Source organism: Balaenoptera borealis, assembly GCF_965194805.1.
Source record: "Balaenoptera borealis genome assembly, chromosome: 11".
Classification (NCBI taxonomy): domain Eukaryota; kingdom Metazoa; phylum Chordata; class Mammalia; order Artiodactyla; family Balaenopteridae; genus Balaenoptera; species Balaenoptera borealis.
This window is the reverse complement of record NC_138868.1, coordinates 55413037-56291326: the sequence shown is the minus strand read 5'-3', so window position 1 is coordinate 56291326 and position 878290 is coordinate 55413037. Positions and strand designations below refer to the sequence as shown.

Genomic DNA, 878290 nt, shown 5'->3' with positions numbered 1-878290 from the left:
GAGATCAAGGCAGAAAATCAGAGCTAGAGGTAATCAAAAGAAACATATCCCCACTGTCACCTCCACAAAACCCCCCAAGAACCCTCAGAGATATTGGTAGGGACTTGGGCTTCACACCCTTTCATAGGACAGAGGTTTGAGCAGAATTCTTTTATATCTCAAAGTTTGGGCAGACCCATAAAGTACATGCGATGAAGAAACTCAAGAGAAAATTCTTTAGAAGGATACACAGTATGCAAAAGTTACTTAAGATGCTAAAATTATGAGCATTATTTATTTTCCTCTTTTGCTCACCTGTATTTTGATTCTTCTATAATGCATCCATATTACTTATATAATTTTTAGAAATAAGAGTGTACTGAGGGAATACGTAAATCTACCAGAAAGCTGACTGGTGGTTGCCAGGGGCTGCAGGAAGGGAGGACTGGGAAGTGACTGCTTAATGGGTGTGGGTTTCCTTTTGGGGAGATGAAAATGTTTTAGAACTAGATAGAGGTAGTGGTTGTACAACATTGTGAATGTACTAAAGGCCACTGAGTTGTTCACTTTAAATGATTAATTTTATGTTATATGAATTTCACCTCAACAGAGAAAAAAGAAAAAAATCTACTGAGGAGAAAAACATACAACATAGATCAGACTCCGTCACTCTTCTGCTTAAAATCCTTCAGGGACTTCCTAACTCTGTAGCATGGCAAACAAGGCTCTTCACGTCCTGGCCCTGCTGCTGCTCCGCCACAGCCACCCCTTCCTATAAACCTTATTCTCCAGCCATACAAAACCATGTGCAGTGCTCTGAAAGGGCCTATTCTTTCCTGCCTTTGTATGGCTTTGCTTTTCTTGGAATGCCCTTCCCCTAGTTAGTTTCCACTCAACCTTCAAAACTCAGCTAAACATCTCCTCCTTTGAGAAGCTTTCCCTGATTTCATAGTCTTGGGTACCTCTTCCCTTATACCCCAAGAACCTTCTGGACATTTCTTTATTTTATCAGTGTAGGTGATTGTGAATCTTTGGAGGACCAGGCCTGGGCCTTTCCTCTCTTTAGCTTCAAAAGTTGGCCCAGAACAGAAGCCACAATGAATGTAGAATGAATAAGAACAGACTTAAAATCACTGAAAATAACAACCTTTTCTAATGTAAACAGGTAGTTACCCTGGACATGGAATTGAAAATGATTCAGAGATGTTTAACTGGCCTACTATGGTATTTATCATAGAGGAAGAGGATATCTTTTCTTTTTCTTCTTACTTTTTATGAATTATTTAGGAATTGAAGTATGATAAAAATTCTGAATGATAGGTTAATAAAAATGTCAATCTAATTAGCAAAATGGTCTCACATGGGGGATAGAGGGTTGCAGAATACTGATGGTTTTAGGAAAATGCCTAAAAACTCAATTACTCTTGCAAAAAAAAAAATCCAAAAACATGGGCTTCCCTGGTGGCGCAGTGGTTGGGGGTCCGCCTGCCAATGCAGGGGACACGGGTTCGGGCCCTGGTCCGGGAGGATCCCACGTGCCGCGGAGCAACTAAGCCTGTGTGCCACAACTACTGAGCCTGCGCGTCTAGAGCCTGTGCTCCCAACAGGAGAGGCCGCGATGGTGAGGGGCCCGCGCACCGCGATGAAGAGTGGCCCCCGCTTGCCGCAACTGGAGAAAGCCCTTGAACAGAAACGAAGACCCAACACAGCCAAAAATAAATATAAATAAATAAATACATTTATTAAAAAAAAAAAAAATCCAAAAACAAAAACAAAAAAACCATGATAGGTAATAGATAAAAAGAGATTTTTTTTTTTTGATACCTTGACTCAAAACTAAGTATAGTATTGCTATCTCAGGATGGTTTTTAAAAATACCTAAGTCTTATAGGATTTTAAATGAACCTAAGCTCCTAATGAAATCATGGATCTAGGCAAAAAAATGATCAATGGCTGCTAAAACTATTAGGTAAAATGTTGACAAGGAACATATGTATCAGGCTGGCAGCCCCTGAATCCACTGTTCAATCTTACCATTTACTAAAAGTGGGACAGTCAGACATTAATTGCCTCCTGATAAGATGCAGTAGGAAGTACACTGCTTAAGAAACAGTCTTGCTGAAAGAATTGAACCTGAATTTAACGTCTCTAATCATCATGTTGTGAGAAATATAAAGGAAAGAGGAGCATGTTAAATGACCCCATTGAGGTATGAGAAATCAAGTCAAGAAGATGGGAAATTTGGGACTTCCCTGGCGGTCCAGTGGTTAAGACTGTGTGCTTCCAATGCAGGGGACACAGGTTCGAATCCTGGTCAGGGAACTAAGACCCTGCATGATGCAATGGTGTGGCCAAAAAAAAAAGATGAGAAATTCTATAAGACAAATGACAATTTCTTCAATGAATAAGTTGTATGAAGAAAAAGGGAGGGGAAAATCAGAATTCAAGGAGACAGATTTGAGACATAAATTTTGAATAAGCAAAAAGATATTTTTGAGACAACCTAGGAAAATTTACATGGATTGGGTGTTGATATTATTAAGGAATTATTGTGAACTATTATGTTTGATAACAGTGATTATCACACCATTGTTCTTTTTTCTAAAGTTTATTTTTTATTTTATTGAGGTATAGTTGATTTACAACACACCATTATGTTCTTATTTAAGTTCTTATATTCAGAGATTGAAATGTTAATGGTGAAATGATATGATGTCTTGAATTTGCATTTAAATGCTTCCTAAAAAGTGTGTATTGGGGTAGATGAAACAATAATGCAGAATATTAATAATTGTTGACTCTGGATGATAATGGGCACATGGATTCATTATACTATTCCTTCCCCTCTCGTGTATGTTTGAAAATTTCCATAAGAAAAAGTTGTAAAGAATAAACCTAACATTCAACAGCCATGTGGCAATGTTTATAAGCCCATCTACTGAGCCAAGACTATGTCACAGGAGATGGCATTGTTGGACCAATGAGAAGATCTTGGGCCTTGGAGTCAGAAAGTCCTGGGTTTGAATTCCAGCTCTGCTACTTACTAACCCTGTTAGGTTGGGCAAGTTGCTCACTTCTCAGAATCTGTTTTCTCATCCGCAAACAGGGATAATAATACCTACTTCAGAAGATTTGCAGAATGAGTTAGAAGATATACAGAGTGTCCATCACGTGCCCCTCACAGAATAAATACTCTGTGAATGTTAACTACCTTATACTAATCCAGTTATTTCCTTTATTGTTTTTTAAAAATAAATTTAAGTAATACTCCCCCAATTTTACTCTACAGAGGAAGGAATCACTGTTAGCAGTTTGGTGTTGGTATCTTTCTGGACTTTTCTTTACATCTATAAATATATATAGGAATATGCATCTACATACATACAGTGTGGGTTTTTTTAAAACAAGAATGGAATCTTATATTACATATTATTTGGCAATTTACTTTTATCACGTTACAATATATAGTGTGTCTCTTTTTGTCAGTTCATGTGGTGCTTACATGTGATTCAATCAGTGTGCCATTCATATGCCTTTACTCCCAGGTATGAGCGTTTCTGTGAGATAGAATCCTACAGAATTGTTAGGTGGAAGAGTGTGTGTAGTGCATATCTTGATGGTATTACAAAATGGTCCAACTGCCCTTCTACAAGTTACTGAGTTATTTTCACATGAAGACCTCAATATTATCTATTTTCTATATATTTCTAAGTTGCATTCTGGAAGATATGTCCTTTCTGGTACCACTTATTTCTCAACAGGCACTGAAAGTGTTCAGAGAATAAATGTGTTTGATTAGCAAAAATCAGCCTCATGGAAAATAGTCAAGCTCCATTCTGCTATTTGTTCCTGTTAGAGGATAATGCACTGCATACTGTTTTCAAGGTGGAATGTAGTGGTGTATTGGATTAAATAAATGGGAGTCCTAGTTTTCTTTGTGAAAAGCCAGTGAACATTATTTGAGGCAGAATCCTGAGAGAAAGCAGGGAAATAAAACCTCCTCTCAAATGAGGTCCCAGTGAATGGCAGCCATGGAAAAGTGATGAGTAAAGAAAGGGGAAGGAATGTCTGCCTTGATTCCCTGGGGAGTTCAAGATCTCACTTTCCCCCCCTGTTGTTCTAGTGACTTTTAGAGAGGACAATTCTAGAGAAGGATGGTTTCAAAAAGAAAAGAAATCCAAATGGAATCCAATTTGGCCTTACTTATGTCAGAGCACCTGCCATGTGGTGTACAATAGTCCCAGGCAGAACTCCTAAGAAAGATCACTTTGTAAACCATCCTTCTGCTGTGGGAGTTCAACAATTGTCCTTTGTCCATGCAGCCCTCCCATCATCCCGCTATGGAGTTGCTGGTCCAAACCACTGTAGTAAGGTTTGGGCAAGAAGAAATTATTCCATTGTCTTTTAAAAGTTAGATCAATAAGGGTGATATCATTCATGACGTATGGCTTTCCTTGGGTCCCAGCTGTTCCAGATGTAGGAGATCATGTGCTACCCCATTGCTGGATATATTTCTCCAGCTCCATAGGCGATATGGGCACATAGAAAATGACCTGTGTCAGATGAGAATCTACTTAAGCCCCAAAAATGCTGACTTTTTTTTTTAGGTGAAGTACAATCAACATTTTGCTTAGTGACTTCTAAAACAATGCATGTAAAAAAAAATAAATGTCCCAGTCTTTCTTGGACTTAGAGTTAGGTTTTAAATACAAGGTACTAACTCAATTCATTGCATCTGACCTCCAGAACACTTTTTGTCTCTAATTCCTTTTTTAGTCCTGAATCAGTCTTTTGCCAACGACAGATGGGTCGACCACAACAAATGGACAGTTTGCACATGAGACTTAATGTACAACTCCTTGTTTGTTTTTCTTTGACAGGTAACTTTAATTATTTTGACAAATATTTAATGTGCCAGGTATTGTCCTAGGTGCTAAGGATAAAGCAGAACAAAACAACAAAAATTCTTGCCTTTGTGGGTTTACATGCTAGTTGGGAAGCTTCATTCATTCATTCACTCATTCCACAAGCACTTATTGATCTTCTAATACAACTCAGGCCTTAAACTACATACTGTGCCTAAATAGGATTTTATCCCTGCACTCAGAGTCTAGTGGGAGAAGTAAGACATGCCCCCTGTCCTCCCCTGCTGCCCACCATATACCCTCATATATAGAAAGTACAGAAGAGGGGCATCTCGTTCAGGTTGAGTGGTTCAAAGAATGTTTCTCAGAGAAACATGTAAACAAACAAGTAAGTTGAGGCTGGAAGAATGAACTGATGGGGGATAAAGGCAGACCTGGTGGTGATGAGACGGAGCATGGCATAGGGCCCAGGCCAGATGAGGAGACCAATGAATGCTGTTGAATGAATGAATGAAACTTCCCCAGGAGAGCATAAACTCCGTGAGATATGTTCTGGGAACTGCAAGTTCCTTCCTGTGGCTGAAGTTTAAATTGTGTGGGGATGAGAAGCAGGAGATGGGGCTGGGGAAGGAGACAGGGTCGGGGCTTGAGGTAGGTCTGGCTAAGGAGCTTTGTCCTGATGACAATTAGAAAATTTGTGGACCATTTTAAATGGCAATATGACATGGTCTGATTGTTTTATTCTTTTCTTAATAAAAATGTATTTTAAAAATTCCACAAATGACATATGTTTATTTTAGATGACTCTTATGGACTTTTTGTGGGAGCAATTATTTCATTATACTATTTTTGTAAATGGTACTTTGCACATCTCTTTCTGCTTCACAGTGGAAGGACATTGGACCTGACATACAGAAGTCTCTCAGTAAAGATTTGCTGTTTTTGAAATTCCATGGACACTGGTAAGTTGCAGTCAGCTTAGGTGAGGCCATGATCTGGCCCAATTGTGCCACTCCGAGAAACTGGAGCTTCATTACCTAACTGGGAATATTTAACAATTCCCCCTGCTGCGTCATTGCCACTATGTTTTTTTATCTCCATTTTTTTCACTTTTTATTATGGAAAAATCCAAATATTAATGTATGTAAAAATAGAAAGGGTAGTATAAGAAACCCTCATATACCTACCACCCAACGTCAACAATTAACAACTTACAGCCAATCTTGTCTCATTTATATCCTTTCCTCTTCTCGACCACTGCATTATTTTGAAGTAAATCCAAGACTTCAGATCTTTTTGTATGTATCTCTAAAAGATAAGAACTTGTTTAAAAACATATCCATAATTATTACAACTAACAAAATAAGGAGTTTTATTCTTTACAGTCATTAAATATACAGTCAGTGCTCAAATTCCAACTGTCTCTTTTTTTTAAAGTTGGCTTATTTGAATCATGAGTTAAAGTCCACATTTGTATTGGGTTGTATAAGTTTTCTTTAATTAATAGGTTCCCTCTTTTTCTTTTTTTTTCTTACCTTGCTTGTTATTTATTTAACTAAAGGCTCTTAACAGAATGGATAAGTTGAAAACAGCGCTTTAAGTGTGCCATTTTCCTTCATGCTCACCTTCACTAGGTTTTTTTTAACACCTGATAATTTTTAAGGTACAAAACTGTATCTCATTATTGCACAACATTCTTTTAATTTGCAAATCATGTCTAATGTTGCCTTTTTTTATCCTGTCAGCTTTATCCAACCACTGAGACACATGGTGATCACACCATATACCAAGATGAGTTCTAGATGGAATAAAGCGTTACATATGAATAAATAAAACCATAAAAAACTAAAATAAAATATAATATTGAACATATTTTTGGAAAGGGAATATGTTACCTAAACATAAAAGCAATGGAAAATATCACAAAGAAAAGTTATCAATAAAATCAAATATATGCTGTTAAAACTTTTTGGTCAACAAACACAAAATGAAAGGACAGATGATAAACTGGGTGGGGGAAATAGTTACCATCTATGAGAGACAATAGTTTAGTAGCTTTAATACACATGGTCTTGTCTAGATTGTCACTGGGTCTGGATGGGTCCACTCACAAGATGACACCAAGTCGAGATTCTTTAGACTCTATCTTCTTTTTTAAAAAATTTTTATTGGAGTATAGTTGATCTACAATGCTGTGTTAGTTTCAGGTATACAGCAAAGTGAATCAGTTATACATATACATATGTCCACTCTTTTTTAGATTCTTTTCCCATATAGGTCATTACAGAGTATTGAGCAGAGTTCCCTGTGCTATACAGTAGGTCCTTATTTGTTATCTATTTTATATATAGTAGTTTGTATCTGCTAATCCCAAACTCCCAATTTATCCCTCCCTCACCCTCCTCTTTGGTAACCATAAGTTTGTTTTCTACATCTGTGACTCCATTTCTGTTTTGTAAATAAGTTCATTTGTACCATTTTTTTAGATTCCACCTATAAGCAATATCATATGATCTGGAAGTTGTATTTTTTTCTCTAGATCTCCTGCCCCAATTATTCACTTGAGAAACTTTAAGAGTGAGGGTAAGATTCCTCACATTTAGTCCCTCTGTTCTGTCTGTTGGTTTCACCATCCTTCTGCTCTGTTGACCCCAGGAGCTCTGCTGGGCCACTGCTGACCTCCTTCCCACCACTGACATCTGTCTTTCTTCTTCTCTTCTAGCAATCAGGAAAACACTTTCTACTTCTTATGACTGACTACTTTCAAAGGAGCTTCCTGCAGGAGAGCTTCTGGGCCCCTCATGACCCAGTTAATTTTGTTAGACCACAGACCTTCTGTCCCTGAACTCACAAGCACTCTTAGGAGGAAGGAAGAAGGGTGAAAGTGCAAGTCAGAGGATGATCAGGCCCCTGGGGTAGCTAAAACTTTACCCTCTCTGACTCCCAGGATCTGCTGCATAAATTATTTCCTGGCCACAAGTGACAGAAGCTGATGCTGGCAGATTAGGCAGAAAAGGGATTTATTTAAAGGATATTGGGTAACTCGTAGAATTGTTGGGAAGACTGGAGGAAACAATTTTGAGGCTAAGTTTCCAAGAAAATCCCCCCAAATTAGTAGCACAGCTGGCCTAATAAGCACACTGAGGCCAATGCCCTGTCACCACTCAGTAACTATATGCTGCCAGGAACTCAATTTGACCGCAGCCACTGCTGCCAAAGGCATCGGTGCTACTTCTGTACCAGGAACTCAGCCTTACAGACCATTCCAGTTTCCCCAAAGCACATAGCTCTGCTACCCGCCTCACCAGCAAAAGGAGTGCACCGTGCAGCCTTTCCCCTCTCGCTGCCACTTTCTTCACCAGAATCTCACACAAATGCATCTGATTAGAGGAGCACAAGTCACATGCCTGTGTCCTAACTGCAAAGGAGGGGAACGGGAATGAGTATTTTGCCTTCTAACTTAGTGGGACTCAGAAAGGGAAAAATTCTCCTAACATCAGAAGGGTGTTCAAAAGGCAGTGGGTACCACAAGACCAGGACAAATGTTTACCAGAATGAATGACTTAGGCTGGGCATGGCATGGGGTGGTCACTTATAGATAGGGTGGCCTTATACCTTCTAATTAAAATATGGACTGAGTTATAATATGGAATGACATACAAGGTTATTTGTGGAGGCATTATTTTTAATAGCAAAAGATTGGAAACTATCCAAATGTTCAGTAATAGAGGTTTGGTTGAATAAAAATCGTGGAACTTCAATACACACATGGAAGACAATGCACCTGAATGAAGGGGAAGGAATGATCTCTAGAATATATAAGTGAAAAAAGCAAAGTAGAGAATAATATGTATAGCACCTGTCTTTTCTGTAAGAAAGGTGGGGATATATTTATGGTTCAACCACAGAAATTGCCATTTTTGCTAATAAAATGGTTAATCTTTGGCAATTTCATACAATTCAACATAATACAGGGCAGAGGAGACAAGGATGGAAAAGAGACTTTTCTGAATATATTTATTATGCATTTTTGACTTTGGAATCATAAAAATGTGTTTTATGCATTCAAAATTAAATTTAATTTAAAAGGACAATTCCTAAGATTTTAAAACAAACCAAAAACAATGAACTTAACTGTATATGAAGTTAATTATGTAGCTGCACAGAGAAGACAATTATTTCAAGTGACTACAATATGGTATATTTGCTGTACATACATAGTGGAATATATTTTAAGGGAGAATAGAGCTGCAAAGAAATCTAACACTTCACTCAATAGTTATGTCACTAGTAGGTCTTTACATTAGTATTTTGAAACTATTTTTTATGTAGTGTAGCACAAAGTAATAAGTAATTATGTTAATGTTATTAGGAACCAAGATTTTTAGTGTAAGAGAAGAGAAATATAAAATCAAAGGCATTAATATAAATAGATTTTATTTATTTATTTATTTTGAACAGGATTGGGAGGGCTTTAAATGCCAGACTGAGGAGTTCAGATCTTTTTTTTTTTTTTTTAATAAATTTATTTATTTTTGGCTGCGTTGGGTCTTCGTTGCTGTGCGCAGGCTTTTCTCTAGTTGTGGCGAGCAGGGGCTACTCTTCGTTGCGGTGCGTGGGCTTCTCATTGCAGTGGCTTCTCTTGTTGTGGAGCAGGGCCTCTAGGCGCGCGGGCTTCAGTAGTTGTGGCGCACGGGCTTAGTTGCTCTGCAGCATGTGGGATCTTCCTGGACGAAGGCTCAAACCTGTGTCCCATGTATTGGCAGGAGGATCTTAACCACTGCGCCACCAGGGAAGTCCCTAAATAGATTTTAATATTAAATTTGAATTAGAAATATCAGTATATGCTTATGATTTTTTTCTTCTATTTCTATACTTTTCAGAAAGGCCTAGAAGCATTAAAACCCCATGGACAATGGGCAACCTCTAGTGCCCAGACTGTGGTCCCTGAATGACATTCGGCATTTAAAGGAACCAGGATCTTCCATGGCTGATTCCAAGTTTGGGGCAGTATATGTACAAGATAAGGTTTACACATCTTGAGGAGCCCAAAACTATGAAGTTACCAAAGATCGGTGGGTTTTATCAAAAGGACTCAAGAGCCAACATGAAGGGGCTCCAAATGGTCAAAGATGGGATAATTCAAGTACGTAAAAAAGTAGTGATTGAATTTGATTGAAATACATAGAATATGCAAAGACCTAATGAGTTCATGGGTGGGTGGGGTGGAGGAGTGTCTTAACAAATTAACAAACTCTTGGGTAACACTGGTGGTAAGTAGGTCACAGACCTTACTCTGAAAACTGGCAATTTAAGAGAAATAAGTAAGCATTATCCTGCTTTTCCAATTCAATCTACATTTCAGGATGACCAAGTAGCCCTAATTAATGAGGAAATGTTCTTCCTTACACACAATTCCCAGCTAATAAATGTGAAAGGAATGACAGAATTAGAAAAATCACCATTTTATAATCCTAATGATATAATTTAAGGCAAAGATCAATAAAGGATGAAAGCATTAGATGAAAGGCTTCAAGCCCGTTTCATGATGCTGAACTCTTTTAGCTTTTGCTGGTCTGTAAAACTCTTTATCTCTCCTTCAACTCTGAATGATAGCCTTGCTGGGTATTTTTGGTTGTAGGTTTTCTCCTCACATCACTTTTTTGGGAGCTCATTCTATCAAGAGGCCACTGGTGCTGGCAGGCACCATTTTGGAGTCCTGCCTATAGCTTATTAGTCCCAGGGCCTGGAGGGGCCCACCAGCTGGTGGGCACCAGTCCTGGGATTTCACAGGCTAAGTAGCTAACTGCACAGCTGGCCTGCTGGTGGGTAGAGCTGTGTCCCTGCATTTCGGAGCATGTGAGATTTTGTGTGTGCCCTTTAAGAGCGGAGTCTCCATTGCCTAGAGCCCTCTGGCTCTCTTGAAAGTAAGCCCCACTGGCCTTCAAAGCCAAACGTTCAGGTGGCCCCATCTTCTTGTTGCAAGACTCCTGGGCAGGGGCTCAGACCACTTCCTCCTTGGGGAGAACCTCTGCAATTGTAATTAACCTCCCATTTGTGGGTTCCCCACCTGGGGGTATGTGTCTTGAGTATAATGCGACTCCACCCCTCCTACCTGTCTAATTGTGGTTCCTTCTTTATATCTTTAGTCGTAGAAGATCTTTTCTGCTAGTCTTCAAGTAGTTCTCATCAATAGTTGCTCTGTAAATAGTGGCAATTTGGTGTGCCTTGGGGAGGAAGTGACCTCAGGATCTTCCTACTCTGACATCTTGGCACTTCCCTAGAAAAACAGCTTATGGAGAACTTTACAGTGGAGAGATCTAGCTGACACCACCTGAATCTGCTGATCAATCTTAACTTCCCTAAGAGTGGGACTACCAGAAAATATGTGCTTCTTGAGATGCCCCCTTATGGAAAACAGAACCTGAATCTAACAAGCCTTTTAGAACTAACCTCCAGTTTACATGAAATACAGGAGGTAGAGGCTCAGGTTTAAGTGATGCCACAAGGACATAAATGGATAAATTCAGAATATAGGATAGTCTATAGAACAATTGAACTAGTTTAATCAAGAAGTCAATGGCATAAAGAAAAATAAAAACTTGGGGCAAGGTGGGGAGAAACTGTTCTAGATTATAAAAGACTCAAAAGACATAACCATCAAGTGCAGTGTGTGGACCTCACCTGGATCCTGATTCTAAGGAGCCAACTATAAGAAATATATTTCTTTAGATATTAGGGAACTTTGAAAATGGTCTAAGAATCAGATGATATCAAGGAATTACTACTATTGTTAGGTGTATTACTGGCACTATGGCTATATAAGAAAATATATATTTTATTTTATTTTATTTAAAAATAAAAACCCAAAACCTTCAGGTTCTTTTTTTTTAAATTTTATTTATTTATTTATTTATTTTATACAGCAGGTTCTTATTAGTTATCTACTTTATACATATTAGTGTATACATGTCAATCCCAATCTCCCAATTCATCCCACGACCACCACCCCCACCCGCTTTCCCCCCTTGGTGTCCATATGTTTGTTCTCTACATCTGTGTCTCTATTTCTGCCTTGCAAACTGATTCATCTCTACCATTTTTCTAGATTCACATATATGCGTTAATATACGATATTTGTTTTTCTCTCTCTGACTTACTTCACTCTGTATGACAGACTATAGGTCCATCCATGTCTCTACAAATGACCCAATTTCTTTCCTTTTTATGGTTGAGTAATATTCCATTGTATATATGTACCACCTCTTCTTTATCCGTTCATCTGTCGATGGGCATTTAGGTTGCTTCCATGACCTGCCTATTGTAAATAGTGCTGCAATGAACATTGGGGTGCATGTGTCTTTTTGAATTACGGTTTTCTCTGGGTATATGCCCGGTAGTGTGATTGCTGGGTCATATGGTAATTCTATTTTTAGTTTTTTAAGGAATCTCCATACTGTTCTCCATAGTGGCTATATCAATTTACATTCCCACCAGCAGTACAAGAGAGTTCCCTTTTCTCCACACTCTCTCCAGCATTTGTTGTTTGTAGATTTTCTGATGATGCCCATTCTAACCAGTGTGAGGTGATACCTCATGGTAGTTTTGATTTGCATTTCTCTAATGATTAGTGATGTTGAGCATCCTTTCATGTGTTTGTTGGCAATCTGTATGTCTTCTTTGGAGAAATGTCTATTTAGGTCTTCTGTCCATTTTTTAATTGGGTTGTTTGTTTTTTTAATATTGAGCTGCATGAACTGTTTATATATTTTGGAGATTAATCCTTTATCCATTGATTTGTTTGCAAATATTTTCTCCCATTCTGAGGGTTTTCTTTTCGTCTTGTTTATAGTTTCCTTTGCTGTGCAAAAGCTTTGAAGTTTCATTAGGTCCCATTTGTTTATTTTTGTTTTTATTTCCATTACTCTAGGAGGTGGATCAAGAAACATCTTGCTGTGATTTATGTCAGAGTGTTCTTCCTATGTTTTCCTCTAAGAGTTTTATAGTGTCCAGTCTTACATTTAGGTCTTTAATCCATTTTGAGTTTATTTTTGTGTATGGTGTTAAGGAGTGTTCTAATTTCATTCTCTTACATGTAGCTGTCCAGTTTTCCCAGCACCACTTATTGAAGAGACTGTCTTTTCTCTATTGTATATCCTCGCCTCCCTTGTCATAGATTAGTTGAACATATGTGCGTGGGTTTATCTCTGGGCTTTCTATCCTGTTCCATTGATCTATATTTCTATTTTTGTGCCAGTACCATATTGTCTTGATCACTGTAACTTTGTAGTATAGTCTGAAGTCAGGGAGTCTGATTCTGCCAGCTCCTCTTTTTTTCCCTCAGGATTGCTTTGGCTATTCAGGGTCTTTTGTGTTTCCATACAAATTTTAAGATTTTTTGTTCTAGTTCTATAAAAAATGCCATGGTAATTTGATAGGGATTGCTTGAATCTATAGATTGCTTTGTGTAGTAGAGGCATTTTCACAATATTGATTCTTCTAATCCAAGAACATGGTATATCTCTCCATCTGTTTGTGTCATCTTTGATTTCTTTCATCAGTGTCTTACAGTCTTCTGAGTACAGGTCTTTTACCTCCTTAGGTAGGTTTATTCCTAGGTATTTTATTCTTTTTGTTGCAATGGTGAATGGGATTGTTTCCTTAATTTCTCTTTCTGATCTTTCATTGTTAGTGGATAGGAATGCAAGAGATTTCTGTGCATTAATTTTGTACTCTGCAGCTTTACCAAATTCATTGATTAGCTCTAGTAGTTTTCTGGTGGCATCTTTAGGATTCTCTATGTATAGTATCATGTCATCTGCAAACAGTGACAGTTTTATTTCTTCTTTTCCAATCTGGATTCCTTTTATTTCTTTTTCTTCTCTGATTGCCATAGCTAGAACTTCCAAAACTTTGTTGAATAATAGTGGCGAGAGTGAACATCCTTGTCTGGTTCCTGATCTTAGAGGAAATGCTTTCAGTTTTTCACTATTGAGAATGATGTTTGCTGTGGGTTTGTCATAGATGGCCTTTGTTATGTTGAGGTATGTTCCCTCTATGCCCACTTTCTAGAGAGTTTTTAGCATAAGTGGGTGTTGAATTTTGTCAAAAGCTTTTTCTGCATCTATTGAGATGATCATATGGTTTTTATTCTTCAATTTGTTAATATGGTGTATCACATTGATTGATTTGCATATATTGAAGAATCCTTGCATCCCTGGGACATATTCCACTTGATCATGGTGTATGATCCTTTTAATGTGTTGTTGGATTCTGTTTGCTGGTATTTTGTTGAGGATTTTTACATCTATATTCATCAGTGATATTGGTCTGTAATTTTCTTTTTTTGTAGTATCTTTGTCTGGTCTGGGTATAAGAGTGATGCTGGCCTTGTAGACTGAGTTTGGGAGTGTTTCTTCCTCTGCAATTTTTTGGAAGAGTTTGAGAAGGATGGGTGTTAGCTCTTCTGTAAATGTTTGATAGAATTCACCTGTGAAGCCATCAGGTCCTGGACTTTTGTTTGTTGGAAGATTTTTAATCAGTTACAATTTCATTACTTGTGATTGGTCTGTTCATATTTCTATTTCTTCCTGGTTCAGTCTTGGAAGGTTATAACTTTCTAAGGATTTGTCCATTTCTTCCAGGTTGTCCATTTTTTTGGCATAGAGTTGCTTGTAGTTGTCTCTTATGATGCTTTGTATTTCTGTGGTGTCCATTTTAACTTCTCCTTTTTCATTTTTAATTTTATTGATTTGAGTCCTCTCCCTCTTTTTCTTGATGAGTCTGGCTAAAGGTCTATCAATTTTGTTTATCTTCTCAAAGAACCAGCTTTTAGTTTTATTCATTTTTGATATTGTTTTCTTTGTTTCTATTTCATTTATTTCTGCTCTGATCTTTATGATTTCTTTCCTTCTACTAAGTTTGGGTTTTGTTTGTTCTTCTTTCTCTAATTCCATTAGGTATAAGGTTAGATTGTTTATTTGAGATTTTTCTTGTGTCTTGAGGTAGGATTGTATTGCTATAAACTTCCCTCTTAGAACTGCTTTTGCTGCATTCCATAGGTTTTGGATCATCGTGTTTTCATTGTCATTTGTCTCTAGGTATTTTTTGATTTCCTCTTTGATTTCTTCAGTGATCTCTTGGTTATTTAGTAACATATTGTTTAGCCTCCACGTGCTTGTGTTTTTTACGTTTTGTTCCCCTGTAATTGATTTCTAATCTTATAACATTGTGGTCAGAAAAGATGCTTGATATGATTTCAGTTTTCTTAAATTTACTGAGGCTTGATTTGTGACCCAATATGTGATCTATCATGGAGAATGTTCTGTGTGCACATGAGAAGAACGTGTAATCTGCTGTTTTCGGATGGAATGTCCTATAAATATCAATTAAGTCTATCTGGTCTATTGTGTCATTTAAAGCTTGTGTTTCCATATTAATTTTCTGTCTGAATGATCTGTTCATTGGTGTTAGTGAGGTGTTAAAGTCCGCCACTATTATTGTGTTACTGTCGATTTCCTCTTTTATGGCTGTTAGCATTTGCCTTTTGTATCGAGGGTGCATATATATTTATAATTGTTATATCTTCTTCTTGGATTGATCCCTTGATCATTATGTAGTGTCCTTCCTTGTCTCTTGTAACATTCTTTATTTTAAAGTCTATTTTATCTGATATGAGTATTGCTACTTCAGCTTTCTTTTGATTTCCATTTGCATGGAATATCTTTTTCCATCCCCCCACTTTCAGTCTGTATGTATCCTTAGGTCTGAAGTGGGTCTCTTGTAGACAGCATATATATGGGTCTTGTTTTTGTATCCATTCAGCAAGCTTCTGTCTTTTGGTTGGAGCATTTAATCCATTCACATTTAAGGTAATTATTGATATATATGTTCCTATTACCATTTTCTTAATTGTTTTGGGTTTGTTTTTGTAGGTCCTTTTCTTCTCTTGTGTTTCCCACTTAGAGAAGTTCGTTTAGCATTTGTTGTAGAGCTGGTTTGGTGGTGCTGAATTCTCTTAGCTTTTGCTTGTCTGTAAAGCTTTTGATTTCTCTGTCGAATCTGAATGAGATCCTTGCTGGTTAGAGTAATCTTGGTTGTAGGTTCTTCCCTTTCATCACTTTAAATATATCATGCCACTCCCTTCTGGCTTGTAGAGTTTCTGCTGAGAAGTCAGCTATTAACCTTATGGGAGTTCCCTTGTATGTTATTTGTTGTTTTTCCCTTGTTGCTTTTTTTTTTTTTAATTCAATTTTGGCTGCATTGGGTCTTCATTGCTATGTGCGGGCTTTCTCTAGTTGTGGTGAGTGGGGGCTACTCTTCGTTGTGGTGCATGGGCTTCTCATTGCGGTGGCTTCTCTTGTTGCAGAGCACAGGCTCTAGGCATGCAGGCTTCAGTAGCTGCAGCATACAGGCTCGGTAGTTGTGGCTCACAGGCTCTAGAGCACAGGCTCAGTAGTTGTGGTGCACAGGCTTAGTTGCTCCATGGCATGTGGGATCTTCCCAGACCAGGGCTTGAACCCATGTCCCCTGCATTGGCAGGCGGACTCTTAACCACTGGGCCACCAGGGAAATCCTCCCTTGTTGCTTTTAATAATTTTTCTTTGTCTTTAATTTTTGTCAATTTGATTACTATGTGTCTCAGCATGTTTCTCCTTGGGTTTATCCTGCCTGGGACTCTCTATGCTTCCTGGACTTCAGTGGCTATTTCCTTTGCCATGTTAGGGAAGTTTTTGACTATAATCTCTTCAAATATTTTCTCTGGTCCTTTCTCTCTCTCTTCTCCTTCTGGGACCCCTATAATGTGAATGTTGATGCATTTAATGTTGTCCCAGCTCTCTCTTAGGCTGTCTTCATTTCTTTTCATTCTTTTTTCTTTATTCTGTTCTGCAGCAGTGAATTCCACCATTCTGTCTTCCAGGTCACTTATCCATTCTACGCCTCAGTTATTCTGCTATTGATTCCTTTTAGTGTATTTTTCTTTTCAGTTATTGTATTGTTTATCTCTGTTTGTTTGTTCTTTAATTCTTCTACGTGTTTTTTCTTTAATTCTTCTAGGTCTTTGTTAAACATTTCTTTCATCTTCTCAATCTTTGCCTCCATTCTTTTTCCGAGGTCCTGGATCATCTTCACTCTCATTATTCTGAATTCTTTTTCTGGAAGGTTGCCTATCTCCACTTCATTTAGTTGTTTTTCTGGGGTTTTATCTTGTCCTTCATCTGGTACATAGTCCTCTGCCTTTTCATTTTGTCTGTCTTTCTGTGAATGTGGTTTTCGTTTCACAGGCTACAGGATTGTAGTTCTTTTTTCTTCTGCTGTCTGCCCTCTGGTGGATGAGGCTATCTAAGAGGCTTGTGCAAGCTTCCTGATGGGAGGGACCTGTGGTGGGTAGAGCTGTGTGTTGCTCTGGTGGGCAGAGCTCAGTAAAACTTTAATCTGCTTGTCTGCTGATGGGTGGGGCTAAGTTCCCTCCCTGTTGATTGTTTGGCCTGAGGCGACCCAGCACTGAAGCCTACAGGCTCTTTGGTGGCGCTAATGGCAGACTCCAGGAGGACTCACACCAAGGAGTACTTCCCAGAACTTCTGCTGCCAGTGTTCTTGTCCCCCCGGTGAGCCACAGCCACCCCCCGCCTCTGCAGGAGTCCCTCCAACACTAGCAGGTAGGTCTGGTTCAGTCTCCTATGGGGTCACTGCTCCTTCCCCCTGGGTCCTCATGTGCACGTTACTTTGTGTGTGCCCTCCAGGAGTGGAGTCTCTGTTTGCCCCTGTCCTGTCGAAGTCCTGCAATCAAATCCCGCTAACCTTCAAAGTCTAATTCTCTGGGAATTCCTCCTCCCATTGCCGGACTCCCAGGTTGGGAAGCCTGATGTGGGGCTCAGAACCTTCACTCCAGTGGGTGGACTTCTGTGGCATAATTGTTCTCCAGTCTGTGAGTCACCCACCCAGTGGTTATGGGATTTGATTTTATTGTGATTGTGCCCCTCCTACCTTCTCCCTGTGGCTTCTCCTTTGTCTTTGAATGTGAGGTGTCTATTTTAGTGAGTTCCAGTGTCTTCCTGTCAATGATTGTTCAGCAGTTAGTTGTGATTCTGGTGCTCTCACAAGAGGAAGTGAGCGCACATCCTTCTACCCTGCCATCTTGAACCAATCCTTTCATATATTTTAGAGGCGTGAAGTGATGTATCTAGAGAAGAAATAAAGTGAGGACTGGGATTTTTTAAAAAATTAATTAATTAATTTATTTAGCTATGTCGGGTCTTAGTTGTGGCACGCCGGCTCTTCGTTGCGGTGCGTGAGCTCTCTAGTTGTGACATGCGGGCTCTCTAGTTGTGGCATGCAGGCTCTCTAGTTGTGGTGCATGGGCTCCAGAGCATGTGGGCTCAGTTGTTGCAGCACGTGGGCTCTCTAGTTGTCACGCATAGGCTCTAGAGCGCACAGGCTTATTTGCCCCACGTTATGTGGGATCTTAGTTCCCCAACCAGGGATTGAACCCACACCCCCTGCATTGGAAGACAGATTCTTAACCACTGGACCACCAGGGAAGTCCTGAGGGCTGGGATTTGCTTTAAAATACTTCCACAGAAAAAGGAGAAGGATAGATAAAGCAAGTGTGGCAAAATCCTAATAATTGTTGAATCTGAATGATGGGTATTTTTTATAATATTCTTTCCAATTTTATTTATTTGAAATTTTTTGTATTAAAAAAAGGTAGTGGGAACAGGCAAAATAGAAATCTTCTGGATGATAATTCAGCCTAACCCTTGAAAGTCAATGGAGCAAATAAATGGGAAAAGTTTTTGTAATACAGACTAACTTGCTGTTCTTTAGTTGTCAGCTCACACTATGTGGTAAAACAACCTGATGTCAGTGATCACACCTTGGATGATGTGATCATGGCCAAAGGAAGGGCTCTTGGTGGGTGTGACAGTTCTTTCTCTCTCACCTCTCTTTTTTTGCTAACACCTGAAGTGGCACCTCAGCACAGCCAAGCAGAGTATAGAGCAGTTTGCAATGTTCTTTTGCATCCAAAAACTTCTAATCACACTCAGTTCCTTTGCTGATTCACTGAGGAATAACTTTTAGTCCTGTAAGTAGATCTCAAGATTGAAATCGGAACTTGGAAGAATTTAACAAGCATGTTGCCCACATCCCACTTTTCCTGACATTTCCTCCATGCCTGCCCTGTTTGAGTAAGGGTGCTGGGTGAAGGAAGAAGAAATTTTTTTTTGTTTTAGATGAAGGATTACAAAAATCAGGGATGCAAATTCAGCCAAGTGTGTGGCCCCTCTCCATTCCAGAACCTGGGGCAGGCAGACATCACAAATTGATCACAGATTTCTTTTTCTCTGGACTCTGCTTGCCATACTACTCCAGGTAGCACCATATTGATGAAATTGTTACCAAACCAAACTTGGGTCCACTCGTCTGCATGCAGTAAAGCCAATCTACTGACACCAGGTTGTGGTGAAGGAAAGGGCAGCATTTATTGCAGGGGCCAAGCAAGGAGTCCAGGCAACTAGTGCTTAAAAGACCCAAACTCCCCAATGGCTTTCAGGGAAAGATTTTTTTTTTTAACATCTTTATTGGAGTATAGTTGCTTTACAATGTTACGTTAGTTTCTGCTGTATAACAAAGTGAATCAGCTATATGTATACATATATCCCCATATCCCCTCCCTCTTGTGTTCAGGGAAAGATTTTTAAAGACAGGGGGAGGGAAGAGAGCTGTGGGGTGTATGATCAGCTCATGGACATTCTTCTGATTGGTTGGTGGTAAGGTAATTGGGAATCAACATCATCAACGTTTTGGTTCCAACTGGTCTGGGGTCTACATGCTTGTGGGCAGCATCCAGTTAACTTCTTCCACCTGGTGGGGGTTTCAGTATCTGCAAAACAGCTCAAAGGACATGGCTCAGAATATTATCTATAGCCCTTTAGGAGGAACTAAAAGTTCTTGACTTTGTTTAATGGCTAAACTATTATTATTTTGTCTTACTTGACTGTTTTCCTTTCTTTCTGCATTTTCTCACTTCTCTGATTAAATTTATTCTTTGAAACTTAGGGAAGGAGGCTAAAGTTTTTCTATGGACAAGAGGCAGGGAGAGGATGTTGGGGGGATGGGGTGGTCCTGTTCTGGGAAGGCCGCATGGGGTCCTGCTCGGCTACAAAATAACTCCTACTCAAAAACATCTTCAGACTAGATTACAGAGTAAAGCATTTGCTTAGCTGTATTTTTTAACTTTTACAAACAAGAAGAAAAATACTTTGACTAGAAACTCAAGGAATTTAGATTAGATTGGATTTGAGGAAGAGCCTCATGTGAGGAGGTTGAAATCTCTGAATAATTACTTAGAAATATTAAGATATTTTTCTTAAAAGACCTATTAAAACTGGGCAGATTCTTTTTTTTCTTCTTTTTTTTTTAATTTGGCCACATGACATTGCTTGTGGGATCCCTGACCAGGGATAGAACGTGTACCCTCGGCAGTGAAAGTGCAGAGTCCTAACCACTGGACCACCAGGGAATTCCATTTTTTTTTTTTTTTTTAAATTCTGGGCAGATTCTTATTGTCTGGATTGGTCCAGGACTAATGAGGTTGAGCACCATCTTTTGGCCTATGTCAGGGCATCTGGCATTTTTGCCTTCCCAGCATCCCTTTTCCCTCCTCCTTATAAAAGAATACTCTTTACTTTGAGGAAATCTGTCTGTTTGCATAGGTCTGCCCCTTCCCTTCTACATGGGGTGAGCAGGCTTAGCCAGTCGGATTACCCCATTTCCTTGAACACAGAAGTTAATACATGGATGGGCACATAACTCTAGCTGGGCACATTAAATTCTAGCCATCATTTTTCAGCCAGATCTGTTGGAGAAAAAGCATTGAGTTGATAAAGTGGCTGGCTATGAAGCTTGGGTTGCTGATGGTTACAGTGCCCTTCACATGGAGAGAGCCAACAAAACCGAAACGCTGGAAACAGTTGAAAAGAAAGTCGTCCTTAAACCATTTGACCCTTTGGTTCTAACTGTGCTAGAAGCAAGATTAACTCCTGGATAATTTAAATATGAGCAAATTGTCTTTTTTTCCTCCCTTAGTTAGTTTGAATTGGGTTATTGTCATTTCCAGGGAAAGTCTTAATTAGCATGGCATGTGAGATGCTTCATTCATTCCATTAACATTTATTAAGGTGTTGCAGTCACTTTGACACCCTGGAGATACGGGAAAAAAAAAAAGACAATCATTATTTCAAGGTGTCTACAGTTAAAGAGACAGTTATGATACAGTACTAATATAATAGATGACACATAGTGCTTAATATGTTCCGAGCACTATTCTAAACATTTTATATATACTAACTTACTTAATTCTTACAACAACCCTTTGATATAAGGTTCTGTTACTTTTTCCATTTTAGAGATAGGGAAAATCAGGCACAGAGAGGTTAAGGAAATTGCCAAAGTTTACCTACTTCAGAAATAGAAGATCTGCGATTCAAACCCAACTAGCTTGGCATTTAACCACAACATTCTAGAGCTTCATTATACCTAAAGGTCAATGTTGGAGTTATCCTGGAGAATAATCAATAATAATGGCCACCATTCACTGAATGCTTCTTATGTGCCCAGCCCTGTGCTAGGTGCATTCCTGCCTTAACACATTAAATATTTTCAAGAATTTAATGCAAAGATTATTTATTGTATAGTTGAGGGAACTGAGGCTCAGAGAGGTTAAATGACTTGCCCAGATCACACAGCTAACAAATGGCAAAGCATAAATTTGGATCCAGACATGTCTGCTTCCAAAGGCTTTCCTCTTTCTGTCATGTTTCTCTAAGGACCATACCTTCTAGCTTTTCCCCTAGAGCTGTGGCATGTCTAGGATGCTTATGACTGGCTGCCAGGGACTGGGAAATGGAGCCAACAGTGGGAGTCCTTTAATGCCAGAGAGTGTGGCATATTTTGTTCACAGCAGTGCTCTTGGAATTTGTGTATACCCTTGCAACCTGATAGTCCTGAGAATATATCTGCTGGAGTGGAGGGAGATTAAGAAATTCATCGGAAGTGTCTCTTTGGGAGAATAAAAAGGATGTTATTTGTTTATTTTTGTGGCAGCCATTTAAGTGTTGAAGAAGGAGTAACTTGCTTTTGTTCTGGTTTTTGCCTTCGGACCAGATCTGTGGATAAGAAGGCTCTTGGATAAGGTATGTGTCAGGTATACTGAGGACAAAGTGCACATTTAATTAGAAAACCAGGAAATAAAAGGCAGTATTTGGAGTGGGGGAGATTTCTGTGATCCCTAACAGGCATTTTTATCTAATAAAATCACACCCAATACAGGAGAAGCTCTTAAGGTACCTCCATGTAACCAACTCATAGGATTAACTGATGCTCTCCATTCCTTCTGGAAAACTTATCAACAAAGGCATACCTGTGTGCTTCTGCACCCAAACATTTACTGAGTGTTTACCAAGCTTTTTATATAGATTATGTCATTAAATCCTTACAATACCACCATTTTACAGGTGAGAAAAATATAGCATGAGGAAGTTAAATAACTCAGCACCAATTAGTTAGATGCTTACCAGGAGTCAGTGATGTCTGCTAACAAACCAATTTTTGCCAGGCACACATGGTATAATTTAATTAAATCAAGTGTAAATCTGTGAAATATGAGTATAAAGGGAGATTGAGCTATTATTTCTATGAAAAGTAAATTGAACGTTTTGGAAAGGCTTGATAATGTCTGATTCACTTTGTTGTACAACAGAAACTAACACAGCATTGTGAAGCAATTATACTCCAGTAAAGATGTATTAACAAAAAAAGGTAGCTGTTGAATTAGGTATGAGCAAGACCACTGCTCTTTTCTGTCTCTATGACTGGGCCTGCTGCTGCTAATTAGAAGTTCTTTTCTATGTTTTCCTCCTTCAAATGCTTCCTCCAGATCGATCTCCTCTGAGAAGCCTTCTCAGGTAGCCTGAGTTTTACCAGTTCTGTGACTCAGCAGCAAGTTGCTTAATCTCTCTGAACCTTAGAGTCTGTATCTGTGAGACAGAGATAATAATATCTACCTTGCAGGATTGTTGTAGAAATTACGTGGGGTTATCTGGGCCATAGTAAGTACTCAACAAATGGCAAAAATTATGGTGTGCTTGTTCTTTTGCTGGGGGCTATGGAAACAGATAAATGAAATAGTCCCTGGCTCCAGAAGCTGAAGACTAGCACAGGACTCTCTGCCTGCTTTTGGCTCCACTTGCCCTTTAGTGAGCTGAAGCAGATTTTCACAAATGTAAATGGAAACTCTTCTAGATGTTTTTAGACACTGACACCATTATGTCATCCAAGTTCTCAGTTAGCATTTGAGTAACTCATCCTGAAGGCCTGGAATGCATCAGCACAGAGATCGTCTTATATTTAGTCACTAAGTGATTTGTCCTGAAGCATAAAGGGGCCGTTGGAATGCCTTCAAGAGGAACAGTTTCCAAATCACGGAGGCCACATGGAGGAGGCTCTGGAATTTCTTCAAGTTGGGTTCAAATCATGGCTCTTTGACCTCAGGAAACTTACACAATAACTCTGAGTATCAATTTCTTCATCAGAAAAATGGGGGTAATGATTCTCATTTCATAGGCGGTAACAAGAAACAGAGATGAAGTGTCAAGTGTTTAGCACAGTACTTGGCACATAGTCAATACCTAATAAATGTTAGTTTCTAATAAGTGAATATGAGTAGGTAGGAATGTGGTGGGCACACAGCTAACCTATGAGCTAAGGAATTGCAAGTAGGCCTTTGTTCAACACTTCCTTTGTGCTATCATCACAAAGACTCTAGTCTGGATAGCCCATTGGTCTGACCCTGCACACGGTCTCCTCTTAGTCTTCCAGTGGAAATGACTAATACTCAAATTCTTATTCCATTATTTAACTTGCAGAGTTGTCTTGAGTGAGACAATCAGCCTCTGGGAGCCTCAGTTTGTTTATAACATGCAGATATAAGTGCCTACCTTGCAAGAATTATGAAAGGAATAGAAATAATGAAAAGCATGTAAGAGTGCTGACACAGGTACTCAATGAACTGTGGCTAGTTATATTATAGTAGGAGGCCTTTATCTAACTAGAAGTTGGTCAATTGATCAAAAAAGTTGATTAAAGCAGGGAATCTTAGGACTTCCCTGGTGGCGCAGTGGTTAAGAATCCACCTGCCAATGCAGGGGACACAGGTTTGAGCTCTGGTCCGGGAAGATCCTACATGCTGAGGAGCAACTAAGCCTGTGTGCCACAACTACTGAGCCTGTGCGCTAGAGCCCACGAGCCACAACTACTGAGCCTGCGTGCCACAACTACTGAAGCCCGTGCACCTAGAGCCCATGCTGCACAACAAGAGAAGTCACTGCAGTGAGAAGCCTGTGCACCACAACGAAGAGTAGCTCCTGCTTGCCGCAACTAGAGAAAGCCTGAGTGCAGCAACAAAGACCCAACACAGCCAATAAATAAATTAATTAATTTTAAAAAAAAAGCAGGGAATCGTAAAAAAAAAGGATACAATCTTTCCTTCCCTCACCATGTCCTCCCAGTACCACTGAGATAATCAAACCTGTTGACTTCATCCGTAATGGTGGCTCCCATCCCCATTCCTGGCCCGTATGACAGGCATGAGTCACCTACCTACAAAGGCTAGAAATTCTGCTCCAGGCATAAAGTTTGGTTTGCAACCTTGCAGATTTTCCTCCTCAGAGACCAGATAAATGACCACAGGCCAGAGTAGGATGAGAAAAGGGTGGGGGTGGCATTCACTATGGACCACAGAAGAGGAAGATGTGGAGAGATCTGAAATGGGGGTAGGTAGTTAGGGAGGTTTGAAGGGAGGAGGAACCATGAAGTGGGAACTGCTTCTGTGACCAGCTGTCCCTCATGCTGCTGTGTGGAGGGGACCATGCACAGCCTACAGAATTGGGCTGCCCCTGAGCATCTGATTTGGAATGAGCTCTTTTGCCCTGGAGGACTTGGCAAGCTTTCCTTCCCTATCTGACCTTTCACATGTTAGCAACGTTGACTCTTGTCAGCCTCAGAACATAGGGAGAGGGGATATGGCCTCCTGGAGGGGTTATGATGTCCTGAAAGGAAGTCCTGACCCTGCTGTCAAAGTGGGAATAGACAGAACCAGTTTGAGCTGACCTCTGTGTTGGGATGATGGTGGAACACCCCACCTTTTTATGCATATTGCAAATTGCAAACTCTATAGATTTAGGGCTCTGTGTTTCTAAGTCAAATTGGAGGCTACTCCCACTCTGAACTGGGAGCCATATAGTCAAGGCAAAATCCACCTGCCATAGGTGATGCTCATATTATAATCAAATGCACACTTCTGATTTAGTTGTTCTTGCAGCTTATAATTAGACCTTGTCAGAAAAAAAAAAAAAAAAAGAAAGAAACTTGAAAGCAGCTGTGTTTTGGTGCTATTCACATCTGTGACTGACCTAGTTTTTAAAAATTAAAAATGTGGCATTGGTATTTGTCACATCTTTGCGCCTTGCTCACTCTTGTAGGATGAGCACTGAGAAGTGTTTTCTGAGCTGTGAGCATATGGAGGAGGAAGGGCATTGTGGCTAAGGGCATTGACCAGCTCTCAAGCAAAATTCCAGAGGCATAGCTCTTCCTGAGATTTACCTTCACATGTTGAAAGGAAGATGGCAAAATAGACCTCTACAAATAGATGAGTTTTAGAGGTAAATAAGAGAGGATGTTGTTTATGTTGCGTTCTCAATGTTTTTGCCACCACTAGCCTAATGATAGAAGTGAGCTATAGAGCTGAAACCTTAATCATCAATCCTCCCATCCCATCCCTGGGTACAGAGGGTCTGGTTGCCAGGATACTCCCCAAAGCTTGCAGGAGAGTTGGTGGTTTATTCTAAAGAAACAGAATGAATTAGGACTATCCTCTGTGTCTGGGTTTTATTTATTTATTTTATTTTTATTTTTGGCTGCATTGGATCTTAGTTGTGGCTTGCGGGATATTCGTTGGGGCATGTGGGATCATTTGTTGCAGCATGCGGGCTTCTCTCTAGTTGTGGCGTGTGGGTTTTCTCTTCTCTAGTTGTGGCGCACAGGCTCCAGGGCACGTGGGCTCTGTAGTTTGCAGCATGTGGGCTCTCTAGTTGAGGCGCATGAGCTCAGTAGTTGTGGCACACGGGCTTAGTTGCCCCATGGCATGTGGGATCTTTGTTCCCTGACCAGGGATCGAACCCGCGTGCCCTGCATTGTAAGGTGGATTCTTTACCACTGGACCACCAGGAAAGTCCCTGTGTCTGGATTTTAGACTTTCCAAGTATAATGGCTGGTTCTCTGCCTGCTCATTGTAAAACAAAGCTTTCAGCCTCCTAACCACCCTCCCACGCAGAAGTCACAGGAAGCTCTCCTCTCTCCTCATTCTCAAGCATGTATAAACAATCAATGATGACTAGGCATAAAGGACAAGATAAACTAACATAAAATAATAATACTGCAGGAAGCAGAGATGACTCAGGGGAACAGACCAAAACATGAAATAAACATTTAAAAGAATCATCTAATTAGTATCCTCATAGAAGATGGTGCAGCCACAAAATAAGAACAGTTTGGTATTAAAAAGGAAAATGTCAGAGTGCAAAATCAGGGCTTTCCCAAAGTTGACAATAATCCTAATAATTTATATGACCTAACCGATAATGATGTGTGAGGCAGAAAGAAACTTTTCTAAACTATCAGCTACAGGGAATGAATTTTGATCAACCATAGAGACAAGACTGAGTTATCTTTCTATTCTTTCTATTGAAAATTATAAGATCATTGTCCTATGAAGAGGTTATCAAAAAGTAAACAGTTAAAAGTTGTAGGGGAAAAAGTGTATGGAGGTGTGTCTGCTTTTTAAAACTTGTAATTTTTTGTAATTTCTTCTCTCACTCTAAATAAAAATTTATTGTCAGATATAATTTTGTATTCATAATTTAATATTCTTTTCTTAAAGAGACCTCCCTCTTCCTGACTCCACACACCGCCACCAATTTTCTAACTTTCAGGCCCCACGAAGCCTGGATTTGCCCCTGGCAGTGCATTGCTTGCAGATAGAACAGAGAAAATGGCAAACAAACTGCAGAAGAAGATATACCATAAGATTTCAATTCAAATACCTTTCAAATACACAACTCTCACTATCTATTGATTATAGCTACACATGCAGGTAGTAAAAGTGTGAAAACATAGACTAGGAGGTACACATCTAGTTTACGAGAATGGTTGCTTTGGAGTATGGGGTGCTCTGTTTTCACTTTTCTGAAGCAAAAATGAAAAAATGTTAACATGTATTTATTTTGAATGGTGGACAAGTGGATGTTATTTTATTCTCGGTGATTTTCTGTTTTCAATTTAAATTGTATAACTGTATTCAGATTCCCTCAGAGTTTGGAAGGCATTGTCAATAGTCTTCTGGTATCCAGGTCATCCTTTGCAGGTGAACTGATTTTCCCTTCTTTTTCCTTGTGGTCCTATTTCACAACAATCTGTCTAAGTATGGACTTTGAGTTCCTCATCGTGCTAGACTTTTGTGAACTTTCCAACTTGAGGACTCATGTCCTTCAGCTCCAAGTATTTCTTTTCTATTAGTTCTCTGTCAGTTTTGTCCTTGCCATTTCTGTTCTCTTTCTGGATCTCTTGTTAGTCAAATGTTAGACTTCATATTTTTGTCTCACATTTTATACAGGTTTTCCCCCCCCATCTTTATGGGAGATTTCTTTTCCATCTTACAACTCTTTTGTTAAAAATTTTGGCATTTATATTTTTAATTTCCAATATTTTTTCCGTTTCATAACATCCTGTTTTTATTTTGTAGATGCTCTGTTTTCTATGAGGATACTAATTAAATGGTTTGAATTATAACAGTTTCTTTTTTGTGTTGTTTTGCAGTTGGGGTAGTTTAAACACACATACTAATGTGGATTTTTCTTTAAAGAGTCAAAGGGTAGTGAGAGCTTACCCGTTATAAAATTGTTCAAATCCTGCAATATAGATACAGAAACATTTAAGGATTCTAAAATATATTTTCAAAACTTGGACGAGAAACCTGACACAAACAAAATGAAGAAAGTTTATTCAAAAAGTTGATGAAACTCTAATGTATCATTTTTTCCTAATATATCATTTTTAACTGAAATTTGGAAAGATGTTTTTAAAGGTTTCAATAAAATAAACGAGAAATGAGTCCTGATTTGGATGTGTAAACAACTTCGTATAGACTATGGTATAATATATACTTGGTCTTTGTCACCAGTTCCTGGCACAGAGCTCCTAAAACCATGGGAGCTTCCTGAGTGATAGGATTATCTTTTGTTGTTCATTAGGAGCCCCTTTCAACCACACTTGAGTTTATACTAATGGATGACTCAGAATGAGGTCCCTAAATGGCTTTAGAATAGAGGCTGGTCAGCTGAAAGAGCAACCAATTTCATGTCCACTTTCATCCCCACTCTCTGACTTTCTGGATGGTGATGGGGACTGTAGATTGGGTTATAAAAACTCTTGAACTACAAGATTGAGAGAGCTTCTGAGTTGGTGAGCACATCCATGTTTCTGGAGGATGGCAAAGCCTGACTCCCTGGGCACAGAGGTTCCTATGTACCAGACCTCGATCTATGTACTATTCATTTGTATCCTCATCTGACTATTCATTTGTATCCTTTATAATAAACTGTAAAAGAAAGTATAGCACTTTTCTGAGTTCTATGAATCATTCTAGTGAATTATCAAACCTGAGCAGGGGATCGTGGGAACCCCTGAATTTGTAATCTGCTGGGAAAAAATGTGGGTAGCATGGGCACACAATTAGAAGCCAGAAGACAGGGGAACTCATTTATGTGGTCTTACAGTCAGCTCTGGAGGCACTGAGCAGAGTGGAGAAGTGTGGAAAGTGGATCTGGAGAGCAAACAAGAAATCTGGCACATCCCTTGCCTAGAAGTTATGCTCATTAATGCAGTAACCTCGTCTGTCTTATACTTCATTATGCCCTAGTGCCTAGAACAGACCTGATGCATAACAATAACAGCTAACAGGGTGTTTACTATATCCTGGGTACTTCTATTGGGCTTTACATGTATTAAATTATTATTATTATTTTTAAAACAAAACCTACCAAATCACAAGTAAGGGATGATTTTTTTTCTTTTATAAATTTTTTTCTTTTATAAATTTATTTATTTATTTTATTTTTGGCTGCGTTGGGTCTTCATTGCCACTTGTGCACTTTATTTAGTTGTGGCGAGCAGGGACTACTCTTCATTGCGGTGCTTGGGCTTCTCATTGTGGTGGCTTCTCTTGTTGCGGAGCATGGGCTCTAGGCATGTGGGCTTCAGTTACTATGGCTCACGGGCTCTAGAACGTAGGCTCAGTAGTTGTGGCACACGGGCTTAATTGCTCTGTGGCATGTGGTATCTTCCCGGACCAGAGCTCAAACCTGTGTCCCCTGCATTAGCAGGCGGATTCTTAACCACTGCGCCATGAGGGAACCCCTATATTAAATTATTTAGTCTTCATGTCAACTGTATTAGTTATTACTATTAGGTATTATTATCACCATTTTCTAGGTGATAAAACTGAGACACAGAGAAGGCTAGATTTTACATATTTGGACTCCAACCCAGGTCACTTGACTCTGTGACCATCACTCTTTTTTTTTTTAAATTTAATAATATATTTGATTTAACCCAATATAACCTAAATATTTTCACTTTAACGTGTAATAAAATAAAAGGCATTAATGTGATTTTTTTGTTTTTGTTTTTTCTTTTTTCCTTTTTTTCTTTAACATCTTTATTGGAGTATAATTGCTTTACAATGGTGTGTTAGTTTCCGCTGTATAACAAAGTGAATCAGCTATACGTATACATATATCCCCATATCCCCTCCGTATTGGATCTCCCTCCCACCCTCCCTATCCCACCCCTCTAGGTGGTCACGAAGCACCGAGTTATTCTCCCTGTGCTATGCAGCTGCTTCCCACTAGCTGTTTTACATTTGGTAGTGTATATATGTCCACGCCACTTTCTCACTTTGTCCCAGCTTACCCTTCCCCCTCCCTGTGTCCTCAAGTCCATTCTCTATGTCTGCATCTTTATTCCTGTCCTGCTCCTAGGTTCTTCAGAACGAATTTTCTTTTTTTTTTAGATTCCATATATATGTGTTAGCATATGGTATTTGTTTTCTCTTTCTGACTTACTTCACTCTGTATGACAGGCTCTAGGTCCATCCACCTCACTACATTAGGCCCCATTAGTTTATTTTTGTTTTTATTTCCCTTTCTCTAGGAGGTGGGTCAAAAGGGATCTTGCTGTGATTTATTTCATAGAGTGTTCTGCCTATGTTTTCCTCTAAGAGTTTTATAGTGTCTGGCCTTACATTTAGTTCTATAATCCATTTTGAGTTTATTTTTGTGTATGGTGTTAGGGAGTGTTCTAATTTCATTCTTTTACAGGTAGCTGTCCAGTTTTCCCAGCACCACTTATTGAAGAGGCTGACTTTTCTCCATTGTATATTCTTGCCTCCTTTATCAAAGGTAAGGTGACCATATGTGTGTGGGTTTATCTCTGGGCTTTCTATCCTGTTCCATTGATCTATATTACTATTTTTGTGCCAGTACCATACTGTCTTGATTACTGTAGCTTTGTAGGATAGTCTGAAGTCAGGGAGCCTGATTCCTCCAGCTCCATTTTTCTTTCTCAAGATTGCTTTGGCTATTCAGGGTCTTTTGTGTTTCCATACAATTTATGAAATTTTTTGTTCTAGTTCTGTGAAAAATGCCATTGGTAGTTTGATAGGGATTACATTGAATCTGTAGTTTGTTCTGGGTAGTATAGTCATTTTCACAATCTTGATTCTTCCCATCCAAAAACATGATATATCTCTCCATCTGTTTGTACCATCTTTAATTTCTTTCATCAGTATCTTATAGTTTTCTGCATACAGGTCTTTTGTCTCCTTAGGTAGGTTTATTCCTAGGTATTTTATTCTTCTTGTTGCAATGGTAAATGGGAGTGTTTCATTAATTTCTCTTTCAGATTTTTCATCATTAGTGTATAGGAGTCTTTTGTGTCTCCATACAAATTTTAAGATGATTTGTTCTAGTTCTGTAAAAAATGTGATTGGTAACTTGTTAGGGATTGCATTGAATCTGTAGATTGCTTTGGGTAGTAGAGTCATTTTTACAATATTGATTCTTCCAACCCAAGAACATGGTATATCTCTCCATCTGTTGGTATCATCTTTAATTTCTTTCATCAGTGTCTTATAGTTTTCTGCATACAGGTCTTTTGTCTCCCTAGGTAGGTTTATTCCTAGGTATTTTATTCTTTTTGTTGCAATGGTAAATGGGAGTGTTTCCATAATTTCTCTTTCAGATTTTTCATCATTAGTGTATAGGAATGCAAGAGATTTCTGTGCATTAATTTTGTATCCTGCTACTTTACCAAATTCATTGATTAGCTCTAGTAGTTTTCTGGTAACATCTTTAGGATTCCCTGTGTATAGTATCATGTCATGTGCAAACGGTGACAGTTTTACTTCTTCTTTTCTGATTTGGATTCTTTTATTTCTTTTTCTTCTCTGATTGCCATGGCTAAAACTTCCAAAACTATATTGAATAATAGTGGTGAGAGTGGGCAACCTTGTCTTGTTCCTGATCTTAGTGGAAATGGTTTCAGGTTTTCAGCATTGAGAATGATGTTGGCTGTGGGTTTGTCATATATGGCCTTTATTATGTTGAGGTAAGTTCACTCAATGCCTAGTCTCTGGAAGGTTTTTATCATAAATCGGTGTCAAATTTTGTCGAAAGCTTTTTCTGCATCTTTTGAGATGATCATATGGTTTTTCTTCAATTTGTTAATATGGTTTATCACATTGATTGATTTGTGTATATTGAAGAATCCTTGCATTCCTGGGATAAACCCCACTTGATCATGGTGTATGATCCTTTTGATGTGCTGTTGGATTCTGTTTGCTACTATTTTGTTGAGGATTTTTGCATCTATATTCATCAGTGATATTGGCCTGTAGTTTTCTTTTTTTGTGACATCTTTGGTTTTGGTATCCGCCTGATGGTGGCCTCATAGAATGAATTTGGGAGTGTTCCTCCCCCTGCTATATTTTGGAAGAATTTGAGAAGGATAGGTGTTAGCTCTTCTCTAAATGTTTGCTAGAATTCACCTGTGAAGCCATCTGTCCTGGGCTTTTGTTTGTTGGAAGATTTTGAATGACAGTTTCAATTTCAGCACTTGTGATTGGTCTGTTTATATTTTCTGTTTATCCTGGTTCAGTCAGAAGGTTGTGCTTTTCTAAGAATTTTTCCATTTCTTCCAGGTCGTCCATTTTATTGGCATACAGTTGCTTGTAGTAATCTCTCATGATCCTTTGTATTTCTGCAGTATCAGTTGTAACTTCTCCTTTTTCATTTGAAATTCTGTTGATTTGAGTCTTTTCCCTTTTTTTCTTGTTGAGCCTGGCTAATGGTTCATCAATTTTGTTTATCTTCTGAAAGAACCAGCTTTTAGTTTTATTGATCTTTGCTATTGTTTCCTTCATTTCTTTTTCATTTCTTTCTGATCTCATCTTTATGATTTCTTTCCTTCTGCTAATTTTAGGTTTTATTTTGTCCTTCTTTCTCTAATTGCTTTAAGTGTAAGGTTAGGTTGTTTATGTGAGATTTTTCTTGTTTCTTGAAGTAGGATTGTATTGCTATAAACGTCCCTCTTAGAACTGCTTTTGCTGCATCCCATAGGTTTTGGGTCATTGTGTTTTCATTGTCATTTGTTTCTAAGTATTTTTTGATTTCCTCTGTGATTTCTTCAGTGATCTCTTGGTTATTTAGTAGTGTATTCTTTAGCCTCCATGTGTTTGTATTTTTTGCAGTTTTTTTTCCTATAATTGATAATAGTCTCATAGCGTGTTGGTAGAAAAGATACTTGATACGAGTTCAATTTTCTTAAATTTACCAAGGCTTGATTTGTGACCCAAGATAAGATCTATCCTGGAGAATGTTCCATGAGCACTTAAGAAGAAAGTGTATTCTGTTGTTTTTGGATACAATGTCTTATAAATATGAATTAAGTCCATGTTGTTTAATGTGTCATTTAAAGCTTGTGTTTCCTTATTTATTTTCATTTTGGATGATCTGTCCATTGGTGAAAGTGGGGTGTTAAATTACCCTACTATTATTGTGTTACTGTCGATTTCCCCTTTTATGGCTGTTAACGTTTGCCTTAGGTATTGAGGTGCTCCTATGTTGGGTGCATAAATATTTACAATTGTTATATCTTCTTGGATTGATCCCTTGATCATTATGTAGTGTCCCTCTTTGTCTCTTGTAATAGTCTTTATTTTGTTTTTATTTATTTATAAATTTATTTATTTAATTTATTTATTATTTTTGGCTGTGCTAGGTGTTCGTTGCTGTGCGCGGGCTTTCTCTAGTTTCCATGAGCTGGGGCTACTCTTCATTGCAGTGCATGGGCTTCTCATTGCAGTTGGTTGTCTTGTTGCGGAGCACAGGCTCTAGGCACGAGGGCTCAGTAACTGTGGCTCGCAGGCTCTAGAGTGCAGGCTCAGTAGTTGTGGTGCACGGACTTAGTTGCTCTGTGGCATGTGGGATCTTCCCGGACCAGGGCTTGTACCTGTGTCCCCTGCATTGGCAGGTGGATTCGTAACCACTGCACCAGCAGGGAAGTCCAATAGTCTTTATTTTACAGTCTATTTTGTCTGATATGAGAATTCCTACTTCAGCTTTCTTTTGATATCCATTTGCATGGAATATCTTTTTCCATCCTCTCACTTTCAGTCTGTATGTGTCCCTAGGTCTGAAGTGGGTCTCTTATAGACAGCATATATACGGGTCTTGTTTTTGTATGCATTCAGCCAGTCTGTGTCTTTTGGTTGGAGCATTTAATCCATTTACACTTAAGGTAATTATCGATATGTATGTTCCTATTACCATTTTCTTAATTGTTTTGGGTTTGTTATTGTAGGTCTTTTCCATTTGTGTTTCCTGCCTAGAGAATTTCCTTTAGCATTTGTTGTAAAGCTGGTTTGGTGGTGCTGAATTCCCTTAGCTTTTGCTTGTCTGTAAAGGTTTTAATTTCTCTGTCGAATCTGAATGAGAGCCTTGCTGGGTAGAGTAATCTTGGTTGTAGGTTTTTCTCTTTCATCACTTCATATATGTCCTGCCACACCCTTCTGGCTTGCAGATTTTCTGCTGAAAATTCACCTGTTAACCTTATGGGGATTCTCTTGTATGTTATTTGTTGCTTTTCCCTTGCTGCTTTTAATATTTTTTCTTTGTATTTAATGTTTGATAGTTTGATTAATATGTGTCTTGTCGTGTTTCTCCTTGGATTTATCCTGTATAGGTTCTTTGTGCTTCCTGGACTTGATTAACCATTTCCTTTCCCATATTAGGGAAGTTTTCAGCTATAATCTCTTCAAATATTTTCTCAGTCCCTTTCATTTTCTCTTCTTCTTCTGGAACCCCTATAATTTGAATTTTGGTGCATTTAATGTTTTCCCGAGGTCTCTGAGACTGTCCTCAATTCTTTTCATTCTTTTTTCTTTATTCTGCTCTGCAGTAGTTATTTCCACTATTTTATCTTCCAGGTCACTCATCCGTTCTTCTGCCTCAGTTATTGTGCTGTTGACTCCTTCTAGAGAATTTTTAATTTCATTTATTGTGTTGTTCATCATTGTTTGTTTGCTCTTTAGTTCTTCTAGGTCCTTGTTAAAAGTTTCTTGTATTTTCTCCATTCTATTTCCAAGATTTTGGATCATCTTTACTATCATTACTGTCATTATTATCATTATAATTATTCAGTTATCTGAATTCTTTTTCAGGTAGACTGCCTATTTCCTCTTCATTTGTTTGGTCTGGTGGGTTTTCACCTTGCTCCTTCATCTGCTGTGTATTTCTCTGTCTTCTCATTTTGCTTAACTTACTGTGTTTGGGGTCTCCTTTTCACAGGCTGCAGGTTCACAGTTCCTGTTGTTTTTGGTGTCTGCCTTCATTGGGTATGGTTGGTTCAGGGGGTTGTGTAGGCTTCCTGGTGGAGGGGACTGGTGCCTGTGTTCTGGTGGATGAGGTTGGATCTTGTCTTTCTGATGGGCAGGACTGCATCCAGTGGTGTGTTTTTGGGTGTCTGTGAAATTATTATGATTTTAGGCAGCCTCTCTGCTAATGGGTGGGGTTGTGTTCCTGTCTTGCTAGTTGTTTGGCATGGGGTGTCCAGCATTGGAGCTAGCTGGTCGTTGAGTGGAGCTGGGTCTTAGTGTTGAGACGGAATTCTCTGGGAGATCTGTCACTGATTGATATTACGAGGGGCCGGAAGGTCTCTGGTGGACCAATATCCTGAACTTGGCTCTCCCACCTCAGAGGCTCAGGCCTGACACCAGGCCAGAGCACCAAGACCCTGTCAGTCACACGGAATTATCAAGATAGTGGTCATTGGCAAGTGAAACCACAAGAGAAGAGGCCGTGCTATGCCTGGTCCTGCTGAGCAATTTTCAGACTTCAGCTCATTCTGGCAACAGGGCAACTGGGTCGACGACACAAGGCAGGACAGGGTCCATGAGGTGGGTGGCACTCATCTGGTGCATTACCTGAGGGGCCTGGTCGAAGCCCTTGGGGAAGGCAACAGCGGCCAGGACTCCGGCCTCCTGTGGCTGCGGCCTCTTTGGGGTCTCCCTCCTGGTGTCAGGTCGCTCTCATTCCTGCTTTGGCGGTGGTGCCTTTACCCTGAGCTTCTTCACTGGGCTAGTGTTCCCTGAGGCAACGTGTGAAAAGTGCAAGCCTCGCTTGACCCTCACTCTTTAAAAAAAAAAAAAAACTTTCCCCCCAGGTTTATTGAGATATAATTGGCACATAACATTGTATAATTTTAAGGTTTAAAATATGTTGATTTGAAACATTTATAAATTGCAAAATGATTACCACCATAGTATTAGTTACCACCTTCATCTGGTAACATAGTTACCATTTTCTTTTTGTGGTGAGAACATTTGAGATACACTCTGTATCAAGTATATGATAGAGTATTATTACCTATAATCACCATGCTGTGCATTAGATCCCCAAACTTGTTAATCTTGTCACTGGAAGTTTATACCCTTTGAGCAATATCTCCCCCTAACTTCCATCCCCCAAGTCCTGGTAACTACCACTCTCCTCTCCATGACCCTCACTCTGAATTGCCATATTATTGTGCTCAGCAGAGTTACTCTCTTCATATGCACCATCACTCCTTACAACCAGTACCCACCCATCTTTTTTTCTTTCCTGAAGCTACAGCTTTCTCTTTAAAAAATGCTCCTTCAGAGAGTTAACTCTCTGCCAATTATATCTAGCATATAGTGCATCTTCCAGCTGAAAAGAGTAGGACCTTTAAGTTCTGAATTTGGGATAAGAAAACAAGTCCACAAGAGTGACCATTTATTAAAAATAGAATGAATTCTACTCAGATTTTCTAGAAAAGATATATCTTGGCTGCATGACCGATTGTATTGTCAAACTGCCAATATAACATTTGTGTATCTGGTGAAATCTTGGAGAAGCAATAGGGCAGGGAAGTCTATGATTTTACTTGATAGGAGGCCACACAGAGAAAAACAATAATAAACATCATTTACTTTTTTGGGGCCTATGATTATCTCATTTAATTTTTTAAAAAAAATTATTATTTTTTAACCCTTTGACCAACATCTCCTCATTCTTCCCAACTAGCCCCTGGCAACCACCATTCTACTCTCTGTTTCTATGAATTTGGCTTTATTATTTTTAAGATTCCACATATAGGTGAGATATTGCAGTATTTGTCTTTCTGTCTGACTTATTTCATTTAGTGTGATACCTTCAAGTCCCTCCATGTTGCAAATGGCAGGATTTCCATCTGTTTATGGTTGAATTTTTTAAAAAATGTGTGTGTGTGTGTGTGTGTGTGACATTTTCTTTATCCATTCATCCATTGACAGACACTTAGGTTGTTTCCATGTCTTGGCTATTGTAAACAATGCTGTGATGAACAATTAGGGTGCAGATCTCTCTTCAAGATAGTGATTTCATTTCCTTCAGACATATCACCATAAGTAGAAGTGCTGAATCATGTAATAGTTTTATTTTCAGTTTCTTGAAGAGCCTTCATACTGTTTTCCAAAGTGGCTGTACAATTTACATTTCCACCATCAGTGCACAAAGGTTCCCTTTTCTCTACATCCTCTCTTATCACTTGTTATTTCCTGTCTTTTTGATAATAGCCGTTCTAACACATGTGAGGTGATATCTCATTGTGGCTTTGATTTGCATTTCCCTGATGATTAGAGTGTTGAGCATCATTTCATATACCTGTTGGCCATCTGTGTGTCTTCTTTGGAAATATGTTCAGATCTCTGCCCATTTTAAAATCAAATTATTAGTGTTTTTGCTGTTGAGCTGTATGAGTTCCTTATATATTTTGGATTTTAACCCCTTATCTGATATATGGTTTGCAAATATTTTCTCCCATTCCACTGTTTGCCTTTGCATTTTGTTGACCATTTCTTTTGCTGAAGAAGCTTTTTAGTCTGATGTCCCACTTTGTTTTTGCTTTTGTCGGTTGTGTGTTTTGGTGTCATATCCAAAAAATTGTTGCCAAGACCAATGCCAACTAGCTTTGTCCACATGTGTTTTTCTTTTTCTAGGAGTTTTATGGTTTAAGGTCTTACATTTAAGTTTTTAATCCATTTCTAGTTAATTTTTGTGAATGGTGTAAACATAGGGGTCCAATTTCATTCTTTTACATGGGAATATCCAGTTTTCCTAGCACCGTTTATTTGAAAAGACTGTCCTTTCCCTGTTGAGTATTCTTGGCTCCCTCGTCAAATATTAGTTGACCAAACGTGCATGGGTTTATTTCTGTGCTCTTGATTCTGTTCCATTGGTCTATGTGCCTGTTTTTATGCATTTAATCTTTAAGATATCTTTCTGTGGTAGTTAGCATTTGCTTCATTTAAACTCAAGGAAACTGAGCCAGAGAGAAATGTTTTGCCCTAGGTCACATGGCTAAAATGTATTCAAGTCATTTTGATTCCAAAGCCTGTGTCTTCAACTATATCACCTTACTGCCTGGTATGGCATGTGGAAATTGTTCCTAAACCTCAGTAAACTTCCCTGTTTCTCTTGTTCCCACATATAAGAATATAGGCATAGGTATAATTGGATTTACATTTATTATTTCCATATGGGGGAACATGTACTTTCACATAATTTTGTATTATAAACAACACCTTGTAAATTAATAATAACCCAGTAATTTAATTGCATTTATATTGAGAGTGTGTTGCAAGTTGTTTAAACAGCACCACTTCAGAGGCAGCCGCACACATCACCACAGAACTGTGAGTGCAGAAATGAAATTTAGAGAGATAATACTTACATCAGCTTCAGCAATGAGGGTATGGATGAGTCATGATTGAACCATGATGTATACATATCTTAAAGTCTACTTATTAGAAAATTATAGGACAAAAATGCTGCTGGTGCAAATATGTGTCACTGCGTGTTCTCTAACACTTAACAACCTTAACAAACAAAAAAGGGGAAGCTAAACTAACAGTAATTTTAAATTAAAGAGGAAGAATATCAGCAATTGAAAATCACAACAAACTGAAGACAATACTACCACGAGGATTTAGTACTCTGATAACAGAGAGTCCGTTCCCCGAATTAAGAGCGTTCCAGCTATCTGGGTGAGGTAATGAGCAGCAGGAGGCAAATCAGGGCTGTGAAGATTGGCCTGGCAGACAGACTTCTTAGTGGAATACTGAATTTAGACTCTTTAATAAATTCTAGTAGCCACCCAATTTTAGTTTATGAATATCACATTTTATTAATGGGTAATTCACTTAGTAGGTGCCTAATGAAAATGAAAGTTTATAAAATTTTGAATTTTGGAGTCATTTTGATGCCCATCAGTAAGACTCACATCCATCAGTAGATGCCAGCTCATTTTTAAAGAATCCTTTACATAGGGGGAAAAAGCAGAGAGGATTAGGGTCAGAAAAGGCTGGTCTTAAAAGGCTGGTCTTTCCAGGTCTGAGACCTTGAGCAAGAATCTCAGCTGGACTGAGCTTGAGAGTCTGCGAATCACTCAGTGGTGTGCTGGAACTGGCTCATATCGGTGTTGGAGAGCTGATTGTTAAATTTCCAAGAATTCTGCAGGCCAGTTGTTAAGCCATTGGTAGCTTGATATCAGCAACAATGGGAGTATTACACTACAAAAATCAGCAAACACTACACATCAGGGATTTTTTTTAGATGGTTTAAAAATTTTTTTATTGTGATATAATTGGTATATAACACTATATAAGTTTGAGGTGCACATTATAATTTAATATTTATATACACTACAAAGTGATCTCCACAATAAGTCTAGTTACCACCTGTCACCATATTGCTTATCCCTTTCACCCATTTTTCCCATTCCTCAACTCCCAACACCTCTGTTAACCATCAATCTGTTCTCTGTATCAATGAGTTTTGTTTTGTTTTATTTGTTCATGCATTTTGGTCTTTAGATTCCGCATATAAGTGGAATCATACAGTATTTGTCTTTCTCTGTCTGACTTATTTCACTTAGCATAATACCCTCAAGATCCATCCATTTGTCAAAAATGGCAAGATTTCATTCTTTTTAATTCTTTTTTATGGCTGAGTAGTATTCCATATATATGGAATATATATGAAAATATATATTTTATATATATTCCATATATAAAAAACAATTTCTTTATCACTTCATTCATCATTGGACATAGTTGTTTCCATATCTTGGCTATTGTAAATAAAGCCGCAGTGAACATGGGGGCACATATATCTTTTTAAATTAGTGATTTCGTTTTCTTGGGAAAACTGGAATTGCTGGATAATATGGTAGTTCTATTTTTTTTTTTTTTTTTTGGATGCCCTGGGTCTTCGTTGCTGTGCACGGGCTTTCTCTAGTTGTGGTGAGCGGGGGCTGCTCTTTGCTGCAGTCCGCAGGCTTCTCATTGTGGTGGCTTCTCTTGTTGCAGAGCATGGGCTCTAGGTGCGGAGGCTTCAGTAGTTGCAGCAGGTGGGCTTCAGTAGTTGTGGGATGTGGGTTCAGTAGTTGCAGCGCGCATGCTCTAGGGCACACAGGCTTCAGTAGCTGTGGCACACGGGCTTAGTTGCTCTGTGGCATGTGGGATCTTCCTGGACCAGGGATCGAACCCATGTCTCCTGCATTGGCAGGCAGATTCTTAACCACTGCACCACCAGGGAAGTCCTGGTAGTTCTATTTTTAATTTTTTGAGGAACCTCCATAGTGGCTGCACCAGTTTACATTCCCGCCAACAGTGCACAAATGTTCTCTTTTCTCCATATCCTTTCTACCACTTGTTATTTCTTGTCTTTTTGATAATAGCCATTATAACAGTTGTGGTTTTGATTTGCATTTCCCTGATAATTAGTGATGTTGTACATCTTTTCATTTGCCTGTTGGCCATCTGTCTGTTTTCTTTGGAAGAATGCCTATTTATTATAGATTCTCCAAGTCAAGGACTCCCCCCAACCCCCCAGAAAACTGGCTTACCAGCATACCATTGTTTCATTCTTCCCTTCCCTCTAAAATATCACCGAATTCTGCAAAAAAGGAATAATGATTCCTCTATGAGGATTAAATTGTTTTGATATTGAACCAAAGCTAGGTAATCAATAAATATTCATTTTGTAGGGTGGCTACTAGGCATGATCCCATTTAATTCCTTTAGAGGTAGATGTTATCATCCTCAAGGAGAATTACATTTTTGAAAATACCTGAGAACAAACTACTGATGCTCAAAACATTACAGATGAACTTCACAGCTATTATATTGAGTGGAAGAAGCCGGACACAAAATAATACATACTGTATTATTTCATCTATATGAAATTTAAGAACTGATAGAAGTTCAAGAACTGATGGAAGATTATAGAAGCCAGAAGAATGCTTATCTCCAGCGGAGAGGAGAGTGGTGACTGAGAAGGGGTGTGAAGGAAACATTTGAGTGCTGGAGCGTTTCTCTATTGTGATCCAGATGGGGGTTACACAGATGCATAAAGATGCAAAGATTCATCACAATATACACTTAAGATGATTGCACTTTATCATAAAAGTAATTTTTACTTCAATAAAAAATTTAGTAAAAGGTATGTTATACTAAAATTAAGAGAAAAAGAAGAATCTGAGAAAGTATGTTTTATAAACTGGGAAGCACTTCAAAGTCTCTTTTACCTTAAAAATCTGATATGCCTTTGACAGCCTCCCTTCTCCTAGTTTCTCCCTCTCTGTGGCCACTCCTCAGTCTCTCTAAGGTTCAGTTGGCTTTTCTCTGCCTGTCTTGTAAGCATTGTGTCCCCAGAGTTCTGTCCTTATAACTCTCCTCACTTTACGTACTATTGACAATCTCTGTAGCTCCAACTCCCAGCACAATTTCCTAACCTCCAGGTCACACCCTTTTCTCCTCTGTACCCATACTCATTCATTGAACAACTACATACTGGGTTGCCTTTACTGGGTGTCTTATGTCAAGTACTGTTCTTGGCACTAGGCCATGTCAGTCAATGAAACAGACAGAGATCTTTGCCTTCATGGAGCTTATGAGCCCAGATCGCTCTCCCTGGGCCTACCAAGACTCAGGATGTCCCAAATGATCTCATTATCTTCATCTCTTGATTCTCCCTAACCTCAAACTTGTTTTTCCCACGCATCCTCCATCTCTGTGATTACACTGTCATCCTCTCAGAAACTCGGAATCATCCCTGACCCCGCTTCAACAAATCACCATCGGCTGACTATTCCATGTCCTGAATATCTCTCAGAACCCTCCACTTGTCTGTATTTGCACTGCCCTGCCTCATTCTCATTCTTTCCCATTTGGCTTACTAACTGGTCTCTCTGCCTCCAGTCTTCTTCCTGCCTATCACTCTCCATACAGCTGCTAGAATGATTATAAAATGCAAATCAGGACAAGTTGTTTTCTGCCTAAACCTGTCCAGTGAAAGTCTAAATTCCTTACCTTGTTCTCATATTCTCGGCTGTCAGGATATAAGCATAGCTGCTGAAACCTGGGTTCACATCCCTGCTTACCAGCATAACCTTGGGCAAAATTGTATTATCCTTTCCATGCCTTACTTCCCCATCTATAAAATGGGAATGATAATAGTACTGACCTCGAGTTGTTATGGGGATTAAATTTATTATTGCACACAAGGCACTAAGAACAGTGCCTGGTCCTCAGTATATACTCAAGAAGGCTGGTTTTCTTTTAGACGGTGCTGTAATGTTTAAATAAGTTAAAACATCTAAGAGGCTTTGCACAGCACCCAGCCTGTCTTAAATACTCTGTAATGTCAATGTTGTTGCCTCTCTAGCCTTACTTCTTGCCCCTCTTCCACACAAACCTGACTCAGCCCTATGGGGCTGGCTATGGTTCTCTTTCTTACACGTCCCTTGGTTCCTCCCTTTCCTGTCTTTTTCCTGGATGTCTCCCACCGATCCTTCAAGTCTCTGCTCAGGCACCAGCCCCTGGCTGCCTCAGCCCAAGTTGGATTCGTGGCTCCTCCTCTGTCTCTCCCTTTTAGAACCTGTGCTTGCCTCTATTACAGAATGTAGTCATTGTTTATTTAAAACATACTAAGAAGCATCCATCAACAGATGAATGGATAAGCGAAATGTGGTATATACATACAATGGGATATTATTCCGCCTTAAGAAGGAATGAAGTACATCATGGATGAACCTAGAAAACATTGTGCTAGGTAAAATAAGCCAGGATTTAGAGCCAAGATTAGAACAGTTAGGCTAAATTGCTCTAAATCTTGGCTTCACCAGGCTGTGTGACCTGGTGTAAGGTATACAGCTTCTCTATGTTTTAGTTTTTTCATCTGTAAAATTAGGTAAATTTCCTTTATAAAGTTGTTTGAAGTAATGTGTGTAGAATACTTGACATATAACCTGGATAATGGTAAGCAGCCAGTAAGTGTTTTCCCTTATTATTGTTCAGTTGTGATCTCTTTGGGCACAGGCTCTATGATCTCTGTCACAGTTCATTGATATGGTTTCAGATTCCACATTGCAACCAACCTTGAAGAACATATTGCAACAGATTAAATGTAGAAGCAGATATAATAATCCAGTTGTGTTCCATTGGCCTAGATAGTAAAAAGATTTTTTAAAAAATGCTACTCTTCTTGCTAGATTTTTTTTGTTTGAGTAAATATAGTTATTTTCTGTAAAACTTTTTATTTATGTTAATGTACAAAGGAATTACTAATGTTATTTAAAAATAAATTAGTAAGTATTTAAAATTTTCTCAGTTTTAATTTCTAATATGGTAAATGTTGATAGATAGAACCTATATAAACAATGTTCTTTGGATCCTCAGTAATTCTTAAGAGTGTAAAGGAGTCCTGAGACCAACAAGATTGAGAACCACTGTCCTGCCTTGCAGTTGGATCCCTGCCACACCACCCAGGACAACTGGCCTCCAGTCTGTGCTTTAACACTTCACAGGATGGGGAGGTCATCACCTCCTGGAGCAGCTGGTTTTATCTTTGGGCTACTCTGCCTCTTAGAAAGTTCTTGCAATGAGTCAAAAATCTTTGTTTTGGAGGCTCCCACTGACAGTTCTTAGACCCACCCCTTATTTTCACACATTGCAATTTGGAACCCTCTTCCAGGTCTGGAAGACAGTCATCAATTCCCCTTTGTGGTGGCCCCAGAGGGAGTCACCCTGTCCTTCGTGTGACTAAAGTGCATTTGTATTTTTCTGAGTCAGCCAGTGATTTGTAGGAAGCATTGCCAAGCTAGATAGCTCACAACTGCTTTTCCAGGAACCAGAAGATTATCTCCAGTCCCACACTGAATTTGAGAAACTCATTTTGTTGTTGTTTTTACCAATAAATTAAAATTTTCCATTATAAATCACATATGCTTCTTAAGGAAAATAAAGTAGGGAAAGAGAGACTTAAAAATGAAAATGGGGTCATGATTAATGCTGACTTTCTTGTCTTGGCATCTAGCTCCCTTTCAGGCTTGCCCTGAATGCCATTTTTTTCAAGCAATTCCTAAAGCAGTTATGTGTACTATGCCTCCAGAGGTCTGCCAGGTTGACAGGCTGCCTGCTGCCTGGTCAGTCCCCAGCCCTTTAAGGACAGCTGAGGAGGGGCACTCAGAGGAAACAGGAAGCTCTCAAGGAGCATGATTCTTGTGCTATCTGAAGGCATTTTAGGCCAGATCTCTCCAGGCAAGGTGGGGTCAGAGGGGATAGACACTTTACTACAACAGAGATTGGTGAATTTTTTCTGCATTTTTTGGAGGTAAAAAATGAAGTTCTTATGGAAATTCTACTTCTGGGAATCTATTCTAAGGAAATGATGAGAGATTTAGATGGTGTTATGTGTCTATCATTATTCATAAAACTTGGAAACAAGCTAAATATTCTACAATAAACGTTCAGTTTAAAAACTATCTATAAGAGAATAGGGGGTATATGGGAAATCTCTGTACTTTTCCCTCAATTTTGTTGTGAACCTAAAACTGCTCTAAAAAATGAAAATCTTAAAAAAGAAACCTGTCTATGTGCTTGTATATTCTGTGCTGTTTAATAATAAATTACATTTACAAAATCTTTTTAATGATGTGGGAAAATTCTCAACATAGAGTGTTAGTTGCTTAGTATATGACTAGCGTACAGTTTTTATATAAATATTTGTTGACTGAAAATTGAAAAAAGCAGATAAGAAACTATACATACAGTACAGTCTTGATTGTATAAATATTTTTGTTACAGAGTGAAAAAAATGGATGACACCAATGTATCTCACATGGAGGGAACTGTCTTTGTGAAAACTCTTTGAAATTCCCTGCAGACACAGATGTCAGCAGATGCCCAGCTCAGACAAGGGGAAGCTGTTTTGCATGAAACAAAGAGAGGAATATGGTTTATTGCTTGTGAAAAGGAGGGGGAAGAAAGAAGGTATTGATCAACACTCTTGCAATTGCAAATGACAGAAATTTAACTCAATGTGGCTTAAGGGAAAACCCAGATATCTAGTTAGACATGGTTGGATTCAGGAAGTCAAACTTTGTCATCCATATTTGCGTTTTCTCTCCATCTCTTGATTCTGTTTTCCTTTGTCTTGATTCACTCTCAAGCAGGCTCTTCACTTGTGCTGGCAAAGATGGGCACTAGAAATGCTAGGCTGACCTTTCTACCAGCTCAGTGACCCCAGGGGTAAGAGTCCTTCACTCACCAAGAGTTCCCTCAAGCCTATCCCTGAATAGCAGTCTGGCCGGGGAGATGGAATGTACCGATTATCTGGGTTTTGTCACTTGTTTGGATCACTGGAATAGGATGGGGTCAGCCCTGCTCAAGTCATTTAGAAGTTCCAAAAATAATTTGCAGAGTTCCTGGCATGGAGCTTCTAGAACTCTTGGAATTTCCTGAGTGACTAAAGTGTCTTTATTATTCATGAGTCCCTTGGATCACTCCTGAGTTTATGCTAATGAGGGGACTCATGGTGGGACCCTGCATAGCTTCAAGATGGAGACTGGTCACCAGAAAGACCAACCACTGATTAGAAGGTTGGGACTTTGAGCCAGCCCAGCCTCCAGGGAGGGAAGAAGGATTGGAGATTGAGTTCAAGCGCATGGTCCATGATTTAATCAATGAAACTCCAATAAACCTTTGGACAGCAAAGCTCAGTGGAGGTTCCTTGTTGGTGAACTCATGTTGGGAAGATGAGGTGCCCTCATCCCATGGGGAGAGGGCACAGAAGCTCTGTGTTCAGGACCCTTCCAGACCTTGCCCTATGTGTCTCTTCATTTGGCTGGTCTGATTTGTATCCTTTAAAACTCTAATTGTAAGTATAGTGCTATCCTCAGTTTTGTGTCATTCTGCTGAATTATAGAACTTGAGGGGGGTTGGAGGAACCCTCTGGATTTGTAGCCAGTTGGTTGGAAGTATGGGTGGCCTGGGCCCGCACTTGCTCCTGGTGTCTGGAGTGGGGGCAGTCTTGTTGGGGACTGTGCCCTTACAGCTGTGGAGTCTGACAATAACTCTGGTTGCTTAGTGTCAGAATTGAAATTGCAGCACAATAGATGATGTCAGAATAGTTGGGGTTGAAACAGAATAGGACTGAGTCTGGATCCATGCACTGCAGAACAGTGGAAGAGGTGTGGAGCCAGGAGCCTAGAGGCCAGGTGGTTATGATAACAGAAGATCACTGGGAAGAAACTGAAATCTTGAAGAGGGCTTTGGATTTTCACAAGATAGGGAGTTGGAGAGAAGAGGAGTTTAAGCCAATTTTATCTCAACCTTTCAGAAGAGGAGGGTCCCCAGCTGAACTGAGTTACATACATTCATCTTTGCTATAAGAATCTGTGTTCACAGGTTTTCACTTTTATGCAGTGATTACAGCTACTTTTTCCAAGTGAACAAACTTCTTTCACTCACTTACGGTCAGACTCACTTATCTTACACATGTGCATTCAAAGGCCTTCCAGTCACTCTCAGAGCCAGGTGTAGAAGCAGAGAATGGAAGTGCTGGCTGATGCAGGATAGTGGATTTGTAAGGCGAGTGCAAGAAAAAGTCAAGAGGGCAAAATACATCAACGAGGATGTGTCTCTTCTGTCTGTAAAAGCCCCAAATGCCAGAAAGTTCAGTGGTGTGTGTGTGTGTGTGGTGGCAGCACATATCAACTCAATGTTTTAGGGAGCAGGATGAACTCAGGACCATATCAGCTCACATAAATTAACATTCCCACTTCTGGCTGGTTTGATGAATACTTCTGGTTCATAAGTCAATGTGTGAGTTTTCCCATAGAGCAGGCCCTCCACAAAAACCTAATTGTATTTTCCTCACAAATAATCACTGAGAATGGTTGAGTCTTATTCCCTTTGTCTTTTGTTTTTAAACCAGGGTTAATAATAAAATAAACTTGAGTTTAGTTTTAATAAGCCATCATCACAATCAGGATCATAAACATATCTGTCACCCCCAAAGTTTTTGGTGCCCTTTGTGATCTCCCTCCCACTCTTTCTCCCAAACCCAGACAACAACTGATCTCCTTTCTGTCACTATAGATTTGTTCACATTTTCTAGAATATTTTATCAATGGAATCATATGCTATATATTCTTTTTTAAATGTGTCTTCTTTCACTCAGCATAATTTGTTGAGATTCATAAATTGTTCATTCTTTTTTATTGCTGAGTAGTATTCCATTGTATGGATATACCTCAATTTGTTTATCCATTCACTTGTTGATGAACATTGGTACAATTTGCTAAGTTTTGATGTACATATACACACGTGGAGCCATTGCTCCAACCAAAATACCCATCACCACCAAAAGTTTATCTCCAGTGTTTGGCTATTACAAATAAAACTACTATGAATATTCATGTAAGAGAACTTCTATGGATATAGCTTTCATATGTTTTCTCTTTAGTAAGTATCTAAGATTAAAATTATTAGATCATTTGGTAGGTATACATTTAACTTTTTAAGACACTTCCAAACTGTTTTTTAAGAAACTGTTTTCTAATCTAGTATACATCACCACTCTTCTAAATTCTCGCCAACACATGGTTTGGTAAGTCTTTTTAATATTTTACATTCTAAAAAGTATATAGTGGTATTTTATCATGGTTTTAACTTGCATTTCCATAATGGCTAATGATATTGAGGAACTTTTCATATGTTGTTAAGATTTTTATGCATTTTCTTCTTGTCTTTTTCCTGTTCTTTATATGTATATATTAACCCTTTACTATATGGGAAAAAAATGCTTCCCCAAATTTTTGCTCATTACTGAAATTTCATATTGATGGCTAATAATTTCTGTTATAATTAATGTAATAACTATGGTGTTTTTCTAATGGAAAAGTAGGTCTAAGCTTGATATTATAATAATATTGATAGTGAACTCCAACCTTTAGGTAACTCTAAATTGTGTCATTTTATGAATAAAAGGTGAAAAGTTCTGAAGCAACTGAGAACTTAGCAGCAGTTGCAGTATTGATGTTAGCCATTTTCTTATTTTTTGGCAGCTCTGAAAATCAGTGTGATCTGACTCTGCAATGAGTTTGGGAACTGCTTTGCCCAAAATCAGAGTGATTTTTGTAAAAGCTAAAACATTTATTTCAGCTCAACATGGTGGCCTCAGAGAATACATTTAGCAGAGAACATCAACTAATGCAATCTTACTATATTTTCAGAGACTCTGAATGTTCATCTTTAAATGGAATATTCTCTTTGTATTAGGGGACTTCCATAAGTTGCATTTATAGCCACCCTGGGCATAAATTCAGTGTGTAAAATCTGGCTCAATCTTCCCATTCCAGATGAGGAAACTGGGGCCCTGGGAAGTAGAGATTTGCCCAAGGGAACCTGGTGAGATAGTGGCAGTGAGCACAGTTTAGGTAAGGTGGGCAATGCTCTCTACCCTGTCTCTTCTCTGAGTGAGATCAACAGTGAGTAAATTATAAGACCATAGAAAGTGAGTGCTGAAAGGAGAATTAGAGACCACCCAGTCTACTCCTCTTATTGTAAAGTGAGAAAACTGAGGCCTGTGGCAGGGGAACAGCATGTCCAAGGCCATGCATAGCAAGTTAATCACATAACTGAGACTGAAAGTTGGGTCTCCTGATGCTTAGTTTTCAGGATGGCTGAGCAGGTCTGCTGCCTCTCCAGTGAATGAGGGGCCAGAGTCCGGGACTTCGCACAAAACTTTGATGGGATTTGGAAGATTTCCTTGTGGAGGTGACAAGCACTCGAGTTGTCTTTGTAGCCCCAGTAATAAGGTGATGGCATCATCCATATTCCCTCTACCAATGACTCTTCCATGGCAACGTAGCTGACACTGAGGCTAAAGGGCCAAAAAGCTAAGGATGCTCTCCATAGCAGATGAAAAACCACGTGTCTCTTTCTGTGCATCATTCACTTGGCCGCCTATTTCTCCATCCCTTCATCCATCCACACACCATTCAACAAAACCTACTCTGGCCATTATCCTTGCCATTGAGGAGCTCCCTGACTCTTGGGACAGGCAGACATGTAAACAATGAATTAAGATACAAAATGTAATAAAGAAATAACTAAAGGGACTTCCCTGGTGGCACAGTGGTTAAGAATCTGCCTACCAATGCAGGGGACGTGGGTTCGAGCCCTGGTCCGGGAAGATCCCACATGCCACAGAGCAACTAAGCCCGTGCGCCACAACTACTGACCCTGCGCTCTAGAGCCTGCAAGCCACAACTACTGAGCCTGTGTGCCACAATTACTGAAGCTCACGAGACTAGAGCCCGTGCTCTGCAACAAGAGAAGCCACCGCAATGAGAAGCCCACGCATGGCAACCAAGAGTAGCCCCCGCTCACCGCAACTAGAGAAGGCCTGCGTGCAATGAAGACCCAACACAGCCAAAAATAAATAAATTAATTAAAAAGCAAAAAAAAAGAAAGAACTAAAGATTCACTGGAAAACCTAAGAGGTAGTACCTAATCCATCTAGGGTAGAGGAAAGCAGAGAGGGCAAGAAAATGCTTCCCAGAGGTGTTATCATGTGTTGAGTCTAGAAAGATGAGCAGGAAATATTCAGATGAAGAACAGAAAGGAGGAAATGCATTCCGGGATGAGGGAACAGCCTGAGCAAAGATACCTCTAAAATTGTATGAGTAATATCACCATTTATTTTAAAAGTATATGTGTTTACATGTATATGATATGAAAGGGGTTATACACTAAAATGTTAATAATAGTTATTTATGGTGGGATTATAGGTGACCTTATAGAATTTCATTTTAAATTTTCATCCATTTTTTAAAAAATAAATTTATTTATTTTATTTATTTATTTTTGGCTGCACTGGGTCTTCATTGCTGCTCGTGGGCTTTCTCTAGTTGCAGCAAGTGGGGGCTACTCTTCGTTGTGGTGCACAGGCTTCTCATTGCAGTGGCTTCTCTTTGCTGCAGAGCACGGGCTCTAGGCACGTGGGCTTCCGTAGTTGTGGCACATGGGCTCAGTAGTTGTGGCATGCGGGCTCTAGAGCACAGGCTCAGTAGTTGTGGCACATGGGCTTAGTTGCTCCGCGGCATGTGGGATCTTCCCGGACCAGGGCTCGAACCCATGTCCCCTGCATTGGCAGGCGGGCTCTCAACCACTGCGCCACCAGGGAAGCCCTTCATCCATTTTTATTATCTTTTTTTTTCAGTAGTAAGTGTGTGTCACTTGTGAAATAAAATAATAATAAAAGTTTAAAAAACTTTAAAACCTTTTTCAGAGGAGCTGTTCTTCCTTTGTTATTGAAAGTCCCATACGTGGAACCTAGAAAAATGGTACAGATGAACCTGTTTGCAAGGCAGAAATAGAGACACAGGCGTAGAGAACAAACATATGGACACCAAGGGAGGAAAGAGGGGGTGAGATGAATTGAGAGATTAGGATTGATGTACATACACTACTATGTATAAAATAGATAACTAATGAGAACCTGCTGTATAACACAGGGAACTCAAACCAATGCTCTGTGGTGACCTAAATGGGAAGGAAATCCAAAAAAGAGTGGATATATGTATACATATAACTGATTCACTTCACTGTACAGCAGAAAGTAACAACACTGCAAAACAACTATGCCCCAATTAAAAAAAAAAAAAAAAAAAAGTCCCAAAGATGATCATGAAGGCATTTGTCAGAAAAGGCTTTCTGCCAAGTTTGGAAATTTTTGTTTCACATAAAGCTTTCAGAAAAGATTTTATACTAGATTTCTATGTACACACAAAAATTTCCTACAATTTGAAGAGGCAGAAAAATTCCCAAGCAAGGGTGTTGAAACACAGTTATTCCTTCAGACATTTATTTAACAAATATATACCATGTATCCCTTTGAAGGTCCACAGATGATTCAGGCAAGGAGATCCCTTCAAAGATAGGCCATATAGACAAAAATGAGCATAAGACAAGATAGACAAGGCCAAGGGCTGGGAGACAGGTCAGCCATGGGAGTGATGAGAGTCAGAGAGAGCACGATCATGGGCTTTCATAGATCACCACAACTATTCCCACCAGCATTATTTAAAATGATAGCAAGGGCCTCCCTGGTGGTGCAGTGGTTAAGAATCCGCCTGCCAATGCAGGGGACATGAGTTCGAGCCCTGGTCTGGGAAGATCCCACATGCCACGGAGCAACTAAGGCCATGTGCCACAACTACTGAGCCTGCCCACCTGGAACCCATGCTCCACAGCAAGAGAAGCCACTGCAATAAGCCCGCGCACCACAATGAAGAGTAGCCCCCACTTGCTGCAACTAGAGAAAGCCCACATGCAGCAACGAAGACCCAACGCAGCCAAAAATAAATAAATAAAATAAAATGAATAAAATCTATCTTAAAAAAAAAAGAGTAAATAAATAAATAAAATGATAGCAAACACCTACAACATTCAAAGTGTGAATTGCAGCCCATTAGTGGGTCATGAAATCAGTTTAAATTGTCAAGCTAGAACTTTTTTTTTTCATGTTATGTAGGTTATTTATTCATTTATTATTATGGTATAATTGACATACAACATTATATTAGTTTCAGGTATACCACAAAATGTATTTGTATATGTTGTGAAATGATACATGTATAATGATACATGTATTTGTACATGGTGTGAAATGTGTTTGTATATGTTGTAGTATTTATATATGTTGTGAAATGATCACCACAATAAGTCTAGTTAACATCCATCCCCATATGTAGTTATACATTTTTTTTTCTTGTATTGAGGACTTCTAAGATTTATTCTCTCAGCAACTTTCAAATATACAATACAGTGTTATTAACCATAGTCACCAGGCTGTATATTATACCTCACGACTTAATTTATTTTATAACTGGAAGTTTGTACCTTTTGACCCCCTTCACCCATTTCACCACCTCCTACCCCACACATTTGGTTTTTTTTTTTTTAATAAACTTTTTCTTTTGGAATAACTTCACATCTACAGATAAATTGCAAAGATACTTCAGAAAGTTTCTACATATTTTCACCCAGCTTCCCCTAAAATGTTAACATCTTACATAACCATGGCACATTCACCAAAACTGAGAGATTAACATTGGTACAATATTATTAACTAAACTATAGATTTTACTTGGCTTGCACCTGTTTTTCCCTAATGTGTTTTCTGTTCCGGAATCCAATCCTGGATTATATTTAGTAGACTAGTAAAAAGTGAAATTCTATAGAATACAATACAAAATATCAGGGTACATTGCTCAGATTAAGGATAAGTACTGTTTTATAAAACTTGTTTCCATTACATGTATAAATTGTAGTTTTACTGAAGGTGGCAGCTGAAAAAAGTAATAAAAGAGAAAGACACAGTCTTAGAAGACACCAAATAATTAAGCATGCTTGCCATTATGGAGATTAATATTCTAGTGAGACGCAAAACAGAACACTTGAATACAATAATGTGAACACTAGTGCAAAGTCAGAAAATGCAAAATAACACAGGACTGTAGGACTGTAGGACTAACAGTCAGAGGACAGAGCAATTTTTTTTTCTGGGCCTCGGTTTCCTCATCTGTAAAATGGGGACATGACTCTTGCCATGGCTCCTTCACAGGGCTTTTGAGAGAATCAAGGGAGAAGAAGAGAAGTGTTTTGTAAATTGCTAAGGGCTATACAGATCTATGTAAAAATTATGATTTCAGATATAAATTTTCATTGGTATTATTGTTCTTTGGACAGTAAACATTTTGAGAACAAGGATTATATTACTTATCTTAATAACCCTAGGGCCTATTACCATGCCTAGGCCCTCATGGCAGACTCATCTCTATGGAGACATAAGGACCTGGGCACACCTTCCCCTCCATGAACTGGCAGATGTTCACTCAATTCCCAAATGCATATCACCCCCGACTTGTTCCTCTACCCAGCAGGGCAGAGTCAAGCTAGATTAACTCTTACTGACCCTGCAGATTTGGGTCTCAGCATGGATCTTTCTACCTACCTAGAGGATCAGGAGAACCATCTGGAGAACCACACCTTTCAGATTTTATTTTTATTTCTAGGAAGTAACCTAAATGTCCATTGATAGCTGAATGGATAAAGAAGATGTGGTATATATACAGAATGAAATATTACTCAACCATAAAAAAGAATGAAATCTTGCCATTTGCAACAACATGAATGGACCTAGAGGGTATTAAATCAAGTGAAATAAGTCAGACAGAGGAAGACAAATACTGTATAATTGCACTTATATGTGGAATCTCAAAACACAAAACAAACAAAAAAACAAAACAGGAACAGACTTACAGATATAGAGAGCAAACTGGTGGTTGTCAGAGGTGGGGAAGTGGGGCGAAATAAGTGAAGGGGATTAAGAGATACAAACTTCCAGTTATTAAATAAATAGCTCATTGGGATATACTATACCGCATCGGGAATATAGTCAATAATACTGTAATAATTTGTATGGTGACAGGTGGTTAGTGGCCTTGTCATGGTGATCATTTTGTAATGTATTTGATTGTTAGATCACTATGTAGTATACCTGAAACTAACATAATATTATGTCAACTATACTTCAATTAAAAAATTTAAAAATGTATTAGATTATCCTTTGAAAAAAGTTTCAAAGACACACAACACACACCCCACATATATATATATAAGAAAAATACTGAAAATCAAACCAAGAAAAGCAAATCTTACCTATAATCCTCAGCTTTAAAAAATTATATAAGGTGTGTAAAAGTCCAGTCCCCCTACCTTCCCCTTTCCAATTCCCAAGAGTAAGCACTACTAGCAATTTTTCCTATACTTATACTGATATATCATTTACCTCCATTTTAAAAAACAAAAAATGAGATTATATTATACAAAGTTCTTACAACTTGTTTTTTTGCACTCAACAACAATAAAGGACATCTTTTTAGGGCAGTACGTACAGATCCATTTAATTCTGTTTAATGCCTGTATAGTATTCTGCTGTATGGATGTATCATTCGATTAATTAGTCACCTATTGATGGATATTAGGTTGTTTCCAGATTTATGTAGTCACAGTACTGCAATAAGCATTCTTAAACTTCATGTATTTGTGCTATTATTTTTTTTCCTTGGTAGGATAGACTCCTAAAAGTGCTGTTGCTGGGCCGTAGTAGACACATGCTTTTCATATTATTAGATGCTTTCAAAGTACCTTCCAATAAGTTTGTATCAGTTTATACTTCCACCAATAGTACATAAGAGTGTCCACATGATTGGCATTATTAATCATTTTAGTGTTTTTTTAAAAAAATATTAATTTATTTATTTGGTTGCACCGGGTCTTAGTTGTGGCACGCGGGATCTTTAGTTACGACATGCGGGCTCTCAGTTGCGGCATGTGGGATCTAGTTCTCTGACCGGGGATCAAACCCGGGCCTCCTGCACTGGGAGTACGAAGTCTTAACCACTGGACCACCAGGGAAGTCCCCATTTTAGTGTTTTTTTGAATCAATATTCTTAAGCCTATCAAACTAAATGTGGCAGAAATTATGGATTGATTTATTCAACATCCCATGCAACTGCCTTCTGGTATGTCTTCCTGTACTGGAGGCTGGAAAACCAAATCACATTTCCTAGACTTGTTTCCAACTAGGATCCACAAATAAGATGTATCCTGGCAAGACTTGAGTTTGGAACTGAGTTAAGTAAGAAGAGAGGCGGGGCACAAGGTAACCATTTGTGCTGGTGTGAACTGCAGGAGAGGGCACGGTTCTGGAGCCAGCAGCCTTAAGATAGGCTTCTGTGGGAGGGCAACAGCTCCGTTGGTGGCTCCCACCAGTAGGACTTGGGAGTCACTCCTGAAAGCTCAGCCTGAAGTCTTTATCTTTAGCATTCCCAATGATTCTTCAAATGATTTCATACACTGAAATAAATATTTTATGCTTTATTTTTATCCATTATCTACAGTAGATCCTATGGACTGTTTCCTATTATATTCAGTTGTGTGACACTGTCAAATTATTAACCTCTTTGGGGCCCAGCTTATTTATAAAAAAGAGATAATAATACCTATCTATGGGGATATTGTGAAGGTTAAATGGAATGATGAATGCAAAGTGACTGACTTACTCTGGGTTCAGCAAGGCTTGTGGGTAGTGGGTCTTTTTTCTCTTCCTTCTTTTTTTTTTAAAATTAATTAATTAATTTTTTTAATGGCTGTGTTGGGTCTTCGTTTCTGTGCGAGGGCTTTCTCTAGTTGTGGCAAGCGGGGGCCACTCTTCATCGCGGTGCGCGGGCCTCTCACTGTCGCGGCCTCTCTTGTTGAGGAGCACAGGCTCCAGATGCGCAGGCTCAGTAATTGTGGCTCACGGGCCTAGTTGCTCCGTGGCATGTGGGATCTTCCCAGACCAGGGCTCGAACCCGTGTCCCCTGCATTGGCAGGCAGATTCTCAACCACTGCGCCACCAGGGAAGCCCCTCTTCCTTCTTTTTAGACTCACTCATCCTATGAAACCCAGCTCAAAGGCCATCTCTTAATACCCCTGGGGAGGCAGAATTATTGTTGTCTTCTCTGGGCTCTCACTACATTTAACTAATTCCTTTACAAGTCATAACATGTTGTACTATGACTTATTCATATATGTGTTTGTTTCCCCAAATTGATTTTGTGCTCTTTGAGGGCAAGCGTATTCATGATCCATCTCTTTATTTCCAGGCCCCAACACAGAGCAGGGGGTGAGATGTGTTGGTTGAATGAATTAGCCCTAGCCCTGCCTCACTGAACTCCTGAGTTCCCCTCCCCCGCTTGTTGCAACCATCAACTTTTTTTTTTTTTAACATCTTTATTGGAGTATAATTGCTTTACAATGGTGTGTTAGTTTCTGCTTTATAACAAACTGAATCAGTTATACATATACATATGTTCCCATATCTCTTCCCTCTTGCATCTCCCTCCCTCCCACCCTCCCTATCCCACACCTCTAGGTGGTCACAAAGCACAGAGCTGATCTCCCTGTGCTATGCGGTTGCTTCCCACTAGCTATCTATTTTACGTTTGGTAGTGTATATATATCCATGCCACTCTCTCTCTTTGTCACATCTTACCCTTCCCCCTCCCCATATCCTCAAGTCCGTTCTCTAGTAGGTCTGTGTCTTTATTCCCGTCTTGCCACTAGGTTCTTCATGACCTTTTTTTTTTTTTTCCTTAGATTCCATATATATGTGTTAGCATACTGTATTTGTTTTTCTCTTTCTGACTTACTTCACTCTGTATGACAGACTCTAACTCCATCCACCTCACTACAAATAACTCCATTTCATTTCTTTTTATGGCTGAGTAATATTCCATTGTATATATGTGCCACATCTTTATCCATTCATCCGATGATGGACACTTAGGTTGCTTCCATGTCCTGGCTATTGTAAATAGAGCTGCAATAAACATTTTGGTACATGACTCTTTTTGAATTATGGTTTTCTCAGGGTATATGCCCAGTAGTGGGATTGCTGGGTTGTATGGTAGCTCTATTTTTAGTTTTTGAAGGAACCTCCATACTGTTCTCCATAGTGGCTGTATCAATTTACATTCCCACCAACAGTGCAAGAGTGTTCCCTTTTCTCCACACCCTCTCCAGCATTTATTGTTTCTAGATTTTTTGATGATGGCCATTCTGACCGGTGTGAGATGATATCTCATTGTAGTTTTGATTTGCATTTCTCTAATGATTAATGATGTTGAGCATTCTTTCATGTGTTTGTTGGCAATCTGTATATCAAACTCAAAATGGATTAAAGACCTAAATGTAAGGCCAGACACTATCAAACTCTTAGAGGAAAACATAGGCAGAACACTCTATGACATAAATCACAGCAAGATCCTTTTTGACCCAACTCCTAGAGAAATGGAAATAAAAACAAAAATAAACAAATGGGACCCAATGAAACTTAAAAGCTTTTGCACAGCAAAGGAAACCATAAACAAAACCAAAAGACAACCCTCAGAATGGGAGAAAATATTTGCAAATGAAGCAACTGACAAAGGATTAATCTCCAAGATTTACAAGCAGCTCATGCAGCTCAATAACAAAAAAACAAACAACCCAATCCAAAAATGGGCAGAAGATCTAAATAGACATTTCTCCAAAGAAGGTATACAGATTGCCAACCATCAACTCTTAATGGCCCCATTGGTATCTTAGATTGGGATCACTTGGCTACAGGGAACAGGAAGCCTTTTAAACTAGCTCAAGCAAAGATGGGTATATCAGTAAGCTTTAGATGCAGGAAACAAAAAGCGCCCAAGCTATTGTTAGTAGAAAACGGTTTAAAGAAAAATGAGGTACTTTTAAAGTTGTTGCAAATTTAGGAGGAGTAAGTTGTAGGCTGGACCTTCAGGAATAACTCTCAGAACAACACTGCCAAACTGACTTGCCAGTGGAACTGCCACCTTTTGTACAATTAGGGAGCAAGGGGATCAGAAGCCCACCAATGGACCTACTGATTTTCAAGAATATACAACATAGCTGCAACTGAGGGGTCAGGATGCTGCTGCTGCTGCGACAACAACTACCTCTAGGTAAGCACAAAGTTAGTGAGTAGCCACTGAGATACTGTTACAGAAAAACCCAAAGTCTCCGTAACTGTTCTTTCCAGCAGCAGTAGCCAAAGCAGCAAGAAGATGACCTCTGTCTCACTTCTGCCTTCCCAAACTTTCATGAGTGCCTTTAACTGGTGGAGCTTTCTTTCCTACTCCTCCTGTATTAGTTTTCTATTGCTCGGTAAATTACCACAAACTTTGTGGCTTAAAACAATGCATATTTATCATCTTAGTTTCTGTGGGTCAGAAGTCTGTGGATGACTTAGGCAGGTCCTTTCCTCAGGGTCTCAGAAGGCTACAGTCATGGTGTTGGCAGTTCGCATTATCATCAGAGGCTTCCAAGCTCCCTCAAGTTGTTGGCAGAATTCATTTCCTTGTGGCTATAGAATTCCTGGTGCCCTGCTTTTTGAAGGCCAGAAGGAGAGTGAGAGTGAGTCTGCTTGGAGTCTTATATATACCGAGAGCACCTGGGAACAGTGACTCTCCCCAGTAATGAACTCAGCTAGTGCATAGATCTTGGCTTCTAAATACTGTTCTTCAATGAAAGGAATAAGAACTCTTTGGAGACATGACTTATTTGAGGACTGGGTCAAAGAAAGTGCAAGAAGAGCCTGGAACATCTTGGGCCAAAAAGCAAGGAAGTGCTCAAAGAATGATGGGGACATGTGAAAAGGACACTGAGTGGTATAACTATTTTGGAAGACAATTTAGCAATTCTTATAGAGTTAAATATGCATTTATTCTACAACCCATCCATTTCATATCCAAAAGAAATGAAATTATATATCCACATAAAGACTTGTACATGAATGATCATAGTAGCTTTATTCATAACAGCCAAAAACTTGAAATGCCCATCAACAGTTAAATGGATAAACTAGTGGTAGTATAGCCATACAATGGAATACTACTCAGCAATAAAAAGGAAGTACCAACTGACACATGAACAACATGGATGATCTCAAAAACATTATACCGAATGAAAGAAACTAGACACAAAGAAGTACATATGGTTCCGTTTACATGAAATTCTAGAATAGGCAAAATTAAGTTACAGTGATAGCAGATCATTTGTTGCCAGGGTGGGGCAGGGGGTAGGGGATTGACAGTAAAGGGGCACAAGGGAACTTTCTGGGTCAGAATGGGTATGGTAGTGGTTACAAGGAATAAACATTTGTCATAAATCATCAAGCTAAACACTTAAAATAGGTGTATTTTTATCACATGTTATTTATACTCCAATAAAGTTGATAAAAAAAAACTTGAGCAAAAGATCTGAACAGACACTTCACAAAATAGGATATCCAAATGACCAACAAACTTATGAACAGGTTTTCAACCTCACTAGTAATCAAAGGAATGCAGATAAACAAAATATGATATCACTACATACCCACCAAATGATTAAAATAATAAAGATTGATAATACCAAGTACTGGTGGGGATGTGGAACAGCTGGAACTCTCATTGCTGGTGGAAGTGTAAATTGGTTCAATTATTTTGCAACATAGGTTTGGCGTTATCTACTAAAGTTGGTTTTATAATGTGAAACTATAAAAGAAACCCACTTAGTCTGTGGCAGATATCTCTGGTACTTGTCACATTCCTTTAACCCACATCTAATTTCAGCTGAAATTGTGGAAAACAGTTCCAACTCTCCTCATGGTGCTAGTGTGTCACCTCAAGTATACAATTTACATCTTCCCTTATTCTGCCTTAGGACCTTCTCTGATACCTGTAGTCCTGCAAGCAAAGTCACAAGGTCCTTGGGAGTCAACAGCCCTGGGGGCAATCATCATTCAAATAGGGATGGAAGCCTGTGGATAAAAGCTCTCATCTCTCAGATGGTTCTTTTTTTTTTTTAATTAATTAATTAATTTATTTTTGGCTGCGTTGGGTCTCTGTTGCCGCGCATGGGCTTTCTCTAGTTGCGGCAAGCAGGGGCTACTCTTGGTTGCGGTGCGTGGGCTTCTCATTGCCGTGGCTTCTCTTGTTGCAGAGCACGGGCTCTAGGCGCGTGGGCTTCAGTAGTTGTGGCACGTGGGCTCAGTAGTTGTGGCTCGTGGGCTCTAGAGCACAGGCTCAGTAGTTGTGGCGCACAGGCTTAGTTGCTCTGCGGCATGTGGGATCTTCCTGGACCAAGGCTCAAACCCGTGTCGCCTGCATTGGCAGGCAGTTTCCTAACCGCTGAGCCACCAGGGAAGTCCTCTCAGATGGTTTCTAATCTGGGAGACATTCTATATGTTTCTCTGAGGTTATGGCAGAAGTGAGACCCTCAATAACACACTCTACATTGGTTTTCCCTTCCCCTTGTCTCATTTCTGTTTTCTAGGATCACCTCCCAAATAAACTACCTGAACCCAAGTATTTATCTTAGGCTCTGCTTTTTGGGAAATCTAAACTTAGGTAGTTGATACCAGGAGTGACCTCAGAGTGAACACCCTCAGGTTGGATTCTGGAACTGAATCACTCACTGATCAGATGGCAACAAGGACTCTGTTGTTGATGATAAGTTGAGCAGTGATAGCCCCTGATATGCTGTGCTGTCACAACGACTAAACTCTTCACCTGTGGGAGACTGGAAGTACAAATGGAAGGACTACACCAGATTATGTAGTAGCTCTAGCACAGGGGTTCTCAGCCATTTAAAAAAATATTGTCCCCCTAGGGAGAAAAATTAAATTAAAGTATTCTGGGGGGAAGGTGGGCAAAAGAGGTGAAGGTGATCAAAAGGTACAGCCTTCCAGTTATAAGATAAATAAGTCTGGGGAATGTAATGTACAGTATGGTGACTATAGTTAAGCATACTGTTTTGCATATTTGAAAGTTGCTAAGAGAGTATATCTTAAAAGTTCTCATCACAAGAAACAAAAATTGTAACTGTATATGGTGATGGATGTTAACTGAACTTATGGTGGCAATCATTTCATAATATATACATGTATCAAATCATTATGTACACCTAAAATGAATAATATGTTGTATATCAATTATAACTCAATAAATTATCCCTAGCCAGGGAAATGAAATACTAAGGAATAAGATTTTGTCAAATAGGGTTGAGCTTTGGAGGACACAAACCATTATAAAATCTAAGATGGGTTTTGCCCACCTAAGAACAAGTTTTCACTTCCTTGGGGGTTGATATTGTCATTATTGAGAATGCATGCTCTAGCACTTGAATGGTATGGGAGTAATGTTAATTATAATTCATCGAATTGGCTGGAACTATCTTAAAAGCCCTGAAGAAAGAGAATTTCAGGCTCAGGTCATCCACCTATCAATTCAGGACATGTATGAGATCCAGAAGATCTACATGGAAGATTTTTTAAAAACCCTCGTTTCCTGCAGCTAGAGAGCAGATTTTGCTGAAAATCAGGCCCAGAATGTAATAGTTGGGGTGTCAGATACCCCTTGACTGTTCTCTTATGCTAAAGTCAGCGTTCCTGTGGGTAGGGAGTGGGATGAGGCCTGGGATGGAGACGTTTGGGTGGATGCAACTGAGAACCTGGCACCTCTAACAAGGAGCCCTTCCCACTTGTTAGCATAGAGCAGTCACCCTTGACTTGAGACTGTGTTAGTTTCCTATTGCTGCTGTAACAAACTATCACAACTGTAGTGGCTTAATACAGCAAACATTCATTATTTTACAGTTCTGTGGTCCAGAAGTCTGAAATTAGTGTCACTGAGCTAAAATCAAGATGTTGGCAGCGCTCTGTTCCTTTCTGGAGGTTCCAAGGAACAATCTGTTTTCTTGCCTTTTCCAGCTTTTGGAGTTGTTTTTATTCCTTAGTTGGTAGCTCTCTTCCTCTGTCTTCAAAAGGTGGATGGAGTGCTCCTCACACTGAATCACATCTCACATCTGACCTCTTATGTAGTCTAATCTACCTCTTCCTCACTCTTCTCCCTACTTTTCCCACGTTTAAGGATCCTTGTGATTACACTGAATCCACCTGGACAATCCAGAATAACCTCCTCATCTCAAGATCTTTAATTTAATCACAACTGCAAAATCCCTTTTGTCATTGAAGGTAATATATTCATAGGTTCTGGGGATTAGGATGTGAACATTTTTAGGGAGCCATTATTCTGCCCACCACTGAGACCATGCAAAAACAGTTTAGATTAGAATTAATTTACTGGGTTATGCTCTTGGGTTAAGTTACTTAACTCCTCTGTACCTCAGTTTCCTCACCAATAAAATGGGGGGATAACAGTAGTCTATCTCAAAGGGTTGTTAGAGGTTTAAAAGAGAGGGTGCTTAGAACAGTATCTGGCACAAGGTAAGTACTATGTGAGCATTTATTAAATACATTTTCATAACACTGATTCTTACTATGTGTCAGGCACTATTCTAGATACTGGGGATATGGATAGCACGGGTAGGAATATGACTTGCTCTCAAGGAGCTCAGGGCATCAGATACACAAAGAAAGTTACTATGCTGTCTGCTACATGCCATTAAAGGCATGGAAGTATTATAAGATTACAGCACTGTGAAGGCTCAGGGAAACTTAAGAAATATTAGTTTAATGAACAAATGAAAAGGACGTTTGAGCTGGGCTTTGTAGAATGAATAGGTGTTGGCCAGTGAGATAAAGAGAGAAGGGCTAGAGACATGAAGAAATGTGTGTTCAAAGAACATTAAGTATCATTTCAGTGTGGCTGGAACAAAAGATATACCATGTGAGATGAAGCTAGAAAGGCTGGTGTAAGCACCAAGGTTGTGCCAAGTTAAGGAGTTTAGATTTTATCCTGAAAGCAACAAAACACTTTCAGAGTATTTAAACAGGGGAAGACATCAGATCTGTGGTTTTAAAAGGACATTCTGGTCACCAGTAAGAATGGGTTGAATCCGGAGAGACTGAAAGCTGCTCCATTTGTCTAGGTGATGGTAGTGAGTGAAGAGAAGGGCAAGGACTTGAGAAATATTTAGGATACTCTACAAGGACTTGGTGACCAATTTGATAAGAGCGTTGAGAGAGGAAGAATGGGGGCTATGTTCAGGTTTCTGGGTCAGTGGACTGCTGGATGGCAGTCCCTTCTCTAAGACCAGAAAGTAACGTGAGTTGCAAGCTTGGGGGGAAAACGTAGTAGGAATAGCCAACATTTCAAAGGGCTTTACGTGCTAAATACGTGCTAAATTGCACTTGCTATTATTATGGTAAAACTGAGGCTGAAAGAGATCAAGTTAAGGATACACACGTATAGAGAAATTGTGGCTTCGAAATGTTAAGGTCCTGTCACTAACATTTGTATAGCTGAAATTTGAAGCAAAGCAATCTGATTCCAAACCCTTCGTCACTAATGTTGTTTCAGTTTGGGTCATGTGGAATTTGAGGTACAGTGGGGTATGGAAGCACTGCATTGGAAAATAGAAGAGGCACTGGGAGATACAGAACCCGAGCTCAGGAGAAAGGTTTGCGTTGAATGTAGCCTTCAGGTAGGAGAAAAGCGGGAAAAGAAGCCCATTCTTTTCTGTCTGTAACAGCAGTTGAAACCTCCATTATCATTTCTTTGCCCCCTTCCCCCCTCCAAAAAAAAAGAAACAGTATAATAAATGTCTGGCTCTGAGGTCCCAGGAGATGGGGTAGTTTCCAAATTCAGCACTTGGCAAAGAGCTAGCAGATGCCGTGGTGCTTTATAACCTGAAGAGGACCATAAGACTAGGGCGTGAGCCATCTTTTTCGACACACCCCTAACGCCCCCCGAAACCGTACCAAAGCCTTCCTGCGTCGAAGGAGCCTGCCCCTGTATAGTGTGCGGGGCTCGAGGTGAGACGCGGGCGCAATGACGTCACGCGGAGGCCGGGTGATTCCCCAGCCTCTTGCGTCATGCACCGATGACGTCATTCGAAGAGCTTGCTCCCCCGCCCCCCACCCCCGGATGGCCTCGCTCACGTGGGTCTGTCCAGCCCTCCCCGCCCCCTCCCACCTGCGGGAGGCGGGCCGAGCCGGGCTCCGTCGGCGCCTAAGCCTCGCGGGGGAGAGGGCGGGGGCCGGTGGGCGAGGCGGTCGGCCCGGGGGCCGGCGTACAATAGCTCGGCTTAGGTTGGGGAGGCGGCCCAGCAGCGGCTGCAGCTGCAGCTGGAGTCCAAGGTGTCGGCAGCACCGTAGACGCCCCCTCACGGTTCCCCCCTCCCCCTCTGCTCGTCTGTCGCGCCTACCCGCCGCCTCCCTCCCCGGCTCTGCTGTCCTACTCCACAGACGCTTTCCCTCAGACTCTTATCCCCTCTTTCTAGGAGCCCCGCGCTCGCGAGAGCCCCTCAAAGAACTCTGTCTCCCCACCTCCTCCCCCAGAGGCCACCCGAGCTCCTCACATCTCCCCGACCCTGGGAGCACGCACCCCCCTCAGCCGAGTCGCCTAGCTCCCTCCGCCTCCCCCCCATCCGACTCCCCCTACGGTCGCTGACAACCCCCCCACCCCCGCCCGGTCCTGAGGGACTCCCCGGCGCGAGCGGGGTGGGGAGGCGCCGAGAGAGCGGCGGCGGCGGTGGCGGCGGGAGGGAGAAAGTGAAGCGTCCCCTCGTGCACTCGCGCGCTCACTCCCGGGCTCGGCCGCCGCCACCGAGCAGGAGAAGGAGGAGGAGCCGAGTCGAGCCGAACGTGCGCGGAAGGTGAGAGCCGGCCTCCCGCCCGGTACCCCTGGCTGTGGGGCTGGGGCGGCGCGGGGTGGGGCGCCGGGGCCCATTCATTCTCCGCGGCGGGGCCGGTTGGACGGGGGCGCCAGGTGAGGCGAGGCGGGGGCGGCCCCTGCGAGGCTGGCCGCTTCTGTCGGACCAACAAAGGCCCCCTGTGTACTGACCGGCGCAGCCGCCGGTCTCGGACGCCTGGGGCCCCTAGGGGCCCGGGGGAGGACAGGGGCAGGGGAGGGGACGGGAGATCCGACAGGTCCGGCCCCGGGAGCGACTCCCTCCCGAACTTTGTGGTCCTCCGATCCTAACCCTGGCCCGCGACGGGGAAGCCTAGCAAGGCGGCGTCAGATTCATTGTGCACGAAAAAATCACCCCTGTCCAGGCCGGGGCGGGAATCACCTATAGAGTTGAACTCCTTGAAAAATACGAGTGGACAGTGCTTGACTTGTGCTGCCCCTCCCCCACCCCGGGAATACTCTGTAACGTGGAGTTAAAAACAAACGGGGAAAGGAGAATTGGAGTTACTTTGTGTTCATTATTCCATTTCAAAAGACGTGATTATTATAGCCTTTACTGTATTGAATATTTTCACAGCAAACATTACCGGGAGTGTTTTGGAAGAATACTTGAGAAGTTTTGAGTGTTTGTGGGTGTTGGGAGCAAAGTGCTTGTAGTTTGTTAAGCCCTTTGGGTAACTGTCTTATGCTTCCCCCCCCCCCGCCCCCCCGAACTGTGAAAGGTGAAGGGAAGGGTTAGTACTATGGTTACCAATAAAAATTCGAATTCACTAGTCTAGCCTTTATTGTAAGAGTTGTTCCTGAGGAAAATCTTTAATTTTGCCTACTGTGTCTTTGGGTTCTCTCTCTCAACTTTATCAGGAGAAAACAGGAGTCAGCAGTACACAGATGCCTCCTCATTGGTCTTACCTTATGACTTCATCTACTTCCTGTGTGACCTTGAGCAGGTGACTTCCAGTCTTAAAGTTGCAGGAGTTTGCTTTTGTGCCCTAGAACAGGCAGATGTCTACCACCGACTTAGTTTTCAAGACTCTACTGAAGCATCCCCCCACCCCCAGTGTGAAGTCTTTGCTGGCATCCACCCCCATACTCCTCTCAGGCAAAACTTTCTCATTGGGTCCCTCAGAGGCCTGGTAGGATTTCTACCACAGCACTTGTAACATTTTTTTGTTCCTATTTGGGAAATCCTAAATCAGGTGCATATGAAATCCACCTCACCTCAACTAGAAACTGTACTTCTAAAAAAGGGTTTTGGAATGATGGACCCTGAAACATTCGCTGAAGCTTACCTACGTTAGCTCATGGGTCTATCTGGTAAATTTGCTTATTCAGTCATTCATTTACCCAACATTACTGGAGCCTGGAGAGCTACTGTGTTTCAGGTCTCCTGCTAGGGCTATGCGGATTTAGAATCTATTAAGACACTCCCTGTCTTCAAAGAGCTCAAAGTCTAGTGGGTGAGGTAGACATGTAAACAATGAAGGCTTTCCCTAGTCTCTACTCCAGTTGTACAGAGAGTAGTGTGCAATAATTGAGGCTGCTGGACCTGTTTTTCAGGTCTTGTCCTGGCCAAAGTGAGTCCTTCAGGGAAGGTGGTGACCTGCTTCTCATCTATAAAATAGCCCTTGACAAAGAGCTTGTTCAGTTCAATTCAGTATACATTTACTAAGCACATGTTATGAGGCCCTGTGGTAGGTTTGGAGGAAGGAATGCTTTCTTTCTAAAAGGACTGCACTGTGTATCCAGAGAGATCTTTGTAAAACAAAACCCAGTGATTTATCCCCACCCCGACTAGTCATTGCCTAAAGATAAAATTTTATACACTTTGACGTAAGAAGCTCTCAGAGATTAGAATACTGCCAGCCTTTGCAGCCTCACTTTCTATAACTCCCCTGCCACCCTCTTCTCATCTTTGCTTTTGCATGTACTGTTCTTTCTGCCTGGAATGCCACCCTGTACCTGCCTGTGGAGAAGTGCTTGCTGGACCTCTGGGAAGCAGTCCCTTAGTTTCTCCTCCTATTACCTCCATAGAATGAGTTGCTCTTCCACCCTCTGGCTCATGTACAGACCACTCTTGGAGGTCTCTGTAGCTCTCTATTGCAAATATTTGAGTTTGTGCCTATCTTTTCCATGAACCTGTGAATTTCTTGAGGGCAGGATCTGTTTAGTCCTAGTGCCTAGCAAAGTTTCTGGCAGTGAATAAGTGTTTGAAATGAATGTATGAATAAAGAAGCAAGTCAAGACCCATGAGTTAGAGGTTACCTAATTCTGTGGGTTAGAATAATTAGCTCCAAGTGTGGTCTCTGCACCAGCAGCATCAATACAGTCTGGAAATTTGTTAGAATTGCAAGTTGTTTGTCCCATTCCAGACCTACAAATGAGAAACTAGGGTTGGGGACTCCAGGTATTTGCTTTAAGTCCTCAAGGTGATTCTGATACTTGCTAAAGTTTGAGAATCACTGGGTTAAAAGATCTGCTTTTGGTAAGACCAGCTCCTTGCCACCTCCCCCCCACCCCCCTCCCTCCTTTTTCTTCCATGGCACAAACTGCCTGACATTCCATTCCATCTATTCCATTCTGTTCCATTCCATTCCATCCTATCCTATTCTATTATACTCCATTCCATTCCATATCATCTATTTTTGCCACTTGATTGAAAGCTTCCTGAAAGCAGAGAATTTTGTTTTATTTACTGCTTTAATCCCAGGGCCTAGAATCGTGACTGTATATAGCAGGCACTCAAATATTTGTTGAATGAATAATATAAAAATGATTTAACCCCATTTACTGCCAGCTGCTACGTTGGGGGTTTATTCAAGAATAGTTCTCAGTAGGAAGAGGAACCACACTCCAATATGCAAAGCCAAGTGGATTCTAACATTTTGGGGGATTTATTTTAGATTGAGCTTTTCTTCCCTTTTACATCTGTCTTTCTCCACCAAAGCCTGGAGGATTTTTTTTTTTTTTTTTTTTTCTTTCAGCCAGGACCTTAAAATTGCACTTAAAATATCCTAGGCCAGGATTGTTTCTTGGGAACTTGCATGTGGTTTTGCAAGTTTAAATAAGCACCCTAATTTTTGAACCTTTTAACTTGAAACTATCTCTTCCTGATCTCCTGTGGTTTTTGTCTTTCTCTAGTGATACTTAAAGCCATACAAGGGCCTGTTTGACTCCACACAAAGGTTTCTCTTCCTTGTGAAGCTCTTAAAATGTTTTGTTTCTTTCAGTTTCTTATTAGCCCTAAGATACCATATCCAGTTTTCTTCTTTCCTAACTTCCCTCTGGGAGATTGGCTTCATATGTTGATTCATTTATTTGTAAACACTTGTTGAGTCCTTCTCTACCATATGCCAGGTCCCATGCTTGGACAGGATGTTCAGATATACATAGGATGTGGTTCAAGTCCTTAAGGAGTTAAAGATACTACAACATGATGTGGTAAGTGTGGAAATGAAGAAATTAAATAGAGGGATAAAGTGATGCATACTCATAAAGATGGGACAAAGCTGTCTTTCTAATTTTTTTTCTCAGTTTTGGAATAGTTTATCAAACAAGCATCATTTTGATAAGCAGACTTTAAAATCTTTTAATTAAGAGGTCGGTGGCTTTACTGGGGAAAACTAAAACAAAAATCAAGGTAGACTCAGCAGTTGCTAATTTGAGATAATTCTCAATTCTGTTAATGAATTTTCCTTTCCCCCCTTTTTATCTTTCTAAATCATGACTAGAAAGTAGGGAAAAAACTTTTTTTTTTTAAATAGTAAAGAGGGAAGTTTAAGTTTATCAAAAAGAATATGCTGTTTCATTTTAATTACTGAGGACTAATGTTATAATTTGGGGTGGGGGGTAATGAAACCCAGAGAAAGTCAGGAGACCTTAATTTAGTCTCTATATTACTGCATGACCTTATGGAAGTAATTTTATCTTTGTGCCTTTTGTCCTAACTGTAAAATAGGGTTAGTAACAGTTGCTATGACTAGCTTACAGCTATGAAGCAACTGAAAAAACATTGAATGCAAAGAAACTTTTGAAAAGTATAATTTGTTAGCTGGTTGTTAGGCGGTGGTAAACTTATTAACAGCAGCTTACATTATTGAACAAATGTTATGTACCAGATACTATGTGAGATATTTTTTCCAATCTTCAAAGTAAGCATGTAAGAAGATTGTTGGTATCTCTATTTCATGGATAAGGAGGTTGAAACTCAGACTGGCAAAGGGAACTTGTTCAAGCTTTTGTTGAAAGTAAGTGGCAAACCTCAGTTCCATTCTATATCCATCTGATACCAGCAGTTATGTGGCATGTTCATTACCCCAGATGCTTTAATTTTTCTGTATGGCAGGTGTAGGAATGTTTTGTTAAGTATATTGCTGTGAGAGTTAAAATCTATCTTCATTTAGCCTGCTCTCTTTTTTTGTGCATAGAAAGACTGGTGAAGAAAGACTTACATGGATTTATATTTATCATTCATTAGGAAAAAGAATAGCATCTTTCCCTGGTTTTGTTCAGTCTTCACAACAGCCATGTGAAATAGATATTTCCATTGGCTTGCTCAAAGGCGCATCATTAGCAAATGACTAAATATTGGTTTAAAACTACATTTTTTTGAATCTAAATGTACTTTATTTTTGCCACTATGTCATATTGCCTTTTAAACTCTATCAGGCTAAACTTTGGGGCACTAGAAATGTCCTTTTAGATTGCTTTCTAATCTCTCTAACCTCTTCTCACTAAGAAATCCCAACTGAAGTCCACAGTTTGAACCCCCAAAAAATAATTGCTGATAAAACTCTGCCAGATGGTCATGATATTGCAGACTTATAGGATAACACTTCTTTACTGAAGTTGAGAGATCAGACTTTATCCGTGTTCTGAGTCACCTGTGCCTGAATATTCATTTTTCCTTTGCCAATGTAGATTTATTAACATAATGTAATACATTTTTCTGCTTTAGTGTTAAGCTTTATCTCTCATAAATAACTTCCTCCGCTCTCCCATCTAGTCTTTGAGATGGGAGAAATCTTCTATGTGCCAGGATCCTCCAGATTATCCCCTCTTTAGGAATAGTGTAGTAACAAGTCAAGAAAGAACCAGAGGTTCATTGATCCCTCATAAATATGATTTTGTTTGGTATTGATTAATTCTCTAAAATTTATCTAAGTCTTAATTATAAAAAGTGCATTATGTTTTGGCTCTTATTCATGGAGTCAGGGTGTAGTAATTTGCAGGCAGCATTGGGAAATTCATTCTTGTTTATGGGGCTTTCTTCTTCCACTTTTCTACTTCCAGTTCTCTCCAATGTCCCTTTCCCTTTCAGACTGTGTAAGTACTAACTGAGGCTGCAAGGACATTTTTCTCCTTTATAGACTCTGTCTTTTGAATCTCTTGGGATGATAAATGACAGTGACAGTATATATGTGGCCTCCACCCTCATCTGCCTGCCTATATCTTCAAGGCCTAGCTTTCCTTATTCTCTCTCTCCCTGATTTGCACAAAGGGATTGATGGCTTTCTCATTTGAATCCTTGCCTCATAGTACTTTGTATATTATGGCAATATTATTTATCATTTTTCTAGGAAAGGAGATAGATGTAGAAGGAAGAGCACTAAATTTGAAGTTAGCCAAAGACCTACTTGGACACTTAACTTATTTAAATCTCTGTTTCTTCATTTGGAAAATAAAAATAATACCTAACTCACAGGGTTGTTGTGAAGATTAAATGAATAGCATATGTGAAAATGAATTGTAAGATGTTAAGTTATATAGATGTTAGGTACAATTGTTATAATTTTATGACTGCAATTATGTATAGCAGTGGTTTTTAATTTTGGCTATGCATGTGAACTACTTGTGAAGATGTGAAAAAAAATACAGTTGCCTGGGCTCTGTCTCAGGTCTACTTAATCAAAATCTCTTGGAATCTCTATTCTTGAAAAGTTATAGATGATTCTGATATGCAGCCAAGTTTGAAAAGTACTGCCTTATAATATTTTGCATAAATGTCTTTGGTACTTATTATATGAAAACTGTTTGTCATCTAAAGTCCCTTTATTTGCTAAACACATATTAAGCCTCAGGCATTGTCATGTGCTGTGAAGAAACAGATAGATGATACCTTGTCCCTACCTTTAAGTTTATATTTGAGAAACAAACATGTCTGTAGACAACTGTACTATATTGAGAAAAAAATGACACATGGATATATATACTGGTGCTATGTGAAGACAGAGGAAAGGCATCTACTTCACCTGAGATAGGGGTGGTCTGGCAAGCCTTCTCAATGGAAGTGACACCTAAATTGGATTTTGAGAGATAAGCAGGGGTTAACCAAGACAGTGGGAGAGAGGTAGAAAGAGAAGGAGAAGGAAGACCTTCCTGAAAGAGAGAGGTATGAGGGCTAGAAGGCTTGAGAGCATGTTTGGGGAACACTGAGTAGTTTAGTACACTTAGAGGATGGGGTGCAAGGTGGGGAGTGGTAAGAGCAGACAGGAGAGCAAAGCTCGGATGATGATGAATGGCCTTTTGGATAGTGTACAAAGTACTTTCACTAATGTTATCTCACTTTATTCTTTCAACAACTCCCTGGGTTAGCTAAGACAGGAGTTATTTTATGTCATTTTATAGAAGTGAAAACAGAAGTTAATTGAATTGCTTGAGGCTGTACAGCACAGCTATGGTTTGAGGACCAGTCCTTCTGACTCTTGAGCTCGTGCTTCTTCCAATACACTGTAACTCTCTTATACTTTTATAGTGTTGTGAGGATCAGGTGAGCTCCATAGATAAAAGCATAGCAATTCATAAGCTGTAAAGTGCTTGACTCATGTTGGCTATTAGTTGGGAGTTTGGACTAAGTGACCTATAAAAGTGCTTTTAGCTCTAAGATTCTGTGGGCATTTTCTCGGATTTTCCTTAATCATTTAAATAGACTTTTTTCCCCAGGAGTTGGTAACCAGGGTCCAGCAAGCTAAAATAGCGTCAGATAGTCACTCTTCCAATTTGAATGTCTTTACTCAAACACCCTTGTTTGTTTTTAAAATACATTTATGTTTCTTTTATTATGAAAGTAATATGTGATTCTTGTAGAAAATATGGAGAATACAGAAGAATAAAAGGTAAAACAAGGACAACAACAAATCTATCAGAGTTTTATTGTAGAAAGATAACCAATAGTAAGTATTATAGCGTTTCATCTATACCCTTCTAATCTTTTTTAAAAATGAGTTTTAGATAGTGATCTCCCTGTTTTCCAGCCACCTTCTCCCCCTAGCCTCATTGTATGTTGGGGATAAATGACATCAGGAACAAATCAGCATCCTCAGCCTCATTACAACTGACCTTTTACTGGGGACTTTCACAGTGCCAAGTATTTTACATTTGGTTTTTCATTTATTCCTCAGAATAATCCTATAAGAGAGATACTGTTTTATACTCATTTTACAGATTAGAAAATTTAGAAGCAGAGAGGTCAAGTTGGGATTTGAAGACATTTTTATGATTATTACTGTGTAACTACGGCAAGTCGCTTAACCACCCTGAGCCTCCGTTTTCCTTAGCTGTCACATAGATGTTTTAAATTTTTTAAAATTTATTTTAAAAAATAAATTTATTTATTTATTTTTGGCTGCGTTGGGTCTTTGTTGCTGTGCATGGGCTTTCTCTAGTTGCGGCGAGCGGGGGCCAGTCTTCGTTGTGGTGCGCGGGCCTCTCGTTGCGGTGGCTTCTCCTGTTAGGTGTATTAAATTTGATGCAAGCTTCTTAGTTCAAATATTTTATGACAGTGTTTTTAAATTTTTTTATTTATTTAAAAAATTTTTCTATCTTCTTCTCTCCCCTGCCCTCACCCTTACTCCATAGTAAAATAGGCCATTATCCCCATAGTCCATCAGTAACAGTATTTCACTATGGAAACAATTCTCAGTGGGCTAGAGGAGTAAAATTTAAATTTCCAGGTTGGGGCGTGGGCAGAGAGGGACTTGGTATAGTTGGAGGGACTCTTAGTTCCCCAGTCACCTGTTGAAGAATTACTATTTTATAACATTTTCTTCTATTTAAGATTATTTTCCCATCTGGAATTACCTGGCCGGTCCAGAGTCTGATATTTTTGTTTGGTGTCTGGGTACATTTTGCTTGGTCAGTTCAAGAAGTTATCTATATGTAATCTGCAAAGTAACTTAAAACAAGAAACTAGATGAGCAAAGGGGAAAAATTCATTATGATACACTTTTGTAAGTCCACGTTTCCTAAGTAGCCTAGAGACAATTAATATATATTTAGGCTTTACTGTTTTCAAAACACTTTCATATACAATCTCATTTAATTCTGTCCTCATATTTTTACAGATGGAAAGAAGTTAAGTGGCTTGTCCATGATAACATAGCTGGGAGTTTGCAAATTGGAATCTTTAATCCATATCATCTGTCTCCAAATCTGGTGTTGGCTCCTGATCATTTGGGTGCTGCCTTGACCAGTGGCACTTCCTTCATTTTCCCTTGACTTTAAAAAAAATCCTGGTTCCTTGGAGAATGTTAAAAGCTCTTTGCAGTTCATTCTTTTTCCAAAAATCATGTTGTTTCTATCCATTGCCAGTTGCCAGAAAGTTGTCTGAAGTTGACTACTTTGTTAAGGCCCCAGGCCACTTGGGAATGGCTGCTGAGAATATTCTTATGTGTGGGTTGGTAGAGTAGGGACAAAACATATACACTTCCACATGCATACAAACCAAATGCATCTCTATAGTGCTTCTATTTATCTATCCCTTAATTAGTCTACAGATATTTGTTGATCGCTTCCTATGTGCCAGGCATGTGCTTAGTACTAGGGGTACAATCATAAGCAATAGAGAAATGGTCCTTGTCCTTGCTCTTATAAAGCTTACACTCCAGAGGGGAATAAAGAGAAAAGCATTAAATGTGCAAATAAGTAGTTGCAGGTTTTGATAAGTCCTACAGAAGATAAAAGAGTAGTGTAGAGAATTTTGGAGTGCTAAGAGGAAGGCCTCATAGAGGAGATGATACTTTTAAAATAAGATATGTGAGATAAGTAGATACTAGTCATGCAGAGAATGGAGTGTAGAGCATTGCAGGCAGAGGGAACATTTTAAGTGCACAAAGGCCCTGAAAGTAGGTAAAAGTTTAGAGCTATGATGTTCAGTATGGTAGCTACTAGCCAGTGGGGTTACTGAGCATTTGAAATGTTGCTGGTTCATATACAGATGTGCTATAAGTGTAAAATACACACCAGATTTCAGGCTTAGTACTGAAAAAAGAATTTAAAGTAATTAACTTTTTATATTGATTATATGTTGAAATGTTAATATTTGGATAAATTGGGTTAAATATATTTTCAAATTAATTTAACTTGCTTTTCTTTTTTAACTTTTAAAATATAGCTACCGGAAAATTTAAGATTACATATGTAGCTTGTGTTAGTGGCTTGCATTATATTTCTATTGGATAACACTGGTTGAGCTCAACATGGAGGAACTAAACACAGGACATTATGGTTGATGTGCCATAGGGAGCAAGAGTGAATGGTATGAGATGAAGCTGGTGTGGTAGGAAGAGACCTTTCAAGATGCTACCCTGTGCAGTATCCTAGTTAATCCTGAGAGACTGAGAAGGGATGAATAAATCAGATTTTATAGACAGAGGCAAACAGTGACTGCCCAAACCACTCCCCACCCCTTGGTGCTAGAATGAGGAGATGAACCAGCACTTTTAGCATAGTGTCTTGAGTGAAGAATGTTCTCTATCATTGTCAGCTAAAACAAACAAACAAATAAATGTTGAGGAGTAAATTGATTAAATTGACTAATCAAAGTTTTTAAGTGGTTTTGAGATTGCCTCTGGATATCTATAGTATCTAAGTAGAACTCTTCGTCAAAGATTGAATTTTTTATTCAACTTTTTTTTTTTTTTTTTAAATTTTTTTGGCACGTGGGATCTTAGTTCCCCAACCAGGGATCAAACCCATGCCCCCTGCATTGGAAGTGCAGAGCCTTAACCACTGGACCACCAGGGAAGTCTGAATTTTTAATTAAAAAAGAAAAATCTCTTCTTTAGGCTGACTCCTCTTGAAGCAGTACACTTCTTTCAACTATTTTGTATGTTTAAAAATTATTTATAATAAAATATTGCGATGGGAGTATGTTTAGTGAGCACTAATATACTCATTTAGGTTCTATAATATTTTGCTATATTTGCTTTATTGAATATCCATCCCTTAATCTATTCATCAATCCATCTTATTTTGAAGCATTTCAAAAAAAGTTGCAGACGTCAGTACACTTCACCCTTAAACACTTTAGCATTCATACTCTTACCCACTACTCTATGGCATTATTTGATTAATGTCTGTCTGCCCTACTAGACCCTATGCTCCAGAGAATCATTTTTCTTTAAGGCATGACACCTTAAAGAGAAAGCATTTTAACATAGTACCCCTTTCCTTAAAATAAAAGTATCTTTTTTTTGCTCTGCGTTGTAGTCACAGTTCCTAACATATAGTAGCTACTCCATAAATTTTTTTTTTACATTTTTTAAAATAAATTTATTTATTTTTATTTTTGGCTGCGTTGGGTCTTCGTTGCTGCGTGCGGGCTTTATCTAGCTGCGGCGAGTGGGGGCCACTCTCGTGGTGCTGTGTGGGCTTCTCATTGCGGTGGCTTCTCTTGTTTAGAAGCATGGGCTCTAGGCGCGCAGGCTCAGAAGTCGTGGCTCACGGGCTCTAGTGCGCAGGCTCAGTAGTTGTGGCGCACAGGCCAGCCGCTCCACGGCACGTGGGATCCTCCCGGACCAGGGCTCGAACCTGTGTCCCCTGCATTGGCAGGTGGATTCTCAACCACTGCCCCACCAGGGAAGCCCCATAAATGTTTTTTGATTGAATGAATGAAAGTGGAGCCAGCATTCAAACTGAGGTCCATATGACTTCTTTACTCAAGTTTAGCTAACATACAAGAATCCTTTCAATTGTCTGGTGTTGGGAGAGGCAAGGAGAGAAGAAACCTCCCTGTGTTAAATATTTAGGTGCCCAGTACAAATATCTCTGACCTGAGTCAAAGTTGAATGCATGCCCTGGTGCTAGCTAAGGATGTGGAAAATTCTTAAGCTGATCACCAGCTATTTTGCCATTCTGGGTCTTTCTTCATTTTATTTGAGTTGAAGAATTAAATGTTACTGAAAAATGGCATTGGATTAAGGCCCTTTTAGGCATATTTGCTTTCCAGAAGTTTCCTTTTTAAAATTTTTTTTAGTACTCTCCCAGGCAACATTTCAAAATTGGCAGAGTTCTTTTAGGTTAGTATCAATTTCTTTATAGGGCCACAATTCTAATAAGGCTTAACACATACAATGTTACTATCTTTATTCCATTAAAAATAACAGAGCTCTATTTAACAAACTATTTTGTAATACTGTTAATAAATTTAAAATTCAGGCACAATTCCATCAGTCAAATGAATAAACTCTTGTTTCCTTTTTTCTTGTATGTAAACATACCTATTTACATAATTATAATCACAATGTAGACCTACATTTGTTGTTTGCCTTTTTTTTTCTTGACTTATAAACATTTCCCCCATATTACTGTGTAGTGTTCATTATAAAATTTAAGATGCTATTCCATAATTTGCCTAATACCATTGTATCAGTCAGTGTTCTACCAGAGAAACAGAACCAGTAGAATTCTTTAGCAGGGAAACCTCAGTTTTGCTCTTGAGGTCTTTCAACTGATTGGGTGAAGCCTACGCAGATTATGAAGGATAATCTCCCTTGTTTAAAGTCAACTGAATGTAGATGTTTACTGTATCTATAAAATACCTTCACAGCAGCACCTAGTTTAGTGTTTAATTGAACTACTGGGTACTATAGCCTAGCCAAATTGACATAAAACTAGCCATCACAATCATTTAGGGTTTTTTTCCCTGTAATAAATTACACCGTAATTTTATCGTAACACTACATACAGCTTTTTACTTTCAGAGTTTATTTCTTTAGAGTAAATTCCCATAGGTGGAATTACTGAATCAAGTGATATGAAGACCTAATAGGCTCTTGACAGGATTTAATATTTGCAAACTGAGAATACCACCACAGCCTTTCTTTTAATGATTTCTTCAGGAGTTGGTCTGTTCAACTGACTTATTTCCCATCTCCAAAAGCCTATTTTTTCCCCCCTGTATTTTCTAGCTCTGGAAATAGCTGCTTTTCTTCAGGGTTATCTTCAATTCTCCCCTCAGTCTCCACCTGTCACTTTCTCTTTTGTGCTTTCACTTCTCTTCTACCCCTCACTTTGTCTCATTTATCACAAATAAAATAGAAGCTTTATATTCCTCCTTCTGAATCTGAGAATCTACTTGGATTGTACCCATTTTTGCCTTCGCTCCTTTTTTCACAATGAAGGAAATGATTCTCTTTCAAGGAAAGGCCTGATCCTTCATATGCTTTTAGATTCCTTCCTGTGGTCCTGTCTTAGAAACCTCACTTCACTACCTCATTACATTTTACTTTTTACTGAGTTATCATAAGCAGCATTGAAATGTTTTATTTAAAGGAAAACAGTTTTCCCCTTCTCCACCAAACAAAAGCGCTCCTGAGATCCCATGTCAGCCTTCAGCTAAGCACTATTTTTGCTTTCCTTCAAAACTAGTCTTCTTTAAATAGCTGTTTACAACTTCTGCTTCTAATTCCTTACCTCCCATTTACTTGGCAGCCTACTCCGCTCTGCTTCTACCCCCATCCCCCCACCTTATCACAACTGCTTGTGCTAAGGCCCATAATGACCCCTATGGTGCCAAATCTACTTAAAAAAAAAAAAAAAGAATAAAAAGCAAACAACCCCAAAACCGTAGCCACACATACACCACTCCCCTTCCCATAATCCCTTAATATCATCAAAATGTTCAGTTGTGGTGCAAATGTCATACTTTTCTTTCTTTCTTTGTTTTTTTTTTTTCTTTAACAGTTTGAAACAGATAAGGGCTACACAGAGAGATTGGTTGACATGTCTTTTATGTCTCCTTTAATCTCTAAATTCCCTCTCAATCTCTTTTTTCCCCCTTTCAGATTATTTGTTGAAGAAACCAGTTGTCCTATAAAGTTTCTCACTGTCTGGATTTTGCATCTCCCTGTTATAATTTAACAAGTTCCTTGGTTCTATACATTATTTGTAAGTTAGTATCTAGGGGCTTGATCAAATCCAGGTGGGTTTTTTTTTTTTTTTGCATGGCCACTTTATAGGTGTTGGTGTGTTGTTCTTTCACTGAGAGGCTCACAGTGCTTGGATGGCTCTCTTTTTGTGTTGTTAGCAGCCACAGAATTTCCTTTTCATTCTTATCTTTCTGGACCTCTCAGTATATTTGCCTTTATTGATTACTCCCTCTTTAAAATATGCTTTGCCTTCTGTGATATCACTTTCCTTGTTTGCCTCCTACCTCTGACCATTCCTCAGTTTAATTTGTTGCCTTTTTCTACAATGTTGATTTCAAATGTTGGAATTCCTCAAGGGAGAGATCCTCTTCTCTTACACTGTACTCTCTTTCTACTTGATTTCATTCATTGTCCTACCTTTGAATACTATATATATGCTCTCAACTTCTGTATTTCCCCAGATATCTCTAGTCTAAACCTCTCTCCTTAACTCTAGACTCATATATTCAATTGCCCACTTGATATTTCCACTTTGAGGTCTTACAACATCTTCTTTATATACTCTAAACTGCGTTCTTGGTCTTTTTCCACAAACCTGGTCCTCTCCCAGTTATCACTGTCTTAGTAAGTGGCATCTTTGTTTCTCTAGTTGCTCAAACCAGAAATTTAAGGTTCATCCCTGACACCTCCTTCTCTCCTGACACCCTTCTCTCCTGTCCTTCATATGGATAACTCCACTCCCTATCTTGTTAATTTTACTTCCTATGTATTGCTTGAATCTATCTACCTCTCTCCATTTCTGTTGTCACTTCTCTAATCCAAACTACCATCATTTCTACCTTGGACTATCTTTTTAAAAAAAATTAAAAAAAAATAAATAATTAACTTATTTTTGGCTGCACTGGGTCTTTGTTGCTGTGTGTGGGCTTTCTCTAGTTGCGGCGAGCGGGGGCTGCTCTTGGTTGCAGTGCACGGACTTCTCATTGCGGTGGCTTCTCTTGTTGCGGAGCACGGGCTCTAGGCGTGCGGGCTTCAGTAGTTGCAGCAGGCGGGCTCAGTAGTTATGGCTCGCGGACTCTAGAGCGCAGGCTCAGTAGCTGTGGCGCACGGGCTTAGTTGCTCCGAGGCATGTGGTATCTTCCCGGACCAGGGATTGAACCTGTGTCCCCTGCATCGACAGGTGGATTCTTAACCACTGTACCACCAGGGAACAGGGAAGTTCCTACCTTGGACTATCTTTTAACTGAGTTCTTTGCTTGAAACCTGTAAAAGCTTTTTGTTTTATTTAGGAGAAAATATAAAATCTTCCTTTTTTTTTTTGGCTGTGCCACGTGGCTTGTATCATCTTAGTTCCACAACCAGAGATCGAACCCGGGCCCACGGCAGTGAAAGTGACGAGTCTTAACCACTGGACTGCCAGGGAATTCCCCAATATAAAATCTTAAACGTGATTTTAAGTTTTTGAGTGACCTGACCTTGTTTTTTGCTTCTCTAACTTCATCTTGTGCCACTCTCCACCTCAGTGGCTGTGCTTCAGAGTGATTGGCACTGTTTTTCCCCGCCACCCCCCCCCACCCCCTTCTACAGAGTTTGAGAAAGTCTTTCTTGCCTCAGGGCCTTCACACCTGTTCTTCTCCCCTGGTATGCTTTTCTCCATTTCTGGCTTCTTCATAAGTCTAGCTTTTCTCTGCCTCCCTCTTTTTCTTCTTTAAGAAAATTGAGTATATTCTTCTTTCTAAATATTGGGTATCTACTGGGAGCCAGGACCCATCTGATCTAAAGAAGATCCCCTCTATTTTCATCTTACAGTATTTGTTATTTTCTGTAATGGCTTTTATAATGACCTGTAATTTTGTACCTGTCTGTTTGTTATATGTCTAGCCTTTCAGCTCCATGGAGTCAAAGATCATCTCTTTTGTTCACCTTTGTACCCCATCACCTAGTACAGTGCCAGGACCACAGTAAGTGTTGTAAATATTTGCTGAATGAATGAGCTCACATTATCAAGAATTATCAAGCCTTGTCAGTTTTATCTCTGAAGTTATTTCCAAATTTGTTTTTATCTTTCTATCCTCTGTGCTCTGGTTTAGACCATAATTATCTTGTCTCTAGGTTTTTAAATTACCTCTTAACTAGTGTCCTGGCCACCAGTCTTTTTGTTTTGTTTTGTTTTTTTCAGTTTTAAAAATTTTATTGAAGTATAGTTGATTTACAATGTATTAATTTCTGCTGTACAGCAAAGTGACTCAGTTATACACATATATATACATATTCATTTTCATATTCTTTTCCATTATGGTTTATCACAGGATACTGAATATAGTTCCCTGTGCTATATAGTAGGACACTGTTGTTTATCCATCCTGTATATCACAGTTTGCCTCTGCTAATCCCAAACTCCCAATCCATCCGTCCCCCAACCCCTTCTCTCCCTTGGCAACCACAAGTCTGTTCTCTATATCTGTGAGTCTGTTTCTGTTTCATAGATAAGTTCATTTGTGTTATATTTTAGATTCCACATATAAGTGATATCATATGGTATGTGTCTTTCTCTTTCTGACTTACTTCAATTAGTATGATAATCTCTAGGTCCATCCATGTTGCTGCAAATGGCATTATTTCATTCTTTTTACGGCTGAGTAATATTTCATTGTGTATATATATTCCACATCTTCTTTATCCATTCATCTGTCGACGGCCATTTAGGTTGTTTCCATGTCTTGGCTCTTGGAAATAGTGCTGCTGTGAACATAGGGGTACATGTATCTTTTCGATTATAGTTTTGTCTGGATATATGCCTAGGTGTGGGATTGCTGGATCATATGGCAACTCTATTTTTAGTTTTTTGAGGAACCTCCATACTGTTCTCCATAGTGCTGGCCACCAGTCTTTCTGCCCTCTTATTCATCCATTATTCTGCCTGGAGTAATTTTTCTGATCCTGTTACTGTTTTTCTCAAAAGCTATCAGTGTATCCCCATTGCTGGTAGGATAACATGTAAATTGGTTTGTTATTCAGGGAACATTACACTTTGACCCCACCTACTTCTTCAGCCTCATCTCTCTTGACCCTAAATCCATCCCTAAAAAGACTGAGTTTACTACACTTTCATATGTTATATCACTTTGTTCCCTCAGCATGGAATTCCTTTTTCCTCTGTGCTATTAAAGCTCTTCATTCTTCAAGATCCAACTGGGCTGCCATTTCTTCCATGTAGGCTTGCAGCCCTCATCCACCCATTCATGACTATAAATTCCTTGATGGTATGCTATAGACCAAATGTTTATGTCTCCCCCAAATTCATATATTAAATCCAAATGCCCAAAGTGGTAATATTTGGTGGTGGGGCCTTTGAGAGGTGATTAGGTCATGAGGGTGGAAAGTCATGAAAAGGATAGTGGTCATGAAAAGGATAGTGTCCTTATAAAATAGACCTAGAGAGCTCCCTCTCCCCTTCTGCTATGTGAGAGAGAAAATGGCTATCTATGAACCAGGAAAAGGGTTCTCACCAGACACTGAATCTTCTGGTGCTTTGATTTTGAACTTCTTAGCCTCCAGAACTGTGAGAAGTAAATTTCTTTTGTTTGTAAGCCACCTAGTCTATGGTATTCTGTTATAGCAGCCCAAATGGACTAAGACAGGTAGTACTTTTTGTTCCTTGCTGTATACTCAGTATCTTGAACAGTGTCTGGCATGTACTAGGCTCTTGATAAATGCTTGTTGAATTATTGAATAAAATAATTTATCCACTCACTCAACAAATATTTATTAAGCTTTTTTGAATTTCCATAGCACTCTTTTGGTCCTGTGCACTATAATTAGATATATAGATATTCATTTGTTATCCATAGGAACTGATCACTTATAAAATTACTCCCCACTCAGACATCCCTCCCTGCTCACCACTGGGCTCTGTCCTCCTCACTCTTCTTGGCAGTAAGTGCATTTCAAATGGTAGGATAATTAACATCTAACAATATGATGCAAGTAGATTCTAAAATGAAAACTGAAATTTCTGCAAAACATAAAGAATTCTATGAATTTTAAATAAAGTGATATTGGAGAATGGCTTGACCCACACACACAAAAGTCATTGACAAATGAGGATTAGGTAAAATTAGACCAGTTTAAAATTGAAGGAAAAATTAACGTGAGTAATGTCATAATAGGAGATTCAGAGGACAATGATTCGAGTAACAAAGGATTAAGAGAGACCCTTGGCAAAAATTGGTGAAGCTCCCGAATATTTTTACAAAACTGATCCTCTCATCAACGTGTTCTGAAAGCCAAATGTGAAATGACCGATGTTCTTTGGTTTAAGAATTACCTTAGTGGCAATTATAGCTTAAATTTTGTTAAATTACAAAATTTTGTTTTATACTTATTTTGATAAATTAAAGGCCCCATCTACTTTTTATTTATTTTATTTTATTGTAGTTTTGTCCTTCATCAGTTAACTTAAGTGGCATTTTTGGGTATTAGTTATACCCAGATAATAAGAATCCCTTTGTATGCACTTGTCCCCCATTAGATTTATTTCCCTGACATTGGGGATTGTGCATTATTCATTATATTCCTATGGGGCCTAGCTCAGAGTCTGGCACATAGGAGATACCTAATAAAGCAAAGGGTTAGGAAGAAGTGAACAGTAATTGAAGAGATTTGGAAAACTGTCTTGAAAAGGTACTGTTTGGGGAGGGGAGCTAAGATCCCACAAACTGCGCTGTGTGGCTAAAAAAAAAAAAAGGTACTGTTTGGTACAGAGTTTGTATGGCAGGTGAGTGAGTAGGGTTTGACTGGTATACTTTGTTATGTCCAAATAGAGAACATCTCTTATTCTTCCTTTTGCTAGCTCCTGCCTAGTGTGTACTTTAATATTCAGAGTCTGGTCTCTGCCTCAATAGCTCTGTTCTCATTGTAATTATTCCTAGAGATTGAGATGGAAATGAGGAAGGCTTTGGGCTGCTGCCTGGGCATCCACATTCAGGAGAATTTAGAAATGCAGAGGGACCAAATGCCATGCCTGACCTAGATGAATCCAGGTCAGCCAATCATTGCTTTCTTGCCTCTCCCTTTGTTCTCTGTGCTGCCAGCCTTCTTTTCTGCAGGAGGTTTATGCTACAGCTGTTTATGCCAATAAATATAATGCTAATATGCCCCTTAATGAAAGCATGGAAACACAGGGTCTTAGCCGGTGGATAAGAACAGTATAGTGTCAGCTTTCAAAGTACCTTTTCACTAACAACAACTGGACTAGGCACCTGAAAACTTTTTGACATTGTTTTTGAAACCGTAGAACCAGAAGCTGAAAGTGACCATTGCTTAGGGAATCTAACCCCTCATTTTATGGCATAAGGAAACAAAAACCCTCAGAGATGGTCAACCTCATGCCACATTAACAGTTCCATGCCTCCTATTTTAACAAAGCTCTATCTCATATAAATATAATTTTGTCCTCTATATTGTGTAGCAGTTAAAAACCTCTGCTACTGACCTAACTTGGAATCCTATGGCCCTGCCAATTCCTGACTCTCTGATCTGGGGGCAGTTACTTAACCTCTGTAGTTTTAGTTTCCTTATCCTTAAAGTGGTATTAACAGTAGCACCTACTTCATAGGTTTGTTACCAGGATTACATGAGGTAATAATTGTAAAGCACTTAGCAGATTCTGGCACAAAACAAGTGCTCAATAAATGTTGGCTATCATAATTATCCATATTACAGGATAGGGAAGTGAAAATGAGCCTAATGACCAGTGCTTTAATTTACAGCCCTGTCCTTGAAACCTTTGTTCCTAATTCTTCTTCAGTTAGAATTTAAGCCTTGTAAAAGCAAGGACCTTGTCTGCTTGCTTCTCTGTTTCCTCAGCAAATAAAATGATTTTTAGCATATAGTAGATGCTTAGTAAGTATTTGGTGTATTAATGAATTTTTCTAGAAAAATTTTCTCTGAATAACACCTCTTATTAGATACTCTACTGACTTGAAACTTTTTTCTTTACAGTTGTTTATATGAATTTGCACTTGTCTTTGTAGTATTTGTGTTGTATCCTTGATCTTTTCAGATGTCTTTGTTTCTCTCTATACTGGAAATCTTTAAGAGTGGAAGACTGTGATCTCTGCTTTGGGAATTTCCCTATAGCTCCTAATGTAATAGTTTTTTGTACACAGTTATTAGTGCTTATTAATTACTGACAACTGACTATAAAAATCACTTGTATTCAACATTAATTTTTTAGCAAAACTCAGTATATGCTATAGCATCATTCCCAGCTCTAAGAAGTTGTGAATTTGTAAGGTCAGTCCTTGGTGGCAAGAGGTACTTTATTGCCTTTGTGAATGTTATTCTTTATACTTGAAACACTCCCTCCTTCCTCCTTGCCCCTTCTCTGCCAGACGTCATACTGCTCATTCTTCAGGGCTCAGTCTTCCTCTGTCAAGTTGGTTTTCTTCCTTTCTTCTGTGATTAATTCCTCATTATGTAAATCTCTTCATGGAGGAAGTGGGCAACTTTTGCAAATGGGATGATTGTGAAGGAGGACATTCCACGCTGAGGGAAGAGTTGATGCAAAGACAAGGAAGGAAAGGGTCAGTTGTTATGTGAACATGATGGCAAATATTATATGTTATCTTTAGTGTAGGGCAGTTTACTGGTCAGGGTTCTTATTAGTGGGGCAAGTAACAGAATCCACTCTAGCAAGTTCAAGGAAAATTGATTTATTAAAGGATACCAGAGAGATGAAAGAGTCTTTGGGAGAATAGAAGAAATGGACCCGGGCTGAGCTTCCAGGAATAAACTTTCCAAACTGCACCAAAGAATAAAGTTCTCAAGGATGCTGCTGTCTTTGCCATGATCTAGAAGCTGCAGAATCAGGCAGCTGTTGCTACAACTGCTAGATCTAGAACTATGCTGCCTCTCTTGCAGTTTGTTCCAGCAAAAGGGGTGTCCTGTGCCCAGTCTCTCCACTCATCTAATACATAGTTACAAATCAGTATCTAGTGTGAGAGGATCTGATTAGCAGAACCTAAATGACTTTTAGAAGGGAGTCTGGGAAATACAGGTTTTTTTTGCTTTCCAATCTCTGCAGTACTCAAAGCTAGAAAGGGGTTAGAATAGGTGTTGAGCAAACCAATTTACAGATTCCACTGTAGAGAGTATTCAGGTGGCTTGTACCATCTTCTATTACCAAATTCTATATCATTTGGAATTCTGTAAGCAGCAATTCTGACTCAAATTTGGCTTATATCATATTGAAATTTATATAAATTGAAAATTATAACAACACAAAAGTAAAAGATTGTGTTACTTATATCCCCGAGCTGCCTTCCGTCATGGTGGTAAATTGATAGAAACAGTTGGAGGGGCTAAGTTTCTTTGTTAACCAGTGGATGAGAGAGATATAGATACATAGACAGAGGGGTAGGGGGAAAGGGAGGGAGACAGGGAGAGAGGCAGAAAGAGGCAGAGAGAGAGAGACAGAGACAGACACTGACTTCATCTCCCAAAATGGACAAAATTTCCTCTTTAGTGCAATTGGACCACCTTAGGCCACTTACCCATCCCTGAACTACAAGAGTTTCAAGGGATGTGCCAGATGCCAATTGGTTAAGCCTGAGTTCTTGGACTAATCACTGCAAGGAGAATGGGATTACTACTATATTTGGTTTGGATGTAGAATGAAGACCTACCCTTGGAGCTAGGTTTGGGGTCAGCTTTCCCTTAGGACAGTGGTTTTCAAAAAGTGGTCACTTGGGAACTTGTTAAAAATGCAAATTCTCGGGGCAGGTATCAGACCTACTGAATCGAAAACTCTGGGTGTGGGGCCCAGGAATCTGTGTTTTAACAAGCTCTTCAGGTGATTTTTGACTCTGACAATATGCTAAAATTTGAGAACTGCCTTAGTTACATTGGCTACTGAGGAATGAATACTGGATAAAAATCAGGGCTCTATTGGGAGGGAAGAAGAGGGGAATGGATGTTGGCTAGCCAGTAGCATCCATTTCAAAACTATAAAGGTGAGTAGGGATCAGTTCATGAGGAATCTTGAATGTCTGCCTCACAAGCTTGTTGTGAGGTTTCAGACTAGACAAGGGATGTGTGAGGGACCTGTACAGTGAAGGAGGTAGATTATAATAGTGATGAAGTAGAAAGTACATTGAACTTGGAGTCAGAGATTGGGTTCTCATCTCATCTCATCTCATCTTTTTACCTCTTTGAGCTTCAAACTCCTCTTCTGTAAAATAGGGACTATAACTACTGGAGTGTTGGGAGAATTAAATGAACAAAAGTATGTGGAAGCACTTAGTTCATTGTTTAGCGTATTAATAAGTAAATATTTACTGAAAATGATGATACTTAGCTAAAGCAGTATGAACTTTATTCCGAGGTCAAAGGGAGGCTTGCTCCCTTAGGATTGTCTTTCCTCTTAAGACAATTTCCTGGTTTCAGGAAACAGTTTCCAATTGTTTCAGATCTGATCATATTCAGATCATATTCATATTCAGATCAGCTCTGGTTTAACTGCATGAGCAATGGTTTTCTGCCTCAGCAGTCTTTTCCTGAGGGAATTATGTGAATTATTTACTTCAGCTGTCACAGGGCTATAGATTTTTTTCTTTGCTTTTATAACTACTATGTATTGGGGGGTGATGTGACCATACATATTTTATGTTCTGCCTTGGCATTTTTTAGAATTTTCTTATGGGAGATCATTTTAATGTGTAACACTATGCCCTCTTCCTCCTACTTTTTGTTTTTTACACATTTCACATTTTCTAAATTTAGAATATTTATAAATTCATATTAGGTTACAATGGGAAAGGTGTTTAGGATTGGTTTGGACTCTCTCCCTTACTTTATATATAAAGAAACTAAGACAGGGAAGTGATTTATCCAGTCTTGGGTCCTGCTTCTTGCCCTCTTCTGTTTTCTTGGCATGGAAGAATTACATCTGGGGTTAAATTTCATTTTTTGGTCTATAATATTAAATAGTCAAGAGTCACTGTAAATCGTTTATATCTGATGGGATTTAAAGTCATAAGCCTGGTCTGCTGTAAGTGAAGCAGAGCTGATGTCCCAACCTAGGAAGATTACCTAGTGAACAGAAGTGTTGTGACTCCAACAGTGGGAAGAAGGGCCCTGCCATGAACACACTCTTCACTCCTAGACATACTTGGCATGTTATTAAATGTGCCACTTAGAGGAGGTGCCAGTGTTGTGTTATTAGGTAGCTTGTGGCCTTTTCTATGTTTACATGTAGGGTGTTCGAAGAAGGAAGGAATGGAATTGAATGGGTAATTTCTACTCTGTGGTGCTGAGCACTTCTCACCTTATCACTACAAATAACAGTTAATTTTTTTTTTTTTCCTTTTAGAGAGTTACTGTTGGGTGGCAAGGATACCAGAGAAACTGCTTCTAGTCTTGTTGGTACTAATTAAAACCTAGATTTCCAGCTGAAGGGGAACCTAAGGGTTATCCAATCTAATACCCTTATTTTATGAATGAGAAAACTGAGGCCAAGAGAAGAAAAATTATTCACTTAATATTATACAATTAAAAAAAAATTATACAATAAGTTAGTTCCAGAGTCAGGACCACATCTCAGCCCTTCTGACTCTGTTAAGTATATTTCTACTATACGCTTCTGCAAGGCAGTGAAAGAGGAAATGTGGGGTAGTGAGAAGAGCACAGATTTGAGGGCAAAAGATCTGAGTAAAAGCCATGGCTCTGCCACTTACTGACTTGTTTCTGAGAAAGTAATATCACTTCCTTAAGCACCAGTTTCTTCCTTTGTAAAATAGGATAATGCTGATACTTTCTTACCTGCCTCACAGGGTTATTATCAGAATAACATGTGAGATGCAGTGGATAAAAGGAAGGCCAATTTGCTTATGAATTTCAGCTCCATCACCTATAAACTGTGATTTTTGGGCAAGTCACTTAATTTCCGTGAACACAGTTTTTCCTTTGTAAAATTGGGACAATAGTAGCTCCCTTGCAGAGTTGTTTTGAGGGCATTAGTATATGTAAAGCATTCAAAATGGTGCCTGGCACATAAAAGGTGTTCAGTGAGTGTTTGAGATCTTCTCAGATGACTTAGTTCTGTCTTCTCAGAACTGTTCCTCTAAAGGCTTAATATAGATATAGCAGCACTTATTCTGTGGCTTTAAAACTATTTTGTAGAGTCTGATTCAGAGGCTGTAGGTGGGGTAGGGTGTGGGGTTTGCTGTTAGTCAGGTTTCTATTCTGAACTGTAGTGGCCTATGGTCAGGCTCTTCAATCCAGGGAAGGGCCTCTGGAGGTGACAGGCATTGAATATGGTGAATTGATTGAAGAAGAGGTGGAGGAAACTTGGTGGCTGGGAAACTTGGGAGGAAAAATGGAAATGGGATAAGTGGTGCTATTTTTGGTCACCACTGCCTGCAGCCCACAGAATATCAGTATGTCAGGACCTTAATGGTGAAAACTTTTTTCATTATGATCTCAGTCTCTGACACTATAAGTGCCTCAAAGTCATGGGACCATATCTAAGTCCTCTGTTGCTCTGAACACCCGACTTACAGTAGATATACAATGTATTTTTTATTGAAAGAATGAATATCTGAAGTGGAGAACTGCTGTGACCCATAGGGGTCCATAAATCCTTGGTGGCCCCTAATCTCTCACCAGCTCCACCATCAGACATTCTTCTGTGTGCTTTAAATACATTATCTTACCAAATGCTAACAAGTAGCTTTTTGAGTTAAGCTGATGATATTGCCCTCAGTTACACAGATACAGAATATGGAGTTTAGATAAAGGAAATGACTTGCCTTAGCTAGCAAAGGGTAGATCCAGGATTTGAACCCATGTCTTTATGACTCAAAGATAATCACTGATTGCCGTGTCTGTCTTCCTTACCAAATGGGAGCTTCTTGAAGGCAGGGATCTTATCTGATTCAAATCTGTTTCCTATTCTCAGTACAGGAACTGAAAAAGAATAATTTTTATTGAACAGTTTATACACTGGAAAGTCATAGACTCAGAGAGTAGGGCAGTAGGGATGAGGTATTAAGAAACTGTTTCCTAGTCTGCATTATTTGCCTGGGGAGAACCCCAGTCCTCAAGGTGAATTTTTTTTATAACCCATGGGATCAAAAAGGAAAGCATTATATACTGCAGAAATCCATAATACGCAAACTTTATAATGCTCTAAAGAACTTAGTGTCTCATTGGGAAAATAACACCTCCTTCACTGTTTTGCCTTGAGGAAAATTGAGATAATACAAGTAAAAGAGCCTGCGTGAAGTGTAAAGTGTATGTTAAATTGTTTTTAGGCGTAGCTCTCCCTGCCCTTCTCTGGGCTTCAGTTAACTCTGTACAATGAGGTGTTGGACTGGATGACCTCTATGGCTCCCACAACTCAGACATGTAGATAATGGTCTTGCAGCTGTTCCATTGCTTACTTCCTCCGTTAACGTGGTAACAGAGAATTGATGCCTCTGATGTTCTGCATTCTCATTGCCCCTCTTCTTTAAGCCCACTGCCTAGTTTCCCTTAAAGTCTATTGCCTGCTTTAGTTTTCTTTTTAGGCTGTTTCTCTGTGGGCTAGCATTCCCTTTTGAGGTTGAACTGAATTGTGTAAGGCTTCAGGAAGTGGTGGAAGCACCTTCCTCAAACCTGGTTGCACCAAATGCCCATCAAGTCTAGTCCTGTCCTCAAAGAGGAAGAGAAAGCCTGGGTTCCTTAGCCAGTAGATAAGAGTTTCTTCCTTGAGCTCCCCGGGCTAATTTCACCACTTAAAGAATGGACATTTCCTTTTCAATTCCAAATGGCTCACTTTGTACGTGATTAATATTCCTAGGCCATTTTGTGTCACTCTTTAATTTTCATCCACCTTCCTAGGTCTGACCTTTGGGTCATACAAAATAAATTCAAGCTCTCCTCCATATTACAATCCTTTATAATCATAATGGTGATTTTATTTCTGTTCTTCTCTGGTAAATATTTTCTTCAAGAGCTTCTCAGATGACTACCTCTCCTTGCCCCTCATACCACTTTTCTCTCAGTGAAATACTCCTATGGGTAGGCCCTTCTTTATGCTAATCTTCTGCTCCTGTGTAACCCATCCACTTCTACTCTCTTTAAGTTTTGTCACTGTTGCTTAAATAAGCCATATGTTCTCTTTCATATCTCCCTAACTTGTTTTTCATGGTTTCTTTTGTTTAAGATGTTTTCCTTTGCTTGCTGTGCTTCTACTCAACAACCTTCAAGGCCCAGTTCAGATGTCTCTGTCTCTCATACCTTCCCTGATACTCTCCTCCTGTTTCGGACAGAATTAGTATCCTTTTTTTTCCCCAGTGTTTATGTGATACTATGTTCCAATGGCTATAACAGCATTTATTGTGTTGTATTATACTTATTTGTACTAATTATATTGGAATTATTTGTTCATCTATCCTGTCTCACCCTAAACATTTACTGAAAACAATCAGCCCTTCGAAGGTTGCAAGTACCTGGTATTTACCAGTTGATCAATAAAAGAAGAAACTAACGTTTATTGAATGCCTTATTGCTGTGCAAGTTGCCTTATATAGATACTCTCAATCCTTACACTAGTTCTCTCATGTAGGTATTATGTCCATTTTACATATGAAGTAATTGAGGCCCAGAGAGATTAGGACTCAGAGGACTGGGATTCAAACTTGTTTGCTGACTCCAAAGCTTGAGCTGTGTTTAGAACTATTCTTCTGACTCCTAATTCAGTATTCTTTCTGTGCACATCAGAAAAACACAAATTGAGTATGTAGATGTGTTTAATGCAGTGATGGACACGAGTTCAAATGGGAGTAGGGTTCAAATAGCTGTGGCACTCACATTATTGCTGTATTAAGAAATGGCCTTAGAGTCATTAATGCCTTAATTGGTTCTGTAGGCAATCCTGTAATTTGGCATTTAAAATTAAACTGTTTTAGCTGGTTGGCAGATGTAACAACACCTACCTTTGGGCATGTTCTGTTCTAAAAAGGGATGAAAAGCTGCCTCTCTCACACTATCATAGGCAAGGGGGATGAGCTCAGATTTGACCTGAAACACTGTTAGTGCTTTTGAAATCTTTCGTTTCCAAGCTTTGTCATATTTTTGTCAGGTGCTGGTAACCTACATTTTCAGAGCTGTAGAATCAGACAATTGGAACATGAATTGGAATATGGGGTTCTTACCCCAACTGTTTGAACAGCCTAAGCTCTCATCAGGGAGAGCCTAAACACAAAGTACTTTTTGGAGTTGGTAAAGGAGGACAAAAGGTAGACCTTGGGAAACACCTCTGTCTCCTTGTTGTGTGACATGGGCTATTGAGTCATCCTTTTATTCTCTGAAGTCTGACTAATAGTAAATGAGTTACAGAAGGGTAACAAAAATATGAAGACCAAGGTTCAAGCTCTTGTTAGCCCTATGTGAGTTTGAGCAAGTGATTTATACTTCCTAGGCCTGTTCCTTTATGCGTTCTAATCCAGTGATTCTTTCCGGGGGATGTGATCCTGCTGTCCAGGTACCACACATCTCTGCTGCCTAGGGACCATGCAAGGCTCTGGGTTAAAGCTTTTTTTTTGCCATTCTTTTTTTGTTACAAATACCCCATTCATTATGGATACTCTAAAATTTTGTTGAAATGTCTCGTCTTCTGATGTCCCCTCACCCATTCTCTTCCTTGTTTAGGTTTGTACCTTTTTTAAAAAATATATATCTTTAGCGTCATTTTAGTGTGATTTTTGGGGAGAACATAGGTAAATGTGTTTTTAATTTGCCAAATTTAACTAGAAGCAAACTTCAAAGGAAGTTAAAGGAACAGAACGTAAAGTTGCATTTATATATGGAGTTGCAAAAACTTCACCATGAGAGTAAATGAGAGGATAGATCTTCCTAGGAGATGTCCTGGGTTCAAATCTTGGCTTCATCATCTACTAGGTATATGGCCTTGGATAAGTTACCTTCCTGTGACTCATTTTTGAGATTGAAAATTTTTTTAAAAAGAGAAAAGTTATATCAGAAGTTGCACTGAACAGGGAATCAAAACATGAGTTTGCTTGTAGCAGATTATGGGACCTTGACCAAATCCTTTCCCCTTTTTGGACCTCAGTTTCCCTCTCTGTAAAATGAGGAAGTTGGCTGGGTGCCCTCTGAGTTAAGGAGTCTGAGATTTTCCTGATTCCTGAAGAGCACGGATCCTTTAATGCTAACTTCCAACCCCTTGTTCAGGATGATTAAGGCCTTAGGACTCAGACAAACAGGACTGGGTGTTTTAAAGTCTGTCTGAACCGGCCTACCATATCGACCACCACATGATACTTGAAAAAAATGAGGAATCACAGTGTGGAAATCCATGGCTCTTAGACAATACACAGTAAACAGGCAGCTATTTGAAAATATTTCACCTTTTTTTTCTTTTCCTCCTGGTATTAAGATAAGCCAGGGTAACTGAGGTCTTAGCATGAGAAGAAGCAGCTTTTTGCTTTTTGCAGCCATGATTATTGTGTGTCTGCTCTAGCAAGACAGAGAGAGACACTAGAATTACTGTAACATTCAGTGTTGAATATATAATAGAGGGATGTACAAAGTATTATCTAAGCAAGAAGGGGGAAGGGAGGAGGAGAGGCAGTAAAGACTCCATAGAGGAGGTGACACTTGAGTGTGAAATGAACAGGAGTTCACCAGTTTGAAAATGTGTTGATGTCTTTTAGTGTTGCTCTGCCCTTTCTCTGGACTTCGGCACAAACCTAGAGGACTCCTTTAGGAAGTCATTGGAGCCTATTGGGAACTGAGAAGTTCTTTGGAAGTCTGAGTTAGTGTTTTTCTGATGCTGGCTTGGAGTTCTCTTTATACTAGTGGCGACGTGGAACAACAAGATACTTGGCCAGACTGTTGTTCTTAGTCTGAGGTTTGGGTACTATTAATACATTTATGTCAGTTAAGCAGAAAGCAGTGTCTGCCCTTTTGAGAGCTACTGGAGTGAATTTCTGAGAACTGTTTGGAATCTCTACTTCCTATCATCCCAGGCAGCTGTGGGGTCTTCAGGACCTAACCTATTTAAGGTACCTCAATGTTTAATTCTGTTAAAGTATCTGACCAGTATATTTTTCTTTTTGGACTAAAAATTGGTACTGTTTTGATATTGCTACTTTTTTTTTCTCAACCTTCGATGTACTTATAGCCTAGTGGTGGGTGGGTGGGTGGGTAGTGAGAAGGAGCCCTGTAAACCAATAACTAATACAATGGGCAAGGGAGAATGTGGCATTTACCATAAAAGAGAAATGATATTGTATACATTGAAGAAGATATTAGTTCAGGACTGCACTAGATGGTCTGTAAGCTCTCTTCCAGTCCCAAACAGTACATGATTCTACGATTTTGTGAAATTTTTATTTATGGGTACTAGAGAGTATGCGGTATTATCTATATAAGAGATATATAAAAAGCTCATGAAAAAGAATGTTGATTTTAAAATAGCTAATTCCAATGTGACAGAATTATAGAAGTAGGAAAAGTGATTTTCTGGTTATCAAATTCTGAAACAACCAGCAGTGGTTGTTGAACATTTTCCAGAAAGTAATCAAGTGAACAAATGTTTCCTGAATACTTTTTCCGAGGTCAGTCTTTCCCTAAGAGTGGTAGATGATACAAAAGATGTATAAAATGGTGTTCCTCTCCTTGAGAGGCTTTGCTTTCATTAGGAAGGTAGGATGCATATAATAAAAAAAAAAAACTAAACAGTTCCACCAAATAAACTGGGTACAAACTTTGAGAATTTAGTGAAAGGTAGATGATTAGTTTCCTAGGGCTGCTGTAACAAAGTACCACAAACTGGTTGGCTTAGAACAACAGAAAGTTATAACCTTACAATTTTGGAAACCAAAAGTCTGAAATCAAGGTGTTGGCAGGGCCATGCTCCCCATGAAGGTACAAGGGAAGGATCTGTTCCAGTCCTCTCCTTAGCTTCTGGAGGTCTCAGGCATTCCTTGGCTTGTAGATGAACATCTCCCTGTGTCTCTTCACAGTCTTCTCTCTGTGTGTATGTCTCTTGTGTCAAAATTCCCCCTTCTTATAAGGACACCAGCTGTATTGGGTTAGGGCTGACCCTCATGACCTCATTTTAATTTGATTACCTCTGTAAAGACCCTATTTCCAAATAAAGTCGCATTCTGATGTACTAGTGGTTAGGACTTCGACAAATCTTTTTTTGGGAGACACAATTTAAACCCGAAACAATGGGCTTGATGGTTAAGGAAAGAACTTGGTCAGGTAAGACTTGAATTAGCAGAGAGAAGTGGAGATATTATGAGACAACTCTTTGCAGTATCCAAACCCTCATTAGAGGATGCTCCAGGAAATTCATCTTAGTGGAACCAAGGAGTTCTGAGATCCCCAAGAAGGGACATTTAGAGATAAAACATACTTCAATTTTTTTCTTAGTTGTTTTGTTCACAGTATACTCTTGTGGGCAGCTTTTCTCTTTCTATAAGCAATTTTATTGCTGCATATCACATAACCAGTCTTGACCATTAAGATATTGATTGCGTGGTGCATAAAAATTTATTCTGGGTAACAGAAATTAAATTATTTTAACTTAGATAGTTGTTTATAATAATAGAAGTTGTTTTGCTTTGTAAATGCAATGAATTTACAGAAAAGTAGATGACTTCACTCAGAGAATTTCACATTAGGAAATGAGGGTGGATCATGACATTTCTCAACCTGTGGCTCTTGGGGTTAGGGCAGTAGTTCTCAAGTGTGGCTAGTCCTAGAAGGCTTAAAAATACATTGATACTCAGATCCCTGCCCCCCCCTCCCCCCAGGACCAAATAAATTAAATTTTTTTGTGGGGGGAGGAGGGGGCAGGGGTAGTTATGGGGCCCAGGCATTAGAGTTTTTTAAAAGTTCTCCAGGTTTGCATATCTGGTTTGTATATCCAGGTTGTAGCTCACTGCATTAGGGGAATAAGAAGTAAATTGGATTCTTGTCTTTGTTGTGACCTTTGAGCATTCCCTAAACCTTTTGAGTCTCAGGTACTTCTGAGAATAAAGAAATCTAGGTATATTATCTCTGGCATGTACCAGCTGTCTAATAACCATGGGCAAATTACTGGAATTCTTAGTCTCAGTTTTTTCATTTATAGAATGGAGATTATTAAAACTACCTTCCAGGGTTGCTGTGACAATCAAATATTTGTGGGTACTTCAGAATGCTTTGTAGATTCCAAAGTACTATGTAAATCTGAGGGTTTTAAAAATTTTCAATGACAGATAACTTGTCCAAGGTGTTACAATTGCTTGGTGCCCTAGACAGGACCAGACTCTACATCTCCTGAATCTTTTAATTTCCCCATTAACTTGAAAGGTGATTTTTCTTCCTGTCTCTTTCACTTTTTCAGCTCCTTTGTTAAGTTGTGCCTGTATGCCTACTGTATTGGATACTTTCAGGCTCCTTGGTGTCATGAACAGCATATTGGTTTAGTGGAAAGAACATGGTCTTTGGAGTTGCATGGATATGAAGTTCAATCCTGGCTCCATTACTAACCAAATCATTTTAACCTCTTTCAGTTTCTCTATGGGTTAAATGTAGCATTAAATGAGAAAATAATGTGATAACATTTAGCACTATGCTTGATATGTAGTATCAAGCACTGATAATTTTTTCCTATTGTTATTATGAGAGGCAGTGATAGAGGGGATACTTTTAATACAGTTGGATAAGTGGCCTAGAAGAGGCCTTTCCATTTGACTTCATGGAGCAGAGTCATGTCCTTTTAGTTGCTGTTGGGTGTGGGCTTGGTGGGTTACCTTCCAGGGTCTTTGTAACAACTTTAATTTGTATAGTTCCAACTATTTTAAAGATACTTTTGCAAACTATTCCCATTTAATCCTCACAATACTCTGCAAGGAAAATGTCACTATATATTCAACAAGGAAATCACAGGTAAGAGAGATGAAGTGACTTGCAACTGGTCACCTTATGAATAAGCAATGGAGACAGTTATTATTTAAGGAGATGCCCCAACCCTTGAGGCCTTGGGTTTTGTTTCAGAGGGACTTTTGGTTTCATAACGGGCTTTCTGATGTAAACCCAGGAAACCTTAGTTTTGTGGTTGTATTAGTTATCTATTGCTGTGTAAATAAATTGCCTCTGAAACTTAGCAGCTTAAAAAATAAACATTTATAATCTCACAGAGTCTCTAAGTGTGAGGAATCTGAGAGTGGCTAGGCTGAGTGGTTTTGGCTCAGTGTCTCTAATGAGGTTACAGTCAAGCTGTTACCCAGGGTTGCAGGTAACTGGAGGCTCAACTGGGCCTAGTGGATCCCCTTCCACACTCACTCATCTGGTTGTTGGCCAGCCTCAGTTTCTTGCTGGCTGTTAACAGGCTGACATCTTCAGTTCCTTGCCACGTGGCCTCTCCATAGGGCAGCTTACAGCATGTCACCTGGCTTCCCCACAGCAAGTGATCGGAGAGAGGAGAGAACAACCAAAACAGAAGGTGCAATGTCTTTTATAATCTGATTTCAGAAGTGACATGCCGTCACTTCTACTGTATTCTTTTGATCATACATACTGACCCTTCTACCAAGTAGGAAAGGTTACACAGGGTGCAAATACCAGGAGGCAGGGTATTTTTCTTGGAGGCTAGCTACCACAGTTGTAGAAAATCTTTGAGGCCTAGCCTATACACATCATTTATTAAGGAGTTAACCGTAATATACAGGTACAGATTCTGTTCCATGTTTCATGCATGGTGGATGCCAGGAGAATTCCCATATGTCTTTAAGGAATAGTTTCTCAGGACACAGGGAGCAGGGAATCCTTCAGAAGCCTCCTGAGTCTCAATTATCTACTGTCCGTCTAAGTTGGTGACATAATCATGCCTGTTTTTATAGATATTCAGACACTTTACTGAGGGGTTGGGAACACGAGAGGATTTCTTTGCTGTTGGATGCTGTTGTATGTGGTGAAATTGTCCTTAGAAGTCTGAGCATTACAATTATTTTACCCTTAGAGAAATTTCGCTGAGGGAACTGTACAGGCCTGTGCACTTAGTGCCTTTCAAAATGCTTTCATATTCATTTTCATGTGATTATCCCAAAGGAGTAGTGTGATGATATGGGAAATCGACCGCCCTGTAAGTCAGCACATCTGAATTTGAGTTCCAGCTTTCGCACTAACTGACTGTGTGATCTTGACAAAGACATGTTTTCTCTGGACCCTAGTTTCCTTAAGTGTAGCATGGTAGTGTTAAACTAGAGTCTCAGGGTTTTGAAGTGCAACCTCACAGAATATGGGGGTGAGATTAGGAAGAGGAAAGAGGCTGAGGAAGTAGAACTTCCCCATCTCCTTTTCAGCCAGAGCAGTTCTACTTTTTATCTGTTTAAGTATTGGTGTTTCCATAAGATTTGATTGGAAGAAGAGGTTGAGAGGCTTTAAAAAAAGCTTGGAAATCCCTGGATTGAGTGATCTCAAAAGACTTCTCTGTGTAAAGAAAGGGGTTGGTTTATCCGCTGCCACTGGGTAAGCAGTTGCCTCAGGGGTGCTGGAGTACCCTCCTTTCTGCATTTCTACAAGAGAACAGTGGGCCTGGATGTCTCCTAAGACATTTTTTCCCTAAGACACTGGTCCTTAGCAGTGCAGTTCCTAAGAAACTTAGACTTTTTTCTCACCCTTTCCTCTTTAGTTTTTTGTTTTAGGCCAGTGTTGGGAGAGGTGGACATTCATTGCTGATGGCTGCATCTTCCACTTCTAAGGTGGTGTAGCTTCTTCAGGAATCAGGATCCAGATCTAGGAGAGTGAAGGCCTTCTTTGGAGAGGTAGAGGTCATGGAACAGACTTCCTGGAAGAGGAGGGGCTAGATGAGTCAGCAGCAAGTGAGAGGGCTGGTTTTCTAAGTTGACCTCTGCCTCCTTTGAATTATTTAGATGTAAACGTACTTTCCCTGGCCTATAATTTGTCCCCAAGCCCGTCTATCTTTTGTAGACTAAACTAATGGAGTGGGTAGGGGTGGGAGGTATTGAGATGAATTTTCCTTCCAACATTGAGAAGGGCTCTTGTCTTTTGGAGACTCCAGCACTTTTTGTTATTTTCCTGTTTGCTGTAGAAAGCAGATCTTTCCAGCTGATTGAAGCTAATCTCTAGCAATCTTTCCCCTATTCTTTGGTCTCTTACTTTCCAGATAAATATTCTTTTTGGAAAAGAAACCTGGAAATGAATGGTTTAGTGGAACGAGGCCTAGATTTAAGAATCAGTAGCTTTGGGTGAAACTCCAGCTCTCCCACTTACCTGTGTGACCTTGGGCAAGTTTCTTAACCTTTCTCAGTTTGTCTCCTCATATGTACACTAGCATTGCTGTGAAGATTAAAGGAGATAAGCAGGTAAAGTACTGTACCTGCCCCATAATACGTGCTTACTAGTTGCTAAGTTTTTTTTTTTTTAACATCTTCATTGGAGTATAATTTCTTTACAATGGTGTGTTAGTTTCTGCTTTATAACAAAGTGATTCAGCTATACATATACATATATCCCCATATCTCCTCCCTCTTGCATCTGCCTCCCACCCTCCCTATCCCACCCCTCTAGGTGGTCACAAAGCACCCAGCTGATCTCCCTGTGCTATGGGGCTGCTTCCCACTAGCTATCTATTTTACATTTGGTAGTGTATATATGTCCATGCCACTCTCTCACTTTGACCCAGTTTACCCTTTCCCCTCCTCATGTCCTCAAGTCCATTCTCTATGTCTGTGTCTTTATTCCTGTCCTGCCCTAGGTTCTTCAAAACCATTTTTTTTTTTTAGATTCCATATATATGTGTTAGCGTACGGTATTTGTTTTTCTCTTTCTGACTTACTTGACTCTGTATGACAGGCTCTAGGTCCATCCACCTCACTACAAATAACTCAATTTTGTTTCTTTCTTTGGATGAGTAATATTCCATTGTATATATGTGCCACATCTTCTTTATCCATTCATCTGTCAGTGGGCACTTAGGTTGCTTCCATGTCCTGGCTATTGTAAATAGTGCTGCAGTGAACATTGGGGTACATGATTCTTTTTGAATTATGGATTTCTCAGGATATATGCCCAGTAGTGGGATTGCTGGGTCATATGGTAGTTCTATTTTTAGTTTTTTAAGGACCCTCCATACTGTTCTCCATAGTGGCTGTATCAATTTACATTCCCACCAACAGTGCAAGAGGGTTCCCTTTTCTCCACACCCTCTCCAGCATTTATTGTTTGTAGACTTTTTGATGATGACTATTCTGACCAGTGTGAGGTGATACCTCATTGTAGTTTTTTTTTTTTTAATATTTTATGCACTAATTTATTAGAATCATAAACATTTATTTCTTTTAGCTTTCATTGTTTATACAAGACATTGATGATAGGCTGTTAAAGTATAGCTTAATCACAGGATTTAGCTTTAAGAAGATATACAGTAAAATCATTTAAATATGCTAGTGTGTCTTTTTCCTATCACCTTACTTTCTTCTTTTAGAGGTAATATAATGCTTATACTCTACAGTCTACAGTTTTCCATATAGATGCCTTACCAAGTAAACAATCCATTCTTACTGTAGTATACAGAGTTCTATCTTTAAAAAAGATAGTTTTGATTTGCATTTCTCTAATGATTAGTGATGTTGAGCATCCTTTCATGTGTTTGTTGGCAATGTGTATATCTTCTTTGGAGAAATGTCTATTTAGGTCTTCTGCCCATTTTTTGGATTGGGTTGTTTGTTTTTTTGATATTAAGCTGCATGAGCTGCTTTTATATTTTGGAGATTAATCCTTTGTCAGTTGCTTCATTTGCAAATATTTTCTCCCATTCTGAGGTTGTCTTTTCAACTTGTTTATGGTTTCCTTTGCTGTGCAAAAGCTTTTAAGTTTCATTAGGTCCCATTTGTTTATATTTGTTTTTATTTCCCTTTCTCTAGGAGGTGGGTCAAAAAGGACCTTGCTATGATTTATGTCATAGAGTGTTCTTCCTATGTTTTCCTCTCAGAGTTTTATAGTGTCTGGCCTTACATTTAGGTCTTTAATCCATTTTGAGTTTATTTTTGTGTATGGTGTTAGGGAGTGTTCTAATTTCATTCTTTTACATTTAGCTGTCCAGTTTTCCCAGCACCACTTATTGAAGAGGCTGTCTTTTCTCCATTGTATATTCTTGCCTCCTTTATCAAAAATAAGGTAACCATATGTGTGTGGGTTTATCTCTGGGCTTTCTATCCTGTTGCATTGATCTATGTTTCTGTTTTTGTGCCAGTACCATACTGTCTTGATTACTGTAGCTTTGTAGTATAGTCTGAAGTCAGGGAGTCTGATTCCTCCAGCTCTGTTTTTCCTTCTCAAGATAGCTTTGGCTATTCGGGGTCTTTTGTGTTTCCATACAAATTGTGCAATTTTTTGTTCTAGTTCTGTGAAAAATGCCATTGGTAGTTTGATAGGGATTGCATTGAATCTGTAGATTGCTTTGGGCAGTATAGTCATTTTCACAGTGTTGATTCTTCCCATCCAAGAACATGGTATATGTCTCCATCTGTTTGTATCATCTTTAATTTTTTTCATCAGTGTCTTATAGTTTTCTGCATACAGGTCTTTTGTCTCCTTAGGTAGGTTTATTCCTAGGTATTTTGTTCTTTTTGTTGCAGTGGTAAATGGGAGTGTTTCCATAATTTCTCTTTCATATTTTTCATCATTAGTGTATAGGAATGCAAGGGATTTCTGTGCATTAATTTTGTATCCTGCAACTTTACTAAATTCATTGATTAGCTGTAGTAGTTTTCTGGTAGCATCTTTAGGATTCTCTATGTATAGTATCATGTCATCTGCAAACAGTGACAGCTTTACTTCTTCTTTTCCGATTTGGATTCCTTTTATTTCTTGTTCTTCTCTGTTTGCTCTGGCTAAAACTTCCAAAACTATGTTGAATAATAGTGGCGAGAGTGGACAACGTTGTCTTGTTCCTGATCTTAGGGGAAATGGTTTCAGCTTTTTACCATTCAGAATGATGTTGGTGTGGGTTTGTCATATATGGCCTTTATTATGTTGAGGTAAGTTTCCTCTATGCCTACTTTCTTGAGGGTTTTTATCATAAATGGGTGTTGAATTTTGTCGAAAGCTTTCTCTGCATCTATTGAGATGATCATATGGTGTTTCTCCTTTAATTTGTTAATATGGTTTATCACATTGATTGATTTGCATATATTGAAGAATCCTTGCATTCCTGGGATAAACCCTACTTGATCATGGTTTATGATCCTTTTTTTTTTTTTTTTAAATTTTTAAATTTTTTATTTTTATTTATGTATTTATTTATGGCTGTGCTGGGTCTTCGTTTCTGTGCAGGGGCTTTCTCCAGTTGCGGCAAGTGGGGGCCACTCTTCATCGCGATGCGCGGGCCTCTCACTATCACGGCTTCTCTTGTTGCGGAGCACAGGCTCCAGACGCGCAGGCTCAGTAATTGTGGCTCATGGGCTTAGCTGCTCTGCGGCATGTGGGATCTTCCCAGACCAGGGCTCGAACCCGTATCCCCTCCATTGGCAGGCAGATTCTCAACCACTGCGCCACCAGGGAAGCCCTATGATCCTTTTGATGTGCTGTTGGATTCTGTTTGCTCGTATTTTGTTGCGGATTTTTGCATCTATGTTCATCAGTGATACTGGCCTGTAGTTTTCTTTCTTTGTGACATCTTTGTCTGGTTTTGGTATCAGGGTGATGGTGGCCTCGTAGAATGAGTTGGGGAGTGTTCCTCCCTCTGCAATATTTTGGAAGAGTTTGAGAAGGATAGGTGTTAGTTCTTCTCTAAATGTTTGAGAGAATTCACCTGTGAAGCCATCTGGTCCTGGGCTTTTGTTTGTTGGAAGATTTTTAATCACAGTTTCAATTTCAGTGCTTGTGATTAGTTTGTTTATACTTTCTGTTTCTTCCTGGTTCAGTCTCGGAAGGTTGTGCTTTTCTAAGAATTTGTCCATTTCTTCCAGATTGTCCATTTTATTGGCATATAGTTGCTTGTAGTAATTTCTCATGATCCTTTGTATTTCTGCAGTGTCACTTCTTTTTCATTTGAAATTCTATTGATTTGAGTCTTCTCCCTTTTTTTCTTGTTGAGCCTGGCTAATGGTTCATCAATTTTGTTTATCTTCTGAAAGAACCAGATTTTAGCTTTATTGATCTTTGCTATTGTTTCCTTCATTTCTTTTTCATTTATTTCTGATCTCATCTTTATGATTTCTTTCCTTCTGCTAACTTTGGGGTTTTTTTGTTCTTCTTTCTCTAATTGCTTTAAGTGTAAGTTTAGGTTGTTTATTTGAGATGTTTCTTGTTTCTTGAGGTAGGATTGTATTGCTATAAAGTTCCCTCTTAGAACTGCTTTTGCTGCATCCCATAGGTTTTGGGTCATCGTGTTTTCATTGTCATTTGTTTCTAGGTAGTTTTTGATTTCCTCTTTGATTTTTTAGTGATCTCTTGGTTATTTAGCAGTGTATTGTTTAGCCTCCATGTGTTCGTATTTTTTCAGTTTTTTTCCTGTAATTGATATGTAGTTTCACAGCGTTGTGGTCGAAAAAGATACTTGATATGATTTCAATTTTCTTAAATTTACCAAGGGTTGATTTGTGACGCAAGATATGATCTATCCTGGAGAATGTTCCATGGGCACTTGAGGAGAAAGTGTATTCTGTTGTTTTTGGATGGAATGTCCTATAAATATCAATTAAGTCCATCTTGTTTAATGTATCATTTAAAGCTGTGTTTCCTTATTTATTTTCATTTTGATGATCTGTCCATTGATGAAAGTGGGGTGTTAAAATCCCCTACTATTATTGTGTTACTGTTGATTTCCCCTTTATGACTGTTACCATTTGCCTTATGTATCGAGGTGCTCCTATGTTGGGTGCATAAATATTTACAATTGTTATATCTTCTTCTTGGATTGATCCCTTGATCATTATGTAGTGTCCTTCATTATCTCTTATAAGAGTCTTTATTTTAAAGTCTGTTTTGTCTGATATGAGAACTGCTACTCCAGCTTTCTTTTGATTTCCATTTGCATGGAATATCTTTTTCCATCCCCTCACTTTCAGTCTGTATGTGTCCCTAGGTCAACATATATACGGGTCTTGTTTCTGTAGCCATTCAGCCAGTCTATGTCTTTTGGTTGGAGCATTTAATCCATTTATGTTTAAGGTAGTTATCGATATTTATGTTCTATTACCATTTTCTTAATTGTTTTGGGTTTGTTATTGTAGGTCTTTTCCTTCTCTTGTGTTTCCTGCCTAGAGAAGTTCCTTTAGCATTTGTTGTAAAGCTGGTTTGGTGGTGCTGAATTCTCTTAGCTTTTGCTTGTCTGTAAAGGTTTTAATTTCTCTTTCGAATCTGAATGAGATCCTTGCTGGGTAGAGTAATCTTGGTTGTAGGTTTTTCCCTTTCATAACTTTAAATATGTCCTGCCACTCTATTCTGGCTTGCAGAGTTTCTGCTGAAAGATCAGCTGTTAGCCTTATGGGAAATCCCTTGTATGTTATTTGTTGTTTTTCCCTTGCTGCTTTTACTATTTTTTCTTTGTATTTAATTTTTGATAGTTTGATTAAATACGTGGCTTGGTGTGTTTCTCCTTGGATTTATCCTGTATGGGACTCTCTGCGCTTCCTGGACTTGATTGACTATTTGCTTTCCCATATTAGGGAAGTTTTCAACTATAATCTCTTCAAATATTTTTTCAGTCCCTTTCTTTTTCTCTTCTTCTTCTGGGAGCCCTATAATTCAAATGTTGGTGTGTTTAATGTTGTCCCAGAGGTCTCTGAGACTGTCCTCAATTCTTTTCATTCTTTTTTCTTTATTCTGCTCTGCGGTAGTTATTTCTACTATTTTATCTTCCAGGTCACTTATCCGTTTTTCTGCCTCAGTTATTGTGCTATTGATTCCTTCTATAGAATTTTTAATTTCATTTATTGTGTTGTTCATCATTGTTTGTTTGCTCTTTAGTTCTTCTAGATCCTTGTTAAACGTTTCTTGTATTTTCTTCATTCTCTTTCCAAGAATTTGGATCATCTTTACTATCATTACTCTGAATTCTTTTTCAGGTAGACTGCCTATTTCCTCTTCATTTGTTTGGTCTGGTGGGTTTTTACCTTGCTCCTTCATCTGCTGTGTGTTTCTCTGTCTTCTCATTTTGCTTAACTTATTGTGTTTGGGGTCTCCTTTTTGTAGGCTGCAGGTTCGTAGTTCCCATTGTTTTTGGTGTCTGCCCCCAGTGGGTAAGTTTGGTTCAGTGGGTTGTGTAGGCTTATTGGTGTAGGGGAGTGGTGCCTGTGTTCTGGTGGATGAGGCTGGATGTTGTCTTTCTGGTGGGCAGCACCACATCTATTGGTGTGTTTTGGGGTGTCTGTGAACTTAGTATGTAAGTTTTTAATTATTGTTATTTTTGTACTACCTGTTTGAGAATTTAGAATAGATGCTAATTATAAGAATACCAGTTTCTTATAATTTGTTAGAATAACAAAACTAATACTAGAAGAAGTTGTACAGATCATCTTATATATTTGTTTTACAGTTAGTACATTTTATAGTTGGAATTGTTCGGGCTCAGAGTGAAGCAGTAAATGGCCCAAGGTCACCCAGTGATGGCATCAGGGACTCAGTTTACAACAAGTGATTCTCCAATGACAGGAGTATCTTAGGCCAATCTGGGTGCCTGGGGCTAGATTAGATATTCACACTAGGTCCCTAACTTTATGCTTTGAGGACCAGCAATCTGTGTGCCTTGAGAAACCGGTGGCTCCCTTGAGTTTGCATATGGCTGGGTGGAGCCAATCTCATAATTTCGTACTGTCCTAGGAGAGAAGTATTCCCTGGTGTGTACCTGGGCCCCTGCAGATATACCTGGTGGTTTTTTCCTTGAGAACTTAACCCCTCATTTCCTCTTCATAAGTTGAAGACAAATCCTGAAAAGGGGACGGTAGTATGGCCATGATGTCTCTGGAAGTGAATGACCTAGTGTGCTGTGATGGAAACACAGAAAGAAGAAGGGAAGGGGAATGGAAAAGAAAACTCCTTGGGTGTTTTTTTCCCTCCAGAATCTGCTAATCTTTCTGTTGTGTGAGGAGAGAATTGTAGAATTTTAGGACTGAAAGTTCCCTTTAAGGGCATCTAACACAGCCTTTACCCCATGTTTAACTTTCTTCTGCAAAGTTCCTGTCAAGTATTTCTCCAGTATCTGCTTGCATACTTTCATGGTGGAGAGCTCTCTATTGCTAGAGGCAGTCATTTTCATGGCTTGACATTTTGGCTCTTAAAACTAAAATCTGCTGCTCTGTGGCTTCTAATCACTGGCCTCTCACATAAGGGCATTTAGGCTCAAGCAGATGAAATGGTGTATATCAGGCTATTGTGTGTGCATCTTCCATTCTGCTGCCAGCTAAGGGGATCAAGCAAGACAGAGACCCATGAGCTCAGTTCTGGAGCCTCAGATTCAACCTTGTGTCTTTGTGGGTGAGTGATTTTTATTAAAACTATTTATTCTTTTTTGTGGGCTTGCTGAGTTTATTAGTACTAGAATCATTAGAATTTATTATTATTAGAATTTATTAATACTAGAAAGAAACTTGCTGATCAGATGTCCTGTTTTCATTACCATTTTATGGATTAGTAACTGTGTTCCAGAGGGTAGAGACATCTCCCCAAAGTTATACACAGAAATTCTGTGATAGAACTGGGATTACGACCCTGGTTTCCTGGCAGCCAGTCCTGGATGCCTTTTCATAGACAGCTCTTACAGAGAAGCTATACCAAACTCTAAAACTTCTTTTTTTTTTAGTGCCATGTGGCTGGGTACCTTGAGATTTTTATTAGGAGAGACAGAATCAGTTAATAATTATATAGATTTCCATCTAAAAATATCATGCTGTTTTTCCCCATCACAAGACAATGTAGAAGGATTCCATCAACAAATATTTATAGGGCACCTATAGGAGCTCATTTGCCACATTCTTGAAAATGTCCATTTCAGGTCACAATTCAGAAATCTTTAGTTTGTGAAGCTTCCAAACCATTCCCTCCCCCTGACCCCCATGCCTCATGGAAATGTTCCTTATTATAGAACTTTTCATGCTGTGTGGGCAATATAGTATGGTGAAAAGAATATAAATATTGGATTCAAACAGGCAGACCTGGGTTGGATCTTGGCTCCAGTAATTCATGTAGAGTGCTTATCAAAGTGCTAGACACGTAATAAGAGTTCCTGAAATGTTGCCTACTGTTATTGTAATTATTTTTATTGTTACGCATGTCTTATTTCTCCCTTTAACCTGGGAGCTCTCAAGGGAAGTGTTTGTTTTTTTTTTTGAAGCTGTACCTCATAACCCATGGGTTGCAGATTTAACATAGTACGCTGGACCAGCATTTTTAAAAAGTAAAAAAAAAAAAAAAGTCAAATATAATATACCAGAGAAAATATCAGAATATACTGTATATACAAAGAGCAAGGATTGTCTTTTTTTTTTTTTTTTTAAATTGAAGTATAGCTGATTTTTTAAAAATTAATTAATTAATTAATTAATTTTTGGCTGTGTTGGGTCTTCGTTTCTGTGCAAGGGCTTTCTCTAGTTGTGGCAAGCGGGGTCCACTCTTCATCGCGGTGCACGGGCCTCTCACTATCGCGGCCTCTCTTATTGCAGAGCACAGGCTCCAGATGCGCAAGCTCAGCAGTTGTAGCTCACGGGCCTAGTTGCTCCGCGGCATGTGGGATCTTCCCAGGCCAGGGCTTGAACCCGTTTCCCCTGCATTGGCAGGCAGATTCTCAACCACTGCACCACCAGGGAAGCCCAAGGATTGTCTTTTGAAACTTTTGTCTCAGTTTTATATTTACAGGTGTGTGTGTGGACATACGCATGTGTGTGTATGTACTGGGATTCCATCTGAATTGTATTCTTATTGTAGATTGTAGTCAAAACAGTTTGATAAACCCTGCTTTAGGGAAGAGACTGCTATTTATATCTTTTATTCACAGGATCTAGCACAGGGTCTGGAACAAATCTGATTCACATGTAACTAAGAAAAGGCACCCTGAAATTAGTTGCTTAATATATGATACAGACAGTAAATGCGATACAGGTTCAAAGAAAGGGGAAACTGTCTTGAGAAACAACTTAGTAAAGTAGTTGAGAGCTTAGGTTTTTGGTATCTGAAAGATGTAGGGGTAAATTGCAGCTGTGCTACTTATCGGCTAAGGCAATAGGCAAGTAAGTTACTAACCTCTGCTATCTTCATTTTCTTCATCTCTGAAATGGGGATAGTGCTTCCCTGGTGGCGCAGTGGTTAAGAATCTGCCTGCCAATGCAGGGGACACGGGTTCGAGTCCTGGTCTGGGAAGATCCCACGTGCTGCTGCAGAGCAACTAAGCCTATGCACCACAACTACTGAGCTTGTGCTCTAGAGCTCGCGAGCCACAGCTACTGAGCCCGCGTGCCACAACTACTGAAGCCTGCACGCTTAGAGCCCGTGCTCCACAACAAAACACCACAATGAGAAGCCCGCGAACCGCAACAAAGAGTAGCCCCTGCTTGCTGCAACTAGAGAAAACCCGCGCACTGCAACTAGAGAAAACCCGCACGCAGCAAGGAAGACCCAATGCAGCCAAACATAAATAAAAATAAAATAAATAAATTTATAAAAAAAAATAAAATGGGGATAAATAATTACCTCAAGTTGTGAAGATTAAATGAGATAAAGTTACTATAGTGGCTGGCTCATAATGAACTCTTGCTTAATATTTTCATGGACTGAAGTGGTCATCAGAGGCTTTTTTGAGGAGGCAGGCATTTGTCCTTGAAGTACTGGTAAGAATTAGATGTGGGAAATGTTCGAGAAGTCTTGTGTGTGGCAGAGTACTCTGTTAAAGCTCTCAGTGTTTTTCTCTTATGTATCCTTTCTCCATGTTTTCCCCACCAAGATACCACATTCGTTTTTCTCTTCAAAACCACTTCCTGGGGAGAAAGTCCAATGTAAGTTCTTACAACTTGCCTTTGGCCCCTTCCGGAGACCAGTTCATTCCCATAGACAAGGAAAAGGAGATTAATCCAAGTTGTCTGACCCAAGTTATACTTTCAGGCAGAACGCCTGCCTAACCTCGGGAGAGAGCAGTGACCAAAGCAGTTTCAGCTTGGCTCCTGCAAGAAAGGACCCAGGGCAGGTAAATAGGAAGAAATCTTGGCTTCTTGTCCAAAGCCTAGGCTGGAGCTCTAAAGGGCATGTCCTTGAGAAGGCAGGCAATGGAAGGGTGGGGAGAAAGGTCAGCCCTTCTCTGACTTCTGATGATGCTAGAAAAGAAACAGATTTTGTTTCCAAACCTGGGGATGAGGGAGGGAGAGATGAAGAGGGAGAGGGCTGGAGGGAGTGGGGAAGAGAAAGGGGAAGTGCTTGCTAGGTATGTGAATTAGCTCGTGGAAGGAGCACCAGTCTGGGTTCCAGTTCTGGCTTTCCCACTGAATCTCTGTTCTTTCATAAACTACTTGCCCGTTTTAGCTCTTGGTAAAGTAAGGAGCTCTCTAAAATCTGTTTTAGGTCTAAAACTTTTATACCTGTTTAATAAAGTCCAGAAGAAAGATCCAAATAAAATACTCTAGGAGTTTAGAGGAGGAGGAAGAGAGAACTTCTGTTTGATTTGTTTAGTCTGTATTGGAGTTTCTCAATCTTGAGACTATTGATATTTTAGATCATATAATTTTATGTTGGGGGCTAGGGGCTGTCCTGTGTATCCTAGGATGTTTAGCAGCATCCTGTCCTGTACCCGGTGGCATCTACCCCCACTCCAGTTGTGACAATCAAAAATGTCTCTAGACATTGCCAAATGTCCCCTAGGGAATAAAATCAGCCCTGATTGAGAACCGGTGGTCTACATACATGCAAATTGTAGGGACAGTTAAAAGATAAATTTAATGATGATGATAATAATAATAATAATAAAATCTCAAATAGCACCTACTGTGTGCCAGACACTGTTCTAAGGCTTTAAATATATTAGCCCATTTAATCTCCATAATAATTCTATGAGTTAGGTACTCTACTTGTCCCTGTTTTACAAACGGTTAAACTGAGGGAATAAGGTTAAGTGAATTGATAGCAGCTAATGTTTTTATGAATTGCTATGTGTCAGGGACTCTGCTAAGTACCTTATGTATATGTTGTCTCATTTAATCCTCACAGTTACTCTGTGAGGTGGGTACAGATGTTATTGCAGTTTTACAGATGGGGAAACTGTACTGTGTCTAACCCTGTACTGAGCACTGGGGACACTCTGGAGTAGATTAGTTTCCAAAGTACTTTTTCCTATTTTATCTTCAGAATAGTGTTGTGAAGTAGATAGAATTATTGCCATTTTATAGTTGAAGACACTGAGACTCAGAGAAAGGAGAAGAAACTGGTGGAGCTGGCATTTATTGTGTATATGTTTTATGTTTTTTTTGTGGTTGACCATGATGCTCTAGCCACACAAAGCAGCAGGCAGTCAGGTGACAACATGTATGGCAAAGAAATACTGAGCCCCTATTTGTGATGGAGGGAGAGGTGAGAGGAACTCCTTCTGATTTGTAATCTAAAGTTTGTTGATGAAGTTTTCTTCTGCATATGTGCTCTCCTACCCACTTCTTACTTCCTGATTGACACTGGCTGTGTATCACAAGTTGTAATTATGTTAAAATGGGCTTGCTTATTTATTTTTTAATATCTGACTTCTGTAGCGTTCTATTCTGTAAACTCCATAAATACAGACTTACGTGTAAACAGACTCTGTTCAACACACTATCTCAGCACAGTGCCGTGTGTGCAGTAGTTACTTTTATTTGTGAAATTTCTGAATTAATAGGCACATGGGAAGGGAACAGAGTCAGAGAGAATGATTTATTCAAGATTAAGCAGCAATTTGGTAGCAATTTTGGGACTAGATCTGATTTTCCCTATCTTCAGGCCCAGAATTCTTTGTAAAACACTGTTTTGCTTGCCGTATACCTATCATACAGTTGAGATTATATGATTTTGCTGTGTGGCAAATCCCTCGGTGTTCCCTTCTATAAACAAAAGTATTAAACAGCTGCTCGTTTCTCCTTTCCATCTTTGGGTGCCCACCAGTGGTGTCCTGGTGTGGCCTCCAACCACAGGATAAGTGTCTACTGTGAACCAGGAAAGCCTCATTCTCCTTGCCAACCCAGAACTAGGAATCATATTCTCTTTCCTGAACAATGACTTCATATTTCAGTGGTGATGTAGTGGTCAGGGTATAGGAATTGAAACAAAGTAGTTTTAGGTTCTAGGGAAAGAAGGCAATCGGGTATCTACTTATACCCCTTCTTTCTTCAGTACTGCATGCTGAGTGCCGATGTTCATAACTTTAGAACTTTCTTACTCTTCATTGTAAATTTTGGGGTCTGCTCATTTTCTTTTTATCAATAGCTTGTAGGAAAATACCACAAAGCTACTTAAATCAGGTGAGAAAAATGTCCTTCTCTCTTTGTTTCAAATATTTTTGTCAGTTAAACTAGTGACAAGAAATGTCTATCAAGAGAAAGTAACTGTCTTAGGAAATTAGCTGTATGCAAGGCACTTTTCATGTCTGTTTTCTTACCTTATTTTCCAGCCATTTTGCAAAGGTAGTGATTACTATTATTATCCTAATTTTACAAATAAAGCAAATAAGGTTCAGGGAGAAGTCATCGTGATGCAGGTAGTGAGTAGTAAGAACCAGGATTTGAACCTAGGTCTGACTCTTAAGACCAGGGGATGCTCTTGTCACTCTACCATAGTGTGTGTGTATTTAACAGCTTTATTGAGACATAATTCACATACCATAAAATTCACTTACTTAAAGTGTACAATCCAGTGTTTTTTAGTATATTCACAGGGTTGTACAACCATCATCACATGTTCTGTTGAATAGTTTTAGAACATTTGGCCTCCTAATAGAAACCCTGTGCCCGTTAGTAGGCACTCACCATTCTCCCCCATTCTCATCACCCTGGCCCTAGACACCTACTAATCTACTTTTTGTCTCTTTAATTTGATTTGCCTATTTTGGACATTTCATATAAATGGAATCATACAGTATGTGGCCTTTTGTATCCTGTTTCTTTCATTTAGTGTGTTTTCAAGGTTCATCCATGTTGTAACTTGTATCATTTCTTTTTATTGCTGAGTAATATTTGGTGATATTTTTTGCTGAATAATATTTCATTGTATGGATATACCACATTTTATTTATCAGTTTATCAGTTGATGGACATTTGGATTGTTTCCACTTTTTTAGTACTTTGAATAAAGCTACTATGAACATTTTTTGTGTGTGGATGTATATTTTTATTGATCTTAGGTATATACTTAGCAATGGAATTGCTGGCTCATACGGTAGCCCTATGTTTAACCCTTTGAGGAACAGCCAGACTTTTTCCCAAAGGAACTGCAGCATTTTACATTCCCGGAGCATTGTATGAGGGTTCTAATTTCTCCACATGTTCATAAACACTTATTATTCTCTTTTTTTGTTACAGCCATTCTGGTGGATATGAAATGGCATCTACCTTATTGTGATTTTGATTTGAATTTCCTTAATTACTAATGATGTGGAGCAACTTTTTATGTGCCTATTGACCATTTGTATGTCTTTGGACAAATGTCTATTTAGATCTTTTGTCCAGTTTTTTTTTTTTTTAATTAATTTATTTATTTATAGCTGTGTTGGGTCTTCGTTTCTGTGTGAGGGCTTTCTCTAGTTGTGGCAAGCGGGGGCCACTCTTCATCGCGGTGCGCGGGCCTCTCACTATCGCGGCCTCTCATTGCGGAGCACAGGCTCCAGACGCGCAGGCTCAGTAATTGTGGCTCACGGGCCTAGTTGCTCCGCGGCATGTGGGATCTTCCCAGACCAGAGCTTGAACCCGTGTCCCCTGCATTGGCAGGCAGATTCTCAACCACTGTGCCACCAGGGAAGCCCTTTTGTCCAGTTTTAAATTGGGTTGTCTTTTTACTATTTTTGTTAAGAGTTCTTTATATATTCTGGTTACAAGTCCCTCATCAGATATATGATTTACAAATATTTTCTCCTAGTCTGTGCATTGTCTTTTCACTTTCTTGATGCTATTGCTTGCAGCATAAAATTTTTAAATTTCAATATAGTCCAATTTATTTAGTTTTTCTTTTGTTTGTGCTTTTGGTGCCATATCTAAAGAAACCATTATCTAGTCCAAGGTCATGAATATTTATACCTATGTTTTCTTCTAAGAATTTTGTAACTTTAGCTCTTACATTTAGAAGTCGGATCCATTTTGAGTTACTTTTTGCATATGGTATGAAGTAGAGGTCCAACATCATAGCCAGTTGTCCTGGCACCACTTGTTGAAGACTATTCTTCTCCCACTGAATTATCTTCGCACTTTTGTCAAAATCATTTTACTGTTAATATAAGCATTAATTCCTGGACTCTCAATTCTGTTTTGTTGATCTATGTATGTTCATCTTTATGCCAGTACCGCACTGCTGCTTTGTAGTAAGTTTCAAAATTGGGAGGTGTGACTCCTCCACCTTTGTTCTTATTTTTCAAGGTGTACAGGTCTTGTACTTCTTTTATTCTTTTTGATGCTATTATAAATGGAATTTTTTAAAATTTCAATTTTTGGATCATTCATTGCTCGTGTATAGATATACAATTGATTTTTGTATTGATCTTGTATCCTGCAACCTGGTTGAACTTTATAATTCTAATAGTTTTTTTTGTGTGTGTGTGTTTGTGTGTATGTGTATATGTGTGCACCTGTGTGGGTTCCTCAGGATTTTCTGTATACAAGATCATGTCGGGCTTCCCTGGTGGCGCAGTGGTTGAGGATCTGCCTGCTAATGCAGGGGACACGGGTTCGAGCCCTGGTCTGGGAGGATCCCACATGCCGCGGAGCGGCTGGGCCCGTGAGCCACGGCAACTGAGCCTGCGCGTCTGGGGCTTGTGCTCCGCAGCAAGGGAGGCCGCGGTGGTGGGAGGCCCGCGCACCGCGATGAGGGGTGGCCCCTGCTTGCCGCAGCTGGAGGAAGCCCTCGCACAGAGACGAAGACCCAATACAGCCAAGAAAATGAATAAATAAATAATTAAAAGGTGCTAATATTTAAAAAAAAAAAAAAAAAAAGATCATGTCGTCTCAAATAGAAAAAGTTTTACTTCTCCCTTTCCAATCTGGATGCTTTTATTTCTTTTTCTTTACTAATTGCTCTGGCTAGAACCTTCAATACAATGCTAAATAAAAGTGGCAAGAGCAGGTATCCTTGTTTTGTTCCTGATTTTAGGGAGAAAGCATTCAATTATTTACCAATTAAATATGATATTAGCTGTGGGTTTTTCATATATGCCCTTTATCAGGTATAAGGAAGTTTCCATCTATTGTTGTTTTCTTGAGTGCTTTTAACATGAAAGGGTGTTGGATTTTGTCAAATGCCTTTTCTTTATCAATAAGATGATCTTACAGCTTTTTTTCATTTATTCTATTAATATGGTGTATTGATTGATGTTTTTGTATGTTAAACCAACCTTGCTACCTGGGATCATACTGTATTTTATGACAGGTACTTATTGGGCACCAACTACTTACCAAGCCTGTAGGAGTACATGGATTACTAAGATGTTGGGGCCATTCACTGTAATTGAGGATACAGAAAAAAACACAGGCTTAAAGTTGAGAACACAAGAGTGTGAGAAAGACAGTATCTTGTGTTGATGTGTGATAAATAGTTACCAAATGAACTCTACAATGACCTTATTTTCAGGCCATTCAGTGATTATAGGGTTGGCATTTTTTTTTGGCTGCGCCACAAGGCTTGCAGGATCTTAGTTCCCCTACCAGGGATCGAACCTGGGGCCCCAGAGGTGGAAGCACGGAGTCCTAACCACTGGACTGCCAGGGAATTCCCTAGGGTTGACATATTGTAACTCTTTGTGAGGTATGTCCTTTCCCTTCTCCAAGTCTCAGCTTCACCATCTGTACATGGGAAGGTTGGACTTCGTGATCCCTTCTAGTTTTAACATATTGTGAAATTACTTGCCTTTTGTGGGGCTTCTTTCACTTAAGTCCTTCTGAAGAGTTTGGGTTTTTTTTTTTGGTAAGTTTCAAGTGGCTAGGTAGGTGCCTATTCGTGTTCTAGTTCTGAGTGGTAAAAAGATTCTTTACTCCTCCTTAGTTCGCCTTAATCACACTCCCATCTCGGAGAGATTATTTTCTTTCATATTATTCCAAATTCTGGTGAATTCATATTATTTTCTTTCATATTATTCCAAATTCCCTTGAAAAAGGCCATGTCCCTAAGTAACACATAAATTTTATGAGGAGGAAAGGCCACTGGAGAGGGAGATGGGGGTATCTTTCAGGACTGAGATGTACATTTAGCTAACTGTTAAACATTGGGCACATCAATGCATTCTCTTCATGTTTCAGTTGCCTCATCTGTCAAATTGAAAAGAGAATACCACTTCTATTGCATAATCTCATAGGCTTGATATTAGTTGTAAATGATATCCTAGATGCATATAGAACTGGGTATAAACATGAGTTATTTGCAGAAGTTAGAGTTGCAAATAATGTAAATAATGTAAATATAAACAATAATGCAAATGATTGTCAATGTTGTAAATAATAGCAAAATGTTATAAAATGTAGCAAAAAATAGCTAAGTAATAGATACATTTTAAGCCGCTAGTGTTCTCGGCACTTTTGATAGGTGCTTTAAGCATTATTTCTCCAACACTTCACAAGAACAACTTTATCTCATTTGGTAGGTGAGGAAATTCCAGTTCAGAAAGGTTAAATAACCAGTCCAAGTTGGCAGAGTATGGAATCAAAACTAGACCTAACTCTAGAGTCCATATTCTTTCTATTATATTTTGCTGCCATTGTCTCATTACTGTTGATGTTCAGTTTGCTAACTTGCTCAGGACGGTGTCTGCCAGGCTTCTCCACTGTGAAGCTATAATTAATAAGTATTTTATAGGAAGGTACTATGAAACTATGTAAATATCTTTCTCTTTGCCAAACTATCAATATAGTTAGTTATTTGTATCTGTTTGGACTCTTGGCTTCCTACTTTATTCAGTGGGTAGCAATCTATTGCTATATCATTTTTTATTGATGTTCAAATTTTCCCTGATTTGGCTACTAGGAGCCCCATTCAGGTTGGCTTCTGTCTACTTTTATGTCCCTATTACTCTTTGACCACTCCCTTTCTTTCTGACCAAACAAGATATTCTAGACTCATTTGTGCTTTCTGTGCCCCAGGCCTGGAATAATCCATTTCACCGAGGAGCCATAGTTTCTTTTATTGTTTAGTAGTATTTAGAAGCCAAGGTCTGGCTGCTGGGTGTGCTTATTGCTATTGGGTTGGTGCTGCTCCCAGGCCCTCTCAGTAGACATAGTGAGGAAAAGAAGCTCCAGCTCCCTATTACAGGCTCTTCCCACTGTGTGGATGCCCTCCTCATTCTGCGTGGGTTCCAACACCCTAAACCAGGCTGCTCTACCATTGGGACTCCTTCACTTCTTCACCTTGGGCTCTGACATACTGTATTAGGCAACCCTCCCCACACCCAATATGGATGACCTCCTCACTGTACTCAGTCCCCCTCCCTGCCCCATGTGTGGATGCCCTTCTCACCACCTTGGGCTCTGATTCTTCTTACCAGGCTTCCTCTCCCTTCTCCCCTCCCCAGTGTAGACCTTCCTCACCCTGCTAAGGCTCTGGTCACAATGTTGGGCTGCTCTTATCATCTCTTAACTAGACTATCATAACACAGTAGATTCCTAACAGTCTTACCACTTCTAATCTTCCTTTACCTTACATACTTCTAGAGTGATCTTTCTAAAATATGTCAAACACCATAGCTCTGCTTAATAATAGTTTCCCTTGTTTGTACAATAAATTTCAAGTTCCTTAGGCTGGCATTCAAGGCCTTCTAAGATCTGACCCAAATGTGCCTTTCCTGCCTCATTTCTTATTTATTCTTCTGTGTACCCTGCACTCCAGTCATGGTCACTGGCCATTCCTTAGACATAGCCCAGTACATATACTCTTCCATTTTGCCTTTGCCTTCTCCTCTACCTGGCTTAGCCAACTCCTTTCTTCACAATTTGACAGAATCCCTTGGGGTCCTATTTCAAATGTCTGGTGTGGGATGTCAGAATCTGAGAACAGTGTGGAGGGGACTTTTAAGGAGAGGGGGTTACCTGGTGAAGCCTCTCTGACCTTCACAGTAAAAATTAATCCCTTTTTTTCTTCTGATGGAGTACTTACCTCATTCTTCCTGTTTTCATGATTTTTATCTGTTGTCTCTGATTCATTGGCTGGTCCTTGAAAGCACCTGATGGAAGTTGTTGAGGGAATGAATTCTGGGTTGTGAGTCTTTTTTTTTTTTTTTTTTTTTTTTTTTACTTTTATTGAAGTATAGTTGATTTACAATGTTGTGTTTATTTTCTGCTGTACAGCAAAGTGATTCAGTTATACATATATATATATTTTTTTCATATTCTTTTCCATTATGGTTTATCACAGGGTATTGAATATAGTTCCCTGTGCTATACAGTAGGACCTTGTTGTTTATCCATCCCATATATAATATTGAATAGTTTGCATCTGCTAATTCCAAACTCCTAATCCTTCCCCCCCACCCCCTGCAACCATGAGTCTGTTCTCTATATTTGTGAGTCCATTTTTGTATTGTAGATATGCTCATTTGTGTTGTATTTTAGATTCCACATATAAGTGATATCCTGTGGTATTTTAGATTCCACATATAAGTGATATCCTGTGTTATTTATCTTTCTGGCTTCCTTTGCTTAGTATGATAATCTCTAGGTCCATCCACGTTGCTGCAAATGACATTATTTCATTCTTTTTAATGGCTGTGTAATATTCCGATGAATATATACCATATCTTCTTTATCCATTCATCTGTCGATGGACATTTAGGTTGTTTCCATGTCTTGGCTATTGTAAATAGTGCTGCTCTGAACATAGGGGTACATGTATCTTTTCAAATTATTGTTTTGTCTGGGTATATGCCCAAGAGTGGGATTGCTGGATCATACAGCAACTGTGAGTCTGTTGTTTTTATTTAAAATCTGTTTATAGGCCTTGGTGAGGTCTAAGAGGCTCTAACTACAGGAAGGGGTTTGGACCATGGCACTGCTGGGTCAGATACCTGCCTTATGCCAGAGCTCTTTCTGAGAAAATTATGTATTCACATGGCTTTCCTCTTTTGTAAATTCCAAATATGTTCTTTAAAACAAATTTCTTTACACTCTCGTCCCAAATAAAAGAATTGCTGGCTACACGTATGTGGTTATTTAAAGCTGCAAGTAATAGCAGCTACATCACTACCAAAAAAAAACCTTATCCCAAACTGTATGAAGGACAGTATGATGACAACATGTGTCTTCTGACAGCCTGTCTGCCATTCAGTCTGTCTCCGGAGAGGCATTTAGGAGGAAGTGTTAGCAAAGGAGGGTTTTAGACTTTCTCAATGACTTACTAATCTGCATTGTTCAGGTGCTGTAGGGAGAAAAGAAGCATCACAGGTTAGGTTTCTTGCAGGTTGTGGGGGTGTTTGGGGAGGAAGAAGAGAATAGGGGACTGTATTTTCTTAGATCTCACTACCAATCCTACTTGCTCCAGCCGTTGTCATATCTTGATCCTCTCTGCTAATTCCCTCCTCCTGGCCTTTGTCTAGGTTTTTCTTTTCTACTCTTAAGTTTGAACTGTCTGATTTCAAAGCCTAGGCTCTTTCCATGTTTCATAATCACAGTAATGAATGGTAAAAAAAAATAGATTGTTCACTTTTGCTTTTCCTGTCAGATTTTCAGTCTAGTTAAAATAATTTCAAAATTCATGTCAGAACATTTTCTAATATACATATTCAATTTTTAGCTCATCCTACTGAGGTGTGGCACCACAGGGATTGCAATCAAGCTGTGCTTACCTACAAGGCTAACTTAGTTTGATTTGGCCTGAGAGACAATGAAATGTTCTCAACTCAAGATTAGCACTGTTCCATCAGTCTAGAGGCAATTGAAAGCTTTTATTCTGTAATGTTGGTGAAGCAGTATGGGAAGATCTTTAGGATGTGATGGACTAGAATTCTATCTAATTCCAGGTCTAATACTTACTAGGTTTGCAGTCTTTGGCAAGTGTTATGCTCTCTGTGCCTCAGTTTTCTCATCTGTAAAATGAGGATAATAAAGCTGATTTTTTAGCTATTAGGATAAATATGTTTCTTCTAGGGCAGACTGATTTTGACTTTGTCAGTGACAGTGGGAGTCATCAACCTAAGCATTGTCTGTAGCCTAGTATATCATTTCACTCTTCTCAAGTCACTTCTACTCACATTATCTTATATTAGTCTTCACAGTGTGTTCTGAGAGGAAAAGACTGTTATGATTGTTCCCACTTGTAAAAAATGAGGAAGCCGATGCTCAGAGAAGTTAAGTGGCTTGTCTGAGGACCAGGACTTATGAGTCCCAGTTCAGGACTCCTTCTTTTGTACACTGACCAATCCGTGGAGAGGGCAGCATGGTAAAAAGAGTCCTGAATTGAAAATCAAGAATACCCTGATTATAGTCTTAGCTAGGAAAATTTGGGAAAGTCATCTCAGTTTCTACTTTATTGATACAAAAATGCTGACTGTTTTGCCTAACTCACTTTGGTTTGTTTATTCAGCAGACAATTATCAAACATTTACTGTGCTATACACTGTGGTAGGCCTGGTTCCTTCCCTTAGGCTGCTCACACTTCACTATGGATAATAGATTATCTGTATGAGTGAGAAGAGCTATAGGAAATTGTGTGTGTGTGTGTGTGTGTCTGTGTGTGTGTGTGTGTGTGTTTGGTGGGGTTAGGGGGTGGCCCTGGTGGTGGTAGTAGTCCACGAGAGACGGCTTTGGGACTGGGCTTTGCTTGTGAGGAGAAATCTCACAGGATTGTATGCAAGAATTAAATTGGATGATGGATACGACTGTGCTTTGTTGATTGTAAAGAACTGCATAAATGTTAGGGATTGTCATATCTTATAGAAGGTACTTCTTTTCTGAAGCCTTGACTGACACAGTGGAACACTATAGTTGGAGTCTAAGCTTAATTGAGAAGAAAGGTTTCAGTGGCAAGAAAGATAGGAGCTCATTAAAGAAAAATCTGTGTCTAAAAGTGTTTTGAGTCTAGGAGTCCTTAAAATGGGATATACCTTTTAAAATGGTCTTATGCTTTGACGACACAGTGGACCTTCAAACTGCTTTTGGGTTTATAAAGAACTTATTTATAATCATCTTTTTAAAGAAGCACTTGTGTTGCTGCAGCATTTTAAATATTTAGGAGAGATATTTAAGGCAGCCTTGAAAACAAGAATATATCCTGGGATATAAGAGGAATCAGAGCAAGACAAAAGGAAATTAGGTGGCTGGACCAAAAGATATGTGATGTTCTTATTTTTTAGATTTGTTTGGATTCAGTAGATATAATTGTTGAGAACCTTCTATGTATGAGGCTTTGATTAGGTACTGAGGGAATGGAAATGAATGAATGAAACATTCCCTCACCAAAGGGACTTATAGTCTGGCTGGAAATGTAAGACACCTGTGGTAAATAAGGTGAGAAGAGTTTTCATGAGGTGCTCTAATATCCTAAGGGAGGAGGACCTATTCAAACTTTTGGGCAGGACTGCATCAGAGATGGCCAGTTAGAGGAGAGGACACCTGAAGATTAAGAGTTTTCCTGGAAACAAAGGGAGATAAGGAGAGATAAGGCTATTCCAGTCAGAAATAGCAGCATGAACAAAGGCATGAAGGCTTAGAGTAGTACCTGGTACTTAAAGCACTCAACAAATAGAGATAAGTTCTTTAGAATTTAATGCTGGGATGTTGCAACTAATGAGACTGTGTGTTGTCCCTTTTTTGGGGAGGAGGTGAGAGCATTTTTAGTTTGTTAGGGTTAGTGACAATATGTTAGGCTGGAGTGTATTTTTTTCTCTACTGTTCTTTTCTTTATTGAGGTATAGTTGAGATATATAGTCTATGTTTCAGGTGTACAACATAGTGATTCACAAACTTTAAAGGTTATATTCCATTTATAGTTATTATAAAACATTGGCTATATTCCCTGTGTTGTACAATATATCCATATAGCTTATGTATTTTATACATAGCAATTTGTACCTCTTAATCCCCTGCCCCATCTTTCCCCTCCCCATTCCCCTCTCCCCACTGGTAACCACTAGTTTGTCCTCAATATCTGTGAGTCTGCTTTTTTTGTTGTTGTTATATTCACTAGTTTGTTGTATTTTTAGATTCTACATATGAGTATTTGTTTTTCTCTGTCTGATTTATTTCACTTAGCATAATACCCTCCATCTGTGTTGCTGCAAATAGCAAAAATTTCATTCTTTTTTATGGATGAGTAGTATTCCATTGTGTGTGTGTGTGTACGTGTGTGTGTATCACATTTTTATCCATTCATCTGTTGATGGACACTTAGGTTGCTTCCATATCTTGGCTATTGTAAATAATGCCGCTATGAACATTGGGGTGCATTTTCATTTTCTTCAGATATATACCTAGGAGTGGAATTGTTGGATCATATGGTAGTTCTATTTTTAGGTTTTGGAGAAACCTCCATACTGTTTTCCACAGGCTGCACCAATTTACATTCCCACCAATACTGCACGCATGAGAATGGTTTTCTCCACATCCTCTCTACCACTTGTTATTTCTGGTCTTTTTGGTGATGGCCATTCTGACAGATGTGAAGTGATATCTCATTGTGGTTTTGATGTGCATTTCCCTGTTGATTAGTGATGATGATAGGCTGGAGTATTTTAAAAAAAAACAATTTATATATGGAAGGAAGGTATAAGTAAGAGTTAACTGAAATGGATAGTTGTCATTTATTTTTACTGCACAGCATTTTGTGTCCCCCGTTTTTAAAAAAAGTTTGTTTATTTATTTATTTATTTGTTTGTTTGTTTATGGCTGAGTTGGGTCTCCGTTGCTGCACGCGGGCTTTCTCTAGTTGCGGCGAGTGGGGGCTACTCTTTGTTGCAGTGCGCGGGCTCATAGCGGTGGCTTCTCTTGTTGCGGAACACGGGCTCTAGGCGTGTGGGCTTCAGTAGTTGTGGCACACGTGCTCATGTGGAATCTTCCCAGACCAGGGCTCGAACCTGTGTCCCCTGCATTGGCAGGCAGATTCTTAACCGCTGTGCCACCAGGGAAGCCGCATGTCCCCCGTTTTATGAGTCTTCTTGGTGGCAAAGATGCTATCCCCTAAAGGAGATAAAAATTTAGATACTTGCTTCTCAAACTTCCTTGCTTCTAGGGCACAGGCAGTGACCTAGCTTTCACCAATACCGTATGCCCACACCACACTTGGATTTAGGACTTAATGACAGGAGAGAGAAGGTAATGGGGAGCTAACTTTCTCTCTTTGGCTGTAGAGGCAGGTAGCATCACCTGCAAGGTTGAGTTTCTGTCACTGAAGTAGCATTGATGCTAGTGGCTGTTGCACTCAGGCCAAATTCCTGCACTGCCAGAAGAGGTCTGGTGCTTACATCCAAGAGTCTTCTGACTTAGGGGTCAGCAAACTATAGCCTGTAGGACATATCTGGCCAGTTGACTGTCTTTGTAAATAAAGTTTTATTGGAATACAGCCATACTCATTTGTTTACATATTGTTTATGGCTCTTTTTGTGCTACACAGGCAGAGTTGAGTAGTTGAGACAGCAATGATACGACCTGCAAAGCCTAAAATATTTAGTCTGGCCTTTTGCAGAAAAAAGTTTTCCAATCCTTGCTTCAACTGATAATGGTTGTCTTGTAACAAAACTGATATACCTCTTCCATTAGACAATGAGAGTTAATAGTTTGAATTTCACTCCCTTCCTTTTGATTTTGATTTGTCTTCCAGGACGCACAGAGCAAAATTCGGTCATGAATTGCAATAGCTACCTTCAGTATGGGTTTTTTGGTACTTGCTGTGATTTTCTTCTACTTTATGACCTATACCCCATTGATGATTACTATTGTCCTAGGATGTCTGTCTGTCTGTCTATCTATTTTATCTATCTTTTATATGTGCAAGCAACTTGAAAGCCATTTTTGAAGACAGAGTTATACCGTTATTCTTATAAAAATAAGAACTTATTAGGAAGAGTGATTGTCTGGTGTCTGTTACTGTGTAGTCCTCCTTTTATCTACTCTGTATTTTTAAACTTTGCTAGATCAACTCCAATCTCATGCTAATAAGAGAAATTCATGTATGATTAGGGGCCAGTGGCTGATAAGGAATAGAGGATTCAGACTAGTAAGAATCCTCTTCCTCTTGATTCTCTAGTATGCTTCTTGTTTGTGTTAATTAGGAATGTCTTCAGCTGTAAGTAGGAGAAAAACCTAACAATGACTTCAAATGTAGGGATTAGCTTTCTTGACAAGAAGTCTGGAGGAAAAAGGATGGTTGCTGGCATGGGTTCAGATACTCACAATACCATTTGGATTCCAGGCTATTTCTGTTTTTCCAGTCTGCATCCTTAGAGTGTTTGCTTTCAGCCTTTGTGCTTATGATCTCATAGTTACAAAACGGCTACTGTAGCTCCAGCAGGAATGTTTGAGGAAGAAGAAAGGGGGAAAGGCAGAACTAGCACTTCTTCTATGTCCTATTTTGTATTTAAAGCAACCATTTCCCCAGAATTCTTAGAAGCTTTTCATGACTTTACTGGCTAAAACTGTGTCACATGGGCACACCAAAGTTTGAGGAAGTCTGGGAAAACGAATATTTAGTTGTCTCATTGCCTTCCTGAACAAAATTAGGGTTTATTTCGTGAGAATGAAGGGAAGAATAGTTATTGGTTAAGCATTTGAAAGTCATTTGACTTTAATGACTTTTTAATATGGTTTTTAAAAATGTATTTATACTCTATATCATTCCATAAAAATATGTAGTGGTGCCTACATTTTATTAAAGTTGCCATATTCTGGTCTGGGGATAGAATAGTAAATGGGGACATAAAGTAATTTTTCAGTCTAGAGGTGAAAAGGTATATGTTTTAATCTGCTAGGCTGGGTGGCTTAAACAAAAGAAATTTATTTTCTCGCAGCGCTGGAGACTGAGAAGTCCAAGATCAAGGTTCTGGCGGGATTTGGCTTCTTGTAAGAGCTCTCTTCTTGGCTTACAGACTGCTGCCTTCTCACTCTGTCCTCGAGGCAGAGAGAGAGAGAGAGAGAGAGAGAGAGAGAGAGAGATTCTGGTGTCTCTTCCTCTTTTATAAGGACAGCAGTTCTATTTGATCAAGGTTCCTCCCTTATGACCTCATTTAATGTTTTTTTCCTTTAGAATTATTTTATTAAATCATAAATGTATAACAGCTTTTTAACTCTACCCACGCACTTAAATTTTTTTTAAAGGAAAAACGTTATGTCTTATTACACCATGATCCTGGCTAATAGCTTTTCAAAACTTTGAGAAAAATCTTAAAAAAGGTTTCACATGTCACCTGAAACTTACAAATTTAACATTATCAAAGAAGGACTGCTTCTATACTCTTACAAAGACCACTAGAAAGAAACAACAATTAAAAAGCTAAGAAACTGTCTCAAAGGCATTATTTTTTGTTTTTACAATCTTTCCTCCCCGGTAGGTAATGTTATTAAATAATCCAATCCATTCACAAAATGGCTCTCTGCATCTACTCTGGTGTAGTCTGCATATTTATGCATGATTGAGATGAGAGTTTCCTTAACATTGTTATTTCGATAACCTGAAGTTGTTCTGTTACCTCTGGGCTCTCATCCTCTCCTACTTATACAGTGAAGCCCATGGTAAATAGAAAGAAGCTCAATATTGGCTTCTCCCTCCATAACCCCCACTTCCTCCACTGCCTCCTGGACCATAGTTTCCTCCACCATATGGTCCCCCCTTGTTCCTGCTACCACCAAAGTTTCCACTCTTCATTGGACCATAGTTAGTAGGTTGCTGATTATAATTTCCAAAATTATTAAAATTTCCACTTCCATAATTTCCTCCTCCATAGTTGTCATAACCATCTCCGTAGCCCCCACCCTGGTTGCCATATCCAGGTCCTCCACCACCATATCCTTCTCTTCCTTCTCCATAACCAGGGCTACCTCCAAAATTACCACCTCCAGGTCCTCCTCCATACCCATTATAGCCATCCCCAAATCCACGACCACTTCCATATCCATCAGATCCTCCTCTGAAGTTACTTCCTTGACCTCATTTAACTTTAATCACCTCCTTACAGGCTCTGTCTCCAATACAGTCACAGGTGGGGTTAGGGCTTCAACATATGAATTTTGGAGGTAAGGGGGGCACAATTCAGTCATAATAATATATTAACAAACACTTTTAGTAAATTGGGATAAGTGGGCAGATTGCTCTGAGGACCATAAGTAGGAGTGGCTAAGTCTGTTTGAAGGAGTTTGGAAAAACCTTGGTAGAGGTGGTGACATTTGAACTGAATCCAAAAGAATAAGCAGAGGGGAAAATCATGGAAGAGTAGTTTGTTACTGCATCCTGCGTGCTGAGAGGTTGATTGGGGGTGTTAATACTTTAAAGATTATCCACTTCATTATTGTATACTTCTGATTATTATAATGTTCTTATATTGATATAAAATAGAATTCCCCATTACTCTCTCTGTCTCTATTTGATGGAGAAGACAAGGTGATTTGTATGGCATATGACAAGATAATCACTCTTGGGCAATCTCTTCTTTAGGCCAATTCTAAGATTATATCCACATTTCTGGCCTTCATTGGTCTTTCTAGTTTCTTCCTGACTGGTCTTTCCAGCTCCATTTATTCATTCACTTATTCCTTCATTCAGCCATTACTTACCAATCTCCTACTGTGTGCAAGGAATAGTTCTTAGGTCAGGGGATAAAGGAAAAGTTTTTGCTTGTGGGGCATATGTTCTATTGGTGGGAGTCAACCAAAAAGCAAACAAATATGTCAGTTGATGGTAAGTGCTATGGATACAAATAAAGCAGAGTAGGAGGGGATAAAGAGTGCTGAGATGGAGTGAAGACAGGTTCCTGTCGTTTTATGAAGAGTGGTCAGGGAAGACCTCTGATGAAGTGATATTTGAGTAGAGACCTGAAGGAAGTGAGGAAAGGAGTCATATGGATATCTGGGGGAAAATGTGTTTTTAGGCAGAGTGACCATAGGTACCAAAGCCCAGAGGTGGGACTGTACATAGCCTGTTGGTGGAAGCCATTGTGCCTGGAGCAGCGTGAGTGAAGGAGAGAGAAGTAGGAGACCAGGTCAGAGATGTAGCAGGGTAAGATGGGGGGTGGAGGAGGAGGATAGAGGTAAGATCATGTATGGCCTTGTAGGTCTTCATAAGAACTTTAGCTTTTACATTGAGGGATTTGGGAAGCCACTGGAAGATTTTGAGCAGAAGAGAGTGATGTGATCTGAGACTTACATTATAAAAGGATCATTCTGGGAGGCAGGAGTGGATCTGTTAAGAGTCTATTGCAATACTCTAAGTCAGAGTTTCTCCACTATTAACACTTTGGGCCAGATAATTCTTTGTTGGGAGGGGCTGTCCTGTGCATCATAGTATTATTAGTTGCATTCCTGACCTCTACGCATTAGATGCCAGTAGTACCTCCACAGTTGTTTCAACAAAAATTTCTCTAGACATTGCCAAATTTCTCCTTTGGAGAAAAATCTCTCCCCCCTAGCCTCCAAATATTGAGAACCACTATTCTAGGTAAAAGTTGCTGATGGTTTGGGCCAAGGCAGTAGCAGTAAAGGTGATGAGAAGTGATTGGATCGTAGATATATATTGAAGGTAGAATTGTTAGGATTTGCTGGTGACTTTGAGGTAAAGGTGATAGAAAAAATGGAGTCAAAGATGAATCAGATTGGGATTTCCCTGGTGGCGCAGTGGTTAAGAATCTGCCTACCAATGCAGGGGGCACGGGTTCGAGCCCTGGTCTAGGAAGATCCCACATGCTGCGGAGCAACTAAGCCCGTGAGCCACAACTACTGAGCCCACGTGCCACAACTACTGAAGCCCACGCACCTAGAGCCTGTGCTCCACAACAAGAGAAACCACTGCAATGAGAAGCCCACGCACTGCAACAAAGAGTAGCCCCTGCTTGCTGCAACTAGAGAAAGCCCGTGCGTAGCAACGAGGACCCAACATGGCCAAAAATAAATAAATAAATTTATATATATTAAAAAAAGATGGGGCTTCCCTGGTGGCGCAGTGATTGGGAGTCTGCCTGCCAATGCAGGGGACACGGGTTCGAGCCCTGGTCTGGGAAGATCCCACATGCCGCGGAGCAACTAGGCCCGTGAGCCACAACTACTGAGCCTGCGCGTCTGGAGCCTGTGCTCCGCAACGAGAGAGGCCGCGACAGTGAGAGGCCCGCGCACCGCGATGAAGAGTGGTCCCCACTTGCCGCAACTAGAGAAAGCCCTCGTGCATAAACGAAGACCCAACACAGCCAAAAATAAATATAAAAAAAAAAAATTAAAAAAAAAAAAAGATGAATCAGATTTTTGGCTTGGGTAATTGGAAGAGTAGAATTGCATTGACAGGGGGACATGTGAAGAAGGAACAGATTTTTGGAGCTGTTAAGTCTGACTGTCAGTGACACAGGTTTGTCTTCTGTTGTCTTTAAAAATGCTCTGTTTCTTGAAAGTAAGAAGTAGGTCTCCTCATATTTTCATCCTTTGTGACTGCACTGTATCTGGCATGTAGAACAAATTCAGTAAATGGTGAATGAATGATGAGATTATTTACTATTTCCTTGAATGTCTAGATTATTTATTATTTCCTAAACAGAGCTCATGCTTTTTCCTCCTTTGGGCCTTTGCTTTTGTGGTTCCCTCAAGGGGATTCTCAACCCTCACCCCCATTCTCAGTACCTCTATTTATGAAAATTCTACTCCTTTTTAATACCCAACCCAAATACTGTCTCCTTCACAAAACTTCCCCCAGCTCTACAGATGTAGTTGGTGTCTCTCTTCTCTGTACTTTTTGCCTTGTTTGAACTTCGTGTACATTTTGATTTAGTTAGTTGCTTTGTATCTGACTGGCACTGAATAGATTTTTGCCTTTTTTCCCCCTTTTCCATCCTTCCATTGCTTATTTCTTTTCTTGAAGTATTTTGGTAAGCCATTATTGTTATTTATTTATTTTATTCTCCACCTCATTCCATAGTCCTTAATAGACAACTGGCTCTGCCATGTAATTACAAGAAAGAATGCTATATTAGATGACTATTTTAATAGAACCAAAATCATCATTGTTGACTGACTTCCTCCTACATTTTTTTTAGACTTTATTTTTAAAAATTATTATTTTTTATTTTGGCTGTGTTGGGTCTTCGTTGCTGCGTGCAGGCTTTCTCTAGTTGCGGTGAGCAGGGGCTAACTCTTTGTTGGGGTGTGTGGGCTTCTCATTGCAGTGGCTTCTCTTGTTGCGGAGCACGAGCTCTAGGCATGCGGGCTTTAGTAGTTGTGGTGCACGGACTCAGTAGTTGTGGCTTGCAGGCTCTAGAGCTCACGCTCAGTAGCTGTGGTGCACGGGCTTAGTTGCTCTGCGGCATGTGGGATCTTCCCGGACCAGGGCTCGAAACTGTGTCCCTTGCATTGGTAGACAGATTCGTAACCACTGCACCACCAGGGAAGTCCCCACTTCTTCCTACATTTAACTGGTAATATCAGAAGTTGTAATTCTCAAACAGTAAATGTATTGGTCTTAAATTATTTGTGGTTACACAAGAATCAAATAAAAACAATCATTTTCAAATCCTATAGCCACTATCAGTTGAAACCTGTAATGTCTAAACAAAATTTGCTAATTATTACTGATCATTAGCCTTTATATAGTGTTAACAGTGGTTGCAAACTCATATGCTTGTAGAAGTCAGCTGAATGACCTGAAAGGGCCTGATTAGGCTAAGATGACTACATAGACAAAACATCACTGGTCAAGATCCATGGGTTGAATGAATAGTTTGTGAATTATTTACTTTGGAAAACCAAAGGACTATATAAATGCAAGGAGTAATTGCACTTAAAACAAGTTAACTGCTAACTTGTTGTGTAAACTTGGGCCAGTTATTTGATATATGTAGGATTTTATTTCTTTCTTTGACTATGTAGTTTAGTCTTTTAAAGTCCCTTCTACCTCATTTGATTCTGCGTTTTCATTTCTTTAGCTAATAGTTTCTTCCTTGATTATAATTTACTAGCCCTCAGTAATAAATAAAATGCTGGCTTCTTATTAATATACCTCAATTTCATGAGTCTTGTATTTCATCAGAGGAAGCCATGGTTAGCAAAGCTTCCTATAGCAGTACCCACCATTGAAAGAGACAGCATGTGAGCTGACTGGTCTGCATTCTATAACCAAACCAGCATCTGGTTTTTGAGAACTGAAAACTAGAATAGAAGATGCCTGAATTTGATCTTCCTTGCTGAAGCCATTAGTGGTCCTGCCTTATACTATATGATACATGTTTTGTAGTGTCTTCCATCTTATCCTGTTTATTTTGTTTATTCAGTTTTCTAGTGCAGTACCTTTTACAGTTTTATGTATGCCACTCTCCCTTATTAGTGGTGATTCCTGGAGTCATAGGCCATTTCTAGGTCATCTTTAATCCCTGTAACCAAGTACAGGCAAGGGCACATGGTAGATGTTTGATAAATGTTTGAAGAGATAGAATACTTACTAGATTTGCAGGTGATGAAAACTGGAAGGAAAAACTACTATGCTAGATGGCACAGAGAGAGAGAGAGACAGAGAGAATGAGCGAGCGAGAGAGCGAGTGAGCTTGAAAAGGTGGGTTGAAGCCAAAAAAGACGAAATTTAAAGTGGATGGCAGTGAAGTTCAATAGTTTAAGTCTCAAAGAAATGGCAAAATATGGGGAGCCTAAAGGAGACCTAGCCTGATGCTATTCTTATGAAAATTGTGGTTTTGGCTGCCTAAGGCCAGTGTCAGCCAAAGGCACTGCAGTGACTAAAAAGCTAGTGCAGCTTCAGACTGAATTATTGGAAGTACAAAGTATAGTTAATGGAGGTGATAGTCCAACTACGTTCTATAGGGGATAGACTGCCCTTAGACTATCACCTTTCCCATAGGGTACCAGGCCGTAAGAGGGTCATTGCAAACAGTACTGTGTTTAGTGGAAGGTGCCCTAGTTGCACCAGGGTCATTGCAAACAGGACTGTGTTTAGTAAAATGTGCCCAGATCACTCAAAGTAGAGTTTGAACTGTTCCCAGTCTGCAATGAGGTAAGCATAGAAATTGAGAGAGTTTAGAAACTTTTACAATAATTTGACAGAGTAATTTTAGGTCTAATGAATCTAATGAAAAAGAAAATAAAGTTTATATTATATGTCTTTTTTTGTTTGTTTGATACTTGCCCTTTATTTTTTATTTTATTTTAATAGACTTTATTTTTTGAGCAGTTTTAGGCTTATAGAAAAATTGACCAGGAAGTACAAAGACCTCCCGTGTACTCCATCTCTCCCACTCCTCCCAGCACTTCCTCTATTAACATCTTGTATCAGTGGGTACAATTGATGAATCAGTATTGATACATTATTATTAACTAAAGCTCTTTGTGTTGTATATTTCTATGGGTTTTAACAAATGCATCATATCAGGTATCCACCATTATAGTATCATACAGAATAGTTTTACCACCTTAAAAATGCCCTGTGGGGACTTCCCTGGCAGTCCAGTGGTTACGACTCCGAGCTTCCACTGCAGGGGGCATGGGTTCCATCCCTGGTTGGGGAAATAAGATCCCGCATGCTGCACTGCACAGTCAAAAAAAAAAAGCCCTATGTTTCACCTGTTCATCCCTGCCCCCACTTTCTTAGCCCCTGGCAACCACTGATCTTTTTGCTGCTTCTATAGTTTTTCCTTTTCCTGACTATTATATAATTGGAGTCAGCCTTTTCAGACTAGCTTTTTTCACTTAGCAGTATACATTTGGGGTTTTTCTAGGTGTTCATGGCTTGATAGTTCATTTCTTTTATTGCTGAATAATACGCATTGTATGGATGCTTGTCTATCCATTCATCTATTGAAGACTATCTTGGTTACTTCTGAATTTTGGCAATTATGAGTATGGCTGCAATAAATATTTGTGGACAGGTTTTTCAACTCATTTGGATAAATACCTAGGAGTGCAATTGCTAGATTGTATGGTAAGCCTGTATTTAGCTTTATAAGAAGCTGCCAAACTGTCTCTCAAAGTGGCTGTACGATTTTGCATTCCCTCAGTAGTGAATGAGAATTCTTGTTGCTGCACATCCTCACCAACATTTGGTGTTATCACTCTTTTGGGTTTTAGCCCTTCTAATAGGTAAGTAGTGGTATTTTGTTGTGTTTTAATTTGCAAGTCCCTAATGACATATGATGTTGATTATCTTTTCATGTGCTTATTTGTCATCTCTATATCTTCTTTGGTGTGGTGTCTGTCCAGATTTTTTTGTCCATTTGTTGATTGGGTTGTTTGTTTTCTTATTGTTGAGTTTTAAGAGTTCTTTGTATATTTGGAATATAAGTCCTTTATCAGATGTGTGTTTTGGTAATATTTTCCCAAGTCTATGACTTGTCTTTTCATTCTCTTAATACTGTCTTTGGCAGAACAGAAGTTTTAAGTTTTAAATAAGTCCAAGTTATCAACCTTTTCTTTTATGGATTGTGGTTTTGTTGTATCTAAAAAGCCATCACCCAATCTAAGGTCATCTAGGTTTTCTCTTTTGTTATCTTCTAGTCATTTTATAGTTTTGCATTTTACATTAAGGTCTGTGGATACATTTTGAGCTAATTTTTGTGAAAAGTGTGAAGTCCGTGTCTAAATTTTTTTGCAGGTGGAGGTCAAGTTGTTCTCGCACCATTCATTGAAAAGACTGTTCTTTCTCCATTGAATTTCCTTTGCTCATTTGTCAAGTATCAGTTGACTGTATTTGTGTATGTCTATTTAGGGTCTCTATTCTGTTCCACTGATATATTTGTCTGTCCTTTCGCCAATAACACACCACCTTTATCACTGTAGCTTTATAGTAAGTCTTGAAATCAGGTAGTGTTAGTCCTCTGATGGATATCTATATGTAGCTATAGTTATATTGATCAGATACGTTGCCTAGGCTACATCCCAGACCAGTTGAGTCAGAATCTCTGCTAGGACTTCAGTATATATTTTTAAAGCTTCCCTGGTAATATTGATACACTGGGCGAGTTAAAAACCACCATACTCAAACCATAAACTTCTTGAAGGTGTGGTCCTGTTCGATGGTGTGTATGTCTCTCGTGGCTTGTACAAGATGCTTAAATAGTTATTGAATGAACAAATGATTAAAAGAACTGAGTGTATTTATTCTGGAGAAGAGAAAATGTGCATGGCCTTGATAGATCACCATATACACATATCTGAAAGTCTTTAATATGATTTGGCGTTGAAGGATGTTTTCTGAGTGCTCTAGTAGCCAGAATTGGAAGTTCACAGAGAGGCACCTGGCTGAATATTAGGAAGCACTGTCTCATAGTGCTCGTTGCAGATGAGCTTTCTGTTCCTGCGTATTCCAGCAGAGCCTATCTGTAAGAGCAAATGCTGCATGGGATGGGAAGTTGGGTAAGGTCAGATGTTATGATTATTGATGATTACTTTGAAAAACTATGTCCAAGACTGCGGACTCTTTTTGGTTCTCCTCTCATTCATAAGTTGAAGGACAAGGGTGTGGGCCCAAAAGAACATCCTAAAACTACTTTGAAGCTGAGTTCTCGTAGTGCAGCAGATCCCTCCAGTTTGTATTACTGGCCGATTCTCTGTGTGGGCAAGGGGATCTTCAAGAAATTTCTTGTCTCCTCTACCAAATTTGAGACTTTGATAGTTGGAATAGCACAAGTACTCAGGGTCTGGGAAAGGTGAAAAAAACAGAAGAGCTCTTTCTGTCCTACTGGAGTTCTTCCTCTACATCCTTCTGCAATTAGATTACTTTGGGCATATCAAATGGAGATGTAGACATCTGTCAGGGAAAATTTCTCTCTAGCACACTTAAATTATTGATCAGACATAATGCTGGTTACCTGCTCTTTGCCAGGCTGTAGGGAGAGGGATATGGTAGTCAATACAAAGATGACTGACGGGGCAGAGAGAAATAAAGCATAGGCTTAGGAGTCAGACCAAAGTTGGAATGACTCAGCCATTTACCAGCTGTGTGGTCTTGGGGAAGTCACTGCCCTCTCTCACTCATCACATCCTGTCTTTTACCGAGTTCGGCTGCTGCTTCTTCCAAGCTGTTTGTTTAGAATATTCTTGTTTCTTCTCATCTCTTCTTCCAGTATGTTATTCTAAATCATTACTGTCTTCTTTTGCCTGGAGTTCTGAAAGAATCTACTGACTTGTCTTCTTATTTCCGTAACTCTCCCCTCTGTTCTCCATTCAGCAGTCAGTGATTTTTAAAAAATATAGATTAGACCTTGTCATTCTGCTTAAAACCTTCCAAAGCTTTCCCATTGCTGAAACCTAGAACAAAACCCAGACTCCTAGTTATGACCCACAAGAGACCCTGCGTAATCTGACTCCTGACATCTCTCTCAAGAGCAAGACATAGAGGGGTAGTTGACGAGGTAATTTTACGTCCTACAGAGCATTTGGAAATGCGTGAAGGTGTTTTTTTATTGTTTCAATTATCGGGGGGCACTACTAGCATTTAGGGGGTCTGGGCCAGTGTTGGTAAATATTCTGTATTGTTCTGCTCAGGGCCCTTTACAATGCCTGATTCACAATATGTGTTTAAGAAATACTTATTGTACAAAACCATATTCTTCCTGGAACTCAGTTTTGACACATGTGAATTGGTAGTGTGTCTACTTCATAAGGTTGTGGTGAGATAGACATATGATTTTGTAAAGTACTTGGTACACAGGTACCTGCTGTGTAGCTGGTAGCTACAAATGGTAGCTGCTCTTGAGCCTTCTTTGCTTAGAAGCAGCTATAAGCATCCACCCAGTGTTTTCCCTAGGGCATTAGAATTAGAACCTGACACCTTTGTTGGAGGCGGTGGGTGGGTGCATTTCATTCCTTGAAGCCTAATCTGATAGAATGCTAGGTTTGATTTTGAGTTGTCCTGGAGTCCAGACCCAGCTGGAGAAACTAAGGCACAGCGGAGATCTGGTTCTCTTCCTTGCCTCTGGGGCCCACCCAGGAAGCTCTGACAGTCCCTGGAAAGCCTGGATTCACTGAGAAATTACCCCCTGCTGAAGACTAGGTTGGGGAGAATAGCTGAGAGGGTGGCAAGGTAGTAGTCTCCCCGCCTTCCCTCAGAGCCTCTTTGCAGAAAGGAGAAGCGCGGTTTTCTCCCGCCTCCTTCCCTCCCTTATTTCCCCGCCCCTTCTGCTTCGCCAACCCTGGAGCAGAGCTTTTGCTGCGCCCTGCGAGGGCGGGAGCGTGCTGCGCCCCGGAGCCAGAGCTGGGGCGGCCGAGCTGCTGGGAGCCCGGCCCCAGCCAAGCAGAGCCACCTGGGAGCCCAGGGTGCTGCCCGGCCGGCCAGGCGTGAGGGAGGTGCAGCTCTGCTACAAAAACCGTAGGCGGAGATGCCGGGGCCATCTCCCGCCACCAGGTAATGCGTGCCCACCCTGGGGCGCGCTCAGCTGCGCGGTGCTGGGGCGGGGGGCGGGGGGACGTCTCTGCTGGCTTCCGGGGAGTGGTGACGCGGGTCCGGTAGATTTAGGGTCTCTTCCTTTAAGAGACCCTAAGTGAGAGAAGGGGTTTAGGGTGGAACCCCCAGATGAGCCCACCCAGGCCTAGGCCAGCACTGGAATCAGAGCTCTGGCTAGGGAGAGGTGTGAAGGGGAAGCTGGTTTTTGGGGAACTTGCTCTGCCTTAGGAGCCTTGCCCCTTTGCAAGCACCCTTCTGCTTGGCGGCTAGGGTGATGCTTTCCTCAGCCTTGGATTAGCGGCTGGCCTGCTGGGACCGTGGGGGCTTTTCTCTTGGGTGCTGGGGAGGGGCATTGTATTATAAGTGACTTGTTAAGAGGTGGAGTAAACTGAGAGATAGGAGACCTGGGGTGGGGTGGGGGGGCTGGTCCTGTTCAGGCAGCCTCTGTGGGGCCTCAGTTTCCTTATCTGTGCAATGAAGGGCTTGACATTTTGTTTGTGACTCTGGCATTTTCAGGCTGTCAAACTGCCTTTTGGACAGGTGAGTTGGTAAAAGCCCTAGAATGGACTGCAGAAATGTCCCCCTCAGCACTGTAGGAGATAGGCAAACTTGGGAAACAGACCTTGGAGGCAAACTTGGGAAACAGACCTTGGTACCCTGTCTTCCAGCCAGTCTTTTGAATGGCATCTTACTGGGCTGCTCAGGACCCAGTGACTACACGGACGAGACAGAGGTTGAGAATGCTGATTATTTTAGTGTTGAGTGTAGGTATATTGGGTGTAGGGAGATGGGGTTGGGAAGAAGCAGATCAAGGTATATTAATGGTTTTTCTCCAAACTGGCCAATTGTTCGATACTTGGGCATAAAGCTGCTTTAAACTCGGCTGTCTGCTCTGGAGCTTCCTCCTTACTCTGTCAAGCTAATGACAGACCTTGAGGCTGTGTAATGTCTTAATCACTATAATTCTTTCCTTTTTGATCATGTGAAACCAAGAAACACATGTCAGGCCTGATACTAACCTACCTTGATTATTTTGGACTGCCTTCCTCCCCCCAGTTCTTCTGTGACTCTACCTCCTTATCATCTTCTCCCCACTTTTCTTTCTACTTCCTACTCCTGATCATTTTTCCTGTCCTGCCCCCTACCCACCTTTTCTCCCATCCCCACTTTCTCCCTTCTTACTGCTCCCCTTTCTAATCCCTTTCCTCTCATGCTTCGCCTTTCTAATCCTTTCCCCTCCATAGCAAATTTTTCCTGATCACTATCTTATGTACCATCCCCATCCCTGTCCCTTCATATTCACATGAACTACTCTTTAATTTTTATTATGGACTTGACATTGTATATTTATTTGCTTATTTCTTTGCTCCTCTTACTAATCCATAAAGTCCATGAACACAGGGACTTTGTCCTTTTCAGCTAGATTAGTATTGGTACACTGTAGATGCTAAATAAGTGTTTGTGGAATGACTGAATATGTGTGTGTGTGTGTGTGTGTGTGTGTGTGTGAGTGAGTGTGTGAGAGAGAGAGAGAGATTGATTGATTGATTGATTAATGTAGCTGCTGAAGGAGGAGATCATTCCAGGTGAGAGGAGGGAGTACAAGCAAAGGAGTAAAGCGAGAAGAGAGAATGAGAGGATGGCTTTTGATGGGAGAAGGGTCACCTCCTTCATTGTAACTGGGTGGTACAGTGCAGGGAAGCATACAGATTTAGGAGTGGGAAGATAGAGTTCTTCTGCAAAGATTTCTGTTTTCTCATTGAAAGTTGGCTCATTGGCTAAGGGAAGGGGTGAATGAGAAGCCCAGTTGATGCTCATTTGAGGCAAGGTAATCATAAATAGGGAGAGCCTCATAATTTTCAAGCTAAAGCGGTCAACCAGGTAATGTTCTGTAGGATACTCAGCTCTTTCAGTATAGAGACAGTTTGGAGAGAGTTGAGCTCAACCATCCCAAAGCTGGGATTTTGCCAATTGAATTTTGGAAAGGGAGAGAAGGCAAGGGGGTTGATTGTTCTTGTTTTTGTTTTTTATCAGATTTACCTTGCCTCAAATGAGCATCAACTGGGCCTCTCATTCACCCCCTCCCTTAGCCAATGAGCCAATAGTTTAACTATTGTTCATACTGTTATGAGCATGGGTATACAGATAGCTCTTACAGACCCTGCTTTCAATATTTTGGGGCATATACCCCAGAAGTAGAACTGCTGGATCATATGGTAATTCTGTAATATTTTTAATTTTTTGAGGAACTGTTCGCTCTACTGTTTTCCATAGTGGCTGTACCATCTTATATTTCTACCAGTAATTCATAAGGGTTCCAGTTTCTCCACATCCTCACCAACACTTGTTGTTTTCTGGTTTGTTTTGGTAGTAACCATCCTAAGGGTATAAGGTGGTGTCTCGTAGTTTTGGCTTGCATTTCCCTAAATATTAGTGATGTTGAGCATCTTTTTATGTGCTTATTGGCCATTCATGTATCTTCTTTGGAGAAATGTCTATCCAAATCCTTAGCCCATATTTGAATTGGGTTGTTTGGTTTTTTTGTTGTTGAATTTTAGAGGGTTGATGGTTTTTGATGTTTAAGTGATTTTGTTGGACTATGTTTAGGGAAAAAAGGAAGTGACGGTAGTGGGGACTAACCGATAGTGGATTGGAGCTCAAAATAAAGTCTGGGAATTGTAGTGGAAGTTCTTGAACAAGTGAGCTACATGGATAGGAGGTTGTGTTTGGAGTATATATGATTCTCTCTAGATATTGGAGTCAATGAACATTTTGAGGATAAGGTCCAGGGTGTGATCATGGGAGTATTGGTTAACTTGGACTATAGGTCAGCAAATGAAATAGCCAGAGTGTTGGAAGGGCATCATTGTGGCTGTTGAATCACCTAGAATGATAACTGGAAGGGTACAGAAGAACACTGATCTAGGGACCTTTGAGTGGAGTGTCCAGGAAGTAGGTATTAGGCAGCAAGGGAGTGTGATAGCAGCCAGTGGAGGCTACTCAAAGGAATAGAGGTTTTACAAGAGGAAGAAAAAGGAGTGGTTTGGAAATGGCACTGAAAATTAAGGACCACACTGATAGGTTGGGTGTAAGAGAGAAAACAGCCTTCAGTTGAGAGGGCTGCTAGAGAAGTCTCTTTCTCAGGAGATAACCACATTTCTTTTAAGGCAAAGAGGCAAGGGGAATGAGCCGATGACAAATGGGAAGTTCCAGAGGAAATAGTGGGAGGGATCCAGAGTCAGGAAAGGGTTGAGGAATTTGGTCAGATTAGAGGACATACAGAAAAGGTTGGGTATGAGAGTTTGGGTGGTCAAGTCTGTCTGAAGTAAATGGACACTGGAAGCTTGATTAAATTAGTCGTGATTCTCTTTTAAAGGAGAGAGGGCAGTCTATTTTCATTCTGTTGTTCCTAATACTTCCAAGAGAATATGTTCCTTTGAGGCAGCATGTGGCAGTGTGGGAAATCATAGGATATGGTCAGGCAGATTGACTGGAAGATCATCCATCTAGGAGACAGCAGAATAGATTCCAGTGTTTCTTGGGAGGTTAAACTAGATCACCTTATTGGTTCCTTCAGCTCTTAGATTGTATGAGCCTCAGGTTTTAGTGATTATTTTCTCAGTTCAGGCCATCCGTGGGGAGGGCTGGAGGTTTGAAGCTTAAATTTGAATTTTTCCCTTAACTATTGGGAATAGCTCAACGGGGAATACAGGTCAGGAATTTCCCAAGATGGTAGGAGGAGGATTATAAGACATTTGGTGCTGGTTTCTGTGAGTCACTCTAGTGACTATCTGCAGGGGTGATAGGGGTGAGGAAGATGTGTAGTATTATTGGTAGGGGGAGGAGAGGGTGAAGGTATAGGGTCAGCATAAGTTAATTTAAGTCTCTGACTCCAAATCTCTCTGCCTTTTCCATTTCACTTTGCTGCCTCTCATACTTCTCCAATTGTAGTGATCTTAGCTAAGTTGCATACCCCTATGGGTTTCATGTTAGAACTATGAAAGATTTGGAACTAGCTGATTTTCAAGATCCTTCCAACTCCTGTGTTTTTCTTCTCTAAACCAGGCTGCCTTTTAGTCAGTGAACCGTTACTAATTACCTAGTTGTGCCAGGTCTGTGCTGGGTGGGACTCAGGGACGTAGACATTAATCAGACTTAGTTTTGTCCTTTGACTTGTTCATGGTCTGGTGAGGTTGATATCATGAAATATGGAACCTGCTGCATAGAATTATGTATAAAATGCTATTAAATTTGGGGCAAGGTAGAAATAGGAGGGCTGTGTGAAGGTTTTGTAGAGGAAGTGAATCAAGCCGGGTCTTGAAGAATGAGTAGGAGTTTTCTTGGCAGACAAGTTGGGACATTTTAGGCAGAGAGAACAGTGTGGGCAAAGGCAGTAGCCTGAAAGCAGATTGGGTTGGAATGACAAGTTTAGAGATAGAAGAGATGAAACTGGATAGATGAGTGGGGGATGAGAACAGGTGTTTTTTGAACATCTATTTTGTGTCAGGCAGCATGCTAGGGGCTTTTATATATGCTTTTCAATTCTCATGATAGCTCTGTAAAATAGACAATCCTATTTGTATTTTAAAAAAGAGGAAACTGAGGGTCAAAAATTAAAGTAGCTTTCCTAACAGCTCAGAAAGAGCTTCCAGTTTTCCTCCCTGCTACCTCAGCAGTTGCTTTCTTGTTGCTAAACCAGTGCGAGTGGCTGGAGGCTGCATAGCGGGAATGTCTTTGACTTGTCAGAAGGACATCCCTCAGCAAATTCAAGACTGTAGCATTCCAGGCTTCTGCCAAAGAAAACCTCCTGGCACAATTTAATTAAAGATCAGATTCTCATAACCAGGTGTCAAGGGCATGCAGTACTCCCCAGTCTTGGGTGGAGTGTTGATCATGCCAGTCTTAGCAGCTCTGAGTTGTTGGAACTGAGAAATGTGATTAATACATGAGATAGGTTTTATTTCTTTTTTCCTTCCCCATTTCATTTAAATAATGGCCTGAGGTAATATTAAAGGTCATCTAGTCCAATTCCTTTGCCTCTAGAGTGAACAGTGAGGTATGGTGTAGTGGAAAGAGAGGTGATTCTGCAGTCACACAGACTTCATTTCAGGTTCCTGCCGCATGCTCTCCACTAGCTGTGTGACCCTGGGTGGCTGGCAGCATCTCTGAGATTTTGCTTCTTCTAATTTGTTCACTCTTTTATCCCCAGCACCTAACACAGTCTGGCAAACAGTAGGTGATGAATAAATATTTACATGAATGAATGAGAAAAATAATGCCAACCAAATAGATTTCCAAGTTTTCTTGTAAACTCCATTAATGTTAGTGGTTATTAAAATATCAGCCTCAGGTGATGGCTGAAACCCTATTTGTAAAGACGGTTAGTCCAGGAGGTTCAATGGGGTTACTTTTAAAAGAATTTTAGCAACTTTGTTAGGCAATTTAGAGAACTCTCCTAAACTCCAAGTCCCATTGTGTGAGCTCAGGGCACCACAGAGTCGTCAGTGCAGATGGATAGCAGCTGGTCCCCTCCTCCAGGCAACACTTCTTTTCTCATTGTCATCCCTCAGCCTTTTTTAATCAACAGCGTCATCTTTTATTTTTAACGTGGGACATTCATTGTACAGATCTAGAACTGCTTAGAAAGGACCATTTTTCTGACTAGCGCTGTATGTGTTGCAGAAAATGAAAGGTCCTCTGTGATTGCTGTGTCCTACTTTTTCACCTTCATGTTGCGTTCTACCACACTGTACTCTCCACACATGTTATTCCTATGGTCTGGGATATATTTGCCGTCATCGTTCTCTGTCAAAATCATTCATTTTATTGTCTGTTTTCCTTGGTCAAGGTAATATACCAATGCCTGGGCCTATCCCAGACCAATTAAAATCAGAGTTAAAGCAGTGGTATTTCCCCCCCACCCCCCGTCGCCCCCGCTTTTTAATTAGGAAAATCTGAAACATACAGCAAAGTTGAAAGAATTTTATAGTGAATACCTGTGTAATCGCCATGTAGATTCTTCTACCATTAACATTTTCATGTTAACTTGCTTTATCACATCCATTATATATTATATATTGACATGTATATTATATCACATCCCTATGTTCATCCATTAATGCATCTTACTTTTTAAAAATGCATTTCAAAGTAAATTGCAGATATTAGTATACTTCCTCTCTTAAGTACTTCATCTGGTGTTTTAAAAAGCTTCTAGGGAATTCTAATAGTCCAGAGTCAAAGACCACTAGTCTGACCTATTTATTCTTTAAGCCCCTACTCTTTTTTTTTTTTTTGACTGCACTGCGCAGCATGTGGGATCTTAGTTTCCCGCCAGGGATGGAACCCATGCCCCCTGCAGTGGAAGTGTGGAGTCCTAACCACTGGATCACCAGGGAATTCTCCTAAGCCCCTACTCTTAGCACCACTTCTGTGAAGCCTCACTGATGACCTCAGTTTAATATAGTCTTTCCTTTCTGTTTCTTCTGACATTTTACTGCTTGTACTGTTCTACAGCACTGTTCACAATTGGCCTGACATTGTGGTTTTCTAGGTCCTGTCTATCTTGCTTACTAGACCATGAGAACCTCTAGAGTTGGGAACATATTCATTTATTTATCTCTATATCCCTGGTTTCTGGCATAGCACCTTACAAGTAAGTACTCATTAAAAATTACTTATTTGAATTGTACTTGAATGAAGGACCTGCAACGTCAGTAAAAGGTGTACATAACTTTCACATGGCTGATTTGAGGACCAAGAAATTATTTATCTTCTCTGTTGCTTAGCTCGTGGCAGACATTTAGTAAATATCAATCTTAAGTCCAGCCCAAACATGTTTATATATTTCTATATTTGCCATTGGCTAGATTTGATGGATCTAAATGTAAATCAGAAGTAGCATAGTTTAGGTCAGAATAGGTACAGCCGGGTGAGGATTACCTCAAGTATAGTTGGAAAATCCTTTGGCAGAGAATCGGAAGACTTGAGTTCCAATCCCCACCTTTAAATTTCTGTGTGATCTTTGGCAATTTCTTTCTGCTTTTTGGACCTCCGTATTCCTGTTACGTGAGGGGGTCAGATTAGATGACCCCTGAGGTTGCTTCTGGCTTTGATGTTATGTGTATCTTAAAATCTTTGATTATCTTGGCTGTGATTTATACTCGTGGCTGTGGAATCCAGATGTGGTAAAGCAGAAAGAAGTAGTTGTTGGTGAACATACTCCCCTGAATCCCTGACCGGTTTTGTTCAGTATGTAAAGTACCTTGTACATAGTGGCTACTTGAAAAGTGTTTTCTTTCCCTTTTTTCTCCTCTAGCACTGTATCTTTATGCTTTTTATAGAAAAAGAAACATAAATCACTTCCCCTCCTTGGTTGCCTCTTGACCAGTGTCTGTCTAGAGACTGACTGCTCAGGAGGAAACAACAGTTTGCAGCTCATAGGTGAAGAGAGTTCTATTAGGACTATAGCTAGTAAATAACAGAGCCAGGACTTAAACTTGTCTGATTTTAACTCCATTCATCTTTTTACTATATCGCCCTGCCAATGGCCCTTTTGAAACCTCACAGTGATCCTACATTTATTATAGAGTCATTCAGTTGATTAATAATTAGTACTTCAGTATAATTAGTTGCTTATAAATTATTAGGCTCCCTGAGCCTCTGGGGCATTGGTAACACATGGTCAATCTGTCTTTCTCTCTGTACGTTATATCAGTTTGTCATCTAGGATAGATAAAGGGGTGCCATCTGAACTATCATTCTAAATGTTGGCCTCGGGCTTAGCTTTATTCTGCAGCTTGTCAGAAGGCGTTGGTTTCTCATCCTTCCAAATCTTTGACCTGCAGAGATTGCTAGAAGATTTACTATATATTTGGTCATGTTATTCAAGAGCTGAGTGTATTTCTTGCAAATCAAAACTACAATGAGGTAACATCACACGGGTCAGAATGGCCATCATCAAAAAATCTACAAACAATAAATGCCGGAGAGGGTGTGGAGAAAAGGGAACCTTCCTACACTGTTGGTGGGAATGTAAATTGGTACAGCCACTATGGAGAACAGTATGGAGGTTCCTTAAAAAAACTAAAAATAGAACTACCATATGACCCAGGAATCCTACTCCTGGGCATCCGGAGAACACTGTAATTCAAAAAAAGATACATGCAGCCCAATGTTCGTTGCAGCACTATTTACAATAACCTGGACATGGACTCAACCTAAATGTCCATCAACAGAGGAATGGATAAAGAAGATGTGGTACATACATACAATGGAATATTACTCAGCCATAAAAAAGAACAAAATAATGCCACCTGCAGCAACATGGATGGACCTAGAGATTGTCATACTGAGTGAAGTAAGTCAGACACAGAAAGACAAATATTATATCGCTTATATGTGGAATCTAAAAAAGAAGGGTACAAGTGAACCTTATTTACAAAACAGAAGTAGAGTCACAGATGTAGACAACAAACTTATGGTTACCAGGGGATAAGGGTGGGGACAGATAAACTGGGAGATTGGGACTGACACATACACACTACCATATGTAAAATAGATAACTAATAAGAACCTGCTGTATAGCACGGGGAACTCTACTCAATACTCTGTAATGGCCTATATGGGAAAAGAATCTAAAAAAAAAGAGTGGATATATGTATATGTATAACTGATTCACTTTGCTATATACCTGAAACTAACACAACATTGTAAATCAACTATACTCCAGTAAAAATTAAAAAAAAAAAAAAAAGAATTTCTTCTTTTTCCTATCAGGATTGAAATTTTGGACTTGTTTTCCTATAAACAAAGTTTAGAATAGTGTAGGTTTTAAAATGTGCTAATTATTGTGCTAGGTATAGATGGACAAAATGACCTCTGAGTGGATCTATAAAGTGTAAAGAGAGTAAAGACTTGTGGAGAAGCCATAGGAAAGGACTGGATGGAGGGCTGCAGAGAAACTGGAAAGTAGTGTAGAAATATTAAGTCCAAGTAAGTTCAAAGGAAAGGTTCAAGAAGGCACAAACTTGTGTTCTGTGAGTATAGTTGAAAATACTGGCAATGTTTAGCATTGAGAAAATAGATTTTGGGCGGTGGGGGGAGTCTTGAGAGATGATTTCAGGTACATAAAGTTCTGTCTGGGAAGAGGCAATAGACTTTCGCTGAGTAGCCCTCATATAATCCTCATATAGGATTTAGAAATAATAGAGGGAAGTAGTGTTTGTTTGTTCATTTGTTGTTCTTTTATTTATTCATTTGCTTGTTCATTTGTTCAACAAATCTTTACTGATTACCTGTTCCGTGCCAGGCCTGGTGTTGGGGATTGCGATGACTGAACTTTGTTGTTGAGGAGTTCATAGTCTTAAGTCTGGCAGGGAAGGGAAGTGCAGGGAGAGGCAAATGTGTAAACAAATAATTGCAATTCATTGGGAGAAGATAAAACAATATAAGTGAGAACTCTCTAAATGAGGTCACCAAAGATAGAGTAGGCTGACTTGTGACACTGTGGATTTCCTATCACTGGAGGTTTTCAAGCACAGGCTAGATGACCTGGGCTGGAATGTGGTACAGAGTATTCAAACATTGTATTCCAACAACAGATTTTAGGTTTTAATAATTTAGAATTTTTTTTGAAAGTGGCAATCTACCACCTAGAGTTCTTCAAACACAGTGGAAGAACTGAGAAATGAAGAAAAGCCTTATCAGAAAGGTTGATGAAGCCTTTCTTGGTGCAATCCTGGGCTGTCATCCTGAAAAGGAGTAATATTCAATGAAGCTTTTGGCTGAAGGACCTAAGAGGCAAGGAAGGGCCTGCTTAGGGTATCAGGTGGCTGCAGGGGGTATAATTTTGGAACTGGCCGTCTGGAGTGGGAAGGTACTCTTGAGAGCTGGGCCAGTAGAAATTCTCTTTGGGGGAGCTGAGGGACTTGAGTTGGGGCTGGGAGGGAAAGCAAAGACAAATCTGCAAAATGAAACTGGAAGAAATGGGTAAAAAACACACCACCCAGAGAGTTACTCTAGATTAACAAGATTATCCTTGCTTACTAGATTTCTTTTGTTCAAAAAGAGAAGTAAGGAGCAGTTGGTTTGTCAGAGGTAGGTCAGGATGAATTATATAAACAGATGAAGTTTAAATTTGATCTTAAAAGATGAGTAAGATTTTCATCAGTCAGAGGAGGGAGAAATTACTGACAAGAAGCATTGGGGGTGGGGGGGGGTAGGGCAAGAGGAGGGTAAGAGACTACTTGGCAAATTCAGGAGAACAGAGATTTCTGAAGTGTGGTTTGAATGCAAGCTGTGTCCAGGTACAGTGGCTTAGTTTGTGAGGCAGTTCAATATCAGATTGCAAAGGACCTTAAAATTTCGTCTGTACTGAATTCCTTAAAGGCAAGGTATATAACTCTGTCAAACTTTTGATTAATAGAAATATTTATTGAATCCACTGTTGAGTTAGATACTATACTAGGCTCTTTTGGATTACAAAGGTGACAAAATCGTGCCTGATCTTTGGGTTACATTCTTCCTGGTGAAGATAATTATAACATAGTAAAAATAAATGTGATAACCTGGAAATATACCCATTGCCTTTGGAGTGTGGAGGAGGAGACCTTAACTTCTTAAAGGTGAGAACATTTCAAAAGGGCTTCATAGAAGAAATAGCAGTTGAAGGATGAGTGAATTTGAGGATAGGGAAATTGGCATTCTAAGCAGAGGGAACAGCATGTGTAAAGGAATGAAAGTGTGAAAACTACAGTATACTTGAAGAAGTTGGAGAAGTTGGGTGTGGCTAGAGTATAAGGGGAATTAGAGGGAGTGGTAGTGGTGGGAAATGAAGCTGATGGTGGAATGGGTTAAACAATGGGAGGGCCTTCAAAAGCAAGCTAAGGAACTTTAGCTTTTATTCTGGGATGTCACTGAAGGGTTTTAAGTAGAGGTATGAGTGTTTTAAGATCACTGATGGCATGTGGAGAAAGGATTGAGGGAAAAAATGGATGCAAGGGATCATTTAACTCTGCATTTATTAGAAAATGTTAAGACTCCTATAGATTATGTCCATAGCATTTAAGTAATTAACTTCTAAAGCAGTGGTATTCAATTCTGGCAGGCACTGGGATCACTAAGTTTTAAAATTATAAATTTTGGGCTTAACCCAGCCATACTAAATCAGAATTTATGAGGATCATACAAGGACATCTATATTTCTGAAAAGTTTTGGTGATTATTACACTGTTGTTTTTTTTTAATGATTAGAAACTTCAGTCTAAAAAGCACTGTTGTGTTTGACTCTAAGGAGCTTACATTCTAAATAGTCATGGTTAAAGATATAGTTTCCAGGGTAGCATGAAGAATAATGAGAAACTTTATTAACTCTGGATATATTCCTATTTATCTATTGTCAAGCACACTTATTTAAGGTAATAACATTTATCTTCACTAAAACTACTGGTTCCATGTGATAGGGATTTTTTTTCCTTTTCTTTTAGATTTTATTCCTTCTGTTTCCCAGAAACACTGGAAATTGCCTGTAAATTCAGCATCATATAGGACAAGATGGTTAATGCATTGATCATCATATATTTAGAACAAGGTCAAATTTTAGAGGAAGGAGATACTGGAGAGATGATAAAGGCCAGGGGTCAGCAAACTTTTCTTGTAAAGGACCAGATAGTAAATATTGTAGGTTTGTGAACAACCTAAATATTTTAGGCCTGTTGCAACTACTTAGCATTGCCATTGGAACGTGAAAGAAGCCATAGACAATATGTAAGTGAACGGATGTGGCTGTGTTCCAGTAAAACTGTTTACAAAACCAGCAGCTTTACTGACCATTGGTATAGTGATACAATTCCTACCAGAGAAGGAATGATTTTCCTAAGGTAACAAAATTAGAGCTTGGCAGAGAACTCACTGTGTGGAATGCTGTTGGCAGTTTTATTTAATCTTCATGTGAACGACTAAATGGAACCCAAGTGGTTAAGGAATTTCTCTAAAGCTTGTTAAGTAGCACAGGGATTCATACTCAGTTTAGCTGGGCCAAATTTCTGCCTTTTAAATCACATCATGGTGGTTTTTTGTGCTCTCCAATGCCTTAGGTAGGAGAATGAAGAGAAAAGCAAGAACCTTGTGAATTTTCAGCAGTGCTTGGCACAGAGTAGGTATTACATCTTTGAGTATGGTGGGCTGAATAAGATAGCAGTAGTCACAGTATGCAGTGGAAGGGCTTGAGGTGGGTCCTGGAGGAAGGGTTGTAAAATTTGGATTCCTTTAAAATTTTCAACACATATTTCCTTTTGCTCAAAAAATAATAAAAGAGTTATGTTCTTCTTTCTGATTCCAGTAGCTGCTGGTGGTGGTGACAATGTCGAATAACGGCCTAGACATTCAAGACAAACCCCCAGCCCCTCCGATGAGAAATACCAGCACTATGATTGGAGCTGGCAGCAAAGATGCTGGAACCCTAAACCACGGTTCCAAACCTCTGCCTCCAAACCCAGAGGAGAAGAAAAAGAAGGACCGATTTTACCGAGCCATCTTACCTGGTGATAAAAGTACAGTATTTCATTTCTTTCTCATCATTTGTATACTTAAAACAAATTTTTTTTGTAACCTGAATAAAATATTTGTCCCTTCCTGGATTTAATTTTCCTTTAATCCCTTTTTCTCTCATTAAATATTTTCCTTATTCCTTATCTTCTTTTCCTGAAATGACTGTGAAGTCAAATGGAAAATAGACCCATTATTACACTCTATTAACTATATCTGACCAAAATTCTAGGAAAATAATTAGGCTCTTGCCAGATTTTGGGCAATCTGAAGCCATATATTTACTTACTTTTTAAGTTCTTAAACTGTTTATGACCTCACAAAATATAAGAAATATTGAAATGTCTTCATTTGGATATGGTTTTTCCCCCAAACTAGTTTCATTTGGAATGTCTTCTTTCCAGATTCTTTTTTTGTTTTTTTGAAAAATTTTATTTATTTATTTTTGGCTGCATTGGGTCTTCGTTGCTGCGCACGGGCTTTCTCTAGTTGTGTCGAGCGGGGGCTACTCTTTGTTGCGCTTCGCAGGCCTCTCATTGCAGTGGCTTCTCTTGTGGCAGAGCCCTGGCTGTAGGTGCGCAGGCTTCAGTAGTGGTGGCACGCGGGCTCAGTAGTTGTTGCTTGCGGGCTTAGTTGCCCCGCGGCCTGTGGGATCTTCCCGGACCAGGCATCGAACCTGTGTTCCCTGCATTGGCAGGCGGATTCTTAACCACTGCACCAGCAGGGAAGTCCCTTGTGTCCAGATTCTTTTTTTAAAAAAATTAATTAATTAATTAATTAATTTATTTTTGGCTACATTGGGTCTTCGCTGCTGAACCCAGGCTTTCTTTAGTTGCGTTGAGCAGGGCCTACTCTTCATTGTGGTGCACAGCCTTCTCATTGCAGTGGCTTCTCTTGTTGTGGAGCACGGGCTCTAGGTGCACGGGCTTCAGTAGTTGTGGCACGCAGGCTTCAGTAGTTGTAGTTTGTGATCTCTAGAGCGCAGGCTCAGTAGCTGTGGCACACGGGTTTAGTTGCTCTGCAGCATGTGGGATCTTCCCAGACCAGGGCTTGAACCTGTGTCCCCTGCATTGGCAGGCGGATTCTTAACCACTGTGCCACCAGGGAAGTCCCAGTACCCTTTCTCTTACTCTTTCGTTGAAGCTGGGAGGCATAGCTAGTAGGCTACATGGTAAAGTCAGAATTGGGATTCTGAAACAGTAGGCCAAATATGCCAAGTACAGTGGTGAATTGCAGAAAATATGTTGCAGAAAAATATACCTGCATAACTACAGATCAGGGGAGATGGTAGATAATAGTATCATTAACCAAATAGGAAGCACAGGAAGAGGAACAAGTGAGGAAGGTTGATGGTTGGAGAGCAGGAAAGATGATGACTTAAACACATTGTGTTTGAAGTGAAAAGATAATATTAGACACTTTGCATTTGAGACGTCTTGACATAGAGATGTCTAATAGGCAGTGATCTTACATATAGGAAATGATTGTTGGAAAACTGAAATGAGAACTATTGAGGACTTTTATTGAGTACATTGGGCGTGCATCTTTGTGTTTACCCTTTCCTCTACCCCACCTTCATTGTGAGCTCTTTTGGGGTCTAGATAGAAGAGGCACACATAAGTTGCTTAACTTTTGTTTTCTGGCTAATTCATTTATGTAGTAGCTGCCAACTTCCTAGGTGAGGGGCTATGATCTAGGTGATGTTACTCTACCATAGAATCTTCTCCCACATATATAGCCACTTTGTTTATCCCTCAGTTTAGATGTGTGCTTATTTTTAATATTGTGCTTTATCAACCATAATTCTTGATCTCTATAAATAAGTAGGCTTTCAGCCCAAGTTTCTACATGCAGTAAAGAGGACTTTTAAAAATAAAAAATAAAAAGTTGGAATTGTTCTTACTGACAAACCAGGAAGATGATGAGATTCCTGACCAATAGGCATCATCAAAATTAAAACTTTTGTGCTTCAGAAAGAAAGAGAAAAGATAACCCACAGAATGGGAATAAATTTTCCCAAATCATATATCTGATAAGGACCTTATATCAAAAATATAAAGAGTTACTATATTACCAAAAATGAAAACATATGTCCACACAAAAACTTGTACATGAATGTTTATAGCAGCATTATTGATAATAGCTAAAAAGTGGGAACAACTCAAATGTTCATCAACTGATGAATGGATAAATAAAATTTGGTATATCCATACAAAGAAATATTAGCTGGTAACAAAAAGAAATGAAGTCCAGATCCATACTACAAAAGGGGGAACCTTGAAAACATTATTATTAGTGAAAGAAGCCAGTCACAAAGGACCACATACTGTATGATTCTGCTTATATGAATTATCCAGGCAAATTCATATTATCCAGGCAAACTCATAGACAAAAAGTGAAGAGTGGTTGCCTAGGGTTGTAGGGGGATGTGAATGGGATTAGGGGACAATGGCTAAGAGGTATGGGGTTTCTTTTTGGGGTAATGAAAATGTTCTAAAGTTGATTGTGGAGATGATTCCCCAGCTCCGTGAATGTACTGAGTCACTGAATTTTGGACTCTATGGGTGAATTGTATAGTATGTGAATTATATCTCAATAAAACTCTGTTAAAAAAAAAACAGCTGATGGAAGTGTTTAGACATCATTGGGAACCGAAGGGATGACCTTATGTATTGAATGGGGAGATGGGAATTGGGATATCGGTGTTGTAGTCTTGGTTCTCTCATAAATTGGCTGCCTGGTTTGGGTCAGTTACTTGTCTTTGGACTTCAGTGCCTTCCTCTAAAATATTAGAGTCACACAGATATAGGGAACAAACTAGTGGTTACCAGTGTGGAGAGGGAAGGGGAAGAGATAATATAGGGGTATGGGAAAAAGAGGGTTATTATGGGGTTATATGAAATCATGTGAGAATGGATACATGTATATGTATGGCTGAGTTGCTTTGCTGTGCACCTGAAACTATCACAACCGTGTTAATTGGCTATACTCCAATATAAAATAAAGTTAAAAAAAAAAAGAAATCGTGTGTGAAACCTTTGAAAATTGTAAAGCACTCTAGAATTTGAAGAATCTTTCATTCAATAAAAAACAATTTAAAAAAATTAGTCAAACCAGTAGACATATACAGTCTCTTATAGTTTTGAAATGCTATAATTACATAAATGAGATATAAAGATGAGGTTGGATCAGGTTGTATATGTATGTGAAACAAAACTAGGCCATTGTGAAGTACTTTGTTCAGCAATAAAGCTGTAGATGAAGAGGTTCTTCTGGAAATCCTCGCTGAGTAACCCTAGGCCAAATCTGGTCTGAAAATAAGTCTCATAGCTCAAGATCAAAGCTGTAGCTCTATAAATTCAAAGCATAGATGTAGAAAGCATAGAGTTCTAAGAAGTTCTTTTGAAACGATGTAGTGGCCTCTCTTTCACCACCTAGTTTTGAATTTCCTATACATACCCTGAGCACATAGGTTTCACCCCTTTGCTCTAAGACCTTAGATGGCTATAATTAATGCATACATCAAAATGAAATAAATGAATTTTTTCCTTTTGTTTGGAAACTTTATTCAGCTTGATTTTGTGCTTGTTGATTTTATCATTCAACCAATAAGCATTTGTTGACCTGCCGCTTTGTGCTTAACTTAGTCCTAGAAGGATGCACCGCAGTGTTGGCAGTCTTTGAAGTGGTATGCCCTTCATGAAGTATTTGAGAATTTATACCAGCTATACAGAGAAATGGGCTAGAACTGGACTTAGCCTGGATTGAGTCATACCTCTAACATTTATTAACTCTGTGATTTTTTGCCCTTTTACCTATTTATTTTAATCCCTGTATCCTTAGCTGTAAAGTGGGGGAATGATTATAATTCCCATCCATCCCATATCATGAGTAGGCTTTTGTCATTTGACGTAGTGGATGTAAAAGCGTTTTCTAAACTCTAAAACGCTATACAAATATGAAGTTTTTTTTTTTTTTTTTTTGTTTTTAAGGGAAACCTCATTTCTTGTTTGATCCGATATCTGTAACAACTCATTTTCAGTTGGGGAGGCTGAGGCTTAGAGAAAAGTAAATTGATCAAGGTCTTACAGTTGGAAAGTGGCAGGGATGAGTATGGAGCTAAGTCTTCCTAAAGTATCTATTACATCACAACATACTATCTCTGTTAGTTGTTCCCAACCCAGATTACACATCCGACTCACTCATGGTGCTTTTCTGAAATACAGTTGCCCAGATCCTACCCAGACTTTTGGAGCCAGAATTTCCAGAGGGGTAGTTTTGGGGTCTAAAGGGATTTGGGAGATGAGGAAGAAGAGCTCTCTGTGGGCTGCGTTAGTGGTTGAGATTTGAGCTGGCAATGGGTAGAATGTCTATGGGCATTACCTAATGCTGACCTCCAGCATGGCTTCAGTGTGTGCCTGGGGGGGATGCGTAAATGATTGCAAGAAGCTGTAATTAAGGGCCTGTGATAGGTGGCGCTGAGTTGCAGAATTCCATGTTGGAAAGACTGGTTCCTGTGGTTAGGATCTGGAGCCTTTGGTTTATTCTAAGAAGTCCTGTAGCATTTAGTTTGGAATCTTTTCCTGGCTGCATTTTCACAACCGAAGTGGAATTCTCCAAGCTTGGGAAGAGTTGAGCAAAGTTAATTTTAAAACTGGACTACGTCAGTGTTTATCTCTCCAAGTTTGGAGTGTTTTACTGCCTTGAGCTTAGATTAGCTCAGCTGAACCAATGAGAAGGGCTTCTTAAAAATAAATCTTTGAAAAAAAAAAAATAAGGTCAATGATTTGTGCTGAAACTTGGATGGCTGTACTGCAACCTGGGATTTTGCAATGTCAGCCCCATTTCCCATGTTACCAGAAAGCCAAATGGACTTGGCCAAATATAGGGTTAATATTAGGATGGATGGGTTTGCAGGCTTCTTTTTTCACTTTATTTCCTCAAGTCTGTGATCTCTAATTTCATGAAATCAGATGATTTGTTCTTCTTTTTCCTTAGCCACAGTTTCTAAACTGTCTTAATGAGTGGGTTGGTAAATCTTACTCTGACACTTTCTTTTAGTAATGATAACTCATGTTTGTAAAGCTCTTTAGCTTCTACACAGCACGTACATTTTCTTTATCTTAGTTAATCCTTAAAATAATAAGAACAATAGTAATAAAAATAGTAATAACAAATAGTACTAACACAATAGTAATAACCATAAAACAGTAACAGCAGTAACTGAGCTACTATTTATTGAATGCCTGTTAGTTACCACATATTATATTAGGAACTTTGATGTTTGTGAAATGTCCCAATTTTTCAGGGAGATAAATATTTCACTTTGTAGACGGTAAACTGAGGTAGTTCAGTTTGAGTGATTCCAGGGACCTTTCCACTGTACAACCCTGATACTCTTGTGCTCAGAGAGTCAAGGACTTGCCCAAGGTCATATGCTACATAGTTGCAGTGCATGGAGTCTGCCTTTGAACAATTGTCTCTTGACTTCTGGACTGTGCTCTTTAATTCTTCTAAGTCCTCAGACACCATGTACTGTTTGAAGGCTCCCATCCTAGAGATGTTCAGACTAATGCCTTTAGTAGAACTGACTTGGTTAGTTCTTTTAACTTATTTTAAAACAAATTTGCATTTAATGACCTCCATTCATATTCACTTAGTCTGCAGAAGGCATAGTGCATGTAGAAGCAGCTATATTGGAGTTCAAGCACTGGAGGTTATCACCATTGACCATCCCTAATTTTGTGACCTTTGGTAAGTTGCTCTACCTTTCTTCACCTCACTTATCTTACCCGTAGTATGGGTACATAATAATATTTATCTCATAGAGTTGCTGAATGGATTTATAAGACTAAAGATGTGAAAAAGGTTATGCAAACTGCAGCTTTGTTAAGAGTTGGTAGTAATTTTGTGGCTATTATTGCTTGCAGTCATGGTTTTCTTTTGGAATCTGTGATTAACACTTAAGAGTTGTTATGAGATTTACAAAAGAACAACTCTTAATGGGATTCCTCCAAGATAGAATTAAAGAATGGTCCTGGGGTAAAATACCTTTCTCTTCCTACATATAGCCTGTATTTCCTGTTGGTTTAGATAGGGCTATTAGAAAGGCCAGATTAAAGAATTTGTGCACTGAGACTAAACAGACCCAAGGAGAGGTTTCCCAAGGAGTTCTCAAGAGTTCTCTGTAATGTCAGAAGCAGGATTCTAAGCTCTGGATGTGGGCCTGGACCTCTGGAACAAATACTCTATTTGAAACTGAGGCCAAAAAGGTAAGCCTCTTAAAACTACAAATCTCAGATACTCTTTATATGTTCGTGTGTTAAGTGATTTCATTTCCCTGGGGCTCTTTTCTATAGGCTATTCATCCTCTGAGCCACTCTCTTTCTGTGTTTCCATTACTGAAGTTTGTTTTGTATTTGACATTCCGTGCCTGTGATGGTATATTATATGGCATATTAATAACATACCATAGAAATAATATATAAAATATAAGATATATAACTATAAAACAAAAATCTAAATAAAACATAAAAATAATCTAAGTAAAGCATAAAAATAACATAAGTGTTCTTCTCTACAATCTTTTAATTGACTAGATCAGAGGAAATTTAGGAACAGAAAGCAATTCCAAAGCCCTGCGACATGTCCCATGCATTCTAGCTATGAGTAAGACAGATGGACTTATGTCATAAATGAACCATTTATGAACCGTAATAAACCATTCCCTTTCTCAAAGCAGCTGCTTCTGGAAGGGAAATTGCCAAGTGTAAAAATAGCTTAAACCCTAGCAATTGGCATGTAGGCAAATGGTTCTCACTAAGATACTAAGGAAAGAACCTTTGGAATCAGACCTGGGTTCAAATCCCAGCTCTTACTAGCTGTATGAGCTTGAGCAAATTATTTAACTGCTTTTTAGTTTCCTCATCTGTAAAATGACAGTAGTAATAATGTATCCCATAGGATTATAAGAATTAAGGAAAATATTTTATGGTTATAGTATCTTATACATGGTAAATTCTTATTTAATGTTATTTCTTCTCATTATAACAAAGTATGTTTTCTTGATTCAACTTGAAATTCTTTAGGGGAGGTAAAGTAGTAGAATGTAAAGGGCCTTGGCTCTTGACGCTACACTTTTTGAATTTGAATTACTTCGAGAACTGTAGGCAGGTCCATGCTTCAATTTCCTAATCGCCAAGTAAAGTTGACTCTCAGGATTGTGGTGATTATATGAGATGATGTATATGAAGTACCTATTAAAACTGTGGGATGCTGTGTCAGGAAGAAATGTAGATACAGGGCTTTGAGAGTGGTGATCTTTCTGTTTTCAAAGACATTTGGAGTGTAGGAGCTGAAGGGGCACTTAAGATCATCTAGTTCATTCTCCCCATTGTTCAGATGAGAAAGCTGAGCACCTGGACTATATGGTGTGGTAGATGCAAAACTGGCCTGGATTCTAGACCTTCTTGTGTGTCCCCCCCCCCGCCCCCCCCCCTGCATTTTGCTGCCTTTCATCAGGGTTATGTTGGGTCTGTGGAGGCATTAGGACCTCAGAATATCTTTTGGCCAGTGTGCTGAGCTACCACAGAGCAGGATTTTAAAACGGGATTGTGAAAATCATGTCAGAGCTGATAAAAATGGAACATTTATTCCTGCCCTGGAGAGAATTTGCATGTCTTAGGCAGATTCCTTAGACTCCTTGTCAGGTTGAGTTAGGTGTCTGATCATTTGTTCCTTTCTTCACTCAGTGTCTGAGCACCTGTTTTATGCCTGGCTTTTGCTAGCTGTTGGGGATTCGTGATAAATTGGACATGGCCCCTGAACTTAGAATTCAGTCTGGTTGGAAAAAATAGACCCTTAAAATAGGCAGTTACTATAATGGTGCTGTGGGAACAGAGGGGAGGGTGAAGAACTCCCCAACCTAGAGATCAGGGAGGACTTCACAGAAGAGATGACCTTTAAGCTGAGACCTGACAAGGATAAATAAAAGGGTTTGTGTGGTGAGGTGGCAAGGGAAGGGAAAGGGAAAGGCAGGATTCACAGGCAAAGGGAGTAACTTGAGACAATAGGAAGAGGTGTGAAAGAGCCCATTACGTTTGGTGAACCATCACTGGTTCAGTGTATTTGGTGTAGAATGTATGAAGCATAAGTACAGGCATGCCTTGGAGATACTGTGGGTTTAGTTCCAGCTTTATTGTGTTGCTCACTACCACAATAAAGTTAGCATCACAATAAAAAGAGTCACATGAATTTTTTTTGGTTTCCAAATGCATATAAAACTTATGTTTATACTATACTGTAGTCTATTAAGTGTACATTTATGTTTAAATAAACAATATACATAGCTTAATTAAAAATACTTTACTGCTAAAATATGCTAACCATCATCTGACAATGCAGGTTGCCACAAATCGTCAATTTGTAAAAAGTATAATATCTGTGAAGTGCAGTAACTCCAAGCACAGTAAAATGAGGTATGCCTGTAGTGGGAGATAAAGGAGAAGATGTAAGTCTGTAGAGCAGAGTTCTCAAAGTCTTTAAAAAAAAAGAGTTTATTTTTTAGAGCAGTTTTAGGTTCACAGCAATATTGAGTGGAAAGTACACAGATTTCCTATTAACCTCCTGCCCACACATTTGTACAACTTACCCCACTACCAATATCCTATACTGGGGTGGTACATGACAATAGATGAACCTACATCAACACATCATATTCACCTTAAGTCTGTATTTTACATTAGAGTTCACTCTTGGTGTTGTACATCTATGAGTTGAACAAGTGTATGTATATAAAGGCGAATATCCACCATTATAGTATCATATAGAATAGTTTCACCACCCTAAAATTCCTCTGTGCTCTGGTAATTCATCCCTCCTTCCCCTCAAATCTGTGGCAACCACTGATCCTTAATACTGTCTCCATAGTTTTACCTTTTCCAGAATGTCAGATAGTTGGAAGCATATGGTATGTAGTCTTTTCAGATTGGTTTCTTTCACCTAGTAATATGTATTTAAGGTTCCTCATTATCTTTTCATGGCTTGATAGCTCATTTCTTCTTAGTGCTGAATAATATTCCATTTTCTGGATGTATCACAGTTTACTTATCCATTCACCTATGGAAGGACACCTTGGTTGCTTCCAAGTTTTGGTAATTATGAATAGAGCTGCTGCAAACATCCACTTGCAAGTTTTTGTGTGAACAAGTTATCAGCTCCTTTGGGTAAATAACAAAGGAGCGCGAATGCTAGATTGTATGGTAAGAGTATGTTTAATTTTGTGAGAAACTGCCAACATGTCTTCCATAGTGACTGTACCATTTTGCATTCCCACTACTAATGAATGAAAATTCTTGTTGCCCCATATTCTTGTTAGTATTTGGTGTTGTCAGTTTTGGATTTTGGCCATTCTAATAGGTGTGTAGTGGTTTTTCATTGTTGTTTTAATTTCAATTCCCTAATGAAATACGATATTGAGTATCTTTTCTATCTGTATATCTTCTTGGGTGACGTGTCTCTTCAGGTCTTTTGCGTATTTCATTAATTGCATTTTCTTATTGTTGAGTTTTTTTGTGTGTATGAAATTATAGCTTTTCTTTTATTTTTAAAATTTTTATTGGGGTATAGTTGACTTACAATGTTTTGTTAGTTTCAGGTGTACAGCAAAGTGAATCTGGTATACGTATACATATATCCATTCTTTTTTAGATTCTTTTCTAAAAGCATAGTAATAATGTATATTACTATTATATAATGTAATATATGCCATTACAGAGTATTGAGTAGAGTTCCCTCTGCCATACAGTAGGTCCTTATTAGTTATCTGTTTTATATATAGTAGTGTAACAATACAAAGGCCTTGGGGTTGGGAGTCCGAAGACCTCAGTCCTGGCCCCAGATCTGCTTCTAACTTGCTCTGTAACCTTGGGCAGGCTACTTAACTTCTTGGAACCTCTGGCTTCTTCTGTCAAATGGGCACCAAAATCACTACCCTAGTTGTCACACAGTTGTTTTGAGGCTCCAGTGGACTAAGTCTAGCTAATACCAAGGCCAGAAACTCTTTTTAGTTGGAAAAGGATTATATTAGTTTGCTAGAGCTGCTGCAATAAATTACCACAAACTAGGGGTCTTAAACAACTGAAATTTATTGTTTCAGTTTTGGAGGCTAGAAGCCCAAGATCAAGGTGTTTGTAGGGTTGGTTCCTTCCGAGAGCTGTGAGGAAAAATCTGTTCCATTCCTCTCCCCTAGCTTCTGGTGATTTGTTGGGCTTGAAGAAGCATTGCTCTGATCTCTGTCTTTATCTTCATAAGGTGTTCTCCTTGTGTACGTTTGTCTTCAAACATCCCCTTTTTATAAGGACATTGACTGGATTAGGGGGCTGAACCTACTCCAATTTGACCTAATCATATTTTAAATAATTATATCTGCAATGGCTCTGTTTCCAAATAAAGTCACATTCTGAGGTACTGGGAGTTAGAACATATGAATCTTGGCGGAATACAAGGGTATGACAAGGGCACGACAACTCTTTAAATATTGAAGCTTTTTGTGCCAGATCAGCAGAACCTTAGTGAACACCTACTGTATGCAACACCCTTGATGATTACAAATATTCAGACTTAGTGATTCTTTAAGGTTGTAGCCTAGGGAAGCAGCATAGTATAGTGGTTTAGTGCTCAGGGCCTGGGCCAGACTGCCTGGATTTGAGTCTGACTGCTGCCAGTTACTAACCATTAGATCTTGGGCAAATAACTTAGTCTCTGTGCTTCAGTTTCTTTATCTGCAGAATAAGGATGACAGTACCTAACTGATAGGGTTGTTGTGAGGCTACAGTGAATATTAATAAAGAACTTGAATTAATACATAAGATACAAGGATATACTTTACAGCACAGGGCATATAGCCAATATTTTATAACAAGTTTAAATGGTATAATCTATAGAAATATTGAATTACAGTGTTGTTCACCTGAAACTAATATAATATTGTAAATCAACTATAATAGAAAAAAGAAGGAACTTGAATCATTGCGCATGATAAAATATTAGCTATTCATTTAATTAAAACAACTTCCAAATCTAAAATTCTGTAATGTAGAGAACCTTAAAGTAGTCCATAATGAAAGATCAAACAGGCAGAAGCAGGTTATATAAGCTCATAGAATGTAGGATGTCTGGGTTGGAAGGCTCTTTAGAGACCATCTACTTGAGTCTTCTCATTTTGCAGATGGGGAAACCAGGGTTCAGGAAAAAGGAAGTGACTTGCTCTGGGTCAACTGACTCATTAGTGGTAGAACCACGACATTCTAATGAATGTTCTTTCTGCTCCTGCTTTACTTTAGTTCAATGGAAAATTAAGCCTTTAATCATGCATTGAGCATCTACTCCAATCTAGGTCTGGCATTGGGCTCTGTAAATACACATGTGAATTTGTGTCACAGTCCTTGGCCTCTAAAGGAGCTTAGAGCTCAACAAAGAGATAAATAAGCCTAAAAATGTATTAATGTCCTTGTTTTTATCTCCTTTTTCCTGTTTCTCTTACAGCAAATAAAAAGAAGGAGAAGGAACGGCCAGAGATTTCTCTTCCTTCAGATTTTGAGCACACGATTCACGTTGGTTTTGATGCTGTCACAGGCGAGTTTACAGTAAGTCCTGGGTCACAGAAAGACATTTGGTCTTTCAGAGTTCTGGCTATGCACTGTTAGATTTAATCCTTTCCAGACTTCCTGATGCCTCTATATTTGCCCGAGACCCTCATTACTATCTTCTTATAGTAATGAGAGGGACACGTTCCTCCCCTCTAGAATTGTACTAGAGAAGCCTTTGAATCTCCATTCCTTAAATAGACCTCAGTTAAGTGGCCCCTTGGCATCAGGCTCTGTGCTGGGCACTGATGATCCAGAGACAAATCAGACATGATTCCTGCTCTAAAGGAGGAATAGCCTGGTGAAGGGGCAAATACCTCAAGAAATGACAGATACAGTAAGATATGTGTTATAAGAGAGGCCTGTGTGGAACTCTGAGAGCAGAGAGAGAAAGGAATGACTAAACTCATCTTTAGCTGCCATCAGTTATCAGAGTTAGTTCTGAATTTCATTCAGGATCCCCTGTGATTATGCCTTGCTGACAGCCTTGCATGTCTCTCTTGTAGGGGATGCCAGAGCAGTGGGCCCGCTTGCTTCAGACGTCAAATATCACTAAGTCAGAGCAGAAGAAAAACCCGCAGGCTGTTCTGGATGTATTAGAATTTTATAACTCGAAGAAGACCTCCAATAGCCAGAAGTACATGAGCTTTACAGGTATGGGAATTGTGTCCAGGGCAGTCTAGGAAAAAAGAGGTTTTCATCTTAGTAGATGCCTATTGGTGTGGGGTGAAGGAAAAACGTTTTCTAAAGAGTGGAGATGGCACTTTCACTGAGATGGAATTTTGGAATTTGAGAGCCAAGATGATGGGTTTTTGCATCAAACTTGAGTCTTTACTCTGAAACTGCATGTTTTGAAAAAGTACTGTGATATTACATGTTAAGAACATAGACTTTGTGCTAGGAGATCTAGATTCTGATACTCACTATGTTCTAGTAGTCAGTTCATTTCTTTGAGCTTCAAAATGAGAATAATAATTCCTATCTCAAGAGGTTATAATGAGGATAAGTGAGCTCATTGATATGAAAGTTCTTTATAGGTTGCAAAACGGCACCATGGAAATGTAGCCATCATTATCATCGTTTTCAATATCAGTAGGTTATGTGATAACCTGTTTAAGTAGGCAAGCCCAATTTCTTCCTCAAGGAACTAATTTTTATCAGTCCAATCAGTCCAATGAAAACCTGGCCAGTAATAATAAATGTTCTTTAGATGTACTCTCTCTATATGTATAAGGGACTGTGTTTTTCAGAATGTTTTTTTTTATAAATTTATTTATTTATTATTTATTTATTTATTTTTGGCTGTGTTGGGTCTTCGTTGCTGCGCACGGGCTTTCTCTAGTTGCAGTGAGCAGGGGCTACTCTTTGTTGCGGTGCGCGGGCCTCTCATTGTGGTGGCTTCTCTTGTTGCGGAGCACCGGCTCTAGGCACACGGGCTTCAGTAGTTGTGGCACGTGGGCTCAGTAATTGTGGCTCGCGGGCTCTAGAGTGCAGACTCAGTAGTTGTGGTACACGGGCTTAGTTGCTCCAAGGCATGTGGGATCTTCCCGGACGAGGGCTCGAACCCGTGTCCCCTGTCTTGGCAGGCGGATTCTTAATCACTGCGCCACCAGGGAAGTCCCTTTCAGAATGTTTTTAATTGCAGAATTGGGATTAGAATCCAGGTCTCCTAATTCCTGGACCAGTACCTTTTCAGTTTACCACTTGCTTCTAGTAACTCTATTTGGAGCACCTCCTTCCACAGCAGAGAGATTTTTCTTTTCTTAGGCAAGTCATAAGAAGGCCTACATTTCTGGAAACTTGCCTTTTATATAGCATCTTAGAATATTAGGGCAAGAAGTATCTTTAGTATATACCACTTACAGTTTCCCCTTGCTTTGCAAACATTAGAGCCCAAAATGCCTTTCTAATGTGGCTAAATTAGTGATCTCTTAACCACTGGTCTTAACTCTGAGTCCAGTGCTTTTTCTGGTGTTCATGTTGTCTCTTTCAAAGGGCAGTATTGCTGGCGAAGGTGAGAACCAGGATGAACTAGCTAATTTTGAAGGATGCTTTCCCTAGCAAGTATTTGGCTTGTAGCAGTAGGCACAGATGGTGAGGATGACAGACTGCAGCTTTGCTCATGCTGCATAGTGGTACCCAGTAGAGTGTCATACATGTTCCTAGCATGTTTCCATCCTGATATCTGGCCCCGCTGGGTCTGTCTCACTTCTTCCATCGAGGGACTGGGTCATTCCAAGGCAGTATTGGGGTTGAGGGGTGATGGGTAGGAAAGTTTTCTAGATTACAGCTTGTGTTTTCAAGAGTTTGTCGTGGAGACTTCAGATTAGAAGCTGGCTTTGAAAGCCTCAGCAACAAAGTCTTTCGAAGAATCTGTTTTTATGTGTATGTGTGTAGATGTGTACAAATACTATTAATGTATATGGAAACATAGCTATGTGGGTTTGCATATGTTTGGAATTAAAGTCCACTTAAGTATTTATGAGTGAATATGGGTATAGATATACTCATTCAGGTAATTGTGTATATGTTCCTCCATGCATGCATAAATGAATAACATTGAGTGTATATGTATAGAATGTATAGATATGTGTCCATACAGCTACTTCTGTGTGTATAAATTTGTGCAAATATGTGTATGTGTGTGTGTGTGTGCACATGCACCCACATGTGAGGGATTTTTTGTTTTCTGTAAGTTGAAGACCAAGGCAACTCCAAGCAAAACTGTATATTCGGCACTTTAAAAAAAAATATTTTTAAATTGAAGTATAGTTGATTTACAATGTTGTGTTAATTACTGCTGTACAGCAAAGTGATTCAGTTATAAATACATTCTTTTTTAAAATATTCTTTTCTATTATAGTTTTTCATAGGATACTGATTATAGTTCTCTGTATTATACGTAGGACCTTGTTGTTTATGGCACAGTTATTTTTAATGTCCTATCTCTCATTTTCCTATTTCCTTTCTTCTCATACTATTAATTATGATAACACTACTTCAATTTGTATATGCTTGCACATAAACCATCTCTTTTGATTCTCATGAGGCCTTGGGAGATTGGAAACGCAAGGGCATTATCCCCATTTTGCAGACTCAGGGAAATTAATTAGGCTCAGGGAAATTAAGTGACTTATTCACAGAGCCTCAACATATCAGTTGAGTGATATACCAGTGTTGGAAGTGTGTTTTCAACTTGGGCCTTTAAATCCTTTGCTGTCTAAAAGCCCAAGCACAATCCTCCGTGCCAATTTTTTGTTAAGTTTCCTGTCTTTTCATCACTTTATTTTCTGTACCAACTAGTAGCTAATGTGATAAGCAAAGCCTAGACTAGATTGACAATGCCAGGTTCTGGGTTTTCGCCCTACTTTGCGACTGATTTATGTAACCTTGAACCAGTTTCTTTTCCTCTGAACCTTAGTTTATTTATCTGTAAAATGAAGGGATTGGAAGTACTTTCTGCTCTGTCATTCTGTGCTATGGAATTTGATTTTTATATACAGAAATTGTACATCACATTTAAAAGGAGCAAACATACTTATTTTTTTATATGGTGGAGATATATTTATTACCAGAATACCCAGTCCTCAAAAACACTAGCAGTACATAAGGTTGGGGGTGTTGCAAGGAAGGCATAGTATTGCACTTGGTATAGAATGTGCTTTTGGACAAGAAAAACAAGTGAATTATGTTTAAGCTATATCCTGAATTGATTTATCCAGAGTACAGCTGGCTATGCAGGGTTTGTTTTAGGAACATATTGTCACAGTTTATGGGTTCAGAATTTGTCATAGGACCAAAGAAGCTATACCTGATACTTTCATGTATGATGGAATTGAGATCTTGGACATTCTCTGGGCTTGTTTCTTGGTGAGGAAGATGTAGGATTTGATATAATATTTCTTCTCCTTAATTCCCATTGGTGGTGAACTGGTGAAATCAATTTCTTCTTGGACTTTTAGGAATTAAAGAATAAATCCAAACACAATACTTGGTCTTTAAACTTATTTTCTTGCTAAGATTTCCATTGAGTCTGTTTCATAGTTTATCAAGTCTAAGATATCATTGATTGTAAGATGCATCGTTATTTTACATGCCCCTAAAGAAAAAAGAAGCTGCCAATTAAATCATGAAATACTTTTGATTGTAGGACACATCTCTTTCTGAGATGTTAATGTGAAAAAAATACATGTCTCAGAATTCATAAAATATGGTGATTTTCTGATTGAAGGAGCTTGGACCTATTCTTAGAAGTAAGACCCTGCCTTTAATTATACTTGACATGACTAATGCATCTCTTTTCCTAAGGCTTAGTCTTTCTCTCCTTGTGGGGAATAGACATGGATGTAGAAGGATCCTTTCTAAAAGCTAAAGCCACATGCTGGTCATGACTTGTTATAGATGGCTCAGGGTGATGCCAGCCATGAATTCTTTCCCTTTCTCTTAGAATGCAGGAAATTTCCTTGATCATTGAGGCCTGATGATGTGGTTATAGTTCTAGCCTAGTATTTAGAATTAGACCAGGATTCAAATCTTGACTCCTAATAACCTTTGTGTTAAGTAATTTGTGGACAAATTACTTCTCTTCTCTGAACATCAGTTTCCAAATCTGTGAAAGTGGACATACTAATAGTACTGAGAGCTGTAGTGAGGATTAGAGGATGTAATGTATATAATGTGTTTAAAATGGTGTTGGGCCTGTAGTACCAGTAACACTGTTATTATTCTGAGCTTGGCAAATGCTTTACTGAATAGGCTTCCTTAGGTCTCAAGAAAGGATTAACTGTAATTGTTTACTGACTGAGTCCCTTGTCTTTTTCCTTTTGCAGATAAATCAGCTGAGGATTATAATTCTTCTAACACTTTGGTAAGCCTTTATTTCCTCTATTCTGATATGGGCAGGTATGATTTTTTAGGGATCAAGTCAAGTGTGGTAGATGCAGAACCTGGGCTGGGGGGTACTCATCTTGGTCACTTTCCCACCCTGGGCCTCAGAGTAAAGGAATTGGACTTAATAAACAATAGGCATACCTTCCAACTTTAATTTATGAATGCTCTAGAAATCCTAACCCTGGAACCAGAAGAACTGGCTGCTAGGCTCAATTTTCAGTTTTCACTTTGACCCTTAGGAAAACCAGTTTGCCTTTCTGAGCTTCAGTTTTTTCATCAATAAATGAGAATGATACACTTTACTTGGAGATGTCTTCAAATAGCTGCATTTAGAGGAGAATTCTTTCTTTTGGGTTGGTTGGGTCTACAGAACCAGGATTAGGGCTAATTGTTGAAGGGAGCAGATTCTATTAATTTAAGATCATTCATTCTGTCCTCTGAAGTTGTAGTGAATGCCCTATCACTTGAAGGAATGTGATAGGAGTCATTGGTGACCTCAAAGGTCCCTCTGCCCTTCATAACTTACAAATTCTGTTTTCCAAGGCAGATTATGAGATGAGATGTTGATGTATCCGAAAGGGTCTTATGACTAGTAAGCTGTGACTTATATACTAGAATACTGCTATTCTTTATATCCAGTGTTGTCTCTTGTGCAAAGTTGGTTATTTCATGTTGATTTACTAAACATTTGCAAAGCCCCTACCCTATGCCAGGTCCTGTGTGGAGAAGTGGCAATATAGGGATGAATCAGACATTGTCCCAACTCCTAAGAATCTCCCAATCCTGTAAGTGACATGAAGGCACAAACAGTTATAGTGCAGCATGCTAAAACTTCATGAGGCCAGGAGCTATGTCTGACTTGTCAATTACTGGATCCCTGGCATCTGGCAAGTAACAATTTACTGAATAAAAGGTTGGGTGTATAAAGAAAGCTTCTTGATGGTGCAGTCTGAGCTGAATTAGTTATCTTGGGGAAGAATTATGAAGAGACAAGGGTATTCCCGACAGAGAATAATTAGCATGTGCCAAGACAAGGAGGTTCGTGAGGTAGGCTTGTACAGAGAACTGCAAGTGGTTTGTTATGATTGGAATGTGAAGTGTGAAGGGACTAGAGGTGGGTGGTGAGGAGGGGAGGGTAGGCAGGTCAGATCATGTAGGAATTTTAACTTTATCTTAAAGGTAATGAGAAGCTATTGAAGAATTTTAAGTGGGGGAGTCATACATTCTAACACAATACTGACCATCCAAATACTTTGAATCATGCTTGCAGCAATGGGGATTGGTTTATTCTGAGTCATTTATACTGTAATCAATGATAAAAAATGTTCACATGTCCATCGCCTTGTAGCATACTGAGTCCTTTCTTATTCACTGCCTCTTTTAATCTTCATAGGAGTTTAATGAGGTGGGTTATTATCCTTGTATAATCGATGATAAAACTGAAATTGAGAAGGGTTAATGGCAGTAGGTATCTGATTCCCAGTCTGCATTGCTTTCCCCTGATTCATTCTTTCATCAAATGGAATAGATACAATTAAAAGGTGGGGAAAAAAAAAAAAAAAAAAGGTGGGGAAGAATTTGCTAATGTTAAGATCCTTGGGAGTTTCTCCCCATTATTGAACTGTAAATTATTGAAGAAGGGGCCTTAACCAAAGCTGAGCTGTGCCTTGTGGCACAAATGTCTTTATGCCTTTATAGGAGGAGTAACAGCTATTATTTATTGTGTAGCTAATATGTACCAGGCACTGTGCTAATAACTTTATGTATGTTAGCATAATTAGTCCTCACAATTACTTTGTGAAGAGATTAGCATCCCCACTTCACAGGTAGGAAAACAGACTTTCCTGAAGGCTCATAATTGCTATTGTGGCACAACCAGATTAGAACTAGGGTCTTCTGAGTCCCTGTCCTGGATTTTTTTCACTGTGGCAGGGAACTGAGAAAGAAGATGTCAGAGAGGTCTTATAAAGGAGACTGCAGTAAAGCCTTAGGTCTGTTGTTCCTTAGTGAGGAGGAGGGGCCCTGGGGCTCATGCCATATGGCAGAGAGGATAACACCTGCTTGGTAAAAACCTGTACTGGTTTACCAGGGTGTAAAGGACATTTTTCTCCCCCAATTCAGAGTTTTCCCTGTGGCTCAGTCCTCTTTATTTTCTTACTAGTTTCACATGGGGGATATGGTTTGTACTGTGGTAGCATGGCATTGTTTTCCATATTGGTTTCACACAGATCTTTCCAATTGATTTGGGAAATAATTGGATGAGATTGTAACCTCCATGACACAAGTTAAGAAATTGGGACTCAGAGAGATTATGTGACTTGCTCCCTATCCTTGAATGAGTTAGTAGTACAAACCAATACAAAATTCAGTTCTCCTCAGCATTCATTTATGCATTCATACCATAGATATTTACTTAGCACCTTCTTTGTGCCCAGGTGTTAGTGATACACAGATAAATTTTACACTATCTTAGTCCTTGAGAAAAAATTAACAACAGAATAGAAGGATAAGGGCTGCAAGAGGGGTACATGAATAATGTACAATGGGGGTCATATTTGATGGAGTGATTTATTCTCCTTGGTAGTACAGAATAGTTTGCACAAGGTTCTTGGGCCCTAACAATTTGTTCATTTAATAAACATAACCTTTAAGGTTTCTTCTAGCTCTAAAATTCTTTTATTTGTGGTTCATTGGTCTGAGATCCATCTCCCAGATTACATAGCACTTAAGTACCTGAATTCTCATTTATAAAATGATCACCTATTATGTGATAGGCTCTTTGAGTGCCCAAGATCAAGGGCAGGTAAGGTCATTGCTCTTGATCTCACAGTTAGTGACAAATCAGAACACGTAAACAAGGATTGATAATACAGTTTCAGGTAAACATAGGCAATGATACCAGCCAGAGAAAAGGGCAATCAATGCTTTCTTGTGTGAGGTAACATGAACAAAAGCCAAGTTGTTAAGGATCCATCATGTCAGGTGAAAGGACTTGGACTCTGTGCTGGAGCTAAGGAAGTATTTTATTTTATTTTATTTTAATTTTTTTTTAACATCTTTATTGGAGTATAATTGCTTTACTATGGTGTGTTAGTTTCTGCTTTATAAGTGAATCAGCTATACATATACATATATCCCCATATCTCCTCCCTCTTGCATCTCACTCCCACCCTCCCTTTCCCCCCCACCCAGGTGGTCACAAAGCACTGAGCTGATCTCCTTGTGCTATGTGGCTGCTTCCCACTAGCTAGCTATTTTACATTTGGTAGTATATATAAGTCCATGCCACTCTCTCACTTCGTCCCAGCTTACCCTTCCCCCTCCCTGTGTCCTCAAGTGCATTCTCTACGTCTGTGACTTTATTCCTGGCCTGCCCCTAGGTTCTTCAGAACCATTTTTTTTTTTTTAAGATTCCATATATATGTGTTAGCATATGGTATTTGTTTTTCTCTTTCTGACTTACTTCACTCTGTATGACAGACTCTAGGTCCGTTCACCTCACTACAAATAACTCAATTTCGTTTCTTTTTATGGCTGAGTAATATTCCATTGTATATATGTGCCACATCTTCTTTATCCATTCATCTGTTGATGGACGTGTAGGTAGCTTCCATGTCCTGGCTATTGTAAATAGTGCTGCAATGAACATTGTGGTACATGACTGTTTTTGAATTCTGGTTTTCTCAGGGTATATGCCCAGTGGTGGGATTGCTGGGTTGTATGGTAGTTCTATTTTTAGTTTTTTTTAAGGAGCCTCCATACTGTTCTCCATAGTGACTGTATCAATTTACATTCCCACCAACAGTGCAAGAGTGTTCCCTTTTCTCCACACCCTCTCCAGCATTTTTTGTTTCTAGATTATTTGATGATTGCCATTCTGATTGGTGTGAGGTGATACCTCACTGTAGTTTTGATTTGCATTTCTCTAGTGATTAGTGATGTTGAGCATCCTTTCATGTGTTTGTTAGCAATGTGTATATCTTCTTTGGAGAAATGTCTATTTAGGTCTTCTGCCCATTTTTTGGATTGGGTTGTTTGTTTTTTTGATATTGAGCTGCATGAGCTGCTTGTAAATTTTGGAGATTAATCCTCTGTCAGTTGCTTCCTTTGCAAATATTTTCTCCCATTCTGAGGGTTGTCTTTTTGTCTTGTTTATGGTTTCCTTTGCTGTGCAAAAGCTTTTAAGTTTCATTAGGTCCCATTTGTTTATTTTTGTTTTTATTTCCATTTCTCTAGGAGGTGAGTCAAAAAGGATCTTGCTGTGATTTATGTCACAGAGTGTTCTGCCTGTTTTCCTCTCAGAGTTTTATAGTGTCTGGCCTTACATTTAGGTCTTTAATCCATTTGGAGTTTATTTTTGTGTAAGGTGTTAGGGAGTGTTCTAATTTCATTCTTTTACATGTAGCTGTCCAGTTTTCTCAGCACCACTTACTAAAGAGGCTTTCTTTTCTCCATTGTATATTCTTGCCTCCTTTATCGAAAATAAGGTGACCATATGTGCATGGGTTTATCTCTGGGCTTTCTATCCTGTTCTATTGATCTATATTTCTGTTTTTGTGCCAGTACCAAACTGTCTTGATTACTGTAGCTTTGTAGTATAGTCTGAAGTCCGTGAGCCTGATTCCTCCAGCTCCGTTTTTCTTTCTCAAGATAGCTTTGGCTATTCGGGGTCTTTTGTGTTTCCATACAAATTGTGCAATTTTTTGTTCTAGTTCTGTGAAAAATGGCATTGGTAGTTTGATAGGGATTACATTGAATCTGTAGATTGCTTTGGATAGTATAGTCATTTTCACGATGTTGAGTCTTCCAATCCAAAAACATGGTATATCTCTCCATCTGTTTGTATCATCTTTAATTTCTTTCATCAGTGTCTTATAGTTTTCTGCATACAGGTCTTTTGTCACCTTAGGTAGGTTTATTCCTAGGCATTTTATTCTTTTTGTTGAAATGGTAAATGGGAGTGTTTCCTTAATTTCTCTTTCAGATTTTTCATCATTAGTGTATAGGAATGCAAGAGATTTCTGTGCATTAATTTATTTTCCTGCTACTTTACCAAATTCATTGATTAGCTCTAGTAGTTTTCTGGTAGCATCTTTAGGATTCTCTATGTATAGTATCATGTCATGTGCAAACAGTGACGGCTTTACTTCTTCTTTTCTGATTTGGATTCCTTTTCTTCTCTGATTGCTGTGGCTAAAACTTTCAAAACTATATTGAATAATAGTGGTGACAGTGGACAACCTTGTCTTGTTCTTGATCTTAGTGGAAATGGTTTCAGTTTTTCAGCATTGAGAACGATGTTGACTGTGGGTTTGTCATATATGGCCTTTATTATGTTGAGGTAAGTTCCCTCTATGCCTACTTTTGGACGGTTTTTATCATAAATGGGTGTTGAATTTTGTCGAAAGCTTTTTCTGCATCTATTGAGATGATCATATGGTTTTTATCCTTCAATTTGTTAATGTGGTGTATCACATAGATTGATTTGCGTATACTGAAGAATCCTTTCATTCCTGTGATAAACCCCACTCGATCATGGTGTATGATCCTTTTTAATATGCTGTTAGGTTCTGTTTGCTAGTATTTTGTTGAGGATTTTTGAATCTATGTTCATCAGTGATATTGGTCTGTAGTTTTCTTTCTTTGTGACATCTTTGTCTGGCTTTGGTATCAGGGTGATGGTGGTCTCATAGAAGGAGTTTGGGAGTGTCCCTCCCTCTGCTATATTTTGGAAGAGTTTGAGAAGGATAGGTGTTAGCTCTTCTCTAAATTTTTGAGAGAATTCACCTGTGAAGCCATCTGGTCCTGGGCTTTTGTTTGTTGGAAGATTTTTAATCAGAGTCTCACTTTCAGTGCTTGTGATTGGTCTGTTTATATTTTCTGTTTCTTCCTGGTTCAGTCTCAGAAGGTTGTGCTTTTCTAACAATTTGTCCATTTCTTCCAGATTGTCCATTTTATTGGCATATAGTTGCTTGTAGTAATCTCTCATGATCCTTTGTATTTCTGCAGTGTCAGTTGTTACTTTTCCTTTTTCATTTGAAATTCTATTGATTTGAGTCTTCTCCCTTTTTTTCTTGCTGAGTCTGGCTAATGGTTTATCAATTTTGTTTATCTTCTGAAAGAACCAGCTTTTAGTTTTATTGATCTTTGCTATTGTTTCCTTCATTTCTATTTCATTTATTTCTGATCTGATATTTATGATTTCTTTCTTTCTGCTAACACTGGGGTTTTTTGTTCTTCTTTCTCTAATTGCTTTAGGTGTAAAGTTAGGTTGTTTATTTGAGATGTTTCTTGTTTCTTGAGGTAGGATTGTATTGCTATAAACTTCCCTCTTAGAACTGCTTTTGCTGCATCCCATAGGTTTTGGGTCATTGTGTTTTCATTGTCATTTGTTTCTAGGTATTTTTTGATTTCCTCTATGTTTTCTTCAGTGACCTCTTGGTTATTTAGTAGTGTATTGTTTAGCCTCCATGTGTTTGTATTTTTTACAGATCTTTTCCTGTTATTGATATCTAGTCTCATAGCATTGTGGTCGGAAAAGATACTTGATATGATTTCAATCTTCTTGAATTTACCAAGGCTTGATTTGTGACCCAAGATATGATCTATCCTGGATATGTTCCATGAGCACTTGTGAAGAAAGTGTATTCTGTTGTTTTTGGATGGAATGTCCTATAAATATCAATTAAGTCCATCTTGTTTAATGTGTCATTTAAAGCTTGTGTTTCCTTATTTATTTTCGTTTTGTATGATCTGTCCATTGGTGAAAGTGGGGTGTTAAGGTCCCCTACTATGATTGTGTTACTGTCAATTTCCCCTTTTATGGCTGTTAGTATTTGCCTTATATATTGAGGTGCTCCTATGTTGGGTGCATAAATATTTACAATTGTTATATCTTCTTCTTGGATTGATCCCTTCATCATTATGTAGTGTCCTTCCTTGTCTTTTGTAATAGTCTTTATTTCAAAGTCTATTTTGTCTGATACGAGAATTGCTACTCCAGCTTTCTCTTGATTTCCATTTGCATGGAATATCTTTTTCTATCCCCTCACTTTCAGTCTGTATGTGTCCCTAGGTCTGAAGTGGGTCTCTTGTAGACAGCATATATATGGGTCTTGTTTTTGTATCCATTCAGCCAGTCTTTGTCTTTTGCTTGGAGCATTTAATCTGTTCATATTTAAGGTAATTATTGATGTATGTTCTTTTACCATTTTCTTAATTGTTTTGGGTTTGTTAGCGTAGGTCTTTTCCTTCTCTTGTGTTTCCTACCTGGAGAAGTTCGTTTAGCAATTGTTGTAAAGCTGGTTTGGTGGTGCTGAATTCTCTTAGCTTTTGCTTTTCTGTAAAGGTTTTAATTTCTCTATCAAATCTGAATGAGATCCTGGCTGGGTAGAATAATCTTGGTTGTAGGTTTTTCCCTTTCATCCCTTTAAATATGTCCTGCCACTCCCTTCTGGCTTGCAGAATTTCTGCTGAAAGATCAGCTGTTAACCTTTTGGGGATTCCCTTGTATGTTATTTGTTGTTTTTCCCTTGCTGCTTTTACTATTTTCTCTTCGTTTTTAATTTTTGATAGTTTGATTATTATGTGTCTTGGCATGTTTCTTCTTGGATTTGTCCTGTATGGGACTCTCTGTGCTTCCTGGACTCGACTGACTATTTCCTTTCCCATATTAAGGAAGTTTTCAACTATAATCTCTTGAAAGATTTTCTTAGACCCTTTCTTTTTTTCTTCTTCATCTGGGACCTCTATAATTCGAATGTTGGTGTGTTTAATGTTGTCCCAGAGGTCTCTGAGACTATCTTCAATTCTTTTCATTCTTTTTTCTGTATTCTGCTCTGTGGTTGTTATTTCCACTATTTTATCTTGCAGGTCACTTATCCTTTCTTCTGCCTCAGTTATTGTGCTATTGATTCCTTCTAGAAAATTTTAAATTTCATTTATTTTGTTGTTCACCATTGTTTGTTTGCTCTTTAGTTCTTCTAGTCCTTGTTAAACGTTTCTTGTATTTTCTCCATTCTATTTCCAAGATTTTGGATCATCTTTACTGTTATTACTCTGAATATTTTTTCAGGTAGACTGCCTATTTCCTCTTCAGTTGTTTGGTGTTGTGGGCTTTTACCTTGCTCCTTCATCTGCTGTGTGTTTCTCTGTCTTCTCATTTTGCTTAACTTACTTTGTTTGGGGTCTCCTTTTCGCAGGCTGCAGGTTCGTAGTTCCCGTTGTTTTTGGTGTCTACCCCCAGTGGGTAAGGTTGGTTCAGTGGGTTGTGTAGGCTTCCTGGTAGAGGGGACTGGTGCCTGTGTTCTGGTGGATAAGGCTGGATCTTGTTTTTCTGGTTGGTAGGATCGCGTCCAGTGGTGTGTTTTGGGGTGTCTGTGACCTTATTATGATTTTAGGCAGCCTCTCTGCTAATGGGTAGGGTTGTGTTTCTGTCTTGCTAGTTGTTTGGCATAGGGTGTCCAGCACTGTAGCTTGCTGGTCGTTGAGTGGAGCTGGGTCTTAGCATTGAGATGGAGATCTCTGGCAGAGCTTTTGCCGTTTGATATTATATGGAGCCGGGAGGTCTCTGGTGGACCAGTGTCCTGAACTCATCTCTCCCACCTCAGAGGCACAGACCTGACACCCGGTGTGAGCATCAAGACCCTGTCAGGCACACGGGAAAAAGAGAAAAAAGAAAAAAATATATTTATTGTTGCTCCCAAAGTTCACCGCCTCAATTTTGGGATGATTTTTTGTCTATTGAGGTATTCCACAGATGCAGGGTACGTCAAGCTGATTGTGGAGATTTAATCCGCTGTTCCTGAGGCTGCGGGGAGAAATTGCCCTTTGTCTTCTTTGTTCTCCCAGTTCCTGGGGTTCAGCTTTGGATTTGGCCTCGCCTCTGCATGTAGGTCACCTGAGGGTGTCTATTCTTCGCTCAGACAGGACGGGGTTAAAGGAGCAGCTGATTCGGGGGCTCTGGCTCACTCAGGCCGGGGGGAGGGAGGGGTACGGAATGTGGGGCAAGCCTGCGGCATCACAGGCCAACATGACGTTGCAACAGCCTGAGGTGCGCCGTGTTTTCTCCTGGGGAAATTGTCCCTGGATCACGGGACCCTGGCAGTGACGGGCTGCACAGGCTCCCTGGAGGGGAGGTGTGGATAGTGACCTATGCTTGCACACAGGCTTGTTGGTGGCTGCAGCAGCAGCCTTAGTGTTTCATGCCCATCTCTGGTGTCCGTGCTGATAGCTGTGGCTTGCACCTGTCTCTGGAGCTCGTTTAGGCGGTGCTCTGACTCCCCTCACCTCGCGCTCCCCGAAGCAATGGTCTCTTGCCTCTTCGGCAGCTCTGGACTTTTTCCCGGACTCCCTCCCAGCTAGCTGTGGCGCACTAGCCCCTTCAGGCTGTGTTCACGCAGCCACCCCCAGTCCTCTCCCTGGGATCTGACCTCCGAAGCCCGAGCCTCAGCTCCCAGCCCCCACCCGTCCCAGCAGGTGAGCAGACAAGCCTCTCTGTTGAGTGCTGGTCAGCACTGATCCTCTGTGTGGGAATCTCTCTGCTTTGCCCTCCGCACCCCTGTTGCTGCGCTCTCCTCCGTGGCTCTGGAGCTTCCCCCCCGCCCCCACCCGCGTCTCCGCCAGTGAAGGGGCTTCCTAGTGTGTGGAAACTTTTCCTCCTTCACAGCTCCCTCCCAGAGGTGCAGGTCCCATCCCTATTATTTTGTCTCTGATTTTTCCTTTTTCTTTTGCCCTACTCAGGTAGGTGGGGAATTTCTTGCCTTTTGGGAAGTCTGAGGTCTTCTGCCAGCGTTCAGTAGGTGTTCTGTAGGAGTTGTTCCGCATGTAGATGTATTTCTAATGTATTTGTGGGGAGGAAGGTGATCTCCATGTCTTACTCCTCCGCCATCTTGAAGGTCTCCTAAGAAAGTATTTTAAATCGGAAGTATTTTAAGTGAGATAGTTAGATGTGCATTTTAGTCTAAACTACCATCTTAGAAAGATTCCTCTGGAAATTGGGTCAGTGTAGTGGGGTGAATTCATATGTTTACCTCTCCTGCTATACTAAATTTCTTAATTTCAGAAAAGATACATAAAAAATGAATTCAAAACCGTGCTCCAAAACAAAAACAGGACGTTAATAAACCATTGTCAGGAATTCATGGAAGGTAGAAAGCAGATAAGATCAGATTGATTGGAGCAGCAGAAAGCACAGCTGCTGTAGGTATGTGGAAGACAAATATCCTAGGAAGATAAGAGTAGCTCGAGAAAATGGTCTGAGAGAATATATATAAAAAACAGGAAGGAGTCTTGGGTCATCTTCAAGAGTAAATTAAATTCTGTAAGTGAAACAGCAGGGGCAATGTCCATGTTACAGTGAGCAAAAGGTACCAGAAGGTTGATCCTAAGCTTAAACCAGATACTTTTCTAAAGAAAGCAAACTGCCTACTTGAGAAAAATGCCTGGTGTGGGTACAGGGAGAGAAGAGAGAGAAGCAGAGCAGAGCTGGAGTTAACTAGAGATCTCTAAAACAGGCATAAAGTAGAGGAAAAAGGATAAGTAGCTCTGCAGTGGAAGAAGATACATTGAATTTCTGCATCCCAAGGATAAATTTCTGATGCTTTTGATAACTGGGAGGAGAGGTATACATACCATACATACCATACATACTCTTCCGTGGCAGCTCACCCTAAAGTGGTGCTTGCCAGTTACCACATCTGTATAACTCATGTACAGACTGCATCAGACCTCCCATTCAGAGGAGGGGACAGCAGAGAAATAGACTTACACAACTACAGAGGAAACTCATGCTAGTCGCATACACTAATTAATATGGTTTTTCACTGATAAATATGAGGGGAGAGCCAAGGATCTCTAGACATTTGAGAGAAACAAAGCATTAAAGAGAAGGACCAAGAAAAAGAAATAAAACTGACCCCAGAGAAAATTGATAATTCAGGAAAGAAAGTTTTAAAAAATCTAATATATTGAGAGGTTCTATAGATGTTGCATTCACAAAAACACACTGCAGGTAGATCAATCAGAGGATTAAAAAAAGAATCCTTAGAAATTAAAAATATAGTTAAACAAATTCCCAAGGATTAAAAAATGCACGTAAGAGTAGATTATTGATATCAAATATAAAAACACATGGAAAATATGAGAGTAAGGGACACAGAAGATTATTCAAGGAGATTCAGGAAGAATTAGAGGATTAGAAGATTAAGACTATTGTCTTTGAAATTTCTGTATTGGAGTTTCTCTGTGCAATGCTTCTTCATTTTTAGTTGGCTTCCCAGTTTGGTGGAGTCCATCTTCCAGTAGCTTTGAGAAAGTAAATATTTAATATCTTTCAGGTCTCAAAATGGAGCGCCTCCATTCTACTCTACCATTTGATTGATATTTGGCTGAATATGGAATTCTGGGTTGAAAATAATTTTCCACCAGTATTTGGAAAACATTGCCCTTTTGTCATCTAGCTTTCAGCATTGGCTATTCAAATTCAAAGCTATTTATTCCTGCATCTTTGCTTCTGACCTATTTTTTATTTTTCATTTGGGAAGTTTGTAGCATCTTTGTTGTCACCACTGCTTTGAAATTTCATAATTACATCCCTATATTCACCTACTTAATTTGTGAGGAGCTTTGTGGACTCTTTCAACCTGGAAACTCAAGGCTTCAGTTTTAGGAAATTTTCCTGAATTATTTAGTTGATGATGTCTTCCCCTCTTTTCTTTGTTTTCTCTTTCTGGAACTCCTGTTTTTTTAGACTTCCTAGACTGATTCTCTGTTTTTAAAAATATTTACTCTGTTTTTCCTTGCCTTGATTTTGCAGCATAGATATGTAGATTGGTTTTCAGGTTTGCCTACCATCAGCTTTGGATTCAGTCTCCTTGACAGTTACTGCTCATCCATCAGTCATTGCCTCCTTTGCTAATCTTGCCTCCTATCCTGTTCTCTCCAACCTTCAGGTTTAATGCCTTTAAAAGGCCATTCGTTTATTATAGTTCTAGTGAGGTTTTAAGAAATAGATGCCTGTGTTCAATCTGCCATCTTTGTCAGGCATTCCTGAGGAATTTTCACTTTTAACTCCTTATATATCTATATTATATGAAATGTATAATGAGAACCTACTGGTTTTACATATAATTTAAAAATTTAACTTTTAAAGGCAGCATTATTGAGGTGTTATTTACATACCATAATATTCACCCATACTGATTGTACAATTCAATGATTTTATTAAATTTATAGACTTGTGCAACTATCACTAGTCTAGTTTTAGAATATTGCCACCACCACAAAAGTTCCCTTGTACTCGTTTACACTTCATTCAAACTCCCATGCCCAACCCTAGGAAACCACTGATCTTCTTTCTGTCTGTATAAATTTACCTTTTCTAGACATTTTATATAAATGGACTTGTATAACATGTAGTCTTTTGTGTCTAGCTTCTTTCACTTAAAAGCTTGCGAGGTTCATCCATGTTGTAGCATGTATCAGCACGATTCCTTTTTATGTCTGAATAATATTCTATTGTATTGATATACTACATTTTTTACATTCATCAGTTGATGGGCATTTGGCTTGTTTCTTCTTTTTGGCTATTCTAAATAATGCTCATACTAACATTCATGTACAAGTTTTGGTGTGGATCTATGTTTTCATTTCTATTTGGTATATACCTAGGAGTAGAATTTCTGAGTCATATGGTGATTCTATGTTTAACCTTTTGAGGAACTGCTAGACTGTGTTCCACAGTGGCTGCACCTTTTTACAGTCCCACCAACGTTAGGAGGCTTCTAATTTCTCCATATCTTCCCCCACATTTGTTATTGTCTGTCTTTTTTTTTTAATATTTATTTATTTATTTGACTGCATCGGGTCTTAGTTGTGGCATGGGGGATCTTCATTGCCACATGCGGGATCTTTTTAGTTGCAGCATGCGGGATCTTTTAGTTGTGGCATGTGGAATCTTTAGTTGTGGCGTGTGGGATCTAGTTCCCTGACCAGGGATTGAACCCAGGCCCCTTGCATTGGGAGCGTGGAGTCTTAGCCACTGGACCACCAGGGAAGTCCCTATTGTCTGTCTTTTGATTATAGCCATCTCAGTGGATATGAAGTGGTATCTCATTGTGGTTTTGATTTGCGTTTCCTAATAATGATGTTGAACATCTTTTCATGTGCTTTTTGGCATTTGTTTATCTTCTTTGGAGAAATTTCCTTTTTGTTGTTTATCTCTAATTTAATTCTACTGTGGTTAAAGAATACATGTTGTGTGTTTTCAGTCATTCAAAATTTATTGAGATGTGTTTTATGGCCCAGCATATGTTCTATCTGAATAATTATCCATAAGTGGTTAAAAGTAATGTGTGTTCTGTAGAACTTGGGTGGAAAGTTTTGTACATGTCAGGTTGAGTTGATTGATAGTGTTGTTAAAATCTATATCCTTGCTAATTATTGAGACCTCTTTCAGGGCTGTCCAGAAGCTTTTACTTTCTGCTTGGCTCTTTTGAAGTTTTTTTTTTGTTTTTTTTTTTTTTAATAAATTTATTTATTTATTTTTGGCTGCATTGGGTCTTCGTTGCTGCACGCCGGTTTTCTCTACTTGCAGCAAGCGGGCGCTACTCTTCGTTGAGCTGCGTGGGCTTCTCATTGCGGTGGCTTTTCTTGTTGCGGAAGCACGGGGGCGCCAGGTGCGCAGGCTTAGGAGTTGTGGCGCATGGGCTTAGTTGCTCTGCGGCATGTGGGATCTTCCCGGACCAGGGCTCGAACCCGTGTCCCCTGCGTTGGCAGGGGGATTCTTAACCACTGCACCACCAGAGAATTCCTTGAAGTTTTTATGTACATGCATAGAGCCAGGCATGTATGACTAGTATGGGGCCTCTCTCTAGTGTCTGCTGTACCTTTGGCCAGAATTTGTTTGCCTTATTCAGGATTGCAACCCCAGGCTAGTAGCGGTTGACACTCTCCTGCTACTACCTCTGGGAGGTCACTTCCACTGATGGCACCACTGGGCCTGGGCATTGCCCACTGCTTCAAATGAATATAATCCCTCTTGGGTCCCGTAGTTACAGCCTACCTCATCCTGGAAGAACCCCTCCTCTGATGGAGCTAGGGTGGGATGGATGGGAGCAATCCTGGGCCAGAACATCAGAGATTCCTATGTTTTTACCCAAAGTTCAGCAGTTTTAAAATCATAAGCAGTTCTCTGTAGTATAGGTAGGCACCTGGAGGTTTTGGGAATACACCAAGCATGTCCCCTTCTCTCAGAGTCTTTGTATTTCTTCCATCTGCCAGGAATATTCTTTTCCCAGAGGGTCTGATGGCTCATTTTCTCATTTCATTCAGGCCATTAGAGAGGCCTTTCCATGACTACTCTATGTAAAGTAATAATTCCCTACCCTCAACCAATCTCTACTCTCCTATGTTTATCTTATTACTGCCTGGCAGTTTGGTGATTAATTTTGACTGTATCTTCTTCTAAAATGTAATCCATAAAACCAGGCACTTTATCTAATTTGTTCTTCAGTATAGCCCCAGAGCTTTGAATCGAGCCTGGTACACAGTGAATGAATGGGTGAGTTGAAGTCACTTCTTAAAAAAGAGGTTTGTGGTTATTAAACATAATGATAATTTAATTGATTCCTTACATCTTTCTAGCCCCTTGCCATTTACAAAGTGCTTGTATACTCACATCACTTCATTTCTTCCTCCCAGTGGCCCTCTGAGGTAGGCAGAGAGCTTCTGTCATCACCTCCATTTTATGGATGAGAACTGTAGCTTAGAGTGGGACAGCCTTGCCAAAGAACACAGGGATAAGAAATAAAAATCTGGGACAAAAACCTAAATCTCTTGATTCTGGTAGTTGTTAATACTACCACACAAAGCCATCACTTGTGGAAAACAGAATGTGTTGCTAAGAAAGGTGATGAAATCCCCTTCTTTATAGAGTTTTAGGAGGCAACAAACAAGTGTTTATAGTCTACATTAGTCAGCCCTAGGGCCTCTTCACCTGATGATGAAGAGGCTGCTGAGTTAACCTCATTCCCATTTTGGGTTCCTAGTTAAATTTTGCAGAGTGGAATATTGGGGAGAAAAGAAATTAGAGCAGAAAAATATCAAAATATGTGCTTTGACAAGGGAAGAACCTCTGTTGGATTTTAGAACTGTAAGTGACTTAGGGTCACCCCTCAAATTATACCTGTCCTATTCTTCCACGTTCCTCGAGTGATGAAACTTGAGACCCAGAGGATGGATTCATTGCCTGTGATCACCAAAGCTAGTTGCTTACATATGCCTGTCACTGGCAGTTTTCTAGTTATGCCCTGCACTGGAGGTCCTGTTAGAATCTATGAGCTTGCAGTTTTCCTTATCTTAGTATGTCAAATGTAGTAAAGACCAGGCTCCCACACAGTAGCTCTAGACTAGCATTTGACTAGACAGTTCCTTCACTTATCCCCTGTCATTCTGACTCCTGACATTCTGCTCTCCAGAGGCCCCAAATGGCAGCAGAAGGGAATTGTCCCTCTGTCTCCTGCATCATATGGTGAGCTGCTTTAGGACATGGGCCATCTTTTTCATTTTTGTACATTTATATCAAAAGCATCCATCATAGTATCTTACTGAGCACAAAGTAGATGCTCTGAAAATATCTGAAACTGTTGAATTATATCAATATATACAGAAAATCCCTTGCTTCTCTGGCCCTACACTGTAATCATTTAATCTCTATCAAAAATCTCATGTTTTGGAGCTATTTTGTCTCTTGAATATGTGTTATAAACAGTAATGGTATGATCTTTTTGCCTGGACCTGCCCTAAAACCTTCCAGTCTTAGCCCAGCTTTGGTACAGTTTACATGCGAAAATCAAGTTGCTGAGATTATAGCATATTCAATTAGTGGTGCTGCATTCCAGGACAGGGTAAAAGCTTAGTGAAATAGATAGCATCCAGTCTGGGGAAAAACTCATTGTCTTCTTGAGACAAGGGTCTCCTGATGTTCTGTATCTTCAGGTTGAGGCGAGGGCACCTGATGGCATAATGGTTGCAGTAGGTTTTCGCAAAGAAAGGAAAAGGAGAGGCAAAGACCTCTTAGGACTTCCACTTACCGTATCAGAAAGGACTAAGGAATTACAATGATAAACTTTGTAAAGTCCCAAACTTTTGATCCCTCCCCTACATTTTGTACTTTATCCTATCTTTAGCATAGAGAGTAAAATTCATAGAAGAAGAAGGAACTATGATCTTGTGTTCAGAGTTTGGATTGGGCTAGGCACGTAGAGAAGCTGTAAGCTGGTTTCCCCATCCACAGTTAGGCTTTGGGTGGGAGAAGGAAGCCCCCAAGGGCCTGAGTGGGGAGTGGTATCTAAAAGAAGAGAGGGAAGGTGGCTGAGTTCCTGAGACTGGCTACACAAAGGTGGAGATCTTGAGGCTGATGTGTGTTTCAGAAGGGGTGTCAGGAGAAGGTTTCTTCTGGGAGATTGGTGACTCTGGTAGCTTAAGTTGCATGTCAGCTGGACATGATGAATCTGGCTTTTCTCCACTGTGCAGAACGTGAAGACGGTGTCTGAGACCCCTGCAGTGCTACCAGTTTCAGAAGATGAAGATGATGATGATGATGCTACCCCACCTCCAGTGATTGCTCCACGCCCAGAGCACACAAAATCTGTGAGTCTTTGGGGACGTGGGCAGCTTTGTGATTTATTAGAGTTTGGAGGGGGAGTGAGGGATGGGTGCTGAGGCCTAGAGGTTTAATAATCTGGTAGCAGTCCTTAGATTTTGCAGGTGGTGAAATCACCAAATTACCTTGACTGAAAGGTATTTTCTGTATGATTAAAGACAAGAAGTGGTGTATTTATTTATCATTAGTTTGCAGATAGTCCCAAAGTGTCCTAGATAATTGGTCTTTGTACCAACTTAGGCCTAGTTTACTTAGCCTGTTCTTCACATACAGAAAGATATACAGAATTAATGTTACTTAGTGCAAGACCTAACATAAGTTATTCCAGTCTCCTGGGAAGCAGCATATTAGCCTGCTATAGATCTTCTCTTCTCTGTTAAATGTGCAGTGTTCAGCCTCTTAGTACATCATTGATGATACTGTAAGACTCAAGAGAATTTATAAAAACATTAGTGCTATTAATACGCTGGACATCAGGAGTGCATTTTGATGCTGGATGTTGGCAGTGATTTTTATTTAACTTCTTTTGAGGTTTTTGCATCTCTGAATAGCCAGGTCCCTCTGCCCTCACTTGGCACAATCTGCCTTTTACATGATTTAGCATCATTGTGCACTGATCTCTCATCAGATGATACTCTACTAGTGTTTCTTTGTTTGGCCTTTTTATTATGACACGAGCTTCATAATGAAAGAATGATCTAGGGCTTAAACTCTGTGATAATACAAAAAAAAGATTGTCTCTGGATTAGAGAATTCATGGAAGTGTTCAAGCAGATGTTGGTTGGTTGACTGACTATGGAGATGCTGTGGGGGAAATTCAGGGGGATTAGATGACCTTTTAGGATTAGAATTTATAAGCAGAATCTGTGGAATCAGCCTTTCTGTAGGCTACAAAGTCACTTTAAGGAAAATGAGCTTCAAAATTGGAGAGTTCTCAGGATATCTCATATTGGTATTTTTTTTTTGTTTTACAAGTATGTTCATTTAAAAATTTTTCCCACTAAACCACGAACTCCTATGTGTGTGTGTGTGTATACACACACACACATATACATATACACACACATATATTTATGCAAATACATATATATATGTATGTATTTGCAGTGCTTAACATAGCTCTTGGAAGGTTTTAGAAAGGCAGTTAGTACTGAATGAATTGATAAATTTGATCTTGATAGCATTCCTCTCTAAAAAGACATTATTAATTCCTAATTTATAGAAGAAGAAGCTGAGATTTGGAGAGGTAAATTGATCTACCCAAAGTCTCTAAGTAAGCAAAAGAGCTAGAACTGAAAGCAGGTAATTGACCCCAGGTCCAGGTTGTATTCCAACATAGCACAGTGGCCTTTTTATGTGAGCAGACCTGTGCTGGGAGCCAGAAAAAGAGAATTTTAGAGAAGGAAAAGGCAGGGTTCGTGCCCTTAAGGAGGCATGTCAAGAGAACTAAAGGAGGAGGAGAAGGCATGAAAGTACAGGTTTAGGTGCCAGGGATATAGTTTGTCTACATGTACAAGAATAGAAAATTAAGAAATCATTACGCTGGAATAGTCAGGAAAGAAGCTGTAGTCTCTGATCTCAGTGTCTTGACTTACTGCTATTTCCACTATGTGGAAAGTTCTCTCCCTTTTCTACCTATTACAATCATGTCCATCCTTCAAGATCCAGCTGAAGAATCCTATTTATTTATTCATCGATTCATCAAACATTTTCCTGAATGCTTGCTTTCTGTTAGGCAACTGGTTAGATATAGGAGCTCAGGGATGAATGACACAGATTCCCTGTCTTCATAGAGCTTATAGACTAACCAAAAATTTGTTGTGATATTTTTATGAAAAAAGGTGATAAATGCCTTGATGCATCTCTTGGGGAAAGGCAGTATAATGTATGATCATTTCTTCTGTACCTTAATAGTATACAGTTTGCTCATATCTTCTGACATTTATCCCTTTTGCCTTTCAGTTAGGACTTTCTCCAAGACTTCCTTCACAGGAATAGTGGATGGGGCAGCATTTTGTACAGCAAGGCAAAGAATAGATTCTCAGTAAATGTTTAGTAAATGAATGAATAGGAAATATAATAATATTTGCCAAAATTTGAAGGCTTAGTGTCTTTTGGGTGTGATGTTACTCATTTCACACATTAATTAATTTATTACCACAGCAGCTCTATAAGATAGGTATCACTAACATCACCATTTTACAATTGAGGAAACTAAAGCATAGAGAAGTTAAATAATCTGCCCAAAGTCATACAAGGTAAGAATAAGAGTTGGGATTTAAGTCCAGGCAGTCAGGTTCCAGAGTCTGTGATCTAAATGACTACACTGTTACTGCCTCTTAAAGAAGAACAATTGCAGTTCCTTCTCTGTGAGGGTTCAGGATTTAAAGAGGCAGTAACTCAAATGAAGATAATGTGTTGTATTAGCCGTGGGAAGTACTATGGGAATACAGGATATTCATTTCAGCTTGGGAAAGAATAGAATTTTACAGATGAAGGGGATTCCCATCTAATGATAGAATGTCCTTTAAACTATTTATAATGAGAGTTGTCTAACTTGTACTGAATATCTTAAGTGCTCAGACTCTCACTAACCCTTGTTGTGTATAGTGAGAGCAAGGAAGGCCATTCCATCCTCACAGCCTGAGTATAGAGGAAGAGTAACATAGATTTTGACCTAGGAGAAGGGATGAGTTTACTGGGATTTGTTCTTCTGTGGATGTTCTAACACACACATCTAAGAGAGACTGGCCTTGCCAAATTTTTGCACCAATACAGGTATACACACGGTCCGTGATTGAACCACTTCCTATTACTCCAACTCGGGATGTGGCTACATCTCCCATTTCACCTACTGAGAATAATGCCACTCCGCCAGATGCTCTGACCCGGAATACTGAGAAGCAGAAGAAGAAACCTAAAATGTCTGATGAGGAGATCTTGGAGAAATTACGTAAGCACTTTCCAGGTTTTTGAATTTCCCTCTGGTATGTGACTGGTCAAGCACAAAGGTGGAATTCTATTGCTATAAAGATCTCGGTTCTGCGCTAGGTGTATGTGGCTGGCTGGCTGTGCTTTATATCTTAGCCAGACTGTGCTTCTCTTCACCTGTCCTTTCACCCACCTCCTCTGTCTCACCAGCCCTGATTAGATGCAACATTAGGATGGGAATGTGATGATAGCGTGGATAGCCCACTTCAAGGGCTAGAAATCACTTACCACTAGGCATGGGTTATGGAGATGACAAATAGCTTTTACCTAGTGAATAGTCTGGAATGTTGTGTTGAGAAAGACTGAGGCCTTGTCTAAACCTGGTGGGAAAGAGTGCTGTGTTGATTATTGAAGTTTCTATTGACAGAAGACGGATCTGCCATCTTGGCTGAAGGAAAAGAAGTAAGGGAAACTAACATTTTGTGAGCCTGTGCTATGTACCAAATGATAAGCAAGGCATTTTCTTGATTTTTTTTCATTTACTCCTCATTTTAACCCTTGAAGACAGACATTATAATCCTCATTTTTTGCAGTTAAGGTATTTGAGGCTAGGGATGCTAAATACTCTGCGAAAATTCACACAGCCAAGAAGTGACAGAGCTGGGGTTAGAGCGCAACTTGTGCTCCTGTAATCAGAACATGCTGTTTCTTGCAGTCAGGTGGAAACTTCCATTTTACTTTTTTTTCGTGACCAGAAATATTAGGGTAGCTTGTTTCTCTTTTTCAGTAATCTGCAGGAGAATTCATATGAGAAGAAAGGACTGGGTTGGTCTGTAGGCTTGGAAGAATCATCTGACAAGGCCTTTGATTTATTCTTTGAACTTATCTACTTCTAAAGAGGATTTGATGTGACTGATTTGGTCAAGTCTGCACACTGGCATTGCTTTTTAAAGCTGACGTTTCTGGTTCCTCCGCTTAGCAGCTCTCGATTTTGTCCTGATAATTCTTACTTGACTTTTTAAAAAAATTTCACTCTTTTAAAAGTTGCCCTTGCCCAGAGCCCTTATGAAATGATGAAATAAGAAAAGCCACTTACCTAGCCATCTGTTTACTCTTGTATGTATTCTATTTCTCTGAACCAGATTTTTTTTTTAACAGTAATACTTAGAACATAGAATTATGGGAAGCAGACTGGCCTGGGAGTTAAGGACCCGTGGGTTGAAGCACAGCCACTAACTTGCATGTTGGGTGATTTCCTACTGTTCTCTGGGCCTCCTTTTTCTCATCTTTTAAATAGGGATGTTAATACCTGTCTCATTTGTAAGTCAGATGAAATAATGTATGTGAAAAGTACCAAATCCTAGTAATTGGTATTAGTGGAAAGTGCTTTGGACTGGGAGACCAAAACCAAGCTCCTAATCTTAGCTCTGACACCAATTTGCTGTGTGACCTTGAGGGGAAGTATCTTCCTTTCTGTGGGCCTCAGTTTTACCATCTCCAGAATACTTTTTTTGAAACTGTCAACTCTCTCATACCTCTGTGTCTTTGCACTTGAAGTACTTTCTGTTGTAACCCTTTCTTGACTTTCTCTCCCTGGCTAATTCCTACTAACCCTGTAAAATTAGTCCAGATATCACTTCCCTTCTGAAGCCTTTCCAGTCTATATTTTTGCCTCTTTCTGTATCACCACAATTATTATATTTTCATGGAACTTTATACTTATTGTTTGTCTCCTCTGAGATTAGAGCTTCTTGAGAGCAGAGACTGTCTTAACTGTGTCTCATCTATCTCTTTATTTGTTGCATTCAACATAGAGCTTAGTACATAGTAAGTGAGCATGTTAAAATGAGTAAATGTCTATTGAATGAATGGATTTTAAATGAATGAATAACTTTTAGGAGTTTAGAATTGGATTAGAGTACTATGAATAAAAGCGGTAAGGAGATGAAACTTCTGGTTGAAACTTAAAGAGGGAAAACTAAGGACCTGCTTAGTGTGGTTTTTAGGTATTGGAGATAGTTCTTTAATCCTTTCCAGCTCAGCATTTGGGGAAATATGGGGCCTATTTTGTATGTTGATCTGGGAAAAACTGATTCATGTTCTCTGTTTCTTTCAAAGGGAGCATAGTGAGTGTGGGCGATCCTAAGAAGAAATACACACGGTTTGAGAAGATTGGACAAGGGTTAGTAGGGGCATTTTCTTCCCTAGAAAAATGACTTAAAATTGTGTGTGCTGTTATATATGATTTTGCTTTTGTTTTGCCTCTCATAAATCTTGTTCTTCTTTCTCCACCTCACCCCTCACCCATCTGAAGGTGTTTTGTTAGGCTGACCTCAGGTTTACAGAATTATGTTTAATATGTGAGATGTGCCATTAGCTGACATGGTTGCTAAAAATATACCTGTGGTGAGGGTGAAAAACCCATTTATTTTCTTAGCACAAAACCTTCCCAAATTATAGCTCTGCTTTTCCAGATTAACCCCGTTTACCTGATGCTGAGACCTACCAGCACTAATATGAAATGGAAGAGTCAAAACTGCAGACTCTTCTGCTAGTATAATGGGATCTGTTTTTCTAGTGGATGCCAGAATTCATGTCTCCTGCTCTCTGATTCCTTCTCTGCATCTTGTATACTGCCCTCAATGTACTGAACTCAGCAAATCTTAACTGAATTCCTGTTAGGTGCTAGACACTGTGAATACAGCTATGAATCAGTCTCTCCCTTCAGAGACCCCATGTCTACAGAAGGAGAGAGTCAAACAAAAAATTATAATATACTGTGATAAGTCTTAAAAGTGGCCATTATTTTGAGTAAGAGAAGCCAGATACAAAAGAACACATGCTGTATGATTTTATTTATATGGAGTTAAAGAACAGGCAAAACTAATGCTAATATAAGTCAGAATAATCATTGCGTCTGGGAGGGGAGTGTTGATTGGGATGTGGCAAGAGAGAACCTTCAGGGGTGATCGTGATGGTGAACATGTAGGTGTGTACATATTGAAAAATCATCAAGTTGTATACTTGAGATTTGTGCAGATTACTTTAGGTAAGTTATACCTTCGTATAAAAAAGAAAAATAATAAGATTTCTACAGATATACCCAATTAGCTAAAATTAAAAAGAAACTGAAGTGTCTGGCTTGTAGAAAGCTCTCAGTGTTACTTGAGTGAAAGCATTGTTGTTAATGAAGTCATTGAAGCTTTCTGTTTTAGTTTTCTTTTTTATGCATCCAAGAACTTCTGAAATAAGATAAAGTAATGCATAATATACTGATGTTGTATTTGTACAGCATTGTACAGCTTACATCTGTTATTTGCATCTGTTGTTTAATTCAGTCCTCAAAACAACCCTGGACTTGAGTGGATCTCATTTTTTCCTGGTCTGGTGCTTTTGTGAGTCTGAACTGGTATAAGGTAGTTAACACCTTGAGAAGAAATTGTTTTGCTTGCCTCAGAGTAATCTGGGTTGGTATTTCCTTTAGATAATTACAGTGAGATATTAAGAATGTAGCAGCAAGGTACACAGACAAGTGTGGGCAAGTCAGGTCCTATCTCTGGACTTCAGTTTCTTCATTTAAGTGAGAGGGGTTGTGGATTCAGGGTCTTTCACCTCCCAAACTGCTGATGTGTGTGTTCAGATGTATGAGGCCCATAAATAGGCATGATCTGCAAAAGTTTTTTTCCTTGCTTACTTGACAGATGTGTTAGTGCTAAGGGAGGAATGCAATATGTATTAAGCACCTGTGTTGATGTTTCCACATTCCATGATTTTAAAACTGTACATGGCACACAAATAAGATAAATTAGTACTATTATAATTTTGCTTGTTTTTTTTTTCCCTTTAAGATCTGAAGGTTTTTTTGACCTGGAATTCATAGTCTAATCATATGTCTATTTGAGGCAGAAACAATCAGGAACTAACCAGTGGGCCTCAATAGCTTCTGAGCCTCTGTAATCATGGAGACAGTCTCAAAATGTCCAGTTCCCTGAGGACTGGGCATATTTGCCCTTTAAGAATGGTATATCTGGTGGGATAGGGGAGAATGGGGACAGGGATATAGACATCAGCTTTATGACAGAAGATGTCTAGAGGTAGGATGATCAGGCAATGGGGAAATAACTGCCAATGCAAAGAATCCCATCCTTATTTGATTGTCCATATCTTATGATGTCAACTTCCTGACATGTAGCTAGGATCCTAACTAAAGAGTTGTAGTTGGGAAGCTGGTGACCATAATTTCTGTCTTCCAGGCAAACTTACAAGTGACTTTTCCCCCGAATTGACCTGACTTCCCTGGGAAGCATAATCACAGAGCTTGCCTAGAATACATTTTTGCAGTACATAGAATTTTAAGTTTCTTTCAATCGCATCATATAAATCTGACATACTGACATGTAAGGTTACAAATATTGTTGCATATCACTCATCTACAAACACACAGGGTTCATGGTTATAGGCATAAAGTGTGGTTTTTAGTCATTTAGAATGGACATGATTACTTTCCTAGCATTATTCCTAGTATTTCTCTGCCTTTCCTCCTCCGTCCCTCCTTTCTTCCCTCACTTCCTGATGGCCACTAGAGCGTATATTCTCTTTACTACTACATACTGCCTCTCATGAGAGTGGAGTGGGAGAGGCAATGGGGAGGATTATTTTTGCTTCTATTTTTATTAACACTTGCATTGCCAGATTGTGTGTAGAGCTTCACTTGACAAATGTCACTTCATCTAACACCTGTTTTTTTCTTTCCCCCACCTGTTGTTCAGTGCTTCAGGCACTGTGTACACTGCAATGGATGTGGCCACAGGACAGGAGGTAAGTATCCACCACCAACTACTACTCCTTCAGTTCCACTGTTTCTTTTTCCTTTTTGTTAAGTTTTTGCCCTTCTTAGCTCAATAGGGACACTTCTGGTTTCTCAGTATTGCAGACTAGAACTCCTTAACATGATGAGATTTACAGATTCTGGAAAAAGTCACTGTGGCTACAGTGTAGAGAAGAGATTCGGGGAGATAAGAGTGGAGCAATGAGTCAGGAGGTTACTGTGTAATTCCACGTGAGAGATGATGGTCTGGACCAAGGTGGTAACATAGTATGAATGGGGAGAAGTGGATGAATTTGAGAGGTACTTAAGTAGATATGACAGAATTTGGTGAATGTGAGGATGGCTCACAAGTGAGTGGTACTAGTAAAGGAGAAAGAACAAAGGAGGAGGTACAGATTTGAGGAAGTTAGATGTTGCCTGAGAGACTTTCTTGTGAAACTGCCTGGTGGACAATTATTTTTACAAGTCTGGTGCTTGGGAGAGAAATCTGATATAGAAGAGATTTAAACATATGTCTCTTGCCTCCCAATCTTGTGGTCCTTCCATTACTCTGTGCCCAGGATTCCAGTAGACATTGAAGTCCTCATTTGGAGGCACCTCTTTGTCTCTCACATTTCATAAGCTGGGAAAGCTCTGATCTTATTGCTAAGGCCTGATACCTAAGATCTTATTTTCAGCAGAAGGAAGCCATGAAGGGAATCTAGAATGCTTGAAGTTTCTTTGCATTGTACTCTTTGGTTGCGGAGCAGGAATGTTGGAAGGTGGGTTGTATATGGGAGTTGCCTGGGGAAGATCTTAGTTCAAAAGACTAATGGGGCTCAGAGCTTAAGAGAGGCACGTCCTGTTCCAGTGAAAACAGAGTTGGGCTCTCCTGAGGGAGGCTACTAGGACCTGCTTGTATATGTTTGGTGGTTGAAACCCCATGGTGTACTGGAGAAGTCATGGTTAATAGGGAAAGCACGTACCTCACTGTGCTCTTGTCAGGCTTTTACAAGTGTCTGAGCCAAATATTGAGGCTCCATCAAGGGTAAGTCAACTTAAAAAAAAAACCAAACATTATTATGTTTGAAGATTTATTAATTGTTATTTGTGAGAATCCAATAACCTAGATGTTTACCTTTACTTACTTATAAAACCTTGGGCAAGTCATTTGACCTCCTGAGCCTGAATTTTATTTATTTATAAAATGTGCATGATAACATATACCTCACAAAATGTGAATGAGTTGAGTGAAATAATGCGTTTGAAAATATACCATAAACCAAGAATTACATATATATTAATTTTTATTTGTATGTATTTATTCTACAGAATGTTTACTGAACATTTGCTCTATGCTACACTTTGTGCTAAGAACTATGTGAAAGATTCAGGCATTAAAATCGTATATATAAATGTAAGAAACCATACTTTCTATTGTGTACATATAAAACTCTTATAATGCTGACAGGAATCTGTGATAAAATAATGGTAAAGAAGGAAGGATGGTATCATTCTGCTGATTTTAAATATGCTGTATTGGAGGTAGAGATAGAAAAAAGGAGGTTATATTAAATATTAATATTAATATTAAAAAGAACCCTATGAGGTAGGTAATATTATTTCCTTTTTACTGATGAGGAATTTGAGACTCGGGAGTTTAAGTAACTTGTGCAGGGTTGTGCTAATAGCAGTTAGCAAGGGCTGGGTTAGAATCTTTTGATTCTAAAATTTTAACTTGTGCTTTCTGGGCTGCAAGGCCACAGCAGAGCCAAGGTTAGGCACCACGGCCCCTTGTCGTGTTTTTGGCCTCTGGGGCCTCACAGCCCTTGATGGGAGGCAGGCTGGTGCTGGCCGGTTCCTGGAAGGCCTGGAGGCTCCATGTGTGAGCAGCTGGCCACAGGAAACAAACTTGACTTCACTATGTGCCTGCCTTGTGGTTACAAAACTATGAATGGAAGGGAGTCCATTAAGGTGGCTAATGCATTGTAGCCAGGAAGGCCTCATTTCCTCCCCCAGGGAGTGTAAATCTTTAGTGGAGCTAGCGAGATACTCTGTGTTTGTGAGCGAGTGCTTATTGGGAGTTATCCAGCTGAGAAGAGGAGAGCTATTGTCTGTCATATGTAAGAAGATTAGCATATTAGTGCTGGAAATCTTCCAGTTACAGATCCAGCAATTAATTTTCAAACCCATTTTTTAGAGGGAATGTGTGTAATAGAAAGAGTAGACTGGAAGTGGCTTTGAAGTCATATGAACCTGAAGGCATTGATTATGACCTTGGGCAACTTTCTTGTAAGTCTTAGTCTTAATTTTCCTCCCTGAAAATGAAGATAATGATTCTTGCTTGACAGGGTTGTTGTTAGGTTTTACAGAGATAATGTCAGTGGAGCACCTAACACAGCACTGGCACAGAGTAGGCATTCAGTAAACAGTAGTGGTGGGAGGATGGTTTGTTTTTGCTGTCATTCCTGCTGAGAACGTTGTCACTTGCTGCTCTGTGCCAGTTACTCATCAAATGCAGTTATGACAATGATTAGCATTTTCATTGTTGTCTTACTGTATTATTTACATTTCTTATGTATGAGTAACACATTGACCACTGTCTCATTTAGTTCTCGAAACAGTCCTGTGAGGAGGGGATTCAGGGTTGGGATTATTATCCTCAGTATTGATAAAGGGACCGAGGCTCAGAGAGCTTGTGACTGGTCAAGGTTAGTAAGTGACAGACTCAGCCCCAGAACTTAGGCCCTCAGGGTTCAAGTACAGTTATTTTTCTGTTATAGAAGTGCTATCTGCTGGCCTGAATAGGAGGGATCTGATTAGGTGAAGGGCATTTAGCCTAGCCCATAGTTAAGGACTACTGTAAAGAATTCCTGGTGTCCTGCCACCCCCTCTGTTATCCACAGGCTGCCTCTTTTTTCCCTTGCTGCTGCCAGCAGTGACCTCTGTGAGGTTCATAAGCACTGTCCCATCTTCTAGGATGGCCTGAGGAACTGCAAAGGCTCCAGATCTTAGTATGTTTGTAAGGGCTTGCAATCTTAATGTAATGTGTCTTTAGATCAATGTGTTCCTCTTTAGACATTAGAAAAAGGTAAACATCAGCTGTTATAGCAAGCTGCAGCCAGACCAGAAGCCTAACCTGATAGGAGACTCCACTCCAAAGCAATTTTTTCTCACTTGGGGCAGGGAATGGAGGTGATCAAAATGTTTTAAAAAATCATTTCTATTCTTACTGATGAACTGGCTCATGGGAGAAGATTGTCCATACTTGATTGAAGAAATAATAGAATTTGGAGTTTTCCCATAAAAGTTGAATTATTCATCCTCTACACTTCTTGCTGATTCTGGAAAGACTAATTTTAGTTGTTCTGTTGGGTGTTCATGTTCTTGGCTGTTATTTCTAGGGAATAAACATTTAGGAAATAATTTAAGGTCTACTCCTATGGGATAGAGCAGCCTATTGCTAATGCTCTTTGTGGTTTAAAAACAAAGTATTTATCAACCCACTGAATTCTGTCTTTTCCTCTTCATTTCTGAAAAGATTTGTTGAGCACCCACTGTGTGTCAGGCCCTGTGCTTGGCACCAGGGATTCTGAGCTTTCAAATGAGCTCTCAAGCTTCTCGAGAGACACACCCTAACTAATCATCATACAATTCAGTATGTGCTGAGTTCCACAAGAGAGGTATAAGTATAATCTTATGGGGCTTTAAAGAAGGCAAAAAGCCTATCTGGTTTGGAGAATGAGGTTTCTTTTGGTCTGATACAAAGTATAAGAAGGTTTGGAACATGTAAAAACAGTGGAGCAAGATGTTCTAAATGGAGAGAAGCTCAGATTGTAGTATATGAAGGAATACAGTGAGAAAGAAGTAAGATAGGGGTCAGATCATAAGGACTTCGAATGTTGGGCCAAGGAGCATCTCTAGGCAAACAGGAGCCATTTCTGCTTTGAACAGGGGAGAGAGTCACCAAATGTGTACTGTGGGGAAGATTAATCTTGTTGTGTGTGCAGGATAAATGTGTGTCACTTTTGAGATTCTAATCCTGACTTTGCTACTGAATAGCTGTGTAGGCAAGTTACATATCCTCTCTAATCACAATTTCCTTATCTGTCAAAGGGGGTCAATAGTAATATTTAACTCATAACGTGTCTCAGAGGATTAAATGAAATACATTTGAGAATACCCTACATAGTACCCGACAGATAAAAAAGGTCGCAAAAGTGCCTTGGAAACTGACGTGTTCCTTAAATTTGTATTATGTGAAAATTTGTTTATTTCTGTAGACAAAAAGCCTATCAATATCTTTTTCATACATAAACATTAAGGATCCCCTTTTTCTATTCTTTCTTAACCTGGTCAACTCTGATTTATTTTTCCACAACAAGTTCAAAAACTCATCTCCCCTTTATGAAACCTCTGCATTGATAGCGTGAAAGAGTTCTTGGCCCAGTTTTATGTTCCTGTAACACTTTTTAGGGACTTTTGTTATAGCATACCTCTTTTATATTGTGAATTTTAAAAGTATTTTTCTAATATAAGTATTTTATTTAGTAGCAAGTTTGATCTTCACACTTTGGTGCACATGAGAATTGCCTGGAGGGCTTATTAAAGTACAGAGTTTCTGAGGAAAAGGAAGTCCCTATTTACTTGGGCTTGGATTAAGTAGAGATCTAAGAAGGTAGAGAGATGAATGGAAAGATCAGTTTTTAAATTCTTTCACTTCCTCATTTAAATTCTTCATAACTATGTCTTATCCTCACCTCCAGTGACACCAGTACCAATGCCAAGTAATAAATGATCGTTATACTTAGCAAGTGAACTTTTCCATTAAATAGGAAGTTTGTGCAAAAAAACAACCCACAGAATTTCTGATTCAGTAGGTTTATGTGGGGACTGAAAATTTTTATTTCTAGCACATTCCTAGATAATGTTGATGTTGCTGGTCTGGGGACCTCACACTGAGTACCACTGGTCTCCAGAGATGAACTGTGATTTTCCTCAAGGGCTAAGACCATATCTTATTCATTTTTATCTCCTTAGTGTTTATGTCTGGTACTTAGTAGGTGCTCAGTAAATGCTGAGTGACTCTGGTTGTACATTGAATGTACTCTAATTTCAGGTGGCCATTAAGCAGATGAACCTTCAGCAGCAGCCGAAGAAAGAGCTGATTATTAATGAGATCCTGGTCATGAGGGAAAACAAGAACCCAAATATTGTGAACTACTTGGACAGGTATGGAGTGGTAGTCCTGTCAGAGAGATAGGGCCTTTGGGATGGATGGATGGTGGAGCTCTTAGGGGAGAATGCAACACTAGCCCTCAGAGCTGCCTCCATTTAAGATTCGTCTATGATGCTTGGCTCTCTGCCAATGACCCTGCATGTTGATGGACACCTCTGATTGCTGTACAGCTTCTGGGTTAGGCTGAACCCTACCACCCTGTAGCTTCTCACAGCTGGTCCTGATACTGTTTGTTCTACCCCAGGGAACGCCTTTAGCCCATCTGCCTGAGTCAAACATGTATGTCTTTAAATCATTCTGCATCTCAAATCTTTCCTTATCCTGCTTACCCTGCTGAATAACTTCTAGTTTGTCTGCATTCTCTTAAAATGTGGCATTCAGTAGTTTCGTTTGAGATATCACCGGTACAGAGACATTGGGACCCCTCCTTTGTTCTAAACTCTACAGAACTTGATTTGATTTTTTTTTTTTTTAAGAGTTCTGTTTCATTGTTGACCCCTGGTAAGTTTGTAGTCAATTCAAATCTCTGATCCTTGTTTGTTGGAAGATTTTTAATCTCAGTCTCGTGTTCAGTGCTTGTGATTGGTCTGTTTTTTTTTTGTTTTTGTTTCGTTTTTATTTTTTTAGTTATTAAGCTTTTAATACATGCTTAGCACCAAGAAAAATGCAATGAGATAGAAGGAAGCATATGGTACACATTCTCCAGTACTTTGAAATCTACTGAACTATACAAGATGGTACATAATTGAGTGCTGAATTCTGCAGATCAAACTAAGAATTCTGCATGTAGTTTAAAAATGACACAACCCTCACAACTCCCGTGGAAGAAAAGTAAAGTATCCATCATGTCATGAAAGATCATAAAATTGGTCACTGATTTTATTGTATCAGATGGAGACTTTAAAATGTGTGACATAAAGAGTAGAATAACATGAGTCAGTAATAAACATGCCTGTAGATTTTAGGCTTCCATTAAACATAATCGGACAAGGGAAGCTGCTTTAAGGCTAAATAATGTACTCTTTTTGCTTCCTCTTCTGCCGCTGGATTATTCTTAGCCCTCTGGTCTATTGTGATTCGCTAAGAATTCTCTTGTACTGCTACTATTGCTCATTAATCCATGTTTGGAATCCCTTCACCCTCTTCTCGATTTCTCCTTTCTTGCCTTTTTGCCTCATTTCATTATTTGCCAACATAGTGAAACAGCTTCATTAAGATAAAGACACTTAGAGGGACTAATTTAACTTTCTGCCTATGATGGCCGCTGACTAAGTCACTTGCCACTTAAGGGAAAACCCAAGTTTTGTCTTTAAGCTGACTGAAAATATCCACTGAATTCCTGGCCTTAAGATTCTTTTCCTATTCACTTGCTCATGATTTTTCTTTTTCTTTTTTTTTTTTTAATCAGTCATCAATTTTATACACATCAGTCTATACATGTCAATCCCAATCGCCCAATACAGCACACCACCATCCCCACCCCACCGTGGTTTTCCCCCCTTGGCATCCATACGTTTGTTCTCTACATCTGTGTCTCAACTCTTGCCCTGCAAACCGGTTCGTCTGTACCATTTTTCTAGGTTCCACGTACATGCATTAATATACGATATTTGTTTTTCTCTTTCTGACTTACTTCACTCTGTATGACAGTCTCTAGATCCATCCATGTCTCAACAAATGACTCAATTTCGTTCCTTTTTATGGCTGAGTAATATTCCATTGTATATATGTACCACAACTTATTTATCCATTCATCTGTCGATGGGCATTTAGGTTGCTTCCATGACCTGGCTATTATAAATAGTGCTGCAGTGAACATTGGGGTGCATGTGTCTTTTTGAATTACGGTTTTCGCTGGGTTTATGCCCAGTAGTGGGATTGCTGGGTCATATGGTAACTCTATTTTTAGTTTTTTAAGGAACCTCCATGTTGTTCTCCATAGTGGCTGTATCAATTTACCTTCCCACCAACATTGCAAGAGGATTCCCTTTTCTCCACACCCTCTCCAGCATTTGTTGTTTGTAGATTTTCTGATGATGCCCATTCTAACTGGTGTGAGGTGATACCTCATTGTAGTTTTGATTTGCATTTCTCTAATAATTAGTGATGTTGAGCATCTTTTCATGTACTTCTTGGCCATCTGTATGTCTTCTTTGGAGAAATGTCTATTTAGGTCTTCTGCCCATTTTTGGATTGGGTTGTTTGTTTCTTTAATATTGAGCTGAATGAGCTGTTTATATATTTTGGAGATTAATCCTTTGTCCATTGATTCATTTGCAAATATTTTCTCCCATTCTGAGGGTTGTCTTTTCATCTTGTTTATGGTTTCCTTTGCTGTGCAAAAGCTTTGAAGTGGCATTAGGTCCCATTTGTTTATTTTTGTTTTTATTTCCATTACTCTAGGAGGTGGATCAAAAAAGATCTTGCTGTGATTTATGTCAAAGAGTGTTCTTCCTATGTTTTCCTCTAAGAGTTTTATAGTGTCCGGTCTTACATTTAGGTCTCGAATCCATTTTGAGTTTATTTTTGTGTATGGTGTTAGGGAGTATTCTAATTTCATTCTTTTACATGTAGCTGTCCAGTTTTCCCAGCACCACTTATTGAAGACACTGTCTTTTCTCCATTGTATATCTTTGCCTCCTTTGTCATAGATTAGTTGACCATAGGTGCATGGGTTTATCTCTGGGCTTTCTATCTTGTTCCATTGATCTACGTTTCTGTTTTTGTGCCAGTACCATATTGTCTTGATTACTGTAGCTTTGTAGAATAGTCTGAAGTCAGGGAATCTGATTCCTCCAGCTCCGTTTTTTTCCCTCAAGACTGCTTTGGCTATTCGGAGTCTTTTGTGTCTCCATACAAATTTTAAGATTTTTTGTTCTCGTTCTATAAAAAATGCCATTGGTAATTTGATAGGGATTGCATTGAATCTGTAGATTGCTTTGGGTAGTAGAGTCATTTTCATAATATTGATTCTTCCAATCCAAGAACATGGTATGTCTCTCCATCTGTTTGTATCATCTTTAATTTCTTTCATCAGTGTCTTATAGTTTTCTGCATACGGGTCTTTTGTCTCCCTAGGTAGGTTTATTCCTAGGTATTTTACTCTTTTTGTTGCAATGGTAAATGGGAGTGTTTCCATAATTTCCCTTTCAGATTTTTCATCATTAGTGTATAGGAATGCAAGAGATTTCTGTGCATTAATTTTGTATCCTGCAACTTTACCATATTCATTGATTAGCTCTAGTAGTTTTCTGGTGGCATTTTTAGGATTCTCTATGTATAATATCATGTCATCTGCAGACAGTGACAGTTTTACTTCTTCTTTTCCAATTTGGATTCCTTTTATTTCTTTTTCTTCTCTGATTGCCATGGCTAGGACTTCCAAAACTATGTTGAATAATAGTGGTGAGAGTGGACATCCTTGTCTCGTTCCTGATCTTAGAGGAAATGCTTTCAGTTTTTCACCATTGAGAATGATGTTTGCTGTGGGTTTGTTGTATATGGCCTTTATAATGTTGAGGTAGGTTCCCTCTATGCCCACTTTCTGGAGAGTTTTTATCGTAAACTGGTGTTGAATTTTGTCAAAAGCTTTTTCTGCATCTATTGAGATGATCATATGGTTTTTCTTCTTCAATTTGTTAATATGGTGTATCACATTGATTGATTTGCGTATATTGAAGAATCCTTGCATCCCTGGGATAAATCCCACTTGATCGTGGTGTATGATCCTTTTAATGTGTTATTGGATTCTGTTTGCTAGTATTTTGTTGAGGATTTTTGCATCTATATTCATCAGTGATATGTCTGTAATTTTCTTTTTTTGTAGTATCTTTGTCTGGTTTTGGTATCAGGGTGATGGTGGCCTCATAGAATGAGTTTAAGAGTGTTCCTTCCTCTGAATTTTTTGGAAGGGTTTGAGAAGCATGGGTGTTAGCTCTTCTCTAAATGTTTGATAGAATTCACCTGTGAAGCCATCTGGACTTTTGTTTGTTGGAAGATTTTTAATCACATTTTCAATTTCAGTGCTTGTAATTGGTCTGTTTATATTTTCTATTTCTTCCTGGTTCAGTCTTGGGAGGTTGTGCTTTTCTAACAATTTGTCCATTTCTTCCAGGTTGTCCATTTTATTGGCATATAGTTGCTTGTAGTAATCTCTCATGATCCTTTGTATTTCTGCAGTGTCAGTTGTTACTTTTCCTTTTTCATTTCTAATTCTATTGATTTGAGTCTTCTCCCTTTTTCTCTTGATGAGTCTGGCTAATGGTTTATCAATGTTGTTTATCTTCTGAAAGAACCAGCTTTTAGTTTTATTGATCTTTGCTATTGTTTCCTTCATTTCTTTTTCATTTATTTCTGATCTGATCTTTATGATTTCTTTCCTTCTGCTAGGTGTGGGGTTTTTTTGTTCTTCTTTCTCTAACTGCTTTAGGTGTAAGGCTAGGTTGTTTATTTGAGATGTTTCTTGTTTCTTGAGGTAGGATTGTACTGCTATAAACTTCCCTCTTAGGGGCTTCCCTGGTGGCGCAGTGGTTGAGAATCTGCCTGCCGGTGCAGGGGACACGGGTTCGAGCCCTGGTCTGGAAAGATCCCACATGCCGCGGAGCAACTAGGCCCATGAGCCACAACTACTGAGCCTGCGCGTCTGAAGCCCATGCTCCGCAACAAGAGAGGCCACGATAGTGAGAGGCCCGCGCACTGCGATGAAGAGTGGCCCCCGCTTGCCGCAACTAGAGAAAGCCCTCCCACAGAAACGAAGACCCAACACAGCCAAAAATAAATAAATTAATTAATTAATTAATTAATTTAAAAAAATTTTAAAAAAAGTCATTTTGTCTGCTATGAGAATTGCTACTCCAGCTTTCTTTTGATTTCCATTTGCATGGAATATCTTTTCCCATCCCCTCACTTTCAGTCTGTATGTGTCCCTAGGTCTGAAGTGGGTCTCTTGTAAACAGCATATGTATGGGTCTTGTTATTGTATCCGTTCAGCCAGCCTATGTCTTTTAGTTGGAGCATTAATCCATTTACATTTAAGGTAATTATCGATATGTATGTTCCTATTACCATTTTAATTGTTTTGGGTTTGTTATTGTAGGTCTTTTCCTTCTCTTGTGTTTCCTGCCTAGAGAAGTTCCTTTAGCATTTGTTGTAAAGCTGGTTTGGTGGTGCTGAATTCTCTTAGATTTTACTTGTCTGCAAAGGTTTTAATTTCTCCGTCGAATCTGAATGAGATCCTTGCTGGTTAGAGTAATCTTGGTTGTACCTTTTTCCCTTTCATCACTTTAAATATGTCCTGCCACTCCCTTCTGGCTTGCAGAGTTTCTGCTGAAAGATCAGCTGTTAACCTTATGGGGATTCCCTTGTATGTTATTTGTTGTTTTTCCCTTGCTGCTTTTACTATTTTTCTTTTTGTATTTTATTTTTGATAGTTTGATTAATATGCGTCTTGCCATGTTTCTCCTTGGATTTATCCTGTATGGGACTCTTTGTGCTTCCTGGACTTGATTGACTATTTGCTTTCCCATATTAGGGAAGTTTTCAACTATAATCTCTTCAAATATTTTCTCAGTCCCTTTCTTTTTCTCTTCTTCTTCTGGGACCCCTATAATTCGAATGTTGGTGCGTTTAATGTTGTCCCAGAGGTCTCTGAGACTGTCCTCAATTCTTTTCATTCTTTTTTCTTTATTCTGCTCTGTGATAGTTATTTTCACTATTTTATCTTCCAGGTCAGTTATCCGTTCTTCTGCCTCAGTTATTGTGCTATTGATTCCTTCTAGAGAATTTTTAATTTCATTTATTGTGTTGTTCATCATTGTTTGTTTGCTCTTTAGTTCTTCTAGTCCTTGTTAAACGTTTCTTGTATTTTCTCCATTCTGTTTCCAAGATTTTGGATCGTCTTTACTATCATTACTCTGAATTCTTTTTCAGGTAGACTGCCTATTTCCTCTTCATTTGTTTGGTCTGGTGGGCTTTTACCTTGCTCCTTCATCTGCTGTGTGTTTCTCTGTCTTCTCATTTTGCTTAACTTACTGTGTTTGGGGGTCTTCTTTTCGCAGGCTGCAGGTTCGTAGTTCCCGTTGTTTTTGGTATCTGTCCCCAGTGGCTAAGGTTCGTTCAGTGGGTTGTGTAGGCTTCCTGGTGGAGGGGACTAGTGCCTGTGTTCTGGTGGATGAGGCTGGATCTTGTCTTTGTGGTGGGCAGGACCGCGTCTGGTGGTGTGTTTTGGGGTGTCTGTGACCTTATTATGATTTTAGGCAGCCTCTCTGCTAATGGGTAGGGTTGTGTACCTGTCTCGCTAGTTGTTTGGCATAGGGTGTCCAGCACTGTAGCTTGCTGAGTGGAGCTGTTAGCTTTGAGATGGAGATCTCTGGGAGAGCTTTCGCTGTTTGTTTTTATGTGGAGCTGGGAAGTCTCTGGTGGACCAGTGTCCCGAACTTGGCTCTTCCACCTCAGAGGCACAGGCCTGGCACCCGGCCGGAGCACCAAGACCCTGTCAGCCACACAGCTCAGAAGAAAAGGGAGGAAAAAAAGACAGAAAGAAAGAAAGAAAAAAATAAAATAAAGTTATTAAAATAAAACATTTTTAAAAAGTATTAAAAATTAAAAAGTAATAAAAGAAAGAAAGAAAGAAGAGAGCAACCAAACCAAAAAACAAATCCACCAATGATTACAAGCGTTAAAAACTGTACTAAAACAAAACAAAACAAATCAAAAATACGGACAGACAGAACCCTAGGACAAATGGTAAAAGCAAAGCTATACAGACAAAATCACACAAAGAAGCATACACATACACACTCACAAAAAGAGAAAAAGGAAAAAAAAATGTATGTATATATAAAAAAAAAAGAAGAGGAAGGGAGCAACCAAATCAATAAACAAATCTACCAATGATAATGAACTCTAAATACAAACTAAGATAAACATGAGACCAGATACAAATTAGATGTAGAAAGCAAACCCCAAGTCTGCAGTTGCTCCCAAAGTCCACCGCCTCAATTTTGGGATGATTCGTTGTCTATTCAGGTATTACAGAGACGCATGGTACATCAAGCTGATTGTGGAGATTTAATCTACTGCTCTTGAGGCTGCTGGGAGAAATTTTGCTTCCTCTTCTTTGTTTGCACAGCTCCCAGGTTCAGCTTTGGATTTGGCCCCGCCTCTGCATATAGGTCACCTGAGGGCATCTGTTCCCACCCAGACAGGACAGGGATAAAGTAGCAGCTGATTAGGGGGCTCTGGCTCACTCAGGCTGGGGCGTTGGGAGGAAGTGGTATGGAATGCGGGGCGAGCCTGCGGTGGCAGAGGCCAGTGTGACGTTGCCACAGCCTGAGGCATGCCATATGTTCTCCCAGGGAAGTTGTCCCCGGATCAGGCCACCCTGGCAGTGGCGGGCTGTATAGGCTCCCGGGAGGGGAGGTGTGGATAGTGACCTGTGCTTGCACACAGGCTTCTTGGTGGCTGCAGCAGCAGCCTTAGCATTTCATGCCCGTGTCTGGTGTCTGCACTGATAACTGTGGCTCGCACCCGTCTCTGGAGCTCATTTATGCGGTGCTCTGAATCCCTTCTCCTTGAGCAACCCGAAACAGTGGTCTCTTGCCTGTTAGGCACGTCCAGACTTTTTCCTGGACTCCCTCCTGGCCAGCTGTGGTGCACTAACGCCTTCAGGCTGTGTTCACGCAGCCAACCCCAGTCCCCTCCCTGGGGTCTGACCTCCGAAGCCCGAGCCTCAGCTCCCAGCCCCGACCCATCCTGGCGGGTGAGCAGACAAGCCTCTCGGGCTGATGAGTGCTGGTTGGCACTGATCCTCTGTGCAGGAATCTCTCCGCTTTTCCCTCTGCACCCCTGTTGCTGCGCTCTCCTCCGTGGCTCCGGAGCTTCTCCCCGCCGCCCCCACCCCGCCCCACATCTCCGCCAGTGAAGGGGCTTCCTAGTTTGTGGAAACTTTTCCTCCTTCACAGCTCCCTCCCAGAGGTGCAGGTCCCATCCCTATTCTTTTGTCTCTGTTTTTTCTTTTTTCTTTTGCCTACCCAGGTACGTGGGGAGTTTCTTGCCTTTTGGGAAGTCTGAGGTCTTCTGCCAGCATTCTGTAGGTGTTCTGTAGGAGTTGTTCCACATGTAGATGTATTTCTAATGTATTTGTGGGGAGGAAGGTGATCTCCATGTCTTACTCCTCCACCATCTTGAAGGTCTCTCCTAGGTGACGTTTTTGTTTATCACATAATAGAGCTGAGTGATCCAGTGTCTGAGTGAGACTATCAGTTTTAACTCATGTCAGCCCCATAATCTCTCTAGGGATACAGTACTAATTGGGAACCCTTGGCTTCCAGAAGTAGCTTTGGTTCTGCAGCCTTTACTGAATTTATTCCATTCTTAGAATCAGAGACATTCAAAATGGAGATCATTGTCAGCATAATGGCTATGTGTATAAAACTCTACAGCTTTTCAATGGCTCTTATAGTCAATACTTCATTTTGCATTTACAATTATCTTTTATTTTACTCATTGAATTATTCAGTCAATATTGACATCTACTGTGCCACACTTTCTGGGAATGGAATCTTGAACAAGACCCAGTATGGGTCTCATGGATCTCAAATCTAATAGAATTCTAAAGGAGGTTTAGTGACTTTCCCTAATATTGATAAGATGGACTCCAAATCCCATCTTTGTCAAATGTTTGGATGCTCTCTGCTTTCATGCAGAGAGGTGTGGGAATCATGCCTAATTTTAGGAAGTACTACTTTGTGTTGTGATGAAATAATTTTATATCTTCAGCCTAGTGATTGTAGTTCTGTCTTTTGGGGCTTCACAGAACAGTGTGCTTTGTTTTCCCCAGGAGAATCCTTAAGAGATGTCAAGTTAGTTATTCTGTCCCACAGATTCTGCTTTTCCTTAGAAAAAAGAACCCTAGACTCTTCCAGAACTGAGGGAAATGCACAGTCACTCTGGTATATGCTTGTCCTTTGAAAGCCACTGCTATGGTCCAGTGTACTCTATTCCTTCTCACCCTTTATCTTTACTCCTACAGTTACCTCGTGGGAGATGAGCTATGGGTTGTCATGGAATATTTGGCTGGAGGTTCTTTGACAGATGTGGTAACAGAAACCTGCATGGATGAAGGCCAGATTGCAGCTGTGTGCCGTGAGGTAAGGCAAGTGGCCAACCAGACTTGAGCAGGACATGGCTTCCATATCCATATATCTCAAAGTTCTGCATCTGATGGAATCTCAGCCTGGGCACTGTAGAGGTGGGAGAAATTAGTTGTACTCTCTCCCATCATCCTCTTTTTATACGTGTTTTTAAAGATTACTATATCTGAAAGTTTGAAAGTTCCAAAATATATATATATACACACATATGTGTGTATATGCATAATCACGCATAATTTCAACCTCTTAAAAATAACTGCATGAACACTTATTTTCCTTTACCTCTTTTATATGGGTATATATTTTAATCATATTTTTATTCTGCTTTCCTACTTTATTCATGTGCTATGAAGGAAATAAAGTAGAGTAAAAAGATGGTGACAGAGGAGGTACTATTTCAGACAGAGTAGTCAGGGAAAGTTTTGCCATATATTTGAGTAAAGATCTGAATGGTATGAAAGAGTAAGCCAAGCAAAAATCTAGGGTAAAATACTTCCAGGCAAAAGAAATAGGAAACAAAGCTTAAATAGGTATTCTCCTCTCTCCTCATTGCTACTATATGTCTCAAGTCTGTAAAATGCTTGTGTAAGAAAGGAAAATAAATACCTCTGCAAGGCCTCCATGAAAAGCGTGTCCTCAGGGGATAGCCACATTTTCGTTAGAGCAAGAAGATGAGGGGAGTATTAGAAGAAGTTGAGCATATTGGGTGCTTTGCTGATAAGAGACTGGAACTTTCTGATAGCCTAATAATAGAAAAGTTTGAGAATGAGGGAGAGTAGAAGATTTAAGTGATTAGAAGATTAGGTTCAGAGTTTTATGGGGATCAGTATGCTTGGGTTTTGATGATGCAAGATTTGGAGGCATAGCGATGTAGTTTTATATTAATATTAGGAAAGATAAAGTCATGTGAAATCAATACTGTCCTAGAAAATATGATCACCTTTTCATTAAAAACCCTGGGATTTAGAACACATACACACATAGGTTAATGGAATTAACACAGGCCTGGGAGTCTTAGGAGATCTGATTTCTTTTCTTTGCTGTACCACTAAGGCAGTGTTTCTCAACTTTTGTTTCATTATCTTCCCTCCCCCACCCAGAAGCCTTTTAAGACATGTTTGCCTAATCACATTCCTTTCATGAAATTTGATACCATGGATAAACTGTATATCTGTTTATATACTGGGGACCTTTGGAAAACCACAACCATTGTAATATCTAAGATGTTTTTCAGTCTCCCCAGGGACTGACTTTCACTGGTTGAGATACATGCAGATGTATGCTTGGGGAAATCAATAAGCCTCAAGTGATTTATCTTAGAAATTGCAACATTCACACTATATATGCCTTAGGGGTACCATATGGATCAAAAAGCATTTGGAGAAACATTTAAATGTTAACTAAATAGGTGGCATTACTATTATCCTTAAGTTCTCATAGAGATAGTTCCCCTTTCTAAAAATACCTTTATTGAGATATAATTCACATACCATATTATTCACCCATTTAAAGTGTATAATTTAATGGGTTTTAGTATATGGAGTTATACAGCCATCACCATAATCAATTTTAGAACATTTTCGACACCCTAAAAAGAAACTCCATATCTATTAGGAGTCACCCCCCCACCCTCTTTCCCAGCCCTCCCAGCCCTATGCAACCACTAATCTATTTTCTGTCTCTATATATTTGCTTGTCCCAGGCATTTCATGTAAATGGAATCATATAATATGTGCATCTGACTGGCTTCTTTTGCTTAGCATAATATTTTGAAGGTTCATCTGTGTTATAGCATATGTCCTTTTACTAGCAGATAAGATTCTGTTTACTTATGTTTACATCAATTGATGGACATTTGGGTAATTTCCACTGTTTGGCTGTTGTGGATGATGCTGTGAACATTCACGTACAAGTTGTTGGTTGGATGTATGTTTTCATTTCTCTTGGGTGTATGCCTAGGAGTGGAACTTCTGGTCATACAGCAACTCTATGTTTAATATTTTAAGGACTGGCCAAAATGTTTTCCACAGTGGCTGTACCATTTTATATTCCCACCAGCAATGCATGAGGGTTCCAATTTCTTGAAATCATCCTTTTTGTTTATAATTTTTAAAAAATTAATTAAGTTTTGGCTGCGTTGGGTCTTCATTGCTGTGCGTGGGCTTTCTCTAGTTGCGGCGAGTGGGGGCTACTCTTCATTGTGGTGCATGGACTTCTCATTGCGGTGGCTTCTCTTGTTGTGGAGCACGGGCTCTCGGTGCGTGGGCTTCAGTAGTTGTGGCTCGTGGGCTCTAGAGCACAGGCTCAGTAGTTGTGGTGCACAGGCTTTGTTGCTCCGTGGCATCTGGGATCTTCCTGGAGGAGGGATCGAACCCATGTCCCCTGCATTGGCAGGCGGATTCTTAACCACTGCGCCACCAGGGAAGTCCCTGTTCATAATTTTTTACATCCAGAGGCCAAAGTGTCTAGCCTCCTTAGGAAAGCAAGTCATACATTTCCAGGGAAAGGCCGCTTCTGGATATTGGTTTGTTTTTAATTTAGCCATTGATATGTTCTTAGAAAGTGAAGTATTAAGTTGAGAATATTTAAATAGTATTTCTAATTGGTTTGCATTTTTAGTGTTTTTTAATCACTGGAAGCCCCTAAAATTTTAGCTTTCGGTTATGAACTTAAACTAGTAGATTTAGTAGTAACTCTGAGAGTATCTTTTCTGATCCCCACATTTTACAGATGGGGGATAGCCAGTGGCCCAGAGGGAGTAAGAGATTTGTCTGGAATAATATTGTTGGTCAGAACCATGCATTTTCATTGTTCCATTCAGTCTCTATGTTACTCATTCTGCTTGCTAAGTCTGGGTGTTTTCCAAGGTTCTTTTCTTTCTCCTCTATCTCCTATAGCATTTGCCAGTTCCAACCATTACCATAACTTAAAAAAAAAAAAAAAATCACCTCTTCATGAATGACTTGTAAACATTTATTTCAAGTCCAGCCTCTCTACAGAACTCAAGATTCACATCTGCAGTGGCCTACCAGACATTAGTCTGCAAATGTTTATAGGAATATAAAAACCAGCATGCCCCAAACAGTACAAATTTATCTCCTCACCAAAATAAGATTATCCTCCTAAGTTCACTGCTTCTAATATCATTTCCGTTTGTCTAGTTTCCCAAATGTGACTCTTATTTGTCACTTTCCTCCAGTTTTTTCATTACGAAATCCTTTCCATTCTTCCTCAGTATTTATTTATTTTTTTATTGCCTCGGGTTCTTTGTCAAGGTGCTGATGTTCTGTAAAGAACTCTAAAATACTTTGGAGGAACTCCTGTAGTTAAAGAAAACTATTATAAGCTATGTTGTAATACGATATGGTCAAGTATATTATAAGAAAGATATAAGGCAGCATGGAGTGTTAAAAGAATGCTTAGCTAGGAGACAGGAGACTAGGTTCCAGACCTGCCTCTTCCACTTATTTGGAGTAAGTCCTTTTACTCACTGGGGCCTCACTTTTGTTATCATCAAATGAGCAGGTTGGATTAGCGATTTTCTGTAAGTCTTCATATTGTATGTCCTTTCTTTCTCCCTCTGCCCACACCACTTCAATAGTGCCTGCAGGCTTTGGAGTTTCTGCATTCGAGCCAAGTTATTCATAGAGACATCAAGAGTGACAACATCCTGTTGGGAATGGATGGCTCTGTCAAGCTAAGTGAGTAGGAGTGGTAATACTTCTCTTCCCTGTGGGACCCTGTCTCCTCTGGGATGACAATCATATAAGAGTAGCTACAAGACTCACCAGGGAATCTGTATTTCCTTGGATATGCGAGCACTTTATATTACTCAGTACTATATAGGATGACATTTCTTTTTTTTTCCACTCATTTATACATTCAGCCAAAAAAATTTACTGCATGCCCACTATGTGCTAGGACCCGTGATGGGCACTGAGGATACTTTTGCCTGTATTTAAGTAGTTCTCAATCTAGTATGGGAAACACAAAATACATAATTAGAAGAAAGAGTTTAGTGTAACTTCTTTCATTCAGTCATTCATTCAGCAAACTTTTATTAAATGTCTGTTGTATGCTGGGCCCTCTGGGAATGAAAAAAATGAGTAAGAAGACATAGTCCTTCTTATTGAAGGCCTCATAATTAAATAAACATATAATTGCAATATAATGCGAATGAACTGCAGGCAGAACATTTTGTTCAAATGTGTAAGGACCAATAGTCCAGACAAACAGGTTGTGTCACAGGTGGATGGGCTGCTTATGGGAAGACTGTTAGCAGTCTCTGTCTTGGGGCACAGGGTGAGGAACTTATTAAAAGCAGGGCCATGCCTAGTTGTAGGTGATTAGGGTTTAAGTCCAGGACTCATGCCCAGGAAATAAAGCAAGGACCTAGTTACCAGATACTGATATATGGGAATGATTTTCAAGAAGAAAGCAGTACTGGGGCAAGTAATCAAGGTCAATGGGGGCGGCTTGGACTTTAATGCCTAGTGCTTCTGGTTTGAGGAGGGATAAGGAAGCCAGAGATGATATATGTTATGTTCCTCCTTCAGGGTTGAACAAGAGACAGGCTAAGGGCTGAAGGTGGCAGTTAAGTGATTCTAGCTTTGGAGAGACAAGGGATGCAGTGGCTAGGATGCAGGCAGAGCTTGATACCTAGGGGTAAGCACATAGTCAATATTTACAGAAGGAATACCCTACATATATATCCTTTCTGTCTTGTCTTTTCTTTTTCTAGCTGATTTTGGATTCTGTGCCCAGATCACCCCAGAGCAGAGCAAACGGAGCACTATGGTGGGAACACCGTACTGGATGGCACCAGAGGTTGTGACACGGAAGGCCTATGGGCCTAAGGTTGACATTTGGTCCCTGGGCATCATGGCCATCGAAATGATTGAAGGGGAGCCCCCATACCTTAATGAAAATCCTCTGAGAGTGAGTGTTACTAGGCCCATATCAAGATGTTTGGGCTGTTGGATTTCTCTTTTCTGGATAAAACTAGGCACTGTTGAATTTAAAGTATAAATGCTTAAAGAAAAGATATATTAGCAGTCATTCATTCATTTATTCAATGATTATTTGAGTTCTTATCATGGGCAAGAAACTGTTCTACTGATAATAAATTAATATATAGTAACAGAAGATAAGAGCTGTGAAAAAAAAGCAGAGTAAGTGGCTTAAGAGAGTAAGGGGGGAAGGAGGGAGAAGTGTGCTATTTTAGTCTAGGTAGAGAATGAAGTCTTCTCTTATAAGTTATTTGAGGAGAAATCTGAAGAAAATAAAGTAGTGAGCCATGAGATTAATCTGACGTAAGAGTTTTCCACGTGTCAAGTATATAAAGAACTTGTTTTGAGAACGTGCTTGATACATCCTAGGGAAAACCAAGGAGGCCAGTGTCCGTGAAGTGAGTGAACAGAGTGGACAAGGTTCTGTGTTAATTTGAAATGTTTATTAAACATCCAGGTGGAGATGCTGAGTAGAATTGGGCATAAGAGTTCAGAGTTCAAGGGTGAGAGGTAAGGACTCTAAATATAAATTTATTAGTAGGTATTATATAGTTGGTTTATTTAAAAATCAGAGCTAGTTGATAATGAGATCACTCACCTAGGGAGTGAGGGGAGAGTACTGAGACCTGGGATACTGTCATGTTTACAGGTTAGAGGAGCTAGCAAAGTGGCCAATGAGTAGCCTTCCAGGTAGGAGAACTGAGAGAAGTGTCCTGGAGGCCAAGAGGACAAAGTGTTTCGAGAAGGAGGATGGATCACTGTGTCAAACCTGACTGATAGGTTGCATTTAAGATTATGCTAAGAAATGATCATTAGATTTGCCAGTGTGAAGGTTATTGATGACTTTGACAATCAGTTTCACTGGAGTGATAGGAATGAAAGCCTAATTAGAGTAAATTCACCAGAGTGGGCAAAGTTGAGATGGCATGTGTAAGCAGTTAGTTTTTACTTTTCATTTTTGTTTTCTTTTAAAGGAGTTTTGCTTTAAGGTAAGGAGTTTTGTTAAGGTAACAGTGGAGCAATATCTTAAAGTGGAGTCAAGGGAGGGTTTGTTTGTTTGTTTGTTTATTTATGGCTGTGTTGTGTCTTCGTTGCTGCACGTGGGCTTTCTCTAGTTGCAAAGAGCGGGGGCTACTCTTTGTTGTGGTGCGTGGGCTTCTCATTGGGGTGGCTTCACTTGTTGCGGAGCACAGGCTCTAGGTGCACAGGCTTCAGTAGTTGTGGCACGCAGGCTCAGTAGTTGTGGCTCACGGGCTCTAGAGTGCAGGCTCAGTAGTTGTGGCGCACGGGCTTAGTTGCTCTGCAGCATGTGGTATCTTCCCGGATCAGGGCTCAAACCCATCTACCCTGCATTGGCAGGTGGATTCTTAACCACTGTGCCACCAGCGAAATCCCTTTTTTTTTTTTAAGATGATATTATTATAGCATGTTTTTGTGCAGATGGGACTGATCTAGTGGAGAGGAAAATGGTCATGTACAAGAGAGAAGTGACATCTGTAAGAGTGATGTCCTTAAGTAGATGAGGGGGGTTGGATCAAGTACTGAAGTAAAGAGCATTAGATTAGAATATGCACAATTTATCCATTGTAATAGGAGAGGGAAAGCAGGGTATGTGAATACAGATGCAAGTAGGTTGGTAATTTTGATCATGGGCAAATGTGAGAGTTATTTTTATTGCTTTCATTTTGTTGTTTATTCCAACCTCCCATTCAGTGCAGGAATTCCCTGTGCATTGTCATTGATAGGCGGTCATCTAATCTTAGTTGGATACCTCTTCGATAGCTCTGATTATTGAAAAGTGCTTTAGTGTACCAAACTAAAACTACCTTCATAGTTTCTACCCTCGGCCCCCAGTTTTGCCCTGTGGATCCACATGCCACTCATCTTCTTTCACCTTAGAATGGCCTTGAAAATGATATCAGTAGGGCGTGACAGAAATAAGACTGGGAGTAGAGTCAGAGGACATGAACTTGTGTAAACAGCATGATTCCAGGCATATCTCTTTATGTTTCTGGACTTTATCTGTGAAATGGGGATGATAATTCTTGCCCTGCCTATTACCCAGAGTTATTGTGGTCATTAAATGAGACAGTATTTGTGTAAACACTTTATGAATTAAAGTGCTGAGTGCTTTAAAAGGTTTAGTTTCACTGTGTTTTTCTTTACCTTTCCCAGGAGATGCTTCATGTTAGGGGACCAGGATGGCAACAGTGAAACAGATTGCTCCTTTACAGAACACTTCCTTTATATATATTTCTGTCCTGCTAGAAGAGATCAGTTTTTAGATGACTGAAGTGATGGCACCAGGAATAATTTCCTTCAGCAAATGGGCAGGTGTTTAACTCATCAGGCTAAACGAATAATAAACCATTTAGATCTATAATCAAGGATAATAATAAACCCTTGGGTCAGTAACACACTTCATAAGCTTACAAAGTGCTTTTAATATACTGTCTTGTTTTATTTTTCAGACATGTGAGATAGGCACTATTATCATCCCTGTTTTACAGATGAGAAAGTTGGAAGTTCACTGGCTTGCACCTGGTTACATGGCCTTTAAATGTTAAACCTGACCCTTAACTCATATTCTTTCCAGTATACCAAAGCTGCCTCTTTGTGTTCTGAAGGCAGAAAGCAGCTGACCATATTTCTAGAGGGCCTGTCTGGGGACCAAGAGAGAACCTCAGTTGGATCCCAAGGCAATTCTCTGTTTGTATTGCCAGGCCTTGTACCTCATCGCCACAAATGGGACCCCGGAGCTTCAGAACCCAGAGAAGCTGTCAGCTATCTTCCGAGACTTTCTGAACCGCTGTCTTGAAATGGATGTGGAGAAGAGAGGTTCAGCTAAAGAGCTGTTGCAGGTAACTGTCCCTATGCAGGGAAGCACCTAATTCGAGAAATCACTAAACCAAGGCTTTTTTTGCTTCATTTTTGTCTGTGAGGTACTGGCTGTTATAGAACTAAGCTTCTCTCCTAGCACATCCCATGCTCAATTTGTATTCCTAGTTCCCTCATCTTTATCCCTGGGCCTTTGCTCATGTTATTCCCTCAGGCTCTTCTTCAGCCTATTAAAACTCTGTACATTCTCCTAGGCTGTATCTTATAGAGTTACTTTCTGAGCCCGTGTTGAGCTTTGCTTGTATCTTCCTTTGGTGCCTGTTTTGTTCTGCCTGAATTAGTCTGGCAGAGTTTGAGTGAGTCTTAATGAGAAGAAACTCTTTGATGTTCAAATCTTATACAAGTTATATTTTACTGGGATAAGCTCAAAAGATAGATTTTCAGTAAAGGATATCAGAGGGCATTAGTTTAGAGGATAGTTAGTGCAGCTTTTCAAGTCTTCCCAGTTTCTTCATTGGAAACCCTCTCAGATGGTGGGGATGATAGTCTGCTTCTTTGTTTGTTTGTTTGTTTATAAATTTTTTGGCTGCACCACGCAGCACATGGGATCTTAGTTCCCTGACCAGGGATCGAACCCACGCCCCCTGCAGTGGAAGCACAGAGTCCTAACCACTGGACTGCCAGGGAAGTCCCATATAGTCTGCTTGTTTGGAGTAAGATCCTGCCAGGCTCTGGGGAACCTGGAGCTGGGGGTTTACCAAGCCTTTTATACTCCACCAGCTTAATCCTGAAATTACAGCATAATTATTTCATATGGTTGTAAAAACTGCTTTTAGCTGACCACATTATTTGTATTTAACATTTATGTCTCGGGTACAACTTCTCATTACTAGTGTTATTTTACTACAGTGCCAACTGGTGATGTAATAAGTATCACATGCAACTTAATGACAGTGATTAATTTGTAGGCTTTCATAGTCAGTTACTTTTGTATTATGAGGACTAAGAGCAACTGGTCAGGGCAGGGCAGGACCTACCATACTGCACCACATTAAAGTTAACTATGAACAATTCTGTGTTTCTTACTAGATTATAACTTCTATCTTATTAATCTCTTATCTCCTCTTATACCTGAGACCTGACTCAAAATAGGTATTCAGTGGGAGAAAACATTTGCAAGTGATATGACTGATAAAGGGTTAATATCCAAACTATATAAACAGCTCATACAACTCAGCAAAAAAAACCCCAAACAACCCAGTTAAAAAATGGGCAGAAGACCTGAATAGACATTTTTCCAAAGAGGAAATGCAGATGGTCAACAGGCACATGAAAAGATGCTCAACATCGCTAAGCATCAGGGAAATGCAAATCAAAACCACAATGAGATATCACCTCATATCTGCCAGAATGGCTATCATCAAAAAGAACACAAATAATAAATGCTGGAGAGGGTATGGAGAAAAGGGAACCCTCCTACATTCTTGGTGGGAATGTAAATTGGTACAGCCGATATGGAAAACAGTATGGAGGTTTCTCAAAAAACTCAAAATAGAACTACCATATGACCTAGTGGTTCCACTCCTGGGTATATATATGAAAGAAACAAAAGCACTAATTTGAAAAGATACATGCAGCCCAATATTCATAGCAGCATTATTTATACAATTGCCAAGATATGGAAGCAACCTAAGTGTCCATCAACAGATGAATGGATAAAGAATATTCCATATAGTGGAATACTACTCAACCATAAAAAGAATGAAATCTTGCCATTTATAACAACATGGATGGACTTGGAGGATACTATGACAAGTGAAGTAAGTCAGAGAAAAACAAATACCGTATGCTAACACATATATGCGGAATCTAAAAAAAAAATGGTTCTGAAGAACCTAGGGGCAGGACAGGAATAAAGACGCAGACATAGAGAATGGACTTGAGGACACGGGGAGGGGGAAGGGTAAGCTGGGACGAAGTGAGAGAGTAGCATGGACATATATACACTACCAAATGTAAAATAGATAGCTAGTGGGAAGCAGCTGCGTCGCACAGGGAGATCAGCTCAGTGCTTTGTGACCACCTAGAGGGGTGGCATAGGGAGGGTGGGAGGCAGACGCAAGAGGGAGGGGATATGGGGATATATGTATACGTATAGCTGATTCATTTTGTTATACAGCGGAAACTAACACACCATTGTAAAGCAATTATACTCCAATAAAGATATTTAAAAAATTGTGAATCACTATATAGTACACCTGTAACTTATATAATATTGTACATCAGCTATACTTCAATAAAATATAGGTATTCAGAAAATACTTGTTGAATTAAATGGGATTGCTTAAACCTTCATTGAAATGTTACCCTCTGGAATATATTTAGCACCTCTTTGTAATCAGAGTAACTGACTACAGAGCACTGGTCTATTAGATATGAGATCTGAGTTCTGCCAAGTGTAACCCATTAGTTTCTAGCATCCTTTGGGAATAAAACCCCCTTATAACAGGCAGTATAATATAGGATCCTTTGCCTTTTATATGAGGTTTGTTCTGAAAACCCTAAGCTTTGGGAAATGTGCAAATACTATTCTAAGCCTCAAGATGATATTGTTAATTAGGTATTAAAATATAGTTATTGAAAGATGAATGCCTTCTAGAGTTTCCTTCCTGATATAATAATATAACTACTAATAAATACATTATGTTGAATTTTTACCATATTCTAGGCACTAAGCACTTTATATATTTTTTCATCTATTCTTTTTAATAACCTTGTGAGTTAATAGAGTCTTGTTTTCCCATTTCTACAGTTGAGGAAACTGAGGTTTCAAGTGTTTAGTAACTTTTCCATGATTATGTAGCTGATAAGCAGTGGATCCAGGATTTCAACCTATGTCTGTTTGGCTCTCAAGTGTGTATGCTCTTGGCCACTGCTTGGCTCAGAGAGTGTTAAAACTTGAAAGACCTTAGGGCTTATCTCGTCTGCTTTGTTCGTTACACGGAGAAGGAAACTGAGGCCTCCCAGTTGGGTGTTGGATCATGCTGCTTTCTCAACTGAGAGGGGAGTTGTATAAACATGTGATCTGAGAACACTGACTCTTTAATTTGTTATTGTACATTGTAAATATTCAAAACCATGACTTTCAGAGTCTCAAATCACGAAAGCTTCACATCTTTGTCTCCTGTGAAAACACATATGTGGACAGAAATACATAGGGTTTTATGTTTGAATTCATATCTTCATGATTTAGCCAAGATCTTTTATTCCTTTTGTAGTAATAGTAACTTCTTGTTCTCAGTACCTCTTTATATCCTATCTCTGTCCAAAAAGAAGTTGAAGCACTTCCAGCAAAGAATATGTGTAAATATGTCTATATGTGTGTGTGTGTGTATACATATACAATATGATTAATAAAAGAGACTTAGGATGGCAGAAGAATCAAATATGCTAATCATTTCAGTTAAATAGTTTTGTTTAAACATCCGATTTGGTTCTTAGTTTCCTGGTAGCGAGGACAGAAAAGGAAATATGTTAGTTCCTATGTTTCTTATCAAATGGAAGAAACATCCTGCATCCTCAAGACACAAAGCTTTTTCATTAGTAAATGTAAGAGAAGTCATTTTTAGTTAAGAGGCTCTGAGTTACATAAAGAATTGTTTTCCATAATGTTTTTTACTGAAAACATAAAAATAGGTTTCATATGGTGTTTTCTCCAAAATGGTCTTCTTTAGTAGTTGTGGGTGTGGCCCAAAGTACAGCCCAGTGAAAGTGGTTTGGGAAAGAACCAAGCCATTGAAGTCCTTCCTGGGTTAATTAGCCTTACTAGATTCAAGGCTAGAACAACAAATTCCTAGATCAGTGCTCCTGAAATGCAGTATTGCAATGTACCATTGGGTCATGATCAATTAATGACCTTCCCTCTGAGCTGATTATTATTCTGATTATCACCATAGTTTGGTCTTACCTAATATAAAATGGAATCATACAATATGAACTCTCTTGTGTCTGGCTTCTTTCATGCAACATAATGTCTGTGGGATTGATCCTGTTGTTAGTGTATCAATTATTTATTCTTTTTTATTGCTCTAATTTTTGTGTAGTATTATATAAATATAATATTATTCATTCTTCCATTATCTTGGACATTTGGGTTCTTTTCATTTATGACTGTCATAAGTAAAGCTTCTATGAGCATTTTTGTGTGTGTCTTCTGGTGGATTCACAAGCTCATTTCTCTTGGAAATATATCTAGAAGTGGAATTGCTGGGATAGACGTGTATTTAGCTGTAGGTACATACTGCCAAACAGTTCTCCAAAATGATATGTTATCTTTTAAAGATGTCCTTCAATTTGGGGATGATGATCTGAAGCTCTCCAGGCAGCACCTTGTGCAAACATGGATGCCCTTAACATCTTGTAATGGTTGCTGAGGAAGAATGGTAAATTGTCATGTGTCTTTTGTTCTTTTTCTCCTCTTTAGCATCAGTTCCTGAAGATTGCCAAGCCCCTCTCCAGCCTCACTCCACTGATCGCTGCAGCAAAGGAGGCAACCAAGAACAATCACTAAAACCACGTCACCCCAGCCTCATTGTGCCAAGGCTTCTGTGAAATAAATGCTCATTTCGGAAATTCCAGCCCCTGATGCTCTTCCTTGTCTTGCTCCTCCCCTTTCCTGATCTAGTGCTCTCAAGACTTTGATCCTTGAAAACCATGTGTCCAGCATTGAAGAGAACTGCAATTGACTAATCGGATGATGGCCATTTTAAAATAAGGAATTTGCTCCCAATCTGTGGATGTGAGGGTAGTTTATGATCAAGGGCTTATATGAATAAACCCTTGGACTCCTATTTCTACATAGCAAAATCCTTCCCCCCACCAATCAGTTCTTGACTGTATAAATTTTTGGCTTTATAACATCAATTTGCAGTCGGTTGAGATTTTTCTTTAGTGCTTGCTTTTCTATTTCAAAACTGCCCAAACACACTGTTGTACTTGAAAATTGGAACAGCTTGAGGAATGCCATGGGGGTTGATATTCTTCCAGGGACATGAAATGGCTCTTTTTTCTGGACCATGACTTTGGCACAGCTGATCCTGATATGGGAGGGAGAGCTACCACATTTTTCTTTGTGTATGCTTCTAGCAGCTGTTTGGGAGGATCTTGACCCAGTAGTGTTCCCCACGCTATTTCTTGTGAGATAGTCTTGGCTATGTAGCAGCTTTTGACTCCCTAAATCCCCCTAGGCTGCTGCCCTCATTCTGTCCTTGTTTAGAACATTGAGAGGTTTCCTAGGGCACATGCTGGGTGAGAGCAGTGTGAAAAGTCAGGAAAAAAAAATTTAGCTGCTTTTAGAACAAGGCTGGGCATTAGCACCTGTCCAGCTATACCAATGTGATGTTTCAAGAACTCAGCCTCTTTTTCCATCAGCAATAAGGAGCTAAAAGATTAACTCAGATCTTCTGATGGCCTGAATCTTTGGGTCAAAGGGAACGATCTCCAAACCTGAGACTACGTGTTAGTTTTGGATGGATTTGTTTGCCTGAGATGATAGTCTGCCAGCTGTGAGGGGACCCTGTTTTTACAATGCATGGCCAAGCTCTCTGCAAATGGAAATGCCTGCACTGGGTGTTGGGGATGTTTGCTACCTCCTGCTATCTTTGTGGTTTTGGTCCTCCCATTATGGTAGGACCCCTGGCCAGCATTATGGCTTGTCATGTCATCCCCAATGGCTACCTTGTCATGCTCTGAGGTACTACTGCCTCTGCAGCACAAGTTTTACTTCCTTCAATAAAAGGAGATGAAAATATTCTACTTGGAGTATGCCTTTCTTTGTTTCTTTCCTTCCTTTTCCCCTTCCTTTCTTTTCTAATTTTTTATTTTGATATTTTGAAAGTTAAGAAAAAAAAATTTTTTTTTTCTTCTGGAATCATTTGAGATTAAGTTGCAGATAAGCTGCCCCTTTACCACTATATACTTCAATGTGTATTCTTTATTCTTAATACTTTAAAATATAATTTAATTAAGAGAAATGGGCCAAAAATGTTCATATATTATAAGGTATTGGCTTAGGCAGTTGTGGAGGGTGAGAAGTCCCATGATCTGCATCTGCAAGTTGGAGACCCATGAAAGCCAGTGGTGTAGTTTGAAGGCCAGACAGCCAGAGAGCCATGGTGTAGATTCTAGTCCAAGTCTGATACCTGAAAACCAGGAGCACTGAGGGTAGGAGAAGATCAATGTCCCAGTTGTATAGTCAGACAGAGATCAATGTCCCAGCTGTATAGTCAGGCAGAGAGCAGCCTTCCTCTCCCTTTTTGTTCTATTCAGGCCATCAGCTAATTGGATGATGCCCACATTGGGGAGGGCCATCTGCTTTATTCAGTCCATCAATTCAAATGCTAAACTCTTCTGGATACACCCTCAAAGACACACCCAGAAATAACATTTAACCAGATAATGGGCTTCCCATGGCCCAGACAAGTTGACAGAATTAACCATCACACTCCCCATCCCCACCTCCAAGTGAAGGAGGTAACTCCAGCAAGGACTGAGTGAGCCAACAACTATTATAATGCTATGTGGTTATGGCTTTTAGATTAAGGGGTCAAAAGTGATGATTGGTGACCCCCGATATTGTCTTACGAAAAAAAATACACAGGCACAGGAGATCCTCCATGCAGTTACTGAAAGGACAAGTACAATTGGATTGCTTATGTATAAGGTAGAAGGAATGTTAGATGATGGTATGGCCCATCAGAAGACAGGAATGATGAAGACCCAAAGATTGTACCTCCTTACTTTGAGATTGCAGAAGTAAACTGGTTAGTCTGATGAGGGCTGAGGAATTGTTAGTTAATTACCCCTCTGGAATCTTAGAGTTATCTGATTGGTTGGGTTTTAAAACCCCAGCATTGGCTGTCCTGTGAAATTTCCAACACTCAATTTAAGCATTAGAGGGAATGACTGTTTATGGGGCCCACCTGGGCACAAAAGCAGTTCCATGTCCCCTCCTTTCTTATTTGCAGGATCAAGGCTTCAGCCTTCTAGACCTTACTGAGTTCCAAAGAGCGGATTAAACAGTTTTAATCAGTGAAGTAAGGAAATGCAGAAACAAAGGAGGAACAATCAAGAAACTGTAGTGAAGGACTTCCTTGGCGGTCCAGTGGTTAAGACTCCACACTTCTAATGCAGGGGGTGTGGGTTCGATCCCTGGCTGGGGAACTAAGATCCCACATGCTGTGCAGTGCAGCCAAAAACAAAGAAACTGTAATGTAGCCATTAAAGCAGGATCCTGGTTCCTCCTCAAGGGATATACATAACAACATCTTTGAGTTCTTCTGCAGGAACTAAGGCCCCCATGCAGGTGGAGGATGGTTCAGGATGAGCGCAAGATTCCTGGAACATCAACCTGTTACCTCACCACCAACCAATCAGAAGAAGTCACACAACCCTGCAGCCCTCACCCCAAATTTTGCCTGTAAAAACTTTTCTCCAAAAACCATTGGGGGGTTTGGGGTTTTTGAGCACGAGCCACCCGTTCTCCTTGCTTGGCTCTGCAATAAGCCTTTCTCTGCTCCAGACTCTGATGTTTCGGTTTGTTTGGCCTTACTGTGTGTCTGGCACTCAGGCTTTTATTTGGTAACATTTACTACTGCTATATCTAGCCATCCACTCAGATAATGGAATATTCTTCATGTCCATGCAGCTTAACCGCATATTTCCATGCCTTTCCTTGCCTGCAGAGTGTGGAAACAGAACTCTGAAACTCTACTCATAGACAATCGCTGCTTGTCTAATTCTATATGAGTACTGAACACATCTGTCCCCTATGTGTTAGTTTTCTATTACTGCATAACAAATTACCACAAACATCGTGGCTTAAAACAACACAAATTATCTCACAGTTTCTATAGGTCAGAAGTTGGAGCATGATGTGGCTGTGTTACTGAATCAGGTCCGTCTGGTTGCCGCTCAAAAATCAATACTGGAGAGAGAGAGACAGATGTTGGTAGAAAGGAAAGTTGCTTTTAATCAGAATGCCAGCAATCCGGAGAGCTGGTGGATTCATTGTCCCCCCCAAAACCATCTCCAAAGATTCTGCTCAGCCATGAAAGTTTTTAAAGGGAAAAAGGGACGTAATCTCAGTTAATCGTTGAGATGGAGGTCAGAGTCGTTGCCATCCCACACTGTGCAGGCTTGTATGCTGGCTTGTTGACTTCTTGTGATTTTTCTTAAGACGCTATCTTGTTCACAGAGTTTGTTCACAATATTACTGAAGGGGAACCTAGGGAAGAGATCTGGTCATCTGTTAATTACTTCATTTCTACTACTTTGATCTACGGAAAGAACCAACAGATTAGACAAGGTATTGTGTGATCAAAAGATTTGAAAGGTGTGCTAGGGCCAGAGATGAGTAGAGCATGGGGGTGCCTGGTTTAAGGTTAGTGACAGGACAAAAGGGTGCCTCCTGCAGAGAGCTTTTTCCTGCAAAGAGCTCTTTCCTGCCAAAAGCTGCTTACAAATCCCCGCTTGTCAGAACATCGTTCCATTTCTATGGGATTATGAGTGAAGGTCGGTCTTCTGTAACTTCTTCACGCTGACATAGGGCATCATGTTCTTAGAGTGGAAGATGTTGACGTGGGTCTGTACCATCTCTTTGCTGACCATTGTAGTTGCTCATTTACATATAAAGGCAGAACAAACTAAATTATTTTGATGCCCACAAAGATATAGATTATTATGAGCAATAGTGTTAATCCCATTCTCTTAAGGCCAGTTCTTGGAATTGTGCTAGCCATAGATTCAATATTGCTCAAGATGGAGCAGTTTATGTCATGGCTGCAGTCTGATCATCATGCAGTTAGCTTTTTCCCTCTGGTGTCAGTTACAGTGTCTGTAAAACAACTCAGGAATGTGCATCAGACACTGAGTCTGTGATTCTATTGTCCTAATCATTAGCTGCTTGAGCCTACTCTTTTGTGACTCAGGAAGGCCTGGAGACTTCAGCTTTTCTATAAAGAAGCGGCAGGAGACATAGAGGGGATTTGTACTTGGGAGGGGGGCGCGGGGTTCTGCTCTGTTCCACCTGGTTTTTCTGTTCAAGGTCTCATCAGGTTGAAAGTCCAGATGTTAGCCAGGGCTGTAGTTCACGTAGGGCTTGGAGTCATCTTCCAGGCTCACTGGTTGTTGGTAGAATTCATTTTCTTGTAGGACTGAGGTCCTCATTTTCTTTTCTTTTCTTTTTTCTTTTTTATTTATTTTGGCTGCATTGGGTCATCGTTGCTGCGTGCAGGCTTTCTCTAGTTGTAGCGAGCAGGGGCTACTCTTTGTTGCGGTGCATGGGCTCACTGCTGTGGCTTCTCGTTGTGAAGCATGGGCTCTAGGCGTGTGGGCTTCAGTAGTTGTGGCACACAGCCTCAGTAGTTGTGGTTCACAGGCTCAGTAGTTGTGGCGCATGGGCTTAGTTGCTCCGTGGCATGTAGGATCTTCCCGGACCAGGGCTCGAACCCATGTCCCCTGCATTGGCAGGCGGATTCTTTACCACTGCGCCCCCAGGGAAGTTCCTGAGGTGCTCATTTTCTTGCTAGCTGTCAGCGGAGGACCGAGCTCCTAGAGGCTGCCTGAAGTTTCTTGCCACATGGCCCCCATAGGCAATTCATAAAATGAATGTTTGCTTTCTTCTATACCAGCTAGAACATAGCTCTTTGACATCCACTTTGGCAACTAGCCAGAGAAAACTGCTTTTAAAGGGCTTACATGATTAGGTCAGCCTTATTTAGATAATCACCCTATCTTAAAGTCAACTGATTTGGGAACTTAATTACACCTGCAAAATCCCTTCACTATAGTACGTATATTACTGTTTGATTGAACAACTGGGAAAAGGTACACATATACCAAAGGCAGGGAATATTAGGGGGCTGTCTTAGTCTGTTTGGGCTGCTATAACAAAATACCACAGACTGGGTAGCTTATAAACAACAGAAATTTATTTCTCACAGTTCTGGAGGCTAGGAAGTCTAAGATCATGGTGTCAGTATGGTCAGGTCCTGGTGAAGGCCCTCTTCTAGGTTGCAGACTGCCAATTTCTCTCTGTGTCCTCACATAGTGGAAGGGGCTAGGGAGCTCTATGGGGTCTCTTTTATAAGAGCACTAATCACATTCATCAGGGCTCCACCTTCATGACCTAAGCACCTCCAAAGGGCTCACCTCCTAATACCGTCACATTGGGCATTAGGATTCCAACATATGAATTTGGGGGAGAGGGACACATTCAGACCATAGAAGGGCCATCTTAGAATTCTGCCCAGCAAACCCTGCAAGGGTCTATATGCTCTCAGCCATCCGTTAGGGACCCAGGAGTTAGGGGATGGGGAAATAACTGGAGTAGTACATGGACCTGAACCTAGATGTTCCTTTCTACACCTCTGCGCTTTTTCCTAAACCCTGATTCTCTTGGTAGTTGGGAAGTCTGCACAATACCCTGTACTAAGAGTGGGCAGATCCAACCTGAAGGCACTGCTACACCATGAGGCTGGGTAGTGGTGGCCCGTCCAACTGAGGTCACAGTAATATCTTTATCCTGCATTTGATATTATTGTAAACCTTGCCACCTAGCATTGTGCTAGGTGTCCTCACCTCTGGGTGTAAGTAAATGCAGTCCAACTACTATGGGACCATGGAGCAAGGAGATTGGTGGTGATGGGGCTACTCCTGGGTTCCTGTTAAGGTGATTATGCTGGGCCAGTTATAGATGTTTTCAGAAGAAGCCTCTCACCAGAAATAAGGGAATACCTGAAACCATGGGAGGCATTTGGAGGAAGTACATACTATCTTATACTTGGATCCCTTCGGGACGATTGTCACCCAGGCCACCCCATTCTTCCATGCATCCCTTATTGACAGTGGCTCCTTTGCTAATCTGTCACAATGATGAATCAGTCATCAGTTACTGGATGCAGCAAAGGGAGCTTGAAGCACTTCAGTGTTTCCTAACACTTATCTACTCCCAGTTTCCTATGTTACTCCATTGAATTATACTACCCACTTCCTGCCTATGAAATTGACTGTGAACAATGGACACTTAAGTTCCATGTTTAGTTCTTTCCCTACCTCCCGGGATGACAAGATTCTTGGTGATTGGGAAAACCTTGGTAGCAATCCTACAGGTCTTGCTTAGTTTTTATTCAAGCCCTGTAACTATGAATGTTAACTTTAACTACACACAATGTACACACACACACCCAAACACACACACACAACAATGGACTGCATAATATGCCCTTCCTAGGCTATTTTCCTGTGTGGTCAAATGGCTGTCACCTGTTTCCCTCCATTGACCATGACCTAGAACCTGAGGTGATAACCCAGCTGTTTTATGTTTTCTGTGATTCTCAGGCCCATAGCCACCACCTGGCTGAGATGTAAAGGAGAAAACTTCCCAGTTGGCAGTGGCGGGGAGGGCTAGGAGACATTACATAGTCTTACTCCTGGTTGGGGGTAATTGAGGCTGAAGACAGTAGGAAATCTGCCAGTTATGCTATAGCTTAAGAGACCACTCTAGTCACTGAGTGGATTAGCCTGGATTCCTTAGCCAGGATGATTTTATTTTTATTTATTATTGTTATTATTATTATTGTTATTTTAACCAGGTGGATTTAGATCACAGAACTGATCTTCATAATCTTATAGCCAAAGGGCTGTCTGTGCCCTAATCAACACATCCTGTTTTTATGGATCATGATTAGTGGCAAGTAGAATAATCTGTATTCTGCATATGGGGAAAGGCACTATAGTTATCCAATGTACCCCAGTCAGAACTCTGGTACCTCATTTCTTGTCTAAGCTCCCTTAGCCCCTGATTTAGGAAAGGACTATTCATGGCTTTCCTTTTTCCAGAGATTTTCAAAGTGTGGCACCTGCCCCAGCAACATTAGCATTATCTGAGAACTCTTGCAAATTCTCAGAGACCTCCGTGGATCTGCATTCTGCAGATGAGCCCTCAAGGTGATTCCAACAGCTCAACTTTGAGAACCACTGCCCTAGTCACTGTACTAACCATTCTCCAGGGTTGCCTATAGATTGAAATGGTATATATTACAGATGGAATGGGGTATAATGCATAGAGGCCACACCGAGATTGGAGGTGGAGAATTTCAGTGGTTGAGAAATAAGGGCTAACTTTCCCAAGATTCTCTGCAGGCTGGCCTCCTAGAAAAGACATGGCTTTTGAGCTCCATGGGAACTAGCTACATTTGGATGCTTAAGGAAATCAATTCTACTGGAATGCTTGTCTACCATATCAAGACATGGCCTTTTGCCCCTTGTCTTGTCAGGAAACAGCCTGTGCACTCCTACCTGATGTATGATAAAGTGGTGAACGGGGCTAGAAGCCATGGTTCTACCATGTCATGCATCTATTGGATCACAGCCCTTGTCAGGCAGCCACTCTATGGTTTTAAATCTCTTCCTTTGTGAAGAAACAACCTTCCTTATTGTCAGTGAGAGAGGATGGAGTTGATTAGGAGACACTGTACAGCCATATTCATGCCAGGACCAGGATCCCTTTCATCCCTGTGTGCTGACTCCAAGTTGCAGTGAGCAACAGGGGACTTCCAAACCTGCTGTTGGTTTCCTCCTATAAATCCTATTCTAAAGGCCTGGTGTGTGTGCTCTCTGGTCATCTGATTTTGTTTGCTCTATGTTATTCAGTTGTATGAATGTGCAGATATTATTTATTCATTCTTCTGTTGAGCATTTAAGTTAGCTGCTATTTGGGGCTATGACAAGTAATGCTGCTATGAACAATGTTGTATATTTATCCTGGTGCCCACAAGCACACATTTATCTAGAAGATACCCTAGGTGTGGAATTATTAGGGCATGTATCTCTTCAATATTTTAAGATAATGCCTAAGAGTTTTACAGAGAAGTTGTACCAATTTAATCTCCCATCAGTGTTGGAGTTCATACACATTGCTCAACCTTGCTCACATTGCTGAGTCAGTCCTTGCTAACATTTGATATTGTCAGACTATTTCATCATAACCAATCTGGTGTGTGTACTGTAGTATTTCATATAGCTTTTACTCGTTTGTGAAGTGCCTTTTCAAATCTTTTCCTCATTTTTTTCTACTTTGTCATCTTTTAAATATTTTATTTGTTCAAATTTTTTGTATATTCTGGATAATTATTCTTTTTATATTTGTGTTATAAAATACTCTTATTTTGTTGCTTGTATTTAAAATTAAACTCTTTATTTTGAGATAATTGTAGTCACATGAAATGTACGAAATAATACAGAGGTATTCCACATACTCTTTATCCAGTGTCCTCCACTGGTAATGCCCTGCAAAACTATAGAATGATATCACAACCAAAATGTTGACATCGATATAATGAAAATGCAAACATTTCTATTACCACATATTACTTTTATAGCCACATCTACTTCCCTCCTGCCTCATACCTCTTTATTATAATTTCCTTCTTTCTGCTGGCTTTGTTTGCTCTATGTTATGGTTTATTTTGCTCTTCTTTTTCTAGGTTCTTGAGATGGGAGTTTAGATTATTGATTTGAGACTTCCTCTTTTCTAATTTATGCATTTAGTGCCATAAATTTCCCTCTTAGCGCAACCTTAGGTGTGTCCCACAATTTTTTGTGTTGTATTTTCACTTTCATTCAGTTCAGTGTGTTTTAAAAATTTACCTTGAGATTTGTTCTTCGACCCATAGATTATTTAAAAGTATGTGGTTTAGTTTGCAAATATTTGTAGATTTTTATGTTATCCTTCTGTTATTATTTCCAGTTTGATTCCAGTGGATCAGACAATACACTGTGTATGATTTAAACCCTTTTAAATTTGTTGAGGTTTGTTTTCAAGCACAGAATATGGTCTATGTTATTATATGTTCTATACACACTTGAAAAGGATGCATATGCTGATGCTCTTGGGTGGAATATTCTATAAATATCAATTAGATCCTGCTGGTTGATGTTGTTGTTGAATTCTTCTACATATTCGCTGATTCTCAGTCTAATTGTCCTATCAATTGTTGTGAGTTGGGTGTTGAAGACTTCAACTGTTATTGTGGATCTGTCCATTTCTCTTTCAGTTCTATCAATTTTTCATTCACATATTTTGCAATTCTGTTGTCTGCTGTAAATACATATTTAGAATTGCTATATCTTCTTTGTGGATTGACCTTTTTATCATTATATAATGTCCTTCTCTGTTTCTAGTAATTATCTTTGCTCTGAAATATAATTTATCTGGTATGAATGTAGCCTCTCCTGCTTTCCTTTGATTCATGATAAAACTTACATGATAAAACTTTTTCCATGCATTTACTTTAATCCAGCCTATAATGTTATATTTGAAGTGAGCTTCTTGAAGACAGCATATAGTTGGCTCATGAGTCCTATTCTGCACCTTATACCAGAAAGGTCATACAAATATCAGGTCATGTGTCCTGATTTTTATTTATTTATATTTATATCCTGCCTTTTCCACAAATAATTTAAGAAAACCTGCAAACAGAACATTTTCAGTGAAACAATAAGAAATAAATACAGGCAGAAAATCAGGACCAAGGAAAAGATGAACACAAATATGTTGACCACAGGGGCTAAAGTATTGCTATACTTGAGCTTAAACTGAAGCTCAAGTATAGCAATACTTGATACTTGACTTCCTGGAAGTCAAGTAACGAGGTAATTTATGTAACTCTCATTATCAGAAAAGAGAGAGGGCTTCCCAGTTACCAGAGACTCTAGACCAGCACTGTCCAATAAACTTTCTGCAATAATGAATTCTATAACTGCATTGTCTAGTATGGTAGCCACTAGCCACATGCAGCTATTAAACACTTGAAATTTGGTTAGAGACTAAGGAACTGACTTTTACATTTTATTTAATTTGTATTAATTAAAACGTAAATAGCCATAGGTGGCTAGTAGCCACTTAACTGAACCACATAGGTCTAAGGAAACAAAGTAGCACAGTGTAATTGGAGTCAAATGGGCTGGGTTAATTTTTGGCTCTGTCAGAGGTATGTGTGACTGTGGAGAAGCTACTTAATCTTTCTGAGCCTCAGTTTCTAGATCTGTGAAATGAGTACAATTATAGTATTTAACTCTAAGACCCTGAGGAAATAAAACGTGTGCAAAGCATTTAACACGATCCCTGTCACATAGCAAACGCAGTCCTAGTTTATAATGCTTGGAATTACCTGGTCTGTCAGGAGACTTTATGCCTCTTACTCTTTTATTGGCACTAAATTGAAGGTTTTATAGAAGAGCCAACAACTAGGAGTCTAAGTTGTGCTTGAGCATGTTAGCCAGTAACTGGTTTCGGTCCACAGAATCAAAGGCCAGTCAACATTGATAAAAATCTGTATCCACTTGAGGCTGCTTGAGGATACTCTGTTCAAAAGCAGGGACCTCTTTTTCTTTCTTGCCAAGCTGCTAAGGGATTAAGCCCTAATGTTAGTATTTAGTATCTCTTTCAGACTTGTAGTTCAATATTTCTTTATTATGGGTGTATTAAAAGCAAAATATTAATTTCAGTGACCTTCCACTTAAAAGGAGATTCATTCCTTTTAATAAGGACATTTGTTACAACAGGAATGCCATATATATTTAGCAGCGATAAGGCCCAAACTTTGGGGTTGATACACTGCTGCACAGTTGACTAGAATCTGCATCAAGCCCCAGCATGCTGCCAAGAAAGAGGAATCAGAGGCTGGCACTCAGCTGATGAGGTGACATTTATCTATAGGTCTCAAATTTATCTCTTTCTTTCTGTCAATTTTATCATTTTTCAGATTTAGGTAACTGGTACTTAAAACAACCCCTGACTCGTCCTTCAGTCCAAGCAGTGAGCAATAAAATTGCTTTTACAGTAATTAGAAAACAAAAAGTTGACATAGATATTGACTAGACTTCAGGATGCCGGCAAAGTTAGGAATTTGCTAGTGTTTTTATACTACTACTAGCTTCTTACATTTTGCTGAGAAACCTCTCCTATATGCAAAGGCCTAGGTGACCATGTGCCATCCTAGATGTTTAAATAGCATACAGCTTTGTGTGTGTGTGTGTGTGTGTGTGTGTGTGTGAGAGAGAGAGAGAGAGAGAGAGAGAGAGAGAGTATACATTTGCAAAGTATTTGAATTAGACTTTATGGTCCATAGCAAACTACAATTTCTCTTATGTCACTTTAAGCAGAATTTTCCCTTAGATGATAGTGTAACAATGATCACTAGAAAAAACCATCTCAGTTCATCTTGCTCCTTATGGAAGCTATTGGACTAAGAATCTATATTCTACAGAAGGAAAGTAGAGTTTTGAAGAAATGACTAACAAACTTTCAGTTTGTAGTTTTGAAAGAGTCTTCAAAAAAACCTAAGTTCTTCCAACACAGTCTTGTTTGAGTTCATCATACTTTTTGTCTAGGATCAGATAGGGCCCACCACACTTAAAACAATATTCATTACAAATTAATTAGATTAATGAGTTTACAAAATTGAGTCCGTTTTGTTGGGACAATAAAGCTGGGAAAATAACCTTCCCAGATATCAATGGGAAACCTGTGGTTTCTTACTTTCATGTCCCCAAGTCAACTTTCATTACTGATTTTTAACAGGCAAGTTAAAAGTTAAAGCCTCCCACAGAGATTAATTGAATACTTATGTTCTTTGAAATAATAATGTGATAATTAGACTTATTTGATAAGCTCTTTGGTAACCTTTTCTATATTCTGTATTGCATGCTTTAGTTTTTTCTTGCTTCTGCTTTAAAACCAAGAGTGATAGGATCAGGTCTGTATTTGCCCTAACATGGGACCAACCTCTACAACTTGTTTCATTCTCTGTTGATAAGAGGAAAAGGTGTCTAAAGAAAAAGTCAGAATGAAGTTTCAGAAAATCTTCATATCACAAAAGATTGCTTAATCCCTTGATTGCTACCTAATTTCAGTGGGTGCAATCATTTGGAGGCACATATGGGACAAGAGGAGGAAGTATTTAACCGAGTCTGGTGGTGAGGAATGGGTGGCGATGATCAAAGAAGGCTTCCTGAGCTGAGTCTTCCACCAACAAGAGGAGTTAACAGGTGAAAGTTGGGGGGTGGGAAGTGGGTCAGGCTGGCAGTAGGGACAACATGAAGAAAGATATATAATGGTGTAGGGGAGCAGTACAAGTGGTTTGGTTTTGCTGGAGTTTCAATATGAGTGGGCATGAAGGAGAGTAGGCGGAAGATGAAGCTGGAGAGAAAGGCAGGATCCAATTTAAGGAGCTTAAACTTTAACCTTAGGAATGAATTTTAACCATGTTCAGGTTTGCATTTTAACAAGATCACTACCTGATCTTTGAAAGGTAGATTTTGGGAAAGATAAACTGGAAGCAGTGAGATTCTTTGGGAGTCTACTGTAGTAACTACCTGAATGCTTATCATAGCAGTACTAAGCAGTTGATACCCAGGGAGATGATTAGGGGCCTAGTGGGCATTGAAATCAACAAGAGAATGACTAGGAGAAATGAATAGGAAATATAATAAGCAGAATTTGGTTGGTATAAGGTGGGAGGGGGGTTTGCAGAGGAAAAGGAGGAGTTAAGAATGAGGAATAGGTTTCAGATCTTGTTATTTAGCAATTTGGAGCCACAGGAGATGGAACGGATTTGAAGGGAAAGATAATTCAGGTTAGGGTTTACTGAGTTTGAGGTGTGTCTACAGCAGGACATTCAGACGAAGATGACCAGCAGGCAGTTGGAGACAAGAATCTAGAGCTCAGAAATGAGGTCAGAGCTAGAGAAATAGCTGTATGAATCAAAGATTAAACAAAGGAACAAGACTAAAACAGGTCTATTTTTGAAGCAGCTTAGGGAAAAAAACGAAGAAAAAATAGTAAAAAAAAAAAAAAGCAAGACGATCTATGAATAAGTGAGCTGGAAAATAATGCCTGAACTAAATGATTAACAAGAACTAAGTTTATATTTATGTTATTTTTAGAAGAACGAAAACAAAACAAACGGGGTAAACCTTAAAAGACATTTAAAGCGTGCTGCTCGGAGCTAAGGTCGGGTGTCGCCTTTAAATTCAGTCTTAGTGTCGGACTGGGCATCTGGGGCCAGGCTCCTGGCCACGCCCACCCGCTCCTGCAGCCTTGGGCGCTTCCTTCCGCCTGGCCTCCATCTTGAGAGACGCGGGCTTCTCCAGCCTGAATTCCAGGTTTAGGTCTGGGGCTGTGAAGTCACCGTAAGTACCGTGGCCAGTTCCGTGCTTCCCCCGTAAGCATCTCTAGAAAATACTCTAATACATTAATACTCTCAAGTTGGCAGGCACACCTGAGGCCCTCTACCCAGTCAGCTCACCCCTGCTGGAGGGACGACGCTGAGAACAAAGGGCTCCACCTGAGCCGGCCCCCAGTCCCCATCCGGCACGGCGGTACCAAGCCCTGCACCCCCTGGGCAGGCCCGGTGGCTCGGCTTATCTGGAAGTCCCTGCAGGTGTGAAGGGCGCGCTCGTCTGTTTCTCTTCTTGAGGGTCACTGCTCATGGCTGCCGTTTCAATGTCTGAAAGTAGTTGTTTCATGCATTTTGTCCAGTTTTCTGGTTTTTATGGGGGGAGAGTGAGTCTTTTTCTGGTATCTTAATCCTGACAGGCAAGCCCGGGCTTTTGCCTCAGGCAACTGTGTGAAGAGTGGTGCCCTTTACTGAGATGGGACAGACTTCAAGTGGAATAGGTTTTGGAGGGAAAGTCAAGGGTTCAGTTTTGGACGTATTAATTTTGAAATGCCTCTGAAAAATCCAGGTGGAGATTCAGTAGGCTGTTGGATACATGGGTTTGGAAATCAGAGGAGCTTCAAGGGAAACAATATTTATTGATCTTTCCCTGAATATTGTTGATTTTCATGTGAACTTGGCTACTCTGGCTGATGAACACAAAATGAGAGATCTGTAGATATGTAGAAAATGGTTATGGTAATGATTCTGGTTTAAATGCTCCCTTTTATTCAGTATTCAAGCAGCTTACCTTCCTCCCAGACACAGAACTTTTGTTCACAACATATTTCTTAGACGCTCCAATATTTGCAGCTAGTCATACCAAGTTCATGTAGTTTCATCATCAACCGATTCAAACTCTTTTCTTATTTCAATTGTGGTCTTTCTCCTTTGACCCATGGGTTTTTATAAATATGGTGTTTAATTCCCAAATGTGGGATCTTCTAGTTCTCTTTTTCTTACTGATTTCTGGCTTAATTATACTTTTGGTAAGTGTTCCATTTCCATTTGAAAGGAATATAAATTCTGCAGTCATTGAGTACAGTGTTTTATAAATGTTAATTAAGACTAATTTATTAATCAAGTTGTTAAAATCTTCTATATCCTTAGACATTTTTATCTGCTTATTATATCTTTTATTGAGAGAAGTGTGCTTAATTTCCCACAATGATTCTGGATTTGTCTGTTTCTCCTTCAGAGGCTGTGTGATTAGGTGCCTATAAATGGAAAATTGTTTAAAAATAGTTTCTCATCATTATGAAATGTCCCTCTTTGTCTCTGCTAATGCTTTTTGCCTCAAGGATTTTTGATTTGTTGATAATATAGTGAGGTAGATTATATCATTTGGCCTCAATTCGCACCCTTCCTTTAATTACACTCTTTGTGTTCACACCCTTTGCCATGCAACTTTACAGTGCCCTCTACCATGAGTTGACTTTGACTTCAAGACATCCCTTGAAGCAGAAGCTTGAAATGGGCTTGACATTGAGACTTGTTCTCTTGGACAACTTCCATCACCATAAGAATATACTCAGGCCAACCTGGTTGAGTGACACATGGAGCAGAGTTGTCTGGTCATTCTAGCTGAGGCCAGTCTAGATAAGCAGAATTGAGAGCCAGTCAACTCAGATGTGTGAGTAGTAGATGCTTTTTGTTATATGTGACTGAGGTTTTGTCCATGCTTGGTACATGGCATTATCCTGGTAATGGAATACTGATACGTGTACAAGGTATATCTTTTTCCTTTTTTTTTTCACTGCATGGCATGACCTGTGGGATCTTAGTTCCCCGACCAGGGATTGAACCTGGGTCCTCGGCAGTGAGAGCACGGAGTCCTAACCATTGGACCGCCAGGGAATTCCCCATCTTTTTCCATTTCTTTTTACCTTCTATCTAAACAAACCAAACTCTTGTAAGGAGCGTGTTGTTGGGTTTGTTCTTTTAATCCAGTTAGACAATTTTGCTGTCTTTTTAAAATTGGGGCATTTAGTCCATTTGCATTGAAAGAAATTACTGATATATTTAGGCTTAAATCTTGCATTTACTGTTTGCTTTCTATTTGTTCTCCTGTTCTATGTATCTTTTTCACTTTTTTCTTGCTTTCTTTTGGATTAATTGAGTAATATTTATGATTTCATTTTATCTCCTTTGTTGACTTATTATATATGTACACCTTTTTCCAGAGGTAACTTTGAAGTTTATAGCATACTTTTTTCACTTATCAGAGTCTACCTTCAAGTATTATTATACCACTTTACATACAGTATGAGAACTGTATAACAATATAGTTTCATTTTCCTGCCCCTGGACTTGGAACTATTATCATATATTTTACTTCTTTAAAAAAAAAAAATTATTTATTTATTTGGTTGCGCCGGGTCTTAGTTGCAGCAGGCGGGCTCCTTAGTTGTGGCATATGAACTCTTAGTTGCGGTATGCATGTGGGATCTAGTTCCCTGACCAGGGATTGAACCCGGGCCCCCTGCTTTGGGAGCATGGAATCTTAACCACTGCAGGGAAGTCCCCATTTTACTTCTACAGTTGTTATAAACTTCTGAAGTAATTTTTTAAATAAGAAAAACATTATTTTATATCCACTGACACGTTAAATATTTCCAGTGCCCCTCATTCCTTTATGTAGATGTGCATTCCTACCTGGTACCTTTTTCTTCATACCGAATGACTTTAACATTTCTCATAGTGTAAATCACCTGATTAATTCTTCCAGTTTCAAATATCTGAAATGGTCTTTATTTCACTTCATTTTTTCTAACTGTTTTTGCTGAGTGCTGAATTCTAGGTTAACACGCTTTGTTTTGTCTTCTTTAGTTCTTTACAGATGTTGCTCCACTGTCTTCTGGCTTGTATTGTTTTCAACAAAAAATCATTGTTGTTCAAAGAACATCAAGAAGACATTCTTATCTTTATTCCTCTACATGTAATATGTCTTCTTCTCTGGCTGGTTTTGAGATTTTCTGTTTACCAGTGTTTTTAAGCATCTGGATTATAAAGGGGCAGGCAGCTGTGTGTCTGAGTCACTTATTAGTCAAAGATTATATTTTTCATATACCTCCTTCGTGTCTCCAAGTTTTCAAGTTATTTTAAGAGCATAATACAGTTAAAAAACACATTTGTGTATATTATCTAATTTGATGCCTTCAGTATATATTAGTTGGCTAGGACAGAGAATATGGTACCGTTTTTAGAGGTGAGAAAACTAAACCTTGAATGGTGCAATGACTGCAGTAAACACTGAACTAGTTAGTGGGAAAGATAGGATGAATCTCTAATCTTCTACACCAAATCCAGTGCATTATCCTAGATTATAAAAAATGTTAAAATCCATCTATTTTGATGGAACTTTCTGTAGAATGGTGGGGTAGGAAACATTTGAAGGAACTACTAGATCCTGATTGTTTTGTCATTACAGCAAAAAGGCGAACCATGCCTATGAAGGCCAACAGGATTGAACCTAGGAGCCAGAAGACCGAAAGATGGAAAAAGGATAGTCCATGGATTTTACACATCTTCAACCACAAATGCTGTGTTACTTCCATTACTGGCTGCTACAGCTGCCAGTGGAAAATCAAACAGGAGAAAAAATCTAAACGTGGACCCTACTGCTCTTGGGTACGGAGAGATGGGAAGAAGCTGGACCACACTTTCTTAGATGTGGGAAACATGGGCTGGTCCCTGCCCTCATGAGGGCTCACTAGAGTCTTCAGGACTGGGCTCGGGCTCTAGCTCTTCATGAAAGTTCTGCCATAATTCTGGAGCCAAAGTTAACTCTATGGGAACATGTGCTCATTTTCTTTCACTTTTATTCTTCATTTCTCTTCTTTCTTGTCATTCTGTTATTCATTTATTCACCTCTGCTTTTGTTAATAAGTGAACCTTGAAGAAAAATTGAGGTATAGGTACAATTAGCTGTTTTTGGCTAGGGATTACAGGAATACCTGAATCTTTAAATCTCTCTTCAGTATGAGTTTCCCAAAGGAGCTACACATATGAGAAAAAACAGCAAGTGGGAAACAAGGTGCTCCTTTATTATTGGTCTGGCCAGTATCTGACTTTCTGTAATGAAGATCGCTGGTAAGGCTGAGTGGTGGCATGTGGTCTAGCCTCACTGAGCGCCTCTTTCTTTCTTTAAGTCATATGTTGGCCCTCTCTGGTGGGCAATATAATATGAGACCAAATGATGAGCACACTGAAGTGAGAAGAGGAGAGCCATATCATGTACCTTCACTTAATCATAAACTTGGTCTAGCTGGGTCCGAGATTCTGACCAATTGGATTACTAATTTTTCATGTCTGAGATGGGGAGCACAAGGAAAGGGGTGGGAATGGGAGGCTTCCCTGGATTAGGCAGGAGTGTTCTCCTGTTCGTGTATCTTTCCTGCCCAGATATTTGACTTCTATACCAGTGACTGGGGATAACACAGGTTCTTCAGGCATGGTTCCTGCTCTCAAGGAATTCACAGTCTACTGGAGGAAAAGACAAGTACACACTTACTCTCAACATAGTGAGAGAAGTGTTATAGTTGTGTGTGTGTGTACGCTTATGCACACACGCATGCGTTCATGTACAAGGGAGGGGGCCAAAAATAACTATTTAGAATGTGAAAAGCAGTTAAGAATAGGATAGGTAAAGAACAGGGGATGGCAGGAGAAAAGGTATTGGAGGAGGAGTCAAAGGGCTTGGAATAAGGTTTATTTTAAGTGGAGTAGAGGATCTGAATGGAGAAGTGATGGGAAATTATGAAGCTAGAGAGGGAGTGGGAAAAGATATTGTGTGGTTTTAAGAATTTGACCTCTGCCATGTAGGGGATAAAGACTCCCTAAAGATTTTAAGCCACTGATGTCTGAGCTATGTTTTGGAATGATTATTTGATCATGTGGAAGATGCATTAGATGGTGTAAGAGTAATGCAGGGAGATGTCTTTGCCTTCAAAGAGAAAGCAACAGCAGTATTCAAGGTAAGAGATGTTGGTGTCCTGGATTAGAGTAGTGATGGTAAAAATGGAGAAGAGCAAATTGATTCAACAGATATTTATTACTTAGGGATGATGTCGTAAGTCACAAGAGAGCTATAAAGAAGGACATGGAGCGAAAGATAAAGGGAGGCTTCCTGGTAAAGGTGACGTTGGAGGCAGTGTGGTATAATGGAAAAATCCCTGGAAGAGAGCCTGGGAGTATGTTTTGGTTCTTGTCCCAACTCAGCCTTTGGGCTGGATACGTGATATCTCCAAGCCTCTCTACAGGGTAATGCTGCACTACAACTATGCAGACCTTTGGCGAGTATATACAAATGTTGCTGAGGTACCATGGATAAATGGAACTAAATTAGACTTGCTTCTTTCTCTTCCCAGAGAGAACGATTATTTTACGCATGTCTGGTTATTTCATTTTGCATGTCTGTGCTTTTGCTGTTTGTGTGGATAGAATCCTCAAACGAATACTTTGGCTTTGACTGGTGAGTTTCACTTTTTGTATTTTCACTTGTGTAAGGGCTGTTTGGTCTAATAGCCACATGGATCCTACATCAGGCTGAAAAGATCTAGTGGCATAAGGGGGAGGGTGGATAAAATTGGGTGTTCTACAGCTGGTGGATGGGAGGCCTGACTCTGGGGAGAGGTAAAGATGCTCAGCACCCTCAGCTATTATACTTCCCTTCCACCTGTGCTCACTCTCACACTTAGACCAAATCTGGCTCAGTGGGAAGCTTTCTCTGTGCTTCCAGTGTCCCCAGTCCTTCTATTCAGAGGACTCCCTGACACCTTGTTACTCAGTCTCTTTGTCTGGGTTACTGATGCCTACACTAGTTGGTCTTCATGATCTCTGTCCATGAACCCTGATGTCTCTGCCTCACCTCCAGCCTCTGCTTCTTCCTTCTGTCTTTACTGGGCTAAGACTCTAAAGACAGAAACGGTGTCCCATCTCAGCCCCTTTTCTAGCCAGATTCCTACTCTGGACTACTCCTAGCTCTTCCAGTTTTTCTGGCCTGATTATTGCAAATCTTACCCATTATTTGGTATTTGGGGGAGAAAGGGATATGTTTGAGTATGAGTCTTTTTAAAAAATGGAATACAGTTTATTTTTCCTTTGTTTTTGGCCGCACTGTGCAGCATGCGGGATCTTAGTTCCCTGACCAGGGATTGAACCCGTGCCCCCTGCAGTGGAAGTGAGGAGTCTTAACGACTGGACCGCCAAGGAAGTCCCTATTTTTCCTTTTATAGAAGTAAAATATGGTTTGTTATTTTAAATGTAAAAAATGCAGAAAGTAGAAAATATAAAAATCTGCTTAGTCTTATTCTTGAGTAACAATCTCTTGGTATACTTCCCAGTCTTTTTTTCTATGCTTATTTTTACATGGTTATGCTCATACCATATATATAATTTTGCTTTTCATTTTCACTTAAAATGGTTGCACACATTTTGAAAAATTGTTAAAACTCTTAATGAACATCATTTAAAATGGTTTAAAAATATTTCCTGACATGAAGGTACTCTAATACACTTACTTAACCACTTTTTATTGTTAGGCATTATGAATGTTTCTAAATTTTCCGGTTTTGATAACATGAAAGCACAGAGAAATCTCTGTGCTCTGACTTATGTTCTTACAATAGACTCCCACGAATGGTGTTATTGATTTAAGAAGAATAAACACTAATAAAATACATTATGCTTATTGCCAAAGTACTTTCTCAAAAGAGTCTAGCAATTTCCATAAACAACAGAGGTATATGAGTTTCTATTTTAACCTGCCATTGACAGCAGTAACTATTCTAATTTTGATAATTTTTATTAATTTTATAGATGGAATTTATTTTGTTTTAATTTAATCATTGATTAAGTATCAAAACTGGTTTATTTATTTACTTTTTAGTTTTCTTGCTTTGCTTATTTTGTGGGATTTTTACTAATTTTTGATCAGTTTATATTCAGTCTTTATTTATGGACCCATTCTAAATTATTCCACAGGACTTGAGATACAAAGCTGTTTCATTTTAAAGTAAAATTTCCCTCAGTTTTTAAAAACTTTATTGAGATGTAATTGACTTATAACATTGTGTTAGTTTCAGGTGGATACAAAGTAATAATTTGATATTTTTATATATATTGTGAAATGATCACAACAATAAATCTTTTTAACATCAATCACTACACATGATTACAATTGTTTTCTTGTGATGAGAATTTTTAAGATCTACTCTCTTAGCAATTTTCAAATATATAATGCAGTATTATCAACTATAGTTACCATGCTGTATGTTACATTCCCATGGCTTAGTAACTGGAAGTTTGTACCTTTCAACCCCTTAACCCATTTCATCCACCCCCACCTCTGGCAACCACCAGTCTGTTCTATCTACGAGCTTATTTATTGTTTTTGTTTTTGTTTTTTAGATTCCACATATAAGGGAGATCACATGGTATTTGTCTTTTTCTGTCTGACTTATTTCACTTAGCATAATGCCCTCAAGGGTTCATCAAGGTTGTCATAAATGGCAAGATTTCCTTCTTTTTTATGGCTGAATAATATTCCATTGTATGTACATACCGCATATTCTTTGTCCATTTATCTGTCAATGGATACTTAGGTTGTTTCTATATCATGGCATGGTTTCTATATCATGCAGTGAACATAGGGGTACATATATCTTTTCAGGTTAGTGTTTTCATTTTCTTTGGATGAATACCCAGATGTGGAATTGCTGGATCATATGGTAGCTCTGTTTTAATTTTTTTGCGGAACCTCCATACTAGTTTCCATAGTACCTGCACCAGTTTACATTCCCACCAGTAGTGCACAAGGGTTCCATTTTCTCCATATCCTCACAAACACTTGTTATTGCTTGTCTTTTTGATAACCATTCTAACAGGTATGAGGTGATATCTAGTTGGGGTTTTGATTTGCATTTTTCTGATTATTAGTGAATCATCAGAAAAATGATGTTGAATACCTTTTTATATACCTGTGGCCTGTATATCTTCTTAGGAAAAATGTGTATTCAGATACTCTATTTTTAAACTGGTTTGTTTGTTTAATTGGTATTCAGTTGTACGAATTCTTTGTATATTTTTTGGATATTAACCTCTTTTTAAAGATTTTTTTGATGTGGACCATTTCAAAAGTCTTTATTGAATTTGTTACAATATTACTTCTGTTTTATGTTTTGTTTTCTTGGCCACGAAGCATGTGGGATCTTAGCTCCCCGACCAGGGATTGAACCCACACCCCCTGCATTGGAAGGCAAAATCTTAACCACTGGACCACTAGGGAAGTCCCTGGATGTTAACCTCTTAATCAGATATATGATTTGCAAATATTTTCTCCCATTTGGTAGGTTGCCTTTTTGTTTTGTTGATGGTTTCCTTTGCTTTGTTTGATGTAGTCCCACTTGTTTGTTTTTGCTTTTGTTCCTTTTGCTGTCAAATCCAAAAAACTCATTGCCAAGGCTGATGTTAAGGAACTTACTGGTTATGTTTTCTTCTAGGAGTCCTATGGTTTGAGGTTTTATGTTCAAGTATTTAATCCATTTTGAGTTGATTTCTGTGTATGGTATAAGATATTGGTTCAGTTTCACTGTTTTGCATGTGGCTGTCCAGTTTTTTCAACACTGTTTATTGGAGACACTGTCCTTTCCTCATTGTATATCCTGGTTCTTGTCTCCTTTGTCATAAAATAATAGACCGTATATACATGGGTTTATTTCTGGGCTCTTTATGGCATTCCATTGATACGGTGTTTGTTTTTGTGCAGATACTCTACTGTTTTGATTACTGTAGCTTTGTAGTATTGTTTGAAATTAGGGAGTGTGATGCCTCCAGATTTGTTGTTCTTTCTCAATATTACTTTGGCTATTTGGGGTCTTCTGTGGTTCCATACAAATTTTAGGATTGGTCTGTTTCTATAAAAATGCCATTGGAATTTTGTTAGGGATTGCATCTAATCTGTAGATGGCTTTCAGTAGCATGGAAAATTAACAATATTAATTCTTCCAATCCATGAACATGAGGTATCTTTCCATTTCATGTCTTATAGTTTTCAGTGGAGGGCTCTTTCACCTCCTTGATTAAATTTATTCTTAGGTATTTTATTTTTGTTACTGATATTGTAACTGGGGTTGTTTTCTTAATTTCTTTTTTGTATATATTTTTATCAGTGTGTAGAAATCCAACAGATTTTTGTATATTGATTTTGTATCCTGCAACTTTAGAATTCATTAATTAGATCTCACAGTTTTTTGATGGAGTCTTTAATATTTTCTGTATATAAAATCATGTCATCTTTAAATAGAGAAAGTTTTACTTCTTTCTTTCCAATTCTGGTGCCCTTCCTTCCTCCCTCCCTCCCTCCCTCCCTTCCTTCCTTCCTTCCTTCCCCCCCCCCTTTCCTTCTTTCTTTCTCTCTTTCTCTCTTTCTTTCTTTCTTTTCTTTCTTTCCCTGATTGCTCTAACTAGGATTTCTAGTACTATGTTGAATAGGAGTGGTGAGTGTGCACCCTGTTATTCCTGATCTTAGAGGAAAATCTTTTAACCTTTCACCATTGAGTAAGATGTTAGATGTGGGCTTGTGATATGTGACCTTTATTTTGTTGAGGTATATTCCTCCTATACCCAGTTTGTTGAGAGTTTGTTTGTTTGTTTGTTTTTATCATGAATGGAGTTTGAATTTGTCAGATGCTATTTTTGCTATTTTGAAATGATCATATGATTTTTATCTTTCATTCTCTTAATGTGATGTATCACATTTATTGATTTGTGTATGTAGAACCATCCTTGCATTAGAAGGACGAATCCCACTTGATCATGGTATATGATTCTTTTAATGTGCGGTTGTATTTGGCTTGTAGTATTTTGTTGTGATTCTTGCATCTATATTCATCACGGATATTGGCCTGTAATTTCTTTTCTTATAGTGTCCTTATCAAGCTTTTATATCAGGGAAATGCTGGCTTTGTAAAATTAATTTGGGAGTGTTCTCTCCTCTTCAATTTTTTGTAAGAGTTTGAGAAGGATTGATGTTAATTCTTCTTTAAATATTTAAAATTGGCCAGTGAAACATTTGGTCCTGTGCTTTTCTTCTTTGGGAGGTTTTTGTTTACTGATTCAGTCTCCTTACTCATTACTCACATCTTACTCTGATCAGATTTTCTGTTTCTTCATGATTCAGTCTTGGTAGGTTGTATGTTTCTAGAAATTTATCCTTTTTTCCTAGGTTGTCCAGTTTGTTGGCATATAGTTGTTCATAGTCATCTCTTAATGTTCCTTTCTGTGGTGTCAGTTGTAAAGACTCCTTTTTCATTTAAAATTTTATTTATTTGGATCCTCTTTTTTTCTTGGTTAGTCTTGCTAAAAGTTTTGTCAATTTTATGTATTTTTTCAAAGAACGAACTCTTAGTTTGGTTAATTTTTTCTATTGTTTTCCTATTATCTGTTTTACTTATTTACCAAACAAATTAGCTCTTGAATGAAGAGAAATCCTTGAGGAAGGACCTTGCTATACAAAAGAACCTGCCTGTACAAAACTGTATACTGTCAGTCTTCCTCCTCTTTTCCCCCCAAAGAACATCTGGCTATTTACCAGGGTGGTTGTGCACTTGGGCAGAAGAAATACTTCTGGGGCAATTACTGGACACTGACTCTGAACTGATACAAATTCCTGGAGATATAAAGCAGCACTATGATTCACCAGTCAGAGTAATCAATGGAGATAGGTAATCAATGGAGTTTTGGTTCAGACCTATCTCTACAGTGGGTCTAGTGGGTCCCCAAACCCACCCTGCAGTTATTTCTCTAGTTTTGGAATGCATAATTGGAATAAACATACTCAGAAGCAGGCAGAATCCTCACAGCAATACTCCATCATCAAATAAAAGTTGTAAACATAAGAGTGAGTTCCCATTGGTCCTAAAGCCACAAGTAAAGTTAGTGGGCAGTTTTCCATTGCTCCCATAGCAAATTATCACAAATTCAATGGCCTAAAGCAATACCCATTTTTTTTCTCAGTTCTGTAGGTCAGACGTCAGACATGCTTGGCTGGGTACTCTGCTTAGGATTTCATAATGAAATCAAGGTGCCAGATGGCCTGAGCTTATACCTGGGGCTCTGAGTGAGAATTCACTTCCAGGTTCATTCAAGTTGTTGGCAGAATCCAGTTCCTTCTGGTTGTAGGAATGATGTGCTCATTCTTTAGTGGTTGTCAGAGGGGAGTTGGTCTCAGCTTCTAGCTTGTGGCCTTCTCTATCTTCAAAGCTAGCAGTGGTGTTTCAACATAACCATTGAAACGGTTAACGTCATCATTCATGTGATACCAAATGACAGAGATCATGGGAGCCAGAATTCTGTGTGTGTGTGTCTACATGTTTTTCTCTTCTCCCATTCTTCTACCATTGAAAATAAGATGTATTAATAGTAGTTGACCATATATATCAGTACTTAAATTAGAGGTATAAACATCACATAGAGGCGATAAAGGAACTTTGTATCCTTTTTTGGGGAGAGGATTGGTGTGTTTTTGGTTGTATGAGAGGTAATCGCATCATGTTAGATAGAAAGTAAGGATGGTTAATAGAGGTGTGTATGAATACCAAGTTGCTCATGAGTGGATTGTGGTAGTGTACTAATTGGGTCCACTTAGTTAAACTGAAACTACATTTCTCACAATTCCATTCCCAGTATAGGATTGGGTTAGGATTAATTACAAGAAAAATTGGTATACAGTTTGGAAGTAGGAAGTGAGTCGTTAGCTATTTCTTTATACTCTGAAGATCAGTGATGGACCCAGGCATTATGACAGCCTCCATGCAATGTCAATATCTGGTAGTTCACTTAGTTGCCATGGGGAAGCACCTGGGCCCACATTTTTCTTGCTCCTGCCAGGTCTTCTTCAGCTTCTTCATGTCCTAGGTCAGATAAGTATGCAGCTAAATGATGAAAGGCATGAACTTTTCCTGCAGGTCACTGTTATTATCCAAGGTTGGAGGAAGTGTGTTATGACTTTGTTGAATTAACATTTGTTATGTGGAGCACAGGGTGCTGGATGGTCAATTGAGGCAACAGCAATGGTGAGTGGTGGTTCAACAACAGACTGCAAGAGAAATTAAAATAGAGAAGTTTATTACTTGAAGGTACTGGGGGAAGTACACAGATGCCTCTAGGGCCCACATAGGGAGGTCAAGGCAGAGTGTAGACAGAAAGTGAGGCAGGACCTGGGCACATGCCTTTATTACAGTCCATGGCTGGAGTGCTTTGGGGTTCCTGGGCTAGGGCCAGATTGATTAAGTCAAACTATAAGAGTAGGGTTTTTGTAAGCCCCATGGAAGTTTTGTCTAAGGGGCACATGAGGCATACAGGTGATGGGAAGCATGCGAGACTGTAGATCACAAGGGCTATTGTGGAAGTCATATCAGGACCTTATATTTGCTTATGACTGAGGGCTCCTAGGTCATGTGCTTTCCTGAGGGTGCTAGTGTCAATTTAAGGTCACTGTGGTCCACTTGGACAAACAAAATGGGTGCCACGGCAGCAATACCATGGAGTTACAGCTTAGCTAATAGGAGTTAACTTAGCTAAATCCTTGACACAGTGATAGACACAGGTTGCATGGTTTGTGTGTGTCCTCATGTGTTCCAGTCTATCCTTACGTGTTTCAGTTTGTCCTTGAGGGTTCTAGTTCCTCCTCATGGGTTTCAGTTTCCCTATATATTGTGTTCAGTTTTACTTTCCAACTTCTGGCCTGTCTGACTTCTACAACTTTAGGCCAAGTGTTGGAGCAGATGTAACAGTCTTACATAGCCTTCTCTCACAGCTTCTGTAATAGCCCAAGGTCTAATCCCTACAATAATTCCTTTTCTGAGTGGTCCCAGACCAATACAGTATTTTTAATCATTTTGGAAAAGTTCTCAGCCATTACCTTTACAAATATTGCTTTTACCCCATTTTCTATTGCCTCTACTTCAATTTTATATTAGGTATTTTCTCTTTATCCTCTTAAGTGTCCTACTCTTTCTTCTGTATTTCTCATGTATTTTTTTCATGTGTCTCTGTTTCATGCTTGATATTTTTTTCTGGTCTGTCTTTTGTTTAGCAAATTCCTTTGGGTCTGTTTTACCTGCTATTTAATCCATTCACTGAGTTCTTAATTTTTACTGCTGTATTTTCCCTTCTAGAATTCTTTTTTTTTTTTTATATAAATTTATTTATTTATTTAGGGGTGTGTTGGGTCTGTGCGAGGGCTTTCACTACCACCACCTAGAGTGAGTACAGATGAATAGGACAAGAAGAAGTAGAAGAGGGAAAGAGAAAAAGAGAAAAAAATTCAAAATTCTTCCTGCAGTTCATGGTGGGTGGGTGGGAACTTCACCTGAGTTTGGTGAGAGGGTTTTGAGCTGAACTAAGCTAATAATAATATTTATGTGTGGTTGAATGTACAAAAGAAGACCTTTTAGGTTAAAAGGGAGTGAAAAAAAAATCAAATGTGGCCAGAAAAATGATTAGAAAAATAAAGGCACCATTAAATGGTAAACCTTAACTTACTTACTTGGAAAGCAAAGTCAAAATCACTATTTGGTTAAGCTGTTTGATAAATTCTTTGACTGTATCTAGGCTACTATTAAGTCCATCTTGCATTTTTTAAAAATTGAAGTCTAGCTAATTTACAATGCTGTGTTAGTTTCAATTGTACAGCAAGGTGATTCAGCTATACACACACACACACATATTATTTTTTCAGATTCTTTTCCGTTATAGGTCATCTTGCATGTTTTTTAAGATCTCTGTTTCATTGTTTTGATAATTAATGTGCTTGTTTTAAAACATCTATTCTTGTTACCTGGATGTGAGTCCTTTACTTTTCTGAAGCTTTTGAATATATTTATTTTGTGGTTCTTTTCTGATCGTTCTATTAATTATATTTTTTTATGTGCAAGTTGTTCTATTAGTTGGCTTTATTGGGTGAATTTGTTGACATTCCTTACATGTTTTCTGATTCCTGGCTGTGAGCTCATCTTTTAGAAAGTACTCTTAGTATCTTGATCTGGGATAGCTCTCGCTAGGATGGCTGCTTGCTTGTTTCATTCTTCTTGATGTATGTTATAGCCCCTGACCAAAGAGAATTTCCTTTCCTATTTGTAATGTGGTTATATGTTCACCAATCTATATTTTATACAGGCATACCTTGGAGATACTGGGAGTTCAGTTCCAGACCACAGAAATAAAGTGAATAATATAGCAATAAAGCAAGTCACACAATTTTTTTGGTTTCCCAGTGCACATAAAAGTTATGTTTACACTATACTGTAGTCTGTAAGTGTATAATAACATCGTTTATAAAAAATATACATGCCTTAGTTAAAAAATATTTTATTGCTAAATAGCTAACCATCCTCAGAACATTCAGTGAGTAGTGGTAGTAACATCAAAGATCACTGATCACAGATCACCATAACAACTATAATAAAAATGAAAAAGCTTGAAATATTGCAAGAATTACCAAAATGTGACACAGAGACATGAAGTGAGCAAATGCTGTTGGAAAAATGGTGCCAATAGACCTGTTTGATGTAGGGTTGCCACAAACCTTCAATTTGTAAAAAATGCAGTATCTTTGAAGCGTATGTCTGTATTGTTAAAATATAATTTCTCCAGATTTTATATGGTGAGAAGGTAATTTCTGTTATCTTGAAATGAACGGTCTAGAACAATTTTGACATACAATATGTAGACCAAGTGTAACACTGTTTCTCTTAGCGAATTATTAGCAGTTTTCCCTCATAAACTACTTTAGGAACAGAACACATCAGGACTATTTTTGAAGGGGCCAAATCTCTTACACAGAATAGATAAATTAATATGGTGGCTTGCAGTTATGTAAGAAAACATATATTCATGTGGACCAGGAACCTGCCCAAATGGAAAGCGTTAGTTTTATTAAGGGAGTGGACGTTTTCTCTTTTGGAATTCCAGAATTTCTGTCTTATATTGTTTTTTAAAGAGAACATAATTTTTGCATATATTGATATACTCTGAGTAACTTTAAAGAATCATACCACTCATACAGAGCCCCATTAAAGTACCCAATTGCCTGTAGGACAAAGTTAGAACTTCTCAACTGAATATCCCCAAAGCTTTTCACACATCTGTTCCCAAATTGCCTTCTCTTCTTATCTCCCTCTGTTTATCTTTTACCTCATCTAGTCCAGTCTTATCTCCCCCCATCCTTGACACAGATGCTACTAATTTTTTACTGTATTTTAAGGATTGAAACACATTTTTGCAGGGTCATTTTTCTAGGTACAGGATTCTGGTTCTTCTGGTCCATTGTCTTGCTGAGTTTTTTGGGGATCCTGGCTGCCTACACATCATTGCTCTTGGTGAGTAATGTTTTCCATTTCTCCCACTCCTTTCCTGAGTAGGCTCATGAGGTGCTCTGTCTGTGGTATGGTTCCCAGTTGTGCTGGGAGCCCTCAGAACCTCAGATCACTCTTGGTAGAGTTGGGGTTTACATCAGCCAAGAATATTAGGCACGAGGGATAGATGGAGGAAAAAAGGCTTGTGCTGTTAGAGGGTGTGTCTTACCACTTTGACCCTTTGGAAGGGTGGCAGAATATCCTTCCCCTGTTTCATAGCCTATTTTCTGGTTCACTCAGTATTGTCATTTTAGACACCTACACCTTCAAATGGCAGTACTTCTGCATATTGAATTTTATAGCCCATCTCCTAAGAATCAGTCTTTCTGGGCCTTACAAATTAGCTAGTGTGTTAAACCTGTTCTAATGTGCAAATGCTAGTCCTTAGTCCAGGCGTGAAGTACATTTTAGCGAAAGTCTTTAGGCACTAGTGACCCTGCCTCTGTTGTCTGACATATAGTAGTGTCAGGTAGTGTGAGAAATTCAGGCCAGGAAATAGAGGAGTTTGAAGAAGTGGAAAGCTTGTGAGAGACTAACTTTTAAGGAACTGGAGTTTTTCAGTGTCCAATTATACATAGGGCATATATATCTTTCTCTGATTTCATGATTCCTTGTCCCCAGTGATTTCCTGTCTGATATAGAAGAATCCAACCCCCAAATCAGTTGACATTTGCATTAATTTTTCTTTCAACAAAATATATTGATCATTATATGAGTGATAAGTACTGAAGATACAGAAATCAACAAGACGTGCAGTTTCTGTTTTCATGCAGGGCACTTCAAAGTGATAGTTATGAGATATAAAGTTATAGTCGTCCTTAATTCTAACTTATTGAGAGTTTAGAATCTAGTAGGGAACTAAGTCATAGACAAAAATAACCAACACAGGGAGAGCATTATAATTGTCATTAGAGTGGCCTAAATAACGTTCTGCATGGGTTCTGAGAAGGAAGAGGTGACTTACAGCCAAGAGGATTAAGTGAGGCTTCTTGGAAGAGGTGGAACAGGAGTGGGATCTTGGAGGGATGTTGGATTTAGACATGTGTTTATGCTGATGGGGAAGAAAGTTCCAGACTGTGGGAACATCATGACAAAGTCAGGGTCATTTGTAGAGATGTGGATGGACCTAGAGTCTGTCATACAGAGTGAAGTAAGCCAGAAAGAGAGAAACAAATATCATATATATATATATTTTTTTAAGTCCTGCTTCTCATTCCATAGAAGAAGACTTTCTTTTTTTTTTTTTTTTTTTATTTATATTTTTTATTTTTGGCTGTGTTGGGTCTTCGTTTCTGTGCGAGGGCTTTCTCTAGTTGCGGCGAGCGGGAGCCACTCTTCATCGCGGTGCGCGGGCCTCTCACTGTCGCGGCCTCTCGTTGCGGAGCACAGGCTCCAGATGCGCAGGCTCAGTAGTTGTGGCTCACGGGCCCAGTTGCTCCGCGGCATGTGGGATCTTCCCAGACCAGGGCTCGAACCCGTGTCCCGTGCATTGGCAGGCAGATTCTCAACCACTGCGCCACCAGGGAAGCCCCAAATATTAACGCATATATGTGGAATCTAGAAAAATGGTACAGATGAACCTATTTGTAGGGCAGGAATAGAGACGTAGACGTAGAGAACAGACATGTGGACACGGGGGGAAGGGGAGGGTGGGACGAATTGGGAGATTAGGTTTGACATAAATACACTACCGTGTTTAAAATAGATAGCTAGTGGGAACCTGCTGTATGGCACAGGGAGCTCAGCTCAGTGCCCTGTGATGACCTAGATGGGTGGGGGAAGGGAGGGAGGGAGGTCCAAGAGGGAGGGGACATAGGTATACATATAGCTGATTCACTTCATTGTACAGCAGAAACTAACACAACATTGTAAAGCAATTTTGCTCCCATTAAAAAAAGAGAGCTATGTATGGGGTGTGACTAGGTAACAGGGAAGAAACAGTACTGTTAGCACATAGGGGATATTGAAGAAAAATCGGTAACCTCTTTTTAGATAGGCTTGTGACAGACTTTGGAAGGCCTGAAAAGTAGCCTAATACATTTAGCATAAATCAGATTTCTATTTAGGTAAATCATCTTGGAAGTTGTGGTGTGGAGGGTGGCTATAGGCAGAGAGACCAGTTAGAAGCTTTTCTTTTTAATGGGGAAAAAAACAGATGAATGGTGTTCTCTGGACCAGACTCTGGCCACTGAATTGTACTGCTTTCATACACAATAAACATGAAATGGTATAGTTAGCTTCTAAGGTGTGAATGAGTTCTAGTGTCCAATAAGGCAATGTATTTTCACAAACTTTCTACTCTACCCTACCTATTTTTGGATACATATAGTGGTAACAACAGTGAACAGAGAAGGAGACCTGGGTCCTATTCCTAGCTCTATCTTGAGGTTACCTTGTAACCTTGACCAAGTCATATAATTCTTCTGAGCCTCAGTTTCTTTTCTTTTAAATGAGAATGATAATAATATTTAATAAAATGGTATTTTATAGGGCTGGGTAAAGAACAGATGAATTATATACATAAAATTGTTTTGATAAAAATCTAAGTGACTTATACATTCAAACTCATTAATATCCTAAGCATCTGAGGACTCTGGTTTTCAGTTCCTATCTCCACACTGACTTGGTGACTGGCTAGATTTAGATTCAAATTCTATCTAAGATTAATTGACTAAATACCAATGTTAACAACAGTGGTTAGCAGTTATAACAATGGCACTGGTTCCTCAAGAAAGAGCTTTTAAGTGACCCTTGGAAGGGCTGGCCCCTGACCTCTGTTCTCAACAAGTGGCTCTAAGTAATACCTACCAAGAAATTGGTAGAAACTCAGGAAAGATATCAGTGTATTGACTGTTGCAAAATCCCAGAGAAGATAATAATAAATTCTTCCTGGGGTTGCTGGTGAAAGGTACAAGTAGGTGACATTTGAACTGTCCTTGAAGGGTCAGTGGCATGGGGAGGGAGAGCTTTTTAGGCAGAGGAACAGAATGGCAAATTCCCAGAGTATAAAAACTGCAGGTGTAGCAAGAAATGAATGTGATGCCAGACTGTGAAAGGAATTTTGAGTTCAGAACAGTGTTTTGGGTAGCATCTTGGTGATTTCAAAATAATCTCATTTTTCTTCTTTGTTTTTTTCAGGTACTTGGATCTTTGTTGCTTTGGGAGGGGATAGAATTGTACCTGCACTGGTGTCATAAGGTAGGACATCTGAATCTTCCTTCATAGGAGACCTTAGACCAGGACTGAATGTGCCTCTTTAGCATTGTGTTGAATACAGAGTTGCCCTTTCTTTCATTGTTCCCCTTATGAAAAAGATCTACTTACACTGTTTTAACTGAAATCATTAAATTTGTAACAGTAATTTACAAATTTAATTTGTAAATTTGATTTGTAAATTTGATTTGTAAATTTGTAAATTTGATTTGTAATTTGTAAATTTGATTTACTGAAGGAGCTGAATCCAAACTTTATTTTTTCTCACTACTCCTTGTTAAACTTACTCTGTGACTCTGTTCTTCCCATCCCCATAAAACCTTAGGCGGGCTCCATTATTTGCCCAATCCTTTATAGTCAAAAAGACATTCTCATTCAATCATTAAAAATTTCAGTTCATTGTAATAAACCAAACTCCAACTTTATGAGACTTTTCCCTTCCCCTGTTTTCACATGACCCAGGCCTGCAAACATGCAGTGGTGGAGAGAGCATGATTGTCCTTTTACCTTTCTTCCACCAGAGTAGGGCCCAGGAGATGGGGAGATAGGATAAAAGAACAAAGTCCCCCAAGGAGGGGCAAGAGGGCCCATCAAGACCAGGTAAATGCACAATTGTTGGCTCTTTACCGCACAGGTTTTTCAATGCGTATTTTCAGAGACCTTTCTGCTGAGAACCTTGATTGCAGTTCTCTTGGTGGTGTCATTGCCTGTTTTCCTATATACCCCATGAAATTTCTATGTTGAGGTCCTTTTGACTCTCCCTTAGTTTGGAGCCCTTTAAAGTTATATTGGCAATTACAAAGGATCCGTATCTGGTCCAAGGAAGCAGGCATCACTGACCCAACATCTGAAGACATACAGCTCATTCCAAGATAGCCTTCCTTGTTTTGTTCTGCCATGGGCTTGAGCATCTCCAGCCATAGCCTCTTGCTATTTATAGCAAGCATGGTTTTGTTACTATTCCTTGTATTTCCTCAAATACAGGAACATGTCAAACTCTCTGAATGGTCCCCTTAAATTTCCTCTTACTCAAAAGGGAAGTATGAACTGAAAATATAAATTTAAAAGTTAGAATAGATGGAAATTGAACTTGTAAGATCTTATAGAGAAAGAATGTAGATTGAGAAGTGAACAAATGGGCCTTATTGAGATCACCCTCTGTTTTGGAACTGGGACACCATGATCAGTTAGTTACTACCAAGTTATAACTCTATGGGTTATACCATTCTGATTATCATTTCAGGCTTGTGCCTTTTATAGAAACCATGCTTACCTTGCCTCTGGCAGTGGGTGCTGCTACTTGGCCTCTGCCACAGCAGAATCTCATCATTGCCTTTGAAATCAGGAAGCCAGTTTCAGTGGCAGCACCTCTCACTTTTATCCAGGCGTAAAGGATAGCCACTACAGTGCTTTTCAAGGATGCTGACGCTTTCCTCAGCAACGTATTTTTCAGTGTCCTCTGATTCCTCCCATAGAACGTGACCTGGAGTGGGTTAGCTCATCATAGGTGATAGCATTCCAGCAACCTTTCTCAGTAAATCACTGGATTCTTTCTTCCATATTACACCAAGAAATTGCTGGCATCCAAATTTTATAAAGCATAGGCCACTATTTTTTTTTATTGAAGTATGGTTGGTTTACAGTATTATATTAGTTTTAGGTATATAACATAGTGATTCAATATGTTTATAGATTATATTTCATTTAAAGTTATTATAAAATATTGGCTGTATTCTGTGTGCTATACATTCCATCCTTGTATCTTATTTATTTTATACCTAGTAGTTAGTGCCTAGTCCCCTTTCACTACCTAGTCCCTCCCCTACTCCTTTTGCCGTTGGTAACCACTAGTTTGTTTTCTGTGTCTGTGAGTCTGTTTCTGTTCTGTTATATTCATTCATTTGTTTTATTTTTTAGATTCTACACTTAAGTGAAAACATACGGTATTTGTCATTCTCAGTCTGACTAACTTTACTAAGCATAGTATCTGCCAGGTCCTCCATGTTGTTGCAAATGGCAAAGTTTCATTCTTTTTTATGGCTAACTAATATTCCATTGTGTGTATGTACATACACACACACAAGCCCCACATCTTCTTATCAGTTCATCTGTTGATGAACACTTAGGTTGTTTCCGTATCTTGGCTATTGTAAATAAAGCTGCTATGAACATTGGGGTGCATATATCTTTTTGAATTAATGTTTTTATTTTCTTCAGCATATCCCCAGGAATGGAATTGCTGGATCATATGGTAGTTCTATTTTTAATTTTTTGAGGAACCTCCATACTGTTTTCCATAGTGGTTGTACTAATTTACATTCCCACCAACGTGTTCTAGGGTTCCCTTTTCTCCACATCCTTGCTAACATTTATTATTTGTTGTGTTTTTGACAATAGCCATTCTGACAGCTGTGAGGTGATATCTCACTGTGGTTTTGATTTGTATTTTTCTGATGATTAGTGATGTTGAGCATCTTTTCATGTGCCTATTGTCCATCTGTATATTTTCTTTGGAAAAATGTCTGTTCAGGTCTTCTGCCCATTTTTAAATTGGGTTGCATTGTATGAACTCTTTATATATTTTGGATATCAACCGCTTATCAGGCATATGATTTCCAAATAATCTTCTCTTATTCAACAGGTTGTCTTTTCATTTTGTTGATGGCTTCCTTTGCTGGACACAAGCTTTTAAATTTGATTAGGTCTCATTTAGTTTTGCTTTTGTTTTCCTTGCCTGAGGAGACATATCCAAAAAAATATTGCTAAGACATGTCAGAGAATGTTATTGCCTACATTTTCTTCTAGGAGTTTTATGATTTCTGGTCTTACATTTAGGTCTTTAATCCATTTTGAGTTTATTTTTATATATGGTGTGAGAAAATGTTCTAATTTCATTCTTTTACATGTACCTCTCCAGTTTTCCCAGCATCACTTATTTTTTTTTTAATTGACAGAAGGCAAGATGGTATTTTATTTAGCAATATTCTCAGACACTTAAGTAAAGAACATTTTCAAGGTATCATAATTTTTTTTTAATATCTTTATTGGAGTATAATTGCTTTACATTGTTGTGTTAGTTTCCACTGTATAACAAAGTGAATCAGCTATACGTATACTTATATCCCCATATCCCCTCCCTCTTGCGTCTCCCTCCCACCCTCCCTACCCCACCCCTCTAGGTGGTCACAAAGCACTGAGCTGATCTCCCTGTGCTATGTGGCTGCTTCCCACTAGCGATATATGTTACATTTGGTAGTGTGTATATGTCCATGCCACTCTCTCACTTTGTCCCATCTTACCCTTCCCACTCCCCGTGTCCTTAAGTCCATTCTCTACATCTGCATCTTTATTCCTGTCCTGCCCCTAGGTTCTTCAGAACCACTTTTTTTTAGATTCCATATATTTGTGTTAGCATACGGTATTTGTTTTTCTCTTTCTGACTTACTTCACTCTGTATGACAGACTCTGGGTCCATCCACCTCACTACAAATAACTCAGTTTCGTTTCTTTTTATGGCTGAGTAATATTCCATTGTATATATGTGCCACATCTTCTTTATCCATTCATCTGTCGATGGACACTTAGGTTGCTTCCATGTCCTGGCTATTGTATATAGTGCCTAGCACTACTTATTGAAGAGACTGTCTTTTCCCCAGTGTATATTTTTGCAAGCATAGGCCACTATTGAGCCACAGTTTCAGAAAATGAAACAAGCAATTAGAATCACTCTAAGATGTATAATACCTGGATTCTGGTATATTGAATTCATAATCTCTGGTAAGTGCACACATATCATTAAATGTAGCCCAATCCAAAATTCTTTTCTCCTTGTCTAACAACCTTAGGATTCATTCCCACACATATATTCTACAGAGTTTGGTAAGTAAATTTAACAAAACCATCTCTAGAGGCATTCTGGGATCTGATTCTGGTTATGAGTCTGTGGGCAAGGGGAAGTAATGCAGATGAGGTATGAGAAGAGTGGGCATCCCCTTGGAAGGTGACCACCTTAGTTGGGGCTTCAAACCATGAAGGATTAGGCTTATCGGACTTGGGAGGAGAGACTGTTTCAGTTGACAACAGAGATTCTGTAGGGCTTCGAGTTTCAGTTTTAGTGCACAAAGAATAAACCCAGAAGGAAAGGGTTAGCACCTGGCCTATAACCTATTTTCCTTCTACTTAAGGATATTCAGAGAGGAATGAATGACCTCAATTCGAAACTCTTTATAAACATACTAAAGGTATTTATTAGGCAAACGATAATGGAGAATCCTTATTTATGAAAATTTCTAGCAGGATATAACCTGGTATATCTGGGTTGCTTATTGTAAGTAAGCTTGGAATTTATAGATTTGTAGGGTGGGAGACATGGCTGGCTCGAGTTATATAATTAATGGGATATAAGATAAGGATGCTCCATAACCCAAAAGGCTCCTTCTGTGAAACAGAGTTTCTACACACTTTGCTCAAAACACACCTCACATTAAAGAAAGTTTTTTAATTGAAGTGTAGTTGATTTCCAATGTTGTGTCAGTTTCAGGGGTACAGCAAAGTGATTCACATATATATATATATAAAACTGAATATATATATATTTTATTTTTCAGATTCTTTACCATTATAGGTTATTATAAGATATTAAGTATAGTTCCCTGTGCTATATAGTAGATGCTTGTTGTTTATTTTATATATAGTAGTGTGTATCTGTTAATCCCAGCCTCCTAATTTATCCCTCCCCATCCCCTTTTCCCCTTTGGTAACCATAATCTTGTTTTCTATGTCTGTGAGTCTATTTCTGTTTTGTAAATGAGTTCATTCATGCCATTTTTTAAAGATTCCACATATAAGTGATATCATATGATATTTTTCTCTGACTTACTTTACATAGTATGACAATCTCTAGGTCCATCCATGTTGTTGCAAATGGCATTGTTTCATTCTTTTTTATGGCTGAGTAATATTCTATTGTATATATGTACCATATCTTCTTTATCCATTCATCTGTCAATGGACATTTAGGTTGCTTCCTTGGTCCTGGCTGTTGTAAATAGTGCTGCAGTGAACATTGTGGTACATGTATCTTTTCGAATTATGGTTTTCTCCAGGTATGTGCCCAGGAGTGGGACTGCTGGATCATATGGTAGCTCTATTTTTTAGTTTTTTAAGGAACCTTCATCCACAGTGGCTGCACCAATTTACATTCCCACCAACAGTGTAGAAGGGTTCCCCTTTCTCCATACCTCTCCAGCATTTATTATTTGTAGACTTTTTGATGATGGCCATTCTAACTGGTGTGAGGTGATACCTCATTGTAGTTTTGATTTGCATTTCTTTAATAATTGGTGATGTTGAGCATCTTTTCATGTACCTGTTGGCCATCTGTATGTCTTCTTTGGAGAAAGGTCTATTTAGGTCTTCTGCCCATTCTTGATTGTGTTGTTTGTTTTTTTGATATTGAGCTGTATGAGCTGTTTGTATATTTTGGAAATTAAGCCCTGTCTGTAACTTCATTGGCACATATTTTGTCCCCTCTTGTAAGTTGTCTTTTCATTTTGTTTATAGTTTCCTTTGTTGTGCAACAGTTTTCAAGTTCAGTTAGGTCCTGTTTGTTTATTTTTGCTTTTATTTCCATTACTCGAGGAGACAGATCCAAAAAATTGCTGCAAAAAACACACCTCACATTTTAAGTCCAAGGTCAGCATGTATCCTAATACAGGAGAGGAAAGACCTTTTTGTGAGTAGCTGCATTTGACAGAATCAGATTTATCCATGAGAATAATATTTTATTTGTACTTTATAATTGACTATATCCTTTAAATCGTTAGTGAAATTTGGTGTTGGGTAAGATCCCAGAATCACATAAGATTCATGTGAATCTAATTTGACAATTAAACCCTTGTGTTGTAATGCATTTGGTTTGCTAATAGGTTATTTAAGATTTTTGCATCTATATAAAATCTATGTATAAGAGAAATTGGCCTATACTTTTGCTTTCTTGTAATGTACTTGTTGAGTTTGGGTATCAATGTTTTGTTGGCTTCATAAGACAAGTTAGAGAGCATTCCCTCTTTTTTATTCTCTAGAAGAGTTTGTTAAAGTGGAGATATTACTTCCTTAAATATTTGGAAGATTAACTATTGAAGGCAGTAAGGCCTGGAATTATTTCGTGAGAAGGTTTAATTATGGATTCAATTGCTTTCATAGATACAGAGATTATGAAAGGGCGGGAACCAAGAACTCTCTAGAGGGAAACAAATGTAGAAAATCTACACTTGAAGGGGAAGAAGTGAAAGTTGTGTCTTCTTGGTCTCAATGTTCTTTCTCTATAAAGTAAATAGTGTTCTGGCTAGCAGATTTTTTTCATCTGTTCAACAAATATTTATTGGATGTTTACTATGTATCAGACATATTCTGCAAGGCAGTGAAGATATAATTATAAACAAATATTGTCCTTGACCTCATGAAGCTTACAGTCTGTTGGGGAAAACATGCACTGGAAGGGTAATTACAAAATATTATTTACTTCTGACTGTATTGAGTCATATAAAAAAAGTAGTGAATATTTATAAAGGCCATTGTTGAAACTGAGTAAGACATGCCAAGCAATATTGAGGGCCCAGCTGAGGTGGAGATGATAAATTATTAGTAAAGCCATCAGACCACACAGCTGTGTAATTTTTTTCCAGCCATGATACACAGCAAAGACTTGGGAACAAAGAGGGTAAGTTATTGGATCCATCTAATATTGGGCATTTGCAGGATGGTTAAATTAAAAGGATGAGGAAACAAGGACCCTGACACCATAGGGACACACACGTTTCCTAAGGACGGTTCTCATCCAAGATTAGTGCTTGGAAGTTAGGAGATTCTTTTTGTTTCCCCAGATCCTGATTCTGCTGGTGATTCTGACATGCTCGTTCTTTTTCTGGATTTTATTCACTTATTGGAAAGACAGGTGGCTCACCGTTGGGCTGTCACTGCAGGTAAGCACTGTCCATCCTTAGCTGTAGCCCTGTCTATTCAGATGTGTTCAGCTTGACTTTTGGCTTTCCACCAGGTCTTTGCTCCCTACATACACCTGAGCAGCATATCTGTGATGGTTATGCTTTCCTGGCCTGTGGCCTTCTACTTGATCTATTTGGAAGGAGAAGGTATGTCCTGTGGGTGAAACCTTGCCTGATTCTTTCAGCTCTGGCTTTAACTTCCATACTCTACTCAGTAAAACAAGCTTGGTAGATAGCCAGCACTATACCTCTTTGAAATTCATTTAGCTCGTTACTCAAGCAAGATCCTTGTGGTCAAACTCACAACCCTACATGGCCTGTCATAGCATTTCCCTGGCCAAATAGTCCTTCTTCTAAAGAGGGATTCTCCTTCTAGAAAAATAAGAATTTTCTCTCTGTTGTTACACATTGACTGTCTGGGAATGGATTGGAGTAACTGGCGGGAGGGTAGAGGCAATTTTAATTTTATTTGACCAGTGACGGTACAAGTCACAGTTCTTTTAGTTTGTATTCAAATATTACTATTTTAAACTCAAGAACCAGGTGCAGATATCCCTGGATACATCTTAGTACTTCAAAGCAGGCCCTGGTTAGTCCCTGTCACGCCGGGGGACTTCCACCAGCAGCAGAAATGTCTACCTCTGCCACTCGTTTCCTCTTCATTCTTTGCCCTAATATCATGGAAACAAACAAGAATCAGAGCTATACATGAAACTGTTTTGAGAGTGGAGTTATCTCTCAGCACCTTATTGAGAAACCAGTAGGACATTTTTCTATGTCTCTTTTTTACTACTGGTTAAACAAGGAGTGCTTGCTTCCTGACTTGTGTGAGGATGCAGGCAAGAGAAAGACTTGGTTGGCAGTATTGCCATTGTGTGTTTGTACACGTGTGTGTGTATAGGTGGAGGGTGAATTTTAGGAAATGTTCCTGGGGGCAGGATCTTAAAGCGGACAATAATGCACTGTTTTCTTTTCCATTTCCTAAATTTTAAGGTAGAATCAGAAGATACCAGATGACGTGTTATGAGAGAAAAAGAAACAAAAGGTGTAATGTGCTCATAAAGTTGAGAGGTTAGAGCTGGAGATCTAGATTTGAAAGTGATATAGGTAGTAATTTAAAATGTACAAATGGGTAACATCTTCAGAGGTCTAAAATAGTAAGTGTTGGGCAATGGCAAGTGATAACAGGTTTTGTGGTCAGGCTGTGTGTGTGTGTGTGTGTGTGTGTGTGTGTGTGTGTGTGTGTGTGTGTGTGTGAGAGAGAGAGAGAGAGAGAGAGAGAGAGAAATACTCAATATTTATTGAGCACCTGTGATGTCAACTATTATATCAACTCTATGAGATAGATGTTAGTAGCAGGATAGCTCCATTTTTCAGAATGGAGAGGTTAAGCAACATGTCTGAGTCACACAATTAGAAAGTGGTAGAGTCTGGCTTTGAAGTCAGATTTCTGTCAACTAGTATCCCTTCTGCTATACCTCACTGCCTTCAATATAGCAGCATTTTAGGCTGATCTTTAAAGGGCTTCAGGGCTTTCTCAGAGGCAACTAAACTACTCCTTCTGAGAAGGTATTCCTTAACATTTCCTCTCTTTCCTTTGCTTCCCACTTCTTGTACAATTCATTCCCTTGTAAATTTGCATTTGTAATAATATGGACTTAATAATAATGCTTATATTTGGATACTCTTTTGCTTTCAAATCATTGAGAGAACATAAGGATGTGACAGAAATATAGAGTAAATCAGTGAGTCCACAGAGTCAGTGAACCCATGGACTGGGTATTTATTGACTGTTGCTTTGGGATAGTTAGTTGCTTGGGATGGTTCTCCATTCCTGTTTGCCTTTTTTTTTCTTACTTCCCCTTCCCTCCAACTTTTTCAGCTCTACAAGTGGCTATTGGAGTGCCCTTTTTTCTCATCCTCTTGTGTCTCTATTTGCTTCCATTGGGGATTTATTCTCCCTGTATTCAGGAGAAGGATAAATTGGGACCCAAGCCGAACTTCTTTGGACATAGAGGTGCACCCATGGTAGGTCTGAGCATGATGGATGTGGGTGAGTACAGGTATGCATGGATTTGTGGATGAGACAAAGGCACATCAGATCCTAGGAACTCCTGGAGAAGTAAAGGGGTTGGCTTGAGATGACAAGAATAAGGAATTAATTGTAGAGGTTGGGCTCGAACCCAGGTCACCTAATTCTCAGTCCATTTCTCTTTATTGTGCCCAGTGACATTGCGTCAGATGAGCAGAGTCCCCACATCAGATTGGGTAGAGCAAAATGTAGGCAGCTTCTTTGAAAAAAGAGCCAAGGGAGCCAAACTCTGTTTCCTAAAGTCCTTTTGTTACTGGGCCCCTTCCCTACCCTAAAAGGGATGTTGGCAGAAAACACTCTGAGATTAAGGGCCCGGTGTCCTTTTCTTCCACAGCTGGGGCCTGAGAATACCATGATGGCCTTTGAGAAAGCTGTTGAACATGGGGCCTTTGGGCTGGAAAGTGATGTACAAATGAGGTAGGAAAGGAGGGGCCAGGGTGGGAGGAGAAAAGACCAATGCCATGGAAGACTCCAACCTGGCCCAAGTTGTAGAGAGGGCAAGCCCTGGGGAGTTTCTCCCGTGTTCAGATGGCACATCTGCACATAACATACATACACGAACCACTTCTCCTTTACAAACCGTATATTTGCACCCCTACATTCTCAATCACAGGCTCATAAATCATACACATGCTGTGTAGTCTCTACACTTAATTCAAATTTGTCCCCCCTGCCAACATGCATACAACTTATCCCCACGCCCTACGTTAGCAATCTATTTAACTAACATTCCCTGGGAACCTACTGTATTCCTACTATATCCTTCTTCTGAGTGCTGGGGAGAGGCAGATGGGTCAGACAGAGTCCTGCCTAAGAGAGCTATTCCCAGACAGTGAAGGAGGCATGGCATGTTTACAAATAACCTTACTCCATTTATAAGTTTAACATTTTAAATAGCATTTTTCAGGGCCTTTGAATAATATTTAATGCATTTAGTTAAATACTTTAGATATTTTAAACTGAAATTATGCATTTAATGTGTTTTCTTTTTTAGGTACTGCAGTTGTTTAAATCTTTTCAGAATACTTGAGTAATTCTTATAAATCTAACACATTAAATGTATAACTGTGTAAACCTTAAATGCTTTGATATATTTCAAGTCCTTTTATAAATGAGATTTGAACTTATAATCACACATCTAGATCAGTTACTCAATTCCATATTTTAAATTGGATTTACAAAGGTAACCTTGCCAAATTATCTTTATTATTTTATTTATTTATTTATTTATTTTAAATTTTAAGAGTTTATTTGAACAAAAATTGATTCAAATCAGGCAGAACCAAATCAGAAGTTATTAGGAACACTCCTCAGCTAAGAGCCAGGGGAGAGACTTACAGAGGGAAGGTACAGAAACCAAGAAAGGACATTATTTGATTGACTGTAGCTTAAACCCTAGGTAACTGTCTGTGATTGGATGCCCTTAGGTTTTGGTTTTTTGTAACCTTGAGGCTCAGATTTTGGTTTGCTTACGTAGGCTGCCCGACATTCGAGTCCCCGCAGTCCAATGGCCTCCTTGTCTAATTAATTTAACAAAAGTTATCTATAATAAAGTGACGGAGAGAAGCCAGATCCTGCAAACTTGTGGAGCAAAACATGCTTAATTAGGAAGGAATTTCCCCAGGATGACTGGTCTATACTTTGAGAGGTAATATCAGATCACCTCATTTTAATTTTTTTTAATTTTTTAAATTAAAAAAATTTTTTTAAACCTTTTTGAAAAATTTATTTTTTTTATTCATTTATTTTTGGCTGCATTGGGTCTTCGTTGCCGTGTGAAGGCTTTCTTCAGTTGCGACAAGTGGGGGCCACTCCTCGTTGCGGTGCACGGGCCTCTCATTGCAGTGGCTTCTCTCATTGCAGAGCATGGGCTCTAGGCGTGCGGGCCTCAGCAGTTGTGGCACACAGACTCACACGGACTCAGTAGTTGTGGCATGCAGGCTCAGTAGTTGTGGCACACGGGCTTAGTTGCTCCGCAGCATGTGGGATCTTCCCGGACCAGGGCTTGAACCCGTGTCCCCTGCATTGGCAGGTGAATTCTTCACCACTGGGCCACCAGGGAAGTCCCAGATCACCTCATTTTTAAAGGAGGAAAAGCAGAGTCATGAATTCTCCTGCTGGCTGCTGTTAATACCCCGTCCATTGAATAGCTACTTTGGGACATCACTGTTTTAGCTTCATGCCCAAGAGGCAGGAACCACATAGGAGTCTCACTCGTGAACCTTGATAAGGATCCAAGACTATCAGTGGTTCTTTTTGTGCATGGTGTCAGGGAGTGTTCTAATTTCATTCTTCTATATGTAGCTGTCCAGTTTTCCCAGCACCACTTATTGAAGAGACTGTCTTTTCTCCACTGTATATCCTTGCCTCCTTTGTCATAGATTAGTTGACCGTAGGTGCGTCGGTTTATCTCTGGGCTTTCTATCTTGTTCCATTGATCTGTATTTCTGTTTCTGTGCCAGTACCATATTGTCTTGATTACTGTAGCTTTGTAGTATAGGCTGAAGTCAGGGAGTTTGATTCCTCCAGCTCCGTTTTTTTCCCTCAAGACTGCTTTGGCTATTCGGGGTCTTTTGTGTCTCCATACAAATTTTAAGATTTTTTGTTCTAGTTCTGTAAAAAATGCCATTGGTAATTTGATAGGGATTACATTGAATCTGTAGATTGCTTTGGGTAGTATAGTCATTTTCACAATATTGATTCTTCCAATCCAAGAACATGGTATATCTCTGTTTGTATTTCTTTAATTTCTTTCATCAGTGTCTTATAGTTTTCTACATACAGGTCTTTTGTCTCCCCTAGGTAGGTTTATTCCTAGGTATTTTATTCTTTTTGTTGAAATGGTAAATGGGAGTGTTTCCTTAATTTCCCGTTCAGATTGTTCATCATTAGTGTATAGGAATGCAAGAGATTTCTGTGCATTAATTTTGTATCCTGCAACTTTACCAAATTCATTGATTAGCTCTAGTAGTTTTCTGGTGACATCTTTAGGATTCTCTATGTATAGTATCATGTCATCTGCAAACAGTGACAGTTATGTCTTCTTTTCCAATTTGTATTCCTTTTATTTCTTTTTCTTCTCTGATTGCCGTGGCTAGGACTTCCAAAACGATGTTCAATAATAGTGGTGAGAGTGGACATCCTTGTCTTGTTCCTGATCTTAGAGGAAATGCTTTCAGTTTTTCACAATTGAGAATGATGTTTGCTGTGGGTTTGTCGTATATGGCCTTTATTATGTTGAGGTAGGTTCCCTCTATGCCCACTTTCTGGAGAGTTTTTATCGTAAACTGGTGTTGAATTTTGTCAAAAGCCTTTTCTGCATCTATTGAGATGATCATATGGTTTTTATTCTTCAATTTGTTAATATGGTGTGTCACATTGTTTGATTTGCATATATTGAAGAATCCTTGCATCCCTGGGGTAAATCCCACTTGATCATGGTGTGTGATCCTTGTAATGTGTTGTTGGATTCTGTTTGCTAGTATTTTGTTGAGGATTTTTGCATCTATATTCATCAGTGATATTGGTCTGTAATTTTCTTTTTTTGAAGTATCTTTGTCTGGTTTTGGTATCAGGGTGATGGTGGCCTCATAGAATGAGTTTGGGAGTGTTCCTTCCTCTGCAATTTTTTGGAAGAGTTTGAGAAGGATGGGTGTTAGCTCTTCTCTAAATGTTTGATAGAATTCAACTGTGAAGCCATCTGGTCCTGGGCTTTTGTTTGTTGGAAGAGTTTTAATCACAGTTTCAATTTCATTACTTGTGATTGGTCTGTTCATATTTTCTGTTTCTTCCTGGTTCAGTCTTGGAAAGTTATACCTTTCTAAGAATTTGTCCATTTCTTCCAGGTTGTCCATTTTATTGGCATAGAGTTGCTTGTAGCAGTCTCTTCGGATGCTTTGTATTTCTGTGGTGTCTGTTGTAACTTCTCCTTTTTCATTTCTAATTTTATTGATTTGAGTCCTCTCCCTCTTTTTCCTGATGGGTCTGGCTAATGGTTTATCGATTTGTTTATCTTCTCAAAGAACCAGCTTTTAGTTTTATTGATCTTTGCTATTGTTTTCTTTGTTTCTATTTCATTTATTTCTGCTCTGATCTTTATGATTTCTTTCCTTCTGCTAACTTTGGGGTTTGTTTGTTCTTCTTTCTCTAGTTCCTTTAGGTGTAAGGTTAGATTGCTTATTTGAGATTTTTCTTGTTTCTTGAGGTAGGCTTGTATAGCTGTAAACTTCCCCTTAGAACTGCTTTCGTTGCATCCCATAGGTTTTGGATCATCATGTTTTCATTGTCGTTTGTCTCTAGGTATTTTTTGATTTCCTCTTTGATTTCTTCAGTGATCTCTTGGTTATTTAGTAACATATTGTTTAGCCTCCATGTGTTTGTGTTTTTTACATTTTTTTCCCTGTAATTCATTTCTAATCTTGTAGCGTTGTGGTCAGAAAAGATGCTTGATAAGATTTCAATTTTCTTAAATTTACTGAGGCTTGATTTGTGACCCAAGACGTGATCTATCCTGGAGAATGTTCCATGGGCACTTGAGAAGAAGGTGTAATCTGCTGTTTTTGGATGGAATGTCCCATAAATATCAGTTAAATCTATCTGGTCTGTTGTGTCATTTAATGCTTGTGTTTCCTTATTAATTTTCTTTTTGGATGATCTGTCCATTGGTGTAAGTGAGGTTTTAACGTCCCCCACTATTATTGTGTTACTGTCAATTTCCTCTTTTTTAGATGTTAGCAGTTGCCGTATGTATAGAGGTGCTCCTATGTTGGGTGCATATATATTTATAATTGTTATATCTTCTTCTTGGATTGATCCCTTCATCATTATGTAGTGTTCTTCCTTGTCTCTTGTAACATTTTTTATGTTAAAGTCTATTTTATCTGATATGAGTATAGCTACTCCAGCTTTCTTTTGATTTCCATTTGCATGGAATATCTTTTTCCATCCCCTAACTTTCAGTCTGTATGTGTCCCTAGGTCTGAAATGGGTCTCTTGTAGACAGCATATATATGGGTCTTGTTTTTGTATCCATTTAGCAAGCCTGTGTCTTTTGGTTGGAGCATTTAATCCATTCACGTTTAAGGTAATTATTGATATGTATGTTCCTATAACCATTTTCTTAATTGTTTTGGGTTTGTTTTTGTAGGTCCTTTTCTTCTCTTGTGTTTCCCACTAAGAGAAGTTCGTTTAGCATTTGTTGTAGGGCTGGTTTGGTGGCGCTGAATTCTCTTAGCTTTTGCTTGTCTGTAAAGCTTTTCATTTCTCCATCGAATCTGAATGAGATCCTTGCCGGGTAGAGTAATCCTGGTTGTAGGTTCTTCCCTTTCATCACTTTAAGTATATCATGCCACTCCCTTCTGGCTTGGAGAGTTTCTGCTGAGAAATCAGCTGTTAACCTTATGGGAGTTCCCTTGTATGTTATTTGTCGTTTTTCCCTTGCTTCTTTCAATAATTTTTCTTTGTCTTTAATTTTTGCCAGTTTGATTACTATGTGTCTCGGTGTGTTTCTCCTTGGGTTTATCCCGTATGGGACTCTCTGCACTTCCTGGACTTGGGTGGCTATTTCTTTCCCATGTTAGGGAAGTTTTCGACTATAATCTCTTCAAATATTTTCTCTGGTCCTTTCTCTCTCTCTTCTCCTTCTGGGACCCCTATAATGCGAATGTTGTTGCGTTTAATGTTGTCCCAGAGGTCTCTTAGGCTGTCTTCATTTCTTTTCATCCTTTTTTCTTTATTCTGTTCCACAGCAGTGAATTCCACCATTCTGTCTTCCAGGTCACTTATCTGTTCTTCTGCCTCAGTTATTCTGCTATTGATTCCTTCTAGTGTATTTTTCATTTCAGTTATTGTATTGTTCATCTCTGTTTGTTTGTTCTTTAATTCTTCTAGGTCTTTGTTAAACATTTCTTGCATCTTCTCGATCTTTGCCTCCATTCTTTTTCCGAGGTCCTGGATCATTTTCACTGTCATTATTCTGAATTCTTTTTCTGGAAGGTTGCCTATTTCCATTTAATTGTTTTTCTGGGGTTTTATCTTGTTCTTTCATCTGATACATAGCCCTCTGCATTTTCATCTTGTCTGTCTTTCTGTGAATGTGTTTTTTTGTTTCACAGGCTGCAGGATTGTAGTTCTTCTTGCTTCTGCTCTCTGCCCTCTGGTGGATGAGGCTATCTAAGAGGCTTGTGCAAGTTTCCTGATGGGAGGGACTGGTGGTGGGTAGAGCTGTTTGTTGCTCTGGTGGGCAGAGCTCAGTAAAACTTTACGCTTGACTGGTGATGGGTAGAGCTGGGTTCCCTCCCTGTTGGTTGTTTGGCCTGAGGCGACCCAACACTGGAGCCGACCTGGGCTCTTTTGTGGGGCTAATGGGAGACTCTGGGACAGCTCACGCCAAGGAGTACTTCCCAGAACTTCTGCTGCCATTCTCACCTCATGGTGAGACAGAGCCACCCCCCACCTGTGCAGGAGATCCTCCAGCACTAGCAGGTAGGTCTGGTTCAGTCTCCTATGGGGTCACTGCTCCTTCCCCTGGGTCCCGACGCGCTCACTACTTTGTGTGTGCCCTCCTAGAGTGGAGTCTCTGTTTCCCCCAGTCCTGTCGAAGTCCTGCAATCAAATCCCACTAGCGTTCAAAGTCTGATTCCCTAGGAATTCCTCCTCCCGTTGCCGGACCCCCAGGTTGGGAAGCCTGACGTGGGGCTCAGAACCTTCACTCCCGTGGGTGGACTTCTGTGGTATAAGTGTTCTCCAGTTTGTGAGTCACCCACCCAGCAGTTATGGCATTTGATTTTATTGTGATTGCACACCTACCATCTCATTGTGGCTTCTCCTTTGTCTTTGGATGTGGGGTATCTTTTTTGGTGAGTTCCAGTGTCTTCCTGTCGATGATTGTTCAGCAGTTAATTGTGATTCTGGTGTTCTCACAAGAGGGAGTGAGAGCACGTCTTTCTACTCTGCCATCTTGAACCAATCTCCTAAACATACATATATTTAATTCTTTGGCTGTCTACTTTGAAATGTACTTATTTACCAAGAAAACAATTATGTCATTGGGGTTGCTTTGCCAAGTAAATATTTTGAGGTGGCCTTTTTTTTTACAATTAAAAATTTTTTTGTAGTAAAATATAAAACATTAAATTTACCATCTTTACCATTTTAAAATGTATGGGTCAGTGGTATTATATATGTTTTTTTTTAATTTATTTATTTATTTATTTATTTATTTTTGGCTGTATTGGGTCTTCGTTTCTGTGCGAGGGCTTTCTCTAGTTGTGGCAAGTGGGGGCCACTCTTCATCGCAGTGCGCGGGCCTTTCACTGTCGCGGCCTTTCCTGTTATGGAGCACAGCCTCCAGACGCACAGGCTCAGTAGTTGTGGCTCACGGGCCTAGTTGCTCCGCGGCATGTGGGATCCTCCCAGACCAGGGCTCGAACCCCTGTTCCCTGCATTGGCAGGCGGATTCTCAACCACTGCGCCACCAGGGAAGCCCTATATATGTTTTTAATGTAGTGAAACTTTCAGCCAACTATATCTGTGATTCTTTTCATCTCGTAAAAGTAAAGCTCTATACCCCTTAAACAATGACTCCCCATTCCCTCCTCCCCACCAGCCCCTGGAAATGCCATTCTACTTTTCTGTGTATTTGATTTTGGCTGTTCTAGGTACCTCATATAAGTGTATGATTCATAGAGTATTTGGGTTTTTTTGTGACTCGCATATGTCACTTAGCCTATAATCTTCAAGGTTCATTCATATTATAGCATATTTCAAAATTTCCATCCTAAAAAGGATGAATAATATTCCACTGTATGCATATATCCACATTTTGTTTTCATCAGTTAATAGACACTTGTGTTGCTTTTACATTTTAGCTATAGTTAATAATGCTGTTCTGGACATGGGTGTATAAATATCTCTTTGAGACCCTGCTTTCAGTTCTTTTGGGTATATACCCAGAAGGGGGATTCCTGGGTTATACTATATTTCCCTTTTTAATTTTTTGAGGAACTGTCATACAGTTTTCCACAGTAGTTGTACCATCGTATGTTCCCACTAACAGTACAGAAAAGTTCTAATTGCTCCACATATTTGCCAACACTTGTTTTCTGTTTTTTTTGGTGGGAGCCATCCTAATGGCTGTGAGGTGGTATCTCATTATAATTTTGATTTGCATTTCCCTATTGATAAGTGATGTTGAACATCTTTTTTTGTGCTCACTATCCATTCATAATCTTCTTTGGAGAAATGTCTACTCAAGGTGTTTGCCCATTTTCGATGGGCAAATATTTTTTTTCTTTTGTTTTTTGTTTCTTAATTTTCTGAACTTCATTTTTTAGAAATTGAAGTATAGTTGATTTACAATATTGTGTTAGTTTCAGGTGTACAGCAAAGTGATTCAGATCTATCTATCTATATGTCTATCCTTTTTCAGATTCTTTTCCAGGGTGTTTTTTGTTTGTTTTTTTCTGTTGAGATTTAGGAGCTCCCTATATATTCTGGATATTAATCCCTTATCAGATATTTAACTTGGAAATATTTTCCCCATTCTGTAGGTTGCCTTTTACTCTATTGATCATGTCTTTTGATGTACAAAATTTTAAATATTCATGAAGGCCAATTTATTTATTTTTGTTGTTGTTGCCTGCATCTTTGTTTTCATATCCAAGAAATCATTGCCAAATCCAATGTCATGAAGATTTTCCCTTATGTTTTCTACTAAGAGATTTATTGTTTTAGTTTTTAAATTTAGGTTTTTGATCCTTTTTGAGTTTTTGTATATCATGTTAGGCAAAGGTACAGTTTTATTCTTTACATGTGAATATTCAGTGTTCCCAGCACAATTTGTTGAAAAGATTGTTTTTTCTCTGTTGAGTGGTCCTGCCACCCTTGTCAAAAATCACTTGACCATATATACAAGGGTTTATTTCTGGGCTCTCTATTCTATTCCTTGGTCTTTTTGTCTGTCTTTATGCCAGTACCATAGTGTTTTGATTACTGTAGCTTTGTATTAAGCTTTTAATCAGGAAGTGTTAGTCTTCTAGTTTTTTTCTACTTTTTCAGGATTGTTTTGGCTATTCGGGATCCCTTGTGATTCCATATGAATTTTAGGATGAGTTTTTCTTTCTTCAAAAAATGTCATTGGAGGCCAAGATAATGGAGTAGGATGACCATGAGCTAATCTCCTCCCATGGGCACACCAAAATTGCAACTACTTACAGAGCAACTATCCTGAGAGTTACCTGAAGACTAGCAGTAAAGATCTACAACTAAAGATATAGGAAAGGAACCACAATGAGACAGGTAGGAGGGGTAAAGATTTGGTATAGTTAAGACCCATACCCCCAGGTAGGTGATCCACAAACGGGAGGATAATTATTATTGCAGAGGTTCTTCCCAAGGAGTGAGGAGTCCAAACCCTACATTGGGCTTCCCAGCTCAGAGCTCTTGCACTGGGGAGATGAGCCCCCCAGAACATTTTACTTTGAAAGTCAGTAGGGCTTACTCTGGGGAGAGCTGGAGAGCTGTGGGGAATAGAGACTCCACACTTAAAGGGCAAACACAAAATCTCACACACTCTTGAGACTCAGGGCAAAAGCAGTAATTTGAAAGGAGCCTGGGTCAGACCCACTTGATGACTTGGAGAACCTTCTGGAGAGGCAGGAGACACTTGAAACTCATTATGGAGACATAGACACTGGCAGCAGGCATTTTGGGGAGCCCAACCCCTAAAGGATAAGGACATTGGTCCTGGTAAGCACCATTTTGAAATCCTCCTTCTAGCTTATTAATTCTGGGACCTGGCCATGCCCACCAGTTGGTTAACATCAATTCTGGGATTCCCCAGACCAGGAAGCTAGCTGGTTGGGGACACAGCCCCACCCACCAGTAGGCCAGGTGCCATAGGGCATCCTGAGGCCCCAGTCACCTTGGGTCATGGCCCTTCCCACCAATGGGCCAACACCAGCATTTCAGCCAGCTCTGTCAAGACAAGACCCACTCACTAGCAGAACAGAACCACCCCTGGGTTGACCTGGGTCCTGGCCCCACCCAACAGCAGGACAGTACCAGCTATGGCACACCTTGGATGCCTCAACCTCCTGTATCAGGATTCAGTATCACCTGCTAGTGGGCCATCATCAGCTCCAGATTGCCACAGACCCTACAGCTAGCCATGTCAAATATTGGCCCTGCCCCCCCTAGCAGGCTGACACCAGCCCTGGGACACCCCCAGGCCACAACCTCATCCATCAGCAGGGTGACATTAGTTCTGGGAGCCCTGGCCCTACAACCAGCCACTCCAGGACCCGGCCAATAGTGGGCCAGAGCTAAATGGGGTATTTAGCTAGTTGTCTTGTGACTGGGCCCCACCCACCTGTGGGCCAGCACCAGGGCTGGGCCTCCCTTAGCTAAGCAGGCAGTTTTGCCATGGCATGGTCCCACCCACCAGTGGCCAGCAGTCTGCACAAGGCAAGGCCTGGCACCTAAACAGACTGGAGGCCAGCCATGCCTACCAGTGTGCCCACAGTAGTCAGCCCACCACAACAGAAGGATGCACACAGCCCATATAGAGGGCACTGTTAAAGCACATAGCTATGGTGACCAGACTAGAATGTGCTGCTGGGCCCTATAGGACATTTCCTACATAAGGCCACTTATACAAAATCGGAAATGTACCACCTTATGAAATTCATAGAAATAAAAACAGTGAAATAGGCAAAATGAGGCAATAGAGAAATAAGTTCCAGATGAAGGAATAAGATAAAACCCTAGAAGAACTAAATGAAGTGGAGGTAAGTAATCTACCTGATAAGAGTTTAAAGTGATGACCAATAAGATGCTCGAAGAATTCAGGAGGAGACGGGGTGAACAAAGGGAGACATTAGGAGTTTTTAACAAAGAGTTAGAAAATATAAAGAAGAAGCAAACAGAGCTGAAGAATACAATAGCTGATATAAAAAATAAAATAGAAGGAGCTAACAGTAGACTAGACAATACAGAGGAACAGATCAGCTAACTGGAAGACAGAGTAGTGGAAATTACTGAAGCTGACCAAAAAAATGAGGACAGTTTAAGAGACAACTCTTAGACAACTCTGAGACAACATCAGGCATGCTAATGTTCACATTTAGGGGTCCCAGAGAGAGAAAAAGGGGGCAGAGAACATATTTGAAGACATAATAGCTGAAAACTTCCCTAATCTTGGAAAGGAAACAGACATCCAAGTCCAAGAAGGACAGAGTACCAAACAGATAAACCCACAGATGTTCACACTATGACAAATTGTAATTGAAATGGCAAAAATTAAAGATAAAGAGGAACCTTAAAAGCAGCAAGGGAAAAGCAACAAGTTACGTACAAAGGAATTTCTGTAAGACTCTGAGCTGAGTTTTCAGCAGAAACTATGCAGGCCATTAGGGAGTGGTACAATATATTTAAAATGATGAATGAGAAAAATCTATAACCAGGAATACTCTACCTAGCAAGGCTTCCATTCAGATTTGAAGGAGAGATCAAAAGTTTTACAGACAAGCAAAGGTAAAAGAATTCAGCACCGTGAAACCAGCTTTACAAGAAATGTTAAAGGGACTTCTCTAAGTGGAAAAAGCCACAACTAGAAATATGAAAATTTTGAAAGGAAAAACCTCATTGGTAAAGGCAAATATACAGTAAAGATAGAAGATATTCACTTATAAAGCTAGTAGGAAGGTTACAAGGCAAAAGTAATAAAATCATCTATATCCACTATAACTAGTTAAGGGATACACAAAACAAAAAGATGTAAAATATATTAAGAGCAGGCATCTTGTGGCTGTGTCATGCATGTGAGCCCCATAGGGCTGGGGAGGCACCAGTTGCTGCATGGAGAGGAGGCCGAGGCTGCAGCTTGGGGGAGGCCCTAGCTCCTCTCTACCTGTGTCTGGCAGAGCCAGTGTGAGATGAAGAGACAGTCCTTCCCAGCCACTGGGATAACCAAGAGTTTTGCCAGACCTTTGAGCACATACGAAGATAGTGGGGAGCCAGATGAAAAGCACAGACTGTGGTGCTGAAACAGATTAATAAGGAACTTAGTGACTTGGCCCATGACCCTCCAGCACAGTGTTTTGCAGGTCCAGTTGAGGATGATATGTTTCACTGGCGAACCACAATTATGGGACCTAATGACAGCTCATATCAAGGTGGTGTACAATTCATTTTCCTACAAACTACCCCTTCAAACCACCTAAGATTGGATTTACAGCAAGAATTTATTATCCAAATACTAACAATAATGGCAGCATTTGTCTTGATATTCTAAGATCACAGTGGTCTCGTGCTTTAACTATTTCTAGAGTGTATATATATACATATATGCAGCAGCATCACATTCCATCAAAAAGCAGCAGCATACACATTCTTTTCAAGTGCACATGGAACATTCTGCAGAACAGATCACATGCTAGGCCACAAAACAAGTCTCAGTAAATTTGAGAAGACTGAATCATATTAAGCATCACAATGCTGTAAGTCTAGAAATCAATTAGAAGAAAAAAAAACTGGAAAAAACACAAACATGTGGAGGCTAAAGAATATGCTACTAAACAACGAATGGGTCACTGAAGAAATCAAAGAGGAAATAAAAAAAATACCTGGAGGCAAAATGAAAACACAATGATCCAAAAACTATGGGATGCAGCAAAAGCAATTTTAAGATGGAAGTTTATAGCAATACAAGCCAAGCTCAGGAAACAAGAAAAAAGTAAACAACATAACCTTACACCTAAAAGAATTAGAAAAAGAAGATCAAACAAAACCCAAAGTTAGTAGAAGGAAAGAAATCATAAAGATGAGAGCAGAAATAAATAAAATAGAGACTAAAAAACAACAGAAAAGATCAGTGAAACTATGACCTGCTTCTTTGAAAAGAGAAACAAAATTGATAAGTCTTTAGCCAAACTCTTCCAAAAAAAAAAAAAAAGGCCCAAATAAATACAGTCAGAAATGAATAAGGAGGGCTTCCCTGGTGGCGCAGTGGTTGAGAATCTGCCTGCCAATGCAGGGGACACGGGTTCAAGCCCTGGTCTGGGAAGATCCCACATGCCGCGGAGCAGCTGGGCCCGTGAGCCACAATTACTGAGCCTGCGCGTCTGGAGCCTGTGCTCCGCAATAAGAGAAGCCGCGATAGTGAGAGGCTCGCGCACCGCGATGAAGAGTGGCCCCCGCTTGCCACAACTAGAGAAAGCCCTCACACAGAAACGAAGACCCAACACAGCCATAAATAAATAAATAAATAAAGGAAGAAACAAAAAAAAAAAAAGAAATGAATAAGGAGAAGTTACAACAAATAGCACAGAAACATGAAGGATCATAAGAGATTACTATGGACAATTACACACTAATATAATGAACAACCTGGAAGAAATAGATACATTTCCTAGAAATATACAAGCTCCCAAGACTGAACCAGAAAGAAATAGCAAATAGGAACAGACCAATTACCAGTACTGAAATTGAATCATTAATTGAAAAACTCCCAACCAACAAAAGCTCAGGACCAGATGGCTTCACAGGTTAATTCAACCAAACATTTAGAGAAGAGTTAACACCTGTCCTTTTAAAACTATTCCAAAAATTGCTGAGGAAGGAAAAATTCTGACTCAGAACAGTTCTGGCCAGTGTCACCCTGATACCAAAATCAGACAAAGATGTCATCCACAAATAGAAAACTATAGGCCAATATCACTAATGAACATAGATGCAAAAATCCTCAACAAAATATTAGCAAACTGAATTCAACAATACATGAAAAGGATCATACACCACGATCAAGTGGGATTTATTCCAGGGATGCAAAGATGATTCAGTATCCACAAATTATTCAGTGTGATACACCACTTTAACAGCTGAAGAATAAAAATCCTGATCATCTCAGTAGATGCAGAAAAAGCTTTTGAAAAAATTGAACATAGTTTTATGATAAGACCTCTTGAAAATGTGGGTATAGAGGGAACATAACTCAACATAAGAAAGGCCACATATGCCAAGCCCAGAATTAACTTCATACTCAATGGTGAAAAGCTGAAAGCATTTTCCTAAGATAAGCAACAAGACAAGGGTGCCCTCTCTCACCACCTTTATTCAACATAATATTGGAAGTCCTAGCCATGGCAATCAGACAAGAAAAGAAGTAAAAGAAATACAAACTGGAAAGGAAGAAGTAAAACTGTCACTATTTGCAGGTGACAAGATACTATACGTAGAAAATCCTAAGGAAACCACCAAAAACCTGTCAATGACTCATCAATGAATTTGGTAAAGTTACAGGATATGAAATTAATATACAGAAGTATGTTGCATTTCTGTACACTAAAAGAACTATCAGAAAGAGAAATTAAGAAAAAAATCCCATTTACAATCATATCAAAAAAATAGAATACATGGGAATAAATCTAACTGAGGAGCTAAAAGACCTATACTTGGAAAACTGTAAGACATAATAAGGGAAACTGAAGATGACACAGAAATATGGAAAGATATACCATGCTCATGGATTGGAAGAATTAATATTGTTAAAATGACCATACCAACCCAATGCAATCCACAGATTCAGTGCAATCCCTGTCAAAATACCAATGGCATTTTTCACAGAACTAGAACAAATAATTCTAAAATTTGTATGGGAACAAAGAAGACCCGTAAGTACCCAAAACAGTCTTAAGATAGAAGAATGAAACAGTAGGCATCACATGCTCTGATTTCAAACTATATTACAAAGCTACAGTAATCAAAACAGGATGGTGCAGGCACAAAAACAGACACATAGATCAGTGAAACAGAAAAGAGAGCCAAGAAATGAGCCCATAGTTATATGGCCAGTTAATCTATGATCAAGGAGGCAAAAATATATGATGGGGAAAGGACAGCCTCTTCAAAAAATGGTGTTGGGAAAACTGTACTACTTTCTCATACTGTATACGAAAATAAACTCAAAATGGATTAAAGACTTAAGTGTAAGTTCTTAAAACATAAAGCTTCTAGAAGAAAACATAGAAAGTATGCTCTTTGACACAAGTTTTACCAATATTTTATGGGGTCTTAGGCAAGGGAAACAAAAGCAAAAATAAATAAAAGACTACATCAAAGCGAAAAGCTTTTGCACAGTGAAGGAAACTGTCAACAAATTGAAGAGGCTGTGTACGGAATGGGAGAAGATATTTGCAAATGATACATCTGACAAGAGGTTAATATCTAAAGTATGTAGAGAACTCATTCAAATCAATATCAAAGAAACAACAACCCAATTAAAAAATGGGCAGAGGAACTGAATAGACATTTTTTAAAGAAGACATTTAGATGGCCAACAGACATGTGAACAGATGCTCTATATCACTAATCACCAGGGAAATACAAATCAAAACCACAATGAGATACTCCCTCACACATTGTCAGAATGGCTGTTAACCAAAAGACAAATTATAAATGTTGGCAAGGATGTGGAGAAAAAGGAACCCTGGTACAGTGTTGGTGGGAATGTAAATTGGTGCAGGCACTATGGAAAACAGTATGGAGGTTCCTCAAAAAATTTAAAAAAGCAGTACCATATGATCTATCAATTCCACTTCTGGGTGTATATCTGAAGAAAATGAAAACACCAATTTGAAAAGATATATGTGGGCTTCCCTGGTGGCACAGTGGTTGAGAATCTGCCTGCTAATGCAGGGGACATGGGTTCGAGCCCTGGTCTGGGAAGATCCCACATGCTGCAGAGCAGCTAGGCCCGTGAGCCACAACTACTGAGCCTGCGCGTCTGGAGCCTGTGCTCCACAACAAGAGAGGCCACGAGAGTGAGAGGCCCGCCCACCGCAATGAAGAGTGGCCCCCGCTTGCCGCAACTAGAGAAAGCCCTCACATGGAAACGAAGACCCAACATAGCAATCAATCAATCAATAAATCTAAAAAAAAAAAAAATTAAAAAAAAAAAAGAAAAGATATATGCCCCCCTATGTTCACTGCAGCATTATATACAACAGTCAAGATATGGAAACAACCTAAGTGCCCATCAATATATGAATGGGGAAAGAAGAAATGGTATGTATGTATGTGTGTGTGTGTGTGTGTGTGTGTGTGTGTGTGTACACACACACACACATCATGGAGTATTACTCAGCCATAAAAAGAATGAAATCTTGCCATTTGTGACAACACGTATGTACCTAGAGATATTATGCCAAGTGAAATAAGTCAGACAGAATGACAAATACTGTATCATTTCATTTATATGTGAAATCTAAAAAACAAAACAAGTGAACAAACAACCAAACCAGCACAGAGTTATAGAGGCAGAGAACAAACAGGTGGTTGCCAGAAGGGGAGAGGGTTGGAGGGAAGGAGAGAAATAGGTGAGGGAGTTTAAGAGGTACAAACTTTCAGTTACAAAAATGAATCACAGATATGAAATGTACAGTGTGGGATATAGTCAATAATTATGTAATATCTTTGTATGGTGACAGATGACAACTAGAGTTAATGGTGATTATTATTAAATGTATAGAAATATTGAATCACTGTGTTGTGTACCAAGAATTAACATAGTTGTAGGTCAATTATACTTGAAAAGCAAGCAGGCAAACAAACAGACTCATAGAAGAAGGTCAGATTTGTGACTAACAGAGAACAGGTGTGGGTGAGAGAGGTAGAATCAGACGAAGGTAGTCAAAGATACAATCTTCCAGTTATAAGACAAATAAATACTAGGGATGTAATGTGCAACATGATAAAGATAGTTAACTATATATTAGTTCCTATATATATTTCCTATATTTGGAGTATAGGATCTTTTTCTGCCATCCCGAGTCTTACCAGATGCCTTGCAAGTTACTTCATGAACCTGTACACAGATTCTTCATTGTTAGTGTATAGAAATGCAACTGATTTTTGGATGTTTCCTTTGTATTCTGCTGTTTTGTGGAATTCATTTATTCTGTTTGTTGTTGGTGTTGTGGAAACTTTAGGCTTTTCTACATATAAGATTATACCACTTGAAAACGGAAGTAATTTTATTTTCCTCCATTCCAATTTGGATGCATTTTATTTCTCCATGTTGCTTAATTGCTCTGGCTAGAACTGTTAGTGTCACTGTGAATAGAAGTGCCAAAAGCAGACATCCTTGCCTTGTTCCTAATTTTAGAGGAAAAGCTTTTAGTCTTTCACCATTGAATATGGTGTTTACTGTGGGTTTTTCGTATTTGTCTTTTATTATTTTGGGGTGGTTTGCTTCTATTTCTAGTTTGATGAGAATTTTTATCATTAAAAGGTGTTGAATTGTCAAATGCCTTTTCTGCATCAATTGAAATGATCATGTTTTTATTTTTCTCTTTCATTCTCTTAATGTGATGTATTACATTGATGGATTTCATTATGTTGAAACATTCTTGCATTTTGGGAAAAAAATCCCACTTGGTCATTGTGTATGATCCTTTTAATACACTCCTGAATTCTGTTTGCTAGTATTTTGTTGAGGATTTTTTGCATCAATGTTCATAAGGGATATTGGTCTATAATTTTCTTTTCTTGTAGTGTGTTTGTCTGGCTTTGGTGTTGGGGTATCCCTTAGATTGTTAACTTTTCTACAATCTTTTTTAATTCTCAGACTCAATAAGTTGTACTGTCCTATCTTTCAGTTCACTGATTCTTCTTCTGCTTGTTTAAATCTGCCTTTGAATCCCTGTAGTCAGTTTTTCATTTCAGTTATTGTACTTTTTAGCTCCAGAATTTCCTTTTGGTTTCCTTTTAGGGTTTCAAAAGTCTCTATTAAATATTTCCATTTTGCTCATACATTGTTTTATTGACTTTATTCACATCTTCCTTTAGTTCTTTAAGTATCTTTAAGATGATTGTTTTAAAGTCTTTGACTAGTATATCCACCATCAGCTCTTTTTCAGGGACAGTTCCTGTTGATTTATTTTTTTCCTTTGAATGGGCCATACTTTCTTAGTTTTTGTTTGTTTGGTTGGTTTTTGTTTGTTTTTTTTTTTTGGTACATCTTGTGGTTTTTTTGGGTTTTTTTGGTTGAAAACTGGGCATTTGAATCTAATAATGTGGTAACACTGGAAATCAGATTCTCCCCCTTCTCTGGGGTTTGATGGGTTTTGTTATTGTTTTTTTCTTTTTAATTAAAAAATTTTGAAAGATATCTCTGTGCCATACATCAGCCTGAGGTGTAAACTTAAGGTTTTCTCAGGTTTTTCTGATCCTATCCTTGGGCATATATAGGCACTTTCTAATTTTCCCTTGTATGTGCACGTGTTTTTAGTATGCTGGTCTTTAATGTCTGGCTTCCAAAAGAGAAAAGGAGAAAAATAGACGGTTAAAAATGGTGCTGGTCCTTTAAATCTTGTGTAAGTCACTTCAGTTAGAGGGCGAGGGCTTTGCAACAGTGGAAGAAGGTGCAACAACAGTGGTCGCCCACCTCTTTGCTCTTTTGTGAAAAGAAGCAGCAATTAGTAACCAGAGTAGAGAACTCCTGTATTTGGAATACAGGATCTTTTTCGCCACCCTGGCTCTCACCAACTGCTGTGCAAGTTACTCCAGGAACCTGTCAGCAGTTGTTTGCCATGTGGCTGGGGGTGTGTGATGGGTACCTGCTACTGTGCTAAGAGCTGAAATTGACTGAAATTAACCCGAATTTAAATCTAAGCTTTCCTCTGGAAGTTGCAAGCCTTTAATATACTTCAGGCTTCCAAGAGAGTTACATCAGACAGAGTCTGCCAGTGCAGTTGTTGTCTAGGTGGGGAGACAGATTCCTAGTGCTTCCTACTCTATTATCTTCCCAGCATCATCTCTTCTTCCTTTCATTTTTGATGAATTTTAAGTTGACAGTTGTTTTCCTTCACCATTTAAAATATGTTGTTTCATTGTTTTCTGTGTCTCGTATTTTCTGTCGAGAAGTCCACTGGATACTTATCTTTATTTCTCTCTAAATATGTATTTTCTTTTCCTGTGTCTACTTTTACAATTTTCTTTTCCTCATCAATTTTTCACCAATTTGGTTATTATAATTCTTACTGTGGTGTATGTGCGTGTGTATGTGTATTTATTTCTCTTGGTATTCATTAATATTAGATCTGTTGATGCACAATTTTTTTTAATTTTTGGAATTTTTACTTTTACTTCCTCAGATTTTTTTTTTCTGTTCCTTCCCTCTTTTTAGTACTCCAACCACACATATATAATACTGCTTGATATTGTCTCACAGTTCATTTGGATAGATTCTGTTGCTACATCTTCAAATTCACTGTTCTTTACATGATCTGTAATATCAAATATGCTGTTAAATTCATCTAGTGAAATTTTCATTTCAGTTATTATATTGTTTCATCTCTAGAGTTTCCATTTATTTCTTTTTCATATCTCAGAGTTATGTCTTCGTTATGTTCATGTGTTCCTTTGCATCTATTTTATGCATCATCTATATTTTTGTTTTACATGACTTAATATCCTTGTTTACTAATTCTGTCACCTATGTCATTTCCAAGTTTGTCTTTATTGAGTAATTTCTCCTGGTTATGGTTACATTTTCATACTTCTTTACATGTCTGGTGAATTTTGGTTACATGCCAGACATTGTGATTTTGCCATTCTGGGTGCTATATTTCTTGTATTCCTTTAAATAATTTTGGTCTTTTTCTAGCAGGCAGTTAAGTTACTTGCAGACTAGTTTGATCCTTTGGAGGCTTGCTTTTAAGTTCTTTTATGGAGGCTCTAAAGTAATTCTAGTTCTAAATTATTCCCATTTCAAAGGTGTGCCCATGTAATTATTGAGGTCACTCCACTGATAGAACTTGAAGGAGTTACACCCCTGTGTGAGCTCTGCAAATTGTCTTACAACTTTCTGGTAATTTTCTTTTCTTGGAAGTTGTTCTTGGCAAACTTCTTAGAGTTTTACTCTGCACATGTACAAATTTATATTTTTTTGTTTTGTTTTGTTTTTTTTTACAAATTGATATTAACCATACTTCAAGGGACCTCTGTACATATTTCCCTGGAATGCTTTCTTTTTGCATAGCTCCCATTGTCTCTGGGACTCTAGCCAACAAATTCTAGCTGTCTTGACCTCTCCTTAATCTTATCTCCTTCTCCTAATTTCAGTACGATAGCTGGGTACTTTTTAGATGCCCCCCTCCTTGCCCCATGCCACGTTCCAGTATTTACCTGCAAGAATGAAGCCAGGGTAATGGTAGAGCCTATTTCATTTGTTTGCCTTTTCTCAGATAATTATACTGTGCTCCCCATTGTCCATTTCCTAAAAAAGTTAATTCTCTTATTTTATCCAGTTAGATTTGTTTATGGACAGGAGGCTAAGTCTCAATCCTGTTACTCCTTCATGGTCATTACAGAGTTCTCTTCATATATATTTTAATGATAAAGGAAGAGAGATTTTCATAAAAGCGGAGATTCTTCGAGGCAAATAGCTGATAACAGAAGTTTTCAGATAATAAACTTTTCTAATGATGCCATCTGATGTGAAGGATCTAGGACTAGAAATACTCAGGGCAGTTGCCAGCTGGGAAATGAGTCAGAAAAACACAGGGAGATTGTGTAGATGCCTGCTTAGTATGGTTCTGGGGGCCTCAGGGCCTTGCCCCATCCACTTCTCACTCACTTTACTCTCAGATCACTCTCACTCTACCTATTGTTTTCTTGATCCATAAATTCCCTGGATAGGAAAGCTACTCTTTCACCATAGCTAACATGGTTATTATACACCACAAAAGATTGCTTTCTTGGGCAGAAAAATATTGACATCAAAGTATAAATTACTGGTACTTATTCCTTTGCTAAGATTTGGGAGGGAGTAAAGAGCCCTAGTAAGACTTGTGACCTTGATGGACTGAGAACCCTGTCTGCCAGGGAGGCTGAATTCAGCCTATCCACCTCTTCCCCTCTTTTCCCTCTCTGCCTGCAGTTATGATCATGTGCCTTTTCTCATGCATGACTCTGACCTGAGAAGAACAACCAATATCAATGAGGTCCTGCCAAATGCCTCTTTGACCCACCCTTCCTTATTTGATTGGGATTTCCTGTCGACTCTGAATGCAGGCAAATGGTTTTCACATCCACAGGTAAGACACATTCCCCAGCTCAAGAAACCTGCACTGACCCTCTTCTGTATGAGGTCATGTGCTGCTCCTGGAGATAAAAGCTTTAGATGAAGATAAGCAAGTGTACACACAATTTCATCCGTTTGGTAGCAGGACTGTTGATAGCATTTGCAGGAACGCTGTTCCAGTAATGCAGTCAGTCTAATTGCTGCTTTTTACATTCACTGGAAATTCTGAAGACAAACTTGTAAACTTACTCTTGTCATTTAATTTCTTTTTATCTAAGAATTTCATAAGCTTTTAAGTGTACCCATCATGTAAATAGCATTTTCCTCAGTGTTTTGAGTAGCTCAATCATCAGTGAGGCAGACTAGGAAACATCTATTCTTGATTCTTTCTTACCATTCAACAAATATTTATTGAGTACCTACTGGGCACTAGGCATATGGAATACATGGTGAATATACACACATCCAGTCCTATTGGAGTTCACAGTATAAGAAAGAGGCAATTGTAATACTTTGCAATAAGTGCTAAACTAAAGTTAATTTCACTTTGCTCAGGAATACACAAGAACAATTTCTAACTCAGTTTGAGGGATAGGGATGGGGGATTCTGGAAGAAGGAGATGTATAGGCCAGTAGAGGTATGGTAAAAATAGAAAGCTGTGTACAATGTAATTTTGAGACAAGAGTGAATGATTCTACTTGAGAGAGTTGGAGATTACTTCATGCAAAGGTATCATTTGAGCTGAGGGAAGGTCATTACTCAAGGGAACCATGGGCAGTGATAGTCGCTTGTTTCAGAGATTACAGTATACTGGAGCAAGAGGGGATGTGGTGTGTGTGTGTGTAAGAAAGAAAGAGAGGATGAAGGATGAAGAGAAGGATAGAGAGAAAAAAGGGGTAGGGAGGAGATGGGAGATAGATTGGGAGAAGAATCTGGGAAAACATGTTATGAGAAGACTATACAATGCGTAAATAACAAGTTAGAGAGTTTGGAATTATCCTGAATATTTTAAAGTGGGTAAAACAAAAGGTCATTTTTACATTTGATAAAAGTCAAGCCTGTCTTCTCAAGATAGATTAAAGAAAACAAAACAACTTACATTTTCCAGGTTATCATATATCTAGAGGGAATCATATAACCTAGGTTTTACCAATCAGATATACTCATTCTGAGTCTTCGATTTTGACAATAAACATCTGAGCAGGACAGACAGCAGGCATTCATATTGCCAGCACCTATGGCAGCAGAGCTAGCATTGTTGGGGGCCAGCTGTGGTAATAGCTCTCTAATCAGGTAATTGTGTAATTAGGGAAATAAATCTTCAGGTATTTTGATTATGTATTGAGGTGGAATGGGATTTTATTTATATTTGATGTTAATCCTGAAGACTGATTTGATCCTTTTTCATGTTAAAAAAGTAAAAAGTAAAGAACTGTGTACGGATAGACTTATCCACTTAAATTCATTCTATTAACTAGTGTTAATATAAGGGATAGCTGAAAGTTGATTTGTAATGACTGTATCACCTCAGAATACTTATCCTCATATGAGTATATAGCCTATAAACACTGTTTCCATATGTGAAAATGATGGGATCAATCTGATATTCCAGGTTTCTGTGTGTATGTAGGCTCTGTATATAAGTCTCACCATACATGAATAAATAGACACGTACAAACTAGAGATGCTTCGTTAGTATATATATACATCAGATTAGTTAGTCATAGGTAATGTTCTGGCAAATGTGTATTCCAAATGAAAAGGCTGTTATTGTATCTGATGTGTAATGTATGGTTTGTAAAAGTCCTACTTATTGTAAGTGGTAGGATTGGCTTTGTTATTTTAATAATTTTTGTGTATTTTTTAGGATTAATAGTTTTATTTTAGCATATTTAGGTGGTATGTTTGCAGTGTTTAGTTATACTATTACTCTGGTTACTGAATAGTATCCTGAAACCTCAACTTCAAATATGGTTATCTAGGGGGCTTTATTTTAGGTTTGATTGTGGAGCTTTCTTTGCTTGCATGCTGCGCAGTCAGAAGTGGTTGAAGTGATGGCACATTATTTAAAAGATTTGGATGTTTGGATAATTTTTCATAGCAAAGAAATTGGTTTTGTTTGTGAAGGTTATTCTGGGTTGCTCTTTATTGGTTGGGTGTAGTTATGGATTGATGGTAGTGGTGAGCTGATTATTATTTGTCAGTATAGTTATTACTCTTTAGATTACTTGTGAAAATTTAGTAGTTAATCTGATCAATAATGAAATAAAAATAGATATATAAGTTCTGGGAATTGCCCCTAGAAGATCAGCTGAGTTCCTCTTTTTCCAGTAAAACCAACATTTCTGTGGAGCATTTTTATATCCTTTTGTGAAAGTATAAATCTCAAAAAATGTAATTCTCATGCATATAGATAGTGAGCAGAGTTTAAGTTTTATTTAGCACATTAATGTGGGAACAAGCAAGATGACAAAACCCAATCAAAAGAGAAGTGAGAAACCAACATGCGTATAATCAGAGCAACAAAGAAATGCTGAAACTACATTGCTAAGTTGGATATAAACCTATCATGTTAACTTGGTTAATATACTCTATGGCAATGAAAACATACCTTTGGAGTTATCTTCTCTATCAAAAATCATTTGCATCTCTACTGTACAAAAATCATTTCCACTTTTATTAGTTTTCTACAACTCAACATCTAACTTTACATAGTCTGGCCCTAATCGATAGTAAATAATATTGATAGTTCAAGGAAAGTTACATTCCCATAAGAGTCAGATGACCCTTAGGTCAACTCTTAAACAATGTGCTACCATGATATTACAGGGTTCAGAAATCACCTTTTGCCTTATTGCTAAGTTTTGAATAATTTAAGTCTCCTCTTGTGATCATAAATAACTTCTGTGGATTATTTAGAGACTGGTCTCATTGTGATTTGTATTATTTGGCTTTATTAATTTACATCACTGCAGTAAGAATGGTCAATTAACACACATTAGGTTCCTTGTTTATAATCAGCAAATCTAGAATCCAATCACGTTAGACAACTGCTAAGGCCATTAAATTAGGTTTTGTCCTGACAGTATGTATGGAATCTAGAATTTCATTTTTAATAAAATCTTTCCAGAACTCTTTTTATCACTATTATTTACAAAATAAATTCATTTGCGCCAGGTTTCACCTGTATACTTCCAGATGTGGGCAAATTCCTCTCTCCTTTTCTTGCAAGTCAGTGGCCATTCTTACTACTTGTAATGCTGGGACAATGTACAACAACGGACACCAGACAGTTTGCCTAGGAAGGCTTCTAGACATTGGTTCCAAATACCAATTAGATCTGTGTCCTTAGTGGGGACTGGAGGCTTGTCATATCAGATTGAATGAGATGTATCCTCAAATATGATCCTTTAGGAATGGCCTTGATTACACAATCAGTTTGTCCAATAATATCCCAGTGAAAGGAGGACAGATTTTTATTCAACACATGCAAATGACTGTATTGCCATGAAACATAGAGACTCGGTAAAAAGTATTTGTACCTGAATTCTGAGGGGTGGTGAGAACAAGATACTAAATACAAAGTATGTTTTTCATAAGCATAAGAGTTAGAGAAAAGTCAAAAGGGAATGGGTTTTCTCATATGCCCATCAGAAAAGAGAATGTTAAAACGAGTACCAACAAAATTCCAAACTGAATAAGCATGATTATATTGCTCTCCTCAGTTCATTAAATCTGGCATAGGTAATGCCCTGCTATGTCTAGGGTTATCAGTGTGCTTCCACAAAGCTATCTGCTCCTGCGCTAAAATTTAATCTTGGAAATTCTGACTCAGTCCCCTGATACAGATGGATTGGTATCTGATTGACATGATGGTGTCAGCTTACATTGGGAAGCCTGTTTCCATGAGTTTATTCTTTGCATATCAGTAGATAAGAGAGAATCTGTACAGTCCTTTCAAACAAGATTTTGAGTCTAGCCTTTCCAATTTCTGATCTGTATCTTGCAGAAAAAACCTTCAGACAAACATGGGAATAAAGCAGAAACCACATGATAATTAAACTGAATTTGTTTGATTAATTTATTATGGTAAACAACAATGTCAGAAAGGAAAATAAAAATACTTTTAATACGGTATAATACATAACTATTTTCAAAAATTTGGTTTGTTTCCCTTAAGAGTAAGACATATTATGGGCATTGAGAATATTAACGGCTCTCCTCGTTCTTCCAATCCATTCTTTAAAACTTAAAAAATTGTCAAACTGTGAAACACATTTATATTATTATTTTACCTGCGAAATATTGACTGGGAAAGTAAAGGTTCCCTTTTTATATTTTACAGTTCCTACCATATTGCAGGCTTAATACACGGGCAGTTTTTATAACAGTGTTGAACTGTATATGAAACATTGATGTTTCTACTTCTGGCCATGACAATTTATAGGTGCTAGATGTGTCCTCCTGACATAAATAACTAGAAAATCAGAAAAAATATATGAAATATCCATTCTCAGATGCTGGACAGCAGTCAGTGCAGAACTGTGATCTGTGAAAGAAGGGAATAATAGGAGAGTGTTATGATTGCCCTCATGTTCTGCCTGGAGGCATGTTCTAACTATCACACAGCAGGAAGAACCTAAGCAAAGCATGGCAATCTTGTGAAATTGAGGAGAGAGAGATTGGATTTTTGGGAGATCAAGGTGGCAGTAATTTTGAGGGAAGAATACCAAAAGGGAGAGAGCTCTCCAGAGAAGGACCTCCAGAAATCTTCATGGGGTCTGCTTGAGCATGTTGTTGCTATCTAAGAGGTACACAAATAGGGTGAAGCGCCACAAGCCTGGGCAAAGTACTACTAGGGAGCTTTTAGCTGAACCATTCTAAGAGCTCACATAGGTCTGGAAGATATTCAAGTTCTAACTAGCCATATTGGAAGCTAGACTTTGTTGGACATATGGGGCCTTCAGTAAAAACCCCAGAAAGGTCACACCTCAGTAATAAGGCTAAATAAGCCCTAGATTAAAGGGTATTTTAGACCTGCTCTAAAAAATATCCAGTTGATTTGCTAGTAATCTAAATGCCTGCCAAAATTATTTTTACTGCACTTTAAAGGAGACAACAATGTCAAGCTTCTAACAGTGCAGCAGTCACACTGTCCAACAGCCAATAATAAAATTACTAGGTATACAAAGAAGCAGGAACATGTGGCTTAAAACCAGGAACAAAACTACTCATTAAAAAAAAAGATCCAGAAAAGACAGACTGATAGAAACGATGTTTTAAACAGAAAGGGACTTTTAAAAAGCTATTACAATCTCTAGGTCCATCCACGTTGCTCCAAATGGCATTATATCGTTCTTTTTTATGGCTGAGTAATATTCCATTGTATATATGTACCACATCTCCTTTATCCATTCCTCTGGTGATGGACATTTAGGGCTCTAGAGATTGTCATACTGAGTGAAGTAAGTCAGACAGAGAAAGGCAAATACCATATGATAGTGCTTATATGTGGAATCTAAAAAAAAAAAGGGTACAAATGAACTTGTCTACAGAACAGAAATAGAGTTACAGATGTAGAAAACAAACATGCTTACCAGGGGTAAGTGGGGGAGGGATAAATTGGGAGATTGGGATTGACATATACACAGCACTATATATAAAGTAAATAATTACTAAGGACCTACTATATAGCATAGGGAACTCTACTCAATACTCTGTAATGGCCTATATGGGAAAAGATCTAAAAAGGAGTAGATATATGTATATGGATAACTGATTCACTTTACACTGGAAACTAACACATTATGAATCATCTATACTCCAATAAAAATTTTTAAAAAAGCTTGTGTAAAATTTTTTTAAAAAGCTATTACAAATGTAGCAAGGATTTAAAGGAAAACAAGAACATAATGAGATACGTAAGATATAAAAAAAACCAAATAGAGTTTTTATAACTAAGAAACTATAATGTTTGAAATTTAAAATTCTGAGTATTTTCACATGGGATATTAGTCTACATTTTTCTTTTCTGGTAATGTCATTATCTGGTTTTGGTGTTATGATAATGCTGACCTCATAAAATGAGTTGAAAACGTTCTGTCCTCTTCTATTTCCTGGAGGAAGCTGTGTAGAATTTGTATTATTTCTTCCTGTGTATTTGGTAGAATTCAACAGTAAACACACCTGAGCCTAAGTTTTCTTTGTTGGAAGGTTGTTACTTATAAAGTCAATTTCATTAATAGATACATGGCCTTCACGTTATCTTTCTTCTTCAGCTGTTGTTGATAGTTTGTGTCTTTTGAAGAATTGGTCTGTATCATTAAGTTGTTGAATTTATGGACAGAGTTGTTCATAATATTTTAAATTATCCTTTTAATGACTGTGGGATTAGTCATTATATTTCCTCTATTATCCCTGCTTTTCATAATTTGTAGTTCTTTCCCGTTTTTGTTCAGCTGGCTAGAGATATATCAATTGCATTGATCTTGGCAAAGGAACAGGAAGGTTTCATTGATTTCTCTATTGTTTTTTGTTATTAATTTCATAGATTTTGTTCAGATCTTTATATTGTATTTCTTTTGTTTGCCTTAGGTTTGATTTTTATCTTTTGTTTCTGGTTTGGTAAAGTAGAAACTTAGGTTACTGATTTTAAGTCTTTTTTCTTTCTATCATAAGCATTTAATACTGTATGTTTATCTATAAGCGCTGCTTCAGCTGCATTGTGCAGATTTTGATATTTTGCATTTTAATTTAGTTCTAAATATAGAAAAATGTCCCCCTGAGCCTTCTCCCTTGACCATGGGCTTTTTAGAAATATTTTTTCAAATTTCTAAATATTTGCAGATGTCCCCGTTATTTTCTTATTATTGATTTCTAGTTTAATTCTGTTCTCATCTGAGTGCACTCTTTGTGTGATTGCTGTTCTTTCATATTTACTAAGATTCATCTTATTGTCCAGAATATGGTCTGTCTTAATATTCCAAGAGCATGTGAGAGGAATGTGTACTCTACATTTGTTTAGGAGATTGTTTTGTAAATGTTGTTAGGTCAAATTGGCTAATAATGTTCAGATTGCCTCTGTTCTTAAGGATTTTCTGCCTATTCTATCCATTACTGAGAGAGGAGTAATGAAGTCTTCAACCACAGTGGTTGATTTCGATTTTTCTTTTGGATCTATCAGTTCTGCTTCATGTATTTTGAAGCTCCATTGTTAAGAGCATACATATTTAGTATTAGTATGTGTCCTTGGAGAATTTGCCTTTTTCATGACAGAATAATGGCCTCCCAAAGATGGCCATGCCCTAATTCCTGGAACCAGTAAATATATTACCATACATGGTAAAAAGGTCTTTGCAGATTTAATTGAGGTTATGGATCCTCAGATGATGAGATTATCCTGGATTATCTGGGTGGGCTCAATCTAATCACATGAGTCCTTAAAAGCAGAGAACCTTTCCTAGTTGCAGTCAGAGAACTGCAACAATGGAGAAAAGGCAGGAAATATTCAAAGCATGAGAAAGACTCAACCCACCGTTGCTCCCTTTGAAGATGAAGAAACCAGGCTGTGAGCCAAGGAATGTTGGTGGCATCTAGAAGATGAGGATGGCCTTTAGCTGATAGACAACAAGGAAATGGGGGACCTCAGTCCTACAACCACAGGGAACTAAATTCTGCCAACAACCTGAATGAACAGCAAATGGATTTTCCTTCCCTAAGGAACTCTAGAGAGGAACACAGACCTGCTGGCACCTCGATTTTAGCCAAGTGAGACCCAGACAAGTCTTCCAACCTACAAAACTATAAAATAATATATTTGTGTTGTTTCAAGCCACTAAATTTGTGTTGTTACAGTAACAATAGAAAATCATAATATAATGTCCCTCTGTATCAATGATAATTGTAACTTATGAACATAAACAGAAAACACTTTGACAAAACATTAGCATCTCAAATCCATGAGTACATAAAAAAGAGAATATATCGTGACCAAGTGGGGGTCCATCTTGGGAGTGTAAGACTGGTTCAGCATTAAAAAATTCAGTCAATGTAATTTACTGTATCAACAGTCTAAAGAAGACTACAATCGCTTAAATTGATGCAGCAAAAGCATTTGACAACATTCAACAAAAATTCCATTTGTGACTAAAAGCTCTCAGCAAAGTAGGAATAGAAGAGAGCTTCCTTAAACTAACAAAGGAGAACTTTTAAAAGCCTGTAGCTAACATTATTCTTAATGGTGAAAAAAATGAATGTTTTTCTCCTGAGATTGGGAACAAGGCAAGAATGCCCTCCCTAATGTAAATTGGTACAGCCACTATGGAAAACATCATGGAGGTTCCTTAAAAAACTAAAAATAGAGTTGCTATATGATCCAGCAATCCCACTCCTGGACATATATTCAGACAAAACTATAATTCAAAATGATACATGCACCTGTATGTTCATAGCAGCACTATTCACAACAGCCAAGACATGGAAACAACCTAAATGTCTACCTTCAGATGAATGGATAAAGAAGTTGTGGTACATACATACAATGGTATACTACTCAGCCGTAAAAAATAATGAAATAATGCTATTTGGAACAACATGAATGGACCTGGAGATGATCATACTAAGTGAAGTCAGAAAGAGAAAGATGAATACCATATGATATCACTCATATGTGGAATCTAAAGTATGACACAAATGAACTTAACTACCAAACAGAAACAGACTCACAGACATAGAGAACAGACTTGTGGTTGCCAAGAGGGAGGAGGGGTGGCAGAGAGATGGATTAGGAGTTTGGGATTAGCAGATGCAAACTATTATATACAGAATGGATAAACAACAAGGTCCTACTGTATAACACAGGGACCTGTGCTATATCAATATCCTGTGATAAACCATAATGAAAAAGAATATAAAAAAGAATGTATATATAACTTAAACTTTACTGTACAGCAGAAATTAATACAACATTGTAAATCAACTATACTTCAATAAAATAAAAATTTTTAAAAAAGAATGACCTCCCTTACCACTCCTACTGAACATCATACTGGAAGTCCGAGGCAATGTATTGTGGAAAGAAAGATAAATAAAGGGCATGCAGACAAATAGACTTGAAAGGAAGAAAGCAAACTATTTCTATTCACATACAACTTGGTGGTCTATGTAGAAGTTATAAAATAATCTACAAAAAAGCTCCTAGAACTAATAACTCAGTTTCACAAGGTCACAGGATACAAGGTCTATATACAAAATCAGTTGTATTCCTATATTCCAGTAATGTATTCCTATATTTCAGTAATGAAGAATTGGAATTTGAAATTAAAATAGCACCATTATAATAGCATCCAAAAATAAATCAGGTACTTGAGCATCAATCTAAAAGAAAATATGTGTGCCTGATCTGTATGCTGAAAACTACAGGATGCAGATGAAAGAAACCTAGCAAGCTATTTTATTAAGGTATTAACAAGGGTTATAAAAATTTTATGAAATGGCAAAGGAACTAGAAGAGCCAAAATAGTTTTGAAAAAGAACAAGGTTGTAGAACTCACACTACTTGAGTTTAAGAATTATTATAAAGGTAAAGTAATCAAAAATATATGATATTGATGAAAGAATAGACGAAGATCAATGGAACAGAATTGAGATCCCAGAAATAGACCTACACCAAGGTAAATAGTTGAATCATACCAATTAAAAACAGAGATGATCAGGTTGGATTATAAAAAACTCAACTTCATGCTGTCTATAAGAACCCCATTTCAACTATAACCACAATGTTATTTTAATACGTTTTAGTGGTTAAAGGTAAAATAATGCAGAAATATATACTATACAAACACTAATCAAGTTAAATCTGGAGTGGCTATATTGATACTGTTGCTGCACACAAGTTCATGTGCCCAATGCACAGTGAGGCCAAATAAACCAAAATGTCAGAGTTTGGAGCAGAGAAAGGTTTATTGAAGGGCTGAGCAAGGAGAAAGGGCAGATTGTGCTCCAAAAGTCTGAACTCCCTGATGGTTTTCAGGGAAGACTTTTTATAGGCAAAATTTGGAGGGAGGGCTGCAGGGTCTATAACCTTCCTCTGATTGGTTGGTAGTGAGGTAACAGGGTGGTGTTCCAGGAATCTCAATCATCAGCCTTCTGGTTCTAACCAGTCTGGGTCCATGTGCTTGTGCTCAGCCTGAAGTTACCATCCTCCACCTGGGTGGGGGCCCTAGTTCCTGTAGAAGAACTCAGAGATATGTATCAAATTGTTATGCACATCCCCCCCATCCCACCCCAGGAGGAACCAGGGCCCTGCCCCATGCTGCACTATTTTTTCTTTTTACATTTTCTCACCCTGCTAATTAGTAACTGAATCTGACACTTGGAACTCAGGGAAGGTCTAGGAGACTGAAACGTTTTTCGTACAAACAAGAAATGGGGGACATGGAAAGGGTTTTGTACCCAGGAGGGCCTGAGAGGATCCTGCTTGGTTTCAACATCAGGCAAAATAACCTTCAAAAACAAGGAAAATTATTAGCGCTAAAGAGGAACATTATATAATAATAAATGAGTCAATTCATCAAAAGCACATAGTAGCCTAATTGTGTATGCACTGAATAATAAAACTTCAAATTACATGAAGCAACTCTGATGAACTTAAAGGAGAAATAGAAAAATCCAAAATTATACGTAGACATTTTAACACTTTTTTTCAGTAGTTGACAGAACAAATAGACAGGAAAACCAACAAATATATAGAAGATAGACTATGTTCTGGGCCATGAAACAAATCTTGACACATTTAAAAGAATATAAATTTTACCAAGGGTGTTCTCTGACAAAAGTGGAATTAATCTAGAAATCATTAGTAGAAGGATATCTGAAAACTTCCCAAATATTTAATTAATTAATTTATTTTAGTTGGCTTAGTTTGATATATAACATTGTGTGAATTTAAGGTGTACAGTGTTACTTTGATACATTTGTATATTGAATATGGTTGCCATTGTAGCAATGTTTATCATATTACATGCATATAGTAAAATATTACCTATATTCAATATACTATACATTAGATCTCTGTGGCTTATTTAGTGCTCAGTATAAGTTTGTACCCTTCAACACCACCAATATTATCCCCAAATCCCCATCCCCTGGTAACCACTGATTTACTCTCTGTGTTTTTTTCTTTTTGCAGGTTTGATAGTTTTAGATTCTACATATAAGTGATATCATACAGTACTTGTCATTCTCTGTCTAACTTATCTTGCTTAGCCTATGTGCTCAAGGTCCATCCATATTGTCAAAAATGGCAGGATATCCTTCTTTCTCATGGCTGAGTAATATTTTATTGTGTATATATACCACATAATTTTTATCCATTCATCCATTGATGGGCATTTGAGTTGTTTCCATATCTTGGCTATTGTGAATAATGCTGCAATAAATATGGGAGTGCATATATCTCATTGAACTCCTGTTTTCATTTCCTTTGGGTATATACCCAGAAGTGGATTGCTGGATCGTTTGATAGATCTTTTTCTAATTTTTTTGAGGAAACTCCATATTGTTTTCTGTAGTGGTTGGGCTAATTTACCAATGAGTGTAAAAGTGTTCCCTTTTCACTGCATCCTTGATGGCATCTGTTGTCTCTTGTCTTCTTGATGATAGCCATTCTAGCAGGTGTGAGGTAATACCTCATTGTAGTTTTTATTTGCATGTCCCTGATGATTAGTGATGTTGAGCATCTTCTCATGTGCCTATTGGCCATTTTTATATCCTCTTTGGAAAATGTCTATTTAGTTCTGCCCATTTTTCTAATCACATTCATTATTATGTTGTTGTTGTTGTTGTATACTTTCTTTATATATTTTAGATATTAACCCCTTATCCAATATAAGGTTTGCAAAAGTTTTCTCCCATTCTCTAGGCTGTCTTTTCATTGTGTTGTTCCCTTTCTGTAAAGGAGCTTTTGAGTTTGATGTAGTCCCATTTGTTGATTTTTGCTTTTGATGTTTATGCTTTTGGCATCATGTCCAAAAAGTCATTGCCAAAACCAATATTGGTGAGCTTCTTCTCTGCATTTTCCTCTGGGAGTTTTATGGTATCAGTCTTATGTTTAAGTCTTGATCCATTTTGAGTAAGTTTTGGTGAGTGCTGTGAGATAGGGGTTCAGTATCATTGTTCTGCATGTTTTTCTCCAGTTTTCCCAGTACCATTTGTTGAAGAGACTGTCTTTTCCCCCTTGAGTGTTCTTTGAATATTGGTTGACCATATATTTCAGAATTGAGAACAATGTGTATTCTACTAATTTTCTTTTTGTAAGAATTCTTCATTTATTCAGGTGTCTTCAAGAATGATATATTCTTTTTTTTTTTTTTTTGTATTCTACTGGTGTTGAATGAAATGTTCTGTATATGTTTGTTAAATTCATTTGTTCTAAAGTGTGGTTCAGTTCCAACATTTTCTTGATTTTCTATGTGGATGATGTATCTATTGCTCTTAGCGGGGTACTGAAGTCCCCTACTCTTATTGTATTATTCTTTATTTCTCCTCTGGGTCCTTGGGTGTTGGGAACATATATATTTATGATTGCTATATCTTCTTGAGGTATTGACGCCTTTATCATTATATAAATATATCATTATATATATTTACTTTTATCTCTTGTTATCATTTTTGGATTGAAGTCTATCTATCTGTCATAAGTATGGCTACACCCATTTGTTTTTGGTTATCATTTGCCTAGAGTATCATCTTGTATCCCTTCTCTTGGAGCCTATGTGTGACTTTATAGCTGAAATGAGTGTCCTAAAGGCAGCATATTGTTGGGTCTTGTTTTTTAATCTGTCCAACCACTCAGTGCCTTTTGATTGGTGAGTTCAATTCATTTGCATTTAGGGTGAGAATGTTTCTGTTATGTTCATTTGTTTGTTTCACTTTTTAGATTCCACATATAAGTGAAAATATACACTAGATGTCTTTATCTGTATGACTTATTTCACTTAGTGTAATACCCTCCAAGTCCATTCTTGTTGTTGCACATGGCAAGATTTAATTCTTTTTATATGGCTGAAGAGCATACCATTATATATACCAATATACCACATTGAAGAGTATACCATTGTGTGTGTGTATATATATATATATATACCAAATCTTCTTTATCCATTCATCTGTTGATGGACATTTAGGTTGCTTCCATATCTTGGATACTATAAATAATGCTGCTATGAACATTGGGGTGCATGTATCTTTTCAAAAGAGCGTTTTCCTTTTCTTTCGATATATATGCGTGGGTTTATTTCTGGGCTCTCTATTCTGATCCATTGATCTATATATTTGTTTTTGTCCCAGTACCATGCTGTTTTTTTTTAAATATTTTTATTGGAGTATAATTGCTTTACAATGTTGTGTTAGTTTCTGCTATACAACAAAGTGAATCAGCTGTATGTATACATATATCCCCATATCCCCTCCCTCTTGAGGCTCCCTCCCTCCCTCCCTATCCCACCCATCTAGGTTGTCACAAAGCATCAAGCTGATCTCCCCGTGCTATGCAGCAGCTTGCCGCTCTGCCATCCATTTTACATTTGGTAGTGTATATATGTCAGTGCTACTCTCTCACTTCATCCCACCTTCCCCTTCCCCCTCTGTGTCCTCAAGTCTGTTCTCTACGTCTGTGTCTTTATTCCTGCCCTGCCACTAGGTTCATCAGTACCATTTTTTTAGATTCCATATATGTGCATTAGCATATGGTATTTGGTTTCCTCTTTCTGACTTACTTCACTCTGTATGACAGACTTTAGGTCCATCCACCTCACTACAAATAGCTCAGTTTTATTACTTTTTATGGCTGAGTAATATTCCATTGTACATATGTGCCACTTCTTCTTTATCCATTCATCTGTCTATGGACATTGCTTCCATGTCCTGGCTATTGTAAATAGTGCTTCAGTGAAAATTGTGCTACATGACTTTTTTTGAATTATGGTTTTCTCAGGGTATATGTTCGGTAGTGGGATTGCTGGATCATATGGTAGTTCTATTTTTAGTTTTTTAAGGAACCTCCATACTGTTCTCCACAGTGGCTGTATCAATTTACATTCCCACCAACAGTGCAAGAGGGTTCCCTTTCTCGACATCCTCTCCAGCATTTATTGTTTCTAGAGTTTTGGCCATTCTGACTGGTGTGAGGTGATACTTCATTGTAGTTTTGATTTGCATTTCTCTAATGATTAGTGATGTTGAGCATCCTTTCATGTGTTTGTTGGCAATCTGTATATCTTCTTTGAAGAAATGTCTATTTAGATCTTCTGCCCATTTTTGGATTAGGTTGTTTATTTTTTTGATATTGAGCTGCATGTGCTGCTTGTATATTTTGGAGATTAATTCTTTGTCAGTTGCTTCATTTGCAAATATTTTCTACCATTCTGAGGGTTGTCTTTTCATCTTGTTTATGGTTTCCTTTGCTGTACAAAAGCTTTTAAGTTTCATTAGGTCCCATTTATTTTTTTTTTGGTTTTATTTCCATTACTCTAGGAGCTGGGTCAAAAAGGATCTTGCTGTGATTTATGTAATAGAGTGGTCTGCCTATGTTTTCCTCTAAGAGTTTTATAGTGTCTGGGCTTACAGTTAGGTCTTTAATCCATTTTGAGTTTATTTTTGTGTATGGTGTTAGGGAGTGTTCTAATTTCATTCTTTTACATGTAGCTGCCCAGTTTTCCCAGCACCACTTATTGAAGAGGCTTTCTTTTCTCCATTGTATATTCTTGCCTCCTTTGTCAAAGATAAGGTGACCATATGTGCATGGGTTTATCTCTGGACTTTCTGTCCTGTTGCATATTTCTGTGTTTCTGCCAGTACCATACTGTCTTGATTACTGTAGCTTTGTAGTATAGTTGGAAGTCCAGGAACCTAATTCCTCCAGCTCCGTTTTTCTTTCTCAAGATTGCTTTGGCTATTCAGGGTCTTTTGTGTTTCCATACAAATTGTGAAATTTTTTGTTCTAGTCCTGTGAAAAATGCCATCGGTAGTTTGATAGGGATTGCATTGAATCTGTAGATTGCTTTGGGTAGTATAGTCATTTTCAAAATGTTGATTTTTCCAATCGAAGAACATGGTATATCTCTCCATCTGTTTGTATCATCTTCAATTTATTTCATCAGTGTCTTATAGTTTTCTGCTTATGAGTCTTTTGTGTCCTTAAGTAGGTTTATTCCTAGGTGTTTTATTCTTTTTGTTGCAGTGGTAAATGGGGGTGTTTTCTTAATTTCTCTTTCTGATTTCTCATTGTTAGTATATAGGAATGCCAGAGATTTCTGTGCATTGATTTTGTATCCTGCTACTTTATCAATCATGGATCAGCTCTAGTAGTTTTTGGTGGCATCTTTAGGATTTTCTATGTATAGTATCATGTTGTCTGAAAACAGTTACAGTTTTACTTCTTCTTTTCAATTTGGATTCCTTTTATTTCTTTTTCTTCTCTGATTGCCATCGCTACAACTTCCAAAATTATCTTGAATAATAGTGAGAGTGGGCACCCTGTCTTGTTCCTGCTCTAGAGAAAATGCTTTCAGGGTTTCACCATTGAGAATGATGTTGGCTGTGGGTTTGTCATATATGGCTTTTATTATGTTGAGGTAGGTTCCCTCTATGCCCACTTTCTGGAGGTTTTTTAGTTTTATCATAAATGGGTGTTGAATTTTGTCAAAAACCTTTTCTGCATCTGTTGAGATTATCATATGGTTTTTATCCTTCAATTTGTTAATATGGTGTATCACATTGATTTGCGTATATTGAAGAATCCTTGCATTCCTGAGATAAATCCCACTTGATCTTGGTGTACGATCTTTTTAATGTGCTGTTGGATTCTGTTTGCTAGTATTTTGTTGAGGATTTTTCCATCTATGTTCATCAGTGATATGGACCTGTAGTTTTCTTTTTTTCTGACATCTTTGGTTTTGGTATCAGGGTGATGGGGGTCTCATAGAATGAGTCTGGGAGTGTTCCTTTCTCTGGCATATTTTGGAAAGATTGAGAAGGATAGGTGTTAGCTCTTCTCTAAATGTTTGATAGAATTCGCCTGTGAAGCCATCTGGTCCTGGGCTTTTACTTGTTGGAAGATGTTTAATCACAGTTTCAATTTCAATGCTTATGATTGGTCTGTTTATATTTTCTATTTCTTCCTGCTTCAGTCGGAAGGTTGTGCTTTTCTAAGAATTTGTCTATTTCTTCCAGGTTGTCCATTTTATTGGCATATAGTTGCTTGTAGTAATCTCTCATGATCATTTGTATTTCTGCAGTGTCAGTGGTTACTTCTCCTTTTTCATTTCTAATTCTATTGATTTGAGTCTTCTCCCTTTTTTTCTTCATGAGTCTGGCTAATGGTTTATCAATTTTGTTTATCTTCTCAGAGAACCAGTTTTAGTTTTAGTTTTAGTTTTAGGTTTAGTTTTATTGATCTTTGCTGTTGTTTCCATCATTTCTTTTTCATTTATTTCTGATCTGATCTTTATGATTTCTTTCCTCCGGCTAAGTTTGGGGGTTTTTTTGTTCTTTCTCTAACGGCTTTAGGTGTAAGTTTAGGTTGTTTATTTGAGATGTTTCTTGTTTCTTGAGGTAGGATTGTATTGCTATAAACTTCCCTCTTAGAACTGCTTTTGCTGCATCCTGTAGGTTTTGGGTCATCGTATTTTGATTGTGATTTGTTTTAGGTATTTTTTGATTTCCTCTTTGATTTCTTCAGTGATCTCTTGGTTATTTAGTAGTGTATTGTTTCATCTCCATGTGTTTGTATTTTTTACAGATTTTTTCCTGTAATTGATATCTAGTCTCATAGCGTTGTGGTCGGAAAAGATACTTGATAAGATTTCAATTTTCTTAAATTTACCAAGGCTTGATTTGTGTCCCAAGATATGATCTATCCTGGAGAATGTTCCATGAGCACTTGTGAAGAAAGTGTATTCTGTTGTTTTTGGATGGAATTCACATAAATATCAACTAAGTCCACCTATTTAATGTGTCATTTAAAGCTTGTGTTTCCTTATTTATTTTCATTTTGGATGATCGGTCCATTGGTGAAAGTGGGGTGTTAAAGTCCCCTAGTATTATTGTGTTACTGTCAATTTCCCCTTTATGGCTGTTAGCATTTGCCTTATGTATTGAGGTGCTCCTATGTTGGGTGCATAAATATTTACAATTATTATATCTTCTTCTTGGATTGATCCCTTCATCATTATGTAGTGTCCTTCCTTGTCTTTTGTAATAATCTTTATTTTAAAGTCTATTTTGTCTGATATGAGAATTGCTACTGCAGCTTTCTTTTGATTTTCATTTGCATGGAATTTCTTTTTCCATCCCTTCACTTTGTATGTGTCCCTAGGTCAGAAGTGGGTCTCTTGTAGACAGCATATATACAGGTCTTCTTTTTGTATCCATTCAGCCAGCCTATGTCTTTTGGTTGGAGTGTTTATAATCTATTTACATTTAAGGTAATTATCGATATGTATGTTGCTATTACCATTTTCTTCATTGTCTTGGGTTTGTTTTCGTAGGTCTTTTCCTTCTTTTGTTTTTCCTTCCTATAGAAGTTCCTTTACCATTTGTTTTAAATGGTTTGGTGGTGCTGAATTCTCTTAGCTTTTGCTTGTCTGTAAAGGTTTTAATTCCTCTGTCGAATCTGAATGAGATTCTTGCCGGGTAGAGTAATCTTGGTTGTAGGTTTTTCCCTTTCATTACTTTTAAAATGTCCTGCCACTCCCTTCTGGCTTGCAGAGTTTCTACTGAAAGATCAGCTGTTAGTCTTATGGGGATTCCCTTGTATGTTGTTTGTTGTTTTACCTTTGCTGCTTTTACTATTTTTTCTTTGTATTTAATTTGTGGTATTTTGATGAATATGTGTCTTGGCGTGTTTCTCCTTGGATTTATCCTGTATGGGACTCTCTCTGCTTCCTGGACTTGACTGACTATTTCCTTTCCCATATTAGGGAAGTTTTCAACTATAATCTCTTGAAAGATTTTCTCAGACCCTTTCTTTTTTTCTTCTTCATCTGGGACCTCTGTAATTTGAATGTTGGTGCGTTTAATGTTGTCCCAGAGGTCTCTGAGACTGTCTTCAATTCTTTTCATTCTTTTTTCTGTATTCTGCTCTGTGGTAGTTATTTCCACTATTTTATCTTCCAGGTCACTTATCCGTTCTTCTCCCTCAGTTACTGTGCTATTGATTCCTTCTAGAAAATTTTAAATTTCATTTATTTTGTTGTTCATCTTTGTTTGCTCTTTAGTTCCTCTAGTCCTTGTTAAACGTTTCTTGTATTTTCTCCATTCTATTTCCAAGATTTTGGATCATATTTACTATCATTACTCTGAATATTTTTTCAGACTGCCTATTTCTTCTTCATTTGTTTGTTATGGTGGGTTTTTACCTTGCTCTTTCATCTGCTGTGTGTTTCTCTGTCTTCTCAGTTTGCTTAACTTACTGTGTTTGGGATCTCCTTTTCGCAGGCTGCAGGTTCATAGTTCCCGTTGTTTTTGGTGTCTACCCCCAGTGGGTGAGGTTGGTTCAGTGGGTTGTGTAGGCTTCCTGGTGGAGGGGGCTGGTGCTTGTGTTCTGGTGGATGAGGCTGGATCTTCTTTTTCTGGTGGGTAGGATTGCGTCCGGTGGTGTGTTTTGGGGTGTCTGTGACCTTATTATGATTTTAGCCAGCCTCTCTGTTAATGTGTGTGGTTGTGTCCCTCTCTTGCTAGTTGTTTGGCATGAGGCATCCAGCAGTGGAGCTTGCTGGCTGTTGCGTGGAGCTGGGTCTTAGCATTGAGACTTAGATCTCTGGTAGAGCTCTCGCTGATTGATATTACTTGGGGCCAGGAGGTCTCTGGTGTTCCAATATTCTGAACTCGGCTCTCCCAACTCAGAGGCTCAGGCCTGATAGCTGGCTGGAGCACCCAGACCCTGTCAGCCACATGGCTCAGAAGAAAAGGGGGAGAAAAATAAGAGAAAAAAATACAATAAAATTATTAAAATAAAAAAATAATTAAAATACAAAAATAAAAAAGTAATTAAATAAAAGAAGAGAGCAACCAAACCAATAAACAAATCCACCAATGAGAACAAGTGCTAAAAGCTATACTAAGATAAACATAAAAATCAGAAACTAGTCAGTTGCAGACAGCAAACCCCAAGTCTACAGTTGCTCCCAAAGTCCACTGCCTCAATTTTGGGCTGATTCATTGTCTATTCAAGTATTCCACAGATGTAGGGTACCTCAAATTGATTTTGGGTATTTAATCCACTGCTCCTGAAGCTGCATGGAGAAATTTTTCTTTCTCTTCTTTGCTTGCACAGCTCCTGGGGTTCAGCTTTGGTTTAGGCCCCACCTCTGCGTGTAGGTTGCCCTCAGCCTTCTGTTCTCGCCCAGACAGGATGGGGTTAAAGCAGCAGCTGATAAGGGGCTCTGGCTCACTCATGCCGGGGAGAGGGAGGTGTACAGTAGTTATAATTGGAATGCCGGGCGAGCCTGCAGTGGCAGGGGCCAGTATGACATTGCAACAGCCTGAGGCGTGCCTTGTGTTCTCCCTGGGAAGTTGTCCCTGGATCACGGAACCCTGGCATTGGCAGGCTACACAGGCTCCCGGGGTGGGGTGGGGGGGCTGTGTATAGTGACCTGTGCTTATACACAGGATTCTTGGTGGCTGTAGCAGCAGTGTTAGCGTTTCATGCCCGTCTCTGGTGTCCAAGCTGATAGCCGCAGCTCGCGCCCATCTCTGGAGCTCATTTAGGCGGTGCTCTGCCTTCTGTTGGCACACTGGAAGGGAATCCCCTCCCCTCGTGCACCCTGAAACAACGGTCTCTTGCCTCTTAGGGAGATCCAGAGTTTTTCACGGGCTCCCTCCCAGCTATCTGTGGCACACTAGCCCCCTTCAGGCTGTGTTCACACAGCCAATCCCAGTCCTCTCCCTGGGATCTGACCTCTGAAGCCCAAGCCTCGTCTCACAGCCCCCGTCCACCCTGGTGGGTGAGCAGACAAGCCTCTCAGGCTGGTGAGTGCTGGTTGGCACCGATCCTCTGTGCGGGAATCTCTCTGCTTTGCCCTCTGCACCCCTGTTGCTGCGCTCTCCTCCATGGCTCTGAAGCTTCCCCCCTCCCACCCCCCGTCTCTGCCAGTGAAGGGGCTTCCTAGTGTGTGGAAAGTTTTCCTCCTCCCAGAGGTGCAGGTCCCATCCCTAATCTTTTGTCTCTGTTTTTTCTTTTTCCTTTTTCCCTATCCAGGTACGTGGGGAGTTTCTTGCCTTTTGAGAAGTCTGAGGTCTTCTGCTAGCATTCAGTAGGTGTTCTGTAGGAATTTTTCCACATGTAGATGTATTTCTGATGTATTTGTGGGGAGGAGGGTGATCTCCACGTCTTCCTCCTCTGCCATTGTGGGGGTCCCTCCCCTGGGCTTTTTTTTTTTTTCCCCCTGCAGCCAGTTCATGAGGGCCAGCTGTGAGGGGGCTTTTTTTATTGCTCAGCAGCAGGCGCTGGCATGTGGGGAGAGAGAGGTTACAGTAGCAGCTCCTTCCCCTGTGTGTGACTCAGCAGTAATGCCCTGCTTCCAAGGCAGTCCAATCTTCCTCTGTAGGCATTCCCTGCTGTGGGTTTCCTCCCTCCTGTCCCCTCAGTCCGTCTACCCACAGCCAACAGCAGTTCTCGCTCCAGGCCTCTTGTCAAATCCCCACACTCCAGCTCCCAGCCCCCTTGCACACCTTTGAACACACCTCCCAGTCCGGGGCACGTTGGGCCGTGGTACAGACCATCTGTGTATTTCTCACTCTGTCCCATCTGTCACAGATTGGCCACTTGACCCTCTTCCAACAACCTCAGATGCTTCCCTTCTGTCCCAGTTGATATCCGTGTTGGAGAGAGGGCTTCCCCAAATTCGGGAATCTCTCCTCTGCTTCAGCTCCCCTGCCCTGGCATGTAGGTCCTGTCCCTCTTCCTCTCCTCCTCTTTCTCCCTTCTTTTTTCCATCCTACCTACTTATGTAGGGATTTTTCTAGTTCTTTCCAGGGTCCAAGGTCTTCTGCTAGTTTTCAGCTGGTGTTCTGAGAGAATTGTTGCATCTATAGATGTATTCCTGATGCTTCTGTAGAGAGAGATGAACTCCATGTCCTTCTACTCCTCTGCCATCTTGAATCTCCTCTCTCAAGTAACTTTAATTCAAAATAATATGCCATTATGGCATATCTTGGGCAGGCTACTCTGAGCTCCAGACTGTTCTTGTGTTTGGGAAGTCCTGTACTTTAAGAGACAGGACCACCTCCTGCTATAAAAACTGGAAAGGCCCATACTGTTTTGATTACTGTAGCTTTGTAGTATAGTCTGAAGTCCAGGAGCATGATTCCTACATCTCTGTTCTTTGTCAAAATGGTTTTGGCTCTTCAGGCTCTTCTGTGTTTCCATACAAATTTTAAAATTATTTGTTCTAGATATATGAAAAATGCCACTGGTATTTTGACAGGGATTACACTGAATCTGTAGATGCCTTGGGTAATATTGTCATTTTAACAATATTAATTTTCTAATCCATGAACACAGTATATCTTTCCATCTGTTTGTGTCGTCTTCAGTTATTTCATCAGCATCTTGTAGTTTTCTGAGTTCAATTCTTTTACTTCCTTAGTTAGATTTATTCCTAGGTATTTTATTCTTTTTGATGCAATGATAAGTGGAATTATTTTCTTAATTCTCTTTCTGATAGTTCATTGTTAGTATATAGAAAAAGTGGTGAGAGTGGGCATCCTTGTTTTGATCCTGATCTTAGAAGAAATGCTTTCAGCTTTTCACCTTTGACAATGATGTTAGCTGTGGGCTTATCATACATGGTCTTTCTTATGCTGGCATATGTTCCCTCAATACCCACTTTGTTGAGAGTTTTTATCATAGATGGATGTTGAACCATGTCTAAAGCTTTTCTGCATCTATTGAAATGATCGTATGATTTTTATTCTTCAATTTGTTAATGTGGTGTATCACATTGGTTTGTGGATACTGAACCATTCTTGTATCCCTGGGATGAATCCCACTTGATCATGGTGTATGGACCTTTTAATGTGTTGTTGAATTCGGTTTGTAATATTTTGTTTAGAATTTTTGCACCTATGTTATTCAGTGATATTGGCCTGTAATTTTTTCTGTGTGTGTTGTATCTTTGGTTTTGGTATTAGGGTGATGCTGGCCTCATAGAATGAGTTTGGAAGCGTTCCTTCCTCTGCAATTTTTGGGAATATTTTGAGGAAGATAAGTGTTAACTCTTCTCTAAACATTGGTATAATTCACCTTTGCAGCCCTCTGGTCCTGGACTTTGTTTATTGGGAATTGGGTTTTTGTTGTTGTTGTTTTTGTTTGTTTGTCTTTATACTACTGATTCAGTTTCACTACTGGTAATTGGTCTGTTCATGTTTTCTATTTCTTCCTGGTTCAATCTTAGGAGATTTTACATTTCTAGGAGTTTTTCCATTTCTTCTAGATTGTCAGTTTATCGGCATATAGTTGTTTGTAGTAATGTCTCGTGATACTTTATATTATTGTGGTGTCAGTTGTAACTTTTTTCATTTCTGATTTATTGATTTGGGCCCTGTCTTTTTCTTTTTTTTAATTTATTTTTTATTGAAGTGTAGTTGATTTACAATATTGTCTTAGTTTCTGGTGTATAGCAAAGTGATTCAGATATATATATATATATATATATATATATATATATATATATATATATACACACATATATATATGAAATATTCTCTTTCATATTCTTTTCCATTATGATTTATTACAGAATATTGAATATAGTTCCCTGGGCCATACAATAGAACCTTGTTGTTTATCCATTCTATATATAATAGTTTGCACCTGCTAAGGATGCTGTCTTTTTCTTGATGACTATGGCTAAAGGTTTATCAATTTTGTTTACCTTTTAAAAGAACCAGATCTTAGTTTCATCCATCTTTTCTATTGTTTATTTTTTTAGTCTGTATTTCATTGATTTTTGCTCTGATCTTTATATTTCTTTCATTCTAAACTTTGGGTTTTGTGTGTTCTTTTCCTAGTTCCTTTAGGTGTAAGGGTAGGTTGTTCATTTCAGATTTTTCTTGTTTCCTGAGGTAGTCTTGTGTCACTATAAACTTCCCGCTTAAAACTGCTTTTGCTGTGTTCCATAGATGTTGGTTTGTTTTCATTTGTCTCCAGGTATTTTAAAATTTCTTCTTTGATTTCTTCAGTGATCCATTGGTTGTTTAGTAAGCTTATTGTTTAGTCTCTACGTGTTTGTGTATTTGCAGTTTTTTTCCTTGTGGTTGATTTCTAGTCTCATAACATTTTGGTCAGGACAGTTGTTTGATATCATTTCAATCTTCTTAAATTTATTGAGACTTGTTTTGTGGCCTTTCCTGCAGAATGTTCCATGTGCACTCAAAAAGAATGTGTCTGTCTCCTGCTGCTTTTGAATGGAATGTTCTATTAAGTCTAATAGATACACATTTCGTCTAATGTGTCATTTAAGGCCAGTGTTTTCTTATTGATTTTCTTTTTTTTTCATGTTTTACACTTATCTTTTTATTTTTATTTATTTATTTCACATCTGTATTGGAGTATAATTGCTTTACAATGGTGTGTTAGTTTCTGCTCTATCACAAAGTGAATCAGCTATACGTATACATATATCCCCATATCCCCTCCCTGTTGTGTCTCACTCCCTCCCTCCCTATCCCACCCCTCTAGGTGGTCACAAAGCACTGAGCTGATCTCCCTTATTGATTTTCTATGGATGATCTGTCCATTGATGCAAGTGGGGTGTTAAATTCTCATAGTATTATTATGTTTTTCTACCTGTTTTTCTGTTAATATTTGCTTTGTGTATTTAGGTGCTCCTATGTCAGATAAATACGTATTTCAATTTTTATATCTTCTTTGGTTGATCCCTTGATCATTATGTAATGTCCTTCTTTGTCTCTTGTTACAATCTTTGCTTTAACGTCTATTTTGTCTTATATAAGTACTGCTACCCTGGCTTTTTCTTTGTTTCCATTTACATGCAATATCTTTTTCCATCCCCTCCTTTCTCTGTGTCTGTGTCATTAGATCTGAAGTGAGTCTCTTGTAGGTACCATACATATGGGTCTTGTTTTTGTATTCATTCAGCCACTCTAGGTCTTTTGACTGGAACATTTAGGCCATTTACATTTAAAGTAATTACAGATTGGTATATACTTATTGCCATTTTGTTAATTGTTTTTATAGTTCTTTTTTGTTCCTTTTGTCTTCTTTTTTCCTCTTTCCTTGTGATTTGATGACTACCTTTAGTGTTATGTTTGGATTCCTTTCTCTTTTTTGTGTGTGTATCTGTTATAGATTTGTGGTTTCTGGTTACCATGAGGTGTATAATAGCAATGTGTGTTTGTGTGTGTGTGTGTGTGTGTATCTATTTACATGTATGTATTTATATATATACTTATATATATATATATAAATGTTTTAAGTTGCTAATCTCTTAATTTCTAACTCATTTTAATAACTCTGCATTTTCAGTCTTCTTTCCCCATGGTTTTTGACATCATATCTTACTGCTTTTTGTGTTTTATCCCTTAATGCTAATTGCAGATGTATTTGATTTTACTGCTTTTGTTGGCCTGCTGGTGGGGGGGCTGGTTCCTGACATGGCTGGCTGTGGTTTCCAAGGTATCTCAAAACTGGTACTGGCCTGCTGGTGAGTGGCACTGGATCCCAGAGTGGCTGGCTGAGGAGTCCAAGGTATCTTGGTGCTGGTGTGGCCTGCTGGTGTGGGGCCAGGGCCTGGGGCATCATGGGCTAGTGCCAGTTCACTGGTGGGTAGAGGTGGGTGTCAGAATCTCTTGCTGCAGGGTCCTGGGGGTCCTGGAGCTGGTGTGGCCTGCTGTTGGGTGGAGCCAGTTCCTTACACAGCTGGTTGTGGAGTCCAGGGTGTCCAAAAGCTTATGTCAGCCCACTGGTGGGTGGGGCTGTATCCTGGGATAGCTGGGTGAGGGGCCCAATGTGTCTCAGAGCTGGTGTTAGCCTTCTGGTAGGTTCTGGTAAGCCTACCTTCTGGTAGGCTATGACCCAGGGGGTCCTGAGGTGGTACCAGCCTGCTGGTAGGTGGTTTGGCTCCTGCTATGGCAGGCTCTGGGGCTGCATTGGTCCTGGGGCTGATGTCCACCTGCTGGTTGGTGGGGTCAGGGCCCAAGGGATCCTGTTGCTGGTTCCCACCCACCAGTGGATGAAGCTGAGTCCTGGGGCTAGTGCCAGTCCACTCACTGGCAGAGGTGTGTCCTAGGGTCTCTGGCTGCAGGGCCCTGGGGTCCTGGGTCTAGTGCCTATGCACTGGTGTGTGGGCTGTGTCCCAGGTCACCTGTGGGCTCAGGGGGTCTTAAGGCAGCCTGCCTGCTGGAGAGTGGAGCTGTGTCCCCACCTAGGTAGCTGCTTGGCCTGAGGTGTCTCAGTACTGGTGCTGACAGGCTGTTGGGTTGGGCTGGGTCCCAGTGCTAATAAGCTAGAGGGAGGATTGCAAAATGGTGCTTGCCAGCACCAGTGTCCATGTGGTAGAATGAGCTCCCGAAAATGGCTGCTACCAGTGTTTTTGTCCCCAGGATGAGCTCCAGTTGCCTCCTGCCTCTCTGGGAGACTCTTTGAGGTCAGCAGATATGTCTAAACCAGGCTTCTTTCAAATTTCTGCTTCTGCCCTGGGTCCTGGATCATGTGAGATTTTGTGTTTGCCCTTTAAGAATGGAGTTTCTGGGACTTCCCTGGTGGCGCAGTGGTTAAGAATCCGCCTGCCAATGCAGGGGACATGGGTTTGAGCCCTGGTCTGGGAAGATCCCACATGCTGCAGGGCAAATAAGCCCATGTGCCACAACTCCTGAGCCTATGCTCTAGAGCCCGGGAACCACAACTACTGAGTCCACGTGCCACAACTACTGAAGCCCACACGCCTAGAGCCTGTGCTTTGAAACAAGAGAAGTCACTGCAATGAGAAGTCTGCACACCACAACGACCCCACTCGCCACAACTAGAGAAAGCCCGCGTGCAGCAACGAAGACCCAACACAACCATAAATAAATAAATAATTTATTAAAGAAAAAAAAAAGAAATGGAGTCTCTATTTCCCACAGCCCTCTGTGTCTCCCAAAAGTAAGACCTGCTGGCCTTCAAAGCCAAATGCTCTGGGGGGTGATCTTCCTGGTGCAGGATCCCTTGGCTGGGGAGCCCGATGTGGGGCTCAGAACTATTGCTTCTTGGGGAAGACTTCTGCAATTGCAATTAACCTCCCATTTGTGGGTTTCCTACCTGGGGATATGGGTTTTGAGTACACTGCAACCTCACCCCTCCTACATGTCTCATGATTCCTTCTTTATATCTTAATTATAGAAGATTTTTTCTGCTAGATTCTGGTCTTTCTCATCAATAGTTGCTCTGTAAATAGTTGTAATTTTGGTGAACCCATGAGAGGTGAGCTGAGGGTCTTCCTACTCTGTCATCTTGGCCAAGCTCTTCGTATACCTTTTTAAATTGGTTTTCCATGATAGTTTGCTCAGTTTCCCCCTTTTTAAATGTTTCATGTCTCTGCACTAGATTTTTCTTTTGCAGTTACCATGAGGTTTGAATAAAATGTCTCATAAATAAATTAGTCCATTTTCTACTGATAGCAACTTATCTTCATTTGCCCATACAGGTTCTGTCCTTTTGTTCTTCCCCTTTTATAATTTTGCTGCCAGAAATTATCTCTTTTTATACTGTGATTTCATTACTGAATTATAGTGGCTGTAGTTCATTTTAGTGCTCTTTTCCATTAACCTTTATGCTATAATCAAATGTTTAACACCCTATTCTAAAATAGAGTTACAGTTTCCTAGTCCTATTTATCACCTTACTCAGAGTTTTGTGTACTTTTGTCTTTTCTTTTCAGATAGAAGAGTTCCTTTCAACATTTCTTGTAAGGCAGGTCTAGTGGTAGCAAATTCCCTCAGCTTTTGTTTGTCTAGGAAAGCCTTTGTTTCTCCTTCATATCTGAAGGATAACTTTGCTGGATAGAGTTTTCTGGGTGACAATTTTTATCTTTCAATATTTTGTATATGTCATTCCACTCCCTCCTGGCCTGTAGAGTTTCTGCTGAGAAATTTGATGGTAGTCTAGTGGGTTTTTTGGTGTTTTTTCAGGTTACTCCCCACCACCCCCAACAGCAGTCTTTAAGATTTTTTTTCTGTATCATTGACTTTTGACAGCTACATTATAGTGTGTCTTGGAGAAGGTTTTTTTGCACTGAGATAATAAGGTGATCAATTAACTTCATGTATGTCCAGGTCTTTGCCCAGGTTTGGAATTTCTCAACTATTATTTCTTTAAGTAAACTCTCTGCCCCCTTTTCTTTTTCTTCTCTTTCTGGTATACCCATTATTCTTATGTTGGCTCTAATAATGGAGTCTGATAGCTCTTGCAGGGATTTTTTTTTTCTTTTTTCTTTTTTTTTTACTTTTTAAAAACCTTAGCTCTATCTCGTCTTCTACCCAAATTATTTTTAGATTCCTATCTTACAGCTCACTTATTCTCTCTTTCATCTGATCTGCTCTATTTTCAGTGCATTCTACTGCATTTGTTGAGTTCTTTGACTCCAGAATTTCTGTTTGGTTTTTTTAGAATTGGAAAATTCCCAAATATTAAAAAAACACACCTCTAAATAACCCATAGATAAAAGATAAATGTCAAGGAAAGTTAGAAAATACTTTGAACTGAAAGAAGATAAAAATACAACATATTACAATTGGTGGACTACAACTAAAGCACTGCTTAGAGGAAAAACCCTAGGATTATCTGCTTATATTAGAAAAGAAGAGTCTCAAATAAATAATCTAAGCTTTCTCTTTAAGAAACTAGAAAAGGAAGAGCAAATTAAACCCAAAATAAGCAGAAGAAATAATAAAGAGCAGAAATCAATGAAATAGATACAGAGAAATAGAAAACGTCAGTGAAACAAACTTATTCTTTAAAGAGACCAACAAAATTGATAAACCTCTAGTCAACTGACCAAGACAAAAATGGAGAAGACAAATTTTCAATATTAAGGAAAGAAAGAATGTTCCTCATTACAGACTCTCCAGGCATTAAAAAAGGATAATAACGAAATAGTGTGAACTGTGGAGCTGGCTCATACTGGCTCATGAGGGCCAATTATTACATTTCAGAACTTTTGAAACTAGTTGTTAAACCAGTTATGATATCAGGCATGGTTGTAGTATTTAAGCAAAAAAAATTGGCAAACAGTACAGATCAGGCCTTTATATTCATGGAGAGCCCATTGTTAAACATTTAGCAGCACACCATTTTCTATGAACAACTCTATGCTCATAAAGGTGACAGTTTAGATGAAATGGAACAATTCTTTAAAGACAGAAACTACCAAAACTCACTCAAGAAGAAATGCACAAACTAAATAGTATTATATCTATTAAATAAATTGAATTTGTAGTGTAAATACTTCCAACAGAAGATTCCAGTTCCTGATGTATTTGTTAACATAAGTTCGTGTGCGCAATACACATTGAGGCCAAACAAACTGAAACGTCGGAGTTTGGAGCAGAGAAAGATTTATTGCAAGGCCATGCAAGGAGACGAGGTGGCTCATGCCCTAAAAAGCCCCGAGCTCCCTGAAGGGTTTCGGCAAAGCAATTTTAAAAGCCAGGTGAGGGAGCGGGGGTTCGAAGGGTATGTGATCAGCTTGTGCACAATTCTCTGATTGGCTGATGGTGAGGTATAAGGGTGGTGTCACAGGGGTTAACGTTATCAGTCCTTCGGCTCCAGAAGGCCTGAGACTATGTACTCATGGTCTCAAGTAGTTAACATCTTCCATTTGTTGGAGAGGGGGGATTTTTACATCTGCAAAACAACTCAGGAAATGTGCATCAAATACTATTATCTAGGTACTTCAGAGAGGAGCTAAAGTAGAGGATATGGGGGAGGGTCTGTCCTGGGAAGGCCCCATGGGGTCCTGCTTGGTTACATATTCACTGGTGAATTCTACAAAATGCACAAAGAAGAAATAAGACCAATTCTACAAATACCTTCCAGAATATAGAAGAGGAGAGAATAATTTTTAATGAATTTTTATGATATCAGCATTTCTCTGATAACAAATCCATAAAACGGCATTTGAAGAAATCCTTTTTTTTTTTAGGCTGCACTGTGCGGCATGGGGGATCTTAGTTCCCTGACCAGGGATCAAACCCTTGCCCCCTGCATCAGGAGCACGGAGTCTTAATCACTGAAGAGCCAGGGAAGTCCCAGCCGTTTGAACAAATCTTTAGAACAGTATCCCTTGTGGATAAAAATGTAGACATCCTCAACAAAATATTAACAAACTGAATCCAGTAATATATAAAAAGGATAACATGATCGAAGGGGTTTTATCCTGAGAATGCAAGTCTGGTTCACAGTTGAAAATCAATGAATTTTATCATGTTAACATACACAAAGAAGAAAATAATATAATCAAGTTCCATTCTTGATAAACTCTCTCAGAAAACTAAAAACAGAAAGCAACTTAACAGTATACCTACAGCCGCCATCATACTGAATGGTGAAAGACTGAATTCATTTCCATAAGACCTGGAAAAAGGGAGGATGCCTCATCACTCTATTCAACATCATATTGTTAGTCCTAGCCTGTGCAATAAGTAAGGAAAAAGGCATACAGATTGCAAAGGAAGAAAGAGAACGATTTCTGTTTGCAGAGGACCTGATTGTCTATGTATGAAATCCCAAGGAATCTACCAAAAATATCCAAGAATTAATAGGTGCGTTTAGGGTGGACACAGGATACAAAGTCAATATTTGAAGAAAGCAAACCCCAAAACCCCCTTAATCTAATCAGAGAGGAATTCCAGGTTCAACTTTGATATGTAAAGAGTTTGGAAGTTGTCACTGCCCTCCTTAAAACAAGAAAAAATCCAAGCAAACTGAAAATCAATGAATTTTCTTGGATACATTTGAGAATTGAAGTTGTGGGGCAAACCGTTACTCTGAAATGTGGAGAGACAAGTGAATATAGAGAACCACAGCCAAGATCAGCTTACCAGAAGCAGAAGCCATTGGAGCCAGTAACTGGTAGGAACAGTTTAAGTATAAGTGGTAATATTGAATAATTGCTGAAGGCTGAGTGTGAACTAGTTTGTGAACTAGTGTGTGAACTCTTTTTTTTTAAACATCTTTATTAAAGTATAATTGCTTTACAATGGTGTGTTAATTTCTGCTTTATAACAAAGTGAATCAGTTATACATATACATATGTTCCCATATCTCTTCCCTCTTGCATCTCCCTCCCTCCCACCCTCCCTATCCCACCACTCTAGATGGTCACAAAGCACAGAGCTGATCTCCCTGTGCTTTGCAGGTGCTTCCCACTAGCTATCTATTTTACGTTTGGTAGTGTATATATGTCCATGCCACTCTCTCACTTTGTCACATCTTACCCTTCCCCCTCCGCATATCCTCAAGTCCATTTTCTAGTAGGTCGGTGTCTTTATTCCTGTCTTGCCACTAGGTTCTTCATGACCTTTTTTTTTTTCCCTTAGATTCCATATATATGTGTTAGCATACTGTATTTGTTTTTCTCTTTCTGACTTACTTCACTCTGTATGACAGACTCTAACTCCATCCACCTCACTACAAAAAACTCCATTTCGTTTCTTTTTATGGCTGAGTAATATTCCATTGTATATATGTGCCACATCTTCTTTATCCATTCATCCGATGATGGACATTTAGGTTGCTTCCATGTCTGGCTATTATAAATAGAGCTGCAATGAACATTTTGGTACATGACTCTTTTTGCATTATGGTTTTCTCAGGGTATATGCCCAGTAGTGGGATTGCTCGATCATATGGTAGTTCTATTTTTAGTTTTTTAAGGAACCTCCATACTGTTCTCCATAGTGACTGTATCAATTTACATTCCCACCAACAGTGCAAGAGTGTTCCCTTTTCTCCACACCCTCTCCAGCATTTATTGTTTCTAGATTTTTTGATGATGGCCATTCTGACCGGTGTGAGATGATACCTCATTGTAGTTTTGAAATGATTAATGATGTTGAGCATTCTTTCATGTGTCTGTTGGCAATCTGTATGTCTTCTTTGGAGAAATGTCTATTTAGGTCTTCTGCCCATTATTGGATTAGGTTGTTCGTTTTTTTGTTATTGAGCTGCCTGAGCTGCTTGTAAATCTTGGAGATTAATCCTTTGTCAGTTGCTTCATTTGCAAATATTTTCTCCCATTCTGAGGGTTGTCTTTTGGTCTTGTTTATGGTTTCCTTTGCTGTGCAAAAGCTTTTAAGTTTCATTAGGTGCCATTTGTTTTTTTTTTTGTTTTTATTTCCATTTCTCTAGGAGCTGGGTCAAAAAGGATCTTGCTGTGATTTATGTCATAGAGTGTTCTGCCTATGTTTTCCTCTAAGAGTTTGATAGTGTCTGGCCTTATATTTAGGTCTTTAATCCATTTTGAGTTTATTTTTGTGTATGGTGTTAGGGAGTGTTCTAATTTCATACTTTTACATGTATCTGTCCAGTTTTCCCAGCACCACTTATTGAAGAGGCTGTCTTTTCTCCACTGTATATGCTTGCCTCCTTTATCAAAGATAAGGTGACCATATGTGCGTGGGTTTATCTCTGGGCTTTCTATCCTGTTCCATTGATCTATGTTTCTGTTTTTGTGCCAGTACCATACTGTTTTGATTACTGTAGCTTTGTAGTATAGTCTGAAGTCAGGGAGCCTGATTCCTCCAGCTCCGTTTTTCGTTCTCAAGATTGCTTTGGCTATTCGGGGTCTTTTGTGTTTCCATACAAATTGTGAAGTTTTTTGTTCTAGTTCTGTGAAAAATGCCATTGGTAGTTTGATACGGATTGCGCTGAATCTGTAGATTGCTTTGGGTAGTAGAGTCATTTTCACAATGTTGATTCCTCCAATCCAAGAACATGGTATATCTTTCCATCTATTTGTATCATCTTTAATTTCTTTCATCAGTGTCTTATAATTTTCTGCATACAGGTCTTTTGTCCCCTTAGGTAGGTTTATTCCTAGATATTTTATTCTTTTTGTTGCAATGGTAAATGGAAGTGTTTTCTTAATTTCACTTCCAGATTTTTCATCATTAGTGTATAGGAATGCAAGAGATTTCTGTGCATTAATTTTGTATCCTGCTACTTTACCAAATTCATTGATTAGCTCTAGTAGTTTTCTGGTAGCATCTTTAGGATTCTCTATGTATAGTATCATGTCATCTGCAAACAGTGACAGCTTTACTTCTTCTTTTCAGATTTGTATTCCTTTTATTTCTTTTTCTTCTCTGATTGCTGTGGCTAACACTTCCAAAACTATGTTGAATAATAGTGGTGAGAGTGGGCAACCTTGTCTTGTTCCTGATCTTAGTGGAAATGGTTTCATATTTTCACCATTGAGGATGATGTTGGCTGTGGGTTTGTCATGTATAACCTTTATTATGTTGAGGAAAGTTCCCTCTATGCCTACTTTCTGCAGGGCTTATACCATAAATGGGTGTTGAATTTTGTCGAAAGCTTTTTCTGCATCTATTGAGATGATCATATGGTTTTTCTCCTGCAATTTGTTAATATGGTGTATCACATTGATTGATTTGCATATATTGAAGAATCCTTGCATTCCTGGAATAAACCGCACTTGATCATGGTGTATGATCCTTTCAATGTACTGTTGGATTCTGTTTGCTCGTATTTTGTTGAGGATTTTTGCATCTATGTTCATCAGTGATATTTGCCTGTAGTTTTCTTTCTTTGTGACATCTTTGTCTGGTGTTGGTATCAGGGTGATGGTGGCCTCATAGAATGAGTTGGGGAGTGTTCCTCCCTCTGCAATATTTTGGAAGAGTTTGAGAAGGATAGGTGTTAGCTCTTCTCTAAATGTTTGATAGAATTCGCCTGTGAAGCCATCTGGTCCTGGGCTTTTGTTTGTTGGAAGATTTTTAATCACAGTTTCAATTTCAGTGCTTGTGATTGGTCTGTTCATATTTTCTATTTCTTCCTGGTTCGGTCTCGGCAGGTTGTGCATTTCTAAGAATCTGTCCATTTCTTCCAGGTTGTCCGTTTTATTGGCATAGAGTTGCTTGTAGTAATCTCTCATGATCCTTTGTATTTCTGCAGTGTCAGTGGTTACTTCTCCTTTTTCATTTCTAATTCTATTGATTTGAGTCTTCTCTCTTTTTTTCTTGATGAGTCTGGCTAATGGTTTATCAATGTTGTTTATCTTCTCAAAGAAGCAGCTTTTAGTTTTATTGATCTTTGCTGTTGTTTCCTTCATTTCTTTTTCATTTATTTCTGATCTGATCTTTAAGATTTCTTTCATTCTGCTATCTTTGGGGTGTTTTTGTTCTTCTTTCTCTAATTGCTTTAGGTGCAAGGTTAGGTTGTTTATTCGAGATGTTTCCCGTTTCTTGAGGTAAGCTTGTATTGCTATAAACTTCCCTCTTAGAACTGCTTTTACTGCATCCCATACGTTTTGGATCGTTGTGTCTCCATTGTCATTTGTTTCTAGGTATTTTTTGATTTCCCCTTTGATTTCTTCAGTGATCACTTCGTTATTAAGTACTGTATTGCATAGCCTCCATGTGTTTGTATTTTTTACAGGTCTTTTCCTGTAATTGATATCTAGTCTCATAGCGTTGTGGTCGGAAAAGATACTTGATACGATTTCAATTTTCTTAAATTTACCAAGGCTTGATTTGTGACCCAAGATATGATCTATCCTGGAGAATGTTCCATGAGCACTTGAGAAAAATGTGTATTCTGTTGTTTTTGGGTGGAATGTCCTATAAATATCAATTAAGTCCATCTTGTTTAATGTATCATTTAAAGCTTGTGTTTCCTTATTTATTTTCATTTTGGATTATCTGTCCATTGGTGAAAGTGGGGTGTTAAAGTCCCCTACTATGATTGTGTTACTGTCGATTTCCCCTTTTATGGCTGTTACCATTTGCCTTATATATTGAGGTGCTCCTGTGTTGGGTGCATAAATATTTACAGTTGTTATATCTTCTTCTTGAATCAATCCCTTGATCATTTTATAATGTCCTTCTTTGTGTCTTGTAATAGTCTTTATTTTAAAGTCTACTTTGTCTGATATGAGAATTGCTACTCCAGCTTTCTTTTGATTTCCATTTGCATGGAATATCTTTTTCCATCCCCTCACTTTCAGTCTGTATGTGTCCCTACGTCTGAAGTGGGTCTCTTGTAGACAGCATATATATGGGTGTTGTTTTTGTATCCATTCAGCCAGTCTGTGTCTTTTGGTGGGAGCATTTAATCCATTTACATTTAAGGTAATTATCGATATGTATGTTCCTATTCCCATTTTCTTAAATGTTTTGGGTTTGTTATTGTAGGTCTTTTCCTTCTCTTGTGTTTCTTGCCTAGAGACGTTCCTTTAGCATTTGTTGTAAAGCTGGTTTGGTGGTGCTGAACTCTCTCAGCTTTTGCTTGTCTGTAAAAGTTTTAATTTCTCCATCAAATCTGAATGAGATCCTTGCTGGGTAGAGTAATCTTGGTTGTAGGTTTTTCTCCTTCATCACTTTAAATATGTTCTGCCACTCCCTTCTGGCTTGCAGAGTTTCTGCTGCAAGATCAGCTGTTAACCTTATGGGAATTCCCTTGTGTGTTATTTGTTGTTTTTCCCTTGCTGCCTTTAATATGTTTTCTTTATATTTAATTTTTGATAGTTTGATTAATATGTGTCTTGGCATGTTTCTCCTTGGATTTATCCTGTATGGGACTCTCTGCGCTTCTAGGACTTGATTAACTATTTACTTTCCCATATTAGGGAAGTTTTCAACTATAATCTCTTTAAATATTTTCTCAGTCCCTGTCTTTTTCTCTTCTTCTTCTGGGACCCCTATAATTCAAATGTTGGTGTGTTTAATATTGTCCCAGAGGTCTCTGAGACTGTCCTCAGTTCTTTTCATTGTTTTTTCTTTATTCTGCTCTGCAGTAGTTATTTCCACTATTTTATCTTCCAGGTCACTTATCCGTTCTTCTGCCTCAGTTATTCTGCTATTGATCCCTTCTAGAGTATTTTTAATTTCATTTATTGTGTTTTTCATTGTTGCTTGGTTCCTCTTTAGTTCTTCTAGGTCCTTGTTAAATGTTTCTTGCATGTTGTCTATTCTATTTCCAAGATTTTGGATCATCTTTACTATCATTATTCTGAATTCTTTTTCAGGTAGACTGCCTATTTCCTCTTCATTTGTTAGGTCTGGTGTGTTTTTACCTTGCTCCTTCATCTGCTCTGTGTTTTTCTGTCTTCTCATTTTGCTTATCTTACTGTGTTTGGGGTCTCCTTTTTGTAGGCTGCAGGTTCGTAGTTCCTGTTGTTTTTGGTATCTGTCCCCAGTGGCTAAGGTTGGTTCAGTGGGTTGTGTAGGCTTCCTGGTGGAGGGGACTAGTACCTGTGTTCTGGTGGATGAGGCTGGATCTTGTCTTTCTGGTGGGCACGTCCACATCTGGTGGTGTGTTTTGGGGTGTCTGTGGCCTTATTATGATTTTAGGCAGCCTCTCTGCTAATGGATGGGGCTGTGTTCCTGTCTTGCTAGTTGTTTGGCATAGGGTGTCCAGCACTATAGCTTTCTGGTCATTGAGTGAAGCTGGGTCTTGGCGTTGAGATGGAGATCTCTGGGAGATTTTCACCGTTTGGTATTACGTGGAGCTGGGAGGTCTCTTGTGGACCCGTGTCCTGAAGTTGGCTCTCCCACCTCAGAGTCACAGCCCTGATGCCTGGCTGGAGCACCAAGAGCCTTTCATCCACACGGCTCAGAATAAAAGGGAGAAAAATAGAAAGCAAAAAAAGACAGAGGATAAAATAAAATAAAGTAAGATAAAATAAAATAAAGTTATTAAAATAAAAAAATAAAAAATAATTATTAAGAAAAAAAAATTTTTAAAGTATAAAAAGAAAAAAACAGACGGACAGAACCCTAGGACAAATGGTGAAAGCAAAGCTATACAGACAAAATCACACACAGAAGCATATATATATATACACACTCACAAAAGGAGGAAAAGGGGAAAAAATAATATGTCTTGCTCCCAAAGTCCACCTCCTCAATTTGGGATGATTCGTTGTCTATTCAGGTATTCCACAGATGCAGGTACATCAAGTTGTTTGTGGAGCTTTAGTCTGCTGCTTTTGAGGTTTCTGGGAGAAATTTCCTTTTCTCTTCTTTTTTCGCAAAGCTCCTGGGTTTCAGCTTTGGATTTGGACCCGCCTCTGCGTGTAGGTTGCCTGAGGGCCTCTGTTCTTCGCTCAGACAGGACGGGGTTAAAGGAGCAGCTGTTTCGGGGCTCTGGCTCACTCAGTCCAGGGGGAGGGAAGGGTACTGATGGTGGGGTGAGCCTGCGGCGGCAGAGGCCGGCGTGACATTACAGCAGCCTGAGGAGCGCCGTGCGTTCTCCCGGGGAAGTTGTCCCTGGATCATGGGACCCTGGCAGTGGCGGGCTGCACAGGCTCCTGGGAGGGGCGGTGTGGATAGTGACCTGTGCTCGCACACAGGCTTCTTGGTGGTGGCAGCAGCAGCCTTAGCATTTCATGCCCGTCTCTGGGGTCTGCGCTGATAGCCGCAGCTCGCGCCTATCTCTGGAGCTCGTTTAGGCGGTGCTCTGAATCCCCTCTCCTCGCGCACCAGGAAACAAAGAGGCAAGAAATAGTCTCTTGCCTGTTCGGCAGCTCCAGACCCTTTCCCGGATCCCTCCCGTCTAGCTGTGGTGTGCTAACCCCTTCAGGCTGTGTTCATGCAGCCAACCCCAATCCTCTCCCTGCAATCAGACTGAAGCCTAGTTTGAGTCTTAAAAACTCCTGAGAGCCCAGTTTTATACAGGCCCCCACATTTTTGTCGGTTTTGCCTGCAGGAACTCCATCAGGTTCTTACAGTGAAGATCAAGAAAAAAAAATCATCTCCTGTTTTGAGCAGGGAAAGGAGAATATAACCCTTTTGAAATACATCCAGAGTATTCTCCATTACAAAGGCTTAGTCTCCAGAGGTAACCACATTACCATAACCTTACCTAATACATGGGAAGGGAAATCAGTCAACTCAAGCCCTCTCTAGCCTTCCTGTCATGTAAAGGTAGAGGAAAAAAATACTAAGAAATGCTTTTGAAAGTCGTAGCCCAGACTCAGACCCACTAAAAAAATACAAAGACTTAATCATAAGGTTATAGTATACTTCCCTTCCTCAGCACCTTACCGCTACATGGACAGGGCTTCTGTATAATAAAAATGGATTATGACTGAGAGAGCTGCAACACAGACTCTGTTTAAGTTCTTAAGGAACCCAGAGAAATAGGATAGGACACAAAATAAAACAAGGAAACTGAATCCTCTGGTACCTATAGCTATAGCAGACATTAAACATAGTCCAGGTCCTAGCCAGATTAATATAAAACCTGACAGTAGGGCTTCCCTGGTGGCGCAGTGGTTGAGAATCTGCCTGCCAATGCAGGGGACACGGGTTCGAGCCCTGGTCTGGGAAGATCCCACATGCCACGGAGCAACTGGGCCCATGAGCCACAATTACTGAGCCTGCGTGTCTGGAGCCTGTGCTCCACAACAAGAGAGGCCGCGATGGTGAGAGGCCTGTGCACCGCGATGAAGAGTGGTCCCCACTTGCCGCAACTAGAGAAAGCCCTTGCACAGAAACGAAGACCCAACACAGTCATAAATAAATAAATAAATAAATAAAAGAACGTGAATTTCTTTAAAAAAAAAAAAAACCTGACAGTAAAAGCATGATTATCTAAGTTCCTATTACTGTTTACATCATATCCAACTAACAGAAAAATTTTATGAGATATGCTAAAAGACAAGGAAAAACACAGTATGAAGAGACAAAGCAAGCATCACAACCAGACTCAGATATAACACAGACTTTGGAAATGTCAGAGAATTTAAAATAATTATAATTAATATGTTAAGGGCTCTAACATATTAGAAATATGGAAAAAGTAGACAACATGAAAGAAAAAATAAGTAGTGTAAGCAGAGAGAAGGAAACTCTAAGAAAGAATCAAATGGAACCACTAGAAATCAAAAACATTTAACAGAAATAAAGAATGCCTTTGATGGACTCATCAGTAGACTGGAAAATGATAAGGAAAAATCAGTGATATTGAAGATATATCACTAGAAACTTCCTACACTGAAATGCAAAAAAAAAAAAGAGAAAAGAACAGGACAGAATAGCCAAGAATTGTGGGATAGTTACAATAGGTATAACATATATGTGATAGGAATTCCAAATGGAGAAAGAAAAAGTGAAAGGAACGGAAGAAATATTTGAAGTACTAATGGCAGAAAATTTTCCAAAATTAATGACAGAAACCAAACCACATATCCAGGAAGCTCAGAGAACACCAAGCAGGATAAATACCCAAAAGATCTATACCTAGCCATACTATATTTAAACTGCAGAAAACCAAAGACAAAAGAATCCAAAGAGAGGGGTAAAAGTCCTTACCTACAGAGGAGCAAAGATAAGAATTACATCAGACTTCTCATCAGAAACCATGCAAACAAAAAGAGTATACAATTTATAATGTTGAAAGAAAAAAACCCACTGACCTAAAATTATATATCCAGCAAAATTATTCTTCAAAATTAAAGGAGAAATAAAGACTTGTTCAAACAAAAACTGAGATAATTTGTCACCAAGAGAATTGCCTTGCAAGAAACATCAGAAGAAGTTCTTCAGAGAGAAGGAAAATAACATAGGTCAGAAACTTGGATCGACATGAAAGAAAGAGCATCAGAGAAGGAATAAATGACACTTAAAAATAAAATCTTCTGTTTTTATTATTCAGCATAAACTTCTGGTAGAAAGTGTAGAAGGAAATTGCGGTGACCCTGGATTAGTAAAGAGTTCTTAGAACAACAAAAGCATGATCCTTAAAAGAAAAAAATTGATAAGTTGATCCTTATCAAAATGAAAAACTTGCTCTGTGAAATACATTGTTAAGAGAGTGAAAAGACAAGTCATAGACTGGGAGAAAATATTTGCAAATCACATATCTGATAAAGGACTTTTATCTAGAATAAAAAAAAAACACCCCAAAATCAGAAATGAGGCCATTTAAAAAATGGCCAAATATTTGAATAGCTACTTCACCAAAGAAGTACATGGATGGGAAATAAGCACATGAAAAGATGCTCAACTTAATTAATCATTAAGGAAATGCAAATTTAAGCCACAATGAGATACTATGGCAAAACCTATAGAATGACTTCAAAAAGAGAAAGTCATGGGAATAGCAATAACTGGTGAGAATATGGATCCATTGGACTCCCATGCATTGCTGGTGGGAATGCAAAATGATACAACCACTCTGGAAAACCATTTGGCTGTTGCTTATAATGATAAACATACACTTACCATAGATTTCTAAACAAGGAATATTGCCAAGATTAAAAGTAATTCAGAGCATACCAAACATATCTAATTGTTTCTGGCATCCTTCTTGCTTGTAAGTAGGATATGGCGTATAGCATGAAGAAGTCAACCTTTGATATTTTGCTGTCTAAGAAACAGCACATAATTTGGTTACAAAAGTATTCAATAATTTTACAGTTGACCCTTGAACAACATGGGCTTGAACTGCATGGGTCCACTTACATGCAGATTTTAAAAAATGCATACTAAGTACTGCACCATCTGTGGTTGGTTGAATCCGCAGATGCAGAACTGTGGATAAAGAGGACCGACTGTAAAGTTATAGTCAGATTTTTGACTGCGTGGGGATCAGCACCTCTAACTCCTGCGTTGTTCAAGGAGTTCTGTTTTTCTGAATTTAGAGTCCTATACTGGAAAGGTGATATAAAAAATGTTATTGTAGTGGGTTGGTCATTTAAGAATATTAAGTACTTGAGAACAATGAATGTTTGTAGTTTTACTACCTATTAAGCAGATTGATAATACAATGTTTTAAAATAAAAATAGCAGAAGATAACATAATTTTAAGGAAACTTGAGTTCCTTCAGAAGTGAGGAACTTCTGTTTTTATTTAAAAATAATACCAGGCATGCCAAGGTTACCACAAAGTACACAGTTATTTGGGGGAAAAATAGGACAGATATTTTGGGCAGATGACCCACAATGTAAATAAAGATTTAGTCCATATTTTAAGGAAAAGACTGAATATTCAAAGATCAGTTTTGTCATTTTAACAAAGAGAAAACTGAATTACAATCTTGCAATAATATAACATTTGTTGGTAAATGATTCACAAGACTTGAAAAAATCTTAAATGAGTTTGTTTCTGAACCAGCTTTGTCAAAATTTTAATGCATTTAATTGATTCTTACCACATTCATTATTTTCAGTTATCATAAACTAAGGCAACTATAGTTCACTTTCTCTCAAATCTTCTGTAACTTATTGTACCCACCTATTTGTCTTTAATTATTATTATTCTAGAAAAACCAGATAATTTAAATCAGCTGTGTCACTAAACACACTGTTTAGTTCAGTGGACTTTTTTCTTTCCATAGCAAGATTTCTTGGTGAAGAAAGTAGTTGGTTAAAATATATTCTGGTACAAACTCCCCACCTCATGACCAACCAGTACTTTGAATACCTTTATTCTAGCATGATATTTATAGTGGGAAATAATACAGCTGAGGAAAGAATCCCAGCATCAGGGTTAGATTTTTGCCTGGAATTGTTCATCAATTGTTGAACAGTTGGGTGTCACTTATCATTTACCTATTAGTTGAACAATTGGGCATGTCATGTATCCTTTCAAGCTTCAGTTTTTTCATTTTTAATGTAGTGTTCTGAGGTTGAATTAAATAATGCATTTGAAGTTTTCCGCAAATTGTATCTTATTGTTACGGTAGTCCAACTCTAAGAAGGTCACTTTTCAATGACCACTGTCATGGAACTTATATCATGTTTTATTTGTCTGTCTGTCTGTCTTATCTCCCTTACTATACTGTGAATATCTTGAGAGCAGGATTGGTGTTTTATGAACACACAGCATAAGCTTGCTGAATGAATGGTTATCTTGTATCCAGGGCTTAGTAAGCAAATCTGTGTGTCATACTCATTTCTTCTCTCTCAGTGTTGTTGAAAATGTACAGTTAATGGCATTGATAAATTAATTTTCCTGAAACACTGCATTTCAAGTACCATCCACTGCCACAAAACCAAGTCCAATGCAAGTCCTTGTAATTGCATTTAATAAACATCAGCCACCCAATGGAGCTACAACACAAAGTGTTAACAATGGTGCTAGTTGGTTAAAAGTAAATTTAGTGCTTTTTTATTTTATATATTTACTCAGGCTAAAGAATTTAAACTGTGATGTTGTATGCCAAGGGCTTGGGCTATGTTATTTATAATACTATAATAAATTATGTATTTATTGTATCAGCCAAAGTGAAAGACAAATTTTTGATAATTACCTCAAATTATTCAGTTCCTGGTGATGGAATCAATATCCTTAGAAGGCTGTTTCCTAGGAAATATGCTATTTTTTCAGACTCTTTATAAGCAGATATTGTTTTCTAAGGGTTTGGGGAGTCCTACAATTGGAGAGGTCTAACAGCCCCACAGAACATTTAACCTTGTCCTGGGTTAACATCAAAAAGCTTGATTCCCACATATTAAAAGAAGACAGAAATTACACAAGATACACAACCAACTTTAGTGAAGTTTTATGTATATTTTCTCTGAGAATTGTCATGACAAACATTCACTATTACATCCCAAGCATTTTTTAAAATCTTCTACTAGCTTAAGTATATTTCCCTTCATTTAGGTATTACTTACACAAATAATCATTATTGATAAAATTGGTGTAGTAGGTTGATTGGTGACCCCAGAAAAGATATAGCCACATGCTAATCCCTAGAACCTGTGACCATTATCATAAAGGCAAAAGATGTGATTAAGTTAAGGATCTGGAAAGAAGGAGCTTATCCTGGATTATCTGGGTGGGCCTTAAATATAATCATGTATTGTTGTAATGGAGAGACAAGGGGAGAACAGACATACATATAGAGGAGACCACACAGAGAAGGGAAGTGATGTGATCACGGAGGTAGGAACTGGAGTGATGTGGCTATTAGCCAAAGAAGGCCAAGGCATGTCAGCAGTCACCTGAAGCTAGTACAGACAGATTCTCCGCCAGAGCCGCCAGAGTGAGCATGGGCCTGCTAACACCTTGGTTTTAGACTTTTGGCCTCCAAACTGTGAGAGAATAAATTTCTCTTCAATTACCAAGTTTGCATTAATGATGGAATTCTTGAATTCCATAGGTTGGTCTTTCTTCTCTGTAAGAGGCCCTTGTCTAAGGATATTAATCAGAGCATTCTGTTTAGATCATCTGTTGATGATCTGCCAAAGCATTTCCTTCAATGTCTGTTTTACTGTGGAGCTCTACCTTTAGGACAGCAATTTGTTTGGGGAGTTCCAAAACATCTAGTAATACATGTATTTATTATTCATTTTTAATACAGATAACTGAAGAGGTTAAAAATCTCTTTTTTTTCCCCCATAACATTCCAGAGTTGTGAACCACTTGAAAAGCAAACAAGCAATGTATATATTTACCCTTTTATTTTTAGTAATCCCACATGCCATAGAGAGAGCCATAATTTTGGCCAGTTGAGCCAATTTGATATCCGGTAATGGATCTGAGATTCTATAAGGGAATCTAGAAAAATTATTGCATAATCAGCCTATTATTTATTACTTTTTTTCATTTTTAAGTTTAACCTATCAATAAATAACATTAAATCAATATTTGATATAGGAGTATCCAAAAGATCTGTTCCAGGTACGGACAGTTCTCAAATTATAGAAATGATGAGATTCTCCTTTGTTGATAAGGATAATACAGTTGCTATTAAGCGTGTTACATTAGTGACTGGTAATATGAGAAAGAGAAAGTAGGTATTTTGTAATTAATCAACTAACATAAAAATACTGGATATTTTAAGTTAACAAGAGGCATTACATTGAATGTGGTACCATAAAATAGAAAGATGTACCTAGTATGAGATCTGAAGATTATTAGACTAATTTAGCTAAGACTGCATGTTTTTCTGAGGCAAAGATAAAAAGCCTTGGATCAGCGAATAGGCATTAATAGGCAGAGTCTTTGATGTATGTCATGTTGTTAAATTAATACCCATAGACTATGGCCTTACCTTTTACTTTCAAAAAGAAAGGTTTATGATGATCTGGAAGATCAGCAAAGATGATGGTTGAAGAAATATTTTGAGATCACTGAAGGTCTTTCTGTTTTCTGTGTTTTGTGAGAATGGTTCCAAGATGTAAGTCAAATCATACAGAGAGCTATTTCAAAAAAGCTTGCTACCTATACTCTACAACATCCAGTTAATCCCAGAAATCATCTTAATTTTCTTTAGTGTTTGGCCTTGGATAATTTTGTATAATTTGTAATCTCTCACTAGATTATGTCTCTCCTTAGCCAATAGGTCATGGCCTAGGTCAGGGGTTTGCAAACTATGGCCTGCTGTTCAAATCCAGCCCACTGACTATTTTTATATAGCTTGTGAGCTCAGAATGGTTTTTGCATTTTTAAATGGTTGAAGAAAAATCAAAAGAATAATGTTTCATGACACATAAAAATTATATAGAAGTCAAATTTCAGTATCCATAAATAAAGTTTTATTGGAACATAGCCATGCTTATTCACTTATGTATTGTCTATGGCTGTTTTTGCAATATAATAGCAGAGTTGAATAATTGTGACATAGACTATATGTCTAACAAAGTCAAAAATGTTTAGTGTATGGCCCTTCACAGGGTAAGTTTGCTGATTCCTGGATAATGAACTGTTATTTTGTAGAGTTAAAATTTCTCCTTAGAGTCTATGTGAATAGAATTATAGAGTCAGTCTTAGAATTTCAAGATGGGTATGGGTTACTGCATATCCTTAAGATCTTGGTTTAAGATTTGAGAAAAGTAGGATGGGACTTCCATAAATGCCTGAAACATAACTTTCCAGGTGAAGTGTTGATTTTGCTCTGGTGAAAGCAATAAATATTAGCTATCTTTATAAACTAGGACATGAAAGAAAGTAAAGATAGGACCAAAGAGAGTACATTCAGGTTAGGCAGTGCTAGAAAATGAGGTATAACTCTTTGGTTAATAGCTCACAAATATTGGTGGCAGACCACCATCTCAGTTTTGGGGTTTTTAAAAAACATGTAAAATAGACATATTGCTTGGACTAATGCAAGGGATAATTAAGCCTTGTTATATTGCCTGTTATAGTTGGCTTAGATCTTTTCTAACTTCAGCATTAATAGGATCTTAGGCAACAGTGTCAACAGAGTCAATCTGAACTCTTGTGGGTTTAACTCCAATTATTCTGCCTCTTTTCCCCTTGGGTTCTGGTACCGTGAACAATTATTTGGTTATTTTTTTGAATCAACATACTCATGTCCATAGTTATAATTTGATAATGTACAGTAGAATTTTCTGTGACTCCTGATAGTAATTTGTCTGTGCTACATTTCTTCTGGTGGTTCTTGCAAAGTAGGTTCCTAACAAAACTTATAAGAATGTGCCATAGAGAAGAAAGGAGTGTTCTTCTGACAGTTATAGATAAAGACATGGAAAAGGACTTAAGATTGTTAAAAATTCCCACTTCTTGGTTTTAGTACTCTGAGAAATCTGATTTTCTATGGTAGTGACATTAATAGTAAAGGTAGTTGTACCTGTATCAACAAGAAAACTGTATTGTTGTTCATTGATATTTACAGATAGTTCTCATCATAATTGTCTGTTGAGTGGTATTGTTTCCCTCAAAGTGGCATCATTGGGCAGATTTTGGATAATTTTCCTACTTCTAAACCAATATGATACATTGGATCACCCACTGGCTCTTCTAGTTGCAATTTTTCTAAGCGTAGGCATAGAGAACCAAGGACTTTTTAGTACTGTTTTGAAAATGTTCAACCTTATATTGGAGATAGTCTAAACTGGCATTGTCCCTTTCTGGTTTATTTTTCTGAATAAGTCCCCCCATTTTATATATAAAAAAGAGGCTCAACTTACTTCAGATATTAGATCTACCCTGTAATGCTGTTTAGAGATTACTGGAATCTAGTTTTAAACTCTCCTGTTGATTAATCTTTATAGTTTTACTATTTTGAATTTTTCATCCACTTTATCATTAAAGTAAAGGTTTCATAAATAAATGTCCTTGTATAGTGCATTTCTTATTCCTTTTGCCCATTCAGGGACATTTTAAAAATTATGCACAGCTGAGTTATTTAAATCCTTTCTTGGTCTTTCCCATCCTGTTCTTTTAACAATTTTCCCCTCATGAAGGTCTAGTGATTTAGTGAATCAGTTGGTCTAGATCTGGTAGAATCTAACAAAAGCTTGTATTCCAAAGCAGATTTCTGTTTTCCTGAGGATTAAGAAAACCTTTACTTATAAACCTCTACTCAGATGTAGACCATGGTTTAATTCCAGACTTACTATCTGCCTTCAGGTATAGCATGGGAATATTGTGCAATGTGATTTATTCTTTCTTGAGAAAAAGGTGAGAAAGGGCAGGTTGCTTAGGAAGTCAAAGGATGGAGAAGAAATAGAAAGGGCGAGAAGGAGAATGAAGATAAAGTTGTATAGAGAAAAAGAGAGATTATTTGATTCTTGGTAAAATGTGAGGTAGCTGCTGCTTCCTTCTCCTGAGAGATAGCCTGTTGTCACTGACTTTACCTACAAATGATCTAAAATTGGCAAATGACAATAAAAGTAGCCATCTATTAAATTTAGTATAGCTAATATGTATATGGACTGAGGTATAAGATGAAATGCTGTGTACTGCAAAGAAATTATAACAGTTCCTGCCATTAGGGAGTTGCACTCCAGTAGAAGCAGTAAAGAGTGAGGGAACTATTGTGAACTGTGCACTTCTCTGTGTACCAGACACGCTCCTAGACCTGATAAATATTTTATCATACTTGATCTTCAAAATAATCCTGTGAATACATAGATTACTTCTCCCCTTCCCCATTTTATATTAGGGTAATGAAGACTTTGAAATTTTAAATGATTTTATCAATGTTACACAGCAAGAAGTATATGAAGCTAGGATTTGAATCTGGTCTAGGATATGTACAAATGACTGTAGAAGGCAGAATGGGACATACAATTACAAAGACCTAAAAATGGGTCATTGGGGTTTAGCACCATTGAAGTCTCTTTAGTTTAGGAATATTTAAGGGAGGGTTCATTAAGGAGGTAGCATTTGAACTGGGCTTTGCAGTTTGAGGATAGGATTTTAACAGGTGGATATGGTAAGGAAGGCAAGTGAGTGATAGAGCTGGGATTGAATTCAATTCAGTCTGAAGTCAAAGCCTATTTTCTTTCCATTACACAAAACTAGAACAGTGAGAGAAAATGTGGAAGCCAGTGCAACTGAAAGGGGATTGTAATACTTTTGAGTTATAGAAAGAAAAAGGTTGAAAAGGAAGTCTAAGACAAGAACATGAAGGACCTTCAGTACAAATACAACAGGTTCTACAATATAGAATAAATCATTCCAAATACCATGATTACCTATGGAGATTACATTTAATTTCTCTTCTTGGCAAATCTTTTCTCAGGACCAGTATTTTGGAGGGCCTGGTGGGTTGAATGATAATGGACCAACATGGAGGTAGGGCTGGGTGTGCGGCTAAAAGCAGGAGAATTGGAAAATGCTTTTGATAGGAGCCAATGTTTTCTATGATATATTTATTTTTAGTTCAAACCATTTTACAATATGAAGCCCCTATCAGAGGCTGATAGAGAAAAAGCAGGAAATCAGAAGATTCCAAAACTAACTGAATTATTGGAACTTGCACAGAAGGAAAAAAAATCTGTGATATTTGATCTTAATGCCCCTGCACCAAGACATTTTCACAGAAGCTCGTATGTCCGCCATGTAGTAAGCGTGATCCTTGACTCTAAGATTGAGCAACATCTGGTATGTCTATCTTAGTATTTATGGTAGAGGTTGGGAGGTGGGTAGCGTGTCCCAGGAGCATAGCAGCTGAATCTGACCTACCTTGTAGATCTTCCCTGGAATCCTAAAATAATTTTGCTCCCTGTAAAAATGGAGATGACTACTTTATACAGCTATATGTGGCAATCTAAGAATGACCCAATTAAATTTACATCAGTGGGGAAAAACATTGAAGCTATTTGCTATTACAAACCAAATGAAATGTCACCACTCTGTTAAAAGGGAATGTGTGTAATGGCTATATGATGTGACCTGCACCATCACCAGCATACAGCTATTAGAAAGAGCCTCGAGGTAACGGGGAGAAAGAATCTACCCCTTCTTTCTTCTCTTAGTTGCTGCTCCCCACTGGGGGGAATAACTTATTTAATTGGCCAAGCCACTCAAGTTCTATTGCCATTGGTCCTTATGAAAAAACAAGAAAGAGCCTCGGTATGGAACACTAAGGCTTTGAGGACTTGGCTTTCATTAATGACATATAAAGAGACTTTTTGAGCAGAGACTTTTCCATCATGTTTTTCAGAAGCAACTCTGCATTTGGGCAGTCAGTCATTCCAAATGTCTTAAATTCTCAGAATATAGAAGAAAGCTATGAGTGAAACAAATATGTGTCTTTTTGCAAATAGAACTATTTCCACAGATGAGTCATAATAGCATTCCCTGTTGGCAGGAAATGACTCCTTGCAAAGATGATTTTTAGCATCATTAGCCAGAGGAGATGTTTATGATTCCCACCTTTCATCCACACGTACCAGCTTCTCATCCACTCTGGCTAGTGTGAGGACACAGTGGACCCTTGGTCCCATGATGTTAACTGGGAAAACTCAGCTCCAGAACAACCTGGGTGAAAGCCCCATTATAAGAATTCATTAGACAATATTAGGCCAGGTTGACTCTATCACCAAGGGCTAGAATCTCTCTGCTCCCTATGGACTGTTACCCATGCTGGAATGGGGCTCCACCCATTCTACTTGGGGCTGTTTGTACCCAAACGGCTGGATTATCCACTGAAAGACTTCCTGTTTTTCCTTACAGATTTTTTGGGTGCCTGGTTTTGATAGGGAGTATGTCAGGAAAAGAGCTCCTGGTTTTCAGCAAGTGGGCCAGTTATTCTCCATTGAACGCCTCACAAAAGAAAATATCAGTAGAATAAATGTTGACTACAAGAGATTGTTCTACAGTGGATTGAGGTAAGTGTTTGACCACATCTCTTTTGGCATATATTGCCTTACTTGCACGAAATCTGCATCCCAACCAAGCTACTTAGGTTCCCCCTCCCACCTCAGGATTTCTGTGTGTGGCTATCTTTTTGGAATCCCCTGTTTTCATCTTCTTAACCTTCCCTCCATCTCTGCCAACAAACATTTATCAAGGGTAGACTCTTCCTGGAACATACTCTTCAGCTCCTCCTTCATGCTTCAATCTCTCATCATTCAACACACCTTTTTGTGTGCTTGGTGTTTTTGTTTTTATATAAATTGATCATTGAAAAGTCAGAACTCAGAAAGTTGTTGATTTCCTTCTGCCATTACTAGATGCATTGCAGTACCTTGTAAATAACTTTGTAATCCAGATAGCCAGATTTCTTATAGATAAAATTCAGAACATAATTAAATCATTATTAGAAAAACCCTTAAAACAGCCAAGTATGAGAAGAAACTGAAATTCTTAACCACCACATTTATAAATATATAATCAGAGACAGATTTTCAGAATTAAAAGCACCTGGGAATAAAATGGTAACTTTTTCAAACTTAACTATTATTAATCACTGTTTAATTTAATCCATATTCCCTTTCTCTTAGATTAAAAATAATTTTTTTTCTGATAATTGTAAATGCTTCAGAGACAGTCTGAACTTATATATATATTTTTTGTTCAGATATACATACATATCTCCAAAATCTCCTTGAGCTAGTAAAAATTCCCCTAAATATCTTTCTGTGTCTCAAGCCATGAGCTAGGCTGTTGGATACACCTCTGTTCATGTTCCGACTTTTCTGGCCTCTCTGGCCATGGGGGGAGATGATCATAAAATATGTATTTTTTCTTTTAGAATTAGATAATTATACATGTTTTACCTCTTTTTCCCATTCAGAAGATTTCTCTTTGCCCAACTACTCCTCTGTTTTGAGTGTATTTCTATTTCCTTTTACTTTTTTATCAAAAAGAAAATGGCTCCAAGATGATTTCCTTCTCTCCTAATCATAATTTAGATTAATCTAGTAGTTGGAAATAATTATAATAGCTTCCACTATTGAGCCTTTATTATGTGTCAAGTTCTGTTGGTAGACCACAGGCTCTTTTTGAAATTCTGGCTTACCCATCAGCTACACGTGTGACTTTGGACAAGTTTCTAATAATCAGTTTTCTCATTTGAAAATTAAGGATAACAGTAACTTGATAGAATGGTTAAAGGATTAAGTGACATAATTCATATATGCACAGGGCAAAATGCTGGGCAAATGTATGAACATAATGTTGTTCATATGTTGTCGTATGAATGTTGCTTTTATCATCACCATCCTTACATGCTGTGCCCTGGAAATTATCATCACCACCATTCTGCGAATGAGGAATCTTGCCTCTAAAGAGGAAAAGTTCAGGGAGGTTAGGTAATTCACCAACATCAATACAGTTGGTCAGTAAGGAACCACACTGAGATTTAAATATAGGCCTGACAGACTCCAGAGTCCAAATTCTTTCACTAATAAGCCTTTAGTTATTCCTTGGCTGTAGTTATATGGGCATAGTTTCAGCTGGCATCAGACTTAAGAGAGATCATATCCTGAGTCCTATTAGAAAATCAAGCAGTTAAATTTAGCTCAGCAGATATTCACTGAGTAGTAATATGTACAGTGCGCCATGCTAGTTTATGTGAAAAGTCAACATAAGCGAGGCATCATCCTTTTTCTTAAGGAAACTATATATTCTAATTAGAAGAATAAGGGTTTTTTCCGTATGCCTATAATACAAGGTTGATCATGACCGTTCATGAGCAGATTTTATTCCAAGTCATTCCCCTCAAGAAACACTAAATTTTAAGAAGTTAAGCAGTTGTAACTTGTTATTTGTATACTGTTCATGACCAGAATACTTATTATGATCACATTTCCAATACATTCTCTGTGATCAGTGCTTACTTCCATCAGACCACACTCACAAAACATTGTGACCTTGCCATTTTGACTGAGAATGCTTTAAATACATTACTTTGATCAAACTTATATGAATATAGAGATGCCCTCTGTTTTATTTCTGATGTGGGAATTTTTAAGTGTTTAAAAAATTTTTAATTTATTAAAAATTTAGTGAGGTGAAATTCACATAAAGTTAACCATTTTAAGGTAAACAATTCAGTGACATTTAGTACATTCACAATGTTGTGCAACTGTCACCTGTAGTTCCAATACATTTTGGTACTGGAAATTTTTATTTTCCCTCTGATTCTTGGTCAGTCTTGCCAGGGGTTTATGAATTTTATTAACCATTTCAAAACACCAAATTTTGGCTTCGTTAGCTTTATTCTGTTGCACATTTTCTTTCCTATTTCGTTGACTGCTGTTATCTTTATTATTTTCTTTCTTCTATTTCCTTTAGGTTTAATTTGCTCTTCTTTTAGAAGCAGAAAATTAGGTGATTGTTTCTAGATCTTCTTTGCTAATGTAAACATTTAAAGCTATGAATTTCCCTGCAAGCATTGCTTTAATTGCATTCTACCAATAATTTTGATATATTCTTATTATCCAGTTTAAAATATTAAAAAATTTTTATATTTCCCACTTGACTCATGGATTATTTAGAAATGTGTTGCTAACTTTTTTAAAATTTGAGGATTTTCCATCTACTCTAGTGTTATTGACTTCTGATTTAAGGTCACTGTGACCAGAGAACAACTCTATATGATTTCAATACTTTATTGTTTTTCTTTTAAAATTTTTAATTTTATTGACATGCCTTTGAAAGGTTTGTTTTGGTATAAGGCAAAGCTGTCAATTCAAAATACAAACAGATGGACACAATGTGTATATCAGATGTTGGGAATAAAAATGGTTTATTGATTGAAATAATAGAGGCAGTATTTTGATTTGTCTTGACATGAATGCTGATTTATAAATCTCCTCCCCCATTGATTTCTTCTTGTAGTCCAGACACATAGAAATGATAAAAAATCTCACCAAAGCTCACCTTGGTGCTAATCAAGAGTGCTCGATGAACATTATAAAACACATGATTTCAATACTTAAATGTATTTAAACTTGTGTTATAGACCACTATATTGTATATCTTGGTGAACTTCCCATGTCCACCTGAAAAAAGGTGAGCTCTCTTCATTTGTTGGGTGTGATATTCTATAAATATCAATTAGTTTAAATTGGTTGATAGTCTTTTTAAGCATTTTATACTACATTTTCCCCCTGCTTTTTCTATTCAGTTAACACAAAACATTAGTTTGCAGATCAAACTCACACACATCAGAGAACTTACCTACTATGAAGTTTTATAATTAATTTCAGAGATACAGCAGTCTATCAAGAGGCTCAGACAAAGCAAGGAGAGGTCAGAGACATTGATTTCAACTTTGCAGGTTTCTTCCTTTATTGGACACATACTCTGTGGCCCACGGTAATAGATACGACCTCCAAGTGAGTGTTTGCAGGGTTATTTCACTTAGAAGGAGAGCATTTGAGTTACAGAACATCTGCATTTAATACTCCCAGGGAGTTGTATAGCTTATGTGACTTTCTCCAGGGACGCATGCATCATAAATCCACATTCTGTATTTATTTACAAAATATATAATAAAGAAATACTCAACCACAAACATCCTTTTAAAAAATGTTCTATACATAAGGCCTCTCTTCCTGGTAAATATTATCATTCTATTTAGAAAAGATGTAGGTATCATGTTGACAAGGAGATTAGACCATGCTTCTTCCTTCTTTCTTCTGGGAGCAACCTCTTCAGTCAGAGAGAAATTAAGGCCTCCTTGTGCATCATCTGTCAGTTATGGAGAAGGGGGTGTAGTATCTCCAACTATGATTGTTGATTTGTATATTTCTCCCTTTAGCTCTGTTTGTTGCTGTTATTGTGATTGTTATGGTTGTTTGGCTTCTCATATTTTAAACTTTTATTAGGTGTATTTGCATTTTAGAATTGTTAGATCTTTCTGGTGAATCCACCCTTTCATTATGAAATGTCCATTTTCTCTGGTTATAATTCTTGTCTAAAGATTACTTTTACTAATATTGACACACTTGCTTTCTTATAATCAGTATTTGTGTGAATTTCTTTTTGTGTCCTTTGTCTTTCAACTGCTTTGTGTCTTTATATTTAAAGTACATCTCTTATAAACATCTCTTAAAAAATATTATTGGTTCTTGCTTTTATATTTAGTAGGACAGTCTCTGCTTTTCATGGGAATGTTTGGCCCATTAATATTTAGTTTAATAATTAATATACTTGGGTTTATATTACATCATACCATTTTTTCTATTTGTCCTTTTTATTCTAGGTTGGTTATTTTGGTCATTCTTTTCCTGCCTTTTAATTTTTTTTAGTTAATTATTTTTTAGTATTCTATTCTATCTCCTCTACTGGCTTCTTACATTTTTAAATTATTTTTTACTGGTTGCTCTAAGAATTGTAAAAAGTATCCTTATCTTATTACAATCCACCTTGAGTTAAATTATTCCATAATATAAAGTATAGAATATTAAAATCTTAATTCCATTGACTATCTGCTGCCCTTTGTGCTATTGTTGTTATAAATAATATTTTTGTTATAAACCCCAGAGTACATTTTTATTATATTTTTTAAAATTGTGTTTTTTTAATTAAACTTTTTATTTTGAGATAATTGCATATTAACCTGTAAGAAATAACACACAATGATCCTGTATACCTTTTACCCAGTTTACTCCAATGGTAAAACTTGCAAAACTTTAGTACAATATCAAAACCAAGGTATTGACATTGATGCAACCCACCAATCTTAGTCAGATTTCCCCAGTTTTACTTATATTCATCTTGTGTGTGTTTGTATATATAGCTCTGTGCAGTTTTATCACATGTGTAGGGTTGTATATCCAGTGCCACAACCAAGACATAGACTAGTTTCATCACTGGAAGTATTCTTTTTGTTTCCCTTTGATAACTACACTCCCCTTACTTCCATCCACTTCCCCTCACCCCAAACCCTAGCTCTTCACAATCACTAATCTGTTCTCTACTTTTATTATTTTGTCATTTTGAGAATGTAATATAGATAGTATCATAGAGTATATAACCTGTTGTGACTGGTTTTTTTTCATTCAATATAATTCCCTTTGAGAGTTATCCAGGTTATTATATATATATCAATAGTTTATCCTTTTCATTGCTGAGTAGTATTCCATTGTGTGGAGGTACTGAAGTTCGTTTAATCATTCACCAACTTAAGGCTATCTGACTGTTTCTGTTTATGAGCTATTATAAATAAATCTGTTATGAACATTTGTGTACAGGTTTTCATGTGAACATAAGGTTTTTAAACTAAAAGCCTATAGTTTATTCAGATTTTAGTCATTTTTTAAAAATGTTTTAACTGTGGTAAAAATACACATAATATAAAATGTACTGTTTTAATCATTTGTAAACATACAGTTCAGTCATTTTAATATACATTCATTACATTGTGCAGCCATCTCTGCCATCAAGCTACCTAACTCTTTTTGTCTTGTAAGCTCAAATTCTATACTCATTAAACAATAACATCCCTACCAACTCCCCAACCCCCAGACCCTGGCAACCACCATTCTGCTTTCTTTCTCTGATTTTGACTTATATAAGTGGAATCATGTAGTATTTGTCTTTTTGCAACTGGCTTATTTCACTTAGCATAAAATCCTCTAGGTTCATCCATGTTAAATCCATCCATTGCAGAATTTCTTTCTTTTTTAAGGCTAAATAATATTCCATTGCATGTATATACCACAGTTTGCTTATTCATTCATCAGCTGATGAACACTTGAGTTGCTTCCACATTCTAGCTATAGTGAATAATGCTGCTATGAATATGGGTGTACAAATATCTCTTCAAGACCCTTCTTTCAATTGTTTTGGCAATATATCCATTAAGTGGACTTTCTGATCATATGGTAATTCTATTTTTAATATTTTGAGGAACTGTCACACTGCTTTCCATAACAGCTGTACCAACAGTACACAGAGGTTCCAATTTCTCTATGTCCTCCGCACCCTTGTTGATTTCTGTTTTTTTTTTTTTTTCTTGATGTAGCTGTCCTAATGGGTTAGTATTAGTTCTTCTTGAAACGTTTTGTGGAATTCAACAGTGAAGGCAGTGGGTCCAGGACTTTTCTTTGTTGGAAGGTTTTTGGTTAATGATTCAATCTCCTTATTCATTGTATGTCTATTTGCATTTTCTAATTCTTTATGATTAAAAGGTAGGTTTTGTGTTTCTAGGAATTTGTTTCAGCTAGGTTATCCAATTTGTTGGGATACAACTGTTCATAGTACTCTCTTATAATCCTTTTTATTTCTGTAAAATTGGTAGTAATGTCCCCAATTTTATTTCTGCTTTCAGTAATTTGAGTTTCTCTTTTTATTAATAGTACATCTAGATAAAGGTTTATCAATTTTGTTGATCTTTTTGAAGAACTAACCTTTGGGTTCATTGATTTTCTCTCTTGGTTTTCTGTTTTCTATTTCATTTATATCTGCTCTAATCTTTATTATTTTCTTTCTTTTGCTATGTTGGATCAATTTGTTCTTCTTTTTCTAGTTCCTTAAGTTACAAAGTTAGGATGCTGATTTGAGATCTTCCTTGTTTTTTAAATGTGAGCATGTATAACTATGAATTTATCCCCAGCACCACTTTTGCTGCATGCCATAGTTTTGGTATGTTGTGTTTTTATTCTCATTTGTCTCCAAGTATTTTGTAATTTCTCTTGTGATTTCTTTTTTGATCCATTGGTAGTTTAAAAGTGTGTTAAGTTCCACGAATATGTGAATTTTCCAGTTTTCCTTCTGTTATTGACTTCTAATTTCATCTTGTTGTGGTTGGAGGAGATACTTTGCATGGTATCAGTCTGTTTGAATCTATCAAGTCTTAATTTGTTGCCTAACATGGGGTCTATCTTGCAAAGTGTGCACTTGAGAAGAATGTGTATGTTGTTAGTGTTGGGCTGAGTGTTATATATATGTCTGTTAGATATAGTTAGTCCTTGTGTTGATTAAGTACTCTATTTCCTTGCTTACCTTTGGTGTGGTTGTTCTATCCATTGTTGAGAGTGGGATATTGAAATCTCTAATGATTATTGTACAGCTGTCTATTTCTCCCTTCAATTCTGTCAGTTTTTGCTCTGTAAATTTTGCTGGTCTGTCATTAGGTGTGTAAATGTTTACAACTGTTGTATCTTCTTGCTGTATTGAATCTCTTATTAATATATAATGTCCTTCTTTGTCTCTTATAACCTTGATATAAAGCCTATTTTGTCTAACATCAGCATAGCCACCCCTGCTCTTGTTGGTTACTATCTGCATGGACTGTCTTTCCATCCTTTCCCTTGTAATCTATCTGTGTCTTTGAATATAAAGTGAGTCTCTTGTAGACATCATGAATTGAAACATATGTTTTATCTGTTCTGCCAGTCTCTGTCTTTTACTTAGAGAGGTTGACCCAATTACATTTAAAATAATTACTGACAAGGAGGGATTTTGTCACACTGTTACTTCTGTCATTTCTGTAAATATTTGTTATTTTGTTTCTGTCATCTGTTTTTTTTTTCTTTACTTTCTATATGCCTTATAGCTTTTTTGTCCCTTTGGTTTCTGCATTACAATTTTCTTTGTTGTTTTGTTGATCTTTTATAGTGAAATGTTTAAATCCTTTTCTCATTTTTTGGGGGTGTATATTCTATATCTATTTTATTTTTGGTTACCATGGGAATTACATTTACTATACTAAAGCTTTAACACTCTTATTTGAACTTATATCAGCTTAACTTCAATAATATAGAAAAACTCTGTTCCTTTACAGATCTGTTCCTACCTTTCTGGGTTGTTAATGTCAGAAAATTAAATCTTTATACATTGTGTGCACCAAAACATAAACTAGTAATTTAAAAAAATGCATTAGTCTCAAATTACATAGAAAACAACTTTTGGAGCTACAAACCAAATTTACAATAATACTAACATTTAGGCTAATAATTATTTTTTTCTTTAGATATACTAGTCTCAAATCATGTAGAAAATAAAAAGTACAGTTACAAACCATTGTTACAATAATACTAGCTTTTATAATTGCCCATATATTTGCTTTTATTGAGATCTTTATTTCTTCATTCAATTCTGAGTAACTGTCTAGTGTCCATTCATTTCACCTTGCAGGACTCCATTTAGTTTTTCTTGCAAGGTGAGTCTAGTGGCCATGAACTCCCTCAGCTTTAGTTCTTCTGAGAATATCTTAATTTGTTTCTCACTTCTGAATGACAGTTTTTCTGGATATAGGATCCTTCACTGACAGTATTTTAACACTTTGAATAGGTTGGTCCACTGCCTTCTGGCCTCCAAAGTTCTGATGAGAAATCTGCTGGTGATGTTGAGGATCCCTTGTATGAGACAAGTCGTTTCTCTCTTGGTGCTTTCAGTATTCTCTCTCTGGCTTTTGAAAGTCTGATTATAATGCGTCTCAGTGTGAGTCCCTTTGAATTCATCTTACTTGGAGGTTGTTGATCTTCTTGGATGTTTTCCTTCATGTCTTTGATCAAATTTGAGAAGTTTTAAGCCATTATTTCTTCAAATATTCTTTCTGTCCTGTTCTCTTTCTCTTTTCCTTTTGGGAATCCAAGAATGCATATATTGATCTGTTTGATGGTGTCCCATAGATATTTTAGGCTGTTCACTTTTCTTCAATTTTTTTTCTTTCTGTTCTTCAGAATGGTTAACGTCTATTGGCCTATCTTCAAGTTCACCAATTCTTTCTTCTACCTGCTCAAATCTGCCTTTGGATCCTAATATCAAAATTTTCATTTCAGTTACTATACTGTTCAGTTCTAGAATTCTTTTTGGTTTCTTTGTTAGGATTTATGTTCCTTTATTAATATTTAAATTTTGTTTATACATTTTTAAACTTTATCTACATCTTCCTTTAGTTCTTTGAGTATCTTTAAGAGATTTGTTTCCAAGTCTTTGTCTAGCATATCTGCCAACAACTCTTCTCTGGGAACAGTTTTTATCAATTTATTTTTTTTCCTTTGAATGGACCCTATTTTCTTGTTTCTTAGTATGCCTTGTGATTTTTTTTTGTTGAAAAATGTATATTTCAATCTAATAATCTGGTAACTCTGGAAATCAGATTCTTCCCTTCCTCAAGGTATGCTGTATTTTTGTTATTTGTTTATTTGTTGTTGTTGGCTGTCTCTGTGCCAAGGATCAGCCTGAGTTCTTCTCAAATCTCTTGTGTTCCTTTCCCTGCTCATACATGGTCACTTTCTAATTTTCCCCATATATAAATTGCTTTTGCATGTCCTAGTCTTTAATGTATGACTCCCAAAAAGGGAAAAAAAGAAAAATAAAAGGTGGGGAGGAAAGAGTGCTGGCCCTTTTAACCCCTGGTAGTCACTTCAGTGGGAGTGGGAGGGGTTTGCAACAGTGGGGGGAGGTACAAAAATCATGGCTTCCCTACTCTGTCTACAGCTCTGTGAATGGAAGCATCAATCAGTGATCAGAGCACAGATCCCTAATATATGAAGGATAGCATCCTTTTGGCTCACCTTGGCTCCTACAAGGTTTGTGCAAGCTTCTTCAGGAACATGGGCACAGCTGCCTGCCATGGGGCTGGTGTACTGTAACTGCTACTGTGCCAAGTGATGAAATCAACCAAAGTTAACTATAACTTACCATCCAAAACTCCCCTGGAAGTTGAAAGCCTTCAATAGATTCCATAGCTACAAAATAGTTATATTAGGCAGATTCTTTTAGTGCAGTTGTTGTCTAGGTGGGGAGAGAAATTCCTGGTGTTTCCTTCTCTGCCACCTTCCAAGAATCCTCTCCTGTGAAATAAGTGTTTTTATGAGATAAATACCTAAGAATGCAGTTGCTGGGTTATGGTAATTACTTGTCTAGTTTTATGAAAACTGCCAAACTTTTTTTGGGAAACTTTTATGTTCCTGCCAGCAATGTATAATGACCTAGAGCCTCTACATCCTTACCAATTTTTGGCATTGTCACTATATTATTGTAGCCATTCCAATAGGTGTGTAGTGACATCTCATTGTGGTTTTAATTTTCATTCTCTGATGGCTAATGATGTTGCCCATATTATCATGTGTTTATTTTCCAATGGTATACCCTCTTCAGTGAAATGTCTCTTCATATCCTTTCTAACTGAATTGCTTGAATTTTTTTTATTATTGAATTTTGAGGGTTCTCTCTATATTATAGATACTAGTCCTCTGTTGCATATTTTTTTTTTTAAAGATTTATTTATTGATTGATTGATTGATTGCTATGTTGGGTCTTCGTTTCTGTGCTAGGGCTTTCTGTACTTGCGGCAAACGGGGGCCACTCTTCATCGCAGTGCGCGGGCCTCTCACTGTCGTGGCCTCTCTTATTGGGGAGCACAGGCTCCAGACGCGCAGGCTCAGCAGTCGTGGCTCACGGGCCCAGTTGCTCCGCGGCATGTGGGATCTTCCCAGACCAGGGCGCGAACCCGTGTCCCCTGCATTAGCAGGCAGACTCTCAACCACTGCGCCACCAGGGAAGCCCATGCATATGTTGTTTGTAAATAATTTGTCCCAGTATGGCTGGTCTGTAGCATCCTCTTAACAGAGTCTCCCACAGAGCAGAATTTTAAAATTTTGATGAGGTCTAACTTGTCAATTTTACCTTTTATGGATCATGCTTTTAGTGTCAAGTCTAAGAGTTCTTTGTCTACCTCTTAGATCTCAAAGATTTCTCCTATGTTTTAAACATATTCTTTCATCACTATTATGCAGTTTACAGATTTCAGATCCTTCCTTGTTTTGTTAAGTTTATACCTAATTATTTAATTTTCTTTGGAGTGATTGCTAATAGTATTGTTTTAAATTTCAATTTCTGTATGTTTATTAATATATAGAAATGTGTTTGGTTTTTGAGTGTTGGTTTCAAAAAGTATAAAAAGTAGCTTTTTCAAAACCATTTCCTTATTTCTATTTTTTAAATTTATCTTTAGGTGATCTGTAGAATTGTCTTAAAGACAATCTAACGTATTGGGTAACTAATGGCAGGCACTCCTGTAAAGGTGGTATGGTTATTTTTATTTTACAGTTTATACACTGAGCCTAAGAACTTGCCAAGTTAGTATGTGGCTGGGATTCAAACCCAGGCTTGTACAGAGCTGTTTTCAATATGCTATACCATCTCAGGGTTTAAAAAGTCTTTTGAAGGCACTTACCTGGTGTATTTTCTGAGAAATATAATCTCTGAAAATGACAGCTTGACTAGGTGTTCTTCTACTGTTTCTGTAGACAGTGCACAAATATTTACTGACATTTGAAGTTCTGACATTGGGAAGTGTTGTGTTCCATTCCCCCTACTCAATGCTTATAAAAATTCTTTATATTTGAAATTTAAATATTTACCAAATTGGTGTTCATTTCTTCATTCCTTCCTTTAACTATTTCTGAAGGCAGGTATGCTAGGTACTGGATATACAGAGATGAGTAAGACAGAGTCTCTGCTTTTAATTTGCTTACAGTCAAGTAAAGAAGACTGATAGGAAAGCAGATAAATAGAGTAGAGTGTGGTAAGTACTCTGATGGAAGTAAGTACATTTGCTACACAATAGTGTACTGGAGCTGGTTCATTTCAGCTTATGGGAGCAAATTGTGGGAGTATTTACACCATGGAAATTGGCAAATTCTACAGTTAGGGCTTTTCTTTTTTTTTTTCTTTCCCTCCATCTCTCCTTCCTTCCTCCCTCCCTCTCTCCCTCTCCTCCTTCTTTCCCTTCTCTTTCCCTTAGGAAGCCAGTTTACTAAAATACTACTGTTGGTACAGGAGCAAAGGTATTAAATCCAGTTCTTTATCGCACTGTAACATGAGCTCATTCTGCATGTCATATCATAAGTTGTCCTACTACCAACTACTTCTGGTGATTTAAGCAACAGCCTTTCACAAACACCGTGGCTGTTTCCCTTTTACATGATGAGAGTGAGATTAAGTCTAAATCTCCTGTGGGTTCTTTTTCTTCCCAGAGAATATAAAGCAGTTAACATCAACATCAACTTATACATCGTCAATGAACCTTGGCTTTTCTCACTGGCCTGGTGCTCCAGCATTTACTCAGTGACCACAGACAACATTCAGGTCCTGAATGAGATAAATCACCCTTACTTCTTCATGGTGAGCTGATAGTCCAGATTGTTCTTCCAACTCTGGTACAATAGGGGTCTCTGTCCCCCACCCCACCCCTACACTGCCCACTGTGCAGTCCCCAGGGAAGCTGCTTAAGAGCAGAGATTTATGTGACATTGGAGATGGCATTCCTCCTTCTCTCACCCAGATCCCTCTGATTTTCAGGGAAAAATTAATGTTGTTTTAATAATTGCTATTTATTGAATCCTCACACTGTGCCTTTCATGCATTATGTAATTTAACCCTCTGAGTTAGCCACTAGGAGTATCCCCATGGGGGATCTGAAGTTTGTAGCTTCACATGATACAAGATTCAAAATGAGGTCTGACTCCAGAGTTTTGTTACTGCAGCCACACCTTCCTGTAGGCACAGAACAATGACAGTGGCATGGGGTGTGGGGAGAAAATCAAGTGTACTTGATTCCAAAGTGAAAACTGTGTGTCCTGAGCAAAATGCTTTTGAAAAGGAGAGTGAGTGTCCAGCCACCGAGCTTGATTTCCCCTTCTGTCCTGCTACTGCTTACGGCCAGAAGTGTGGGGGACCTGAAGACCTGTGTTTTAATCCCAGCTAAATCCCACCACTTACTGTCTGTAGAGGGAACCCCAACTAACCAGTTAACTGCTTCAGAAGCTGTTTTTCACATCAGTGTAGAGTATGTTGACTGAATCGGACATCTATAACAGAAAACAGCTTAATTTCTCTCCACTGACTCTTTAAACTGCTCTGTGAACTAGATCTTTCCCTGCCCTTGAATGAGGTCTCACTCAGATCCCATAGCTTTTCTAGTCACTCTTAGATAATTTCTTGAAGTACAGTTTAGTCACCAAAAAGTCTCAGTTCAGCATCAACAGTCTAGCCCAGAGAATAACCCAGACTCTAAACTGCCTTGAAAATTAAAGCTTTTTAAATGAGAGGCCTAAATATTTCTTGTTGCTTTCTCCATAACTCCAGGTTCACTGGCCCTTGTTTCTGTCTTGAGCAGGGTCAGGAGCAGGAGAAAGGGGATCAAGGCCAAGGGCACAATCTCATAGGGCTAGTACTGCACTGAGTACTACTCAGTACAGTACTCAGTACACTACTCTGGCGGCAGTGTAAAATTGCTTACCCCTTCTTTCTTGGTGGCTTGGGCAGTTTTCTGTAGATGACCCTCAAGGAAACCTTGGATGGCAGGTCCCTTGACATAGGTAAAGCCTCTCCACTTGTCTGTCCCCATACTATCCCGCTTCATGTATGTACTATATACTTTTCTAACATTTTTGTTTTTTAAAATTGATTGCAAAGTAAACTTGTTCATTATATAAAATTCAATCATTATAAAAATCTATAAATTAGAAAGCAATACTCTCCTCCATAATCCTATCCCCCTAAATCAGTAATGTCTTAAAGTTGTCCCTTTGGATATATCAAATAAAACTTTATTAAATAAAACTTTTCATTTTAATATTTTAATTCATATTTGAGTTGATAATAAATTCATGTGATTCAAAATTCAAAGAGTATAAAAGAATGTAAATAAAAAACTTCCTTCTACACCTGGCCTGGGCTTTTTTAAAGGACCCAAAGTCACTTTGTTCAGGGGGGTGGGGCCAGTATCCCAAAGGCTTTCCTAAGCAGCCTACACTCTGGGTTAGAATATGCAGATTCAAATCTTGGCTCTAACCACTTACTGTGTGAACTTGGAAATGTTAGTTAACCTGTCTGGGCCTCAGACAGGTTATTTGTTTATTTGTAAATTGGGGATAAAAATACTACAATAGGGAAACCTTCAAGATGGTGGAGGAGTAAGACGTGGAGATCATCTTCCTCCCCACAAATACATCTGAAATCCATCTACATGTGGAACAACTCCCATAGAACGCTTACTGGACGCTGGCAGAAGACCTCAGACTTCCCAAAAGGCAAGAAACTCCCCACGTACCTGGGTAGGGCAAAAGAAAAAAGAAAAAACAGAGACAAAAGAATAGGGATGGGACCTGCACCTCTGGGAGGGAGCTGTGAAGGAGGAAAGGTTTCCACACATTAGGAAGCCCCTTCACTGGCAGAGACAGGGAGTGGCGGGGGGGAAGCTTCAGAGCCAAGGAGGAGAGCAACAGGGGTGCAGAGGGCAAAGTGGAGAGATTCCCACACAGAGGATTGGTGCCGACCAGCACTCACCAGCTTGAGAAGCTTGTCTACTCACCCGCTGGGGCGGGTGGGGGCTGGGAGCTGAGGCTCAGACTTTGGAGGTTGAATCCCAGGGAGAGGACTGGGGTTGGCTGCGTGAACACAGCCTGAAGGGGGCTACTGCACCACAGCTAGCTGGGAGGGAGTCTGGGGAAAAGTCTGGAACTGCCTAAGAGGCAAGAGACCATTGTTTCGGGGTGCACGAGGAGAGGGGATTCATAGCAGCGCCTAAACGAGCTCCAGAGACGGGCAGGAGCCGCGGCTATCAGCGTGGACACCAGAGACGGGCATGAAATGCTAAGGCTGCTGCTGCTGCTGCTGCCACCAAGAAGCCTATGTGCAAGCACAGGTCACTCTCCACACCTCCCTTGCCTGGGAGTCTGTGCAGCCCTCCACTGCCAGGGTCCCGGGATCCAGGGACAACTTCCCCTGGAGAACACACGGCATGCCTCAGGCTATTGCACCGTCATGCTGGCCTCTGCCACCGCAGGCTTGCCCTGCATTCTGTAACCCTCTCTCCCCTCAGCCTGAGTGACCCAGAGCCCCCTAATCAGCTGCTACTTTAACCCTGTCCTGTCTGAGCAAAGAACAGATGCCCTCAGGCGACCTACATGCAGAGGTGGGGCCTAAACCAAAGCTGAACCCCAGGAGCTGTGTGAACAAAGAAGAGAAAGGGAAATTTCTCCCAGCAGCCTCAGGAGCAGCGGATTAAATCTCCACAATCAACTTGATGTACCCTGCATCTCTGGAATACCTGAATAGACAATGAATCATCCCAAAATTGAGGCAGTGGACTTTGGGAGCAACTGAAGACTTGGGGTTTGCTTTCTGCACCTAATTTGTTTCTGGTTTTATGTTTATCTTAGTTTAATATTTAGAGTTTATTATCGTTGGTAGATTTGTTTACTGATTTGGTTGCTCTCCTTTTTAAATTTTTTTATATATACATATATATTTTTTTCCTTTTTCTCTTTTTGTGTGTATGTGTATGCTTCTTTGTGTGATTTTGCCTGTATAGCTTTGCTTTTACCATTTGTTCTAGGGTTCTGTCTGTCCATTTGTGTGTGTGTCTGTGTGTGTGTGTGTGTGTGTGTAGTTTTTAGCACTTGTTATCATTGACGGATTTGTTTTTTGGTTTGGTTGCTCTCTTCTTTCTTTCCTTCCTTTTAATTTTTTTTATTTTTAATAATTTTTAAATTTTGTATTTTAATAACTTTATTTTATTCTTTCTTTCCTTCCTTCCTTCCTTCCTTCCTTCCTTCCTTCCTTCCTTCCTTTCCTTTCTCCCTTTTCTTCTGAGCCATGTGGCTGACAGGGTCTTGGTGCTCCAGCTGGGTGTCAGGCCTGTGCCTCTGAGGTGGGAGAGCCGAGTTCAGGACATTGGTCCACCAGAGACCTCCCAGCTCCATGTAATATCAAATGGCAAAAGCTCTCCCAGAGATCTCCATCTCAATGCTAACACCCAGCTCCCCTCAATGACCAGCACGCTACAGTGCTGGACACTCTGTGCCAAACTACTAGCAAGAGAGGAACACAACCACACACATTAGCAGAGAGACTGCCTAAAATCATAATAAGGTCACAGACACCCCAAAACACACCACTGGACGTGGTCCGACCCACCAGAAAAACAAGATCCAGCCTCATCCACCAGAACACAGGCACCAGTCCGCTCCACCAGGAAGCCTACACAACCCACTGAACCAACCTTACCCACTGGGGGCAGACAAGAAAAACAACGGGAACTACGAACTGAAGCCTGCGAAACGGAGACCCCAAACACAGTAAGTTAAGCAAAATGAGAAGACAGAGAAACACACAGCAGATGAAGGAGCAAGGTAAAAACCCACCAGACAAAACACATGAAGAGGAAATAGGCAGTCTACCTGAAAAAGAATTCAGAGTAATGATAGTAAAGATGATCCAAAATCTTGGAAATAGAATGGAGAAAATACAAGAAACGTTTAACAAGGACCTAGAAGAACTAAAGAGCAAACAAACAATGATGAACAACACAATAAATTAAATTTCAGATTCTCTAGAAGGAATCAATAACAGAATAACTGAGGCAGTAGAAGAGATAAGTGACCTGGATGATAAAATAGTGGAAATAACTACTGCAGAGCAGAATAAAGGAAAAAGAATGAAAAGAATTGACGACAGTCGCAGAGACCTCTGGGACAACATTAAACGCACCAACATTCGAATTATAGGGGTCCCAGAAGAAGAAGAGAAAAAGAAAAGGACTGAGAATATATTTGAATAGATTATAGCTGAAAACTTCCCTAGTATGGGAAAGGAAATAGTTAATCAAGTCCAGGAAGTGCAGAGTCCCATACAGGATAAATCCAGGGAGACACATGCCAAGACACATATAAACCAAACTATCAAAAATTAAATACAAAGAAGAAGTAAAAGCAGCAAGGGTAAAACAACAAATAACATACAAGGGAATCCCCATAAGGTTAACAGCTGATCTTTCAGCAGAAACTCCACAAGCCAGAAGGGAGTGGCAGGACATATTTAAAGTGATGAAAGGGAAAAAGGTACAACCAAGATTACTCTACCCAGCAAGGATCTCATTCATATTCAACAGAGAAATTAAAACTTTTACAGACAAGCAAAAGCAAAGAGAATCCAGCACCACCAAACCAGCTTTACAACAAATGCTAAAGGAACTTCTCCAGGCAGAAAACACAACAGAAGGAAAAGACCTTCAGTAAGAAACCCAAAATAATTAGGAAAATCGTAATAGGAACATACATATCGATAATTACCTTAAATGTAAATGTGTTAAATACTCCAACCAAAAGACATAGACTGGCTGAATGGATACAAAAACAAGACCCATATATATGCTGTCTACAAGAGACCCACTTCAGACCTAGGGACAAATATAGAATGAAAGTGAGGGGATGGAAAAAGATATTCCATGCAAATGGTAATCAAAAGAAAGCTGAAGTAGCAGTTCTCGTATCAGCCAAAGTAGACTTTAAAATAAAGACTGTTACAAGAGACAAAGAAGGACACTACATAATGATCAAGGGATCAATCCAAGAAGAAGATATACCAATTGTAAATATTTATGCACCTAACATAGGAGCACCTCAATATATAAGGCAAATGGTAACAGCCATAAAAGGGGAAATAACAGTAACACCATCATAGTAGGGGACTTTGACACCCCACTTTCACCAATGGACAGATCATCCAAAATGAAAATAAATAAGGAAACACAAGCTTTAAATGATACATTAAACAAGATGGACTTAATTGATATTTTTCAGACATTCCATCCAAAAACAACAGAATACACTTTCTTCTCAAGTGCTCATGGAACATTCTCCAGGATAGATCATATCTTGGGTCACAAATCAAAGCTTGATAAATTTAAGAAAATTGAAATCATATCAAGTATCTTTTCGAATCACAACGCTTTGAGACTAGATATCAATTATAGGAAAAACTCTGTAAAAAATACAAACAGATGGAGGCTAAACAATACACTACTAAATAACCAAGAGATCACTGGAGAAATCAAAGAGGAAATCAAAAAATACCTAGAAACAAATGACAATGAAAACACGATGACCCAAACCCTATGGGATGCAGCAAAAGCAGTTCTAAGAGGGAAGTTTATAGCAATACAATCCTACCTCAAGAAACGAGAAACATCTCAAATAAACAACCTAACCTTACACCTAAAGCAATTAGAGAAAGAAGAACAAAAAACCCCCAACGTTAGCAGACAGAAAGAAATCATAAAGATCAGATCAGAAATAAATGGAAAAGAAATGAAGGAAACAATGGCAAAGATCAATAAAACTAACAGCTGGTTCGTTGAGAAGATAAACAAAATTGATAAACCATTAGCCAGACTCATCAAGAAAAAAAGGGAGAAGACGCAAATCAATAGAATTAGAAATGTAAAAGGAGAAGTAACCACTGACCCTGCAGAAATACAAAGGATCATGAGAGATTACTACAAGCAACTAATGCCAATAAAATGGACAACCTGGAAGAAATAGACAAATTCTTAGAAATGCATAGCCTTCTGACTGAATCAGGAAGAAATAGAAAATATAAACAGACCAGTGACAAGCACTGAAATTGAAACTGTGATTAAAAATCTTCCAACCAGCAAAAGCCCAGGACCAGATAGCTTCACAGGCGAATTCCGTCAAACATTTAGAGAAGAGCTAAAACCTATCCTTCTCTAACTCTTCCAAGATATAACAGAGAGAGGAACACTCCCAAACTCATTCTACGAGGCCACCGTCACCCTGATACCAAAACCAGACAAAGATGTCACACAAAAAACTACAGGCCAGTATCACTGATGAACATATATGCAAAACTCCTCAACAAAGTACTAGCAAACAGAATCCAACAACACATTAAAAGGATCATACACCGTGATCAAGTGGGGTTTATCTCAGGAATGCAAGGATTCTTCAATATATGCAAAATAATCAATGTGATAAACCATATTAACAAATTGAAGGAGAAAAACCATATGATCATCTCAATAGCTTCAGAAAAAACTTTTGACAAAATTCAACACCCAAAAACCCTCCAGAAAATAGGCGTAGAGGGAACTTACCTCAACATAACAAAGGCCATATATGACAAGCCCACAGCCAACATCATTCTCAGTGGTGAAAAACTGAAAACATTTCCTCTAAGATCAGGAACAAGACAAGGTTGTCCACTCTCACCACTCTTATTCAACATTGTTTTGGAAGTTTTAGCCACGGTAATCAGGGAAGAAAAAGAAAGAAAAGGAATCCAAATCAGAAAAGAAGAAGTAAATCCGTCACTGTTTGTAGATGACATGATACTATACATAGAGAATCCTAAAGATGCTACCAGAAAACTACTAGAGCTAATCAATGATTTTCGTAAAGTAGCAGGATAGAAAATTAATGCACAGATATTTCTTGCATTCCTATACACTAATGATGAAAAATCTGACAGGGAATTTAAGGAAACACTCCCATTTACCACTGCAACAAAAAGAATAAAATACCTAGGAATAAACCTACCTAAGGAGACAAAAGACCTGTATGCAGAAAACTATAAGACACTGATGGAAGAAATTAAAGATGATACCAACAGATGGAGAGATATACCATGTTCTTGGATTGGAAGAATCAACACTGTGAAAATGACTATACTACTGAAAGCAATCTACAGATTCAATGCAATCCCTATCAAACTACCAATGGCATTTTTCACAGAACCAGAACAAAAAATTTCATAATTTGTATGGAAACACAAAAGATCCCAAATAGCCAAAGCAATCTTGAGAAAGAAAAACGGAGCTGGAGGAATCAGGCTCCCTGACTTCAGACTATACTACAAAGCTACAGTAATCAAGACAGTATGGTACTGGCACAAACACAGAAATATAGATCAATGGAACAGTATAGAAAGCCCAGAGGTAATCCCATGCACATATTGTCACCTTATCTTTGACAAAGGAGGCCACAATATACAATGGAGAAAAGACAGCCCCTTCAGTAAGTGGTGCTGTGAAAACTGGACAGCTACATGTAAAAGAATGAAATTAGAACACTCCCTAGCACCATACACAAAAATAAACTCAAAATGGATTAAAGACCGAAATATAAGGCCAGACACTATAAAACTCTTAGAGGAAAACATAGGCAGACCACTCTATGACATAAATCACAGCAAGATCCTTTTTGACCCACCTCCTAGAGAAATGGAAATAAAAACAAAAATAAAAAATGGGACCTAATGAAACTTAAAAGCTTTTGCACAGCAAAGGAAACAATGAACAAGACCAAAAGACAACCCTCAGAATGGGAGAAAATATTTGCAAATGAAGCAACTGACAAAGGATTAATCTCCAAGATTTACAAGCAGCTCATGCAACTCAATAACAAAAAAACAAACAACCCAATCCAAAAATGGGCAGAAGACCTAAATAGACATTTCTTCCAAGAAGATATACAGATTGCCAAGAAACACATGAAAGGATGCTCAACATCACTAATCATAGAGAAATGCAAATCAAAACTACAATGAGGTATCACCTCACACCAGTCGGAATGGCCATCATCAGAATATCAACAAGTAATAAATGCTAGAGAGGGTGTGGAGAAAAGGGAACCCTCTTGCACTGTTGGTGGGAATGTAAATTGATACAGCCACTATGGAGAACAGTATGGAGATTACTTCAAAAACTAAGAATAGATCTACCGTACGACCCAGCAATTCCACTACTGGGAATATACCCTGAGAAAACCATAATTCAAAAAGAGTCATGTACCACAATGTTCATTGCAGCACTATTTACAATAGCCAGGACATGGAAGCAACCTAAGTGTCCATCATCGGATGAATGGATAAAGAAGATGTGGCACATATATACAATGGAATATTACTCAGCTATAAAAAGAAACGAAATTGAGTTACTTGTAGTGAGGTGGATGGAGTTAGAGTCTGTCATACAGAGTGAAGTAAGTCAGAAAGAGAAAAACAAATACTGTATGCTAACACATATATATGGAATGTAAAAAAAAAAAGAAAAAAAAAAGGTTCTGAAGAACCTAAGGGCAGGACAGGAAGAAAAATGCAGACGTAGAGAATGGACTTGAGGACATGGGGAGGGGGAAGGGTAAGGGTAAGCTGGGACGAAGTGAGAGAGTGGCATGGACATATACACACTACCAAATCTCAAATAGATGGCTAGTAGGAAACAGCCACACAGCACAGAGGGATCAGCTTGGAATTTTATGACCACCTAGAGGAGTGGGATAGGGAGGGTGGGAGGGAGCTGCAAGAGGGAGGATATATGTATTTGTATAGCTGATTCACTTTGTTATACAGCAGAAACTAACACACCATTGTAAAGCAATTATACTCCAATAAAGATGTTAAAAAATACTACAATAGAAGCAATTTTATCCAAAATAATCCTGTCTGCTTAGCAGTCTCTTAATTCAAAAATTTTAAATGGGGAATCATGAAATGAATGATATACAGTCTATTAGCTTTTTACTACATTTTAAAAAACGTACCTAATAGTTAGTGGCTTAAAAGAAACAAATATTTGTCACATTCTCTATGATGGCTGAGTGGTTTCTCTGTGCTCAGCCAGTTTGGCTGGACTAAGTGGTAGGATGGCCCCATTCATATGTCTGTGGTCTTACCTGAGATGAGTGTGGTCTCTCTTCGTTTGGTCAGTCATCCTCAAGGAATCCAGCTTGTGCATGTTCACCTGGTGGCATTGGGTTCTCAGCAGCAAGAGAGGTGAAGTCCCAATGCACATACCTTTTCAAGGATCTCCCAGTGTGATGTTTGCTAATGTTCCATCGGCCAAAGAAAATCACATGGTCAAGTCCAGATTCAAGGTGGGGCAGGGAAGAAACAGACTTTACCTTTTGATGGAGAGGAAGAGCAAAGTCACATTGCATATAGACCTGCATTTTGGGAGGAATATTTTGGTCGTTTTTATAAACAATCTACCACATACATACCTCACACATTTTAATTTAAACTATTCATTCACTTTTTGACGTCTTTCCTTTGAGTGTATTTCAGCTGATTGAATTCTGTATTCTCTTGCTTTTGTATACTTCCCAATGAACCATCTATGATTTCTAAGTTTTGTTTCCTTAAAGCACAACAAGAACTTGAGGGACTTCCCTGGTGGTCCAGAGGGTAAGACTCTGCGCTCCCAATGCAGGAGGCCTGGCCTCAATCCCTGGTCAGGGAACTAGATCCTGCATACATGCCTCAACTAAGAGTTCACATGTTGCAACTAAGAAGCAACTAAAAGATCCTGCATGCCACAACTAAGAGCCCGCAACTAAGAAATCTGCATGTCACAACTAAGAAGCCCGCATGCCGCAACTAAGAAGTCTACCTGCCACAACTAAGAAGTCCGCATGCTGCAGCTAAGAACCCACATGCCACAACTAAGAAGCCCACATGCCACAGCTAAGAGCCCGCATGCTGTAACTAAGAAGTCTGCATGCCACAACTAAGAAACCCGCATGCTGCAACTAAAAATTCCCGTATGCCACAACCAAAAAGCCTGCATGCTGCAACTAAGTCTGCATGCCACAACTAAGAGGTCTGCATGCTGCAACTAAGAGTCTGTATGCCACAACAAAAAGATCCTGCATGCCGAAACTAAAAGATCCTGCATGCCTCAACTAAGACCCGGCGCAGCCAAGATGCATAAATAAATAAATATTTTTAAAAATTAAAAAAAAAACAAGAACATGAAGTCATTTGGAGAAATGGCAGGAAGGAGGAAGCCACCCAATTTTTTATAATCCTCCCCTCATCTCTTAGGGTTTCTCTTATACCTAAATCAAAAGCAGTTTATTTTGTAATGACCTTTTCTTTCTTCATCAAGTTTTTCAAAGCATCGACTTAGTTTCCTTGAAAATGACATACTTTTTAACTCAGATTTTACAGATTTAAGTAACACTGAACTACACTGCACAATTTTAACAACTGGTACAGCTGTTCTAAGCCATTTGGGTAGTAAGAACAACTGATTCTTGGTGACGGTACAACTCACTTGGTGGGCATCCTGAAGCAGACCAAAGCACTGGTCAGTCAGGTTCCCAGAGAGGATTAAGAGCCTCAGTTTACTGGAAGTTGGTTAAGAGCTTCTAATGTACATGCGTAGTAGAGCTGTTGTGAGGATTAGCTGTGAAAATACCTTTGAAGTGCTTGGAATGCTTCCTTAACTCCTGTAAATTCTCATTAATGTTAGTTGTTCTCATCTTTGTCATGATAGTTCATGTTATTGTTATTATTATTATCATTGTTAATCAGTCCAAGGAAAGACCTTGGGATAGGGTGGAAATGGCATAAGAAAAAATAAAAATGATAGCCCCAGTACCATCAAGTAATACTAGAAGGGGGACAATGAAGGTGGAAAGGGATGAGTAAACTAGCGAAATGAAAAACTCATACAAGAGAACCTAGAAGATGGAGCTCTGTGAAATGGGTGATTCAGGCAAGGAGACTGGAGAAGTTGGCATGTTAGTTAAGAATTATAATTTCAACATATTTATCTGAAGCATGATGATTTAGGAGAAGGATTCCTAAATGCTGGTTCACGGACTGGTTACTTGTTCCTGGGAAGCTTGTTAAAAATACAGAAATTCTAATTCCTGAGTCTGTAGTGAGGCCCAGGAACCTGTATTACTAAAAGCTGCTCAGGTAGATTTGGATGCACAGCCAGGTTTTGGAAGCCATACCATGAAAACATAGAGCACTGGAAGTCAAGAAACTTGGGCTGTAGTCCTGGGTCCAGAATAGACTTGCTCTGGGACTCCCTCAAACACCTATCTTGAGGCTCCAGGGAGAAGTGTGTGAAGTATTTTATCCTTTGTAGAGCCTTTGGCACATGTAAGGGGGTATTGTTAGGATAGCAGCAGGTACTCTCTGTGTTTGAGACCAACCCCATCAATCAAGGTTCCTCTGCCTGGTCTGCCCCCTCTCTGTCCCTGGCAGCCAAGCAAGGGATCTGGCCTACATGATCTAAAATTCCTTCTAGCTGTAAATCCTTTAACTATTTTCTGTTTTGCAGACACCAAGTTACTATAAGTTCATGTGGATTCTCATGGATTGTGTTTCTGCAGTTTTCATTGTTGCCGTATTTTATTTTCATTGGTAAGCATATATTTGTAATTTTAAATGATTTTTTCCCAAAATAAAAATATAAATGGTCCTTATGGAAATTTGAGGAAAAACAGTTACATTTTCCCCATAATTCTATATGGCAAATTCTCAGGGAGACAGGGTTTTATCATCTGAACCTCCCATTTCTTCTCATGCTGCTTGCAGCTCCTCACACCCCTTCTACCTCCTCAAAATGAGACCATGTTCTAAGAATAAGGACTCTCACTAAAGCTTAATCAAAGCCTGTTACTACTGTTTTTTGGTGTGGATCAGTTGGGAGAGGACAGGGGTTGAAGGTTGTTCAGAACAATTGTCTCCACCTTCCACAAAATTGGACATGCAGAGTGCTGTGTAAAGAGCAAGTTCACACTCTGGAAAGCCTGGATTTTAGTCCTGGCTTTGCCCTTAGTTTCTGGGTGACCCTGGGAAAATCACTGCCCCTTTCCAGACCATAGTCTTTTTATCTGTCCAAGAAAATAACATTTGAGAATTCTTGAGGGAAAATGCTTCAAGATTGCAAGGTTCAGGGTGGGAGAGGGGACATCTGGTAGAAGAATTTTAGCTAGAAGAGACCATGGTTGTTTAGACCTCATCATGCCCATCATTTCCTCATTTGAGTTCTCCTTTAAAGGGGGAAACTACAGACCCTTTGCTTAAGGTAGAATTTGACTGGATAATGTTCTTTTCTGGCCACTGCCTCGAATTATGGCCTATTTTGGAAGAGGTCTATGAGGCTCATGGATAGTCTGCTTCCTTCCAGGTGGAGAGAGAGCCAAAAAGAAAAATTACTCAAGAGCACCGGCATTCACACAGGTAAATCAGAGGCCTAGCCCACTCTCTTCATCCCTACCCATTGCCTCCAGGATACAGGGCCTGCCTTTAATGTTTTCGACAAGAGTTGAAAGAGTGGGGACCAGTGAGAAGTTGGGACAAAGAGGCTGGGCACATTTCTGGAGGGCCCTTGGCATCAGGATTCTTTGTGGACGTTATCCTCTAAACAATGAGACTCCTTGGAAGATTTTGAACACGGGTATTTTTTGTTCACTTGTTGATATATTCATTCATCACATAGTTATTGAGTACCTACTTTGCGCCAGGCACTGTGAGAGAGACTGAAGTAACTGAAAGCCGTCTATGTAGGGTGACACAAGAGAACAGAGGTTCTGGCCCACAGAGAGCAGTGACGAAGCAGGCAAAGGCATAGCAATTGATACCATTAGGCTAGGCACCTAGGTCCAGGACAGAGAAGGTGCCATGCTTATCAGGGCTGAATGTGCTTTATGTGGCTTCAGTTGTGGGTGATGTATATTGGAAGGTGGAGGGAGAAAACTGTGGAGGGGGAATGCTGGAATAGAGTCTAGGCTCTGCATATAAGCAATCAGGAGATGGCAAATGAATTTCAAACAAGGGAGCTTGTGTAGACTTCTCAGTAAAGGGATGGAATAGCAGAATAACTTATTATTCAGCAGAATACTCAGAGGCTAAGTGAGATAGGTCCAGTAAGGGAATGGAAACTAGAGTTTATTATTCAGGTGGTTGTGGGTATAATCACACAGTGAGTTACTGGTTTGGGAAGCCAGTGCAATGTCAAAGGGAAAACCAGTTAGGAAGCAGAGGACTGTGCAGTACAAGATACAGTTTCCTCCCATAGCTCTTGGAGCCTTAAGTAAAGTTGATACAGTCACAAAATCATGAATTAATTTAATTTCTTGTGGACAGTGGTGAAGATCATGAGATGCCATGTACCAGCTGGCAGAGGGTTAAACTCATACATTACTTAGAGTTGCAGTGATGGATCCAAAGGGACCATGAAAAAATAAGTTCAGAAATTTGAATAAATTAAATGAAAGGAAATGGACTTTCATTCTGTGAAACTGAAGGTTTAAACCAAGCTCACTGAAATCTCTTAAGGGACAGAGAGATCTCAAATAACGCTGAGTTACGTGGATTTTTAGATCACTCTGCTGGCTGTTAGGAAGTCTGAAGGCTATGTTCCAGCTCCCTTATGATTTTTAGTAGTTTTATTAGTAAACTAGGGCTGCCATAACAAAATACCATGGACTGGGTGGCTAAAACACAGAAATTGATTTTCGCACAGTTCTGGAGGCTAGAGGTGCAAGATCATTGTGTCAGCACGTTTGGTTTCTACTGAGGCCGCTCTCCTTGGCTAGCAGATAGCCACTTTCTTCTGTTTCCTGACACAGCCTTTTTTCTGTGCACACACCTCTACCCACCCCTGCCCCGTGTCTCTCTGTGTGTCCAAATTTTCTCTACTCTAGTCAGACTGGATCAGGGCCAACCCCAATGGCCTCGTTTTAATCACCTCTTTAAAGGCCCAGTTTCCATATATAGGCAGATTTTGAGGTACTGGAGGTTATGGCCTCAACATATGAATGTGGGACACACAATTTAGCCCAAAACAGTAATCCAGTGAAGAAATGAAAAGAATATGGGAATGTTGAGGAAAGTATGAACGGGAGAGAAATTTTAAAGGAAAGCTCAAAGAGCTGTTTAAATTAGGATAAAAGACAAAGCTATAATGCCTTAGAAAAGTACTGAGTTAACTTGACCCCAACTTCAAACTGTGTTGAATGATGATAAGAGAGTAAGGTAAGTAGGAAATAAATTAAGAATTTTTCCTGTTTTTAAGATTTTTTAGTTGCCCAATTAGAGAAACCAATTTTGCCTGAACTAAGTAAATGCATGAAAAGGCTGTTTGAGTACCTCCAAGAGATACCTAGAAGGGGTGGGCCAAGTTTGGAATCAGGCAAGGAACAAGGAAGACTGGAAAGAAGCCAAAACCACCGTCCAGATCCATTCAGTTTGGGGAGAATAGAGCCTTGAACACTAAGCATAGTGTCACATCTTGTACCATGACCATCTCCAAGATGGGCATGTACTGCTGCACCTACTGCTGCCACTGGAATGCTTTATCACCTCTCTAGCTTTAGGATATATTTTTCAGACCTTTAAAGAAGTTGATCCTTTGTCTTCTGTCTCATATAGTTTCTTATGAAAAGTCTTCCAAAAAGATCTTCCATTTTTTTAAAAAAATCATTGTTCCTTTACTTGTAATATGTCCTTTTTCTCTGGCTGCTTTTTAAGATTGTTTCTCTTATTACTGGTTTTCAGTAATTTGATTATAGTTTATCTTGTTGTATATGAGTGTGTATATAAGTGAGTGAGTGAGTGTGTTTGTGTGTGTGTGTGTCCATCCTGCTTGGAGTTTTTTGAGCTACTTAGATCAGTCACAGTATAATTTTTATCAAACTGGATAAATTTTCAGTCTTTATTTTTCAAATTTTTTTGCCTCTACCTTCTTTCTGGGATTCCAATTACATAGATGTTAGACAGTTTCATTTTATCCTATAAGTGACTGAAACTCTGTTCATGTTTATTTTTAGCCTATTTAATTTCTTTGCTTCATTTTGGATAGATTCTATTACCGTATGTATTAGTTTTTTATTGCTATAGAAAAAATTACCACAAATTTAGCAGCTCAATGCAACACAAATTTATCATCTCACAGTTTGTGTGGGTCAGGGGTGGAGGCATGGGTTTGTTAGTTCCTCTGCATAGAGTCTCTCCAGGCTAACATTGAGGTGTTGGCCTGGGCAGCAATCTCTTCTGAGACTTAGAGTCTCCAAGATCACTGGTTGTTGGCAGAATTTAGTTCCTCAAAGGAGCTGAAATGCCCCTTTTTTTGTGATCACTGTTGACTGGGTTTTGATTTGAGTTTAGAAACCATATCCAGTCCTAGCCATTTGGCCCACTCACAATGTGGCAGGTTTTTCTTCAATGCCAGCAAGAGAATCTCTCTTTATAGTAGATGGATTCAGAGAGAAAAGGACAAAGGAGGCAAAATAACAGACAAAACAAATAGAAGACAAGTTGAAACATGGTCACCATTAATTCAACCATTTAATTAATTACATTAAATATAAATGGATCAAATACTCAAATCAAAAGTAGAGATTGTCAGACTAGATAGAAAAAAGCAAGACCCAACCATATGCTGTCTACAAAAGAAATACTTCAAATACAAAGGTACAAGTAGATTACAAAGTGAAAGGATGGGACAATGATATGCCATGCAAACAATAAACATAAAAATATTTTCTGAAAAAAGAAACTTCAAAACATGGAACATTACTGGAAACAGAGATAGATTTCATAATGATGAAAAGGTCAGTATATCAGGAAGGCATTATAGTTATAAGTCTGTTTTCAGTTAATATAACTCTGTTTTCAGTTAACTGAACTCTGTGTTCAGTTAATAACAGAGTTTCAAAACATGTTAGACAACAACTGAAAGAGAGATCATAGTTGGAGATTTTAACATTCTTTACTCAGTACTTGAAAGAACAATTAAACACAAAAAATAAAACAAGAAAGAATATAGAAGTCTGAACAACACTTTCAGCCACCTTGACCTAATTGACATATAACATTTTACCCAACAACTGCAGAATATACAATATTTTCAAGTGTACATGGCATATTTCCCCAAATAGACTACATGAGAATCTATACAACAGCCTGGGAGAGACAGCTGATTTACCTAATACATAGAAAGAAACAGAGAATTAGGCAAAATGAGGAGAGAGAGGAATATGGTCTAGTCAAACGAACAAGACAGAAAGCTCAGAAAAACAACTAAAGGAAACTGAGATAAGCAATCTACCTGATAGACTTTAATGTAATGGTCATAAATATGCTCATCAAACTCAGGAAAGGAAAGGATGAACATAGTGAGAACTTTCACAATGAGATAAAAAATATAAGATAGTACCAAACAGAAGTTATGACTGAATTGAAAAAATACACTAGCAGCTTCAACAGCAGAGTAGATGAGGTGGAAAAACGAATGAGCAAGCTAAAAGATAGAATAGTGGAACTCCCCCAGACAGAGCAGCAAAATGAAGAAGGAATTTTAAAAAGTGAAGCTATCATATGGAACTTTTGGGAAAACGTCATGTGGAATAACATTTGCATTATATGGGTCTCAGAAGGAGAAGAGAGAGAGAAAGGGCCAGAAAAATTATTTGAAGAAATAGTGACTAAAAAATTTCCTAATCTGGGGAAGGAAACAGATATCTGGGTCCAGGAATCCCAGAGAACTCCAAATAAGATGAACCCAAAGAGACACACATACAACACATTACAATTAAAATGGTAAAAGTTAAGGATAAAGAGGGAATCCTTAAAGCAGCAAGAGAAAAATAACTTGAGGCAATAAAGGAGTCGTGTGACATATTCAAAGTGCTGAAAGGAAAAAAAATCCCACCAAGAACTCTCTACCCAGCAAGTTTATCATTCAGAAATGAAGGAGAGATTAAGAGTTTCCAAGATAAGCAAAAACTAAAGGAGTTTATCACCACTACACTGATTCTACATGAAATATTAAAGGGACTTCTTTAAACTGAAAAGAAATGGCACTAATTGATAATAAGAAAACATACAAAAATTAAAATCTCACTGGAAGATGTAAATATATAATAAAGATAGGGGATCAATCACTTATAAAGCAAGCATGAAGGTTAAAAGACAAAAGTAGTAAAAATAATTAAAATTACAATAATTAGTTAAGGAATGCATAAAATAAAAAAGTGTGAAAAGTATCATCAATAGATGAATTTCAGAAGACTGAAATCTTACAGAGTATGTTCTGTGACCACAGCAAAATTAAATTAGAAACAAACATGAATAAGATATCTAGATAAGCCTCTAGATGCTGGAAATTAGTGTATTTCTTAAAACCCCATTGACCAAGGAATAAATCACAAGGGAAGCTGGAAAATATTTCAAACTAAAGGATAATGCATATACAACAACAAAATTTGTGGGGTACAGCTAAAGCAGGACTTAGAGGGACATTTCTAACTTTAAATGTTAGAGGGAAGATTGCTTTAATATTGATTAATTTTCTGCCTTAAGAATCTAGAAAAAGAAAAGTAAATTTTTCTCTAAGTAAAAGGAAGGAAACACTAAAGACAGCAGGAATCAACGAAATAGAAAAGATACAAACAGAGAGAAAATGAAAAGTTGGTTCTTGAAAAGATAAATAAAATTGATAAACTTTTAGCAAGAGAGAGAGTTTGATTGCCAATATGATAAATGATGAATGAAAGAGGAAATATCACTCCAGATCCTAGACATAAAAAGGAATATTATGAACATTTTTATGCCATCAAATTTGACAACTTGAAGTAGAGAAATTCTTTGAAATACAAAACTTACTAGAATTGAGAGAAGATACATAAATTTGTAATAGCCTACTATCTGTCGGAGTCAAATTTGTATATCAAAAACTTCACCATAAAGAAAAGTCCAGGGCCAAAGAGTTTCACTGGTTGATCAAATATTTAAGAAATAAAAAGGAAGGAAGGAAGGAAAGAAGGAAGGAAGGAAGGAGGGAAGGAAGGAAGGGAGGAGGGAAGGAAGGAAGGAAATCCCATACCAACTCAGAAAAAGAAGAGGAAGGAACACTTCCCAGCTGATTCTTTGAGGTCAGCAATACACTCATATAAAACCTGACAAAGATGTTACAAGTACTAAGTATACAGATCAATATCATTCATGAACTTAGACAAAAATCCTGGACAAAATATTAGCAAATTGAATCTATCAGTATATAAAAAGGATAATGCATCTTGAGTAAGTGGGGTTTATCCCAACAGTGCAAGATGAATATGTCATTTGAAAATTAATCATTATAATCCACCATATTAACAAAATAAAGTAGAAAAAGCATATTTGGCAAGAATCAACACCCATTTATGATCAAAGCTCTGGGCAAACTAGGAATAGAATGAGACTTCCTCAATCTGATGGAAAATATTTACAGAAAACCTACAGCCAGTATCATTTTAATCGTGAAACAATGAATATTTTCCCTCTAAGATCAGAAATAAAAAAGGGGAGCCTGATCAAGATGGTGGAATAGGAAGATGGGGAGCTCACCTCCTCCCACAAATACATCAAAAATACATTTACATGTGGAACAGTTCTCCCAGAATACTTGCTGAATGCTGGCAGAAGATCTCATAAAACCAAAATTGCAAAAAAGATCACCACATAACTGGGTAAGAGGAAAGAAAAAAAAATGGAATTGGGGTGGGACCTGTGCCCTGGGAGGGAGCTGTGAAAGAGGAAAGGTTCCCTCACACTGGAAAGTGCTTTCACTGGTGGGGATGTCAGGTAGAACAGAAAGAGAGCTCCAGAGGCTTGGAGGAGAGTGAGCAGCCAGTTTGCAGCAGGCAGAACAGAGAAAGACCAGCACAGAGGGTCTGGCCGCCTCCCTGCACTCCCTAGCCTGAGACACATGTCTGCTGGTGTGTGTGGGGTGCTGGGTGCTGAAGCTTGGGATTCAGAGGACAGACCCAGAGAGAAGATGGATTGGCTGCATGGAGACAGCCTGAAGGGGCTGGAGTGTGGTCCAAGCTGCAACTGGGGGTGTGTGCAGGAAGGAGCCCAGGTCCACCATTGAAGCCCCATTGTTAACACGCATGCGCGAAGGGAGGGGTGAGGCTCACCATAGCAGCCTCATTCTCAGCGTGCTCACAGCAGGCAGGGCTCTGCCACTGAAGCCCCACTGTTAATGTGCACGAAGAGTGGGATGGGCCCCGCCATAGCAGCTTTACTCAACATGCTCACAGCAGGAGTGGCTCCATCTCTATGAGCTCTGGGAGCACGCAAGCGCTGGCGGGTTGCCCATAAGTGGAGGTGGGGTTGAAATTCCAGCTGATCCCCAGAGGCTGAGCGACTTCAGAAGCAGGACTGAAATCTGAGTGTGCAGTGGTTGTGCAACCCAGGGACTTATGCGACACACGTAGCTATGTAAACTCAGTTTGTCTGGGATATCCAAGCAGATTACTTGTGTTCCTGTGGCTGGAGCGGGTCCGGCTATAGTGGCTGCAGGCTTTGCCGTGCAAGCACACTGAGGCGGGGCCAAGGTTTGGACTGACTCAGTAGCTCCAATGGTGGGACCAGGTGCGTGACTATGGCAGTCTCCGTGCCTGACTTCAGTGGTTCTGTGCCAACAGATCTGCGCTAGAGGCTTTGTGAGTACAGTGCCTGAGGGACACCCGGGCTGATTGCCTGAATTCCCATGGTTGAGTCCGGGCTGAGGGCAGTGCCCAAAACAGTGTATGGGTGACAGGTGACACCACAGAGTGCACTTCCCAGTACAGTAAGTCCCCTACATACGAATGAGTTCCGTTCCAAGAGTGCGTTCGTTAAGTCCAATTTGTTCATAAGTCCGACAAAGTTAGCCTAGGAAACCAACTAACACAGTCGGCTATATAGCACTATACTGTAATAGGTTTATAATAACTTTTCACACAAATAATACATAAAAAACAAACAAGGGCTTCCCTGGTGGCGCAGTGGTTAAGAATCCGCCTGCCAATGCAGGGGACACAGGTTCGAGCCCTGGTCTGGAAGATCCCACATGCCGTGGAGCAACTAAGCCCCAGCACCACAACTACTGAGCCTGCACTCTAGAGCCCGCGAACCACAACTACTGAAGCCTCCGTGCCTAGAGGCTGTGCTCTGAAAAAAAGAGAAGCCACCACAATGAGAAACCCACGCACTGCAAGGAAGAGTAGCCCCTGCTTGCTGCAACTAGAGAAAGCCCATGCACAGCAATGAAGACCCAACACAGCCAAAAATAAAATAAATAAAATAAATAAATTTATCAAAAAAAAAGCCTTTCTAACCTTTACAAAAAAAAAACACAAAAATAAACATTTTTAATCTTACAGTGCAGTACCTTGAAATGTACAGTAGTACAGTACAACAGCTGGCATACAGGGGCTGGCATCACATGAACAGGCAAGAAGAGTTACTGACTGGAAGAGGGAGAGGAGGTGGGAGATGGTAGAGCTGAAGGATCATCAGCAATAGGAGATGGAGGGCAAGCTGCAATTTCACTGATGCCTGACGTTGATGGCACAGGTTCTAGTTCATTGCTGGATTCAATTCTATCTACCCTCTTGAAAAAATGATCCAGTGATGTCTGGGTAGTAGCTGTTTTTTTCTTGTCATAGATGACACGGTAGCACTGGATTGCATTCTGAACGGCTGCTGCAATCTTTGAGTACTGTTCTACATTCTGGTCCTGTGCCTCAAAAACTAACAGTGCCTCCTCAAATAAAGAAAATCCCTTTGCCATTTCCTGCGTCATGAATCTCTGGTTCTTCAGTTACTTCTTCTTCCTCTTGTCTGTCTTCGTCCTTTCTCTGGGCCTCCAATTCTGTCAGGTCTTCATTAGTAAGCTCCTCATGTTACACAGCAAGGAGTTCAGTGAAGTTGTCCTCTTGCAGATCTAGCTCCAGCTTCTTGCTGAGGGTCACTAAGTTGCTGAAGACCTCTTTGAACTCCTCATCCACATTCTCAAATCCATGAAAATTGTGAACAAACTGCGGGCAAAGGTTCTTCCGTACCCCATTCATGGTGATGGCCATAACCTCACGCCAAGCAAAGTCAATGTTTTTTGTGGGCTTGTAGATGTTATAGTCCTTTCAAAATTGTCACAAGGTTGTTCCTGATTTGTCACTCACTTTTACTGCCTGACAAAATGTGTGACATAAATAATATTTCTTGAAAATCGCTGTAACTCCCTGGTCCATAGGTTGGAAGAGCAATGTAGTATTTGGTGGCGGAAGCACTACTTTGGGATGAAAGTTGTCCGTGAATGGGGGGTGGCCTGGAGCACTGTCCAGCAGCAAAAGAATGTTGACGTCCTTCTCCAAGCAATATTTCTCTCCCTCTGGGATAAAGTGGTGGAAAATCCAGTCCTGGAAAATGGTCTATGTAACCCAGGCTTTGGGGTTACTCTTCCACACAATAGGAAAAGAGCCCTTGCCTATGTTTAAAGGGCTCTTGAGTTCTCTGAATGATAAACTAAGAGGGGCTTCAGCTTCATACTGCTGGAAGTATTGCTACACAACAACAGAGTTAGCCTGTCCTTTGCTGCTTTATAGCCTGGCATCAACTTTTCCTCCTTACTGATGTAACTTCGGTCTGGCATCCTCTTCCAGTACAGTCCTGTCTCATCTACATTAAAAACCTGCTCGGGTAAATACATGCCTTCATCAATAATTTCTCAAAGCATTTCAGGAAATTCCCAGGCAGCTACTGTATCTGCATTCACTGCCTTGCCACTTACTTTTACATTGTGAAGTTTGGCTCTAGCCTTGAACCAATGAAACCAGCCATGGCTGGCATCCTCTGATTCTTCACCATGTTTCTTCTTCAAGTCTTCATAAAAGGCTTTTAGCTTTCTCTTGAATCAACATTAAGCTGAGGGGGACTCGACACTAATGCTGATCCTGCATTCACACACTGAGAAGTTTCTCCATCTCCTCCATTTTTTTCACTCTTCTTTGATATTATTGTTGACATTATTGGCACAGAAGACTTCACATGTTCCGTGATCTTGTCCTTGTTCTTTAGAATCATGCTGATGGTTGAATGATTCATGTTATAAGAACAAGGACGGCTACCATCTTTTCGCCTCACTCCACTCTCTCAATTATTTTCACTTTTGTTTCCATCGTTATCACTTGGCACATCTTAGCAGTATAAGCTACATCACTGCTGCATTTACGCTTGCTTCCGGACATCCTGGGCTTGAAATAAAGATACTGTACTACTATACTGTATACAGTACTGTACAGTAAAGTACACAAAAGCACAACAACTTGTAGAGGATGCACGAACATGACAATGTACACCAGACGCGTGAACTAACTTATGTGATTGGACATGAAAATGCATGTTTGCATCTTTGAAAGTTTGCAACTTGAAGGTTTGTATGTAGGGGACTTAATATACACAGCTCCTGCGGAGGAATACTCAGTGGATCCTCTCCCAGCAGGAGCACTCCAGCCCCACCTACCTCATGCTGCCGTTCAGAAACGGATATGAGGGTGTCTTCTCCAACAACTGGGGAGTAGACCCTGTGCCCAACAGGGCTATGACAACTAAAGAGCAAAGAAGAGGCCCTGTTCAACATCCCTTGCAGGCTCTGGTCAACCCAACAATAATTACACTCGCTATTAAGGGGATAACAGCCAGCAAACACTGAGGAAAGATGAGGCAGGCGTCCATACTGAAAACAGCCCTCACACCAAAAATATTAGACACATGGAGGCAACAAAGGGACACTCCCACATAAAAACAGCCATTTAAAACCACAGTAGATAACTGTTTCTCCGAAACTCATAGGGTCAGAAAAAAAATATGAGTAAAATGAAGAAGCAGAGGAACCACTCGCAATTAAACAATCAAGAAAATTCGCCTGAAAGGACAAACAATGAAATAGATATCTCCAGTTTACCAGATCCCAAGTTCAAAAAGGAGGTAATAAAAATACTGAAGGAATTAAGAAGGCCTATTGATAGAAATGCAGATTACTGTAAAAAGTAACTGTAAAAAGGAAGCAGTTAAAATTAGAAAACTCATTTACCAAGATAAAAGCTGAGCAAAAGGCAATAAAAAGCAAACTAAATAATGCAGAAGCATGAATAAATGATCTGGAAGATAGAACAATGGAAATCACCCAATCGGAACAGCAGACAAAAGAGACAAATGAAAAAAAAAAAGAAAGCAATATATGAGGTGTATGGGGTAATGTAAAAGGTGCCAATCTACACGTAATAGGAATCCCAAAAGGAGAAGAAAGAGAAAGGGGAATCAAAAATGTATTTGAAGAAATTATGGCTGAAGACGTCCCAAACCTAAAGAAGGAAACACATATCCAGGTACAGGAAGCACAGAACGTCCCAAACAAGATGAACTCAAACAGACCTACACCAAGACATATTATTATTAAAATTGCAAAAGTTGGGCTTCCCTGGTGACACAGTGGTTGGAGAGTCTGCCTGCCAATGCAGGGGACACGGGTTCGAGCCCTGGTCCGGGAAGATCCCACATGCCACGGAGCAACTAAGCCTGTGCACCACAACTACTGAGCCTGCACGTCTGGAGCCTGCTCCGCAACGAGAGGCCGTGACAGTGAGAGGCCCGTGCACCGCGATGAAGAGTGGCCCCCGCTCGCCACAACTGCAGAAAGCCCTCGCACAGAAATGAAGAACCAATGCAGCCAAAAATAAATAAATTTATTTTAAAAAAATTTGCAAAAGTTAAAGATAAAGAGAAGATTCTAAAGGCAGCAAGAGAAAAACAAAGAGTTAATTACAAGGGAACTCCCCACAAGGCTATCAGCTGATTTCTCTATAGAAACACTGCAGACCAAGAAGAGAGTGGCAAGATATATTCAAAGTCCTGAAAGGGAAAAACCTGCAACCTAGGATACTCTACCCAGCAAGATTATCATTTAGAATAGAGAGAAAGAATTTCTCAGACAAGCAAAAACTAAAAGAATACAGCAATACTAAACTTATTCTAAAAGAAATATTGAAAGGTTTTCTCTAAATAGAAAAGAAGCAAGAATCTACGTGAAAGAGAAAATCACATTTGGAAAGTAAATCACTTAAGCCAGTACACAGGTTAAAAAAAAATTTCGGGAAAGTGATGATAACTACAATGAACAGCAAAAGAATAAAAAGATGTAAAAGAGGACATCAAAATCATTAAAAGTGGGAGAGGAGAGTACAAAAATGTAGATTTTTAAAAACTATGTTTCAGCCTATGTGACTACCAGTTTAAAGCAAGTAGATATACTAATGGGTTAACATACTTGAAAAACAGTGTAACTACAAATAAAAAGTATACAATAGATTCATAAAAACCAAAAAGAAGAGAACATAAGCATAATACGAAAGAAAACCACCAAACCACAAAAGGAAAAACAAAAGAAAAAGAAATGAACAGAGAAAAAATACAAAATCAACTGGAAAACAAGATTTAAAATGGAAATAAATACATATCTATCAAAAATTAGCTTAAATGTCAATGGACTAAATGCTCCAATCAATAGACAAAGAGTGGCAGATTGGATAAAAACAAGAGCATGTAATATGCTGCCTACAAGAGACCTACTTTAGGGTGAAGGACACATATGGATTGAAAGTGAGGGGATGGAAAAAGATATTTCATGCAAACAGAAGTGATAAGAAAGTGGGGGTAGCAATACTCATATCAGACAAAATAGACTTTAAAACAAAGACCATAAAGAAAGATAATGAAGGACACTATAATAATAAAAGGATCAATACATTAAGAGTATATTAAACTCATTAATATATATACACCTAATATAGGAGCACCAAAATACACAAAACAAATACTAACAGACATAAAGGGAGAAATTGATGAGAATAAAATAATAGTAGAAGACTTTAACACCCCACTCACATCAATGGACAGATCTTCCAGACAGAAAATCAGTAAGCAACAGAGATCTTAAATGATACAATAGAAAAGTTAAACAATTGATATTTTCAGGACATTACATCCAAAAAAACCAGAATACACATTCTTTTCGAGTGCACATGGAACATTCTCTAGGATTGACAACATACTAGGGCAAAAAACAAGCCTCAACGAATTTAAGAGGATAAAAATTATTTCAAGCATCTTTTCTGACCACAATGGCATGAAAATAGAAATCAACCACAGAAAAAGAAATGAGAAAAAACAATTACATGGAGACTAAACAACATGCTACTGAAAAACCAATGGGTCAACAATGAAATCAAAGAAGAATTTTTAAAATACCTTGAGGCAAATGACAATGAAAACACAACCATTCAAAATCTGTGGGATGCAGCAAAAGCAGTTCTTAGAGGTAAATTCATAGCAATACAGGCCTTCTTCAAAAAATAAGAAAAAATCTCAAATAAACAATCTTATCTACCACCTAAAAGAATTAGAAAAAGAAGAAATAAAACCTAAAGTCAGCATAAGGAAGGAAATAATAAAGATCAGAGAGGAAATGAATAAAATAGAGATTAAAAAATAATAGAAAAAAATCAATAAAGCCAACAGCTGGGTTTTTATGAAAGGGTAAACAAAATCGACAGACCTCTAGCCAGACTCACCAAGAAGAAAAGAGAGAGGCCCCAAATAAACAAAATAAAAAATGAAAGGAGCAATAACAACCAATACAGCAGACATACAAAAAATAAAATAAAATAAGAGAATACTAGAACAATTACATGCCAAAAATTGGACAACCTACAAGAAATGGACAAGTTTCTAGAAACAGACAACTCACCAAACTGAATCAACATGACATACACAGTTTGAACAGACTGATCACTAGAAGTGAAATAGAATCTATACTTTTAAAAACTCCCTGCAAACAAAAGCCCAGGACCCGATGGCTTCACTGGGGAATTCTAGCAAACTTACAAAGAAAAACTTATATCAGTCCTTCTCAAACTCTTCCAAAAGGGAACACTCCCAAAGTCATTCTATGAAGCCACCATCACCCTGACACCAAAACCAGATAAAGACACTACCAAAAAAGAAAATTACAGGCCAATATCTTTGATGGATATAGATGCAAAAATTCTCAAGAAAATATTAGCAAACCAAATCCAACAGCACATAGAAAAAGATCATACACAACGACCAAGTTGCATTCATCCCATGGTCACAAGGATGGTTCAACTTAATGCAAATCAATTAATGTGATACAGCACATCAACAAAAGAAAAGTAAAAAAACACATGATCATCTCAATAGATGCAGAAAAAGCATTTGACAAAATTCAACATCCATTCATGATTAAAAAAACTTACCAATGTGGGTATAGAGGAAATATATATCAACATAATAAAAGCCATTTATGACAAATCCACAGCCAACACAATACTCAATGGTGGAAAGCTGAAAGCCTTCCCGCTAAAATCTAGAACAAGACAAGGATGCCCACTCTCACCACTTCCATTCAACATAGTATTGCAAATCCTAGCCACAGCAATCAGATAAGAAAAAGAAAAATAGGTTTCCAAATTGGAAGAGAAGAGGTAAAATGGTCATTATATGCAGATGACATGATACTATATATAGAAAACCCTAAAGACCACACAAAAACTACTAGAACTGATAAACGAATTCAGCAAGGTAGCAGGATACAGGATTTACATACAGTAATCTGTTGGATTTCTTTATACTAACAATGAAATATGAGAAAGGGAAAGTAAAAAACCAATTTCTTTTAAAATTGCATTAAAAAAAAAAAAGCTTAGGAATAAACCTGACCAAGGAGGCAAAGTGCTTATATGCTGACAACTATAAAACATTAATAAAGGAAATTAAAGAGGATTCAAAGAAAGGGAAAGATTTTCCCATGATCTTGGATTGGAAGAATTAGTATTGTTAAAATGGCCATACTACCCAAAGCAGTCTACAGATTTAATGTGATCTCTATCAAATTACCCATGACATTTTTCACAGAACTAGAACAAATAATCCTAAAATTTATATGGAACTATAAAAGACCCAGAATCATCACAGCAATCCTGAGGAAAAATAACAAAGTCAGAGGCATAACCCTCCCAGACTTCAGACAATACTACAAAGTTACAGTAATTGAAACAGCATGGTATTGGCATAAAAACAGACATATGGATCAATGGAACAGAGTAGAGAGCCCAGAAATAAACCCACACAACTGTGATCAATTACTCTTTGACAAAGGAAGCAAAAGTATACAATGGAGAAAAGATAGTCTCTTCAGCAAGCGGTGTTGGGGAAGCTGGACAGCCACATGTAAATCAATGAAGTTAGAACACACCCTCTCACCGTATGCAAAAATAAACTCAAAAATGGCTTAAAGACTTAAATGTAAGACATGACACCATAAAACTCTAGAAGAGAACATAGGCAAAACATTCTCTGACATAAATCATACCAGTATTTTGTTAGGTTAGTCTCCCAAGGCAAAGAAATAAAAGCAAAAATAAACAAATGGGACCTAATCAAACTTATAAGCTTTTGCATAGCAAAGGAAACCATAAACAAAACGAAAAGACACCCTACAGGCTGGGAGAAAATATTTGCAAAATATGCAACCAACAAGGGCTTAATTTTCAAAATATACAAACAGTGCATACAACTCAATAACAAAAAAATGAACAACCCAATGAAAAAATGGGCAGAAGACCTAAATAGACATTTATCCAAAGAAGACATGCAGATGGCCAGTAGACACATGAAAAGATGCTCAGCATCACTTATTATTAGAGAAATGCAAATCAAAACTACAACAGGGTACCACCTCACACTGATCAGAATGGCCATCATTAAAAAGTCTACAAATAACAAATGCTGGAGAGGGTGTTGAGAGAAGGGAACCCTCTTGCACTACTGCTGGGAATGTAAATTGATACAGCCACTATGGAGAATAATATGGCGTTTCCTTAAAAAACTAAAGATAGAATTACCATGTGACCCAGCAATCCCACTACTGGGCATATATCTGGACAAAATTCTAAATTGAAAAGATACATGCACCCCAATGTTTATAGCAGCACAATTTACAATAGCCAAGACATGGGAGCAATTTAAATGTCCACTGACAGATGAATGGATAAACATATGATATATATATATATATATATATATATATATATATATATATATATGATGTTATATACAATGGAATACTACTCAACCATTAAAAAGAATGAAATAATGCCATTTGCAGCAACATGGTTGGACCTAGAGATTATCATACTAAGTCAGAAATGATATCATTTATATATGGAATCTAAAATATGAAACAAATGAACATATTTCTGAAACAGAAACAGACTCACAGACATAGAAAACAAAATTATGGTTACCAAAGGGGAAAGGGAGGGGACGGGGGAAGGATACATTAGTAGTTTGGGATTAGCAGATACAAACTACTATATATAAAATAGATAAACAACAAGGTCCTACTGTATAGCACAGGGAAATATATTCAGTATCCTTTAATAAACCATCATGGAAAAGAATATGAAAAGAATATATATAACTGAATCTCTTTGCTGTACACCAGAAACTAACACAACTTTGTAAATCAACTATATTTCAATTTAAAAAGTAATAAAACAAGGATATCTGCTCTCACCACTTCTATCTGACCTTGTGTTGGAGATCCTAGCCAGTTCAGTAAGATAAGCAATAGGCATAAAGGAAGAAATAAAACTCCTGATTTGAGTTTATGATTATTTACATTAAAAATTCTAAAGAGTCAAACAAAAAACCTACTAGAACTAAAAAGTGAGTTGAGAAGTGTCTCTCTTAAACTCCAGCACCTTGATGAATTGAGGACCATAGGAAAGTCTGCCCAAAGCCTGGGTAGGGAGAGAACTAGGGGGAATGAACCTGAGATGGTAAGTGAGAGGCTGACATTTTAAAGATGACTACAGTTTTACCACGTGACCGGCAAAGATTGGAGAAGTGACATCTGAGGAATCTGTGTTTTTGTCTTTTCTATCCCACAGAATCTCAGAGTATAAGCCTCCGAACTGGAAAAAGTGAGAATCAAGAACCTTCACATATATCCATAGATCCTCCCGCCCGAGTTATGGAAATCCCTTGGATTCAAGCAACCCTCTACCCAACTTTAACCAAGAGTGTAAGGAAACACCCAGACCCTAGCTGTTTTTCAGTAGTTCCCATGAAGAAAGCCAGCAAACCAGAGCAAGTCAGCAAAACCATCAAGACACCAATGCCTGGCAAGGATGACGTTAGACAACTGGTGCCCACCATGAAGGCCTTTGAACCCACCCAAGCACCCATCTGGGAGTCGACCAGAGAGACCCCCTTGCAAACTTCATTGTCTGCCATAGAGGCAGATGAAACAATTTCCTGTGTAGACATCCCTCATCCTGAAAAACAAATTGAAAAGCCCCCCAGTATTGAATCTTCAGAAGAATCCTCTTTTATGTTTTCCACCACATCCAGCCTGTCCTTCTCCTCCTTAAGGCTGTCTTCAAAGAAGGATTAGCCACAACTTGCCCACTTCTTCCTCTTCCTCTCTGCGCCTGAGGGTAGTGATGGTGTGGAGCAGTCAAGAAAGGAGTGCAGAAGAGCCACTAAGGCTCTCAGGAAAACCATTCTGGTCTAGTCTTTCTATAAAGAGTGCATCTCAAGGGGAGAGGCAAGGGAAAAATAGTTGTTGTAGTCTTGGAGCTGGAGCTGGTTGTTCTCTGAGTGTTAACAGGTTTTATCTCATCTGTGGGGAACATCAGCATGTAAATAAAGGCAACCTCTCAGGAACTCAGAAGGTAAATGGTGTATTCTTTGGACCCCTCTGTGGTCATTCAGGGTGACAAAGACTAGGGGATGAGTGCCAAAGTGATGCCATCCTGAGTCAGAGAATGAGAGGTGGCATGGGCTTGAGTTGGCAGCAAAGATCTCATCCCACACACAAATTGTTATCCAGCATGAAGTGGGGATAACATTTGTTGTTGGCTGATTCCCCAGTGGGGTGATGGGCATAATCCCATGCCCACTCAGTGATTCTAGCCTTGAGTAAAAATCAGAGCCACAAGTGTCTAGAGCTTTATCAACCTGGAGCATCTGAAAGAAGAAATGCCTGGGATATACCAAGTACAAGAAGTGGCGCAATGGGATAAAAATGGACTATTTTAAAATATGTTATTAGTCAAACCTCGGCATAAGCTCTAGAACCTTGTCTTCTTGACTGACACTAGGATATTGCCACTCCCTCAGATAAGATTTAATCTAGTATACATAATCTAGTCAAGATTATCACATCAAGATTATCAGGTTATTATCAAGTCAAGTTAAATCTAACTATTTATACATATAAAGAACTAAATAATTATTTAAGTTAAGAAAGTTTAAGACCTATTACCAGACAGAAAATCATTAATTGCCAAATGAACTCATTCAGACAGTGATAGTTCTTGGAATCCAGAAAAAAAGTGACATGTTTTCGGATTGGAAGAAGCCTGGGAAGAATTAGAACTGGAATTTGAAGATTGGGTAGGATTTGGAAAAGGAGAGGAACAGAGAGTTCATGTTAAGTAGGATAGACAACATTAGTCAAACAAAACTTTAATAGCAATCTTTTTTTGTTTTTTTAAAACTTGTGATAAAATATATATAACATAAAATTTATCTTTATTACTACTTTTAAGTATATGATTCAGTGGCATTAAGTACATTCACATTGTTGTGCTGTGCAACCACCAGTGGAATTTTTTTCTTTCAGCTTTCTTTTGCTTTCCATTTGCATGGGATATCTTTTTCCATTCCTTCACTTTCAGTCTGTCTATGTCCTTAAAGTTGAAGTGAGTCTCTTGCAGGCAGCATATAGTTGGGTCTTGTTTTTTATTCATTCAGCCACTGTATGTCTTTTGATTAGAGAATTTAGTCCAGTTACATTTAAAGCAATTATCAATAGGTATGGGCTTTTATCATTTTATTAGTTGTTTTCTGGATGTTCTGTAATTCTTTTGTCCTTTCTTCTTCTGTCTTTGTCTTTGGATTTGATGATTTTCTGTAGTGGCATGCTTAGATTCCTATCTCTTTATCTTTTGTGTACCTAGTATAGGTTTTTGCTTTGTGGTTGCCACGAGGTTTACGTAAAACATATTTATAACAGTGTATTTTAAGTTGGTAATAACAAATTTGAACACATACTAAAGCTCTTCATCTTTACTCTCCCACAAATGATCTATGTTTTTGATGTCACAATTTAACCTCTTGTGTATCTGAAACCGTGCACCTCAGATTGGGACTTGAACCCATGTGGCCGGGACTCACACCTGGCCAAAACCCACAGTCTTTCAACTGAAATCACACCCCTGGTTTCAGGACTTAATGAAGCTCAGGTTCTTGAGATCTCATTGCAGAAGAGTTCAGTGAGAGACAAAGTGATAGGTAAGAAGTGGATTTATTTATAGAGAAACGCACTCCACAGACAGAGTGTGGGCCATCTCAAAAGGCGAGAGCAGCCCCAAAATATGGTTAGTTTTTATGGGCTGGGTAAGATCATAGGATTATTCCAACTATTTTGGGGGAAGGGGTGGGGATTTCCAGGAATTGGGCCACTGCCCACTTTTTGGTCTTTGATGGTTGGCCTCAGAACTGTCATGGTGCTGGTGGGTGTGTCATTTACCTTGCTGATGTGTTATGATGAGGCTAAAGGTCTAGCGGAAGTCAACTTGGGTTGACTAGTGGAAGCCATCTTGGACCTATTTGGTTCTAATCAGTTTATGTCGTGTCCTCAGGCTATGCCATTCTTTTAAATTTTGTGCCCTGCCCCTTTCCCTCCTGTTTCATATCCATTAACAAAATATTGTAGTTATTTTTTTTACTACTTTTGTCTTTTATCCTTCACACTAGATATATAAGTTATTAGCACATCACCATTACAACATTAAATTATTTCCAGATTTAACTATATATTTACCTTTACTAGTGAGATTTACACTTTTATATATTTTCCTGTTATTACTTAGTGCCCCTTTGCTTCAACCTAAAGAAGTCCCTTTAACATCTCTTGTAAGGCCAGTCTAGTGGTGCTGAACTCTTTCATCTTTCAGCTTTTGCTTGTCTAGAAAACTCTTTAGCTTTCCTTCAATAATGAAGGAATACTCAGGTGGGTAGAGTATTCTTTGTCAGCAGCAGCACTTTGAATATATTGTGGTACTCCCTTTAGGCCTGCAAGGTTTCTGGTGAAAAATCTGCTGATTGCCTTATGGGGGTTCCCTTTTACATAACAAGTTGTTTTCTCTTGCTGTTTTTAAGATTCTCTCCTTGTCTTTAACTTTTGACAATTAATTATAATGTGTCTTGTCCAGTGTCTCCATTCATCTTAATTGGACCTCTCTGAACTTCCCAGATCTAAATGTCTGTTTCCTTCCCCAGGTTAGGGAAGTTTTCAGCTATTATTTTTTCAAAGAAGTTTTCTGCTTCTTTCACTCTCTCTTTTACTTCTGGAACCTCTATACTGTGCATATTGTTCCTCTTGATATGGCCCAATAAGTCCGTTAAGCTATCTTCACTATTTTTCATTCTTTTTGTTCCTCTGATTGGATGAATTCTACTATCCTGTCTTCGAGTTCATTGGTCCAGTCTTCTGTTTATCTAGTCTACAGTTGAATCTTTCAGTTTAGTTATTATATTTTTCCACTCTGTGGTTTCTAATTGGTACTTTCTTATATTTTCTATTCCTTTGTTGAAATTCTCTTTGTTCATGCTTTGTTCTCCTGATCTGGTGATCATCTTTATGATCATTATTTTGAACTGTTTATCAGATAAACCACTTATCTCCTTTTCATTAAGGTCTTGTTCTTTCATTTGGAAGATATTCCTCTATTTCTTCTTTTTCCTTGACTCTGTGTTGGTTTCTATGCATTAGATAAAAGAGTTACCTCTCCCAGTCTTGAAGGAGTGGTGTGGTGTAGGAGCTGTATCTGTCAACCCTGCCCTAGTCCTTGCTTGTCTCTTACACATTTGTGGTTGTCTAAACAGACTTCTTTGTTCTTAGTGGCTCCAGAAGTTGAGGGAATTCCAAGATCTGTCAATATGCCAAAGGGGAGGACCTTAGTCAGCACCTAGACGGAGGCTGATTAGAAGCCAGACCCTCAGGCAAAAGCTTTTAAAGTATGCAAATATACTACTTTCAAGGGAAGACTGGGAATTGTGGGTTTCTGTCTGTTCCCTTTGCACTGAGTCCTGGGGGGATTGGCAGTTGTGAACTCTTTCTTTCTTTGCTACCATCCCATTGAACCTGTGAATACAAGCTCCACTGGCCACCAGAATCAGGCTGTTGTGGGATATGTCCTTTGGGTGGCAGCCACAAAAGGCTGGTCACCAGATGTGTGCACAAGCTCTTTTCTTAGAGAAACGAGTGATGTGGGGCAGGGCAGAGGGAAAGAGTAAAGATGGCAATCACTGTTCTACCTGTCATCTGGAGAGGATTGCAGGCCCCTAGATGTGTGTTAAATCAGAAGCTTGCCCCTCTGGCTGCAACTTTTAAGATAAGCAAATAGGCCTGGGAGTTTCTGTCTGCTGCCTCTGCATTGTGATCTAGGGGGATAGCCAGTTAAGAACTGTTCCTCTGTTATAGTCCTGTGGGACCTGTGAACATAAGCCCCACTGGCCACCAGAAACAGGTGATCAATGGGCATGCACTGGGCAGCAGCTGCAAAAACCGAGGTGCCAGACATATGCACAAACTCCTTTCTGGGAGATACTCATGACCTGGAGAGAGGCAGAGGGAGAGCATGAAGATGGTGCCCACTGGCCTCTATGGACTCTGGAGAGTATTACAGGTGGTCCCTAGATATGTGTTAAATTTGAAGTCTGCCCTCTGGCCACGTCTATTAAGGTAAGCAAGTAGATCTTCTTCATGGAAAGACTGGTTGTGTTTTAGTTGCTGCCTCTTCACTGGGCTCTGGGCGTTAGCCATGGTGAGTATGTATGAGCCCTTTAAGAACTGTCTCTTAGTTCACTAGAGCGTTTTGGGTTTGGTAGACACAGACCCCTTGACTTTCAAAGCTAGATATTTTAGGGACCTATATCTCAGGTAGAAGTCTTAAAAGTTGGGGTATCAGATATGGGGTCCAAATCCTTTGCTCCTCATGGAAAAGCTGGGAATTGTGAGTTCCTTCCTGGTTGTGTGTTGCTGTGCTAGGGGTGATGTTTATGGTGCAATTGTGTCTCAACCTCTCCCCCCCAATTTGATGTGGTTTTTTTTTTCTTATTTGCTCAATATGTATGAGTATCTCGGCTACTTTCCCATGTGAAATATTATTCAACCTTAAAAAAGAAGGAGATCTTGACATTTGTAACACCATAAATGAACTTGGAGCACATTATGCTAAGTGCAGTAATCCAGATACAGAAAGACAAATACCCCATGATCTCATTTATACGTGGAATTTAAAATAGTCAAACTCATAGAAGCAGAGAGTAGAATGGTGATTGCTAAGAGGAGGGAGAAATGGAGGTATATTGGTCAAATGGTTCAAAGTTTCAATTTTATAAGATGAATAATTTCTAGAGATCTAACATACAGCAATGTGACTGTAGTTAACTATACTGAATATATACTGGAAATTTACTAAGAGGGTAAATCTCAAGTGTTTTCACAACAAAAAAAGAAGTAAAGAAAAGGGTAACTATTTGAGGTGATTTTATATGAGATTAATTAGCTTGATTGTGGTGATTATTTCACAATATATACGTATATAAAAATCAAGTTTTATACCTTAAATATATAAATTTTTCTTTGTCAATTATACCTCAATAAAACTGGAAAAACCCTAGAAACTCTTTACCCATTAAACAATAACTCTCATTTCTCCCCTCCTCCCAGTCTCTGGCAACCACTATTCTATTACATTTGGTTTCTATCATTTTGATTACTCTAAGTACTTCATATGAGTGGAATCATACAGTATTTGTCCTATCGTGACTGGCTTACTTTGCTTAGCATGATGTCTTTAAGGTTCATCCCTGTCATAACGTGTTAGAATTTTCTTCCTTTTTAAGACTGAATAGTACTCCATTGTATGTGTATACCATGTTTTGTTTATTTATTCATCAATTGGTAGACATCTGGGTTGTTTCCATCTTTTGGTTATTGTGAATAATGCTGCTATAAACATGGGTACACAAATACCTATTCATATCCTTGCTTTTAATTCTTTTGAGTATATTCTTTTGAGTGTTTTGTCATGAAGATTTCCCCCTATGTTTTCTTCTAAGAGTTTTATAATTTTAGCACAGACCTTTAGGTCTTTGATCCATTTTGAGTTCATTTTCATATATGGTATAAAGTAAGGGTCCAACTTCATTCTTTTGCATGAGGATATCCAGTTTTCCCAGTACCACTTGTTGAAATGATTGCCCTTTCCCATTGAATGGTCTTGTTACCCTTGCCTAAAATAAATTGACCATATTTCTGGGCTCTCTGTCCTATTCCATTGGTCTATATGTCTGTATTTATGCCAGTATCACACTGTTTTGATTACTGTGCTTTGTGGTAAGATTTAAATTCAGGAGGAGTGTATTTCCTCCAAATTTTTTCTTCTTTTTCAAGATTGTTTGGCTTTCCAGGTTCCCTTGCAATTCATATGAATTTTAATATTAAAACATGCCATTGGGAACTTGATGGAGATTGCATTGAATCTGTAGTGTAGTCTGGGTAGTATTGTCATCTCAACAATATTAAGTCTTCCAATCCATGAACATGATGTATATTTCCATTTATTTATATTTTCTTTAATTTCTTTCAGCAGGGTTTTTTGGTAGTTTTCAGTGTTCAAGACTTTCATTTCTTTTTCATTCTATTATAAGTGGATTTTTAAAAAATTTCCTTTTTGGATTGTTCGTTACAAGTTCTCTCTAATCCTTTTTTATTATTTTCTTCATTAGTTTTATTTTCTTGAATTTGGACATTGCTATTCTCTATGCCACTTACTCAACTTATATCCTTTATATTCCTTGCAAGTAGTCTTTGTCTTTTTCTTCATTTTCATTCAGTCCTGTCAGTTTCTGTTTCACATCTTTCTATTGCTTTCCCATATCCTCTCTGAGTTTTTTCATTTTTGCTTCATGGTACTCTTTCAGATACGTAGTTGCTTGTTTAAAAATTTTATTTACTTCATGTTGGAGTTTTACTTTGCTTCATGGCATAATTTTTTTGTATGCATTTTCTTGCCTAGAAGTTATGATTATTATTTTCTGTTCATTCTCACAGTGTCCCTGTAAAAATACTTCAGTGTAATTTTTCTTGTTCATAATAGAATATATTGAACTTCATGGACCAGTTAGTAGGGCAACTCTATAATGTGATAGAAGAAGAGAATCTTGGATACTTTCCACTTTTCTTAGTTCTAGAGCTCCTTCTCTTGTTGCTCAAATTATAGACAGTTTCTTTAATGTATAGTGATCTTTTGGGAAACAGGTTCCTCATGATCTTTCTATTTTAGCTTGTTGCAATAGCATCCATAATGTCAGGTTCCTCCTTACTTTCCTTAGAAACTGACTGCTGCCTCCATAGGATGCCACCACCTTCCAATATGCCTCCCTCCCTTTCCATTAGAAGCAGTCTTCTAAGACTTCCTTCTAGTACCTTTAACTTTGAAACTCCTTTTTTTTTTTTTTTTTTTAATAATATAGTCTTTTTTTTTTTTTGGCTGTGCCACACGGCTTGTGGGATCTTAGTTCTCCAACCAGGGATCAAACCTGCACCCCCTGTATTGGAAGCATGGAGTCTTAGCCACTGGACCAACAGGGAATTCTTGAAACTCCTTTTCTTTCAGTGCCAGTGCTCTCACTGCCAGGATTCAGACCTGCTCTCAGTAGTTCCTGTTCAACACGAGATCTCTCCTTCTTAGGGTAAAACTTCATTGAAATTTTCCAGATGCCACCCCCACAAAAGCCTCTCTGCATTTTTCACTTTTCTTCACAGCTCTCCCTGGTCTCTCCTCACTCCTAGCAGATCCAGCACCAACTCTGCTGCTTTCTGGGCTTTATTTACACACCTTTGTTTAACTTGAGGTTTGTACTCTTCCCTATTCCTTTGTTTCAAGGGGTGTTTCTGGGTGTTTTTTCTCTCCTTGTTGCTTTCTACGATCATTAAGAGAATGTGTGGGGAGATGCAAAACTAGCCAGCGCTATTCTATAGAAATCCTTACTTGGATAATATACCTCTCTCACTTGATTTATTAGCACTAGTTGATATCTTCTGAACCACCACCACTACCACCCCCAGAAAATAAACTGAGTGATAAATAATCAGCAAACTTAAATCTGCTATTCCTCTTCCCCTCCTAGCTTATCATCTGTGTACTGGCAAGATTTATAATATTTACGTTATACCTGTATTTGTTTTAGTCTTAGTCTTGCAGTTAAATAAATTCACTGCTCAAGACAATCCTTTTGCTGTAGTTTTTCCATTTATCTCTTCTTGGCTGAAGTTCATCCTTTAATAGTCTCTTCAAGAAGGGCTCATGTATTTATGGTCAATTAATCTACAACAAAGGAGGCAAGAATATACAATGGAGAAAAGACGGTCTAATCAATAAGTGGTGCTGGGAACACTGGACAGCCACATGTAAAACAATGAAAATAGAACATTCCCTCACACCATACACAAAAATAAACTCAACGGGGTTTAAAGACCTTAATGTAAGACACGATACCATAAAGCTCCTAGAAGAGAACATAGGCAAAACATTCTCTGACATAAATCGTAGCAATATTTTCTTGGTCAGTCTCCCAAGGCAAAAGAAATAAAAGCAAAATAAACAAATGGGACCTAATCAAACTTAAAAGCTCTTCACAGCAAAGGAAAACATCAACAAAACAAAAAGGCAACCTATGGAATGGGAGAAAATATGTGCAAATGATGCAGCTGACAAGGGGTTAATATCCAAAGTATACAAACAGCTCATACAACTCAATATAAAAAAAAAATTCCAATCAAAAACTGGGCAGGAGACCTAAGTAGACATTTTTCCAAAGAGGACATACAGATGGCCAACAGGCACATAAAAAGTTGCTTGACATTGCTAATTATTAGATAAATGCAAATTAAAACCACAATGAGATATCACCTCACACTGGTCAAAGTGGCTGATATCAAAAAGTCTACAAATAACAAATGTTAGAGAGGATGTGGAGAAAAGGGAACCCAGGTACCCTGTTAGTAGGAAAGTAAATTGGTGCAGCCACTGTGGAAAACAGTCTGGAGGTTCCTTTAAAAACTAAAAATAGAGCTACCATATGATCAGCAAGTCCACTCCTCAATATATATCTGGAAAAAATGAAAACACTAATTCAAAAAGATACGGGCAACCCAATGTTCATAGCAGCACTATTTATAATAGACAAGACATGGAAGCAACCCAAGTGCCCATCAACAGAATATTGGCTTAAGAAGATGTGATATATATATTTATGTATACAATGAATGTTACTCAGCTATAAACAAGAATGAAATATTGCCATTTGTAGCATTGTGTATAGAATATTATGCTTAGTGAAATAAGTATATGTGGAATCTAAAAAATAATACAAATGAAGGAGACCTTCAAGATGGTGGAGGAGTAAGACATGGAGATCACCTTCCTCCCCACATATACATCAGAAATACATCTACTTGTGGAATAGCTCCTATAGAATACATACTGAACACTGGCAGAAGACCTCAGACATCCCGAAAGGCAAGAAACTCCCCATGTACCTGGGTAGGGCAAAACAAAAAAGAAAAAACAGAGACAAAAGAATAGGGATGGGACCTGCACCTCTGGGAGGGAGCTGTGAAAGAGGAAAAGCTTCCACACAATAGGAAGCCCCTTCACTGGCAGAGACTGGGGGTGGCAGGGGGGAAGCTTCGGAGCCACGGAGGAGAGCGCAGCAACAAGGGTACAGAAGGCAAAGCGGAGAGATTCCCTCACAGAGGATCCGTGCCGACCAGCACTCACCAGCTCGAGAGGCTTGTCTGCTCACCCACTGGGAAGGGTGGGGGCTGGGAGGTGAGGCTCCAGCTTCGGAGGTCAGATCCCAGGGAGAAGACTGGGGTTGGCTGCGTGAACACAGCCTGAAGGGGGATAGTGCACCACAGCTAGCCAGGAAGGAGTCCGGGGAAAAGTCTGGAACTGCCTAAGAGGCAAGAGAACATTGTTTGGGGTGTATGAGGAGAGGGGATTCAGAGCACTGCCTAAATGAGCTCCAGAGACAGGAGTGAGCCGTGGCTATCAGCATGGACACCAGAGACAGGCATGAAATGCTAAGGCTGCTGCTGCAGCCACCAAGAAGCCAGTGTAAAAGCACAGGTCACTATCCACACCTCCCCTCCTGAGAGCCTGTGCAGCCCACCACTGCCAGGGTCCCGTGATCCAGGGACAACCTCCCTGGGAGAACACACGGTGCACCTCAGGCTGTTGCAACGTCATGCTGGCCTCTGCCGCCACAGGCTCACCCCGCATTCTGTAACGCTTCCTCCCCCCGGCCTCAGTGACCCAGAGCCCCCTAACCAGCTGCTACTTTAACCCTGTCCTGTCTGGGCGAAGAAGAGATGCCCTCAGGCGACCTACATGCACAGGTGGGGTCAAATCCAAAGCTGAACCCCAGGAACTGTGTGAACAAAGAAGAGAAAGTGAAATTTCTCCCAGCAGCCTCAGGAGCAGTGGATTAAATCTCCACAATCAACTTGATGTACCCTGCATCTCTGGAATACCTGAATAGACAATGAATCATCCCAAAATTGAGGCAGTGGACTTTGGGAGCAACTGTAGACTTGGGGTTTGCTTTCTGCATCTAATTTGTTTCTGGTTTTAGGTTTATTTAGTTTAGTATTTACAGTTTATTATCATTGGTAGATTTGTTTATTGATTTGGTTGCTCTTCTCCTTTTTTATTTTTTTATATATAGATATATATATTTTTCCTTTTCCTCTTTTTGTGAGTGTGTATGGGTATGCTTCTTTGTGTGATTTTGTCTGTATAGCTTTTCTTTTACCATTTGTCCTATTGTTCTGTCTGTCATTTCTTTTGTTTTGTATAGTTTTAGCACTTGTTATCATTGCTGGATATGTTTTTTGGTTTGGTTGCTCTCTTCTTTCTTTCTTTTATTACTTTTAATTTTTTAAATTTTTAATAATTTTTCAAATTTTTTATTTTAATAACTTTATTCTTTCTTTCTTTCTTTCTTCCTTCCTTCCTTTCTCTCTTTCTTTCTTTCTTTCTTTTTTCTTCTTTCCTCCGTTTTCTTCTGAGCCATGTGGCTGACAGGGTCTTGGTGCTCCGGCCAGGTGTCAGGCCTGTGCCTTTGAGGTGGGAGAGCCGAGTTCAGGACATTGGTCCACCAGAGACCTCCCAGCTCCATGTAATATCAAACAGCGAAAGCTCTCCAAGAGATCTCCATCTCAACGCTAACACCCAGCTACCCTCAATGACCAGCAAGCTACAGTGCTGGACACCCTATGCCAAACAACTAGCAAGACAGGTACACAACCACAACCATTAGCAGAGACACTGCCTAAAATCATAATAAGGTCACAGGCACCCCAAAACACACCACCGGACGTGGTCCAACCCACCAGAAAAACAAGATCCAGCCTCATCCACCAGAATGCAGGCACCAGTCCACTCCACCAGGAAGCCTACACAACCCACTGAACCAACCTTACCCACTGGGGGCAGACACCAAAAACAACGGGAACTACGAACCTGAAGCCTGCGAAACGGAGACCCCAAACAAAGTAAGTTAAACAAAATGAGAAGACAGAGAAACACACAGCAGATGAAAGAGCAAGGTAAAAACCCACCAGACCAAACAAATGAAGAGGAAATAGGCAGTCTACCTGAAAAAGAATTCAGAGTAATGATAGTAAAGATGATCCAAAATCTTGGAAATAGAATGGAGAGAATACAAGAAACGTTTAACAAGGACCTAGAAGAACTAAAGAGCAAACAAACAATGATGAACAACACAATAAATGAAATTTAAAATTCTCTAGAAGGAATCAATAGCAGAATAACTGAGGCAGTAGAACAGATAAGTGATCTGGATGATAAAATAGTGGAAATAAGTACTGCAGAGCAGAATAAAGGGAAAAGAATGAAAAGAATTGAGGACAGTCTCAGAGACTTCTAGGACAACATTAAACACACCAACATTTGAATTATAGGGGTCCCAGAAGAAGAAGAGAAAAAGAAAAGGGCTGAGAATATATTTGAATAGATTGTAGTTGAAAACTTCCCTAGTATGGGAAAGGAAATAGTTAATCAAGTCCAGGAAGCACTGAGAGTCCCATACAGGATAAATCCAAGGAGAAACACGCCAAGACACATATTAATCAAACTATCAAAAATTAAATACAAAGAAAAAATATTAAAAGCAGCAAGGGAAAAACAGTGAATAACATACAAGGGAATCCCCATGAGGTTAACAGCAGATCTTTCAGCAGAAACTCTGCAAGCCAAAAGGGAGTGGCAGGACATATTGAAAGTGATGAAAGGGAAAAACCTACAACCAAGATTGCTCTACCTACCAAGGATCTTATTCAGATTCGACAGAGGAATTGAAACCTTTACAGAGAAGCAAAAGCTAAGAGAATTCAGCACCACCAAACCAGCTTTACAACAAATGCTAAAGGAACTTCTCTAGGCAGGAAACACAAGAGAAGGAAAACACCTACAATAACTAACCCAAAACAATTAAGAAAATGGTAATAGGAACATATATATTGATAACTACCTTAAATGTAAATGGATTAAATGCTCCAATATATGGAATCTAAAAAAAAGTGGTTCTGAAGAACCTAAGGGCAGGACAGGAATAAAGATGCAGACGTAGAGAACGGACTTGAGGACATGGGGAGGGGGAAGGGTAAACCGGGACGAAGTGAGAGAGTGGCATGGACATATACACACCACCAAATGTAAAATCGATAGCTAGTGGCAAGCAGCCGCATAGCACAGGGAGATCAGCTCTATTCTTTGTGACCACCTAGAGGGGTGAGATAGAGAGGGTGTGAGGGAGATGCAAGAGGGAGGAGATATGGGGATATATGTATATGTATAGCTGATTCACTTTGTTGTAAAGCAGAAACTAACAGAGCATTGTTAAGCAATTATACTCCAATAAAGATGTTTAAAAAAATAGAAAGAGGGCTCCCTCCTGCTCCGGCTCAGGCTCCGGCGTGGCGGCGGTGGCGGCTTTGGAGGAAGAGGCAAGATGGCGGAAGAGTAAGATGCGGAGATCACCTTCCTTCCCACAGATACAGTAGAAATACATCTACACGTGGAACTGCTCCTACAGAACACCCACTGAACGCTGGCAGAAGACGTCAGACCTCCCAAAAGGAAATAAAATCCCCACGTACTTGGCCGTATGGATGAAAGGCTCTTGGTGCTCCAGCCAGGCATCAGGGCTGTGCCTCTGAGGTGGGAGAGCCAACTTCAGGACACTGGTCCACAAGAGACCTCCCAGCTCCACGTAAAACCAAATGGTGAAAACCTCTCAGAGATCTCCATCGCAACATCAAGACCCAGCTTCACTCAACGACCAGCAAGCTACAGTGCTGGACACCCTATGCCAAACAACTAGCAAGACAGGAACAGAGCCCCATCCATTAGCAGAGAGGCTGCCTAAAATCATAATAAGGCCACAGACACCCCAAAACACACCACCAGACGTGGACGGGCCCACCAGAAAGACAAGATCCAGCCTCATCCACCAGAACACAGGCACTAGTCCCCTCCACCAGGAAGCCTACACAACCCACTGAACGAACCTTAGCCACTGGGGACAGATACCAAAAACAACGGGAACTACGAACCTGCAGCCTGTGAAAAGGAGACCCCAAACATAGTAAGATAAGCAAAATGAGAAGAAAAAAAAACACACAGCAGGTAAAGGAGCAGGGTCAAAACACACCAGACCTAACAAATGAAGAGGAAATAGGCAGTCTACCTGAAAAAGAATTCAGAATAATGATAGTAAAGATGATCCAAAATCTTGGAAATAGAATAGACAACATGCAAGAAACATTTACCAAGGACCTAGAAGAACTAAAGAGGAACCAAGCAACGATGAAAAACACAATAAATGAAATTAAAAATACTCTAGACGTGATCAATAGCAGAATAACTGAGGCAGAAGAACGGATAAGTGACCTGGAAGATAAAATAGTGGAAATAACTACTGCAGAGCAGAATAAAGAAAAAACAATGAAAAGAACTGAGGACAGTCTCAGAGACCTCTGGGACAACATTAAACGCACCAACATTCGAATTATAGGGGTCCCAGGAGAAGAAGAGAAAAAGAAAGGGACTGAGAAAATATTTGAAGAGATTATAGTTGAAAACTTCCCTAATATGGGAAAGGAAATAGTTAATCAAGTCCTGGAAGCACAGAGAGTCCCATACAGGACGAATCCAAGTAGAAACACACCAAGACACATATTAATCAAACTGTCAAAAATTAAATATAAAGAAAACATATTAAAAGCAGCAAGGGAAAAACAACAAATAACACATAAGGGAATCCCCATAAGGTTAACAGCTGATCTTTCAGCAGAAACTCTGCAAGCCAGAAGGGAGTGGCATGATATACTTAAAGTGATGAAGGAGAAAAACCTACAACCAAGGTTACTCTACCCAGCAAGGATCTCATTCAGATTCGATGGAGAAATTAAAAGCTTTACAGACAAGCAAAAGCTGAGAGAGTTCAGCACCACCAAACCAGCTTTACAACAAATGCTAAAGGAACTTCTCTAGGCAAGAAACACAAGAGAAGGAAAACACCTACAATAGCAAACCCAAAATATTTAAGAAAATGGGAATAGGAACATACATATCGATAATTACCTTAAATGTAAATGGATTAAATGCTCCCACCAAAAGACACAGACTGGCTGAATGGATACAAAAACAAGACCCATATATATGCTGTCTACAAGAGACCCACTTCAGACCTAGAGACACATACAGACTGAAAGTGAGGGGATGGAAAAAGATATTCCATGCAAATGGAAATCAAAAGAAAGCTGGAGTAGCAATTCTCATATCAGACAAAGTAGACTTTAAAATAAAGACTATTACAAGAGACAAAGAAGGACACTATATAATGATCAAGGGATCGATCCAAGAGGAAGGTATAACAATTGTAAATATTTATGCACCCAACATAGGAGCACCTCAATACATAAGGCAAATGCTAACAGCCATAAAAGGGGAAATCGACAGTAACACAATCATAGTAGGGGACTTTAACACCCCACTTTCACCAATGGACAGATCATCTAAAATGAAAATCAATAAGGAAACACAAGCTTTAAATGATACATTAAACAAGATGGACTTAATTGATATTTATAGGACATTCCACCCAAAAACAACAGAATACACATTTTTCTCAAGTGCTCATGGAACATTCTCCAGGATAGATCATATCTTGGGTCACAAATCAAGCCTTGGTAAACTTAAGAAAATTGAAATCGTATCAAGTATCTTTTCCGACCACAACGCTATGAGACTAGATATCAATTACAGGAAAAGATCTGTAAAAAATACAAACACATGGAGGCTACACAATACACTACTTAATAACGAAGTGATCACTGAAGAAATCAAAGGGGAAATCAAAAAATACCTAGAAACAGATGACAATGGAGACATGACGACCCAAAACCTATGGGATGCAGCAAAAGCAGTTCTAAGAGGGAAGTTTATAGCAATACAAGCCTACCTCAAGAAACAGGAAACATCTCGAATAAACAACCTAACCTTGCACCTAAAGCAATTAGAGAAAGAAGAGCAAAAAAACCCCAAAGATAGCAGAAGGAAAGAAATCATAAAGATCAGATCAGAAATAAATGAAAAAGAAATGAAGGAAACAATAGCAAAAATCAATGAAACTAAAAGCTGGTTCTTCGAGAAGATAAACAAAATTGATAAACCATTAGCCAGACTCATCAAGAGAAAAAGGGAGAAGACTCAAATCAATAGAATTAGAAATGAAAAAGGAGAAGTAACCACTGACACTGCAGAAATACAAACGATCATGAGAGATTACTACAAGCAACTCTATGCCAATAAAATGGACAACCTGGAAGAAATGGACAGATTCTTAGAAATGCACAACCTGCCGAGTCTGAACCAGGAAGAAATAGAAAATATGAACAGACCAATCACAAGCACTGAAATTGAAACTGTGATTAAAAATCTTCCAACAAACAAAAGCCCAGGACCAGATGGCTTCACAGGCGAATTCTATCAAACATTTAGAGAAGAGCTAACACCTATCCTTCTCAAACTCTTCCAAAATATTGCAGAGGGAGGAACACTCCCCAACTCATTCTACGAGGCCACCATCACCCTGATACCAAAACCAGACAAAGATGTCACAAAGAAAGAAAACTACAGGCCAATATCACTGATGAACATAGATGCAAAAATCCTCAACAAAATACTAGCAAACAGAATCCAACAGCACATTAAAAGGATCATACACCATGATCAAGTGGGGTTTATCCCAGGAATGCAAGGATTCTTCAATATACGCAAATCAAGCAACGTGATACATCATATTAACAAATTGAAGGAGAAAAACCATATGATCATCTCAATAGATGCAGAGAAAGCTTTCGACAAAATTCAACACCCATTTATGATAAAAGCCCTGCAGAAAGTAGGCATAGAGGGAACTTTCCTCAACATAATAAAGGCCATATATGACAAACCCACAGCCAACATTGTGCTCAATGGTGAAAAACTGAAACCATTTCCACTAAGATCAGGAACAAGACAAGGTTGCCCACTCTCACCACTATTATTCAACATAGATTTGGAAGTGTTAGCCACAGCAATCAGAGAAGAAAAAGAAAGAAAAGGAATCCAAATCAGAAAAGAAGAAGTAAATACATCACTGTTTGTAGATGACATGATACTATACATAGAGAATCCTAAAGATGCTACCAGAAAACTACTAGAGCTAATCAATGAATTTGGTAAAGTAGCAGGATACAAAATTAATGCACAGAAATCTCTTGCATTCCTATATACTAATGATGAAAAATCTGAAAGTGAAATTAAGAAAACACTCCTGTTTACCATTGCAACAAAAAGAAAAAAATATCTAGGAATAAACCTACCTAAGGAGACAAAAGACCTGTATGCAGAAAATTATAAGACATTGATGAACGAAATTAAATATGATACAAATAGATGGAGAGATATACCATGTTCTTGGATTGGAAGAATCAACATTGTGAAAATGACTCTACTACCCAAAGCAATCTACAGATTCAATGCAATCCCTATCAAACTACCACTGGCATTTTTCACAGAACTAGAACAAAAAATTTCACAATTTGTATGGAGACACAAAAGACCCCGAATAGCCAAAGCAATCTTGAGAACGAAAAATGGAGCTGGAGGAATCAGGCTCCCTGACTTCAGACTGTATTACAAAGCTACAGTAATCAAGACAGTTTGGTACTGGCACAAAAACAGAAATATAGATCAATGGAACAGTATAGAAAGCCCAGAGATAAACCCACGCACATATGGTCACCTTATCTTCGATAAAGGAGGCAAGCATATACAGTGGAGAAAAGACAGCCTCTTCAATAAGTGGTGCTGGGAAAATTGGACAGGTACATGTAAAAGTATGAAATTAGAGCACTCCCTGACACCATACACAAAAATAAACTCAAAATGGATTCAAGATCTAAGTGTAAGGCCAGACACTGTCAAACTCTTAGAGGAAAACATAGGCAGAACACTCTATGACTTACATCACAGCAAGATCCTTTTTGACCCAGCACCTAGAGGAATGGAAATAAAAACAAAAATAAACAAATGGGACCTAATGAAACTTAAAAGCTTTTGCACAGCAAAGGAAACCATAAAGAAGACCAAAAGACAACCCTCAGAATGGGAGAAAATATTTGCAAATGAAGCAACTGACAAAGGATTAATCTCCAAGATTTACAAGCAGCCCATGCAACTCAATAACAAAAAAACAAACAACCCAATCCAAAAATGGGCAAAAGACCTAAATAGACATTTCTCCAAAGAAGATATACAGATGGCCAACAGACACATGAAAGAATGCTCAACATCATTAATCATTAGAGAAATGCAAATCAAAACTACAATGAGGTATCATCTCACACCGGTCAGAATGGCCATCATCAAAAAATCTAGAAACAATAAATGCTGGAGAGGGTGTGGAGAAAAGGGAACACTCTTGCACTGTTGGTGGGAATGTAAATTGATACAGCCACTATGGAGAACAGTATGGAGGTTCCTTCAAAAGCTAAAAATAGAACTACCATACGACCCAGCAATCCCACTACTGGGCATATACCCTGAGAAAACCAGAATTCAAAAAGAGTTATGTACCAAAATGTTCATTGCAGCTCTATTTACAATAGCCAGGACATGGAAGCAACCTAAGTGTCCATCATCGGATGAATGGATAAAGAAGATGTGGCACATATATACAATGGAATATTACTCAGCCATAAAAAGAAATGAAATGGAGGTATTTGTAGTGAGGTGGATGGAGTTAGAGTCTGTCATACAGAGTGAAGTAAGTCAGAAAGAGAAAAACAAATACAGTATGCTAACACATATATACGGAATCTAAGGGAAAAAAAAAAAAAAGGTCATGAAGAACCTAGTGGCAAGACAGGAATAAAGACACCGACCTACTAGAGAATGGACTTGAGGATATGCGGAGGGGGAAGGGTAAGATGTGACAAAGTGAGAGAGTGGCATGGACATATATATATACCACCAAACGTAAAATAGATAGCTAGTGGGAAGCAGCCGCATAGCACAGGGAGATCAGCTTGGTGCTTTGTGACCACCTAGAGGGGTGGGATAGGGAGGGTGGGAGGGAGGGAGATGCAAGAGGGAAGAGATATGGGAACATATGTATATGTATAACTGAGTCACTTTGTTATAAAGCAGAAACTAACACACCATTGTAAAGCAATTATACTCCAATAAAGATGTTTAAAAAATATAGAAAACAAAAGAAAAAAGATTTAGTATGAATTAAAAAAAAATACAAATGAATCTGTATATAAAACAGAAAGAGACTCACAGACATAGAAGACAAATTTATGGTTACCAAAGGGGAGAGGGAGAGAGGAAGGGGCAAATTAGGGGTATGGGATTAACAGATACAAACTAGATATAAACTACTATATATAAAATAGATAAGCAGCAAGGATTTACTGTATAGCACAGGGGAATTATACCCAATATCTTGTTATAACCTGTAATGGAATATAATTTGCAAAAATACTGAATCACTATGTTGTACACCTGACACTAACACAACATCGTAAATCAACTACGCTTCAATAAAAAGATATCATTTCTCCTCTGAATTACCAGAGAAGCAACGCTTTCCCCCAGGAGAGTCCCAGTTGCCTCCTGACTCTCTGTGAGGCTCCCCAACATTAGCAAATGTGTCTGACTCAGGGTCTTTTCAAACTACTGCCTCTACACTGGAACTCAGATTGTGTGAGCTTTTGAGTGTGCCCCTTTAATAAGAGTGTAGTCTCTTTCCTTCAGCTCTCCTGAACAGAGGACCCACTGGTTTTCAAAACCAGACTTTCTGGGGGCTCATCTTCCTGGTTCAGGACCCTCTGGATGGGGAGCCCAATGTGAGGCTTCAACCCCTCGCCTTGCGGAGAACCTCTGCAATTGTGATATTCCTCCTGTTTTGGGGTTACTGGCCCAGGGGAATGGGTCTTGACTATACTGCATCTCTGCTCTTTCTACCCATCCTGCTGTGGTTCCTTCTCTACATGTTCAGGTGTGGTAAATCTTTTCTGCTAGTCTTCGGGTCATTCTCATAGGTAGTTGCTCTGTAAATTGTAATTTTGGCGTGCCTGTGGAACAAGTGAGTTCAGGGTCTTCCTACTCCACCGTCTTGGCCATCCCCAGCCCTGAACTATTTTATTTTTAAAGGAAACCTCATTTCTTGTTTTATCTGTTACCCACAACAATTCATTTTCATCTAGGGAGGCTGAGGCTTAGAGAAAAGTAAATTGATCAAGGTCTCACACCTGGAAAGTGGCAGGGATGAGTGTGGAACTGTCTTCCTAAAGTATTACATCACAACATTCTATCTCTGTTAGTTGTTCCCAACCCAGCTTACACAACTGACTCACTCATGGTGCTTTTCTGAAATACAGCTGCCTGGGTCCCACCCAGACTTCCAGCGTCAGAATTTCCAGAGTTGTAGTTTTGGGGTCTAAGGGGATTTGGGAGGTGAGAAAGAAGAGTTCTCTGTGGGCTGCGTTAGTGGTTGAGATTTGAGCTGGCAATGGGTAGAATGTCTGTGGGCATTACCTAATGCTGACCTACAGCGTGGCTTCAGCGTGTGCTTGGGGGGATGCGTAAATGATTGCAAGAAGCTGTAATTGAGGGCCTGTGATAGGTGGCGCTGAGTTGCAGAATTCCCTGTAGGAAAGTTTGGTTCCTGTGGCTAGGATCTGGAGCCTCTGGTTTATTCTTACAAGTCGTACAGCATGTAGTTTAGAATTCTTTTCTGGCTGCATTTTCACAACCAAGGTGGGATTCTCTAAGCTTGGGAAGATTTTAACAAAGTTGATTTAAAAACTGGACTACGTCAGTGTTTCCCTCTCCAGTTTGGAGTTTTTTACTGCCTTGAGCTTAGATTAGCTCAGCTGAACTAATGAGAAGGGCTTCTTAAAAATAAATCTTGAAAAAATAAACAAGGTCAGTGATCTGTGATGAGACTTGGATGGCTGTGCTGCAACCTGGGATTTTGCAATGTCAGCCCCATTTCCCATGTTACCAGAAAGCCAAATGGACTTGGCCAAAGATAGGGTTAATATTAGGATGGATGGGTTTGCAGGCTTCTTTTTTCACTTTATTTCCTCAAGTCTGTGATCTCTAGTTTCATGAAATCAGGTGATTCATTCTTCTTTTTCCTCAGCCACAGTTTCTCTGTCTTGATGAGTGGGTTGGGAAATCTTACTCTGACCCTTTCCTTCATTTAATGATAACTCACGTTTGTAAATCTCTTTAGCTTCTACAAAGTAAATACATTTTCTTTACCTTAGTAGTTGATCCTCAAAATAATAAGAACAACAATAATAAAAATATTAATAACAAATAGCAACAACACAATAGTAATAACCATAAAATAGTAACAGCAATAACCAAGCTACTATTTATTGAATGCCTATCACCTAATTGAATGCCTAATGCCTAATATGTTACTGCATATTATACTAGGAACTTACATGTTTGTGAAATGTACTGATCCTTTCAGGGAGATAAATATTTCACTCTGTAGACAGCAAACTGAGGTTCATAGTTTTAAAGTAACTTGCCCAAGGTCTTCTAGTTAGGAGTGGGTGAACTGGGATTTTAACTCTTCTCCATGAGTCCAAGCACCTTTCCACTGTACAACAGTGATACTCTAGGGCCCAGAGAGTCAAGGACCTGCCCAAGGTCACATGCCGCATGGTTGCAGTGCATGGAGTCTGCATTTCAGCCATTGTCTCTTGACTTCTGTACTGTGCTCTTTAATTCTTCTAGGTCCTCAGACACCATATAGTATTTGAAGTTTCCCCATCCTAGAGATGTTCAGACTAATGCCTTTAGTAGAAATGAGTTAGTTAGTTCTTTTAACTTTAAAACAAATTTGCATTTAATGACATCCATTCACATTCACCTAGTCTGCAATATGGGGAAGGCACAGTGCATGTAGAAGCAGCTATGTGGGAGTTCAAGCACTTGAGGTTATCACTGTTGACCATCCCTGACTCTGTGACCTTTGGTAAGTTGCTCTACCTTTCTTCACCTCAGTTGTCTTACCTGTAATATAGGTACATAATAATATTTACCTCATAGAGTTGCTGAATGGATTATAAGGCTAAAGGTGTGAAAAAGGTTATGCAAACTGTGGCCTTATTAAGAGTCGGTAGTAATTTTGTGGCTATTATTGCTTGCAGTCATGGCTTTCTTTTGGAAACTGTGATTAACACTTGAGTTGTTATGAGATTTAAGAAATAACAACTCTTAATGGAGTTCCTCCAATATAGAATTAAAGAATTGTCCTGGGGTAAAAAGCCTTTCTCTTCCTACATATAGGCTGTATTTCCTATTGGTTTAGATAGGGCTATTGGAAAGGCCAGATTAAAGAATTTTGTGCACTGAGACTAAGCAGACCCAAGGATAGGTTTCCCAAGAAGTTCTCAAGAGTTCTCTGTAATGTCAGAAGCAGGATTCTAAGCTCTGGACATGGGCCTGGGCCTCTGGAACAAATACTGTATTTGAAACTGAGGCCAAAAAGGTAAGCCTCTTAAAACTACAAATCTCAGATACTCTTTTTTCTTTCTTTCTCTAACCACCTCCCTTTTCCCTTTCTTTCTTTCTCTTCCTCTGTGTTCTCCTAATTCACTTACATAGTTGTTGTCAACAGGGTTGGAAACATTGCTGTACATACGATATACCAGGAGTTAGGCTTATCAACCAACTATGTGTTCACGATTCTCTAAGTAATAACATTTAAAAATATCCTGGGGCGTCCCTGGTGGTGCAGTGGTTAGGAATCTGCCTGCCAATGCAGGGGACACAGGTTTGAGCCATGGCCTGGGAAGATCCCACATGCCGCGGAGCAACTAAACCCATATGCTGCAACTACTGAACCTCCACTGTAGAGCCTGTGAGCCACAACTACTGAGCCCGCATGCCACAGCTGCTGAGGCCTGTGCGCCTAGAGCCCATGCTCCTCAACAAGAGAAGCCACCACAATGAGAAACCTGCACACCACAACGAAGAGTAACCCCCACTCACCGCAACTAGAGAAAGCCCATGCGCAGCAACAAAGACCCAACGCAGCCAAAAATAAATAAATAAACAAATAAATAAATTTATTTTAAAAAATAATAAATGCATCTTTTAAAAAAAATAAAATATCCTGTTTGGGGTTTTGTCCCTATTGCAATGTTTCCACTTGTTGTGTGACAACTCCACGACCTTCTCTGGGCTTCAGTTTCTTTCTCATCTGTAAAATGAATAAATTGGACTGAATGCTCTGTAAGGTCATATGTAGCTCATGAACCATGATTCTTGTATGTTCCTCCACTGCATTTGTTAAATCTTTATATAGAAAAATGCACAGTTCAGCAGTGTACAGCTCAATGAATTATCACATTGACCACCTGTGTGGCCACTACCTTGACCAACAAATAAGGTTTAATCAGCCCCCTGTAAGCTCCCTATGTTTTCCCTTTCAGGCACTAACATCTGTCTCCTTCAGAAGATAAACATCATAAATGAGTTTGCCTGTTTTTGAACTTGCTATACATAGAATCATACAGTGTATATTATTTTCTTTACCTTCATTAGATTAACATTGATTATAAGATATTTCTATTTTTTTTACATACATGTTTAGTTTATTTTCATTGCTATATAATATTCTCTTATAAGAATATCTTCCGTTGTAGTACTAATGAATATAAGGTTGATTTCAGTAATAGACTCTTTTAAAAATAAAAATTAAATTTTATTGAAGTATAGTTGATTTACAGTGTTGTATTAGTTTCAGGTATACTTTTTCATATATATATTCTTTTTCAGATTCTTTTCAATTATAGGTTATTACAAGATATTGAATATAGTTCCCTGTACTATACAGTAGGTCCTTGTTGTTTATCTGTTTTGTATATAGTAATGTGTATCTGTTAATCCCAAACTCCTAATTTATCCCTCCCCCGGCCCTTTCCCCACTGGTAACCATAAGTTTGTTTTCTATGTTTGTGAGTCTATTTCTGTTTTCTAAATAAGTTCATTTGTGTCATTTTAAAAATATTCCACATATAAGTGATATCATATGATATTTATCTTTCTCTGTCCCACTTACTTCACTTAGTATGATAATCTCTGGGTCCATCCATGTTGCTGCAAATAGTTTTACAGTTAAGTCCCCTACATAAGAACGTTCTGTTACAAGAATGCATTCCTAAGTCCAACGAATTTAGCCTAGGTAGCCAACTAACACGATTGGCTGTATAGTACTGTACTGTAATAGGTTTATAATACTTTTCACACAAATAATACATAAAAAACAAACAAACACAAAAAGAAAGAAAACATTTTTAATCTTATAGTACAGTACCTTGAAAAGTACAGTAGTACAGTACAACAGCTGGCATCGAGTGAACAGGCAAGAAGAATTACTGACTGGAGGAGGGAGAGGAGGTGGGAGATGGTAGAGCCGAAGGATCATCAACAATAGGAGATGGAGGGCAAGCTGCAATTTCACTGATGCCTGACGTTGATGGCACAGGTTCTGGTTCCTTGCTGGATTCAATTCTATCTACCCTCTTGAAAAAATGATCCATTGATGTCTGGGTAGTAGCTCTTTTTTTCTCATCATAGATTACATGGTAGCACTGGATTGCATTCTGAACAGCTGCTGCAACCTTCGTGTACCGTTCTACGTTTGGGTCCTATGCCTCAAAAACTAACAGTGCCTCCTCAGATAAAGAAAATTCCCTTGCCATTTCCTGCGTCGTGACTCTCTTCAATTCTTCAGTTACTTCTTCTTCCTCTTGTCTGTCTTCGCCCTTTTTCTGGGCCTCCAATTCTGTCAGGTCTTCATTAGTAAGCTCCGTGTTTGCATCTTTGAAAGTTCACAACTTGAAGGTTCATATGTAGGGGACTTACTGTATTTCATTCTTTTTTACAGCTGAAAATATTCCATTGTATATATGTCCATCTTCTTTATCCATTCATCTGTTGATGGACATTCAGTTTGCTTCCATGTCCTTGGTATTGTAAATAGTGCTGCTATGAACATTGGGGTGCATGTATCTTTTTGAATTAGAGTTTTTGTCTTTTCTGGATATATGCTCAGGAGTGCTCTTTATGCTCTTAATAGTATCTTTGATAGATACATGACATGGTGTCTTTGATAGAATTTTAATATAGTCAAATTTATTAATTATTTCCTTTCTAATGCTTTCTGTTCTATATCTGAAATCTTTACCTACTCTAAGATATGAAGTTTTTTTCTATTAGAATTTTCTATGTTTGTATACATGATCATATTATCCATAAACTGTGATAGTTTTGTTTCTTCCTTTCTAATCCTTCTTTTTCTTCTTTTACTTTCCTAATTGTACTGCTAATACCTTCAGTATTATGATGAATAGAAGTGGTGGTAGCACATCCTTGTCTTATTTCTAATCTAAGAGGGAAAAATGTCAACATTTCACCATTTAGTATGGTTTTTGCTCTAGGGTTTTTGGTAATTAGGTTTTACTAGATGAAGTAAATTCCCTTGTAATCCTAGTTTACTAAGAGGTTTTAATCACAGTTGGATGTCGAATTTTAGCAAATCCATTTTTGCATTAATTGATTCCATACGTTGTCTTCTTTATTTTGTTAATATGGTAAATTACATTTACTTTTTTAAAAACATTGAGATGTAATTCATGTACCACATAGTTCACCATCTCAAAGTGTACAATTCAGTGATTTTTAGTGTATTACAAGATTGTACAGCCATCACAACTATCTAATTACAGTATATTTTCATCACCCTAAAAAGAAACCCCGTAACTGTTAGTATCCATACCCCATTTCTCCCTTCCTTTGGCCCTTGCCAACCACTGATCTACTTTCTGTTTACGGATTTGCCTTTCCTGGACATTTTATATAAATGAAATCATACAATATATGGCCTTTTGTGACTGGCTTCTTTCACTTAGCATAATGTGTTAAAGGTTCATCCATGATGTAGCAAGGATCTGGATTTCTTTTTTCTTCTTTTTTTTTTTTTAAGGACCAAATAACATTCCATTGTATGGCTGTACCACGTTTGAGTTATCCATTCATCAGCTGAGGTTCATTTGAGTTTCTACTTTTTGACTCTTTTGAATAATGCTGCTGTGAATATTCACTTCCATGTTTTTGTGTAGACACAAGTTTTCATCATATGCCTCTAGACTCATACTTCTAGTCATCATAAAACAAACCAAAACAAATCATTTCCTTGCAGCAGCAGTAGTCCCAGGGGATCCTGATATTTGTGGCCTGGGGATATGGGACTAACAGGATCCTGAGTTTGCTTCATTTTCTTTATTTTATCTTCCCTCAGCCTCAAGCCCAGAGTGTACCCTTAGTAAGAGTTTATAAAATTTGGTTGGCTTGCTGGACAGGCAGAAAGCTGGGACAAAGATCACTGTCACTACTCCTCTGGGTTTTTGTTTATTCTGTTTCTTTCTGGAATGGCCTTCCCCATCTCTGCCTGACCAACTCCTGTTTATCCTTCGTGAGTTCTTTGAGGTAGTATCTTCTCCAGAAAGGTGATTTATTACTTACCTTTATCTCTAGCCTGAGCGTGGATCATTGACCTGTTTTACAGATTGAGGATTTGAACTCAGAGAAAGAAAGGGACTTTCCCAGGTTCGTAAAGTGAGTTAACGGCAAGGATATACTGGAGCCATCTTCCTCTGACTCCTAGTCCAGGATGTATTTCTTTCTTTCTTTTTTATGGACAAGAATCATTTGTATTATCATCAGTTTGCTACAGTTTTCAGGGTTGTAAACTAAAATAATGAAAGATAGCAATATTACAGATGGATGAACTAGGCAAGATATATTTCTTTTAATTGCCTGACCTCGGTATTCTTAGCTGTAAAATGCAGATAACTCATGCTGTTCAGTTCCTGGAGTATTTGTGAGGAGCCAGTTAGACAGTGACTGTGAATGGAGTTTGTGAAGGGCTATACACATGTGAGGGAAGTGATTGTTACTTCCAGGAAGATATTTACTGAGTGCCAGATGCTTCTGCAATTGCATGGCTTCTCCAGTTCTCTCCTGCTTTCCTGCCTCAGGTACCCAGTTTTCTGCTGTGGCCCCCAGCCAGTAAGTACTCAGCCTAAATTGCACAGCACTCATAATAAGTCCTGGCAGCTAAGTTTCATTTCTCCCCACACTTCCCTCCTCTCCCACTTCAGCCAAGCTCTTCCTCTTATTATTCCTCAGGTCTGGTCTGTATTAAACTGTTATTTCAGTCAGTAGTTGCTTCCAGTCAAATCAGTCAGTAGGGGTCAGGGGATATCACAAAGGGTAAAAGACTTGATCAGGTAAACTGAGTATTACCGCTATGCGCTCTATGACACAAGCCTCTTTCCTCAGGGAGTAGAGTAACCTAGTCTCTGAGGTCACTTCCTAATATTTTCTGAGGTGTTCCTGAACTAAGTAAGCTTGGTGTTGGGTCCTACTTGAGATTCAGAAGTATAATGATCATAATAAGAAGCCATGATTGTAGGCCATGATTTTGGTCCTCAAGAAGACTACATTTTAGGTAAGGAGGTAAGTCTTAAAAACGTCAAAGAATCATACAAATCAGGAAATGACTAAATGCATGGTGGTTTGGCAGACTCCATGTCTTGGGAATTCACAGAGAGAGGAGAGGTGAGGAAATCCTTCCAGGGAGAAGTGGCACTTGAACCAGTCTTTAAATGGTGGTTGAGAGTTTGACAGGGAGAATGAAAGGAACAACGTTCTAAGCAAGGAGAAGGAAAAGTAAGCAAAAACTTGGAGGTGGGGATCTGGGAGGTATATGCAAAGGTTGTGGGGCGAAAAGTGACCTGTGGAAGCAAAGTCAACTTCAGCATTTCCCTATAAGTTTGTTCATGCATTAAATGATTTCATTTCCCTGGGGCTATTTTCTATACACTTACTTCATCCTCTGAGCCACTCTCTTTCACGTCATTATTACCAAAGTTCCTTGTGCATTTTTGTATTTGACATTTCATGCCTATGATTGTATATTACATAGTATATTAATAACATATAGTGGAAATAAAATATGAAAATATAAAGCATATAAATATACAACAAAAATCTAAATAGAACATAAACATAATTTTTTTTCCTAAAATCTTTTAAGTGACTAGATGAGAGGAAATTTAGGAACAGACAGCAATTCCAAAGCCCTGCAGCATGTCCCATGTATTCTAGCTATGAGTAAGACAGATGCACTTATGTCATAAATGACAGCTTAATTTGGGTCCTGATACACCCTTAGCTTTCCCTTTCTCAAAGCAGCTGTTTCTGGAGTGGAAATGGCCACTTATATAAATAACTTAAACACTAGCAACTGGCATGTAGACAAATAGTTCTCATTAAGATATTGAGGAAGGGACCTTAGGAATGAGACCTGGGTTCAAATCCCAGCTTTTACTAGCTGTATGAGCTTGGGAAAATTATTTAACTGCTTTTTAGTTTCCTTATCTGTAAAATGACTGTAGTAATAATGTATCTCATAGGATTGGAAAATAGTTGTGTATGGTATCTTATACATGGTAAGTTCTTATTTAATGTTATTTCTTCTTCTCATCATACCAAAGTATGTTTTCTTGACTCCACTTGAAATTTTTTTAAGGGAGCTAAAGTAGTAGAATGTAAAGGGCCTTGGCTGTGATGCCAGACATTTTGAATTTCAATTACTTAAATAATTGTAGGCAAGCCCATACTTCAATTTCCTAATCTCCAAGTAAAAATTGACCCTCAGGATTGTGTTGATTATATGAAATGATGTGTGTGAAACACCTGTTAAAGACTGTGGGATGCTGTGTCAGGAAGAAATATAGCTACAGAGCTTTGAGTGTACTGATCTTTCTGTTTTCACAGACATTTAGAAAGTAGGAGCTGGAAGGGCACTTAACATCATCTAGTCCAGGTAGGCCAAGAAGGTAGAGGAAGACCCTGAGCTCACCTTCTTTCATGGACACACCAAAATTACAACAATTTACAGAGCAACCATCGATGAGAACAATCTGAAGACTCGCAGGAAAGATTTTCCACAACTGAAAAGATAAAGAAGGAAACACAATGAGATGGGTAGGAGGGATGGAGATGAGTGTAGTCAAGACACACACCCCTGGGTAGGCCACCCACAAACAGGAGAATAATCACAATTGCAGAGGTGTTCCCCAAGGAGCGAGGGGTCTGATTCCCACATCAGGCTCCCCAGTCCAGGAGTCTTGCACTAGGTAGATGAGCCCCCCAAATATCTGGATTTGAAAGCCAATGGAGCTTTTGTATGGGAGGGATGGAGGGCTGTAGGCGACAGACTCTGCTCTTAAAGGGCGTGCACAAAATCTCATAAGCTCCAAGTCTAGTGCGGAGGGAGTAATTTTAAAGGAGCCTGGGTCAGACCCACTTGCTGATCTTGGAGAGCCTCCCAGAGAGGCAGAAGGCAACAGAGATACCCCCTGGGAACACAGACTCTGGTGGCAGCCATCTGGGGAGCTCATCATACCACAAGGACACGGTGCTGGCAAGCACCATTTTGGAGTCCTCCCCCTAGCCTATTAGTGCCAGGAGTTTGCCCACAGTCAGTGTACCAGCACCAGGTCCATGACCCCCAAGGCCAAACAGAAAGCCAAATAGTAACCTGACCTCACCCATTTGTGTGCTGGCACCAGCCCTGGAGCCCTCCTGGGTCTTGCAGCCAGCTGTGCCAAAACCCAGTCTGGCCCACCAGTGGGCTGACACCAGCTACAAGACCTCCAGAGCCTCACAGCCAGCCACCCCAGGACCCAGCTCCACCCACCAGCAGGCAGACATGGTCCCTGGGACCACATGGCCATGAAGCCAGCCACAATCAGACCTGGCCTTGCCCAGCAGCAGGTCGGAACAAGACCCAGAATCCCCTGGTCTGCAAGCCAGCCAGGCTAGGACAAGGCCCTGCCTCCTGTGACTGACAGCCACTGAAGGAAGCAGGTCCTCACAGCCAGCTGGGCCAGAGTCCAGCCCCACACACCAGTGCATGCACAATAGTCAGCCTTGTCATGAAAGTAGGACCCACAAAACCAACATTGGGGCACCCCTATAGCATTTAGCTCTGGTGACCAGAGGGGAACCCCAGAGGACATCTCCTCCATAAGGTCAATTCTCCAAAACTGGGAAGTATAACACACCTATGTAATACATAGAAAAGAACACAGAGAATTAGGCAAAATGAATAGACAGAGGAATACATTACAAATGAAGAAACAAGATAAACCCCAGAAGAAAAACTAAGTGAAGTGGAGATAAGCAATCAATCCAATAAAGGGTTCAAGGTAAAGATCATAAAGATGCACAACAAACTTGGGAAAAGAATGGATGAACACAGTGAAAGTTTAACAAAGCCTTAGAAAATATGAAGAAGAACCACAAGAGATGAAGAACACAGTAACTGAAATAAAAAATACACAAGAAGGAAGCAACAGCAGAATAGATGATACAGAGGAATGGATTGGTGAACTGGAAGACAGAAGAGTGGAAATCACTCAAGCTGAACAGGAAGGATAAAAAGAGTTTTAAAAAATACGAATAGTTTAAGAGACCTCTGGGAAAACATCAAGCATACTAACAGTCACATTATAGGGGTCTCAGGAAAAAAAAAAGAGAGAAAAGGGGGCAGAGAACGTACATGAAGAAATAATAGCTGAAAACTTCCCTAACTTGGGGAAAGGAACAGACATCAAGGTCCAGGAAGCACAGAGAGTCCCAGACAAGATGAACCCAAAGAGGTTCACACCAAGACATATTGTAATTAAAATGGCCAAAATATTTAAATATAGAGAGTCTTAAAAACAGCAAGAGAAAAGCAACTAGCTATGTACAAGGGAACTCCCAAAGACTACCAGCTGAATTTCAGTAGAAACCTTGCAGGCTAGAAGGGAGTAGCACTATGTATTCAAAATGGTGAAATGAAAAAAACTACAACCAAGAATACTCTGCCTGGTAAGGCTTTCATTCCAATTTGAAGGAGAGATAAAGAGTTTTACAGACGAGAAAAGCTAAAAGAGTTTAGCACCACTAAACCAACTTTACGAGAAATGTTAAAGGGACTTCTCTAAGTGGAAAAAAAGACCACAAGTAGAAACATGAAAATTAAACAAGAAAAAAAAATCTCATTTGCAAAGGCAAACATACAGTAAAAGTAATAGATCAACCCCTTATAGCTAGTAGGAAGGTTAAAAGACAAAAGTATCAATAGTAAAATCAACTATATCCACAGTTAGTAAGAGGTTAAGGGACACATAAAACCAAAGGAGTAAAATATTATGTAAAAAAAATTAAAGTGGGCAGGGTAAAAATGCAGGCTTGTTGGAATGCATTTGAACTTAAGAGATCATCACCTTAAGATTATCACTATATATACATATATGTTGTTATGTAAGAACCTCAATGTAACCACAATCCAAAATCTATAATAGATACACAGAAAAAAGAGAAAGGAATCCACACATAGCACTAAACTACAGGGAAAGTGAGCAAAAGAAGAAGAGAGGAATAAAAAGTACTAAAAAAAATCCCAGAAAACAATGAATGAAATGTCAATAAGTACATACTTATCAATTTAAATGTAAATGGACTAAATGCTCCAGTGAAAAGACAGAGTGGCTGAATGGATTAAAAAAACAAGACTCATACATATGTTGCCTATAAGAGGCTGACTTCAGATCTAAAGACACAGCCTAAAGTGAGGTAATGGAAAAAAGTTATTGCATGCAAATGGAAACAAAAAACGCAGGGATAGCGATACGTATAATGCCAAATTGTAACAAGAGACAAAGATGGACATTATATAATGATAAAAGAATCAATCTACACTACCAAATGTAAAATAGGTAGCTAGTGGGAAGCAGCCACATAGCACAGGGAGATCAGCTCGGTGCTTTGTGACCACCTAGAGGGGTGGGATAGGGAGGTGGGAGGGAGACACAAGAGGGAGGAGGTATGGGGATATATGTATATATATATAGCTGATTCACTTCGTTATAAAGCAGAAACTAATACACCATTGTAAAGCAGTTATACCCAATAAAGATGTTAAAAAGAATATATCAAAGGGTTACATTTCAGGAGACAAAGATTGAGCTAGAATAAAGGAATGAGATTCAAAAAGAAATAATGAGCATAAAGCTTCATAAATACATCAATAAATTTAAACTATTATTGACACATTAAACAAAAATATGTAATTTGAGAAGAATAAAAATTAAGTGAAATATAAAAACAAAAAGAATCAATCTAACAAGAAGATATAACAATTCTAAGTATATATGCACCTGACATAGGAGCACCTAAATACATAAAGCAAATATTAACAAACATAAAGGGAGAAATTGACAGTAACACAGTAATAGTAAGGGACTTTAACACCCCACTTATCTCAATGGACAGATCATCTAGACAGAAAAATCAATAAAGAAACACTGGTCTAAAGTGACACATTAGACCAGATAGATTTCCAGATATAAAATACATAAGTCCTGGGGATGTAATGTACAGCCTAGAGAATATAGTCAATAATATTGTAATAACTTTGTATGGTGACAGATGGTAACCAGACTCATTGTTGTGATCATTTTGTAATGTGTAAAAATATGGAATCACTTTGTTGTAGGCCTGCAACTAATATTGTAAGTCAATTTACTTCAATAATAAAAAAATCATCTAGTCCATTCTTCCCATGGTTCAGATAAGAGAGATGAGCACCTGGACTGTATGGTGTGGTAGAGGCAAAACTGGCCTGGACTCTAGACCTTCTTGTGTGTCCCCCATTTTGCTGCCTTTCATCAGGGTTGTGCTGGGTCCCTGGAGGCACAAGGACTTCAGAGTATCTTTTGGCCAGTGTGCGAAGCTCCCACAGGGCAGGTTTTAAAACAGGATTGTGTAGGTCAGGTCAGAGCTGGTAAAAATGAAACCTTTATTCCTTGCTCTGGAGAGAATTTGCATGTCTTAGGCTGATTCCTTAGACTCCTTGCCAGGTTGAGTTTGGGGCCTGGTCATTTATTCCTTTCTTCATTCATTGTCTGAGCACCTGGTTTATGCCAGACCCGTGCTAGCCGCTGGGGATTCATGGCAAATTGGATGTGGCCCCTGCACTTGGAACTCAGTTTGGCTGGGAAGATAAACCCTTAAAACAGACAATTACTAGTATGGTGCTGCGGGAACAGAGGAGACGGTGAAGAACTGCCCAAACTAGAGATCGGGGAGGACCTCACAGAAGGGATGACCTTTAAGCTGAGACCTGACAAGGATAAATAGAAGGGTTTGTGTGGTGAGGTGGCAAGGGAAGGGAAAGAGAAAGGCAGGATTCACAGGCAAAGGGAGCAACTTGAGACAAAGTGAAGGGATGTGAAAGAGCCCATTATGTTTGGTGAACCATCACTGGTTCAGTGTAGTGGGTGTAGAGTGTATGAAGCATAAGTAGTGGGAGATGAAGGAGAGGATACAAGTCTGCAGAGCAGAGCTTCCCAATTTATTTGTTAAATAGCTTATTTTTTAGAGCAGTTTTAGGTTCATAGTAAAATTAAGTGGAAAGTACACAGATTTCCTATAAACCTCCTGCCCACACATATGCACAACCTTCCCCACAACCAACATCCTGTACTCGGGTGGCACATCTGTTATAATTGATGAACCTACATCAATACATCGTATTCAATTTATGACCATATTTTACATTAGGGTTACAACATTTTACATAGGTTGTACATTCTGTGGGTTTGGAGAAATGTATAATGACAGGTATCTACCATTATAGTATCACACAGAATAGGTTTTACTGCCCTACAGTTCCTCTGTACTCCACCAATTCATCCCTCCTTCCCCCCTAACCCATGGAAACCACTGATCTTAATATGTATTTTAGGTTTCTCATTGTCTTTTTATAGCTTGATAGCTCCTTTCTTTTTTTTTTTTAATTTTTATTTATTTATTTATTTATTTATTTATTTATTTATGGCTTGTGTTGGGTCTTCGTTTCTGTGCGAGGGCTTTCTCTAGTTGCGGCAAGTGGGGGCCACTCTTCATCGCAGTGCGCGGGCCTCTCACTGTCGCGGCCTCTCTTGTTATGGAGCACAAGCTCCAGACGCGCAGGCTCAGTAGTTGTGGCTCACGGGCCCAGCTGCTCCGCGGCATGTGGGATCTTTCCAGACCAGGGCTCGAACCCGTGTCCCCTGCATTGGCAGGCAGATTCTCAACCACTGCGCCACCAGGGAAGCCCGCTCCTTTCTTTTTAGTGCTGAATAATGTTTCATTTTCTGGAAGTACCACGGTTTATTTATTCATTCACCTACTGAAGGACATCTTGGTTGATTCCAAGTTTTGACAATTATTAATAAAGTTGCTATAAACATCCGTGTGCAAGTTTTTGTTTGTGAACATAGTTTTCAGCTCATTTGGGTAAATAACAAGGAGTGTGATTGCTGGATTGTATTGTAAAAGTATGTTTAATTTTGTAAGAAACTGCCAACTTGTCTTCCAAAGGGACTGAACCAGTTTGCATTCCCATCAGCAGTGAATGAAAGTTCTTATTGCTCCACATCCTTATCAGCATCTGGTGTTGTCAGTTTTGGATGCTGACCATTCTAATAGGTGTGAAGTGGTATTTCACTGTTGTTATAATTTTCAGTTCCTTAATGACATATGATGTTGAGCATTTTTTCCAACTGTATATCTTCTTGGTAAGGTGTCTGTTCAGATCTTTTGCCCATTTTATTAATCAGGTTGTTTGTTTTCTTCTTGCTGGGTTTTAAGAGTTCTTTGTACATTTTGGATGATAGTCCTTTATAAGATAGAGTCTTCCCTTAGTATCCATGGGGGATTGGTTCCAGGACCCCACAGTTACCAAAATCCATGGACGTTCAAGTCCCTTATATAAAATGGCATAGCGTTTGCATATAAGCTATACATATACTTTAAATCATCTCTAGATTACTTATAATAACGAATACAGTGTAAATACTATGTAAATAGTTGTAACTACAATGTAAATGCTATGTAAATAGTTTCCAGTGCAGCATTTCAAGTTTTGATTTTTTGGAACTTTCTGGATATTTTTCCAAATATGTTTGATCCACAGTTGGTTGAATCCATGGATAAAGAACCCATGGATATGGAGGGCCAACTGTGTATCTTTTGCAAATATTTTCTTCCTGTCTCTGGTTTCTCTTCACATTCTCTTGATTCTCAAACTTTTACATGCACATGTAAAAGTTACATGGATCATTTGGGGTCTTATTAAAATTCAGATTCTGATTCAGTAGGCCTGGGGCGGAGCTTGGGATTCCACATTTCCAGCAGTCTCCCAAGTGAGGCTGATGCTGCTTTGATAGCAAGGCTATAGATCACCCTGGCAGCTGTTTACATTGGAGGGGACCAGCATGCAGGTGACAGGTTATTGTTAGAATGATTCAGGCCACAGATAACAATGGCTGAAATAGGATGGTGGCCGTGGTGATGGAGAAAAGTGGGTAAATTTGATCACTGTATAGACGATAAAATCATTAATAACTTGATGAGTGGAATGCATTGGGAGAGAGAGGAGAAATAACATCATCATGAGCAGCAGCTGTCCAGAGGAGGCGGAATGACAGAATACAAAGGCCTTGGGGCTGGGAGTCTGAAGACCTCAGTCCTGGCCCCAGATCTGCTGCTAACTTGCTATGTAAACTGGGGCAGGCTACTTAATTTCTTGGGACCTCTGTTTCTTCTGTCAAATGGGCACCATAATCACTGCCCTGTTGTCACACAGTTGTTTTGAGGTGCTAATGAACTACGGTACGTGAAAGTGCTTTGTCAAAACTAGAGCATGACACAAATGAAGGTGATTATTGTAATTATTATGAAATGTAAATCTAAAGTGCTATGGGGTATACTTGTTACTGACCCTTTTGAGTCAGGCCCCGACAAGGGTCCTCCTCCCCAGTGTCATTTGAGCCAACAGAATGAGAGTGAGTTTGGTTTAGAAGCCAAGGAAAGCTTTATTCTTTGATCAAAGAATGGAGAGGTGTGAGCCTGTGCTCTAGAGCCCAGCTTCAGCTGAAAGGCGGTGGGCGGGGCTGCTTTAATAGGCTTCTGCTCAGCAGGGAAGGGGGAGGAGTCCTTGTGGGCGGGCACTGCTGCGCTGCTCCGGCTCCAGATTGCAGAGCCGGGTGCAGCGTCTCGGTTCGCGGCCCATCGCTGCCATCTTGAATGCGGTGTCCTGCCTGAGCTTCTGCCCATGGCCCTGCGGAGCTGCAGTGTCGGGACCAGCCGTTTCCCACTAGGAGCTCTGGTCTGAAGGGCTTGGTGCAGGGCTTCTGCACACGGTATACCCAATGAGCAAGTGAAGGGAGACTAAGCAGCACAAAGGAAAAAAAAGGTTAGACTTTATTACCAGATTCTATGTTTATTTCCTGGGAGCTGTTAATGGGCTTTGCGGGTGACATACTGATAATTTCTTTGGCCTGTAGGAATATTCAGTCTGGTAGTGAGGCTCAGACATAACAACCTGGAAGGGCAATAGAACAAGTGTTACAGAATAAGTGGCTCATGTAAATGCAGTCCAGCTCTTCCTGGGCACTGGGGCCTTAACTGTGGATTTGGGAGCCTTATTTTAGCCCGTGGGCTTTAGCCCATACTTTTAATATGAACTCCAAAGATAGGCCCAGACAAGCCTGGCATTGAGCCCCTGTCTGACCCCAGCCCAGATACTGCTCATTGAATTCTTTTAGAGGTGAATTTGGGGCTTCCATTCTTTAATGCTGAGCCTTGCTGGTGTATGGTCCTGGGCATTTCTAGGAGGGAAAATGTCTAGCTTGTCATGGAGCCAAGAATTTTGTGACATGATTGTGATAGTGTGGAGAATGACTGCTCCTACAAGGAGAAACTCTGGAGGTTTTCTGGGGAGATTGGTAGTGGTGATGACCAGAGACTCAAGGCTCCTGGCCTTTCCTCTCTCACTTGCCTTAAAGAGGGGATATTCTGGTCTTGCCTCATAGGCCTGCAATGTGTTTCTGGTTTGAGTATATGGCAAGTTGGATACTTTCAGGTCATGCTTGTCACTGATACTCAGGAATGGTCAAGAAAGTTATTAAAAAGAAGTACTATAAAATGGGGATATTAATATCTGTTTTGCAGCATTTCATGAGTATTCAGTGAAATAACGCATTCAGAATTCTTAGTGCATTCCTGGCGCATACTAATAGCTTCATAAATGGTAGCTTTTGCAGTTACCCTCTGAAACCAGTACCCCTAGGTGATATGTAGGGAGTTCTCTGCGAGTTTAGACCACATGGTCCTGTCCTCTACCTCTTCCCTAGGACATTGAAGGAAGAAGAACCTTGGCTGAAGGAAGGGGGAGGGTTTCTGCAGATGTTTGAAATCTTGGCTCTGTAGGTCCCCATCTAGGAAGAAAGATTATCAGGCTGAGCCTTGGAAGGTATTTAAGCCTGTTTCAGCTGGGTTGCATTTGACGGTGCTTGCTGAGGTCTAGCTAATAGCAAGAACCTGAAACTCTTTTTAGTTGGAAGAGGGTTATATTAGTTTGCTAGAGCTGCTGCAACATATTACCACAAACCAGGAGCTTAAACAACAGAAATTTATTGTTTCTGTTCTGGAGGCTAGAAGCCCAAGATCAAGGTGTTTGTAAGGTTGGTTCCTTCTGAGAGCTGTGAGGAAAAATCTATTTCATGCCTCTCCCCTAGCTTCTAGTGACTTTCTGGCAATCTTTGGTGTTTCTTGGCTTGAAGAAACATCTCTCTGATCTCTGCCTTTATCTTAAGATGTTCTCTTGTGTGCATCTGTCTCCAAATTTTTTTTCTAATAAGGACACCAGAATTATTGGATTAGGGGCCCACCCTACTCCAGTATGACCTAATTATAACTTAACTAATTATACCTGCAAAGGCCCTATTTCCAAATAAGATCACATTGTGAGGTACTGGGAGTTAGGGCATAGGAATCTGGGGGAACACAATTCCTTCTCTAACAAGGGTACTTCAGCAATACAACTCCTTAAATATTGACGTTTTTCCTGTCAGGTCATCAGGACCTTAGTGAACATCTACTGTATGCAAGACTTTTGATGTGAGAGGGATGACTACAAGTATTTGGACTTAATGATTCTTTAGGGTCCTAGCCTAGAGAGGCAGCATAGCATAGTGGTTTAGAGCTCAGGCTCTGGGCCACACTGCCTGGGTTTGGGTCTGGCTACTGCCAATTACTAATCATGTGATTGTGGACAAGTCACTTAATCTCTGTGCTTCAGTTTCTTTATCTGCAAAATAAGGATGATAGTATCTAATTGGTAGGGTTGCTGTGAGGCTAAAGCAAGTTAATACATGTGAAGAACTTGAATCACTGTCTACTGAACACCTGATATGATATTAACAATTCATATTATTAAAACACGTTCCAAATCTAAAATGCTGTAATTTAGAGAACCTTACAATGGCCCATAATCAAGGACCAAAATGGTGAGATGCAGCTTATAGAAGCTCATAGAATGTAAGATGTCCGGGGCTGGAAGGGTCTTTATAGACCATCTATTTGAGTCTTCTTGTTTTGCAGATGAGGAAACCAGGGTTCAGAGAAAGGAAGTGACTTGACCTACCACTAATGAGTCAGGATCAACTGACTCATTAGTGGTAGAACCAAGACTATTAACTCTGATGAAAGTTCTTTCTGCCCCTCCCTTACTGTAGATCAGTGAAAAGCCTTTAATCATGGCTTAATGTACTACTCCGTCTACGCCGACCTAGATCCAACACTGGGCTCTGTAAATACACATGTGAATTTTTATCACAGTCCTTGTCCTCTAAAGGAGTTAAGAGCTCAACAAATAGCTAAATAAGCCTAAAAATATAATAATGTCCTGGATTTATCTACTTTTCCCTGTTTCTCTTGCAGAAAAAAAGAAAGGCAGGAGAAGGAACAGCCAGAGATTTCTCTTCCTTCAGATTTTGAGTACACGATTCACATTGGTTTTGATGCTGTCACAGGCGAGTTTACAGTAAGTCCTGGGTCACAGAAAGACCTTTGGTCTTTCAGAGTTCTGGCTATGCACTGTTAGATTTAATTCTTTCCAGACTGCCTGATGCCTCTGTCTTTGCCCAAGACCCTCATTACTGTCTTCTTATATTCTTGAGAGGGACACGTTCCTCCCCTCTAGAATTGTACTAGAGAAGCCTTTGAATCTCTATTCCTTAAATAGACCTCAGTTAAGTGGCCCCTTGGCGTCAGGCTCTGTGCTGGGCACTGATGAGCCAGAGACAAATCAGACATGATTCCTGCTCTAAAGGAGGAATAGCCTGGTGAAGGGGCAAATACCTCAAGAAATGACAGATATAGTAAGATATGTGTTATAAGAGAGACCAGTGTGGAACTCTGAGGGCAGAGAGAGAAAGGAATGACTAAACCCATCTTTAGCTGCTATCAGTTATCAGAGTTAGTTCTGAATTTCCTTCACGGTCCTGTTTGACTGTGCCTTGCTCACAGCCTTGCATGTCTCTCTTACTGGGGATGCCAGAGCAGTGGGCCCACTTGCTTCAGACATCAAATATCACTAAGTCGGAGCAGAAGAAAAATCCGCAGGCTGTTCTGGGTATATTGGAATTTTATAACTTGAAGAAGACCTCCAATAGCCAGAAGTACATGAGCTTTACAGGTATGGGGATTGTGTCCAGGGCAGTCTAGGAAAAAAGAGGTTTTCATCTTAGTAGATGCCTATTGGTGTGGGGTGAAGGAAGAAAGTATTGGAAAGAGTGGAGATGGCACTTTCACTGAGATGGAATTTTGGAATTTGAGAGCCAAGATGATGGGTTTTTTCATCAAATGGAGTCTTTACTCTGAAACTGCAGGTATTTTATTTCATTTTATTTTATTTTATTATTTTTTGGGGGGGCCGTGCTGTGCAGCTTGTGAGATCTTAGTTCCCCAACCAGGGATCGAACCTGGGCCTTCGGCAGTGAAAGCACAGAGTCCTAACCACTGGACTGCCAAGGAATCCCCTGAAACTGCAGGTTTTTAAAAAGTAGTGTATTTTATATATTTAGAACGTAGACTTTGTGCTCAAACATGTAGATTCTGACACTCAGTAGGTTCTAACAGTCACTTCATTTCTTCGAAGCTCAAAATGGGAATAATAATTCCTATCTCCAGAGTCTGTAGTGCAGATAAATGAGCTCACTGATGTAGAAGTTCTTTTTTTTTTTTTTTTATAAATGTATTTATTTATTTTTGGCTGTGTTGGGTCTTCTTTGCTGCTCGTGGGCTTTCTCTAATTGTGGCGAGCAGGGGCTACTCTTCTTTGCAGCGCGCGGGCTCCTCATTGCGGTGGCTTCTCTTGTTGCGGAGCACGGGCTCTAGGCACACGGGCTTCAGTAGTTGTGGCACGTGGGCTCAGTAGTTGTGGCTTGTAGGCTCTAGAGCACAGGCTCAGTAGTTCTGGCGCACGGGCTTTGCTGCTCCGCGGCATGTGCGATCTTCCCGGACCAGGGCTCGAACCTGTGTCCCCTGCACTGGCAGGTGGATTCTTAACCACTGCACCACCAGGGAAGTCCCAGTTCTTTATAGGTTGTAAAGCAGAACCATGGAAATGTAGCCATCATTATAATCTTTGTTTTCAATATTAATGAATTATGGGATGTCATTTAATGTGTATCTTTTAAGTAGGCAAGCCCATTTTCTTCTTAAAGGAACTGATTTTTATCAAATGAAAAATAGGCCAGTAATAATAAATGTTCTTTAGGTATACTCTTTCTCTCTCTATATATAAGGGACTATGTTTTTCAGAATGTTTTTAATTGCAAAATTGGGATTAGAATCCAGGTCTCCTAATTCCTGGACCAGTACCTTTTCAGTTTACCACTTGCTTCTAGTAACTCTATTTGGAGCACCTCCTTCCATAGCAGAGATATTTTTCTTTTCTTAGGCAAGTCATAAGAAGGTCTACATTTTTGGAAACTTGCCTTTTATATAGCATCTTAGAATGTTAGGGCAAGAAGTATCCTTAGTATATACCATTTCCAGTTTCCCCTTGTTTTGCAGATATTAGAGCCCAAAATGCCTTTCTAATGTGGCTAAATTAGTGATCTCTTAACCACTGGTCTTAACTCCGAGTCCAGTGCTTTTCCTGGTGTTCATGCTGTCTCTTTCAGAGGTGAGTATTGTTGGGGAAGGTGAGAACCAGGATGAACTAGCTAATTTTGAAGGATGCTTTCCCCAGCAAGTATCTGGCTTGCAGCAAAGGGCACAGATGGTGAGGATGACAGACTGCATCTTTGCTCATGCTGCATAGTGGTGCCCTGGAGAGGGTCATGCATGATCCTAGCATATTTCCTTCCTCACATCTGGCCTGCTGGGTCTGTCTCACTTCTTTCACTGAAGGCCTGGATCATTCCAAGGAGTCATTGGGGTTGAGGGGTGCTGGGTAGGAAAGTTTTCTAGTCAGGATATTAAGGTTTGTGTTTTATAAAGTTTGTCATGGAGACATCAGATTAGAAGATGGCTTTGAAAGCCTCAGCGGCAAAGTCTTTGGAAGAGTCTGATTTTATGTGTATGTGTGTATATATGTACAAATGCCATTTATGTATATGGAAGCATAGCTCTGTGGGTTTGCCTATGTTTGGAATTAAAGTCCATTTAAGTATTTATGAGTAAATATGGGTATAGATATACACATTTAGGTAATTGTGTGTATGTTCATCTGTGCATGCATAAATGAATAACATTGAGTGTATATGTATAGATATGTGTCCATACAGCTACTTCTGTGTGTATAAATTTGTGCAAACGTGTATATGTGCATGTGTGTATGTGTGCATGTGTGTGCATGCACACATGTGAAGGATTTTTAATTTTCTAGAAGTTGAAGACCAGGTCTAACTTTCCCCTCTTCTCATACTACTAATTATGATAAACTACTTCAATTTATATATGATTACACATGAATTATCTCATTTGATTCTCATGATGGCCTTGAGAGATTGGTAGGGAAAGGATTATTATCCCGATTTTGCAGACTCAGACAAATTAATTAGGCTTCAGGAAAGTAAGTGACTTACTCAGAGCGACTCAACTGATATGTGATGGAAGGGTATTTTCAGCTTGGGCCCTTAAACAGTTTGCTGTCTATAATCCAAGCACAATCCTTCATGCCAATTTTTGTCACGTTTCCTATTTTTTTTAGCACTTTATATTCTGTACCAATTAGTAGCTAATGTGATAAGCAAAACCTAAACTAGATAGACAACCCAAGGTTCTGGGTTTTAGCCCTACTTTGCCACTGATTTATGTAATCTTGTACCAGTTTCTTTTCTTCTGAACCTTAGTTTATTTATTTATAAAATGAAGCGATTAAAAGTACTTTCTATTCTGTCATTCTGGGCTATAGAATGTGATTTTGATACATAGAAATTGTAAATCACGTTTAAAAAGAGCAGTGCTTACCTGTTTTTTATAGAGTGGTGATATATTTAATACCAGAATATCCAGTGCACAAGATGAAGGCATAGTATTGTACTTTGTTCTGTCTAAGGTGATGTACTTTTGGACAAGAAAAAATGTGAATCAATCCTGAATTGATTTCTCCAAGGTACAGATGGATGTTCAAGGTTTATTTTAAGAATGTATTATCACAGTTTATGTATTCATGATTTGATTTGTCATAGGACCAAAAAGCTGTACCTGGTAATTTCTTATCTGATGGAATTGGGATCTTGGACATTCTTTGGGCTTGGTTCTAGGTGAGAAATAGGTTGAATTTGGTAGTATTTTGTCTTCCTTAATTCCATTGGTAATGAACTGGTGAAGTCAGTTTCTTCTTAGACCTTTAGGAATTAAAGAATAAAAAGAAACACAATACTTGGTCCTTAAACTTACGTTTTTGCTATGATCTCCATTGGATCTATGTTTCATATTTCATCAAATCTAAGCTATCATTCATTGTAAGATGCACCATTATTTTATATGCCATTAAAGAAAAATAGTTGCCAGTTCAACCATGGAATGCCTTTGATTGTAGGACACATCTCTGTTTCAGACGTGTTAATGTGAAAAAATATGCATCTCAGAATCAATGAACTATGGTAATTATCTGCTTGCAGGAAGTTGGATCTCTTCTTAGAAAATAAGACCCTGCCTTTGATTAGACTTGAGATGATTAAAGCCTCTCTTTTCCTAAGGCTTAGTCTTTCTCTCCCTGTGGGGAATAGACATGGATGTAGAAGGGTCCTCTAAAAACTGGTCATCATTTGTTATGGGTGGTTCAGCCCAGTGCCAGCCATGAATTCTTTCCCTTTCACTTATAATTCAGGAAATCTCTTTGGCCATTGAGGCCTGATGATGATATAGTTGATGATATGGATACAGTTCTAGCATAGTGTTTAGAAGTGCACCAGGATTCACCTCTTGATTCCTACCAGTCTATGTGTTAAATAATTACTGGGCAAATTACTTAACTTCCCTGAACCTCAGTTTCCAAATCTATAAAAGTAGACATAATAATAGTACTGAGAGCTGTAGTGAGGATTAGAGGAGGTAATGTGTATAACATGTTTAGCATGCTGTTGGGCCTATAGTACCAATAACACTATGATTATTATTCTCTGGGCCTAGCAAGTGCTTGACTGAATAGGCTTCCTTAGCTCTCAAGAAAGGATTAACTGTAATTGTTTACTGACTAAATCCAGTGTCTTTTTTCCTTTGGAGGTAAATTAGCTGAGGATTATAGTACTTCTAACACTTTGGTAAGCCTTTATTTCCTCTATTCTGATATGGGCAGGTGTGATTTTTAGGGATCAAGTCAGTGTGGTAGATGCAGAGCCTGGGCTGGGGGGTACTCATCATCGTCACTCTCCTACCCTGGGCCTCAGAGTAAAGGACTTGGACTTAATAAACAGTACGCATCCCTTCCAGCTTTAGTTTATTAATGTTGTAGAAATCCTAACCTTGGAACCAGAAGAACTGGCTGCTAGACTCAGTTTTTCATTTGTAGATTTGAACATTAGCAAAGCCAGTTTGCCTTTCTGAGCTTCAGTGTTTTCATCAATAAAGTGAGCGTAATACACTTTGCCTTTCCTGACATGTCTTCAAATAAACTGAATTTAGAAGAGAATTCCTTCTTTTGGGTTAGTTGGGTCTACAAAACTAGGATTAGGACTACTTGTTGAAGGGAGCAGATTCTATTAATTTAAAGTCATTCATTCCGAAGTTGTAGTGAATGTCCTGTCACTTGAAGGGATATTATAGGAACCATTGATGAATTGGGTAGAAAGTAAAATTAAAGGACCTCAAGGATCCCTCGGTCTCTCTCAACTTACAAATTCTGTTTTTCAGAGCAGACAAGACGAGATGTGGATGTATTTGAAAGGGTCTTATAAGCTGTGATATAACTGAGAGAATACTGCTATTCTTTTTTATTTTAACTTTTTATTTTATATTGGAGTATAGTTGATTAACAGTGTTGTGTTAGTTTCAGGTGTACAGCAAAGTGATTTAGTTTTATATATATATATATATATATATATATATATATATATATATATATATATATATATATATATATGCACACATACGCACACATACGTGTATCTATTCTTTTTTGAATTCTTTTCCCTTTTAGGTTGTTACATAATATTGAGCAGAGTTCCCTGTGCTATACAATAGGTCCTTGTTGGTTATCTATTTTGTTTTATTTGTTTTATTTATTTATTTTTTAAAATAAATTTATTTATTTTATTTATTTATTTTTGGCTGCTTTGGGTCTTCATTGCTGCATGCAGCCTTTCTCTAGTTGCAGCACGTGGGCTTCTCATTACAGTGGCTTCTCTTGTTGCGGAGCACGGCCTCTAGGCACGTGGGCTTCAGTAGTTGTGGCACGTGGGCTTCAGTAGTTGTGGCACGTGGGCTCTAGAGCTCAGGCTCAGTAGTTGTGGCGTACGGGCTTAGTTGCTCCGCGGCATGTGGGATCGTCCCGGACCAGGGCTCTAACCCATGTCCCCTGCATTGGCAGGCGGATTCTTAACCACTGCACCACCAGGGAAGGCCCGGTTATCTATTTTAAATATAGCAGTGTGTACATGTCAATCGCAAACTCCCTAACTGTCACTCCCCCCCTCACCCCCCTGTAACCATAAGATCATTCTCTAAGTCTGTGAGTCTGTTTCTGTTTTGTAAATAAGTTCATTTGTATCATTTCTTTTCAGATTCCGCATGTAAGTGATATCATACAATATTTCTCTTTCTCTGTCTTACATACTTCAGTATGACAGTCTGTAGAAAAGATGTTCAATATCACTGATTATTAGAGAAATGCAAATTAAAACTACAGTGAGATATCACCTCACACCAGTCAAAATGGCTATCATCCAAAAATCCACAAACAATAAATGCTGGAGAGGGTGTGGAGAGAAGGGAACCCTCTTGCACTGTTGCTAGGAATGTAAATTGGTACAGCCACTATGGAGAACAGTATGGAGGTTCCTTAAAAAACTAAAAATAGAGCTACCATATGATCCTGCAATCCCACTCCTGGGCATGTATCTGGAGGAAAACATGGTCCGAAAGGATACATGCACCCCCGTGTTCATTGCAGCACTGTTTACAATAGCCAAGACATGGAAGCAATCTAAATGTCCATCGACAGAGGACAAAGAAGATGTGGTAATATACATAATGGAATATTACTCAGCCATTAAAAAGAATACTGCTATTCTTTATACCTGATATTGTCTCTTGTACGAAGGTGGTAATTATATCAATTTACTAAATCATATTGACTTACTAAACATTTGAAAAGTCCCTACACTTTGCCAGGTCCTGTGTGGAGAAGTGGCAGTATTGGGATGAATCAGGCATTGTCCCAACTCCTAAGAATTTCCCAATCTTGTGAGCAACATGAAGGCACAAACAGTTACAGTGCAGCATCCTGAAACTTCATGAGGCCAGGGGCTATGTCTGACTTGTTAATTGCCGGATCCATGCATCTGGCAAGGAACAATTTACTGAATGAAAGGTTGGATGTATAAAGAAGGCTTCTTGGTAGAGTCTGAGCTGAATGAGTTAGTTATTTAGGTCGAGAATTAAGGAGAGATGAGAGTATTGCAGACAGAGAGAATAATTAGCATGTGCTAAGGCAACAAGGTTCATGAGGTAGGCTTACTCAGAGAACTGCAAGCGGTTTGTTATGATTGGAATGTGAAGTGTGAAGGGACTAGAGCTGGGTGATGAGGAGGAGGGTAGACACGTCTGATCATATAGGAGTTATAACTTTAAGGTAATGAGAAACTATTGAAAAATTTTAAGTGGGGGTCGTACATTCTAATACAATATTGAGTAACCATCCAAATACTTTGAACCATGCTTCCAGAAGTGGGGAAGTTTACTCTGAGTCATTTATACACTTATCAATTATAAAAAATATTCACATATCTAATGCCTTGTGGCATACCGGGTCCTTTTTTATTCACGATCTCTTTTATTGTTCAGTGGAATTTAGTGAGGTGGTTTATTATCTTCAGTTTGTAGATGATAAGACTGAAATCAAGAAGGATTAATAACAATAAGGTATCTGATCTGCAGTCTGTGTCACTTTCCCCTGATCCACTCTTTCATCAAATGGAAGAGATGTAATTAAAAGATGGGGAAGAATGTGCAAATGTTAAGATCTTTGGGAGTTTCTCCCCATTGTTGAACTGTAAATTATTGAAGAAGGGGTCTGAACAAAACTGAGCTTTGCTTTGTGGCTCAAATGTCTTTATGTTTTTATAGGAGGAGTAACAGCTATTATTTATTGAGTAGCTAACATGTGCCAGGCACTGTGTTAATAACTTTATGTATGTTAGACTAATTAGTCCTTACAATTACCTTGTGAAGAAAAAGTATTATCCTCCCCTCTTTGCTGGTGACAAAACAGACTTTCCTGAAGACTAATAATTGCTTCTGTGGCAGAACCAGATTAGATCTAGGGTTTTCTGAGTCCCCATCCAGCATTCTTTTCACTGTGGCAGGAAACTGAGAAAGAAGATGTCAGAGAGGTCTTATAAAGGAGACTGCAGTAAAGCCTTAGCTCTGTTTTTCCTTGGTGAGGAGGAGGAGCCCTGGGGCTCATGCCATATGGCAGAGAGGATAACACCTGCTTGGTAAAAACCTGTACTGATTTAGTATCTACAATTAAAACTACTCAGGCTGTCAAGGACATTATCTCCCCCAGTTCAGAATACTGTCCCTGTGGCTCGGGCCTCTTTATTTCCTTGCTAGTTTTATGTGGGGCATGTGGTTTGTATTGTGGTAGCATGGCATTGTTTTCCATATTGGTTTCACACAAATCATTCCATTTTATTTGTAAAATAATTGGTTGGGATTGTTATCGCCATACACAAATTAAGAAATTGGGACTCAGATACTTTACATGACTTGCTCTGTACCCTTGAATGAGTCAGTAGTAGAGACCAATACCAAATTCAGTTCTCCTAAGCATTTATTTATTCATGCATACCAAAAATATTTGTGTAGCACCTTCTTTGTGCCCAGGTGTTGGTGATACAAAATTGAATATGCTCTCTCTTAGTCTTTGAGAAAAAATTAACAACAGAATAGAGGGATAAAGGCTGCAAGAGAGGTACATGAATAATGTACAGTGAGGGTCATATTTGATGGAGTGACTTATTCTGTCCGGTATTACAAGGAAATTTGTATGGAATCGTTGGGTCCTTACTATTTGTTCATTTAACAAACATGATATTTAAGGTTCTTTCCACTCTAAACTTCTTTTATTTGTGGCTCATTGGTCTGAGATCCAGGTCTTTCAATAGCACTTTTGTGCCCAAATTCTCATTTATAAAATGAACAACTGCTATGTGATAGGCCCTTTGGGTGCTGAAGACTCAAGGACTGGTAAGGTCTTTGCTCTTGATCTTATAATTTAGTGAGTATTCAGAACATGTAAATAAGGATTTATAATACAGTGTCAGGTCAACACAGGTAATGATACGAGCCAGAGAGAAGGGCAATGGTTTCTTGTGTGAGGTAGCATGAACAAAAGCCAAGTTAAAGATTCATCATGTCATACCAAAGAACTTGGACTTTGTGCTGAAGCTGAGGAAGTATTTTAGATGGGAGATTAATATAGTTGGATGGGCATTTTAATCTAAACTACCATATTAGAAAGAATTTTGATCAGGGTAGGGTAGTAGAGTGAATTCATGTGTCTCTCTCTGGTTATGCTAAATTTCTTAATTTCAGAAAAGATACATAAAAAATGAACTCAAAACAGTGCTCCAAAACAAAAACAGGACATAAATGGACCATTGTCAGAAGGTTCATGGAAGATAGGAAGCAGGTAAAGTCAGACTGATTGGAGCAGAAGAAACCACAGCTTAATTATGTGGAGGAGAAAAATCCTAGAAGATAAGAGTAATTCCAGAGAATATGGACTGAGAGAATATATATAAGAAGCAGGAATTAATCCTGGGTTATATTCATGGATAAATTAATTAAAATTCTGCATTTGAAACAGCAGGGACAGTCTCCATTGTTTTTTTTTTTTTTTTACTTTTTGGCCGTGCTGCGTGGCATGTGGGATTTTAGTTTCCCGACCAGGGATCGAACCTGCACCCCCTGCAGTGGACGCACAGAGTCTTAACCGCTGGACCACCAGGGAAGTCCCACAGTCTCCATTTTGCAGTGAGCAAAAGGTAGTAGAATTTTGATTCCAAACTTATACCAGATAATTTTTTTTCTTTTTTTCATTGAAGTATAATTGACTTACAATAGTATATTAGTTTCAGGTGTACAACATAGTGATTCAATAGTTTTACATGTTACAAAATGATCACCATGGTAACTACTTACCATGTGTCACCATAAAAAGTTATTAACAATATTGTTGACTATATTCCCTATGTTGTATATTATACCCTTGTGACTTACTTATTTTATAGCTGGAAATTTGTACCTCTTAATCTCACTCACACATTTTTTTCATCCCCCCGCTTCCTCTCTGGCAACCAACTGTTTGCTCTCTATCTATGTGGCTGTTTCTATTTTGTTATATATGTTTGTTTTGATTTTTAGATTTCACATATAAGTGAAATCATATGATATTTGTCTTTCTCTGTCTGAACTATTTCACTTGGCATAATACCTTTTAGGTCCATCAGTGTTGTGGCATTTGGCAAGATTTTGTTCTTTTTTTAATGGCTGAGTAATATTCCTGGATGTGTGTGTGTGTGTGTGTGTGTGTGTATGTATGTGTATGTGTATGTGAGTGTCTTCTTTATCCATTGATCTATTGATGGACACTTAGGTAGCTTGTTATATCTTGGCTAGGGTAAAGAATGTTGCAATGAGCATAGAGGTGCATATATCTTTTCCAATTAGTGGTTTTGTTTTCTTTGGGAAAATACCCAGAAGTGGAATTGCTGGATCATATGGGAGTTCTATTTTTTGATATTTGGGGGAATATCCATATTGTTTTCCTAGTGGCTGCACTAGGACTGCAATTTACATTCCCACCAACAGTGCACAAGTTTTTTGTTTTCTCCACATCCTTGCCAACGCTTGTTATTTCTTGTCTTTTTGATAAAAGCCATTCTGATAGGTGTGAGATGGTATCTCATTGTGGTTTTGATTTGCGTTTCCCTGATGATTAGTGACACTGAGCATCTTTTCATGTGTATGTTGGCCATCTGTATGTCTTCCTTGGAAAAATGTCTATTAAGGACCGCTGAATTTTTGTTTTTGTATGTTGAGTTGTATGAGTTCTTTATATATTTTAGTTATTAATCCCTTATCAGATATGTCATGGCAAAGAGATCTTCCCACTGAGTAAGCTGCCCTTTCCTTTTGTTGATAATTTCTTCTGTTGTGCAAAAGATTTTTAATTTGATATAATCAATTTTGTTTATTTTTTGCTTTGTTTCTTTGCCTGAGGAGACATATACAAAAAAAAAAAAAAGAATATTGCTAAGACCAATGTTACAGAGTGCACTGCCTAAGTTTTCTTCTAGAAGTATTTTGGTCTCATATCTTATGTTTAAGTATTTAATCCATTTTGAGTTTATTTCTATATATGGTGTGAGAAAATAATAGTTTGATTCTTTTGCAGGTAGGTGTCCAGTTTTCTCAACACCATTTATTGAAGAGGCTATCTTTTCCTTATTGTATACTTTTGCCTTTTTTTGTCATAGATTAATTGACCATATGAGTGTGGGTTTATTTCTAGGCTCTCTGTTCTGTTGCATTGATCTATGTGTCTGTTTTTGTCCCAGTACCATATTGTTTTGATTACCGTAGCTTTGTAGTATAGTTTGAAGTCAGGGATCATGATACCTCCAGCTTAGTACTTCTCTCAAGAATGCTTTGGATATTCAGGGTCTTTTGTGTTTCTGTACAAATTTTAGAATTATTTGTTCTAGGTCTGTGAATAATGCCATTGGTATTTTGACAATGATTGCTTTGAATCTGTAGATTTCCTTGGGTGGTAAGTTTATTTTAACAATATTGATTTTTCTGTTCACGAGCATGGTGTATCTTTCCCTTTGTCGGCGTCATCTTCAATATCTTTCATCAGTGTCTTACAGTTTTCCAAGTACAGGTATTTAACCTCCTTGGTTAGATTTTTTTAAAAAATTTATTTATTATTTATTTATTATTTATTTTTGGCTGTGTTGGGTCTTCGTTTCTGTGTGAGGGCTTTCTCTAGTTGCGGCAAGCAGGGGCCACTCTTCATCATGATGCACGGGCCTCTCACTATCGCGGCTTCTCTTGTTGCAGAGCACAGGCTCCAGACGCGCAGGCTCAGTAGTTGTGGCTCACGGGCCTAGTTGCTCCACGGCATGTGGGATCTTCCCAGACCAGGGCTCGAACCCATGTTCCCTGCGTTGGCAGGCAGATTCTCAACCACTGCGCCACCAGGGAAGCCCCTCCTTGGTTAGATTTATTCCTCGTTATTTTATTCTTTTTGATTCAATTGTAATTGGACTGTTTTCTTAATATCTCTGTCTGATTGTTCATTGTTACTGTATAGAAATACAAGATTTCTGTATATTAATTTTGTATTCAGCAACTTTTCTGAATTCATATGTTATTTCTAATAGATTTTTGTGGCATTTTTAGTTATATACAAGGGAACTCCCATAATACTATCAACTGAATTTCAGTAGAAATTTTGTAGGCCAGAAGGGAGTGCCATCATATATTCAAAGTGAATTCTAACAAACACTTAAAGAAGAGTTAACACAAATTCTTCTCAAACTATTGAAAAATAATTACAGAGGAAGGCCTGCTTCTGAACTCTTTCTATGACACCAGTATCACCCTAATATTAAACCAAATAAAGACCCCCCGAAAAAGAAAATTACAAGCCACTATCACTGATGAACATAGATGCAAAAATCCCCAACAAAATATCAGCAAACGAATTTCAACAACACATTAAAAGAATCATACGTGATAATGAAGTGGGATTTATCCCAGGGATGCAAGCATGGTTGAATATCCACCAATCACTCAGAGTGATACACCACATTAACAAACTGAAGAATAAAAATCACATGATTATCTCAATAGATGCAGAAAAACTTTATGACAAAATTCAACATCCATTTATAATAAAAATTCTCAACAAAGTGGCCACTGAGAGAACATACCTCAACATAATAAAGGCCATATATGACAAGCCCACAGCTAACATCATACTCGATGGTGAAATGCTAAAAGTACTTCCTGTAAGATCAGGAACAAGACAAGTATGTGCACTCTCACCACTTCAATTCAACATAGTATTGGAAGTCCTAACCAATCTGACAAAATAAATAAAAGGAATCCAAATTGGGAAGGAACAAGTAAAACTGTCACTGTTTGCAGATGACAGGATACTATGTATAAAAAATTCTAAAATAAATAAATAAATAATTTAATTAATTAATTAATTAATTTGGCTGTGTCGGGTCTTATTTGCGGCACAGGGGATCTTCATTATGACATGTGGGATCTTCATTGTGACATGTGGGATCTTTCATTGAAGCGTGGGCTTCTCTAGTTGCAGCACGCTAGCTTCTCTCTAGGTGTGGTGTGTGGGTTCCAGAGTGTGCGGGCTCAGTAGTTGCAGCGTGCAGGCTCTCTAGTTGTGGCACGCTGGCTCCAAAGCACGTGGGCTCAGTAGTTGTGGCGTGTGGGCTCTCTAGTTGTGGTGTGTGGGCTCCAGAGCACACAGGCTCAGTAGTTGCAGTGCACGGGCTCTCTAGTTGTGGTGAGCAGGCTCTAGAACACATGGGCTCAATAGCTGCGGCATGCGGGCTTAGTTGCCCTGTGGCATGTGGGATCTTAGTTCCCTGACCAGGGATCAAACACGTGTCCCCTGCATTGGAAGGCAGATTTTTAACCACTGGACCACCAGGGAAGTCCCAGTTTTCTTTATTTTTGTGTTTAGAATTTAGACTGTTCAGATCCAGCGAAGAATCTTCTGATCTGCTGCTTTGAGAATAAAAATTTCAGTAATATTTCAGGAGCACAGTAAGGTAAGAGGGTTAGGGATCTCAGCATTAGTGTGCATATATTTACTTTATTACCCTGTTTTTCCTATGATACTCTTATATTTAACTGTACTTTACATTCCCTAATCCAGAAATCCTGTGTTTTTCCTTCTCCAGAGAATAAACCTCCAATTTTCTGCTGAGGAAGGTGTAAGCAATCACTCAGTGTTATAGAGTAGGGAAAGAGTTTGGGGATCTAACTGCATTTAAATAACTTTCATTGAATCTACCTTTAGTACCCCCCACTCCTGCTCCACTCCTCCAGTTTCAGAAGCATATGGTGCTACCAATTCCTGAACCTTTTGAGGATTCTGAAGCATAGATATATAAATTGGTCTTCAGTTTTGCCCACTGTCAGCATTGGATTCCTCCTTGAGTTATTTACTGCTCACCAATATGTCATCGCCTCCTTTGCTGATCTTGTCTCCTTTCCTGTTCTCCCCAAACTTCTAGGTTTAATGGCTTTAAAAGACCATGCCTATGTTCAATCTGCCATCTTTACCAGGCATCCCTGAAGAATACTCACCTTTAACTCCTTATATTTCTATAATATTTAAAATATAATGAAACATAACTGGTTTTAAATAAAATTGAAAATTTTTACTTTATTTTTTAAATTAATTTTTATTAGGGTATATTTACTTTACAATGTTGTGTTAATTTCTACTGTACAGAAAAATGAATCAGCTATACATAAACATATATTCCCTCTTTTTTGGATTTCCTTCCCATTTAGGTCACCACAGTGCATTAAGTAGAGTTCCCTATCCTATACAATATGTTCTCATTAGTTATCTATTTTATACATAGTATCAATAATATATATATGTCAATCCCAATCTCCCAATACCTCCCAGCCCCCATTCCCCTCGGTATCCATACATTTGTTCTCTACATCTATGTCTCTATTTCTTCTTTGAAAATAAGATCCTCTATACCATTTTTCTAGGTTCCACATATATGAGTTAATACATGATATTTGTTTTTCTCTTTCTGACTTACTTCACTCTGTATGACACACTCTAGGTCCATCCACATCTGTACAAATGACCCAATTTCATTCTTTTTTATGGCTGAGTAATATTCTATTGTATATATGTACCACATCTTCTTTATTCATTCCTCTGTTGATGGACATTTAGGTTGCTTCCATGTCCTGGCTATTGTAAATAGTGCTGCAATGAACACTGGAGTACATGTGTCTTTTTGAATTATGGTTTTCTCTGGGTATATGCCCAGCAGTGGGATTGCTGGGTCATGTGGTAACTCTATTTTTAGTTTTTTAAGGAACCTCCATACTGTTCTCCATAGTGGCTGTACCAATTAATGTTCTCACCAACAGTGCATGAGGGTTCCCTTTCTTTCTGTGCCCTCTTCAGCATTTATTGTTTCTAGATTATTTGATGATGGCCATTCTGACCTGTGTGAGGAGATACCTCATTGTACTTTTGATCTGCATTTCTCTAACAATAAGTGATGTTGAGCATCTTTTCATGTGTTCATTGGCCATCTGAATGTCTTCTTTGGAGAAATGTCTAGGTCTTCTGCCCATTTTTTGATTGGGTTGTTTGTTTTCTTAACATAGAACTGCATGAGCTGTTTATATATTTTGTAGATTAATCCTTTGTAAGTTGCTTCATTAGCAAATAATTTCTCCCATTCTGAGGGTAATCTTTTCATCGTGCTTATGGTTTCCTTTGCTGTGCAAAAGCTTTTAAGTTTAAATAGGTCCCATTTGTTTATTTTTGTTTTTATTTCCATTACTCTAGGACGTGGGTCAAAAAAGATCTTGCTGTGATTTATGTCGAATAGTGTTCTGCCTATGTTTTCCTCTAAGAGTTTTATACTGTCTGGCCTTACATTTAGGTCTTTAATCCATTTTGAGTTTATTTTTGTTTATGGTGTTAGGAAGAGTTCTAATTTCATTCTTTTACAGGTAGCTGTCCAGTTTGCCCAGCACCACTAATTGAAAACACTGTATTTTCTCCATTGTATAGCCTTGCCTCCTTTGTCATAGATTAGTGGACCAGAGGTGCATGGGTTTATCTCTGGGCTTTCTATCCTGTTCCATTGATCTATATTTGTTTTTGTACCAGTACCATACTGTCTTGATTACTGTAGCTTTGTTGTATAGTATGAAAATAGGGAGCCTGACTCCTCCAGCTCCACTTTTCCTTCTCAAGATTGCTGTGGCTATTCGAGGTCTTTTGTGTATCCATACAAATTGTCAAATGTTTTGTTCAAAAACTGAAAAATGCCACTGGTAATTTGATAGGGATTGCATTGAATCTGTAGATTGCTTTGGGTAGTATAGTCATTTTCACAATATTGATTCTTCCAATCCAAGAACATGGTATATCTCTCCATCTGTTTGTGTCATCTTTGATTTCCTTCATCAGTATTTTATAGTTTTCTGAGTACAGATGTTTTGCCTCCTTAGGTAGGTTTATTCCTAGGTATTTTATTCTTTTTGATGCAATGGTAAATGGGATTGTTTCCTTAAATTTTCTCTTTCTGATCTTTCATTGTTAGTGTATAGGAATGCTAGAGATTTCTGGGTATTAATTTTGTATCCTGCTACTTTACCAAATTCATTGATTAGTTCTAGTAGTTTTCTGATTGCATCTTTAGGATTTTCTATGTATAGTATCATATCATATGCAAACAGTGAAATTTTAACTTCTTCTTTTCCAATTTAGATTCCTTTTATTTCTTTTTCTTCCCTGATTACCATGGCTAGGATTTCCAAAACTTTATTGAATAATAACAATGGCGAGAGTGGACACCCTTGTCTTGTTCCTGATCTTAGAGGAAAAGCTTTCAGCTTTTCACCATTGAGAATAATGTTTGCTGTGGGTTTGTCATATATGGCTTTTATTATGTTGTGGTAGGCTCCCCATGTGCCCACTTTTTGGAGAGTTTGTTTTTTTTAAATCATAAATAGGGGTTAAATTTTGTCAACAGCTTTTTCTGCATCTATTGAGATGATCATATGGTTTTTATTCTTCAATTTGTTAATATGGTGTATCACAGTGATTGATTTGCGGATATTGAAAAATCCTTGTATCCTTTTGATAAATCCCACTTGATCATGCTGTATGATCCTTTTAATGTGTTGTTGGATTTGGTTTGCTATTATTATGTTGAGGCTTTTTGTGTCTATGTTCATCAGTGATAGTGGCCTGTAATTATCTTTTTTTGTGGTATCTTTATCTGGTTTTGGTATCAGGGTGATGGTGGCCTCATAGAATGAGTTTGGGAGTGTCCCACCCTCTGCAACTTTTTGGAAGAGTTTGAGAAGGTTAAGTGTCAGCTTTTCTCTAAATGTTTGATAGAATTTGCCTGTGAAGCCATCTGGTCCTGGACTTTTGTTTGTTGGAAGATTTTCAATCACAGTTTCAATTTCATTACTTGTGATTGGTCTGTGCATATTTTGTGTTTCTTCCTAGTTCAGTCTCAGAAGGTTGTACTTTTCTAAGAATTTGTCCATTCCTTCCACGATGTGCATTTTATTGGCATATAGTTCCTTGTAGTAGTCTCTTATGAAACTTTGTATTTCTGTAGTGTTAGTTGTAACTTCTCCTTTTTTATTTCTAATTTTATTGATTTGAGCCCTCTCCCTATTTTTCTTGATGAGTCTGGCTAAAGGTTTATCAATTTTGTTTATTTTCTCAAAGAACCAGCTTTTAGTTTTATTGATCTTTGGTACTGTTTTCTTCATTTCTATTTCATTTATTTCCACTCCGATCTTTATGATTTCTTTCCTTCTACTAACTTTGGGTTTTGTTTGTTCTTCTTTGTCTAGTTGCTTTAGGTATAAGGTCAGGTTGTTTATTTGAGATTTTCTTGTTTCTTGATGTAGGATTGTATTGCTATAAACTTCCCTCTTAGAACTGCTTTTGCTGCATCCCGTAAGTTTTGGGTTTTCATTGTCATTTGTCTCTAGGTATTTTTTGATTTCCTCTTTGATTTCTTCAGTGATCTTGGTTATTTAGTAGCATCTTATTTAGCCTCCATGTGTTTGTGTTTTTTACAGTTTTTTTCCCTGTAATTGATTTCTAATCTCATAGCATTGTGGTCGGAAAAGATGCTTGATATGATTTCAATTTTTAAAAATTTTCTGAGGCTTGATTTGTGACTCAAGATGTGATCTATCCTGGAGAATGTTCCATGTGCACTTGAGAGGAAAGTGTATTCTGCTGCTTTTGGATGGATTGTCCTATAATTATCAATTAAGTTTACCTGCTCTAATGTGTCATTTAAGGCTTGTGTTTCCTTATTTATTTTCATTTTGGATGATCTTTCCATTGGTCAAAGTGGGGTGTTAAATTCCCCTACTATGATTGTGTTACTGTCGATTTCCCCTTTTATGGCTGTAGCATTTGTCTTATGTATTGAAGTGCTCCTATGTTGGGTGCATAAATATTTACAATTGTTATATCTTCTTCTTGGATTGATCCCTTGACTGTTAGGTAGTGTCCTTCCTTGTTTCTTGTAACAGTCTTTATTTTAAAGTCTATTTTGTCTGACATGAAGAAATGGGAGAAAAAAAGACAGAAGGAAAGAAAGAAAAAAACAAAGTTATTAAAATAAAAAATTTTTAAAAATTATTAAAAATAAAAAAGTAATAAAAAAAAAGAAAGAAAGAAGAGAGCAACCAAGCTAGAAAACAAATCCAAACAAATTTGTTTAGTGAAATAGTGAGGAGAAAAAAATTAGAGCGCACACTTACCAAAATATGTGCTTTGATAGGGAAAGAACCTCTATTGTTTTTTAAAACAGAAAGTGACTTAGGGTCACCCCTCAAATTATACCTGTCCTATTCCTCCACGTTACTCGAGTGATGAAACTTGAGGGCCAGAGAATGGATTCATTGCCTGTGGTCACCAAAGCTAGTTGCTTACATATGCCTGTTACTGGCAGTTTTTAAGTTCCCTGCACTAGAGGTCCTGTTAGAATCTATGAGCTTGCCAGTTTTCCTTATCTTAGTATGCCAAATATAGTAAAGGCCAGGCTCCCACACAGTAGCTCTAGCCTAGTATTCGACTAGTCAAGTTCCTTCACTTATCCCCTGTTGTTCTGACTCCTGATAGTCCTCTCTCCAGAGACCCCAAATGGCAGACAGGAGGGGAACTCTCCCCTTGTCTGTCTCCTGCGTCAGATTGTGAGCTCCTTCAGAACATGGACCATTTTTTCATATTTGTACATTTATGTCAACGGCATCCATCACAGTATCTTGCTGAGCACAGAGTAGATGCTCTGAAATTATGTGATGTTGTTGAATTATATTAGTATATATTAAGAGATCCCTATTGCTCCTCTGGCTCTATGCTGTAATCATTTAATCTTATCAAAAATCTTATGTTTTGGAGCTACTTTGTCTCTTGAATATGTGTTGTAAACAGTAATGGTATGATTTTTTGCCTGGACCTGCCCTAAAACCTGCCACTCTTGGCCTAGCTTTGTTACAGTTTACATGGGAAAATCAAGTTGCTGAGATTCTAGCAGGTTCAATTAGTGGTGCTGGTAAGATTCATTCCAGGACAGGGCAAAAGCTGAGTGAAATGGATAGCATCTAGTCTGGGGAGAGACATTGTCCTCTTGAGACAAGGGTTTCCTGATGTTCTGTATCTTCAGGTTGAGGTGAGGGCACCTGATGGCATAATGGATATAGTAGGTTTTGGTAAAGAAAGGAAAAGGAGAGGCAAAGGCCTGTCAGGACTTCATTTACCATATCAGAAAGGACTAAGTAGTCACAATGATAAACTTTGTAAAATTAGAAAATTTTAATCCTTTCCTTACATTTTGTACTTTATGCCCTGATCAGCATAGAGAGTAAAATTCACAGAATAAGAAGGAACTATGGTCTTGTTTTCAGGGTTTGGATTGAGGTAGCCAGGTAGAGAAGATGTAAGCTGGTTTCCCCATCCATAATTAGGCTTTGGGTGGGAGAAGGAAGCCCCCAAGGGCCTGAGTGGGGAGTGGTATCTAAAAGAAGAGAGGGAAGGTGGCTGAGTTCCTGAGACTGGCTACACAAAGGTGGAGATCTTGAGGCTGATATGTGTTTCAGGAAGGGTGTCAGGAGAAGGTTTCTTCTGGGAGATTGGTGACTCTGGTAGCTTAAGTTGCATGTCAGCTGGACATGATGAATCTGGCTTTTCTCCACTGTGAAGAATGTGAAGACGGTGTCTGAGACCCCTGCAGTGCTACCAGTTTCAGAAGATGAAGATGATGATGATGATGCTACCCCACCTCCAGTGATTGCTCCATGCCCAGAGCACACAAAATCTGTGAGTCTTTGGGGACGTGGGCAGCTTTGTGATTTATTAGAGTTTGGAGGGGGAGTGAGGGGTGGGTGCTGAGGCCTAGAGGTTTAATAATCTGGTAGCGGTCCTTAGATTTTGCAGGTGGTGAAATCACCAAATTACCTTGATTGAAAGGTATTTTCTGTATGATTAAAGACAAGAAGTGGTGTATTTATTTATCATTAGTTTGCAGATAGTCCCAAAGTGTCCTAGATAATTGGTGTTTGTATCAACTTATCCCAGTTTACTTAGCCTGTTCTTCACAGACAAGAAGATACACAGAATTAGTGTTACTTAGTTTAGGACTAACATAAGTTATTCCAGTCTCCTGGGAAGCAACAAATTAGCCTGCTATAGATCTTTTTTTCTCTGTTAAATATGCAGTGTTCAGCCTCTTAGTACATCAAGGCTCCAGAGAACTTATAAAAACGTTAGTGCTATTAGTACGCTGGATATCAGAAGTGCATTTTGATGCTGGATGTTGGCAGTGATTTTTATTTAACTTCTTTTGAGGTTCTTGCATCTCTGAATAGCCAGGTCCCTCTGCCCTCACTTGGCACAGTCTGCTTTTTACATGATCTAGCATCATTGAGCACTGATGTATCATCAGATGATACTCTTCTAGTGTTTCTTTGTTTGGACTTTTTATTATGACAAGAGCTTCATAATGAAAGAATGATCTAGGGCTTAAACTCTGTGATAATATATATTAAAAAAATGATTGTCTCTGGATTAGAGAATTCATGGAGTTGTTCAAGCAGATGTTGGTTAACTGACTATGGGAGATGCTGTGGAGGAAATTCAAGGGGATTAGATGACATTTTAGGATTAGAATTTATAAGCAGAATCTGTGGAGTCACCCTTTCTGTAGGCTACAAAGTCACTTTAAGGAAAATGAGCTTCAAAATTGGAGAGTTCTCAAGATATCTCATATTGGTATGGCTCTTTTTGGTTTGCAAGCATATTCATTAAAAAAAAAAAATTTCCCACTAAACCATGAACTCCTGAAAAGTAGAGGAAGCACACATAAACATGTTTTTACAGTGCTTAGCATAGTTCTTGGCAGGTTTTAGAAAGGCAGTAAGTATTAAATGAATGAATGAATCAATAAATTTGATCTTCATAGCATTCCTTTCTACAGAAGGCATTGTTAATTCCTAATTTTTAGAAGAAGCTGAGATTTAGAGAGGTAAGTTGATGTATCCAAAATCTCTTAGTAAGCAAAAGAGCCAGGACCGAAAGCAGGTAATTGACCCGAAGTCCAGGTTGTATTGCAGCATAGCAGGCTGGCCTTTTTGTGTGAACATACATGTGCTGGGAGCCAGAGAAGGAGAACGTTAGGGAGGGGAAAGGCAGGCTTTGTGTTCTCAAGGAGCTATGTCAGGAGAGCTAAAGGAAGAGGACAAGGCATGAAAGTACAGGTTTAGGTGCCAGTGATATAGTTTGTCTACATGTACAAAAATAGAAAATTAAGAAATTATTATGCTGGATTAGTCAGGAAGGAAGCTATAGTTTCTGATCTCAGTGTCTTGACTTACTGCTATTTCCTCTGTGTGAAAGTTCTCTCCCATTTCACCTATTAAAATTTTGTCCAGTCTTCATTATCCAGCTGAAGAATCTCATTTTCTTATTCATTTATTCATCAAACATTTACCTGAATGCTTACATTTGGTTAGGCAACTGGTTAGACATAGGAGCTCAGGGATGAATGACACAGATTCCCTGTCTTCATAGACATTATAGACTGACCAAAAAATTATGGTGATATTTTTATGAAAGAAAGTGATAAATGACTTGAAGCATCTCCTGTGAATGGCTGTATAACTTGTGCTCACTTCTTCTGAACCTCAGTAGTTTATAGTTTGCTCATCCTTCACAAGAATAGAGGATGGGGCAGTATTTTTTACAGCAAGGCAAAGAATAGATTCTAAGTAAAATTTGCTAAGTAAATGGATTAAGAGGAAATAAAATAATATTCACAAAAATTTGAAAGCCTAATATCTGTTGGGCATGATGATAATCATTTCACACATTAATTATTACTACAACAACCCCATAAGATAGGTATCATTAATATCACCATTTTACAAATGAGGAAAGTGAATCACAGAGAAGTTAAGCAACCTGCCCATGGTCATACATGTGGTAAGAATAAGAGTTGGGATTTAAGCCCAGGCAGTCAGATTCCAGAATCTGTGGTCTAAATGAGTACACCCTTGCCTCTTAAAGAACAATTGCAGTTCCTTCTCTGCGAGGGTTCAGGATTTAAAGCAGGAGTAAGTCAAAAGAAGAAAACCTTAAGTGTTGGATTAGTAGTGAAACATGCTGTGGGAATGCAGGGTATTCATTTCAGCTTGGGAAAGGATAAAATTTTGCAGATGAAGGGGATTCCCATTTAATTATAGAATGTCCTTTAACCTGTACTGAATATCTTAAGTGCTCAGACTCTCATTAACCCCTGTTGTGTATAGTGAGAGCAAGTTAGGCCATTCCACCCTCCAGGTCTGGGCACAGAGGAGGACAAACATAGACTTTGATCTAGGAGAACGGATGAGTTTACTGGGACGTTTTTCTTCTGTGGATGTTCTACCACACATCTATGGTGGATGGACTTTCCCTCTGCTAAAAGGCTGGTCTTGCCAAATTGTTGCACCAAATGTAGGTATATACAGTCTGTGATTGATCCAATTCTTATTTGGTACTCCAATTTGGTACATGATGACATCTCCCTTTTCACCTGTTGAGAATACCACTTTACCGGCTGCTCTGACCTTGAATGCTGAGAAGGAGAAGAAGAGACCTAAAATGTCTGATGAGAAGAATTTGGAGAAATAATGTAATGACTTTGTAACTTTCTGAAGTTGCCTCTGGTGTGTGTCTGGCTGGGCACAAAGATAGAATGCCCTTGTTATAAAGATGCTGGTATGGGATGTGGCCACGATGGCAGAGTAGGAAGACCCTGCACTCACCTCCTCCCACAGGCACACCAAAATTACAACCATTTACAGAGCAGCTATCAATGAGAATGACCAGAAGGCTGGCAGAAAAGATTGTCCACAACTAAAAATATAAAGAAGGAGCCACAGTAAGATGTGTAGAAATGGCAGAGATGAGTATAGTCAAGACTACACCACCAGGTAGGTAACCCACAGATGGAAGAACTATCAAAATTGAACAGGTTCTCCCCAAGGAGTGAGTCCCACATTGGGCTCCTCAGCCTGGGCATGCTGCACCAGGAACCCAAGCCCCCAGAATGCCTTGCTTTGAAGACCAGAAGGGCTTTTTACGGGAGAGCTGGAGAACTGTAGGAAGCAGAGACTTTGCTCTTAAAGGCTGCACACAAAATCTCACATGCTCTTCATCCCACTGCAACAGTAATTTGAAAGGAGCCTGGTTTAGACCCATTTCCTGATCTTAAGAGAGCCTCTTGGAGAAGTGAGAGACAACTGGAACTCCTCCTTGGGAAATAGACACTGACAGCAGCCTTTTTGGGGAACTCATTCTACACAAAGACAGTGGCACTGGCATCAAGCACCATTTTGGAGTCCTTTCGCAAGCCTATTAGCACCAGGGAATTACCTGACTGCCATCTGGTTGGCAACATACTCAGGACCCCCCAGGATGAGCAGTCAGTTGCACAAGTACCCAGAACTATTCACCAACAGGCTATGAACGTGGTCTGGCCCATGAGTGGGTTAGTGCAGCCCCAGAGAAACACAGGGCCCATATCCATCAGCCATAGTATTCGGCAGAGCTGAAGAATGCAATAATTGAAATAAAAAATACACTAGAAGGAAGGAACAGTAGATTAGATGTTACAGAGGAACAGATCAGAAAACTGGAGGACAAAATAGTGGAAATCACTCAAGCTGAACAGAAAAAGAAAAAAGAATTTAAGAAACGAGGACAGTTTAAGAGCCCTCTGAGACAATATCAAATGTACTAATTCGTATTATAGACGTCCCAGAAGGAGAAGAGAGAGAGAAAGGGGCAGAGAACATATTTGAAGACATAATAGCTGAAAACTTCCCTAACCTGGGAAAGGGAACAGATATCCAGGTCCAGGAAGCACAGAGGGTCCCATAATGATCAATCTGAAGAGGTCCACACCAAGAAACATTATAATTAAAAGGGCAGAATTAGAGAATATTAAAAACAGGAAAGTAAAAACAACATATTGTTTACAAGGGAACTCCCATAGGCTATCAGTTGACTTTTCAGCAGAAACCCTGTAGGCCAGAAAGGAGTGGTGCAATATATTTAAAATGAAGAAATGGAAAAACCTGCAACCAGGAATACTCTGCTGGTGGGGCTTTCATTCACATTTGAATAAGCAATCAAAAGTTTTACAGACAAGCAAATACTAAAAGAGATTAGCACCAGGAAACCAGCTTTACAAGAAATGTTAAATGGACTTCTTCAAGTGGGAAAGAAAAGGCCACAACTAGAAAAATGAGAAGTATAAAAGGAAAAATCTCTATCAAAGGCAAATATACAGTGAAGGTAACAGATCAACCACTTACATAGGTAGTAGGAAGTTTAAAAGACAAAGTAGTAAAATCATCACCCTAAAAATCTATATCCACAAAAAGTAGTTACGGGATACACACAAAAAGATGCAAAATAAGGTGATACAAACAGTAATTATATGGGGGTTTACATAAAAATGCAGGGTTGTTAAAATGTGTTTGAACTTGAGATTAGCAACTTGAAATAATTATACACACACAAACACACACACACACACACACACACACACACACACACACACACACACTGCTACATATAAACCTCATGGTAATCACAAAGCAAAAAGCTATAATAGTTACACACACAAAATGGAAAAGAACCCAAACATAACATTAAATATTGTCATCATATCACAATGGAAGAGAGCAAAAGAAGAAAAAAGGGACAAAAAAGAATCCAGAAAAAACCCAGAACAATTAATAAAATGGCAATAGGCACATAACTATCAATAATTACTTTAAGTGTAAATGGACTAAATGCTCCAATCAAAACATATAGAATGGATGAATGGATACAAAAACAAATACCATGAATGTTGCTTACGAGAGACTCATTGCAGGTCTGAAGAAACACACAGACTGAAAGTGGAATTCCATGCCAATGGAAAGGAAAAGAAAGGTAGGGTAGTAATACTTATATCAGACAAATTATACTTTAAAACAAAAACTGTAAGAAGAGGCAAAGAAGGACATTACATAATGATAAATGAATCAATCTAACAAGAAGATATAACAATTATAATTATATATGCACCCAACATAGGAGCACCAAAATACATAAAGCAAATATTAACAAACACAAAGGGAGAAATTGATACTAACACAATAATAGTGGGGGACTTTCACACCCCATTTCCTCAATGGACAGATCATCCAGACAGAAAATCAATAAGGAAACAGTGGCCTTAAATGACACATTAGTCCAGATGGACTTAAGAGATCTATATAGAACATACCATTCAAAAGCAGCAGAAGACGTTTTTTTCAAGTGCACATGGAACATGGACCACATGCTAGGCCACAAAACAAGCCTCAGTAAATTTGGTTTGAATTCATATCAAGCATCTTTTCCAACTACAATGTTATGAGACTAGAAATCAACTACAAGAAAAAATTTCGAAAAACACAAACATGTGAAGGCTAAACAATATGCTAGTAAACAATCAATGAATAACTGAATAAATCAAAGAGGAAATCAAAAGATACTTAGATACAAATGAAAACACAATAATCCAAAGTCTATAGAACATAGAAAAAGTAGTTCTAAGAGGGAACATAGGCCCAAGTCAACAAAATCAGAAATGAAAAAGGAGAAGTTTAAGTCAATACCACAGAAATAAAAAGAACCATAAGAGATTACTATGAACAATTATACACCAATAAAATGGACAACCTAGAGGAAAATGAAAATCCCTAGAAATGTACAAGTTCCCAAGACTGAATCAGGAATAAACAAACAATCTGAACAGACCAATTACCAGCAATGAAACTGAAACAGTAATAATAATAATAATAATAAAAAACCTCCCAACAAAAGTCCAGGACCAGATAGCTTCACAGGTGAATTCTACCAAACATTTATAGAAGAGTTTACTCCTATTCTTCACAAACTATTCCAAAAAATTACAGAGGAAGAAATGCTTCTGACCTCATTCTACAAGGCCAGCATCACCCTGATGTCAGAACCAGACAAAGATACCACAAAAAAAGAAAATTACAGGCAAATATTACTGAAGAATATTAATGCAGAAATCCTCAACTAAAGATAAATATATAAATAATCAAATCCAACAGAACATGAAAAGTATCATACACTATGATCAAGTGGGATTTATCCCAGTGGTGCAAGAATGACTCAGCATCCAAAAATCAATCAATGTGATTGATACATCACATTAACAAACTGAAGAATAAAAATCATATGACCATCTCACTAGATGTAGAAAAAGCTTTTGAAAAATTCAACATCCATTTATGATAAAAGCTCTCAAAGTGAGATAGAGGGAACATACCTCACCATAATAAAGGCCTTATGTGATAAGCCTTCAGCTACCACCATACTTGATGGTGAAAAGCTGAAAGCATTTCTTCTAACATCAGGAACAAGACAAGGCTGTCTAATAACTTTGCTGGGTAGAGTATTCTTGGGTGACAGTTTTTAATCTTTCAGTATTTTGAGAATGTCACTCTGCTCCCTCCTGGACTATAGAGTTTCTACTGAGAAATCGGCTGATAGCTTAATGGGGTTCCTTTGTAGGTTACCACCCTTTTCCTCCTGGCTGCCTTTAAAATTCTTTCTTTGTCTTTGAATTTTTTTTTCATTGTGTTTTGAAAAAAAATTTTTATTGGAGTATAGTTGACTTACAAAGTTGTGTTTGAGGTGTACAGCAAAGTGATTCTGTTATATATATGCATATATTCATTCTTTTTCAGATTCTTTACCCATATAGGTTATTACAGAATATTGAGTAGAGTTCCCTGTGCTATGCAGTAGGTCCTTGTTGGTTATCTATTTTATGTATAGTAGTGTGTGTATGTTAATCCCAAACTCATAATCTATCCCTCCCTGCCATGTTTCCCCTTTGGTAACCATAAGTTTTTGAAATCTGTGAGTCTGTTTCTGTTTTGTAAATAAGTTCATTTGTATCATTTTAAAAAATAAGATTCTACATATGAGTGATATCATTATAATATTTGTCTTTCTCTGACTTAGTATGATAATCTCTAGGTCCATCCATGTTGCTGCAAATGACATTATTTCATCTTTTTTATGGCTAATATTCCATTGTTTATATGTACCACATCTTATTTTTGGTTTTGGCCACGCCACACGGCATGTGGGATCTTAGTTCCCCGACCAGGGATGGAACCCACGCCCCCTGCAGTGGAAGTGTGGAGTCTTAACCACTGGACCGCCAGGGAAGTCCCCCCCATCTCCTTTATCTATTCCTCTGTCAATGGACATTTAGGTTGCTCCCATGTCTTGACTATTGTAAATAGTGCTGCATTGAACATTGGGGTGCATGTATCTTTTTAAATTATGGTTTTCTCTGGATATATGCCTAGGAGGGGGATTGCTTCATCATATGGTAGCTCTATTTTTAGTTTTTAAAGGGACCTCCATAGTGTTCTCCATAGTGGCTGTACAAATTTACATTCCCACCAATGGTGTAGGAGGGTTCCCTTTTCTCCACACCTTCTCCAACATTTATTGTTTGTAGACTTTTTGATAATGGCCATTCTGACTGGTGTGAGGTGATAGCTCACTGTAGTTTTGATTTACATTTGATTTACATTTCTCAAATAATTAGTGATGTTGAGCATCTTTTCATGTACTTTTTGGCCACCTGTATGTCTTCTTTGGAGAAATGTCTGTTTAGATCTTCTGCCCATTTTTTGATTGTGTTGTTTGTGTTTTTAACACAGAACTGCATGAACTATTTGTATATTTTGGAGATTAATCCTTGTTGGTTGCTTTTCTCCCTTTCTGTGGGTTGTCTTTTCATTTGTTTATAGTTTCCTTTGCTGTGCAAAAGCTTTTGTGTTTAATTAGGTACCATTTGTTTATTTTTGTTTTTGTTTTCATTACTTTAGGAGGTGAATCAAAAAAGATCTTGTTGTGATTTATGTCAAAGAGTGTTCTGCCTGTGTTTTCCTCTAAGAGTTTTATAGTGTCCAGCCTCACATTTAGGTCTTTAATCAATTTTGAGTTTATTTTTGTGTATGGTGTTAGAGAATGTTCTAATTTCATTCTTTTACATGTAGCTGTCTAGTTATCCCAGCACCACTTTTTTTTTTTTAAAAACATCTTTATTGAAGTATAATTGCTTCACAATGGTGTGTTAGTTTCTGCTTTATAACAAAGTGAATCAGCTACAGATATACACACTTTCCCATATCTCCTCCCTCCCACATCTCCCTCCCTCCCACATCTCCCTCCCTCCCACCCTCCCCATCCCACCCCCCAAGGCGGTCACAAAGCACCGCCAGCACCACTTATTGAAGAGACTGTCTTTTTTCCATTGTAAATCCTTGCCTCCTTTGTCATAGATTAATTGACCATAGGTGCATAGGTTTATTTTTGGGCTTTCTATCCTGTTTCATTGATCTATATTTCTGTTTTTGCTCCAGTACCATACTGTTTTGATTACTGTAACTTTGTAGTGTAGTCTGAAGTCAGGAAGACTGATTCCTCCAGTTCCATTTTTCTTTCTCAGAATTGCTTTAGCTATTCATGGTATTTGTGTTTCCATAAAAATTTAAAAAATTTTTGTTCTAGTTCTGTGAAAAATGCCACTGGTAATTTGATAGAGATTGCATTGAATTAGTAGATTGCCTTGGGTAGTATAGTTGTCATTGACTTTTGATAGTTTTTGTATAAAGTGTCTTGGGCAAGGTCTTTTTGTGTTGATGTAATTAGGTATTCTCTTAGCTTCATGAGCCATATAGTTGTCCCCCAGTATTGGGAATTTCTCAGCTATTATTTCTTTCAGTAATCTCTCTGCTTCCTTTTCCCTCTCTTCCCCTTCTGCTGTACCCATTACCCTAATGCAGCCCTTCCTAGAAGAGTGGGATAGGTCTAACAGAATTTTTTCAAATCTTATTTCTCTTTCCTCTTCTACTTCTATAATTTCCAGATTTCTATGTTTGAGCTTGCTAATTTTCCTTCCATATGTTCTGCTCTCATTCCAAAGCATTCTAATACATTCTTCGTCTCATTTACTGAGTCTTCAGCTCTAGAATTTGTTTTGTTCTTTTCAGATATTCAATCTCTTTGATAAATTATTCCTCTGTTCATTAATTTTATTCCTGAGCTCATTAAAATGCCTTTCTGAGTTTTCCTGTAGTTTGTTGAGTTTCTTCATGCCAGCTATTTTGAATTCTCTATCAGTTAGATTGCAATATTCTCTGACTTTAAGCTTGGTTTCTGAAGAATTGTCATTTTGTGTGTGTGTGTGTTACAGCGTTACTGTGGTTCTTCATGGTGCTTGATTAGTTGTTCCTCTACCAGTGCATTTGAAGTAGTGAACATCTTTCTACTTGTTTCTAACAATTCAACAGATAAGAAATTAGAGGTCTTTCTTTTGTTTTCCAGTAGGTGGCGCTATAGCACATGTCTTTGATTTCACTTACCTGACCTGCCTCTGATTATATTTGAGAGTCCACACTTTACATCCTCCACTTTATGTCTGTCGGAAGTTTGACCCTTTGCCCTCACTATAATTTCTTGTGCTTCCACAGTCACTGGTGCCATGCTGCTGCCAGTGTTCCTGGTGATGCTGCCTGGGACACCAGGATGATGGGCTCTTCTGTTGTGTCTGGGATCTGCTGAGCTGCAGGCTTCACTCTTGCAGGTGGGGGTGGGAGTGGGCAGGGAGCTGGGTCAGGTAGACACCTCTGCCATGTTCCTGTTATCAGGTTCTTGGGCTCCACTACTGTGTGTAGGGGTGGAGTGGAGTTGTGGGTGCCTCTGTGGCTGGATGGGTAGGGTTCACTGTTTCCTAGTTACCTGTGGCCATGGGTGCCACTGTAGCTGGGAAGCCTAAGTCAAGTGTGCCACCTCCCCTACTGCTACTTGGTTCTCTGGGAATATGGACTCAGCTGTTGAGGCCAGGGAGCTGGGATTCTGCACTGCCTCCATGGTTCCCCTGGTTCCACCTCCTCTATGTGTTCCCATATATTCACCTTTAGATATACAGATGTGTAGAATTCTCCACCATTGTGATGTGTTGGGCAGAGGCACCTTTGTTGAGTTATGGATATTTTACTGGTTAGAGATTGAGGAGAGAGAAAAAGGGAACATCTTTCTCTCCATCTTGATGCTGACATCACTCCTGGACAATTGTTTTGGCTAGTTTGGTGCTGGGAGAGAAATCTGATATAGAAGAGATTTAAACACTTGTCTCTTGTCTCTAATCTAGTGGTCCTTCCATTACTCTGTGCCCAGGATTCCAGTAGACATTGAAGTCCTCATTTGGAGGCACCTCTTTGTCTCTCACATTTCATAAGCTGGGAAGGCTCTGATCTTATTGCTAAGGCCTGATGACCCAAGATCTTATCTTCAGCAGAAGAAGCCATGAAGGGAATCTGGAGTACCTGAGGTTTCTTTCCATCAAAATCATTGGTTGTAGAGTGAGAAGGTTGGGAGGTGGGAGTTGCCTGGGGAAGTTTTTAGTTCAAAGACTAAGTCTTTGAACTAATAGTTCAAAGACTATTGGGGCTCAGAGATTAAAAGAGGCACTTCCTGTTCTAGTGAAAATAGAGTTGGGCTCCTCTGAGGGAGGCTACTAGGACCTGCTTGTATATGTTTGGTGGTTGAAACCCCATGATGTACTGGTGAAGTCATGCTTAATAGGGACAGCACATACCTCATTGTGCTCTTGTCAGGCTTTTACAACAGTCTGAGCCAAATATTGAGGCTCCATCGAAGGTAAGTCAACTTAAAAAAAACATTATTATGTTTAAATATTGTTAATTGTTCTTTGATGTGAGAATCCAATAACCTAGATGCTTACCTTTACCTACTTACATAACCTTGGGCAAGTCATTTGACCCTCTGAGCCTGAATTTTATTTATTTATAAAATGTGCATGATAACATATACCTCATGAAAGTGTTGAAAAAGTTGAGTAAAGTAATGCATGTGAAAATGCATCATAAACTAAGAATTACGTGTATATTAATTTTTACTTGTATGTATTTATTTGTTCCATAAAGCATTTACTGAACATTTGCTTTATGCTACACCTTGTGCTAAGAACTATGTTAAAGATTCAGACATTATAATCATGTAGTATATAAATGTAAGAAACCATATTTTCCATTATGTACATATAAAACTGTTGTAGTGCTGACAAGACACCTGTGTAAAATAATGGTGAGGAAGTTAGCATGGTATCATTCTGCCAATTTTAAATATGGCTAATTGGAGGCAGAAATAAAGAAGAGGAGATTATACCAATTCCAAAAAGAACCCTAAAAATGAGATTATACCAATACTAAAAAGAACCCTACCTGGTAGGTAATATTATTTCCTTTTTACTGATGAGGAATTTGAGACTCAGAAGTTTAAGTAACTTGTGCAGGGTTGTGCTAATAGCAGTTAGCAAGGGCTGGGTTAGAATCTTTTGATTCTAAAATTTTAACTTGTGCTTTCTGGGCTGCAAGGCCACAGCAGAGCTAAGGTTAGGCACCACGGCCCCTTGTTGTGTTTCTGGCCTCTGGGGCCTCACAGCCCTTGATGGGAGGCAGGCTGGTGCTGGCCAGTTCCTGGAAGGCCTGGAGGCTCCATGTGTGAGAAGCTGGCCACAGGAAACAAACTTGACTTCACTATGTGCCTGCCTTGTGGTTACAAAACTATGAGTGAAAGAGAGTCCATTAAGGTGGCTAATGCAGTGTAGCCAGGAAGGCCTCATTTCCTCCCCCAGGGAGTGTAAATCTTTAGTGGAGCTAGTGAGATACTCTGTGTGAGCGAGTGCTTATTGGGGGTTATCCAGCTGAGAAGAGGAGAGCTATTGTCTGTCATATGTAAGAAGATTAGCATATTAATGCTGGAAATCTTCCAGTTACAGATCCAAAAATTAATTTTCAAGCCCATTTTTTAGAGGGAATGTGTCCCTACAATCCCACCCAGATTGTAAGAGAGTGCCTTCTCTCCACACCCTCTCCAGCATTTATTGTTTGTGGATTTTTTGATGATAGCTATTCTGACTGGTGTGAGGTGATAGCTCACTGTAGTTTTGATTTGCATTTCTCTAATAATTAATGATGTTGAACATCTTTTCATGTGCTTTTTGGCCATCTGTATGTCTTCTTTGGAGAAATGTCTATTTAGGTCTTCTGCCCATTTTTTGATTGGGTTGTTTGTTTTTATGATATTAAGCCACATGAGCTGTTTGTAAATTTTGGAGACTAATCCCTTGTCTGTTGCATCGTTAGCAAATATTTTCTCCCATTCTGTGGGTTGTCCTTTTGTTTTGTTTATGGTTCCCTTTGCTGGGCAAAAGCTTTTGAGTTTAATGAGGTCCCATCTGTTTGTTTTTATTTCCATTACTCTGGGAGATGAATCAAAAAAGATACTGCTGTGATTTGTGTCAGAGGGTGTTCTGCCTATGAGTTTTATAGTGTCCGGTCTCACATTTAGGTCTTTAATCCATTTTGAGTTTATTTTTGTGTATGGTGTTAGAGAATGTTCTAATTTCGTTCTTTTACATGTAGCTGTCCAGTTTTCCCAGCACCATTTATTGAAGAGACAGTCTTTCCTCCGTTGTATAGTCTTGCCTCCTTTGTTGTAGATTAATTGACCATAGGTACGTGGGTTTATTTCTGGGCTTTCTATCCTGTTCCATTGATCTATATTTCTGTTTTTGTGCCAGTACCATACTGTTTTGATTACTGTAGCTTTGTAGTATAGTCTGAAGTCAGGAAGACTGATTCCTCTAGCTCTGTTTTTCTTTCTCAAGATTGATTTGGCTATTTGGGGTCTTTTGTGTCTCCATACAAATTTTAAGATGATTTGTTCTAGTTCTGTGAAAAATGCTATTGATAATTTGATAGGGATTACTGAATCTGTAGATTGCCTTGGGTAGTATAGTCATTTTGACAATATTGATTCTTCCAATCCAAGAACACAGTATATCTTTCCATCTGTTTGTGTTGTCTTCAGTTTCTTTCATCAGCATCTTATAGTTTTTGGAGTACAGGTCTTTTGTCCCTTACGTAGGTTTATGCCTAGGTATTTTATTCTTTTTGATGTGATGGTAAATGGGACTGTTTCTTTAATTTCTCTTTCTGATCTTTCATTACGAGTTTATAGAAATGCAAGATTTCTGTGTATTAGTTTTGTATCCTGAAACTTTACCGAATTCATTGATGAGCTCTAGTAGTTTTCTGGTAGCATCTTTAGGATTTTCTATGTATAATATCATGTCATCTACAAATAGTGACAGTTTAACTTCTTCTTTACCAGTTTGGATTCCTTTTGGACTCTTGCTATAGTAAGCCTCTTTTATATTGTGATTTTTAAAAGTATTTTTCTAATATAAGTATTTTATTTAGTACGAAGTTTAATCCTCAAGCTTTGGTGCACATGAGAATTTCCTGGAGAGCTTATTAAATCACAGAGTTTCTGGTTCAGTAGGTCTGGGTGGGGCCTGAAAATTTTCATTTCTAGCTCATTCCCAGATGATGTTGATGTTGCTGGTCTGGGGACCTCACATTGAGTACCACTGGTCTCCGATAATAAACTGTGAGTTCCTCAAGGGCTAAGACCATATCTTATTCATCTCTGATCCTAAGTGTTTATGGTCTGGTACTTAGTAGGTGCTTAGTACATACTGAGTCACTCTGTACATTGAATGTATTCTGATTTCAGGTGGCCATTAAGCAGATGAACCTTCAGCAGCAGCTGAAGAGAGACCTGATTATTAATGAGATCCTGGTCATAAGGGAAAGCAAGAGCCCAAATATTGTGAACTACTTATGGAGTGGAGTCCTACCAGAGAAATAGGGCATTTGGGACAGATATATGGTGGAGCTGTTAGAGGAGAAGGCAACACCAGCACTCAGAACTGCCTCCATTTAAGATTTGTCTATGATGCTTGGCTCTCTGCCTCTGACCCTGCATGTTGCTGGATACCTCTGATTGCTGCACAGTATTCTGGGGTTAGGCTGAACCCTACCACCCTGTAGCTTCTCACAGCTGGTCCTGGTACTGTTTGTTCTGCCCTAGGGAACGCCTTCAGCCCATCTGCCTGAGTCAAATGTATAGGTCTTTAAATCATTCTGCATCTCAAATCTTTCCTTATCCTGCTTACCCTGCTGAATAACTTCTAGTTTGTCTGCATTCATTTAAAATATGACACTCTAATTTCCTTTGAGATTTGACCATTATGGAGAGAGTGGGACTCAGCTTTTGTAAGAAACTCAACACAACCTAATGATTTCATTCATTGTTTAGTGGGGTTTTTTGTTTTGTTTTTTTTAGGTGGTCTTTTTCATTGTTGACCCCTGGTACATTTGTAGCCAATTTAAATCTCTGACCCTTTTTTTAAGCATGAGATTGCCTTAAGCTGGTAACACAGAACTTTTAAATTATCTTCATTAAATCCCATTTTGAATATTCTACCCCATTGTTCCAGTCCATCAGAATTCTGATCTTCAGCATCATAATAAGGGTTGTAGCTAATATTTGTGTCATGCCTTACTTTGTACTAAACACTTTCCTGAACAGTAGTATCTCATTGTGAGGCAAGGTTTATTATCTGTATTTTACAGATGAAGAAACTGAAGTTCATAGAAGTTAATAACTTGTCCAAGATCAGGAAGCCAGTAAGTAGCAAATGAGGGTTTTGGATTTGAATATTCCCTACATCAACATCCATTCCCTTTCCATTTTTCAAATGTAAAAAAGAATGTGAGTTTCTTGCCCAGCTCAGAGATGTCACAGGTGCAGGTGATATTGGACCAAGTCTTGGCCTCTAATCCCTTTACTGTTTATACTGCATTGCCTGCTAGATTTCATTTCTGCTAGATTCTGCCAGATTTCTTGTTCTGCGTCTAAAACATTGGTAAGCTTCTGGTTTTTTGTTTTGTGTTGTTTTGTTTTGTTTTTAAGAGGACTTTGATCTTTCCAACACATGATGTTGATAACTGTAGAAAATAAAGTCTTATCCTTTTGGGGGATGATTGTCTCTCCACAATCTGGGTCATGACTGGCTCTGAAAAATCCTCTGAAAGTTATTTTCCATCTTCTCGTCTCTTTTATGAACTCATTATACAGAGAATAGTGTGTGGACAAAGTACTAAAAGTTATAAGGTACCAGGTTTTGTCTCAGGATAAGGAAAAATGAATGCTGTCCAATAAAGTTATGGCCTGTCTCATAAAACAGGGAGTTTCCCATCATTGGAGTTATCTAAACAGTAAATACATGACAATGTTGTTGAAGGAATTTGTGTTCTAGGAAGGGATTAGAGGATTTATAAATTGTTTATTGATCATGCCTTTTCTGGTGTCTCCAGAGGCTTTTACTGTGGAATCAGAAGTAATAAGGCTCAGTCCCTGCCATCAAATAGCTCCTAGTCTGGCATAGAAAAGAATACCGGGGAGTTCCTGCGGGAGGACAAAGTGGGTGCTCTTAACCTAAGCACTCAGTGAAGGTACTGCATTTGATAGTCCATGGCTTTTGTGAGTTCCCAGAAGAGAACTCCATTCATATTACTTCTTCTCAAAATATGTGATGCTCTGAGATTTTACCTTGAGATGTGATTTTAATCATACAATGAAAAGGCTATCTGCTTTTTTTTTTTTTTTTTTCAATGCTGCTAGGCTTGTGGGATCTTAGTTCCCTGACCAGGGATCAAACCTGGACTCTCAGCAGTGAAAGTGCAGAGTCCCTACCACTGGACAGCCAGGGAATTCCCTGAGATGTGATTTTAGAAGTTACCTTGGCACAGTGTGTAGTCACAAAGCGTTTGAGACAACCTGAATCTGGTCTTGCATTGTATTAGTTTTGACAGGGACATGTCGGACCCAGGAAAGAGAATCAGCTTTGTCAGTATCTAGAGATAGTCTTTTGGACGCTCATATTTTCCCCCAGTCAGTCCAAGTTGAAGATATCTTCTCCATGTGCTAGGTGACAGGCCACAAATGTATGTTCTTTTTCAGTGAGGAAATAGGCTCCTGGCAAGTGGAAGGTTTTTTACCCAGTCCTGATTCTCTTTTGGTCCACGTTCCCATAGTCTTCTCTCTCAAAAGTGATTGTTGAAGAAAAAAGCAATCTGTCATATTTATTCTTCATGGACATTAAAAAACTACATGACTTTCAAGTATAAAGAAAGAAGAATATTATGGAAAGAGGACTGGATTGAATCATAGTCAAGAGAATAGGCCTCAAATCTTACCCTTTGGTTGAGACCATTTGTTTTTTCCAGTAGTCTCCCTATCTGCCCAGCAATAGTCCCAATATCTGGATGAAGGTAAGATGACATACCCCACAGCTTAAGTCAGTCCAGTCTAGCTTCTTTGTCTAAAGCTAGCACAAGAGTCTGTAGAGCTCTGGACTATCTTTGTTGTTATTTGTCTTATTCTACTGCTGAGGAAACTGACCAGGCAGGCCAAGTGACCTTTTTATTTATCACATAATAGGGCTGAGTGATCCAATCTCTGAGTGAAACTATCAGTTCTAACTCATGTCAGCCCCATAATCTCTCCGATAGTACTTAATCGGCAGCCCTTGGCTTCCAGAAGAGGCTTTGGTTCTGCAGCCCTTACTGAATTCATTCCATTCCTAGAATCAGAGACATTCAAAATGGATATCATTGTCAGCATGATGACATGTGTATAAAACTCTACAGCTTTTCAGTGGCTTTTATGATGCTTATTTCACTTAGTATTTACAATTATCTTTTATTTGATTTATTCAGAAGTACTGACATCTATTGTGCTGGACTCTCTGGGGATGGAGTTTTGAACAAGACCCAGTGCGGGTCTCATGGATCTCAAATCTAATAGAACTCTAAAGGAGGTTTAGTGATTTTCCCTAATATTGGTAACGTGGACTCCAAATCCCGTCTTTGTCAAATGTTTGGGTGCTCTCTGCTTTCATGCTTTTAGAGGTTTGGGAGTCATGCCTAATTTTAGGAGGTACTACTTTGTGTTGTGATGAAATAAAATTTTAAGTACTTCCAGGCAAAAGAAATAGAAAACAAAGCTTAAATTGGTATCTCCTTTCTCCTCATTGCTATTAAAAATCTAATGTCTGGGGACTTCCCTGGTGGAGCAGTGGTTAAGAATCCGCCTGCCAATGCAGGGGACACGAGTTCGCTCCCTGGTCCGGGAAGATCCCACATGCCGCAGAGCAACTAAGCCCGTGCGCCACAAATACTGAACTTGCGCTCTAGAGCCTGTGAGCCACAACTACTGAGCCCACGTGCTGCAACTCCTGAAGCCCACGCACCTAGAGCCCGTGCTCCGCAACAAGAGAAGCCACAGCAATAAGAAGTCCACGCGCCGCAACAAACTGTAGCCTCTGCTCACCGCAACTAGAGAAAGCCCGCACACAGCAACGAAGACCCAATGCAGCCAAAAATTAATCAATAAATAAATAAAAATTAAAAAAAAATCTAAGGTCTGTAACATGTTGGGGAAAGCAGGAGGAAAAAAAACTTCCATAAGGCCTTTGTGAGAAGCAGTGTCCTCAGGGAATAGCCACATTTTTATTAGAGCAAGAAGATGAGGAGACTATTCAGAGAAGCTGAGCATACTGGGTGTTTCGCTGATAGAAAACTGGAACTTTATGATAGCCCAATAATAGAGAAGTTTCAGTATTAGGGAAAGAGTAAAAGATTAGGTGATTAGAAGAATAGGTTCAAAGTTTTATGGGGATGAGTGTAATAGTATGCTTGGGGTTTGATGATGTAAGATCTGGCAGCATAGAGATGAAATTATGTAGTTGTATGTTTAATCAATATTAGGAAAAATAAAATCATGTGAAATTGTTACTGTCCTAGAAAATATGATCACCTTTGCATTAAAACCCCTGGGATCTAGAACACGCACGTGCACATGCGCGCACACACACGTTAATGGAAATAACACAGGCCTGGGATGCTTAGGAGATCTGACTTATTTTCTTTGCTGTACCACTAAGGCAGTGTTTCTCAACTTTTTTTTTTTTTTAATCAGTCATCAATTTTATACACATCAGTGTATACATGTCAATCCCAATCTCCCAATTCAGCACACCACCATCCCCACCCCACTGCGGTTTTCCCCCCTTGGTGTCCATACGTTTGTTCTCTACATCTGTGTCTCAACTTCTACCCTGCAAACCAGTTCATCTGTACCATTTTTCTAGGTTCCACATACATGCGTTAATATACGATATTTGCTTTTCTCTTTCTGACTTACTTCACTCTGTATGACAGTCTCTAGATCCATCCATGTCTCGACAAATGACTCAATTTCGTTTCTTTTTATGGCTGAGTAATATTCCATTGTATATATGTACCACATCTTCTTTATCCATTTGTCTGTCGATGGGCATTTAGGTTGCTTCCATGACCTAGCTATTGTAAATAGTGCTGCAATGAACATTGCAGTTCATGTGTCTTTTTGAATTATGGTTTTCTCTGGGTATATGCCCAGTAGTGGGATTGCTGGATCATATGGTAATTCTATTTTTAGTTTTTTAAGGAACCTCCATATTGTTCTCCATAGTGGCTGTGTCAATTTACATTCCCACCAACAGTGCAAGAGGGTTCCTTTTTCTCCACACCCTCTCCAGCATTTGTTGTTTGTAGATTTTCTGATGATGCCCATTCTAAGTGGTGTGAGGTGATACCTCATTGTAGTTTTGATTTGCATTTCTCTAATAATTAGTGATGTTGAGCATCTTTTCATGTGCTTCTTGGCCATCTGTATGTCTTCTTTGGAGAAATGTCTGTTTAGGTCTTCTGCCCATTTTTGGATTGGGTTGTTTGTTTCTTTAATATTGAGCTGAATGAGCTGTTTATATATTTTGGAGATTAATCCTTTGTCCGTTGATTCATTTGCAAATATTTTCTCCCATTCTGAGGGTTGTCTTTTGGTCTTGTTTATGGTTTCCTTTGCTGTGCAAAAGCTTTGAAGTTTCATTAGGTCCCATTTGTTTATTTTTTTATTATTTTTTTAAAACATCTTTATTGGAGTATAATTGCTTTACACTGGTGTGTTAGTTTCTGCTTTATAACAAACTGAATCAGTTATACATATACATATGTTCCCATATCTCTTCCCTCTTGCATCTCCCTCCCTCCCACCCTCCCTATCCCACCCCTCTAGGTGGTCACAAAGCACCGAGCTGACCTCCCTGTGTTATGCGGCTGCTTCCCACTAGCTATATATTTTACATTTGGTAGTGTATATATGTCTATGCCACTCTCTCACCCTGTCACATCTTACCCCTCCCCCTCCCCATATCCTCAAGTCCATTCTCTAGTAGGTCTGTGTCTTTATTCCCGTCTTGCCACTAGGTTCTTCATGACCTTTATTTTCCCTTAGATTCCATATATATGTGTTAGCATACTGTATTTGTTTTTCTCTTTCTGACTTACTTCACTCTGTATGACAGACTCTAACTCCATCCACCTCACTACAAATACCTCCATTTCATTTCTTTTTATGGCTGAGTAATATTCCATTGTATATATGCGCCACATCTTCTTTATCCATTCATCCAATGATGGACACTTAGGTTGCTTCCATGTCCTGGCTATTGTAAATAGAGCTGCAATGAACATTTTGGTACATAACTCTTTTTGAATTCTGGTTTTCTCAGGGTATATGCCCAGTAGTGGGATTGCTGGGTCATATGGTAGTTCTATTTTTAGTTTTTGAAGGAACCTCCATACTGTTCTCCATAGTGGCTGTATCAATTTACATTCCCACCAACAGTGCAAGAGGGTTCCCTTTTCTCCACACCCTCTCCAGCATTTATTGTTTCTAGATTTTTTGATGATGGCCATTCTGACCGGTGTGAGATGATATCTCATTGTAGTTTTGATCTGCATTTCTCTAATGATTAATGATGTTGAGCATTCTTTCATGTGTTTGTTGGCAATCTGTATATCTTCTTTGGAGAAATGTCTATTTAGGTCTTCTGCCCATTTTTGGATTCGGTTGTTTTTTTGATATTGAGCTGCATGAGCTGCTTGTAAATCTTGGAGATTAATCCTTTGTCAGTTGCTTCATTTGCAAATATTTTCTCCCATTCTGAGGGTTGTCTTTTGGTCTTCTTTATGGTTTCCTTTGCTGTGCAAAAGCTTTTAAGTTTCATTAGGTCCCATTTGTTTATTTGTGTTTTTATTTCCATTTCTCTAGGAGCTGGGTCAAAAAGGATCTTGCTGTGATTTATGTCATAGAGTGTTCTGCCTATGTTTTCCTCTAAGAGTTTGATAGTGTCTGGCCTTACACTTAGGTCTTTAATCCATTTTGAGTTTATTTTTGTGTATGGTGTCAGGGAGTGTTCTAATTTCATACTTTTACATGTACCTGTCCAGTTTTCCCAGCACCACTTACTGAAGAGGCTGTCTTTTCTCCACTGTATATTCATGCCTCCTTTATCAAAGATAAGGTGACCATATGTGTGTGGGTTTATCTCTGGGCTTTCTATCCTGTTCCATTGATCTATATTTCTGTTTTTGTGCCAGTAGCAAACTGTCTTGATTACTGTAGCTTTGTAATATAGTCTGAAGTCAGGGAGCCTGATTCCTCCAGCTCCATTTTTCGTTCTCAAGATTGCTTTGGCTATTCGGGGTCTTTTGTGTCTCCATACAAACTGTGAAATTTTTTGTTCTAGTTCTGTGAAAAATGCCAGTGGTAGTTTGATAGGGATTGCATTGAATCTGTAGATTGCTTTGGGTAGTAGAGTCATTTTCACAATGTTGATTCTTCCAATCCAAGAACATGGTATATCTCTCCATCTATTTGTATCATCTTTAATTTCTTTCATCAGTGTCTTATAATTTTCTGCATACAGGTCTTTTGTCTCCTTGGGTAGGTTTATTCCTAGATATTTTATTCTTTTTGTTGCAGTGGTAAACGGGAGTGTTTTCTTAATTTCACTTTCAGATTTTTCGTCATTAGTGTATAGAAATGCAAGAGATTTCTGTGCATTAATTTTGTATCCTGCTACTTTACCAAATTCATTGATTAGCTCTAGTAGTTTTCTGGTGGCAGTTTTAGGATTCTCTATGTATAGTATCATGTCATCTGCAAACAGTGACAGCTTTACTTCTTCTTTTCCGATTTGGATTCCTTTTATTTCTTTTTCTTCTCTGATTGCTGTGGCTAACACTTCCAAAACTATGTTGAATAATAGTGGTGAGAGTGGGCAACCTTGTCTTGTTCCTGATCTTAGTGGAAATGGTTTCAGTTCTTCACCATTGAGGACAATGTTGGCTGTGGGTTTGTCATATATGGCCTTTATTATGTTGAGGAAAGTTCCCTCTATGCCTACTTTTTGCCCATTTGTTTATTTTTGTTTTTATTTCCCTTTCTCTAGGAGGTGGATCAAAAAAGATCTTGCTGTGATTTATGTCAAAGAGTGTTCTTCCTATGTTTTCCTCTAAGAGTTTTATAGTGTCTGGTCTTACATTTAGGTCTTGAATCCATTTTCAGTTTATTTTTGTGTATGGTGTTAGGGAGTATTCTAATTTCATTCTTTTACATGTAGCTGTCCAGTTTTCCCAGCACCACTTATTGAAGAGACTGTCTTTTCTCCATTGTATATCTTTGCCATTTTTGTCATAGATTAGTTGACCATAGGTGCGTGTGTTTATCTCTGGGCTTTCTATCTTGTTCCATTGATCTATGTTTCTGTTTTTGTGCCAGTACCATATTGTCTTGATTACTGTAGCTTTGTAGTATAGTCTGAAGTCAGGGAGTCTGATTCCTCCAGCTCCATTTTTTTCCCTCAAGACTGCTTTGGCTATTCGGGGTCTTTTGTGTCTCCATACAAATTTTAAGATGATTTGTTCTAGTTCTGTAAAAAATGCCTTTGGTAATTTGATAGGGATTGCATTGAATCTGTAGATTGCTTTGGGTAGCATAGTCATTTTCACAATATTGATTCTTCCAATCCAAGTACATGGTACATCTCTCCATCTGTTGGTATCATCTTTAATTTCTTTCATCAGTGTCTTATAGTTTTCTGCATACAGGTCTTTTGTCTCCCTAGGTAGGGTTTATTCCTAGGTATTGTATTCTTTTTGTTGCAGTGGTAAATGGGAGTGTTTCCTTAATTTCTCTTTCAGATTTTTCATCATTAGTGTATAGGAATGCAAAAGATTTCTGTGCATTAATTTTGTATCCTGCAACTTTACCAAATGCATTGATTAGCTCTAGTAGTTTTCTGGTGGCATTTTTAGGATTCTCTATGTATAGTATCATGTCATCTGCAAACAGTGACAGTTTTACTTCTTCTTTTCCCATTGGGATTCCTTTTACTTCTTTTTCTTCTCTGATTGCCGTGACTAGGACTTCCAAAACTATGTTGAATAATAGTGGTGAGAGTGGACGTCCTTGTCTCTTTCCTGATCTTAGAGTAAATGCTTTCAGTTTTTCACCGTTGAGAATGATGTTTGCTGTGGGTTTGTCATATATGGCCTTTATTATGTTGAGGTAGGTTCCCTCTATGCCCACTTTCTGGAGAGTTTTTATCATAAATGGGTGTTGAATTTTGTCAAAAGCTTTTTCTGCATCTATTGAGATGATCATATGGTTTTTATTCTTCAATTTGTTAATATGGTATATCACATTGATTGATTTGCATATATTGAAGAATCCTTGCATCCCTGGGATAAATCCCACTTGATCGTGGTGTATGATCCTTTTAATGTGTTGTTGGATTCTGTTTGCTAGTATTTTGTTGGGGATTTTTGCATCTATATTCATCAGTGATATTGGCCTGTAATTTTCTTTTTTTTGTAGTATCTTTGTCTGGTTTTGGTATCAGGGTGACGGTGGCCTCATAGAATGAGTTTGGGAGTGTTCCTTCCTCTGCAATTTTTGGAAGAGTTTGAGAAGGATGGGTGTTAGCTCTTCTCTAAGTGTTTGATAGAATTCACCTGTGAAGCCATCTGGTCCTGGACTTTTGTTTGTTGGAAGATTTTTAATCACAGTTTCAATTTCATTACTTGTGATTGGTCTGTTCATATTTTCTGTTTCTTCCTGGTTCAGTCTTGCAAGGTTATACCTTTCTAAGAATTTGTCCATTTCTTCCAGGTTGTCCATTTTATTGGCATAGAGTTGCTTGTAGTAGTCTCTTAAGATGCTTTGTATTTCTGCGGTGTCTGTTGTAACTTCTCCTTTTTCATTTCTAATTTTATTGATTTGAGTCCTCTCCCTCTTTTTCTTGATGAGTCTGGCTAATGGCTTATCACTTTTGTTTATCTTCTCAAAGAAAAAGCTTTTAGTTTTATTGATGTTTGCTATTGTTTTCTTTGTTTCTATTTCATTTATTTCCACTCTGATCTTTATGATTTCTTTCCTTCTGCTAACTTTGGGTTTTGTTTTTCTTCTTTCTCTAGTTCCTTTAGGTGTAAGGTTAGATTGTTTACTTGAGATTTTTCTTGTTTCTTTAGGTAGGCTTGTATAGCTATAAACTTCCCTCTTAGAACTACTTTTGCTGCATCCCATAAGTTTTGGATCATCATGTTTTCATTGTCATTTGTCTCTAGGTATTTTTTGATTTCCTGTTTGATTTCTTCAGTGATCTGTTGGTTATTTAGTAACGTATTGTTTAGCCTCCATGTGTTTGTGCTTTTCACGTTGTTTTCCCTGTAATTCATTTCTAATCTCATAGCATTGTGGTCAGAAAAGATGCTTGATATGATTTCAATTTTCTTAAATTTACTGAGGCTTGATTTGTGGCCCAAGATGTGATCTATCCTGGAGAATGTTCCGTGCGCACTTGAGAAGAAAGTGTAATCTGCTGTTTTTGGATGGAATGTCCTATAAATATCAATTAAATCTATCTGGTCTATTGTGCCATTTAAAGCTTCTGTTTCCTTATTTTCATTTTGGATGATCTGTCCATTGTTGTAAGTGAGGTGTTAAAAGTCCCCCACTATTATTGTGTTACTGTCGATTTCCTCTTTTATAGCTGTTAGCAGTTGCCTTATGTATTGAGGTGCTCCTATTTTGGGTGCATATATATTTATATTTGTTATATCTTCTTCTTGGATTGATCCCTTGATCATTATGTAGTGTCCTTCCTTGTCTCTTGTAACATTCTTTATTTTAAACTCTGTTTTATCTGATATGAGTATAGCTACTGCAGCTTTCTTTTGATTTCCATTTGCATGGAATATCTTTTTCCATCCCCTCACTTTCAGTCTGTATGTGTCCCTAGGTCTGAAATGGGTCTCTTGTAGACAGCATATATATGGGTCTTGTTTTTGTATCCATTCAGCAAGCCTGTGTCTTTTGGTTGGAGCATTTAATCCATTCACGTTTAAGGTAATTATCGATATGTATGTTCCTATGACCATTTTCTTAATTGTTTTGGGTTTGTTTTTGTAGGTCCTTTTCTTGTCTTGTGTTTCCCACTTAGAGAAGTTCCTTTAGTATTTGTTGTAGAGCTGGTTTTGTGGTGCTGAGTTCTCTTAACTTTTGCTTGTCTGTAAAGCTTTTGATTTCTTCATCGAATCCGAATGATATCCTTGCCGGGTAGAGTAATCTTGGTTGTAGGTTCTTCCCTTTCATCACTTTAAGTATATCATGCCACTCCCTTCTGGCTTGGAGAGTTTCTGCTGAGAAATCAGCTGTTAACCTTATGGGAGTTCCCTTGTATGTTATTTGTCGTTTTTCCCTTGCTGCTTTCAATAATTTTTCTTTGTCTTTAATTTTTGCTAATTTGATTACTATGTGTCTCGGCGTGTTTCTCCTTGGGTTTATCCTGTATGGGACTCTCTGTGCTTCCTGGACTTGGGTGGCTATTTCCTTTCCCATGTTAGGGAAGTTTTCAACTATAATCTCTTCAAATATTTTCTCGGGTCCTTTCTCTCTCGCTCTGTCTCCTCCTTCTGGGACCCCTATAATGCGAATGTTGTTGCGTTTAATGTTGTCCCAGACGTCTCTTAGGCTGTCTTCATTTCTTTTCATTCTTTTTTCTTCAGTCTGTTCTGCAGCAGTGAATTCCATCATTCTGTCTTCCAGGTCACTTATCCATTCTTCTGCCTCAGTTATTCTGCTATTGATTCCTTCTAGTGTAGTTTTCATTTCAGTTATTGTATTGTTCATCTCTGTTTTTTTTGTTCTTTAATTCTTCTAGGTCTTTGTTAAACATTTCTTGCATCTTCTCGATCTTTGCCTCCATTCTTATTCCAAGGTCCTGGATCATCTTCACTATCATTATTCTGAATTCTTTTTCTGCAGGGTTGCCTATCTCCACTTCATTTAGTTGTTTTTCTGGGGTTTTATCTTGTTCCTTCATCTGGTATATAGCCCTCTGCCTTTTCATCTTGTCTGTCTTTCTGTGAATGTGGTTTTTGTTCCACAGGCTGCAGGGTTTTAGTTTTTCTTGCTTCTGCTGTCTGCCCTCTGGTGGTTGAGGCTATCTAAGAGGCTTGATGGGAGGCTCTGGTGGTGGGTAGAGCTGACTGTTGCTGTGGCAGGTCAGAGTTCAGTAAAACTTTAATCCACTTGACTGTTGATGGGTGGGGCTGGGTTCCCTCCCTGTTGGTTGTTTTGCCTGAGGCAACCCAACACCGGAGCCTACCTGGGCTCTGTGGTGGGGCTAATAACAACCTCTGGGAGGGCTCACGCCAAGGAGTACTTCCCAGAACTTGTGCTGCCTGTGTCCTTGTCCCCACGGTGAAACAGAGCCACCCGCCCCCTCTGCAGGAGACCTTCCAGCACTAGTAAGTAGGTCTGGTTCAGTCTCCCCTGGGGTCACTGCTCCTTCCCCTGGTTCCCGATGCACACACTATTTTGTGTGCACCCTCCAAGAGTGGGGTCTCTGTTTCCCCCAGTCCTGTCAAAGTCCTGCAATCAATTCCCACTAGGCTTCAAAATCTGATTCTCTATGAATTCCTCCTCCCGTTGCCGGGCCCCCAGGTTGGGAAGCCTGACGTGGGGCTCAGAACCTTCACTCCAGTGGGTGGACTTCTGTGGTATAAGTGTTCGCCAGTCTGTGAGTCACCCACCCACCAGTTATGGGATTTGATTTTACTCTGATTGCCCCCCTCCTACCATCTCATTGTGGCTTCTCCTTTGTCTTTGGATGTGGGGTATCTTTTTTGGTGAGTTCCAGTGTCTTCCTGTCGATGATTGTCCAGCAGCTAGTTGTGATTCTGGTGTTCTCACAAGAGGGAGTGAGAGCACATCCTTCTACTCCGCCATCTTGGTTCCTCCTCTCAACTTTTTTTTTCATTGTCTCCACTTGCCCCCCCCCCCCCCGCCCCAGGAGCCTTTTAAGACATTGCTTCCTAATCGCATTCCCACCATAAAATTTGATACCATAGTTATACTATTTATCTGTTTATGTACAGTGGCCATTTGGAAAGCCACAACGATTGTAATATCTAAGATGTTTTTCACTCACCTCAGGAATTGACTTTCACTGGTTGAGAATACATGCAAACATATGCTTGGGGAAATCAATATGCCTCAAATTATTTATCTTTAAATTGTAAATTAGAACATTCATACTGCATGTATCTTAGGGCTGCCATATGGATCAAAAAACACTTGGAAAAAAATTAAGTGTTACCCAAATGAGTGGCATTACTGTTATACTTAAGTTCCCATAGAGATCACCCTCCTTTTAAAAAATAACTTTATTGAGATATAATTCACACACCATATAATTCACTCATTTAAAGTATGTAATTTAATGAGTTTTGTATATTGAGTTGTACAACCATCACCATAATCAATTTTGAACACTTTCATTATCCTAAAAAGAAACTCTACACCCATTATCAGTCACTCCCCACCCAACTGGCTTCCTGACCCTCCCAGTCCTATGTAGCCATTAATCTATTTTCTGTCTCTGGAGATTTTTGTTCCAGGCATTTCATATAAATTGGATCACACAATATGTACTGATTGTGACTGGCTTCTTTTGCTTAGCATAATGTTTTGAAGGTTCATCTGTGTTATAGCATATATCAGTACTTTATTCCTTTTATTAGCAGTTAAGATTCCATTTATTTCTGTTCACCAACTGATGTACATTTGGGTAATTTCCACTTTTGGGCTATTATGGATAATGCTATGAACATTCATGTACAAATTATTGGTTGGATGTATGTTTTCATTTCTCTTGAGTATATGCCTCGGAGTAGAACTTCTGGTCATATAGCAACTCTATGCTTAACACTTTGAGGACTGGCCAGACTGTTTTCCAAAGTGGCTGTATAATTTTTATATTCCCACCAGCAATGTATGAGGGTTCTAATTTCTTGAAAACATCCTTTTTAATCATAATTTTTGACATCCAGAGCCCAGGGTCTCCAGCCTCTTTAGGAAAGAAAGTCTTACTTTTTCATGGAAAAGCCACATCTGGATATGGGTTTGTCATTAATTTAGCCATTGGAATATTCTTAGAAAGTGAAGTGTTAGTTTGAGAATGTTTAAAAATATTTCCAATTGGTTTGTGTCTTCAGCGTTTTATAATTGGTAGAACCATCTAAAATTTTAGCTTTGAGTTGTAGATTTAGTAGCAACCCTGAGGCTATCTTTTCTGATACCCACATTTTACAGATGGGAAAAAGTATACTACAGAGAGTAAGAGATTTGTCAAGAATGATATTATCGGTCAGGTACTGGCAGAACGAGGCATTTTCATTGTTCCATTCAGTTGCTACATTACTCTTCTGCCTGCTAAGTCTAGGTGTTTTCTAAGGTTCTTTTCTTTCTCCTCTATCTCCTATAGCATTTGTCAGTTCCAACTATTCCTGTAACTTAAAAAAAATCATCTTTTCACAAATGACTTGGAAATTTTTATCTCAAGTCCAGACCTATGTACAGAAATTAAGACTCATATCTTCAGTTGCCTACTGGACATTTGCCTGAAAATGTTTATAGATATGTAAAATTCAAAATACTCAAACAGTAGAAATCACCTCCTCACCAAAAATAGGATTGTGCTTTGAACTTCACTGCTTCTAATATCACATATGTCTAGTTTCCCAAATGTGACTCTTTTTTGTCACTTTCCTCCAGTTTTATCATTCTTTGTCATAATGGAAAATCCTTTCCATTTTTCCTCAGTAGTTTTTCTTGGACCTCAGGTTCATTTTCAAGGATCTAATATTCTGTAATAAACTCTAAACTGGCATATAGTTAATACTTACAGAATGAATACCCTACATATAAATCCTTTCCATCTTTTCTTTTTCTAACTGATTTTGGATTCTGTGCCCAGATCATGCCAGAGCAGAGAAAATGGAGTACCATGATGGAAACCCCATACTGGATGGCACCAGAGGTTGTCTATGGCCCCAAGGTTGACATCTGGTCTCTGGGTATCATGGCCATCAAAATAATTGAAGAGGAGCCCCAATAACTCGATGAAAAAAATCTGAGAGTCAGTGTTACTAGTCCCATATCAAGATGTTTAGGTTGTTGTCTTTAGACCCAGGAAATGGGCCTGAGACTATTCTCTTTGGCTTTCAACCTGGATTTCTCTTTTCTGTATAAAACTAGGCACTGTTGAATTTAAGGTATAAATGCTCAAAGAAAAGGTATACTAGCAAGTCACTCATTCATTCAACTATTATTTGAGTTCCTGTCACATACAAGAAACTGTCCTAATGAAAATTACACAAATTTATAGTAACAGAAGGTAAGTGCTGTGAAAAAAAAAGCAGAATAAGGAACTTAAGAGAGCAGGGGGTGGGGGAAGAAGGGAAAAGCGTGCTGTTTATTCTGAGTAGAGAATGAATTCCTCTCTTTTGCATTATTTGAACAGAAATCTGAAGGAAGTAAATGAGCAAGCCATGAGATTATTCTGATGTAACAGTTTGTTACATATCAAATATACAAAGGACTTGATTTGAGAGCATGCTTGTTCTATCTTGTGTAAAACCAAGGAGGCCAGTGTTCCTGAAGTGAATGAGTAGGGTGGACAAGGTCAGAGAACTAACAGAGGACCAGATCAGGGAAGACCTATGGTTACTGTGAGAACTTAGCTTTTATTCTGCAAGAGGTTGAAAGTCATTGGAGGGTTCTGAGCTGAGGAGTAATATGATCTGACTTATTTTGTAAATAAATCATTTTGGTTGCTTTTATGGAAAATAGACTGTGAGATACTGATATAATACTTCAGATAATTGGTGGCTTGAACTCTATTAGCAGAAGTAGAATTGAAGTGTAGGTAGACTCAGGAAATGTCTTTAATGTACAGCTGACAAGATGAATTGGACATCAGAGAAGAGGAATCAATAAAGACTATAATACTTTCGGCCTTAATTGCTGAAAAAAGACAGTTGCCATTTCCTGAGAAGTTTGAAGAGCTGGTGAAGTGGGATAATAAGAGTTGGTTTTGACCAGTGGGCAAGCAAGAGTCCCAGGACCCCCAGACCCCATAGCCAACCACCCCAGGATGCAGCCCTGCCCCCCAGCATGGGGACATCAACCCCAGGCCTGTAGCCAGCTATACCTGGATCAGACCCTGCCCACAAGCAGGCCTGCACCTGTCCTGGGACTCCCAGGGCCATGCAGCCAGCCATGTCGGGACCCAGCCCCACCCACCAGTGACCACCAGACTGTGCGTGAGACAGAGTGTGGCAGCAAACGGTACCAGGGACCAGCCATGCATACAAACGTGCCCACCATAGTCAGACAAAAAAACCACATAAATAACCAGAAAACAATGCACAAAGTGGCAATAAGTACATTCCTCTCAATAATTATTTTTTTAACATCTTTATTGGACTATAATTGCTTTACAATGGTGTGTTAGTTTCTGCTTTATAACAAAGTGAATCAGTTATACATATACATATGTCCCCATATCTCTTCCCTGTGGCATCTCCCTCCCTTCCACCCTCCTTATCCCACCCCTCTAGGTGGTCACAAAGCACCGAGCTGATCTCCCTGTGCTATGCAGCTGCTTCCCACTAGCTATCTATTTTACGCTTGGTAGTGTATATATGTCCATGCCACTCTCTCACTTTGTCACATCTTACACTTCCCCCTCCCCGTATCCTCAAGTCCAGTCTCTAGTAGGTCTGTGTCTTTATTCCCGTCTTGCCCCTACGTTCTTCACAACATTTTTTTTTTTATTCCATATATGTGTGTTAGCATACGGTATTTGTTTTTCTCTTTCTGACTTACTTCACTCTGTATGACAGACTCTAGGTCCATCCACCTCACTACAAATAACTCAGTTTCGTTTCTTTTTATGGCTGAGTAATATTCCATTGTATATATGTGCCACATCTTCTTTATCCATTCATCTGATGATGGACACTTAGGTTGCTTCCATGTCCTGGCTATTGTAAATAGAGCTGCAATGAACATTGTGGTACATGACACTTTTTGACCTATGGTTTTCTCAGGGTATATACCCAGTAGTGGGATTGCTGAGTCGTATGGCAGTTCTATTTTTAGTTTTTGAAGGAACCTCCATACTGTTCTCCATAGTGGCTGTATCAATTTACGTTCCCACCAACAGTGCAAGAGGGTTCCCTTTTCTCCACACCCTCTCCAGCATTTACTGTTTGTAGATTTTTTGATGATGGCCATTCTGACTGGTGTGAGATATCTCATTGTAGTTTTGATTTGCATTTCTCTAATGATTAATGATGTTGAGCATTCTTTCATGTGTTTGCTGGCAATCTGTATATCTTCTTTGGAGAAATGTCTGTTTAGGTCTTTTGCCCATTTTTAGATTCGGTTGTTTTTTTGATATTGAGCTGCATGAGCTACTTGTAAATTTTGGAGTTTAATCCTTTGTCATTTGCTTCATTTGCAAATTTTTTCTCCCATTCTGAGGGTGGTTTTTCGTCTTGTTTATGGTTTCCATTGCTGTGCAAAAGCTTTTAAGTTCCATTAGGTCCCATATATTTATTTTTGTTTTTATTTCCATTTCTCTAGGAGGTGGGTCAAAAAGGATCTTGCTGTGATTCATGTCATAGAGTGTTCTGCCTATGTTTTCCTCTAAGAGTTTGATAGTGTCTGGCCTTACATTTAGGTCTTTAATCCATTTTGAGTTTGTTTATTTATTTATTTATTTATTTATTTATTTATTTATTTATTTATTTATTTATTTATTTTATATATATATTTGTTTGTTTAATTTATTTGGTTGAGCCTGGTCTTAGTTGCGGCTCCAGGGCTCCTTAGTTGTGGCATGGAAACTCCCAGTTGCGGCATGCATGTGGGATCTAGCTCCCCGACCAGGAATGGAACCTGGGCCCCCTGCATTGGGAGCGCAGTCCTAGCCACTGCACCATCAGGGAAGTCCCTGAGTTTATTTTTGTGTATGGTGTTAGGGAGTGTTCTAATTTCATTCTTTTGCATGTAGCTGTCCAGTTTTCCCAGCACCACTTATTGAAGAGGCTGTCTTTTCTCCACTGTATATTCATGCCTCCTTTATCAAAGATAAGGTGACCGTATGTGTGTGGGTTTATCTCTGGGCTTTCTATCCTGTTCCATTGATCTATGTTTCTGTTTTTGTGCCAGTACCATACTGTCTTGATTACTGTAGCTTTGTAGTATAGTCTGAAGTCAGGGAGCCTGATTCCTCCAGCTCCATTTTTCTTTCTCAAGATTGCTTTGGCTATTCGGGGTCTTTTGTGTTTCCATACAAATTGTGAAAGTTTTTGTTCTAGTTCTGTGAAAAATGCCAGTGGTAGTTTGATAGGGATTGAACAGAATCAGTAGATTGCTTTGGGTACTATAGTCATTTTCACAATGTTGATTCTTCTAATCCAAGGACGTGGTATATCTCTCCATCTATTTGTATCATCTTTAATTTCTTTCATCAGTGTCTTATAATTTTCTGCATACAGGTCTTTTGTCTCCTTAGGTAGGTTTGTTCCTAGATATTTTATTCTTTTTGTTGCAATAGTAAATGGGAGTGTTTTCTTAATTTCACTTGCAGATGTTTCATCATTAGTGTATAGAAATGCAAGCGTTTTCTGTGCATTAATTTTGTATCCTGCTACTTTCCCAAATTCATTGATTAGCTCTAGTAGTTTTCTGGTAGAATCTTTAGGATTCTCTATGTATAGTATCATGTCATCTGCAAACAGTGACAGCTTTACTTCTTCTTTTCTGATTTGGATTCCTTTTATTTCTTTTTCTTCTCTGATTTCTGTGGCTAAAGCTTCCAAAACTATGTTGAATAATAGTGGTGAGAGTGGGCAACCTTGTCTTGTTCCTGATCTTAGTGGAAATGGTTTCAGTTTTTCACCATTGAGGACGATGTTGGCTATGGGTTAGTCATATATGGCCTTTATTATGTTGAGGAAAGTTCCCTCTATGCCTACTTTTTGGAGGGTTTTTATCATAAATGGGTGTTGAATTTTGTCGAAAGCTTTCTCTGCATCTATTGAGATGATCATATGGTTTTTCTCCTTCAGTTTGTTAATATGGTGTATCACATTGATTGATTTGCATATATTGAAGAATCCTTGCATTCCTGGGGTAAACCCCACTTGATCATGGTGTATGATCCTTTTAATGTGCTGTTGGATTCTGTTTGCCAGTACTTTGTTGAGGATTTTTGCATCTATGTTCATCAGTGATATTGGCCTGTAGTTTTCTTTTTTTGTGACATCTTTGTCTGCATTTGGTATCAGGGTGATGGTAGCCTCGTAGATTGAGTTTGGGAGTGTACCTCCCTCTGCTATATTTTGGAAAAGTTTGAGAGGGGTAGGTGTTAGCTCTTCTCTAAATGTTTGATAGAATTCGCCTGTGAAGCCTTCTGGTCCTGGGTTTTTGTTTGTTGGAAGATTTCCAATCACAGTTTTAATTTCAGTGCTTGTGATTGGTCGATTCATATTTTCTATTTCTTCCTGGTTCAGTCTCGGAAGGTTGTGCATTTCTAAGAATTTGTCCATTTCTTCCAGGTTGTCCATTTTATTGGCATAGAGTTGCTTGTAGTAATCTCTCATGATGTTTTGTATTTCTGCAGTGTCAGTTGTTACTTCTTTTTCATTTCTAATTCTATTGATTTGAGTCTTCTCCTTTTTTTTTCTTGATGAGTCTGGCTAATGGTTTATCAATGTTGTTTATCTTCTCAAAGAACCAGCTTTTAGTTTTATTGATCTTTGCTATTGTTTCCTTCATTTCTTTTTCATTTATTTCTGATCTGATCTTTTTGACTTCTTTCCTTCTGCTAACTTTGGGGGTTTTTTGTTCTTCTTTCTCTAATTGCTTTACGTGTAAGGTCAGGTTGTTTATTTGAGATGTTTCTTGTTTCTTAAGGTAGAATTGTATTGCTATAAACTTCCCTCTTAGAACTGCCTTTGCTGCATCCCATAGGTTTTGGGTTGTCGTGTTTTCATTGTCATTTGTTTGTATTTGTTTTTTGATTTCCTCTTTGATTTCTTCAGTGATCTCTTGGTTATTAAGTAGTGTATTGTTTAGCCTCCATGTGTTTTTACTTTTTACACATTTTTTCCTGTAATTGATATCTAGTCTAATAGCATTGTGGTTGGAAAAGATACTTGATACAATTTCAATTTTCTTAAATTTACCAAGGCTTGATTTGTGACCCAAGATATGATCTATCCTGGAGAATGTTCCATGAGCACTTGAGAAAAATGTGTATTCTGTTGTTTTTGGATGGAATGTCCTATAAATATCACTTAAGTCCATATTGTTTAATGTATCATTTAAAGCTTGTGTTTCCTTATTTATTTTCATTTTGGACGATCTGTCCATTGGTGAAGGTGGGGTGTTAAAGTCCCCTACTATCATTGTGTTACTCTCGATTTCCCCTTTTATGGCTGTTAGTATTTGCCTAATGTACTGAGGTGCTCCTATGTTGGGTGCGTAAATATTTACAATTGTTATATCTTGTTCTTGGATTGATCCCTTCATCATTATGTAGTGTCCTTCTTTGTCTCTTGTAATAGTCTTTGTTTTAACGTCAATTTTGTCTGATATGAGAATTGCTACTCCGGCTTTCTTTTGATTTCCATTTGCATGGAATATCTTTTTCCATCCCCTCACTTTCAGTCTGTATGTGTCCCTAGGTCTGAAGTGGGTCTCTTGTAGACAGCATATATATGGGTCTTGTTTTTGTATCCATTCAGCCAGTCTATGTCTTTTGGTTGGAGCATTTCATCCATTTACATTTAAGATAATTATTGATATGTATGTTCCTATTACCATTTTCTTAATTGTTTTGGGTTTGTTATTGTAGGTGGTTTCCTTCTCTTGTGTTTCTTGCCTAGAGAAGTTCCTTTAGCATTTGTTGTAAAGCTGGTTTGGTGGTGCTGAATTCTCTTAACTTTTGCTTGTCTGTAAAGGTTTTAATTTTTCCGTCAAATCTGAATGAGATGCTTGCTGGGTAGAGTAATCTTGATTGTAGCTTTTTCTCCTTCATCACTTTAAATATGTCCTGCCACTCCCTTCTGGCTTGCAGAGTTTCTGCTGAAAGATCAGCTGTTAACCTTATGGGGATTCCCTTGTGTGTTATTCGTTGTTTTTTCCTTGCTGCTTTTAATATGTTTTCTTTGTATTTAATTTTTGATAGTTTGATTACTATGTGTCTTGGCGTGTTTCTCCTTGGATTTATCCTATATGGGACTCTCAGTGCTTCCTGGACTTGATTAGCTATTTCCTTTCCCATACTAGGGAAGTTTTCAACTATAATCTCTTCAAATATTTTCTCAGTCCCCTTCTTTTTCTCTTCTTCTTCTGGGACCCCTATAATTCGAACTTTGGTGCATTTAATGTTGTCTCAGAGGTCTCTGAGACTGTCCTCAGTTCTTTTCATTCTTTTTTCTTTATTCTGCTCTGCAGTAGTTATTTCCACTATTTTATCTTCCAGGTCACTTATCTGTTCTTCTGCCTCAGTTATTCTGTTCTTGATCCCTTCTAGAGAATTTTTAATTTCATTTATTGTGTTTGTTTGCTCTTTTGTTCTACTAGGTCCTTGTTAAACGTTTCCCGTATTTTCTCTATTCTATTTCCAAGATTTTGGATCATCTTTACTATCATTATTCTGAATTCTCTTTCAGGTAGACTGCCTACTTCCTCTTCATTTGTTTGGTCTGGTGGGTTTTTGCCTTGCTCCTTCATCTGCTGTGTGTTTCTCTGTCTTCTCATTTTGCTTAACTTACTGTGTTTGGGGTCTCCTTTTCGCAGGCTGCAGGTTCGTAATTCCCGTTGTTTTTATTGTCTGTCCCCAGTGGCTAAGGTTGGATCAGTGGGTTTTGTAGGCTTCCTGGTGGAGGGGACTAGTGCCTGTGTTCTGGTGGATGAGGCTGGATCTTGTCTTTCTGGTGGGCAGGTCCACGTCTGGTGGTGTGTTTTGGGGTGTCTGTGGCCTTATTATGATTTTAGGCAGCCTCTCTGCTAATCGATGGGGTTGTGTTCCTGTCTTGCTAGTTGTTTGGCATAGGGTGCCCAACACTGTAGCTTGGTGGTCGTTGAGTGAAGCTGGGTCTTGGTGTTGAGATGGAGATCTCTGGGAGATTTTGGCCATTTGATATTACATGGAGCTGGGAGGTCTCTTGTGGACCAGTGTCCTGAACTTGGCTCCCCCACCTCAGAGGCACAGCACTGACTCCTGGCTGGAGCACCAAGAGCCTTTCATCCACATGACTCAGAATAAAGGGAGAAAAAATAGAAAGAACGAAAGAAAGAGGATAAAATAAAATAAAATAAAGTAAAATAAAATAAAATAAAGTTGTTAAAAAAATAAAAAATAATTATTAAGAACTATTTTAAAAAGTAAAAAAAAAAAAGAAAGAAACGGACAGACAGAACCCTAGGACAAATGGTGAAAGCAAAGCTCTACAGACCAAATCACACACAGAAGCATAGGCATACACACTCACAAAAAGAGAAAAAGGGGGGAAAATAATATATCTTTGCTCCTAAAGTCCACCTCCTCAATTTGGGATGATTTGTTGTCTATTCAGGTATTCCACAGATGCAGGGTACATCAAGTTGATTGTGGAGCTTTAATCCACTGCTCCTGATGCTGCTGGGAGAAATTTCCCTTTCTCTTCTTTGTTCGCACAGCTCCCGGGGTTCAGCTTTGGATTTGGACCCACCTCTGCGTGTAGGTCGCCTGAGGGTGTCTGTTCTTCCTCAGACAGGACGGGGTTAAAGGAGCAGCTGATTCGGGGGCTCTGGCTCACTCAGGCCGGGGGGAGGGAATGGATGCGGGACGAGCCTGCGGCGGCAGAGGCCGGCGTGACGTTGCAGCAGCCTGAGTCGTGCCGTGCATTCTCCCGGGGAAGTTGTCCCCAGATCACGGGAGCCTGGCCGTGGCAGGCTGCACAGGCTCCCAGGAGGGGAGGTGTGGAGAGTGACCTGTGCTTGCTCACAGGCTTCTTGGTGGCGGCAGCAGGAGCCTTAGTGTCTCATGCCCGTCTCTGGGGTCCGCGCTGATAGCCGCGGCTCGCGCCCGTCTCTGGAGCTCCTTTAAGCAGCGCTCTTAATCCCCTCTCCTCGCGCACCAGGAAACAGAGGCAAGAAAAAGTCTCTTGCCTCTTTGGCAGGTCCAGACTTTTTCCCGGACTCCCTCCCAGCTAGCCGTGGCGCACTAGCCCCCTTCAGGCTGTGTTCACACCGCCAACCCCAGTCCTCTCCCTGTGATCCGACCGAAGCCCGAGCCTCAGCTCCCAGCCCCCGCCTACCCCGGTGGGTGAGCAGACAAGCCTCTCGAGCTGGTGAGTGCTGGTCAGCACCGAGCCTCTGTGTGGGAATCTCTCCGCTTTGCCCTCCGCACCCCTGTGGCTGCACTCTCCTCCGTGGCTCCGAAGCTCCGCCACCCGCAGTCTCCGCCCGCGAAGGGGCTTCCTAGTGTGTGGAATCCTTTCCTCCTTCACAGCTCCCTCCCACTGGTGCAGGTCCCATCCCTATTCTTTTGTCTCTGTTTTTTCTTTTTTCTTTTGCCCTACCCAGGTATGTGGGGAGTTTCTTGCCTTTTGCGAGGTCTGAGGTCTTCTGCCAGTGTTCAATCGGTGTTCTATAGGAGCAGTTCCACGTGTAGATGTATTTCTGATGTATCTGTGGGGAGGAAGGTGATCTCCGCGTCTTACTCTTCCGCCATCTTGAAGCTCCCCTGCTGTTTTTTGTTTGTTTGTTTGTTGTTGGCTTATGTCTGTGCCAACAGTCAGCCTGAAGGATAAACTTAAGGTCTTCTCAAGTCTCTAATGAGCCTTACTCTGGGCATATGTGGTCACTTTGTAATTTTCCCCATGTATGCAATTGCTTTTGGATGTCCTAATCTTTAATGTCTGACTCCCAAAAGGGGAAAAGGAGAAAAATGAAAGATGGGGAGGAAAGAGCACTAGACCTTTAAGTCCACTGGAAGTCACTTTAGTGGGAAGGGGAGATGTTTGCAACAATGGCGGGGGTGGGGGGAAGCAACAAAAATGCTGCCCTCCTCTTTCTGTGCACATCTGTGACCAGAAACAGCAATCAGTGATCAGAGCACAGATTCCCAATAACTGGGAGGATAGTGACCTTTTGGCCCACCTTGGCTCCCATAAGCTGCATCAGGAACATGGCACAGCTGCCTGCCATGGCACTAGGGGTGTGGAATGGGTCACTGCTACTATGCTAATTGCTGAAATTGACCAAAGTTAACCGTAACTTACCATCTAAAACTTCCCTGCAAGGTGCAAGCCTTCAATAGACCCCATAGTGCCAAAATAGTTACATTAGATAGATATTGCCTGTGCAATTATTGTCTAGAAGGGGACAGGTTTCTGGTGCTTCTTTTTCTGCCATCTTCCCAGAATCACCTGCTGTGAATATAAGTTTTTACTTCTAAGGGATAAATGCCCAAGAATGCAATTGCTGGGGTATGGTAGTTTGACAAGTTTTGTAAGGAACTTTATAAGTTTTATATAGTTTAGGAGAAACTGCCAGACATTTTCAGAGGGCCTGTACCACTTTACATTCCCACCAGCAACGTCTGATGATCCAGGGGCTCTCCATCCTTGCCAGTTTGGGGTATTGTCTTTTTTTTTTTTTTTTTTTACTGTAGCCATTCTGATAGGTATGTAGTGATATCTCACTGTGGTTTTAATTTTCATTCTTTGGTGAGTAATGATATTGAACATCTTATCATGTGCTTAGTTGCCATGGTCTATTCTTTTCAGTGAAATGTCTTTTCACATCATTTCTAACTGAACTGCTTGAATTTTTTTATTGTTGAATTTTGAGAGTTCTTTGTATGTTATAAACATAGTCCTCTGTTGGATATTTGGCTTGCAGATATTTTGTCCCAGTCTGTTTTGGGGGTGTACCATCTCCTTAACAGAGTCTTCCACAAAGCAAAAGTTTTAATATTCTGAATAGGTCGAACTTTTCAATTTTCCCTTTTATGAGTCATGCTTTTAATGTCAAGTCTAAGAATTCTTTGTCTAGCCCTTAGGGCTAAAAGATTTCTCCTATTTCTTTTCCTGAAAGTTTTATAGTTTTACATTATGTACTTAACTCTGTGATCCATCTTGAGTCAATTTTTGTATGGCGTGTGTGGTATGCGTCACGGTTTTCTTTTTTTTTTAACATCTTTATTGGAGTATAATTGCTTTACAATGGTGTGTTAGTTTCTGCTTTATAACAAACGGAATCAGTTATACATATACATATGTTCCCATATCTCTTCCCTCTTACATCTCCCTGCCTCCCACCCTCCCTATCCCACACCTCTAGGTGGTCACAAAGCACAGAGCTGATCTCCCTGTCCTATGCGGTTGCTTCCCACTAGCTATCTATTTTACGTTTGGTAGTATATATATATGTCCATGCCACTCTCTCACTTTGTCACATCTTACCCTTCCCCCTCCCCATATCCTCAAGTGCATTCTCTAGTAGGTCGGTGTCTTTATTTCTGTCTTGCCACTAGGTTCTTCATGACCTTTTTTTTTTTTCCCTTAGATTCCGTATATATATGTGTTAGCATACTGTATTTGTTTTTCTCTTTCTGACTTACTTCACTCTATATGACAGACTCTAGGTCCATCCACCTCACTACAAATAACTCAATTTCGTTTCTTTTTATGGCTGAGTAATATTCCATTGTATATATGTGCCACATCTTCTTTATCCATTCATCTGATGATGGACATTTAGGTTGCTTCCATGTCCTGGCTATTGTAAATAGAGCTGCAATGAACATTTTGGTACATGACTCTTTTTGAATTATGGTTTTCTCAGGGTATATGCCCAGTAGTGGTATTGCTGGGTCGTATGGTAGTTCTATTTTTAGTTTTTGAAGGAACCTCCATACTGTTCTCCATAATGGCTGTATCAATTTACATTCCCACCAACAGTGCAAGAGGGTTCCCTTTTCTCCACACCCTCTCCAGCATTTATTGTTTCTAGATTTTTTGATGATGGCCATTCTGACCAGTGTGAGATGATATCTCATTGTAGTTTTGATTTGCATTTCTCTAATGATTAATGATGTTGAGCGTTTTTTCATGTGTTTGTTGGCAATCTGTATATCTTCTTTGGAGAAATGTCTATTTAGGTCTTCTGCCCATTTTTGGATTGGGTTGTTTCTTTTTTTGTTATGAGCTGCATGAGCTGCTTGTAAATTTTGGAGATTAATTCTTTGTCAGTTGCTTCATTTGCAAATATTTTCTCCCATTCTGAGGGTTGTCTTTTGGTCTTGTTTATGGTTTCCTTTGCTGTGCAAAAGCTTTTAAGTTTCATTAGGTCCCATTGGTTTATTTTTGTTTTTATTTCCATTTCTCTAGGAGGTGGGTCAAAAAGGATCTTGCTGTGATTTATGTCATAGAGTGTTCTGCCTATGTTTTCCTCTAAGAGTTTGATAGTGTCTGGCCTTACACTTAGGTCTTTAATCCATTTTGAGTTTATTTTTGTGTATGGTGTCAGGGAGTGTTCTAATTTCATTCTTTTACATGTACCTGTCCAGTTTTCCCAGCACCACTTACTGAAGAGGCTGTCTTTTCTCCACTGTATATGCTTGCCTCCTTTATCAAAGATAAGGTGACCATATGTGCGTGGGTTTATCTCTGGGCTTTCTATCCTGTTCCATTGATCTGTATTTCTGTTTTTGTGCCAGTACCAAACTGTCTTGATTACTGTAGCTTTGTAGTATAGTCTGAAGTCAGGGAGCCTGATTCCTCCAGCTCCATTTTTCTTTCTCAAGATTGCTTTGGCTATTCGGGGTCTTTTGTGTCTCCATACAAATTGTGAAATTTTTTGTTCTAGTTCTGTGAAAAATGCCAGTGGTAGTTTGATAGGGATTGCATTGAATCTGTAGATTGCTTTGGGTAGTAGAGTCATTTTCACAATGTTGATTCTTCCAATCCAGGAACATGGTATATCTCTCCATCTATTTGTACCATCTTTAATTTCTTTCATCAGTGTCTTATAATTTTCTGCATACAGGTCTTTTGTTTCCTTAGGTAGGTTTATTCCTAGGTATTTTATTCTTTTTGTTGCAGTGGTAAATGGGAGTGTTTTCTTAATTTCACTTTCAGATGTTTCATCATTAGTGTATAGGAATGCAAGAGATTTCTGTGCATTAATTTTGTATCCTGCTACTTTACCAAATTCATTGATTAGCTCTAGTAGTTTTCTGGTGGCAGTTTTAGGATTCCCTGTGTATAGTATCATGTCATCTGCAAACAGTAACAGCTTTACTTCTTCTTTTCCGATTTGGATTCCTTTTATTTCTTTTTCTTCTCTGATTGCTGTGGCTAAAACTTCCGAAACTATGTTGAATAACAGTGGTGAGAGTGGGCAACCTTGTCTTGTTCCTGATCTTAGAGGAAATGCTTTCAGTTTTTCACCATTGAGAATGACGTTTGAGGTTGGTTTGTGATATATGGCCTTTATTATGTTGAGGTAGGTTCTCTCTATGCCCACTTTCTGGAGATTTTTTATCATAAGTATGTGTTGGATTTTCTCAAAAGCTTTCTCTGCAATTTGTTAATATGGTGTATCACATTGATTGATTTGCATATATTGAAGTATACTTGCATTCCTGGAATAAACCCCACTTGATCATGGTGTATGATCCTTTTAATGTGCTGTTGGATTCTGTTTGCTAGTATTTTGTTGAGGATTTTTGCATCTATGTTCATCAGTGATATTGGCCTGTAGTTTTCTTTTTTTGTGACATCTTTGTCTGGTTTTGGTATCAGGGTGATGGTGGCCTCGTAGAATGAGTTGGGGAATGTTCCTCCCTCTGCAATATTTTGGAAGAGTTTGAGAAGGATAGGTGTTAGTTCTTCTCTAAATGTTTGATAGAATTCGCCTGTGAAGCCATCTGGTCCTGGGCTTTTGGTTGTTGGAAGATTTTTTTTTTTTGACTGTGTTGGGTCTTCATTTCTGTGCGAGGGCTTTATCTAGTTGTGGCCAGCGGGCACCACTCTTCATCGCGGTGCGCGGACCTCTCACTATCGTGGCCTCTCTTGTTGCGGATCACAGGCTCCAGACGCGCAGGCTCAGTAGTTGTGGCTCACGGGCCTAGTTGCTCCGCAGCATGTGGGATCTTACCAGACCAGGGCTCGAACCCGTGTCCCCTGCATTAGCAGGCAGATTCTCAACCACTGCGCCACCAGGGAAGCCCTGTTGGAAGATTTTTAATCACAGTTTCAATTTCAGTGCTTGTGATTGGTCTGTTCATGTTTTCTATTTCTTCCTGTTTCAGTCTCGGCAGGTTCTGCATTTCTAAGAATTTGTCCATTTCTTCCAGGTTGTCCATTTTATTTGCATAGAGTTGCTTGTAGTAATCTCCCATGATCGTTTGTATTTCTGCAGTGTCAGTTGTTACTTCTCCTTTTTCATTTCTAATTCTATTGATTTGAGTCTTCTCCCTTTTTTTCTTGATGAGTCTGGCTAATGGTTTATCAATTTTGTTTATCTTCTCAAAGAACCAGCTTTTACTTTTATTGATCTTTGCTATCATTTCCTTCATTTCTTTTTCATTTATTTCTGATCTGATCTTTATGATTTCTTTCCTTCTGCTAACTTTGGGGTTTTTTTGTTCTTCTCTCTCTAATTGCTTTAGGTGCAAGGTTGGGTTGTTTATTTGAGATGTTTCCTGTTTCTTAAGGTAGGATTTTATTGCTATAAACTTCCCTATTAGAACTGCTTTTGCTGCATCCCATAGGTTTTGTGTCGTCGTGTCTCCATTGTCATTTGTTTCTAGGTATTTTTTGAATTCCTGTTTGATTTCTTCAGTGATCACTTGGTTATTTAGTAGTGCATTCTTTAGCCTCCATGTGTTTCTATTTTTTACAGGCTTTTTTCCTGGAATTGATATCTAGTCTCATAGCGTTGTGGCTGGAAAAGATATTTGATATGATTTCAATTTTCTTAAATTTACCAAGGCTTGATTTGTGACCCAAGGTATGATCTATCCTGGAGAATGTTCCATGAGCACTTGAGAAGAAAGTGTATTCTGTTCTTTTTGGATGGAATGGCCATTAATATCAATTAAGTCCGTCTTGTTTAATGTGTCATTTAAAGCTTGTGTTTCCTTATTTATTTTCATTTTGGTTGATCTGCCCATTGGTGAAAGTGGGGTGTTAAAGTCCCCTAGTATGATTGTGTTATTGTCGATTTCCCCTTTTATGGCTGTTAGCATTTGCCTTATGTATTGAGGTGCTCCTATGTTGGATGCATAAATATTTACAACTGTTATATCTTCTTCTTGGAGTGCTCCCTTGATCATTATGTAGTGTCCTTCTTTGTCTCTTGTAATAATCTTGATTTTAAAGTCTATTTTGTCTGATATGAGTATTGCTACTCCAGCTTTCTTTTGATTTCCATTTGCATGGAATATCTTTTTCCATCCCCTCACTTTCAGTCTGTATGTGTCCCTAGGTCTGAAGTGGGTCTCTTGTAGACAGCATATATATGGGTCTTGTTTTTGTATCCATTCAGCCAGTCTATGTCTTTTGGTGGGAGCATTTAATCCATTTACATTTAAGGTAATTATCGATATGTATGTTCCTATTACCATTTTCTTAATTGTTTTGGGTTTGTTATTGTAGGTGTTTTCCTTCTCTTGTGTTTCTTGCCTAGAGAAGTTCCTTTAGCATTTGTTGTAAAGCTGGTTTGGTGGTGCTGAACTCTCTCAGCTTTTGCTTGTCTGTAAAAATTTTAATTTCTCCATCAAATCTGAATGAGATCCTTGCTGGGTAGAGTAATCTTGGTTGTAGGTTTTTCTCCTTCATCACTTTAAATATGTCCTGCCTCTCCCTTCTGGCTTGCGGAGTTTCTGCTGAAAGATCAGCTGTTAACCTTATGGGGATTCCCTTGTGTGTTATTTGTTGTTTTTCCCTTGCTGCTTTTAATGTTTTCTTTATATTTAATTTTTGATAGTTTGATTAATATGTGTCTTGGTTTGTTTCTTCTTGGATTTATCCTGTATGGGACTCTCTGTGCTTCCAGGACTTGATTAACTATTTCCTTTCCCATATTAGGGAAGTTTTCAACTATAATCTCTTCAAATATTTTCTCAGTCCCTTTCTTTTTCTCTTCTCCTTCTGGGACCCCTATAATTCAAATGTTGGTGCATTTAATGTTGTCCCAGAGGTCTCTGAGCCTGTCCTCAGTTCTTTTCATTCTTTTTTCTTTATTCTGCTCTGCAGTAGTTATTTCCACTATTTTATCTTCCCAGTCACTTTTCCGTTCTTCTGCCTCAGTTATTCTGCTATTGATCCCGTCTAGAGTATTTTTAATTTCATTTATTGTGTTGTTCATCGTTGCTTGTTTCCTCTTTAGTTCTTCTAGGTCCTTGTTAAATGTTTCTTGCATTTTGTCTCTTCTGTTTCCAAGATTTTGGATCATCTTTACTATCATTATTCTGAATTCTCTTTCAGGTAGACTGCCTACTTCCTCTTCATTTGTTTGGTCTGGTGGGTTTTTGCCTTGCTCCTTCATCTGCTGTGTGTTTCTCTGTCTTCTCATTTTGCTTAACTTACTGTGTTTGGGGTCTCCTTTTCGCAGGCTGCAGGTTCATAGTTCCCGTTGTTTTTATTGTCTGTCCCCAGTGGCTAAGGTTGGATCAGTGGGTTTTGTAGGCTTCCTGGTGGAGGGGACTAGTGCCTGTGTTCTGGTGAATGAGGCTGGATCTTGTCTTTCTAGTGGGCATGTCCACGTCTGGTGGTGTGTTTTGGGGTGTCTGTGGCCTTATTATGATTTTAGGCAGCCTGTCTGCTAATGGATGGGGCTGTGTTCCTGTCTTGCTAGTTGTTTGGCATAGGGTGTCCAACACTGTAGCTTGGTGGTCATTGAGTGAAGCTGGGTCTTGGTGTTGAGATGGAGATCTCTGGGAGATTTTCACCGTTTGGTATTACGTGGAGCTGGGAGGTCTCTTGTGGACCAGTGTCCTGAACTTGGCTCCCCCACCTCAGAGGCACAGCCCTGATGCCTGGCTGGAGCACCAAGAGCCTTTCATCCACACGGCTCAGAATAAAAGGGAGAACAAATAGAAAGAAAGAAAGAAAGAGGATAAAATAAAATAAAATAAAATAAAATAAAGTAAGATAGAATAACATAAAGTTATTAAAATAAAAAAATAAAAAATAATTATTAAGAAAAAAATTTTTTTAAGTAAAAAAAAAAAGAAAAGGAAATGGACAGACAGAACCCTAGGACAAATGGTGAAAGCAAAGCTATACAGACAAAATCTCACACAGAAGCATAGACATGCACACTCACAAAAAGAGAAAAGGGGAAAAAATAATCTATCTTGTTCCCAAAGTCCACGTCCTCAATTTGGGATGATTCGTTGTCTATTCAGGTATTCCACAGATGCAGGTACATCAAGTTGATTGTGGAGCTTTAATCCGCTGCTCCTGAGGCTGCTGGGAGAAATTTCCCTCACTCTTCTTTGTTCGCACAGCTCCTGGGGTTTGGCTTTGGATTTGGACCCGCCTCTGCGTGTAGGTCGCCTGAGGGTGTCTGTTCTTCCTCAGACAGGACGGGGTTAAAGGAGAGGCTGTGTCAGGGGCTCTGGTTCACTCAGGCCGTGGGGAGGGAGGGGTACGGAGGCGGGATGAGCCTGTGGCGGCAGAGGGCATCATGGTGTTGCAGCAGCCTGAGGTGCGCCATGCGTTCTCCTGAGGAATTTGTCCCTGGATCACAGGACCCTGGCCGTGGCAGGCTGCACAGGCTCCCGGGAGGGGAGGTGTGGAGAGTGACCTGTGCTTGCACACAGGCTTCTTGGTGGCGGCAGCAGCAGCCTTAGCGTCTCATGCCCGTCTCTGGGGTCCACGCTGATAGCCGCGGCTGGTGCCCGTCTCTGCAGCTCCTTTAAGCAGTGCTCTTAATCCCCTCTCCTCGCGCACCAGGAAACAAAGAGGCAAGAAAAAGTCTCTTGCCTCTTTGGCAGCTCCAGCCTTTCCCGGACTTCCTCCCGGCTAGCTGTGGTGCGCTAACCCCTTCAGGCTGTGTTCACACCGCCAACCCCAGTCCTCTCCCTGCGTTCCACCCGAAGCCCGATCCTCAGCTCCCAGCCCCGCCCGCCCCGGCGGGGGAGCAGACAAGCCTCTCGGGCTGGTGAGTGCTGGTCGGCGCCGAGCCTCCGTGCGGGAATCTCTCCGCTTTGCCCTCCGCACCACTCTTGCTGTGCTCTCCTCCGCGGCTTCGAAGCTTCCCCCCTCCGCCACCCGCAGTCTCTGCCCACGAAGGGCCTTCCTAGTGTGTGGAAACCTTTCCTCCTTCACAGCTCCCTCCCACTGGTGCAGGTCCCGTCCCTATTCTTTTGTCTCTGTTTTTTTCTTTTTTCTTTTGCCCTACCCAGGAACATGGGGAGTTTCTTGCCTTTCTGGAAGTCTGAGGTCTTCTGCCAGCGTTCAGTGGGTGTTCTAAAGGAGCAGTTCCACGTGTAGATGTATTTCTGATGTATCTATGGGGAGGAAGATGATCTCCGCATCTTACTCTTCCGCCATCTTCCCATCTGTCCTGGGTCACAGTTTTCTGTTTTTTGACCTTACCTGTCCAATTGCACTAGTACCATTTGTTGAAAAAACTCTCTTTATCCCATTGAATTACTTTTGCCCCTTTGTCAAAAATCATTTTGACATATTTGTGTGGGTCTGTTTGCAGGTTTTAAGTTATGTTCCACTGATCTCTGTCTGTTCCTTCTCTAATACCACACTATCTTGATTACTGTAGCTATATAGTAAGCCTTAATATTGGGTAGAGTGATTCTCTCTCTATTCTTTTTTTTCAATATTGTTTTAGTTAATTTTGGGCTATGCCTTACCATATACATTTCAGAATTGAAACCTTCCAGTATTTTGATTGGAATTGCATTAAGTCCGCAGATCACTGTGAGGAGAATTGACATCTTTACAATGTTGAATCTTCCAATTCATAAACACATATGTCTCTTCACTTTTTAAATCTTCTTTGATTACTTTCATCAATACTTTGTAGTTTATGGCTTACAGATCCTGTGCTTGTTTTGTTAAGTGTGTACCTAAGTATTTACTTTTCTTTAGAGTAATTGTTAATGGTATTATGTTTCAGTTTCTATAGGTTCATTATTAATATATAGAAATTGTAAATGGTTTTGCATACTGGTTTCAAAAAGTTTTAAAAAGTAGCTTTTTACTACTGTTTCCTTATTTCTATTTTTTTAAATCTTTAGGATATCTGTAGAGTTGTCTTAGAGACTATCCTAACATTATTGGGTATCTAATTGCAAGCACTCCTGGAAAGGTGGTAGTATTATTTTTATCTTACAATTTATACACTGAAACTAAGAACTTGCCAATCTAGTACAAGACAAAGCTGGATTCAAACCCAGGCTTGTACAGAGCTGTTTCCAATATTCTATACCCTCTCAGGGTTAAAACACAAATTTTTGAAGGGACTTACATGGTGTATTTTCTGAGAAGTTTTACCTGAAAATGACAAATTGACTAGAATTACTAGATGTTCTTCTACTAATTGTCCTTCTGTCTCTATAGACAATGCACAAATATCTACTGACATTTAGTGCATAGGATAATGTGGGATCCATTTCCCCTACTCAGTGCTTTTAAAAATTTGAAATGTAAATATTTACCAGATCAGTATTCATTTACTTATTCCTTCAGTTAACTATTTATGAAGCAGGTACAGGATATACAGAGATGAGTAAGACAGAGTCTCTGCTTTTAACTTGCTTACAGCCAAGTAAAGAAGACTGATAGGAAAGCAGATAAATAGAGTAGAGGGTGGTAAGTGCTCTGATGGAAGTAAGTACAGTTGCTACACAATAATGTGCTGGAGCTTGCTCGTACCAGCTCACTGGAGCCAATTATTAAATATTCAGGAAATTTGCAAACCTGTTTTATTAGTGGTAGTTGAAATTGGGCTATTGTAGGAGTATTTACACTATGGAAGTTGGCAAATTCTAATAGGTTTCCTTTTTTTCCCCCTTCTTTCCTCCCTCCTTCCCTCCCTCCTTCCCTTCTTTCCTTCTTTCCTTCCTTCCTTTCTTCCTCTCTTTTTCTCTTAGGACATGCAGTTTACTGAAATACTACTGTTGGTGCAGGAGCAAATGTATTAAATCCAGTTCTTTATCTCACTGTAACATGAGCTTATTTTGCATGTCATATCATAAGTTGTCCCACTACCAACTACTTCTGGTGATTTAAGCAACAGCCTTTCACAAACATGGTGGCTGTTTCCCTTTTACATGATGAGAGTGAGATTAAGTCTAAATCTCCTGTGGATTCTTTTTCTTCCCAGAGAATATAAAGCAGTTAACATCAACATCAACTTATACATCGTCAGTGAACCTTGGCTTTTCTCACTGGCCTGGTGCTCCAGCATTCACTCAGTGACCACAGACAGCATTCAGGTCCTAAATGAGATAAATCACCCTTACTTCTTCATGGTGAGCTGATGGTCCAGATTGTTCTTCCAACTCTGGTACAATAGGGGTCTCTGTCCCCCACCCCACCCCTACATTGCCCATTGTGCAGTCCCCAGGGAAGCTGCTTAAGAGCAGAGATTTATGTGACATTGGAGATGGTACTCCACCTTCTCTCACCCAGATCTTTCTGTGATTTTTCACAGAAATTAATATTGCTATAATAATTGCTGTTTATTGAATCCTCACACTGTGCCTTTCATGCGTTATGTAATTTAACCCTCTGAGTTAGCCACTAGGAGTATCCCCATGGGGGATCTGAAGTTTGAAGCTTCACATGATACAAGATTCAAAATGAGGTCTGACTCCAGAGTTTTGTTACTGCAGCCCCACCTTCCTGTAGGCACAGCAACAATGACAGTGGCATGGGGTGTGGGGAGAAAACCAGTGTATTTGATTTCAAAGTGAAAACTGTGTCCTGAGCAAAATGCTTTTGAAAAGGAGAGTGAGTGTCCAGCCACCGAGCTTGATTTCCCCTTCTGTTCTGCTACTGCTTACGGCCAGAGGCTTGGGAACCTGAAGACCTGGGTTACACTTCCAGCTAAATCCCTTCACTTATTGTCTGTGACGGGAACCCCAGCTAGCCAGTTAACTACTTCAGAGCCCATTTTTCTTATCAGTGTAGAGTAGGATGACCAAGTTGGACACAATAGCCTACAGCCTGCAGAAAACAGCTTAATTTCTCTTTACTGACTTTTTAACCAGCTCTGTGAGCTATGTTTTTCCCTGCCCCTGGATGAAGTCTCACTCAGATCCCATAACTTTTCTAGTCACTCTTACATAATTTTTTAAAGTACCGTTTTGTCACCAAAAAGCCTCAATTCATGATCAAAGTTTCTAGTCCAGAATAATAACCCAGACTCTAAACTGCCTTGACAGTTAAAGCTTTAAGCAGAGAAACCTACATGAGAAGGCTAAATATTTCAGGTTGCCTTCTCCATACCTCCAGCCTCACTGGCCCTTGTTTCTGACTTGCTCAGGGTCAGAAACAGGTAAAAGGCGATCAGGGCCAAGGGCACCATCTCATAGGGCCAGTACTGCACTGAGGCCCTCTGGTGGCAGTGTAAAATTGCTTACCCCTTCTTTCTTGGTGGCTTGGGCAGCTTTCTGCAGATGACCCTCAAGGAAACCTTGGCATATGTGAAGCCTCTCCACTTGTCTGTCCCCATACTATTCCACTTCATGTATGTACTATATAATTTTCTGACGTTTTTGTTTTTTAAAATTGAAAAGTAAACTTGTTCATTATATAAAATTCAATCATTACAAAAACTATAAATTAGAAAGCAATCCACCCTCCATAATCCTATCCCCCAAATCAGTAATGTCTCAAAATTGTCTCTTTGGACATATTAAATAAAACTTTATTAAGGAAAACTTTTCAGTTTAATACTTGAATTGATAATATTTAAATTGATAATAAATTCATGTGATTCAAAATTCAAAGAGTGTAAAAGGATGTAAGAAGGAAGTTTAAAGCGCCCAAGGTCACTTTGGTCAGGGAGGTGGGGCCAGTATCCCAAGGGCTTTCCTAAGCAGCCCACACTCTGGGTTAGAATACGGAGATTCAAATCTTGGCTCTACCACTTATTGTGTGAACTTGGAAATGTTAGTTAACCTGTCTGGGCCTCAGTTTGTTTATTTGTAAATTGGAGATAAAAATAGTACAATAGAAACAATTTTATCCAACACAATTGGGTCTGCTTAGTGGTCTGTTAATTGGAAAAGTTAAAACAGGAAATTGTGAAATAAATTATACACAGTCTATTAGCACTTTACTATGTTTAAAATAACTACCTAATATTTAGTGACTTAAAATTAACAAATATTTGTTTGTCACATTCTGTATGATGGCTGAGTTGTTTCTCTGGTCTAAGCCAGTTTGGCTGGACCAGTTTGGTGGTCTAGGGTGGCCTTATCCATATGTCTAAGGTCTTATCTGGGATGACTGTGGTCTCTCTTCATTTGATCATTCATCCTCAAGGAAGCCAGCTTGTGTATGTTCACCTGGTGGCATTGGGTTCCCAGCAGCAAGAGAGGACAAGCCCCAATGCACATGCCTTTTCAAGCATCTCCCAGTGTGATGTTTTCTAATGTTCCATTGGCCAAAGATAATCACATGGTCAAGTCCAGATTCAAGGTGGGGCAGGGGAGAAGCAGGCTTTACCTCTTGAAGGAAAGGAACAGCAAAGTCACATTTGATACAGGCCTGCATTTTGAAAGGAATAATGTGATCATTTTTATAAACAATATAACAGAAAAATAAACTCAAAATGGATTAAAGACATAAATGTAAGGCTGGATACTATAAAACTGTTAGAGGAAAACGTAGGGAGAACACTCTGCCCAGTAACGATCTAACTCAGATTCGATGGAGAAATCAGAAGCTTTACAGACAAACAAAAACTAAGAGAATTCAACACCAGCAGACCAACTTTGCAACAAATGCTAAAGGAACTTCTCTAAGCAGAAAAAGAAAAGCCACAAATAGAAACAGGAAAATTACTAATGGAAAAGCTCACCAGTAAAGGTAGGAAATCATCTGCACAGAAATATGATACCAAAACCAGCAATTGTGAGAAGAGGAGAGCACAAATGCAGGATATTGGAAATGCATTTGAAATTAAAAGACCGGCAACTTAAAACAATCTTGTGTATATATAAAGCTATATCAAAACTCCATGGTTACTGCAAACCAAAAATCTACAATAGATACACACACAAAAAGAAAAAAGAATCCAAACACAACACTAAAATTGGTCATCAAATCACAAGAGAAGAGAAAAAAGGAGGAAGGGAAGAAAACCTACAAAAACAAATCTGAAACAATTAACAAAATGGCAGCAAGAACATACATATTGATAATTACCTTAAACATATATGGATTAAATGCTCCAACCAAAAGACATAGACTGGCCGAATGGATACAGAAACAGGACCCGTATATATGTTGACCTAGGGACACATACAGACTGAAAGTGAGGGGATGGAAAAAGGTATTCCATGCAAATGGAAATCAAAAGAAAACTGGACTAGCAATACGCATATCAGACAAAATAGACTTTAAAATAAAGACTCTTACAAGGGACAAAGAAGGACACTACATAATAAGGCAACAATCCAAGAAGATGATATAACAACTGTAAATGTATATGCACCCAACATAACAGCACCTCAATATATAAGGCAAATACTAACAACCATAAAGGGAGAAACTGACAGTGACACAATAATAGTGGGGGACTTTAACACCCCACTTTCATCAATGGACTGATCATTCAGACAGAAAATTAATAAGGAAACACAGGCCTTAAGTCACACATTAGACCAGATGGACTTAACTGATATATATAGAGCATTCCATCCCAAAGCAGCAGAATACACATTCTTCTCAAGTGCATATGGAACATTCTCCAGGATTGAGCACATGCTGGGCCACAAAGTGAGCCTTGGTAAATTTAAGAAAATTGAAATTATATCAAGCATCTTTTCTGACCACATGCTATGAGATTAGAAATCAACTACAAGAAAAAAATCTGTAAAAAAACAAACACGTGGAGGCTAAGCAATATGCTACTAAACAACCAATGGATCACTGAAGAAATCAAAGAGGAAATCAAAAAATACCTAAAGACAAATGAAAATGAAAGCACAATGATCCAAAACCAATGGGACACAGCAAAAGCAGTTCTAAGAGAGAAGTTCATAGCAATACAATCTTACATCAGGAAACAAGAAAAATGACAAATAAACAACCTAAACTTACACCTAAAGCAAACAGAGAAAGAACAAACAAAACCCAAAGTTAGCAGAAGGAAAGAAATCATAAAGATCAGAGCACAAACAAATGAAATAGAGATGAAGAAAACAATAGAAATGATCAGTGAAACTAAAACCTGTTTTTTTTTTTTGAAAAAGTAAACAAAATTGATAAACCTTCAGCCAGACTCATCAAGAAAAAAGGGAGAGGGCTCAAATCAATAAAATTAGAAATAAAGAGGAGAAGTTAAAATGGACACCACAGAAATACAAAGGATCATAAGAGACTACTACAGGCAACTGTATGACAATAAATTGGACAACCTAGAAGAAATGGACAAATTCTTAGAAAGGTAAAATCTCCCCAGACTGAACCAGGAAGAAATAGAAAATATGAGCAGACCAATCACAAGCACTGAAATTGAAACTGTCATTAAAAAATCTTCCAACAAACAAAAGTCCAGGACCGGGTGGCTTCACAGGCGAATTCTATCAAACATTTAGAGAAGAGCTAACACCTACCCTTCTCAAACTCTTCCAAAAAGTTGCAGAGGGGGGAACACTCCCAAACTCATTCTATGAGGCCACCATCACCCTGATACCAAAACCAGGTAAAGATACAAAAAAAGAAAATTACACGCCACTATCACTGATGAACATAGACGCAAAAATCCTCAACAAAATACTAGCAAACCAAATCCAACAACACATTAAAAGGATCATACACCATGATCAAGTGGGATTTATCAAAAGGATGCAAGGATTTTTCAATATCCGCAAATCAGTCAGCGAGATACACCATATCAACAAATTGAAGAATAAAAACCATATGGTCATCTCAGTAGATGCAGAAAAAGCTGTTGACAAAATTCAACACCCATTTGTGATAAAAACTCTCCAGAAAGTGGGCAGAGAGGGGAACATACCTCAACATAATAAAGCCTATATATGACAAACCTACAGCTAACATCATACTCAGTGTTGAAGAGCTGAAATCATTTCCTCTAAGATCAGGAACAAGACAAGGTTGCCCACTCTCACCACTATTGTTAAACATAGTTTTAGAAGTTTTAGCCATGACAATCAGGGAAGAAAAAGAAATAAAAGGAATCCAAATTGGAAAAGAAGAAGTAAAACTGTCACTGTTTGAAGATGACATGTTACTACACATAGAAAATCCTAAAGATGCTACCAGAAAACTATTAGAGCTCATCAATGAATTTGGTAAAGTTGCAGGTTACAAAGTTAAATCACAGAAATCTCTTACATTTCTATACACTAACAGCAAAAGATCTGAAAGAGAAATTCAAGAAACAATCCTATTTACCATTGCATCAAACAGAATAAAATACCTAGGAATAAACCTACCTGAGGAGACAAAAGATCTGTACTCTGAAAACTATAAGATGCTGATGAAAGAAATCAGAGACCTCACAAACAGATGGAAAGATATACCATGTTCTCAGTTTGGATGAATCAATATGGCTAAAATGACTATACTACCCAAGGCAATCTACAGTTTCAATGCAATCCCTATCAAATTACCAATGGCATTTTCCACAGAACTAGATCAAAAAAAATCTTAAAATTTTTATGGAGACACAAGAGACCCTAAATAGCCAAAGCATCTTGAGAAAGAAAAACGGAGCTGGAGGAATCAGGCTCCCTGGCTTCAGACTATACTACAAAGCTACAGTCATCAAAACAGTATGGTACTGGCACAAAAACAGAAATATAGATCAATGGAACAGGATAGAAAGCCCAGAAATAAACCCACACACCTATGGTCAATTAATCTACGACAAAGGAGGCAAGACTATATAATGGAGAAAAGACAGTCTCTTCAATAAATGGTGCTGGGAAAACTGGACACCTACATGTAAAAAAAAATGAAACTAGGTAATTCACCATTTGACATAGCCTCAAGGTCTTTCCTTTGAGAGTATTTCAGCTGGTTGAATTTTGTATTCCGTTGCTTATGTATACTTCCCAATACACCAGCTATGATTTCTAAGTTTTGTTTTCTTAATGCACAACAAGAACTTAAAGTCATTTGGAGAATGAGGAATCCATGCAGATTTTTATAATCCTCCCACCCCCAGGATCTTAGTGTGTTACTCACACCAAATTAAACTGCAGCTTATTTTTTAATGACCTATTCTGTCATCATCAAGTTTTTCGAAGCATTGACTTAGTTTCCTTGAAAATGCCATACCTTTAAAACTCAGATTGTACAGATTTAAGTAACATTAATTACACTGCACAATTATAACAAGTACAGCTGTTCTAAGCCATATGGACAGTAAGAACAACTGATTCTTGGTGACTGTACAGCTCACATGGTGGGCATCCTGGAGCAGGCCAAGGCATCAGTCAGTCAGTTTCCCAGAGGGAATTAGGAGCCTCAGCTTAGTGGAAGTTGGTTAAAACCTTCTATTGTACATGCCTACTAGAGCTGTTGTGAGGATTAGCTGTGAAAATACCCTTAATGTGCTTAAAACACTTGCTTAGCTCCTAAAAATACTTATTAATGTTAGTTGTTGTTCTCATTATTATCATGATCATTCATGTTGTTGTTATTATTATTATTATCATTATTAATCAGTCCAAGGAAAGACCTTGGGATAGGATGGAAATGGCATAAGAAAGAATAAAAATGCCAGACCCAGTACCATCAAGTAGTATTGGAGGTGGAATAATGAAGGTAGAAAGGGAGGGTCAAACCAGGCAATTAAAAAACGTACACGATAGAACTTAGAAGATGGAGCTCTGTGAAATGCGTGATTCAGGTAAGGAGCCTAGAGAAGTGGGCATGTTCATTAAGAATTATAATTTCAACATCCTTATTTGAAGCATGGTGATTTAGGAGAATGAGTCATAAATGCTCGTTCACAGACTGGTTGCTTGTTCCTGAGGAGCTTGTTAAAAATGCAGAAATTCTAATTCCTGAGTCTGTAGTGAGGCCCAGGAACCTGTATTACTAAAAGCTGTTTGGGTAGATTTGGATGCACAGCCAGGTTTGGGAAGCCATGCCATGAAAACATAGAGCACTGGAAGTCAAGAAACTTGAGCTGTAGTCCCGGGTCCAGAATAGATTTGCTATGTGACATCTCTGGGACTCCCTCAGACCTGTGTCTTGAGGGTCCAGGGAGATGAAGTGTGTGAAGTGTTTTATCCCTTGTAGAGCCCTCGACACATGTAAGGGGGGATTGTTAGGATAGTAGCAGGTACTCTCTGTGTTTGAGACCAACCCCATCAATCAACATTCCTCTGCCTAGTCTGCCACTGCTCCATCCATGGCAGTCTAACAAGGGACTTGACCCACATGATCTAAAATCCCTTCCAGCTATAAAGTCCTATAACTGTGTTTTCTGTTTTGCAGACACCAAATTTCTATATGTTCATGTGGATTCTCATGGATATTCTTTCTGCAGTTTTCATATTTTATTTTCATTGGTAAGCATATATTTGTAAATGTAAATGATTTTTTCCCAAAATAAAAATGTAAATGGTTTTATGGAAGTTTGAGGAAAAAACAGTTACATTTGTCCCATAATCCCATATGGTGCATTCTCAGGGATATAGGATTTTATCATCCGAACTTCCTATTTCTTTTCATGCTCCCTGCAGCTCCTCACACCCCTTCTACCTCCTCAATACGAGACCATATTCTAAGGATAAAGACTCTCACTAAAGCTCAATCAAAGCCTGTTTCTACAGATTCAGTGTGGATCAGTTGGGAGAGGACAGGGGTTGAAGGTTGTTCAGAACAAGTGCCTCCAAATCTTCCCACGTTCCACAACAGGGGACATAGCGGGGTGCTGTGTAAAGAGCAAGTTCACAAACTGGGGAGCCTGGGTTTTAGTCCTGGCTTTTCCCTTAGCTTCTGGGTGACCCTGAGAAAATCACTGCCCCTTTCCAGACCATAATCTTTTTATCTGTTCAAGAAAATGACATTTGAGAATTCTTGAGGGAAAATGCTTCAAGATTGCAAGGTTCAGGGTGGGAGAGGGGACATCTGGTAGAAGAATTTTAGCTAGAAGAGACCATGGTTGTTTAGACCTCATCATGCCCATCATTTCCTCATCTGAGTTCTCCTTTAAAGGGGGAAACTACAAACCCTCTGCTTAAGGTAGAATTTGAATGGATAATGTTCTTTTCTGACCACTGCCTGAATTATTGTCATTTTTGGAAGAGGTCTGTGAGGCTCATGGATGGTCTGCTTCCTTCCAGGTGGAGAGAGAGCCAAAGTGAAAAAATCTTCAAAGGATCACCAGTTACACAGGTAAAGTCAGAGGCCTAGCCCACTCCCATCTCTTCATCCCTACCCGTTGCCTCCAGGATAGAGGGCCTGCCTTTAATGTTTCTGACAAGAGTTGAAGGAGTCTAAAATCAGGGGATGGGAACCAGTGAGAAGTTGGGAAAAGTAGCCTGGGCACAGATTCTGGGGGCCCTTGACAACAGGATTCATTGTGGACTTTATCCTCTAAGCAGTGAGACTCCTTGGAAGATTTTGAACATGGGTGTTTATTACCTCACTTGTTCATATATTCATTCATCACAGTTATTGAGTACCCACTTTGTGCTAGGCACTCTGAGACTGAAGTACCTGAAAGCAGTCTATGGAGAGTGGCCCAAGAGAACAGAGGTTCTGGCCCACAGAGAGCAGTGAGGAAGCAAGCAAAAGTATAGCAGTTGACATCTTTGGGCCAGGCACCTAGGTCCAGGACAGAGAAGCTGCCATGCTTGTCAAGGCTGAATGTGATTTATGTGGCTTCAGTTGTGGGTGATGTATGTTGGAAGGTGGAAGGAGAAAATTGCAGAGATCCTGGAATGCTGGACTAGAGTCTAGGCTCTGCATATAAGCAATCAGGAAATGGCAAATGAGTTTCAAACAAGGGAGCAATATGGTTAGACTTCTGTATAAAGGGATAGAATAGCAGAATAACTTATTATTCGGCAGAATAACTCAGGGCTAAGTAAGTGAGATAGGTCCAGTAAGGGAAGGGAAGCTAGAGTTTATTATTCAGGAGGTTGTGGGGATAATCACACAGTGAGTTACTGGTTTGGGAAGCCAGTGCATGTCAAAGGGAAAACCAGTTAGGAGGCAGAGGACTGTACAGTACAAGATACAGTTTCCTCCCATAGCTCTTGGAGCCTTAAGTTGGTATGATCACAAAATCATGAAGTTTTGTTGTGTACAGTGGTGAAGATCATGAGACGTTCTATACCAGCTGGTGGAGGGTTGAACACATGCATTACTTAGAGCTGCAGGAATGGATCCACAGGAACCATGAAAAAATAAGTTCAGAAATTTGAAGAGCAATGGTCTTTCCTACTGTAAACCTGAACTCTTTAACCAAGCTGACCCAAATTTCTTAAGGTTTAGAGAGATTTCCAGTAACTGAGTTATTTGTATTTTAAAAAGATCACTCTGCTGGCTGTTAAGAAGACTGAAGACTGTGTTCCAGCCACCTTATGATTTTTAGTAGTTATATTAGCAAACTAGGGCTGCCGTAACAAAATACCACAGACTGGGTGGCTTAAACAACAGAAATTGATTTTCTCACAGTTCTGGAGGCTAGAGGTGCAAGATCAATGTGTCAGCAGGTTTGGTTTCTTCTGAGGCCTTGGCTTGTTGATAGCCACTTTCTTGCTGTGCCTTCACACAGCCTTTCTTCTGTGCACACAGAAACCCCCAGTGTCCTCTGTGTCTCCAAATTTTCTCTTCTCTGCTCAGACTGGATCAGAACTCACCCTAATGGCCTCATTTAAATCATGTCTTTAAAGGTCTTATCTCCTAAATTAGTCACATATTGAAGTGCTGGTTGTTAGGACTTCAACATATGAATTTGTGTGGTACACAATTCAGCCCATAACAGTAACCTAGCCAAGAAATAAAAAGAGTATGGAAATAGTGAGGAAAGCATGGATGGGAGAGAAGTTTTGAAGGACAGTTTAAAGAACTGTTTAAATCTGAATGAAGGAAGTGGCTATAATGCCTTAGAAAAGTACACAGTTTATTTGACCCCAACTTTCCACCAGGTTGAAATGAGAAGAAAATAAGGTGAGTAAAAAATAAGAATTTTTCCTGTTTTTAAGAGTTTTCAGTTGCCCATTTACAAAAACCAGTTTTGCCTGATCTACATAAATTTATAGAAAGACTGTTGAGTACCTCCAAGAGACACTTAGAATGTGAAGGACCAAGTTTAGAATCAGGGAAGGAACAAGGAAGACTGGAAAGAAGCAAGAACCACAGCCCAGATCCAGTCAGGTTGGGAGAATATAGCCTCCAACACTAAGCATAGTGTCACATCTTGCACCACCACCACCTCTGGGATGGGCATGTACTGCTGCTGCCACCTCTCTAGCTTTAGGATGTATTTTTCAGCCCTTTAAAGAAGTTGATTATTTGTCTTCTGTTTCTTGTAGTTTCTTATGAAAAGGCTTCCAAAAAAGTCTTCCATTTTTTTTATCATTGTTCCTCTACTTGTAATATGTCCTTTTTCTCTGGCTGCTCTTTAAGATTGTTCCTTTTATCACTGGTTCTCAGTAATTTGATTATGGTTTACCTTAGTGTATATGAGTGTGTCTATCTGCTTAGGGTTTGCTAAACTTCTTGGATCAGTAAGAGTATAAATTTTCAGTCTGTATTTTTCAAATATTTTTCTGCCACTAGTCTCTTTCTGGGATTCCAGTTACATAGATGTTACGTGGTTTCATATTATCCCATGGGTTACCAAGACTGTTTATTTTTAGCCTATTTAATTTTGTGCTTCATTTTGGATATATTCTATTACCATATGGTTAGTTTTTAATTGCTGTGTAACAAATTACCACAAACCCTGCAGCTCAAAACAATGCAAATTTATCAGCTTACAGTTTCTGTGGGCCAGGGGTCCAGACATGGTTTTGCTAGGTCCTCTGCATAGAGTCTCACCAGGCTAACATCAAGGTGTTGGCCTGGACTACAATCTCATCTGAGACTTAGAGGCCTCTTCCAAGCTCACTGGTTGTTGGCAAAATTTAGTTCCTTACAATTGCAAGAATGGAGCTGTCCATGTTTTCTTAATCACTCGTGGAAGAGTTTTGCTCTAAGATCCTAGAGACTACTTTCAGGTCCTAGCTGTATGGTTCTCTCACAGCATGACATCTTACTTCTTCAAAGCCAGCAGGAGAATCTCTCTTGTAGGAGATGGATTCAGGAAAAAAAAAGAATAAAGGAAGCAAAATACTACACAAAACAGATAGAAAACAAGTTGAAACATGGTAGTCATAAATTCAACTATTTTATTAATTACATTAAACATAAATGAATGAAATTCTCAAAACAGGAGTAGAGATTGTCAGACTGGATAGAAGAAAGCAGGACACAACCATATGCTGTCTACAAAAGAAGTACTTAAAATACAAAAACACAGGTAGATTAAAACTGAAAGGATGGAAAATAATATGCCATGCAAACAATAAGCATAAGAAATAATATCTGAAAAACTTCAAAACATGGAGCATTACTAGAAACAAAGATTTCATGATGATAAAATGATCAATATATCAGGAAGGCACTATAAAGTATGTACTTAATAGCAGAGCTTCAAAATACATTAAAAAAATGAGAAAAATCATACTTGGAGATTTTAATATTCCTCTCTCATTACCTGAAAGAACAACTAAACACACAAAAAATAAAATCAGAAAGGATATAGAAGTCTGAATACTTTCAGCCAACTTGACCTAACTGACAGAAAATGTTATACTCAACAATGGCAGAATATACATTTTAAAATGTACATGGGATATTTGCCAAAATGGACCACATGACAAGCTATAAAACATCTGGACGAGATTGCTGAGTTACCTAATATATAGACACAAACAGAGAATTAGGCAAAATGAGGATACAGAGAAATATATTCCAATCAAAACAAGACAAAACCTCAGAAAAAGAACTAAATGAAGCAGAGATGATCAATCTACCTGATAAAGAGTTAAAATTAATGGTCATAAATACGATCACCCATCTCAGGCAAAAAAATGGATGAACATGGTGCAAACTTCAACAGAAAGATAGAAAGTATAAGAAAGTACCAAACAGTAGTTATAACTGAACTGAAAAATACATTAGAAGGGTTCAACAGCAAACTGGATGAGGTAGAAGAATAAATCAGTGAGCTGGAAGACAAAACAATGGAACTCACCAAGACAGAGCAGCAAAATGAAAAAAGAAGTTTACAAAGGGAAGATACATTATGGGACATTTGGGACAGCATCAAGTGTAATGGCATTCACATTATAGGGCCTCCAGAAGGAGAAGAGAGAGAGAAAGGGCCAGAAAAATTAAATGAAGAAAAAGTGGATGAACACTTTCCTAATCTGGGGAAGACAACAGACCTCCAGATCCAGGAAGCCCAGAGTTCCAAATAAGATGAACCCAAAAAGACACATACCAAGACACATTACAATTAAAATGGTAAAGGTAAAGATAAAGAGAGAATCCTGAAAGGAGCAAGCAAAAATCAGCTTGTTACATATAAGGGAAACCCCATAAGGCTATCAGTAGATTTTTTTAGCAAAATCTTTACAGGCCAGAAGGGATAGGCATGATATATTGAAAGTGTTGACAGGAAAAAACTTCCAACCAAGAATTCTCTACCCAGCAAGGCTGCCATTCAGAATTGAAGGAGAGATCAAGAGTTTCCCAGGTAAACAAAAGCTAGAGGAGTTCATCACCACTAAACCAGTTCTACAAGAAATGTTAAAGGGAGTTCTTTTAGCTAAAAAGGAATGGCGCTAATTGATAATAAGTAAGTGTACAAAAGTAAAAATCTCACTGGAAAATGTATATATATAATGAAGGTAGTAGATGGGTCACTTATAAAGCAAGTATGAAGACTAAAAACCAAAGTGATAAAAATGACTAAAATTAAGAGACAAAGAAGGACACTACAAAATGATCAAGGGCTCAATCCAAGAAGAAGATATAACAATTGTAAATATTTATGCACCCAACATAGGAGCACCTCAATACATAAGGCAAATGCTGACAGCCATAAAGGGGGAAATCAACAGTAACACAGTCACAGTAGGGGACTTTAACACCCCACTTTCACCAATGGACAGATCATCGAAAATGGAAATAAATAAGGAAACACAAGCTTTAAATGATACATTAAACAAGATGGACTTAATTGATATTTATAGGACATTCCACCCAAAAACAACAGAATACACATTTTTCTCAAGTGCTCATGGAACATTCTACAGGATAGATCATATCTTGGGTCACAAATCAAGCCTTGGTAAATTTAAGAAAACTGAAATCGTATCAAGTATCTTTTCCGACCACAACGCTGTGAGACTAGATATCAATTACAGGAAAAGATCTGTAAAAAATACAAACACATGGAGGCTAAACAATACACTACTAAATAACCAAGAGATCAGTGAAGAAATGAAAGAGGAAATCAAAAAATACCTAGAAACAAATGACAATGAAAACACGATGACCCTAAACCTATGGGATGCAGCAAAAGCAGTTCTAAGAGGGAAGTTTATATCAATACAATCCTACCTCAAGAAACAAGAAACATCTCAAATAAACAACCTAACCTTACACCTAAAGCAATTAGAGAAAGAAGAACAAAAAAACCCCAAAGTTAGCAGAAGGAAAGAAATCATAAAGATCAGATCAGAAATAAATGAAAAAGAAATGAAGGAAACGATAGCAAAGATCAATAAAACTAAAAGCTGGTTCTTTGAGAAGATAAACAAAATTGATAAACCATTAGCCAGACTCATCAAGAAAAAAGGAGAAGCCTCAAATCAATAGAATTAGAAGTGTAAAAGGAGAAGTAACAACTGACACTGCAGAAATACAAAGGATCATGAGAGATTACTACAAGCAACTCTATGCAAATAAAATGGACAACCTGGAAGAAACAGACAAATTCTTAGAAAAGCACAACCTTTTGAGACTGAACCAGGAAGAAATACAAAATATAAACAGACCAATCACAAGCACTGAAATTGAGACTGTGATTAAAAATCTTCCAGCACACAAAAGCCCAGGACCAGATGGCTTCACAGGCGAATTCTATCAAACATTTAGAAAAGAGCTAACACCTCTCCTTCTCAAACTCTTCCAAAATATAACAGAGGGAAGAACACTCCCCAACTCATTCTACGAGGCCACCATCAACCTGATAGAAAAACCAGACAAAGATGTCACAAAGAAAGAAAACTACAGGCCAATATCATTGATGAACATAGATGCGAAAATCCTCAACAAAATACTAGCAAACAGAATCCAACAGCACATTAAAGGGATCATACACCATGATCAAGTGGGGTTTATCCCAGGAATGCAAGGATTCTTCAGTATACGCAAATCAATCAATGTGATAAACCATATTAACAAATTGAAGGAGAAAAACCATATGTTCATCTCAATAGATGCAGAAAAAGCTTTCAACAAAATTCAACACCCATTTATGATAAAAAACCCTCCAGAAAGTAGGCATAGAGGGAACTTACCTCAACATAATAAGGCCATATATGACAAACCCACAGCCAACGTCGTTCTCCATGGTGAAAAACTGAAAGCATTTCCTCTAAGATCAGGAACAAGACAAGGTTGTCCACTCTCACCACTGTTATTCAACATAGTTTTGGAAGTTTTAGCCACAGCAATCAGAGAAGAAAAAGAAATAAAAGGAATCCAAATCAGAAAAGAAGAAGTAAAGCTGTCACTGTTTGCAGATGACATGATCCTATACATAGAGAATCCTAAAGATGCTACCAGAAAATTACTAGAGCTAATCAATGATTTTGGTAAAGTAGCAGGATACAAAATTAATGCACAAAAATCTCTTGCATTCCTATATACTAATGATGAAAAATCTGAAGGAGAAATTAAGGAAACACTCCCATTTACCATTGCAACAAAAAGAATAAAATACCTAGGAACAAACCTACCTAAGGAGACAAAAGACCTGTATGCAGAAAACTATAAGACACTGATGAAAGAAATTAAAGATCATATAAACAGATGGAGAGATATACCATGTTCTTGGATTGGAAGAATCGACATTGTGAAAATGACTATACTACCCAAAGCAATCTACTGATTCAGTGCAATCCCTATCAAACTACCGATGGCATTTTTCACAGAACTAGATCAAAAAATTTCACAATTTGTATGGAAACACAAAACACCCTGAATAGCCAAAGCAATCTTGAAAAAGAAAAACGGAGCTGGAGGAGCCAGGCTCCCGGACTTCAGATTATACAACAAAGCTACGGTAATCAAGACAATATGGTACTGGCACAAAAACAGAAATATAGATCAATGGAACAGGATAGAAAGCCCAGAGATAAACCCACACCAATATGGTCACCTTATCTTTGATAAAGGAGGCAAGAATATACAATGGAGAAAAGACAGCCTCTTCAATAAGTGGTGCTGGGAAAACTAGATAGCTACATGTAAAAGTATGAAATTAGAACACTCGCTAACACCAAACACAAAAATAAACTCAAAATGGATTAAAGACCTAAATGTAAGGCCAGACACTGTCAAACTCTTAGAGGAAAACTTAGGCAGAACACTCTATGACATACATCACAGCAAGATCCTTTTTGACCCACCTCCTAGAGAAATGGAAATAAAAACAAAAATAAACATATGGGACCTAATGAAACTTAAAAGCTTTTGCACAGCAAAGGAAACCATAAAGAAGATGAAAAGGCAACCCTCAGAATGGGAGAAAATATTTGCAAGTGAACCAACTGACAAAGGATTAATCTCCAAAATTTACAAGCAGCTCATGTTTATCCAAAAAACAAACAACCCAATCCAAAACTGGGCAGAAGACCTAAATAGACATTTCTCCAAAGAAGATATACAGATTGCCAACAAACATATGAAAGGATGCTCAACATCACTAATGATTAGAGAAATGCAAATCAAAACTACAATGAGGTATCACCTCACACCAGTCAGAATGGCCATCATCAAAAAATCTACAAACAATAAATGCTGGAGAGGGTGTGGAGAAAAGGGAACCCTCTTGTACTGTTGGTGGGAATGTAAATTGATACAGCCACTATGGAGAACCCTAGTATGGAGGTTCCTTAAAAAACTAAAAATAGAACTACCATATGACCCAGCAATCTCACTACTGGGCATATACCCTGAGAAAACCATAATTCAAAAAGAGTCATGTACCACAATGTTCATTGCAGCTCTTTTTACAATAGGCAGGACATGGAAGCATCCTAAGTGTCCATCGACTGATGAATGGATAAAGAAGATGTGGCACATATATACAATGGAATATTACTCAGCCATAAAAAGAAACGAAAATGAGTTATTTGTAGTGAGGTGGATGGACCTAGAGTCTGTCATACAGAGTGAAGTAAGTCAGAAAGAGAAAAACAAATACCGAATGCTAACACATATATATGGAATCCAAAAAAAAAAAAGGTTATGAAGAACCTAAGGGCAGGACAGAAATAAAGATGCAGACATAGAGAATGGACTTGAGGACATGGGAAGGGGGAAGGTTAAGCTGGGACGAAGTGAGAGAGTAGCATGGACATATATACACTACCAAATGTAAAATAGATAGCTAGTGGGAAGCAGCTTCATAGGACAGGGAGATCAGCTCGGCGCTTTGTGACCACCTAGAGGGGTGGGATAGGGAGGATGGGAGGAAGACGCAAGAGGGAGGAGATATGGGGATATATGTATATGTAGAGCTGATTCACTTTGTTATAAAGCAGAAACTAACACCACTGTAAAGCAATTATACTCCAATAAAGATGTTTAAAAAAAGGGGATATGGGGATATATGTATGCATATGGCTGATTCACTTTGTTGTACAACAGAAAGTAACAGTATTGTGAAGCAATTATACTTCAATAAAAATCTATTATTAAAAAAATGACTAAAATTACAATTAGTTAGGGATGCCAAAAATAAGATGTAAACTGTGTCATTGATAAATTTCAAAAAAACCAAAATCACAGTTTGTTCTGTGACCACAAGAGAAATTAAATTAGAAGCAAACAATAAAATATCTAGATAATCCTCTACCGAAAATTAATGTATTTCTAAACATTTCATTGATCAAGGCATTAATCACAAGGGAAATGGGAGAATATAATTGTAAAGGATAATGCATATACAGCAGCAAAATTTGTGGGGTACAGCTTAAAGCAGAACTTAGAGGGAAATTTGTAACTTTAAATGTCAGAAAGAAGATTGTTAAGGTAGAAACTTAATCAATATTAAACCAATCTAAAAGAGATAAGTAAATTTTTCTCCAAGTAAAAGGAAGGAAATAAGAATGATAGGAGCAATGAAATAGAAAAGATAAAACAATAGAGAAAAATTTTTAAATGAAAAGTTAGTTCTTAGGAAAGATTAATAAAATTGATAAACTCTTAGTAAAATGAATGAGAGAGATTGAGTGCCAATATGATGAATGATTAATGAAAGAGGGACTATCTCTCCACATCCTATAAATAAAAATGAAAATTATAAACATTTTTAGGCCATTAAATTTGACAATTTAAATGAAGTAGACAAATTCCTGGAAATGTACAAGTTATCAGAACTGAGAGAAGAAGAAATAGAGATTTGTAATAACCCACTATCCATCAGATTCAAATCTGTGTCAAAAACTTCACCACAAAGAAAAGTCCAGGCCCAATGAGTTTCACTGGTTAATCAAATATTTAAGAAATAATACCAATTTTATACCAACTCAAAAAAAAAAAAGCAGAGGAAGGAACATTTCCTAGCTGACTCTTTGAGGCCAGCAATAATCTCTTATAAAAAATGTCTGACAAAGACAGTACAAGAACTAAATTTACAGATCAGTATCATTCATGAACTTAGACATTAAAATCCTGAACAAAATATTAGCAGATTGAATCCATCAGTATATAAAAAGGACAAAACATCCGGAGCAAGTGAGATTTATCCCAGCAATGCAAGATAAATATATCATTTGAAAATTAATCAAATCTACCATATTAATAAAATAAAGTAGAAAAAGCATATTTGACAAAATTCAATACCTATTTATGATCAAAGCTCTGAGTAAGCTAGAAATAGAAACTTCCTCAATCTGATGAAAGATATTTACAAAAAACCTCCAGCCAATATCATTTTTAATAGTGAAACAGTAAAATCCCTCTAAGATCAGAAATAAGGCAAGGATATCTGCCACTTCTATTTGGTGTTGTACTGGAGATCCTAGCCAGTTTAGTAAGATAGATAACAGGCATAAAGGAAGAAATAAAACTCCTGATTTGCATATATGATTATTTACATTAAAAAATTCTGAAGAATCAAATGACAAACCTACTAACCTACTAGAACTGGTGACTTAAGCAATGCCTTAGGATACAAGTCAATATACAGAAAATCAACTGTATGTCTATATATTATCAATGAATAACTGGAAACTTTAAAAATTGAAATAGCATCATTTACAACAGCATAAAAACATAAATAGGAATTTTAGGAAAATATTGCAAGCCCTTGCAAAGAAGATAGATGACTGGTCACTGAAAACTACAAAAGTTTAGTGAGAGAAAAAAGACCCAGATAAATGGAGCAACATAACACAGTCATGAATTTGCAAACCTAATATGGTAGATATTGGTTGTCATGGAATTGACCTACAAATTCAAGTGCAATAAAAATCCGCTTCCTCCTGTGAAGCTGACAAAAAAATGTAGCTCATGTGTGCAACTGTTTCTTCAAGATTGAAATTACACTCAGGGCAAAAATAACTGAATTTAGGGCTTACCTCTTTGGATTCTCACCCTCTTCTAGATTCCTGCTCCACAGTTCCTCAGTATATTGTAATTCTTAGATAATTTTAAGATGTTTTCTTGGTTTTGTATATTATCCATTTTTAAATTTGTCTTTGATAAGAGTCAGTTTCCTAGCTCCATTACTAGAAAAAGTCTCCATCTATTTTTTCTATCATTCAATTAGAGAAAAAAAAACAATTTTTTGAGCAATTATTGTGTGACAGACACTCTTGAGCACTGGACATGTGGTGGCAAGCAAGACAAAGTCTCTGTCCCTAAAAAGCTCCCATTCTAATGGAGGATGTGTTCATGTTTCTATTCAAACTGCTTCGGGAACAGTGGTTGTGAAATGCATGAACTTTAAGCAAATGTCAATCTCTGCCTTCTGAGGGCTTCCATGGTGAGTTAGAACCTTATGCAATAGGCTCTTAAACTCCAGCACCTTGATGAATTGAGGACCAAATAAAAGTCTGCCCAAAGCCTGGATAGGGAGAGAGCTAGGGGGAAAGTATCTGAGATGGTAAGTGAGGGGCTAACATTTTAAAGATGACTAGAATTTTACCATATGACTGGCAAAGATTCGAGAAGTGACTTTGGAGGAATCTGTGTTGTTGTCTTTTCTATACCACAGAAACTCCAAGGGCAAGCCTCCGAGACGAAGCTTTGAAAGTTACGGAAAGCCCTGGACTTTAACCAAGAGCGAAAGGGAACACTCAGGCTCTAAAGCCATCATACCAGAGCCTGTTGAGGAAACCACCAAACCAACGATACCACCCTAGGATGCTGTTAGACAGCCGGTGCCCACCGAGCCGGCCTTTGAACCCACCCAGGCACCCACCTCAGAGGCCAGCAGAGAGGCCACCCTCCAAAGTGCATTGCCTACCTTGGAGGCAGATGAACCAACAGTTCCCTCTGTGGAGGACCCTCCTCCTGAAACAGAACCTGAAAAGCACCCCTACTATTGAATCCTCCCAATAATCCTCTTTTATGATGGTTTCCACCACATCCAGCATGTCCTTCTCCTCCTTTGGGCTGTCTTCAGAGAAGAATTAGCCACAACTTGCCCCTTCTTCTTCTTCCTCTCTGTGCCCCAGGGTGACCTGATGGTAGAGAGGGGTCAAGAGAGGAGTGCAGCAGATCCCGGAGGCTCTCAGGAAAACCATTTTGGTCTAGCCTTCATCTCAAGGGCATGAGCAAAGGGAAAAAAGTTTTGGTCTTGGAGCTGGAACTGGTTGCTCTCTGGGTGTCACAGGATTTGTCTCATCCTAACCTTCATAACATTCCCCACTAAAGGAGTGGCTGTGGTGAACATCAGCATGTAAATAACGGCAACCTCTCAGGAACTCGGAAGGTAAGTGATGCAATCTTTAGACCCTCTGTGGTCACTCAGGCTGACAAAGACTAGGGGATGAGTGCCAAAGTGAGTCAGAGAAGGAGAGGTGGCATGGGCACGAGTCGGGGGTAAAGATCTCATCCCACACGCACATCCTGTCGTACAGTGTGCAGTGGGTGCTTCCTAATAGCTTGTCATTGGCTGATTCCCCAGTGGGGTGATAGGCATAATCCCACGTCCACCCAAAGGCATTTGGGCTTGAAGGGAAACTAGAGCTGAGAATACCTGTCTGGGAGCCCAGCGTTAGAAGCAGCAAGTTGTGTTCCACTGTGGGCCCATCAGGTATTCGCACTCCTCCAGGGCTCATATTCCCCTGTATATGGTGGTGTGTAGGGGCAGACACCACAGCACCTTCCTTGTGGCTCAGATTTATCCCGGGCTGACTGTGAAGTCATGTGAACATTGGTGGGGCAGGGCTGCCTCAGGTGGCAGCGTTGTCATCCCAGAAAGCAGGGCTGTCTGGTTTGGGGCCTCCATTTCACCAGCCAGCCCCTCCACCTCCCGCACAGGCATCTGGAGAGAACAGGAATAGCACTCCCTGTGGAGTGGTTTGTCACCTACATGCAGGTGACCCCAGACCCTTGAGTGTGTGAGGGCAAGTGGAGCTGGGCTGGCTGTGCTGAAGTGCCAGGGGGCCCTTGAGGACAGATCACAAACATGCCAACATCTCCCCTGTCATTTCTCTAGGCGCTCATCCCAGCCACAGCCCAGAAGGATGCCCACCCCCAGATCACACCTTCCCTGTCTGAATCCCCCACCCCCGGACCTGCCCAGGTCATGTCCAAACTTGTATGTTCCATCCTGGTCACAAAGTAATATTTTACAGGCACCCACTGGACGTAAGGATTCATCCCAAGGCAGAATGGTTCCTGAGGTTCTTGGAGGTTTCTTGATGAGCCAAGGAGATGTTTCTGGCAGGATGCAAGGGCCACTCTTGATCCACTGGCCCTAGGTAAGGCCCAGAAGCTGGTCCCCCCTCTGGATCTCCAGCCCATCCACACTTAGGTCACCGCCTCCCAGGGCAGCATCCCCTCAGCCTGCCCCAGGCCCAGCCAGTCCTTTAAGCACCCCCAACCAACCCCCAGACCAGCTTGACCCTGCACGCACAGACCAAGGAGACAGTTCTATAGGCCACTCCCCGAAAGGGCCCTGTCCTGGCCCCACACCCTGCCCCTCCCCCAGCAAAGACACTACAGGGCCAGAAGATGGAACACATGCTTTATGCCTGAGGTGATCAGGGGAGCCTCGAGCAGGGGCTCAGCACTCACTCACACTGTAATATATAAAAGTGGTCTGTCTCCCTCACCCAAGCTGAGGCTCCTGGACTTAGGGGAATTAAGCCATCCCTTAGGCTTCAGAACAATCTTGGTTTGGTTGTTCCCAGCATGAAGAACTAGGTAGTCCTCTTGGTTACCTTTCCTGGTGGTGCACAGAAAGTCAAAAGAGGTCACATAGTAGGGCCAGTCTGAGATAAGAACGGCATCCAAGGAGCACAGGGTTTTACAACTGGGAAGGCCACAGCAAGCCAGGAGTAGAACCAACCGGGTGCTTCAGGGGTGGGTGGAGGGGAGTTCTGCATCCCGGCGAGGCCGCTGCACCGGAAGGAGGGTCAGAGGCCACGATGGTACAGTCAGTGGTGGCCAGCCGGCCCAGCCTCCCTGCCTCGATGGCAGAGGTCTTCCCCCGGCGGCAGAGGTAGCTGATGGTCCTGAGCCAGCTGCTGCCTGGAGAGCAGGCACAGAGCCAGCACCACCTCCCCGCTGTTCACTTGCCACTCCTGGAGCCCCGCTGTTTGCTCATGGCCGTGAGCATCTGGCTAATATAGGAAGTCAGGAGGTCATCCATCTTGTAGCCCTGGAAACAGCAGCAAGAAGATAGATAAACAGAGCACAGAGTAGGACACGGCCGCCCACTCAGACCCAGAACACAGCTCCCAGGAGACTGCAGTGGACAGAAGCCCAGACAAAGGCAGACCCTGCCCACCCTCTGGACTTAAGTCTCCCCAGCCACACAGCTGAAGGGTTGGATTCATCCAGCCAGACATCTAGGGCTCTAAGCTGTTGCGACCTCACATTAAGGTGCTAATTTGTGGGTCCCTCAATTGAAGCTGCAGGTGAGCCCGCCAGGCCTGGAAGGAAGAGCTCTCACCAGTGACGTCTCACAGAGGAGTTTGCTCCCGCGCACCAGGTTCCCAATGGTGATGTGGAAGTAGGTGTTGCCGCTGCTCCAGTTGGAGATCTTGGTGAACGGGTGAGTGGTCAGGATGTCCTAGGGGAGCAGAGAGTCTGAAGCTGCACGGCCTGGACTGTCTGGCCTCACTCTCCTCAGCTCCAGCCCACAGACACCACCCACAGGAAGGAACCTCAGGCTCTCAGACGAGAAAAGGAGCAAAGAGTAGAGTCCAGCTGTGCCGTGGAGCTGCTGTGGGAAGCAGATGCCTTCCCCCTCCAGGCCTTGGGTGGGGCCAGCTGGTGGGACAACCAAGGAAGCCCAGGAGGCCGTCAGGTGTATGGGGCCCAGAACTGGAAATCTGAGAGCCTGAAGGAACTGAAACTGTGGTCCCAGATGAGATGGTCCAGCAGAGTTGGAGGGGGGAGACAAGAAGACAGACACAGACTTGGGGAACACAGTGTGTGGGCTGGGTAGAGAAGAAGCCCAGGGAAGTGCCTGAGAGGGAGACCAAGGGAGATATGAGGAAAACCAGGAAAGTGGGCACATGGAGCCAAGGGGAAGATGGTGGTCATTGCCCCCTTCTCCAACAGCCCCAGTTGTACCCTCCTGTGTCAGTGGTAGGACTTGTCTCCTGGCCCCCTTGGTAGGAACTGCTCAGGCCCACAAACCTGAGCAGCAGTTACCCCAGTAGAGCCTCCCACCCTGACCAATGTGGACAGAGAGCATTCTGGAAGGAGGAAGTGGTTGGTAGTATCCAATGACGCTGAAAGGCCAAGCACTAAAGAGTGATTGGATTTAGTATCGAGGGCTTTGTTAGTAACTCAGAGAGCAGTTTTGATGGAGAGATGAGAGGCAAGGAAGTAGACACAGCAAACACGGTCAGCCTCTCAAGATGTGTGGCCAGGTGGGTGGATGACGCGAGGATGGTGGTGGCCGATAGGGTCTCTTGGGGTTTGAGTCTGGGGGGCCTTTGTTAGAAGTGCAAACAGAGAAGCCCACCCCCGCCTGCTCTTCCCTGTCACTGCTCACCTTGGTTCTGGGATCAATGAGGCTGACCCCATACTTGTTGATGGCAATTAGGAGAATCTCAGGAAAGTTTGGCTCTGTAGTTTGCTAGTTTTTAAAAAAAAAAAAAAAGCCAGAGACATCAGGTGGGGAACCCAGAACAGGAAATATTATAAACAAACATTTGGGGCAGGAGTGAAGCCGCCCCCAGCTGGGCTTAAGTCTCGCTCTCCTGCTGCCTGCTTGATACCAGGGGTGCAGTGGTGCTCGTGGTCCTGCCACGACCTCATGGTTTCTATCAGTACCTCTGCTGGGCCCTCAGAGCTACCCCAAATCCCTTCATGGGTCCCCAACCAGCCCAGCAGCAGTTTCAGCCCTTCTGTCCTGCTTCTCTAGGAGTCCCTGCTATTGCTCTCTCTCAGCCCTAAAGCCTCTCATCTTTAAAAAGCCTCCTTGAACCCTACACCTGCCTCCAGGTGTACCTACCTACCTCTCTCTTCGTTGCACAGCCAGGCTTCTCAAAGGGCCCCCCCTCCCCAGTGTGTAGCAAGGCCATTCCCCCCTCTCCATCCTGACGTATCCCCTCACCCCAGCCACTTCACCATCCTCCTGCCTCTGGTCCTGCCCCTCAGATCCATCCCCACCCTGAAGTCAGAGTGGGCTCTGGCCCCATCATCCCTGCACAAAACCCTCCAGGCTGGGCACCACCTGCAGGAGGAACCCTATCCGCCTCTCCTGCTCACCAACCTGCTTCTTACCGCAGCCTGCTCGCCTCACACCCCACGCCCATCCACACTCACCCACTCACACTTCCTGCCCAGGCCTGAGCTCTCACGCCTCTGGGTCTTTGCTCGTGCCAGGCTGTCTGCCAGGAACCCTCCCCTCAGGGTCTCCCTGGAAAGCTCAACGTTGCCTCCTCCAGGAAGCCTCCTCAGCCTTCGCAGTCTGGTTGGGCCTCCCAGGCTCTGCCACCCCACTGTCACGGTGCAGGTCATCCTGCATTACTCTGGCCTTTGTACCCATCTGCCTCCCCTGCCAGGCTGAGATAATGGCCCCTCAGTGTCCCAGGACTAAGCCCAGGGCCCAGTACTTAGCTGAGACACCTAGCTGGGACAAAGCTGAGGGCCATTTCCTTGCCAGGCAGGTGGCAGAGACCACTGCAGTTTCCCGAAGTCATGGGGAGGAGTCTCTGTGCCATCTGGTTCCCCCTCGTCCTCTCTGAGAAGCACCCACCCACAGCATACCTTCACCTCGAAGAAGGCTGAGCCGAAGGTGGGCCACTTGAAGATGAGCTTCAGGAAGGCCAGCTTGGCCTCCTCCTTGGACTTCCCTGCGTGCTTGTTGAAATAGGCGACGATGGACTGCAGGGGGAGGCGGGGGGGGGTCAGAGTCCCCTCCCCTGCCGCTCCTGCCCCATCTGCACTGTCGGCAGCTGTCGTGGGCCCTGGAGGGCCAGGTATAGGACGGGGGTCCTGGAGGCTATGAAGCCTCCCCACTTATACCAGTTAATGGACTCCTGACAGCCCTTCCCTCCCCAAAGCAAGCAGGCCAAACAGTATCAAAATCCAGTCACCATGGTAACCAGGACAGGGCAAATTACTGCCAAGTGGCCGGCTGAATTTACAGGGACCACAAGGGATACTTCCCTGGGCTGCTGTCCAGCACCTGCCCCCTTGACCCTGGGGTACCCAGAGAACCATTCAGGGGGCCCCAATTCCCACTGTCTCCCCCATGGTCACCCGCTTCCAGTCGTCAGGTGAGATCTGCCGGATGAGGTCCTGGGGCACCAGCTCCCGTAGAAGCTTGGGGATGCTGGGGAAGTAGGACTTGTCCTCCTCAAACTTGGCCCTGTAGATGAGTGCCCCCAGCTGCAGCACTTCCTCCCGCGTGCACTTGTGGTAGCCTCGGAGATACTTGGGCAACTCCTGCCAGAGACAGAGCAGGTCACAGGCAGTGGAGGCACCTGGAGGAAGCGGGCTCCTTCCCTTAAGCACCCCCCACCCCCCCCACCCCCGCGAGGCCGGGTCTACTGCTTTACCCCACATTGGGCCCACCTGCTTCCCCAACCTCAGCTGACACTGCTCCCCAAGGGGGGAAGGCACAGTACAGGGAAACAGCATTATGCCACACAGATTCAGTGCTTTACAGATTTAAAGCAGAGCCAGGTGTGAAGATCATCTCATTTTCCCCCATAACAGTCCAGTGAGGTGAACAGCCCCATTTCAGAGATGATGAAGAAACTCAGAGGGACCAGCTGGGGTGAGTGACTGTTCCATAACCCTAACCCCCCAGGCCTGTCCTTCTTTGGGAAGAGCCTCTCAGGCTGGCCTCTTCCTGCTGTGTTCCCTTGAGACCCACTGATTTCATCAGCAGCACCAGCCCCATCCCCACCTTGATCTTCCAGACCCAGAACCAGAGTAGCTGAGGATGAGGAGCTGACTGAAAGCAAAGATGAAGCCTCTAAAGAAGGGCCAGCACTGCCCACAGGCTCCTGGAACCTTACATCTGTCTTATCCACTATCTGAAGAGTAGGGAAACCAAGGATGGCCTGAGGATACACTGCAGATCAGAAACTATCCACCCACCTTTTCATCTACTCACCCATCCATCTATCCCTCCAGCTATCCACCCGCCCACATTATGTCCCCATCCACCCACCCACCTGCCCACCCATAAGGGTGTACCTACCCACATCAAATTCCCATTAATTCCCCCATTTGTCCATCCATCCATGTACCAATATCCACTCATACATTCATTCACCATTCATCCTTCCACCCAACCATTTAGTGAGTCACCAATTCACCTATGAACCCATCCATCAAGCCAACAAATATTAAGCATCTACTATGGGTCAGGCCCTTTAAGCAACAACATATACCCTCCCTACTCTCATAGAACTTGTAGTCAAGGACAGACATTATTCATCAAACCAATGTGTAATTACAATCTTTGAAGGAATTGTTCTCAGTACTATGAGAGAATATAGCAAGGTGACCCAATCTAGTCTGGGGGGCAGGGAAGACTTCCCTTAAGATAAGATGATTGAATTGACATCTAAAAACTCAGTAGCTGAGAGAAAGAACCAAGGGAGGTGCATTCCAGAAGAGAGACATTACGAAGGCACATCTGAGGATCTGAGAAAATGCAGCTGGCGTGAGCTGAGCAAAGGAGTGTTGGTACAAGGCAATGGGAGGATCATGGTGACCACCCTGTGGAGAATGGATTGAAGACAGATGGAGGAGATCAGAGAGAAGGTTATGGGCTTCTTCCAGATGAGAGAAGATGGTGGACCGACCCAAGTTGGTGGAGGTGGTGATGGAGAGACGTGAATGCATTTTAGAGATATTCAGGAGGTAAAGTCATCAGGTGAGTGATTTGGGACATGGGAGAGGTCCACGCTGACTCAGGTTTCTGCCTTGGGGGAGCTGGTAGTTAACGGTGCCACCTGCTAAACGGGCAACATGGGGCAAAGGGGAAAGGGGAGAGGAAGATCCCGGGTTTGAAGGAAGGCGGCCCTTCTGGCTCCCAGGCCAGGGTTCTCTCTACCAGGGCAGCCGCCTTCCCCACCACTGGCGCCCCTCCCAGCATCCTGGTCTGTCTGTCCCACAGAACGGTAAACGGCCACCTCAGAAGAGACCACTGAGTCTGCAGTCATGAAGACCTGGAATCAAACCCCAGTTCCATCAGCCCTGTGATCCTAATTACATCACCTGATCTCTCTGAGTGTTTCTCTTTAAAATGGGAACAACATGCCTCCTTCTTGGGGTATGTTGGGAGGACAGAATGAGTACAAACTGCCAGACACATAATAGAGGCTCAGCCTGTGAGCCACCCTGCTGGCTTCCCGCAGGCCCATGCCTTTGCTGGAAAACGTTTACAGACCCAGGTGTACCAGCAGAATCCCAAATTCAGAGCATAGCCCCTCACCAAGGGAAGGGCCTGAGAGCGCAGCCTGAGGGCTGGAGGGTTGGGAAGGAGAAGGATCTGAGGTCGGGCCGCCTCCGGAGACCCCGGCAGGCATGGCTTCCGGTCCATGCTGTTGCCCTGCCCCTGGCAAGGACAGCAGGCAGCCGTGGCAGAGGGGCTCTGGGCAGCTCACCTGGTAATAGTGGAAGATGGAATCGGCCATGGGGTCCTTCCCTGGCACCGTGGTGGTCCACAGCTTCTTCATGAAGAACACTTGGTAGGTGAGCGAGGGCATGATTCCTGCGGCAGAGGGCAGTCGGTCACCCAGAAGATCCCAGCACAGAAGGGTGTCCAACCCAGCACCAGCCCCGGAGGAAGGCCTAGCTCGGGCCCCACCCAGGTGGGCCTCAGGTATGGCCCCGAGCCAGGACCTGCCGGCCCCAGGCCTCAGATAATCCCAGGACTCAGCCTCACCATCCTTACCATCCTTGACGGGCCGTGCTTTCTTTATCCAGTCCGTCAGGTGTCGTACAAAGTCGAAGAAGAAGTCATTCTCAGGGACGCTGATGACCTAGGGACATGGCCATTCTAGTCCACTCATTTTAATTTGAGCAATACTGAGTTTTCTGACCTTCCCACCCAAGGCCTCCCCGGCAGCCCCTTCTCCAGAAGAACTGCTCGCAGCCGGAGCGGGTGTCCGTGTATCAACCCCGTCGTGCCCCGACTGTGCCTGTTGAGTGTGTCTGTCCAGTGACAGTGACTCCCTTCAGTCATTCAGCAAAGAGTCACTGATTGCTGCCCTAGGACCCTGGAAAGAAGGCCGAGAAAGGGGCCCAGGCCCTGCTTTGGACATTCTCTGGTATCCGTGTCCTGTGCCTCCCACAGGCTCTAAGCCCCCCTGGGTCCAGGACCTCACTGAGATCACCTCTGGGTCACAGTGTCTGGCACAGGGACAGACATGAAGTGAGGAGACGGGCATGGATGCATCGGGCGCTGGTGGTGAGCGACAGGGGAGCACCTGGCCTGCCTGCGAGGGTCAGGGAGGCCCCCATGGGAAGGGGCTTTCAAGCTGGGCCTGTGACTGCCATGGACATAAATGGGGCCGGGGGGGGGGCAATGTGGGGTGAAGGCAGGGGCCTGTGCTTCAGAGTCAGACCTACCTGGATCTGAGTCCCTGCTGTGGGACCTGAGATAAGTCAGTTAACACTTCTGAGTCCGGGTTTTGTGGTCTAGTAGGTGGGGATAGTCATCCTCCCTTCAGGGGCTTTTTCAGAGGTGAATTGACCTCAGCCTGGCAGCTGAGGGACCAGTCAAATCAGCTCCGGAAAGTACACGTGTACTGGGGCAGGGTGAGGAGCCTAGTGTGTCCAGAGCACAGAGCGCTCCCAAGAGGTCTCTGCAGCGCCTCAGAGGAGACAGATTTAGGTACAGCTGCTGCATGTAAGGGGGCCATTGCAGGGACGTAAGAAAGAGACGGGCACGATCGGATGCCGTGCGCAAGAGCGCCTCTTCCTCTCCCCGTCCCTCCTTCTCTCTCTGTCCCCAGCCCCACTGCCCCGTGAGCTGCCAGGGCGCCAGCAAATTTCCCATGAGACAGACCAAGAGCAGGCAGATAAGCAATCAGTGACACCCCCCCCCAACCCACCTTATCTGCAATTTTGACAAAGAGGCTGAATCCCTCGGAGGACTTGAGGAGCAGCCGGGCGGCGATGTTCTGGCAGAAGTCCCTGGCCTTAGTGCTGGACTCCACCTCGAAGGCCTGGGGGAAGGGGTGGCGGGGAGCACTTGCTTGGCTCTGGCAGGGCCTCTCCCAGGGCCTCTCGCATCCCCGTGGCCGTGCCTGCAGCTAGACGGAGCCCCCTCCCATGCAAGACACCCTCCTTCTGAGGGGGGCTTCCCCAGAGCTGGGCACCATGCTTAAGAAAAGGAAGAAGTATAAAACCTACTATGTATAAAATAAATAAACTACAAGGATATACTGCACAACACAGGGAATATAGCCAATATTTTATAATAATTATAAGTGGAATACCACCTTTAAAAATTGTGAATCACTGTGTTGTACAGCTGACACTCATATAATACTGTACATCAACTAAACTTCAATTAAAAATAAATTTTTTTTAAAAAAGAAAAAGCAACTCCTGTCTGGGTCTTCCCAGATCGTGCCCTTCCCAACCCTTCAAGGGGGACTAAGCCTTGGCCTCCAGGGTCCTGGGCCCAGCTGTACAAGCATGAGTGATGGCAGAGGCCAAGGGAGCACAGAAGGGACAGGGTGATTGATTGGAAGGAGAGAAACCGGAGGAAGGAGAAAGCAAACTCCAGAAAGGGTGAGGAGTCAAGAGCCGGGACGCAGCCCAGACTGGGGCTGAGAGGGATAGGAGAGTCTGGGGAAGCTTAGATGAGGGAGGAGAGCGATTTGGGGGGTGGGGGGATGCTCCATGTAACCTTCCACAGGGGACAGGAAAAGATTTTAGGAAGTTTTTCTGTCCTTGTGACTAGAATCTAGCACGTTTCTCCAAAGCAGAAGCTCCTCAGAGAGAGGGAGAGGTGACCTTCTCAAGGAAGCTGATCAAGGAAGTGAGAGGCTGAACCAGGAACCCAAGGGCTCCTGACCCGAGGAGTCTATGGCCTCTTGACTGAGCCCCGACTCCACTGAGGGGCAGGAGGATGGGGGCAAAGGTGGGGGTGGTGGGGAAGGGACATCAGGGCTGCCCCGTGTCCCCGAGGGAGCCTGGTCCTTCAGGGGCACCCACAGACCAAGAAGCCAGAGTCCCTCACCTCGTCTGTGTCATCGGGAAAGTAGACCTTGTGGAAAATCTGGGTGGTTTTGTGCTGGATGGCCTCCACCTCCACCAGGTGCGGGGGGTACTTCCGGGACCCGTTTCTGAAAACCAGGGGAGGGGGAGGGGAAAGGGGGTCAAGTCAGGAGGCAGCAGATTCCTGGGGCCATGGGGAGCAGAGAGCAGAGGGAACTTTGGAGACAGGCAAACCCCAGTCCTAATCCCCATCCACCACTTCCTACCAGGTGACAAACTCTCAAGCCTCTAGTTCCTCATCTGTAAAATGAGATGATAATGGTACCCACCAAATAGGGATGTGGAGGGGACCGAATGAAGCAAAGGGTACACGTGGGCTTTGCAGAGTACGGAGTGCGGCCCAGGTGTCTGCCTCCCCAGCAGACTTGAGGGTATGAGAAAATAGCTTTCTGAGCAACCAGACTCTCAAACTGTCCAGAATGGGTACTGGGCACTGCCACCTTTGTCTACCTGGCAGCTGTGGGACCCCGAAGATGGGTCCCAACCCCAAAGATGGGTCAGGACCTCAGCATCCCCAAGGGACTCGTCTCGCAAGCCAGGTTGGCCGGAAGCCCATCCCAGTGCCTGCCGCCACGCACTATGCCCACTGCCCCCTCTGCCCCTTGCAGCCCCTGCTGTACCTCAGGGCTTTCTGGAGCCGCTGCAGGCAGTCGATGGCGAGTGGGCAGGGCTTGCGGGACTGCAGGAAGCGCTGCACATGCGGCAGGAGGATGTTGCTGGGCGGGAAGAGCCCTGTGCACAGCCAGAGCAGCTCCCAGCCCCGCTCCTCACTATACCTGCAGGAAGAGGTGTGGTGTCCAGCAGGGCCACCGCGGGCCAATACGCCTCAGCTGCTCACCACGGCAGCACATGCCTGCCCTCATCCCCACCCCTGTCTGAGGACCCACACGGACCCACCCCCCTGACAGCCTGATCCCATTAGTGCTACTCAAAGTCCAGTCTGCCACCCCCACCCCAGGCCACACACTTACTAGTCAGGTGGAGGTAAGGTGCTTGTGTCAGAATAAAAATCAGCTGTGTCACCAAGCACTCTGGCTAAGATTTTTTTTTTCTTAGAAAGACTTTCCTATGATGGAAGCAGCTCTTTAACTCGTCTATTATTTGAGTAGCACTACGTTAGACCAGCCCCAGGACTCCCTCAGGCACTACTCTGAGCTCCTTCGGTCTGGCAGGAGGGAAGCCTGGAGGGCTTCTAGGAGGAGGTGGCATTTGATTTAGACTTTGAAGACTGAGGCAAATTCTGATATGCAAAGGAGAGGACAGGTTTTCCTGGCTGTGGGCACAGAATGTGCGAAAAGATCTGATGTATGGTCCAATGGTGGACTTGTATAAGAGATGTACAGAGTGACAAAGCTGGGGAGGGAGTTGGAAGTCTGGGAATAAAGGGAGAGGGTGGGGCTTCTCTCAGGCTCTGAGATGAGCATGTGCCTGACTTCCCCCTTCTGCCGTGGTCTGGGCCATCAGGGAGGTGGTGACACCCTCTGGGGTCCAACACCCCCAGCCCATGAGAATTTTTAGCCAGAGCTTCTGACTGACAGCCAGCTCAGCCTGAGCCAGGGATGGGACAACTGCTCATGAGATGCACCTGTGGGCAGACAATGGCATCTGGGCTAGGGAGGGGTATCCAGAGGAGGCTCAGGCAGAGAGCAGCGGGAAATTAGGAGGAGCTGGGGCTGTTCAACTTGGGGGGAGGACAGACTCTGAGGGCACAGCCACCAGCTCTTGGTTCTTGACCCTCTTCCTTGGGCCTTGAGGGAGAGCTAGGACATGAGGGGGCCTGAGGACAGCTTCCTGCTCTGAGTGAAGAAGGACTGTTCCCAGGCAGAGCCAGCTGCTGCCTCGGCAGGGAGTGAGCTCCCCGTCACAGTGGGTGGAGGACCTTTACGATTACCTTCAGCTGTTAGCACTAGGGGTGGGGGCCTGCCCCTCACCCTCCCACCCTCCCGGCTTACCTGATGTGGTTGTCGGTCAGCTGCTTCAGGATCTGCACGTACACCTCGTCCTTGAGGGGCTCAGCCTTCAGGGCACCCTCGAAGATCTGGTCTGTGAGCTCATTGACAGAGCGCATCCTCTTGGATGGGTAGTCACCCATGTACTTGAGCACGGGTGGGGAGCTGTCAAGGAAGGCTGTGGCCAACTGGGGAACAATGGCCCGGGAGGCAGGCGGCCACACTCTCCAACAGGGTCTGCCACCCCTGATCATGTGGCCCTGGGCCTCAGGCTACTCACCCAGGAAATGGGCATAATCTGCCCACACTGCTCTCCATGCCCACTGCCTGCCCTCTCTCCTCAACTCCTCTGGCCACCTCCTCACTGGCCATCCTGCTCCAGGCCCCAACCCCACTACCAGAGTCCTCACAGCAACCAGAATAAACTTTCCAAATCACAAATCTAACCATGCCACCCCCTGCCCCAGTGGCTCCCCATGGCTGCACCGCAGGACACAGTCCAAGCTTCTTAACAGGCCTTGGGAAACTTTCATCCATCAGCCCACATCTTGGGATTCCCTTCTTGAACTCTAGCCTCTGGCTGTGCTGAGTTAATTTCTGCCCTTGAAACAGCCCTGCTCTGTTTTGCCTCGGGGCCTTTATACATGCTGCTCCCTCTGTCAAGAACATTCCCCACCCATCTCCCCTTTGACTGGCCAAGGCCTACCCAGTCTCCAGCCTAGATATCATTTCCTCCAGGAAGTCCTCCCTGCCCTCCTCCAAGGCCAAGTCAGGTCAATGTGCTGTCGCGTCCCATCACAGCACTGACCCCGATCAGCACATCTCCACTCTCAACCATGAGCACCATGAGGCTAGGTACTGGGTCTGCTCACCGCCGTGTCTCCACACCTGGCCCACCACATGGCACGATATACATCTGTCAACCAAATGACAGGGTGCGAGGAGACAACGGGTGAGGCAGCCCCCTGCACGCTGTAAGGTGCCGGGCACACGGAGGGAGCCGCTCCATCAGCATCCCCCCACGTCTGCCCAGGCCCCAGCTGGGCCCCTCAGAAGGAAGCAAGTGTCTAGACGAAAACCCTAGAGGCCAGGCCCCGCCCAGCCCTCCCCTGCCCTAGGCGCCCCCTCCCCGTGGCCCCTGCCTGACCCTCCGTGTCCCCCCCCACCCCGAGGGTGCGGATATCGATGAAGGCCATGCAGGCCTCCTGCGAGAGCTCCTCGCTGCCCAGGATCTTCTTCAGCAGCGCCTGCTTGAGCGGCTCCCGCGTGTGGCTCCACAGCCGGTCCTTGCTGCGGGTCTTGGACACCATCACGCGGCTCAGCGTGTGCTTGGGTGGGGGCCTGCACAGCACGGAACGGTCCGCACTGACGGCCAGGTTGCGAGACTCCAGGCCCATCCCGCCCCGTGTAGGAAGCAGAGCTCAGGGAACCGGCTTCCCTGCTGCGCCGCGTGACCTGGGATGAGTCACCAGCCCTGCCCGGGCCTTACTTTCTCAGCTGACAGATGGAGATACTAACAAGGCTGGCTGTGCCCCGGCAGCCCTGCCCGCCTCCCCGGCCTGCTCGCCCCTGCTTCTCTCTGCTCGCTCTGCTCCAGCTGTGGCGCTCCTCCACCCGGCTCACCCCCCGACCCCACCCCCAGCTTAGCTCAGACACCACTTCCTCCACGAAGCCTCCTCGCCTCCATCTCCACCCCGACCCAGCATCTCCATCACAACACTGGGCGCACAGAATAACAGCCGCCTGGTCTCATGCCTGTCTCCCCACCAGGACTGTGAGTCGGTGAGGCAGGTACAGCCTTGAGTCAGGAGTGCCCAGGACTCCACCTGGGGTGGGCGCAGTCACAGTATCTTAAACGAAGGAAGGATAAGATGACACAACATGAGAAGCGTCATGTCGACGGACTGAAAGTGCCCTCTGGTTCCCTCTGACCCGGGCCCTGCTCACAGACGGAGACACCACAAAGCAAGCCCACCACGCAGCCCACAGGGTAGCAGGAGCCTGCAGCTCCCCGTCCTGGGGCCCTCTCTCCCCTTCCCCCGTCACCTGAAGTAGTCGTAGGAAAATTCCTCCAGCGTGTAGGGCTTGGCGCGCACCTCAGGCTCTGCCGTTCGCAGCTGCAAGAGCCGGATAACGTCCTGCCTCTGGTCGGGGGTCATGGTGACCAGGGCCTAGAGACCGAGAGACAGGGAACTGAGGTCAGGCGCCCCTGGATCTCCACCCCGGGCCCCTGGATCAACATGGTAAAGCCCAGAGCCTTCTTAAGTGGGTCTGGGGGTGGACCCTGTGCCCCATTCTGACCCTGGGAACACCTTTCCTCCTGGGGGATCTCTGACATTACCACTGCCTCCATCATGCTGGCCTTAAGACCCTTCCCTTGGTGCCCTGTGTCTGAACCAGGTTGGGTCAGTCAGAAAGCCTGGACAAGGCAGCGGATGCAGTGTGAGAACTGCCCCGTCAACAGAGCCTGGCTCAGGAGCTGCCTGGAAAGCTGGGCTCCGAGTCCTCAGTGCTGGCTCAAGGGGCTCCAGAGGAAGCAGGGCCTCACTTCCCAGCTCTGCCCTCACTGCCTTTCTGGACAGTGCAAGCCCCTACCCCTGCCCCCATCCCCTAGGCCACTCTTCTCTGATCCCCTACCCCTGGGCAGTTCCTCATCTGATGCAATTTCTAGGTCCCTCTCCACCTGGCATACATTTGATAGTTGCCCCCAACTTTCAGTTTATGGTCCCATAAGACCCCCAGATCATCTTCACAGAAGCAGCAAAGCATGAATCTACTGTAATCCCTCACTCCATTTTATGTGGGAAGAAGACAAGGAGGGGCCAGGGGAGCCTCCCATGCACCTGCCACCCCCGGGCCACATACCACAATCTCCCGCGGTGGCATGGTGACAGTGGGCATGACATACACGCAGTCGGTGGGGAAGTCCCCACGCTGCTTGGTCCTCTCATTGATGCCATTGGCCCAGCCTGAGTTCATGACCTGCTCTCCTGTGTCATGGTCCAGGATGATGAGGTCCCCCTTGGCAAAGCTGAGGAAGCCTGACTCCTCTCCCGCTGGAAGGCATGGGTGAGCAGGGCCACATGGGGGCAGAGAGAGAGGCTGGGTTGGAACACCTCTCTTTGGGTTGATGACCTGTAAGCCTCTCCTCCCCACTGGAACTGAGGCCCTGTCCCATATCTGCTCAGCAGCCGCTCTGCCTCTACCCTGCACAACCCCCCACACAGACAGCCATCGGAGGGGGCCACTTCCCTGCTCAGAAGCCTTCCGTGGCTCCCCACTGCCCTAAAAGGAATCCCACACTCCTCGACACGCTCACAGGCCTGTTGTTGGCAGATGGCCTTCCTGACTTCTTCTGCCTCACTTTTTGCCCCTCCCGCCTCATCTCGCCCATTCCAGCCGAAACAAACTACCCGCAGTTCCCAGACACACCTGCTCTCTCCAGCCTCTGCTCAGTTCTCCTCTCTGCCCCAAACGTTCTGCTCACACATACGTCCTCCCCGAACCCCAGGCTCCCACAGCCTCTGGGCTTCCCAGGTCACTGCACTATCACAGGGATGGTCACTGTCTGCTCCCACCCCCTCCCCACTGAGGGCAGGGCTGGGTTCATTTCGTCTCTTTCTCACGCTCTGCTCAGGACCTCAAAGGCCTGGGGATGCACAGTCCGTAGTTGTTACCACTGTCATCATTTGAAGATGGTGGGTATTGGGGGAACACTGAGGAGGAACCCCTGATCTCATCTGGAGAAGGTGGCAAGTAATAGGTATTTAAGACCAGGGGGAGGAAGGTTCCCCACAGGGCACAGATCGAAGGCACAGGGTTGAGCTATTCGGTCCAGCTGGAACCAAGGGTGTCTGGGGAAGACTGGGTAACAGGCTCTAGTGATCTTGAACGCCAGGCCAAGGCCAGGGCACGTAATCTGCCTAACACCCTGACCCCGGGGACTGGCAGCTCGTGCCAGGAGCCACTCACCAGGGCTGGGGTTGTCCTGCAGGGCCACCACATACTTAGACCTCTTTCGGAGCCCCTCCAGGAAGGTGACCACCAGGTCACGGATGTCCTCAGCATTGCTGGAGGTGAAGGTGTACTCATCCCCCTTGATGGTGGCCAGCGTAAAGCTGGGGGCTACCAGTTTCGCTCCCCTGCAGGACCAACACGGAGAACAGGGCCCTGTCGGGGTCAGTCCTGCCCAGCCCGAGTGAGATGCAGCACAGCCCAGGTCAGAGCAGCCCAGCGAGAGCGAGACACGGCACTCCCTGAAGGAGACCAAGGCCAGCCCAGTCAGATGTGGCCCAGCCAGAAAGAGGCCGGCCCAGCCAGGGTGAGACGGGGCCAGGCAGCCACAGCTCAGCCTGAGTCAGCCACGGCCAGGCCAAAGTCACACATGGTCCTGGGAGGCCTGCAGGGGGAGCTCACTTCCCCTTTGTTGTCTAATTCCTACTCACCCTTTAAGGCTCAGCCTAGAAACCACTGCCTCCAGGAAGCCCTCCCTGCCCTCCCACAGCCCTCAGCACACTGGCCCCTACTTTAAAATGGCTTATTCGATGTCCATCTCCCCTCCCAAGTGAAGCTGCAAGAGGACAAGGACTATCTTGTCACCACTGCATCCCATGTGCCTGGTCAGAGCTGGACGTGACCCAACCCTGGCCCACATCGGACACAGCCCAGAGACACTCCTACAAGCCCCAGATGGGGGGAGGAGGCACTGCTGGGAACGCCAGTCCATTCCAGGACCCACTCCCAACGTTGCTCCCATGTGCACTGCACTTCTCAGTTTGCAAAGAGCTCTCCCATCGATTATTGTGTGTATTCCTCACCACTGTATTGAAGGAAAGTTAAGACCTCCATTTTAGAGATGAGGACATGGAGGTGAGTCCCACACAGGGCCCTGAATCTCAGGCCAGCTTTTTGTACACGCTCGACCGTCCCTGACTGTCCTAACCACCCATGCCCATCTCAGAACAGCCACGAATGTGCTGTAAATACCCGCCCCCCCCACCCTATTGGGAGGAAGGTGCCTGAGGGGTCTGCAGGGTGCAGCACATGCTGCTCAGTCACATGCGACCAGGACAGGCCACTGCGTGTCTCTGCACCTTGGGGATGTCCTCTGTGAGGTTTCCTTCAAAGGTCCCCACGACCGCAGAAAAGCCCCGGGAGCTCTCTCCTCCCCCGTGTGTCTGCCTGTGTCTCCATCTGCCCCTCCTGACTTCAGAAAGTGCTGAATCAGGACCCTGGGTTTGAGTCCCATCCCTGCCACTGGTCTTCATGCGGCTTTGGACAAGTCCCCGCCCTGCACGAAAGCGGAGAGTGGGGGTTGGACTAACCTACTGCTGGACACGGCCATGATCTCGGGGAAGGACAGCTCCAGAAGCACCTGCTCCTGCTCATCCACGAAGTAGACGCCCGTCCAGTTGACGGCCACAATGACGTCGTTCTTAGGGAGGCTGGGGCCTGGGGCAGAGACAGAGGCACTGAGAGGGCACCTGCCCACTGCTGGACCCAGCCCTTCTCGATCCTCATAACCACCAGGGAGGTGGCCAGGGTGCGGTATATTGATGTCCATTTTACAGATGGGGAAACTGAGGCTCGGAGAACACAACCTCCCTACAAGCCAAAACCCCAGGTGCGGTGGGAAGGGAGTGCTGGATTAAGGAACTGGGTTGGAGCTGCATCCCTGCCACTGGTCTGTGCAGCTTGGGACAAGTCCCTGCCCTGCGGTATGGTGGGATACGGGGAGGAGTCAGACAAACTGAGCCCCAACGTTCCCTCGAACCTGATATTTGGTGGTTCTGTGAAGCCACCACCAGCACAGGGCCTGGCATGGAGCAGGTGCCTGGTACCAGTGGCCCGAGGTTGGCTAAGCAAGTGGCCTGTGCAGGTTTGTCGGCTGCATCTACTCTCAGCTTCACGGGTTCGGCCCAGCCGGTGCTCTGGGCCACCCTCTTCTGTACACAGTAGGTGCTTTAATGATCACAATACTCAGTCAATTGTTCGACCCAGTGTGTTGCTGAGTACCTACTATGTGCCACGGAGCCCTACTGGGCTTCAGGGAGGCAGGACCCACTTAGCACATTGACTTGGAGGCCAAGCAGCCCTGCGGGCAGGAGGCTGGCTGACTGGGGAGTCTGGCTCAGGCCATTCCCCTCCCTCTGCCACAGACCAGAGCCATCGAGGGAGGGACGGGAGGCAGGTGGGCTGAGGGGTACCTGAGAACTTGTAGGCTTCGTAAAACCTGGAGAAGAGCAAGGGCCACTTGAAGCGGGCATAGTTGACCACGTCCTCTTTGACCTTCTGGGCGTCAGTTCTCCTCTGGGCATAAATCCCCTGGAGGGGCACAGACAGGGACGGGACAAAAGACTTGGCACAAGCTCTGTCTGGAAATCAAATGTCCCGGTCCCCAAGTCAGAAGTGGGCCCCAGGCCACCATGTCCTCGTGTACACCATGGCCTCACCCCACCCCCCCAGCCCACAGCCTCCCCGTCACTCCATCTCCCTCCGATTCCATCAACAGCAGTGAGCACTTGCTAGAGAAACATGGGTCCCCCTCAGGGAGCTCCCGATTCAGCAGAGTGACAAGAAAGCCCACAATCCCAGCCGGCGCATGTGCAAGGCACAAGGGCAGGGATCAGGGAAGGCGTTTGGGGAACAGGAACATGGGTGGCTAAGGACGGGGCCGGGGGGGGTGCCAGGCCTGACCAAGAAGAGGGAGTGGGAAACCGGTGAGTAGGAGCCAGGGCACCGAGAACCATGGGCGAGGCCACCACTGCGAGGCCGGTCTTTTAGTGGAAACTGACAGGTGAACTTGGGAGTTAGAAAGATTGCAGGGTAGAGAAGGTTGGAGCCTGGAGTGGGCAAGCAGCTGGGGGAAGAATGCAATGCTCCTGGCAAGAAATTAATGCACCGATGTTTTATTATCTAAAAATCTGCCGAGCTTTAATAAGAACTTGGTGGTATTGGAGTAGAATTGGAGGGATCAGAATGAACTCATGGTTTTTATCATCTATGAACACAAACATAGATGAAGACATGTGTGTGTGCCAGCCCCTGTGCTGTCACATTTCCATGCACAAAGAGGGCCCGGAAGCAGTGCCATCCCAAGAGCTGTGAGTATTCAGGGATAAGGGGCTCAGCATCTCCAACCTAATCTCAAATGGCTCAGAAAAAATAATAACATGTATGTGTGCAGAGAAAATAAAAGCAAATGTGGGACAATGTTAACAACTGGTGAGTCTAGGTGAAGTGTATACTGTACACAGCAGACCTAGCTTTTTAACTTGCAACTTTTTCGTAAGTTTGAAATTATTTCAAAATAAAATGTTTTTACCCCTCTGACCCTAATAATCATGCTAATTCGGACCTGTCCACTCTACAGGAGGCCTGGGCCAGGGCTCTGGGATGCACAGGGCAGGGCACTACAGTCCAGCGGGGAGACCCACGAGCTCGGTCATGGGCTCTGAGACGGCAGAGGGCACATCTGTTGTACTCGCAGCTGTGTCTCCAGGGCCTGGTGCAGTGCCCAGCACATGGCAAGCACCCAAAACAAAGGGAATTCATGAATGATGGCACCCAACCCAGAACATGCCAGGTGCCACATGCACATTGGCAGCGGACACCGAGGACCCAGGGAAGGCAGAGGAGTGGAGGTGGGGATGGAGGCTGGAGCTGTTGGGAGATGGAATGGATGGGCTTCAGCAGCTAACCAAGTGTGTGGGGTGAGGGAGAGGAGGTGGCTAAGGACAGAAAGAGTGGGGGAGGGAGAACATGCATCTCTTCTGGAGGGGGCTGAGGACAGGGAGGTCCTCGGGGGTGAGCCAGGCCTAGAAGCACAGGGGGTGCAGGGAGCATTCGGGTACAGGTGGAGACTTGTGGGCAGCTCAAGGGAAGGCAAAGAGCTCAGGGGGAGACACATGGGGCTCCTGGGTTAGGGAAGAGGCCACATGGCATAGGGGTTGAGACACACTGATCCTGGAGCCCTTGGCAACTTGTGTGCAAAGAGGATTCTGCTCTTATACAACCAGGACCTGGAGATGGGGAGGCCCGTGGGTCCCCTCCAGCAGCCAGGGTCCCGCACCCCCACCAGGGCACCCCTGCTCTACTTGGGGCAGGTCTCTTAGCTTAGAAGGGAGCTACTCAGGGCTGGTTATGGGCCTGGGGCCTCAAACAAGAGGCAGAGGGGGCCAGTACCTCAAATTCCCCAGGCAGGAAGTTGGGCCAGAGCTCTTTTAGGGGAAAGGAGGTGCACTTCCTAGAAGCTCCTCCAGCAGGCACCAACTCTCCTGAGCTGCAGCACTAATAAGCATTGGTGGGAGGCCAGGAGCTGGGACCCCCAGTGCCCATGGACCCATGGTTTCCCTCATGAGGCCATGGGGCTAGATTTGATCCATCTCTGTGTCCCTGGCACCCAGTGTAGAGTAGAGGGCAGAAAACACAAGTGAACTGATATCCATGGTGGAGAAAGGCTGCTGGGAGCCAGGAGGTCAAGGGTGCCATCCTGTCCTCCCAGCCCCATGGACAGACAGATGTCAGGTAAGGGCTGTGACCTCTTTGATTTCTCAGGTCCTTACCCTTCATCCAGGTCATCAGAAAGCCCCTTCTTCAAAACCCCAGCCCTCTGACCTTCTTGTGGGCAGCAATGGCCAGCTGGGCCCACTTCTCCAGCGTCCTCAGGGGCGTGATCTCGCGGTCAGGGATGTAGGTGGGCACGAGGTTCAGCAGGCGCTCCAGGATCATCTCGGAGCCATAGTCCACAAAGTACTGCTGGGAGGCCAGCTCGGCCAAGTCATCCTCCTAGGTGTGGGGAGATCTCATTCACACATGCTCTGGGAAGCCATTCCGGGCCACCAAAGCCCCCAGGCCCTGCATCCTGTAGCTTTCAGACCCTTGCCTCTGGGACCCTGTGCTCTCCCTGACTCACCAGGACCTCCTGTCTGCTTGGTGGAGCCATGAGCACCCCAAGGGCAGGGCCACACTCACCTGCTCCTGGGTCTCCTCAGCACCAGCACAGAGCTGGACTCTGCCCAGGGGCACATGAGCTGACCCAGAGGGACCAGCCAGCTCATTGGTAATGGGTCAGCCACTACCTTCTCAGCCTGATGAGAAAGGCCTGCCCTGGAGAATGGGGGACCTGGGTACCGCTGGAGACTATCAGAGGAATGGGGTGCATCACTACCTCCATCACCATCACTACACCCCCTGGGGACAGTCAAGGTGTTGAACAACCAGTGAGCTATAATGCAGAGGTTGCAGAGAGCCAGACGGGCACTGAGCATTTGCCCCTTTTCTGTCTGAGGCTGGTGCATGGCAGTCCCAGTGATGCCTGCCTGGGGCTCCTCAGGGCTATGGCAGCAGGGGCAATAGAGAAAGGGTCTTGGGCACCTTGAAGGCAGTAGATATTTTCCAACTAGTTCAAAGTATTTTGGAATTTTAGCAACTGATATGGCTGTACTAGTACATTCTGCTTGAATATCAGCTCACCAACACCAAAACCACCACTATTATCATCACCACCATTACCAACACCAACACCACCATCAGCAGCACCATCATCATCATCACTACCCTCACCACCACCTACACCATCACTACCTCCACCATCATCCCTCATTTCCATCATCTCCATCCTTATTCCTCCATCATAATATCCAACAAAACCATAAGTGTCATGAAAACCATCATCACCATCAAAAACAAAGCAACCACATCAATCCTGTCCTCAGGAGATAAAAGGATACACGTCTGTAAAGTGTGCTCTAAACGAGTGGATCTCTTACTCCTTTAGAGCAGAGTTTCTAGACTAACTAACAATACAGCAAGATGCACAGACAAGATGGTGGAGTGGAAGGACCTGAGCTCACCTCCTCTCACAAAAACACCAAAATCACAACTAATTGCTGAACAACCATCGACAAAAAAGGACTGGAACCTACCAAAAAAGATATTCTACTTCCAAAGACAGAGAAGAAGCCACAACAAGACAGTAGGAGGGGTGCATTCGCAAGACAGTCAAATCCCATGCCAGCCAGGTGGGCAACTCACAAACTGGAAAATAATCATATCACAGAAGTTCTCTCAAAGGAGTGAGAGTTCTGAGCCCCATGTCAGGCTCCCCAGTCTGGGCGTCTGGCAATGGGAAGAGGAGCCCCTGGAGCATTTGGCTTTGAAGGCCAGCTGGGCTTGATCACAGGAACTCCACAGGACTGGGGGAGAGGGAGACTGCAGTCTTGGAGGGCACACACAAGATTTCACATGCATGGGGACCCAGGGCAAAGTAGTTACTCCATAGGAGCCTGGGCCAGACCTGCCTGCAGGTCTTAGAGGGTCTCCTGGGGACACGGGGGGTGGTTGTGGCTCACTGCGGAAACCAGGACACTTGTGGTGGAGGTACAGGGTATTCATTGGCATGAGCTGTCCTGGAGGCTACCATTTTGACACTAAGACCTGGCCCACCCAACAGCTCGAAGGCTCTAATGCTGGGACGTCTCAGGCCGAACAACCAGAAGGGTAGGAACACAGCCCCACTCATCAGCAGACAGGATGCTTAAAGTCTTCCTGAGCCCACAGCTGCCTGTAAACACACCCCTTGACATGGCCGTGATCACCAGAGGGACAACACCCAGCTCCACCTACCAGTGGGCAGGAACCAGTCCCTCCCACTAGGAAGCCTCTTAGACCAGCCTCATGCATCAGGCGGCAGACACCAGAAGCAAGAGGAACTAAAATTCTGCAGGCTGTGGGACCATAAACACAGAAAGTTAGACAAAATGAGACAGCAGAGGAATATGTTCTAGATGAAGGAACAAGATAAAACCCCAGAAGAACAACTAAGTGAAGTGGAGATAGGCAATCTACCTGAAAAAGAATTCAGAGTAATGATGGTAAAGATGATCCAAGATGTCAGAAAAAGAATGGAGGCAAAGATTGAGAAGATAAAAGAAATGTTTAACAAAGACCTAGAAGAACTAAAGAACAAACAGAGGTGAAAAATACAAAAACTGAAATGAAAAATACTCTAGAAGGAATCAATAGCAGAATAAATGAAGCAGAAGAAAGGATAAGTGAGCTGGAAGACAGAGTGGTGGAAATCACTGCCACAGAACAGAATAAAGAGAAAACAAATGAGGACAGGGCTTTCCTGGTGGCACAGTGGTTAAGAATCCACCTGCCAATGCAGGGGACACAGGTTTGAGCCCTGGTCCAGGAAGATGCCACATGCCACAGAGCAACTAAGCCCATGTGCCACAACTACTGAAGGCTGTGTGCCTAGAGCCCATGCTCCACAAGAGAAACTACCACAATGAGAAGCCCGAGCACCACAACGAAGAGTAACCCCTGCTCGCCGCAACCAGAGAAAAGCCTGCACACAGCAACGAAGACCCAACACAGCCAAAAATAAATAAATAAATAAATTTTATTAAGAAAAAGAAATGAGGACAGTTTAAGAGACCTCTGGGACAACATTAAATGCACCAACAATCACATTACAGGGGTCCCAGAAGGAGAAGAGAGAGAGAAAGGACCTGAGAAAATATTTGAAGAGATAATAGCTGAAAACTTCTCTAACATGGGTAAAGAAACAGTCACCTAATCCAAGAAGCGCAGAGAGTCCCATACAGGATAAACCCAAGGAGGAACACGCTGAGATACATATTAATCAAACTGACAAAAATTGAAGACAAAAAGAAAATATTAAAAGCAGCAAGGGAAAAGCAAAAAATAACATACAAGGGAATCCCCATAACATTATCAGCTGAGTCTTCAGCAGACCAGAAGGGAGTGGCACGATATATTTAAAGTGATGAAAGGGAAAAAACTACAACCAAGAATACTGTACCCAGCAAGGCTCTCATTCAGATTTGATGGAGAAATCAAAAGCTTTACAGACAAGCAAAAGCTAAGAGAATTCAGCACCACCAAACCAGCTTTACAACAAATGCTAAAGGCACTTCTCTAGGCAGGAAAGAAAAGCCCACAACTAGAAGTAAGAAAATTACAAATGGGAGAGCTCACTGATAAAGGCAAACATACAGTAAAGGTGGGAAACCATCCACACACAAATATGTTATCAAAACCAGCAATTGTGAGAAGAGGGTACAAATGCAGGATGTTGGAAACACATTTGAAATTAAGACACCAACAACTGAAAACCATCTTGTATATATATAGACAGCTATATCAAAACCTCATGGTAACCACAAACCAAAAATCTACAATAGAGATACCCACAAAAAAGAAAAAAGAATCCAAACACAACACTAGTCATCAAATCAAAAGAGGAAAAAAGAGGAAGGGAAGAAGAGAGAACTACAAAACAATCCCAAAACAATGAACAAAATGGCAATAAGAACATACATATCAGTAATTACCTTAAATGCAAATGAATCAAATTACCTTAAATGCAAATGAATCAAATTACCTTAAATGCAAATGAACCAAAGGACATACACTAGCTGAATGGATACAAAAACAAGACCCATATACGTGCTGTCAACAAGAGACCCCCTTCAGATCTAGGGACACATACAGACTGAAAGTGAGGGGATGGAAAAAGATATTCCATGCAAATGGAAATCAAAAGAAAGCTGGAGTAGCTATACTCATATCAGATAAAATAGACTTTAAAATAAAGACAGACGGTTACAAGAGACAAAGGTGGACACTACATAATGATCACGGGAGAAATCCAAGAAGAAGATAAAACAACTGTAAATATATATGCACCTAACATAGGAGCACCTCAATATATAAGGCAAATGCTAACAGCCATAAAAGGAGGAACCAACAGTAACACAATAATAGTGGGGGACTTTAACACCCCACTTATATCAATGGACAGATCATCCAGACAGAAAATCAATAAGGAAACACAAGCCTTAAATGATACATTAGACCAGGTGGACTTAACTGATATTTATAGAGCATTCCAACGAAAAGCAGCAGAATACATATTCATCTCAAGTGCCCATGGAACATTCTCCAGGATAGATCACATGCTGCGCCATAAAGCAAGCCTTGATAAATTTAAGAAAACTGAAATCATATCAAGCATCTTTTCTGACCACAATGCTATGAGATTAGAAATCAATTAACAGGGGGAAAAAATGTAAAAAACACAAACATGTGGAGGCTAAACAATATGCTACTAAACAACCAATGGATCACTGAAGAAATCAAAGAGGAAATCAAAAAATTCCTAGAGACAAATGAAAATGAAAACATGATGATCCAAAGCCTATGGGATGCAGCAAAAACTTTCCTAAGAGGGAAGTTTAAAGCAACACAATCTTACCTCAGGAAACAAGAAAAATCTCAAATAAACAACCTAAACTAACACCTAAAGCAACTAGAGAAAGAAGAACAAACAAAACCTAAAGTTAGTAGAAGGAAAAGAAATCATAAAGATCAGAGCAGAAATAAATGAAATAGAGATGAAAAAAATAATAGAAAAGATCGGTGAAACAAAAAGATGGTTCTTTGAGAAGATAAAAAATTGATAAACCATTACCCAGACTCATCAAGGAAAAAAGGGAGAGGTCTCAATAAAATTAGAAATGAAAAAGAAGTTACAGCAATACCACAGAAATACAAAGGATCATAAGAGATGACTACAAGCAACTATATGCTGATAAAATGGACAAGCTAGAGGAAATGGACAAATTCTTAGAAAAGTACAGTCTCCCAAAACTGAACCAGGAAGAAACAGAAAATATGAACAGACCAATCACAAGTACTGAAATTGAAACTGTGATTTAACAGCTCCCAACAAACAAAAGTCCAGGACCTGATAGCTTCACAGTGAATTCTATCAAACATTTAGAGAAGAGTTAACACCTATCCTTCTGAAACTATTCAAAAAATACCACACAAAATGTGCAATATCACTGATGAACACAGATGCAAAAATCCTCAACAAAATATTAGCAATCCGAATCCAACATTAAAAGGATCATACACCACAATCAAGTGGGATTGATCCCAGGGATGCAAGGATTTTTCAATATCCGCAAATCAATCAGTGTGATACACCACATTAACAAACTGAAGAATAAAAACCACCATTCTTTTAAAGGTTGTGCCCTGCCCCCTTCCCTCTTGTTTCATTCACACCTAAGGAAGAAGGAAGATGGCTTGTGCTGAGTATTCTTTTCATCTGTCAAGTCTAGAGGAGCTTGTTGGAGTTCTGCAGGTGCTAAAGGATAACTTTGCTGATGTCCAGGTCTCAGTAGTTGAGTGCCCTGATTTGACTAAGGACCATTTACCTTTCCTGTAAAAGGCATCTGTGGGAAAACTAGAATTGCAGAAGTAGGAGGTGTGCCTTACTTATTGCCTCTTGTAAATCAAAAAAAAAGTTTATAGCCTAAATAAGATTGCAAAAGAAATCCAACTTCCCAGAGCTTTTATTCTTAGAGCAGGAGCAGGCCCATTTCAGACTCTTGGATTCAATTCTGAGTTTATGTCAGTTGTTCAAACAGAAAGTGAACACAAACCTCCTGTGTATTGAAGTTAATTTGCTCGTGTTAACCCTGAAGATGGAGGGTGGCTACTAGAGAAATACAGTGAGAATACCATGATTTGGGGTGTGCATTACTGGCTAATCTTTTTGCCAGTGAGGGCCAACCTGGAAAAGTCATTGAGATGGAAGCCAAAAGAAGAACTGGAAAACTTAACTTTGTGACTTGTATGAGACAGACTCTTGAAAAACATTATGGAGATAAGCCTGTGGGGATGGGAGGTACTTTCGTGATTCAGAAGAGAAAAGTGAAGACTCACATTATGCCCACAGAATTGTCTTCCTGCCCATTGAACTCTGATGAAGATGTGAATAAATTGTTGCATTTTTATGAGATGAAGGCTCCTTTGGTCTGTCTGCTGGTTTTTGTCTCCAGAGACCCAGGGTTTGATTTGAGGTTGGAGCACACTCGTTGTTTCAGTCATCATGGAAAAGGTGGACACTACTATTATGACACCACCCCAGATATAGTGGAATAACTTGGATACTTCTTACCTGCAGAATTTCTCTATTGCATTGACCAACCAAAAGAGACCCATTCTTTTGGGCGAGATTAAATCAACTGATACTCATTTAGAAGAAGAAATAATTAAGGTTAATTGATTGATTAACTCATTAATGGATAGTAATATAAAATCCAAAGGGGTCAGCAAGATGGCAGAGGAGTAGGAGGACGCGGAATTCATCTCTCCCCACAAACGCATCAAGAATACACCTACAAATGGAACAGTTCTCACAGAGCACCAGCTGAACACTAGCAGAGGACCTCGGATACCTAAAAGGATAAGAAAGATCCCCGTGTAACCAGGTAGGATGAAAGAAAGAAAAAGGGAAAAAGAAAAGGAGAGGAAGTGGGATGGGAATGGCACCCCTGGGTCGGGGGGAGCTGAAGAAGAGGAGAGGGTCCCACATCCGGGGAAGCCCCCTCATAGACAGGGACATGAACTGGGACAGAAGGGAATTCATGGGCTATTGGAAGAGAGTGCCAACAGCCAAGCAGGACAGAGTGAGACCTACACAGATGGTCTGTGCCACAGCCCTGTGCGCCCCAGCCTGAGACAGGTGTCCACTAGTGTGCACAGAGGCTGAGTGCTGGAACATGGGGTTTGGAGAGCAGACGCAGGAGAGGACTGCTGTTGGCTGTGAGGAGACAGCCTGAGGGGGTGGAAGTGAGGAAGTCCGCAACCGGGAATGCTTGTGGAGGAAACTTGGACTGCCACAGAGCAAAGAGCCATAGTTAAGTGATGCGTAAGGGGCGGAGCTGCCATTGCAGCCTCTCTCCCCATGTGCCAGCCCCTGCCTCCCCGGGCACTAAGAAGGGTCCCCGCTGAGGCCAGCTCTCCTGCGCCCGTGACTGCTGGCTCCCCCACGCGCCCATTGCCACCGGGGCAGACTCATGTGCTCCAGGGCAGCCTCGGGAGCAGACCCCTGGGGGTGGCCCACATGCAGAGGTGGGGCTGAAACCACAGCTGAGCCCCAGGGGACATGCAACTAAGAAAGAAAAGCTGAAATCTCTCTGCTCAGCTGCGCAAACCATGAATTGACACCCCCGTGACTGGTCTTGTAAAGTCAGTGCCTACAGAACATCTGAATGGACAATGAGTGCTCCTGCAGCCAAGGCAGGTCTAGCTTTAGCAGCTGTAGACTTTGTGGGCACATACACATGGGGGTTGGGCCAGCCTAGAGTTGGAGCTGCCCCCATAGCATCCACAGTGGGTCCAGATCCATGATTACTGCAATCCTAGGACCTGACTTCAGTAGATCTATGCTGGTGGCCTGGTGAAAACAACTTATGAGAGACACCAGGGCCGATTGCTGGCATGCCCACATTTAAGGTGGGGCTGAGAGCAGTGCCAATGACAGTGAAATCTGAGAGCTCGCAAAACAGGTGAAAGGTGACACAACAGAGCATACCCACAGATGAACAGCTCCAGAAGAGGAATACTCAGTGGCTTCTTTCCCAGTGGGAGTGATCCAATCCTGCCTACCTCACAGTGCAGATCAGAAACACAGCTAAGAAGCAGATCTGGGGACCTCTACTCCAACAACTAGGGAGCAGAGCCCATCTCTGATAGGGCAGTGACAACCACAGAGCAAAGGGGATGCTCTACTCAATATCCAGTACAGGCTATGTGCACCACAACATCATTCATACCTCCTATAAAGGGGCTAATGGCCAGAATACACTGAGGAAAGAAGTGGCAGATATCTATACTAAAAACAACCCTCGCACCAAAAAATATTAAACCCACACAGGCAACACATGGACGTTCCCACATAAAATAGCCCTCCAAGACAGTCTGAGAGTCTGGCATTGGGCAGAAGAACCCCAAGAGCATTTAGCCCCAAAGGCCAGCAGGGCTTGAGGGCAGGAGCTCCACAGGGCTGGGGGAAATGGAGACTCCACTCTTGGAGGGTGCACACAAGGTCTCACATGCACTGGGACCCAGCACAAAGCAGTACCTGATAGAAACCTGGATTATATCTACCTAGGGGTCTTAGAGGGTCTCCTGGGGATGCGAAGGTCAACTATCACTCACTGTGAAGGCTAGGACACTGAAGGCCCAGGGAATACTGATCACAGTGAGATCTTCCAGAGGTGCGCATTTCAGCACCAAGACCCGGCTTGAGAGCTGGAAAGTCTCAGTCCAAACAACCCCCAAGATAAGGACACAGCCTCACCCATCAGAAGACAGGCTGCCTGAAGTCATACTGAGCTCACAGCCACCTCAAAACACACCCCTTGACACGGCCCTGCCCATCAGAGGGACAAGATACAGCTCCACCCACAAGATGGCAGGCACCAATCCCTCCCACCAGGAAGCCTACCCAAGTCGCTGGACCAACCTCACCCACCAGGGAGGAGACACCAGAAACAAGAGGAACTATGATCCTGCAGCCTGTGGAAAGGAGACCCCAAACACATAAAGTCAGACAAAATTAGTTGACAGAGAAATATGTTGCAAATGAAGGAACAAGATAAAAACCACAAGAACAACTAAATGACAAGAAGATAGGCAATCTACCTGAAAAAGAATTCAGAGTAATGATAGTAAAGATGATCCAAAATCTCAAAAAAAGAGTGGAGGCACAAATCGAGAAGATACAAGAAATGTTTAACAAGGAGCTACGGACTTCGCTGGTGGTGCAGCAGTTAAGAATCTGCCTGCCAATGCAGGGGACACAGATTCAATCCCTGGTCCGGGAAGATCCTGCATGTCGTGGAGCAACTAAGCCCATGCGCCACAACTACTGAGCCTGCGCTCTAGAGCCTGCAAGGTGCAACTACTGAGCCTGCATGCCACAACTACTGAAGTCCGCGAGCCTAGAGCCTGTGCTCTGCAATAAGAGAAGCCACTGCAATGAGAGAAGCCACTGCAATGAGAAGCCTGCATGCTGCAATGAAGAGTAGCCCCAGATCACTGCAACGAAGAGTAGCCCTGGCTCACCGCAACTAGAGAAAGCCTGCGAGCAGCAACAGAGACCCAACGCAGCCATAAATAAATAAATTAATTAATAGATAGATAGATAAATAAATAAATATATTTATTTATTTATTTATTTAAAAAACCCAAGGAGCTAGAAGATTTAAAGAACAAATAGAGATGAACAATACAATAACTGAAATGAAAAATATTCTAGAAGGAATCAACAGCAGAATAAATGAGGCAGAAGAAAGGATATGAGAGCTGGAAGACAGAGTGGTGGAAATCACTGCCACAGAACATAATAAAGAAAAAAGAATGAAAAGAAATGAGGACAGTCTCAGAAACCTCTGGGACAATATTAAACACATGAACATTCACATTATAGGGGTCCCAGAAGGAGAAGAGAAAGAGAAAGGGCCTGAGAAAATATTTGAAGATGTTATAGCTGAAAACTTGCCTAACATGAGAAAGGAAAAACTCACTGAAGCCCAGGAAGCACAGAGAATCCCATGCAGGATAAACCCAAGGAGGAACATGCTGAGACACATATTAATCAAAACAACAAGAATTAAAGTCAAAGAAAAATATTAAAAACAACAAGGGAAAAACAACAAACAAAATACCAGGGAATCCCCATAAGGTTATCAACTGAATTTTCAGCAGAAACTCTGTAGGCCAGAAGGGAGTACCATGATATATTTAAAGTGATGAAAGGGAAGAACCTACAACCAAGAATACTCTACCCTGGGACTTCCCTGGTGGTGCAGTGGTTAAGAATCCGCCTACCAATGCAGGGGACACAGGTTCGAACCCTGGTCTGGGAAGATTTCACATGCCTCAGAGCAACTAAGCCCGTGAGCCACAAGTACTGAGCCTGTACTCTAGAGCCTGCGTGCCACAACTACTGAGCCTGTGTGCCACACCTACTGAAGCCCGTGCGCCTAGAGCCCATGCTCCACAACAAGAGAAGCCACCGCAATGAGAAGCCTGCGCACTGCAATGAAGAGTAGCCCCCACTCACTGCAAATAGAGAAAGCCCACGCACAGCAACGAAGACCCAACGCAACCAAAAATAAATAAATAAATAAAATAAATTTATTAAAAAAAAAAAAGAATACTCTACCCAGCAGAGCTCTCATTCAGATTCAACAGAGAACTCAAAAGCTTTACAGACAAGCAAAAGCTAAGAGAATTCAGCACCACCAAACCAGCTTTACAACAAATGTTAAAGGAACTTCTCTAGGTGGGAAAGAGACCAGCAACTTAAAACAACCTTGTACATATATACACTGCTAAATCAAAACCTCACGGGAAATGCAAACCCAAAACTACAGTCGATACACATACACAAAAGAAAAAGCAACCCAAACACAACACTAAAGATGGTGATCAAACCACAACAGAAGAGAACAAAAGAGGAAGGGAAGAAAAAACACCTACAAACCCAAAACAATTAAGAAAATGGCACTAGGAACATACATATTGATGATTACTTTAAATATAAATGGATTAAATGCTCCAACCAAAAGACATAGATGGGCTGAATGGATACAAAAACAAAATCTGTATATATGCTGTCTACAAGAGACCCACTTCAGATCTAGGGACACATACAGACTGAAAGTGAGGGGATGGAAAAAGATATTCCATGCAAATGAAAATCAAAAGAAAACTGGAATAGCAATACCTATATCAGACAAAATAGACTTTAAAATAAAGACTGTTACAAGAAACAAGGAAGAACACTACATAATGATCAAGGGAGCAATCCAAGAAGAAGATATAACAATTGTAAATATATATGCACCCAACACAGGAGCACCTCAATATATAAGGCAAATGCTAACAGCCATAAAAGGAGAAATCAACAGTAACACAATAAGAGTGGGGGACTTTAACACCCCACTTACACCAACAGACAGATCATCCAGACAGAAAATTAATAAGGAAACATAAGCCTTAAATGACACATTAGACCAGATAGACTTAATTGGTATCTATAGGACATTCCATTGAAAGCAGCAGAATACACATTCATCTCAAGTGCACATGAAACATTCTCTAGGATAGATCACATCTTGTACCACAAATCAAACCTCAGTAAATTTAAGAAAACTGAAATCATCTCAAGCATCTTTTCCAATCACAATGCTACGAGATTAGAAATCAATTACAAGAAAAAAAAACACTGTAAGAAACAAAAACACATGGAGACTAAACAATATGTTACTAAACAACCAATGGATCACTGAAGAAATCAAGAGGAAATTAAAAAATACTTAGGGACTTCTCTGGTGGTCCAGTGCTTAAGATTCCATGCTTCTACCGCAGCGGGTGTGAGCTCAATCCCTGGTCAGGGAACTAAGATCCCACATGCCACGTGGCACAGCCAAAAAGATTAAAAAAAAAATACCTAGAGACAAATGACAACAAAACCACAACAATCCAAAACCTATGGGATGCAGCAAAAACTGTTCTAAGATTGTATAGCAATACAATTTTACCTCAGGAAACAAGAAAAATCTCAAGTAAACAATCTAACCTTATACCTAAAGCAACTAGAGAAAGAACAAACAAAACCTAAAGTTAGTGGAAGGAAAGAAATCATAAAGGTCAGAGCAGAAATAAATGAAATAGAGACAACGAAAACAATAGAAAAGATCAATGAAACAAGAAGCTGGTTCTAAGAAAAGATACACAAAATTGATAAACCTTTAGCCAAACTCATCAAAAAAAAAATGGAGAAGGCTCAAATCAATAAAATTAGAAATGGGGAGGGGGCAAGATGGCAGAAGAGTAAGACGCGGAGATCACCTTCTTTCCCAAAGATACATTAGATATACATCTACACGTGGAACTGCTCCTACAGAACACCCACTGAACGCTGGCAGAAGACGTCAGACCTCCCAAAAGGCAAGAAACTCCCCACGTACTTGGATACGGCAAAAGAAAAAAAAAATAACAGAGACAAAAGAATAGGGATGGGACCTGCACCAGTGGGAGGGAGCTGTGAAGGAGGAAAGGTTTCCACACACTAGGAAGCCCCTTCACGGGCGGAGACTGTGGGTGGCAGAGGGGGGAAGCATCAGAGCCACGGAGGAGAGCGCAGCCACAGGGGTGCGGAGGGCAAAGCGGAGAGATCCCCACACAGAGGCTCGGCGCCGAGCAGCACTCACCAGCCCGAGAGGCTTGTCTGCTCACCTGCCTGGGCGGGCGGGGGCTGGGAGCTGAGGCTCGGGCTTCGGTCGGATCGCAGGGAGAGGACTGGGGTTGGCGGCGTGAACACAGCCTGAAGGGGTTAGCACACCACAGCTAGCCAGGATGGAGTCCGGGAGAAAGTCTGCAGCTGCCGAAGAGGCAAGAGACTTTTTCTTGTCTCTTTGTTTCACGGCGCGCAAGGAGAGGGGATTCAGAGCGCTGCCTAAACGAACTCCAGAGACGGGCGCGAGCCGCGACTATCAGTGCGGACCCCAGAGATGGGCATGAGACGCTAAGGCTGCTGCTGCTGCTACCACCAAAAAGCCTGTGTGCGAGCACAGGTCACTCTCCACACCGCCCCTCCCGGGAGCCAGTGCAGCCCGCCATGGCCAGGCTCCCGTGATCCGGGGACATCTTCCCCGGGAGAACGCACGGCGCACCTCGGGCTGGTGCAACGTCACGCTGGCCTCTGACGCCGCAGGCTCGCCCCGCATCCGTATCCTTCCCTCCCCCCCACCCGAGTGAGCCAGAGCCCCCGAAGCAGCTGCTCCTTTAACCCCTTTCTGTCTGGGCGGGGAACAGATGCCCTCAGGCGACCTACACGCAGAGGCGGGTCCAAATCCAAAGCTGAACCCAGGAGCTGTGCGAACAAAGAAGAGAAAGGGAAATCTCTCCCAGCAGCCTCAGAAGCAGCGGATTAAAACTCCACAAACAACTTGATGTGCCTGCATCTGTTGAATACCTGAATAGACAATGAATCATCCCAAATACAGGAGGTGGACTTTGGGAGCAGGATATATTAATTTTTCCCCTTTTCCTTTTTCTGTGAGTGTATATGTGTATGCTTCTGGGTAGATTTTGTTTCTATAGCTTTGCTTTATAATAGCTTTATTATATTGTATTTTATTTTATCCTCTTTCTTTCTTTCTTTCTATTTTTTCTCCCTTTTACTCTGAGCCGTGTGGATGAAAGGCTCTTGGTGCTCCAGCCAGGCATCAGGGCTGTGCCTCGGAGGTGGGAGAGCCAACTTCAGGACACTGGTCCACAAGAGACCTCCCAGCTCCACGTAATACCAAACGGCAAAAATCTCTCAGAGATCTCCATCTCAACATCAAGACCCAGCTTCACTCAACAACCAGCAAGCTACAGTGCTGGACACCCTATGCCAAACAACTAGCAAGACAGGAACACAGCCCCATCCATTAGCAGAGAGGCTGCCTAAAATCATAATAAGGCCACAGACACCCCAAAACACACCACCAGACGTGGACCTGCCCACCAGAAAGACAAGATCCAGCCTCATCCACCAGAACTCAGGCACTAGTTCCCTCCACCAGGAAGCCTACACAACCCACTGAACCAACCTTAGCCACTGGGGACAGATACCAAAAACAACGGGAACTACGAACCTGCAGCCTGTGAAAAGGAGACCCCAAACACAGTAAGATAAACAAAATGAGAAGACAAAAAAACACACAGCAGATGAAGGAGCAGGGTCAAAACACACCAGACCTAACAAATGAAGAGGAAATAGGTAGTCTACCTGAAAAAGAATTCAGAATAATGATAGTAAGGATGATCCAAAATCTTGGAAATAGAATAGACAAAATGCAAGAAACATTTAACAAGGATGTAGAAGAACTAAAGAGGAACCAAGCAACAATGAAAAACACAATAAATGAAATTAAAAATACTCTAGACGTGATCAATAGCAGAATAACTGAGGCAGAAGAACGGATAAGTGACCTGGAAGATAAAATGGTGGAAATAACTACTGCAGAGCAGAATAAAGAAAAAACAATGAAAAGAACTGAGGACAGTCTCAGAGACCTCTGGGACAACATTAAACGCACCAACATTCGAATTATAGGGGTCCCAGGAGAAGAAGAGAAAAAGAAAGGGACTGAGAAAATATTTGAAGAGATTATAGTTGAAAACTTCCCTAATATGGGAAAGGAAATAGTTAATCAAGTCCTGGAAGCACAGAGAGTCCCATACAGGATAAATCCAAGGAGAAACACACCAAGACACATATTAATCAAACTATCAAAAATTAAATATAAAGAAAACATATTAAAAGCAGCAAGAGAAAAACAACAAATAACATACAAGGGAATCCCCATAAGGTTAACAGCTGATCTTGCAGCAGAAACTCTGCAAGCCAGAAGGGAGTGGCAGGATATACTTAAAGTGATGAAGGAGAAGAACCTACAACCAAGATTACTCTACCCAGCAAGGATCTCATTCAGATTTGATGGAGAAATTAAAACCTTTACAGACAAGCAAAAGCTGAGAGAGTTCAGCACCACCAAACCAGCTTTACAACAAATGCTAAAGGAACTTCTCTAGGCAAGAAACACAAGAGAAGGAAAACACCTACAATAACAAACCCAAAACATTTAAGAAAATGGGAATAGGAACATACATATCGATAATTACCTTAAATGTAAATGGATTAAATGCTCCCACCAAAAGACACAGACTGGCTGAATGGATACAAAAACAAGACCCATATATATGCTGTCTACAAGAGACCCACTTCAGACCTAGAGACACATACAGACTGAAAGTGAGGGGATGGAAAAAGATATTCCATGCAAATGGAAATCAAAAGAAAGCTGAAGGAGCAATGCTCATATCAGACAAAATAGACTTTAAAATAAAGACTATTACAAGAGACACAGAAGGACACTACATAATGATCAAGGGATCGATCCAAGAGGAAGGTATAACAATTGTAAATATTTATGCACCCAACATAGGAGCACCTCAATACATAAGGCAAACACTAACAGCCATAAAAGGGGAAATCGACAGCAACACAATCATAGTAGGGGACTTTAACACCCCACTTTCACCAATGGACAGATCATCCAAAATGAAAATAAATAAGGAAACACAAGCTTTAAATGATACATTAAACAAGATGGACTTAACTGGTATTTTTAGGACATTCCACACAAAAACAACAGAATACACATTTTTCTCAAGTGCTCATGGAACATTCTCCAGGATAGATCATATCTTGGGTCACAAATCAAGCCTTGGTAAATTTAAGAAAATTGAAATCGTATCAAGTATCTTTTCCGACCACAACGCTATGAGACTAGATATCAATTACAGGAAAAAATCTGTAAAAAATACAAACACACGGAGGCTACACAATACACTACTTAATAACGAAGTGATCACTGAAGAAATCAAAGGGGAAATCTAAAAATACCTAGAAACAAATGACAATGGAGACACGACGACCCAAAACCTATGGGACGCAGCAAAAGCAGTGCTAAGAGGGAAGTTTATAGCAATACAAGCCTACATCAAGAAAAAGGAAACATCTCGAATAAACAACCTAACCTTGCACCTAAAGCAATTAGAGAAAGAAGAACAAAAAATCCCCAAAGGGCTTCCCTGGTGGCGCAGTGGTTGAGAATCTGCCTGCCGATGCAGGGGACACAGGTTCGAGCCCTGGTCTGGGAGGATCCCACATGCTGCGGAGCAACTAGGCCCGTGAGCCACAACTACTGAGCCTGTGCGTCTGGAGCCTGTGCTCCGCAATAAGAGAGGCCATGATAGTGAGAGGCCCGCGCACTGCGATGAAGAGTGGCCCCCGCTTGCCACAACTAGAGGAAGCCCTCGCACAGAAACGAAGACCCAACACAGCCAAAAAATAAATAAATAAATAAAAAATTAAAAAAAAAATCCCCAAAGCTAGCAGAAGGAAAGAAATCATAAAGATCAGATCAGAAATAAATGAAGGAGACAATAGCAAAGATCAATAAAACTAAAAGCTGGTTCTTTGAGAAGATAAACAACATTGATAAACCATTAGCCAGACTCATCAAGAGAAAAAGGGAGAAGACTCAGATCAATAGAATTAGAAATGAAAAAGGAGAAGTAACCACTGACACTGCAGAAATACAAACGATCATGAGAGATTACTACAAGCAAGTCTATGCCAATAAAACGGACAACCTGGAAGAAATGGACAGATTCTTAGAAATGCACAACCTGCCGAGACTGAACCAGAAAGAAATAGAAAATATAAACAGACCAATCACAAGCACTGAAATTGAGACTGTGATTAAAAATCTTCCAACAAACAAAAGCCCAGGACTAGATGGCTTCACAGGCGAATTCTATCAAACATTTAGAGAAGAGCTAACACCTATCCTTCTCAAACTCTTCCAAAATATTGCAGAGGGAGGAACACTCCCCAACTCATTCTACGAGGCCACCATCACCCTGATACCAAAACCAGACAAAGATGTCACAAAGAAAGAAAACTACAGGCCAATATCACTGATGAACATAGATGCAAAAATCCTCAACAAAATACTAGCAAACAGAATCCAACAGCACATTAAAAGGATCATACACCATGATCAAGTGGGGTTTATTCCAGTAATGCAAGGATTCTTCAATATACGCAAATCAATCAATGTGATACATCATATTAACAAATTGAAGGAGAAAAACCATATGATCATCTCAATACATGCAGAGAAAACTTTCGACAAAATTCAACACCCATTTATGATAAAAGCCCTGCAGAAAGTAGGCATAGAGGGAACTTTCCTCAACATAATAAAGGCCATATATGACAAACCCACAGCCAACATTGTCCTCAATGGTGAAAAACTGAAACCATTTCCACTAAGATCAGGAACAAGACAAGGTTGCCCACTCTCACCACTGTTATTCAACATAGTTTTGGAAGTGTTAGCCACAGCAATCAGAGAAGAAAAAGAAATAAAAGGAATCCAAATCGGAAAAGAAGAAGTAAAGCTGTCACTGTTTGCAGATGACATGATACTATACATAGAGAATCCTAAAGATGCTACCAGAAAACTACTAGAGCTAATCAATGAATTTGGTAAAGTAGCAGGATACAAAATTAATGCACAGAAATCTCTTGCATTTCTATACACTAATGATGAAAAATCTGAAAGTGAAATTAAGAAAACACTCCCGTTTACCACTGCAACAAAAAGAATAAAATATCTAGGAATAAACCTACCTAAGGAGACAAAAGACCTGTATGCAGAAAATTATAAGACACTGATGAACGAAATTAAAGATGATACAAATACATGGAGAGATATACCATGTTCTTGGATTGGAAGAATCAACATTGTGAAAATGACTCTACTACCCAAAGCAATCTACAGATTCAATGCAATCCCTATCAAACTACCACTGGCATTTTTCACAGAACTAGAACAAAAAATTTCACAACTTGTATGGAAACACAAAAGACCCCGAATAGCCAAAGCAATCTTGAGAACGAAACATGGAGCTGGAGGAATCAGGCTCCCTGACTTCAGACTATATTACAAAGCTACAGTAATCAAGACAGTTTGGTACTGGCACAGAAACAGAAATATAGATCAATGGAACAGGATAGAAAGCCCAGAGATAAACCCATGCACCACCTTATGGTCACCTTATATGGTCACCTTATCTTTGATAAAGGAGGCAAGCATATACAGTGGAGAAAAGACAGCCTCTTCAATAAGTGGTGCTGGGAAAATTGGACAAGTACATGTGAAAGTATGAAATTAGAACACTCCCTGACACCATACACAAAAATAACCTCAAAATGGATTAAAGACCTAAGTGTAAGGCCAGACACCTTCAAACTCTTAGAGGAAAACATAGGCAGAACACTCTATGACATAAATCACAGCAAGATCCTTTTTTACCCACCTCCTAGAGAAATGGAAATAAAAACAAAAATAAACAAATGGGACCTAATGAAACTTAAAAGCTTTTGCACAGCAAAGGAAACCAGAAACAAGACCAAAAGACAACCCTCAGAATGGGAGAAAATATTTGCAAATGAAGCAACTGACAAAGGATTAATCTCCAAGATTTACAAGCAGTTCATGAAGCTCAATAACAAAAAAACGAACAACCCAATCCAAAAATGGGCAGAAGGCCTAAATAGACATTTCTCCAAAGAAGATATACAGATTGCCAACAGACATATGAAAGAATGCTCAACAGCATTAATCATTAGAGAAATGCAAATCAAAACTACAATGAGATATCATCTCACACTGGTCAGAATGGCCATCATCAAAAAATCTAGAAACAATAAATGCTGGAGAGGGTGTGGAGAAAAGGGAACCCTCTTGCACTGTTGGTGGGAATGTAAATTGATACAGCCACTATGGAGAACAGTATGGAGGTTTCTTAAAAAACTAAAAATAGAACTGCCATACAACCCAGCAATCCCACTACTGGGCATATACCCTGAGAAAACCAGAATTCAAAAAGAGTCATGTACCACAATGTTCATTGCAGCTCTATTTACAATAGCCAGGACGTGGAAGCAACCTAAGTGTCCATCATCGGATGAATGGATAAAGAAGATGTGGCACATATACACAATGGAATATTACTCAGCCATAAAAAGAAATGAAATGGAGGTATTTGTAGTGAGGTGGATGGAGTCAGAGTCTGTCATACAGAGTGAAGTAAGTCAGAAAGAGAAAAACAAATACAGTATGCTAACACATATATATGGAATCTAAGGGAAAATAAAGGTCATGAAGAACCTAGTGGCAAGACGGGAATAAAGACACAGACCTACTAGAGAATGGACTTGAGGATATGGGGAGGGGGAGGGGTAAGATGTGACAGGGTGAGAGAGTGGCATAGACATATATACACTACCAAATGTAAAATAGATAGCTAGTGGGAAGCAGCCGCATAGCACAGGGAGATCAGCTCGGTGCTTTGTGACCACCTAGAGGGGTGGGATAGGGAGGGTGGGAGGGAGGGAGATGCAAGAGGGAAGAGATATGGGAACATATGTATATGTATAACTGATTCACTTTGTTATAAAGCAGAAACTAACACACCATTGTAAAGCAATTATACTCCAATAAAGTTGTTTAAAAAAAATTAGAAATGAAAAAGGAGAAGTTACAACTGACATCACAGAAATACAAAGGATCATAAGAGACTACTACAAGCAACTGTATGCCAACAAAATGGACAACGTGGAAGAAATGGACAAATTCTTAGAAAGGTACAATCTTGAAAATGGCGGAGTAGAAGGACGTGCGCTCACTCCCTCTTGAGAGAACACCAGAATCACAACTAACTGCTGAACAATCATTGACAGGAAGACACTGGAACTCACCAAAAAAGATACCCCACATCCAAAGACAAAGGAGAAGCCACAATGAGATGGTAGGAGGGGCACAATCACAATAAAATCAAATCCCATAACTGCTGGGTGGGTGACTCACAAACTGGAGAACACTTATACCACAGAAGTCCACCCACTGGAGTGAAGGTTCTGAGCCCCATGTCAGGCTTCCCAAACTGGGGGTCCGGCAATGGGAGGAGGAATTCCCAGAGAATCAGACTTTCAAGGCTAGTGGGATTTGACTGCAGGACTTCGACAGGACTGGGGGAAACAGAGACTCCACTCTTGGAAGGCACACACAAAGTAGTGTGTGCATCGGGACCCAGGGGAAGGAGCAGTGACCCCATGGGAGACTGAATCAGCCCTACCTGCTAGTGTTGGAGGGTCTCCTGCAGAGGTAGGGGGTGGCTGTGTCTCACCATGAGGACAAGGACACAGGCAGCAGAAGTTCTGGGAAGTACTCCTTGGCTTGAGCCCTCCCAGAATCCGACGTTAGCCCCATCAAAGAGCCTGGGTAGGCTCCAGTGTTGGGTCACCTCAGGTCAAACAACCAACAGGGAGGGAACCCAGCCCCACCCAACAGCAGAGAAGTGGATTAAAGTTTTACTGAGCTCTGCCCACCAGAGTAACACCCAGCTCTGCCCACCACCAGTCCCTCCCATCAGGAAACTTGCACAAGCCTCTTAGACAGCCTCATCCACCAGAGGGCAGACAGCAGAAGCAAGAAGAACTACAATCCTGCAGCCTGTGGAACAAAAACCACATTCACAGAAAGGTAGACAAGATGAAAAGGCAGAGGGCTATGTACCAGATGAAGGAACAAGATAAAACCCCAGAAAAACAACTAAATGAAGTGGAGATAGGCAACCTTCCAGAAAAAGAATTCAGAATAATGATAGTGAAGATGATCCAGGACCTCGGAAAAAGAATGGAGGCAAAGATCGAGAAGATGCAAGAAATGTTTAACAAAGACCTAGAAGAATTAAAGAACAAACACCTAGAAGAATTAAAGAACAAAGAAACAGAGATGAACAATACAATAATTGAAATGAAAAATACACTAGAGGGAATCAATAGCAGAATAACTGAGGCAGAAGAACGGATAAGTGACCTGGAAGACAGAATGGTGGAACTCACTGCCGTGGAACAGAATAAAGAAAAAAGAATGAAAAGAAATGAAGACAGCCTAAGAGACATCTAGGACAACATTAAACGCAACAACATTCGTATTACAGGGGTCCCAGAAGGAGAAGAGAGAGAGAGAGAAAGGACCTGAGAAAATATTTGAAGAGATTATAGTTGAAAATTCCCTAACATTGGAAAGGAAATAGCCACACAAGTCCAGGAAGCACAGAAAGTCCCAGGCAGGATAAATCCAAGGAGAAACACGCCAAGACACATAGTAATCAAATTGGCAAAATTAAAGACAAAGAAAAATTATTAAAAGCAACAAGGGAAAAACGACAAATAACATACATGGAAACTCCCATAAGGTTAACAGCTAATTTCTCAGCAGAAACTCTACAAGCCAGAAGGGAGTGGCATGATATATTTAAAGTGAAGAAAGGGAAGAACCTACAACCAAGATTATTCTACCCGGGAAGGATCTCATTCAGATTCGACGGAGAAATCAAAAGCTTTACAGACAAGCAAAAGCTAAGAGAATTCAGCACCACAAAACCAGCTCTACAACAAATGCTGAAGGAACTTCTCTAAGTGGGAAACACAAGAGAAGAAAAGGACCTACAAAAACAAAACCAAGGGCTTCCCTGGTGGCGCAGTGGTTAAGAATCTGCCTGCCAATGCAGGGGACACGGGTTCAAGCCCTGGTTTGGGAAGATCCCACATGCCGCGGAGCGACTAAATCCGTGAGCCACAACCACTGAGCCTGCGCGTCTGGAGCCTGTGCTCTGCAACAAGAGAGGCTGCGACAGTGAGAGGCCCGCGCACTGCGATGAAGAGTGGCCCCTGTTCACCGCAACTAGAGAAAGCCCTCGCACAGAAACGAAGACCCAACACAACCAAAATATAAATATAAGTAAATAAATAAATTTATATTAAAAAATGTATAAAGCAAAAAAAAGGTGGACAATAAAAAGTGTAATTAACACAAACAACATCATAATGGATGACTTCAACATACCTCTCTTAGATCAAGTAGGGAAAAACAAACAAACAAACAAAAAACCCAAAACAATTAAGAAAATGGTAATAGTAACATACATATTGATAATTACCTTAAACGTGAATGGATTAAATCCTCCAACCAAAAGACACAGGCTTGCTGATTGGATACAAAAACAAGACCCATATATATGCTGTCTACAAGAGACCCACTTCAGACCTAGGGACACATACAGACTGAAAGTGAGGGGATGGAAAAAGATATTCCATGCAAATGGAAATCAAAAGAAAGCTGGCCAATCCAAAAATGGGCAGAAGACCTAAATAGACATTTCTCCAAAGAAGACATACAGATGGCCAAGAAGCACATGAAAAGATGCTCAACATCACTAATTATTAGAGAAATGCAAGTCAAAACTACAGTGAGGTATCACCTCACACCACTTAGAATGGGCATCATCAGAAAATCTACAAACAACAAATGCTGGAGAGGGTGTGGAGAAAAGGGAACCCTTTTGCACTGTTGGTGGGAATGTAAATTGATACAGCCACTATGGAGAACAATATGGAGGTTCCTTAAAAAACTAAAAATAGAATTACCATATGATCTAGCAATCCCACTACTGGGCATATACCCAGAGAAAACCGTAATTCAAAAAGACATATGCACCCCTATGTTCATTGCAGCACTATTTACTATAGCCAGGTCATGGAAGCAACCCAAATGCCCATCGACAGACAAATGGATAAAGAAGTTGTGGTACATATATACAATGGAATATTACTCAGCCATAAAAAGGAACGAAATTGAGTCATTTGTTGAGACGTGGATGGGTCTAGAGACTGTCATACAGAGTGAAGTAAGTCAGAAACGGAAAAACAAATATCGTATATTAACGCATGTATGTGGAACCTAGAAAGATGGTACAGATGAACCGGTTTGCAGGGCAGAAGTTGAGACACCGATGTAGAGAACAAACGTATGGACACCAAGGGGGGAAAACCGCGGTGGGGTGGGGATGGTGGTGTGCTGAATTGGGTGATTGGGATTGACATGTATACACTGATGTGTATAAAACTGATGACTGATAAGAACCTGCAGTACAAACAAACAAACAAAAAACAACTCATACTAAAAAAAAAAAAAAAAAGGAATGAAATACTGACACACATTACAGCATGGCTGAACCTTGAAAGCATGGTCTCACTGAAAGAAGCCAGACACAATAGGCCACATATTGAATGATTCCATTTCTATGAAATGACCCAAAGAGGTAAATCCATGGAGACAGAAAGCAGAGCAGTGGTGACCAGGGACTGGGGTGACAGGAATGAGGAATGACTGCTTATGGGGGGGTGGGATTATCTCTTGTGTTGATGAAAATGTTCTAAAATTGGTTCTGGTGTTGGTTGCACAAGTCTATGAATATACTAAAAACCACTGAATTGTGTACTTTAAATGGGAGAATTGTGTGATATATTATCTCAATAAAGTGGTTTATAAAAAAAAAAAGAAAGCTGGAATAGCAATACTCATATCAGATAAAATAGACTTTAAAATAAAGAATGTTACAAGAGACAAGGAAGGACACTACATAATGATCAAGGGATCAATCCAAGAAGAAGATATAACAATTATAAATATATATGCACCCAACATAGGAGCACCTCAATACATAAGGCAACTGCTAACAGCTATAAAAGAGGAAATCGACAGTAACACAATAATAGTGGGGGACTTTAACACCTCACTTAGACCAATGGACAGATCATCCAAAAAGAAAATTAATAAGGAAACACAAGCATTAAATGACACAACAGACCAGATAGATTTAACTGATATTTATGGGACATTCCAACCGAAAACAGCAGATTACACTTTCTTCTCAAGTGCGCACAGAACATTCTCCAGGCTACATCACATCTTGGGTCACAAATCAAGCCACAGTAAATTTAAGAAAATTGAAATCATATCAAGCATCTTTTCTGACCACAACGCTATGAGATTAGAAATCAATTACAGGGAAAAAATGTGAAAAGCACAAACACATGGAGGTTAAACAATACGTTACTAAATAACCAAGAGATCACTGAAGAAATCAAAGAGGAAATAAAAAAATGCCTAGAGACAAATGACAATGAAAACACGATGATCCAAAACCTATGGGATACAGCAAAAGCAGTTCTAAGCAGGAAGTTTATAGCAATACAAGCCTACCTCAAGAAACAAGAAAAATCTCAAATACACAACCTAACCTTACACTTAAAGGAATTAGAGAAAGAAGAACAAACAAAACCCAAAGTTAGTAGAAGGAAAGAAATGATAAAGATCAGAGCAGAAATAAATGAAACAGAAACAAAGAAAACAATAGCAACAATCAATAAAACTAAAAGCTGGTTCTTTGAGAAGATAAACAAAATTGATAAACCATTAGCCAGACTTATCAAGAAAAAGCGGGAGAGGACTCAAATCAATAAAATTAGAAATGAAAAAGGAGAAGTTACAACAGACACAGCAGAAATACAAAGCATCCTAAGAGACTACTACAAGCAACTCTGTGCCAATAAAATGGACAACCTGTAAGAAATGGACAAATCCTTAGAAAAACACAACCTTCCAAGACTGAACCAGGAAGAAATAGAAAATATAAACAGACCAATTACAAGCACTGAAATTGAAAATGTGATTAAAAATCTTCCAACAAACAAAAGCCCAGGACCAGATGGCTTCACAGGTGAATTCCATCAAACATTTAGAGAAGAGCTAACATCCATCCTTCTCAAACTCTTCCAAAAAATTGCAGAGGAAGAAACACTCCCAAACTCATTCTATGAGGCCACCATCACCCTGATACCAAAACCAGACAAAGATACTACAAAAAAAGAAAATTACAGACCAATATCACTGATGAATATAGTTGCAAAAATCCTCAACAAAATACTAGCAAACAGAATCCAACAACACATTAAAAGGATCATACACCATGATCAAGCGGGATTTATCCCAGGGATGCAAGGATTCTTCAATATATGCAAATAACTCAATGTGATATACCATATTAACAAATTGAAGAATAAAAACCATATGATCATCTCAATAGATGCAGAAAAAGCTTTTGACAAAATTCAACACCCATTTATGATAAAAGCTCTCCAGAAAGTGGGCATAGAGGGAACCTACCTCAACATAATAAAGGCCATATACGACAAACCCACAGCAAACATCATTCTCAATGGTGAAAAACTGAAAGCATTTCCTCTAAGATCAGGAACAAGACAAGGACATCCACTCTCACCACTATTATTCAACATAGTTTTGGAAGTCCTAGCCATGGCAATCAGAGAAGAAAAAGAAATAAAAGGGATACAAATTGGAAAAGAAGTAAAACTGTCACTGTTTGCAGATGACATGATACTATACATAGAGAATCCTAAAGATGCCACCAGAAAACTCCTAGAGCTAATCAATGAATTTGGTAAAGTAGCAGGATACAAAATTAATGCACAGAAATCTCTTGCATTCCTATACACTAATGATGAAAAATCTGAAAGAGAAATTAAGGAAACACTCCCAATTACCACTGTGACAAAAAGAATAAAATACCTAGGAATAAACCTACCTAAGGAGACAAAAGACCTTTACTCTGAAAACTATAAGATGCTGATGAAAGAAATCAAAGATGACAAAAACAGATGGAAAGATATACCATGTTCTTGGATTGGAAGAGTCAAAATTGTCAAAATGACTATACTACCCACTGTAATCTGCAGATTCAATGCAATCCCTATCAAAATACCAACAGCATTTTTCAGAGAATTAGAACAAAAAATACTTTAAAATATGTATGGAAAAACAAAAGACCCCAAATAGCCAAAACAATCTTTGGAAAGAAAAACAGAGCTGGAGGAATCAGACTCCCTGACTTCAGACTATAGTACAAAGCTACAGTAATCAAAACAGTATGGTACTGGCACAAAAACAGAAACATAGATCAATGGAACAGGATAGACAGCCCAGAAATAAACCCATGCACCTGTGGTCAATTAATCTATGACAAAGGAGGTAAGACTACATGATGGAGAAAAGACAATCTCTTCAATAAGTAGTGCTGGGAAAACTGGACAGCTACACGTAAAAGAATGAAATTATAAAACTCCTTAACACCACACACAAAAATAAACTCAAAATGGATTAGAGACCTAAATGTACTGGATACTATAAAACTCTTAGAGGAAAACATAGGCAGAACACTCTTTGCCATAAATTGAAGCAAAATCTTTTCCAATCCGTGTCCTAAAGTAATGGAAATAAAAACAAAAATAAACAAATGGGACCTAATTAAACTTAAAAGGTTTGCACAGCAAAGGAAGTCATAAAGAAAATGAAAAGACAACCCACAGAATAGGAGAAAATATTTGCAAATGATGCCATAAAAAAGAATGAAATAATGCCATTTGCAGCAACATGGATGGACCTGAAACTAACACAACATTGTAAATCAAATATACTCCACAAATAAATAAATTAAATAAGTGATCTAAAGAGGTCAAAAAAAAAAAAAAGAACAATACAGCAAGTTCTGAAGCATGTACAGTCACTGCAGCAAAGCAGGAACACCTCCTACTTGCAGAATTCAGGCTACTCTTCAAAGCCCTTGCTCCTACAGATCGTGTTAAATCCAGGAGAAGCCTAGATAATGCCCAGCCTCCATCTGGCTAACCTCCACATTCTCTGATGGTGAGTCAAGGGCAGCAACACTCAGCCCAATTCAGCACACAGGCGACTTGACCAAACAAGCTCAGCCAGAAAATTAGCTCTCACTCACCTTCTCACACCTGTACTCCCCAAACTTGACCCCTCGCACCACCTGCTGGTAGATGAGGTTGGTGGCCACATTGTCTTCTGAGGGGTTGTGCCAGGGAGTGAAGACCTCCTTGCGGAAGAAGAGCCTCCACGGGGCGTTGCGCTCCTGGGCGCCCTGCTCCTTGGCATACTGCTCACACTGGGAGATGGCGTCCATGACGTGGTCGCTGCCACTGCCCAGGGAGGACACCTGCCGGCACAGGGCTGGAGGTCACCCAGCGGAAGGGTGAGCAGGCCGGGAAGGACTGCAAGGAGCCACTGACTGTGCCAACTGTTCTCATTCAGATGGAAAACCAAGGCTCAGAGAGAGGAGGGGCTTGCCCAGGTCACCCAGAAGGCAGACCAGCATGGGACCCCTGGATCCTAGCTCCTGGGCTCTGAGCTGGCACAGCCATGTGGGAGTTCCCATTTCCTAGTACAAGCCTTTGGTGAAACTCTGATGGACAAATGGCCAGTCAAAACATGGGAGGTAGCTGTTGGTGAGAAAAGTACGGGCAAACGGCATCAGACAACATGTTCCTATCGCTGGACCTGCTGGGGTGAGGGCTGGGGGTCACCTCTGCTGTGGGTGGTGATGCTGGGTGTGGAGGCAAAATCGCCCACTCCCAGGACCAGCTCAGCAGAGAAGACTCCAAGCCCAGATGTGCCCCGGGAGGTATACACTCTGGGTGGTCAGTAACAAGTGAAGAGGAACTACCATAGCAACCTGATAAGGAATCATATGCCCATTTGCAAATGGGAAAACTGAATCTCAGCGAGCCAGTGGCTCTCTCTCTCTGCCATGTTCTTCTTCTGTCACCAGCAGAGGATTGAATCCACCTGTGCACATACAACTGCAGTGAGCCCTGGATTTCAATCACCAGTGTGCTGTTCAGTTTCTCTTTAGGTGCTTAGGACCTCTCCATGATCCTAAGGAGTTGGGGCAGGACCAGGGTTACCACTGGTTTACAGAGGAGGAAACTGAGGCCCTGCAAGGTCAGTAACCGCACAAGGGCACCTGAGCCAGTAGGTGGCAGCACTGGGGTGGGAGCTGGTGGGTGGCCCTGGGGGCGCCAGGAGGAGGGGCATCAGGGCCGGCCTCACCTTATCAAACAGGGCGATGTAGAGGGAGAACCCGAAGCGGTCATTGAGCGAGGTCTTGTCGGCTAGCGCGTTGCAGAGCTCCTTGGCCGTGGTTGCCGAGTCTGTCAACAGGGTCTTGGTGGTCCCGTCCATGAACGTCACAGGCAACATGATGGGCTTCTTGGACTTGGTGGCCTGAAAGTGATCCAAGGGTTTGTGGGAATCCTTTCACTTCAGAACATCTCACTCCCTCTGAGCTCCTGGCTCCCTGCTCCCTATGGGATTGGAGCCCTCGGACCTCAGCATCCCACGGTGCACTGCCTGTCCCTGGTCACAGGTGCCCAGGGAGCCCTGCTGAAAGGACCTTCAGGGTCCCTGAGGTGGGGCACTAGGGCTGGGTGGTCGGGGTTTGACATATGCAGGGGCTTCTGCCCTCCTGTCATGTAACCATCACAAGATCCTGTGAAATGAATATCTTTATTGTTATGTTGCAGATGAAGCCATTGAGACACAGAGGAAACCCCCTGCCCAAGTCACTTTGACTATAAAGCCAGCAGACGGGAGTCATCACCACTGTGGGCTTTCCCGTTCCAGTAGGCCTGAGATTCCAGAACTTGAGGGTGGGTGTTTGAATGACCACAGAATCCCAAAGTAGGCAATGTTTCTGGGGCACTGGGGTGCACTGGTGACACACACACACAGACGCCTGGGTGCCACACCTGCAGCTCCAGCCAGCTTGGTGGCTGTGTCCGTGTCCCATTGACGAAGGTCCTCCTGAGCCGCTCCTCACAGTATGGGGCATAGCCAGGTGGTCCCCCATGGATGAAGTTCCGCAGGTACTATGGACAGAGGACCAGCTGAGGGGGCCCCACTCCAGCCTCCCTCGGCCTCCCCACCTGTGAGATAGGCTGGGACCTGGGACCCTCTAACGGAGTGCCTGCACCTGGACAAACGTCTCCTCCAGCAACAAAGAAATCAAAAGGGACTAAAAACTGCACACACGTGCAGTCAGGGCAATTATGAACAATAAGATACAAAAAGGCCACAAACCAACTGCCAGGAGCAAAAGCAGGGAACTGCCCATGCCCCCTGCACACAGCACCACCAAGGGGGTGGGCAGACCACCGAAGCCCCCCAACCCCAGCCCAACCCACCAATCCGCCACCGCCCTCACCTCACTTAAGGAACCAGCCCGCCCCCGCTCAGGGAGTGAGCAAAGGCACCTGTTTCTTGTTCTCACTCCCTCGTGCTGCAGCATGAGTCCCAGTAAAGCCTTGCCTGAATTTCTTGTCTGACCTCTTATCAACTTCTATCGATTAAAGAGGACCCAGGTCGGTAACACCCGGACCATCAGAGCAGCCTCACGGGGTCTCCTGCCTCTGGTCCCTCCACCCACACTCTGGGCCTGCTCAAGGCCCGTCCGTCCACGTCCCTCCTCTGCTTTCCAGGGCTCCCCACTGTCCTCCAGATCAAGTCCACCTCCCTCACGTTTGGCAGCAGGGCCACCACGATCCGGCCCTGTCTAGTCTCAGCTGCACCTCCTGCCTCACCCCACACGCCATACCCCGCTTCACCCAGCTTAACTGCTCCTCTTCCTCCAGCGCCCACCTCCCTGAGCCCTCCCTCTTCACAGAGCTGACCAGCCGGGTTGATCCAGCTGTCACCTGCTCTGCCTCTGTGTCCCCAGCACCCAGGGCCTGGCACTAAGGAGCAGTCACGAAAGGGCCTGAGATGAACTGAAGTGCTTCAAACCAGCACGTGGAGGGTCTAGGGGGCGCTGTTGTCAAAGTCAGCATCCGCATAAATAAAATGGGGCTCAGAGGAGATAGAGTGCAGTGGTGGGTGCCCAGGAGGAGGGGGCCAGGAAGACGGGCCCTGCGGAGGTGGGGAGGCCTGGGAGGAGATGACCCGGGCAGGGCCTCATTGCCAAGCCCCTCTGAGTTTCTTCCCCGTGCTCTGCTCCTCAACCCCAGGGACCGGGCGCAGCTCCCCTTCCCTCCCCCGGAGGCCAAAAGCCTCCCCTACCTTAACGAACTTCTCAGAGGGGGCGAAGCAGCCCACACAGAGAGACACGAGGATCCAGCCCCGGGCATAGCTGCTCTTGGAGGGGTTGTGAGTGAGCTGCTTGCTGATCTGGCAGTAGATCTCATCCCTAGGCAGGCGGGGGGGGGGGGCAAGGAAGGGAGAAGCACTGCCTCAGAGGGAAAGCCCCACCCCTCCCAGCAGCAGGTAGGACGCTTGCGCTCCCACTTGCCAGAGACCACCTGGGAGGAGGCAGGTGAGGCCAGGTGGGGAAGGCTGAGCCCAGGGCTCTGCGGCTACTGGAGAGGGTCTGGCTTTGGAGATAGGCTCATCAGGCGTGAAGCACGCACGTTCCTGACTCCAATCCAGAGTCCACGGCCGGGGCCCCACGATCCAGAGGGTGGTGCATACCCTGCTCCTGGGCACAGTGGCCCCAGTCACTGGTGACCACTTTGATGAGAAGCACAGGCTCCCTCCGTGCCTCATCCCTCACCAAGCTGCACAGCCTGGGCAGGTGAGTTCACCTCTGAGCCCAGCCCACAGACACGGCAGCAGGTACAATTTCTACTAATGGTAACTGGCAGAGCAGAAACAGGAAAGACAGCTGGGGAGTTTCTCTGGGGGATGGAATGAGTAGGGACTCTGACGTTCTCTTGATATAGTGCTATAATATTTGAATATTTAAATGGTCATGCTTTACTTTTGTAATCAGATTAAAGCAGTGAAGGTAGTTTTTCGTTTTGTCTTCATTTTAAAGGGAAATGATACCGCCCCTTCCTTACAGGATTTCTATGAAGAAAATTGAGCCAAGGCTTATACAGCACCTGGTGTGGTGCCCAGCACAGTAAAACCCCCGCAGATGCCAGCCTAGCTGCAGCTGTGAAGATGCTGCATGCCCCCTTCAGGGCCAAGGGCGGGACCCACCAAGATGGAGTGACCACCAGGGGGCACTAACTGCCGCTCCTCCCTCTCTGAAGGGCAGGTATCTAATTCAGTGGCTCCCCAATTTTGAGAGCTCAGGGACCAATGCAACCTCAAAATAAATTCTGGAAGTTGCTAACTTATTATCACGACAATAAGGACATTTAAAACACACCACACACACAGCACCTGCCCACTATCTATATCACAATCATTTTATAAAACAAATGTAATTTTAATATCCAAAAAGTAGGAAGGGCAAAATCTCAGAACAAAGAACAGTGCTTTAAGTAAGTCAAATTTAGAAACATCCTTATTTTTCCCATCTTGCCACAGACCAGTAACAACTATCACCCGTAGCTGGGAGCCCCTGACCCCGTTCGATTCATGGACAGGGAGACGGAGGCCGAGAGAAGGGAGGGATTAGCCATGGTCCCTCAGGGAGTTGGCACCCCAGCCTTCTAACGGTCCAGGGCTCCTGGCACTGTGTTCTCTAGAAGTACCCCTTTAGGTCTGATGGTGAGATAACTGGGAGGCAAATTCTTGCCCTTAAACATACCTTGGGCAGCCACCTTTTCTTCCTGGAGGCTGGCGGCCCCAGGTGCTACATCTCTGGCGAGCGAGGTAGTCACTGGCCTCGAGGAGCAATGAAAGGGAGGCCAGTGACCCCTGGGCAAACCTCTTCCTCTCTGGACCTCATGTCTCCCATTGGGAAAATGACACTTGACCTCCGCACCCGCCCCATCCTGCTGTCCTCCCAGCCAGCACACACAAGTTCATGGGGTCAGCTCTCCTAACTAGCCATCGCGTGCAGATGGAGCTCTCAGAGAAACCCTATCTGTTTTCCCTCCACTGATGCAGCTGAGTTGATTCCGTAATTGCTCCTGGACAGTCATGAATCATCCCAGCTCCTCCCGAGCACCCCAGGGACCTGAGCAAAGGCCTCTCCTGGGTGGGGAAGGAGCCACTTGCAGGATCCCAGGTATTCTGACCACAGTAACCCTGACCACGGGCCTGGGCTGGGTACACCGAAGGTGCCGGCAGGGATAGGGTTACAGCAGAAGATGCATGTCCGATAATGCTAACAACAGCTACCGTTTACTGAGTGCCCACTGTGTAGGTCCTGTGTCACACTTTCCATAGTTTTATCTGCCCACAAGCCTACGAGGTAGGTACTTTTATTATTCCATCTTTACAGATGAAGAAACTGAAGCTTACAGAGCTGAAGTCACTCTACCAAGGTCACACAACCAGCTAGCAGCAGAGCTAAACCCAGGCCTGCTTAGCTGAATCAGTTGCTAAAGTGACAGAGCTACCACTCAGCCACCAAAAGCCTTTCAGGTCTGGAAGTGCGGGATGTCTCCCCTGATAGCTGCCCCCTCCCTGTGCCCCTGCCCCTCAGGCACTGACCGGAGTGCTGGCCGCAGGATGCCGTTGCCAATGATGAAGTGCAGCTTCTCCAGGTTGGAGGTGGGCCGGTCCTCCAGCATGCTGTTGCCCTGCACCGTGGACTCTCCGTCATGCAGCCTCTTGGTCACCTGGGCCACAGGGAGGGGCAAGGCTTGACCAAGGTTTGGCCAGGGCCCTGCTGTTTGCCTGAGTCTGCCCACTCCCCCGGAGAGCAGAATCCTGGGAGTGGCCAGAGGGCTGGCTCCTCACCACTGTCACACCCCCGCCCGTGCAGAACAGATGCTGGGCGGATGCCTGGCCTGGTGCTACGCGCTTCTGGGGATAAGGCTCCTCTGCAGCCTCCTTGACATCTACCGCCAGCCCTACCCCAGGGAAGTCCCCTCCGCCAGGCCAGGGGCCTGCTCCTCTGACTCCTGATGGGATCCGTATCTCTCTGAGGTGGGACACACACCACTCCGACGCCCAGAGTACACCTGGGTTCCAAACACCCGGCCACCATCACCTGTCATTAACGCCCTGGCTCCCGTGTGAATAGCCCTGGGCCTTCATTCTTATAGATGGGCTTTTCCTCTCTGGTCCCACATGGGCCACAGCGCCAGCCCCACGCTCTGCCCAGAGGCGTGGAGTGGGTGAAAGGGTGAGTGGCGGGAGCGTGCCCCTGCAGGCAGGAGGGGCGTGGGAGGTCCTCATGCCTGCTGAGCACCCACAGCCATCATCTTACGCCATCATCCCAGGAAGCCACTAGCAGGCATTTTCTTCCCTGGGTGCCTTGGATACCGAGCAGCAGAGCTCGGACTCAGATCTGGGGTAACGTAGCTACAAGACTGGATTTGAGCCTCGGATGGGGAACAAAACGAGGACAAAGACAAAGCAGGCTGGGGAAGCCCAGGAGGAGCGGCCTGACTCTGCTGTAGAGGGGAAGGCTTCCTGGAGGAGGTGACGCCCCAGGCACAGAAGAGGAAGGAGGAATTTTAGGCAGAGGGACCGGTGTGCACAAAAGCAGGGGCATGGAGGAACCAGTCCCTCTGCACCGTGAATGCCTTAGTTTGTGTCTGTCGGCCCTCCCAGCCTGGACAGTCCTGGAGCAATGGGCCAGGACGGTGCTCAGAAAACACAAGGTGACTAAATGAATGACAAACTAACAGTGTTAATGCCGCATGGGCACTCTTATCCCACAGAAAATTTCTCATTAGCTAAAAGGTCCCTGGATCAAAGGCAACAGGTCCGTGCCCTGGCATGTCCTCACTCTCACCATCTGCCACTCCAGCCCTCCCCAGGTCTCGTGGCCCATCTTCCGGGAAGCCTCCCTGACCGACCCCAGCCTGAGCACAGCGCCCTCTGCCTTGCATCCTGTCTGCCTGATCCCATCCAACGCTGTCCTGCCGGCCATCCCGGTCCCCTGAGGACAGGCACTATCCGCTCCACTCCCGTCCCTGTTGGTCCCAAGCCCAGCCTTGCCCCAGCCTGGGCCACCGAGGCCGTGCAGGGTCTTTTCTGACCTCCTCTGTCAGTTTGGACTTCTTCTTCAAGGTCAAGTGCACCAGTTTGTGCCTCACGCTGCTCTTCTTCTGCCCCTCAGGGAGCTGGGCCTGCCGGACAAACAGGGGTCAGAGTCAAACGACTGGACCGAAAGTAATGACAAGAGCAGCTGACAATGTGGTTAGAATTGTCTCACCTCCACACTAACGTGTACCACCCCCACCCCATCAGCCAAGTGACAAATGGGAAAACTGAGACTGAAAAGTATAGTAACCCACCCACCGCCTCCCAACAAGTCAACATTGAAGCTGGCTCTGACTGCAAAGCCTGTCTGCCCTGCCACGTGGCCTCAATCGTGGTCAGCACTTTACAGTTTATATCAAGCTCACACTATTCGTTCCCAGGAGTAGACGGGGGAGGGCAGGGGTCAGGGAGGTGAGGCAGAGGCAAATTTTAGGGTGTTCCTTCTGCTGAGGACCTGAAGGCTGGGATGGCCTGGAAGGGACCTTGGCCAGCGGGCACCTGGGACTCACCTCGCCCTCGCCCTGCAGGGCCTGAAGCTCCCTCTTATATGTCTTCTTGCCCAGAGTCTCATAAATCTTGGTCATCACAGGAATCTTCTCGCTGCCGTCACTCATGGCCGTGTGGTACTTGGGCTCAGGGAGGTCCCCCATGAACCGGAGGATAGTGATCCAGACCGCCAGGGCCGCCTGGGGACAGACCCATGCCAGTCGGAAAGCCTGAGCGCAGGATGTTGCTAAGGCCATCAAAATGACCCAGGGGTGGGGGAGGGGCTGGAGAACCCCACTCCCCACAACCGGAGGAGGACCACTGAGCTGAGTGCCTTGTGGGTGTTCCTCGGGGCCTTACCCTGTGGCCCGGCCGCAGGCTGGGTGCGGGATGAAGTCAGCCCTGGTCCCTGCACACCTGGGACCCAGCCCCTGGGCACCCACGCTGCCAGCACAGACAGCCCCAGCCCTCACCAGCTGGTCGCCCTCATCGTCGTGGTACAGCAGTGGCTGCTTGAGCGGCCGCCGGGTGTAGGTGTGCGTGGTCGTGCCCTGGAAGTAAGTGGCACCGAACTTGGCGAATTTATACTCGGAGAGGTCCTCCTCATCCTCATCAGGCAGGGGCAGGGCTGCATCCAGGTCTTCCTCCACCATCTCCCTCCGCCCGCGCTCCAGGTCCTGGGGAGACAAAAGGGGTTCCCTGCCATAGGGGCAAATGGGGCTGGGCTGCAGTCCCCCAGCCTGTCCCTGTAGGGCCGGCTCTTCCTCCAGAAGTGTAGGGCGCTGTTCATCCCGTTCACTCCCCAGACAGCGCCCACTGCAAGGCAGATCCTCAATACATGAATGAATAAAGGTTTGTGAATGGCCCTGGAGAGGGACAGCGATTGGCCCAAGGTCATATGGCAGGCTGGTGGCTGGACAGGGCCTGGGACTGCAGCCCCGGCCCAGGTCATCACAGCTGCCTTCTGCTCAGAGGGGACCACGTGGACTTTAACACAAAGGAGCACAAGAAGAGGGACGGCACCACACTGGGGCCTGTCCCAGCCCCTTCCCCAGCTTGGTACCTCGAAGCCACTAGGTGCCTGGCCCTCCTGGCCTGGCAGGCCGCCCGAAGTCCCCAGGAAGCCAAACATCTTGTCCACCATGTCCGAGTGATTGACGGGCTCATGGCGGGCCCTCTCCATCTGCTCCAGGAGCTCCTTCTTCCGCCGAGCCTCCTCCTTCTCCTTCAGCTCCCGCTCTGCGTCCTCACGCGCCAGCTGGGCCAGGCGCTCCTGCGGGGTGGGGGTGATGCAGCGTCAGGGAGCAAGCCCCCCATGGGGAGCCCACGGGAGCCCCTGCAGCAGCCAGGCCAGAGTCCCAACCTCCTCGGGGCCCTCCTGACCGCTGGGAAGGACGGAGCCTCGGGCCTCTCCACCCTGGGACACACCTGCTCAGCCCTCACAGCCCAGTGCAGACAGATGCCCGGTGCTGAGCCAGAGACAGCTCACAACAAGCTCAGACAGTAATGTCACCTGCCTGCCTCAAGGCTCAGCTGGGACCACCTCCTCCAGGAAGCCTGCTCAGGTCTCCCCACCCGAAGGGGACCACACCAACCCCAAAATCCAAGAGCCACCGGGTATAGGCTCTAGACCACCGCTGTCCAATAGAAATATAATGCAAGCCCCGTATGTAGTGGTTACATTCAAAATAGTTTTTTAAAAGATAGGTTAGATCAACTTTAATAGTGTATTTCATTTAACCCAATATTTCCAAAGTATTATCTTGACATGTAATTAATACTTAAAAAATAGTACTGAGATATTTTATATTCCATTTTTTTTTTTTTTTTTTTAGAGTCTTCAAAATCTAGTATGTAATTGGGAATTCCCTGGTTTTCCTAACCCTGGAGTCCAGTGGTTAGGACTCGGTGCTTTCAGTGCTGTGGGCCCGGGTTCGATCCCTGGTCGGGGAACTAAGATCCTGCAAGCCTCTCTGCGTGGCCAAAAAGAAAAAAAATCAAGTGTGCATTTTGCACTGACAATGCTTTGCCTTTTCAAGTGCTCAGTAGCCACACATAGCTGGGGGCTCCCACCCCGGCTCAGGCTGTTTATCCTGTTACAACACAGCTGAGGGCCTGGACCCGCTCGCTCAGGAGCCACAGCCCTCTGGCCTGGCCTGGCACAGAACAGGCACCCAGCGCACGAAGGAAGGAAGGTCGCGTGGACAGAGGCTGGACAGCCGGTGTTGGCTGAGGGCTGCTGAACCGGTGAATGGATGTCTAAGGAGTCGGCACATCCCCAGCTCACCTGATGCTTGCGTTCAGCCTCCTCCTTGGCCTTCTTGGCACTCATCTCCTTCCGGAGCTTCTCCTCCTCCGCCAGCCGCATTTTCTCAGCCTCTAGGCGCCGCAGGTACTGGGGGAGGGGGCGGCAGGGTGCGTGCCAAACCGTGTGTGACTGTCACGGTGCTTCCCGCCAGCTCGACCCCACCCCACCCCGGCTGAGTTCTGGGACTGGGAATGACTTTGCCAAATAATTTGGTAGAGGGAAACTGAGCCACATGAGAAACCCTCCAGGTGCCACAGCGGGTTGGGGGCACTGCTGATCCCAAAGCCAAAGCAGGCTCACCTTGGCCTCCCAAAGAGTCACAAGAGGGACTGGGCCCCTGGCCTGCCCCTGGCTGGAAAGAGGGAAATGAGGGGTCCAGTCTTGTGCATGCCTCAGAAAAGGTAGAGCCCTACACCCCCACCCCCCGACAGGCTCAGGCCACACGTGGGGCGATATGTCCGCCTGAGGTGGAAGAGCACCCCTCGGAGGACACAGCTGTCACAGGGCTCAGAGCTGTGGCTGCTGTGGACCTGGGACCCTTACCTCAGCCCTGAGGCGCCGGTGCAGCCTGCGGGCGATCATGCCCCGGGCATAGGCCTGCACGGTGATCACAGCCCAGAGGCGATGACGGAAAGCCTTGCGCACCAGGTAGGCGCGGCAGCGGGCCTGGAACCCGATGATGCGCCGGCGGGCCAGGCAGTACTGCTGGTGCAGCTTCCGGGAGCGGTGCAGGGCCTGCAGCCGCAAGAAGCCCAACCGCATCTGCAAGGATGGCCACCAGCTCAGAACCACTGCCCTGATTCCAGACCAACCCTGCCCGTGGAGGTCACTGCCCCGGGCTCCACTCTCCAACCTGCAAGCCCCAAAGGCACAGCTGTCTCCTCTCAGACCGAAGTTTCCCAGGGAGTGGCCTTGGCTTTCCCTGAGATGCGGCCCCCCTAAGAGACTCCCATCCTCAGACCAGGAGTGGGCCTCCTTCCTGTCCACCTCCCCAGCCCCAAGGCCAGTTCCTTCACAGAGGTCCATGTGACACACCCGTTCCTGGCCCCCTCTGAGGTGTTTAATAACCCAGGTGCTCATCACCCACCAAAACATTCCAGAAGAAAAGCACAAACATTGCTGACCAGATGGGGAGAGCTGCAAAAACCAGACTCGGACTTCGGGCTGGAGGAATGGTAGGGGCTGGCAGGGTGGCAAGAGGCCAGCCAGGCCCCGCAAACAGGTAAGTCCTGCTGCTATGGCAACAGGGCCAGGTTCAAAGGCTTCGTGAGGCAACAAGCAGCTCCCTTGAGGAGGCTCACCAGCCCGTAGTTCCTCCTGCAGTTGTGGCCCCGCCAGTGCCTCTGGATCAGCGTGGCAGCATTCTTCAGCTTCAGGAAGTTGGACCTAAAACAGCAGCATAATGCAGGAGGACCTCTGCCAGGGTCCGGGTGGGGTTTGGAATTAGGAGAGCAGGGCTGAGTCCCAGCTCTGTGTCTCCTTGGCTCCATGACCTTGGGCAAAGGCCTATAACTTCTCTGCACCTCAGCTTCCTCATCTGTAAAATGGGCAGAATAATACCTGCCCTGCCTGCCTCACAGCCTTGTCACATAAACCCAGTGAGGTGGACATTCAGAAGGTTACTCATGAATAAATGTATGAGTAGTCAGTAAATAAAGATTAAACATTTTGAAAACTGTAAACATCACTTATTACTGACTATCTAACTCCCTCATTTTATAGGTGAGGAAACTGAGACTTGATGAGGCTGGGGCTGGAGCCCTGGTCTTCTGACTGAGTGAGCACCATGCTGTTCCCTGTGCACACTAGGCAGCTTCTACAGGCTGACGGTCACCTTCAACCTGATGGAGGACGAGAGACCACACATCAAACAGCAGGTGTCTCCTGAACATAGAAATAAATAAGGGAGGAGTGAAGGATGGCTACGTCAGTGTGGGTGAGCCAGCAAGCCAATTCCTGGATACACACACAAACGAGGGCACAGCCGTGGGAGGGGGCGGACAGATGGATGGAGGGACAGGTTGATGGACAGACAGGTGGATGGATGGACAAAGGATGGCTGGACAGATGGACAGACGGATGGAGGGACAGGTGGGTGGATGGATGGATGGACAAAGGATGGCTAGATAGATAGACAGACAGACAGATGGACAAGTGGGTGGACGGACAGAGGAAGGGAGTGACCAGATGAACTGCAAAAGATGCAGGCTGTGGGATTTTTGTGGAGCCTGAATCACACTCCTGAGTCAGCCCTGCCCATCTGTGAACTGACACAGCTGTACACATGCCCCTTACATGGAATATGGGACACACTTTGTAACTCACAAAATCTCAAATTTCCTCTTTGGGAAATTTCATCAGGCATCTGAGACCAACAGCGGGTCCACTTGTGTGCCTCATGTGCCCACGTGTGCAAGCCTGTGTGTAGGTGGGGGTACTGTGTTACTGGGCACGGGGGCACAGATAGGTCCACGTGCCTGAGTGTTCAACCCTGTTCGCATGACCCTGTGTGCATGCTGTGCACGTGTGTGCGTGTTTCTGTGTGTGCACATGGGTGTTTATTCCGTGTTCACGTGGGAGGAACGGAGGTGAGCCAAGCACGTGTGCGTGCGCGCACACGCACGCGCACACACACGCGCGCACGCACACACACACACACACACACACACACGGGCTGAGGTGGGGAAGAGCTAGTCCAGGCACGAACCTGTCTTTGAACCCCCGGATGACCTTCTGGAGGAGGATGACTCTGTCAGTGATGGCCTTGTCCCGTTCCACCTCCAGCAGCATGTCGTGGTGGTCCTGGAGGGCAGAGCTCCTGAGCGGTGCCCCTACCAACCTCTCCAGTCTCAGCGCTGAGGCCGCCCCAGGTGGGCCCCCTCTTCCTTCACTCAGAGCCCAGGCCTAGGGCTCAGTTGGGCCCCAAAGGCTCCCAACCCTGCTCTGGCCCCATGGGGCAGCCTCTCACAGCCACAAGTACATACAGGTACTGTCGTGGTGGATGCCAGAGGCCTGGGAGGGACAAAGGGAGCAGGAGGGGCCTAATTGGACTGCATGGAGTCGGGGGCCCAACACGCACACACACTGGCTTCATCCTATGGCCATCTCTACCCGAGTCCCAGCTCTTCTAGGTGCTCTGTCACATCAGCCCCTGGCGTGGGCCAGGCCACCATCGTTTCTCTCCAGGATCTTAGAAACAGTCTCCTGTCCTCTGTTGCTCCCCCTCTGGCCTTCCCTCAAGGACAGATCTCACAGAGATACCCCACTGGCTCCCGGGGTCAAGCCTGGTCTCCTCCCCTGGCACCCAGGTCCTCTACCATCAGGCCCTGCCCACTTCTCTAGCCCCCTCTCCTTCTCACCCCTGAGCCCCTAACCCTCACTCCAGTTGGACAAAACTCATGGTTCGTTCAATACATGAATCAAATATCTCCATGTGCCAGCCATGTGCTAGGTGCTGGGGTGAGGCTGCAATGAACCAGGCAGACCTGGGCCCTGTCCTGGGGAATCTCAGTCTGGTCGGGGAGGAACATCCATCAGATAATCACAGGACACATCACTTGGGGACAGGGCCCAGCACAGAGGGGCTGCTCAGCCAAGGCTTTCTGAACAAATGAGTGAATGAATGAGAAGCAGATGTTTGGGGTCTGGAAACCACTACTGGTTTCTGAAGAGCCCAGAAAAGTGAGGATGTGGAGGATGGGGACAATGATGTCTCTGGCACTAGATGCCATCGTGCTGCACACCTTCCCTCCCTTACCCATGTGGGCTGGGCATCAGAACCACAGTCTGGAAGCCCTGCTCTCCACTCCAATGCAGCGCCTGACCATGGGCACCTCACCTCTACGTGCTAAGCCTCTGAAACGGGCATAATAATTCTACCTCACGGGCTGCTGAGATGACTAAATGAGTGATGATGGACAAAAAGCCCCCACTGGGGCCTGGCCCACGGAACGTGCTCTCCAGGTGGCAGTTGTGAGACACACAGGCAGGGAACAGTCAACATCATTCCGATGAGGAAATGAAGGCTCAGAGAGATGAAGGCACTGGCCCAGGCCCCTCAGCCAGGGAGGAATTAGACTAGACCCCAGGACTCCCTCCAGCGCAGGGCTGGCTCCCCCGTTCCCTCTCCCCAGCTGTCCTGGGCTGCCTGGGCCCACCCTATGCAGAGGAAGGAGCACGGCCCCATCACCCAGGACAGCCAGAAATCCAGAATGGCAGAAATGGAAATGGAAAAGCCAGCGCTCACGCTGTCCCTGCTCTAGCTGCCCCGTCTACGCCAGCTCCAGCAAGCTCCCCCGGCCCAGCTTCCTGCTCCCAGCCCTGCCCCCTCCTCGACTGCCCAGCCCCCGAAGTCCTGCCCAAGCTGTGGTGGGAGCCAGAGGGCCCCAGGTGTCTGCTCGGGGAGCACGGGAACAGGCCCGGGGACACCAGAGAGCAAGGTGAGCAGCACACGGCCAACCACAGCCTTGCATGAGCCCTGCCTGGCAGGAAAAAAGGGAAGGGACCAAAGGTACACGCGAGAGCCCCCTACCACAAGTACATCCCATTTTACAGATGGGAAAATGAGGCTCAGAAAGGGCCAGTGACCTGCCCAAATTCCCAGGACAGACAACCACAGGGTCAGGACTGAATCCAGGCCTCCCTGATGAGCCCACCTCTGGCCTTCGGTTTCCTCACCCAGGGTCACTGCTCCAACCCCACCTCTAGGTCACAGATGCTCTCAAATACCAACTGCCCCTGCACCACCCGCTCCAACCAGCCACAGCTGCAGGGCAGGAGGATCGCAAAGGCCCAGCACGGACCCCATTCGGTGCTGCGACTCCTCTACAGCACACCCCTAGGACCTGTTCCCACCGTGACGGGGAGTTCACAGCCCCGCCAAGGCAGCCGGAGTCAGAGCCCGTGCTCACTTTCAGAAAAATCTTGGTTTTGCCAATCTGCCAGTCATCGTGGGTGCCCAGCACAGCCTCAGCCATGCGCTGACATGTCCCCCGAAGGTCATCCTGGGGGGTACATAAGAGAATGGGTGGCCCCACCAGTGGAAAGGCCACCTGGTATCCCTCCCAAGGCTGGGAGGCAGGGCTCTTGCTCCAGCTCTGGCCCTAACTCTGTGTGGCCGCCGCCGGGCCCTGCCTTCTCTGACCCTCACTCTTCTCCTTAGCTCGGCCCGATGATTATAAAACCCTCACCTCCAGCTAACAGCCAGAGCCCACTCACCACATGTGTTAAGTCCACACCGGCTGACCATGACGATGGAAGCTCTCAGATGCACTCCACTGCCTGACCCCAATTTTCCCAGCCATACCTGAGGTGGCCGAGCTGATGTCACGCCCAGCACACTGTTCCAATGAGAACACTGGGGCCTTTGCCCAGCCCAGAGCTGTGACCCTCCCTCCCGCCCGCCTATGTCCCCAGCTCCGTACCTGCTTGTAGGCCGGCTTCACGCCGGGCAGCAGCACTCGGTACCGCTCCACGAACTCCACGAAGCTGTAGCGGATGGGATAGCCGGCTCGGCGGATTCGGATGGTCTCCATCATCCCCGAGTACCGCAGCTGGCGCACACACAGGTGCCGGTCGAACAGCTGCCAGGCAAGGAGCCAAGGGCGTCAGTGCTGGATGCTCCCGCTGGGAGGCCAGCCCTGCTCTGTATTTTCCTGGCCCCAGACAAAGGCCCCGAGAGGCCAAGGTCACACAGCAGATGAGGAGCAAAGGCGGGACCAGACGCGGCTCTGCAGTCCAAACCCACCGAGCAGCACGGAATGAGGCCCTCACGTGGGGTGAGCTGAGTGCTTTGAGGGCACAGAGGACAGACAGCTTAATTCTCCTTGGGACATCTCGAGGGGGCTTCGTGGAGGACCTTTGCTCTAACCCTGACAGGAGAGAGGCTGCTGGAGGGGCTAGCTCATGCAAAGGTGAGCAAGCCTGAAAGCGCAGGACATGTTGGGGGATTTTATGGGGACTGAGGAGGCTAATCCATGCCATGATTATGGTTGTGCAGGTGGTGGGTGCCTTGTACAACCCCAGAGGTCGCCCTTCATATTATAGCCATCTTAGGTTTATAGTTTTTCAGACAGCTTTCTGGCTGCTGACAGCAAAGTACCTTCCTTAAGGAAGAGATACATTTTTCTAATTGGCACAAAGTCATTTTTGTGATGGCAGCAGGGTTGGTGGATGGGCTGTGAAGGACCTGAGAGGCCAGGCTAGGGAAGCAGTAGAAGGTGACCGGGTCAGATTTGTGTTTGAGAACCACGTCTCTCACTGCAGTGGGGAGGAGGACGGGAGTGGGGGACAGGAGGCAGGGAGGCAGGAGACCCAGGGAGGAGGTCCTGCAGCCAAGAGCCAGGCCACAGATGCTGAGGTCAGCCCAAAGAAGGTTCCAGAGGCATCTGAGAGCAAGAGAGATGGTGCCCAACTCCAGGGCCCCGGCCTCGGTCCCCTGGACCTCCTGCCTTAGAGGGGAGCTCGCTGGAGCCCTCTGTGACTCTCACGCCCCTGAAGACCCTGTCCTGATCCCCCTGGGGGACTGGCCAGCCCACTCTGGGGAATGTTTCCGGGCAGGGGACAGGGGACAGAGTTAGCATGCGGAAGGCTGGCTGCCGCCACCTGTTTCCTCTCGCTACAGGCACTTTCCCTGGCCCAGTACTGGCCTCCCGCCTTCCGTCCCTCCCCAGACCCTCAGGCCCCAGCTTCCCCTGGGCCTCCCCTCCTATCGCTGGGAAGAGACTTGTGGTAAACAACACCTCCCAGAGCTGGGGAAGGAGAGGGCTCCCAGGGAGGGGCGGCCCAGGCTCCTGGCTCTGCAGCCTCAAGCCCCTCAACCTCCCTGAGCCTCTGGTCCCACATCTTGAACATGGGGCCATAAAGGTCCCTCCCTCCTGGGCTGTTGGGAAGGTTGAATGAGGCTGTGGAAAGACGATCCATTCTGCTCCGGACACACAGAAAGGGCTCAACAGATGTTACTCAGAAAAGCCAAAAACGAAAATGTTCCCCACCAGTCAAAGGAATCCAGGAAGGGTTCCAGGAGGAGGTGGTCATTGGCTGGACCAAAGGAGAGAAGGCTTTCAAAGTCAGGGCCACAGCAAGAACCACAGCTGCCACTTACTGAGTGCCTTCCTAGGCGCCAGGCAGTTTGCATGCATTATTGCATGGAATACCCCCAGGAGGTGGGTATGATCAGTCTCATTTCCATCTGTGAGGAAACTGAGGCACGAGAGAATGAAGTGACTTGTCTACAGTCACCCAGTGAGCAGGTGGTGGAGTTGGGATTTGAATCTGGCTTGAGCCCACTACTGCAGAGTCCAGGCTCTTTCCAGGGTACCTGCTGCCTCCAGTAAATAGGAACTTTGTTCTTTAAGCCCCTCAGGGGCCCTGCCATTCCCCACAGAGCACAAAGTCTCACATGGGCCAGCCCACCCTGCCCCTTCGGCCCAGCCCCTCCCACCCCCCCAGGCTGGTCCCATCTGCCTCCCCCTCGCCCCCTCCCAGGCCAGGGCTGCTCACCATGGGCTTCTTGAACTCGTTGGGCTTGATGCAGCGCACGAAGAAGGGCTGGCAGGCACCCAGCGTGCGCATCAGCAGCTCCAGCGACCGCTTGAACTGGCTGCTGAGTGTGGGCGAGCGCTTCCTGGTCTCGGCGCCCTGGGGGGATGGACCACAGCGATGGGAGGGGCTGACCCGTGCCCCTCCAGCCCTCCGGAAGGGAAGCAGGAGGGGAGAGGTCAGCTGGTCAAGGGCCTGAGGGAGAGCTGCCCAAGGAAGCAGGCTGGCCAGGCACATGGGTTTTCCTGTCACCCGCCTGGTCTGGGCTGGAGCTTGGATCCCAGACGCACCCCCTTCTGGGAAGCCTCCCTGATCCTGGGCCCAGGAGCGCGGCACACGCCCTGGTGTGCTGGGTGACTCTGGGCAAGACGCAGCCCCTCTCTGAGTCTCCATCCTCCCTTCCCGGTATAAATGAGTGGCCAGACTTGGTCACTTCAGGATGATGGGGTCGTCTCTAGAGACGGGTTAGACAGACCTAAATTCAAACCCTGGCTCACCACCTCCGAGTCCTGTGATTTTAGGCAGGTCACTAAGCAGCGCTGAGCCTCAGTCTCCCAAATGGGAATAGTGCCATCTATCTAGCTGACCAGGCTGTGAGAGTCTGTCTCAGTAAACAGCAACCCGTGAGGGCGGCAGTGCTACCTGCACCCTCTGCCCTCCCTGTGGGATTAGCAGGTCAGCAGCAGGTGGGCGGGGCAGACCCAGATAAGCCTCCTAAGAAGGCACACAGCTGGCCTCTGGCCGCCGTCCAGCACCAAGGCCCAAGGGCCCCGTGCTCTACCAGCCACTATCCGGGTGAGCCGACCAGCGACCCCCTGCACTTCCCTGCCCTGTTGGGGTCTCCCTCTCAGAAGACTATGAAATGAGTTGGGGTCCTGGGGGAGGACCTGAGCAGCAAACAAACAGGAAGCAGAACCTCTCAGGCCAAGAAACTGGACATAAAAACAAGATTCGATTCCAAAGCATTTTGATGTTATTGTTTTCCTGGCAATTTCTTTTGGGTGAGGATTTTTTGTTAGTGAATTTGATTATTATTGTGAGATTTTATATTTTAAATGAGTCATCATTTTATCTGATATCCTGTAGCACCAAAAACCAAGGATGCAGATGTCAGTGTGTGAGATATGTGGGGGGAGGGAGAGGCATTTAACCCATTCTAAAGTTAGACCATACGCCCCCGGAATGAAATGAAACTTGCCAAGAAACAGCAAATGCTTGCTATTCTGAAATTTGCCATGTTTTCTGTTTTAGTATTATCTGGAATATATCCTAGGATTTTGCCAAGAGAAGCTGAGGAGTATTTGCACTGGGGTAGGGTGAATGTCAGGTCTGTAGCCCCCAAGTCTGCCCCAGAACCTGATCCAGCAGCAGCACTGAGCGACCCCCAATTGGGGGGGAAGCTGTCCAGGGTGGGCTGTACCCGGCCTGCATTAGAGGCCTTGCCAGGAGCACGTGTGTGCACACACAGCACACACACAGACACACAACACACACAGCACACATACATAGACACACAGGCACATAACACACAAATGTACACACATATACACAGATACACACAGACGCACACCACACACAAATACACACGACACACAGCACACACACACAAGACACACACACTACACACACATAACACATATACACACACAACACACACAGAAATACACACGCAGAGAAAACCCTCACGCACAGCACACAAAGCATGCACACATGCACAATACACACAAACAACATACACGCACATAGGACACACCCTTCTTTGGTTTCAATCAGCACTCTGGAACTATTCCTTTCTGTCTGTCTTCCCTGCTGGGCTGTGAGCCCCGTGAGGACAGGCGGGTCTGCCTTGCTTACTGCTGTGCCCCAGGGCCTGGCACAGCAACAATCAACAACACTTTGCTGAACTGAAGTGGTGCTGAACTGGTTGCTAGCGTCCATGGGCTCCGAGAAATTGTCCAACTGCTCAAGCCACAGATCTAGGAACCATTCCCAACTCCTCCTCTCTCATATCCAATATGTCAGCAAATCTTATTGGCTCTACCTCCAAAATGGACCCAGAATCTGACCCTTTCTTACCACTTCCTCCACTGTCAGTCTGGTCCAAGCTGCCTACATGGCTCTCTCGTTATTGCAATAACCTCCAAACCGGTCTCCCTGCTTCTGTCCCCCACTCTCCACACCACCCTCCACTCCACTATCGACACAGTGATAGTGAGTGAGTGAGTGAGGCTGTTAAAACACAAATCCAGTCATGTCTCCCCTCCCCCAACCAGCTCAAAATCCTCAATGGCTTCCCAGTTCACTCAGCATGAATGCCAAGGTCCTTTGTAAGAACCCACATATCCCACAGGACCTGGTCCCAGTAACCTCCAGCCTCTCCACCACTTTATTCCCTCCCTTCCAGCCACCCCTGCCTCCATGCTCTTCCCAGGGCAGGTTGGGGCTTAAAAAGCACCTTAGGGTTTTGCACTTGCTGTTCCCTCTCCCTGCGATGCTTTTCCTCCAGAATGCACGTGGCTGGCTTCTTCACTTCCTCACCAACCTCTCAGTAAGGCCTTTCCTGATCCCCTGTTCAAAACTGCAAAGCTCCACCACCAGCACCCTTCCCTCCTTCATTTTTCCCCATCTCATAAGTCACCATCTGACATGATGTAATCCACTTATTTATTTGCTTATTAACTATTTTCTCCTTCTGCTAGAGCACAAGCTCCACGAGGACAGAGGTTTCTTTCTGTTTTGTTCACTACTGTGTCCCCAGGACATATGACAATGTCTGACATACAACAGGCATTCAGTAGGTATATGTGAGGGAAGGAAGGAATGAGTGAATGGGGCCTATGATCCCAGGGTCTGCTCTCATTTCCCTGGCCACCTGGTTTCTGATTTGGTTTTATTTCATTGAGGGGAAAGGTCATCTTTTCCAACATTTGTTGTTCTCTGGGATAATCTGCAGATAATTGGGGATGGGGTAAAGGCAGAAGTGAGAAGTCCAAAGGTCAGCGTTAAATGACGCCTCGGAGGGGATGTGAGGCGCAGGCACCTGAGCATGATGTGATCGGGGCTGGGAAGTCACTGTCAGGAGGAGCCACCTGCAATAAGGAGTGAACCAGCGTCCTGTGGACTCAGGGCGCCTGGGTCATGTGCCTGGGGGTGGGGGTGGGGCGGTGTTCATGCCCTGGAAGAGCTGCCCTGCTCTGCAGCTCCCTCCAGCAGCAACAGTTGGGGTGGGGCTGCCGGGGGCGCCCTGAGGAGGCAGACACAAGAGTCAGAAGGGTGGAAATTCAGGGGCTGGGGACCTGCACAGGACACAGGTCAGATCACCGGAAGGATGTGGGCCCTCACCCTAAGGAGAGCGCTGCGGCTAGTACACTGTCATCCAATAAACTGACTCAGCATCCACACTTCACCAAGCCCATTTCCTCGTTCCTTTAACAGAGCTATCATGTTTCCAACAGTTACAAAGCATTTTTCCTTTCCTTGAGGCAAAGCTTGCAGATAGCACAGTACAGTGAAAAGGAGCAGGGACAAGAGAGCCTCACTGTAGCCCTCACTTGTACGTGACTTTGGCCAAGTCCCTGCACCTCCCTGAGACAGACCTGGAACCAATCCCTGTGTGTCACCAGCTGTGTGACTTCTCGCAAAGACCTTGGCCTCTCTGGGCCACAGTTACTTTACCTGTAAGGTGGGGGCAATAGTAATTACTCACGGGGGTGCCTAAGTGGGCCAGAAGAGTAGATGTAATTGGTATCAAATCTGTCACTGCCAGGTTCTCATTCTGTGCTCCAAAAACTCCCTCGGGAGCGGGCCACTTCTGGACACCCCACAGTCTCACACTTGGACCTCTCCACGGTTCCTCAGCAAGTGGGTTCTATTCCCAGAGTTCAGGGAAGGAGGCTTAGAACAGGAAACTTCACGGAGAGGTCCCCACATGCCTCCACGGGCTTGGGAAAGAGAAGTAGGAGGAAAAGATGGGTTCAGTGTCTTCCGGGACTGCCCAAGACCAGGAGGAGTGGGTAGGCCTGGTAGGGGCTGGGCTGGCATCTACAGAAGGACAGGAAAGACTGGGGGAGAGTCCAGAGCCACTCCTGTCTCACCAACACTGCGACCGGCAGTTTGTGGGCTTCACGGTGGGGACTGCCGGTGCTGGAGCTCAAGGCGCCTGGGCCCCTCGCTGGTGGTGGCCCTACATTCATCCCATCAACCAGCTGGGCCACAGTGTCGGCCTGGGGCCGACCGTGGGCAGAGGGCGGAGGCCTCCTTCCAGACAACCTCCCTGCTCTTGATGTGCTGGGGGCCCTGCACTACCACTGTGGTTTTGTGATTTGTGCCAGAACTCTGCGAGGCACCAGGCAGCAGGGGGATGCCAGACATGCAGGAAGGAAGGCGGACCCAGCGTTAAGAGCGAATGTGAGAGGATGTCAGCATTAGGCAGAGAGGAAACTGACGGCTGAGAAGAGAAAAGGGAGGCGAAGGGACGGTGGAGCTATGCTGCTGCTAAGGGTACCCAGCATCTTTGGGGCCCAGAGCGCCTTGGGAGCCACGCACGACCTGGAGCTGGTGGTCAGGATACACCAGGGATGGTGTTCCAGGGCCTAAGGAGGTCAGGGGGCACGGAGTGGCTTCTAGTCCCAGCTCCCCCGCATGTTGTGACTGGGAGTGAACCACACTCCATCTCTGAGCTTCAGTCCCTCATCTGCAAAATTCAGAAAATACCACCTGCCCCTCCTGCTCCACAAGGTTAATCGGAGGATCTGACTGAGTCATGGACGTAGAAACCCTTAGTAGGGCCTGATGGAAGGAGCAGGCCTTGATGCCTCCAAGAGACTCCGTGGAGGCAGAGAACTTGGGAGAGAAGGGTTCGAGTCCCAGCCCTGCCCCGATACACTGGGCAAGTCTCACCTCTTTTTCTAGGACTCAGTTTCCTCCTTTAAGAAACTGAGATGCCTGAAGTCCACACAACTCCAAAAACAAAAATCAAACCACTCCACAAACCACTCCATGAAAACGCACACTCCAAAAAAAATAAAGAATAAAAGGCTCTTTCCCCAAGCCTCAGTGCCGCAGGGGCTGAGGACACAGCCCAGCCCCAAGGGCTGCTGAGGCCTCTCCCGCCATCCTCCGGCCCCGGGCTGGGGTCTTTTACCTTCGCAGAAGCTGCTGACTGGCGGAGAGTGCCCGATGAATAACCACAGAGAAACTACAACAGGAACCACAGTGCACGGCGAGATGGGGTGGGGGGCAAGGAGAACGTGGCGGGTCAGAAAACAGAGGGCAAAATCCACCAGGGAGAGAGGACAACCCTCAGGGCAGTGGTCTGGGCTTCTGGGAGGCTGGGGGCAACACAGGCAGCAGGGCAGGCACTGAGGGGGCAGAGGCTCTGCCCTCCCCTTGAGCCCCTCCACGCACTCTCCAGGAAGCCATGGGACAGGAGGAAAATATGAAATAAAAAGGCATACAATCCTGCAGGAAACAAGTCCACCCAGTGAGAAGGTGGTGGAGCTGGGATTTGAATCTGGCTTGAGCCCACTACAGAGTCCAGGCTAACACTCTAGGGACAAAGGAAATGTCGAGGGTGGGAAATTCTCCACCCCCGCCCCCGCCAATATGGGGTCCAGGGCTGGTGCAAATATGCCGTTTGTGCCCATTTCTCTGAACACCCACCCCCGTCCGCGTCCTCAAGGCTGGACGTCCCCTCTTTGCCGGCGCTCCCTGTTCGCTGCTGGAGGTCGGGGTGGGGGAGGGGCCCCCCATGGAAAACCGAGTCCTGATCAGGCTCTGCTCTGCAGCATCTCACGTGATCCTCCTCTGGGCCTTGCACCCCACCCACTCCCCCTCATTAGTACAAGAGGACCCGATAGGAGGATCTTGGAGGCCCTCCAGCCCCTCCCGGAACCACAGCAAAGCACCGCCCCTGCTCTATGGCCAGAGGAGCTCAGCTGAAGCCACTAGACAAGGGGGCACCTAGATACCGGCCTGGCTTCTGGGGGCCCTTCCTGCCCAATGAAAACCACACCCCGACGTTACCATGGCGACGTCAGCCTGGAAGATCTGCTTGATGAACTTGTTCCTGGAGGAGTGGACGAGCTGGATGATGTCTCCATGCAGGGTGTCCCGGTTCTTCTCCAGGAAGCCTGGGCAGCGGCAAAGAGCAGTCACACCTCGCCAGCTCCGGCAGCCTCCCCCCGACAAGACTCACCCCTTCCCCGAAGCCACAACGCCTGGTCCAGGAAGACCCTCAAAATCCACCTAGTTCAACCACATCCACTTTACAGTTGGGGACTCGGGCCTGTAGAGGACAGTAGCTTGCCCAAGGTCACAGAGAAAGTGAGGGGCAGAGCCAGCTCTGGAACTCATCTCCCCAGCCTCACAGCCCACCTCTTCCCGGCCTGGCCAAAGAGGAGGGCAGGAAGTCTCAGGCCCCGGGAGGGAGCGGGGCACCTTGCCAACTCAACCACCGCAACACCTGAAATGCCAGCTTCAGTCTTTTGGAGGAAGGTGAGATAGGCTGGGACCTGGGACCCTCTACCGGAGTAATCGCACCTGGACAAACATCTCCTCCAGCAACAAAAGACAAAGAAACTTAGGGACTAAAAATAACTACACGCATGTGCGGTGCCAGCAATTGTGAACAATAAGATACAAAAACGCCACAAACCGACTGCCATTCCTGAGCTGCTGGGAGCAAAAGCAGGGAACTGCCCATGACCCCTGCACACAGCACCACTAAGAGGGTGAGCTGACCACCTAAGCCCCTCCTCCAGCCCGACCCACCAATCCGCCACCGCCCTCACCTCACTTAAGGAACCAGCCCGCCCCCGCTCAGGGAGTGAGCAAAGGCACCTGTTTCTTGTTCTCACTCCCTCGTGCTAAAGCAGCCCGAGCCCCTGTAAAGCTTGCCTGAATTTCTCGTCTGGCTTCTTACCAATTTCTATTGATTAAAGAGTCCAAGGACCCAAGTTCAGTAACAAAGGTGTCAAAAGCCCTTGTTAAGTGTGTGCCCTGGGAGAGAATACAAGTTCATCTGGTACCAGGTAATAGTAAAGGAATGCATTTAAGAGACCTTGTGTTTGGGTAGTGCCTTCACAGCTGGAATGCTCACAACTCCCCCTGTATATGCAGGACAGGTGGAGATTATCTTCCCCACCCCCACAAGGGAAGAAATTGATGTTCAGAGAAGCTAAGCAAATTGTCTAACGGCACATAGCAAGCCACGGGCAGAGTTAAGACCTGAGCACAGGAGACCTGGCACCAGCCCAGGGAGACTCCCCTGTACCACACAGACTCCAAAGAAGGCTACCATTACCAGGGACTGAGGACTTAGGAACTGGTTAATGGGGGGCCTTGCTAGCGTGGAGATGAAGATGAGGAGCCCAAGGGCTGGGGATGCCTGAGGAGGAGGAACCCTGCAGAGAAGCAGCACCCTTTCCCCCAGGACTCAGGCTGCCCTGGCTGGCAGATGGCACAGAGACCCAGTGCGGAGCTGCCCACATGGCATCTGGGGAGGGGTGAGCTGCAGGTGGCACTCAGTACTGGAAGGGGGGCTCTGAAGTTGGGATGGAATTGTAGGGTCCTAATTAAAGCTCTATGACAGACTCACTATGGGACCCTAGGGAGGTCCCCTTCTGGGTCTCAGCTTCCTTATCTGTTGAATGAGCATGATGCACCCATAAGCTCTAGCTTCTTTTTGGATCACCTAGCACCACACATGTCATAAATAAAATTTACTGAATTGAAACAGTGCTCTGTAAACAGAAAATGCTGACACAATTGTTTAAAGTAGCTCAAAACTGATTAGTGACCTTAGGCAAGTCATTTCCCTCTCGGGGCCTCAGTTTCCAAATCCATAAAAGTAGATGAGCCTTATGTTCCCTCCAGGTCTAAAAATATTCTATAATTTTATAACTGAGTAGAGTTTGCTCAATTTTCATTCTCGCCTCCTCAGCCACATCATGAAGCCTAGTACATAATAGATGCTCAGTGAACGTTGGTTGGACTGAACTGAAAAAAAAACCCCTCTCTTATTCCAAACAACAGATCCATTTGTTTGCCCAACACTCCTTCAAACTTAACATTGGCTTTCTTCTTTCTAACAGGTGGGGCAGATCTCACACCCGATAATTTAATGAGGGCTGAGCAGCCTTCTGATTCCATAATTGCCGCATGGCTTGCTCTCTGCCTTCTGGACCAACTCAACAAGGAAGTATGAAAGCAGTGGCCCTTTGCTTGTTCGTTTGGAATTTCACTGGCTTTGGCTGTGGGTGGGACCCTTTGGGACTGAAGGCGGGAGGGCAGACACATCCCACAGCTGAGGCCCATTCAAGGCCAGCCCTTTGCACCAGGGTGTGAGGAGTGCGTTCGGCAAGGGCAGCCTGCCCGCTTCTGACAGACCCTGTAAGAATTCCAAGTGGGGATAACTTGACTGTTTTCTGACCTTCTTCCTCACTTCTAGCTTTAAAATGAGCCCAATTGTATCTCCCAGGAGAAAAGAAGATACATCTCCTTCAAAGACCAAACTTGGTCTTGTTGCTCAAAGAGTTTTGGTGAGTAACTGGGCTAGTTGTAGGCCTGGCTTTGCAGCCAATAGGCTGTGTGATCTAGAAAAACGTTAACTGCCCCTTCTGAGACTCAGTTTCCCCATATGTGCAAAAGAGCATTGAGTCCACCCGAAGAATTGAAAGCAGGGACTCAAAAAGATACGTATACACCCATGTTCATGGCAGCACTATGCACAACAGCCAAAAGGTGGAAACAACCCAAATGTCCACCAACAGATGAATGGATAAATAAAATGTGGTGTATACACACACACACACACACACACACAAATACAATGGAATATTATTCAGTCATAAAAAAGAAAGAAAATTCTGACACATGCTGCAACATGGATGAACCTTGAGGGCATTATGCTAAGTGAAATAAGCCAGACACAAAAGGTCAGATATTGTATGTTTCCACTTATATGAGGTACTTAGAATAGTCAGATACATAGAGACAGAAAGCAGAATAGAGGTTATCAGGGACTAGCGGGTGGGGGGAGGATGGAGAGTTATTGTTTAGTGGGTACAGAGCTTCTATTTGGGGTGATGATGAATAGGCTCTGGAGAGTGGTGATGGTTGTACAATATTGTGAATATACTTAATGCCACTGAACTGTAGACTTAAAAATTGTTAAAATGGTAAATTTTATATTACATATATTTTACCACAATTTTTTTTAAATCCCTAAAAAAAAGCACTGAGCCCAATGCTTCCTAACATCCCTTCCCTCTTTGTATTCCAGGGCCCTGGTCTCTGTCCTGGGCTGGAGAAGGGGAAGGAAGGGAGGGGACACAAGCAAAGAGAGACAGCCAGCCCCAGAGGGCCCACCTGTACCTTGACTCTCATAGTAAACAACGCCTGCAAAGTGGATGATCCCAAACTGGGTCTCGTGGTTGTTCTTGGGGGGAACGTAGTTCGAGTTGAGCTTGTGCTGGGAGTTCAGTTTATGCAACATGGTGGTGTCTGTGCCCTGTGGGAACAAAGGAGCAGCTGTCAAGCCCACCCTCTCCTCCCTGTCGTCCCACTCTCCACCAGGCCCTACTGCCTTTCCTGCCCCCTGTCTTTTCACTCCCTCTTCTGTCTTTCCCAACAGCTTCCCTCCCTTTACTTATGCCCCACACAGGAGCTCTCTGGGCCTCCATTTCCCCATCTGTTAAGTGGGTGAATTGGAATTACACAACCTTGAAAGTACATTCCAGCTTAGAAAATCTATTTCCCATGATTAAAATCATGAGAGCAGCCCCTCCCCCACTCTAAGACATATTCCGCATCTGGAGCACCTATTCTGCACCAGCTGCATGCTTAGATCTTCATAGTTTGGTCCAGGACCCACTGGACCGTAGGTAATTCCCAAATGTCAGATGAGAGCACTTGAACCGGCCCCAAAGCTGCTCTGAGAGGCGCGTGTCATTAGTCCCATTCCACAGATGAGGAAAGCGGAGGCTCAGAGTGTGGAGGGGACGTGTCTGCCCCGCTCCGCTGCAGGCCCACCTTGGGGAACTTGCTCTCCTCATCGATGAGGGAAATGATGTTCATGGGCTTGTTAGCGATCATGTCCAGGGCGTCCTGGTTGTCTGTGAACTCGATGTGCAGCCAGTCGATGCTCTCCAGGTCATACTCCTCCTGTTCCAGCTTGAACACGTGCCGCACGAAGAACTGCTGCAGGTGCTCATTGGCGAAGTTGATGCACAGCTGCTCGAAGCTGCAGGGAGGGGTTCAGGGCACAGGTGGCAGCGGGAGGCAGGGGGATGTTCAGGCCCTGCCTTGCTGCTCAGGGGCCGGCCCCAGCTTGGTGTGCAGTGTGCCCCTGGGACTTCCAATCTCTGAGGTGAACCAGCATTGCAAGTGCAACCCCCTCCATTACCGAAGAGGACACGGAGGCCCAGAGAGGGCACAGCACTTGCCCAAGGTCACTCAGTGAGTCGGAAGGAGAGTTAAGGCTGGAGCCCTCTTCCCTGCATGACCAGGCCCTGGGAGAGGGCTGGTAGATGGGCACCACACCCCTGGCAGAGCACCTGGGAGAGGAAGAGCCAAGGCACTGGGAAGGGGCCTCAAAGAGAGACCCAAAGCGTCAGCAGACGTGGGAAGGGGGCTCGTGAGATTTGGCAAGAAGGGCCTTGACAGTGACATCTCTGAGCCACCAACTCAGTGCTCTCCCAGGTGACAGACACTTCATGTGTTCAGTGTGGGTGTTTTGGTGGTGTGGAGGGCTTTGAGACATCTGAACATTACAGGAATTGAAGTGACTTGCCTGGGGTCACACAGCTAAAAAGTGGGGCAGGGCTGGCTGCCTCCAGCTCCAGTGTCCACCTGGGCCTGCTCCATCCATCTGCCCCTCACACAGCCCCCAAGTGGGACACCAGCGATGGCCAACACCCCATCTCAAGCTGGGCTCAGTCCCAGCCTCACCTGCTTTGAGGCACCTTGGAGCTTGGACGCTGGACTGATGGGCAGCGGGGACTAGAGTGTCTGTGATGGTGTGAGAGCCTTTGCTCCACCACCCCAGCTGGCCTCAGCTGACCCAGGGACTGGAGGGGACAGGGAAGAAGGGGAAAGGGCCCCACAGGGTGTCTGGAGTCAAATTTTCCAACAGCCTGGCATGAGTGTGCTTGGAGCCAGCTAAATGTAGTTTAAAGGGAGACATTTGACACTTAAGCCCATGTTGTAGAAGAAAATTCCCACAGGACACAGCCCATGTGGTACCTGTTCACAGCAAAGTTCTCGAACCCAAAGATGTCCAGGAGGCCAATGGACCGCCGAGAGTTCGTCACTTCCTGGGAGGGAGGCTTGTAAATTGCTGCGTTGATCTTGTCCACAATCCACACAAAGAGCCGCCCGTAGATCCCCTGCGGGGAGAGGCAGCGGCATAAGCCACGGGGAGCAGCCACAGCCTCCCAGGAGGACCGGCCAGGCTCCTGGGCCTCCGTGGCCTCACTCCAGCCCCTTCCTGCTGCACGAAACCCCCAAGCTTTTATTCCAGCTTCTCCCTCTCCGTGGAGCACCCTCTCCTGCCAGAACAATTCCTGCCTGTTTTTCAAAGCCCTGTGGAGATATCAGCTCCACCAAGAAACTTCTCCTGACCTCACACAGTTTGGGCTCCCATCTCTCCAACCACCTCTGTCTCCCCTTCAGCTCTGATTATCACGAGGGTCCCAGAGCCCAGCACAGGGCCTGGCACAGCGGAGGGGCTCAATGGATGACAAAATGGCAGGACTGGGGGGCCTCTCCACCCGACCCAGCCCCTCTGCGGCGGTCTTCGTTGGAGAGATCAGAGAGGGTATCCCCTGGGCTGGGAATAGCACAGCAGACTGAGTGACCAAAGATTATCATTCAGCATGAAGCAGCCCAGGTGTGGAGGGCCTCAGGGCACCAGAGCTGTTGGGGCCCCTGAAGAGCACAGCTCCCAGCCCCTTGTGGGAAAGACGAATGAGGCTCCGGGGAAGGCAGGCTCTTGCCCAGGCCCCAGAGAGAGCCAGTGGCTGGAGCCGGACCCAAGGGCAGACCGGGGTCAAGGCCCAGACGTCCTTCCAGCTCTGTGGACTCCTCGGCTCCTGTCCATCAACAACCCCACCTCCCGTGGGGCGGGGAGAGCCGGCAGCCACTCCACCTTGACGAAGGCGTCTCTCACGTCCAGCGCCTGCTCCCTGCTGAGCGGGGTGGACACCGTCTCCCCGCGGGTGATGAGGGTGCGGCTGGTCAGGCAGTTCATCAGGTCTGGGGGGTTCACCTAGTGGGGCAACATCCAGGCACCCCTCAGCCACCCGCCAGCCTGCCCCTCCCTCCATCACACCTAGAGCCCCTCCCACTTTCCACCAGGCCTGACTCAGACTCTGCCCTCCACGGCCATATCCTCCCCAGTCATCAAACCCACCCAAGGGCCGCTGAGAAGGAACTGCTCTCTCCTCAACAGCCCCCTCCCATCCCCCCAGCATGTCCCCTGTCCCTCCGGCACTGGCTTTGACTCTGGCTTTATTTATACCAGTTTTCCAACTCGAGGCAGAGCCTAGTAAATCTTGACTACAAGACTGACTGACCCTCTCAGGGCGCCCCCATGCTCCACACCCTCCCCAGGGGCAGCCGCGCTAGGTCTCCACTCCTCCTCCGGGACCCGTGCCCAACACAGATCCTGCACACAACCGGTTCTCGACGTCGAACTTCTAGAACTCTCCAAGCAGAGGGCCCCAGCTCCCTGAGCCTGAAGTCAAAACTGCTCCTCTGGGAGAAAGAGAAGCAGCCGAGGGGACAGAAAGCTCTCACTGACCTCGAGCAGAGACGCGGCTGTGGCCAGGGACGGGGAGAAGAGGACCTCGCAGGCATCCAGGTTTTCAAACGTACGGTCTGTCAGCAGCACCAGGGCACAGCGTCAGGCAAGAGGGGGTGGGCGTGGGGGGAAAGGGACAGTCTAGGAGGACGAGGTGGCTCTGCCCACTCTCAGGGGGACTGCCCTGCCCACAGAGGGCATCAGCACCATGACTAAATGCTTTTCTGGGTTAATATCAGTTTGACAAATGTTGTCACCATGAGCCACGGGCACCAGGAGGGTAGGGAGCATGCATGCCCAGTATCTGGCTCTATGCCTGACATCCAAGTAGCAGACGCTGGCAGTCATGGCCCCCTCTCCCATGACCCCCACTCCAGACCCCCAGAGCAATCAGGGGCTCCTGAGACAGGCTTGGTGAACTTGTCTAGCTCTGTGCCTGATACCATCTGCCCTTCGCCGAATGTGCCGTGCTCTCTCAGGCCTCAGGACCTTTGCACAGGCTCTTCCTTCTGCCTTGTGCATGCTTTCTCCATGTCTCTTAGTCTTTCAAGACTCACTAGACTGTGAGCTCCTTAGAGCTGGGATCATTCATTCACACTGAGCAAACGTTCCCAGAGCTCTTACTCTGTCCCGGGACCATGCTGGACACCAGGGCAAGAGCAGAGTGGACTTGGTGCCTGTCTCAGAGGACCACCTCCCAGCCTGGCACATTGCTGGAGTGTCAGAGGAGTGAACGTGTTCCCTTTTCTAGCCTGCCTTCTTTTCTGAAGATGGCTGTTCAGTCACTCACCTTCATACTGCAGGTTGCCCAGGTGCAGGATGGCGGCCAGGAGCTTCGAGATCTCCCAGTTCTCCGTGTCAGTGAACATGAGCACCTTCATGGCCGAGCGGATGTTGGCATACTCCTGGCTGTCCTCGCGGCCCTCACAGGTTATGCAGTTACCCTGGTGGGAGGGGGTGGGAGAGTGGGGTGCAGAAGGGTGTCAGCGAGGCCACAGGTACCCACAGAGAGGCAGTGCCTGGGCTGAAGGGCCCTCTGCCTGGCCAGGCCAGCCTGGGTTTCTGACCACTGACTTCACCTATGACTCCTCCAGAAAGTCTAGAAAGCTCCTGGCTGGCCTTCTCCAGAATACATTTCCCACATCTGGGGAGCGTGGATGCCCCTTCTTCCCATGGGTGAGAGGAGCCAGCTCGCTGATGCCAGGCCTGCCCCCGTCACCCTGCCTGGCAGCCACAGCACCAAGGCCTTACCTTACCCCTCCCCCCCCCGGACACCCCCCCTCAGGAACTGGGACCCCTCACAAGGTGCAACCTGGGGTAGAAGGTGGGAGGTGGTAACTACAGACAGGCAGGGCATCACCTGGGCTCTGCCCCATTGGGTGTGCCTATGAGACCCGTGTTTGCATGTGTGTGTGTATGTGTGTGTATCCGAGTGTGCCAGCCAGCTAACGGAAGTGTCCAGAAAGGCCTGCCACACCTACAATACACACACACACACACCCCTTGGTTGTCCCACATCCCTCAGGTGCCATAGCCCACACTTGTGTCCACGTGGCTGGCCCACCTCAGGTCCAGACAACCAGGCATGGGCTCCCCCCAGGGCTAGGGAAGCTGGTGCCCCCCAATCCAGCCTGCTGTGTGCATGGTCCACCACTGGCGCTGAGTGGCAGCAATGGCCTCAGGCCCACTTTTCCTTTATGGCCAGACAGCAACAAGAGGCTGGCACCAGGACCCTGCAACCAGAAAGCCCCTGAGGCTGAAGCCACAGCAGGCTGTACCCCACAATCCCGGGGGCCCTGGCAGAGGTCCCACTCTCCACGTCCTCAAAGAATAACGTATCACCTCACACGTGTGCAGACAGGGCCGGGCGTGTGTACATGTGGGCATGTGTGTGTCTACGCATCCCTGGGTCTGGGACGTCTACACAGTTAGGAATGTGTGTGTCTGTGGGGATAATTCATCTAGATGTGTGTACAAGCAGGTGTGTGTCCACGTGGGGAACAGGCCTTATGGTGGGCTGGGGCCAGTCAGAGGATGGAAGAAAGCCCACAAAGAAGTTCCTACCCACCAGGCCTGGAGCTGGGAAGGGGCTGGGACGGTGTCCCCCTCCCCGGGTGCCCCACCTGGGCCTCACCATGGCCAAGTAATTATAGTCCGTGGCCTGGCCCAGGCCCAGCTTCCTCTTCTGCTCCTCACTCATGCCCTCCAGCATGCAGTAGAACACGTGGTAATTCCTTTCATCGGGGGCCTAAAAATGGGAGCACAAGGTGTTGGGGGATGGGAGGGCAGGAGGAGGCCATCAGGAATCAGACAGTCAAGCAGACTGTAAACAGTTGACTATGTTAACAAGTGCCTTTCATGAGAAAGTCCCCGTGGGTGGGTTTCCTGCTGGGATTTCAGGCACTGAGGCAAGCAAGCAGCAACACAGGGACAAGCAAGGCTATGCAGATGGCGTGCACCCCACACCCCCCTGAGGCTGGGGCTCCTGCGCAGGCGCAGCTCTGCCCAGGAGCTCAGGCCCACCTGGCGACAGACACGTGACTTCTCCAGCAGGTACTGCTCGATCCTGGCGCCCTCGATGGCTCCCCGCTTGTTGAAGTGGATGTCAATGTACTTCCCGAAGCGGCTTGAGTTGTCGTTGCGAATGGTCTTGGCATTCCCAAATGCTGCAGGGTGGGCAGACGTTCATGGGTCACGGTCAGTGTCGATCGCCCCCCAGCCCCCCAGCCCTGCCCTGAGAGCCCGGCCCTACCTTCCAGGATGGGGGTGGCTTCCAGCACCTGCTGCTCGATCCACGAGTGCTGCCCACTGATGGCCGCCAGGAACTGCAGGATCAGCTTTGTGCTCTCCGTCTTCCCTGCCCCAGACTCCCCACTGCAGAGGAGACCCAGGCAGAGGCAAGACCTGTTACTGCCCTAAACTGCGGCCCCCCCTCCAACCAGCTCCCTGTCTGTAAAATGGGCTGACGCTAAGGACCTTCCAGGCCTGGGGAAGGCGAAAGGAGCTCAGTGCCCTGCCACAGCTAAAGGTTACTTTCTTTCCCCTTCATTCAGACACACACACTCTTCCATCCACACTGCCACACAGCATGGCATGAACTAGATGCTCGATCAATGCTTTGTTGTTTTACCCTCTGCCCAAGAGAGAACAGGAGCCTGAGGTTGCAACTGACCGTAATTTAACAGGAGCCAGCAGTAAACAAGGTTGGTCTCAAAAGTTAACATGAGCTTTGGTAGCATTAATAGAGGTATAAGGCCTGGGAAAGGGGAGGTGATTCTCTATATTATGAGGCATTAGCGGGAGCACAGAGCAGGAGTTCTAGGGGCCAAGCCTGGAGCTCCATGCTGGTCCTGGGCCGCCCACCTGATGATGCAGCACTGGTCACGGCTGTTGCGCTTCATGTTGAAGTAGCAGTTGTCAGCAATGGCAAAGATATGTGGGGGCATCTCCCCAATCTTCTTGTTGGTGTACTGGCGGATGTGTTCTGGCGAGTAGATAGAGAGCAGCTGGTAGGGGTTCACAGCCACCAGGATGGAGCCCGTGTAGGTCTGTGGGCAACAAGGAACAGGGAGCTCACCCCTTCCCATGTGGGAGGTTCTGACTCTACAAAGCTCTCAGGCTCTGCCCTGCTCCGTCCCTCTGGAAGGGACAGCACTGGCTTTGGAGTCACATGGATCTGGGGTCAGAATCCTACCTCCCTATGAGCTGGGGGTGGGGCCTTCAGATTAGCATTGGGTCGGGCTCACAGTAGGTGCTCAGAGACATTTGATGAAAGGAGGGAGGAAGTGGGGAGGGAGGGAAGGCGGGTCTCAAAGCCTCAATTTCCTTATCTTTATCCGTAAAATGGGCATAATATAACTGTTTATGAAGATTAAAGAAGATGGTGGACTTTACAATTTATAGCACACTGTAGGTAATCCTCAAATGCTGGCTCCCACCTTTGCCTCCAAACCCTGCATCCCAAACTTTCAGAGTAAAATTCACAAACGGGACCTTTCCAGAGTGGAGGAGTTGGGTTGGTGAGGGGGGAGTGGAATGAAGCCATAAAGAGCTAAAGGGGCTGGGTGGGCCCCAGTCTCTGCAGCACTGGCCCTGTGCTCTGGGGGACAGAGCGCCTCCAGCCATCCTGGGCAGTGGGGACACACAGGCCAGACACACCTCAGAGAGCCTTCTGGGGGCTTTCTCTCCTCGGGCTTCTCTGTTAGGGCACCTATGTGCAAAGTTTCCTGTTGTGGGCCCGGGCCCTGCCACACAGGGGACAACAAGGCCTGGCCCTCCTGCCGCCAGGACACAGGGAGGCCCTCAGGGGTTACTTCTCCTTCCCTCCCCACCTCTCCCCACTCCAACTCAAAAAAGTCAGGCCCAGCTTATAATTGGTGATGGATCTATTGACATCTGGGCCCGGAGGGGTTGAAGAAAGATGTGACTGTGCAGGGGAGGCGACAGCCCTGCCCATCCCCTCCCACCCAGGGCCCAGTGCCTCATACCAGAGCCCCAGTCACGCCCCAGCAGCCTCAGCCCAAGGTGACCGTGCAGGGAAGGTGCTGCTGCCAGCACCGCATGCCAGGGCAAGTGCCCACCGCGGGGGCAGGTGTGGCCATGCAAAGCTGCCCTGGGCTTAGCGCCCCAGACCCAGGCTTCTCTCCTGCCAGACATTGCCCTTTTGGGCCCCAGTGGACTCTCCTCTCCCCCTGGCTCTTCCTACCAGCTAGACTCTGGTAACCAGGCAGGAGAGACAGCCACAAGGAACATCCCTTTGGCAGATCACTTCGCTTCTCTAAGCCTCAGTTTGCTCATCTGTAAAAGGGAGAGGGTTAACACCCACCTCCCAGGGCTGTCGTAGAGACCAAAGGGCACAACCTCTGGCAGGTGTCTGGTACAGAGTCGGCTGTCCACAAGCGCTCCCTTCCTTTCTTCTGAATACTTCCTTAACAAAGCGATGCTCAACGACCTGGCCCGTGATCACCATGTGGCCTCCGGCCAGCTAGGCTCCGCGCTGTCATTCAAGAACCCTTCCCTGAGGCATGTGCAGGAGCTGACAGCCACACGCTGGGTGGCAGGGAGGGAGAGCCTGGGGCCCTGGCAGCTCGCACCAGGCACAGGGATTCCTTGAGATTGGGGGGGAGGGGGGGCAGGGCAGTGGAGGGCCCGTCAGTGGGGATCAAGCACAGAGGCATAAAAGGACAGGACATTTGGGAGGATTGCTGGGAAAAGGTCACCCTGGCAGCTGGGGAGAATGAATAGCAGCTACAGACGCAGGAGGCAGAGACACTATTTCAGACCCAATGAACCGATCGACGGGGGTAGTCAGAGCCAGACCGAGGTGGCCCTGAGGACAGACCAAGCACAGGGCAAAGGGAGCACTGAGATGCCACAAGAAGCCTTCCAGGGGCTGGGCCTGGATCCTCTTCTCCCCCTCACAGCTCCCAATGCCCTCTCTACTCTGCCCACAGCCCAGAGGGCCCTCCTGAGCACTAGACCCCTCAGCGCCCTCCCCCACTTGATGTCCATCAGCCTGTCCAGAGGGGAGCTCACTCTCCCCTCCAACCCTGCTCCTCCTCTGCCTCCCGGCTCGGCCAACAGCACCACCGCCATCCTTCACAGCCGACCTTCACCACCGTCCTTCACCGCCAACCTTCACCACCGACCTTCACCGGGGTGGGACGCCGGGAAGCCTCCCTCTCCTTCATAACGATGCACTTCTCTCCGTGGGCACGGCCACCTCCCCAGCCAGGCGTCTCCCCTCTGGGTTCCCAGCTTCCACACTGCCCCCTACAATCTGTCCTCCACTGGGAACCAGAGTCAGCTCTTTGAAAATCTGACTGTGTCATCCCCCTCCTGAAAACCCTCAAGAGATTCCCCATGGCCTCAGGACAAAGTCAATATCCTTTCCCTGCCCACAAGACCTCGGAGCCCTGGCCCTGTTAGCCTCATCCCACAGCCAGAGGCTCCCTCCATATTAAACCTTCTGTTAAAAGCACCACGCTCCATCCCCTGCCCCCTCACCCAGCTACTGCCTGCTCATCCTTCAGGTCCAAACGGAGATGAGCGCTCCCCCCACAGGAAGCCAGGCACCCTCCTGTATGACCCATCACAGCCTCCATGGTGCCCTTCACTTGGCCCCCGACTGCTCCATAGTTCTGGTTCAAGGCCTCTGCCCCCAGCCTCACTCCTCTCTCTACCTGGGGCCCAATACTGTGCACAGTGCATAGGACACGCTCAGCAAATGTTTGGCAAGTGAACGAATGAGTCACTAAATTAATGGATGGAGAAGAAGTTCACTGCTGTCCACAGGAAACAGCAAGAAAAGGGGCTGAGGGGACAGGCCTGTCAGCAACACTGCGGCAGGCCTGCCTACGCTGACAGGAAGGATGGCCCGGGGCTGGGGCTAGTGGAAAAAGCACACAAGTGTGGGGAGGAATGCTATCATTTTGTAGAAAAAAATTTTAATTATACATATGTATAATTTAATATCATATATATCATATATAGTCTTTCTCTTAGAGGATAAATAAGAAGTTAGTAGCAGTGGTTATCTCTGTGGCAGAAGGAATATTTTCCAATCTGTAGCACATATACCCATTTCAAACTAAATAATAAAAACGAAGCCTTTTCCTTCAGCGAGAGGACCCGGCCCAGCAGAAGGACAAGGACACACCACCTGCCAGGAAGATCCCTGTCGGGCGCAGGACTTTGCAGCTTCCAGGCCATCTCTCCCTGTACTGTCAGAAGGCCACTGTGAGGTGCAGTCATGGCGCCCCTTCTCAGATGGGAGAATTGAGCCTCCGAGAAGGGGCGGGACTTGCCAAGGTCACACAGCAGATAAGCAGGGAGTGGGATGAAGGAGGGACCCTGGCACCAGAACCCCAGCTCTCGCCTCCGCACCTGGGCTCCCCCAAATCCCAGGAATTCACCTGTGAGACTGCGGAGCTGGCAGTGGGGGAGGTAAAAGAAGTGAGGGGCTTGGCCACTGCTGACAATGAGACTCAGGCCCGTCCTGCCTTTCTCTGGGCCTCAGCACCCATCCGTCCCCTGAGGTTCTAGGCACTGCTCCCTGAGGCCCTCTGGCTCTGTCTATCCAAGGGTTCATTGTCAGCAGAGAGTTAATGTCCAACTACCCAGCACAGGCCTCTTCTCAAGTCTCCATAATAAAGCCTGCCCTGTGGGCCCATGGGCTGGAGTAGGGAAGAGATAAGGATTATTCCCAAGCCAAGGACATAGTACACAGGTCCCTAGGGGCCCCCAAGTCCGCAGGTGGAGATCAAGGAGCCTCTCTTGGGCCAGAGACACACCCCAGGAGATATGGTAGGAATCCACCTCCTCCAGGAAGCCTCCGGGCCTGCTAGCCCTGGGGCCTCTCCCTTAGCAGGCCATAGAGACCAAGACATACATCTTAGACACATACACCTTCCCAGTGTCACAGAGGCACCCACCCCATTGTGCCAAAGGGACGGCTGAGACCAGAAATGGGTAGGGACTCCCTAAAGGCAACCTGTCAAGACCTGGATCCAGGCCCCCCAGCTCCCAGACCAGGGCTCCAGCCCGTGTTCAGCATCAGCCCTGCCACCTATTGCCCGCACGACCCAGGGACGACCCCTGGCCTCTGGGACCACCCAGTGAGAGGTTGCTAGGTGTCCTCTGAGGGCTCTGCCCCATGTAAGATGTCTTGGGCTGACTTACGGCCCTGGGGTGCTGTCCCTCACGCTCCTGGGGGCAGGCCAGCTGGAGCAGGCAAGCCCTGGGCAGACAGTCAGGGACAGAGCGTCCTCCGGGCCCAAGGCTGTGAGTGGCCGTGGTAATCTGAGGAAATCCTGGGTTCATGGGGGTGTGCCCAGGGTAACCCAAGCCATGAAGTGACCAGGGGTTGCCATGGTTAGGGGCAGGTATGGTTTCTGGGTGGGACAATGGCCTGGCTGCTTCTTCAAAGCCCTGCTCTAATCCCACTTCATCCACCCAGTCACAGAATCATAGAGTCAGCAAGTCAAGGAAACCTTCTTGAGCCCTACAATTCTGGAGCACAGCTCCCCAGACCAACAGACACCCAGCATCTTAGGCCCACAGACTATCCAAGCTGGGCACCTTCCAGGTGCCATGACTTGATTTCCAGCCATGAGTCTCTGAAGGAGAAAGACAGCTCAGACACCCCGTGTGGGCACCACCCCCATGCCCTCCCCACCCTCACCCGCGCCTCCTCTCCCTCACCCAAAAATCAGTCAGAAAGGCTACTAGTGAAACTTCTAATGAGGCAAATGGTGCAGATCGCAGGGTTCTCTGGAGAATCCACAAACCTCTAGAATTCTTTTCTTTGATCCCACAGTCAACCTAGGTAAGGCCTAATGTTCAAGCTGATTTCTCTGCTGGCTGCCAGCTAATCAGTCTACCCTCAAAACTTCACAAACAAGATTCACTGATTTCGGACTGTCTGAAGTTTTTTCCTCCCCTCTCCCTTTTGAATCCTGTTTTTGCCTTTGTTCTTTGATTCAGTCTACCAACCGATTCCCCCTCACTTACTAAGAACCAGTTTGCCGGCAAAATCACTAAACTACGCGCAAAATAACCAACTACATGCCTCTGAATTATTCTTAGACTTTGTCCGCGGGGTTCCTGGTGGAAACAACTCCCACCTCACTCAGCTCCCCGCCCCGTGAAGCTCACCCCCAAAAGGAGATTGTGTCAGGACATCAGCTCTGCAGTGGCCTCCCTGGGCAGGCAGGTAGGCAGGCTTCCACTCACCTCCAGACCCAAGTGTCAGACTCCACCCAGGCCTGGGTGGACGGCCGTGGAGAGCGCCCGGACCCTCCTGTGTCCACCTGCTGTCCAGAGAGAGGAGGGAGGAGGGAACCGCCAAAAACTGGGGTGCAGACACCAGAGGTTCCCATGGGATATCTCTGGCCTGGGCTCAAGTCCTAGCTGCCCCCCCACATTGTCTAGGTGACACTGCTCACATCTGGAGGTGCCATTGTGCCCTGCCCCCTGGATGAGGAAAGGAGTGAGAGAGGCTTTGTCGGTACTAAGGGGCTCCCTGAGAAAGCTGCTTGCTGAGCCTATGCAATCAACATACATCAAGGGCCCAAGCACAGCCTCTTCTTGGGAGCTTAAAGCTGCAGAAGGACCCAGAGTGGGGAGGCTGGCAGAGGGCCTCCAGAGCAGCCGAGGCACCACAATTCTAGGACTTCTGAGGGCCCGAGAGTTCCTTGTTGTGCTTCCTCAGACTCTCCCAGCTCTGTCTCCCTGGCTCCCCTTCCAGTCCTGACGAATCACTTACTTGGCACGGTCCTGCCTCAGGCCTTCTGTTCATGCAGTGCCCCTTCCTGAACGCCACCTCCACCAGCAGTCAGGAAGTGACCTGGGAGTGAGACCTCACTCCTACAGACCCTGCGGAACCAGCTCTGCACCTCTCTCAGGCACTTATCACCCCACACCTCCCCTGAGCATGCCCAGCCTGGGGACCTGGCTCAGGGGGCTCCCTCCTGCTCTCTCCTTGTTGTACACCCACAGCTTCCTTCGCCCCTGAGCTGCTTGGGCACACAGCTCTGGGCCTGGCTAAGCCTTATAGAGCCTCAGTTTCCCTGTCTGTAAAATGGGACTAGGTCAGCAGTTCTCAGAGTGTGGTCCAAAGACCCCTGAGGGTCCCAGAGACCCTTTCAGGAAGTCCATAAGGTCTTGTCTTTTCCACCTCTATATCTGTGAGGCCAGATTTTTTTCATACACTTCAGCCAAAACAATATTACATCAGTCTGGATGTGAAGCAGATACGAGAATCGGGTTGTCTTCTATTAAGTCAGATACTAAAAATATTTGAAAAAAATGTAAAACAATGCCCCTCTTCTTACTAATTGTTTTATGTTGGCAAATATATTTATTTTTCATAAAAATACATTATCCTGTAATGGATTTTTTTGTGGTTATTTTTAAATGTCTCAGTTATAATTTCTAATATGTTAAATATCAATAGATATAACCCACATAAACAAAAGCTCTTTGAGGTCTTCAATAATTTTTAAGAACATAAAGCGTTCCTGAGGCCAGAAAGTGTGAGAATCTCTAGACTAAATGATCTTGATGGGCCCTTCTTGTTCTGATGGTCTCTGAGCTCACCTCTTGGGATCAGCTCACTCCTGGCTGAGTGAGATGCTCTTTATTTGTCCTCTTGAGTTTCAAGGTGGGGAAGTGTGGGGTGTGTGTATGACTGGTTCCAATTTCAAGGGTTTGGGGGATCAAGGAGCATGTCCATCCTCCATCCCCTTCAAGAGGACACAGACTTCCAACCCATCCTCTCTTGACCTTGAGGACCCGTGGCAGGTCCTGACCCCACAGCAAACCCAGGGAGAGCAGCAGCTCCCCCATCTCTGGGCAAAGCACTGAGCCTGTCACCGTCCCCTCCCTGGTCTGGCTTCCCAGCGGTTTCAGCCCTACGGAGGCACATGAACCTTTGGAAGAAACCTCCCCGTTCTCCAATCACAGACCACACAAGCCACAGCCCAGAAGACAGGATGAGCCACAGACCCAAGCGGCCGTGGGCGTGGGCTGAGTCCCTGGTCCCCAGTGGCCAGCTGCAGAGGCTGGGCAGGGCTGGCTGCAAGTCAGAGGGACTGAAAGTGGGCAGGGCTGCTGGCAGGCGGGGCGGCACTCACGTAGATGAGATGGTCTCGGTATCTAATGAGCAGGTTGCGCAGGATGCCAGCTTCGTTCAGGTCCCCCAAGCGGATCATGTCCTCCACGCCGTGGACCGATGTGGGGTGCATGGGCTTGATGTGCCTGGCGTTCTGCGGGGAGATCCAGTGTTCCTGCGGGGAGGCACAGTGGCTAACGTAAGCTAGTTGCGTTCTCCTGGCTGCACTTTGCTAGGGAAGAGTCCCAGGAGGGACGGGAACCCCGGGTATCTGCGACCCCATAAGGGCCTCTCCTGTGGCCAAACACTATCAGTTCTACCATCTATGAGGATGTTAGCGCCCACCCCTACCCTTCATGGACCACTCTTCCTCCTCTTAGGGGATTCTCTCTGCAGACCTAAGAGGTGGGCATGGCAGGGATTTTGGCCCTACCTTATGGTTGTCATAAAGGGGATTAGTCTCTCCAGTCACCTTACAGGATGGAGTGGAAAGTGTAATCATTGGAGTTAGACAGACTTGACTTCAAATCCAAACTCCGACAAACAAATGCACAAAAATTATTCAGATAGTGTGATATTTCCTGCTGCCACGGGTGGCAGATAGTAGCACATCTGGGCAATAGCCTTGGTTCTTTCAACAAGTTTGCAAAGCCGTGGTTTCCTCTGACCTCCCCCCAGGTGGTCTCCAGCACCCTATACTCACAGTCCCAGCTTCTCAGAGAAGTGAGAATCTCTCCTGTGCTCTGCAGTGTGGCTACAACCTGAGTCAAGCCTCCAAAGCCCCCTGGGGCCCCCTCCTTGTTCCCAAATGCCAGAACCCTGGGAGCCTCAGGACCAGGCAGAAAGCTGACTGGTTCCCCAGGCTGGGGTCGGTGGCTCCTCTGGGCTCCCACATACCCTAGGTCTCCCATTTCAAGGCAATGGTCACTGCCACTGTTGGAGCGCAGTTCTGGCCCTGACCCCTCAATTTTCCCCAAGGCTGGTTCCATGTCTGCTCTATCCCTGGTTCACAGTGCCTCATACAGGGGCCAGGCACAAATGACGTGGCAGGGAATCCCTGATGAGACAGATGGCCGGCTGGTGACGGCTAGGAACCAAGTCTGAATTAAAAGCAGAGTCCTAGTCATGGAGAGACCCCAGAAGTCCCCTATTCCAGCCCCCTCACATCACATGAGAAAATAGGATCAGAGGACCACGGCCCTCAGAGAGATGAGGGGCAGGCCAGCGATTGCTCATGACTCCAGTTTCCCTGGCATTTCATGGCACCTCCTGGGCCGGGGCATTACATTCCAGGTCAGGCCCTCAGGCAGCCCTGACGTGAATGCGTCCGGTGGTGAGATCAAAGAACCTGCCTGGACTTTCCAATCCCGTGTGGAACATTCCTCTCTCCCACCCTATTTCTTGATAAAAGCTGATCCAATTGGAAAATTCCCTTTCCCTGACTCGGTCCTAAACCCTGGAGTGGGCCAGAGGGGAGAGGACGCTGAGCAGGCTGTCTGCCTTCCCCGCTTGACCCCAACCTCTGGTCCCATAATTCCTCCCCAAGACACCTCGGCACAGAGTTAAGAGGTGGCTCAGCCACTGCGAGACCTGTAGCCCTGTGCACATCACTTTGCTTTCCTGAACCTCTACAGCCTCATCTATGAAATGGGAATGAGATTAACAATCCCTTTTTCTTGGAGATGTTGGGAGGGTTAATTGATACAATAATGGCCAACCTTTGTTTCACTCCTGCCAGGTCTAAAAAGCACTGGTGCCTGGTAATTGCTCAACCAGTGCTGGGTATTATCACTTTAATGTTTTCTAGTTTTTGTTGCAAAAGAGATGTATGCTCTCATTTGTTCCTCTTAACATCGCATCATGGAATTACCAGTCCCGTTTTACAGTGAGGAGTCACATTGGAGAGGCAAAGTGGCGTGCTCAGTTAAATGGCAGAGCTGCGCCTTTCCCCACCCCTTTCCTGCATGGAAGGTCACCCAGCTGAGGTCAGCAGCGCTCAGGTCAATGTCCACAGACACCTACAGCACAGACCAAAGTGTAACCAGGGCAGAAACTGAGGCCTGGCCCTGAAGGCATACCAGTGAGAGACAGAGAGGGAACATGGCCGATTCGAGGGCCTGGGGGCACATTTGGGAAAGAGCTGGCCTGGCACTGAGCTCAGAGAGGCAGGGACCACATGCTCTGTAGAGGAAGGGAAGGAGGGGTACATCTGGCAGTGAGAACAGCTTGGACAAGAGCAGAGCATTAGGACTTCAGTGAGGACTGGAGCCATGACCTTTCATTCATTCAGCAAGCCTTTACAGAGGACCTTCTCTGGGAGACCTTTTGCTGTCCTCTGGGGAACCAGATGTGATTCACCTGGTCCCTGCCCTCAAGCTGAGGGAGCCTGTGGGCAGACAGAGGGGTCAAAGATGATGGCCTGGAGATGGGGTGGGGGGAGGGAGTGGGAGTAGGAAAGGCTGGTGAAAGGGGAGGCCAGAAGCCGCTATGGGCCCAATGCCACTGAAGCAAACCCAGCCCCCTAACCTGCTCCCAGCCAGCCAGCCACATCCCTCCCACCTCTGCAGCCCCCGTTCTCAGGGGGCAAGTGGGAGGGGACCTCTGGGATCCGGTGACACAGTTACGGGACACCATCTGACGTGCAACATGACCCAGATGAAACTCAAGCCTGCAGGCAGAGTCCCTCGGCCCCACCCGGGGGGTCCAGGCTAGTTCGTGGGCCTGTGTGTGCTGCCAGCCAAATCCGTGCCCCCATTCTGAGGCTGCAACCTCACAGGGGCTTCCTAGAAGGCCCTGGAACTGGAGCCTCTGGAATGACGTTGCAGGCACTCCATTTCTAAAGCTCAGGGGACAAAAGTGTGGTTAACAGAACCTGAGCTCCAAAGTTGCCACTGAGATGCTGGGAGAGGAAACACCCACACAGAGCCCAGAGGCCCCGGATCCTGACCCCAGCACCATCCCTCACTAGCTGTGTGACTCGTCCTGAGGGTCCCTCTCTGGACTCCAGTTTCTCCTTGGGGTAACAGTTGCTGTCCTCCCTGCCTTTCACAGACACTGTGAGGACCTAAAGCAGGACCCTGACTTAAGACCTTTTCTTCCCTCCCCAAGGCCCCACTCTCACTGTCTATCAAACTTACACTTCCTGTGTCCCTTTCCTTCAGGGCCACAAGAGATAAAGGGTTCAACTGTTAGACTACTTCCAGGGCAGCGTCAGGGCGGACAATGAATTCGTGTGATGCCATAACCCCACAGAACGAGAGCGGGCATTTTCAGACTACCTCACCCTCTTCTGAGGCATTCACGCGTGATCTCACATACGAATCAATAACCCTGTGAGGGTTCAGAAGGAGAAACTGAGGTTCAGAAGGGAAAGAGATTTGGCCAAGGTTGCATAGCTAGCAAGTGGGCAGGATGGGATTTGAATCCAGTCTGTCTGACCCGAAAGCACCCCTGTACCTGAGGAGTTCCCAGCCCGGTGCCACCCCCTGCCCCACTGTACACACCGGCATGCCCACACAGACACACATTTCTAATACCAGGCAGAATGGACTGAAGTGCTGGTGGAAATAGAACAGGTAGCCTGGGGCAGAAGGGGAGGTTCCCTCCCACGGGGGTGATGGGGAAAGCTCCATGGGGGAAGGGGGTTCTGAGAGGCAGAAGTGGGCCACAGGCACTGCCTCCATCCCCCTGAGGCAGGTCACTGCCGGGCCTCTGCCTCAGGTCACCTGTCAGCCTGTGTCCCCCCCAAGGCCTGGGGGTGGGGTGGCAGCGGGCTACTCACATTGCCTTCATCGTCCACCACCTGGATCTGCCCAGAGTCGCAGAGCTTCACCACCGCCCCGATGGGCACATCAAACTCCTGCCCGGATCTCAGGTCCATCCAGACATAGTCCCCCTGCGGGTGACAGAGTCCCAGGCCAGGTGAACAGGGAAGGGGATTGGGTACTCCTTCCAAGCAGTCCTGTGCCCACCCCTCCACCACCAGAGGCTCTTGTGCCAACCACAGAAGAGGGAAGAAAAGGGAACTGGCACTGTGGAAGCCATGGTGCCAGGCCCTGGGCTGGGCACTATGCAGTGTCATCAATCCCTCCTCTGGGGCAGCTGTTACTGTCCCCAATTTATAATGAGTAAGCAGAGGCTCAGAGAGGGGAAGAGCCAAGACCGCACAGCTGGGCAGCTTCAAGCCCGGGCCTGTCCAAAGCCCTGACCTCTCCCCAAGACTCTACATCCCACACATGTACAGCAGACTCACTGAGGTTTAGGCAGAAACACTTCCCCTCTGTCCTAAAGGAGGCGCACCCCCAGGACATTCAAACAGCCTCTGTCACCTCCTTGGTCAACGCCCACAGTCATAGTTATGACTTCCCTGCAGTGACGCTGCTCTGTGCCGGGCCCCATGATATATGTGGACATCGCTCTCAGCCACACTGTCTCCTGGCTTGTGGGGACATCCCGATCTGGGGCTGGGGGAGCATTATATTTGTGTCCCCTGCAGCGTTCAGCACAGGGCCTGGCTCCCACTACATGCTCAGTAAGGGTTCACAGGAGCCAAATCTACAACTCAGAGTCAGAAAATGGACTTAGAACAACCACTTTCAGCACTGATGCATTCAACATGCATGTATTGAGCACCTACTGAGTACACGGCACTGATGGATCTAAATGCTGGGGATCGAGCAGTGAGCATGGAGTCCACATTCTAGTTGGGAGCAGACAGAAAACAATCAACTGAGCAAGTACACGGTCACTTGGGATGGCGGTAGTGCTGGGATGGAAGTGAGTACACCAATGCTGGAGAAAGACAGAGCCGGCCAACCGGACACTCATTCGCCCGGGAAGCCACTCTATGAAGGAAACCTCTGAGCTGAGACCTGAAGGGCGAAAAGCAGTCAGGCTAGGAAAGAGCAAGGGTAGAAATTTGGGCAGCGGAAATGATAAGTGCAAAGGCCCTGAGGCAGGAAGGAACCGCAAAGAGGTGGTTGTTGCAGGACCTGATGAGAGAGAGAGGTGGGCAAGATTCAGGACTCATAGACTCTCGTTGGCCTAGAGGTAAAAGCTTGAATTTTATTCTAATCTTAATAAGAGTATTCTTTTGGGGTGGTTCCCAAGTTCCCCAGAAGGGTAAGAGAACCTAGACGTCCTAATAAAAATATAACTTCCTATCAAGCGGCAGTTAGAAGCATAACAGCTGCTAAAACTGATTCACAATGAAATAAGCCCATGGGGATGGCCCAGGGGAAACAGCTCTGGGCTACGAGACTGGGATCCAGGACCCGCTTGGCCTCCAGTAAATCGCTGACCTCTTTGAGCTTCGGTTTCCACATGCCTCAGTGAGGCGTGGGCTCGGTGAGTCCCAAGGCCAACTCTTCACTGTTTCAGCCTCCTCCTGTTCCCATCAGAACCAACTACTTTTCAGCCACAGCTGCCATTATGGGCCTTCACTTCATGCGAGGTTAGCACATGTTAGAAACAGGCTAGCTTCAAACCCAAGCTTTCTCCCAGAAAAAGTAAGAAAAATTGGAGAGCCTCTGGGATGGGAGGAGAACTCATGCGTTTGCTGAGCATCTACTGTGTGCCCAGGCTGCATGACTGCTTCCCATAGACTGTCCCATTTAATCCTCACGACTGCTTTAGTCCCAAGTCCAAGCTGTGCTTCCTGCCACACTCCTCGCCCTCTCTAAGTGCCAGCCCAGGACCACCTGACACACACCTGCTCAGGCTGTTCTGTTCCACCTGCCCCCCATCTCACCCCACCTTTCCACTGAGTGGACACCCAAAGCAAATAGCAACTCTTCCCTGGCCCCTCCTCACTGCCCCACCTTCCTCCTCCTCCTCCCAATCCCTGAAGAGTTAGTTCATTCATTCAGTACATATCTGTGGAGAGCCCACTGTGGGCCAGTTTCACTCCAGACCCTGGGGACAGAGCAGTGAACAGATGGGAAAGCAGAGGGCCTAGTAAGGGCAGGCCCAGGTTGGAGCTAGACGAGGGGGCGCTTGGAGGATGTGGGCAGCATCAGGGCACACAGGGCCCTGGGAGCCATGGACAGAAGTTGGACTTTCTTTTAAGTAGGACAAGTAGCCACTGGAAGGTTTTAAAGCAGGAGAGAATGGCATGATGGATTTACATTTTCAAAACTTCCCCTGGCTGCTGTGTAAAGAACACAGGCTTTCCTCCAGTCTTTGGGGCCCCTGGGCTTGCCCCTTAACAGCCAGCACCACTCTGGGTCATTACCATGGGTGTCCACTCCCCCCTAGCCTGCAGCCCCCTGAGGGCAGGGCTGGTCTGAGTCTTCCATTGGTGACTCCCCAGAACCAAACATAGAGAAACAGTTTTTCTCTCAGTGAGACAGAGAATCAGAATGTGAAACAGTGTGTATGTGAGCATGTGTGTGAGTAGGTAAGAGGGAGGATGTGACAGAGTTCGTGTGTGAGAGAGAGAAAGAGAGAGACTACCTGATTCCCAGAGGCCAGCGGTGTCGGGCAGTGGCACCAGGACATTGCTCTATGCAAACTCAATACCCCTGCAACAGGCCAGGTAGTGACTTACATGCTTCCCTGTAATTAACTGTCTCATTGAACCTTATGACAACGCTTAGGCAGAGGATTCTCTCTCTACTTCATCTCCTCAAAGAGGTCAAGAAACATGCCCAAGGTCACATGGGTGTTTTGTGGTAGAGCCGGGAATGAAGCCCAAGCCTGGCAAACTCCAAATTCAGTGCTCTCTCCCTACATCCCCTGGGCCCCGCCCTGAACCCAGCTCTGTAAGCAGAACAGGAAGCACTGATAGGGTCCCTGGCTGGAGATGGTTCGTGGACCCAAAAGGCAAACTGGAAGCTCCAGCTAAGGGCAGCAAAGCAAACAGAAATGTCTAGAACCCTCCTAGCCAAGGACTGTCACCAGGAGGGTGGTGACTTAACTTTCTCTTCTCTTGGTCTGAACTCGAGGAAAGAGGCTAAAATGGCAGCTAAGAGGCTTCAGGGAGGAATCTGGGGCCTGAGAACCTCTGAGGGGGACAGTTCCCATGGTCCCATGGAAAGTACTTGGGGCATCAGAATGCAGCTGGGTTGTAAGGGTTCCCATTTTACAGATGAGGAAACTGAGGCCGAAAGAGAGAAAGGGATTTGGCCATAGTCACTCATCAAATCAGTGACTGATGAGACTGTGAGCATCTGCAGGGCAGAGCCCGAACCAAAAACAGGGTAGGTCAGGAATCGCTGGATGGGTGAAGGAAGGAGCAGAGGAAGGAAGATGTGAAAGAACATGACACTTTTTTGAGGGGCAGGAGGAGGGAGGAGAGGGAAGGGGCACTGGGCTCAGGTCTAACCCCACCAGCCCCTCCCCACAGCCGGATTCCAGGCAGCCCATGACTGTATCTGGCCCCATTCCTACCACCCCACTGTGAGGGGTGCCCCACTAGGGACCTCACCCGGAATCAAAAGTTCCATTTGTGTAGACACCTGCCTCTGTGTGTCTGTGTAACCTGGGGCAAGTTCCAGCTTCTCTGCTGTCAGTTGAGTGGTTCCCAGCCCCAGAATGGTGAGTTCCTAGATGGATTTGCCTAAATGTTCTCAAGGGTACCCCACAACCCTAGTGGGGGCTTCCTCCAGGGAAGCTGGCCCACATCCACAATGAACACAAGGTAAAGAGTTCTGGGTTCAGGTCCCAGTTCTGCCACTAACGCTGTGTGACTCTGGGTAAGTCTTTCAGTCTCTCTGAGCCTTAGAGTTCAACAGCCTTAACAGGAAAGGAGTCAGTACTTGTGAAGATGAGAGACCCATGCAAAGGGAAGTTGTCCTTGATGTCCACCCACCTTCCCTCCTAGGCATGAGCCCAGGATCAGATCAATATCAACTCCCCGCAGGGTCTTAGCCTTATATGCCTCTTTCCTCCTCTGGGGCAGCGCCTGAGGTTCAGTCCCCGTTTGTGCAATGAAAAGGAGTCTGTCTCAGGACACTCCCCCCACCCTCACTTATCCTCATAGTCACTCCGGGACATGAGGAGGGGACCCGCGGGCCATGCTTTCCTTCTACCAGCCGGTCAGCCAGTCCACAAACGTCTCCCCGAGCCCCCTCCGTGCACCTGGAGTCACTCCTTGCTCTGGACCCGGGCAAGGGCAGGGAAGCCCCTTCCCGGCGCTGGCCCATCCACCTCCCGTTTTCCAGCTGCACAAGCTCCCCGCCCAGGCAGGGGCAACGGGGGGCCAAGTTCCCACCGGGCGTCTAGGACCGCGCGGCACCAGAGGCCTCAGGTGTGCGTGCACCCTGGGGCTTTGAGACCCTGCGGCCCGCCTGGCTCCAGACAGGCGGGGAAACCGAGGCCCAGGACCGGGTCCGCGGGGGGCGTCCTCCCCCTCCCGACCCGGGCCTCACCGGCAGGACCGCGTATGTCTTCAACGCCTGGTTCAGGCTACGCACCAGCGCCCACTTGCCCGGCTGCTTGGCGCGCGCCTCGGCAGGGTCGCCGGGGTCGCCGGGGTCTGCGGGATGGGCAGGGGGCTCCATGGCGCGGAGGGCCTAGCGGCGGCTACGGTGGCGGCACGTCTCGAGCTCCCTAATTCACCTAATCCCGTGCGCGCCGCCCGCCGGGGAACCCTAAACCCGGCCATCTGCCGCGGGCCCATGGCAACGGCGGCTTAGGTGACGCCCGCGGGCGAGAACGAGGAGGGGGCGCCCGCGCCGCCCCAGCCCCCTCCCATCCTGGCGCGACCCCAACACCCAACATCGCCGGGGCTTCCGGGCCCGCCTCACCAGGACCTCAGCGAGCGGCACCCAGGAACCGAGCTGCGGGCCTCGGCAAAAACAAGGCGCCTGGAACCTCACCTTGACCGCAGTTTTGGAGAAAAGCAGTATGTTTTCTACGGAAAGAAACGTGGGGATGTTATGGAGTGGAACACAATAAACTTCGCAACGTTTTTAAGACTAAAGGGAAGGTGCGTCAACGATCTTTCTGGCCCAGTGGCTGCCTCTGGGGAGTGAGGGCAGATAAAAGCCTTGAGGTTGGGAGGGGACTTTATGGGGAAAGCCCTGGCAGAGTCTGTCTCTGGTCCTCACCCAGCCTCTGAGGCCAGCCAGCTGGTGATCTCCAGGTCAAAGAGGAGGCACCGAGGCCTAAAGGAGGGGTGTCCCCTCGTTCCCCAGGACAGCAAGTCACCCCTTATGGCTCAGAGCTCACCCCACAGTGGGCGCCAAGCTGGGCTCCTGTGTCCTGGCAGCCACACAGGACTGGGTGCCGGCTTGGGTCCGTGCTGGGCCGCAAGCCACAGTGGCCACTGTCCCATCCAGAAGGCGTGGAATGCCCAGGCCCTATGACTCTCCTCCTACACCTGCCTTCTTCTCTCTCCCTACTTATCTTTATCCTCTCCCCTCTTTTCTCCTATTCTCTCTTCAAGGTCTCATTTTTGGCCCTCAGCGTTGTCTGAAATCCTGGAAGACCCAACTTTCTGTTCTAGAGAAGCAAACCACAGCGGGGAGTAGAGGGAATGACAAGGGAGGAGACAGTGATACCTCACACAGAACTCGGAGCTGCCCCTCTGGACCTGGGCTTCCTTCTACCCACCCCCCCCCCCCTTTTCCAGCCTCTAGGACCCAGCGCTCTGCCACCCAGCACACAGCTGACTGTCGGCAATGATTCCCACCCATTTCCTGTGCCCTCTCAGGGACCCTGCTCTCAGAAGGGGTCCTTTCCAGAGTTAAGCCCAGAACAAGCACACCTACCCCAGCCCACTCTCCCAGGAGAGTCCATGCGAACAGGAACCAGACCCTCAGACCCAGGGAGGTGCTAGAGTTGGGCTTCCAGACATCCTTCCATCTGTCTATTTTAAAAACCTTCACAGGGACTCCCCTGGTGGTCCAGTAGTTAAGAATCCGCCTTCCAATGCAGGGGACGTGGGTTCGATCCCTGGTCAGGGAACTAAGATCCCACATGCTGCAGGGCAACTAAGCCAGCACGCCGCAACTACTGAGCCCAAGAGCCACAACTAGAGAGCCCGTGTGCCACAACTACAGAGCCCATGCGCTCTGGAGCCTGCACACCACAACTAGAGAGAAGCCCACACACCGCAACGAAAGATCCTGCGTGTTGCAACTAAGACCCACACAGCCAAAAATAAATAAATATTTTTAAAATTTTAAAAAAACAAAAACCTTCACAGGCTCAGGCTAAAGCTTAGGGGACACCGTCCTCAGAGCTTCCAGCCTGGGGGTGGACAGACCCCCAGACACAGATAAGGATGGTACCACCAGATAAGGGACAGATTAACCCTGGAGAGACAGGATAGCATGGCTGCTATGAGGTTGGACTCTGGAGCCAACACCGGTTCAATGATGACAAGGCCATTCACATGCTGTGTGACCTTGGGCAAGTTCCTCAACCCCCATGTGCTTTTGTTTTCTCATTTGTCGGATAACAGGATAACAGTACGTCATTAGGTGCTTGTGAGGGTTAAACAGGTTGTGTGTAACTCACTCAGATCGGTGCCTGTTAGAGCAAATGCTGTGTGAGTGTTAGTTATTATTAACTGAGCAAGTCATGTTGTTGTGGTGTTGTGATTATTTAGGCAGATATGAGGGAGAAGGGTGTTCCAGAAAAGAGAACAGCAAAGCACAGAGAAGCAGAGGTAAGAAGGAAGAGATGGTAAAACAAGTCTGGTGGATGGAGAGAGGCCCCCTGAGAGAGACCTACTAAAGTACTGAGAGACTGGCCCTCCCTGACCTAGACCCACTGCTCAACACCCTGCACCCAGGCCACCCCTGAGATGAAGCCTAGGAGTAGGTCCCTTCCCTGCATGTGGCTGCACACCAGGTCTGGGAGGCAGGTCTAATGCCCCTGGGACCCACTCTGGCATCACACCAGACTCTCTCCCAGAGCCAGGGCTCACTGCTCCCCCAGCCTTGTCTCCTGCTGCCTGGCCACACAGGACAGGGCCTCCTACCTTTGCTTATGCTGAGTCCTCTGCTAGGAATGCTCCACCTCCACCATCCTCTTCCCTGCCCCCACTTAGCCACCAAGGCTCCACTTAGCTGTGTGCCCCCTGGTCCCCACACCTCACTACCTTCTTTTCTCTACTCCCTTCATGCCTCACACCCATAGTGCTGCTGTCACCTCCACCATACCACCATCTGGTCCAATTCTGGCCACCCATTTTACATATGGGGAGACTGGGGTTCAGAAGGGGCAAAGGGACCTATCCAAGTATACATAGCAAGTTGGAACAGAAAAGCTTTCAGGAAATAACTGTGCCAGTTGTCATCAGCAAGTGATATCAGCAAAGAGTAGAGAAGTCTGCCAAGAACTCTACAGAAACACCAAGAAACATAGCAAAAATTGTCAGAGTCAACTTTACTGGAACTCTAGAAAATATGCAAAGGTTTACAGTAACCATTTGAACATTTAAGGAAGAGGAAGATGACTGAAACCCCACAGGAGAGCTTTGTGGTACTTTAACCTACCCATCCTCCCTCACCCCCCACCTTGAGGATGGCAGCCTGTATCCCTGGTGTGGGTTGTTGGGGTCAGAGGGAGCAGAACAGACCTTGTTATCCAAGAATTATGATGGTTTTAACCTGTCTGGGGGATCCCTGAAGGAATAATGCTAAAGGTTTGTCTTTATTCCCTAACTAGGGACCCCAGGGTAGAGAAGTAGCTATGGAGGGCATTGGTCAAAAACATCCAAAGGCAAATGAACTACCCACTGCCACCTGGGGAAAAAAATAATCAGTTGGAGCAAACAATAGACACTCCAAAAAGCCTGGAAGAAAGGCAGGGGAATGAGATGCACCAGGGAAAAAGGGCTTTGAAAAAGCTTCAGCATATACTGGGGAATCTAGAAGACCACGTACACGTACCCAGGGTTGGACAAATGTTCAGAAAAAGCATGAGAAACCCTAAGCTCTCACCTCTGACTGACCTCAAGCTCCATGCAGACAGGGAGTGAAGGCTAAGTCAGAGTTGTAAATGTCCTGACTGAGCATTGAAGTCATGCGCCAACACACACACGGCCCAACTGCAAAGTCTGAGATTTTTTTTTTTTTTTTTTCCAGGGGTTTTAGAGACTTCAGTGACCACACACAACAAAGAATCTAGTCTTCACAAAAAAAAAAAAAAAAAGTTTAGAAAAGTCACTCAACAAAACTACAATTCACAATAAGCAGCAACAACAAACCCTGGAGAGGGGGAGAATCTGACTTCTGGAGTTATCACATTACAATAATCAAAATGTCCAGTTTTCAACAACAATAACAAAAAAAAAAAATATGAGACTTGCAAAGAAACAAGAAAATATGGCCCATTCATAGGAAAAAAAGAAATTAATAGAATCTTTCCCTGAGGAAGCAGAGACACTGGACTTAATAGACAAAAACTTTAATCAACTGTTTTAAATACGCTCAAAGAACTGAAGGAAACCAGAACAACATCTCACCAAGTACAGACTATCAATAAAGAGACAGGAATTATAAAAAGGGACCAAATAGAAATTCTGGAGTTGAAAAGTACAATAACTGATATGAAAAGTTCACTAGAGGGGTCAACAGCAGATTTGAAAGGGCAGAAAGAAGAAGCAGCAAACCAAAGATAGCTTAATTGAGATATCCAGGCTAGGGAGCAGAAAGAAAAAAGGATTAAGAAAAATGAGCCGAGACTAAGAAACCTACAGGACCCCATCAAGTGGACCAATATAAGCACAATGGGAATCCCAGAAGGAGAGGAGAGAGAGGCAGAAAGAATATTCAAAGAAATAATGACCCCAAATTCCCCAAACTTGATAAAAGATATGAATCTACACATCTAAAATGCTCAATAAATTCCAGGTAGGATAAACTCAAAAAGATCCTCACTGAGACACATTATAATCAAACTATCAAAAGACAGACAAAAAGAGAATCTTAAAAACAGTGAGAGAGAAATGACTCATCACATACGAACGATCTTCAATATGATTAATCGCTGATTTCTCATCAGAAACCATGGAGACCAGAAGGCAGTAGGATAATATATTTAAAATGCAGAAAGGAAAAAAACACATTTCCAACAAGAATTCTGTATGTGGCAAGAATATTCTTCAACAGTGAAAGAGAAACTAAGACATTCCCAGATAAACAAAAACTGAGGGAGTTGGTAGCTAATAGACCTGCTCTACAAGAAATGCCAAAAATAATCCTTCAGGCTAAAATTAAATGACACTAGACAGTAACTCAACGCCATACAAAGAAATAAGAACCCAGTAAGGTAACTACAAAGGTAAATATAAGAGCCAGCCTTATTGTTATCTTTGATTTGTCACTTCTCTTTTTTCCTATGTGATTTAAAAGACAAATGCATAAAATAACAATTATAAATCTATGTTAATGGGCACACAGTGTATAAAGATGTAATTTCTGACAATAATACTGTAAAGAGAGAGGGATGGAACTGTATAAGAGCAGAGTTTTCATATACTATTGAAGCTAAGTTGGTGTTAACCCTCACTAGATTGTTATAAATGTAAGGTGTTAATTGTAAACCCCAGAGTAACTACTAGGGAAAAAAAAAAAAAAATATATATATATATATATATATATAGAGAGAGAGAGAGAGAGAGAGAGAGATGGAAATGAATGAGAAGGGAACCAAAACAGTAGAGTGGGGGAAAAAATCAAACACAAAAGAAGGCATCATAGAGTAGAATCTAAAAAAAAAAAAGATACAAATGAACTTAAATACAAAACAGAAATAGACCCACAGACATAGAAAACTAACTACAGTAACCAAAGGGGAAAGGGGGGGAGGGATAAATTAGGAGTTTGGGATTAACAGATACCCACTACTATTTATAAAATAGATAACCAACAAGGACCTACTGTATAACCCAGGGAACTATACTCAATATTTTGTAATAACCTATAAGGGAAAAGAATCTGAAAAAAAAAAATATATATATATATATATATGTATTATATAACTGAATCACTTTGCTGTACACCTGAAACTAACACAACATTGTAAATCAACTATACTTCAATTTAAAAAAAAAGAAGTCATTATAGAGGAGTTGACAGGGGAAAGATATGACATTTTAAAAAAACAGCAAAATGGCAGAAGTAAGTCTTTAAATGGAAATGAATTTAACTCTCCAATTAAAAGGTAGAGGTTGTCAGAATAGGTTTAAAAAAAATAACACATGATCCAACTATATGCTATCTACAAGAGACTCACTTTAGATCCAAAGACACAAATAGGTTGAAAGTGAAAGGATAGAAAAATATACTCCTTGAAAACAGTAACCAAAAGAGAGCTGAGGTGGCTGTACTAATATGAGACAAAATGGACTTTAAATCAGGAATTGTTACAACAGACAAAGAAGAACATTATATTTTAATAAAAGATTTAATCCAACTGTTATCAACAGTCCACAGATTTATCTTCAAACTTCACTCTGATCCATGAATCTGGGCGAAGTACATCTAGTCCCCACACTGGCCTCACCACAGAGCCAGAAATCACATCTTACCGAAGCACAGCAGCCTTCCCTGAGGTCCTAAAGAAGTGGGTCACGTGTACCACGGATCTCTGGGTTCTCACAAGCACCAGCTAGCCTTGCAACGTGGGGCAAGTCCCTCCTCCTGAGACCACAGCCCCCCATCTGTATGTGAGGGGCTACCACAACAGCCACAGAGCCTTCCCTGACATCACCACCCCACCCTGCCGTACCGCAGGCGGGGCAGAAGCCTCCCCCATCCCCAGGCTCCCTCCCACCCTACTCCACCCCCAGGCCTCCTGCTATCACAGTTTTGCTCATGGGCACCCTTGCTGTGTTTCGGAGCTGCCTCCCCCTTTGGTCTGGAAACTCCTCCAGGACAGGGAGCAGTCAATTTATCTCTGCATCCTTTGTGCCCAGCCCGGTACAGAGAAGGGGCTGAGTGCCACTTTGCTGGGTGGGTGAGTGAGAACGTGGCTGGAGGAGGTGGCTTCTGGCACACCAGGAACCTCCAGACACTCCCACCCTACTCCCAAAGCCATCAACATGATGGGTCTGCCCAGACTACCACAGGGTCCCTAAGAAAGAGCTCACGCTCTGCGAATGCCACCCAGCAGTGGAAGTCTGACCTCCTCCCCTGAGCCCTGTGCCTGCTCCTTGTGCCACAGCCCTGTGCCCTGCACAGCAGCCCTTTCCCAAGGTCTCCTCTGCCTGCATGCTGCCCCCCTCACCAGCATGGCTCCCTATCCTGTCTGCACCTGCCCCAGCTCATGGCTAAATTACCCTATCTGGGACATATATACGCTGCCAAACGTAAAACAGATAGCTAGTGGGAAGCAGCCGCGTAGCACAGGGAGATCAGCTCGGTGCTCTGTGACCACCTAGAGGGGTGGGATAGGGAGGGCGGGAAGGAGACGCAAGAGGGAGGAGATATGGGGATATATGTATATGTATAGCTGATTCACTTTGTTATACAGCAGAAGCTAACACACCATTGTAAAGCAATTATACTCCAATAAAGATGTTAAAAAATAAATAAATAAAAGCATAGCTGAAATGAAAAAAAATTAAAAATAAAAATAAATTACCCTATCTGGGCTTCAGTTTCTTCACCGGCAATATTGGCACAAAGATCCCTACCCTACAGCCTTATGGCAATAAAATGAGATCATGTATAGAGAGTACCCTGCACATAGTAGGACCAATGTGGATGCTACTTTTGAAGAATTAGAACCCTCAACAAATGAATAACATCTTTTCATAATGAAGAGATTTGGATTCTGAGCACAACTTTATGAAGGTGTTTTCTGCGCCTGGTACTCTGTGGGGCTCAGAAAGGCTGGCATGATCGATGAATGGAAGGAATGAGGGAGGGATGGGTGAGTATCTGTCACTGATATGTCCCACACTGGGACACTCTACACATGGGGCAAGAAACATCATATTCTCTGAGGTCTCCTCAAAGAATTTATCCCAAATAAATATTTATGCCAAGTAAAGTGAAAGAGAAAAGAATGGGAAATTCTCATATACAGGAACACTATTGATATGATTTTACTAGTAGTCGCCACGGCCGTTAAACTCTTTTGAGCTGTGTCCAGCATTGGGCTGAGTGCTGTATATGTGTTACAATATTTTGTTCTCTAACATCACTTTGAGGTAGGTATCATGATCGCCCCAGCCCCTCGGACAAAATGAGGGTGAAATCACAATCGTTCATTCGTTCTGCACAGAGCTCCACCTCTGAGCGGGCTGGTGCTGGAGCTGAGGAGGCAGTGGGGAGCAGGATGAAGGCTGTCCCCCGTTTCTGGGCTCACCAGGAGGCCCCAGGAAGGCGGGGAAAGAAGGTGGCGTGCGATCAGACTCTAATGTGGGCAGAGGAGGGAAGGGTCCCAAAGGGAGTCTTGGCCACAGCGAGGACTTAGAAGTCAGCCAGGAAAAGAGGGACCAAGTGCTCGGGCAGACCGACTGTCTTTCAGGACAGGGAAGGGGTGGCGGGAGGAGGCGGACCTGGTAGGCAGGTGAAAGGCAAGCACTCTGATTGAACCCCCCATGGCATTTCATCTTCACAACAACCGTCCTGGGAAAGGAGGGTTTTTATCCTCGTTTTACAGATGAGGAAACTGAGGCTCAGGAAGGCTGAAGGACGTGCGTGCCCCAGGTCCGCACATTTATCAACAGCAAAGCCCAAGATGAGCCCAGGGCTGTGGGCTCTGCCTGGGGAGCTGCGTGGCTGGCTGGCTCCCCAGAGCTGGGGCTTCATTCAGGACCAAAGAAGTAACAGAAATGTGCTTCCTGTGGGAGGGGTGGGCAGAGCCAGGTCCACCTGCTCCCAGCAGAGGCTGCCAGACGAGATGGGCCGGCGTTCAGGGGGGCTGGTTGGAGGAGGGTGGACAGCGAGTCAGAGGCCTCCTGAGGGAAAACGGCTGTGGGAGCTATGAGTGGCCCAGGCCCTCCCTCTGGGGTCTGCAAATGTCCCCATCCACCCAGCTCCGCCTGCAGCCCAGGCCCTGGCACCCTGCAAACACTCAGTGACAGTGACTTTTCCTTCTGTGTCTGGTCTTGGCCATCTCTGATGGGCCTTTGAAGAGGCTCTCAGGCCAAGGGGCTCTAGAGGGGGACTCCTCCAGCCCCAGGACAGAAGACTGTCTGTCCTGATCCTGCCCTGACGCCTGCCTTCTCACATACACACGTATACATAACTCACACTCAAACACGCAGCTGCAGGGCACGGCTGCCCATTGGTCCCACATGGTCCTGGAGGACATGATGCCACTGGCCAAGCCTCCACAGCACACACCCCTACCAGCCCAAGGGCCTGGTGCCAGGCCGACCTGGCTCAGGGCCCACATTCCTGGATCTGGAGACCAGGAGCTCATTAGAGCCTCAGGCTGATCACGGGGAAGGGCTGAGGGTCAGGGGCCACTGTGGCCCTGGGAAGGAAGGGGAGCTGGAGGACTCAGCGGGAGGCAGCACCTCTGCTTCTTCCCCATATTACCCTCGGGGCCTGCAGCTCTGGCCACGTCATCCCCCATTCACTGCTCCCCAGTCAGGCTCAAGACCCTTCCTGGTCTGGCTTCAATAGACTTGCCAACTTTGTCTTCCCTTTCCCCAAGGGCTTCTCTACATCTGGGCCTTTGCACATGCTGTTCCACTGCCTGGACTACCTGGGGATTCAGAGATGTATATAAATAAGTAATTTCTGACCAGTGGGGTGAGTGCAATGAGAAAGGGAGGCCCCAACAGACACATCACAGGGAGAATGGGCCCTGAGAGAGTCAGGGAAAGTTTCACACCTGGGTTTTGAAGCATAGATAGAAGTTTTCTAGAAGAAAGGATTAGGGAGGGGATTCTACAGCTAAGAACATGGATAAGAGAATATGGGATAGGGAAGGATGAGCCACCCAACAGGGTTATTCCTGATAGAAAGATGAAGGAGCCCTCACCTGCTGAAGAATCACCATTGTCCTTGGTCAAATGCTCCTACTGCCCGCCTGGCCAGACACAGTTCTGCAGGGAGAGAGACCATGTCAAGCCTCTGAGCCAGCCAGCCCTGGAAGCATTGAGCCTGGCTGGGGTCACCTGGGCTCTTCCCAAAGCCCCAGCCCCTCCTCCCTGAGGAACCCTCCCTGGCTTCTCTCCCTCTGGTCACAGCCCAGCCTGTGTGACCTGAGCCTCTGCCACCATCACCAGTTCCACTGCCCAGAGCAGCTGAGCTCCTTTTTTACTACTGTTATTCAGAGATTCCCAAAGGGCTCCTAAGAAGTAGAAAGTCTAGCCCCCTCCCCTGGACATATGGGCAAAGGGGCCCAGAGAGGGACCAAGACTTGCCAAAGGTCACACAGCAGGGCAGGACAAATTCAGGACTAGGACTTGGTCTCTGGCCACCCAGCTCAGAGCTGCCCCAGGAGTACAGGTGACAGGGACAGCCTGGCCCAAGAGGAGGGTCAGGCTGAACATGACCTGCTCATGACACGCCGTGCCTAAAACCCTTCCAGAGCACCCCCGGCCTTCAGGATGGGGGCTCTAATCCCTCCCCCATCTTGTGTTTAAGGCCCAGCACTATGCGTCTCAGTCTTGCCTCTCTCTGCTTTCTTCCTTCTCCACCCCTGCCCTTGGGCCATTCTCAGCACTCACTCTTCCTGAAATATGCTGGCCCTTTTTATACTTCTTAGACTTTGTATGCACTGGACCCTCTGCCTGGAATTCTGACTAATAAATTCCCACCTATGCTTCATGGCTCAGTTTAGATGGTACCTCCTCCAGGAAGCCTTCCCTGACTGTCCCCAGGCTGCCAAGAGCCCCGATATTTCCCTCTATCCAGCCCTGACTATATGCGTTTGTTGTCTGGTCAGGGTCTGTCCCCACCTCTGCTTCCAAAGTAAAGGAGTTGATACAGGGTAGGGTGTGGGGCTCAGCCATCACCTCACACAGCACAGGGCCAGGCCCAGGGACAGCTCAGGAAGGACTCGTGGGACTGAGCGTGGTGATCAAAAGCAGCCCCAGCCCATCGGCCCCAGCATGAGGCCCCTCTGGCCCCCTACCTGCCTCCCAGGATGAGCATCAATTTTTCATAAGGTCCATTCAGAGGCGCTGGGGCATTTGATCCTCTGCCCATGACACTACCTGACACCTGAGCCCTGACCCCTGCCCTGGGGCTCCGGGATACAGCAGGTACACCGTCCTTCTGGAGACCTGCACCTGGCCTGGGTGCCTGGCTGAGAAGGGAATTCAACAAAGGCCAGCAAGCAGCTGCCGTGGGGAGCTACGTCTGTGAAGAGGATGCCCAGCTGTGGTGCTGGCATCCTGCACCAGTGTGAGCCCCGAGAGCCAGGGGCAGAACCAGGGCCTTCAGGGCTTTGGGGGGTGGAAAGGGGTGGAAAGGGCATAGAATTTAAGGGCCACGTGTGAGGAAAAAGCTACAAAATAGACATTTTTTTTTTCCTAAAAACAAAAACTAATCCCTGTTCAAGTTAATTGCTTTTTAAATTGACAACAGAGAACACAGAACTGTATTTACATTTCTATACCCATGCTCAGTTTTACCTTGTCCTCCCAACAACCATGGCTGATGGGGCTTCATCTCCCATTTCACAGATGGGAAATTTGAGGCACAGAGGAAGGAAGCGACTTTTCCAAGGAGAGAGAGAAAGAAAGAGATAGTGGCTGAGAGAGGCCTAAGGAGACAAAGAGTCAGGGACAGAGGACTCTGTGCCTGCCACCCCCAGCATGTCTGCCCCCCTGTCCCAGCTCTGGTCAGAGATGGCAGGGGGCCCAGACCAGGAGCAACTGGCTGTGGGGACAGTGGCTCCAGGGTGGCCCGAGCCCATGACTCCCCCGACGTCCAGCAAACCCTTCTCCCAGTGCTCAGGACAGAGGGCAGCCCATCCTTACCTGGGTCCCTGCTGCCCACCGGCCTGGCTGCAGCCGCCACCTGCACAGAGGGCTCGGGAAGCTGGGGTGGCAGGTGTGGGAAAATCTGCAGACACACGCCCCCTCTTCCTCTGTCTTGCTCCGTGACTTGCTCTGGGGGTCGCTCTGGGTCTTGCAGTCTTTCACCGTGTGAGTCTCTCTCTCAGTCTCTCCCTTTCCTTCCTGCCCAGGGCAGCTCTCCGGCCGGCACTGCTGCCCTCTCCTCCCCACTCCAGAGCCTTCCCCCGGGAGGCGGAGTCGGAGGGCCCTTCGAGGTCTGGGTGTCGTGACATCAGCATGGGAGGCGGGCTGTGCTGCCCAGGGCCCTGGCGGAGCCCTGGCCGCCCAGCGGGGAGGCCGGGGCACTGGGGTCTTTCTCGGCTGTGCTGCCGACCAGCACCAGCGTGCGAGCAGGCCCAGAGCCACTCATCCCAGCCTCAGCTGCCTCCTGTCATTTGCAGTAATGCCCACCACCTGCTCTCAGCACCTGGGCAGGAAACCTTGTTCTGATCCCGACTTGGTCACTGATTTGCTGAGTCTTGGCCCCTGCCTGCTGTCTGCCAAGACTGTTTCCTTCTCCGCAAAATGGCTGTTTGAGACTCAGAGCAAAGGACCAGGCGAGGCAGGGCAGGAGGTAGCAAGCCCTGCCTCCTGGCCCTTTCTGCCCCCCTTGCGCCACACACACACACAGACCCCGCCCTTGCCCCAGGCCACTTCCCGAGGGCTCGCCACAGATGCGTCCCCCTGAAGTTCATCACTTCACCACTGCCCCACAGCTTGTTCTGGGGGCTGGGCCGCGGGATGCCTGCCGTCTCTAATCATCCAGGAAACCTTCTCGAAGCAGCTGACTGGGAGCAATGCTGCATGTACCAGGGACTCGTGCAAACTGAGGTGGAAAATGCGATTTTACAGTAGGGGAGGAGGGTAAACGAGGAAGAGAGTGAACAAAATGTTCGTTGTTAGCGTCAGCGAAGACAGTGCCACCGAGGACTCCCTGTTGAGACCTGGCCCTTGCACGTCATGGCCCTTCGCCTGCAGCGACCCTGGCAGCCGCCCCAGCCAGGCAGGCCTCTCCAGGACAGGTCTGGCCAGGGCGGAGGGAAGTACTCTTTTGGATTCTCTGTAACTGGGTTGTGCCTGCAGCGAAGGGGCCACCTGGCTGCCACCCAAAGGATGGGGTGGGGGACCCAGGGAGGGACCAATGGCCCAACTGCGCCACCGCCTGGGCACGGCTGACCGATGGCGCCCCCTGGAGAGCAAGGCTGAGCATGCAGCCTCTGCCTGGAGCAGCGGGTGGGAAGCGACAGCGCTGGGACCCAGGCTCTGCCAAGGCTGGGGCTCCCTCTGACCCGACGATCCTGACCCCTGAAGACCCCTGGATGCTGGAGTGTGCTTGGCCGGGTGCCCATGACCGGAGTTGCTCCTGAACACTGTCCCCACTGCTGGACTCCCACCTGCCGTCCGCACTTGGTACCTACCATCCCTCTAATCATCTCTTGCTGAGCCGGCCAGACTGGGTGGGCGAGTGGTGTCAGCCTCACACAGATGGGAAAGCTGAGGCCCGAAGAGGAAATGGTGCCCCAGGCAGAACGCAGGTCTGAGCTGTGAGGGATGGGCGCGGAGTGGCGTGGGGGTATGTGGTCCCCGCCAGATGCTGCCCAGCTACAGCTACTCAGCACCCACCAGCGGCCAGGCACTACGCTAAGGTGGGCACATCATTCAGCACATCCTTGTCTCCCAGTCTTATGAGGAAATCTTGGTCTTAGTTCATTTATTTTTCCCTTACTCCCCACTCCCAACCCAGCCATCAAGTTCTGTCCACTCTACCTCTGAAATCTCTCTGGTTTCTCCTCCCCGCCACCCCCGGCTTTCTGGCTCGAGCTGCCATCATCTTCCCCTCAACAGCCTCCACTCTGATCCCCTACATCCACCTGTACCCCCATAAGCCCATCTCCTTTTTGGCTGCCCTTCATGCGGCTGTCCCCCCTCTATTCCACAACTGGCTCGGGGAGAGGCCTTCCTGCCCCCAGCAGGCTCAGGGAACACCCAGTAGCTCCCACGCTGCCTCGCCACTGGTTCTCTGCATGTCTTCCCCACCAGTTTGTACATTGCCCCGGAGCAGGCACTGTGGCTGCTTCCCCCGCCCCCAGTGCCTAGGACGGGACTTGGGAAAAGGCCAGGTGAAGGGACAGCTGAATGACCCCAATGATGCCAGCACAGTCCCACCAGGCAGGCATCAGGGTCCAGCCTCAGCTGTAACTCCCTCATGTGGCTCTCTAACCAGAGGACAGTCACCCAGGCCTGGGAAACATTCCCTTCATTGTCCCTTATCCCCAGAGGGACAGACAGACACAGGAAGGCCTTTCTGGAATTGTGGTAACATTTATTCTGAGAACAGAACAGGTCTCCACTCCCCTGACCCTGCACTCGGCCCTGCGGGGAACGCAGCCCAGCTCGGGGTGCTGTGGGGCAGGGGCCCTACCCATCTGCACATGGGGACTTGAGGCCCCCGTGGGCTGCAGGGCGCACCAGGCAAACAGAGCAGCTGCTCTCCCCACTCACCCTCCGGACCCAGCCTGAAAGAGCTCCATCCTCACCTGCCCAGTCCCCAGGGCCTCCTGGGGACCAGGATCCCCACACGGCCAGGAGCCAGCCTGGCCCACCAAGAGGGGCAGGGCTGCCGAACCACTTCTGTCTGAGAAGGGAGTCGAGGGACACAATGCCCGGCCCCCAGGCTGAAGCCCACACAGGTCTGCCAGCTGGTCCTGGTTTGCCCCCGTAGCCCAGGTGGACATGGCTGAGCAAAGACCCGTGTGTCGGCCCCAGAGGCCCCAGGCTGGCTTATCCGGCCCTCGACGCTCCACCCAACTCAGGAGTCTTCCTTTCAAACAGACACTGAGAAGTGGTGATTACATGACTGTGTATAGTGTGTACGCATACAAAGATACATAGAGAAAGGGTATTGTTTTGCCCTTATACAGCACTTGTTAGTAAGAGTGCTGACAAACGATAATCACTGGCCCCACTTTGCAGAGGGGGAAATCGAGGCACAGGAGGTTTAAGCAACTTGCTCCTGGTCACACACAAAGTCCTCACCCTAGGTTCGGGTTCTTGAGGAGAAGTCCCAGCTTTTTGAGAAGGAATCCTTTTGTCTTCCTTGTCATTCAGTTCCTGGCCCCTCCCGCGACCCAGGGCCAGGACACAGGAGCAGAGCCAGCCAGAGCGAGGGGTCAAGAATCCAGCAAAGTCAAGAATCCAGCATATCCAGCCAGGACACTGCACCCAAGAGCCAGATCTGGAGCTGAAAAGTCAGGTTCCCCAAAGGAATTCCCAGCAAGGCCACAGGAATTCCTGATCTTGAACCAACTGGACTTTTTCATTGACTTCACCTGGTCTGGAGCCTGAGAAGGGCACAGGAGAGATCCAAAGCTGGTCACAGCGCCAACACTCTCCAAGAACACAGCAGGTGCTGGCTTGTAAAACATCCAAGTACAAACCCCCATCTTCTTCATCCACCTCCAGACCTCCTCTGAGAAGGTATGACCTCGCCATGTCCCTCCCCAAGCAAATCAAAATAAAATCAGAGGATCACAGGAACTGGAGTTTAAGAAGAAAAAAGGGTTCTGGCTTTCAGTTTTCCTTTAAAAACCCCTGGTTAAAATTGAGAGTTAAAACGGAAAGAATATAAAACGTTGAGGACTAAAAGGAGCGTTTTGGTCCGGGCAGCAAGAGGGTTATGGCTCCTCAGCTACGTTTTGGGGGGAATGTTGGTGGAAGGGCCTCTGGTCAGACAATGGATTTACCATCTCCTGTCAAGCCCAATGTGCAAACTGATGCCAGCGGACCTGAGACCACCACTCCAGAGTCCCTGCTCCCGGGAAAAGCCCAGGTCTTGCAGCAGAGGGGGTCCTGGGGGCATGTGCCTCCCCTCAGGTCTCTCCCCGCCTGGCCCACTACATCAGACACACTCCTTCCCGCGTCAGGGCAGTGGAGGCAGGACGCCCTTCCTCTCCACCACCTCTCCGGGGACCCTAAACCAGAGGCTGGGAATGCAATCAGAACCTAGAAGGAGAAGGTGGCTGCAGCTCCTCTGGGCGTCTGTATCTGAGAGGACCTGAGAGCAGAGGCGAGGCCCAGGACGGACGCCGGACCTCGCAGAGCTGCGAGGAGAGGCCCGGCTCCACATGGAGTCTCATGGGCATCGTTTATTCATTTGGCAAATCTCCTTTGAATAAATACATGATGGGCGGGTGAGTGGGTGGGATTCGAGAATGGACAGATGTCACCTGGACATTTCCCAAATTCTAGCCTGGGCAGGAACCCCAGAGCCAAGAGTCCTTTCAAGGTGGCTAGAAAACCAGATGTAGGTGACAAAGAAAGCAAGTCTTGGACACTGGGGCAGGCCTGGGACACAAGGGGCAAGAGTGGGCCTTGGGGATGTGGCAGTTTGTGTGTAAACAAGTGACATCTTCTTGGCACTCTGCTGGCAGACAGCAGGGCCTTGGGAAAAGGTTTTCAACGGATGGAGTCCCTTAGCCATGGTGGCAGTTGGGGTAGGGAGGGTTATTTTAAATCTCAGGCAAGAAGACTCCTCTATGAGAAGGGAATGCTTTGGGGTCCTCGGGACACTGAGGCAAGTGTCCTTGAGAGGGGCAGAGACCTCCCAAGGTCACACAGCAAGTCAGTGGAAAAGCTGGGAAAAGGACGCCAGTGTCCCGGCTCCCAGGCTGGTCCCTGGCCTGGTTGGGGACATGCAGATGGTGGTGAGAACTGTGGGTGCAGGCAGACGGGCAGGTATCAGATGGCCGTGAGGGAGGCACTGCTGAGGATGCGCACAGCAACGGTGCCCGGCAGGTCGCTGGGCTGCCGGCTGTTGCGGTCTCGGAGGTGGAGGGTGTGCAGGGCCTGGAGGTCGTCCGAGCTGGCCTTCAGGTACACCTGGCCCAGGAACTCATCCTTCAGGACTCGGTAGTTCCAGATCTGGAAGGAGACAGAGGATGGTTGGGGGCCATCTCCAAGACAAGGACTATGGGTCTGTGAGGGCTGCTGACAGCGGCGGCAGAGCCCTGACTCCCCTTCCTGTGATGCAGGCTGGGCTGAGGAAAAGGAGCCCTGCATCTGCCTCACCATGGACCTTGGGCAAGGCCATGCCCCTGCCAGAGCCTCAGGCTTCCTCCCATATGTCAAAGCTCCCCTCCATGTATACAGTTAAATCTGTCATTATTAGCTCTGATGTTGACCTTGGGTGACCTTGGACAAGGGATACACCCCCTGCTCTGGTTTCCCCATCTTCAACATGAGGTTTGGATCAACGGCTCCTAAGGGTCCTTCCAGCCCAAACATCTATGGGTCTGTGATTTGATCCGGTAGGACTCAGTGTTAAAAAACTTGGAAACCCTACAGTAGCTCCCCCAGGATACCCGAGCGTTTGTTTACAGATGGTTTCTCACTGGGAGAGATGCTGGCCTGGACTCCAGGGACACAGGGCTTCCTGCCAATGAGCTCAGAACTGTGGTCCCCTTGGCCTGAGAGGGGAAGGAAGCCCGTGCCCAGGACCCTGGCTTTCTGATCCCCTGCTCTCAGACAATAGTCACCCCCACCATCTGCCACCAGGGGAATTAAAGGAACAACTCCCAAGGCTTTGGGGCAAGGTTGGCAGAGATGACCCCTGTCCCTGGCCGGGATTCTGACCCTGCTGTGTTCCACAATCCCTACAGCTAATCCAACTCATCAACCCCACAGAGGGGACTCTGGGGTACCAGGAGGGGCAGGCAAGAAAATTCCCTAGGCCACACCATGTCGGAGACAGAGTGGGAACCAGAACCCAGTGTTCCTGGGTCCCTGTCAAAGGCCCTGCCATGCTGGGCCCAGCCACTCTGAGTGCGGAAGCATGAGGCGGGGGGCCCAGGAGGGACCCCAGACAGGCGGGCTCACCTGCACAGTGATGGGCTGGCTTGGCTTCTTGCGGTAGAAGATGCCTTTCACATCATACTCAGGCGTCGAGGTGCCTTTCTGCACGGCCGAGCGGACTTTGTCCCCCTCACTCTTGATGATCACGTAAGAGTTAGCCCCTAGAAAGAGGGAGTGGGCAACGGGGTGAGGGTGGGGCTGGGACAGGCCCCGGATGAGACAGATGTCTGGAAGCAGAAGCCTGGGCTCGTGTATTCAGGAGAAGGGAGACCAGAGCCTGGCCAGCTCCCTAACTTCCAGAGACAGGAGGGGGCATGCTGGTAATCTCTGGTCTCCAGACCTTTACCCAAGCTGTTCTCCCTGCCCGGAGCACCTTTCTCCCCTACTTCCCTTCACCAGGCTTCATACCTTAATACCTCCTCAGCCTGGAGAAAGGCCCCCACCTCCAGGAAGCCTTCCCTGAGCCCTCCCTCCTAGCTGCCTGTCCCTGTGTCTGACTGCCCTGCCACACTGGAAGCTGCCCAAGGGCAGGAGGCAGAGCGTGTTCTTCTCTATACACCCAGCTTCATCCCAGGGCTGGGCCCAAAGTGGATGTCAGGATGGGTTTGCTCAATGAGTGAGAGCAGGAGAGCTCTGGAGGCTGTGTCTGTGGCTTGGGAGGGGAGGAGGGCTGGGGGTTTTCTCCAGGCAAGCTCACCTGTTGGGGAGTCCTTGAGACCAGTGGCCCCCAGGACATGCACCTGGGTCACCTGCTGGGGGTAGCCGCACAGGGAGCTCCAGCAGGAGCGGGGAGGCTCATCCAGGCGTAGCTCCCTGATGCAGGGCAGAGGAGAAGAGGCGGGAGGTGATGGAGAGGGTCCGGGAAGACGGAAGGTCAGGGGATTCCAGAAGAGTGGGGCGGGGGTCAAGAGCAGTGCTTAATCCAGACAATGCTTGTCTCGGGCAAACAAACCCCCATAAGCTTCCTGCTGCTCCATCCCTACCCAAGGGTGCCCCCTCCTCCCCCAAGGGAAAAGCAATGTACTGAGCATTACTGTGTGCCAAGCACTCTGCTGGGATGTTACAGGTATTATCTCTAATCCTCACAAAGCCCTGGGAGATAAGTGACTGGCACTCTGCCCATTTTACGGATTAGGAAGCATCAGGATCACCGGGGGAAGGGGCTTGCCCAACACAGCACAGACTGGCGGGACCGAGGTCCGCTAATTCCACAAGCTGCCTCCCCAGTCTGGGACGTGGGCAGGGAGCCCCGGCTCTGGGCTGCCTAGCAAGGCGGGAGGGCAGTGTGGGACGCACAGGTCTGCACTGCAGCAGGGATGGGGATGGTTTCAGGGTCCACCCAGCCGGACTCTGCCACTGGTGGCATGGACTTAGAAACCACCCCCAACCAACGTCGATCCCCAGTTCTGATCTGTAAAATGGAGGGGTCAGGCCTCCCACCCCAGGGTTCAGGAAGAGCAAACGAGATGAGTGAAAGCTTCTTTGTAAACTGTGAAGCGCTCTGCACACGTGAGCAGCTGCTCCTTCGTGTGGCCAAGAGAGGCTGGGACAGGGGAGGAGGGGAAGGGAAAGAAAGGGGATGGATGCTAGTGTCAGGCCAGGCAGGCTGGAGGCCCAGGCTCCACGGCTTAGGACGACACTGACGATCTCTGGGCTGAAGACTGCGGGCCAGCCTGGTGTGGACCTGGGCCCTGCCAACCCAGGCCCCCAGCCAGTCCCCACGCACCGGCAGTTGGAGGGCACGTCAGTGAAGACTCGGAGCAGGAACTCGCCAGTGTGGCCTGGCTCGAAGGTGGTGGGGATGATGACGTAGCGGCCCTCGGGCTGCTCCGTGCGCAGGAAGACGCTACGTGAGTTGATGTAGATGGAGCTGGCGGTCCTGTGCTGCAGGCTGTGCATGCGGTACTGGCGGTTCTCCTCCACCTGACGGGGGCGGAGACACCGGGTCACACAGAGCCCCTCACCCCACCCCGCACCCCACGTCTCCCCCTCGTTGCCAGAAGAGGCATATCTACAGAGTCAGAAGTACATGAGCATCTGTCTGCCTAGGGCTGGCGGGGCGGGAGGTGGATGCAACTGGGTGGTGGCGGCTAAAGGGTGCGGGGTTTCTTTTTGGGGTGATGGCAGTGTCCTAAAATTGACTGTGGCGATGGCTGCACAACTCTACGAATACACTTGAAGTGAGCGAGTCATATGGTATGTGAATTATATCTCATAAAGCTATTGAGAGGGGTGGCAATGGGAATCCCCCTGGTGACAATGTCTGTGGGGTTTCTGACATCACAACAGAATCAAGTATCACTATCTGCCCAGGACACAGCATGTGTCCATGAAATGACATCACCAGCTGCCGGGACATGATGGACAATTCCTGGAATAAGTGCCATGATAAGCTATAGTCACATCAGCGAAGGTCCTGTCACATCAAAGTCACAACGTCAGCACGCAGTGAATGTTCCAACATGCTGATGTGAACAAACGGTTATAATACGACCCAGCACATCAAATGTCAGGGCCTCGACTCAGGCCGTGGGCATAGCACACGCACGTGGTTTCATTAGGTTCTTGGTGTCTGACAGGCCCACGCTGCCCCGCTACGCTGCGTGTCATCACACACGGGGCGTCACAACATGCAGAAGGCCTTGGGGCCCAGGCCAGTGGGAAGCCCTCCTGGCTCTGCCCAGGCTGCCTCTTCCCAGTGCCCAGCAAGGCCTCCAACTCAGGGGGGCCAGAGCCCTGAGGGAGGAAGCCGTGGGCGGCCCCCCAGAGCCCAGGCCCGACCACCAGCAATCGTCCCCTTCCCCGTCCAAACAGCCTGTGGGTCTGGGCAAGAAGAAATGAGGCTGAGAGCTCCAGCGGGGCCAATCCAAGGCAGGCTGGGCCTCTGTGGGGATCCAAACAGGACCTGTGTCACAGCACAACCATGGCATCAGCCAATGTGGCCAGGGTGACCGGGGTGATGTCGGAGACCAAAGTGTTCTAGAGTGTTCTCCCCCAGGCCCAGGCAGCCCAAACTCTCCTTACCCAGAGCAGGGGTCCCAGCTGGCCTCACCTTGTAGATGTCGAAGCCAATGGCCAGATTTTCACCCTTGCCATCCCGGCGGGTGGACTGTTTTGGCCGTTGTTGGATGCAGATCAGCACTTCATCTTCTGGCTTTTTGACATCAAAGATGTACTGCGGGTGCAGCAGAGGAAGAGGGACACACGGTGAGACCACACTGAAAATGGGCTCGGTGGCTCCCGAAGCTCGGCCCAGAACTCAGCTGTGTGAACTTGGGCAAGTCACATCACCTCTCTGAGCCTCATCCCTCATCTGTGAGATGGGCTGGCAATGTCCACCCTGCATGCGGGGTGGGAGGACTCGGGGAAACGCTGGATGCTCAGCTCCGAGCCTGCATGCAGCTGGTGCTCAGTGAAGGCACACCGGGCGTGAGGACTAGGCGGGTGCCGGGGTCATGACCGAGGAGGCCGCAGGGGAGGAGTCCCCGTGGGGAGCCAGCCTGGCCAAGTTCCCCCAGAAGGAACAGCACTATGTGTGGAAACAAGGGGTTTGAGCCCCCAGCTCAGCCTCTAAATAAAATGTCCCTGTAACTCTTATCAGGGCACTCATTAGTCCTCAGAGCCTGCAGGTCATATTGTGAGGTTGGGGGTGACAGGACCTCCCAGACATGCCCATCCAACCCCGTTGTACAAACGGTGCACCGAACCCCACGGAGGTACAGGGATGTACCCGAGGTCATGCAGGAGTCCGTGGCAGGACGGTGCCGAGGGCCCCACAGTTGCTCAAGGGGCGGGGCGGTGGGGATCCCCAAGGAGGCCCACCTGCGGGTTCTGGAAGAAGGTGTCCTTGTGGTTGATGCAGCCCCCGCTGCGGTTGTGCAGCGGGTCCTCGTGCCGCGTCCAGGCGCCGCACAGCCGGGCCTCCTCCCACGTCTTGTGTATGCTCAGGTAAGACGTGTTGATCAGGCGGCACTTGATGATGTCCGTGAAGTATCGGCACACGTCCTCAAAGGTCATCCTGGGCGTGGCAAGGGGCTGAGCCGGCCGGTCCCCCCCCTCCCCGCCCACCAGCCTGCCCACTCGCCCCACGTGCTCTGCACCACGGCCTACACAGCAAGTGTGGACATGGCATCACACGGACCCTTCACATCTCTTTTGGCTTCAGTCTCTTGCTTTGTAAAATGGGAATGAATCTAACGACAGCTGCCTATCTCACAGAGTTAGTGCAGGAATTAAGCAAAGCAATAACAATAAAAGCATGTAATACAACTTCCAGCAGGCAGGAGTTGCCAAAGGCTGGCCGTTACAATTATTAATAGTATGAATAACTAATGTGTACAGCCCTCTACAGTTTCCATCCATTATCATCCACAGCTAGTGGTGGAAACCCCTTGGTAGGCGAGCTGCAGTGGCCAGGATTTTGCCACACCTCCAGGAGCCTGGGCGGGGGGAAGGGAAGTGCCCACCCACCTTCAAGGGTGCACATGTAAGAGAATATGCACATACATGCATCAAGGGTGAACATATCTGAGAAAGGCCTTAGGAGGAAGCCCTTTCCTGATGAGGGTTTTCTACTGCTATGTTTTAATTCGACTGGCCCCTGAGCCACACTGGGCAAAGTGGATCTCATCCACAGGAGCCCAGACCAGAAGGCCTGGGGGGCCTCCTGCAGCAGCTCCCCTGATACCTGCAGGAGGGGACCTCACTGGGGTGCCAGGATCACTGCCATCTGCCTCTGGATCTGCCTGGGGCCCTCACAACATCTCCCACACACAGGTTACCCTGTATCCCTCCAGGAAGTGGCTCAGTCTCCAAATCAAGTGTCCTGCTGAAGAAAGACACTGAGCCTGGCAAGCAGGGCTAAATGCAGAATGAATGAATGCCGAATGAATGAACGCAGGAGTGAATGAATGCAGGAATCATTATCACGCTCTTTAAGCAAGGCTGTTGCCATCTTCCAAGCTCACCTCCTCACCTCCCTGAACTCACTCTTCCCATCCCAAACCCAAGTGTGCTCTCTTGCCTCTGGGCTGGGTCTCTGTCCTTGCCCACCAAGGGCTCCTCTGCACCCTGAGTCTTAGCTCCTCCAAAGGGCCTCTCCTCTTCCTACCTGCTCTCAGCATCAGGCTGCCAGCGTGCCCTCTGCCCTCTGGTCAATTTCCCACCTGCTGGTACCCTGGCCTACTTGCCGAGGGCTCAGCCTGGGTACCAGAGCAGCCCAGTGTCCCCTGACATGGGCAGTGGGGGCTATGGGGACGAAAGGGTCCATTCTGCCCAAATCACTTTACAGAGGAGGAAACAGGCCCAAAAAGATGCAGTGACTTATCCAAGGCCACACGGCAAGTTGATGGTGGGGCATTTTTAGAGCCCTGGCTTCCGCCTGCCTGTCCAGCGTTTCCTGCCTGGCACACAGGAGGCTCCCCTCTCAGCCCTGGGCATCCGCCCAGGGCAAGTGCACACTCACCAGAACTCGCCGTCATCCTGCACAGTCACACCCAACTTCTCCCGCTCACTCTTGCTCACTTTCTGCCACTCCTCTGAGCTGGGATGTGAGCACAGGGGAGGGAAGGGAGAGGAGTATCAGAGGAGGGACCCCATCAGGGCCACTCTGGCAAGGGTCAGGAGGCATGAGGGACAGCTGAGCACTAGGCCTCCATCAGTGTGGGTGTGGTCGGGGGCACCCAGGGCCATGCCCAGGCCCCTCTCCAGGAAGTCCTGACTGCCCACTCTCGCAGGCAACCGTGGGCTGCCACCATGCCAGGGACCGGAGGTCTGGGAGCAAAGCTGCAGGCTGGGGCCAAGGGGGGACTGACCCACAGTGAAGGGAGCACCTTCACTGGGGGCCTAGGCCTGCTCCTCTCCTGGCCTCACCAGGGCCATTAGCCAAGCACAGGGCAGTCACCCCCATTCCCACCCCTGGTGGCCTCCCTCCCTGCTTTCCTCCCCACTCAAGCACCAGACTGGTCTCTACATCCCCTATAGGAATCAGCTCATCCCCACCTCCAGACCTCTGCCCATGCTGAATCCACCCCGCAACCTGCCTGCTCCAAAATAAGTCTTCTCCTAATGTCATCCTCCCCCCAAATCCTTTAAGGCCCAGCCCTGGTGCCACCTCCTCCAGGAAGTCCACCCTGTCCTTGCCCAAGCCCTCGTACCCCGGCCCACCCACCTGGGGTCTGCCCTGTGCCTGCCCCTTGTCCTTGCCCAAGCCCCGGGCCTCACGTGTCACTCCAGGGCCCGTTCCACTCCCGCTCGCCCCAGGGGTTGCGCAGGCGGATCATGTCCAGCTTCTCTGACTTGAAGAAGGCCAGCAGGCCACGGCCCAGGCGCACCTTGCGCACATCAGTGATGGCATACGCGTGGCCCTTCACCAGGCCACACGCCAGCCGGGCCTCCATGTCTGCCGCTGTCACTGCCTGTGGGACACAGTTGCTCAGAGGCAGGGCAGGTCAGGCTCCACCTGGAGCCAGAGGCCACACCACCCCCTACAGGACAGGGAGGGAATGGCAGCCCCGCACAAAGGGGAGACCTCATTCCTCTGAGGTTAGGGACTGACCTCCGCATTCACAGCCCTTTACAAAGCTGGGGAACAGCAGTGGGGGATAAAGGAAGGGACCTGAAGTGGGATCGGCCCAGGGCTGTGTGGGAATCGACTAGCACTGGCTCAGTTTTGCAATCTGGTTGTTAAAACGTTAGCCTGAAATCAACCATGGTGGGAGTATTTACACCACAGAAGTCAGCAAACCAGGGCTTTTTAATTTTCCAGTCTTTTATCAACATACCACTGGGTCAGCCAAACCTGGGTTCAAATTCTGCTTCACTGAGTCCCAACTTTCCCACCCAAAACATGAGCAGTCGATGAAATAAGACGATCCTCTTGAAGAGCCCAGGCCTGAGCCAGCAGGCAGTAGGGGCTCCCTCGCCCTTCCCATTGCCTCGCAACTGTGATGCCTTAAACCTTGGCCGAAGGACCTATCACTCCCTTATGAAAGGGCTGAAAAGGGGGATGTTAGTTGAACAGTGTGGGCAAGGCCTTTCATAGTGTAAAGGTTAGGGCAGGGGGCCTGAGGCTTGCGCTGTCCAGCACTGGGGAGGGCCTGCACCCTCTAACTGCTCCCCTCCTCCCATGAGGCTGAGGGTCTGGATTTATGATCCAACCTGGGCAGGGGCTCTCCCTGAAAAGCCAGTCACCTCCCACCCCAATCAGGGTCAGTGAAGGGGAGGGGCCGCCTCCGGGGCTTGGCTCTGTGTTCTCACCTTGATGGAGGCACTGATGAGGCCTCCCCGGCTGTGCACTTTCAACACGCGCTCAAAGAGCTGGTTCCTCTTGGCCTCATCACTGGCAAAGTCACTCTCGGTCAAGTCGATGGGCTCGGAAACCCCACCTGTGAAGTCCACCAGCGCATCCGCCGTGTTGCCTCCATCCAGGGCCTGGTAACAGCCCGCCAGCCTGGAAACAATGTGGAAAGAACTCCCAGCTCATGTTCCCCAGCCAGTCTAAATCCTTCACCTGATAGGGGAGATTTCTGAGACTCAGAGAGGTCAAGAGAACTGCTAAGGTCACACAGCAGGCCACACAACAGAGCCAACCCAGGTCTCCGGCTCCCAGGCCAACGTCTGTCCCACTGAACCACAACCATTTTGTCACTCAAATTCCCCTTGGCCTTCACAGCCCCATCTTCAAAAATAAGCTGTCCAGAAATCCAGCAATTCTTTTCAGAAGTGTTAAAAGTTCATATGTCTTTTGACATAATTCCGTTCGAGTAACATTATTTATAACAATGTAAAACTAGCAATCACCTAAATGTCTAACAACAGAGAACTGGTTTTAAAAGCTAATGTTGCCTCTCAAGTGGCCATTGAAGAAAACACTGTAAAGGAATTCCTACTGCAGGGAAAATGCTAGTGGCTGCTTGTTACATTTGAAAAAGCAATACAGCCGGACTCCAATTATGTCTAAAATGCATGCAATAATTCATTTCAAAAAGATTAAGCATCTACTATGTGCAACAGATCAGGTGCTAGGACACAGCTGTGGCTCCTTATTTAAATGTTAGGAAAAAGGTTGGGGTCTTAAAGGCAGAGTGCCAAATGTGAACATGAGAAGCTGAACGGGATATATGACAAAATACCATTTCCATAAATTGAAAATATACGCCCACAAAACACCAGCACAGGTTTTGCAAGGTAACCTACAAACAAAAGAGCCATCAAAGATGTTAAAAGAGCTGCCAGTGGTGGGGGAGGGTGCAGGGAGAGCAAAGGGAAGAAATGGAGACATGGAGAGGGGGTGGGGCCTTGAGGGGACAATGTCCTGCTGTCCTGAACAGAGGAGCTGCCCCATTAACCCAGATGGCCCAAAACAGGGAAGGGGAGAACAGCAACCTGGGAGAATATGCAGGAGTATAGGAGAGTTTTATTATCCTCTGCATGGTTTCCTATATTTTCTGGATTTCCTATAACAGACATGCATTCTTTTTATAATTTTAAAAGTAAATAATAAAAAAAAAAAACAAGCATAAATGGTGCAGCCCCTGTGTAAAACAGTTTGGTGGTTTCTCAAAACTGTAAACACAGAACTACCATACGACCCAGCAATTCACTCCTAGGTATATATTCCAAAGAACTAAAAGGAGACATTCAAACAGATACCTGCACATCAATGTTCATAGCCACATTATTCATAATAGCAAGCAGGTGGAAACAGTTTACCCGAGTGTCCATCAACAGATGAATGGATAAACAAAATGTGGCACACACAAACAATGGAATACTATTCAGCCATAAATAGGAATGGAATTTTGATACATGCTACAACATGGAAGGACCTTGAAAACACTATGCTAATTGAAATAAGGCAGACACAGAAGGACAAACAGTTCACTTATGTGAGCTACCTGGAATAGGAAAATTCATAGAGACAAAAAGCAGAAAGGAGGTTCCCAGGGTTGGGAGAAGGGAGAAAGAGGGAGTTCTTGTTTAGTGGGTAACAGAACTTATGTTGGGGATGATGAAAAGTATCATCATCTATACTGGATGTAGACAGTGGTGATGGGTACAAAGCATTGTGAATGTAATTGATGCTACTGCATCGTACACTTACACATAGTCGAAATGATAAATATTATATTTTGGACAATTTTTTAAAATAATAAAAATTTTACTTAAAAGAAAAAAAAAAAAAGAGCTAGCCCACTGAGTCACTGAGTGGGTCTCCCAGAGTGGGAAGAGAGGAGCCTGCACCAAGGACCATGGTGACCAACTGACCACCAGGAGGCGGGTTTTGCTTTCTTAGGACTAAAAATGGAATCTGCCAACATGTTTTCATGGGTTTGCTTCTTTGTTTTTCAATTTTATTTTATTTATTTTTTTATACAGCAGGTTCTTATTAGTTATCCATTTAAGACATATTAGTGTACACATGTCAATCCCAGTCTCCCAATTCATCCCACCACCACCCCAGCCCCTGGCACTTTCCTCCCTTGGTGTCCATATGTTTGTTCTCTACATCTGTGTCTCTATTTCTGCCCTGCAAACCAGTTCATCTGTACCATTTTTCTAGGTTCCACATATATGCATTAATATACGATATTTGTTTTTCTCTTTCTGATTTACTTCACTCTGTATGACAGTCCCTAGATCCATTCAGGTCTCTACAAATGACCCAATTTTGTTCCTTTTTATGGCTGAGTAATATTCCATTGTATGTATGTATCACATCTTCTTTATCCATTCGTCTGTCAATGGGCACTTAGGTTGCTTCCATGACCTGGCTATTGTAAACAGTGCTGCAATGAACATTGGGGTGCATGTGTCTTTTTGAATTATGGTTTTCTCTGGGTATATGCCCAGTAGTGGGATTGCTGGGTCATATGGTAACTCTATTTTTAGTTTTTTAAGGAACCTCCATAGTGTTCTCCATAGTGGCTGTATCAATTTACATTCCCACCAGCAGTGCAAGTGGGTTCCATGGGTTTGTTTTTGATGATGGAATTTTTGTTTTTCCTTTTACACACACACACACACACACACACACACACACACACACACACACACACACACTGTCCAAGGAGAGTGACAAACAGGCCTGGGAGGAAGAATCAAGGAGAGGCTCTCACAGAGCTGGTCTCTGACCCCACTGGCCCTCCTGTGCCAGGCCTGTACCTGTCCTGCAGGGGCCTGGGCAGGTCACTCTGCCCCAAAGCCCTCCACAGCTCAGCAAAACTTTGCTCATGCCCATGCTGGGAACCCAGGGCCTGGCACAGAGCAGGAGGAGGGGCAGCAAAGATAGAATGGCTGGACAGTCAGGCAGACAGACCCGTGGGTGGGTGAAGGGGAGGCCCAGCAAGCAGGAAAGGCAGTGGTTTGTCCCAACCTCCTCGACCAGCCCAGGCTCGGAGACACCACGTGCCGAACGAGGCCTCTAGGGAGGGCTCAGCAACTTGGATCTTTGGAAGAGAACCATCGACCTGAATATGGTTGCTGGCTCTGCCCCCGGCTACCTGCAGGACACCTGCCTGGGCCTCCATCTTCCCAGGTAGAAGCGGGAGTACCTATTCCTCCCTATGTGGGCCGGTTGTGGGGACCTGACACCAGGTACCCAGAGGCCCTGCAGTCCAGGCCTCCACCACACCTGGCGTAGGTTCAGCTGGCTGTGCTCTGGGCGCCGGGCTCTGAGCTCGCTGTGTGTGTTTGCACCTGCCCCTCACCTCTCTGTGCCTGGAGCCCCAGCGAGAGGAACACCGCACAGAGCCCACGAGCAGTTCCGCCCCAGCCTGGCCGCCCGCCCGCCCGCCCGCCACTGGCACCTACTTGGCGTAGGCCTTCTCCACCAGGGCACACCAGAACTCATTGCGGGAGCTGGAGTGGCAGTAGATGAGTTGGTTGTTGACTGTGGGCAGCCGGTCATCGATGACCACGTCCACCCACTCCCCGAAGCGCCAGAAATGGAAGTGAAAGATGCCCACGTAGGTGTTGGGCTTCTCGGGGTCCCACTCCTGCTCCTTCCAGTCTGGGATGACCTGGATGGGGAGGGGGACAGGATGGGGACACACGGAGGGTCACAGCTGGCTTCCCGAGGAAATGGGGGTGCGTGCCTCCAGGGAATCAGATGGAAAGGAATACTGGGTTCAATCCCCATATCTGCCATGAACCAGTATGGGACTTGGGCAAATCCTTCTCATCTCTGGGCCTCAGTTTCCCCATCTCTGAAGGGGTTGGAGGCCCCCTGAGGCTCCTCTCAGCTCTGTCATTCTAAGATTCTATGAGCTTCCCCTTCCCTTCCTCATGCCTCCATCTGCATCCTCCCCCTCAGAAATATAGCACATCCATCCAAGTTCCTGCCTGGTCAATGGACCACCATGCCCCCTGTCCTGCCTGAGCCAGAAGCTGGCAGCCATGTTGGCCTCCCCACTTTCCCTCTCTCCATCCAATCTGAGCTCCTACATTCTGCTAAAATGCATCTCCTCCTCTCCAGCCCCCCGGCACCACCCTGGCCCGGTCCCCCATCTCCTTGCCCCGGGACACTAACAGCAACAGCAACCACATCTGCCCGTGCCCCACACAGCAGCACAGTGATCTTTCTGATCAGGTCCCCTGGAAAATAAAATCCAAACCCTTAATATGCTCTGTCCCCAGGCTCATGTCTCTACCCTCACCCACCCCAGCCTCCACCTACTGTGCCCTGCTCCAGGCTCTTTCTCTGGTCAGGAACTCCGCACCTGCTCTTCCTGCAGCTGACTCTCACTTGTCCTTTAGGGCCTACCCTCCTCCTCCAGGAAGCCCTCCTTGACTCCTCAGACTAGGCCAGGACCCCTGTCCATCCATCTCACGGCCCCTGGCACTTCTCCTCTGAGACACTTTCCGCAGTTATAATTACACAAGTGTGTGACATTGTGTTCAGTGCTGATACTGTCACTGGAATGTCGACTGTCTTAGGGCAGAGACACGTCAGTCTTGGTCACTGCTATCCACCCAGCACCTAGTCCAGGGCCTGGCTCAGAGAGGATCTTTAATAAACATGTGTTAACTGAATGAATAAATTCATAGGCATCCACTGGGACTCTTAATAAAATTGATTATTTATGGAGCATCTTGGAAATGTCAGATACCAAGCCTGTGACTGCCATGGGTTATCGCAGTTCAATTCACACAACCACCCCATGAAATTACTAATATATCCATCCTTGCTTTACAGATGAGAACATCAAGGCTCAGAGAGGGCAAGTAACTTGTCCAGGGTCACATAGCTAGAAAAAATACACATTCTTTGGAGGCAGGCAGACCTGGGTTTGAAGCCAGGATTCAAACGCAGGTCTGTCTGCCTCCAAATAATGAGTTCTTTATCAGTGTGGACCACTCTGCACCCAGCCCCACACTGGCACTGAGGACCCGGATGATTCAGACATGGTCCCCGCCCTCGGGAGGCTCCCAGTCTGGTGGGAGAGGCAGGCACACAGGCAAGTGCTCAGGCTGACACGGGGTACATGCAGGGCCGTGGAGAGAAGGGAGTGGTGGGCCTGACCCTGGAGGACAAGCAGCGGCTTCTGAGCAGGTGTCCTGAGAGCTGGCGGTGAGCATCTCCCCAGCAGACTAGGACAAACAGAGGCAATTTGGGGCAGCAGGAGGTGGGGAGGCAGGGGAAGAACCCTCTCCCTGCTGAGTCAGGGGGACCTGCTGGCCCTTTCGGGCAAGGACCCAGAGGAGCCAAACCCCAACAAGACCATAAGAACCATCTTCTAGAAGAAAATCACTCCCAGGTATGGGGGTGGGCACGCAGGCAATCTGGCTGAGGAGCCAGAGGTGTATCAGGAGGCTGTAAATCCCAAGGTCCGGAGCAGCCTGAGCACAGAGACTTCAGCCAAAAGCCATTCCCAACCCCCACCCTCATTAAGGATGCTTTTGTTTACATGCCTCTAACCATCAACAGGGATGCTGGCAAAGAGAAATGCTCCCTAGTGGGACATTGGGGACCAAGACAATGAAAATGATAAGCACAGTGAGAGGCGCTACAGCCACTAATGGAGCCCAGCTAAGTGCCGTAGGGCCTGAACCCTCAGGGCTGTCTTCTGAGGCGGTGGGCAGGAAGTCGCTTCAAAAGGCCACCCACAGGCACCAGTGAGGGAGGCAGGATTCACACTCAGGGCTTCAGAGCCTGACACAGAGTCTAGAACCCAGCAAGGGCTGATTACTAGCTGGTCCCTTTTCAGTCAACTCTGTGTCCTTTCTCAGTGAAAACTCCCAGGCCGGCCTCTGCCCTGACCCCTGGCACGTTCCCTGACACTTGATTTCAGGACAGAAAAGTGTATCAGAAATGGGGTACAGGGACTTCCCTTGTGGCGCAGTGGTTAAGAATCCGCCTGCCAGTGCAGGGGACACGGGTTCGAGCCCTGGTCCAGGAAGATCGCACATGCCATGGAGCAACGAAGCCTGTGCGCCACAACTACTGAGCCTGCGCTCTAGAGCCCGAGAGCCACAACTATTGAGGCCATGTGCCACAACTACTGAAGCCACGCGCCTAGAGCCCATGCTCCATAACAAGAGAAGCCACCGCAATGAGAAGCCCGTGCACCGCAACGAAGAGTAGCTCCAGCTCGCAACAACTAGAGAAAGCCCGCGCGCAGCAGTGAAGACCCAACGCAGCCAAAAATAAATAAATAAATAAATTTATTTTGAAAAAGAAGGGGTACATGCAGGTGCACAGAGCAATGGAGAGTCGGAAGCTGGGAACACTGGCCTGGCCACTGCACCCTCCTCCACTCGTCCCTGGACTGCACGGGATGCGGAAGAAGGATGGGGGAGGGGGGAGGGAGGAAGAGGAGCCCTCGCAGGAGCCGGGAGGTACCAATGGGGCCACGGGAGGATCGTTAGTCAAACCCAGGGCTTGGCTCTGAACCCTCTGTGACTCAAAGGGCAGCTAATGAGGCTCCAGGGCCTGTGATACAGAGTCAGCAATCTCCATGGGCCTCAATTTCCCTCCCACATCACAGGCCTTCAAGGAAGCCCTTCAAGGTAGCCCCAGGCCAGCCTTCTCACCCCTCAGCCCCTCTCTCTGCTGCCAGCCAGGGTACCAAGCGAGAGGAAGGAGTCTGTCCAGGGAGGTGTGCTCCCACGGGCACACAAACCAAACACCTTCCACACCACATCCGGTCATGCCAGAAATCAAGGAAGCAACCAGAGGATTCAGGACCAATCTGAAGAGGCTCCCACTAGCCAAAGTCGGGCCAATCTGAGCAGCAGTGAAGGATAATGACGGTGATGAATGAAAACACATCCAATATGTTCAAATCCATGAGACCATGATGATATTAACACAAACAAATAATTAGTCACTATTGGAGGGTGGCAGGGAATCAACTCACTTTCTTGAAACTGGAAATCGAAAGGAAAAAAAAAATCAAAGACTTATCCTGACTTTTCTATACAAACTGTGTCATAGAGTAACCAACAGCAGATGAAGGGAGGTTTTTATCTGGTGATGAATTCCATCTAAGAAGTGAGAAGAAATTAGAATATTAGACTCCTATTCTTTTTTTTAAAAAATATATTTATTTATTTATTTTTGGCTGCGTTGGGTCTTCGTTGCTGTGTGTGCGGGCTTTCTCTAGTTGCAGTGAGCAGGGGCTACTCTTCATTGTGGCGCGCGGGCTTCTCATCGCGGTGGCTTCTCTTGTTGCAGAGCACAGGCTCTAGGAGCGTGGGCTTCAGTAGTTGCAGCACGGGGGCTCAGTAGTTGTGGCTTGTGGGCTCTAGAGCGCAGGCTCAGTAGTTGTGGCGCACGGGCTTATTTGCTCCGCGGCATGTGGGATCTTCCCGGACCAGGGCTTGAACCCGTGTCCCCTGCGTTGGCAGGCGGATTCTTAACTACTGCGCCACCAGGGAGGGAAGTCCTAGACTCCTATTCTTTTGCAACCACTGACAAATAATGGATTTAGGCAATCATGGCTTCTACCATCGATTTAGGATCACCGATGGTTCCTATGTCACAAAAAAGAGACAACCCGACATTATGTACCTCCTGAGTGAACTTCGCCTATGAAACAGTTGTGCAAAAAAATTGTGCCGCACCTTATAAAGCCTCCAGAGGTGAGTGCTACCTCACAGGAAACTCAGGGCACAGACAAATATTAATCAACACCATGAAAACGAAGCCTGCAAAATCCAGATGGTTGGAAACTCCACAGGACAAATGACTGGCTTCTTCAGCAACTAGATTGCAAGGAAAAAATATGAAAAGATGAAGGGGAACCAACGGACTGCAGTAATAGACCTTTGTTTGGATCTGATTCAAACAAACTGTAAAATATACATATAAGCATTTGTGCCCCAGAGTGGAAACCAGAACATTTACTGGGTATTTGATGATATTAAGGAATTATTATAAAGTTATTTTAGTTGTTACGATATTATGGTTCCGGGTTTTTGTTTTGAATGAGTCCTTATCGTTCAGAGATACATCCAGAAATATTTACAGATGAAATGACATGCTGCCTGGGGGGAGCGGGGTTGTAGAGGAAACAAGATCAACCACGAGTTGGCAGTTGTTGAGGTGGAGGGATGGGTCCAAGGGCTCACTAGGCTGTCTCTCTCCTCTCGCGTGACTACAGTTGAAAAGCCCCATCGCCAAGGACACCAGCTCCCTGGCCCGGCATTCAAAGCCCTGCGGGCGGCTCTCAGCTTCACCCCTGAACACTGCCTCCCTCAGGCCCTATAGGAATCTACACCCCGTGATGCCTCAGGCCACCTCAGCTTGGCACGGGTGGCTCCCTCTGCCGGCCTCAGCCCAGTCCCCGTTCCTCCAGGGCCAGCTGAGCAGCAGCTTGCAGGGTCCTCATGACCCCACCCTCCCCTTGGGCGCCGACCAGCAGCCCCTCCCCCAAGCTCCTGCTCAGATCCCCACCGCCCGGCACAGGGCCAGGGCCAGCTCCACAGCTGGCTGAGTCTTTCTGGGAGGAAAATCCCCAAATGCCGGCCGCAGCGAGGGCCTGGACAGCTGGTGAGCTTGTACACACTACTGGTGTGAAAGGAAAATAAAAATGGAGTCAGTTTTACTAAGACACCGCTCTGAAATGGAGCTGGGAGGCCACTGAGAAAGTGTGACTTCTGCACGTCATCGCCTGCATGGAATCTGAACTTTGACCACTTCTTCTCCTAATGCAGCCATCCAGAACGTTTGCCCAGTGTTCCAGAAACTCAAGATATTTATTGGATCCTTACCCTAAAATAACTCTTGACAGCTTTAAGGGCAAATATTTCCTTTAACGACCTTATGGCTTTTGCCTTTACAAGCCCCTGACTTCCTCTTTCCTGGAACGCTCTTTTGGTTCTACCTGAATCTGTGTCTCCCCAGTTGCAATTCCTAAGACCTGCAAATAAAGCTCCTTGTTCTCTGTAGCCTCGATACTGATTGTTGTTTGATGCTGGACACCAATTTACCAACCTCGGTGTGTGGCTGGGACTTAAGCTTTGACTAGGCCACCTCTCGGAGCCTCAGTGTCCCCGCGTCTACCTACCCTCCCTCCAAGGCTGTTGTGAGAACGAAGGTGGAGAACGGCCTCGGATGTACTGCATCAACTGTGGAGGGCTGTGCACACATGAGGGGTCGTCCCCGCTGGTGTGTGGAGTACATGGTGTGTGCAAACCTCGGAGAGAACTGGTCAACCTCCCTCCCAAGAGGAGAAAGGAAAACCTTAACAACAGTCCTCTGTGCAGATGGGAAAAACAGGCTTGAAGGGGCTGAGGCACCTCCTTGGGCTGACCGGGCAGTGAGGCAAGAACCCTGTGGGATTTGGAGCCCCTCGTGCGCCCATTAACAGCCACCCACTGCAGAATCACCCAGAAACCTCAGAGTCCCACTGATGGGTGTGCCACAGTACCCCCTGGTGCCCCAGCACCTGGAGCACCCCCTGGCGCTCTCCCTCAGGGACTCCCACCCAGACCCAAGTGGCTGGGCTCAAATTCTGCTGGGACCCTGGGCAAGCGAGTGAATGCCCTGTGTGAGTGTGTGCACAGAAGCATGCATGTGTATGTGCAAGTGTGTGTGTGTGTGTGTGTGTCTGTCCGTGTGGCAGAGAGGGAGCTTCCCACAGATTTCTGCCTGGGACCCCAGAGGGCCAGCCAGGAGCATTTCTAAACAAGGCCAGCAGGGCTGCAGGCTGAGGGGCTACAGTGGAGTTTCCTGTGTTACCCAAGCTGGGTGAGGTGAGCCACAGACCTCTCCAGATCCTCAGAACGAGAGGGTCCCTGGTTCTGAGCATCTGAAGTTTCTCAGTTCTCAGCTTCTGACTCCAAGAGTCTCAAATTCCCGAGTTTCAGACGCCATGGCTGGAAGAAGCCAGGAAGATTGGGCAATCCCCACCCCCAGCCCCTTGGGAGAAGAGCGCCTCCCAGCTCACCACCTGGAGTGTGGGGTGCTGATACACCTGCAGGGGGCCCCGGGATCCCTGTTCACAAGGAGTGAGCACAGCCAGACGCCCAGAGACCTGGGCGGCCCCTCCGGCTAGGCTCCCAGGCTAGACTGTGAGGGCTTAAGGTTCCCTCAGCTGGGCCCTTCCAAGCCTGGCAACGGTGAGGAGAATCCACTCCCGCATGACCACTCTCTCCGACCACAGAGCCAGGCCTGGACCCTGCCTATCCCTCCACCCCACACTGCCTGCTGCCCTAAGCACTGGCTGCTGTGTTGCCTCAGGCAACTCACTACACCTCTCTGAACCCTACACTCTTCCTTAGTAAATAGGTTCTCCTAACACCCTCCTCTCAGAATCATGGTGCAAAGTGAGACTCTGTGTCTACAGCGACTGGGAAAGTACAAGGAGGAAATCCAGAGAGGAAGCCCGTGTGCCTCTCAGGAAGCTCAGTGCTTCACCAGCTTTAAGTCATTTCATCTTCACAATGACCCGATGAGGAAAGAGCCATTACTATTCCCACCGACAGATGAGGAAACAGGCTCAGAGAGGCTGCTCAGGGTCACACGGGTGCTGGCTGGCAGCAGCGCCAGGCTGGGTCCCTCACACTACCGTACACTGGCTCAGTGGGAGGCAGGAGCTCAGGCAATGGCAGGTCTCTCCGCTCAGTGGTTTCTCACGGGTTCCGTGGAAAGCAGGTCCTCACTTCCCATTCCCTGCACTCCCCCCGACCCAGTCTCAGGAGCAGAACCAGGCCTTCTACTGCTGTCCTCGGGGTGGGAAGCCTGGGTTCCCGTCTCTGTTCCCCCCACCCCTCCCAGAAGTATGTTCAGGAGTGGATGGAGGCTGGGGCTGGAGGGCTCTGGGGTGGAGGAAGATGGGGATGCAAGACCTGCCTGGGGGGGTGTTCCCAAGCAAAACCCCAAGAGCGGCCTCGGAAGCGGGGACTGCCCTTGTCTCGGGGGAGAAGCCGGCCTCACCCGGGTCTGAGCCCTCAGAAGGGATGGGGGCATCGGCCCTTCCCATCCCAGGGGGCCAGGGTCATGGGGTCGAAGGTCCACAGACCCAGAGCTTGACCCACATGCACCCCGTCGCCGGCCCCTCCACACCCTCTGTGACTTCGGGCCGGCAGCCTCCTCCCCGGGCCTCTGTTGTCACCGTCCACAAATTGAGTGAGGGTCGGGGTTAGGTGGGGCACTAAGGTGACGTGGTGACATGGGTCTTCTCTGGTCAGTGGGGCAGGGCTGCAAGGGGCTTCACAGAACTAGGCTGTTCCCTTTAGAAAGTCTGAGGCTGGGAGAGGGTCAGGGGCTGCCTGAGGACATACAGCATGTTAGTGAAATCCGGGCACAGGCCTGATCCCACCCCACCCCTCAGCCACTCCCCTGTCCCGTCTGCCTCCTGCCCGGCCACCCTGCAAGGGAGGGAGACTCCAGATTGAGCACGGCTTGGTGGGTCCCCACCATCCCCTGTGGGCCCCAAGTGTCTCCCCGAGGCCTCAGCATGGCTTTCTCCATGCTCCCCATACAGAAGCTGGTCTGGGGGCCACTGGAGAAAAAACTGTCAGGGCTGTTGGTGCCTGGCTGGGTGTCAGGGGACCTGGTTTCAAACCCCATGCTGATGTCTGACCTTGAGCCAGTCACCGCCTGCTCTGGGCCTCACCCCTAAAAGCGGCAGGAGGAGGGGGCAGGGGTGTGGAGGGGGCCCAGGGAGGGGTGGCTCCTGGGAAGAGAAGGCATACCACGAGGCGGGGACACACAGGCTTTACTGGGGACACGCAGTGAGCACGGCAGTGGCACTCACACGCCTGCACAGAGCAGACGTGCTGGAGTGAGGTGGGGATAGAAGCAGTCTGCACCAAGAGGGTCCCCAGAGCTGCAGGGAGGGGTCAAGCAGAGAGGCAGAAGGACAGGGCCATCCACAGGGGTCTAGCCTCCAGGCTCCCCCGGAGTCGGCAGAGAAGCAGGCAGGAATCCAAGCACGTCCCGGAATAGACACCCGAGCTTCAAGTTAGAAAGGACCATCGCTCACACCACAGCCAAATCTCCCACTGAAGAATAGACTCCAACTGCTTCTGCTTGCCTGCCTCCAAAGTGGAGGCCTGCCCTCCCGGCAGCCCTGGCCACTAGGGTTGGCTCTGACCCTCCATCTCTCAGTGCCTCTCTTCCCAGGGCCCTGCAGCCCCCCGACGGCTCTGCTTCACGAGGGAAATGTCATGGGCACGTCCCTGACAAAAAACAGGGCTGACCTGGAGACACGGTGTTGGGGGCACTTCCTGAGGTGCCCTTAGCTGATGCCAGGCCTCAGAGGGGCTCACTGGGCCTGTGCAGTGTGAAGGGGGGTTGGGGGTTGGAACTGAATCTGCTGGCAATTGTGCCTCAGTTTCCCTCTTTGTTTAGCGAGTGGGTTGTGCACTGTGACCTCTGAGGCCAGTGTCCCGCCGTCACACCACGCTGCCACCTCCAGCCCACTTCTGACCATCATCCATCACATCTCCCCTCCAAGGCTGCCCCCGATTCCTACCCCTCAACCCCACCAAAGATGCCACACCAGGATGCCACACCTGCCTTCTCCGACCAGTTAGCCAGGAAAAGCCTGACATCCCAGGAGGGGACACCTCAGGCCCCAGAGATGTTACTGTCTCCAGCTCCAGGGCTCTGGACCCCCTCTATCCAGCTTCCCCCAGGCAGACGGAAACCTGTTTACTACACTCTTCCCCACTTCACTGCATGAACCTCAAAGTCTCCCGGCTCAGGAGCCTCCCCTCCCCAAGGTCATCCTGATCAAGCCCCTGCTAAGGGCCACCAGGGAACCAGCTAGGCAATTCAGACTTATTCACAGGGCAGGTATAGAATACAACCATATGAATATAGCATGCTCTCTCTCAATACATATGTATATGTATAGACAGATACATCTCTATGCAACGTTTTTTAGATTTCCCCCTTCACTTCTCCCCTCCTGAAGTCATTCCCAGAAGAGCAAGAGCTGGCCTGCACAGCCTCCAGCGTGCCAGCCGCTCCCCACTGCCCAAATCAGCCCTCACAGCAACCCTGCCCAATGTCTTAAGAGCCCTGAGGTGTCGTGGGCCCACACAAGGTGCCTGGATCAGCAGGCTGAGTGTTCACCTCCAGACACGGACACTGGGAAGGGGCGTCGTGGCCAGGAGGGCAGCAAATGCCTGTGTGCCAGACTCTCCGAGGAGGCTGCTTTGTCATCTCTGGAGGAAGCCCAATGGCTGGTTCTTTAGAGTTGTCTCTCTCGGTCTGTGTCTGTCTCTGTCTTGGTCTCTCAGTCTCTCTCCCAACAATGGAGCAGAGAGAAGGCAATCTCCCATGGCCTCTCCATCTTCCCACACTAGCCCCGACCAGGTCTCCGTGGTCCACGGCAGAAGCAGCGGCAGCCAGGTCAGCTTCTAGACTACGGAGCCCTTGCATCTTCCTCCCGTAAGCAGGAGCGCCAGCACCAGGGAAAGGAGAGAAGGAAGGACGCAGGCTCAGGGGTCCTGGCCAAGCCGAGTACAGGCCAGCAGCTAGAAGGATGTCCCCAAACACACACACGGGGGAAAGGGGTATGGGCAGGGGTCAGGCAGCTGGGCGAAAGGAGAGGGTAGCAGCGGGCAGCTGCCATCAGAGCCGGCTAAAGACCACGGAGGCCTTGAGGTTGGCAGGCTCGACACCCTCGCTGAAGGTGATGAGGAAGTACATGACCTTGCGGATCTTGGCCAGCTCGGACAGGCGCTCCCCAAACTCCAGGGCGTCGGCCTCATTCCAATCCATGGCTTCCGAGTCCTCCTTGCGCCAGAAGATGGCAGCGGGGTCCAGCAGCTGCCGCGTCATGAGGTTGGTGAGGTCGGGCGTCCAGATCTGGGAGGTGCCCGTGATGGTGACCTTGCCCGGCTTGTCCAGCACGACGTCCCAGCGCTCAAACTGCAGCCTCTGCTGCTGGATGAAGTCGATGCGGTACACGGACTCAGCCGGCTGCAGCAGCTTCTCGCCATCCTGGCGCTTCCTCCCGCGCCGCTTCAGACTCTCCACGCGCAGCCGCATCTGCTTGGTCAGGTCCTCGTCCAGGACCAGGGGCATGTCGAGCTGGGTCGGCTTCGGCTCGTCCTCCGCCATGGCCCCCTTGCTGCTGCCGCCTCCACCGTCCAGGAGCCGAGTGGACTGGGGCCTCACGGCCAAGGCGAGAGGCCACCAAAGAGGGGCCCCGCCTCCCCTTTCGCCCCCCTCCTCGTCCCGCCCCTCTTTGCCACTGGCTCTTCCCAGCCCCACCCTGTCCTCAAAATGGGGTGTGCAGGAGGACGGGTGTCCCCGCACGCCTCCTTCTCTACTCCTCGCAGAAGCGGTGATGGAGGCACTGCAGGCAGGCAGGAGGGTGGCACGCTCCTCAGGGACCAGCTGCTGTGGCAACCATGCTGGCTACCACGGATGGGCTGAGAGCCGGCTTGCTGTGAAGAGGGAGCACTGCTTACAGGCAGTAAGAGGGCAGGAGGTGGGGGGCAAGCGCTCACTGGAGACACATCAGGAGAGGTTGAAGACCCCCTGGCAGGGGGGTGGGAAATAAGGCCCAGAGGGGCCCACCGATTTGAGATTTGAAGTCACCTAAGCCAAACCTTGGCGCTCTCCTTGACTCGGCCTCACCTGCACCCCTCCAGGCCCGATCGGCAAGGCCTGTGGATTAACCCTGGAAACACACCTCCCCAACCCCACTGCTAGGACCCCGGCCCAGCCACCATCATCTCTCACCTAGACCCATGTTCTCAAACTTCAGGGAGCATCAAAACCAGCTGCAGGACTTAAAACTCAGTTTGCTGGGCCCCACCCCAGAGTTTCTGATTTAATCGGTCTCGGATGAGGCCTGAGAACTTGCATTTCTAACAACCTCCCAGGAGATGCTGATGGTCCAAGAGCTGTGTTTTGAGAATCACTGACCTGGATGATTCTTGCCTGCTGGCCCCACCTCAACCCTGCACCACATGGCAACCACATGCCCAGGAAGCTCTTCTACTAAAATCCCACCACTTATTACCCCTGTATCGAGCCTCAGTTTCCCCCAGGAGACTTGAGGCCGTGGAAGAATCTGACAAACGTCTGTATCCCCAGTGCCTGAGGGGGAACCAGGAGCTCAGCTATTATACGTGGGCAAATGGAAGAAATGTGAGTGTAACTGGGGGTGGGGGTGAGGGAGAGGAGAAGCTGCCATGACACTGCCACACACAGAAAAGAGGACAGAAGCACAGGCCAAAGTGTAATAACTGAAAACAATCTGAAGGGTCTAGTGGACCACAAGCCCAGTCAATTGCTAGATGGAAGCTAAGTAAGTAAGTCAGTGGGGTCTTGGGCTACACTAACAGCAAGAGGGTCACCAAAGGGGACCACGCACCCGATCCCGTTAAGACAACACCTCAAGCCCTTGGGTCAGTTCTGGGGGCTGCTGGCAGCAATTCGCCGATGGTATTTGAGAAAACCATAGAGCAAATGTTAAACTGCTCGTCCCTCACAGAACCTTTTACTTTGCAGCTGGAGCAGCAGAGGAGAGGGAAACAACGTGTCTGAGGAGTGACTGTTCGGGGAGCTTCTCTCTCCTTCATAAGGAGGAGCTATTTCCTTTGCAGCACTAAATTTTGCTTTTTATTTGTACATTTGCTTAGTTTTTGTCTGTGATGTCTCCCCACCGAGAGGGCAGGGGCTGTGGCTGTCTGGTTCATCACTCTAGTCACCACCTAGAACAGGGCTGCCACACAGGAGGCCCTCAGAAATCCTGAATGAACGAATGACACTGACAAGAGAAGAGCTGATGTGATGGATCATGGGGCCTAAGGACAAGAACAAGAGGAAGATGGGCACGTGGGGAGAGAGTACACGGGCACTGACCGAAGTCAAAAGGTGGTTTAGAGACAACTGTGCATCGGGCACAGGAAGGAGGGAGATGGCTGGACGGTGAGGGTGATGGAACAGCAGAACCAAGCACTGGGCCAGGGTGACGAGGGCAGGGTGTCAGCCACACAGGCACAGTAACCCCTGGGACGCGGCAGTACTTGGGGTGGGAAAGGCTGGGAAATTGGAGGTGTTGAGCCCTTGGTGCCTGGGTGCCAGGGTAGCTGGTTGGCAGGGGATGGCAGTAAGGTGGGTAGCTGGTGGGGGCCGGGGGTGGGGAGTGGGGGACAAATGGCATGAGCCTGCAAGGGTCTATATGGGGAGGGTGTGGTCTGGAGGCATCCCTGAAGGGAGAGAATGCCGCCACCTCTCCGGGCCTGCAGGACATGGTGGGAGGTGTCCAGCTTCTACCAATGAGGATTCAGAGGCCGCAGGACCCTGGGGGAGGGCCTGGTCTCAGCCTGGGCAGGGGGTTACCTACCGGCAGGAGGAGGCTGAAGGTGGAAGTTGTTACCAGGGCTGGGGCCTCACAGACAGGCAGGGTAGGAGGGAGGGAGCCTTGGGGACCAAGGACGGCCAGAGAGGAAGGAAGGGCAGGCAGGAAGCTGCGGGTGGGGCTGGCCCACTGCTTCCCACAAACCTCTGCTCGGCCACCAGATGCCTTGGGAGGCCCCACCAAAGGCTGGACGTAGGAGTGAACAGAGAAGAGAAAAGCAAGGTCCAGACTTGCATCCATGACTGAAAAAATGTGATCATAACAAATGAACAAGCCCCTGTTTAACCCCAAATGGAAAAAAGACTAGAAGGAAATGTAGAAAACCCTCAACACTGGCTGTTTCCAGGTACTTTTTAAAATCACCTGGCCCCAGTACCTAGAATGGTGCTGGGGCATAGCTGGTGCTCAATTATCGTGTGGTGAATGAACTGCTATATGCTAAAGGGCGGGGATTGCTCATATAACACGGGCAGAAGTGGGATGGGAAACGTTTTTAAGTGGAACTAAAAGATTGCCAGGCCCTGCCACCAGGTGCCTCCCCTAGGCCCTGGCCCAGGATGCCCACCCCCCAAAACTCACTCTCAGACACTCGGGCACCCCACTGGGTTTCTGCTCTCCCCCCACCGGGGGCATGGCTGCCTCCTCCTGGGCCCGGGTACCCCGTGACTCAGAGCAGGGCTCAGGCCTGCCCTCGCGCCTGGGGCCACGCCAGGCTCTAGGGGAGGTGAACTCACCTGGCTCGGGCCAGACCAGGCTAACGGCAAATGTTCCACCCCACTATTACATCCTGACTTCTGGTCCACAAAACCTGGTCACCTAAAGTCCACTGCCCTGCCCTCAGGGAGTGCACAGTCAAGTTGGGGAGACCATGATGCCCCCATCAGGAATCCCATAGGACGGGGAGGCCTGCATCCTAGAAGTGTCCGGCAGAAGAGAGGAATAGGTGGGAGGCCAGAGGAGGGGCGGAGAGGGATTTAGATTGCTGCTAAATGCCATGGGCTTGCCCCGCACCCCTACCCCGTGGGCTCCTTTAATCCTCCCACCACCGTGGGGACTGGAAAAGTCAGGTTTACACAGAGGCCAAGAGAAGAAACATGACCTGACCAAGGTCACACGACTAGCGAGAAACCCAGCCAGAATTAAACCCAGGACCGGCTGGCTTCAAACCCCGTGCCTGTCGGCCCCAGGCCGTGTCAAGTACTAGCGGTAAAGGGGTGGCTTCCTGGAGAAGGGGGCGTGTGTGTCGGGGGCGTGACGTGCCTGCATCTGAGGCTCAGCATCCCCAGAGCGTGAGGTGGGTGGAGGGAGCAGGGGTGCAGCTCAGGCTGAGCGCCCCCGTTCCATGGAGAAAACAGGGTGGGGCAGGGGAGGCCCCGCAGGGCAACAGGCCCAGCAAGTGAGGGGTGACAACAAACAGGGCCCAGTCCGCAGGGACAGGAGGGGAGGTAAGGCACAGTAATGAGCTCCCCGGGGCCTCGTGCCTCCCGCCGGGACCCAGGGTCCGTCACCACAGCAGCACCAGAAGGCAGAGTGCAATTAGCCCAGAGCAGCCTGCCTCGCCCAACCTCCCAGGGACCTAAGCTCCTGGAGATCTGCCCCTGAAGCCTCCAGACAAGCCAGGCTGGGTGCCCTGACACCCTGCAGGGGGAACCTTGGGCCCAGAGACAAACACAGGCCTGCCCATGGTCACACAGCATCAACGACAAGCCTCTTGGCTGCGGGTCCGGGGCCCCTTCTTCCACTTGCTAGGTGGAGAGCTGTCCCAGGGGTCGGGCCCAGGGCAGGGCACACAGTAAGCTGAGGCTCATCTCTACCAATGACTAGACAGCCCGTTCCCCAGGAGGGGACACAGAGGGCCAGGCCCCGGCCCCACTGCAGGCCCCAGGAGGCCTGGGGCTGCTGGCCAGTCGCTGGGGAGGAACTCTGTTCTCAAAACTTTCTTGAGCCCTCTCTGTGCCGGGCTCCTGCTGGGCTCAGCAGGAAGATATAGACCAGCTTTGTCTGTGAGCTCGAGAGGGGCGATCACAGATAAACAGGCAATTACAGGGCAGGGTGGGAGGTGTAGGGCCAGCCCCACAGGGTTCCCATGTGCCACCTCCAGCCCCAGACGGAGCCCTGACCGGGGCACCTTGTTCTGGGCTCAGAGAAGGGGGTTGGAGCCTGGAGGCAGGAGGGTGAGGACAGCTGTACACCCAAAGAACAGCGCCAGACCCCGAGCCTCTGTGGGCCATGAGGCTCTCCAAGGCCCTCCCAGCTTGGACGCCCCATGACCACCCACGTCTACGGATCTCAGCAGTGGCCTCTGCCGAGGGCCCTACAGCACAGAGCTTCCCGTATCCCACAGGACCACCGGGGCCAGGCCGCAGGGATGCCCACTTGGGGGTGGCTTTGAGAGGTCACACCCCTGTTCAGAAGACATGACGACAGGACACCTACCACAGTCCCAGCCTCGGCGAAGGGCACAGCTCCCTCTGATGGCTGAGGGATGCCTCAGAGGACGAGAGCAAACTCATCTGCCCCTTGAGCCCTGCTTGCCCAGGAACACCCATTATGTTCCATGAATCTTAACGATCACAACACTGGTCACTGCAGCGCTGCACTGCACAAGGCCCTTTAAGCACAGTACCTGTTCCATCCTCACAGCTCCCCGAGAGGGAGCTACTCTGATATCCCAACTTTCTGGATGAGTAACCTGAGGCTAATTACAAAGCTATGAAACGGCGAGGCTGGGACTCGCACCTGAGCCTATGAGACTCGGACGCCCGGTGCTCTTAAGCCCTGCCGCTAGTCCCTGCAGAAAGAGCAGAAAGGGCAGGGATGAGAAAGAGGCAATGACTTGTATTTGCTGGCGTGAGAACCCAGGATGCAGTCCCCATCAGTTACTCTTTAGAAACCACAACTCCAGCCTCCCTGCTTCCCCAAGGAGGGAGCTCTGAGTGTTGGACTTAAGGGCTGCACCGCCGAATGCTGCCACAAGAGGGCGAAGTGTCAGGACCGGAGCCCATTCTTTCCAACTTAAAACCCTGTGGTTCTGGTCCAGAATATCAGCTGCTTGGAACCATGAATCATGACACAGGATTGTCTGGATCACTCCAGCTGTTCAGAGTGAGAAGAGTGAGGCCCAGAGAAGGACAAGGGCTGGCCAAGTCACACAGCAGATACTGGCAGGGGTCTCCTGAGCCGCAGTTAGTGGTGTCTCCACACTGCGCATGGTTTAGGCAGCCTCCACATTCCATAGGTGCATATTCTGCACAGCGGGCCCCCAACAGTCAAGAGCGGACGCATCAGAAGTGGGAGCTGTGCAGATTCCCAGCACGTGTCCCTGAGCTGGCAGGGTCAGGGAAGGCGATTCTGATGCCCAGTCAGTACTGGGGAGCCCTGGCAACACCCCGCCCCATCCCCACACAGGCTGTCATAACGTCTCACCTGCTCGCTCAGGCTGCACCTCCCCCATCTGATGGGGAGGGCGCCAGGCTGAGTTAAGTCTCCCCAGCACCCCTGCCTGACCCAGGCCTTACCTTTTGCCACAGTGACTCGCGGGAAGCGAGGGACGAGCAGGCCGCCACAAACCAGCAGTTGCCCACCTGGCCCTGGTGCAGGTCGTGGGAGCTGATGCCATCCACAAAGAGGCGGGGGTCCTCGCAGATGTCCTGCGGAGAAGCCGAGAGGAGATCTCACTGTCTGCATGGAGATTCGCCCGCCTCCCCTTGCCAACTGGGGCCCTGGGTCAGTTTCTCCAAATCCAGCTTCCCCCAGGGCTGCCCAGAAAGCCCTTCTCCCCTCCCCTGGCTGAAGAACTCTGCTCTTCTGCCAATGTTTGGATGATGAGCAAATACTGTGGAAGGACTTCGAGGGGCTGGACCCGGGCCACCACCGTCCTCCTGCCCTCTGTGGTCTTCCCTGACCAGCAAGGGCTCAGTGTCCATCATCCTCCAGCACCAGAAGCCCTGAGAGGCCCATCCCAGCCAGCTCTCAGGGGCCCACAGTCACAAAGTGGGGTGAGGTGCAGGGCAGAAACACATCAAAATTGCACATGACAAGTGCAAAGGACCGGGGAGAAGCAAGGAACCCAGAACCCATGTGGGCACATCCTCGGGCTGTCTCATCTGACCCTCACCCCACCCGAGCAGTGTGGCATTTTTATTCCATTCTATGGATGAGGAATGAAGGTTCAGAGAGAGGCAGTGATTTTCAAGGACACACAGCAAGCAAATGCCGAGCAGAGCTGAGCAGACACCCCCAGAGCTCCCCGAGTGCCCACCCCAGTCCCCTCCTCCTCACCCATCAGCATCGTCACTCTACAGAGCTGAGAGCGAGTGACTGCTCTCCAAGGGGGGGTGATAACACGGGGTGGGGGAGGTAAACACTGAGACATGCTTTCCTTCCTGCTGGCACCGTGATCTATCCTCACCATGGTCCTGAGAGGTGGGCATTGTGCTCATTTCACAGATGAAGAAACTGAGGCCCAGAGAGGTTGAACAACATTCCCCAGCCACACAGCACAGGCCTGCCTCCACTTCAGCTGGTGCTCCTGAACCAGTTCAATCACAACAGAGCTACTGAGGTCCTACCGGAGGCAGCCAGCAGAGGGCAGCAGAGTCAGGAAGACAGAGTTCAAATTCCTGCTCCCTGGCTTCCCTGGTGGCGCAGTGGTTGGGAATCCGCCGGCCAATGCAGGGGACATGGGTTCAAGGCCCTGGTCCAGGAGGAGCCCACGTGCCACGGAGCAACTGGGCCTGTGTGCCGCAACTACTGAGCCTGCACTCTAGAGCCCACGAGCCACAGGTACTGAAGCCAGCCCGCCTGGAGTCCGTGCTCCACAACAAGAGAGGCCACTGCAACAGGCCCGCTCACCTCAACGAAAGAAAGCCCATGCGTAGCAACAAAGACCCAATGCATCCAAAAATAAATTAATTAATTAAAAAAAAAAATTCCTGCTCCCCATTTACCGGCTGTGCAACTTTGGGCCAGTGGTTCAACCTCTCTGAGCCTCCATTTCCTCCCCTGTGCAAAGGAAGTAGATTATTATGCTTGCAGGGCTGTGTAAGGACTCCACAGAACATGCAGGCAGAGCACTTGGCAGGGGAAAACGGGGCAAAGGGCCATCAGGTCTCACTAAGGTGTTCAGGACTCCTGCTGCCACCTCTGTCTGGGAAAACCAGAGTTTGGGAGGGCCAGATTGAGGGCTGTAACTCCCCTGAGGGCACAAGCACTCCAGATGGGATTTCAGGGTGACCCAGGGCCAAGCTGCAAGGGGCTCCCCCAGAGTACAGGCTGCGGGATGCCACAGGTCTGAGTAACACTGCCCCAGGTCATGGAAACCCAGTGAGGCTGGTAACCCAGTGAGCTCTCAGGAAGCAGTGGCTTTGCCTCCCACCCAGCTGCCCTCCTTATCTTATCTCCCAGGCCCAGCTCAGAACTCTGAGCCAGAGGGAGCCATGACTTAGCATCTGCCTCCCTGGGGCCCGGAAGGGCAGGCAGGACAAGGGTGGAGGGGGGCTTCGTACCTGGAGGACCCCAGCCACATCCCCACCATGGGAAAAGAGACAGCTACTGCCTGGCATCAGAGGAAGTGACTTCCGAGGCACCCCTCCCCCTTGTGGGCCCTGCACAGAGACAGGACCACCCCTTACACAGAGGAGGATGCCGAGGCCCGGGATGGGGCAGTGACGCCTAGGGTCATGAGGCAAGTGGATGGATGAGACAGAGCCTAGCGCCCAGAATAGAGCTCTCCTCCCCACTAAGCGGCACTGCCAGGGCAGCCTGTGGGCAGGTCCAGCCACCCCAGCCTGCCCCAGACACTTCTCTGGCCCCTGGGAGAGACTGAGCTCAGGGCTCAGCCAGGCTCGGCACTGCCCTGACTCCCTGTGACAGGGCAGAGACCTGGGGCAAATCTGCCAGCCTGGGAGGGAGCGGAGAGGAGGAGGTGGTCTGGGTGTGTTCCCACTGCCAGGAGAGGCACGGGTTTGCCAGCTCAAGGTAGAGAAATGACTTGAGGTTGGTGGCACCTGGGGTTGGCCCTGGAGTCCAGCGGCCACCTTGGGACACCCTGAATGGAACAATCAGAAACTGCTTGCAATGACTGGGCACCTGCTGTGTGCCCAGCTGTGCAGAACAACCCTGTGAGACACGTACGGTTAGCATCCCCATTTTATAGATGAGGAAACCAAGGCACAGAGAGGTTAAGTCATTTGCACAGGGCCACAGAGGAAGAGGTGAACTGAGATTCCAATTCAGACAGCTCCAGAGCCTCCAGCTGGGCCAGGACTTATGAGTGACAAAGCTACCATCCCTTCTCCATCCCCTGCACCTGTCCTTAGCCCAGCTTGGGGGACTTGCTATATGGCAATGAGACCAAGGGGTCAGGGGCAGCACAGATCTTCACCTTTGTTACCATAGGGCCCGGCTTCTCAAGACCAGTGTTTGTCCTTCCACCTTTCCTGGGCCATTGGCTAAGCACAGAGCGCAGAGCCAGTCAGAAAATTCCCAGCCCACAGGCAGAGCCCTTGAGGAGGAGAAGCCTGAGTGTAACCCTCCATGTGAGCACAGCTGTGACAGCAGGAACCCAGGGAGAGATCAGAGGAGGCTGCCTGGAGGTGGTGATGCCAGCAGAGCAGGCATGGAGAGGGCTGATGGGCAGGGAGGCTCCAGAGGGGAATGGAGACTCCTAATTCCCCCCTAAGATGGGATCCAGCCACAGCCTCAAGACCGATGCCACCTCTGACGCCATCCTTCCCGGGGGCCCCAGCCAGCTGTGCTCCCTCCCAACGCTGCCCTCCCTGAAGTTCACCTTTGGGTCTCCCCCACCAGCCTGAAAGCTCCAGGGCAGGGCCCAGGTCTGGCTCTGCCCACCTCCGGTGTCAGGAATAGGACTTGGCAGGTTCTGCTGCGGGCAGGAGCCCTGGGAGGAAGCGACAGCAGAGTGGCCTGCAGGACAGGGCTGGCCAGGCACCTGCTGGGAGCCCGGGGCCAGGCCACCCCCAGGGCTGGGGTGACCACTCCTCTGGTCAACGTACGTCTCTGTGGGGCACAGCCTCCTGCTCCTGTGGTCACCTCTCACCTCTCGGCCCCTTCCAGCCTGCCAGACCAGCTCCACCGGACATAGGTCACAGCCCATAACCATCTCCTCTCTGAACCAGAACTTCAGGTTTCCAGACCCGGTGCAGAAACAGGAAGGCAGCTAGTCAACGGATCCAGGGCGCCTTCAGCCCCTCCGCTCTCCCCCCTTCTCCTCATCCATCCACCTTCACCCCAGTCACCTCCCTTCCGGAAGCTAAGATCACAGCAGGAATTGATTAGAACGGGGAAACTGAGGCCCAGGAAGGAAGCAGGACCTCTGCCTGGGACCGAAAACAGGGCAGTGTTCTCAGGGGTTACACCTTGTGCCCCATCCCCTCTGCAACAGACTTGCCTCCCCAGCCCATGCTCCCCGCCCCATCCTCCCATCCTTCAAGGCCACCCGAGCATATGCCAGGGAGGGGATCATTCCTGGGCAGGGCAGAGGCCCAGGTGGCTGGACTTGACGCAAACTGCCTGCTTCGCGGCATAAAGGGGCCTAATGCTCAGCACAGCCAAGGAGCGGGGCCTTCTCCAGGTGCTGGTGTCAGCATGAGCCCCAGACATGGGGCCGGGGACCACCAGGCCACCTCGCGAGAATTCTGGGAGGTTCCAAAACTGACGTCTGTTTGTGGGATCCCTATTTGTTCCCTTCTTGGTTCCACCAAAGGACCTGCAGGCTTATCATCCCCAGAGATGGGACAAGGCAGAATGCAGCAAGGGGGGACGTGGGGTGGAGCGGTACGCAGGTATGAGAAGCGGCGTTACTAAGACCCTGGGCCTGACAGAGGAGGAAGCCTCCCATCCACCCATCCCCTTGGGATTCCCCGAGTCACAGGCCTTCTCCTCCAGTCTCTTATCTCCCTGGCCAGGCGCCTAAGGGAGGCCAGCAGATGTTTACGGAATGGAAAAAAACAAAGAAACACTGGATCTGGGAGGAGGAGGGTGTGGGCCGAGGCAGGTGCCCTGGGTGGGACTGAAGTGGACCAGAGAGTCCAAGAGATGGGACTTCCGGGCAGGGCTGGCTCTGGGTCCCCAACACAAGGCTGGCAGGAGCAGGTGGTGAGAGCAGACAGTTTGTCATCTGCCCCCTGTGTGTCAAACAGCACAGATACCTCAAGTCACTTCAACCTCCAGAAACCAGGAGCAGCAAGAACTATTCTCCCCATTCACAGATGAGGTAACTGAGGCCCGGGGAGGGGAAATGACTTGTTCAAGGTCACACCTCCTGCAAGGTAGGGCCAAGGCCATCTGGCTCAAAAGCCAGCCTCCTCATTCCACTTTGGGAGAAAGAAGAGGGAGGCTGGCAGGCAGGGAGGCTGGCTGAGGAGATCCCCCAAGAGCAGAGAGGCCACAACTAATGTCAAGAGAAGGAGCTGGGAGTGGGGTGGGAGTGAAGATGGGCTTCCCCTGGGCCTTCGAGAAAGTTGGTTTCTTGCTCTATTTGTAAACAGTCAGGTCACAGGACCCAGGAAATGGGGCTCCATAGAAACACGGCTGCCTCGGGCCACGCTCCACCTCACTGGCCAAGGGCCGAGCAGCTGGGAGTTAATGGTCACCCCACTGGGCCGGCTCCACCCCACCAGCCTGAGGCAAGTGAGCCTGACTTCCTGCTCCACCAACCCCACATCCCGCATCCTGTCGGTGGAGCAGGGCCTGCCCGCCATCCCACCCTGCCACCACCTACAGCCCCACTGACAAAGAGCCGTCCATCACACACACCCCAGTCCAAACCGCCTCACCCCGTCATCCCACACCACTCAGCAGTGCCTGGCCCTGGACTGCCTCCCAACCCAGAACTGCCCCCACCGCCGCCCCTGGGCCCCGCTCAGTAGTCTCCCTCTCGACGCCAACCACCACAAGCTGCCTGTCGCTGGCCTCCACATCCAAGGCAGGGGCAGCTCCGCTCCTCCTCTTTATGTGTCTAGGAACGACTAGGCGCCAAGCCCAGTGAGAAAGGCAGCGAAGGAGAGTGCGCCGTGGCAGGACTCCTGAACTGGCAGGCAAAGGGCCCAGAGAGGGCAGGTGACTCCAGCAGGGTCACACAGCAGGGGGATGCAGAGCCCAGCGGGCCTGGCATTTCCTCCTCTCACTGCAGCAAGCCCAACCGTCCCCAGCCATGCCTTGCCAGCCTCTTTCCAGAGCCACAGGATCTAAAATGTCTGAGTGATGGCCACAGGGCAGCAAAGGGTCAGGAGGGGAGCAGCGAGGGGGTGGAGTGAGAGGAGGGCAGAGAGCTCAAGCACCCAAGGGCTCACAAAGGCCTATTGAGGCCGGCCTCCTTCTCCACCCACCAAACAAAGGAGAGGGAGGAAGGCATGGGGGTTGGGGGTGCACCAAAGGGCAGGAGTCTAAGGCCAGGCCAGGGAGGCGGCTGGGAGTTCGGAGAACCAAGGCAGCTCAGCTCATGGGGCTGAGGTCCCCAGGGGGCACCAAGGACCCCCTATCTGGGACCGGGGAGGTGGGCCAGGGCGGGCAGGAGCCCTGGGAGGAAGGGACAGCCCAGTGGCCTGCAGGACCAGTGCAGGCCACTCTGCTGTGCCCCGCTGGGCGATCAGGGCACGTGCTTGCCCCTCTTGGATTCAGTTTCCCTACGTCTCAAGTACCCCAGTCCAAGAACATCGGATTTTGTGCACTGGAAGGGACTTGAGAGCCTGGCCTGTGAGAGGAACATGAAAACTGAATTTCACTTTCCCAAAATGTCCAGGGGGGCTGGAAGGCACTTTGTAAAGTGCAAATCTTCCCCCGTCACGCACTGCTGAGAGCCTGGCCTAAGATTCCCGCTGCCTCAGAGCACAGCTGCCCTGGCCCAGCCCTGCCGACCCCAGGGCCCCCGGGCTTCCTCTCCCCTTACTTCACCCCACACACCCCACGCTCCTGCCACGTCCCAAATAAGGCTGAGGTTTCAAGCTCGTGTCTTTCTCACACCCCACGCTCTCACCCCTCAACTCTGAGATGCCCCTCTGAGTACTGGAGGGGGAGTCTCCCCCGCCCCAGGCACCTCGGTCCAGCACCGTCTCCTGTACTGAAGTCCCTCCGGTGTGACCAACTCTCAGTGTCACCAGCACAGCCGCGGAGACTGGAGAGGGGGCCTGGGGCACTGGCCTTCAGCAGCCTCTCCATCACCCAGGCCCCCGGGGCACCCGCTCTCACACTCAGGAATCGGGGTTAAAGAGACTGAGATCATGCCATGAGGCCAGAAGCTTCTGTTCAACACATTCCAGCCTCAGCGACCAAGGCTGGGACAGAGGGAGCCGTCAGACAGATGCTCTGTAATTCACAGATCCCAACAATAACGGTGACAGCTGGCTTACGGGCGCCAGGCTTGGTGCCAGACGTTCATGCATCATCTCTTTTAATGCTCACAACAACTCTATGCGGTACTATTATTTATTACTATTACTATTATTACTGATTAACCATCGTAACAAATACCTTCCATGTACAGCAAATGACTATTTCAAAATCACTGTGACAATAATCAGCAAAGTAAATTCCTTCCACTTGAATGTCACTCTACACTGCACTAAAAAAAAAGGCACATCCGCATCACCTCATTTGTATCCGAAAAACGACCCTGGGATGAGGGTGGCAGAACAGAGGGCCCCACTTTCCTCATAAGGAAGCTGAGGCCCAGAGAGGTCCTGGCTGGGCAGTGGTGGCCACGGACCTGGGGGCCGTTCTCCTGGCTCCCCATCCAGATGAAATCCCACTGCAGGCGGGCCCAGCATCAGCCGCTCCACTTGCTCGGTTGCCTGGGGCCTCAGAGCGACCCCTCCCAGTCACCCACTGTCCCCCGCAGACTGGGTGGGTCCGGGCTTGCCCACCTCAGCGCCAGTTCGGACCAGACACTGACCTTGGGGCGCTTCCACCTAACGGCGGGCCCTGGGGTGCCCGTATAATACAGTGAGTCGTCGGTGGCGGGGAAGGTCGGGTCCTCAAAGAGCACCTTCCTGCGCAGACAGGCCCGTTTCAGGGCCGAGTAGTTCTGGTCCCCGTAGGGCTTCACACAGGAGAACATGGTGGCCGCTGACCCGGGAGGGGAGGCCGAGACAAGGCAGCAGAGGGCAGCTCCTGGGGCACCTGGGAGGACAGAAAATCAGAAGAGCATCACTTCCTGAGGACTGGAGGCCCCGAGGGATACGCTGAGTGAGGTGGTCCCCGAGTGCTCCCTCCCCACAGCCCTGGGAAGCAGGCATCCTCATCCCCATTGTACAGGCCAGGAACTGAGGCTCAGAGAGGGGGAGAGACCTGCCCAAGGTCACACAGCCGGTATGCACAGAGCAGGGAGAGGAACCGACTAACTCCACAGCCTGAATTTCCTCATTTCTGATGCTCAGAGGTGACGCCAGGCCCGCGGGCCAACAGGGCACAACCACGATGGCACTCAGGGCCACCTGGTAGCACCCACGACCTCCCTTCCTTTGTTCCACCAGCCTCCCTAGAGCTCCCGGACAGAATCAGACCAGTGGTGACCCAGCAGCTCCCTGGCTGGTGTCACACCCACAGGAAAGCGGCAGCACTGTCTCCAAGTTTCCCTCTTCCGGACCCTCACGCCTTAGCCTAGAGCCGCAAGATCATCTCTGTCCTGTGTGGAAAACCCTGGGCCCTGGAGGCCCCTCCAGCCTTCAGTCACATCCCTTCTCGCCTCCTCCTTCCAGCACTCTACCTTCTCCACGGCATTTCCGGAATAAATGCCTCCAGTTCTGTAGGGAGCACTCTCCTTCATGCTGGTGACCTAACCTCCCCCAGGGACTCCCAGCCCCACCCTGTGACCTTCCAATCTCCAAAGCCAGACTCTCCCACACGGCCTCCCAGGCCTTGCAGCGTCTCACACTCCCGGACAGTCAGTCTCCTCTTCCTGGGCCTCCGGGGCATCTAGCACTGGTCCAGACCCATCTCCCCCTCTGACCTCCCCTCCCCCTCAGGGGTCCCCTGGCTGATGACCCCCACATCCCTGTGTTCAGCCTGGACCCCTCTTCTAGGCTTCCAACTGGCCCATCTCCTGTGAGGGCCAAATTCCGCAGCAGAGTCTGGACTTGAATCCACACGCAGCCCCGGCACACGAAGGTGCTGTGTCTATCAGCATCCTCCCTTCAGCCCCCCGCGGTCCAGCACCCTGAACCTTGTAGCCATGTGCTGACCAAATGCAAGAGACCCAGACTGGACTGGCTCAGGAAAGGGCTCTGGGAGGGGAGGGGAGGGGAGGGGAGGGAGCCGCAGCCAGGTGCCCTGACAGAAGCCGGGACAGCCAGGCACCTGACTGACAGCCCCACCTATGGCCCTGTATCTCACACTCCATCTGGGCTGCTGGCTCCAGCTGGGAGCTCCACATCCCCGGGCCTATTTATCATTGGGCCTGCTCAGGCAACACTGCGACCCCCACCCCCAAGACACAGGCCCCAACTTCCCAGCCTAGCTGAGGGAAACTGAGGCAAGGTAGGCCAGCTTCTAGGGCAAACATGAGTTTGCAAGCAAACTGATATGGGTGTCAGTCCCAGCTGTACCACTCACCTGCTGTGTGGCCCTGAACAAGTCACTCAACCTCTCTGATTCCCTATTTTCTCATTTCCACGATGGGAACAATGTTGCTTCAGTAACTGGAAGATGCCAGTAAAATTAACCAGAGGCTGCGGAGACTGCTTAGCAGGCCAGAGGGAAGAGGAAGAACAGAAGTAGAAAAGCCCCTCTCATTCCCAAGAGAGAACCTCTGTGTCTCTGGCACCTGCCGTGTGCAAACCACCTGGCTAGAGGATGGCGTTTAGGATTTGCTGGGTAGGCCTTTCATTGTTGCCATTTTTCCGAAAAGAGAACTGAGGCTCAGTGAGGGGAGGGAACTTGCCCAAGTTCCATGGCAGAGTCTGGACTTGAACACACATCCTCTGACTTTGGAGCCTCCATCTTGGCCTGGTGACCCCAAAGCGTGGGCAGGGCTCAACCCACACACACCCTGGCTGAGCCAGCCCCACAGGAAAGGAAAGATGAGGGGATTCAGTGGAGGGGAGAAACAGGAAAGGGAGGAGGTGAGAATGGAGGGGCGAGGGTGGAACACGGACGGACAGAAGGGAGAGCAGGGCTTATGGTCCCTGCCTGCCGAGGGTCTGAGGGCTGGCTTGTCCTCTGCTCTGGACCCACAGCCACTTCATCTTCTGCCAATACATCATACAGGGCCCACCTGTCCCACTGCTGTGTGACCTCAGGCCAACCCCCTGAACCTCTCTGGCCATCCCTCTACCCGGGAAAGCCAATAACCCTGCCCCTTCCCACCCACCCTCCCAGCGTCGGAGGCCTGAGGGAAAGAGAAGGGGGAGCCTGGAGAGGCCCCTGGGCTCTGGCACACAGCCACCAGGAGCGCCATGAGCACCACACTTTCCTGAAAGGCCTGTTCAGGAAGCAATTTAAGCTGCAAGAATTAGATCAAAGAAGCTGAAAGCAGGAGCCCAGAAATCAGCTCTAGCAATTCCAGCGTTCAGAGCCCAGAACCCAAGGAGGAGGAGCGAGCTGGCCAAGGTCACAGAGCCAGGCCGGTGGAGAATGAGGGCTCTGGCCACCCTCCAGGCCACGCAGCGGCCAACGCTGCTGGGAAGGTTTGCTCCTAGGACAGAAGGGAGGAGCGAACAGAGAGGGGAAAGCTTGGCTCGGCCCAGGTCCAGAACAGGGACCAGGCCTAGCTGGCTGAGGGTCTGACCCAGTTCAGCCATCTCTCCAGCCTCACCCCTGCCTGCCAGGCTGACCCTGGCCTACTTATGCCAGGCTCTCTGGCCCTGGCCTTTGCACAGGCTGCACCTCATACCGACTGTCCTCCTGCACCCTCGATCTGCCCCAAGGTCACCTCCCACGCCATCCACTGAGTCAACACGCCCAAGGGGTCAGAGTCACCAGCCTCTGAGCTTTGCTCTCTCCCTGTAGTTCCAGGCATAACCACTGACAGCTACAGATAAACCAGCAATCAGGAAAGCCAGCTTCTAAACCCTGGCCTCTTCTCCCTGGGTCTGAGCTTGGGGCTGGGGCACGTCCTGTCTTCAGGACACTGAAGTTTGAGCCAGGCACTAACAGGACAGCCTGAGCCTCCCAGCTGCCCCCCAGCCTGCCCTCTTCCCTCTGCCCCTGCCAATCTCCCTACCCCCCGCCATTCTCCACGCTGGGCCTAGGTTCCAGTGCTACGAGCTCCTTGCAGTCCACTCAGGGCCTCTGCCCACACTGTTCCATCCACACATGCACACCTGGAGAATTCTGGTCACCTTTCAAGACTCAGCCCAAGTACCTCCCACCTGTGCGACATTGTTCCTCCCCCTACCTCCACAGTCCTGGAACCCCTGTGACAGCGCCCGTTACACCGTACCCCACCTGCATGTGACTTGTCTGTCTCCCCAGCCTACACCCCTCCAGGACAGAGCCCATGTCCAGCTCCTCTCTGTATCCCTAGTGTCGAACACTGGGGAGCAGGGGTGGATTCAGTGAATTTGGGTTGAATGAGCCAACACAGATGGTGCATGAGGAATTCCTTCACTGATGGGAAAAACAGGTTCAAAGAGTGGCCAGGACTCCCAAGGGGGATCAGCTTTCCATGTCAGAGCTGCACCAGCTCTCAGGTCTCCTGAAGGCCAGGGCTCGCCCCTTCCCACTAGATCAGGCCTCTCTCTCTCTCTCTCTCTCTCTCTCTCTCTCTCTCTCACCCCTCCTCCCCTCCAGCTCCTGATGTTGTCCATGGAAGATGCGGCAAAAGCCCTGGAGCTCTCTGCTGTGGCCCAGCCCTTCTCTAGCTCTTGACGGTGACTTGGCTTTAGTTTCGCAATGTCCCCCTAAGCTGTGAGACCTGGACAGGCCATGTCACCTCTCTGGTCTGCATGGTCCTTGTGTGGAAGGAAGAGATAATGTGCCAGGGCCTCTGGGAGGATCAAATGAGACACGGCCGCATGGAACAGCACTTTGCATACTTTAATGCACTGTGTCCCTGGCGGATGTCAGCACAGATGTCTGGGTCACATCTACAATGTGCCTCCCCTGCCAGGAGGGTTACAACAATTCAGGGTTCCTGTCCCCAAGGAACTTCATGGTCTAGTGCAGCCAACAGACGCAAGGCAGCATGGAATATGCATCATTCCAGCAAGAGGGAGGGACACAAAGAAGCCTTCGCAAAGGCCTGGACCCAGAAGTCAGCTGTGCTTTAGGAGAGAAAGGCCACTCCAGGCAGAGAGAATAGCTCAAGCAAAGGCTCAGAGGCAGGAAAGCACAAGTTGATTCAGACCCAGCCTGGCACAGTGGGATTCCATAGACTGAGCACGGGGGCACTGACCCGGGTCAGAACAAGGGCATGGGAGCACCCACCAGGGAGCTCAGGGAACCCAGTCTTCCAGCAGGTCAGTCAGACCTGAGTTTGAATCCCAGCTGCGCGATTTAGCGCTGTGTGTCCTTGGGTAATTTACTAACCCCTCTGAACTGCTATCAGCCCTTCCTGGTTCCAGCCTCTAAGGTGGCATCTGCCCCGGAGCCTGACCCCTAGGAGCTCTATCTATCCTCACCTTGGAAACAGTGTGTACCTCCTTCCGGGAGGGTGTGCCCTGATCTGCTGTCCCTGGACCTGCTGGAGGTGGCAGGGACAGGCCAGGGGTGCATGGGCAGAGTAAGGGCTCATCTTGCAGCAGGCCACACAGAGCCAGCTACAGCGGGGGCAGATACCACTGAGCCTTCCTGGACAGTTCAGCCACCGCAGCCAGGGGGAAACAGGAGACAGTTTCAGTCCCATTTTTTAGATGAGAACATAAAAGGAACATGTACAAAACCTGCGGCCCATTAGCTGGACCTCAAGCCTCCAGCCTCCTCAGCACACCAGGGCTACCCAAAGCAGGCCCCAGGTTAGTACTGTGACCATTTTAGGGGTCGCTCTAAGTTGCTTTACGTGGCAGTAAGTAAGTCAGTAAGAAAGTTATTCCCCATCCACTTCTCTCTCAAGGAGAACTCAGTTCGGTCCAGCAAGTCTTGAAACCTTCACGGCCCTTGCCCACCTACTTAACAAAGGAAGAGCCAGCCCCAGGCTCAGAGCAACGGCACCTGGCTGCAACTGAATGGATTTTTCTGTTGTTTTAATTTAGTTTTAAGATTCTTCCAGTTACCTTGTACTTAGAGAGTAATACTGACTTTCTATTTAGAGTAAATGCACAGTTTCCTTTAAAAAATATCAAGGAAAAAGGAAGGTGATTTCAAGAAATCTGTTAAGTTCCCGGTGGTGCAGGCGGGAACTGCAGCATTTCATCACGCCTAGAGGGCAGGGTGCTGCCCAGGAAGGAGCCAAGACTGCGTTCCAGAACTGTGTGGCAGGGGAAAGTCACCTTACCTCTCTGAGCCTTGGGGCTTCCTCTAAGAGGTGGGATCGCAGAGCCAGCACTCAGAGGGCCAAGAACAGCCAAGGCCATTTGAAAAAGAGCAGCTGGAGGACCCACACTCACAGGTGACAAGACCTTTCCCAAAGCTCTAGTAACTGACACAGTGTGGGGCTGGCATAGGGTAGACAACCAGAGTAATGGAACAGACCAGAAAGCCCTCCAAGACAAGGACACCTGATTTGGACAAAAGGCGACACCACAGCGCATTAGGGAAAGGATGGTCTTTTCAATGCATGGTGCTCAGCTGACTAGCTATCCGTGTGGGAAAAGCTTCATCTTGACCCCTGACCGCACACCACGCTCAAAAGCAATTCCACATAGACTGCAAATCTAACCGAAAGGTAAAACAGTAAAGCTTTCCGAAGAAAATATTAGAAAAAGAGCATATCCAAATGGCCAATAGATGGAAGGAAAGTGCTGGACTTCACTAATCATCAAGGAAATGCAAATTAAAAGCACAATGAGAAACCACTACGCCCTGACTGGAATGGCTACAGGGAAAAACACCACACACACACACACTCTCCCCAAAGTCCAGCTCTTTCACGTTGGTGGTGGGAGTGTCAACTGATACAACCACTTTGCAAAACCATCTGACCACATCAGTTAAAGCTGAACAAATGCATACTCATTACTCATTCAGTAATTCTACTCCTAAGCATATACTGAACAGAAACACGTGCACATGTTCACCAAAAAACAAGTACAAGAATGTTTAGTGTAGTAGTATTTGTTATAGATAAAAATTAGAAACAACCCAAAATGTCCATCACCAGAAGAAAGGATGACTATGGTGTTTAATGGAATATTATACAGCAACGAAAATGGACAAATTATTGCTGCATGCAACTCATGGATGGCTCTCTTGAGCACAAGAGTAAACAAGAGAAGCAATACTTCGATTCCACTGAGGTAAAGCTGAAAAGCAGATATAAGCCATCTATGGTGAGTTGAAGGCAGGATGGTGGCTGCCTTTGGGGGTAGTGACTGGAAGGGGTAGGAGGGGGGCTTCTGGGGTTCCAGTAACACTGCTCCTTGATCTGAGTGGTGGCCGCATGGATAGGGTCACAGAGCTATGTATCTATGACTTACGCATTGTTCTGTAGGTCAGTTGTGCTTTAATAAAATCTTAATCAGAAAAAGCCTGTGCAGGGGCCCTGGGAAGAAGGGCTAGCTGAATCTAGTGACTCCGATCCCACCAGTTTTGGGGACATTACATACCCGTCGGGTCCTGCCTGGCACCCAGGGTGGGAAGACCCAGGGGGTGTGGAGCAGCGAAGAAGCCCGGGCTGGGTCACAGCACTAGTCCGGGCTTGGCCTTTTTCATGCACAGGCTGTGACCTCCTGCGAGGCGCCTCCTCTGTCTCTCAGGACACCTGTGGCTTTGACCCTTGAGGTGCTCAAGTCCAAGAGAGGATCCCACAAGGTCGGGGTGGCAGCCCCACACCCCACTGGGCACACACCTCCAAAGCTTCCTCTCTGAGGAGGGGGTACCAACCAGCCAGGCCCCATCCTCAGGAGATGTTCTCAGCCCTGAGGGCAGGCAGGGCCCTCAGGGAAAGGAACTGAGCTGAGGCAGAGTGACAGTGCAGGTGCGGGAGGAGACCACAGGCAAGGCTGCCCAGGATCCCAGCCAGAGGTCCCGGAAGGCCAGGCGCAGGGATCGGGCTTCATCCTGAGGTGATGGAGAGCGGGAAGGGTGCTGAGCAGGGGAGGGACTTGAGATCCACCTGGCTGCCACATGGAGAACGCACTGGAAAAGGACACGACCAGGGCAGAAAAACCAGAAGGCAGGCCAGAGAGCCTGTGTGCCCACGTGTGAACGCAGAGCTGGGTGGGAGGCAGACCCAACTCTACTTGGGGACCAGCCAGTTGTGGGAGTGAAAGGAGAGTGCAGGAGGCCTGCCGCGGGTCCCTCCTCTGTGCCCCAGTTCCCACACCCCACAGCGGGTGCCCATGGCGCAGCATGGCCCGGCAGTGGGTGTCATCCAGGGCCGGCCGAAGGAGCCAAGGATGCCCGACAAACAAAGCCCCCCGACCCCGGCCCCACTCCCTCAACCTCCCACCATATTCCACTCCAAGCAACAGAGCCCCCCTCCCCTATGCCACATGACCAGGGAAGGGCTGAACAGCTGCAGCTTATAATTCAGGGAACGGTCAATTCTGACGTGCTCATCTTCTCTGGCACCCCTCTGGGCTGGTCCTGAGCTGACAGGAGGGGGTCAGATCCTCACGGCAGTCCCAGGGCGGAGAGGCACAGGGTGACAGGCACAGACCAAGAACTAAGCCAGACACACTGTGGTCAGTGGTCCCAGAAGCGATGCATGTTGCAGGTGGGGCAATAGGGGCAGGAAGAATGGTGGTGTCTCTTCAAGATGGAACTGGACAGGGCAGGGCTGGAAGGCTAGGCGGGAATCTGCAGGGGGAGCGCGCAGGCAGGATGCACTCCAGGTGGAGGGAAGGCGGAGAGCATCAGGTAACAGCCGGAAGGCCAGGGTGCAGAGCTTTGAGTGGGGAAAGCTGGCAGGACCGGCTTTGCAAGACTGGGATGCCGGCTTCGGGAAGTGGGCTCTCACTGAGGGCAGGGGGCAGCCAGGGAGGGGTGGAGGGGTGAGACCGAGGGTCAGGTGCTGAAGTAGTAACGCGGGCCAGGGAGAGCCTCAGCCAGAGCCAGGGCAGGGAAGGCCAGAGGCCAGGGAGGGGGCCTGGAGCCTCAGAGTTTGGGCTTTATCTATGAGTTCATTCTCTTTTATTGTAGAGCCACTCCCACTCCTCTCTTGCCCCACGAGCCACCGTTTCAATAACATGCTCAACACATCTCTCTCTGTCCGACTGTGGTTGTGTTGTGGCCTCCCAGGGCCCCATCTCCTCCATGCACCGTGTGCTGAGGAACAGATGGCAGGGTGGGGGGGGAGAAGGGGTGAGGAGGGTGAGCTGCGCTGGGGCCACCGGGGCTCCGGCAGCGGAACCACGGGGCCAGGCCCAGTGAGTCACTCTGGCCAAGGCCGAGCAGGCGTCACCGGGACTGGGAAATCCTGTCTTTCTTCTCCACTGCCCTCCCCTTATGGTTTCTGTCTGTGTCCAATCCAGTCTCCACCCAGCTGCAGTGATCTTTCTAATACGTAAACCCGACCAAGCGCTCTGTGCTAAGAGACAAGTGGGTCTGGAGGGCAGGGCCAGGCATGTTTGGGGCTCAGGGTCTCTCGCTGGTCCTGGAGGACAGCGGTCCTGGGGCGCTGATGTCCCACGGCCGTGTATATGAGGGAGAAGCTAGCCTCGGGGCTGGCTCGCTGTGTGGCCCTGGCTGAGTCCCGAGGCCTCTGCCCCTCAGCGGTTCCCACTGGGACTTGGGTGTTGTGAGGAGGGGGCCGGGAAGCCTCAGTAAGCAGGTGAGATCCAGCTGGATCTGCCGGGCATCAGCAGGGACGGGAAGAAGCTGGGAACCTTCGTGGGCAGCAGGCTGGCCAAGGCTCAGCATCAGGCAGCGTGAGCAGCTGGCTTGGGCACTGAAAGTCACTGGGCCTGGGAAACCCAGCCCAGCAGCACATCTGGTGAGAAAGTGCAGAGGGAGGGGCAGGTGCAGCTGAGCACCCAGCAGCAGCGGCTCTTCCCTAGCCTACTGGGGCGGGGTTGACACCTGCAGCTGCAGCTCACAGGTGTTGCTCACTCCCCACAGGGGAAACAACCTACAAAAATGAGACTTGATCAGGTCACTGGAGCTGCCTCAGCTCCACTGTGCTGTGTGACCTCAGGCAAGACCCTGCCCTCTCTGGCCTGCAGGCTCTCACCACTGAATGGTGGAGAGGGGGACACTTCTTGCTCATGTTTGTCACCAGGACAGCCTCTTTTCCTGCTTCCTGCCTAGGTAGTCTGTGCCTCTAGCACCACCTGCCTCCAAGAATCAAGGTTGGAAACCTGGTGGGATGGTGCCCATTTCTCAGACTGGGAAACTGAGGCTCAATTCCTAGGTCAAACTCCTGCACACTCTCAGAAATGAGCTGTACTGTTCTCATTGCACAGATGAGGCCCAGGGGGCACAGAGAGGGAAGAAATGCATTCAGGACAGTCAGGAGCCTGTCTCATGTCTGCTCTGCCTGGCCCACCACTCCCTCCCTCAGGCAAAGGCAGTGACCCACTCATCAGCTCCAGGGAGTCCCACTCAGCTGCATGCCCCCATTCAACCTTCCCACACCTGCTCTGTGCCTGGCCAAGGGGGCAGTGAAAAGTCGGACCGGGCTCAGCCCGGGAGGTCAGCCTGGTGCAGGAGAGACAGCAACCCCAGTACCAGCCAGAGAGATCTGCTCTGAGAGGGCAGTGATGCATTCAGACGGGGCAGGAAAGGCTCGAGGAGGAGGCGGCATCTAAGCAGGAGCTCATAGGGTGGGCTGTGATTTTTAAGAGACAGAAGTGGAAGGTTCAGAGGAAGACAGAACCTTCTGGGAGGAGGAAACCATTTAGGCAAGGCGGGAGGACAGGGTGCAGGGGAGAGGAAGAAAGAAAGGGCTAGCATGGCAACACTGCCACAGCCAGGTTATGGGGACCCTGAAAGCCAGGCTAAGGACTCGGCAGCGTGCCAGGGTGTGAGCTGGGCTCCTGGAGGATTCACAAGAAGTCTGGATGGAAAGGAGGCCAGGACGCAGGCAGGGAGACCAGGCTGTAGAAATGGCCCTGCAAAGCATGGCCTTGGCCATGGAGATCCAATGGAGACCCACACTGGGGCAGGGTCCACAGCACACAGCCAGGCGCTGTCTGGGAGTTTGGCTGGGGGTCCTTCCTTGGAGGCACCAGGAGGCTCACGACCTCCCAGGATGACAACCACGTCTCTGGGCGAGCAGCGTGTTGGCAGCACTTCCGGGCTCCAGGCGCTGCTCTGCTCCATGTCACATTCCTGCCCAAGGCAGCCCTGAACGCCAGTGCCCCCTCTCCCCATGCCCAGAGGAGGAATCAGAGCCTCAGAATGTCCCGTCCACATCCGCATCCTCAGATGGGGAGAATGAGGCCAGGATGGGACCAGAACAGTTACCTCTTTGTGCCTCAGAGTTCTCACCTATGAAATGCAGGTCTCCTGCTCTGCTGGCCCAACCTGCCCTCACCCCTGGCTCCCCTCACACAACTCTGCTCTAGGCAGGACTTAGCCCCAATTGGCCTTGGTATACTCATCTGCAAAATGGGGCTCCCGGCCTGGCCTTCTTCACAGGGTGATGGTGGGGATCAAGTGACCCTGCACAGCACTGGGGTTATTGAATGAATGTCTGAGATGCACTCCACTCTGGAAGGCTTAACCTACTGTTATGTTAAGGACCCCAGGATGCGGTCTGGTCTCTGGGTCAACCCGTGGGGACACGCCAGCACTCTCCCCTCTTCCAAACATCCCTGAGCTCTGTCTACCGTGGCCTCAGGCTGGGCTCGGGGCCAGAGGTGCAGCAGCCCAGGCTCTGCCGGCAAAGGCTCCTAGGCTGAGGCAGAAGCAGACACTGAGTGTGACCCCCTGGGGGAAGCCAGCAGCTGTGGGCACCCAGGAGGGGGACCTCTGAGAATGGCGCCTGCAATGACACTGCAGTTGGCTCCTGTGGTAGGCTGAATAACTGCCCCCAAAAATGTCAACATCCCAATCCCTGGAACCTGAGAATGTTACCTTATACGGCAAAAAAGACTTTGTAGATGTGATTAAGGATCTTGAGATGGAAAGATTATCCTGGATTATCCGGGTGGGCCCTAGATGTAATCACAGGTATCCTTAAGAGGGGGACAGAGGGAGATTTGACTCCAAAAGAGGAAAAGGCAATGAGGTTACGGAAGTAGAGAGAATGGGGTGATGAGGTCATGAGGAATGCCGACAGCCACAAGGAACAGAGGCTCCCCTGGAGCCTCCAGAAGCAACCAGCCTGACACCTTAATTTTAGCTCTTAAGACTCTTTTCAGACTTTTGACCTCCAAAACAGTAAGAGAATAAATTTGTGTTATTTTAAGCCACTAAATCTGTGTTAGTTTATTACAGCAGCGAAAGGAAATGAATACCATTAGTATCATTCCTGTGGGTAAGTATGTAGTCTCACACCTCTCTCCTGCTCAAGGAAGTGAGTGAGTGAGGATGAAGTTGTTACTCCTTGAACTGCTCCAATGGAAAACAAAGTCACCCCAAACTTCAGTGTCTTAGTTACTATATTATTAGTAACACACCAGTTGAGTCCTACCACCTCACCCTGACTGGCAGAAGTTACCCAGCAGTGGGCAATGGGGCAGGGGCTGGCTGGGCAGGGGCAGGCAGGTCAGGCCAGCAGGCTCTCTGCCTTTTGTCCCCCAGGCTGCAAGATCCTGAGGTCATCCTGGGCGTACCCTGAAAGTGCTGGCCAGCTGGGTACCAGTGAATGGGCTTGGTCTAGTCCGGCCACCAGTCCCCTGTCTCACAGCTGACCACATGCACCACTGTGGCAGAAAACCACAGTCCACACCCACAGGCCACCATAGCCTCAGCCAGTAGCTCCCTCATACCCCTAGTCCTGGGAAAGCTGAGACCCCTAGAAACACATCCTTGAACAATTAGAACGGGGAGCAATAACTCGGGCCATTACAGGCCAGCAAATGCTCACATTTCGCAACTTCCTACATCCAAGCCTGAAGGCTGGCTTCCTAAAAAAACCTGGATTAGAACTCCAAAGGGACTTGGCCCATTTTGCCATTAGTGAGCAGGGAAAGGCAAGGCCTGAGGCCAAAGTGAAGTCAGCAGCTCGGGCGTGAACTAAAGTGAGGCAATCCCAGGGCATCACCATCAACCCAGGGAGGAGGAGAAGCTGCAGAGTCTGGGGCCCTCAAGGCAAGGCCTGGGAGGACCACTGCCAGACAAGGAATGTTTTGAGCAGAAAGGGCAAAGCATGAAGGGGCAGAAGAGGTCTCTGGAGAGGCTAGAGGGGTGGAGGGGAGGGGGTTCTAAAGGCACTCAAAACACTTGAGGACCCTGGGGCAGAGAAAGGCAGGGGTGAGGTGAGAAGACCAGCAGCAGACAGACTTCTCACCTGCCAGGCCCCAGATAGTGAGCCCGGACACAGGAGGGCTGAGAAGGCCACAGTTCTCAACCACTGAAGCCCAGAGGGGCTTCCACTTCAATGGGAGAGGCCCTGTTTCCTTTCACCCTTCTTCTCCCAAAGTCGGCCCCTCCTTCCTCTGGGTTGTCCCTCCCCCAGGGAAGAAGGGATTAAGTGATGCTGATTGTTAGGTACTATTAGTTATAATGACTACCAGACACCATGTACTTCGTAAAACACTTTTAGTGACGTGATTTAACTTCATCATCAACCCCTAAATCTCTATGATTAGGCAGCATTTACCCCCATTTTGCATATGAGGAAACTGAGACTCACAGGGGAAGTTCCCTGCCTCAAGGTCACGTGCAGAGCGAGAGTCTCAGCGAGGAGGAGGCTTGACACAATGACAGGCCCTGCAGGTAGGACAGGTCATGGAGACAGGCTTCCCTGTGGCCACTGGGGGCTCCGGGAGGGCCACCTGTTCAGGGATCAGGGCTTCAGGGCTGTCCTGAGAGCCCACAGGGAAGGCAGGGGCAGAAGCAGGCAGAGACAGCACTGGCCTGGGAGCAGTGGCCTGGATGTCATCCCCAAAAGCCCACAGGCCTCTCACACTTCATCGACTTCCCCCAAACCTGCTCCACCCCCAGTGGTGGCTCCATCTCAGATAGGGCTCCCCTACCCACCCTTCCCCATGCTCCACCACCCCCTCCTGTGCAGGCTCTGGGAAGCCCTATCAGATGCCCTCCTCAGGTGCCAAGCCCAGCCCTGGGTGGGGAGCTGGGGAGGGGAGAGGCGAGGGGAAAGAGGAAGGGGCCTCTCTCTGCTCGGGCCTCCTTAGCAACTCACCCACCACAGAGCCAAAGATGACACTTCTGGGATGCACATCTGATGATTTAATGCCCCTCCCCATGGGCTATCATTCAGTTACATGCTTCCAGGCCTTTACCCATCTATTCCTTGGGCCTGCAGTGCCCTGCCCTTTCTTTTCTGCTTGGTGAACTTTTCATCCTTCAGCACCCAGCACCGATATATCCTTTGCAGTGAAACCTTCCCCAGCTCCTGGGCAGGGACTGGCTCCCAGCACTGGGTGCAACTCCGGGCAGGGGCTTCTCAGTTTGACCCATCTGCCTCGTCAGTCAGAAGAGAGGTTCCTCAGGGCAATGACCCCGCCTAAGCACCTCGACGTCCAAGCTCCCAGCTCTGGCCTGAAGCAGCAACAGCTGGGCCCAGCCTGCCCCGCCCTCAGCCTGGGAAAGCAGCCAGGCCTCCCCACCCCCACCCCAGGACTCTGGGGACTGCAGCAAAGGCCAGGCCCAAAGACCCTGGGTGGGAGGCTTTCAATCCTTGCAGCAGAATACAATAGTTCCTTCAGGAGGCCTCGGCACTCATAGGGTAGGCTGAGCCCCACACTCAAACACTCTCTCTTCCAGGAAGTCTGCCCAGATTTCTCCCTCCCCAGAATCCTACGAATAACTGCCCTCGGCACTTCTCTCTTCAATGCTGGTGTAGGGAGAGGATTCTGGTTTGAGAGCCAGGGCAACCCAGGTGCAAATTCTGGTTCAGCAGCCCTGAGAGAGAGAGTAGGTCACTTCACCCTCTGTGCCTCACTCTCCTCCACCCTGTGGGGTCTGGGGCTGAATCCCACCACAGGAAATGAAGCCTGGCGAGAACTTGGCACCTGTTAACGATCTGTCCTGCTTCACCTCTGGAACCCAGGTGGGTCTCCTCAGACTCCCAACTCTGAAAGGTGGTGGCAGGATCAGAGCAGCCCAAGATCCATTCTCCCCCAGCTCTCCCTGCCTCCCTGGCCCCCTCACACACACACCCAAGCCCAGCAGCCCAGGAAAAAGGCCCCTATTCAACCTAGGAAGATGGTCAGGAAGGGAATCGGCTGTGGCCTTGCCCCCTTTCCCAAGCCGGGGGATGGGGGATGGGGAGGTACCCGGGAGGGGTTGTGGAATTGAATGGGTGGAGGCCTGGGAAGGGACACGAAAGGGGAATTGTGAGGAAGAGGAGGGGAAGAGCCGGTCATGCCCCGGGAGGTAAACCCCAGCGCGTAAGCACCATGAAACCAGCTCCGGAACACTCGGGTGCAGTGGGAAGAGGCCCCTAGCCTCGAGCGGGGATGGGGACGAACCCCCGGGGCCGGGGCGGAGCCTGGAGGTCCCCGCCCCGCCCCCCCCGGGCCTCAAAGCCAGCGCTCACCTCCTTCCTCCCCGGCTGCAGGATGTGCAACCCCACACCCACCGATTCGTGCTCACAGGGCAGGCGCTGGCCCTCTCTGCACCCATACACACGCACACACCTCCGAAACACACATGAACACACGCGCGCTCGCACACGCCTCCCTCTGCGCAGCGCCTCCTACCTGCCGCGCCGCCGCGGGCCCAGCGGACTCGGGGATGCCGGGCTCGGCGCTGGCACTGGAGCGGAGGCTGGACCGGCCCCCTCAGCTGCCTCTGGCTCCGGCCGGAGATCAGCTGGGGCTGTCCTGGGGCGGGGCTCGAGCTAGAACTCCCGGGCGGCCGGGCCCGCCCAGCGGCCTCCGCCCATTGGGGGACAGAGGCGTGGCTTCCAGCCGGGTGGGCGGGCCAGGATTACAGCGCATGCGAACTGGCGCCGAGCTGTGAGGTGAACGGGCAGGGAGGTGGCTGCAGAGTTCCCGCTGGAGAGTAGGTGAGGATCTGGGGGCCTGCGCGGCCCAGCCCGACCCCTCTCGGCTTGATCGGGCCCGCGTTCTCCGTCCCTCCCTCCCAGCATCTCCGGGAGTTCCCCAGAGCCCAGCCTAGGTCGGCACCGAGGCAGGGGGCTGGGAAAAGAAGGACTCGAAGAGGCGAGCGCCCATCTCTTCCCTATCTCCATGTCCATATCCATCCCCAAGATTCTGGATGGAGGAGCGGGACCCAGACCCCAGGAGTCACAAGGAGGGCCCTTGTCAGATGGGGAAAGCAAGCTCCAGGCCCGTATTGAGTATTTATTTACTCAAAATGCTGTGATGGGGCGACAGCAGGAGGGGCATATTTCCCAAATTAAGACTGAGAAGGGGGCTTCCCTGGTGGCGCAGTGGTTGAGAATCTGCCTGCTAGTGCAGGGGACGCGGGTTCGAGCCCTGGTCTGGGAAGATCCCACATGCCACGGAGCAACTAGGCCCATGAGCCACAACTACTGAGCCTGCGCGTCTGGAGCCTGTGCTCCGCAACAAGAGAGGCCGCGATAGTGAGAGGCCCGCGCACTGCGATGAAGAGTGGCCCCCCGCTTGCCGCAACTGGAGAAAGCCCTCGCACAGAAACGAAGATCCAACACAGCCAAAAATGAATAAATAAATAAATGTACTATTCAATTAAAAAAAAAACAGACTGAGAAGGTTTGTGAGTGACCAGCACTAGCACATAGTAGGGGCTCTGGGACGGCAGGGCAGACGTGTTTGTTTATGCTCATCCGAGGCCTGTGTCAGCCCACTTCGCAGATGGAGAAGCTCAGACCCACTCATCTCTCCTTCCAGTGTTCCCAGTGTACCTCTAAGTCACTCTGACTAATCAGCCCCCCTTTTGTATTTCAGACTGTTGGAGCCACAAGAGGAGTGTTTCGTGGTGGTTGCAAGAATGTACACTGGACTCACTGCCTGGGCTCATATTAGCTGTGTGACCTTGGACAAGTGACCCAAACTCTCTGTGCCCCAGTCACCTCACCTATAAAATTATTATAGTAGCACCCACTCCATGGTGTTGTTGTGGGGATTAAATGGACTGAGCCATGTAAAACCCCTAGAGTGGGCCCTGGCTCAAAGTAAGTATTCTCAATGTTATTTTAATCTAGCCCAACCCCCTCATTTTCTGAAGACACTGGGTCCCAAGAGCAGAGACATGTACACATGGCTGGGTAGAAGGCCATCCATCATAGGATGTTAGAACTGGAAGGGCCCACCTCAGAGCCCAACTCTGGCAGCTCCCACCTTCTCTGACAGATGAGGAAAGAGACCTAGACAGGGACAGTGACCTGTCCAGGGCACCCAGCCTGGTGGAGTGGGGGAGGCATTGGCCCTGCTCTTGTTGGGCGTTGAGATGGAGAGGTTTCCAGACAAGCCAGGAAGAGCTTGGTCTCCCAAAAAATTTGGGGAAGGGGTGGGGCTTTGATGATGCTCTGGCCCCAGGTCCCTGCTGGTCGGTTGCTATAAACTGATTCACCGAATGGTGCCATCATGGGGCCTGCTGTGCAGGTGCTTTTCCCATGTAATTCTCACAACCACCCTTGGCAGGAGCCCTCATTAGCCCCATTTTACAGATGATAGAACTGAGCCTCAGGAGATGCCCCGGTCACACAATCGGGAAATGGCAGAACTGGGATCCTCCCTACCCTGTCTGACTCCACTCATGCCCTTCCCCTCTTCCTCCTCCTCTATCCCCCTCCTCCTCTTCTCTCCCCCAGGGAAAGGCCACCTCTGATGGCTTCTTGACTGGCTGTCTAACCTCTGCTGCATCCCCCTGTAACTGGGAGCTCATTTCCTCACAGGGCAGCCCTTTCTACTTGTCTTGGGAGAGTCTTTGTCACCCAGAGCTGACCTAGTTCCCTCTTCCTAGTTCTGCAGGACTCCACAGCCTCCACCCCACCAGAACCCTGGAGAGAATCTTCTCTGCTGCAGGCCAGCAAACCCCTATCTTCACTGCTCCTGTATGTAACGAGTTTCCCAAGTGAAATCCTTATAATAATTTCTTTTAAAAATCCCAACAGATCTAATTGTCTACCTATTGTTTGAGAACCCTAAAGGAAGCCCCTTGGCATGGGAAATGGCTCAACATGGAGGCTCCTAACGCCTGGTGTCTTGGGGTAAAATATTCAAGTAACCATTCAAGTTCCCCCACACCCATCTAGCCAAGGGGACGGGATCGCAGGGAGAGGAGTGGAGGTGGACATACAGAACTTTTCAGGACATGCAGAACTAATGGTATTCTCCTGAGAGTTTGGGAAATGGGAGAGTCACACTGGACTCCAGGGGAGAGCACACACCATGGAAAATAGGGATATGAAGGACAAAATGAATTTTGAGTTGCTCTTAATTCCATGCTACTCTGAAACACTGCTTATATTTTGTTAGTATCCTGGATACTATTAAGAACCAGCCAAAACCAAGTGGGATTTATTCAGGAATACAAAGTTGGTTTAATAATAGGAAATCCATTAATAGCATTAGTTTGCTAGGGCTGCCATAAGAAAGTACCACAAACTGGGCAGCTTAAACACAGAAACTTATTGTCTCACAGATCTGGAGGCTAGAAGTCCAAGATCAATGTGTCATCAGGGTTGGGTCCTTCTGAGGGCTGTGAGGGACAATCTGCTCCATGCCTTTCTCCTAGCTTCAGGTGGTTTGCTGGCAATCTTTGGCATTCCTTGGCTTGTAGACACAACACCATGATCTACGCCTTCATATTCACATGTGTTCTCCCTGTGTGTCTGTCTATCTCTGTGTCCAAATTTCCCCGGTTTATAAGGACACCAGTCATACTGGATTAGGGTCCACCTAATGACCTCATTTTAACTTGATCACCTCTGTAAAGACCCTATTTCCAAATTTACATTATGAGGCACTGGAAGTTAGACTTCAACATCTTTGGGGGGACACAATTCAACCCATAACAAGTATGCACCATATTAATGAACCTAAGGGGACAACCATGATTTTTTTCTATAGATGCCAAGAAAGGCTGTAACAAAATTCAACACCGATTCACAATAAAAACATTCAATGAAATAGGAAGTGAGGGATACGTTCTCAACACGATAAAATGTAGTCCTAAAGCCGACATCTTATTTAATCAAGAAACACTGGAAGCACTTCCACTAAGATCAGAAACAAGGCAAGAATAGCCACTATCTACACCACTATTCCACATTGTACTAGAGGTATTAGCCAATGCAATTAAACAAAATAAATCAACTTAAGGCCTAAGATTGAGTAAAGAAAAAAACTATATCTATTTGCAGATGATATAATGTTATACCTGAAAAAAAAAAAACAAACCAGAGTACCAATGATAAAACTAATTCAAATAGTGAAAGAGTTCAGTGAAGTAGCAGGATTCAAAATTAAAATACAAAATTCAATGGCCTTTATATATACAAATAATAAACAAAGGTCATAAGGGTAGAGAAAACCCTTTTCATAATAAAAACAAAAAAAGATTAAGTGCTTAGGAACAAATTTAATGAGAAATGCATAAAACCTACATGAGGAAAATTTTAAAACATTCTTGAAAGACACCAACTAAGAACAAATGGAAAGATATCCCCTGTTCTTGGATTCTATGACTCAACATTATAAAGATGTTAGTTCTCCCTAAGTTAATTTGTAAATTCAATGCAATCCCAATAAAAATACCAGCAAGCTCTCTTATGAAGATAGACGAGATGCAAAGTCCATATGGAAAGATAAACATGCAAGAATGGGAACACTGAAAAAGTAATACTATGAGGAGGAAATAGCTTTAGCAGACATAAAAGAATAAAAGCTTCTATAACTAAAAATGGGTGGCAGACTTCCCTGATGGCACAGTGGTTAAGAATCCACCTGCCAATGCAGGGGACACGTGTTCGAGCCCTGGTCCAGGAAGATCCCACATGCCGCGGAGCAACTAAGCCCGTGCGCCACAACTACTGAGCCTGCGCTCTAGAGCCTGTGCTTGCAACAAGAGAAGCCACTGCAATGAGAAGCCCACGCCGCAACGAAGAGTAGCCCCCGGTCTCTGCAACCAGAGAAAGCCCACACGCAGTAACGAAGACCCAATGCAGCCAAAAATAAAATAAACAAATAAATAAACAACTGCCTCACTCTCCCCAGGACCCCTTCTGCCCCTCAGATCCCTTCTCCCACAGCCAACTGAACTTTCTAGAATACAAATCCAATCTCTTATCTATAGCTCCAAACTCTTGAGACCAGGAGTAAAGAAAGAAAAAAAAAAGACATTTTAAAAACGTCATTTCTGTGTTCTTGGGAGTATGAGAACTAACCTTCGGGAAAGACTGCTCTTCTGCTGGGAAAATAGGTTAATGGGCCTGTTTGTTCCTCCAAGGCCAGGCTGAGTCTAGGCTGGAGGGGAGAAGAGGGTCGTCACCACTACAGAATCATTCTGCAAATGACCGTCCCAGGGTGGAGAGAGGCCAGCTCTAACAACTGTTACGACGTTGAGTCAAGGCTAAGAGATTGGCAGTTCCCCACCCCCACCCCGAAACCCGGGCACCCAGCCCGGGAGGCCCCTTCAAAGCCGGTGGTTCTGCTCTCCCGGGTTCAGGCTCCGGCTCAGAGCCCAGCCTTGACGGGCGGAGTCCTCACTCTGCTTGGGCAGCGACGGGAGGGGCTTCACTCAGGGCCTGAGCAGACAAACACTCGAAGTAGTTATCGTTCAAACCCCAGAGCGTCCGCTCCCCAGGGCTGCATTCCGAGCTGGGGTCGGGCCTGGGGCCCTCACTGTGCGACGCTGGAGCCACTGCTCCTTTCTGGCCCGGTTTCCCTTCCTTCCACTGGGGCTGGGGGCAGGGAAGGCATCTCTCGGGGCCCCTCAGGCTCGGACTTGGTCTCTCCAGAATCATTATTTGCTCTTTTCTTCCGGGTTTGAGGGAGGGAATAGGTATGGCATCGGGGTGGAGGAAACTGAGGTGGGGGCCTTACCTTTGAGCTCCACCCTCCCCTCCTGCCTCGAAGGGTTACTGCCTCCTGCTCCCAAGTGCCGCTGAGATGGGTGGGGCTGAGGGGGTTTTCCTTTGCTGAAGACACAAATAATGTTATAGCTGTATGTGCGTGTGTGTGTGTGTGTGTGCGTGCGTGTGTGTGGCAAACTGCTGTCTGCCTCCTTCTCTCTGGAGCCTGGAGACCTGGCCTCTGGCCTTGTGCAGCTGCAGCCTTCGGCTCTGGGTGTGGTGGACGACAGGCACGGTGTCTGGGGCAGTGGTCAGGGCCCAGGAATGGCAGGCAGGAGGCCCGGTCACTTACTTACCTGGGCCTCAGTCTCCACCACTGCCCAATGGGGATGATAATAATCCCTGTTCCCTGGATGGGGGGAGGATACAAGGAAGTCAGGGGCTTGGAGGTGCTTTATAACATGATATCTCTACACATTAATTTAGATGTTTAAAAATATCTTAACTTTTTTTTCTTGCATCGCTCTTAGATTCAGTCCTAGGTACATTTTTATTTCTATTATAAATGGTACTTTTACAAATGACTTTTCCTGATTGCTTGTTACTACTATATAGAAGTTAAATTGATTTTTGTACACTGATTTTGTACTGGAAGACTTGGTACATTTAAAAATTACTTTAATTAATTAACTGTAGGATTTGGTGTGTTTTGGTGGGTTTTCTAAGTAGGCTAATGGTTTTCAATGAGGTGTACTGCCCCCTGGGGGGAGATTTGAAAATTTGTAAGGGAGTTTTTTGTTGTGCCCAAGAATTTACACATCATAATTCATACAATTTTATTTGTCTTTTATTAACCTTTTATATTACAATAAAAGAATTATATTGATTTTTGGAAAATATATGTGTGGACAGATAATATTCTCTAAGAATTTCATTTCAGGATAGGGAGTATAGCATTAATTTTGTGGGGAAATTGGATCTGATAGGGTTGCAAGCCTCTGAAGTTCTGATAATTTTCTTTCTTTTTTCAAGTCATTATCATTTTATTTTTTTATTTTTTGGCTGCCCTGCATGGCTTGTGGAATCTTAGTTCCTGGACCACCCACGCCCTCGGCAGTGAAAGCGTGGAGTCCTACCTACTGGACGGCTAGGGAATTCCCTCATTATCATTTTAAATCTTTATCTTGCCTTGCTGTGCTCTCAAGCCTTGGATAATGTTGAACAGTGGTGATGATGGACACGTCTAGTCTTTTCTGACTCTTAAAGGAAACGCTTTCACCTTTTACCAAGGTTTTCTTTAAATCACGAACAGATGTTGAATTTTATCAAACATTCCCTCCCCCTGCCACATCTGAGATATTCATATTTCTCTTGGTGTGATGTACCACATTGACAGGTATTCCTTTTTTATCCATGTATTCTGATTCCTTTTCTAATGCTAAGCCCACCTCAAATTTCTGGGATAAATCCATCTAGGTGCTCTGACATCCTTTTTACATATTGCCTCATTGTCTACTAGCGTTTCGTGTAGGATTTTGCATCTGTGTTTGTTAGTGAGACAGGCCTATCATTTTCCTTGCTCGTGGGGTTCTTGTCAGCTAGACCGGCCTGGTGAAGGGAGTTGGGAGCACAGGCTCCTGAGGCCCAGATTTACCCAGACCCAAGGACCAGCCGCCCGCCTCCGTGCGGAAACTGTATGCAGGGCGCGCCCCCTGGCGGCTGCGGGGCGCAAAAGAGCCCGATGAGCCAGGCATGGGGAAGGGAACCAGGTAACATCATCAGGTGGTGCCAGGGCTGCGCGGGCCGTGGGCCTTCGCTGGGCCTGGTGACAGTGAGCAGCCCAGCTTCAGAGATGGGTTGACCAGGACCCAGAGTGACAAAGTAGGCCTATAAATGTGGCATTCTGACTCTTCTGAGCTGTGAGTTTCCTGAATCTTAATCTCTTTACCCATAAAGTGGGGATAATCCACCTGCCTGTCAGGGAAATGGGAGGAAGTTGTCACAGCACAGAATTCAGACTTTTCCAAGGACACAGAGGTGTCCTCTCCCGACACCTCAGCATTCTTGTTTTCTTGTCTGTTACAAGCACTTGATAAATGGCAAGTGTGGGAAGAGAATTCAGGGTTAATGATACTCAGCTGTCCAGAATGAGTTCACAGAGGTCTGTGAGAAGGAATCACATTTGTTAATTTATTAATTTTTGTTCATTATTTCATTATTGTTCATTTATTCAACAAATATTTATTGGACACCGTCGTACGAGAAATAATGGCCCCCAAAAGATGTATAGGCCCTAATCCCTGAAACCTATGCAAATGTTAGGTTACATGGGAAAAGGGAATTAAGGTTATAGATGGAATGAAGGTTGCTGATCAGCGGACCTTAAAACAGGAAGATAATCCTGAATTACCCAGGCAGACCCAGTGTGATCGAAGAGTCCTTATAAATGAAAGGGGAGGCAGAAGAGTCAGAGGATATGGGAACAGTGGAAGCAGAGGTCAGAATGATGTGACTGCTGGCTTTGAAGATGAAGGGAGGCCACAAGCCAAGGAATGTGGGCACACTCTAGAAGCTGGAAAAGGCAGGGGAATAAATTCTGCCCTAGAATCTCCAGAAGGAATGCAGGCCTGCTGACACCTTGACTTTTAGCCCAGCAAGACTCATTCTGGACTTCTGATATGTAGGGCTGTAAGATAATAACTGTGTTTGTGTTTTTAAGCCACAAAGTCTGCGGTAATTTGTTACAGCAGCAATAGGAAACTAATACACTCTCCCGATGGATACAGATCACGCCACTCGGACAGATGGGCACAAATGAGTGGGCACATCCATTCATTTGTTCACCTCTAAAGCATTTAGGAAGTACTTACTATGAGCCAGACCCTGCTCAGAAGCAAGGCCGGCAAGGGACAAGTGGCCACGGCTCCTGAGCACCCATGGCCGGGACTGCAGAAAGGGTGTTTGGATGGTGCCTTTTCCTCCTGCTCTTTCCACCTCCCAGAGCCAAGTGTGAGCCTGCAAGATGCCAGGGCCTCCATCCACGGGGTAACACCCGATGTGATTCAAACATGGTACCTCCCTCTGGGAGCAGCCAGTCTGGTTGGGGGGAAACAGGGATCAGAGAGGACACATTAGGTTACCTGGGATAAGGCAAGGCTGCCCTAACAAAGTGCTGACAAAAATCCCAGAGGCTCAAAAAACATAAAGGTTTATTTTGTTCTTCTCAATAGTTTGAGCTGAGTATTCCAGGTCAGTCCATGGGCAGCCCCGCTCCCTGGAGTGAACTGGGAAGCCCTCTTGTTTCCCTGCCTTCCTCTAGGCCAGTGGTTCCCACCACAGGTGACTTGCTCACCAGAGTACATTTGGCAACGTTTGGAAATATATTTGGTTGTCATGACTCGGGGTGTGATGCTGGCATCTACTGGGCAGACGACACGCATACGGCTAAATGTTCTCTCACGCTCAGGAACCGCCCTACCCCAAATGGCAATAGTGTCAAGGTTGAGAAACCCAGGCCAAGGCCTGGGGTGTTGTCCTCATCTGCAAGGTCACAGGCCCATCCGTGTTCCAATCCGGGGGAAGGGGAAAGTGAGCACAGGTGAGGCCCAGGTTCAGGAGGGGTCCTCATCACAACCACATACAGCCATGAAAACAGCCTGGTCGCATGCCCACGCCTCACTGCAAGGGGGTCTGGGAAGTGTAGTCTAGGTGTGTGCCCAGGAGGAAGCGGGTAGCAGAGTTTGGTGGCCAGCCTCCCCTGCAGGCACCCTCACTGATACAAGAGACACGGACAGCGGTGGTTGGTGGATGTTTCCAGTAAAGGGATCAGAGCTGTGCGACGATGCAGGGGCAGGAGAGGGCCCGACAAAGCAGGGCGCTGCACATTGTTCTGCTGGATGGAGTCTGCCAGTGAGGAGGACTGGACCTGAGGGCAGGGGAGGCATCTGGTCAGTCTTCTGGCTTCTCATCCAGGCTTTCCTCCTTGAAGCTCAGTCCTTCTTGTCCATCTTACATAGTTGAGAACTTGACAGCACACATATCTGCCTCACTCTTAAGCTGTTTCCTTGATTTTTGTACTTTGCCAACAATTGGCAGCTCCTGGAGGTCAGGACCACAGCCTGACCCTCGGAGTCTGGCCACTGAATCCCCGCCTCCTGTTCGATGTTCACAACAGACCCCAGTCGCCCCTGCACACTCCCTAATCACTGTCCTTCATGGTTACTGATCAGGTCCCCCCAGCCCCCAAATATAGCCCCTTACATTGACCTTCCACAGGCTTTCTCAACAGTGTCCTCCAGATTCCCCAATCACTGCCTTTCCTAGTTTCCTCATGACTGACCCCCACGGCATCCCCACACTGACCCCTGAACTGAACTCCCAGCTTGGTTCCCCAAGGCCGACTGACCCTGAGGTCCAGACCCCGGTAAGGTAAGGAGCCTGTCTCTGTCCCAGGGAGTGAGTGCTGGCAGGGCAGGTGTGCGTGGGCCAGCCCCGAACAGGCCATTAGCTGTGGTCAGGTTGAGTGTGGAGGGGACCCGTGGTGTGTTGTCTGCCAGTGACCACACGGCCCTGGATTAGTCACTGCCCTGGCTCGGCCTCGGTTTCCACTTTGCACAGCGGGGGTCTTGGCCTCACAGGGATTGGGGTTGGGGAGTAGTGGGGGAGAACCAGGTGGGAGGGGGGCTGCCAGACACCCTCAGCTCCGGCTCTAGGGGGGTTGCTTTCTAGGTCCCAGGTGCAGACTGACTTCTGGGGAGGGGAATCCCTCTGATGGTTGTCAGTCCAGCTCCACACATTTGTGGAGGAAATGATGAAGTAACAACTCACATGTGTCCTGCACCTGCAGGCGACATTTGATCCTGGCTCCTCACACCTCCCTTGCTCCATTGCCCACAATGACTCGAGGTGGGTGTCCTGGAAGGCTCATAAAGGGGGCGATGGAGCTGGGTCTATCCCCCGTGCAGTGGGCTTCATTCCTAGCTGCGCATTCCCATCGCCTGAGGAGCTTTAAAAAATACCGAGAAGTCTGCGGGCACCCAAGACAATCAGAACCTTTGGAGATGAGGCCAGGATATAGGCATTTTCCACCCCCTTCACCCAGGTGATTCCAAAGTGCAGCTAGGATTCAAGGGCACCACGCTGGGTAGGACAGAAGGTATCCAGAGCAGGGAAGATGCGCTCAGCCCGAAAAGCATCACGCGCGGAGGCTGCTCATCCCCGCCTCCAGCGCAGCCCACCCGGCCTCAGGAGACCCTGTGCCCCCCGCCACAGCTCAGCCCGGGGTCGCGCAGCACCTTCCACGTGAGCAGCGTCTCGTAGGGGGCGAAGCGGTGCACGAACAGCAGCTCACGGTACATGCAGGGGTCGAAGGAGGGCTGCCGGGCGCCGGGCAGCTGCACGCCGAAAGGCCGGATGCCCTCGTGGCCACTGGCGCCAAGCCGGCGCGCTCCAGACACATGCCCACGTAGGCGTCGTCGATAGGGAAGAGCGGGGTGTGGCAGGCGGCTTGGCGCAGGGCCTGGATCGTGCGGCCGGACAGGCGGAAGTCGCCGTCGCTGCAGTACACCGGGTAGGCGGGTCCGGGAAAGAGCTGCGGAGGCACGAAGTACTCGCTCCCGCTGTCGTGGATGGGCACAGAGCCGCTCATGAGCTGCCCGGCGAGGACGTAGCGGTCGGGCGGCTGCGCCTACAGGAAGCGGAGCACGTTGGCTGTATGCACTAAGACGTCGTCGCCGCCGCTGAGCAGGAAGCGCGCGTGCAGGCAGCGGGCCTCCAGCCAGTGGATCAGGTGCACGTGCTTGAGCGTGAGGTTGAGGAAGGTGTCCGCGGAGGCCTCCTGCAGCACGCCGCCGTGATCGCGCGCCTCCAGCGCCACCACCGCCGCCAACCCCTCGGCGCGCTCGGCGTCCTCGGGAGCGGCGGCGCCCAGCCGGAAGAGGCGGCACCCCGTCCGCCGGCCGTAGCTGCGCTCCTGCCCCACATGCGGCGGATGAGCTTGTGACGCCCGCAGTTGGCAGGCGACGACCTCACGGCCAGCAGCAGGAAGGTCCCGCGGCTGCCCGCACACTTGGCCGGCGCATCCCAGAGCAGCGGGAAGTGGCGGCAGTGGAGGTACCGCAAGAAGTCTTGGATGCACGTGGCCAGCCGCTCGAAGTTGGCCGTGGCGTTCGCCGAGGCGTTGGCCAAGCACTGAGGCCCTGGGCTGGACGGCGGCGCGGCAACAAGGGCCACACGGGCAATATGCGGGGAGCCATCCGACATCCTCTCCTGCTGGGACTTGGCTTCGAGGAACCACAGATGCAGGCCCAAGAAACTCCAACCCACTAGAAGGCAGGTCAGGGTCTTGGGTTTCACGGCCCTGCGGCGGGGAAAAGCCATCTGTGGGGGGAACCGAGTCAAAGGTGAGCCGGGAGTCGTCTTTGAATCAGCGGAATGACACCCTTCCCCCGTCATGTCTCTCCCAGAACTGAGAACCAGCCCCTTCTCAACTCTGTTGTTAAGAAGATAAAATAAAGGAACGAGAACTGAAGCATTTCACGTCTCCCAAGTCTGGAGTGTTCTGACCTTCAGATCTGTGTATCTCGTTGCCTCCTGACATCTCCTCTGGATGTCAGGTAGGCTGGGCAGACTCAAGTCAAAGTCAAAGCTTCCGTCTTCCCGTGAATCCATATGCTGCTTTTTCCACTTCAGTGAATGGTACCTCCCTCTGCCCAGTTGCTCCAACCGGAAGCCCTGACTCTCTACCCCACCCTCAACTTATATAGACTTTCCACATCTTGTTGATACTGCGTCCAAATCTCTCCATGCTTATTCCCTCCTCTCCACCCCTGTCGAGCCCTGACCCTCTCTGATCTATTTTCCTCCTTGGGAAGGAAAGGGAAATAGATGCCCATGCCTCCTTGGGAAGGATGAGGTGACAGACCCAGGTTAAAATTCAGTCATTACCACTTACATGTATCATCTTGAACAAGTCATTTCAGATTTCTAGGGCTGAGTGTTCCCCTCTATACCAAAGGGTTGGTAGCTTCCTACTTTGCAGGGTAGTTGAGAGCATTAAATGAGCATGAACTGGCCAGTCAATTAATGGCACCAATTCTTTACCCTCTTTGGCATCCTCTGGCCCCACCTCCTTCTATTTCTATCTGTTGGTGTTATTTTCTGTTTCCCACACATGCCAGGTCAGGCCCTCTCCTCTGTGTACCTAAATCTCCCGGCCTGCCCAGGTGCACCTCAAGCCCTGTCTTCATGAGGACACCTCAGGACAAATCCCAGATCACAACAGCCTTTCCTGTATTTATTCCCTGCTAAATTCAGCCACACCAGGTCCTCCTCTTCTTGAAATACACTGCTGTCTGTTTCAGGGACGCCACTCTCTCCTGGCTTTTCTCCTCCCTCTTTAACCATGTCTCTCAGTTTTCTTTGCTCATTTCTTCCTCTCTAACGTCCTTTAATGGTTGGGCAGGGGATGGGGGGGCAGTTCTCCAGGACTCTGTCCTAGACACTCTTTTCACCTTTGTGCAAGATGATTTTCTTCGCTTTTAGCACCTCCAAACTCCAGAGCCATATGTCCAACCAACAGCCTGTTATTTACCATATCCATGTGGTGGTCCACAGCCACCTTGGGTGCAGCCTGAGCTCTCATCTTCCTCCCCAGAATTGTCCCAGAGTTCCACCCTCACCGTGTTGTTCAAGCCCCAAACTGTGATTGACTGCCTCCTTTCCCTCATCCCCCCCACCAAAGCCTGGTCAGTTCTAACTCCTAAATATTTCATCAGTCTGTCCCCTTCCATTCCCACCATCAACAGGCGAATCTAAGCTAGCATCTGCTGCTCAGATGAACTAGCCTTCTGCTTGGTTTCGCCACACACTTTCTTGCTCTCAGCTGATCCATCCTCTACAGCAGCTGGAAAAACCTTTGAACAATGAAGATTTGCACGCCACTCCTCATGCTCTTTTCCTCAACTTCTCACTCTCATCCACCTACCCTGGCCATCAGCCAAGTCACAGCTTTGGACTGCCAACGTCTTCCTACCTTGGAGCTTTCTCTCACACTGTTCCGCTGCTGGGATGGACCTCCCTTCCCCTCCTTCACCTACTTAGCACCTGCTTGGCCTCTTCATCCTCTAGTTCCACCTGAAGAGGCATGTCGTTGGGGAAGGTTTAACATAACTCAAAGGAGACTAGAGTGTTATTTGTTTAAAGTTTCATCTTCCCTCCTAGTCTGTAAGCATCCTGAGGGCAGGGATGGCATCTGTGTTGTTCACTACTGTCTCCCCAGTGTCCTGCCCAGGGTGGGAGTTGGGACAACATACTGGTGGAAAATACTGGCTGCCTGGGTTCAAATTCTGCCTCTACCACTTTCAAACTGCATATGCTGAGCAAGCTGATATAAACTGTCAAATAGCTACCTCTTAAGAGTTACTGAAATGATAATGTCTGTAAAGAATTTAGCATGGTCCTTGGCAAATAGTAAGAGTTCAGTAAATATTAGCTATTATGATCATCAGAGTACCAATAAATATTTGTTGAATGAATACTTTGCCCAGAATATGTGCTCAATAATTATTCTCGGATTGAGTCGTTTGCTCATAGTAGATATTTTACCAGATCGAACCGTACTCTCGTATTTGGTTGTTACAGTCCGTACACAATGTCTAGCACAAGATGGGCACAAAGCTGGTGTTCTGTGAAATAATGGCAGCAGTTAACTACAAATAAAAGTGGGAGAACCTTGCAAAAGTTGTAATCAGTGAGGCCCATTAGAAATACTAGATGTAGATTCCTATAGCTCTTAATGGATTTCTGCTTCAGTGTTTAATGCACCGAGAAAGAGAAACAGCAAAATAAACGATTTTATCATCACTATATGCTCAGTGCCTAGTCCTGTACTTGGCACATTTGGGGCATGCAATACATTTTTTCCGATGAATGAAAGAATGAAAGAATGAATGAGAATGGAATTTGGAGTCTGAATACCTTGGGCATGAGTCCCAGCTTCTTTCATTAGCTGTGTGACTTTGTATGAATTTGTTAACCTCCTAGGTTTCAGTTTTCTCATCTGAAAAATTGAGAAAGTTAACATTCATCTCTCAATGAAATACGGAGCGAGGAAATAATATTGTCAGTGCTAAAAAGTGCCATACAAATGCTAGTTTTAAAAAATAATTAAAAAGCATTCTCTACCTCCTCTTCCTGCCCACAATCATTTCTAGAAAGAAAATAATCTCAGTTTCAATGCAACAGTAATTCTTGTCTCAATTAAACCTGCATTTACTTTGATAAACTTGATCCAGAAATCTGGATCTCAGCCACCTTTTGATATGAAAGGAAAAGGTTGGGCCAGATCCTGTACCTGAGGGTGTCACTGGTTTGCTGGGCTCTGTTCTTGGGTGCTGACACTGTGAAGCTCTGGGTGTCTTCTCTGTGGTTCTTTTTGCTGGATTCCCCCCTATTCTCAAACCACTCTTCCAGGCACCCTGGAGTCCCTGCACTTTAAGCTGTCACGGTCTCTGCTGGCTCTGATCCCTTGTCTCTCAGGACTCAGCTCAACTACTACCTCTTGCTGGAAGCCTCCTGGTAAGTCCAGCTCAGCAGAACCTGTGTCAGTGTTGATTGATACCACAGCTGCTGAGTAGCAAAGTTGGTGAAAGAGGAAAGACCTGCCACTTATGCGAACCTTTCGAACCTCAGATTCCTCATTTGTAGGACCCTGGGCAAGTTATTTATCTAAGAGGATATATGAAATATATATCCTCAGAGGGTAATATGAGTTGATTGGTGTAAGGCACTTAGAACCATGCCTGGCACATAGTGCCATAGTAACGTTAGCAGTTGGCTAACACAGGAATGTTTATGGAGCAAAGCAGGTCATCTTTTATGGATTAAGTTCAGCCTTCCATGCAGGATTGTATAGAGTTCCTTTGTGACCCTCTTTCTGTGCTCCTTTCTCACTCCATTTATCGCTCCACACATTTACTTGCCTTTGCAGTGCTATTCACTCTACCTGGGATTCTGTCCCTTATTTTCCTGGGAACAGGAAAAGTTCCTGTTGGTTATTTCCTCTTCTGTCTTGATGCCAAGTGACAGATGGCTGGAACGTAGATTCCTCCAGCCCCCTACCACCCCAAGGTATTCCTGTATATGCACCACAGATATGGCAGGCAGACACACCTTTTATTACCTTTGGCTCCAACCCCCAACATGGAGCCCTAAGCCTGGGGCTTTGCCCTGGTTCCTTTCCCCTTGGCCTCCCTCTGGTTCTTGCTTAGCACTCTAAGGAGAGTGGGGCAGGGAGGGGGAGAAAATGCACCTCCTTGTTGATGGGAAGAAGCCCAAGCCCCCATCTTATCTTGAGTGTCTGAGAGAGAAGAAATAGACAGGAGCCATCACCAGACTGGGACTTACCTTTAACCCCCTTCTTTCACAGGTTGAGGCCCCACACCCAGGACTGTGGCTTAGGTCAGTATACTTGAATCTGACCAATCCATGCATCCCTCCTCCTCCTTGGAGTGGGGGACGGCTACAAGCTTCCTTCCGACAGTGACAGCTTGCTTACCCTTTATGATAAAGCTAAATGTTACCTCTTCTAGGTGTTTTCTTGACTCACCCACCAACCAACTGCTGTGTACACTCCCAGCAATACACTTGACTGAAACATTTTGATGCTGTATTGTAATGAGTAGTTTCCCTGCAAGACTGAGAGCAACTCCAGGGCCTGGGAATTAACATAGGATATGCTTTAAAATTTTTGTTGAGTAATTTGCATGTGAAATGTTCATCTAGGCATACTTTCTAGCCAAATTCATGACATCTGAGTATACTGAACTTGGCAAGTGATCAAGGGCTTCATCCCATTACCACTGTGAGTGGTTGGAAGGGAGATGAATCAGACTCTCAGCCCTGGTCCTCAGAGCTCACTGTACTTGGGAGAGCTTGCTAGTAAATGACTATAAAGTGATGTGATGTGTACAAAACACAGAGGGAACTCAGGGAAGGAACCTGACTGAGCCAGGGAAGACTTCACATTAGAACTGCATTGTATCAGTTATCTACTGCTGTGTAATAAACCATCCCAAAACTTAATGGATTAAAACAACCAGCATTTTTATTTCTCAAGATTCTGTGAGTTACCTGGGAGGTTCTTGTGTTGGACCCACCTGGACTCTCTCATGTGGCTCTATTCAGCTAATGTGTAAGCTGGGAGCTGGGCTCAACTGGGGTGGCTGGGCCTCACTCTCCTGTGCTCTTTCATCCAGGGCTGCTACAACACATGGCGTGTTGGTCTCAGGGTTCCAAGATGGTGACCGTGGAGGCTACAGGCCCTCTTGAGGCCTGGGCTTCAGAGCTTGTATCGTGTCACTTCTACCACATTCTGTTGGTCAAAGCAAGTCACAAGACCAGCCCAGATAAAAGGGGTGAGGAGGAGTTCCAAAAATTTGTGGCCATATTTAACCTACCACATGGCTTTTGAGGTGGTAAGGAGTTTTCCCAGCAGGTAAGGAGTGGTGTAAAGAGGGAGAGGGCACTCCGGGCAGAGGTACAGAGGTGGGACTAAACAGGACATGTCTGGGAAACATTCCACGTTTAGTGTCGTTGGAAGGGTAAATATTGGGAGTTGAAGGTGCAAAGATAAATTAGAGGTTCCTGAGAAGGGCCTTGAATGCCGTACCTGGAGTTTTAACTTGATCCTTTGAAAGTTTTGACCAGTCCATATCTGTTTTCAAGAGTCCATTGTAGCAGCCCATATGTGGTACAGATGCCAAAGAGGGAAATAGTGGAGGAAGGGAACCCAGAGACGGGTACAGTGATCCATGAGAGGGAGGTGAGGCCAGGCCTGAACTGGGCAGGGGTCATCAGAAGGGCAGGGATGGTGTCCTCCGAGCTTGATAACTTACTGGATTCTGTAAGAATGTTCCACCTCTCAGGCTCCTTGTTCTCCTTGCTAATTTAGAGGGGCTGGGCAGGGGCAAGGGGGATGTCTGGATGAGAGAAGAGTGAGGATACTTATGAGGGGAGAGTGGTGGGACAGGCCTGACCATATTCCTCCCCAGACTGAGCAACTCCTGTCCCACCCATGGCTGAGTCCAAGGCCTGGCACAGAGCAGACATCCATCCAGGTTGGCCCAATGACTTAATGTTGTTAACTCACTTTCTCCAAGCTCCCTAAAAACTCATCTTTTCTCTTTAGCAGAAATGTCTTTCGGGAAGTTTGGGGGTGAATTGAAGTGGGGAGAAAGTTAAATGGCGGTAAGCTTATTGGAATAAAGTGACCAGACTTTAGGACAGGCAGTGATGACCTCTCTAGGAAGGTTCTGGAATGGCCAGGGAGGAACTTAGTGAGATGTATGTACTGGGTGTGGGTGGTAGGGTGGTTTCTGAGAGGTGTATTGTTCAGAGGTGGAACAAAAGAGGTGGATTAAAGCAATCCTAACTCCTTTTCAGCCCTCACCTTTACAACGGGTGATTGTTTTCACCTAGTGTAAAAGGTCCATTGCTTGTCCTGCCACACCTTCGTCAGAAAAACGGGGGGTGGGATAAGGCAGAGGAACCCGTCTCCACCTCCAAGACAAACAGGTTCTGTGGGCACAGGTCAGCCAGGTGACCAGGAAGGGGAGGAAAGTTGGTTGTTCCAGGTTGAACTGGCCAGTGGAAGAGGGGTTGACTCCTCAGGTCTGTCCAGCAGTTTTGAAGTACCCCTGTCAAGCCTGGGCAGGCACTCTTACAGGAATGCTCCTATTCAGAAAACCCAATATAGTTAGATTCATACTACACCATGGCGCTAACCCTTAAGACAATTCTACATTTTACATATATAGAATCCAACATTTAAGTGACTTGGACACAATCACACAGCTTTTCAGTGGAGGACCAGGATCCTAAGCTAGGGCTGTTAGACACCAACAAGGACATGAAGTGTGTAACAGCACTCCGCCGGGACTAATGCCAACGGGCTCCAACTCGGAGCCTGCTACCTCGATGCAGTGCTGGGTCAGGTTACTCCCCTCCACCCCTCAGGCCTCGTGAAGGACCACATAGCCAGCCCTGCCAACAGCCACAGCTGAACCCAGCCCAGCAGCTGGCATCCACAGACCACGAGGAACTAGAACTCAGGCCTATACCCTAGGCTTCCTTTTCAAGTGACTGATGACTCTCTTTGGTTGCAGGTGCCCATGTCCTTCAACATTCCTCTAACTAATCCTTAAATAGTTTGCTTTCTAGGATTCAGTCTGAGACCCTCTTCCACAAATCATCCACTCACATAGCTTCAAATACCATGTATGCTTTTGATTCTCAAATTTATATTTTCAGTCCAGATCTCTCACCTGACCTCCAGATCCGCATTTTTTACTCTCCTTAAGCTCTCCACCAGGATATGTATCTCGCCCAGACTTCAAACTCAACAAATCCCAAACTTACTTGATAACTCACCCCATATCTGCTTCTTTCTGTATAACTCAGATATATTTGATTTTCTATCTCCAGTGCCTCTATCACCATTATCTCTTACTTGAACTACCACATTCTCCTTCTCCTTGGTATCCCTCCTCCTTTGACTCCATTCTCCACCCTTTCAAGAGCTTTCCAAATTCAAATTCTTAACATGGCTTTGAAAGCCCTGTGTGACTTAATTCCTGTTCATCTCTCCAGAAACCCATCACTTGTTCTTCTGTGATAACCAGCCTCTTTTTTCTTTCCTGATTCCTCTCATCCTTCAGTTCTTAATGTACTGTTCATCTTCAAGGAAGTCTTCCCTTCTCTGGTTCCCTTGTGCACACTCCCAGAGCTCCCTATACCCTTCCTCTGTGACACCCATCCCAAACGTGACTGGCACAATTATTTGTCAGACACTAGATTGTAAGTGCCATAGGGCAAGGTGTCTTATTCACTGTACTCCTAGCACCTATCACGACACAACTTTCCAAAGTTTGTTGACGGGAGGGCACAGTGCCATATGGTCCCCACATAGTAGGGCTCATGAAATGAATCCTCTGTCTCTTTTTGTGCTTTCTCCACATTTTCCTTTGAGAATCAAGCCTTATTTGGGGGCTAGGCCACCTTACCAAGTGAAGCAGGTCCTGACTTCTCTCTCATTCAGGTAGATCCACTCTGCATCCTAGTCAGGGGTTGAAGCAAAAAAAAAAAAAAAAAAAGAAGAGGGGAAAAAATATCTCAGACATGCCACAGCTGATCCCAGAGTAAGCTCAATAAAAATCCAATAGACTAAATTGATTGTGCCTTTGTGTGTGTGGGGGCGGGGGTGTATGGCAGGGTGGCTTTAGAAAAGTACTTGGGACTTCCCTGGCAGTCCAGTGGTTAAGATTCTGCGCTCCAAATGCAGGGGGCCTGGGTTCGATCCCTGGTCAGGGAACTAGATCCCATGTGCGTGCCACAACTGAGAGTTCACATGCCGCAACGAAGGAGCACATGTGCCGCAACTAAGGAGCCCACGAGCCACAACTAAGGAGCCTGGCTACCGCAACTAAGACCTGGCACAACCAAATAAATAAATAAATTATATATTTAAAAAGTCCATCTATCAAGATTCTTTAAAAAAAAAAAAAAGGTGTGTACTCTTCAGAGGTGGAATTGAAGCAGTCTTAACTCTTTTTCAGTCATCCCTTTTACAAAGCACGGTCCAAATTGTGTCCTCAGGCAAGGATCCTGGTTCACCTCTTGCCAGCGTCTATCTGTTGATCCAGGCAAGGCTGTCCCTCCCTGACACACAAAAGAGGGACTAGTTGAAGAATATCATATGGTCGGCAGTGAGAGAAACGATCAATTCATGCAGGCTTGGCTAGGAAAGCTAGTATTTGAAAAGTTGTTGTTTGGAAAACTAGGTGACTTGTAGGAAATTCTAATTTGTTTTACATCTTATAAGGCACTTTGGTCATTGCCAAAGATAAGACCCTAGACATATGTGGTTCATGCAGTAAGTTTTTTCTGTTTCCAATATGTCCCCCTTCATTGTGTGAAGCTGGAAGGTTCATGCATTTACTCCAGAGCTCATAAAGTTAAGAATGCTGTGTACTCATGGATCATTAATGTTTAATTGAAAAGTTATTAGCTTTTAACCTTGTAAATCACCCAGGCTTGGAGTAGAAGTTTACTGCAGTATCACTTAAGACTAATGACAAAAAAAGTCATAATTACTAAACATCCTTCCCATGAACAGGATTGCTGCTGGCCTATACAGCCCGCTTCACTCAGAAATTGAAAAAAAATGTGTCGTGAGACGCAACCCTTCCAAGGCACATACCATGAGGCTTCAGCCTGTACTAACCCCCTCCCCCAACTGGGTACCATTGTGCAGTGCACAAACTGTATAACTAAACATGTGGCCCTGCCTTTACATAAATGTATAGATACATTAAACATAAACCAGGGATAAAACATTACCAGAAGTCTTATTCAAAACAGTATCATTTAATACTTTCACCAATAGCGAGGTGATTAATGCTGAAATATAGCCTAGATTATAGCAGAATTGTGTATAAAATTACACAATTCTATCTTCTAGAAAAATAACGGTGGCATTGGCCAATCAAATAGAAAAAGTGAATAAGCAAGTCTGAGATCACCTGAAAATGGTTAGTTCCTTGTATAGATTCACGACCACCTATGTTTATTAAATAATTGCTAGTAGGACAAATATCTGCACCGAAACAAAACCAGGAAACCCTGTATTAGCTTGGAAAGTTTACCTAATGGTCACACTGATAAGTGACTCAGAAATATCCAAAGTATGGAAATGCTTGATAGTAAACAATGCCTTATAATACATTAAACAAAAATTATACCTATTTCTTAAAATGATTCATTTATTAATTGCTATTAAGTAATTCAGTTCTAAAAGAGCCAAAAGAAACAAGTACTCATTGTGGAAAGGATTTTGAACTTCTCCTTTTGGAAAGTAAAAAAAGTGTACATGACGATGATAGTTTATTAGTTCCTTGACATTACCACATGACACATTTTATATGGCATGAGAAAAAAATGGTCAAATGATCTCATCTTTCTGGAAGTCAACTCAAAAGCTGAATGCAAGTAGCATTTTTGGACTTTATAGTAGGGAATGGAATTTCCTTTAAAATGAAAACAAAATCATGTAATTTTCCCCAAAGATTTAGGCACTTTGCAGCAGGCTGTTGCCAATCTAGTAAAACTGATATGAAGAAATACTCTATAGTGTAAATATTTAAACACAAACCATATGATTACATTCAACAAAGAAGTTAGCGATGTCTCAAATGTATAAAATATTTCATTCTGACAAATACACACTGGAATCACCCTGTGGAGAAGTGCAGTGGGAAGGACTTTTGTCCTTCCATATTTGCGGAAGGTCTAGAGAATGGGGGGCAAACTCCCAGAACCAGATAGTGAACATTTGATGCCTTGCAGGCCACACACGTCTGTAACATATTCCTCTTCTTATTATTGTATGTTTCAACAATGCTTTTAAAGTGTAAAGATCATCCTTACTTTGCAGGCCACACAACTGCAGACTGGATTTCGTCTGTGGGCTGTAGTTCACCAACCCCTGGTCCAGAGTCATTTGATATCATAGAACTTTCATTGTTTTCTTTTAGGTGCAGATGATGTCAGGACGAATATTTGTAGGGAACCATATTTCCGTGCTTAAAGATTTCTCTAATAAATGTGCTCTGCTGCAACCTAAGAGTTACTTCTGCACACTCGATTTAAAAGTGATGATCTGCAGATCTGACATTTGCCAGAGAAGTTTCAGAAGCTTTATGACATTTTCGTAAATATTTAAATTACCAATGACTAAATCTGGTCCACATCGCAACACTGTGCTCCTTAAAAGCCATGAAGCAGGTCTTGTAATAAGGGTTAAAAAGGAACTGTGAGCAAAGTGTGACCTGTGATTGGTGCTGTAATATTGACAGCTGCTGAGCTAAACAGAGTGGGACAATTTTAGGTCACTTGCAGGCCTGTAATCGAGTGGGTTTTAGGGTTTTCTAGTCGGAAATATTCTTGTGATCATTTTCTACGCTAGCTACCAATCAAAACAGGAAGCAATTTGCTGACTTAATGATAATGAAGGTCTTGTGAAACAATACCAGATATTTAAAGTGTGTAAAGATGGTGGTCACTACTGCTTATTCCAAATGTGCATCAACAACAGCAGAAATTCTGTAGGTAACAATACTGCTTAAATTCCTTAGTGATCTGTCTTCTCCTTAGCTGCTCTGATTGCCAACTTTGTTTTCCACCTTTCCCTCAAATATGTCAAGGTTTCATTACCCAAGGTGAAAGGTTATGGTCTAAAGCTAGAGTTTTATCTTCAGTGTGAATTTCAAGTGAAGAAGTGTCTTTATCTCGGTCTAGGTAATGTCCAAATAAGACAAAATACTGAAACATTAAATACTAAGCATAAATTTATCTACTTTTGACTTATTTTTACAGAGGGACTAAAGATGTTTCGGTTTGTTGATAAACATGTTCTTTTACCACATTAAAAAACTGTACTATGAAGAAACATATGCTGGGCTTCCCTGGTGGCGCAGGGGTTAAGAATCCGCCTGCCAATGCAGGGGACACAGGTTCGAGCCCTGGTCTGGGAAGATCCCACATGCCACGGAGGAACTAACTACTGAGCCTGCACTCTAGAGCCCACAAGCCACAATTACTGAGCACGTGTGCCACAACTACTGAAGCCTGCATACCTAGATCCTGTGCTCCGCAACAAGAGAAGCCACCACAATGAGAAGCCCGTGCATGGCAACAAAGAGCAGCCCCTGCTCACTGCAACTAGAGAAAGCCCACGTGCAGAAACAAAGACCCAACTCAGACAAAACTAAATAAATTAAGAAAAAGAAACATATGCTTCTATAAATTGAGGTGGTGTATTCATAAGTTTGTTAATCTACTACAGAATTCTGATGTGAGTTCACAATTGTCTACTTCCTCATTTTCACTGGAAATTAAGGTTACTAAGGGTTAAGAATTCTAATCAATATACATAAATAAAAATACCAGAAACAATAAAGAAGGGAAGCAATCTTGAAAGGTCTGAAAGAAATGAAGGATGTGTTTTTGTTAAGGAAAAAAGGAGAGTAATTTTGTCCTAATGTAGTTGCTTAGAGGTTGTCAAATGGTTTTCCAGAATGAGAAAGAGAAAGTAAAGACAAAAACCTGAATGGGTATAGAAAGTTGTAAAGCGTCTGCAGATGGTGGGGGGAAGAGGAGAGGTAAGAGAAGGGAATGGGGGCGGGGAGAATATCTTATTCATGTGGTCAAGCTGGCTAAGACTGAATGCATTTATTTATAATTTTTAAAAAATAAGCTCAATGAACTGCCTGATCGCCTTGCTTGGTGCCTGCAATAAATGCTGTACTTGCCTTCACCACACACACACAAAGAGCTCAATAGTGTACAAATGCAAAACTAGAGGTTGAAATTCCCTGTTAAAAGGACGGAGTTTCTTGGATTATTGGTCTGTATTTAATGAGACAAAGCAATTACTGTCACTTTGGTCACATAGGTAAGTTTTTTTTCACAGTGACCCATAATATTATTTAATTAAGTGGTCAAACCTTTTAACAACTTCTCCAAATCAAATTCTAAATGAAGTCTTCTTGACCTCTGACTTTGAGATTTCCCAGAGGGCCCCTGGAAAACCTCAAAGGATTTGTTCTTTCACTTCGTAAAAAGAGAGGTGTTAAACTAATTAGGTTTATTTGATATGTTAAATTGCATGGCAAGCATTGTCAAATAAGTGATGCTTAACCTTCCCTAGATTATAGTTCCATGGGTATGTGTTATTAATATAAGTATTTCAGAAACTGTATGAAATTTCTAGAAGTTTGTTAATGTCATAGCTGTCCATGATATGTCCTGGTATAATGTCATAACTCCATTTATCTTGAAATGCTGAATGTCACAGAGTCAACCAAATTTCCTTGTCAACTGCATTTTAATGAACTCATCAGACCTTTAACCATAGCCATTTTAAGTTTTTTGTCATTCACAGATATTGTTTTATTCTGATGCCTTCCTGAACTCTTGTAATCAGCTACAGGCTTCATTTTCAAGATCTTCTCAGAGATCCATGGAAAAGACTGTAACAGGTACCCTGAGGTACAGGCTTATGTAACGATCACACTACTGGACTTAATAAGGATTTCCAGAACTAACGGAGAAGCTCATGGGTTCATGAAATTGCTAACCGAAATCAAGAAAGACCTGAATTTATCACATGGGACTGAGTAGAGTGATGAAGAATGATTATGATTCCTTCTATGACTTTTGCTTGGAATATTGCTGGTTCTTCATTTTTTTTTTTTTAATATTTATTTATTTGGTTGCGCCGGGTCCTAGTTGCGGCAGGCGGGTTCCTTAGTTGCAGCAGGCAGGCTCCTTAGTTGAGGCTCCTTAGTCCTGGCTAGTTCCCTGGCCAGGGATGGAACTCGGGCCCCCCTGCATTGGGAGCGCGGAGTCTTAACCACTGCGCCACCAGGAAAGTCCCTTATTGCTGGTTCTTTAATGTTCTATTTTCTGGATTTAAGGAACGCCTTTTCTCTTAAGCTATCTAGCACTTACAGCAATTTAGTAGATCATATCTTTGTAAACAAAAATGAAGCATTTATCTTTTCTCCCTGTCTGAACCCTCCAAAATTTGGAAAAAACTCTTATTGAATACTTATTTCCATGGCAATATAGTTATTTGAATAAGTTCAATAAGAATTTGTTCTCCCTGTAACAGGACACAACTGGAAACACTGATTATATTACCAAGGCTTTGACTGGAATGTCATATTTGAGGATGATGTGCATAGATATGACCAGTTTTAAGGAATTAATAAGGCTGACTTTAAGGAGCCAGTGCTTACGAAGCCCTCCTGGAAAACTGCCTAGTACCTGGTTTACAGGGGTCCCAGCCTTACAGGTGAGTTAGGAAGGCCACTTCCTGGCAGGACCAGAAAGCTTAAGATATTTTGGGGACCTGGAGGAGGGATTCATCCAAATCTGAAGGCATGCAAGAGAAGTCTGATGGCAAGTTCTCAGCTTGGATTCCTAGACTCGAGGAATTTAAAAGTCCAATCTGGGATTCCTAATAAAAGGTCAAAAGGCCTGTGTCATCAATTACTATTCTCATTGCACTTATATAAACACTCAGGCCAAGTTTGATGAGACTAGACTCGTTTTGCAAACAAAAACCGTCTTACCTTGATTATCTTTGACAAAACTAGGGTGATTATAAAGATAAATTTTATGTTTCAGTGGAGAACTATAATATACCCATGCGGATTATCAGATTCTAGTCCTGTTCATTCTCCTTGAGCCATTTTCACCTCTTTGTAAGCTGGATCCTGCCATCTTGTGCATTTTGTCACTAATTAACATTTCCAATTTTCTACCACCCTTCTGACTTGGCATTACTAAGAACTAAAACTGTCCTTTTCCTGAAGCCCTGCAAGCTGAAGCTGGATGTAACTTTAAGGGATTTACCACCACAACAGTTTGGGCCACTCAGAAAGTTCACCAGAACATGGTCCTTTGAGCTCTGGGAAATAACCATGTGTGTGAGACTGCCACTACTATCCTGACTCCACTGTTTAAAGATGCCGTAAGACCAACATCTAGAAATCCTTTTGATTGACTGCCCTCTGTACTCAAAAACTGAGTTTATATAATCTGCTCCAACTATTAATTTTTGCTTTTCCTCTTGTTTCTCCATAAATCTATGCCTTCCTTCCCTTTGCAGATCTCTTATCTCCTAACTTCTAACCTGAATCTTCTCTCTACAGCCACCAACTTGGCTTCTGGTCTGTGAAACTTCTTGGAAAGTTTTAGACAGGGGAAATAAAAGGGTCCAGAATACACCACTATGGCATAAAAAACATTTTGAGCTGAATGCACTTGAGAATCAAGACAGGAAGAGGCTTTTTTCCTGAATTCCCTTTATCTGACTAAAAGCAGAACCTCCCTAAAGGACTCAACTGTCAAATCCTCTCCTGGGAGTTTCAGTGCCACATCTAAAAAGACACTATCTTAACTCCTACCTATTCTCCTAACGGCCCATTTATCTTTCCTAAAAGTCATTTGTTTTCCCCTAAGTGCCCTTTCTCGCTGTCCCCTTCTCTTATTAAGATGGTATATAAACTGCAAATTCTGCCTCAAGTCACATTTTTCTCTGAACTCCCATTTACATATGTAAATTAAAACCTGCCCTTTCTCTTGCTAATCTGTCCTTTGTCAGTTTATTTCACAGGCCTCAACAACTGAATCTAAGAGGGTAGAGGAGAGGCGTTCCCCCGAAACTGGAGAAGCCGTCAAGTACAGTGGCATGCTCCCATAAACCTCAGCAACACTGACAGCTTTTCGCCAGCCAGCAACTCCAATTAGACATAAAATAAAAGTTTCCTTATTCTTAAAGGAAGTGCGGGAGTTTAAAAAACAGCACTGAAATTTTCCATTCAGATGGGTCTTGACGGTTCCTTTTTTTCACTTACTGCCCCCTGCACAACGGACACTTAGCCAAATTTCAGTCATTACTTCCAAATGTTTACAGCATGGTGAGTAAGCATAATTTTAGACATTGAAAAATAAGACAAAGTGATCAAACTAATTATATTATGGTATTGATATGATGCACAATGTAAGACAGAGGTAGATCTGCAAACTGCCACTTAGTTGCAAATTCCAATTAGAACTGGTTCTCTTTGAAACACCAGTTTTACATAAACACTTATCCAGTAGCACATCATAAACCACAGGGCTTGAATAATTTTTTCTGTCATGTAAATGCGGAACTGAGAGCTAAAACTGTTAAACTTAGCAACAGATGATTTTTTTCAAGAGCAAAGTAATATGCAACCCATAGGACTCATAAGAAACCCTTGAACTAAATTATTAGTCACCTCTAGGGACACTGGCTAAATTCTGAGGGTGTTGGCATTAAAACAGAACTTAATTTTTTTCAGGCATTTAAAGATTTTCATGCATCGTGTACCTGAAGTTTTTGGTCTCTTGATTTTCTTTGACTCACACCTCTTCCTCTCCTTGGTATATGAAAAACCCTCTTGGTGTAAGGAAAGCCCAGTCCTGGAAATTTTGCACTGAGGTTAAACCATAATATTTGATCTAATTCTAAACCAAATACCACTATTTGGGGGTCTCATCTGTGTATTATTCAAAAACAAATGTTTCTCATGTTCATCATTAATTTATATAATATCACAAGGATAAAAGAGATCACTTCAGGAGTGTCAATGTTTCATGAAAGCACCAAGGTGTGAAGGGGTAGGCAGGTAGAGTGACCAATCAGATGAACACAACCACCCTTCACCTAGTTTTTCCATAAAAGAGTCAAACTGCTTTCAATTTTCTGGAGTGAAAATGGCAGCATAGGTAGTATAATAAAATGTGCAAGCTAACTGCTTCTTTCACATCCTCATAAAGTACTAATGTTTTCTAGAATACAATTTGCTATAGGGCTCAGAGACGAGGACCTTTCACATCAGTTGATATGCACACAAACCACTATCTGCTCAAAAGGAAACAGGTTTTTTTGTACACTCTAGTTAACAGTGACTCTCTCAAGAAAATAAAGTGGTGGGGGGGAGACGGTAATAACCCAACCCTGTAATAATACAACTCAGAGTCCTAGAAGGGAAAAAAATTAAGCCATATTGAAATAAAGGCAATTTAGCAATATCCTAAGGTCACCAGTATTTCCACAATACTTGATATGGCACAGATACAAAGTCTTGAGTGTGCTAATACTTAGGTTGCTAAAAAGGCAGCCATGTGTGAGACAAAAACTAACTTGGAAAATTAAAGAGCCTGGATTTAGGCTCTGCTTTCTGCTCAACCCTTCTAAAACTTCTTTGCTGAGCGGTTTCATGCTGTTTGTTTTTACAACAGAAACAAGGGTCTTTGAAGACTTGGCCACAGTGTTACAAGTCTCTAAGGAGCTGGACAGCTTTATTCAATAAGAAACTACAGGTGGCAGTGGCTGAATTGCTCATTCAACAAACTGCTCTAAAGGGCCTCAGTGTCAGGGCGTGTTCTCTGTACCCTTAATCTGACCTTAATACTGCAGAACCTTAGTCTCAGCATTTAGCATTGTTAGGAAGGATGTACCTTTGTTTTTATACAGATTCTTTATACAGAAGTATTTCTTAGTGAAAAGTACAAAAATGACAATGGTGTGAAACAAATGAACTCATTAAAAATTGTTAGATGACTGACAGCCTAGGTAGTTGCACATGAATGTAGCCAGACGCCAGAATCTTGTGGCAAAATAAAGAACAGTCTTACAGGCTTGTGTTGGAACTGTTTAGTTTATATTTTCCTAAGGCACAACCAAAGTTCTTTTAGATTTATATTTTGGCAAGTGTTTTTCTTGCTGGAGGATCATAAAAGCAGGTGGGAAGTATCTGCCTAATGGCATGTTGGCACGCTAAAGTAAGGAAAATAGTACTTGGACTAAAACTAAGGCCAGCAAGTGAAGAAAAACAACAAAATCTGTATTCGTTTTAAATTTGTACCAAGGCTTCTTACTGAATACTAGAAAAACAACAGAAGTGTCTTACACTTTTGCTTAAGAAAAAAGTGACTTTCCTTTGGAAGCTGTAGCTCAGAATTTAATCTGGGGTAATGACACCATGTAGTAAAAACAACCTGGATTTTATAATAATGTATAAGCAGGGAAAAGTTGTAAAAATGCTAAATGGTACAGAGCTACAAAGGGGGTCTACAAAGGGGTCAAATCAGGTTTTTATTCCAGGCAGGTGTTATGTTTGTGAAGAGTGATTCAATTTGTTATACATTCAAATCCAAATTAGAACTAGCTGCCTTACAATGAGATTTCACTGCCATGTCTTAGTACTTTAATTTTTGGTAGTTCTGTTACAAGTTCAAGTAAGTTAGAGCTCTTTTCAACCCTTATATCTCTTTCCTTCAGCAAAATGAAGGAGCAGGTATTCTAATAAGCTTTATGTACATAAGATCCTGATGATTTTAGCTCTAGTTAACCCAACACATTTCCCTGGGCATAACCATGGCCTCTCTGAAAACTGGAAAATATTGCATAATTTTAAAAGTCAGAGTATAACGACATTTACTGGTAACTTCAAATGAGTTATTCTAGGAGGATGAAATACGTTTGCCCACCAATCATGTTTGCCTAGCCATAAAAACAGTGACAACTTAAAGATCTGCAAAGATCAAAGGAAACGGAGCAACCACCTTTAACTGGGTGGAGGAGGAACATTCTACAGGTGTCCTGGTGGCCTTCATAAAGGTTACAAGATGACCCACCCACCCTGCCGGGCTGTGACCACAAACGACATCCCAGAGCCCACCGCAAATCTGGAATGTGACAAGTATAGAACCCAGTGGCAGGTCTGAGCTTGCTTATAACACTCGGACCAGCACAGAGGCAGACAATGAAGAACTACCAGAATCCCACAGATAGCTCTTTTCTTTTCTTTTCTTTTTTTTTTTTTACCTTGGGAAACCATCCATGAGGTTACTATGACAAAAATATAAATCAAGGCTGAAATAGCTAAGTGCTGCCTCACAGCTGGCCATCTGGATATGGGGTTTTGCCAGTCCTTAGCTGGCTGTTTTCATTATTTAATCAAATATTAAGAAAAGTTTAATTCACATGCAAGCCTTGTCAAAAAAAGAGAAAAAGGTTAATTTCCTATGATCAGCACAAACTGTTAACCTGTTAAGAAAAGCCCAATATTTCCAGCATTCGAGTATATACATACAAATCGTGTCTGTTTCTTTTGAAACATCTTAGAGTGACGGTGAGGAGGAGGAAGACAAATGAGATAAAGACACAAGCTAAACATCCAACAAGCCCCATTCCTCATTCTCTGTATGGCTGGCAGCATTAGTCAGAAAGTCACTCCTTTGCTGCGACGGTCATGATATATTTGAACGTGTAGATCTCTAAAGATTTCCTTAATCATTTGACCAGGCCTATGGTACGTGCTATTTTGTTTTATTGGTGAAATAATTCATCAGTGCTTCCTGAGAGGCTCAAACAGGATCACCGGCCAGATTCCGAAGAGAAACTGTTTGGAAACAAGTTAGGACAAAATGAAAGAAGATAAAATTTTTCCATGTTATCCCTGAAAAAGAATGAAAAAGAACCCATGGGCTATGACTACAGTGGTTTGCTAGTGGTTGTCCTGGTATTAATAACCTGAGCAGAGCATATTCTTTCTAGGTCTACACCAGATCTCAGAAACTATTTTTATTTAATTTATTTAAATATATTAAGCATCTACTTTGTCAAGCATAGAGCTGGGCATTTAAATCATCTCAGATCTTTAAAGTAACTCTGTAATGTAGCTATTAACAGCTCCATTTTACTATTGAAGAAACTAAGGCTTAAAGAAAAGAGACTTGCCCAAGGTAATAGAAAAGTAAGTGGAAGACTTAAGATTCAAGAGCATCTGGTCCCAAGGCCTGTACTCTCTCTGCTACCTCTCCACCCCACCCCCTTCTTCCACCTCCATCCCATCCTCCCATTACCTCCGTCCTCCACACACACACACACCCTAGGAAGTGGACTTACCTTCACCTTTGGCCTGTATCTCAGGTAAAGTGTTCTTGTATATAAACTGAAAGAAAAGGGGAGGGGGAAAGCTTTTCAGACAAATTTTTTAAAAATTGAAGTATAGTTGATTTACAATACTGTGTTAGTTTCAGGTGTACAGCAAAGTGATTCAGATATATATAGTTTTATATATATATATATATATATATATATATATATATTCTTTTTCAGATTCTTTTCCATTATAGGTTATTATAAGATATTGAATATAGTTCCCTGTGCTATATAGTAGATCCTTGTTGTTTACTTATTTTATATATAGTAGTGTGTATCTGTTAATCCCAAACTCCTAATTTATCCCTCCCTCCCCACCCCCTTTCCCCTTTGGAAACCAAAGTTTGTTTTCTATATCTGTGAGTCTATTTCTGTTTTGTAAATAAGTTCAGACAAGTTTTTAAATTCATGCAAACTGGCTTACTGACAAATTTAACCACAGTGCCTCTGTATATACAAAGAAAAAGCAACACTGGCAAATAAACTTTGTTCATTTAGCAATCGTTTTTTGAGGACCTACTCTATGCAGAACAGTTGGCAAGATCCTAAGGAAGACAGAAATGATCAACTCTCAGACTGTAACCTCAGGATGTTTGTAGTTTAGTAGGGAGCATTCTGCTCATGTTTGATGTGATTCATGTCATGATTGCCAGTTTCATCTCTGAAGATATATGGTAGTAAGAATTAAGATAGAGTATTCCTAGAATATTTTAGAAACGGTTATACCAGCTCTATCAGGATTACAATACAGGTATGAAATAACCAGGAAGGTATCACTTCTTCAGAGAATCCTTTAAAATGAGTCACCTCTAAAGATGAGATCAGATTCTGGGCTTCCCTAGTGGCACAGTGGTTAAGAATCTGCCTGCCAATGCATGGGACACGGTTTCAAGCCCTGGTCCGGGAAGAACCCACATGCCGCGGAGCAACTAAGCCCATGCGCCACAACTGCTGAGCCTGTGCTCTAGAGCCTGCAAGCCACAACTACTGAAGCCCGCGCACCTAGAGCCCGTGCTCTGCAACATGAGAAGCCACCGCAATGAGAAGCCTGTGCACTGTAACGAAGAGTAGCCCCTGCTCGCTGCAACTAGAGAAAGCCCGCGTGCAGCAACAAAGACCCAATGCAGCCAAAAATGAATAAATAAATTTATTAAAAAAAAAAAAGATGAGATCAGATTCTAATATATCAGTCCGTACAGCAAAAATAAAGTTAAATTTATCTCTGAAAAATTTATTAAACTGTCCATAACTTAACAGCATACACAGTTTATATATAGTACACGATTTAAGTGTATTTGAATAGTAATATACAGTATAAGAACATATGCAAAACATAATTTTATAGCATGAAAAATTTTCTCCTTTAAATAAGAGAATGAAAAAGAGCACATTTTTTTTAAATTAATTAATTATTTTATTTATTTTTGGCTGTGTTGGGTCTTCGTTTCTGTGCGTGGGCTTTCTCTAGTTGCGGCAAGTGGGAGCCACTCTTCATCGCAGTGCACGGGCCCCTCACTATCGCGGCCTCTCTTGTTGCGGAGCACAGGCTCCAGATGCACAGGCTCAGTAGTTGTGGCTCATGGGCCCAGTTGCTCCGCGGCATGTGGGATCTTCCCAGACCAGGGCTCGAACCCGTGTCCCCTGCATTGGCAGGCAGATTCTCAACCACTGCGCCACCAGGGAAGCCCCGAGCACGTATTTTTGAATTTGAGTAATTTAGTGTGGCTATGATGCCATTCTAATGTACCCAAAACTGGAACTATAAAGAGAAGCATCATATATTATGAATACTTTACTGTCTTAGAATATAATCTTACTCTGACAATTTTTCAGATGTTAATCTCTAAAAGAAAGTTGCCATGTTTTCTCTTCTCTTTAGTGAAGAGTCCTGGACTGGGGCACAGAAGCCCTGGATTCCAACCCTTGTTGTCACCTCCACTGCTCCCAACTATTTGTTAAGTACCTACAACATGGGGGCAAGCACTGGACCCAGAGCTTTATACACACTTCATTCTTAAACTACCCTACTAGGTAGGTATTATTATTCCTGTTTTGCATATGAGAAAGTCTCAAAAAAGGTCAAATATTTCATTCAAGGTGCTACAGCTAGTAAATGCTAGAAGCAGGATTGAATTCAGGTGCTGTCTAATCATTATCCAATATATTCTACTCCAACTAGCCAGTGACCTTGAGTGTCACTTCTCTCTGGGCCCCAGTTTCCTTCACCATCAAATTAAGAAGTTATATTAGTTGATTTCTAAGGTCTTGATTGGTTTGGGGAGACAGAAAACCCTGGGCTCAAATCCAGGCAATAACACTAAGATCATGCGTGAGGCACCTGACTTCTCTGAGCCCGTCTTTCCTCAAGTGTAAAACAGGACCATCACGATTATTAAAGGAATAATATATATCAAGCCCAGATGAGGCTATGAGCTGAAAATTCAAACTTTTTATTGTGGAAAATTTCAAACATAAACAAAAATACCTGTCACATAAATTTGTTAAAAATACCTCCTTATCTTCCTTATATTTGCAGCATCTGTGGTGATGTTTCTTGTTGCATTTCTGATAGTGGTTATTTATGCTTTTCCCCCTTTCTCTTTTAGTCTCACCAGATGGGTCAGCTGTTAAGTTAATGTATCTCAGCTCCAAATCCACTCTTCTATATTCCATCCTGTTTGTGATGCAGGAGATGAGACTACAAACTACATTCCTGCCTTGCCAGATGCTCCCTAATAGGCTCTGCTAATTAGGGCATTTGAAAGAGACTGAAAAGCTGGAGGAGAAAGAAAGGACTTCTCATTTTTGTTTCATTTTTATCAGGGGCCACTGGCTTGTGGTTGTTGTGAACAGCATCCCAACAACACTCCATCACTATGGCAGCAACAGTTTCTTCCTGTAGCAGCAGTACCCTTTTTTTTTTAATACATTTATTTATTTTTATTTTATTTATTTTTGGCTGCATTGGGTCTTTGCTGCTGCACGTGGGCTTTCTCTAGTTGCGGCAAGCGGGGGCTACTCTTCGTTGCGGCGCATGGGCTTCTCATTGCGGTGGCTTCTCATTGTGGAGCATGGGCTCTAGGCACATGGGCTTCAGCAGTTGTGGCATGCAGGCTCAGCAGTTGTGGCTCACGGGCTCTAGAGTGCAGGCTCAGTAGCTGTGGCGCACGGGCTTAGCTGCTCCATGGCATGTGGGATCGTCCCAGACCAGGGCTTGAACCCGTGTCCCCTGCATTGGCAGGTGGATTCTTAACCACTGTTTCACCAGGGAAGCCCAGCAGTACCCTTCTTAAGAGTCCTGGGTCTCAGCCCCATGGGGTCTTTCCTCTGAGCTCAGATACCAGCTCCAGCTGAACAGAGCCTCCTGTTCAGACATGAGTTTGGAGTCCCCAAATTCTTCAATACTCCTCCTGTCAAGAGATAGACTCTATGACTTTGACCAATGGAGTATGGTGAGAGTGATACAATTTGAGTTGAGACTAGGTTATAAAAGGCCCCACTGCTTCCATCTGGTTCTCTAGAGATGCTCCCTCTGAGGGAAGCCATCTGTCAGGTAAGAAGTATTCATTGCTGTATTATATTACACTGCAGTTATGTCCTTGGGACTTCGTGGGCAGTGTTAAAGTGCCAAGTTTTTAATTCTTGGGTTTGCTTTATAGTTATTTTTGTTTCTCCTTTTCTATCATTTGTCAGTTTCCCCAAGCATTTCCTCCCATAACCCTCCCTCTTAAATAGTTATTTCTAATATGCTATGGGCTGAGAATCCAAATAATCAATGCAGTAAGAAGTGGCAAAAAATAAAATAATTATACTTAGAGCCAGAGTTTAAAGAACTCTTTCATGATTAATAACCTTGAGCTCTTCACAGTATGAATTCAGTGATTCTTATTTAGTTGCCCAGAAGTTCTTTTTATATCATTCTCAAGTAGTTAAATTCAGGTTGCCTAAATAAGTTGATCTCTAGACAGGTGAGATGCAAATGTTTTAAAAGGTATTCTAAAAATTTCACTTGAGTAAATTTTCACATTGGTTCAAAGGAAAATTTTCTTTCCCTTTCTATAAATATTTCAGCTCTCTCAATTCTTGAGTGAATTTGAGATTAAACATAGACTGATCCCCTGGCAAAGAGATCAACATGTACACATTCATTCATTAAATCATTTAACAATATATACTGAGTGCTTACTATGTGACAGGCATTGATTTAAGCACTTGGGAGAGTAGAAGTGAATAAGATAAAGTCCTTGCTCTCAAGAAACTTACAGTCTAGTTGGGGGAGGTAAACAAGTAAACACATGACTGGTTATAAATGTCGTGAAGAAAAATAAGGCTTGGTAAGGGGAGAGAGTGATACAGATGTATTATTTGAGCAGGGTGATCAGAGAGAATTCTGATTCCATTTTTGCTATAAATGGCTGACCTCCAACGAATTCTTGAATTTATTTATTTTATTTATTTTTTGGCTGTGTTGGGTCTTCATTGCTGCGTGCGGGCTTTCTCTAGTTGAGGTGAGTGGGGGCCACTCCTCGCTGCGGTGCATGGGCTTCTCATTGTGGTGGCTTCTCCTGTTGCGGAGCATGGGCTCTAGGCACGTGGTCTTCAGTAGTTGTGGCACATGGGCTCAGTAGCTGTGGCACACAGGCTTAGTTGCTCTGTGGCATGTGGGATCTTCCCGGACCAGGGCTTGAACCCATGACCCCTGCATTGGTAGGCAGATTCTTAACCACTGTGCCACCAGAGAAGCCCCAACAAGTTCTTTATTAGGGGAACAAGGAAAGAAAAGTGGCAACCAATTTATTTCAGGGAAGGAGACAAATTAAGTTGGGGACTTCAGATACTCATGCTTTCCCAGTCCCCACTCAGGGGATCTGGCTGCTTTTTTCCCCTTAAATTTGTTCTCTATACACAAAGATATGATGATCAACAAGAAATGGAAATGTTTATATCCTACTTGCACTAAAAAAGGAGATGAATGATCTACTTAAAATGTAGATCATGTGCCAGAGGTCGGTTACTAGAGCTGTCACCCTTTAAAGATGAGAAAACAGAGCTTCAGAGAGAGTAAGGGACTTGCTTAAGATCACCCGGTGGCAGAGGCAAAGCTGGAACATAAGTTTCTGATTCTGTCTGTGACATTTTATATTTACACCGTTCTATTTGAAGAGTAGAGAAAGAAACACTCCAATACTAGGCTAAAAAAGTCTCTATTTCCTACCTGAAAAGGATGTGAAGATAAGAACCAAGGCCAGTTAAAATATGCCACCATGCATGAAACTGTGTGGTAACAGCTATGATAGGTGGCACCTTCTTTCGAAAGTTCCTGTGTAGAGAGGGGGGGAAAATACGCATGTCAATTATTTTTTATATTTAACAACTATTGCTGACAGTCTTAGAGCATTTTGAAATTTTGAAATGTCATTCTCAAACATGGCAATTATTTAATTTCCTTATGTCTGCTGTAGTCTGCTGTATTGTTTTCCAAAGTGTATTTTGAGAAACAGTATTCCTAACAGAAGTTCCATGAAGAAATGACTCTTTGGTCAAAATAAATGTAGGAAATAGTACATAGTTTATTGCCCTCTTGGAGATTTGTAATGCATATTAACAAATTATAGGCTTTAAAAAGTCCTATCGTAACTAAACAGGTTATCTTCATTTTTTTGAGGTTAACCTACTAATACATGGAACCCTTCTTTCAGGTAATATCTTATTAGCACCTTATGGAACAAGTGTTTCCTGGAAAAACACTTTGGGAAACACTGGTCAACTTAGCTATTCACTCAAGAAACTAGACACGAGCTTTTTCTATGCCCTATGTACAACCATCATTTCAGAAGAGCACCAAACAGTCTATAAAGTCCTTTTGCATTTACAATATTATTTCACTTCATAGTGAGTCTTTGAGGTGGCTTTATAAGCTTTGCTTTGAAGATGAGGAAACTAAAATGCAGAGAGATTACTGAGTTGCCCAAGTCACTCAGCTAGTGGTACAGCTGAGTCTCAAATTATAGATCTTTTGATTAAGTGTGTATCATATTAATATTCTCATTTATTAGAGGGGGGAAATTCAGTGTGAAACACCAAATTATTTTCTAGATATCCCCACAAATTTTGCGGACATCTCTAAGAACCTACTTTATTTCTTAGTAGAAACAGAGGATCTCACCCAGAGGATGATGACTTACCTCTGCGTTGTAAAAGCCCCAGTTGGGGTTCTGATGGATATTATGGTACTGATTCAGAACCACTCACTTAGATCTTAGTTTTTTAAGCAAGATGTATTATTTGTTTGTGTGCATTTAAAGTCTACATTTCAAACATATGCAAAAGTAGGCAAAATAATAATGTACCCATTACCCAGCTTCAACAATTATAATTTATGGCCAATCTTGTATCATCTAAACTTCTCCCCTCCCATATTATTTTGAAGCAAATCTCAGATATTGTTATCATTTTACACATGCAAACATATGCAAAAGTAGGCAAAATAATAATGTACCCATTACCCAGCTTCAACAATTATAATTTATGGTCAATCTTGTATCATCTAAACTTCTCCCCTCCCATATTATTTTGAAGCAAATCCCCGATATTGTTATCATTTTACCTCTAAATATTTCAGTATATATCTCTAAAAGGTTAAAACTTCTTTAAAACGTAACTATAATACCATTTTCACACCTAAAAGATTAACAGTAATCCCTTAACATCATTAGATATTTGACTACTGATCATAAGCTTTTTTTTTTTTAAACACTTTGTTTGAATCAAGATCCAAAAAAAAGTAATTACATTGAGTTTGGTTGATAATATCTCTTAAGTCTCTTTTAATCTTACGTTCCTCCTCCCTTTTTTACCCCCTCTGCAATTTATTTGCTGAAGAGACTAGGTCATTCATTCTATAGATTTCCCACAGTTTGAATTTTGCTGATTGCCTTTCTGTGGTGCTATTCAATACATTCCTCTGTTGTCTATGATTATGCAAAACTGTTAAGTCAGAATTTTGAGTTGGAAGGATCCACTAGTTTAACCTACTTAACATGTTCATTTTATGGAAACTGAGGCCCAGACAGACAGTGTCTTAGGTGACAGACTAGAGTCCAGAGACCCAAGATTCAAATTCCAGTGAATATATAATTGCTGAAAAGGTAGTAAAAAGGAATACTTTCCTTTCTTAGAAAATAACATTAAGCATATTAAAGTACAAAATTATATACACGTATTTCATATGCTTATTACAAATCATTCCTATTTCTTATTTCTTCAGTAAAGCAGATTAGGCAGATTTCAAAGCCCTAGTCAATATTTGATTAACTGTATAGTACTGCAATGCACACACAAAAAATCCCTACAGATGTTATGGAATATTCTTAGGTCCAAATTTTTAGGTAATTTAAACAAGCATTCCCAGAATTTAGCTTTATTGTGCTATATGTATATTTTTAATTTCAATGATGGCAAAAGTTCACTTCAGTGCACTAATAATTCTATATGCCTATGAAATGGTCTGCTTAATAGATTCCAAAAATATTTTTCAGAGATTGAAAATATATCTTACCTCAGTGAATCACAAAAGATGTTATCTATGTTCCATAATAAAAATCCCAATAAAAATACACCCAAGGATGTATAACCCAGTCCTCTAAGCCATGGATAAACCCTGTGGGTTAAAAAAAAAAGCAAAATGAAATTTTGTCAAGTCATGTCATGATGAGAGCTTGAAGTCATCACTGTCATGAGAGGAAAAGGTTTTCATAAGTATTAAAAGCAAACTTATCTATTAAATTCTCTAATACATTTGCCTATTACACTTAGCCATTAAAAGGTACTAAGAAAAAAATGTGCCACTAAGTGTATCAAGAGAGTAATCTGAAAGTACCCAGTAACTTTATCAGTCACTTGGAAGAGGCAGAGTGGTGGTGGAACAGAAAGAACATTAATTGAGTCATTTGCTGTGTCAGGCACTACAGTATATTAGATACACACAATATATATACATAAACACACACATATGAATACAACCTTCAAATAAACTCTGTGAGGCAGGTATTATTCTTTTTGCTTCACTGATGAGGGAACTGAAGCTTGGTGAGTTATCCAAAATAACAGGTATAGCTAACATATTTTTTACAGCTTTATCCATCACCTCCAAAAGCTTAGTTTATATATTTTTTAGAATGTTATATAAATGGAATAATACAGTATGTTCTCTTTGTTACATGGCTTCTTTCATTTGGCATAATTATTCTGAAATTCATCCATGTTGTTATGTGTATCAATACTCATTTCCTTTTACTGCTGAGTAGTATGCCACTATATGGATATACCACAATTTGTTTATCTGTCCAAATGTTGGTGGACATTTGTGTTGTTTCGTTTTTTGCTATGACAAATAAAGCAGCTATGAACATTCATAAATAAGTCTTTGTATGGACATATACTTTCATTTCTCTTGGGTAAAAAGCTAGGAGGAGAGCTGAATTGTCTGGCAGGTGAATGTTAAACTTAAGACAGCTAAACTGTTTTACTAAGTGATTGTATCATTTTACATTCCCACCAGCAGGGTAGGAGTGTTTTTTGTTCTACATCCTCACTAACACTTGCTATGACATCAGTCTTTTTCATTTTAGTTGCCTCAGTAGGTGTATAGAGGTATCACGTTGTGGTTTTAATTTTTATTTCCTTAATGATTGCTACTGAGCATCTTTTCATATGTTTATTTGCCATCCCTGTATCTTCTTTGATATGGTGTTTATTGAATCTTTACCCATTAAAAAAAGTGTTATTTGCCGTCTTATTATTGAGTTGTAAGAGTTTTTTATATATTCTAATTGTAAGTCCTTTGTTGGACATATATTTTGCAAACATTTTCTCCAAGTCTGTGACTTGCCTTTCATTTTCATTTTTTTTGGATTCTTAAAAAAAATTTTTTTTAAATTGAATTATAGCTGATTTACAATGTTCTGTTAGTTTCTGGTGTACAGCAAAGTGATTCAGTTATATATATATATTATATATATATACTTTTTCATATTCTTTTCCATTATGGTTTTTTTGTGATGTGTTAATGTAGGTTTATTTTATTTTCATTTTTTGAATTTTTTTTTAATACAGCAGGTTCTTATTAGTTATCTATTTTATACATATTAGTGTATATATGTCAATCCCAATCTCCCAATTCATCACACCACCACCATCACCACCCCCACTTTCCCCCCCTGGTGTCCATACATTTGTTCTCTACATCTGTGTCTCTATTTCTGTCTTGCAAACCAGTTCATCTGTACCATTTTTCTAGATTCCACATATATGCATTAATATACGATATTTGTTTTTCTCATTCTGACTTCACTCTGTATGACAGCCTCTAGGTCCATCCACGTCTCTACAAATGACCCAATTTCGTTCCTTTTTATGGCTGAGTAATATTCCATTGTATATATGTACCACATCTTCTTTATCCATTCATCTGTCGACGGGCATTTAGGTTGCTTCCATGACCTGGCTATTGTAAATAGTGCTGCAGTGAACATTGGGGTGCATGTGTCTTTTTGAATTATAGTTTTCTCTGGGTATATGCCCAGTAGTGGGATTGCTGGGTCATATGGTAATTCTATTTTTAGTCTTTTAAGGAACCTCCACACTGATCTTCATAGTGGTTGTATCAATTTACATTCTCACCAACAGTGCAAGAGGGTTCCCTTTTCTCCACACCCTCTCCAGCATTTGTTGTGTGTAGATTTTCTGATGATGCCCATTCTAACTGGTGTGAGGTGATACCTCATTGTAGTTTTGATTTGCATTTCTCTATTAGTGATGTTGAGCAGCTTTTCATGTGCCTCTTGGCCATCTGTATGTCTTCTTTGGAGAAATGTCTATTTAGGTCTTCTGCCCATTGTTTGATTGGGTTTTATTAATATTGAGCTGTGGGCTTCCCTGGTGGTGCAGTGGTTAAGAGTCCACCTGCAAATGCAGGGGACATGGGTTCGAGCCCTGGTCCGGGAAGATCCCACATGCTGCGGAGCAACTAAGCCCGTGTGCCACAACTACTGAGCCTGCGCTCTAGAACCTGAGCCACAACTACTGAGCCCACATGCCACAACTACTGAAGCCTGTGCACCTAGAGCCCGTGCTCTGCAACAAGAGAAGCCCGTGCACAGCAACGAAGACCCAATGCAGCCAAAAATAAAAATAAATAAATATGTAAATAAATTTATTAAAAAAATATATTGAGCTGCATGAGCTGTTTATATATTTTGGAGATTAATCCTTTGTCCATTGATTTGTTTGCAAATATTTTCTCCCGTTCTGAGGGTTGTATTTTCGTCTTGTTTATAGTTTCCTTTGCTGTGCAAAAGCTTTTAAGTTTCATTAGGTCCCATTTGTTTTTGTTTTTATTTCCATTGTTCTAGGAGGTGGGTCAAAAAAGATCTTGCTGTGATTTATGTCAAAGAGTGTTCTTTCTATGTTTTCCTCTTAGAGTTTTACAGTGTCTGGTCTTACAGTTAGGTCTTTAATCCATTTTGAGTTTATTTTTGTATATGGTGTTAGGGAGTGTTCTAATTTCATTCTTTTACATGTAGCTGTCCAGTTTTCCAAGCACCACTTATTGAAGAGACTGTCTTTTCTCCATTGTGTATTCTTGCCTCCTTTGTCATAGATTAGTTGACCATAGGTGCAAGAGTTTATCTCTGGGCTTTCTATCCTGTTCCATTGATCTATATTTCTGTTTTTGTGCCAGTAAGATATTGTCTTAATTACTGTAATTTTGTAGTATAGTCTGAAGTCAGGGAGTCTGATTCCTCCAGCTCCATTTTTTCCCCTCAAGACTGCTTTGGTTACTTGGGGTCTTTTGTGTCTCCATACAGATTTTAAGATTTTTTGTTCTAGTTCTGTAAAAATGCCATTGGTAATTTGATAGAGATTGCATTGATCCATTATGGTCTATTACAGGATATTGAATATAGTTCCCTGTGCTATACAGTAGGATCTTGTTGTTTATCCATTCTATATATAATTGTTTGCATCCACTAACCCCAAACTCCCAATCCTTTCCCCACCCCCACTCCCCGCCCTTGGTAACCACAGGTCTGTTCTCTACATCTGTGAGTCTGTTTCTGTTCTGTAGATAAGCCTCTTTGTTGCTCTTTTTCAAAATTGTTTTGGCTCTTCTAGGTCCTTTGCATTCCATGTAAATTTCATAAATTGTTTCTCAATTTTTACCAAAAAGCCTGCAGAGATTTTGATTGTGATTGCATTGAACCTATAGATCAATTTGGAGAGAACTGACATCTTAATAACACTGAAGTTTTCTAACCCATGAAAATGATACATCTATTTATTTAGGGCTTCTTTAATTTTGCTCAGCAAAAAACTGTTCACCACAATTTCTAACATACAGAGCTTGCATATATTTGCTAAATTTAATCCTTAAACTTTTTTTTTTTTTTTAAGGAACCGGTTGGTAAGTTCTGTTTTTTTTTCAATAGTTGATCACTGTAGTTTTTAAATTTTTATCTATCTATCTATCTATCTATTTATTTATGGCTGTGCTGGGTCCTCATTTCTGTGCGAAGGCCCTCTCCAGTTGCGGCAAGTGGGGGCCACTCTTCATCGTGGTGCGCGGGCCTCTCACTATTGCAGCCTCTCTTGTCGCAGAGCACAGGCTCCAGACGCGCAGGCTCAGCAATTGTGGCTCATGGGTCTAGTTGCTCCGTGGCATGTGGGATCTTCCCAGACCAGGGCTCAAACCCGTGTCTCCTGCATTGGCAGGCAGATTCTCAACCACTGTGCCACCAGGGAAGCCCTGATGTTTTTTAATCGTACTGTAAATTGTACTTTCAAAAATTTCACTTTCCAATTGTTTGGTGCTAGTACATAGAAATATGATTTTTGAATACTGACTTGAATCTCATGACCTTGCTGAATTCCACTTATTGCTTCTAGTAGTTTTTTGGTACCTGTTCTGTGGTATTTTCTGTACACGATCATGTCATTTGCAAACACTATGTTGGACAGGACTTCCACCAGTGTAGTGTTGAACAGAAGTGGTGACAATGGATATCCTTGTTTTTTCTTGATTTTAAAGGTAACTTTTAAAAACATTTCATGACTAAATGTGTTAGATGCTGTAGTTTACAGGTAGAGAAAGTTTCCTTCTATTGAGTTTGTAAAGGGTTTTATTTTGTTTATGTGGTTTATTTAGATCATAAATAGCAGCTGAATTTTTCAGAATGCTTTCTCTGAATCTATTGCTATCATCATGTAGTTTTTATATTTTGTTATTTTAACTATAAGTATTTGCATCTAAACAAATGAAAGGGGTGATTAACTTAAAAATCATCAGGAAAGCACAAACCTGGCTGTGCATGAAAAGGACATTATTGCCACTGTTTGATGAAGGTTCTCAGAGATGAGCTTAAGAGAGTCATAGTATGCCTTCAGCTTTTCTGAGTTTATCATTGCCCCATTTGAGGGAGGCAAGAATGAGTCCCAGGAAGCACAGAGTTCAGCATAGTGAAGGCATTTGGCAGATCTGCAGTGTGGGCCAGGTGCTGAGATGTGACAAGGATATGATCAGTGGGGGTGGGATACTCTCTATTTTCTCCTTCTAAGCTTACTTACCAGGGCCAATCTTCAGCTCTCAGAAGTAGTTCAAAGCAAAATTCTTCTGTGGGGTGAAATGAATGTCTTTGGTTATCCAGGTAGCAGGGCACGTGAGAGACAGCAAGAACTTCATCAGCACATGGTCCATGCAAGCTAAGTACAGATAAGATTCTGGGGACAGACTACCTATATACTATCAGGTCAAGAGTAGTATAATACAGAATGCCCTCAACATATATGTCTCTGGAGTCACACTGCTTCATTCTGGACTGGCTGCCTGTCTAGTGTACTGCTATCATCTGAAAAATCCCTTCCCTTCGCCTTCACCTTGGGAATTGCCTTCACCTCTCTCTGTGTTGGATTTCCTATGTCTTGCATCCTATGTCTTCCTCCTTTTTGGTTTTCTCTCTCATTTTGGTCAAACACATCCTTCAACAGGTTCCTGAGCAATAGTTTATGGAATATAAGTTTTTTTGAGAACTTGAATGTATGAAAATGTATTTTGTCACCATATTTTATCGACAGTTTGGCTAGGTTATTATCCTATAATTCTGGCTTCCAGTTTTGCTTTGGTAAGTCCAAAACCATTCTGATCCCTGATCCTTTGTGTGTGTATCTGCCTTCTAACTCTATAAACTTGTAGAACTGTCCTTGTCTATAATTCTGAAACTGGCATGGGTCTATTTCCACCCACTATGCTTAGTACCCAGTGGGTTCTTTCAATCTAATAACTCATATATTTCAATTGTAGGATACTTTCTTGAATTATTTTGGTGATGATTTCCTCCCTTCCATTTTCTCTGCACAGTACCCCCTCCCCCTTTTTTATGTTGGTCCTTCTATTCCGGCTCAGTAATAATTCCACTGAGTCCCTTCTATTCTCCATTTCTTTCTCATAATTCTGATGGCCCCCAGGGTGTGGTCCATGAACTTAAGGAAACACTTGCTATTTGGCCACAGCAGTGGTGGTGAGTGGGCCCAAGGTCCTGAGGCCCCAAGCTGTCCTGTTTACTCTGGACCATACCATGGGTTTAGTGTCTCTCCTGTGGTAGATGCTTGCTGGTGAATACTGGGTGATGGACCAGAAGACAATAACAATGTATGTTCAGGAGAAAGAATTCCAGTGCCTTCTTTAACTATATCTTTCAAACCCTTCATTTCAGCTTTTCATTTTATCATATTTTTAATATCCTCTTTGGGGGGATTCTCTGAATGTTCCTTTTTTATAGCATCTTACTCTTGATTCATAGATACAGTATATATCTAGGAATATTAATGAATTATAATATTTGCTGTCATTTTGTTGCTTTTGAAGTTTCTTCATGCAAAATTTGTTTACTCTAAGCTGATTTATTCCCTTATTATTTGTTTTGGCCTCTTTCATATTGAATGCATTCATCATATGTCTGGCACTGTCTCCTCAGTCTTAAAGAGTAGAAAACTAAAAAGGTGATCACAAGCTCTAAGCATATGATTGAGGGCTTCAGACTAGTAACCTTCACCGTAGGGTTATTTTTCTGGGCCAATTGTTAGGGAACCCCCAATATCATCAGGTCTTTTAGGTTGCTCATATTCCCTATAAGAAGATTCTTTCAATATTCTGCCTAGATGTCTTTGCATTCAGCATTCATAAAGCATGCATAAGGTCACCCAATTTACCTGATTTCAGTACAGTATTTGCATGCTCAGTTGTGCCTAGCAAAATTCAATCTAGAGATACTGTTCACCCTTTCCAGAGGATAAACCTGCAGACTTCTGCAGCTGCTCCATGGCATGCAGCTGGGTGACAGAGCCTAAGCAATTAACAGTTTCTTAAAGCTTTTAACCAAACCTCTTTATTTTAGACGCCTCCTCCATCTCCTTTGCCAAACTGCCTGTTGCTGCTAATGCCTGATACTCGAGAATCAATTCTCTGATGTAAACTGGAGGTTCTTGACTTAGAATTTGGCTTTCTTGGGTTAGTTAAGGCAGTTATCAGTAACCCATTTACTTTCTAGCTTCTAAAATTTTATTGAGTCTTCTCCTTGTGGGTTTATGCTTTATAAATAAATTCCTTTGTTGTAGTCTTAGGGCTTCAGAAAGGAACAAAATTAGATACCTGTTGATCTTCAACATTGTACCTATTTTTTTTCATTAATTTCTGCCTTTTATCAGTATCAGTCTTCATTTCTCATTGGGTTTATTCTATTCATCTGTTTTCTAATTACTCAAGGTGAATACTTAGTTCATTATTCTTCAGCCTATTTCTAATGTAAACATTTAATGTAAACATTTCCCTCTAAGAACCACTTTAGCTACATCTTACTTTGGTTTATAGTATTTTCATTATGATTCCATTCTAAGTATTTCAATATTTCTATTATGATTTCTTTTTTAACTCGTATTTACAAGTGTAGTTTTAAGTTTCCCAATATATGGGCTATTTTGACTAATCCTGTTTTGTTTTAACTAATAGTCAAGAGAACATGCTATGCATGTTCTTTAAAATTTGTTGAACTTTGCTTCAAAGCTAGTATTGGCAGATTTAATAATTACTCCACGCATGGTTGAGAAGATCATGTATCCTTTAATTGTTGAGTATATTAAATCATTTTGTTATGTTACTCAAATTTTATCAATCTTATTCATATTTTTTGTGCTGAGTTACTGTGTTAAAATACCTCATCATGATAGAGTAGTTACCTATCTCTCCTTTGTAATTCTGTCAATTTTTGTTTAAAATTTTCCATACAAGTTTAGAGTTGTCTTTTTTGGGGGTGTGGTAAATTGAATCTTATAATAACAATGTAATGAACACACTTGTTATGAATAATGCCTTAAATTTCTTTGTTATTAAAATAGCTAGGCCAGCCTTCTTTTAGTCAATACTTGTATGGCATGTATCTTTTTCTTTCAAAATTACTATGTATTTATGTTTTAACCATGTTTCTTATGAACAGTAGATACCTGGATTTTTCCCCATTTGAGTCTTTGTCTTTTAATTGCTTAGCTCTGTTCATTTATATTTACTGTGACTACTGATATATTTTGAATTATTTCTACCCCTTCATTTTTTGCTTTGTATTTGTCCTCACTTTTCTCTGCTTCCCTTTTCCCCCTTCTCCTGATTTCTTTTGGATTCGGTTTTTATAATCCCATTTACTCCTTCATGTTTTTGTAATTGAAATTGTGAAATCAATGACTGTTTTTAGTGGTTACCAAAAAAGCACATGTAAAATCCAAAATTAATCACTGAATGTACCCTAACCCCAAATAAGAAAGACCTTAGGAACTATGGACTAAGATTATTCTCTTGTGTCTCACATGTTATTTTGTCATCATTTTAATTCCTTAAAAAAAAAATCTCTCAAATTAGATATTATTAAAGTCATAATATTTTGTTCAGATAGTCCCATAGGTTTTTCACTTTTTCTCCTTCACTGTTCTTTCTTGTATCTCAACTCTTCCTCCTAAAGAATATCTTTTAGAAGGTCTTTTAGTGAGGTGTACTAGTAAAATTTCATCATTTCTATTTGTCTCAAAATGTTTCTACCTTATCCTTGTTCTTGAAAGATATTTGGGTATACAATTCTAACTTGATGGTTAATTTCTCTCAGCACTTTGAAGATAATAGTCTACCGTGTTTTGGCTTCCACTGTTGCTGTTGATAAGCCTTCTGTAGACTATTTGTTATGCCTTTGTTGGTAATATGTTTTTTATCTCTGGATGTTTTTAAGATCTTAGTCTTTGGATTTCAGCAATTTTAGTGTGCTTTTTGAAAACAGGTATCAATCAGGATTCAACTGCAGATAATACCTTTATCTAAAGCAGAAAATAATTTAATAATTTCAATTCGGAAAGAAATGCTCAACAGATTTAGGCTCTCTGGGAATGACTTACGAACACTACTACAGAATTATCTTGCCAAAGGAATATTTTTCTTTTTCACATTTATGAAGCTGGAGAACTGGAAAGCCTCTGGACCAACTGCTGCATCCAGCATCATACCATCATACCATCTTAGCTATAATTCACAGTCAGGAAGCTGCCATCACACCTGTTTGTTCCAGAGCTATGATGCACACCCTAGATCCATATAAGTAAATGGATGTCTACATACTCTACATACTACCACTTCTCCCTCCCACTTGCTTCTGAATTCAAGACTCATGTGAATACATGTGATTGGCAAAACACCTGAATGTATCTGAAAACTTACCTGTAAAGGTAAGATGGGAAATATAGGTTTTAGCTTTTCAGTATCTACATTACAGGAAGGCCCACTTGAAAGAGGCTGAAACAAAGTTGAATGAGCTAATCTATCAAATCTGCCATACCTGAGAAAGATTTTCTTTCATTTATCCTGTATGGGAATTATTATTTTTGAAGCTGAGGAGTTATGTCTTTTACCAATTCTAGAAAATTCTCACCTATTATCTCTTTGAGTATCTCTTCTTTCCCCATTTTTGCTATTCTCTCTGTTTGGAACTGCAATTAGACATGTTATTTCTCTGTGATGCTTTCTGGCTTATTTCTTTATACTTGTCTTTCCATTTAATTAATTCTCTCTTCAACTGTCTAATCTACTTTTAACTTATCCATTGAGTTTTTTATTTCAATGTTTTTTTTATTGAAGTTGATTTACAATGTTGTGGCAATCTCTGCTGTACAGCAAAGTGACTCAGTTATACACACACAGACATTCTTTTTTAATATTCTTTTCCATTATGGTTTATCATAGGATATTGAATATAGTTCCCTGTGCTATATATTAGCACCTTGTTGTTTATCCATTCTAAATGTGATAGTTTGCATCTACCAACCCCAAACTCCCAGTCCATCGTTCTCCCTCTCCCTTGGCAACCATAAGTCTGTTCTCTATGTCTATGAGCCTGTTTCTATTTTGTGGATAGGTTCATTTCAATGATTATTTTTAATGTCTTTGATTCTTTTTCAAATCTGTAATTTCATTTTTAATAATCTCCTGTTCCTTGGTCATATTTTCATTTTCTCTATTTTTTCATTAAATATTTTAAAAATAGTTACTTTATATTTCAGCATCTGATTTGGGGGGGTTATTTCTGCTGTTCTGTTTCTCCTGACTTTTGCTTATGGTAGCTTATTTCCTCCTCTGGTTTTAGAATTATTGATTGTGTGCATATGTTTGAGCTCCAATCTGTGGATATCCTGAGGGGCCTACATTAAGGTATATTTCTTTGAAGTTAATTTGCTTTTGCTTCTCTTAGATACATTGGGACTCTATAAAAGGTGGATCAGTTTGAGTTAATTTTACATCTTGAGGTTTCCCAGACAATGAAGGTTATGTACATTTGAATCTCAAACATGTGTGAAGGCATATTAGTGATTATAGATTCTCGGGGAAGTAATATTTCCTACCTAAAACTGAGGCTGAAAGACAAGTTGCCTTGTCATCTTCTGTTACTGAAGAGCAAATTTTTTTCTAGCCCAGGCTTCAACTGACAGTATCTCTTTGATGGTCCTGACTTTATGTGTACATGTGCGTGTGGTGGTGGAGAGGGAGTTCCAACTGCTCACCTTAAACATGCCCTAAGCTTTGTCTTCTATCTACCTTCAATCTCAAACCTAAAGTTCTGATTTCCTGGTATCTGTAAATGCCTTCAAGTTGATCATGATTTGTCATGATCATTTGTCAGTCTAGTCTGCAGCTCCACCTTTGGAGTTGATGCTTTGGAATTTTCTTTACATTCTTTTGAGCTCAGCTATGCATTTAAAAGAACATCTGTTGTATTTTATCCAGAATTTCTAGATGTTTTGTTACAGGAGAGATTTTCACATATTTTGTCAGACATAATAAAAGAAACAGAAGTTTCAGAGTTTCAATTTGATTTAAAAAATCTTTACTGATAAGCACTATTCTGAGTTCCAGGAGTTATCAAGACAACTAAGACTTCAAGAAACTTACAATCCAGTTGGGCAAAGAGATAAGTAAATAATGAACAGTACAAAATGATCACAAAATGGAGATATTAGAAAGAAGCTGTGGTAAAGCAGATGGAAGAAAGATGTTTTTATTTCATAGGATTTCCATTTTATATAGGTCCACCATTTATTTCTAAAAGTATTGGTACCCTATCTATCAGACTTGAATTTAAGGCAAGGACTGTGTTTTATATGCTTCTTTACATTTCCCTAAGGTGCCTAGACTAAAAACTGGAGACTTCTGCTTCAGGGAAGATGAAACGAACATAATTTTCCCTATTTTTCCCACTAAGTACAATTAAAAACCTTGAACATTATATATAAAAAACATAAGAAGACTCTGAAAGGTGGAGAGAAGGAGGCAGACTGGTTCAGGACTTTGGGACCCGAGTAATGCTACTGTGATAAATTCCATGTGTTTTCTTGTTGCCTCAGACACCCGAGAGTTGGAACTGAAGAAGCTAGTAAACCAGAAACACCACTAGGCACAGACAAAAAACAGCCCAACAGAAGTCTGCTCTCTCTCCAAAGAACCAGGAAAAAGGCAGTCTAGTAAGATAGAAAACTTACACAATAACCACTCTACAGCCAAACACTACAGAAAAAACTGTGGCCTCACCCCCATCCATTCTCAAAGCCTGAGTGGGAAGCCTAGACTTCATTCCTCATCAGGCCCCAAGAAAGTGCCCCAACCTCCTGCACAGTAATGTCAAGCAGGGAGGGGCTGGATCTTTCCCCACCCAGCAGTAACAAACTCTCTACTTCCTGCAGTGTCAGTGGAGACCACATGGGGAGCCTGAACTTCCCTCTTCATGTGGTAATAACGAGGTGTTCTCCCTCCTCACTGCGGTGGTATGAGAGTAGAGCTACTGGGGAGTCAGAATTTCTACCACTGACCAGAGGTAACAAGGTCATACCGCTGAGCTGTCAGTGGAGGCCACATGGTGAGAAATAATTAGACACTCTTGCCCTTCCCAGGCAGGGTGGTATCAGAAAGGCCTAGTAGAGAGTGGAAATTCCTACCCCAGTTCAGCAGTAATGAGGAGCTCTTTCCCCCATTTGTGTGTCAAGAGATGGCAAGGAAGCACTTGGACTCCTACCAGTACCTGGCAATAATGAGGTGGCACTCAGGGACCTGTGGGACTATAAGGAAGATCTAGTATTCATGTTATTGGTGTCCCAGAAGGAGAGGAAAAAGAGGGCAGGAATGAAAAAGTACTTCATGAAATAATGGCTGAAAACTTTCAAATCTGGCATACACACACACATAACGAACACAAACAAACAACAACACTATAACCCACAGATTCAAGAAGCTAAACCTATGTCAAACAGGTTAAAACCAAAGAAATCCACATCAAGACACAACATAGGCAAATTTCTGAAAAATAAAGACAAGGGAAAAATGTTGAAAGCAGTGAGAGAAACAATACCTTACCCTATACCATATGCAAAAAACAATCTGAATGACAGGATTTCTCATCAGAAAACTTGAAGGCCAGATGGATGTGGCACATTTTTCAAGTTTTAAAAGAAAAGAACTGTCAACCTAGAGTTCTATATCCAGTGAAAATATTCTTCAGGAATGAAACAGAAATCAGGACATTCTCAGATGAAGGAAAACTAAGAGGATATGTTGCTAGATCTACCCTAAGAGAATGGCTAAGGAAGTTTTCAAAACAGAAAGGAAATGATGAAAGAAGGAATCTTGGAATGTTAGGCAGGAAGAAAGAGAAATGGAAAGAGTAAAAATTTGGTTAGATTATAATATATTTTACTTCTCCTCTTGAGTTTCCAAATTATGATTTATGATTGGGGCAAAAATCAAAATACTATCTGATGTGGTTATAAATGCATGCAGAGAAAATACTTAAGATAATTATATTTTAAATGGGGCAGGAAAAAGGCAGTGTTAGAGGTTGAAGTGTTTTCCCTCAAAAAAGATATGTTGAAGTCCCAATCCCCAGTATCTTAGAATGTGCCCTTATTTGGAAATAGGGTCATTGAAGATATAACTAGTTAAGATAAGGTCATGCTGTAGTGGAATGGGCTCCTAATCCAATATGGCTCATACCCTTGTAAGAAGACAGCCATGTGAAGACACAGAGACACAGGGAGAACACCACGTCATGACAAAGGCAGAGAATGGAATTATGCAGATAAGAGTCAAGGAATGCCAAAGATTGCCAGCAAACCACCAGAACCTAGAAAGAGGTGAGGATGAATCCCCCTACAGGTTTCAGAGGAAGCATGGCCCTACTGACACCTTGATTTTGGACTTCTAGCCTCCAGTACAATGAATTTCAGTTATTTTAAGCTATCCAGCTTGTGGTGTTTTGTTACAGTTGCCCTAGGAAACTAATATAGGTATGTAAAGGGAAGGTAAGATTTCTGCACTTCACTGGAACTGGTAAAATGTTAACACCATTAGACTGTGATGTTATGTATGAAACCGAGCAGGGCCCTGTGGGGTTCCCGGGCATGGAGGCCTGCTTTGTCTCCCGTTTCTTGTAGGCAAGACTCCAGCCTCCATGACCTTCCCTGAGTTCCAAAGGGCAGATTCGAACAGTTGCTAATCAAGGGAGGAACAGCCAAGAAACCACCTGAGGCAAGATTAAAGGGAGCAGAGAAGTTCATCAAGATTAGGAGACCACCTGAGACAAGACGAAGGGAGTGCAAGCGCTGCACACACCCTAATCTTGTCAGCAACCCCACCCTTGAACTATTGCTATAAAACCCCTCACCAAATTCTCCCAGGTTGGGACACATAGTTTTCGAGGGCAGGAGCCTGCTGTGTCCCCCTTTGCCTGGGAAAGCAATATAGCTGTTCTTTTCTACTTCACCCAAAACTCTGTCTCTGATATTTGACTAGGCACCAGTGTACACAGGGTGAGATTTTGGCATCATGTATATATAATGTAATACTAAGAACAATCACTAAAAAAACTATACAAGGAGAAAGACTCACAAACACTAGAGATATACTAAAATGGAAATCTAAAAAATGTTCAAGTAACTCACAGGGAGGCAGGAAAAAGAAAACATAGAACAAACAGAAAACAAAACATAAAATAGTAGAATGAATCCTTAATATAAAAATTATGTTAATATAAATGATCTAAATAAACCAATTAAAAGAGACTGGAAAAGTGGATTCAAAATCATGACCCAAGTATATGATATCCAAAAGGAAACTCAATTCAAATATACCAATACAGACAGGTTGAAAGCAAGAGTATAAAAAAGTGTATCATGCAAACATTAATCAAAAGAAATCTATGTTGATATGGCTATATTAATGAGAGATGAAGTGGAGTTCAGACCAAAGAAAATGACCAGAGACAGAGAAGGACATTACATGATGACAAAAGGGACAATCCACCAAGAAGACATAGGAATTCTAAATGTCTATGCATCAAACAAGAGAACTGCAAAATAGGGTAGATGACAGAATGAAGCAAAAATTGATAGAATGAATGAGAAACAGATAAATCCACAAGTATATTTGGAGACTTCAACACCTCCCTCTCAACAACTGATGGAACAACTACCCACAAAATCAACAAGGATTAAAAAAAACCTCAAAAACACCACTGTGCAGCAAATGGCTAATTCACTGGGGTTGGGCTGTGCAAATACTGTACATCCCAAAGAAAGGATTGGCCTTTGACTGCTTCCTGGGAGATAACATCTAATTCCTTCGAATATCCTGTTCTATAAGAGTGTCTTTGTATACCTGACAACTAGGGCCACACCATAAAGTTTACACTAATAATGTGACTAATAGTAAATGCCTTTTTTGTTTGTTTGTTTCTTTGCTTAGGGTGCTGGGCCATGCTGTATCAGTTTAACCTCTGGTTAAATGTAACCATGAGTATAACATTTTTTCTGAGCTTTGTGAGTCTTTCTAGCAAATCTTTGAACCTGAGTGCGGTCTTGGGGATCCCTGACACAACCATCAAACAACATGATCTAATAGATATTTATAGAAAATTTCCTCCAGCATCAGCTGAATACGTATTCTCTTCAAGCACACATATGGAACATATGCCAAGAAAGGCCATATCCTGGTCTCCCAAGAAAACTACAGGTCCAGATGGTTTCTGTGGAGAATTTTTACCTAACATTTAAAGAAGAATTAACACCAACTCTATGCAATTTCTTCCAGAAAATAGAAGGGGAAGGGAACATTTCCCAATTGATTTTATGAAGCTAATATTACCCTGAAATCAAAATCAGACAAAGACAGTACAAAAATAAAACTATAAAACAATATCTATCTTGAATATAGATATAAAAATCCTTAACAAAATATTAACAAGTATCATTCAGCAATATATAAAGATTTTTAAACCATGACTGAGTAGGGTTCATTCAGAATACACAGTTGGTTCAGTATTTGAAAATTAATCAGTGTAATACACTATACTAAAAGGAAAAAAATCATATGATCAAATCGAGTGATATGAAAAAAGCATCTGACAAAATTCAGCACAATTCATGATAAAGATTCTCAGAAAATTAGGCATAGAGAGTAACTTCTTCAACTTGATAAAAAGCATCTATACAATCTATACAGATAACATCGTACTTAATGGTAAAAGACTGAATACTTTTCCCCTAAGACTGGGAACAATGCAAGGATAGCTGCTCTCACCACTGTTAGTCAACACAGTCCTAGAAGTTCTAGTCAGGGCAATAAGGCAAAAGAAGAAATTAAAAGCACATACATTATAAAGGATGATATAAACCACTGTCTCTACTTGCAGCAAATCTCAAGGAATCTACGAAAGTCTCCTGGAACTATTAAGTTCAGCAAGGTGGCAGAATACAAGGTAAACAAAAAGAAAATCAATCATATTTTTTTCTCTTTTTAAAATTTGAGCTAATATTTACTGAGTGCCTCCTATGCTCTGGGTATTCTTCATAGAGCTTAAAATGCTCTGCATGAATTACTACATTTAAGCCTCATAAGAACCCTACAAAGTAGGCACTATTTTTTTTTAACATTTTCAATATTTTTTATATTGATTATGCAATGAATTGATGATATCTTGACATACTGGTTATATATAATGGGATTAAAATAAATTTCACTGATTTCTTTTTATTTTTTTCTCTTCCATTATAGTTTATTATAAGATACTGAATATAGTTTCCTGTGCTATACAGTAGGACCTTCTTGTTATCTATTTATATATACTAGTTTGTATCTCCTAATCCCAAACTCCTAATTTATCCCTCTGGTATCCCTTTGGTAACAATAAGTTTGTATTCTATGTGAGTCTGTTTCTATTTTCAAAATAAGTTCAGAGACTTCCCTGGTGGCACAGTGGTTAAGAATCCCCCTGCCAATGCAGGGAACACAGGTTCAATCCTTGGTCTGGGAAGATCCCATATGCCGCGGAGCAACTAAGCCCGTGTGCCACAACTACTGAGTCTGCGCTCTAGAGCCTGCAAGCCACAACTACTAAAGCCCAAGTGCCTAGAGCCCGTGCTCTGCAACAACAGAAGCCACCACAATGAGAAGCCCATGTAATGCAGTGAAGAGTAGCCCCTGCTCACTGCAACTAGAGAAGACCCAACGCAGCCAAAGATAAAATTAAATTAAAAAAAAAGAAGTTCATTTGTGTCATATTTTAGATTCCACATATAAGTGATATCATATGATATTTGTCTTTCTCTGCTTGACTTACTTCACTCAGTATGATAATCTCTAGGTCTATCCATGTTGCTGCAAATGGCATTATTTCATTCTTTTTTATGGTTGTACAATATTCCCTTATATACACACATACACACACACAGATACACACATATCACATCTTCTTTATCCATTCATCAGTCAATTCTCTAGATATATGCCCAGGAGTGGGATTGCTGGATCCTATGGTAACTCAATTTTTAGTTTTTTAAGGAACTTCCATGCTGTTTTCCACAGTGGCTGCTCCAATTTACATTCCCACCAACAGTGTAAGAGGGTTTCCTTTTCTCCAAATCCTCTCCAGAATTTATCTGTAGACTTTTTAATGATGGCCATTCTGACTGGTGTGGGGTAATACCTCATTGTAGTTTTGTCTGCATTTCTCTAACAATTAGCAATGTTGAGCATCTTTTCATGTCTTACTGGCCATCCGGATGTCTTCTTTAGAGAAATACCTATTTAGGTTTTCTGGCCATTTTTTGATTGGGTTGTTTGTTTTTTTGTTATTAAGTTGTTTGCTTTTTTGTTATTGAGTTGTATAAGCTGTTTGTATATTTTGGAAATTGAGCCTTTGTTGGTCGCATCATTTGAAAATATTTTCTCCCAGTCTGTAGGTTGTCTTTTTGCTTTGTTTATGGTTTCCTTTGCTGTGCAAATGCTTATAAGTTTGATTAGGTCCCATTTATTTATCTTTGCTTTTATTTCTGTTGCCTTGGGAGACTGACCTAAGAAAACATTGGTATGATTTATGTCAGAGAATGTTTTGCCTATCTTGTTTTCTAGGAGTTTATGGTGTCATGTCTTATAATTAAGTCCTTAATCCATTTTGAATTTATTTTTGTGTATGGTGTGAGGGAGGGTTCTAACTTCATTGATTTATATGTGGCTGTCCAGCTTTCCCAGCGTCACTTGCTGAAGGAACTTTCTTTTCCCCATTGTGTATTCTTGCCTCATTTCTCAAAGATTAATTGATCATAGGTATGTGGTTTTATTTCTGGGCTCTCTATTCTGTTCTACTGATCCATGTCTGTTGTTGTGCCAACACCATGCTGTTTTGATTACTGTACATTTGCATCAATAGTATTGTCTGAAGTCTGGAAGGGTTACGTCTCCAGCTTTGTTCTTTTTCCTCAGGATTGCTTTAGCAATTCTGGGTCTTTTATGGTTCCATATAAATTTTAGGATTATGTGTTCTAGTTCTGGGAAAAATGTCATGGGTAGTTTGATAGGGATCACATTAAATCTGTAGATTGCTTTGGGTAGTGTGGCCATTTTAACAATATTATTCCAATCCAAGAGCATGGGATATTGTTCCATTTCTTTCAATCATCTTCAGTTTCCTTTATCAACGTTTTATAGTTCTCAGCATATAAAGTCTTTGACCTCCTTGGTCAGGTTTATTTGTAAATATATATATATTTTTGATGTGATTTTAAAAGAGATTGTTATTTTACTTTCCCTTTCTGATAATACATTGTTAGTGTAAAGAAATGTATGTTAATCTTGTAGCCTGTTACCTTGCTTAATTTATCAGTTCGAGTGGCTTTTGTGTGGAATCTTTAGGGTTTTCTACATATAGTATCATGTCATCTGCATATAATGACAATTTTACCTCTTCCCTTCCAATTTGGATACCTTTTATTTCTTTTTCTTGTCTGATTGCTGTGGCTAGGACTTCCAATACTATATTGAATAGAAGTGGTGAGAGTGGGCAACCCTGTCTTGTTCCAAATTTTAGTGGGAAGGCTTTCAGTCTTTCACCATTGAGTATTATATTGGCTGTATATTTGTCATAAATAGCTTTTATTATGTTGAAATATGTTCCCTTTATACCCACTTTGGGGAGAGTTTTTATCATGAATGGATGTTGAATTTTTTTTTTTTTAATATTTATTATTTATTTATTATGTTTATTTTTGGCCGTGTTGGGTCTTCGTTTCTGTGTGAGGGCTTTCTCCAGTTGCGGCGAGTGGGGGCCACTCTTCATCGCGGTGTGCGGGCCTGTCACTATCGCGGCCTCTCTTGTTGCGGAGCAGAGGCTCCAGACGCTCAGGCTCAGCAGTTGTGGCTCACAGGCCCAGTTGCTCCGCGGCATGTGGGATCTTCCCAGACCAGGGCTCGAACCCGTGTCCCCTGCATTGGCAGGCAGATTCTCAACCACTGCGCCACCAGGGAAGCCCCTGGATGTTGAATTTTATCAAATGCCTTTTCTGCATCTATTGAGGTCATTTTTGTCTTTTCTTTTGTTGATGTGGTGTATCACATTGATAGATTTGCCTATTTTGAACCATCCTTGTGACCCTGGGATGAATCCACCTTGATAATGGTGTCTGATCCTTTTATGTGTTGTTGGATTTGGTTTGTTAATATTTTGTTGAGGATTTTTGCATCTATGTTCATCAGTGCTACTGGCCTGTAATTTTCTTTTTTTGGTAGTGTCTTTGTCTGGTTTTGGTATTGGGGTGATGGTGGCTTCATAGAATGACTTTGGGAGTCTTCTTTCCTCTTCAATCTTTCAGAAGACTTTAAGAAGGATTAGTATAAGTTCATCTTTGTATGTTTGGTAGAGTTCCCTAGTGAAGCCATCTGATCCTGGACTTCTGTTTGCAGAGAGGTGTTTTTTTGTTTTTGTTTTTACAGATTCTATTTCACTTCTAGTAATAAGTCTGTTCAAATTATCTATTTCTTCTTGATTCAGTTTTAGTGGGCTGTATGTTTCTAGAAACTTATCCATTTCTTCTAGGTTGCCCAATTTGTTGGGATATAATTGTTCACAGTATTCTCTTATGATTTTTTTGTACTTCTGTGGAGGTATCAGATGTTATTTCTCCTCTTTCATTTCTTATTTTGTTTATTTGGGACCTCTTCTTGGTGAGCCTGGCCAGAGGTTTGTCAATTGTGTTTATCCTTTCAAAAAACCAGCTCTGGGTTTTACTGATTTTTCTCTATTGTTTTTTTTAATCTCTATTTTTTTTTTACTTCCTGTCTGATCTTTATTATTTCCTTCCTTCTGCTAACTTTAGGTTTTGTTTGTTCTTCTTTTTCTAAATCTTTTAGGTGGTAGGTTACGTTGTTTGAGACTTTCCTTATTTTTTGAGGAAAGCCTACATTGCTATGAACCTCCCTCTTAGGATTGCTTTTGCTGCATCCCATAGATTTTCTATGGTTGTGTTTTCATTGTCATTTGTCTCAAGGTATTTTTAAATTTCTTCTTTGATTTCAAGTTGACCCACTGGTTTTTTAATAGCGTGTTGTTTAGTAATGATTTTTTTCTTGTTTCTCTTTCTATTGATTGCTAGTTGATTGCTAGTTTCATGCCACTGTAGTCAGAAAATATGCTTGAAATAATTTCTGTCCTCTTAAACTTGTTGAGGCTTGTTCTGTGTCCTAGTATGTGGTCTATCCTAGAGAATGTTCCACGTGCACTTGAAAAGAATTTGCCTTTTGGGTTTTTTGGATGTAATGTCATAGTATCAAAATTAAAATATCAATTAAGTCTAACTTTTCTAACATGTCATTTAGGATCTCTGTTGCCTTATTGATTTTCTGTCTGGAAGATCTGTCCACTGATGTCAGTGGGGTGTTAAAGTCTGCTACTATTATTGTATTCCCATCAATTTCTCCCTTTATGTCTGTTAGTATTTGTTTTATATATTTGGGTGCTTCTATATTAGATGCATATATGATGATGAGTGTAAAATCCTCTTCCTGTATTGATCCTTTTATCATTATATAGTGTCCTTCTTTATCTTTCTTTATAACCTTTGCTTTAAAGTCTGTTTTGTCTGATATGAGTATTGCAAGTCTCACTTTCTTGTCATTTCCATTTGCATGAAATATCTTTTTCCATTCCCTCACTTTTCAATCTATGTGTAGGCAGCATATTGTAGGCTCTTGTTTTGTTATCCAGTCTGCCACTCTATGTCTTTTGATTGGAGCATTTAGTCCATTGATATTTAAGGTAATTATTGATATATATGTATTTATTGCCATTTTAAACCTTGTTTCCCAGTGGATTTTGTATTTCTTCTTTGTTCCTTTCTTTTTCTGTTTTTCATTTTGTAGTTTGAAGTTTTTCTTTTGCACTATGCTTGAGTTCTCTACTTTTTGGTTTTTGTGAATCAATTATATGTTTTTGGTTTGTGGTTACCCTTTTTTTCAAGTATGTTAGCCCATTACTATAACTACTTGCTTTAGACTGGTAGTCATACAGGCTCAAACACACTCTAAAAAAAAACCCCACATTTTCTTACTCCCCTCCCTGACATTTTATGATTTTGATGTCCTCTCTAACATCTTCATGTTTATACTTTTGCTGTTCATCATAGTTACCATTGCTTGCACACAAAAAAGTTTTTTTAAATCTACGTACTGCCTAATTTAAGGGATTTATTTTCCAATTGTGATTTTTCTCTTTCCTATAGATTCTTGCTTCTTTTCTATTGATTTATGTATGTATGTATTTAATTATGCTGCACTGCGCAGTTTGCAGGATCTTAGTTCTCTGACCAGGCATTGAACCTGGGCCCCGGCAGTAAAAGTGCCAAGTCCTAACCACTGGACTGCCAAGGAATTCCCTACTTCTTTTCTATTTAGAAAAGACCTTTCAATATTTCTTTTAGGTTAGGTTTAGTATTGCTATGTTCTTTTAGTTTTTGCTTGTCTGAGAAATTCTTTTTCCTTCTATTCTAGATAATAATCTTGCTGTGTAGAGGATCCCAGATTGCAGGCTTTTTATTTTCAGGACTTTGAATATATATTGCAACTCCCTTCTGGCCTGCAATGTTTCTGTAGGGAAATCAGCTGATAGCCTTATGGGGGTTCCCTTGTAACTAACTTTGTTTTTCTCTTGCTGCTTTTAGAATCTTCTCTTTATCTTTTGCCATTTTAGTTATAACATGTCTTGGTGTAGGTCTGTTCAGGTTCATCTTGTCTGGGCTTCCTGTATCTGGATATCTGTTTCCTTCTTTATGTTTAGGAAGTTTTCAGTCATAATTTCTTCAAATATACTTTCAATCCTCTTTTCTCTTTCTTCTCCTTCTGGGATTCCTACTATGCATAGATTGGCTCACTTTATGTTATCCAATAGGTCTCATATATTGCTTTGATTTTTTTCATTTGTCTTTCCGCCTGCTGTTCTGATTGGGTGATTTCCATTATTCTATCTTTCAGATCACTTATTCGTTCTGCATTATTTAGTTTTCTATTTATTGCTTTCAGCTTGGTTTTCATCTCAGCAAATGAGTTTTCTAGTTTTAATTGGCTCCTCTTTATAGTTTCTAGTTCCATGTTATAATGATCTGTATTTCTGTCAATAGCCTTTCTTAATTCCTTCAGTATTTTTATTACCTCCTTTTTGAACTTGGGATCTAGTAGACTGGAGAGGTCTGTTTCATTGTTCTTTCAGGGAATTTCTCCCATTCTTTTAATTGGGACTATTTCCTCTGGTTCTTTTTACTTATATTTCTCTGACTCTATGAATTTAGGAGAAACATTATCTACTGTGGTCTTTAAGGGCTGTTTTTATGTGGGAGCATTCCTGTGGAGCCTGCATGAGTCTAATATTTTTGGTGTGAGGGCTGTTTTTAGTATGGATGCCTGCTGTCTCTTTCCTTAGTGTGTGCTGGCCACTATCCCGTTGATAGGTGGTGTGACTGGTGTTGTGGTGACCAGAGCCTGTACTGGATATTGAGTGGGGCCTCCTCTTTGCTCTGTGGCTGTCACAACCCTGTCAGGGGCAGGATCTGCTCCCCAGCTGTTGGATCCAGATCCAGTTCTTAAGTGTGGTGTGGGGTAGGTGGAACTGGAGCGCTTCCACTAAGTATTCCTCTGCAGGAGCTGTCCACCAGAAAGTGAGCTCTGTGGTGTCGTCTGTCACCAGTTGTGCGGGCTCACAAAGTACACTGCTGTTGGTACTGCCCTGGGCCCCGTCTCAGTCAAGGGAATGCAGGCAATCGGCCTGAATGTCCCTCAGCTGCTGTGATCACAAAGCTGCTGGCACAGATCTGCCGAAGTCAGACACAGGGACCTGCCATAGTCATGCACCTGGACCTGCCATGGGAGCTATGGAATCAGCACAGACCCTGGCCCGGCTCTGTGTGCACATTCCTGCAAAGCCAACAGGTGCTAAATCTGGACCCACCCGAGGCAAAGGAGCACCAGTAATCCACTGAGATGTCCAGAAGGCACTGAGCTAATAAAGGCACCAGTGTTGTAAATCCATCAGTCCCAAAGCTGCAAGCCCAGATTTCAGCCCTGCCTCTGAGTGTGGGCAACTGCCAGGACTTGCAAGCTCCCAGAGCTTGTAAAGGTGGAGCTGTGCCTGCTGTGAGCAATGAGGAAAATGAGGCTGCTGTGGCAGAGCCCCTTCTCTCCCTTTGCGTGTGCGTTAACAATGGGGCTTCTATGGCATACCTGGGCTCAGTCCTGCGCATACCCCAAGTTGTGGCCTGGGCCACACTCCAGTCTCTTTGGGCTGTCTCCACAGAGCCAACCCCAGTCCTCTCCCCAGGTTTGTCCTCTGAAGCCCGAATTTCAGCACCCAGCCCCTGCACACACCAGCAGATGCATGTCTCAGGCTGGGGAGTGCAGCAGGGTGGCCATGACTGTGCTGGTCTCTCTCCACCCTGCCTGCCGCAAGCCAGTTGCTGCACTCTCCTCTGAACCTCTGACGCTCCCTTTCTGTCCTGGCTGATCTTCCAGCCAGAGATGGGGGTTCCCAGGGTGAGAGAAACTCTCCTGTTTCACAGCACTCTCCGAGGGTATAGGTCGAATCCCAATTCCTTTTTTTTTCTCTTTCATCCTGCCCAGTTACATGGTGATGTTTCTTGCAGCTCTGGTTGTATGAAATGTTTTGCCAGTGTTCAGTAGTTATTCTGTGAGAACTCTTCCACATGTAGGTGTATTTTTTATGTATCTGTGGGAGGAGGTGAGCTCCATGTCCTTCTATTCTGCCATCCTGATCTCTCTGGTACTGTTATTAATATGCTGTGTTCCTATATAATAGCAATAAATGTGTGGACACCAAAATTTAAAAATACAATACCATTTACAACTGCTTAAAAAAAAATCAAAGCTTTAGTTCACTTCCTTCTCAGTACCAAGTCAGTGATTTTCCTAGCAGAAGTCTCCAGAGATTGGTTCAAGATGGTGGAGTAGAAGGACATGCTCTCACTCCCTCTTGAGAGAACACCAAAATCACAACTAACTGCTGAACAATCATCAACAGGAAGACACTGGAACTCACCAAAAAAGATACCCCACATCCAAAGACAAAGGAGAAGCCACAATGAGACAGTAGGAGGGGCGCAATCACAATAAAATCAAATCCCATAACTACTGGGTGGGTGACTCACAAACTGAAGAACGCTTATACCACAGAAGTCCACCCACTGGAGTGAAGGTTCTGGGCCCCACGTCAGGCTTCCGAACCTGGGGGTCCAGCAATGGGAGGAGGAATTCCTAGAGAATCAGACTTTGAAGGCTAGCGAGATTTGATTGCAGGACTTTGACAGGACTGGGGGAAACAGAGACTCCACTCTTGGAGGGCACACACAAAGTAGTGTGCGCATTGGGACCCAGGGGAAGGAGCAGTGACCCAATAGAGACTGAACCAGACTTACCTGCTAGTGTTGGAGGGTCTCCTGGAGAGGCGGGGGGTGGCTCTGTCTCACCGTGAGGACAAGGACACTGGCAGCAGAAGTTCTGGGAAGTACTCCTTGGCATGAGCCCTCCCAGAGTCCGGATTTAGCCCCACCAAAGAGCCTGGGTAGGTTCCAGTGTTGGGTCGCCTCAGGCCAAACGACCAACAGGGAGGGAACCCAGCCCCACCCATCAGCAGACGAGCGGATTAAAGTTTTACTGCGCTCTGCCCACCAGAGCAACAGCCAGCTCTACCCACCACCAGTCCCTCCCATCACAAAACTTGCACAAGCCTCTTAGATAGGCTCATCCACCAGAGGGCAGACAGCAGAAGCAAGAAGAATTACAATCCTGCAGACTGTGGAACAAAAACCACATTCACAGAAAGTTACACAAGATGGAAAGGCAGAAGGCTATGTACCAGATGAAGGAACAAGATAAAACCCCAGAAAACAACTAAATGAGGTGGAGATAGGCAACCTTCCAGAAAAAGAATTCAGAATGATGATAGTGAAGATGATCCAGGACCTCGGAAAAAGGATGGAGGTAAAGATTGAGAAGATGCAAGAAATGTTTAACAAAGACCTAGAAGAATTAAAGAGCAAACAAACAGAGATGAACAATACAATAACTGAAATGAAAAATACACTAGAAGGAATTGATAGCAGAATAACTGAGGCAGAAGAACAGATAAGTAATATGGAAGACAGAATGGTGGAATTCACTGCTGCAGAACAGAATAAAGAAAAAAGAATGGAAAGAAATGAAGACAGAGGCCTAAGAGACATCTGGGACAACAGTAAACGCAACAACATTTGCATTATAGGGGTTGGAGAAGGCGAAGAGAGAGAAAAAGGACCCGAGAAAATATATGAAGAGATTATAGTTGAAAACTTCCCTAACATGGGAAAGGAAATAGCCACCCAAGTCCGGGAAGCGCAGAGAGTCCCATACAGGATAAACCCAAGGAGAAACACACCGAGACACACGGTAATCAAATTGGCAAAAATGAAACACAAAGAAAAATTATTGAAAGCAGCAAGGGAAAAACGACAAATAACATACAAGGGAACTCCCATAAGGTTAACAGCTGATTTCTCAGCAGAAACTTTACAAGCCAGAAGGGAGTGGCATGATATACTTAACGTGATGAAAGGGAAGAACCTACAACCAAGATTACTCTACCCGGCAAGGATCTCATTCAGATTCGATGGAGAAATCAAAAGCTTTACAGACAAGCAAAAGCTAAGAGAATTCAGCACCACAAAACCAGCTCTACAACAAATGCTAAAGGAACTTCTCTAAGTGGGAAACACAAGAGAAGAAAAGGACCTATAAAAACAAACCCAAAACAATTAAGAAAATGGTCATAGGAACATACATATCAATAATTACCTTAAACGTGAATGGATTAAATGCTCCAACCAAAAGACAAAGGCTTGCTGAATGGATATAAAAATGACCCATATATATGCTGTCTACAAGAGACCCACTTCAGACCTAGGGACACACAGAGACTGAAAGTGAGGGGATGGAAAAAGATATTCCATGCCAATGGAAATCAAAAGAAAGGTGGAGTAGCAATACTCGTATCAGATAAAATAGACTTTAAAATAAAGAATGTTACAAGAGACAAGGAAGGACACTACATAATGATCAAGGGATCAATCCAAGAAGAAGATATAACAATTATAAATATATATGCACCCAACATAGAAGCACCTCAATACATAAGGCAACTGCTAACAGCTATAAAAGAGGAAATCGACAGTAACACAATAATAGTGGGGGACTTTAACACCTCACTTAGACCAATGGACAGATCATCCAAACAGAAAATTAATAAGGAAACACAAGCTTTAAATGACACAACACACGAATGGACAGATCATCCAAACAGAAAGTTAATAAGGAAACACAAGCATTAAATGACACAACAGACCAGATAGATTTAATTGATATTTATGAGACATTCCAACCGAAAACAGCAAATTACATTTTCTTCTCAAGTGCGCACAGAACATTCTCCAGGATACATAACATCTTGGGTCACAAATCAAACCTCAGTAAATTTAAGAAAATTGAAATCATATCCAGCGTATTTTCTGATCACAACGCTATGAGATTAGAAATCAATTACAGGGAAAAAAACGTATAAAACCCAAACACATGGAGGCTAAACAATACGTTACTAAATAACCAAGAGATCACTGAAGAAATCAAAGAGGAAATCAAAAAAAACCTAGAGACAAATGACAATGAAAACACGACGATCCAAAACCTATGGGATGTGGCAAAAGCAGTTCTAAGAGGGAAGTTTATAACTATACAAGCCTACCTCAAGAAACAAGAAAAATCTCAAATAAACAATCTAACCTTACACCTAAAGGAACTAGAGAAAGAAGAACAAACAAACCCCAAAGTTAGCAGAAGGAAAGAAATCATAAACATCAGAGTAGAAATAAATGAAATAGTAAAAAAGAAAACAATAACAAAGGTCAATAAAACGAAAAGCTGGTCCTTTGAGAAGATAAACAAAATTGATAAACCATTAGCCAGACTCATCAAGAAAAAGAGGGAGAGGACTCAAATCAATAAAATTAAAAATGAAAAAGGAGAAGTTACAACAGACACCACAGAAGTACAAAGCATCCTAAGAGACTAATACAAGGAACTCTATGCCAATAAAATGGACAACCTGGAAGAAATGGACAAACTCTTAGAAAGGTATAAGCTTCCAAGACTGAACCAGGAAGAAATAGAAAATATGAACAGACCAATCGCAAGTAATGAAATTAAAACTGTGATTAAAAATCTTCCAACAAACAAAAGTCCAGGACTAGATGGCTTCACAGGTGAATTCTATCAAACATTTAGAGAAGAGGTAACAACCATCCTTCTCAAACTCTTCCAAAAAATTGCAGAGGAAGGAACACTCCCAAACTCATTCTATGAGGCCACCATCACCCTGATACCAAAACCAGACAAAGAGACTACAAAAAAAGAAAATTACAGACCAATTTCACTGATGAATATAGATGCAAAAATCCTCAACAAAATACTAGCAAACAGAATCCAACAACACATTAAAAAGATCATACACCACGATCAAGTGGGATTTATCCCAGGGATGCAAGGATTCTTCAATATACGCAAATCAATCAATGTGATATACCATATTAACAAATTGAAGAAGAAAAACCATATGATCATCTCAATAGATGCAGAAAAAGCTTTTGACAAAATTCAACACCCATTTATGATAAAAACGCTCCAGAAACTGGGCATAGTGGGAACCTACCTCAACATAATAAAGGCCATATACGACAAACCCACAGCAAACTTCATTCTCAATGGTGAAAAACTAAAGGCATTTCCTCTAAGATCAGGAACAAGACAAGGTTGCCCATTCTCGCCACTATTATTCAACATTGTTTTGGAAGTCCTAACCACGGCAATCAGAGAAGAAAAAGAAATAAAAGGAATACAAACTGGAAAAGAAGAAGTAAAACTGTCACTGTTTGCAGATGACATGATACTATATATAGAGAATCCTAAAGATGCCACCAGAAAACTACTAGAGCTAATCAATGAATCTGGTAAAGTTGCAGGATACAACATTAATGCACAGAAATCTCTTGCATTCCTATAGACTAATGAAGAATCTGAAGGAGAAAGTAAGGAAACACTCCCATTTACCATTGCAACAAAAAGAATAAAATACCTAGGAATAAACCTACCTAGGGAGACAAAAACCTGTATGCAGAAAACTATAAGACACTGATGAAAGAAATTAAAGATGATACCAACAGATGGAGAGATATACCATGTTCTTGGATTGGAAGAATCAATATTGTGAAAATGACTATGCTACCCAAAGCAATCTACAGATTCAATGCAATCCCTATCAAATTACCAATGGCATTTTTTACAGAACTAGAACAAAAAATCTTAAAATTTGTATGGAGACACAAAAGACCCCAAATAGCCAAAGCACTCTTGAGGGAAAAAAGTGGAGCTGGAGGAATCAGACTCCCTGACTTCAGACTATACTACAAAGCTACAGTCATCAAGACAATATGGTACTGACAGAAAAACAGAAATACAGATCAATGGAACAGGATAGAAAGCCCAGAGATAAACCCACGCACCTATGTTCAACTAATCTATGACAAAGGAGGCAAGGATATACAATGGAGAAAAGATAGTCTCTTCAATAAGTGGTGCTGGGAAAACTGGACAGCTACATGTAAAAGAATGAAATTAGAACACTCCCTAACACCATACACAAAAATAAACTCAAAATGGATTCGAGACCTAAATGTAAGACCAGACACTATAAAACTCTTAGAGGAAAACATAGGAAGAACACTCTTTGACATAAATCACAGCAAGACCTTTTTTGATCCACCTCCTAGAGTAATGGAAATTAAAGCAAAAATAAACAAATGGAACCTAATGCAACTTAAAAGCTTTTGCACAGCAAAGGAAACCATAAACAAGACGAAAAGACAATCCTCAAAACGTGAGAAAATATTTGCAAACGTATCAACGGACAAAGGATTAATCTCCAAAATATATAAACAGCTCATGCAGCTCAAAATTAAAAAAACAAATAACCCAATCCAAAAATGGGCAGAAGACCTGAATAGACATTTCTCCAAAGAGGACATACAGATGGCCAAGAAGCACCTGAAAAGCTGCTCAACATCACTAATTATTAGAGAAATGCAAATCAAAACTACAATGAGGTATCACCTCACACCAGATAGAATGGGCATCATCAGAAAATCTACACACAACAAATGCTGGAGAGGGTGTGGAGAAAAGGGAACCCTCTTGCACTGTTGGTGGGGATGTAAATTGATACAGCCACTATGGAGAACAGTATGGAGGTTCCTTAAAAAACTAAAAATAGAATTACCATATGACCCAGCAATCCCACTACTGGGCATATACCCAGAGAAAACCATAATTTAAAAAGAGACATGCACCCCAATGTTCACTGCAGCACTATTTACAATAGCCAGGTCATGGAAGCAACCTAAATGCCCGTCGACAGATGAATGGATAAAGAAGATGTGGTACATATATACAATGGAATATTACTCAGTCATAAAAAGGAACGAAATTGGGTCATTTGTAGAGACGTGGATGGATCTAGAGACTGTTATACAGAGTGAAGTAAGTCAGAAAGAGAAAAACAAACATCATATATTAATGCATATATGTGGAATCTAGAAAAATGGTACAGATGAACCGGTTTGCAGGGCAGAAATTGAAACACAGATGTAGAGAACAAACGTATGGACACCAAGGGGGGAAAGCGGCGGGGGGTGGGGGTGGTGGTGGGATGAATTGGGAGATTGGGATTGACATGTATACACTGATGTGTATAAAATGGATGACTAATAAGAACCTGCTGTATAAAAAAATGAAATAAAATTCAAAAATTAAAAAAAAACACCAAAACTCCAAAATGCTAATGGAAGAAATCAAAGATGATCTAAATAAATGGAGAGACACACAAGACACACAGTGTTCATAGACTGGAAGACTGAACATAGTAAAGATGTCAATTTTTCACAAATTGATATGCAGGTTTAATGCAATTCCTATCAAAATGCCAATAAGATTTTAAATATAGACATTATTTTTCTAAAATTTATACGTAAAGGCAAAGGAACCCAAATAGAAAAAACAGTTTTGAAAAAGAAGTGAGAAGAATCAATCTATATGATTTGAAGAGTTATTTTATAGGTAGCGTAATGAATTATCAGAGAGTAGGACTGGTAGAAGAACAGACACCTAAATCAATGCAACAGAATAAAAAAACTCAAAAATACATCCACACAAATATACCCAAGTAATTTCTGAGAAAGGTGCAAAAGCAATTCAGTGAAGAAACAGCCTTTTCAACCAGTGGTCCTGGAGTAGTTGGACCTCTGTAGGTTAAAAAATGGACCTCAACCTACTCCATACCCCTTACATAAAAATTAACTCAAAATAAATCATAAACTTAAATGTAAAACTATACAAAACTTTTGGTAAAAAACGGGAAAACCTAGGGTTAGGCATTGAGTCCTTAGCCTGCATGCCCAAGCATGATACGTAAAAGGAAAATTGATAAACTGATTTCATCAAAATTAAAAACTTTTGCTCTGTGAAAGGCCCTGTGAACAGCATGAAAGACAAGGTACAGACTGTGAGAAAATATTTGTGAGCCACATATTTGATGAAGGATCAGTATCCAGAATATGAAAAGAATGCTCAAAAGTCAAATAAAAAAAAAGAGAAACAATCCCATTAGAAAATGGGCAAAGACATGAACAGACGTTTCACCAAAGAGGATACATAGATGGTAAATAAGCACATGAAAATATGTTCAACATCATTAGCCACTAGGGAAAGAAGAATTAAAACCACAATGAGATATCAGTACACATCTGTAAGAATGACTAAAATAAAAAATAGTGACAACACCAAATGTTGGCAAGGATGCAGAGAAACTGGGTCACACGTACACTGCTGGTGGGAATGTAAAATGGTAGAGCCACTCTGGAAAACAGTTTGGAAGTTGGGTTTCCCTGGTGGTGCAGTGGTTGAGAATCCTCCTGCCAATGCAGGGGACACGGGTTCGAGCCCTGGTCTGGGAAGATCCCACATGCCGCGGAGCAACTAAGCCCGTGCGCCACAACTACTGAGCCTGTGCTCTAGAGCCCATGCTCCACAAGAGATGCCACCGCAATGAGAAGCCCGCATACCGCAATGAAGAGTAGCCCCCGCTCACCACAACTAGAGAAAGCCCACATGCAGCAACGAAGACCCAACGCAGCCAAAAATAAATTAATTAAAAAAAAAACAGTCTGAAAGTTTTAAAAAGAATGAAACATATGATTATCATACAACCTAGCAATTCCACTCTGGGCATTTATTCCAGAGAAATGAAAATTTATATTCACATAAAAACCTGTAAACAAATATTCATAGCAGCTTTATTTGTAATAGTAAAAAACTAGAAATAAAAAACTGGAAATCCAGATGTTATTCAACAGGTGAATGATTAAACTGTGGTACATCCATATCATGGAATACTATTCACAATAGAAAGGGTGAACTATTGATACACTCAACAACTTGTATTAATCTCCAGTGAATTATGCTGAGTGCAAAAGGCCAATCCCAATGGTTATATATACTGTGTGATTCCATTTATATAACACTCTGAAAATGAAAAATTGGAGAAATGAAGGGCAGATTAGTAGTTGCTAGGGGTTAAGCATAGGGGGTAAGGGAACGGGGTAGGAGGGAATTGGGTGTGGCTACAGAAAGACCACACAGGGATCCTTGTGGTGATAGAATTGTTCTGTATCTTGACTCTGTCAGTGTCAAATCACGGTTATGATATTGTACTACAGTTTTGGAAGACATTATCACTAGAGGAAACTAGTAAAGGGTACAGACAATCTCTATTATTTCTTACAAATGCATGTGCTTCTACAATTATCTCAAAACAAAAAGTTTAATTAAAAAAGAAAAAAACAGGGCTTCCCTGGTGGGGCAGTGGTTGAGAGTCTGCCTGCCAATGCAGGGGATACGGGTTCGAGCCCTGGTCTGGGAAGATCCCACATGCCGTGGAGCAACTGGGCCCGTGGGCCACAATTACTGAGCCTGCGCGTCTGGAGCCTGTGCTCCGCAACAAGAGAGGCCGCGATAATGAGAGGCCCGCGCACCGCGATGAAGAGTGGCCCCCACTTCCCGCAACTAGAGAAAGCCCTCACACAGAAACAAGGACCCAACACAGCCATAAATAAATTAAATTAAAAAAAAAAAAAACTAAAATAAAAGGACATAAACTTTAAAAAAAAAAAAAAAGAAAGAAAAAAACAGGAACAAACCCATAAATCATACTATTTACTTACTGAGCATCTGTTATATGGCCAGGCCCTATGTCAGGTACTCACATGAAATACTTATTTTATTTTTCATGAACTCTATAAATATTATGCCTATTTCCTAAATGATCTTTCTGGAATACTGTTTCTCTGTGACACTAATAGTCTTCCTTGAGAGGTGTTCTGCAAAAAGGGTTCCTTAGTTAAGTAGTTTGAGAAACACAAAAACAATTATTTTCTTTTCTACTGTAGGATTTTTCAAGGCCTTTAATAAACTCATGTACATTATGAATATTCAAAAGGAGGCCATCACACATAGCTTTCCTCAAATTTCTTCAATTTCACAACTACTGGTTTCACGTGATGCCTATTAACAACTTACTTAAAGAATTAGTATTTCTTGCAATATACCATAATAAATGTTGGGTTATAAGTTTTCTATCAATAGCCTTTCTGGAGTTGGGTTTTATGTGTTATTTCAGTTTAGGCTACAGATTTACCACCTAAGTATACTCTTTTGATGATCCAAACTACTTACCATGTAACAATATAAATAGATCGAACTACTAATGTGAAGACCAACATTCCATACATGACCTGAAGAAGAAAGGGAAAATGAAGTTAGTAAAATCATGATTCTTTAGCAAAGGAAGTATATTTTGCCTACAAAAATAGCCCTCCCAGTTAAATGTAAACATTTATTATCTTTCATTACATTTTAAAGAACAGATGTATAATTATATAATGAAGAGTTATACTAACCTTTGAGGAAACAGCCTGCTTGTGAATAATCAATATCAGAAGTCTCATGTCAATTTTAATTCTGAATGGTTACGTGAAATTTTAAATATCTGCTGAAACCTGAACAAATGCTGTATTTTTGCCTCATATTCCCTAGAGATCCTTTCCTTCTTGTTAGCTTCACTTTCAGCAAATGATTCTACTTCCCATCTTATAAATCTGAACTCTTTTAAACTCTCCTCCTAAGTGTTTCTGCATTCATATGCACCCTCTCCCTGCATTCTTTCTCCCATTCCTAGTTTCTAAAGAAAGAGGTGCCCATTTCTTCTTGACTGAGGTTAATCGACTCCCTTGTGTTCTTTATTCTATATGCTCCCACATCTTCCCAGACTTGGCTACAACAACTAACCTCTTTCTCTTCTATATTGAGCACTGGATAGGTACTACTACCTGGAAACCTGAACCTAGTGGGAAAATTTAACTTTTAAAAGTGTGAAATATTAAATACAAGAAAACTGCATAGAGTATAAATGTATAACTTAAATATTTATAAAGCCAATAGCTGGGAAAGTACCATTTAGGTCAAGACACATGTTATCTCTTACCAGTCCAACCCTCTCCCCTACTCCTTAGAGGAAACCACTCTCCTGACTTTTATAATAAACACATTTTCTTGCTTTTATTTACGTGTTTACTAACTTAAACTGGCATCCTAAATATGAACTCCTAAATAAGTTTTTAAAATTTTAATTTTAATTTACAATAGAATAATGTTACATACATTTGTTTTTGTTTTATCTTTTAGGATTCAATTATGTTGTATACGTAGCCATAGTTCATTCATTTTTGATATCACATAAATAACTACCACAATTTATTTACCAATTCTTGGGTTGATGGACATTTTGAGGTTATTTCCAGTTTTCACTGCTATGAACATTTTTACGCATATATTCTAGTACACACATACAAAAGTGTCTCCAGGGTATGTACCTAGGAATGTAACTGCTGGGTCAGAGGGTATATTATTATCAAAATTACTAAAAATGTCAAACTGTTTTCCAAAGTGGTTATACCAACCTTTACTCCAACCAACGTGTATTCTGAGTGTTTCTTTTATGTCACATACTCAAAACATGATATAGTCAAGACTTCTAAAGTTTTGTCAGTCTATGTGGTTTTTAATATGTATTTCTCCGATTACAGGTTGAACACTGTATGTTATGTTCACTGGCCATTTGATATCTGCTATTGTTCAAACCTATTTTTTTATTTGGTTGTCTGTCATTTTCTTACTTACTTGTTCCTGTTTTAACTTTAAAAAACTTTTAAAATTAAAATATAACACACAAAGTGCTCAAAACATAAACACTGTTTGAGGATTATCACAAAACAAATATCTTTGCAATTTTTGACTTCCTAGGTCAAAAAACTGAACTTTGGCAGAATACCAAAAATCAACCTCATACCCCTCTCTCAAGTTCTATACACTTCTCTTCCCTGAGGTTTACCACTATGCTGACTTCTCACATTAGAGTTCAGTTTTGCCTGTTTTGAACCTCAATATACATGGAACTCCGTTTTATATACTTGTGTCAAGCTTCTTTTACTCAGTATTGTGTTTGTGAGCCTCATTCAACTTGTTATATGAGCTGTGGTATATCAGTGTTCATTGCTATCTAATATTCCATTATTTGAATATGTATATTTTATATATCCATTCTACTGCTGATGGACATTGGGGTCTAAGTTTTAGCTATTTATAATAATCCTGCTATACACATATATAACATAGGAAGAACACTCTTTGATATAAATCACAGCAAGATCCTTTTTGACCCACCTCCTAGAGTAATGGAAATAAAAACAAAAATAAACAAATGGGACCTAATGAAACTTAAAAACTTTTGCATGGCAAAGGAAACCATAAACAAGATGAAAAGACAACCCTCAGAATGGGAGAAAATATTTGCAAACAAAGCAACTGACAAAGGATTAATCCCCAAAATATACAAGCAGCTCATGAAGCTTAATATCAAAAAAACAAACAACCTAATCCCTAATCCAAAAATGAGCAGAAGATCTAAACAGACGTTTCTCCAAAGAAGATACACAGATTGAAAGAATGCTTAACATCACTAATCATTAGAGAAATGCAAATAAAAACCACAATGAGGTGTCACCTCACACGGGTCAGAATGGCCATCATCAAGAAATCTACAAACAATAAATGCTGGAGAGGGTGTGGAGAAAAGGGAACCCTCTTGCACCATTGATGGGAATGTAAATTGATACAGCCACTATGGAGAACAGTATGGAGGTTCCTTAAAAAACTAAAAACAGAACTACCATATGACCCAGCAATCCCACTACTGGGCAATATACCCTGAGAAAACCATAATTCAAAAAGAGTCATGTACCACAATATTCATTGCAGCACTATTTACAATAGCCAGGACATGGAAGCAACCTAAGTGTCCATCGACAGATGAATGGATAGAGAAGACGTGACACATATATACAATGAAATATTACTCAGCCATAAAAAGAAACGAAATTGAGTTATTTGTAGTGAGGTGGATGGACCTAGAGTCTGTCATACAGTGAAGTAAGTCAGAAAGAGGAAAACAAATACCGTATGCTAACACATATATATGGAATCTAAAAATACCAATGGTTCTGATGAACCTAGGGGCAGGACAGGAATAAAGATGCAGATGTAGAGAACGGACTTGAGGACATGGGGAGGGGGAAGGGTAAGCTGGGACAAAGTGAGAGAGTAGCACTGACATATATACACTACCAAATGTAAAATAGATAGCTAGTGGGAAGCAGCTGCATCACACGGGGAGATCAGCTCGGTGCTTTGTGACCACCTAGAGAGGTGGGATAGGGAGGGTGGGAGGGAGACGCAAAAGGGAGGGGCTATGGGGATATATGTATACATATAGCTAATTCATTTTGTTATACAGCAGAAACTAACACAACATTGTAAAGCAATTATACTCCAATAAAGATGTTAAAAAATATGTGTGTGTGTGTGTGTGTGTGTGTGTGTGTGTGTGTGTGTGTGTGTATATATATATATATATATATATAATTTTTGGTGTACATGTTCAGGGATTTCTACTGGGCGTATGCCCAGGAGCCAAGCTGCTGGATCATAGCATATGCACAAATTCAAGTTTAGTAGTTTTTACAAACGCTTTTCCAAGGTGGTTATACCGATTAACACTCCCACGTGCAGTGTATGAGTGTTGCTTAATATCCTTGCTAGTCAGCCCTTGGTACTATAAAGTCTTTTTTATTTTAGCCATTCTGTTGAGTATGTAGTGGTATTTCATTGTGTTCTCAATTTTCATTTCCATGATGACTAATATAGATTGAATACCACTTCATATGTTTATTGGCCATTTGGATATAATCTTTTGTGAAATGTCTCATCCATTTTTCTACTGGGTCTCCTACTTTTTTTTATTGGTTTGTAGGAGGTCTTTACATATACTAGTCTTTGCTTGATTATACGTGTTGTGAATATCTTAGTCCACTCTATAGTGTTATGTGTTCACTCTCGTTATTTTGTCTTTTTATGACCCTAAATTCTTAATTTTAAGATTAAATTAGTGTTGTCTGTGTCTTGTAATAATGGTATAGCTATTTAATTTAGGTATTCGTTAATGTCTGTAAATGTGTTTTATAATTTCTTCCATATATAGGTCTTAGACATTTATGCTAGATTTACTCCTAGGTACTTTATAAATATTTTTAGATGGTTATCATAAGTAGTAATTTTTAAATGTCATTTTCTACCTGTTTGATGCTATTATATATAAATACAACCATTTTTTTGCAAACTGCTTTTATATAATGTGACTTTACCTTTTAAAATCTCTTCTAATAATTTATTTGTAGAGTCTTTAGGTTTTCCCTATATACATTTGTATATCACTTGTGAATATTTACAGTTTTGTCTCACCTTTTTAATTCAATAATTTTCACTTCTTTTTCTTGCTTAACTGAGTGGGCCTGGTCCTCCAGTAAAATATGAATAGAATTGGTGATAACAAGTACTGCTATCTCATGCTCAGTCTCAAAGAGAAAGCTTTCAATGGTTCATCACTAAGTGTTACACTGAGTGTAGGATTAAAAAAATATTTTTTTTAATAATCTTTATCAGATTAAGAAGCCCTTTTTTATTTCTAGTTTGCTAAGAGTTTTTAAAAATCATGAATTAATATATTTTATCAAATACTTTTCTGTATCTCTTGAGATAATCATATAATTTTTGTCCTTTAATCTTTTAATATAATTTTCTAATACTGATTAATAGTCTAACCAACTTGATACTCCTGGGATATATCTAATTTAGTCATGATGCTTTATCCTATTTTTGTTTATATTGGCTGATTTGGTTTGGAAATATTTTGCCTAGGACTTCTGCCTGTTATTTTAACTCTTTCAAACTCTCCTTATTGGTATTAAAGTTTTGCTTGCCTCATACATGAGTTGGAGAGTATCTCTTCTTTTTGTTCTATTCACTATGAGAATCTGCGTAAGATTGGAATTATTTCTTCTTTTAATGTGTGGTAAACATTCTAGCAAAGTCATATTTGCACACAAATTTCTGACTACTGATTGAACTACTTTTCATTGTTTATAGGACAATTCAGGTTTTGTATTCTCTAAGTTTCTACAGGTTATACTTTTTTAGGAATTTGTCCATTTAAAAAAATAAAAATGAAAAATGTAAATTTATTGACATAAAGTTGTTCATAATATTCAATTAACTTTTTAATGTCACCAGGACTTGATGTGATATCACTTTTTCATTTCTTCTTTTTTTTAATATTTATTTATTTTTTGGCTGCGTCAGGTCTTAGTTGCGGCACATGGGATCTTTCGTTGCGACGTACGAGCTCGTTAGCTGTGGTGTGTGAGATCTCACAGTGCACGGGCTCATTAGTTGAGGTGCACAGGCTCTGTAGTTGTGGTGTGTGGGCTGCAGAGAACATGGGCTGATTAGTCGTGGCACGTGGGCTCTCTAGTTGTGATGCACGGCCTCAGTAGTTGTGGTGCGCAGGCTTAGTTGCCCCGTGGCATGTGGGATCTTAGTTCCCCGACCAGGGATCGAACTGGCATCCCCCGCACTGCAAGACGGATTCTTAACCACTGACCACCAGGGAAGTCCCTTCATATCTGATATTGTTTGTGCTTGCCTTTTCCCCTCTTGATCAAATTCACCAAGGGTATGTTAATTTTACTTGTCTCTTTAAAGAAGCAACTTTTGGCTTTGCTGATTCTCCCCATAGCATATTTGTTTTCTGTTGTATTCCTTTTTGCTTTTATCTTTCACTTCTTGAAATATACATTATATCTTTCCTTTTTTAGCCTTTTTTTTCTGGTACACACATTTTAAGGCTAGATATTTCCCTCCAAATACGAATTTTACTGAATCCAAGTTTTTTTTTTTAATGTAGCCATTCTTTTATATACATATATATATATATATTTATTTTGGCTGCTCTGGGTCTTGGCTGCTGCACATGGGATCTTCGTTGAGGCGTGTGGCATCTTTAGTTGTGGCATGCGGACTTCTTGGTTGCGGCACGTGGACTCTTAGTTGCGGCATGCATGCGGGTTCTAGTTCCCCGACCAGGGATTGAACCTGGACCCCCTGCATTGGAAGCACGGAGTCTTACCCACTGGACCACCAGAAGGTCCCCCAAGTTTTAACATGTATTTATTTTCATTGATTCAATTCAAAATATTTTCCAATTTCTATGATTGGAAATTTCTATATTTCTTTGATCTATATTATTTAAAATTATATTACTTAAATTCTAACATAATTGCATTACAGTCAGAAATTATATTCTGATTACAATCCTTTGAAATTTGTTAAGACTTACTGTATGAGCAAGTATATGGTCAATGTTTGTAAATGTGGAAAAACAAAGTGCTTCTGCAGTTGTTGGGTGCAGTATTTTACATTTGCTCTGTAGGTTAAGTTTTTTAATCAAGTAGTTTAAATCTTCTATATCTTCTTGAGTTACTGAGAGTTGTGTATTAAAATCCCCAAAGATTATAGATTTTTCTATTTTTTCTTCTAGTTCAGTCATTTTTTTTCATTATATATGTTGAGGTATTATATATATTAAAGGTACATACAAGTTTTAAATTAATACAATTTTCTGAATTGAATACTTTTAATACTACAAAGTAATCCTTCTCTACCAATAGAAATACTTTCCCCTTAAAGTCTATTTTGTCTGATATTAAAATAACTATACCATATTTCTTTTGCTTAGTGTTTGCATGGTATATATTTTTCCATACTTTCACTTTCAACCTTTCTATACACTGATGTTTTAGGTGGACTCTCTTATAAGGCCCTGCTATGACTCCAGCCTTCTACTTGTGGTCTCTCTATTAAATGGAATCCAACAAATATGTATTGAGCATTGTACTAGACCCTGGGGACATCATGGTCTGAGTAAAGGGTTAACTAATATCCAGCCTGGGATGATGTAGGCCTGGCTGCGTATGACCACAAGTCTTCCAGCCTTGAATACAACAGTTAAGATAAATGGGGAATGTTGTGTCTGCTTTTGTTGTTGTGAAGGACTGTACCTAGGTTGCAGGCTTGGGGCCTGCATTAGAACAGTATAAAAGATGCCTATTATAAAGAATGGTAGGGGAAAAAAAAAAGAAAAAAGGGGCTGTAGCTTCTGCATGTTACAGTGACTTCCACTACACTTAGCTCTCATCCCTGGCAGATGTACACAACTTACGTGGATGAAAGGGCAAAAGAAGCTGTGTATAAGGATAGCGCTGAATCTCCTGATGAGATGAAAACGTTACACTTGCTGTATCCTCGACCTAGTATTCTACAATAAAGCTAAGTAAACACAGTATTAGATGAAAGCCTATTAGAGACTGATTGCCCACCTCAATCAATAATTGCAGCCATGCTGCTATAATCGTGAACAAGAAAGGCACGACCCCTGCCCTCACTGCAATTACAATCTAGTAAAGAGAGGTATAAGTAACCAGGCAGTTAAAATGTAGTATTTTAACTCTATGACAGGGATTGAACAGAGTATTTTCTAAGCACATAGGAAGGCCACCTAATCCAAACTTATGCAGATCAGAAAGACTTCCATGGACTAGGGATGTAATGTACAACATGAGAAATATAATTAACACTGCTATACGTTATATATGAAAGTTGTTAAGAGAGTAAATCCTAAGAGTTCTTGTCACAAGGAAAAAAAAATTTTTTTTATTTCTTTAATGTTGTATCTATATGAGATGATGGATGCTTACTAAATTTACTGTGATAATCATTTCATGTTGTATGTAAGTCAAATCATTATGTACACCTTAAACTTATACAGTGCTGTATGTCAATTATGTCTCAACAAAACTGGAAGAAAAAAAGGACTTTTTGAAGGATTTAATGTTTAATTTTATAACTGAAGTATTAGTAGGACAAGCATTATTAATAATAACAAACATTATTAAGAGAAGGTGGAAGACAGTAATGGTCATAGCTTACATTCTGGGGACTAGAAAAAAGTAATGCTGTCTAGAATATATTGTTGGAGAGAAGAGTGGGAAAAATGAAGTCAGAAATGTAAGCAGAGGTCAAGCCTGGCTTTTCAAGTCATGTTAAGGAGTTGGACTTTATCTTAAGAACAATGCAAAGTCAATGAAAGTTTCAGCAGTAGCTCAAAATGATCACTCATGTATTAGAAAGATGTCCCTGTCATGTTAGGAGGAGAATGAATTAGGAGGAGGTAAGACTGATGGAAAACAGACCACTGACAAAGTATTGCAGTGACCTAGGTGAGACATGGGGCCTGAACTAGGGTAGTGTTACTGGGAAAGGAGAAAAATGGATAGATTAGGGAAATATTTAGGGCTTAGACTGATAATTAATTTGATATGGGAGTTAGTATAAGTTGGGAAAAATCAATGATGGCCTGGTTTATGACTTAGGCAGTTGGGTGCATAGTGAAATTGTTTATTGTGTTAAAGAATAATCTGAAAAGAAAGACAGGGGATAAAAATGTTGACTTCATTTCTGGATATGTTTCGAGTTTGAGGTGCCAGTTAGATATCCAAGTGGAGATCTCTAGCAGGAGTTGGGTATCTGGGTCTAAACCTTAGAAGAAAAAACTGAGCTGAATTAACAGATTTATGACTCATCAGCATAGAGAAGTCAAAAGAAATGGATTGTTCAGGGAGTATGTTAAACATAACAAATGCTGGATAAGAACGTATGCACTGGAAGTGCAACGGGGGTTTTTCAAATGAATTTTCTTCTCTTCACAAGCACCTCTACCCTATACATTCTGATTCTCCCCTAGGAATCTGAAGCAGACCCTGCTAGTGGCCTACTCAGTATCTATTCTTGCCTCTGTCTTTATAGAAGACTGATTTTATTAGGCTGGCAATATGTCCAGCTATAAAATCTTGATTTCCCAGGCTTTCCTGGTCTGAGTAAAGGGTTAACTAATATCCAGCCTGGGATGATGTTAGAGGTGTCCACATAATCTTTTTTCTATGCATATTTTAAGATAAGTCATTTTTTAAATAAAAAGATAACAGAATACATACTTTTCCACTCCCTGCAATTTTTGTCTAAAAATATTTTTACAAGGAATTTTCATATCTTTCCATATTTAATAATTTTTTCGATCTTCGAACTCCAAAGACTATAAAAATATTATTAGTGTTTTCTCCCTGCTGAAGCATCATAGAAATATGCTGTGTGTAAACTGAGACCTGGTATTTATCCTTAAGGAGCCTACAGCCTAGGAAAAAAGCATGTTGTGTTTTTGTTTATCAGTAAAATGAAAAGTATCTTGAGCAAAGTAGAAAAACAATTTTTTGTTCTGTGACTTGGCATTAAGATGCCTGTGTGGAAAGATTTGAAGATAGATGAAACAGAGAGGTAAAAGAGGGCAAATTAAGTGGGATGGGGCTGTAGTGTGGGACCTTGGAAACTGTAGATATACAATAATTATTTTGATAATGAGGGAGACTGACTTAAAATATTTCTTCAGAGCTAACATTCTCCACTAAGGAATAGACTCATTCCTTATGGTCTATTCCGTGGATTAAGTCAAAACATAGAGAGGAGTTCCAAATAACTGACCAGTTTATTTTCTACCAAGTATTGGTCTGGCCAAAATGTTCGTTCGGGTTTGTTCGTACGATTTTACGGACAAACCTAAACAAACTTTTTGGTCAACCCAATACTTATTGAACACCGACTGAATGACAGCCATTGGATGAGGCATTCATTCATCATTCAAAGATGAAAAGACACCCTATTCCTGACCTCAAAGAGCTCAGTCTAATAAAGGAGAGACACATGTAATCACATATCTAGTACTTGGATCTGGTTTCTAAATTCCATTCTCCACTCAAAGAAACCAAGCCTCCATGGAGATCAGGCCTGGAGCAGGGAGAGAACAAGATGAGCCAAGAACATCTTCTTGTGCCAAAAAGTAAGAGATATTCAAAGAATGATGGGAACAGGTCAAAAGGACACAGACACCGGCCTGAAAGTGCTCCACTTGCCAAATCTGAGACAATTTTTACACCAAAATAAACCATGATAGTAACAAATCATAACTCATTGAATAAAATAGGAATACAAGAGAGAGTCCATAGAAATAAAAATAAATAAATTCAAAGCTTAATAATTAAGAGTATTTTCGTAAGTCTCAGAGTACTTTACTACAAAGTTCTTATTAATTATGAAGGGACAGAGAATAACTTTACAATGGAGAAGTCTAATAGACACTATCATAAGTCATCATGCTCCAACAGGTTGACAGTATACTTTCAAGTGGTTCAGGTGGAAAAGTTCTTTTTATCGTTCTTGCAGTCTTTCTGTAAGTTTCATATTGTTTAAAAATAAAAGATATTTAAAAGATAAAGAAAGAATTCCATACTAACCCGCTAGAATAATTATTAGCTTCACATTGAATGCCCAGAGGGAGCTCAAGTCTTTCACTCTAGGAGAAAGGCACTCAGCTCACCTGTGGTCACGAACAGTTTATTAGGGTGGGAGATCAGGTAGGGATTTGTGGATAAAGCCCCAGTGAGTGGGAACCTATGGTGGTAATAGGTAATGGGATTTAGGCATTTGGAGTTTGTAATGGACTCATTCAATTGCCCAAACATAGTAAAGAGAACCTCTACCAGAAAAAGCCAAGGGCTGCAGTTGGATTCTAGATTTTTCTACCACCCGATTACTGCCTCAGTATATGACCTTGTATAAGTCACTTCATTTATCTTAGCCTTGGACTCCCATTTGTAAAATGAAGGGACTGAACTAGGTGACTGTGGTTTCATATTTCTATAATCATAGTCAAAATAGGGATGTAAGAGGCATTTTATTTTGGGAGTTAATATATAAATTATTCTCATATGATAAGGATAAAAGGTTGGTGCTTCCTACATACTTAGATGATAGTTTAAATAGTAATAAGCTAAATGTAGATATTACTTTTTAATTATAAAACAATTTCATAAGTCTCATAAGGCAATGTGGTCTATTGGTAAAAACATAGTTTTTGTAGGTATATTCAGAACCGGTTTAAAATTTTAATTCTGCCCAAACTATACAGCCTTCTAATCCATCCTACATACAACTGCCAGAATTATCTGAAACAGATATTATAATCTTATGCCTCTGTCAATGGCAAAATCATAAGTTTCAAACTCTAGCATGACAGCCAGTGATTCACAATTTGGTTCCAGCCTTCTTTCTCTTCTCGTGTTCTGCAGGGTCTCGTATTTAGCACAGGATTTCCCAAACAGTCCCCCAGAATACCACCGTGCTGAGAGATATTAAGAGATATTCAATAAAAAAGGGTTCCATGGTCAAATAAATCCTGCTCAAATGTCATTTCCTATGTGAAGCCTGCCTGAAATCCTTCTATAAAAATTACTTAATCTCTTTTGATTCCCAAAGTACTTCACTTATATTTGACTTTGGGCAGTTTTTTGAATTGACAACTGAATTGGGGTTTACTTAAAGTAAACCACAGCTATACCTAAGTTTTACATATTCAGTCTTCACATTTTTCCAAGTTCATTATTGCACAAAAATATAAATAGTATTTTTCATTCTTTTGAAAAACATCTGACAATAAATTAGATTCCAAAGTAATCTGCTATAAGGACATATAATATCATAAAAGCAATATGGGCTTTGAGGGAAAAAAAAAAAGATCTGGTTTCAATTTCCAGTTCTGCCACTAACTAGTTGAGAAACACTGGGCAGATTACTTAACCCTTCTGACTCTCAGTTATCTTACCTATAAAATGAAGATAATTCCTAAACAGGTTTGTTGATATTTTAGTAAGATAATGAGTGAGTCAATCTATATAAACTATATGAAAGAATATATAATATTTAGCACATAGTAGACACTAAAAAAATCATCTTCTTTTCCAAGTGTGCTTATACAGTAGTTTCCTTCTACCCTAATTTGTAATAAAATGGCACAAATGAAACATAATAGAATTTTAAAAAATCTACTTAAGTTCCTGTTTTTCAAATTGTTTACATAGTGTTCTTTCTTGCAAACCTTGAAGGTCAAATTAGAAGGGGTAGTAATAAAATACTGGTATGTCACGTCTAGAAACAATCTCTCGGAGACATCTACTTTGGCAAGAAGATTTTAAGCAACAGTACACTTTGAGACATTAGATGAGATCTCATCTGAGATATTCAACTACTGATTTGTCAATTAGCTACTTTAAGAGGGTTCAGTAACTTCTTAAATGTTCTTTTAGTCTATTCTCATGCATGCTTTTCTTTTGTTTTCTTGCTTAAGATATGTTGGTGTTTCTATTGAACATGACAGCTATGTGATCTGAGTATTATCCTTTGCAAGGCCATCAAAATGAATAAATGGCATTTGGCTCTCTTTTGGAGATGTTTGGATCACCTTGGATTTAATACAGTAAAGTAGAACTGTTATCAGTATATTCTCCCTCAGGGAAGCTAATCTGGTTAGCAAGACAATCATCCTTGTTGTGACAGATATTTTTAATTGTACTATCACTACTTATCTCTCTAGCTCAACTCAAATATCTCCTTTTAGAAGCTTTCCATGATCATCATAGGCAGAAATTTATGCACATCTTACTAAGTACTTTTAGTATCACACAGTATTAGTATGTTTATTGCCTTGTGCTTTGCATTACCTTATATTAATTATTTTTATATAATCCTTGTGAAATAGTACCTTTCCTTGGTTTGAACATTTTACAGATGAAGATACTGAAGAATAGGTACAGCAAGAAATTTTTCGGTGGATAACAAAATGGCAAGAAATCGAGATTCTGAACTTCAAGAAATCAAAGTGGTAAGAAATCAAGATTCCAGTCTTAATCAGAGCTCCTTTAGATTAGACCACATTGCTTTTCCTTCCTTTTCCATTATTTTTAAGATCTTGAAAAATATTGTAAATCCTGTCACAAATTCCAAAACAATTTTCTACTTACAAATTCTAAAACAATTTTTCTAAGTTTCTACACATAAAAATATCAAGTTACCTGAAAGAACTGAGAGTAATACTCCAAACTTTGACAATTAGAAGATTCTCAGAAAAAGAAGTTCTCTTTTCTTAAGAATGATACCCAGAAAATAATTAGGGATAGATTTTTTTTTTAAGCCTTACGTATAAATATCAATAGAAAGTATCAATTCTAATTACTTAACAGACCAGCATAGGATACTCTAGATTAGACATTTGAGGCAAAGTTCTCTTTAAATAAAACTTTACAAAGCAGCGAGGAATACTATTGTATCAAACTAGTGGGCTATTTTCCTTAACTTGTTCTTCAGTACTAGAGTAAGTAATAATTTAGCTACATGCACTAGGTGTATTTTGTAATCCTATTTTGAGTCATCTAAACGGACAGACTGTGCCCTTGCCTACATTAGTACTTCTTTTACATGTTTATTACAAAACGTATATACTACAAATACGTTTTTACAAGTCAATCTTCCTGACCAGATAGTGAGTTCTTTGAGACCAGCAGCAATGTCTTATGTGCTTTAGTATATTAATATTAGTTAACATTTACTGAGTGTTTTACTATGTGCTAAGGTTTAAATGCATTATTTCATTTAATACTCAGACAACTTTAGGAGATTATTATACCAACTTTAGAGATGTGGTCTATGAGCTCTATAAGAGCAAGAGACCTCATTATTTCACTGACTAGTATATCACCTGTGCCTAGTACAGCACCGGGCATACTGAAGGCACTTAAAAAGTGTTTGCTGAATAACGAGGAAACCAAAGCTCAAAGAAGTTAAGTAACTTATCCAGAGTATACTGTGAATAAGCAGAGAGACTAGTTTGAATCCAGGTCTGCCTCACTTTAGATCTTAAAAGTCTGTGATCTACTGCCTCTTTACTTCCAAATTCCAGCTCAAAATTTAGTAATGAGAAAGTACACAGTAAACACATGATGAATGAATGAATGAATGTCTTACCTTCAGATTGCTTATCCACTTCACCCTAGTATTCCTTTACTTCTTCACTTCCCTATCCTGATTTTTAATCTCTAAGCCTAGGATATAAGCCATAGCTATAAGTTTTCATCCTGCCTACCTTCCTATCAGCATACACAGATATCTTCCCTATATCTTCCCTATACACAGAGAAGAAAATATTTATTACTGGAAAAACACATGGAAATTGCAGCATGAAAAGTTATATGAATAGTTTGTTCCTTTTATTACATAAACACAGTGTCAAATAAGTCAAAAACACAAAACAGAAAACTGAATGGTAATAAACTTAGAAAACTTAACTCCAAATTTCTAAATTTTGTTCTTTTGTGGTTATGATTTTTCTTTCTTATAAAGGCAAATAAGAAGCTTATAAAAACTGAAGTATTCTTCACATAAACTTCATTTTTTACACTGTGTCAACAAGTATTTCTAATAAAGGGGTAAATATATAATGACATCACTTCAAGCTATAATAAACAGGAAAGTGAGAATGCCCCACCCCCCATAATATCTACGTTAGTACATCTACTTTCAGCTGGCCTGTGGAAAAAAGCAAGGCACAATAACGTGGATTTGGAATTTATTTCTTCAAGAAACAGATTTCAGGTGGTTTGTCTAGTTTAAGTTTAAAAGATTATAGGAACATTTACTTTTTTATATAAGCACAAAATATTCTAAAAGTACAAGGCCTCTAATCCTCCTGAAATGTGTGCTTGTTTGCGTGCTTAGTTATTTATCCTTTATCTATCTACCTATCTATCATATCTATCTATCTATCTATCTACCCTGCTTTGTTAAAAGAATGATGACAGGGGTCAAACAAATCTAGTTACAGCCCTGGCTCTGTCCCTTAATAACTGTGTAACTCTGGCACAAATTACCTAATATCTCTGAGCTCATTTCCCTTAAAATGTAGACAGTAATTCATAATTTGTAGGACTGCTGGGGAGATTAGAGTCTATGTAGTAATAAGCATAGTGACCAGGCACATCATAGCACTCAATAAATAAGAGCTCTCTTTATTTAGGGTCTGATACTTCATTTTACTCTGGTTTCATTCTAGGATGCACTTAAGTTATTATTTCTTATACCAAAGTTTCCTATGTTTGTTTCCCTCAGTATAAATAACCTCCCACCTCAAAAAACTACTTAAGATATGTTAGACTGAACATTCCTTGAGTATTTTCCCCTTATCTTTTCTAGAAAATAATGTCATAAAAAAGACTGTTTACATGTGCATGTGTATAATGCTTCCTGTTTTTGTTTTCTGCTTATAAGAGCAATGCTGCACCTGCGTGACTATCTACCAATAGCCCGTGGGGCCTGGGCATTGACTGTTCTTGGTATATTCCTATTTTGCTTACATCTGCTTCTGTAGGAACTTGTTTGCAATCTCTGTTTTAAACACTGTTCTTTCCTAAAACATCTACCATTTCACTTACAGAAGTTGTATATGCATATAATTTACTAGAAAAGGAAAACACAAGGCAGGTTAAATAATAAAATGTGTAATAATTTTTAAAAATTACCTGATGGAATATAGGCTCCTTTACCTTAAGGTAAACCTGAAAAATATTAAAAGAAATACATGTAAATGAAGTGCATTACAAAGGGGAAAGAAAACCTATTCCTGCTACTCTGCAAATCTCAAACGTCTCCTGCTTCCTTAGTCTTGCTTCTTAGATCTGACTCCAGCCAGGTAAAACCAACCAGATTAGGTGGCATGCCACAAAAGGGCTGTTACCTACAGGTGGGGGTGCCCCAGTGCTGGCTTCATCATGGTAAACTAAATGTTTCAAAGCTGTTGTGGATTACTCTGGCCTCTTGGCCTCTGCATCAGCATCAAGGAGAGGCAGAGATGCGTGGATAACTCATGAGGGCTGAAGAAGTTATGCTGACAATTCCTGCAGCAGATTTATTCTACAGCAGCAAGAATGCTGGACTTAAGAGACAGGAGCTAAATTTCAAACTGCCACTTAATTGCTACATGCCTGAGCAAGTCACTTAACCAAAAGACTCACTTTTCCTTATCTGGATAATGGGAATAATAGTGGTGAGCAATAATAAGCCAAAATATGTGCAAGTGTCTAGCGCATAATATGTGCTAATAGGTGAAAACATTTAAAACAAATTTCTTGTCCTTTCTTCTGCTTCTGAAAACCTCTAACTCATTCACCTAGATACACAAAAGTTACACAAACCTTAGTTTTAGGCTCCAGTGTCATGTGGGTGATTAAGTTCAATGCCTACTTATTGCATGCATTTATTGCCCTATAAGAGTACACCTTTACGGACTTCCCTGGTGGCGCAGTGGTTGGGAGTCCGCCTGCCAGTGCAGGGGACATGGGTTCGAGCTGGGGTCCGGGAGGATCTCACATGCCGCGGAGCAGCTGGGCCAGAGTGCCACAGCTGCTGAGCCTGCTCTAGAGCCCATGAGCCACAGCTGTTGGGACCCCTGTGCCTGGAGCCTGTGCTCCGCAGCGGGAGGGGCGCCGCAGTGAGGGGTCCGCGCACAGCAGCGAAGACCCAATGCAGCCAAAAATATATTAATTAATTAAAAAAAAGAAAAACAGTACACCTTTAAAATGACATGGTAGAGAGGAGTCAAAATTTAAATCATAAACCTGAAAATGACTCCCATCACTTGCAAGACAAAGTCCAAATTTCAAAGTCTTCCATAATCTTGCTCCAGCCTTTCTGCTTGGTCTTATTCCTCCCTTCTTGTCTCTTTCTCATCCTAGGCTCCAACAAATATGCTAGTTTCATGCTTCTGTATCTTTAAACATGCTGTGCTTTACTTTGTTCAGAAATCGCCCCCTGCTGGTAAACACTCATCTTTCCAGATTTAGCTCAAACTATACCTCTTTCTTGAAATCTTTTCTGACTCCTTCTCTGCTTAGCAGAATGCATCACTCATTCTCCTTTTCACCTGACTGTCCATATATAAACTTTACGGCATTTATTAGTTTGTTTCTCTCCCCTACAAGGCAATCATCTTTTTGACAGAAAGGACGGTTCTTATATATCTCTACAGTCTCATTTAATGTAGTGCTGATCTCGTAAATTTTATGTAATTTTATAATTTGTCTATAGAACTTCTTATTCCTGGAGGAAGTTCCCTCACCACAGAAAGAGCAGATTATTTCCTTGAAGCACCCATAGAGCTTTAATAGTAAGATGTGTAGGGGCTTCCCTAGTGGTGCAGTGGTTAAGAACCCACCTGCCAATGCAGGGGACACGGGTTCGAGCCCTGGTCTGGGAAGATCCGACATGCCATGGAGCAACTAAGCCCGTGTGCCACAACTACTGAGCCTGTGCTCTAGAGCCCGCGAGCCACAACTACTGAAGCCCTCGTGCCTAGAGTCCGTGCTCTGCAACAAGAGAAGCCATGACAACGAGAAGCCTGCGCACCGCAACGAAGAGTAGCCCCAACTAACCACAAATAGAGAAAGCCCGTGCATAGCAACGAAGACCCAATACAGCCAAAAATTTTTAAAAAAAATTAAAAAAAAAAGTAAGATGTGTAGGAAACATTTCAGTAAGGCAGAATGCTTTTAATCTCTGAAATTTATTTTAAAATACGAATTTTCCTTTACATAATTTCAGAATCTCATTGTTACTGATAAAAGAAATGCAGAAGGGCATGCCTCTTAAAAGCATTTTTTTTTATAAATTCTTTTTTTTTGCATGGTTTTATTATTCGTTATTGGTTTTTAAAAAAAAAAATTAATTAATTAATTAATTTATTTATGGCTGTGTTGGGTCTTCGTTTCTGTGCGAGGGCTTTCTCTAGTTGCGGCAAGCGGGGGCCACTCTTCATTGCGGTGCGTGGGCCTCCCACTATCGTGGCCTCTCTTGTTGCGGAGCACAGGCTCCAGACGCGGAGGCTCAGTAGTTGTGGCTCACGGGCCTAGTTGCTCTCCGGCACGTGGGATCTTCCCAGACCAGGGCTTGAACCCATGTCCCCTGCATTGGCAGGCAGATTCTTAACCACTGCACCACCAGGGAGGCCCTTAAAAGCATTTTTTAAGGCAAAAGAATTATGGAGTCCTTACTATGTGCCGGGTATTAATTCTTACAACTAATGTGAAATGTATGCTATTATTATTTTAATTTTACAGATGAGGAAAACTAAAGCAGAGAGTTACCTCTCTCTTTAGTAACTTACCCAAAGTCCCACAGTTATTAAGTAACAGTGTTGGTCAAAACTCAGATATGACTGACTCCCAAGCCTAAGTTTTCAACCACATCAGCTCTTAAGTTACAAAGGTAAGTTGTCTTGACTCTACCACCAATTCTCCATATAAATTTGGTTGGCCAGGCAAGTCACTAAAACTCTCTGGACATTAGTCTCTTCTTCTATATAGTAACAAGACTTCCTTTCACCTCTGAAATTCTAGGACACTTTCCTGATTCACAAGTATGTAGTTTATGCAAAGGACTATGCAGGGCAATGTAGAAACATAAGGAAATACAATATCTTTGCTCTTTCAATCTCTTTTTCACCTTCTCAACTCACTGAAATCTAGCTTCTGCCTTCATCAATCTGCTGCGGACAGTACCCTCATTAAGGTTACTTGGTCTTTTTTATGGGTCAAACCTCAATTTCATTTTATTCAGCCTCTCAGAGGCAAGTGGTACCCTTTCTAGGAACCTCTTTGTACTCTGTGACATCAAGCTCTCCTGGTTTTCCTACACCTCTGATTACCTCCTTTGTTGGCTCTACCTCTTTCACTTGACCCTCAAGTGGTCAATGTTACAATGTACAGCACGGTGACTATAGTTAATAATACTGGACTGAATACTGGAAATTTACTGAAAGAGTAGATTTCAGGTGCTTTCATCACACACACAGAAAACAGTAACTATGTGATATGTTAATTAGCTTGACTGTAGTAATATTTTCACTATGTATATGTATATCAAATCATCATGTGGTACACCTTAAATGTATATATTTAAATTTTTATTTAAAATGTTGATTCTTATTGAATTCCTTAGACATTACAAAATGAGATATTCTCATCTTATCTCTTTTTAAATTTTATTTTTTTATAAGTAGGTCCTTGTTGGTTACCCACCTTAAATACAGCAGTGTGTACATGTCAATCCCAAACTCCCAATCTATCCCTCCCCCTTAAAAAGAATTTGCATATTGATAGGTTTTAAATGTCACACAGACAAATCAATTGTAACTTTTAGGGTATAATATCATAAATGTATATTCTCTTGTTTTTACTGAGAAAAAAAAAAAGCCCAGTGTTCCAAAGGGTTGTTTTGTTATGTTTTTTAACATCTTTATTGGAGTATAATTGCTTTACTACGTTGTGTTATTTTCTGCTGTATAACAAAGTGAATCAGCTGTATGTATACATATATCCCCATAGCCCCTCCCTCTTGCATCTCCCTCCCACCCTACCTATCCCACCCCTCTAGATGGTCACAAATCACTGAGCTGATCTCCCAGTGTTATGCAGCTGCTTCCCATTAGTTATCTATTTTACATCTGGTAGTGTATATATGTCAATGCTACTCTCTCACTTCGTCTCAGCTTACCCTTCCCCCTCCCCATGTCCTCAAGTCCATTCTCTACGACTGCATCTTTATTTCTGTCCTGCCCCTAGCTTCATCAGAACAATTTTTTTTTTTTTAGATTCCATACATATGCATTAGCATACGGTATTTGTTTTTGTCTTTCTGACTCACTTTGCTCTGTATGACAGACTCTAGGTCCATCCACCTCACTACAAAATAACTCAATTTCGTTTCTTTTTATAGCTGAGTAATATTTCATTGTATATATGTGCCACATCTTCTCTATCCATTCATCTGTCGATGGACACTTAGGTTGCTTTCATGTCCTGGCTACTGTAAATAGTGCTGCAGTGAACACTGTGGTACATGACTCTTTTTGAATTATGGTTTTCTCGGTATATGCCCAGTAGTGAGTGGGATTGCTGGGGCATATGACAGTTCTATTTTTAGTTTTTTAAGGAACCTCCATACTGTTCTCCATAGTGGCTGTATCAATTTACATTCCCATCAACAGTGCAAGAGGGTTCCCTTTTCTCCACACCCTCTCCAGCATTTATTGTTTGTAGATTTCTTGATGATGGCCATTCTGACCCATCTGAGGTGATACCTAATTGTGGTTTTGATTTGCATTTCTCTAATGATTAGTGACGTTGAGCATCCTTTCAATCTGTTTATCTTCTTCAGAGAAATGTCTATTTAGATCTTCTGCCCATTTTTGGATTGGGTGGTTTGTTTTTTTGATATTGAGCTGCATGAGCTGCCTGTATACTTTGGAGATTAATCCTTTGACAGTTGCTTCGTTTGCAAATATTTTCTTCCATTCTGAGGGTTGTCTTTTTGCCTTGTTTATGGTTTCCTTTGCCGTGCAAAAGCCTATAAGTTTCATTAGGTCCCATTTGTTTATTTTTGTTTTTATTTCCATTTCTCTAGAAGGTGGGTCAAAAAGGATCTTGCTGTGATTTATGTCAAAGAGTGTTCTGCCTAGGTTTTCCTCTAAGAGTTTTATAGTGTCTGGCCTTACATTTAGATCTTTAATCCATTTTGAGTTTATTTTTGTGTATGGTGTTAGGGAGTGTTCTAATTTCATTCTTCTACATGTAGCTGTCCAGTTTTCCCAGCACCACTTATTGAAGAGGCTTTTTTTCCCTCCATTGTATATTCTTGCCTCCTTTATCAAAGATAAGGTGACCATATGTGCGTGGGCTTATCTCTGGGCTTTCTATCCTGTTCCACTGATCTATATTTCTGGTTTTGTGCCAGTACCATACTGTCTTGATTACTGTAACTTTGTAGTATAGTCTGAAGCCAGGGAGCCTGATTCCTCCAGCTCCCTTTTTCTTTCTCATGACTGCTTTGGCTATTTGGGGTCTTTTGTGTTTCCATACAAATTGTGAAAATTTTTGTTCTAGTTCTGTGAAAAATGCCATTGGTAGTTTGATAGGAATTGCATTGAATCTGTAGATTGTTTTGGGTAGTACAGTCATTTTCACAATGTTGATTCTTCCAATCCAAGAACATGGTATACCTCTCCATCAGTTTGTATGATCTTTAATTTCTTTCATCAGTGTCTTATAGTTTTCTGCATACAGGTCTTTGGTCTCCTTAGGTAGGTTTATTCCTAGGTATTTTATTCTTTTTCTTGCAGTGGTAAATGGGAGTGTTTCCTTAATTTCTCTTTCAGATTTTTCATCATTAGTGAATATGAATGCAAGAGATTTCTGTGCATTAATTTTGTATCCTGCTACTTTAGCAAATTCATTGATAAGCTCTAGTAGTTTTCTGGTAGCATCTTTAGGATTCTCTATGTATAGTATCATGTCATCTGCAAACAGTGACAGCTTTACTTCTTCTTTTCCGATTTGGATTCCTTTTATTTCTTTTTCTTCTCTGATTGCTGTGGCTAACACTTTCAAAACTATGTTGAATAACAGTCGTGAGAGTGGGCAACCTTGTCTTGTTCCTGATCTTAGAGGAAATGGTTTCAGTTTTCACCACTGAGAATGATGTTGGCTGTGGGTCTGTCATATATGGCCTTTATTATGCGGAGGTAAGTTCCTCTATGCCTACTTTCTGGAGAGTTTTTATCATAAATGGGTGTTGAATTTTGTTGAAAGCTTTTTCTGCATCTATTCAGATGTTCATATGGTTTTTATTCTTCAATTTGTTAATATGGTGTATCAAATTGATTGATTTGCATATATTTAAGAATCCTTGCATTCCTGGGATAAACCCCACTTGATCATGGTGTATGATCCTTTTAATGTGCTGTTGGATTCTGTTTGCTAGTATTTTGTTGAGGATTTTTGCATCTATGTTCATCAGTGATATTGGTCTGTAGTTTTCTTTCCTTGTGACATCTTTGTCTGGTTTTGGTATCAGGGTGATGGTGGCCTCGTAGACTGAGTTTTGGAGTATTTCTCCCTCTGCTATATTTTGGAAGAGTTTGAGAAGGATAGGTGTCAGCTCTTCTCTAAATGTTTGATAGAACTCGTCTGTGAAGCCATCTGGTCCTGGGCTTTTGTTTGCTGGAAGATTTTTAATCACAGTTTCAATTTCATTGCTTGCGATTGGTCTGTTTATATTTTCTATTTTGCCCTGGTTCAATCTCAGAAGGTTGTGCTTTTCTAAGAATTTGTCCATTTCTTCCAGGTTGTCCATTTTATTGGCATATAGTTGCTTGTAGTAATCTCTCATGATCCTTTGTACTTCTGCAGTGTCAGTTGTTACTTCTCCTTTTTCTTCTAATTCTGTTGATTTGAGTCTTCTCCCTTTTTCTCTTGATGAGTCTGGCTAATGGTTTATCAATTTTGTTTAGCTTCTCAAAGAACCAGCTTTTATAGTTTTATTACTATTTATTTGCTATTGTGTTCTTCATTTCTTTTTCATTTATTTCTGATCTCATCTTTATAATTTCTTTCCTTCTGCTAACTTTGGAGTTTTTTTGTTCTTGTTCCTCTAATTGCTTTAGGTGTAAGGGTAGGTTGTTTATTTGAGACTTCTCTTATTTCTTGAGGTAGAATTGTATTGCTATAAACCTCCCTCTCAGAACTGCTTTTGCTGCATCCCATAGGTTTTGGGTCATTGCGTTTTCATTGTCATTTGTTTCTAGGTATTTTTTGTTTTCCTCTTTGATTTCTTCAGTGATCTCTTGGTTATTAAGTAGTGTATTGTTTAGCCTCCATGTGTTTGTATTTTTTACAGTTTTTTTCCTGTAATTGATATCTAGTCTCACAGCATTGTGGTCAGAAAAGTGATATGTGATATGATTTCAATTTTCTTAAATTTACCAAGGCTTGATTTGTGACCCAAGATATGATCTATCCTGGAGAATGTTCCATGAGCACTTGAGAAGAAAGTGTATTCTGTTGTTTTTGGATGGAATGTCCTATAAGTATCAATGAAGTCCATCTTGTTTAATGTATCATTTAAAGCTTGTGTTTCCTTATTAATCTTCTGTCTGGATGATCTGTCCATTGGTGAAAGTGGGATGTTAAAGTCCCCTACTATGTGTTACTGTCAATTTCCCCTTTTATGGCTGTTAGCACTCTCCTTATGTATTGAGGTGCTCCTATGTTGGGTGCACAAATATTTACAATTGTTATATCTTCTTGGATCGATCCCTCGATCATTATGCAGTGTCCTTTTGTCTCTTGTAATAGTCTTTGTTTTAAAGTCTATTTTGTCTGATATGAGAATTGCTACTCCAGCTTTCTTTTGATTTCCATTTGCATGGAATATCTTTTTCCATCCCCTCACTTTCAGTCTGTATGTGACCCTAGGTCTGAAGAGGGTCTCTTGTAGACAGCATATATATGGGTCTTGTTTTTGTATCCATTCAGCCATTCTATGTCTTTTGGTGGGAGCATTTAATCCATTTACATTTAAGGTAGTTATTGATATGTATGTTCCTATTACCATTTTCTTAATTGTTTTGGGTTTGCTATTATAGGTCTTGTCCTTCTCTTGTGTTTCCTGCCTAGAGAAGTTCCTTTAGCATTTGTTCTAACGCTGGTTTGGTGGTGCTGAATTCTCTTAACTTTTGCTTGTCTGTAAAGGTTTTAATTTCTGTGTTGAATCTGAATGAGATCCTTGCTGGGTAAAGTAATCTTGGTTGTAGGTTTTTCCCTTCCATCACTTTAAATATATCATGCCACTCCCTTCTGGCTTGCAGATTTTCTGCTGAAAGATCAGCTGTTAACCTTATGGGGATTCCCTTGTATGTTATTTGTTGCTTTTCCCTTGCTGCTTTTAATATTTCTTCTTTGTATTTAATTTTTGATATCTTGATTAATATATGTCTTGGCGTGTTTCTCCTTGGATTTATCCTGTATAGGACTCTCTGTGCTTCCTGGACTTGACTATTTCCTTCCCCATATTAGGGAAGTTTCCAACTATAATCTCTTCAAATATTTTCTCAGTCCCTTTCTTCTTCTCTTCTTCTTCTGGGACCCCTATAATTCGAATGTTGGAGCATTTAATGTTGTCCCAGAGGTCTCTGAGACTCTCAATTCTTTTCATTCTTTTTCCTTTATTCTGCTCTGTGGTAGTTATTTCCATTATTTTATCTTCCAGGTCACTTATACATTCTTTTGCCTCATTTAGTCTGCTACTGATTCCTTCTAGAGAATTTTTAATTTCATTTATTGTGTTGTTCATCAGTTTGTTTGCTCTTTAGTTCTTCTAGGTCATTGTTAAACATATCTTGTATTTTCTCCATTCCATTTCCAAGATTTTGGATCATCTTTACTATCATTACTCTGAATTCTTTTTCAGGTAGACTGCCTATTTCCTCTTCATTTTTTTGGTTTGGTGGGTTTTCACCTTGCTCCTTTCTCTGCTGCGTATTTCTCTGTCTTCTCATTTTGCTTAACATACTGTCTTTGGGGTCTCCTTTTCACAGGCTGCAGGTTCGTAGTTCCTGTTGTTTTTGATGTCTGCCCCCAGTGGGTGAGGTTGGTTCAGTGGCTTGTGTAGGCTTCGTGGTGGAGGGGACTGGTGCCTGTGTTCTGGTGGGTGGGGCTGGATCTTGTCTTTCTGGTGGGCAGAGATGCGTCCGGTGGTGTGTTTTGGGGTGTCTGTGAACTTAGTATGATTTTAGGCAGCCTCTCTAATGGGTGGGCTGTGTGCCTGTCTTGCTAGTTGTTTGGCATGGGGCGTCCAGCACTGGAGCTTGCTGGCCGTTGGATGGAGCTGGGTCTTAGCGTTGAGACAGAGATCTCTGGGAGAGTTCTCGCCAATTGATACTACGTGTGGCTCGAGGTCTCTGGTGGTCCAATGTCCTGAACTCGGCTCTCTCACCTCAGAGGCTCAGGCCTGACACCAGGCCGGAGCACCAAGACCCTGTCAGCAACACAGCTCAGAATAAAAGGGAGAAAAAAAGAAAGAAAAAATAATAATAAAAAAATTAAAAAAAATAGATTATTAAAATAAAAAAATAAAAAATAATAATAAAAAAAGAAGAGAGCAACGAAACCAATAAACAAATCCACCAATGATAACAAGTGCTAAAAACTATACTAAGATAAGCATAAAAATCAGAAACAAGTCAGTTGCAGACAGCAAACCCCAAGTCTACAGTTGCTCCCAAAGTCCATCGCTTCAATTTTGGGACAATTCGTTGTCTATTTAGGTATTCCACAGATGCAGGGTACATCAAGTTGATTGTGGGGATTTAATCCGCTGCTCCTGAGGCTGCATGGAGAAATTTCCCTTTCTCTTCTTTGTTTGCACAGCTCCTGGGGTTCAGCTTTGGTTTTGGCCCTGCCTCTGCACATAGGTCACCCTCAGGCATCTGTTCCTACCCAGACATGAGAGGATTAAAGCAGCAGCTGATTAGGGTGCTCCTGCTCACTCTTGCCACGGGGAGGGAGGGGTATGGTAGTTATCATTGGAATGCGGGGTGAGCCTGCGGCGGCAGAGGCCAGCATGACATTGCAACAGCCTATGGTGCGCTGTGTGTCGGGACCCTGGCAGTGGCTCCTGGGCCGGGGGGGGTTGAGGGGGGGCCGCGTGTGGATAGTGACCTGTGCGTTTCATGCCCGTCTCTGGTGTCCGAGCTAATAGCCGTGGCTCGCACTGTCTCTGGACCGCATTTAGCCAGCGCTCTGCCTTCTGTGTGCAGACAGGGAAGGAATCCCCTCCCCTGGTGCAGCCTGAAACAATGGTTTCTTGCCTCTTAGGCATGTCCAGACTTTTTTCCGGACTCTCTCCTAGCTAGCTGTGGTGCACTAGCCCCCTTCAGGCTGTGTTCACGCAGCCAACCCCAGTCCTCTCCCTGGGATCTGACCTCTGAAACCCAAGCATCAGCTCCCAGCCCCAACCCGCCCCGGCGGGTGAGCAGACAAGCCTCTCAGGCTGGTGAGTGCTGGTTGGCACCAATTCTCTGTGCAGGAATCTCTCCACTTTGCCCTCTGCACCCCTGTTGCTGTGCTCTCCTTCATGGCTCCGAAGCTTCCCCCATGCCCACCCATGTCTCTGCCGGTGAAGGGGCTTCCTAGTGAGTGGAAACTTTTCCTCCTTCACAGCTTCCTCCCAGAGGTGCAGGTCCTGTCCCTATTCTTTTGTCTCTGTTTTTTCTTTTGCCCTACCCAGGTATGTGGGAATTTTCTTGGCTTTTGGGAAGTCTGAGGTCTTCTGCCAGCATTCAGTAGGTGTTCTGTAGGAGTTGTTCTACATGTCGATGTATTTTTGATGTATTTGTGGGGAGGAATGTGATCTCCACATCTTACTCCTCCGCCATCTTGAAGGTCCCCCCCAAGGGTTGTATCTTTGGTTATCATAATGGTCTATGCTATCTCTGTGCCAGTTCATCTATTCCCACATTTCTAGTACTACCTATAACCTGACAACTAACAAATCCACATCTTTAGCCCAACCTACTTGTTAAGCCTCAGATATCATTAATGTCAGGCACCTCAATCTCAGCACATTCCAAAGTGAACTTATCTACCCCTACCCCGTGACACAAACCTACTCATTATCTTTCCTGCAAAATCTGCTCATGTTCCAAGTTGCCTGTCTTGGTTAAGGACTTACTACGTACTCTGAGGACCAGGCCATAAACTGAGGAATCATTGTAGACAATTCCTTCTTTTTACTCCATTTCTACCCCTTTCTACTTAGTGGGTTACAAGTACCATGGATTATTTATGAAAGTTATTTTACTTCAGTCTGAGTCTCATATCTTGCCTAAGCAAATGCAAAAATCCCTAGGTCTAGGCTCATACTCCTCTAATCCATCATCCATAATTAAATCTTTCTAAAACATGTATCTATTGATGTTTTTCCTCTACTTTAAACCAATAATGGCTCCACGCTACCTTGAGGATAAAAATCCAAATTTAAACATGGTATATAAGAGTCTTCATAATCTGATATTTGTCTGATTCACTACACCTGTTCACTCACCACTTAACTTTGATCCAATCATATTAAATCTCTCCCAATTCCACTGGCAGTGATGATTCAATGAGAAAATAAATGTAAAGTACTCAGTAGAGTATCTGGCACATACTAAGCACTTAAAAACGATAGTTCACTATGTGTTCCAAGATTCTAGGCCTGTGGACAACATAATGGTCTATTTAGAAGTGCTCCATAACACTCTTACCCAGGGGCCTGGTGAACTCCTAATCAATTAAAACCCAGCTCAAGTACACCTCTCTGCAGCTTTCTTTGACCCACTCAAGCAATTCATTAATCCTCATTTATCTCATCATCATATAACTGGTTTTTACCTGTATGACTGCAATTATCATCTTTCGATCCAATTCTTTGTTTACATGTTTAAGTTCCCCACTAGAATGCGGTCCTCAAGCATAGTGACTACTTCTTAGTCATCTTTGTATTTTCTACTGCCTGATATGGTAGATTTGTGATAAAAGTTTGTTGAAATTAATATCTCTTAATACAAAATATAATTCACTTGAGGAAAAAAGCGCTAGGGTAGGATCAGAAGTGACTGGCTATCTCAACCTATTTGGAAAAGGTTAACCATTAAAAGAGTCACACTAGGCCCTACGGAGCAGAGCAGAGCCAATTTCTTTTTTTAACAAATAGGAGGTAATATGTGAATCCATGAGGAAAAGTTAATTGTTTTCCATTGCTACTAAATATTTGCCTTTTGACTTTTTCCCCTTCTGTAAAAACAAAAACCAAAAAAACAGATTTTTTAAAAAGTTGTTTCAACTTTTTGTTGAGAAATAACACCTAAATAGGAAAAAAAGGGGCAATATCTATGAGTAAGTTTTGTGTAGAAATATTTCAGTTTGAACAGCATGAAGCAAATACTAGAAGCAAAATGTACCAAACTCCATAAATGGCTAGTTTACATGCTTAATCTGTTAGAAATAAAATATGACTTACTGTGGTTACTATTAAACTGAACAGAACTAAAGTAAAAAGCAGATGGTAGTTTACAGAGTTCTTTGTCTTGAAACATTCAAACCTTAAAAAGAAAAAAGAGAGAGAGAAAGAAACTTGTTTTAGAATACATAACTAGGAAAACAAATAGAACACTGTTTTACCACTCGTATACATGCCCCTGGGTCTAGTGATGCCCATCATTTCCTCTCAACCACACACTCATCTTAGAGAACCCACATTGCCTACAGCCTCCAAGAGGCTACGGGGACCAGGAGTAGATGCCTGACTTAAACTGGGCCAGTGAGAGGCTCTCTTCTGAAAATTTGGAGTATGGGAGCCAGAGACTGAATCAAGTGTAGAGAATCAAAGTATAAAGCCGTGTGGACTCAAGGTCTGATGCTTATATTTGGGCAATTAACTTAAAGTAGATGAGTGAGCACAGAAGTGATCTGCAGGAAGAGAAAAAGAAAGCAGATACAAAGACTTGAAGCCATGTGGAGAGGAAGGAATAGAGAAAAGAGGGAGGGAGAGAGAAGTTGCCCTTCCAGTTCTGGTGAGCTGGACTTCCTGCTACTGGGTGCCATATAATTCCCTCGTGTCCTTACAGTAAATAAATCTCTCCTAAATCAACTGGCTTGAGTAGGTTTCCACATCTTGGAACTAATGATCCCTGACTAACGCACACTGTCATAGAAAATATCACTCTATTACCATTGTCTCTTTGCTTATCTGTCTCCCCAACCAGACTGTGAATTTCTTGTGTGCAGGGATAAAATCTTTTTTTCATATACCTAGTCACTAGGAAAGTCTGACACAGGAAACATTCAGTGAATAAGTAAATATGAACATATATTTGGCTATCATCTAAGTATCCAACCTTTGAGCCTATGTTTTGTATAAGCAGCAGGAGAGTTCTCTCAGTTTACTAATTAATAGGAATTGGACCCTACTCCTATTTCCCTATCTGTAAAGAAAGGTGGCTGGAAAGTAACGGCGATCATATGTTGAAAAGAATCAGATAACCATCACATAAAGGATTCAGAGAAGTCTTACTAGCACTAAGACCTCTTTTACCTTTAAATTCTGTGACTTGATGACTTTTTGTGTGTGTGCATGTTGTGCTTGATGGTTTTACCATGGTTTATTGCTTCATTTAATGAAATACATAACCAGACTACTTGAGAGGGATGTTTTTGGAACAAAACATTAACTGAGGTAAGAAAGCAGTCATCTTCTGCTTTCTGCTCTCCCTTTCTTGTAGTACTTGTCTGGGTACTTTTTAAGTATCTGCTCTCAGCTTTGTCTCATGCAGGTACAGGTACATCAGGACATTAGCATATCAATACTCACTGTTACTTTATTTTTCTTTTAATAAATATAGTTTTGACAGAAAAGATAGATCAGTAAACAATGTCAAGGAGAGCAAAGACCTTAGTCTCAGTCTTGAGGATAGCTTTCAGAAAATGGTGCATGGGATTTCCTTGTTTGATCTTGTTTTCTAACTGCCTAAATCTGCTTGTCACAGATGCAGACTGTGATGGGCTGATGACTTATTAAGAAGAGTCATCTGAAAATATTTTTCTAGATCAGGGGTAGCAAACTACAGTGTAGGAAGCAATTTCTCAACCTAAGCCTGTTTTTGTAAATAAAATTTACTGGAAGACAGTCACACCCATTGGTTTACATATTATCTATGGCTGCTTTCACACTACAACAGCAGAGTTGAAGACTTGCAACAGAGACCACAGGCCCAGAGAGTCTAAAATAATTACTGTCTGGCCCTTTACAGAAGAAGTTTCTGATGAGCTCTTTTTAATAATATATTTTTTTCAAACTATTTTTATTTTTACATATCTTTAGAAGATATTCTTGAGCTAGCAATGATGATCCTGTTAAAAAGAATCAGATAACCATCACATAAGAGGTTCAGAGAAGTCTCAAGAATTAACACTAGAAAACAGAAGGTATATTTTAAAAGTTAAGTTTATTAAACCTGTAGTTCAATTTCCAACTCTGACACTTACTAACTGCATGACCTTAAGCAAGTCACCTAAGCATAAGCTCTGCTTATATTCTTAGATAAAATGGGGACAATACCTATTTATCTTGCACAACTGTGAGAATTTAGAAATGACTTCGTGTGCTGCCCAGCACAAATACAGGTACAAAGTAGAGAAATGTTATTATGGCATAATATATAAAATCTTTACCTAAATTTTTATATATTCATAACTCAAGGAAAGGCAAATTGTGTAAGTTAGTTAATCTTACTTAATTTAAGTAAGATTCTATCTAAATTGGCTATAAGGTTTTGAGATCAAACAAGTTCATAAACAATATTATTATAACTTCCCAGAAATTATACTCTACATTGAAATCACAAAAGTTACAATCTTCTACACTGTTACAATCTCCCAGTAATATCACTGGATTAGTTATATTACATAATTCCCTATGAAGCAAACATGAATTTAAAAATATATCAAGCATATGAATTTTAAACATAAATACTTACATGCAGTATACAAATATACAACAGCTGTAAATCATTGGGAGTTCATCCAATAGCTGTAAGAAACAAAGGTAACAGGACTTGAATATTGTAGAGCTGCAATTATTATGCAAATCCAAAATAAAACATCAGAATGATTAAGATGGTCACCTCTTATTATCTGATATCTTTTACTAATTCTCATATATTTATCATCATCTAATTTATTCTCAGTGTGTATATTTAGTTTATTGTTTTTGAACAAAGAAGCTTATCCACCCATCTGTCCTAATCTACACACCTAAGTAGGATGCCTGACTCACTGGTCAGCTTGGATCATTCAGTATCATAAACCATGATAACATGCCTCCAGGAAAGAATGATGTCCACCATCTACAGGTGATAGGTCCTATCAGTATTCTTTTGCATTTTCCCCCCATCCTATAGCACCTAAGATAAATAAAATGTTCAGTCATATACATAAAAAGAGATAGTAATGGTTGGGGAAGTCACTTAATCTAAGTGATGTCTAAGTATGTCTCTGAAAAATAATAATATTATTAGCAATAATAACAACTATAGTTATTACATATTAAACTACAAGCTGGACACTAAGTGTCCAGCTAAGTGTTGTGATAGGTTATTTCTAATACTTAAACCAATCCTATAGAATTTATTCACTAGATATGCATTTGATGAATTGTTTAATAATATATCTACTATGTGCCAGGCAACGTTAGGGGCTGAGGATACGATAAATACAAGACATAGTCACTGCCCTCAGGGAATTCACAGTCTAGTGAGGTAGAGGGAATGAAAAACATGTGATTAAATACACAGTAAAGATTCCAAAAATGGGGGCACAAAGAAGCCAGAAAAGGTGGTGGCAGGAAATGAAATGATGGCAGAGAAAGGCATTCTAGGAAGAAGGAAGAGAATTTATGCAAAGTGATATATTCTAGTAAATTACTGGAATAATGAAAATGACAGCATTTGTGCAAGGTCTTATGATTACATGTTTCACATTTATTATTTCATTTAAATTTTCACAATTCTAAGGTAGGAATTATTATCTACATTCCAAGATGAGAACACTGAGGCTTAGAAGGTTTAAGTAACTTTTTTTTTTCCACATCTTTATTGGAGTATAATTGCCTTACAACGGTGTGTTAATTTCTGCTGTACAACAAAGTGAATCAGCTATATGTACACATATATCCCCATATTCCCCCCCTCTTGAGCCTCACATGCTAATATGTAACAGAGCCAGATTTTGAACGGACTCTATATTATGTTGCCTCCAAAACCATTCACTTGAATCACCTATAAATGTTGAAAAAAACTGGTATAATATTGTGACTTACTGCAGGTAAATCTACCACAGTTTTATGATATACAGAAGATTCCTTTATTTAAAGTTTTGAACCAGGATCTACTGACTTTACATTAAACATCTTTAGATGGGTCTTTTGTGTTTCTATATAAATTTTTAAATTTTTTGTTCCAGTTCTGTGAAAAATGCCACTGGTAATTTGATAGGGATTGCACTGAATCTATAGATTACCTTGGGTAGTATGGTCATTTCTAACAGTATTGTTTCTTCCATTCCAAGAACATGGTATATCTTTCCATCTGTTTGTGTCATCGTTAGTTTCTTTCATCAGCATCTTACAGTTTTTGGAGTACAGGTCTTTTGCCTCCTTAGGTAGGTTTATTCCTAGGTATTTTATTCTTTTTGATGAGATGGTAAATGGGATTGTCTCCTTAATTTCTCTTTTTGATACTTCACTGTTAGTGTATAGAAATGCAACAGATTTCTGTATATTTATTTTGTATCCTTCAACTTTACCAAATTCATTGATGAGCTCTAACAGTTTTCTGATGTTGCTTTAGGATTTTCTATGTATAGTATATCATGTCATCTGCAAACAGTCAACATGTGATTTTTGAGGGGACACAATTCAGTCCACAGAAGTGTGGTAGTGTGTTTCAAAATATAAATTTTATTATTATTCAAGTATGGTGAAGCCAACAGATCAGGAGATGATTGCCACTGAAAAGGAATTCCCTGGCGGTCCAGTGGTTAGGACTCCATGCTTCCACTGCTGGGGGCCCAGGTTCGATCCCTGGTCAGGGAACTAAGATCCCGTAAGCCATGCGGCATGGCCAAAACAAATAAACAAGGAAATAAACAAAATAGGAGGTAAAAATTAAGGGGGAACTTTCCCCCTTAAAAAAAGAAAAAGTGTGTTATTCACAGTTCCCAAGAGGAGGCGGTACGCCATGCCATGCAGGACAGCATAGGAAAGCACCAGGGTCAGTGAGGAGGCAGAAGGAGCAAGAGGAAAAGTGTGGGCAAGACCCTTTATTGCGGTTTCCTTAAGAAAGGCAAGGCAAGGGAGGGTAAGCAGGTTTAGAACTGGCTAATTTGAATAACTTCAGGCGGCCCTGGGGTGTTAACAGGAGCTATCTTTAGTTATCTGGTACCTGGCTCTGGGGTGATTAGAGCAGAGGAATACTGCCTCCTGGAGTGTAAGATGTGGTTTAGAGAATGGGCTCTGGATTGGTTAGTTTGCATATGAAAGGCACAGACCAGGTTGAGCTGTTTGCTATACCTAAGAACTGGCTATCCCTGGGAGGGGCAGTCGCTCACTAATCAGCGAGGACCCAGATGCTAGAACATCAAGAATACATAAGATAATATAGTTGTTATGAACTGAATGCTTGTGTCAGACACAAATTCATATGTTGAAGGTCTAACCCGAAATCTGATGGTATTTGTAGGTGGGTCCTTTGGGAGGTAATTAGGGTTAGACGAGGTCATGAGGGTAGGGCCCTCACGATGGGATTAATGCCCTTCTAAGAAGAGGCACCAGAGAACTTGTGAGAAGGTAGCTGCCTGCAAGCCAGGAAGAGCTCTCACCAGACCTGACCATGCTGGTACCCTGATCTCGGACTTCCAGCCACCAAACTATGAAAAAAATAAATGTCTATTGTTTAAGCCACCTACTCTATGGTATTTTGTTATGGCAGCCCGAGATGACCAATACAGTAGTAAACATTTGGTGCCAGATCAGGTACGTGTGGAGAGTGCTCTGAAGGGAAAAAACATGGATGTGGGGTGACTAGCTAGGAGGTTACAGAAGTCAGACTAAGCAAAGTTGCTACTTGGATTAAGGTAACAGAATTGGGAATAGACCTCGGTGAACAGACTTGAGAAATATTCAGGAAGTAAAATAGAGATTTGTGATTGATTTGACATAAAGGTGAGGAAGAACAAACTCTCAAGGATGGCTCCCAAGCTTCTTGCCTATACACTTCAGTTGATGGTAAGCATAGTTTACTGAGATTGTGAAAACAGAGACAATTACAAGAACAATTTTCAACGTGTTCGGTTTGAGGTACCTGTGAGACAGCCAAGTGGAAATGTCAATCAGACAACTAGAAATACAGATTTGTAGCTGAGAAGAAAGGTCTGGACTCCAGATGTTGGCTGCTTTTCTGTTTATTTGTTTAAAGAAACTAAATTGAATTAAGCATATGTTAAAATGGCATGGATTTTAAAAGCTGGTTAATATAAATACAAAAGTCTTATTTCAAACCGTAACTAGCAAAATTATGACTGGTAAAAGAACACAGAGTTCTACAGTGGGGTGGGGTATGTGTTTGAAGATGAGTCTGGAGAGGTAGGCAGAGGCCAGATCACAAAGCCTGTGGTTTAAATTCATGCGCTTGAGCTCTGGGAAGTATTAAAGAGGTTTAAAAAGTGACATGCCATCTGAAGAGCAAGGACTGTATTTATGCATCTCATCCCCAACACTCCGTACAAAGCCTAGCAAACATTGCTAAAAGAATGAAAACAGGATGAGTATTTCTATTCCAAGTGTGACAAAAAGATAGGGGAGGCAGGAACACCAATTAGGAACCAGTTACAGGAATCTGGGTTGAAGATGATGGATTAAGGCAGTGGCAGTGGAGACAGCTAGAGGTAGCCGTATTTAAGAGTTATTACAGAAGTTGAATCAAGAGGTTTTAGAGTTTATAGAGGTGAAATCAGAGATGAATCATAGGTTTTTGGTTTGGGCTTTGGGTGTAAGGTGGTTTCATTTACTGAGATAGGGAGCAAAGGAGAAAGACGGGTAGTATTTATAACCAGAACATCTGCTGTTAACATTATAAAGTCTGACTTAGCTTACATTACCTAACATTTAAGCTATTTTTGTCTTTGTATTATAAATAAAGTTATAAGTGAACAAAATAGTTTTTTGGTTTTATTTTCTAGGATAAATATATTTATTTTTACTTACGAGAAATACATGAATACATTCTTTTTTTTTACTAGCATTTTTTCCTAACATCAAACATATTACATGCTCAGTATAGAATACATGGAAAAAGCAGAAAAACAGAAAGAAAAAACTAAGAAATTACCTTCAATTTTACCCTCCCTGTGATTATCAATAACTGTATATATCAGTTAGTGAAAGCAAAAAAGAATGACTTGAATGAGTGAATAGATGAAAAGAAAATCTGGGAGAAGTCTCCTAAAAACTTAAAGTTCCTACCACCATCAACGCAAGATAAAATCCTAAAACAGGTAAAGGCAACAAAAGAATACAAAACAAAATGTGGGTCCTAATCTTGTCCCTAACTTCTAGTCAGATCACTTTCCCTCTCTTGGGCTATTCTTCCATTTATAAAATTTATAGATTTAGACTAAATTTCAAAAATCTCTTTTAATATTAAAGTTCTATGATTCTAAATTGTTCTTTGGTACCTTTTACCCCTTATGTGAAGGCCGTCTGCTCACTCCTGTTATCTCTACCCCTTCTCTAATGTTGTCCTCAATCTCACTCCCAAATGTATTGCTCTTGGCTGGTTGCCACAAGAATGTGACACATTAATCAAGAGAAAGGAGTTAGTAATAGCTTAAAATGTTACCCTCCACAGGGGCACACATAATTTAACACTACTTACAGGAATGAATCACTAACAATGAATCAATAATGGTGGTTTCAAACATTCTGACTGAAGAAAAAGGAAGGAAACTAACATTTATTAAACACTTATTTAATAGATCCTATTAAATAAGGATGTCCTTTCACATATGCCAATCAACTGATCCTCATAATACTCCTACAGGCATATCAGACCCATTAGACAGATGAGAAAACTAAAGCTCAGCAAGATTAAGTGGCATGTCTATGCTCAAATAGTAAAGTGATAGAATAAGAACTGGAACCCATGCAGCAGCCACCCAGGAACAATAAATCTGATGAAAATACCATTCAAGCTCCAAATCATTCTGAAGACAGAACTGTCAATATCTGCTTGTGCTCAGTTTAGGCAGGAATAAAAAACAGGCCTCCAATTTCTCTATAGCTACAACAAGCCAAGTTCAGGCTGGTGAAATGGTTCACTGACCACTAGAGGCAGGTAAGTGGCAACATTGCCATTTCTTACTTTGCTTCAGTGATTGTGCGTAACAAATGATGGCCTAACATTGTTGAGTCAAATTTATCCTGAAAGGAGACAAGACAGGGAACCTGCAAGGGATATCCATGATCATGTTATGTTTAGATTAAAGAAATGGAGAAGCTATTTAAAGAAATCCTTCGATACTGATGATTCTCCCCTCCTCCTCAATCACTGGGAAAATGGGTCACGTGTCATTTCTGCCATGTTAGGCAAGCACATAAAACCACCATCGTGTAGGCCAAAAGGGGAATGAAATAAGGCATGTGTAAAATTTATCCATGAAGTTGATAAAGCAGTATGATAATAATGATAAAGCATAGTGTCAAAGATCTCAGGATCAAAGGCCATCTTGTCCATCCAAATGCTATGCTATCTTGGTGACAATCTTGCCAAGTATTAAGTTTACATGCAAATCAAAGTGTGTCCCACCTCTGCTCAAAATACAGGTTAAAATAATGGTTCACAGGGGATAAAGTCCATGAGGCTTTGATGCGCCTGTGGTTAGTTCCCCAAACCACATCTCCTGCCACTTAGTTCATTGCCTGCCTGCTCAATAATGTAATAAATGTTAGCTATTATTACTGGTAGAACTGTCACCATCATCACCACATCCTCCCACTCCAAGGCTACAACCATAATGTACTACCTGCAGGGCTCTGAGAAGCCAAACATACTCTCACAACTCTGCAGGTTCTAGTTGGCCTGGCAAATTCCTATTCATCTTTGACAATGCAATTCAAACATGTGTCTGAGTCTTCTGTGTGAAACCCCTTTTCTGACCTCCCCGCCCTAATAATCACTTTCTCTTTCCAATCACTGTATTCACTAGCATATTATCTTCATTCCTAGACCATAGATTCCTTGAAAGAAGGATTATATAATCTTTACCTATGCATAGCTATTACCCAGATACCTTGAAAGAAGGATTATATAATCTTTACCTATGCATAGCTATTACCCAAAAACCATTTTATTGAACTAATGAAAGTGTTTGTCTAGCCTATGCTTGGGTACCTCCAGGGACAGAGGACTCCAGATCTTCTAAGGCAGGCCTTACTATCTACAGGCTCAGAAAATTATTCCCTATGTTGAGCAAGATGTCTCTTAGTCTTTAACCCCACTAGGACCACAAAGAATAAACCTGGTCCTCTTCGATGTGTCAACCCTTAAATACTGATTTGTAAAACATTTATGTTGTGTTATATGCCAGACCCATGGGAAAAGTAGAGGATACGCCAAGGTCAAGCAGAGAGAGTCCCTGCTCCTTGGGAACTCACATTCTGATAGAGTAGTCAGACACATAAATATACATAAAATAACACTGATAAGGGCAAGTAATAGTGATACATGGAGCATGATATGGAAGAACATATGAGGGGTACATATGCCACCCTGGGGCCATGGAAGGCTTCCTAGAAGAGCTGCCACTCTGCCTGAGAGTTTAAAGGACGAACTAGAATGGAGAGAAAGCCTGGTGTGTACAGCTGAGTGGGGGTAACTGAACATGTCTTCTCCTCTTCAAGCTAAACATTCCCAGTTCCTTCCCCTAGTCGGGTATCATGACTAGATTTTTAATTCTTTCACCATTCTGGGGTCTCTCATTTGAATACATAGCCAGGTCAGGCCTTAGACCTGAATGCAATATTCCTGTCATGATCTGATCAGTGCACAGCAGGGGAGTTTATTCCTCCCGCCCCACCTCACTCAGTGCCTAGTCTTGCCTGACAGCTTGTCTCAGCACATTGATCCAGCTGTTTCCTCATGTATGGAAGAGACACACACTAACTTCCAGGGTAAACATTTTAGGACTAATGGACAGCAAGAATGATCCTTGAGATTTTAAAATTTAAGTCTTAGAAAACATGTGTTAAGGGAATGTCAGAGAATACTGCATGCACAGAATTAGACTAGAAGCTTTGTAAATTTTTCTGGCTATTTGTCACTGTATAAAAAACCACCCCAAAACTCAGCAGCTTAAAATAGCAGTATTTACTTTACTCATTAATGTGTGTTTAAAGCAGGGTTGGGAAGGGAAGGTCCATCTCTACTTCACTCACTGTGAGCTGGGATAGCTCAAAGGCTGGGAACTGGAATCATCTAAAGATTCACCCACTCAAATTTCTGGCAGTTGATGCTGGTTGAAGTCTGGGGATTTCAGTGAGGTGTAGCAAGAACACCTACACATGGCTCTTCCAAGTGGCTTCTTTACAATATGGTGCTGGGTTCTGAGGGTAAATGCCCCAGGAAGACTAGGCAGAAGCTGTACTGCTTTTTATGACTCGGTCTTGGATGTCATATAGCTTCAGGTCTACTATAGTCACAATCCTGCCCAGATTCAAGGGCAACAAACAAGAGATTCCACCTCTTGAGGAGAGTCAGTGTCACCTTGTAAGAAAAGCAGGTGGGATGGGATATAGGGGTGTGAACATCTTTGGAAAATAAAATAATCTTGCCACATAAATAAAACTCAAAACTGAGTTAAATGTCCCCAACAATAGGAGGCAGTCTGCTTTAGGATGAAGGGTATTCTGATTAGCTTATTAGTATTACTATTCCTCCACAGAAACTCTGGAGTCTTTTAAAGTCTCCTTTCTTTACAACAAACATAAACATGTATTTTCCTTATCATAAAAGTACTTCATATTGATTGTAGAAAACTTGCTAAATACAGAAATGCAGAGAGAAAGAAATATAATTGCCTGTAACCCCACAAACCAGGGGTAACTACAATTTAATATTTCAATAGAACTCTTTAGTCATTCACTCGTGTGATTAATTAAATGCCCTTCCTTCCTCCCTTTCTTCCTCCCTTCCATGTATATTTTTATTGTGCATATGTCAGCACTATTTTATATGCTAAGATAGAGCAGTATTTAAGAGAGGTAAGATACCTGCTCTCAAGTTTACATTCTAGTAGGGGAAAGTTCAAATAAGATAATTTCGAATAGCAGTAAGTGCTATGAAAGACATAAAGTAAAAGCAATTCACGGAAGGGATTGCTTTACATAAAATGGTCAGAGAAAGCATGTCTGAATAGATGTCATTTGTATTGAAGAGTCAGAAGGGACCAGACATGCAAAAATTTGCGATAAAAGTATTGCAGGCAGAGGAAATAGCAATTACAAAGGCCATGAGGTCTTGTCTGAAGAACAACAAGGCCAGTGTGGCTAGAGTGTAGTGAACAATGCAAAGGAATTGTAAAAACTGAAGCTGCAGAACTAGAGCTGGATTGGATCATGTAGGCCATGGTAAAGAATCTGGATTTCACTTTAATGCAAATGGATGCCTTGGAGAGTGGTTTTTTTCTTTTTTAATTTTATTTATTTTTGGCTGCATTGGGTCTTCGTTGCTATGGGAGGGCTTTCTCTAGTTATGGCGAGCAGGGGCTACTCTCTGTTGTGGTGTGTGGGCTTCTCCTTGCAGTGGCTTCTCTTGTTGTGGAGCATGGGCTCTAGGTGTGTGGGCTTCAGTAGCTTCAGCACGCAGGCTCAGTAGTTGTGGCTCGCAGGCTCCAGAGCACAGGGTCAGTAGTTGTGGCGCACCGGCTTAGTTGCTCCGCGGCATGTGGGATCTTCCTGGACCAGGGAGGGCTCGAACCTGTGTCTCCTGCATTGGCAGGTGGATTCTTTTCCACTGCACCACCAGGGAAGTCCCCCTTGGAGAATTTTAAGCAGGAGAATGACATGACCTGATTTAAAGTTTCAAAGATCACCTTGGCTGATTGCAGAGGCAACGGCTGACTACTGCAGTAGTCAAGAAATGGGACGGTGATGCCTTACACTAAGGTAGGAGTAGTAAAAACAGGGAGAGTAGGCAGATCCAGGTATATTTTAAAAGTAAAACCAGAAGAACAGATTAAATGTGAGGGATGAGGGAAAGAAAGAAATCAGGGATGAGTCTAGGTTTTTGGCTTCAGCAAATGGGTGGGTGATGGCATCACAGAGGAACACCAGGAAGGAACAGGTATGGGAAAAGAAATAAAGAATTATATATTGTCCATATTAAAGGTTGAGATTTCTATGATATGTCAAACATACAATTGGATATACAAATCTAGAGCTAAAAGGTTAGAACTGAAGATAGATGTTTTGAATCATCAGTATATAGATCACATTCAAAGCCATGAGATTATAGAAGATCACCTAGGAGAGAATACAGAGAAGGTAGCCCAGGACAAAAGAGTAGCCAGTGAGGTAAGGAAGAAAGCTAGGGGAATTTCCTTTTCCATAAACAAGGAAAACTGGGAAGCCAAGACAAATGTTTCACGAAGAAAAAAGCAAACAACGTGTGGAATGCTACTGAGAGGTCAAATAAGAAGAATATAAAAATGTGTCTATTGGATCTGGCAAGATGAAGGTCACTGTTGACCTTGACAAGCAGTTTCTGTGAAGTGAAGGGAAGAGATGCCTAACTGGGATGGGAGGGAAAGAGAGGGAGGTGAGTGGAGAGAGGGAGGAGATAATCAAATGGTTCTGATGTGATAAGGAACTGAACAATGACTCAAGAGCTAGGGCTGAACACAAGGTCAATGGAGGAATAATTTTTAAAAGATAGGAACTGTTTGAGCATGTTTGATGCAGATGGCAGTGACTGAATGTAGTGACTTCCTAAAGACTGTGGTGGAGCAAGAGACTGCGGTGGGGTATGTAACTGTAGGAGTGAAGTCTTTGAGTAGGAGGGAGGGGATAAATTTAGAGCCCCAGGAAGGGGATACTGGCTTTCAAAGGATTTGATACATTTCTTCCATAATAATAGGAGGAAGAAGGTGGTGATAGAAAGATGAGGGAGTTCTTGACTGATTCTGTCTATATTCTCATGAAATATGGAAGACGATATCAGCAAGGAGGATGGGGTATGAGGCAAAAGAGATGTAAAAAGAAATCTAAAGAAAGGAACAGGTGTGAAATAATGGTTCTGGGAAGTGAAATTATCCGGGAAATGTAATGGCACTGCCTTGTGGCACTGAGTGCTTATTTGCGATTTCTGTTCAATAATTTAAAAGTGAGATCATTTAACAAAGGGATGTAATTTCTATGAGCAATACTTCGCTACTCAGTTCAGGCACAGAATAGGCAGATAATTGAGCTGGATGTGGGCTGAATATTACTCAAAAAGCAAGGGGCAATGGCTTTAAGGATATCTGCATGGGTGGGTAAGAGTTATAATTAATTTGGGGCCATAGGTTGCAAACTTTGTAATAAGGGGAAAGAAGTGAGGCAAAATTTACTTCCTTCCAGTCTTTTCACTATTATTTATAAAATTGATATCATATTACATAAAGTTTTATGTCTCTATAACATTTTCCCATGTAAATAGTCTTCAAAATATTATTTTAATTTAGATATATCATAGTATATTTAACAATCTCCCTACTTTTTTTTTTTTCTTTTTTTGGCCATGCTGCGCAGCTTGTGGGATCTTAGTTCCCTGACCAGGGATTGAAGCTGGGCCTCGGCACTGAAAGTGCTGAGTCTTAACCGATCCCAATGGACCGCCAGGGAATTCCCAACAATCTTCCTATTATTAAAACATTTAGATCATTTAAAAGTCTTTATCACGTGTAATGCTGTGATAAACAGCCTTGTGAAAATCTTTTCTCTGTCTCTGATTACTTTCTTAGGAAGTATTCCTACGAGTGCAATTACTGGGTCAAAGGATATGTATATTGCTTTTCTGTTTAAAAGAAAATATTAAAACAATTCCAACCTACAGAAAAGTTTGAAGTACAATACAAATAATTTTCTTCTCCCTGAACCATCTGAGTAAGCTGCTGACATGAGGTTCCATTACTCCAAAGTACTTTAGTGCATGTTTCCTTCAAGGATATTCACTCAGATTACATGCCTTGACCAAATGGGATTTATCACAGGAATGTAAGTTTGGTTCAACGTATGAAAATAAATCAACATACTAGACCTTACTAATATAATAAAGAAGAAAACCCACATGGTCATCTTGAGATGCAGAAAAAACATTTAAAAATTCCAACACATTTTCTTGATAAAAACACTCAACAAACTAGGAATAGAAGGGAACTTCCTCAGCCTAATAAAGGACATCTACACAAAGCTCCAGCTGACATTATAATTAATGGTGAAAAACTGAAAGCTTTCTTCCTAAGGTCAGGAACAAAACAAGGATGTCTGCTCTCTCCACTTCTATTCAACAGTGTCCAGAATACAAATGAATGTATATGCAAAACAGAAACAGACTCACAAATATAGAAAACAACCTTGTGGTTACCGAAGAGGAGAGGAAGAGGGCTGGGACAAATCAGGGTATGGAATTAACAAACTACTATATATAAAATAGATAAGCAACAAGGATATATTGCATAGCACAGGGAATTATAGCCATTATCTTGTAATAACTTATAATGGAGTATAATCTGCAAAAATACTGAATCATTATGCTGTATACCTGAAACTAAAATAATAATGTAAATCAACTATATTTCAATTAAAAAAAACACTGTGCTAGAAGTTCTAGTCAGGGCAGTTAGGCAAGAAAAATAAGCATAAGGCATCTAATTGCTAAGGAAGAGGTAAAACTATCTCTATTTGCATATGACATGATCTTGTATGCACAAGGAAGAGGTAAAACTATCTCTATTTGCATGTGACATGATCTTGTACACACAAAAAACCCTAACAAATCTATGTACACATACACATAAAACTGTAAGAGGTAAAAAACAAGTTCAGCAAGGATACAAGAGCAATATGCAAAAATCATTGGTACTTCTATACAACAGGCATGAGAAATCAGAAAGTGAAATTAAGAAAACAATTTCATTTATAATAGCATCAAAAAGAATACTTATAAATAATGTAAAAGAAGTCAAAACTATAAGACATCACTGAAAGGAATTAAAAAGACTTAAATAAGTGGGAAGACATCCTGTGTTCATAGATTGGAGGACTTAATATTAAGATGGAAATACTCTCCAAAGTATGGATTCAATGCAATCCCTTTCAAAATCCCAGCTAACTTTTTGCAGAAATTGATAAGCTGATCCTAAAATTCATATGGAAATTCAAGGGACCCAGAATAGATTAAACAGTTTTTAAAACAAAGAATAAATCTGGAGGATTCACAGCCCCCAATTTCAAAACTTACTACAAATCTATAGTAATCAAGGTACATATAGGTCAATGGAATAGAACTGAGAGTTGAACTGAGCATCAAGAAATAAACTCATATATTTATAATTGATTGATTTTCGACAGGGGTGCCAAGACAATTCAATGAGGAAAGAACAGTTTTTTCAACAAATGACTTGGGACAACTGGATATCCACATGCAAAAGAATAAAGCTAGACCTGTACCTCACACCACATACAAAAATTAATTAAAAATGGACCAAAGACCTAAATGTAAGAGCTAAAACTATAAAGCTAATTTCTAACTATGTTAGAAGAAAACATAGGTATAAATCTTCATAACCGTGGATTAGGCAATGGTTCCTTAGATACAACATCAAAAGCAAAAGCAACCAAAGAAAAAACAGATAAAATGAACTTCAGCAAAATTGAAAACGTTTTTTTGCTTCAAAGAATGCTATCAAGAAAGTGAAAAAACAGCCCACAGAATGAAAGAAAATATTAGAAAACCATATATTTGATAAGGGTCTAGTATTCAGAATATGTATCGAACTCTTACCATGTAATGACAAAAAGGCAAATAACCCAATTTTAAAACAGGCAAAAGGATATGAATAGACATTTCTCCTAAGAAGGTAAACAAATGGTCAATATACACATGAAAAGATGCTCAAGATCACTTATTATTGGGGAAATGCAGAAAAAAAACCACAGTGAGATACCACATCACACTCACTAGGATGGCTATAATCAAAGGGACGGACAATAACAAGTATTGGCAAGGATATGGAGAATTGCCAGCAGGAATGTAAAACGGTGTAGTCACTTAGAAAAACAGTCTAGCAGCTCCTCAAAAGGTTAAACATAGAGTTACCCTTTGACTTAGAAATTCCACTCCTAAGTATATACCTAAGAGAACTGAAAACATACATCTACACAAAAACTTGTATATGAATGTTGATAGAAGCATTATATATAAAGGCCAAAAACTCATAAACAATCCAAATATCCACTAATTAATAAATGGATAAACAAAATGTGCTATATCCAAACAATGGAATATTTCAGCCTAATTGAACCAAAAGGCCACATATCGTATGATCCATTGCCATGAAATGTCCAGAATAGGCAATCCATGGAGAAAGAGTAGATTAGTGGTTGTCAGGGTAGAGGGATTAACGGGGAGTGACTGCTAATGGGAATGGGATTTCTCTTTGGAGTGATGAAAATATTCTGGAATTAGAGAGTGGTGATGGTTCCATAATTCTGTGCGTATACTTAAAACTCGTATACTTTAAAAGGGTATATTTTATGATATGTGAATTATACCTTTAAAAAAAGATATTCACCTACCTATCCACAATACTACCAACAAAATCAGGAAATTAACATTGATTTATTACTATCATGTAATCCTCAGACCCCATTCAAGTTTTTCTAAGTGTCCCAATAATATCATAAGTATAAGCATACACACACACACACACACACACACACACACACACACACACACACACAGGATACAGCCCAGAATTACACAGTGTATTTACTTCTCATATCTTTTTAGTCTCCTTCAATCTTGAACAGTTCCTCAATCTTTTAATTTTATGACCATGGATACTTTTGAAGACTACATGCCAGTTGTTTTGTAGAATGTCACTCAATTTGATTTTGCCTGATGGTTCCATATGACTAGACTAAGATTATGCATCTTTGGCAAGAATATCAGAGAGGTGATGCTGTTTTTGCCACTGCATCCTCCGGTGGCATACAATTTTGATTTGTCCCATTATGAAGATACTCATTCTGATTGCTTGATTAAGGTGTTGTCTGCTAGTCTCCTCCACTGTAAAGTTACCCTTTTTCCTTTTATAATTATTTTGTAATAATGTACTTTGAAACAATGTGAATTCAACATCAAACTTTTAATCTATTCATTTATTCATAATCACTTACTCTTTCATTTATTATATCATGTATTATTTTAGTATGGACTCACGATTTCCCATTTTATTCAGTGGGTTGTATCTTCAATGGATTTAATAACTGTTATGATCTGTTACTATCCTTGCTTATTTTGATGCTCAAATTGTCTCAAATTTGAGAGAAGCCCTTCAAGTTGGCTTCAGTATCCTTTTGACATCTTCCCATCATTCTTTTATCATTTCCATTCCTTCTGGCACAAAAAGATGTTTCAGGATCATACTGTCCTTTTTTTCTGCCCCAACCCTCAGAATCCAGCCAGATTCCTTTTAATGGCGAATGATCTGGATGATAGGTATGCTCTTTGGTACTGGGGTTCCCGGCTCCTAAGTCCTCTCATGGACAGAGTCAGAGAATAGAATGGATGTGTGTGTGTGTGTATGTGTGCGTAAAGAAATCTGCATGCGTGTGTGTGTGTATGTGGTATGTGTATATCATTTATAAACTGTGAATGATTTTGGTCAAATCAACTAGCCTCTTTCAGCTCTAGTACTAGAATTTATAAAACATGAGTAATAACTACCTAAGATAGAACATATGGAAGCATTTGATGATTGCTAGAGCTGGACAAATTCTAGTTATTTTTTAGTATGATAAAATGCAAAGCCTTATTTTCAGGGTTATTATTTAGCTGTTGCTCACTGGTATCACCATTCTGATTGCTGGTATTCTTGCCATACAGTTAAAAATTTTTGAATATCATTCCTGTCATTTCTTCAAACACATTTTAAGTTCTAGCTTTATCACTGTTGTCAGATACACCACCATTGTAATGACTCCCTGCTTCTGTTTACGTCATAGTGCAAGTGCAGTATGTCATTTCACCTTTCGCTACCTAAAAAGTTTCAACTAAATTCTTTCAGATTCTGTTTAAATGTCTTTAACGATTATAGATTCTTCTAAGCTCCACTGTGTTGCCATAGCGTATTTGTACTTCTTTAAAAATAATTTCCATATTATATCACTGTTTATAAGTCTTTTTCCCCAGCCAGAGAGTGTGAGAAATGTGTTCTATGCTCGATTAAGTCAGACCAGTGTCTTATTCATTTGTGTATTCTCCATGTCAAGCATGGCATGCACAGGAAACATGACACCTTTACTATAAATATGTGTTGAATATTGAATCAATTCTAAGAATTAATTCTTACGTTTTAATATAGCTGTAATTAATAATTCATAGACTACTGTATAAACAGATCCTTCCAGAATAGCACTATCCAACACAGTAGGCACTAGCCTTATGTGGCTATTGAGCACTTGAAATAAACCTAATCTTAACTGAGATACACTGCAAGTGTGAAACATACACCCAGTTTCAGGCTGTGAAACATTTCATTAATAAATTTTTATACTGATTACATGTTGAAGTAACACTTTGGATATACTGGGTTAAATAAAATACATTATTAAAATTAATTTCACCTATTTCTTCTTAATGTGGCTTTTTAAGATGTGGCTACTGGAGATTTTTAATTATATACGTAGTTCACATTATATTTCTACTGGACAGTGCTATTCTAGAAGTTTCTGGGCTAGTGATGGGGAACAAAGAGGTTAAAAGATTGAGGACTAGCTATATGGCCCCCTTAGAGCAAGGACAGTAAATAAAAATCCTTGCATAGCTCTAAAACCTTGCTATTGGGGACCAGACCATTCAAGTGGATGCCACAAGAGAGACATAAGGGAATGTAGGCAGCCAAGAATAAGAATACATTACTTTGGTGGACTGATTTTATCTTCTTAAGATGTCTCCATGAGACTCTACTTTCTAATCCTGCTCTAAAATCGTACCTGCCTGCACAGAGATGGTCAAAAACCCATTCTGCTCTCACTTGTTTTCTCTATGGACAACTTATTTGCTTGCCTCTTCACTTACTCAACCTGGATCCTTTGGCCTGAAGTAAAAAACTCCAGGGATTACAAATTCCATCTTTTTTTCTTCTTGCCTCAATATCATCCTCTAGTAATGTGCTCTTTCCTCAAATTTGAAGTGTCTCTGGATTAAAGGAAATAAGCATTTAAGTCAATTTTGTCATTACTGACCTGCATTTCATATTTCAGAGTCATGTGGAAGCACCAGGATCCCATTCCTACCACTGAAATTAAAACAAACAAATAAAAAAAAAACAATTAGCATGAAATTCTTTGGGGGTGGCCAGAGTGACTTGAGAAGACAGTAAGACATTTCAAAGCACTGAGTTTTAGGACAAATTTATGAAATCTTGTGGCAGGATATAGGAGACCCTGCTTAAGCTCTATCTATAATTGATGAAATTTTGGTACAGAAAAAAACAAGTACAAGTTCTCGTAAATTCCCTCCACTAAGTGATTTATTAGATTAATCAATATTCTCCATTTTTTGCATAAAATGTATTACAGATGCTCAGGGTAAGCTTTAATGATCATAGCTGGTTAGCTACTCTTCAGTACTTCCTTTGGATTAGCTAGTTCTAATCCAAATAGCTGAGGTGGATGCTTAATAAGAGCCAGTCACCTCTGTTTGTTCCTAAACTTGTTAATGCCACTGTATTTAGTTATCAGAAGTATGACTGCAAAAAGAGAGCTACTGTTTCTACGAAAACTGTTTAAAATGTTTAAAACAGACTCAATAAAATTGAGTTGCTAATAAAAATTGCTGTTGTATTAGCTGTGGATAAGATATCCGCTGTAGATTGGGAAAAACAGTAAAAATCTAAAGTTCTCAAAGTTCTTTCCAAGTGTCTCCATTTTAAATAAACTGTTTTCATTTTAGGGTTTAAAATTTTTTGTTTGTTTTGCAATGCAAGAAAGACTAAGTAGAACTATAATTAGGGTCCCATATTCAAAGGCCATGCCCTACATCAAATCATTGTCAAAGATTATACAACTATATGTTAATTAAAATAAAACTTGAAGGTGGGTATACATTTTTTTCAATATAATTATAGCTTTGACTCTTTAAAAATTAACGGACTAAATATCACTCCTTATCACATCTGATAACACAGCTTTTACTATGATTAAGTTTAGTTCAACAAGCCTTTACTGAATACCTCCTATTTGCCAAATTCAACTGCAGATGCTGAGGTACAAAGATAAGATCCAGTCATTGGCCTTAATGAAGTTTATAAGCTAATGGAGGAGACAGGCAGATAAATAGAAGATGCCAGTATGTGGAGATATGATTAAAAAAAAAAAAGATACGCATAGAGTACCATAGGAGCACAGAAGAGGGGACTTATGAAAGAAGTCAGAGAAAGCAAAAATGACGTCAGAGGAGTTAGCCTCAAGGATGTAAGAGTCAGCCCAACAATCATGGTAAATGTGGATGTTACCAAATCATTTGTATGAAGCCACTTGAGAAAAATTTCAAACTCTTTGTTACTCTTGCTTTTTAAAAAAATCATTATAGACATTACCACATTATTTACTGCTCAAAATGAGATGAGAGAAGTAAAGAGTTACTGCACTCATCTTACTAAAGAAATGAGGAAGTGGATGGTTGCTGTCTTTTTTCCAAAGGAGAAATTAGAAGGTGCAAAGGAGAATAAATTAATGGAAGGACGGGAAAAAAACAAACCCTGTGAGTTATTTAAAGTCACATAATATACTATAAAGTAAAAAAATTAAAATGAGGTGGATGACTATTCATCCTGAAAGGTAGACTGGCCACTAAATCATGTCTCACTCAAGAACTGCTTTTATCCAAACCTTTCCAAATGTCCTCTTGTTACTGTTTATTATATCGCATTAAAAGTCTGATTTTTAAAAAATCTCTACAGTTTATTTCCTTTCAACACTCCATTTAGAATGCAAAGAAATGTAATAGAAGAACATCACCTTTCTCCATGCAGTATTTTATATTTTGCCATTTTAAAGAAAACTACCAATTTTTGCTAAAATTTATTAGCTTTACTGATGTAATTCACATACTATAGAGTTAAAGTACACAATTCAATTGTTTCTAATATTTTCACAGAGTTGTGCAACCGTTATCATTATTAGAACATTTTCATCACCCCAAAGAGAAACCCCAGGCCTATTAGCAGTCACCCCTATTTCTCCTCAAACCTCCTCCCTCCTCAGCCCTAAACAAGCATTAATCTATTTTCTGTCCCTAAAGATTTGTCTGCTCTGGACTTTTCATATAAGTGGAATCATACAATATGCAGTCTTTTCTGTCTGGTTTCTTTCATTTAGCATATTTTCAAGGTTCATTCATATTACAGCATGTATCAATAATACCTTCCTTTTATGGATGAATAACATTTCATTGTATGAACATGCTACATTTTATTTATCTATTCACCATTTGATGGACATTGCTAAGGACTGCACATTTGTGTCCCCTCCAGATTCACATGTTGAAGCCCTAACCCCCAATGTGACAGCAGTTGGGCATGGTGCCTTTGAGAAATAAATAGGTTTAGATGAGGTCAAGAGAGTAGGGCCCCCATGATGGGATTAGGGTCCTTATAAGAAGAAGAGACAGGACTTCACTCTCTCTCCCCAACTACATGCAACAAGGATAGGCCACATGAGGACACAGGGAGAAGGTGGCCCTCTGCAAGCCAAGAAGAGGGCTCTCACCAGGAATGGAATTAGTCAGCACCTTAATCTTGGACTTCCTAATCTCCAGAACTCTGAGAAATAAAGCCTATTGTTCAAGTCTATGGTGTTTTGTTATGGCAGTTTGAGCTAAGAGACATTTAGGCTTTTTCTACATTTTGGCTATTATTAACAATGCTGCTGTGAGAATTCATGTATAAGTTTTTGTGCAGACATATGTTTTCATTTCTCTTGGGTATATATTGAGGATGGAATTTCTGGGTCATATGGAAACTCTATGTTTAGCATTCTGAAGAACCGTGAAAGTGTTTTTCAAAGTGGCTGCACTATTTTATACTCCCATTAGCAATATATGAATTTCTCCACATCCTCCCTATACTAGTTGTTGGTTGTCTTTGTGATTATAGCCATCCTAATGGATTGAAGTGGTATTGTGGTTTTGATTGGCATTGCCCTAGTGATTACCCCATTCCCTTTTTTTTTCTTATTAAATGTTCCATATTTCAGATTTGTCTCACAAACTGTGTGTGTGTGTGTGTGTGTGTGTGTGTGTGTGTGTTTAATGGACTTTATTTTTTAGAGCAGTTTTAGATTCATAGCAAAATTGAGCAGACGGTACAAAGATTTTCCATATAACCGCCACTCCCACACACACATAGTCTCCCCCACTATCAACATGCCCCACTACAGTGGTACATTTCTTATTACAATTGATGAACTCATATTGACACATCATTATCATTCAAAGTCCACATTTCATATTACAGTTCACTCTTGAGTATAGATAAATTTATAATGACATGTATCCACCATTATAATATCATACAGAATAGTTTCATTGTCCTGAAAATCCTATGTGCCCTGTCATTTCAACTCTCCCTCTCCCCTAACCCCTAGTAACCACTGATCTTTATAGTTTTGTCTTTTCCAGAATGTCATACAGTTGGAATCATACAGTATGTAGCCTTTTCAGACTGGCTTCTTTCACTTAATAATATACATTTATGGTTCCTCCATGTCTTTCCATGGCTTTATAGCACACTTCTTTCTAGTGCTGAATAATATTCCATTGTCTGGAGGTACCACAGTTTATTTATCCATTCACCTGCTGAAGGGCATATTAGTTGCTTCCAAGTTATGGCATTATGAATAAACCTGCTATCCGTATGCAGGTTTCTGTGTAGGCAACAGTTTTCATCTCTATCAGGAAAATGTCAGGGAACGTGATTGTTGGATTGTATGGTGAGAGTATGTTTTAAAAGAAACCGCCAAACTGTTTCAAAGTGGCTGTGCCATTCTTCATTCCCCCAGCAATGAATGAGAGTTCCTGTTGCTCCACAACCTCATTCTCTTTTCAACAAATATTTACTGGGCTCTTGACAATGTCCCAAGCATTTCCACTGGGATAAAGGAGTGAACAAGAGAGATATGTTTCCTGTCTTAAGAACTTTTAGCAAGCCACTAAAAATCTGAGAGGGGCCATTTCAAAGCTATGCAAAGGGGTTACTACCTTGTCTAGGGAGTCAGAAGAGGGCTATCAGGGGAAGTAACGCATAAGCTAGGACTTGAAAAATAAACTGAGTTAACCAGGTGAAAAGAATTTTTTTTAATGAGATCATCCTACATAGAAGGATCATCTAACATAGAGGCAAGGTAGTGCATTCAAAGAAGTAAAGGAGCTTGGCTTAGACCATGAACACTTGCATCCAGTGAGAAGACTGGCATGATTTGTAGGCAGTAGACTGAGAAGAGCCTTTAAAGTCATGTTACGATTTGGACTTTATCCTAAACACAAAGTAAGTTGTTGAAAAACTACATACACATACACAAACACATAAATACACACACACACATAGAGAGAGATTAACAGGACTGATTTTACATTTAAAAAATATCACTCTGGCTACAAGGCAGGAAAATGTCTACAGGAGTAGTCTCCTAACTTTGATAGCAAAAAAGTTTTTTAGGAACTCCATATATGTATATTTATTTATAAATTGTATACATACTGCTGTGTTAAGATACTACATATATTTTTTAATACATAAAAATAGAAATTTTAAAAAATGATATAAATATATACAAACAGAAGTTACAAAGTTTTCTTCCTGCACCCCAACAGATCATTTTTCTCACCACCTGGGGAATGAGCATCCTACTTGGTGACTGCTAGTTTTAATGATGAAAACTAAACTCCTTGCAGGGCACACATGGAGCTTCATAATCTGGCTCCACTCATTTCTTTTTACTGAACTTGTAATTCAGTTACACCTGACTGCTTACCTGTCTCTTATCTCACACTATCATATTCTAGTCTGTTCTGCTTTTGTTCAGGGCCTACCCTGTCCTTTCAGCCTGGAATACTTATCCCCTTCATTATCCAATCCTGCCTCTACCTATGTCTCTGCTTATTGGAATCTTATGTAACTTCTAGATCCAATTTATTTTTGATCTTCATTCCTTCCAGCTTTTTTCTTTTCAAACAATTTCAAACTTCAGAAATGTTGAAAGAATAGTATAATGAACTCCTGTATATGTTCTATTCAGATTCACCAATTTAATATTTTGATAGATATATAAACTATTATTTTTCTGAACCATTTGAGTAAGTTGGATACGTCATGTCCCTTTACCCCTTAATACTTCAGTGTGTATCCCAGATTCATTTTAAATGTCACCTCCTAAGTTAAATCTTCCTCTGCTTCCTCCCCACATAAGTCAACCATACAAGGCATCTAAGAAATAATGTTTGGCTAGCCTGTAGCTACAGTTTTTGAAAAACACTATTTTGCCTCGAGATCTCTGTAAATGCTAGGCCCTCGTCCCAGAAACTCCTGATTCAGTGGGTGCCCTGGTACCTGTATTTTAAAGGCCTGCCAATGATTCTGTTGAACTCAAAAGCCAAAGATCACTGTTAAATTCTAAGATTCATAAGGCATGGTCCAAGTCTCTACAGTTCACTAAAGAATCTCCAGAACCTAGCACAGAACCAGGCATATAGAGAACACTTATTAAGTATTTGGTGACTGGCTGATATTTTTTTTTCTTCCTTCTCGATGAGCCAGCATTTCACTTTAAAGTAAGAGTATGTGTATGTGTAGTAGAGGGAAGTGAGGAATGAACTGAGAAAATGTAAAAGAAGAAATAAATGAGTTCCAAAGAGGAAAAAGTGTTATTTGGGCGGAATGTGGACAACAAGAACAGAAAGGCTTGCCTGGAAAGGTGACACTGGAGCTAGAGAGATTCACAGGCAGAGACGGTGAGGGAGAACTTATAAACACAGAACATACACACAGTGTGAGTCTAAATATTTAGCTAAAATAACACTCTGGTTCTGTTCTCATTGTTATCAGTTAGTGTTCCATGTTGCCACCACCTCAGGACCAGTGTGCTCCTTCCCTCCTTCCCTGTGGCAGCGTGCCTCTTCCGTGCAAAGGCCAATCGGGCTCTTGTGCTCTAGGATATCACCTGGTCTCTAAGATCTTCACGTTATTTATCACCTTTCTCTCCTGTACCAGCCATCTCCACCTCTCTAATGGACTGTTCACACAGTCTCTAATATCTCCTGTCCCATTTACCTGCACCTCTTCACTTTCCTGAGTTTTCAAAAGAACTGCCTCCACTTCCTCACCTCTCTTCCGCATCCCCTCCTCAATTCTATTCACACCACGGAAACAGCCCTTCTCTCTCTTCATCCTCCTCAGTCTCTTAATAGCATTTAATAAGTGAAACACATCCTCTCTAGTTTTCTGTAACACCGTATTCTCCTGGTTTTCCTATCTTGGTGTTGCTTCCTCATAGGTTCCTTTGTTGGCTCCTTCTACCCTTAACGTGTAAATCAGGGGCTGTAAATTCAAATGCCCAGAGAGGCATTTGACTAAAACAGGCTAAGTAAAAGAAAAATAAGGAACAGTGTAGAGACTGTGGTCAACTGGACAGACCATACTAAAGAGCATAGCTTAGGCTGATTGTTACTGCATGGAAATACAGGCTCAGTGACGTTGCACCTTCTGATTATTCAAGAGAAGGCAAAGATCCGAATTTTAATGGGAACTCTCAATTTTCAAATGTGAGAAACCAGTTTAAAGCATTTTTAAATTTTAAATATGGCAATTAAAACATGTCTGGATGCCAGATTCTGCCTTGGTTGATGAACTTGTGGTATTTATGTTCATCTTTGGGCCCTCTTCTCTCTCTATATTCATCCTCTTGGTGATCTCATCAGTTCCCATGGTTTTAAATACCAATTATAACAATGATGCCTACACCTCACCTCTGAATTCCAATGTCACATATTTAAATGCCTACTTGATTCTTCATTGAATGTCTTACAGGCATTTCAAACATAATCAAAACAGAATGCCAGCTTTTCTCTCTACACAGCTGCTCAAACTAGAAACCTGAAAATAAACTTTGAAAATCTTTCCTTTTTTTCAACCCCCACTTTTAATGCATTAATGAGTCCTATAGGCACTAACTCCAAAATACATCCTGAGTCATCCACTTTTCTCCAGTCTCCACTGGTGCTATCCTAGTCTAAGCCACTATCATCTCTCACTTGGACCACTGCAGTAGCCTCTGTTGACTGGTTTTCCAGCTTGCACTCTTACTGTCCACAAATCCATTCTCCACCGAGCAGCCAGGGAGATATTTTAAAAACACATATAGGATCATGTCACTCTCCTGCTAAAACCCTCCATTGGCTTTTAGAATAACATCCATACTCTTTACTCTGGCCTAAGTTAAGACCTTATGTGATCTGGTCCCTGCCTAAATCTCTCCAACCTCATATTCTGCTACTTTCCCCCTTAACTACTAAAGAATATTAGGGGAAAATCAAAAAGTAAACAGATAATACAATATGGTGTAGTAAGTGCTGTGATAAAGGTATGCATCTTATTCAGTGGGTCATCTAATTCTATCAAGAGGCTGAGGAAGGTTTAACGGAAGGCTTTCTAGAGGAAATGACACTTAACTGAGTCCTGAATGACAGACATGCCAAGTTTACCACACAAAAGAGGTTAAAGGAAGAGATATAAAAATATATATGGTACTAAAAACAGCAAATAGTTTTATATAGCTAAAGTGTAAGCTACATGTGTGAGAGTTGTGGAAAATGAGGCTAGTAAGGCAGAGGGTCCAGATTAGGACCAACCTGCCAAGGAATATATCAACAGATTTTCAAATGGGTTACCTCATTCAAAGAGAAAATGGTTGAATCAAAAGAGGCATCCCTGCCTGGAGAATACTGGTAAAATTTAGCACAGTAAGCCAGTTTTCACCAGTGACACACTACAATTTATCAACAGGTACATATTTTCTAAAATATTATCCAAATTGGCACAAATAAGAAATTCAAGAATAGGAAAGTTGAGTTATTTAGGCCAAAGAAACAAATGCTAAATGTGTGAAAGCAAAACAACACTCACTGATCCCTGAATTATACAAATTAGAAATTCTAGAGATACTTAAAGGGATCTAAGCATTTTCCTTTACTTCTTTTGCAATGTAATTGATTCAATCACATGGAGAATAAAACACTTAATTAATATAAGGGTGACTCAGCCAACATTTCATCACAATGTCTCCCTTAAAAAGTCTGAGACATCAAAGTGAAAATAAAATTCACATTTTTAGGAATTATCCAGAGCATTCCAAAAAACAAGTAACAGGGACAAACAAATTTGCCTACATGGTTGTGGCTATACGTAGTGAAAACTGAGGCCGTCAAAATTGTAATGGAACCGGAATAAAGAGGTCAAATGCACCATTTGAATCTTCTAACTAGATGTTCATATTCACAGCATTTTACCACAATTTTAAGAGTCTCTCAAGCATATAAATAGAATTTCACCAAGTTGGAACCTCTTGATTCAAATATTTTGGCATGCTACCAAACTTTTTCAAGGTTACAACAGAATACAGATGTGTTCTGATACACATTTATTTTGATCCATTTGACTGACCACACTGGGGAAAGAGTGTACAAGGGCTTTGGAATCAGACCTAAACTAGCATCTCAAATCTGTTACTTACTACTTATCATCTTTGGCAAGTTGCTTAAATCTTAAATGAGACTTGTATCAGAATTCTAATTTCAAGAACTGCAAGATAATAAATTTATCCTTTTTTTGGTACTTTGTTACAGTAGCAGTAGATAACCAATACAATTACTAACAGATGGCTAGTTTATTAGTTACTGGTATCTGAAGTGCCTCTTAAAACTCTTGCCTAAGAACTTTGGCTCATCTGAAGATTCTGAAGTAAAGTAAAAACTCAAGCTACAGACTAGGAGGAAATATTCACAATACATATAATATCTAACAAAAGGCTCACATACAGAAAATGTGATACAAAAATCAGATAGAAAAAGACAGCCCAATTTTTAAATGGGCAGATGATTTGTAGAGGCACATCACAAAAGATGATACCCAAAGGGTCAATAACAAGTGCTCAGCATCATTATTCATTGGGAAATACAAATTTAAACCTCAGTGAGATATCACCACAGAGCAACCCAGAATGACTAAAATTAAAAAGATAGACAAGTATAGGACTTTCCTGGTGGCACAGTGGTTAAGAATCTGCCTGCCAATGCAGGGGACATGGGTTTGAGCCCCGGTCTGGGAAGATCCCACATGCCACGGAGCAACTAAGCCCATGTGCCACAACTACTGAGCCTGTGCTCTAGAGCCTGTGAGCCACAACTACTGAGCCTGCATGCCACAACTACTGAAGCCCGTGTGCCTAGAACCAGTGCTATGCAGCAGGAACCTACCACAATGAGAGGCCTGTGCACCACAATGAAGATTAGCCCCCGCCTGCCACAACTAGGAAAAGCCCGCGTGCAGCAACGAAGACCCAATGCAGCCAAATAAATAAATAAATACATTAAAAAAAAAAAAAGATTGGAAAAAAAAAGATAGACAAGTATAGATGACAATGTGGAATAACTGGAACTCTCAGATATTATTGGTGGGAGTGTAAATGGTCCAAACATTTTAGAAAATTGTTTGGCAGTTTCTAATAAATTTAAACATAGACTACCCTATGATCTAGCAATTCTAATTCTAGACATATAGCCCTAAAGAAATGAGCGCAACTGTCCATCAAAAGACATATACAAGAATATCCATAGAATCTTTATTCATAAAAGTCTCAACTGAAAACCCAAATGCCCATTAACAGAAAAATGGGCAAATGAATTATATTCACACAATGGAATATTATATATCAATAAAAAAGAATGAACTACTGATAGAAACAACATAGATGAACGTCAAAAACATTACATCGAGTGAAAGAAGCCAGATGCCAGAGTACACACTATATGGTTCCATCTATATAAAGTTCAAGAACATGCAAATTAATATATGGGCATGGAAGTCAGAATATCAGTTATCATTTTGGGGATGTGTTGACTGAGAAGGGGCACAAGGGAACTTTCTGGGATGACTGAAAATTTCTGTATCTTGATCTGGGTGGTGATTACACAGGCAAAATCTCATTGAGCTGTATGTATACTTAAGATTTGTACATTTTACTGTCTATGGAATACACCTCAATTTAAAAAAAGAAAGAATTTAGAGGGGGAAACTTTCACATGCAATGCTCCAAATATACTTTGCCTGTCAAAATTATCCCACCTTAAGTGATTTGCTTTAGTACTTTTCATACTGTTTCTGAAACAACTCTATCCAAGCCTTCAGGCAGGTTAAGTTAGTAACAAGCAAATGTTCCACAGGTAGAGGAAAAGTAAGAACAGAAAATAACAATGATAATAATGGATGAGACAGAATATGGTAATTGAAGGGAGAACCAAAATAATTCTGTTTAAGAATATCTATAGTCAAATGAGGGGAATGTTTGGACTGTCAAGGGAGGTTAGGGTATGTTAAAGAGAATGGAGCTAGAGCAATAATAATAACAGACATAATAATAAGAGAAATGAGATGACACTATGATATTTTATACTTATTTTCTTAGAAAATAATTATCATTCAATTATTGTCTTATTCTGGCTCCAGCCTAAAACACTGAAACATAAACCACAACTGAGGCCACAGGAAGCAGATGAAGAGCCCTTACAGCTCATGCTTTCTGGCTTAGGCTATTTTCTACCTGGCTTTCTACCTTTCTACTTTTACTTTCTACCAGGCTATTTTCCTGGCCATTTCACTTCCTCACTTCCTGTTCACTGACTACACAGGCTACTTAGCTATCTGGTTCCTGCTTCTCTGGCTGAACCTATCCCTGGGTTTTGGCTTCTAGGTTGGGCATGTTTATTCAAAGTGTAGTCATATAAAACCACAATTGCATATGCACAAAGATTAGGAACTATTAACTAATAAAAGAAAATACTGTTTCTGTTGGGTGATGGGATTATGGGTATTTTGCATTGTCTTCCAAATTTGTCTTCAATGTTACTATATTACTTTTTCCACTAACTAGAAAAAAAGACCATTGATGTTTCTGGCAATGTCTGGAAAACTGGGACTAAATAAAGGGGAATAAATAAGTTAGTAAACAAGTTATGAAATGATTTCTGAAGTTCCTTTCCACAGCATATTGATTTTATCTCTGTTTCACTGCTAAGTGTAATTGCTATAATCTAAAAGATTATTAGTCTAGTACGCAGTCCACTCACTTTCCCCTTGACAAATGGTATAATATTTTTTTTAAAGTTTAATTTTTATTTATTTATTTATTTATTTATTTATGGCTGTGTTGGGTCTTCGTTTGGTATAATATTCTTAAGATCACTTCAGATGACTTTGATTGAGTATGGCAGTAACTACTATAAGTATGATCACACTAATCTTAAGCTACTCCATGCAAAGAATTTCCAGTGGTCCTTTCCATGGGGAAATGACTTTGTGATATTTCTATTTCAGCACCGAAGTCTATCTTCAACAGACTTTTTCTGCTCTACTTTATTAATGTTTTGACTATTTTACCACTCATTTTTTCTTGTTGCCAATTACCTACTCATTTAGATAACTGCATAACAAATACATTTGTACAACTACAAATAGATTTTGTTGTTTATATGCAATTCATCTCTCCTCAATGTAGTATAAGCTCTCTGGGGACAGACTTTGTCTTTTTATGCTGGCACATAGTATGTACTCAAAATTATTTGTAAAGGAAAGTGAACCTATTTCTATTTTAAAGGAATAAGATAAACAACAATTTGTGACTTTGGGAGTAAAGAGAAAAATTAAATTTCATGAAAAAACAAATCTCATGGAAAAGGCTTCTTTTGGTTTGTTCTATTTTAGACAATGCACAGTTGTAAATAACTGTCTTATGGCATAATGATTAAAAGCATATATATTTGGGTTCAAGGTATGGCTCTACCATTTACTCATTGTGTGATCTTGGTCAAGTTACTGCTCTTCTCAAATATTACCTTTATAAAATGAAGTTGAAGAGTTCCTCATAGACTGTAGAGAATTTTAAATGACATAATATAATTTAATGTACTTCCTCAGAGCCTGGTATATAATAAATGCTCTATGAATGACAATTACTATTATCTCTCTAAACTCCACCAACATTAGCAGCAAATGACCTCATAAAAAGTAATGACTAAGCCAATACCACATGAAGCTTGGAAAATGTTAAGAGTCCTAACGTCAAATACTAATAGCAACTAGGCAGGCAGAATTTAGCGTCAAATAACTTGTCTTTACTTTTCAATTTATTCTCCTAGTTTTATTATGGGACAAGGAGTATTAAATTCACTTGAATTCTTTATCGTCCTTCTCTATATTTAAGCAGAAATAATTTTGCTGATTTTAAAAATGTTTACTTAAAACAAGTATTAGGTTCTTAATCCCCCCCCCTTTTTTTTTTTATCTTAGCTGCCCCAGGTCTTAGTAGCGGCACGTGGGATCTTCATTGCGGCATGCAGGATCTTTAATTGTGGCATGCAGACTTCTTAGTTGAGGCATGCAGACTCTTAGTTGGGCATGCGAACCCTCAGTCACGGGGTGCGTGCGGGATCTAGTTCCCCGACCAGGGATCGAACCTTGGCCCCCTGCATTGGGAGCGTGGAGTCTTACTCACTGAACCACCAGGGAAGCTACCCCCCACCTTTTAATAGCAAGTTTTACTAAGAGACCTATTAGAAAAATAATCAGAGAAGACATCTTTGATTCTTCTATTGATGTGTTATGAGCATCTCTTCCTTTCATAAAATGTGCATATTTGGGATAAAAATAAACAAAGAGGAAGAGAAAAATATTAGACAAAGGGACTGGGTGGTTCCAAAACAGCTGTAACTGGGCAGGTGGACTAAACTGAAATCAGGCTTATTGGAAGAACTGGCAATTGCTCATGGACATGGAATGGGAAAAAATATTTTAAAAGTAATGTTTGTAACTCTTAACTTCCCTAATTCTTCCTCACTGTACTTGGTACCTTTTCTTTATAACACTTACCACACTGTTAGTGCATACTTAATTATAAAATTATTTGATTAATTTCTGTTTCCCCTGCTAAACTCTAAGCTCCAATGAACAATGGTTTGAGAGCTAGACCTAGCACATAACTGATTCTCAGTAAAAATTTGTTGAATGAATTAAAAAATGACTAAATTCTTAGTAAATCTAGGCTCGAAGCCAGAACACAACGACCCTCATAAATTACTAACAATCTGTTCCTAATATACTTCTACACAATGCCAAATTTTCAATTCTTTCTGCAAAATCTCCCTCAACTCCAAAAAGTTCATATCAACTAAGTAGTTATAAATTTTTGGTCATAAAATTAAAATACTGAAAAATCTTATATGGTATTCAGTAAATGTCCTTGATTTGTTAACCGAATCTGTTTCCAGATAAAGTTTGTTCTCTGTGTGTGTGTGTGCATATGTGAATCTCTCTCATACACACACACACAAATTTTTTTTTTGGTGGGGAGACTTATCTCAGTGAAAAATTCAAACAAGTACATGAAAAAGAAGTCCTAGCAAAAATGCCTGTTGTTTAAAATAAAGTATACATTCATTCATCAAACAGCCTCATGTATTTGGTTTGCACCAGGTATTGCTGAATGCCAGAAATCCAGAAGAGTAATAACTCAGCTGCTTTCAGGAAGCAAAGCTTAGTCTTGTAGAAGGGACAGACTTAAAAACCATCCTTATTCAAACTTTGCTGATTTGCCCAATATTGCCTTTTAGACCTTCTCCTTGTGCCCCAACTCAGGATCCAATGAAGATACTGCATGTAGTTGTCCGTCTCTTTTAATCTGGAACAGTTCCTCAGCCTTCGTTTTCATGATTTTAACATTTGTAAAAAAAAAAAACAGGTTGGTTGTTTTATAAAATAACCCTCACAAACTGGGTTTTTCTGATTGTTTTCTCATCATTTGGTTCAGGTTATGCACTTCTGGTAATAATATTGTATAAATGATGTTGTTTCCTTTTCAGTGCATCACACCAAGAAGAATCAGTTGTTAGTTTATACTGTTATTAATGATGTTAGGATTGATTACTTGAATTAGGTGGTATCTGTCACATTTCTGTGCTGTTACCATTTTTCCATCTGTAACTAATGAGTAATTCATCAGGAGATACTTTCAGGCTGTGTAATCATCATGTTCCCAAACACTTTCACCCAATATTTTTAGCATTCACTGATGACTCCTGAATCAATTATACGATGATGGTTGCAAAATGATGATTTGAAAAAACCCTATCATTCTGTTTACATTTATTAGTTGGCAATTCTACTCTTTAAAAAAAAAGCTTTCCGCTTCTCACACCATTTGTTTGTTAGTATCAGTATGAGCTTGTGCATTTTTTTTATACCATGTGTTACATAACCCATTACAGTCATTTTCCATTTGGAAGCTCAAATTTTCACTTTGGCCAAACTGTCTTCTGTGTCATTTTGACATTATTCCCTCATTTTTTGAGCCCTTTCTTACTTTCTGGAGTGACAAGATGTTCCAGACTCATCTTGCGCTTTCCCTGCCTTATCCCAGAAATGAGGCATTTCTCCAAGAAGCCTTAGCTCCTTTTAGTGAGGAAAGATTTTTAGAAACCAAGGTGTGGGCACTAGATGTGTTCATTGCTACTTAAGACTCATTGCTTCCAGACCCTTTCAGAGAATAGAACATGTGAAATCTTTTTTTATTTTTAATCATGCTGATACCTCAGATTTCAATGTTCTTTCAGGGTTCTTCCTTGCCTTCCTCCATCCAAATTTGTATCTCCTTCTTCTACATGAGAACCCTAGCCCCCAACAATATAAATATATTTCCACATTTGCTTAATCCTAAAATGCAAAGATAACTTCAGAATTGCTATATTCATACCATTACTGACAATAAAAAGTAAATAAATAAATACATAGTAAATAAAGTTAGTAAAGTAAGGTTCAATATCTCACTGAATTCTCTTTCTGTTTTCAAATTGGGTATATGAGAAAACCATTTCAAAGTTAACTGGATTAATGGATTAACTTTCCTCTTATGTGGTTATGTTCTCTGTTTGATAAAGAGTACAATACACTTTAAAAATTAAGACTTTCTTTTAGAACAGTCTTAGGTTCACAGCAAAATTAGGCAGACGGTACATATATTTCCCATATAATGCCGGTCCTCCTCACCACCCCCAACCCTCTGGCTTCCCCCATTATCACCCCCCCCACCAGAGTGGTACATTTGTTACCATAGATGACTCTACACTGACACATTATTAGCACCCCAAATCCATAGTTTACATTATAGTTCACTCTTGGTTTTGTATATTCTATGGGTTTGGAAAAATGTATCCACCATTACAGTATCATACACAATAGTTTCATGATCCTAAAAATCTTGTCCTCTGCCTATCATCTCTCTCCCCCCCAACACCTAGCAACCACTGATCTTTTAACTGTCTCCACAGTACTGTCTTTTCCAGAATGTCATATAGTTGGAATCATACAGTATGTAGCCTTTTCAGACTGGTTTCTCCCACTTAGTAATATGCATTTAAGGTTCCTCCATGTCTTTTCAGTTTGATAACATACTTCTTTTTGGCATTGAATAATATTCCATTGTCTAGAGGTACCACAGTTTCCTAATCCATCCACCTACTGAAGGATATCTTGGTTGCTTCCAAGTTTGGGCTTTACGAATAAAGCTGCTTTTGTGTAGGCATAAGTTTTCAACTCCTTCGGGTGAATACCAAGGAGAGTGATTGCTGCATAGTATGGTGAGAACACATTTAGTTTTGTAAGAAACTGCCAAACTGTCTTCCAAAGTGGCTGTACCATTTTACATTCCCACCAGCAATGAGTAAGAGTTCCTGTTGCTCCACATCCTGGCCAGCATTTGGTGTTGTCAGTGTTCTGAATTTTGGCCATTCTAATAGATGTACAGTAGGATCTTATTGTGGTATTAATTTGCATTTCCCTGATGACATATGATGTGGAACAACTTTTCATATTATTTGCCATCTGTGTATCTTCTTTGATGAGGTGTCTTTAAGGTCTTTGGTCCATTTTTTCAATCAGATTGTTTGTTTCCTTATTATTGAGTTTTACATTTATATTTTATGTACAAAAAAGTTCTGTGTGTATTTTGGATTAACAGTCCTTTATCAGATGTGTCTTTTGCAATTTGTTTTTCTTTGTATTCAATTTTAGGGTCTCTCTTCCTAATTTCCCCAACTCCTGTTCTGGTTGATCTAATTATATTCTTTGAATATGTGAAATCATAATAAGGTTGCAAAAATAAAAATACAAAAGGGTTTACTCAGAGAAGTGTCACTCCCTCCTCTAGCCTTTCCACCCACCCCCCTGTAGAAACTAATTTCATTATTTTTCTGGTTCATGCTTTCTATGTCTCTTTTTGAAAAACTAAGTAGATGTATGTATATTTGATTTCCCCTCTTTCTCCAAGAAAAAAATTTATATACCGTGTGTGTGTGTGTGTGTGTGTGCGTGCGTGCGCGCGCACGCGTACTTTTACATGCTGCATCTTTTTTTTTTTTTTTTAATTATTTATTTATTTATGGCTGTGTTTGGTCTTCGTTTCTGTGCGAGGGCTTTCTCTAGTTGTGGCAGGCGGGGGCCACTCTTCATCGCGGTGCGCGGGCCTCTCACTATCGCGGCCTCTCTTGTTGCGAAGCACAGGCTCCAGACGCGCAGGCTCAGCAATTGTGGGTCACGGGCCTAATCGCTCCGCGGCATGTGGGATCTTCCCAGACCAGGGCTCGAACCCGTGTCCCCTGCATTGGCAGGCAGATTCTCAACCACTGCGCCACCAGGGAAGCCCCATGCTGCATCTTTTACTTAACAATAAGTCCTGGAAATCACTCCATATCAGTTCTGAGACATTCCTCATCCTTTCTGTATCTTCATAATACTCACTGTGTAGATTCACCAGTTTATTCAACCAATTTCCAACATATGGGCTTTTAGGTTGTTTACATTATTTTGTAATTAAAAATAATTCTGTGATAAATAATCTTGTGCACATTTAATTTTGAATTACAGGAGCTATATCTTCACAGAAAACTTTTTAAAATGTGGTTGTTGGACTTCCCTGGTGGCGCAGTGGTTAAGAATCCGCCTGCCAATGCAGGAGACATGGGTTCGAGCCCTGGTCCAGGAAGATCCCACATGCTGTAGAGCAACTAAGCCCGTGCGCCACAACTACTGAGCCTGTGCTCTAGAGCCCGCGAGCCACAACTACTGAGCCCACGTGCCACAACTACTGAAGCTCACGTGCCTAGAGCCCGTGCTCCCAACGAGAAGCCACCACAATAAGTCCATGCACCACAACGAAGAGTAGTCTCCGCTCACTGCAACCAGAGAAAAGCCCGCATGCAGCAATGAAGACCCAATGCAGCCAAAAATAAGTTAAAAAAATAAATAAATAAATAAATAAACGTGGTTGCTGAGTCAAAGGGTAAATGCATATACAGTTTTGTTAGATATTGACAAATTCACCTACAAAAATTTTGCATTCTCACCAGCAATGTGTGAAGAGTACCTATTTCTCCCACAGCCTTGCCAAGAGTGTGTTGTCAAGTGTTTCACTTTTTGTCAATCTGATAAAAGAAAAATAATGTATCAGTGTAGCTGGATATCTTTTCTTATATATGTTGGCTATTCTGTAGTATCTTTTTTGGAGAATATTCTGTCTTTATTTCTATTGGATGTTTTGTCCTTTTTATCCTCAATATTTAAAAGTCATTTTTGTATCAGGGATATTAAACCTCTATCCTTAGTGTATGTCACAAATATTTTCACAATTTGGTGTTCTGCTTTGGACTTTGCATATGGTATTTTTTGCCATGCCAAAGGTATGGTTGGCTAATTTATTTAATTAGCCAACATTTTATTACATCTGGATTTTGAATGATAGTTATAAATACTTTCCCACACACTGAATATAGAATAATTCACATGTTTTCTTCTAGTACTTACAAGATTTTAAATCTATCTATCTATTTTTGGCTGCGTTGGGTCTTCGTTGCTGCATGCTGTCTTTCTCTAGTTGCGGTGAGTGGGGGCTACTCTTCATTGCAGCACGCGGGCTTCTCATTGCAGTGGCTTCTTTTGTTGCGGAGCACAGGTTCTAGGCGCATAGGCTTCAGTAGTTGTGGCATGCGGGCTCAGTAGTTGTGGCGCACGGGATTAGTTGCTCCACGGCATGTGGGATCTTCCTGGACTAGTGCTCCAACCCGTGTCCCCTGCATTGGCAGGCGATTCTTAACCACTATGCCACTAGGGAAGTCCCACAAGATTTTAGTTTTTACATTTAGGTCTCTAATCAATTTAGAACATATTCACATGTATAATGTAAGGTATACATCTATTTTATCTTTTTCCAAATATCATTTATTAAAATATTCATCTTTGCTCCAATGCTCAGAGATGCCATCTTTACCATACACTAAACTCTAATATGGATTTGGGTCTATTTATGCTTTTTCGTTTAAATTCCACTGTATTATCTATCAAAATATCTGTACTCTACTATTTTACTGAGGCAGGTTTTGCAGTATGTTTTAATATATAGGAGGATTAGTACATCCTTCTGGCTCTTCTTTTTTAAAGATTGCTTAGATATCTTTGCATGTTTATATTTTAATATGAACTTTAGTATCAACTTGTTTAATTAAAAAATACTTACTGGGTTTTTTAAATTATTTATTTATTTATTTATGGCTGCGTTGGGTCTTCGTTGCAGTGTGCGGGCTTCTCATTGCAGTGGCTTCTCTTGTTGCGGAGCGTGGTCTCTAGGCTCACGGGCTTCAGTAGTTGTGGCTCGCAGGCTCTAGACCGCAGGCTCAGTAGTGGTGGCGCACAGGCTTAGTTGCTCCATGGCATGTGGGATCTTCCCGGACCGGGGCTCGAACCCATGTCCCCTGCATTGGCAGGCTGACTCGTAACCACTGCGCCACCAGGGAAGCCCCCTACTTATTGGTATTTTTATAAGTATTATTTATTAGATATAACTGACATTTTTCAGTTTTCTTAAGTTATTCAAGAACAACTTTTCATTTGTTCAGGTTTACTTTCATGTGTTTCAGAAGTGTTTTAAGTTTTCTTAATATAGGTTTTACACACATCTTGTTAAACTTATTTTTTGATATTTATCCTTTTGGATGTTATTTTAAATGGGATTTTCTTCTCTATTATATATCTAATGGGAGATTGTTTGTATATATGAAGGCTATTGCTTTTTGTGATCATTTTAAACCTAATACCGAACTAAATAGTTTTATTGTTTGAATAATAATTGTTTGCTTGATAACTGATTTTCTAGGCTAGAGTTTTCAGGAATACCATGATAGCTGTAAATAGAGATAGTTTTCCTTCTTTTCCAGTCCTTAATCATTTTCTCTGGTATAAATGCATTGATTAATACTTCCAGTACTTTGTTAAATAGCAGTGGAGACAGACACACTTGCCTTGTTTTGACCTTCATAGGAATGCTTCTAGGGCTTCCACACTGAGTAAAATGCTAGCTTTAGGACTGATGTGTGTATATCATCATGTTAAGACAGGATTGGTGAATTTCTGCTTTCTTTAGTTTTTCTTTTTAAATCAGAAATGGTTGCTGAATTTTGACAAAGGCTTTCACAGCATCTATGGAGATAATCATGTGGTTTTTCTTCTTAAATCAATTAATATAGTAAATTGCATGAATGGATCTCCTAAATTTGAATTGTCTTCCATTCTGGGAACAAACTCTATTTGTCTTGGTGTTTTATTTCCCTAATGTCGGACTAGATTCTGTTTACTATTTACTACTTTTTAAAAGAAGAAAACAGAGAGTTAGATAAACTTACATATCTTGTTTAATAATACAATTCCCAAAAAATCTTTTAAAGCCAAAAGATGTTTTGTCCTTTAAGTTTGGCACAAATTCATTTGATAGCAAAACCTGACCTAATTGGACATGAGGCTATTTATAGTGATTATTTAGCCTAGTTACTGTGAATATTCACACGTTAAGCAGCAATATGGATATGTTCACCTACAGGGTGCTGTCCCAGGTTTTGGTGGGCTTAATATACTATAGCAAACAGTCTATTAACTTTCTAGAATTCAAAAACAATATGAGTTCAGAAATACTTCTGGTCCCAAGGATTTGGATAAGGACTTGTTAATGTATATTAGTGATGTAATTGGAAAACATTATAAGAAAGAAATTGAGCTCAAGGGCTTTCTCTGAACTTCAGAGAATGAACTTTATAAGGATGACTTTCCATGAAGAGACACTGATACAAAGAGACCTGTCTAAAAATTATCCCCCAACTTTCTTCAGTTGGAAGAAGGTTACAGGAAAAAATAATTTAGAAAATATGTTCCTCCATGTATTCACAAGAATATTAGAAGAGGGCAGATTACTGTATGTGGAATAGTTTCTCAAATCATCGTATCTGTATAAAGATCAAAAAATAACTTTAGGTCTTTAACATGCAAAGGAAATCACTTAATAAGACATGGATCCTTGTTAAGAGAGAACAGAAAATCCTCAAACTCAGAGTGACAAATAGGATTCATCTAATCTTGAACAATCAGGAGTGGCTGCCTGGATTCTACCTGTCAAGGACAACAGGAAAAGTAGTTGTATTCTACTAGAGAAGAGTTATAGCACCTATACATGTTAACACTGACATATATATTTTTTTTGTTTATTTGTTTGTTTGTTTTTCTGCTCTATTTTCTTTCTTCCTTCAACACCACCTCTGAGATGTAAGGACTAAATATCCCTCCTTCTTTCACACAGTGTGCACATTCCTCCATTTCCTGTGTCCACTGGTTTTTATTTTTTAAACAAGTACTGAGATATACCACTAAATTCATTCATTGTAAGTGTACAGTTTTAGGAGTTTTAGTAAATTTAAAGAGTTGTGCTACCATCATCACAATCCAGTTCTGTGATAACTCCATCACCCCCCAAAGTTCCCTTATGCCTATTAGCAGTCAACATCCACTCTAAACCCCAAGTAACTAATTATTTGTTTTTAACTCGATAATTTTGCCTTTTCTAGAAATTTCATATGAATAGGATCATATAATCTGTGGTCCTTTGCGTGTTTTGGTTCCTTTCACTTGGCATAATGTTTTTAGGGTTCATCCGTGTTGTTACATGTATCAGTAGTACTTAGAAAAAGTATCATTCCTTTTTGTTTGCTAATAATTTACTTAGTATATCTGCACTGATATTCATTCACGATATTAGTCCTTAATTTTCTTTTTTATGGCATTTTTATTAGGTTTATATAACAATGTTGTTTGCCTCATAAAAAGAATTTGGAAGTTTTCTTTCATTTTCTATGCTTGAAAAAATTTATGTAGCATTGGGACTATCTAGTCTTTGAAGGTTTATTGGAACTCTCTGTGAAACTATCTGGACCCAGTACTTTTGTGCAGGAATTCCTTAATAAGTTACTCTATTTCCTATACAGAAATTGGTTTGTTCAAAGCTTTCTATCTTTGGGGTCAATTTTGACAAACTGTATTTTCCTAGGAAATTATCCAATTCTAAATTTATTTATTTACATAGAGGTTTAAAATTTTTTTTCTTGTTTCAGTGGATATTTCCTCTTTGTCATTTCTTATTTTAATGTTTATGTTTGCTTCCTTTTTTCTAAAGTTAGCTAGTTGTCTACTTTTTCTTAAAAAAAATAGATTTTGATTCATTAATTAGAACGTTTTTCTGTTCTCTATCTTGTTACTTTCTGCTTTTATCTTTATAATTTCCTCCCTTAAACTTTCATTTGGTTTATTTTGCAGTCTTTTTCTTGCCTTGTGAGTTGGGATTTTAATTAATTTTTCACCTTTAGTTTTTATCTTTTATTATTTAATTGTTTAAGCCTATGGATTATCCTCTGATGGCTGCTTTATATAAATCCCCATAGATTTTGATATGCAGACTTTTTGTTACAACTGTATTTTAGGACTCCTATAATTTCCATTTCTATTTTCCCTTTCAACCAAGAGTTAACAGAGGATTTAAAATTTCAAAGAGGAAGAGCTTTTTTATGGTTTGAATTTGTTGTTAATTTCTAGCATGGATGCACTGTGACCAGAGGATGTTGTTTTAATATTTCTACTTAACAGAACTTACTGTTTTGTTTTTATGAATGTTCTATGTGTACTTCAAAAAGAGGGTATATTCTCTATTACAAGGGTGTAAAGTTCAGTATAAAGCCGTAAGATCTATTTTATTGGTTATGCTCTTTAGGTCTTCCAGATATTACTGATATATTTTGTTCACTTCATGTGTCTTGTACTGAGTGTGGCATATTAAAATCTTCTATTATTCTTATGTTTCTATCTATTTCTCTTTGTTATCTCTTGTAGTTTCTGCCATATAATAGTGGTGGTTGTGTTATTTGGTACAGAGTTATTAAAAACTTGTATTTTCACTTTGAATCATGGCTTCAACATTAAAAACATCCTTCTTTGTCACACAATGCTTTTTGAAGGGAATTCTACTTTATATGATATCAGGATCACTACCCCTGCTTTCTTATTATTACTGTTTCTAACTTTTCTGAATCACTTTTAGTTTTAGATGTGTCTTTTGTATATAGCATAAAGTTCAATCCTAATTGCTGATCAAATTCAAAAATCTTTTTCTTTTGATATTAAGTTAAGCTGATTCATTTTGATTCATATGACTGATGTTTAATCTCAACTCTGTCATATTGTTTCATTATAATAGTTACATATATTACTTTATATTTAATGTATTTCTCTAAGTGAAATGTCTTTTTTGCACTTAATTCTTTTGGTATTTAGAAAAGAGGCTTTTTTGGCCTAGGGGTTACTTTTGTACTTATGCCTTTTATAGTACCCTGAGTTCCCCCCTTTTTTTTCTTAACCTTTTACTATCTAGTTTGTTACTTTTAGATCATATTCTTCAATACTCAACTTACTACATAGGCAATAGTCAATGAACTTATTCTACTTTGCCCTTTCCTTCTCCCATTTAAAAAACTACATTCTCTCTACTTTACCAGACCATATAATGTCCATATACTATTCTTCAGTCCTTATCACATTTGTTTTAGTCTTAGATCTATAGTTAAATGTGTTAAATGTTCATCAGCAGACATTTTGCCCAAGTTCGCCCAGTCTTCTCTTAGTTGGATGAACATCATTCTCTAGTACAATGCAGTCAGTAGAACTTTCTGTGATGAAGGCAATGTTCTATATCTGCACTGCCCAATACGGTAGCCATAAGCCACATATGGGTACTGAGCACTTGAAACGTGGCTAGTGTGACAGAGGAACTGAAATTTGCATTTTATTTAATTTTCATTTATTTAAATTTAAATTACTACATGTGGCTAGCAGCTACTAAATCAGACAGAGCAGTACTCATGGATTCATCAGGAAGGAGTCATGTGTACAGTTTTCAATGAGTACTTGTATGTTTAAAACTGTCTTTCTATAACCTGGATAATTGAAAAACAAGTTGGTTGGAATATAAAATCTTTGGTCTGCACTAAAAATGCAGTTCCACTGATGCCTTTCTTTTTATGTTGCTGATGAGGTCTAGTGCCAGCCTAATTTTCTTGCCCTTATAAGTAGTCTGGTCTTTTTCCCTTGAGCTGTGAGGATTTTTTTCATTTTTAAAATCCAGTAATTTTACTAGTCTCTTTCAGAGTTGACCATTCCAAGTCAGTTTTATGAGACAAAAATGGACTTTTCAATATCTAGATTTGGGTCTTCTTCCATTTCCAAAAAGTCTTCTTTCAAATTAATTTGAAAATTATAATTTTAAATATAAGATCTGTTTCATTGTTTTATTTTTCTTCTTCAGGGACTCCAATTACAGTTGTATTGAATCTTCTTTGTCTGTCTTCCATTTCAATCACTGTCTCTCTGACCCTTTTTATTTCTTTATCTCATTTTCTTTCTCTTGCTTGTTTCTCTGTCTTTCTTAAATAGCCCTTATTAAATACTCAACACATTGTAATTCAGGCTTAATTTCTTTCCTAAGTTTAATCAATTCTAATTTTATTTCTTTTGGGGGGTGAGGAAGCTATTTCTGTTATTACTTTTTATTTTTTTAATTAATTTTTATTGGTGTTATTAGTTTTTATATATTTATTCATTTATTGGTTTGAGGCTAATTCAGTTAGGAGTATTGTGCTGCAGTTTCTTTCTGCTTTATAATTAGTTGTGGGGAAAGAACATCCATGAGCCAAAAGGTATTGATTCTCATTTTCTGTTTTTTTATTACAGTAGCTTTGCATGGATGTAGACTGATTTTGCGGGGGGTCCAAATTGTGGAAAGAGTAAAGGTTTGGGGTTGGTTAAAAGATTTCAAGTTCAAGCCTGCCCCCTTCTGAATAATAAAGGTTAGTGTCCTTTTTCATATACATTTATTTGTTTTGGTGGCGGGGCGGGGTGCAGGGAGAAGGGTCTAATGTATTTTATAGTTGTTTTGTTTCGGTAGGATCTTAATTCCTCACTCTAACTTCCTTCTTTCTCTACACTTACACATCTCCAATGGCTATCTTCCTCTTTCTAGTTATTTCTTTCCCAGAAGTAATACATTTCCCAAACTGCCACTTTAGGTCTTGTACACTTTCAAGTTCTTTACTATGTGCTTTAAAGTACTGTGTACTTTATCAAGTACTATGATTTACCCGGTCTCATAATGTTTTCAGAAATTTTGCATTTATCATGAAGCTTTCTCTTTCTATTGGTGTTTTCTCAGATTAAGCCCTCAACTCTTCTCTCCTCTTTTCCATATAGTTTTTCAAACCTCCCCAAGTCTAAAACATTAAAGACAGTTCTGCTAGAATGTGGTGTTTATTTCTTGTTTAAAAATGATTTGACGTTCATGGTATTATTTTTCTCTTAGTACGGCTGAAAGTGTGGGCTAAGTGTGGTTTTATTTACTTTCCTTCTTAATCTGTATGGTTTTCTAGAAGGATGAGTGGACAAATTCTAACTCAGGAGGGCAGCATTATCCTAGGGCAACCTTGAAGTCCCTCAAATCTTTTTATTCTTATTGTTATTACTGATTGTGATTTGTTGGTATTTTATAAACATTCTTAAAACATCCCAGGAATTAAAGCAAAGGGCTAAGTTTGTGGACAAGTCTTCCTTCTGAAGATGAATGAAGTAACTTTCTCAAAACACCACACATATGAGAAATAGATTCAGAAATTAAACTCTCTCATATGCAATGACTAATATAATTATATAAAATCTGATATGATATACTACAGCTTACAGTTTTGTGGTAATTAGAGGTCCTTTCTGCCCATGTGTAAATAATATCTACCTTGAACTAAAACAAAAGAAATTGTGTTTAATTTAGAAAGTTACATAAAAGAAGCAAACTAGAATCTACTTTCTTTGCTATTTTTGTCTTTATGATGATAATGCAAGGACATGAAAGAGTGATTTTCCCATCTTAGGCTCTGGTAAAGTTCACTCATCCCTCCATGTAACATATATTGAGGACCACTAACTTGCCAGGCAATAGGGATACAAAGATAACTAAGACACAGTCCCTGTCTCACAGACAAGTAGAGGAACAGCAGTAAGTTGCAGAAGATCAGATACAGTAGAATATCCTTTACAAAAAGTTTTAAAATATGTGAATGATATTTTTCATATTTTAAGGATATATACATATATAGTATAAACACAAAAACGTGAGAAAATGATAAATTCAGTATAGAGGTTAACTCTATCAGGGTGAGCTGGGAGGAAGATGGGAATAAAATCAAGCAGGAGTAGAAAGGGAGCTTCAACTTTATCTATAGCAGTTTATTTCTTTAAAAAAGAAAAAGTAAAAACTGAAACAAATATTGCAAAGTGTTAAGATCTGACAAAGAAGGATGGTGAGATACATGGATATATTTGTTATATTATCCCTGTTCTTTTCTGGATGCTTGAAATATCTTGTTATTTTTTTAAATTTATTCAAAATACAGTTCAAATACTGGCAAGATTTGTGGAGTTTTAATTCAGAAGTTTCAGAATATGCTCAAGTTGTATAATAAACAACACAAAATTGAGAAACAATTTTAGGAAAGAATGAGAAAAACAGTCTGTTTGAATATGGTACATCATCTCTTTTCACATCATTTTTTAGATGAAGTGTTATACATACCTGTGAGTGCTAAATAGGAAGCAATGTACCGCTTTTCCAGTCCACCTCTAATGCTCTGAATTGCACCAAAAATTGGAGGTATAATCATAATCAGGTTACTCACTGTATTCCCTATAGAAAAAAAAAACACACAAGAAGATAATGAGATTAATCAATACTACTTTAAATAAAGATATACACAGTTAGCCCTTAGCAAAAATTAAGTAGGTGACTTCTTAGAAAGATGATGGAAAGATATTTACAAGATGCTAAAGGAAAATAGTTCTCTACTCAACAAAAATTTCTTACAAAAATCAAAGTAAAATACAGATACCTTCAGACAAATGAAACTAAGAATTTTCAACCAGAACATCCACTAAAGGAACTTCTAAACTCTCAAGGTAAAAAGCAAAAGTATCTCAGAAAGAACCTCAAAGATAAGCAAAAAGTGAGTTGGGAAAAGCAGCTTACACCAATGCTACTGAAAGGGTGGTCCATGGATAACAGTATGACAAGATAAAATACAGAACTGAGTTAATTTGTCTCTTGAAATGAATGACAACAAATCAGAGCTTGCATTTTTCATCTCTTCTTAAACTTTAATTTTTGTGGCAATGTTTTTAGTTCCTAGTTTCTGTTTCTAGTGAACACAAAAGGCAACGGATCTTGATGTGATTTTTGATCCTCTCTTTACAAAAACAAAGCTGAAATATGAATAGCAAAGAAACAGTAGAAATCGTAATAGCAGAAACAAATAGTAAAATGGGGAAAAAGATGGCTAAACTATTTTGTATATTGATTCTGGGTAGTATTTTATACATTTATTCTGGGAATATAGTGGCACAATACATTCAAAATTCCAAATTTGTGATTTTCAACATAGGAGCTGATATCAGGACAAATATCAATTAATGGACATATACAAAACACTCTACTCTACAACAACAGTACATACATTCTTCTCAAGTGCACATGAACATTTTCCAGGATAGAGCATATGTTAGGCCATAAATTAAGTCTCAATAGACTTAAAAAGGCAGATATAAAGTATCATATAAAATACCTCCTCCAATCACAAAAGAATGACATTAGAAAAAAATAACAGAAGGAAAACTGGAAAATTCACAAACCTGTGGAAATTAAACAAAATATTATTAAACAACCAATGTATCAAAGAAGAAATCACCAACCAAACTAGAAAATACATAAGAGATGAATTAAAATTAATACACACATACCAAAATTAATGGGATGTAGTAAAAGCAGTGCTGAGTGGGAAATTTACAGCTATAAGTGCTTACATTTAAGATTTTCCAGCTGAAATGAAAGAATGTTACTTAGTAACATGAAAATATATGAAAATGTATAACACACTGGTAAAGCTAAGCATAATCAAATTCAGAATACTGTAATACTGTAATATGATGGTGTATTAATCATTTAAGTCTAGTACAATGAAGAAAGGAAAAAAGTATTAAAAATAACTACAGCTACAATAATTTGTTAATAAATACAAAATAAAAAGCAGGTATATTGTGATATCAAAATCCTAAAAGGGTGTAGTAAAAGGATAGGGTTTTAGTATGCAAGGTTGCTATCAGTGTGAAAAAGACAGTTATATCTATAAGTTGTTTTATGTAAGCCTCATGGTAACCACAAAGCAAAAATCTACATTAGACACAACAAAAGATTGTTGTTGGAGGGAATCAAAAAGGAGGGAATTGAAGTATACCACTACAGAAAATCGTTAATTCACAAAGGAAAGCAGCAAGAAAGGAATACAGGAACTACAAAACAGCCAGAAAACAATTAATAAAATGAAACTAGTAAGCCCTTATCTATCAGTAATTGCTCTAAATGTAAAGGGGTTAAATTCTCCAAATAAAAGGCATACAGGGACTTCCCTGGTGGCACAGTGGTTAAGAGTCCGCCTGCCAATGCAGGGGACAGGGGTTCGAGCCCTGGTCAAGGAAGATCCCACATGCCATGGAGCAACTAAGCCTGTGTGCCACAACTACTGAGCCCATGTGCCTAGAGCCCGTGCTCCGCAACGGGAGAGGACACTGCAATGAGAGGCCCACCCACCGCAGTGAAGAGTGGCCCCTGCTTGCTGCAACTGGAGAAAGCCCGTGCACAGCAGCGAAGACTCAACACAGCCAAAAATAAAACAAATAAATAAATTTAAAAAAAAAAAAGGCATACAATGACTGGAAGGATAAAAAAACAAGACCCAACTACATGCTGGCTACAAGAGATTTACTTCAGCTTTAAAGACATACATGGGCTCAAAGTGAAATGATTAAAAAAGATATTCTATGGAAGTAAAAACCAAAAGAGAGCAAAGGTAGCTATAGTTATATCAGACAAAATAGACTTTAAGCCAAAAACTGTAACAAGACAAAAAGATCATTATGTAATAATAAAGGGTTAATTCATCAAAAGGATATATCAGTTGTAAATATATATGTACCTAAATCAGAGCATCTAAATATATTTAGCAAATATCAACAGATCTGAAGGAAGAAGTAGACCACAATACAACAATAGTAGGGGAATTCAATACCCCACTTTCAACAATGGATAGAATCATCCAGACAGAAAATCAACACAGAAAAGTTGGATTTCAACTACACTTGAAACCAAATGTATCTAACAGACATATACAAAACATTCCATCCAAGAGGCAGCAGAGTACACATTTTCCTCAAACACACACAGAACATTCTCCAGGACAGATGATAATAATAGGTCACAAAACAAGTGTTAGAAAATTTAAGAAAACTGAAATCATATGAAGTATCTTTTCTAACTACAATGGCATAAAACTAAAAATCAACAATAGGAGGAAAACTAGAAATTCACAAGTATGTCGAAGTTAAACAACACACTCCTGAACAACAAATGGGGCAAAGAAGAAATCAAAAGGTAAATAAAAAATATCTTGAAACAAATGAAAATGGAAACACAACATACCAAAATTTATGGGATGCAGCTAAAGTAGTTCTAAGAGGAAAGTTTATAGTAATAAATGTCTATATTAAGAAAAAAGATTGCAAATAAACAACCTGACGTTATACCTAAAAGAACCAGAAAAAGAACAAACTAAGCCCAAAGTCAAGAGAAGGAAAGAAATAAAGATCAGAGTGGAAATAAAGAAACTAAGAGCTGGTTTTTTGAAACAGTAAACAAAATTGCCAAACTTTTAGCTAGACTAACTCAAAAAAAGAAGACTCAGATAAATAAAATCAGAAAAGAAAGAAGATATTAAAACTAATACCACAGAAACACTCACTGGGGAAAGGTTAGTCTCTTCAATAAATAGTGTTGGGAAAACTAGATAACCACACACAGAAGAATGAGACTGAACCTCTATCTTACAAAATGAACTCAAACTGGATTAAAGATTTAAGCACACATGAAAAACATGCTCAACGACACTAATCACCAGGGAAATGCAAATCAAAACCACAGTGAGATATCATCTCACACTTGATTGCTAATTATTAGAGAAATGCAAATCAAAACTACAGCGAGGTACCATCTCACACTGGTCAGAATGGCCATCATTGAAAAGTCTACAAATAACAAATGCTGGAGAGGGTGTGGAGAAAAGGGAACCCTCCTACACTGTTGGTGGGAATGTAAACTGGTGCAGCCACTATGGAAAACAGTATGGAGGTGCCTCAAAAAACTAGAGTTGCCATATGATCCAGCAATCCTACTGCTGGGCATATATCCGGACAAAGCTATAATTCAAAAAGATACATGCACCCTTATATTCATAGCAGCACTATTCACAATAGCCAAGACATGGAAATAGCCTAAATGTCCATTGACAGATGAATGGATAAAGAAGATATGGTACACATATACAATGGAATACTATTCAGCCAGAAAAAAGAACGAAATAATGCCATTTGCAGAAAAATTAATGGACCTAGAGATTACCATACTAAGAGAAGTCAGAAAGAGAACGACAAATACCATATGATATCTATCACTTATATGTGGAATCTAAAATATGACAAAAATGAACTTATCTACCAAAACAGAAACAGATTCACAGACATAGAAAACAGACTTGTGGTTGCCAAGGGGTAGGTGTGGTGGGGGAGGTAGGGATTGGGAGTTTGGGATTAGCAGATTTAAATTATTACATAGAGAATGAATAAACAACAAGGTCCCCCTATATAGCACAGGGAACTATATTCAATATCCTGTGATAAACCATAATGGAAAAGAACATGAAAAGAAATATATATATATATATATATATATATATATATATATGTATGTATAACTCAGTCACTTTGCTGTAAGCAGAAATTAACATAATACTGTAAATCAACTATACTTCAATAAAATAATTTTTTTTAAAAAGACAGATAAGTTTTGGCAAGAATGTGGAGAAAAGGGTTGTAAAACGTGTGTTGGTGGGATGTAAAACGGTATAGCCACTACATAAAACAGTATGGAGGTTCCTCAAAAAAATAAAAATAGAACTACCGTATGATTCAGCAATCCCACTTCTTGGTATATATCCAAAGGAAATGAAACAGGACCTCAAAGAGACACCTGCACTCCCATGTTCATTGCAGCATTATTCACAATGGCCAAGATATGGAAACAACCTAAGTGTCCATCAACAGATGAATAGATAAAGAAGGTGTGGTATATATATACAACAGAATATTATTTCAGCCATGAGAAAGAAGGAAATCTTGCTGTTTGCAACAACTTGGATGAAACTTGAGGAAATTATGCTAAGTGAAATATGCCAGAGAAAGACAAATACTATATGATATCACATATATGTGGAATCTAAAAAAACCAAACCCAGAGAAACAGAGAATAGAGTGGCAGTTACCAGGGGCTGAGGGTGGGGGAAATGGGGGAGATGTTTTCAAAGGATACAAACTTCCAGTTACATGACTAACAAGTTTGGGGGTCTAATGAATAGCATGGTGACTACAGCTAATAATACTGTATTATATACTTAAAAGTTGCTGAGAGAGAAGATCTTAAATGTTCTTAACACAAAAAAGAAATGGAAATTATGTGACGGGATGGAGGTGTTAGCTAATGCTATGGAAGTAATCATTTTACGAATATGTGTATCAAATCAACAGCTTGTACATCTTAAATTTATATAACGCTATATTTCAATTATACCTCAGTAAAGCTAGAACAAAATCCGAAAGGATCAAACTATTTTCAAGTAACTTAACTGAATCCTAGAACAAAATTCAAGCCTATTTATGGTAATACAAAAAATATCCAGGACCCAACAAGGTAAGAAGCACAATGTCTTACATCCAATTAAAGATTAGCAGGCAGGGAATTCCCTGGCGGTCCAGTGGTTAGGACTCCGTGCTTCCACTGCAGGGGGCATGGGTTCCATCCCTGGTCAGGGAACTAAGATCCCACTAGCTGCATGGCACAGCCCCCCCCCCCAAAAAGATTACCAAGCATACAAAAAGGAAGAAAACCAACCCAAAAAAATACTCAATTGAAACCAACCCAGAACTGATACTGATGTTAGAATTGGCAGACAAGTATTAAAACAGTTCATATAAGTCTAGAAAATACAAACTAACCTATACTATAGTGTCAGAAAGCAGATCAGTGGTTGTGGGTAGGGCTGGGGTGGAAGAGACAGCAGGATGGAGAAGGACTTATAAAGGGACATGAGAAAACTCGGAGGTGATGAATCTGTTCACTGTCTTGATTGTGGTGATGGTTTCACATGTGTACACATACGACAAAACTTAATTTGTACACCTTAAATAGGCACTTTCTATTGCATGTCATCTATACCCCAATATAGCTGCTTTTTAAAAAAAAAAGTTTTGCCTCTGGGGATTAGAATTGGAGGGTAGAGAGGAAAGAGTTAGGGAAGGGCACTGCTTTCTGGTTTCGTTACAAGTCTTTTAGCACAGGCTGGATTTTTATCTATTTTTAATGCATTACTTTAATAAAGTAAAAGTTAAAGAAACTTTTAGAAAGGGCATAAAATAGTTGGGGATAATTTCACAGATGTGATAAGATTTGAGCTAGACCCTGAAAGGAGAGAAAGGAACAATAAAATCTACTGAGCCTATTATTAAGGACCAAGTACTGGAATTCACATTTTACATATGCTAACATTTGCTTTTCATAACAATATTGTGAAATATTATCGCCCAATTAAATAAACAAAGTTAGGCTACAGGATTATATAATTTTCCCAAATTCTCGCAATAAGCAAATGGTGGAGCCAAGATTTTATTCCAGGTCTATATGTCCTTACAGCCAATGTTCCTCTCCCTAAATGCACTAGCACAGTGTTTGCACAAAGAAGATCCTTATTAACATTTAAAAAATTATATCAAAGAGTATTCTATTCAAAATGTTTTAAGTAAATTCCAAATTATACAAATAACAAAGTAATTTGCCTAGGTGAAGTGTGAAAATATAAGGTGGGAAGCCAGGCAGATTGAAAGATATATATCCAAACAGCAGTTATCAATAACTTTAAGTAAACCTGTGGAAGATGTTGAATATTATGCCATTTAGGAGAGCCCTAGGATTCAAACTAATGAAAATCTTTATTGATGACTGAGATAAAGGAAATGAAACACGCCCAAAGGTCCAGATAATATTAAATTTAGCTGAGATGTCAACACTCTGGAAGCCAGAAATACATTTCTGAAGGTAGAGGATATGGGACGGCCCCACAAACTACATTAAACTCAATTAAGGATAACACAAAGTTTTACGTATTAGAATGAGGAATTGCAGACCACAAATACAGGCTACTGTGACAGACAGAATAAGGACAACTCTGAGAGAAAGATGCAAAACAGAAAGATGACAGTAGACTATTCTTGGGGGAAAAATCTCAATATACTACCTTAAAGCAATACTTAGAGGTAAAAATGGAAAGAGCTGGATAGTGACCATCCTACTTCTCTTTGCTTTAATTCAGCTTCTTTTTAGAACGCGTACGTATTTGTGGAACCCTACTTTAAACAAAATAGAGATCCTAAGTACTGAGAGAGATACTAAAACAAAGAAATCATTTACTTAATAAATAAAACGTGTCATATGAGCAATGGCATAACTGTCTTCAAATATCAACTTCAAAGTTTAAAGGAATGTTAAACTAAAGGTGAATGAGGCTTGCTATGGCTATGAAACATCAAAATTAAATTCAATGAAGTTACAGAGAAGCATATTTCCGCTCAATACAAGGCAAAATATTCTAAAATTAGAGCTGTCCAAAAAAAAAAAAAAGTAACAAGACCATGAACTTTTGGGGCAGGGACCATGTCTTACTCATATCTGTATGCTTTTGACTGGCACAACACCAAGGACAGAGTACGCACTCAGGAAAGTCTGGTAGAATGAATAAATTCATATATGCATGCTTACTGAAACCTGAGTATAGCAGTTTCTCCTTTTATCCCCTGGTATTATTCACAAAATTACGTGTTTCTTACTTTTTTGATTTAACAATGGTTATAGTAGATGGTAGCTTGTTTATTTTAGCATAACTTCACTCTTTTTTAAAAAGTGACAAACGTTTATTGTAAAAAATTTAAACAATTCAGAAAAGTGTAAAAAAAATTAAATCATCAAATATCCTAACACCCAGCGATTATCATCATTAATATTTGTTAAGGGACTTCCCTGATGGCGCAGTGGTTAAGAATCCGCCTGCCAATGCAAGGAACATGGGTTCGATCCCTGGTCCGGGAAGAGCCCACATGCCGCAGAGCAACTGAGCCCATGTGCCATGACTACTGAGCCTGCGCACCGCAACTACTGAAGCCTGTGCGCCTACAGGCCGTGCTCCGCAACAAGAGAAGCCACCGCAATGAGAAGCCCATGCATTGCAACAAAGTGTAGTCCCCGCTCGCCTCAACTAGAGAAAGCCCGTGCACAGCAACGAAGACCCAACGCACCCCCCCCAAAAAATAAAACTTTGCTAAGTTTTACATATACAGAGAGAGATTAATGCATGGGAATTAAGAAAGAAAAGACAGGAGGAGAGAAGATGGCGGAAGAGTAAGACGCGGAGATCACCTTCTTTCCCACAGATACAGTAGAAATACATCTACACGTGGAACTGCTCCTACAGAACACCCACTGAACACGGGCAGAAAACGTCAGACCTCCCAAAAGGCAAGAAACTCCCCCCGTACTTGGGTAGGGCAAAAGAAAAAAGAAATAACAGAGACAAAAGAATAGGGACGGCACCTGCACCAGTGGGAGGGAGCTGTGAAGGAGGAAAGATTTCCATGCACTAGGAAGCCCCTTCGCGGGCAGAGACTGCGGGTGGCACAGGGGGGAAGCTTCGGAGCCACAGAGGAGAGCGCAGCCACAGGGGTGCGGAGGGCAAAGCGGAGAGATTCCCGCACTTCCCGCACGGAGGCTCGGCGCTGACCAGCACTCACCAGCCCGAGAGGCTTGTCTGCTCAGCCGCCGGGGCGGGTGGGGCTGGGAGCTGAGGCTCGGGCTTCGGTCGGATTGCAGGGAGAGGACTGGGGTTGGCGGCGTGAACACAGCCTGAAGGGGTTAGTGCACCACAGCTAGCCGGGAGGGAGTCCGGGAAAAAGTCTGCAGCTGCCGAAGAGGCAAGAGAGTTTTTCTTCCCTGTTTCCTGGTGCTCGAGGAGAGGGGATTCAGAGCGCCGCCTAAACAAACTTCAGAGACAGGCACGAGCCGCGGCTAACAGCGCGGATCCCACAGCAACAGGGGCGCAGAGGGAAAAACGGAGAGATTCCCGCACAGAGGCTCGGCGCCGAGCAGCGCTCACCAGCCCGAGAGGCTTGTCTGCTCCCCCGCCGGGGCGGGCGGGGGCTGGGAGCGGAGGCTCGGGCTTCGGTCGGATCGCAGGGAGAGGACTGGGGTTGGCGGCGTGAACACAGCCTGAAGGGGTTAGCGCACCACAGCTGGCTGGGAGGGAGACCGGGAAAAAGTCTGCAGCTGCCGAAGAGGCCAGAGACTTTTTCTTGCCTCTTTGTTTCGCGGCGTGCAAGGAGAGGGGATTCAGAGCGCCGCCTAAACGAACTCCAGAGACTGGCGCGAGCCGCGGCTAACAGCGCGGACCCCAGAGACGGGCGTGAGACGCTGGGGCTGCTGCTGCCGCCTCCAAAAAGCCTGTGTGCGAGCACAGGTCACTCTCCACACCGCCCCTCCCGGGAGCCCGTGCAGCCCGCCATTGCCAGCGTCCCGTGATCCAGGGACAACATCCCCGGGAGAACGCACTGCGCACCTTAGGCTGCTGCAACGTCACGCCGGCCTCTGACAACGCAGGCTCGCCCCGCCTCCTCTGTACCCCTCCCTCCCCGCGGCCTGGGTGAGCCAGAGCCCCCGAAGCAGCTGCTCCTTTAACCCCGTCCTGTCTGGGCGGGGAACAGACGCCCTCAGGCGACCTACACGCAGAGGCGGGTCCAAATCCAAAGCTGATCCCCAGGAGCTGTGCAAACAGAGACGAGGAGGGGAAATCTCTCCCAGCAGCCTCAGAAGCAGCGGATTAAAACTCCACAAACAACTTGATGTGCCTGCATCTGTTGAATACCTGAATAGACAACGAATCATCCCAAATTCAGGAGGTGGACTTTGGGAGCAGGATATATTAATTTTTCCCCTTTTCCTTTTTTTTGTGAGTGTATATGTATATGCTTCTGGGGGAGATTTTGTCTGTATAGCTTTGCTTTATAATAGCTTTATTTTACTTCACTATATTATAGCCTCTTTCTTTCTTTCTTTCTTTCTTTCTATTTTTTCTCCCTTTTACTCTGAGCCGTGTGGACGAAAGGCTCTTGGTGCTTCAGCCAGGCATCAGGGCCGTACCTCGGAGGCGGGAGAGCCAACTTCAGGACACTGGTCCACAAGAGACCTCCCAGCTCCATGTAATACCAAACGGCAAAAATCTCTCAGAGATCTCCATCTCAACATCAAGACCCAGCATCACTCAATGACCAGCAAGCTACAGTGCTGAACACCCTATGCCAAACGACTAGCAAGACAGGAACACAGCCCCATCCATTAGCAGAGAGGCTGCCTAAAATCATAATAAGGCCACAGACACCCCAAAATACACCACCAGACGTGGACATGCCCACCAGAAAGGCAAGATCCAGCCTCATCCACCAGAGCTCAGGCACTAGTTCCCTCCACCAGGAAGCCTACACAACCCACTGAACCAACCTTAGCCACTGGGGACAGATACCAAAAACAACGGGAACTACGAACCTGCAACCTGTGATAAGGAGACCCCAAACACAGTAAGATAAGCAAAATGAGACGACAGAAAAACACACAGCAGATGAAGGAGCAAGGTCAAAATACACTAGACTTAACAAATGAAGAGGAAATAGGTAGTCTACCTGACAAAGAATTCAGAATAATGATAGTAAGGATGATCCAAAATCTTGGAAATAGAATAGACAAAATGCAAGAAACATTTAACAAGGACGTAGAAGAACTAAAGAGGAACCAAGCAATGATGAAAAACACAATAAATGAAATTAAAAATACTCTAGATGGGATCAATAGCAGAATAACTGAGGCAGAAGAAAGGATAAGTGATCTGGAAGATAAAATGGTGGAAATAACTACTGCAGAGCAGGATAAAGAAAAAAGAATGAAAAGAACTGAGGACAGTCTCAGAGACCTCTGGGACAACATTAAACGCACCAACATTCGAATTATAGGGGTCCCAGAAGAAGAAGAGAAAAAGAAAGGGACTGAGAAAATATTTGAAGAGATTATAGTTGAAAACTTCCCTAATATGGGAAAGGAAATAGTTAATCAAGTCCTGGAAGCACAGAGAGTCCCATACAGGATAAACCCAAGGAGAAACATGCCAAGACACATATTAATCAAACTGTCAAAAATTAAATATAAGGAAAACATATTAAAGGCAGCAAGGGAAAAAAAACAAATAACACACAAGGGAATCCCCATAAGGTTAACATCTGATCTTTCAGCAGAAACTCTGCAAGCCAGAAGGGAGTGGCAGGATATACTTAAAGTGATGAAGGAGAAGAACCTACAACCAAGATTACTCTACCCAGCAAGGATCTCATTCATATGTGATGGAGAAATTAAAACCTTTACAGACAAGCAAAAGCTGAGAGAGTTCAGCACCACCAAACCAGCTTTACAACAAATGCTAAAGGAACTTCTCTAGGCAAGAAACACAAGAGAAGGAAAACACCTACAATAACAAACCCAAAACATTTAAGAAAATGGGAATAGGAACATACATATCGATAATTACCTTGAATGTAAATGGATTAAATGCTCCCACCAAAAGACACAGGCTGGCTGAATGGATACAAAAACAAGACCCATATATATGCTGTCTACAAGAGACCCACTTCAGACCTAGAGACACATACAGACTGAAAGTGAGGGGATGGAAAAAGATATTCCATGCAAATGGAAATCAAAAGAAAGCTGGAGTAGCAATTCTCATATCAGACAAAATAGACTTTAAAATAAAGACTATTACAAGAGACAAAGAAGGACACTATATAATGATCAAGGGATCGATCCAAGAGGAAGGTATAACAATTGTAAATATTTATGCACCCAACATAGGAGCACCTCAATACATAAGGCAAATACTCACAGCCATAAAAGGGGAAATCGACAGCAACACAATCATAGTAGGGGACTTTAACACCCCACTTTCACCAATGGACAGATCATCCAAAATGAAAATAAATAAGGAAACACAAGCTTTAAATGATACATTAAACAAGATGGATTTAATTGATATTTATAGGACATTCCACCCCAAAACAACAGAATACACATTTTTCTCAAGTGCTCATGGAACATTCTCCAGGATAGATCATATCTTGGGTCACAAATCAAGCCTTGGTAAATTTAAGAAAATTGAAATAGTATCAAGTATCTTTTCCGACCACAACGCTATGAGACTAGATATCAATTACAGGAAAAGATCTGTAAAAAATACAAACACATGGAGGCTACACAATACACTACTTAATAACGAAGTGATCACTGAAGAAATCAAAGGGGAAATCAAAAAATACCTAGAAACAAATGACAATGGAGATACGACGACCCAAAACCTATGGGACGCAGCAAAAGCAGTGCTAAGAGGGAAGTTTATAGCAATACAAGCCTACCTCAAGAAACAGGAAACATCTCGAATAAACAACCTAACCTTGCACCTAAAGCAATTAGAGAAAGAAGAACAAAAAAACCCCAAAGCTAGCAGAAGGAAAGAAATCATAAAGATCAGATCAGAAATAAATGAAAAAGAAATGAAGGCAACGATAGCAAAAATCAATGAAACTAAAAGCTGGTTCTTTGAGAAGATAAACAAAATTGATAAACCATTAGCCAGACTCATCAAGAGAAAAAGGGAGAAGACTCAAATCAATAGAATTAGAAATGAAAAAGGAGAAGTAACCACTGACACTGCAGAAATACAAATGATCATGAGAGATTACTACAAGCAACTCTACGCCAATAAAATGGACAACCTGGAAGAAATGGACAGATTCTTAGAAATGCACAAACTGCCGAGATTGAACCAGGAAGAAATAGAAAATATGAACAGACCAATCACAAGCACTGAAATTGAAACTGTGATTAAAAACCTTCCAACAAACAAAAGCCCAGGACCAGATGGCTTCACAGGTGAATTCTATCAAACATTTAGAGAAGAGCTAACATCTATCCTTCTCAAACTCTTCCAAAATATTGCAGAGGGAGGAACACTCCCCAACTCATTCTACGAGGCCACCATCACCCTGATACCAAAACCAGACAAAGATGTCACAAAGAAAGAAAACTACAGGCCAATATCACTGATGAACATAGATGCAAAAATCCTCAACAAAATACTAGCAAACAGAATCCAACAGCACATTAAAAGGATCATACACCATGATCAAGTGGGGTTTATCCCAGGAATGCAAGGATTCTTCAATATACGCAAATCAATCAATGTGATACACCATATTAACAAATTGAAGGAGAAAAACCATATGATCATCTCAATAGATGCAGAGAAAGCTTTCGACAAAATTCAACACCCATTTATGATAAAAGCCCTGCAGAAAGTAGGCATAGAGGGAACTTTCCTCAACATAATAAAGGCCATATATGACAAACCCACAGCCAACATTGTCCTCAATGGTGAAAAACTGAAACCATTTCCACTAAGATCAGGAACAAGACAAGGTTGCCCACTCTCACCACTATTATTCAACATAGTTTTGGAAGTGTTAGCCACAGCAATCAGAGAAGACAAAGAAATAAAAGGAATCCAAATCGGAAAAGAAGAAGTAAAGCTGTCACTATTTGCAGATGACATAAAACTATACATAGAGAATCCTAAAGATGCTACCAGAAAACTCCTAGAGCTAATCAATGAATTTGGTAAAGTAGCAGGATACAAAATTAATGCACAGAAATCTCTTGCATTTCTATACACTAATGACGAAAAATCTGGAAGTGAAATTAAGAAAACACTCCCGTTTACCACTGCAACAAAAAGAATAAAATATCTAGGAATAAACCTACCTAAGGAGACAAAAGACCTGTATGCAGAAAATTATAAGACACTGATGAAAGAAATTAAAGATGATACAAATAGATGGAGAGATATACCATGTTCCTGGATTGGAAGAATCAACATTATGAAAATGACTCTACTACCCAAAGCAATCTACAGATTCAATGCAATCCCTATCAAACTACCACTGGCATTTTTCACAGAACTAGAACAAAAAATTTCACAATTTGTATGGAAACACAAAAGACCCCGAATAGCCAAAGCAATCTTGAGAACGAAAAATGGAGCTGGGGGAATCAGGCTCCCTGACTTCAGACTATATTACAAAGCTTCAGTAATCAAGACAGTTTGGTACTGGCACAAAAACAGAAATATAGATCAATGGAACAGGATAGAAAGCCCAGAGATAAACCCACACACATATGGTCACCTTATCTTTGATAAAGGAGGCAAGCATATACAGTGGAGAAAAGACAGCCTCTTCAATAAGTGGTGCTGGGAAAATTGGACAGGTACATGTAAAAGTATGAAATTAGAACACTCCCTGACACCATGCACAAAAATAAACTCAAAATGGATTAAAGACCTAAGTGTAAGGGCAGACACTATCAAACTCTTAGAGGAAAACATAGGCAGAACACTCTATGACATACATCACAGCAAGATTCTTTTTGACCCAGCTCCCAGAGAAATGGAAATAAGAACACAAATAAACAAATGGGACCTAATGAAACTTAAAAGCTTTTGCACAGCAAAGGAAACCATAAACAAGACCAAAAGACAACCATCAGAATGGGAGAAAATATTTGCAAATGAAGCAACTGACAAAGGATTAATCTCCAAGATTTACAAGCAGCTCATGCAGCTCAATAACAAAAAAACCAACAACCCAATCCAAAAATGGGCAGAAGACCTAAATAGACATTTCTCCAAAGAAGATATACAGATGGCCTACAGACACATGAAAGAATGCTCAACATCATTAATCATTAGAGAAATGCAAATCAAAACTACAATGAGATATCATGTCACACCGGTCAGAATGGCCATCATCAAAAAATCTAGAAACAATAAATGCTGGAGAGGGTGTGGAGGAAAGGGAACACTCTTGCACTGTTGGTGGGAATGTAAATTGATACAGCCACTATGGAGAACAGTATGGAGGTTCCTTAAAAAACTACAAATAGAACTACCATACGACCCAGCAATCCCACTACTGGGCATATACCCTGAGAAAACCATAGGTCAAAAAGTGTCATGTACCACAATGTTCATTGCAGCTCTATTTACAATAGCCAGGACATGGAAGCAACCTAAATGTCCATCGACAGATGAATGGATAAAGAAGATGTGGCACATATATACAATAGAATATTACTCAGCAATAAAAAGAAATGAAATGGAGGTATTTGTAATGAGGTGGATGGAGTTAGAGTCTGTCATACAGAGTGAAGTAAGTCAGAAAGAGAAAAACAAATACAGTATGCTAACACATATATACGGAATCTAAGGAAAAAAAAAAAAAAAAAGGCCATGAAGAACCTAGTGGCAAGACGGGAATAAAGACACAGACCTACTAGAGAATGGACTTGAGGATATGGGGAGGGGGTGGGGTGAGATGTGACAGGGTAAGAGAGTGTCATGGACATATATACACTACAAATGTAAAATAGATAGCTAGTGGGAAGCAGCCGCATAGCACAGGAAGATCAGCTCAGTGCTTTGTGACCACCTAGAGGGGTGGGATGGGGAGTGTGGGAGGGAGGGAGATGCAAGAGGGAAGAGAAATGGGAACATATTGTATATGTATAACTGATTCACTTTGTTATAAAGCAGAAGCTAACACACCATTGTAAGGCAATTATACTTCAATAAAGATGTTTAAAAAAAAAAAAAAGAAAGAAAGAAAAGACAGAGTTTTAAAGGCTATTAGACATGGTCTTCTTTTATAAAAATGTTTTAACAAAAGAAAGTAAAACTGAGTATGAAACAACTGAAAGATTAGAGTCCTGATTTTTACATGGTTAATTTTTATAGCATATGCAGCCTTGCCATGAAACAAAGAAATTCACACTCCTAAACTTCCTCCCACCTCCCTTCCAATATGTACTGATTTTTATTAGTCATATCTACATTTTCAAGGACTATATATTTCACATTGTCAAGGATTTACATTTAGTTCTGCAAACCACATTTTTCATCCTTGTTTTTTAAAAATAACAGATTTATCAAGATATAATTCACATATCGTAAAAATAACCCTTTTCATGTGTACAATTCAATGGTTTATAATGTACTCACGGATTTGTGCAACCATCATCACTATCTAATTTTCGAACATTTTCATCAGCCCAAAATGAAACCCCAGACCCATTAGCAGTCACTCCCCCATCTCTTCTCCCCAAAGTCCTTGGTGACCACTAATCTAATTTCTGTCTCTGGATTTGGCTATCCTGGACACTTCATATAAATGAAATCATACAATATGTAGGCTTCTGTGTTTGTCTTTTCTCACTTAGCATAACATCTTCAAGGTTCATCCATGTTGTAGCACGCATGTGTCCAGAACTTCATTCTTTTTTATTGACAAAAAGTTCACTGTATGGATATAACACATTTTGTTTATACATTCATCAGTTGGACATCTGGGTTGTTTCCAATTCTGTGGCTATTATAAATAATGCTGCTATGAACATTCATATACAAGTTTTTGTGTGGTCATGTTTTCAATTCTCTTTAGTATATACCTAGGAGTGGGATTCCTGGGTCATATCATGATTCTATGTTCATCTTTGTTTTTAGTCTCAGGTATCTATTTAAATGGATATAGTGCCAAACTCCAGTCTTTTTCCCCATAGCTTTTCTTTCCATTTTGCCTTTGTTTTTTTTTAAACCAAGTTTTACTTGTTTAGATTTCATCATTCATCTTCATATAGTTTTTTCAAGGATTTATATGTGCTGTATTCCCTGACTTCCTGAGTGCGTGAGAATATTGTCTTTTACCTTTATACTCAAAAGATAACTTAGCTATAAAATTTTGGGGTCTCTCTTTCTTTCAAAAGTTTGTCAGTACTGTGCTGTTGTCTTCCAGATTGAATATTACTATGAAGAAGTTAGAAGCTAGTCTGAACTTTTCCCTTGTAGATGACTTGCTTTTTTGCCTGCACTCCCAATGAATTCTTTCTTTATACTTGAATCTGTGTATTTGAGTAGCCACTGGGCATCCAGATAAGATAGAGATGCTATACCCACTCTATCTCTATATAAAGGTAAGTAAATATAGTATTGAAGACATTTTTTACTCAAGTCAGACTGACAACTTGAACCTGTAACTGCCGCTGTGATGCTACACATATAATTTACAATAACCTCAACACATGTCACATACCTAGATACAAATCTAACAAAAGATGTGCAAGACATAATACTAATATCAATAAGACTCCCAACAGGTTTTTTGGGTACAAATTGATAAACTGACTCTAAACTTTATATGAAAATTTAAAAGGCCAAGAAGAGCCAAGACAATCTTGAGCAACTACAAAACTGGAATATTTATACTACTAGATATCAAGACCTATTAGGAAGGACAGATAAACAAAGCAGTAGAACAGATAAGATTCCAAGAACAAACTAACATTTACAGTCACCTGATTTATGACAAACATGACCCTGCAGTGCAGTATGAAAAGGACACTCTTTTCAATAAAGGGCACTGGATCAACTGGATATTTACACAGGAAAAAAAGGAATCTGGACCCCAACCTCACACTTCTTATACAAAAATAAATTCCAGATGTACTGCAGATCTAAATGTGAAAGGTAAAACAGTATAATCTTTAGAAGAAAACATGGGAGAACATCTTCACCACCTTGGAGTGGCAAAGAATTTTTCAATAGGACACAAAAAGGATGAACCACAAAAGCAAAAAGACTAAAAATGTCAAGAAGCTAAGACAATAAAATCAAGAAGAATAAAAGGTTGTTTTTATTTTTATTTATTTATTTATTTATTGGCTGCGTTGGGTCTTCGTGGCTGCGCGTGGGCTTTCTCTAGTTGCGGTGAGCGGGGGCTACTCTTCATTGCGGTGCGCAGGCTTCTCACTGTGGTGGCTTCTCTTGTTGCGGAGCACAGGCTCTAGGCACGCAGGCTTCAGTAGTTGTGGCATGTGGGCTCAGTAGTTGTGGCTTGGGGGCTCTAGAGTGCAGGCTCAGTAGTTGTGGCGCACGGGCTTAGTTGCTCCGCGGCATGTGGGATCTTCCCGGGCAAGGGCTTGAACCCGTGTCCCCTGCATTGGCAGGCGGATTCTTAACCACTATGCCACCAGGGAAGCCCAAAAGGTTGTTTTTTAAAAAGCTGATTTAAAGAAAAATAGATGCAAAATTGCTTTGTAAATAAGGAGATATATGCATACTAGCTAATTTAACTTTGCTGAACAAAAAGAATGCACAAAAAATTATCATGGACTGAAAATTTTTAGTTAAAAAATGCTATCAGCCTGGGTCCAATCAGGAGCGATAAGCCACAGAGTAATTTGAACAGGAAAAGTTTACTATAAGGAATCATTAACTATAAGAGGGAACTGGAGTAATGAGAGATTGGCTAGTAGTAAGTAAAGAGAACTCTACAGAATATAGGAAGAGCAGATGTAAGGAACAGCCACTACTCCTAAGATGGAGACAACACTAAAAGAAGAGGTCTCAGCCAAGGCTGAGATGCAGACCCTGTGGGAGAGGGCATGACCACAGCTCAACAAATAGCAGAGAAGTTGCTGTGATGCCACCCCTGCTGACCTCAGTGAAAATCCACCCTTAGGAACTTGTCTTTAATCTGCCCTCTGGGATGCGGGGGAAGGCTGATCACCTGGAGTGGGGAGCTACTGGCCACTGGGTGCTGCTGACTGCAGTAATGCATGAGCTGGCACTGGAGAAACTGAGCAAACTTCAGGATCTGGGCATTGTATGAGACAGAGGCTGGATGAACCACTGGCACGGCAAGAGCCAGGCACTTAAGAAGCCACCAAGCCAGCACACAACCACCACGAAGGAGAACTCTTCCTCTTGCAACGTCTCTCCAGCGCCCTCTACTGACAAAGCTTAACATCCGGCTAGTTGGCAAAGGAAACAAATTTAAAGGGCCCAGGTCCATTTTCACAGAGCATGAGATAAATGATGAATTTGGAGCAGAGAGGGAATAAATTGATAACTATTACTGATAACAACTATAAAACTTGTTTTTACCAAAACATATGTTTATCATTGCTGGGCCAAACTATGCTTGATGAGGGTTCCCCAAGCACCAAAATAAGAGAGTCTTAAGATGGTAAAGTGATGGATTTTTTCTCTTCTTTTTTTCATATTTTCTACAATGTGGTTATATTGTTCTTGTAATTTAAAATTAAAATATTAATAATATAAGGGAATGATAGAAAATAAAGGCTAAATTTCTTCTATAAGAGTTTAATTGAGTTTGGGGTGCTTCCAGAAGATTCAATTAAAACAGGGTTTTTTCCAGAAATGAAAACTAGAGATTCATTCATATACCACACAGTAGTGTACTAAAACATTAAAGTAAGAAAAATCTTTTTTTTCTACAGGGAATCCTGTTTTGATATGAACTTATGGGATTTAAAAAAAAAATCTGAAAACCATATTTTTATACTCCCAAACACAGTATCTCTGAATTTTCCCCTCAGTACAAATTATGGGTGAAGCTGACGACATTTCAATAATTTCAATATTTCTTAACAGGTAAAGCCATCTTTTAGCAAGTGAAAAGAAAACTCAAATATCAAAAGTATAAGAAAGAAGGTCAGGGGAAAAAGGTTATGTGCAAAAGAGTAAGTTTGAAACAACTCTGAATGAAGATGCAGTAGGAAGATGTTTGCCTCAGCCTGACAGTAGGTGGAGCTAGTGTGCTCAGCAGTCTTAAAAGTGCTCCCAAGTTTGGCAAAATACATAGAGCCCTGGGGCAACCAGGTAGACAATTTAGAGCTCAGTTGTATTTACAATTGTGTAACCACCATCCAAAAAAAACAGTAGCATTAAAACCTGGTGAAGCTGAAAAAGTGATCTATATTGCTTCATTGCCACTGTGAGGATCCCTCCTGCACAGTCAGCAAATGAGCTAGATGAAAGCAATAACTGGTTTGAGCCTGAAAGCAACCCAGTACTTTCCCCAAAGCAAGTTCATTTTGTCAAATATTTTACTGTTTATGCAAGTGCTCAAATAATGTTAAAGATTCCCAGAACTTCAGAGTCTTTGGAGCTAGAAAAAGACAGGGAGATCATCTAATTTAATCTCCTCAATTATAGAAGGCAAGCAACACTGTGTTCATACCTACTACCAATTTTTAGCTGTGTGAAGAGGGCAATTTATTTATGCTTAAGTCTTAGTTTCCTGACCTATAAAAAGGGGGAAAAATACTTTTTAAATAATTAAAATGATGAAAATAAATATGACCAAATAACACATGTAAAGATTATTTCTGATATGAGAAAGATCCACTGAACATTATATAGGAACTTCCACAATCTTGCTATGTTAAGAATTAAGTGCTGCCTGGGAATTGCCTTGGTGCTTGGATCAGCTCAACAGCTGTCACAAGGGAGAAAGTTTGCCTTCCAATCCAGACCAATAACAAGGAAAGCTGAGTACTCTTATTCACTAAGTTTAAAAAAAAAAAATTATATACATGCATGTTATAGTACTAGGAGCTCCTTAGCAGCTTTTAATTAAGATAGATATCAGAATAAAAACAGGAAACTATTGTAGGTATGTCTTACTTTAAAAAGCGATAAACACAAATTCAATTCAATTTGACAAACATTCATTAAGAATTTTCTGTGGGCAAGGCACTGAATCAGGAGATAGGAAGAAAGGTTAGCAACCCTAGTTGCTGTCCTGAGAAAGTATATATACAATGTAGTAGGAAAGACAGACAGGTAAACAACAAGTAAGGGAGAAAAGCAGGACCAAAGAGCACAAACAGCATACGGAGGAAGGGAACCCAAGAAAGGCTTCATTAAGCAGGTGGCACTTGAGCTATGCCTTGAAAGAGGGAAAGATAAGAAGTCTTTATCACTATCAATACAAGAAGCACCCTACTTCCTCTGCAGCACAGAAAGTAGCTTCAAAAACATTATTTAATTTATGAAAACTGGTTTTTCACATTATTTTTAAAAAACATCTAAGTTACACTTTCACTTGCATGTACTTGCACTTACATTGCATGTAAGTTGTAACAAAAATATTTTAAGACCACATATTATAAAAATGGAAATGATCATATTACATTCAAGAGGAAGTACATTTTAGATTTGGGAAGAAAGGTCAAATACATAGCAGTAAAGAGATAAGAGAAGAACTTGGGAGCTCCATATCAATTATGGCTCAGGTAAACTCTAGCCTAACCAGATGGAGGTTATAGGGGAGGGGAAAGACTCATAGCAAAAAGAGCATTACCTGTATATAATACTACTTTGAAGAAAGTTCAAAGATGAGAGCTGAACAGTGAGAATAAACAGTTAACAGATAAACATGGTGGAGAAGAAAAGAGTCAGAACAAGGGAAATAAGACAGTCAAACTCTCTGGAGAAATACTTGATGAAATCAAGATTTTTTATAATTTCTACTTTCTCTCCATTTTTATTAAAATGTTCTTTTCAGGGCCCAACTAAATAAAGTTAGTTTTGCCTAATCACCCTACTGAAAATGATCACTCTCTTCTTATAGCACTTATTCTAACCTCTCATCTGGCACTTAGCACAGATTGCCTTCCTCAGATAGCTCTCTTTTCACTAAATCAGAATATAGATATTTCTGTCTTATCTCTTTAAGTTAAACTTCTTAAGAGCAGTTGCCTTACATTCAACCAGTCATCCAGTAGCAAATACTGAGCATCTACTCTGAAAGGCATTGTATGTAAGGGAATACAAAGGAAAACCAGAAGACTCTGCCCTCATGCAAATTAAACTAGTATCAAATTTACAAAATAGTAAAGATATTTAAAACCTAAGTGACTTTATTTTAGATGCAGTTCAATTATGATATAATGGAGTCATTCTTTACTCTCAAATTAATTTTATTTAACAGATTCATCCTTCACTCCAAACTAATTTCACTATAATTTTTCATTCACCCTTCATTTACTTAGAGTTGAAATATATCACTTAAAAATCATGAATGTACAAATCCTGTAAAGTACATTTAAAATTTTAGACTAAATTAACTCTAAAATGCAAGCTATTTATTACTATTAAAATCTCACTGAAGACACTGTCCACATTTTTATGATTTATTTTCATTAAGTTTTCTCCAGTGGCATAAAAAATTTCCCAAACTGCCTTAAAACATGCAAAAAATGTTTTAAAAATAGCTCATTCTTATATATATTAGGCACAAGGGGGAAAAATTGGACTGTTACACTACCTCCAAGTTACTCTGATCAAGATTCAGGGATCCCTCCTCCAAAGAGTGATCAGGGTGCTATAACCTTTTTTTTTAACAGTGTATCATTGCCCTGAGGGAACATACCTCAACATGATAAAGGCCATATATGATAAGCTCACAGCTAACATCTTACTCAAGGGTGAAAATCTGAAAGCATTTCCTCTAAGATCAGGAAAAAGACAAGGATACCCACTCTTGTCACTTTTATTCAACATAGTATTGAAAGTCCTAACCACAGCAATCAAGACAAGAAAAAGAAATAAAAGGAATCAAAGTTGGAAAGGAAGAAGTAAAACTATTACTGTTTGCAACTGACATAATATCAATACTATACATAAAATCCTAGAGACACCACCAAAAAACTGCTAGAACTCATCAATGAATTTGGTAAAGTTGTAACATACAAAACTAATATATAGAAATTTGTTGCATTTCTATACACTAACAATGAACTATCAGAAAGAGATATTAAGAAAACAATCTCATTTACAATCACATCAAAAAGAATAAAATACCTGCAAATAAATCTAACTAAGGAAGAAAAGACCTGTACTTGGAAAACCATAGAACACCGATGAAAGAAATTAAAGACAACACAGATGGAAAGATATACTGTGCTCATGGATTAGAAGAATTAATATTGTTAAAATGACCATTCTATTCAAGGCAATCTACAAATTCAATGCAATCCCTATCAAAATACCAATGGCATTTGTCACAAAGCTAGAACACATAATTCTAAAATTTGTATGAAAACACAAAAGACCCTGAATAGCCAAAACAATCTTGAGAAAGAAGAATAAAGCTGGAGCTATCATGTGCCCTGATTTCAAACTATATTACAAAGCTACAGTAATCAAAACAGCATGGTACTGGCACAAAAACAGATACATAGCTCAATGGAACAGAACAGAGAGCCCAGAAATGAACCCACACATATATGGGCAATTAATCTATGACCAAGGAGGCAAGAGTATACAATGGGGAAGAGATAGTCTCTTCAATAAATGGTGCTGGGAAAATCAGACAGCTACACGCAAAATAATCAAACTGGATTACTTTTTCATACCATATAAAAAAAAAATCAAAATGGATTAAAGACTTAAATGTAAGACCTGAAACCATAAAACTTCTAGAAGAAAAGATAGGCAGTATGCTCTTTGACATCAGTCTTAGCAATATTTTTTGGATATGTCTCCCCAGGCAAGGGAAACAAAAGCAAAAATAAACAAATGGGACTACATCAAACTAAAAAGCTTTTGCACAGCGAGGGAAACCATCAACAAAAAGAAAAGGCCACCTACCAAATGGGAGAAGATATTTACACATGGTATGACTTATAAGGGGTTAATATCCAAAATATATAAACAGCTCATACAACTCAACATTAAAAAAAAATTTTTTTTTAAATGGGCAGAAGACCTGAATAGACATTTTTCCAAGAAAGACATACAGATGCCAACAGGCACATAAAAAGATGCTTAACGTCATTAATCATCAGAGAAGTGCAAATTAAAACCAGAGTGAGGTACTCCCCTGGTGGCGTAGTGGTTAAGAATCTGCTTGCCAATGCAGGGGACACAAGTTTGAGCCCTGGTCTGGGAAGATCCCACATGCTGCGGAGCAACTAAGCCCATGCAACACAACTACTGAGCCTGTGTGCCACAACTACTGAAGCCCGCATGCCTAGAGCCCATGCTCCACAACAAAGAGAAGCCACCACAATGAGAAACCCATGCACCGCAACGAAGAATAGCCCCCGCTCGCTACAACTAGAGAAAGCCCACATGCAGCAACGAAGACCCAATGCAGCCAAAAATAAATAAATTAATTAATTAATTAAAAAAAAAACCCACAGTAAGATATCACCCAACACACCTGTCAGAATGGCTATCATCAAAAAAAAAAAAAAAAAGTGTTTCCCTGGTGGCGCAGTGGTTGAGAATCCGCCTACCTATGCAGGGGACATGGGTTCGATCCCTGGTCTGGGAAGATTCCCACACGCTGCCAAGCAACTAAGCCCGTGTGCCACAACTACTGAGCCTGTGCTCTAGAGCCCGTGAGCCACAACTACTGAGCCCGCATGTCACAACTACTGAAGCCCATGCGCCTAGAGCCCATGCTTTGCAACAAGAGAAGCACTGTAATGAGTAGCCCCTGCTCACTGCAACTAGAGAAAGCCCGTGTGCAGCAATGAAGACCCAACACAGCCAAAAATAAATAAGTAAATAAATTTATTTTTAAAAAAAAACCCCACAAATAACAAATGTTGGTGAGGATGTGGAGAAAAGGGAACCCCCCCATACACTGTTGGTGGAAATGTAAATTGGTGCAGCCACTGTGGAAAACAGTATAGTGGTTCCTCAAAAAAACTAAAAATAGAACCACCATATGACCGAGCAATTCCACTCCTGGGTATGTATCTGAAAAAAAGGAAACATTAATTTGAAAAGATACACACACCCCAATGTTCATGGCAGCATTATTTACAATTGCAAAAATATGGAAGCAACCTAAGTGTCTATCAACAAATGAATGGATAAAGAAGATGTGGGAGTTCCCTGGTGGCTAGTGGTTAGGATTCCAGGCTTTCACTTCTGTGGCCTGGGTTCAATTCCTGGTCGAGGAACTGAGATCCCACAAGCTGAGCAGCTCAGCCCAAATAAATAAGATGTGAGATACGTGCACACGCGCACACACACACACACACACACACACACACACTAAAATACTACTCAGCAATAAAAAATGAATGAAATTTTGACATTTGCAACAACATGGATGGACTTGGAGCGTATTATGCTAAGTGAAATAAGTCAGAGAAAGACAAATACTATACAATTTCACTTATATGTGAAATCTAAAAAACAAAACAAATGAACAAACATAACTAAACAGAAACAGACTCATAGATAAGAGAACAAAAAGGTGGTTGCCAGAGGGGAGAGGGATTGGTGAGGGAGATCAAGAGGTACAAATTTCCAGTTACAAAATAAATGAGTCACAGGTATGAAATGTACAGTGTGGTGAATACAGCTAATAATTATGTAATACCTTTGTATGGTGACAGATGGTAACTAGACTTACTGTGATCATTTTGAAATGTCTAGAAATAATCAAATCACTATGTTGTGTACCAGGAACTAACACAGTGTTGTAGGTCAATTATACTTCAAAAACAAATTCGTAGAAAAAGAGATCAGATTTTGGTTACCCAGAGGTGGGGGGTAAGGGGAGGTGGAACTGGATGAAGGTAGTAAAAAGGTACAAACTTCCAGTTGTACAATAACTGTACTATAATAGTACTAGCGATGTAACATACAACATGATAAATATAATTAGCACTGCTGTATATTACATATGAAAGGTGTTAAGAGAATAAATCCTAAGAGTTCTCATCACAAGGAAAAAAATTTTTCTATTTCTTTAATTTTGTATCTCTATGTGATGATGGATATTCACTAAACTTATTGTGGTAATCATTTCATGAGGTATGGAAGTCAAATCATTATGCTGTATACCTTAAACTTATACAGCGTTGTATGTCAATTATATCTTAATAAAACTGGAAGATAAAAATAAAGAAAAAAATTACCTGAACGATGAACAATTTTTAAAAATGTGTCACTGTCTTCTTTAATCTATAAATAAAGACCTATCATTTTAACAAATGATCACATAGTATTACATTTTATGGATATATTATAATTTATATAATCAATCCCTTATTGGTAGACAGTTATGTTATTTCCAGGTTTTTACTTCGGAACAAAAATGCTGTAAACATCTGTACTAGTTTCCTACGGCTACCATAACAAATTACCACAAACTGGGTGACTTAAAACAACAAAAATTTATTCTTCGGGGGGCCAGAAGTCAGAAATCAAGGTGTCAGTAGGGCTGGTTCCTTCTGAAGGCTCTGAGGGAAAATCTGTCCCATACTTTTCTCTTAGCTTGCAGCTGCTGCTGGCAATTCTTGGCGTTACTTGGCTTGTAGACACATCACTCCAATCTCAGCCTCATCTTCACAGCTTTCTTCTCTCTCTGTCTCTGGGTGTTTTCTTCTTATAAAACTATCAGTCATTGGACTTAGAGCCCACCCTAAATCCAGTATGACTTCATCTCAAGATCTTTAAGTAATTATATCTACAAGGACCCTATTTCCAAATAAGGTCACATTCCAAGGCTCCGGGTAGACATAAACATCGGGGGGATAACTTTCAAGCCACTACAACCTTGAACTATTTGTTTATGCATTTTATTAAGTTCACAGGATGAAATTTCTAGGAGTAGAATCTTCCCTTGGAGACAGTGTCCAGCTTTCTTTTAGTGTTGGCTCCCTAGCCCCTTCTGGAGTAGGTAATGGGAGGTTACAAGATCTTCCCAATTCCCTCATCCCCCCAGACAAATCTCACACTAATTCCAGACTTTTTGACTGAAAAATTAAAATTAGGACTCAAATAAAAGCAACACTCTTTTGGATACTTGTACTGAAAGGTAGTATAAAGCTAAAGTCAAAACATCCATATTTAGGCAAAGTGTATAATGAAGCAGAGAAAGTTGTTCTGAGGAAAAGGGCAGATGGGCAGAGAGTAGCAGACATAACACGTCATATAGTAGCAGACACTGTAGAGAGTAATCTTAATAACTATAAAGAACTTTACAGCTCTAAAAATAGTTTTTATGAATATAATGGCACTATATGTCCATTGGAAAAAAACCTGGGAAACATAGAAATATAAAATCAAAATCATGCATAAGCCTTCCATCATACTGTTAATATTTTTATGTATTTCCACCTAATTAAAATAAATTTAGAATTGTACAATAATTTAGAATCATACTATAACTTCAATAGTACTGAATGCCAATGTTCATACTTAACATTATCCCGTGAGTATTCATCCATGTAACTTAATAATCTTGAAAATAATAATTTGGATGGCAGTATAATGTTCCACCATATGATAATCACTTTATTAATCATTTTACTTGTGGGTACAGTACACAACACAACCAAACTGCTCTCCAGAATGGTTGGAACAAGCATTCTCCTATTAGCAGTGTGTAAGGCTGAGTGGCTCACAGTATAACCCTAAAATTGAACAATATAATGTCTTATTTAAGAGGTGAAAAATTATATATCATTATATTTCTTTGGGTTACTGAATTACTTTTATGTTTATTCATTTTTCTTTTTATTAATAGTATATTATATTTTATGAAATGTTTATTCAGGTTATTTAACCACCTTAAGGCTTAATCTGCTCATATGTAGATTAGGCTCAATACCTATCGTTATGATGATAAAATACTGCAAAAGTAAACTGAGTAGGTATACAATAAATGTTAGTTCCCTTCCTAAGATTTCATTCTATAATAAGATAAACAGTTTTATTCTAATAAGGTAAAAGAGTTTAGAAAAATATACAACTATAAGTCATTTGTTAGAAATAAAACAGTAATAGATTCACTGGAATTACATGTAATCTTAAAAAAAAGGAATAAGAAATGGTTATCTGTGAAAATTATAGTTTGTATACCATGATAAGCAACAATAGTTTTATAAAACTGGACATTGTGGGCTTATTTCCTCAGATTCAAAAATAATCTTGTGGACTTCCCTGGCGGTCCAGTGGTTAAGCCTCCGCGTTTCCAATGCAGGGGGCACAGGTTTGATCCCTGGTCAGGGAACTAGGATCCTGCATGCTACACAGGGAAAAAAATTTAAAAATTAAAAATTAAAAAAAAAATCTTGTAAATCTGAACAGTTAAAAATCAAGATGAAAACAAATAAATGCACTCAAGAAAGTCACCAGATGAGTATGTTATCCTTGTTGCCAACAATATGAAAGAGGTAACCACAGAAACAGAGACATAATCACACCAGCAGCAAGTCCACTAATAACAAATTAGCTAAATAGCACAGGTTTCACAACAGATTCATTTGAAATAGTGTCCGGTGAGTTGTAATTTACACAAAGACTTTCAAGTGCAGAAGAAATAACTGGATAATAACACAAAAGTTGCTAGACAGGGAGTATTGGTATCTCTCATAAGAACTGGTTCCTGGCCCAATGTATTTTAAAGAATGTTTGTTTCCTGAATTTGTACCTCAGAGTATCATCACTGGGGGTGGGGGGGTAGTTTCTTTAAAGTGTATAGAGAAGCTATGAACACTGGGATGCATGTATCCTTTTGAATTATGGTTTTCTCCAGATATATGGCCAGGAGTGGGATTGTTGGATCATATGGTAGCTTTATTTTTAGTTTATTAAGGAATCTCCATACTGTTCTCCATAGTGGCTGTACCAGTTTACATTCCCACCAACAGTGTAGGAGGGTTCCCTTTTTACCACACCCTCTCCAGCATTTAACATTTGTAGATTTTTTGATGATGGCCATTCTAACCAGTGTGAGGGAATATCTCATTGTAGTTTTGATTTGCATTTCTCTAATAATTAGTGATGTTGAACATCTTTTCATGTGCCTCTTGGCCATCAGTATGTCTTCTTTGGAGAAACGTCTATTTAGCTCTTCTGCCCAGTTTTGATTGGGTTGTTTGTTTTTTTGATATTGACCTGCATGAGCTGTTTGTATATTTTGGAGATTAATCCCTTGTCGGTCGCTTCATTTGCAAATATTTTCTCCCATTCTGTGGGTTTTCTTTTTGTTTGGTTGATGGCTTCCTTTGCCGAACAAAAGCTTTTAAGTTTTATTAGGTCCCATTTATTTATTTTTGTTTTTATTTTCATTACTCTTGGAGGTGGATCAAAAAAGATCTTGCTGTGATTTATGTCAGAGAGTGTTCTGCCTATGTTTTCCTCCAAGAGTTTTATAGTATCCGGTCTTACATTTAGGTCTTTAATCCATTTTAAGTTTATTATGGTGTTAGGGAATGTTCTTTTTTTTTTTTTTTAGATATTCATTTTTAGATGTTTTTAGATGTTTTACACTTAAAAAAAATTTTTTTTAATATTCTTTTTTTTTTTTTTTAAGAGCAGTTTTAGGTTTTATAACAAAATTGAGAGGGAGGTACAGAGTTTTCCCATGTGCTCCCTGCCCCCACATATGTAAGGCCTCCCCCATTATCCACATTGCTCACTAGAATGGTACATTTCTTACCAAAAATAAATCTACATTGACATATCATAACACAGAGTAATTTTAGGGCAGTAAAAGTACTTTGTATGATATTATAATGCTGGATATATGTCATTATACATTTTTCCAAGCCCAGAGAATGTACAACGCCAAGAGTGAAACCCAAGATTAACTATGGACTTTGGGTGATTATGATGTGTCAATGTAGAAAATGTTCTAATTTCATTATTTTACATGTAGCTGTCTAGTTTTCCAAGCACCACTTATTGAAGAGACTGTCTTTTCTCCATTGTATATTCCTGCCCCACCAATAGTTTTTATTAATAAAAATTATAATTGAGAGATCCATTAGATAAAGGATGCTCTAGATCATTCCTTTAAATTGCTGTATAGTATGCTATCACAGGAATATACCAAATTTTATGTATCTATCCTCATACCAATGGACATTCTAGGTTGTTTCCTATGTTTTTCTATTAAACAGTATTTCGGTGAAATCCTTATTTATGTACATTTACACAAGTGTCTTGCTTTATGCTTTATATACATATGGAAGAATCTTTCTGGTTGGGGAAGAAGGAAAGGAAAAGAGGAAAGGGATGGAAAGGGGTCCTAGCTATCACAGGAGGCAGAAGGTCAATGGACAAAGGATGAGAATGCTCACTGGAGTAGAGTTCCCTTACATCCATCTTCACTGTCACTGCCATATTTCAGGCCCTTACCTTGACTTGTATGATAAAAAGTAAAGTAAGTGAAAACTTAAAGAACAATGCATGCTAAGAGTATTATTTTACAAGCAGGGAGTCAACAGATATTGTTTCACTTTTGATAGAGAAATGTAGGCTCAATTTTTTTTAATTTAAAGGTAAACTTTTCTTTTTATTCTCTAGGAGCTTATCTTCTAAATTACTTTTTAAAGGCATGTAAGTGTTCATTATATTCATTAAGTGAGAAAATCACATCAAAAATATTACATAATGCATAATCATATTTTTATTTAAAAAAATATGTGTATATACATACAGAAATAGAAGAGTCTGGAAAATTTACAGCAAATAATTAACTGGTCTTAAGAAATTTTCCATGAGGTCACAGGTATGGGATGAGGGTGGGATGGTGAAGCAGTAGGAGCTGGTACCATGGAATCTAAGCCACCTGCTTGAGCAGTTTAATTGTGCGTCATGGACCTGCTTGGGTCAGGTCCCATATTTACCAATTTCATTTTATAACATAATGCTGGGCAGAGTGATTACTGGTGCTTTTCATTTTCTTTTTCTGCTTCTTTATATTTTCTTTAATTTTTCCTTCACAGTATTTTGAAGAGTTAAAGTACTTGTTTGTTTGAATACTTCCCCAAGTCTACTATGAGCTCCACAAAGACTTTACCACTGTTTCCCTCAGGCTTAGCATTGTGCCTGGCATATTGAAAGTAATCAATTAATATTTGCTGACTAATTAAAAATGTTCTACAATAGGAAAATAATTACTTTCTAATAAGAAAAACAACAGGGCTTCCCTGGTGGCGCAGTGGTTGAGAATCTGCCTGCCAATGCAGGGGACATGGGTTCGAGACCTGATCTGGGAAGATCCCACATGCCACGTAGCAACTAGGCCCATGAGCCACAACTACTGAGCCTGCGCGTCTGGAGCCTGTGCTCCACAACAAGAGAGGCCATGAAAGTGAGAGGCCCGTGCACCGCGATGAACAGTGTCCCCCGCTCGCCACAACTAGAGAAAGCCCTCGCACAGAAACGAAGACCCAACACAGCCAAAAATGAATATACAAATAAATAAATTAATTAAAATACATTTAAAAAAAAGAAAAACAAGAAAAGTAGTTTTCACAAAGAAAATCCATATGAACATAATATCAATTTTTATTATTTAAAAAAAAATTTTTTAACATCTTTACTGGAGTATAATTGCTTTACACTGTTGTGTTAGTTTCTGCTATAAAACATATAATGAAGTAAATCAGCTATATGTATACATACATCCCCATATCCCCTCCCTCTGCATCTCCCTCCCACCCTCTCTATCCCACCCCTCTAGGTGGTCACAAAGCACTGATCTGATCTCCCTATGCTATGTGGCTGCTTCTCACTAGCCAACTATTTTACATTTGGTAGTATATATAAGTCCATGCCACTCTCTCACGTCGTCCCAACTTACCCTTCCCCCTCCCCATGTCCTCAAGTCCATTCTCTACGTCTGCGTCTTTATTCCTGTCCTGCCCCTAGGTTCTTCGGAACCATTTTTTTTTTAGAGTCCATATATATGTGTTAGCATATGGTATTTGTTTTTCTCTTTCTGACGTACTTCACTCTGTATGACAGACTCTAGGTCCATCCACCTCACTGCAAATAACTCAATTTCTTTTCTTTTTATGGCTGAGTAATATTCTATTGTATATATGTCCCACATCTTCTTTATCCATTCATCTGTCGACGGACACAATATCAATTTTTAAAATGTAACATACCAGAAAATTGTAGAGCCTGAACCAAGATGGTGGAGTAGAAGGACATGCTCTCACTCCCTCTTGCGAGAACACCAGAATCACAACTAACTGCTGAACAATCATCGACCGGAAGACACTGGAACTCACCAAAAAAGATACCCCACATCCAAAGATAAAGGAGAAGCCACAATGAGACAGTAGGAGGGGCACAATCACAATAAAATCAAATCCCATAACTGCTGGGTGGGTGACTCACAAACTGGAGAACACATACCACAGAAGTCCACCCACTGGAGTGAAGGTTCTGAGCCCCACGTCAGGCTTCTGAACCTGGGGGTCCGGCAACAGGAGGAGGAATTCCTACAGAATCAGACTTTGAAGGCTAGAGGGATTTGCTTGCAGTGCTCTGGCAGGACTCTGACAGGACTGGGGGAAACAGAGACTCCACTCTTGGAGGGCACACACAAAGCAGTGTGCGCATCGGGACCCAGGGGAAGGAGCAGTGACCCAATAGAGACTGAACCAGACTTACCTGCTAGTGTTGGAAGGTCTCCTGCAGAGGCGGGCGGTGGCTGTGGCTCACCGAGGGGACAAGGACACTGGCAGCAGAACTTCTGGGAAGTACTCCTTGGCGTGAGCCCTCCCAGAGTCCGACATTAGCCCCACCAAAGAGCCTGCTGGCTCCAGTGTTGGGTCACCTCAGGCCAAACAGCCAACAGGGAGGGAACCCAGCCCCAGCCATCAGCAGTCAAGCAGATTAAAGTTTTACTGAGCTCTGCCCACCACAGCAACACCCAGCTCTACCCACCAACAGTCCCTCCCATCAGGAAACTTGCACAAGCCTCTTAGATAGCCTCATCCACCAGAGGGCAGACAGCAGAAGCAAGAACTACAATCCTGCAGCCTGTGGGACAAAAATCACATTCACAGAAAGATAGACAAGATGAAAAGGCAGAGGGCTATGTACCAGATGAAGGAACAAGATAAAATCCCAGAAAAACAAATAATGAAGTGGAGATAGGCAACCTTCCAGAAAAAGAATTCAGAATAATAATAGTGAAGATGATCCAGGACCTTGGGAAAAGAATGGAGGCAAAGATCAAGAAAATGCAAGAAATGTTTAACAAAGACCTAGAAGAATTAAAGAACAAACAAACACAGATGAACAATACAATAACTGAAATGAAAACTACACTAGAAGGAATCAATAGCAGAATAACTGAGGCAGAAGAACGGATAAGTGACCTGGAAGACAGAATGGTGGAATTCACTGCTGCAGAACAGAATAAAGAAAAAAGAATGAAAAGAAATGAAGACAGCCAAAAAGACCTATGGGACAACATTAAACACAACAACATTCGCATTATAGGGGTCCCAGAAGGAGAAGAGAGAGAGAAACGACCAGAGAAAACATTTGAAGAGCTTATAGTCGAAAACTGTCCTAACATGGGAAATAGCCACCCAATTCCAGGAAGCGCAGAGAGTCCATACAGGATAAACCCAAGGAGAAACATGCCGAGACACGTAATAATCAAACTGGCAAAAATTAAAGACAAAAAAAAATTATTGAAAGCAGCAAGGGAAGAATGACAAATAACATACAAGGGAACTCCCATAAGGTTAACAGCTGGTTTCTCAGCAGAAACTCTACAAGCCAGAAGGGAGTGGCATGATATAATTAAAGTGATGAAAGGGAAGAACCTACAACCAAGATTACTCTACCTGGCAAGGATCTCATTCAGATTCGATGGAGAAATCAAAAGCTTTACAGACAAGCAAAAGCTAAGAGAATTCAGCACCACCAAACCAGCTCTACAACAAATGCTAAAGGAACTTCGCTAAGTAGGAAACACAAGAGAAGAAAAGGACCTACAAACACAAACCCAAAACAATTAAGAAAATGGTCATAGGAACATACATATCGATAATTACCTCAAACGTGAATGGATTAAATGCTCCAATCAATAGACACAGACTTGTTGAATGGATACAAAAACAAGACCCGTATATATGCTGTCTACAAGAGACCCACTTCAGACCTAGGGACACATACAGACTGAAAGTGAGGGGATGGAAAAAGATATTCCATGCAAATGGAAATCAAAAGAAAGCTGGAGTAGCTATACTCATATCACATAAAATAGACTTTAAAATAAAGAATGTTACAAGAGACAAGGAAGGACACTACATAATGATCAAGAGATCAATCCAAGAAGAAGATATAACAATTATAAATATATATGCACCCAACATAGAAGAACCTCAATACATAAGGCAACTGCTAACAGCTATAAAAGAGGAAATCGACAGTAACACAATAATGGGGGGGCCTTTAACACCTCACTTACACCAATGGACAGATCATCCAAAATGAAAATAAAAAAAGGAAACAGAAGCTTTAAATGATACAATGAACCAGATAGATTTAATTGATATTTACAGGACATTCCATCCAAAAACAGCAGATTACACTTTCTTCTCATGTGCACACAGAACATTCTCCAGGATGGAGACTCATCAGGAAAAAGAGGGAGAGGACTCAAATCAATAAAATTAGAAATGAAAAAGGAGAAGTTACAACAGACACCGCAGAAATACAAAGCATCCTAAGAGACTACTACAAGCAACTCTATGCCAATAAAATGGACAACCTGGAAGAAATGGACAAATTCTTAGAAAAACACAACCTTCCAAGACTGACCAGGAAGAAATAGAAAATATGAACAGACCAATCACAAGTAATGAAATTGAAACTGTGATCAAAACTCTTCCAACAAACAAAAGTCCAGGACCAGATGGCTTCACAGGTGAATTCTATCAAACATTTAGAGAAGAGCTAACACCCATCCTTCTCAAACTCTTCCAAAAAATTGCAGAGGAAGGAACACTCCCAAACTCATTCTATGAGGCCACCATCACCCTGATACCAAAACCAGACAAAGAGACTACAAAAAAAGAAAATTACAGACCAATTTCACTGATGAATATAGACGCAAAAATCCTCAACAAAATACTAGCAAACAGAATCCAACAACACATTAAAAGGATCATACACCATGATCAAGTGGGATTTATCCCAGGGATGCAAGGATTCTTCAATATATGCAAATCAATCAATGTGATACACCATATTAACAAATTGAAGAAGAAAAACCATATGATCATCTCAATAGATGCAGAAAAAGCTTTTGACAAAATTCAACACCCATTTATGATAAAAGCTCTCCAGAAAGTGGGCATAGAGGAAAACTACCTCAACATAATAAAGGCCATATACGACAAACCCACAGCAAACATCATTCTCAATGGTGAAAAACTGAAAGCATTTCTTCTAAGATCAGGAACGAGACAAGGATGTGCACTCTCACCACTATTATTCAACATAGTTTTGGAAGTCCTAGCCACAGCAATCAGAGAAGAAAAAGAAATAAAAGGAATCCAAATTGGAAAAGAAGAAGTAAAACTGTCACTGTTTGCAGATGACATGATACTATACATAGAGAATCCTAAAAATGCCACCAGAAAACTACTAGAGCTAATCAATGCATTTGGTAAAGTAGCAGGATACAAAATTAATGCACAGAAATCTCTTGCATTCCTATACACTAATGATGAAAAATCTGAAAGAGAAATTAAGGAAACACTCTCATTTACCATTGCAACAAAAAGAATACAATACCTAGGAATAAACCCTACCTAGGGAGACAAAAGACCTGTACGCAGAAAACTATAAGACACTGTTGAAAGAAATTAAAGATGATACCAACAGATGGAGAGATATACCATGTTCTTGGATTGGAAGAATCAATATTGTGAAAATGACTACACTACCCAAAGCTATCTACAGATTCAATGCAATCCCTATCAAATTACCAATGGCATTTTTTACAGAACTAGAACAAAATATCTTAAAATTTGTATGGAGACACAAAAGACCCCAAATAGCCAAAGCAGTCTTGAGGGAAAAAAGTGGAGCTGGAGGAATCAGACTCCCTGACTTCAGACTATACTACAAAGCTACAGTCATCAAGACAATATGGTACTGGCACAAAAACAGAAATATAGATCAATGGAACAAGATAGAAAGCCCAGAGATAAACCCACACACCTATGGTCAGCTAATCTATGACAAAGGAGGCAAGGATATACAATGGAGAAAAGACAGTCTCTTCAATAAGTGGTGCTGGGAAAACTGGACAGCTACATGTAAAAGAATGAAATTAGAACACTCCCGAACATCATACACAAAAATAAACTCAAAATGGATTCGAGACCTAAATGTAAGACCGGACACTATAAAACTCTTAGAAGAAAACACAGGAAGAATACTCTTTGACATAAATCACAGCAAGATATTTTTTGATCCACCTCCTAGAATAATGGAAATAAAAACAAAAATAAACAAATGGGACCTAATGAAACTTCAAAGCTTTTGCACGGCAAAGGAAACCATAAACAAGACGAAAAGCAACCCTCAGAATGGGAGAAAATATTTGCAAACAAATCAACGGACAAAGGATTAATCCCCAAAATATATAAACAGCTCATGCAGCTCAATATTAAAAAAACAAACAACCCAGTCCAAAAATGGGCAGAAGACCTAAACAGACATTTCTCCAAAGAAGACATACAGATGGCCAAGAAGCACATGAAAAGCTGCTCAACATCACTAATTATTAGAGAAATGCAAATCAAAACTACAATGAGGTATCACCTCACACCAGTCAGAATGGGCATCATCAGAAAATCTACACACAACAAATGCTGGAGAGGGTGTGGAGAAAAGGGAACCCTCTTGCACTGTTGGTGGGAATGTAAATTGATACAGCCACTATGGAGAACAGTATGGAGGTTCCTTAAAAAACTAAAAATAGAATTACCATATGATCCAGCAATCCCACTACTGGGCATATACCCAGAGAAAACCATAATTCAAAAAGACACATGCACCCCAATGTTCACTGCAGCACTATTTACAATAGCCAGGTCATGGAAGCAACCTAAATGCCCATCGACAGGCGAATGGATAAAGAAGATGTGGTACATATATACAATGGAATATTACTCAGCCATAAAAACAAAATTGGGTCATTTGTTGAGACATGGATGGATCTAGAGACTGTCATAAAGAGTGAAGTACGTCAGAAAGAGAAAAAGAAATATCATATATTAACGCATATATGTGGAACCTAGAAAAATGGTACAGATGAACCGGTTTGCAGGGCAGAAATTGAGACACAGATGTAGAGAACAAACGTATGGATACCAAGGGAGGGAAGCGGCAGGGGGGTGAGGGTGGTGGAGTGATGAATTGGGTGATTGGGATTGACATGTATACACTGATGTGTATAAAATTGATGACTGATTAAAAAAAAAAGTAACATACCATAATGGAGGTTGATAAAAAAATGTTATCAATTAATTAAACCTTGGTTTGGTATAATTGATGAAAATTTCACTGAAGAGATATTTGTGTGTGCCTTAAAGGGTGAATAGGAATTAGACAAGTGCAGAGATCAGTATTCAGGGAAGAGATAAAACATGGATATGCGAAAGCAAGAAAGAACACGGTGTGCCTATGAAACCACAAGAAATAACCTATATTATGTCTAGCAGGCAAGTTGTGTAAGGAGATAAAGCTACTAAGATAAACTAGAACTAATATAAAAATGGGTAACATGTTTGTGATCTCCCTATCACACTGAAAAATTTGAACTCTATCCCAGAGGGAGCAAATGGAGAGCAAATGATGCAGAAGAATGACAGAAAGACAAGTAACTTTAAGATAAGCCTGACAGACTGGTTATGGTAGCAAGGGGACAAAGAGGACATTACAGCAATAGTCCAAATAAGTGATGATGAGGGCTTGAACTAAGACAGCTGTAAAATGGGGAAAACAGAAGAGCAGGCATAAATTTGACTAAGAGAGTTCTCTATGATGAAAGAATGCATTCCCAATTGGTTTCCCAGTTGATTACACAAAAGGCAAATAAAAACATGCAAGTATGTAATTACTACTCTACTGAAAAACTAATAAAATGTCACAAGTGTGAAGAAAGTTACCTGCTTTCTTTCCATAGAAGGAGGAAATAACTTTTAACATGAAGGGCCATCATCATTAATATACCCTATTCAGATTTTTTATTATAATTAAACAAGGTGCTTAGCATAGTGGCTGGCACACAGTAAGTGCCAGTAAATATGAGCTGCTGTATTAATATTGTTGTTTTTAATATTATCAAAAAGGCCACAAAAGGAACTCATTTTCCCCTGGACATCTGCATATTTAACAAATAGTGATTCCTCCTTGAAATACTGGCCTGAGTTCTCAGAATTTAAATCTTTCCTACTGCCTAGGGCATAAGGAATTACATCAGATCTAATCACTGAAAGAGTCCTTGAATAGAACAGGAAGTACATAAAACTAGCAGTGGTAGGGAGGCGAACAATGAGCATTTTAAATATGTCTATGCATAGAGTAGGGCCCATTATCTGAAACGACTAATTAATTATATTTTCTTACTTCCTGTTTACTCCATGTAAACGCTTCTACAAAGTACTAGACTTCAAAAAGCGAAATGTTAAATACTATGTGTAAGTGTATAAATCTTTTCTTAGTAGGTTAGAGCAACAGTTCTCAAACGTGGTCTGTGGATTCTTCAAGGGGTCCTTGAGGTCAAAACTATTTTCATAATACTGAGAGTTATTTACTTTATTCACTGTATTCACATTTGCATTGATGGCACGAAGGTAATTCTGGGTACAAATGCTGGCATCTTTGCGCGAATCAGGACAGTAGCAACCAAACTATACTACAATCATTGTATTCTTCCCTACCACTGAACATTCACAGTTTTTTTAAAAGGCAGTTTCATGTGAAGTGATGTCTGTGTTAATTAACTTGATTATGGTAATCATTTCACAATATATATGAGTATCAAATCATCATGTTGAACTTTAAATATATACAATTTTATTTGTCAATTATACCTCAATAAATCTGGGAAAAAAGTGTTAAAATAAAAAAGCAGTTTCAATCAGCAATGCCTTTGATGAAGGTTTTCATTTTGATGAAGACTTTAAATAATGCCTTTTATTTTGATAAAATAAAAATTACTAATTGTATTAAATCTCAACTCTTGAGCAGACAATTTTTTAATATTCTCTGCAATGAAATGGGAATTTGCATAAAGAACTAAAGATTTTAAAGCATGATGGTCATCTCAAGAAAATCTGTGTGACTGTTTTGAGTTGTGATCTCAATTAGCTACTTTTTCCATAGAACACCATTTTAAAAGAACTGACAGGTAAACTATGATTATTCATTTTGGGGTATTTGGAAGACGTTTTCCTAAAAATGAGTAACGTGAGCCTGTCACTTCAAGAAAAACAACTAACAGTATTTTTGCCAATGATAAAATTCAAGCTTTCAGGCAAAAATTAGAATTTTGAAAACTTTGCATCTGCCATTGTGAGTCTGATAGCTTCCCAATACTTAAAAGACCTTCCAATGCAATCTGAGATGATATATTAACAAATCTGATCTTCTGATATTATATAAAGAAATATGTCAACATCTGGAAGATCGGCATCAACAGTGAACCAATATTTTCCATAAGACCAATGATGCATGATGCTACAAAATCATGCCTGGGTAAAAGTCCATTCAAAGTGCAAGATAGACCAATGAATTTTAATGTAACACAGTTAAGAAAAGTTCAGTGATACAGCCTCAGATTCCACATTCCAATTAACCCCAGGACGGCCACTTGTCAAGTTTTGATATACTATCAAAGAAGAATATCCACAATTACCTGTAAAGGCTATTATTAAAATAATTCTCCCTCTTCCAGCTACATATGTCTGTTTAAAGCCTGATTTTCTTTATACACTTCAATCAAAACATTATTACAAGAGACTAAATGCAAAAGCAGAAGTGAGAATCCAGATTACTTTGTTGTTTTTTTTTTAAATTTATTTTTGGCTGCACTGGGTCTTCGTTGCTGTGTGCGGACTTTCTCTAGTTGCCGCAAGTGGGGCCTGCTCTTCGTTGTGGTGCGCGGGCTTCTCGTTGCGGTGGCTTCTCTTGTTGTAGAGCATGGCCTCTAGGTGTGCGGGCTTCAGTAGTTGTGGCATGTGGGCTCTAGAGCGCAGGCTCAGTAGTGGTGGCACACGGGCTTAGTTGCTCTGCCGCATGTGGGATCTTCCCGGACCAGGGTTCGAACCCATGTCCCCTGCATTGGCAGGCGTATTCGTAACCACTGCACCACCAGGGAAGCCCTAGATGACTTCTATTAAGCCATACTTTAAAAAGACCCCCCCCCAAAACGTAAAGCAATGCCACTTCTATCAGTAAATTTTGTTTGTTTTGGCTGTTTTTCATAAAAATATGTTATTTATGTTAACATGTAATATATTTATTATTTTTAAATAAATTAAAACATAAATATTTAAAATTTTTTCTCAGCTTTAATTTCTAATATGGTAAATATCAATAGATAAAACCCACATATAAATAAAAACTCTTTGGGATTCTTAATTTTTAAAAGTGGAAAGAGGTTCTGAAAGCAATAAGTTTGAGAACAGGAGAGAACAGCACTAGCCCAAGCCAATCTTCTATTCAGAAACAGCTAGAATTGGGAGTTGAGGTCGGGGAGGTCTCCTTTAGCCAAGTTCCCATAATGCACTTCTGTCTCAAAGATTTCCACTTAGTGGGACAGTAGTGAGAAGCCCTGAAGGAAGGATTCCACTAGTCTTCTTTATTCCCCTTAACCATTGTATGGAAGGATAAAAAGGAAGAATAAAATGTCATGAAAACCCCAGATGCAGCTCCAGAACTTGGGCTTTGGTAAGATAGTAAGGATACAATGGATGGTAGATGTGTAAAACATGTTTCAAGGATTCAAACATTTAAAAGCAAGAATCCATCTGTACAGAGGGACAGATACGAAGTGAATTTCCTAATTTTGCAGTTTGGCCTAAGGGCAAGCCACAGTCATAACGGTGCAGCTAACCTCCAGAGAGAAAGCCTACAGTCACTTTGGCCTGAGGAACCAGGGAGTGGAGCCCAGGGCAACCACTGCCACCTGAGAGTGAGGGGAGAAACACAGATGGGGGAGCCCTAAATTCTGCGTATGAACTCTACCCAAGTCTCTGGTAGACCCCTGAACTATGCATGCACAGAGCCAACTCAAAGCAGCTTGCAACTATGGTTGGAGAAGTGAGCTGATATGTTTATTTCTAAATATGGCAAATGTTGATAGACACAACCTATATAAACAAAAGCTCTTTGAGGTCCTCAATTAAGTTTTCAGAGTATAAGGGGTTCCAAAACCAAATTGTTTAAGAACTGCCGGTCTGGGACTTCCCTGGTGGTCCGGTGGGTAAGACTCCACGCTCCCAAGGCAGGGGGCCTGGGTTCAATCCCTGGTCAGGGAACTAGATCTCACATGCATGCCGCAACTAAAAGTTCGCGTGCCGCAACTAAGAGCCGGCATGCCGCAACTAAAGATCCTGCATGCCACAACTAAACATGCTGCAACGAAGATCCTGCATGCCACAACTAAGACCTGGTGCGGAAGGAGGAAGGAAGGAAGAAAGAAAGAAAGAAAGAAGAAAGAAAGAACTGCTGGTCTATAGGATAAACTATTACTTATAAGATAAAATTAAACTTATTAAGATGTCATATAAAAGCTTTAATCATCTGTCCCTAAATCACTTTTCCATTACCACCATGCATTCTATGCACAATCACATTAGATTCTCTCTGTTCCCCAGAAAAGCTTGCACTTTCATCATGTATGGATTTGAACATACTGTTCCCTACCTTAGGTGACCTATAATTAAATATATCAAATATTAATTGAATGTCAGCCACTTGTGCTAGACATTGGCAAAATTCTATTCATCATTTGAACTCATCTAAATTGTTATTTCCTCTGTGAAGTCTTAAATAAGTCTTCACCAGACACCCTAACAGAGTTAGCTGCTTATTCCTCTAAATGCCAATACCGCTTTGTTGATTTTCTATTTTTTCTTCACTAATCTCTGATCTCTCTAGTTGTCTTACTCCTCTTGGTATGCCAAAGTCATAGTATATACCTTGTGCACAGTAGGTACTCCAATATAATTGTGTAGGATAGTCAATTTATAGCTGGACTAGGAAAGCCCTATCCTTATCTCTGGAGACACCTGGATGCCTGGCTTTTGGACAAGATAAGGTCAGCTGGATTTATGATGTGCTGTTTAGAGTCCAAAACTGCCCTGGTGGCCTCTGAATCAGTGTTTACTGATGGCTTTCACCTGACAGAACTCATTAGCGAGCCTACCTTGACTACATGACCAGAGCAACATAAAAATACCCCACTGGGATCTTCTGCCTTGAGCGCTCCTGAATGCAAGACTTATTACACAGATCTTGGTGGTTCAATCCAGAGATGAAAGGGACCTGGGTGCAAATTAGGATCCTGAGTTTTCCTTTGACATTCCCCACATCCTCAATGCTTGTCTGCCCTCTCTCTTGCTGCACCATATCCTTTGCCTTTAAATAAAAGCCTTAGGTGAATATGCTCTATGGAGATTTGTGAGTCCTTCAACTATCCAAACTTGTGAAATCTTGCAATAATACTTTCTGCACACTTTACACACTTTCATGAATGTAAAAATAAGCCCCATGACCCAGCTCATATCTGTGTCAATCTTAACAAAACAAAAATTTCTACATTTTATAAATACTTTCACATCCACTAACGCTAAATTCCCAAAGTAATCCTGTAGAGGGTTAGTCTCACCATTTACTAGAAAAACTCAGGCTCAAAACATTAAATGACTTGTCCACAGTAGCTCAACCAGTTAGGGGCAGAACTGGACTCAAGCCTAGGTCTAGGCCTCTCAGCTGTACCAGGCTGCCCCCAGTGTTTGCAGCAATCATTGTTGACCCTTGAACAACATGGGTTTGAACTGCGCAGGTCCACTTACTGATTTTTTTCAATAAATAGGTACTACAGTAGTACACGATCCACGGTTAGTTGAATCTGTGGATGTGGAACCCTGTACACAGGTATAAAGTTATACAGGGATTTTCAAGTATGCAGGGGTCGGCAGCCTAACCCCTACGTTGCTCAAGGGTCAACTAACTGTACATGCCTATGCTGTAATTTGAGGATTTAAGGTAATATCTCTGTATCCTGATAAAGTTTATTGAAACAAGTCACAAAGATATCTGCATTCATCTATTAAAGAGGTTAATAGTAATATACAATGTTGATATCAAGAAGCTGAACATATTAATCCCTTTACTCCACAATTATATGAGCACCTATTATAGGGCTTAGGCACTGTGTTAGGTAGAGTTTACAGTTTTAGTGAAAACGTGAGACATTTTAAAGAAGAAAAATGAATACCTTTTCAGTTCATGGATGAAAAGAAAGTTCGAATTTAAGTGCATAATCTGATATTCTAAATTCTTAAGTCATTAAACAACATTTATATAGTACTTTAGAGTGTATAAGGTCATTACTTTGCCTAATTTCATCCTCAAAACAAACCTATGAGACATTTTAAATCCAATTTGACAGCTAAGGAAAGTGAAAATAAAAATTAAGTAATTTGTCCTAATATATACAAAATCACATAGCTTGTATTAGGCAAAGTCAGGATTCAAGTACAAGGGTACTATTAATTTATTTTCTTTCTACTTTATACTTCTCTTATTCTTATGTTGATTTAGATTTAAATGTGCTATTTCACTTTTTGTTTTAAAAATCCATAAAATGAAAATCATTAAGTAAAACATTTGCTTATCATGATAATTATTAATAATTCAGAATTTAAAGTAAAATAATTTAAATATCCTAGTGATGGTTTTCTGCTTTCTCTCTTTTTTTTTTAATTGAAGTATAGTTGATCTACTTCTCTTTCTAGCTGATGACTATAAATATGTTTCTTAAACACTTATTGAATGACACATCTTCAACCTCTGGGTAATTTTAAACAGTTTTTTGGTAAATGAAATAAAAATCATTCATTTCTTTTAGTCAGCCTGCAGATCAATATAATGAAAACAAATAACTAAATTTAGATATGTATTTTCTAAACATAAAAAGCTTTCTGAGTTGCAGAATTTTTGGAAAATGTATAACTAGTTGTTAATGTTTAACAGTATCTCATTCTTAAACAGTGTAAGCAACTAAATATATTTTTTCCAAAAGAATACATTAAGTAAAAAATAAGTTTATGAAGTTAATTCATTTAACTTAAATTCTTAAACAGTGTTAATGCTAAATTCCTAAGCAGTAAGGAAAAAATTAAAGACTGTAAAACACAAGTTTAAAAATTTTTTTAATTTCCAAATCTCTCAAATGAACTGTTCTAGTTCTATCTGAATCCTTTGGGCCAAGTTCCACTGGAACAAGTCTTTTTTCCAGGGTATTCATTGCCCAAGTGTCAGCTTTTAAAGGTCTGAAAAAACCTGCTTTAAAGAAAGCCAGAGAAAATGAGATAGGCCAGCCAAGACAAGTGTGCCATGTAGCAAACAGTGGTTTCTCTGTGATCCAAATAAAACAGCAGTGCTGTTATACCCATACACATATATAACTGGAATATTTCTATGGTCGTTCCCATTAACCTTTAATCTAAATACTAATTTATTTATTTTTTTAAACTTAGTTTTGATTTTATATTAAACAAGAAAGAGAATGAAACAGTGAAAAAATTCACACAAATTAGATAATAAAAGAAAAAGAATAAAACAGAGTACTAAAATCTATTGAACTTGTATGCCTGGAATCATGCTGGTGACTTTATTTACATAATCTCTCTTAATACAAACTATCACCTTGTGAGCTGGTGTTAACATTCTTATTTTACATATCAGGAAATTGAGACACAGTATGAGTAAGAAACTTGCCCAGTGTCATATCGCTCCTAAATGGAAATACCTACATTCAATCTCATACCATTTCTCTTTAACAAGCTGTGGTCCTCCTACCACATCATGCAAAAACAAAAAGCAAAAGAGAAGAAAAAGGACAAAAGAGACAAAATCATGAGCATTGGTCTACTCTAATAATTCTTTTTTTTTTTTTTAACTTTAATAGCCTTACTCTTTTTTTTTCGGCTGTGTTGAGTCTTCATTGCTGTGCGCGGGCTTTCTCTAGTTGTGGAGCGTGGGGGCTACTCTTCGTTGCCGTGTGCGGACTCCTCATTGTGGTGGCTTCTCGTTGCGGAGCATGGGCTCTAGGTGTGCAGGCTTCAGTAGTTGCAGCGCATGGGCTCAGTAGTTGCAGCACGCAGGCCCTAGAGCATGCGGGCTTCAGTAGTTGCGGCGTGTGGGCTCCAGGGCGTGAGGGCTTCAGTAGTTGTGGCGCACAGGCTCAGTAGTTGTGGCTCTCGGGCTCTAGAGCACAGGCACAGTAGTTGTGGCACACGGGCTTAGTTGCTCCGCAGCATGTGGGATCTTCCCAGACCAGGGCTCAAACCCGTGTTCCCTGCATTTGCAGGCGGATTCTTAACCACTGCGCCACCAGGGAAGTCCCTCTAATAATTCTTAAGAGGGAAGCAAACCATAAAATTCTGGCAACTATACTAGATTCATCTGAACCTCTACAGAATTTATTCGTTTGTAATCCATAAGAGTAAAGAAACAATACTGTCTTAAAAACAATTCCTTCACTGGTGTAATGAATCATTTATCTTTTGTGCTATTTATCTTTTCACATTTTTAAGTTTATATACTAGCTAGCACATAACCTATTGGGAAAAAAAAATCCATCACACAGCACTGCAAAGTAATACACATAGAGTAGGTATTTAGTAAATATTTGTTGAATACTTTGTATATTCACAATGCCTTGAAATCAGTTAAGTACCTAAATAGCTAATGATATTAGCCTTCAGGGACACTGGTTTTAAAGTTCTGGTTTTGGAGTTCAGTTTGAAAAAGGGTTCTGTTTTAATCGATCATGACCAAGACACACTACTGTTTATCCGAGTTGATTCATCATTTCTCTAGTATTCTCCATTTTATCAAAATGGCTTCAGAATGACAACCAGGCAAAATAAATCTTTTTTCTTCTGCAGATTACAATGGGCAGAATATGCCAAACAATTCCTCACTGGTTTAATAAACATTTACTGAGAACTTAATCCATATTAGACACTATGCTAAGTGCTGTGGATACAAGGTTAGAGTTAAAAAGTTTTTAACTTGAGGCATTATCAATAAAGTGGAGAATATAGACACATATATAAATAATTACAACACTGCGTGAAGTGTACACACATCATTCATTCAGTAAATATTATTGAAAGCCTCATGTAACAAACACTGTAACAAGCCCGGGATACAGCAATGAACAAAACTCTAGGGTCCCTGCCCTCATAGACTTTATAATTTAACATGGCCTCAAAGACTTCCCAAGTCTCCAGAAAAATGAACTCATGGTCAAATATCACAAAAACACATGAGGGAACATGCACCCATAAAGAATGAATCAGTAAAAGAATGAATATGCAAAGATGAAAGATACTGAAATTAATGGATACAGAATATTAAGTATGTTTAGTATGTTTAAAAAAATGAAAGCAACAAAAAGAACCAAAGAAGAAAAAAATCATCAAAAATCATCATGCAAATTTGAAAAAGAAACAACAGAACCTTTAGAAATGAAAAAATATAATAATTAAAAATACTAAAGACAAAAAGTGAATTTAGGAGGAAAAAAAATAAGGCTGAATTAACCAAATAAGAGAGATGAGAGGGAGAAAGCAGGACATCCCAGACAGAAAAGACAGTGTATGCAAACACATGAAACCATGAAGCTGCATTCTGTGTTTGAGGAAATAAAAGCTGAATTATATTGCTGAAGTATAATGTGCAAGTGTTTAAAAAGGAAAGCGATTGGGCTTCCCTGGGGGCGCAGTGGTTGAGAATCTGCCTGCCAATGCAGGGGACACGGGTTCGAGCCCTGGTCTGGGAAGATCTCACATGCCGCGGAGCAAGTAGGCCCGTGAGTCACAATTACTGAGCCTGCGCGTCTGGAGCCTGTGCTCCACAACAAGAGGGGCCGCGATAATGAGAGGCCCGCGCACCGCGATGAAGAGTGGCCCCCACTTGCCGCAACTAGAGAAAGCCCTCACACAGAAACGAAGACCCAACACAGCCATAAATAAATAAAATAAAAATTAAAAAAAAAAAAAAAAAAAGCGAGGGTACCTGAGCACACAGGCCTGCTTTGTTGGATTCTTCTCCTTTCAAATTTCATCGTCGTTCTTCATCAATCCTAGTCTCCCTCCATGATCAATATTCTCCTTAGAAGATGGTTGTTTCATGAAAACTTTCCCAAAAACATCTTCATTTTTAATCACATAATTGTAACATGTTAATATATCTCCCAAGTGTTACACTGTCACTGTCATTGGTACTATACTGACTTGTTCTGAACTGAGTGTAGAAAGATTTACTCTTCTGGCTAAAACCTTCCAAAGGCTTTTGATCACAAATAAAATAAAAACCAAACACCTTACCATGGACTACAAAGCCAACACAATCGACCTCTGCCTTCCTCTTCTAACTATTCTTCTTGCCCACCCATTCCAACACTAGCCTTCCTAATGCTCCTAAAAACAAACCAAGTCCATTCCAGTCTCAGGGCCATAAGCAGAACTACCTGGAACATCATTACCCCAGATTACCTCTGGGTAATTCCTTCTCATTCTTTAGGTATTATGCCAAATACTACCAACTCAGAGAAGCCTTCCTTAATTACCCTAGCTAAAGAAGTCCTCTAACCATTCTCTATCATATTACCTTGTTTTATTTCTTCATAGCATTTATCACAATTAGAAGCCTTTATATAGTCAGTTATGTATTTGTCATCTTCCCTCATTAGAATGCAATCTCTTGACAACAGCAATCTTAATTATTTTCTTCACTGCTGTATCACAAACTCCTAGAACAGTACTTGTAATAGCCATGTGTTCCAGTTTTTGTCACTTCTGCTTTGACATGTGGGGTCTTGCTGACCTTGGTGGGACTGTTCTTCCCAGGGCTAGCTAGTTCGCATACTACTTGCCTGTAAGCACACCTTTTATATGCAAACCAAACAATCACAGCCCGTAACCCCAGCTACCTCCTTTATCAGACTCTAGGTCACTATTCCCCTGCCCTAATCACTTCTGGGCCATGTATCAGACAACTAAAGACAGTCCCTAAGCCCCAGAGCCCACTGAAATTATTCAAACTAACCAATCCCAGGCCTGCTTACCCTACCTTGCCCACTCCTTCCCACAGAAGCCACAATAAAGGCTCTCACCCACATCTCCCCTCCACAACCTCCCCTCCCTAGACTGACCCTGGTGCTTCCCCATGTGGTACTGCACAGTGTGCTATGCCTCCTGCTTCTAAGGAACTGTGAGTAATAAAAAATTCTTCCTTTATGGCAATCATTTCCATGTTTGTGTGTCTTATCATACCTAATTAAACAAATCCCAGGTACCTTTAAAATAAGTGCCTAGCATAAAGTACATGCTCAACAAATATTGTTGAATGTATCACCTGGAGAATAAATTCCTTTTGTTTCCTTTCAGTTCCTAGCATGACTGAGTTTACTCATATCATTCTTCAATACACTTTATTAATTAAATCATTTCTAAAACATGTATTCTTTGCCCAATAAGAGATAATTATCATGCTAAGTACTAAAGATACAGGGATGAATAAAAAATAGATATGTTCTGTTCATAAGAGTTTCAAATAAGATATGAGAATGCAGAAAAGTCGAAAATAAAAGAATGAAAAGATAATCTATAACTACTACAGAAAAAAAAAACTGGTATAGCTATCATAACATCAGACAAAAAAGAACCTTAAAATAAAAAGTATTACAAAAATAGGGATCCAATTCACCAAGAAGATATCATAACCCTAATCACATACATATCTAATTTAATTGCATAGCTTCAAAACACTTAAAGCAAAAACTAACAGAATAATATAGGGAAAGTAATCATATCCATCAACATACCCATCCCAGTGTTTGAAATATGAAGGAACTTTCCCCATTCTCCTCTCCACACCACCCCCAGCCCCAAATCAGCAGGGTTCCAGAAGATTTTAACACCACAAGTGGCTTGAACTAATAAACATTAGCACTAATAGACATAAGGACACTACAATAATCTAAGGGCCTTTCACATCTAGCCATGATAGAGTAACTGGGACTGGACTTTCCCTTGCTGTCAACAACTAGAAAAGAGGGCAAAAGATATGAAAAACCTCCTTTCAGACATTGAACAACAAGGTAGTACAGAAATGTGACCCCTGAGAAAAGGGAAGCAAATGAGGTAAGTGATATGATTACCCCAGTTTTCTAGAGGACACACTTTCCAGATCTTGGTGTAAGGAAAGGGAATCCAAACATAGCACAGCCATCTCACTAAATTGAGGAGACAGAGATTAGACTTCAGAAAGACTGAGCCATTAAGATTTATAGGACAGAATACCAAAGGAGGTAGCTTTGCAGAGAAAGAGGTCCAAAACTTTAAAGGGATCCTCTTGAGTCTGTTGTTGAATACTAAGCTGCACATGCACAGAGTAAGACTCAATTAGGCAGAGAAAAGAACTACTGGGGAGAAAAGCTACTAGAGAGCTGTAAAATGAACAACTACCATAGCACACAGACAGAATACAGATCACACTGAACACCTAGAGCATTCAATAGGGATCCCAGAAAGGTCACATTTCAGTAAGGAAGCAAAACTAGCAAGAGAGTAAAGACAACAACTCTAAACCCACCCAAACACATGTTTTAAAACAAGCCATGAGAGATAAGCTGACCAGAAATTTAATCACTGGCCAAAAAAGAAGTCAAACACCCTTTAAAAGAGGACAACAAAATTCAGTCACTCAACAACATCACAATTCCAACATCCAAACAAAAGCTGCTATATAAGGTTAAAAAGCAAGAAAATCAGTCAAAAGAAATAACCCAGAAATGACAGTGATGGTGAAACTGGCAAAGATTTTAAATCAGCTATTATAACTATGTTCAAGAACATAAAGAAAAACATGAAAATAATGAAGAGAGAAATGGAATAAATTTAAAAAGACAAAATACATTTCTGCTTCCAGTAATGACAGAGTAAGATCCCATTGTCTGATTCTCCCTCAAAAAAAAAGGTAAAATCTGGAATAATACAAAAAGAGATTTTATGTGAAAGCACTGGAGAGTAAAAGAGAAGCAGACAGACTCCAATGGAGAGTACATACTTGAAGAAGGGGAGTTATACAAAGTGGGTTCCCATTTTCACAGCTTTCAGCCTTGGGCAAAGTACAACACACAAGGAGCAGTGGAATGTAATACTACGGGCTTTCTAGCCTGGGGAACCAAGAAACTGAAGTCAGAAGAAACATGACCACTAAAGAGAATGGAGAAATCCTTAAAGGGAACAAGACAGAGAAGGTACCCCCAAATTCTGTCTGCTTATGTCTCTACCATTAGAGACCCATGCATGTATATATGACAGATTGAAAGGAGTTCAGCTAAAGGCAAAAAAGGTGCTGGCCAAAAACATAGTTTACAGTTCAAGTCAAGTCAGTCAAGATAACTGTCAACTGAAACCAAAGAAACAACACTCACCAGGAAAAAACAAACAAAAAGACAAAAAAGAACAGAATCTCCACAATTTAATATTCTTTTTTTTATATATATTATTATTATTTTTTAATTTACTTTTGGCTGCGTTGGGTCTTTGTTGCTGTGCGCGGGCTTTCTCTAGCTGCGGTGAGCGGGGGCTACTCTTCGTTGTGGTGCACAGGCGTCTCATTGCGGTGGCTTCTCTTGTTGCAAAGCACGGGCTCTAGGCGCCAGGGCTTCAGGAGTTGTGGCTCGTGGGCTCTGGAGCACACGCTCAGTAGTTGTGGCGCATGGGCTTCGTTGCTCCACAGCATGTGGGATCTTCCTGGACCAGGGCTCGAACCCGTGTCCCCTGCACTGACAGGCGGATTCTTAACCACTGCGCCACCAGGGAAGCCCTAACATTCTTACTATCTAAAATAAAATCTAAAATTACTCAATATATGAAGAATCAGGAAAATGAAACACATTCTCAAGAGAAAAGAGTGTCAACTGAGACTGACCCTGAGATCACCCAGGTAGACAAGGGCTTTAAAGCGGCTATTATAACTATCCTCAATGAATTAAAACAAAATATGCTAACAATAATGAAAAGATAGGGAATTTGTGGAGAAAAATAGAAGTGATAAAAAAGCACTAGATGCAAGTTCTAAAACTGAAAAAATACAGTATCTGAAATAAATTATTCACTGAATAGACTTAACAGACAAATGGAAATGACAGGGAAAAAAAAGGTAAGTGAACCTGAAGACAGATTAATCAAAATTATCCAACCTGCACATGCACAGAGATAAAAATATATTTTTTTGTAAAATGAACTGACCTTAAAAGGCCTGTTACATAACGAACAGTCCAACATACTTGTAACTGGAAACAAATGATAGAAGAGAGAGACTGAGGCAGAAAAGGATATTTAAAGAATGAACAAAGTTTCCCAAAATATGCTTAATGGCAGAAATTTATAGATATGACTCTCAACTTGCTGAAGGGAAATGATACCAGAGGGAAATCCAGATCCTCAGACAGGAAAGAAGAGCATTAAAATGGTAAACCCCCAGTTAAATGCAAAAGTTAATTATTTTGTTTTCCTTAAATTTATTTATAACTTATTTACTTTTAACATATAGCTGTTGTGAACATAACATATGTAGATGTAATATAACAACTATAACATAAAGAACATGGTAAGTAGTATATGGACCTATACAGCTGTCTTATTCTGCACGCTTCTACATTTTTCATGAAGTGAGCTGTGAAAAGTTAAGGATAGATACTGTAATCCCTCAAGAAACCACTAAATAAATAATACAGTTGAAAAGCCAATAGGAATGTTAAAATGGAATTCTCAAAAATAGTCAAAAAATTTTTTTAAAGTAAGAAAGAACAGAGAAAATAAAAATAAAAATAATAATAAAATGGCAGACCCACACCTGGCCATATTAACCATAGTAAACCTGATAGTCTGTTGCCCTGTTGATAATATTTACATTGTTATCTGTTCAGAGTTTTGTTTTTAAAAAGATAAAAACTTGCAATATTTCTTTGTTAGAAGAGCTCTGGGAATTTCCTTCTCCTTTCATACTTAAAAGTAAAATAAAACTGTAACTCTAATGGATTTCTTACTTAAACAAAAAGTTTGAGGGTTGCTGTTCATTTAATTCAACAATTAGTGCCTAGACCAACCCATATGAGATCAGCAACTGAAGAATAATGGCTCAAGGTGGGGCTCAGATAACAGCTGGCAGAGAAAGGTAAAAATGACCTTCACTGGGGTCCCACGGAGGAGCCTGCCTGTTTCTACAGTTTGTTTCTACACTGTTTCTGTTTGTTCAGAACTTCAAACTGTTTATACTGAAAGAATCTTCAGAGTTATCAGAAGGTGTCCAAGGCAATTGCATAACAGAATTACATGGTTTTCCTCTTGCAGTTATCTTGAGGTTCTATTGATTATTAAGATGCACAGTACGTGTATTGAGTTAAAAGAGTGACTATCTGGGTTGTGCCCTGAAAGTCTAGGGTTCTGGTTTTGAGAGTCTGATCAGGGTAGAATCTTAATCTGATCTAAGAAAAGAGTTATTTTCCTTTGCAAGAATTACAACTAACCCAATCCTAGCGAGTGGAGGTGTCCCCAGACTGCAAGCAAACTAGCAGACATTCTACGAGGTAACTGGTATATAATCTTGAAAACTGTCAAGGTCATAATGGTCAAAAAAGATTTAGGAACTATTCCAGATAGAATGAGACTAAATACACATGAAATCTAAATGTAACATGTGATTCTGGACTGGATACTCTTGCTATTAAGGGCATTATTGGGACAACTAAAAAATGTTAAATGGGATTATAGGATTAGATGGTAGTAATATATCAATGCTCATTTTCTGATTTTAATGGTTGTATTGTGGTTATGTAGAACAATATCCTTGTTTGAAGGAAATATACAATAAAATATGAAGGGTAACAGAGGATTACATTGGCAATTTACTTTCAAATGGCTTAGAAAAAGTTACTTGTCCTGTACCTGAAACTATTCTTTACATTGGAGATTGCTTTCGAAGTATTTTTTTCACTAAAGCAGACACAGCTATAGATAAAAATGTTTATATATATATTTACTCTACATGCAAAGAATCAGGAAAATGTGACTTACTACAAGGGGAAAAAAATCAGACCTAGAAATGAAGAAAAGAGCAGAACTAGCAGATGAGGATTTAAAACACCTATTACAAATATGTTTGAGGATTTAAAGAAAAACATGAATACAACAAAGAGAAATATATAAACTATTTTTTAAAAATCAAATGAAACTTCTGAAGCTGAAAAATGCAGTATCTGAAATTTAAAAATTCATTGTATGTGCTTTAAAAAAAGGAGCTGTGAACTTGAACCTAAGGAAATAGAAACTACACAAATTGAAGCACAGAGAAACAAGGCAAGAAAAAAAAAAGAATGAAATGACAGGTAAGATAATATCTATTTAACACATGTATAACTGGAGTACTGGAAAAAAGAGGAAACAGAAAACAAAGTAGGAAAATATTAAAGCTATACTGACTTAAAATATTCCAAATTTTATTTTTTAAAAAATCAAGCCACAGACCTAAAAAGATCAAGAAACTTCAAGCAAGATTACCACGCAAATACCACCAACACCACCACCATACCATCACTAAGGAACATAATAATAAACTGCTGAAACCAAAGATAAAGAGAAAATTCTAAAAGCAGATAGAGAAAAATGGCAAGGGGAATAAAGATAGTAATAAATGACTTCTTAAACAAACAAATAAACAAAATGCAAACTAGAAGACAATGTAACAAATTGTTAGGTGCTAAAAGAAAATAACCATCCAACAAGAATTCTATATCCAGCAAAAATGTTTCAAATAAGGAGGTGAAAAAAGACATTTTCAGACAAATATAAGCTGACAAAATTTATCGCCAACAAAAGTGTACTATAAGAAAAGTTAAAGTACACAATTTAAGGTTATTACATTATACATTAAATGGTATAATATTATTTGAGAGTAAACTATAATAAATTAAAAATATATACTGTAAAGTCCTAGAAAACTCTAATGAAACAAAAGAGAGATGTAACAGAGAAGCTAGTAGACAGGATGAAATAAAACACTAAACACACACACACACACACACACACACACACACCCCTAAATTAATTTAAAAGAAGCCAGGAAAAGTGTGAGGGGGAAAAAGCCAAAAAAAAGAGATGAAAAAAATATAAAATTAACAGCAAGATAGTAACTTAATCACACTGAAAATTACATTAAATGTAAATGGACTATATGCACTAATTAAGAAAGAGAGGCGGTCAGGGAGTTCGCTGGTGGCCTAGTGGTTAGGATCTGGGGCTTTCACTGCCATGGTCCAGGTTCAATCCCTGATTGGGAAACTGAGATCCTGCAAGCCACGCAGCATGGCCAAAAAACAAAAAAAACTTAAAGAAATCAAAGATTTGGAACCAAAATGGCAGAGTAGAAGGACGTGCTCTCACTCCCTCTTGTGAGAACACCAGAATCACAATTAGCTGCTGGACAATCATCGACAAGAAGACACTGGAACTCACCAAAAAAGACACCCCACATCCAAAGACAAAGGAGAAGCCACAATGAGATGGCAGGAGGGGTGCAATCACAGTAAAATCAAATCCCATAACTGCTGGGTGGGTGACTCACAGACTGGAGAACACTTATAACACAGAAGTCCACACACTGGAGTGAAGGTTCTGAGCCCCACGTCAGGTTCCCAAGCTGGGGGTCCGGCAATGGGAGGAGGAATTCCTAGAGAATCAGACTTTGAAGCCTCGTGGGAATTGATTGCAGGACTTCGACAGGACTGGGGGAAACAGAGACTCCACTCTTGGAGGGCACACACAAAGTAGTGTGCACATCGGGACCCAGGGGAAGGAGCAGTGACCCCACAGAGACTGAATCAGACCTACCTGCTAGCGTTGGAGGGTCTCCTGAAGAGGCGGGCGGTGGCTGTGGCTCACTGAGGGGACAAGGACGCTGGCAGCAGAAGTTCTGGGAAGTATTCTTTGGCATGAGCCCTCCCAGAGTCCACCATTAGCCCCACCAAAGAGCCTGCTGGCTCCAGTGTTGGGTCGCCTCAGGCCAAACAACCAACAGGGAGGGAACCCAGCCCCACCCATCAGCAGTGAAGCAGATTAAAGTTTTACTGAGCTCTGCCCACCACAGCAACAGTCAGCTCTACCCACCACCAGTCCCTCCCATCAGGAAACTTGCACAAGCCTCTTAGATAGCCTCAACCACCAAGGGCAGACAGCAGAAGCAAGAACTACAATCCTGCAGCCTGTGGGACAAAAATCACATTCACAGAAAGATAGACAAGATGAAAAGGCAGAGGGCTACGTACCAGATGAAGGAACAAGATAAAACCCCAGAAAAACAACTAAATGAAGTGGAGATAGGCAACCTTCCAGAAAAACAATTCAGAATAATGATAGCGAAGATCATCCAGGACCTCAGAATAAGAATGGAGGCAAAGATCGAGAAAATGCAAGAAATGTTTAACAAAGACCTAGAAGAATTAAAGAACAAACAAACACAGATGAACAATACAATAACTGAAATGAAAACTACACTAGAAGGAATCAGTAGCAGAATAACTGAGGCAGAAGAACGGATAAGTGACCTGGAAGACAGAATGGTGGAATTCACTGCTGCAGAACAGAATAAAGAAAAAAGATGAAAAGAAATGAAGACAGCCAAAGAGACCTCTGGGACAACATTAAATGCAACAACATTCGCATTATAGGGGTCCCAGAAGGAGAAGAGAGAGAGAAACGACCTGAGAAAACATTTGAAGAGCTTATAGTCGAAAACTGTCCTAACATGGGAAATAGCCACCCAATTCCAGGAAGCGCAGAGAGTCCATACAGGATAAACCCAAGGAGAAACATGCCGAGACACGTAATAATCAAACTGGCAAAAATTAAAGACAAAAAAAAATTATTGAAAGCAGCAAGGGAAGAATGACAAATAACATACAAGGGAACTCCCATAAGGTTAACAGCTGATTTCTCAGCAGAAACTCTACAAGCCAGAAGGGAGTGGCATGATATACTTAAAGTGATGAAAGGGAAGAACTTAAAACCAAGATTACTCTACCTGGCAAGGATCTCATTCAGATTCGATGGGGAAATCAAAATCTTTACAGACAGGCAAAAGCTAAGAGAATTCAACACCACCAAACCAGCTCTCCAACAAATGCTAAAGGAACTTCTCTAAGTGGGAAACACAAGAGAAGAAAAGGACCTACAAAAACCAACCCAAAACAATTAAGAAAATGGTCATAGGAACATACATATCAATCATTACCTTAAACGTGAATGGATTAAATGCTCCAACCAAAAGACACAGGCTTGCTGAATGGATACAAAAACAAGACCCATAAATATATGTTGTCTACAAGAGACCCACTTCAGACCTAGGGACACACAGAGACTGAAAGTGAGGGGATGGAAAAAGACATTCCATGCAAATGGAAATCAAAAGAAAGCTGGAGTAGCTATACTCATATCACATAAAATAGACTTTAAAATAAAGAATGTTACAAGAGACAAGGAAGGACACTACATAATGATCAAGGGATCAATCCCAGAAGAAGATATAACAATTATAAATATATATGCACCCAACATAGGAGCACCTCAGTACATAAGGCAACTGCTAACAGCTATAAAAGAGGAAATCGACAGTGACACAATAATAGTGGGAGACTTTAACACCTCACTTACACCAATGGACAGATGATCCAAAATGAAAATAAATAAGGAAACAGAAGCTTTAAATGACACAATGAACCAGATAAATTTAATTGATATTTATAGGACATTCCATCCAAAAACAGCAGATTACACTTTCTTCTCAAGTGTGCACGGAACATTCTCCAGGACAGATCACATCTTGGGTCACAAATCAAGCCTCAGTAAATTTAAGAACATTGAAATCATACCAAGCATCTTTTCTGACCACAACGCTATGAGATTAGAAATGAATTACAGGGAAAAAAACGTAAAAAACACAAACACATGGAGGCTAAACAATACGTTACTAAATAACCAAGAGATCACTGAAGAAATCAAAGAGGAAATCAAAAAATACCTAGAGACAAATGACAATAAAAACACGATGATCCAAAACCTATGCGACGCAGCAAAAGCATTTCTAAGAGGGAAGTTTATAGCTATACAAGCCTACCTCAAGAAACAAGAAAAATCTCAAATAAACAATCTAACCTTACATCTAAAGGAACTAGAGAAAGAAGAACAAACAAAACCCAAAGTTAGCAGAAGGAAAGAAATCATAAACTTCAGAGTAGAAATAAATGAAATAGAAAAAAAGAAAACAATAACAAAGATCAATAAAGCGAAAAGCTGGTTCTTTGAGAAGATAAACAAAATTGATAAACCATTAGCCTGACTCATCAAGAAAAGGAGAGAGAGGACTCAAATCAATAAAATTAGAAATGAAAAAGTAAAAGTTACAACAGACACCACAGAAATACAAAGCATCCTAAGAGACTACTACAAGCAACAGTATGCCAATAAAATGGAAAACATGGAAGAAATGGGCAAATTCTTAGAAAGGTATAAGCTTCCAAGACTAAACCAGGAAGAAATAGAAAATATGAACAGACCAATCGCAAGTAATGAAATTGAAACTGTGATTCAAAATCTTCCAACAAACAAAAGTCCAGGACCAGATGGCTTCACAGGTGAATTCTATCAAACATTTAGAGAAGACCTAACACCCATCCTTCTCAAACTCTTCCAAAAAATTGCAGAGGAAGGAACACTCCCAAACTCATTCTATGAGGCCACCATCACCCTGATACCAAAACCAGACAAAGAGACTACAAAAAAAGAAAACTACAGACCAGTATCACTGATGAATACAGATGCAAAAATCCTCAACAAAATACTAGCAAACAGAATCCAACAACACATTAAAAGGATCATACACCATGATCAAGTGGGATTTATCCCAGGGATGCAAGGTTTCTTCAATATATGCAAATCAATCAATGTGATACACCATACTAACAAATTGAAGAATAAAAACCATATGATCATCTCAATAGATGCAGAAAAAGCTTTTGACAAAATTCAACACCCATTTATGATAAAAACTCTCCAGAAAGTGGGCATAGAGGGAACCTACCTCAACATAATAAAGGCCATATATGACAAACCCACAGCAAACATCATTCTCAATGGTGAAAAACTGAAAGTATTTCTTCTAAGATCAGGAACAAGACAAGGATGTGCACTCTCACCACTATTATTCAACATAGTTTTGGAAGTTCTAGCCACAGCAATCAGAGAAGAAAAAGAAATAAAAGGAATACAAATTGGAAAAGAAGAAGTAAAACTGTCACTGTTTGCAGATGACATGATACTATACATAGAGAATCCTAAAGATGCCACCAGAAAACTACTAGAGCTAATCAATGCATTTGGTAAAGTTGCAGGATACAAAATTAATGCACAGAAATCTCTTGCATTCCTATACACTAATGATGAAAAATCTGAAAGAGAAATTAAGGAAACATTCCCATTTACCATTGCAACAAAAAGAATAAAATACCTAGGAATAAACCTACCTAGGGAGACAAGAGACTTGTATGCAGAAAACTATAAGACACTGATGAAAGAAATTAAAGATGATACCAACAGATGGAGAGATATACCATGTTCTTGGATTGGAAGAATCAATATTGTGAAAATGACTACACTACCCAAAGCTATCTACAGATTCAATGCAATCCCTATCAAATTACCAATGGCATTTTTTACAGAACTAGAACAAAATATCTTAAAATTTGTATGGAGACACAAAAGACCCCAAATAGCCAAAGCAGTCTTGAGGGGAAAAAACGGAGCTGGAGGAATCAGACTCCCTGACTTCAGACTATACTACAAAGCTACAGTCATCAAGACAATATGGTACTGACACAAAAACAGAAATATAGATCAATGGAACAAGATAGAAAGCCCAGAGATAAACCCACACACCTATGGTCAGCTAATCTATGACAAAGGAGGCAAGGATATACAATGGAGAAAAGACAGTCTCTTCAATAAGTGGTGCTGGGAAAACTGGACAGCTACATGTAAAAGAATGAAATTAGAACACTCCCTAACACCATACAAAAAAATAAACTCAAAATGGATTCGAGACCTAAATGTAAGACCGGACACTATAAAACTCTTAGAGGAAAACATAGGAAGAACACTCTTTGACATAAGTCACAGCAAGATATTTTTTGATCCACCTCCTAGAATAATGGAAATAAAAACAAAAATAAACAAATGGGACCTAATGAAACTTCAAAGGTTTTGCATGGCAAAGGAAACCATAAACAAGATGAAAAGACAACCCTCAGAATGGGAGAAAATATTTACAAACAAAGCAACGGACAAAGGATTAATCCCCAAAATATATAAACAGCTCATGCAGCTCAATATTAAAAAAACAAACAACCCAATCCAAAAATGGGCAGAAGAACTAAATAGATTTTTCTCCAAAGAAGACATACAGATGGCCAAGAAACACATGAAAAGCTGCTCAACATCACTAATTATTAGAGAAATACAAATCAAAACTACAATTAGGTATCACCTCACACCAGTTAGAATGGGCATCATCTGAAAATCTACAAACGACAAATGCTGGAGAGGGTGTGGAGAAAAGGGAACCCTCTTGCACTGTTGGTGGGGATGTAAATTGATACAGCCACTACGGAGAACCGTATGGAGGTTCCTTAAAAAACTAAAAATAGAATTACCATATGATCCAGCAATCCCACTACTGGGCATATACCCAGAGAAAACCATAATTCAAAAAGACACATGCACCCCAATGTTCACTGCAGCACTATTTACAATAGCCAGGTCATGGAAGCAACCTAAATGCCCATCGACAGGCGAATGGATAAAGAAGATGTGGTACATATATACAATGGAATATTACTCAGCCATAAAAAGGAACGAAATTGGGTCATTTGTAGAGACGTAGATGGATCTAGAGACTGTCATAAAGAGTGAAGTAAGTCAGAAAGAGGAAAACAAATATCGTATATTAACGCATATATGTGGAACCTAGAAAAATAGTACAGATGAACCAGTTTGCAGGGCAGAAGTTGAAACACAGATGTAGAGAACAAACGTATGGACACCAAGGGGGGAAAGCGGCGGGGGGTGGGGGTGGGGGTGTGATGAATTGGGCGATTGGGATTGACATGTATACACTGATGTGTATAAAATTGATGACTAATAAGGACCTGCTGTGTAAAAAAATAAATAAAATAAAATTCAAAAATCAAAAAAAAAAAAAGAAATCAGAGACTGTCAGACTAGACCAGAAAGAAAAAAAGAAAAGAAAGGGAGAGAGAGAGAGAGCCAACTATAAGCAACTACAAGAAAAGCACTTTAAATGTAAAGATACAGAAAGGTTAAAATTAACAGGATAAAAAAGAAGTACCATGCCAATGCAAATTATAAGAAAGATGAATGGCTACATTAATATCAGGCCAAATAGACTTTAGAACATAGGATATTGCCAGAGAAAAAGGAGGACATTTCATGATGATAAAGGGTGAATACCTCAAGATTACATGACAATCCTGAAGTGTATATGCCTAAGAACGTAGCGTCAAAACATATAAGAATAGAAAGGAGATATAGAAAAATATACTACTAAAGTTGTAGTATAGTATTGGTGATTCCAATACTCTTCTTAATAATTAACAGAAACAGACAGAAATATCAGTAAATATACAGAAGACTTGAATAACACTAGCAACCAATTTGACCTGACATTTATAGAATACTACATGCATAAACAGCAGAATATATATCCTTTTCAAATCCGTGTGGAACATTCACCAAGTAAAACATGTGAAGAGCCATAAAACAAGCCAATAAGTTTAAAAGAATTTAAATTAAAAATATGTTTGAGGAACTTCCCTGGTGGTCCAGCGGTAAGAATCCACCTTCCAATGCAGGGGATGCGGGTTCAATCCCTGGTCGGGAACTAAGATCTCACATGCCGCAGGGCAATTAAGCCTGTGCACCACAGCTACCGAGCCCGCACGCTGCAACTAGAGAAGCCCATGCACTGCAACAAAGAGCCCACATGACACAACCAGAGAGAGAAGCCCGCGCATCACAACTAAGACCCAACACAGCCAAAAATAAAATAAATAAATAAATAAATCATTTTTAAAAAATAAAAATATGTTTTCTGAACATAATGAAATTAAACTAGAAATGACTAACAAAAAGATACCTTGCAAATTCCAAATATTTGGTAATTAGACAACACACTTCTATATAACCTATAGTTTATTTCTACTTCCCCTGTGATTTCTTCTTTAACCTATGGGTTATGTAAAAGAAATCACAGGAAGAATGGAAATAAAGCATATTAAAATGTGTTGACACACAGCTATAGAGTGCTAAGAGTGAAATTTATAACTATAAATGATTCTAATTTTTTAAAATAAGGTCTAAAATTAGTGTTCTAAGCTTCTATCTCATGAAACTAAAAAAATAATAAATTGAATAAAAGATAAGTGAAAGAAAAAAGAATAAGAAAAAAGTAGAGAAAATTAACATAGCAAGAAGTACGTCTGACATGATTAATAACATTTAATAAACCACTAAGATGATTAATCAACAAAAAAATAGAGAATACACAAATTACCAATATGAGGAATGAAAGAGCAGAGATCACCTTAGAGTCTACAGACATTAAAAGACCAATAAGAGAACATCAGAAAATTCAGCAATTTACATAAAATAAATTTCTTGAAAAATACAACCTATAAAAAACTGACAAAAGAAACATAATGGAAAACAAAATTATAGACCAGTCTCTCTCATGAACAAAGATACAAAATCCTTAACAAAAATACAGTTGACCCTTGAGCAACACTGGGGTTAGGGAAGCCAACCCTCCAAGCAGTTGAAAATCTGAGCATAACTTTACAGTCCGCACTCTGCACCCACGGGCTCAATATCAGTGGGTTCAACCAACCATGGATCATGTAGTACTGTAGCACATATTCACTGAAAAAAAATCCCTGTATAAGTGGACTTGCACAGTTCAAACCCATGTTGTTCAAGGGGCAACTGTACTGGCAAATCAAACCCAGATATAGATTTATAGATATAGCTATGGATATGGACATGGACATAGACAGAGACAGAGATGGAGAGATAGAGATGTTAATACATCATGTCCAAATGGGCCAGGAAAGCAAAGTTAGTCCAACATTAAAAAATCAATCAGGGTTTCCTTGGTGGCGCAGTGGTTGAGAGTCTGCCTGCCAATGCAGGGGACACGGGTTCGCACCCTGGTCTGGGAAGATCTCACATGCCGCGGAGCAACTAGGCCCGTGAGCCACAACTACTGAGCCTGCGCGTCTGGAGCCTGTGCTCCGCAACAAGAGAGGCCGCGATAGTGAGAGGCCTGCGCATCGCAATGAAGAGTGGCCCCCGCTTGCCACAACTAGAGAGAGCCCTCGCACAGAAACAAAGACCCAACGCAGCCATAAATAAATAAAAATAAATAAATTTAAAAAATAATCTGTAAAAAAAAAAAAAATCAATCAATTGAATTCATCATATTAACAGAAAGGACAAAATCACTTCAATAGATATAAAATAGTATTTGACAAAATTCAATACCCACTAATGATAAAACTCAAGCAAGTCAGGAAAAGAAAAGAATTTCCTCAACCAAGAAGTCCTACAAAAAATCTACAGCTGGGGGCTTCCCTGGTGGTGCAGTGGTTGAGAGTCTGCGAGCCAATGCAGGGGACATGGGTTCGAGCCCTGGTCTGGGAAGATCCCACATGCCGTGGAGCAACTAAGCCCGTGAGCCACAACTACTGAGCCTGCGCGTCTGGAGCGTGTGCTCCGCAACAAGAGAGGCCATGATAGTGAGAGGCCCGCGCACCTCGATGAAGAGTGGCCCCCGCTCGCCACAACTAGAGAAAGCCCTCACACAGAAACGAAGACCCAACACAGACAAAAATAAATAAAAATAAATAAATTTTTTAAAAAAGAAAAAAAATTATTAAAAAATAAAATAAAATAAAATAAAGGACTTCTTAAAGAGAATCTTAAAATTTCAAAAAAAAAAATCTACAACTTACCTAATAATAAAAAAACCCCACCATATCTAATAATAAAATATTTAATGCTTTCCTCCTTAAATTAAAAAATAAAAATAAAAAAGGCAAAGCTGTTTGCTCATATCACTTCTACTCAACAATGTACTGGAAGGTCCTAACCAGTATAGTAAGGGAAGAAAAATAATGCATAAAGAGTATTGAAAAGGATGAAGTGAAACTTTCTATTCATAGATTACATGTTTACTTAGTGACAAAAAAATTTATAAGTTTAGCAAGGTAGAAGATATAAGGATGATAGACAAAAATCAATTTAAATATCTATGCTAGCAATAGAGAAACAATGAGAAAATGAAATTTTAAAAATATAATGTATAAGAACATCAAAAAATATAAAATACTTAGAAATAAATTTAACAAGATGTTTAAGACCTCTACAATGAAAACTACTGAGAGAAATTAAAGGAGACCTACATAAATGGAGAAATACAACATGGTGGATTGTAAGACTCATATTTTTAAGATGTCTGTTTTCCCCAAGATGATTTATAGATATGATACAATCCCAGTAGGCTTTTAAAATAAAAATTGATGTATTATCTATTTTATAAAACAGATTACCTCAAAACTTAGCAGCTTAAAACATCAGACATTTATTATCTCACATAATTTCTGAGAGTCAAAAATATGGAAGCAGTTCAGACTCAGGATCTCTCATGGGGATGCAGTCAAAATGTTGGCCAGCTCCAAAGTCATCTGAAGGCCTAAATGGAGCTGGAAGGTCAACTTTCAAGATGGCTAATTCACCTGTCTGTTGGCTGGAGGCCTCAGTTCCTCATCACATAGACCTTTAATGACATGAGGGCTGTCTTCCCCAGAGTGAGTGATCCAAGAAAGAGGCCAAGAGGGAAGCAGTCATGCCTTTTATAACCTAGTATCCAAAGTTTCATCACATTACTTCTAATTTATTTTATTAGAAGCAAGGTACTAAATTTGGACCACACTCAAGGGGAAGGTAATTAAGCTCTACAGAGAAATAGCAAAGTGCACATCTCTTAAAACCATGATAATAGACAAACTGATTCAAAAATTTATATGAAAATGCATAAGACCTAAATATCCAAAACAATATTTTAAAAGAACCAAGTTGGAAGATTTATAGTAGTTGATTTCAAGGTCTACTATAAAGCTATATATATATCAAGACTCTGTGGTAATGGCATAAGGATATGCAAATACATCAACAGAGCAGAGAGCCCAGAAATAGACCTACATGTACAGCTCATGATTTTTGACAAAGGAGCAAAAGCAATCCAATGGGGGGGAAATGTTTTTTCAGCAAATAATGCTGTAACAACTGGACATGCATATGAGAAAAAAAATAAACTTCAATCCCTACCTCACACCATATATACAATGAATTTGAGATGGATATAGACCTAAATATCAAGCTATAACTATAAAACTTCTATAAGAGAATATGGGAAAATACCTTTATAATCTGAGGGTAGACAAAGGTTTTTAAACGGGATAAGGAAACCAATAACTATAAAAAAAAAAAAAGATAAATTAGACTCCATAAAAATTTTAAACTTCTCCTCATTAAAAGATACTTTTTAGAAAATGAATAGACGAAACATAGGGAGAAAACAGTCACAAATCATCCATCTGATAAAAGGACTTACGTCCAGAATATATAAGGAACCCTTGCAACTCAATAATAAAAAGACAACCCGGGCTACCCTGGTGGCACAGTGGTTGAGAATCCGCCTGCCAACGCAGGGGACATGGGTTCAAGCCCTGGTCCGGGAAGATCCCACATGTCGCGGACAACTTAGCCCATGTGCCACAACTACTGAGCCTGCGCTCTAGAGCCCGTGAGCCACAACTACTGAGCCCGTGTGCCACAACTACTGAAGCTCATGCACCTAGACCCTGTGCTCCACAACAAGAGAAGCCACCGCAATGAGAAGCCCGCACACTGCAACGAAGAGTGGCCCCCGCTCGCCGCAACTAGAGAAAGTCCGCGCGCAGCAATGAAGACTCAACGCAGCCAAAAATAAAATTAATTAATTAATTAATTTTAAAAATAAAAAGACAACCCAACTTTTTTTTAATGGGCAAAAGATCTGAAAAGACAATATACAAAAGAAGATATATGAATGTCCAAGGAGCACATGAAAATGTGCTCAGCATCTTTAGTTATCAGTAAATGCTAATTAAAATCACAATGAGATGCCATTATACCCACTCCAGAATGGATAAAATTAAAAAGTATGGCAATGCTAAATGTCCTTGAGTGTGTGGAGCACCCAAAACTTCCATGATGAGAATGAAAAGTTACATCACTTTGGAAAAAAGTCTTGCAGTCCCTTAAAAAACTAAACATAAACTAACTCTATGACCTGGTAATTCCACTTCTATGAATTTACCCAAGAAAGATGAAAAATATATGTTCACAAAAAGACTTGTATAAGAATGTTCATAGCAGCTTTATTCATAATAGCCAAAAACTGGAAACAGTCCTAGTATCAATAGGTAAATGGATAAACTAACTATAGTACATTCATACCATGAAACACTACTCAGCAATAAAAAGGAACAAACTACTGATTCAACAGCAGGACAAATCTTGTTTCTCATAGACACGAATCTTAAATGGACTAATAAAGATTTGTTTTTAATTTTAACTCCTAATATAGTAAATACTAATAGACTTAACTCACAAAGTTTTCCAGGGTTCTCAATAATTTTAAATGTGTAAAGGGGTCATAAGACCAAAAAGTCTGAGAACCGCTGATCTAATAAAAGTTGAATATAGGCATGCCCTACAATCTAATAATTATACTCCTAAATATATAGACACTCTTACACTTGTGTGTACCAGAAGATGTACAAGAATGTTCATAACATTATTTGTAATATCAAACACCTGGAAACAACAAAACATCAAACGACTGAAGAATGGATAAATCAATATATTCATACAGTGAAATTCTAAACAGTAAGAAAAAAAATGAACTATCAACGTAGATAATTCTCAGGAACATGGATGATACTAAGGACCACAATTTGAGTGAAAAAAACGAGTTGTAGAAGAATGTATATATAGTAAAATTCTACTCACATAAAATGTAAAACAAGCAAACCTAAACTGTATTTTCTAGGAATGCATAAGTGGGAAAAGACTAGGAAACGAAACACTAAATTAAGGATAGTGGTTATCTCTGAAGAAAAAGAAAGAAGATGGGATGAGGGAAGGGCACATAGGGAGCTAAATGTTCACCCAATGATGGCTGTTCTTAACCAAAGAATAGTCTTCCTTTATCAAGGTCATAATTCTCTTCAATTGCCAAGCTTTAAATTGGACATTCCTAGAATAGTGAGAACAAGGAATATCCATTTGATTGGCAAGCCTAACTGAATCAACTCCAGTGATCAACAGATCAACAGAATATCAGACAACAAAGCCAGACTGCCCTCACATCTACTTTAAAAAAGCATGTGTGTACATGGGGACAACTTATGGAATGGGAGAAAATATCTGCAAACGATGCAACTGGCAAGGACTTAATTTCCAAAATATATAAACAGCTCATACAACTCAATATCAACAAAACAAACAACCCAATCAAAAAATGGGCATTAGACCTAAATAGGTATTTCTCCAAAGAAGATATACAGATGGCCAATAGGCACATGAATAGATACTCAACATCACTAATTATTAGAGAAATGCAAATCAAAACTACAATGAGGTATCATCACCTCACACCAATCAGAATGGCCATCATCAAAAAGTCTACAAATAATAAATGCTGGAGAGGGTGTGGAGGAACAGGAACCCTCCTACACTGTTGGTGGGAATGTACAATAAATTGGTGCAGCCACTGCAGAGAACAGTATGGAGGTTCCTTAAAAACCTAAAAATAGGGTTACCATATAATCCAGAGTCCCACTCCTGGGCATATATCCAGAAAAGACAAAAACTACCACAATGTTCATAGCAGCACTATTTACAACAGCCAAGACATGGAAGTAACCTAAATGTCTAGGTATTTACCTATGAGAAATGAAAATATATATCCACAAGAAGACCTGTACAAGAATGTATATCACAGCTTTATGGTTACCAAAACCTGAAAACAGCCAGGTGTCCACCAACAGGAAAATAGATAAACTATGTTGTATTCATACAATGGAATACTAATTGGCAATAAAAAGGAACTACCAACACATGCAACAACATGAATATCAAAAATACTATGCGAGTGAAAGAAGCCTGACACCAAATAGTAAATATTATATAATTCTACTCACATGCAGTCCTAGAATGAACAAATCTAATGTATGGTGAAGAAAAAAATCAGAACAGATAGTTGCCCTGGAGAGAAGGGGGAAGGTGAAGGTGAGAATTACAGGGAAGGGGCATGAGGAACTTTCATGTTTGACGGAAAAGTTCTCTATCTTGATAGGGGTTTTGGTTATGCATATAAATGCACTTCTTAAAATTCAGCAAATACACACGATTTGTGCATTTACACTGAATACAAATTATACATCCAAAGAAAAAACAGAGAATTGAACTTTAGTTAATGATATGTATGTTGAAGTATTTAGAGGGAAAGTATACAGATGTTTGCAATTTACTTTAAAATGTATCAAAAAATAAAATGAATTGATAGAGAGAGGAATGGATAAATAGATATATGATAAAATAAGTACTGTATACTAAAATGTTATTGGTAGGATTTAGGCAATAGGTGAATGGATAATCACAGCAAAATTCTTCTAACTTTGCTGTACATGTGAAAATATTCATTAAAAAAAGGGGCTTTTCATGCCATATTTACTATTTGGCCTTTATCCTTCAGTCAATAGAAAGTCTTCAAATGGAAACAGAAGAAGCACCTAATTCTGTAAGGAGTAATCAGTCAAGGTTTAAAGAGGTATCCACTGACTGGGAATGCAGCTACAAATGACAAGGGAACAGCAGATGCAAAAGCAATCGGGTTAAGGTTGTGCGGCACACTAAATACTCCAACTGACCTTTCCACTGAAAACATCTAAAAATTCTGGTATATTCACAAAATATTCAAATAAATGAAACAAAGAAGGAAGAAAGGGAAGAGGGGTGAAGGGAGGGGAGGTCCACCAAGGTGAGGGGTCAGATAGGAGACCTCCCCAAATAAAGGCTTAACTTCCCTACCCCAATCCCTAAACTCAGTGTTTGCTCTTACGGCCTTTCAACTGTTTAAATGAGGCCCACTCACATTAGTAATCTTCACTTAAAGTCAACTGACTGTAGGTGTTAACCACATTTACAAGATTCCTTCAGAGCAATACCTAGATCAGTATTTGATTAAGTAACTGGATACTATAGCCAAGCCAAGTTCACACATAAAACTAACCATCACAGATAAGAAGGCCACAACTATAACAAAGCAGGATTTATTTTTTAAACTTATTTTGAGTAGATTCCAATTCGACTTTTATTGAGCACCTAGTATTTGCCAGGCACTTCCCTGTGCGTTTTCACATGTATAATGCCATTTAATTCTCACAACCCTACCAAATATTCATTGTTCTCATTTTATAGAAAATAAACTGGTACAAAGAATGATTAAGTGATTTGCCCAAAGTCACAATGTTCAATGGAGCAACATTCAGAGAGGATTCTGATTCTGACTTCAAGTCATTATGTCAGTTACTTTTCCCACAGGAAAGCATGCAGGGTTTCATGTCACCATAAACTGCTTTTGCTGTCTCTTTTGGGCTCAATCATTTTTCTGGGTCCTAAAATGTTTCTTCATGCCCTTACTTTTTTTTTTTTTTTTTGGCTGCGTTGGGTCTTCGTTGCTGCGCGCGGGCTTTCTCCAGTTGTGGCGAGCCGGGGCTACTCTTCACTGTGGCGCGCGGACTTCTCATTGCATTGGCCTCTCTTGTTGCCGAGCACGGGCTCTAGGTGCGCGGGCTTCAGTAGTTGTGGCTCCCGGGCTCCAGAACGCAGGCTCAGTAGTTGTGGCGCACGGGTCTAGTTGCTCCGCGGCACGTGGGATCCTCCCAGACCAGGGCTTGAACCCGTGTCGCCTGCATTGGCAAGCAGACTCCCAACCACTGCGCCACCAGGGAAGCCGCCCTTACTTATTTATTTTAAAACACTCTTTGTTGCACTACCGAAAACTCTCCAGGTGAGTGTTTTTTTCTGCCCACTATGAAACAGTTGGCAAAGGAACAAGGGTAGAACCCCAAAATCAAAGAAACAACTTAAAATTTCAACCTGAACTAATAGTGTACTGGACAAAACTTTAAATGTTTACTATTTTCTGTATTCCAGTTAGCAAAGTTGCACAAATTACAATTTGAGGTATTTGTTCTCCTTATTTACCAATACATCAATTACTGTTCCATTAAAATAAGTAAATAGGGACTTCTCTGGCAGTCCAGTGGTTAAGACTCTGTGCTTCCACTTCAGGGGGCACAGGTTTGATCCCTGGTTAGGGAACTAAGATCCCATATGCTGCACAGTGCAGCCAAAAAAAAAAAGGAAATAAATCATTTCTTCCAACAGGTGCTACCAAATGACAATTTTTCCTAGTTAAAATCTTGGATGACCTAGGTAAATGCTAAATCAAGATTAGACTTCAAACTGTACTTAGCCTTCAAGTACAGTAGTTTCTCCTAATCTGCGGTTTCACCTTCCAAGCTTTCAAATACCCATAGTCAACTGCAGTCTGAAAATATTAAATGGAAAATTCCAGAAATAAACAATTCATAAGGTTTTAACTGTGCACCATTCTGAGTAGCATAATGAATCTTGCACCGTCCTGCTCTGTCCCGCCTAGGATCCTCAACCATCAACATCACCTGCTCCTGACATCCAACCATCCACATCATTATGGTTCAATGATCCAGGATCACCCAAAGCAAATGAATCTCCTTCTCTGAATAATCAGAAGTTAATAGTAGCCTAACACTAGGTCACAATACCTTCTCATCATGTAGGCATTTTATCATCTCAGATTATCACAAAAATAAGGGTAAGTACAGTACAATAAGATATTTTGAGAGAGACCACATTCACATAACTTTTATTACAGTATATTGTTATAACTGTTCTATTTTATTATTAGCTGTTATTAATCTCTTATTGCACTTAATTTATAAATTAAATTTTACCATAGGTATGTATGTATAGGAAAAAACACAGTACATACGGTTGACCCTTGAACAAAACAGGCTAGAACTGTGCAGATCCACTTACAACTAATTACTAACTATAGACCAAAGTCTAAAAGATAGTTTGGTTTGAGCTTCGCTTAGGTATTGGGAACAAATGAAAAGAAAACTGTTTCTAAAATGAAAATGTAATATGTTCAATTTTAAATTCAATTTAGCTCATTACCCAGAACAATCATTTTCAAACTTCGGTTCACATGCAGTATTTTTGGCCTGTTACTGCTGGGGGCAGGGTGGGGGGGGGTGGGGTGGTGATCAACACCTAACTTGATTTTCAAGTTAGAAACCTAGGTTCCAGTACCAGCCCTGTGATACTGAACAAGTCACTTATCCTTTTGAACCTGGTTCCTTACATACAGACAGTGATAACGCTTACACCCCATAGGAAAAAAAGAATTAACAGTGTTTTTTGAACAATAAAGTCTTGCTTCTCCAAGTATAATCTCCAGACCAACAGCACTGGAGTCATCTGATAGCTTATAAGAAATGCAGACTCTAAGGCCACATTCCAGACCTACTGTACTGGAATATGAATGTTAACAAGACCTCCAGGTAATTCACATGCACATTAAAATCTGAGCAGAACTACTATAAAGCACTCTACAGATGTTAGGTATCTTCACCATAAAAAAAAAAAAAGTTAATTAGGAGCTCTTTTTGTTCTGAGGAAGTCCTATGACCTGGTAAATCATTAACAATATGACATCAACAATATTTGACATCATCCTCCTCAGCTCTACCATTTCCCATACTGAGAAACTACTGAACGTGGATTCTGGTCTAGGTTTCACAACTAATTGGCAATATAATCTTGAGCAAATCATGTGAACTCTCAAGGTCCTTCTCCTTACATGTAAAATGAGAAGGTTAGACCACTAGTTACCAACCTGAGGTCTCTGGACCCACTGGGGTCTGAAAAAGTAGTAATGGAGGGAGGCAAGATAGTATGATAGTTAAGGGCATAGTTTTAGAATCAAATGGCCCTTGGGTCACTTAGGCTCTGCCACTTAATAACGTTGACCTAGGGCAAGTTACTTAACCTTCCTAAACTTTAAAAGAGTTGTTATAAGGATCATAATAAGGGTTCGTATAAGATAATATACACATAGAGCTTTGCACATTGTGTCCCATAATGTTAGCTTTTATTATTTCTATTGGCTATTTTCAGTATCTCAAAAATCATATTTATCTGAAATAAGGCTGCAATGAAATTATTATGCTATTTTTCTTTGGACTAGAATTATACCAATATATTAAGGTAATACATTACCTTATCTCATGTATCTCATATGGATCAATACAGTGTAGTAACAGTGACTAGATCTCCTCTAATTGACAGTCACATGTGCCTTTGATTATTTGAAATGGGGATAAAGTGCATTAATAATTATAATTTATGTAGAAATAATAATAAGTTACAATTTATATAAAAATAATAATAAATTCATGGGGCCCATGACAGAAAATAATAAAATGCTTCTTTCTAATGAAAAAGTTAAAATAGACACTACATCACCATATGATCCAGAAATTCCACTTCTGGGTTGAAGAGATATTTGTACACCCATGTCACAGCCTCACTATTCACTACAGCCAAGAGGTGGAAGCAACCCATGTGTCCATCAATGGATGAATGGATAAGGAAAATGTAGTGTATACATACAATGAAATATTATTCAGCCTTTGGAAAGAAGGACATTCTAACACACGCTACAAAATGCTACATAAGGACATTATGCTAAGTGAAATACGCCAGTCACCAAAAAAAAACCCCAAAAAACAAAAAAAACCCACTGTTGATTCCACTTATATAAATTCATAGAGACAAAAAGCAGAAGATTGGTTGCCAGGGTCTGCGGGGGAGGAGGGAATACGGAGTTGTTAAATGGAGTTTCAGTTTTACAAGATGAAAAGAGTTCTGGAGATTGGTTGCACAACAGTGTCAGTGTACTTAACACTACAGAACTGTACACTGAAAAATGGTTAAGATGGTAAATTTTATGTTATGTGTGTTTTTCCACAATGATTAATAAATAAATAAATACACAAACAAACAACCAGCTAGCTGGTATGGCAGTTCTTCCAGCACTAACACTGTAAAGCCTTTATGCTTTAAGTTTTTAATAAGCACCCCTTCCTTGCATTCCAAAGTACCATATACATATGTCCATCACAGCACCCGGAACAGTTTACTGGCAGTCTCTGACTGTATAAATTAAATCTAAACCCTTTGGTACACTAAATTTGACCCTTCATTTGGCCTTCATTCTTCAGTGGTCTTACGGTGTTTCTGAGCTATGAGTCAGAGGCAGTGATGCTTGCTCATCAATAACCCTCAGGAAAAAGACTGTCTTCCTTAAGGTGACAGGATGTCACTCCACCAGCCCACAGAATCCCATGGCCAAAAGAAGCCTGAAGCACGCTCACTTCCTTGAGGCTACTATTCAGAGAAGATAGTGGGAAGGGGCCTGAAAAAAACGAAAGGAAAAGGGTGCAAGGAGGTACAAGCAGCTAGATGCCTTGAGTGGCAAATGTGTACGGCAGGGGCAGCTGATTAAAGCCTCTCTAGTCTTGTGCTGCACTGGCAATGAAGGACAGACTCCTTTATGCCATCTAAGCAAATCCTATCATAAAAGCGTAAAGACTGAGGGTTGCCCTGCTTCCCTTCTGCCCAATTCCTATGAATAGATGCGGAGAGGGGCAGCAAACCTGTGAGAAGAGACAACACCTACCTAGCTTGAATCATCCTAGCCCAAGGGCAAAAGGGAGATAGCTAGATGGTCCTACCAGAAGTTACCATCCATTCTCCCCATCCATGAAAGTCTTACTAGCCAGGTTACCCCCTCAGACTGAAGTAGCTCCTATGAAACCCATAATTAGGATTTAAAAATATTTTTTAGCTTTCTGATAAATAAACCCTCCTTTATAATATATCAAATTTTAAACATTCTTCAAATACATTTTTAGGAATGCATTTCCCTTGAAAGTAGGAAATGCCTATTTGAACTTATCTGTTCATACCTCTACTGGCTTATTAGCTACCTTGAACAGAGAGACAGCTTTGTATAGTTTTGTATTTTAAGTCAATGACAAAATAAGTTTTCAATAAATATTTGCTGAATAAATTAAACATTCTGAAAAAAAAAGGGTAATTCCCCCTTGAGGCCATCAGTAAAACACAGAATTCCCTTCTGCTTCCCTTTAGGAAATATTTCTTCCATAAAAACGACAGCACCTGAAATTCCACTTCCTGTGACAGTGTTTCTTGGTAGAAAGAGTTGTCAGACCTATATTTGAATACCATTTCTGCCACTTAATAGCTGTATGACACTGAGCAAGTTACTTAACTTCTCTAAGACTCAGTTCCCTCACCTATAAAATGGGGATAACACCACCTACTTACTAGGAATGTTACTAGGATTAGAAATACACAAGCAGTCTTCACTTTGCAGAGTTCTAATATGCACAAGTTTCAGTTACCACAGTTTCGTTAAACAATACCAATTCCCCAACAACACAATTCAAATTTCAGTTCCCACAGTATATTAACTGTGAATAACTGAATACAGTACAAACTTCACTACTAGATCTTCAATCCACAAATGACTATGTAAATAATAGAAGCACATCACGATCGGTAACTAACCAAGTCACTTCTTTTAAAGTTTGTTGGTGGATTTGACAAAATAAATTGCAAAGGAACAACGATTAGGCCGTTGGTGGACTCCTCATCAGTAACAGTAAAAGCCAGGATACAATGGAATAATATCTTCAAAGTGCTGACAGAAAAATATCTCTCTGCCTAAATTTCTAACTATAGATAAAAGACCAGGGCAAAGTCTGTTGGTGTTTAGTCACTGCACATCTGTTATTCAGTTCATGTACAGACGGCAAAGCATGTAGCTGAGTTGCCTCCTTGTCTCCTGGTGATGAATGTACGTGACATGTTACAAAAATGGATAATTGAAAGGTGGAACAGGCCAACAATGATGAAAGTGCAGCAAAGAAACAAAAAGTAATAGTGTTAAGGGGGTGGGGGAGGGATGGATTGGAAGTTTGGGATTAGTAGATGCAAACTATTATATAGAGAATGGATAAACAACAAGGTCCTACTGTACAGCACAGGGAACTATATTCAATATCCTGTGACAAACCATGATGGAAAAGAATATGAAAAAGAATGCATATATGTATAACCAAATCACTTTGCTTTACAGTAGAAATTAATACAACATTGTAAGTCAACTATACTTCAATAAAATAAAATTTTTTAAAAAAGTAATAGTGTTGGAAATAAAATCCCAATCAAACATAAACGGAGTTATAGAAGAAATAACTGACCATGACAATGTTGACCTTGTTGCCACTCGAGAGACCAGATATGCAGCCAGAGGAACTTAGTGAAGGCAAACTTATCGACACAAATGAAGAAAGGGGTTGTGAGAAAAGGATGAAGATGGAACAGAAGTGACACCAGCAAAAACTCTGCGTTACAGGAACTCTCAGAAATATTTCACAATATTGAAAGTGCAAAGAATGAAATGTTGGAACCTGATCCAAAGTTAGAAAGGAGCATGACAATCCACCAAGGCATAGAAAAAAATACTCATTCCATATCATAAGTTACATGACAAGAAGGCAAGTACTACTCAAATTACTCTAGATAAGTTCTTCTACAAAGAAATAACACATTTTAATTCTCAGTGTTTTCAATGTTTTCAATTACAGTGTACTAAATATTAGTTTTAACATTTTTTTCATTTCTCCATATATTTATGACTAACAATAAGAGGGTTTACAATGTTTGACAAAAATGTGTAAAGGTCACGGAATACTCATAACTTTTCTCATTGATTATGAAGATTACTTTGCCAGGTTTTAACTTGCATGGTCATTTGTACTGTCCCATACTACCATGCAAAGTACCTGTAACTTCTAGCACATCAAGGCACTTAGTATTTCACAACTGAAGAGAAACTGGCTACCTTTTCCCCTGATTCTGACAATCCACCCAAACAAAAAAGGAATATGAGCTCATCTTGGATGACGTTAAGAAGACAGCGTTTCAGGTTTTTCAGTGACTAAGAACCGTTGCCATCTTTACATGCAATTCCCCAAACTTGTCCTTAGATTACCCAAAACACACACACCCCAATGCTGAAAGATAGGCTTCCTGAATAGTTATTCAATTTGTCATCTGTGATAGTGTACTACTTCATGCTTGTCCTCATCGCCTGCATGCAGGGGCAAAACAATGAATGTGTGATAGAAGTAATATGGTATAGTAGCTTTAGAGTCAGACCTCAACTTGAATACTACCTCTACCCCACTTTTTGCAACCTTAGATAAATTACTTGTTAGAGTTTCAATTTCCTAATCTGTGAAATAAGGATAATAATGCCTTCTTTTTGGAATTATGGTAAATATCGAAAAAGATAAGATATATGAAGTGCTTAGCAAAGTGTGGTACATAGTAAGCACTTAGATATAGCTATTATCACCATTATTATTATCCTGAATATTTCTATCATTATTGTAAATATTATAATGTTGATAAAGTTGCATTTGTTTTAAACACATTATTAATCAGCCTATTTTTCAAAGATCAAGTCTCTTACTCAAAGATATGATAGACACACACCACTTGCTGGGTGAGAAGGTTGACCTCAACCTCCTCCAGATCATTTTCTCCCAAGGTACAAGTGCAAAGGGCTGCCAACACTCACTCATCCTGTTCTTGCAACTCCTGATTCCTATGTCAAAACCCTCCCTGCCGGCTGCTCAGAGTTTCCTCTTCTGAGGTCATTAAGAACTAAAGCCATTTCCCATTTCTCAGAGCTATCTGTCAGAACAGTAGTATCTTGCTGTCTCATAACTCACATGACTTAACTGTCAGTTTTCTCTTTTGATTCTAATCCTTCATTCTAAACTAAGAGTCATTATTACCTATATTGACCCATAAAGCTGCAAAGGACCTAAAGGCCAACTAAAGCCAACCCCTTTTCTCTACCAAACAATTAATTCCCCCTAAAATATCCATGTGAGTTAGTTGAGCAAGGTCTGTTTGAACACTTTCAGTGACAGAAAGCCCTCTACCTCTCAAATCAACACAATCAATGATTATAACTTTAAAATTTTCCTTACGTTGAAGCAAAACCTCTCTCCTTACAGGCAGTTTCCACCCATAGGCTCTAATTCTACATTCTAGAGAAATACAGAAAGCTTAACTGCTCTATATCACAGCCCATTCAACATTTTAAGAACCCTGAGTTTCACTTTTCCACATTACAAATTTCTAGTTCAGAAAGCACAATTTTAAGTCCCTTCTCTCGTGGACCTCCTCTGGACCATGTATGGGCTTGCCAACGTGATCTAACAGCAAATTGGTAAAGCACTTCCTTTGCCAACATCTGAGCTGACGAGTAATTATACTACAAATGACCCCTTTGCCCATATTCATCCATTATTATATAAAAATTATTAATTTAAGCTAGTAGTTCAGGAAAAGTAACTCTCAGCCTAAATCACAGTTTAAAGGGAATAGTACTAAAAGTCTTAAAAACTACCAAAAGAGTTTTTTTTTTTTTTTTTTTTAATCCTAGCCAATTACTGGGAATGCAATAAAGTAGGATCAGCTGGCATGAAAGTCTTGCCTCTTTCCTACAAAGCCAAACACATGTCTGGGACAAAGACCCAACAATGGGAAGGTTAGCTAAAAAAGAGTTTTGCTTCACGTCCTGAGAAAGTTGAGCCAATTAGAAGAAGGCAGTAATAGTGAGCCAAAAAATATTCTCTGTACCTTGCCAGAAGCAGGTACCTGAAGAAGGATCAAATGCTGTGCTCTCAAAACTTGACCACAGTAAACTACAGAAAAACAAGCGGCAGATTTTTCCTGTTCCTAGCCTGGAAGGAACAATCATCTGGGGAAATACACACACACACACACACACACACACACACACACACACACAGCACCCCAAGGGGCCAGTCAGGGGCAGCAGCTAGAGGAGGATTCTTCCCCAAGTCCTCAGAAGGTGTAATCAGTGGAAGTAGCGTCCTCAGAAGAACCTTAACCTTCGTCAGGTAGTCGGAGAGGAGGCAGAGTGGAGTAGGGACTTGATCCCTTGTGCTCTTAGGAACCTGGCACGAGCCGGAAGGTACAGACTAGATGCTGCCTTCTACTCCTGGTGCAAGGAGAGAGCTGAATGATCGTACTCAGAAAGGAGGTGATCGCTGGTACCCGAAGATATCCTGGGTGAGAGTGGGCTGGAGGGTAAGGGTGGGGGTAGGTATCTGAGACCGGGAAAACCGTTCACTGGAGGTGACCGAAGGAGGACTCACAGGAACAGAGAACGAGGAAGGGAAAGACCGCGTTTTCACGTATTTGGGGGAAGATTGAGCTAGGACCTGTTCCCTTCTCCCGTGTCCTTGCGACGAAGGTGGTGGCAGCAACAGTAGGAGCAGGTGTCCCGGGCCCTCATTCAAATAAGCAGAGTCCCCCACTGTCCCAAGCTCTACTCGGGCTGCCCCCACTTGCCCCTCAGGCAGCGGAATCCCCATTCCCAACCCTGCCCCTCAGGCTTCCCCTAAGGTCCAGCAGGGGCTCTCCACATATCTTCCGCCCCCCCAACCTCGAGGCCCCCCTCAACCCGTCCAGACCGGCCCTCCTCACCCGCCACACTGGATTCCCCTAGCTGCTGCCTTCCTCCGCAGCATTCCCGTTCCTGTCCCCTGGCCCGCTCTCCCCACGCCACCTCCCCCGGCCAGGCCCCGTGCCTCCCCCGGCGGCCAGGTCCGCCCTCTCCCTTCCTCACGCGGCGTCTCCCCTTCAGACCGGCGCCCTCCCTCCCTCGCTCCCGCCTCAGGCCGGCACCCGCACTCACAGAACTCGGCGATGTACCAGGTCACCGCGTAGTTCTCCTCGCACCAGTCCAGCGTGGAGGTCGTGGGGCCCCAGTAGCCCTCGCGGTCTCCGGCGGGAGCCATAGCGTGCGCCGCCGCCGCCGCCGCCCAGGCGCTCCGCTCGTTGCGCTTGGTTCCGCGGGTTCCCAGGCCGGCTCTGGCCCTGCTGGCGCGCTAGCCTCGCACTCCACCCTCTCTCCCTCCCCGAGGGGCGGGGCCCGGAGCCGTCAGAGACCCGCCCGGCCGGAGACCCCGCCCACCGCGGCCAGCGCAGGGCCCAGCCGGAGGGCGCCGGGACTGCCCTGCCCCCTCCTTCCCAGGGAAGGGGTGTGAGCTGGGCCACCGGCCCCGCCTCGACACGCCCTTGACTGTGGGTTGGGCGTTCCTGACATCCCCGAGGCTGTTTTCTATCTGGATGCTTGAGCTTCTGGTGAGGGGGGGAGGGGGAGGGGGAGGAGAGGGGAGGGGGAGGGGAGGGGGAGGGGAGGGGGAGGGGAGGGGAGGGGAGGGGGAGGGGAGGGGAGGGGAGGGGGAGGGGAGGGGGAGGGGAGGGGAGGGGTTGATTTTACTGCGGCGGGGGTGGGATGAAGGCTTCAATCAAGCCCTGGCTTGATTAAACTAGTGCAGAGACGCACCTCAGTGTCTTTCTTCGGCCGCAGGCCTGAAAAGGAGCTCAGGAACCGAATACTCCCAGCCCCGCCGGGGACTCCCAGGAAATAATAATTTTCTGATAAAGGTGTGTCACCTGGCAAC

The 878290-nt window shown here is 41.6% G+C and overlaps 7 protein-coding genes, 3 long non-coding RNA genes and 1 pseudogene across 42 annotated transcripts; 3 read left to right on the top strand and 8 right to left on the bottom strand.

Annotated features, from left to right (window-relative positions):
* Positions 1–63950: 63950 nt before the first annotated feature.
* PAK1 (p21 (RAC1) activated kinase 1) lies at positions 63951–214558 on the top strand. Of its 9 annotated transcripts, XM_082343346.1 has the most exons (20): positions 63952–64134; positions 65031–65116; positions 79196–79275; positions 82246–82356; positions 145365–145575; positions 157115–157215; positions 157722–157869; positions 162045–162082; positions 176618–176665; positions 177584–177634; positions 178639–178755; positions 181547–181721; positions 183818–183881; positions 186469–186517; positions 191626–191738; positions 200777–200894; positions 204499–204598; positions 205639–205835; positions 208630–208767; positions 213228–214558. In XM_082343346.1, the coding sequence occupies exons 5-20, from the start codon at positions 145386–145388 to the stop codon at positions 213312–213314; spliced, it is 1734 nt and encodes a 577-aa protein (XP_082199472.1). In that variant the 5' UTR covers positions 63952–64134; positions 65031–65116; positions 79196–79275; positions 82246–82356; positions 145365–145385; the 3' UTR covers positions 213315–214558. The 9 variants fall into 9 exon arrangements, with proteins under 9 accessions (XP_082199477.1, XP_082199472.1, XP_082199473.1 ...); XM_082343347.1 differs by lacking the exon at positions 82246–82356; XM_082343348.1 differs by lacking the exons at positions 65031–65116; positions 82246–82356.
* On the bottom strand, positions 115647–132701 carry LOC309606385. Its single transcript, XR_014231790.1, has 2 exons — positions 123505–132701; positions 115647–123384 (listed from the first exon to the last, which is right to left on the bottom strand). It is a non-coding gene; the product is annotated as an uncharacterized lncRNA (long non-coding RNA).
* Positions 214559–214656: 98 nt separating the features above from the next.
* GDPD4 (glycerophosphodiester phosphodiesterase domain containing 4) lies at positions 214657–494484 on the top strand. 14 transcript variants are annotated; one of them, XR_014231772.1, is made up of 18 exons: positions 228663–230652; positions 232392–232495; positions 242309–242402; positions 245577–245636; positions 252536–252634; positions 252709–252802; positions 254538–254683; positions 255082–255164; positions 275686–275842; positions 323949–324103; positions 348064–348146; positions 348916–348968; positions 424113–424229; positions 479462–479535; positions 480313–480364; positions 491541–492260; positions 493129–493254; positions 494416–494484. XR_014231772.1 is itself a non-coding variant. In XM_082343334.1 (16 exons), the coding sequence occupies exons 2-16, from the start codon at positions 228652–228654 to the stop codon at positions 366070–366072; spliced, it is 1986 nt and encodes a 661-aa protein (XP_082199460.1). In that variant the 5' UTR covers positions 214657–226996; positions 228438–228651; the 3' UTR covers positions 366073–377067. The 14 variants fall into 14 exon arrangements, 12 of the variants coding, with proteins under 12 accessions (XP_082199460.1, XP_082199459.1, XP_082199461.1 ...); XR_014231773.1 differs by having other exon boundaries at positions 494410–494484; XM_082343334.1 differs by lacking the exons at positions 424113–424229; positions 479462–479535; positions 480313–480364; ... (1 more) ...; positions 493129–493254; positions 494416–494484 and adding exons at positions 214657–226996; positions 228438–228655; positions 336158–336305; positions 365567–377067 and having other exon boundaries at positions 230453–230652.
* LOC309606404 lies at positions 431794–441444 on the bottom strand. Its single transcript, XR_014231813.1, has 2 exons — positions 432751–441444; positions 431794–432542 (listed from the first exon to the last, which is right to left on the bottom strand). It is a non-coding gene; the product is annotated as an uncharacterized lncRNA (long non-coding RNA).
* On the bottom strand, positions 493502–600224 carry MYO7A (myosin VIIA). Of its 7 annotated transcripts, XM_082343259.1 has the most exons (49): positions 599950–600090; positions 598002–598065; positions 583885–583998; positions 580126–580278; positions 572855–573039; positions 572244–572365; positions 572015–572157; positions 571626–571739; positions 570282–570435; positions 569492–569568; positions 568838–568957; positions 567934–568076; positions 566722–566932; positions 566065–566200; positions 562714–562820; positions 556651–556788; positions 554574–554732; positions 554061–554153; positions 551858–551952; positions 550452–550536; positions 549694–549912; positions 549130–549237; positions 547906–548115; positions 547316–547519; positions 546866–547042; positions 546353–546442; positions 544854–544981; positions 542526–542652; positions 541220–541339; positions 540522–540695; positions 539401–539628; positions 512773–512943; positions 510363–510480; positions 509481–509607; positions 508129–508412; positions 507022–507212; positions 506203–506327; positions 505340–505497; positions 504160–504313; positions 502828–502983; positions 502170–502275; positions 501034–501147; positions 499872–499959; positions 499582–499688; positions 497219–497404; positions 496724–496840; positions 495504–495587; positions 494451–494570; positions 493502–494156 (listed from the first exon to the last, which is right to left on the bottom strand). In XM_082343259.1, exons 2-49 carry the CDS (start codon positions 598017–598019, stop codon positions 494067–494069), a joined length of 6648 nt encoding a protein of 2215 aa, XP_082199385.1. In that variant the 5' UTR covers positions 598020–598065; positions 599950–600090; the 3' UTR covers positions 493502–494066. The 7 variants fall into 7 exon arrangements, with proteins under 7 accessions (XP_082199385.1, XP_082199389.1, XP_082199387.1 ...); XM_082343263.1 differs by lacking the exon at positions 598002–598065 and having other exon boundaries at positions 599950–600224; XM_082343261.1 differs by lacking the exon at positions 583885–583998.
* Positions 516550–519376, top strand: LOC309606362 (ester hydrolase C11orf54 homolog pseudogene; annotated as a pseudogene). The gene has a single exon. The product of its transcript is annotated as an ester hydrolase C11orf54 homolog pseudogene (transcript).
* Positions 600225–602329: 2105 nt separating the features above from the next.
* Positions 602330–660190, bottom strand: CAPN5 (calpain 5). Of its 4 annotated transcripts, none has more exons than XM_082343318.1 (13): positions 660118–660190; positions 640567–640793; positions 633173–633304; positions 616690–616898; positions 613135–613327; positions 612100–612293; positions 611342–611419; positions 609700–609895; positions 608930–609052; positions 607604–607800; positions 606575–606690; positions 605902–606038; positions 602330–604947 (listed from the first exon to the last, which is right to left on the bottom strand). In XM_082343318.1, exons 2-13 carry the CDS (start codon positions 640729–640731, stop codon positions 604765–604767), a joined length of 1923 nt encoding a protein of 640 aa, XP_082199444.1. In that variant the 5' UTR covers positions 640732–640793; positions 660118–660190; the 3' UTR covers positions 602330–604764. The 4 variants fall into 4 exon arrangements, with proteins under 4 accessions (XP_082199444.1, XP_082199443.1, XP_082199445.1 ...); XM_082343317.1 differs by lacking the exon at positions 660118–660190 and adding an exon at positions 655484–655604; XM_082343319.1 differs by lacking the exon at positions 660118–660190 and adding an exon at positions 655321–655340.
* OMP (olfactory marker protein) lies at positions 626148–627523 on the bottom strand. Its single transcript, XM_082343125.1, has one exon. The coding sequence runs from the start codon at positions 627398–627400 to the stop codon at positions 626909–626911; it is 492 nt and encodes a 163-aa protein (XP_082199251.1). The 5' UTR covers positions 627401–627523; the 3' UTR covers positions 626148–626908.
* Positions 660191–660384: 194 nt separating the features above from the next.
* Positions 660385–683517, bottom strand: B3GNT6 (UDP-GlcNAc:betaGal beta-1,3-N-acetylglucosaminyltransferase 6). The gene is given in 5 exon segments (XM_082343375.1): positions 660385–666172; positions 666175–666430; positions 666434–666717; positions 666720–667122; positions 669721–683517. Coding segments are annotated over 5 exon segments (1137 nt in total). The 5' UTR covers positions 669730–683517; the 3' UTR covers positions 660385–665987.
* Positions 683518–684480: 963 nt separating this feature from the next.
* ACER3 (alkaline ceramidase 3) lies at positions 684481–877756 on the bottom strand. 2 transcript variants are annotated; one of them, XR_014231781.1, is made up of 12 exons: positions 877519–877756; positions 799533–799643; positions 773424–773476; positions 756841–756893; positions 754326–754407; positions 741956–741991; positions 726669–726727; positions 693903–694004; positions 691560–691664; positions 690765–691099; positions 686309–686354; positions 685713–685802 (listed from the first exon to the last, which is right to left on the bottom strand). XR_014231781.1 is itself a non-coding variant. In XM_082343393.1 (11 exons), the coding sequence occupies exons 1-11, from the start codon at positions 877619–877621 to the stop codon at positions 685749–685751; spliced, it is 804 nt and encodes a 267-aa protein (XP_082199519.1). In that variant the 5' UTR covers positions 877622–877750; the 3' UTR covers positions 684481–685748. The 2 variants fall into 2 exon arrangements, 1 of the variants encoding a protein (XP_082199519.1); XM_082343393.1 differs by lacking the exon at positions 690765–691099 and having other exon boundaries at positions 684481–685802; positions 877519–877750.
* LOC309606403 lies at positions 817043–834335 on the bottom strand. Its single transcript, XR_014231812.1, has 2 exons — positions 831099–834335; positions 817043–823935 (listed from the first exon to the last, which is right to left on the bottom strand). It is a non-coding gene; the product is annotated as an uncharacterized lncRNA (long non-coding RNA).
* Positions 877757–878290: the final 534 nt, after the last annotated feature.

What these genes read in the sequence shown, in the direction of transcription:
- MYO7A (XM_082343257.1), bottom strand. Translation starts at nt 584,184, where the DNA reads ATGACACTGCATAGTGCCCAGCCCAGGGCCTGGCACCATGGCTTCCAC. An exon ending in ACCGAGACCATCTCATCTAC is followed by an intron (nt 573,040 to 580,125) that starts GTGAGTGCCGCC and finishes TGTTGCCCACAG; the next exon opens with ACCTACACGGGCTCCATCCT. An exon ending in CAAGCTGGCTGGAGCTGCAG is followed by an intron (nt 540,696 to 541,219) that starts GTGTGGCACCCA and finishes GATCACTTTCAG; the next exon opens with GCCACCAAGTCCAAGAAGCC.
- OMP (XM_082343125.1), bottom strand. Translation starts at nt 627,400, where the DNA reads ATGGCGGAGGACGAGCCGAAGCCGACCCAGCTCGACATGCCCCTGGTC.
- GDPD4 (XM_082343328.1), top strand. Translation starts at nt 230,377, where the DNA reads ATGGAACTTTCTGTAGAATGGTGGGGTAGGAAACATTTGAAGGAACTA. An exon ending in AATGGTTTTCACATCCACAG is followed by an intron (nt 275,843 to 323,948) that starts GTAAGACACATT and finishes TTTTCCTTACAG; the next exon opens with ATTTTTTGGGTGCCTGGTTT. An exon ending in GAGCACCGGCATTCACACAG is followed by an intron (nt 348,969 to 365,566) that starts GTAAATCAGAGG and finishes TCTATCCCACAG; the next exon opens with AATCTCAGAGTATAAGCCTC.
- CAPN5 (XM_082343318.1), bottom strand. Translation starts at nt 640,731, where the DNA reads ATGTTCTCCTGTGTGAAGCCCTACGGGGACCAGAACTACTCGGCCCTG. An exon ending in TCATCAGTGCCTCCATCAAG is followed by an intron (nt 612,294 to 613,134) that starts GTGAGAACACAG and finishes TGTGTCCCACAG; the next exon opens with GCAGTGACAGCGGCAGACAT. An exon ending in CAGGATGACGGCGAGTTCTG is followed by an intron (nt 609,896 to 611,341) that starts GTGAGTGTGCAC and finishes TGCCACGCCCAG; the next exon opens with GATGACCTTTGAGGACGTGT.
- ACER3 (XM_082343393.1), bottom strand. Translation starts at nt 877,621, where the DNA reads ATGGCTCCCGCCGGAGACCGCGAGGGCTACTGGGGCCCCACGACCTCC. An exon ending in TGTATATTTGTATACTGCAT is followed by an intron (nt 754,408 to 756,840) that starts GTAAGTATTTAT and finishes TTTCTTTTTAAG; the next exon opens with GTTTGAATGTTTCAAGACAA. An exon ending in TCTATTTATATTGTTACATG is followed by an intron (nt 694,005 to 726,668) that starts GTAAGTAGTTTG and finishes TTTAACCCACAG; the next exon opens with GGTTTATCCATGGCTTAGAG.
- PAK1 (XM_082343348.1), top strand. Translation starts at nt 145,386, where the DNA reads ATGTCGAATAACGGCCTAGACATTCAAGACAAACCCCCAGCCCCTCCG. An exon ending in GGTACACAGTGAATGAATGG is followed by an intron (nt 176,666 to 177,583) that starts GTGAGTTGAAGT and finishes TGCTCTCCAGAG; the next exon opens with GCCCCAAATGGCAGCAGAAG. An exon ending in CAGCTAAAGAGCTGTTGCAG is followed by an intron (nt 208,768 to 213,227) that starts GTAACTGTCCCT and finishes TCTCCTCTTTAG; the next exon opens with CATCAGTTCCTGAAGATTGC.